A 957500-nucleotide genomic window follows, 5' to 3' on the forward strand; every position below is an offset into this window, starting at 1 on the left:
TCACGCCGCAACCCCCAGTCCTTACCAATACGGAGCGTCACGCCGTCTCTTTACCAATATGGCGGCCTTGGAGACTTCAAATTGATGTCATATCCGCTCTAAATGCGAGTTTTAATTTGTCGTTGAGCCTGGTAACTTGCAAACCAATCACGGCCTCGCGGTCTTTATGCAAATTCACCTAATTTTCGGCAACTAAAAACTGAATTCGTGTAACTTTGTTTAATGCGCTTTAGGAAACATTGACAGCGTCCGGTAACGTGACGTGATGTCAGAGGTCATTTCCGATGACGTGTTAACATGGCTGCCCCCATGTAAGAGTCTCATGCATTGCAGAGAGTGAACTAGAAGAGGTAACGGCGACTGATAGATATGTAATTGATAAAGCTGACGTAAGCTGCACCATCCTGCATCTGCCTAGGGCTCCACTACAGAGTGAGAGTTGTTAAATTTTAATCCTGTCAGCCACTGCAGGCACCATGTGTGGTTTTAATGTACGAACAATAATCTCCTCTAGGATTGTATTTATAATTTGCCTCTACCATCCTGGTGTCCACCACCTAATATATAATCACTAACAAATATGGGAAAAGGACAGAGAGTGGGAGGTGATGAGGAAACCATGGTAAAACATAACTTTTATCATTTACAGATACAAATAGATATATACATAAATTATGTCCATATGTAGGTAGGAGCTGGCTAGTTAATTGCCCATATAGACAGGTTAGTAATGCCCTTTTGCGTTATACTTGTATGTGTTATCCATAAGGGTCAGAGATATGGTCAACTGATACTGTATTCCAACAGTAGGGGAACCTATCACATACTGCATATACAACAAACTGAATAGAGATGAGCGAGTACTGTTCAGATCAGCCGATCCTAACAGCACGCTCACATAGAAATGAATGGACGTAGCCGGCACGCGGGGGGTTAAGCGGCCGGCCGCCGTCAAAGCAGAAGTACTAGGTGCATCCATTCATTTCTATGGAGCGTGCTGTTCGGATCGGCTGATCCGAACAGTACTCGCTCATCTCTAAAACTGAACAATAGGACAGAGTGTAGAAAGCTTTTGATTTTTGTATCGGAAAAACAAAAGTCCACTCTTGCAGCTGGGTAGACTGGGGTCTTCAGTTTTGGCCTTTAGGCCCCCATAATATAGTAGTTATTACTTATTCAACGGTTAGGTGATAAATGCTTCAGGTTAGAAATTGTCAGTGGAAAGTAAGCCTTGAATAAGCACACAAGGGATGAGTTCCTAACTGTAGAAATGACTATTTCTTCTCAATTTTTTTCCAGGACCAAAAACAACATGGAAGATTTGGAGGGTCAAAAAGATTGCCTTGTTGATCAGGCACAGACCAATCCTACTAAAATGCCACTTGAAAATATGGAAGAAGACAAAAATTCTGATGGCAATAAACTGGATAAAGATGACTTGAAAATACTTGGCGAAGATGCTACACAATCTGGCACAGTTGATATGGAAGATGATAATGCAGCTGTAGCTGCAAGTGAAACAACAGCTAAAATGACCGATGGTGCAGAGGAAACCAGTGATGCTGGAATGTATAGATATATTAAAGATGACCTTTTCACATCAGAGATTTTTAAAGTAGAGATCCAAAACTTGCCAAAGTATATTGGTTTCAATGACGTTAAGAAATTTCTTGCCAAATATGGATTAAACCCCCATAAAATAAAACTTATTCAGAAACAAACATTTGCTTTTGTAACTTTTAAAAGTCAGGAGGAAAGAGACAAAGCTATGAAAGTCATACATGGGGTAACATGGAAGAACCGATTATTGACTGTCCGACTTGCAAAACCAAAAGCTGATCCTATAATGAAAAAGCGAAAACAAGATGATGATGAAAAGGAACAGTCAGATAGTAAGAGGAAGGCTGTAACGGAGACTGCTCAGGAGGAGCCCCTCAGCAAGCAGATTGCAGATGTAGTGACTCCTTTGTGGCAGGTTCCATATGAAGAGCAACTGAAAATGAAAGAACAAGAATGTGAACATGTGCTACAGAGGCTCACAAAGTAATTTTTCCCATATTTGTTCTTTACATTAGTGAAACTGTATGACTAGTTACATATAGCTCAAATCGGGGTCGTCAATTTATTGCCTATCCATAGGATAGAAGATGATTTGCAGATAATTGAGGGCCTGTTGGCTCAGATCTAATCACAAGATGAAAGTTTTTTTCTCTCTGCTCTGAATGTAGTGGTGGCAGTACAGGCACATCATCCTTCCATTCATTTCAATGAGACTGCTTCAGATAGCCAAAGAACCATTCCATTCAGAAAACCCCTGTTGTTGTGAGAATGGTACAAGGAAAAGATCATTGTCCCTGTTTACAGCCATATCATTATATATTCATAAAGTGCTTATTAATTAGGATACTCTGAAGATCTCTCTGCTAGTGGACGTTGCGGTGCAATCTCTTTAAGTTTTTAATAGAAGTTATCCCTTAAAGATCCTCTATAAAAGGCATGGCAGAGATACTAACAAGTAGTGGCTTTAGCAGACTTCAGCTGCACACATATTAAGATAAGATAATCCTTTAGTAGTCCCACAGTGGGGAAATCTCAGTGTGTTACAGCAGCATAGTAATACAGATACAGGATAATACACAGTAACATATTACGGAAGTAGACATACATATACTGAGAAGAGAAGATATACTAGGAGTCCATAGCAGCTAAGGAACAGAAGAAGAAAGAAGGAAGACTTCATAATCATAATCATTAGTTCTCTGTGCGGAGTGATCTTCGCTTGGTCTGATGTAGATTATACAGCCTGGTCGCGGTTGGAAGGAAGGACCTGCGATAGCGCTCCTTCTCACACTTGGGGTGAAGCACACGGTCACTTACAGTGCTGCCAAGTCCCATCAAGGTCCCATAGGTGGGGTGGGATTTGTTCTCCCGCATGGAGGTCACCACGGAAAGTATCCTTCTGTCACCCACCACCTGTACTGGGTCCAGTGGGCTCCCCAGGACAGCGCTGGCCCTTCTGATCAGCCTGTCAAGTCTATTTCTGTCCCTGGTAGGTATACTGCTCCCCCAGCAGGCCACACCAAAAAAGATGGCTGAGGCAACCTGGACAGCTATTCATTTGAATGCAGATTGATGAATCTCAGGGTGCTTTTACGCAAATATCAAGACCAGTCAGACTAATATCAAGATACATTTGTGTGTGTAAATGGTGGATTCCTGGGATATATGGTTTTCTGTCTCATTTTTGAGAAAACTGAGCATTTCTGATCAGACAAACACTTAAGTATAGATTGTCCTGATACCAGGGAGTTATACTTGTCAAGCTAGCCACACTGTGTCTGATGACTGAGATGTATAAGGGGACAGTGTGTTACGTTGTGTAGTTACATGCTAACATGCCTTTATGGATCACAGTGCAACAAAACTAAAGAGGCGGAGAGCTTCTTTGTACATCTGACTTCCACTGCTTCTAGCTGTTCACCATTAAAATAATAAATACTCAGATTTCCCAACTTAAGTGATGGGAAGCAGCAGCCATCTTTTTACTTTATTGATGCTAATGAACTGAATATTTGTGAAGCATTTCAGTCTCCACCAGAGAGTTGTCTGCACTTCTATGTAGTGGCCCAAAAATATTAATGCAGCTGCTTAACAGATAGCAGGACCTCAACCTATATTTATGGAGTCTGAAGGACATTTCAAGGGGGTGTTCAAGATTGGGCAAAGTCTATCCAAGGGATCAAAACACTTTTGCAAAAAACAATAGATTCATTACTTACCTGGTAATTCTCCTGCTATTCCAGAAACACCGCTCCTGTCTTCCCCACTGGTCTTTGTTTACCTGTTGGCAGTGATAGTGTCACGTCATATGACCATTACAGCCAGTCACTGGAAGCACTTGCAGCAATTCCTCTGTGGAGCCTCTGAGCTAATAACATTTCATTAAAATAAGAAAGAGTCTGTAAGCTAATATATATGGGGAAGTGAGTGCTAGTTTCCACATAGCTGAATAGTTACATAGTATAAATAACGTAGCAGATATGTATTGAGATGTTTATTTTATTACACTGTATTTTTTGTCTCACCAGGGAAATTGGAAACAATAATAAGGCTCTATTACCATGGTTATTTGTACAGAAACAGAAATATAATAAAGTGTGCTGTCCCTTGGAAGGAGTAAGGCCTTCCCCAGTTCAGGTACTTTATCTCCATTTTTCTTACGCTTCTATTACTTTAAATAACTTTACTGTGGATAGATGCAGAACATGCTGAAAAAAATCTACTTTCCAATGGCAAATACTTGGTGTATTAGGGTGTGTGGAGGTGCCATATCCCTGCCCAGTCTGTATCAAGCTATTTCTTTGGATGAAATAAAATGAGTCGCCACCTGACACTTCTGACACTACTAATCAGTAGCTAAACATAGGTCCAGTCCTACCTATCTATCTATCTATCTATCTATCTATCTATCTATCTAGTAGAAAAAAATGCAGAAGCAGCACAGCATACAAACCGGGTGCAAAGCCAAACTAGAAGGTGGCTAATCTTCAACTTTATATAAGAAATGGAAAAAATGGCAGCACTCCAACATTTAGAAAATGTGTGTTTTTATTCAAAGCAGCGACGTTTCGGTTCTTATCTGAACCTTTTTCAAGCCTGAGCCATGTCAGTTATACCAGTGGAAACGGCAGCGTTTCCCTCTAGGCATAATGGAAGTGGAAAGTCCACAGAGGAAATCTCTACGGACTTTCTGTGACCAGCAGTGCAGAAAAATCTGCGATGTAGATCACAACGTGGGGCCTTAGCCTTTTCAGATGACCATGTGAAAGGTCAGTGTGCTTTTATGGGCCTGTGCACAGAACCATGAACTACATGGTCCTGTATGCCAACAGTCCGGGCTGCAAAATATGGAATAGGTCCTATTCCTGTCCAAATTTGCAGCCGTGCTTCTGTGGCTCTTATTCATTGAATGAATCGGTCCACGGAAGCACGGGCAGCAACAGATGATATATGTGTGTCAACTGTACGCCAGGTGTGCCATAATTTCAACCCAGCTTAAATGGACTTTGCAGTGTTTGGTTTTTGCAGATTTCACTCAATATACAGTATTGCAAAAGGTGACATGCTGCAGATTAAGGCTAAGTTCACATCTGTGCTGCAGTCGACTCTGCCGCAGTATCTACCATAAATTGGCGCTGAGAAAAGTCCTGCTTGGAGGACTTTTATCTCTTTCGGTTACAGTATGAAAACGACGAACACCCGACAGACACACAGTGAACCCCATTATATTCAAATGGGGTCCTCCAATGTCCGCTTGTAACCACTGTGTTAATGGTCTGTCTCTCCGTTGTTCAGGTCCCACAGCGGGCCTAAACGACAAAGAGGCCAACGCAGATGTGAATGCTGTCTTAGTCTCATTTACAGTAGATGGCCATATTATACTTAGTATTTTGTATCAGTATACGTAAGTGAAAACACAGAATATGCGAATAACAATTTTTAAAGTTGTAATATAAATTTTTAACTCCCTAGTCCCTTCAGATGTACATTTTTTCCATTGTTGGTGGGTGCAAGAAGACTTTACACAGGACTGACTGATTTGAGAATTGTCTCTACTTCATATATACAGTATGTAGAGGTGCTCACGTATTTTTGTTGTCGTTTTCATACATGGCATTTTTTATTCAGACAGAGTATAGAAACAAGTGTGAATTTCTGATTGGCGCTGGAGCCGATACTGAAGACAAGACTGTGGGGTTTCGACTTGGAAAGTATAAAGGAGGAACTTGTGCAGTTGTGGAGCCATTCGACACTATTCATATTCCCAGTATCACCAAGAAGGTTGTCCAGGCTTTCCAAGAATATATTAGGTATCATGAACATCAAAATCATTCTCCTCTGCCAAATATTCTCTGATGTTTGGTTTAATTTTAATTTTCCTGTTTGGGGGCATTCACACGGAGTATTTTGGCGCGGATTCTGACGTGGAAAAAAAAGCCTCCCATTGATTTCAATGGGTTCCGTGCAGAAAAACTGAACCCATTGAAGTCAATAGGAGGCTTTATTTCCGCACGGATGCTAACACGAACTCTGCATCAGAATCAGCGCACGGAAACTCGTGTGTGTTTGCCCCCTTCATGAGAAGCTGAAAGATCTGCAGGGTCTTCCTTGGAGTCTGTTCTCTGATTGTATAACCCCTCATGCATGGTTTCGCATCAGTTTTTCTGCTGTTAATAGCCCCATTATCACTGCTGTATATATTACATTTCTCTGTTATACTTTGGGTGTGTACAATATAGAGCAATCTTTGCCCCCCATCCATTATCACTACTACTGGTAGTATCTGCTTTCTTTACATATTACATAAATAGCAAACAAATAGCTGAGAAAAGCCCAAGAGAAGATAATATATGAGATCCAGGGACACTGAACTGTAAATACAAGGCATAATGAAGCTAAAAAAAAAAATCCCTGACAGAGAAAGAAAGATTATGAATGATAATCTGTTTTCCCTTAGCCCAAACAGCAGCACAACTGGGGTATTCCTGCCCCTATGAGCTGTTAGGACAGGTGGAATTTTTAATTACCTAACAGCTTTTGATCTCTATAAGAGGCCGGAAGACCTGCTCCTCCCTTGTGTTAGTAACAAGTATGATATACAGAGCAATCTATGCCAAGAGCTACACACACATACACAAAATCTGTACAATAGCACCTCTTAGGGAGGGAGCCTTGTGCTGCTGTTTGGGCTAAGGGAAAACAGATTATCATTCATAATCTTTCTTTCCCCCTACGCCCAACAGCAGCACAACTGGGGATTTAGCAAGTATTATCTCCCCTAGGGCGGGACCTCCTGGCAGGCTGATGCCAAGATGGAGTGCCCAAATGCTGTAGCATCGGCCGTACGCCAGTCCAATCTTTAGTGTTTGGCAAAAGTCAGCTGTGAGCTCCAAGAGGCTGCAGCACATATCTGCTCTAGAGAGAGGAATCGTGTCTCTGCCCATGATGTTGCCACTGATCGGGTGGCATGGGCTCGTAGGAAATCTGGAACAGGAAGATTCTGAGCCCGTAGGGAACAGCTGATAGCTTCTCTGATCCATCTAGACAGGGTTACCTTTGATGCTTTAGCGCCTCTACTGTGGCCAAACACATTAACCAGAAGATTCTCTGATTTTCGGAACGGTGCTGTACGATCCAGGTGGATACGTAGTGCTCTTACCAGATCCAGTGTGTGTAGCTTCTCCTCCTGCTCAGTGGCAGGGGAGGGAAAGAAGCCCGGTAGGGTGACCACTTGATTGGTGTTCTGAAGTGTGGGTACCTTCGGCAAGAATCCTGGGACGAACCTTAGCTGTACTCTGTCAGGAAAGAAAGTTATGAAAGGTTCGGAGGCTGCTAGAGCCTGCAATTCGCCAACCCTCTTGGCGGAGGTTATTGCCAACAGAAAGGTCACTTTAAATGACAGGTACTTCCAGTCCACTTCAGATAATGGTTCGAAGGGGGGCGCACATAGCCCTTGTAGAACCGCGGCCAGGTCCCACCTGGGGACAGGGGGCCGTACCTGGGGGCGGAGCCTGGCAGCCCCCCTAAGGAACTGTTTGACAAGAGGATCTTGTGATAACCGTGTCTCCAGGAGAGCAGATAGAGCTGACACTTGAACCTTGAGGGTGGCAGGTGCTAGTCCTCTCTCCAAGCCGTTCTGTAAGAACTCTAGGACTGCATCTCTGTCTGGATCGCGGTGGCTGCCTGTACACCAATCTCAGAATATCCGGGCGATCCTTTGGTAGCTCTGATTGGTTGCCTCTGCTCTTGAATGGGCTAAGGTACTTAGCACTCCCTGGGACAATCCTCTGTCTGCGCGTATGGCGCGGTTAGCCTCCAGGCAGTGAGGTTGAATTTGTCTAGGCCCAGGCACGGCCGACTGTTCAGTGACACCAGGTTCCTGACTGCTGGAAGCCTCCAGTAGTTCCCCCGACTCATAAGGATAAGGTCGGTGAACCATGCCCTTTTTGGCCAGAACGGCATGATCACTATTGCCGAAGTCTGGTCCTGCCTGAGTTTCGCCAATACCTTCGGTATCATCGGGATGGGAGGGAACACGTATGCCAGTTCGAACCTCCATGGTATTGACAGGGCATCCACAGCCAAAGGATTGTCTTCCCGATACAGGGAGCAAAACCTTTCTACTTTGGCATTGTGTTGGGTGGCCATCAGATCCACCTCGGGGAGACCCCACCTCCTGGTCAGGTAGTGGAAGATGTCCTGGTTCAGGGACCATTCGCCTGCGGTCGGCCGGCCTCTGCTGAGTTGATCCGCTAGGATGTTCAGGCGGCCCTGGATATGTACCGCGGCCAGCTGGGAGAGGTTTCGTTCTGCCCAGGAGAAGATCAGGTTGGTGACTTGCATGAGCGAGGGGGACCTGGTTCCTCCCTGCTTGTTGATATAGTGGACTGTCGTCAGATTGTCTGATCTTACTTTGACCGCTTTCCCTCGTAGAAGTGGTGCAAATGACAGAAGGGCTCGATGAACTGCGGTAAGCTCGCGCCAGTTGGATGAGTGCGTCCTCTCCCGCTGATTCCATGTACCTTGAACCGGGGTCTCCCCCAGATGAGCTCCCCAGCCTGTGAGGGAGGCATCTGTAGTCAACAGGGTCCAGGCGGGCTGGACCGAGGACTTCCCATCTCGCAGATGGGTCCACCAGGGCAAGGTTTGCCGGGTGCTGATGGTTAACTGGATTGGCTTCTGTAAACCTGAAGGACTGTGATTCCAGACTCTCAAGATCTCGTTCTGTAGAGGGCGCATATGCCATAGAGCCCAAAGAACTGCATCTAGGGCAGCGGACATCAATCCGAGGACCTTCATCGCCGTCCTGATGGTGACCTTCCGTGTGGAAGACAAATGATGTGCCGCCCGAGCAATTTTCCTTTTGCGAGGAGAGGGTAGAGAGACCGTCATGTTGAGAGAGTCTAGAATAAGTCCCAGGAACTGAATTCGTGTTGATGGCACCATCACTGACTTCTGCCAGTTTACCAGCCACCCCAGCTTGTCTAGTAGAGCTACGACGGTCTGCACCTGCGTGGTAAGAACCTCCTTTGAATGAGCCTTCAGAAGCCAGTCGTCCAGGTACGGGACTATGAATATGCCTTGAAGGCGCAGGGCGGCAGCGACCGGAGCTATGACCTTTGTGAAGGTGTGGGGGGCGGAGGATATGCCGAACGGGAGGGCTGCGAACTGGAAGTGCGCCTCTTTCCCCTGTATGTCTACGGCAATCCTTAGGAACTTTCGGTGTGCCAGAAAGATGGGTACGTGGAGGTAGGCGTCCTTCAGGTCCAGAAAAAGATCTTCTGCTGTCAGGTACCGGTGGGGGAGAGCAGTGGACCCCTATAGGAGGTCAGAACATCTGCTCCCCCCCTGACCACCTGTCCTGTCCCACAGGACAGAAAAAAACACAAGGGAGGAGCAGGTCTTCCGGCCTCTTATAGAGGTCAAAAGCTGTTAGGTAATTAAAAATTCCACCTGTCCTAACAGCTCATAGGGGCAGGAATACCCCAGTTGTGCTGCTGTTGGGCGTAGGGGGAAAGAGAGCTATCTGAAAACAATAAAGAAATCTGTTTGTTGTCTATGACTCACATACCATCAGTAAAAACACAGTTAGCTACTCAAAAAATAAATATATTCTGAATCTCAACCAAAAACAACCCAAGGCACAAAATATAATATAAACATATGAATAATTTTATTAATAAATATCCAAAAATTAACAATACATACAAAAAACGGTAAGACAAACGGGAAAATCCCCCACAACGTGGCAGTTGAATACCGCAACCCTCCCACGGATGAAGACTAAAAGAACTCCAAATAGTTCAAATATGCCAGAATAGGAAAGATGTTAAATAAAAATCCATATATAGAGTCACCATACAGATACTATATTATGTTATATAATAGCCAAGGGTTAAATAACCTAGATAATGGCTAGTTAAACCACAGTACGCCAAATAGTGGTCATGTAAGTGACATGGAATGAAGAGTGTCCCAGATGGGATCAGTAATACATACCCATAGGTGTAGACATGTTTCCTACTCTTTGAATATGGCAGTAAAGAGAGGGGGTTATTCAGTACATCTCCAGTGGGATAATAAGAAACGCCTGACGCGTGTTTCGCCTACACTCAGCTTCGTCGTCGATTTCGTGCGATTTCCAAAACCTTAGCGTATCCGCTGTGTGTGTTTTTCCACAATGTGTGGATTTGCTAGAATGCAATCAATTTGCAAGAACTGTAAAACGCTGGTTTTTGCCACAGGGTCTCTGCCACATTGGTCCCCAGCTTTACAGAGGTTTTAGAAGCAGAAAACAGCAACATTTTCAATCAACCCCTTCGTTTTTGACTCCTCGCCTATATTTCCGTCCACAGAGCCATATGAGGGTTTAATGTGTGCAAGACAAATTGTTCTTTATAATTTTACCATTTATTGTTCTATACAATGTACTGGAAAAAAATTCAGAATGGGGAGGTATTGGAGAAAAAGTTAATTTGTGCAACTTTCTTACGGGCTTTATTTTTATGGAATTCACTGTGCAGCAAAAATGACATGTCACCTGTATTCTATGTTTTGATATGATTCCGGGGATACCACATTTATACAGTTTTATTTACATTTTAACCTCAACAAAAATCTAAAACTTTGCCCCCCAAAAAATGTGTTTCTTAACCCCTTCCCGACATTCGCCGTAATAGTACGGCGCTGCTGGGAAGGGCTTCCCGCAAACCGCCGTACTATTACTGCGGATGCATGGTGCGCACACAGAACCTGTGTGCGCACCATGCACAGCGGGTGTCAGCCGTAATACACGGCTGACAATGCCCTGTAACACCTGCGGTCGGAACCGGGTCCGATCGCGGGTGTTAACCCCTGATATGCCGGCGGTCAACATGACCGCCGGCACCTCCTGGGTTACAGTGTAGTATGGTGCCGATCGGCACCCCCCGCGCCGGTTTCGGGGGGTGCCGGTGTTCGTAGGGGGCAGCCCGGGGTCTGATCAGTGACCCCCGGTCTGCCCCATCACTTACCCTGTCCTCGCTCCTGGCTGATCCTGCCGTAAATGAAGCTGTCAGCCTGTGCGTCTACACAGGCTGACAGCTTCCTATACAATGCAATACACGTGTAACACGTGTATTGCAGTGTATATGTAGTGAAGCAGTGATCAGCCGATCACTGCTTCAATCCCCCATGGGGACAGAAAAAAAAAGTTAGAAAAAAGTAAAAATAAAAAAGTTTAAATAAGTTTAAAATAAATTATAAATAAATAAAGCCCCAAAAATCCCATTTTCCCCATATAAAATGTTTTAAAATGTAAAATAAAGAAAAATAGAAAAAAACATTACATATTTGGTATCGCCGCGTCCGTAATAACCTGAAAAATAAAATTAAAACATTATTTAACCCGAACGGCGTAAAAAAAAACGTAGAAAACCGCACAAAATAATGATTATTCACCACCTTTCCCTTACAAAATGCTCAATAAAAAGTAATCAAATGGTCAGATGAAAACCAAAATGGTACCAATAAAAAGAAGAGGTGTTCCCGCAAAAAATAAGCCCTCAACCAGCTCTGTCTAGCAAAAAATAAAAATGTTATGCCTTTCAGAAGATGGCGATGCAAAAATAATGATTTTTTTCCCTAGATTGAATTTTATTCTGCACAAACAGCAACGCATTAAAAAATAATATAAATGAGATATCGCCGTAACCGTACCAACCCGCAGAATAAAGGTAACATGTTACTTATGCTGTACACTGCGCGGGAAAAAAAAAAAATGCTAAAAAGCAATGCCAGAATTGATGTTTCCTTTTACATCCCACCCAGAAAGAGTTAATAAAATGTAGTCAATAAGTTACAGGCCCCAAAATGGCGGCATTGAAAAGCACATCTAATACCGCAAACAACAAGCCCTCATATGGCCACATTGCCAGAAGATAAAAATAAAAATCTAGCTTGTACAATGTGAAGACAAAAACCCTAAAAGTCGCCAAATCATTAGAACATAAGTGGCTGCGACTAGAAGGAAATGTGTAAGCGGTGTGAGTCTTTTCAGGGGTCCCCTCCATATTTAGAGCTTATGAGAGATAATACACCAGCGCTGATCCCCCAGAATGCCCCTCTTCCCCGTCCGCGTCATAGGAGCTGGTGGGAAAATAAAATAGGATTTGGTGTGCCCAAATTACTCCGCACAGCTTGCACATTCACTTCGGGGTTACTAATGCTCACTACATCACTTGATAAATTCTTTGAGGGGTGCGGTTTTCAAAATGGGGTCACTTTCTAGAGGTTTCCACTGTTTTGACACCTCAAGGGCTTTGTAAAGGCGACATGGCTCCTGAAACTGATCGCAGCCAGATCTGCCCTCTAAAATTGTGCCTTCCCTTCTGCGTCTCGCTGTGCGTCCATATATTAGTTTACACCCACAAGTGGGTAACTATAGTAGTCGGGAGAACTTGCCTAACAAATTATGGGATGCGTTTTCTCCTTTAACCCCTTGTGAATGTGCAAATTCTAGGGCTAAACGAAAATATTAGTAAAATAAATTCAAATTTGAAAATTTCACCTCCATTTTGTATTAATTCCTGTTAAGCACTTATAGGGTTAAACTACTAGGTATATGTTGTTTTGGCTTATTTAAGGGGTGCAGTTTTGAAAATGGGGTGATTTATGGGGGGCTTTAATACAAGGGTCTTTCAAAACCCCTTCATAACTGGATTAGGCCCTTTAAAAAATGGGTTTTGGAAATTTCTTTAAAATTTTGAATATTGTTGTTTCACTTGTAAATCTTATAATGTCTGTAAAAATTAAAAGGGCGCCTAAAGTTTGATGCCCACATAAAGAAGAGATCTGGAACATGAGATTTATGATATAATTTTGGCGGTCTGACTATCTGTATGTAATGCACATCATTTCAAACTTTATAAAATGCATATTTTTCAAAATTTCCACCAAATTTCAAATTTTTTCATAATTAAAGACAAAACATATCAACCAAAATTTACCACTAACATGAAGTACAATGTGTTACGAAAAAACAATCTTAAAACCACTTTGGTAAGTTAAAGCGTTCCAAAGTTATTGCCACATAAATTGACACATGTCCGTTTTGAAAAATCGAGCTTGGTCAGGAAGTCAAAAAGTGCCATCGGCGGGAAGGGGTTAAAGTCACCATATTCTGACATCTGTAATCTGTAACTTTTTTATATTTCTGTGTACAGAGATGCATGGGGCAGCTTTTTATGTGGGACCGGGTGTACTTTTTAGTTTTGGAGAATGTCTATGTTGCTTTGATCACTTTTTTTTCCGATTTTTATCACAGGCAAAGCAACAAAAAAACGGTGGTTTAGCACTTTTGTTTTTTCCCCACTACAGCTAAGACCTCACGGCTATGGCAGCCGCTATGTTTAATACCCAACATCTGCCGTACTACGGTATTACTGTGGATGCCAGGAAGGGATTAAAGTGCAGGTAGTGTTAGTGACCATTTAAGGAGTATTTTACGCGATTGTTGTTTATCATCAGTTGTCTCTGGCTCAAGCGTAAAACAACAAAGTTGCACGGTGTTTGGTGTGGTGTCCATAGCCTAACCAGAGAAATCCTGAATGCAAATTTTTTTTGTCAAGGGCAGATCATAACTGATATTACCAAACTCAAAAATGTTCTTGTTATGAAATATAAGCAGTATTGTCATCAGTTTCTTTCTGGCAATTGTGTGTATTATGGGGGAAGGGGATTATACATATGTAACAGTACGTATATTCATTGCAGGGCTTCACCATATATAGTCTACAGCCCAGAGACATATGAAGGCCACTGGAAGCAGCTTACTGTCAGGAGCAGCAGAAAAGGTCATGTTATGGCCATAGTGTATTTTCATCCACAGGTATACAGTCCTTACTTTATGTACTGCTATCGTGTATAGTCAATGTTTTTTTATATATTTATATATAAATATTGATTTCTCCACAGAAACTAAGCAAGGAAGCTCTGGCAGAATTAAAATCTTCTTTGGCAAAGTTTTTCACAGATGGACCAGGAAAGGAGAGTGGGATAACCTCACTGTATTTTGTAGAGGAAGGTCAGAGGTATGCTATTGTTTATTATACAGGATGGGGCAAATTTATAAACTGTCTATAAGAAAATAATAACTTAGCTTGCATTTTTTAAAAGCACTATAAGAATTTTAAGTTGTGCTGTGATTGGTTGCTATGCTATGGGGTTGTGCAGGACTTGAAAACATGGCTGCTTCTTCTTCTCTGGAAGTGACATCATGTCTGTTGGTTATATGGCAATGCCACCTCTACCTCCCATTAAAATGAATGGTGGAAATGGACCGGAGATGAAAAAGAATCATGCTTCCACCATGATATAGGATAAAGAAATGTCGGCTTTAGTTTGCAAACTTTATAACCAACGTGTTTTGAGCGTTCCTTGCCCTTTTTCAAGTGTAAGTAGCTAAAAAGAAAAAAAGCTACACAACAAGGTATATGAATATATCTGGCTGTAAATCAAATTAGCCTTATTGCATAAGACCATTGGCTAACAAATGAACTCTACATTGATAAGGTGAAACATAAACATGATGTAACATACGCATAATATAGTTACAAGTCACTTGTGGTGGAAGCGCAATTCTTTTTCATCTCAACCTCCCAATTAAGGTTTAGACCCGGTCCATTTCCATTGTTCATTCACACCCTCGGGTGTTAAGAATCTGCTGCACCCCACTCAGAGAAGGGACCCTCTGCAATTGGTTCCTACTCCATCCCAAGAAGTTGTGGTCTGTCCACAACATCACCAGGTGAGGATCTCTGATCAATATTACTTCCCTGTACATCACCTAACTTACTACGCTATGAGGCGCTCGGTGTTCCTTCTTTTTCTTTTTTGAGCTATTAAAATGAATGGAACTGGTTCTGGGGTTCTTAGCAATCCCTCAGCATATCCATGATATTGTACCTCTCCAGTGGACTTCATCTTTTCTTCAACTCCATTCTGACATGAGGCAAAGTAAAGAGCAGCTGTGGCTCACTCAATATGCAAACACTTCCACAATGGCTGCAGACATCTCAGCATCAGCAGCTCTAATGGCGCCACTCCTTTGATCTCTGGCGGTTTCTCCAGCTATTGCAGATGTCCCCTGTAGGTATTAGCTCTTCCCTGGGCTCTCTGCCTTCCTCAACCTCTCTATTATGATCATCCTGATATGGGTGAATGGGAGAATTACCAGTCTCCACATAGTGACCCTACAGAGCTCTTACTAACCAAAGCAGACATCCTGGAGGCTTTTAAAAACATGACTACCAGAGATTTTTTTTTACTCCATAATCACTAGAATAGAGAAGTTACAACGCCAATGTCTTGAGGAGGTGCACTGCTCACTGGGGCAAATGGGCTCCCATTTTGCAACTTTACAACAATCCGCTGCTACTTACTCAGACAGACTGTCGACCATTGAGACCCAGATTACTTCTCAGCAAGCATAACTGCAGCCCCCAGCCGTGGCATGATGACTTAAATAGTACCCACCTAAATAATGTATAGATCCAGGGTTTGCCAGAGGGTGTTGATGGTGACGACATTCGATTCACTGTTACTATCTGGTCAACCCACCCAACTCCATGATTGAACTAGACAGAGTGCATTGCGCACTGGGCCATTGCTCACCTGACCCTGCTAAACCTAAGGACATTGTTTGCCGCACTCTCAACTATGTCTTCCAAAAATGCTAATAAAATCTGGATTTTATTCATTACCATTTTCTGTTTTAAAGTTCTCTTGTGGTTTCTACTCAACCCCTTAACCCCTTCCCGACATGCGCCGTAATAGTACGGCGCATGTCGGGTCTGTAACTATGGCGACCGCCCGGGAGCCGGGCGGCCGCCATAGCCGCCGGGTGTCTACTGCTTTAAGCAGTAGACAACCGGCTGTAATGCCTCCGATCGGTCCCCGGACCGATCGGAGGCATTAACCCCTCCGGCGCCGCCATTTTGGCCGGGATCGCCGGCTCCTGGAGCATGCTCCAGGGCTGACGTCCCGTTGCCATGACAGCCGGGAGCCTTGTACAGGCTCCCAGGCTTGTCTGCAAATCCTCTCTTTTGCAGGCTGGTCTATACAGCCTGCAAAAGAAAGGATGCTTTTTTGCAATGCATTAGCATTGTAATGCATTGCATTAGTGATCAGACCCCCTGGGGTTCAACACCCCTAGGGGGTCTAATAAATGCAAAAAAAAAAAATAAAAATAAAAGTTAAAAAAAATATAAAAAAATATAAAAAGAATTAAAAGTTCAAATCACCCCCCTTTCCCTAGAACACATATAAAAGTAGTTAAAAACTGTGAAACATATACATGTTAGGTATCCCCGCGTCCGAAATCGCCCGCTCTACAAATCTATAAAAATATTTTTCCTGTTCGGTAAACGCCGTAGCGGGAAAAATAGATGAAAGTGCCAAACCGACATTTTTTCACTGTTTTGATTCTGATAAAAATTTGAATAAAAAGTGATCAAAGCAATAACATTTCCCGAAAATGGTAGAACTAAAAAGTACACCCGGCCCCGCAAAAAAAGACGCCCTACGCATCCCCGTACACTTACGTATAAAAAAGTTACGGCCGTCGGAATATGGCGACTTTTAGAAAAAAAATTTTTTAACACAGTTTTGGATTTTTTTTAGGGGTCAAAATGTAAATAAAACCATATAAATTTGGTATCCCTGGAACCGTACCGAAACACAGAATACAGGGGACATGTCATTTTGGCTGCACAGTGAATGCCGTAAAACCAAAGCCCGTAAGAAAGTCACAGAAATGCATTTTTTCTTCAAATTCACCCCATTCTGAATTTTTTTCCTGCTTCCCATTACATTATATAGAATAATTAATGGTAGCATCATGAAGAAAAATTTGTCGCGCAAAAATTAAGACCTCATATGGCTCTGGGAGCGGAGAAATAAAAAAGTTATGGGGTTTAGAAGGAGGGGAGTCAAATCGAAAAACGAAAATCAAAAAATGCCATCGGCGGGAAGGGGTTAATGACCAATGATGTTCTTGTGCATCGATAATCGCATGGAGGAGAACGGAGAGAGCTCCATAACCAGCCGGCGGCAACTAAGTTAAAAATTCTAACTCTTCCCTATTTATAATAAAATCACAATGGAAACATAAAATGTTATGGTGTCAGAATATGGCGTCACAAGACATATAAAACCCTTAAGAAATTTGGTTCTTTTGCAATTTTACTAAACCTACAGAATATAGTTGGCAAATATAAAATCACTTAAATTTGGCAAAAAAACATGATGCTTCTATGTCAAAAATTCACGATTGTAGACATGATACCTTAATTGACTAAAGAGAAAAATTCCATTACAAGCTGCTACCTAAAGGCAATTGGTTCATGAGGTGTTGCATTAGTACTTTTGTGCAGCATGTTGCCAGGGTAATGCTATGTTCTCAGTCATTGACTATAAGTGACTGAGCTGCTGAATAAAACTATTAAAATAAAAATAATGAAAAATAATATTATAATGGTGTTGTGTAGACAGAGTGTGTTGTATGACTTTATTATGTTTGTTTAATCAGTACATTTTGAGCAAGAAATCTTAAACATTTCTATGTGTTTCTTACAGAAAATCTCCGAACCTGGAAGATTTACCTGTAGAGCATGTGACTGGAGACCATTACATCTATGAAGAACTGTTAGGTTTGACCTTTCGGATTTCACCCCATGCCTTCTTTCAGGTACCAAATCTGTATCTAGCTTTTCTTAAAGGCCCTTTAAATGATGATGAGGAGTGCACTGATCACAAAATAAGGGGAACAGTTATCAAAGTGGAAAATCCATAACAAATTATTGTTGCTTTTTTATTGTGCCAAAGGATCTCTGAAAATGAAAAAGTGGAATATCATTGGTTGTTACAGCCAATATTCAGATTTCCTTTGCACTAGATTTCTGGCACACTGGTGGATCCATGTAAATAGTACTCTCCATCCGTAGCTTATGTATAGCAGTATATGTATATTGTAACTAGTACAATGGCTGCATTTGATGTGCATTTCTATATGCGCTTTCTTTGAAGCTTAAAAATAGGGGGAAACTTACCCATAGATCACATGCTCTTATTAATATATTCACAGGTTAACACACTTGCAGCTGAGGTTTTGTATTCAGCCATTGCAGACTGGGCTCAGTTGGACCAGAACAGTACTGTACTGGATGTTTGCTGTGGCACTGGAACTATTGGAATCTCCTTAGCCAAGGTAAGTTATTTATTATATTAGTTTAAATTGGGCAAGCTCACAAAGACAACTCCTTTCCATATGTCTATCTATCCTATTAGTGCATTTAATGTTTTAGAAGTATGTACCTCACTAGGAACACCATCTATTAGCCATGCCACAGAAATACTAAAAAAGATTTGGCCTTCCTACTGCAGACCTTGCCTGTACATATATTGGTCAACTACAGCTCTCCCTAGTTGATAACAGCTTGTAGAGTGGGTTTCTAAAGTTAGACCTCCCTAAGTAGACTTCTATTTAACCCTTTCGCTGCCAGGCACGTACACTGTACGTGCTCCCAAGGTGGCACTTCAGTAGCCGAGGACGTACTTAGTACGTCCTCCCTACTAATGCCGATATCTCTGGACTGCATCAACATATCTTGATGCTTTAAAATGCATTTTAAAGAAGAGACTCTCATCTTTAAAATGATACCAGGGACTTGATGATTTTACTTACAGTCTTGGAGCCATTCACTGTTGAAAACACTATTTGGCATTGAGATCCAACTGCAGATCTCAATTCCCGACAGCGTTTCAACAGTGAATTTCTCCAAAACTGTACATCCAATCATCGAGTTCTTGATATCATTTTAAAGATGAGATTCTCCTCTTTAAAATGCAATTGAAAGCATCAAGATATGTTGATGCAGTCCAAAGATATAGAGCTCCAAATTGTCCCCCCCTCCTGTCTAAGCAAGCAATTTGCGATCTAACAAGAAAGGAAGAGGGACACGGAGCAGCCCAGCAGAGAGAGAGAGACAGAGAAACGATCTCACTCTCTGCATAACTTGTATGTGACAGCAGGAGGGGGGTGCCAGGGACTCTATTGTCCCTATTAACCCTTCTCCTGCCAATCAGAGCATATACTATACATTTGTCTCTGATTGTCACATACAGTTATAATGTAATTCCCCCCTGAGCTTTCCTAGTGGGGTATTCTTATGTTATACCTCCTGAACATAACCAGGAAGTTTGTTGGCGCTGTGACCCAGACGTTTACCATTGTCCAGGTCGCAAGCCAAAAAAAAAAAGTCGCACCAAACACTTACACAACATATACATAAAGTCGCAAATAAAGTTTACATTTCACCCAATCCCTGTCCTGTCTATACCTGAGCTTTCTACAGTAAAATACGTCTCTAGTGATGTCCGTTACACACTAAAATAATAGTAATAACGATTATCACTAGAGATGAACGTATAGATTGCTAAAATTATTATAGGGGGATGGAAAATAACATTTTTATGTAAAGTCCTATTTAATTTATATATACATGTGTGGTATGTATGAACTCCTCACATATTGCAGTTTTATGGACAGTACATTATGTTTGCAGAAAGGGATTGCTTGAGACTCACTTTAGTGGCAAATTAGAATTTTTGCGCAATTTTTGCTAGCAATCTCTGTTTGCGGCAAAGTTGAATGAAGGTGGTTGTATATATAAACTATTAAATTGTGTTTTTATATACGGTATGCTGTGTACTCTGAAAAAAGTTAGATTTTGGTATCACAGTCACAGTTTGGTAGGTGCAGTATAGCTTTTTAACATATTAGTGAACAACAGCAAAATCCTGCTTGTCTTCTGTATTCGTGTTTTTGGGAGTCCGAGCTCTTGTTGTAGTTGATGTTTGCGGTACATATAGTATATATAAACATTGTATACACCATAAGCTATTATTTTAAACGTATTTTGTATATGAATGTGAGATTGAACATGAGTTTTAGGTGCAAATATGTGTTTTAGCGTATTTTTTCAAAAAATTATTTGTGTTGGTCGCAAAGTTGCATGAAGGTGGATGTGGCTATCGATGACCCATTAAGACATTTGTAATCTTCAGATTGTCTACTTTCAAAAAATATATAGGGTTTAGGGGTTCACTTACTTTTCATGGTGTGTAATCCCTACATTTTATAGGATGATACTTTTTTAGCATTTCCAGCTTCAAAGCAGAATTTTGTTCCTTCCAGTTCTAGCGATTTTCTGAAGACACGTGCATGCGGGTTCAGGCCATAGTGATATGTATGAACTCTGCACATGTTGAACTCTTATTTTTAGGTTTGGTCATTTAATTTTTTGTTTGGTTTCCGCTTTTAACAACTAATATACATTTATTTGCATTTTTTCATAAAACATTCACTTTAAATCAAAATTGCATGAAGGTGCCTGTTCGTATACAGTACCAAGTGGCATTCTGACAATGCTGCAGGTGTCTACTTTAAGAAAATATATAGGTATGGGGGGGTTGGATGCTTTTTTAATGTTGCAATTTAGGTTTGATTTGTCCATCTCAAAACTGTGAAAATTGCTCTGGCTACTGGAGGTGCAAAATTTCCAGAGACCCTTGGCAGCGAAAAGGTTAAAAAGGGTTGCACAAATAAATAAATGGTTGTATTAATAAGATACTGGCACATATTTTTTTATTTTTTTTTTAAATGTAGATTGTGAGCCTCACATAGAGCTCACAATGTACATTTTTCCCTATCAGTATGTCTTTTTTGGAATATGGGATGGAAATCCATGCAAACACAGGGAGAACATACAAACTCCTTGCAGATGGTTTTATGCCCTTGGCGGGATTTGAACACCAGGACTCCAGCGCTGCAAGGCTGCAGTGCTAACCACTGAGCCACTGTGTGGCCACTTGATACTGGCACATAATTGATACCAGGAAATAAGATACTGGAAGATAATGAGTTGTATTGATACTATAAATAGCCATTCATAACCTCAGCAATTCATCAAAATGTAATGAGCAGAGGGCACAGTAACCTCTTCTGTTAACTAAAGGGATTTCCAGGATTCACTATTAAAAAGGCCACAAAGTTCAGAAAAGTGCTGCAGTCTAATTTGGACAGGCCTAGCAGACCATGTGACTGGTGAGTTTGACTCAGCTGGCCTGTGAAGCGTAAGCAACATTCATCTCAACTGGTCGGTGGTGGTGCCAGGCATTGGCCCTTCACTGATCTGATATTTATGATATGATATCCTAACACTAGGTCATCAATATTTAGGTTCCACAAAACTCCTTTAAAGCTAACTGTATGCCATAGACAAACATTTGGAATGTCTCTTGGCCAGTAGATCTCATCCGGTGACCATTAAAAGCAACAGACTTTCACGAGGAGCATTTATCACCAGGAATGAACAAATTAAGCTAAACATATTGTTACATACCTTATGTTTAGCTGAATATAAGGTTCCTTTTTTTTCCAATGTGATACTCTGTTGTTTGATCACTTTAATAAACTTTATTATGCAAATCAGCAGCCTAGAGCAACTAAGGTGTCACCGGGACGCCAGGCTGCTCACATCCCCTGCATTTTGATTTGGACTCCTGGAGTGAGTGTAGTTTGCATGTGTCTATGTGTCATTCTATAATAAACCCAAAGAGAGAAAATCAACCACACATTAAATTAATAAAACATGGATGCAACCAAGGCCTTCGACTCGGTCGAGTGGCCTTTTCTCTTGCAGTCCCTACACAGATATGGATTTAGCGATGGCTTTATCACATGGGTGTTACTCCATACAAAACGTGGTTTGACCACAGCCACCGCAATTAATAGTCTTATATGTTTCGATGCACGAACCTGCCCTCCGGACCGGGCAATAGAGCAGTATTCACAAAAGGAAGAAAGGATCCAGCACCGAAAAGTAACTAGATTAAAACATGGCTTTTATTCTGAATTTCTAAAAAACATAGCGTGAACACCAAAGTGCATAGAGAATATATAAAAGAATTGTATGTTTCATACCAGTCCACGAAGACAAAAAAACATCAGACGAGACCTACATAACACATGGCTGCCACTTAGCAAGCCCAGAAAGTGTCTTCTTTCTCTGACGTCCCTGCGGAGACCCCACTATGGGACAATCCTGGCTTGCCTAACCTCCATAGATTGCCTGATGCCCAGTCCTGGTCTCGTTATGGTGTATCCTCCCTATCAGATTTAAACGAGCAAGATGTCTTTGTTACATTTGATTCCCTAGTTTCCTCATGCGAGATTCCTCGCCATCAATTCTTTCGCTTTCTCCAAATACGGCATGCCCTCTCCTCCATATTCCCCACTTAGCCATGTATTATCTCTGAATACCCGCTTATTGGTGTGCTCCGTTCCCAGGGTCCGAAGGGCTTGATCTCCACTCTTTATGAACATTTAATTTACGCAAAGGTCTCATTGACTGAGGTCCCGGTGCTGGCTCGTTGGCACAGCAATATCCCGGAGCTGACGGATAAGACGTTTCAGGATGTTCTGAAGTCTTCCTTGTACGTTTCACCCTCAGCTAATAATAAACTGATTCAAATATTCATTTTGCACCAGTGTTACTTGACCCCGGCCCGTCTTTTTAAGATAGGTCGTCTACCTAGCCCGAAGAGCCTCAGGTGTCCGTGTCCTTATGCGGACTTCTGGCATATGGTGTGGAGTTGCCCGATTGTGCAGACCTTCTGGAGAGGGGTGGTGGACCTTCTGGACGAGGTTTTAGGATGTCCTGTTCTGCTCTCTCCCGAGGTCTGTCTGTTCGGCATGCTCGAGGAGGAGTTGTGGCAACATCACGCCCGGATTTTCCTTTGGAGGGTCTGTTTTATGCCAGGAAGGCTATTGCCCTCCGGTGGATGGCCCTGCGGTCTCCATCGGTGTCTCAGTGGTGGAGACTGGTCAGCTCAATCCTCTCATTTAATCAAATTATTTATAAAGGCAGAAGCTGCCCCCCAGAAATTTATAAAGGTCTGGGGAGCATGGTGTGCTTCTCCTGCTACCCAGTACTCTGCCCCCTCCATGCGCGTGGCGCTGGGTGCCTTTATGCCTTGAGTAGGAGCTGTTGAGTTGCGTGGGTCATTGCTGTATTTTCCTGCATTCGTACTGGAGGCGGACTGTGCTGGGACGGCATCGTGGCAGATCTTTGTGTGTTTGTTTGGAATTTTCCTTGTACTTTGTTTTTTGATCTTATTTGCCTATATTTTCCTGATGGCATAGTTTGTTGTATTACTTCTCCTTCAATAAAATGAGTTTAAACATTAATAAAACATAATAAATCTTTAATGATATCAACTAAAATTGTGAAACATAAACCATATATAATGTGACAACAATTACAATGGGGGTAGATAGAACTACATGTACCAGTTACCAGCACAGTATACAAGGCGGTGGGGAGCCAATAAATTTTTTTCCAAACAATCTATTGACTTATGTACATTTGTATATATATTTATTCACTTGTACTATATGGATTGTGATGAATTTGGTATATTTACACATTTTTGTTTATAATTGCTATATTTCTATCCTATTTTTATAAGAACTTGGGTATTTATTCTTCTTTCTATATTCTTGGCGCTTTAAGGTTCTAATCTGTTTTTTCGTCATGCGGTAGGTTGTTTCATCAGTGTCCGCTAGGAATGTTGTCCGTAGAATAAAGTTTTGACTGTTTCTTGATGGACGCATGCACAATGGCATTTTTTGGTGGCCATATTTTTGAAGCAGCGTAGTGCTCTAGTGATTACTAGGTAACGCATGCGCAGTTAGTATTGTGTCGGCCATACTTTTCTAGATGCCTTTGGCGCGGTTATGCACGGATACGCAACATTTTTTTCACGGCTAAACAAACCTGGGGTGAGTTTATCATCATATCCCATCACTATATAAGACCAGTATGTGAGCCTAAACAGTATCCGCTGACGAAGCCCACCTGAGAGTTGGTGAAACACGCGTCAGGTGTTCCGAACAGTATAGGTATGTGTGGTGGTTAGCCAATTATGCTCATTTTTTGGTGATAGTGGTGTTCCTTATTTGATTATGTGGATATGGTCATTGTTTTGGTGAGGTTTTTACCATTACAGACTTTTAAATTACCTTGCATGGGAACTTCATCCCCAATAGATTGTTTGAAAAAAAAATGTATTGACTCCCCACCGCCTTGTATACTGTGCTGGTAACTGGTACATGTAGTTCTATCTACCCCCATTGTAATTGTTGTCACATTATATATGGTTTATGTTTCACAATTTTAGTGGATATCAATAAAGATTTATTATGTTTATTAATTTAATGTGTGGTTGATTTTCTCTCTTTGGGTTTATTACAGTTTCCCCACACAAATGTCTTCATTTTTGCCTTTTTGTTGTGTTCATTATGTGTCATTCTATGCCCAGAAGCAGTGGGGATGTGCGTGTGCAGTAATGTGTCATACTACACCTGCAAGCGAGGTTGTGCATATTTAGCTGAACATTAGGTATGCCACAATATGTTTAGCCTAATTTGCTCATTCCTGGTGACTAAATCCTTACTTTATCTTAAAATGAGGAGTGTGTTCAACTGTGTGTGGCATCTCCCAGTGACAGTCCTAGTCACAGTTTTGGATGTTGTGACAATGTTTCCTGGTATATGGTACTAATTAAATTTGCTTTATTTTGCACCTAAAGAAAGTAAAGAAGGTTGTGGGAATTGAACTATGTCAGGAAGCCATTTCAGATGCAAAAGCTAATGCCAAGATCAATGGTAAGTGCCTTCCAAAGTGTTATTGTTTTTAGATGGTAATTTTTGGTTTAATAGGGCTGTGTTTGCATGGTGTTATGCATTTATTTGTAAGACACTCAAAGAACTCACTGCATGGCATATAAAATACTGAACAGTATCTCAAATATTTTACATATGTATTTTTACACATGAGAAAAAAAACAGAGACATGTTACTACTTAGGAGCAGTTCACAAGCTGAGTCAATGAAAGACTGAAAAACTCGGCCAAAGATGCTTGAAACTTTATATTGAAATACATGTTCTCTGTAAAATATGTAATGTGAACATAGCCTAATAGTTGTTTTTTTTTTTAGCCTTTCACTTTTGTTCAGATCATATTTTTACAATGATTTTTATTACTGATTTACCAAGTTACCCATATGTGGCACTTTGTACATTTGAATGCGGGCCAAGTAAATTGATTTAAAGAGTGAAATAAGTTTATTGCACTTATCTAAAGTACAAGTATTATAACCCAGTCTATTTAGATGAAGATTGATCTAAAATATGCATACTCTTTATTGCAGAACTGAATAATATTGAATTTCGATGTGGCAAAGCTGAAGACATCTTCCCTACCCTTATAAACTCTTACACTTCCCAGAGTCCTGTGGCCATAGTTGATCCACCAAGGGCTGGACTTCGTAAGTACAAGTCTACAGAGGCTGCTCTTTTAGGCTAAGGCCCATGTAACAGGCCGTTTGTCTCTTATATTTGTCTCTGTATATATAATAATAATTTATAGTTCCCATAATATTCTATAGAAATGTATTGTGTTTGCCATTGTTCATATTGGATGGTACAAATGAGCGAAAAGAGATAAAAAGGCTGAGTCCTTCCTTGTGTGGTAATGTTTTGCGAACAATAGTGCTCTGCTCATCTGGTAAATTATTGTGTAAGATGGAAGTAGGTGCTGAGAGTCAGATGGTAAAAAAAAAAAGTAAAAAAGAAAAAAAGATCCAGGGATGTGCAGTCATCAGGATCCAAAAGTAATATAACAGTTCTGACCAATATATATTTTTTGTACTTAAAAGTTTTATTGAGATTTTATTAAATAAGTATACAAAACACAGGGAGTAAAGGGGGGAGGAGGAGTGAGGGAAAACTGAGGGATAATGGGGAGCCTGAGGGATAATGTGAGGTCTGGGGATATAAATGCAGCATATAACCAGAGTGGGGTAACAACCCACAAAAACAACCTGATTAAACAGATAGTATGAGGATATAGAGGAAAGAGCTAAAGGCCAATGCAGGGTGGGGGGATCCGTGGGAACAGAGGGATGATGGAAGGAATATGCACAAATATTTTTTGGCTCCCCCCCCCATCTCCATCTCTCACCAGCTTTGTCTGCTGTTTCTTTTTTCTCACTTCCTGTATTCTTCAACAAGCTGGTGGCTTTGACTGTCTGATGGATAAGACACTATGAAGTATCTCAGTAGATATAGAGATTGCCTTTACCATGAAAGTTTATTACCATTACTTGAAATCTATAATAATACAGATCAAATATCCCCAGTAAATGTATATTACATTACACAGGTTTGGAGAAAAGAAAAGTTATACACACTGCCAGTACTGATAATGGACTTGCAGTAAACTTAATGTTATATTTGTGTTTACACAAATAGATAGTACACACTGTCCAAGCAAACTACATAACACCTCTGAGAGCAAGCTTGATCCAAAACACTCAGCACTCATTCTCTCCAGAGAGCAGGGAGCCATGCCATCCAACTTGAGATCAGATAACTAAAGGAAATGTTGTGCAAACCATGGAAGGAATAATCCTCACATAGCAAGCAAACAGCAGCAGCATTTCCAAATCAATGTATTTTGAAAACTTTTGAATTTACATAAAGTGGGAGTTTAGATTGGACCTTTGTGATTGGAATACCCCTTAAATATCCTCATATAGCCAGCAAGCAAGAATGTTATTGCAGTACCCAAGCAGTTGTAGGGCAGAGTCACAGGGACTCCATGTGCCTCCCCATGACACATGCCTCTGCATTAGTTTAGAATGCCATATAAATGAAAATACTGATAAGAATAAATTGTTATAGACTGAGGAAAAAAAAAAAAGGAAATGCTCTGAAAATTGTAATAGTGAATGTTCTAACAAGCCATCTATCTCACATAAAGCCGTCTTATGCCATATAAATGACTGTTTATATTCAACGGTGTTTAACTGTAAGGATACATTTGCAGATTCCAAAGTAATTATTGCAATCCGGAAAGCTGAACATCTGAAACGCTTGATCTATGTATCCTGTAATCCAAAGGCTGCCTTGAACAACTTTGTAGAGTAAGTTATGCCATTGAAACATAAATAATTCTAATTGTATCTATTCTAATAATGAGGGGTATCAATCCTAAAAAAAACAGATTCGCGTATGAGACGTATGAATGCGCAGAGACAAGGACTATACACATTGAACAAGCTAGCTTACTCCAGTTTAAATATCTGTCCTGTCAGATTGGAGAGGGTGTATTTCCATGCTGCGATTAAGTCAAAACTGGAGTGGATACTAGTGGGAGAAAATATATCATGTGGAATCACATCCAGAGAATGGAATTGGGGCTGTGAAATCAGTAGGCAACATTTCTGACTCCTTGATAAATGGCTGACCATTTTAAAATCCAAGATGCTTTCTCACCAGTCAATGGTATTCTGGCCAAAATAGTGAGAAATAGGACAGAACTGGGATTGCTGGACTAGCATATAGGTTACGATACCTAGTCAGAGGCTGCTCTTTTAGGCTAAGGCCCATGTAACAGGCCACAGCAAAAAAGTGCTGTGGGAAGAACCACAGCGGCAACACATCAGTTTTTTCCCCACAGCGCTTTTCATAAAGTCTCCAGAGGTTTCCTCCGCAGGCTATTTTCATTATACTTATAGGGAAATGGTGTTTCCATACATATAATTGACATGCTGCAATTTCCAAAACTGCAATGATTTTGGAAATCACAGCGTGTCCGCCTTGCAGTGACTGTAAAAAGCTGCATTTTTTTCCCATGGTGTTTCTGCAGCTGTTTGGCCACATGGGGCCCCTGCCTTAAAGGGGTTTTCCCATCTCCGTTTCAGTAATTTTGCCTGTTGCCTCTTCTTCTCATTTCGTTTAACCCCCTTTCCCCCTCCAAGCTTGCGGAACAATACACTATGAAGTATCACAGTACTTAGGATTACTAGAAATGTAATATGAATGCAGATCAGATAATATGTACATGCTTGTAGAGAAGGGACTGAGTGTTATGTGTGTTTACATAGAGAGATAACAGGCAGGACTTTATCAGCAAACTGTAATTAGCTGAACTGATTTTTGTGTAGATAAAAATGAGAGCAGTGAGTGACGCCACTTGTCATATCACACAGGTACAGGGTTATGGAAACACTGTGTAAACAATGGGATGAATAATTTCACACAGCAGGAAAACAAAGAACCATTGCAAAAGTGATATATTTAGGAAAAGTCTTCAATTTACATAAGCTACCAGTATAGATAGGACCCTTTAAAGGGTCATTCCCATCTGAGTAAATTGCTGCTAGGATAGGAATAACTGCTCCCTGCCTCCCTCTCATGGACAGGACTTACAGGACCAGCTAAGCAGGACTGCTCGATGCTGTTCCCGTGACTCTCATAGAGGAAAATGAAAGCTACAGAAGCAGGGTAGCACAGCTGAGCCACACTGTTTCTGCAATTTACAGTGCTATTTCTATAGCTCTCATTCTCTTCTATGGGAGTTACGGGAACAACATAGAACTGCACTGCTAAGTTGTTCCCTTATAACCTGTCCTAGGGGTCAGGATTTGAGAACAGTTATTCCCATTTTGGGAGAAATTTGCTGAGATGAGAATAATCCTGTGTACCATACACCGATGATGCACAACATACCTGTCCCACAAAATGTGCTTTCCTATTGGTGAGTTCTTTTTTGAGCTTTAAGGTTGTACAGTTTTCTCCACTACTACTTTGGGATAAAATTGTTTAGGATCCCTCTCCAGCTGACAGAGTTCAGTTACACCATTCATTTGAAAGAGCGTAAAGTGACAAACATAGTTACTGGTTACTACAACCAGGGCTGCAGCAATCTACTGATCTGTATCTTTATGTAAATACCAGATTTCATTACTTGTCTTCATATTTTCTTTTTTAGTTTGTCTCGTGCGCCTTCAAACCGTGTAAAAGGTCGTCCATTCAGGCCTATTCGAGCTATGGCTGTGGACCTTTTCCCACAAACTCCTCATTGTGAACTTCTCATTCTTTTTGAGAGAGTGGAGTATACCGAGAGTGCCAGTACTTCTGCTCCAGAAACCAACCATGAACCTACAGAAGATCATCAGAAAGAGAACAGTGGAGGAACAGAAAGCTTCACTGAATCAGAAGCCATAAATGCCTAGATCTGTGCAAACCCTCAGGCTACTTTGTTTTCCAACCATTAATATGTATAAAATATCAAATGTACACATTATAGTTCCTAATGCAATTTGTACCACATGATATGAATTTAATGGATTTTTTTTTTTTTTTTTGTAGCACAGACAATACACAATATAAATACATGGACAATATAACTACGTTAAGCCCAAAAAAAATCGGTGAATACTGATGTATTGGTATGTAGTGTACAAAATAATGTACACGTGTAATCTAGGATGTCTCCCATTAAGTGTGCTCTTGTACTGTATATTATCCAGCGTCTCCAAGTTTGTTATATTGTAACAGAATGTTATTCAGACTTTGGTTCATGTGTGTGCAAAAATTTTTTTTTTCTTTAAATCCTACATGCTTGGCAGAAACTATGTGGGCAATAAATGGCTTAGATCATTTTTATAACTTTGGGTTTAATACATAAAATTGTTCACATTCTTTTCCCAAATAGAATAACTTTGTTTGCATTCAAATTTGGTACTAGAGGCCTTCCAAATATGTATGAATGCCCCTTTCACATTATAATGTTACAGCAGATTTGTAGACACTATTGCGGATCCACAATTATGGACCTGCAAATACAGTCATGTGAATGATACAAAACAACTTTGTACTGAAAGGTAATAGTTTGCATTTGATAGTTTTGAACAATTTCCGTTCACTATTTACATTGTACAGGATCTGTTTTATACTGACCGTGCCATGGTATTACATCCTGTACTAATATCATGTCTGCTATAAAACAGATACTGTGTGATACAAATAGTGAACAGGCCCCCACGTGGTACAATGTGCTCCACAGTGGCGTCCACACAGAATAATCTGTTCCACAGATAGGTACCCACAGGCAGGACTCTGAGTGCCACCTTAGGCATGCATGCCATAGGTTTGCCACCACAGGTCTAACATATTGATTCTGGTTTGCTCGCACAGATTTGTATCACAAACCTTCAGGCCTGAGCTACATGGAAACTTTTTGAAGTGCTTGTAATTGGTTTCAAACTATGAAATGACAGCTGAAGGTATACCATCAGACAGCAGGTGCAGTATATAAGACTTCTGTGTATAGTGTTAGACTCAAGCTCCACGTTACGAAAATGCTGCGTTTTACAGTATCTGCAACATGGATGGGATTCTGGCTAATCCACACATTGCAGAAAAAAAATCTGCAGCAGAAAATTAGCATTTCCAAAAAAAACACCAGATTTCATAGCTTGAACTACATGCCAGGATTGGGGCTCCTAGTATAATAGTTATATATGCTGGTAGCTGTCCCTGCCTCCTAGCAACATATTGTGCCTTGCCGATTACAGTATTTAACTGGGAGGCAGATACTCCTATAATAGATAACTATGATCCTAGAAGGGCTACTCCTGAGCTAAATGATCCCGAGTCTCTTGTTTTCTTCCTAGTTGCTATGACTCCTAGTATCTTTCTCTATCCGCTATGAGCTTGTATGTGTTCTTTCTTGAATTATACTGTTTTATCCACGCTGCTGTAACACACTGAATTTCCTCATTGTGGGACTATTAAAGGATTATCTTATATAGGTCAGGCCGGTAAATCTAGCAAACTCACAGGTGATACTAGGTTGTGTGAATTTAGCCTTATTCACAAGAAAATGCACACATGGGCGAGCCCAAGATAGATCGAGGAGGAGTTGATGTTGCTAAACATAACAAATGACTGTGGTACAGGGTAAAAGGACCAACAGTGTATTGTAGATTTTACTGTACCAGTTATTTGGAAAAAGGCAAGGAACTGGGATAATCTGATATAATGGATGAATGTAAGCAAGTGCCAGGCTCCTCCTTAGTTTTGATTGGTGATGGCCGCTGCTAGTGAAGTGCCCAATGATACCCATCACGCGCCATTTTAATCAAGTACTGCTCATACTGTGCACCAGTATTGAATAACAGGGCTCACATTGCAGGCAGTAGGGGGGGGGATTTCTTTCTGCAGAAAGCTACCTTTTTTCCCTACCTAAACTTCTTGTTATAGAAGCATTAGAGAAAAGGCGTGAGGGACGCATTGAATCAAACCCTCTGTGCCAGTTTCCTGGCTTCATATTTACAAATCGATGGCAATATGTGACCAGGGCTTAGCAAGGAAAGGACCTGCCCAGCCTGGCAAATTTATCATGATTTACAGCAAAAGCTGGTGAAAATTATAGTGCAAATCTAGGTAAGAAATATGCAAATCTATTCTCCAGGATGTAATTAGGAGAACAGTGCACTCTGTACGCTCTAGAGGGCAGCATACAGAGGCACTGTTCTCCTAATTATATCCTGGAGAATAGATTTGCATATTTTTTACCCAGAATCCCTAGCGGAGCAGGAATGACTTGTAAGTCTCCATACTGTCTATGTAGGCACACACTCTCCCTGATGTCTACGATTATCCCCTGACCCTGGTGCAAATCTAGTACATTTTTCTATTGCATAGACTGGCAGAAAATGGATCAAAATATTTGGCACCTCTTACAACATCAGACTTTTAACCAAGACCGGTCTTAGTAAATCTATACAACTATCCTCCTTGCATGGTCTTATGGAACGATTCTATATGTGTTGCTAGCATTGTTTGTTGTTTAGCAAAGAGGAGAACAAATGAAACCACAGTTTAATTGTAATATCAAACTTTATTGCTTAAAACTAATAAACCAAAAGGCTTTAAAAACACAATACCAAGAATCAAGTGCACAAGATTTACATCAGTATTAAAAGCAAAACCTCATTTCAAACATGTGACAGGTTTGACAAATCACTTATTTGACAGTCACTCCACATAATTCATACAGCAACCATTTATAGGTATAAGTAGATTACAAGTTATCACAGCGCAGACAATACTTACACTGGTTAATATAGCTGGCTGGAGCAAAACAAAGCTTTAGTTTGCCATTGGCCTCACAACGTCTTGGAACATAAGTTATGTCTACTTAGTAAACTGCTTGTTTGTATTCTTTATAGCTTAGTCTGGATATTAGGCTTTATATATACACATACAGCAACATCAAAAAATGTACATAAATGAAGAATATATATCAGAGTGGGTCATATTAAAGCCACTAGCTTTTTATATAAGGTTTGTAAGCAGCTGAATACCGTTCTGCATACACCAAGTATCAAAGAAGTATAGCTTGTTTGCTCTCGTACCTTGTAGGTGTGTATGTTATTACCTTGAGAGTACCTTATTCTCAAAGTATTTCAACATATGAAGGAAAAAAAAAAGTTTTATATTGAAAAGCGTTGTGCGCCAAAAGAGATCAAAATTGAAGTACAATTTTGCAAGCAATGAGCGATTAACACGTCATCTACAAAGAATTAGTAAAAAGTTTATAAGAAGCAGGTCTAGTAGTAATAATGCATATGGGTTGTAAACACAATGTACACCAGTTAGCTGAAGGAGTTCTTTACCCTCAAAGAGGCCAGTCAGTTTCTCCAAGAGGAAAAATGATCCTTCAGAAGCAGAACAACAGGCAATTTCTGTATTAGGGTTCTTGAACGTTTGCCAGTCTAAAAATGCTCCTCTGAGGTTCATAATTTACAATAGGAGACTAGATAAATTGTAAAGAATAGTCAGGCATTCACTCAGATAATTTCACATAAAAACTCGGAAAACAACATATAAGTCTGCACTAAATTATTAGTAGTCAATATAGTAACACTGACAATATTCATACATGTGGAAACTAAGAAGATGCATAACTAAGTCTCATATGATGGGTTTTATTTCCCATTTAATAAGAATCTTTCAGCGGTTACGTGGGGTTCACACCAGCGCTTGTTCTATATTTGGGGATTGTGTTCTCCTCTCCTCATTTTTGGCCTTTTCAGGCAGAAACCACAAAGACCCCATTATAGCCTATGAGGTCTGCGGGTTTCCTAAGGTAACCACTTTTTTATGCAGCTTAGGCTTCCGTTCAGGGGATGGTTCCCAAGTGGACCCCCCCCAAACATAAACACAGATGTGAACCTAAGCTTAGACAGCTAAGTAGAAGACCTGGTGAGCGGTGGTAGACTATAAAGCTATATTCAAACGACAGCACTGAATTCAATTCAAGTGAAAGGGGCTGTTCACATGACCGTTATTTCAATGAACCGTCAAAGGATAGGCCATATCCTATTTTTGTCTGTTTTCACAGACCTCTCCATACACTCAAATGGTGGGGGTGGAGCTGGGGACCGTGAAAAAGAGTGCTCCTTGGGTGCAAGATGGTCGCAAAAAATGGATGTTTTTCACATCTATTTTGTGTCTCAGTTGTGTGAATGTAGGCTTAGTAGCAGCAGGCCTGCAGATACTACAAGTCCTCTGAGGCCAGTCCTTCACCCTAAAGTGGCTCTGCTTTGATCTACAACCATGTTAACTCAGGAGGATGGGGCCTGTGGAGCAGCCTGATGCACAGACTGCTTCAAGACAAATGGACCATTCTGAGAGCAGTTGTAAGCCTTTCAGCCCTAGATTAAACATTAGTTATAGTCATGCTGCAACTATATACCAATGTTTAAAGAGGACCTTTCACCTCCTGGGGCACATCCGGTGTAATACACCGCTAGAAAGCAGACAATGCACTGAATTCAGCACACTATCGGCTTTCACATTCTGTGCCCCCGGTGAAGATCTATCGGTGCCGGTACCGTAGCTCTTCACTGTCAGAAGGGCGTTTCTTACAGTCAGTCAGGAACGTCCTTCCTCACAGCAGTGTCTAAAGCGCTGTACTTAAGAGGGGGCGTTTCTTACCGCCCAGCTATGACGCTAAGCGGTAAGGAACACCCCCCAGGTACTAGCCTATGGATGAGTACTATCAGGAGGGGAGGGGGCATTCCTCCCCGCTCTCACAGTACAGCGATATAGAGGCTGCTGTGAGGAAGGACGCTCCTGACTGACTGTCAGAAACACCCTTCTGACAGTGAAGAGCTACGGTACCAGCACCGATAGCTCTTCACCAGGAGCACAGAACGTGAAAGCTGATAGTGAACTGAATTCAGCGCACTGTCAGCTTTCTGGCGGTGTATAAAACCGCATGTGCCCCAGGAGGTGAAAGGTCCTCTTTAAATAACTCTCTGGGTCTCCTACCTACGACTGATAGCAATTTAGCATGGTCAAAATTGCTGACACTTTCACTTTAATCTAAGTCATCCATAGTTTTAGGCTAAGGTCACACGTTGTGGAAACACAATGTCTTTGCTGCTGTGGAGAAGCACCAGAAAAAAAACAGTGCATGTCATTGAAAGTGAATGAAAAATGGCAACAGCATGAATTTTAGTTGTGGAAATACAAGCTGTTTCCCTGTATATTTAAAGGGGTTCTCCCATCTCAGTCTTTCAGCCAGGCTGCCTGCAGTGTCTGCTTCTCACTTCCTGTATTTCTCTCCCTCCCTCTTGCTAAGCGGCCGGAGAAGTCTCACAACACGTTTGCAGGTCAGATAATCTGCAGATTCATGTACAGAACTGACTCTGTGCTATCTATGTGTTTACATAGGGAGATAACACACTCAGCTTTATCAGCAAAGTGCAATTAGCTTAACCGATTGCCCTGCTGGCACTGGGTAAGTAAAGTCACTTGTCCTATGTCCCAGGTTATAGCAACACTGTGTAAACAATGGGAGGAATAAATTCACATACCAGGCAAACAAAACAATTTCTAAAGTAATATATTTAGAAAAAGGCTTCAATTTACATAAGTTACCGGTATAGATAGGATCCTTGAGATGGGACAACCCCTTTAATAGGGAAAAAAAACATGAAACAATGAAACAAAAACAAAAAAATCAAACGAACCATATTTTCACTGCGCTTTGGTAAGTGGTGCCTTAGGCTGGAATAACAGGCAGTTTATGTGCCAGTTTATAAATAATGGGGCAAAATGCTGACAAAGTGAACGTGGCCAATATCAGTCTTTAATCAGGTCTACTAATTATCAATATATTTATCATTAATCTTTTTGCAAGAATCCATTTTATCAGATTTTTTTTTTTACTTTTATAATCTGTGAAGTGTAAACTGTAGTTACTGTATTATTACTATGTAGTATACAGCGTTATAGGTCATAAACTCCAAGTATTAAAAGCTAATTTCTAGAACCTCATCGACAAGCTCCATTGTAGCCACAAAAGGGGGATGATTTAAAAAAAAAAAATAATATATATACATACACAAAGAGAAAAATAATATGCTACTATAGCACTGTGGCTACAGTCTGTTGCAGAAAAATATAAACATACATGTAAAAAACACAAAATACATGTTTGTATACTAATAGGTATTCCAGCCAAAGTACATTTATGTCATTATATATATACTATACTATAAAAGCTTCTTGGGGTAGGCTGAGTATTTTTTTTTAGAAAACCATAAATGAATGGATCAAAACAAAAGCAAATTGACAATGGCACAAATAAAAATGACCCCTAAAGACATTACTGGCTTTATAAATGGATAAATACAGACCTGCTTTTTCATTATATAGACAAAAAAAACCTAGGGCCTTAGGTTGGTAGAACTCTTATCTTATATAATAAGTACTATATGTAGAGTCATGGTCTTACTGAATGGGAATTCACACATTACTGTGCATACACTACACAATGCTGAAATATCTACCCGACTAGTCTTCTCTACCCAATATTTAGCCATTCTACAAGGGCCACACAAGCTAAAGGTTTGACTGCTTCTGTATTATCATCTATTGCATCAGCCCTTTTTGGATGATGTCATGCAGAGAGCCCAGCTACAGATTTGTGAGTGAGCAACACAGTTCATGATATAAAAACAATACAAAGAGCCTAAGGATAGGCTATCAGTGTTAGACACCGGGCTCCTAATACATTGTTTTATCTGTCTTGCTTCATTTGTCGAGGGGAAATAGACAAGCTGTGAGATAATCTATTGTCAGCAGTGGATGTAATGCTGGATCACTGGTGTTAGCGTCTATTGTAATCCTGTATGTTTTGTCTGCGATGTAAATTAGGTAATTTTTTTAAAAAAATCTCTACAGAATTGGCAAATGGCAGTCTATTATTAGGCTTAGTGGCCATAGGTAAACTAAATAATTTAGTACTTTTTAAAATATAGATGACGACATGGAAAGTCTTTAAAATCTCACCAAAAACGTCAGACAAAAATCATAAAAATGTGTAAAACTTTTCTGGTGACATATTCACACAAAGTAGAACGGTCTGAAAAGAATAATAGCCCTAACTTTATGGGCACTACTGAATCATATTTTTTTTTACTTATTATGCAAAAGGCAATATTAAAAAGAAATAAAAACGCAAGAAACAAAAACCACTTTACCAGAATACAATCAGTTTACAAGAGATAAGTTGGGTGTTACAAGTCACCATTGTGCCATCATTAGACTGTTACTTTGCTGATGCTGGTGATGAGTAGAATTAGAACATTTTCTGTACATGACAGGCTGTATTTTTGACTTTTAGTCCTCACCTGATATACGTAAGACAAGTTGTGAAAGTGCCTCAATGTGAAAGTAAAAGCAAGATATCAGGTTGGCACAAGTGACGTCCCAGCTACTTACAAGTTGACAGCATTGCACACAAAAACTTATTAAACTTCTATTGGCTTTAAAAGTATGAGAAAAAATGAAGGCTAGGACTATATGGCGACTTTTATCTGTGCAACAAATAAGACTGTGATGTGTTGTCAGTCTCAACTAACAATGGTCAATACAGCGGCAAAGAAATCCAGCAGGGTTGGATTCCTGCCGACTGTTGATCATAGCAAACAAGTTTACTTCTTCTGATGTTGCAATATTATGTTGTGCAACTACATGTCATTGTGTAGTCCAAGCATAAGCGAGTCCTGCACGAGATTCTTAACAGTAGAAAACAATTTCTAAAGCAGGCGTGGCTCTGAATCCATATTAAAGCATTTCATGTAGCTTCCCTTTAATTTGCAAAAATGTTCCAATCTCTTATGTTTGCAATCTTAATAGTCCATTTCCATTGACTTGCTGTGTAGGTCTCATAGTGGCTGCATTACTTGTACATTCTTCCAGTATATACAAATATAAACCTCTCCGTGTTATAAAACCTTGCTTTTTGGGGGCCTTTGCTAGTAGATTCCTGTAGCCATAGGTTTTAACACGGATAGCTTCAATAGCAGCAAAGGCTTAACCACAAGATCGCAGAACATTATCAATTACAATTACTACAATGACAAAATCTGAGAAGTTTTATCACCAAAGATGACATTTCTGAGGTGCTACTATATTACAAAAAGGAACGCTGGAATTAAAGCATGCCATACTAAAGGTAATCCACATGGCGGATTTGATGCAGAAATTGCTGTGATGAAATTCATTCCATTTATCCCGATGAGATTGTGTTTGCCAGCCCCGTTCAGATGACCAAGATAGATGAATTCAGACTTATCTGAATATATCCTGTCCTATCCAGATGTCGAATTTTTGTCCTATGTATTTGAATAGCAATACTGGATGTGAGCCAACTGGACCCTTTTTTGTTATAGGCTCTAGCTTGAACTCATATATGTCCGACTCTATTACATAAGATGTAGCTGCCAAACTACAGCACTATGGATATTTCCAGCTGAAAGCATGTACAACTACAGTGCCACTTAACTAGCTATATTTACAAGAAGTGTATCAGATCTGTACTAAAAATTATGCATGTTGTACTATTACTGAATGATGAAACCATCGAATTACAATCAAATATATAATAGTATGGTTGTTATTGAGCCCCCAGACAGTCAGTCTTAAATACAAAAGACTGCTGCCAACGTGGAAGAAGTTACACAATTCTGTCATATAAAAGTAAGCGCCCAGATGGGTTTTATCACTATATTGCATATAAAGTTGTTTGTTTTTTATTGCCCAACTAAACAGGTTTTACTACAGGAGCAAACAGTGTTCAAAAAGCTGCACAGGATGAGGATGGCAAAAAGAAAAAAGTAGTGTTGAAGTAGTGGTAGATGACAAAAACAAAACCCACGCATTTTGGCCACAGTCACTTGGCTTTTAATGAAGTTTGAGAAAAAAAAAGAAATCTGTCTCTTTTATAGATAAATGAATAACGCAGCCCACATGGTGGTAGCAGACAGAACATCATTGCCTTTGGTACATATAAGGCTTTACAAGACAGGCAATATTAAAATGAAGAACTTCTACAGACACAAAGCCTACCAACATTCAGAACTGTAACAGTGATAGGATCCTACAAACAATTATAGATCATTCCTCAGATCTAGATCGAACATCATAACAGAAAAGGCAGCCTGCACTATTTCACCAAGAAAACAGGTAACTAAAAGGTAGAAAATTCATTGAATGCAAGGAAGTCTGAATTACAGTTAATACTTCAACCCTCTCTGAACGAGGGATTTTACTTGGTAACAACCTTTTGACTGATGTCCTACAGAAATTCTGAAAAAGCTCTCTTAGGCTTTAAAGTCACCCTTTATGTGCTTAAATATTCATTGTATGTACTAAATCGCTTGAGCACCTGCTGTAACTTCCTGCTCATGTGACCTCTAAGATACAAGGCAAGTCTGTTGACCCTGCATACAGTGTGTATCACACTTACTTAAAAGTAGTATTTGCATTGCAGACTGATGCAGCTATTAAAGGGCATAGGACAACAACATTCATTCAGTTTGCATACAGGCTGTGCTTACAAGACATCTTTTCAGTAAACATCCATTATACTAGAGATGAATTACAGCAGTTGATTGCTCCGAATTTGCCAGAAAACGACACGGCTGCAACACGCAATTCACCCAGAGGCAAAGCAATGATGTGGCCGAGAGAGACTGTCTACAGCATAAACAGCTGAGATGTGTGCAACATAAACATTGTATACATGTGCTGGATATTGTGCTGTGGGTCCTTCATATTTTAATTGCAGAAAATACCTAAAATCTAATCATTATATTTTCACATGGTCTGTGCCCATAGGCCAGTAACCACAATGGATCATATTGCAGTGGCTACCGCAATGTAAAGCTTTCCCACACATCTTGATTTGAAATGTTTAGACCTTATATTAAAGGGGATAGGTCATAAGTAAGTATGGCAAGCTAGACTGAGATCAGTAGGCAAAAACATCACTGCAAAACATTGCGTATACCAAGTCCTGTAAGAGCCATCAATTAGCTATTCAGTGCATTCAGTGAACTAAATATTTTAGTTTTGCATTTCACAAACTGGAAACTGTACATAGTTGTCTTGTCTACAGACATAGACAGGTATGCCTCTAAAAGCAAAAGTGCTTGAAGTCCTAAGTGTAATGCTCTCTTTTAGATTTGCACACCTTAGCCCAGCTTTTTCACAGAAGCTAAAAAGAAAATATAAAACAAAAACAGCAAGCTTCATTAAGGAGGTAATATTTTTTGTCCAGTTGAAGAAAAAAAAAAAAGAAAAAAAAAAAGGACAATGCATAAGGAAGCAGCCCTGTTTATGAATCACCTTCTATACCAGATGAAAAGTTTGTCAAAGTAAGCTCTCATGGTTTCTTATTGCTCCCTTTAGTGCACAGATCAAACATCCACTGTATATAGGGGTTCGTTGCCAGGCTGTGCAGATTCTACAATCGTCATCTTAGGTTTTTTTCGCGTTTCTTCCTATTGGAGAAAAAAAACAACAAAATCATTATAAGCATCGTATACAACAAACTGTAGTCTAAAACAAGTACAGATGGCGGAACTGGGTCCTTTACTCGACCCACAGCTGCCATAGAAACCCATCAGCACTTTGTGATTGCATGATGAGGGAACAAATTGAGCGGTTACAGAGGGAAGAGGCCCTGTCACCTAGACTCCATGGTCACTATTTACATAGTGTACCTCTAAAGCACTACTGGTGTATATAATGGTTGATGCTTTATACATCTTCAATATTCTAGGTGTATGCACAGTATTTGCCAGCCAAGACAGTGTTATATGCACGGTTTAATATTTGCTAGAAATACTCTAATGTGCCTTTAAGATTTGAGCTAAACAATCTATGGCTGGAGCAGAGTGGGTATTCCCAATGACTTTGGTTTATGCTACAGAAAGTACAGAGCTTACACAGTTGGTCTGAAAAAAATACAACTATGAGGAGACCTGACTTAAATATGGGCCTCACATTTTTGGGTGCTTTCCTAGTTTTGATTTTCTAGTCATGTATCACAGTTGGGCTTTAAAGTAAAGTATATGTCGGCTTGCACCTTGCAGTGGGAATTGCACTTCATTTGACGTGTTGAAGAAGCTGTGAAGATGATCTGAGCTTTGAAGGTGAACCTGGCTCCAACTCAGCTAAGAACATTGTGTACCCCTATTGGACAACACAGTTTGATTCAGATTACCCTAACATAACTATCCATAGATCTGGGTCGATAGCTAGCTTGTGCTGACAGACTCCCTTTGTGGACTTTGGAACCAGGCCTGCTTTGCTTAGTCCAAATCATATGCCTATCACCCTGCCAGTTTGGATCTACGTGGACACCTGAGAGAGATGAGTATACAAGTCCCAGACATTGCTCTGTTAATTGTAGTAGTGACAGTGGGTATGTTCAGAGTGGGACTTGTTACCAGGTTTTAAAACCTGGAGAGGAACACAAACAGCAAAAACGTATAATGGAAAAGAATTGTACCAGTTCCAGATCTAGGACACCCTCCTGGTTTGGACTTTCAAACATCCACACATTGCACGTAAAATATGCAGCATAAATTGACAATACACAGCAGATCAATTTATGCTGCAAACTTTTTCAATGCAAAAAGTGAAATTCTGATTCAGCCGCAGAATCCGCTTGAAGAAAGGGCAGCTTGCTTCTTTTGTTGCCGCTAGCAGAAAAAAAGAACGCTAGCGGTCTCCATAGACCACCATTATGAGGTGGCGGATTATGACGTGGATTCCGCGCTATAATCCGCCCCCTCTGTGCCCGTGTGAACTAGCCCTTAGCTATTACAAGTAAAAGAAATCAGCAACAAAGCCAAAAACCACAACAGTGAAAAAAGTTTCTCATTACATATAATGAAGAAATTGTAATTAATATCTCAGCAGACAAAAGGCATGCAACAGACGTAGGGAGACAATGGCATCCATGTCCACCATGCTAGCAACTACACCAATACACTAAAGGCAAAGAAAATGTCCTGCATGCAAGGCATACTTTGTATCTAGAGGTAACTCTCCACTCACCCTTTCTTGTGCCAGCTTTTGCATTTCTTCTTGCAGCTTATTTAGAATATGAAGATTTGGCTTGTTCTTTTTGGCATACTGATGAAGTTCTATTACGCTTTTATCTGAGGTTTCCTGACAAAAGAAGTACAACATGGCTATTAAGAAACCCACAATACTATTATTCAACCTCAGAGAAACATTTTTTGCATTGCAGCGAGTAAAACCTGCAATGACAACCTACATAAAGAATTGACATGCAGTAGATTTAAGAATGTGACAAAAATCTGCAATGTGTACACAATATTTTGGAAAATCACACTGGTACTCCTACTATCCTGCAAAATGTGCATTTACCTCAAAGTAAAATATGCAGCCTCACCTGTTTCACCATTTTAGTGCTCTCCCTTCCATACATACGAAGAAGAGAGCCCCAGTTTTTCACATGGGGATGAAGGAGCTGAAGAATTTTTTGTGATGCCAACTGTTTTCCAACCCTTTTATTTTTACCTACAATGAAGAGAAGATTGTTTCAGATAGAATGCAAAAATTACCAAGAAAATCTACTACGCAGACACTAGTTAACAGTGCAGTAGGCATCAAAGTAGCAAATGAACAAGAAAAAAAAATGTCTTTTCAATGTTTAATGCTAGACACAGCAATCTGAATGGCTGTAATTTTTAGGTCTGCTACACACAAACATTTTGTTATATGTACTGGATATGCCAAAACAGAGGAGATATGAATCTTTTCATTACGCCAAGTTCAGGTCAACTGCATAGCGGTACCATATATCAATAACCACATACAATTTTTAAAAAACGAATGCAGCATCTGACATGAAGTACCACAATGTGGTTTTTAACTGTAAATTGACCTGAACATGTTAGTTTTTCACATGCACCAGGAGGTGTTAGAGCCAAGTTAGATGCCTGCTGCTTTTATATAATGAGGAGCTAGAACTCAGCATTCAAGCAGATAAGATCAGAAAGTTAGAGCACTCACACCAGCCTCTCACAGTATGCTTCCCACAAGTCATCACATATTCACTCTTCTGGTTCTTTCCAGGAATGACTTCAAACTTGATAGATGTGTCACCCATTCCATGGTTTCTAAAATAGTAAGAGACAACATTCATTAGTTCACGCACCATACTGTGCTGAAAAACAAACATAATAATAATGATATTATTATTATTTTAATCTTATATATGTACTTTATAAACTGATGACAGATTTGCCATGAAAATACAAACCTCTTAAGGCACTCGTGAAGAATCTGATATGGTGACAGCAGTCCAGCTTTATTGGTGAGCTCATACACACGTGAATCTTCAATACTGATATGGTTGAAATACTAACAAAACAGCAAAACAAAGCAAGCATCAGAATAAGTGCTCCAAAACTATTTTTTTTTTATTCAGTTTTCTTCAATTATTTTTTATTACATTTTTGTCATGTTAAAACAGTTCAACCAAGAAAGAAAGAGATAAGAAGAAAAATAGAACACTGCATAGTAAAACTGAGAAAATTCAGATCGACATAAAATGGAATCAACATCACATTCTGAATAAAAGTGCTTTGCTGAATAAGCGTCAGCGTTACAAAAGTCTCACCTCCAGCTCATCGCTGTCTTTGGGCTTTTCATCAGAGGTCTGTTTAATAAAGTCCGGAATGAGGATTTCCAGTGTAGATCGGGCTAACACAAAAATTATTACAAAAAAATAAATAAATTAACTTTGAAACTCACAATAGTATATGTGATAAATAAATTTAAAAAAAATTGATTTGGTCAATATTACCGGCTTTATTTTTTGCCAGTTTTTTGCTGCTTGCAGTTCCAGTACCATAGGTCACTCCATCAATAATCACAGATGCTCCAAAAGGTTCACTTGGGTTCTCTACTCAACAAGAAGAAATCATCAGAACAGATAAAAGGTTACTTATGAAATTAAAAAAAAAAAAAAACTATGGATGGCTTGAAATTAAAGCAGAAAGCTATTCACATGAATGCAAATAGAATATGCCACATCTCCTGACATATATTTTCATCCGAAAAAGACTATTCTGTAGCATCTTATACTGTTATACTGTTCCTATTTATCCAAAAACAAGTGTATGAATAAAATGACGACTAGGGACTAGGTGTTATCAGTTAGGATGTGTCCATGCACTGTCCAAACAGTGCTGACAGTGTCAGATTGTGTAGGAGCTCACCCCCTGGAAAGGGTAATAGTAACAACCCAAATGTCCATTTATACATATATTTCTAGGCAGGATAATGAGTCGAAAAATGGAGCAATGAGCCGCTATCGTGCCTGAGAACTGTCATGAAATCTTTGTTATGTTTCCCCCAGAATTCCAGATATGGTTTCACTATCTCTCTTTCTACAGGTGAAGACAAAGAATTTTTATTTAACCATTTTAGGACATCCATTGGTATATATGTCCAGATAGTGGTTGTCTTGTTCTGAAAGGACATACTGGTACTTTATTGCATTTTTAAGCAGCTACACGAAGTTGTGCAGCTGCAGAAGCGGGGAGATGGTTGTTACTACAGCCAGAGTTCTACTTGAGAATTCAGAGAAGGTTTAGTACCGTCCCTGCCTTCCCGAACGCTGTGTACACAGCACTACAGTGCTATCTATCTATCTATCTATCTATCTATCTATCTATCTATCTATCTATCTATCTATCTATCTATCTATTCTTCTATCTTCTCTTCAGCAAGGTCATGTGATTCTCCGTCTGGCCACATAACATGTACAGGAGTTAATTTGAGTGTAGTGTCCTCCTGCATATTGAACTGTACCACACGGACTCTCCACAAGGGCAAACAGAAAATTCTGCCACTAACCCCTGATGAGCAGCCATCTCCTGTCACACCGCTATAATGAAGGAGCGCACATGACCGCCTCCTTACATACATAAATTATGTAATAGAATATAGATAAATGCACTGTAGGTAGATATAGTACAGTCTTTAGCTGTCTATGTGATGCTGTGCTAATGCATCACTGGATTGATGGCAAAACAAAAATAAAAATAAAAGCCAAGATGGTGATTGATCAAGAGCTGAGGAGAAGTTGTGCTGAAGAGATATGACGGCAGTATACATGAAACAAGTCTAGAGATACAGAGTTATTAGAAAGTACAACTTCTGCAAAAAAAAACAAGCCCTCATACAAAGAAATTGTCTTTTGAAGGAAGACAAAAAAAAATAAAATTGTAACAGAAAATGATATATGCAATCTTTCGGTGTTATGTAACCAACGAAAAACACTTCACTTAAATTGAAAACATGTAAACAAAACATGTCAAGAAGCAAGAGGTCCAAAAAAGCTTTTTACCATGGGCCCACTTTATCGCCAAACAAAATAAAATCCTATGTGGAAGTATAACTCATAACTGATGCCGTATTCTGCTTTAATCTCCATTTACAACATACAGAGATACATTGGTTTCTTACCACATTCAAAAAAGTTGTAAACAGGACGAACTTTCAGGACCCTCTGCATATATTCGTGGAGGATACAAACTTCTGACTTTCCATTTGGATTAATAACAAACTCTGTCCATTCCAAAAAAAAAAAGAATAGTGTTAAACATAATAAATTGTAACACTTAAGTCACAAAGAGACATGGTCAAATTGCTGTTAATTTTGCAACAAAATCCACAAGTTACAGTACAATGCAGTTGGATGGACCCACCAACACAAAGTGGAACAAATGTGCAAGAAAATCAAAGTATGCTACAGGTATTCTCAGTAAATTTAGATTTTTTTCAATGCACAGTGGAAATACAAAGTAAACTCTGTGCTAAATCTGTGGGACTTCACTTCCCGTAGCGGCAGCTTTGGTCTTCCGTTGGTGTCATCAGTGTAGCCTCGATCGTGCTAAGGAACTACTGCAGCCAGACACAGGCCTCAATAGTGACTCCTTCACAAATAGGACACGACTACTGTGATATGCCATCTGTTTGAGTTGACTGCTGAGGCCGGTGATTGGGTTTGGAAACTGCCGGTTTCCGCCAGTTTCTCGGGTAGAAGACGGAAACCTGAGAGCAGAGACCGCGGTGCAGATGTGAACCTGCCCTTAGGCAACACCCACAAAAAGTTCCTGTGGCTCCATACTAAGAAACTGTAGGTGTTCAGTGTGCTGCTGCTTAGAGCCTCCATACAACACTGGTTCACAAAAAAACCCAAAAAACTCTCTCATATGGGCAATGGCTTAGGAGTGAGACTCCAAAACACTGCATTTATCCAGTGCTGATGGTTATACATCGTCAAAGCCTCAGTCCCTATGCAATAATCATCCTGCACAATGATACTAGGTAATTCTTGCTATGATGCACGCTAACCAATAAGGACATGTGCACTAGAAATGGTTTCTATGCCCTACTGGACATTAACCAGGTGCACATTTTAATAGGCATTCAATGGAACACCAGGGGACACTAATGCTACCTATGGCCATAACTATAATGTAAAGCGTATCACTAAACACAGAGCAGAAGAGAAGCACAGGCAAGATGGTCACCCATAATCGTGTACAGAAAAACAGAATTAAAAAAAAATGCTAAATTCAAAAAATAAAAACGTATTTGCACCAGTTGAATCAAAAGTGTCTAAAGCTGAATGATAAATCTTGTGCATCCTTAGCCTGTATATACCTGGCTTAATTTCTGAAGAAAAGTTATATATAATCATGGGCCGATCTCTAAGAATTCACCCCCACTACATTTTTCCAAAGTGGGAGTCTGAGCAAAATATAAGGATCTGCATACAATTAAAGCTTAACTAAACTCTACACGTTTAGTTACTGTTTAACAATCAGACATCATCTGTGATAAGATGCATAATGCTGTAATGAAAATATATAATCTTTAGTAACAAACCTTTCTTTGTTGGCGCATCCTGAACAGATAAAGTTATAAGTTTCTGATTGGCAGGTAAAATAGGTCTTTCTGATCCTGCTTGTTTGCGTTTCACTTCACGATTGAACTGTCTTCTTTCTGCCCATGTCCTGAACTTTTTAACTGTAACCTGTTCAAAATCAAATCGTTTTTCCAAATAGCTTCGGAAATCTTCAAGATCTATAACATAAAAGAAATTAACCAAGTAGGAGGAGTGCTAGCAGTGATTTGGCTTTCATCTTTTTAACAAATTAATTCACATTAAAAGGGTTTCCTGGGGCACTGAGCGGTGAGGAACAACCACCCAGTACTCATCTACATAGACGAGAACTGGGGAAGCAATCCTCACTGATCAGCGTCATGGCTGGGCAGTAAGGAATGCCGCCTCTCAAGGTACAGCGCAATAGACGCTACTGTGAGGAAGGGCGTTCCTGACTGACTGTCAGAAACGCCCTTTTGACGGTGAAGAGTTACGGTACTGGCACCAATAGTTCTTCACCGGGGGAACAGAACTCAAAAGCTGATAGTGCGCTGAATTCAGTGCAGTCTCTGCTTTCTAGCAGTGTATTACACCGCATGTGCCCCAGGTGGTGAAAGGTCCTCTTTAAATTTTAAGAGTTGGTGTACAATTGAAAGAAATGATACAAGTATACTTTAGTGGTGGAACAAGCAGCTTTACTTACCAATGGATTCATCCTTGCAAACTTCTACTTTAGCCTTAACTTGACCCAGTGCTCCCTGAGTGACTTCCACTACTGCTTCTTTATCATCTGACGGAAAGTTGCCAGCAGTGGAATCGGGCTCATCTGGATGGTGGTCTAAGCTCTTTTCGCTTGGCACTTCAGATGGAAGACCAGCTGGAGAACAGTCACTGTTCTGTTCCTTCTCTTCATTATCCTTCATTTTCTTGTAATGCAGACAAGGAATGCTACTGATGGGAGGATCATGTTTCTGAAATATCAAATAAAATTATTTAACAGATAGTAAACTATATTATGTCACTTCTATCATGATAATTACCAATTGCCACCCATTCACAAGGTGGAATTTCATGATTATTTTAAGTCAGATTCCTCCTCAAAATTATTGCCAAATTCTGGCGATTCATTGTTTTCAACGGGAAGCAGAGTTCAAAGCAGGGCACTGAAAAAATAAGTGCCCTAACTGATCTTACCACCCGCAACGTACCGTACCAATCCACTGAGTAGGCTTATTTATCTGAGATTAATCAGCAGGTAAAAACCATGGTGGAAAGCTCTGGTTTGGCTTTCCAACATGGGATACCAGAGGGTGGGAATTGGAAGAAAAAAAAAAACTGAGGCTAAAGTCCACCTCAAATTTCCACCATGTGAGTATACACTTAGCCATTGATGGATTCATAGTGAACCGTTTAAAGTAAACCTGTAACCATGGAACCCATATTTTCTAGAACTACAATGGCTGCACAGATGAAAAGACACCATTTCTAAATATCATTAACATTTCCCGCATACAGCGTATAAAGAGACCAAGCACTGTGTATTAACGCATATACTGGACTCCTCAGCTCAGAGGTATAAGGGTACTTAGTTGATTTTCCATCACAAAATCACAGATGAAAAATCTGAGGCTTTTACATTAACAGCTAAGTGTATGAGATCTGCAATGAAAAGAGTAAAATCTGCTCTGACATTTCTGCAGAAAGTGTGGACCTGCTCTAGATCTGTATCAGTATTCATTTAGAGATATCACCACCACCCACTGGACACCCATCCAGAACAAGCAGTGAGCCTGTCAGTTGTTTTTTTTTTTCTATTCCACCACAAACTGACACCATCATGTGGAGGATGAAATAATTCCCTTTCCATTGCTGCAGCAAAGTGAAATTATCAATGTATAAAACATAAACAGTAATATAACAATATCCTTAAGTAGTAACAGTTAGGTTTAGCCTAGCCATGCTATCTGCTTGCCAGTAACTCCTGGTTGGAAAATCCTCCTGACAGGTTCCCCTTAAAACAAAATAAAAACTGTATTGAATCGATCGACACAAATAATATAATCAATCTTCTTAGTTCTTTCTATTCTATAACAAACAGCTACAGCTTGTCTACAGATTGGAGACAAAAGGAAAAATGCAGAATAAACACATCACTAAAATACTCAGGGTAAAAAAAATGTTCTATCAAATAAACGGACACATTGCACCAGGAAATCAGAACACTGACAACATTTTAAGAGACCATTTAAGCACCAGTAATTTTTTTGTACGTACTCTTATGCTTCCGGTTCCTAGAAAGTAAGGCCTGGACCATGTGACTACTCTGGTTTCTCTATGTAAATAGACAGGAATGCCGGAGTTATGGAATGTCATGATCCAGCCATCAGGTAAGGGCTCAGTAGGAGGGCGGCCACGACCTTTATATTGGAAATTAAAAAAAAAAAACTTCAGTGTTCCTGCACAGCACATAACTACATCAATTTAACAGTCAAACATTCTTTGCACACATTAAAGATAGAATCAAACATCATTTATGTATCCATTTCCTGTACCACTACAGTTTTAATTTCTTAAGGCTTAATATAAACTGCATTGAAGTCATACTGTTAACAAACTGGTGCCACAGAAACAGCAATTGGGATTGAGTTAAAGAGGACCTTTCATGGGTTTGGTCACAGGCAGTTCTATATACTGCTGGAAAGCCGGCAGTGCGCTGAATTCATTGCGCTATCAGCTTTCCTGATCTGTGCCCCAGGTGAAGAGCTATCAGTCCCGGTACTGTAGCTCTTTACAGTCAGAAGGGTGTTTCTGACACTCCGTCAGGAACGTCCTTCTCCACAGCAGCGCCCATCGTGCTGTATAGTGTGAGTGGGGAGGAACGCCCCCTCCCTCTGCTCACAGTGCTTGTCCATAGACCAGCATTATCAGGAGGGGAGGAGGCGTTCCTCCCTGCTTCCCACCCGGGTAAAGAGCTACGGTACCGGGACCGAAAGCTCTTTACCCGGGGCACAGATTGGGAAAGCCAACAGTGTGCTGAATTCAGCGCACTGTCAGCTTTCCAGCAGTATATAGAATTGCCTGTGCCCCAAACCATGAAAGGTCCTCTTTAAGCAGGTGGCCCAGTATTTCATGTTAAAACCTGGGAATGCGATAAAGAAGAAAAAAAAAAAAAAAGACAACAAGAAAAAATACCCACTGTAATTACCTATTCAATCCCCCACCAGTCCTTCTGTAAACTTGCCTGACAGTAATGACATGCTGTACAAGCACTGGTATCAGTGGCGATACTAATATGTATGACAAGACTGGTGAAGTCAGTAATTGGCTGCAGCATCACATGCATGTACATTACAGCAGGACAGCAAAGACTGGTGAAGATCATCAGAGTAGCGACACTGAAGTAGCGGAGGATTGAAAAAGATATTTTTGTTGTTTTTTTTTATATATATATTTTTATCACATCACATTACCTGTTCTTAGCAAATATTTTTTACATCCTGGATAACCTATTCAAACTTTTAGAACTTGTAAATGGGGAATAAATTTTTTTTTACGCGAATGGAAGCACAGTAATGCATATATTTTAGGTTGCAAACTGCCTGATTGTGGCACACCTTGGAATTTTTTTCTCTAGCCCCCACTGAGCAATCATTTGTTTGTCTCAGCACCTAATATGCTAATTAGACTCTCTATTGTCAAGTGGGTGGTTCCAGACTCCAGCCAAGAATTGCCCCACTGACTGTAGAGAGGCTGATTAACATATTGGGTAACAACCTTGAATGCTCAAGACAGTGGGAGTTAGACAAAAAAAATCCAACTTCACGAGAATCAGTGGAGCAGCACCAACTGAAGGCTGCAAAGACTTGGTGAAGGTGGTGTAAGGTTCTCTTTACCATGCAATAAAAAGAATTTTATGAACAACATTTCTAGAACACTATTGCGTCTTTTTTTTTTTTTTTTTAATGTAGATTGTGAGCCCCATATAGTGATCACAATGTACATTTTTTTTTCTCCTTTCAGTATTTCTTTGTAGAATGGGAGGAAATCCACGCAAACACGGGGAGAACATACAAACTCCTTGCAGATGTTGTTCCTGGCGGGATTTAGACCCAGGACTCCGGCGCTGCAAGGCTAAAGTGCTAACCACTGAGCCACCGTGTTGCCCCACACTATTGCTTCTTTTAACAATCAGCACAGGAAGTTGAATTCAGGATATGAACATTAAAAAAACTGCATCTGTCTTCATTGATACCACTTGGGCACCATTTTTTAACAGACTAGAACCTCTATGAACACATATTTCATCATCATGTATCTAGCACTGGTGCAAAGTACACGAGCAACAAGCTTTCTTACTTTTCAAAACCGTTTTTATTTTGGTTATCATTGGTTGAACACTGGTCTCGCCATCTGAATGGTGGTCACTTTCTTCATCAAACTTCTCTTCTATTCTCCTTTTCTTTGGAGTATGTAGACCCTCTTCCAGCAGTGCATCCACATCGTTATCAAAATCATCCTGCAAAACAAACTATCAGGTACGTCCCCTCTTCCAAAAGGTGGGAGAGGCAAAAAAAATCCCCTTTACACTGAGCACATATGTACCTCCAATCTGCAGCTAGAGAGGATGGTAAAGAATGTCTACGAAACACTGTGACAACACAACACTCGTATGTAGTCAGCAATACACAGTAAACATATTTGACCGAGGCATGGTTAGAAAGCATGTGACAAAGCAGTGTTTACTAGAAAGACAAATAAAAATGAAATGCTTAGAATTAGTAGGTTATGGGTGTGATGTTAGCACTTGCAAACATACCTCATAGTTGTAGATTAGGGATTCGCCATCGATCTTATCACTTTGAAGAATCGTATCAGATATAAAATCTGCAAACTCTGCTCCGTCCTCATCTACATCCATCACATTCTCTGTGAAATCCTCCAAATCATCAAGAACGGCATATTCCACCTTCTTTTCCTGATCAGGTTCCGCCTCCTCATTTCTTTTATTTGCAATTTCATGATTATTGACAATTTTATCATTGCTACTACCAGCAAAAGGACAAACATGCAACTCTCTATTGACAGTGTTATTGCTATCTACGGCTGTCTGATCCTCTGCCTCTGCTCCAGTGTACAGAACCTTTCTATCCTTGCTCTTACAACTCTCTGTAAAACTTACACTGATTTTAACATCTTTAAGCAATTTAAGATCAGGAGTAAACTTTTTAACTGCTGGTGCATGTCGAGCTGTTCTGGGACTTTGGTCACTTTGTAACTGATCTATCACTGTCAGATGACTCTTGTAAGAAGACGACCCTTTTGTGAGTAGCTGTGCTCCGTAGTTTAGCTGCAGGTCCCCAGCTGGGGTTTGTGACTGTCCATCACCACCAGAGCCAACGTCCATTACCTCTGCGTCACTGGACGTTTGCAGGGGAGGTGGTGGAGGCTCTTCATTTGGCGGCAGTGGTGGGGGACAAGCAGGTATGAATTCCATTTCTTTGCTTCCGGGTTCATCAGGGAGAGGGGCTACATACTCACACTGATGCATAGTCAATACTAAAATCAGTACAACTAAAAACTACACAAATCAGTAAATATATATTCTTAGTCCTTATAGGAGAATGTCCAATACAGTGGATATAGCATATCTCAATTGGCCACACAGAAGATTCAGTTAAGCTGACTACATTGTTCTTTTCATTAATGTAGACAGCCTTCAGAAATACTGTCTCTATTACTGGAAATCACAATGTATTCAGCTTAAGAAGCGTTATCACTGAGAAGACATTGTTGGACTTGAAGCTTTGTTTTACCTGTATGAAAAGACAGAAAGAAAGGAAAAAACAAGATCAGAAAATGTTAACACAAAAAAGAACAAACTCAGCAGCTTTACTGAATGAAATATAAGTCCAACATTAATATACACATCAGAAGTCAGAGACCTGCACCATGGATTTCTGTCATAGTCATCAGATGACAATGTGTGAACATACTCTGGAATATCATTATTAAATTACTTTTACATCACAAAAAAGCAGCTAAACAAGGCTCAGTGCTATTCTCATGTAAAGTTGCTAGCTTCAAGATATCAAATGGAGTGAGAATACCATCTTTGTCTTGAATACCAAAAGCTCTCTCAGCCTTCACATAGACATGAACCAGAGCATACAGTAAGAACATTTCAGCTGGTGAATAAGCTGCTGCAACATAGGCTATGGCATAATGAAAACCCACTGTAGGGCAGTCTGGGAGATCAATACACATCAGTCATTAACAGATTCTGCCAAAATCAGCAAGTTCAGCAGACTTTAAAGGGGCTCTATCAGCAAAATCATGCTGATAGAGCCCCACATATGCGTGAATAGTCTTTAAAAAGGCTATTCAGGCACCGTAAATGTTATATTAAACTACCCCCCCCTCCCCCGTTTTAAAATAAAACCCTAAGAAAGAATGTGATCTACCTCCAATGTCCTCGGGTCTTGTCCTCCTCCGGCGCTCGCGTACTGACATTGATATAAAAAAAATGGCCTGAGCGCATGCGCAGTAGCCATAGTAGAAGCCACATGCTACTGCGCATGCGCCCAGGCCATTTTTTTTATATCAATGTCAGTTCGTGAATGCCGGAGGACGGGACCCGAGGTCATCGGAGGAATAAGAGGCGTGGATGAAGATGAAGACACACCCTGAATGCCCGTCCAACGTGCACGATGCGTAAGTAGATCACATTCTTTTTTAGGGTTTTATTTTAAAACGGGAGGGGTGGTAGTTTAATATAACATTTACGGTGCCTGAATAGCCTTTTTAAATTTTTCTATCAGCATGATTTTGCTGATAGAGCCCCTTTAACATAATGGGTACAGGCAGCATTATTTTTGCTTGTTTGGACTATGCAGCTACAAAGTAGTACTGCTGTCCTTACCCAGACAGCACAATGAATCCCATTGATTTCAATGTAATTTGTTTTTTGTCATTATCTGTTTTGAAAATGGGCAGGAAATAAGATGCAGTTATAAGATGTATGCTCCAGAAAGATGGCTAATGTCTACAGTACCAGCACTTCTCAAACTGAGGTGTAGCTCACTGGCTGGTGAGGCGCAGGTCCCTGCTAGTCTCAGTTTTGGCACATAGTGACTCCAAATCAGAATCTGAACTGCTAATGTCAGCCCTTGCATTGTCAATGCAGTGTCCATGACTGAAGAACCTTTGATGACATAGTGACCAAAGGTCCACAGGTTCTTCATCCAGGAGCAGTTTCACTGGAGCCTCCAGGATGAATGTGGTAATCTATAGGCAGATTCACTGATACTGGAGGCTCTTCTCTTATCTCCTCTCTGGTTTTGCAGTGTGGTGTGGAATTGAGTAAAGATTTGAGCCAAGTTTGGATGGTTTTATTTGGAGATTATGCTGCTCTCAATGGGGTATAAGTGTAAAGGGGAAGACTATACTTATCATCAGTGTGGGGGCAATGCTGCTTACCAATGATGGTTTAGGTCTTTTGAGCTGTACAGGGGTTTTTCTTTGGCACTGCTGGTGAGAGATACTGTGCTGTCTGGCACATTCAAATAACTATTTTGTGCTGTACTGTGGTATTTGATTGCCACTAGTGAGGGTATTATGTGGACAACAGAGTGGCGTTGGTTTCTCGCTCTGTGGTAGTATTTTTGTTGTTGCTGGTGAGGCCCTCGCATTACATATTACCTGGTGAGGCCCAAGTCAGAAAAGTTTGAGAAACCCTGGTCTATACCTTACAAGTTCTTCTGTCATCCCAAAGAGTTAAAGTTAGTAATAAGAATTGTGTGCAGCGCAGCATAACATGATGGTGATATATACAGCACTGCTTGAAAGTTTTTAAACCCTTGAGAAATTTCTTTATTTTTACATGCATTTGACCTACATCAGATTTTGACTCAAGTCCTAAATCTAGAAAAACACTACAAAAATCAAACAAAAGAGTCAAAAATATTAGACCTGGTCATTTAATTAAATATGAAAATTATCACTAACACTTTTGACAGTCAAATGTGGTATGTGAACCTTTAGGTTTAGCAAATCATTTTAAGATGAAATCCGTCAGATGCTGTATATCAATGGGATGTGAGTGGGTGAATGGTTTATAGAAAGAAGAGGGATCTATCAAAGTCTGATGTTCACATCCCATATTCACAGCAGTGTATCATGGCTTGGAGGAAATATCGGAGGACCTCAGCAGAAGAGTTGTTAATCTTCATCAAACTGGAAAAAATGTCTGGATTCTACCAATCTCCAATTCAACAGGTCAGCTTAGATTTAAGTCCCTTGCAGACGACCGTGGTCATGATCAGTGTGCCATTCATGTATTTCACGGATAGCACACTGACCCATTCATTTCTATGGGCCCATACACACGACCGAGAATTACATGGTCACGTGTGGGCCAACAGTCTGGGCTGTAAAATATAGAACAGGTCCTATTCCTGTCCTATTTTGCGGCCCTTGCTTCTATGGCTCCTATTCATTTAATGAAAGCAGTGGTGGAAGCACGGCCAGTGCACGGACGGCACACAGGTGACATTCGCATGTCCCCGTGCGCCGCCTGTGCCTTTAATTCACGGCCGCAAAAAAGCACAGGTCATCTGCAACCGGCTTTACCAACAGTTAGTTGGTAAATTTAACACAGTCTGAAAATTCCTCAGCTTTATCACAATGGCTAATGCTGGATGATAAGTCTGGTGAATCTTTAGATTGTCTAGTTTAAAAGGGTTGTCCAGGCAAAAGATGGACATAAATTTTATTCTTTAAATAGGCCGGGGGCAGTGAAAAAAATTTAAATAAATCATACTCACCTTTCAACAATGCCTCCCAGAGTAGTCGGATTTTCTGAGTCCAGTGATGACGTGTGGCAGAAGTCCCAGCCACACACGACCGCTGAGTCCAATCAGCTGTCTGAGTGAAGAGCATGAGATGTCACTACTTGTAACATCACAGGTCTCTTCTTGAGGTCTGCTGAGGCCGCTGATTGGCCTCACTGGTCAGGTGACTGCTGAGGCCAATCAGAGTGAGGGATCCAGTTTAACTTCAAGAAGAGGCTGGAGCAGCAGGACCAGATTGTGCTGCGAGAACACCAGGACAGGTATGATATCCACCCTCCACCCGAATATAATAAATATTAACAATTTGCCTAGACAACCTCTTTAAGTTTATACCACCTTTTTGTTGGCTTACTTTGAGCCAGAATTTTGCAACACAAATTTGGCACATTTTTTAGGTGCAATGTGGTGCATTTAATCTACACCCCCATTTTTTCTCACCTAGCAAGTCAAAAATGTTAGCCCAAGCTACATGAGACACATTGCACCAAAGATGCACCACATTTACTACAGTGTCTACCTGTAACCACAATAGGAAATTTGGACAATTTTGTGCAAATGGAGGAAATTGAATACCATTATTGCCCTTCTGAGGAGTAGTCGGCCAACAGAGGTCACACCAAAGGCAAGGTGTATAATAGACCTCTCACATTATCTAATGTTCATGAGTCACAAAGACACTGACCATAATGCTTTGAGGGGCAGAATTGCAAGGAGAAAGCCGCTCCCCAAATAGAACATTGATGCCCATCTTTGCAACAATGTTTTGTTGATGGATAATGACAAACATTTCTTAAGTGAAGTAATATATGTATGAAAGCATAAAGTCATATTAAGCAGTCACAGGGGCAGCTTCAGCTTAGTCATAAGTCTCTGCAACATTGACATCTCACTCGGACATCAGGGAGCTGTCAGTCATGTCCAAGTATCATTAGCAAGGGGCAGTGTAACTACTTAGGATAATTTACATATGATATTTCATGCATTAATAACTTCATTTTTCTCCAAAAGAAAGTTTACAGATGTCAGCAATGGAAAGGGAGTTACTTGATCCTTCACATGAGGAGGCCACTTTATGGTGCAAAAAACACTTGATTTATGGTATATAGCGCACTGTCAGCTTTCCCAGCATGCGTCCTGGTGCTGGAGATATTGGTGCTGTTAATTGTGGCACCGATATCTTTCCATTGATATCCCCCCCCCTTCCCACGCCTTTCTAACGGTGGGGAAATATCTGTGACTAAACTAATGGTGCCAATACCAGTATTGGAAAGAATTCAGCGTACAGTCATCTCTCTAGCGGTATAAAATACTGCACGTCTATGAGGTTCTTCTTTTATCAGTGAAATACAGTGGTAATATTATTGTTTGGTGCATATCTGGACAAGGAGGACTTTGAGGGATCAATGAATTCTAAATTATACCAGCAACTTCTAAAGGAAAAATGATGAATCTCAATAGAAAGCGGGTCATACAACAAGACAATATTCCTAAGCACATAGTCATTCTACCAACAGATGGCACATATCACATACTGCAAGCAAAGGTTCACATACTTTTGCCACCTACAAACATATGATATTGGATCATCATTTTCTTGTATAAAATTAAATTGCTTTAGTTCTCTAATCTAATTTTAGGACTTGGATGAAAATCTGATGTAGTGTTGGGTGAAATTTATACACGTCTAGAAAATCTTAAGGGTTCACAAACCACTGGAACCTGATGATGATCCTATTAGAAGGAATGAGGGCTCTGTACATTACATTCACAGTTACATGCTGGCTTATAGATCATGTCAGAGCTTATGTATAGTAGTAGCATGCGATGCAAGCACTCACTAGCGATACTAATCTGTATCTAAGCATAAAGTGATAACACAGGGGTGTAATTAGAAAACCAGAAAACGTGCAGCGTGGACAAGAGCTCCACATTATAATGGACATGGCGGCATGATAGGGAACAGAGTGGCCAGTGATCACGGGAGGTACAGCAATGTCTCCACTCCAAGCCATAGGCTCACCAGTCACAGCCATGGAATGGTATAAGGTGCAGCCAGCAGCGATAGCCACGTCCACCAGGACTACACAGCAGGGTCGCCTGAGTAGAACAGGTGAAGGGGAGGCCGTCACCGACTGCGGTCTCCTCTCACTATACTCCTACACAATTTATAAGCCTAAATGCGTTGCTCCAACCGTTAATGACGTCACCCGCACCCAGTACTCACCACCTGAACGAGGATTTAGGTCCCTTATCACCATCCCTTAACCAGAAAGAAACACGTCGCCATCTTGCATAGACCAGCCGGCTCCAGACGACCGCATCGATTCGTTCTCCAATCAGGCAAGCGGAATGGCGGCTGGCGCAGCCCATCAGCCAATAGCTACCGGTTACGTCATTTGTGCCTAGGACTGTTCACCCAATCGTGTGGCTGCTGAGGCCGGACGTCTGGATGCGAACAGCCAATTGGAGAGCAAACTAGGGCGCTATATCGATGTGAAGTGGAGATTGGGATGCTCACCGCTTACCTCCGCAAATGGTGCTGCGCAGGATTACTTGCTGGGAATTACCAGGGGACTGGTCCCTGGCGCACACTACAATATTTATAGGATGATTACGTGTAGTATGGCAGAAGCTATAGCAACAGGGCATGCTTCACTTTCTGAACTGGGACATGTACCCAGGAGTGTAGAACACTAGCAAACTTTTGGCTTTGGGCATCCAAACACAGCATGACATATACCCCCTTTCTTGTTCCCGCCCCTCCCCCCCACACACGGCAAAACGCCCCATTTACACACAATATAATGTCCCACTGTGGCCCCACCATACAGTATAATGTCCCATAGTGGCCCCACCACACACTATAATGTCCCACAGTGGCCCCACCATACAGTATAATGTCCCATAGTGGCCCCACCACACAATATAAAGTCCCATAGTGGCTTCCACACAATATAATGTCCCACAGTGGCCCCACCACACAGTATAATGTCCCACAGTGGCCCCACCACACAATATAATGTCCCATAGTGGCTTCCACACAATATAATGTCCCACAGTGGCCCCACTACACAGTATAATGTCCCATAGTGGCCCCACCACACAATATAATGTCCCACAGTGGCCCCACCACACAATATAATGTCCCACAGTGGCCCCACCACACAATATAATGTCCCACAGTGGCCCCACCACACAGTATAATGTCCCACAGTGGCCCCACCACACAATATATTGTCCCACAGAGGCCCCACCACACAATATAATGTCCCATAGTGGCCCCACCATACAGTATAATGTCCCATAGTGGCTTCCACACAATATAATGTCCCACAGTGGCCCCACCACACAATATAATGTCCCATAGTGGCCTCCACACAGTATAATGTCCCATAGTGGCCCCACCACACAATATAATGTCCCATAGTGGCCCCACCATACAGTATAATGTCCCATAGTGGCAGTGCTGGATTCAGATGAAGAGGCCCTAGGCTATTTCGCTTATGAGGCCCTTTCACCTCCCATTTTTAAGTTTGTAAATTACATGAGAGATAATAAAATCCATCATTACTGTGATATATACCAATATGTTAAATGAACCATGTTTTCATTGGTACTAACCTTTATAAAAAAAATGTGACACGGATAATAAAAAAAAATTTGCAACATCTTGAACATGGTGTTTCTCATTAGTTGTCAGAAAAAAATTCTGAATATTCGTATTATTTTCTTGTGGCTCGTTTGTATATTCGTGTTCAGTAAGTTGCTCTTGAATTAGTTCCATATTTTCCCTATGAGTTGGTGAACAGCCGTGTCCTCACATACAACGTACTGCATGGCTTCCAATTGAGCAGTACTAGTTGGCACATGCATGTAAGCAGTAGTCGGCGTTCGCTTCTTTGCCTCATACTCTTGTAGCTTCTTTTTCTTGCGTTTGCAAGCGCCACTTTCAAATCTTTTACTCATTCTTAGATTAGCTGAACAAATACTTTATTATCGAGAGCGCGATCCTTCGTTGCTGCTCACCATACACAAATACAAAGTAGAAAAGAGAGTGACTTACGTCAGCTTCCGGTTTTTGTATGTCGCGGGCAAGTTGTTACTGTCCTTTGGTGGTAGCTCTGCCACAATCTTAACCAATACATTTTTTTTATTAGTCATTAGTTTATTATTTTCGGCTGTGTTTTAGTGTTCACTGTTTTTAGAATAGTGTAATTTTAATTTTGCTAACAATTTGAATGTAGGCCCCTCTTGATCTTGAGGCCCTAGGCTGAAGCCTAGTTAGCCTATTGGTAAATCCGGCACTGCATAGCGGGCCCTTCACACAGTATAATGTCTCACAGTGGCCCCTCTATGCTGTATAAAGTCCCATAGTGGCTTCCACACAATATAAAGTCTCACAGTGGTTCCTCTATACAGTATAATGTCCCCCAATGGTCCCTCCAAATGGTGTGATGTTCCACAGTGGCCCCTCCACACATTATAATGTCTCATAGTGACCCCTACGGTGTTTGTTGCAAATATTGCAAACATTTCAGGTTTGACATAATCTGAAAGTTGGGGTTCACCACCCAGGAACTATTTTTACACTCTTGGTTCTCTTCAGACCTCTGTATAATAAGTGGAGATCCAGGGGAGGTGATTAAATATGAAAAAACAAGGTTATGCACTTCCCTGGACTCCAGCCAGGTTTGGATCTCTTCAATGACGTCACAGCCTACTGAGGCTCAATTACGTGGGTCACAACTGAGAATGTAAAAGCAGAAAAGCACGGGCCCACAGGGCACTCTTACGCTAGGTTCACACCTGCGTTCAGGGTCTCCGTTCTATGGTTTCCGTCTTCTGCATGCCAGAAGACGAAAACCATAGACCGGGTCCGGCCGTGAGCGGCGGTGAGTGTTTTAGGATCTCCGCCGCGAAACCGTTTTTTTTTAATCTGGACACAGAGTACTGCATGTCCGAATCGTTGTCCGGATTATAAAACCCGGTTTCGCGGCGGAGAGGCTAAAACGCTCACCGCCGCTCACGGCCGGACAGCTTTCTCACCCATTCAAATGAATGGGTGAGAAAGACTCCTGCAGGTTTCCGTCTCCTGCCTCTGTTTCAGGCAGGAAACGGAAACCTGAAGTACGGAGTGCTGGCGCAGATGTGAACGAGCCCTTAGGCTGTGGGTCCTCTACCAGCAGCTACAACTGTAGTTCCACCACTGCATGTACCTAAAAATGTGGCACACATACAGTCCTATGAAAAAGTTTGGGCACCCCTATTAATCTTAATCATTTTTAGATCTAAATATTTTGGTGTTTGCAGCAGCCATTTCAGTTTGATATATCTAATAACTGAAGGACACAGTAATATTTCAGGATTGAAATGAGGTTTATTGTACTAACAGAAAATGTGCAATATGCATTAAACCAAAATTTGACCGGTGCAAAAGTATGGGCACCTCAACAGAAAAGTGACATTAATATTTAGTAGATCATCCTTTTGCAAAGATAACAGCCTCTAGTCGCTTCCTGTAGCTTTTAATCAGTTCCTGGATTCCTCTTTACAAAACAATTCAAGTTCAGTTAGGTTTGATGGTCCCCAAGCATGGACAGCCCGCTTCAAATCATCCCACAGATGTTCAATGATATTCAGGTCTGGGGACTGGGATGGCCATTCCAGAACATTGTAATTGTTCCTCTGCATGAATGCCTGAGTCGATTTGGAGCAGTGTTTTGGATCATTGTCTTGCTGAAATATCCATCCCCGACGTAACTTCAACTTCGTCACTGATTCTTGAACATTATTCTCAAAAATCTGCTGATACTGAGTGGAATCCATGCGACCCTCAACTTTAACAAGATTCCTGGGGCTGAAAGTTTTTTTTTAAACCGGACACAAAGTCCTGCATCTCCGACTTAGTGTCTGGTTAAAAAAAAAACGGTTTCTCCGCGGAGAGCATAAAACTCTCACCGGCGCTCACGGCCGGACACTTTTCAAACCCATTCATTTGAATGGGTTTGAAAAATGTCTGCCGGTCTCTGTCTCCTGCCCAGTTTCGGAGACCCCGGGCGCAGATGGGAACAAGCCCCTTACACTTGATTGGCCATAGTACTCACAGGGATGGAGCTGTAGATCATTGTGATCTAATGCTCCAATGTCGGCACGACAATTTGATGCTGGATTTTTGTGTTGCATCCCAACAATTTCTCATTTCCGAGGCACAGCAAATCTTGTGTATATGGTCTCCTTCCTACTTCCTAGACTGATTAAAAGGAGTCTATCATTGGAAATAGTCATTTTTAACTAAACATATCTTTGCATAGCCTTTAGAACTGCTATTCCAGGCATACTTTGTTTTCTTTCATCGGCACTGGCATTTTTGAATTAGCCCAGTTTTAGTGATATGCTAATTATCCAGCACGGAGCACCGGAGCCTTCTAACTATTCCTTGAGCACCGCAGCATCATCAGCCTTCCTTCTCACCACCTCCTTCTTTACACAGGATCCCTCCTCCTACAGTTCTAAACTGCTTCCAGAGGGCGGTGAGAAGGGGAAGGCTGATGATGCTGCGTTGCCCTCTTGTTGATGATCCTGACCGTACGACTATACTTTGACTCTGTTCCCACCTGCTGACTACCCGACACAGCCTTCTCAATCCTTGAACCTGTACCACTACCCAAGACACCTGTTGGGTCCACATCATTGCTGCTACCAAGCTACCTTCCCCATGTATATGAGTAGTGTGAGGGGTTCTTCAGTTATGTATGAGTGTCATATACTTACTGATAGTGGTGGTTCCTCAGTAAGTGCAAATATGGTGTATGAGTTATGAAGAAGTCTATTTAACACCTTCCTGCTGCAGGCATTTCTCGATTTATGTTTTTGAATCACCACCTTCAAAAGGCTATATGTTTTTCTGTTCACAGAGCCATATGAGGGCTTAATTTTTGCGGGACAAATTGTACTTCATAGTGGTATGATTTAATATTTGGTGTTCTGTCAGAATGTGATGGAATTGGAGAAAAACTGTGTGTTTGTGTGATTTTGTTTTTACGGCATTCACTATGCAACCAAAGTTCATGGGTCGCTACAATAACTACAATACTAAATTTAAGCTGAGGCCCCATGTTGCAGAAACACAGCTTTTTTTGTTGCAGATTTTGCTGCATTTTTTTGAGTCTAAGCCAAGATTGGCTACCAAAGGAATGGGAAATATATAGGAAGCTCTTATACTTCTACCTTCTGCTTAATTCACTCCTGACCGGTGCAAAAAAAACAGGAAAAATTTTTGAAAAGGAAAAATTCAGTGTTGCGTCAATTTGGAGCATCACTTTTGTTTTTTGTTTGTTTGTTTTTTACATTTTTAACTCTATAAAAATCCTAAACTTTGCAAAACAAAAAATAGATAAATTTTTGAAGACACAATATTGTGACATCCGTGACTTTTTTATATTTCCATGTCATGTATATTTATTTATTTTTAGTGGGACCAGATGCAATTTTTATTTATACCTAGACATTTGGGGAATGTCTATTGCCTTGGTCACTTTTTATTTAAATTTTTATGTATTTCTTATTCTGGACCACTGCTCTGTTCTTCTAAAAATCGTCCTTTTGTCCATATGCAAATGAACAGAAAAAAGGGTTTTAGGGTCATTGCTTTCTACACTCTTGGCCTAGGCCAACTCATAGAATCTCATGGTTTTCAATACCATTGCTATGCCGATGACACCCAAATATACATCTCTGGACCAGACATTACCTCCCTGCTGGCCAGAATTCCAGATTGCTTAGCGGCCGTAGCCTCCTTCCTCTCCTCCCGCTTTCTCAAACTGAACATGGAGAAAACGGAGTTCATCATTTTCACCCCACCCAATGTGGCCCCCCCACCTGACCCATCTATCAAAGTTAACAGAACCACAATTACCCCTGTCTCACAGGCCCGATGTCTTGGGGTAACCCTGGACTCTGACCTATCCTTCAAGTCACACGTCCAAACCCTCAACACCTCCTGCTGCCTCCAGCTCAAGAACATCCATCGAATCTGCCTCCAGCTCAAGAACATCCATCGAATCCACTCCTTCCTCTCCCCTGAAACTACCAAGATGCTTGTCCAAGCCCTCATAATCTCCCGCTTAGACTACTGCAACACCCTTCTCCATGGACTCCCAGCAAACACCCTCGCCCCCCTCCAGTCCACCTTAAACTGTGCTGCTCGTTTAATTCACCTCTCCCTGAACTTCATCGACTGCTCCCCTCTGCCAGTCCCTCCACTGGCTACCTATAGCCCAGCGAATTGAGTTCAAGCTACTAACGCTAACATACAAAGCCATCCACAACCTGTCCCCTCCATATATCTCTGAACTAATCTCCCGCTACCTGCCCACACGTAACCTCAGATCCTCCAATGACCTCCTACTCTGCTCTTCTCTCATCCACTCCTCACACAACCGCCTCCAAGATTTCTCCCGTACATCTCCCATACTCTGGAACTCCCTACCAAGACACATAAGACTGATCCCCACAATCACAGGCTTCAAGAAGGCCCTGAAGACTCACCTATTCAGGAAGGCCTACAACCTCCAATAACACTATCACCACACTGCCATCTGTACAGTTTCCCCCTCTCCTTCTGTCTCTACCCCCTTCCCCCATAGATTGTAAGCCCTCGCAGGCAGGGCCCTCTACCCCACTGTGACAGTCGGTCACTGTTAGTATTATATCGACCTGTATATTTTGTGTATTGTATGTAACCCCCAAATGTAAAGCACCATGGAATTAATGGTGCTATATAAATAAAAAATAATAATAATAATTAATAATTAGTGGGTTTTACTATCTGCTGCTGGTAACTGCTGCTCAGATCTATCCTGGGCATGCACCCTGAAGTGGGAAATTTTTAGGCCCTCTAAGGTTTTAGAACCCTAGGGGGGTTTGATCACTAATACAATCCATTGCAATACATTGTAAAATCAAGGCACTTCTATTACAGATTGCTTAGAACAGCCTGTAATTTAAATGCATGTCAGACAAGTCTGTGAGCCTCCAATATGCTGCCACTGGTAATGGCAATTGATAGCCGCCCCTGGATCTCATTCTGAGGGCAAACGATACACCTCAAAATGATGGCACGCTGCCAGAAAAATGGTGCCTTGGTTAAAATGATCACTGTAGACATTGAAGCCACGTCTGCGCTGCATAATATGGCTTTGACTCGGCTGCTATGGCGACAGCTCAGCTCCTGATGTGATCGCTACCCAGGAAGTGTCATCAGGTGATCCATTATTCTGATAGAAGCCTACTGAAGGGCAGTTATTAGTATAGTTATATTGGACACTATAGATGTGAAGTATATTGTATGGACGTACAGACCCCCTAGGGTCCAAACCATCCTTTTTTATTTTGCAGCAAACAGACATCGGGTGGACAGACGGGGGTCAAAAAGATACAGTTTTAACCTCCATGTAGCAATCAAAGCTCATAGACATGAGCACACTGATGTACACACTAGATCAAGATTTTTACCTCATGTCACGTACAAACCATTCTAATATGTGACACTAGGTTCACACTAGTGCTTGGGTTTACGTTCTTCGGGTCCGCTTCCACTCAAGTGGAATGGGGGACAGAATGACCAAGTGGGTTCGGGACCACACGGTGGCTCAGTGGTTAGCACTGCAGCCTTGCAGCGCTGGAGTCCTGGTGTTCAAATCCCGCCAAGGGCAGAAAACCATCTGCAAGGAGTTTGTATGTTCTCCCCGTGTTTGCATGGATTTCCATCCCATATTCCAAAGACATACTGATAGGGAAAAATGTACATTGTGAGCTCTATGTGGGGGTCACAATCTACAAAAAAAAAAAAAAAAGAATGACCAAGTGGGCAACAAGTACAGATGTAAACAGGCTGATGTGGGTGCCGCTGTCAGGGGTTAATTTACTGCACTAACTCAATCTTGCACTCACACTTCACTGAACTAAACACAGTCCATACACCCCAGATACATGCTGCCAACACTATTGACTTTTAATGGGATCAGTAGAAATCCACACATCTTTTAGACAGCCACAAACACACTTTAAAAAGGTAATAGGTTCATAGATCATACCTGAATCACCATTAAAATGAATGGCCTAATACCCAAGGGTTCAGTGATAGATATAAAATAGACAAATAAAGGTGACAAATCAAGCAAAACAGTTTGTAAAATAAAAAGTAGAAAAGATAGAAAAACTTTGTGAATTAGAGTCTTTTTGTTTCCTTGGAACTTGGCTACTCAGCCACACCCTATGCCAAGGTGCCCCCTTCCAACTACCTCCCTGAGGTTGAGGATGAATTCTCTCATCCTCATCTGGGAAAACTTTGGAATGAATTGTTGCTCTCTACCTGGTAAACTGAATACCTGCGGGCCTCTGAGGTCAATTCTGGTCACAACTTCTGTTCTTTTATGCATAGCTGATTTCTGATCATGACAAAGTATTGTTAATCAATAATTGGCCTATCCCAGAAAGGAAATACCCCACTCCTGACCAGTCCCAAACATTACATATTGTGAGGATCTGGGGTTGCTAGGTGGGGTGGCATAGACACAAAAGTCCACATTCTTTAGTCCCAAACAAAGGTAGAGTTTATTTTCACTCAAGGTAGTGCAGCAACAAAACGAAACAATACAAATATAAATACCTGCCCGGCTAGGCTCTAACTAAACATAAGAATAGGTTACCTCACCTAGAATAACAAAAATCCAAAAGCCAGTTGAGTCATTCAGGACACAGCTCCAAAAATATGACCTCTCTCTTTCACTCTCCAGCAAAGCTCTGCCAAAGTGTTGCTGCTGGAGCAACTTCTTAAGCCTCCTTGAAGAGGAGACTCTCTGCAGCTGAGTCACTGCCGGAACATCCCCAAAGTGTGGACTGGAGGGGGGGTGGAATGACAGGTCCCACTACCAACCTACCTGTCATTCCTAAAACTCCTGCCCAAAATGCTCAGCAGACGAAAGTTGTCTGCTGAGAACAAACATTCCTAGAGTTTTCTCATCTCACCCACCTGAGTAGTCTGGGTGAGATGTACACCCCCTCCATTACCAGACCAGCCATCAGCTTACAATATATATAAACATACTGTAAGCCGATGGCTGGTCAGGTAATGGAGGGGGTGTACATCTCACCAAGACTACTCAGGTGGGTGAGTTGAGAAAACTCTAGGAAGAACATTTCTCAGCAGATAACTATTGTCTGCTGAGGGTTATTTCAAAGTTCCAGTTACTGGGCTGGATTTTTAGGAATGACAGGTAGGATTGGTAGTGGGACCTGTCATTTCACACCCCCTCCAGTCCACACTTTGGGAATGTTCCGGCAGCGACTCAGCTGTAGAGACTTTCCTCGTCAAGGAGGCTTAAGAAGTTGCTCCAGCAGCAAAACTTTGGCAGAGTTTGGCTGGAGAGCTGACAGAGAGGTCATATTTTTGGAGCTGTGTCCTGAATGATTCTACTTGCTTTTGTATTTCTGTTATTCTAGGTGAGGTAACCTATTCTATGTTTAGTTAGAGCCTAGCCGGGCAGGTATTTATTTTTGTATTGTTTCCTTTTGTTGCTGCACTATATTTTTGAATGAAAATAAACCCTACCTTTGTTTTTGGACTAAAGAAACTGGACTTGTGTGTCTATGCCACCCCACCTAGCAACCCCAGATCCTGACAATACATATTATAATACACTGATGATACAACAAAAATATAATTCACTAAAGATATATCCTGTATAAATGGAGTTTTTTCATCACACCCCATTCACACAGAGGAAAATGGTGACTTCAATGGGTTCCTTTTTCTGCTAGCAACCCATTAAAGTCAATGGGAGGGGTTTTTTTCAGCGCTGAAATTCCACACCAAATTCCTCACCATATACCTCTGTGTGAATGCACCCTAAGGGTGCTTTCACACAGAGTAATGCTCCGCTCATTCTGACACGTAAATACGTGTCAGAGTGATTGTTGTAAAACAGAATCCCATTGACTTCAATGGGTGCCGTCTTACGCGGGCTACACATTGAAATCAATGGGTTAAAAATCCTCCCATTGATTTCAATGTGTAACGCGCGTAAGACGGCACTCATTGAAGTAAATGGGATTCTGTTTTACAGTGGTCACTCTGACACATGTTTACGTGTCAGAATGAGCACAGCTTTACTCCGGGTGAAAGCACCCTAAGGAAGCACACACACCAAGGTGTTCTTGGGAAAAGTCATTTGCACTAGTAAGCATCCAGTCACATAATAAGTACCACTCACTCTGGCTGTTGAAAGCTATGTAATGGTGCTATTGGGGTGCAGATCTTCAAAGAGAGGGCACATAAGAGGTGGTTGAAGCCACAGGTACATGTCTATAGTTTATCCGCATAGATGTTTAAGTTTAAAAAAGGTTGTATGTTGGGAAAACCCCTTTAAGTATATAAAAAGCATTTAAATAATTTATGTAAGCAGTAGAATTAAAAGAAAACATTGAATAATACATAGACAGTCACTGACAGCTCCCATCTGCTTAACAGCTATGTATGCTGAGCTATGAAATAACTAAGTAGCTATGTACATGGGACTTTTCTCAAGTGACAGTGACAGTTATGTGAAGGAAAGAAAGAAAGAAAGAAAGAAAGAAAGAAAGAAAGAAAGAAAGAAAGAAAGAAAGAAAGAAAGAAAGAAAGAAAGAAAGAAAGAAAGAAAGAAAGAAAGAAAGAAAGAAAGAATAAAACAATGTTTTCTTTTAACTAAATGAATCTAATACTCCTACTCCATGTACAACTGTATACTGTATTAATGGAGTTATTCTCCCCTACAAGCTATGTTTTATGAAATACTTAGAGTTAGCAATGGAATGCAATAGACATACAGTCCTATGAAAAAGTTTGGGCACCCCTATTAATCTTAATCATTTTTAGTTCTAAATATTTTGGTGTTTGCAGCAGCCATTTCAGTTTGATATATCTAATAACTGATGGACACAGTAATATTTCAGGATTGAAATGAGGTTTATTGTACTAACAGAAAATGTGCAATATGCATTAAACCAAAATTTGACCTGTGCAAAAGTATGGGCACCTCAACAGAAAAGTGACATTAATATTTAGTAGATCCTCCTTTTGCAAAGATAACAGCCTCTAGTCACTTCCTGTAGCTTTTAATCAGTTCCTGGATCCTGGATGAAGGTATTTTGGACCATTCCTCTTTACAAAACAATTCAAGTTCAGTTAAGTTTGATGGTCGCCGAGCATGAACAGCCCGCTCTCAAATGATCTGAAAACAAAGATTGTTCAACATAGTTGTTCAGGGGAAGGATACAAAAAGTTGTCTCAGAGATTTAACCTGTCAATTTCCACTGTGAGGAATATGGTAAGGAAATGGAAGATCACAGGGACAGTTCTTGTTAAGCCCAGAAGTGGCAGGCCAAGAAAAATATCACAAAGGCAGAGAAGAAGAATAGTGAGAACAGTCAATGGCAATCCACAGACCACCTCCAAAGAGCTGCAGCATCATCTTGCTGCAGATGGAGTCACTGTGCATCGGTCAACAATACAGTGCACTATGTACAAGGAGAAGCTGTATGGGAGAGTGATGAGAAAGAAGCCGTTTCTGCAAGCACGCCACAAAGATAGTCGCCTGAGGTATGCAAAAGCACATTTGGACAAGCCAGCTTCATTTTGGAAGAAGATCCTGTGACTGATGAAACAAAGATTGAGTTGTTTGGTCATACAAAAAGGCGTTATGCATGGCGTCCAAAGAAAACAGCATTCCAAAAAAAACACTTGATACCCACTGTAAAATTTGGTGGAGGTTCCATCATGCTTTGTGGCTGTGTGGCCAATGCCAGCACTAGGAATCTTGTTAAAGTTGAGGGTCGCATGGATCCCACTCAGTATCAGCATATTCTTGAGAATAATGTTCAAGAATCAGTGACGAAGTTGAAGTTACATCGGGGATGGATATTTTAGCAAGACAATGATCCAAAACACCGCTCCAAATCGACTCAGGCATTCATGCAGAGGAACAATTACAATGTTCTGGAATGGCCATCCCAGTCCCCAGACCTGAATATCATTGAACATCTGTGGGGTGATGTGAAGTGGGCTGTCCATGCTCGGCGACCATCAAACTTAACTGAACTTGAATTGTTTTGTAAAGAGGAATGGTCCAAAATACCTTCATCCAGGATCCAGGAACTGATTAAAAGCTACAGGAAGCGACTAGAGGCTGTTATCTTTGCAAAAGGAGGATCTACTAAATATTAATGTCACTTTTCTGTTGAGGTGCCCATACTTTTGCACAGGTCAAATTTTGGTTTAATGCATATTGCACATTTTCTGTTAGTACAATAAACCTCATTTCAATCCTGAAATATTACTGTGTCCATCAGTTATTAGATATATCAAACTGAAATGGCTGTTGCAAACACCAAAATATTTAGAACTAAAAATGATTAAGATTAATAGGGGTGCCCAAACTTTTTCATAGGACTGTATCTATGTATGCCTCTGTATGAAATCAGAGAAATGTGCAGTTACAATAGAGAACTAATGCTTTGTTTGGCCTTTTTTTTTTGTTGCAAAAACGAACACACTGCGATTTCCAAAACTGTCACGTTTTGGGAATCGCAGCATGTCGAATATACCTTCGGAAATGCTGGCGGTTTCCCTATAGGCATCATGGAAGCAGAAAGTCTGTAGAGGTAACCTTTAGGCTAAGGCCCCACATAGTGGGCTTTTTTGATGCGGCCTCTACGTGGGGCCTTAGTCTAAAGATTGTTTATTAGTTAATCCACTGGTAGCAGACATACGTGAAAACCAGAATAAGAGACAAACACTGGGAACCAAGAATGAAATGTTTCTGATATCAGGGTCAGACATTTATGTGCAACTGATACACTTGCACAGTGGTCATATAGGCAGGGGAATCCACTGACACTTTAAGGGTCCATTCACACTGAGTTTTTTGGCAAGGACTTTAGTGCTGAAAATCCGTGTGGAAAAAAAGCCTCCCATTGACTTCCATGGGTTCCTTTTTCCGCTAGCATAAAGCATAAAAAGTGATATGTAAATGAATTTAAAGGGGTTGTCCCATCTCAAGGATCCTATCTATACTGGTAAATTGAAGCCTTTTTCTAAATATATTGCTTTAGAAATTCTGTTTTGTTTGCTTGGTATGTAAATTTATTCCTCCTATTGTTTACACTGCATTGCTATAACCCCGGACCTTGGAGATAGGACAAGTGACATCACTTACTTAATGTCTGCAGGACAATCCGTTCAGGTAATTGCACTTTGCTGATAAAGCCAAGTCTTTTATCTTTCCTAGTAAACACACAGATAACATGGAGTCTGTTCTGTACAAGAATCTACAGATTATCTGACCTGCAGAAGTGTTGTTTGTCTGGTTCAGCAGGAGGGAGACAAATACAGGAAGTGAGAAGCAGACACAGCATACAGCCTGGCTGAAAGGCTGACATGGGAGAACCCCTTTAAGTAGTAAAGGTGGAGGAGAGAGCAGCTTCAGTGTATTCACGCTGTCTCCTTTCTAGTCACGCCACCTGGCTGTGACTGACATATCTCTGTTGATGTCAAGAGTGAGGGGAGAGTGAGGGAGATGCACACTAAGCATTACTATACCACATGCAATGTCAATCTATACAATTGAATGACATCACATATGTTCATGCAACCTTCATGAGGGGTGTGCAGTATGATGAAATCAGGAATAAGAGGAATAAGGCCTTTATGATTCTTTTTCGCAATGCTAGACTATGTGCCCCTGTGTCTTACACACAGATGCATGCTGTATACCTTTTTCATATGTTTGATCAGTTGCTATGGCTTTTTTAAGCTTCCATCTCATGCACATTAATGAACAACTAACACTGCTTTTTTGTGCAGCACTTATTGAGTCACATCATCTACCATGTAATCTATTCTGGTGCACTAGCACTGTGCTCAAGAGTTAGAATATCTGGTTGGTGACATTACAGCTGCCAACAAGTCATCTGTGCTGCAGCATTTAATGGACATTTTAACTATCTGTTGGAAATATTTGTGAACATTCTGTTTGGTTTCATCCCTGCCGTGATTAAATTAAGAAATGTCTGCAGAGATCAGGTAATAATCAACAGATCCGCCTGACTAGGCAGGTGCTGGGATTTTGTTACCTAGCAATACAGAATTTTGTGCTTTGCTAGTGTTCATCTCATGCATGTCTCACTGAAAACTGCTTGGAGAAGATTGCACTTCCCTAGATATGTGGTTATTCATGGCTCATTAACACTAATAGCTAAAACAACTCTTTAAGCACATATAAAAAATGTAACAAACAATCTAGATACTAAGATGATTGAAATAAAAAAATAAAAAATGTTATTCATGGCTGAAGGAAGCTATCTAGAGATAAAAGCTGCAGCATGCTTGGAATAGCATAAAGCAAAATCTCCCTTCTCTAACTGTATCCCACTCTGTACTGCTGGAGTACCATGAGAAGAAATGTCACAGCAATGTATTGCCTCAATAAAGATAGTAACCATGTCAAAAAAAGCTCAACCTTAGGATGGAGTCATACATGGACAATAGTGATGTAGTTGATAATGCTAGTAGTAGTTGATAACAAGCAAGAAGGATTCAGCCATGTAGTCTTAGATTGTTGAAACTGAGAAAGAGACTAGCATAGAAAGATCTTGCTAAATCTTCCCACATGTGGCATTTCTTCGATATTCATTTTTGACTTCACACCTTCCAAACCCCATAACTTTTTTGCATGCACAGAGCTATATCAGGACTTAATGTTTGTGGGACAAATTGTTCTTCATAATGGTACCATTTATTATTCACAATATACTGGGAGGCTGGAAAAAAATTCAAAATGGGGGGGATTGGAGAAAAAGTGCATTTGTGGGCCTTGCTTACGGGCTTCAAATTTACGCCGTTGACTGTGCAACCAAAATAACATGTCACCTGTATTCTATGTGTCATTAGCGTTCTGTGGATACCAAATTTTTATAGCTTTCTTTACGTTTTAAACCCTTAACAAAAATGCAAAACATTTTCGTTCCTCTGTCTCTCTTGCAGCCTCTCTGCCTGTCCCTAATGTTATCAACTCCTCTCTACTCTGGTCCATTGAGTCAAGTGTTTGATGGGAAGCTTAGCCAGTGCAGGGAGTTTACTTGTAAGCTTTAATATTCTCCAGATAATCCCTTTAATAGAAAAGAGTTAAGAGAAATTGTTAATACGAGGAGGCATTAGGGTGCAATATTTATGTAAAAGGACATCAGTAGCATAATGAATACAAGGAGACATAGAAGGGCATAGTTAATAAGGAAATTGGGCAGTATTCATTTTAGGTGGCACACAAGGGCATTATTAATTGGTGGGCATTATTCATTGAGGGGCAGTATTATTAAAAGGGGACACATATTAAATTACTACATTAATAAGGTACAAGGTATCACTCATTTCCAGGGGATTTTTATATTATATATTTGTAATTTGTTATTTATAATTGGTGAAGCAGCACAATGGCGACTTTATGCATATGAGGGAAATGTAGGTGCCTGGAAATGTGAGAAGTCCAAGATGTCTGTGTTGCAGACTATATAGAGACAAGTCATAGCATGTGGGAAGAAACCAGAGTGCCCGGAGGAAACTCACGCAAACACGAGGAGAACATACAAACTTGCAGATGTTGTCCTTGGCAGGATTCGAACCCAGGATCCCAGCGCTGCAAGACTGCAGTGCTAACCACTAATGACAGAGATGTCACTTTTAAGTCAAAATATTTTTCCTGTTCTATACTTATCTAAATGGTCTGCAGAGCCCTGTGTAGAGCCAGTATCCACCACTTTATGGTCACCATATAGTGATGATATCAGTATACCTGAGTTGGGGGCTCACATAGACACGTTACTGCACCCCACCCTGAACCCCTTGTTATGCCTCTGCTTCCAAGTTTCTGTTTTTGAAAGAGCAGTAAATCTATATTTAATATATTAATGTACTATTGATAATGTAGTTCCTTTCACTATATAATATTTTAGTATTAGTGTCTGAATACTGGATATAAAACTTAAAATGTAATGACTGTTCCAGGATGCTCTCTCTATATATGGAAATACTGAGATGTAAAATGGTTAGTGTTGACAGGCTTCAATTTCTAATAACTCCTTGAAGGGTTTGGAATCTTTCCTGTAAATTAAAAGCTATGTGGTAACCAATTTATTTAAAATTAAATAAAAAAAAAAAAATCACATATTGTCCTATCCAGCAGCTGGTGAGAAATCGAGAACACCTCATTCAAAACTTTAGAATTTGCTTTGATCTGACGTGAGTGGGAAATTTTTATTATTCTAATAGATGGTGAAAAAGTTGTTTCTCGAAGTCTGAAGAATATATACTTTTGAGATGGGCTAGTGAAAATCAAAAAAATATCCTTCTAACATATATTTTGAAGACCCTACATACAGACATGCTAACTAAACAATTTTCTCAGTCCTGGGGCGTAATTGGTGCATGGTCTCACTAATCGTAAATCCTTGCATGATTGTTTCAGATATGTTGCTTGGTATTTAATGGCTCTTACATGGCCGGATTCCTATTTCTTTTTCGTAATTGGGTGTCTGATTGCAGGTAGTGACTTAAAATTCTTGAAATTGTACTGTTTAGTTTACTATCACCGATATAAACACATACAGGTGAGAGATATGAGTGACATTTCCATACAACATGGACGTATAATGGCTGTCTGAATTAGGCCTTAGTGTGAACCATACTATTTTTGGGAAATAGTTAATGGTTTCTAAATGATCCATATATCTCCATAGTATTTATCATGCAATTAGGATTTGTTTACTTGTGCGATGATCAGAATGTAAATTCTAGAGGATTTGCAGTTGTTATGAAATCTCTGCTTGGAGAAATCTACTATGTTAGCAGTAAATTAGAAATATTTCCCGTTATTACAGCAAATCAATGGACTCCGAGCAGTATAAATGCCAACCTCCATAAAAATGTTAGACTTCTGTTGATAGGATATTTTTATATCATTACAAATTTAAGCAATATCTTTAGCCCAATTGAAATGATTAAAGATAGAGGTAAGGGAAAAACCTTTTAGAAGTTCCAATTGTATTTATGTACATTTATCTGATGACAAGTTGACCTCCCGTAGATTATTTATTTCATTACTCAATTCTGTCATGACTCTCATTCATGTTTCTCCTTCATGGGCACCCTGGTGGCCCAAAAAAAAGGAAAGGCCATAACACACAAAGATGGTACATTTGTAGTTGTATTCTGATTTATAGTTGTATTTGTAGCTGTCCCCAAGGACACATCAGATGATAATCCAGAGCAGGGTTGTTACATTATAGTTACATTTATAGCATATTGAAGACAACTACAAGGGCTGATGTTAACATATTGTTAATTCACCTCCCCTTCATCTCTAAACTTTTGGAACGCCTGGTTTATTCTCGTTTAATCCGCTATCTCTCTGCTAACTCTCTGCTTGACTCCTTACAATCTGGTTTCCGCGCTCTGCACTCTACCGAAACGGCTCTCACAAAAGTCTCCAATGATCTCCTGACAGCTAAATCCAATGGTGACTTCTCTCTTCTTATTCTTCTGGACCTCTCTGCAGCTTTTGACACTGTTGACCATCAACTTCTCCTCACTATGCTCCGCTCAGTTGGCCTCAATGACATTGCGCTCTCCTGGTTCTCCTCTTATCTCTCAGACCGCACCTTCAGTGTATCATTTGCGGGCTCTGTTTCCTCCCCGCTTTCCCTTGCTGTTGGGGTTCCTCAGGGCTCGGTCCTCGGCCCCCTGCTTTTTTCTCTCTACACAGCCCCCATTGGACAAACCATCGCCAGATTTGGCTTCAGGTACCATCTCTATGCTGATGACACCCAATTATACACATCTTCCCGTGACATCACCCCTGCACTCATACAGAACACTAGTGACTGTCTCTCTGCTGTCTCTAATATCATGTCCTCGCTCTATCTGAAACTAAATCTCTCTAAGACTGAACTACTACTGTTTCCACCAACTAATAGATCTGTCCCTGATATATCCATTGCAGTCTCAGGCCTTACTATAACTCCTAGGCAGCAGGCCCGCTGCCTCGGGGTCATGTTTGATGCAGACCTTTCCTTCACCCCTCATATTGAATCACTTGCACGTTCATGTCACCTCCACCTCAAAAACATCTCCAGAATACGCCCTTTCCTTACCAGAGATACACTAAAGACACTTATTGTCTCTCTGATTCATTCTCGCCTTGACTACTGTAATTCCTTACTAATCGGTCTTCCCCTCACTAAACTCTCCCCTCTACAATCTATTCTGAATGCAGCGGCCAGGCTCATCTATCAGGCTAGACGCTACAGCGATGCCTCCGGTCTATGCCAGTCATTACATTGGCTGCCTATTCATTATAGAATAAAATATAAAGTTATCACTCTCATCCACAAGGCTCTCCATAATGCTGCACCTCCCTACATCTCCTCCCTCATCTCTGTCTACCGCCCAACCCGTGTTCTCTGCTCACTCAATGACCTAACACTTACATCCTCTATCATCAGAACCTCCCACACTCGTATACAAGACTTCTCCCGAGTTGCACCACTTCTCTGGAATACTCTACCCCGGACAATCAGATTAACTCCCAATTTCTACAGCTTCAAGCGCAAACTAAAGACACATCTCTTCAGACAAGCCTATCACAATTCCTAATGTCAACCCCTCTGTACTACAATTAGAATCAGGGCCGCCATCAGGAATTTTGGGGCCCCATACAGCCTACGTGTCTGCCCCCCCCCCCGTGACAAATTTAGCCCCACCCACTTTTCTGCTGACTCCGCCCATTCATTTTTTCATGTGCTCCCACACAGTATAATCCTCCTACAGTCACCTGTAAATTATATACCCCCCTCCATCTCTCCCCCAGTTTCATATACACCCTTCCTCTGCCCCCAGTTTCATGTCCCCCCTCCATCTCTGTCCCCAGTTTCATGCTGTTCTCCCCCTTTCAACTGCCCACAGTTTCATGTCCCCCCGTCTGCCCCATTGTCATGCCGTTCCTCCCTCATCTGCCCGTGTCATGCCATTCTCCCCCCCCCTTCATCTGCCCCAGTGTCATGCCATTCTCCCCCCACTTCATCTGCCCCATTGTCATGCCGTTCTCCCCCCCCACTTCATCTGCCCCAGTGTCATGCCGTTCTCTACCCACCCCCTTCATCTGCACCAGTGTTATGCCATTCTCTCCCCACCCCCTTCATCTGCACCAGTGTTATGCCATTCTCTCCCCACCCCCTTCATCTGCACCAGTGTCATGCCATTCTCTCCCCACCCCCTTCATCTGCCCCAGTGTCATGCCATTCTCTCCCCACCCCCTTCATCTGCCCCAGTGTCATGCCATTCTCTCCCCACCCCCTTCATCTGCCCCAGTGTCATGCCATTCTCTCCCCCTTCATCTGCCCCAGTGTCATGCCATTCTCCCCCTTCATCTGCCCCAGTGTCATGCCATTCTCCCCCCCCTTCATCTGCCCCAGTGTCATGCCATTCCCCCCCCTTCATCTGCTCCAGTGTCATGCCATTCCCCCCCTTCATCCCAGTGTCATGCCATTCTCTCCCCACCCCCTTCATCTGTCCCAGTGTCATGCCATTCCCCCCCTTCATCCCAGTGTCATGCCATTCTCCCCCCTACATCTGCCCCAGTGTCATGCCATTCTCTCCCCACCCCCTTCATCTGCCCCAGTGTCATGCCATTCCCCCCCCTTCATCCCAGTGTCATGCCATTCTCTCCCCACCCCCTTCATCTGCCCCAGTATCATGCCATTCTCCCCCCCTTCATATGCCCCAGTATCATGCCATGCTCTCCCCACCCCCTTCATCTTCCACAGTGCCGTGCCATGCCGTTCCCCCCCTCCCCTCCATTTGCCCCCCTGTTTCATGGGCCCCTTCACTTACCTCTTCCATCGCTTCGTGTCACCCGCCGCTCCGCTCTCACGCCACTGAAATAATTTAGGCGCGATGTGATGACGTCATCACATCGCGCCTACAGACGCCGAAGCCGGACAGCAGCGTTTAAACCAGGAGCTGAACTGTCACAGCTCCTGCTTTAATCGCGTAAGTATTCAGCTCATCGGCGTCCGTCGGACGCCGATCAGCTGAAATCGGGACCGGCAAGTGCTGGGGTGGGCAAGTGCCGGGGGCCCCAAGAGGCTCTGTGGGCCCCGGCACTTGCCCGACTATGCCCTGCGCTGACGCCGGCCCTGAATGACTGGTACAGGCGCCAGGGGGCCGGCACACGGTGGCGGGCCAAAGCCGGGCCCCCACCAGTTTTCAATTTGGCCGGGCCCCTGACGCCAGTACCAGTAATACTGGCCTATCGGCGGCCCTGATTAGAATCCCTACATTTTAACCCTCCTCTGTCCCCGCTCCCACATTACCCCACTTGATATAATGCCTTTCCAGCCTAACTTATTTGTTCAATCTCCATCCACATGTTAAAGGTCACCACTAGTGACGGCTCATACAGTATTATTTGTGTAATGACAGTCACCTCTATTACAGAATTGTCTGACCACTGTATAAGCAATGCCACCCCTGCTACCTCTTGTGTCACCCCCTCTACCTCATAGATTGTAAGCTCTCTTGAGCAGGGCCCTCAGTCCCATTGTGTGAAATTAAGTTCTTTGTTATGTATCAGTCTGTATCTGAACCCTACAAATTGTACAGTGCTGCGGAATATGTTGGCGCTATATAAATAAAATGTATTATTAATTCACATAGGTAATAGTGTCTTAATTATCTCCCCCCTACAGGGAACAGTCCCTCCATAGGTAATAGTGCCCCCACACACATAGGTAAAATAAGGTTCACACCTGCGTCTGATCTACATTCAGGGTTTCTGTCCCCAAATCCATTTAAAAAATGTGGAGAGAAAAGTCCTGAAAGTTTACGCAAGATTACTGAAATTCAAACAAAAAAGAGTGAAACTGTTGTATTTCAGTAAGGGGGCGTTCACACTTGCGCCGATGTCCACCTGCTGTGATTCTGCCAAAATGGCAGGAAAACAGCTTGGGGACGGCATGCAGGAGTTTGTGTCCATGTAAAAAAAAACAAAAAAAAACAAAACAGTTTCACAGCAGAGAGTCTGCATACAGACACTGGTGGCGTGCTTTAAAAACCTATTGAAGGCGGGTTCACACCTGTGTCCTATCTCTGCTTTGTGTGTTTCCGTCTTCTGCCCGAGAAACTGGACAGGAGACGGAAACCCGGCAGTCAGTGTCTGCCTGTGAGCATCTTCTGGTCTCCACGGCGAAACCATTTTTTTTTAACCGGACACAAAAACCTGCGTGTCCGACTTTGTGTCCGGTTAAAAAAAAAAACTGTTTCACTGTGGAGAGGCAGAAGACGCTCACGGGCGGACACTTTGCAAATCCATTCAAATGAATGGGTTTGAAAACTGACAGCTGGTTTCCGTCTCCTGTCCAGTTTTTGGGCAGAAGCTGGAAACCTGCAAAGTGGAGACCGGGCGTAGGTGTGAACCCGCCCTTAAATAAATAGGTTTTTAAACTGACTGTTGGCAAGTCGTCTCCAGACTGTTTTTCCTGCCATTTCAGCAGAATTGCGGCGGGCAGACAGCAGCACAAGTGTGAACGCCCCCTAAGTGCTTTCTCTAATTGTTCCATTGCTGTCTTGCCAAAAGCTCTGCATCACGTATGAATGCTGAGATAAAAAAATGTGAGTGACGGAGTGGAGGAGGCGGAGTCTAAGATCGCTCCACATCAGTCTCCATTCAGGTCCGACCTTAGACTCCGCCTCCCCCAGCAGAGCCAGCGCTGAGTGTAGCAGTGCCGAGTGTGCATCAGATGTGTAGTTGAGCAAAACTAACTCAGCACTGCTAAGTCTCTGCATTCGCATAGGAATGCATTGGCCAGCCTTCGGCCAATCAGCGCTGGCTCTGCCGGAGGAGGCGGAGTCTAAGGTTGGACCTGAATGGAGACTGGTGTGGAGCGATCTTAGACTCCGCCTCCTCCAGCAGAGCCAGCGCTGATTGGTCGAGTTCCGTACTCTGGCCAATCAGCACTGGCCAATGCATTTCTATGGGGAAAAGTTAGCTTGCGAAAATCGCAAACTGACAGGGATTTCCATGAAATAAAGTGACTTTTATGCCCCCAGACATGCTTCCCCTGCTGTCCCAGTGTCATTCCAGGGTGTTGGTATCATTTCCTGGGGTGTCATAGTGGACTTGGTGACCCTCCAGACACGAATTTGGGTTTCCCCCTTAACGAGTTTATGTTCCCTATAGACTATAATGGGGTTCGAAACCCATTCGAACACTCGAACAGTGAGCGGCTGTTCGAATCGAATTTCGAACCTCGAACATTTTAGTGTTCGCTCATCTCTAGTCCAGATACTTTTTTCTTCCAATTGGACTAAAGTGGGTGTTGTTACAACACTTGGAAGGGCCCATCAAACCTAAGACTCTTCCTCACGTGTTTTTTTTTTTGTTTTTTTTACCACCAGTCTCCTGGTTCCAGCGAATGTGATCATGTTACTTGATCAGGGACTGGAAAAGAACTATAGACATTATCATACATTTCTCTCAATTCATTATGCAATGCTACAACATACTCTGTCAGAATGTTTTATTGGAATCGCATTTGCTGAGGAAAATACAGTTCTAGTCTTAGAACACTACCATAAAGCACCTCATAAGGTGACAAGTGTGTGTTCCTATGTGGTGTGTACCCTATTGAGAACAGGGCCAGAGAAAGGCACTCTGTCCATGGCTTCCCTGTCTCCCCCATAGCTTTTTGCATTTTCAGTTTATTTAGCCTCTCCACTTTTGCAGTACTTTGGGGACAGTATGGGGTAAGGAACGCTTGTTGTATCTCGAAACCTCCATTATTTCTCTCAATACCTTTCCAGTAAAGTGCGTTCCATTATCACTTTCGATGGTGTCAGGGATCACATACCTGCACACTACATGTTTCATCTGCAATTCCTTTTGCGATGGCTGTGTGTGCCAGAAATGCCTCAGGCCATCCTGAAAAGAGATCAATGCACACAAGCACGTATTCATACCTTCCCACCTCTGGTAACTGTATATAGTCAACCTACATGTCAACCTACATTCTCCGGAACAAGTACAAGGGTTTTGGGGTGTGTTTCCTAGGAACCTTTTACTTGTTGGCCTAGATTGTGTTTGGCACGTTATGCAGGCTTGCACATATCTGGCTGCAGTGTTGCTAAATCCTGCAGCTGCCCATTGTTTGCTCACCAGGTCACACATGGCTGTCTTTGAGTGGTGCACTTGGGAATGAGCTGCTTGTGCCATCATTGGGAACAATGCTCTCTGTAAACATAATATTTGTTCATCCCTTTTTTTCTCTTGCTCCTTGCCGTTCCCTTCTTTTATTCTGGGCTGACTTAGACCTGCAGAATTTTTAGAACCCGGAAAGAGAGCTGAAAGTTTTGGTCCTGTATGGTAACCACCTGTGTTGAGGTATGTTTCCTAGGCTTTTCTGCAGCTAGTTTAGAAGTAGTATCTGCCCTTGTGTTACTTCTACTTTCTTTTGTATCAGCGTTTGGTCGCTGAAACAGGTGAGGTGAGGTGAGGCGCTCGACTCGGGCGGCGCATGGGAGGGGGGCGACAGCCGGGCAATTTTTAATTTTTTTTTCTTTGAACCAGCGCAAAGAGAGCTGCCGCTTTTTCCTTGCGCTGGTTCCGACGTCTACGTATCAGCGTAGGCTGCGTCATCACGCCGTCTACGCTGATACGTAGACGTCTGCCGAGAGAAGAGGATCGCGGAGGCGGCGGGAGCAGCAGCAGCGCGATCGGTAAGTATAATAACATTTTTTTTGTTTTTTAATAGGTCGCTACCTGCTGTAGTATCTCCAGCATAGAGGCCTATTTACCAACCTCCCCAGACCTGCTCACTGCTGCCCCTGCTTCCCCTTGTACTATAGACCGCGGAGGCCGGCAGTGAATAGGCCCAGGCCAGGCCGCAATCCCATTTCCGCTATTATTACACTCCGGGGTCTTTTCAGACCCCCAAGTATAACAATCGGAGCCCCAGGGGAGGTGAGGGAACATAATAAACAATGTTACTTACCTCTCCTGGATCCAATGTTAATCCTAGCAGGCTTCGGGCCTATATGGTAATGCCCAGATGTCACATGGTCTGGTATATTACCATATAAGCCCGAAGTCTGCTAGGATTAAAGAGGACCATTGATGGGTTTGGGCAAAGGCAGTTTTATATACCTCTGGAAAGCCGAGAGTGCACTCAATTCAGCGCACTGTCAGTTTTCCTGATCTGTGCCCCGGGCGAAGAGCTATCGGTGCCGGTACAGTAGCTCTTCACAGTCAGAAGGGCGTTCCTGACAGTCTGTCAGGAACGTCCTTCTTCCCAGCAGCGCCTATAGCGCTGTACTGTGTGAGCAGGGAGGAATGCCCCCTCCCCTCCTGATAATACTCGTCTATGGACGAGCACTGTGAGCAGAGGGAGGGGGCGTTTCTCCCCACTCACACTGTACAGCGCGATAGGCACTGCTGGGAAAAACGATGTTCCTGACAGTCTTTCAGGAACGCCCTTCTGACTGTGAAGAGCTACAGTATCGGCACCGATAGCTCTTCACCAGCGGCACAGATCTACATTTTCTAAACAAGGCACACAAATGCACTTTTTCTACAATTCCATCCCATTCTGATTTTTTCCAGCTTCCCAGTACATTGTACAGAATAATAAATATAGCTCTGTGAACTAAAAATTAAAAACAAGTTATGCAACTGGCAGGAAAGGGGTTAAAGGAGCAGTCAAGCAAAACACTTATTTCCACTCCTCTATGCCTCACCTGATTGTCTTTCAGCATTTATATTATATATACTACACATAAATAAGTGTAGTCCAGATTCTCCTCTGCTTCCAATTAGATGACCATCTTGGTTTTAGATTTCTCTTTCTCTATACTTTGCCAACTCATAATGCCTCAGCCAGTGGCGTAACTAGGAATGGCGGGGTCCCGTGGCGAACTTTCAACATGGCCCCCCCCGAAGACCTCGACCGACCCCCTCCTCCACATTCCTGCGCGCTCTATTATGTCCCTTAGTGGCCCCTGCACATAGTTTTATGTCCCTTAGTGGCCCCTGCACACAGTATTATACCCCATAGTGGCCCTTGCACACAGTATTATGCCCCATAGTGGCCCCTGCACACACTATTATGTCCCTTAGTGGCCCCTGCACACAGTATTATGTCCCTCAGTGGCCCTTGCACACAGTATTATTCTCCACTGTAGATACCCATAAACAATTATTATACTCTGGGGTCTAGAATACCCAGAATCCCTAGTGGAGTAGGAATGACTTGTAAATCTCTGTACGCCTACTCCGTACTCTCCCTAATGTGTACGATTATCCCCTGACCCTGGTCTATAGTCTCTCATTCTGCCAAATCAGTATCCCTGCGCTATGCTGAGGAGGTCCAAAATACCGAAACAGCACTGTCCATAGCTGGGAATCTGTTCCTTTTGGAATAGAAATACTAATTAGGCAATAAACTCCGCATCATGTCAGTAGGCTTTTTAACTGAGTCTTTCATGATGTTAAGGGGGCTGTCCCTAGAGGGCAGCATACAGAGGCACTGTTTTCCTAATTACATCCTGGAGAATAGATTTGCATATTTTTTTTACCCAGAATCCCTAGCGGAGCAGGAATGACTTGTAAGTCTCCGTACGCCTATGTAAGCACACACTCTCCCTAATGTGTATGAATATCCCCTGACCATAGTATAATAATCAGAGACCTGGGGGAATAAAAATATAAAAAAACCACTGTTGCTTACCTGACCCGGGACGCAGGCCGGGTTCATGTGACGTCAGAGATATCAGACAACTAGGCCTGAGGCCTGCCCGGATCGTGGAAAGGTAAGTAACAGTGTTTTTTATGTTTCTTACCTCTCCCGGGCCTCCAATCATTATACTCGGGGGTCTGAAAAAACCTCCGAGTATAATAATAGTCTTTGTGGGCCTGCGGTGTCACTTACCGATCCTGGCCCAGCCAGGGTAAAATTTTTTATTTTTTAATCAAACCATACCTTATCTACAGAGAGGCCTAAAAAGACCTACTGTAGTTCATCCATTTAATAACTATGAACCCAGGATGACCCAAAGGAAGGCAAAAAAACATTGAGGGGGTGGGGGTATACCAAGACTGGTGAATCTATCCTATAATGTGTTGCTGTTTTAGTTTATGTACTTCAATGAGGAATAAGTAAAAAAAAAAATGGGGGTGGGGGTTAAAATATTTTACATGTGAAACAGGTGGGGTTTTCTACATGAACAGTAGAAAGGAGGCTAAATACTCCACACCAGCTATTTTGCAAAGAAAACAAGTTGAAAGATAATATGTCATGCAAAACTCCAACCTGTATGAAGTCATAATAAGACAGAACTAGATCTGTATGTCCTTACTCTTTTCTACAATTTTACAGCCCACAGTATTATTGTTGTATTCTGTATAAATACATACAGTGGCATTAGACGCAGTATTACAAAATTGTATTTCCCACCTGAGCATTTCTTCTATTGGAGAACACTGCCATCATGCCATACTAAATAAATATATAAATTATATACATATAATATATATATTGGCACATGGCATACTACAATTCTGTATCTTAGAGCCAAATGGACTACATGTATCTGTGTGAATGACTGCCAGTATAACATGTATATATCATATAAATGACAAAGACTGAACCTCACATTTGATATTTTAATGTTAAAGGTGGTTTTTACATTTCAGTAACAAATGTGAATAAATAATACAAAAAATAAACATCAGTGCTTCATAATCACCAAGATGAATATACTAGATAATCCAATGCAAGCTCAACTCACAGAGTATACACATTTCAATATAATGAGTGCAATAAAATGAATAGTGGCATTGCTTGTTGCCTGTAGCAAACCATCTTATTTTAGCCACTTAAACATAGAAAATATAACAATAAATCTAATCTAACATGTTCTAAAGGGCTCAAAAAGTTTTAATACCGATGATCAATCCTTGGTACAGCATCCATATCAGATTGGTGAGGGTCTGACTCTTGACAGACTCTCCAACTGTCTAAAACAGCCGTACACAGTAAGTTTTGCCTACGGATAGGTCATCAATATTAAAGGGAGTCTTTTACTCAGGGTGACGCACCGTAATCTGACAGCAAATCTAAATAGGTCAAGCTCGCCTTAACTAATCTTTCAGGCAACTTGATTTTCTGGCAGTATTTGTATCAATATTGTAATACTTTAACACATTTTGTCTCCTTTCTGTGAAATCCTGCATCTTCTTTCCCTTGCTCCTGTATTGAAAGCTGGTCTCACTTTAATGTAATACCTTTATTTGATGCATATTTCACAATATACAAATAACCAGTCTGGAATATCGAGTTCGGCTCCATTGCTTTAAATTGCTATGGGGCTAGGTGAGCTATCAGCACAGTACCTTGGCACTGTAACTCAAAGAGGGGAGGTGGGAAGAGAGCTGTATTAGAGCAGTGTGGAGTGTATAAGTTTGGAGCAATGAAGCCACCCCAGTGCTCCAGATTGCTCTTTTGCATATTGTGAAGTCAATTAATATCTCAACGGAGGCATGAATTTTCATAGGGAAAGAGTTATATTCAGGTGAGCCTGGTCTATCTAATGGTGTTGCTGGTTTATTATGCTTCAACCTATTGACAGACTCCATTGAAAGTACTGGAAAACCCCTCTAGGCTAAGACCCCACATTGCAGAAACGCAGATTTTTATTGTTACAGATTTTGCTGCGTTTTTTTGAGCCAAAGACAAGATTGTCTAGCAAAAGAATGATACTATACAGAAAAGGACCTATCCAACCAACTTCTACAGAAGTATCAAATGGATAAAAGGATCCGCGCTTACCAACCGTAGTTCTTGTTGCATTCGTTTATTAAAGCCTCACACACAACGCGTTTCGAAACCGGAAGCTGGTTTCTTCTTCAGGTGCACAAAGGACATGTCCTTTGTGCACCTGAAGAAGAAACCAGCTTCCAGTTTCGAAACGCTTTGTGTGTGAGGCTTTAATAAACGAATGCAACAAGAACTACGGTTGGTAAGCGCGGATCCTTTTATCCATTTGATACTTCTGTAGAAGTTGGTTGGATAGGTCCTTTTCTGTATAGTACCATGCATACGTGTTTTCACGGTTAAGATCTGCCAGCTACTAGCCATTTTGTCTATGAAGTGATATTTGAGTGCTGTGATCACTTCACAGCGCTTAAAGGTGATTATATGTTGAATAATACTTTGTGGAATCACTTTAAAAGGGTAATGCACAAGGTGCCGCGCGGTGCTCTCTCTTCTGTTTTCTTGTAGCAAAAGAATGAGAAATATATAGTGGAAGTACTTATACTTCTATCTTCTGCTCAATCCACTTCTGGCTTTGGCTCAAAGAACTGCAGCAAAATCTGCAATGTGGGGCCTCAGGATATGCGATGAGTCTGATGGCCGGGGGTCCCACAGATGTTCCTTATTTAAATGGACTGGCAGTATGCTGGCACTCCAATATCTATGAGACTGACGATGACAGCCAACTACAGAATGGGACTATAGTTAGTGCTCTAGAGATTGAATGCAAAGGCAGTGTGCGAGCATGACCACCACTCCATTCAAACTGAGGACCAAGTAATACCCATGCTCAGCGAGGGTCCCCTAGCGATCAGATAACTGTTACCTATCCTCCAGATAGGTGACAAGATATTGATTATGGGACGACCTCTTTTAAGACCTCTTGTCTTTGTATCTCCTTTCACAACTATCTGATGAGTGGCGGAAAATCTTTTAACTTCAGTTAAGCCCAGTTCTCTTTATTCCAATTCCAGCTTTACTCCACGTGTAAATGTTCCCGGGTGAACATATGCTTTATACACTTCAGTGTCTACCTTCAGCATATGTGTACATAAGGTATAAAAACATCTGTTTTTCTACAGAAACCCAGTAAACACACTGATTCCTCTTCATCTATGAATGACAGGTAACAAATACCAGTTTAATATGTTACGAAGTCCTTATCTGTTATTTGCAATTGCTAGCAAGTGTTGGGTAAATAATATTCTAAATAGGTGAACTGATCTACATGGAATTTTATAGGGGTTTTCTGTTTTATATGTATAGAACTTACTCGCTGTATATATGTTCTACAATGTTTTAATATACTTTGTTTCAATTCCTCACAATCTTCCAAAAAAATGCTGTCAGTGAATAAGAACAATCTTGTTTGCATCAAAGGCTGAAAATCCATATTCTAGGCAATGTTCCTATGTGCTTATTGATTCATTTCTATGGTAAAGAAGGAAACCCAAACTGATTGTTCCCTTTTTGCAGGACTGGATTATAGACATTGCAATATACACCCCACAGACATAACGTACTAAGCTTCTGTCCCTATATATCCTTCCACTACCATTTTGAGCAATCCTAACTTTTAAACTGGCAAATGTTACCAGATATACAAAGTTCGGATCCATCGAGCCTTCATCACACATTTATTTTTACTTTCTGGATTGTAAAAAAAAAATAATTATGAATTTATGTCTTTTTTCTTTAATTCAGGAAAATTTTACCATGTGTTTTGCAGACACTTTCCAAACGTTATATAGCACAAATACACCATATGTCCACCTTCTACTGTTCTCTCCAATCCAATTTGGTCTTTTGCTTCGGGAAGCTGAGGACTCAATCTGCTTATTATGTTGTCTGGATCCACTAAGGTCTCCTACCAGGAAGTTATCATTATGCACTGACAATTATTTCTCAAAATATTGCATATTGCACTTAAGAAAACTTCCATTCTAGTCTGGTGCCCTCATGTGAATGAATCCTACACTTCCTTACCCTAGTTTCATGCAAGAATAATAAACTGAATAATAAATAACAAAATGGTAGGAAGGTTGTCAGAGTTCCCCAAACCAACAACTGCTTCACAACCTAATTCTGTCTAAAAGATTTTTACTTTTAGTATGCTTGAGGTCCAATGGGTTAAGACCTAAAATTAATTTTTTTTGCAGATAGTTTGTTAATGTGACGCCCAACAACACAATAACAAACTGGTTTGTTTCCTGAAGTAAAAAAAGACCTGAAAGTCTGGCACCAGCAGATGTATAAAATGTATAACATCCTATGCTGCAGCAAATAGCTAATCTTGTCCTGTACGTTGATGCTTCCAATTGTTTGGAAATTCCAATTTTCCAGCTCCTTCATAGTTCCAAAAAAATGCAAGAGTATCAGAAATTATACTTTAGTAAATTATAATAGTATTCCCCATTCACTGAAGATAAAAGTGGATATTGTAAAAGCTTGACATTTTTATTAAAAGCTATTTAGAAAGGAAGCAGTGCTCCCTAACAGCCAGTGCTAATATTAGTTAATATCTTGCCTGAAGATCAGTCATTAAAATCAAACCCTAGGCCCTGGGAAGAAAATAAAGCAAGATGACTCATGGAGAGGACATTAATGCCATCTTGTCACATTACAAATCTCGGCATAATGATATGCTTACATTATTAGCCATATCATTTATTGATGCAACTTCTTAAAGCAAAACTAGAGGCTACAAATCATGGATCACCGCCTTTCAGTTTACACATACAATATTGAAATACTTAACATCATTTTCACGTTTTTCCTAGCCATTTGTTTTTTACAGCATTTGATGCATTATTGATGTGCTTGCTGCATAAATAAGACAACGTTAAAAAGGATTTCGAGACAAAAGATATTTCCCACTGTAGTGGTTGTGCTTCCCTTTGCACTGCTGAAATAATTTTGGTTCTCTGGCTTTTGTGCTGGTTAAAAGTTATCGCAATTATTTAATATATTTTAGAATATTTCAGGCACCAGAAGTTCAGCATGTGTGATATGTATATGTATCCTTGGATAACAGAGACTTTTCTTTATGATGAGGTGCTAGTGTTGGAGGTTAAACTGGTAGGTGCTTGTTTTCCACTGAGTGATATCGCAGTTTAGCATTGTGCGTTCTGTGAAGGTGACATGTCCTTCTCCATCAATGAGAACTATGGTGTTGGTCCTACAAATAAAAGAATGAACATGCAAGTTAAAACATTACAAGAAAACTCCAATCCTACTTTTCCAGCATTTTCACATCAAATTCATGAAATGACATACAATAAAAATGTATAAAACATTGGTGTTTCATATGCAAGTCTTAAAAAAAAGAAATAAAAAATTGCGGCAAATTAATCCAATAAGGACGTGATCTAGTTTCATACTTAAGGACAATGGTTCTTTCTCTTTTGTTGATGTTTCTGTTGTCACATTCAAGCCATTGCTTTTTCATTTTAAAGGGGTATTCTCACCTCACATACTCATCATTCTTTACTGCTGTAAAATCTTCTTTCTTCCTGGTTTCTTGCATCATTTGGTGGGCGGGGTTTCACATGCAACCTGCCGTTTAGCTCCACCCCAAATTCGAGTGTAGCTCCGCCCACCCATATTGGACTATGAAGTACAGGCAGCAGCAACTCCATTCTGTATTACATACAGAGACTGCCTGTCTCTGCCATAATGAACACAATTGAATTAGCTAACCTGATAACTGGGAGAACAGAAGAAATGAAAGCAGCTCCTCTCCCCTATCTGCTAACAGGACCTAGGTCACGTGGTGTAGACACAGGAATAGCTAGATACACAGGCTGGCTCCCTGCACATAGCCCCTCCTCCCTCCCCCCTGAGAGCAGCAGATACATCACTTGACTCATGAGCAGCTAAGTCAGGGCTGTGGCCACAAAGAATTGAATAAAGTAAGATAGTGGACAAACAAAGCAGTTTTGCTGAAGCAGTGTATGTAGGAAAAGTCTTACATCCACATTAACAAGCAGTATAGATAGGATCCTTGTGATGGGACAACCCCTTTAATGTTCACATTGCCATATGAGGGCTTGTTTTTTTGTGCAAATGGTTGTAATTTTTTTTATTGCACCATTTTGGAAAACATTGTTCACATCTGTGTCAAAATCTCTGCTGCAGAATCCACAAAAAATCGTCAGAGAGAAAAATATTTCACAGAGGACTTTTATCTTCTGGTTTCAGTATAAAAAAGGATAACTGGTGAACGTCTATGGCAGACACGAACAATGGAAAGCTCATTGCACGTGTGAATCTAGCCTTGTTGATCAGATTTTATTAACTATTTTTTTGCTATTTTTCTATATGTTCTAAATGTAACATGCCACTTTTATTCTGTAAACTCAATAAAATCACGTGTCAAAAATAATTAGTTTTAGTTGTACCTAATTCTGAGAGCTATAATTTGTTATATTCCAAGGTGCCACAATTTGCATAATTTTCTCCGATCAGAGACATTAGCGCCGGGTGTCTACTGCGTAAAGCTCCGGGCAGCCGCCATAGTTACACACCCAACATGCGCCGTACTATTACGGCGGATGTCGGGAAAGGGTTAAAGATCCTCTCTCATTTCATTTAACCTTTCCTGTTATGTGTGTACATGAGTAGTAATACTCCTACTGCGGTTAGGCTGTACAACCAACACCGAGCTAAGCAGAAATCATTCCATACAGAGAACTGAAATATCTTTAAGTTGTGATATCCCTTCTTCTACTCTTCTACCTTTTTATCTGTACCTACTGTCACTGTAATGCTTCTACCTTAGAGCTTTTGTATTTGTATTACCATGCTGCTGGCTGTAACACACTGAATTTCCCCCTGGTGGGACTATTAAAGGATTATCTTATCTTATTCTAGTAATTATATAATATCTCTAATTTGCATTATTCTCTGAGCTGCTGGGTGGAAACTAGCTGCATTATCTGCGCACAGTGACGCAGCTCTATAACGCTTTCTCTGTCACTCAAAAACAATACAGAACCATGCAGGACATATGTACAGAAGTACTGAATTGTACTAATGTCAATAAAGTGCTTTAATGTGACAGACACCTTCTATTTTTCTATTATATCCTGCAATTCCTGGTCACTCCTCCAGAAAGCTGGTGGGAGTTATATAGGACCTCTTTGCAGTTCCTCAATGGTGCAAATTTCCATTTTGGTGCACAAATTTGCACCCAAATTATTGAGAGGCCAGAGCTTTTTAAAAAAAATGTTAAACAAGCATTAAGCTCACACTATGAAGCTGTATATTTTTGTCTGCCATCCAGCTGAAAAAGACATGTATATGCAGTTCACAGACTGGAGGACTTTTCACAATGCGACAGTGTACTGCAATTTGACATGAAGGTCAGCAAATAAGGTTATTTTTAAGCAAATGGAGCAATACTTTTTTGTGTTTCACTTATTGTCTGTATTCAATTTGCCCCTTTAACAGTGTAAGGCTTTTGTCCGAAAAGTGGCCGTGGATTTGCCTATGATGGGAATATTACAACACCACCTTCCCCCCCAAATGAAGCGCACTGTATTCGCTGTTGATGCTTGGCTAATCTTGTTTTATGGTCAAAATATGTTGTCCCCAGACAAATCATTAATTTTCAAAAATAATAATAAAACCAATGTAAATATCGCATCACTGAAATCCAAATGATGCATTGGACAAAATCGCCAAGTCATTTTTAAGGGAGAGTGAAAACCGTAAAAAAAAAAAAGTCGCCAACCATTAAAGTCCCAACTACCCTGCATACTTAAAGGATTAAGGGGTTAAAAGAAGATTTCCTCTAGGCAACTGTTGGGGGTAAAAAGCCACAAGAATGATCATTCATAATTTCCAACCATTAATTTTCATCATCAGCAGCAGATGCTTACACAGGGAAATGTGCAGCTGGAAAACAGAAAAGATGCAGCAGCCAATACATAAGCATTGCTAGTTTGTTGGCTGCTCGCTCCCTGTTTACTATCAGCAATGGTTGGGAACAGTGTCCTATTATTGGTCTGTGTAAATGGACCCTAAGTGGCTAATTTTATGTCATTGGCAATACACTAAACATACCTGGTTCCATAGCCTGGGCACCGAACACAAACTGCTGAATAGCTGCTTAGGATTGGCCGAACAAAGTCCTTTCCCTGTTCTTCTATAGCTGGGTCTGGTAACTGCCTGGAAGACAAATTCAGATTCTTGAGAGAAAAAAAAATGCTCTTAAAGCAGTACTGAAATGCAATGCTATTGACCTGACACTATGGAGTTCTGGCACCAACAGCATGACATACATGAAACTAAAAGGAAATGCTGACTTCTTCTTAGCGAACAGCACTAGAGGGAGCTCAGAGCACATAGGGATGACACTAAGCAAGCTCACTGCCTGCACCAAGGAAAGGAAACACAAGGCGTATGAGCAAAAATGAAAACATTTAAATGTTTCTTATGAGCCAGTCAGACCCACAACAAAATGCTTAGTATGGGGCTGAATGAAAACTTTCATTTTAAATCTTTCCAAGTCAGAAGGGGCCCCTTGTGTGTAATGGTGCAAGTGCAGGAGATTGAGATCCGGAGGCAATGTTGTCTCTTGCTGATAGATAATATACATAATGTAATGTATGAGAAATCAGTCAGTGGCTGTTAGCAAAACCAGCCTGTGTTCACACCACGTATTTGCATCCTGTTGAGAGACACTGCTTTTGTTTGTTTTTAATCAAACTGTAATGTAAAAACATGAAGAGGACAGAAAAAAAGAAGACAGAAAAATAGGGTTCTTTTTCTTCTGGTCCAGACATGGCATATTGTTTTTTTATGCCACAAATCTGCTGCCATTCCAAAACACATTTGTAAAGGGTCTATAAAGTAAGTGTTTATTTGTAACTAAAAACAGATGTCACTTTTATTTTGTGTCTTTATTTTGCTATGGCAGACAGTGGGAAAAACCTGTGCTAAAATGTGACCTATAACTTTTCATAATAGGAAGTGTCAGCCAATTATTATTGTTCAGGATTCATGATATGAAAGTAATACTTTCATAATAGAAAATACAACAATCATATGATCATGGTGACAGAAAAATAGTAAAAGTAAAGTAATGGCTCTTAAAAGATGGGGGAAGTAAAAAAAAAAAAAAAAAAAATGGTTGTGCCCTCAAGGGGTTAATTATTGCTGCTTGTAAAAAGAATTTGTTGAATGCAATCGACAAAGAAAAATGGAGTAAGAATAATGTTATTCAAGAGTGACCTCAAAGAAAATCTCCTTTGCTTATAGTTAGCACCTTACAGCAAATGTGTCACCAAAAAGAATGACATATTTTTAAATGCAGTTTTTATCATTAAACATATTTTTCAAGAATTGTTTATTTTAAATTTTTTTCATTCTGGACGCTAAGCCTAATAATAGACTGACACTTGCTAATTCTGTAGGGGGTTTTCTTAGCTGTAGTAATTTACATCACACACAAGACAGACCTTGTTACAATGGAAGTTAAACACCTTTATACATAACAACACATAACATGCATCCACTACTGAGAACAGATGACATCCCAGCTTCTCTACTCCCCTCCCTCCATAGAGCATAGACCCCAATGAGTTAGCTCCAAACTACTGCTGCCTATGGTGATGACTTTGCTGTAAAGCATATCACTAAATACCGTAAACAGTGCAGACGAGAACTGAAGTAAGAACACAGGCTCCATACTCATATACAAAAAAACCGAATGAAAACATTTACTCTGAAAATAAAACCAGATTAGAAAAAGTGATATCCACTCATTGGCCAAAAAACCCAAAAATGTAAATAGATAGAAATGTTAGGTTACTGCAAACCTGAGCATACAGTTATGCCTTAAAGAGATATGTAAATTGTCCTGGATGGAGTCTGATTATACACTTGGTCTTGCCACAGTAGGGCATAAAAGTGCCTCTCTGAAGTTCTTTTGGGTAGTGTACCTCTTGCTGACAGCCTGCCCTGCACACATGGGTTAAACTCACCAGTCTGCAGTCACTCTCCAAAAGTCCTCAGTGCTGCTCACTAGATCCCAGCACTATCTTCTTCCTGCACAATGTCTCCGCCCCTCCCCCACTGTCAGACACACGCTGCTGAGGCTCTCCACTGCCCGGAACCCGACACCTCAGGTGGCCTCGGGCCTCAAAAAGTAAAATTTATTGTTTATTTATTTTTTTGTCATATTAACTAGTGAGGGGGCCCGGGCCCCCTAAGGTTTCAGGCCCTGTGGCAGTTGCTACCACTGCTACCGTGGTAGTTACGCCACTGGGTTTATCCCAGAGTGTCTCAGCCAACGCTCCTTGGCCTGCCCAAACATCAGATTTGTTGCCAATTGGGCATTTATGGGACTAGCCGGTAAGCCAGATTCAGGAGTGGAGGATCTACAGGTCCAGCAGCAAATGTGGGCAAATACCATAGGAAACCTGTATGCCTCCATGCCCAACCATATCTTATCTTGTATCCAGGCTAGGGGTGGCCCATCAGGGTATTAGAGCTCCTTTCAATTGTACAGTTTTTCCCAATAAACTTATCCTTTTAATACCATAATCACTTACATATATCATAATTACATTCACACATATAAAGTTTCATTAGAGTCCAAAAACTTATTTTGTCTGTCAATAAGTGGATTTTATCTGGTTTTTAGGATATAAAAAAATGGTGATGCATTCCTTTTAAGAGCTACTAAAAATCTAAACTGCTCTTGTTTCATCTTGCAGGGCAACTATGAACGAAACGTGAAAATAGAAGTAATAGCTGCACATTACTTTTCTGCTTGGTTTGATCTAGTATAACACAGCTACTTTTAGAAAAGGTTGGCCTTCTTGGGACCAAGGGAAAGAACTGCTGCTGTGGCACTTTCATAGGAAAATGTAGGTCGTTTTGTTCTTACGGTTCTTCATTATTCATCACTTTAATGAGCTCCTGTACTAGGTCTTCTCTGGCAATGTCCTGGCTTGTTTTGATGATGTCAGCAAAAAGATTCTTCCCATGCTGGAGTTTCTTCCAAGGGGTATCCAGAAGGCTGCAGCTCAAGCCATACAGTCCTATGGGAGATATCAAAAGTAACATAAAAATACAATACCAACAAATAGATAAACAATAGTGAAAAAGCAAGCTTTTCTCTGCCAACAACAATCTCAATAACACAATCTAACTCTATTCACATTGTGTATTTTAATGTAAGATTTACTTATAGTTTTGTGCACTGGATGCATCATAGTACAATAAATTTCACTTACATACTTTGTATCAAAAAAGTTCAAGCATTAACAATTGACTATACATTACAAACTACACTGGTATCCTAAGTAAAGCTTTAGAGGTTAATAAAAAAACAACTGAAAAGTCACATGGTATCGGGAATGGGAGAAGTAGAGAGAGGAGACATTTAGGTTATGCTCCAAATTTAGTTGTTCTCTAAGGAACCCTAAACCTAAAAATAAACAATAAAAGTATAAGAAAGTAATCGTCCCCATATTGGGTTGTCACTCTGCAGTATTTTCTGCATGATCTTGAAACAGTCTTGCTTAAAGCAAGGGGGTTAATCTCTTACTGATCTGCTTCATTGTGTGAAGATGGATTGAATGTGTAAGGTTTAGAAAGGGTAAAGTCTCTCGTTAGGGAGAGGTGGTACAGGGACTTAATCGACCAAGCATGGTCTGCTTAGAATTCTGGGTAAAGAATATGCAAATAAGACCTCATTAGTAACAAAGAGGAGCTTGCTCCTAGCACCACCTATTGGGAGGTAGATCTCTATAGATTAATACCTGGTTTTCAAAGAAACCTGAGGGCATAATGTGGGAATAATAGCCAAACCAGAATAAGTCCTCCAAAAGGAAGAGGTTCCCATCCACAGACAGATGTTTACAGCTGATAGAGCTTAGAAAGTGAGTGGGGTTTAATCTTTCTGTTATACTGCAGACAGAGCACTGACTAGACTTTTGTCTTACAGCTTGTATCAAGTCATTGAGGTGAAGAGGAAACTTGTCTGACCTCCTTGAACATATATACACTACTCTAAGGGCCCCTTCACACGGAGTACATGCGCGTGTATTTTGGTAAAATACACATGTAAAAATACACGTGTAAAAATCAGACTCCCATTGACTTCAATGGCATTTTTTTTACACGTGTAAAAAAGCACATCAAAATACACGTCAAAATACACATGTAAAATGTCATTGAAGTCAATGGGAGTCTTATTTTTACATGTGTATTTTTACACGTGTATTTTGCCAAAATGCATGTACGTTTACTCTGTGTGAAGGGGCCCTAAAAAATAAAGGGAACACTCAAATAACACATCCTAGATCTGAATTAATGAAATATTCTCATTGAATACTTTGTTCTGTACAAAGTTGCATATGATGACAACAAAATCACACAAAAATCATCAATGGAAATCAAATTTATTAACCAATGGAGGCCTGGATTTGGAGTCACCCCCAAAATTAAAGTGGAAAAACACACTACAGGCTGATCCAACTTTGATGTAATGTCGTTAAAACATGTCAAAATGAGGCTCAGTAGTGTGTGTGGCCTCCACGTGCCTGTATGACCTCCCTACAACGCCTGGGCATGCTCCTGATGAGATTGCAGATGGTCTCCTGAGGGATCTCCTCCCAGACCTTGACTAAAGCATCTGCCAACTCCTGGACAATCTGTAGTGCAACGTGATGTTGGTGGATGGAGCGGGACATGATGTCCCAGATGTGCTCAATCGGATTTAGGTCTGGGGAATGGGTGGGTCAGTCCATAGCTACAATGCCTTCATCTTGCAGGAACTGATGAGACACTCCAGCCACATTAGGTCTGGTATTGTCCTACATTTGGGAGGAAACCAGGGCCAACCGCACCAGCATATGGTCTCACAAGGGGTCTGAGGATCTCATCTCTGTAACTAATGGCAGTCAGGCTACCTCTGGCAAGCACATGGAGGGCTGTGTGACCCTCCAAAGAAATGCCACCCCACACCATTACTGACCCACTGCCAAACTGGTCATGCTGAATGATGTTGCAGGCAGCAGATCTCTCTCTCTCTCTCTCTCTCTCTCTCTCTCTCTCTCTCTCTCTCTCTCTCTCTCTCTCTCTCTCTCTCTCTCTCTCTCTCTCTCTCTCTCTCTCTCTCTCTCTCTCTCTCTCTCTCTCTCTCTCTCTCTCTCTCTCTCTCTCTCTCTCTCTCTCTCTCTCTATATATATATATATATATATATATATATTGTAAGGCAATGACTCGATTCCAACAGGCAGTAGGGCTAACAATCCGGAGTGTTTTATTTGTAGCTTTAGCATAAAACACTGTCAGCAAACAACAAAACAAAAACCTAAGCCTTTCCGGCTCTAACTAAACATCAGCATGCCTGTCTATGTTATAGCAGGTCAAACATAACATCCCATGCAGGGACCCAAATGGTACATACCTGCCCAAACGGTAAAACCTGCCCTCCAGTCCAGAAAAACCAGCCCAAGATATGGAAACCAAAAGAGCTCTAGCAGACTATGTTCTGCTAGCGCAGAAATTATTACTCTGGGTTTCCTTTATCTCACCTGGCAGAGGAGACCAGGTGAGATACACACCTCGTCCATCATTTTAACATACACTTTACCACTATATAAATATATATAGTCAGGGTCTGGGGTTGCTAGGTGGGGTGGCACAGACACACAAGTCCAGTTTCCTTAGTCCAAAACAAAGGTAGAGTTTTATTTTTACTAAAAAATATAGTGCAGCAACAAAAGGAAACAATACAAAAATAAATCCCTGCCCGGCTAGGCTCTAACTAAACATAGAATAGGTTACCTCACCTAGAATAACAGAAATCAAAAGCCAGTTGAATCACTCAGGACACAGCTCCAAAAATATGACCTCTCTCTTTGGCTCTCCAGCCAAATTCTGCCAAAGTGTTGCTGCTGGACCTGGCTTTTTAAGCTCCCTTGATGAGCAGACTCTCTGCAGCTGAGTCACTGCTGGAACATCCCCAAAGTGTGGACTGGAGGGGGGTGGAATGACAGGTCCCACTACCAACCTACCTGCCATTCCTAAAAATCCACCCCAATACTGAGCATTTACCAAAATGTTCAGCAGACGAAAGTTGTCTGCAGAGAACAAACATTCCTTCTGGAGTTTTCTCACCATAGTAGTCTGGGTGAGATGTACACCCCCTCCATTACCTGACCAGCCATCGGCTTACAATATATATATGTTTGTTAAAAAAAATAAATGCTGTTATTAATAGGGAAGTGTCTAGAGTATATTCAATGTACATGTACGGTTATGTCAATAATATAAAAATAAGAAGTAGTAAATAAACACATAATATACCTATTTTCTTTACTCTACAGACTACTGGAAACAATTGGTTATATTGTACAGCAGTGAAAAATAAATCTGTAATCCATTTTATTTGCTCACTCCTCACCTGTGCTTGTATTTCTGCATTGCAATTTCCATTACCTTCATGAGTACTATAAATGCTATCAGACATTTCCCTGCGTCATGTTGTAGCACTCTGAACTCAAGCCTGTCACCTCAAATATAACAGAACTAGAGCTGCATACACAATGCACTTGACTGTCTTTGGAGAACCACAGTTAACCATTAAATGTCAGTCAGTGCTTTCGAGTGTAACAGAAAGGAATGACAACGTGTAATGGATCCACATGGGATATATCTCAAAAGGCAGCTAGTAAAAAAAATAATAATCCTGATTTGGTCATGAATTGCAACATCAAGGGACCCCCGTGATGGAATGTGAAGCAATCACCAGAAAATCCATATTGGTCTTGAGCCTTCTTTTCCTCATCTATTGGAGTCAGATAACATTTTGCACTTGAATTGAATGTCTTTTCGATGGCTCTCCAGCTAATCTTGTATCATTAGGTATGCTATAAACATACTGGCTTTAGAGAGAGGCAGACTACATTGTAACAAGGGATTTGCCAGGTGACAGTCTACCCTTGTATGTACATTAACCCTTCACACAGGCCAACAAACAACTATAATCTAACTTAATTTACAGTATATCTAAATGTAATATTCTTAAAGGGAGCCTTCACACGGAGTAAACACACGTATATTTTTCAAAATACATGTGTAAAAATAAGACTCCCATTGACTGCAATGATATTTTTTACACGTGTAAAAATACGCCTGTAAATATACACCTGTAAAATGTCATTGAAGTCAATGTGAGTCTTATTTTTACACGTGTATTTTTACACTTGTATTTTGCAAAAATACACGTGCGTTTACTCCGTGTGAAGGCTCCCAAAGGGCTTGCATGGATTAGGAAAAAAAGTTTATTTTTTCACTCAAGAAAGTGCTCTACTCTTGTTTATGGGCAGTGTCTGTGAAAGTGGAATGAAAAGAATAAATTCTAATATGTATGTACTGTATACCAGTTCAGTAGGTTCAATAATAAAAGTATGATATGCCAAGACCACAGGGGCTAGCACTAATCCTTAGACATGAAGTATAAACAACTGAAGGTGGTTTGGAGTGGTCTAACAGGCATATCTGGTCCCATGTTAACTATAGTCAGAGTGATGGCAATATCCCTTTAAGCTTTGGCTACATAGTATTATGAAGGATGTGGTGCTTACTAGAGATGAGCGAACAGTGTTCTATCGAACTCATGTTCGATCGGATATTAGGCTGTTCGGCATGTTCGAATCGAATCGAACACCGCGTGGTAAAGTGCGCCATTACTCGATTCCCCTCCCACCTTCCCTGGCGCCTTTTTTGCTCCAATAACAGCGCAGGGTAGGTGGGACAGGAACTACGACACCGGTGACGTTGAAAAAAGTAGGCAAAACCCATTGGCTGCCGAAAACATGTGACCTCTAATTTAAAAGAACAGCGATGCCCAGCTTCGCGTCATTCTGAGCTTGCAATTCACCGGGGACGGAGGTTTCCGTCCAGTTAGCTAGGGCTTAGATTCTGGGTAGGCAGGGACAGGCTAGGATAGGAAGGAGAAGACAACCAACAGCTCTTATAAGAGCTAAATTCCAGGGAGAAGCTTGTCAGTGTAACGTGGCACTGACGGGCTCAATCGCCGCAACCCAGCTTTCCCAGGATCCTGAATGGAATACACTGTCAGTGTATTCCCGTATACCCGATATATACCCCCGATACCCGTTCCAACGGTGTGCCCCCCCACCTTCACCCCAGAAATACCCTGCAAGTCCCCTAGCAATAGAATTGGGGCTATATACACCCACAATTTTTGCTACTGGTATATAGTGCCATTGTCTCACTGGGAATTCAAAGAATATATGGGGGTTACGTGCACCCACAATTTTTGCTACTGCTATACAGTGCCATTGTTTCACTAGGAATTCAAAGAATATATTAGGGTTATGTGCACCCACAATTTTTACTACTGGTATACAGTGCCATTGTCTGACTGGGAATTCAAAGAATATATGGGGGTTATGTGCACCCACAATTTTTGCTACTGCTATACAGTGCCATTGTCTCACTAGGAATTCAAAGAATATATTAGGGTTATGTGCACCCACAATTTTTGCTACTGCTATACAGTGCCATTGTCTCACTGGGAATTCAAAGAATATATTGGGGTTATGTGCACCCACAATTTTTGCTACTGGTATACAGTGCCATTGTCTGACTGGGAATTCAAAGAATATATGGGGGTTACGTGCACCCACAATTTTTGCTACTGCTATACAGTGCCATTGTCTCACTGGGAATTCAAAGAATATATTGGGGTTATGTGCACCCACAATTTTTACTACTGGTATATAGTGCCATTGTCTGACTGGGAATTCAAAGAATATATGGGGGTTACGTGCACCCACAATTTTTGCTACTGCTATACAGTGCCATTGTCTCACTGGGAATTCAAAGAATATATTGGGGTTATGTGCACCCACAATTTTTACTACTGGTATACAGTGCCATTGTCTGACTGGGAATTCAAAGAATATATGGGGGTTACGTGCACCCACAATTTTTGCTACTGCTATACAGTGCCATTGTCTCACTGGGAATTCAAAGATTATATTGGGGTTATGTGCACCCACAATTTTTGCTACTGCTATATAGTGCCAGTTTCTGACTGGTAATTCAAAGAATATATTGGGGTTACGTGCACCCACAATTTTTGCTACTGGTATATAGTGCCATTGTCTGACTGGGAATTCAAAGAATATATTGGGGTTATGTGCACCCACAATTTTTACTACTGGTATACAGTGCCATTGTCTGACTGGGAATTCAAAGAATATATGGGGGTTACGTGCACCCACAATTTTTGCTACTGCTATACAGTGCCATTGTCTCACTGGGAATTCAAAGAATATATTGGGGTTATGTGCACCCACAATTTTTACTACTGGTATACAGTGCCATTGTCTGACTGGGAATTCAAAGAATATATGGGGGTTACGTGCACCCACAATTTTTGCTACTGCTATACAGTGCCATTGTCTCACTGGGAATTCAAAGATTATATTGGGGTTATGTGCACCCACAATTTTTGCTACTGCTATATAGTGCCAGTTTCTGACTGGTAATTCAAAGAATATATTGGGGTTACGTGCACCCACAATTTTTGCTACTGGTATATAGTGCCATTGTCTGACTGGGAATTCAAAGAATATATGGGGGTTACGTGCACCCACAATTTTTGCTACTGCTATACAGTGCCATTGTCTCACTAGGAATTCAAAGAATATATTGGGGTTATGTGCACCCACAATTTTTACTACTGGTATACAGTGCCATTGTCTGACTGGGAATTCAAAGAATATATGGGGGTTACGTGCACCCACAATTTTTGCTACTACTATACAGTGCCATTGTCTCACTGGGAATTCAAAGAATATATTGGGGTTATGTGCACCCACAATTTTTACTACTGGTATACAGTGCCATTGTCTGACTGGGAATTCAAAGAATATATGGGGGTTACGTGTACCCACAATTTTTGCTACTGCTATACAGTGCCATTGTCTCACTGGGAATTCAAAGAATATATTGGGGTTATGTGCACCCACAATTTTTACTACTGGTATACAGTGCCATTGTCTGACTGGGAATTCAAAGAATATATGGGGGTTACGTGCACCCACAATTTTTGCTACTGCTATACAGTGCCATTGTCTCACTGGGAATTCAAAGATTATATTGGGGTTATGTGCACCCACAATTTTTGCTACTGCTATATAGTGCCAGTTTCTGACTGGTAATTCAAAGAATATATTGGGGTTACGTGCACCCACAATTTTTGCTACTGGTATATAGTGCCATTGTCTGACTGGGAATTCAAAGAATATATGGGGGTTACGTGCACCCACAATTTTTGCTACTGCTATACAGTGCCATTGTCTCACTAGGAATTCAAAGAATATATTGGGGTTATGTGCACCCACAATTTTTACTACTGGTATACAGTGCCATTGTCTGACTGGGAATTCAAAGAATATATGGGGGTTACGTGCACCCACAATTTTTGCTACTACTATACAGTGCCATTGTCTCACTGGGAATTCAAAGAATATATTGGGGTTATGTGCACCCACAATTTTTACTACTGGTATACAGTGCCATTGTCTGACTGGGAATTCAAAGAATATATGGGGGTTACGTGCACCCACAATTTTTGCTACTGCTATACAGTGCCATTGTCTCACTGGGAATTCAAAGAATATATTGGGGTTATGTGCACCCACAATTTTTACTACTGGTATACAGTGCCATTGTCTGACTGGGAATTCAAAGAATATATGGGGGTTACGTGCACCCACAATTTTTGCTACTGCTATACAGTGCCATTGTCTCACTGGGAATTCAAAGAATATATTGGGGTTATGTGCACCCACAATTTTTACTACTGGTATATAGTGCCATTGTCTGACTGGGAATTCAAAGAATATATGGGGGTTACGTGCACCCACAATTTTTGCTACTGCTATACAGTGCCATTGTCTCACTGGGAATTCAAAGAATATATTGGGGTTATGTGCACCCACAATTTTTACTACTGGTATACAGTGCCATTGTCTGACTGGGAATTCAAAGAATATATGGGGGTTACGTGCACCCACAATTTTTGCTACTGCTATACAGTGCCATTGTCTCACTGGGAATTCAAAGATTATATTGGGGTTATGTGCACCCACAATTTTTGCTACTGCTATATAGTGCCAGTTTCTGACTGGTAATTCAAAGAATATATTGGGGTTACGTGCACCCACAATTTTTGCTACTGGTATATAGTGCCATTGTCTGACTGGGAATTCAAAGAATATATGGGGGTTACGTGCACCCACAATTTTTGCTACTGCTATACAGTGCCATTGTCTCACTGGGAATTCAAAGAATATATTGGGGTTATGTGCACCCACAATTTTTACTACTGGTATACAGTGCCATTGTCTCACTGGGAATTCAAAGAATATATTGGGGTTACAAATACCCTCATTTCTTGCTACTGCCATATAGTGCCAGTTTCTGACTGGTAATTCAAAGAATATATTGGGGTTACGTGCACCCACAATTTTTGCTACTGGTAGATAGTGCCATTGTCTCACTGGGAATTCCACAAATAATTTGGGGATTCATTCACCCTACATCTCAGGCTCTTGCCATATTCACCCAGGTTGTCAGTGCTGCACCAGCTCGTTCCCAGACAACTCGGCCCGAAAAACACGTTACCTATAGGATTTGGACAATGAAGACAACATGTTCTAAATCTAATGTCTGCACCTTCTCCAGAATTAAAATAAAGGCAGCGTTTAACTTTCAAATAGCACTGCACAAAGGAAGAGCTTATCAGCTTGTCTCATGACATGCTACTGAAAAGTGTCATTTGTGTATCTTAATGTAAATATAGTTGTATAAGCTTTTTGGGTTTTAGGCACTGCCAAGTTATTTATTACCACCCGCTCCCTTATAATGATGATGACGCCAAAGTCACTGTGGGTGTTCAGAGCTCACAGCTTTGGTTGACATTTGTCTTGCTCTCTGTCGGTACCAGCTGTCTTTTTGGATACCGTAAAGTTATGTTGACTTTATTAACAGCTATAGAAGCTTTAGCCAGGTTGTGACGGTGTGTAACCCTAACAACACTAAGTGGGATACACATTAATAGTCAGTCTATGTACGCTAAACGTATCACTGAAGTAATTTTTTTTCCCTCTCCCCTAATATAAGAAAGGAACAGACATTAGACCTAGACCGGGGTTCGAGGCTTGTAAAAATCCAGTATTATTTGTTCTTCATGATGTGAAATATGTGTTGAAAAGCAACCCAAGATGAAGTCAGCCATGTGTGCCAGTGTGTTACTTGGCATGCCTTTGCTGGCCCCAACTGTAAGGGTCACTCTCCATTTCCTCCATTTTCCACTCCCCTTCACACCATTTGTGGTGAAGCAATGGGATGCACTGAAGTGCACCCTCTAGCCTCGTGTGGGATAGGGACATCAGATGCCACTCCAACCCCCTCGTCTTCCTCCGCCAGCCAACGGTGCGAAGATGAGAGGAGTGTGCTCTGAATGTTTTCTGCCTAGCAGAGGCTAGTTCTCACTTACGAAAATGGCCCCACTTTGACCTGTATATCAGGCACAATGGTGTAGGTTTCAAAGAAACATGGCACCAACAAGTTGGAAAACGTGGGCCATGCGTGGACCGTGTTTGAGTCTGGCAAGCTCCAGATCTGCTACCAGGTTCCAGCCATTATCACAGGTGCAAAAATGCCAGGCCCCAGGTGTAGCAGGGAAAAAAAAATGCCATCTCAGCCAGGATGGCATCCCTGACCTCGGAGGCACTGTGCTGTCTGTCCCCCAAGCTGATCAGTTTCAGCACGGCCTGCTGACATCTCCCCATGCCAGTGTTACAGTGTTTTCTGCTAGTAGCTGGGGTGGAGGTTGCAGCTTCGTAGGGTTTCAGTCTATTCCTGCCATGAATTTTGGCCTGGGAGAGGAGATAGGCCACCCCAGTTTGCACCCGGGGAACAGACTCCACCACATTCACCCTGCCTGTCATTAAAGATAAGCACTGCAGCATCCCTGACCACAGGCGCTTGTCCATGTGTCGGTGGTCAAGTGGACCTTGCAGCAAAGCGCAGAGCTCTGGGCCCGACTGATGTTATGGGACACATGCAGGCGCAAGGCAGAGACAGCACACCAAGAGAAGTAGTAACGGCTAGGCCCAGCATAGGGAGGTGCCCCAGCTGCCATCTGCTGACGGAAGGCCTGGGTCTCCAGAAGCATAAACAAACACCAACATCTCCAGGGCCAGCAGTTTATCGATGAGGCTGTTAAAGGCTTGGGCATGGGGGTGAATGAATGAGCAATGAAAAGCTTGGGAAATGTGGAGTGGCTGGGAAGAGGCGCATGATGGTGCAGGCCAAAAGGGCGCATGAGGGTGAACTCCCCAATGTGTCAGAGATAGGTGTGTAGGTGTCCTTGCATCATATACTTGCACCATATTTGGCTTTGGAAGTTAATTTTGTGCCAAAAAGTGGTTAAGACAGCGATCCCTCAGCTACTCCCGTTACACTGTCTATTGAAGTTACCATCTGTGGAAGTGGACCACCATTTCTAAGATCCCAAAGGAAGCAGGCAAGAGATGTGCAGTTCAGAAAAAAAGATGAGAAAATAAGTGTAGGCTGTAGAGCACAGAGGGATCGGAGAGGACAGAGCTGGTGTCGGCCAGGTATTCCCACAACATGCGCCTATACTTGTCCCTCCTGGTGACACTAGGCCCCTGAGTGGCAGTAATTTGTCCAGGGGGGCCATTAACGTGTTCCAGACCTAGGAATAAGTCTTCCAACAGGGTAGAGTTTTGCATGCCTTTGCTTCTACCCACTGTTTTTGCTGCTTAGCTTCCCTCCACATCTACACTGCTTTAGCCCCTAAACATCACCCCAGTTTATGCCTTTGCTTCTACCCAGGTTTTTTGTTGATTTAGCTTCCCTCTACATCTACACTGCTTTAGCCCCTAGACATCACCCCTGTCCATGTGGGGTCGGTGGCCACGTCATCCACCAACTCCTCTTCCAATTGCGCACTGCCCCCTTACTGCAAACCGCACATGACCACAGCTTGCCTTGATGGCAACTGTGTCTCATGATCCCCACTTAGGTCCAGACAAGTCGGTGGCGGGTCCAAAACCCCAAAATTGGAAGGAAATGGCAGATGCTGCAGTATTTCTAACACCTGTTCCTGGTGCTCGGGCCTGGTCTGTGTTGTACCCTGCACCCTGCTTAACGCAGCTGCCATATCCGAAGTTGTGCTGAGCGCATGCTAATGTTTCGTGTCCAGTGCAATGGATGGGATTTCACATAAGTCTGCCACCCATGGCCACTCATGGTTGAGCAACTGAGGGAGTTGACTTTGACGAACCCGAGGGTTTTGGAGTTGGAACTACATCAAAGGTCTGTGCTGCTCACACACTCTGCTCAACACATGATATGTTTAGTGCCAGCAGTGTGGAGACGTCGCACAACAGCCGTTGTTCCAGCAGGTACAGGCGTTGTAGGAGTGCATAGAGGCTAGCAGCGGCAACTATAGACTTTAAAAACTATCCGCACAAGCGCCACACTTTCACCAGTAGCTCAGGAACATTGGGGTACCTTTTTCAAAAGATTAGCAGCAATGAGTTAAAAACGTGGCCCAGGCATGGAATATGTTGCAGGCTGCCAAGCTACAGAGCCGATCCCAGGTTACGGCCATTATCACACATGACAACATGCCTGGGCCCAGGTGCAGTGGCAAAAACCACATTGCCGTCTCATCGAGGATGGCATGACTCACTTTGTAGGCAGTGTGCTGTCTGGCCCCCAAGCTGATGAGCTTCAGCACGGCCCGCTGACGTCTCCCCACACCAGTGTTGCAGCGTTTCCAGCTCGTAGCTGGGGTCAATTTAACAGCGGAGGAGGGTGGTGTTTCAGCCCTCCTCCCAGGAATGTTGTGTGGGGAGACAAGTCAGGCCACCACATTTTGCGACCCGGTCCACGCCTCAACTACATTCAACCACTGTGCCCAAATTGAAAGGTAGCGTCCCTGTCCACATGCACTTGTCCATTCGTAACTGGTCACATGGAACTTTAGGGCTAAGCGCTGAATTTAGGGACCGCCTCATGTTTGGGGGAAAGTGCTGGTGTGGACGGCACAGTGCGGTGGCGCAGTAGACACTCTGCCCAAAAAGGGCAGAGTGTCCCCCAGCCGGGATTCCAACATCTCCTGGGCCAGATTTCTTGAGATGAGGCCGTTGAAGCCTTGGGCATGTGGGTGGGTTGCGCTGTACTTTAGCATGAAATGAAAGGCTTGGGAGATGGGGAGTTGCTGGGAAGAGGCGCATGATGGCGCGGGCAAAAGGAGAAATGGCAGGAAAAGGTGAGGATAAGGGTGAACTCCCCAAAGTGTCAGAGGCAGATGTGGAGGTGTCCTGGCTGCTGGTCTGGACTGCAGCGCCAGCCCTGTCAACAGTGGGAGAGGCAGTGGCCGCCAGGCCAAACGACGATTATCCTGCGCTTGCTCTCACCCACTGAGCCCAGGGCTTGCCTTCCAAATGATGGCACCCGCAAGAGGTGGTGAGATTCCTCTCCGCAGATCTCCAAACCATCTTGGACTTGCAAATTGCACTAAATTTGTCATGTAACTGACATGTATATGATGAGTCTATCCATTGTCTGTTCATTTTGGTGAAAGTCAGCCTGTCAGCTGACAGACAGCTGTGCTTGTCAGTGATGATGCCACCGGCTGCTTGTACCCCCAGTTTTTGCTGCTTAGCTTGCCTCCACATCCACACTGCTTTTGCCCCTACACATCACCCCTATCCATGCCTGTGCCTCTAGCCATAAGTCTGCCACCCATGGAAACTCATGGTGCAGAAAGTGAGGGAGCTGACTCTGAGGAACCCTTGGGTTTTGTAGCTGGTACTCCATCAAAGGTCTCTGCTGCTCACACACCCTGCTGAACATACGGTATCTAGGGTTAGAGCGTGTGGTGACCTCGCACAACAGTAGGTGCTTCAGGCAGATGTAGGCCTTGCTGGAGTGTATTGCGGCTAGCTCCAGGTACTGTAGACTTGGGAAAGTGGGTGTCCAAGTGCCGCACTTTCACCCTTAGCTCAGCTAATTTGGGGTATGTTTTTAAAAATCATTGCACCACTACATTGAACACGTGGGCCAGGCATGGAACGTGTTGGAGGCTGGCAAGCTCCAGAGCCCTCCAACAAGACAAAAAAGCCTGGCCCCAGGGGCAGCGGGGATAAACAAATTGCCATCTCATCCAGGATGGCATCCCTGACCTCAGAGGCAGTGTGCTGTCCGTCTCCCAAGCTGATGAGCTTCAGCCCAGCCTGCTGACGTCTCCCCACACCAGTGTTGCAGCGTTTTCAGCTCGTAGCTGGGGTCAATCTAACAGCGGAGGAGGAGGAGGGTGGTGTTTCAGCCCTCCTCCCAGGAATGTTTTGTGGGGAGACAAGTCAGGAAAATTCTTGAAACGGGAGAGTTTTGCATCTTTGCCCTTGCTGCCTATGGACATCCCTTTGCCTCTAGCCACCATTTTCCCTGCTTTGCTTGCCTCCACATCCACACTGCTTTTGCCCCTAGACATCACCCCAGTCCATGCCTTAGCTTGTACCCCCAGTTTTTCCTGCTTAGCTTGCCTCCACATCCACACTGCTTTTGCCCCTAGACATCACCCCAGTCCATGCCTTAGCTTGTACCCCCAGTTTTTCCTGCTTAGCTTGCCTCCACATCCACACTGCTTTTGCCCCTAGACATCACCCCAGTCCATGCCTTAGCTTGTACCCCCAGTTTTTCCTGCTTAGCTTGCCTCCACATCCACACTGCTTTTGCCCCTAGACATCACCCCAGTCCATGCCTTAGCTTGTACCCCCAGTTTTTCCTGCTTAGCTTGCCTCCACATCCACACTGCTTTTGCCCCTAGACATCATCCCTATCCATGCCTCTGCCCCTAGCCATAACTCTGCCACCCCTGGAAACTCATGGTGCAGAAACTTTGGTTGCTGACTTTGAGGAACCCTTGGGTTTTGTAGATGGAACTCCATCAAAGGTCTGTGCAGCTCACACACCCTGCTCAAGATATGGTATTGTAGGGTTTCAGCGTGTGTGAATGATGGACAACAGCCTGTGTTTGGACAGATGTAGGCCTTGCTAGAGTGTTTTTAGGCTAGCAGCGACTCCTGTGCACTTGCAAAAGTGGGCGCACAAGCGCCGCATTTTCAACAGTAGCTTCGGTACATTTGGGTATGTTTTTAAAAAACTTTGCACCACTAGGTTAGACGTGGGCCAAACATGGAACGTGTTGGAGGCTGGCAAGCTCCAGAGCCGCTACCAGGTTCCAGCCATTATCACAGGCGTAAAAATGCCAGGCCCCAGGTGTAGCAGGGAAAAAAAAATGCCATCTCAGCCAGGATGGCATCCCTGACCTCGGAGGCACTGTGCTGTCTGTCCCCCAAGCTGATGAGCTTCAGCACCGCCTGCTGACGTCTCCCCACACCAGTGTTTTAGCGTTTGCCGCTAGTAGCTGTGGTGGAGGTTGCAGCGTCGTAGGGTTTCAGTCTACTCCTGCCATGAATTTTGGCCTGGGAGAGGAGATAGGCCACCCCAGTTTGCACCCGGGGAACAGACTCCACCACATTCACCCTGCCTGTCATTAAAGATAAGCACTGCAGCATCCCTGACCACAGGCGCTTGTCCAAGTGTCGGTGGTCAAGTGGACCTTGCAGCAAAGCGCGGAACTAAGGGCCCACCTGATGTTGAGTGACACGTGCTGGTGCAAGGTGGGGACGCCACACCGGGAGAAGTTGAGACGGCTAGGGACGGCATAGTGAGGTGCCACAGTTGCCATCAGGTCCGGGAAGGCGGGAGTTTCAACAAGCCAGAACGCCAACCTCTCCTGGGCCAGCAGTTTAGCGATGTTGGCGTTCTAGGCTTGCGTGGGTGGGTGGTTAGCGGTGTATTTCTGCCGGAGCTCCAATGTCTGAGAGATGGTGGGTTGTTGTAAAGAAGCGCCTGATGGTGCCTTTGATGGTGCAGGAGAAGGAGAGAAGACAGAAACAGGGGAGGATGAGGGAGAAGTCAACAAAGTGGCGGAGGCAGATGAAGTGATGTCCTGGCTCGTCCTCTGGAGTGCATCGCCAGCACTGTGAGCAGAGGCAGTGGCATGAACGGCGGGCGACGTTTGTCCTGCCGTTGCTGCCTGCCACTGATTCCCATGCTTGGATTCCAAATGACGGTGCATTGAAGTGGTGGACAGGTTGCTCTTCTCAGGGCCCCTACTCGATTTCGAGAGGCAAATTGTGTAGACGACACTATATCTGTCCTCGGCGCATTCCTTGAAAAAACTCTACACCTTCAAGAAACGTGCCCTCGATGGGGGAGTTTTTCTGGGCTGGGTACAAAAGGGAACATCTTCGGACATTCCGGGTCTGGCCTGGCTTCGGCAAAGCAGCTGACCTCTGCCTCTGGACATGTCTCTGCCTCTAGCTACCCTTTTTGGTGCTGCACCTGCCTCAACATCCACACTACTTTCCCAGCTTGACATCTGCCTTGTCCAGGTGGGGTCGGTGTCCTCGTCGTCCACCACCTCCTCTTCCAACTCCTGTCTCGCCTCCTCCTCCTGCACAATGCGCATGTCAACTGGCTGCCCTGACAGCAACTGCGTCTCATCGTCGTCGATGAGGGTGGGTTGCTGGTCATCCGCCACCAAATCGACCGGAGATGGAATGGAGGAGACTCTACTGTTTGAGCATCTGGACACAGATACTCGTCTGTTAGGTCCGTGGAATCGCGAAATGGAGGGGCAGGTTGCGGTACAGTCAAAGGAAGGGAGAACAGCTCTGGGGAGCAGGGACAGTTGGGGTTATTGTTCTGGGAAGATTGGGAATTTTGGGTGGAAGGAGGACAAGACTGTTGGGTAAGAGGAGGTAGAGGCTGCCTGGCTGGTGGACAATGTGCTTTAAGCGTTATCCGACAGCCATTGCAAGACCTGTTCCTGGTTCTCGGGCCTACTAATCTTTGTACCATTCAGCCTAGTTAATGTGGAACTTTTGTGCAAAGCGCAGAACTTAGGGCCCGCCTGATGTTAAGGGACACACGCTGGTACAAGGCTCAACTCACCCTAAGTGCCAAAAACACTGCTGGTGCAAGGCTCTACTCATGCCAAGGGCCTCAATCTCTGCTGGTAGCTCAGCTTAAGGTCCTGTAACTTTGTTTGGAAGGGCTCATGTTAAGGGCTAGAAAAGTGAATTTTGGAAGGTCTTACCACATCTCACACACACACACACACACACTCAAAATGATAGTTAAGGGTGAGGGCTTTTGGAATTCCCATTGCCTATTCCATTTGTGGTTGTCATGGGGAACGTGATTTTAAGGGGTGGTTGTTACTGTTTGTTGAGCTTAAATTGGGGTTTGTGTCCATCCATTTGGGGAGTAAAGAAGGTTTCCAGGTATTTTCCCACTTTGATAGAGGTTTTTTTGAATGTGGAAAGTGTGTAGTTGTTAGGCAGTGATGTTGGGGTAATAGAGGGTCTTTGGTGTGTTAGATGCCCCCAGACATGCTTCCCCTGCTGTCCCAGTGTCATTCCAGAGGTGTTGGCATCATTTCCTGGGGTGTCATAGTGGACTTGGTGACCCTCCAGACACGGATTTGGGTTTCCCCCTTAACGAGTATCTGTTCCCCATAGACTATAATGGGGTTCGAAACCCGTTCGAACACACGAACATTGAGCGGCTGTTCGAATCGAATTTCGAACCTCGAACATTTTAGTGTTCGCTCATCTCTAGTGCTTACCTGTCCTGCTTGTGATGTAAAGGAAGGATATATAGTAGCTACAGTTCATACAGCACCTGGTACCATGTTAGGTATTTTTACAATTACCTTTTATTTTTTTTAATGTTCCTGCCTGTTCACATCACATCCTTTGGTTTTATTGCACTCTTTCCAACGTTTAGAGTCACCACTATGTTCTTGCCATGGTGGCTGAGCTGTGAGTTTCTTGGGAGTTCTTCTCTATAATCCTAGCCTGGGTTTCAGGAATGAGCTTCTTTTTAAGAATTAGCAGTAGCTCCTGGACACCTTCACAAGAGCACAGAGGGGGCTGATTATTATGACGCGTAATCTACCTCATAATCCTCCCCCTCACAATGGTGGTCTGTGGAGACCGCCAGGCTTCTTTTTTCTGTGAGCGTCATGTTGCCGCTCACAGAAAAAAGAAGCGAGCTGCGCTTTCTTCAGGTGGATTCCGCAGCTAGTTGAGCCGCGGCGTCCGCCTGGCGGCAGCAACCTCCGGATTCGGCAAATTCATTTGAGCCGACTCTGGAGGGGGAAGCCATGACTGTCGTAAGCTGCGACAGTCGTGGCAGGATCAGGATTGCCACAGTGGTTTCCTGCACAGTGGTTTCCTGCACTGCAAATAGGTGTTGGGTCACATTACTGACATGGGACCGCACTATACTATGAAGAAGGACCTCTATTATCTAGTCCTAACTGAGCCTGTATTATAGGCCTGAGTATGATGATTATAAAGCATGGAATAACAATGATGTATTTAGGAATCTACTAGAAGTTCTGGATACAGCCATACTCTACGCGAGTCTGATGTCTGCCAACTACACAAGTGGCCCTTATTGTATCCAGCTGCAATGCTGACAACCTGGAGTAGGTAATAGCACAGAGCAGTGAGGCGATGGCAACTTTTTCATTTGCTTTAATATACTCCAAGTAGCATCCTGCTTTGTCTCCCATTCTCCCAGTTTTATTACAGGAGCCAACTCTGTAAAAATCCTGGTATCTGTGCCTGGACACGGGGAAAGGGAGAAAGGACAGTATGCTGGGTTCTGTCCTGGACATGGGAACCTGGTAGAAAGATCCCAAAGCCTGGAAAATAGAATGGGTCACTCTGACTCTTAGTAAACTGTGACAAGCCCCACGGACCTTCAGGTGGCCCATGATGTACCATAGTTTTAGAATAATAAAGCAAATTCTATAGAAAAAAAGCAGCATATGTGTTTTTTTTCTATATGAACTGGCAATAAACAGAAGGGACTAAGGGACTCTTCTATGTACTGTATATGTAAGATAGAGGAACAAAAGGTAAGAGTACAACCATCTTCAATACGGTTTGAGAGGACACTGAAACCCCAGATGCTGCTAATATTACTGTATGACAGCATTGGGACTGCACACGAAGAAACAAGCTGAGATCGCTGCTGGTCACATAAGGGAAAGCTTACTACCGCCCACAAAATTCTCTGCTGCTCCTCTCCTAGATTTCCTGCTCAAAGTTAGAAAATGAGAAAAAAGCTTAAGAATTTATATCTGGGGTATACAAAAAAGTTTGATCACCTGTTCGATTTGCCAAAAAAGACAACCTTTGAATCTATATTTGGCAAAAAATGTGAGTAAGGTTACCGATGGCTTTTCTTCAATATATAAATATTGGCACTTTATAAATGTGCCCCAAGGATGTAATGATATAGCTACTCCATGTCCCAAACCTATCAGAATAATTAACATATATGTAATTAAAGATGACTCGTCGTCAGGTCTGAAATGTCCATTATCTGATCATTTTGGTGTTTTGTTCCAAACTGTTTCTGCCATTCCAAAGATATAAGCCCTTATCATTGATGCAAATTAGGGTATACTAGCTAAGTGGGTGGTAATGCAGTGATCTCTCTGGAGGTGGGGTCTCTGTGAGCTGCGTGTTGTGCAGTGTTACCACTCACTTGACTAGTATACACTAATTTTCATAAATGCTTACAGGACTTTTATCTTCGGAATATCTGAACAGATTTGGATAAACATGGGGCCACACGGTGGCTCAGTGGTTAGCACTGCAGCCTTGCAGCGCTGGAGTCCTGGTGTTCAAATCCCGCCAAGGACATAAAACCATCTGCAAGGAGTTTGTATGTTCTCCCCGTGTTTGCATGGATTTCCATCCCATATTCCAAAAAAAAAAGACATACTGATAGGGAAAAAAATGTACATTGTGAGCTCTATGTGGGGCTCACAATCTACATTTAAAAAAAAAAAAAAAAAAAAAAGAGATTTGAATAAACACAACACCATAATGTTCAGGGTGACGGCCTTTCAGATGATGTATGTCATTGGGTTTTTTAAGTAAGCGTTATCCAGTAACTAGAATGCAAGGCTCTATTTCATGGGCCGAAGAGTAGAAAAATTTGTAATAACTATTCTTAACCCCTTAGCGACCCTTGACGTAACTGTACGTCATGGGTCGCATGGGGATGTATGGAGCGAGCTCACACGCTGAGCTCGCTCCATACACGGCAGATGCCGGCTGTATCATACAGCCAGGACCTGCCAATAACAGCAGCGGTCGGTGCCCGAGCCGATCGCTGCTGTTAACCCTTTACACACTGCGGTCAAACGTGACCGCAGTGTGTAAACGGCGCCGGCGGCATGGGCGCCGCCATGTTTCCCCGATCGCCGCCCTCCTGAACGTCACATGAGGGCGGTGATCGGTTGCTATGACAGCCGGAAGCCTATTGAAGGCTTCCAGGCTTGTCTCTGCACTAGATCTATTAGACGATGCCAGAGGCATCGTCTAATAGAAGTGCTGCGATTCTGCTATTCACTGCAGTACTGTAGTATTGCAGTGAATAGTATGAGCGATCAGACTCCCTAGGTTTCAAGGTACCTAAGGGGTCTGATCATAAATGTAACAGAAGAAAAAAAAAAGTTTTTAAAAGTATTAAAAAAATAAAAAAAATATAAAAGTTCAAATCACCCCCCTTTCCCTAGATTAGCTATAAAAGTAATTAAAGAACATTAAACATAAACATATTAGGTATCCCTGCGCTCCAAAATGCCTGAACTATTAGAATATTAAAACATTTATCCCGTACTGCGAACGGCGTAGCGGCAAAAAAAAAATAAAAACAGCCAAAAAGCATTTTTTTCAACACTTTGCCTCCTATAAAAAATTGAATAAAAAGTGATCAAACCATCAGATCTTTCCCCAAATGGTATCAATAGAAATGTCATCTTGTCCCGCATAAAAAGACACCACAACCAGCTCCATACATGGAAATATGAAAAAGTTACAGGTGTTAGAACATGATGACACAAAATTTTTTTTCTATTTTGCAAAGTTTATCATTTTTTTAAAAGTATCAAAACATTTCAAATACTATATAAATTTGGTATCACCGCGTTCGTACTGACACGTAGAACACAGGTAACATGTCATTTGTACCAAACAGTGAACGCTGTAAAAATTAAACCCATAAGAAAATGGCGCAAATGCATTTTTTCTCCAATTGCACCTCATTCTGAATTTTTTTCCAGCTTCCCAGTACATTGCACAGCATATTGAATGATGCCATTACAAAGTACAATTTGTCCCGCAAACAATAAGCCATCATGTGACTCTGTGAACTGAAAAATGAAAAAGTTATGGCTCTTGAAATGTGAGGAGGGAAAAACGAAAATGCGAAACCAAAAAATGGCCGGGTCCTTAAGGGGTTAAAAATAGTCATTTTTGTTAACTGTCTCAGTACTTGACCCACGTAATAGGGACTCTACCCTATTATACCAGTATATTTATATGCATGGATTTCCCAGACAAAACAACCATAAATTATCATTTTGGCTAAAATCAACTGTGTGTGTGAATTTATGTGAATAATAGACATGATTGAGGATTATATTTGATCTGCTTAAAGATCATTGTTAAATGTGTGATTGTTAGATGTCGATGTAACTGATGTCAGCATCAGCCTTGTGTGCCATCGACATAAAATATCCCCGTAAGCTATAGGAGAGATGATACAGATTTCTACGTAATTACTCTTGAGGATGCTAATGGGATTGGGGAAAAGTTCATTTTTGAAAACAGAGTTTTACTTACACAAAGACCTTAACATTTGTGGATCCCGAAGTGTACTAATGAACTCTTCCTAGCAGCAAATGGGATAAGCCATTATATAAGAGTTTAATGAAGATAACTGGGAGATCATTACAGTCTAATGAAGGCACCAATTAGAGAATGCCAGAAAGTTAAATAGGTCAGAAGATCAACTGCATAGTTATGTAAACATAAGTGGCTATTTAAGAAAGGCGATTCTCTCTTATCCTATGAAATACAATACTCAGCAGAGGCTCGATCACCCTCACTTCACTACGGTGCAGCTAAAATCATAGGAATAATCTGTTGGGAGCGCTAAACACTAAAATCTCTCACTTGCAATATTGTTATTGTGCAGCTAAAGCACCGCTGGGACGTTCTGTGATGTGACCATTTCTGTGAGGAACATTAGTTGTGTGCTTACAAGGTATATTTATCTTATGGGTTATTAGACTATTTTTGGTACGTTTCCTGTTAACTCCTTCATAAATATGGTCTTTGCCCCCTTGTCCAGGATTTATGCTGTATGGCCTACAATTAGCACAACAAAGGGGTTGGCTCCAGGCAGCATGCAAGCACAGCAGCATATATTGGAGTCTGATTGTGCCCGATACTACAGTACAACTTTTTTTCAAATGACAGGACTCAGTACCGAGCACCGCCAACCTCAAACATATGTTGCTGCAAAGAAAGGGATACCATTTAGACTCTGGTAAACAGGTGAATAACTATATCTGGTGGGAAAATCTATTTAAACGTTTCACTGCCAAAGACATGCATCAAGATTGGCAGCGAAAAGAGATTGTTCAGGCCCCGAAGTTTTTTTCATACTAATGATCAGTCCACAGGACCACATCTCTGTGTTACAGGCGCAGTATTTAATACATAGCACTAGTTTTAAAAGTTGGGTGCAGGATGAAAAGTATTACTTCCTATTTCTGTGTATGTGTAAAGGAGGAGGTGCAGGTGACATCAGGATGAAAGCACAGCCTGTTAATGTATCTTTCTTCTTATACAGCCTCTAGATATCCTTTCGAAGGGGTACACGACCTTCAAGTTATTACCCAGGGGCGTAACTACAGTGGTAGCGGCTGCCACAGGGACCAGGACATCAGGGGGCCCCACGGCAGCCTCTACCGCTGCGTTTTTTATTTGTTTTTTTTTTTTTTTTTAACAGTCCGTTACTTAACAGGCTCTACTTACTTAACGGTCCTGACTCTTGTTTACGGCCTCCAGCGCTGCTTCTTCTGCAGGAGCTGGGCTCAGTAAGTGAGGCCGCGGGCCCCACAAACACTATTATTATACTCGGAGGGTGTTTTCATAACGCCGAGTATAATGATTGAAGAGTTAAGAAAACATAAAAACGCTGTTACTTACCTTAGGCTTTGGACCTACTTGGTGACGTCACAGACGTCATGTAGCCCAGGCCAGCATCATTATGATTAGGATTACAGCGGATCCCAGGGAGAGGTAAGTAAAAGTGTTTTTTATGTTTGTATCCTCCCCTGGGTCTCCAATTATTATACTCTGGGGTCTGAAAAGAACTCAAGAGTATAATAATTGTTCATGGGTGTCCACAATGGGGCATAAAACTGTGTGCAGGGATCATTGTTTGGCATAATATCTGTGTATCTCCTGTTGGTAATGGGGTAATAACAGTGGTGTAATTAGACCACGACCGCCCCCCCTGTCGCATTTTTGCACACAGTATTATTCCTCATAGTGGCCCCTGCGCACAGTGGCCGCTGCACACAGTATTATTCCCCATAGTGGCCCCTGCACACAGAATGATGCCCCATAGTGGCCCCTGCACACAGAATGATGCCCCATAGTGGCCGCTGCACACAGTATTATGCCCCATAGTGGCCCCTGCACACAGTATTATGCCCCATAGTGGCCCCTGCACACAGTATTATGCCCCATAGTGGCCCCTGCACACAGTATTATGCCCCATAGTGCTCCCTGCACACAGTATTATGCCCCATAGTGGTCCCTGCACACAGTATTATGCCCCGTAGTGTCCCCTGCACACAGTATTATGTCCCTTAGTGGCCCCTGCACACAGTATTATCCCCCATAGTGGCCCCTGCACACAGTATTATGTCCCTTAGTGGCCCCTGCACACAGTATTATCCCCCATAGTGGTCCCTACACACAGTATTATGTCCCTTAGTGGCCCCTGCACACAGTATTATGCCCCATAGTGACCCCTGCACACAGTATTATGCCCCATAGTGGCCCCTGCACACAGAATGATGCCCCATAGTGGCCCCTGCACACAGTATGATGCCCCATAGTGGCCGCTGCACACAGTATTATTCCCCATAGTGGCCCCTGCACACAGAATGATGCCCCATAGTGACTATGGGGAACAATACCATGTGCTGTGGCCACTATGGGGCATCATACTGTGTGCAGGGGCCACTATGGGGCATCATACTGTATGCAAGAATACGAGGGGGGGAGGGTCAGTTGTGGTCTTGGGGGGGCATTTCAAAAGTTTGCCATGGGGCCCCGCCATTCCTAGTTATGCCACTGTTATTACCCCCTTACCAACAGGAGATATACACCATTCAGCCACAACATTACAACCACTCAAAGGTGAAGCATTATTTTCTTATAATGGCATCTTATTCGGGCTGCAATATATTAGGCAACAAATGCAGTCAATTTTTATGTTGGAAAATTGGGCAAATCTAAGGATCTCAGTGACAATGGCAGGGGTCAAAATGCGTTAGCAAGATGAGTGAGCCAGGGCACCTCCAAGACAACAAGTCTTGTGGGATATTCCTGGTGTACAGTGGATACTTCCAACAACAAAACTATCTAAGAATTGACAACTGATGAGCAGGCAACAGGGTCATGGATGCCAAAAACTTACTGATTCCTGACCTGTTTTCCATCCATTTTTAATGGATTGTTTAAAAAAAAAAAAAAAAAATTAATGCACTTCATTTGTTTAATTTTTTGACTCATTTGACAGATCCATTTTTTATACATTTAACTTGACATCATCGTTTCTATGTCCAATAAAATTAACCCGATGATTTCTATTGAGTCTGGTTGTCCAACACAAATATAGAACATGTCTACTGTGACCATTATGTGAATACACTCACTTTAAAAATGGATGTGGAACGTTCTTAAAAAATGGTCATCATTGCTGTGTGAATAAGGCCTGAGGGGGGCGTTCACACTTGCACCTCTGTGTCATTCCACCAGGTCCCCATCCTAAGCCCCAGAGAAACTACATAGGGAACAGCTTCCCAGTGGTTGGTTTCAAAACCCCATTCATTTGAATGGTTTTTTTTTAAAGGAGACCACCAGTGTCCGCCTGCAGCCTCTCCGTGGGGAAACCATTTTTTTTTGGGCCTGACACAAAGTCCTGCATATCCGAATCTGTGTCCAGACAAAGAAAACGGTTTCCCTGCGGAGAGGCTGCAGGTGGACACCGGCGGTCACTTTAAAAAAAAAAAAACAAAAAACAAAAAAAAACTATTCAAATGAATGAGTTTTAAAACTGGGAAGCTGTCCCCTGTCCAGTTTCTCCGGGGCATAGGTATGAACGCCTCCTGAGTGTGTTATGGCTGATTGGTTATGTGCATAGTGATTATAACAACTTTCACTTTTAAGAGATGTTGCACACTTTAGGCTTTGCATAGGTTAGAGTTTCAGCAACCAACATAAGTTTGTGTATATTTTTTTGTTAAAATTAATAACAATAAAATTACACATTGATGCAAATATATATAAAGGTGCTCATGATTGTAAACTGCTGGCTGGCATTTTCACAATGTGTCAAGTGTTTGGGAATATAAAATGATTTATTTTATCATTCAGGTTTTATTTCTATTTTTCATAAGGGTGACAACTGACCTAAGAGTGAAAGACTTATTTGATCAAGTACTTTCCAAACAAATCTAATGTACTATACATTAATCGATATTATTATGTCTATCTGTGTATAAGTGAGATAATACAATTGCTCACGTGCTTGTTTCAAGTCATGTAGAGAAATATAGAATAGTAATACACTGGGTCAATTGTAAAATCATATAATATTTTCCTCTACAATTCATTCCAGTGTCAACTGTTAAAAATAAGCTGTCTGTCTTATGAAGAGTGGGAAGAAATACAATGAACACATGATTTAGACAAAAGATAAACTGTAGAAGTAGGCAAAACATGTTAACTATACTTCTAATATATATATATATATATATATATATATATATATATATATATATATTTATTTATTTATTTAAATGTAGATTGTGAGCCCCACATAGAGCTCACAATGTACATTTTCCCTATCAGTATGTCTTTGGAATATGGGATGGAAATCCACGCAAACACGGGGAGAACATACAAACTCCTTGCAGATGGTTTTTTGGCCTTGGCGGGATTTGAACACCAGGACTCCAGCGCTGCAAGGCTGCAGTGCTAACCACTGAGCCACCGTGTGGCCCCCTCTTATGCTTCTAATATATTGTAAACTGAATTGGCAAGGAAAGATGCCAGTAAGGGGATTATACAGTAGAGAGTTACTTTATACATTTTTCACCTCATGGAACATATACAAGTCATAATTTATGCACGCTCTGATTATATTAAAACTTCTGGAATTGGAACTGAGCGTCCATCTACTGTATGTTCACAACTGATGACAACATTGAGTGTGCACGTGAATTTTTTCTGTTGAAAGATGACTGACAGTAGATCATGTGGCAAAGAAGCCCTATGAAGATTCACGTCTGATGAAGAGATGAAAACTGTGCTCTTTGTAGCTAATCCTAAAACATTTTTAGGGGGGAATATGAAACCTTGTTAACAAATGAACAAAATATATTGAAAACAAGGAGATTATTGTAGGTAAAAAAATGTTTGTTTTTCTGAAAGTTGATTACAAAAACTTCTACAGCATGCGCCCTCATATATAAAATTGTACGCAAGTTTTGGAAGGTTAAGTAATTTGCTGTCATTTGCTTCTTTCCTAAAGTCCCGGCTAAAATATAGGATATGGCCTCAGTAATTGCCTTGTGCCTTTTGTGCTGCCACATTTCTGTTACTACATATAATCTGCTGCTGTGACATGAAACAAATGCTCATTAAGGCTAAGGCCCCTTGTAGCGAGCCGCAGCCAAAAAGCACTGCAGAAAAGACTGTGGCGGACACGCATCACGTTTTTTGCCCAGCGTTTTTCAAAGAAAGTCTGCAGAATTTCCTCTATTATAGCTATATGGAAATGCCAGCGTTTCCGTAGGTATAATTGACATGCTGCGATTTACAAAGACGCAATGGTTTATGAAGTCACAGAATTTTCACTGCGGATGTTTTTCTGCAATGTGTAGATGGGAATTAGCCAGAATCCCATCCACCCTAAAAAATACATTCAAAAGTAGAGAAAAAGCAACTGCTACTTAAGTTTAGCAAAATCATCTTTATTCATCAAAGCTCTGAAGACTATAACAGCTTGATCACTGGGAGCCCCAAGAAGATGCATCCCTGCAAATGTTTAACATCTACAAACATATTATTATAATCAAACCAGGAAAAGGATTTTAAGTGCATCTTTTATGGTTTATTTATTGGAATTATATAGGGGTAAAGTCGTAAAAATATAGTAGTACATAGCCTAATCTGGAGCTTGAAAAAAAATCCTAAAAATGCCAAACACATCTAATGGAGAGGTTTTGTTTATCAGCATTAGTTTCAACTTGTACTAGACTCAATCTGTCCTTGATCTTTAAAGGGATTCTACCATTAAAACACTTTTTTTTGTGGATAAGACGTCGGAATAGCCTTTAGAAAGGCTATTCGTCTCTTACCTTTAGATTTGATCGCCGTCGCGCCGTTCCTTAGAAATACTGGTCTTCTGCTAGATCCTCCCTTTCTTCGGCCCCTCCGACGCCTGCGCAGTTGGCTCTGCCAGTGAGACACTAGTAGAGCCGACTACGCATGTGCGCAATTGCGGCATCAGAACTAAGGCCGCCGGCCGGCATGCGCAGTCGGCTCTACTAGTGTCTCACTGACAGAGCCAACTGCACAGGCGTCGGAGGTGCCGAAGAAAGAAAGGGAGGATCCAGCAGAAGATAGAGGCGTCGCAGGATCGTGTTCTCGAGCAGCAGTGGAGATGCCCCCATCGCATTTCCAGCGCTGGGGCTCGCCCCCATCGCTGCGAGAGAACTAACTTGCATACCGGTAAAAACCAGTATTTCTAAGGAATGGCGCGGCGGAGATCATGTCTAAAGGTAAGAGACTAATAGCCTTTCTAAAGGCTATTCCGATGTCTTATCCACAAAAAAAAAGGGTTTTAATGGTAGAATCCCTTTAAGGTTATGCCACGAAAAGTATTTACCCTCTATCCATAGGATACAGGATAAATAGCTGATTAGTGGAGGTCTGACCGCTGAGACTCTCACAATCTTGAGAACAGGAGTGATTCTCCATCCTTCCCCCTTATGAATTTAGAGTAAGTGAGGAAGGCAACCGATATATATCTTATCGTTTGTGTGAATCTAGCCTAAGGCCTCTTCCACACGTACAATGGACATGTGACAGATGGACAAAGTGCATTGAAAACAAGGAGAATACTGTATTTTCTGAATGTTTATTAAAAAAAAAATTCTATAGTGTGTGGATAAATTGACTCTTCCTGCTATGTAAAAATTTTATTTGTATACGAAAGAAAAAGTCTTGGAATTATGGTAATCACAGGATCAACAGACATGCTAATTATTTGTAAATGATAACAATGAATACAAAATATTCAAAACATCTTGATTTACTCAGTATCGAATATGAGCGCCACACCATAAAAATACAGACAATTGCACACCTTAGCATGCTAGCAATGAGGCTTTTAATGGTTGTCTGAAGAATGTTATGCTAAGGCCCTGTTCCCACGGGGCGTGGAATGGCAGATTTTGGTCCTGATTCTGACGCAGGAAGCTGCATCAGAATAGGGCCAAAATGTGCCTGCAACGACTGTCGCGGCTTCCGAGAGTTAGAGATGAGCGAACAGCACGCTCACAGCACGCTCCCATAGAAATGAATGGAAGTGGCCGGCACGCGGGGGGTTAAGCGGCCGGCCGCCGGCAAAGTCTGTGTGCCAGGTGCTTCCATTCATTTCTAAGGGAGCGTGCTGTTCGGAACGGCTGATCCGAACAGTGTTCGCTCATCTCTAATGGAAATATAAAGGAAGCCCTTATACTTCTAACTTCTGCAAATCTGCAACAAAAAACCCAGCTTTTCCGCAACATGGGGCCTAGCTCTTAAAGAGGGGGGAAAAAAATAGGTTAGCTGCTCATGCAGTTCCCCCATGACAGAAGCCAAGCGGACAGGCGAGTGATGGGCTATGGTTAATTTCACCATTTGTGCAAGGAGCTTTCCAGGTGCAGAGATGCGTACAATGAATGTGTTCATTCACGTAACATGATGTGAACAGAGCCGGACCGACATTTACCCTTCAGGCTCTAATTATGCACATTATACAAATGAGCAAGTAAAGAAGAGCAACCTGCTTTATATTACAGAAAAGAAACAAATATTCAATATTTTCTCTTTGTAGTTATTCACAAATATTATACTTGGTAATAAAAGATTATGACTCACCAGGTTTCAGTTGGATAGGCTCTCGCTCTCCTTTAGATCCATAATAGTAAACTACATCTCCCTTTGTGTTGCTGAATGAAAAAGTAAAATGCATATTATTTATGCTACTCCTATAGTAACAGTAAGTGCCTTAAATAAGAGATACAGCAAGAGACTCAAGGTCAGTTCAAAAGGAACTTATTTCTTCATCGATTGGCACTAAAGAAAGGTCATATGTTACATAATATGCAAAACAAAGGGAATTGTTCATGTCAGATACCAATGAACAGCAAAGTGGCCGCAGATTATTTATATGACTGGATAAAGGACATTGTATCCTAAGTGCACACAACTATTAGAAAATAGCAGTATACATGATTATTTACATTTACAGTACTGTGCAAAAGTTTCAGGCATGTGTAGAAAAATGCTGCAAAATAAGAATGTTTTAAAAAATAAAAAGGTGTTCAAAGGTTATATTTGTCAATTAAAATGCAAAGTGAACGTACAAAAGGAAATCTGAATCAAAATTTGGTGGATGGATCAGTGGATAAACAATATAGCGTATTACATGTAAAATTAAAGAAGACCTTTCATGACTTGGGGCACATGCGGATTTATATACCGCTAGAAAGCCAACAGTGCACTGAATTCAGTGCACTGTCGGCTTTCACGATCTGTGTTCCGGGTGAAGAGCTATCGGTGCTGGTACCGTAGCTCTTCACTGTCAGAAGGGCGTTCCTGACAGTCAAGATAGCTCTTCACCCAGGGTACAGATCGTGAAATCCGGCAGTGCGCTGAATTCAGTGTGCTGATATATGAGCCTTCTTTCCCTGCCTGCTTAAGGCTGAAGCCCAACGTTTCAGAAACACAGCTTTTTTTGTTGCAGATTTTGCTGCGTTTTTATGAGCCAAAGCTAAGAGTTGCTACAAAAGGAATGGGAAAATGTATAGGAAGTTCTTATACTTCTACCTTCTGCTCAATCCACTCCTGGCTTTGGCTCAAAACACTGCAGAAAAATTTGCAGCAAGAAAAGCTGTGTTGCTGCAACATGGGGCCTAGTGGTTTTCCAGGTTAAAGATATTACATATATCATTTCCACAGAACAGATACGGATGATCAATCCTGTGGATAAGTCATCAGTATGAAAAATCCATTTGGAACTGGAAAACCCCTTTAATATAAAACAAAGATAGCATTTTTATGACAAGTGTTCTTCAAGTATTTTCAGTGACTCACACATAACTATTCCCAAACAGTTACTGTAATGGTTAAATGGTACAAGACACAGGATCCATACATTAGCTAGAGAAAGCCTTCACCGAGGTATAATGCAAAGGTCCTGGCAGGCTGTAACTGTGTTTGTTCATAGATTACATCTTCCAGACATAGCTGACCTCCTAGTTTACAGATCTGTCTGGAAGATAGCATTCATTGGTGTATTTGACCATGGAAACCATGTCTGCAGTAATATGACAGCAGGTACAGGGGCACTTGGCAGTCGCCTGGTTTCCTTATAAGGCTCTACAGCCTTCAAAATGAATTTGTTTTTGCTGCCAGACTGAAAACTTATCATTGTAAATACAAATACTTATTAGATTAAAATGAGATATTTCTGAGAAATATATTAAGGAACAAAGATCTAGTCTAGTCCTGCAAAAGAGGTCACCTAACTAATACAGATATTTTAAAATGTCCATGCGACTGCTCAAACACAAAACTATAAAACAGCTACATTAAGAATATTCTAATACAAGGACAATATATACAGAGATACAGTTTTACAAAGGATTATCCGAGCAATACAAATGCTGTCACTGCAGAAGCTCACGTTATCTCTGTACACAGAATTGTAGCTAAGGGAGGAGGCAGGGAAGATTGTACCGGCGGCCAACTTCTAAGAAAGTGGGAAAGTTTAGCTCTACCAATAGCCTGGTGACAGAAGGAAAACTGGTGACAGAAGGAAAACTGGTCGCAGATGTAACGATTTTGTTGAAAAGAGGTTTTTGATAACCATGTGAGAAATATAATGCACCAGAATCTTATTACTTATTGTCACGTTGCACAAGAAAGACAACTAAAAGGGTAATATTGTAGTTTGATATTGGTAATAGAAGTGCAATGATTATTATTACCTTGCACCATTTATAATGCAAACATATGCTATGAACTCTTTATTAAGCGAAGGCTACACAGCAAGTCGTGGTGGCCGAAAAAGCAGGGTCAACCTCATTAATTTATATTAGTCGCAGTGTTGTAGGGTAACAGCAATTTCTGGCTGTGTTACAGCTGTTACCATATTGCCTTGTAGTCCTAGCCTTAATCATGTTATCTTTACATCTACAGGACTTAAAGTGTAAACAGTCATATATAGATGAAACTAATAACCCAGGCAGTGTACTGTGCACAATCCCAAATGGGGACAGCAGATCTACTGTAGACTATTATTGTGTTCTCCTACAAGTGATGTTAGCATTTGTAAATGCCTTTCAATCCACGGAAGCAAAAAGTAGAGAGAAACACCAAGCGCCAATATAGTGTAGTAAGTTAATGGGCAATTTGACAAATTATTCACTGTAGGTAGGCCTCTTATCTTCTGGTGTTGTGAAATGTCACAACACCACTGAAGCATATAGTAATACAGCTGGTCAATGGCAGCAGCTTATTCCCCATTCGCTAGTGATATTGCTGAGCAATAGGAAGAAAATCCTTCAGGGTGCAACCAATCAGGAATGGAGGGGTGGGGTGTAGGCGCGCACAACCAAACACTTCTCAAGAATTCTTCAACAGTTTATTACGCAGTGCATAATAGGATTTTCTTCCTATTTCGATCCATGGAATCTTTAACGTGTAGTTTATGAGATAGAGGCTGTACAATATTTGGCTGCACACAGCTTATTGTTAAAGTAATCAACTGTATACCTATGATAGGTTATTGTATAACATGTATAGCATAGCTGCTGCTACATAAATAAAGGGGTAACCAACTTTTATGAAACTGATGATGGTATATACATAGGATTCGACTGTGGAATCTCAACTGATTAAAAATTGATGGCCTACCTTAAGGATAGGCCATTAATTCTCGGAAAGTGAATAATCACTCTAAACAGTACCTTGTAGAGGTGATTCTACAGTTTCCAATTATGCCTCTATTATTCTGCTCTGGAGCCCCATTTTCATGTAAATAGACATTTTATGAAAGGGTTTTTCCATGCAAAAAATCTTTGAAATAAAGCCTTAGTGCTATTAATGAGTTAATAAGTGCACCCTAATTCCTTTAGTAGTGTTTTGAGTGATTTCTGGGTTTCTCGGAGCTCCTGGCATCTTCTCCATTTGTTTACTTGGTCTTAATGTTCTTTCATCCTACAACTAATATGATGCATTGCAATTCACTCAGATCCACCACTCATACTCCCTTCTCTGTTTCCCTAGCTAGCTTGAGGACTAATAGCTCTACTTAACTAACTAAGTCAGCCCACCCCATCATACTTACCCGTCTTCCTGTCCTGGAGATCACTTTCTTCTGTTACGCCGACTCCTCCTTCTCTTTACTTCTGCTGGCACTGCGGCTCTACTGTGCAGGCATGAGAGCCTGGCTCCTTCTCCTCTTCATATCTTCCAGCGTCTGCACGATAGAGCCGGAGTGCCCAGCTCTATTGCATAGGCGTGGGAGGCCAGCAGACGTCAGAGGAGAGGAAGAACCGGCCCCCCTGAAGGAAGTGATGCTTCATACCTGGACAGAATGACAGGTAAGTATGATGGGAGGAATCGGAGGTATTGGTGACGTTCCGTTTCCATAAATGGAGAAACGGAAGGTCACTTCTATCACTGGAGGAGTCAGGCCCAGACTAATATTTTCTTCCTGAGTATGCCCTAATCACCACATATACACACAAATCATCAATACAATTTTAAAAACAAGTATATACAGGGGTTTTCATTAGAAGCCCAAAGACCAATTTCAAAGAAGCCATTTAAAAAAATAAATAAAAGAAGCACTATTACCTCCCTTTTCTATCAGCATTTATTTTTAGCATTTATTTTTTTGCTCACAGGCTCTGTGGCCAGCTGTTATTTAACAGTGAACATACACATTATATTGGGGTTTTGATGGCATGTTTGGTATGTGTGACAGTTTTCTCAAAATGCTGTATTCTTGAAGCATGGTCATATTTCTTTATAGGACTTAAAAAAAATAATGAAAAAAAAAATTCCTCCAAATATGCATGTGAAGGTGGCCTTACCATGAGTAAGGGTGGTTTCACTTGAAACTCTTGGGATGTTTTGGATTATTTTGATTTACATTTGGGGTCACTGGTATGTGCCATTAAGATTCCTCTTTTATTCACTGGAGGCTACACGCTGCAGAAAAGCTGCGTTTTTTGTTGTAGATTTTAGTTAATGCCAGCAGTGGATATAGCAGAAGGGAGAATTATAAGAAAAAAAAAAAAGCAACAAAATCTGCAATAAAAAAACTCAGCTTTTCAGCAATATATGGCTTCAAACCTATGACCTAAAAAGTCCCTAAAGGATGGATAATGGACCACAGAAGTCCTGCTGTTTTCTATAAAAACAAGGTACAGTACACAAAAGAAAAAAAAAAGAGGTTAGCAGTATTCTTCCCAAAAGAGCATTATATTTTAAGCCTCAGCAAGCTAATGGGCTCTGTTTTCATGCATCATAAAGTAATACCGCCAAGCTGCTAACGGTTAGAAAGTGCATTGGCAATACATAGCCAACGGAGGGAATAATACCAATATTAATGATAGGAGGCTATGTATCTAATGCATTATACTTAATCATGTGTTATTATGACATTATTTCTTCTAAATATTTCATTTTCCACACATTTATTGTACTACAGTGTTCAGTGTTTTTAGAGCATACTTTTCAACATTATAACATTTCTTCATAGAGTTGTTTTTATAAGACCCCCATGAATTAGTTATTGTCAAGCCGCCATTTCTCAAGGATTACTGGTCATGACCACTGGCAATAAATATAAGGCCCCTCTTAGGTGATCGAAATATCAGTGCATTTTTGCATCCTTATTACATTACAGAGACCTTCAGTGGTTTGATTAAACTGGACTTAGATCATCATATAATAACCAATTCCAGTTCAGTAAAACTGAGGAAGGTCTGAGACTGAGGTTGTGATAAAGATGCTAATATTCACATGTATTATGGCTGTCTGAAATTTGCCATAATAGTTGGTTTTCCAGCAATATCGTAGCAAGGAATATAATCTAATTATACAGCAGTTGTATAGATAATAATAGCTGTGTGTTAGGAATCAACCCAACACTTACATGATCAGTCAATCCTTAGGGGGACCAGAAAGCTTAGATAGGGTAGTCCAAAGCACACAACCCCTTACTTTAAGCTTTTAAAAACTATATTAATGTAATATGTTCCCTGTTCTTGAGATTTAAATGCCGATTCAAAATTAGCTAAATGCAACTTTCCATTGCAAATATTGCCCGCATTCTCAATACAGCAACACTGGCTTTCAATGCCCTTATAAATCAATAATACCCAGTACAATACAACATATATTATTTGTACAATTCTGCAATACAAGACTTAGAGTGTATATGAATTATGGCAGTATGTGAAACACTGTAGGCTATAAGTCCACTCTGTGCTGACTCAGTTGAGGTTTACAAGACTTGTGTATCACTAATAAATCTTGTAGTAGCACACCTAACACAAATCATTTGGAGCAAAAAAATAAATAAATAAAATAAATATACCAAAAAAAAAAAAAGAGAAATTCCTCAGTGCTGTGACTATTTTACTGCCAAGTGCAAGGCATTTTATGAGAGAGTCGTAACCTGGTTAGTATTGCAGTGAATGAGCGGCAGAATTCATTACACGCATTTAAATGGCCTAAACAACAGCTCCCTCTTGCCAAAAGATTCTGCATCTTGGTTTGTGCTTTATGAGCTGTTGGCAGACTAACTGCAAATCAATTTACACAGGTTACTGAAAACAGAAATACATACTACAAAACCGTGCTACAGTTCACATCGGATACACATAATGAGATTGCTTGGCATAGATAAAGGAGCCAGTGGTTGGTGACAAATTTCCGTATTGATATTTATAGGTCTAGAAGATTCACAGTTTTTAATAACTGCCAAGTGGAGTTATAAAATGTTTAACAACTCGCCATTACTGTATTGTTCCAATTTTAGCTATACAGTCAGATGTTTTATCAGCACATTTGGTCAATGAGACTTCTATTGATACTTACAATGCGCTGCAAGGTTTTCAATTTTTCCAGGGTTCTCAGTCTAAATTTTCTTTTACATTTGCAAAAAATACCAATAACAAGGCAGTAAGACAAAGATAGTGTGGCTTATGGAGGTCATAACTATCCTTTTCATTGTCCAAGGTTTGGACTCAATTCAGCCTTGTGACTTCTGTTATGTGCAAGCAGCTTATGATAAGAATGAGAAACACCTATTGCCGACAAACTTACTGCCTAAAATCAGGTCTGGACGAAACCAGATTGGCTTGGCAACTAGAGAATCAGCCCTGGCAATTGAGATTTGCTCACCGCATTTCATGTGTTTAACAACTATGTTCTTCCATTCAGTCCTAACAATGCTTCTGCATTGGCTTGATGGCAATAGGCTACTGCTTTCTATCAGCACAGGACACATAGTGAGAATATGTGGTAAGCAAGTGCTTGTGTACGAAATTTGGGGGTCAGTACTGTATTTGGAGTCGTGCGGTAGAGTGCGATAGGCTCATACTAAGTCCTGATGTAACTACTTGATAAGGAAAAAGGAAAGCAGGACTGGTGTAGTCAAAAGTGAAATGGGGAAGACGTTGTAATAACTACTGGGGAGTTTTATTCAGATTATGCTAGGTTCACACTAGCACTGCCTCTACATTGTTTGGATCGGTCAGGGATCTTAGCTACGGCGAGGCGGAGTGCTAAAACAGCAGTTATACACTGATCCTGGTGGACCCCATAGTCTAAAATAAAATTTGTCAGGTGTCCGTCATTTTGCAATTGAAAGCAACAGAGAAAAAAGTCCTTTTTTCCCCGGACGATTTTCGGTGCTCTCTGATGCAGATGCGAACCCAGCCTTACTGGGAAAGCAAAATCCCAAATGATGTGTAAAAGTCAAGCTTGCACATCCCCAGTTACAGAGGACAGACAGATTGGACCCTTACCCTTATTTTTTGTCGAAGTACACACATTTTAAAAAATGCCCTATTGCCTTCATGTAATTTTGAATCAAAACATGTTATATTTAAAATAAAACAAAAAACTGAATATATCAAGTTTATGTCTAAAAGTCTGATCCAAACAGAGTCTAAGTCTAAGAGTTTTAAAAATTATGTTATATCATGTTATTATTTATGTTTTCAAAAATTCCTGCAGTTCTGACACTGGTGGCATTTTTCAATTTTGACACCCCGCCTTCCAAACACCATAACTTATTTTTCCTTTCACAGAGCCATATGGTTCTTCATAATAGTACAATTTATTATTCAGTACAATGTATTAGGAAGCTGGAAAAACATTCAAAATGGAGTGGAATTTGTGTGCCATTCTTATGGGCGGAGTTTCTACGACATTCACTGTGCAGCCAAAATGACATGTGATCTATATTCTATGTTCTGGTACAATTCTTGGGATATCTTATATGCAAATTTATATAGTTTTATTTACATTTTAACCCCTTAACAAAAATCCAAAACTTTGCAAAAAATTTTTTTTATTTAGCCATTTTCTGACACCTGGATCTTTATTATATTTCTGTATACAGGGATACATAGGTTTTTTTTTGCAGGGCCAGGTGTTACTTCTTAAGTTATACCATTTTAGGAACTATTACTTTAATCACTTTTATTAAAATTTTTGTCAGAGGCAAAACAGTGAAAAAATGGCTCAGCACTTTTGATTTAATTTCCCACTACAGCATTCACCATTTGGGAAAAATATTTGTTATAAGTTTGTAGACCAGGCATTTTTGGACACAAGGATACCTAATGTGTATGTATTTCACACAATTTTTTTTTCAGTTTATATGGATTCTAGGAAAAGGGGAGTAATATGAACTTTTAGGTTTTTTTTAAAATATATTTTTTAAATTTTTTTAAAAAATAATTTATAAACCCCCTTCCACTGCCAGGAAGCTAGAACCTGCAGTTGTCTGACTGCAAGTCCAATAGACTGCAATACAATTGTACTGCAGTCTATGGGAGATTCGCTACATTACCATTGAGGCTGGTCATGGGCCAACCTCAATAGTAATATTCCTATGACAACCCTGGAATATTCCAGGCTGCCATAGGAACAGGTCAGCCTTATGACCATCAGTGGGGGTTTCAGCACCCAGCCCTATACTGATCGAAACATTACAGTAGACATGTCGGAAGTTTTGTTGTTTTATATGGCAGTCACACTTTAAAAATAAAAGAACATGATATACAGGGTTCATATATGCCTACAGGCACAAATGTTCACACACTAAAGGCCTCATACACACGACTGTATGTTGTGAGTATTCTAACCCTGTTTTTCACGACTAGCACCCTGACCCATTCATTTCTATGGCTTCTTACACAGGGCCGTGTATGTTCATGGGTTTTTGTATTGGGCAGTGAGTCTGGGGCAAAACTCAGCACATATCCTAGTATGTGTTTTGCCGCCCAGATTCACTGAAAGCGGTGAATGAGGCTGTGGAAGCATGGATGGCACATGGATGTCATCCACCTGCGATCAGTACTATATAATCACAGACCAGCTACATGCACATGTCATGTGCATGTAACCTTACCAAGATAAAGGAGACCAAAAAATCTCAGTAATTCAACTGCCAATCATTTACTGCTACTGCTCATCTTTAGTATAGAAAAAGCCCTTCCCAAAATGTGACAGCAAGAGAAAAATACATTCACTGATGAGGAATGGGGGTGATAACAGGAAGAATTTTTTTTTTGTAATCCATTTAGCTCTTCCAGCCAAATGTGCCAAATAACAGGACTAGAGTTCACTCACCCAGGGTATTTCCAATAGGGGCAACATAGAGTTATTATATAAAGATATTCCCTACTTTGATGAATGTGGCAAGTTACAACCTGAATTTGCAGTACAGGTGTAATATTATTTTTATTACTTCGTGCCTATATTGGTTTATACAGTGCTGCAAAATCTAATACAAATAGTTGAAATTCTGCAGAACTCAGAATGACACATTTATTTGTCACATTCTTTGATTTGTTTTTAAGCTAAAATTATCATTTTAATATCTGAGTGCTCGGGCTAAGCATTGATCAAAGCTCTGAGAGCTACTAATCAGCCTCTGCTTTGTGTCTAGGGTGAATTATACAGTTATTAGTTGCAGGAATGGATTTATCACTAATCTAGCAGATTAAAAAAGCAGACATGATTCATTTCAATTAAATAAAGGATTTTTATCAAATATAAATGATCATGGCATGTGTAATTTACTATCCTGAGACTCTAAGACCGCGCAAAAGCTACAGTGAAAACACAATAAACATTGCTAAATTTCTGTGTCAATTCCACTTTTCTGCCCTTAGTACGACCTTCATTAAGAAGTGCTATTTTTCTTTAAACCTGCAAATACTATTTGAAAAATATTTATCATAAATTCATTCTCTGTAATTAAATGGTAAAGATTGGATTAACAACACATACATAATTTACTGACTGTTTGTTTAAAGCATTTACAAGATGCTCAAGATTTATCCACTGGATAAAGTACATTTTGTATGATATTTACAGTGTCTTCTGGACAGATCTGCCAAGGAGTATGACCAGCCAAAGCAGAGGTGCAGTCTAGAGAAAGTAGGGGTGGTAGACTAAACATCCCCAGATCTGTCATAACTAGCATACAAAGCACATCACGGATGCTCTCTATTACCCCTTTAATGACGCGGGGTAGTTTGTATATTAAAAGGAGTCTATCATTGGCTCTAGTGATTTTTAACTAAACATATATTTGCATAGCGTTCAGAAAGGCTACTCCAGACATATCTTTTATTTATTAATCCTCTCAGCCGTTTTTTTCAATTAGCCTGCTATTATTGATATGCTAATTATCCAGCGCCGCACCTGTAATGAGGCGAGGTGAGTCGCCCGCCTCGGGCGGCGCTCCAGAGGGAGGTGGCAGCCCGGGCGATTTTTTTATTTATTTATTTTTACTTTTTTTTCGGTGAACTAACACAAGGAGAGCTGCCGCTCTCCTTGCGCTGGTTCAGACGTCTACATATGAGTGTAGGCGGCGTCATTACGCCGCCTACGCTCATATGCAGATGTCTTACTGCCAGCAGAAGAGGATGAGGTGGCAGCGGGAGCAGCAGCAGCAGTGAGGTCGGTAAGTATAACAACTTTTTTTTTTGTTTTATAATAGGACGCTACCTGCTGGAGTATCTCCAGCAGGTAGCGGCCTATTTACCAACCTCCCCGGATCTGCTCCACCCCCGCTTCCCCTTCTACTATAGGCCATGGAAGCTGGCAGTGAGTAGGCCCGGGCCAGGCCGCAATCCCACTGCCGCTATTATTATACTCGGGTGTCTGAAAAGCTCTCCGGGATCCGATGTTACTCCTAGCAGGCTTCGGGCCTATATGGTAATGCCCAGACGTCACGTGGTCTAGGATATTACCATATATGGCCAAAGCCTGTGCTAGCAGTACCATATAGGCCCGAAGCCTGTGCTAGTAGTAATAGCCTGTTACTGCTAGCACAGGCTTTGGGCCTGTATGGCAACAGGCTGTTACTACTACCATACAGGCTTTGGGCCTGTATGGTACTGTTAGCACAGGCTTTGGGCCTATATGGTAATATCCCAGACCACGTGACGTCTAGGCATTACCATATAGGCCCGAGGCCTGCTAGGATTAACATCGGATCCCGGAGAGGTGAGTAACAGTGTTTACTATGATCTTATGATCTCTCATCTCCCCTGGGGCTCCGATTATTATACATGGGGGGGGAGGGGGGGCCTCTTTTGATTGTCCGCCTCAGGCAGCAGAGGGGCTAGGTTCACCACTGCTGTTGCAGCAGCAAACATTATCTATTGTTAATGTCTGAGCCTTCAGTTCTTTCCTATTAAAACTATACAGGTAGGCACAATATTATATTTACTGTTACTTTTATTCTTATTGTTAAGCATTATAGGGGTTCTACGAAAAATTGATAATCTATCCTAATATCTGATTGGTGGGGTCTGATACCTGGCACCCCCACTAAGTCTCATCTGCTGTTGTTTTAAGGTTAGCATGCCAACCTTTGAAGCTTCTGCAGTCTTCAGGTCTCTCCAATACTGATCCAATTAGCAGCTGAGGAAGGATATTTAAACTTGGTTCCTGTTAATCCAAGTGCCTGCTATTTGATAGTACCTAGTGTGGCTTCCATAACCAGATTGTTTGTGCTGAATATTGACCTTTGGCTTGTTACTGGAAATCCACTTGTCTCCTGATTTTGGCTTTTATGTTACTTCTGAGTTAATTTTGGTTTGGACACGTTCATTCTCCTGCAGTGGCATAACTACTAATGGCAGGGCCCCAAGGTGAACATTTTACATGGACACCCCCAGCCTCCCCCTGCACAAACCACATTTCTGCACACACTATTATGCCCCATAGTAGCCCCTACGCACACACTATCATGCCCAGCAGTGGCCCCTGCACACAGTATTATACCTCATAGCGTTCCTGACAGTCACTCAGAAGGACGTTCCTCAGTGACTATCAGGAACGCCCTTCTAATGGCGAAGAGCTATGGTATCGGCACTGATAGCTCTTCACCTGGGGCACAGATCGTGAAAGCTGACAGTGCGCATGTGCCTCAAACTCGTGAAAGGTCCTCTTTATATAGTGCCTCTTATTAATATACCCCCTTATATTAATAATGCCCATAATAGCCTCTATATAAACCCCCCTTTTATTAATAATGCCCCAATAGCCCATATATAAATACCCCCTGCTTTTTGTATTAATAATGCCCTTATATAAATACTGCATATCATTAATACAAGGGGGGCTATTTATATAAGGGCTATTAGGGGCGTCATTAATCCAAGGGGGGATTTATATAAGGGCTATTAGAGGCATTATTAATACAAGGGGGGTTTATATATGGGCTATTAGGGGCATTATTAATATAAGAGGGTATTATTAATAAGGGGCACTATTTAAAGAGGACCTTTCATGTTTGGGCACATGCGGTTTTATATATCGCTGGAAAGCTGACAGTACACTGAATTCAGCGCACTGTCGGCTTTCATGATCTGTGCCCAGGTGAAGAGCTATTGGTGCCGGTACCGTAGCTCTTCACCGTTAGAAGGGCGTTCCTGACAGTTACTCAGGAACGTCCTTCACAGCAGCGCCTATAGCACTGTACTGTGAGAGCCTCCCTCCCCTCCTGATAGTGCTCGTCCATAGACGACTACTGGGGGAGGCGTTCCTCCCCGCTCTCACAGTACGGTAAGTCACCACAAAATGTTATGCACTGTATTCACTGTAATGTTACCACTAGCAACCTCCCCCCCGGTATTCAGTCGGTATTTCCGCACGGGAAAAATATTGTTATAGATTTGTAGAGTGAGTGTTTTAGGACACAGGGATACCCAACATGTATGTGTTTCACAGTATTTACATACTTTTATATGTGTTCTAGGGACAGAGGAGTGATTTGAATTTTTAATACTTTTTATTTTTTTTATATTTTTATTTTTTAATTTTTTTCATTTTATTTTTGTACTTATTAGACCCCCCAGGGGTCTCATCACTAATACAATGCATCACAAAGCATTGCAAAAATCCGGCATTTCTATTGCAGGCTACATATAACAGCATACAATAGAAAGTGTAGAATGACAGGCTGGAGAGCCTTCACAAAGCTCCCAGCTGCCATAAAAACGGACGTAGGCCCTGAAGCTTGCTCCGGGTCCCTGCAATTGCCGGTAAAATGGTGCCTCAGTCAAAGCTGGGGGGTTAATGCTAAAACAGCAGACACCATTATTGTGTTGGGATGCTGGGGAAGGGTTGGAGTGCTGGGGGGTTTGGGGTGCTGGGGAACAGGGAGGGGGGCTTTTGGATGTCTGTCTGGCCCTTCCTTGGGCTTGAGCACTGTTTTTTTTATTTCCACCCACTTGCAATTGTTGCACTTGGGGGTTAATAGGAGCATTAATCTGTAGTGCTCCTATTAACCCCCAAGTGCAAGAATTACAAGTGGGTGGGAACCCCCCCCCCCCAGTAGGATAGGGGGTAAATACTTGAAAAATCACTTTATTTTTTTCAGCAGAAGCTTACCTACTTCTGCTCTTCTGCCTGCGCAGCGGTCTTGTCACTGAAGACAGCGTAGGAGCGCAGGCACACGTCGGGTGCGGGACTGATTACGTGGCCAAGTAAACCGGCGTGTGGGGAGGAGGAGGGGGCGGCGTTAACATGCAGAGAGCAGGCAGGGAGGCGACCTGCTCTCTGTTAAGAATGAGGGGTGACCGCTGGAGCAGCGCTGCTGCTAATAGGTGAGAGTTAAAGCAGCGCTGCGTCCACAGAGCCACCCCAAACCACCGCTCGCTTCCCCTGCTGGACTGCTATGACGCTAAGCCAGTCCAGGACAGTTCGCATGCAGCTTGTCCTGGACTGGCTTAGGTCAGTAAAAATGCCACCGCCCAGCTTAGCGCCGCCTGAGGCAATTGCTTCACGTCGCCTCATTAGAGGTGCGGCGCTGCTCGTCCATCCCCCTCAGCAACTTCTCACTTCTCTCCCCCTCTTTAGACTTCTATGGCCATATGTATTCTGATACATTTGACCTGCAGTTAATCTCAAGATGAATATAGCAGAGAATTAGGAAGAGAAAAAAGCATTTTTCTCTGATAAGATAAATTACAAGGTTTCTTATAATACGCCTGTATAATATGTTTATGCTAAATTTGTTGAATCAACTACTTAATTTTCTTCAGATTGGTGTGGCTTTCCTATGCTTCGTTACAAAATGCTGTCTTAAGTCTATATAGTAACAAGCTTGTTAACATAATCATCTTTATCTGTGCTGAATGTAGCATATTTTGTATGATAAATCCAGTTACATTTCTAGTTTTTATTATCTGGGTAGCATTGCTTTCAGACTTTAGTAAAATCATGAAAAAGTGTAGCATGATATAGCCTAGGAAAATGCTCATTAACATCAAATAAACTGAACAAGTCACCATGTCTACTATTAGAAAAACACTGCCAAGCCAAAGCTTTTGCTGCGCACTTATTCCTGTTAGACAGGAATTCAATATGGAACTAGGCTCAATAACTAAAATGCAAACTCATTTGAGAATAAAGCTGTTAAGATTCAATTAAATAAATGATGAATGTTTTCGACCAAATGAGAGTGATATTGTCCCTTTAAGCAATAGTAAGAAACAGCTCTGTGTCTCCTGATAAGTATAAATAAAATTCAGTGCGTGAAACAAAGTATTTACTTTAACAGATTTATTTTCTGGTTTAGATGTCCTTTATAACATTAGTGTCAATTATCGAGTCATTACTGTAAACGACCACAAACAAACAGCACTAATGCTATGGGCCTTCTATTTCCATGGCCTTTGGTGCCAAGTTGTTCAGTGTGAAAAAGTAGAAATATTTACCATCTGCTACAAGATCCCTCTGACTGAGCGATGCTGTTCTAGAATCCCCTGGAGTCCCTGCACAATACAAGGAAGGCAAACAGCTTTCAGCCTGCAGGACAGCAGCTCTTAACATCTGTATCTGATAGACCTGCAATTCCTCTTACTCCCCAGGTATGATGTCTCAGTTACATTGCCTGTCATTTCTAGCATGGGATTTCATTTGCAGATAAACAAACACTCATTAACATGAGTTCAGATGCATTCATCCATAAACTACGGTGACATTTCCATATACATTAAATATAAAACAGAAAAGTTCTACTGAACAACAAGCTGTGGTTTTCAAATTATGTTATTATCATTGCTTAATTAATTAATTGATTACCGTATTTTCCGGACTATAAGGCGCACATAAAAACCTACGATTTCCTCAGAAATCGTAAGTGCGGCTTATAGTCCGGTGCGCCTTATATATGGATGGAAGCGGTGGCAAAGTCTGCGTGCCGCTTCCATACATACATAAAAGGCACCATAAGGGTGCATTCACAGTACGGAACGCCGGCGTGTATCACAGCAGTACACGCCGGCGTTACAGCAGGGCTGCCGGACACTTCCTATTCATTTCTATGGGAGCCGGCATGCGAGCGCTCCCCATAGAAATGAATGGACAGACACTTCCCATTCATTTCTATGGGAGCCGGCATGCGAGCGCTCCCCATAGAAATGAATGGAAAAAAGCAGTCCATTCATTTCTATGGGGAGCGCTCGCATGCCGGCTCCCATAGAAATGAATAGGAAGTGTCCGGCAGCCCTGCTGTCACGCTGAAACAGAACGTGAAACTTACCGAGCGGTGCAGGGCGGGCGGGCGGGCATTCAGGCCTCCTCTTCCTCCGATGTTCCGTCCTTCTCCGGCACTCGCTGATAATGGCCGGGGCGCATGCGCAATATCATAATGCTTCTACTACTGCGCATGTGCCCAGGCCATTATCAGCGAGCGGCGGAGGAGGAGGACAGAACATCGGAGGAAGAGGAGGCCTGAATGCCCGCCCACCCTGCACCGCTCGGTAAGTTTCACAACATTACGGTTGGGCTCTATCAGCATGATTTTGCTGATAGAGCCCCTCCTCGCCTGCCGAGCGCTTCCAATAGAAGCGGCTGGCACGCGGGGGGTTAAGCAGCCGCTGGCAAAGTCTGCCTGCCGCCGCTTTCAAGAACATATAATGCGCACTGGACTGCGGCTTATAGTCCGGTGCGCCTTATATATGAACCGAGACGGACTATAAGGCGCTCATGGGCAATGCGGCTTATAGTCCAGTGCGCCTTATAGTCCGTAAAATACGGTAATTGCTTAATGTTTTATTTAATGTTTAGATTAACACAAACCTCCAGTTAAAACAACTTTTCATAAGTGAATAGGACAGGTGAAAAAAAAGAAACTTTGTATTATATCTGATTAAGGATATCTGTTTTCTTCAGCGCTTATTAAGCTGTTTTTCCTGCTCCTTATCTTCAATCTGAATGCTTGTTTACATTATATTCATCTCTGTATTCAGCTTCACAGATAGATCCCTAATGGAGGGGGTAGGAAGGAGTGTGATTCTCCTGCCAGCTGGTTAATTGATTTATTGTCTCATTCTGTGGGCTCACATACTCTTATCTACAACCTAGCAATGTTAAAATAGTTTAGAATAGCAGAGTGTAAATGAAGTAATTATTTTAGTGTTCTATTCCTCTTTATAGACTACTAATATAATATGATAAAAGTAACTGCAATATAACCTATTAATAAAATATTTTTTTTTCTCCGCTTTTACTTTCCATGTATTAGTCTATGAAGAGGGGAGAGGGATAGGAAATAACCTGTACTATTCATTTATGACATGTTGTTTATAACTGGAGGTACGCTTTAAATTTTCAATGTAGTGTGTAAAACTAAAAACTATTAAAATATGATAACCCCCCCCCCCCCCCCCAAAGTTTACTATCTGGGCCATAAGATATTTTAAGTTTTTGTTCAGTAACAAAAATGCAAAAAAGGCTTCAGTATGTGGGGCAATTTCAATTTCAATTACTTTCTCTGTTCACATATCAGGGCTAAATTGCTTGCGGGACAAATTGTACTTAATAATGGTACCATGTAACTTTTTGTTATATTTCTGAGTACAGAGCTACATAGGGCATTTGTTTGTTTTAACCCCTTACCGCCAGCCATTGCATTTATTAGCCCCCTACCGATCTAGAACTCCAGGGGGTCTGATCACTAATGCAATGCCTTCCAATGCTAATGCATTGCAAAATATCGGCATTTGTATGACAGGCTGCATGAAGCAGCCTCCCATACAAATGAATGACAGACAAGACTGGGAGCCTTCAATAGGCTCCCAGCTGTCATGCCAACTGGACACTCGTGTGGTGCTGGCAAAATTGCTCCTTGGTCAGTTTTGAGCGCGGTGCTGGGTGCCCACGATCATGACTATACACTAGTTTATAACACAAAATTGTGAACACTTACTTAAAACACCAATTGGTCATGGACAGAAATCTCATGTTTCGGAATGCTCTGATCATTGACATGGGAAGTTGTTGGCAATACTTGGAAAGTCATTCATGACAAACAGTACATTCCACTGACAGAGTCAAGCCCAAAATAAATCACACAAAACAGATCAAACAAAAAACAGATCAGAAGCTTGACATTTTAATTTATGGCCCTGTTATCATACCAAATTTTTGGCACAGAGCAAACTTAGTCTAAGCCAAAATTTTTGAATTACCACCTAAACCAATAAGAGAGTCAGAGTGTGACTTCATTGCATTAGCCGCCTAAAATAGCCCGGACAACAATAATTCCTGTATACATAAATTCTTCCTCCAGCGTTTTAAATTAAAAAGAACGGACACCTGACAGATCCTATTATACTCAATGGGATCCATTAGGCTCCATTCATGTCTGAGATTTTATTGATCCGTTTATCTGCTACGTTCTCTTTATTTCCCCCTGGTTGCCCCTTCCTTCTTTTTCCTGATGCTCTATTTGCTCTATTTCCCAGAACAACGAACACCCAATTCTAGTGTTAACCTAATGTCACATGTGATGCTTTTCGACATCAATGAAGAAGACTGACACTGATAAATATTGCAAAACACATCTTAGGTTCCCAAAAATGTGTTAGCACAAGTAAAATTGCAGTTGTGTATGTGCACCCCTAGGGTGGTGACACACAGTTACCATGCAGCCAGCAATGAAATTCAGCTGAAATAAATTGGTATTTCACATACACTGATGTAAAAGCACCAGGGACTTGATGCGGCCGTAGCTACACTCAGGTAGGTTCTCTTTATCTAAATTCTGGTCTTGAGCTGGTAACAATAAATTAATATAAGCAAAAGAATGAAATATGACAATTAGGGTAGTTTCACACAAACATGCATTTCAGTGTCTTTAGTGGTGTTTTTTTTACTGTGAAAAACAAAGCTGTGGTGAGATATTCACAGGTAGTAAATGGTAACATATAAGAAATCATGCAAAAAATAAAGAGCATTTTTAATAAAGTTTGCATTTTTTTCCCAAAATGCAGCATGCTTAGGGTTTGGCCTTTTTTCAGAAATTTTTAATATATTTCATTATAAAAAAAAAACCCTGGAAAAATTTTGTGTGATCAAAAAAAAAAAAAAAAAAAGTCCATAGAAAGAAACCACTATGCAAAACTGTTTTTTTATGGCTTTTTATTATAAAGATTAAAAAGGCAAGGAAAAATATATTGTGAAGAAAGCCTTAAGATGATCCCCATCACAGCTTCTTCTAGCTCTGAGCTGCTAAATCAGTTCATCAAACAGCACTGAACTCTTGAGATGAACTTATTCACAATGCATGTCCCTCAATACAGATTGTCAATTATACAGGAACATGGAAGGGAGGCAAAAAATATTTTCAGTAATGGTTCTTTTCCTTCTGTCTATATTTAACTCTTTTTTTTCCCAGAAGAAGGGACAACTAAAGATGTTGACTGGAGAAGGGAAGCTGTTTATCTGACCACACAAAAATAGAACAAGCTGATATCTTTTTTGGAAAAGCTAAACTAATAGCACATATGATATCCTCAGTTCAAGTAAAGATATATTCCCATCTCTGCAAAGCTGAGCTACGCTGTTTCCATAGCTACCATTCATCCCTATAGGAGTTAGGGGGTGTTCACACTTGCACCTGTGTCCGCCTATCAGGTCTCTGTCCTATTCCCAGGGAAAACTGAATAGGGGACGGCTGCCCAGCAGAGAGTTTTATAACCCATTCATTTGAATGGGTTTTTAAAGCAAACCACTGGTGTCCGTCTGCAGCCTCTCCACCGGGAAACCATTTAAATTTTTGCACGGACACAAAGTCCTGCATGTCTGACTCCCATGGTTTCCCTGCGGAGAGGCTGCATATGGACACCGGCTGTTTGCTTTAAATCCGTCCCCCATGCAGTTTCCCATAGGACAGAGACGCGGCGGGCAGACACAGGCACAAGTGTGAACGCCCCCTTACAGAAACAGCATAGGGTAAAACTGCTCATCTGTTTTCATAAAAGTCTTGCCCTGCTGGTTAGGGCAAAAAGAAGCATTACCCATCTCCTTTTCTCTCTGCCATTCCAGCAACACAGTTCCAAAGCTCTCTGTCAGTCTCTATTTGTGGCACTCCGTCAATTATGTCAATGGCCAGTCCATGCGTGCTTCAGCCAATCACCTTAGCCGTCATGCGCATTAGTCAGTTACTTCAAAGCTGAAAGTGGTCTTTCACCTCATTGATTTATTGCTGGAAAACAGAGACCACCAGCAGACAGCACCAGATCAATGCCTCTAGAATGGCAGGAGGGAGAAGAGATGAGTAATGCTACTTTTTTTATTTTTCAGAACATTTCCTGGTATTACATATTTTTTTCTGGAAATCCCTTTTAAATAGGCATGGCTGTTTTAATAAACTTTGCATAAATAAATAGTACATCCGATTAAAAAGAAACTTCGTAATATATCTTAACAAAATTGCTTGTTTCAGCTTTTATCAAACTGTTTCCTTGCTAAAATGACTTTCACTTTGTAAAACGCTGCTTTATTCTTCTCAAATGACTCATCTCTATAGAAGTCTATGGAGAGGGAAGAGTGAGGAGTGAGCATGGAGGGGATTAGGCAAGAAAGAAAGCTTCTATTCAGCATCTATCTTAGCCAAAGCACTTGCACTACATCCAGTCAGTACTTGTCCTATATAGCAATAGACAACTATAGAGCAGAATTTCCTCTACCTAGTATGTGCAATGTAACTTAGCTCGTCCCCACCTACTACAGAGGAACAAAATTCCAGATGTAGCATGCATAGGAGGAAACTGCTAAATAATGCAGAATATAGGTCATATAATGACCAGAAATAGTGTTACTCTTCATCTACACACACATGACAGTTTTTCCTGAAAAGTCACTTGAATCACCTCTCCTTGGTGACAAATGTGCACAGAATCTTTTTCTAGTTCTATAAGAAGCCATAAAACGAACAAACAACAAAGTGTCTGCTTTTATTTTTTTAGCATGTATTTTTAGGTCTCTAATTGAGATTCCACTAAAGTCAATGGCAGACACATGCAAGTGTACCATCCAAATGTGCACATCAAACATGCCTAAAATACACACCTTCCAACCATCCTGAATTCAGTGGGACAGTCCAGGAATCTGTATATCCCTGCTTTAACCAGAGTGGGAATGGATGGAAATGGCCGGGACTAAAGTGGAAGTGGGTGGGCTGGAGGAAGGGCAAGAGTTGGAGCTTACAATACCTAAATTTACTGTGTATTTGTGTCCCTCAATCACTCCTTTGAAAATTCAAAATTATAAAAACATGATGCAATTTACCCCCACAAGGTATATGACCACTTTTTTGGCTCCCCTACCTTATATGGCCCCACTTTTTATGGCCCCCAACAATATATCACCCCTTTGTTATGCCACACCCACAATATATGACCACGCTTTTTATAGCCCCCACAGTATATGACCCCCTTAATTGCCCCACACGCAATATATGACCGATTTTTTCATGACCCTCCACACAATATATGACCCCTTTTTTTTACCTCCTCCACACAGCATATGATCCCCCTATTTATGCCCCACCCCCTCACAGTTTATGACCCATTTTTAAGGCCCACATGCAGTATATGACCCCCTTCATTACACTCCATCCACCCAGTTTAGGATCCCCTTTTCACCACAAAGAGTGCTGGACGATAGTTTTTACTCACCTGTCCAGGCCGCCTACCGCTGCCACCTCTACAGCACATGGTAGCCAATGCTGAAGAGCATTCTTCAGCTTTGTGATGTCAGTGTACTACCGCCTAAAGGAGGCAGCAGAGAGCAGCCTTGACAAGAGCGTAGATGTGTGATTAAAAGTTATTGGCCGCTACCTACTGCAATAAGTAGTGGATGATTAAAAAAAAAAATGCCGCCATCCCAATTTATTGCATGAGGTGCTGCCATGGAAAATGCACCCCTGCCCAGGAAAGGTGACTGAAAATAACAAACAGATATACACACCTTGCCTTATCTCTTCCAGGTGTCCCTGACAACTTCTGGCCCCTGGATGATGTCACGCGCCATTGAATACCTGCTCAAGAATGTGATTAGGCCTCAGGGGTCATGTGGTGTGTTTTGATCCAGTGTTGTGATGTCACTGACCACTGAGGCCTGATCATAGGCCTTAGCAGTGACCCTCATGTGCGTAACATCATCCAGGCGCCAGAAGAAACCAGGAGAAAACGGTAGGGAACCAATGGATGCCTGGGAGAGGTGGGAACTAGCCGTTTCTCATTTGGACTCACCTCCTCTCCATTTATAATACTCTTGGGTCTGAGGAGACTCCAGAGTACACATTTCCATCCATTGTTCATTTGGACAGGTGAAAACACTTCTCTGTCTGTAAATACAATGAATGATGACATAATATCATAATAAAATCATAATAAATACTGTATGAATAGTATAAAGTTAATGTATATATTTGTCAAATCTGATTGATGAAATTTTATATTTCTTGCTTTCTTTTAGTTATACATACGCAGCTTATATAGGTAATTAAAAACATTATATTGCACCAAATACTAGGCATCAGCTTTCTAGCTTGGCATTTATTAATGATACAGTTAAAATACTTTCTTTCTTTCTAATCTGCTGAGACTAACTGCATAACATTTAAAGGGGACCCGCCACCTTTCCGGTATTTCTTTTTGTGGGAGTACATAGCTAGAACTCTCTTGACTTTAAAGAAAAACTCTAAGATTTTCTGTATTTAAATATAAAGAACAAATCATTGTATTTTTGCATAGAAACTGTCTTCTGTGATATAATGACAGTTTGTAGTCTGTCGCTATGGAGTATTTGACTGCATTTCAAATGTCATGCACAATATCTTCAGTGAAAAGAAAATGTCCTTAAAAGTGCAGATTTCATTTATTTAGTCTTACTTTGTGTTTTTTTTTTTTTATCAAACTATATGCATTAAAATTCATAAGCTATAATTCTATCTAAAGCAAGAATCAAGCAATAAACTGACTAAATGGTAAAAGTGAAATAACTACATGGACTCTACTGTACTGTAGTTTGTACTATAAGGCTATATTCACATGACAGTGCCGTTTTTCACAAATCTAGTGTCCAATACAAATGGCGTTGCGGTCCGTTCAAGTCCACAGACAGGACTTATTCACATGACAGTGAAGGTCTATTTACATGCCCCTGTGTCTATTTTGATGGTCAAAGATAGATGTAAAAAACTGACTTGCTCTGTGAAAACTGGACTGTCAAAACAGACATGTGAATGGACCAATTCACTGCCATTGCAAATATCTCAACAATATTAGTTTTACTATACCTTATAATTGATGATCTATCCTTAAATGGGACTAAAGCTGCAAACAGGACATGTGACCAATGGCCTTTGAAGCGAAGCAACACTCAGGGAGCGCAACTCCTGCTTCAACCAGCTGGTCCACAGTGGCCCAGGTGTCAGACTCCCAAGGACCTCCAATTGATGACCTATCCACCCAGGAAAAAAATAAGAATCAGCTCTATAACACTCTCACTAAGAAACAAGATAACATAGGACATATAGGCTCATTGCCCCTTCTCCTCTCCATGGACTTGTAACGTGAGCTGCAATATGATGCTTCTGTGACCTTCTGTCAGTCTTGCTCTAACATAACAGAATTCAGCAATATTTCAGAGTAAGGCTGAGGCCCCATGTTGCAGAAACACAACTTTTTGTGTTGCAGATTTTGCTGCAGACAAATCCATTATTGGATTGAGCAGAATGGAGACGCATAAGAACTTCCTATATATTTCCTATTCCCTCTGTAGCCATTCTTGGCTTTGGCTCAAAAACCGCAGCAAAATCTGCAACAAAAAAAGTGCGTTTCCACAAAGTGGGACCTCAGCTTAAAAAAGGAAAGGAGGCAATTTAGTTTGACAACATATATTTGCTTGTGCTATTATTTTAAGTAAAAAAGATGTTGAAAGGTTAGTGACCATTAGTGATCTCTTAGTACTACGCTAGACCAACAAGAAAGCCCAGGAAACCTGCTACTAACTTCTGACAGCAGTGGCGACCAACAACAGGAAAAATACAACTACCAAGTCAGTTAACCAAATTAAAGAATTACCATCAATATACAGAGTAGATTTTAAAATAATATCTTCCGAAAACTGTAGCTTTAAAAATGAAACGTAAAAAATGTATTAAATGTGGCAACTGAATGAGATGTGGTTTGAATATCTGAGTCTAGCATATTTCACATAGAAAAACATGTACAAGCAGCGAGTACAAATGCATGACCAACTCAAGAATTTATAACAGTCACAGGAGATCAAGTCAACTTGCTGGATACATTCCTAAAGTATTTGCATGAGAAAGCTAACTCTTTCTGTTTCCAAGAATCTTTTGCTCGCTTCTTTTGCACATAGAAAGACAGGTCACTTGTCTGGAATCTCTGCATGTTGTGAACGTGAATTTAAGTGACAGTCCTGGCTGCAACCACTGAAATGAAATCAACTTTCATAACGTCAAAGAATCAGGAATAAGCACTGTGAAACATTAATACGAAAATAGAAAAATAAGTGCAGTATGCTCTACAGAATTAGAAGAATTTATGTGACACGTGTTTATATGACAAGATTTCTGGAGTATTTCAGGAGATAAAACAACATTAGCAATACTGCTTTCTGTAGCAGTGGTACAAGTAATAAAGGGCCTTCTCAAGTTGCTAGGTTTGCAGCTCAGGGCTGTTTGAATTGTTGAATTTGGCTATCAATCACCTAAAGCCCAATCACAAGGTGCCCAATAATGATGCCCCTGTCTGAAATCCTTCCATCGAAGCATGTTTGTAGTTCATACAGGAACCATCAGGGAATTGGAGATGGTTTCTCAAAAGAAGACAGTTTAACACTATGTTCAAATCTGCTTTGTTTCCTACTCTTCTAGTCTGTGGGAAGACCAGAAAAATAGACAACAATGGACCGCAAAAATAACAGACGTGAGCAGAACCTGTGGGCTCCATTAGCGGTCCATTAGGTATTTATGTGTATTTTGTACAATAAAAAGATATATAATTTTCCAATATACTTCCTGTATCAATTCCTCACAGCTTTCTAGATCTCTTGCTGTCATTCATTCTCTTACTTCTATTGGATAAAAGTCTGACCATGGTCATGTGATTTACGGTCCATGGTCATGTGACGAGCACACAGGTGCACAGCTGATTACCAGGCAGTTGTCTGATTATTGTGCTGCGACTATAACGAGCGGCACCTGTGTGCTCATCACAACTTTTTATTATACAATCCATAGCATTTGTCTCTCAATATTGGTCTGAAAGTGGCCAACCCCTTTAAATACCAGTAATATGAAACTTTTGAAGCAATCAGCGGTTGATTTGGTACTATTCCGTTATCGGGCCAGCAGCAGCGCAGTTCAGCAGCAGCTTTCGGGACAGCAGTTCAGCAGCGGGAATTACAATGACATCCGAGGACTGCTGGCCCGATGCTTGTGCCCAGTAACCAGTACATCGATGACCCCCCTCCCCCATCCTTCTCCTCCTGCCAGTGCTGCCCCCCAGCTCTCCTTACATCTTCCCCGTACCCTCTCCCCGCCACACGACTAGGCCTCACCTCAGCGCTAGTACCGAGACCGAAAGGAAAGACACCGGGGCTCAATCCAGGCCCTGACAAGAAACACGCCGACTATAGGAACGGTGAGCTACAGCGAGCCGGAGGGACAAACTTTCTGCAGCGTCCGGCGGCTATCTAGTAGCATTCATTGCTCAAGATTTACGGTGAGGCCTATTACAGGGAGAGGGTACGGGGCAGATGTAAGAAGAGCTGGGGGGCAGCACTGGAAGGAAGAGGAGGATGAGGGCATCGATCGATGTACTGCCTACTACACACAAGCACGGCCTCTATCATCGGGCCAGCATCGGCTTAGTCATGTGGCGGGGAGAGGGTACGGGGTAGATGTAAGGAGAGCTGGGGGGCAGCACTGGAAGGAGGAGGAGATGGAGGGGGGGTCATTGATGTACTGGCTACTGGGCACAAGCATCGGGCCAGCAGTCCTCGGATGTCATTGTAATTCCCGCTGCTGAACTGAACTGCTGTCCCGAAAGCTGGTGCTGAAATGCGCTGCTGCTGGCCCGATAACGGAATAGTACCATTGATTTCTACGGTTTCATCTTTGAGGCTCGGCTCATATCTGCGCCCAGTCTCCGTACGGGGATTCCGTGCCCCTCTCCACAAATAGAATGCGAAGAGAAGAGCGCTATGGTAAAAGCAGCACTTTTCTCTCTACATTTTTCGCCCTTTTCAGGCGGAAACCGAATGGAAACCACATAGAACCCATTATAGTCTATGGGGTCCATGGGTTTCTTAAAGTAACTGCTTTTTTATGTGGATTAGGACACCCCCTTCCCTGAACGGAAACCCGGGCGCAGATGTGAACGTAGCCTAGTTATAATTTTGTATGAAGAAGACTATTGATCTTCAGAGATACAAATATGTGTGAGGCAGGGACATTACTTCTTGTTCACAGGCCCCAATACAGCATTTAGTTTTCCCTTTCCTTCTCTATCTGTCCAGACCACAATGGAAAACTTATTCAAAACATTTCTGTGCACACAAGCTTCCTACAAGTCCCATTCCCTGTCAGTGACCCCCACATAGTTATCATGTCCATTTTTGTGCCATGGCCTCTACCAGAGAATTTCTCCTTGATTATACGCTTCTGACCAAGTGACTCCAACTCACTAGAGGACAGACTAATGACAAATTTTTGACACACAGATTGCCAACCATCAAAAAACAGAAAAGTGATCAAAAACTTTTTTGTTCCTAGTGCGTCAAGGGTGATCTGTGGACACCCTGTTTCCTACGCCCATTCGCAGCTGGTAAAACAGCTTCTCATCTCTTTTTAACGTCAAATATATGACTTTGGTTGGACTTCAAAAGTTGGTAGCATTTAGAAATTCATCGGTTGGTAGTTATAGATGATGGCAGCCAATTAATAAAAATGGTTAGGAAGGTTTGGTTGGCAGCAGAGAAACCTAATGATAAGTGTCTAATCTGCAGGAATTTTAAGACACAATGGAAGATTATAAAGATAATCTGTTTTCCCTTAGCCCAAACAGCAGCACAAGATGGGGTATTCCTGCCCCTGTGTGCTGTTAGGACAGGTGGAACTTTTAATTAGCTAACAGTTTTTCCCCCTATAAGAGGCCAGAGCGACCTCCTCCCCCCTGTGTTAGTCAAAAAGTATAAAAGGCAATATAACAATACAAACATTACCATAAACAATGGGAGGGAGCCTTGTGCTGCTGTTTGGGCTAAGGGAAAACAGATTATCTTTATAATCTTCCATTCCCCCTACGCCAAACAGCAGCACAAGATGGGGATCTAGCAAGTAAAATCCCAACTAGGGTGGGAGATCTTGGCAAGCAGATGCCAAGACAGAATGTCCGAAGGCTGTGGCCTCTGAGCTGCGCCATTCCAATCTGCAGTGTCTGGCGAACATCAGATGAAAACTCCAGGAAGCAGCGGAACATATCTGCTCTAAGGAGAGCGAGCGTCTCTCTGACCGGGAAGTTGGTCCAATTCCGGTACTGGTAGGTCTTGAGCGCGAAGAGAGCAAGCGATGGCCTCCCTGATCCATCTTGACAGGGTGGCTTTAACACCTTTGTTACGGCCGTAGGTATTGATGAGCAGGTTCTTCGAAAGGAAGCTGTACAATCCAAATATATGCGCAGATATATGCGACCCTAGGACAAAATCCCTGGATGAACCCAAGTTGAACCCTATCAGGGAAAAAGGTAATGAATGGCTCCGAGGCAGCCAAAGCTTGTAATTCTCCAATCCTTTTGGCAGAGGTAATTGCCAACAAGAAGGTTACCTTGTAGGAGAGATATCTCCAGTCCACTTCTGTTAAGAGTTCAAACGGGGGAGAACAAAGCCCCTGAAGAACCGCAGCCAAGTCCCATTGCGGGACAGGGGGCTGCATCTGAGGGCGGAGCCTAGAGGCCCCTTTAAGGAATTACTTTAATAGAGGATCTTGTTATAACCAGGTCCCTAGAAGAGCGGAAAGTGCTGAAACATGAACCTTCAGGGTAGCTGGAGTTAGCCCCTTATCCAGGTCACTCTGTAGGAACTCCAAGACCGATTCGATAGCAGAGTTATTAAGCTGCCTATCCGAGATCCTTTGGTAACTCCTGTTAGTTGAATCCGCTCTTGAATGGGCCAATGTTCTTAGAACGGCCTGGGATAATCGTCTATCTCCGTATACGATGCGGTCAACCTCCAGGCCATGAGGTTGAACCTGTCCAGGTCCTGGCTGAGCTGTCAGTTCAGAATTACCAGGTTTTGGACTTGTGGAAGCCTCCAGTAGGTCCCTTGACTCATTAGGATGAGGTGGGTAAACCATGCCCTTTTTTGGCCAGAACGGCATGATCACTATTGCCGAAGTCTGGTCCTGCCTGAGTTTCGCCAATACCTTCGGAATCATCAGAATAGGAGGAAAAACGTATGCCAGTTTGAACCTCCAAGGTATTGACAGGGCATCTACCGCCAAAGGATTGTCTTCCCGGTAGAGGGAGCAAAACCTTGTCACTTTGGCGTTGTACTGGGTGGCCATCAGGTCCACCTCGGGGAGACCCCACATCTCAGTGAGATGATGAAAGATGTCCGGATTTAGGGACCATTCGCCTGTCATCACCAGGCCTCTGCTTAGCTGATCCGCAAGGATGTTCAGCCCACCTTGAATATGAACCGCTGATAGTTGTGAAAGATTCCTCTCCACCAGGAGAATATTAGATTTGTCACCTGCAGAAGCGAGGGGGATCTGGTTCCCCCCTTGTTTGCTGATATATCGGACTGCTGTTAAGTTGTCTGTTTCACTCTCACAGCTTTCCCTTGCAGGTGGGGTGCAAACATTAGAAGCACACGGTGCACCGCAGTGAGCTCTTGCCAGTTGGACAAATGAGCCTTCTCTAAGCTGGTTCCAGGTCCCACGTACCGGGGTCTCCCCCAGAAGCACTCCCCATCTTGTGAGGGAGGCATCTGTGGTCAACAGGGTCCAGGATGTCTGGACCGTGGATTTCCCGTCTCTGAGCTGGGACCACCAAGCCAGTGATCGACGGGTTCTGATGGATAACTGGATAGGCTTCTGTAGCCCCGAAGGACTGTGGTTCCCGACTCTCAGGATCTCGCACTGTAAGGGGCGCATGTGCCATAGGGCCCACAGAACTGCCTTGATGGCTGCGGACATGAGACCTAGGACCTTCATGGCGGTCCTGATAGTAACCTTCCGGGTTGTGGATAGGTGATGAGCCGCTTGACCAATCTTCTCCTTCCAAGGAGGAGGCAGGGAGATCATCATGCTGAGAGAATCCAAGATAAACCCAGAAATTGAATCGGGGTAGATGGAACCACTACCGACTTCTGCCAGTTTATTAGCCAGCCCAGCTCATTTAGGAAAGCCACAGTGGATTCCAACTGTGTGGCAAGCACCTCCTTTGACCGGGCTTTTAGGAGCCATTCGTCTAGTTATGGGACAATAAGATCCCTTGGAGGCGCAGGGCGGCTACGACCGGGGCCACTACCTTTGTGAAGGTGTGGGGGGCCAAGGATTTGCCGAATGGGAGAGCTGTCTAGATAAAGTTGCTTGATGCCCTGGAGAGGGAGGGTCCTTACGTATTTGTCTGGCTTGAACAAGTTGAAGGACCGATGGATCTTGGATAAGCCGTGATCAGGCGGACATATGATGAGACCAAATAGCCTACCCAGCCGATCTAGATGTGCTCTCCTCAGAGAGGGAGGCATAGGTAGTCAACAGGGTCTGGCGTTAGATGGACCATGGCCACTCTCCACCAGAGAGGGATGCATCAGTGGTCAACAGGGTCCAGGTAAACTGGACCGTGGACTCTACATTTAATTTCATGTTCCTCCTATGGAATGCTTCTCTAGATGTGCTCTCCACCAGAGAGGGAGACATAGGTAGTCAACAGGGTCCGGCCTTAGCTGGACCGTGGACACTCTCCACCAGAGAGGGATGCATCAGTGGTCAACAGGGTCTAGATAAATTGGACCGTGGACTCTACATTCAATTTCATGTTCCTCCTATGGAACGCTTATCTGGATGTTCTCTCCACCAGAGAGGGAGACATAGGTAGTCAACAGGGTCCGGCCTTAGCTGGACCGTGGACACTCTCCACCAGAGAGGGATGCATCAGTGGTCAACAGGGTCCAGATAAATTGGACCGTGGACTCTACATTCAATTTCATGTTCCTCCTATGGAACGCTTATCTGGATGTGCTCTCCACCAGAGAGGGAGACATAGGTAGTCAACAGGTTCCAGCCTTAGCTGGACCATGGACACTCTCCACCAGAGAGGGATGCATCAGTGGGCAACAGGGTCCAGGTAAACTGGACCATGAACTCTTCATCCAATTCCACTTTATTCCTATGGAACTTTTCTCTAGATTCGCCCCACTAGTGAGAGAGGGGCGTTTATAGTCAACAGGGTAGAGGGGCGTTTATAGTCAACAGGGTCCAGCGCTAGCTGGACCATGGACATCCCGTCCTTAAGATGGAACACCACCTGGATGAAAGACAAATTTTGAGGAATAACTAAATTGGCTTGACCCAGACTGCTGAGTTTTTTGTCAGCTGGATGACACAGCCTCCTCCATCCAATTCCTCATTGCCCGTATGGGTAATCTCCTGTAGATGCGCTCTCTACCGGAGAGGGCTGTCTCTGTGGTCAACAGGGTCCAGACTATCTGGACATGGACATCCAGCCCTTAAAATGAAGCCCCTCCAGGCCCCACGGGTTGTGATTCCAGGCCTCAGACTTACCTTCTGCAGGCCGCATGCGCTATATGGCCCAAGGGACTGCAACTGCAGACCCTGACATAAGATCCAGTAACCTTTGGCAGTTAGGATGGAAACCTGCTGTATTACCTATAAATAATGCACTGCTGATATGATCTTTTCCCACCTAGAGGAGGGAGATTTTCAAGCAGACAGAGTCCAGCATGAAGTTTAGAGACTTTCTCCATGTGAATGGACCATGAGAACCACAAGTACCTTATTAACTTTTTTTTTTTTTTTTTATATCACAAATGCAAAGTGCAACTGGGATTGAACCCAGGATACTGTGGATTCAGGCATACAAGTCTGTAACCCTACAGCTTGAGCCACTAGGGCTTCTATTTCTAAGTAAGACCTCTTATGAAAACTGGGAGAGGGAACCTTACCAGAAATCTGCATGTACTCCTTCACCCAGGAGATGACAACAATAAATGAAGGGCTCCTAGCTGGAGGACCCCGTACTGACAGCAGTGCAGACATGCATAACCTTACAACAAATTGCCTTAGAGCATCCACCATCATGTGAGCAATAAGCAAATATGAACCGAATAAGAAATGATAGTACATAGGTATATGAACCCTTCTTTTAGGTTCACAGCATATAGTCCACGCTTAGGAATTAAATGCACATTGAAAAACCGCAAGAAATACAAAAATTTGGTTGGATCTTACCATAATGGCGGTGAATCGACTTCGATATTGTGAAGTTGACAGAGTGCCCATAGCAAATAGAAATTAGTGCTTTTAGTCTCTGCAGTGAACACAGAGGGAAAGCTGAAAGAGGACACGGCTTACCTTACTGCAGGGCAGTAAATGAACTGCAGCTGAAAAAGTCAGTAACCTGCACAAGGCAGGTAAGACAAAAGACTGCAGTATAAACCTAGATCTTTCACTCAGAAAGAAGGGAAAGAGAAGAAAGGATCTAAGACACCTTATTCTAAACCATAGAGGAGGCCACAGCCTCCTCCACCTGTCCAGTCGCACAGGACAGAAAAAAACACAGGGGGGAGGAGGTCGCTCTGGCCTCTTATAGGGGGAAAAACTGTTAGCTAATTAAAAGTTCCACCTGTCCTAACAGCACACAGGGGCAGGAATACCCCATCTTGTGCTGCTGTTTGGCGTAGGGGGAATGGACAATGCTACAGATCTAAAAAGGATATGGATTGCCTTGTCAGAATATACCAATGATGACAAGTCCCCTAATAGGCCGGGAGTGACATATAAACCATCAGTACTTCCAGTAAATCTATCTTTAGAGATTTTACTCCATATTTGTCAGATTATTTGCAAGTTAACAAGTTTAGATGAAATACATAAAAAAAGTATTTGATCTTTTAAATTAAAATGAGTGTTAGCACAGAGAACTTTGTACCCACAGCTTAGATAAATCTTCAGACCATGAGGATTTCATTTGGTCCAATATGGTAGCTCTACTGTAATATACAACAAAAGGTACATTTACCCCTCCTTTATAATGTGGAAGAAATGTTACCAAGCCATAATACACCTTGTAGTTTCAGTCCTTTAATATCCTACTTAAGGATACGAGAAGCAGGTCATAATTAGTTTCAAATATTTTGATAATTGAAATTATATGCTTTAGAGAGTTCAGAAATCTCAGATTTTTTTAAGCCGAGACTTAGAAATTGAGATTTCGAGGTATTAATTCTGTAATAATAAGAAGTGCTAAATTCTTGAATGATCTCTAAAACTGGAGGTATTTGTGATTAGTCAGTGCTGTTAATACGTTCTTAACGAAAAGGCCAAGGCAAAAAAACCTTCTTTTTCAGTAACCATTTTCACAACTCTTGAAATCTGATTTGCATTGATGAAGGGTCCTCTCATAGAGACCAATTAGTATGTTTTATTTATTGTATTGTTATGTAGTGGGTTCTAATTTTGTCAATTGTTGTACTTATTCAAAGTTAAATTGTAAAAAAAACCAAAAACTTTTACACCCCTCTGGGAAGGAGAGGTTATAATATTCATTTCAAATCATATGCAACACATTTCTTCTAAGATAGAAAGAGAAATACAGACTAAAATTTGTTCAGATGAAATATAGGCTCTCCAAGCTACTGTATATACAAAGAATACAATCTTACCTACCTTTTAAAGAGATTCTATCATTAAAATGCAATTTTTTGTCTCTAAATACATAGGAATAGCCTTAAGAAAGGCTGATCTTCTCCTACCTTTAGATGTCTTCTCTGCGCTGCCGTTTGGTAGAAATCCCGCTTTTCTTCAGTATGCAAATGAGTTCTGCAACACTGGGGGCGGTCTCCAGCGCTCAAACAGCACTGGGAGCATCCCCAATGCTGCAAGAGAAATCTCCAACGCCGCCTCTATCTTCACCTGGAACGGCTTCTCCGTGCGTCTTCTTCCGGCGCTGGCTTCAAATTTCTAGGCATGCGCACTCGGCTCTGCCGTCAGGCCTCGGGCAGAGCTTACTGCGCATGCCCACTGTCATTTTCTTGTGGCCGCTTACCCCAGCTTACTGTGTAAGGGTATGTCAGTTCACATGTGAACCATCCGCGCGGGTTTTGACGCGGTGAGACGCGTCTCTCTCTGGTCAAAACCCGCCTGCCGCAACCATCGCGGTCGCGGCTTTCCCCTCCTATGTCGGCTCAAATGAATGAGCCGAAATAGGAGGGTGCTACCGCTAGGCGAAAGCCGCGCCTGAAGAAAGGACATGTCGCTTCTTTTCTCCGCTAGCAGCAGCCCGCCGCCAGCGGAAAAAAGAAGCTTGGCGGTCTACATAAACCACCATTGTAAAGGGGCGGATTTTGAAGCGAAATCCGCTGTCAAAATCCGCCCCTTTGCCCACGTGTGAACGAACCCTAAGCAGCCACAAGAAAATGGCCGCATACACCCGTTTACTGTGTAAGCGGCCAAAGGAAAATTGCCACAGGCATGCGCAGTCGGTCTATTGTTATTTTATTGTTATTTAATAAAAATTCTTTGGATTATTTTCACTATTAATACTGTGTTATTGCTGTTTTTTGGCCTTGTTCGTTGTTTTCTGGTACTATTGCTGCCTATGGCCATGACTATATGCTTTTGACTGGCAGGATGGCAGCTACAATAATCATGTACAGAAAATGGAATCAAAATCAATAAGAAAATAAAAATGGAATAAAAACTGCTTTTCATAAATAAATTGGCAATCCATTCCTTTTAATATTAAAGGGAATCAATTATTAAAATGCAATTTAATAGGCAGCAATAGTCCATGAAAACTCAATGAGGTCTATGAGAGATTTTTCTTGACACTCTCTGTGCAGGTACCAGAGTAGATAAACTGTAACATCATCTATTGTCAGTAGTGGATGCAATGATGGGTCATAACGATTGTGAACTTCTGTGGTGATGCTGTCTGTCTTGTTTGTAATTTAAATTAGGTCACTGCTGCAAAATTAAAACCTCTACAGAATTAGGAAGTGAACTTCCTAATTCACACGGTCCATTCACACAGATTTTTTTGGCGACGAAAAAATCTGCTTCAGGAACTAGGAAATTTGCCAATTCCATGTGGATTTTCTGCCTCCCATTGACTGCGTTGGTTTTGCAGGCGGAATCCGCCTGAAGGAAGCTTTTATTTCCGCTAGCGGAAAAAAAACCAACTAGCGGAACCCATAGAACTCTATGGGGAGGCGTTTTTTCCACGTGGATTCTGACATGGATTCAGTGCCAAAATTCTCGCCAAAAAACTCTGTGTGAATGGACCCTAAGACTGCTTTCAGGCTTCAGTGGACAGAGTATTTTCAGTAGGATGTTGTACCCATTCCCTTTACGTTAGTTATGCAACATTTTTCTAAACTGTAGAAAACCCTTGCATCATGGATATAGTAATAAACCAAAACATATATATCAGATTACATGTTCTCAGAAGCAAGTTACAATCAGACTCTGCCCGATGGTTGCAATATATTCATACTATACCATATTCGGCGGATGCAGTGTGTGAGTATACTCAAAGTGTATGTGGGCTCAGGGACACGTGCGCGCGCGCACACACACACACACACACACACACACACACACACTATGGCTGTTATATCTCATGAACTGTGACTGGTATCATACATGTAGAGCAGCCAATTCTACCACATATGCACATGTCTGGTAGAGGAGACTATTCTACGGATGAAGAATAATCACAATTGGAGAGGGAATGAAGTAACATATGACTGTGTGATTGTTCAGAAACAATGAAGACATGTGGCCCATTAGGATAGCTCAGTTGCCTTGTAGTGATGGAGTCCTAAGTTTAAATTCAACTTCTATGGGACAGTGACTAACCAAAAAGAAAAAAACAAAAAACAATACGCAAGCCCTTCTCCCCCATGTGTTCAATTCTACCTGGAAAATCCCTTTGAGATCATAGGGATTTGTATATTTATTTGCCATAATGATGGATTGAACTTACTTGAAATCTGCTGCAAGCAAGTTAAATGCATTGTAAAGGTGTCCCTCAGCCGACATCTTCTTCAGATATGTAAAGCTATCAAGATCAGAGGTCAGGAAGTTGGCTACTAGAGCACCTATGTAAAGAAAAACAAAAGTACACAATGACTATTCACTGGGATTTTGTTTAAGATATAACGTCCTGAAATATAGAGCGGCCATATCCTTATTTGGCAACCTCTGGTGAAATAAGGCTTTATTGATTCAGGTACATTTTGAAGGCATTTTTGCATTGTAAACAGGTTTCTCATCTGGACAAAACAGAGGATACATTTCTGATTGCTGGTGGTCTGACTGCTGCAACACCCACTGATCATGAAGATGGGGGATCAATGTACCGTTTCAGAGGAGTGGTAGTCACAGGAGCTGTATGGGACTGAGAAAGCTGAGCACTGTATAGCAGGCCCACAGAGATAAATGAAGCAGTGACCACCACTCCATTCAAACGGGGTTACACAAGAACCAGTTCTCTTTATTAGGATAGGAGACAAGTCTTATTTGTGGCACAACCTCTTTAAGTAAAAAGAAAACCACAATCCTACCAGAGTAAAAGACACATTTAAATAATCTGATCTGTCCTCGGTGCTCTGGTGTCCCTTGTGGTGGAAGCTCTTGCTGGCTATGACATCCCGATCCCTTTCCTTAGGCTTCACATGACTGCTGAGGCTAATCAGCGGCCTAAGGAAAGGACTTCGGGACATCACAGGTAGTGACATCCCGTGTCCTTTGCAGAGTCCGCAGCGGTCACGTATTGCGGGGACTATCGCCGGAAGAAAACATCTAAGCAGCAGGAGACAGGTGAGTATGTTTTTTTTCCTTTCACCTTCCCTGGCCTACAGGATAAATACTTAAAGACACAGCCACTTTTCTTTAAAGAAGAATTTTGCAAAGTTTGTTCCCTTCACCTGCACTACTGATTTATGATAAAAATAAATAAAAGTTTACTCATGCTTTAATATTTTAATTTTCAATCAAAAAATGGAAAATTAGTGCATACCGTATTTTACGGACTATAAGGCGCACTGGACTATAAGCCGCATTGCCCATGAGCGCCTTATAGTCCGTCTCGGTTCATATATAAGGCGCACCGGACTATAAGCCGCAGTCCGGTGCGCATTATATCTTATTGAAAGCGGCGGCAGGCAGACTTTGCCAGCGGCCGCTTAACCCCCCGCGTGCCAGCCGCTTCTATTGGAAGCGCTCGGCAGGCGAGGAGGGGCTCTATCAGCAAAATCATGCTGATAGAGCCCAACCGTAAACGTTAGATTAAACTACCCCCCCCCACCCCGTTTTAAAATAAAAGCCTGAAACAGACTGTGAAACTTACCGAGCGGTGCAGGGTGGGCGGGCATTCAGGCCTCCTCTTCCTCCGATGTTCCGTCCTCCTCCGGCGCTCGCAAGCTGATAATGGCCAGGGCACATGCGCAGTAGAAGCATTATGATATTGCGCATGCGCCCAGGCCATTATCAGCGAGCGCCGGAGGAGAAGGACGGAACATCGGAGGCAGAGGAGGCCTGAATGCCCGCCCGCCCGCCCTGCACCGCTGGGTAAGTTTCACGTTCTGTTTCAGCGTGACAGCAGGGCTGCCGGACACTTCCTATTCATTTCTATGGGAGCAGGCATGCGAGCGCTCCCCATAGAAATGAATGGACTGCTTTTTTCCATTCATTTCTATAGGGAGCGCTCGCATGCCGGCTCCCATAGAAATGAATGGGAAGTGTCTGTCCATTCATTTCTATGGGGAGCGCTCGCATGCCTGCTCCCATAGAAATGAATAGGAAGTGTCCGGCAGCCCTGCTGTAACGCCGGCGTGTGCGGCTGTGATACACGCCGGCGTTCGGTAGTGTGAATGCACCCTTACGGTGCCTTTTATGTATGTATGGAAGCGGCACGCAGTCTTTGCCGCCGCTTCCATCCATATATAAGCCGCACCGGACTATAAGCCGCACTTACGATTTCTGAGGAAATCGTAGGTTTTTATGTGCGGCTTATAGTCCGGAAAATACGGTAATATATTTAACTCTTTTATGCCAAACAAAATACTCCATGAATTTAAACAAAAGTCATTGCCAACATATATGGGCAAGATTTTAGACCTTGATGTCATATTAGGGGCCAGAATACTATGTGTGAAATGATACCAATATGAAAGCTATTGGAGCAGCAGAATAAAATAATTTGCCTTTGGTGTCCATGTAGCAGAGGGAAAAATGCAAGCGAACGCAGTGAGGAAGAATACAGCGTGTCCCCATCTCTCCACCTTCAAAGCGACCCCAGGGTGAGATAAAGGAACTTTTGTTCAAGCCATCACCCCACTTACCAATCAGATTAGTACAGTTTGTGTTACAGTTTAATGCAAAATGGCATGAAGGCAACCACAAGTACAAATTTCTGGGTTTACTTTCAGTAACAATATATATGAATGCAAAATATGATTTTTCTTATTTTTATAATTCAGGTTTGAGTTTCGTGTGTCAAATGGGTGAAATTATTTTAAAAGTCCTGATGCTGAAAGGGTTAAATATGTTCAGACAAAAAGTGATTAGAGTCAGAGATATAAAATCCTTCAAAGACGTTTCTGCCATGTCTGCATGATCTCAGCAGCTGCTGTCAGCTACATCCTACTATGATGAATCACTAAATTTGTCAAATGAAAAGGTGTTGTATTTTCAAGTTGTAATACTAATGTAACCAATATCCAAACACTTTAGCGAGTGGCTGCCCAGCTAAACGCTCTCTTATTTTTATTGTTTTGCAGATTAGGATAAATGTACTTGTCAGACACTGCCAAATAAAGGGAGATCATGTGAAGATTGCTGCCTTTTATAGTCAGAATATTCACCTGTCATCCTGGAGCCACTTATACGTTCTCTCCTACCAAAATACATGAATGTAATGTAGCTTGAAATATAGCAAGCTTGTCTGTATGGGATGACCAGAGTTCAGCCTCTGATCTGATACAGGTAGATTTAAGGCCCTGTTGTGATGTCTTGTTTTCTGACGGTTCAGTTGATTTAATATGACAGATTATTTGATTACTCTTAAAACTAGTAACCTTTATACTCCGGCAATGAATGAAACTTATCTAAATGTTTATTGTCCATGACAACCTGATATGACTGGTGGCTCACAAACTCCACTGACGCCTGACAGTTGTTTATGTCCACATCCAATAGTTACAGAGCCTGCTGTGCTATTCTGTCTAGCTGTGCTAATGCGATGGAGGATCCTAATGGAGCAGAAGTGAACAACGTCTAATATAGATAATCATTCATATTTTTTTTTACTGTTTTCTTTCTCTATTTTTCGGTCAGATATTTGGACAGGAATCCGCCTCAAAATCCTCCTCACCATACAGTCCTATGTAACCTGCTTTTTTTTTTTTTTTTTTTAAATTTTCCGCTAGCAGAAAAATCCACTAGTGGATTTTCTGCTAGCGGAAAAAAGAAGCGACATGTCCATTCTTCAGGTGTTCTCCATTTGAAAAATTCAATGCAAGTCAATGGAGGCGGAAAAACCGCTACTGTTTTTTCTGAGGCGTTTTTGACAAAAACCGCTTCAAAAAACGCCAGGCTGATTTCCAACCTCTCATTGACTTGCATTGATTTTTTTTCAAGTGGAAAACGCTTTAAAAAAACGCTTCAGGAAACGCCTCAAAAATTTTCTTGAGCGTATTTTTCCTGACCAAAAATTCTGTGTGAATGCAGCCTAATCTATAGGGAAAACACTTCCTAAACACACAGGGAAAATCTACATGCTATGTGCATTTTTTAAGAAGCAGATTTTCTGCAATATGTGTATGAGATTAAGAAAAATCTAATTTACTTTGCTGGTACTGTAAAACACAGCAATTTATTTTGCTGCTTTTCTATAACGTGTTTGCAATCTCAAAGAAACACAATTCTGGCCCCAAATCAGATATATTCTGATATATTCTGTGCAGGCTTTCTCCTCCCTACTGATTCTGAATGAGAATGGGGCTAGGTGAGTTTATTTTTTTCTTTATTGTATGTTAACATATCTATGGTGACTGGCCATTATGTGGGGGAATTAAATTATGTGGGGACGTCCACTCAGATAAAGTGTGAACTGGTTCGGGGCAACACGGTGGCTCAGTGGTTAGCACTGTAGCCTTGCAGCTCTGGAGTCCTGGGTTCAAAACCTGCCATGAACAACCTCTGCAAGAAGTTTGTATGTTCTCCCTGTGTTTGCGTGGATTTCCTCCCATTTTACAAAGACATACTGATAGGAAAAAAATGTACAGTCATGGCCAAAAGTTTTGAGAATGATACAAATATTAATTTTTACAAAGTCTACTGCTTCAGTTTTTCTAATGGCAATTTGCATATACTCCAGAATGTTATAAAGAGTGATCAGCTTAACAGCAATTACTTGCAAAGTCAATATTTGCCTAGAAAATGAACTTTATCCCCCAAAACACATTTCAACATCATTGCAGCCCTGCCTTAAAAGGACCAGCTAACATTGTTTCAGTGATTGCTCCATTAACACAGGTGTGGATGTTGATGAGGACAGGGCTGGAGATCAATCTGTCATGATTAAGTAAGAATGACACCACTGGACACTTTAAAAGGAGGCTGGTGCTTGGCATCATTGTTTCTCTTCTGTTAACCATGCTTATCTCTAAAGAAACACGTGCAGTCATCATTGCACTGCACAAAAATGGCCTAACAGGGAAGAGTATCGCAGCTACAAAGATTGCACCTCAGTCAACAATCTATCGCATCATCAAGAACTTCAAGGAGAGAGGTTCCATTGTTGGCAAAACGGCTCCAGGGCGCCCAAGAAAGACCAGCAGACGCCAGCAGTGAAGAGCTTGCTCAGGAATGGCAGCAGGCAGGTGTGAGTGCATCTGCACGCACTGTGAGGCAGAGACTCTTGGAGCAAGGCCTGGTCTCAAGGAGGGCAGCAAAGAAGCCACTTCTCTCCAGAAAAAAACATCAGGGACAGACTGATATTCTGCAAAAGGTACAGGGAGTGGACTGCTGAGGACTGGGGTAAAGTCATTTTCTCTAATGAATCCCCTTTTCGATTGTTTGGGACATCTGGAAAACAGCTTATTCGGAGAAGACGAGGTGAGCGCTACCACCAGTCTTGTCTCATGCCAACTGCAAAGCATGTGTGGGGTTGCTTCTCAGCCAAGGGAATCGGCTCTCTCATAGTCTTGCCTAAAAACACAGCCATGAATAAAGAATGGTACCAGAATGTCCTCCAAGATCAACCTCTCCCAACCGTCCAAGAGCAGTTTGGTGATCAACAATGCCTTTTCCAGCATGATGGAGCACCTTGCCATAAAGCAAAGGTGATAACTAAATGGCTCAGGGAACAAAACATAGAGATTTTGGGTCCATGGCCTGGAAACTCCCTAGATCTTAATCCCATTGAGAACTTGTGGTCAATCATCAAGAGACGAGTGGACAAACAAAAACCTACAAATTCTGACAAAATGCAAGCATTGATTGTGCAAGAATGGACTGCTATCAGTCAGGATTTGGTCCAGAATTTGATTGAGAGCATGCCAGGGAGAATTGCAGAGGTCCTCAATAAGAAGGGTCAACACTGCAAATATTGACTTGCTGCATTAACTCATTCTAACTGTCAATATAAGCTTTTGTTACTCATAATATGATTGCAATTATATTTCTGTATGTGATAAAAACATCTGACAAACACACATAAAAACCAGAGGGCAGCAGATCATGTGAAAATATAATATTTGTGTCATTCTCAAAACTTTTGGCCATGACTGTATATTGTGATCCCTATATGGGGCTCACAAGCTACCTTAAAAAAAAAAAAAGTGAGAACTGGGTCCACTAGTGACCTGCTTGAATATTATACAAAACTATAGCCATTTAGACAGTTTGGAGGAATTTCAACATGAGATGCTACACTTCCTTTTCAAGTTTGATCTCTTTCTTTTCAGGTTAAAGTGTTAGGATATGACTGAGAGTCTTCTGATGACAGACACAAACTATTTTAACAAGCTGATTTTCTTATATAACCGCTACCTTTTACATAACACTGCTAGAGATTATAGAACTAAAATATATTTAGGATTCAGTCATATTTCACTTGGGTTAGTCAAATAATAAGGGTTAATCCACAGCTACACCCAGAGATCTTGTAGTGAGATTTTCTCATTTTAACCATGAAGGGACAGTTGAAGTTCACCAAGTTGCTTGTAATTTAAGGGGAGGACTTATCCAGCCTCTAGCATTGTTTTTCGTGTTCTGTGCTTTTTAAAATTCTTTAATGGGGCTCTATCATTGGGAAAACTAATTTTTAACTAAGCATATACTTGCATAGCCTTTAGAAAGGCTATTCCACACATACCTTTTGTATGTAAATCGCCTCAGTCGTTTTTGAATGAGCCCACTTTTATTCATATGTTATTTAACCAGCAACGAGCACCGGAAGTCTAAGCAAGCACTCTCTACTGTGTGTACACAGGGGAAGGCTGCTGCTGTTGATGACTCATCTCCCTGCTCTCACACATAGCAGACAGTGCTCACTGAGACTTCAGGTGCTTGTTGCTGGCTAATTAGCATATGAATAAAAGCAGGCTCATTCAAAAAACGACTGAGGCGATTTACATACAAAAGGTATGTGTGGAATAGCCTTTCTAAAGGCTATGCAAGTGTATGCTTAGTTAAAAATTAGTTTTTGCAATGATAGAAACCCTTTAAATTTTGTGTGCAGAATTTATCTTTCTTATGGGCCTAGAACTTAGTTTTTTTTGACTGAGAAAGTGAGCAAGGTATATTTAGAGTAACATGGAGCATTTATAACGTGCAACTTTTTAAAAATGGTGCAAAAAAAATTTAACAGACATTACAAAGACAGCAAAAAAAACTGACAATGGTGAAATCACAATTGAATTAATGATTTATTGCATCTTAAATATTTCATGTAAAAATTTGTAAAAACTTAATAAAACTGAGAATTGACTGTGAATTACACGGTAATATGTGCGGGAGGACATTCCGGGACGCAAATTATTAAACAGGTCTTATTCCTGTCCAATTTTGCAGCCATGCTCCTATTCATTAAATGAAAGGGGCTGTGGCAGCATGGCCAGTGCACGGGCGGCACACGGGTGACATCTATGTGTCACCCATACGCCACCTGCGCGATTATTAAGGGCAGCCAGTTATCACACAGTCTTGAGAAACCAGCTTAAAACTGGAAAACCTTGCTACAATAAGCCTGTATGCATTCTCAGCCTAAGTATAAGGAAAATGTTTGTTCTCGTACCGTTAGCCAGGGGGTAGGAAATATATAAAAAAAAAAAAAATAAAAATAAAAAATTTGATAGTCTTCAGTAGCTGGTACCTTTTTAATGGCTAATTAATAATGATGACAGATTACAACGTTTTGGAACTCTCGCTTCCTTTCTCAAGTAAATTTACTTGAGAAAGGAGTCTAGAGTTCCGAAACTTTGTAATCTGTCATCATTATTAGTTACACTAGGTTCACACCTGCGTTCAGGGTCTCCATTCTGTGGTTTCCGTCTTCTGCATGCCAGAAGATGGAAACCACAGACCGGGTCCGGCCATGAGCGAAATCGTTTTTTTTAATCCGGACACAGAGTACTGCATGTCCGACTCTGTGTCCGGATTATAAAACCCGGTTCTGCGGCGGAGAACATAAAACGTTCACCGCCGCTCACGGCTGGACAGCTTTCTCACCCATTCAAATGAATGGGTGAGAAAGACTCCTGCAGGTTTCCATCTCCTGCTCTGTTTTATGCAGGAAACGGAAACCTGCAGTACGGAGAGGAGAACGCAGTACGAGCCCTTAGCCATTAAAAAGGTATCAGCTACTGAAGACTATCAAGTTTTTTATTTTATATTACTCAGCCTAAGGACATATCCACACTGAAAAAATTGGTAGCAATTTTCTCCTTGGAATTGCAGAAACCCGGCAGCAAAACCCCTTTCTATAATATTCAGATTTTGCAGTGGATTCCACTTTATGCAAACAGAAATCTGCAATGAATATCTGCAGCAAGAGTTGAAATGACAAATTTTATATCCACACCGCCTATCAATTTCTGAATAGAGTTTTTCCCACAGCGTGTAGATGAGATGTGAGTTTTGAGATCTGTGTGTAAAAATATCCTGTAAATATTTGACTGAAGATCCAGATGGAAAACCTGCAGTCTATTCACCCTGTGGGTACATGATGTCACCTACTGTAACAAGTCAACATTGCTGCTCTGGTTAACTGTGAGTGTCCTCCCCATAAACATATGTTGCATGCTACAAAAGCTCATAATGATAGTGCTCTGAATGATGAAGTAAGTCACTGACTAAAATGCATCCAGCTGAAAACTACAGCTTTCTAATCTGTGCAGTTTTTTATTCTTGTTAAACTGGGTTCACACAGAGCTTTTTATAGGCTAGGACTATATGGCGACTTTGGCCGCAAGTCCTATCCCACAACCAAAGATCGCTGTGTCATCCTTTTTCACGGAATGATGTGAACTAAAACTAAGCAAACAAAATAAATACATAAAAGCCTGAGATCACCGTGTGCAATGCCAAGTGTCATAAAGGAGTGACTGGGGATTCTAAACCAGTGAAAATGAATTCTGAAACATTAAGAATCTGAAATTAAGATAGCATTCCGCAATATTATTTATTCACTGGTTCATTAGACTGTACACAAAGGATTCTACTGAAAATAATCTTCTTACCTGTGGCTGTCCACTTCCTTCTGGTCCTCATGTAACTAGCACAATAATGCTCTACAAATAATACAACATCTTATGTGTGGACAGGATGTCATTTTCTTTATTTATTCTTCCAAAAGTCTTCCAAAATTAAAGGAAAGCTGACTTCTTGTCTGCACATAAGATGCTGTGTCACTTCGGGATTTGAACTGCCGGTCACATGACACTTCCGAGGACCAAAGGGAAATGGATAACTAACAAACACATGAAATGGAAAACTTACTGGCAGAATGACAAGACTGCAAAGGAGTCTGAACCACCAAAAAGGGTGAATTGGGGCAATAAGTAGCCCTTTTCATCAAAATCAGTACCTCTACATAGAGATGAGCGAACACTATTCGAAACAGTCGAATAGTTTAGAATAGCACGCTCCCATAGAAATGAATGGACGTAGCCGGCACATGGGGGGTTAAGCGACCGTCCGCCGGCAAAGTCTGTGTGCCGGCCGCTTCCATTCATTTCTATGGGAGCGTGCTATTCGGAACGACTGTTACGAATAGTGTTCACTCACCTCTACCTATACACAATGAAAAGGTAAAGTCTATCACAAAAAGTAAAGGCTATTATTGCACCAAAAGAAATAAAAAGGAACGGCTGCTAAATACTTTGGGGTATATTTATAAAGAGTGGTGTTATTAACACCAGTCTTCATAACCCCTAATATATGACAAGATGGATGGATTCTGATAAATGATGTGTATCATCTGCAAGGCCCTGCACCTGGAGGGAGAATGTTGGAACATTTTATGCCTTGTATGCCAGTTTAATGTACATAACATAGGAAAGCAAATTGGTTCCTTCAACATTTTCTGGATTCAAAGTTTTACAGTCATGATCGTCCCTCCAGGAAAGTCCTCATCGCAGACTCATAACTTCATCATACTTGTTTCAGATCAGCAAAAAGCTAAAGGTCATCACAATTATCTATAGCAAATCCATGACAGTTTTCCTTTAGCTAAATTTAGACTCCAGAGATCTCCCACAGTCAATCCAACATCACAAACGTTTTGCCAAGTTCTCTATAAAGGCTTGTCTTATACAGAACTTAGCAAGTTTTATAAAACTTGTCAGAATGGTAATTGTCTTCTACATCATTTCATTCCATACATCACTCCAAAATGGTAGATCAGTCTTTACATTTTCAGTACAGAAATTTTGATTACATGGGAAGAAAAAAAAATTAATGTATCTTTGCAAATGTAGTATTTAGTTCAGACCCAAATCCATGTTAAATCTTTTACAATGCATTGTGAATCCCTAGAAGCAAAGACAAAACTATTGCAGTGATGTCACTGTTCAGTCAATGTATTCATCTTAGAGAGTCAGTACATATTTGTCTTCCAGAGTTAGATTTCTTTAGACAATATAAGGGCTACTAAAACCAGAATGCAAACACAGAAACCCCCCACAAATGATTATCAATATGACATCATCTGATTTTTCTTGCTCTTTATTTGTCTTATATCATAATTACAGAGTATAAAAAATAAATCCATGCCACTCTCTAATGCTAATGCACATGAACCAGGAAGACTATGAGGAGAAGCCCGGGTTTAGGCTGCGTACTTTTTTCTATACAATGAGTGTGGCCATTTTGTTGGAAGGAGTCCCTCAAGTAACTGTGTGTATGAAATGGATGTGGCAACCGAATAATCAACAGTAGCAACAATACCAGCAGAAGTACAGCTCTAAAGGGAAAGTCACTCAACTTTCCCAAACTTCTGAATGGCAAATATATGTAGTTATACCTTGATAATTCCCCTCTTTCCTATATCCCTGCAGTATTATGTGTATTTACTTTTCAGGAGCTTTGGAAAACTGGGTAACAATCCATGGATAGATATTCTGAATGCCAGCGTATGTTTGTCATATCCTCTGCATTGACCTGATACAATTCGTATATGTACTAAATAATACCAGAACAAATTTGCTTTTCAGGGTCCTAGGAAAGCTGGGCAACATAATGGTATAATAGGGATTGATGAATAATAAAGTAATATAAAATAAGTCTTTTTTGCTCTAGAGTTTGCCAGATTTGCCTTTCAGAATTCTGTGAAAGCTGGGTAATAAACATCTGGAGCTGAAATAGGTAATACTGAATACTATACCTAAATAGATCATCCTCCTTGCGCTATAATCATAGCTTGCTATGATGCTATGATTTGCCTTTTAGGGTTCTGGATGAGCTGGGTAATATACCAGGCTATGCAGTAATAGGGAATGCTAAATATTAAACATTCCTAAATAAATCTTCTACTTTCTCCAAAATCATGCTAAAGCTTGCAAAAATTACCTTTGAGTATTCTGAGAATGCTGGGTAGCATACCATGTAGAGCTGTAATTGGGAATACTGAATACTAATATCTAAATAAATCCCGGTCTTTTTCCACAAATGTGCCATGTGTTGCCAGATTTGCCTTCAAGGAAAATTGGGTAGCATACCAAATAATGATGTAATAGGCACTGCTGAATACTAAATAGGTCTAAATAAATCCGATTCTAGCTCCATAATTGTTCTATAACTTGCCAGATATCTCTTTCAGGGTCCCAGGAAAGCTGGGTAACACAGCAAGCTGTAATATGGACTACTGAATACTAAATACCTAATCCCCCAACCTCGTTCTGTAAATGTTCCTTAACTTGATAAACATGCCTTTCAGAGTCCCTGGAGTGCTCGATAACATAACAGTTAGTGCTGTAATAGGGACTGCTGAAGCAAAATTTACATATATAAAAACCTCTCAGGATTTCAAAGTTTTGCCTTTCATGATATGCACAAAGTAGATGTAAAACAACAAACATTTTATCCTAGTCTCCCCCTAGGGTAATTCATGCCCTAGAGCAGTGATGGCGAACCTTTTTAAGACCGAGTGCCTAAACTGCAACCCAAAACCAAATAAATTATCACGGAGTGCCAATACGGCAATTTAACCTTAAAACTCTGTGGGTCCACAATTGCGGACCCACAAATTACAGTCATGTGACTGGGGCTTTACAGATCTTGTACTGAAAGGTAAAGGTCTCTGCATTCTGTACTTTTAAACAATTAATTTTCACTATTTACATCGCACAGGATCTGTTTTATAGTTACCGTGCAATGTTATTACATCCTGTACTAATTTCACGTCTGCTATAAAACAAATACTGTGTGATATACATAGTGAGGGGACCCCACACAGTACAATCTGCCCCTCAGTGGCCCCCCCACACAGTACAATCTGCCCCTCAGTGGCCCCCCACACAGTACAATCTGGCCCACAGTGGCCCCCACACAGGATTATACCTGTATACTCCACAGTAGCCCCCTCCCACACAGCATGAACTGGTCCACAGTAGCCCCCTCCCACACAGCATGAACTGGTCTACAGTAGCCCCCTCCCACACAGCATGAACTGGTCCACAGTAGCCCCCTCCCACACAACATGAACTGGTCCACAGTAGCCCCCTCCCACACAACAAGAACTGGTCCACAGTAGCCCCCTCCCACACAACATGAAATGGTCCACAATAGCCCCCTCCCACACAACATGAAATGGTCCACAGTAGCCCCCTCCCACAGAGCATGAAAGATCCACAGTAGCCCCCTCCTACACAACATGAAATGGTCCACAGTAGCCCCCTCCCACACAACATGAAATGGTCCACAGTAGCCCCCTCCCACACAGCATGAAATGGTGCAGAGTAGCCCCCTCCCACACAACATGAACTGGTCCAGAGTAGCCCCCTCCCACACAACATGAACTGGTCCACAGTAGCCCCCTCCCACAGAGCATGAAAGATCCACAGTAGCAGCATAAAATGGTCCACAGTAGCCCCCTACCCGCACAGCATGAAAGTCTACAGTAGCCCCCTCCCACACAACATGAAAGGTCCACAGTAGCCCCCTCCCATACAGCATAAAATGGTCCACAGTAGCCCCCTACCCACACAGCATGAAAGTCTACAGTAGCCCCCTCCTACACAACATGAAATGTCTACCGTTGCCCCCCTCCCCTGACAGTGCAAACAAACACAATATAGTTACCTGAAGAGCTGCCGGGTGTTCTCTCTTCTGTTCACTGCGCGCGCTGATGACTTACGTCATCACGCCCGCGCTTGTTCAGAGGTCACACTCTGTAGTCAGTGTAGGCCGCGTAGTACGCGTGGCCTACACTGAGCTACACTGACAGTTTTCAGCTGGATGCGCATTTGCACAACCAGCTGAAGGCAGCGATCGCTCACTAACGGGGAATCCTGCATCGGATTCGCCGTTAGTGAGCGATCAGGGCGACAGCACGCGTGCCAGCAGAGGGGGCTCTGCGTGCCCTCTCTGGCACGCGTGCCATAGGTTCGCCATCAGTGCCCAAGAGCTTCACTAATTTCACTGTCATTGACACTCCATTACAGTATTATTGTGAAGAGGAGCCAAGCCTTCCCCCCTCCATGTGATTATCCTGCAGACTGGCCTAAAGAGGAGCAAATACATCTTTTTATTTATTTTTTTCTTAGTTTTCAGGTAATTGTGTCCCTTTAAAAGGGCCTGGGGGATGGCAGTTTTAGCAACAAAGACATGAAATGGAAAAGACAAGACAATATATCTTTGTATACATTTTCTTAACAAATGCACCTTATCTAAGTAAAAGAAAGGGATGTTTTGATGCATCCAGCTCTGCCATTGGGTGTGAAATTTTGTTTTAAAGAGGTTATTCAATTTTAAAAATTGATGACCTATCGTTAAAATAGTCCATCATTTTCAGACTGGTGGGGGTTTGGGACCACTGCAGGTCAGCTGTGTCCCTGGCGCTTAGCTCCCGGAATTCTCTACCTGGCAGGAACTGCACTGCTCAGTTTCCATATTTTTTGTAGCAGTGGTTGTGGTTACTCCAGCATTGTCCCATAGGCTTAAATATGGCGATTATTAATAAATGCAGGACATGTAAACAATGCTACACTGCTTGGAAAATGGTTCATCTGCCAATTTTATAGGCTATCAATTTTTAAAAGGTGGATATCTTCTTTAACCTCAAGACACAACAGCGATTTTTCTTTTTCGCATACAGTATATGTTGTTACACCCCCCTCTTGCAAAAGAAATATTTCTTTTTTTTCTGTCTCCCCCCATATCTGTATCAATGTTGTTTTCATGGCTCCCTACTTTTATTACCTTAGCATGTTTTATAATGCCGGCTGGGGTCTCACCCCCATCTTCTTGTTCATAGGCGAGGCCTGTGAGACACTACACCTTTGTTTTGATTTTGTCTTTTCTGTTATATTTTAAAACTTTATTAAAATCAGACTAAACATAATACATAATGCAAAAGGTTTGTACTATCTAGCTTCTATGATTATATGGTTTGGATTGTGTTCCCAAGATCACTTTTATATGACATGATATCAAAGACTTTATCTCTTACCTCTGCCTTTGGCATTTACATCTATTTTCGGTTGTAAGTAGTTTGTGAGAGCAGCAAACTTCCCTTTTTTAGTGATACCCAACCAAGTTCCTCCTTCCTTCCCCGTCTCCATGTCCAAACCTGCATACAGAAATCATAACATTACATCATTTAATAGCTATAATAATAGACTAGAAAACCTTAAAACTAGAGTTGGAATGCAACAACAAGATGGAGTTTCTTGATTCATACATACCACTAAGGATTTCATTATTGCTGCCCCAGAAATCAGCAGGTTTGGAAGGTCTGTGGTAAAATTCATCCCTATTGGCTGCTAAGATAAGCCTACAATAAGAAAACACAAAATTAACACAAAGGTAATATAAATAACAAAATTGCTTATCATTGTGCAAAAATGCACCAAGAAGTAATGGAAACACAGTCTCCCTAAATATTAAAAAGCTAAGGTTTTATAAAACATTTCATAACTCATATACAATGTATATATCATCCCTAGCAGTAGCTATAAATGGTTACTGCACTTTCACCAAACCTTTCACAAATCAATAGTACAGTCTTCAATGCTCATGCTCACCCCCATGCCTTCTAAACTGCTCCCCCATTCAGAAATTTCTACTAAACCTACTTTGAGATGAGAAAGACTAAGAGATAACAGATTACAACTGCCCATGTACGTCTAAGTAGAGGGAAGGGACAGCAAGGGGAATATGAGTGAGGAAAAAAACCACTGATGTACTGTTTAATGATAAATCATGCCTTAAGTACCTTAGCAACATAAATACTGCTAAGTACTGCTATATAATGTCTTCTATGCTGCATCCAAAAGAGAAAAAAAAGAGAGAGAACAGAAAATCCTGTTTCTCCACATGCCGTGTATAGGAGATATCACCATGCAACTAAAACTATGTTCAGATCTGTGTTCAGGAATTCCATCCCCAATTCTGCTTGTAAAATATGGAGAGAAAAATCCTGCAGCAGGACTTTTCTCTCTGCATTTCTCAGGCAGAAACCCTGCGAATCCCATTATAGTCTATGGGTAACCTCTTTTTTAGGAGACTGAGTTTCCATTTTTCAGATTCCCAAGTGGACCCAAAGAACAGAAACCTCAACTCCGTTGTGAACCTAGCTTAACCTACACATACTAATTCAGAGAAAGCTGAAACTTAGAAATTAATACAGTGGTGGAAACTGCTAAAATGCAGAAAACACGTCATATGATTGCCACAAACAGTTCTACTTCTCATGTACACATACAGGGTATTCTGAAAGGATGCATGAAAGGACAGGCGCACACAGTATACTAAATTTAGGAAAAAGACGCATGCAAAAAGACGCGCATTAAAAAAAAAAAGCCATTGAACTCAATGGCAAACTACATTTTACACGTCTTTTTTTTTTTTTTGAACTCCGTGTGAAGGCACCCTTAGATTTTAGAAATTTTGCAGATCCCTTTCTGCCATATGTATTTACCTGCCTGAGTACTGATGTGTACCCCAACACATTACATAAGCAGGCTTACCAGTCAATGCATTTAAAAAATTCACAGAGAGTCATATTCAAGTAAATACCTATCAACTGACTGCAAAATACAGAATATATGATTTGCAATAAAATATAACATTTCATAAACATTCATTAAAACCTGGTCATTCAGTTTGGTATTTAAATACACATGCCTTTAGATACATTCATATCCCGTATTGGACTTGTTAGATGAACAATTAATACAATCACCCCTCCATCCTTTATGTATCTATAAGTAGGGAAATCTCTCAGTCCTATCTATATCTAATATCTGGATTTGAGTAATCCCTTCTTTTTATTCTTTTAAAGGGGCTCTATCATTGGGAAAAGTCATTTTTAACTAATCACATCTTTGCATAGCCTTTAGAAAGGCTATTTTACACCTACCTTTAGTATGTAGATTGCCTCAGTGGTTTCTGAATAAGTCTGTTTTTAATCATATGCCAATTAGACTGGTGCACGATACATTGTGCACTCCTCTCCTATTGTTTCCTATGGGAGGCTGCTGATGACTCAGCTTCCTGTTTGCACGCACACATAGGAAATAATAGGAAAGACGAGTGCTGCTGGGAACTTCCTGTGCTGGCTGGAAGCTCATTAGCATATGAATAAAAATGGAATTATTCAGAAACCACTGAAGCAATCTACATACTAAAGGTAGGCGTGGAATAGACTTTCTAAAGGCTATGCAAGGATGTGCTTAGTTAAAAATGACTTTTCCTAATGATAGAGCCCCTTTAAAGGGGTTATCCAGCTTTAAAAAATTAGCATACAGGGAGATCTGCAGATCTCCACATGGGCAGTAGAAGCAAAACTTGCAAGGTGAGGGGCCTTTAGGCCTGTACTAGTTTTACATGTGATACTCAGTCTTTTTGTCTGTATTGTTGCTGGGGAAGAACTTTTATGACTCTGCTATTGCTGGGAAGAGTGTGGGGGGAGGGGGCACCAGGGGCCTTTTAGGCCTGTACTAGGTTTACATGTGATACTCAGTCTTTTTGTCTGTATTGTTGCTGGGGAAGAACTTTTATGACTCTGCTATTGCTGGGAAGAATGTGGGGGGAGGGGAGGGGGCTCCAAGCCGAGGCTCCTAATTTTGCCACAAAAAACTGGGGAAACTTATTGACTTGAGTATAAGCTGAGGGGGAAAATACAGCAGCTAGTGGAAAATTTCAAAAGGTTGGAGTTTTTGGATGCAGTAGTTGCTGGGTGCTGGGGAAGGGGAGGGGGTGTTTTGGTTGTCTGTCTGCCCCTTCCCTGGGCTTGAGGACTGTTTTGTTTTTCCCCCACTTGGAATTCAACCTGGCTGAATATAGGGTATCTGCAGTGCTCCTATTAACCCCTTCCTGACAGAACAGGAACACTGCACTTTCAGACACAGGGATACCTAATGTGTATGTGTTTTCACAGTAATTTCCTACCTTTCTATGTATTCTAGGGAAAGGAGTGATTTAGAACTTTTATTAAACTTTAACGTTTATTTTGTGGAGTGAAAACCATTTCTGGTGACTACCTCATGAAGCTCATCAAAAGAATGCCAAGAGTGTGCAAAGCAGGAATCAAAGCAAAAGAACCTTGAAGAACCTAGAACATAAGACATATTTTCAGTTGTATCACACTTTTTTGTTAAGTATATAATTCCACATGTGTTGATTCATAGTGTTGATGCCTTCAGTGTGAATCTACAATTTTCATAGTTGAATGAGAATACAGAAAACTCTTTGAATGAGAAGGTGTATCCAAACTTTTGGTTTGTACTGTATATATATATATTTGTAGGAGAGTTGTAGGAGAGTCACTGCCTAAAGTGGGGTTGTTTAAAACGTATATCCTTATTACTAAATGTAAAAGATAATGGAAAATCTAAAAAAAATAAACACTAATGCTCACAAGGATATATATAATTTTTGTTTAATTATATATGGAAAGAACCCCAGTTCAATGGTCAGCACTGCAGCCTTGTAGCACTGGAGTCAAGGGTTCAAATTCTGCCAAGGACAACATCTGCAAGGAGGTTACACCGAGGAACTCAGGTTTCCTCCCACACGCCATCAGACATACTGATAGAGAATGTAGATTGTGAGCCATTTATGGGACAGCGATTGACAATGTCTGTAAAGTTCGGCGGAATATGTTTGCACTATATAAGTAGGACAAAATAAATAATAATAATAATAATAATAATATATAATTTATTTAAGCCTTTCTTGTATTCATAAGTGCAGTTCCCTGGAGTTTTAGAGATAATAATAATATATAATTACAGCAATATAACATCAAAAGAACAATTAAAGTTTTAGTAATTTTCAAAAAATCAGTAGTGCAGGTGAAAGGAACAAAGTTTGCAATATGCTTCACTAAAAAAAAAAGTAACTGTTTCTTTCAGTATTTATCTTCTCTTCACTTCTTATCTGATTCATTCTTGTCAGTAAACAAGCAGTCTCAGTTTACAATGGGCTCTGAGGAAGAGGGAGGAAGAAAAGAAAAAAAGACAGAGATATGAGGCCAGTCTACAATATTACAACTTTATATTTGTCTGGAGGAGGCTGGATACTAATTCCAAATAACCCCAATGTGTTGTGAAAAAGAGCTGTCTCTTTACATTGCTGATGTCTCTTTGAGGAGTTCTCCTTCCTCCCCTCTCCATATAGTTACTAAACAGATTTGATCAGTGACAGAAAGTAGAAATAAGTGGCACTTTGCTTAAAGGGGCTCTATCAGCAAAATGATGTTGTATGAGCCCCACATATGCATGAATAGCCTTTACAAAGGCTATTCAGGCACCGCTAATCTTATTTTAAACCTCCCCCCCCCGTTTTAAGATAGAACCATAAAAACATATATGTAAATTATACCTATCGTGCACGATGGGCGGTGATGCACGATCTGACGTCATCTTGCTGTCAAGCATTCCTCTTCTTTCTTCTTCCACAGACGTCCTCCTGTTCTGGTCACTTTCCCGCCTTGATCTTTTGTTCTTCCGGGAGGGTTGTTTTCAAATTCCACGCGTGCGCAGTAGCGCTCCCTCCAGAGCGATACTGCGCACACACCGGTGCCATTTTTGTTGTAGTTCTAAGTACACCTTAGAACTACGCAAGCATACTGCGCATGTCCAGTATGCTTGCGAACTTCTTCATTCCGGAATAAAAGAAGATGAAGGCATGGAAGAGCCAGGACAGGAGGACATCGCTGGAAGAATAAAGAAGATGAAGACGTGACAGAAGATGACGTCGGATCGTGCATCATCAAGGCTATTCACGCATATGTGGGGCTCATCCAGCATGATTTTGCTGATAGAGCCCCTTTAAATAAAATATATTACAACGTTTATCTTTACCTGAACTATGGATTTCTGAAAATAAAAATGAAAACTTAGTTACACTTCTAGAGCTTATTCACACAGTATTTCTTTATATTTTCCATAGCGACTCCCTGTGCAGTTGTGTGTTGTCAGTGTATAGTCCAAGGGACTCTCGGCATACAAACTGAAACGTGCTATTCTGGTCCAGAAAAACGGACCACATTAGGACTTGCTGCACGCAAGTGGTTCATTACAATGGACCCAAAAAAGTGCACAATAAAAAGGCTGTGTGAATAAGTCCTAAATCTACTAAAAATGGCCCAATGATATGTACAGTAATAGGCCTATTCAGTAACCAGAAGTAATAGTTATAATGCAGTTATCCTGCATATTCAATCATCATTTCTATCACTGTAAATGCTGCACAAACAGGGCAATTCTGGATTGAAATCTGCTTTGGCAGAGTTTTTAATGAATGTCGGTATAAGGCTTTGACTCATTGAGTATCGGTATGTTTTTTTACTTTGTGGTTCTATTCCAGGACTCAGTCGCATTATTTTTATTAATATCATTTTGTCACAGTGCAGTCAATTTCATTCACAAGCTCATGTAAATAGGTAGGTCCAGCGCTCCAGGAACCAAACATATCTCTGCATTTACAGCAAATTGCTCAGAGTCTGCTCTGTGAGATATCAAGTAAGCAATAACACTGCTCGACACTGGTTTTCCACATTACGTATGCATAGAGCTACTCAGTTATTTTGCACTTTGTCTCACAATGTTTTCTTGGCTTGATTTGGTTTACTGTATACACAAGTTACAGTCCCTTAAAGAATACTAAACCATCAAATGTATTATTCTGTTGTGTGCAAAACAGTACACGAGATTCTGAATATTAATCTTAAGAACTCTTCTGATATAAATGAACTCTTTGCTCAAAAGTTTAAATCATGGAAGTCTCTCCAAGTCTCTGTCATTAGCTTAGTCACTTTAATACAAGTTATTCTGCGCTCTATGTGCTGAAGCACATTAGTGGCCCAATCCCTAAATTATTTTTCTGCAGCTTGCAGTCACTAAAGTCTGCCTTATTTGGGACAACTCTCTCTCTGAACAGAAATATTTGACCTCATGGGTGATATCAATTTTGAAGTTGCAGTCACAGTATCTGTTGGCTAATAGAATGGCTATTGCTGTTTCAGGACAACAAATGTACTTTGGATTATCAATCTAATAGGACTGGTCCTATTAGATGTTATCACTAATAAAATACACAATTGGAAATGACCTTACCTTTACACAGGTTCAACAGTATTCAACAACATTTGAACATTGAATAAGATGCATAAACAGATGTGTTGCAAAAAACAGATGTGTTAAATGAATGTCCTTTAGAAAAATATGGTAATTACAAAAACACCCCAGAAAACTATGACACAGATTTCACAAGTCTCTTGTGATTTCTAACATTATGGACGAGACTGTGGCATAACTATAATTGCCAAAGACTATTAGCTTTTACTTTTCTTATGTGCCAAGAGTTACATACTGAAGGATCAATTGCATGCCAGGTAGGCAACAGGGCACACAGAACAGTTGGTCATACGCGTTAGATCAGCCATGAGAATACTACAAAATTAGTCTGCCAAGAATAGTTTGGCTGGATAATTTGTCTGGCATGAAGGCAAAAAAGTGGCCGATCACCAGCCAATTTGCACAGACAATAACACTAGGTTTTTTTTTTTGTTTTTTTTTTTTATGTAACCACTAAATTGCCCTCTAGTTAGGCAGTTAAGTTGTTAATGTTGATGGTAGTATTGTTCATAGAAATGATCCCATCATCTATTAGACAGCTGCTGCATGGCTGTCCAAAATCTAATCTCATGAGTCCCTATAAAGGAGGGACTGGAATCCTTATTTGCGACCATCTAATATCTTTTCATTTAACACAAATAGCTGTTAAATAAGTTCTCTTTCAATATTTTATATTAAATATTGAAAAATTTTAATTACATTCTACAATAGGAACATGACAGGGCTTTTGAAGATGGCAGTATTCGATAACATAGCATAAGTAAATCCTCTGTGCTGAACATAAACAGTAGCCAGTAATTCAGTACAACACAGATCCTGCAATACGTTTAACCAGACAAACAAGGACGTAAAGGGGGAGGCTGAGACTGAAGTGGTGGTGGACGATGGGCAACGTATGGCATTTGTTTATCAGTGGTTATCTGAACTTGTGGGTAAATATTCATGGCTGTCAGATCTTTTCAGATTTGGCATTTCTATCAAGTAGTATGCTAGTAAGATTCCCATTAATAAAATTATCCAATGCAATTTGACTTCTTCAGGACAGTACTTTTTTCCAGTTATATGATAATTTAATTTTGGCTGCAAGGACATATATGTAAGAAGCTTAAATTGTGCAGAGGTCCATTCTGGGGGTTTAAGGTGCAGGAGGATTATTTTTGGGCCCTAGATAATCAATCCAAACAGACTGTGGATCAAGCCGAACACTCGGCTCCAAAATCTAGTAAGTTTATAGCAGGTCTACCAAATATAGTAGACCTATACATTCCCTAAGAAAGGGCATTCTCCTCGGAAACAAACCTCTGGGTAATTGGGGACTGAATGTTCAATCCAGCTAGAGACCATATGCCAAACCAGCATCAATTTATATGGGTGTAATATTTAGAGCTATGGGAAATAGTCTCCCTAGATGGAGACCTAACAGTCATTTCGATTTAAATCTGTTCGTTTTGGTGGGTAGATAGTTTTGGATTCTCAAGGAGCCATTTTTAATGTAGAGATAAGGTGTTTCAAGTTGGGAAAAGATTCACAGATTTTCTTAAACTGAGAGAGTGAGCCTCAATTATATTTATTGCGCAGCAACAGGGAAATCCAGTTCTCTAATTATAGACTACAGAACATCGCGTTGCTAGGTGCCTGTTTGGAATGAGGGAACCCTGGAGTGGATGAGGGTTTCAAGGTGATGCACCTTGTAAAAGCTGTTGCACCACTACCATTTAAAATTGTTATCATTCTCAGATCCTGGTGAAACTAGATAATAGTATACCAAATGGACAAAGAGTGTGCAAGGTCAGGTATAAGATGTTTGCGTCTAAGGGAAGGAAAAAATCATAGTAGAGATGGAATAAGGTCAGAGGATACAGCCGGGATATCCAAATACACCTATAGTGGCATGTGGGATGAGTCATTCTTCTGGAATATTAGAGACACTAAGATCCCCCACTTTACCTTGGAGAATACAAAAAAGATCTAGAAACCCACATATGTGTCCTATCCCATATGTAAGACATGGTCTTATTTTGTAGGTGTAATCAACTTTTATTAAATTTTTCAAAGAAGGTGGAGAGAACATTACAGAAATCAAAACAAGAATGTCAAACACAAAGGAAAAGGGCCATACGCTCAAGGTCCCACTCAGAAGCCACGCAGGGCCAGAAATAGGACATGCACCAGGGGGGAAACCCCCTTACCACAAAAACGTGTACTGGCAACCAAAATAACAGTTTAAAGGAAGCAGGCTAGCAACCCCTGATGAACTGGAGGAGGAAGGGGAGACAGACAACATATAGACCAGACATGAGAAACAGGGGTTGGAGGACACAACCGGCAGGGAACAAGGGGGGAAAGGAGAGAGATCACTGAAGAGGCAGAGTAAAAAGGGATATGATCCTGACGTCCCGGGGCTCAACTAAAGAGGGAGGCAAACTCTGAGGTCTCCTGGAACACCACCCACAGCCGCCAGAGGGTTTCAAACTTAGAGGAATCAGGCGAGTCCATCGCAACCAGGTACTCCATTCTACGGATAAGGAGAAACTCCTAGAGCCATTCTGAGAGGGAGGGAGGAATGGGACTGTGCCAGTGGTGTGGGATGACCGTCCTGGCGGCCGTGAGGAAGTGTCGCAGGAGGTCACCTTTCACCTTTGATAATTTACCTGGGATGAGGGAGAGAAGGGCTACCTGAGGGGATGGGGTCAGGGTGCGGCCAGAGACCTTATCGTACAGAGAAAACACCGAGGTCCGAAAAGGTTGGATCCCACTACAATCCTACCACACATGGAAGAAGGTACCCTCCGCGGCCCCACAGCGCAAACACAGACCAGAAACCGCAAGGTAAATTTTGTGAAGGAGGGTCGGACATCGATACCATCGGGTCAGGATCTTGTAATTTTTCTCCTGTGCGCTACAGGGTAAAGGTAATTTGTGGTATAGGAGGAAGCATCGGTCCCAATCAGCAGCAGAGAGGCGGACGCCTAAGTCAGACTCCCAAGACCTAATATAGGGTGGAGGCCCAGGAGTGACGGATTTCTGGAGGGAGCTATAAAAGAGGGATAGAGCACGAGGAGGGGTCTCAACCTGCTAGCAGGCTTTCCAATGCTGTGGGGGGAGAGGAGAGGCACTTCTGTAATGAAAACTTGTGCCAAAAGGCAGCCAGCTGATGGTACTCCAACCAAGAAAGGGCGGAGTCCGGACAGGCGACCTGTAGGTGACTGAGGGTAGGGAGAGGAGCCTAAAATGGAACCAATGGGAACATCATCGGGGGCTGACCAACCCAAGAAGTGTCAGGCGGTAACTCCCGGAGGGAACATGGGGTTCCTAAATAGAGGGCTAAGAGGTCCAGGGACCCTAGCCAAACCAGCAGACTTGCAGAGGCCATCCCAAACTGAAAGTGTGAGGCTAACGAAGAGGAGTGGGCCGTGGCGGGGCGAAAGTGGGAGGGAATCCAGGGGAGGGAAGGAAGATAGGTAGAGGCGAGTTCCGCCTCCAAGGAGATCCACTGTTTGTCACTAGTTCTATAATGCCAATCTAGCAAACGGAGAAGAACCGCGGAATGATAGTACAGGAGGGGATCTGGTAGGCCAGTGCCACCCTCTGTCTTGTGTCTGGTGAGAGTGCGGAAGTGGATCCTGCTGTGAGAGGGGCCCCATACAAATCGGCCAAAGAGTGTCTTGAGGGCAGAGAAGAAACGCCTAGGGACGGGGATTGGGAGGGCTTGGAATAGGTACAGAAATCTGGGGACAATGTCCATTTTTAGAACGTTAATACACCCAAACCACGATAGCCCTAGGGAGCCATAGGAGTGCAGATCGGAGGACGTTTTTGCAAGAAGGCAGGAGTAATTGAGATCTACCAGGTCCTTGGGGTTAGAAGAAACCTGGATCCCCAGGTACTTAATGGAACGGGGCTGCCAACGGAAAGGGAACTGGCTAGACAGATGGGCAACCTTCGCTGGTGGCAGAGAAGTATTATTTTGTAAAAGGTGAATAATATGGGTTGAGACTCTAATAGTGAGTCTGAAATATAATAGTCTAGGCAGGAGTGTCATTTTAAAATGATTGAACACAACAAATCAAAGAAACTGTGAAGGAGTGCCAAGATTCCAGTAATTTATCAAAGGAGCATAAGGGTATATTCACCTGGAGAAATTTGGCGCTGACTTTGAGTAAAATTTTACCTCAACTATAAAGTTGGGTATCATTGTGACCGTGCTGACATAATAAGGTCAACATGCCATGTATACCATGGGGAACAATGTAAAAATGAGGCACAAAAAATTCAAGAAAAACTGCTAAAACGTGCAGAATACAAGTCATACAATGGCCAAAAACAGTGTTATTCCTCATGGACACATACTGTATTACTGATGTATGCAAAGTTTGTTGAAAGCTTAGATATCCTTCAATCCTTCGCAATGAGAGATGCTGTCTGCCAAGTGTTAAAAGGGGTCTCCAGAATATGTTTAAAATATCCTCTAATTTACTAATCAGAAAATGCTTTTCTGCTCTTATGGGGATGTTTCCGTGCATCTCCTCCCTCGGAATTAACTTTAACTGTTAAAATCACTGATCTATCTTAAGATGAACTCTACGTCACATGTCTCTGATGAGTCATATCTATAGGTGTCTACGGAGAGGGGGAAAGTAAGTTGGAAGTAAAGAAGAGAAAAGAAGAAACCCAAGCTTAGACTAATGTTGGAACTAAACAGAAGTCTTTCTACCACAACCAAAGCATTTTACTAACAACATTACTTGTCAGTATTTCTCTATATATCCTGCATGGTTCTGTTTGAGAGAGAAAGGGGGTGGGAGTCAGATATAGAAAGAATTATAGAGCGGATCCCTCCACATTCTGTGTGTGCAGTGTATGGCAGCTAGTTTACATCCACCAGTTCAAAGTGGACTGAAAAATCCAGGTTTAGCACTCAAAGGGGGAAATTGCTTAAAACTACAGAATACAAGTCATATCATGGCCAGATATAGTGTTACACACATACCAATCTATTCTCAAGAGTCACATGGAGCGACAGGTCCACCTCAATGTACATATGTAGCACTGTATAACTTGTCTTTCTGCAGTGTGATAATTTCCTGCGCCGTGATATATAAAAGAAAACAAACAATAGTCAATGTAAGCATTGATAGAGTTAACACTTTGTGCCACAGGGTTGTTGATGCGTTATGAGGCATGTTAACCTTGGCTACATCTGTATATTTCTCAACACTGGTATATCAGGGATTAAATGAAAACATGTTATTTTTGTTTGCACTGAATAAAGAACATGTGCCCTGTATTCAAGGCAAGTAAGTTAAGTAGAGAGGACGTGATCAGGCATTTATTCATACCATCAAACAGGAAAGGAAACATATATAAGGAGGGATAACTAGAGTTTTGTTAGATCATGCTATAGCAATACTCACAGAAAAATCTATTATAAATTGAGATGGATACAGTCACTGCTGTCTAGCTTTCAGCCAAAAAGGGTAATATATTTTGATCCATGATATAATCTGCTAATTTCTAGCTTTTGAAGCTGCAAGCTGGAAACTCTTGTGGTTGCCAAGCTTACATGGGATGTACTTTATCTGTCTCCTGGCGAATTGATAAAGGAGTCAGTTCTAGCATTTGTTTGAACACAGGCAAAAAGCTGACCTCCTGTTAGGAAAGAGCAGGGTGCCAGCAATGAGCAGAGATAAAAGGATGTTCAAAGGGTCTTAGAAGAGGATGAGTGACATAATGGATGTAACTACAGCTCTACTGAGTGGATTGCAGCAATGCAGTATGTAGAGAACATCCGGATAAATGTGAGACTGGCTGCTCTGTGATATCTCACTCACAAAATAGCAGTAATTCTGGACTACTCAGACTGGCAATATGGAATGGAGTACACTACAATTGTGCACACTCAGCATACTGCCTTAAGATAAAGAAACAAATCATTGACTACAGATTATAGATTTTAAAGAAATATACTGTATAGTAACAGAAAAAGGCAGACAGCTCTGTACTAATATAACGAAAATGGAAGTTAAAATGTTGAGCAATGTTCAATGGAGTTTTCCGGAAATCACAATAGTGATGGCCTATCCATAGGCTAGGTCCGGGGCCAGCAACCTTCGGCACTTCTACTGCTGTGAAACTACAACTCCTAGCGTTCCCCATTCACTATTATGGGAGTTCCATGAATAACTGAGCAAATACGCATGCTGGGAGTTCTAGTTTCACAACACCTAGAGGGTGAATCCTGCCTGAATGAATGAATGAATAATAAAAACTAAGTTTATTTGAAAAGGGGAGAGTAGCCAAAATATCAAAAGACAGGCATACCACCTGAGGTCCAGTTAGCCTCAATATATCTGGTCTCTAGGTATGCAAGTATTAGTATATGGCATGAATCCCAAGACCTTGTTAGTAGCCATATATCAGTGCTGTCTCTAAATACCGTATTATCCAGCGTATAAGATGATTTTTTAACCTCCAAAACTTTTCTGAAAAGTTGGGGGTCATCTTATATGCCAGGTTTACGGTGGGGCAGGGGGCGGAACTGCCATTAAGTAAAATGGCGAGTGAGCCTGCGCAGTAGCGCTTCGGAGAGAAGCGCTACTACGCAGGCGCAGGATTTAAAGAGAAGCCGGAAGACACAGAACCAGAGGGCGTTACTCTAAGAAGACAGAAGAGGCAGGCGTGCCCGAAGCTGACGTTGCATCTTTTATCCACGCCCATGGTGCACGATAGGTAAGTTTTGCATATATGTTTTAATACTTTTATTTAAAAACGGGACCGGGGGTTAATGTAACATTTACGGTGCCTAAATAGCCTTTTTAGAGGCTATTCACGCATATGTGGGGCTCTATTAGCATAATTTTGCTGATAGAGCCCCTTTAAAAAGAGGTACCCCACAGAAGAGTGGTAGTCTTATACAGTGAGTACATCCCAAACTCTATATTTTAACTGGAAAAGTTGGGGGTTGTCTTATATGCCCAGTCGTCTTATACTCAGGAAAATACAGTACTAATGGGGAAAAATGGGGGAAATCTGAAAGGGAAAGCAATAAATACCCAGAATTGGGTAATAATTTAGTATACACCCCTGACCCCGCTATGTAGCACCTCTGATGGACTCCTGTACTGCAATTTTTTTATTTTTCTCTATCAGTATGTCTTTTTAGAGTGTGAAAGGAAACCCATGTAAATACAGGGAGAACATATAAACTCCTTGCAGTTGTTGTCCCTGGCCAGATTTGAACCCAGGACTCCAGCGCTGCAGTGCAAACCACTGAGCCACCATGCTGCCCTCTGTACTGAAATTTTGAGGGGAAACAAGAGCCACAAGATCCTGCGATGCATACCATATATTAATATATTTTTTATCAGTTTCTGGCACAAGTTATAATAAAGTTCCCTCTTTCCCTCCCTGACACCCCCCATAACCTCCAAGTTAAAAAAAAATCTGAGTGTACACAGTGCACAATATAACTGGAAACTAATTTGCCACAGTATTGGAAACTCCCAGCCATTGCTAATCTCCTAACAGCTAATGAGGGAAATGTGAGACTGACAGATAGACAATGTGTGCAGAAAATACAGGTGACTAAAGGGCAAATGAAGTGATTTTATGCAACGGCCCATGTTCCTGAGCAATTTCTCTTTTTTAATTATTGAAAGGATTCGCTTGTTATCAGATGATTTCCCCTCATCTCTTATTCCACATTATTCCAAAAGTAATTATAAGAAAATCATTCTGCATGAAGCGCCATGTTGCTGTAAATAATGAACTACAGAAACTATTGACCTGACTTGTGTTATCGCTAGTACGTTATGGGCTTAATCTCAATTAAGGCTTAGTTTTCTTTTCCCAGTAAAATTATCACCAACTTTGTTCCTTCCAAGACCTAGAAATAAAAACAAGATTTATATGGTTGTACTACAGCGCTTGGATAAATATTTTATATAGTAAGCAGAATCAGACAAATTCTGCGGGAGCTATTTAGATTTACCCTAAATAGCTAAAATGAAAATATATCTTACTTAAATGGGCCAACTACTACGTTAATTAATAAGAAAAAAGCAGCAAGGTTCTTCATAACTGCTTATACTGTAATAGTTAAACTAACACTAAACTCAGAAATGCGCAAAAAAAATTATCCCAGTACTTCCTGCCTATATCTCTTCATTTTTCTTGATACTATTTTGTTTTGGATTACAATTACCGTATTTTTTGGACTATAAGATGCACTTTTTTTCTCCCAAATTTTGGGGGAAAAGAAGGGTGCGTCTTATAGTCCGAATGTGGCCGCCCGGCATCCACTGTACTAGAGAGGCGGATGCCGGCGAGGGATAGACGTTGGCACAGGTGCCGGGGCCTGAGACATCGCTACGCTCCTCTGCCCTGCATGAAGCCAGCAGTGGGAGGGGCGATGCTATTCCGCTCCTCCGTACCCCCGCTGCTGGCTTCATGCAGGGCAGAGGAGCGCAGCGATGTCTCAGGCCCCGGCACCTGTGCCGGCGTCTATCCCTCGCCGGCATCCGCCTCTCTATTACAGCGGATGCCGAGTCTGTATTGGCCGCCCCTTCTCCCCCGGGGACGGTCCCTACCGGCCCCATATCTGTAAAGTTGCAGGCCGGCTCCTGCGCGGCGATATCGCAGGAGCCGACCTGTTCGGGTGACAGCCGGGAGCCTAATGAAGGCTCCCAGGCCTGTGACTGCTATATTGCGGCTGGGTCTATGACCAGCCGTAATAGTAATACACAAAATGTCCCATAGATGGCAATACAGTAAAAAAAAAAAAAAAAAAGCTTTAAAAATATATAATAAAAATGAAATAAATAAAAGTTCTAAATCACCTCCTTTCCCTAGAATATATATAAAAGTAGAAAATCATATGTCAAACACATACACATTAGGTATCCCTGTGTCCGAAAATGCCCGGTCTACTAATAATTTTCCTGTACGGTGAACGTCAAAATCACAAGTGCTAAACCGCCGGGTTTTTTTCCAATACAAGGTGATCTAAGCAATAGACATTCCCCAAAATGGTATAACTAAAAAGTACATCTGGCCCCGCAAAAAATGTGGCCTTGCAGCTGTTGCAAAACTACAACTCCCATATACATATTAAATATTTTACAATTTTTTGCTTAAAAATTTTTTTTCCCCTATTTTCCTCCTCTAAAACCTAGGTGCGTCTTATAGTCCGAAAAATACGGTAAATCTAAGAAATATATAAAGAAATCACTATTTGTCCAAGGAGCTTAGTCATGTCCCCTTGCCCTTACAGTCTTGCTGTAGGCCATAAGAGAGCTGGATAAAGCAGGAACTCCCCACCCCCTGTGTTCTGTCTGCACCAGGAGGAACCCTTAAAAGGGTTGTCTAGGAATTACAAATCTCTGGCAGGAGGGCAGGGAAGGTGAAGAATAAAAAAAAAAAAAATGCATCACCGTGACGTAAATCCTGTGTTTTTTTTAACCTTTCCCAGCCTCCTGCCAGAGATCTGTAATTCCTGGACAACCCCTTTAAACTCTGCCAAATTGACTACTACGACTCTCCGCCCAAAGATGGAATTGATCAGCAGAAGGCTAACACCTTTGTTCTCTGTGGGAGTTTTAAAAGAGAATTTTTGTGCGGGTCACACAGAAACTTCTGTAGCCAGTTAGGGTAGTTATATTTCTTGTTTATTGTTCATTTCTAGGTTTAGGGCCCATACATACAAACTAATCTATCTGCCACTGATTTTGAGGCAGATTCTGCACTTATTATGCCTCACTGTATTAAAAATAAGTGTCCTGACCAATCTTGTTGTGGATTCTGATTCAGCCGCTTCATTTTCCTCCATGTGATCTTAGACTTAGAGTTCCTTTTAATGATGTTAGATGTAAATTCAGACATGTACTACTTAAGGGGGTTGTCCAGGACAAAACATTTTTTCTTTCTGGAGGCCATTGAAGGTGAAAAAAAAAACAACAAAAAAACCCATGCTCAATTGTTCCCGATGCTCTGGTGTCTCAGGCCAATCAGCGGCCTAAGGAAAGGACACAGTACGTCACTCGCATACGTCACCTGTGATGTCCTGGTTCTTTCCTTAGACCACTGAGTGGCCTCAGTGGTCAAGTGTGTGTGTGTGTAGGGGGGAGACTTCCACCAAAACAAGCCCTGGGGTTAGGTGGGACCAGACAGCAGCCTGGGACTCTGGAGCACTGGGGACAGGAGAGAATTGGATTTTTTTTTTCACCATCCCTGGTCTCCAAATAAAAAAAAACATTTTTTCCTGGACAACCCCTTTAAAGTCTTTATTAACACTTTATTCTAAGTGTTGTACATCCAAAGTTCCTGAGTACCTAGCTGTAAATTAAATTCAGCAGCTTGTCTCTATTTTCTTTCCCCTTTTCATGGTATATCAATTTCCTCATTTTTTTGTAATTATTATCAGGCCAGAATTTAAAACCTTCACAGGAGGATTATAAAGTGTAACCAAAGTTATGACAATGTTGTATAAAAGTAAGCTCAGGGAAACCATCAATAGTATACAATACAATTATTAAAGTGGACATATGTCCTAGAGAAAAAGCACTGCAAATATCTTCTCTCATTGCTCCTGCTATTCACACATTGTCTGCCCATCTGTTTGGACAGAGTCCTTAGTGCACTATTACTTGGCTCGAACACACATTGTAGGTAATGTCTAGCCAAAATATTCCCTATTTGGAAAACATCTCTCTCAGCAAGTCTTTGCCCTATAAAAGCTGATCTAGTAGCCCAATGGAGTACTACACCTGTCAACAATTAAAGTGCATGAATAGACAAATTGTAACAGGGGGACAAGAAGATAGACGGAGAGGTGTTTCAGGCATCAATCCATTCTGCCATATAACAGAAAGCTTATTGGAATAATGTGTTCTGGCACTGCCCGCTCATTCAGCCCTTTTGGGATGTTTTCTCATTGATTAATAAATTGTGTGAGGGTGAGATAGCGCTGCTCCTGCTGGGCATTCACACGACACCAAGCAGTTATAGGACTGTCATATGCCAAGGCCATACTTGGGGCTGTTTCCTACTTATTGCACCACTGATAACTGGTCGCAGGTGGGTCTGCGCACGTGTCTTCATGACAGACCATCAGCTTTGTGTGTCGCTATAGAGAGATCCGATTTCATTTTGTTCCTTAGGCCTGTTCTCTTTTCCAGCTTGTTCTGATCTCTCCCTTCTCCCCTCATAGCTACAACTTGAATACTGATTCTTCATACCATTCTACCAGGTTTGGCTACTTATAAGCATGACTGGGTTTAAATATTATTAGTATGCATTTCAATGTAAATCTTTGTTTATGCTGTACTTATCCTGAGTATTTTGGACTCCATTTTGTACATGGAGATTGTGAAGTCATTTGGTTTTGACTTCATGTATTGTATTCATGTAAAAATTCAATTAAAAAAAATAAAACTAATGATACAAAAAAGTGAAAAAGACACATTTTCCTTTCTCTTTTGTTTATATCCCCCCCCAAAAAAAATAAATAAATAAATAAATTAGTTGAATAACCCAAATGATAAAAATGTTATAGCCCTCAAAGCGGAACATACAAAAAAAAAAAAAACACGAAAAAGAGTCTGGTCCTGAACCACAAACTGGCCTGATACTGAAGTGGTTAATCTAGTTTAAAGGGATTCTATCATTAAAATTGTATTTTTTCTGCCTACCACGTGCCTACCTTAAGAAAGGCCATTCTACTCCTACCTTTAAATGTCTTCTCCAGGCCCTGGTTCGGTAGAAATCCCGGTTTTCGTCACATGAGGTCATATGAGTATATAAATGCGTTCTCCCGCAGCACTGTGGGTGTCCCCAATACTGCGAGCGAAATCTCCAGCGCCGCCTTCATATTCGTCTGGAACAGCCTCTCTTCACGTCTTCTTACAGAGCTGGGTTCAAACTTCTAGGCCTTGGGCAAAGCCAACTGTGCATGCCCGCCTGCCACAAGAAAATGGCCAATTACACAGTAAGTGTAAGCGGCCATTTTCTTGTGGCCGGCGGCCATGTGCAGTTTGAACCCAACGCCAAAAGAAGACGCTAAGAGAAGCCGTTCCAGACGAAGATGGAGGCGGCACTGGAGAGTTCTCTCGCAACATTAGGGATGCCCCCAGTGCTGTTTGAGCACTGGGAACCGCTCCCAGTGCTGCAAGAGAACTTATTTGCTTACTGACGAAAACCGGGATTTCTACCAAACCGCGGCCCGGAGAAGACATCTAAAGGTAGGAGCATAACAGCCTTTCTTAAGGCTATTCCGACGTGGCAGGCAGAAAAAATACAATTTCAATGATAGAATCCCTTTAACCAATAAGTATTTGGGATCTAGGATGAAGCTAAAGGAGGTGCAGTGGTAGCAATCACTACCAGGCCCAGATTATTTTGGTGCTTCGTTTATTCAAATCTGTTCAGCCATTTCATAGATATAAGCGCTATTAAAATAACGGACGTAAAAATACAGCCGTAAAACCGCCTGTATTTTACTATAGAACTCAATGGAAACGTCTTTTTACGGCCGTAAAATTAAGCACAAAATAAGCACAAAAAACGTCTCGCGTTACTCCATGTGAATGGACCCCTAGGCGAAGACCCCACCTAAAAAAAAAATGCTGTGTGAAAAAACGCAGCAGAAACACATTGCGGTTTCTTTCCACAGTGTTTTTGATTGTGATTTCTGCAGACTTTCTGCCCTTATTATACCTATACAGTAAATTCCAGTTTTTCTGCAGGTATAATTGACATGCTGCAAATTTTCAAAAAAGGGAGTGTTTATGAAAACACAGTTTTTCCAGTGCAGATTTTTTTCTGCAATGTGTGGATGCTTTCCTGGCATGGATAATAGGTTATGTCCCATACGGTACTTCTTTCTCCAGTAAAGGTCAGTACAATATGTGTACTGCATAAACTAGAAAGTGTAATTGAGTGAGTATATATATATTGTCAGGGTCTGGGGTTGCTAGGTGGGGTGGCATAGATACAAAAGTCCAGTTTCTTTAATCCAAAACAAAGGCAGAGTTTATTTTCATTCAAAAAGACAGTGCAGCAACAAAAGAAAACAATACAAAAATAAATACCTGCCCGGCTAGGCTCTAACTAAACATAGAATAGGTTACCTCACCTAGAATAACAGAAATCCAAAAGCCAGTAGAATCATTCAGGACACAGCTCCAAAAATATGTCCTCTCTGTTTACTCTCCAGCCAAGCTCTGCCAAAGGTCTGCTGCTGGAGCTGGCTTCTTAAGCCTCCTTGACGAGGAGACTCTCAACAGCTGAGTTGCTGCCGGAACATCCCCAAAGTGTGGACTGGAGGGGGGTGGATTGACAGGTCCCACTACCAACCTATCTGCCATTGATAAAAATCCAGCCCAGTAACCGGAACTTTGAAATAACACTCAGCAGACAAAATTATCTGCTGAAAAACATTCTTTCTGGAGTTAGTAGTACATCTCACTCTTAGTAGTCTGGGTGAGAAGTACACCCCCTCCACTACCTGACCAGCCATCGGCTTACAATACATACATATATTTTTGTGTGTGTGTGTGTGCAACTGCATACGTATGACTGTATGTGTGTTTATAAATGCATATGTATGTCTGTAGGCAAATGTGTATATTTATGTTTGTAAATGTTATTCTAGGAGTGTGTGTAAATGCCTATACAAGTGTGTAGGTAAATGTGTATATACAGGAATGTGCTGTCTAATGCATATGAAAGAATATGAGTATTAAAGGGGCTCTATCAGCAAAATCATGCTGATAGAGCCCCACATATGCGTGAATAGCCTTTAAAAAGGCTATCCAGGCACCGCTAAAGTTATATTAAACAACCCCCCCCCGTTTTTAAAATAATTCCGTAAAAAAGAATGTGATCTACTTACGCATCGTGCACGATGGGCGGGCATTCAGGGTCCGCCGTCTTCTTCATCCACGCCTCCTCTTCCTGCGATGTCCTCGGGTCCCGTCTTCCTCTGGCGCTCGCGGACTGACATTGATAAAAAAAAATTGGCCTGAGCGCATGCGCAGTAGCCGTAGTAGAAGCCACATGCTACTGCGCATGCGCACAGGCCATTTTTTTTTTTATCAATGTCAGTTCGCGAGCGCTGGAGGAAGACGGGACCCGAGGACATCGGAGGAAGAGGAGGCGTGGATGAAGAAGAAGACACACCCTGAATGCCCGCCCATCGTGCACGATGCATAAGTAGATCACATTCTTTTTTAGGGTATTATTTTAAAATGGGGGGATAGTTTAATATAACTTTAGCGGTGCCTGAATAGCCTTTTTAAAAGCTATTCACACATATGTGGGGCTCTATCAGCATGATTTTGCTGATAGAGCCCCTTTAATATGAATACCTGTAGTATATGGCCGCAACATTTCTAAAGACTTTTTGTGGTAGAAAAAGCAGTTAGGCAATTGAATGAAAACAAGCTTAAGCTGGATTCACACCTGGGTTGGAGTCTCAGAATCCACCTATGGCTAAAGCACCACGTTGCGGAAACGCAGCTTTTTTTGTTGCAGTTTTTTAAGCCAAACCCAAGAATGGCCACAAAAGAAATGGGAAATAGACTTCAGGAGCTCCCGAACCCCAGCAGCTAATTTACAGAATACCGGGCCTTTTACTACTTACCGGACACTTCTCCAGTGATGGTCCGACGGCTGGGACGCAAGACTCCTTCCTCCTCTCGCCTGGAGTCGCAAATGGCCCGATTTCTGCTGCCGGCAGCGCAGCCTCTTCAGCTCCCTGCCGGCTCCAAGATGGCGCCGGCATGTGCTTCTCCCGCTGAGACCCGGGATCTGTCGGCAGCGTGTACGGCTCCACCGCTGCAGTCTCCTCCGCAGACTTCATCCCAGGAACCAGGTGGACTGCCCCAGACGCCCTCCGCTGCTCCAGGCTCTGCATCTACCACCCTGCAGGTACCGGGGGTATCCTTCCCTGACCCCCAAAATGGCGGCCGCTCCATCTCTGCCTCCTCCTCCCCTCCCTCCACTGCCCTAAGTCTCTTGCCAGTGCCCTCCCAGCCCCTCTTGGCTACCCCTGCACTCTCTCCCCCTTCTGCAGTTCTGCCCTCTGCAGGTGGGTCCACTGTACCCCATCCATCGCCCTTTGTGCTACCCACAGGATCCCAGGATGCTCCAGCTCCGCAGTTTCTACACGTCACCCAAGGATATAAGCTCACTACGGGTCCCGGCAGTGAAATTTTCCGTTCCCCTAGGTCTGCCTCTACTGTTGTACCTGTGGGTGCCCTGGACTTACCTTGTGTTGCACCGGACTCTCAGTTCCTCTTCATGGGGTCTTGGCCTCCCCCTCAGCTGGGTGCGGTTACTCTGGACGTTACAACTCATGGCCAGGAGATGGACTCTTCTGCTACCCCTGCGGTCCTCCGCAGTCCTTGCATTTCTGATTCTTCCCGACAGGAAGCCATGTCGGAGGGCCGCCGCCATAAACGTCCTAAGTTGTCGGACATCTGGCAACTCCTTCATACCATGCCGACTAAAAGTGATCTTGAGGGGCTGGTCCGTAGGCTTGAGGAGAGGCAGGATAAGATTTTCTCCGGGTTTAAATCTGAGCTACAGTCATTGTCTGAGCAAGTTGCTGTGCAGCAGCACAATACTGCCTCCATTGATCATCGCCTAGCGGCTGTTGAACAAACTTTGTCTATCCAACGTGACTTTAACAGGCATGTCTTGCTTCAGGTGGACGATCAGGAGAACAGGGGCTGCCACAATAACATTAAGTTACGAGGCATCCCGAATGCTGTTCCCACTGCCGAATTGCGCTCCGTTGACTCCTCCGTCTTCAACACGGTTCTCTCCCGCCCGATTGGTACGGAAATTAATATTGACAGGGTGCACCGTGTTCTCGGACCCAGGCGTGCTACCGCCCCTGAACCTCGAGATGTCCTCTGCAGAGTACACTTCTATAAAGAGAAGGTGGAAATTCTCCAAGCAGCTTGGCGACATGGCCCGGTCCCTTTCATGAACGGTCAGGTGTCTCTCCTCCCGGATATCTCCCGCTGCACCCTGGCCATGAGGCGACTTCTGAAGCCTGCTCTACAGCTGATTCTGGATTCTGGTGGCACGTACAGGTGGGGCCACCCCTTCCACTTGCAGGTTCGCAGGAATGGGGCAGTGTTTGTTCTGCAATCTCCTGATCAGGCAGCTCAGTTGGCACAATTCCTGGACCTTCCTGACCTCTCTCTCCCGGACTGGCTTGAGTTTCCGCTGTCACCTCCCCCTCCGGTCACCCGTTCTCTTTCCCTGCCCCGAGGTCGACGCCAATCGGAGAACTCTCTACCGGTTCCTAAGGACTGATTTGCTTTTTTCCAGTTTCTCTGTCACCTGTTTGCCCTACTGCTGGACAGTGTTGTGCCTTTCTGATGCGGATTGCTCTTCCTCCTCTTTTCTGCCTCGTCGGCTGGTCTGGTCTGTCGATTCCTCGCGGTTGTTGCCCCTGGTCCCTCTGATGCCAGCTTTCCTGTGTTGACTTTGTTTACTCTATTGGTACCTGACCTCTTGCTGTGTTCGCGGTCTGTGCCTTTGACTGTTGCCTTAAGTTTTCTGCCCTGCTGGTGGCTGTGGTGGGTTTCGGCCGCTGCGGCTCCCAGTGGTGTTCGCCGCCCCCTCTCCCTCCTCTCCTGTCTTCTTGCCGGGTTCCTCGTTGCTGCTTCATATTGCTGCCTGGGGTGCGGATTGTGTGTCATGGTTTACGGCCTCTCCCCCATTTAGTTAGGATTGGCAGCTCTCTGAGGACGTTCTGCGGCGCGTCCTCGAGACCTGCATTAGTGGGTTTTTTCCCACAGTTCTTTTTGTTGTCTGCTCTGGATTAGCCTGGAGCGGTCCCGCTTGTTTGTCCTTCCCGTCTCCCTGCTTTTTTATCTTGTCTTTTGTTTTTTCTCCCTTGCCCCCTTCTTTCACTTTTTATGGAGCCCCGGCCTTCGGCCCTCTCAGTCTTCCTGTTGTGCGGAATAGTGGCATTTTGGAGCTCTTTCCCAGAGAGGTATAGGTTCTCTTTTTGTATCCTGTTTTCTCTCTGCCTGACTCCCCGGGTTTGTTAGTTCTCGCTTGTTATTACAGGAGTTAACTCTGGTCTTGACACTATCGGTTGCACTCTCTTGGATTCCTGTCTGTTCTTAGCCTCCTGGCTTGCGGTGGGTTGCTCCTCCTTTCCGTTTCTCAGAATTCGGGGTCGCTCCTTTGTCCCTCCTCCTCCCTTCCCTTCCTTTCCCCCCATCCTCCACCTTTCTTCGTTTGTCTTGTTCTGTTGTGTCCATGTGTGTAGTTTATTTTGTGGGTCCGTTAGTTCTGGGCCTACCTTGTTATTGCTTTGCTTTGTGTTTTGCCTTTTTGTAAAATGCTTATAAATAAAGAATTTATAAAAAAAAAAAAAAAGAAATGGGAAATATTTGGAGAATCGACTCCTGGCTTTGTCTAAAAAAAACACAACAAAATCTACAACAAAAAAAACTGTGTTTCCGCAAAATGGTGTTTTAGCCTAAAAATTGGAAATCAGGAGAGAGAAAAGTCCTGCAAGGAAGACGTTTTGCTCCCCTGGTTTCAGAATAAAACCAGCAGAAACCGAAGGAAACCTGACAGATCCCATCATTTCAGTTCTAAATTCCAGAACTCTAATCTGAACCTGGCATGATATACTTAGTTGGGGGAGGAGGGATATTTATCAAGACCCCCCTTGTTTTTCTTATTCTCTACTTTTATTTTAAATTCTTATCATTGTGTGGGAAGGATGTATTTTTCTTTTGTGACTATTTCTACTTTGCTTTTGTCTCAGGAAAGTGGGTATTGTTTATCTGGGGTGAAACAGTGAACATAAGATGCAGAAAATAAATGTTGTGGAAAAGGGGAAGGTTGCAGAACGGCTCCGGCCTAAAATTTGCATCTGCGCCCATAGGACCTTAGTTCCCCCACTGACTGTACTTCTTGTGTTGATGCTGTGTTTTACGTATTTGAGATAGTAGAGAGGATTATGACTAAATACTACAAAATTATCTGCTACATTCCTGCCCTCCATAGATCTCCTTCTCATGGTAGTATTCATACAGTGCAAACATAATACATAGTGCAAAAATAGAACTACTGACATAGAAAACAATATTAAAACGTGAATCCTGAAATACCATCACAATTATCAGCAAATCTAAATGTCTTCATCTCAGGTTTTAAGTTTATGAGAAACTGGAAGTCAATCCATACTTATAATGAAATAAATACTGATGTGTCACTTTAAGATAAGTAGTTATATGAAAATTAATTAAACTGTTTTATTAATGATACTAATTGTTGTAGTACTAAAAATGTAATAACAAAGAGATATAGTCATCCTGAGCAATTTACATAGGAGTATGTTTGTTATAAAATATACAAAATGTTCACAAGTCACAAGAAGTAATTGGAAATAACATTATAATATGTCAACTAAAATTGTTCTTAAAGGAGAATAATCTTAAAATTTGTAATATCTCGTATGTTCAGACTCCATATATTATATGATGATGATATTATAATAACCATTTCCCTCTAGTCTTCTAGCATGTCCTCATTTGCATATTCCATATGACGTCATAGAATGTTGTGATGTCATAAAGACATTTCCCTTAGGTCAGTGTCTGGGGCTGAGAATTGTCAGTTCTGTGTTCTACTAGTGAGATAACAGTTCATTTCTCTGCTACCTTAGCGATTATTGGCTATTGGAAGCGATTTTTCTCAAAAACGTCTAATTTGATCTAGACCATGATGTGGCATTTAATGCTAATAACATCTTTCTTTATCGGCCAATCCCTCTGCTGCATAGAATGCGACCCCAGAGGGAAAGAGGCCATGAATGAATTTAAGACTCTCATTCGAAGCCAAGTGGATCAAAATCCAGAGGCTTATTCAAACATCCAGCGGTTTGCTAAAGCCGCTCAACAAGAACTCCTGGATTACCTTGAGGATGAAGTCGTGATGCTGGGTAATTTTTATAGTTATTATTATTCTGTGGATAATGAAAGATAGATTATGGTTATAATTGCTCTGTTCTCATTCCAGATACCTATGCAATAACTGAACTAGTGTCCGAATATAAAAAATCTATTAATGTCATCGAAGGCACCAAGTTTAAAGGTAATTTCTGCATTTTCCAGATCTGTAAATTCCTTTAGCAAAAAAACCCTGAAAATAGCCTTTATATTGGGGGCTTAGATTAATAGATGAGCGGATTGTATTTTATCTAATCTGTATTATTTTTTCTCTTCATGTATTCTAGATGTCCAGCTTCTTCACATAATTGCACTTCATTTCCAGAAACTTAAAAGCAAAGTCAAGGATATTGCCCAGGATTCCAATAACAGTAAGTGTCTTCGTTTCTAACAGTATGGACTAAAGGGTTAAAGCCCCTGATATAGGTGGGTATTATTGTAGAAACGTTCCTGAGAGGACCGAAACGTTGCCGGTTTTGGATTAAAACCACATTTGTTTGGTAATTATTGGAATGCTGCTATTTTTTCTTTTTCTATATATGCTATATGAGGATTTTCCATCCTCTTCTTTTAGACTTGCACCCATCTTCTATTGTGCTCTTTGGGGTTATATATACATATTTATATCCCCACACTCCATGTATAGACATATTAATAAAGTTGAGTTTAGCTGTAATGATTTAGCAGATTTACCTGCAGTCCTATGCAAAAAATAATGATAATTTGCAGCAAATAAACTCAGCTCTACTTTACCTGTCCCCTTTGCTCTGAGTATCACATATACTCTTCCTATGAGCCAACCTTTTCTGCTCCTTCTCCTCATACATGTATCTGCTTATATTCTATGAATAGGAAGAAACAATTGTGATAAAACAACTATATTGACAATGTCTATTTATGCAGTTTTCTATTAGTATAGGTTGTGTATAGCTGTATATATTCATACTTATACAGTGTGTCACTAGGCTCTATTCAATTCTAATAAGACATTTTGTTTTCTTTCTTCACATTTTAGGGAGGTGTCCAAATAAACAAGGTAAGTTCTTCTCTATACATTATTACTTCCTAGCACGCTACAGTAATATTCTACATACATATAATAAACACCCAGGGCCTTCTGGAGAAATCCTCGTAGGGCCATGAACTATCTGATTGGCTGCCAGGGATGTTTGTAGTAGTCCCTGCTGTCCTCTAGAGCGGGTCTGGAACCTCCTGGGGTAGCTCCGAGATTTTTGTTATTGGAAATCTCCCATAATACAAGACATGGCGTCGCTGCCATAATATAATAATATAGAAACACAAAGAATATAATTCTATATAAAGTTTACTGTTGAATCTAAGAATAAAACCTTTCAGTAATCTGATATTTTTCTTTTCCCTCTATAAGGTGCAGACAGCTGTGGTAAGTACATTTTATATGACTCTTCATCTTATGTATATTATATTTTCTATAACATTGTAAGTCTCTAACACAAGTGCTTTTTCTAGGATTAATGACACAATCCTACACCAACTGTAAGAGCTGTGTGCAAAAAAAGATTGTTTGTGCCGGAGGCCCTCCAAGGAATCAAGGTATAGTATAACATATATGTAATAATCCAGAGGAACTAGGATGACAGTCTTTTATTATTATAATACATGTCATTGGACTTCTTATTGATGTGTTTGTACATTATATGGGTGTTTTATGTTCACTGTGTTGTCAGATAGTTGTCAGTGATTTGCTGATCTTTGGATCAGGATAAGAAAGTTCCATGTGAGCGGCCACTGACTGGATACCTCCATGTAACTAATGGAGATGACAGCGCAGTAGGGGATGGGGAGGAAGCCAATACACAATGGCCGCTGTACTTGGGGAGTTTATTACACGTGGCGCTATTTACAAGTGTGGCTATTGTGGTTGCCATTACCTTGGTGCACTTACTGGCATGTTGTGAGGTTCTATGTGTCCAGCATCCTATGGAGACACTTGTGCATGATATTATAAAGATGTGTGTTCTCCTTACATGCCTAGTGACAATATTCTCTTATATGGATGAAGTTATTTGCTATAACATGCTTTTTTTTTTTTTGACAGAATACTTTGATAAGTGTAGCTGTATGTGCCCCGGGAATAGATGCTCTGGTAAAGTAACCCTTTATATTCCTATCTATAAATTCATATATTTATTTGGTAAAAGCTCAGGACACCAAATACCCCATATATACTATATTTATATCCAGAACACTTCTAACAGTCCACAGATAATTCTAGAAAATCTGATTTACTGAGCCCAAAGGACAGTGAGATTAATATGACTCTGTCCAAAGAGAATCCTACACGTGCCACAAGCAGAAAAAGCAAAGTTTGTGGCAGCTTGTGTTCTGTCATATAACCGGAGGTGATACAGATCACCATATGCGATAGATTCTTATATAGTCTCCGCTTACATTAGATAGTTTTATATATTCTTATATAGTCCCCGCTTACATTAGATAGTTTTATATAATCTTATATAGTCTCTGCTTACATTACATATTTTTATATAATCTTATATAGTCTCCGCTTACATTACATATTTTTATACATTCTTATATAGTCTCCGCTTACATTACATATTTTTATACATTCTTATATAGTCTCCGCTCACATTAGATATTTTTATATATTCTTATATAGTCTCCACTTACATTAGATAGTTTTATATATTCTTATATAGTCTCCGCTTACATTAGATATTTTTATATATTCTTATATAGTCTCCGCTTACATTAGATAGTTTTATATATTCTTATATAGTCTCCGCTTGCATTAGATATTTTTATAGAATCTTATATAGTCTCCGCTTACATTAGATATTTTTATATAATCTTATATAGTCTCCGCTTACATTAGATAGTTTTATATATTCTTATATAGTCTCCGCTTACATTAGATAGTTTTATATAATCTTATATAGTCTCTGCTTAATTAGATATTTTTATATAATCTTATATAGTCTCCACTTACATTACATATTTTTATAGATTCTTATATAGTCTCCGCTTACATTAGATATTTTTATATAATCTTATATAGTCTCCGCTTGCATTAGATATTTTTATATATATTCTTATATAGTCTCCGCTTGCATTAGATATTTTTATATAATCTTATATAGTCTCCACTTACATTAGATATTTCTCTTTTATCAGACTTGAAAACTGGCCTATACTGCTTTCCCTGCAAAGACCATAAAACTCATGTTGCAGAAGCTATAAGCTGTGGAGGTAAGTAGATAGTGTTATATGCCAGTTACTAGGACTTACATAGTAACGGCTACCTATGCAGAGGTAACGCTCTACTGTAGGTAACAGAGGTCAGCGGGTACAAAAGACTGTAATTATAACTTTTTTCCTTATATCTAGAGAGAAGTATAGAAGTTATAGAGGACGATGACCTAATCCTCGACTGTAACTTTGATTGGCATGCCAGGTTGGAGGAATCTTATAAGAATACATTCTGGAAGGTAAATACAATGTAAAGAGAATAATGATACAATATAGTATCAGTGATAGAAATAACCTGATTATAAAGAAATGAGACATTTGAGGATCTAACAATTGTTTCTATTTTCTTTTCAGCACGGCCATATTGAACAAAGAGTCACCGAGGATCCCTATCTAGAAATCAAAGGGATACAGATGCAGGACTCTGGCCGTTACTCATGTGCAACCAGCCTGTATTCCGGGGTACCAGTGAGCAGCATAGTCTACCATGTGACAGGTAAGTGCACACTATCACCCACAATAAACTTTCAGTTTTTAGGGTGAGTTTAGCATCAGCATCCGAAGCTCCAGCCCAGAGTCTATCAAATTTTATTTAGAAAATATAGTTATATATAATTCTAATCTATGCCAAGAAGATATGAGTCTGATATTCCAATATATTATATCTGTATAATGCTGATAATGATGATTATTATTGTTACGCCACCTAAAATGCCTTTATTTGTGCTATAAAATGCATTTCTTTTTAATTTAGTTCTCAGCGGATCAGTAAGGGCGACAAAGAAATACCAGGCTCGCCCTACACTCCCTGCCGTGCTTGACATCACCAAGCCTGCACAGACGCTTGTTGTCCTAGGAAAGAGACAGAAGGTCCTCCACATAATAATACCTGTGGCCGGAGCCCTCACCGTCACCATCTTGTTATTTGCTGGCATATGGTAGGTAATAGTTATACGATACTTGTAGGATTAGCAGCACACAAGCAAGAATCATAGAAGTGTAGTCAAGCCCAACAAATCTTGTCAGCTTTCTATTTGATATAAATGTTTGATCAGAAGATTTGGTTCTGATACTTCAGTATTGGACATTTCGGTTCTGTCACTTTCTGTCTATGCCTGTTTGGATCATCATATTCAGAACCCCTTATGTTCAGTGGGATACTTGAGCCAGCGATTTGCTTCGGTTAACCTCTGCACCGCCAGGCAGAATAGCGCAGTCTGCTGCTCTCTTTATCCCAGTAAAATGTTACAGCCATACAAAATACATAAACCAGACAGATCCCAATGAAGTCAATGCAGTGCTAAGGCTGCCATAGGGATCAGAAGTCCTAAGTGAGCGACATCTACACACGACACCCATGTACATAAGAATTCACTTGTACAAAGCAGATATCAAATAACTAATATTCATTTTTCTTTCTTTCAGCATCTGCATATTCTGCAGGAAAAAGAAAAAACAAGAACCTGCGGAAAAACAGCCAGTGTAAAGGCAGAATGTCAAAGCCAACTGTCACAAAAAATGAAAAATCCTATAAACAATAAAAAAAATAAATAAAATATTACTTCGGTCTTTCTCAGATTTCTACTTATAATCGAACTACAGAGACAATGTCATTATATATTATTATTTATATGCATTGTTATTATTGCAAATGAGAATGGGGGGAGGGGGTCTCTTATTTTATAAACTGTTTTTCCACAACAAATACTTATCACCTTTTCACAGTATAGATAATAATGTACGGTATTATTACTATTATTAACGAGGGCCTAAATATCATGTAAATGGGGGTTCCTAAGATTATCTGCAGAACATCGCAATATGCATTTTTGATAACACTGACTTCATATTACCGTATCTGCTTCGGTAAAATGCCTCCTGTCTGATATAAACCTATCAGATACCATTATCAATACCATTTTGAATCATATATAGGAGATGGCTACATAGTTGGCAGAGGATAATAATAATAATACATTTTTTTTGTATAGCACCAACCTATTCCGCAGCACTGTACAATTTGTAGGGTTCAAGTACAGACAAAAAGATACATTACAAAGAAATAGTCACTTCACACAATGGGACTGAGGGCCCTGCTCACAAGAGCTTACAATCTATGAGGCAGAGGGGATAACACAGGAGGTGGCAGGGGCAGCATCAGAGGTAGCATTGCTTATACAATGGTCAGACAATGTTGTAATAGAGGTTACTGTCATAATACATAAAACTGTGTGAGCCATCACCAGTCGTGTCCTTTAACATGCAGATTGTGCCTGGACATATAAAGTTAGCCTGAAACGGCATCATATCGTGTGGGGTAATGTGGGAGCTGGAACAGAGAAGGGGTCATTATAGGGATTCTAATTCCAGTACGGATGGGTTTACATTAGGAATTGTGATAGGCCTGTCTGAAAAGAAGTGTCTTTAGTTTGTGCTTGAACCTGTAGAAATTGGGAGTTAATCTGAGTGTCTGGGATAGAGCATTACAGAGAGGTGGTGCAACTTGGGAGAAGTCATGTATATGAGTGTGAAAGGTTCTGGTAACCTGAGGATCACCATAGTCCTGATCCCTATGCCAATGTTGAGTTTATCTAGAGTAACAAACTATGTCATATATCTCTCCATAGACTCAGGCATATATGGTGAATATTATGTTATTTTGTTTGATCGCATGTCCAGAGCTAAAATCCACAGGGAATTCTTTCAACACTCCTATGCTTCAAGATAAGAATACAGCGATGAGACCTCTCACCTCTGTATCCCAGACCACCCCTATTCTCCTTCTGTATGTCCTTCCTTTGATAACAAAAATATTATTTCTGCCATACCTATGGGAGCAGATGTATATATGAGCAGGAAAGAAGGAACCACACTGGCAGACAACCTAAATGGAATGTCAAGTAAAACAAGTATACACAAGGCATATAAAGGAGCATCTGCATAGTAGCTTACACCAATATATAGGCATCAAGAATGCTTTTATAAAGTATGTGTCACTTTTCAGGAAAATACATCAGGATATTCAGGAATCTCAGTAAGCTATAATTTATATGCCTTGTTCCTAAATTATTGCCACATTAAAATGAAGTATTTATTACTATACTGTAGCGGAGGTCGGAGCTTTGTATCACTGTTTTACGTATAACAAAGTTTTATTTCCATGAAACGCACAGCAGTTACACAAGTCTTACTAAATCCTGTGAAATTATATGTCAGCCCATCATGCTAAAGCTATGTAAATGACTGTAAGGTAAAGTATACAATATAATAGGTGCTGTCCATAATTTTCTAATGGAACTATGTCTAATAATCTGATTTATACTCAAGAACATGACTTGATGGACTCTTAACAATCTTGATGATATGTTTAACCTACGTTAAATTAATAAATAAAGAATCAAACATTTTAGGCCCTGCATATACATTTTTGCAACCACTGCTAGAGGAGCAGATTTTGTTTAATCTTAGAAATTAAATGGTTTTCTGGAAGTTGAACATTAATGTCAGATTAGCGGGAGTCCTAAATATCTTATTTTATATTTGCTCACTTATACAGTGTTACTGAGCTGGGCTACTTTCACATGGTTAGTATTTAGTATCAGTATTTGCAATGTAAAATGAGGAGAGGTCTAGTACCCAGAAGAGAGAGAAATCTTTCCATAATAATAATTCTCTGGGTATCTTTCACTCCTGATTTTGGTTTAAAAATACTGATGGAAAATACTGACCAAATATTGACTGTGAAAGTGACCTAAAGCAGTAAAGTAGTGTCTAATGTAAAATACATAAATGTATATGTAATCAGGCCATCTTCAGAAGGATGGATTCACTCAATGAAATATGGACCATATATCCGTTCCGTTCTTCAGACTCCAAGAATCATAATAAGGTCATAGCTGAGGGGGGCCATGTGTCCTGGGTGCTGGTTGTGGGGGAGTGCCAACAAGACACTTTTATGTGTATAGATATACGTAGAATGAGGGTGGTGAACTGTCCTTTTTCCCTAAGCCTAGGTACAGCTCTGATTATAGTCATCTATGATGCTAGGAGTAGCTTCAGGTAAAAAACATAATTATTAATGTATCATTTCCATTCTACACAGATGAATAAAATTAAGTTAATATAATAAACTAAGCACCCTTATGATCCGATATTTATGACGATACTTGTCTGTAATGGTAAATTTGACTTACAACTTGCCCTATCTAAGCAACCCCTTTCCACATGCTTTATGCTAAGGCCCCACGTTGCGGAAAAGCTGCTTTTTTGGGTTGCAGAGTTTCCTGCGTTTTTTGGACCCAAAGCCAGGAATGGATTTAGCAGAAAGAAAACGTAAACCATATATACTCGAGTATTAGCCGACCCGAATATAAGCCAAGACCCCTAATTTTACCACAAAAAATTTGGAAAACTTATTGACTCAAGTATAAGCCGAGGGGGGAAATGCAGCAGCTACTGGAAATTTTCAAAAATTAAAATGACCGGAGTTTTTGTGTGCAGTAGTTGCTGGGTGCTGGGAAAGGGGAGGGGGTGTTTTGGTTGTCTGTCTGCCCCTTCATTGAGCTTGAGGACTGTTTTTTTCCCCCCCACTTGGAATCCAGCCTGGCTGAATATATGGTATCTACAGTGTTCCTATTAACCCCTTCCCGACGGAATAGGAGCACTGCAGATCCCCTATATTCAGTAGACTAGGCACTTTCAGACACAGGGATACCTAATGTGTATGTGTTTCACAGTAATATTCTACTTTTATATGTATTCTAGGGAAAGAACTTTTATTTATTTTATTATTTTATATTTTTTTAAAGCTTTTTTTTTGTTTAACTATTTTATGGGAGATTCTATACATTACTACTGCGGCTAGTCATATAAAAAAAAATTACTACTGCGGCTAGTCATATAAAAAAAAATAAATTATTTTTTGCTTGACTCGAGTATAAGCCAAGGGGGGCTTTTTCAGCACAAAAACTGTGCTGAAAAACTCGACTTATACTCAAGTATATACGGTAAGTTCTTCAGATAAACGTCCCATCCCTTTTCAAGACACTTTTGACTTTAAAAAAACATTCACTCGGCGGAAAATAAAGAATTCTTCATTTTTCTCCGCCGGCATTTTGCCCACGGTCTAGCTGCGACTGCATCAGCATTCATTGCGGCATCCTGCTGCTGATTAGGCCTAGATGAATGGGCCTAGTCAGCAGGGAATCTCGAACTGAGGCAAGATAAAGCAGGGAGCTTCTTTTTTCCGCGTCCTGATGCGATCTCTGCTTCCCATTGAAAACAATGAGAGGCGGATTCCAGGAGGAACCTGCCTCAGATTCTAGAGCAAAATTTGTCCCCAAATCTGCGGCAAATTCCTCCATGTGAACACAGCCTAAGAGTATTGCTTCAAAAAGCAAAAGAAAAACAGCTTTTCAGCAACATGGGTCCTTAGTCTTAATAGGATATATGGATGTTTGTTCTCATCCTTCCCCTAAAAGTGGTTGTCTAACCATTTGTTGACAACTAAAACATCAAAATCATTGACAGGTATACAATAAACCACCATAGCCATTTATTGTTATATGCAATGCATAAGCGTTTTCTGACTGCCTCCATTGTGTTCCATCTCATGCTTCATTTAGTCAGCTATATGAGAGGCTGGACAGCTGCCCTAGTGTTTGCAAAGTGTTTACAAACCTATCAACACAGTAGGATACCAGGTACAACGTGTTAACCCCGCACATAACCCCCGTAACCACTTATTGCATTAATGTATAGACAAGTAACAGAATATATATATTATAGTTACATAACAGACAAAGTAATGTATGTATGCAGTTTGCAATGATTTGCAAAATAAACTTGATATTTTTAAAACCACTGCTCAATATAATTTCTGATACCCATCACACATTGACATGTATCAACAATCCCATAATAGTGGGTTTTACTATGCATTTTTTATCCACTTCGTGTTACCTGCTTCCTTTGCTGTTGTAAGATCCCCACACAGCCTAAAAATCACAAATCATTTTGTACATAGCCCGTCCATACCATGTTAACATTTAGATACCTGTAAGCATTCTTGGAGACGGGGCGGGGATCAAACTTGAAGAAAATGATGCACATGAGGAGTTTCTAGTAGGACACAGCTATATTAATGTGTCGCTGCACGGACCGATCACTGTTTCATGGATGATCCTTTAGTTGCCTGCAGGCAAACAGAGAATTGAAATATGCAATAATAAAGTAATAAATACTTTCATACTCATTTTGAAGCCTCACCACCTCCTACTGGAAGGCGAAGTTTAAATTTCCCACTGTTCCCATTAGCCATACTCAATTTTAAAACCAACAGGACACCGAAGACACATTTGTCTTAATGAGCTGCATTTATCTAGATCACGCCAACACATTCCTACAGCTTCAAATGTCACTTAAATGGGAATTTAATATTGTGCTTTTACATAAGAAGCACTGCTAGGTGAATAATAACAAATCTTAAGAGACAGGAACATTGCAATTTGTACATCAAAAATGAAACTATTTTGATGAGCTGAGATCCTATATTGTATACATGGATATGAAGATGCCTTTTATGTACTTATTTCCTGTTGCTTAAAGAGGTCCTTTCATCTCCTCCAACAAGTCCAACTCTTTGCATCATTTAGGTGTAATCAGTTTTAATAAGATTTTTTCACAACAAAACAAAGGAAACACACAATGCAAATTCTCTTTGCATCATTTAATAGAAGCTACTCCACTGATTCCGACACAGTTGGAATTTTCTCTCTAGACCATACTGTTCTTGAGAAATAAATGCTGTTGGTTTTAGCTTTAGAGTCTAATATGTCTTAGACTTTGCACTGTCAACATGGCGGTATCAGGCAGAAGCAGGCTTCTGACTGGAGCTCTGAATCCCATCCCCTTGCCTAACACTGCCCTTCTGATATTATTTGTTCTCGTACTGTGTTAGCCAGTGGGTTGGAAATATAAAAAAACAAAAATACTTGATAGTCTTCAGTAGTTGATACCTTTTTAATGGCTAACTCATAATGATGACAGATTACAACGTTTCGGAACCTCTCGGGTCCTTTCTCAAGTAAATTCCTTCTGATATTACACAGCTTAAACCGATTTGGGCACAGGCAGTTCTATATACTGCTGGAAAGCTGACAGTGCACTGAATTCAGAATTCAGTCGGCTTTCCCGATCTGTGCCCCGGGTAAAGAGCTATCGGTCCCGGTACCGTAGGGCTTTACAGTCAGAAGGGCGTTCCTGACAGTCAGTCAGGTACGTCCTTCTTCACAGCAGCGCCTATCGCACTGTACAGTGTGAGGGGGAGAAACGCCCCCTCCCCTCCTGATAATACTCGCCTATGGACGAGCACTGTGAGCAGATCAAGGGGGCATTCCTCCCCGCTCACACTATACAGCGCGATAGGCGCTGTTGTGGAGATGGACGTACCTGACTGACTGTCAGGAACGCCCTTCTGACTGTAAAGAGCTACGGCACTGGGACCGATAGCTCTTTACCCGGGGCACAGATCGGGAAAGCCGACTGAATTCTGAATTCAGCGCACTGTCAGCTTTCCAGCAGTATATAGAACTGCCTGTGCCCAAATCAGTGAAAGGTCCTCTTTAAATAGCACATCAGGTACCACAATTAATTGCACTTATTGCTCAAGAATGGTGGGAACACAGTCATAGTCACTGATCCCCATGCCTATCTTATTTGGGTGCTTCTCCATCTCCTACCAGACTTTACTTCCTGCTGCCATGGCTGTGGAGTTGGGGTCAGAAAAAGTTTCATACTTCAGTTTAAAATAAATAAATTAGTTAATTATAGTATGCAATTATTGATACTGTATAATTACTTAGGCCCGGTTCCCATTTGCGTTCGGACCATTCCGTTCCTGTCTCTGCATGCAATATGCAGAGAGAAAAGTCCTGCAAGTAGTACTTTTCTTTCCGCATTTTTCGAGCAGAAACCAAGCGGAAACCACATGGACTCCATTATAGTCTATGAACACAGATGTGAACCGGCCTTAGATGAACAGTTTGTTTCATCAATCACTAGCATTTTTTTTATGAATTAAAGGAGCTTTACTTTTCTTTTTATTCAAATTTTTATCAGAGGCAAAACAGAGAAAAAACAGCGGCCTGGCACTTTTGATTTTTTTTTTCCCCACTACAGAGTTCACTGTACGGGAAAAATATTTTTAGAAGCTTGCAAACCGGATGTTTTTGGACACAGGAATACCTAATGTGTTTCACAGTATTTTTTTTACTTTTATATGTATTCTAGACAGAGGGGGTGATTTGAACTTTTAGATTTCCACTTAGACTATTTTTAGAAAAACTATCCTACAATATAAAAAAAAAATAGACTGGGTGGAAGCCTCCACCAAAAGAGAAACTTGGATAGTTGGGAAAGCTTTAAAGATATTTTGCCCCATAGTCTAAACAGTCAATAAGGGAGTATTTTCAGTAGACATCTTGGCACTTAAATCGTACACTAATACATGACTCCCACCACCCCTGATCCTTTGTTAACGTAGTTGCTCTTCTCGCTTCCCCTGGGCTTCCTTATATGTAGTATGCCATCTATTACCCGTTCCCCTGGTAATTTGTTTTTTTGTTTCCCCCTTCTTTTTCTTAGTTTTTCTCACTTTAAACAGCCTCTGACATGTACTATTTTTTATTGTTACATGCTTTGACCTCTATTATCTATTATGGGGTGCTGCATCACCTCTTGTGATACTTATTGGATGAAGTTGTTATGTTATAGTGTTGAAAAATTTAATAAAAACATTTAATCATGAAGCGCAAGTACTTCATAGCAGACAAAACGTACTGAAATTTGCAGGCAAAAAAAAAGAAAAAATTAAAAGGAAAAACCAATATTTACACCACAGAAACTCATTAAAATGTAATAATAGGTCACTTAGTGTAGAGGAGAATGGGATTCAAATGATATACAGTGAGAGGCTCAATTTCCAGCCACAATGCACTTCATTGTAATCAGGAATTGATTAAATAACAACCTAGGCTAAGTAATTATGGGCCAACATGGAAAGCTTTTCTGCTTCTCTCCATTCACTCGGTCTCTCTTCCACAAGAATAACAGTGAGTTAGGGGCACAGGACAAGGACAAGGCTCTTTGCAATTGAACATCCTGCCACCTGCAGTAGCTGCTGTCAAATAACGTTGCAGATTTACAACCTGAGGGTGTCTGAGGATTATAACACAGTGGATGAAATGAGTAGAGAGCAAGACCTCAGCGTCCAGCAGAAACAGGACGGCAGGTGCAGCAACAGCCTAGTCACAGCGAGATACCAACAAGGCACAAGCACATCTCCCCCATCATAGCTGTGAAAACTAAATAACGTTGAACTCAGAAGCCGCTCAGTCAAATCTAAGTACCAGCAGGATATTTTTTCTGGAACGAGAGAAGCTATGGGCTTAGCTTAGATTAACAGCAATGACTCCTAAAACCAGGCCTCAGCATGATTTTTTTTTCCCTTCATATTAGCTTGCAACTGGCATAGTAGGAAAGCAGTATAAAATGAAAAGCCCTTTCTCTAATGTCAAATTCCTATGAAAATACTTCAGTTTGGCTGTCTTCTAAATTTACAGTATCTGTTCCCCATGAAGTCAAAACAAGTAACATGCTGGTGTCTATAGATACTAAAGAAACAAAGGGGGATGCTGTGTAAAGACTTACAGACTGCAGCGGATCCCATGAGGATCTGTCATCTAGATCAAAACAGTAAGGTTGAGAAGGTTAAAGGGGTTTACCATCTCAGGGTTTTACCTTCTCTCCAGTCTCCTCTCCCCTCCACTTCCTGGATTTAGAGTCAACTTGGTGGGTGGGCTTAGACTGTGTTATATACAGTTCAGGCCAGTAGCTAGGAGACTGTTGTTCTAAACTGCACACAGCAATAACAGAGGCACTGATCGAGGCAAAGTTCTAGCCCATATCAACAGCTAAATGCACTATGAAGAGTGGACAGAGGGTTCCATCAACCATTGATCACAGTGAAAAAAGAGAACAGAGGATGGATCAGTCCAGCCATATTACTAGATAGCTGAGGCGGTCTGAAACTTAAGCACTGAGCTGTAAACACCGAGGAGGTATAATGAGCAAAATCTGACACACAGAACAAGATAAAGCAATGCATTCAGGTAAAACACTTAGTGCTAATTCACAAAGAGATTTTTGGCAGCAGATTTTGACGTGAAATCCGCCTCAAAATCCGCTGCCAAAAACTGCTCCCATTGACATCAATGGGAGCTGCTCACTTTATTTTTTCCGCTAGCTTGTAGCAGAAAAAAGAAGCAACATGCCCCTTCTTCCCACAGATTCCGCAGCTGAAACAGTCGCGGCGTCCACGGCTTGAGACAAGCCCCAGTGTAGGCTCATTCATTCAGGCCTACACAGGAGTGGGATGCCATGATGGAATACAATACTGCATCGACATTCCGTTGCGGCAAGCGGTGCCAACTGCGCATGCCTAGTGGTCTGAAGCCAGCGCCGGAAGAAGACGCAGGGAGAGGCCATTCCAGGCGAAAATAGAGGTGTCGCTGGAGATTTCTCTCGCAGCATTGGGGACGCCCCTAGTACTATTTGAGCGCTAGGGACCACCCCCAGTGTTGCCAGATAACTCATTTGCATACATATGAAAACCGGGATTTCTACCGAACGGCGGCGCAGAGAAGACATGTAAGAGAAGAATAGCCTTTCTTAAAGCTATTCCTACTTGCTAGGGACAAAAAATAGCATTTTAATGATAAAATCCCTTTAATGTTGTAACAATATATTCAACGCTCATTTAGTCTGTCATTCTGAAAATGTACTGGAGCTATGAACCAAACACCATTTATGTTTATTCAAGCCTGCCAGCCCACACTACTACTGCCACCCATAGCCTCATCCCGCTAACATTTTAGAATTAGTGCCGATGCTGCTGGGATCACCATACTTTATTTGCTAGAAAATCTCTACAGACAGGGGTTAGTAGACCAGACCACTGACTCAGACTCCTGCTCTGACCCCTTCATAAATGGCTGACAGCCATGGTCAGCCAAAAGTAGTAAAAATCCTCTAATTCATTAAGAAGCTGAATTCCTATGAAAGTAAATATGCAACAAACTGTGCATCTTTCAATAATAATACAATATATATTATAATTGATTGATTAAAGATAATTCATCATTTTATTTTGAAGCTGGAGTCGGTAACTCTCATTCATTGATATGCTTTAGGCTAGGTTCACATCAACGCCAAAAATGATTATAGTCTATGAGGTTTGTGGGTAACTGCTGTTTTAGCAATCCCTCTTCTCTTTCTCTATTTACAGCGCAGGTGTAAACCTAGCCTTAAATGGGTTTTCCTGTAGAAAGAAGACTGGAGAACCTTTCTCCCACTAAACATTCAACCTAAGCGCAGCCAGGCTGAATGTGGTTGGACTGGTGGCAGTGGCGCTCCCATTCACATCATTGAGCGCTGCACTTCGTTCGTTTCAGTGGAAGCACTGAGATAGCTGAAGTGCACTCAATGAAGTGAATGGAGTGCCGACCATCACAAGTCCCACTCATATTCTGCCTGGGTGCTCTCATGTTGAATGTAAAGCAACAGAAAGGTCCTGCCATCTTCTCTTTTCAAAATTTGCATCAATGAAGAACAGGAGAGTAAGGCCCAGTGCTTTCAGCACTTTTCTCTCACAATGTTTTGTGCACGAACCTTATTATAGTCTATGGGGTCCGTGTGGTTTCTTAGGTAATGGCTTTTTAATGTGTATAGGTTTCCGTTCGGGGGAGGTCTCCAAGCAGACTCCCCCAACACTGATGTGAATCGGGCCTAAGAGAAATAAGATAGGCTTAGGCCATTTTCAGACGATTAGTATTTATTAGCCAAAACCAAGGGTGGGTCCAAAGTGCAGAAGAGATGCAAAACTTCCCATTATATATTTCTCTACAAAGGTTTCCATTCTTGGTTTTGGCTTCTAAATACTGACCATGTGAATGTGGCCTTAGTCTGAAGTTGCAGAGAAGGAGAAGATTTCTAACACAACTATTCACATTTTAGCATAGTTACAATGTATATAAAGGCCATAAGACCCAGAATCATTCTCCCTTTCAAGCAAACCAAAAATCCCACAGATTTCAATGGAACATTGTTGTTGTACCTACACTCGCCGCTACAGCTTGTATAGTTAGTGAGCAACACGGCTCGCGGTACTGGTGATCTATAGGGGTACAAGGTGTTGGACACCCACAAATCTAATATTGATGACCTATTCTAAGGATAGGCCACCAATGATAGAAATAAACGTGTTTTGTGTATTTGAAGAGCTTGCACAGGATTAAAGTGTTTATGGCCGCCATATATGTCTGATTGAGGGCGCTGACAGCTATACTTGGCTGATTCTGATACCCATACTATACAAAATATGGATCAGTAAGCAGATAGCTCCAGTCCCTGTTGAGTGTTCAGACACCAATGGGAACTGCAGTACTGAAGTAAACTGGTGCTGAGTTATAGTACTGGCACCCGGTCACTATATATGGCACAGGGCCAACTGCTTCCAGCCGCATGTTGGGCATAATATGGCCATTAGAAGCAGCTGCCTATTAGACTCACCAATCAGATATTTATGGCCTGTCCTAAGGATAGGTCATAAAAACTTAAAACCTGGACAACCCCTCTTATCACACTTCTTCAGTTTTACATGCATTCCTAATGCGGTCCACTAAAAATAAATTATTTTTAATGGGCTGTAATGGCGATGTATGTCAAACCCAGAGAATTCACATGAAACACCATATTGGTGACAAAGTAATCCATTTCTGGTAATGACAAGAACCACCCAGCTTTCCGAGGTAGCAGAGTAGCATCATAATATGCTAGTTGCTACTCCTTTGATAGCAAAGACAATAAAATACAACCACATTATAGCCCTCTGAATAAGGCCTAAGGCTAAGTTCACAACTACGATGAAGTCTCTGCTTGGAGTCACATAGTGTGCATAGAAAATTTTGCAGTCTGTGTCTGTTGTTCTCAACATCTGATGGACCAGAGCAAACAGTGGTGCAAATGTGAATATAAATCTCGCCATACACAGATTTTTTTTGCTGATCAAATTAGCCAATTAAAGCGGATCAGTAATGCTGGATGTTTTCAGCTGGGAGTTGTGAAAAATGGAAATGTTTTATGTAATCAGCCAGTTTAGTTGTTAATACGGATGGCAGCATTGACAGGACCAGCACATGACTGCACTGTGAAATCTAAAGTGTATGACCGGCTGTACACATATTCCTGTAGATGTTAATGGAAATTAACACATTACTGCTGCGATCTGTACAGGGACTATAATGGTCTCCATTACAGTCATTGGGGTCCTTCAGGTTCTGCTGCAGTCTGTCATTTGATAGACCGTTGTTCTGTTCTTCTAGTCCTGTGACGGATCAAAAGAAAGTGGAAACGTAGCGGAACCAACTACCGTTACGGTGTGACTAACACGAAGTTCACACCTAGATTTGGGTTTTGTTCGGGGGGTCCACTTATGGATCCCATATACTATAATGGGGTTCGCCTGGTTTTTGACCAAAAAAAGGAAAAAATGCAGAGAGAAAAGCGCTGCTTGTAAGACTTTTCTCTCTATATTTTTTAAGCAGGTTCGGGAACCGTAACCCCAAATGTATTTGAAGAGCTGGTGTGAATCCAGAGGAAGTCCCAGTCACACAGACAGAAGAGTCATGGAGCCCAGCCCTTGTCATACATATGTAAATGCTAGCTCAGTGTAACTAGAAGAGTCCTGATAATACCAGTTACCCTACAGTCTGCCACTTACACTGGCTCCTCTATGGGGATACACAAAGCCTGCTATAGCCATGTAGAGCTAGCTCAGCAGTGCTGTCAGTGATCTATCACAGACATCCTGCCATAGCCACAGCAATGTAGTAAGGAGAGCTACAGACAGGAGTAGGGAGGAGGCGGCAGCGACGGCGGCTACGGACTAGCACACAGGGGACATACCTTCCTGCCGGTACACTACAGGTTATATGGTCGTGCTTACAATGGAGTTGCTGCTGGTCTGTATGGCGTCACGGGAAAGGGCGGAGCCTCTCAGAAGAGAGGCGGGGTTTCCTGGATTACAGTGTTGTGCTGAATACAGGAAGCCGCAGCAGTGCACGTGTATGAGAGGAGTGAGGGAGAGCTGGAGGGGAGTGGGTGACATGGGATTGTGTGGAGAAGAGTGATGTGGACATAGGCCTGTATGCTGGAGGCTAGTCATATTACTGGAAGCTGCATGTTTGATGGGCTAAACGCAGAAGTGCTGTTTCTTACATGGGGCTGAACGGAGAAGAGTGATATGTACGCGACACTATGATGGTGGGGATGAAGACAGGTGTGTACATGGGATTGTATATTAGATTGTATGCTGAAGAGAGTGCGGTGATGTTTATATGACACTGTATGGTGGTGGGGATGAAGACAGGTGTGTACATGGGATTGTATGTTAGATTGTATGCTGAAGAGAGTGTGGTGATGTTTATATGACACTGTATGATGGTGGGGGATGAACACAGGTGTGCACATGGGATTGTATGTTAGATTGTATGCTGAAGAGAGTGTGGTGATGTTTATATGACACTGTATGATGGTGGGGATGAAGACAGGTGTGTACATGGGATTGTATGTTAGATTGTATGCTGAAGAGAGTGCGGTGATATTTATATGACACTGTATGGTGGTGGGGATGAAGACAGGTGTGTACATGGGATTGTATGTTAGATTGTATGCTGAAGAGAGTGTGGTGATGTTTATATGACACTGTATGATGGTGGGGGATGAAGACAGGTGTGTACATGGGATTGTATGTTAGATTGTATGCTGAAGAGAGTGAGGTGATGTTTATATGACACTGTATGATGGTGGGGATGAAGACAGGTGTGTACATGGGATTGTATGTTAGATTGTATGCTGAAGAGAGTGTGGTGATGTTTATATGACACTGTATGATGGTGGGGGATGAAGACAGGTGTGTAAATAGGATTGTATATTAGATTGTATGCTGAAGAGAGTGTGGTGATGTTTATATGACACTGTATGATGGTGGGGGATGAAGACAGGTGTGTACATGGGATTGTATGTTAGATTGTATGCTGAAGAGAGTGTGGTGATGTTTATATGACACTATGATGGTGGGGGATGAAGACAGGTGTGTACATGGGATTGTATGTTAGATTGTATGCTGAAGAGAGTGTGGTGATGTTTATATGACACTGTATGATGGTGGGGGATGGAAACAGGTGTGTACATGGGATTGTATGTTAGATTGTATGCTGAAGAGAGTGTGGTGATGTTTATATGACACTATGATGGTGGGGGATGAAGACAGGTGTGCACATGGGATTGTATGTTAGATTGTATGCTGAAGAGAGTGTGGTGATGTTTATATGACACTGTATGATGGTGGGGGATGGAAACAGGTGTGTACATGGGATTGTATATAGTGTGGGGGAACAATAATATCTTATGAAAAATTGTGTATAGAGGTGGGGGCTGAGATGGTTCTATCTGTCCATCTCTCTCTCCCAGAGAGATGCAGTTTGGATCTTGCCAGACTGGTTATGTAAATACTATGCTCTGTGTATTGGGTGATGCTATCTTACAAAGAAACTAATTAAAATGGAGACAGTTCGGCAGGAACCACGGGCATTGTTAGGAAAGGATCAAAGACCAAAGACCCTTTTTAAGATAAAGGGACAAGAGAAGGGTAATTAAGTTAATTGTCTCCAACAAGGATGTCTATTGTCTTTAGAATACCATGAGATAGACATCTAGGATGTGTATTTGAGACATGTGCTGATGGCTGCCATTTTGATTGATACATGCGGCTACCATGTGCTCACAAGACTCCATTTTAGAGTAAAGCCAGCCCTCAGGGGGGTGTGTCCTCTCTCCAGTTTCTTATCCAATAGATATGCATCAGGGCTATTGTTACAAACTTCTCCACCAATAGATGTATGCTAATTCTACTAGCCAATCCTGTTCTGTCTATGCCATGTGATATATACTTTGTTCTAGCCACCATTAAAGTAGAATCCATTTTGATACACGACCACCATGTGTCTTGTGGTTCTCCAGGCTAAGATGGCGGAGGCCGATCTTGGCCTGTTAATTAATTTTCCTTTACAGACAGCATATCTCTGGGGTATTATGATTTTCCCCCGACAGAAACTGTCGCCCAACGTGAGGGCGTTGATGATCGTTTGATGTGCAGCCGATAGTGTACTGATCCACTCACCAACCGATTTGGAGACGGGCACGGAGGACCTCAGATGAATAAATCAGCGCTGAAAGAAAGGTAAGCGTTTGCTTTACCAAATAATTAATCTGAGTTCCTACGTGTCCCGGATCCTGTGTGTTGATAAGTGAGGTTAGTGCTGCATATAGTATAAAATCAACGCCATTTTTATATAGCTCGGAAGAACCAGTAGAATATATTGTCTGTAAAGGGGGTGGGAATGTTATACCTCATTCTTTGTATACTGTCCATGCTGTCATTTGATTGATACATCTGTTATAAAGTGTATAGGGAGGCATAGAAGGGAGAGTCAGTCTCCATCCTTAATACTGAGTGATTGAAAAGTCCTTGTTTAAACACTAAGGACTGAGTAGAATCCGCGCAAGTACGTGTAAAGATTCAGGGGTGTTCAGAATAGGTTTTGCCTTGAGCACAGATACCGGAAACTTGTACATTAGAGATTAGTTCAGTGAAAACAGAGTGACTGTTTGGGAGATCCCACTAAGAGAAGTCGGCATGACCCCCAGAGCGATCTGTGTGACCCTGGGGAGAAATATGTATGACCCTCGAGTAGTCAAGAGTGACCCTCTATTGTCTTAATTGCCCTAGAGGGGTGGGAAGCTCACGGCTGACTGGCCATCAGCTAGTATGGGGAAGGGACCCTCTGAGATATGGTACACCCCATATGAACTAATAGAAAGAGAGAGAGAGAGAAGTTGCCGCCCAAGTAAAAGAAAAAGGAAAAAATAAATAAATAAATAAAAATCCTTAAGAGAGCAGGGGTTCCTAAGATAGGATTGTTTGATAGTAAATGTTGGGAACCAATGGAGATTAGATCATGCAGGACAGATACAGGAGCATAAGTTACAAAGAGGAATAAGCTCTGATTGAAGAACAGAATGGGGGGAGTGCAGAGTCAGCCAGTATGGAAATCAACCCAAAAGATAGTTTAAGGAAAGAGCAGTTAGAAATGGAGGTGAGAAACTGCTGATAAGATGTTGGATAGTTGGAAAAACAAAATAAGTAAGGAATGGTTACAGAAATAAGGTATTCAGTGTTTGTATATTTTCCTTAGTGTAAGGAAATGCATAGTGGACACACACTCAGTCCAGTTAAAAGATCAATGCATTCTGCACATGGCATTGTGTTGTTAGTGCCATGTGAGTGATGATGAAGGTCAGGCCCCTCCCCCCAGTGTGACTCGTATATATCCACAGCAGAGGTATCATGGTATACAGGTTTGGTAGCAAGAAGGGGGGAGGGGAGACACGGCAGTTAGCTAAGATTTTAGCTATGAGTGATACGATGTAACATCATTGGTATAATGTATGGAGAATTATGAATATATGGTTTAACAATTTGTAACTGTATAATTTAAGCTGTTTTTAGAAATGCCAGTATTTGATTTTTAAACCTTGTGTAACAGTGGTAAAAACTTTGATTGGAATCTCAGAAAGAAAAATGTTAAAATTCTGGCAGTTGGCCCTTAAGGCGAAACCTCAAATATAGTTTAAAAGGTTCTGAACATCTGTGGTAATTAGAAGAGAGGGGTTTGCCATAGACATATTCAAAAACTGCACAAAGATATTAATATGTAATGTTGGTATCAGTATTGGCTGTTTAAATCATATTTAATGTCTTTAGAATTGGATTAATGTCATAAATTTTAGATAATCATCATTATGTTTATTTTCCAGTGATATACACATTGAGGAGAAGACGAAGGCATCTAAATCACATGTTTTGTTTATTTTTCTTCAATATTGAGCTGTGCAGGAATTATAACTAACTCTGTGATTATTTGTAGGAAAATAAGAAAATTTGACAAGTTCTTTATGATTTAATGGATGTGTGTGTGTCTGGAGCTCCAGTGTGAAGTTTGCATGTATGTATATGAATGGGCCCATATGTGTTACATGTATTGCTATATGCACATGCTCTGTTTGTTCATGTTTATATTGTTACATTTTTAGACTCCACAGGGAGCAGATGAAGAAATTGAATGCTGATAGTCCCACAGAGGGGGTGACAAGTAGATATGAGTTCTTTTCCATCGTTGAATATATATATATATGTCTTCTGGTGAATATGAGATGTACGTGATATACCATGTACATGTACTAGGTACTCAGTGTTTATTGGTTATGAGTTTATACTATAAACCCATGAATGTTAACAATTGGGAATTATTTTGTGAAAAAGTTGTATCGAATACTTGTAAAATGTTATTGATCATTTCTATTCAGATTGATCCTTCTGATATGGGATTAGGCACCATAAAGGGGTAGGCAATGCATGTGAGCTATCTTAATATGTACACGCAGGTAAAGATAAATCGTAGTTTTACAAAACAAAAGTGGTATTTCTGCGGCATTGTTTGCTACAAGGTGATAGACATCTGACTAAGTAGATCAGAAGGCACTCGGATATCTGCTCTGTAATGTGTTTTTGTGTATAAATTCTTGTTATGATGGGGGAGGGGAAGATAGATTGATCCCATAAAGTTTTTGCCTTCTCTGCTGATATATTTTGAGCATTTAATGAATTAGTTGTAATTCTGGAATAATTAGGAGTTGTAGAGAATTGAATTTACTTAGGATTGTATAAATAAGTCTGAATACAGGTTTGGCAAGTTTTAGCCAGCCAGCCACTTACAATGGCTGGACCCTCAAACAACAGAATGTCTTAATTAGTGTCTTAATTAGGTCTCAAAAGTCCTATTGTATAATGGCTAAAGGGCAAATAGAGTATTGTATTGCCCTGTATAGCTTAAAGTGAGACACTGGAAATCTAATTAGAAGTGTCTCTTATTGTCACCTTAACTAAAAAGAGTCAAGAGAAGTGATAGGGGATGTGACACTGCCAGAAATAGGCAGAGTATTAAAAGATTAGGCAAATGTTTTATGGGAAATTAAGTGAATATTATTGTGATATGTTGATAATTTTAATTTTTTTGTGCTACAGATAGACAGACCTGAACCTGATGTGTTTTCCTCTATCAGAACGGTGGTAAGGCAATCCTCACACAGATAGACAGATGTCATATTTCTTTGGCAAGATAGAGTAACATGGAATTTGCTCTACAATCCTCCTCAAAACATCTCATTTCAGCGTTATTTGACTTTTGAATCCTGCAACTCTTATACCAGTAGGAGTTCATGATTCAAAGGGGAGTAGATGATGAGATATTAGTAGATGAGATATTTTTAAACTCCCTCTCAGAAGAGGCGGCTTCAGTCATGTCACTGATGCCCCATTGGAGAATCCTGACTATGAGATGTTTGTGGACGGTTCCAGGTACCTAACAGAAAAAGGCAAATTTGAATACAGGGCATGCTGTAGTCATTATACATGACACCATAGTATAAGAAGCCCTTCCACCACACATGTCAGTATAAGAGGCTGACCTTATAGACGCCTGATAGCACAGCAAACATTTACACTGACTCCAGGTATGCGTTTGGCATTGCACATGGTTATGGTCCAATATGGAGGTCCAGGAACTTCCTGACGGCACAGGGCGAACCAATTAAGAATGGAAACTTAGTAAGTCAGTTGAGATATGGCCATATTGCTCCGTAAGCAGTTGGCAATTGTGAAAGTCAGAGCTCACACAAAGGGAAGAGACCCTGAGAGTATTGGAAATGAGAAGGCTGATTGAGCAGCGGTGCTACCACCATGGAAGGGTCTCAACCAGGTGAGAAAAATAGCAGACCCTAAGGGGCTGTACTCTAAGGTGACTGGTGAGGAAATTGAGAAATGGACAAAGGCTGGTGCCAGAGAATGTGAAGGAATGTGAAAATGGGGGATAAATCAGTGTACCCCCAAATGGCTGGTTTGGCCCACGGTAAGGTGCATGCCTCTTGAAATGCCATGGAGTCATTAGTGGGTAAACTATAGTTTGCCTCAGGTTGGAAGGGCTGCAGGGAATCACGTAAAAGCATGTCACATAGGTGCTCTACACAATCCAGGACAGGTAGTTAAGACACATTGCATGCACACCAAAATCCCTGTATCCATTACATACAATTGCCTGAATCTACAATGTACAAATGTGTTGGTCTGTGTAGATTTGGTCTCAGGTTGGATCAGCCGAGCAACGACGCAGGTAACTGCCAAGAAATTGATATCTGAGCTTGTGTGTAGATTGGGGATACCTGAGAGGATAGAGTCTGATAGAGGTACACATGTCACAGGTGAAATAATGAATAAAATATTGTATGTATTGGGGATTGAGCAGAGTTCAGGCAAAGTAGAAAAGGTTCAAGTGCACACTAAAGTTAAAAATCTAAAGGGCCATGGCAGAGACAGGAAGGCCCAGGCCAGAGTCTGTAGCATTATACTCAGTAGGAACCACTCCTAATACTAAGACAGGTCTGTCACCATTCAAGGTGCTTTATGGAAGGGTGCTTAGACTAAGGGTTGTATTTTCCCCAGACTTCACAACTTAAGTATGATAAGTACTGCCAGCTATGTCCAGAACTTGTGTCAAAGACTGAAAGTAACACATGAACAGGCGTTTTCTTCTATTCTAGACCCTGTTTGATCTTTTGATTTTTTCCAGGAGCACATAGCTTGCAGGTGGTGATTGGGTGATAGTGAAAAGACATATCAGAAAGACGGCCCCTCCTAAGTGCTGATGACAACTGCCACCTCCGTCAAATTGGAGGATACCTGCTTCCCATTATACAAAGATTCCTGAATCACGGCAGGAATGAAGAAATGGACATTATTTGTTTGTTTTTTTTTGTTTTGCTTTCCTAAAAGGATAATGGGGATATGGCAAAACATTGTACAAATTGCCATGGGCATATTGTGTATATAGTATTTTCTTTCAAGTTAATTTTGATATGTTTTAATAGATGTTATGATAAAGATAGATATAAGTGGTAGACATTTATAAAAAAAAATATCAGATGGGGAATCCAGCAGGGCTGGCATTTAGGGAACTAAGTGAACGTACTCATCTGATATGAAAAATAATAAATGTCTTAATGGGGGAATTGTGGGGGAACAATAATATCTTATGAAAAATTGTGTATAGAGGTGGGGGCTGAGATGGTTCTATCTGTCCATCTCTCTCTCCCAGAGAGATGCAGTTTGGATCTTGCCAGACTGGTTATGTAAATACTATGCTCTGTGTATTGGGTGATGCTATCTTACAAAGAAACTAATTAAAATGGAGACAGTTCGGCAGGAACCACGGGCATTGTTAGGAAAGGATCAAAGACCAAAGACCCTTTTTAAGATAAAGGGACAAGAGAAGGGTAATTAAGTTAATTGTCTCCAACAAGGATGTCTATTGTCTTTAGAATACCATGAGATAGACATCTAGGATGTGTATTTGAGACATGTGCTGATGGCTGCCATTTTGATTGATACATGCGGCTACCATGTGCTCACAAGACTCCATTTTAGAGTAAAGCCAGCCCTCAGGGGGGTGTGTCCTCTCTCCAGTTTCTTATCCAATAGATATGCATCAGGGCTATTGTTACAAACTTCTCCACCAATAGATGTATGCTAATTCTACTAGCCAATCCTGTTCTGTCTATGCCATGTGATATATACTTTGTTCTAGCCACCATTAAAGTAGAATCCATTTTGATACACGACCACCATGTGTCTTGTGGTTCTCCAGGCTAAGATGGCGGAGGCCGATCTTGGCCTGTTAATTAATTTTCCTTTACAGACAGCATATCTCTGGGGTATTATGATTTTCCCCCGACAATAGATTGTATGCTGAACAGAGTGAGGTGATGTTTTATATGACACTGATGGTGGGGGATGAAGACAGGTGTGTACATGGGATTGTATATTAGATTGTATGCTGAAGAGAGTACAGTGATGTTTTATATGACACTGTGATGGTGGGGGATGAAGACAGGTGTGTACATGGGATTGTATGTTAGATTGTATGCTGAAGAGAGTGTGGTGATGTTTATATGACACTATGATGGTGGGGGATGAAGACAGGTGTGCACATGGGATTGTATGTTAGATTGTATGCTGAAGAGAGTGTGGTGATGTTTATATGACACTGTATGATGGTGGGGGATGGAAACAGGTGTGTACATGGGATTGTATATTAGATTGTATGCTGAACAGAGTGAGGTGATGTTTTATATGACACTGATGGTGGGGGATGAAGACAGGTGTGTACATGGGATTGTATGTTAGATTGTATGCTGAAGAGAGTGCGGTGATGTTTATATGACACTGTATGATGGTGGGGGATGAAGACAGGTGTGCACATGGGATTGTATGTTAGATTGTATGCTGAAGAGAGTGTGGTGATGTTTATATGACACTGTATGATGGTGGGGATGAAGACAGGTGTGTACATGGGATTGTATATTAGATTGTATGCTGAAGAGAGTGCGGTGATGTTTTATATGACACTGTGATGGTGGGGGATGAAGACAGGTGTGTACATGGGATTGTATGTTAGATTGTATGCTGAAGAGAGTGCGGTGATGTTTATATGACACTGTATGATGGTGGGGGATGGAAACAGGTGTGTACATGGGATTGTATGTTAGATTGTATGCTGAAGAGAGTGTGGTGATGTTTATATGACTGTATGATGGTGGGGGATGAAGACAGGTGTGTACATGGGATTGTATGTTAGATTGTATGCTGAAGAGAGTATGGTGATGTTTATATGACACTGTATGATGGTGGGGGATGGAAACAGGTGTGTACATGGGATTGTATATTAGATTGTATGCTGAACAGAGTGAGGTGATGTTTTATATGACACTGTGATGGTGGGGGATGAAGACAGGTGTGTACATGGGATTGTATATTAGATTGTATGCTGAAGAGAGTGCAGTGATGTTTTATATGACACTGTGATGGTGGGGGATGAAGACAGGTGTGTACATGGGATTGTATGTTAGATTGTATGCTGAAGAGAGTGCGGTGATGTTTATATGACACTGTATGATGGTGGGGGATGAAGACAGGTGTGTACATGGGATTGTATATTAGATTGTATGCTGAAGAGAGTGCAGTGATGTTTTATATGACACTGTGATGGTGGGGGATGAAGACAGGTGTGTACATGGGATTGTATGTTAGATTGTATGCTGAAGAGAGTGCGGTGATTTTTACATGGGATTGCGTTTTGGAAACACCTAAAATGAGGGGTTGTTCTTTACATGGGACTGTAAATTGGATGAGAGAGATGTTGTTTATATGGGACAGTATGTTGGTGACTGGAAAGTGAGGGTGGTGCTATTTACATAGGACTGCATGATGAAGTGAGGGGAGAGTATTTCCAGGAGGCTATGGTTAGGTTCACCCTAGCACTTACTCTCCGTTTGGGGTTTTCGTTCCTGAATCCACTTAAAAAATGTGGAGAGAAAAGTCCTGTAACTTTAGATGGGCTACATGCATACTGTGTGCTTTGTCAGTGTGCTAACTGCATATTTAGCAGATAACACAATTTCATTCTTTTGTTATGGCCCCATACACACAATCACCAGGAGGCAAAACACGTCCTATATTTGTTAGTTTCCTGGTTCATGAAGAGGTGGACAGAACACGGATATCATTCATGTGCCATCCATTGCATTTTTCTAATGGAACTGTACATACACATGTTCCTGTAGCCTTCAGATCTGCTAACTGAATATGGAGCTAAATACTCTTGCCATCAGGGTCCTAGCCCCAAGTCAAACTTCTATTTCACCAGTGCCAGGTCTGCAGCTCCTAAGGTTGCCCAGCCTTCTCCCTCTAGGCAGGTCTTCGAATCACTAAACTGCTCCTTCAAGGCAATTTCTTACGCCCGGTTACACACCCGCTCCCCAGTGGTGCTGGTTAGCCCCATTCTCCCTTTTTCTGTTCGGAAGGCCTTGAGATGTCTCTCTTCCCTAGCCATTCTTTAGGGGAGATCCATTCTTATGATTCACTGGACGTTCATCACAACAGATCCAAGCCTTCTTTATTGGAACAGTGTTTTCTGGTCTCTGGACAAGGCAAAGTAAATGTAGACTTGCATCCTAGTCCTATTGGCGGTCCACATTCTTAGTAAGGACAGCTGGATTACTCACTTCCTCAGAATATAACATGGGAAGAATGTGCAAATCTGTCTTCCATAATGTAATTAGGAAGACAGTGCCTCAGTCATGCAGCCCAATAGAGGGCTCTCCCTTTAACATCATGCCGACCTTCCCTTTGTTGCAATGATGTGGGGTTTTACCAAGTACAGTCTCTCAGCTGAGGACAGCTGTTTCGATCTAATTGGATCTCTTCAGCCCAGCGCAGAGAAGACTGACTTGGCAGAGGTGAGAGGCTTCTAGATAGGGTTAAGGGGATATCATCACTCCTTAGGGAGAGACCACCATGTAGGTGTGTGGAGTCTTATTAAGTCATAGACGCTCCAGTGTGAGGGATCATTTCTAATTACATCATGGAAGACAGATTTGCATATCCTCAGGGAGCGCCCTCTATTGGGCTGCATGACTGAGGCACTGTCTTCCTAATTACATCATAGAAGACAGATTTGTATATTCTTCCCATGATCCCTCACAGTGGAGCGTCTATGGCTTAATAAGACTCCACACACCTACATGGTGGTCTCTCCCTAAGGGAGCGTTCACACTACCGTCGGTGTCCGACATGTAGTGTCCGCTCCTAGTGTCTGCTCAAAATCTGTCACGGACACTAGGAGCGGACACTAAATGTGTCCGTGACACCTGTCATTCACTTGAATGGGCATCGGGTGCGTTCTTTTGCACTCCGTGCCCGTCCTTCCCTGTCCACAAGAGAAGATGTCCGACTTCTCAAGCGGATAGAGGAACCCTGCATGCAGGGTTTTTCTGTCCGCTTGAGAAGTCGGACATCTTCTCTTGCGGACAGGGAAGGACGGGCACGGAGTGCAAAAGAACGCACCCGATGCCCATTCAAGTGAATGACAGGTGTCACGGACACATCTAGTGTCCGCGACAGATTTTGAGCGGACACTACATGTCGGACACCGACGGTAGTGTGAATGCCCCCTAAGGAGTGACGATATCCCCTTAACCCTCAGCATATAACAGTGAAACCCAAGCAAGTGGTCTGTTTATCAAGACGTCTCCAGCATCTTCCGCATCCAGTGGGAAAACTTGGATGTGGACTTCATGGTCTCCAGGGTGTAAGGTCTTCAGGCCCAAGCTGTGTATGACTTGCATCCCCCTGTAACCAGTTCCCTCTCTTTCATCTTTAAGATCAACTCAGAAGGTGTAGTTCTTATTAGCCCAGAATGGGACTCGATGGGCATAGTATGCTGATGTGGTCACACTCTTAGCTGATCTTCTCTCTCAGGGACCTGTTTTCCACCAGTAGGTTTACATTTGAAAACTTAACTGTTGAATACTCTATACTGAAATCCTGAGAGAGATAAGAACATATAATAAATGTCCTTATGTCCTTATCTCTACTCTGTTTACAATTTTCTACTTTTAATCCCTTATCTGTCCTCTAGTCAAGTCTTCTCCTGGATTACCGTATTTTCTGGACTATAAGGCGCACATAAAAACCTACGATTTCCTCAGAAATCGTAAGTGCGGCTTATAGTCCGGTGCGCCTTATATATGGATGGAAGCGGCGGCAAAGTCTGCGTGCCGCTTCCATACATACATAAAAGGCACCGTAAGGGGGCATTCACACTACGGAACGCCGCCGTGTATCACAGCCGTACACGCCGGCGTTACAGCAGGGCTGCCGGACACTTCCTATTCATTCAGCGCTCCCCATAGAAATGAATGGACAGACACTTCCCATTCATTTCTATGGGAGCTGGCATACGAGCGCTCCCTATAGAAATGAATGGAAAAAAGCAGTCCATTCATTTCTATGGGGAGCGCTGGCATGCCGGCTCCCATAGAAATGAATAGGAAGTGTCCGGCAGCCCTGCTGTCACGCCGGCCTGAAACAGAACATGAAACTTACCGAGCTGTGCAGGGCGGGCGGGCATTCAGGCCTCCTCTTCCTCCGATGTCCTGGCCACTTCCTCCGGCGCTCGCGATCTGATAATGGCCTGGGCGCATGCGCAATATCATAATGCTTCTACTACGGCTACTGCGCATGCGCCCAGGCCATTATCAGTTAGCGAGCGGCGGAGGAGGAGGACGGAACATCGGAGGAAGAGGAGGCCTGAATGCCCGCCGACCCTGCACCGCTCGGTAAGTTTCACATTCTGTTTCAGGCTTTTATTTTAAAACGGGGGGGGTAGTTTAATCTAACTTTTACGGTTGGGCTCTATCAGCATGATTTTGCTGATAGAGCCCCTCCTCGCCTGCCGAGCGCTTCCAATAGAAGCGGCTGGCACGCGGGGGGTTAAGCGGCCGCTGGCAAAGTCTGCCTGCCGCCGCTTTCAATAACATATAATGCGCACCGGACTGCGGCTTATAGTCCGGTGTGCCTTATATATGAACCGAGACGGACTATAAGGCGCTCATGGGCAATGCGCCTTATAGTCCAGTGCGCCTTATAGTCCGTAAAATACGGTAAAAGAAAAAAATCTAAAGTAAACTGACACATTTTAAATGGACAGCATTTGCTATGGGGGCGTTCACACTAGCGTCGGTGTCCGACAGCTAGTGACCGATGGTAATGTCCGCGCAAAATGTTGCGCGGACATTAGCATCGGACACTAGCATTGATTTAATGGGACATCATGTGCATTCTTTTACACTCCGTGTCTGTCCTGAAGTGTCCGTTCACAAAGATGTCCGATTTTTCAAGCGGACAGCACAAACCTACATGTAGTCTGCCCTATTGTAATAAACTAGTAATAACATGTAATGCCCAGAAAATAATTGTAGCACAGTTTCCCTATATTCTTACATTCCAACTTTTAATGAATAGAAAGCAGAACTCATTAGTCAAAATGTTATTGTTGATAAGTAACACCTCTAACTATTCCTAAGTACACACAGTCACTCCCTGCCTTTTCTAGCAGACCAGCACCAAGGAAAGTCCAGGGAAAACCATCTTCGGCTGCCTTCACACGGAGTAACGCTCCGCTCATTCTGACATGTAAACACGTGTCAGAGTGAGCGGAGTAAAACAGAATCCCATTGACTTCAATGGCTTCTGTCTCACGTGCGCTACCCATTGAAGTCAATGGGAGGCTTTTTTACCTATTGCTTTCAATGTGATACGCGCGTGTTTACGTGTCAGAATGAGCAGAGCATTACTCTGTGTGAAGGCAGCCTTCATCCATCTTGGACAGGCAACAACTCTGAACTACAGGTAGTGGTAGGGGTGGGCTGGGAGTTATAGTCTTTATGCAGGCTCTGCTGAGGGGACACTCACCTGTAGTCACTAGAGATGAGCGAATAGTGTTCTATCGAACACATGTTCGATCGGATATCAGGGTGTTCGCCATGTTCGAATCGAATCGAACACCGCGTGGTAAAGTGCGCCAAAATTCGATTCCCCTCCCACCTTCCCTGGCGCCTTTTTTGCACCAATAACAGCGCAGGGGAGGTGGGACAGGAACTACGACACCGGGGGCATTGAAAAAAATTGGAAAAAGTCATTGGCTGCCGAAATCAGGTGACCTCCATTTTAGACGAATAGTGGATTTCAAATCCGGGTCATATGAGAATGTGAACTTTGTGACTATGAGACAGGGATAGCTGTACAGGCATGGATAGCTAGGGATAACCTTTATTTAGGGGGGAATGTTATTAAAAATAACTTTTTGGGGCTCTATCGGGTGTGTAATTGTGATTTTTGTGAGATAAACTTTTTCCCATAGGGATGCATTGGCCAGCGCTGATTGGCCAGAGTACGGAACTCGACCAATCAGCGCTGGCTCTGCTGGAGGAGGCGGAGTCTAAGATCGCTCCACACCAGTCTCCATTCAGGTCCGACCTTAGACTCCGCCTCCTCCAGCAGAGCCAGCGCTGATTGGCCGAATTCCGTACTCTGGCCAATCAGCACTGGCTAATGCATTGTATTGGCGTGATGAAGTAGAGCTGAATGTGTGTGCTTAGCACACACATTCAGCTCTACTTCATCGGGCTAATAGAATGCATTGGCCAATCAGCGCTGGCCAATGCATTCTATTAGCTTGATGAAGCAGAGTGTGCACAAGGGTTCAAGCGCACCCTCGGCTCTGATGTAGCAGAGCCGAGGCTGCACAAGGGTTCAAGCGCACCCTCGGCTCTGATGTAGCAGAGCCGAGGCTGCACAAGGGTTCAAGCGCACCCTCGGCTCTGATATAGCAGAGCCGAGGCTGCACAAGGGTTCAAGCGCACCCTCGGCTCTGATGTAGCAGAGCCGAGGGTGCACAAGGGTTCAAGTGCTTTGAACAGAAAGTTCACAGAGTTTTCTTCCGCGGACTTTCTGTTACAATTATATCTATGGGAAAGCTGCCGGCATTTCTGTAGATAGAATTGACATGCTGCAATTTTCAAAACTGCGACAGTTTTGGAAATCAGAGTATGTCCGTGCTGCGATTTTTTCCGCAAAGTGGGCATGGGATTCGCATGAATCCAAGGTGTCCCTTTAGACCCCCTCATCTATCTCCCCCTGCTCATCTGGGTAAACAGACCTCTAAGTTGTTTCTATATCTTTGTACCGCAGCCAAATCGCTCATTGCTCTCCAATGGAAGAGTGCCTCTCCTCCCTCTGCTTCTGATTTTGTAGCCCGAGTTAAGGATGTCCGTAGTATGGAGAATTTGACAGCCACACTTTATCATACTGTTGAGGCGTTCCAAAAATTACAGTTCGAAAAAAAAAAATATAACGAATGTACTACTTCCTGCAATTTTCACTCTGGCCACTAAGCCTATTAATACAATTGCCATTTATGTTGCAGATAGCATATAATAGAAGATCACCATATTCGACCCATCATTCCCTACTGACAATAGATGATGGTATACTTTATCTACTCTCCCTCCTTGCGCAGAGCATGCCTAGAAAACATTCCCATAGACCTCATTGAAGTCGGCTCCAATCTATTGCTGCCTATGACTAAGACTATGCTATAAATCATATCCCAAAATACTGCTATCAGAGCAGAGGAGAAGCTCAGGCAAAATGGATACCTCCATAATCATGTACAGAAAATGTAATAAAGAAAACTTTACATTTGCCAATATGAAGCAGCATAAATCTTTACATCACACCAAAACTAAACCCAACTTTGTGTAAATATATGTGTAATTTACGTTGTTTTACTTCAATGACAGGTTCTAAAACTCTAATCCCATTTGGAACAAACCTTGGAAAAAAAATGCAGGTATAGCTGTAGCAAACACTAGAGATGAGCGAACACTATTAGGAACTGCCGTTTCGAATAGCACGCTCCCATAGAAATAAATGGAAGCAGCCGGCTGCTGGCAAAGTCGGCGTGCCGTCCGCTTCGAATAGTGTTCGCTCATCCCTAGCAAACACTAGTAAAGTCTCATTGACATCATCGGTTGTATTATATTTGAGTCCTGAAGATTTGATCAAGACCATGTTTGATTAGTGGAAGACATTTTTGTCATTAAATTAAGCCACATGTGTGAACCCATTAATAAACTATAGGGAGGAGAAAGATGTTATGAAGGTCTGTCTTCTTACTGTGGAAATGTCAGCCATTTCCCATTCATTTACTGCCGTGGGGTGCAGCATACATCACTTGCAAAGAGGGTTCAAGTGCATCTCCACCTCTGTGGAGCAAAGAGGGAATGCATTGTAGCAAAGAAAATACCTATCATTTTGTATAGAAGGTTTTCTGCAATGCTGTCAAGTCTTCTGTACAGTTATATATAAAGTGAAGAATTTACTAGACTGTAATACATATCATATTATTGCTCCTTGACCTTCACACCCTGTCAAGTTCACTTGTGTGAAAATACTGCTCCTTTATTATTTGCGGATCAGAAGCCTATCATAATCAGCAGATTCAGCGGTGGATTATACAGATAGTGGGGGCTTGTTTAGTTCTCACACCACAAATGGCTTATGAGCAACTAACCATGCAAAGGTAATAAGCTGCAAAGTCATTTCTGGAGCATATAGATAAAGTAGACAAAGGAATATTGATGGCTAAAAGATATATAAAAAAAATGTAAGAGTATCTTTATCATTACAAGTGATGGATTTGTAAGGGGGTTGACATTGCTAGAACCTCAGGACTTCCCAGTGACCCGATATATACAGGTCTGTGGATTGTGTGAGCACACATCATTACACACAGATCACGGGGTAAACACAAAGTCTGATTCTGATGTGTGCTTTCTAGAAACTGAATAACCCTTTCACTGCTTATCATCTGTCCAGACATTAGGACAATGTGACAGGTTGCCTTTGTCTTCTTTTACCAATACAACCAAATTTACAACTGAATGATTTATGAAATTCAACAAAATAACGTTTCTACATGGATTATTTTCCACAATGGTTTGCACAGTGGTAACGCTTTAAGAGTTTCTTTGTAGGTTTTTACATCAATGACCTGTCCTGAGTATAAGTCACTAATATCAGAGGCTAGATTCACATCTGCGATCAGGTTTCCATTCAGGGGGTTGGCTTGGGGACTCCCCAGAACGGAAATCTAATCTACATAAAAGTGGTTACCTAGGGAAACTCATGGACCCCAAAGACTATAACGGGATATGTGTGGCTTCCACCCAAGAAGGGTGAAAAATGTGCAGAGAAAAGCTCTGTTTGCAATGCTTTTCTCTCCGCATTTTTCATGCGGAGAGGGTAACGGAATCCCCATACTGAGACCGGGCGCAGATGTGAGCCAACCCAGACTAGTTGTGGTATGTCTACTAACACCCCTGTGGATCATCTGATTGAAGGGGCCACGATACACGTGTGAGCACTGCAGCCTCTTCACTGTATGTCAGACACAGTACTGTACATTGTATTGCCTAATAGGGTTGAGCTGAAGAACCACAGGTCTGGTGGACATGATGTGACAGTCACTCAGAAGAGTGCTCACTTGAATGCTACAGTCTTTTCATTCAGGCCTCTTCCAATCTGGCATTGCTGACCTATTTTAAGGATAGGTCACAAATATAAAAGTCTCAACCCCTTAAGGCTAAGGCCCCATGTAGCGAGCCACAGCCAAAAAAACACTGCTGAAAAAAGTGCAGCAGAAACCGATTGCGGTTTTTCCTGCAACACATTTCACAGAAAGTTTGCAGAGTTTTCCAGCTGCAAATGGACATATGGTTGTGCCTTGGAGAGAATCCTTCAAGTGTGGCCATCTGTCCAATTACAGTTGGACAACGTGCAGGTCACTTTAGACATCATGAATGTTACATGCTGATATCCTATCCACAGGTTGTCAGTTTGTGATCAGAGAGAGTCCAACACCCAGCCCCGCACCAATCGGCTGATCTAGCGGCTGAAAGCTTTATACCGTGTACACCACCAGAAGCATAGCATCTCCCCTTCAATTTTTGGCTCTGTAGCAGCGGCACTGCTTGAATATATGCTGACTTGCTTCCAGCCATGTTCAGCTACTGGCAGCTCCTGTGTATAGGTCATCAGTATCCAAAATACATGAGTTCTTGAACCAGAACAGCTCATGTAACAAGTATATAGTAATATAGAACATCTAAACAGGGCCTTCACAATACTTTTACAAAGTTGAATACAATATATTTGCATTTCCTATTGCACATCAGGCCACTGTGGAAAATACCAGCTGTGAAAATTCAGGATGAAATGGATTGAGACATGTTTGTACACAGGGGAGAAGTCATCCTCTATCCTTTAGTGCAACTAATATAATAACTACATACCAAATATTGTTGGTGAAGAGTTGTGCAGAGGTTGAGTTTGATACTGTGACACAGTGACAGACTCCTATTTATTATGTATTCCTGGCACATCATTTACCTTGCAATTTAATTGTTGCAATAATCACATCACTCTGAAAAGTGGAAATTCCAATATCCATCACTGCATGTTTCACAGCAGTAAGCTTTGAAGTGTCACTGGAAATAGTCAAAGCAAAATATGATTTCCCTCCTTGTAATCCAATCAGCCCTCAGTAGTCAACCCTCCAAACATTAGTCCTTGTTGGACAAGCTGCTTTATTGGCTCATGTACTGAAGACAGAGCTTCTAAGGAGGAAATCTGCAATCATTTCCAATAGAATCACTGTTCTTTGCTCCAGAAAAGTGCTATTTCATTCAGATGCCTGAAAACATTTCCTGAAATAAATTATATCCAAGGCAGTAAGAAACCCATGTTGTTGTCACCAATAGATCTCTTTTTAGATTTCATTTTGTAGTGTAGACATAAGTCAGAAGGTTATGGCTCTATTAGACATGACATATAAAGATCTCATTTCACACATTGGTGATTTTTTTTGTAACAAAATACTATGACATTTGCTTTATAGCATAGTCAATACATTTAAAATGATCAGTATCATGAAGAAAAGGTATCCTTAAAGAGGATAGGAAATGTTTGGTCACTGCAATATATATTGCAATTGGCTGGTATAGGTGACAGCACATGGGAAGGGGAATATGGTTGAAGGTGATAATACAACATAGAGACATTAGGGATGATACAGTAATAATATACACAGTTCATGGACAGGTAAAATGCTCAGCAAGAATTGGCACTTGTATGCCATATTTAAGAGGAATATATTGCCAATTTTGTTATTTAATTATTGAAACCAGATCATGAAATATATTCCTTTTTTCAATCTGTTTTTATTTTCTGATCGTAGTATTTTTTATTCTAATTTCTGTATATGGCTAAAGAGGACCTTTTCACCTTGGGGCACATGCGGTTTTATATACCGATAGAAAGATAACAGTGCCCCCAGTGAAGAGCTATCGGTGCCGGTACCGTAGCTCTTCACCAGAGCTACGGTACCGGCACCGATAGCTCTTCACCGTCAGAAGAGCGTCAGAAAGTCAGTCAGAACCGTTTTTATTCATATGCTAATTAGCCTCCTCCGTGCACTCCAGAAGTGTCAGTGTACACCTTCTCTGCTATTCTCTGTGTATGAGAGCAGAGAGGCTGCTGTGCAGATGGCTCATCTCTCTGATCTCACACACATAGAGAACAGCAGACAGTGCTCGCTGAGACTTTCAGGTGCTCGCTGGAGGCCAATTTGCATATGAGTAAAAACTGACTTATTAAAAACCACTGAGGCAATTTACATACAAACAAAAGGTATGGGTGGAATGGCTTTTCTAAAGGCTATGCAAGTATGTGCTTAGCTAAAAATGACTTTTCCCAATGATGAAGCCCCTTTAAGGGTGCAGGCACCTTTAGGGCTACCCCTGAGAATTTCACCAGAGTCCGTTGCAAGGCAGACTTTAACAATCAGGAACCCAGGTTACCACATTGAAGCTAGTGTAAGAAAATATGGGCACTTAAAGACAAAGATTGTACCAGTGAACCTAAATCAGAGATTAAACATACAAGCAGGTTCAAATGAAGAGAACTCATAACCAGGAAAACAAGCCAAAATCAGTAACCAGGGAATCTGTAGATTAGCAGGTAATTTCTAAGATTACAAACCTAGCTACAATCAATAGCCAGCACCTGCGTAGCCTCAAGCAGAGTTTATATACCCTGACTCTATGTAGGACTGGACAGTGCAGCAGCACTCTGGATGGTTCAGCTCAGAGCTCTGACTGGCTGCACACCCATTTGTAGGTATAGCCATCTTAAAGGTATGGTTGTGAGTAGTGCTGATCTAAAAGGTATGAGGACTACATGTAGGATCATGCATATTGATATTCCTAACAAGATGACTATATGTATCTATGGATTTGTGGAGATCTGGCAGGGGAACTACAGGGCACAACATGGTTAAAAGGACATCCTCAGTGAACAATGAAATCTTAAAGGATTTATCATGAAAATAAATGCCCAAAATATTAACTTCTGCACTGATACAGTCCGACAGTAGGTTGAGATTGAGAGTTTGGTGGTCAGCTGGTGTGCTAAAAGAGTATGTGACTTGTGCCCAGCTCTGTGGGCTTTGATAGGCCCCTCACAAGCTTTGAGAAGGTCTGCTCCGGTTCTGGACTGCTCAGGCATTCTCTCACAGACTTTTACCTGCTTCTGGTTTCCCCTCCTTCCTGTCTAAATGGGTGGTGAACCTGAACCTATCCTTTTTGGACTCACAATGATTCTTGAGTTTGCCCGTAAGAGTTCGGTGGCTTGTAAGTATCAGGAGGCGGGTAACAAGATCCTGACTAGGTGGTACCATGTTCCATCTAAGTTGCATAGGCTCTTCCCGGCCTCCTCTCCTATGTGTTGGCGCTGTGGCCAAGCGCGCTGTGTAGGAGGAGAAACTTCTGCTTATTTTCTGGAGTTGTTCTGTACTGAGAGACTTCTGAGACGGTGTTCACAGACTGCTTTCTCAAATATTTCAGACTCCCCTTCCCTACTCGCTGGCCCTCTTCCTGCTCCACCTCTCGGACTTCTCCTTTCATGCCTACCGCAGGTCTGCTTTACAGCACATGATTAATGCCGCCAGGGCGTGCATCCCGGCGCTCTGGAAATCATCTAACCCACCCGCTCTTCACACTGGATCCGTAAAGTAGAGGACATTCAGAGAATGGAGGATCTCACGGCATCCCTTACAGACGCATGGATCCTCTTCCAGGGTTTGCAATCGTACAGAGATGTGATGGATTAAGGCCGCATTGTGGGCCGGGTTCCCCGCCGCTGGGGGTCAGAGTTCCCCTCCCCCCCCCCTTTTTTTTCCCTCTCTTTCTTCTCTCTTCCCCTCCTTCTGATTATGCCAGAGTTATTCTGGGGTGTCCTTTTACTTGATTGTATTGAGATGCCGTGTTTTGTTGTCTGCTCTGATCTGTTCCACATGCGGTCCCTTGCCTGATTCTTGGGCCCTGCTACGCTACTGATCTGTGCACTAGTGATTCTTTTGTAGCTAAAGACAAATTTTTATCTTGTGCTCTAAGATCTACAATGTTTTTAAATAAAGGATCACTTGGGGCGAGTCACAAAGGAAGCTCACTTTTGTGTAAGAAGCCGTTTCTGAGGCATTCATTTTAAAATCACAGCTACTGTTATACATTTATCCCAGATGCCTGACTTAGGGGTCTCCCACAATACAGAGAAAGCTGTGGGTGTGTTTTCCCTAAAATAATCAAAACTGGAAGCAGGGACTCTTTAAGGCACGAGTGGTAGAGTTGCAGCAGTGGGGATTGCAAGGTGATATCTACTGTAACGGGTGTGTGGCCTGAGCAATTGATGGAGCCCATGTCCGCTACAAGACCAAGAGCTCACAGTATCAGGATGTTTAGAAAGAAATAGTCTATATGGGTGTGTTTGGCACAAGTGTGAGTAAAAGCAGTAGTGATGAGCTGTGGGTTTATCAATTCTCCATTACTTGTAAGGACTATAGTTTATGGAAATTCAAGGCGAAATGGGATATCCAACCAGTTGTGGAAGAAAAGTGGGATAGTTTTTCCTTCGAGTCTGAGAAAAGAATATTAAAATTTCTATTCAACACCAGGACCAAACCCTGTATAGAAGCTAAACGGTTTAGTATAACCCTGCACTGTAGAACCCTGCACTGATCTGTTTAGGGTTATAGGTTATACATAACCACTGGCAAGCCACATATGCAAGCCTGTACCATGAGCAATCTATTGTTATAATCATCAGACATGAACTATCTACTGTTATCATCAGACGATATTGTTATCATCAGCCATGGAAAATCTACCATTATCAGACGTGAACTGTCTATTGTCATCATGAGACACTGGTTATCTTTTGAAACCTAATATATAATGATATACTTCAGTTTCATGATGGAGATAAAATTATCAGCGCTCTATATAATATATCAAACAATTTTACCTTTTCCATGTATATCAAACTTCTATATGTTTAACAACAGCACAGTTATTACCATTAATAGTGTAACATCTGGTTATAAATCACAATGGGTCTTTGATATCTCCTGCACTAGAATGAACAGAAACACTAGGAACCATGCCTAATGAATATTCAAGCTGTAACTACAAATACCATCAGTAACATGGCTTAAATGGATATTCACATCACTGTACTGGTGTTTCGTCTATAGCCAAAAAGATAGCTTTGGCTACTTTGGAACCACTGTGCAAGTTAATGGAGAGAAGCCTGCATGCAGTAGAGGCAGGGCCACGTTTTCACGATAAAATGGGTTCAGAGATGGGACCTGCATCTATCAGGTATTTACGGCATGTAGATATAGCTATAAATACTGAAATTGAATACTGAATATCCCTTTAATGATTACTTGTCACCAGGTTTGGGGCTACTATACCACTAGTTTGTCAAGCAGATAAGGGCACAACCTTACAAATAGTAAAACAATCTTTAGAAAATCTTTACTTATCTTATAGGATATGAGTTTGACTTGCAGGACTTTTCTCTCTGCATGTTTCATGTGGAAACAATCGCTTCTTGTTGCGTTATTTTTTGTCAATGAGTGTACAAGTTTATGCAGAAAAACCTATCCCTTGCATTTTGTGAACTGTTTCAAATGGTGTGATGTAAACCACCCACCCTTTGCTTGAATCAAGTGTTGCCCACCGGAGATGGCATGATGCTGCAAAACAGAGTGGAAACTTTTATAGTTCATTATTCCTTGTATTCTGTAAATCTCCCACCTTACTAGCACCAAGGCAACCATGTAATTATATCTCCTCATGATAACAGAAGGCATCAAGCACTCCTCCAGAATCCTTTCATTTCCTCTATGTCTCACATACTCTATGTTCTTCTCTTTCAGCCAAATATCTATAACATAAACGCAATTGTTAAAAAAAGATGGGTGCAGCACTCTTCAGACTATTCAGTCATATGTGAATAACAAGTAGTAACAGCATATATGGAAACACTCATAATGTTTTGACAATATGTCCATTTTCAATTTAAATGGATTGTGCCGCTATGGATACTTATTCCATGTTCTTATTCCGATTGGTCCCCCAGAAGACCATGCACCAAAAGTCCTCTTAAAACTCCTTGTGAAAGGAGCACCAATGCATTGCGTGATCACAGACACATTCACAAGCACTGAGTAACATGTACATGACAGAATAATGGATATTTTCAAACCCTGAAAGATATTGCTCAAATTTATCAAAAAATAAACTAGTACTTTTTGGTGCCCTGTGGTTTTAGGATTATTTCTGTGAAATGGCTTGGCATTTCCAGCTGTCACACAGCTTGACATTCACACGTTCAGTGTGGTTAAACTGCAAAATATTTGTCCTACGAATATTCAGTGGCCAAACAAACAAATTGAGATTGATACCTACAACAGATTTTTTCAGTATGCTATGACAACTTCATTTTACAGTTTTAAGCTTCCCCTCCAGATTTTCTGTTTCATAAAACTGTCCAAAACTTACTTTGTGTGTAGTTTTCCAGGACAACCATTCTATTGAAATATATTATTGTTGTAAAGATTGCACGCAAAACACAATTTATGGGGTGCAAGTAAGAACAGATGTTTCATAAGGCCTCTCACTGTTTCTATTACGTGCCCAGAAAACCAAGTTCTGTGCTGAAGCTGGAGCTCCCAGCTGGTACGACAAAGAAACGCAGCCTGAATACCTGGCAGACTTACATTTCCCAAAATGATCTGTCCATAACTAAGCAGATTATTTACACATACAGCTGTATTTATTTTACCAACTACCCTTTCACATCTGGTAAATGACATAAAGAAAGCACAATGTTTAATGGCATATATAAGTGTGTATATATAGATATATAGATGTGTGTATATTGTTACAATTTGGGGGTTATTTTAGCTCACAGGATCGCCATCTCTTCATCAAGATGGCTGACACAATAAAAAATTCCAGTAGCTTCTCTCTCCAACACAATGGATTCAGTTAATAACTGACCTCCAGCTTTTTTTGTTCTGTTTTCAGAGAAAAGCAGCAAGTACATCACAGTACAAAACAAATCCTCAGCTGTCTGGTTACTGACTTGCACATTCAGTGTCACTTAATTTGAGACTTTTAGAGAGACCCAGTATCTCCACAAACACAATGGTTCATACCCACTCACATACATGGTTCTGGCTTCCCCAGGGCCTGACACTTAGGCTGGTCTTACACGACCGTAGTTTAAGTCCACAAATGGTCCGCAATTGAGGGTTTTGAATTGCGGAACATTTGCGGACACATTATACTCAATGCGGCCTCTTACACCACCGGATATTTTATCCATGGTGTGCTGGGCCGCAACCGAGGTCCGCACTTTTTAGAACATGTCCGTAATGGCCGCAATTCACGGCACTGCACGGACTCGCCCATAGAATTCTATGGGTGAGTGCGGCAGGTCATGGACATCTGCGGAGTGTAAGTTGATGATCAGCAACTAGTGTTGCTGATCAGCAACTTGCGGACCGTAAAAGCATTACGGTCGTGTAAGACCAGCCTTGGGCTAAGCCACAACATAGTGTCCCACAGTAAAAAAGCGGTTCTTCCCACAGTGCTATGCACAGAAAGTCTGAAGAGGTTTTCTTTATGGACTTTCTGCTTCAATTATACCTGGATTGAACTATGAGTAAGGAACGATAAATAGTTCCGAAACGCGTCAGTTAAGAGGTTTTAATTCACGTTTTTCTACCTTTTTCACTATGTCTTCTTGTCAAGCTGTTATGTGTTTTTTGCCTGTTGTGGCTCAATTTTAAAAGAGCTATGAAATAAAGACTTGGATTTTACACGTCCATGAGTTGTGGATCCTTCAAACTACTATTTGGACCTATCTTCTTTATTCAATTATACCTATAGAGAAACCACCTAATGAAATGGCCCAACTCAGTCATTTTGACAAATGGATGGCTCTTAGACAAGTAAGGGCTCGTTCACATCTGCACCCGGTCTCCGTTCATGCAGGTTTCCGTTTCCTGCACAAAACAGAGGCAGGAGACGGAATCCTGCAGGACTCTTTCATACCCATTCATTTGAATGGGTTTGAAAGATGTCCGACTGTGAGCAGCGGTGAGCGTTTTATGCTCTCCGCCGCAAAACAGTTTTTTAAAAATCGGACACAGAGTCGGACATGTAGTACTCTGTGTCCGGTTTAAAAAAACGGTTTTGCGGCGGAGAGCATAAAACGGCCGGACCCAATCTGACAGCTTTCCGTCTTCTGCAGGCAGAAGACGGAAAGCTCAGAACGAACTGCCGAATGCTAGTGTGAACCTAGCATAAGTTCCTGCTTGACATCAACCTTCTGATATTAAAGAGTTCCTATCCAGTATTCGGGAGTATTTAAAATGCAAGTAATTAAAATAGTATTTAAAATACTTTTACTGTCTAAATTTAAAAAAAAGTGTTGTAATTTAAATAACCTGCCTCACTGCACGTAAAGAAAAAAAAAAAAAAACAGCGCGAGTGTAACATCTCTGCCTGTTCAGGCCTCTGCGCCACCCTCTGCTCGCATGCTGCGGCGCAGGAGGCGTGTGCAGTTTGATAATCTGCTTAAAGTTTTTAGTTGCACTGTGTGAACACGGCTCTAGTGTTGTAATTGGATTTGCACCACACCCGTCTTCTGCCCTTGTTCCCTCTGTCCATTCAGTGATTGACAGCTTTCCTTCCTATCAGGTTCAGGGCGGGTTCTTCCTCCCCTATTTAGTCTTGGTTCACAGTCACACTGGTGCCAGTTATTGCCCTAGCTTTCTGGTTTTTCTTGCTGTTATATTACTTGTACTCTAATCCTTGACCTCTGGCTTCCCTACTGACTATTCTTTTGGACTCCGTTTTGGCACTGCATCGCTCTCCTGTTACCGAACCCTGGCTAGCTGACCTCCCTTTGTTGTTGTTCGTCTTGTCTGCGTTTTGAGTTTCACGTATTCAGGGAGGGACTGTCTTCGTGGTTGTCGCCTATTACCTAGAATAGGGTCTGGCAATAGGAAGGGAAAGCGGGGGGCTTCAGTTTAGGGCTCACTGTCCCTTGTGCCCCTCCCTCCAGGGTTCACCAGCAGCTTCTGGGGAATTATCGTCTGCCATTCCCTAACAGCGAGTCACGTCATCATTTTCGTTTCTCGTATCTCGTGCGAGGTGCGACTAGAGGAGGGAAAATTCCAGAACCTGTGTGCGCACCTTGCCCTGCGAGTGTCAGCCGTAACATATGGCTGACAATGCCCTGTAACACCCGCGATCGGAACCGGGTCTGATCGCGGGTGTTAACCCCTGAGATGCCGGCAGTCAAACATGACCGCTGGCAGCTCAGTGGTTTCGGTATATTATGGTGCCCCACGACGGTTTCGTGGGGTGCCGGTGTTGGTAATGGGCAGCCCGGGCTCTGATCAGTGACCCCAAGTCTGCCCCATGCCGTCCCCTCCACATACCTGGTTGATCCTGCCAAAAAGGAAGCTGTCAGCCCCAGGCTGACAGCTTCCTAAACACTGCAATACACGTGTAACACAGCACATCACTGCTTCAATCCCCCATGGGGACAGAAAAAAAAGTTATTAAAAAAGTTTAAATAAGTTTAAAATAAATTAGAAATAAATAAAGCCCCAAAAATCCCTTTTTCCCCATATAAAATGTTTTATTATGTAAAATAAAGAAAAATAGAAAAAAAACATTACATATTTGGTATCACTGCATCTGGAATAACCTGAACAATAAAATTAAAACATTATGTAACCCAAACAGTGAACATCATAAAAAAGCGTAGAAAACCGCACAAAATAATGATTATTCACCACCTTCCCCTTACAAAATGTTCAATAAAAAGTAATCAAATGGTCAGATGAAATCCAAAATGGTACCAATAAAAAGCAGAGGTAATCCCACAAAAAATGAGCCCTCAACCAGCTCTGTCTACCGAAAAATAAAAATGTTATGCCTTTCAGAAGATGGCGATGCAAAAATAATTGATTTTTTTTTGTAAATTGAATTTTATTCTGCACAAATAGTAACGCATTAAAAAACAATAATATAAATGAGGTATCGCCGTAATCATACCAACCCGCAGAATAAAGGTAACATGTTAATTATGCTGTACGCTGCACGGGGAAAAAAAAAAAATGCTAAAAAGCAATGCTAGAATTGATGTTTCCTTTTACATCCCACCCAGAAAGAGTTACTAAAATGTAATCAATAAGTTACAGGCCCCAAAATGGTGGCATTGAAAAGCACATCTAATACTGCAAACACCAAGCCCTCATATGGCCACATTGCCAGAAAATAAAAATAAAAATCTAGCTTGTACAATGTGAAGACAAAAATGCCAAAAGTCGCCAAATCATTAGGACATAAGTGGCTGCAACTAGAAGGAAATGTATACGCTGTGCGAGTGTTTTCAGGGGACACCCCATATTTAGAGCTTATATGAGAGAATACACCAGCGCTGATCCCCCAGAATGCTCCTCTTCCCCATACGTGTCATAGGAGCTGGTGGGAAGATAGAATGGGATTTGATGTACCCAATTTTCTCCGCACAGCTTACATATTCACTTCGGGGTTACTAATGCTCACTACATCACTTGATAGATTCTTTGAGGGGTGCGGTTTTCAAAATGGGGTCACTTTCTGGAGGTTTCCACTGTTTTGACACCTCAAGGGCTTTGTAAATGCGACATGGTTCCTGAAACTGATCACAGCCAGATCTGCCCTCTAAAAGCTCCTTGGCGCGCCTTCCCTTCTGTGTCTCGCTGTGCGTCCATATATTAGTTTACACCCACAAGTGGGGTACTATGGCAGTCCAGAGAACTTGCATAACAAATTGTGGGATGCGTTTTCTCCTTTAACCCCTTGTGAATGTGCAAATTCTAGGGCTAAACAAAAATATTAGTGAAATAAAATCAAAATTTCACCTCCATTTTGTATTAATTTCTGTTAAGCACTTATAGGGTTAAAATACTAGGTATATGTTGTTTTGGCTTATTTAAGGGGTGCAGTTTTGAAAACGGGGTGATTTATGGGGGGTTTTAATACAAGGTTCTTTCAAAACCCCTTCATAACTGGATTAGTCCCTTAAAAAATGGGTTTTGGAAATTTCTTGAAAAATTTTGAATATTGTTGTTTCACTTGTAAACCTTCTAATGTCCGTAAAAAATAAAAGTATGACTAAAGTTTGTTGCCGACATAAAGCAGAGATTTGGGACATGAGATTTATGATATAATTTTGGCGGTCTGACTATCTGTATGCAATGGACATCATTTCAAATGTTATAAAATGCATATTTTTTCAAAATTTCCACGAAATTTCCTATTTTTTCAAAATTAAACACAAAACATATCTACCAAAATTTACCACTAACATGAAGTACAATGTGTTACGAAAAAACTGTCTCAAAATCACTCTGGTAAGTTAAAGCATTCCAAAGTTATTGCCATGTAAAGTGACACGTCAGTTTTGAAAAATCGAGCTTGGTCAGGAAGCCAAAAAGTGCCATCGGCAGGAAGGGGTTAAAAATTAAAATAATATGCCGATTTAAAATTAAAAATTAAATATAATTATATAAAATATAAAAAACAAAATTAATATCCTTTTTTAAAACAAGTAAAATACGTTCAAAGAATTTTCTCACATGTCCCGAGATTCACGAGAATTGATGAGAAACTCACCCATGCTGCGTTAACTTGTTCATTTATTAATGATAAAAATGGACAGTTTCTACATTTTTAACATGTTATTTACTTGTTTTTTTAAAAAGTATCCGATGGGGAATAGATTACTGTATGATTATGCAATGAAATACAGTAAATTAGGTTCTTTTGCATATTTTCCCGCATATTTTTTTTTTTTAGGTTTTTTGAATGCACATTTTGCACTTTTTGGGACTCGGAATAGTGTTGCCAAACCATTCAATAAAAACAAATAAATAAATAAAGGCGACCACAGAGGCAAACAGAGAGAGGTACACTGAAGAATGGAGAAACGAAATAAATAACTCCAAGAAACTCACCATGTACCAATCCCTACAAAGAGACTACACCATGGCCACCTACCTGGAGAGAATACCCCACCCCAAACACAGACAGACCCTGAGCCGGTATAGACTAAGCGCCCACAACCTGGAGATGGAGATGGGGCGACACAGGCAGACGTACAAGCCACGGGAGAACAGACTGTGCCAGCACTGTGACCAGGGTGCCCTAGAAGATGAGACCCACTTCCTGCTACACTGCACCAAATACTCAGCTGTGAGGGCCGTCTACTTCCAAAGATTCTCTGCCCACATCCCAGACTTCATATCTGCAGACGAGAAGAAGAAACTCTACATCCTACTGGGAGAAGAAGAGGCCACTGTGGAGATTGCTGCCCAATACGTGTGCAGCTGTCACCAAACAAGAAGAAGATGAGACTCCACGGACTGTTATACCCCAAACCACCCCCTCCCCATATAGCGGTCACCAACTAAGAGGAAGATGAGACTCCACGGAATGTTATCCCCCCCCCTGACTCCAACTCCCCCCACACTTTACTAGCTTTGGCAATGCCAAATATCTATTCAGACGTGCCAATAATGCTTTTTTTACTTGATTTGATTTATATTACGCTTTTTGGTCTATGTTCAATTGTTCCATTTTTTGTTTTTAATAGATCTTTTGTAATTTTCAAGTATTTTAGTATTTTTTAAATACTTTTGAAGTAGTATTTAGTATTTGTATTTAAAATACTTTCCCAAAGTATTTTCCTGAACACTGTTCCATCACTCAGACACAATTTTTTCTAGGTACCACATCGGAATAGCCTTAAGAAAGGCTATTCTTCTCCTATCTTTCATCGTCTTTTAGGCGCTGCCGTGCCTGCAATCCCGGTTTTTCTCAATATGTAAATGAGCTCATCTCGCAGCACTGGGGGCAGGCCTCAGCACTCAAACAGCACTGGGGGCGTCCCCAATGCTGCGAGAGAACTCTCTCCAGCGCCGCCTTCATCTTCGTCAGCAGTGTTCTTTTCAGCCTCTTCCTCCGGCGGTGGCTTGTAACTTCTAGGCCTTGAGCAGAGCAGATTGCGCATGCCGACAGGCCACGAGAAAATGGCCGGTTACTATACTGTGCAAGCGGCCATTTTCTCATGGCTTGTGGGCATGCGCAGTCTGCTCTGCCCAAGGTCCGAGGACTGGAAGTTACAAGCCACCGCCGAAAGAAAATGATGAAGAGGACGCTGCTGACGAAGATGGAGGTGGTGCTGGAGAGAGTTCTCTTGCAGCATTGGGGACGCCCCTAGTGCTGTTTGAGTGCTGAGGCCCGCCCCCAGTGCTGCAAGAGAGCTAATTTGCATACCGAGAGAAACCGGGATTGTAGGCGAACGGCGGCGCGGAGAAGATGAAGAAAGGTAGGAGAAGAATAGCCTTTCTTAAGGCTATTCTGACGTGGTACCTAGTGCCTAGTGTGTCTGAGTGATAGGATCCCTTTAAGAGCTTAAATGGTTAAGCTTATGGGGTGCTAAAACTGACAGCACTTATTTCTCAGGAAGGCTGTGGACTAGAGAGAAAAATCCAAATGTGTCTGAATTAGTGGAATTAAATAATGCAATTTGCTGAACTTGACAGAGTTGGTGAAAGTCCTCTTTAAAGGACTTCAAACTTTTTCCATTAAATTTGTCAGTAAAAATAAGGACATGTGTATGCCACCATTGACTCCACTGTTCTTAAAACAGATGTTTAATAGATGTTAAGAATGTTTTTCACGTATATATGTGTATGGGGCCTTGTTCTCAAAACCCTTGCAGAATATGGGGCCAATACCACTTTGTATTGTGGAATAGAACCTGTGGCCTCTGCTTGTGAAATATGCCTCATAATTAAAATTATATTAATTGAAAAACATGGTGCAAATTGGTTTAGCCATACTAATCACTGAAATATTTGTTGAGTGAAATGCTAAACAAATATAATGTTGGCTTAATAGTAAAAGTTTATGGGAAGAATATGCAAATCTGTCTCCCAAGATGTAAACAGAGAGACAGTGCCTCTGTTATGCTGCCACAATCTAGTAAAAGTTTGTAATGGATCCAAACACTATAGCAGACAGGTTGCCTATGTTAATATGGTGTTGGCTCAGTGATCGTTTTTATTGAGTCCAATCATAACATCAGACAGATCAGCCTGTCAGCTGACATACAGTATATATTTGTCAGCAATATTGGGTCTGTGTTAAATTCCTGCAATACACCCATATTTTTAGGTGACCATTTCCCTAAATCAGTATTTTGTACCGGTGCTGTGTATTATTAGCAATCCCAGAAAAATACAAAACAGTTTTCCCTCTGGATGCGGCAAATACAGATTTCCTTTACATTGTTGAAGGTTTTTTTTTAATTATATTAGTGGAATTCATGTTATCCCTGATATTCTAATGACAATAATAATTACTCTTTTTGTCATTTTTCAGCACCCAATAGAACCATGATTTGAGGTGGACTTGACTACGACTATGTCATTGAGTCATAAGGACATTTACTGAATGATAAGAAACCAAAAATGATCTATCTATGCTCCTATATTTGCTCACTTTAGCGGAATATTACAAGAATCACACAATGAGAGGTATAAGGGTCAGTTCACACGTGAAAACCGCCTAGCTTATTTGTGCGAGGTAAAAAACCTCGAGGAGTTTTTTTGACGCTGTTTTTTGCGTTCCACGCGGTTTTTGACGAGGTTTTTGACGCGGTTTTCGCTAGCGGTTTTCGCTAGGGTTTTTTTTTCCTATATGTGCTATAGAAACTGCAGGCGAAAACCGCGCGGTTTTTTGCAAAAAACGCGCGGTTTTGTGTGCAAAAAACCGCGCGGTTTTTTACCGCGCGGTTTTCGCCTCCCATTCACTTCTATGCAATTCTTCAGGCGTTTTCCGCCTGAAGAAAGGTCATGTCGCTTCTTCAGGCGGAAAACGCTAGGAGGAAAAAAAAAGCTAGTGGTCTACATAGACCACCATGTTAAAGGAGAGGTTTTTGAAGCGAATTCCGCTGTCAAAAACCTCCCCTTTGCCCACGTGTGAACTAGCCCTAAGATTCCACATTAGACCTAATTTATTTGCACAAGGTAAGTCATTCTATGCACATTTCATACAGAGTTCTAATAATTATTGGATGGATTTGTTGCTCCTTAATATTGAATATCTGCAGAAGGAAACAGCTGTATACATAAGACTGAGCTAACGGAAAATTCCTTAAAACATAGGATCCACGTAGCGGGTCTCAGCAAAAAACGCTGCTGGAAAAAAACGCGGCCGCAATGCATCATGGTTTTTCCCGCAGAGCTTTTGACAGAAAGTCCATAGAGGTTTCCTCTGCAGACTTTCTACTTCAATTATACCTATAGGGAAACCACCGGCATTTCTGTAGGTATAATTGACATACTGTGATTTACAAAACTGCAGCGTATTTTTCAGCAAGATGTGAATGGGAATTGCTTTTTCCGTGGAGTTTCCACCGCAGGCAAACAATAATGTTTATGCCATGTGGTGCCCCGGCCAAAGAACATTTTCAATATACAGGAATTTACAAAATTTTCTGATCTAATGAGAGATCATGTACAGAAATTTAAGCAAGAATTTGAGGAAATAAAACGTGGAATTGTGACCAAGAAGGTTACTACTTGGGTAGTGTTAACAGCTGGAAGAATAGTTTTTCACAAACTAAAGATCAACAGAGGGAGAATAGTAAAAGGCAACATACTTTTTCTGTTCATCAGAGAGATACATTGAGTAAGGGTGCCTTCACACGGCATAGGGCGCCGCTCCTTTAGATAACTATACATGTGTCCGAGCGCAGCGCTTCAAAACAGAGCCCTTTGATCTCAATGGGTGCCGATATACGTGAAATCAATAGGTAAAAAAAGCCTCCAATTGATTTCAATGGGTAGCACGCATATATAGGCACCCATTGAAATCAATGGGCTCTGTTTTGAAGCGCCGCGCTCGGACACTTGTATACGTGTCTAAAGGAGCGGCGCGCTACGCCGTGTGAAGGCACCCTAAAACATTGCAATACAATGGGTTTTGGGTCTTTTTTTAGGTTCAACTAAGATGACTACAAACCAATCAGTTATAGGACCAGAAAAGGTAAAAGGAGACAAGACAAGTGGCACAAGAAAAAAACAAAAAACATGAAAGTCAAATCACTGGTAACTTGCATGATGAATACAAGGAAGAATCCCTACTGGTGAATATTTCCAAGAAGACAATGACTGATGTTGAGGTTAAAGTTTTATCTAAGGGATTGTCATTTTTCCCCAGAGTCAAGCCGGACTGGTTCCAGCTAGAATTGGATGTGCTGCAATTTTTTTTATAATGTTAATATAAGATCTTGGCTTAAAGTGTACAGTAGCTGTTGATACACCAAGATGGGATTTACAATTAAGTGATTTTGGATTATTAAACGAAAGTGTATTTGCTCCACAGGTGGATGCTCCAGCCAAAGAAACCAAAGAAGCTGTCATTTGGTCAATTAAACATGATATTGCATTGTTGTGTAATGAATTAATTTTATATTTTTTTGGGCTATAAGATGCACCAGACCATAAGACACACCTAGGTTTCAGAGGAGGGAAATAGGAAAAAAAATTAATGGGGGGGGGGAGAGAAGTTTTGCAACTCTGCAGCTGTTGCCAAACTACATTTCCCCTTATCCCTACTTGACCATGCATGATGGAAGTTTAGATTTGCAACAGGTACAGGGCCACATTAACTGGAGGCCCTGCAGTGGAATTTGCCTGTGTTAATGTGGAACACAACAGTAATGTGATGGAGGTGTATTCGGGCTGCGAAGGCTTTCTTCTCCTAAAATACCTGCACCACGTGGCCCCCACACAGTATAAAATGCTCCACAGTGGCCCCCACACAGTATCAACATGCTTCACAGTGGCTCCCACACAGTACAATATGCTCCCCATAGTAGCCAACACACAGCATCAATATGCTCCACATTGGCCCACACAGTATAAATATGCTCCCCTGTGGCCCCCACACAGTACAATATGCTACCCACTTGGGCCCCCACAGTACAATATGCTCCCCACTGGGGCCCTCACACAGTACAGTATGCTCCACCCTGTTGTCCCCAAACAGTGCACTATGCTTCACAGTGGCCTCATACTAGAATTATTCACTGGGGTGAATAACATTTATACTCACCTTTCCTGGGCAGCCTTACTCCACCTAACTCTCTTCGGCATCTTCTTTGGCTCTCTTCTGTCTATGAATGAGGTCACCCATCCTAGATGTCACTGCCGGGACTTGTTATTGTGCCTCAGCGGTCAAGTGGGTAGCGATGATGTCATTATGCCGGCGAGCTCCACAGTGACCCCTGGGCACGTGACATTAATCCAGGCCAGCATAGTTACGAATAGAATACCAGGGATCATTGGAAAACCGGTAGATGTGAATATAAGTGTTTGTTATTTTCACTCACCTCTCCTGGGCTATATTTATAGTGGTCGGGGAACCAGGCTTTCCCTGATTGCTATTATGGTACTGCAGGGTTCTGGACATCTCCAGCAGGTTGCGGGCCCCATACCATCCTGGTGACCCTGCTCCTGTGACCCCGCTCCACCATTGCTGCCCCCTCCTACATTTGTACTATAATATGCACCCTCATAGTCCTCTCAAATTTGTGGAACAAAAGTGCGTCTTATAGTCCAAAAAAATACGGTGAATTTAAAAATTGAGTAAAGCTAAATTGGCATCGGCGAGGGACTTTGTCCATGAACGATAAACCTGCTGACAAGTAGGGTGCCGTCATCATCATGGACATGCTCTCTTATTTAGCTAAATGCATAGACAATTGGAAAATAGTGATTGTATAGGCGGATCTCATATGACTTGAAATTTAAATTAGCAAGACGTATAGAACGTATTTTCAAACAATCTTTGATGAATAATGTAATTTATGAGGAATTGTATACATTTCTGATTATTGAACAACCAACAGCACCTTTTTTATATACACTTTTTAAGATCCAATAAAGTCTAAGAACTCCCCCAGGGAGTCCAGCTGTTGCAGGTACTGGATCATTTCTGTCCAATACTACTCTATTTTTGGATAGATCATTGAGAGATTTTGCGATAAAAAGTAGGTTTTACATCAGAGATACATCAGACTTATAAAATAAGTTATAGATATTGCAGGATATGAGACTCATATTTGCCTCCTTTGATGTTGTTTCATTATATACATCTATTAATCATGACAGAGAGCTATATTCAACCTTCACTCCAAAAGCTAAGTGTTTAATTACGGAATTACTTGAATTAGTCTTTCAGAATAATTCTTTAATATTTGGAAATGATTATTTTTTCCAGTTATGTGGGACCACCATGGGCGCTAATATGGTGCCTAGTTATACAAATATTATGACGACAGTCGTGGAGGAGGACTGTGTCTAACCATGCAATGTTTTTGATTCAGATAGATGATAATATCAAATTTACTTTAGTCTTTTCTGAACATGAAGTCCAATTTCTGGATGTTCTGGTTAAATCTGAAAACAATACCCTGATTACGAATGTATTTGTCAAACCTACTGATAGGAAAAGTATTCTGAGATTTGAGAGTAGCCATCCTTGAAGTATGTTTGAATCATTACCCTATAGCCAATATCTGAGGATAAAACAGATTGTCGGTTCAGAGACAGAACTAGACACACAGCTTGACTGCATGACAAAAAAAATTAAAAATTATTAAACCTGGCATTTAAGAATCCTCCCTCACTTTCCTAACATCACTAAATTAATCATAGTAAGTCCATTCAAATTCTCTTGACAAGTTGGTATCGTAGGCCCTATTCGTAAGGGATGTTTTGCCTGCCTTAGTTGTGTTAACTGTAACCTCCGGGAAAAAGGAACACAATGACAGGGAATACACAATTAATTTTCATTTGACTTGCAACAGTGATTATGTAATTTATATGCAAAAGTGTCCATGTAATTTGGTTTATATGGAAACAACTCTAGATCTTAAAACTAGACTAAACCAATACAGATACTGGATAAGGAAAAAGTGTACTGACTTCTAGACACTAGATATGGAGCATCGACATACTGAGAATAAATTAAGATTTAAAATCATTGATTATGTATCCCTGTTACAAAGAGGTGGTGACAGATTTTTTTTTTTTTTTTCAAAAGATGTTTTCTAAATATATTTCTAGTGATTTTGTGGTGACCATGAGAATTTAGTGAATTTTTTTTTTAAATACATTTAGATTGTTTCTTTTTTTTATTTTTATTTTTTGTTGTATTTTTTTCCATTTTTTTTATTGCTCTTTGTAATATATGTTGATTTATGGTAGTATAGTTGACGATTTGTGAAAGAGTCCATATTCCATTCCAACTTTGCCTGTAGCTCTAGGTCCAGCTCTTTTGGTTGGGTTACGGGCCCTATACTTTGCTTGAACTCTGTTCACATGGAACCTCTGCCTTATAATTGATTAAAGTCTATGTGTGTTGTGTGTGTATATCGATATATAGACTGAGATGTAATGATATACTTTTGCTTATTTATCTCTCTGTCCTCCTTAACCTACATTTCATATATTTGACCTTTTATTGAGGGATTATTCTGATCCCTTCAACCATTTTTTCATGATCATGGTAAAATCATGCATTATATTGAATATATGGTTTTGCTATGAGACAGAAATAGCATTTCCCAATTCAGCCTTAGTTTTCCAGTACATGCTTCTTATGCCTTATACATTCTTGTATATGTGATACTGGACCTGAACAACATGGGGATTGTGATTTATTATGTCCTGCTGAGGTATCTATTAAATTTAGGGGAAACACATGGATTTTATGGTTGATTTTATTTAGTTCACTATATATATATATATATATATATATATATATATATATATATACACAGTATATTATATATATATATATCGCAATATCAGTATTAATAATATTGATTGTTTCGCACTATTGGATGCACTTTATTTTTTATTATATCTTGATATATTTTTTTCACTGTTTATGCTGTGTGGCATTCACTTTATATGCTTGGCATATGCACTAACTATAACATTGCTTGAGAAAGATTCTATATACATTGGACCGAAATATCATGTTTGCAATAAATCTACACTAATGTTTTGTTCACTGAATTGGAGTGCTGCCTATTTTTGTACTTTTGTCTATGTGGGATCGCATACCAGGTCTGTGAGAAATTTAACCCACTCTTATTTACTTAGTGCTGCTCTACACAAGGGACTGTTTGTTATCTATCTATCTATCTATCTATCTATCTATCTATCTATCTATCTATCTATCTACATACATACTATATTTTAGTCTATTAACACCAATGCACTCCTCAAGCAGTGGTCATTAGTCTTCATATACACGACAAATCTGTTCCTATACTAATTTATAAACCAGCAACAACCAGCAATTAAAAGTTGACATTTTATAATCTTCAACATATTTTGCAGTAAAGTGACAAACAAGTAATTAATGTGTCACAATCTTCATTAGTGAACAAAGGAAACAGCTTAACGATTTGTGATTACCTTGTGACTTTCTGGCTCTCGTATTCTCCACCGCTCTCCTTCAAGGATTAGCTGCTGATGAGAAAACTGTTTGAAAGTTTCACAATGCGGCAGCTGGACTGGTTCAGTTGAGCAATGAGTTTGGAGTTCAGGAAGTAACAGCAGTTACAAAATGTCCTTATCTTTCTAATTAAAATCATCTCAAAGGGCATTTGGAAAGGAAATCATATTGCCCACATAACTGATTTCTCCAAGTCTGAATTTTTTAAGTGCTGTTATTACTGTGATTATATTCAGGAAACATAAAATACTCTGTCAAGCCTTTTGAAACCTTTGCTCTTGGTAAGGGAAATAAAATGGCCTTTAATGAGGTAAGGGAGCAGTCCTCTTGGGCTGTGTTCCCACAGTCAGGTTTTTGCATGCAGTTTTTGAAGCCAAAATCAGGAATTGATTGAAAAAGAGGAGTAGCTCCTGTCCTTTATAGGTTTATTCTTTTATCATCTACAACTTGTCTTAGCTATAAATATGGGAACACATGGTGCTATTACACACTGCTTTTACTAATGCATGTGATGTTTTTTTCTATACCAAAGAAAATGACAACACTGACCAAATGTATAAAACTTGTGTGGTTTCAAAAAATACTGATGTGGCTTTCAAGAAAATTACATTAGTGGCGGTGGGGTCAGTAGACCAAAGCCTACGCGTTTCGAAGCATTGGCTCCTTATTCATGGCATGAATAAGGAGCCAATGCTCCGAAACGCGTAGGCTTTGGTCTACCGACCCCACCGCCACTAATGTAATTTTAACCAGCTGTATGCTAAAAAATAATAAAAGCTAAGTTTTATTAAGAACAACTTCGGAGTCTGTACTCGTGCTGGGAGACACCATTTGCAATTTTGACAGACACTGTGTCCAACTCCAGCACAGGTGTGAACGTGGTCTTACCCTTCATTCACATCTGCATTTGGTAATCTGTTCAGGGAGTCTGCATGGGGACCCTCCGAATGGACTACTGAAGGCATTTGTGAGCGGTGTGCAGGGAAAGCACATGGACCCCATAGACTATAATGGAGTCCGTGTGCTTGCTGAATGCTGCCCGCACGAATCATGCGGACAGAAAAATAGATTGTGAACTACTTTTCTATCCGTATGTTCCCTGCGGAGATCTGGCGGCAAGCGCACGGACCCCATAATAGTCTATGGGGAGCCGTGGCGCTTTCCCTGCACACTGCTTGCAAATGCGTTTGGTATTCCGTTCAGGGGGGTCCCCATGCGGACTACCCCTGAACGGAATACCAACGTAGATGTGATCGAGGCCTTACTTGCAACACCGTGCCATGCAATAAACTGCTGCCGCAGTCAGTTTTTTATGAAATTGACCCATTTTTCAAATTTGATATCTTACTTTGTGCAGAAATAACTCTGGAATGTTTTTACTTATCTAAATGTTTCTGAGACTGTTTTTTGTGTCACAGTGGATCAGATTTGCTAAAACTGTCTAAATGTAAAATAAATTATCTTTGTTGCCCCTAGCAACCAATCACAGTGCAGATTTTATTTTTCAGCAGCAGAATATATTAAAGATGCGCTATGATTGCCTTTAGATAATTTTAATAAATCTACCGCCTTATACTTTATGTTAGTCATTTTGGTCAGTATGTTTTATAAAAAAAAAAAATAGTCAAAAATTCACAAAAAATTTGGACACATGTTTGGGCTCAGAATGGAAAGTGCTTTGGCTTTTGGAGGGCAAATTTTGGTGGAATAGTTTTGAGTGTGTGTTTGAACTATGTATATATCGTACTTTGTGGTTATGAATTGTGTTCATGGTTGTGTGTGGGTATAGTTTTGTGGAATGTAGTGGTTATGCTTTACTGTGCTCAAAAGAAAGGAAAATTATATATATATATATATATATATATATATATATATATATATATATATATATTATATACACACACAGTACAGACGAAAAGTTTGGACACACCTTCTCATTCAAAGAGTTTTCTGTATTTTCATAACCATGAAAATGGCAGTTTCAAACTGAAGGCATCAAAACTATGAATTAGCACATGTGGATGTATATATTTAACATAAAATTGTGCAACAACTGAAAATATGTCTTATATTCTAGGATCTTCAAAGTAGCCACCTTTTGCTTTGATTACTACTTTGCACACTCTTGGCATTCTCTTGATGAGCTTCAAGAGGTAGTCACCGGAAATGGTCTTCCAACAGTCTTGAAGGAGTTCCCAGAGATGCTTAGCACTTGTTGGCCCTTTTGCCTTCACTCTGCAGTCCAGCTTATCCCCAACCATCTCGATTGGGTTCAGGTCTGGTGACTGTGGAGGCCAGGTCATCAAATAGCCCTTACACAGCCTGGAGGTGAGTTTAGGGTCATTGTCCTGTTGAAAAATAAATGATGGTCTAACTAAACGCAAACTGGATGGAATAGCATGCCACTACAGGATACTGAGCTGTGCTCTCCTCCTTCTCTTCTATGCACTACGCAGACAGCAGGATCTCGGCAGGGTCCATCTTCTGTATAATGATAAGCCCCACCCCCTGGGCTCTCCTCACCCTCTCATTGGTGGGAAGAGGACAGCCAGAGAAGGGGGGGTGAAGCCTCCTGAGAGCGCTGAGAGGAGAGACCTCTAGCAATAGCTGCAGCTCCAGCGCTGGCTGCAATATATTAGCCGATGCTGCAGCTACACATCCTTTCGACATATACTGTCAGGATACGGAGTAGCCGCAGTCTCCTTGCTGCGCGGCGTCTCCCTGGGAGACGTGTTAGTAGTTCTATTGGGTGTGCTTAGGTCATTAAGGGTTAATCTTTTCCTTGCCTTCAGTCTCCATGCCGTTAGCCATCAGGTGTGTTTCTCTGCTGCTATTTAAACCCCACCCAGGCATGGATCCTTGCCAGCCATTCACTTTGTGTTTCCTGGTTCCCCTGCTCAGTCTGATTCCCTGTCTGTTTGTATTCCATATGTTTCTTGGTTTTTAGACCCGGCTTGTATTTTTGACTATCCCTTGTCTTTTGATTTGTTACCTTTTATTATATCTCCTGGCTTGACCTCTTGCTCGTCTGACCTCGCCTTCTCTTCTGTGTCTTGCTGGGACTTGTGGTCCTCCCTGATTCCATGCTGTTTAGTCTTTTGTTTTGCATTGCATTGACACTGTGCTTTCTGTTTAGGTGTGACCCCTGTGACTCCAGTCCCTAGGACTTTCAGGGCCTCCTCTCCCCTTATCCTAGCCGCCGGATAGAAGGTTAGGAGCCGTGGTAGGCGCACTTCAATTAGGAAGTGCATTGGTCTGCCTCATCTCAGATATTACAGCATAGTTATAGCTGCAGGGTCTGCGACCCCTTTTGTCATTAGTTGCACAGTGTTGCTTTCCCAGCTGTGTCACTTTGCACTGCCTGACCCTGACTCCAATCCTTACATATACTTTCCCTATATTAATAGGGAAAGTATTCCACCGACAGGGGGCCCCTGCAAGGGCTGGGGCCCTGGGCAATTGCCCAGTTTGATCCCCCCTATCGCCGGCCTTGCTTGTGATATAGGGAGTGAGGTATTTTAGTTTGAGGGATATGACATTTAGTCCTATAGTGTTATGACCTGGTCTTCGCTATCTAGGCCTGTTGGGTTCGGGCGTAGAGTGTCGGAGCGGCATTCAGCGTGTGAATCGTCTGATGCGCTGCAGAGGAGTCTTCACACTAGGCATGATGTTCTGTGGTGGCACTCAAGCATGGTTTATGTGAAGAGTTGTCTCGTGGATCAGTCTTAAATCTTCAGTGCCTGGTCCCAGACATGGTCTGTCTGCCTAAAGCTTGCAATATCATCTGCATCTGAGCCCTGGCCCATTCAGTCCTTGCTGCCTGTTCACACTATCCAGATTTGGCTGAGTATTGAGCTCCTTCTCCAAACATAGTGTTCGGGGTGCAGTGAACCCTAGGTTATTTTTGCTGTTTGGAGGTTTGGATTTTTTGTTAATTTTTTTGTGTGTGATACCAAGTTCTGTATCCTGTATCCTATCCCTTTGCTTAAAGGGGTTGGCCACTTTCAGACCAATATTGACAAACAAATGTACAATAAAAATATATACAATTTTCCAATATACTTTCTGTATCAATTCCTCACGGTTTTCTAGATCTCTGCTTGCTGTCATTCATTCTGTTACTTCTAGAGGATAAAAGTCTGACCATGGTCATGTGACTTATGGTCCATGGTCATGTGATCAGCACACAGGTGCACAGCTGATTACCAGGCAGATGTCTGATTATTGTGCTGTGACTATAACGAGCGGCACCTGTGTACTCATCCCATGACCATGGACCGTAAATCACATGACCATGGACCGTAAATCACATGACCATGGTCAGGGTTTTATCCTCTAGAAGTAACAGAATGAATGACAACAAGTCAAAATCTAGAAAACTGTGAGGAATTGATACAGAAAGTATATTGGAAAATTGTATATCTTTTTATTGTACATTTGTTTGTCAATATTGGTCTGAAAGTGGCCAACCCCTTTAAGTTCAGTTTTCCTGTATTTCACATTTATTTGCTACTCTATACTTTGTGTTCCCTCATATTCACCGTGTCCAGTCGGACCCCTGTGGGGGGCCTTTTCTGTATCTGCTTCTCCTTCATAAATGTGAAACTAGTCAGGGGTTTCTGTTTCACTATTATGTTAGTAATCTCTCCGGCTGTGTCCGCGCCCACTCAGGCTAGTTAGTTGGGCCCACAGCTACTTCTAGTTGTGCAAGGCAGGGTATAGGAGTATCCACACTAGTGTATGTTTTTTTTGTTAACCTGACTGAGAAGTCATCAGTCAGGGGTCAGTCTATGGTCAGAGATCCCCAGACCATAACATATAGGGCTGTATACTCTTTTTTCCCTTTCCCTCCCGTCAGCAGATATCAAAGGGACTTGTCGTCAGCCTTCCTATGTACGGTGAAGTGTGACATACCTCACTATGGCCACTCTTTTTTATTTTATATATAATGCCAGTTTTTTATATCAAATAAATAAAAGTGAAGTTTTAATTGATTCTATATAATTTAATTGATTCATCTATAATAGTCTGTGATATAGAACAATAATAACTATCACCCATTGTATATGTGTTGTGTCCATTTCCTAGCCACAACAGATCTCTTTAGAAATCACATGATAGCATCATATAGATATTGGCTTATGTCAGGGGTCCTCAAACTTTTCAAATAAGGGGCCAGTTCACTGTCCCTCAAACCACTGGAGGGCCGAAATATAGTTTAAAAAAATGTAAGATTATATGCTCCACAGTAGCGCCCCCCACAGTATTATACGGTCCACAGCAGGCCCCCCCCAGTATTATATGCTCCACAGTACGCCCCTCCCACACAGTATTATATGCTGCTCAGTACCCCCCACACACAGTATTATATGTCCCTCAGTACGCCCCCCCCACACACAGTATTATCTGCACCTTAGTATGCCCCCCCCACAGTATAATCTGCTCTTCAGTACACCCACAAAGTATTATATGCTGCTCAAAATGCCCCCCCACACACAGTATTATATGCCCCTCAGTACGTCCCCCACACACAGTATTATCTGCTCCTTAGTACGCCCCCCCATACAGTATAATCTGTTCTTCAGTATAACCCCCATACTGTATTATATGCTCCACAGTAGCGCCCCCACAGTAGGCCCCCCCACAGTATTATATGCTGCACAGTACGCCCCCACACACAGTATTATATGCTGCTCAGTACCCCCTACAAACAGTATTATATACTGCTCAGTACCCCCCCACAAACAGTATTATATGCCCCTCAGTAAGCTCCCACATCCACAGTATTATCTGCTCCTTAGTATGCCCCCCACACAGTATAATCTGCTCTTCAGTACACCCACCCACAAAGTATTATATGCTGCTCAGTACGCCCCCCCCAAACAGTATTATATGCCCCTCAGTACGCCCCCACACACGCAGTATTATCTGCTCCTTAGTACGCCCCCCACACAGTATAATCTGCTCTTCAGTACACCCACCCACACTGTAGTATATGCTCCACTGTACGCCCCCCCACACACTATTATATGCTCCTCAGTACACCCCCCACTGTATTATATGCTCCTCAGTACGCCCCTACCCCACTGTATTATATGCTCCACAGTATGCCCCCCACTTTATGATGTGCTCCTCAGTAACCCCCATTGTATTATATGTTCCTTAGTACGCCCCCCACACTTTATTATATGCTTCCCAGTACAGATGTACCCCCACATTTTATGATATGCTCCCCAGTACATATGTACCCCCCACACTTTATTATATGCTCCCCAGTACATATGTAGCCCCACACACTTTATTATATGCTCCCCAGTACATATGTACCCTCTGTACGGGGTTCAGCTCACACGGTTGGGAACGGCAATGACACCATGCAGACAGGTAGTAGAATAAACAAGTCCAGTGTTTTATTTGAGCATTCGGCATAAAACACGGTGCCAGCAAAGAAACAAAACAACAAACAAAACCTAAGCCTTGTCCGGCTCTATCTATACAGCAGGTTGAGTCACCATATGAGCCAGTCAAAGTCCACAAGGTACCTGTTTTCCTCACACACTCCTTGTGTGTACCAGGGCCCATAACTGAGCTTCCTTCCCCCGTAAATAGTCCCAAGGAAGCCTCACCTGTGCCTGCCCCGGACTCAGGGCAAAACCCGTGGTGGAGTAAGGGTGTGGACTGGAAGGCTCCCACTACCAACCTGCCCTCCAGTCCAGAAAAGCCAGCCCATAATGTGGAACAAGAGTTCCAGCAGACTATGCTCTGCTAGAACATGATTACCCTGGCTTTCCTTTATCTCGCCTGGCTGAGGAAACCAGGCGAGATATACACTCCCTCCACTACCTTACTGTACACTTTACCACACCTCCCACACTTTATTATATGCTCCCCAGTACATATGTAGCCCCACACACTTTATTATATGCTCCCCAGTACATATGTACCCCCCCCACCTTACAAACACACTCACTCTATCATACTTACCCATGAAGAGCCGCCGCATGTCCTCTTCCTTCAGACTGCAGGCGTGATGAAACTGAAAGGTGTGATGAAACTGAAAGGCGTGATACAACTGAAAGCAGCGATCTGCTCACTAACGGGGAACTCTGGATTCCCCATTAGTGAGTGATCCAAATGTCCTCGGCGGACCACATGTGGCCCGCGGGCCGTAGTTTTAGGACCCCTGTCTTATGTGAATAAAGAATAGTAGAGCTGCAAAACTTATTTGACAATTCCATCATCACAAATGCTGTCAGTTCAAACTTTCCTACATCACTCTTAATTCCTCCCCTGGTGCAAGATGCACCTGAATTATTAAGAAGCTCCAAACATTTTTGCCATACACCAAATTTGAACTCTAGACCAGTGTAAGATTATTTCTGGGCCTACTTGATTGATCTATGCCCTGCTTCGTCAACTTTTCTAGAAATGGCAAGACGTTTACAAAGCAGCCACCACCAAATATGCACCACTTTTGCACTAGAAAACTGCCCATTTTAGTAAATTGGGCCTGAAATGAACACAACAGTTATAACATCAGTATACAGAGTTTTTCATGTGCTTTGTATCATTTGAACTGCACATAAGTTCCAGTACAAATCCAAATAATTGTTGTATAGTTAACATTAACATCTAAAAGCAAAAAATATACTTAGTCTAAGGGTGCATGCACACTACGTAACGCCGGGCGTGTATGAGAGCCGTACACGCCGGCGTTACAGCAGGGCTGCCGAGCACTTCCCATTCACTTCAATGGGAGCGCTCGTAAACGCCGCTGTTATGAGCGCTCCCATTGAAGTGAATGGGAAGTGTTCGGCAGTCTGCTGTAATGCTGGCGTGTACGGCTCTCATACACGCCCGGCGTTACTCAGTGTGAATGTACCCTAAGAGTATACGTTGTGGAAATACAGCGTTTTTGGCTGCATTTTGCATCTGAAAATAAGATGCATTTTATTTTTCTAGCAAAGTGAATGGGATATTGGATAATCTCATTCACATATTGCAGGGAAAAAAATGCTGCAAAAAACCAAAAAACCTGCATTTTCAAAAACTTATGTTTTTGAAGAACACAGTATATTAATTTTAGCTGTGGAATTATCTGCTTGGTGAAACGCAGCTTTTTTTGTTGCAGATTTTGCTGCAGTTTTTTTTTACCCAAAACCAAGATTGGCTAAATATTTAATGAGAAAGATAAAGGAAATACTTTTATTTCTGCCTTCTTCAAAATCCACTCCACTACAGTGAGACAGTATATTGTGTGGAGGGTCACTATGGGAAATTATGCTATGCAAGGGGCTACTATGGGACATGGTACTGTGTGGAGGGGGACACTATAGGGCATCATAGTGTGTAGAGGGGCCACTACCTCTTGACAGTATTTAGACCTGGTATAGCGATCAGCGGGTGACGTGACAGTATTTAGTCCTAGTATAGTGGTCAGTGGGTGACGTGACAGTATTTAGTCCTGGTATAGTGGTCAGCGAATTGATGTGACAGTATTTAGTCCTGGTATAGTGGTCAACGAATTGATGTGACAGTATTTAGTCCTGGTATAGTGGTCAGTGAGTGATGTGACAGTATTTAGTCCTGGTATAGCGGTCAGCGGGTGATGTGACAATATCAGCCCTGGTATAGTGGTCAGTGCATGATGTGACAGTATTTAGTCCTGGTATAGTGGTCAGTGCATGATGTGACAGTATGTAGTCCTGGTATAGCAGTCAGTGGGTGACATGACAGTATTTAATCCTGGTATAGCGGACAGCGGGTGATGTCACAGTATCAGCCCTGGTATAGTGGTCAGTGCATGATGTGACAATATTTAGTCCTGGTATAGTGGTCAGTGCATGATGTGACAATATTTAGTCCTGGTAGGGGCCACACAGTGGCTCAGTGGTTAGCACTGCAGCCTTGCAGCGCTGGAGTCTGATGTTCAAATACCGCCAAGGGCAAAAAACCATCTGCAAGGAGTTTGTATGTTCTCCTTGTGTTTGCATGGATTTCCATCCCATATTCCAAAAAGACATACTGATAGGGAAAAATGTACATTGTGAGCTCTGTGTGGGGCTCACAATCTACATTTAAAAAAATAAATAAAATTTAGTCCTGGTATAGTGGTCAGTGGGTGACATGACAGTATTTAGTCCTGGTATAGTGGTCAGTGGGTGACATGACAGTATTTAGTCCTGGTATAGCGGTCAGCGGGTGACATGACAGTATTTAATCCTGGTATAGTGGTCAGCGGATTGATATTACAGTATTTAGTCGTGGTATAGTGGTCAGTGGTCTTATCACTATAGATAAGAACCTATCCTGAGGATACTGGCCTATTCCCACACCAACAGGAATCAGTGTCTTAATGTATCCCTACACAGGTTCAACACTTCCCACACTGGAATAGAAAGACATGAATCTAAATAAACTGTCCATGTAACTGCACATAGACTTCTCTATGCATTTCCTCTCATAGAGAATCATCAGGGGCTTTTACAGAAAGATGCATGTTTTTACATGGTAAGGGCTATTGAATAATCATATCCTATTAATATTATAAATGTGAAATGTTTGTGAGTTTGTGGGTTTGTGACTTTGGATGTTTGGCGGTCAATCACACAAAACCCGCTCCACCGATTTGGCTGAAATTTTTCACAAACATAGTTAATACACACGATTGCGCAATAGGCTACTTTTGAACACAATAACCCACGTACGTTTTCCACACGAACCCCACAAAAAACAAACTCACATCACTGTCTCTGCAATCTCACACACTTTGGACCATAGCAAGCCCCTAAACTTCACATTACCCCCTACAGCCTAGCCCCTAACCCCACACACTCACATTCACATATACTTTCCCACTTTCACCCTCACCTTCACCATACTGCAGGAGCCTGCCTCTGTCACTCTCCGGACCAGCCATGTTTGCCGACCCCCACACTAGGAGGATCCGCGACACCGCCCACCACACTACTCCACTAGCTTCACAGGAGCATGCGCACTTTGCACACACAAACAACGTGTTACTAGCACACCACCATTTTGCGCCTCCACCTTAGGCCGTAGCACACGAAATCCTGCCTCCAGCCCGCAACAGTACCCGACGCCGCTATCACCTCCCTGCTGTTTCCTCTGCACGATCCATCCACCAGCTCGACACTGGTAAGTTCACGTATGCCATAGCCCTTCCCTTACACAATCGCGCATACACTGCACTACCCCCGTCATGTCTCCGGTTCCTGCCAACTTTGCGTCCTCCGCCGCCTTATCTTACCTGTCCCGCGGCTCCCGTCTGTCCCTCCAGGGGCGGATCCAGGGCCGGGCCCTAACAAAATGGTCCCGGTCAGCTCGGCATAGTCGGGCAAGTGCCGGGACCCACAGAGCCTCTGGGGGCCCCCCGGCACTTGCCTGTCACAATTTCAGCTCATCGGCGAACGGACGCTGATGAGCTGAATCGCGATTAAAGCAGGAGCTGTGAGCTCAGCTCCTGCTTTAAAGCTCCGGCCCGGCTTGCGTGTGTAGGTGTGATGACGTCATCACATCACGCTTACACACGCAAGCCGGGCCGCAGCTAAGCAGGAGCTGAGGTCACAGCTCCTGACCTGCATCGCGTATGTGACTGGAGTGAGAGAGAGGAGCGTCGGGGGAACGATGGAAGGTGAGTGATAGAAGGTGAGTGTGTTTGTTTTGTATTAAATATTAAGGTGGAACATAAAGAAGGGGGCCCATGAAACTGGGGGGCAAATGAAGGGGAGGGGGGTAACGGCATGACACTGGGGAAGATGAAGGGGGTGGGGAGAGAACGGCATGAAACTGGGGACAGAGATGGAGGGGGCCCAAAGAAACTGGGGGGCAAATGAAGGGGAGGGGGGAACAGCATGACACTGGGGCAGAGACAGGGGACATTAAACTGTGGGCAGATGAAGGGGGAGAACGTGATGAAACTGGGGACAGAGATGGAGGGGGGGACATGAAACTGGGGGCAGAGGAAGGGTGTATATGAATCTGGGGGAGAGATGGAGGAGGGGCATATAATTTACGGGTGACTGTAGGAGGATTATACTGTGTGGGAGAACATGATAAATGAATGAGAATGGGTGGAATCAACATAAAAGTGGGTGGAGCCAAATTTGCCGCGGCGCGCAGAGCATGCCGCACATTTTACCCCTCTTTCTACTCTTTAAAAATTGGGAGGTATGGCGTTAGTGACGCCACATTCCTGCATGACGTCACTCGCTTCATCTGCGACGCACAGTGTCTCGACTCCCCCGCCTACTTTACAAGGGGGCCCACTGAGGCTCTGTCCCCCAAGGGCCCATAAAAACCTGGAGCCGGTCCTGGGTCAGCATGTCCCGATTTCAACTCATCGGCGTCCTACGGACGCCGATGAGCTGAATACATAGGCGTTTAAAGCAGGAGCTGTCACAGCTCAGCTCCTGTTTTAACGCTGAGCTCCGGCATTTGTAGTCCCGATGTGATGACATCACATCGCGCCTACAATATGTGTATGAGGGAGAGAGCTGCAGGGGAGTGAGGAAAGGTGAGTGTGTGTGAGAACAGTATGACGCTGGGGCAGATGGAGGGGGAGAGAACAGTATGACACTGGGGCAGATGAAGGGGGGAGAACAGCATGACACTGGGGCAGATGAAGGGGGGAGAACAGCATGACACTGGGGCAGATGGAGGGGGGGAGAACAGCATGACACTGGGGCAGATGGAGGGGGGGAGAACAGCATGACACTGGGGCAGATAGAGGGGGGGAGAACAGCATGACACTGGGGCAGATGGAGGGGGGGAGAACAGCATGACACTGGGGCAGATGAAGGGGGGGAGAATGGCATGACACTGGGGCAGATGAAGGGGGAGAGAACGGCATGACACTGGGGCAGATGGAAGGGGGGGAGAACAGCATGACACTGGGGCAAATGAAGGGGGGGAGAACGGCATGACACTGAGGCAGATGAAGGGGGGAGAATAGCATGACACTGGGGTGGATGGAGGGGGGAGAACAGCATAACACTGGGGCAGATGAAGGGGCGAGAACGGCATGACACTGGGGCAAATGAAGGGGGAGAGAACGGCATGACACTGGGGCAAATGAAGGGGGGAGAACGGCATGACACTGAGGCAGATGAAGGGGGGAGAATGGCATGATACTGGGGCAGATGAAGGGGGGGATGGCATGACACTGGGGCAGATGAAGGGGGGGGAAATGGCATGACACTAGGGCAGATGAGGGGGGGAAAGGCATGACACTGGGGCAGAGATGGGGGACATGAAACTGTGGGCAGATAAAGGGGGAGAATGGCATGAAACTGGGGACAGAGATAAAGGGGGGGACATGAAACTAGGGGTAGATGAAGGGTGTATATGAAAATGGGGAGAGATGGAGGGGGGACATATAATTTACGGGTGACTGTAGGAGGATTATACTGTGTGGAATCACATGAAAAATGAATGAGAATGGGCGGAGTCAACATAAAAGTGGGCAAACCCTGGATCCGCCACTGTGTCCCTCGCTGCGCGGAGGCATTCTCCTGCTAATCTCTGCCGCCTACACTGGGCTAGGCTACCGCCGAGAAGGTTCCTATAGCAGCCGCTAGCTCTCCCACGCCTCCCACACAGCTCAGTGTGTCCAGGCTGCTGCAGGCTATGCTATGTAGCCTGCAATAGCACTGCCACAATTATGCAATACATAGCAATACATTACGATTGCAATGCATTGTATTGTTCAGGACACCCCCTGCTGGTGTACAACGGTATTGTTTTGCAAGCTGCTGGATGCAGCCTGCAAACCTCATTAGTAGAGATGAGCGAACAGTGTTCTATCGAACTCATGTTCGATCGGATATTAGGCTGTTCGGCATGTTCGAATCGAATCGAACACCGCGTGGTAAAGTGCGCCATTACTCGATTCCCCTCCCACCTTCCCTGGCGCCTTTTTTGCTCCAATAACAGCGCAGGGTAGGTGGGACAGGAACTACGACACCGGTGACGTTGAAAAAAGTAGGCAAAACCCATTGGCTGCCGAAAACATGTGACCTCTAATTTAAAAGAACAGCGCCGCCCAGGTTCGCGTCATTCTGAGCTTGCAATTCACCGAGGACGGAGGTTTCCGTCCAGCTAGCTAGGGCTTAGATTCTGGGTAGGCAGGGACAGGCTAGGATAGGAAGGAGAAGACAACCAACAGCTCTTGTAAGAGCTAAATTCCAGGGAGAAGCTTGTCAGTGTAACGTGGCACTGACGGGCTCAATCGCCGCAACCCAGCTTTCCCAGGATCCTGAATGGAATACACTGTCAGTGTATTCCCGTATACCCGATATATACCCCGATACCCGTTCCAACGGTGTGCCCCCCCACCTTCACCCCAGAAATACCCTGCAAGTCCCCTAGCAATAGAATTGGGGCTATATACACCCACAATTTTTACTACTGGTATACAGTGCCATTGTCTGACTGGGAATTCAAAGAATATATTGGGAATACAAATACCCTCATTTCTTGCTACTGCCATATAGTGCCAGTGTCTGACTGGGAATTCAAAGAATATATTGGGGTTACGTGCACCCACAATTTTTACTACTGGTATACAGTGCCATTGTCTGACTGGGAATTCAAAGAATATATTGGGAATACAAATACCCTCATTTCTTGCTACTGCCATATAGTGCCAGTTTCTGACTGGTAATTCAAAGAATATATTGGGGTTACGTGCACCCACAATTTTTACTACTGGTATACAGTGCCATTGTCTGACTGGGAATTCAAAGAATATATTGGGAATACAAATACCCTCATTTCTTGCTACTGCCATATAGTGCCAGTGTCTGACTGGGAATTCAAAGAATATATTGGGGTTACGTGCACCCACAATTTTTACTACTGGTATACAGTGCCATTGTCTGACTGGGAATTCAAAGAATATATTGGGAATACAAATACCCTCATTTCTTGCTACTGCCATATAGTGCCAGTGTCTGACTGGGAATTCAAAGAATATATTGGGGTTACGTGCACCCACAATTTTTACTACTGGTATACAGTGCCATTGTCTGACTGGGAATTCAAAGAATATATTGGGAATACAAATACCCTCATTTCTTGCTACTGCCATATAGTGCCAGTGTCTGACTGGTAATTCAAAGAATATATTGGGGTTACGTGCACCCACAATTTTTACTACTGGTATACAGTGCCATTGTCTGACTGGGAATTCAAAGAGTATATTGGGAATACAAATACCCTCATTTCTTGCTACTGCCATATAGTGCCAGTGTCTGACTGGGAATTCAAAGAATATATTGGGGTTACGTGCACCCACAATTTTTACTACTGGTATACAGTGCCATTGTCTGACTGGGAAATCAAAGAATATATTGGGGTTATAAATACCCTCATTTCTTGCTACTGCCATATAGTGCCAGTTTCTGACTGGTAATTCAAAGAATATATTGGGGTTATGTGCACCCACAATTTTTACTACTGGTATACAGTGCCATTGTCTGACTGGGAATTCAAAGAGTATATTGGGAATACAAATACCCTCATTTCTTGCTACTGCCATATAGTGCCAGTTTCTGACTGGTAATTCAAAGAATATATTGGGGTTACGTGCACCCACAATTTTTACTACTGGTATACAGTGCCATTGTCTGACTGGGAATTCAAAGAATATATTGGGGTTATAAATACCCTCATTTCTTGCTACTGCCATATAGTGCCAGTTTCTGACTGGTAATTCAAAGAATATATTGGGGTTACGTGCACCCACAATTTTTACTACTGGTATACAGTGCCATTGTTTGACTGGGAATTCAAAGAGTATATTGGGAATACAAATACCCTCATTTCTTGCTACTGCCATATAGTGCCAGTTTCTGACTGGGAATTCAAAGAATATATTGGGGTTACGTGCACCCACAATTTTTACTACTGGTATACAGTGCCATTGTCTGACTGGGAATTCAAAGAATATATTGGGGTTATAAATACCCTCATTTCTTGCTACTGCCATATAGTGCCAGTTTCTGACTGGTAATTCAAAGAATATATTGGGGTTACGTGCACCCACAATTTTTACTACTGGTATACAGTGCCATTGTCTGACTGGGAATTCAAAGAGTATATTGGGAATACAAATACCCTCATTTCTTGCTACTGCCATATAGTGCCAGTTTCTGACTGGTAATTCAAAGAATATATTGGGGTTACGTGCACCCACAATTTTTACTACTGGTATACAGTGCCATTGTCTGACTGGGAATTCAAAGAATATATTGGGGTTATAAATACCCTCATTTCTTGCTACTGCCATATAGTGCCAGTTTCTGACTGGTAATTCAAAGAATATATTGGGGTTACGTGCACCCACAATTTTTACTACTGGTATACAGTGCCATTGTCTGACTGGGAATTCAAAGAGTATATTGGGAATACAAATACCCTCATTTCTTGCTACTGCCATATAGTGCCAGTTTCTGACTGGGAATTCAAAGAATATATTGGGGTTACGTGCACCCACAATTTTTACTACTGGTATACAGTGCCATTGTCTGACTGGGAATTCAAAGAATATATTGGGGTTATAAATACCCTCATTTCTTGCTACTGCCATATAGTGCCAGTTTCTGACTGGTAATTCAAAGAATATATTGGGGTTACGTGCACCCACAATTTTTACTACTGGTATACAGTGCCATTGTCTGACTGGGAATTCAAAGAGTATATTGGGAATACAAATACCCTCATTTCTTGCTACTGCCATATAGTGCCAGTTTCTGACTGGGAATTCAAAGAATATATTGGGGTTACGTGCACCCACAATTTTTACTACTGGTATACAGTGCCATTGTCTGACTGGGAATTCAAAGAATATATTGGGGTTATAAATACCCTCATTTCTTGCTACTGCCATATAGTGCCAGTTTCTGACTGGTAATTCAAAGAATATATTGGGGTTACGTGCACCCACAATTTTTACTACTGGTATACAGTGCCATTGTCTGACTGGGAATTCAAAGAGTATATTGGGAATACAAATACCCTCATTTCTTGCTACTGCCATATAGTGCCAGTTTCTGACTGGTAATTCAAAGAATATATTGGGGTTACGTGCACCCACAATTTTTACTACTGGTATACAGTGCCATTGTCTGACTGGGAATTCAAAGAATATATTGGGGTTATAAATACCCTCATTTCTTGCTACTGCCATATAGTGCCAGTTTCTGACTGGTAATTCAAAGAATATATTGGGGTTACGTGCACCCACAATTTTTACTACTGGTATACAGTGCCATTGTCTGACTGGGAATTCAAAGAGTATATTGGGAATACAAATACCCTCATTTCTTGCTACTGCCATATAGTGCCAGTTTCTGACTGGGAATTCAAAGAATATATTGGGGTTACGTGCACCCACAATTTTTACTACTGGTATACAGTGCCATTGTCTGACTGGGAATTCAAAGAATATATTGGGGTTATAAATACCCTCATTTCTTGCTACTGCCATATAGTGCCAGTTTCTGACTGGTAATTCAAAGAATATATTGGGGTTACGTGCACCCACAATTTTTACTACTGGTATACAGTGCCATTGTCTGACTGGGAATTCAAAGAGTATATTGGGAATACAAATACCCTCATTTCTTGCTACTGCCATATAGTGCCAGTTTCTGACTGGGAATTCAAAGAATATATTGGGGTTACGTGCACCCACAATTTTTACTACTGGTATACAGTGCCATTGTCTGACTGGGAATTCAAAGAATATATTGGGGTTATAAATACCCTCATTTCTTGCTACTGCCATATAGTGCCAGTTTCTGACTGGTAATTCAAAGAATATATTGGGGTTACGTGCACCCACAATTTTTACTACTGGTATACAGTGCCATTGTCTGACTGGGAATTCAAAGAGTATATTGGGAATACAAATACCCTCATTTCTTGCTACTGCCATATAGTGCCAGTTTCTGACTGGGAATTCAAAGAATATATTGGGGTTACGTGCACCCACAATTTTTACTACTGGTATACAGTGCCATTGTCTGACTGGGAATTCAAAGAATATATTGGGGTAATAAATACCCTCATTTCTTGCTACTGCCATATAGTGCCAGTTTCTGACTGGTAATTCAAAGAATATATTGGGGTTACGTGCACCCACAATTTTTACTACTGGTATACAGTGCCATTGTCTGACTGGGAATTCAAAGAGTATATTGGGAATACAAATACCCTCATTTCTTGCTACTGCCATATAGTGCCAGTTTCTGACTGGGAATTCAAAGAATATATTGGGGTTACGTGCACCCACAATTTTTACTACTGGTATACAGTGCCATTGTCTGACTGGGAATTCAAAGAATATATTGGGGTTATAAATACCCTCATTTCTTGCTACTGCCATATAGTGCCAGTTTCTGACTGGTAATTCAAAGAATATATTGGGGTTACGTGCACCCACAATTTTTACTACTGGTATACAGTGCCATTGTCTGACTGGGAATTCAAAGAGTATATTGGGAATACAAATACCCTCATTTCTTGCTACTGCCATATAGTGCCAGTTTCTGACTGGTAATTCAAAGAATATATTGGGGTTACGTGCACCCACAATTTTTACTACTGGTATACAGTGCCATTGTCTGACTGGGAATTCAAAGAGTATATTGGGAATACAAATACCCTCATTTCTTGCTACTGCCATATAGTGCCAGTGTCTGACTGGGAATTCAAAGAATATATTGGGGTTACGTGCACCCACAATTTTTACTACTGGTATACAGTGCCAATTTGTAACTAGGAATTCAAAATGCGCAAGGCTCCCGGAAAGGGACGTGGACGAGGCCGTGGGCGAGGTCGGGGGAATGGTTCTGGGGAGCAAGGTAGCAGTGAAGCCACAGGGCGTCCCGTGCCTACTCCTGTGGGGCAGCAAGCATTGCGCCACTCCACAGTGCCAGGGTTGCTTGCCACATTAACTAAACTGCAGGGTACAAACCTTAGTAGGCCCGAGAACCAGGAACAGGTCTTGCAATGGCTGTCAGAGAACGCTTACAGCACATTGTCCAGCAGCCAGTCAGACTCTGCCTCCTCTCCTCCTATTACCCAACAGTCTTGTCTTCCTTCCTCCCAAAATTCCGAAGCTTTACAGAACAATAACCCAAACTGTCCCTGCTCCCCAGAGCTGTTCTCCGCTCCTTTCATTGTCCCTCAACCTGCCTCTCCACGTCACGATTCCACGAACCTAACAGAGGAGCATCTGTGTCCAGATGCTCAAACACTAGAGTCTCCTCCATCTCCGTTCGATTTGGTGGTGGATGACCAGCAACCCACCCTCATCGACGATGATGTGACGCAGTTGCCGTCAGGGCATCCAGTTGACCGGCGCATTGTGCGGGAGGAGGAGATGAGACAGGAGTTGGAAGAGGAAGTGGTGGATGATGAGGACACTGACCCGACCTGGACAGGGGGGATGTCAAGCGGGGAAAGTAGTGTGGATGTTGAGGCAGGTGCAGCACCAAAAAGGGTAGCTAGAGGCAGAGGCAGAGGTCAGCAGCTTAGGCGAAGCCAGGCCACACCCGGAATCTCCCAAGATGTTCCAGTTCGTACCCAGCCCCGAAAAACTCCCACCTCGAGGGCACGTTTCTCGAAGGTGTGGAGTTTTTTCAAGGAATGCGCCGAGGACAGATATAGTGTTGTCTGCACAATTTGCCTCTCGAAATTGATTAGGGGCTCTGAGAAGAGCAACCTGTCCACCACTTCAATGCGCCGTCATTTGGAATCCAAGCACTGGAATCAGTGGCAGGCAGCAACGGCAGGACAAAGGCCGCCTGCCGTTCACGCCACTGCCACTGCCTCTGCCACTGCCTCTGCCTCTGCCACTGCCACTGCTGACTGTGCTGGCGATGCACTCCAGAGGACGAGCCAGGACACCACTTCATCTGCCTCCGCCACTTTGTTGACTTCTACCTCATCCTCCCCTGGTCCTGTCTTATCTCCTTCTCCTGCACCATCAAAGGCACCATCAGGCGTTTCTTTACAACAACCCACCATCTCTCAGACATTGGAGCGGCGGCAGAAATACACTGCTAACCACCCACACGCGCAAGCCTTGAACGCCAACATCGCTAAACTGCTGGCCCAGGAGATGTTGGCGTTCCGGCTTGTTGAAACTCCCGCCTTCCTGGACCTGATGGCAACTGCGGCACCTCGCTATGCCGTCCCTAGCCGTCACTACTTCTCCCGGTGTGCCGTCCCCGCCTTGCACCAGCACGTGTCACTCAACATCAGGCGGGCCCTTAGTTCCGCGCTTTGCACAAAGGTCCACTTGACCACCGACGCGTGGACAAGTGCATGCGGACAGGGACGCTACATTTCACTGACGGCACACTGGGTGAATGTAGTTGAGGCTGGGACTGCTTCCCAAACTGGCCCGGTGTACCTCGTCTCCCCGCCTAACATTCCTGGCAGGGACACGAGAAGAACACCCCCCTCCTCCTCCTCCTCTACCGCCTCCTCCTCCGCCACCGCCTCCTCCTCCGCCACCGCCTCCTCCTCCGCTGTTAGATTGACCCCAGCTACGAGTTGGAAACGTTGCAGCACTGGCGTTGGTAGACGTCAGCAGGCTGTGCTGAAGCTGATCAGCTTGGGGGACAGACAGCACACTGCCTCCGAGGTGAGGGATGCCCTCCTCGATGAGACGGCAATATGGTTTGAGCCGCTGCACCTGGGCCCAGGCATGGTCGTTTGTGATAACGGCCGGAACCTGGTAGCAGCTCTGGAGCTTGCCGGACTCCAACATGTTCCATGCCTGGCCCACGTCTTCAACCTAGTGGTGCAACGTTTCCTAAAGAGCTACCCCAATGTTCCAGAGCTACTGGTGAAAGTGCGGCGCATGTGCGCCCACTTTCGCAAGTCGACAGTAGCCGCTGCTAGCTTAAAATCTCTCCAGCAACGCCTGCATGTGCCACAACACCGGCTTTTGTGCGACGTCCCCACACGCTGGAACTCAACGTTTCAGATGTTGAATAGAGTGGTTGAGCAGCAGAGACCTTTGATGGAATACCAGCTACAAAACCCTAGGGTGCCACAAAGTCAGCTGCCTCAGTTTCACATCCATGAGTGGCCATGGATGAGAGACCTTTGTGACATCCTACGGGTCTTTGAGGAGTCCACAAGGAGGGTGAGCTCTGAGGATGCGATGGTGAGCCTTACAATCCCGCTCTTGTGTGTTCTGAGAGAATCCCTGATTGACATCAGGGATAACTCAGATCACACAGAGGAGTTAGGGATAGCATCCGATCCGTCACAGCTGGAGAGTAGGTCCACACATCTGTCCGCTTCACTGCGTTTAATGGAGGAGGAGGAGGAGGAGGAGGAGGAAGAAGAGTTGTCCGATGATGTGATGGTGATACAGGAGGCTTCCGGGCAACTTCGAATCGTCCCATTGTTGCAGCGCGGATGGGTAGACATGGAGGATGAGGAGGAAATGGAGATTGAACTTTCCGGTGGGGCCAGAGGAGTCATGCCAACTAACACTGTGGCAGACATGGCTGAGTTCATGTTGGGGTGCTTTACAACCGACAAGCGTATTGTCAAAATCATGGAGGACAACCAGTACTGGATCTTTGCTATCCTTGACCCCCGGTATAAAAACAACATCTCGTCTTTTATTCCGGTAGAGGGGAGGGCCAATCGCATCAATGCTTGCCACAGGCAATTGGTGCAGAATATGATGGAGATGTTTCCAGCATGTGACGTTGGCGGCAGGGAGGGCAGTTCCTCCAGTAGGCAACCAAGTTCTCACCGGTCCACACAAACGAGGGGCACACTGTCTAAGGTCTGGGACACCTTGATGGCACCCCCTCGCCAAAGTGCCGCCACGGAGGGTCCTAGTGTCACCAGGCGTGAGAAGTATAGGCGCATGTTGCGGGAATACCTTTCCGACCACAGCCCTGTCCTCTCCGACCCCTCTGCGCCCTACACGTATTGGGTGTCGAAGTTGGACCTGTGGCTTGAACTTGCCCTATATGCCTTGGAGGTGCTGTCCTGTCCTGCCGCCAGCGTCCTATCTGAGAGGGTGTTCAGTGCAGCCGGTGGCATCATCACTGACAAGCGCACCCGTCTGTCAGCTGAGAGTGCCGACCGGCTCACTTTGATAAAAATGAACCACCACTGGGTAGAGCCGTCATTTTTGTGCCCACCTGTGTAAAGCACCCCAACATGAAACTCCATGTCTGTACTCAACCTCTCCAATTCCTCCGCATCCTCATACTCATCCACCATAAGCGTTGCACAATTCTGCTAATACTAGGCTCCCTCCAACATGATTTCCCCCAACTCTGCTGGTTAGAGGCTCCCTCCACCCTGATTTCCACCAACTCTGCTGGTTAGAGGCTCCCTCCACCCTGCTTTCCCACAACTCTGCTGGTTAGAGGCTCCTTCCACCATGAATTTGCCCAAACTGGGCTGTTTAGAGGCTCCCTCCACCATGAATTGGTCCAAACTGGGCTGGTTAGAGGCTCCCTCCACCATTAATTGGTCCAAACTGGGCTGGTTAGAGGCTCCCTCCACCATGAATTTGCCCAAACTGGGCTGTTTAGAGGCTCCCTCCACCATGAATTTGCCCAAACTGGGCTGTTTAGAGGCTCCCTCCACCATGAATTGGTCCAAACTGGGTTTTTTAGAGGCTCCCTCCACCATGAATTGGTCCAAACTGGGCTGGTTAGAGGCTCCCTCCACCATGAATTGGTCCAAACTGGGGTGGTTAGAGGCTCCCTCCACCATTAATTGGTCCAAACTGGGCTGGTTAGAGGCTCCCTCCACCATTAATTGGTCCAAACTGGGCTGGTTAGAGGCTCCCTCCACCATTAATTGGTCCAAACTGGGCTGGTTAGAGGCTCCCTCCACCATGAATTTGCCCAAACTGGGCTGTTTAGAGGCTCCCTCCACCATGAATTTGCCCAAACTGGGCTGGTTAGAGGCTCCCTCCACCATGAATTGGTCCAAACTGGGGTTTTTAGAGGCTCCCTCCACCATGAATTGGTCCAAACTTGGCTGTTTAGAGGCTCCCTCCACCATGAATTGGTCCAAACTGGGGTGGTTAGAGGCTCCCTCCACCATTAATTGGTCCAAACTGGGCTGGTTAGAGGCTCCCTCCACCATTAATTGGTCCAAACTGGGCTGGTTAGAGGCTCCCTCCACCATGAATTGGTCCAAACTGGGTTTTTTAGAGGCTCCCTCCACCATGAATTTGCCCAAACTGGGCTGTTTAGAGGCTCCCTCCACCATGAATTGGTCCAAACTGGGCTGGTTAGAGGCTCCCTCCACCATGAATTTCCCAAAACTTGGCTGTTTAGAGGCTCCCTCCACCATTAATTGGTCCAAACTGGGCTGGTTAGAGGCTCCCTCCACCATGAATTGGTCCAAACTGGGGTTTTTAGAGGCTCCCTCCACCATGAATTGGTCCAAACTTGGCTGTTTAGAGGCTCCCTCCACCATGAATTGGTCCAAACTGGGGTGGTTAGAGGCTCCCTCCACCATTAATTGGTCCAAACTGGGCTGGTTAGAGGCTTCCTCCACCATTAATTGGTCCAAACTGGGCTGGTTAGAGGCTCCCTCCACTATGAATTTGCCCAAACTGGGCTGTTTAGAGGCTCCCTCCACCATGAATTTGCCCAAACTGGGCTGGTTAGAGGCTCCCTCCACCATGAATTTGTCCAAACGGGTTTTTAGAGGCTCCCTTCACCATGAATTGGTCCAAACTTGGCTGTTTAGAGGCTCCCTCCACCATGAATTGGTCCAAACTGGGGTGGTTAGAGGCTCCCTCCACCATTAATTGGTCCAAACTGGGCTGGTTAGAGGCTCCCTCCACCATTAATTGGTCCAAACTGGGCTGGTTAGAGGCTCCCTCCACCATGAATTGGTCCAAACTGGGGTTTTTAGAGGCTCCCTCCACCATGAATTGGTCCAAACTTGGCTGTTTAGAGGCTCCCTCCACCATTAATTGGTCCAAACTGGGCTGGTTAGAGGCTCCCTCCACCATGAATTGGTCCAAACTGGGGTGGTTAGAGGCTCCCTCCACCATTAATTGGTCCAAACTGGGCTGGTTAGAGGCTCCCTCCACCATTAATTGGTCCAAACTGGGCTGGTTAGAGGCTCCCTCCACCATTAATTGGTCCAAACTGGGCTGGTTAGAGGCTCCCTCCACCATGAATTTGCCCAAACTGGGCTGTTTAGAGGCTCCCTCCACCATGAATTTGCCCAAACTGGGCTGGTTAGAGGCTCCCTCCACCATGAATTGGTCCAAACTGGGGTTTTTAGAGGCTCCCTCCACCATGAATTGGTCCAAACTTGGCTGTTTAGAGGCTCCCTCCACCATGAATTGGTCCAAACTGGGCTGGTTAGAGGCTCCCTCCACCATGAATTGGTCCAAACTGGGTTTTTTAGAGGCTCCCTCCACCATGAATTTGCCCAAACTGGGCTGTTTAGAGGCTCCCTCCACCATGAATTGGTCCAAACTGGGGTGGTTAGAGGCTCCCTCCACCATTAATTGGTCCAAACTGGGCTGGTTAGAGGCTCCCTCCACCATTAATTGGTCCAAACTGGGCTGGTTAGAGGCTCCCTCCACCATGAATTTGCCCAAACTGGGCTGGTTAGAGGCTCCCTCCACCATGAATTGGTCCAAACTGGGTTTTTTAGAGGCTCCCTCCACCATGAATTTGCCCAAACTGGGCTGGTTAGAGGCTCCCTCCACCATGAATTGGTCCAAACTGGGGTTTTTAGAGGCTCCCTCCACCATGAATTTGCCCAAACTCTGCTGGTTAGAGGCTCAATCCACCCTGATTTTCAAAACAAATGTTGGTGCCAACCTCAACTTACTACAAGGGCCAAATTCACTGCTGGTGACAAGCTCTCCTCACTGCAAGTGCCAAATACACATGTTTCAAGGTGTTTTCCTACTGTCAGAGAGGTGGTATTGAGTGTGTAAAGTGTGTAGTTGTTAGGCTGTGATGTTGGGGTAATAGAGGGTCTTTGGTGTGTTAGATGCCCCCAGACATGCTTCCCCTGCTGTCCCAGTGTCATTCCAGAGGTGTTGGCATCATTTCCTGGGGTGTCATAGTGGACTTGGTGACCCTCCAGACACGGATTTGGGTTTCCCCCTTAACGAGTATCTGTTCCCCATAGACTATAATGGGGTTCGAAACCCGTTCGAACACACGAACATTGAGCGGCTGTTCGAATCGAATTTCGAACCTCGAACATTTTAGTGTTCGCTCATCTCTACTCATTAGCATTAAAATAAAAAACAAAAAAACAATACTGTGAAACACACACATTACCTATCCCCACCTCCGAAATCCCCCACTCTACTAACTAAACTAAACTAAACATTACGCCTGCATACACTCACACTATTAGGCAATGCATTGCAATACATTACTATTGCAATGCATTGCATTATTCAGTGCACCCCCCTGCTCTTCTTCACACCCACTAAACGCCCATGTATTTGCTGAAAATACACGTCTACAAATACACGTGTACAGGTCCATTGACACGGAGTAACGCGGCGCTCATTTGGTGCTTATTTTTACGCCGAGCGCCGCGTTACGGGAGCGTTTGCTCTGCGCTATTTACGGTGCGCGTTTACGGTCGCGTGTACGTGGCGTTAACGCCGCGCAAACCCGATCGTAAATTTTACCCGTGACTCGATTTACACACTTCTACAATCACCGCAGACGAAGTCGCGGGTAGCAGCTAGTATAACATATAGGTTAAATTTGTGCACCTTCCTCTTTTTGAGTGACATATGTTAGGAGATTCTTTGTGATGCAGTTGCTCTATCTCTTGTAACTTCTAAGACCATATTTTGGTCTACATACTTCTTTTGTAATGTAGATATGCACACTGCATTTGGATATGATCTATTATATGTGGTGACTATTGACTATATCATTTTTTTATATTCTATATCCTTCCATGCATAATGCATTATAGTAGCATTGGTTCCCTCTCTTGTATGCTTTTGTATGTGGTCATGTTTATTCATTTTTATTATCTTTCAATAAAATTTTAGTATTGTTATTAATTGGTGATTCTGCTTGGGCTCGGTTTTTCCATAGGATAAAAGTGACATTTTGGCAGCACAGTGAACAATGTAAAAAAAAAAAAAAAAAAAAAAGAAAGTTGCACAAATGCAGTTTTTCTCCAATTACACCCCATTCTGATTTTTTTCCAGCTTTCCAGTACATCATACAGAATATGAAGTGGTACCACTACAAAGTACAATTTGTCCAGCAAACATTAAGCCCTCATATGGCTCTGTGAACGGACAAATAACAAAGTTATGGGGTTTGGAAGGTGGGGAGTCAAAAATGAAAATTGAAAAATGTGTAGCAGCAGCTACACACAATGGCAAATACAAATATATATTGTTTTACTCTTTAGGAAAGTATTCTCATCTATTCGTTTCTATACTTCAAAATAATGGACCTCAAGGCCACTGTATGCCTTTACAGTGATATAATTCTGAATTTTCTTTTGGAGGTACGGTTTATATTAGTAAATCCTTTTGATGTATACTGTACTTTCAATGAGAGGCTCAAACACAAACTCAAGTGAGCCTACCAGGAATTCTGTCACTGATAAAAAAAAATTAAAAAAAAGCCAGTAGAACAAAGTCAGTGTTTAGGCTAGAGCTAAGTGCATAAGATTCTCTTATGTAGGATTTTAATATGAATGGACTTTGATTAGTTAGTAAACCATGTCTGTCAAAGCTTTGAAAAGATGTATAAGAGGATAGAGGAAAGTAGCAAACAAGGATTAACGTGCAGATGCTTACTTTATTAATCCCATGTTCTGCAATCTCATCAGCAAACACCTTTTACAACTGGAAGAGAATTTGAGGATTTATGGAAACCTGTTACATTTAACTGAACAACATGCTGAATTTTTCAGACTAAAAGACGCACTTTTTTTCCTCAAACTTGGGAGGAAAATGGGGTTGTGTCGTATAGTGTTTTGGCAGGAGGGGGCGAAGTCGCAGCAGCACCCCACTCCTGCCGCCAGGTTCCTGCAGTGGGAGGAGTGGGGCGATGCTGCGGAGCCCTGGGGTGTGGTGTGAGCTGCTCTACTGCAGAGCGGTTGCCATAGCTACCGAGTCTCTGCTGTAATGTACAGAGGAGACCCGAAGCTAATGTCCACAATCAAAATTTACTCTGATTGCGGGCATTACTACCTTTGAGACCCCTAAAGTGTAAAAGAAACCCCGTACCTTTCATTTTGCATGCGGGCTCCTGCGCAGCGAGATTGCAGGAGCCAACCTGTTTCTGTAATAGCTGGGAGCCTAATGAAGGCTCTCAGGCCTGTTATAGTAATATTACTACTGAGGCTGGTCTATCCTGGTGTAAGGATGATTTGAGACAGGTCAGGAATCAGCCCAGAACTTCACAGGAGGACTTGGTCAATGACCTGAAGGTTGCTGGGACCACAGTCTCCAAGATGACTGTTAGTAACACACTATAGAACTTTTTGGAGGAAAATGAAGGATGAGTACAACCCTAAGAAGACTGTCCCAACTGTCAAGCATGGGGGTGAAAACATCATACTTTAGGGGTGCTTTTCTATAAAGGGAACAAGACAAATGCACCATATTGAAAGAAGGATAGATGGGGCCATGTGTAGATTTTGGCCAACAACCCCCTAACCTCAGTAAGAGCATTGAAGATGGGTTGTGGCTGGATCTTCCAGCATAACAATGACCCTAAACACACAGCCAGAGCAACTAAGGAGTGGCTCCGTAAGAGGTATTTCAAGGTCCTGGAGTGATCTAACCAGTGTCCAGAATGGAACCAAATCGAAAATCTTTGGAGGGAGCTGAAACTCAATGTAGCCAAACAACTGCCCTGAAACCTGAAAAATCTGAGGAAGATTGCTAGTGTATCAAATACTTATATTCCCCACTGTAAATATAAATATATTGACCATTTAGGAAATTTTTCTGCTTCACTTATACCTATTGGGAACCCGCCAGCGTTTACGTAGGCATAATTGACATGTTGTCATTTCCAAAACAGCAACGTTTTTGGAACAACTACATATTACAGCCTGTATGACAGCCTAATGCCCCAATTAGTGCCTGCACTGACCCCCCTAGAAACAAAAAGAAGTACAAAATTACTGTGAAACATATACACATTAGGTATCCCTGCATCCAAAAACTGTCTATAAACTTAAAAAAATATTTTTCTGTACGGTGAACACCCAAAATGGTATACCGTATATACTCGAGTATAAGCCGACCCGAATATAAGAATATAAAAACTGACTTATTCAAAAACTACTGAGGCAATTTACATACACAAGGTAGGTGTGGAATAGACTTTCTAAAGGCTATGCAAGAATGTGATTAATTAAAAATGACTTTTGCCAATGATAGAGCCCCTTTAACTCTACAGCAGATTTGAGCTTCGTGAGCATGGAGGGCAGGAAATGTGCCTGTTTTATTAATAGGCATATCACATCTCCATTCCATACACGGCGCATAAAGGCTAGTGTATTCTTGATAAATTCCTCCCATAGAATGGCATCAAAGCATCTGTTTCCTTACAATGGATGTAACATCATTATACTCAAATATCTTACACTCCAAAGGTTTAGAGGCAATAGCTAAAGTTTTACAGTCAGATTCATCTTTACTTTAAGAACAAGCTCTTTTTTCCTAGAGGGAATTGATTTTATATTGCTACATAATGTTTTCTCCTTTGAAGAGCAGTTGTTTAAACAAACTTGGGTCGGACAATACTTGTTTTGTACTCAGTTATGCCCTTCTGCCTAATCCCTATGATTCTGTTTCCACCCTATACAACCACCAATTCAGAGGATATGATAATTGCGGGATACAATACACACTGTTCACTCATTTTATTATAATTTCTATTCAGTATTTAGATCATATAACTAATACATTTTGTAAGAAACTCCAGGAAAAAGTTTTATTTTCCCCCAGTTTGTAAAGTCTGTACCATATAAACTTGTGAATTTAAAGGGATCCTATCATTGGATACCCTTTTTTTTCTCGATAACACGTTGGAATAGCCTTAAGAAAGGCTATTCGTCTCCTACCTTTAGATGTCTTCAAGCTGCCATTCGGTATAAATCCCGGTTTTCTTTGGTATGCAAATGAGCTCTCTCGCAGCACTGGGGGCAGGCCCCAGCGCTCAAACAGCATTGGGGGCGTCCCCAATGCTGAGAGAGAACTCTCCAACAACGCGTCCATCTTCAACAGCAACCTCCTCTTCTTCTCTTCTTCCGGCTGGGGTCACACTCAGGAAAACCCAGGACAGAAGAAGACGTGCAGAGAATCGGGTTCCTGAAGAAGATAGAGGCAGCACTGGAGAGTTCTCTCACAGCATTGGGGACGCCTCCAGTGCTGTTTGAATGCTGGGGCCCGCCCCAGTGCTGCGAGAGAGCTCATTTGCATACCAAAGTAAACCAGGATTTATACTGAACGGCAGCGAGGAGAAGACATCTAAAGGTCGGAGATGAATAGCCTTTCCTAAGGCTATTCTGACGTGTTATCGAGAAAAAAAGGGTATACAATGATAGGATCCCTTTAATTACCTCTACCACCTTGCCTTTGTAACTATTGTTTGGGTCACCTATTATTCAATGTGATGTACATTGTGATTGTCTCGACTACTGTGTGAATCAGAACACATATATGTGTAACGTCTCTGCTTGTTTGGTTCTCTGCGCCACCCTCCGCTCGCGCACTGCAGCGCAAGAGGCGTGTTCAGTTTGGTTAATTTCTTAGAGATTTTTGTTGCACTGTATGAACACTGCTCTATTACCACTCCTCTGTAATTAAATTTCCACCACACCCATCTCCTGCATCTTGTTTCCCTCTGTTCATCAAATAGTTAATCTTATCCTTTCCTGTGTGATTGACAGTCTACCATTCAAGTATGGGTCAGCTCCCGGACTTCCTATATATAGGTCATCAGTCCCCACAGGTTTGCTGGCTATTGTGACTCTGTCCTGTGACTTTGTCCTGGTTATGCTCCTTTTTCTGCTACTATTGTATTTCTGACCTTTGACTTCCCTTGTGAGTTTTCTTTTGGATTACAATTTTGTACTACTTATCTCTCTGGTTTAGAACCTTGGCTTGCTGACTTTGCTTTTGTGTTGTTTTGTCTTGTTCTGTGTGTCACTTATTCGAAGAAGGGGCCATTGCCAAGTTGCTCCTGTCATTAGGACAGTGTGGCAAGTAGGTAAGGACAGGAGCTGGGTCAAGTTTAGGACTCACTGTCTCTGTCTTCCCTTCTTCCTGGTTTCAGCAGCAGCACTAGGGAATTGTATAATTAGCAATTCCCTTATAATATGTCTATTAGACACTGAAAGTCTCTAACACTCTATTCACATAGCTGAGCTGAATATATGAAAATGGACCGAATAATCTGATCTTTAAAAAAATAATTCAGCATGATCTATTTTTTTCATAGATCTCGGATAGCACATGGGCAAGGAAGTTGGTTATGTGAATAAGCTCTTAGGCAAGCATAGAGAAAATTAGCAGTATCCCACACAGCAGATTCTGTGGAATCTTGATAGTCACAATGTTGGTCGTGTGGTGTAACATCAGACCCAAATGGCAGTCATAATGGTGGAATACAGAAATCAGATGGTACAGTTAACATCACAAGTATGTACCACATAAACATTACAAATGGGGAAAAGATATAATGCTTCCGAACAGTGAGGAACGTACGCTCACCGAAATAATCAACTACAAACATTCCAACAATTAGATTCTGAGGATGAAAAACTTTACCTGTCATATAAAATGGTTGCAACTGTATTACATTGTATAGTTTAGAAACATGTGCATTAACCATATTATAAAAACTCTGTTATCTCTACATCTCACTTTTTTATGTGTTTAAATATTAATCACAAACTAGAAAAAAGCATCAAGTACTATACAATGTAAGCAGTAATATTTAGACATGTTTTCATCATTGTACTACACATGTGGATGTATAATAACAATATTTTATTTATAAATCACCAACATATTCTGCAGCACTTTACAAATCATAGAGTCAAAGTATAGACAAAATGAGACATTACAGAGTAATAAATCAATTCACACAAAAGGAGTGAGCCCTGTATGCAAGAGTTTACAATCTACAGTATGAGGTAAGGGAGGTGACATGAGAGGTAACAGGGGCAGCATAGGATTGTATGGTAACTGGGGTGGCAGTTAGGCCTGCTTCACATCTGCATTCGGTATTCCGTTGAGGGAGTGCGCTTGGGGACCCCTTGAACGGAATACTGAACGCATTAAAAAGCGGTGAGCAATGAAAGCACACAGACCCCATAGATTATAATAGGGTCCATGTCTTTTCTGCACGGTGTCCGCACGAATCATCCGGAGAGAAAAGTAGTGCTTGAAGTACTTTTCTTTCCGCATGACTCGTGTGGACACGGAAAACACATGGACTCCATTATAGTCTATGGCAGGGGTAGGCAACCTTTTTTGTTCGGCGTGCCGATTTAAATTAAAAAATCAAAGATGAGGTCCTCGGAGTGCCGGGCAATAATTGTAAAGCCGACGACACCTACACTAAAGTCATATAGCACAGGGGTGCTGTCATACTGTGATCCAAGCCACATGCGCTTACCACTATTTGCCTCGATACACATGTTCTTTTCCATTAGAAGCAATGTAAGTACATGCGTAACCCACAGTTAGTGGTAATGTATGTGACTGGGAGCAGAGTGAGGTCATACCTGTAAAGAGCTGACACACAATGTACCTGTATGCTCCATCCAGTCCTCGGCTGTTAGTAACTTCAGTATTCTGTAAGGGAGCGTTCACACTACCGTCGGTGTCCGACAGCTAGTGTCCGCTGCTAATGTCCGCACAAGATTTTGAACAGACATTAGCAGCGGACACTAGCTGTTGGACACAAACAGTAGTGTGAACGCTCCCTAAGTGAAACGCAGATTAATTTCAGTCACTTTTACTTCCTGGCGGTGCAGTAACAGCAAAACCCCAGCCAGAAATTAATCGGTGTCACACTTTCAACAAAGTGGCCGCACTGGTGCCCAGGAACTGGATTTGGCTATAATTGCATCTAGTTACAGTGTCACCACCCAATAGAATCACACTAAGGCTGAGGCCCCACATTACAAAAATGCAGCTTTTTTTTATTGCAGATTTAGCTGCGGTTTTTTTCCCGTCAAAGCCAAGAATGGAAAAGGAAAAGGAAACAGGAAATATATAGGAAGCTTCTTATATGTCTCCCTCCTGCTCAATCTACTCCTGGCTTCGGCTAAAAAAACCCCAGCAAAATCTGCAACGAAAAAAAGCTGTTTCTGCAACGTGGGGCTTTAGCCTAAGGCTGAGGCACAGGGAACACAGCTTTTTTGTTACATATTTTGCTGTGTTTTTCTGAGCCTAAGCCAGGAGTGGATTGAGCAGAAGGGAGACGTATAAGAAGCTTCCTATATATTACCCATTCCTTCTGTAGCCATTTTTAGCTTTGGTTAAAATAAACCGCATGAAAATCTGCAACAAAAACACTGCGTTTCTGCAACGTGGGGCCTCAGCCTTACGCCTCCTGCATACAAGTGGCACACATGTGGTTTTCACTGACCTATACATTAAAAATGAATTGACAGGGCTGGAAATGCAGACAGATATAGGGTACGTATAGGACAGATATAGGGTATGTATAGGACACATATAGGACCTGCTCCATAGTTTTCAGTTCTTCAATTTGGCCCAGATACACAGCCACAAAAAGAATGGCTGTATATCTGGGTCAATTGAAATATATAGGTCTGTACTTTATCCACAGTTGTAGATAAAGAGTCTGGTCATGTGCATTGCAGGTTACAACTCAATGTGCCTCATATTAATAGCAGTTAACCCCATCATGTCCCTCACATTAACCCCCTGTGTGCTTTACATAAGGGACACTGATATGTGAGACATATGGAGGTAATAAGTGAACATCTTCATTATGTAGGTCCTTCATTAGTACCCCCATATGTCTCACACATCAGTAACCCTTATGTGAGCCACACAGGGGTTAATGTGAGGGACATGATGGGGTTAACTGCTAATAATGTGAGGCACATGGAGTTACTAAAACTAAATTAATAAAACCAAATGCCTGACATTAATAAGAATAGTTAGTAACACACATGTACCTAGTGTTGTTTTTACTTTCACTTTACTCACCGGAGCTTCCTCTCCTCCTCAGGGCTGCAGACGTCAGGAGCTCCTCCTCACATGTAGCAGCAGGTCCAGGGAGCCCTTATCCTGTGCAGTGAGAGGCTCACCTCTGATTGGTGGGCAGTGAGAGAAGGGGGCGTGTCCTACACCTCAGCTCTAGCAGAGCACTGAAGGGACGTTCTCTCTCTCAATTTAGTGTATGAAAGTTGCAGGCTGGCTGCCGTACCAGCAAAATATGCCTCGCCTGCCACTTTTGGCACGCGTGCCAGGGGTTGCCGACCCCTGGACTATGGGGTCCTTGTGATTTTATTGCTCACCGCTTTTAAATGCATTCGGTATTCTGCTTGTGGTGGTCCCCAAGTGAACTCCCTGAGCGGAATACTGAACGCAGACGTGAACCGGGCCTTACGCATTGGACCAGCTGTTTTTATGATGGAGGTTATATTAATAACACAAATAAAGTTGTATAAGTCATCATCAGCCTGTGTCCTTTTATGTGCAGATCCAAGGTGTCTTGATATACAATTTTACAGTCTGATAAGGCATCATATCCTGTGGAATAATGACAGGGACTTGAACAGAAGAGGGTTAGTTTTAGGGATTCTAACTGCAGAATTTGAATGGGTTTGAAATATGCCTGCAGGTTTCCGTCTCCTGCACAGTTTTGAGCAGGAAACGGAAACTGCATAAGAGACCCTGGGCGCAGATGTGAACGAGCCCTAAGGCTTTCTAGTAATGCAGAAATACAAAACCAAGCTCTCAGTACTCGAAGAGTATAGAATTTGGAGCTGGCTTGAGGACTCCAGATGGATTATGGCTCCCGTTGTTTTACAATGGTAGGCAGTGATGGATGCTTTTTTTTTTTCCAATACACTGAAATAAACATCCTGATCAATTTTATAGGGAAAACAGTGACGTGAGGCTCACACCAATAAGGCCCATTGCGTCTGAGGATTATCAGCATCCTTTGCGTCGGTGTTTCTAAGGGCTGGTATTTAGAGAGGAATTTGAGGCGAAAGACTGTGTGAATGATGTCAAACACCTCCATGTGAACGGCCCCTTGCCCCTAATTTGTATACATGATAGAAGGTGTGTATCTCTATGGACCAAAACCTATGGTTGTCCTTCATAGTACAGGATGCTATATTTCTACAGCTTTCTATTGCACAATGATTTACTTGTTATTACACGATGGAAAAATCTAGATCTTCCATATTATGTCACTGAAGGGAAACATAACTAGAAGACAGCGCACACATCTCCCGTCTACATTCTCTACCATTCAACCTGACAGCATTACGAGCACAATTATACTGCTAGAGATCATTGCTAGCCAATCACAAATAGCTATTTTATGAGTAGCAGTTACAGTAGCCAATCAGTAGCCAAGAAAACTACACAGCGTTCTATCGCCTGTCTCATTGGGGTTGCTAGGCAGAAGGAGGTGGGCTTACTAGCTCAGAAACTCGCAGTGTCTTGGACTCCTTGGCGACAAGGGGGCGGGATATCACGGTGATGTAAGGTAATTAGTGACGACGAAATCCCTCCTATTTGATTAGTGATGCCTCTCGGAGCTCCGCCTTTCACCGGCAGGTCGCTGTTCTCCCGGAGGAGGGGGCGGGCCCGGCCTGGGCGGTGCTGACAGGACAATAACAGCGAACCCCGGGGCCGCCGTGGTAGCGGAACCCGCCCGTTTGGAGAATACGAGACCCGGGGGACGATTCGGCTCTGGACCCAACAGCTGACTGTAGGTAAATAGCAGCTTGGAACGGGCTGGTCATGGAAGCAGTGTGGGCGCTGGGCTAGAGAATGAGGGATATGTCAAGGCTGGAGAGAGCTCAGTAGAATGACTGGAGGACGTGTCATGGATGTAGTGTCTGACATGGATGTAGTGTCTGACATGGATGTAATGCCGGGATGCTGCTGCTGCCTACAGTGTGGAGCAGGGAGGCTGGCTGTCATGGTGACTGACTCTCAGCTGTATAATACAGGGTGCACATTGCCACAGACATAGGCTGAGGGATTTAGGATTAGGATTGGGGTTGCCTGTAAACTTTGACTTCAGCCGGGTCATGTCCCTGCAGTGTTAATCTGTCACTTTTCCTAGGCAGTACCTACTGTAAGATTCCCTCATTGTATCTCTATTATTGTCTATGGCCAGATGTGACACATTGGGATAATGGCACTTCTGGCCCCTACATTGCTGGTGCCTAACTTTTGGGAATCATTTCTGTCCATGTCAGTGATGTCATCCCCTGATACCTCCAAGATCTCATTGGTTAGTAGATATGACCCAGCTGTGTATGCTATGTGCACACAATGGGATCAATGAAGGGTTAAAGCACCAGGTGAACAAGTGACCAAGCAATGCAGCTAAAAAAAAACGTTGTACAAAAAAATGCAGCAAAATTGTTTACATTTTTTCACTGATTTTCTGCTCTGTTTTTATTTTTTTGCTTCCCATCATATAGATCTATGGAAAAATAACCAAAATAAACATGCTGTGTTTTGTTTTTTGAAAAACAGATTTTCGCAGGGTTTTTTTTGCCACTGTGTGGATGCGCTTAAACAAAATCTCATTCTCTTTGCTGGGACAGTAAAATGCATTTTTTTTCCTGCTTCCCAGCTAAATGAATGAGATTATTTAATCTCATCCATACATTGTGGGAAAAAAATCCCAGTTAAAAGCTACTTTTTGAAGAACACAAGTTAATTTTACCTGCGGAAGCTCTGTTTTTTTGTTTTTTTTTCGCCCATAGACATAGAGGCAAAAATGAAAAAGCACCAAAAACGCAGCATTTTTTAACTGTGGTTCACTATGTGTGGCCTTAACCTGAATCTGAGGCCACATGTTGTGGAAATGCAGAATTTTTGGCAATTGCAGAAAACATGCTGCATGCTGCAGAAAAGTGGCAATGTGAGAAATGCATGCCTTTATGAAAAAATGCTGTATGTTAGTCTTGGCAGCAGAACTGCAAGTGTTTTTATCTGTTGATTTAATAGAAGAAAAACACAGCAAAGAAGAATGCAACACATTTTCACTATCCTTTTTCCACAGCATGTATTCTAACTTTATTTCTCTATATAAGGCCTTATCCTACAGGTGTATTCACACGCATCAGATTTGTTTTTAGAAAATTCTGTGATTGAGAATTTGTTCTGTACATCTAATTGGGGTTATTTTGGCGGCAAGCACATGGATTTCTGCAAGTTTTATTCAGCTACAGTGGACAGTCACAGCTGTTGCAACAATTCTGCTACATATAATATACAGCGAACCCAAGAGCAATATATATGGTATATTCATTTATTTATTATACTGCTTATATAACAATACAATTGGGAAAATTGATTTTGTGCACGTTCACCTTGAAAGATATTAAACATGAATGCTTTATATGTGTTGCAATCTGAATATATATGCAAATTTTAAAGGTCACCTGCAATTTGATTTCTACTGCCCTATCAGAGAGCAGAGTATGACAGAAGGAGAGAAGCTGAGTGCTTGTGAGTGTGTGTACACACACACACACACACACACACACACACACACACACACACACACACACACACACACATATATATATCTATATATATATATATATATATATATATATATATATATATATATATATATATATATATGATTGACAGCTCCCCTTGTACTAGTATATGTACAATCAGGCTGTCAGTCATAATATGTGGGTGTAAATCGGAGGAGGGGTCCTTTTTTTGCAGAATGATATATTTCAGATGAATGCTTTCTGTCCCCCATAAATTTCGAGGGGGGTGGTGGTGCTATTTTGTTGTTGCAAAGCAGGATACGATCTGCTCTATGATTATTGAAACAGAGCATTGGAACCCCCTTCAGAAGAACACTCTCAATCATGTGCATAAGGCCTCACTTTCTCTAAAAAAAAATGTATTCTGCCTCTTTAGAAACCTTGCTCCAAATCACATAATCCTATATGTTACAGAGCTCATGTTCTCTCCCTTTATCATATGTTGATTTCGGATAGGGCAGCAGAAATCATCTGACAGGTTCATTTTAAGTGGAAACCTGTTAGACCAATGTTTCAACTCTATAAAAGTGACAGAGATTGCTTGCTTTGGGTGATGACACTGTTTATTTGTAATCTTTATTTTAATATATTGAATCCAATGAGCACAAATAAATAGTGTTATCACCCAAAGCATATGATTCAATATAGTAAAATGTGCATACACACGTCTCTTAATTTTTGTTATATAACATTTGATAAAAGATATCAGAACTAATGGCAAAAGTTGCCATTGGTCACATTTGTTTTCCATTCACCATCCCAGTCACATCACATTTCTATTATCCGTTTAGCAGATCCATTTATAAACTGAAATTCTATACAAATGGATGATATCAGAACATTATCTGATTGCATCAATGTTACTTAGACTTCATTGTTGAAAAGGAAACCTATTTGTCATTGTCCATTTTTTTTAGAGGCAGAATAGTGTAATTTACCACGCTTTTGTGGCTGGCAAAAATGACAGTAATGGATAGTACCGTATATATTTTTTTTTAACATTGAAGTCTATGTAAAACTGATGCAGACCTTATGCAGTCTTATTTTTGGAATCCCTTCATATACATTTTTAGTATATCTCTTGCATAGATTTACTATGCAAATGATAGAAACATTATGTGAAGATAGACTTATGCTCCATGCACACGACTATGTACAGTGTACGGGTCAGTAAAAACAGAACGGATGACAAATGGATTAGTATTCATTTCTCATCTGTGATTTTCACTGACCCATACATTTGAATGAACCGACGGAACTGCAAATATGGACAGGTATAGGACCTTCTCTATATTTTGCAGTGCCTTTCTATGGCCCAGATACAGATCCATTAAAGCTACGGATGTGTGCATAGAACCATAGAAATGAATGGATCTGTACTTTTATTGAATAGAGTTGCGGATAAAAACTATGGTGGTGTGCATGGAGCATTAGTGACTAGACACGTGGAAAAAGTGGCAGGGCTTAGCATGCGAGGATGTGGCCTTCTACAGCCCAACAGATTTGCTATAACATATTACAAAAATTATGCAGGCTGATAGATTTGTTGTTCAGGAGCACAGACTGATGAGGCGTGTGCCAAATGTAAATTTGGTGAATCTCACACCAGAGTTTCTTTGGTTAAAGGGCTTGTACCATGAAAATTATTTACCCTCTCTCCATAGGATAGAGGAGAAATTGCTGATCGGTGAGGGTATAACTGCTGAGACTCCTACCATTTTACCCCAGTGTAGCTATGGATACAGACGTGCATTCTGTGTCCACTGCTACATTCACAATGGGGGAATAGCACCCCTATTTTTGGAATCTCTGGTGGTTTCAGCAGTCAGACTCCCACCACCAGCAATTTATCCCCTTTTCACAGGATAAATAACTTTTGGAACATCACCCCTTTAAAAGTGGCGTTTAAAAATGTATAAAAGTATGAATAAATTCTCCCGATTTACATTAGTGGTTAGAAAAACTAAACACATTGGACAGCATTATTGCATTCAGCATTTTAATATCTGCTGTAAATTACAATGAGCAATGGCTGATGCATTCTGAATAAACCAGGATGCTATAAAAGATAGTCCATTTTTCTGTCCAGATATACACCCAATTGGTGAAAGCTTAAGACCAGGGCCCAAAGGGCCAGAAATGCAGCGATTTGCCTGCGGCGTTTTACATTACTTGTAAAGTGGATGGGAGTCATGCGAATCCCATGCCCACTTTGCGATTAAAACCGCACCGCGGAGACGCTATGATTTCCAAAACCAGCATGATTTGGAAATTGCAGCATGTCAATTATATCTATGAAAACGCCGGCAGCTTTCCCATAGACATAATTGTAACAGAAAGACCGTGGAGGAAAACTCTGTGAACTTTCTATTCAAAACGCTGCGGGAAGAAACGCGATGCGTTCCCGCTGCAGTTTTTCCCGCAGCGCTTTAGCGCTGCGTATCGTCCCGTGGAGCCTTAGCCTCAGGCTACATTCACACAACAGTTAATATTGGCTGTGTGACATCTGTTACCGTGTTTCCTCAAAAATAAGACTTCTATTAAATTTTGGTCCTAAAGATATGCTATGTCTTATTTTATTTTTGTGTGCTGCTGCTGCCATCGCGCACAGGGTTCAGCCGGTGGCAATGTTTTACTTCATATAATCTTCGCGCAGAAAGATTATTATTATTGGGGGATGTCTTACTTTTAGGGGGTGCCTTATATTAGGCAATTCAACAAAACCTCTGCTATGTCTTTCTTTCGGGGGATGACTTATTTTCGGGGAAACAGGGTATTTGTTAGTGAATGGAGGCTATTCACATGATCACAGATCATCAAGATCGTCATTTCCTACTTTTGTCTGTTTTCACAAACCCCGCCATACACTGAAATGTATGTGGCTCCATGAAACTGATTACCCTCAGGTGCAAAATGGTTGTGAAAAATGGATATTTTTCACGGTCATTTTGCACCTCTTTCGTGTAAATGTAGGCTAAATCCTTCTTCTCACTTATTTAGAGCATATATAAGATTGAGGATATATTTTATTTGCAGATTACAGACCAACCTTATTTTGCTACTTTGTTTGTGCGGGCTGTGTTTCCCAGACTGAACTTGGTTATGTGAATTGAACTCACCCCATCAATGACAGCTTTATTTTAATATGGTAATGTATTGGTCCGGCTGTTTAAGAACTGCATGATGTGATGACTGATGTAGTTACGTATTGATGAAGCAAATTCAATCCCCACATCTAAATTCAGTCTGGGAAAAATGATCCTCCCGCAAACCGTATTCCAGGAGAGACTTGGTTGTGTGAATCTGGCCTAAAGAACTGTATACAATTTCAAGACAAGAAATACATATTTCTACTATGCCAGTAAACCAGAGGTTTTCAGCTTAATGGTTGTGAGCATGTAGGTTAAATTGCTGCAGTTAATAACTGCATAGTAAAAATGCACTGTGTAAACTTAGCCAAAGGCAGCTTGTCTGGGTGCTTGAAATTATACACCTGGGTCAATGGGATTGAGTGAAACGCCTGAATAATATGATTAAGTGCTCGTTCACATCAGCATTCTCCTCTCCGTAGTTCAGGTTTCCGTTTCCTGCCTAAAACAGAGGCAGGAGATGGAAACCTGCAGGAGTCTTTCTCACCCATTCATTTGAATGGGTGAGAAAGCTGTCCGGCCGTGAGCAGCAGTGAGCGTTTTGCGCTCTCCGCCGCGAAACCGGGTTTTTTAATCCGGACACAGAGTCGGACATGCAGTACTCTGTGTCTGGATTAAAAAATCCGGTTTCGCGGCGGAGAGCCTAAAACGCTCACCGCCGCTCACGGCCGGACCCGGTCTGAGCTTTCCGACTTCTGGCATGCAGAAGACGGAAAGCTCAGAACGGACAGGTGAACGCTAGTGTGAACCTAGCGTAAGATGCATGTCCGAAAACTTTAGTACATACAGCGTATTAGTAGAAGTGATTTGGCCACCAAACAAAATTCATATATTTTTATTAAATATTTTTTTCCTTCACTGTAGATGACAGTACTACAACATTCCATTCCATAGCAGCCTCAAGACAAACTGTATGGCCCCATGCACACGACTGTATTTTTTTTTTTTCTCTGTGCACTCTATTCTTTATTTGATAGCACACAGACTTAATAATTTATATGGCCCCATACACATGACGGTGTTTTTCATGGGTCCTTTTGGGTGCCACAATACTCAGGTAGACCAATGCTTTATGTAGCCGAAATGCTGAGGTGTTTTGCAGATGCTGCAAAGTGGAAAGGATTCTAGCGAATCCCATCCATACATTGCCGGAAAATACATGCAGCGGACATGCTGCTATTTCCCAAACCGTTACATTGTAGGAAATCGCAGCATGTCACTTATACCTATGGAAATGCCAGTGGTTCCCGTATAGGTATAATTGAAACAGAAACCTCTGTGTACTTTCTGTGAAAAGCGCTGTGGGAAAAACCACAATGCGTTGCCGCCACGTTTTTTTTGGCAGCACTTTTTTGCTATAGTCATCTATGTGGGGCTTAGCTGAAAGGTAATTTTTCTGGCTGTTTTGCCATCTCTGATCGTTCATGGAACTGTATGGGTCCATGAAAGTTGTATGCCAGCTGTTTGTTTTTGTTTTTTTTCTTTCACTGACCTGCCCATGTACATTGTGGTTATGTCCATGTAGCCCAAGAGTGGTTTTTGCTGTTAAATAGCATCGCAGGCAGACAGTAGTGAATGTTATTGAATTTTCATGTGATGCCGGGGCCACGCATGGCATAAACTCTGCAGCAAAAAACGCAGAGTTTTACAGTCCCTGCAAGGTGGATAGGAATATAGTGAATACCATCGATACATTGTAGAAAAATACGTGCAGCAGAAATGCTGCGATTTCCAAAGACATTGCCTTTTTGGAAATCTCAGCATGTCAATTATGGGGGTTTCTCTAAAGGAAACGCTTTTTTGCTGCAGCCTGCTATTTGATCTAAGCCTAAGTATATTCCAAATACATGACCCACTGTGGATGAAAGTTGCAACGTCTATTTTCAGGTACCTAAAAATTTTGCTATTTTCCCTAAATAAAGTTAAAAAAGCAGACTTTTTGGCCTTATCAAATGTGCACATGGCATCTGCATTTTTCACAGATGCCATATGTACCCATTTTATTTTATTTCTTTGTTATATTTAGACTTTTTTTTTTTTCCATAGATCTGCAAAACAATGGAAGCGTATTGTTTTTTTTCCACTGATGCTGATGAATCATAGATGCCTAGGGTTGAGCGATCGGGATCGAAAAAGATCGGATTCCGATCGGCGATCGAGTAAATTTCACAATCGCAATCGGAATTCCGATCTGATCTTTTCCAGCGCGATCGAGATAGGAGGTTATCTCAAGATCGGCTCAACCCTAAAAGTGACTTTTCCCATAGAGAAGCATTGACTAGGGTTGAGGATTGGGATTGGGAAAGATCGGATTCCGATCGGCGATCGAGCAAATTTCACGATCGAGATTGGCTGGAAAATGATCGGAAATCAGATTTTAAAATCGATCTCAAAATCTCAAGAACGGCTCAACCCTACTCGCAACACTAAAAATCAAAGTCAATGAAGAAAAAATGGATAACTACCACGTCAGCAGTTTTTTACAGACTCGGGGAAGTACAAAAAATACATTAACATACATACATTAACATAATACATTCACAGTCATGAAAAGCAAATCAGCCACGGATAGCACATCACCTGGAAACGAGTAGGGTGAGGTACTGTCCAGGAATAGCGGATGTGTGCATGAAATAATTACATTACTTTACAGACACATTTTATGCGGAAATTTGTACAAGTTAACAGATTCTTATAGAATTAGAAACAATAGTGATCAGCTATGAATACTTCTTTGGTATCAGCTGCTACTGTAACTGTGATTCTACAATTCAACAAAAGCCTTTCCTGTATATGGCCGCCAGTGGTGATAGGATTGTGTAGATTGGTTGAGCTGTGACCTTAGTTGTTTCATGCATTTCCACTTTGGTCTTTTCTGCAGCATTTTTTTATTTATTTTTTTGCTGAAGCTCGCTAAATGGGCCTTGGCTTTGCAGTTTTGATAAATGAGGCTGAGTAAATTTCTTTAAGGCTAAAGCCCCAGTTGTGTCCCAAAACATGAAAGGTTTTCCCACAGCACTTTTCAAAGAAAGTTCACAGAGGTTTCTTTTGCAGGCTTTCTTCTTCAGTTATACCTATAGGCAAACTTGTTTCCATAGGTATAATTGACATGATGTGATTTCTAAAACTGCAACGGTTTTGGAAACTGTAGCGTGTCCACTACGTGTATTTTACCGCACTGTGTGGATGGAATTCAATAGAACTACACAGTAACTTTAAAACACTGCATTTTATTCCGCCACAGGCAAACTGCAGCATTTACACCACGTGGGGCCCTGGTCTTAGAGGGAAACTTGCTGATAATACCTTTGCAGCTACACTTTATATAGGGTTTATTTGCAAGTTGTGTTTTTATCCTATATATAGGCTTGGACTAGCCCATAGGTGTTTAGGTCAATTTACGTGTGGGCCCTCAGTTGACCCTGTCATGGCACAGTATACACACTGTATTTCATACATATGCTCATCATACAGCATCACAATTAGGCTATAATATGCTTGGTAGATTATTTAACAAACCACCCAGCAGGTGAGATGACATCTACTTGCACTGTCGAGCCAACCAAAATTCTTCCTCCCTGGCTCCATCTTCTCAATCACAGTGAAGGAGTACCAAACATCTTGTAAATGCCTGAGGTCTGCTGCTGTGTTGGCATATATTCCTCGCTCAGCTAAAAGGGCATACATTACAGGCAAGAGTCAGGCAACTGTTGGGTAATATTTGCATATATCTGTATATGAGGCCTACAGAATAATACATTTTGACACTCCTATGTATCTGTGTGTATTTGTGTGTATGTGTATATATAGATATTGTAAGCTGATGGCTGGTCAGGTAATGGAGGGGGTGTACATCTCACCCAGACTACTCAGGTGGGTGAGATGATAAAACTCCAGAAGGAATGTTTGTTCTCAGCAGACAACTTTCGTCTGCTGAGCATTTTGGTAAATGCTCAGTATTGGGCTGGATTTTTAGGAATGACCGGTAGGATTGTTAGTGGGACATGTCATTCCACTCCCCTCCAGTCCACACTTTGGGTTTGTTCCGGCAGCGACTCAGCTGCAGAGAGTTTCCTCGTCAAGGAGGCTTAAGAAGTCAGCTCCAGCAGCAACACTTTGGCAGAGCTTGGCTGGAGAGCTGACAGAGAAGTCATATTTTTGGAGCTGTGTCCTGAATGATTCTACTGGCTTTTGGATTTCTGTTATTGTAGGTGAGGTAACCTATTCTATGTTTAGTTAGAGCCTAGCCGGGCAGGTATTTATTTTTGTATTGTTTCCTTTTGTTGCTGCACTACCTTTTTGAGTGAAAATAAACTCTACCCTTGTTTTGGAATAAAAGAAACTGGACTTGTGTGTCTATGCTACCCCACCTAGCAACCCCAGACCCTGACAAAATATATATATATATATATATATATATATATATATATATATATTAAGAAGGTGACCGGTAGGGTGCTGGAATCTCACTATATCTTCCCCAGGTTTTTAACTTATGTGTGGTCCAATGTGGGTCTTGTCTAGGTCCTTGACTCATCACTGGGCCAGAAAAAGGCTGCAGATTCTGCACTCCACTGCAGATCCATGGAGTGAAAGGAGGTGTATGGTTCTGTCCTGTAACCCTAAGTCCAGTAAGACAAAGTTCTGCTTGTGTGGACGTGTGGCTGATAGTAAGCCATACATATAGTTAGGTTAACATTACTGTTTAGTTATGATTGCACAGGTAAAACATTGGTTAAAAAAATCCACAGCATTTTGAAGAACCTGTGCGACTTTGCTGTGAAAGTAGGCAAGTATGGTTCGACCACTAAATCTCTCGAGATTTCATACAACAACCTACTGCTCATAAAATAGTTGTTTTTTTGTGTTTTGTTTTTATAGTTTCTGCTTAAAATGGATGTAGCCCTGATATTGCTGTCACGTAATAAGAATTCAGTTTTCTCTATGCAACAATGTTAGATGGTAAGAGGCTACAATGGAGGAAGCTGAGGTTAGTGAAGCTCAGAGCAGTGTTCCTAGGTTCCTTGTGGAGAAGAAGCAAAACATTTTAGGTTGCATTATTTCTCCTAAATTAGAAGATGGATTGAGCTGAGTACATTTTCTGTTATTTTCCTAATACAGAATTGTAATGGAGATGCACACAACCCAGATGCTGAGCAGCAGATTGTATCCGGATTACTGATTTTATTACAGAGCATGGGTTTCTTTGGGAAGGATTTCATTCTTTGTGTCTGTCATTATTTATAAGCTTATATTGTGTGATAAACCTACATATCATGCTGTGTACCAAACATGTGATCCTTTGTTGTGCACCTGTGTACATATATATTAATATTTGTCTTTAGAGTTCAGCTAATTTTTGCAGCTATATTTTTTATTTTTAAGCAACACTATAATCAGAAACTGGTACATTAAAATAATAATCTGTAAAATAATGCATTGCATTATTTATATTTCCACTAAATACCAGCACAAATATGGTGTACTTCAGACTGGTAAATAGGATCTTATTTTACTGCATGCTGTTAAACTGAATTTTACCTCTATAATATCACTGAGGGCTAGTTCACACAGGGGCAATGAGGCAGATTTCACCTCAAAATCTATGGTGGTCTATGGAGACTGCTAGCTTTTTTTTTTCTGCTAGCAGTTTTTTGCTGCTAGCAGAAAAAAGAAGCAACATGACCTTTCTTCAGGCGGATTTCGCCTGAGGAAAGCAATAGAAGTGAATGGGAGGTAAAAACGCCTAGCATTTTATTTTTTCTTTGCAACCCCCCACTCCAAAAAATCGCCTTTCTTTTGCAAAAAGCCATGACTGAAAACGCCTTGCAAAAAATCATCATTTCTTTTGCAGGCTGCATAGACCAGCGTGCAAAAAAAAGAGATTGCAGACCGGCCGGGAGCCTTTAACAAGGCTCCTGGCTTTCATGCAAACGTGACGTCGGCCCTGGAACTTGCTGGCAAAATGACTGTGGCACCGGAGGGGTTAATGCTGCTTAAAGCAGTAGACACCCGGCTGGCTATGGCGGCCGCCCGACTCCCGGGCGATCGCCATAGTTACACACCCGGCATGTGTCGTACTATTACGGCGGATGTCGGTAAGAAGTTAAACACGTGGGGGCCGCAAACTATTGTCCCGAGGGCCGCGAGTTTGAGACCCCTGTTCTAGAGTATAACTCCTGGGGAGCAGGGGGGACAGGCTGTCTCCAGTGTTTAAGGGTAAGGGTAATAGCAGGAGCCTAAGATTGGGAACCGACCTGTTTTTGGAAATCGCAGCATGTCAGTTATACCCATGGAAACACTGGCAGTTTCCCTATAGGTGTAATTGAGGCAGAAAGTCTGTAGAGGAAAACTGTACATAATGGTCCAGAATAAGTGTGTTACATAATGGTCCAGAATCACATGCTTTGTTAAATGCAACTAAGTTGAAAAAAGTATCCTCAGATATATTATGCTAATGAGATCCCATAAGACCACAAAACTAAACATCCAACAAAATTATGGAAACAACTCCTTTAGTCAAAGATTGTATATCAAAATTTATTACAGTAAAATACATACACAAAAATTTATATAATTAAATAAATAAATGGAGAGTTTACAAAGAAGAGCTTTGAGTAAAAACAACTGTTATGATGCTTAACCCTCTCCTTCTAGGGAGTAAGTAATAAACAATGACATAACTTTTCACACAAGGTAATCTCATTTAAGTGATTATTTAGGGCTATTTCACACAGAGTTTTTTTGGCAGCGGATTTTGACGCGGAATTGACCTATCTTGCCGTGGATTCCGCAGCTGACTCAGCCGTGGCACGAGATTCTCTCCCAATTGGGTTCATTCATTCAGGCCTAATCCGGAGCAGAATGCAGTGCACTGGCATCCCGTCACATTAGCCACGCAGTATGTTCACACGCACAATCCAATTTCCACCGTGTACACATGCCCTTAAGGTGAAAGTAAACTTTTTTTTTTTTTTTATAAGTCAGTACAGGTGACAGAGCACAAGCTTTGCAATATATTTTACAAGATAAAATGGAGAATCTCATCCACACATTTCAGAAAAATGCAGGCAGCGGATATGCTGCAAATTTCAAAACTGTTACGGTTTTGGAAATCGCATTATGTCAATTATTCCTACGGAAATGCTGTTGGTTTCCCTATAGATATAATTGAAGCAGAAAGTCTGCAGAGGTTTCCTGTGAGAAGCGCTGCAGGAAAAACCATGATGCGTTTCCGCCACCATCTTTCCTGCTGTGCTGTTTTGCTGCAGCCCGCTATGTGGGGCCTTGGCCTAAAGTGGTTGTCCATGATTTGGAGCAACCCATGGGTTGGTAGAGGGGAATGTAAATAAAAAAAAAATGTTCCACTGTCTTCTGCTGGACCCCTCTCCATCATGCACCAGGGACACGGTACAGGAAGTCTTGAATAGCTGCTAGTAAGGAACCAGTGACACCTATGAGTGATGTCACCGGTTCCTATCCCTATGTGTATGTATATATATATATATATATATATATATATATATATATATATATATATATATATTGCATTTAAACTGGCTGAGTATGTGCACAGCCTGACTGGAGAACAGAAAGTAATTAGATGTGCTGTTTTGTGACAATCTGTCACGTGCATTTTGTTATTTTGACCTCCTGCAGTTCTCAGCATGGTAATTAAATCCACTTTCCGAGCATAAGCTGTTTATTGCAGTCTTCAAGCACTGCACTGGTTAATTTAATTGTCTCTTTTTACTTTTGTACCCCCCCATAGTATGTGTATAATCATTGTATCAGGGAGGCAAAACTGGTGGCCAATTTGTAGCTCAGAGTGACATAAATGCCAGAGGCAGACTTGGCTAATTGCTTTCTTGGTTTTCATAGTATATTTCATATCATCTGCATTCCCTTGGAGGGTGGAGATGTCTTCTGAATGAATATAACCCTCTTTAGACAAGTTGCTGATACTATTATTGATGCTTCACTGGCTCTTGCTATTTCCTTTAGCTGTTATTCCCTCAATACAAGCTATCAGATTGTCATCTCCAAGTATTAGGAATGAAGACACTAAAGAGACGTAGCGGCTTACTTATTTCTGATCTGTTTTCTGTGAAGTGTCAGAAGTTACTTGTGAATGTTTTAAAATGGGTGACATCTGTGTTAAAAACACGTCTACATGGAGTTCATCAAATATACACAAGACCCTAGTGACATATGGGGCATTGCATGAATAATTGTGTTACTTGCTATTAAATTATGAGTGACAAGATTTTAGTATATGAGTTTAGTTGTTGTGGGGGACTTATTTATCTTTGATTCCTAACCTTAGGGGAAACACCTGAACCTAATGCGCCACATTGAGGAAACGCAGCATTTTTGGCCGCTGTGTGTACACAGCGGGAAAAAAGCAATGTGTTTTTCTTTGTTTTTTCCTGTAGTTTAGTCGGGCTTTTGCTGAAAATTGTTTTTCTCCCAGATCAGTGGGGGGTCCAAATAGTGGGACCCCACTAAGTGTAAGGGGATGTTTTGCTGCCCATTTTAAGCAAAGTACAGATGGGAACGCCCCTGTTCCATTCCTTTCAGAAGGACATCTGAAGATAAATGAGCATTGTACTGTGGCTGTCTCCAGGAGTCCCATTGAAATCCATAGAATGGGGCCATGCCTGTCTGACCACTGCTTCATTTAGAGTAGGGAGTAAAGCACCTGTTTTCATGATGGGTAGCGGATTCAGTGTTGAGCAACACCCACACTGACTTATCTCCTATCCTGAGGGCAAGAGATAAAGTGATAAGCTAGAAAGACCCCTTTTAAGTTTTTTTTTTTTTTTTTTTTTTTTTTTTTTCTTCTTGCCCATAATCATGTTTCTGTTTGATAAAAATATAATGGATGATTTTATTTTATTTTTTTTCAATTCAAATTTTTAACAATATAACAGGGTCTGAAATAGACCAAAAAACCCCCCTAAAGAAACACAAGAAAAGGATACACAAATATACAAACAGTACAAACAAAACACAACATCCTCGGAGTGCCCAGGGATCCCAAGATGATTCGGCCATATCAGGTGATAAGGGGGAGAAGGAAAGGAGAAATAGGTAGAAGTTGGAGAAAAAAAAGGAGGGGGGACAGTTAAGGGAATGCGGATAGAGGGCGAGCAAAAGACAGACCAACTAGTAGGTCCACGTTTGGTGGACCGCAAATCTGATACCAAGGATCAGATTATTTGTTTTTAACACATGTACAGTGTTGGCCAAAAGTATTGGCACCCCTGCAATTCTTCCAGAAAATGATTGCAAGCACAAATTCTTTAGTATTATTATCTTCATTTAATATGTCTTCAATGGAAAACCACAAAAAGCCAAATTGGATATAATTCAACACCAAACATAAAAAAGGGGGTGGTCAAAAGTATTGGCACCATTTGAAAAATCATGTAATGCTTCTCTAATTTGTGTAATTAACAGCACCTGTTACTTACCTGAGGCACCTAACAGGTGGTGGCAATAACTAAATCACACTTGCAGCCAGTTGAAATGGATTAAAGTTGACTTAACCTGTGTCCTTGTGTGTACCACATTGAGCATGGAGAAGAAAAAGAAGACCAAAGAACTGTCTGAGGACTTGAGAAGCAAAATTGTGAGGAAGCATGAGCAATCTCAAGGCTACAAGTCCATCTCCAAAGACCTGAATATTCCTGTGTCTACCGTGCGCATTGTCATCAAGACGTTTAAAGCCCAACCTGATGTTTTGAGGTTGCTTTGTTGCCTCTGGCACTGGACTGCTTGACCGTGTGCATGGCATTATGAAGCACTGGAGACTTCTAAAGTGGCCAGCAATGAGTCCAGCCCTGAATCCCATAGAACACCTGTGGAGAGATCTCTTGATGGCAGTTTGGAGAAGGTCCCCTTCACATCTCAGGGACCTGGAGCAGGTTGCCAAAGAAGAATGATCTAAAATTCCAGCAGAGCATTGTAAGAAACTCATTGATGGTTACCGGAAGCGGTTGTTCGCAGTTATTTTGTCTAAAGGTTGTGCTACCAATTATTAGGCTGAGGGTGCCAATACTTTTGTCTGGCCCATTTTTGGAGTTTTGTGTAAAATGATCAGTGATTTTTTTTTTTTTTTTTTTTTTTCATTCTCTTCTTGTGTTTTTTTTCATTGCAAGTAAAATAAATGAAGATATTAATACCAAAGAGTTTGTGCTTGCAATCATTTTCGGGAAGAAACTGAGTATTATCTGACAGAATTGCAGGGGTGCCAATACTTTTGGCCAGCACTGTATCAAACATTTATGTTCACATTTTTTAAGCATCCTTTCAGATTTGATGTTTCTTAGTCCCCTAGTTTCTTCTTCCTCCTGTTTTGTAAAGAGAAAAGTGTAATATGAATACTGGTCACATTGGAAAGTGTAAGATGAAAGCAGTAACACCTCCTGATGGAGGATCTTCCACTTCTCATCAAAGGGATTGGCAGTGGTGAAAATTTATCATTGTCAGTTTTTCAGGAGGCAAAATCACAGTTGTTTGCAACAAATTTATCATAATGTTACATAATATTGACAACTTTGTCCAGAAATGTTTCTTCACTTTTTAATCCACCCACCCACTTTTTTGCTACATTTAAAAAGAATTCAAATATTGAATATGTCTAAACCCTGGCCAAGGAAAAAGCCACACCCATTTTTACCTTAAGCCGGTTGTACATGTCACGATGTGCGCTAACTGGCGGTTGTGAATAAACGGCATGTACGACATACAGATGTCATCCATGTGCTGCCTGTGCACCAGCCTTGCTTACGTGGCCCCTTTCATTCAATGAATAGGAGCTGTGGAAGTGTGGCTGTAAAATTGGACAGGAATAGGACCTTTTCCGTTCTTTGCGGCCTGGACTGTTGTCCCACACACGGGATCGTGTAATTCACAGTCATGTGCACGGGCCCATAGAAATGAATGGGTCAGTGTGCTAAAAACCCGGATAGCACACTGACCATTCACACGGTCTGCAAGGGGCCTTACTTTTACAACCTGAAATACATGAGTCTAATGTAATTTAATTTATAGTGCAAATGGTTAACAATATTAATGGTTAATATGTCAAGTATCATGCAACTGAATTATGGCATGCTTTATCTAAGGTTTTAGATGCTGCTTAGACCCTTTTACAACCCATATGAAAAAGGGCATGACTTAGCAGAAAGGGGGCATGGCTTATGCAGGTAGCGGATGTGGCCTAAGTTGCAAGGCTGTGTATCAAAAATGCACCAAAATTTAAATGCATTGGGTGTTTTTCCACAGCATTTTTGCTCTTCGTTTTCCTTCCTTTCCTGCAATTTGGGGCACTAAACCACCCACAAGTTCTTGTAGACTGGGGTTTTAGTGTCTCAAATCGCCCTGTTATATAAAGCCATTTGTGGTTGCAATAAAAATATAAAAGCTTTATACTCATCTGGCCTCTGTACTCCTTGCACCAGCACAGTTCTTCACTGAACCTCCTTTAACTCCGGCACTTGTGCAGTGAAGCCAGGTTGTGCATCTCTGGCCTGACAAACTGCGCATGCATCGGAAGTTTCAATGAACTCCTCTTTAGGTAAGTATAGGATGTTTGTTTTTTTTTTAAAGTGTGGACACAGATGCATTTAACACAGGCGATTTGGGACACTAAACCCCCTTGTGTATAAGGACCTGTGGGTGGTTTAGTGTCTGAAATCGAAACAGATTCCCTTTGACTCATGAATGCTGTCATGTAGAGCTTGATAAATTCCCCCCACTCCATTCGCCTGTGGTAAAACGAACCACCGTTTCACCTGCTTTCTGTCCTTTGATATCCTGCTGCCATGTGGTCCACAAATGTGAATAGATATCTATTTCCAGAGTGACCAGACCTGCTACAACATTGCTGCTCCACACTGCCATTACCCATGAGACCTGGTTGGTGCTTGTAGTGGAAAGAAATCCCTTCAGAGACATAGGTTTGGGTAAACTTCTGAAATAAGTGTCTCTCGATGATGGGTCCATTTATCCTCCAAAGAATGAATTGAAGGAATATTGGCTTTGATTCCCTGTGTGCTTCTTTTCTATATGTAAATTGCTCTGTGTGCTAATAAAAGCATATTAAAATAACTATGTTCTAATGTCTCATATAATTGCAGTCTACTGAGATGAATGTTTATCTTCACAGGGAAATTAATGTTGTCATCAATTTTGAGCGTTTGATTTTCTGTGATCAGAGCTCTTCGTTAAAATCTTATGATTTGATGATTCTCATTATGTCCTATTTTAATCAAATACCTTAACCAATTATATACTGTTTGAAAGAAAAAAAATGAAAATTTAATGTCCCTGTAGTCATTTCTAAATTGTTATAGGTGAGGTGTGTAAAAGTCTGTGATGCAGCATTATTTGTAGACAATCCTTTTTTGGTTTTTTGGGTAACCTTATTTGTAACTACAGGTAAATAAGTTTTCTATTTTGATGAAGTGTGAGTGTAATATTTAAGGAGATCTAAACTTTTTCTTTTTTCTAACTAAATATGTCTCTCTAGATATGTTTATACCCTAGTACAAAAGTAGCAGAACTCAGTGGGGCAAATTAAACAGCTGTCTTATAGTTAGATAGTTACACCTTACATGCACCTAGACTAGACTGTTAAGATAACTGATGCAGATCTGAGGCAATAGTGAGAACCAGTACTAGATACACTGATTAAAATGGTTAACACGGTGCTGTGTGTCTAACCCCCCAGGCCGCACCAACTCCAATCCCACAATGGTATTCACCAGAGCCCCAGATGGTGGGGATGGACTTGGCTGCACTGCTGGGCAGAGCAGTACAGGTCGGGAAACGCCAAACACACAGCGCATGACAAATTGCAGTACACCAGACACTGAGAACTCTTACCAGCAGATGTTTTGGGTAGCGATGCAAGCTCAAGGATCCAGAAGATTATGGCGGGTGGTCAGCAGGTAGCAGCAGAGAGTGAAAGCATAGTCGTACGGTCCCAGTTGTAAACAAAAGGGCTATGCAGTACAGTGGGAAATATAAAGGGAACGTCAGGCAGGCTGAGTTGGTAACAGGAATGGTGGAGCAGTACAAAATCGCTATTCAGGCAACAGAGGTCTAAAGGCAAGCCAGGGTCATAAACATGAGCAGGCACAGTACAAAAGTCAGGAGGCAAAGGCAGGGTCAGAGGTCAAGGCAGGATGGTCAGATCATAGGCAAACAGGACAAGAGAACGCTTAACTACCAGGACAAATAAGTACAACTGAATAGCCAGCGGCGGTCTGGAGCCAGAGCCCTCCTTAAATATGCTCCGTCTCATCGAAAAATGGAAGTCCCGTCTGGCTCAGGAGGAGACCAGCGACTCCCACACAATGCTGCGGAGGTTTTGGCCTGCCTTCCAAGATCCATAAGCAATGTACTCGGGAGTGCAGGAAGGAGAGGGCAGGCAGCTTGTGCACAGCGGTGCCGAGGCTCCGGCCTTGCTCCTGACATAGACAGTTTTAAAATTATCATAGGGGCTAATACAGGAAGATAAAACTGGCATAACATCAGACTTCTTAGTCTATCTTTACACCACTTACTCTTATTTGTTAGTTTAATCTATGGTAAGATATGGTAAGATATGTTCCGTCTGCGGCGGAAACTACGGTAAGAATTGCGGCGTTATACAGTAACAGCAAAGTGGATGGGATTCGTGCAAATCCCATGCGCGCTTTGTGGTCAAAACCACAGCGCGAACACACTGTGATTTCCAAAATCGGTGCGGTTTTGGAAATCGCAGCATGTCAATTATATCTATGGAAACGCCAGGTGCTTTCCCATGGATATAATTGTAACAGAAAGTCCGCAGAGGAAAACTCTGCAAACTTTCTGTTCAAAGCGCTGTGGGAAGAACCGCCACGGTTTTTCCCACAGTGCTTTAGTACTGCGGATCGTCCCATGGGGCCTTAGCCTTAACCCTTTCGCTGCCAGGCACGTACACTGTACGTGCTCCCAAGGTGGCACTTCAGTAGCCGAGGACGTACTTAGTACGTCCTCCCTACTAATGCCGATATCTCTGGACTGCATCAACATATATTGATGCTTTAAAATGTATTTTAAAGAAGAGACTCTCATCTTTAAAATGATACCAGGGACTTGATGATTTTACTTACAGTCTTGGAGCCATTCACTGTTGAAAACACTATTTGGCATTGAGATCCAACTGCAGATCTCAATTCCCGACAGTGTTTCAACAGTGAATTTGTGCATCCAATCATCGAGTTGTTGATATCATTTTAAAGATGAGATTCTCCTCTTTAAAATGCAATTGAAAGCATCAAGATATGTTGATGCAGTCCAAAGATATAGAGCTCCAAAGTGTCCCCCCCCCCCCTCCTGTCAAAGCAAGCAATTTACGATCTAGCAAGAAAGGAAGAGGGACACGGAGCAGCCCAGCAGAGAGAGAGAGACACAGAAATGATCTCTCTCTCTGCATAACTTGTATGTTACAGCAGGAGGGGGGTGGCAGGGACTCTATTGTCCCTATTAACCCTTCTCCTGCCAATCAGAGCGTATACTATACATTTGTCTCTGATTGTCACATACAGTTATAATGTAATTCCCCCCTGAGCTTTCCTAGTGGGGTATTCTTATGTTATACCTCCTGAACATAACTAGGAAGTTTATTGGCGCTGTGACCCAGACGTTTACCATTGTCCAGGTCGCAAGCCAAAAAAAAAAAGTCGCACCAAACACTTACACAACATATACATAAAGTCGCAAATAAAGTTTACATTTCACCCAATCCCTGTCCTGTCTATACCTGAGCTTTCTACAGTAAAATACGTCTCTAGTGATATTCGTTACACACTAAAATAATAGTAATAACGATTATCACTAGAGATGAACGTGTAGATTGCTAAAATTATTATAGGGGGATGGAAAATAACATTTTTATGTAAAGTCCTATTTAATTTGCATGCACAAAATGGGATGGCGCATTTCTGCGATTTTGGCGATTCTTTAACACTCGCACCTGTAAATATATACATGTGTGGTATGTATGAACTCCTCACATATTGCAGTTTTATGTACAGTACATTATGTTTGCAGAAAGGGATTTCTTGAGCCGCACTTTAGTGGCAAATTTGAATTTTTGCGCAATTTTTGCTAGCAATCTCTGTTTGCGGCAAAGTTGAATGAAGGTGGTTGTATATATAAACTATTAAATTGTGTTTTTATATACGGTATGCTGTGTACTCTTAAAAAAGTTAGATTTTGGTGTCACAGTTTGGTAGGTGTAGTATAGCTTTTTAACATATTAGTGAACAACAGCAAAATCCTGCTTGTCTTCTGTATTCGTGTTTTTGGGAGTCCGAGCTCTTGTTTTAGTTGATGTTTGCGGTACATATAGTATATATACACATTGTATACACCATAAGCTATTATTTTAAAAGTATTTTGTATATGAATGTGAGATTGAACATGAGTTTTAAGTGCAAATATGTGTTTTAGCGTATTTTTTCAAAAAGTTATTTGTGTTGGAAGCAAAGTTGCATGAAGGTGGATGTGGCTATCGATGACCCATTAAGACATTTGTAATCTTCAGATTGTCTACTTTCAAAAAATATATAGGGTTTAGGGGTTCACTTACTTTTCATGGTGTGTAATCCCTACATTTTATAGGATGATACTTTTTTAACATTTCCAGCTTCAAAGCAGAATTTTGTTCCTTCCAGTTCTAGCAATTTTCTGAAGACACGTGCATGCGGGTTCAGGCCATAGTGATATGTATGAACTCTGCACATGTTGAACTCTTATTTTTAGGAGGTTTGGTGCATTTAATTTTTTGTTTGGTTTCCGCTTTTAACAACTAATATACATTTATTTGCATTTTTTCATAAAACATTCACTTTAAATCAAAATTGCATGAAGGTGCCTGTTCGTATAAAGTACCAAGTGGCATTCTGACAATGCTGCAGGTGTCTACTTTAAGAAAATATATAGGTATGGGGGGGGGGGGGGTTGGATGCTTTTTTAATGTTGCAATTTAGGTTTGATTTGTCCATCTCAAAACTGTGAAAATTGCTCTGGCTACTGGAGGTGCAAAATTTCCAGAGACCCTTGGCAGCGAAAAGGTTAAGGGGTTTTTCAGGACCTTAACATTTTTTATGTTGATGACCTATCCACAGTGTGATGAAGCCTGCTAATGCTAGGTTCACATGTGTTCAGGAATTCCATCCCCCATTCCTCTTGAAAAATGCAGAGAAAAGTCCTTGCAAGCAGGACTTTTTTTTTTTTTTTTGTAAACAAGCAAGCAAAAAAAATATACACAGTGTCAGAACTGTTGCCAATCACTATTATAATGAAGCAGTGTGCAGTAAAATGACTGGAAAATAACAGGACAGGGGATCGGCTAAAGGAGTGAAAGGAATAAACACTTGTGCAAGTACTAGCAATAAGAATGTGGTTGGCCACACCAAGTCTACTTTTGGTTTTAGCGGCACTGCCAGTAGCCGCAAGATTGCTGTAATTCCTGAAAATGAAGATGAAGTTTTTGATTACTTAGCATGTTCATCCTAGTCTAAGGAGGAAATTGCGCCTGATAATGGTGTGATCTTGAGTCAGGCTTCTGTGTGTTCCTCCTCCTCTAATGTTGTGAAATGTGTTTTTTTTTTTTTTTTTTTTCTGTACTATCAACCATTTTTCCTTCATCCTGTACACTGACACTAGGTCCACACCTGCGTTCAGGGTCTCCGTTCTGTGGTTTCCGTCTTCTGCATGCCAGAAGACGGAAACCACAGACCGGGTGCAGTGGTGAGCGTTTTATGCTCTCCGCCGCGAAACCGTTTTTTTTTTAATCCGGACACAGAGTACTGCATGTCCGACTCTGTGTCCGGATTATAAAACCCGGTTTTAAAACGCTCACCGCCGGACAGCTTTCTCACCCATTCAAATGAATGGTTGAGAAAGAATCCTGCAGGTTTCCGTATACATATTCCAACTAAGTCATACAATAAGTTGTTGATAGTTCACATATATGTAGGTGATTACCTATGCAGAAAAAGTTCACATTTTAGTTAAAGAAAAATAAAGGAAAAGGTAATTGGAAATTATTATTTGCAATTCAACATTTTTCGTTGGTATAAAGTCCTTTTTTTTATTATTATAAATTCTTAATTTATAAACTAAACAATAACAAAAAGAAGCAAACAAAACCGCTGCAAGGTAGAACCTGAACAAACAGGTCCGCCGAGCATGGGCAGACAAATATAACACGACCAAACAGACGAGACAAGACCGATCAGCAAAATCAAGAACAGAGAGAATGGGGAAGAACAGCTGGAAAGAGAGAGGATCGGGGGCAGAAGGGAGGGAGAAAAAAAAAAAGGGGGGGGGGGTTAGGAGCAGGCGATCCTGAGCACCGACCCACCAAATACCAGTAGGCCTTATACCCAAAGACCCGCCAAATACCCAAATGCCACAGGTAACATAAATATATTGCTAAGTAATAGATATGTTGCAAAACCAGAGATCAACAGGACCAGAACTATTTTGTTAGAACTCAGAGGCAAATAGGAACACAATAAAACCAGCATACGTGCAAACAGATTAGAAACAGACTACTGAACTTATTGTTAAGCCAAAGTGCTTGAGAACTAGAGAAGCAAACCTAGATACATGCAGGTAGACAGACATTGGCAGGAGAAAGCCTAGCAGGTGAGAATACTAACTCTTAAAGAGACAGGAACACACAAAGATGTGCCAAGCAGTTACATCTGCTGGGAAAGGCAGCACAATAGTCCAAAGGGAACAAAATATTCCAACACTAAAGCAACACACCAGCAAGCACAGGGCTCTAGCATTGTCATGTTGTCAGCACTATAATGATTTTTCTTAGGTTTGATTAATACCTTAGAACAAAAAGCCAATGGCTGTGTGGGTGGTTAAAGGGGAATTCTGGTAATCTCAAGTTATCATCTATCTACTGGAGTCAGACCGCTGAGACCCCCATCAATTACCGTATTTTTCGGACTATAAGACGCACTGGACTATAAGACGCACCCAGGTTTTAGAGGAGAAAAATAGGGAAAAAAAAATTTCAGGCAAAAAATGGTAAAATATTTAATATATGGGAGTTGTAGTTTTGGAACAGCTGCAAGGCCACATTGACAGGTGACCCTGCAGCTGTACGGGGATGTATAGGGCGTTTTTTTTGTGGGGCCAGGTGTACTTTTTAGATATACCATTTTGGGAAATGTTTATTGCTTAGATCACCTTTTATTTAATTCAGAGGCAAAACAGAGAGAAAAACCCGGCAGTTTAGCACTTTTGATTTTGACGTTCACTGTACATAAAAATATTAGTAGACCGGGCATTTTCAGACACAGGGATACCTAATGTGTATGTTTCACAGTAATGTTATACTTTTATATGTATTCTAGGGAAAGGAGGTGAACTTTTATTTATTTTATTTTTTATTATATTTTTTTTAAGTGTGTTTTTTTTTTTTTTTTTTTTTTACTATTTTAATATCCCCCGCCTAGGGGGCTTGAACCTGCAATCATTTGATTGCAAGTCCCATAGACGGCAATACAAGTGTATTGCCGTCTATGGGAGATTCTATACATTACTATTGCGGAGGGTCATAGACCAGCCGCGATAGTAATATATATCTATGACAAGCCTCGGAGCCTTCATTAGGCTCCCGGCTGTCATCGGAACAGGTCGGCTCCTGCGGCCTCGCCGTGCAGGAGCCGGCCTGCATCACTAAAGGTATGGGGCCAGTGGGGGGGGGCTAACTAACTGCCGGGACCTGTGGAGGAGGAGTGGATTTGCAGCATGGCCGCGCTACTGCCACCGCTGGTTTTCTTCAGCGGCAGTAGCGCGGCAATCCGGCGGATGCCGGCAGCTAAGACACTCCCCGGCATCCGCCGGTCTATTACAGCAGATGCCGGGGACTGTCTTAGCTGCCGGGGCCTGCAGATTGCCGCGCTACTGCCGCTGAAGAAAACCAGCGGTGGCAGTAGCGCGGCCATGCTGCAAACCCACATTCAGACTATAAGACGCACCCTCATTTTCCTCCGAAATTTGGGGGAAAAAAAGTGCGTCTTATAGTCCGAAAAATACGGTACTAGCATGCAATGTTGTGGTCAGTAGGAGTTGAATGGAGTAGTAGTTACAAATGTGTGCTGCCACTTCATTTAATTCTATGGGACTACTGGAGATAGCAAATAAGTTTCATTCGTGCAAAATGTATATTCAGCCTTAAGTACCATACTACAGTTTAATATATTGAATTAATTAAGGGGCCACTTCTTAGGGCCTTTTTCAACTCTGTGGTTGCTTCAGCCATCTTTTTCAGTGTGACCTGCTGGGGGAGCAGTATATTAACCAGGGACAGAAATAGACTTGGCAGGCTGATCAGAAGGGCCAGCTCTGTCCTGGGGAGCCCCCTGGACCCAGTACAGGTGGTGGGTGACAGAAGGATACTGCCCGTGGTGAGCTCCATGTGGGAGAATAAATCCCACTCCATGTATGAGACCTTGATGGCACTGTAAGTGACCGTCTGCTTCACCCCAAATGTGAGAAGGAGCGCTATCGCAAGTCCTTCCTCCCAACCGTGATCAGGCTACATAATCTACATAATAATAATAAATTTTATTTCTATAGCGCCAACATATTCCGCAGCGCTGTACAATTTGTAGGGTTCAAATACAGACAGATACATTACAAAGAAAGTCATTTCACACAATAGGACTGAGGGCCCTGCTCGCAAGAGCTTACAATCTATGAGGTAGAGGGGGTGACACAAGAGGTAGCAGGGGCGGTATTGCTTATGCAGAGGTCAGACACTTTTGTAATAGAGGTGACTGTCATTACACAAACATAAAACTTTATGAGCCGTCAACAGTTGTGTCCTTTAACATGTGGATGGAGCTTGGACAGATAAAGTTATCCTGAGATGACATCATATCATGTGGGGAAATGTGGGAGCGGGGACAGAGGAAGGTTAAGGGTTTACGTTAGAAATTGTGATAGGCTTGTCTGAAAAGATGCGTCTTTAGTTTGCGTTTGAAGCTGTAGAAATTGGGAGTTAATCTGATTGTCTGGGGTAGAGCATTCCAGAGAAGTGGTGCAGCTCAGGAGAAATCTTGTATACGAGCGTGGGAGGTTCTGATAATAGAGGATGTAAGTGTTAGGTCATTGAGTGAACGGAGAGCACGGGTTGGGCGGTAGACAGAGATGAGGGAGGAAATGTATGGAGGTGCGGCATTTTGGAGAGCCTTGTGGATGAGAGTGATAACTTTATATTTTATTTTATAATGACTAGGCAGCCAATCGCTGTTGCGTCTAGCCTGATAGATGAGCCTGGACGCTGCATTCAGAATGGATTGTAGAGGGGAGAGTTTAGTGAGGGGAAGACCGATTACTAAGGAGTTACAGTAGTCAAGGCGAGAATGAATCAGAGAGACAATAAGTGTCTTTAGTGTATCTCTGGTAAGGAAAGGGTGTATTCTGGAGATGTTTTTGAGGTGGAGGTGACATGAACGTGCGAGTGATTCAACATGAGGGGTGAAGGAAAGGTTTGCGTCAAACATGACCCTGAGGCAGCGGGCCTGCTGCCTAGGAGTTATAGTAAGGCCTGAGACTGCAATGGATATATCAGGGACAGATCTATTAGATGGTGGAAACAGTAGTACATCAGACCAAGAGAAGATCACTCCGCACAAAAAAACTAATGATTATGATTATGAAGTCTTCCTTCTTTCTTTCCTTCTGTTCCTTAGCTGCTATGGACTCCTAGTATATCTTCTCTTCTCAGCTTATGTGTGTCTACTTCCGTAATATACTGTATTACTGTGTATTATCCTGTATCTGTATTACTATGCTCCTGTAACATACTGAAATTTCCCCACTGTGGAACTATTAAATGATTATCTTATGTTAAAATTATGTGCATTTGAAATTCTGTAGATTTCAAAGAATTCTTTAGATTTTAAAGCATTCTGTAGATTTTAAAACATTCTTTATTGCCGCTATGTGTGTACAGCAGACCTGGGCAAAGCACGGCCTGCGGGCCATATCTGGCCCTCTGACTGATTCAGTCCGGCCCGCATAGCTTGACTAGGGAGGCGTGACTAGGGAGGCATGTCTAGGGAGGTGTGTCTTAGTGCCGGCAGGACAGTGCAAGAAGATGGAGACGTGGTGTGTGTCAAAAGGTACTGAGAGGGGAATGTGAGATGCAGGGTGGAGTGTGTGTGTCTGTATGTGTCTGTCTGTGTGTGTCTTAGTAACCTAGGGGCAGAGATGGAAGGGTAATGTTATACTAGGGCAGAGATGGCAGATGGAGGGGGGACATGAAACTGGGGGAGATATGGAGGGGGGACATGAAATGGGGGTAGATTAAGGGGGCACTTAAACTATGGGGGACATTAAACTGGGACAACTGGAGGGGGCATTAAGCCGTGGAGGTAGCTGGAAGGGGGGGGGGCCTGTCTGCCTCTAGTTGCCCCCAGTTTAATGTCACCCTCCAGCCTCCTCTACTGTTTAATGTCTGCTTCCAGCTACCCGATTTTGATGTCCCCCTCTATTTTCCCCTAGTTTCATGTCCCGCTCCAGATGTCATTAATTTATTGCCCCCTCCAACTACCCCCACTGTTTAATGTCCCCCTCCAACTGCTGCAGTTTCATTTCCCCTCTAGTTTCCCCCAGTTTGAACTGAGGCACCAGGAGAGGGTCTTAATACTGTGGGGCAGTTGGAAGGGAATATTATAATGTGGGGACATATAATGTACGGGTGACGGTAGAAAGATTATACTGTGTGGGGGTACATGGAAAGATGATTGTGAATGGGTGGAGTCAATGTAGAAGTGGGTGGAGCATAATTTGCCATGGCGTTGCCCTCTAGCATAGTTTCAATTTCTTATGCAACCCCATGGGAAAATTAATTGCCCACCCCTGGTGTATAGAATGTGTATACAGAACTTGTAATTTACAATTACAAGTAGAAACCAGACTAGTGACATCAAGCAAAGCTGTGAATAAAACCCTGGACAGACTTAGGTTGTGTTTATACAAAAGAACATGGGTAGACAACCTTTTTTTGTGTGACATGACGATTTAAATTAAAAAAATAAATGAATAAATCAAAGATGAGGTACTTGAATTGCAATAATTGTAAGGCTGGTGACCTTTATACTAAAGTCATATACCACAAATCATAACATAGAAGTGCTGCCACGAGATGCTTCATACAGACCCCAATTAGTGGTAATTGTATGTGTCCAGGAGCACAGTATGGCAGCTCCCTCAGGGTGGTGACACTCTATGTATCTGCATGCAGCTATAGCATATCTGTGAATATGCAAACGAGCAGTCTGGAGCACTGAGGGCAGCTCCAAACTGCTATGCCCCACACTGGTCTAATGTATCCTCCTTCCACCGTCCTTTAAGTGACAGTGACTAATCCCATCCACATATTGCAGAAAAAAAATCTGTAGCGGAAATCTGTATTTTCAAAAACACATGCTTTTTTGAGAATCGCAGCAAAAAAATGCTGCGGAGAAAAGTGCAATCCGTTTCCACTTTTCTTTTTTTTTTTTGCTGAAGTTTGCTACGTGGGACCTTAGCCTAAAACAAACACAGGGTCCACTATTCTAACCATAACATTTAATTGCTGTTATCAGCATCTTATCAAAGATGATTACCCCCAACAATGTGTACAGAAAATACAATTAAAAAAATCTGCACTCAGAAATTCAAAATTGATAAAAAAAAAAGTAGTGTGTTTCTCTGTTTTAAATTGTTAAAACATAGGTAATGTATTTTTACAGTCCATTCATAAAAAAAAATGAAATTTTTTATATAAATATTTTTTTTTTTAGGTTTTGAGCAAAAAAAACCCAACAACCTGTTAATATACACCAATCATAAATGTATGCCTTCTGTAACATAGTATGGGTTTGAAGCTCAATTTCATTTTCATTGGATAGATTGATAGTGCCTGCCAGAGTTTATGCCCAAGGATTGTTTTGTGACCTGGGGTTCTGCAGTATAACATTTTTATGATAACCAATAAATAGTAGCTGAGAATGAATAAATCTCAACTTCTTTCTGTCAACCATCTAAATCTTTATTTAATCTGCTACTAACATCGTTGTTATTGGATTCTAGACACTAAAGAAATATTGATCTGAAATTCCTGAAGACTAGTTCCAAAACTGAAATGAACTTTGAAGTATTTTGAATTGATTGTACTTTTATTTGTAACATTTAGTGATCAAAACTATCCGGTATATATTTTTTTTCTTTTATCTATTTTTTTTGTTGTTGTTTGGTCTCTTTAGATTGTAGTTTTAAACACTAATTTGTAGCATATGTAACATATGTAACATATGTAGCATATGTACAATTTACATATGTGAAATTTCTGTAACTAAATCTTCAGTTCCTTTTATTAGCTTCTATGGTTTTTAAATGACTTTGCCTCAGTTTATAAATTTTTAAGCATGGTTAGAAAACTATAGGGAGATATCCTTTTTAGGCTAAGGCCCCACATTGTGGAAGCACAGTGTTTTGGCTGCTGCAGAAATGCAGAGGAAAAAATGTTACAGTACCAGCAAAGTACTGAGATTTTTCTAATCTCATCCACACGTTGCAGAAAATGTGTAAATTTTTTTAAAAAAAACACGACATGTTAATTTTAGCTATGTAATATGTCTCATGAATGGAATATTGCACTTTTCTTATCTTCTAGTGACTTCTAGTTTCCCTTTCCCTGCCTGCAATCAAATAAAATGTGTATTTTAAGTAACATAGTAAATAAATAACCAAAAGGGGAATAAAGGGCTCATTTTGTATGCCCCACAGTGTGTGATGCTGTATACTATGAGAGGGGGAAAGCAGTAGGGTTAGACCTCTCATTGGGTCTTTGCACACCACACAGCTCTTATACAGCACCAGGAAGAATCTTACTTCACAACAAGTATGGCGGCAAAACATTTACAGTCAATGAAACAGTAGAGGAAAGGAAAACGACCCAAAGTATGCAGACACATATGTAGGTTTACACATATCTCCGACCGCAGTGCTTCTAATACACACTTAGCAGCTGAATGTTATAGTTTATGTTATTTGTCCGTTGTAGTTTTAAATAGGAAGGGATGTCAGGAGGTGAAGATCGGTAGGTCAGGAATCTGCAGATCTCATTCTTCATAGTTGATGGGACGAGGCCTAAGGACAATGATACCGGGCCATGGTCTGAGATTTGTATTGAGTGTATCCATGCATGGGTCAGAGTTAGAAACATGGAGTCAGGAAGCATAAAGTAATTGATATGGGAGAAGGAGTCCTGTACATGGGAGTTGTAGATGAAACCTTGAGTTGCGTTGTTCTCCAGGGGTTGCAGAGGTTAAATGTGGCTAAGCTGCGTGGGGTTCAGAGAATGAGAGGTGTGCTGGTGGAGGGAGCTAATTTATCCAGGTGGCGTCACTATATTTAACAACCTGTGGTGGGGTAAGAGGTGCTTGGATGTTGATTTGAGTCCCTGCCTGGGATGTATAAGACCCTGGAGTTGAATGCACTGCAGCCAGCTCGAGGCAGATATAGCAAATTGATAAAGTGCAATGATCCAATATAGTCCCACAGTCCAATATAGTGTATCTGGATCTATACATTGCACCCATCTTTTCTATGTAGAACATGTTGAATTGGTGCATGTTACTTTTGTGCTGTGGTATCATACTATGCATTATTCCTAACAAGTGACATCAGTGGGCAATTCTTGTAAATGGAACTGATGTAACATACTGAATAGATGTTCACTGTACTGTGAAATCACTGTCTGCATTACTCCCATATTGTCAAACTGATACGGTCATAGTCACATTTATGACTAATTGACCAATAATCTCGGGTAACTGTCATCGTCCTAATTAATTAGGCTGAGTGCCAGGTGATAAAGAAATTACACTACTCTATGTGTTGGTATTCGTTCTTTTCTAAAACAAAGAATCTGTGCTGACGGACTTTTTATTGGGAACACGGGGTTAAATAGAAGCAGAGAAAGGAAGTGATAAAACAACAACATATGTTTTCATATTCATTCCTGATTGGTATGGTACATCTCAATCAAACAAAAAAAGTTTACGCAGTGCCATATATAGCCAGCTGGTCCCGGTCCTGCGTGGTGACCATGGGGGAGATGTCTTGTGGCAGCAACCCAAGCATTTGTTTTTCTTGCACCCATCTTGGATATAGGCGCCATCTTATATAACATTATATCATTTTCAAGTATAAGCAGCTATATCTAGCTTTCAGCTTTAAAGAATAACAATGTTTTTTCCTACATTACATGATTATAAACTTCAATAACCCAAAAAGACATCCCACACACACAGAAAGTAAAATATAATAAAGTTTATTAATACTTACTAAAAACCAAGCAACATATGACAAACAATACAAGGGAGAATGTAAATACATAAAAGTACTAGTGTACCATTACAGCGGGCAATATCCAAAAAATGGGCAAATAGTGAATAGTACCATATAAAAAACCCACAACCATGTACAAAGTGTTAAATAGATATTGGAAAATGTAAAGGTATATACCATATCCTACAAATATCTGCTATAACTCCAAGAAGTCATACATGGTATACATAGTGGTAAACATGTGAGGTAACTCCCATATAGAACACATACCACGCTGGCTTAACATCGGAAGAAGTATCAGCGTCCACCACTAGGGTGCAGAGAACTGCGGTTTTAACCGCATCCATTAATCTTGGGGTCTCAAAACTAATTATCTTTTATATTGAAACTCTCCTGATGAACCTAGTATGAAAGATTATGCTGGGGGAAACGCGTAAAGAGGAATATAGCAGAGAGGAATGGATCAATGGGAATTGTACTAGCTAAAATGAGATCAGGCTGTAATCCAATGAATTGGTGTAGGCAGCAGTGCTATGCAAACCCAGATATTTGTTTATGGCTTGAGATTAAAGAAACAATGTATCTCTATCCGACCCCTGATTACATGTAGTATGTAGGAGAATACAAATTGTAACCACGGGTGTGTCATAGTGGTTACGTTGTTATTTACTGAGTATAGGCTTCATAGTGAAAAATTTGTGTGCATCTATTTACCCAGGTTAGGGTCTTAGCACTCACCATTGCAGCAATTATTATCCCCTTTGGGCTAGGTGGGGCTATAAAAACGGGGATATGAGTGAACTAAACTCACAGTGTTGGACCTTAGTGTATCCTCCTTCCTCACATACTTGATATTTTGCCTCACTATTTCTAGGCTTATTTAAGCTGAAATATGAACCCGGGAGAGTTCTAATTCTCATAGGTTGCTAGGCAGTACTCCGTATACAGATATATGCTTTTTTTTATCAGAGTGTCTTTAGCTAATGCCCTATAGAACCATATTGGCCAATATAGGGTGAGTCTTCAGTATTAACTCCTTATTTCTCGGTGTGATACTGCAAAATACTACATACTGAGAACAATTACTTTGAGGAGTTAAACCTTCACGTTGGTGATATCACTATATATATGGTTTTAAATATTCTCAATAAAGATTTGGAGTTTTTATCTCACTATTTTCTGCCAACTAAGAAGATCCGATCATTCAATCACAATTTTTTCTCATTAACACGTCGGAATAGCCTTAAGAGAGGCTATTTTTCTCCTACCTTTTGCTGTGTTCTCCGCGCTGCCATTTGCTTGAAAATCTGTTTTTTGTTGGTATGTAAGCGGCCATTTTCTCGTGACCGGCGGGCATGCGCAGTCGGCTTGCCCTAGTCCTGAGGCCTACAAGTTACAAGCCATCGATGGAAGAAGACGCGGTGAAGACCTCGTTCCAGAAGAAGATGGAGGCCGCGCTGGAGAGTTCTCTTGCAGCATTGGGGAAGCCCCCAGTGCTGCGAGAGAACTAATTTACATACTGACAAACCATATTTTCAAGCGAACGGCGGCGCGGAGAGGACAATGAAAGGTAGGAGAAGAACAGCCTTTCTTAAGGCTATTTCGACATATTAATGAGAAAAAATTGTGATTGATAGGATCCCTTTAAGGTTTAATGAGTGAAACTGTATATTAGTTACTATGAGAAAGTTTGACAATAAAAGTACACACAGTCCTGTTCTCTTGAAAAGTGTTGAAAGGTAATAAGAAACATCAGGGACAAAGTTTTTTTTTTTTTTTTTGCGATGGAAAAATAGTTATTAATATTATGGGAAATATCTTTTAACTAGCCTCTTCCCGTGGCTTTGTCTGCATGTTGTTGGTGGCGATGATCCGCCTGTATTCAGCAAATTGCTGCCGTTGATGATCTGCCTGCTTCGGCATTTCGGCAGGTCTCAAACTGTCCTGCTGCTGAACTTGTTCCTTGCGCCGTGTCTGTGATTGTTCCAGCATCTCAGCAGCTGGCTGGGATGCCATCTAATGAGCGTGTTGTTGGTGTCAATGATCCGCCTACTCCGGCATTTCGGCAGCTTTCAAGCTGGCCTGCCGCTGTACTCGTTCCTCACGACGTGTCCATGATTGTTCCGGCAGCTCGATGAGACACCATATAATGAGCTTGTTGTTGGTGTCGATGATCCACCTGCTTTGGGGTTTTGGCAGCTCTCAAGCTGGCCTGCCGCTGAACTTGTACTTTGTGTTGTGCCTGTGATTGTTCCGGCATCTCAGCAGCTCGCTGGGACGCCATATAATGAGTGTGTTGTTGGCATTGATGATCTGCCTGCTCTGTCGTTTTGGCTACTCTAAGAGCCCCTTGACGCCTAGCATGCTCAATCCTCCTCAACTCCGCTTGAGAAGTATGTTGACTTCTGGGTACCTTCACAGCTCCCGTTGTTTAAGAATTTTGCAACAAATTAGATTTTATTTTTCCTGGCAAGTTTAAAATTGGCAAACTGCCAATTTGGATTAAAGGGGTTTTCCCGTGTCAGTGTCTCAGCACTGAAGCAGATCAGATAATATGCAAATACTTGTACACAATTAACTCAGTGTTACCTGTGTGTTTACATAGAGGGATAACAGTCCTGACTTTATCAGCAAACTCCAATTAATTGAGATAATGCTGTTGGCAAGAGCAGTTTAATATAGTATATGAACATAAATTCATAACAGTCATGAAGCCATGTCATTTCTAAGGATAAAAAGTAGCATATGTGTTAATCCAGATTACAAACTATCTATGTGCCAAATTTCATCCAAATCCTTTCAGCCGTCTTTGTGTGATTGAATAACAAACATACAAACATACAAACTTTCACATTTATAATATTAGTAGGATGTATATGCAGTTTGCAAGAAAATCTGTATGTCTGTGACAATTTTATGGGCATATGCACATGCAGCTCAGAAATGAGAAGCAAAATTGCTTCCTTCAACCTCAGGCCCTGAGACAATACAGTGAATAAGTGCAGTGCCACTTGCCAGGTCTCTAGTGTTGGTTTCTTAAAGGGGTTTTCTGGGCAAAAAATGTTTGTATGTTTTTTTTAAGTGTCTGCTAGTGCTATCATTAATTTAATAAATATACCTTTTAGTGTATTTTGAGTGATTTCTGGGTGTTTCTGGGGGCCCCTGGTATCTCCTGCTTTTATTTACATGCTTCTGCTTCTTGCTATGTAACTTCCTAACCTCTCACCTCACTCCCCCCTCCTTCCTCATTCCCCTCTTTCCCATACACCACTCCCTGTCTCTCTAGCTATCCCACCCTTCCCTACCTACTCAGCCCAACCCCTGACCCATAGTATATACTTACCCTTCACGCGTCGTCCTGTGAGATGGCCCTGCCTCCTCCTGTCTTCATTCAGTCTTCTCCAGCACATGCGTGTGCAGTAGCGGTGAATTACAAGCAGTAGTGCACGCACACTGCTTGGAGAAGAACATGCACCCTGCCAAATCAGTACAGAGGGAGCAGCCATCTTCCCAGAAGAAGCCTGCAGGGTAAGTATAATGTAGTGGAGTGGGGGGAGTAATAGTGATGGTCCATCTTCAGAAATTGGGAAAACGATCAATACCAGATAATCAGAAAATTTCCCAGGGATATGGATAAATAAAATTTTTTGTATTACTAATATTATTTAGAAAGTAGGAGAGGGAGGGTTTTAGACTAGTGTAGGGATTTCAAATTACCCCTTTAAGTATTGTGCTAACATTTATGCTTTCTTCTGGGAGAGATATTGGTTTATGAGTCAGTCACTAACTTTCTCAGGCTGCCAGAATAATAAAAAAAATATATATTATGCTTATCAATTTATGTATATTGCGTAGAGGTGTGGAAGTAAGTATTGGATTGGTTGGTTGTTAATCTGTATTCTCTTGATAATTTTCCAGAAATATAGCCCATGTAAAATTGTAATTTTTTTGCCAGTACATATGGTGGTATGAACATGATTATCACAAGAGAAACATTCTATACAACTGTAAAGGACTGGCTTATTGCACATGGAGTACAAGCAGAATAGGAATATGTGCAGATGGTCGAGGCTAGAGTTTCCGTGTCAGTGCGGGTTCACACCTGCACCCTGTTCTCTGCTTTCAGTTTCCGTCTTCTGCCCAAGAAACTGGGCAGGAGATGGAAACCGGCAGTCATTTTTCAAACCCATTCATTTGAATGGGTTTGCAAAGTGTCCGCCCGTGAGCGTTTTGTTCTCTCCGCGAGAAACCGTTTTGTTTTTTTAACCGGACACAAAGTTGGACATGCAGGACTTTGCGTTTGGTTAAAAAAAGCCCGGTTTTGCCGCGGACACCATAAAACGCTCACGTGCAGACATGGTCTGCTGGGTTTCCGTCTCCTGTTGGCAGAAGATGGAAACTGAAAGCGAAACCGGGGCACAGATGTGAACCCGCCCTTACATGTAGATAGGCTTCTATACAAACAGAAGCATGAATAAAGTATTATATTAACCGGTTAAGGACCGCCGTACGTAAATTTACGGCCTGCGGTCCAGGTACCTAAAGACCGGACTATTGTCAAAATACGTCCTGTCTTTAGGTACCTTCTTGGCGGGGGGAGGGGTGCGGGGAGGACGGGGGTTAGGTGTTACTAACACCTAACCCCTTCCTCAATAACGTCCAGTCAGAACTGAGTCCGACTGGACGTTTTAACCCTTTTGATCGCGCCGTGAAACATCACGGCGCGATCGAAAGGCATCCGCCGACAATTGAATCAGATCGGCACCCCCCGCGGCGAGATCGGGGGGTGCCGATAGCAGTAAAAGGTAGTCTGGGGTCTGGCCAGTGACCCCAGACTGCCTGGAGCCCCCACATACCTGGTGATCCTGCCAGGACCTTCTGATGTCAGGCTGTGCGTCTACACAGCCTGACATCCTGCTACGGAATGCCATGTGGGACACCTGCATGCTGTGTCTCACATGGCATTCTATATCAGCAAAGTATTGCTGATTGAAGTGTCCTAAATGGCCACATGAAAAAGTAAAAAAAAATGAAAAAATAAAATAAAATGAAGTGTATGAAAAAAATTAATAAAGTAATAAAGCCCAAAAATCCCTTTTTCTCTATAGAAAATGAATGATATAAAAAAAGAACTAAAAAGTAATAAAAACAATGCATATTTGGTATTGTCGCGTCTGTAACAATCTATACAATAAAACTGAAATAATATTTAATGTACACGGCGAATGCCGGAAAAAAAAAACGGAAAAAACTCGCCGGAAGTAATGATTTTTCGCGATCTCACCATACAAAATATACTATAAAAAGTGATCAAAAAGTCATATGCATCCGATAACCGTACCAATAAAAAGCGCAGGTTGTCCCGCAAAAAATAAGCCCTCAACCAACACTGTCAACCGAAAAATAAAAATGTTACGCCTCTCAGAAGATGCTATGCAAAAAACATTGATTTATGTCCCCAAATGTGTTTTTCCTCTGCAGAACTAGTAACACATAAAAAAATAATATAAATGAGGTATCGCCGTAACCGTACCAACCCGCAGAATAAAGGCCACATGTTACTTATACTGTACGCTGCATGGCGCAAAATTAAAAAAGTAAAACTCAATGCCAGGATTTTTTTTTTAAATCCAGCAAAAAAGGGTTAATAAAATGTATTCAATAAGATGTAGACACCCAAAAACGGTGTCATTACGAAATGCATCTCATCCCGCAAAGAATAAGCCCTTATATGGGCGCGTCACCAGAAAAATAAAGAAAATATAGCATCTAATAATGTGAAGACAAAAGTCCGCAAAAATCGCCAAATTATTAGAACACAACTGGCTGCGGCAGGAAGGGAATATATAAGCTGTGCGAGTGGATATCAGGGGACACCCCATATTTACAGCTTATGAGGGAACAGACGCTAGAAGTGACCCCCAAAGTGACCCCCAGAGTGACTCCCCCAATCATAGGAGCTACTGGGACATAGTAGGGAATTTGGTGTTTGCAATGTCCTCCGCACTGCTTATATATTCCCTCTTCGCCATCCGTTGTGCAGTCACGTCCGGGATACTAATACTCACTACACCCCCTGATACATTCTTTGAGGGGTGCAGTTTTCAAAATGGGGTCACTCCTTTGGGGAATCCAGTTTTCTGGTACGTTATAGGCTCTACAAACATGACATGGCGTCCAGATACCAAACATCTGAATCTGTACTCCAAAAGCCGCATAGCGCTCCTTCCCTTCTGCGCCCTGCTGTGCGCCCAAACTGCAGTTTATGCCACATGTATGACACTGGTGCACCCAGGATAACGGACGTAATGTCATATGTGGGTATAAACTGATATTCGGGCACAGCCGGACACAGAAGGGAAGAAGGGTTATTGGGTTTTTGGAGCGCAGACGGTTTGGTTTTTGGATGCCATGACACTTTTGCAGAGCTGAAACGCCAGTGAAGTGGAATCCCCTGATATGAGACCTTATTTTGGAAACTACACCCCTGAAGGATTTATCCAGGGGTACAGAGAGCATTTTTAACCCCCAAGTGTTGCTATAACTTATTATCCATAAATGAATACGAAGCTGATTGTGAAAGGTGAAAATAACCATTTTTCCAGGAATACGTCATTTCAGTGCGTAATATGTTATGCCCACCTTGTATCAGAGATGAACGCTCTAAAAGCTGTTGTGCCCAGGATACCCGCTTAACAGTTTTTGGAGTGTCTCTGCTGACATAAGTCGGGCACAACATGTTGCACACTGAAATGGCAAATCAGTAAAATTTTCATTTTTAACTTCTCTATCAGTTGCGATTTCATTTCTGGAAACTAAATAAATGCAGCACTCAAGGGTTAAAAAAATCTCGCTACACCACTTGATAAATCCCATCAGTGGGGTAGTGTCCAAAATGGGGTGACATGTCTGCAGATTCCACTTTATTGGCAATTCAGGGGCTTTGCAAAAGTGGCATGGTGTGCTCCAAAAACCAATATAGCGCTCCTTTCCTTCTGTGCACGGCTGTGCCCAAACAGCCATTTATACCCACATATGGCATTAAGTCCGTTATCCGGGGTACACCAGTGTCATACATGTGGGCATACACTGTTATTTGGGTACCCAGCAGGGCGCAGATGTGAAGGAGCAATATGTGCTTTTGGAGTGCAGATTTAGATTCTTCGTTTTTGGACACCATGTCACATTTGCAGAGACCCTAAAATTGCCCCTACAAAATGGGGTCACTTCTTAGGGAATTCCAGTTTACTGGAACCTCCAGGGCTCTGCAAAAACAACATGGTGCCCAGAGGGTCCCTCTAAATCTCTACCCCAAAAGCTAAAACGCACAGGGGTTCTTCCCTTCTGAGCCCTGCTGTGTGCCCAAGCAGCAGTTTACACCCACATATATAATTTTTTGACCCCCGGGATGGCCCCTTAATAGTTTTAGGAGTGCAGGTCTCTGACAACACAAAGTGGGTGCAACGTATTGGGCACCGAAATGGCATATTTTTAAAAATTTCAATTTTCATTTTGTACATTAATTTTTGGGAAGCATTTTAGGCTCAAAATGATAATACCCCTTGATACATTCCTTGATAGGTGTAGTTTCTAAAATGGGGTCACTTTTGAGGGGTTTCCATTGTATTGATACTTTAGGGGCTCAGCAAATGTGACATGGCACCTCAAAACTATTCCAGCAACATCTGCCCTCCAAAAGCCAAATAGCGTTCTTTCCATTCTGAGCCCCAACATGTTCCCATACAGCAGATTATGGCCACATATGGGGTATTGCCGTGTTCAGAAGAAATTGTGTAACAAACTGTGGGGGGCTTTTAATTCTTAAACTATTTGCAAAATTAAAAATATGGCTCTAAATGGACGATTTATTGGGAAAAAAAGTAATATTTCATTTTCACGTCCCAATGTTAATAAAATCTGTGAAACACCTGTGAGGCCAAAATACTCACTCTACCCCTAGATAAATTCTATGAGGGGTGTAGTTTCCAAAATGGGGTCACTTTTAGGGGGTTTCCACTGTATTGATACTTTAGGGGCTCTGCAAATGCGACATGGGATCTGAAAAATATTCCAGCAAAATCTGCCCTTCAAAAGCCAAATAGCCCTCTTTCCATTCTGAGCCCCGCCATGTTCCCATACAGCAGATTATGACCCCATATGGGGCATTTCTGTGTTCAGGAGAAATTGTGTAACGAACTTTAGGGAGCTTTTTCTCCTTTATCCTCTTGTGAAAATTAAAAATTTGGGGCTAAATTGACAGTTTGTTGGAAAAAATTTTCATTTTCAAGGCCCAATGTTAATAAAATCTGTGAAACAGCTGTAGGGTCAAAATGCTCACTCTACCCTTTGATATGTTCTGTGGGGGGTGTAGTTTCCCAAATGGGGTCACTTTTAGGGGGTTTCCACTGTATTGGTACTCTAGGGGCTCTGCAAATGAGACATGGCACCTAAAATTATTCCAGCAAAATCTGCCATCCAAAAGCCAAATAGCGCTCCTTCCATTCCAAGCCCCGCCATGTTCCCATACAGCATACTATGGCCACATATGGGGTATTGCCGTGTTCAGGAGAAATTGTTTAACAAACTGTGGGGGGCTTTTACTCCTTTAACCCCTTGTGAAAATGAAAACTTTGGAGATAAAGTGACATTTTAATAATTTTTCATTTACACATCCCAATGTTAGTAAAATCTGTGAAACAACTGTAGGGTCTAAATGCTGACTATACCCCTTGATGAATTCTGTGAGGGGTGTGGATTCTAAAATGGGGTCACTTTTGGGGGGTTTCCATTGTTTTGGTACTCTAGGGTCTCTGCAAATAAGGCATGGCGCCTGAAAATTATTCCAGCAAAATCTGCTGTTCAAACACCCAGTGTCGCTCCTTCCCTTCCATGCACTGTCGTGTGCCCAAAAATCAGTTTATACCCACATGTGGGGTATTTCTGTGTACGGGAGAAATTGCACAATAAACTATCAGATGCATTTTCTCCTTTAACCCTTTGTGATTGTGTTAATTTTAGGTCTAAATGAATGTATTAGTGAAAAAAAATGAAATGTCTAAATTTTACTGCCATATTATTTTTATTCTTATGAAATGCTTAAAGGGTTAACAAACATCCCAAATGCTGTTTTGAATAATTTGAGGGGTGCAGTTTTGAAAATGGGGTAATTTATGGGGGTTTCTATTATACAGGCCTTTATAATTACTTTCAGAACTGAAGTGGTCCCTAAAAAATTGTTTTGGAGAATTTTCTTGTAAATCTGGAAAATCGCTGTTACACTTGTAAGCCTTGTGACGTCCAAAATAAATTAAAAGACAATCAAAAGATGATGCCAATATAAAGCAGAGATATGGGAGATAATATTTATTCATGTATTTGGATGGTATGACTATCTGCCTGAAAAGTAGAGAATTTCACATTTTGAAAATTGCAATTTTTTTAAAATTTCCATCAAATTTCCTAGTTTTTTTTTATAAATAAATGCAAAAATATTGATTAGTGTTTACCACTAACATGAAGTATAATGTGTTACGAAAAAAAACAATCTCAAAATCATTTGTGTAAGTTAAAGCGTCTCAAAATTATTGCCATTTAAAGTGACACATGTCAGTTTTGAAAAAAGAGGCCTGGTCTTTAACATACTTTTGGGCCTGGTCCTTAACCGGTTAAAAAGAAGTCAAAATGTATGTAACTCAGGCTATGTTCACACTTGTGCCAGGAGATTCTGCTGCAATGTCCAACTGAAATCAGTGGGTGAAAAAGTCCTGCACACACTGATTTTTTTATTTATTTTTTGTGCACTGCTTTCAGTTCTAAAACAGCAGACCCATTGTAGTCAATGAGGTCTGTCGGGCTTGGTGTTTAACCAAAATTTAGTGGTCTGCTGACACTAATGTGAAGTAGTATCAGGAGAAACCAGGACTATACCTGTATGAGCAGACGTGTTAGACATTAGGTAAGGTTAGTGCTCCTGATGATTGTTGTATCAAGGACATCAAAGGTTGCATAGCTGAAGGAGACCTGCAGTGATTCCTCCAGGTGAACAGCAAAAACCACCCAATCTCATGGGGTTTTTGATGAGTCAGCTTTAAGAGGAACGCATTGCTGAATTTCCCTTGAATAAATATAGCAGATTGTTACTGTAAGTGGTCCTAGCCTTAGGCTAAAGCTACATGTTGTGGAAACCCATCATTTCTGGCTGTTGTGGAAATGCAGTGAATAAAAAGCTGTGTTTTACAGTCCCAGCTGAGTGAATGGGATTTTGTTTTTAGAGTTCTCCCACGCATTGCAGAAAAATTGTGAATTTTTGAAAAATGCAGCATATTATATTTTTATTTGAAGAAACACTTAGTTTTCCCCATAGACCTATTAGGGGTGGGGAAGAAAAATTAATGTTGCCATGGAAAATCAGTGAAATACGCAATTGTTTTTGCTCTGCTTCTTTTGGTTGCGTTTCTGCTTTTTTTCTTCTAGCATTCTTTAGCTGTGCTTCACCATGTGTGGCATCAGCCTTAGGACTTATTCACACGACCCAGAAAAACATTGAGTTCATTGTGTTTATTAATATGGCATATTTTTTATCACGATCATCAAAAGCACTGCCGTGCACAATCTTTGTCAAAACGGACTTAATGTTGACAGCCATTTTAAAAACTGCTGTCACATGGACATTATTCTCTGCCATGCGAATAAGTGCCGTCCGGGGACTTGCGCACACACACCGACACAGCATAGCATGGCAAATAGGTAAGATTGGTTGTAGATGGCAGAGAGCAGATTATCTAAGTGAGTTAATTTGAGCTAAACTTTAGTTTGTAATTAGGTGCCATGGAAAATAGCTGCTTTTTTTGGGGAAAAAATCTATTATTATACAAAAACTAAAGGCAGAGGTGTACTTTCTCAGGAATGCAGAACGCATCACATGACTTCATTTCAGATTGCTCTCAGGATCATTGCCAAACTCTTTACTGGGCCTGGGCCCATGGCCAGCAGTAATGCTATGAGATTAATGTTTGCAGTACAGATAAAAATAAGTAAAAACAATTACTATTGTTTTCTATCGAGTCATGTTCCTCATGCTAACAATATTGGAGTAACATATCAGAGAATATTAATTATCAAGTGTAAAACTGACTTTGCTAAATTGTGGGTTGCTAAGTAGTAATTATTGATTCAGCGACACGAATATCTAGAAAGCTCACCTTGTTAGGAGTATTTAGGTTCATTGCTTTCTATTTTTCTTACCTGGAGAGTTTTTGGCTGCGCGGTGTCTGGGGTGGCATCCTGGCGCTGCGGGGTTGTCCTGTCGTGGGTATTGGTGCACACCTTCTGACTTGCACGCGCGCACTGTTGGTAGGCAGCTTTCTTTCCTGGTTGATTAGTCTGTCCTCCCATTTGCACCTGGGAGGAGTGGTCTCTACTCTGTATTTAAACCCATGCCTCCCATGGTTCTGTGCTGAGTGTCGCTTTTACAGAGCTAGGCCTTAGCAGGAGGAGTAGGTGGTGATCTGGGATAGAGGAAGTTCCGTGGTTGGTTTTTGGGAGGTTTGGGTGAACAAGTTGGTGTGTGAGTTTTCCCTTCTGTGTTCACCAATCCTACCTCTGTGTGTATTGACTGTGTGAGTGAATTGCCTTATCCTTTGATTTCTACTCAGTTCCCCTGTGTTTGTTTCCTAGTGTAAGGTTCCTTCCCATATTGGTTTGGGGGAATCCTTTCCCGTGTTTTTTCCTGTGTGCTGCTTGTGTTGTTAGTCAGCGCACACCCTTGTCAGTCCCTGTCAGTAGCAGCTTCACTTGTTCGTTAGGGGTGACCCCCTTTAGTCTCCAGTCCCTAGAAATCTTATAGGGCATTCCTTCTCCCACTTCCCTCTAGGCCTACGGTATCAGTGAGAGAGGAGCCATCGGGGTCAGGCTTAGCCTGAGTACAGCCGACCCACACCCGTGAGGCAGGGACCGGGATAGCTAGTGGGAGTAGTGCAGGGCGAGATTTCCTACTGCTATTCCTTAGCCCCGTTGCAGCTACCTGGACTGACATAACACACCTATTGTGAACCCACATCTTCGTATGCTCTGGGGCAAAAGTACTAGAGACCACACTTTCATGTATTTATTAAATTTTATAGTGAATAGGCAACTTTACTAATTCTTTCTAATCGTTAAGCAGGGCAAAACTTTACTAGATGGTCTTAAAATATGCTATATTATTCATAGTTTCTGATGCTCTATGATGAATCTGTCACAATTATTTGACTGTCTAGTGTTAGGTCTCATTTCCACATCCGCATCTGAGGACGTGGGAGGTCTGTGCTATACACAGGCCGCACCAACCCAGCTAATTTATGAGTGGTATGCTGTCCATGGTTGATTGGCTTTTCACAATTGTTTTATTATCTCTACTTTGTATGTCGCGTTTTTTTGGCTGAAACCCGGCGCACCCCATTATAGTCTATTGGCTTTGCAGTTATAAGTGGGTAACTACTTTTTAAGTGGATTAGATTTCCGTTCTTTGAGTCCTCAAGAGGAGCCAAAGAACAGAAATCCGAATGCTAGTATGAACCTAACTTTAGGCAGCTTTTTTTGCCACAAAATTAGACATTTTGCTTAACTAATCTTCTCTATTGTCTAAACAAAATTGATGAAATCCAAAAACCATTAAAAATTACTGTACTTTAGACTTTTACACTGCCATTTGGGTTGTATTGCTCTTAATGGATAGACTAGCATAGCCAACTAAAAACTGAATTTCTAAAAATGATTAAAAGATATAAAGAATAGATAAAATGGCATACAACTGTGCAAGGTTTGGTAGAACAACACATTTGTCTCAGACACCTTAAACAATGACTGCATCCATTGAATACAGTTAAGCCTACCAAACAGCCTTCCTCCTTGGGAGGCCACATGGTATGTGTAATTTTAGCCTCTGATAACTCTTTTGGTGTATTATAATGACAACTTCATTTTATCATGGTGAGAGATTCTCTCTAAAACTTTCATCTTTGAGAAAATGGAGAAAATCTAGCTCCAGCATTGCTTTTGATCTGGAAAAAATCCACAGTTGTTTCTGTTCTGTAAAAATTAAATAGAATGGCTCTGAAAGGATTTGTAGCTGTCTAGAAGCTGTTACTGAGAAAATCATATATACAAAATGTGCACTAGAACTCCAAAAGTAGTTATCTAAAATGCAAATAAAGTATTACAAAAAGACTCCACCACTAAGTATATTACTAAGTAATATTCTAATATATACTAAGCATTGCTTCTAACACTTTATTTGAAATGTATAAATTATATTAGCAATTAAAGCCTAATTCTTCAATTAAAAAATAATATTTTGCTACAAAAACAGTAAAGGTGTTATCAGAAGTGAGGCATCTCTTGTCCATCGGCATCGTCCTTCTTCTCTTGTCCATTCTCATGTCCATCGGCCATTTTCCTGTGGCCTTTGCCGTTTGGCCCACAGGAAAATGGCCGATAGACACATGCAGTCGGTGCTTTTGAACCCTGAGAAGAGGAGTGCCAGAGAAGAAGGTGGAGGCAGTGAAGAAGACAGAGAGATTGTTGCTGGAGAGATTTCAAGCGGCATTGGGGACGTCCCCAGTGCTGTTTGAGCGCTGGGGATTGAGCCCAGTGCTACGAGAACTCAATTGCAAAAGGAAGAAAGAAGAAATGCCTCAGGAATGTTGGCGTGGATCTGAATAATAAAGGTAAAGAAAGAATTGCCTTTCTTAAGGCTATTCCTACGTGTATTTATTGTTAAAAGGGTTTCTAATGATAGAATCCCTTTAAATCATAGATTGTAAGTCCTCGTGGGCAGGACCCTCTACCCCACTGTGCCAGTCAGTCATTGTTAGTATTATATCTACCTGTATATTTTGTGTATTGTATGTAACCTCCAAATATAAAGCACCATGGAATTAATGGTGCTATATAAATAAATAATAATAATAAATAATTTAAATGAGCTTTGGCCCAGAGAAGGCGGTGTTTCTGCTTCTTTTTTTTTCATTATACATCTTTAACTTGAATTTGTGGATTGCACTGTAAATTGTGTTCACATACAATGATTTCCAGAGGTATTCCACATGCAACATGTAATTTGTTATCTTTTCATACCTGATTTTATTGCAGTGCTGTCTGAGGGCCACAGATCACAAGTATCCAATATTGACCAACAGCCTTGTCCCTTGTGCACATGGATTTCTCCAGATCCTCCAAATCTTTTGATAATATTGTATGCTGTAGATGGTGGGATATTCAAAGGCTTTGCAATTTTATATTGAGTAACACTTTTATGAAATTGTTCAACAAGTTTTAGATCAGATTTTCACAGATTGCTGAATGTCTGACCATCTTTGCCTCTCTAACAAACCTATTTATACACAGTTGTGTGAGTTTTGTTAACCCTGTGTTGCTGCCATAAGTTTCTAAGTTAGTTAATTTTTAAAATGAAATGACATAAAAAAAACAAACAAACTAAGTTTCAACTTAGAAATCCTCACTGCTTTTGACATATGCCATTATGCATACCTCCCAACTTTTGAAGAACTGAAAGAGGGACAAAATGGGCGGTGTGTGTAGCAGCGAATTTAGCTCTACCCACTTTTATGTTGACTCCGCCCATTTTCATTCATTTTTCATGTGCCCCCACACAGTATAATCCTCCTACAGTCACCCGTAAATTATATGTCCCCCCTCTATCTCTTCTCCAGTTTCATATACACCCTTCATCTGCCCCCAGTTTCATGGCCTCCCTACATCTCTGTCCCCAGTTTCATGTCTCCTCCATCTCTGCCCCCAGTTTCATGTCTCCTCCATCTCTGTCCCAGATTCATGTCCCCCATCTCTGCCCACAGTTTCATGCCCCCCATCTCTGCCCCCAGATTCTCTTCCCCCCCCCCAGCTCTGCCCCAGATTCATGTCCTCCCCATCTCTGCCCCTTTTCATGCCATTCTCCCCCCTTCATCTGCCCCCCACTTTCATGGGCCCCCTTCATTATATTCCACCTCAATGTCTAACACAAAAAACACTTATACTCACCTTTTCCTCGCACCTCTCCTCCCCCGTAGCTCTCTCTGCAGTCTCACTAACAGAGTTGTAGGAGCGATGTGACGTAATCACATCAAGGAGTAAGGAGCAAAGCAAGGAGCTGAGATGTGACAGATGGTATGTATTCAACTCAGATCTGCGTTCTCCGGATCCAGATCTGAGTTGAAACCGGGACATAACTCCCGCCGACCAGGACCGTGGGACAGGACACCGAAATCGTGAATGTCCTGCAGAAATCTGTACGGTTGGGAGAAAGTACAGGTGTAATATAGAGAATCTGAGTATGGAGGAGGGGGTTCCTTCTAACCATATTTCAGTCAGTATAAACCCTAGAACTGTGGTTCTCTTGTGATATGAAAGATGAGCTTCTACAGTTCTACCTTAATTATTTATGGATATATCCCCGGTTGAATAGTTGGGATTGGGAGCAGCTGCAACTGAATATAATTATTACACTATATCATTTCTTTTCTTTTTTTTTTTTTTTAACTGTAATTTTTATTGAAAATTTTTTGAAATATACAAAACATCAATGTGTACAGAGCACAAAAACATGAATGTGAAAGAGGGGAAAAAAGGAAAAGTGGGGGTGGGGGTGGGGGGTTAGAGACCATTCAAAGTACAATACATGTCCCATGGTGACCATATAGCCTGGTAATCCTCAACGGTGTGGTTAAGTGAGGCCGTCAGATTCTCCAAACTGCACACATCTTTTACCTGGGCAATGAGGTCTGGGTAGGAAGGAGGAGAGACCTTCTTCCAGTGGAGGGCAATAAGCGTCTTTGCCACAGTGCATATATAAAGAAACAATTTAGAAGACTGTTTGCCAAGATGGGTAGGCGGAAGATTCAAGAGGTATGTAAGAGGATCCAGCGGAACCCGAGAAATAAACAAAGCGTCCGTAAGGGATCTAACCTCCAACCAGAAGGGGCAAATTCCCGGGCATTCCCAGAAAATGTGATACAAGGTACCAACCCCCACCCCGCAGCGACTACACTATATCATTTCAATGTAATATGTGGTCATGTGAAATCCTCCGGAACGAATGCTGCTATGATTAGTGGTTTTTGGGAGCATTGTTACTGCTATTATTTATTAAGGGAGGCACTGTGACTGAAACTTTTGAGATGACTGAGGATGCTACTTTTATAAGTTACACTGTGTTTAGTAATGCTTTGAGTAGTGCTGTAATATACAACTTAGCTTAACATTGATTTCAATGGGAGTCTGGATCGTATACACCACGTTATTTTGCGTAGTAGTGTTTCTTGCAGTAGTGTTTCTCACAGTAGTGTTTATTGCGCTGTACTGTGAGAGGAGGCATTCCTTACTACCCAGCGATGACGCTGAGCGGTGAGGAACGCCTCCCCTACTCCTGACAGTACTTGTCAATAGACAAGTATTGGGGGGACATTCCTCATCGCTGGACAGTAAGGAACTCCCCCTCTCACAGTACAGTGCAATATACACTACTGTGAGGTGTCAGGAACACCCTTCTGACACAGAAGAGCTACAGTAACGGCACTGATAGCTCTTCAGTGACATGTGCCCGAGGACGTGAAAGGTCCTCTTTAAAGCTGGCCATGAACAAAATAAATGACTAAATAAATATGATCACCTTGCTGTTCATTGTGCATCCAAGCTGCTCTAGATCTGCAAACCTTTTTATGTGCTGGCAAGTAATTATTCTTAGTTTAATATTTTGTACTTTCCAATTTCCTTTTAATTATATTTTTAACAAAATTGTATTTATTTTAATTATTTCACTGTTATCTGCAATTTAAAGTACGTCAAAAATGAAAAACTGAACCATTGGCTGTGACTAAATTATCCACACAATATAAGAAAAGACTGGCTGCACTTCTAAAGTGAACTTATTTCTATGGGACTAATAACACAGCACATGTTTAGGTCATAGGCTAATAGATGGTTATTATTACACAGCACCAAGCGCCGCATATCTATGGGCTACACTGGTTGTTATAAAAAATTTTAAAAAATTATGTGCAACCTGGCCAGGTCATTATTAGATGATGGGACATTACTGACAGCGCTGTCCTTCTCTATCCCCATATATAATTGCTTTAAACTGTTTGCAGTAGGTATGTGCAATGTTCAGAATTGTTAGGAAAGTTTGTAAAAGTGTCTTTTGACTTTTTCCATAAACATTGCACTGTTACAGTTTAAAAAACTGTGGAATATACAGTATTTAAAAATACAAAAAAATAAACCTTTGTATTTTTATGTAGAATAATGAATTATGTTACGTTCACATATGTGCTGGAAAGTCCATTGATTTGATTTGATGGAAGACCAGAAAAATGGACAGCAAAAATAGTGGATCCTTTTTTTGTTGTTTCTTTTTGTGTGTTTTTTTTTTTTAATTTTTTTTCCTACAGAAATCTTCAGATGGAAAAAGGTGGGTTTGCAGTTCTTTTTCATGTGGTGATTTCTGGCTAAGATTCTGAACAAAGACTTCGCAGATGTAAAATTTGTCTTGGGCTGAGGCTCCACGTTGCAGAAATGCAGCTTTTTTTGTTGCAGATTTTGTTGTGTTTTTTTGAACCAAAGCCAGCAGTGGATGGAGCAGGATGAAGTGTAAGAACTTCCTACACATTTCCCATTCCCTTTGTAGACATGGTTGGCTTTGACTCCAAAAAACCCCCCAAAAACTTCTTTCCACAGCGCTTTGAAGAGAAAGTTCACAGAGTTTTCCTCTGTGGAATTACTCTTCCCATTATATCTACGGGAAAGCCGCCGGCGTTTACGTAGATATAATTGACATGCTGCGGTTTGCAAAGCCGCGTGTCCGCACTGTGTTTTTTTCCGCAAAGTGGGCATGGGATTCGCATGAGTCCCATCCCCTTTGCCTGCACTGTAAAACGCCGCGTTTACGTCCCTTGGGGCCCCGGCCTTAGACTCATGGTTATTCTAAACTACAAGAATGACTACAGCACTTCTTTATTTAATTTCACACTTTAGAGTTCTATCACACTTTAATTCAACTAGAATATATAATTATAATATATAATTTTGGGACTGTTAAAGAATGTTAGGCTGGGGTCACAAAAAGGCTGGGTTTGTTTTTTTTTTTTTGTTTTTTTTTTTTGCTGCAGATTTTGCTGCTTTCTTTTGAGTGAAAGCCAAGAGTGGCTTCAAAAGGAACAGGGAATATAATGGAAGCACTTCTACATTTTGCTAAATCCAGCCCTGAAAAATGCAGCAAAATCTGTAATAAAAAAGCACAGGATTTCTAAAACGTAGTTTTGGTCAAATGCTACATGAACATGACTGTGTGCATAAGCCCAGTCTGTGGTGAAATGGCATGGATGACATCTGTGTGCCCCCTGTGCCTCCATGGATTTATTCGCCTCATCTAGGGAGCCCAGGCTGCAAAATAGACAGATACAGGACCTGTGCTGAGTTTTTCCCAAGCTTATTGCCACATGCATATACGGGCATGTGAATGGAGCCATAGATGTGAGTGGGTTAGTATGCTAATCTTGACGAGCACTGACAAGCTTTAGGCTGCCTTTGTACACTGCTACAACCATATATCGTCTCAAACCCATCCCATGAATTTGTAGGTATGCTGAGGTAATACCTTTAAAATCATGTGACCATTGCCCACCATTGGTGGGCGAGGTTTGTGCCCAGCCTACATCCTTATTATGCCCAGTTCTCTCTTCATTTCTGTAAAAAGGGCACCAGCTTCTCAGAATACTGTATGCACTGTGTACTTTTGTAGTCTGAGGGGGCGCCACCTGAATTAGTTCTGAGTGGTCATCGTGTAGGCTGGTAAGTTAATGACCATTTTATGGAAACAAAGAGTGGAATGGAAATTTGTGGCACGGCTCCACAAAGGTTAAGAAGGAAATCACCAAGTATTCTAACTATATGTATTAAGTGTTTAAAGTAAAATATTTTATTATAAAGTAAAGGGTCCTTTTAAGAAACAAAATGCAAAAATTAACATTTGGCCTTTGTAAGCAATTGGTGGAGGAAAAATGTCAGGTTATAGGGTCTCTCCTGAATTTTTTCTTTCACTTGCAGTTTTATCCTATATACCAGGGGTAGCGAACGTACGGCTCTCCAGCTGTTGCAAAACTACAACTCCCAGCATGCATACTGGCTCTGCTGTTCTGGGAACTCCCATGGAAGTGAACGGAGCATGCTGGGAGTTGTAGTTTCACAGCAGCTGGAGAGCCAAAAGTTCCCTACCCCTGCTATATACTCTTGGATCTGATTCTTCTTTTCCTGTTTTTTTTTTTGTTGTTTTTTTTTTTTTTAAATATCTAGTAAGTATCTAGTCTTTCTGCGGTCGTGAAAAGTGAAATGGCGCTTCTCCACATAATATCTCCCATACATCTTGAATACGAGCAAACTATTTCAAATTGAGAATGTCATCCATCATACAAGACAAGGATTATCTAAATTCCCAGGTTATCTACGAATTACATAATCATGCCTACCCATAGGATAGCTCCTAAGGTGGGGGACCGATTAAAAGGGAAAGCTACTTCTGCTATACAGGCAACTGATGTCACGTTTATACATGTTACATGTGCGGGTGGCGTGGCCGCTCTGGTTGTCCCCTCTGCACATGACCGCTTAGTCAATAGGCTGGGTTGCATTACCTGGCCTCTCTGGGTAGCGCGCATGCGCAGGATTTGTATCAAGATCTCGCGTAGCTTTACCTAGTGGTATCTTGGCGATACAAAAATTATCTATAAATGCATCCACAACAGTGCTATATCCTCACTGTATCCTTGTGCACCCTTTTCTTGTCTTTATTTTACTTGAGACTCATTGTATCACTATTATTTACATGCAATGAGTGTGAACAAACTACATTTCCCATGGTTCATCTGTCTGCTCTCAGTCTCTGTTTGCTGCTCACAGGTGGGTGGACAAAGGGAGTGAGCTTGCAAACAAAACATCGCAGCATCATGTGACCTCTAATGTGTGGGCGATTTATTATCTGTGATTTCATTGCAGGCAAATGTGGAGAAGGGAGGGACACACAGAGAATGAGATGTATCATGGGAACTGTCAATTTACTGAATGTAAATAACAGTGATACAAGGAGTCTTAAATAAAACCAAGAAAAGGCTGCACAAGGGAACATTGAATATTAAGCACTGCTGTGGAGGTGTTTGCACACAATTTTTGGAAGCTGGGTAACCCCTTTAAGAGAAACCATGAAGCAGTGCTTGATAGAGATTGCTCCAAAGCGCACCCAACAAAATTAATCAACTTAAATGAGGTCCACTGGATTTCCACCATGGTTTCTGTCATTTTGACAGCTAGGAAAGTGTTGCATGCAGAGCTGTTCTTGCTGTCAAAACTGACAATATTGCTGATGAAGGCTCTGCATGAAAGCTCTGAGGCAAATGTGAACAGAGCCTTTTGCTTGTGTATACCACTTGCTATGTATATTGAAATGACACACACAACCATTAGATTGGTGATGGGTTGTCTTGTCTCCAATATCTGACATTAGTTTGTGTGACATTAAAGGAGCTCTAGGAAGAAGTTGAAAGATGAAAGTTTTCTATGCTTTTATTGTACCTTTATAGGTATATATGACAAAGCCTTTGGTGATTTGAATCTCTGCTGTAGTACATGACTGAACATGCTTCCCCCTGCAGGTAATATGACATTTATGACAATGTTCAGTTGTGACAATGAGCTGATAATGTGACAGCTGCACAGCAAGGGATATTGTTAAAATATCAGGATTTTTGGCCCACTGATGAGTGCATCTTTGATATATCATGTTAGATGTTAACCCTACGGGGAAGTGAGAGAATACTAATACTAAGAGGTATTCACAATGGCCGATAGAAAATATGACTGCTGCTTAATTGTTGTTTATTTGTCAGAACTTAAAAGTAGTATTTTCTTTGAGATTACATAGTTACATAGTAGATGAGGTTGGATAAAGACATCAGTCCATCAAGTCCAACCTAACCTATAACCCTACAATCCCTACAGTGTTGATCCAGGGGAAGGCAAAAAACCCCATGAGGCTTATGCCAATTGCCCCATTTCAGGGGGAAAAAATCCTTTCCGAATCCAAATCTGTATAAAAACCCTGGATCAACGTGTCCTTAAAATCTAGAGTCCATAAACTGTTATATTTTTCTCTTCAAGAAAGGCATCCAGGCCCTCTTTGAACTTGCTCAATGAATCCACCATCACCACTTCCTGGGGCAGAGAGTTCCATAGCCTCGCTGTTCTTACTATGAAGAATCCCCTTCTATGTTTCTGGTGAAACCTTCTCTCCTCCAGACGTAGAGGATGTCCTCTTGTCACTGTCACTGGCCTAGGAGTAAAAAGATCCTTAGAAAGTTCTTTGTATTGTCCCTTCATGTATTTGTACAATGTTATTAGATCTCCCCGTAGACGTCTTTTCTCTAAACTGAATAACCCCAAGTTTGTTAATCTATCGTTGTACTCCAGTCCACCCATTCCCCTAATCATTTTGGTTGCCTGTCTTTGCACTTTTTCAATTTCACTTATGTCTTTCTTGTATATTGGGGCCCAAAATTGTGCACAATATTCTAAGTGATTTGTATAGAGGCATAACTATGTCCTTGTCATGAGAATCTAGACCTCTTTTGATGCATCCCATAATTTTATTTGCCTTGGCAGCAGCTGCCTGACACTGGTCATTAAAGGTAAGCTTGCTGTCCACCAAAATCCCTAAGTCTTTTTCATTGACAGTCTTACCCAGTAATTTACTATTCAGTACATAATCATACATTTTATTACGTCGACCAAAGTGCATTACTTTACATTTGTCAGCATTAAACTTCATTTGCCAAGTCTCCGCCCATGCTTTCAGTTTCCTTAGATCCCCTTGTAATATTCTACTAGTCTCCTCATTATTGATTACCTTACAAAGTTTAGTATCATCTGCAATTATGGACATCCTGCTTTATAAACCCTCTACCAGGTCATTAATAAAGATATTAAACAAGAGAGGACCTAATACTGACCCTTGCAGCACCCCACTGGTGACTGTGGCCCAGTCTGAATATTTACCATTAACAAGTACCCTCTGTTTCCTATCAAGAAGCCAGTTGCTAACCCAAATGCATATGTTTTCCCCCAGTCCCAACATTCTCATTTTGCATACCAACCTCTTATGTGGTACAGTATCAAAAGCCTTTGACAAGTCCAGGTACACCACGTCTACTGCATTACCCATGTCCAGTCTTGACCTGACCTCATAAAAGCTGATCAGATTAGTCTGACAGGACCGATTCCTCATAAACCCATGCTGATTGGGTGTTATAAGATTATTTACATTGAGATACTCCAGGATAGCAACTCTTAGAAAGCTCTCAAATATCTTTCCAACCACAGAAGTTAAACTTACTGGCCTATAGTTTCCAGGTTCACTTTTACACCCCTTTTTGAAAATTGGCACCACATTTGCTATTCGCCAATCCTGTGGAACAGACCCAGTTATTACTGAATCCTTAAATATTAGATACAAGGGTCTATCTATGACCATGCTTAATTCCCTCAGAACTCGGGGGTGTATTCCATCTGAACTGGGCGATTTCTCTATTTTAGTGTTTTGCAGGCGGCGCCGCACTTCTTCCTGGGTTAAGCAGGTGACATTTAATTGAGAGTTGACATTACCCCTAATCATGTTGCTGGCCAATGGATTTTCTTTTGTAAACACTGTAGAGAAGAAGGCATTTAATACTTGTGCTTTTTCCTCATCCTCCACCATTACACCCAGATTATTTTTGAGAGTGCCCACATTGTCAGTTTTTATTTTCTTATTATTTATGTAATTGAAGAATAATTTTGGATTACTTTTACTTTCCTTGACAATTTTTCTCTCAGCCTCAATCTTCGCCTCCTTTATTTGCGTTTTGCACAATTTATTTTTCTCCTTATAGTTTTTTTTAAATCCGGTGTCGCTACTGTCTTGTTTTAGTACTTTAAATGCTTCCTTTTTATCCCTCATTGCATTCTGTACCGTTTTAGTTAACCATATTGGTTTTCTATGATTTCTGACCCGCTTATTCCCATAGGGTATATGTTTTCTAGTGCTCCTATTTAGAATGTTTATGAAGATGTCCCATTTAGTTTGTGTTCCCGTCACTTTGAGAACATGGTACCAGTTTATGCTGCTAAGCTCCTCCCTCAGCTGGTTAAAATTGGCCTTCCTGAAGTTTAGAGTTTTTGTACCCCCTTTACTGAACATTTTCTTAATGTCTTCAAGAAAACTTATTATGTTATGGTCACTATTACCCAGATGTCCCCCAACCTCCACTTTTGACAGTGTGTCAGGTTCATTTGTTAAAATTAGGTCTAGTCATGCCTCACCTCTTGTTGGGTCCTGTACTAGTTGTGATAGGTAATTGTCTTTTATTACTGACAAGAACCTATTCCCTTTGTTGGATCTGCAGGTTTCTGCCTCCCAGTTAATATCTGGGTGGTTGAAATCCCCCATAATAATGACTTTATTATGCTTTGTAGCCTCATCTATTTGTTTTATTAGTAGATTTTCAGCTTCTTCCATTATATTTGGAGAGTTATAACAAACCCCTATCGGTATTTTATTATTTTTTTATTCCTCCCATAATTTCCAGCCATAAGGACTCCACATATTCATTTTCCTCCCAAATGTCCTCACACAGGACTGGCTTAAGGCAGGATTTTACATATAAGCAAACCCCTCCCCCTTTCTTATTTGTACGCTCCTTTCTAAACATACTGTAACCTTGTATATCCCCCCCCCCCCCCCCAAGATTGATACCCTCAAAGTTTAGGTGAATAGGTATTCATGTGCACATTTTCATCATCATCATCATCATCATCATCATCTCATACTTAAAGGGAAACACTGCTGAAAATCATAGTTTCCTGTTGTCATTATGAATAATTGCTTGACCTTCTGTATGGAGGCAACTAAGTTTAGCAGTGAAGTGGGCGGTCTGACTAAGTGACAGATGGATATAGTTGTATGGACACTGAGTCTAGGCAGGCTGTCTCCTAGGTACAGTGTATGGAGAGACCTGTGCATCCACATATCTCTTCATTTCTAAATTTATTTCGACCAGAAGACGGGTTGAGGTGACCCTCATTCTCGAGATGCAGGTTATCTATTGGACGTTTCTTGCGTTCTCTGTAAATATAGCCATATGCTTTGCTTCACTGACAATTGGTCTGCAGCATAGTTTATGTTGTGTTCTTAGTAAGGCTAAGGCCCCACGTAGTAAGCTGCAGTAAAAAAAATGCTGTGGAAAAGAGGTCAACATAAACGCATTCTATAATACCTATACAGAAAATGGCAGCGTTTCCATAGGTAAAGTTGACATGCTGTGAGTTTCTAAAAACTCAACTTTTTTTTACAATTTAATATTCTATTGATTTTCTGAATTTAGTTTCTGGGGAAACTAAATAAAAAATAAATAAATATATATGTAAAACCGCAGCAGCATAGGGTGCTCACCAATGGGAAAAGCATATGTCCCGTTCAATATAACTCCAAAAAGCAGATGGAGCACCAAGAAGTATGTGGTCAAAAAAAGAGCAGGACAACGTCACAGCATGAGGCAATAAATAGAGATGAGCGAACACTAAAATGTTCGAGGTTCGAAATTCGATTCGAACAGCCGCTCACTGTTCGAGTGTTCGAATGGGTTTCGAACCCCATTATAGTCTATGGGGAACATAAACTCGTTAAGGGGGAAACCCAAATTCGTGTCTGGAGGGTCACCAAGTCCACTATGACACCCCAGGAAATGATACCAACACCCTGGAATGACACTGGGACAGCAGGGGAAGCATGTCTGGGGGCATAAAAGTCACTTTATTTCATGGAAATCCCTGTCAGTTTGCGATTTTCGCAAGCTAACTTTTCCCCATAGAAATGCATTGGCCAGTGCTGATTGGCCAGAGTACGGAACTCGACCAATCAGCGCTGGCTCTGCTGGAGGAGGCGGAGTCTAAGATAGCTCCACACCAGTCTCCATTCAGGTCCGACCTTAGACTCCGCCTCCTCCGGCAGAGCCAGCGCTGATTGGCCGAAGGCTGGCCAATGCATTCCTATGCGAATGCAGACTTAGCAGTGCTGAGTCAGTTTTGCTCAACTACACATCTGATGCACACTCGGCACTGCTACATCAGATGTAGCAATCTGATGTAGCAGAGCCGAGGGTGCACTAGAACCCCTGTGCAAACTCAGTTCACGCTAATAGAATGCATTGGCCAGCGCTGATTGGCCAATGCATTCTATTAGCCCGATGAAGTAGAGCTGAATGTGTGTGCTAAGCACACACATTCAGCACTGCTTCATCAAGCCAATACAATGCATTAGCCAGTGCTGATTGGCCAGAGTACGGAATTCGGCCAATCAGCGCTGGCCAATGCATTCTATTAGCCCGATGAAGTAGAGCTGAATGTGTGTGCTAAGCACACACATTCAGCACTGCTTCATCAAGCCAATACAATGCATTAGCCAGTGCTGATTGGCCAGAGTACGGAATTCGGCCAATCAGCGCTGGCTCTGCTGGAGGAGGCGGAGTCTAAGGTCGCTCCACACCAGTCTCCATTCAGGTCCGACCTTAGACTCCGCCTCCTCCGGCAGAGCCAGCGCTGATTGGCCGAAGGCTGGCCAATGCATTCCTATGCGAATGCAGACTTAGCAGTGCTGAGTCAGTTTTGCTCAACTACACATCTGATGCACACTCGGCACTGCTACATCAGATGTAGCAATCTGATGTAGCAGAGCCGAGGGTGCACTAGAACCCCTGTGCAAACTCAGTTCACGCTAATAGAATGCATTGGCCAGCGCTGATTGGCCAATGCATTCTATTAGCCCGATGAAGTAGAGCTGAATGTGTGTGCTAAGCACACACATTCAGCACTGCTTCATCAAGCCAATACAATGCATTAGCCAGTGCTGATTGGCCAGAGTACGGAATTCGGCCAATCAGCGCTGGCCAATGCATTCTATTAGCCCGATGAAGTAGAGCTGAATGTGTGTGCTAAGCACACACATTCAGCACTGCTTCATCAAGCCAATACAATGCATTAGCCAGTGCTGATTGGCCAGAGTACGGAATTCGGCCAATCAGCGCTGGCTCTGCTGGAGGAGGCGGAGTCTAAGGTCGCTCCACACCAGTCTCCATTCAGGTCCGACCTTAGACTCCGCCTCCTCCGGCAGAGCCAGCGCTGATTGGCCGAAGGCTGGCCAATGCATTCCTATGCGAATGCAGACTTAGCAGTGCTGAGTCAGTTTTGCTCAACTACACATCTGATGCACACTCGGCACTGCTACATCAGATGTAGCAATCTGATGTAGCAGAGCCGAGGGTGCACTAGAACCCCTGTGCAAACTCAGTTCACGCTAATAGAATGCATTGGCCAGCGCTGATTGGCCAATGCATTCTATTAGCCCGATGAAGTAGAGCTGAATGTGTGTGCTAAGCACACACATTCAGCACTGCTTCATCAAGCCAATACAATGCATTAGCCAGTGCTGATTGGCCAGAGTACGGAATTCGGCCAATCAGCGCTGGCCAATGCATTCTATTAGCCCGATGAAGTAGAGCTGAATGTGTGTGCTAAGCACACACATTCAGCACTGCTTCATCAAGCCAATACAATGCATTAGCCAGTGCTGATTGGCCAGAGTACGGAATTCGGCCAATCAGCGCTGGCTCTGCTGGAGGAGGCGGAGTCTAAGGTCGCTCCACACCAGTCTCCATTCAGGTCCGACCTTAGACTCCGCCTCCTCCGGCAGAGCCAGCGCTGATTGGCCGAAGGCTGGCCAATGCATTCCTATGCGAATGCAGACTTAGCAGTGCTGAGTCAGTTTTGCTCAACTACACATCTGATGCACACTCGGCACTGCTACATCAGATGTAGCAATCTGATGTAGCAGAGCCGAGGGTGCACTAGAACCCCTGTGCAAACTCAGTTCACGCTAATAGAATGCATTGGCCAGCGCTGATTGGCCAATGCATTCTATTAGCCCGATGAAGTAGAGCTGAATGTGTGTGCTAAGCACACACATTCAGCACTGCTTCATCAAGCCAATACAATGCATTAGCCAGTGCTGATTGGCCAGAGTACGGAATTCGGCCAATCAGCGCTGGCCAATGCATTCTATTAGCCCGATGAAGTAGAGCTGAATGTGTGTGCTAAGCACACACATTCAGCTCTACTTCATCGGGCTAATAGAATGCATTGGCCAGCGCTGATTGGCCAGAGTACGGAACTCGACCAATCAGCGCTGGCTCTGCTGGAGGAGGCGGAGTCTAAGGTCGGACCTGAATGGAGACTGGTGTGGAGCGATCTTAGACTCCGCCTCCTCCAGCAGAGCCAGCGCTGATTGGCCGAATTCCGTACTCTGGCCAATCAGCACTGGCTAATGCATTGTATTGGCGTGATGAAGCAGTGCTGAATGTGTGTGCTTAGCACACACATTCAGCTCTACTTCATCGGGCTAATAGAATGCATTGGCCAGCGCTGATTGGCCGAATTCCGTACTCTGGCCAATCAGTGCTGGCCAATGCATTCTATTAGCTTGATGAAGCAGAGTGTGCACAAGGGTTCAAGCGCACCCTCGGCTCTGATGTAGGAGAGCCGAGGGTGCACTTGAACCCTTGTGCACCCTCAGCTCTGCTACATCAGAGCCGAGGGTGCGCTTGAACCCTTGTGCACACTCTGCTTCATCAAGCTAATAGAATGCATTGGCCAGCGCTGATTGGCCAATGTATTCTATTAGCCTGATGAAGTAGAGCTGAATGTGTGTGCTAAGCACACACATTCAGCTCTACTTCATCGGGCTAATAGAATGCATTGGCCAGCGCTGATTGGCCAGAGTACGGAACTCGACCAATCAGCGCTGGCTCTGCTGGAGGAGGCGGAGTCTAAGATCGCTCCACACCAGTCTCCATTCAGGTCCGACCTTAGACTCCGCCTCCTCCAGCAGAGCCAGCGCTGATTGGCCGAATTCCGTACTCTGGCCAATCAGCACTGGCTAATGCATTGTATTGGCTTGATGAAGCAGTGCTGAATGTGTGTGCTTAGCACACACATTCAGCTCTACTTCATCGGGCTAATAGAATGCATTGGCCAATCAGCGCTGGCCAATGCATTCTATTAGCGTGAACTGAGTTTGCACAGGGGTTCTAGTGCACCCTCGGCTCTGCTACATCAGATTGCTACATCTGATGTAGCAGTGCCGAGTGTGCATCAGATGTGTAGTTGAGCAAAACTGACTCAGCACTGCTAAGTATGCATTCGCATAGGAATGCATTGGCCAGCCTTCGGCCAATCAGCGCTGGCTCTGCCGGAGGAGGCGGAGTCTAAGGTCGGACCTGAATGGAGACTGGTGTGGAGCGACCTTAGACTCCGCCTCCTCCAGCAGAGCCAGCGCTGATTGGCCGAATTCCGTACTCTGGCCAATCAGCACTGGCTAATGCATTGTATTGGCTTGATGAAGCAGTGCTGAATGTGTGTGCTTAGCACACACATTCAGCTCTACTTCATCGGGCTAATAGAATGCATTGGCCAATCAGCGCTGGCCAATGCATTCTATTAGCGTGAACTGAGTTTGCACAGGGGTTCTAGTGCACCCTCGGCTCTGCTACATCAGATTGCTACATCTGATGTAGCAGTGCCGAGTGTGCATCAGATGTGTAGTTGAGCAAAACTGACTCAGCACTGCTAAGTCTCTGCATTCGCATAGGAATGCATTGGCCAGCCTTCGGCCAATCAGCGCTGGCTCTGCCGGAGGAGGCGGAGTCTAAGGTCGGACCTGAATGGAGACTGGTGTGGAGCGATCTTAGACTCCGCCTCCTCCAGCAGAGCCAGCGCTGATTGGTCGAGTTCCGTACTCTGGCCAATCAGCGCTGGCCAATGCATTCTATTAGCCCGATGAAGTAGAGCTGAATGTGTGTGCTTAGCACACACATTCAGCTCTACTTCATCAGGCTAATAGAATACATTGGCCAATCAGCGCTGGCCAATGCATTCTATTAGCTTGATGAAGCAGAGTGTGCACAAGGGTTCAAGCGCACCCTCGGCTCTGATGTAGCAGAGCTGAGGGTGCACAAGGGTTCAAGTGCACCCTCGGCTCTCCTACATCAGAGCCGAGGGTGCGCTTGAACCCTTGTGCAGCCTCGGCTCTGCTACATCAGAGCCGAGGGTGCGCTTGAACCCTTGTGCACACTCTGCTTCATCAAGCTAATAGAATGCATTGGCCAGCACTGATTGGCCAGAGTACGGAATTCGGCCAATCAGCGCTGGCCAATGCATCCCTATGGGAAAAAGTTTATCTCACAAAAATCACAATTACACACCCGATAGAGCCCCAAAAAGTTATTTTTAATAACATTCCCCCCTAAATAAAGGTTATCCCTAGCTATCCCTGCCTGTACAGCTATCCCTGTCTCATAGTCACAAAGTTCACATTCTCATATGACCCGGATTTGAAATCCACTATTCGTCTAAAATGGAGGTCACCTGATTTCGGCAGCCAATGACTTTTTCCAATTTTTTTCAATGCCCCCAGTGTCGTAGTTCCTGTCCCACCTCCCCTGCGCTGTTATTGGTGCAAAAAAGGCGCCAGGGAAGGTGGGAGGGGAATCGAATTTTGGCGCACTTTACCACGTGGTGTTCGATTCGATTCGAACATGGCGAACACCCTGATATCCGATCGAACATGTGTTCGATAGAACACTGTTCGCTCATCTCTAGCAATAAACTTCCTTCACTTTTTTACCACATACTATTTGGTGTGCTGCCTGCTTTTTTGGAGTTATATATAACTCCAAAAAAGGCTTTGCCTTTAGGCTAAGCCCCCATTTTCCTCTAGGTTTTTATTTTGTCTATTAAATCCGTAAGGAACGTCACCACCATCCAACACCACGCCCCACCAAAAATACCATCCCCAAAACCAACCACCCCACTACCACTACTCCAAAACACTACAAACCACTACCACCAACACCCCAACCAAAAACCAGGTTACACTTTTGCTTTGTTTCCCCATCAGCCAAGTTCATCGAATTGTTGCATTCTTAGATATGTAGCCTTAGATATAGTGTAGATTGATATTTTTCTTTACTGGGTATTTTGACTACAAGCATGTGTTGTGTTTTGTTTTGTTTTTTTCTGCCTTGCTTAATAGTGTGAAGATAATAATACAAATTTTCATGTCTTTGTTTTGATGAATTCCTAACAAAATGCAATTTTGAGTTGTTTACTTTCGTTGCTTGACCATATATTTGTTGACTAACAGCTTGATGACTGCTACATCAAGTCCTTACTTCACAATTCATATATCACCACTATGGTGTACATAAAGTAGACCTTGTTGAATTGATTATCGATATCCACTTTACTGCTGACACAAAGAAAAAGGAATTCTGTTTTACTTCCTGATAGACTAGATTTTAATAAACCAAAAGGACAAAATATATGGATTTTGTCATAAAAAAGGCTTGATTCACTACATGAATTGTTGGCGGTATGTGCCATTCCTTGTGGCTACATGAAAATTCTGTTTATAGTGTCTACAGCTTGGTCCTGTAGTGATTGGCACAAAGTAAGAATATAATTAGGGTTATTGGCAGATGATATATACTGTCATTTACTAAAAAAAATACTCAAGAACACAAAGTACCATTTTCTGTGTGCAATATTTGCTATTCTGTGGCATTTGCAGATTGTTTTCAGTGCTAGAAATCTGTTTTATTTGAATGATTAGTTGGGCAGTTTCGTCATCACTTGTGTAGAATGAAAGGGTTTTAACCCCTTAGTGACCATCAACACATCATTTAATGGCAATTACTAAGGGACCATAGGTTAGGTCCAGAGGTGTAGACATAGGCTCATGGACCCTGGTGCATAAGTTCAGCTTGTTCTCCCACCCCCCTTTTAGCTTCTTTCATACCGCTGTTCCTCCATGTAACTTTCAGTTGCTTCACTGGTTTTCTTAAAGTGTAACAAAAACTTTCAAACAACTTATGAGTTTCTGTCAGTATTTCTAACATTAATTTATATTGTAATATACTTTATTGCTGACTCTTGGCTCCTTTCAGTGAATCCAATTCGATTTCTTATGTATTTGCCTTGTTTCTCTCACTGACTTCTACTTCTCACAAGATCTAATAAACAGGAAAACTTAATCTGGGGGGCAATATAAACATCTTAGGCACTGTATCTTCAGGGGTCATATGAAAGATGAAATCGGGGTTGCCTATAAATATGCCAATTCGGACTGCATCTTAAACCAATGATATCTCTGGAAATAATACAGATAAAAGAATCTTTATTTTATATTGACGAAAACCACTGTTATCTTATACTGACCAAGTTATAACTGTTTAGGGCCCATTCACATGGAGGAAAATGGTGAGTAATTTGGTGTGGAATTTCAGTGCTGAAAAAAAAGCCTACTATTGACTTCAATGGGTTCCTATTGCTGCTAGCAGAAAAAGGAACCCATTGAAGTCAATGGGAGGCTTTTATTTTCAGCGCTTAAATTCCACACCAAATTACTCACCATTTTCCTCTGTGTGAATGGGCCCTTAAAGTGAACCCCTTCCCCCAGACTCAGTTTCCCTGCTTTATTGGAACCCCTACGCCCTTACTTTAGTGAAAAAATCTGAGAGAGAGAAGCAAGGCAAATAATACAAAAGCAACTGAAAGTGGATTTCAATACAGGTTTTGATAGAAAGAAATCTGCTGATGGTGTCAAAAAATCTCAAAGAATGGCAATGCAACTAAGAATTTTCTAATGGCCGGGAGGGGTGTAATTGTATGAGCAATGAAAGCCTACAGACTCCATAGACTATAATAGGGTCCGTGTGTCTTCCACACGAATCATGGGGAGAAAAAAGTAGTGCTTGAAGTGCGTTTGTCTGCACATGACTTGTGTGGACACCACATGGAAAACACATGGACCCCATTATAGACTTTGAGGTCCGTGTACTTTCATTGCTCATCACTTTTTAATCTGTTCGGTATTCTGTTAGGGGGGTCCCCAAGTGGACTCCCCAAACAGAATACCAAACACAGACGTGAACCGGGCCTAAAAGTTAGGTTTTATATCTTGTTCTTTACACACCAATTCACTGTGAATTTATTGATTTAGATGGTAATTGACTTGCTGTTAGTCTAAGCATAAATTGATGTAGCATTCTGAAAAAAAAATATAATTTTATCAGAAAACTACATGATGTAAATTGTAGTGAAGGTTTGCTTACCTGTGACTGAATTTGTGAGTTATGCATTTTGTTCTGCAGAAACATGGCTACCAACTCCACTGTGACCTGCCTTAGTTGGTTGGACAATGTAGCTGCGATTACATTGGGATATAAATACTAAGTCCATGTGAAAGAATACAAAAGTCCATAAACAATAAAACAGGAGTCTTTATTGATCCATTTAAAAGAACACCATGTATAGGAAATCTCTGATGCGTTTCAGGGACAGTGCTCTTAGTCATAGTTTAGTGTTAAGCTATGACTGATGGCACTGTGCCCAAAATGTGTGCTTTCCTGTTCATGGCATTCTTTTAAATAAATCAATAAAGTCTCCAGTTTAACTGTTTGTGGCCACTGTTCTGGGTTTTTCTATATACACATTTTGTTCTTAACTCAAGCTGTGTCATGTGACCAGCAATTGCACTTGTCAATTGATATGAAGTGCCTCATGTGTGGACAGGAATTTAGTTTCTCTATTCATTCCTATGAGATTCAGATCAAGGCTCTGACAGGAAGAAATGCAGAAAATGACTTCCCATATGGCACAAGTGCCTCAAGTATGGACAGGGAATTAGAGTGCGAGTCACATGACACAGCTGAGGACCAGAATGGAGTGGACACCTCGCAAATGCAGCCTCCAGTAAGATGAACTTCATTACAATTTTCATCATGTACCTACCAGGCAAGATAATAAATATTTTTGTTGGAGTGTGACGGTAAATTAAGTTTGTTTCTATTTTTAATAATATGTCCTTAAATAAAGATTGTTTTACCTTTAATAAGGAAAAGAGAAACATTGTAAATTAGAATAAAGTTATTGCAGATTACACATTTGCAATGGATTGTACAGATTTTTTTCTAGCCTTGATTTTTCAAAAATCATATTAAAATTGTAATATGTCTAAGTTTTTGAGATTTGACAATTACTGTTGTAGTAGCAAACTACAAAGTATTTTACTATATACTATATAATAAAAAGCTGCATAATTGACCTACACAATAATAATAAAATGGAAATGCGCAAAATTCAGTGTGTATGAATAATATGCACAGTGGTAAGTGCTAGCACAGTGAGAGAATGTGGATTTTTTTGCCAGGCAGAACTGACAGAGGGTGTTTAGAGGAGAAGTTGGGAGTGATTTGTAGACTTTGTGTTAGTACAAGATTGATATATTTGCTTCATGAGAGCTAAAATAGCTGACAAGAAGTAGTTCCTTCTTATTCTTGTGTTTATGACAGTAGAAATCTGAAACACAAATAGCTGAGCTAACAAGAAAATTGCAGCAAATCGGCTTTCTACAGCATAGTCATGGTTTCATTTCTTACGCGGGTAATACATTGAAAGCAATAGGGAAAAAATCCTCTCATTGATTTCAATGGGGAGCGCACGTATGCCGGCTCCCATTCAAGTCAATGGGAGCTGCTTTTTACGCGCTCATTCTGAACGTGTTTTTACGATCAGAATGAGCGCACCGTAACACCGTGTGAAGGCTCCCTTACTTACTCTGCTGGAATTTTAGACCATTCTTCTTTGGCAAACTGCTTCAGGTCCCTGAGATTTGCAGGGTGCCTTCTCCAAACTGCCATCAAGAGATCTCTCCACAGGTGTTCTATGGGATTCAGGTCTGAACTCATTGCTAAGTCTCCAGTGCTTTCTCTCAAACCATTTTCTAGTGCTTTTTGAAGTGTGTTTTGGGTCATTGTCTTGCTGGAAGACCCATGTCCTCTGAGGGAGACCCAGCTTTCTCACACTGGGCCCTACATTATGCTGCAAAATTTGTTGGTAGTCTTCAGACTTCATAATGCCATGCACACGGTCAAGTAGTCCAGTGCCAAAGGCAGCAAAGCAACCCCAAAACATCAGGGAACCTCCACCATGTTTGACTGTAGGGACCGTGTTCTTTTCTTTGAAGGCCTCTTTTTTTTCCTGTAAACTCTATGTTGATGCCTTTTCCCATAAAGCTCTACTTTTGTCTCATCTGACCAGAGAACATTCTTCCAAAACGTTTTTGGCTTTCTCAGGTAAGTTTTGGCAAACTCCAGCCTGGGTTTTTTATGCCTCTGGGTAAGAAGTGGGGTCTTCCTGGGTATCCTACCATACAGTCCTTTTTCATTCAGATGCCGACGGATAGTATGGGTTGACACTGTTGTACCCTCGGACTGCAGGGCAGCTTGAACTTGTTTGGATGTTAGTCGAGGTTCTTTATCCACCATCCGCACAATCTTGCGCTGAAATCTCTCGTTAATTTTTCTTTTCCGTCCACATCTAGGGAGGTTAGCCACAGTGCCATGGGCATTAAACTTCTTGATGACACTGCGCACGGTAGACACAGGAACATTCAGGTCTTTGGAGATGGACTTGTAGCCTTGAGATTGCTCAAGCTTCCTCACAATTTTGCTTCTCAAGTCCTCAGACAGTTCTTTGGTCTTCTTTCTTTTCTCCATGCTCAATGTGGTACACACAAGGACACAGGACAGAGGTTGAGTCAACTTTAATCCATTTCAACTGGCTGCAAGTGTGATTTAGTTATTGCCACCACCTGTTAGGTGCCTCAGGTAAGTAACTGGTGCTGTTATTTACACAAATTAGAGAAGCATCACATGATTTTTCAAACAGTGCCAATACTTTTGTCCTTCCCCTTTTTTATGTTTGCTGTGGAATCAGGAGTGAACCATGGCTTTCTGCTGCCTAAAGTGGAAGGGGGCGGGGCGAGCTGAGCGGAGGGGGCAGGGCCGAGCAGAGCGAACGTCTTTAGCAGGCTCCCTCCCCAATCCACCGCCTAGTGACGGTGACCCTAAGCCAGTCCAGGACAGCTTGTCCTGGACTGGCTTAGGTCAGCAAAAATACTGCCCTCCCTGGGGCCCTGACATAGCGCCGCCTGAAGCGGTCGCTTCAGGTCGCCTCATGGGAGGTGCGGCACTGTGTGGAATTATATCCATTATGGCTTTTTGACAATTCTTTTAGTGGTTTTCCATTGAAGACAAATTAAGGGTGCATTCAGACTATGTAACGCCGGGCGTGTATGAGAGCCGTACACGCCGGCATTACGGCAGACTGCCGAACACTTCCCATTCACTTCAATGGGAGCGCTCGTAAACGCCGCTGTTACGAGCACTCCCATTGAAGTGAATGGGAAGTGTTCGGCAGTCTGCCGTAATGCCGGCGTGTACGGCTCTCATACACGCCCGGCGTTACGTAGTCTGAATGCACCCTAAATGAAGATAATACAAAACAATTTGTGATTGCAATCATTTTCTGGAAGAAAATGAGTATTATCTGACAGAATTGCAGGGGTGCCAATACTTTTGGCCAACACTGTATATATTCATCCTGAGATATTGATTGAAGTGTATACATATTTAATATTTTGCATACAGGGGCACCATGACCTTGCCTGTTTTTTTTTGTTTTTTTTTTTAAGAATTTTCAATGGAATTTTTTCCTTGTAACTAATAAAAAAAAAAAATGTCCTATTTTTGCATAAACTAACTATTTATTAGGTAGACTATTCCTGATAGGTTGTATGCGCTTGGTAGTTAGGGATGATCTTGTTTATCTGCCTAGATTATTAGATTTGTAGGTTTAATATATATGAATATTTGCTTGGTGCCTGTCTGTATTTGGTACCTCCTTCAGCAGGGGAAGCTGATGTGCCCTATTCCCCTCTTAGGTAGCAAACCCTTAAGTCATGCCCTGTGCATACGTTGTCACACACTGCATACTCTACAGTGAAAGGCTATCTGACTTATTTCTTGCTAGCAAGAGATGTTAAATCCCTGAGCTGGAATTTTGTCACCATCTCGGTCCGTGGGAAAGCTGATGAAATGTATCTTGCAATTGCAGCAATGCTCCCATGTGTTACCAATGATGGCTCTAACAGTCTCAGATAGTGGTTTTCTTGATGACTTTCTGCTCTATGCTCACAAAGCCCCTTAGACTCCAAGATAAATGTGTGACTCATTAATACAAGGAGATTGTGGCGAAAAGATGTTCCATAAAGTTTCCACAAAGTACATTATGATTGATTGGGATGCCGTGCACAACCCTTTAGGCTCCTCAGCTAGTGTCTGTTGTTTATTGCTGTGGTTTTCTTTCACAGAAGATGCATGACTGCCTTTATTTTTTCATTCCTCAAAAATATTCTTGTCAGTATCTGCAGAACTAAATATTGATCTGTAATTATTAGTATTATTCGCAAACCGTGATAAAAGTACTTCTACCCAACCAGGCTTATCACAAGCCCATTTGACATTTCATAATAATGCATGATAATACCTTATAATTGGGGGATGCTGTGCATGAATTGTTGTTACTGTAGAAATAAAAATGTAATAATAGAGCCATTATTTCATGCTAAGACTAAACACTGCACGTTTCTGCTTTGGGTAACTTCGACTGCAGCATAAGCAGTTACCTGTGATGTGTTTTCAGCTTCTTCCTGTGGATTTTCAGGAGAAATCTATAAAGATAATGTAACTGAACCTCCTATTTTTTTTTTTTTATATAAATATCACACATACTAGATATTTGAGCATATAACTGTCTTACCAACCTCCCATAAACATGTATTGTCAAACATCAAAATCAGCCAACAGATAAGTGATTTTTATACAGAGAAATAATTGGCAATGAACTTTAGGGTAAATATTCATTCTGCCGATCATAAGACTGTATGAAAAGCCCCTCAATTTGTTGTCCGTTTTCAGTAAAGAACACCCACAGGCAAGGAATGTTTTGCATACACAAACTGAGGGTGGGTTCACACCTGCTCCCGGTCTCTGTTTTGGGGTTTCCGTCTTCTGTCGAGAGAAACTGGACAAGAGATGGAAACCCAGCGGTCAATTTTCAAACCCATTCACTTGAATGGGTTTGCAAAGTGACCGCCAGTGAGTGTCTTGTGCCTCTCCGCATCGAAACTGTTTTTTTTTTTTTTTTTTAACCAGACATAAAGTCCTGCATCAAAAATTAGGGATAGGGGGAGAGGGAACACACAGCCCACTATTCCAAATTGTGTTTTTTTAAAAAAATATTGCTTCAAGAGGATATAATATCCATAACTTACGTCCCACACATGATGGTACGACTGCACGGAATGAAGCTCCTCGGTCCGGAGCACCTCAACAGTAGGAAAAGTATCTTCAAAGAAGAGTTCCAGCAGTCGTGGATAAAAGTCCAAATATTTATTTCTCAAACATTAAAAACGAACAAAGATCAAAATAGATGTGGCATTATTCAACCCATAAAGAGTTAAAGAGAGTCCGGCTGACGCGTTTCGGTAGGGTTGTACCTTAGTCGTAGCCTGACCTCATTGTAAGTGTAACTACTTCTAAAGTCCTGCATGTCTGACTGTGTGTCTGGTTAAAAAAAAAAAAAAAAAAAGGTTTAGCCACGGGGGGACCTAAGACGCTCACGGGCGGTCACTTTGCAAACCCATTCAAGTGAATGGGTTTGAAAACTGACTGCCAGGTTTCCGTCTCCTGCCCAGTTTTTCTTGGCAGAAGATGGAAACCTGAAAGCGGAGACTGGGTGCAGGTGTGAACCCGCACTGAGAGTGACTGTACTAAGTGAAATCAGTCAATAGCACTTTACTGCTGCAGTCAAACACTGGCCATAGCAGTGTACTACAGAGGCCAGTAGTGCTTCTGGATCCATTCTCTGATATATCCAGTGCTGGTGATTGGGGTGCTGGGTGCGCTCCCCCAGTGATCTGATACTGATGACATATCATAAGGATATGTTTAATTTATCCTTAACCTGGAACATCTCTAACATGTTGGTCTATTTATTTGACATTAAAATGCTTTATCAATAGATGAACAAATGTCACACCCGAGGGTGATCTTAGATCAGATATCACCAATGTGATCTTCTACCATGAATGTATAAATTAGCAGAAGGTCGTACCACATGCCTCCTCAGATGCCTGTGTTCTTCTGTTTCTTTTATTCTCCATGCTCTGCTGCAGTAGAGCAGTTGTTCATTTTTACTTGTTCTGAGCTCTGCTGCTGCTCAGCTTTCAGGATGAACTTGTCAGGCCAACTATACCTTCTCCTATCTCTATATTCTCTCTGCCTGCCTGTGTTAGGGATTTCTGGCTAGATCTTGCTATCTGTTGCAGTCTATGATTCCAATCCAGTTCCTGACCTCATCTTGTGTTTGACTCTTCTGCGGTTTGTGTCCTTGGATGTATGTTTGGTTCTTGTAGTACTGGTCTGACTTTGACCTTGTTTTATAACATTCAGTACAAAAAATTGTAGAAAGAACTGGCCACTCACCCAGTCTTTTTCACTTCTTGAACTGTTGAGCACCATTGAAGATTTTAATAGGCGTGAACCCACGATCCATTCCACGATGCCTATATTGTTTGTCTAATTTCAACAGTAGTGCCACCTTCCCTTAACTACTTTTGGAATTTTTATAACATTTAGTGTTTTGTTGCTGATCACCTTTGATTTCTGACTTGTCGCTAACTATGTTTTACTATTATGTTTTTACTAGTCCACCAATCTGTGATTATACTTGAGATTGAATTTCTTGCAGGACAGTACTGCTCCTTCTAGAGGGATTAAAGAGTAAACATCAGGAAAATCTGTATGATCTGTTCCCCCTGAAGAATCTGCTCAAATTTTACCTGAAATCTGTCTCCCTTTGTTTTCAATGGAAGGCAGTGACGAACTCAAATTTTTTCTATTGGATGAAAAAAAGAGTGGCCTGCTTGATCTTGCTGTGGATGCCACTGTGTGAGGCACAGCCAGATTAGATATGTTGTAAATTCGGATAATCAGCCTGCAAACACATGGCGGACAGCTGAGGCTCAGCTTCAACATTCTGCCATGGGTTCCACTGGGCCTGTTTTTGGAATGGAATTTGAGGTAGAAGTCTGGCTCAAACTACTCTCCTAACTCATACCATTAACCTGCACATGTTGAGATAGCACCAGCACCATTTGGTTTGCAGCTTAGAGAGTACTCTCCTAGAATTAGTGTAACATATCATGGGCACAGGAATTTCCTTTTTGTTTACATGGCAAAACTAAAGTAAATGTAGAAGTTTGCCATGTTGAAAAAGTGGGTTTACTTGCATAACTTAATTGTTTATCTAGTAAAATGTACTGTATATAGTCCTTGAAATGTTTGATGCATTTTTTATTGTTAATTTCTTTTGTTCTCGTTCAATTGAATGAGCAGAACTTAAACGTTAAATCTACTGAGCAGAAAATGAAGCACTCAAAACTAATGAACAGTTTGCAAAAGAATGTTCAAGGACATTTGTAAATGCAATGGAATTTGACGTGTTGATTTTACCAGATCCTGAATCCTGACAAGTCAATTACACAGTTGTATGAAATCTGGAAATCTGCATATAGAAAACACTAGCACCTTGGCCCCGTGGTTAAACTTTGAATTTAGAATTTGATAAAGGGCAGCAACTATAATGTGAAGGCACCAGACAAAACATTTAGAGGACATGCTTTCTTTCTCAGGAGGAAACATTGTAAATGTCAGGATCACTTGAAAAACACAACTACAGTGTAATTTTTCTGACAACGTCCAATAAAGAATCTTTGACATAGGGTAAATTAGCATTATAGCATATATTAAAATAAAGAGCCTTGAATGTAGTCTTCTACATTATACTGAGAAAAATATGGAAATCTGTTTCCAAGATGCAAATAGGAAAACAGTACCTCTGCTTGCTGCCCTTTAGACAGAGTTGCATATTTTTCCCATAATCCCCCTGTGGAGTGAAAAGGCTTGTAAGTCTCCATATGCCTGTAAAGGTGCACACTACCTCAGGAGTGTTGTTCTTCCCTGATCCTGGTCTATAATCTCTCACTTTCCAAAGTAGTATCCCTACACTGTGTTGAAGAGATCCAACAGATTGAAACAGCACTGTCCACAGCTGGGAATCTGTTCGTATTGGAAATGCTTGTTTGGCTTGTTTTTCCCATAATCCCCCAGTGAAGTGAAAAAGGCTTGTAAGTCTCCATACACCTGTAAAGGTGCACTCTCCCTAAGGAGTGTTAATATTCCCTGATCCACATTATACTGAGACATAGACAAATCCTACACAAATGTGGGGCATCTGCTTTTACGAATCCCTAATACATTTCAGGAAATGGGTAGAAATAGGACAAAAAAAATCAATCATATGAATATGATATTTAATATTTAAATTCACTGTATAATGACTTTTGTATGCACTTTTAAAAGGGGTTGCCCTTTTTTTGGACAGTGTCTTTATGGTAGAAGTGTTTGCTCCAAAAAAAATGGCTGCTTTCTCCAATGATTTCAACATTCTTTATTATGTGGTACAGTTACAAACAAGAGAGAATTCAGGTTCCTATGTTCAGTAAAGGGCCGTTTTGTGCATCACCAGGCTAATAAACCATCACATGGAACCATCCATAAATGCTTACTCCCTGGAAGTGGTGATCCAAGAAATTATCATGTGATATAATGATCATGCATGGATATACAACATGAAAAATAAAACGAGGGCAATCTAATCCATCTGCAAAAGGGGAGGGAAGAAAGGGGAAAAGAAAAAGAAAAATTAAACAAGGATGGCAAGGGACAAAATAAGGGGGAAAAAAATTTCAAAACCTACAAGGCCAAAAGGTAAATCAACTCTTATATCCCAAATATAATTTCTTTCAACAAAATCCTATTGTAATATACATTTCTGCAGCCTCTACTGCTCTATTCAATGTCCAGAATAAAAGCAATTAAAAACAAAACCCTTAAACCCCTAGGAAGTAATAGTTGTGCTATACATAAACCCCAATAGAGAGGGCAATATCACATTCAAATGAACACCCCCATCTCATTCCTATCATTCAACTCCAAGGGCCACTAAGCCTCTGTTTCCAAAATTCGCTTAGCTGATGTAAATTAAGCGCTCTTAGAAGGCTGGATACTATATAATGACTTGTATGCTCTTTAAGGCCATGGTGCCACGTGGTAGAAAAAAACAACAGAGTTTTACAATCCCTGCATTGTGGATGGGAATTGCTAGAATGCCCAGAAAAATACATACAGTGGACATGCTACTATTTCCAAAACTGTCACGGTTTTTAAAATCACAGCATGTGAATTATACCTAAAGAAACGCCAGCAGTTTCTGTATAGGTAGACTTTCTGTGAAAAGCGCTGCAGGAGAAGCCGTGATACATTGATGCTGCAGTTTTTCCTGCATCGCTTTTTTGCTGCGGCCCACTACATTGGGCCTTAGCCTAAAGGGGTTGCCCTTTTTGGACAGTTTATTTTTCACAGATGGGTCCCTTGAATATAATCTGATCAAAGGGTGTTCTCCCTACTCAACCATTATGGCACACTATTGTGAGTAAAGCCTCATTTTGGTCCACTACATGGTTTAGCCAGTGGCCTGAATTGACTTGCTTTTGTTAACTCACAATTGTCTAATAATACATTGGGTTTTTTGTTTTTTTTTACATCCAGGACATATTGATTTTTATTTTTATTTTCTTTTAACTCACAGAACATATAAATTCATTTTATCAGAAATTGGTGTGGAGTCTTTAGATAGGAAACATATCAATGAAATCTTAAGGAGTGTCCTGATTGAATCCATTTCTAGTTTTGATGACAAACACCTGCACTAAAATTTCTCAAAAACTCTTAGTTAAAATTATGAAGATCCATATGAATCTAGTTTTCTTAAAGGAACATTTGGACTTTTTCAATGTACTAAAAATCCCAAGAAAGTCAGTTGAGCATGCCCAGCAAAGTGTGAGATTATGTTAAATTATACATAGGACTAGAGGCAACTTCTTGCCCCTCTTATGAAATCTCAGTAGTGGTAGACAAGCTTGCCAAAGGCAAAGTAAGAATTTCTCATCTTTACAAGCTTATAAACGCAGATTATGGTGATGATCAAATGCAGCAAACTGTAACACAGGGAGGGGGCTTCCCTAATATCGATTTACCAGTGTTTACTTTGAAAGGTCTGCAATCCGTTTATTATTCTCCATGGTCTGTAGGAGTGAGAAAAATCAAGAAAAAAATGTACCGTAACCATATATTTATTTATATGCTTATTCCCAACTTTTATTATTATTATTCTTACTATTGTCATTATATTTGTGATTTGTTGATTTTCTTTAAAGTTAAGGTATTCATTTATACAGCAAGTTGTGGCCAGAGTATAATAAAGCTAGAATATATAATGGGAGTGTCTGGGACTTTAAAAAAATTACTAACAGCAGGAATGTAATAATATTAAAAAACAACCAAAACCTGTTCAATCCCCTACAGCCCAAGCACCGAAGCTCCATTTGGTCCACACTAGTTTTGAAGTACTGTGTATGCATGTGGCAGCTACAACCAATTGCTTGTAATCCAGTCAATAAATATTCTTGATATATTTATATGGTAGTCTGTAAATTTTAGTACTTTTCTTAGTACAGTAGTATTGCATGTAGTACATAGTGAGGAGTTGTTACTTTGTTTAGAAGTAGCTGTAATCCTACTAATATTATAAATGTTTGTAGTGGAAAGCTATATGTAAATGTGAGTGAGTAGAGTGAGGGCTCCCTGTGAGGCGACAGTAAGGAGTGTGCAGGCAGTTTGTGACAGGAAATGCGAGGCAGTGTGTGTGAGTCTATAGCTGGGGCTAGGAGTCCTGCTTTTGTGAGTCTCCTGCTAGGAAGCCATGTTGTTTAGTGGCACCAAAAGTAGCCTATGTTTCAATCCCAAGGGTAAACTATGTTTTTGGAAAATTTCACGCAAATCCGTCAAGGCGTTTTAGCATGATTGAGGAACAAACATCCAAACTCACAAACATCCAAACATCCAAACATAATATTAAAGGGGCTCTATCAGCAAAATCATGCTGATAGAGCCCCACATATGCGTGCATAGCCTTTAAAAAGGCTATTCAGGCACCGTAAATGTTATATTAAACTACCCCCCCCCGTTTTAAAATAATAACCTAAAAAAGAATGTGCTCTACTTACCGAACGTGCACGCTGGGCGGGCATTCAGGGTGTGTCTTCATCTTCTTCCCCACCTCTTCTTCCTCCGATGTCCTCCGGTCCCGTCTTCCTCCAGCGCTCGCGAACGGCCAGTGATAGCTGGGGCGCATGCGCAGTAGCCGTAGTAGAAGCCGCATGCTACTGCGCATGCGCCCAGGCCGTATATTCATGTCAGTGTCCGCGAGCGAGCGCTGGAAGAGGTTGGGACCGGAGGACATCAGAGGAAGAAGAGGCGGGGAAGAAGATGAAGACACACCCAGAATGCCCGCCCAGCGTGCACGATCCGTAAGTAGAGCACATTCTTTTTTAGGTTATTTTTTTAAAACGGGGGGGGGGGGGGGGTAGTTTAATATAACATTACCGATGCCTGAATAGCCTTTGCACGCATATGTGGGGCTCTATCAGCATGATTTTGCTGATAGAGCCCCTTTAAGTATGATTTTTCACCTATTTTTTTTAAACTACGATTAGTACATGGGTTATATATTATTATAGAATTATGCTGTTTTTTTAGTAGCCTGCTTTTATTTCCTTGAATAACTGCTTTCCTTCTCAGCAATTTTTCGATTTTCAGATTTATTTTTTTTTACTCCCCAACTTTCAAAAGCTATAACTTTTTTTTTTTCTATATATAGAGCCATATCAGGCCTTAATTATGACAGGAAGAATTGCACATTTTAATGGTACCATTTAATATTCAATTGGATGTATTGGGAAGATGGATTAATTTCAGAATCTGGTGAACCTAGAGAAAAACTGCAATTTGCACTTGATGTTTCTTTTTAATTCTTCTTCACTGCATTCACTATACAGCCAAAAATGTATAGCGTGGGTCTTATTTAGTTTTTGCTATGCTTTAACACCTTTAAAGGAATCCAAAACTTTCTTAGAGTTTCCATATTCTAACACCCATAACTTTTTTTTATATTTCCATATTTGGAGATGAAGAAAACTTCTATTTTGTGTGCCCAAATGTACTTTTTAGTTATACCATTTTGGGGAATGCATGATCGCCTTTTATTAAAAAAATTTTTGGAAGGAGAAAGAGTGAAAAAAAAAAGTACCACCGAGCTCCTGAGTAGCCGTTATGTTCAAAGGCCCAACTTCTGCCATAATTGTACGTTTTGCCATAGTAGAACATTTTTGAAATATAAATTATTAAAAGTTGTGCAGATTTTTAAAGATTTTCACTAACCAGTCTTTAGTCTTTTGTCTTGATTGATGGCCAGTGGATGTAACCATGAATGTCAGAAACTTATAATGATATTGTTATTGCTGCAAAGTTATCATCTTTTGCATCTAATGTCCCTGAATGCTTCTGTGTAACGAATTAGGGAATCATGACTGGGTTTCTAGTAAGTGACATAGCAATTTCCTGCATTCATAGTCATATCCATTGGCAACCAACCAAGGTAAGAGTGTCCACCACTGTAAGACTAAAGTCCAACATTGTGGAAATGCAGTTTGCTTTGTTGTAGATTTTTTTTTTTTTTTTTTTTTAATGTAGATTGTGAGCCCCACAATGTACATTTTTCCTATCAGTATGTCTTTTTAGAATATGGGATGGAAATCCATGCAAACACGGGGAGAACATACAAACTCCTTGCAGATGGTTTTTTGCCAGGTTTGAACACCAGGACTCCAGCGCTGCAAGGCTGCAGTGCTAACCACTGAGCCACCGTGTGGCCCCTGCTTTGTTGTAGATTTTGTGCCAAATCCAGGAGTGAGCAGAAGGCAAAAGTATAAGGGTGCATTGCCACGGAGGAAAATGGCACGGATTCTGCATGGATTTTGGCGTGAATCCACACGGAAAAAAAACCATGGTACCATAGAACTCATGGTACCATTTACTGTTCCATACAATATACTGTGGAGCCATTTTACAATATAGTAGGTAGTTGGAAAAAACATTTTTTGAATAGGGGTAGGTTTTTTTTAAACTGCAATTGTACCATTTTCTTATTTTGTTTTTACAGTGTTTACTCTAATGTAAACATGGTATATTACCTGCATTCTGTTGGTCAAAGCAATCATGGAAATATAGAAAATACAAAATCTTAATTTTTCTTTCAGAATACCCCCCCCCCCCCAAGAGTCACCATGATCATACTGACACACATTATAAGATAGCATGTAATTTTTACCACACAGTGAACCTGCATAAATAAAGCCCATAAAAATGACAATTGCATTTTTTCCAATTTCAACCCTTTCATATTTTTTTTTTCTGACTTTCCAATACAGAATCATATAGAAAAATGTTCCATTAGTAAGTACACTTGTTCAACAAAAAATAAAAACGTCATACTCATAATGTTACTTTAGATTAAATGAAACATGCATAGAACCAACAAAAAATTCAGCATTTTACATTACCTGCAAAGTGGAAGTGATTCTGGCTTATCCCGTATACATATTGTGGAAAAAAATAAAAAAACAGAGGTTATCAGTTATACCTATGTAAATGCTGGCCTTTTTTAAAATTTTCTTTTGCTGCGTCTCGCTATGTGGGGCCTTAGCCTTAGCCAATATTTGAGGATACTAAGCGCATGTCCACAGGGTGGAAACAGAAGAGGATTTTAAGGCAGACTTCCGCATCAAATCACTCTTCCTTTTCCACCCCTCTGACTTTCTGAGGCAGAAATGCAAAGCAGAGCTTTGACTTTTCACCAGTTTCCCACTGCTGGTTTGACTCATGAATACTAATCAGTAGAGTAGTTTGCATGGATTATGTGGCGGAATTAGGGCATAAAAAATAAGTATCCTGCTTCAATTTGTGACTCCCATTGAAAACGATTGGAGGCAAAATCAAGGCAGAATTTGACGATAAGTTAGCACAATCCACCTCAAAATCAGCCTGAAATTCTTCAATATAAATAGGCCTTTACATTGAGGCTGTAGTCCAAATGTATAAAAATAGTTTGTCCTTTTATCAACACCATGCTGCTTCTTTGTCTCTTTTAGACTAAGGCCCCACAGGACTATTCACAGCACTTTAGCTCTGTGGGAAATGCCACGGCAAGTACGCATCGCGGTTCTTCCCGCAGCACTTCGAACAGAAAGTTAGTTTTCCTCCGTGGACTTACTGTTACAATTATATCCATGGGAAAGCGCTGCAGGTTTAAACACAAAGTGAGCATGGTATTCACATGAATCCCAGCCACTTTTCAGTTACTGTAAAACATTGCAATTTTTTCCCGTGGCTTTTCTACTGCGGGCAAATTGCGGCATTTCCGACCTGTGCGGCGCCGGCCTCAGGCTCTGTTCTCATCTACTTTCGGGAATTCTGTTCCCTGTCCGCATGAAAAGCACTGTAAGCAGCACTTTTCTCACTGCATTTTTCTTACGGAAACCACACGGGCCTCATTATAATCTATGGAGCCCACGGGTTTCCTAAGGTAACCACTTTTTTATGCAGATTAGGTTTCCATTCAGGGGGTCCCCAAGCGGACCCCTTTCCCCCCAATGGAAACCCATTCGCAGATGTGAATCAAGCCGAACGGTCAGTGTGCACAGTTTTTTTGGCATCAATTTTGATACTGAATCCGACTCAAAATCAGCCTCCAAAAAAGCCACCCAATAGAATTCTGTTTTTTTTTTCTCTTAATTATACTCAGGTGTGTGTGTGTGTGGGGGGGGGGGTGTCTTTTCAGACCCCCAAGTATAATGATTGGAGGCCGGGAGAGGTAAGTGAACATAAACTGTGTTACTTACCTTTCCACGCTCCTGGCAGGCTTCGGCCTACTACTGCGAGGTCCCGGACATCACATGACTGGGGCCTGCGATCCGGGTCATGTGGCGTCCGAACGTCAAGGAAGATGGCCGACTCCACTGAGGACTGCAGCGGAGTCGGGGATAGGTAAATAACAGTGGGTTTTTATGTTTGTATCCCCCCCCCTTGGGTCTTCAATTATTATAATCTGGGGTCTGAAAATACTGTGTGCAGGAGACACTATGGAGCATAATACTGTGTGCAGGGGCCACTATGGGGCATAATACTATGTGCAGGGGCCATTATGGGGCATAATACTGTGTGCAGGGACCACTATGGGGCATAATAGAGCGCGCACAGGAATGGGGGGGTTGGTCGTTGGGGTCGTCGGTGGGGTGGGGGGCTCATGTCAAAAGTTCGCCACGGGGCCCCGCCATTCCTAGTTACTAGAGATGAGCGAACACTAAAATGTTCGAGGTTCGAAATTCGATTCGAACAGCCGCTCACTGTTCGAGTGTTCGAATGGGTTTCGAACCCCATTATAGTCTATGGGGAACATAAACTCGTTAAGGGGGAAACCCAAATTCGTGTCTGGAGGGTCACCAAGTCCACTATGACACCCCAGGAAATGATACCAACACCCTGGAATGACACTGGGACAGCAGGGGAAGCATGTCTGGGGGCATAAAAGTCACTTTATTTCATGGAAATCCCTGTCAGTTTGCGATTTTCGCAAGCTAACTTTTCCCCATAGAAATGCATTGGCCAGTGCTGATTGGCCAGAGTACGGAACTCGACCAATCAGCGCTGGCTCTGCTGGAGGAGGCGGAGTCTAAGATAGCTCCACACCAGTCTCCATTCAGGTCCGACCTTAGACTCCGCCTCCTCCGGCAGAGCCAGCGCTGATTGGCCGAAGGCTGGCCAATGCATTCCTATGCGAATGCAGACTTAGCAGTGCTGAGTCAGTTTTGCTCAACTACACATCTGATGCACACTCGGCACTGCTACATCAGATGTAGCAATCTGATGTAGCAGAGCCGAGGGTGCACTAGAACCCCTGTGCAAACTCCGTTCACGCTAATAGAATGCATTGGCCAGCGCTGATTGGCCAATGCATTCTATTAGCCCGATGAAGTAGAGCTGAATGTGTGTGCTAAGCACACACATTCAGCACTGCTTCATCACGCCAATACAATGCATTAGCCAGTGCTGATTGGCCAGAGTACGGAATTCGGCCAATCAGCGCTGGCTCTGCTGGAGGAGGCGGAGTCTAAGGTCGGACCTGAATGGAGACTGGTGTGGAGCGATCTTAGACTCCGCCTCCTCCAGCAGAGCCAGCGCTGATTGGCCGAATTCCGTACTCTGGCCAATCAGCGCTGGCCAATGCATTCTATTAGCCCGATGAAGTAGAGCTGAATGTGTGTGCTAAGCACACACATTCAGCACTGCTTCATCACGCCAATACAATGCATTAGCCAGTGCTGATTGGCCAGAGTACGGAATTCGGCCAATCAGCGCTGGCTCTGCTGGAGGAGGCGGAGTCTAAGATAGCTCCACACCAGTCTCCATTCAGGTCCGACCTTAGACTCCGCCTCCTCCGGCAGAGCCAGCGCTGATTGGCCGAAGGCTGGCCAATGCATTCCTATGCGAATGCAGACTTAGCAGTGCTGAGTCAGTTTTGCTCAACTACACATCTGATGCACACTCGGCACTGCTACATCAGATGTAGCAATCTGATGTAGCAGAGCCGAGGGTGCACTAGAACCCCTGTGCAAACTCAGTTCACGCTAATAGAATGCATTGGCCAGCGCTGATTGGCCAATGCATTCTATTAGCCCGATGAAGTAGAGCTGAATGTGTGTGCTAAGCACACACATTCAGCACTGCTTCATCACGCCAATACAATGCATTAGCCAGTGCTGATTGGCCAGAGTACGGAATTCGGCCAATCAGCGCTGGCTCTGCTGGAGGAGGCGGAGTCTAAGGTCGGACCTGAATGGAGACTGGTGTGGAGCGATCTTAGACTCCGCCTCCTCCAGCAGAGCCAGCGCTGATTGGCCGAATTCCGTACTCTGGCCAATCAGCACTGGCTAATGCATTGTATTGGCGTGATGAAGCAGTGCTGAATGTGTGTGCTTAGCACACACATTCAGCTCTACTTCATCGGGCTAATAGAATGCATTGGCCAGCGCTGATTGGCCGAATTCCGTACTCTGGCCAATCAGTGCTGGCCAATGCATTCTATTAGCTTGATGAAGCAGAGTGTGCACAAGGGTTCAAGCGCACCCTCGGCTCTGATGTAGCAGAGCTGAGGCTGCACAAGGGTTCAAGCGCACCCTCGGCTCTGATGTAGGAGAGCCGAGGGTGCACTTGAACCCTTGTGCACCCTCAGCTCTGCTACATCAGAGCCGAGGGTGCGCTTGAACCCTTGTGCACACTCTGCTTCATCAAGCTAATAGAATGCATTGGCCAGCGCTGATTGGCCAATGTATTCTATTAGCCTGATGAAGTAGAGCTGAATGTGTGTGCTAAGCACACACATTCAGCTCTACTTCATCGGGCTAATAGAATGCATTGGCCAGCGCTGATTGGCCAGAGTACGGAACTCGACCAATCAGCGCTGGCTCTGCTGGAGGAGGCGGAGTCTAAGATTGCTCCACACCAGTCTCCATTCAGGTCCGACCTTAGACTCCGCCTCCTCCAGCAGAGCCAGTGCTGATTGGCCGAATTCCGTACTCTGGCCAATCAGCACTGGCTAATGCATTGTATTGGCGTGATGAAGCAGTGCTGAATGTGTGTGCTTAGCACACACATTCAGCTCTACTTCATCGGGCTAATAGAATGCATTGGCCAATCAGCGCTGGCCAATGCATTCTATTAGCGTGAACTGAGTTTGCACAGGGGTTCTAGTGCACCCTCGGCTCTGCTACATCAGATTGCTACATCTGATGTAGCAGTGCCGAGTGTGCATCAGATGTGTAGTTGAGCAAAACTGACTCAGCACTGCTAAGTCTCTGCATTCGCATAGGAATGCATTGGCCAGCCTTCGGCCAATCAGCGCTGGCTCTGCCGGAGGAGGCGGAGTCTAAGGTCGGACCTGAATGGAGACTGGTGTGGAGCGATCTTAGACTCCGCCTCCTCCAGCAGAGCCAGCGCTGATTGGTCGAGTTCCGTACTCTGGCCAATCAGCGCTGGCCAATGCATTCTATTAGCCCGATGAAGTAGAGCTGAATGTGTGTGCTTAGCACACACATTCAGCTCTACTTCATCAGGCTAATAGAATACATTGGCCAATCAGCGCTGGCCAATGCATTCTATTAGCTTGATGAAGCAGAGTGTGCACAAGGGTTCAAGCGCACCCTCGGCTCTGATGTAGCAGAGCTGAGGGTGCACAAGGGTTCAAGTGCACCCTCGGCTCTCCTACATCAGAGCCGAGGGTGCGCTTGAACCCTTGTGCAGCCTCGGCTCTGCTACATCAGAGCCGAGGGTGCGCTTGAACCCTTGTGCACACTCTGCTTCATCAAGCTAATAGAATGCATTGGCCAGCACTGATTGGCCAGAGTACGGAATTCGGCCAATCAGCGCTGGCCAATGCATCCCTATGGGAAAAAGTTTATCTCACAAAAATCACAATTACACACCCGATTAGAGCCCCAAAAAGTTATTTTTAATAACATTCCCCCCTAAATAAAGGTTATCCCTAGCTATCCCTGCCTGTACAGCTATCCCTGTCTCATAGTCACAAAGTTCACATTCTCATATGACCCGGATTTGAAATCCACTATTCGTCTAAAATGGAGGTCACCTGATTTCGGCAGCCAATGACTTTTTCCAATTTTTTTCAATGCCCCCGGTGTCGTAGTTCCTGTCCCACCTCCCCTGCGCTGTTATTGGTGCAAAAAAGGCGCCAGGGAAGGTGGGAGGGGAATCGAATTTTGGCGCACTTTACCACGTGGTGTTCGATTCGATTCGAACATGGCGAACACCCTGATATCCGATCGAACATGTGTTCGATAGAACACTGTTCGCTCATCTCTACTAGTTACGCCACTGTTCCCATTTCTAGTAAAGACAACCTTGACTTTGACTCAATAAGAGGGGCCTAAATCTGTAAGTAATGTTATTTTTCAGAGCACAATTATGGCAAGCTTTTAATTGTTAAATGTTATGTTTGGATTTACAATTATATCTGTGTACATACAGTATATGTTATATGAATGCATATAATAAAGTGTTTTGACATTAGTGGGACACCATGGTGATACAGTAATATTGATAAACCATAGTTTCTGAACTCTTTCCTAGTTATTGTTACACACTGCAGGGAAAATTATCCTTTAAATGACATTTCCTGAGTAAAATGCTATATGCTAAGCCCACACAGAGAGTGGCTGCTGATCTGACTGACTGTACTAGGTACAGGTAAATTCTGACAGTAACCTCACAATGGAGAGCTTTGTCCTCATTAGTTCCATGCTCAGTGAAGCAGATAAAAACATTCTCCAGCTTTGCTGTGTTTTGTCTTTTCCCCTCTACTAGTCATGCTTAAAATGGTTTTAGAAAATACACAAGCATCACAAAATATCTTAGAGTAGCAGCCTTGACTGTCTGCTGAATGTTGTTAGGATTCCTCAAATTTATTTAGAATATATTCCGTTTTTATCCTCAGAAAGAGATGCATAATGTGGGATATCCCAATGTTTTCATGTGTGGATGATATAGAAAAGGTCAAGAAAGTCTCAAATATCAAACAATATTGCAGGATTTTAGTGGAATACTAGCTGGTACCCGCGACTTCGTCTGCGGTGATTGTAGCAGTGGGTATATACAGGCGTGGGTAAGGTTTTCGTACTGTGTATAAGGTATGGGATATGAAATGTAACTTTGTATCTTGTTTTTGCTGTAATTCAGAGAATACGTGAGACTTTTGTGTTGAAGTTAATTTGTATTTGAGCTGCTATATATACGGTGTTGTGAGAAACTTTACATAGTGAGTTTGGGACAGAAGTATTTGAAGTTAACCCTTTCCCGTCGATGACATTTTTTGATTTTCATTTTTAGTTTTTGACTCCCCTCCTTCTAAACCCCATAACTTTTTTTATTTCTCCGCTCCCAGAGTCATATGAGGTCTTAATTTTTCCTGGGACAAATTTTTCTTCATGATGCCACCATTATTTATTCTATATAATGTACTGGGAAGCAGGGAAAAAATTCTGAATGGGGTGGATTTGACGAAAAAATGCATTTCTGCGACTTTCTTACGGGCTTTGGTTTTACAGCGTTCACTGTGCAACCAAAATGACATGTCCCCTGTATTCTGTGTTTCGTTACGATGCTGGGGATACCAAATTTATATGGTTTTATTTACATTTTGACCCCTTAAAAAAATCCAAAACTGTGTTAAAAAAATTTTTTTTTGAAAAGTCGTCATATTCCGACGGCCGTAACTTTTTTTTATACTTCCATGTACGGGGATGTATAGGGCGTCTTTTTTTGCGGGGTCGGGTGTACTTTTTAGTTCTACCATTTTCGGGAAATGTTATTGCTTTGATCACTTTTTATTCAAATTTTTATCAGAATCAAAACAGTGAAAAAACGGCGGTTTGGCACTTTTGACCATTTTTCCCGCTACGGCGTTTACCAAACAGGAAAATTTTTTGTATAGCTTTCTAGAGTGGGCGATTTCGGACGCGGGGATACCTAACATGTATGTGTTTCACAGTTTTTAACTACTTTTATATGTGTTCTAGGGAAAGGGGGGTGATTTGAATTTTTAATCCTTTTTATTTGTTTTTATATTTTTTTTACTTTTTTTTAAACTTTTTTTTTTTGCATTTATTAGACCTCCTAGGGGTATTGACATGGGTGGGCGGTGTCGCGGATTGTCAGAGCGGTGGGGGTCGGCAAACATGGCTGCTCCGGAGCGTTAAAGAGAGCCTCCTGGAGTATCGGTAAGGTGAGGGGCAAAGTGGTAAAGTATATGTATGTGATTGTGTGGGGTTAGGGGCGAGGCTGCAGAGGGCAATATGAATTTTGTGGCTTGCTATGGTCCAAAGTATGTGAGATTGCAGAGATGGTGGTGTGAGTTTGGGTTTTGTGGGGGTCCTGGCACAAACGTATGTGCGCTATTGTGACGAAAAGTAGCCTATTGCACTATCGGGTGTATTAACTATGTTTGTGGAAACTTTCAGCCAAATCGGTCGAGCGGGTTTTGCGTGATTGACTAACAAACATCCAAACACACAAACCCACAAACATGCAAACTCACAAACTTTCACATTTATAATATTAATAGGATTGTGTCAAATACTGGGTTAAAAACTCTGTGTCCTGGTGTGGCACTAGAAGGCCAACATACTTGTGTGACCAGATTTTTGGGGAGATTTTTATTTTTTGCCCAGTTAGTCCTTTAGATGATAGTTACGCTAGGTTCACACCTGCATTCAGGGGGTCTGCTTGAGGACACCCTAACTGGAATCCTAATCCGCTTAATAAAAAGCGGCTATCCGTGGACCCCATAGATTATTCTGGGGTCTACTGGGTTTCCATGTGGTTTCCGTCCAAAAAGGGCAAAAAATGTGGAGAGAAAAGAGCTGCTTGCAGTGCTAATCTCTGCATTTTTTTGAACGGGTTCGGGGACGGAAACCCCCATGAAGTTCTTTGAAAAAAGGAACAAATTAAGTGCCTAAACCTATCTCGTGAAGATGCAAATAGATTGTTTTCCCCTTAAACCTTATTTTATTACTATTCAGCGCATTTTGTGCATAAAGATGCATAGAACAGGTGTTAAGAACATTGAACCTTACTTTACGCTTTAGAAAAGCAAATACAACAAGGAAATGAAGGAAGTTTAATGAGTCAGCAAATTGTCACAGTATTTTAGCCTTTAGTGGCTAAGAGTGTAAACTCTAATCTGAAAATTAGTGTCTTATAACATTTTATTGTATTTTTCTCCATTGGCCGCCTTCTCGTAGGAATACATTAAGCCAGTACACATTCATTGCCTCAGTAAATAGATTAAACCATCATAAGCCAGAGTATATAAATAGTCTATAAAAGGGTAAGTTATTTCTTTTAGTTAAATGTAAATTACTTACTATGGGTACCCTCCAAACAGTCACTTTTTTTCGCCTTTTCATCACACTCTGCAGAATATTGTTGGTAAAAGAAATAGTTTATCTGATACTAGTCATGCACATGGATATATTAAAGAAACCAAAACTGAAAATGAAAACAATAGGTAGGAAATTACTATATGCCCATACACATCTTAGGCCCCGTTCACACTGGGAGCGGAAGGGCGGATTTTGGCACCGAGAGTGACGCAGGGAGTCGCGTCACTTTTGGGTCAAAATCCGCCTTCCACGACTGTCGCGGATTCCAACAGTCACGGCTTCCCCTTCCAGAGTGGGCTCAAATGAATAGGCCGACTCCGGAGGTTGCTGCTGCGAGGCGGACGCCATGGCGCAACGAGCCACAGAATCCACCTAAAGGGCCCCTTCACACGGAGGATACTCTGGCTGATTGGGAACGTGTAAACGTTCCGAATCAGCAGCGTTTAAAGCAGGTCCCATTGCTTTCTATGGGAGCCGGCATACATTCGCTCCCCATAGAAATGAAAGGGCTGCTTTTTCCCATTCATTTCTATGGGGAGCGCGCGTATGCTGGCTCCCATAGAAAGCAATGGGACCTGCTTTAAACGCTGCTGATTCGGAACGTTTACACCTTCCGAATCAGCCAGAGTATCCTCCGTTTGAAGGGGCCCAAAGAAAGGGCAGCTCGCTTCTTTTTTATGCTAGAGGCAACATGCCGCTAGCAGCAGAAAAAAGAACACTAGTGGTCTCCACTGACCCTTAGCAGTCCATTTATTGCACCACCGGTCTCATATTGAAGGGGGTCTGTTGACCTCTTGCATATAGGGGTCCAGCTGTGTTCAGCAAGTATACAGCTCTGGAAAAAATTAAGAGACCACTGCAAAATTTTCAGTTTCTCAGATTTTTCTCTTCTATGCATCTATGCATCCAGAAACTTCCTACTCCATATGCCACATGTATTATATAGGCAACACTTGAAATGCCATTAGTATTTTACATAACAGATTGAACTGATCAAAGACGGCATCACATTTACCTGTGGGCATTCACTTTCCAGACTATGGTCTCTGGGCTGTTTTGTTGCTTCCCCAGTTCTGAAGGCTCACTACTTACACTATATATTATTAACCAAGAAAAAAGCTGCAGGAAAAATATGTTCTCAATATGTTTTGCAGATTCACTGAGTGTTTTCAGAAGCACACAACTTGCAGTATTAAAATGGAACAACAGATTTTAAATATACCCTTTTTAGCTGTAACTGTTATATACGATTTTGCAGCTATATTTGCATATATATATATTGAGACTGATACACTCTTAAAATCATTCAGGTCAATGTAATAGGCATATTTTACCTGAGCGGAGGTCCTGTTTGATCATGTATGAGATGCAAAGACTAATGCCTACATGTACAAAATTAATCTTGGCGAATCAGATGCTATATTATATATCATATCTAAGCAGGGACATATATAAATTTGTATATAATGTGTAAAAGGTTCACATATAATCAGGTAGCCAATGAACATAATGTACTAAGTGGTTTCTTTTTTGCATATTGAAATTAATAACCCTTAAAGACAAAAAAATTTTGTGTCTTACCTATTGCCAAATCCTTTTGCATAACCATGCTTTTATATATTTTTGTACCTTAGGCTGGGCCCCACATTTTACATTCACATCAAAGTGGATAGAACGCTCGCAAATCCTATGCCCACATTGCGTGTGGAAAAAACTACACTGCGGACACACGGCGATTTCTAAAACCAGCGTGGTTTTGGAAATCGCAGTATGTCAGTTATATCTACAGAAACGCAAGCAGTTTCCCCATAGGTATAGTTGAAACAGAAAGCTCTGCGAACACGATGCATTGCCACCACGGTTTTTCCTGCAGCGGGACACCACATGGGGCCTTAGCCTTACCAAGTATTCGGACTCATGAAAAGTATTGTGGTACAAAATATTGCAGATATACAACTTTCATACAGCATTGTCCTCTTTTCGCCATTCTCTTTGATGCTCAACTGGCTGTCATTGGGTGTCATTCACTGTACAACATATACCTAAACTAGTTTGATATTTTCAAGTATGATGAAATGATGGAAATGTATGCAGATAAGCTGCTTAGTAAGTGGGCTTATGAGGAATATGTGAGACATATTTCTTACAGTACATGACCAGATATTTTGTTGCGAATATTGCATGTCACAAGGTTGTTCACACTGGTATAATGGTTTCAGTTTTTACCGGAGCTATTACAAATATGATGAATCTCCTTTGATCATTTTTTTTATGTTAGTAGAAAAGCACATCACTGTACTCTGCTCAGTCCATTAAAATGAAGAAGAAAGCTGACCAGAAAGAACTAACAGAGGTGTCAGCAATACCTGGAACAAAATTTCAAACTTGTTTGTGTATAGAATTGCCCTTTTGGCTTGATATAGTGTTTGTATATTTTATTCTGTATATGTATAGTTCCTACGTTTTCATTGTACATTGATTCAGGAGAGGAATGAGGAGGGACCGCATCAACATAAAGAACAATGGAAGGGGCAAACTAGAAAGATAATATAGGGGTTCCTAAATAATATCATATGCTTATGACTTACTACTATAAAGATGTTTAAAGAAACGATATACAAAGTAGGAAGGGGGAAATCTAAAAGAGAGATTGGTAAAGTGGGATGAATCAGAACGGCTCTTCTTGTAGCTGCTAACCTGGGGTTGAGTTCAGACAGCAAAAGAAAAACGGTCAGTGTGCTAGTACTGTACTTCAATTGACTGACATACATTTCATCTTTGTTGATGGCTTGAGAAATCACATGCTCCATGTTTCACAGATCCTTAGCTTTTGAAAGTCCAAGTCTCAGAGAAGGGGGATCAGAAGGATTTGTGTTTTGCACAAGTGTGGGTTGGGATGGTAGGACTGTTTAATGTATTCCTCTTTACATAATAAGACTGTAATTCTAATAAAAAAAATTTGAAAAAGGAAACGTGTAAAAGGTAATAAGAATTCTATGAAGGTGAAAGTAATTCTTATTTACATATTGCAATAAAGTATACTTTCATTGGTTGGTTGGTTTATTAGAAAGAATTCGGACAGATGTTCCTTTAGGCTAAGGCCCCACATAGCAAAAAAAAAAAAAAATGCAGCGTTTTACATCACATTTTCACAGCGTTTTCATCTGTGGACTTTCTGCCCTTATTATATCTAGCCAGAAAATGGCAGAATTTTGCAGCTAAATTGAAATGCTGCGATTTTCCAAAATACAGGTATTTTTGAAAATGCTTTTCTGCTGCAGAATGTTTTGTGCAATGTGAGGATAGGATTAGCCGAAATCCCATTCACTTCGCAGGTAATGTGAAATGCAGCGTTTTATTGCAACAGCGTTTTCGCCATTGGCAAAACTACATATTCGCAACGTGGGGCTTAAGCCTTGAAGTAGATCTGCCCTTCAAGAAGATCTGTCACTTGTCTAGACTTGTTTAGTTTAGTAAATACTTTCATTCCCCGTGAAATCACAATTCTGGAGCAGCTTTTTTTTTTTTATAACTCTGTATTGTGTTTTTTCTGTTATTTCGTCTAAATTATGATTCATTATCTAAATGGGTGACCGTTGGTCGTGTGACCTAGACCGTGTGATACTGTCCACTTAGCACTGACAACCCCCCCAACTGGTAACACCCATTTGGTTCATTACTCATACATTTCTAGAGGAATGGTACAATGTAGAGAGAGATAGGAAAGATCCAGAATAGTTAATTTAATTGGAATACAGTTATTTACTAAAATAGACAAAGGAAGAGATGCGACATGGCCTGTTTAAATTCTACGATGTTGGAGCTTTTCTTTGGCACGGCATATAGCATTTTTAACCGAAAATGTAGACCTTTCTTAAATATATTGAATGTCTGAACCCGTAGTAGCCACAAGCCTGCTCCCCCATCACAAAAGGAAACCAAATGATAACACTTTGCAAAAATCCACAAAACATAAATAAGCTTAAAAATGTAAAGCTAAGCCAAGTTTTAGATTTGAGAAATCTTTCAAAAGAAATAAAGATTGTAACTTTTACCTGCGTTATTTTCCCTATTGTGCCTGGAAGCATAATTTACTTGGCTTCCCACAGTAACTAGTGGTTAGCTTCAAACCTATATTTTGTAATTCTAAGCTGTCTTTATTCTTTCTTCTTATTCATTTTAGCTACACAAAAACAGCTTGTGGGGGGCAGGAAAGTAAATGCATTTCACATCTAATGCTGCTGATTTGCTACAAGACGCTTACTTTTAGTTTGTCCAGTTAAATAGTGTCAGGATTGTATACTACCACCTATGTTTAGGCCATGTAAAATGTAGGCTGTGGTGTCACTACTTTGAGAACCACCCTGAAGGACCAGCAATGTGTAATTTCACATAAATTTACTTGAGAAACCTATAATGTTTATTTTTATTATGTGGTTGAAAAGAAGAACATTTTAATTCCTGTGGTTTTTGGTTCCATTTTATGCCCTCTACCTCACCCTAGTATCTGAACATTGCGCTAGCTGCTGTACTGAAGACATTGATAGTATTGCGATTCAGTAGCTGTCAGGTCAATATGGATCTAGCCTTGAAGGCCTCATGGTGATAAAGACGTTTGTAATATGACATGGAGTTCAGATTGTAGAGTAACGAAAGAGCTAATAAGCAGATATGGCTGGTTTTATAACTAGAGAACTGTGGGCTAGTAATGCCAAGCCCTGCAAAAATGGCAGACATACAGTACAGACCAAAAGTTTGGACACACCTTCTCATTGAAAGAGTTTTCTGTATTTTCATGACTATGACAATTTGTAGATTCACACTGAAGGCATCAAAACTATGAATTAACACATGTGGAATTATATACTTAAAGGGGTTGTCCCATCACAAGGATCCTATCTATACTGCTTGATAATGTGAATGTAAGACTTTTCCTAAATACATTGCTTCAGCAAAACTGCTTTGTTTGTCCACTATCTTACTTTATTAATTTTTTTTTTTGACACATCCCTTGACTTATCTGGTCATAAGTCAAGTGATGTATCTGCTGCTCTGAGGGGGGAGGGAGGAGGGGCTAAGTGCACGGGAGCGAGCCTGGAGGGGGGTAGTTTACACTTGGGGGAGGGGGAGGGGCCACCAATACAGACCCGGCATCCGCTGTAATGGAGAGGCGGATGCCGGGGAGTGTAGACGCCGGCACAGGTGAAGCCTGCAGCGGCAGGAGCAATGTTTCTATTCCGGAGGGGAGGGGGGGGTGGAGGAGCGGAATAGCAGCATCGCTCCTGCCGCTGCTGGCTTCACCTGTGCCGGCGTCTACACTCCCCGGCATCCGCCTCTCTATTACAGCAGATGCCGGGTCTGTATTACATTGTGAAAGGCTGTACATCTGATGCCTAGTGCATCGGCAGCGCACACGCCGCTGGCTTTGCATATGTAACCCCGCCCACCAATGACGCAACAAAGCCGGAAGACAGAATAATTTACTGCAGCGAAGACTAGCGAGGATGCGACGTGGGACAACCCCTTTAACAAAAAAGTGTGAAACAACTGAAAATATGTCTTATATTCTAGGTTCTTCAAAGTAGCCACCTTTTGCTTTGATTCCTGCTTTGCACACTCTCGGCATTCTCAAACTCAAGTAGCGCGTGCTTTTGGCGTGCGTGCCGTTTTCTAAAGCGCCCGACTCCAGCCCACAAAACTACATACATCTGTGGACCCTGACTGGGATACAAGTGGAGCTGACGCACGTACTCTCAAGAGTTGATATCACGCGGCGAATCATCTGTTTAGTTATACACAGTTTTTGCACAGAGTCTGAATAAGGTCTTAAATTAGACTGAAAAACGTTTTGCTCTACGAATATCACGATTGTGAACAATAAAGAATTATCACTGGCATAATCTAGTTCATCCTTACATTATCTGTTACGAGTTGGGACCCTACGTTCACACAGAAAAATCCCTAACTGCATCCCTCAATAATATGATAGGTATGGTCACATTACTACAGATGATAACATATTACTCTGTATTATCCTGTATCTGTATTACTATGCTGCTGTAACACGCTGAAATTTCCCCAAGGTGGGACTATTAAAGGATTATCTTATCTTATCTTATCTTATGATGTGATGCAACAGTAGCTTTTCTAGCATGAGGTTCAGCGAAAATTGAAAATTGCAATGAATTGTACACAACTTGTTCCCAGATCATACCCTAAAATAGTCTTGTGACGTGTAAACCACTTCATATTGTTGAAACAAAGTTGCCATGTAGACTTTAGCAAGCATATTTTAATCCTACGGAGTTGACACTGAATCCGCCTCAAAATCTGCTGCCAAAAACGGCTCCTATTGTCTTCTAGTAGCAGAAAAAAGAAGCGACATGCCCCTTCTTCCCGCGGATTCCACAGCTGACTCCTCAGTGCGAGGTTCCCTCCCAATTAGGCGCATTCATTTGGGCCTAATCCAGAGCGGAATGCCGCAACTGGATGCCGGTGCACTGCTAGCCGCCTGGTATGTTCACACGCGAAATCTATTTTCTGCCGTGTGAACATACTCTTAATTGGCTGTATATTTGAAAGTTGGAATAAGTGGAAATTAAAATATGGATACCATTCAGCACTGGAAGTGATATTCAGTTAAAGTTTTGTTTTGCAGACCACAATTCTATGGGTATTTGTTTATGACATACTGCATTGCATGTGAACTTGCCTGTATTGGTTGTAAGTCATATCAGTAAATCGGTTATAACAATATTAGTAAGTTTGTTACTGTGCCCTATCCCTTCTGTCTCTTCTTTCTATTTAAAGAGAATTCTATGTATTGGTTATGGCAGAATATTACTTTTGTTGTTACAATTATTTTAGGTGAATTCTAAGTCTGATTTGATCTTTTTTTTACATTGAAAAGTTTATTGTCTTAATAATGTTCTGTTCCAAATGTCTTCCCAGCTTTTCATTTAAATCAGTATATTGCAATTCTCTTTCCTGGCTTGAGTTATAAACCCAAAGGAAGCAAAGTTTCATTGCTTGGATGTTTTTCAGTACACAAAATCATTTCATTCTAGCCTCAGTCTTATGAGGGATGAAGCCTTGTTTATGCCGCACTGTGACAGAAAGCAATGAAATATCACTTGTTATTTGTCATTGCTAGTCCTTACCTGCACACTTGAAAGTTTTGCTTGTTCATAGGCAGCATAAGCAAAGTGAACAGGAATAAACAAGTGTATTACTATATAGTTCCAGATCTGTAATTTTGAATTCTGAGGTTTTCTCAGCTACTGGTGTAATTTCATTATTGGAACTCTGTCAACAAGGAAACCCCTTCCAAAACCCTGGCTTCTTAGGTGGAAAGATGCTGATTCTGAATGTATAATTGTTATCATTGTACTCATTGGCACCCACCACAGTCCTCTATCCAAGGGTCCATGCGTTGTATTTTTAACTAATCACATCTTTGCATAGCCTTTAGAAAGGCTATTCCATTACTACCTTTAGTATGTAGATTGCCTCAGTGGTTTCTGAATAAGTCTTGTTTTTATTCATATGCTAATTAGACTGGTGCCCGTTGCATCGTGCACTCCTCTCCTGTTGTTTCCTATGAGCACAGCACAGGCTGCTGCTGATAATGATGACTCAGCTCCCTGTATGCACCCACATAGGAGATAATAGGAGAGATGAATGCTGCTGGGAACTTCCTGTGCTGGCTGGAAGCTCATTAGCATATAAATAAAAACGGACTTATTCAGAAACCACTGAGGCAATTTACATACTAAAAGTAGGTGTGGAATAGCCTTTCTAAAGCCTATGCAAGCATGTGATTTAGTTATAAATGACTTTTCCCAGTGATAGAGCCCCTTTAATGTACCAGGAATTAATCTGTGTTTTATAATTAGAAACATTTTGAACTTTCATATGTTGTTATATATTTACTATATGTGAGGGAGACAGGAAATTGAAACCTTTTAAGATCTTCTTAGGCTAAGACTTCATGTAGTGGACTGGAGCAAAAAGCTGCTGTTTCCCTAGGTATAATTGGCATTGGTTTTGGAAATCGCAGCATGTCCACTGCACGGCTTTTTTTGCAGTGTGCAGATGGGATCCACGTGGGCCCCGACCTTAGGTTGTTTAGAACTGTTGGCCTATTGATATATACTTATTATAGATGGCTTATTACTGAAGAACCTATTGAGAAGATATCTGTGCAAGTTTTATATAATGTTGTTCTATGGGTAACTAAACTTTCAAACAACTTTTGATTTTCTGGCAGCGTTTTTGTCATTAATATTTTATTGCAATATACGTTATAAATTAATTTAAACCCTGTGCTCATTCATTCCCTTTCTCACTCGAATAGCGGTATGTGGGCACTTATGTAATTTAATTGGTGATTAATCAGAAAATTTACTTATGATCTTGGTATGTTATGAAAGCCAAGAATCCCATCTTTCATATGGCACCAGCTATGTTTTATGTTTTAAAATTCTGAAAAATTTGTACACCATATCCTCAGACTTAGCATTAGACAAAGTTCTCCCTTGAATGTTGCTTTAATGCATTATTTGGATGCAAGATTTAGACTCTCTATAGGCAGTCTGATGCCAATCTTGTTTAATGGAAATCACCTTCTAAATAAAAATATCATGAGCATCTCTGACTATTGGAAACACTATTTACATGTGGTAAAGAGGAAGGACTCTACATACATCTAACCTTGGCAAAGTTCTGTCACATGAACTTGATCTGGTCAGTAACTACATTCTCATGAATTGATAAGTTTCTTTGGAAGTCCATGTGGCAACTGATGATTGTAAATGCAGGCAGATGACTTATCACAAGTCAGTGTTGAGGTCTGTCTGTGTGGTCAGCCTTACTGACGTGTTACATTGGGTGTCATATAACTCAGATTTTTAGTCTAGTCTTTAGGAGAAAATGCATACTCAGTTGCTATTTAAGTGTATATATGGATAAAACATGATATGTATTCTTTTGCTTTAGGTTCACCTTTGTGGCCATGGAATTCTAACAAGACAACTCTCACGGTAAGAGTCTTCATTGGTTGATGTTTAACATTAGTATAAAATTCTGCAGGTTGAAACAAAATGCAAAGTGGATGAAATTTGAAGAAATCTTTTTCACAGGCTGCAAAAAAAATCTGCACAAAATATGTGCAAAAATTGTGCTGCAGATTTCAAACCCCCTACGTAAAATGGACCCACAGGGAAGAAACAACATTTTGCAATATTCTCACTCTAGTAATTCCTTCACCCAGCAGTTAAGTTACTACTCTGTGTCTTTAAACCATAGGATCTTGTTATTATTGAAGATATTATAGATCGGACCATATTGAATAATTATATTCTTCCACTAGAGACTGCCCACATGGTTGTCTACCTCTTTATATGCTACCTGCAAAACTGTACATTAGTTCCAGTATACCAGGAGATGCCCTCTGAATAAAAATAGTGAGGCATATTTGTTCTTTTCTTAGTTAGAAGATATAAAAATTCACACCTATGTACAAAAAGTTGCACAACTTTTTTACTTTTTCACATCCTTTGCCACTTCTGCACAAACAACATAAAGGAACAGGTTATTACAAATCCGCCCTCTGTCTCTAGAGGCTCTGTTCACACTAGTAATGTGACTTTCATATATAGCAAAAGTCTCAACTTTGTGCTGGATCTATCACATGATACTGGCAGGCCTCATTCACTTATAACGGAGTACGTTGAATTCTGCAGGGGAGTCTAACTTTGACAGGTAAAATAACACTTTGTCTCGTCGGACACAATAGAATCTACAATGGTGGCTTCTTATGAAACCCCTAAGAGAGATGTACCGTATTTTTCGGACTATAAGACGCACTTTTTTTTCCTCCAAATATGGGAGGAAAATGTAGGTGCGTCTTATAGTCCAAATGTAGTGCTAGGAATGAGCGGAGCTAGAATGTAGTGGGCGGGAATGTAGTGGGCGGGAATGTAGTGGGCGGGGCAAGCACAGCGCCAGTTTAGTCCCGTCAGTTAGAAGGAAAGCAGGTATGTTACGGTAATTGACTGCGAGTGGTACCGAATCCTGCAGAGCGTTTGCCATAGCTAACAGGTCTCCGCTGTACATGAGACCCGATAGCTATGGCAATCTCTCTGTGAGAGATAATGTCCCACAGAGAGCTAAAAAAGTGCCCATGATACCTGTACTAAGATGTCGGGTCTAAAAGATGGCCGGCGCTCCTGCAGAGCGTTTGCCATAGCTAACAGGTCTCCGCTGTACAGGAGACCCGATGGCTATTGCAATCTCTATGTAAGAACGGCCAGAAACTTTTACCTGTAATGTTGCAGGCCAGCTCCCGCAGAGCCGACCTGTTCCTGAGTTTCAGAGCCGCGTGGCACAGGAACAGGTCGGCTCTGCGGGAGCTGGCCTGCAGCATTACAGGTAAAAGTTTCTGGCCGCTCTTACAGAGAGATTGCAATAGCCATCGGGTCTCCTGTACAGCGGAGACACGGTAGCTATGGTAACCGCTCTGCAGGAGCGCCGGCCATCTTTTAGACCCGACATCTTAGTACAGGTATCATGGGCACTTTTTTAGCTCTCTGTGGGACATTATCTCTCACAGAGAGATTGCCATAGCTATCGGGTCTCATGTACAGCGGAGACCTGTTAGCTATGGCAAACGCTCTGCAGGAAGGGCCTTCATAGTACGGTCATATAGTGAGCCTCTCCCATAGACTGCAATACAGTTGTATTGCAGTCTATGGGACTTGCAATCAAATGATTGCAGGTTCAAACCCCCTAGGTGGGTGAAAATAAAATATTAAAAAAATTTTTTTATAGCTATGAAAAAAAATATATAAAAAAAAAATTCAAATCACCCCCATATCCCTAGAATACATATAAAACAAAAACATTACTGTGAAACACAAACACATTAGGAATCCCTGTGTCCAAAAACCCCTGATCTACAAACTTATGAAAATATTTTTCTCGTATGGTGACTGCTGTAGCAGAGGAAAAATTGGTACTATTCCGTTATCGGGCCAGCAGAGCTGTTCAGCACCAGCATCGGGACATGCTGAACTGCTGACTGCTGGCCCGATGCTGGCTGGCACTGGAGCTGTGTAAAGGAGCAGCAGATCACATGGTTCCCTGATGATTAGAAGAGTTTCCATACTTAAAGCTTAAAGTCCCTAATGGTTGTTAATGCTGCTGTTGAGTTCTGTTTACATTGGTGAAATAATATGTTCTGTTATTAAATATTTTACAAATTTTTTGCTTCAAAATTTTTTTTCCTATTTTCCTCCTCTAAAACCTTAGTGCGTCTTATGGTCCGGTGCGTCTTATAGTCCGAAAAATACGGTAAACACAGCATTAGAAATTGTACTCCATCATAGCTGCCTCCATATAAACAGTTTGCATTATTATAGAGCCCCATTCTTTTTTGGTATTGGTGAAAAGTTTTGGATATTGAATGTGAATTTTTTACATCTTTTTTTTTTTTTGAGTTTTTCCACTACGGTTCCTTACATAACTGTTTGGAAAAGCTGTAGAGGTATTGACTAACAGATTTTTCTTGTTTCCTACCAACTAAAAATGGCTAATTTAATCCTTTATATGCAGTGGCTCAGGCTGTCAAGAAAGACTTCATAGCTTGTGAACATTCTGCCTATTGAGCTGAAATATGCAGAACTGCTATTCTAAAAGACCACAGCTCTAAGAATTCATAAAAAATCACCACGCTTATGCATATGTATCTTAACATTTACAGTACCAGAAATTTTGTAGGAAGAGTTGAGAATCCCAGAAGATTCATTCATTTTACAAAAAAATCTTTTGCTTGTGTTTCAAGTTTTTTACCTTCATAATGGGATATTTTGTGAAAAGTGCACTTGTTAACCCTTTCCCGCCGATGGCATTTTTTGATTTTCGTTTTTGACTCCCCTCCTTCTAAACCCCATAACTTTTTTATTTCTCCGCTCCCAGAGCCATATGGGGTCTTAATTTTCGCGGGACAAATTTTTCTTCATGATGCCGCCTTGTGATGTATAGACCAGCCTGCAAAAGAAAGAGGCTGCAGACCGGCCGGGGAGCCTTGTAAAGGCTCCCGGCTGTCATTCCAACGTGACGTCGGCCCTGGAGCATGATCCAGGAGCTGGCGATCACCGGCAAAATGGCAGCGCCCATGCGCCGCCGGGAAAATGGCGCCTCTGGCGCCTTTGACCATGGTGCCGGAGGGGTTAATGCCTCCGATCGGTCCGGGGACTGATTAGAAGCATTAGAGCCGGTTGTCTACGGCTTAAAGCAGTAGACACCCGGCGGCTATAGCGGCCGCCCGGTTCCCGGGCGGTCGCCATAGTTACACACCCGACATGCGGCGTACTATTACGGCGGATGTCGGGAAGGGGTTAAATACTGTATGTCATATACCTAAGTGTTAATTCACACGGGGCAAAATGGTCAGTATTTTGATGTGAAAACCGCGTCAAAATCCTGCTAAAAAAAATGCCTCCTATTGAAATAAATGGGAGCCGGTCATTTCCTTTTTCCATGAGTGGTTTGTTCTCACTCATGGAAAAAAGAAGTGAGCTGCCCTTTCTTCAGGCGGATTCTGTGGCTGATTCTGCCTTGCGACACCACCCTCCGGACTAGGCCCATTCATTTGACCTAATCCGGAGCAGAAAGCCGCGACGGGATGCCAGTGCACTGCACCGGCATCCCATCGTGGAAGCTGCAACGGAGTGTATACACGCGGAATCCCGTGTGAACTAGCCCTAAAAGTATGCTCACCAGCAATTTCTTGATCACAACGATTTACTTTTATCTGTATTGCAGTTGGGATGTTGCCACCTCTTACCCTGTTTCCCCGAAAATAAGACATGTTCTTATAATTAATTAGCTAACGAAATATATGACCTTTCTTATTTTCGGGGGATGTTTTATGCAGCGGCTGGAGCGGGGAACAATCGGCAAACGAAGCGGGGAACAATTAGCGGAGTGCCGGCATGACTGCCGGTTGTATGTGATCCAGAAGGTGAAGGGGGGGTGTCTTATTTTCGGGGAAACAGGGTAGTATGCTTTGTGTATAAGAGCTTATTCACATTTACATTTTTAACAGACGTATGCTTTACAAATTTATCAAGACACTTATTCATTTTTAATGGACAATGCAGAAAAGAACAGAGCTCTGTCTTGGTCTGTTATCTGCCCATTAAAGCCTGTTAGTCTGTGAAGCTGTCCATGTGCTGTCCATTTTCCACTTACCCAAAAACATTGAAAAAGATAGAAATTTAGTTTGAAACAAAAATCAGTAAAAAAAATAGAAATTACTTTGGAAAAAAAAAAATGCTTGATATGTTTTGTCATGGACAGGATAAATGGATCAGCCATTTCAGGACACAAACACAAATCCAAAGCAACGTGTACTGCCTGTGACAGCTCACATACATTATAAATGAGAACGTAAATAAGCCCTTACTCGACATAATTTAGTATTTTAATAGATTACAGTAGTCACTTACAAATAAAATAATATCATGTAACATCACTAGCTCAGGTAAGCTTATAGAAAATAAATAACCCCAGAAATACTGTGCACTTTCCAGAAATAAGTACACAAAATGTCAGGGAAATAGTTTTTCCAGCAAATAGAACAAGTGGGTCAGGAATTTATATAGTCCATGCTCCAAAGTTATTTTAGTAGATACATATAATACATATATTTTGTCATATGCATGCGATTTTGAGAACGTTGCTAGGTCAGCATATAGTTGGCAAACCTCTTTAAATCAGTAGTGATCTGAGGCTGACTCAATTAGACAGAAGAAAAATAGGTGGATTACTTTTTGATATTATTGTAAAGTTTAGAAATTCCTTATTTAAATTTTTTATATCACATAATTCATAATTATTAACATACATTTATATTTGTCATGTTAGAAAATGGGTCGTCCATCAGTCTCTAGATCAAAGAAGTTCAAGCTCTCAATTAAGTAGTCAGAGAGCTTTGTATGGGCCCTTTACTTATGTTTTTCTATAGTCTGTAAGCGACCTTCTGGGGGTGATCTGAAGCAGGACAACCCTCAGCAAAACATTTGTTCTTCTTAGGTCTCGAAATGGAAGGTGGACCACCTCTGTTAAAAGTTATGAAAATTTTTTTGAAATGACAGGTACTTAAAGGGGTTATCTGATTTCTAAGATTGATGACCTATCCTTGGTATCGGCAGGGGTCTGAAATCCAGGGTCCTGAGGCAGTGTCGGAGAGTATGTGGGGCAGCGGTGTAGCATTTACACTCACCACGACAGTTTGTATGGTGAATGTACAGCACAGCTCTCACACACTGTCTTGGCAACAGTTCTCTATGGAAGTCCCAGGTGTTGGACCCCACAGATCTAATATTGGGACCTTCGCTGATCAGCTGTTTGAAGGCAGTTCACAGCCCCTTAAAGGAATCCTATCTTTCAAACACATTTTTTTCTGAGTAACACGTCAGAATAGCCTTAAGAAAGGCTATTCTTCTCCTACCTTTCATTGTCTTCTCCACGCCGCCGTTCTGTAGGAATCCCATTTTTTGTCGGTATTCAAATGAGTTATCTTGCAGCACTGGGGGGCGGGCCTCAGCGCTCAAACAGCACTGGGGGTGTCCAAATGCTGCGAGAGAACTCTCTCCAGTGCCGCCTCCATCTTCGTCAGCAATAGCCTGTTCTTCCGGCGTAGGTTTCAGACTTCTAGGCCTCGGGCAGAGCAGACTGCGCATGCCCACAGGCCACGAGAAAATGGCTGCTTACATATTGTGTAAGAGGCCATTTTCTTGTGGCCTGTGGGCATGCACAGTCTGCTCTGCCTGAGGCCTAGAAGTGTGAAACCTGCACCGGAAGAAGACGAGTGAAGAGGATGTTGCTGAAGAAGATGGAGGCAGTGCTGGAGAGTTCTCTCACAGCATTGGGGACGCCCGCAGTGCTGCGAGAGAACTTATTTGCATACCGACAAAAAACAGGATTCCTACAGAAAGGCGGCGTGGAGAAGATAACGAAAGGTAGAAGAAGAATAGCCTTTCTTAAGGCTATTCCTACGTGTTACTCAGAAAAAAATGTGTATGAAAGATAAGATTCCTTTAAATAGCTTATTAGTGGGGTCCTGGTTGTTGACCCCCATAGAGCTTTTATTGATTACCTAATAGGTGTAATACAGATAATAGACAATATTTGCTACATTGTCGAACCTATATTGAAACAGTAAAAAAAAGTAAATACCCATTTGTGATAGTCACACTTTCATTTCTGACTGGAGTTTTCCTTTAACCCATAGTATGCCTGCTTAAGCTAATATTGGTAACCTTCCTATACCTTTACCTATACCTTATACAATTTACCGGTTATATTCTACTTTTGCACTTGCTTCAAGGTACAAAAATGAATTGCTGCTCTTTGCCTAGGCAAGCTCACAACCCAGACATTAGGGCATGATGTGTCATGCTTTCCTCCCTAGTGTCATTGAGAAGAGTATTGGTTTAACATGAGACAGTTCTGTGCTGGGTAAATGTACCCGAGGTGCCGATCCTGGCACAGGTGCCGGAGGTTGCTGATCCCTGATATACAATATACTATAAGTTACAAAAATACTTTATTATTTAGTTGTTTGCTGTGACAAAGAAAAAATAATTCAATTATTGTTAAAGTAATAATGCATGTTTTTTATTATTATTATTATTATTATTATTATTATTATTATTATTATTATCCGTATTTTTCGGACTATAAGACGCACTGGACTTTTTTTTTAGAGGTTTTAGAGGAGGAAAATAGGGAAAAAAAATTTTGAAGCAAAAACTGGTAAAATATAGAATATATGGGAGTTGTAGTTTTGCAACAGCTGCAAGGCCACTTTGACAGGTGACCCTGCAGCTGTACGGGGATGCATAGAGCGTTTTTTTTGCGGGGCCAGCTGTAATTTTTAGTTATACCATTTTGGGGGATATCTATTGCTTAGATCACCTTGTATTGAAAAAAAAACAGGAGGTGATTTAGAACTTTTATTTATTTCATATTTTTAAAGCTTTTTTTTTTTTACTATTTTATTCCCCCCCGGGGGCTTGAACCTGCGGTCACTTGATCGCAAGTCCCATAGACGGTAATACCCAGGTGGACCTACAGGGAAGGGTCCCAACCCAGAATATATATGAGAATAAAGGATCCTAGTAGGCTGAATTGTAATATCAAAGATACTTTATTTAACTAATAGTACAAATTGCACTGTGCCACACGTGGCTATACAGAGTATATACGAGAACGTTTCGGCAAGTTCTGCCTTCCTCAAGCTCGTAGTAATGATAGGAGTGTAGAATAGGCTCCAAAAGGGCAGGGTGAGGTGAAGTTCCCCCCTGTTTATTGTCCTGTCAGGCAGGTACGGGTAATGGCCGTATTGGCGTGTAAAGTATACTCAGTTGTGCAACACGACCTTGTAGGCTCAAATAGGTCCCTTAGAATAAGGGTATCCTAGGGAGTAGCTGTGGTCTGTTTGCTCAGCTTGTCCTACTCTGGTCTCTGACATGTGAATCAATTGTAGGCAGGCACACTGGTGAGTAGTTCACAATAGCAGTTGTGGCCTCCTGAGAGTCTCCAGTATAGGTGTCCTGATGTGTGTGGCCCCGGGCGGGTTCCGTTGGTGGCGGTCGGGAGCAGAGGGCTCATAGAGACCAGCCGCAATACTAATATAGCCGTGACAGGCCTGGGAGCCTCATTAGGCTCCCGGCTGTCACCCGAACAGGTCGGCTCCTGCGATATCGCCGCGCAGGAGCCGGCCTGCAACTTTACAGGTACGGGGCCGGTGGGGACCGTCCCCCCCGGGGGAGAAGGGGCCACGGATACTGACCCGGCATCCGCTGTACTAGAGAGGCGGATGCCGGGGAGGGATAGACGCCGGGGCCTGAGACATCGCTACGATCCTCTGCCCTGCATGAAGCCAGCGGCGGGGGGACGGAGGAGCCCCTGCCGCTGCTGGCTTCATGCAGGGCAGAGGAGCGCAGCGATGTCTCAGGCCCCGGCGTCTATCACTTGCCGGCTTCCATCTCTCTATTACAGCGGGTGCCAGGCGCCACCTTCAGACTATAATACGCACCCTTCTTTTCCCCCAAAATTTTGGGGAAAAAAAGTGCGTTTTATAGTCCGAAAAATACGGTACATGGAATATAAAACAGTAGGTAGTTTTCTACAGGAGCTTTATTCCCAAATTACAATTATCAGCTCCACATGATAAACACTCTGACTTTGAATTACACACACACATACATAGATGCAATATTTTTACATACATACATATACATAGTTATGCTCACCAACATAAACAGTACAGCAGGCAAGCTTCACCCACTATATCACATTTATATGATATAAGACTATGATGGCAAATCAGTGGATAATTATTAGGATCAATTTGTCTGCAATCTGAATTCATATCAGAGCCATTCAGTGGTGGTGGCTCCAATTACTTCTCAGTCACAGTCAATAGCCGATTAAAGTGCTGGGGAAAAGATTTATGGAGAAGGTTCCTCCCCTGTTAATTATTTTCCTATCACTGAAGAGTAATGATAAGGACAAATGAATGAAAGACAATTACAGACACCCCCTTTCTGCATATTTTACTATGTAAAGTTCTAGTTTGACGGAAATGCTTAAGACTGCAAAATATCTGCTAAAGTAATGCTGTGTTATGCTACATTTCTCTGCCCTTCTTCACTCCCATATGTTCAATTGAAAATGTGTTTGTTTGTTTTTTTTGTTTTTTTTAATTGATTGACCTATTCTTAGAACAGGTCATCAATTGAAGGTTGGCAGGGATGTAACACTTGGGATTCCCACTGATCAGCGGTTTGAAGAGACCGCAGCATTCAGGTGAATGCCAAAGCGTCGTCATTACAAGTCAAGCACAACACTGTACATGGTAGTAGCTCCCATATCACTTCAAACGGCTGATCTGTGGGGTCCTGGGTGTCAAACCAACATTGATCTATGGTTGATGACCTATCTTAATGGCTTTGATAAGGTGTTAGACTTTATTAAAGCTTTAAGCTTATAAGTTGTGGCTTGTGTAGCAATCTAACCATAGTCAAGCCCAGTATGCATACTGAAAACATTACTCTACACAAAATCATTTGCTACAAATCTATTACAACGCAGGAACAATAGCAGTAAAAATAAACTGTATGTGATACCTAATGTGTGGTGCTTCTTTTCTTTCATGCATGATAATCTTGTGTCATTTAAATGTTGACCTAAATATCCAGCCCAGATGTAACAACTGAATACAACTGTAATAGATCCTTAGTCTATCTAGCAAGATGAGTATGATGCGTCTATAAAGCTTGTCTTTAAAGGGATTTTAAACTAATTTACTTCTTGAGGATTCATGATAATCTTTTTCAATCTTGTCATCTGTGTCCACTGTAGAGTTGAATAGTCTACGTTTTTTTTAAATCTGTAGATGGTTTGTGAATTGAATCCTTCCTTTGTGTTCCTAAATTACGTTTTAAAATTTTACATGCATCATCTACCAGTCCTCGAAAACTATTGAGCTATTGTGAAATCCAGGCCTGAGTTGGGAGAAACTTATTGACTTCATCTCCATGTTACATGCTCATTAACAAAACTGTATTGACTTGTTGATAACATATATTACAGAAACATGTTTCTTGATTTTAATTTTAAGGTGACAGCACTTAGGTTGTAATATTAAAGGGATTTCCAAGTTCACACGGCAGAATTAAAAGGAGAATACAAGGTGGTCTTTTACTTTAAAATCCTCTCTAAGACCAGGGCCCCATGTGGTATAAAACTGAAGCGTTTTACAGTCACTGCAAAGTGGATGAGATTCTAATGAATAACATCCACACATTGCAGAAAAATCTATAATTTCCAAAACCGTCACGATTTTGGAAATCGCAGCATGTCAATTATACCTATGAAAAGGCTGGTTGATGGAATTTTTGACGGCTTCCCTGAGCCACACCCTAGACACATTTTAGGCAGTTTGGCCAGCCTGGGACTCTTTTTGTGCTCTGAATAGCCTCTAACCCCCTTCCCGTTATGTCCTTTCCTTTGTGGTTTGTGTTCCCCCTGTCTTTTTTGTGTACGTTATGTTCTGTTTTACTGTTATTTTATTCCACTGATATATGAGTGCCTAATTTTTTTTTTTTGGCTTTTGTATTGTTATTTTATGTATGTTAAAAATTCTTTCAATAAAAATTACAGTTGATTAAAAAAAAAAAAAAAAAAAAAAAAAAGGCTGGTTGGTTTCCCTATAGGTATAATGTAAATAACAGTGGTACAAGAAGCAGCATGTATAAGGAAGCCAAGCAAAGGGTGTAGAACAGAACAGTGAGTAACACTGAGTAGCAGATAATTTTGAAAGCTAGATAACCCCTTTAATATTATCTATCAATGTATATTAATTCTTGTAACTAAACCATTTATGAAGGAGTTAGTTACAAAGGTTAAGTCAGAATTGGACTGTGGGAAAGTAGAAGAGTCAGAGTCTTAGGCGCTTTTCACATCATGTTTTGATCATCCATTTAACTGATCTGATTTGCAAATGCTGAAAACTGATGCTAAAAATGGATGAAAGCAGATGGAAAATGATGGCCATTCATTACATAGAGTCAATGCTAAATAAAAACAGATTAGTTACTGTTGGACATACCATACTTATGTGTCCCATAAAGAAACTCAACAGAAACAGATCCACTTTTATGTAACATTGACTATGTCAAGGGATGATCATCAGTTTCTATCTGCTTTCATCCATTTTTTTTTCTTTTTTGAACTGTAATTTTTATTGAAAGGATTTTTGTAAAATACAACACAACACAAGAGTTAAAAACATGAACGTGAAGTAATGCACATACCGTCAAATAGACTGTGAATGTGTACACATCACAGAAACCTGAGAGTGGAAATGAGGGGGTGGGGGAGGAAGGGAAGGGGAAGGAGTCAGAGACGATTCAAAATACAGTATGCGTCCCAAGATGACCATATAGCCTGGAACGCCTCAACAGTATGGTTAAGTGTGGCCATCAAGTTCTTCATGCTATGGACATCCTTAATTCGGGCTACAAGATCAGAACCAGAGGGAGGAGAGGCACTCTTCCATCGGAGAGCCATAAGAGTTTTGGCTGCGATACAGAGATAAAGAAACAATTTAGAGGTCTGTTTACCTAGATGAGTAGGGGGAGATTGAGGGAGATAGATGAGGGATGTAAATGCTTTCATCCATTTTTAGCATCCGGGTTTGTTTGTTTTTTTATCCAAAAAACTGATCAGTTAAACTGATAAAAATTTGAAGTGAACTGGCCTAATGAATCCTCAGCTCTGAAAACATGCAGCTACATTTTGGATATAATACAGGGAATATTTTTTCTTACATGCCGTGTTAGGATTTTCTGAATACTGATATATGCTAATCCCGTACTGTCTCCATAGTGCCCAATATCAGTTGTAAATAGAACATAGCCACAATAGTTGAAAGTAAAGAAACCTATCTGATGACATGATCTGCAGCAAACCCTTTCAGTTGATGGATGGGTTCAGGGATTGGGGTCTCACATCAGATATATCCACTCACTGTATAGGTTCTAGGTTCCACATTGCCTTCCAGCTCACCTGTCAGGGGGGATGAAGCAACCCCTACAATCACACATTTACACACCGAGCTTCCACCGCTTGCCACTAAAGGATAGACGAGACACCAATGTATCCACGTCACGGCCACTAGCACAGAAAAGAGTAACACCGCTAGTGATAGTTACTATAGATGAGCGAACAGTAAAATGTTCGAGATTCGATATTCGTTTCGAGTAGCCCCTCAATATTCGACTACTCGAATCGAATATTGAACCCTATTATACTCTATGGGGGCAAAATTCTCGTTTCAGGGGTAGGCAAATTATAGGGGTAGGCAAATTATACTTACCAAGTCCACGAGTGAGGGTCGGGCTGGATCCTCCGAGAAATCTTCTCCGTGCAGCGTCCCCGCGGCATCTTCCGGCTCTGAATTCACTCTGCCAGGCATCGGGCCTGGGCAGAGGCGACTGCGCATGCCCGCACTACAAGCGGGCATGCGCAGTCGGCTCTGCCCAGGCCCGATGCCTGGCAGAGTGAATTCAGAGCCGGAAAATGCTGCGGGGAAGCTGCACAGAGAAGACTTCTAAAGGTAGGCAAAGAACCAGCGTTAATTGGCCGACTGTATAGCATTCGGCCAATCAATGCTGGTTCTGCATCAAACTTTTCCATTCGAATAGCGAGTGGTACTCGATCGAGTACGAGTATTTCGAATACCGTAGTATTCGATCGAATACCGTAGTATTCGATCGAATACCTACTCGATCGAATACTACTCGCTCATCTCTAATAGTTACATTGTTTGTAATTGTGGGAACATTAGAGCTAAAGGACAAACATATTACTTTTTAGATTTAGTATACATAAAAGGGGCACAGTGCTTTAACAGACCAGTTAAATCCTGGCTGTTGGAGCTTGACGTTTGAAACAGACAGACTACACTAAGCTGTGTCTTCAAAAAAATGACCAAGAAGGAAGGGATACCCTCAAATTTATGGATTCCCCGACTCTAACCTATTTCCTGAAACTTTCCTTCTGTCAATTCAGAATTTTCTTTGTTCAACATACTGACCCCAGGCCACTCAAACCTTCCAACTGACCATGAGCCATGATGTCTGAATTTGGGGACCCCAATCAAAGACTTTCTAATTAGGAGCTTTCTGTTTTGAATGTACTTACTTGGGATTCTTAACCACCTGTCTCCTGGCTCATTTATCATAAAAATTAGAGTTCCCAACCCAGACAAGTATACAAAAGGTATACCCACTCTCCTAACTATACTCCTCAATAAAAAAAAAACAAAAAAACAAGATTATAAGGAAATTCCCAAACAGACACATAACTGATAAGTGGGCTATTTGGGCTACTAACCCACTGGTTCGAGGTTTAGTGTTCAACCAAATCGACCTGAGAGGCTCCCTTTTAAAAGTTCTTTACCACTTCTATGCCCCAGCTTAGAACGTATTCATATTCATAAGTTACAGTATAAAGTTGTCTTTTGTGTTACTCACTTTCCACATCATATGGAAAAATAGATTTTATTTTATTTTTTACTGTGCAAACCTTCTGCAACATAACTTAGAAATATATTACTGAAGAATGCTATCTGAATACCGAACAAGGATTCGGATAAATAGTAACTTACATACGGCCAGCCAAAAATATTGGGGAAAATTTGCTAATTATATCTAAGATTTAAACTAGACAGTGTGTGTATATGTATGTGTGTGTGTGTATATATATATATATATATATATATATATATATATGTAAAATGTAAGAATATATGCAAAATTCTCAGATGAGACAAAAGGATTGTCTATTGAGCCACAATTCTGGGGTTCTTTGCTTAGTAAAGCTCAGTCTTTGACTGTCAATGGTATGTTAGATTGGATTAACATACACAGGTCTTGCAAAGATATTATGAATTCTACTATAAGTGTTATGACTTTAAGTGTCATGAAGAAATGTGTTTTCATTGAATGCAAGCGATTCTTACCATTGACTATAGTTGGATTTAAGTAGAACACTTGTTAGTATACTGGCAGTTATAAAGGACTTTTGCTGATCCTGACTGCATGGATACAGATTAATTTACTTTGTCATAGCCGTACCTATCAATGGAGATCATTCAGTGCTCGTCCAGGCAGAATCTTGACTTAAGTTGATTCATTCCACATCTGTTAAGTTCATGTTAAGTGCTCAAATAAGGTCCACCGACAAATGTGTTTTGTACATTCATCTATTTTGTGTATGTCAGATTGATTTTAAAAAAGGTTTAAATCCTTCTGTTCTGCCTTGTAATAGCACATCACTCATAAGCACTGAAGCATTAGCACTGCTTTTACTGGATTGCTCAAAGCCCCCATATGCCCTCTTTGACTGTCATGCCCTTGTTACTTGTGTATTGAAGATAATTGGGTCATCCTCTGAAGATCAGGCGGCTAATGTCTATCGGTCTGATATCTGGCAGTCTTATATATTTATGGGGACTGTTATAATGGATAAATGCTGTAAGTAGCCCTTCTTCCTATGAAATACAAGCAATACTGAATTGTTAAACATCTGCTAGTGATTGTATCGTAATTTCTATGAGCTCTCAATATATATTTGATAGACTTCATTACAGATGTGGACATCTGAATGCACAGCGGTCTTTGCCAGATTGGAGCTATATCTTTCGCAGGGACATTGCAAATGCCATAAAGTGACAGATGCTAGTATGTCCAATGGATGAATTAGCTTAAGCTAGCTTTTAATTTTATGATGAAAGCCAAAAATATTGGCAGAAAGAGATATAAAATGGCGAGGATTTGTTGCAAGAATTAAGCAGTACAAAATGAGAAATAAGAAATCAAAATTAAAATGCATGAAAATATAAAACTGTGATTCTAGTCTAAAGCAAGCATTAGACTTATTAGAAAACCAAATAATAACCACCCTATCAAAAAACAAACAAACAACACACAATGGTCAAAAGGAAGTACTTACACAATTGGTCTATGTCTTTTCTGTAGCTATATTTGATACACCTATTGGATTTTGTTTCTTTTAGTTAATATAAGTTGTAATTCATTTTTTCTATATCCATGTGATATTTTAAATGCTTGCGTCCTACGTGTGTGTCTTGTGTTACATGCCATTTATTTTATTTCACGTTTCATAGTTATTTGTTTTCATCTATTATAATTTATATTGAAACTATCAAACTGCAAATAAATGATCCAGCCATAACTAGTAACACACTTCCAATTTTTATTGCCACAATAATTATACAATGTCACCCAGGTAACAGTGGTATAGTGAGATTACATAAGCCAGAAACATTGGCAAATTACTCATTTACACTATAAGTGTTTGGGATGGTGAGCTATATAATAGTTATGTCAAAACACAAATCCAAAAATCTAAAAATGAGTGACTTTTCAGGAGTATTATGGTAATAGACAATTTTTTATAGTTTATATATAAGACATGATCACTGTAAGGTCAGCATTAAGAGAGTGTCTCCACCTAATGTTCTTCCAGGAAGCTTGCTTTCCAACTAAAGCAGCTGTCCAGTGGCAGAAGAAATTGTTTATTGTATTTCTGTCAAAATACGGAGTCGCCGCGGTCTCCTTGCTAGGCGGCGTCTCCCTGGGAGACGTGTTAGGAGTTCTATTGGGTGTGCTTAGGTCATTAAGGGTTAATCTTTTCCTTGCCTTCAGTCTCCATGTCATTAGCCATCAGGTGTGTTCTCTGCTGCTATTTAATCCCCACCCAGGCATGGATCCTTGCCAGCCATTCACTTTGTGTTTCCTGGTCCCCCTGCTCAGTCTGTTTCCCTGTCTGTTTGTATTCGGTCTGTTCTCTTGGTTTATTTACCCGGCTTGTATTTTTGACTATCCCTTGTCTTTTGATTTGGTACCTTTTATTATATCTCCTGGCTCGACCTCTTGCTCGTCTGACCTCGCCTTCTCTTCTGTGTCTTGCTGGGACTTGTGGTCCTCCCTGGTTCCATGCGGTTTAGTCTTTTGTTTTGCATTGCATTTACACTGTGCTTTCTGTTTAGGTGTGACCCCGTGACTCCAGTCCCTAGGACTTTCAGGGCCTCCTCTTCCCTTATCCTAGCCACCGGATAGAAGGTTAGGAGCCGTGGTAGGCGCACTTCAATTAGGAAGTGCATTAGTCTGCCTCATCTCAGATATTACAGCATAGTCATAGCCGCAGGACCTACGATCCCTTTTGTCATTAGTTGCACAGTGTTGCTCTCCCAGCTGTGTCACTTTGCACTGCCTGACCCTGACTCCAATCCTTACAATTTCAACTCTAAAAAATATTAACTTATTAGTTTACTTTGTAAAATCTGCATTAATTTTCAGACCTATTTTGGAATGAATGTGAATGTGGAGGCTCCATGACCAAAAGAGCAGGTCTGAAATAGGATGAGCGGATACAATAAATAAAATATTCAATATAAGATCAGTTTTATATATTTGAAATACAGTAAATTGGACAACTCCTTGAAATTATCCTTCATGCCAAACTCCGTTAAGAAAATGAATAATAAAATGTAATTTTTTTACCATTAAAATGATCATAGAGATTTTGTTTTTTTACTATTTTGTTTTATGGCCACCCTATTGATGTGTCATTTGATACCTGTTCCGTTTTTTCTTCACTATTGTTTTTTGAAAAAATCAATAAATATACAATTTAAAAAAAAAAATGACGATAGACATGGTGTCTAAGAAAGGGTTAAGGGTTAGGTTGTATTTTAAAGGGGGTTGTCCAGCTAAATAAAATATATTGAAAACTAATGCTAACATAAAAAAGTAATACCTACACTGATCTCCAAATCTCCAATCTAGATCCTCCATGGGGATTAGTGACAGTATCACTTTTTATGCTAAAACAAGAAAAAAATCTTGTCCTAAAAGGAGGAATGTATTGCCATTTATTTATATCATTTTTTTTTTAATCTGTTGTACTTTTGAACTTTTTTTGTTCTATTTTCTGTACATGTTTATGGGGCAACCATCTTGCCTGAACTTCTCCTCAGCTCTGTAACAGCATTTAGTGATATACTTTACAGTATAGTCTTGACCATAGGCAGCAATAGTCTGGAGCCAACTTACTGTGGTCTATGCAGAGTTTTCTAGACATGCTCTATGCAGGGAGGGAGGTGATAAGCTGTGACAATATATCTGTGTCAGTAGTGGATGTAATCAAATGTCACATACAATGTTATATTCTGTGTAAGGCTCCTATTAGGCTTTAGTGGACACAGTGAAAATTGCAAGATATTGTATTTTTTAAATATAAATAAGGACACAGAAAATTAAAAATTAAATAATCCAAACATTTTTAAGGAATTTATGCTAAACACATTTTTTTTTTTATCAGTATGCCTTTGGAGTGTGTAAAGCAAGCCATGGAAACATAGAGAGAAAACTCCATGCAGATGTTTGATCTTGGCTGGTTTCAAACCCTGGACAGTGTTAACCAGTAAGCTATGGAGTGATCAAGATAGATCTTTAATTGTTGTCTATAACCAGACATACAAGAAATTTTGCGCAGTGAAAAGCAGAAAATAAGCATCAAAATCACGGCCGCAAAATAACGCGGCGTATACGATGGGAGCTTTTACGGCGCGCAAAGTCTCACGCCGTATACGTGCCACATCACGCAGCACGTTACTCCGTGTGAATGGACCCTTACTTAAAAGCAAAACAACAAATACCAAAGATATCAGTGAATACAACATTAATTTAACAATGTAGGATGACATTAAAAAGCTCCACGTAATGGGAATCAGCATATGTACATAAGTGTACGGGGAGGCGTAAATCCCATAGACATAAGCAAATAACATTTCAAACAAGAATATTGGTAGCATGGGGAGATGTAAATTCCCACATGGGTATGCAAATAAAAGTTCATATTATTATTTAATATATATATATATATATATATATATATATATATGTATGTATATATATATATATATATATATATATATATATATATATGTAATGCTTGTATATAGACCTACAAATGTAGATCATTTTCATAAAAAAAACAACAATTGCATGCCAATGTATGGAAAAGAGCCATCATCTACAAGCTCAGAGAATTTCTGACACGCAGAAGCTTCTCAAGTCGGCATGATAATCTTAAAGAAAAAGCAGCTGAATTGAGATACTTTGCAGTTAAGCCAAATAATATATCGATATTTCCTGTTTTCTGTAGACTATCATGTATATGTAGATAAGAAACAAAATTCACTGGTCACAATAGGTGATTCCACAGCTTATCTATTCTCCCCCTCTGTGCAATGACTTCTTCAGAGGTCACAGTGCATGCCTAGAAAACTCGCCCATAGAATTCAGTAGAGTCTGCTCCAGATCATTGTGACTATGGCCCATGGTCAAGCTTTAGGAGACAGGAAGTTGCAACTTTCTATCTAAGGCTTAGTGGCAAGAGTTGGAATTACAAGAGTAAAATATAGATAATAAGATAAGATGGAAATGTAAAACCATTAACAAAAATTCTTTTAAATATGTGTAATCTAAAAACTTTATTTAAACTATAGGTCATATCCTGGCGACATTTTTCCCTTTTAATTTTAGCCTCTCTTTTAAATATATTAATATATGAAATATGGTTATTTTTGTTTTCAGCTAAAATAGTTGAACCTTTTATTGTGCCTATTGCATGCAAATTTTTCATTGATCAGCAGATTTCTTTGAACATTAGCTTCCAAACCAATATGATATCATCACTTAATACTTCCAAATGCCTATTAAACTGCTGTAAGAGAGTAGACATTTAGCAGACATCATTTTGTGCAGCAGTGTAAATACCTCATATAGCTTGTGATTTACTGTGCAATTAAGCCTGAACCCCACAGGAAGCCCTAATAAGTAAAGCCGCCCAAGAAAGACACTCGTATATTTGCATATAAAAGCCGCCGTTATTGACACGGTATCATATTTATTGCAGATTCTCGGATTCAGTTGTCATAGCAACAGTTCAGTAGTCAGAAATAGTTTTTTTTCTGCTTTCAAAGTTATGCTAATGGGAACAGTTTCTTAGGGAGCATAATCAGGGATTTTCAGACAGTAAACAGTCATCCAGATTCTTCAGTCTTTACTAAATAGTTATGGTTGCAATTTAATTTCCTTTGACCAAAATACATTTAAGGAATAAAATGCCCTCTCTGCGTCCTTACTTGCACAAGATCAAATTATGTTTACATGCCTTTGGCAGCATTGAGATCTCTTTACTTGCTGCTTAAAACTCCCTGACAAAGCAAGATTCAGATCTGGCAGAACATGTGAAGTGAATAGCCAAAGAAATAAATATTTTCTTATTTCGTTTTAAAGGAATGGTTTATTTTCAGCAGGAAATGCCACAGGACTGTTGTTCAGAGGCAGGAGATGGAATACTAAGAGGACTTGTGCCGCACCTGTTTCTCAATACCTTGAAATGGAGCAAAATACAAAACACATTGAAATTCTTTCATTCTGGGTAGTTGAGATATGTTTTTGTTCTTACACTGCACTGAATGTGAAAAGATATTGTGTACTGAGGCTGAAATAACATTGATGCTTAAAGCGTAGATTTGTTTGCTATACAAAATAACACTTCTAAGACTCCTTCTCAGTGTCCAGATGAGGATGTCAGCTGTAACATACAATGTCTATAAAAGCGGGGGCCACACGGTGGCTCAGTGGTTAGCACTGCAGCCTTGCAGCGCTGGAGTCCTGGTGTTCAAATCCCGCCAAGGGCAAAAAACCATCTGCAAGGAGTTTGTATGTTCTCCCCGTGTTTGCATGGATTTCCATCCCATATTCCAAAAAAAGACATACTGATAGGGAAAAATGTACATTGTGAGCTCTATGTGGGGCTCACAATCTACATTTAAAAAAAAAACAAAAAAAAACAATGTCTATAAAAGCACTGCCAAATATACAAGTAAGCAATAAAAATAAATAAATAGGGTTTGGGAGCAGCTTCATCTAGTCATGCAGTCACTGCACTAAATGACACCCTGTGCAGTGTGACTGACATATCCTTTACTATTGGATATCAGGCTTACACCCTGCTTAACTGACCATAGGAAAGGTCATTACTTGAAGCTAAATATGCTGCAGCCAGTTTAGTTTTTTTAGAGTATAGAGAGATGAAGGTTATGCTTCTGTCTGTATTGTCAAGTATTTTATTTATGATGCCAGGGTACAAACCTCTACAAGAATGTTCTTGAATTAAGTTAGATCCAGTAAAGAACATGCGATATGTAATATGTGTCATTTAGTAGTGGAAATATATATATATTTTATTAATTTAAAGGGAATGTCAGGTGTTTTTTCAACCCTAAACTGGCCGCAGCATATTTAGCTTCTGACCTTTCCTATGGTAAGTTAAGCAGGGTGTAGCCAAAAAGCCCTGTGGGAAAATATGCAGCGGCAACGCATCGCGGTTCTTCCCACAGAACTTTACACAGAAAGTTCACTGAGTTTTACTCTTCTCTTTCTGTTACAATTATATCTATGGGGAAACCGCCGGTTTTGGAAATGGCGGTTTGTCCGCAGCACTGTTTTTACCGCAAAGTGGGCATAGGATTCACTAGGATCCACTTTGCATTTACTGTAAAATGCGATTTTTCCTGCAGCGTTTACTCCGCAGGCAAATCGTGGCGTTTACGTCCCATGGAGCCCCAGATATATATTATAAAATATTTAAAGACCTTTCACCACCTCCACCAACTGTTTGTATTCTTTAGAAGGTGTTTACCAATCCTGAGAAATATGAGCTGTTAGCACCCAATATGCTAATTAGACTCTCTGTCAGTTGGATGGTCCAGCCGGAGACTACTCATTTGACAGTAGAATATTGGGTACTGAAAGGAACAGAACTAATTGCTCTGGTACAATGGGGATTCCATCTATGATGGAATTAGTGGAGCAGCACTTGTTGACAGATACAAACAGTTGAACAATCAGAAGATCAGAATATCAAAAAAACCCACAAAAATTGCAACATGCTGTCTTTGAGAAAAAACAGTTGATAGAAGAGGGGCCCTCTGTTTTTGTTTTAATATTACTGTCCATGATGACAATTACAGAAAGTGTTCTGCTTATATTCGTCATTTTGACAACAGATAAACTGACAGATTAGAATAATGGAATAAGACTGATGTATGCATAGCATAAGAATGATAAAGAATATAAGACCAAATATAGATAAACAGTATAATATAAGTTGCATGAGTTGCATGAAAACTTTCAGTGGGAGTAAATGAAATATTAGGTGATAGTTTACACAGGATATGTGGAAGGGAAGGAGTTGAGTGATGGGGGAGTTAAGGTACATATACTGGTACCGACAGATATGAGAGCATGTGAAGGACAGAAGATAGTAACTGATAGAGATGTCAAGAACTGCAGCAAAAAGGATATGTCCATTTCAAAAAAATGGAGGAGATGGAATAGAGGCTCAATGAGCTATGATGTGAAGGATGAGGCACTTGTGAGCGGTAGGGTTTAGATTAGAAGAAAGTCATCATTTAACTCCTGCCGTGATTAAGATTCTTCTAGTATATAATAGCTTTGGTAGAAACCTTATCTAAATGGAAGCGTACCTTAGAGGCAGTGCGAAATAAAGGAAAGATTACTACTGTTTATTGTTGTGATGGTAAAATTCCTCCCTGAAGTTTGTCATTTGAGGTTTCTATGTCTCTCCAACTGAGACACTCCTCGGATTGCTATGTTTTTATTGCAAAATATCCAAGTTATGTTGGCAGGACCTTACAAATGGACACTGGGGGTAAAAACAACACATTTTGTGTCCAGTCTAAATTACACACTCCTTTTTATTTTAGGCTGACCTGTCATATATGACACATTATGCTGTTTTGAAATGTAAGTTTATTTACTCAGTGAAACACACACACTATGTCCGCAGTGATCGAATTTGCATCTGTTGAAAGTGTCATCAGTTTCTACCCTAGAATGTTATTGAAGGGATGAGAAATTCTCTGCATTGCTGGGGTTACTTGGTAGTCCAAATATGTAAGGGAAGAAAATGTGCAAATACTATATATGCTTTACATTGACTTCACTTGTCTGTGTTTTTTTGTGGAAAAATGCTGTATATATGAATGATATATTACCAATTACTTGTTTACTAGGTTGTTTTACTTATTTTCTACTGATTTTAGTTGCTCTTAAAAGTACTGCTGTTTAGATAGGATCGAACAGTATGACAGCTTAGCTCTTGGTCACAATGAATTTAGCTTTAAGGCCAGGGCCCCATGGACCGGAAATGCCGTGGCATTGTACAGTGCAGGCAAAGTGGATGGGATTTATGCGAATCCCATCCCCACTTTGCGGAAAAGATCGCAGCGCGGACACGCTGCGATTTGCAAAGCCGTTGCGGCTTTGCAAATCGCAGCATGTCAATTATATCTACGGAAACGCCGGCGGCTTTCCCGTAGATATAATGTTAAGAGAAAGTCTGCAGAGGAAAACTCTGTGAACTTTCTCTTAAAAGTGCTGCGGAAAGAACCGCAATGGATTTACGCAGTGGTTCTTCCCGCAGCGCTTTAGTGCTGCGGATACGGCCTGTGGGGCCTTAGCCTAAGGCTAAAATCCTCTACAGTGACTTTTATCACACAACTAGATATCGCACTAAAGTTGCACAACAAAAAATGTATTTCTATCGTGTCTCATGCGACATACTGTGATGTGACTGACACACAAAATCCAAACATGCTCCATTTTCTGTTGCAGCTGCATGCAATATTGCTACCCTAGACACCCAATGTGTTGCATTCAATAGCGTCTCACATGGAACTAAAATGTTTTTATACTTTGTGTTTTGATGCTTTTCTTGGTCTTATAAACTGGACCTTTAAAGTCACTTACAGGTTTGCAGAATACTCTAGAGCTGTCACAGGGGCTGCACATCCACTGAGCAAGACCTTCAGCATGGAAGTTTGATCTCTTTTGAATTTCATGTTCTTCTTCTCTGTGTATTGGCTTTCTTTTGAATTTTTGCCTTAGGTTTGCTTACTATCCAGATCATTGCTTGCATTGTTTAATTCATGAGTATTTGTGCAGCTGCAGAAAGCTCATTTCAATCTTATAATAAAAACATAAATGACATTGCTGCAACATCGCAGTGCATAAATATTACACAATAATTTCTCACGCCATTTTTTTCTAGCATGACATATGTCGTCATGTAGCCCTAGCCTAATTGTGAACACAGAAAACTTTAAGGGTGCATTCACACAGAGGAAAATGGCGCTGAATTTGGTGTGGAATCCGCGTCAAATTTAGCGCTGAAAAAAGCCTCCCATTGACTTCATGCTGCTAGCAGAAAAAGGACCCCATTGATGTCAATGGGAGGCTTTTTTTTCAGTGCTGTATCTGATGCGGATTCCACACCAAACTCAGCGCCATTTTCCTCCGTGTGAATGCACCCTAATGCTACATTCACACATATCTAATACTTTGAATGGGGGCCATTCACATGACCATTATTTTGATGGTCTAATTTCATAAATCACCAAAATATAGGTTATGTCCTATTTTTGTCTGTATTCACAGATCCCTCCATACACTGAAATATAAGAAAGATCTGTGAAAACGGGTGTGCCTTGGATGTCATTTTGCACCTCGGTCGTATGACTGTAGTCTAAGGATATTTTTATTGTGTGTAGGCCAATGGCTGGTCAGGTAATGGAGGGGGTGTACTTCTCACCCAGACTACTCAGGTGGGTGAGATGAGAAAACTCCAGAAGGAATGTTTGTTCTCAGCAGACAACTTTTGGTAAATGCTCAGTATTGGGCTGGATTTTTTGGAATGACAGGTAGGTTGGTAGTGGGACCTGTCATTCCACCCCCCTCCAGTCCACACTTTGGGGATGTTCCGGCAGCGACTCAACTGTTGAGAGTCTGCTCATCAAGGAGGCTTAAGAAGCCAGCTCCAGCAGCAGACTGTGGCAGAGCTTGGCTGAAGTGCCAAACAGAAAAGTCGGTTTTTTTGAAGCTGTGTCCTGAATTATTCAACTGGCTTTTGATTTCTGCTATTATAGGTGAGGTAACATATTCTATGTTTAGTTAGAGCCTAGCCGGGCAGGTATTTATTTTTTGTATTGTTTCCTTTTGTTGCTGCACTACCTTTTTTGAGTGAAAATAAAACTCTACTATTGTTTTGGACTAAAGAAACTGGACTTGTGTGTCTATGCCACCCCACCTAGCAACCCCAGACCCTGACATGTGATTTGCTGCATATCAGGTCCAAAATCTACATGTTTTACTTGTGAAAAATACTGCAAAAATCTTGAAATGTGGACAATGTGGAAAATGCGCAGTTTTCTCTAATATGAAAACATCTGGGTTGCTGACTACACAGAAATGTCATCTACATTGGAAGAACATACTTCTGAATTTTCTTGCTTTCAGGAAAGCCACTACCAGAAAAAAAAGCCTGAAATTGTTTTTTTTTTTTTTTTGTGGCAACATGTGTACTTGAATAACAGTGGGTGTCCACTACCTCCAACCTGTACGACTGTACGATGGAAAGCCATCAAGGCTTCAAAAACAATTTGGATCTACATCAAACACAAAGTGAGAACCCAATGATACCCTTTCACTGTGAGCATATAATACTATATGGGGCCACTGTGAGCATATTATACTGTTTAGGTCCACTGTAAGAATATAATACTGTGGGGGGGTCACTGGTGAGCACATAATACTGTGTGGGGGCCTCTGTGGAGCATGTAATACTGTTTGGGGGCCTGTGGTGCATGCAGTACTGTTTGAGGGCCAATGAAGAGCACTTAATACTGTTTGGTCCACTGTAGGGAACATAATACTGTGTGATGACCACTACGGAGCATGTAATCTTTGCCAGGATTGTTAACATGCCGGGTGCTGCACTGCTCACTCACCGTATTCTTGATAACTGCAGTTGTGGGTATTAAAGTTGTAACCATTTCCAGTATCTGAGATATCGATTCAGCACCTGTAACTGCTGCTATCAAGAATGCGTTCTAGAAAGAGGGTAGGGGGCCCTGGACGAAAGTTTGCACCCGGACCCACAAGCCTTTAGTTATGCCACTAATCATTCCCGATCTTCAGGTGGATTCTCCCTACTAACTCCTATTAACCCCTTCCCGCCGATGGCATGTTTTGATTTTCGTTTTTGACTCCCCTCCTTCTAAACCCCATAACTTTTTTATTTCTCCGCTCCCAGAGTCATATGAGGTCTTAATTTTTGCGGGACAATTTTTTCTTCATGATGCCACCATTAATTATTCTATATAATGTACTGGGAAGCAGGAAAAAAATTCAGAATGGGGTGGATTTGAAGAAAAAATGCATTTCTGCGACTTTCTTACGGGCTTTGGTTTTACGGCGTTCACTGTGCAGCCAAAATGACATGTCCCCTATATTCTGTGTTTCGGTACGGTTCCAGGGATACCAAATTTATATGGTTTTATTTACATTCTGACCCCTAAAAAAATTTCCAAAACGGTGTTAAAATTTTTTTTTTCTAAAAGTCGCCATATTCCGACGGCCGTAACTTTTTTATACATAGGTGTACGGGGATGCATAGGGCATCTTTTTTTGCGGGGCCGGGTGTACTTTTTAGTTCTACCATTTTCGGGAAATGTTATTGCTTTGATCACTTTTTATTCAAATTTTTATCAGAATTAAAACAGTGAAAAAACGGCGGTTTGGCACTTTTGACTATTTTTCCTGCTACGGCGTTTACCGAACAGGAAAAATATTTTTATAGATTTGTAGAGCGGGCGATTTCGGACGCGGGGATACCTAACATGTATATGTTTCACAGTTTTTAACTACTTTTATATTTGTTCTAGGGAAAGGGGGGTGATTTGAACTTTTAATACTTTTTTTATATTTTTTTTATATTTTTTTTTAACTTTTTTTTTTAATTTTTTTTTGCATTTATTAGACCCCCTAGGGGTGTTGAACCCCAGGGGGGCTGATCACTAATGCAATGCATTACAATGCTAATGCATTGCAAAAAATCATCATCTCTTTTGCAGGCTGTATACACCAGCCTGCAAAAGAGAGAATTTGCAGACCGGCTGGGAGCCTTTAACAAGGCTCCCGGCTGTCATGGCAACGTGACGTCGGCCCTGGAGCATGCTCCAGGAGCCGGCGATCCCTGCCAAAATGGCGGCGCCCATGCGCCGCCGGGAAGATGGCGCCTCCGACGCCTTTGACAGCAGCGCCGGAGGGGTTAATGCCTCCGATCGGTCCGGGGACCGATCGGAGGCATTAGAGCCGGTTGTCTACTGCTTAAAGCAGTAGACACCCGGCAGCTATGACGGCCGCCCGGCTCCCGGGCGGTCGCCATAGTTACAGACCCGACACGCGCCGTACTATTATGGCGCATGTCGGGAAGGGGTTAAAATGAACGGGAGGTGGAAAAATTCCACCTGAATGGTGCAGAATTTGCAAATTGTGTGGTGGAATTTGGACAAGCAGAAGAATTCAGCTTCAAATTCCTGAAGCTGAATTTTTTTAGCTAGTAAAAATTCACCCGGGTTAACATATGCTAAGAGCTAGAGATACAGACTGCAGAGAGGAAACCTGCTAAAATTGTAGGATGCAAATCATATAATGGCCATGCAACGGACAGTTTTTTTGTCGTGTGAATAATGCCTTAGTGATCCCCCAAATCTGTCTTACCCATAGAACTGAACAGCATCTGTCACCTTGACTCAGAGTGCTGAACCTGCAATTTGTTTATTTGGTGAATTATACATTCCAGTCTCAATCTGTGATAAATGTTCTGCAGTGAAATTACATGCTTGATTTATGCCCACCCTGATACTTTTACTTAAAAATATAATGTGTGCCTTGTAAATAAGCTGGAGAAATTGGAATGCAGCACTTGGTTCCAGGAAAATGTTTAAAATATAGAAATGCAAATCTGAAATTATATTTTACCTAGTGATGTTTTTGATGACTCGGGCTCACTTGATGATAGATAGGATTAGATCTATCTATCTATCTATCTATCTATCTATCTATCTATCTATCTATCTATCTAGGTATCTATCTCTACAATAATAGTGTTTGGTAAATGGTCATGATGTGTAGAGAATTTCTGCTTCTGTTTCCCAACAAAATGCTTGCCAGCGGCAGAAACTGTAACAGGGATAATTAGGAGCTTGCAGGTTTGTGCACATAAGCAGCCCCTCCCCCCCCTCCCCATTATATCCCATTCTACAGATAGCAATAGTGCTTTCTGACAGTTCATCTCTTTGTTGGGAGGCATCCGATAAACCAAGCAGATAAACCTCCAGCATGATCCTTTCTACATTTACTGATGATCGTATTATTATGTGCTTTAGAAATTCTGAGCGGCATTAACTCCATCCATTCTGAGGTTCCTGCTTGGACTGTCTATATACAATTTACCCAATTGAGTTTAATGCTTAATATAGTTATTGACATACAACATGGGCTTTACGTTGTTAATGTGTACTAAGATAGAAATAGTGTTTAATAAAAAAATAAAAAAATAAATAAGACATCTGCCTAGAGAGGATCTAGGATTAGGATTAGATCTCCGAGTTGACTGTAGACCTTGGGTATTCAGTTACTGATTGTTGACTAGAAGAATTGCATTTTCTTTAATGGACTTTACAATGGAAGCGGCACACATGGAGAATCTTTACTGATAATTCACCCAAGGCTCTGAAAAGCTTGACAGATGGGCACGGTTATTGCTGCAGAAGCGGCCTATTCTCCTAGAAACAATGCTATTTTGTACATTGGTCAGGTCAGTGAGCTGAAAATTAAGGGCACGCCATAGGATCATATCTCTTTTTCCAATTTGGAAAATGTATATATATTTTATATTCATTGGTACAGCTTGGAAATAGTCATGGAAACCTCATCGTAGTTACAGATCACTACTCCATATTCAGTTTATACACCTAGTTCATTTATACTTTCATGTATACACTAAACAACCCTCGGAAGATGTAACCTTTTTTTTCAGTGAGATCTGCTCTGAATTCTCTCATTGAGTTGGATCTCTGCACAGTGAATTGATACTTTCCACAAAGCCTATGTTAACATGAATTTTATTTTTATGTTATTCAGCATCAATAATTGTAAATTTTTATTTCTGGTAACTTTAGATGAAGGATAATGTATAAATGCCACATCAGCTAAACTAGGCATGTGTGAGACTTGTCAGTGGCGTAACTAGGAATGGCGGGGCCCCGTGGCGAACCTTTGACATGCCCCCCCCCCCAATCCACACCAACATCGAAGACCTCAACTGACCCCCCCCTCCTCCGCACTCTATTATGTCCCTTAGTAAGCCCTGCATACAGTATTATCCCCCATAGCGACCCCTGAACACAGTATTATGTCCCATAGTGGCCCCTGCACACACTATTATGTCCCTTAGTAAGCCCTGCACACAGTATTATGTCCCATAGTGGCCCCTGCACACAGTATTATGTCCCTTACTGGCCCCTGCACACAGTATCATCCTCCATAGTGTCCCCTGCACACAGTATTATCCCCCATAGTGTCCCCTGCACACAGTATTATCCCCCATAGTGGCCCCTGCACACAGTATTATCCCCCATAGTGGACACCCATAAACAATTATTATACTCTGGGGTCTTTTCAGACCCCAGAGTGTAATAATCGGAGACCCAGGGGGAGAAAAACATAAAAAAACCTGTTTCTTACCTGTCCCCGGCTCCTACGCGGTCTTCTCCGCTGGCGTCCTTATGAAATGATGTCAGACGTCACATGACCCGGGACGCAGGCCGGGTTCATGTGACGTCAGAGACGTCAGAAAGCAGGCCTGGCAGGATCGTGGAGAGGTAAGTAACCCTGTTTGTTATGTTCCCTTACCTCTCCCGATCCGCCGATCATTATACTCAGGGGTCTGCAAAGACCCCCGAGTATAATGATAGTATTTAGTAAAAATGTTGGAGGGCATTTTTAATGTTGAAATTTGGATAACATGTGGTTCATTATAAAAAAGAAAAAAACATTTTATCAGTAGCAGATATATGCCATCCCTGACCAGCTCATAGCTGAAGCCTGTCCACGAAGAGAGCTACAGCTGAAAAACGCTGTGCCAAACAGTACGGCGGAAACACATCACATTTTTTTTTTTTATGTAGATTTTTTTCACAAAAGGTCCACAGAGTTTTCCTCTGCGGACTTTCTGCTTCTATTATATCTATACCAAAGAAAAGCCAGCGTTCCCATAGGTATAATTAACATGATGCTATTTGTGAAAGCGCTTGCGTTTTTTTTGTTTTTTTTTAATCGCCTCATTTTCCACTGCAATTTTTTTCTGCAATGTGTGGATGAGATTAGCCAAAATACCACTTAGGGCGGGTTCACATCTGCACCCCAGTCTCTGTTTTGCAGGTTTCCGTTTCCTGCCCGAAATAGGTTTGGAAAGTGTCAGGCCGTGAGCGTCTTTGAGCGCTTTGTGCTCTCTGCGGCAAAACCAGTTTTTTTTTATAACCGGACACAAAGTCGGACATGCAGGAAATTTGTGTCCGGTTAAGAAAAAAAACCAAAAAACGGTTTAGCTGCAGAGAGCACAAAATGCTCACAGGCACTCACGGCCGGACATGGTCTGCCAGGTTTCCGTCTTCTATCAGCAGAAGACAGAAACCTGAAAACGGAGATTGGGCCCAGATGTGAACCCGCCCTTACTTTTCAGGTACTGTAAAACAAAGCTGTTCCACAACGTGGAGCCGCGGCCTCAGGTTGTATTTACACAACATATTTTCACAACATGCGCTACCTTTTCACTGTTCTGATTCTCAAGTCTGTTTTCATGGGCCTCATTCACCCATTGGAGGTAAAGGGTCAATGAAAATAACAATGCCACACAGGATGCAAGTCAGTCGTGAATGACATGGCCTAGAATCGGCACATTCATGTGAATAGAGCCTTACAAAGAGCCTTGTAGACTGCTAAACAGAGATCCATTGGTCTCATTAGCAAAGTCTATATTTTATCCTAAAGTTCGATTGATTTTCAGTAACTACAGTCCAGGTTCCTGGGTATGCTAATCAGAGACTGAAGAACTCCAAATTAAAACCTTTTCTTCCCTATAATTCATGATGCAAGGTAATTGCTACCTGTGGCTCAGTGTTAAATAAGATTGCATGAGTCATGACTACATTACAAGAAATCATTGACCATCTCCTTAGCACATTATTTACAAATTGGGAAATTGATTTTTTTTTTTTTAGTATTTTTATTACTTTTCAAACGGAGCATAACACTTAAGTTTTTTTTTAACTTTGGTTTCTAATTGCAAGCACTGAATGTGTGTATAGTGTTTTTCTATTTTAATTTTTACTTGTGTTGATGGACAGACTAAACCCCAGGCCCCAGAAAGACCACCAGGCAGTGTCAAAAATGTCACGAGAGGGTCACCAACACTTGAAGTTTGGTAGGGGCTGCCTATGTTAGGTCCCACATCAGACTACATAGTTTGCCACGACTGGATGCCAGTGCACTCCGCCTCCGGCCTCCGCCTCAAATTCCGGACCAAAATACCCCATCTGAACTCTGCAGTAAGCAGAAAAAAGAACCCATTGAATGCTTTTTTTTTTTCAGCGCTGAAATTCCTCACCATTTTTCTCAGTGTGAATGGACCCTCAGGCTAAGGGAGGGTTCACACGGTGTAACGTGCCGCTTGATGTGGCACGTAGACGCCGCGTGAGCTTCCGCGGGCCATTCACGCAATGGGAGTGTGGTTTTGGCCATGACCAAAGATTGAAGATCACCATGCATCTCCTTCACTAATGTAAATGAACACCGAAGTTCTCGCCGTACCTGACCATTGTTGTCTGTTCCCTGAAGTTCTCGACACGTGACCATGGACATACTTAAAGGAAAGAGGACATCATTCACCTAAATCACTTCTGGGTCCCTGGTCCTTTCCTTAGGCCGCTGATAGGCTGCTTAGCGGTCAAATTTGGCGAGAACTACTACCCGAACATTGATATGTTTTTTCTTTCTTTATATTTTATGGGGGGTTTATATCAAAGGGTAAAAAAAAAAAACTGTATTTTTTCGACAACCCCTTTAAACTACTGGTACATAAGCAAATGGTGGAAATTTAGTGGCCCCAAATATGCTGAAAGGCTAGTTTAAAAGATCTTCTGCAACTATCTTGGTGGCAGATACTGTAGCACTCCATTAAAGGTTTTGTAAAATCTGTTCTACAATGGGTGAGAGCTGTTTCGGTGGCATGAAGTGGACATACACAATATTGAGCAGGTGGTCTTATATTTAGCTTTTTTTAATCTAAAGTCTGTTGCCAGATGGCTGTGTGTTCTGGCACCTCATGGTGCTTTTCACCCTTCTCTCAATATCTTACAGAACATTTTACTGATTACATTTGTGCGGTACCAATAACGGTGAAATATTTCTTAAATTGATTAAGAGCTACAGCAAATGAATCCAAAGATTTATGTTCCTTTCCAGAACCAGATTCAACTTAGAAATGATAGCACTTTATATCAGACGATTGCTGCCAATTATTTATATGTCATAATGATTCAGAACTTCAAGTTATATTGTCTATTTATAACTGTGACATCAAGAACACTTTGCTGTAGTTATCAAATAATACTGGTAACTTATCAAGTAGCAACCCAGAATCCCTAATGCATAAGCTTTTGCTTCACAGCACTTATTAGTATTGCCTCTTAGGCTGGTTTTACACGACCGTAATGTAAGGCTGTATTCACACTGAGTAACGCTGGCGTTTTTTGTGCTTATTTTTGCACATAGCGCCGCGTTAACGCCGCGTAGTGCCGCGTATACGCCACGTTAACGCCGGGCAACGCCACCGCAAAATAGCACGGCGTTAACGCGGCGCTACGCAGCGTTAACGCGGCGCTATGTGCAAAAATAAGCACAAAAAACGCCAGCGTTACTCAGTGTGAATACAGCCTAAGTCCGCAAATGGTCCGCAATTGAGGGTTTTCAATTGCAGACCATTTGCGGACACATTATATTCAATGTGGCCTCTTACACCATCGGATATTTTATCCATGGTGTGGCAGGACCACAGCCGAGGTCCGCACTTTATAGGACATGTCCGTTATGGCCATGAATTGCGGCACTGCACAGATTCGCCCATAGAACTCTATGGGCGAGTGCGGCAGGACACTGACATCTGCGGAGCCTATGTTGCCGATCAGCAACTAGTGTTGCTGATCAGCAACTTGCAGACTGTACATTCATGTAAGACCAGCCTTAACCCCTTCCCGCCGATGGCATTTTTTTGATTTTTGTTTTTGACTCCCCTCCTTCTAAACCCCATTACTTTTTTATTTCTCCACTCCCAGAGCCATATGAGGTCTTAATTTTTGCGGGACTAATTTTTCTTCATGATGCCACCATTAATTATTCTATTTAATGTACTGGGAAGCAGGAAAAAAAAATCAGAATGGGGTGGATTTGAAGAAAAAATGCATTTCTGCGACTTTCTTACGGGCTTTGGTTTTACGGCGTTCACTGTGCAGCCAAAATGACATGTCCCCTATATTCTGTGTTTTGGTACGGTTCCAGGGATACCAAATTTATATGCGGGGCCGGGTGTACTTTTTAGTTCTACCATTTTCGGGGAAATGTTATTGCTTTGATCACTTTTTATTCAAATTTTTATCAGAATCAAAACAGTGAAAAAACGGCGGTTTGGCACTTTTGACTATTTTTCCCGCTACAGCGTTTACCGAACAGGAAAAATATTTTTATAGATTTGTAGAGCAGGCGATTTCGGACGCGGGGATACCTAACATGTATATGTTTCACAGTTTTTAACTACATTTATATGTGTTCTAGGGAAAGGGGGGTGATTTGAACTTTTAATACTTTTTATATTTTTTTATATTTTTTTTTACTTTAAAAAATTTTTTTTTTTGCATTTATTAGACCCCCTAGGGGTGTTGAACCCCTGGGGGTCTGATCACTAATGCAATGCATTACAATGCTAATGCATTGCAATATATTGCAAAAAATCATCCTCTCTTTCGCATGCTCCAGGAGCCGGCGATCCCGGGCAAAATGGCGGCGGGGACCGATCGGAGGCATTAGAGCCGGTTGTCTACTGCTTAAAGCAGTAGACACCCGGCGACTATGGCGGCCACCCGGCTCCCGGGCGGTCGCCATAGTTACAGACCCGACATGCGCCGTACTATTACGGCGCATGTCGAGAAGGGGTTAAAAGGAAAAATAGGCGCAGTCAAGGCGTTGCCACGCGGGGTTGTGAATGTGGCCAGTAATGAGATATAGCACCAGCAGTCCCAACAATGAGTGCAGCAGCACCCTTAGCGTACATTATGTATTCAACTCCCTTGAACTATCCTTGGCTTAGACATTTTATTTCCATTTTTAGGATTTACTGTACTTCATCTTGGCTTTTTGGTACTGTATCTCCAATTTACATGAGTGGCGTAGCCCTCCATGCAGAGCCAGTCCTCCACTGTAAATGGGGGATCTCCGTTATTTTCCGCTTGATTATTAGCATTACTACAACAGACTTCATTTTATTTTACATGCATTGGAGCACTATAACATTATCAGTTTCGCATTCATGTTCTAAATTGTTGTATGTTGTGTCTGATATGACTTTGAGGGTCATAGGTGAACAGTTGCTTGCTACTGATCATTAATTATTTTTGTTCTGGAACATTGGGAATCCTAATATATCATTGTATCTTGGACATAAAAGTGTTTTAACAAGCAATTGGGGAATAGTTTGGTTTTGCTGTTATCACTTATGATATAAATAGCACAGGTGCCGCTGCTGTGTTATTGAGTGTATACCATGAGTGAGCATGGAGGGTTTATTTTCATGACTTCTGGCTTCAATGTGACATCTACTTTTTATTCTGTCTTAGAGATTTAATGTAAATTCCACTGGGCACTGCGACAGAGTTCTATTTTTATGCCTCTTTGCTTTTCTGAGGGGGTATCTGTTTTTATTCTGCTTTTGTTCCTTAAGAAGGTGTTCCCTTTATTACTATTATAATAAAAGTAATGCTGCAATATCTATGGAACCGTTATTAATGCAATAATTATTTTAAAATTAGTGTATTATGAAGAAATGATTCTTAAATATTTTTTTTATTCTATTTTTTTTTTATGTATTTGTCCTCTTACAGGGAGTCTACCATCCCACAAAACTCTTTTAAACCACGTATAGGGTAAGTCCACACATGAATTTGATGCGGAGGCCGCCTCAGGATTCCGATCCAAAAAATGGCTAGCCGTTACTGGATGCCTGTGCAGTCCACTCCGGATTAGGCCCAAATGAATGGGCCTAGTTGGGAGGGAGGTGTTGTGAGGCGGACATCCGTGACTGAATCAGCCGCAGAAGAAAGGGCATATCGTTTCTTTTTTCCACGAGTGGGAACAAACCTCTCGCGGAAAAAGGAAATGACTGGCTCCCGTTGATTTCAATGGGAGGCGGTTTTTTGAGCCAGATTCTGACGTGGATTCTTTGTCAAAATCCTGCCCAAAAAAAAACATGTGAACCCAGCCATATACTGTTGTAGGAGAAGTTACTTAAATAATACATACTTTTGTTTTGTCAAATGTAATATTGCTCTTCAGAAATGTAACTGTTATTCCATATACAAATAAGCTGTTTGGTGCACCTTAGGTGTGGCCATGTCTGCCACAGCACTGGTTCTCTTGTGGGGTCATTTTCCATCATTGCCCAGCATCATTCCCTAAACAGAAAATTTGATGTTTCTGTGATTACAAAAGAAGATGAGCAGACACAGAAAGTGTATTTGCATATAGATTAAAGTTTCTTGGTAGCAAGACTACAATTTGCTAAAATAAAATGTATGTTCACTATGCCACTAACACCTACAGCAGCATATTAGACATTGGTGGTAGACTCCCTGAAATATATAAGGCCAATTTTCGACTTGTCAGCTTTGCTGTGTAGACTTGGGATTGTACTTCAAGGTCATCTCATTATCATTTGGATGCAGATGATAACTCTGTTGTAAAACAAGGATAATAACACTCTTACACAGGTTCTGTATATAGCTCTTCTGACACTCTCGAGTAATTAGAGCATGGGCAGTACTTCATCTTTTTCTGAAGTTCATATTAGTCTTCTGTCTTTTAACTCCCAATCATTGCAGTATAGACAGACCTCAGGGACAGTTTAAAAAATAAATAAATGTTTTTTTGGATCCAATAATGAATACAGTTTAATGTGTGGATCTTGATAAGCCTTTCACTTCTTCCCGATTCTCTGTATCGGCTGTGATTTTAACAATTGATACGGGAGAGCGTACTGGAAGATAACATTAGATATTGTTCTCTTTACTGTTCTCCATCATTTATAAGATAACATTCATTCAATCTTGGAAACTCAAAGTCTCACTGAAGGTGACAAAGGAAAATCACATACATTTATAATCTAATTGTTAGTTTCTCTAGTGTCTTTGTTAGATTTAGATGTAGAATTTGTTAGTTTCACAGATGGCAGTGGTAGCTTGAGTAGTAAAGATGTAATTTTAATGGGATACCCCTGACAGAGATGCTTTCAGCAGTCCCGCTAGTATTTCAGTAGCTCACTTCCATTCTTTCCTGCTTCACAGTAAGTTCAGATAAACAGCGAGCTACTGGTTATATTTCCAGACTTGGACAGCTTTTACTTACAGCTGTTGTGATTCCAGTTTCTGTGAACTGTGTTCAGTAATCAAAGGAAGAAAACATCTCCTGCTGGTGTAAAATTTAATTTGACATATTTTGGGGAAAAAAAGTAAAAATTAAAACTGAGCACATGATAAATTCCTGGTGGGCCTCTGAGCAGGTAATTCTTATATAAGTCTATTTTCTCTGCCTCCCACTGTTCTTTCTTGTTTTTCATTATTGTCAAGTGTTTGTGTTCCCAGGCAAGACAACACTAGGTGGTAAGGGATGACAGTACATGAGACAAAGGAGGCCATCTGATAATATCCTCCTAATATTAGGCTTGGTACCATCTTAATAATACAGTTTACTTTGCTTAGCTGCAATATTCTTGGATTATACCCTTTCTTTCATTATTGTTATTCTTTTATGTAGCATTGTCATTTCACAAATATTCTCTGCACCACAATTTAGTATTGATAGTGTCACGATCATTACATTATCCTATGTTAAATAAATGTATGTGCCACTTTATAATGATTCATTGAGGCTAGGGCTCTACATTGCAAATACACAGCGTGTCAGAAATGCCACAGCAAAAAACACTGCATATTATAGTACCTGCAAAGGTACATTGCAGAAAAAAATCTTGGCTAAGGCCCAACGGGCTGTAATCGCAGCGCTATAGCGCTGCGGAAAGAACCGCTGTGTGAACGCATTACGGTTCTTTCCGTAGCACTTTCAACAGAAAGTTCACAGAGTTTTCCTCCACAAACTTTCTGTTACAATTATATCTATGGGAAAGCCGCCGGCGTTTCCGTAGATATAATTGACATGCTGCGATTTGCAAAGCCGCAACGGCTTTGCAAATCGCAGCGTGTCTGCACTGTGTTTTTTTTCCACAAAGTGGGCATAGGATTCGCATGAATCCCAACCCCTTTGCTTGCACTGTACAACGCCACGATTTTTCCTGCAGCATCTCCGCTGCGGGCAAATCACGGCGTTTACGTCCCATGGGGCCCCGGCCTTTTGCAGAAAAAAAATCTGCAATGGAAATGCTGTGATTTCAAAAATATCACAGGAAAACTCTGTGGACTTTTTGTGAAAAACAATGTGGAGAACAATGCGTTTCCGCAACGGTCTTTTCTGCAGTGTTTTTTGACTGCGGCTTGCTATGTGGGGCTTTAGCCTAAGGGGGCTTTCCAGCTACACTTTCCAAGCATTAGTTCACTGCCTTCAAACTTGCAAAATCGACATTAGTCGATCCACATTTATCTGATAAATGGGGTCCAAGAGGAACTTTTTGAATAATGGAGGTTGTGGATATCACATAAATGTCTACAGGGGAAACACGTTTAATACTGTATTTCAGTGCGGCTTTGCACTCTTTAATTTAGTACAGAAATTGCAATTGTTCTAGCTATATAGGATGTCTACATAGGATGGATTTAAATAGGTTTCATTGAGTTCAAATAGTTGTTTTTGATAAGCTAAGTGTGCTTGTTTAAGGGGAATATACAAGGGAAGCATACCTTAGATAGCAACCAAGGTGGCTGCTAGTGCTATGAAGTCCCTGAAGAAAGGAACCCAATCCTGTTTGATCCCGTTCTTTTTGCCAGTGCAACCTGCACAGGGTTGTCTGTGCAAAGAAACTGTAGTGAATTGTTAGCAAACAAAAGGGGTTAAGAGAGTTTTTCAGGATCTAAAATTATCAACTATCTACAGGTCTGATCTCCAGGATAAAAGTGGTTGGGACCACCATGGAGTGGTGGCCAAACATGCACTCTGTTGCTCCCTTTAAATTTGATAAGAGTGCTGGCTGTACTCAGTTGTTCTTCGGGTGTCCAAAAGACTTTAAATGTAGTGCCATTCAGAGTTGGGGGGGGGGACATATTACCCTTGTTCTGTAATAGGTGCTCATTTTATTTTTCATAAGCCCTTTTATGTAGCCCAAGGTTTGTGGAATGGAATACATAATAGGGAATCGGGATAACAAAATAGGTGTAGGTAGCTGTCATATATATACTGACAAAGCACTGATCTTGGGTGCTTAAACCCTTAGATGCCGTGGTCAATAGTGACTGAGACATTTAGGACAGGGCCTCAATTGGCGTAAATGCCATGTCACATCAAAGTGGGTGGGATTGTAGCGAATCCCAACCCAATTTTGACTTAAAATATGCATTGTGGACACTTGGCAATTTCAAAACGGAAATGCCGGTAGTTTTCTTATACGTTTAATTGAAGCAGAATGTCTGCAAAGGCCTTAAATGGGCAATTTGTTGGAAGCATTGGATGAAGGCCCACAAGGCTGCCTATTATCCTATTACAGAATGCCTATCAGAAAATGAGTAAGTGAAATGAGTTATAAAAGTTATCAGGAGGCTACAAGTTATCATCCCCTAGTGGTACAAAAGTAGTTTTTAAAAAAACAAAAAAAAAACAAAACAAAAACACTGAAATAAGGTGTAAAAAAAATAAAAACACAATTGCAAACACATTAATTTCACCATTCCAAAATGTTTAATAAGTAATAATTAAAAAAAAAACACACCTATTTGGTATTGCCATGAGACCAGAGAAATACAACTGTACTGTAATTGTGCCTGCACACCGGAAAGCCATAAAAAAAATCTTAAAAAGTGATATCAGATTTCCTGTTTACATTTTCTTGCAAAAGTGTCTAGCATTGTAAAATATAATGGAAGTGAATGGGGTTTAAAAACAAAAAATAAATAATGATCCCAATTCACAAGCTGTGGAAAAAACTTGGTGTGTATTTAGTGGCATGCTACAGATTTTCAGATCTGTGGCAACCCTGTACTTGATATACTTGTGTATTTTTGCAACAGATTTCCAAGTTCATAAATTAACCCAATGAACGTGAGCAACTATGTGAGACTTAGTTGTAATCCAAAGAAAACTGTTGACTTATTGTTAAGGGTTGAATACTTTTGCAAGGAACTGTCTATGTAATGTTACAAAATTAAGCTTTGAAAATGATCTGCTTCAACAGTCTGCACACAACATTCTACATGCTTGACCGAACCATATGTTATAAAATCATTGCACATTCCACAAACCCTAATAAAATTCTTACTCCATATTAATTTTCTAATTAGTTTAGAATTAAATACAACACTAAAAGCTTGCAGGCAACCTTGCAGCTATTTTTAGCTGAACATAATTTCTATCAAAGTCATTTGGTTCTCTGGGAAATTAAACTCTCAGAATGTTGGTTTGTCAACTACTCCTGCATATCATCATATATTATTTAGATAAAAAATGGCAATACCAATTTCACACTGTAGTCTTTGGAATTCACTACATGTGTATAAAGACCAAATAAAGCCATTTTCCAGAAACCTTGTACTGCTAGCAATGTCTATCCATTCTCCAGATTATTCCTTCCAAGGCAGCTGCCCATCCAGCATATGAATCTAATTTTTAATTGAATTGCACATTATAAAATCCTATTATGCACATTTGTAATGCAGAGCATGATATTGATCCAAAACAGAACATGGTTTTGCTTCTGAGCTTCTGCAGAGAGAACAAAGCAAATTATTAGACACAGATTTTAGGCAGGGTTGTGACTGCCTAGTTTGAGGAATGATGGCAAACTTAATGCAGTCACTACAATGAATGTGAAATTTGACTTGGCTATTTATCACTTTGCTAATGTTTTTACATGTAGATAGTTGAAAGTTCCACAAAGAACGCAGGAATTTAAATGCTCTACATATTTTGAGCTTGCATACAAAATGGAATAGTAAAGTTTGCACGTCTTTTTGGCAGCTATGGAAAATGTGTTCTGAAAAAATATGGCTCTAAGTTACACAGCATACAAGAAGTGTCAGTTTCATCGCTGTGGCACACACTGTGTTATAGATTTGGTATATCATGCTAGAAGTCCTATACTTGTCTCTTTTTAATCAAAATCTTACATGACTTAATCTAAGGTAAAAATATATGTTTGTACTGTGTTCGCCAGTCATATAAAAGATACAAATTCAGAGTTTACAATGGTTGATACCTTTTTAGTGGCTAAATGAAAAGATGATGACAAATAGCACACTTTTGCAGCTACTTAGGGATCTTCATTATGCATGGTATAAAGCAATACTTGAAGAGTCAAAATTTATACACAACAAAACATTGGAGGGTGATCTTGCATAGGAATACTAAAAGGCACTAAAAAAGATCATTGCTGGTCTTTCTGGCATTAACATGAAGCTAAATGATGTCATACCAGTATGTCCAAGGATAGGGACTTCCCATGCTTCCCAAAATACTCAAGCCCTGGAACCCAGGAAGAACAATTATTTCATTTGTGGGCACCCTCACTGAGCAATTTTCTGGAAGGATTGAGGGTATTCTTAAACGGTTGGTAAAGGATACAGCAAGCTGCCTTCAAGACTTACAGAACTGTTGAACTATCAGAGGGAACCATTCAGGCGATCATAGATGTGGAATCTTTGTATTCCAAGATCCCATATCAGTATGGTTTGAAAGCCTGACAGGTTTTCATGGAAAAGCAAGGTATAAATGCCGAACCAGTGGTGAAACTCACTAAAATTATCCTCACCCACATTAACTTTTCCTTTGGTGACCGCATATATTTACAGCAGACTGGTACAACAATGGGGAATAAAATTGCACCACAATATGCAAGACTTTTCATGGCCAAGCTTGAGCGTAACCTCCTGTCTACCTGCATCACCAGGCTGGTGGATCGATGATATCAGAATCATTTAGACGGGGTCTAAACAACAATTGAAAACAATCCATGAGTATATCAATCAGTTTTATCCTACCATCAACTTGACACTGAGCTACTCCTTTACTGAAATAAACTTTCTGGACACAGTCATCAAAATACATAACAAAATTGAGACATCACCATACCATAAGACAATTGACCACCAAACATACCTCAGATGGGATAGTTTCCATCTGATAGATGTAAAAACCCTGTAGATATTGACAAACACCTGGGTGGCTTCAAAAAGACTTTCTTGAAGCATCCAAGAGCAGTTGAAAACCAAATTGCCAGAGCCACCAGTACACCAAGATATGATATTATTATAGTACAAAATAAATCAAGAAAACCTTCATCCATCATCTTGAAATGTTGAGAGGAGCCACACTGAAACCACTACTATAAAGAGCAATAATAACGTTGATTATACTATAAACTGAAATACCACAGCATTGCACTCTATGGTAAAATCCTTGTGTTACTATTGAGCAGCGGACTGGCTCCATCAATCTCCCTGCGGAGAGCTGTTCCATAGCCAAACAGGAGACTGAAAGGGAAAGTGATATCTCAGAAGCCACAGGACCACAAGATTTAAGGGGTTAATTGCCCATGATAGGAGTTGTCTCCAATCATAGATGCAGCTGCCAAGTCTCTGACGTATACAACAGAAAGACCTAGTGGCTATGCAGTTCTTGCACAAAATGTTGCAAAGGTTTAAAGTTTCTTAGTAAGGGAAGTATATATGCATAATGTGGTCCATAAGTGGTTAAATAAAATATATTCAGACTTGCACTCATGTCTGCAAGATAATTCTCATGCTGTAGATCTATATATCCTGATTCACATAGTTTTAATAATGTACACATGCATATTTATGTGAAAAAAGTTAAGTTTTACTTTTCAATAGCAAGGCACAAACTATGTCGATATAGTAGAGAAAGTTATACACATGTATATGTGGTTTATTTTAATTATAATCTTTATTTCTTATCATAAAGAAACAGAAGTCAAAGTTCAATAACATAGAAAGAATAAAAACAAAACATTCTTTGCATACCTAACCTCCTACCCAATCCCACCACAAACCAGTCTGCCAGGGGAGGGAGAGGAAGAAAAAAAAATGGAATTCAGTTATTAAAAGGTTCTATCATTCTGGACTGAATATCAATATAAGAGACTTGATCTGCTAACTTTGCTGCTGTCATAATCTTACTCATCAATTGGACCCAAAAACGCACAGAGGGAGGTTTCGAACTCTTCCAAATTTTAATAACGTTTCTTGGCAAGAAAATACCTAACATAATTTTTTTCTTTACCGTGATGTTACCCCCTAAACTTTATCTACTCCTTGTAAACCGATGATTGGTCAGGTAATGGAGGGGATGTACATCTCACCCAGACTACTCAGGTAGGTGAGATGAGAATACTCCAGGAATGTTTGTTCTCAGTAGACAACTTTCGTCTGCTGAGCATTTTGGTAAATCCTCAGTATTCGGCTGGATTTTTAGGAATGACAGGTAGGTTTGGTTATTCCACCTGTCATTCCACCCCCCCTCCAGTCCACACTTTGGCAATGTTCCGGCAGCGACTCGGCTGCAGAGAGTCTCCTAGTCAAGGAGGATTAAGAAGTTGCTCCAGCAGCAACACTTTGGCAGAGTTTGGCTGGAGTGCCAAACAGAGAGGTCGTTTTTTTGGAGCTGGGTCCTGAATTATTCAACTGGTTTTAGATTTGTGTTATTATAGGTGAGGTAACCTATTCTATGTTCAGTTAGAGCCTAGCAGGGCAGGTATTTATTTTTGTATTGTTTTCCTTTTGTTGCTACACTACCTTTTGTGAGTAACAATCAAACTCTACTTTTGTCTTGGACTAAAGAAACTGTACTTGTGTGTCTATGCCACCGCACCTAGCAACCCCAGACCCTGACACCCTCTATATACATATCAGGGGATGGAATACTAATCTCAAAACAAAGTGATTAAATAGCCAGTATCTGTTCCTAAAAAGTATGTAAATTTAACATAATTTCAAATTCCAAAAGTAGTCCAGACAAAATTGTTAGCAACTTTTAAAAATTGCGGATAAATAAATAACTTCACGTAAGTTTCAAGTAAGTGATGATAATTGAAACTCACCTATGGTGAGTAACAGGGGTGGGCAAAATAAAAATCACACCTGAAACCAGATAAAAGGGAGAGAAGTTGACTCAATCTTTGTTCTGTGTGTCTGTGTATGCCGCACTAAGCATGGAGAATAGAAAAAGCAGAAGAGAACAGTCTGAGGACTTGACAACCAAAATTGTGGAAAAACAACAATCTCAAAGTAGGTTGCAAGTCCATCTCCAGAGATTTTTATGTTGCTTTGTTCACAGTTCAAAATATAATCAAGAAATGTACAACCCATGGCACTTGTAGCTAATCTTCCTGGGCGTGGACAGAAGAGAAAAGTTGATGAAAGGTTCCAACGCAGGATAGTCCGGATGGCGGATAAGCAGTCCCAATCAAGTTCCAAAGAAATGCCAGCTGTCCTGCAGGCTCAGGGTGCATCAGTGTCAACGTGAACTATCCATCTACATTTGATTTGAAACACTATGGCTGGAGACCCAGGAGGAACCCACAGGTGACACAGAGACATAAAAAAGCTAGACTGCAGTGTACCAAAATGTAAGTGAGTAAGCGAAAATACTACTGGAAAAACGTCTTGTGGACAGATGAGACCAAGATGGAGCATTTTGATAAAGCGCATCATTGTACTGATTACTGAAAGTGGAATGAAGTCTACAAAGAAAAGAACATAGTACCAACAGTCAAATCTGGTGGAGGTTCAAGTGGCCACTAATGAGATTGGATCTAAATTCCATTGAGCACTTGAAATCTTGGCTATAGCACCTATTCTGGATACAATTTCAATCAAACTTTTAATAATGGAGAGCTAGATTGTACCCTCTTGGAAAAAAAGATATTTCTTATTCACATAATAATACAATTGTAAATTGTAAAAAAAAATCACATGAAGAAAACCTCGATTTTAACTAAAAATGTTCAGAAAACCTCATCTGTGATTGCTAAGTTTTATGCTTCCACCAAAACAAAGGTATATTACTTGCAACCTCATGCCATATAAGAGGTACTACTGTATACCCTTCAATATCCAAATCTATTTATCCTATAATGTCATAGAACCTGTAACCAATCCATAACTCTTAGCTTGTCTCAATAGACCTATCTCAAGAACACTGCAAGAGCAAAAACACTCATTAATTTTAGATATGAATATATTAAATAAGCATGCTTAAGAATTGAATGCTGTATATGCCTATGCATATGTATTTAGTCACATCTGGCAAAATAAGACTGGAGAGCTATTTATGTCTACTAGGTCCTTCATGAACTTCAACACCTAAATGTAGTGCTGGTGCTCTGCACTAACTGTTGTACTACTACTTCCAGCAGGCCCCTATCATGTTTCTCCAAAAATAAGACAGGGTGTTTTATATTATTTTTTACTCCAAAAGATGGATTAGGGCTTATTTTCAAGGAATGTCTTATTTTTTTCCCCATGAACAACAATCCACTCACCAGACCCCCTTACACTCAAAACAATTAGAGTTTGCAAGGGCCAATAGTGGATGGGATCTCACACACAGATCTGTGTCACTCCTGTTAAAGATATGTCACTGTTAGGTCCCTTAACATTGCAGCAGTGTAGTAGTTGGCTGCCCCTGAACACCAGAAGCAGCCACAACGGAGTGATGCCTGCAGGGCTACTTGATCTATTTATGTGAGCCCAGCAATATCAATAGTCAACCCTTATTGTTGTGGTGACATTTTGCACAGATAGCTTCCTTAAAGTCAATGTTCTATTCTTTTGGGAGGGTTTGCTTTCTTTTGGGGGTGTCCACTTTCCTTGATGAAGGGTCTACTGTATCTGTTCTGCTGTATTTTGTTTATTTTTTACATGTATAGCTGCCTGGACACTTTTTTTTCCCCAATGAACTGTAACTATGGCTTATTTTCGAAGTAGGGCTTATATTTAAAGCATACTCCAACAATTGTGAAAAATCACCCTAGGGCTTATTTTCGGGGCAGGTGTTATTTTCAGAAACACTTGGTAGGTACCTTGGTTTTTCACAATGCATCCTGTGCTTTTCCATATGGCTGTCCTGCTAATTTTCCCTATAGGAATGTTCTGGTCATATCATACCTGCTGATCTACCCTAAGCAAACCACCTGAGCAATATAAGGTCTCTAGCTTGGCTAGTTCCTACGAGGCTTACTGTATTCTGTCTGTTTATTTGTGTATGATCTCTAGCTTGTGCTTTGACTGTTGTGCTTGTTGGCCCTGATCTGCCTGATTTCTGTGTATGACCTCTGGCTGTCTGACCTATGTACCTGAGCTTCCCTCCCCAACTATTTGACTTTTTTTTTTTAAAGACATTGCATTTTTGCTTCCTGCTACAGATCATCAAACCAGACGCAACCACTCTTTTGCCTGAACCTCTGGTACATCCCATGGGCCTTTTCCCAGTTGCTACCTACATGAGAACCATTTCAAAGATGTAGCAACTTGTTAGTCTCCCCATGGCGAGGATCCAGTGCCTTAACCAAAGTCTTTTGGCCATGTGCAAACTTTTGTCCAGTGCCCCCTACACCTTCCCTCGGATAGAGATTTTTAGTTCTGGTCTGAATTTATGTTAAGTGTTATCACAGATTTGAAGTCCTTATCCTCAGCCATACCCTTTTATTTCATGTCCACCCCTTATAACAGCCCCTCCTTTATAAAGGGTGGGTATAATATAAAAGGTAAAAATTGTAGAATGTAAGTCATCTAAAGGCCAGAAATAGTGTTACTTCCCATGTACACATACATAACAGCTTATTCTGAAAAGTAGATAAGATTACAGGAAGATTTTAAGCTTTATAGTCTGTGAATCCCTTTAAAAATATACTAAAGTTGACTTCTAGGAACATGTAGAAATTTGCATTTCATTTTTCTACTTTTTGCATATTTTATGATTTGACAGTTTTACTTGGATTCACATGTGCATACGGATGCAGCAGCATATATCTAGGCACAAGCTTTGCCAATATTACATATGAACACACAATACTAGCAGCTGAATTGTGCACTGTTAAGCAGAATTAAATTGAGCAATTGAGCAAATGTATTTGTTTAAATGTGTTAAAGGTTTTATTATAGAACTGTGGAATATTTCTGATGAAAACTTTCAGGCAGCTCATGACTATGCTACTTCTACCAGCACATAGGCTTTACCAAGTCTTGCAAAGGGACCAGCTCAGAATGGCATCCTCTTTTCTGTTATTCTGGTCCATCAGAGGAACAGAGCAACGGATAGGCAGACCACTACAACAGTAGTCACATGCTATATAACTATATTGGGGTCTTTCAGGTGTACATTGTCTAAAACTGAAAACACCAGAGGACAATTTTTGATGCACACTGCAACTGAGTCTCCAAACGGAAACTCAAATGCAGATGTTAACAGCTCCTAAATGACACCTGAGGAGTTGCAGATGATCATAAGTACAGGGAAAATATTTGTTTATGCCGCTTTTCTTCACTTTTTCTCTGGAGTGTTAACTTAGGGGACGTTCACACTTGCGACTGTGTCCGCCCGCCGTATTTTTTGCACGGACACAATGTTGGACATGCAGGACTTTGTGTCTGTCCAAAATAAAACCCCAAAACGGTTTTCCTGAGATGAGGCTGCATACGGACACCGGCGGTTTGCTTTAAAAACCCATTCAAATGGGAAGCCGTTCCCTATGCGGTTTCCCCGGGAAATAGGACGGAGACCTGGCGGGCAGACATGGGCGCAAGTGTGAAAGCCTCCTTAAGGTGAATTTTTCAGACTGAAAATGCTGTCCAATGTAGAGAAAAATGTTATAGAGCGGGTGGAGCTAAGCAGACTTATATACAGTTTTGTTACATAAGTTCCAATATAACTCACTTATTCATATAAATTTCTGCTAATTCCAAGTGGGCAGACGTAGATAACGGTCACTGGCAGAAACTGCCCACTGGAATCTTAGGACCAGAAAAGACAGATATATAAATGAATAAATTATGTTCTGAAGAATATTTTCTAACAACTTAACTTTATTTACTTTCCTATTCTTTTCAAAATTAAAATAAAATAATAATGAAAAAAATTAAGCTGTTAGTGCCTATGCTCCCATGACCATAATCTCTCTATACAAAAGATTTAAGACCAATGGATAATTATAGTAAAAGAGGGAAAAAAAAGTAAAAAATTAAAGATGTGGTTTTGTTAGAAAAGATTCAGTATAACTTTCTATTTATCTATTTATAGCTTTGCCTTTTCTGCTCATAAGAGTCCAGTGCTGCACTCCTTGACCTGACGCTCATTGTCTTATATTTTATTAATATATAGATTATACATAAGAGTCCAGTGGGCAGTCCTTGATCTGACACTCATTGTCTTATATTTTATTAATATATAGATTATACATAAGAGTCCATTGGGCAATCCTTGCCAGTGACAGCTGTCTAAGTCTACCCACTTGGCTTCTAAGCCTGGAGAGAATAGACATTTAGATGAATAAATGACAAGTGATACTAGATCTATGGTAACAAAATGACACATTAATATGCACATCTTTTTCTGCTTTAGAACATATGGCCTTCAGATAAGACTATATTTTTATTGTGATAGGAAAACCTATCTTAGACTTTTATGGCATATCCACTGGATAAGCAATGCATTTCTCATAGATGTGGGTTCTACCTGTAGAACTACACCTGTCTCTATAATAGGGGTTCCCTTGACTCTTGTGCTGCGCCTTGAGGTTAAAAAATAATAGGCAGGTGACTGCATTTGTGCATGGGTCTCTATTCAAATCAAATGGGTTTTACAAAATCAACCTAGCAAGTCACTCTTGGCTGTAATCGTATCTTCTAATGAAGTGAAAGGATAGAGCAGCGTGTCTGTACAGCCACTTCTTTATTCATTTTCTCCTTGGATGCAATAGGAAGACTGCGGGACTCCTACTCTGGATTCATCTCTACTCATCTCTATTACTGATTTGAAGGACCAAAGTACAAAGGCATTGTCCTCCATTTACAAAATATCTTAGATCCTTTTATTGACCTTCATAAACCTATAGATATATGTATTGTTGTGCTTTATGGCCAGAATGAGCAGGCGCGCATGTAAGAATTCAAGGTCCCTTTATCAGTACTGCCGTAAAAGTTGCTATTCCAGAACAGTACACCTTGCCATATTTATTGGTACTTGGCTGAAAATATGTTTCCTTTGGAAATCATCCTAAAAACAGACTGTGAAAGTCTCTATGGCAACCTGTGAATTTAAGCAAAGATTTCACGTCTCCACTGTTTCTGATGTTCTGTTATGTAGAAACAGTCAACCGGTTATGTCTCTGTACATAAAAATGCAGGAAGAATCGTGGTATGTGTATCCTTGCTTGTTATTTGTGACCTTAATGTGTCTTCTCATTCCTGTTTGACAGCTGTGAAAATGATTGTTAATTTTTAATTATTAAGTGTAATAGAAATGAAACATTGGCTGATGTTAAGGTGCGGGGATCACTTAATTGATCTTAATTTATGAATTTACAGATTGTTTACATATGCGCGTAGAAGTATAATTAATATCCAGTGTTTATAGAGGCAAGTAGGAATTTTAATTCGCAAAAGTCTGTCTTGTAGCTACATTGTTGTGTGGTATATAGCATGTCTGTCTTCTCAATATTTTTCTGCTGGTACCTCATGGTACCTAATATGGTAATGCCTGGGCTTCTCCATTGGTCGTCATCCATAGCAAAAATATAGAAAACACAATTTATCTCTAGTTTGCCTTTTTAATCCAGTTAAAATTTAAAATTACACAGATGAGTTATGGTGATAATCTGGAGATTGGTGCAGCCATAGAATGCCTTGCACATCTTAAAATTAAGCAAAGGGTTAAAGGGTAAGATTATATTCATTGGTTTAGAAAGTATAGTTTGTAGTTGGACTGAAAACTGTCTGAAGGATTGTATCCAGAGAGATGTTGATTCCTACTCACAATGGTCCCTAGTTATAAGTGGTGTACCCCATTGTTCAGTGCTGGCTTCACTGCTATCTAACTCATTTATGCCTCACTAATGACATACACGATGAGAATAATAGCATTGTCTCTATTTATTTTTGCAGATTATGTCAAGCTGTGTAGTGCAATGCAGTCTATGGAGGATTTGCATAGGTTACAACCCAACTTGGGTAGGAGTAAAATTATTGAGAGAGACTTGGGTGTACTGTAGATTATAGTATGAATGATAGCATACAATGTCAATCAGCTGCTTCTAAGACCAGAAGGATGTTATCCTGTATTAAAAGAGGTTTGGACTCCCAGCACAGAGATGTAACTAGCTAAAGATATTTATTTATTTGCAAGAATCAAGTTTATGAAGTTTTATCAATACATAGAAAGGAATACAAAGAGTTCAGTTAAAGGGGTATTCCCACCTCACATACTCATCAGTCTTTACTGCTGTAAAATCTTCTTTCTTCCTGGTTTCTTGCATCATTTGGTGGGCGGGGTTTCACATGCAACCTGCCATTTAGCTCCACCCCCAAATATGCATGTAGCCCCGCCCACCCATATTGGACTATGAAGTACTATGAAGCACTTTCTGTGTTACATACAGAGACTGCCTGTCTCTGCCATAATGAACACAATTGAATTAGCTAACCTGATAACTGGGAGAACAGAAGAAATGAAAGCAGCTCCTCTCCTCTATCTGAGTGCAGGAAGCTAGGTCACGTGGTGTAGACACAGGAATAGCTAGAAACACAGGCTCGCTCCCTGCACTTGGCCCCTCCTCCCTCCCCCCTGAGAGCAGCAGATACATCACTTGACTCATGAGCAGCTAAGTCAGGGCTGTGGCCACAAAGAATTGAATAAAGTAAGATAGTGGACAAACAAAGCAGTTTTGCTGAAGCAATGTATTTAGGAAAAGTCTTACATCCACATTACAAGCAGTATAGATAGTATCCTTGTGATGGGACAACCCCTTTAATTCAAATATAATAAGATCTCTGGAATATATATCATTATATGGTAAAGAATAAAAATAAAAGATCAGTGGCAGGTATGATACAACCAAAAAAGAGGAAGGAACGTGAACAAAAGAAAGGTAGGTAAGGACATGACAAATTGTGGGAGAGAAAAAAAAACAGTTAAGAAAAAACCCCAAGGTGTCAGGCATCAACACAATCAGAATACCAATGAAATGACCAAGATCCAGGAGTACTAAAGAAGGTCCTGATCAATCCTTACCAGTCAATAACTTCATATGTTACAGGTAGTCCATTTTAGCCACCCAGACTCACACTGTCAAAATACTGTAGATTTCCAGTGTCTGGGAATGACCGCTCTGGAAGCAATTACAAAAAGGCTCAATAAGCCCTGCCTGATTTTTGTCAGAGTGCCAGGTATCAAAGAGATGAAGGCCAAGTGAGAAGATGGCACCAGGTATTGTGAGGAAACCTGTGACTAGATATCAAAAACTGTAGTCCAAAAAGGTTGCAGAGCTGGGCTCAACCACCAAATATGAAACATCGAACACCTCTCCATCCTGCATCTCCAACACATATCCGGGACATAGGGGAGTACTTCATACAGGATGTCCAGGCATCTGTATCACCTCATCAGAATTTTGACACTCTTCTTCTGTTCATGTTAGGCCTCTGGCAATTTTTAGGAGGTGAAGATCTTTTGGCAGTCCTGGTCCAAAAGAGAAATGCTAAGGTCTTTTTTTTCCCAGGCAGCCACAAATGAGGAAGGTCCCTGGTGTAGTTTTGCAAGACGAGCTTAGTAAAGACTGGAAATTACATGTGTAGGTCACTCAAGAGAAAGCGTGTCTCAAATTCTGCACTGAGGGATCCCCCAAGCAGAAATATTCAAAGGAAATCTCTAAGCTGCATGTACTCAAACTAAGATATGGTCTTATTTGGGCATGCGCCCTTTAGCTCAGAGAATTATATAAGAAAAAATCACATTATAGTACATTAATACAACTTACTGAGGAAGAAGCAACACCCATTCTGAATTCTCCAGAATTGATTCACAGTTTTGCAATCCTCCAGACAGCTGCACATCATTGACAGGTCTGCAGAATTATATCTTCACTATATTAGTGACAACTTGAAAATAATTTGATGCTTTGCTTTTTGGAATGATATGTAGTTATTAGATTTTGGTAGATTGCATAATGTGTGTTCTCATGTATATAACACATTTTCTGGGACAAGAACCTCTTCAAGTATACTAAGGAGTAGAGATGAGCAAACCTCTCAAGATTTGTTTCAGGTTCGGGTGTCTTGGGTGTCAGATTCTTTTTGGGTCAAATAAGTTTGGTATGAACCACAACTGAAATTGGCTTAAAACATAGCGTATAACACTGTTAGGGCTCCTATGAACCTATCTATCCAATTTCTTGCTTCTTAAGTCATAGTGACAATTACAAGATTTGTGACACACCTAGCAAGCCAGCTAAAAGTGCAATGGATTGACTCTAAGAATGGCAATTGGGAGGCAGAAAAGAATCTGGATTGTCCTGCCAGTTATCCCTGTATGTTGTTGGGGGAGTGACAATTTACTGAATTCCAAGAAATATTTGGGACACACTATCAATGTGCCTGGTCTGGCTGCCAGCTGAAAAAAATAGAATATCTTCTGAAATGGAAAGGATACTATGACCCTGAGAACAACACTTGGGATGCAGAAAAGAATCTGGATTATCCTGCCAGTTATCTTTGTGTGAGAACATATGCCACATCAACATTGTGTTAACAGAGTGACAATTTAAAGAATTTCAAGAAAAAATTGGGGCACGCTGTCAGTGTGCCTACTGCCTAGCTTACCAGCTAAAAAAGCTGGGTTATCTTCCAAATGTGATCATGAAATAGAAATTGTTCTTTTTCACAAACAGTTATCCACTCCATTGTGTCTGTGGTTTCTGTAAGTACTAATATACTGCTTCACAAACTGACACTCTAGCATCTGCTATAAGTGCCATTCAATTTGTGCTTCACCTTACAACCTTGAGGTGAGGGAGGGGAGTGTAAGCAATGGCTTAACTTGGTGAAGTTTGAGGCAGGAGATGGTTTAGTCCAGTGTGGAAGAACTGTGTTGGTTAGGTGACAATGTACTCAATTTCAGTAAATATTTGGGGCTTACTAGCAGCATGCCCAGCTTGCCAGCTGAATAATCTGGAATATCTTCTTAAATGGAAAGGATTTTAATGACCATGAGAGCAGCACATGGATTCCAGAAAAGAATCTGGATTATCCTGCCAGTTATCCCTGAATGGGGCCAAATGCCACATCAAAATTGTGTTGGCAGAGTGGCAATTTGCAGAATTTCAAGGAAAATTTGTGGCACACCATTAACGTGCCTGCCATTTTATAAAGTAATAAAAATTTGAGTGTAGAAATAAAGTCACCAAAAATGACCCCTTTATGGCTGAATATGTGGCATCAAATAGTGACAATTAACATAATTTCAAGAAAAATTTGGGGCAAACTAGCAGTGCACCTACTGCATTGCAAGCCAGCTGAAAAAGCTGTAGGATTTAGCTGTCCGCTTGAAAAATCGGACATCTGTGTAAACGGACACTTAAGGACAGCCACAGACACTAAAGGATACTACATAATGTCCCACTTAAAATAATGCAAATTGCAATGGACGCAGCTAGTGTCCAATGCTAAACTCTTCCGCGGACATTAGCATCGGACACTAGCTGTCGGACACGACGCTAGTGTGAACACCCCCTAAGAAGGAACCCAACAAAAAATTTAATTCTCAAGATTCTTAAGTAATGAGTAAGGATTGTTAATTGCTACTCCCTCCTTGTGGATGTCATTCTGTGTGTATTAGGTATTTGAGCCAGAAAGAAAGATTGACGTTATCAGCATCTGCATAAGCAAACTAAGCAAAGTACTGGTCAGACAATAGCAATAAGCAATGCACTTTTAAATGTAACAGGCATATTTTTATATTTTTAGAAGTTCATCCTTTAATTGACATCATACTTTTTCACATATGTTGCAATTTGCTCTCCATTTTAGAAAAAAAATTAATTAAATCCAGTTTCTACCTGGAAGCCAACGAAAAGCAGTGGGACTACTGCAGATATATCTAAAAGGAGAAATGATTTAAGCACAGCTTATAATACAGGAATACCTGATGGCTGGGGGCAACATGGTAGCTCAGTGGTTAGTACTGCATCCTTGCAGCGCTGGAGTCCTGGGTTCAAATCCCGCCAGGAACAACACCTGCAAGTAGTATGTATGTTCTTCCCGTGTTTGCATGGATTTCCTCCCATTCTACAAAAACATACTGATAGGAGAAAAAAATATACGTTGTGATCTCTATATGGGGCTCACAATCTACATTTTTTTTTAAAAAATGTATTGCACCATTAAATTCTACAGTGCATTACAGACATTGATCGTCACTCCCATATAGGGCTCACAATCAGATCAATATAATATTAGACACTGGGGGAGATTTATCATACCTTTTACACCAGTTCCAATCAAATTTTTGGTGGAAATGTAAAAGCAACTTTTGACTCTCTTCCACTACTCGTGTCTCGTTTAAAATGAGAGGGGTGATAGTTTGGGAGAGGTGTACTTTGCAGCACAACAGGTCTAACTTTAAAAGCCGAAATCTATTCTAGATCCTAAGGGCTCGTTCACATCTGCGCCCGTTCATACAGGTTTCCATTTCCTGCACAAAACAGAGCAGGAGACGGAGACCTGCAGGACTCTTTCAAACCCATTCATTTGAATGGGTTTGAAAGATGTCTGGCTGTGAGCGGCGGTGAACGTTTTATGCTGTCGGCTGCAAAACTGTTTTTTTTAAACCGGACACAGAGTCGGACATGCAGTACTCTGTGTCCAGTTTTAAAAAAACGGTTTTGCGGTGGAGAGCATAAAACGCTCACCGGCGCTCACGGCTGGACCCGGTCTGACAGGTTTCCGTCTTCTGCATTTACTGTTATGGAGAAAGGTTTTATTGACATAAAGTTTATGTTATCTCCTTGTATGCAAGTGTTCTCTCTACATGCTCCAGTTTCATCCCAAACACCAGAAATTTAGTTATTTGGTTTCCTATGAAATTGGTCCTAGTGTGACTAGGAGGATATTAGATCTAAACTTATGTGAATGATTACAATCTAGAGTATGTATTGCACTGTATAATATGTCGGCAGTATGTAAGTAATGGGAATAATTACCAAAAGGCTTTTTCTAATGTTATAAAGTGGCGGCAGTGTCAGTGGGATGTGTCATCACTTTATATTCAGTCTGAGTTCCTGCTTTGAGACCCCCACCAATCCTCAGAATGAGATGTAATAGGAATTAGGAGGAGATATACTAAAAAATGTTCTTGGCCCCTGACTACCAGGTATTGGTGTTATCAAAACTGACATTATCTTGTCCTTCTCCAAAACAGTTAACAGATAATAATTAATTCATGAGCAAATCGTTCTCTCTAAATTTCCTTATTGCATTACAACAATTCTTGAACAGACTTAATAAGAGCTTCAATTCCCATGATTACCTCTAAGGAGATGTCACAGCATACCCAGCTGCGGAGGAAGTGCTGCACAGCATTAATTATGCACTAAAAACATAATTAAACTACTTGACTTTTTTCCCCGGATGCTGGTCTTATTGTTTTGTTTAATGTTTACCTTGCAGTTTGTGACATTGGCTAAAGATTTAAAGGTTAGATTTTAACATTTGCTAAAGATTGTGGTTGCAAACTATAAAATGGAAAAGTGCCAGCATCTCTGCTATTAGTGATTAGTCTTCTGAGGAAATTGTTACTAAGTGCTTAACACATGTAACTCCTTTGGTCATTCTTATTGATAGATATGGCCAAATCCATTTTAGACTAAGGACCCACGTTGCAAAAAAAGTAGCTTTTTTTGTTGCAGATTTTGTTACTTTTTTTTTTTTTTAACCAAAGCCAGTATTGGATTTAACCCAAGGGAAAAGTTTTAGAGCTTCCTTTAATATACCCCATTCCTTTTCCAGTCACTCTTGACTTTGGCTTAAAAAATTAGCAAAATCTGCAACAAGTAATGCAGCTTCTCCACAACGTGGGGTCTTAGCCTTAAAGGCACTTCATAATCATTACAGTTTTCATGGATTGCCTCAATATGCAATGCAAGTAACATTTGTTCTCCAAGTGGTAATACCCTAAAAATGTCCCACGTGATTGCTTATGTTTCCAGTTACTATTCTTTCTTGGGTATTCAGGCATCTAACTAGGACAAGTACTGTTATGTTTTACCAAGCAAAAAAAAAAAATGAAAACTCAAAGTTGTTTCTGCAATAGGCTAAAAATTTGTTTCCTACCTTAAAAAAAAAGTAGAACAAGATATTACAAGATTAACCCTGGAAAAGGAGAGCTCCTCAAATGGAGAGATATCAGTAATGTATAGGCTGAGGCCTCACATTGTGGGAAAGCTGCTTTTTTCATTGAAGATTTTGTTGCAAGAGTTGCTTGAAAAGGAATGGGAAATATATATATATATATATATATATATATATATATATATATATATATACGCTTCACCCTTCTGCTGAATCCACTCCTGGCTTTGGCTCAATAAAACATAGCAAAATTTATAAACCAAAAAAGCAACTTTTCTGCAACATGTGGCCATAGTAGAGGCACTTTTTTCATAACACCTGGGTTGTCAGGAATTAGTATCTAGCATTCTGACAGTAATGACTTATTTAATGTTGTAGACAACCTCATGTATGCATTTCCCTCCTTTCATTTCCCTCACCTTTCCATTTCTCCTCTTCCTCCGCCAACTATAGAGACTGAGACTGCTTGTGTACAGAGTATGAACTGAAGTCAATCAGATAACAAGTAAAGACACTAAATACTTAAAGACAAAAGTACTTTTTTTGTGAAGTTTATTGCAAATTTTTTCCTTCACCTGCACCCCTGATTTATGAAAAAAGAAATAAAAGTTTACATACACTTTAAATGACTGTGGATATAGCATAGTGTAGTTACAAGGCTTAGTACTATACAAAACAGGGGCTTAAAGTACTCCTCTGTTTTACATGATGTAGCTTCTAATGACACTCCCAAAGGTCTGGTCTCTTGTCTCAGCATCTCCCACAATAAGGCTGAGTTCAAATGGGGTATTTTGGTCAGGATTTTAAGGCTGTAGCCGCCTCAAAATCCTGACCAAAAAGACGGCTCCCATTAAGATCAATTTGAGTCAGTCTGTTCTTTGTTCCGGCTTCTGGAAAAAAGAACGGACATGCTCATTTTTCAGGTGGAGTCGCCTCATGAATCCGCCTGAAAACACTCCCTCTTCCCGTCTAGGCCCATTCATTTGGGCCTAATCCGAAGCGGAGTGAACAACTGGATGCCTGTGCAGTGCATCGGCATCCAGTCGCAGCTACCTGTATTTTGGACTGGAAACTGAGGCAGCCTCCGCCTCAGGTTCCGGACCAAAAAACCCGTATGAACCAGGCCTGAAGATTTCAAAAGTAGCTCTCCTGCTGTCAGCTACAGGTGCCTCTGATGGATAGATTTCCTTGCAGGTTGTAATAGATCTGTCCCTCCTGGATTATGCTGCAGCATTTTTGCTAAAAAGGAATTACAAAGAAAGCACAGACAAAGGGTAGGATTTAATTTAAAGAGGACCTTTCACCATTTCGCCCATAGGCAGTTCTATATACTGCCGGAGAGCTGACAGTGCGCTGAGTTCAGCGCACTGTCGGCTTTCCCGATGTGGACCCAGTGTGAAGAGCTTATGGTCCGGTACCGTAGCTCTTCTATGGTCAGAAGGGCGTTTCTGACAGTCAGTCAGAGACGTCCTTCTTCACAGCACAGCCAATCGCGCTGTGCTGTGAGAGCCAGGAGGAATGCCCCCTCCATCTGCTCGCAGTACTCGTCCATAGACGAGCATTATCAGGGAGGGAGGGGGGAGTTCCTCCCGGCTCTCACAGCACAGCACGATAGGCTGTGCTGTGAAGAAGGACGTCTCTGGCTAACTGTCAGAAACGCCCTTCTGACCATAGAAGAGCTACGGTACCATTCCATGTGGACAGAAGAGGTGCAAAACCTGCCCTCACATACTGACCACTGACAGGACAGAGATCCCAAACTCTAACAGGGAATATAAAATCCCAGGTGTGTTCACCTGTAACACACCTAATGTGGTGTATTTGATCATTTGCACCAAATGTTCCACTGAAAATCTGTATGTTGGAGAGACCGGACAGAAACTCAGAATGAGAATTAATTCACATCGCCATACAATCAAACAACAGAGAACTGATCTTCCCGTGCCAAAACACTTCTGCCAGGAAGACCACAACATCATCAATGACATGAAAATCTTGATCTTAAAAGGGAACTTTAAATCAAGGAAACAGCGACTGATTTATGAGTACAAGGCCATGACCCTATTCCAGACGTTGGACAATGGAATTAACATCTCACGTGGGTTTATGTCTTCTTATACAAATCATTAAGACAGCCATTAAGATAACCTGGGATCTGGCAATTGATTGTTTGTTGTTATAAGTATATAGTAATAAGCCTCTTCCCCCCTCCCTCCTGTAATTCTAGCCCTGTGTCCAGTTGTACATAAATATGCAGCCTCTAGAAGATGTTTTTAGTTATATCTGAAGAAGAAGCTCAGAGGAAGCTTCGAAACGTCATATTCTGTCATCATTATGAGTTAGCCATTAAAAAAGGTATCACCTACTGAAGACTTAAAAAGTTTTTTTTTGTTTTTTTTCATATAAGTTGTACATGATCAGTTTCGTCCTTCCCATATATTTATTCATTTATTTGTTCATTCATTCATTCGTTCATTCATTCATTCACTGTGTTTGTAAACTATATGTCCTATAAGTACTGTATTAAAAGTGGGATTACTGTGTGTTTTGTTTAGTTGTTTTTTTTTTTTTTACTAATCAGATTTCACTCATTGCCTGTACTTCTCTTGAAATTCCCCATTAACAAAAGAACTACAGTATAGCCCTGGAGAAACAGAACAATTATGAACTGCAAGGAAATCTACTCAATTGAAGCACGTGTAGAGTGAGCATTGAAATATTTAGACTAGGGCTCCTGTCATGGTGGGACCATCCTAGCACATGATGTCAGGGGTTAATTCACTTCACTCACTCTGTCATGTACTCACCCTTCACTCAAGCTGCAAACTGAGCATAAAACACAGTTCAGCACAGTTCACTTACCCCAAATACATGCTGCCACCACCTATCACATTCAGGATCGACTAGAATCCAGGGCACACGCTCGCTCCACAGCTGTCATATAAAATGGGGAGCAGTGAAAGTCCCTATTTTGTATTGTGCTGAACCTTTTAACTACACTATGCTATATCGCTAATAAGGTATTTATGTGCGAAAACAGAACTTTGTGGTGTGTGAAGATTATGTTTATTGCTCCAGGGATGAGTTGTCTTTTATCATATTTTACAATTACCCTTTATAAAGTTTTCAGCAGCATATATCATATCTCATGAGCCCACTCCTGCTTTCCTGGTAAATCATCTGTCTTCAGCTCCACAAAAAGTATATTCCATGCTAAAAATGTTTGGCTAGTCCTGCATAACATAGGAAAGTCGGTAAACTGAAAGCTTGATCACTAACAACAAAATACTTAATTTAGCTCTAGGCTATAATATCTTAGTAGTAGACAAATAATGAGATGTATTTACACATAATCTTAGCACTCAGGTACTTTGTATTTGAGCAAATGGTATTGAAAGGTAAGCAGATGGTGTATGCCCTTATCTGTCAGTTACAGCTCTTAATAATACAGATAGTGGCTGTAGAAACTACGAAGCATAGCCTGCCTAGCTTAGAAAGATGAGAAATTGTCACTAGTGAGAATTGGTATTCCTGACAGTTCTTTGGCTCACTGGTATTACCTACGTAGTGGTGCCCTGAAAGGTCTGAAACATTGTATCACATTATATAAAGAGTGCCTGTATCTTTTCTTATTAATGTTTTCATACATTGGAATCCGTGTTATAGTCAAAATGCTCATGTTATTGATTTCTGATAGACTTCACTTTTACAAGTTTTTACTTTAAAAAAAAATCCATTTTATTTGACTCTCTTTGATGAATAATTTTTCATATGTGAGGAGAAATACTTGGTGAAAAAGTAAATAATTGACTTATCTAAATTTATTTTTATATTTTATTTTGTTTGTGTCTACTTTTTGTGTTGTGGTTTTTTTTGTTGTTTTTTTCAACAATGTGTAGAACTAATTTCCTGCAAAACCTCTGGTACACCATGTTCACGCAGGGCACTTCTGTTAATGTCTGCCCTTGCTGAAAGAGTTTCCATTGGTATTTATTGATTTTTTTGTTGGCAAAGATAGCCGTGTACCTCAATTAACCCCTTCCCGCCGATGGCACTTTTTGACTTCCTGACCAAGCTCGATTTTTCAAAACTGACATGTGTCACTTTATGTGGCAATAACTTTGGAACGCTTTAACTTACCAAAGTAATTTTAAGATTGTTTTTTCGTAACACATTGTACTTCATGTTAGTGGTAAATTTTGGTTGATATGTTTTGTGTTTAATTATGAAAAAATTGGAAATTTGGTGGAAATTTTAAAAAATATGCATTTTATAAAGTTTGAAATGATGTACATTACATACAGATAGTCAGACCGCCAAAATTATATCATAAATCTCATGTTCCAGATCTCTGCTTTATGTCGGCATCAAACTTTAGGCGTCTTTTTAATTTTTACGGACATTATAAGATTTACAAGTGAAACAACAATATTCAAAATTTTCAAGAAATTTCCAAAACCCATTTTTTAACCCCTTAAGGACCAGGCCATTTTTTGGTTTCGCATTTTCGTTTTTCCCTCCTCACATTTCAAGAGCCATAACTTTTTCATTTTTCAGTTCACAGAGTCACATGATAGCTTATTGTTTGCGGGACAAATTGTACTTTGTAATGGCACCATTCAATATGCTGTGCAATGTACTGGGAAGCTGGAAAAAAATTCAGAATGAGGCGCAATTGGAGAAAAAATGCATTTGCGCCATTTTCTTATGGGTTTAATTTTTACAGCATTCACTGTTTGGTACAAATGACATGTTACCTGTGTTCTACGTGTCAGTACAAACGCGGTGATACCAAATTTATATAGTATTTGAAATTTTTTGATACTTTTAAAAAAAATGATAAACTTTGCAAAATAGAAAAAAAAATTTGTGTCATCATGTTCTAACACCTGTAACTTTTTCATATTTCCATGTATGGAGCTGGTTGTGGTGTCTTTTTATGCGGGACAAGATGACGTTTCTATTGATACCATTTGGGGAAAGATCCGATGGTTTGATCACTTTTTATTCAATTTTTTATAGGAGGCAAAGTGTTGAAAAAAACGCTTTTTGGCTGTTTTTATTTTTTTTGCCGCTACGCCGTTTGCAGTACGGGATAAATGTTTTAATATTCTAATAGTTCAGGCATTTTGGAGCGCAGGGATACCTAATATGTTTATGTTTAATGTTCTTTAATTACTTTTATAGCTGATCTAGGGAAAGGGGGGTGATTTGAACTTTTATATTTTTTTTATTTTTTTAATACTTTTAAAAACTTTTTTTTTTCTTCTGTTACATTTATGATCAGACCCCTTAGGTACCTTGAAACCTAGGGAGTCTGATCGCTCATACTATTCACTGCAATACTACAGTATTGCAGTGAATAGGAAAATCGCAGCACTTCTATTAGACGATGCCTCTGGCATCGTCTAATAGATCTAGTGCAGAGACAAGCCTGGAAGCCTTCAATAGGCTTCCGGCTGTCATAGCAACCGATCACCGCCCTCTTGTGACGTTCAGGAGGGCGGCGATCGGCAAAACATGGCGGCGCCCATGCCGCCGGCGCCGTTTACACACTGCGGTCACGTTTGACCGCAGTGTGTAAAGGGTTAACAGCAGCGATCGGCTCGGGCACCGACCGCTGCTGTTAGTGGCAGGTCCTGGCTGTATTATACAGCCGGCATCTGCCGTGTATGGAGCGAGCTCAGCGTGTGAGCTCGCTCCATACATCCCCATGCGACCCATGACGTACAGTTACGTCAAGGGTCGCTAAGGGGTTAAAGGGCCTAATCCAGTTATGAAGGCATTTTGAAAGACCCTTGTATTAAATCCCCCCCATAAATCACCCCATTTTCAAAACTGCACCCCTTAAATAAGCCAAAACAACATATACCTAGTAGTTTAACCCTATAAGTGCTTAACAGGAATTAATACAAAATGGAGGTGAAATTTTCAAATTTGAATTTATTTTACTAATATTTTCGTTTAGCCCTAGAATTTGCACATTCACAAGGGGTTAAAGGAGAAAACGCATCCCACAATTTGTTAGGCAAGTTCTCCCGACTACCATAGTACCCCACTTGTGGGTGTAAACTAATATATGGACGCACAGCGAGATGCAGGAGGGAAGGTGCGCCAAAGAGCTTTTAGAGGGCAGATCTGGCTGTGATCAGTTTCAGGAGCCATGTCGCATCTACAAAGCCCTTGAGGAGTCAAAACAGTGGAAACCTCTAGAAAGTGACCCCATTTTGAAAACTGCACCCCTCAAAGTATTTATCAAGTGATGTAGTGAGCATTAGTAACCCCGAAGTGAATGTGTAAGCTGTGCAGAGTAAATTGGGTACACCAAATCCTATTTTATTTTCCCACTAGCTCCTATGACACGGACAGGGAAGAGGGGCATTCTGGGGGATCAGCGCTGGTGTATTATCTCTCATAAGCTCTAAATATGGGGGGTCCCCTGAAAACGCTCGCACCGCTTATACATTTCCTTCTAGTCGCAGCCACTTATGTCCTAATGATTTGGCGACTTTTGAGGTTTTTGTTTTCACATTGTACAAGCTAGATTTTTATTTTTATTTTCTGGCAATGTGGCCATATGAGGGCTTGGTGTTTGCGGTATTAGATGTGCTTTTCAATGCCACTATTTTGGGCCCTGTAACTTATTGACTACATTTTTTTTTTTAACATTAAAGTTTATTGAAAGTTTTTCGAAGGAATTTTTTACAACAAAGGGAAAAGGGGCAACAGGAAGGGGAGGAGGGAAGGGAAAAAGACCAGGGGCAACATTCCAGGTCCAAAGGGGGGCCAAGGAAGGGGAGGGGAGGGGATAAGGGGGGCAAGCAAAATCTCTGACGCAGCAGAGTCAAAATATACAAAAGCGTAAAACATAAGATTGTCAAGTAACAATATCAACAAATGCAAAGAAACATGTAAACAAGACTCAAAAACACAGACAGACAGCATTCTCACAAGGGTACAGAGGGAAAGAGCGATCGGAAGTCAGCGGAATAGTAGAAGTAGTCCCAGAGCAGCCAAGTCTGACGGTGATGCCCTTCATCGGGGCGAAGCTGGGCCATTAAATTCTCCATAGTACGTAAATGCAGGAATTCCTTCAGCCAGGAAAGGAGTGTGGGAGGGGTCTGAGACTTCCAGAGTCTGGGGATAACAGATCTGGCAGCTACCAGCATAAACCCCAAGAGCCTACGGATCGATTTTCTAAATTTGCTCGTGAACAAGGAGAGGAGAAGAGGAGCGGGATCATCTTTCAGATCTACCCCTGTAACCTGATGAATAACCCGCCTAACCCCATCCCAGAAGGGACGCAGGAGGGGGCATCCCCACCAAATGTGGGCCATCGTGCCTTGAGCAGAGAGACATCTCCAACACCTATCGGATGCGGAGGGATAAATAGCATTGAGGAGAACCGGAACTCTGTACCACCTGGAGAGGATTTTATAGTTTGTCTCCTGGGCTCTGCAGGATATCGAGAACTTATGGCACGCAGTGAAGGCTGATGACCACACACCCAGCGTGAACGAAACCCCCAACTCCCTCTCCCAACTCCCCACAAAGGCCGGAAGAGGAACTTCAGGATCATCCAGCAATACTTCATACAGAAGAGAGATGGTGTGAACAGGAGGGGATGAGGACAGACAGAGACGCTCCAGAGGAAGCAGAGGCCGGTGAAGATCATTAGAACGTTTCAAAGAAGAGTAGAAATGGGAGAGCTGTGAAAGGTGCCAACACGAGGAAACAGAATCGGGATGCAGAGAACGGGCCAACAGATCCGCACGTGGGAGCAGCAAAGAGGACGAGGTGACATGCTGAAAACGGAGGACCGGGTCATCGACCAAGTGACCAAGGAAGGGAGAGTCGAGCGCAGCAGGGAAGTCTGGATTACCCGATATCGGAGTCAGCGGCCCGTCGTTTCTAAATAGCTTCCTCATGTCCCCATATATACGACACACCCCGAGCGTTTGGTGCGATACGAAGGGGAGAGGGAAGACTCTATCCTCCGCCCAGTATTTTTTGTGCAGCCAGGGGAGGGCGGTAAGAGGGAGGGGGCTCAGAGAACCCTCCAGGGCAACCCAGAGTTTAGAACGGGGGGCATGGTGCGAGTCGAGGATACGCGACGCAACCGCAGCAAGATAATACTTTGCACAATCCGGGACTGCCAGATAAGCCAGATAAACTTATTGAAGGCCTGCCCCAGAACAGAAAAGAAACGCGATGGAAGAAGGCAAGGAACAGTCTGAAACAGATACAGTAATCGGGGCAAAGCGTTCATTTTCAAGAGATTGATATGTCCCAGCCACGAAAGACCCTTGGTATCCCAACGCTCAAGGTCAGCGCGAAGGGTGCGCAAAATAGGTATGAAGTTCAATGAGTATATATTAGCCAGATTGGAAGGCAGCTGCACACCCAGATACTTGATGGCACCATGCGCCCACGAGAATGGAAAAGAGGAGCGCAGGGAATCAAGGACCGATGCCGGCAAGGAGACATCAAGAGCAGAGCTTTTGGATAGGTTGAGCTTATAATTGCTATAAAAACTATGTGTTGATTTCCCGAAAGAGTGAAGGGAGCGAAGTAAGAGGCTGGGTAACAAAAAGAAGGACATCGTCTGCAAAGGCAGAGACCTTAAGGTGCATGTCCCGAGCTCTCAGACCTTTGATGTCAGGGTTATTTCTGATAGCCATCAGAAGGTGCTCCATGACCAAAGCATACAAAAGTGGGGAGAGGGGGCAGCCCTGCCGCGTACCATTGTGGATAGTGAAAGGGGAGGAGAGGGTGCCGTTGACTCTGACTTGCGCCGTGGGGGAATTGTAAAGCGCCCGAATGCGAGTAAGCATCATAGGACCAAGACCAATCTGAAACAAAGTGGCCTCCAGAAAACTCCAGTCCACCCTGTCAAAGGCCTTCTCCGCATCCAAGGAGAGCAACAACATGGGGGTCTTTGACCTCTGAGCATGATGAATCGCGGAGAAAGCCTTCAGGGTATTATCACGGGCCTCCCTGCAGGGAATGAAACCCACCTGGTCAGGATGAACAAGGTCCCCCATGTGTGGGCACAGACGATTTGCGATCAGTTTAGCATACAACTTGGCATCTGTATTAAGGAGTGAGATAGGTCTATAACTAGAGCAGAGCGTAGGATCCTTACCTTCCTTAGGGATAACTGAGATATGAGCTCTGAGAAATGATTGGGGGAACGCGACGCCTGGGGAGATAGAATTAAAGGCCTCTAACAATGGAGGGACTAACTCCGTCTTCAGGGCTTTGAAGAAACGAGCTGTGTAGCCATCCGGGCCAGGGCTTTTGCCCCCTGGAAGAGAGGAAATGCCCTCCTCCAGCTCCTGAGCCGAAAAAGGCGCTTCGAGCAAGGACACCACACTCGGTAACAAAGAGGGGAGAGCAGTGGAGGCAACATATTGCGAAAGTGAGAGGTTAGCTGAGGGGACTGGATGGACAGATTCCGGCGGGGGCAAATGGTAAAGCGAGGCATAGTATTCTCGAAAGGCCGAGATGATGTCGGTAGTAAGGTGGGTCAGGGCACCGGAGGATTTCTTGACGGCTAGCACATGGGTGGACGCTCGACGCTCTCTCACCGCCCTTGCCAGGAGACGCCCCGCTTTGTTACCCCATTCGTAGAAAGATTGCTGGCCAAGCTGTCGCAAACGTTGCTGTTTAAGCTCAAGCAAGGATCTCAGCTCCTGACGGGTGGCCGTCAAGGAGGCAAGGGTCGATTGCTGTAACGACTGTTTATGTTGGGCTTCAAGAGACGCCAGGTCAGCCAAAAGGGAGCGGAATTTAAGACCCGCCTCTCTCTTCAGACGCGCACCGTGCTTCATCAAAACTCCACGGAGTACACACTTCATTGCCTCCCAACGAACAGGAGGAGACGTGTCGTCTCCCAAATGATCCTGGAGGAAGTGGGAAATAGAAAGCCTCAAGTCCTCCAAGCACTGGATGTCGAGGAGCAATTCATTAAGTCTCCAGGTGTTGGCACATCTCACAGAAGAAGAGGGGGGACGGAAAGCGCAAAAGACAGGCGAGTGATCAGAAAGAAAGGCAGAATTGATTCTAGCAGTGGTCACAAGCGAGAGAAGGTCATGCGAGAGGAGAATATAGTCAATTCTACTATAAGAGTTATGCGGAGGAGAGAAGAAGGAATAATCCCTGTCAAGTGGGTGGAGGATCCGCCAGGCGTCACACAGCAACATGGAATTCAGAAGTCTCCTCACCTTGTTCAACGCCCCGTAGGATATTTGAGATCTGCCTGCTGAGGTATCAAGTAAGGGGTTAAGGGGAAGATTAAGATCACCACAGACAATTAGTTGACCCCTGGCGAAGGACTGCAGGGCAGTCAAGGTAGATAGGAGAAAAGGAACCTGCTCAGAATTAGGGGCATAAATATTAGCAATAGTGTAAATTGAGCCATAAATCTCACAGATCAGGAACAAGTACCTAGCATCACCGTCAGACTTAGTATCCAAAATCTTTATTGACTACATTTTATTAACTCTTTCTGGGTGGGATGTAAAAGGAAACATCAATTCTGGCATTGCTTTTTAGCATCTATTTTTTTTCCCGTGCAGCGTACAGCATAAGTAACATGTTACCTTTAATCTGCGGGTCAGTACGGTTACGGCGATACCTCATTTATATGATTTTTTAATGCTTTGCTATTTGTGCAGAATAGAATTCAATTTAGGGAAAAAAATCATTATTTTTGCATCGCCATCTTCTGAAAGGCATAACATTTTTATTTTTCGCTAGACAGAGCTGGTTGAGGGCTTACTTTTTTGCGGGAACACCTCTTCTTTTTATTGGTACCATTTTGGTTTTCATCTGACCATTTGATTACTTTTTATTGAACATTTTGTAAGGGAAAGGTGGTGAATAATCATTATTTTGTGCGGTTTTCTACAGGTTTTTTTTACGCCGTTCGCCGTTCGGGTTAAATAATGTTTTAATTTTATTGTTCAGGTTATTACGGACGCGGCGATACCAAATATGTAATGTTTTTTTCTATTTTTCTTTATTTTACATAATAAAACATTTTATATGGGGAAAATGGGATTTTGGGGCTTTATTTATTTCTATTTTATTTTAAACTTATTTAAACTTTTTTATTTTTACTTTTTTCTAACTTTTTTTTTCTGTCCCCATGGGCTATTGAAGCAGTGATCGGCTGATCACCGCTTCAATAGAGATACGCTGCAATACACGTGTTACACGTGTATTGCAGAGTATAGGAAGCTGTCAGCCTGTGTAGACGCACAGGCTGACAGCTTCATTTACGGCAGGATCAACCAGGTGCGAGGACGGGGTAAGTGATGGGGCAGACCCGGGGTCACTGATCAGACCCCGGGCTGCCCCCTACGAACACCGGCACCCCCCGAAACTGGCGCGGGGGGTGCCGCTCGGCACCATTTGATAACGAAACCCCGGAGGTGCCGGCGGTCATGTTGACCGCCGGCATATCAGGGGTTAACACCCGCGATCAGACAGGGTTCCGACCGCGGGTGTCATGGGGCATTGTCAGCCGTGTATTACGGCTGACACCCGCTGTGCATGGTGCGCACACAGTTTCTGTGTGCGCACCATGCATCCGCAGTAATAGTACGGCGGTTTGCGGAAAGCCCTTCCCTGCAGCGCCGTACTATTACGGCGAATGTCGGGAAGGGGTTAAAGTTTGTGGGATCCTTCAGAGTTCCTGGTAGCTGCTATGTTCCATTATAAAAAGAATTCATGACACCAGTGTAAACAAAGTCTTAAAACACAGTCCCAGTACTTCCCTTTTTGCAGCACTGTTCATATTTTAAGGCCAATACAGAGCACTGACATTCTGTCACCGCTTTCCGCCTCTGATTAGGCCCAAAAGAATGGTTACACTTTACCAGTATGTGAAAATCTCAGGTGCTGCCCTCTAGGGCACACTGGCATCACACAACACATATAAGGAGTTGCCATATTCAGGAGAACCCACATTAAAACTTATAGAGTCTATGTCTCTGGTGGCACATGCTGGGCACAGTATTTCGGACGCTGAAATGCCATATACAATTAAAAAATTGCAATTCTCCATATACTGTGCAGTACCCTGGTGAAAGGGAAAAAATTACATATAACTGTATAAATTATAATTTTTTTTCAAATTGACAACCAAATTCAAAGAAGTTCAGTGAAAAACCTGGGGGTTCAAAATGGTCAAACTACCCACAAATGAATTCCTTTTCCTTAAAGGGCCTAGTTTCTAAAATGGGTCACATTTGGGGGTTTTACAATGTTTTGCCTCTAGGGCTCTGCAAATGCGACATGGTGTCTAAAAGCTATTGTAATGAAATCAATTCTAAAATCCGTAAAGGTTTTGTGTTTGAGTCAAGTTGCTTAGCAGGGACACATATGGGATATTTCTACAAACTGCAGAATCAGACTAATAAACATTTGGTATGTTTTGCTGTTACAGGAAAAACTGGTTTGAAATGGAAAATGTACCTTAAAAAATGACATTTGGAAATTTCACCTCCATTTTGAATTAATTCATGTGGAACACCTAAAAAATTAACAAAGTTCCTATATACGGTTTTGAATCATTTGAGGAGTACAGTTTGTAAAATTGGGTCATTTTTGAATGCATTGTATTATATAGGCCCCCCAAAGAGTTCTTAAAGTGTTAAAGAGCTATTCTGTTCCTAGACTTCTATGACTTATCCACATAGGAAATATAGGTTATGCCACATATGTGTGATACAGGGACTACCTTTAGGACCTATGCCCATCTCCAGAAGGAGGGAAGCCCATCCATTGTTCCACCTAGGAAGGCCATGGCATCAAGGTTGAAATTGAATGGAGAGGTTGCTGCACATATGTGTAGCTGGGAGTCATGACTTGGTTGCTTCTTATGACTCCTATAGAGGTTAATGGAGAAAGCTGTGCACGTGTGCAGCCACCTCTTCATTCACTTTGTCATGATGAAGCAGTCAGTAGCCATCTCTTCAGGCAGGCAAGAGGCCAAGGGAACTTTGTACTGTAGATAACTGCAGCAGGGCATCTGCCAACAGTGAGCCTGTATGTTTTAGGGGCTTATGGAATATCCAGTGGATATGCCATAAACATCTAAGAGGGTAATACCCATTTAAAATTTTGTAACATACCATCTTTAAGAATGTTATCTTCTCCAAGGCAGGGTGGTTTGTTTTAGCTCCCCCTAATATCTGGGGGAACCAGTCCACCAGCTCTCTTGACTACAATAGTACAATTTTTGGAGAGGTTTTAACAATTGGTTTAGTTACTCTTAATATGTTGCTTTCTGTTACTTTGTGTAAACTTGTTAAAAAAAGGCAAAAATGATTCGTTACTGAGCCTGGTAGATGTCATACACCAAAGAAAAGTAAGGAGAAAAGCTGAAAGAAAAGGTTCAGCGACACATTATACAGGATAACCCAACCATAGAACTGAAGGAATGGACAGCATACTGTGCGTTCTTACTTTAGCTCACGATATAAGTGAATAAGAAAATAAGAGACAGAAAAATTGTGTTAAAAGAAACATCAAACACTGATTTCCCACTGCTCCTTTATAACAGGTAAACTTTTACTTTATTAATCTTCTTTCCCAGGGATACTTCTGAAGCAGAGCAGATAGAACATATTCCCTTGGCTCTCAGCTTCATAATGTTCCACTGGATGAGCCTTGGCCCAATTTTTTTTAGCTTGTGTGCAGTGCTAGATTATTTGGTCTTTTTTGTAACATTTAATTTTTCTACTTCCAATTTTCAATAGATGAAGCAGAATGTTAGGAAACCATTTTCCCTTATGACTGCCATTATTTTCTGATTTAATATGACATTATATTATTTATGATGGCATATATATATATATATATATAGAGAGAGAGAGAGAGAGAGAGAGAGAGAGAGAGAGAGAGAGAGATAGGAAGCAAGTAATAGTGTTTATTATTCTAAAGTGATATATATATATATATATATATATATATATATATATATATAGAGGAAGCAAGTAATAGTGTTTATTCTACAGTGTTAAGGACCTATAGTGTGCAGAGTACTGTGGAAACTTGCATTTGTAGGGGCAGGGTGACAGAAGATGGAGCCTTTCTTGGGATCCGATAGGTTGGCCATGTAAATAATGTCTTAGTTTATGGCTTCTAAAAAGAACCAAATTGGCTTTTGAAATAAAAGGTACAGTATTATTTTCATGACACCCACTTCAATGCAACGATATAGGTGCTTAGTACTTATTTACTCTCCTGTCCTATCATGTAATAATCCTACCTGTGCAGGCTCCAGCAATTCGTCCTCCTCCTGGCCCCACCACACTAAGTTTTATTTAGGTGTTTTGGTGCCTTAGGCCTGAATTGACATTAACTGTTTTAACCCATGTCAGAGGTTTCTTCTGACTACTCCATAATACCAAATACCGGTTCTGCCTGACTTTCCACCTCAGTAGTGCATACCATTTCTGCCTAAACTCAGGTATCTAACCCTCGATTGTCTAGCTACAGTTCCAAAATTCCTTCAGCACTAAATCCTGTTTCTGTCTGACCACTTTTCCTGACTGGCTAATATGACTTCAAAGAACACCAATTTTCCTGAGTATCTCCGGAAACAGAATATTATAATACAGTATTGGTTTGCTGTATCGGCAAACTTTCTGATCCCCTAAATTGCGTGTTCTCCTTGTGTTTCCCATGGATTTCCTCCATTTGGATTCCCCCCACACTTAAACACATTCTGCTAGTGAATTTAGATTGTGAACCCTATTTGCGACAGTGATTGACAATGTGATTTGGCGCTATGCAAGTGAGAGAAATAAATCCTATTCTAAGTTGTGTACCAGATCGCTCATAAATAAATATATGTAACCAATCTAAGACAGAGCCCAGTCATAGTCTACTCATGGCCACCGCAGAGGTTGCTCCAAAGATATACTATGTACATCACCTACTTCAAGATTACTACAGGGTGTATTTTCTGTACACTGTTCAGTGACTATTTTGTTATGCCTGTTAATAACTAATCTGATAGATACCTTGAAAATAGGTTTATATTCCATGGCACATAACTTGAAACAGACTTATTTTTACATATAAAATCACTACAAAGGGAGTGTCATGCTTTTGACAAATGTACTTGCGTCAATGCTCTCCGTTATAATATTTGCCTTGCCTTCGTTTTACTGACACTAAGAAGACACACCATGTATTGTTTAATAGGCTTGTGGCAAGCCTCCATGGCATAGTTACGGTATTTTCTTCTTCACGAATTTCTTTAAGGAATATTATCATAAGTTAAATGTACAGTTGCCTATCTGTTGCATGCCAGATGTCTGTTCAAGACACCCTGGGATTCTATGAGCCCTGATCAGGTGGCAGATAAGAACGGATCACTGTCCAAAGTATTACTGTACATTTTCTGTGTTTACTGTATAAATTAAAATAGACAGTCAAAATGTAGTATGTATTGATTTATTGAGTTTGTTCTGACTATGATTACATGATATTATTATTACCATAATTCCAGAGATACATTAGTTATTGTATCAGGACAGGAAAGAAAAATAAGAAACAGCACAGTAACATATGCGTGATGGGAAACGTGAATATGAGTGCAATAAATCTTAAGGTGTATTAAAGCTGTCGTGTAATAAAATGAACGCCTGTGTCACTTAGACACGCTCGGCCTCAGAATATAAATAAGAATGTTTCTATTCACCAACGGCAAGCAGAAATCCCTTCAACTTCAACGATCATGTTGTTTCCCTTCCTGCACTAAATAAGGACAATAATCCGAACAGAAAAGGGGCTTTTTTTCTGATCAGTATAGGCGTTTTTTTTAAAAAAAAAAAAATCTTTAAACTGAGTCTACCACCTCACCCCAAGCATATTCAAGTGCTACCACTGTGTTACAGAGCACATACATTTGTCTTGTATATCACTTTTATAGATCGACTCCCACTGCACGGGGTAGTGTAGGCAGGAGAAGGTAGGAGTCTGCATGACAAGAGCCGTGTTTCATGGAACTGACCACATGCCACACAGTGCACCCGCATTTGCAGTTGCTTTTCTTTAAATCTGCAATAGTGAAATATACAAATATACTGTATAAAAACAGTATGTTCATGACATGTTCTGTAACATAGTGGTGACAGTTGAGCATGTTTGGGGCGGTGCTAGACTCCCTTTAGTTTGGTGGTTTCCTTGTTTATTAGTGATCAGTCAACTTCTTGAGCAATCTATACTCTTTCTTGATCAACTACTAGACAAGTCAGGTTTTCCCTTAGACTAACGTCTTGACTTTTTCTCTGGATCCTTCTCTCTTTCTCTTCGACTACAAGATCTCTCTCAAATCTTCTCTGGATCTCTCACTTTTGCCCTTAGATTAACTTTGTTATCTCTTACTTAACCTGTTCATCTTTTTCATGGATTGATTGTATAATTGTTTGACTGATCTGATCTAGTTTACCCTTATTTATTTTGCTTACTTATATAGCGCCATCATATTCTACAGCTCTTTAAAGATATTGTCAATAGAGATGAGCGAACACTAAAATGTTCGAGGTTCGAAATTCGATTCGAACAGCCGCTCAATGTTCGTGTGTTCGAACGGGTTTCGAACCCCATTATAGTCTATGGGGAACAGATACTCGTTAAGGGGGAAACCCAAATCCGTGTCTGGAGGGTCACCAAGTCCACTATGACACCCCAGGAAATGATGCCAACACCTCTGGAATGACACTGGGACAGCAGGGGAAGCATGTCTGGGGGCATCTAACACACCAAAGACCCTCTATTACCCCAACATCACAGCCTAACAACTACACACTTTACACACTCAATACCACCTCTCTGACAGTAGGAAAACACCTTGAAACATGTGTATTTGGCACTTGCAGTGAGGAGAGCTTGTCACCAGCAGTGAATTTGGCCCTTGTAGTAAGTTGAGGTTGGCACCAACATTTGTTTTGAAAATCAGGGTGGATTGAGCCTCTAACCAGCAGAGTTTGGGCAAATTCATGGTGGAGGGAGCCTCTAAAAACCCCAGTTTGGACCAATTCATGGTGGAGGGAGACTCTAAAAACCCCGGTTTGGACCAATTCATGGTGGAGGGAGCCTCTAAAAACCCCAGTTTGGACCAATTCATGGTGGAGGGAGCCTCTAACCAGCCCAGTTTGGGCAAATTCATGGTGGAGGGAGCCTCTAACCAGCCCAGTTTGGACCAATTAATGGTGGAGGGAGCCTCTAACCAGCCCAGTTTGGACCAATTAATGGTGGAGGGAGCCTCTAACCACCCCAGTTTGGACCAATTCATGGTGGAGGGAGCCTCTAACCAGCCCAGTTTGGACCAATTCATGGTGGAGGGAGCCTCTAAAAAACCCAGTTTGGACCAATTCATGGTGGAGGGAGCCTCTAAACAGCCCAGTTTGGGCAAATTCATGGTGGAGGGAGCCTCTAACCACCCCAGTTTGGACCAATTCATGGTGGAGGGAGCCTCTAAACAGCCAAGTTTGGACCAATTCATGGTGAAGGGAGCCTCTAAAAACCCGTTTGGACCAATTCATGGTGGAGGGAGCCTCTAACCAGCCCAGTTTGGGCAAATTCATGGTGGAGGGAGCCTCTAAACAGCCCAGTTTGGGCAAATTCATGGTGGAGGGAGCCTCTAACCAGCCCAGTTTGGACCAATTCATGGTGGAGGGAGCCTCTAACCAGCCCAGTTTGGGCAAATTCATGGTGGAGGGAGCCTCTAAACAGCCCAGTTTGGGCAAATTCATGGTGGAGGGAGCCTCTAACCAGCCCAGTTTGGACCAATTAATGGTGGAGGGAGCCTCTAAACAGCCAAGTTTTGGGAAATTCATGGTGGAGGGAGCCTCTAACCAGCCCAGTTTGGACCAATTCATGGTGGAGGGAGCCTCTAACCAGCCCAGTTTGGACCAATTCATGGTGGAGGGAGCCTCTAAACAGCCCAGTTTGGGCAAATTCATGGTGGAGGGAGCCTCTAAAAAACCCAGTTTGGACCAATTCATGGTGGAGGGAGCCTCTAATTAGCCCAGTTTGGACCAATTAATTGTGGAGGGAGCCTCTAACCAGCCCAGTTTGGACCAATTAATGGTGGAGGGAGCCTCTAACCACCCCAGTTTGGGCAAATTCATGGTGGAGGGAGCCTCTAACCAGCCCAGTTTGGACCAATTAATGGTGGAGGGAGCCTCTAAACAGCCAAGTTTTGGGAAATTCATGGTGGAGGGAGCCTCTAACCAGCCCAGTTTGGACCAATTCATGGTGGAGGGAGCCTCTAAACAGCCCAGTTTGGGCAAATTCATGGTGGAGGGAGCCTCTAACCAGCCAAGTTTGGACCAATTCATGGTGGAGGGAGCCTCTAATTAGCCCAGTTTGGACCAATTAATTGTGGAGGGAGCCTCTAACCAGCCCAGTTTGGACCAATTCATGGTGGAGGGAGCCTCTAACCAGCCCAGTTTGGGCAAATTCATGGTGGAGGGAGCCTCTAAACAGCCCAGTTTGGGCAAATTCATGGTGGAGGGAGCCTCTAACCAGCCCAGTTTGGACCAATTAATGGTGGAGGGAGCCTCTAAACAGCCAAGTTTTGGGAAATTCATGGTGGAGGGAGCCTCTAACCAGCCCAGTTTGGACCAATTCATGGTGGAGGGAGCCTCTAAACAGCCCAGTTTGGGCAAATTCATGGTGGAGGGAGCCTCTAAACAGCCAAGTTTGGACCAATTCATGGTGGAGGGAGCCTCTAATTAGCCCAGTTTGGACCAATTAATTGTGGAGGGAGCCTCTAACCAGCCCAGTTTGGACCAATTCATGGTGGAGGGAGCCTCTAACCAGCCCAGTTTGGGCAAATTCATGGTGGAGGGAGCCTCTAAACAGCCCAGTTTGGGCAAATTCATGGTGGAGGGAGCCTCTAACCAGCCCAGTTTGGACCAATTAATGGTGGAGGGAGCCTCTAAACAGCCAAGTTTTGGGAAATTCATGGTGGAGGGAGCCTCTAACCAGCCCAGTTTGGACCAATTCATGGTGGAGGGAGCCTCTAAACAGCCCAGTTTGGGCAAATTCATGGTGGAGGGAGCCTCTAAACAGCCAAGTTTGGACCAATTCATGGTGGAGGGAGCCTCTAACCACCCCAGTTTGGGCAAATTCATGGTGGAGGGAGCCTCTAACCAGCCCAGTTTGGACCAATTAATGGTGGAGGGAGCCTCTAAACAGCCAAGTTTTGGGAAATTCATGGTGGAGGGAGCCTCTAACCAGCCCAGTTTGGACCAATTCATGGTGGAGGGAGCCTCTAAACAGCCCAGTTTGGGCAAATTCATGGTGGAGGGAGCCTCTAAAAAAACCCAGTTTGGACCAATTCATGGTGGAGGGAGCCTCTAATTAGCCCAGTTTGGACCAATTAATTGTGGAGGGAGCCTCTAACCAGCCCAGTTTGGGCAAATTCATGGTGGAGGGAGCCTCTAACCAGCCCAGTTTGGACCAATTCATGGTGGAGGGAGCCTCTAACCAGCCCAGTTTGGACCAATTCATGGTGGAGGGAGCCTCTAAAAAACCCAGTTTGGACCAATTCATGGTGGAGGGAGCCTCTAAACAGCCCAGTTTGGGCAAATTCATGGTGGAAGGAGCCTCTAACCAGCAGAGTTGTGGGAAAGCAGGGTGGAGGGAGCCTCTAACCAGCAGAGTTGGTGGAAATCAGGGTGGAGGGAGCCTCTAACCAGCAGAGTTGGGGGAAATCATGTTGGAGGGAGCCTAGTATTAGCAGAATTGTGCAACGCTTATGGTGGATGAGTATGAGGATGCGGAGGAATTGGAGAGGTTGAGTACAGACATGGAGTTTCATGTTGGGGTGCTTTACACAGGTGGGCACAAAAATGAAGGCTCTATCCAGTGGTGGTTCATTTTTATCAAAGTGAGCCGGTCGGCACTCTCAGCTGACAGACGGGTGCGCTTGTCAGTGATGATGCCACCGGCTGCACTGAACACCCTCTCAGATAGGACGCTGGCGGCAGGACAGGACAGCACCTCCAAGGCATATAGGGCAAGTTCAAGCCACAGGTCCAACTTCGACACCCAATACGTGTAGGGCGCAGAGGGGTCGGAGAGGACAGGGCTGTGGTCGGAAAGGTATTCCCGCAACATGCGCCTATACTTCTCACGCCTGGTGACACTAGGACCCTCCGTGGCGGCACTTTGGCGAGGGGGTGCCATCAAGGTGTCCCAGACCTTAGACAGTGTGCCCCTCGTTTGTGTGGACCGGTGAGAACTTGGTTGCCTACTGGAGGAACTGCCCTCCCTGCCGCCAACGTCACATGCTGGAAACATCTCCATCATATTCTGCACCAATTGCCTGTGGCAAGCATTGATGCGATTGGCCCTCCCCTCTACCGGAATAAAAGACGAGATGTTGTTTTTATACCGGGGGTCAAGGATAGCAAAGATCCAGTACTGGTTGTCCTCCATGATTTTGACAATACGCTTGTCGGTTGTAAAGCACCCCAACATGAACTCAGCCATGTCTGCCACAGTGTTAGTTGGCATGACTCCTCTGGCCCCACCGGAAAGTTCAATCTCCATTTCCTCCTCATCCTCCATGTCTACCCATCCGCGCTGCAACAATGGGACGATTCGAAGTTGCCCGGAAGCCTCCTGTATCACCATCACATCATCGGACAACTCTTCTTCCTCCTCCTCCTCCTCCTCCTCCTCCATTAAACGCAGTGAAGCGGACAGATGTGTGGACCTACTCTCCAGCTGTGACGGATCGGATGCTATCCCTAACTCCTCTGTGTGATCTGAGTTATCCCTGATGTCAATCAGGGATTCTCTCAGAACACACAAGAGCGGGATTGTAAGGCTCACCATCGCATCCTCAGAGCTCACCCTCCTTGTGGACTCCTCAAAGACCCGTAGGATGTCACAAAGGTCTCTCATCCATGGCCACTCATGGATGTGAAACTGAGGCAGCTGACTTTGTGGCACCCTAGGGTTTTGTAGCTGGTATTCCATCAAAGGTCTCTGCTGCTCAACCACTCTATTCAACATCTGAAACGTTGAGTTCCAGCGTGTGGGGACGTCGCACAAAAGCCGGTGTTGTGGCACATGCAGGCGTTGCTGGAGAGATTTTAAGCTAGCAGCGGCTACTGTCGACTTGCGAAAGTGGGCGCACATGCGCCGCACTTTCACCAGTAGCTCTGGAACATTGGGGTAGCTCTTTAGGAAACGTTGCACCACTAGGTTGAAGACGTGGGCCAGGCATGGAACATGTTGGAGTCCGGCAAGCTCCAGAGCTGCTACCAGGTTCCGGCCGTTATCACAAACGACCATGCCTGGGCCCAGGTGCAGCGGCTCAAACCATATTGCCGTCTCATCGAGGAGGGCATCCCTCACCTCGGAGGCAGTGTGCTGTCTGTCCCCCAAGCTGATCAGCTTCAGCACAGCCTGCTGACGTCTACCAACGCCAGTGCTGCAACGTTTCCAACTCGTAGCTGGGGTCAATCTAACAGCGGAGGAGGAGGCGGTGGCGGAGGAGGAGGCGGTGGCGGAGGAGGAGGCGGTAGAGGAGGAGGAGGAGGGGGGTGTTCTTCTCGTGTCCCTGCCAGGAATGTTAGGCGGGGAGACGAGGTACACCGGGCCAGTTTGGGAAGCAGTCCCAGCCTCAACTACATTCACCCAGTGTGCCGTCAGTGAAATGTAGCGTCCCTGTCCGCATGCACTTGTCCACGCGTCGGTGGTCAAGTGGACCTTTGTGCAAAGCGCGGAACTAAGGGCCCGCCTGATGTTGAGTGACACGTGCTGGTGCAAGGCGGGGACGGCACACCGGGAGAAGTAGTGACGGCTAGGGACGGCATAGCGAGGTGCCGCAGTTGCCATCAGGTCCAGGAAGGCGGGAGTTTCAACAAGCCGGAACGCCAACATCTCCTGGGCCAGCAGTTTAGCGATGTTGGCGTTCAAGGCTTGCGCGTGTGGGTGGTTAGCAGTGTATTTCTGCCGCCGCTCCAATGTCTGAGAGATGGTGGGTTGTTGTAAAGAAACGCCTGATGGTGCCTTTGATGGTGCAGGAGAAGGAGATAAGACAGGACCAGGGGAGGATGAGGTAGAAGTCAACAAAGTGGCGGAGGCAGATGAAGTGGTGTCCTGGCTCGTCCTCTGGAGTGCATCGCCAGCACAGTCAGCAGTGGCAGTGGCAGAGGCAGAGGCAGAGGCAGTGGCAGTGGCGTGAACGGCAGGCGGCCTTTGTCCTGCCGTTGCTGCCTGCCACTGATTCCAGTGCTTGGATTCCAAATGACGGCGCATTGAAGTGGTGGACAGGTTGCTCTTCTCAGAGCCCCTAATCAATTTCGAGAGGCAAATTGTGCAGACAACACTATATCTGTCCTCGGCGCATTCCTTGAAAAAACTCCACACCTTCGAGAAACGTGCCCTCGAGGTGGGAGTTTTTCGGGGCTGGGTACGAACTGGAACATCTTGGGAGATTCCGGGTGTGGCCTGGCTTCGCCTAAGCTGCTGACCTCTGCCTCTGCCTCTAGCTACCCTTTTTGGTGCTGCACCTGCCTCAACATCCACACTACTTTCCCCGCTTGACATCCCCCCTGTCCAGGTCGGGTCAGTGTCCTCATCATCCACCACTTCCTCTTCCAACTCCTGTCTCATCTCCTCCTCCCGCACAATGCGCCGGTCAACTGGATGCCCTGACGGCAACTGCGTCACATCATCGTCGATGAGGGTGGGTTGCTGGTCATCCACCACCAAATCGAACGGAGATGGAGGAGACTCTAGTGTTTGAGCATCTGGACACAGATGCTCCTCTGTTAGGTTCGTGGAATCGTGACGTGGAGAGGCAGGTTGAGGGACAATGAAAGGAGCGGAGAACAGCTCTGGGGAGCAGGGACAGTTTGGGTTATTGTTCTGTAAAGCTTCGGAATTTTGGGAGGAAGGAAGACAAGACTGTTGGGTAATAGGAGGAGAGGAGGCAGAGTCTGACTGGCTGCTGGACAATGTGCTGTAAGCGTTCTCTGACAGCCATTGCAAGACCTGTTCCTGGTTCTCGGGCCTACTAAGGTTTGTACCCTGCAGTTTAGTTAATGTGGCAAGCAACCCTGGCACTGTGGAGTGGCGCAATGCTTGCTGCCCCACAGGAGTAGGCACGGGACGCCCTGTGGCTTCACTGCTACCTTGCTCCCCAGAACCATTCCCCCGACCTCGCCCACGGCCTCGTCCACGTCCCTTTCCGGGAGCCTTGCGCATTTTGAATTCCTAGTTAGAAATTGGCACTGTATACCAGTAGTAAAAATTGTGGGTGCACGTAACCCCAATATATTCTTTGAATTCCCAGTCAGACAATGGCACTGTATACCAGTAGTAAAAATTGTGGGTGCACGTAACCCCAATATATTCTTTGAATTCCCAGTCAGAAACTGGCACTATATGGCAGTAGCAAGAAATGAGGGTATTTGTATTCCCAATATACTCTTTGAATTCCCAGTCAGACAATGGCACTGTATACCAGTAGTAAAAATTGTGGGTGCACGTAACCCCAATATATTCTTTGAATTCCCAGTCAGAAACTGGCACTATATGGCAGTAGCAAGAAATGAGGGTATTTGTATTCCCAATATACTCTTTGAATTCCCAGTCAGACAATGGCACTGTATACCAGTAGTAAAAATTGTGGGTGCACGTAACCCCAATATATTCTTTGAATTACCAGTCAGAAACTGGCACTATATGGCAGTAGCAAGAAATGAGGGTATTTATAACCCCAATATATTCTTTGAATTCCCAGTCAGACAATGGCACTGTATACCAGTAGTAAAAATTGTGGGTGCACGTAACCCCAATATATTCTTTGAATTCCCAGTCAGAAACTGGCACTATATGGCAGTAGCAAGAAATGAGGGTATTTGTATTCCCAATATACTCTTTGAATTCCCAGTCAGACAATGGCACTGTATACCAGTAGTAAAAATTGTGGGTGCACGTAACCCCAATATATTCTTTGAATTCCCAGTCAGAAACTGGCACTATATGGCAGTAGCAAGAAATGAGGGTATTTGTATTCCCAATATACTCTTTGAATTCCCAGTCAGACAATGGCACTGTATACCAGTAGTAAAAATTGTGGGTGCACGTAACCCCAATATATTCTTTGAATTCCCAGTCAGAAACTGGCACTATATGGCAGTAGCAAGAAATGAGGGTATTTGTATTCCCAATATACTCTTTGAATTCCCAGTCAGACAATGGCACTGTATACCAGTAGTAAAAATTGTGGGTGCACGTAACCCCAATATATTCTTTGAATTCCCAGTCAGAAACTGGCACTATATGGCAGTAGCAAGAAATGAGGGTATTTGTATTCCCAATATACTCTTTGAATTCCCAGTCAGACAATGGCACTGTATACCAGTAGTAAAAATTGTGGGTGCACGTAACCCCAATATATTCTTTGAATTCCCAGTCAGAAACTGGCACTATATGGCAGTAGCAAGAAATGAGGGTATTTGTATTCCCAATATACTCTTTGAATTCCCAGTCAGACAATGGCACTGTATACCAGTAGTAAAAATTGTGGGTGCACGTAACCCCAATATATTCTTTGAATTCCCAGTCAGAAACTGGCACTATATGGCAGTAGCAAGAAATGAGGGTATTTGTATTCCCAATATACTCTTTGAATTCCCAGTCAGACAATGGCACTGTATACCAGTAGTAAAAATTGTGGGTGCACGTAACCCCAATATATTCTTTGAATTCCCAGTCAGAAACTGGCACTATATGGCAGTAGCAAGAAATGAGGGTATTTGTATTCCCAATATACTCTTTGAATTCCCAGTCAGACAATGGCACTGTATACCAGTAGTAAAAATTGTGGGTGCACGTAACCCCAATATATTCTTTGAATTCCCAGTCAGAAACTGGCACTATATGGCAGTAGCAAGAAATGAGGGTATTTGTATTCCCAATATACTCTTTGAATTCCCAGTCAGACAATGGCACTGTATACCAGTAGTAAAAATTGTGGGTGCACGTAACCCCAATATATTCTTTGAATTACCAGTCAGAAACTGGCACTATATGGCAGTAGCAAGAAATGAGGGTATTTGTATTCCCAATATACTCTTTGAATTCCCAGTCAGACAATGGCACTGTATACCAGTAGTAAAAATTGTGGGTGCACGTAACCCCAATATATTCTTTGAATTCCCAGTCAGAAACTGGCACTATATGGCAGTAGCAAGAAATGAGGGTATTTGTATTCCCAATATACTCTTTGAATTCCCAGTCAGACAATGGCACTGTATACCAGTAGTAAAAATTGTGGGTGCACGTAACCCCAATATATTCTTTGAATTACCAGTCAGAAACTGGCACTATATGGCAGTAGCAAGAAATGAGGGTATTTATAACCCCAATATATTCTTTGAATTCCCAGTCAGACAATGGCACTGTATACCAGTAGTAAAAATTGTGGGTGCACGTAACCCCAATATATTCTTTGAATTCCCAGTCAGAAACTGGCACTATATGGCAGTAGCAAGAAATGAGGGTATTTGTATTCCCAATATACTCTTTGAATTCCCAGTCAGACAATGGCACTGTATACCAGTAGTAAAAATTGTGGGTGCACGTAACCCCAATATATTCTTTGAATTACCAGTCAGAAACTGGCACTATATGGCAGTAGCAAGAAATGAGGGTATTTATAACCCCAATATATTCTTTGAATTCCCAGTCAGACAATGGCACTGTATACCAGTAGTAAAAATTGTGGGTGCACGTAACCCCAATATATTCTTTGAATTCCCAGTCAGAAACTGGCACTATATGGCAGTAGCAAGAAATGAGGGTATTTGTATTCCCAATATACTCTTTGAATTCCCAGTCAGACAATGGCACTGTATACCAGTAGTAAAAATTGTGGGTGCACGTAACCCCAATATATTCTTTGAATTCCCAGTCAGACACTGGCACTATATGGCAGTAGCAAGAAATGAGGGTATTTGTATTCCCAATATATTCTTTGAATTCCCAGTCAGACAATGGCACTGTATACCAGTAGTAAAAATTGTGGGTGCACGTAACCCCAATATTTTCTTTGAATTACCAGTCAGAAACTGGCACTATATGGCAGTAGCAAGAAATGAGGGTATTTGTATTCCCAATATATTCTTTGAATTCCCAGTCAGACAATGGCACTGTATACCAGTAGTAAAAATTGTGGGTGCACGTAACCCCAATATATTCTTTGAATTACCAGTCAGAAACTGGCACTATATGGCAGTAGCAAGAAATGAGGGTATTTATAACCCCAATATATTCTTTGAATTCCCAGTCAGACAATGGCACTGTATACCAGTAGTAAAAATTGTGGGTGCACGTAACCCCAATATATTCTTTGAATTCCCAGTCAGAAACTGGCACTATATGGCAGTAGCAAGAAATGAGGGTATTTGTATTCCCAATATACTCTTTGAATTCCCAGTCAGACAATGGCACTGTATACCAGTAGTAAAAATTGTGGGTGCACGTAACCCCAATATATTCTTTGAATTCCCAGTCAGACACTGGCACTATATGGCAGTAGCAAGAAATGAGGGTATTTGTATTCCCAATATATTCTTTGAATTCCCAGTCAGACAATGGCACTGTATACCAGTAGTAAAAATTGTGGGTGCACGTAACCCCAATATATTCTTTGAATTACCAGTCAGAAACTGGCACTATATGGCAGTAGCAAGAAATGAGGGTATTTGTATTCCCAATATATTCTTTGAATTCCCAGTCAGACAATGGCACTGTATACCAGTAGTAAAAATTGTGGGTGTATATAGCCCCAATTCTATTGCTAGGGGACTTGCAGGGTATTTCTGGGGTGAAGGTGGGGGGGCACACCGTTGGAACGGGTATCGGGGTATATATCGGGTATACGGGAATACACTGACAGTGTATTCCATTCAGGATCCTGGGAAAGCTGGGTTGCGGCGATTGAGCCCGTCAGTGCCACGTTACACTGACAAGCTTCTCCCTGGAATTTAGCTCTTACAAGAGCTGTTGGTTGTCTTCTCCTTCCTATCTAGCCTGTCCCTGCCTACCCAGAATCTAACCCCTAGCTAACTGGACGGAAACCTCCGTCCCCGGTGAATTGCAAGCTCAGAATGACGCGAAGCTGGGCGTCGCTGTTCTTTTAAATTAGAGGTCACATGTTTTCGGCAGCCAATGGGTTTTGCCTACTTTTTTCAACGTCACCGGTGTCGTAGTTCCTGTCCCACCTACCCTGCGCTGTTATTGGAGCAAAAAAGGCGCCAGGGAAGGTGGGAGGGGAATCGAGTAATGGCGCACTTTACCACGCGGTGTTCGATTCGATTCGAACATGCCGAACAGCCTAATATCCGATCGAACATGAGTTCGATAGAACACTGTTCGCTCATCTCTAATTGTCAACACTGTTCCATATAGAGATCACCTTAAACTCTTGTCTACTTTTAGAGTGAGCTCGAGAACACTCCTGTTTTTCCTTAGAATGATTTTATTTGGGATTACTGCTATAACACATGACCTCTCACATTTTTTCTTAGATTGAGAGCCATGTTCGGTTTTAGGTTTACTTTTTATATGGGACTTTTTTGCTTCAATCGTAAACAAGAGGTATTTGTACTTCTGGACTGAGATTTCAACCTTGATGGACTCCTAGTTGACAAACATGCATCAGGAATCTCAGCATCCAAGTTCCCACTCTGGAGGTGCAATTATTTCCCATACCAGAGTTTTGGCATTGAGACCTGGGTCCTGACTCTGCAAATATCTGACTGGCCTTCTATTTGGCTTTGGTGAAAACATTGGTGCATAGCCTGAGAATTGATTAAGCAGCAATTCCAACACAGATCTTGTAAATAAGAGAATTTTTGGTATGTTTTTTTAATTATTTTTTTGTTGCAAGATATTGAGACTGACTTTTCTTTGCACGAGAATGAGAATTGCGTCTCTAAACTGGAGAAAGGTAAAGATTAAGAGATTATACAGTGAGTATAAGGGCAGAAGAGAGAAGTCTCAGGAGCGATCTTAGGGCTAGTTCATACGGGGTCGTATTGGCGGATTTTGGTCCTGATTGTGACGCGGGAAGCCGTGTCACAATAGGGCCAAAATGTACCTGCCATGACTGTCGCGGCTTCTGACAGTGGCGACTTCCCACTCTGGAGTAGGCCTAAATGAATGGGCCTAGTCCGGAGGGTGCTGCCGTGAAGCGGACGCTGGGGCTGAATCAGCTGCGTTATTCACCTGAACAAAAGGCAGCTCACTTCTTTTTTTTTTTTTTTTTTTTTAAAATGAAAGCTAGCGGTCTACATAGACCTCCATTGTGAGAGGGCAGATTCTGACGTGGATTCAGTGCCAAAATTTGCCCCGTGTGAACAAGCCCTTATAGTCAGCCATAGGGAGATAGAGAAGGATCCAGTGAAAGACTAAGAAGTAAGTCTGGGGGAGAACATATATCAAAGTCAATTCAGAAGCAGTAGGAATAACTCTAGGAGTTCACCAAATGAAAAATGCTGCAATACCAGGCACAGCAACTACTAACATTACAAATCTGTGCCTGATAAACAATAAAAGGTATGTAGTGCTCCTTGGTGCACCGTGACTAGAGATGAGCGAACAGTGTTCTATCGAACACATGTTCGATCGGATATCAGGGTGTTCGCCATGTTCGAATCGAATCGAACACCACGTGGTAAAGTGCGCCAAAATTCGATTCCCCTCCCACCTTCCCTGGCGCCTTTTTTGCACCAATAACAGCGCAGGGGAGGTGGGACAGGAACTACGACACCGGGGGCATTGAAAAAAATTGGAAAAAGTCATTGGCTGCCGAAATCAGGTGACCTCCATTTTAGACGAATAGTGGATTTCAAATCCGGGTCATATGAGAATGTGAACTTTGTGACTATGAGACAGGGATAGCTGTACAGGCAGGGATAGCTAGGGATAACCTTTATTTAGGGGGGAATGTTATTAAAAATAACTTTTTGGGGCTCTATCGGGTGTGTAATTGTGATTTTTGTGAGATAAACTTTTTCCCATAGGGATGCATTGGCCAGCGCTGATTGGCCGAATTCCGTACTCTGGCCAATCAGTGCTGGCCAATGCATTCTATTAGCTTGATGAAGCAGAGTGTGCACAAGGGTTCAAGCGCACCCTCGGCTCTGATGTAGCAGAGCCGAGGCTGCACAAGGGTTCAAGCGCACCCTCGGCTCTGATGTAGGAGAGCCGAGGGTGCACTTGAACCCTTGTGCAGCCTCGGCTCTGCTACATCAGAGCCGAGGGTGCGCTTGAACCCTTGTGCACACTCTGCTTCATCAAGCTAATAGAATGCATTGGCCAGCGCTGATTGGCCAATGTATTCTATTAGCCTGATGAAGTAGAGCTGAATGTGTGTGCTAAGCACACACATTCAGCTCTACTTCATCGGGCTAATAGAATGCATTGGCCAGCGCTGATTGGCCAGAGTACGGAACTCGACCAATCAGCGCTGGCTCTGCTGGAGGAGGCGGAGTCTAAGATCGCTCCACACCAGTCTCCATTCAGGTCCGACCTTAGACTCCGCCTCCTCCGGCAGAGCCAGCGCTGATTGGCCGAAGGCTGGCCAATGCATTCCTATGCGAATGCAGAGACTTAGCAGTGCTGAGTCAGTTTTGCTCAACTACACATCTGATGCACACTCGGCACTGCTACATCAGATGTAGCAATCTGATGTAGCAGAGCCGAGGGTGCACTAGAACCCCTGTGCAAACTCAGTTCACGCTAATAGAATGCATTGGCCAGCGCTGATTGGCCAATGCATTCTATTAGCCCGATGAAGTAGAGCTGAATGTGTGTGCTAAGCACACACATTCAGCACTGCTTCATCACGCCAATACAATGCATTAGCCAGTGCTGATTGGCCAGAGTACGGAATTCGGCCAATCAGCGCTGGCTCTGCTGGAGGAGGCGGAGTCTAAGGTCGGACCTGAATGGAGACTGGTGTGGAGCGATCTTAGACTCCGCCTCCTCCAGCAGAGCCAGCGCTGATTGGTCGAGTTCCGTACTCTGGCCAATCAGCGCTGGCCAATGCATTCTATTAGCCCGATGAAGTAGAGCTGAATGTGTGTGCTTAGCACACACATTCAGCTCTACTTCATCAGGCTAATAGAATACATTGGCCAATCAGCGCTGGCCAATGCATTCTATTAGCTTGATGAAGCAGAGTGTGCACAAGGGTTCAAGCGCACCCTCGGCTCTGATGTAGCAGAGCCGAGGCTGCACAAGGGTTCAAGTGCACCCTCGGCTCTCCTACATCAGAGCCGAGGGTGCGCTTGAACCCTTGTGCAGCCTCGGCTCTGCTACATCAGAGCCGAGGGTGCGCTTGAACCCTTGTGCACACTCTGCTTCATCAAGCTAATAGAATGCATTGGCCAGCACTGATTGGCCAGAGTACGGAATTCGGCCAATCAGCGCTGGCCAATGCATTCTATTAGCCCGATGAAGTAGAGCTGAATGTGTGTGCTAAGCACACACATTCAGCACTGCTTCATCACGCCAATACAATGCATTAGCCAGTGCTGATTGGCCAGAGTACGGAATTCGGCCAATCAGCGCTGGCTCTGCTGGAGGAGGCGGAGTCTAAGATCGCTCCACACCAGTCTCCATTCAGGTCCGACCTTAGACTCCGCCTCCTCCAGCAGAGCCAGCGCTGATTGGCCGAATTCCGTACTCTGGCCAATCAGCACTGGCTAATGCATTGTATTGGCTTGATGAAGCAGTGCTGAATGTGTGTGCTTAGCACACACATTCAGCTCTACTTCATCGGGCTAATAGAATGCATTGGCCAATCAGCGCTGGCCAATGCATTCTATTAGCGTGAACTGAGTTTGCACAGGGGTTCTAGTGCACCCTCGGCTCTGCTACATCAGATTGCTACATCTGATGTAGCAGTGCCGAGTGTGCATCAGATGTGTAGTTGAGCAAAACTGACTCAGCACTGCTAAGTCTGCATTCGCATAGGAATGCATTGGCCAGCCTTCGGCCAATCAGCGCTGGCTCTGCCGGAGGAGGCGGAGTCTAAGGTCGGACCTGAATGGAGACTGGTGTGGAGCGACCTTAGACTCCGCCTCCTCCAGCAGAGCCAGCGCTGATTGGCCGAATTCCGTACTCTGGCCAATCAGCACTGGCTAATGCATTGTATTGGCTTGATGAAGCAGTGCTGAATGTGTGTGCTTAGCACACACATTCAGCTCTACTTCATCGGGCTAATAGAATGCATTGGCCAATCAGCGCTGGCCAATGCATTCTATTAGCGTGAACTGAGTTTGCACAGGGGTTCTAGTGCACCCTCGGCTCTGCTACATCAGATTGCTACATCTGATGTAGCAGTGCCGAGTGTGCATCAGATGTGTAGTTGAGCAAAACTGACTCAGCACTGCTAAGTCTGCATTCGCATAGGAATGCATTGGCCAGCCTTCGGCCAATCAGCGCTGGCTCTGCCGGAGGAGGCGGAGTCTAAGGTCGGACCTGAATGGAGACTGGTGTGGAGCTATCTTAGACTCCGCCTCCTCCAGCAGAGCCAGCGCTGATTGGTCGAGTTCCGTACTCTGGCCAATCAGCACTGGCCAATGCATTTCTATGGGGAAAAGTTAGCTTGCGAAAATCGCAAACTGACAGGGATTTCCATGAAATAAAGTGACTTTTATGCCCCCAGACATGCTTCCCCTGCTGTCCCAGTGTCATTCCAGGGTGTTGGTATCATTTCCTGGGGTGTCATAGTGGACTTGGTGACCCTCCAGACACGAATTTGGGTTTCCCCCTTAACGAGTTTATGTTCCCCATAGACTATAATGGGGTTCGAAACCCATTCGAACACTCGAACAGTGAGCGGCTGTTTGAATCGAATTTCGAACCTCGAACATTTTAGTGTTCGCTCATCTCTAACCGTGACCCTTTTAACTGCTTGCCAACTGCCCATCAATTTTACATGTTGGGTGTTGGCTTTATCTCTGCAAGAACATACCTTTACACGTGTCAGTAACAGCTGGATTTCCCAAAGAGAAGACAGGGATAGATTATTACCGTTACTGACTTCCCGATTACTGTATACACAGTGCTTAATGAGCACCTTGCATACAGGGAGCCGCCATGATATGGCTTCCACCGGGCCCAATGTTTATGTGATCTCCCTGAAACCAATGTGTATAAAAACAAGTACAAAATAAAAATAAAGGTAACTAAATGAAGTAAAATGAAAATTATGTTACCATGGCCACATTGCAGGTTATAGCCCAACCTCCACTAGAAAAGTATGTGTCACCCACATAAAAATTACAACATAAAAGCAAATAAAAAATTTGCATTATGCCGCTAAAAGCTATGTTTTATTATAACTAATCCATGGTTTTGGAGAAATGATGGAAAAACTTTTTTTTCTTGTTTACATAAAAATTACCATGACGTCTCCTATCAGCCGCCTACCATTAAATTATTTACAGCTAATTAAATTGGGTGCATAGGAAAAACAAGTCACATATGAAGTACAATAAGTTGATTTAATTCTTTAACACCTCTGGTAATTTTAGCAACTTGCCGACTTCCACAAAAGAAAAGCTACATGACAACTTCTACTTGATAGATTGGTACATTAAACAGTTACTTGACACGCAAGCCATTCAGTTAGGGAACTAATTCAAACCAACATAACCTCCTCCACTGACCGTGGAGGGGACGTAGAATGATTAGTTTGATGTTTCTTGGTTATACATTATCATGTAGTTCTTCACAAGTAGTATTTTAATGGTTATACTTCACCACTACAGGGCTTATTTATTTTATATTGCACTTCTCTGCTGTTATTGTATGCTACCCTTACATTTTTGTTACCCTATATTATAATTTGCTGTATATGATTTGATATTAGACTGTGTATAAAATTACAAAAAAAGTCCACTACTGAGATGGAAATTTAAAGAAAAAAAAAAAAAGGGCTTCTAGGTTTCTTGCTGATTGCTGTCCGGACCATTATCCTCATAGATTGTAAGCCCTCGCGGGCAGGGCCCTCTACCCCACTGTGCCAGTCGGTCATTTTTAGTATTATATCTACCTGTATATTTTGTGTACTGTATGAAACCCCCAAATGTAAAGCACCATGGAATTAATGGTGCTATATAAATAAATAAATAATAATAATAATAATAATAATAATAATAATGATAATAATTAGAGATGAGCGAGTACTGTTCGGATCAGTCGATCCGAACTGCACGCTCCATAGAAATGAATGGATGCACCTGGTACTTCCGCTTTGACGGCGGCCGGCCGCTTAACCCCCCCGCGTGCTGGCTACGTCTATTCATTTCTATGCGAGCGTGCTGTTCGGATCGGCTGATCCGAACAGTATTCGCTCATCTCTAATAATAATCCTTAGGCTATGGAAATCTACTCCGCCCCATCCCCCTCCCCCATGCCTGTTGTGTTGGCTTCAGGAGATTCTGGGTAATTACAGCATGGAATCCCTGCTTACTGAGTTACAAAGTGACAATAGCTTGCACCTGCGCACTTGGCTCTTGTGAAAGCTGAAAGCTCTTTTATCACTCTGCTTTTCGGTCTGCTTTCTCTGGATAGTCCCCCTGACTTTTTCTTCTCCCCCTCTTTCTCCTTCCTCATTCCTCTTCCCCCCTCCTCACCCTCTTCCCCTCGTTCCCTTACTCATCTGTTTTCTCTCCTTCTTTTTCTCCCTCTACCCTTTATATGACATGGATTTGATTGTTCTGGTAATTAATTTATGCTTACTGTTTTTATTTGGCTATGCGGTTCTGCTGCGTCAGAGCCTTTGTTCCCCTCTGTTCCCCATGCTACCCTTCTGTCCCCTACACAATGTTTCTTGTTTTTCCCCTCCCTTCCGTTCAGTTCTCTCCCTCATTGTGTATCTCCGTTAATATTTTTCACTTGACTTCTGTCTTTTTGTCTTGCATTTTATTCAAAAATTTTCAATAAAACTTTTAATGTGAAAAAAAAATAATCACAGGAAATAGGTGAAAAACCATACATCCCCCTCTTTTTTGTTTTATATTTTTCGCAACATTTTAAATAAAAGTGCAAATATAAAAATTACATAAATTTGTCCTATGAAAAAGACACAAAAATTATTCTAGTAACCCAAATGGAAAAAAAGGTACCGGGTCATGAACCAGGGTACTTAAAACAGCTGATTGGTGCAAGTCAGACTTCTACAATCTGATATCGATGGTCCATCCTAAGGTTTGGCCATCAGTTCCAAATAACTGAATAACCCCTTTAAATTACTACAAGAACACAATGAAGAGATCAGTTCACCACATCATTTTAGAGAACATACATGGGCAAAAGAACTACCTTCTTCCTATTTGCGCCTTTGCCAGTGCCCCTTTTTACCTGTATGTAAAGTACTGTTCTTCATTGATTCACTATAAAAAAAAAAGCAAAAATTCATGCCTAGTCAATGACACACATGCTGCTAGCAGCATGTCCTTTAACATTAAACTGTTCATTAATATCAAAATGGAAAATGTTGTCTTCTTGGAAGTAATGCCTACAGGATAGTAGCACCCGTGAGCACCTATTGTTCAGTATATTTCATAAAACTTTAATAAGGTGTATTTCTAGGAAATAGATCTGCTCCCCAACCTCTAGTATTGTAGCCTAGACAGGTACATCACTAGTCTTTTTCTTATGCAGATCTTGCTGTTAGAAATTTAACCTACGATAAAGAGCATTTGTCCCTTTGTCTTATTGTTATAAATTGGACACAATGTACTATAGTTTTTGTTTGATACTAAGAGTCTTTCTCCTGGGATGGGCATAACATTTGCTTCATTATTTCAGACATCTTTACCCTTGACCTACACAGCCTGCTGGTATTGATTTATTCTACCAAGTGCTTCATTTTCTGGACTGTTATAAGACATTTTATACAGTAACAATTATTTGTGCTCAGTGCTATCCTTGGCTTCTCCTCTATCTACTCTATTCTGGATTACCTGAGTTAATATTTACTTTACTTTTAGTAATTGCTCAAGTTACTTTTGCTAATTCTAAACCAGTGACATTATCAAAGCGGGTTATGATTAGTGAAAAGGTCTGTAAACATATTTAACGTCAGGTCACATTACAGTTTGAAGGAAGAATGGAAAGAGATCCAGAAAGCTGGTAACAAAAAAAGGCATCCTGAGCCGTAGGCATGTTTTGTGCTTTAATCCCATCTGTGCAGAGAACAGGTCTGAGGACGGCTTACTGACTTGCTATGTTGAATTTGAGAATGATTAAGTGTCCTGAATGCAGCATGTTGTACGTGAGAATCATTTCATATCATATCTTATTCTAATGATCTTCACAATTTTTACATTTTTTCAAAATGGACTCAGAGACAAGATTTCAATGACCTCACTGTATGGCCATCCTGTGACCCACTTGTGGAAAAGGAGGTGTGGCCTCATGGGAAAAATGGTGGCTTTACATAAGGAGAGAGTGGTCTACATTGAGGCTTCATGCACCAAGAAAAGCACTATTAGGAAGTGTAAAGTTAGATTAGTATAATAATGAAACAGATTTATTTTGCTTACTTATATAGCACCATCATATTCTGAAGCGCTTTACAGAGCTATCGTCAATGGGAGAAAACCCATGCAAACACTGGGAAAACATACAAACTCCTTGCAGATGTTGTCCTTGTTTGGATTCAAACCTATACCTCTAGTGCTACAAGGCATCAGTGCTAACCACTGAGCCACCATGCTCAGTGTCTAGTATCAGACCCTTTGATCAATGTTTGTCTTGTCTGAAACCTGATAGCATGATCTAGAAATACAGTCAAGCTGAAAAACCTCCATCCAAAGGAAAGAAAGCCATCCACAGATAGCTGTTTCAGCGAGAAGCAGCGTACTGACTGACTGTGAGAGGGGCTTGACATGGGTCAGAAAGGGCACTATGTCTCATTAAGGACAGAAGCCATCATGAGATGTGCATGAACTTATTAGACCATGCATGCCCTGCTAAGAATTCAAGGAAAGGAATATGCAAGTAAGCCCTCCTTGATGGAAAAGAAGAATTTGCAATAGCGATACCTTCTGGAAGGCAGCTCCCTATAGATCAATGCTTCGTTTTCCTGTGTGGCTTTATTGATGGTGCAGTATACACAAACATGGTTTTTACATCACAGACATCTTATCAGTTGCTCAATGGTGGATTACAATAAGCTTGTATTTGGAGGCTTCCAGGATCTTGAGGCTTTTTGAGGGTCCAAAAAAATGTGACTACAATCCACCTTGTTTTCATGCCAGATCTATGTACAGTACACACATCTTTAAATGTTACAATAGTACAAGCACTCACTGTCTGGGCTGATTCTATTTAAGAATCTCCTGTCATCTGACAGCTTGATGGTCTTCAACACACTGAACAAGTAACTGTCCATCAGTTACAGGTAGCTAATGTAGTGGCTTCTTTTTTTGGACTTTTCACTTATACTTGCACCAGCAGGCTTAGTGGGGGCACACGTTTGTGGAACAGCCCATGACCTGTGGTTAACTTAAAAGGATTGTCCAGGATATTAGATTTTAGGGCCTAACCTTATCCGATCAGTTGTAGGGGCTGCTTCTGGTGCCTTTACTATACACAACATAGAAAAGCTTTAATCCCTGTATACTGAGACTCAGCTCCCCTTGCTTTCAATGTAAGCTGAGCTATGGTACCAGCACCATCCACTGTACAGGGCACAGAGCCAACTTCTTCCAGCCTCATGTAGTGTATAGTATGGGTGCTGAAAGTGGCCCCTTACAGCTGTTGGCTCCACACCGATCAGATTTTTATGGCCTATCCTAATAATAGGCCATAATATCTGATATACTGGCAGCCTGTTTATTCTGCCACTACAGTTGCCCCAGTAAGACAGACTCAAATCAGAAACAAAAGCAGTAGGGCTGTTCAGGGGTGCCCCAATTGTTCTGATTTTTCGCAAAAAACACCACCCAGTTTATGCCTGTCATCATGATAGGCTGGTGAGAATATATAGGAAAAAATTATTTTCCATGTATGGTAAATGTTTCAGAAAATGACTAGTCTTACAGACTGTGTATTTCTATATGTCTTTCATGCATATAATATGTTTGTACTATGGCTATAATTAAAATAATTATATATAGTTGTCTCATTTATGAATAAAACAAGTGCCCTGGATAATGACAAATCTGGAACTGTGAGGAAAAAAAATATAACATTATATTACATCTAATAATGATACAGAGAACAGCATGAACTGAACACTAATGACCATGTTGAGATTGTGTGTATGGTATTAATAACACCCAACCATGCATAATATTATGCTGTTATAATATCAAAAGGTACCAGTGACCTACAGAATTGTTAAACACCATAATTAGCCATATTATGCACAGACAGGGGTATTTTACAGCTTCCAGACACGTACAACCATCAACCCTTTATCAAGATCAGCATCGTGGTAGCCCACCCCAGCTGCAGCACGAATTACAATGATGGATAGACTGAAAAGTAGTACATCCAGAACATTTTAACTGCGGCTCCCTATTTAATGTGTGTGACTCTAAGAGCTACAGATTAATAGAGCAATCACTCCCACCAGACCTTGTTCTGTGGACGTAGGCTTTTCTGGCTTAATTCAGTGATTTCTACTTTTCATTTCCTACATAAATGGCTGCCTTGTGAATGTGTAGGAGTCGCACCAGTTTTGAAACAGTTATTACTTATTTGTATTTGTACCGTATTGTTGCCATATGCTTGTTTTTTAAATGCCGCTTGCGTGGAAAATTGTTGCAGCTGGTAGATTTACATCACCCTCACCACTTTCTGAAAAGGGATCATGATGAAGTTTGTTGGAGGCAACACTGCCAAATTTATTGTTGGTCTTACCACTATATTGGTGTAAATTATGACTGAAACCTACATCCTCTACAGGCAGGTATATATTTCAGTAAATTGCTGGACTAACACTCTGTATATTTCAGTATAGATGTACAAATTGCCAGAGGATGCGCCTAATTTATGATGCGGTCTGCTCTTGTAAAAAATGTACTGAACTCTCCACAAGGCATATCAAGATTGGCGCTGAAAATGCCAGTCCTCATAAATCTACCCCATTGACTTGTCTGCTGAGATGTACTTATGGGGATTGCAGACCTAGTAATAGTAACAGGGCCCCAACACCATGGGAGAACAAGATCGCCCACCAGCCACAAAAGAAAAAAAAAAAATTCTCTGTAAACACCTTGCCTGTTAAAAAGACCATTGATTTCAATGTCCATTCAATGGCAATTTTTGCCATCAGTTCTCCGTTCGCCTACTTTTTTGAGATAACTATTATTTGATGCAACAAATAATGCTGCTGTGCAATTTTTTCCAACCCCCCCCCCCCCCCCAAAAAAAAAAAAACAACCAGAAATCAAAGATGTAGTACCCTAGCGCAACCTCTATACAATGGACAGGTTCCATTCAATGTTAGCCAGATCAGTTGATTGGTGTGGGATTCAGATGTCGGATACCCACCGACCAGATACTGAGAACCTGTCCACAAGATAGGCCACCAGTAAGAAAAATATCTGGAAGTCCAGAAAAAAAAAGTTTGATGCCAAGGACCCACATTGCGGACATGCAGCTTTTTTTTGTTGCAGATTTTGTTGCAGTTTTTTGAGCCAAAGCCAGGAGTGGATTGAGCAGAAGGTAGAAGCATTAAAGCTTTCTATATATTTCCCATTCCTTTTGTAGCCATTCATGCCTTTGGCTCTAAAAACACAACAAAAGCTGCAATAAAAAAAAGTTGCGCTTCCACAACTTGGGGCCCTAGCCTAAGTCTCCCATTTGTATAATTTTTTTCTGCCTCTCTGAGAGTGGAACCATGGAAAACTAAACAGTAGTGTGACCACGTCCTTAGATGGTGCAATAGGGCAGTGATTTCTAAATATACATTGGTTTTTACTGTCTGCAAACACTGATCTGCAATCGGGAAAAAAACAAGTCCACTTGTCATCCGCAATCACAGATCCACAAAAGACTTATATGATCCCCTACACTTGTCTGTGCCACAAATGCAGGCAAAAATAGGAAATACTTCATAATTTGTGGCCCTTGAATACAGCAAGGACACGCAGCCACCAAAAATACAGCCATGTGTATGAGCCCCTAGAAATTAAAGGGCTCATACCTTTATTTGCAGTTGTGTGCATTAGTATAATCATATCACATGACACTATTTTTACTATAAGTAAAATACATTTTAGAATGAACATAGATTCTTCTTAGTGAGTTAGCGTTAAATACAGTGGCACACAAGTCGTTGGCAGCCATCACAAGGGACCAAGTATAGTTTTTGCCTTTGGGCCCAGGATATTTATACTACACATACAACTATGTTTTCACGCATCAGCGTTTTCTATTTATTATTAAAATGAGTGTTTTGGGGTGGCTTTATGCAAAAACTGTGCTGAAAAATTTGGCTTATACTCGAGTATATACAGTAATTCAGTTAATGAAAATATATCAGAAATGGCTCAATAATGCAGTTCTACTATATGAGTAGAGGTTTACTAAAGTAAAAAAAAATAAAATCAATGAATTTCATGCACAGATAATTTTTTTGATATGATGCAGATAAATAATTGAGGTCCAGTTTGCCTTATTTACAACATAGTCCCAAATTTACTAATAGACCATCTGGAAATGTACCAGATTTATTACAGTGACAGAGCATCATCGTCTGGTACATATTTAGACTGTCTGATCAAAGTTTATACCACTTAGTTGGCTTACTATGTGCCAGAATTTGATGCCAAATTTCTGGTACAATTGGGGTGCACATTTTTATATCATAAGACAAAACTGGGAAATTTCAAAATTCACGTATAGCCACCATTATATGTCGCATTTACATAAGGTTTTTTTCCCTAGACTACAGCTCCTACCTACTTTTTCAGATAGATTTACCTGAAATAACCCCTCTCTGTGGTAATCCATGGACTGGTATTTAATCTAACATAACAAGAGCCCACTCAGTCATGTCACATCACAAAAGAGAAAAGCTGCTGTAAGGTCAGTGGACTCCATCTGGTAATAAGTGACCTCCAGTGACTACATAGCTTATAATAAGCCTTATTTCAACTGGATGACAATAGTCTGGTTACTTCTCATTAGGTTTCAAATGGAAGAAACTCCGCTAGTAAAATAATTGGAACTTCCTCATTTCTTTCTTCGTCTAGCTTGTGGTATCTACATTAGAGCAAGAATGATCTTTTTAATTATGATAAAGGGATTTTCTGTCAACTTTTAAGGGATAGATATTGTCGATGGGACGATAAATATAAGCTCAAGTCAGAAGGGTCGAGTTCTGCATTTAACGGAGGAAGTGTCATTAGAATTCCTGTCTGCTAAGAATGGCTGTCACCGTTGTTTCACGTGGATAGGCTGTTAAACATAATCACAAGACTGAGAGGAACATTCTTCTTTCTCTGGAAAGCAGCCCAATTCCACTGTCTGACAGGGGAAAATTTTTGAAATGTGAAATGGCAGCGTTTGGAAAACTAATGCCCTTTCCCTCCTAAAAAGAGATATTGGAAGACAGCAGGGAGTCTGGTACAGGTAGTATCTATTCCTTCTCTGCAAGACGCTGCCTCAAGAAAAATAAAATGACTTCCTTGATTTAACCCATCCAATACTTTTGATGTCATAGTATGGCTGACTGTATTTGAAAGTCATGAATTTTAAATCTGAAACACACACAATGTTAAAGACGTATTCTCCATTCGGATGTGATAACCAGAGGACTAGAGGATGCTTGTGTTAGTTTCTATATAACTGTTACGTGTTCAGACAGGAGATATAAATATATTTATCTCTGTCGCTTCTATGTCACCATCTGGAGCACAGTATAGAGATCATTGTCACTCCTATCAGTCCACGTCTCCAGTGGGGATTCCAAATGTATTAAAGAGAATCTGTCAGACCTTCTGTCATATCTTTGTTAATAAATACTTAGATTGTTTATGAAATAGCAATTCTGGACCAATGGGGACAATTTATTAACTCCTACTGAATCTACAGAATATGTAAACAGGAGTGTGTCCCAGCCTTGATCTGTGCGCCAGAATTATTAGGAGACGCTGCCTTATTAAGACTTTTGATGCACCACGGGGAGATCCCGTCATGAACCCGAGAAAATGTCATGAAATAGTTAATGACATAACACAACTGAAGCATCTTTTATTAGAACTTTGTGTATTACCGTTTCTCTACCATCCCCATCTGAATATATGAGTAAATTGACAGCTGGGTGTTGCCAGGGGTGTGTAATTACTCTTTGACACTGTACAGTCACTGCTGGCAGTATCAGAATCTGTAGCTGGAATGGTAATTCTCACTTTTCAATTTATTCACCAATTTCTAATAGAAGTAACAGAGGAACAGCACAAATTAGATTGTTTATGAAATTTGCCATAAACAATATATTTCAAAAATGGCCATGAGCAAGAGAGAAAGAGAGGTAGGACTAGAATAACCGTTCTAAAGGCTATTCCAATGGGTGTTTACTTAAAAAAAGAAATCGCCAATGATAGACTCCCTTTAAAGGAGCTTACTATAATAGCCATTGATCCATACACAACTGGTCATTAATGGAATCCCTGTGCTGGAAACCCTCCCTATTAGAATGGGATTGTCAAGTACCAATAGTCTCCTCACCTGGGGGAAAAAGGAACAGTGGCCTAGTGTATCTAGTGCCACTCTATTCCAAAACTATGCATTTTGGGGTCCCAGCAATGACTTATCTCCTGTTGTATGAATAGGTGATACATTGGTATTGTGGAGAAATGCCATTTCTCACATCTGCTGTAAGTGACATAGGAAAATTAATACTGTAGTGGTTTTCTGTATATTTATACAAATGTTCATTAATTTATCAGTTTCCTGAGTGTCATGTTAATCATGTAAAACTGAGAATGTTTATGTCAAAACTCTGTTTAGTCTGAGAAATATATTTCTAGAATAACATGATTGTAACAAGACCTTTATCGCAAGACTCTTAAAAATATAGTAATTCATTCTTGATTTATTACCCTTGAGGACATTGGCAGAATGTATGATTCATCTCTGCAGGATACATTAGCTCCTGTAGGCACTTTATGTTTCCTAATTTCAATCTCGTACCTGGTCTTTGCCGCGTCTCTTTACAATTATGTTTAGAAGATCAAAGACTTTATACAGTCACTTTGGGTACATTGATGACTGAAGATACTTTGTTTGATGCTCTGGTCACTAGCAATTTTCTGATTCTGAAGCGAAGAGAAAATAATAAATATACACTGCTCAGCATGCTATTGTTCTCACTTACAAGAAAATCTTTTAATGTTTGCTGTATTTTGCTACTTATGCAGAGTGACTTTTAGCAAATTGTCAGACTGTCAGCAGCTTGGATTTTAATGAGAGTATTCACATATTTCTAACATCAGTATGCTGACATGTTGCTGGTCAGTACAGTGACTCCTCAAGTTATAGTACCATGCCCTCAGGTTTCAATATTTCAGCTTACTATGTCCTTTCCTGAACTATCGTAACTTGAAAATCACTTTAAAGCCTTATTCACATGACTGTTGAGTTTTTCAGGGACCTGAAGAACAGACATGTTTGTCAGTTCTTGGTGCATTTTTGATTGGTGATGTGACAGCTATATTTTTAACTACCAGCACAAAGCCATTTATAAACTTATTTCTGCTGCTCCAGAAATATTGGTGTATTTGGAATTTTTTCTTTGGCCCCCACCATTCCTGAACAAAAGTGCACTTTGTTTTGGTACCCAACATACTAAATAGGCTTTCTACTGTCAAGTGGGCTCTCTCTGCCAGGAACAGACAAGGCCACATGATACAGAGCTATCTGACACTGTTCAAATCAGAAGTAATAAGTTAGTGACCTTATTGACTGCACAATTGCTTAGGAAGAGTGGGGGTTATGGGTCATTCACATCACAATTTAATCAGTTTAACTGATTAGATTTGCATATACAAAAAAACTGATGCAAAAAAAAAAATCTGGGTTAAATAAAAATGGATCTGCTACTGTAGGACAGAAAAATAGGACAAATGGCAATTTTGTGTCCCACAAAAAAAAACAAAAAAAAAAAACGGACTGAGGCTAGATTTTGCTGCAATTTTTTGAGAGAAACTTATATTAACTTATTATATATTTCCCATTCCTTGTGTAGCCATTCTTGGCTTTGGCAAAAAAAAAATGCTGTAAAATCTGTAACAAAAACACTGTATTTCTGCAACGTGGGGCCTCAGCCTGAAATTGATTTGTTTTTATTTAACATTGACTCTACATTATGGATGGTCATCAGATCACATCTGCATAACTCCCAACTGTCCTGCATTCCACGGTACAGTCCCGATTTTAGATTGCTGTCCCACATGACTTAACGCATGTCCCGCACTGCCCCTGAAGTGTTTTACTTATTAACAAACTTTCCTCCGATCACCTCCCGCTCTTATAACAGATAAAAGGTTGTAACTGGGATAAGAGCGGGTGGTGATCGGGGGGAAAGTTTGACTCTTGTACTCAGAAAGACCTGTGTGACATCAGATGGTCACATGACTAGGTAAGCATGTCTTTGTATCTCGTGCAGTGCAATAAGAGATGGGAGAGATGTGTGGTCTAAGGTACTGGGGGGGATCTGAGATGCAGGGTGGATTGTGTGTGAGGGGGAGATGTGGAGTTCAGGGTGTACTGTGGGGTGTAAGGTGAACTATGGGGGATGTGTGGTGCAAGTTTAACTGTGTGGAGGAGAGATGTGGGATGGAGAATGGAGTGTGGATGAAGAGGAGATGTGGGGTTCAGGGTGTAATGTGGAGGGATGTGAGGTGCAACTTGCAAGGCTGACTGTGGGTGGGGGAGAGTTGTGGGGTGCATGGGTGTACTGTTGGAGTATGTGAAATGTGGGATGCATGGGTGTACTGTGGGAGGGAGAGATGTGGGGTGCAGGGTGTACTGTTGGGGGTCGTGGGGTGAAAGATTGACTGTGTGTGTGGGAGACATGTGGGATGCAGGGTTGACTGTGTGTGAGGGGAAGATGTGAGGTTCAGGGTGTACTGTGGGGTGCAGGGTGTACCCAATGACAAATGAATGGGAATAGGTGGGGTCAATTTAGAAGAGGGTGGAGCTAAATTTACCATGGCCCGCCCACATTGTGGCCCTCTTTCTGTCCTTTAAAAGTTGGGAGGTATGCATCTGCTTTCATCTGTTTTGCATCATTTTTCGTATCATTAGAACTGTTCAGCTAGACAGATTATGAGAAAGTGATGTGAACAGTCCTTTAAGAAAAAAATCAAAATAGACTGGAATCAGTAGAGCGGTGATTATTAAAGCATGCAAATTACTAGTGATGGTGGAGGTGGCAAAAGGTCCTCTTTACATTGTATTCTATGGTGGCTGAGCAACTAGTGCACTGACTGGAGGCATTAGTGTAGCATTTAGGTTGAAAGATGGAGTCCTGAGTTTGCATTTACAATAGACTGTAAAAAGGGAGAGTAAGTAGAAGACTCTTTGGTAAGGCGTTTCAGTGATCAAGAAAATGTTTCAGGGTGACAATAATGTTTTTTTATGTTTCTGTGGTAAGAAAAAGGCAGATTCTGGAGATGTTTTTTGGGATACAGATGACAGAGGACACAGATAGGGGTTGAATACTATAGTGGAGCATGGAGCTATTAGCTCAGCATTATCAGCTGTAAGCCGATGGCTGTTCAGGTAATGGAAGGGGTGTACATCTCACCCAGACTACTAAGGGGGGTGAGATGAGAAAACGCCAGAAAGAATGTTTCTCAGCAGATAACTATTGTCTGCTGAGGGTTATTTCAGAGTTCCGTTACTGGGCTGGATTTTTAGGAATGGCAGGTAGGTTGGTAGTGGGACCTGTCATTCCACCCCCCTCCAGTCCACACTTTGGGGATGTTCCGGCAGCGACTCAGCTGTTGAGAGTCTCCTCGTCAAGGAGGCTTAAAAAGTCAGCTCCAGCAGCAGACTGGGGGCAGAGCTTGGCTGGAGAGCTAACAGAGAGGTTATATTTTTGGAGCTGTGTCCTGAATGATTCTACTGGCTTTTGGATTTCTATTATTCTAGGTGAGGTCACCTATTCTATGTTTAGTTAGAGCCTAGCCAGGCAGGTATTTATTTTTGTATTGTTTCCTTTTGTTGCTGCACTACCTTTTTGAGTGAAAATAAAACTCTACTTTTGTTTTGGACTAAAGAAACTGGACTTTTGTGTCTATGCCACCCCACCTAGCAACCCCAGACCCTGACACAGCCTTTGGCTGATAATGTCTGCAGCAGGGAAGTGCAGTGAGCGCCAAGCTGCAGACATTACAGTCAGAGCCTGCAGGTCCATGTGAACATGGTTCGGTGAGGTTTTTTTTCAATTTTTTTTAATTAAATGTAACATTGATGGTTTGGGGGGGGGGGGGGGCATGGGAAATTAAGTTATATGAGGAAATTGGAGGGCTTTTCTCTCTACATGATTCATAAGGGCATCGAGCGGAGACCACATCGACCCTATTATAGTCTATGGGGTCCGTCTGGTTCCCTAGCTAACCACTTTTTAATGTGTTTGGTATTCCGTTTGGGGGGTCCCCAAGTGGACTCCCCAAATAGAATACCGAACGCAGATGTGAACTGGGCCTAAAATAGATGGGATTATGTTGAGATTGGGCCTCTGTGGGGCCTCCTCCTTCAAAAGCTGGTAACACCCAATATTGATTTAGATTTCCCTTTCCCTTTGCACAGTACTGTATGATAATTATATTTAGGTTAACAATAATAGTTAAGGTAGGATGGTTATTAAAGCTAATCTGTCACTTATCTAGTATCCTACAATAAGAATGCTTTCAGTAAAGCAAATATTTATTAGAATGCAAGGTTCTTCAACCTTCTCATTGCTGGGGTTCCTCTCATTTTAGCTTGATACATCGCTGTATTCCTGCTGGAGTAGAGAAGATTAGACTCCTAGTGCTAGTATGGGTTGTATTTTCAAGGCTATAGCTATTTTCCAAACCTGCAGTGCAGAGGAGATTATTTCAGCTCTGAAAGACACCTCCTCCCGCCACTGACAAAGCCTCAGTTATATTTCTCATCTATAAAATGAAGAGATGAAGACAGTGCCCTCTTGATCACATTTCCTGAGCATTGTAAATGACCTTAATTGTTGTCTGAAGGAAATATGGTGTTGTAAACCATGGATGAGACCTCTGATTCAGGATTGTTTTTCTTACTGGTTCTCTTGAGAACTGGACTCAGACAGTCTTCACCTGGGTCTCTTTCAGACAAATAGACTTGGCTGTGTGCCACTCACAGGTTATGACCTGCTAATGTCTACTAAGCTAAAGCTCAGAGGCCAGGATGGAGATGGCATATGCAGACAGTAAAGACACGAACACACAAGCATATTCAAGGCAAGTTTACATAAATTCGATATAACAAGATAAGGTTTCAGAGGGTGAGAAAATAGAACATTCAGACATGCTTAGACTTTAAACAAGTAGTATTTGGACATAGAAAGTAATAGAGCCAAGCTGGGTTCTAGGAAATAAATTTAAAATAGAAAGTATGGAATGGAGTCAGACACAGCAAACATCATCATCACTTACGAGAAGCTTCAGGCAGGTATTCAGTAAAATATGTTAGTAAATAATATAGCCCTTAAATAACGTGTCACTTAATATAACCTTATTAAACATAGCTGGGAGAGCTTGCTGAATCGGTGAAGGTGTTGCTGGTTCATAAGGAGGTATCGCCTCTGCCAACATTAATCGTCAGATACTGTTCACGCACAATGATCTTTTTCTCAAACTTGGTTCAAAACGTCTCTTAAGCTAAGGCCCTATGTAGCAAGCCGCAGCCAAAAAACACTGACTGCAGCAGAAATGCATTGCGTTTTTCACAGTAAAGAAAACTCTGCGGAGTTCCTACCCTTATTATACTATATCATAAATATAATTGACATGCTGCAATTTTCAAAAACACTGGCTTTTTTGAAATCGCAGCTTTTTCCGCTGAAGATTGTTTTTTTTTTCTGCAATGTGTGGATGGTTGTAGGCACAATCCCATTCACTTTGCAGGTACCGTATATACTCGAGTATAAGCTGACTTTTTCAGCCCCCCTCGGCTTATACTCGAGTCAGGGTCCAACTCGGTCATTTTATTAATACAAATGCATTGGTCACAGGCCCCAATCAGTTCCTTAACCAATGCATTTGCATTGGAAAAATGAGGTATGGAGCACAAGGACCTTCATAAATTAAACAAAGGGGGAGGTCCTTTAGTGCTACAGTAATGATATAGGACACTCCTGCTTCTCTAGCAAGAGAGATGAAAGCCTGGGAGGCCTCTGCTGCTGTGTCTGCATCAAGGAAAGGAAGCTACAGTAAAGTGAAAGTAAAACACACAGGTACCTGCTGGAGTTACTATGCCTAGTAATGTCAGACATTTGGGATTATTAATTTAGTTTCAATAACTCCATGTGCCTCACATTAATAACAGTTAACCCCATCATGTCCCTCATATTAACCCCTGTGTGCGCCATATAAGGGTTACTAATATGTGAGACACATGGGGGTAGTAATAAAGGACCTTAATTATGAAGATACCTAATCATTACCTCCATATGTAGATATCCAGCACTCCAAAGGTTTCTTGTTGTATAAAAGTATAAGTTTCATGACACAATTTAGTGGTATTCTCATTGTAGAACATCTATTATTGACTGTTGTGTGTTGTTATTTGTATTGTCCTTCGCGAGCTCGCGTGTCAGGAGAAGCTATTCCTAATTGATGAACGGACATTCTGTCTCAGTATAGACAAGTGGACTTCCGGTATTGGTTGTTTGTTTTTAACACACATATATATATACATGTGTTTGTTTGCATCCACATTGAAACCATGACTAAGGGGTAAAGAACCCCGAAACGCGTCGGTTTTTCTATATTTTTTCCATCCGGTTTGTACCTCACATATGTTGTATATACGTGAATTTTAAAAGGAGCATGTCTCCAGAATAAAACTTATACTTTTATAAAACAAGAAACCTTTGGAGTGCTGGATATCTACGTATTGCCATTTCCTCTTCACCTAGCTGGAAGGTCCTCCGTGCATCTCCATGTTTCTTCTTTTTGGTCTCATTGCATCTGAATGAGTAAGTATACCTCAATACTTACCTGTTATTTTATCATGTGGCTGTGACTATACTATTTATAAAAGCATTACCTCCATATGTCCTACATATCAGTAACTCTTATGTGAGGTACACAGGGGGTTAATGTGAGGGACATGATGGGGTTAACTGCTATTACTTTGAGGCACATGGAGTTACTAAGCTGTAATGGACATGACCAGACTTTTTATCTGCAATGGTGGATAAAATTATGGACTATTATATTTCAATGGGTCCGTACACATAGATGCTGTTGCTTTTGTGACCATGTATCCGGGCCAAATTGAAGAGCTGCAACTTATGACTAGGCTTATACTCATGTCAATAAGTTTCCCCAGTTTTTTGTGGTAAAATTAGGGGCTTCGGCTTATATTCGGGTTGGCTTATACTCGAGTATATACAGTAATTTAAAACCCTATTTTTTGCAACGTGGGGCCCCACCTTCAAGTTTCACCACTTAAATAGATGTTGCTTTATCAAAGCCTACCCTGAAGACTATTCAACAAGATGATGCATTTCTAGATTACTACCTAAACGTCCCAATTCTGTAAATAATGCCTCCCCAACTCACAAGATGTCAGCTGTTATATTTGAGCCATATTACTTATCTGGGTGTATTTTACAATATCATGTGTTCATTTAAGTCTTTTTCTACTTTTGTAATATGTACTTTTGTTGGGATTTTTTTATCAAAATGTTTAAATTTGTAAATCCCAACCCCTATAATAATAGGAATCGGAACACTTACCACTTATTATAATGGCAGGATACAGTAAAAACACATTAGATATAATTATTTCAATTCATTACTGAAGTTATACCAAACTCTATACATGAATAGATTCTGTATATGCATTCAACACATATCTCATGGAATTGTTTTTTAGGCAGATTGACTGGTATTTCTGTCGTGGGAATAGACATGTGACAGAGGAAATAAGCAACTATGTCTGGATTTTGCAAATGATGCCATGAATGTCCAAATGTTGTTTCCCAACTTCTTCATTTTTCAGATCTCTGTTGAATTTTTGGCCCCTCTAGTTCTCTCTTTGTGTTTTATTCCTTTTTTAACAAGTAAAGCATACCCATACATTGCTGATATAGGTTGTTGTTAAACATGTGATGTATACTGTATTTTGCCTCAATGGCATCTGTGTAGCTTAAATGCAGATTTTCTTTGAGCTGTAAAGATAAGAACATAGTATATAGGGAAAGGGTTACCAAGACCGGCATGATGTCCCCTATGCAGCTCCTACCTCGTCTTACGGTCTGTGCATCTTGGCTGAAATGTATACCAGCTCGTAGCTGGAGTAGTTTTATTTATCATTTAGATTCAGAAAAAACTATGGAGTCACCCACGGCAGACCTACGCCACACTCCTTTTTTGGAAATGGTGTTTAAAAAGTAACACCTCAGGTTTCTTACAACTGTTTTCTGGTGTGAAAAAAAAAAAATTCTTTAGAGATTTATGCTGAATCTCTTTCAACAAAACTATATATATCAATCTGCTCATTTTAATCTTTAACATGCTGTTTACAGATCGCTCTGCATTTGTACGATGTGACATATTCACTTTAATAAGGTTGTAAAGCCTATAAAAGGAGACTGAAAATTAAACATGTTCCTTGTAATTTGCTATAATTTTTTGTGTTTCACTTTTGAAAACATCTGCTTGCTGGTACATTACCAGGTATTGATTGACAGCTCCATGAAATAAACATTAGTTTAGCCCTGCGAGTCATTTAGTACTGCAGATGGGTATCCCTCACTTTGCTGGAATATTTGTGAGGCCCTTCGATTCATTTCAATCTTATTATTATACTCTGAAGCCTCTTTAGTCCGCAGAGTATAATAAGTGGAGACCCATGTGAGGTGAGGTGTCTCCAGCTTCCTCTTCATATCAGCGGCTGACGTCACATATCCGATGTTACCACTGAGGCCTGTGACTGGTTCTTGGCAGTCATGTGGATCATGCTGATTTTATGATGCAAGCGCTGCTCTCTTAACCACTGAGCCCAAATCACAGGCTTCAACGGTGACCCCAGCGGAGGTGAGTATAAATGTATTTACTCACCCCCCCTAGGCTAGTTTCTATTGGAAAGGGGTCATGACACATGATGATGGTCCCCTTTCTGTTAGTGATGTGGCCAGGGTTGATATATTATAGTATTATTACATGCTGTTATATGTTGAATTTCAAATTAAAGAAAAAAAAAAAGAAACCTTAGATGGACACTAAGACCATTAAAACGTCTTTAAAGTGTACCTAATCTTGCATAAATCAATAATATGTAAATGAGGAATAACTATTAGGACATTATATGACTTATATCCTACATTTTTAGTAGCTTTCCCCTTTGCAGTCTCTTAGTTGTCTCAGGGCTGGTGAGTGGAGACTAGCTGTTATGGTGTCGTACACTGTACAAAAAGTTACAAGTAAATAATAATGTACTTATCTAACTCTCTGTTTCTCTCATAGAATCGTCATCAGTATCATATAGGACATTATAGAGAAGTACTGCCTGCATTGATGTGAATAACGAACTTGGGTAAGATACAAAACTTACTGTCAACTACAGCAGTCTCTGTTACTGCCACTGTCCTCTGACCTCTTTTGTTAGCAATAATATGATTCCTCTTGGATCTGCAATACTATATTACCCTAGCAAGAGTTAAGTAGAGATTTCAGAGTGAATATCAGTTTAGTAGGAGGTAAAGTGAAACCGGAAAAGAGCCTTACAAGTAGAGAAAAGTGTGTGTGTGTGTGTATATATATATATATATATATATTTGTCTGTTCTTTTCACTTATACAAAGTTAGTTGAAAAACTACTAATCATTTAAACTTGGAAACCATTTTGTCTATATGTTTGACTGCGGGCCAATATAGCAGTAAATAAAAGTTTACATGTTACAATTCCACAACCTATAGTGGTCACTTTTACATACCGTATTTTACGGACTATAATGCGCACTGGACTATAAGGCGCATTGCCCATGAGCGCCTTATAGTCCGTCTCGGTTCATATATAAGGCGCACCGGACTATAAGGCGCAGTCCGGTGCGCATTATATGTTATTGAAAGCGGCGGCAGGCAGACTTTGCCAGCGGCCGCTTAACCCCCCGCGTGCCAGCCGCTTCTATTGGAAGCGCTCGGCAGGCGAGGAGGGGCTCTATCAGCAAAATCATGCTGATAGAGCCCAACCGTAAAAGTTACATTAAACTACCCCCTCGTTTTAAAATAAAACCCTGAAACAGAATGTGAAACTTACCGAGCAGTGCAGGGTGGGCGGGCATTCAGGCCTCCTCTTCCCCGATGTTCCGTCCTCCGCCGCTCGCTAACTGATAATGGCCTGGGCGCATGCGCAGTAGCCGTAGTAGAAGCATTATGATATTGCGCATGCGCCCAGGCCATTATCAGTTCGCGAGCGCCGGAGGAAGTGGTCAGGACATCGGAGGAAGAGGAGGCCTGAATGCCCGCCCGCCCTGCACTGCTCGGTAAGTTTCACGTTCTGTTTCAGGGTTCTGTTTCACGCCGGCGTGACAGCAGGGCTGCCGGACACTTCCTATTCATTTCTATGGGAGCCGGCATGCGAGCGCTCCCCATAGAAATGAATGGACTGCTTTTTTCCATTCATTTCTATGGGGAGCGCTCGCATGCCGGCTCCCATAGAAATGAATGGGAAGTGTCTGTCCATTCATTTCTATGGGGAGCGCTCGCATGCCGGCTCCCATAGAAATGAATAGGAAGTGTCCGGCAGCCCTGCTGTAACGCCGGCGTGTACGGCTGTGATACACGCCGGCGTTCCGTAGTGTGAATGCACCCTTACGGTGCCTTTTATGTATGTATGGAAGCGGCACGCAGACTTTGCCGCCGCTTCCATCCATATATAAGGCGCACCGGACTATAAGCCGCACTTACGATTTCTGAGGAAATCGTAGGTTTTTATGTGCGCCTTATAGTCCGGAAAATACGGTACACATCAACCATTTTATCACCTCTATGATGATTTATTGCTTGTTATTCTGTGTTCTTAAAGTATATACGGTAATTAAGGATTGGAAGGCATTAATTATTTTAATGACGGATACTTGTAAATAGACTTAAAGTCCTCTTTAGCAGTAAGAAGTAACAAGAGGTACCATATACAGGTAATACCGTCAAACTACACATGATTCTGCCAGCATTGCTTCATAGTAAACCTATCTAGTTTTGTTCTTTTGTTTACTAGGCTCCAAAAACACTTTTACTACATGTATTTCTCATATATTTTGTAAGCCGTGTTTCAAAATGGGCTTTATGACATAAGTTGCTACACATTTCTCTACATCTTGTAGGCAGGTGGAGGGAAAGGTTGTGGAGGGAAGATATATCCCATTGAGATGGCTCCTCTCAATAGATAATGGATGAATCCAGTTCCGGGTGTTGGGTGTAATCATAGACCCGGGTTCAAAAGCTCTGGCCCTGAGTTTGGTAGCAACAGCAGTGGAGCCTTAAAGGGGTTGTCCCATAACAGGGATCTTATCTATACTGCTAGTTTATGTGGATTTAAGTCTTTTCCTAAACTCATTGCTTTATCAAAACTGCTTTGTTTGGCTGCTATCTTAATTTATTCACTTCATTGTTTACACTCAGTTTCTATGGCCACTGGGCTTATCTGCTAATTTCCCAAGTGACATAGCTGCCTGCTCTCAGGGGGCTGAGTGACTGAGCTCCTCCGATGGGGGAGGGGGAGGTGAGATTTCTGAACTCTATCTTCAGCTCTTCCACTTATCAGCCGATTTAATTGAATTTGGCTGATAAGGGCTGAGATAGGGAGTCCATTACCTCTTTATGTAATGCAAACTGACTCAAATCCAGCTCTGCTACATCAGCCTCTACATCAGCTTCATACTGTGGTAATGCATTTACAACCAATCCCTCATTACTAACTGCAAACATAGCAGATAGCAGAGCAAGTGAAACCCCAGCCACCAATGTACCAAGAAATCCAGGAAGTGAAGAGAGCACAGAGCCCAGAGCCTGCAGGTTGGTGAAAAAGGTTATGGGAATACCCCTTTAACCCTGTCCAGAAGGTTGGGTGTGGCTCACTTTTTGCTGCTGCTATTGAGAGCTGAGGACCCGAACTCTCTGGTTATGTGGAGAACTACAAGTGCCAGCCTGCTGAGCTGATGGACTGTGCTGCCTTGTGGCTAAAGTAAACCATTTGTTTTATGTTTCCTTTTGCTGGACAAAGCTTTGTGTTGAACTTTGTGAACTGCACCTAATAAAACGGCACCAGTTTGAACGTGAAGAGACCACTCTCCATGTGTGTTTACTTGCCTGATAACCAGCCCAAGGTTCCGCAGTTACAATGTTATAGAGATAACTATTATCATATAATATATATATCCTATTAATATTATAAATGTGAAAGTTTGTGAGTTTGGATGTTTGTGGGTTTGTGTGTTCGGATGTTTGTTAGTCAATCACGCAAAACCCGCTCGACCGATTTGGCTGAAATTTTCCACAAACATAGTTAATACACCCCATTGCGCAATAGGCTACTTTTCGTCACAATAGCGCACATACGGACCCCCACAAACCCCAAACTCACATCACCATCTCTGCAATCTCACACACTTTGGACCATAGCAAGCCACAAAATTCATATTGCCCTCTGCAGCCTCGCCCCTAATCCCACACAATCTCATATACATATACTTTACCACTTTGCCCCTCACCTTAACGATACTCCAGGAGGTTCTCTTTAACGCTCCGGAGCAGCCATGTTTGCCGACCCCCACCGCTCTGACAATCCGCGACACCGCCCACCCATGTCAATACCCCTAGGCGGTCTAATAAATGCAAAAAAAAAGTTTAAAAAAAGTAAAAAAAATATTAAAAAAAAAAAGGATTAAAAATTCAAATCACCCCCCTTTCCCTAGAACACATATAAAAGTAGTTAAAAACTGTGAAACACATACATGTTAGGTATCCCCGCGTCCAAAATCGCCCGCTCTACAAAGCTATACAAATATTTTTCCTGTTCGGTAAACGCCGTAGTGGGAAAAATGGTCAAAAGTGCCAAACCGCCGTTTTTTCACTGTTTTGATTCTGATAAAAATTTGAATAAAAAGTGATCAAAGCAATAACATTTCCTGAAGATGGTAGAACTACAAAGTACACCCAGTCCCGCAAAAAAAGATGCCCTATACATCCCCGTACACGCACGTATAAAAAAGTTACGGCTGTCGGAATATGGCGACTTTTCAAAAAAAAATTTTTTAACAGTTTTGGATTTGTTTTTAAGGGGTCAAAATGTAACTAAAACCATATAAATTTGGTATCCCCGGAATCGTAACGAAACACAGAATACAGGGGACATGTCATTTTGGTTGCACAGTGAACGCCGTAAAACCAAAGCCCGTAAGAAAGTCGCAGAAATGCATTTTTTCTTGAAATCCACCCCATTTTGAATTTTTTCCCTGCTTCCCAGTACATTATATAGAATAATTAATGGTGGCATCATGAAGAAAAAATTGTCCCGCAAAAATTAAGACCTCATATGGCTCTGGGAGCGGAGAAATAAAAAAGTTATGGGGTTTAGAAGGAGGGGAGTCAAAAACGAAAATCAAAAAATGCCATCGGCGGGAAAGGGTTAACTTCAAATACCTCTGTCCCAAAGTCACTATGTAAAGTTTCTCACAACACCGTATATATAGCAGCTGAAATACAAAATAACTTCAACACAAAAGTCTCACGTATTCTCTGAATTACAGCAACAACAAGATACAAAGTTACATTTCATATCCCATACCTTATACACACTACGAAAACCTTACCCACGCCTGTATATACCCACTGCTACAATCACCGCAGACGAAGTCGCGGGTACCAGCTAGTATGTATATATATATATATATATATATATATATATATATATATATATATATATATACACTCACCGGCCACTTTATTAGGTACACCTGTCCAACTGCTCGTTAACACTTAATTTCTAATCAGCCAATCACATGGCGGCAACTCAGTGCATTTAGGCATGTAGACATGGTCAAGACAATCTCCTGCAGTTCAAACCGAGCATCAGTATGGGGAAGAAAGGTGATTTGAGTGCCTTTGAACGTGGCATGGTTGTTGGTGCCAGAAGGGCTGGTCTTTGTATTTCAGAAACTGCTGATCTACTGGGATTTTCACGCACAACCATCTCTAGGGTTTACAGAGAATGGTCCGAAAAAGAAAAAACATCCAGTGAGCGGCAGTTCTGTGGGCGGAAATGCGTTGTTGATGCCAGAGGTCAGAGGAGAATGGCCAGACTGGTTCGAGCTGATAGAAAGGCAACAGTGACTCAAATAGCCACCCGTTACAACCAAGGTAGCCAGAAGAGCATCTCTGAACGCACAGTACGTCGAACTTTGAGGCAGATGGGCTACAGCAGCAGAAGACCACACCGGGTGCCACTCCTTTCAGCTAAGAACAGGAAACTGAGGCTACAATTTGCACAAGCTCATCAAAATTGGACAATTGAAGATTGGAAAAACGTTGCCTGGTCTGATGAGTCTCGATTTCTGCTGCGACATTCGGATGGTAGGGTCAGAATTTGGCGTCAACAACATGAAAGCATGGATCCATCCTGCCTTGTATCAACGGTTCAGGCTGGTGGTGGTGGTGGTGCCATGGTGTGGGGAATATTTTCTTGGCACTCTTTGGGCCCCTTGGTACCAATTGAGCATCGTTGCAACACCAAAGCCTACCTGAGTATTGTTGCTGACCATGTCCATCCCTTTATGACCACAATGTACCCAACATCTGATGGCTACTTTCAGCAGGATAATGCGCCATGTCATAAAGCTGGAATCATCTCAGACTGGTTTCTTGAACATGACAATGAGTTCACTGTACTCCAATGGCCTCCACAGTCACCAGATCTCAATCCAATAGAGCATCTTTGGGATGTGGTGGAACGGGAGATTCGCATCATGGATGTGCAGCCGACAAATCTGCGGCAACTGTGTGATGCCATCATGTCAATATGGACCAAAATCTCTGAGGAATGCTTCCAGCACCTTGTTGAATCTATGCCACGAAGAATTGAGGCAGTTCTGAAGGCAAAAGGGGGTCCAACCCGTTACTAGCATGGTGTACCTAATAAAGTGGCCGGTGAGTGTATATATTTTTTTACTTTTGATGCTTTATAGTGTGACTTACTTGTAAATTAAAGATTTTTTTCTGCGACTTATATATTGATGAACTATCCTTGGGATAGGACATCAATATGGAATTGGTGGGGAGTCTGCCAGCTATGACCCTCCCATTGATCAGCTAATTGAAGAGGCCCCCAGCACTGCAGCCTCTTCAATGAATACTAAACACAGCACCATAAATTCCATAGGTGGTGAGACTGAGGTTGAATAGGACTGAGCTACTGTCATGATATCATTGGCACATGGAAGAGGCCGCAGTGCATGTGAGTGCAGCAATGTCTTCAGTTTATTGGTGCGAGTCCTAGGTGTTTGACCCCCACTGATCACATATTGATGACCTTTTCTACGGATAGTCAGAAAAAAACTCTAAACCTGATCAATTTTAACAAATAAGAAGATATATTGTATGGTGTTTATTACAGTAATTTACACTTTATATACTACTCATGTGGTCAAAGTGTAGCAAAGATGTCTAAGACAGAAATGGTTCATTTCACTTGGCTTCCACTGTCCATGAGACTCTGTTATGCTATTTTATAAAGCAAAAAATAAAATAAAATTTGATGGACCCATACGAAGTCAAAGAGATCAGTTATGATATATTACAAAATGGATTTGCATCATCCATCATGAATCATTCAGATAGGGACCTCTTGGCGTCATGATGAGAGGCTCACTCTTGTTAAGCTGATGGCCTATGATATCATGTGCATTATTCTCTATTTAAATCATTTCAGTAGTAGAATATTATTTCTTATTATGGGTTGCTCTTTCTTTAGAAAGCCACAATAAGGGATTAACTTGGGCGTATGATTACTTCTAACTTTGCAGTAGAGAGGGGACCACCACTGTATCTTTATAAAACCTGTAGAGTTGTTTCATTTTTTTTCGCTTTTGTTTTTTTTTTTTTTCAAATGAAGAAATTCTAAACAGGCTGGAGACAAAGAATTTAAGTTTTTCCAGTCTGATATTATTGTGTTCATTTTGCATAGCAGAATGATAAATCCTACAGTTTTACTTGCCTTGGCTAATGCATCTTAAAATTGATTATAGGATATACATATTAAGTAAAACTATTTGTTCTGTACCCTCGGAAAGATATTTTCATAATGCAGAGAGGGCATCCAGCTAGTGTTATTTATCATGGCTTTGTCTGAAATATTTCGCCATTTAGGTATTCAGAGCATGTACTGTACACAATGATCAAGAAACCTACTTAGGCTGTTACACAGCAGTGGCAGACTAAAAACAAGCTGTGTGTGTCATCCCAGACTTGTAATACTCTTGCAATTGCGCCTCTTGTAGTGTTTGTAGGTCAGCAGGAAATAGTGGTGCAGACAAAAGGAGTAACACATGACTGGGGGATCATATTATACTATAAGGCCTTGTCTGTGGTATGCAGCCACTGGGATACATGAGCTGTGTACCTATAACCGTAGATGTTAACTGAAGATCAAGGTACTTTTTTTTTTTTTTACTTGAGATATAGTAGCAAAATCTTTTGCTGTCATAGGCTATATGCTGTGTCTGTCTTATGTTTATTTCCTCTTTTCCATTGAGGACAAATGCATGCTCTGCAGAGCTAAGTTTGCATGTATATAGAGTGGTTTGGTGGAAAGTTGTTGTTCAAATATTCATTCTGTCATCATCTATTAAAGGTGTATAGACATGAGATTTTTCGTGGCCATGCGTATGACGTCTTAGCTAAAGCTTCTCCTCTGAACAGTGTATTACATCTTACTATAGATAGATTAACACTTGACTTGGGGATGAGGCTATGGTCTCCTCCCGGGTTACTTAACTGCCTGACCCGCATTAACCCCCCTTTAAACACCCCCCTTTCCTTTTACCTCTAACCCAATAAGGACTAGGACACCTGTATTGGATTTTAAATTTGGCCTATGCAGGCCGATTTATTAAACACGTTAACAATCAAAATTCTTATCACAAACCGCCTAATACGGGCGGTAGTTACATAACTACACATTATAAAATGACATTATAAACAATTGTAACAGATTACACAACTATAAAGTGCAAACATAAAACACAGTAAACATAGCAAGAGGCACTGCCCCATCTACCCAGGTGCAGCAGCACCCACCTCGGGTAGTCTCCTTTACTTGAAACTACAAGAAGCCTGACCCCTGAGGGACCTTAGCCCTACCAGAGGACAACCCAGGCTTCCACACTCCACCCCAGGATCCCCATACCGCTGATGAGGTCCTAGCACTGACCACTAGACCTCTCACCCCCCACTAACCCCCGCTAAACCCAGCTAAGAACCCACTACCCCCAAAATAAGGGCGGGCGGGTGGGCCAATCTCTGTGTGCACGCAAGCTGGAATGCCCTAACTGTCACCCGTGCCCCCTACTATAATACCTCTGACCCCTCCCCTTATTTTCGCGCCACAAAACAAACCTCCACTTAACCCCTTACGTCCCCTAATCCTCCCCCCAGTCATGTGGGCCCTATCCCCTAGTGTCTTGGGCCTTTCTTGACTTGGGGATGAGGCTATGGTCTCCTCCCGGGTTACTTAACTGCCTGACCCGCATTAACCCCCCTTTAAACACCCCCCTTTCCTTTTACCTCTAACCCAATAAGGACTAGGACACCTGTATTGGATTTTAAATTTGGCCTATGCAGGCCGATTTATTAAACACGTTAACAATCAAAATTCTTATCACAAACCGCCTAATACGGGCGGTAGTTACATAACTACACATTATAAAATGACATTATAAACAATTGTAACAGATTACACAACTATAAAGTGCAAACATAAAACACAGTAAACATAGCAAGAGGCACTGCCCCATCTACCCAGGTGCAGCAGCACCCACCTCGGGTAGTCTCCTTTACTTGAAACTACAAGAAGCCTGACCCCTGAGGGACCTTAGCCCTACCAGAGGACAACCCAGGCTTCCACACTCCACCCCAGGATCCCCATACCGCTGATGAGGTCCTAGCACTGACCACTAGACCTCTCACCCCCCACTAACCCCCGCCACAGACTTCCGGGCATGACCCACCCCCCTTATGCCCGGGAGTCCCGCCACAAAGAGACAGCACGCTCCAGACCATCACGCAAAGCTAACATCCACAAATCAGCCCCAATGGCATTCAAATGCACCCCATCGCTCCTCAAATGCTCCAACGAAGGGACCTCTAAATCCCTATGCCGCACCACCAACCCCCCATTCCTAACCACAAAACGAGCAACAACCCGATTAATCTTAATTCGCGCCTTATCTATGCGAGCAGGCGACCGAGCATGGCGCCATACCAACCGTGCCACAATATCGGACCACACTACAACAATACCTGGGAACTCCTCCAGGAGCCGCAAAATGTCGAACTTGATGTCACGAATAAGCTCCCTGGAGGGCCGCTGACCCAGGTCATTGCCACCCACATGCAGGACTACCACATGAGGAGGGCGATCCACGCGACAAAATTGATGGAATTCAGGCAGAACCCGACTCCACACCATACCCCGCACTCCGATCCAACGAACTACAGCCTCCTCACGCCGCAGACCCAGCTGACGACCTTCTGGACGCACATCAGCGCGAAGTGCGCACCAAAAGACATATGAATGTCCCAAAATCCAGATTAGACAGGGACCTACAACAAAACAAGAGAAAAAATTGAACCAACCACAAACCCAACAACCAAAAAAAAAAAAAAAAAAAAAGAAAAACCCCAAAGCAAAGCTGACCCCCCCGACACCCTTAACCACACTAACGCAACAAAGAGGGCCGAATGTAGAGACGAAACCTATCGGACTCCCAACGTCCAATACGACGCACCACTTCATCCCCAAGACCCCACCGAGACGCCTCCGTAGCAGCCCCGATGCGAAAAGAGTGGGACCCATACTCACCAGGAGCCTCACCCAACTGCCCCAGAGCCCTACGGAAAACGGCAACAAACTGAAAACGGGAGAGCGACCCGCCGTCCCGATGCATCAACAAAGGACCCGGACCCGAGCCCCGCACCCGCAACCACTCCCGCACACAAGACACTGGACAACACTCAACACCAGGAAGAGCATGCAAAACCACCAACTGGCCCCGGCCAACCTGATCCGTTTTTGAACAGCGTAAACGACATTCAACCCGATCATCCAGCACATCAACCTCCCCAATGAGCAAGCCCCCCACCACTGACACAGACCCACTCACAAGCTCCCCCACACGAAAAGCCTCGAAAAAGGCCAACACAAAGGCCACTTTAAACAGTAGCGCCTCATAAGGCGAAAAACAAAGAGCAGGCAAACAACCCACCAAACGACACAAAAGGGGAAAAGACACAGGCCGCCGAGAATCCCGCCTTGAGACACCTCTCCGGAACCCACGCATGGCCTGCCGTACCATAAACTCCTTTGTCACATCCCGCACACCCCGAAGCCGGAACAAAAAGGCTAATCCCGACAACCGATGAGACAGAACAGTCGCTGAACGGCCACCAGCAAAAGCCTCACCGACCCAGGACAACACAAGAACCAAACGCTCCTCATCCGAATCGCCAATTCCCGCAGTCGCACAATCACGCTCCCAATCACACCAAACCTGCTGGTAACGCCGCCAAGTCCCAACTGACACAGACCGCTGCACTAACTCTGCCGCGGCACGGACACCAGCGACCACAGATGATCCGGGCACACCTCGCCGACTGCCGCCGCTCCCGGAACCAATTCCCGAAACCTGCAAAACTGGAAACGCGAAAGGGCGTCAGCCACAGAGTTTAGAACCCCCGGAACGTGGCGAGCGGTGACACAAACATTGAGTTCAAGACACCGGAGCACCAAATGCCGAAGTAATGACACCACCGGCGGCGACTTCGCCGTCTGCGAATTGATGACAAATACAACAGCACTGTTATCACAATGAAAGCACACACGCCTGTCCCGGAACTCCTGCCCCCACAGCTCCACTGCTACAAGAATCGGAAACAGCTCGAGCAGCGCAAGGTTAGCAACCAAGCCCGCCGCCACCCAGTCTTCAGGCCAAGCACCCGCACACCAACGCCCCTGGAAATATGCCCCAAAGCCAGCCGACCCCGCTGCATCAGTGAACAAGTCAAGTTCAGTACTGCGCACCACCTCTGGCAACCAGAGCGAACAACCATTAAAACGAGCCAGAAAGGAATCCCAAACACGCAGGTCCGCCCTCACGTCAGCCGTGAGCCGAACGAAGTGATGCGGCGACCGCACGCCCGCAGTCAAGGCGGCCAAACGCCGACAGAACACCCGGCCCATGGGCATGATGCGGCAAGCAAAATTAAGCTTGCCCAACAGCGACTGCACCTCCCGCAAGCGAACCTTCCGCAACCCTTGAAACAACCGAACCGTATCCCGCAAATCCCCCAATTTATCAGCCGGCAACCGCGACTCCATACGCACCGAATCCAATTCGATACCCAGGAACTTCATCACAACAGCGGGGCCCTCCGTTTTATCAGGAGCAAGAGGCACCCCAAACAGATCCGCAACCCTCTGCACCGTATGCAACAAAACCAAACACTCAGAGGAACCCCCAGGACCGACACAGAGGAAGTCATCCAAGTAATGGATAACCGACGACAAACCGGACACATCCCGGACCACCCATTCCAGAAAGGAACTAAAAGCTTCAAAGTAGGCGCAGGAAATAGAACAGCCCATCGGCAGACAGCAGTCCACAAAGAACTGTTCTTCCCACGCACACCCGAGCAGATGGAAACTATCAGGGTGGACCGGGAGCAAACGAAAAGCCGCCTCAATATCGGTCTTAGCCATGAGAGCACCCCGCCCCGCACGCCGCACCAACTCAACCGCCCTATCAAACGACGCATACGACACAGAAGACAACGAGGGATCGATCCCATCATTCACAGACGCCCCAGCCGGGAACGAAAGGTGATGAATCAGGCGGAACTTATTAGGCTCACGCTTCGGCACAACACCAAGTGGCGACACCCGCAGGTGAGGCCACGGCGGGACAGAAAACGGGCCCGCCATCCTGCCAAGTTCCACCTCCTTCATCAACTTTGCCCCAACCACCTCCGGATGATCCCTGGCCGACTTAAGATTCCTAGGCCGAAAAACAGGAGCAGCAGCATCGAAAGGGATGCGAAACCCCTCCGAAAAACCATCCCCCAACAACCGCGCCGCCGACCGATCAGGGTACCTATTTAGGAAAGGTCGCATTGCTGCGACCTTCACCGGCGTCCTCCCTCTTCTCCCCAACACCGCCAGCCTTACCCTTTCCCCGCTTGAAGCATTTATCAAGCCCGTGTGACCCGCCGCAACCGGAGCACTCGTGCTTAAAGCGGCAGGAAGTACCGAACTTGCACTGCCCTTCGTTGAATTGCCAGCAGTAACCCTTCCGCTGCGACGCCGAGGACCCGGCCCCAGAGCCGAAACCCCCGGCACCCCCCCGAAAGGGCGCCGCCATCAAGCGCATCCACAAGGAGATTTCCTTGTGATCCCAGCCTTGCTCCGGCCGAACCGCCTTACGTTGCCTGAACTGCTCATCATAGCGCAGCCAGGCAACGCCGCCATACACCCGGTGAGCATCACCGATGGCGTCTTGGTAACCAAATAAAGCCGAGCAATGCTCCGGCTCCTTCTCCCCAATGACACTCGCCAAGATGGAAAACGCCTGCAACCAATTGGTGAATGTCTTGGGAATTAACCGATACCGCCGCTTCTCCTCATCATCCTTCTTAGAGTCGCTAGGCTTCACTTTATCTAAATTAAATTTATCCAGAGGGAGCAGCGAAAAAATTTCGACATACTCCCCCTTCCAGATCCGTTCCCGGACCTCCTGTTTCAGATGAGCCCCCAGGGGGCTCTCAAAACACACATAAATCTCCCCTTTCGCCCGATCGTCGAGCCGCACTATATCCTCAGCCTTCTCTTTCTCCTTACCCTTACCCCCAGCACTAGAGTCGGACCCCTCATCCACCACCTCAGCCGACGGAGTCACTACAGCCTCCCCCGAACCCACCGCCGCCGTAGCAGCCGCAGCGACCGCAGACACAGCGCCCCCCCCGACACCCGCATGCTCTACAGGAGGAACCCAAACCCCAGTCGGCCCCGCAGACCCAGGAACACCACTACCACCCACTAACCACTGCAACAGGCCCACCAGCTGCCCCCAAACCTCCGGACCCGGGCCACCCACACCACCCCCTACAGGCTCCGCTACCCCCCCACCACCAGAAACAGAGCCCACATCTAGCAAAGGACCCTCCTCACCTGGCTGCGCCAGGGGGCGCCCTGCACCAGCCGCTCCTGGTCCCGAATCCGGATGCACCGCCGACGGAGGAGACTGACACTCCCCTTCTTCAGCACTGGAGGACCCAGCGCCATCCTCCAAAGGCTGCACCGCAGCAGCAGAAGAGCGGCAGACTCGCCGCGCAGACGGCCTATCACCGGCGCCATCTTGTTGTGGCCTCTTCCGGCCCCGAACGGAAGTCCCGCCTCTCGAAGTCCCGGCCTCGCCGGAAACACAGGCCGCAGAAGCACGCGAGCCCTCAGTGGCTGAAGGAACTGCCGAACCAGGGAGCACACCAGAGGGGCAGTCCCCGCCCGCTGACGTCACGCGCCGGGCACGCCCCCCGGCCGAAGCGCGAGAGGCCGCCGCACGGGTCCTGGGAGGAGAAGGGAGGGGGGAAGAGGAAGCAGCAGCGCGACCCCCCTCCGGACGGTCCCGGCACTGGAGAGGATTCCTCCCACGCTCCGGGAGGGCGCCGACAGAGCTGCGCCGGGCCACCGAAGCTGGAGGGTCCCGCCTGGGGCTCCTAGAACGCCGCCGGACCCCGCTCAGGAGAAAAGCGCTCCGGAGGCCGAGACCTCCGAGCGCGGGAAGATGAAGCCAGGGGTGACGTCCCCTGGCCTGGGGACCCATGAATCGCCGCCATGAGCCGCTCCTCCAACGCCCGGCCTCCATGGACAGCCGCAGCAGAACGGACCAGGGAAAAAATAGCATCCAGGTCGGCCATTGCGAAGGTAAGACATACCACACCAATCTCTGTGTGCACGCAAGCTGGAATGCCCTAACTGTCACCCGTGCCCCCTACTATAATACCTCTGACCCCTCCCCTTATTTTCGCGCCACAAAACAAACCTCCACTTAACCCCTTACGTCCCCTAATCCTCCCCCCAGTCATGTGGGACCTATCCCCTAGTGTCTTGGGCCTTTCTAAATACGATTATGTACATTATTGTATATTTTATGTAGACTTTTTTGTATACCTTGTTACATCCTACAATTTCACAACCACATGAAGATATATTAAATGTGAAGAAACTGTGTGACAGTGGGCAGGGGTCTGTTAAATCTTGTTCAACCATCTTTTAACCTTTTTCCAGATATTAGCATCTTCCCAGAGTAACACAGGATGAAAGGCAAGTGTTTGTATCTTCAGTGTAAGTGTTCTTGAGTCTGGATACTGCTGTGTGCCTCCGAATCCCATGCTGTTTTGGCTCAGATTCTGAATACAGAAGCCATTAAATGTGTCAGGAACTGAATGCATTAAACTTGGCATACAATTTGATGTGTTATGTAAAAATGATCCCTTGTGACATAAACGAAATAAAATATTATGGTTGGGTGATATCCTGCAACAAAGTCCTTTTTGGCAAGTCAATTAAAATAAAGTAATGGCACCAATCTATGCTACATTTACTGTTGGACTACTAGTGAAAAATGGTCCCCAGAGTCATCTACATACCATCAGTTCATAAGGTGCATAAAAAAACGGCAAATATACCATCCATAATGTGAGCATATGTTTTTTGCCACAAGTGCTCACAACCCACAACTTTATTCTCCATGGTTGGTTAGTTTTATTGTAAACCATACATTTTGATCAGATTTCAGACTAGACTAGAAATACCGTGGACATGGGGGAGTCATGTGAATGGGTGATCTGATACATGCTATAGTCAAAAATCTTTGTTTTGAACAATTTTTGTCTAACTATACCTTATTTTTAAGGTGAAACTTAAAGATGTATTCCCATCTCATGGATCCTATCTAATGCTAACTTATATAAATTCAAGAGCTTTCCTAAGTACATCACTTTAGCAATGCTGCTTTGTTTGTCTGCTATGATAAATTATTCCTCCTATTATATATACAGCATTTCCTTGGTACCTGTCCTGCCCTGTAATAACCGGTCTGAGGGATGAGTCACTGCTCTCTGGGTGGGCTTAGTTCTCTCCTGTTATGTACAGCTTTGCTTTCAGGACAATCAGTTCAGCTAATTGTAGTTTGCTGATAAAAGCTCAGACGATGTATTTTATCTCTCACTTTGTAAATACAAAGATAACATTGAGTCCATTCTGTCTGGGAGCATGTAGGTTTTTTTTTGTTCCTCTCCAACCCTCTGTAATGTGTTATACATTTATAGTGCATATTATTTGATCTGCATTTATATTAGACTAGCCTCTGCCCGCGACTTCGTGTGTGGGTTGTTGGCGTCTATGATCTTCCTATATTCAGCAAATTGCTGCTGTCAATGGTTTGCCTGCTCAGGCATTTCGGCATCTCTCAAGCTGTCCTGCTGTGATTGTTCTGGCATTTCAGCAGCTTGCTGGGATGTCATATAATGAGCGTGTTGTTGTTCCCCCTCAACTCCACTTGAGGAGAACTCTGTGACTTTTGGCTACCTTCATAGCTCTTGTTGTTTGCGACAAATTAGATTTTTCCTGGCATGTTTAAAATTGGCAAACTGCCAATTTGGATGAAAGGTGCTTTCCCATCCAGCGTGTCAGCATGTTGCCTGGAGCAGATCAGATAATATGCAAATGCATGTACACTGAGAGTTAGTGTGTGTTTACACAGAGAGATAACAGCCCTGGCTTTATCAGAAGCTGAGATAAGCTGCTGCTAGAGCAGTGTAATATAGTATGTGAACATAACTTCATAACAGTCGTGAAGCCATGTCATTTACCAGGATAAAAAGTAACCTATGTTTTAATCAAGGTTACAAACTATCTATGTGCCAAATTTCATTCAAATCCTTTCGGCCGTTTTTTTGCGTGATTCAATAACAAACACACAAACTTTCACATTTATAATATTAGTAGGATTTCCAGTAATCATAATAATCTCTCATGGTAAAGCAAATATATGTATAAAGTGAGGTTCTTCATAGTATCCTGTTCATCAAACAGTTTAACGGGTCTGTATCAGCAAAATGATGCCCCCCCCCCCCCCCCCCGTTTTACAATAAAAACATATTTGTAAATCATACCTATTGTGCACGGTGGGCTTATCTGCTCATTTCCCAAGTGAAGTAGCTGCCTGCTCTCAGGGGGGAGAGGGAGGGGCTGACAAGCAACGGAGCTCCTCAGATAAGGGAGGGGGAGGTGAGAGCTCCGGGATTACTGTGCTGTCTATCTTCAGCTTTTCCATTTATCAGCCAGTTTAATTGAATTTGGCTTATAAGGGCTGAGATAAGGAGTCCGTTACCACTGTATGTAATGCAAGCTGACTCAAATCCAGCTCTGCTACATCAGTTTCCACATCAGATTTATACTGTGGTAATGCATTTACAACCAATCCCTCATTACTTACTGCAAACATAGCAGATAGCAGAGCAAGTGAAACCCCGCCCACCAATGTGCCGAGAAATCCAGGAAGTGAAGAGAGCACAGAGCCCTGCAGGCTGCAGATCAAGAGTTATGGAAATACCCCTTTAACTGAAGAGTGCATGGTAATCACATGACAGATGGTATTCTTGAGACTATGCCTTTAATTACACAAATGTACCTACTGTAACCAAATTCATTTCACCCAATACAGAATAGAGTTTATGTATTGATCACTGGGTAACTGTAAAGTTACAGTAAGCCTATAGTAAGTCAAGCTGAGTTTCCCAAGAGTGTCTTTTCTTTAGTTTGGAGATATGCGTGTCTGTATAACTCGCCATTGATCTTGTAGAGGTGAGGGAAGACCAGATCGATACTTTGTAATTAACATTGTTTTGTGCTTGCTGAATTCTGCCAGTGCAATAAGGAGCTAAGTTGTGACTTACTGCTGTCTTCTGCAAAACTCCTGTAGCATTAGATTTCCTAACATGTATTTTTTATTGAATGTGTTAATTGTGAGTTATCACACGTGACCATCAAGTACATTTCCATTACACATGAACATGCATTTACATGTTTAGGTTGTTCCATGCAGTTTTTAAAGTCAAAACCAGGAGTGGATTAAAAAAAAGAGTAGCGCTTGTCATTTCTATCTTTCCCATCATGATTCACAGCTAGTTTTGGCTTCAAAAACGAAGACTGTCTACTAGAGACAAAACTTTAGGTTCCCGGGCCCCAATTCAAAATCTGTAATGGGCCCCACACTTACTATGTGTTACCCTTAATACTGGTGTCTTCCTATGTTGTAAGTACACCCTTTGGGCGCCCTCAGGCTCCTGGTGACTGTTACCCGTGCCCCTCTATGGCTATGCCCCTGCAATCAGCTACTAATATATATGAAAACTTATAATTGGAAACACTTTAGGCCTCTGCGTACTATATTTTGTTTTTATTACATTTACTGATGATTCACTAAAACCACTCACATCTCATTTCAGAATATATTAGGGAATTGCCTTATTTTATATTGACAAATATTTATTAAAACATATTTTTTATAATTTGTTCATATTTTGATATTTTATTTTCTACATGACCATAGAGACTCCAATTTGCATGAGCTGCTGCAAACGTTGGCCCAGATATTCAGTTTTACAGCAAATACCTGGACATAAAAATGAAAAAATAAAATAAAATACTGGTTTATTTTGTATTGGAGAATGTTGCTGACACTCTCTGATGACCTCTGCATAGTACAGGGAATCAGGGCCGCATGTGGCGTGTCAGGGGTGGTCTCAATGGGACCACTTAAGTATATTGGATGATAGTCAAATTTAAAGACTTGAGTCCACACAGAGACAAATTGAACCTGGGTAGAAGCATAAGTTTATTGTATACATCATGTCTTCTTATACCAATTCTCAGTAGGCGACTATGGGCGTGTAATATATGAATAAGCAATTTTAATATCCAATGACAATTTCCCAAAAAAGTAAATTCCCATCAAACCACATGATAGCTGAAGTAATGTTAGCTGACATCATCTTGTTAAATGACAAGGCAAAGTCCCAATGACTATCTACTATTAATTTTATCTTTACTGTATTAATATGACTTTATTATGATCTGGTTTATTATGGGGTGCAGAATTCTGTCTGCACATATTCTGATTAAGGGTCCATTCACATGGAGTAACGTGACGCGTGACCTGGCACGTATACGGCGTGTGAGATTTTGAGCGCCGTAAAAGCTCCCATTGATTTCAAATGTATTCATTTCCCTATCAGGCGTAAACACCACGGCAAAAACTGCAGCGTTTCATAGTCCCTGAAAAGTGGATCTTGTGAATCCCATCTACACACTGTGGAAAAATACACGCAACAGGCACATTTTCCAAAAACGCAGGTTTTTTCCGCATCGCTTTTTTCCAAGGGCTCGCTATGTGGGGCTTGAGCCTTATTCTGTTTTTCATTTTCTGCTCTATTTTATATTTTCAGGGTTTTTTTTTCTTCTTTCTTTTATATTTCATGTAATTCATCAAATGGCTGTAGAACTCCATATATATCAGTCTGTGGACTGGTAGCAGATACACTGCAGAGAATCAGAACACCCCACAAGGTCTCTGGGAGCTGAAATAAGTGATAAAGATAATAACCTATTATAAAAAGTTTGTGTCTTTGGATGTTTGGATGTTTGTTCCTCAATCACGCTAAAACGCCTGGACGGATTTGCCTCAAATTTTCCACAAACATAGTTTTTCCTTAGGATTGAAACCTACGCTACTTTTCGTGCCGCTAAACAACATGGCTGCTTAGCAGGACAGTCCCAAAAGTAGGTCTCCTAGCCCCAGCTGTACAATCACACACACTTCCTTGCATTTCCAGCCCCAAACTACCTGCACTCTCCATATTGTTGCCTCTACGGTAGCCCTAACCCCACTCCGTCACATTTACATGTATTTCCTGACCTTACACAGTCACGTTAAGCAGAGTAACAAAGGTGACGCTCTGGCACCGCCATCTTTTCTCAACAGCCGCGCGCCACCACTTGGCCACTCACACTAACTGCACTTCACTGATGACGCCACACGCACAGTTCCCGCGTACACGTCAGACCGCACAGCGCACACACAGCCTGGCCCGCACTGCCACAACTCGGTGTTGCAATTCCACAGTCATCCCCGACCCTGCAACTTACCTTCACTGCCTGCACACTCAGCGGTAAGTTTGCAGCACACACATAAGCTGCCCTGCTCTTTCTCCTTTGTCTTCCGCCCCAGCCTTTCAACACAGCCGCCCGGCCAGCCGACACATGACATTACCTCTGGCCTATAACACCACTTCCCCCCCTAAAAAAGTTTAAAAAATCGTCAAAACCTCTTCTACGCCGGGTATACACTGGCCCAAGGTGTACAGGACCACCATCGCAACCTTCTTGCGGCGGCACGGCCCTCTGTCACATCCACCGCCACTCTCAAACTCACGGCGGCCACTTTCCTGCCGTCTGGTCACCATAGCAACCGGGTCTCCACACACGGAGGCCCGATGCTCATGGCAACCATTAACAAGTAAGACTCCCCCCACCCACACATCCATTCAATCATCCATCCATACCTTCAAAGTTGCAGCCCGGCTCCTACCTGCCCACTTTGCAAGAGCCGACCTGTTCCGCTGCCAGCCGGGACCATACTGCAGCCTCCCAGCCCGGTTATTCAAATCTTACCATTGTGGCTGGGCTATGACCAGCCGCGATAATAAGACACATTCCTGCCCTGTGGTGACCATAGCAACCGGGTGTCCGCCACACATGGAGGCCCGATGCTCATGGCAGCCATTAAGAATTAACCCACCCACCCACCCATCCATCCATCCACCCACCCATCCATCCATCCACCCATCCATCCATCCATCCATCCATCCATCCATCCATCCATCCATTCATACCTTCACAGTTGCAGTCCGGCTCCTGCCTGCCGAATAATCTCACAGTTTCACACGTCTGTCTCCACCCAATTCTCCAAACACCGCAAACGAAGTCGCGGGTAAAAGCTAATACATCAATAAATCTCTGAATTATTTTAAAATGTATGTTCAAGGCAAACTTATTCTTTAACTCAAAAACCTCAAAACACACATTTCAATGCTCATGGCTTCACTAAGCTCAGAAGTAAGCTGCTTTATTTCCATGACTAGCAATGCAATGACCTTGGCTCCTGGAATAATATTAATTAATGCTGCCATTATTGTCAGTCAGGTCACTACTGTATTCACTCAGTGCCAGGGTTGCAAGCATGGGGATCTCTAAAAATTCCTCAAATAGCAGTATACATAGATCTCAGCCTTCTTTCAAGTTGGGAGTGGACTTAGATTTACTCAGGATCGTTTGGGGTTTTTTGAAAAGACGAGGACATATGTTTGCAAAGCAAGATTCATCGAACAAATAAAAAAAGAAAAACAAAAATAGAGTGTCAGAGATCTATAAATGCACCTTTGATGCCACAGCTTTATACCTCTTGAATTGGTTATATTTGTTCCAGAACTCAGCGCCTATGTTCATGTTCTATATTCATATTAATATGCCTTTTTTTTGCTACAGAATTGTGCAAGCCTCTGATACGTAAGTGCTGGGAGAATGGATTGTTGTCATATTGCCACTTGTTGACCACAAATGGTACTGCAGTCATCTACCCCCTTTCACATTTCATTCTCTTTTTTCACCCTTCTGTTTTCTCCGAATGAGGAAGCATCACTTTGCATAATTTTCTATATTGCTTGACTTGAGTTCCAGCACTGGGTTGCTGCTATAGATTATGAACAACTGATAGCCTGCAAATAAAAGGAATAGAAGAGCCGTGGTGTAAATGTTAGTGTAATGTATTATTAATAGTTTGATGTCTCAGCTCCTCTTTGCTTGACTTGCTGTTGTAGGTATGTGGCTTGACAAGTACCTTGATTTGTAATTGCTCTTTCCATGGAGTGTGAGATAACATCAGCACAGTTTGGGTGTCCTGCATGTAGTGCTGAAATTGATCAGCTTGCCATCATAGGCTGTAAAATTCACCGTAATGCCTAGGAAAGCAGGTCTGTACGTTTGCATTGTCACCAGAATGAAATTTTTTTTGATAATATATCTTTCCTTTCTCCATGATATGAGTTTTGGGCATGTAGCAATATGACTTGTTCACTCCACCCAGTTTCCCTATTTTTATAGAATATATATATATATATATATATATATATATATATATATATATATATTATATATGTATTTTACATAAAATCCACTGTGGTATCTAGAAGCAGTCACGGACTACAACATATTTATGGTGTTATGCATTGCTGTGAGGATCACAGTGGACTCCGAACATAAATTTTGTGTAGACTTTTAGGCTAAAGCCACAAATAGAGTCCCGCAGCAAAAAAGCACCATGGGAAAAACCATGGTGGCAACGTATCGCAGTTTTCCCCTTAACTCTTTTCACAGAAAGTCCGCTGAGGTTTCCTCTGCAGGCTTTTTGTTTCTATTATATCTATAGAGAAACCGCTGGCATTTCCATAGGTATAATTGACATGCTGTGATTTCCAAAACTACAATGGTTTTGGAAATTGCAGTATGTCTGTAGTGCATATTTTTCGACAAGGTATAGATGGGGATCGCGAGAATCCCAGCTACCTTGCAGTGACTGTAAAACATAGCATCTTTTTCCGCGGTGTTTCCACCATGGCTAACTTGCGGCATTTACACCACGTGGGGCCCAGGCCTTAAAGTCTGCCACTAAACATGCATTCTCTACACCAGGGGTCCTCAAACTTTTTAAACAGTGGGCCGGAGGCAGAGCAGGTCGCACAGACATCGGGAGCGGTGCCCTCCAATAGGTAAAGTGAAGTGCGCTCCATGGCCTGGCCAGAGCTCCCCAGGAGCTTCATTATAAATGCACGCCTGCCGGCGTTGTCGGCGGGGCTAGACAGAAGTGCTTGGTGGGTCGCATGTGACCCTCGGGCCGCAGTTTGAGGACCCCTGCTCTACATATTTGCAGCTTCTTGTTCCTATGTCTCATTGACTAATTTGTTTTGCAGGATTTCCCTGTAGAGCAAGGTATATGTGTTTGAGGTCAGAGACATGTCTGTGTTTCGGGGCCATATTTCTGCATTTGAAGTTATATTTTTCCTTGTTCCATACAGGAATCTCCCCTTGCAAGTTTCCAGACTTAAACCGTCCTTCAGTCAAGCTGTCTGATCTGAAACCCCTGACAAACATACTTGGCTTCTTTGCAATGACCTGTAAACAAGCCTGATCTACAACTGTATTAACATCCTGGACATAATTACTTACCTATATCCTCGGATGTATATTGTACATTGAGTTAACAGTAGACATGCTCTAACTTATAACTACAACAATGACATGACATAATTCATAACTATGACCTACCCTTAGGATATGTCATCAGTTGAGCTCCAACACCCATGAATCAGCTGTTTGTAGTGGCCCAGTGCTCACAGGCCGTGTGATGTCACCTTTCTCGATTACATGGCCTGTTTGCAGCTCCGTCCCTTTGAAGATAATGGACTGAGCTGTGATACAAAAATTACTATAAAGCATGCAGCACTCACCATATTGCTGCATCCTTTTCAGACTGCTGATAGTACCCCTGCTGTTCTTTAACCCTTTCCCATCGCAGATATTTTCATTTTCTTTTCCTCCCCGCAAAATCCATTTTTTTGTTTTCTGTTCATGTTTAATTTACTGTTTAGTTTACTGTACTACTATTTTTTACAGATTTTCCAAAGGTCTAGTCTTCGTTCCTTTGTTTCCTTCTATAAATATATATAGCTACTGCATAACATGATGATATTGTAAAGACATCAGCATTAATGACTTCCCTGTTTTTCAGAAATAGGAAGCTCATCTTCATATAACTGGCTGAGTTAGCTGATCTGGAGGCACACATTGCTTTACATTATGAACTTATGGTCCCAGTTACATGTTTTTAGTAGTTGTGATGTGCTCTATGTTGTATGAGTTAATTTCCGCAAGTCTTATGTGGATAATAAATGTTCAGCAGATTAACTACCACATCTTCTAATTCCAGTTCTGCCTCATCAGCAGAGTTCATAATAACCACGGCCAGAATTAGCATAGCCTATAGCATATAGCAGGCCTGATGGCAGATGATGGTCTGCCCCTCCATTACACAGCATTGCTCAGACCTCGTCAAGTTTTCATTAATAAGCAATATGAATTTGGCTAACTTGGCAAAACCATAGATTTCTGTACGTCATGACTAGTTATGCAAACATGTTTAGGTGTAGGTCAAACCTCTGTATAACAATTTTACAATTTTATTTATGGGGCTGGGGGACATACTTGTCACCCAAGTATGTTTAGGTGTAGGTCAGACCTCTGCATAAGAGTTTTACAATTTTAGTTATGGGGATGGGGGACTTGTTACCATTTTGGTTGAGGAAATGGGGAAGTATAAATCCTACCAAAAAACTGGGTCAAAACACCACCTTTTTCAATCCTATATATGTATGATTTTGCTGGGATTACTACCAAAAATTCAGGAGAGTTCAGAAAATTTTTGACAGTTAACAAATATTGTGGTGATGATATGAACACATATTCCCCTTTGCTAGTACTGTTGGTCCCATGTATAGTGTTATGATATACGGTATGATAGTATCAACAGTGTCTAGTCATTGGATAAAAAAAGCATGTATATATATGCTGTTTTGTCTTAGGCTGGATTCACATCTGCGTTGGAGTCTTTGCAGCAGACTTCACCACAGATTCTGCCAAAAATCAGTGCAGTGCAGCCAGTTTCAGTATAAAACCAGTGTGAACAGGGCAAAAATCTGGTGCACCCCATTATAGTCTATGGGGTCCATGGCTTTCCACGGGTAACCGCTTTGTAAGTGAACAGGGTCTCCATCTTTTGATACCCATATAGACCCAAACAACGGAAACCTGAACGCTAATGTCAACCTAGCATTACTTACTGTTTCTTTTAAAGTACCAAAATGATCTAAGAACTGATTTTAAGCCTGAAGACCCAGATTTCTGTAAAAAATACAGTGTTTTCTCAGTACCTGTGAAGTGAATGGAGTTCTGGTTAATTCCATCCCCACAATGTACAAAAAAAATGCAACAGAAAAGCTGTGCTTTCAAAAATGCAAGGGTCTATGAAAATCGCAGCATTTCACCTATACATGCAGAAACGCTAGGTATAATAAGGGCAGTAAGTCCACAGAGGAAAATTCTGCAAAAACACAAGGAAAAACGCTGTTGTTGGTTTTTTTTTTTTTTTTTAATACATTTCGCTACATGGGGCCTTAACTTAAATGGGTTTTCCCATCTCCCTCCCTCAACATCTTTGCCTGCTTTCCCTAATTCTCACTTTCTGTATTCTTCCACAAGCTAGCAGGTGGGCTTTGATTGTCACTAGATATAGGCATGCCTTTACCATGAGAGATAATTTATTATGATTACTATAGATCTAAAATAATGCAGATCAAATAATATGCACAATAAATGTATATTACATTACAAAGGTTTGGAGAGAGAAAACTTACATACAGCCAGGACCCAGAGTAAGTCTTCATGTGGTCTTTTCGCATTATTTATTATTTGCTGTGTTTTACCACCAAAATTACAAGTGTAGACATGTCTGTCATCATACAATGTAATGTCACATGAGACCATACCTTTAGGTGTTACATATAGAATACACTGAAGTTTCTTTTGTTTGTTTTAAAAAAATTTCTAATATAATTAAATTTTTTAAGGTTTATTTCCAGCCAATGAGAGGTTGTTTTTAAAGTTGATTACGTTCAGGATGGTTTCACGCATTTCGTTTTTAAGGAAAAACTTTTTGCTTCAATTATACCTATAGGGGAAATAACTGTCGTTTCTGTAGTGTGGGGAAGGTACCTCGGTAGAAGTGGTGGTGCGGACCCAAACAGTCAAGACAGGGACACTTCAGGCACAAATAAGCAAAACAAAATGCAGCCTTAACTTCAGGCAAAAATAAAACAAATTCCTGCTGTCTGAGTGACTAACTAAACAGAAGTTATAACCTAACTATATGTGTGGCTTACTATCAGCCACCCGAAAAACACAAGCACAAATTGGCCTCACCGGACTCAGGGTTACAGGACAGACCCAGTCACTTCCTCTCCTCCCAGGATCTGCCCTGAAGTGCAGGCTCAGCATGCTTATATGGCCGAATAACGAGCCTCAGGACCCACACCTGGGGCTGAGGCCTACTGCAGACCTACACTGGACCACACATATGTCAGGAATCTGGGGCTGATATATCGTTACTCCAGCATGTTGCCTTTCACATTCTCATAGTAGGTATAATTGAAATGCTGCAATTTCCAAAACCGAAACGGTTTTCCAAATCACAGTATGTCCGCTGCTACTATCACTGACTTCCTTAGTGGCTGTCCAATACTGTAATGATGTTTTCCATTTTGGTCAGTAGTCCTGTGGGGAGGCAGACAGATGACTATGATGCTTTGAGTCCAGGTCCCTACTAGTATTTATCCCAGATATTTTGGCTGACATGTGGTCTGTATTTCATGGACCAAATATGCCTGTGTAAAGTCGGCCTAAACCATGCAGCTAGTTTCTGTATGCTATTTTTTTGGATTATTATTATACAAGAAGTTGTATAACTACTTGTCCATGTAACCATAGTGCTGTTCAGAGGATTCTTATATCGTTCTGTATTTCCTTATTACCTGTATGTAGAATTTTATTATTCGTCCCAGTATGCACACACTCCTGGATGATGTGGAACATAATTTTGTTTTGGTCTTGGCTGTAAAGTTTGCTCTTGTAAAGTTTGAAGGTGTGATAAATTGACACGACAGCTCATCCCTGATGCCCACCTGTTTAATCAGCATTACAGCATGTTCATCTCCTCAAGAAAAATTTGTCTCTTAATTGTTCATGAGAGATCTGCTCTGAGTATTCCTTGCAGAGGCTGGGGCCATTACCACTATCCTCTTCAGCCTAATTTATGCAAACCTGACACTTCCAATAAATTGCTTCCTTCAGACTTGGCTGTTTTGAATGAATTTTTATTTCTATGGCAGTAAAGATGAGTTTCATTTAGTAGGAAATTGGATCCCTGGTGATTGACAGACAAATCTGAATACTGTCTTCTGTGGGGACCTGTTTGTAAAGAAAGTAGTAAAAAAAAAACCTACATGGAAAGCAAGTGTTACCTAGATAATGTCAGTCTGCGAGGTGGCAAATAATTACAGTAAATTGTAGTAGACGTCTGTTTATTTCTAGAGGATTTGTTATATCTGCAATTTTTTAATGTCTCTATTTCATAATTCTTTATATTTTTTTGAATGGAGCCATAGTACCTCTGCCCAAAACAAGAATGCTGAGGAAGTAGTATGGGGAAATGTATTAAGAGTGTCGATTCTTATGCCTGACCGAATTGATTCCCCAATAGGTGTACATCCCGGCAGGGTTGCTAAGTGGTTCTGGTCTCTTAGTAATTCTAGCACATTGGCACTTCTTTGGCATAACGTGGCGTGCCTAGTTTGGGCTAAAATGTTTCAAATTTCTAGACATGTGGGTATGAATTCTCAGAAAAAGAAGGTGTAACTTAAATTCATCCAAGAATGCACCAAAATTGTATAGTAAAATTCTAGCTCAGAGTGTTGGCGCTGTGGATCTGCTGTGGGATCTTTCCTCCATATTTGGTGGGACTGCGGAAAGATTCAGGAGTTTTGGTTATCTGTCTTTTCCCTGTACTCTAAGGTTAGTGGTCGTTCTGTGTCCCCTTCCCCTCAACTGGCTCTTCTCTCTCTTATCCCTGGTAAGATTTTTAGGGTCAAGGGTGACCTGCTACGTCATTTCCTGACGGCTGCCAGAACGGTCATTCCACGCCATTGGCGCAGTCCGGTGGTTCCATCCTTGTTGGAATGGCTCCAGGAATTCCTTCTCATTAGGAGGATGGAAGCAATTGTAGTGGAGGATCTGGTGGATTCATCTAAATTCGAGACCCTCTGGCGGCCGTGGATCGCGTTTCAGGATTCGACTGAGTTCTCTTCACTTTTCCCTTAATCTTTCTTCTGGTGTTTACCTTTTTGGAGTTCATGGGCGTTTTTCGTCCTCCTTCTCTTTCCTTTCTTACCCTGCTCTTCACTTCTATGTTGGCTGTTGTTTTCCTCTCCCCCCTTTTGTCTCCTGTCCTCGTGGTGTTTTGTCCTCCCCTAGTTCTGTGTTGTTTTGGCATTATTCTTGGGGCCGTGCTGTGTCTGCTACTGCATCTTTTGACTTGTTTTGACTTACATACTGCTGGCACTTGTGCCTCTTGTTTAGCCCGTCCTGGGCTCTGTTTTGCTTTTGCCATTTTGTAATGCTTTGTGATTCTGTTTCTCTATTTTGGAAATTTCAATAAAATTCAGTTTACACCTAAAATTCTAGCGCAGAGTAAGCCATATTATAACTAAGGTCCCAGGTAATGGGCCACAACAAAAAAAAGCACTGCAGGAAAAAATGCAGCAGAAACGCATAACGGGTTTTCCCGTAGCACTTTTCACACAAAGGTCCACAGAGGTTTCAGTTAATGTGTTCTCAAAGTGGACATTATGTCCAAAATGGACGGAAATGTCATTGTTATTTGAATAAGCTCTAAATTTATGCCTCCTTTTGGCCGTCGCCCCAATTAAAAAAAAGGCGCAAACCACCTGAAGCGCGGCCTGTGGCCCCCCATGCCCCTTTCCTTGTGGCCGCTGCGGGCCCCTCCCACACCATCGTGGGCCGGGACCCCATGGCCCCGCTGCTGCACCTCCCCCCCTTTCCTCCCACCCACTGCCCCAGCCCTCCCCTTACTCCCCCACCCGCGCCCCCGGCCCCCTCCCCCCCTTTAGAGATTACAGTCACCTCCAAGTCACGGGTACATGCAGCTGGCTACGTTAGGCCTGGTTACGCTGCTGCATGCTACGCCGGCATGAGGCAATGTTGGCCGGCCGGCATGTCAGTGGCGTTCAGAAACATGCGGGCAGCCGCCATGTTCAGCAAAGTGTACTCGCGCGCTGGCCATGCCCACATTTCGGCGCAAACCTATGGGGCTATTGTGCTGGCTCCCTATCCCGCCCACACACCGCCATGCACCAATAGGAGTTGCGTGTACCAACCTGTGCTGATGTCATGGCAGGGCCGACAGCAGAGCAGGAGACAACATTTGAGTGTCGTGGTGGCGATTTGGAGTGAGTGAGACACATTTAAAGTAGCCTATTTTTCCTTCCTGGCCAATATGTAGGTGTATGTGAAATTTTAAAAAAAATCCATTCAGCCGTTCGGGTGTGATTGAGGAACAAATATCCAAACATCCAAACACACAAACTTTAACATTTATAATATTAGTAGGATTTGTATGATTTACGTTTATTTAGACTTTTTAAAAATGATTCACCTTTTAAATTTTTTTTTTTTTTTTTAATTCATGTTCAATTGATCATGCATAGATAGAGGGTATTTTCAAAGATTAACAGAGATATGATATACTGCAAGTTATTACCAATTCAGCAATAGGCTTCAACGGTGTCATATATGATATGGTATAGTATAGTATAGTATAAATACAGGGTACATTGCTATGTCTTTCAATATTCATTGTCCTAGAGTAGCTAACATGCCAATGCCTATTGACTTCAACTTTTGGTGTTGTCTCAACCCAATTCCACTTCCTCAGGAAGAAAGTTTCACATTCTTAGGGCTAGTTCACACGTGAGTATAAGGGGAGGTTTTTGACAGCGGATTTCGCGTCCAAAACCTCCCCTTATAATGGTGGTCTATGGAGACCGCCGGGCTTCTTTTCTCCGCTAGCGGCGGGCTGCTGCTAGCGGAGAAAAGAAGCGACATGCTCTTTCTTCAGGCGGAAGCCGCGCGGGCTGCGCCGCACGGCTTCCGCCCGGCTGCAGCACCCTCCATGTTGGCTCATTCATTTGAGCCGACAGCGGAGGTGAAAGCCGCGACCGCGATGGTCGCGGCGGGTGGGTTTTGACAAGAGAGAGACGCGGCTCGCCGCGTCTCTCTCTGTGTCAAAACCCGCGCGGGCAGTTCACGTGTGAACTAGCCCTTATATTATCACCAAGCTGTACAACTTGAACTTGAAGTAACTGTTGCCTAATGTACCAGTCTGTTACACTGAAGACATTGTGTATCCTCTGTTTTGTTCTGGCATTTAATAAATTAATGAAAAACATTCTTGTGTATATCACTTTATTCTATTCAGCTTGTAGCCCGTCCATTCTAGTTTGTTTATAACAAGTGGGTGGGGGGCTCTTCAGGATATTCATGTATGTAGTATTGATTTCTATATCACTGCTGAAAGTATAACCAGAAGGGGTTTGTGGCCTTTAAGGATAGTCTGATAGTCTTTTGTGTGCGAATAGCAAACAATGCCCTCTCTGGTGTTAGATGAAATGTAATATGTGGCTTCTTGCCGAAGTAGCCTTTAAAATTCTTGATAAGTGGAATTTGCTTCTCCTTGGCCAGAGCAGAACAGCTCAATCCTAGAGAGACGTTCGCACATCAGCGTTCTGAAAGGCTTCTAATTAACAAGTAATTATCCGGTTAGCAATGTTCTCAGTCTCCCTTAGCAAAATGTTTAGCTGTGAATCAGCCTGCATGCCAGCGGTCTTGAGGGTCTGATTGTGAGGCCCCGTGTACCAAAGTCTTGGTATGATGGTCACTGATCCGAGAAAGTCAACATAGTTTTCAGAACCACCACCATAGCCCCAAAGTCATTTACTCTTCTGTTTCTCTTCTTATATTTTAATACATTTACTACATGAATGTAGATAACTGCAGAGAAACACATCCTAGGCATACAAACCCGACACGTGACATTCTTTTTGGTGAAGGTAAGATGGAAGATGAATGTGCAATTGAGTTGTTCCATTAGAGACACGCATTTGGGATATTGCTTTGCCCTTTCCTGTAGCTTTTGGCTGACTTTGTATTGAACGTTTCCAGAATCTAGCTGTTTTGGGAAATAATAGAAAAAAAGAATTTACAGACTCTGGGTGTGCCACCTGGACACAAAGAGCTATAATCACAGCGCCATCTGGTCAGCAGTGAGTAGATTAATTTAAAGGAGTAAAAGAGACATACGCTGCAGCATGCAGTTCTAATGTCCTAGGGAATATAACAAGTCTGACTTTACATTTATTGATTCAGTTATGCTAGCATCATTTACTGCAAGCTTTCTTAACCACTTTTATTCAGGTACTTTTACTATCTGTGCACACTTTACGCATGCACATCTTCCGTTGCATTGTATTCCTTAAAAAGAAAAAACATTTTTTAATTGTTATATTTTTGTGGCTTTTTAAGAATATGCTCCCACGGGACTAAAATGCTGCAGAATTTCTGTTGGAAATCCACAGCAGAAAAAAATGGTTTTGCAGAAAGGGTGAAATCTGCATTAAAAATCCAGAAGTAGATGTCCTCACCGCTTGGAGATTTGTTCCAGGTGCTGGTTTCCTTGGACCTGTGTTGTGCCCACTAGGTCTTCCTCCTAAAAATATAAAAGGGCCTATGTGCCACACTGCTGTTCCATATTATCAAAGCTGCAAAATGCGTTTGTCCCTGCCATCTTCTGCTCATCTTTATAGCCAGGGCTACGGCTCTCCTGTGTACTCATATGGACACATTTCAAGATACTTAAGACCTAAAAGCATTAAGGCTAGGGCCATACATGCGAAACCCATCCCCACTTTGCAGAAAAATCCGTGCAGCAGACAAGCTGCAATTTCCAAAACCGTCGCAGTTTTGGAAATCACAGCATGTCAACTATACCTAAGGAAACACTAATGGTTTCCCTATAGGTATAATGGAAGCAGAAAGTCTGCAGAGGCAACCTCTGTGGACGTTCTGTGAAAAGCACTGCAGTTAAAACCACAATATGTTGCCGCTGTGGTTTTTCCTGCAGCAAGTAAGAAAAAAACACCACAAAAAATGCCCTGTAGCAAATTCCATACTTAATGTGCTATGTTTTATGTAGCAACATAGAAAGTGACATTATTTTGTCCAGAATACTCAGTTTAGCTAAAACGATATTTGGAAAATAATTTTCAGTGTTACCAGCAGAAAACGTATAGATCAAACATAGTGGAGAGGATGAACGTGGCTGACTGGTTGTACGTATCCTCATCAGCCCTCGTAGTCATGTGGTTAACAGCTAGCAGCACAAAAGCAGAATTAGGACACATGGGGATTATACATTATTTATTAGGGAGTTTAATGAACTTTCTAATGATTCATTACAATAGGAATCTCCAGTTCTAGATGGGGTTTCCCTTTAGTTTCTTTGTGAACCTAAGAAAAAGAAGAATCACAGTTTGTGATAAAACAGTAAACAAAAAAAAGGCAAACCTATCTGATAAAAGAAAAATATCAGGCAATACAGAATAATATTACCTGGTTTTTAGAGCCTCCATCACGTCTCCTACACAACTGAAAACTTTGCACAATGCCATGTTCTGCTTCTGCAAGCCTGAAAACAATGCAACTGTATAATTTTGAGTTCACATCTGTGTCTGTGGCTCTGCCAGTAATAAACAACGTTACAATAAGATAAGATAAGATAAGATAATCCTTTAATAGTCCCACCTTGGGGAAATTTCAGCGTGTTACAGCAGCATAGTAATACAGATACAGGATAATACAAAGTAATATGTTACAGACGTAGACACAGATAAGCTGAGAAGAGAAGATATACTAGGAGTCCATGGCAGCTAAAGGAAAAACAGAAGAGAAAGAGGAAGACCTCATGGTCATCCTCATAATCATTAGTTCTCTGTGCGGAGAGCTCTTCGTTTGGTCTGATGTAGATTATACAGCCTGGTCGCGGTTGGAAGGAAGGACCTGCGATAGCGCTCCTTCTCACACTTGGGGTGAAGCAGACAGTCGCTTACAGTGCTGCCAAGTCCCATCAGGGTCCCATACATGGGGTGGGATTTGTTCTCCCGCATGGAGGTCACCACAGACAGTATCCTTCTGTCACCCACCACCTGTACTGGGTCCAAGGGGCTCCCCAGGACAGAGCTGGCCCTCCTGATCAGCCTGTCAAGTCTATTTCTGTCCCTGGTTGATATACTGCTTCCCCAGCAGGCCACACCGAAAAAGATGGCTGAGGCAACCACAGAGTTGAAGAAGGCCCTAAGAAGTGTCCCCCGGACTCCGAAGGCCCTCAGCCTCCTGAGCAGGTAGAGTCTGCTGTGGCCCTTTCTGTGCAGCGCCTCCAGGTGATCAGCCCAGTCTAGTTTATTATTGAGGAGCACGCCCAGGTACTTATAGGTCCTGACTATCTCAATACATGTTCCTTGGATCTCCACCGGGGTCGGAGCACCTCTCCGTTTACTAAAGTCCACCACCATCTCCTTGGTCTTCCCAGCATTAATCCTGAGCTGGTTCTGCTGGCACCATTCAACAAAATCCCGGTTTAAGTCTCTGTATTCCCTATCATCGCCATCAGTGATAAGACCGACTATAGCAGAGTCATCGGAGTACTTCTGTAAGTAACAGCTGGATGAGTTGTGCCTGAAGTCAGCAGTGTACAGTGTGAAGAGGAATGGGGCAAGAACTGTACCTTGAGGTGCCCCCGTACTACAGATCACAGTGTCAGACACACAGTCCTGGGCTCTCACATACTGAGGGCGGTTTGTCAGGTAGTCTAGGATCCAGTTGGACAGGTGATGGTCCACACCACCAAGGTTCAGCTTCTCCCTCAGTAGCCCTGGCTGAATGGTGTTGAACGCACTGGAGAAATCAAAGAACATTATTCTCACAGTGTTCCCGGGTTTCTCCAGGTGAGAGAGAGCTCTATGAAGAAGGTGGATGATGGCATCATCTACCCCAATGCCTGGCCGGTAGGCAAACTGGAGGGGGTCCAGAGCGAAGCTCACTAGGGGGCGTAGGTGTGTCAGGACCAGTCTCTCTAGGACCTTCATCAGGTGGGATGTCAGTGCTACAGGTCGGTAGTCATTGTAGCCCATCGGGTTGGGTTTCTTTGGGACTGGTACCACGCAAGATGTTTTCCACAGTTGAGGTACCACCCCCAGCTTCAGGCTCATATTGTACATGTGCGTTATAATACCACACAGCTGGTCACTGCACATTTTAAGAACTCTTGCGCTTATACCATCTGGTCCCCCCGCTTTGTTCGCTCTAATGTTCTTCATTTCCTTACACACCTGAGACTCCTGCAGGATCAGATAGTCAGATTGCAGTTGACCGCAGGTCGGTGGGGGTTGGGTCTTGGTGTGTGAGGGGAGGGCGGTTGGCTGACATGCTGGTGGAGGGAGCATTTGCTTGGAGTCGAATCTATTGAAGAATAGATTAAGCTCGTTAAGCCACTTCCTGTCCCCTACTGTTCGGTGCCCTGTCTTTTCCTTGTGTCCTGAAATTGCCTTAAGGCTGTCCCACACCTCAGAGATTCTACCCTCCCCCATCTGTAGCTCCATCTTCCGTCTGTAGTTGGCTTTCCCTTCTCTGATCAATTGTCTCAGCTGTTTTTGAACCGCCCCCAGGCCATCTTTGTCCCCAGACCTAAAGATTCTCTTTTTTTGCTTGAGGAGAGTTTTAATCTCAGAGTTAATCCATGGTTTGTTATTGGAGAAACACCTCACCTTCCTAGTTGGTACCGTGCTGTCCACACAGAAATTAATGTAGTCCGTTATGCAATGTGTGAGTCCCTCAATGTCCTCTGGAAATGAGTCTTGAAACACTTCCCATAAAGTTATATCAAAGCAGTCCCTTAGAGACTCGACACTTCCCTCTGACCAAATCTTCACGGTACGGGTAACCGCCGGTTCTCTGCGCACCAGTGGAATGTATGTGGGTCGCAGATGTACCAGGTTGTGATCTGATCTGCCTAGGGGTGGTAGGGCAGATGAGTTATATGCATCCCTTACATTGGCAAAGAGCAAGTCCAGCGTCTTGTTGTCTCTTGTATGGCAGGTTACATACTGGGTGAAGCCTGGTAGAGTGGATGCTGAGACATGGTTGAAGTCTCCAGACACTAGGAGCAGAGCATGGGGGTGAGATGATTGCAGCTCACTCACAACAGCATGGAGGACTTCACAGGCAGCGTCAGCTTTAGCAGAGGGGGGGACATATGCAGCTAGTACGATAACATGTGATAGTTCCCTTGGCAGGTAAAAAGGTCTCATGCCCACGGCTAGCAGTTCAATATCCTTTCCACACAATTGTTTCTTAACCACAATATGTCCTGGATTACACCATCTCTCATTGACAAATATTGCAATTCCTCCGCCTATTCGCTTACCGCTCTCCAGTGTTCTGTCCGCCCGAAGAAGTTTGAAGCCCTCCACGGAGGCAAGTATGTCCGGAGTGATTTCAGTAAGCCAAGACTCTGTAAACAGCATCATACTGCACTCACGAAACTCCTGTTGATGTCTGGTCAGTGCTGTCAGTTCATCCATCTTATTCACAATTCATCTCACATTCCCCATAATGATGGACGGGATCACATGCTTTTTGCGTTTTCTTCCTTCGCGTCTCAGTATGCCGGCTCGTTTTCCGCGTTTTCTGCGTTTTCTAAGTCTCCTTATTAGTTCGTGGGGGATGGTAAGAGCATGCTTGTCCTGTAGCTTGTCCGGCTTGTCCTGCAGCATGCTTCTGAGGTGTAATAGTGTCTCCTTAGTGTAAACCAGTCTTCCTTGTCTGTGTGGAGGCATGCTTCAGACAAAAAGGCTCAAAAAGGATTTCTTTATAAGAGTTTCTGCATCAAATTCCAGCCCATGGTAAGTTCTTATACTAATACTCCTTATAGTAATAGAAAAAAGTGAAGAAAAAAGGACGGGATAGAGAAAGATCAGTTTAGTTTCAGCAGCTGTAAACACATGCAGCCACACACTAGGCAGGCGCATATATGCAATACAATAGAAATTTTCTGGTAAAATGACTGATACCATGACAAAACTCAAAAGACCCTGTTATACAGAAAGTCAGTGGGGTTCATGGATTGCCATTGGTTTCTGTCATATTATGGATATGGTTTGTTCATTTATGGTTTTCTGCAGAAATCTTCCAAAACAGAAAACCAGAAATAACAATGCGGCTGTGAATTTAGCCGAAAAGTTTTAATAGATGATTTGCTGCATTTTTGGATATATTACTAATGGTAATGGTTTATTATTATGCATACTTATACGTATGTAGCGCCATCATATTCCACAGCGCTTTACAGAAATTGTGGTCGCTGTCCTATATAAGGTTCACAATCTACAGTACATTCCCTATCAGTATGTCTTTGGAGTGTGGGAGGAAACCCACAGAAACACGGGGAGAACATACAAACTCCTTGCAGATGTTGTCCTTGGCAGGATTCGAACCCAGAACTCCAGCACAATGCTAACCACTGAGCCACAGTGCTGCACTATTTATTGCCATAGGGAGAAGTTTTTGTGAAGTTGGCTAACTTATTTAGGTTGGCTTTTCTCCAGGTTGTAAAGAATTGGACATGTTAAAACCCGACTAGGGATGGACACACTCTATTGTTTCTTGTGCCCAGGGACCTCCACCAAATTTGGGTTTTTGCATACATATATATAATATGTGCTCATGTGTCCATACATTGCCAATGACAAGAGTAATTTCTGCAGACCGAATTTTAACACTATTTGATATTCCAATCTTTGACTACACTACATAGCTATCTGTGCAAAAAGTACCTGCGTCAGTACAGAACATCTTTCATACAAGGTTGGATGTCTGAAAGAACCAGGCAGTCTGTAGGCGTTTGATAAGATGCCCTTAGAAAGTCCTGCTTTTCCCTTGAGATTACTATTCCTAAATGCTTTCAGTGCTTGTAAGTAGGACACAGAATTAAACAAACGACTTTACATAATTAAAGCTGTTCTTCTTAAGATGTCCATATGTCTTTCAATACCTTTTCAGTCGCAGATAGTAACTCTTCCTGATTGCACCCTCAGCAACTTGCAAGGCCCTGTTCAGTGTATCTGAAAAACAATCTGGAGCTGATGAAGATGGAGATGCATAAAATATGAATTCTTGGGAAGAATGGTACACAAAAAGGGCACATTTTCACGAAGAATGAAACATTACCAGCAGCTGTGCCTAGTTAAACGTTTAAAGCCGAGAATGGGAAAAAGCTTCATTTTTATGCATTATGTGAAATGATACTGTGCTGGCAATGATAAGGAAGCTCGCACAAGCAATCTGTGTACATTTTGTTTCTGTTTCCTCAATTTTATGTATTCATTGGAGCAAATTTTCAAGACTCCAGAAATAGTCCCACCCTGCTCTTGTCTTCAGTGCCCGCTGTACATGAAAGCACTATAGATAGTGTTTTGTAGTATTGTCCTCTAATTGAGAGGACTGTTTGCACACTGTATTACACTGGATACTTGGCCACACCACAAGCTGCATTATTTTCTTGGCAGCCGTGCATGGCTTTGTGCTGTTGTGTTTATGACACATTGCTTGTTTGCTTTCTCGGATGATTTGTTATTTTTTATGGAAAGACAGATATTGGAACAAATAAATTGACAGTAAATGTGCTTAGGAACATTGACAAATTTGTAATTGCTGTCTATTAAAAAGGTGAATTACCTCTTTAGGAGTTCAAGTGGGATATGTTCCTTGTTGTAATCTAGTTACATGGTATACAAAGCTTTGTGGCAGTATGCCCAATACAATAGAACAACAATCAAATTGCCTATCCTAGAAAACAGGCAATCTGAAATTCAGAATGTACATCAATGGAAACTTTCATCAGTTGTCCTGCTGCAAACACAATGGTCGCTAAATAATAAGAAAGGATAAAGTGTTCTGGCTATAGTGTTTTAGATATATGAACAGTTTTAATCAATATATTTAATTGATAGAGAATACTTAACCCCCTTCCTTCCTTCCTGTTTTTTTGCAGGGTAAGTTGTGTTTTCCATGGCACTTGTAACATCTCTGCCTGTTCGGGTCTCTGCGCCACCCTCTGCTCGCTTGCTGCGGCGCAGGAGGCATGTGCAGGTTGATAATTTGCTTAAACTTTTTAGTTGCACTGTGTGAATATGGCTCTAGTTCTGTGATTGTGTTTGCACCACACCCATCTTCTGCCCTTGTTGCCTCTGTCCGTTAAGTGGTTAAATTTTGTCTTTCCTTGTGATTGACAGCCTGCCTTCCTGTCAGGTTCAAGGCGGGTTCATCTCCCCTATTTAGTCTTGGCTCTCATTCACACCAGTGCTTGCTATTGCCTTGTGCATACCTGCTCCTTACTGTCACTATTTTTGCTTGCATTCTAATCCTTGATCTCTGGCTTTCCCTACTGACTATTCTTTGTACTCCGATTTGGCACTGCATCGCTCGATTGTTTACTGACCCTTGGCTATCTGACCTCCCTTTGTTGTTGTCCGTCTTGTCTACGTTTTGTGTCTCACATATACAGGAAAGGGCCACCTATTACGTAGGATAGGACCTGGCAATAGGAAGGGTCAGTTGGGTGCTCAGCTTAAGGCTCACTGTCTCTTGTGTCCCATCCCAGGGTTCAACAGCTACCGGGGAATTGCTGTCCTAGCAATTCCCTAACAGCAGTATTTAATATTCCATATAATATTGTGACTCAAGGTTCACACTTACACTCGGTTTTCCATTTTTCGGTCTGCATGGAGACCCGAAAAACAAAAACCCAATATATTTACAAAGCAGTTTCCCACGAACCCCTCAGATCCAATAGAATATAATGGGGTCAAATTGGGTTTCCACCCGAAAAATGCAGAGAGAAAAGTCCTGCTTTCCGCATATTTCAAGCAGATTGGGGAATGAAAGTCCTGAGCACTCACCAAGCGTAAATGTGAACCCAACCTGAAATAGTAAAAATTTTTGAAAACACCGTTAATTCTTATTACACAATGAATAAATGTATCTAGTGAAACTAAAATACCATTTATAACATCAAAACTGTAACATTTTGCAGCAGGAATAATCCTATTATAGAATAAGTAAGGCATATGGAAATGACTATCCCTGCAGCTTCCTCATCCCATAATCCAGCACAGGCAGTTTTTATCTGATGCCCCCTAGGCAAAATACTGATTATTGCAATGGCTAGTCTGTATTCCTCTTGCCTACAGCAAACCGTTGCCTAATAAACTTGTATAGCTTCATTTGCTCGCTGAGAAAAGCTAACATTTCCATAATTCTGCCGCGGGATAAATGATATATTTTTAATTCCATTTAATTGGGGGTGTTCTCTCTACTTTTCTTCTTGTTTCTTCCAGTTTAGAAGAAATGCACTTTGTATGACCCTTAATTTTGCTGCAGCAGCTTCTGCAATACAGTGCCTTATAGATGAGAAGATGGATGTGAACCGTTAGAGGAATATTTCTGTGTGTCTGGAATTGTTCTTTAAGCAATGCGTCTTCCCTCTGATTATACACTGCTGCTTTTCTGCCTATTTCCTTTACTATGCCTGTTAATACACAGATCAATACGTTTTGTATTGCTTGTTATTTTCTAATTAAATCTTTTATTATCTCTTTTATTTCATTTGCAGAAGAGTTTTGTTGGTATTACATGAAACATTCATAAAGGTTTGTGCCATTTATGGCTTCTTTGCTTTCTAACTGGCTCTCAATGGGCAGTATTAACGTTCATCTTAACTTGGAGCGATTCACGGTGTAGAAAGAGCCTACATGGCGAGACTTTTCCATTGCCGGTAGAAAATGAAAGGTGTTATTTTAGTAGACATATTTATAGTCTGTAGTAGACGTACAGAATATAAACATTTTACCATAGATACAATTCTTTAATAGATGTTCAGCTATAAAATATGAATGCCTTATCTGACCTGTCAATTGAGTAGTGTTAGAAAGTGACAGACTGAGATAATGTCAACTACAGAAAAAATAATATAAGCTAGTGTATATATCACATACTATAATCTTAAAGGAGTTGACTAGTTGTTGCCCTCCTACAGGAAAAATAAAAAATGACATGGCATACCAATGAAATTGGTGAGAATATATCCTTGCCATCGTCCTTATGAGCATGATCCAGCATAGTTCCCAGATTTAATGTATGAAAAGGGACTATCAGTTTAATATACTTCAATAGGACATATAGATGTAGATTAAATAGACAGTGCCTATGAATGTGTATTCCCACTGAAGTAAATGATGACATGGTATTTCCAGTCCTTGATCTCCGTGTTTCCCTGCATATCACGTTCCTGCTTTGTGTAGGTGAGTATAAGTGGGCCTTATTAACTTTACCTTGGCTTCTTAATTTTCTAGATTGCCAGGGGTCACAGATGTCTCGGACCACCACCAATCACAATATGATGTTCTAGCAATATACTATAACATTTACTGATGAAAATACCCAGCAGAATGGTGTTGATAAGGTCACATTAACCTTCTTTGCCCTTTTAATAAATAAACCTTTATTTGCCTTATATAGTACATACATATTGCCTGCACTTTACCGACACGAGCATTGCTCACTGTCCTAAGTAAGGCTTACATGCAAACTCCATACATGTTGTCATGGCGGGATTCCAATCCAACACAATCTAGCTAAACTAATAGTGCAAAAAAACCTTGTACTGTTCATGTCTTCTTTTTATTTTTTGGGCAAGTTTAGCAAGCCCTTCACTTCAGTATAGCATGTAACCAACCCCTATTTTGTGTGATATTACTAACCCCAGTCAAATACTACAAGATACCCACAAAGTCATGAACAAACTACAATTGGAATAGTACCTGTAGACATGGTGAGTAATAGGGTGCAGAGCCCAGCAAAGACAGATGACCCCAGTGTTGAAGAATCACCTCAATGCATTTAGCTGAACCTGGCTTCCTTAGGAGATGTACCCCAGCATAAAAAGGGAGGGTTTTTATATGTTCACACAAATAGAAAATACACAGCTCACCTGGGGCGAAATTGTAGCGACGCATGGCATCATGATGGCGCAGAGTGATCCCTTACCGTGAGATAAGCGCACTAGCGCTATGCGTTCTTCAGCCCAGGGTATGTCTTATAAACATATGGGAGATAGAATAGTAAAAGCTGATATTATAAACTCACCATAGGATCACAGGAAGAATATGCAAATCTGACTTCCATGATGTAATTAGGAAGCCAGTGCCTCAAGAATGCACACCAATAGAGGGCGCTCACTGAGAATGTGCAACTCTATCTTCCATGATGTAATTAGGAAGACAGAGTCTCAGGCAAGCAAACCAATAGAGGGCGCTCCCTTTAACATCATGCCAACCTTAGGATCACAATAATAGACAAAATACAGTAAATAGACAAACAGTCCCCAATATATAAAATGATACTCTCCAACAATACAAAAAAGAAAAAAATAATCAAACCATCAAAAAACTATAATGGCAAATAACAATAAATAAATAAATGAAAAATATTCTGTATAGTGTGAAGTGATAAAAGAGGATACAAATTATAAGTAGGATGCAAATAATACAAAGTAGTACTGTAAGTGTATAAAGAATAAAATTCTAAATTATTTTTATAGCAATTTTTAAGTGTTTGTGTTCATCATATTTATCAGTTGTGATTCTATAACAATTCACAAGAATTGTGACCACCTCACTTAAGTAAGAAGTATTAGGCTACATCCACATGACAGTGAATAATGGCCATGTGACTACCATTTTTTTTAAATCATGTCCTATTTTCAGGCATTTTCATGGAGCCCTCCATACACTAAAAAGTATGGGGGATCTGCAAAAACAGGGGCCGCTTGGATGCAAGACCGCCATGAAAGATGGCTGTTTTTTTTCTAGGGTGTTTTGCACTTTGGTTGCTGAATGTAGCTTCAGACTTAAATACGTCCCAAATATGCTGCAAAGTATGGCACTGCAAACCTCCGTAAATCTAACTTTACCAATTCCACTCATTGAAATACCCCCCTCCTCGATTGAGTACATATTAAAAACTCCTTTTTTACTGATGAATTTCTGCAACATGGGGCCATGGCCTAACGTTGAAGCCACATGTTGTGGAAAATCTGTGTGGAGTTTTGTTGTTTGTTTTATTTTTTGTTTAGTTTTTTTTTTTGTTTTTTTTTTGCAGAATTTGCTGCTTTTGAGTCTGGAGTCTATTTATGGAAAAGTATTAGGTTTCCTTTATAAACTCATTGACAAAAATGGTTGATAACAATGATGATATATGAAAGTGATTACAATATTAGAGGAAAAGGAGGTGCTAGTAACCTGTTAGCTACCTCTAGCTTGGATACAAGATATGATAGGTTGCTGAACTTGGCAGGCCAAAAAAGTACAGCAGTCTGGTGGAGACCTTCCTGAAAAACCCTTGCTTCTGCTGAAAAATGCCTGTTGGAAGTCCATCCAGTGGCGTAACTACCGTGGTAGCAGTGGTAGCAGCTGCTACAGGGCCCGGGACATTAGTAGGCTTCTTTTCAGACCCCAGAGTATAATAATTGTTCATGGGTGTTCATTATGGGCAATAATGGTGTGTGTAGGGGCCATTATGGGGCATAATAGAGCGCGCATACATATCACTGAGCTGTTAGTGTCCCTCATATAACTGCTAGGAATCACTTACTGACGTTTATGATGGCTCCCCAGATCATCACACCAGCAGTTGGGGGAGTGTGTTGTTTCATAGCAAAGGCAAGATTGAAGTGCTTACCACAAAGCCTCCATACTCCAACTTGACCATCATTAGATCCCAAACAGAATCTGAAGTTTTTGGTAAAGATGATATGTTTCTGTCCATAGCACTCCAGATTTCTCATTCACGACACCACTGCAAACAAAGACAACAGTGGCTGGCTGTCAACGGCAGGACACATACACATAATATGTGTCATGACACCAAATTTGTTTCTGACAAGTACCTGGAAATGGCCTGGACAGAGACAATGGCATGTAATAAGGTGTCACTTGTGTCCAGATGGCGGACAAGGAAACCTTGGAAGATGCTTGTTCTCATCTGTCGTTTAAACCATCCTCTCTACTTGTGGCCTGTGTGGACCATCGGATGTCTGTTTGCTGTATGTATTTGCCTTCACCAAATTACTACTCCCAGCATCTCCTAATAGCTAGGAGAATGGCCCAGATGGTGGGTAGTCCTTCCTGCTTCACCCAGTCCAATGATGCACCCCTTCTCAAAGTTTATCAAATGGGCAAAATGTCTTTTAGCACATAATAGAAGTATGTCTAGCAGTCACCAAGCTTTCACCAAGAGGTATACTATCTAAAAGTACCCTTTGAGAGACTTTTTATAGGGCAGCAGGGGAAGCACTTGTATGCCCTCTGGTGGCAAGGCCCAATGAGTGTCTAATCAGGCCACAACCATATACATATCTGCCTGAGACATAACTGCATGCTAAGTTTTGCAGCAATCTGTAATTTGTTTTTGGCTACGTTATTATTTTGATCGAGTCCATTCCCTATTCCTTTTGAAGCCATACTTGGCTTTGGCTCAAAACATTACAGCAAAATCTGCAATAAAATAACAGCTTTTTGCAATGTGTAGACTCAGCCTTAAGGCAATGAGATTGAAAGTGTGGACTAAAAACGTGCTTTACCCAGTTGTTAACTCCAAGTCAGGCTGTGATCTCCATCTCAGACACCAATATGCCCTTCACCCTGAGGGTACCTCTACCTCCAATCCATTGTACATTGTGATCTGAGGTGAAGATCACAGCTTGACTTGGAGTACTATTTATGTTTAATAAGATTTTTCAAATATAACAGAAAAAAGACAAAAACAAAGTGAATAAACCAGATGCGTAATGACACACAGGCCTCGCCTGTAAGCAAGAGGATGGGGGTGAGACCCAATCCAGCATTATAGATCATAGTATGACAACAAAGGGATGGAAGGCCCAGAAGTACAGGGCCATGAAAACAACATTAATAAGGAAACAGACAAGGGGAACGCACAATGGGAACTGTAGTCAGGAAAACACATACAGGAAAAGAAAAAAAAAGGGGGAGGGGGCACAACAGGGGGAGGGAAGGGTGACCAGCAACCTCCTCCATGGAAGGGAAGGAATGGATAGAAAGGTAGTATTATATCAGGGGAAAAAAAGATGAGAATGGAGTTCAATCTTTGAACACCACCCAAGACCGCCAGAGCGCCTAAAATTTGGAGGGGGCAGGGGAATCCTCCGCCGCCAGAGCCTCCATTTTCCTTATTAGTAGAAGCTCCTGTAAAAATTCCACCAGAGACGGCGGAACAGTGCTCCGCCAGAGTCTGGGAATGACGATTCTGGCAGCTGTGATAAAGTGTCATTGGAGTGCTATCTAGATGGTATGTGTATACCCTTAGTAAATGTTAAATTGCATACTAAATTGCATTTGATTTTGTTATAGTGTCCGTAATATCACATATTTTATATCCACTGCAATAATAATAAGTGTCAAGTTCAGGGTGTTACTTTCATCCTCTGTTAGACCCCATGCACAGCGGTTTATACTAGATATCCATAGAGTCCATACATTGGTTGGATTTCCCAGCCCAATCTTAAACAGATGCCCAGGACTTCTTGCAAGATAATAAAAGATGCTGGGAGTCCCTTCGGTGCCCTACATGGAATTGGTCTGAACCAAACAGTGAGGGACAAAGCATAACATGACTGTCTGCATGTCATCCACAACAGAGAAGGAACTAAGCCAATTATCCCTTTATAAACCAACACGCAGGGAGGGCAAAAAAGCTGCCGGCCCTCTTGCGCTTCTTCAGATTCTCACAGAATACAGGAAACATTGTGGCCATAGGTGCAATGGCTCACACTCATTGTAGACTATTGAAAAAGTTTTTCTAGCACTGGACAACTCTCTTAGTGCTAATGATACTTGTAACAAGGGGAGGCATAGAAACCTATAAACTGGTGAATACTTAAATAGATTTTTTATAGGGTATATTTTATCAGTGTATAGTGTGTATTTGTATGTATTGTGTGGTGTATACAGTGTGTTTTCTATTTTTTATATATGAGTGCCGGTTTGCCCAGTCATTGTACACTAACTGACCAGCCCAAATACGTATAGCCAATTTAACTGTGCATGTAGTGCATAATACCATAGGATGTAGCTAAAGCACTACCCGTACAGAACATTATGTCAGTACTTTAAACTTCATTAGTGGTTGTTAGTGTCAGATGAGGACAGCTACAACGAGGACTTTCTGCTTCATTATATTGCTCAGCTCTTAAAGTTTCTGTAGGGGGTAATAATATTTAGACACACAGACAATTCTGACCTCCATTACTCATGACTATATTGCTTTCTATTTTCGTATATGCTGCTAAGTAATATGCACTGCGTCGTCAATAAACAATTTATTCCCTCGTTTGAAAAGTTATGCACGCCTTGCTCAAATGTGACAGATAAATGGCAAATTTTCCTAGCATCCAAATGGGCTGTTGGAGGCTCATAAGTGCTACAACTTGTTTTTGCTTAAATCGGCATTAGTTGGATGGGATCCTTTTATATAGTTGTATAGGTCTATATGACAGCTACTTCTTGACTGCAATATATGCCTGATTAATAGAAGAGCCAGTCTATGAAGAGAGGAGGAAGAAGGAGCAGAGGATAAGCAATTCATCAGTCTCATTACAGAAAATTCAATATTAGCAAAGGCCTCAAGGAAATTGCTTCATTGCTATTTGCATAGAACGGTAATAGTGTTTAATGTTTTAATCACACTTTATATTTTGCACATAGTTTTCTGAAGGAAAAACATGTAGTATTAACATATGCATGTCCTGATTCAGTACATTACTACCTGTAATCTGTTCTTTCCAATTTTCAAGGACAGCACCAGCTTTTTTAAGATGTGTTCTCAATATTTTCCCTAGCATTGACAAAAGTGCATACCTTACAGATTTTCATAAAGCTTTTATTACATTAGGTTGCGTATAAGGTGCACACTCCATTGACATCTTGAAGGAGAAGTCTGCATGTATTAAAGCAGTCATCCCGTTCTGAGGTTAAACGTTATATACAAGTCAGTACCTACAGTACCTGCTATTTATTTTCCTTAGCTCTTGCTGCGGTGGTTTGTGTTGGCTCAGGTTCTAATAGGGCAGAGCAGTGATCTAGGTAGTCTAAGACACACCTACTGTCTCATCTTTGGTTCAAACTGCTGCTTTCCTGCTCTTTATTTTGGTTTCTCTGTATAAAGACAATCATATTTTGCAGTATGAACACACAATAGCAGCATTGATTTAGCCACTGTAAGCCTACATTCACACAACAGTGGTGCAAAATTGGCGGTTAAAAAACATCCATTTTTCATGGCTGGTTTGCACCCAAGATTCTCCCCTATAATTGTTAGTGTTAATCACCTCTCCTGGCTTCCATCGCAGGAGTTTGGGCCTCTTCAATGATGTCAGAGACATGGGTTACACCAGCGTCATAATACTTTGTGACGCCGGCCTGACCCATGTGACATCCCATGTGTCCCATATCACGTCCCTGTCAGTGACGTCCTGACGCTGTTCAAGTGGAGGTAGCTGTGGGCAGGACTAGAGTTCAGTATGTAAATAGGACTGGTAAGATTCTATTCAAAAAAAAAAAAGCAAACGGAGCCCACCGAGCCTCCTAATGTCTCAAGCTCCGTATCAGTCATAGCGGTAGTTGCACCACTGTGTGTGTGGGAAGGCGGGAGGGTCAGGATAGATAGTTGTCAGCCAAACACTTTAACCTGTTTATCTCAGGATACTATTTTACAAATGTTTAACATAAAATGTGTAACTTTCTAACTACATTGTTTAATTATCTTTTACGGATCGTGAGTTGCTACCTGTATTACTGCCCAGAGCTTCATTTACAACTCTGCCCTTATAAACTCTTATATAAACCTCATGATAGTTTGGCTACACAATATATTTATATAAGTTTCTTCTTTCCCAATTGATTTGATAATTAACTTTTGACAAAATTGTACTGAATCATTGCTTGTTTATATACCAATAACAATCTACCATGTGCATTAATAGCATGTTATGTAGGCACTTCTAATAAGTCTCAGTATATTAACGTTCAGAGTCTGTACCATTATGACATTAAGGCACACAAATACCTAAGGCTACTGACTGAATAGGTCTGATCTAATCCACCTTAGACAAGCTGCCAAATTACCAGTGTTCCTGACTCCTTTGTCTGCAAATTGTATTAAGATCCAATGCCCTAGATATGTCAGTCCTCAGTACCTAGTTATATCTAAGTCCCTCATCTTTAATTGTAATCTTGCACTTTATGGTACTACAGATTATTCATTCACTTGCTAATATCAGGCCTAGTCCTCAGTAGGACTTATAGTCTGGTATCCTTATTTAAGTCACTCACATGCCAGGTCAGTTTTATAACAGCTCAATTTATATTTACCAGTATATATCTCAGTGACCTGATAATCTTTTACTTGTCACTAGAAGTTTAACATAGGTAAAAGAAGAACTTCACATGAAGTAGTGTCGAACCAACCACCATACGTTTTTATTGGTAAAGTTTGAGTTAACGTTTTCGGTCTCAAAGGACCTTCATCAGACTCCTTAATGTTAAGGGAAGAAACACATTGGAAATTTGTATTGAGGTAAAGGCAATCCCAAGTACCTCGGCTGTAGCCAAACCAGGCCCGCATGTAATCCAGACGTTGGAAAGAATTAGAACAACAGCGCAAAATGAAAGTCAGTCTGCCAGGAAGAGACTGACTTTCATTTTGCGCTGTTGTTCTAATTCTTTCCAACGTCTGGATTAAATGCGGGCCTGGTTATGCTACAGCCGAGGTACTTGGGATTGCCTTTACCTCAATACAAATTTCCAATGTGTTTATGTCCTTAACATTACAGAGTCTGATGAAGGTCTTTTGAGACCGAAAACGTTAACTCAAACTTTACCAATAAAAACGTATGGTGGTTGGTTCGACACTACTTCATGTGAAGTTCTTCTTTTACCTATTGAAACAGGGTGGTACCCTAACTTCACCAATTGGGACTACGTCTGTATCCCTACGAAGAATAGAAGTTTAACATAGCACTTTTATATATGTATAAGCATCAGCCAGTTTTTCCTTATTTACTTATTTTATTAGAATCCTTCTCTTCAGTAAGTGTTATCAGGGTCAAAAAAGAGGCCTTAACTGGAGCGCTAACATAAAACAAGCTTATTAAAAATGGCCATCCCAGTCCCCAGACCTGAATATCATTGAACATCTGTGGGATGATTTGAAGCGGGCTGTCCATGCTTGCCGACCATCAAACTTAACGGAACTTGAATTGTTTTGTAAAGAGGAATGGTCCAAAATACCTTCATCCAGGATCCAAGAATTGATTAAAATCTACAGGAAGCGACTAGAGGCTGTTATCTTTTCAAAAGGAGGATCTACTAAATATTAATGTCACTTTTCTGTTGAGGTGCCCATACTTTTGCACCGGTCAAATTTTGGTTTAATGCATATTGCACATTTTCTGTTAGTACAATAAACCTCATTTCAATCCTGAAATATTACTGTGTCCATCAGTTATTAGATATATCAAACTGAAATGGCTGTTGCAAACACCAAAATATTTAGAACTAAAAATTATTAAGATTAATAGGGGTGCCCAAACTTTTTCATAGGACTGTATGGATACCACCCTCAGTATGTGAGAGCCCGGGACTGTGTGTCTGACACTGTGATCTGTAGTACGGGGGCACCACAAGGTACAGTTCTTGCCCCATTTATCTTCACACTGTACACTGCTGACTTTAGGCACAACTCATCCAACTGTTACTTACAGAAGTACTCCGATGACTCTGCGATAGTAGGCCTTATCACTGATGGTGACGATAGGGAATACAGAGACTTAAACCGGAACTTTGTTGAATAGTGCCAGCTGAACCACCTCAAGATTAATGCTGGGAAGACCAAGGAGATGGTGGTGGACTTTAGTAAACGGAGAAGTGCTCCGACCCCGGTGGAGATCCAAGGGACATGCATTGAGATACTCAGAACCTATAAGTACCTGGGTGTGCTCCTCAATAATAAATTAGACTGGGCTGATCACCTGGAGGCGCTGCACAGAAAGGGTCACAGCAGGCTCTACTTGCTCAGGAGGCTGAGGGCCTTCGGAGTCCAGGGGCCACTTCTTAGGGCCTTTTTCAACTCTGTGGTTGCCTCAGCCATCTTTTTCGGAGTGGCCTGCTGGGGGAGCAGTATATCAACCAGGGACAGAAATAGACTTGACAGGCTGACCAGAAGGGCCAGTTCTGTCCTGGGGAGCCCCCTGGACTCAGTACAGGTGGTGGGTGACAAAAGGACACTGTCTGTGGTGAGCTCCATGTTGGAGAACAAATCCCACCCCATGTATGAGACCTTGATGGCACTTGACAGCACTGTAAGTGACCGTCTGCTTCACCCTAAACGTGAGAAGGAGCGCTATCGCAAGTCCTTGAAAAACGCTGCGGAAAAAACTGCAATGCGTTTCTGCTAAGGTTTTTTCCGCACCATTTTTTGAGTTGTGTTTCGCTATGGGTAAGACTTTACCTTGTTAGGATCTTGGCCCATGTTATTCACCGCAGTTACATATGTATTGCCCTGTGATTTTAATGTAAGTATTGCCAGATATTTCCTAGCTCTCATACTGTATAAAAGAAGACATTGACTAAAGCACAGCACAGTTTTTTTTCTTCCTTTATAATCTATCCCAAAATACATGTTGAGAAAGCTGGTTTTCTATTTTCTTTGCTGCTAAAGGTCATAATGTCATCTTCTATCCTGACATCTACCTGTCTGATTGTCTAAAGATGAGCTTCTTCATACACAATAATGTCTGGATTCTCTTACAGACTAGCACATGCCAGTAGAGGATGGCATGCACTGGAGTGTAAAATTGCCTTTCAATGTAAAATATTTTAACTCCTATCTCACCATTTCCTCGGATTTAAGGAACAGCTCTCTAGGCAATCCACATTGTCATTGAAGAGACAATATAGGATTTTTCTGATCCCAGATTACTGGAAAATCCAAGTCATTACAAATGGTTACAGTTCATATACATTTTATGTGATATAAGCCTAAAACATACACTACACATAAAGCCTTTATATTCCATTTTAGTATTTAGTATTCTTCACATTCTGTTCCTATTCATACGTTCTAGAATGGATTGTAAAGCTGACAGGCTATGAACAAAGCGAATGAGATTAGCAAACTAAAAATCCACATTTTTTTTTTTTTTTTATAAATAACAGGCTACATCCTATTAGCAGCTGTATGGCACGTCGCTACAGAGACAACTAATGTGTAGCAGCACACAGCAAGGTTGTTCTGCTGTCTGATGTGTCTGCATGATCTGAAAGGTTCTTCTTGGCTCGTGTTGCAGTTGTCTGCTTTATCTCATATTTACAAGCAGGCACCTTCACCTTATATCATCACTCTGTAACACTCCATCTCTTCTCTAAGCATGACTATTTCTACAGGGCCGCTGTTATAAAGCAATAATTATTACTCTTTACTTTTTATATACCCCGGGCATAGTACTCAGGGCGGGAAACAGCCTGTATCATCAGGCCGGTGCTGGAGACTGGTGATTTGTATGTGTTTTACGAGGATGGAAGGTGATTTTAACGGCGAGCAGGTAAAACTGACAATTGATTTATCTTCCACAATAGGTTCCCACTATAAAATTATTTTGCTGTTTGGGAGATAAATCTCTGATGTGCCACAGTTCTGCTATATGAAGCATAGACCATGCCAGAAGCCGTGTAGATTTCATTTCTGGGAAACAGACTGCTATTTCCGACCTTGTATTGATCTAAGAGTTACAGAAAACAGCACAATGTTGTTGTACATTTCAGCAAATATATTTCATCAAAATGTGTAAAGTTGAGAGAACAGAACGCTGTAGATCGTGCTATGAAACATATTTTGTGTCTTCTTTTATCCGCACATTTCTTATGTACATCATATCCAGCTACACAGAGCTAAACGATAAAGTTACTCACATGTAGTTACATTAGTGTATATGCATTGACATCTGGAATGATATCATCATGTATGAGAGCAATGTAAATTAGCAATTTTTACCTTTCCTTAAAATAAACTTGTCGTGAGGAATTAGCCCTCAAGACCAAAGTCAATGTGTAATTCACGATGGTAACAGGTTCCCAATTTCTGGCAGGTTTGGCATCCTGCAGGAAAATAACATATTATATTATTTCATTCCTATATAGTATCATAGAGGTGAAACCATTTCTGAAGAAGTCATTCTGGACCTCCTGGCTTGGTTGATGTTCCACAGTCCAGATACCTGTCTAACCAGTCACATCCAACATAGAATGTCAATCAACCCAGGAGGAGCAGTGGCCATAGTGGCTTTTCCAGAAAACTGCTCCAACTTCTTGGTTCTACACTAAGAATACAGTGTTCAAAGTTCTTTTTCTGCATTATGCCAAATCTGCCAGAAAATAGAAGAAAATTATTGGGAACTTTTGCTGTTCTATTTCCTCATGACAATTCCCTTTAATATCCTATTAACCAGCGTCCTATCTAGAGATGAGCGAGTACTGTTCGGATCAGCCGATCCGAACAGCACGTACGCATTGAAATGAATGGACATAGCCGGCACGCGGGGGGTTAAGCGGCCGGTGTCAAAGCGGAAGTACCAGGTGCTTCCATTAAGTACCACACTCAGCGGCTAAAAAAAAATTGTACATTACAGTTAAATAATATGTTCTGTGTTTTTGGAAATTCCCTAATATCAAAGCTGCCCAGTTATAAAGTTATAAATCCCTAGTATTGCTAGACAACTGGACAGTGTGTCCTAGAAATGTCTGAGAAACTGGGTGATAACTGGGTGAGCCGTAATGTTGTCCATACTACTTGTCACTCAGCATTTCCAGAACAGATATAACTAAGACACAGACTAAAGCCGGTTGCACATGACCGTGTGCTAACCGACAGCCGTGAATGAGCGGCACGGGCAGCAGACAGGTGACACACAGATGTCATTGGAAGAGGAAGCGCAGCTGCCAAATTGGACAGATATAGGACCTGTTCCATATTTTGGGACCCAGACTGTCAGCCCACACATAGGGCCGTATAATTTGTGGTCTTGTGTGTGAGCCCAATGGATCAGTGTGCTATCTGGGAAAAACACAGATAGCACACTGACCATTCATACGGTCGTCTGCAAGGGGCTTTAGGCTAAGGCCCCATGTTGCATAAGCACAGCATTTTTTCTGCAAAGTGATTGAGATTTTGGTTAATCCCAACCACACATTGTGGGAAAAAAGAGCTGTGGAAAAGCTGACTTTTCAAAAATGTGGGCGTTTTTGAAAAACACAGCATGTTAATTGAATAGGGGAAGGAAAAAAGAAGAGAAAAATGCAGCAAAAAAAAACTGTTGCAGATATAAAACGCAATGAGTTGTGGCTGCATTTTTTCTACAGGTTTTTTCAGCTAGGTTTCACTTCTTGGGGCCTTAGCCTAATATAGAAAATATATATATATATATATATATATATATATATATATATATATATATATATATATATATAAAATATATAAAATTGGTCTTGTACACCATAGCAACCAAAGAGAACAATGCCATAGAGCAATAAGATAACTCGTTACCACAGTGTCGCAGCTTGCCAATCTTGTTGCATTGTATCATGTAGAACATTACCTATTTTAAAACTTATGTTGTACTTTGGTTAGCGAAGCAAACAAGAAGTGAATGACGTTCCACGTATGCATCCAACAGTGGTATTGTGACAAGCGCCCAGATGCTGAGAATGAATTTTTCATATGCTCAGTGTGGAGTTGTCATGTTGAGTAAAATGAGAACTATCAATCAGCTATACTGTGACACATCTTCACTTGGACAATAACATCATATTTTTCATTTCCTGGGTTATCTAGCTTGCTGTCATTAAAAATTATTAGGACATGGTGCCCCCTGTGGAATGTGCACACCTGCTTGGCAGATTTGACCCCGGTCCTATTGGGATTCATTTACTAACATCCTGTGCTTGTCTCATGTCATTTTATAATGACTGGTGGCATTTAAGAATGGCAATTTTACATGTGACATTTGGAAAAGAAATGTTTCTTGATCCTGGAGTTGTCAGCATGGACTGACGTATGTGTTTTCTTTTCTTAACTACATTTTAGTGATCTCTCTCTTTTCAGCATATTGTTTTATTGTTAATGGTTAAAGTCAAGAGCAACTGTGTATCGTCAAGTATATGATAACTGAGCTGTCATAACAAAGAAAAAAAATCATACAATAATAAAATACTGTGTGCCACATTGAGCAAACATACCGCTGTAGGTCAGGCTTGTTTACTTATCATGAGACATATTTACCTAGTATGAGAAATGACACCATTAAATTGCCTAATTTCCATTTCCAGGTTTCATGTCCACGCTTCAGTATGTGTGCTTGCATTGTAAAACTGGACTTGCCAGTCTGTACACATTGGCTGTACTTGGATCTAGGTTCAGACAAAAAAGTAGTGTGTAATATTCCAGACTTACCCAAAATCTGGTAGGTTTCCCTGGTGCCACCAAATAAACAATGCCCTATGTAGACAGCACATTGTCCTGATGAAATAATCCACTACCGTACTGTTTCTAGTGGCGTCCAGTGTTCCAATAGTGCATTTTAGTACCATTGTTTTCTTAGATAAGCACATCCTACTGTGCCAACAAAGTAAGAGAGAATGTAAGTTCATTGGACCAGACCACCATCTGTATTTGCTCCATGGTCCAGTTCTGATCCTCACATGCTACTCTGTTGTGAGATTGGATATAACAGGCTGTACTAACAGGCTATGCTCTACATATACATTGATGAGCTTTAGGTGCCTTTAATTCTTTACAGTTCACTGGTTGCCCTTCTTTGATCACTTTTCATATGTTCGAACCACTGCATACGCGAACCACAACACAAGATTTGCCATTTCTTGTGACCCAGTTATCAGGCTATCACAAGATGGCCCTTGTCAGAGTCGCTCAGATCCTTATCGTTTTTCTGCTTCCCACACATCTTTAATGTTATTCCATGAACTGAAAAAAAGACCCTCCCTAGAGTGATGGAAACTGTTATGTTACACTATTCATACAAATGTAGTCTGCTCTGCAGTGTTGTCTTCAATATTTTAGCCCCTTTATTCACCTCTATATAGATCTACTGTGGGCAGGCACATACTTGTGCCATATGACTAATGAATGTACTTGCCAACTGAAATTGACGTTGGCCTTTGGGAAATATGGTGATAGCTATACTGAAAACTATATGGACTTTGGTCAGAGTCAACAGTTCTGCAGTAGCACAGAGAAATATTTTGGTGGGATGTTGTGAAGGTTCTCGCCTCACCAAAGCCTCTGGCCTACCTGGCCTTGCCACGGGCAAAACTGCGATCACCTTCTTATCCTTACCATCCGCTCTCACCCTGAGAGAGGGACCCGGTCTTATAGGATAATAGGAGACGAGCTTTCTAAAGTTTTTTATATTTATTAACCCAAGAGGGTCGATACTAGACAACCAACATACATAGAGATATATGCTAGCGGATACAAGCCTATATGGTTACAGAAAGGCATGTTACAGTGCAGTAAGATAAAAAGAATAAAAAATTAAAAACAGAATTATAATACCAAGTTGGGTCTCCGGATTTCACCTCATGAAATCCAAGGCACAGTCCTTTAGAGTCCATAAGTAATCCTTAGGTGGTAAGGGTTTGACTACGCCATTAGCAGAATAGTCCAGGGTGCATGGTATCTCCATAGGCAATAGGGACCTTAGTCCAAGGGATTAGCTTCAACAGCATCACAGCACTTCGTGACACATCCCAGCAGTCCAGGAAGAACAACAAGAGCCTGGGGTCTGTATGACTATATACAGTCATAACTCTTTGAAAGTCTAATATGGAGTCAGCTTCTCTGCTAAAATATGATAGCAAGGCTCTCAGTCCACTGATCCCAGACACCCCCTACTAAGAATAACAAAGTTAGCACAATCATGACAGTGCTGTGCCCAGGTTGAAATAAAGGGATGAGCTAAGCTACCTCCAGGGAGGAATTAGGCTTGGAAAATTGGACACTATCTCTGGCATCTTGCTAATCAGGTCAAGTAAATTAACAGGGCAAAAGGGAAATATATCTGAGAAGGCAGTGAAAAAACCCCATAACTCTGGGCCATTCATCCTGAAAACTATATGGACTTTAGTCAGAGTCAACAGTTCTGCAGTTACACAGAGAAATATTTTGGTGGGATTTGAACAGCACAAATTGCATGATGGGAGTTATAGTCCTGTACAAGGCTTGCCTAAGAGGGTGGGAGAGATGTATGGGAATGTGTGGTTTGAAAGCAAAGTTTAGATGTTAAACATTGGAAATATGTGTTGTATAAACAATCTATGTTGGCTTTGTGGGATACTGGGCTTTATGTAGTATCATTTCACTATGGTTGTTATGTATGTTGTGTACAGAAAGTGAAATCTCTAGGGAGTCTTAAGTACTTGCAGGGCTGAAAAAATAGCTCACACAAGTGAAATGCAAGAGGCACTGCAAGCAAAACAACATGAAATGGTACTCAGGTTTACTGACCTTAAAATATTGTTCTAAGATCTTATTTTTTTACTAAATGGATGTGCAACAAAACTTTACCATGTACAGTCATCTGTGCATGAAATCCATTAAGCATCCTTACCTTGATTTAGTCAACCAGACTCTTCCCAGTGGTACTCCGTGTCCCAAAGACCAGATCAGGAGCTGAATTCTACAGGGCTTGGAGCTAACCTTACTAGAGTCTTACATGTAAAAAGTCTTCTTGAGCACATACATATTTTTATAGATAAATAAATCCTAATTCTGTGTATTTTATTTTAATCTCTGCAGGGATTTTAGATCTCGATCAAAATGAAATCATCTTGTCAACATCGTTTTGCATGACAGGTATGTCCTATAGAACCACCCAGAGTTCTGCCTAATATTTTTCTGTATACATGATATTTCTTACACTTGAGGAAATTTCAGCATCTAAAATGTTCATTTATCAATTGTTCATCTAAAAAGGTTCACATCCTGAATTCCAAACATTTGTCTGCTGCTTTTCGTCCATAGAACATCTGGAATGGGAGAATGTCTGAGATGTTACACCTCGCTGCTTGGTGAAACAGTTAATTGTTGGATACTTATTTTGTAAAGATGCCCAAGGCTTGAGAGAATCTGTGCCAGTTAATCAGCAATAACCTGTGAAATGGAATGTGGCATTTGCCCTTCAGACAATGAACATCACCACACCAAACATATTCACCAATGTCGTACTTTAACCATTTCATGCCTGCTTCATTGCAGGACTATTTTAATAATTGCTCTAGGCCCGTTCATATGTTTGTTTGTTTTTTTTTTTTTTTGCAAAATATGACAGATCCTCTAATTTTTTTTTTCTCTGGTTATATCAAGCAAACTTAATTTTTGGGTGTAATTTCTCGTATCTTGTAATTTAAGACTTAATTCATATCTGTGTCCAAGGCTCTGTTCTGAAACTGAGTGGCCAATTTAGTTATGTTTGATAGGAAGAATAACTCAGCATGTAGCACTATTCTTCCTATTAAAACAATGGGGCCAATCATTGAACCATATTATAAGTGATATCCATCGGTCCCCATTGGTTTCTACCATACTACCATCAACTGAAAATGATAGTGCACATGTTCGTCTAGCTTTATGTACAAAAACCTGCAAACATATGCACACACAAAAGCACATAAAATATTATATATGCAAATACAGACATTCTATAAATGCATCAGATCTACATACAGCCAAGGTGTATACACAACAGATAATGTTTATGTATGACCTATAATTACTAGAGATGAGCGAACAGTGTTCTATCGAACTCATGTTCGATCGGATATTAGGCTGTTCGGCATGTTCGAATTGAATCGAACACCGCGTGGTAAAGTGCGCCATTACTCGATTCCCCTCCCACCTTCCCTGGCGCCTTTTTTGCTCCAATAACAGCGCAGGGTAGGTGGGACAGGAACTACGACACCGGTGACGTTGAGAAAAGTAGGCAAAACCCATTGGCTGCCGAAAACATGTGACCTCTAATTTAAAAGAACAGCGCCGCCCAGGTTCGCGTCATTCTGAGCTTGCAATTCACCGAGGACGGAGGTTTCCGTCCAGCTAGCTAGGGCTTAGATTCTGGGTAGGCAGGGACAGGCTAGGATAGGAAGGAGAAGACAACCACAACAGCTCTTGTAAGAGCTAAATTCCAGGGAGAAGCTTGTCAGTGTAACGTGGCACTGACGGGCTCAATCGCCGCAACCCAGCTTTCCCAGGATCCTGAATGGAATACACTGTCAGTGTATTCCCGTATACCCGATATATACCCCGATACCCGTTCCAACGGTGTGCCCCCCCACCTTCACCCCAGAAATACCCTGCAAGTCCCCTAGCAATAGAATTGGGGCTATATACACCCACAATTTTTACTACTGGTATACAGTGCCATTGTCTGACTGGGAATTCAAAGAATATATTGGGAATACAAATACCCTCATTTCTTGCTACTGCCATATAGTGCCAGTGTCTGACTGGGAATTCAAAGAATATATTGGGGTTACGTGCACCCACAATTTTTACTACTGGTATACAGTGCCATTGTCTGACTGGGAATTCAAAGAATATATTGGGAATACAAATACCCTCATTTCTTGCTACTGCCATATAGTGCCAGTGTCTGACTGGGAATTCAAAGAATATATTGGGGTTACGTGCACCCACAATTTTTACTACTGGTATACAGTGCCATTGTCTGACTGGGAATTCAAAGAATATATTGGGAATACAAATACCCTCATTTCTTGCTACTGCCATATAGTGCCAGTGTCTGACTGGGAATTCAAAGAATATATTGGGGTTACGTGCACCCACAATTTTTACTACTGGTATACAGTGCCATTGTCTGACTGGGAATTCAAAGAATATATTGGGAATACAAATACCCTCATTTCTTGCTACTGCCATATAGTGCCAGTGTCTGACTGGGAATTCAAAGAATATATTGGGGTTACGTGCACCCACAATTTTTACTACTGGTATACAGTGCCATTGTCTGACTGGGAATTCAAAGAATATATTGGGAATACAAATACCCTCATTTCTTGCTACTGCCATATAGTGCCAGTGTCTGACTGGGAATTCAAAGAATATATTGGGGTTACGTGCACCCACAATTTTTACTACTGGTATACAGTGCCATTGTCTGACTGGGAATTCAAAGAATATATTGGGAATACAAATACCCTCATTTCTTGCTACTGCCATATAGTGCCAGTGTCTGACTGGGAATTCAAAGAATATATTGGGGTTACGTGCACCCACAATTTTTACTACTGGTATACAGTGCCATTGTCTGACTGGGAATTCAAAGAATATATTGGGAATACAAATACCCTCATTTCTTGCTACTGCCATATAGTGCCAGTGTCTGACTGGGAATTCAAAGAATATATTGGGGTTACGTGCACCCACAATTTTTACTACTGGTATACAGTGCCATTGTCTGACTGGGAATTCAAAGAATATATTGGGAATACAAATACCCTCATTTCTTGCTACTGCCATATAGTGCCAGTGTCTGACTGGGAATTCAAAGAATATATTGGGGTTACGTGCACCCACAATTTTTACTACTGGTATACAGTGCCATTGTCTGACTGGGAATTCAAAGAATATATTGGGAATACAAATACCCTCATTTCTTGCTACTGCCATATAGTGCCAGTTTCTGACTGGTAATTCAAAGAATATATTGGGGTTACGTGCACCCACAATTTTTACTACTGGTATACAGTGCCATTGTCTGACTGGGAATTCAAAGAATATATTGGGAATACAAATACCCTCATTTCTTGCTACTGCCATATAGTGCCAGTGTCTGACTGGGAATTCAAAGAATATATTGGGGTTACGTGCACCCACAATTTTTACTACTGGTATACAGTGCCATTGTCTGACTGGGAATTCAAAGAATATATTGGGAATACAAATACCCTCATTTCTTGCTACTGCCATATAGTGCCAGTGTCTGACTGGGAATTCAAAGAATATATTGGGGTTATGTGCACCCACAATTTTTACTACTGGTATACAGTGCCATTGTCTGACTGGGAATTCAAAGAATATATTGGGAATACAAATACCCTCATTTCTTGCTACTGCCATATAGTGCCAGTTTCTGACTGGTAATTCAAAGAATATATTGGGGTTACGTGCACCCACAATTTTTACTACTGGTATACAGTGCCATTGTCTGACTGGGAATTCAAAGAGTATATTGGGAATACAAATACCCTCATTTCTTGCTACTGCCATATAGTGCCAGTGTCTGACTGGGAATTCAAAGAATATATTGGGGTTACGTGCACCCACAATTTTTACTACTGGTATACAGTGCCATTGTCTGACTGGGAATTCAAAGAATATATTGGGGTTATAAATACCCTCATTTCTTGCTACTGCCATATAGTGCCAGTTTCTGACTGGTAATTCAAAGAATATATTGGGGTTACGTGCACCCACAATTTTTACTACTGGTATACAGTGCCATTGTCTGACTGGGAATTCAAAGAATATATTGGGAATACAAATACCCTAATTTCTTGCTACTGCCATATAGTGCCAGTGTCTGACTGGTAATTCAAAGAATATATTGGGGTTACGTGCACCCACAATTTTTACTACTGGTATACAGTGCCATTGTCTGACTGGGAATTCAAAGAATATATTGGGAATACAAATACCCTCATTTCTTGCTACTGCCATATAGTGCCAGTGTCTGACTGGGAATTCAAAGAATATATTGGGGTTACGTGCACCCACAATTTTTACTACTGGTATACAGTGCCATTGTCTGACTGGGAATTCAAAGAATATATTGGGAATACAAATACCCTCATTTCTTGCTACTGCCATATAGTGCCAGTTTCTGACTGGTAATTCAAAGAATATATTGTGGTTACGTGCACCCACAATTTTTACTACTGGTATACAGTGCCATTGTCTGACTGGGAATTCAAAGAATATATTGGGAATACAAATACCCTCATTTCTTGCTACTGCCATATAGTGCCAGTGTCTGACTGGGAATTCAAAGAATATATTGGGAATACAAATACCCTCATTTCTTGCTACTGCCATATAGTGCCAGTTTCTGACTGGTAATTCAAAGAATATATTGGGGTTACGTGCACCCACAATTTTTACTACTGGTATACAGTGCCATTGTCTGACTGGGAATTCAAAGAATATATTGGGAATACAAATACCCTCATTTCTTGCTACTGCCATATAGTGCCAGTTTCTGACTGGTAATTCAAAGAATATATTGGGGTTACGTGCACCCACAATTTTTACTACTGGTATACAGTGCCATTGTCTGACTGGGAATTCAAAGAGTATATTGGGAATACAAATACCCTCATTTCTTGCTACTGCCATATAGTGCCAGTGTCTGACTGGGAATTCAAAGAATATATTGGGGTTACGTGCACCCACAATTTTTACTACTGGTATACAGTGCCATTGTCTGACTGGGAATTCAAAGAATATATTGGGGTTATAAATACCCTCATTTCTTGCTACTGCCATATAGTGCCAGTTTCTGACTGGTAATTCAAAGAATATATTGGGGTTACGTGCACCCACAATTTTTACTACTGGTATACAGTGCCATTGTCTGACTGGGAATTCAAAGAATATATTGGGGTTATAAATACCCTCATTTCTTGCTACTGCCATATAGTGCCAGTTTCTGACTGGTAATTCAAAGAATATATTGTGGTTACGTGCACCCACAATTTTTACTACTGGTATACAGTGCCATTGTCTGACTGGGAATTCAAAGAATATATTGGGAATACAAATACCCTCATTTCTTGCTACTGCCATATAGTGCCAGTGTCTGACTGGGAATTCAAAGAATATATTGGGAATACAAATACCCTCATTTCTTGCTACTGCCATATAGTGCCAGTTTCTGACTGGTAATTCAAAGAATATATTGGGGTTACGTGCACCCACAATTTTTACTACTGGTATACAGTGCCAATTTCTAACTAGGAATTCAAAATGCGCAAGGCTCCCGGAAAGGGACGTGGACGAGGCCGTGGGCGAGGTCGGGGGAATGGTTCTGGGGAGCAAGGTAGCAGTGAAGCCACAGGGCGTCCCGTGCCTACTCCTGTGGGGCAGCAAGCATTGCGCCACTCCACAGTGCCAGGGTTGCTTGCCACATTAACTAAACTGCAGGGTACAAACCTTAGTAGGCCCGAGAACCAGGAACAGGTCTTGCAATGGCTGTCAGAGAACGCTTACAGCACATTGTCCAGCAGCCAGTCAGACTCTGCCTCCTCTCCTCCTATTACCCAACAGTCTTGTCTTCCTTCCTCCCAAAATTCCGAAGCTTTACAGAACAATAACCCAAACTGTCCCTGCTCCCCAGAGCTGTTCTCCGCTCCTTTCATTGTCCCTCAACCTGCCTCTCCACGTCACGATTCCACGAACCTAACAGAGGAGCATCTGTGTCCAGATGCTCAAACACTAGAGTCTCCTCCATCTCCGTTCGATTTGGTGGTGGATGACCAGCAACCCACCCTCATCGACGATGATGTGACGCAGTTGCCGTCAGGGCATCCAGTTGACCGGCGCATTGTGCGGGAGGAGGAGATGAGACAGGAGTTGGAAGAGGAAGTGGTGGATGATGAGGACACTGACCCGACCTGGACAGGGGGGATGTCAAGCGTGGAAAGTAGTGTGGATGTTGAGGCAGGTGCAGCACCAAAAAGGGTAGCTAGAGGCAGAGGCAGAGGTCAGCAGCTTAGGCGAAGCCAGGCCACACCCGGAATCTCCCAAGATGTTCCAGTTCGTACCCAGCCCCGAAAAACTCCCACCTCGAGGGCACGTTTCTCGAAGGTGTGGAGTTTTTTCAAGGAATGCGCCGAGGACAGATATAGTGTTGTCTGCACAATTTGCCTCTCGAAATTGATTAGGGGCTCTGAGAAGAGCAACCTGTCCACCACTTCAATGCGCCGTCATTTGGAATCCAAGCACTGGAATCAGTGGCAGGCAGCAACGGCAGGACAAAGGCCGCCTGCCGTTCACGCCACTGCCACTGCCTCTGCCACTGCCTCTGCCTCTGCCACTGCCACTGCTGACTGTGCTGGCGATGCACTCCAGAGGACGAGCCAGGACACCACTTCATCTGCCTCCGCCACTTTGTTGACTTCTACCTCATCCTCCCCTGGTCCTGTCTTATCTCCTTCTCCTGCACCATCAAAGGCACCATCAGGCGTTTCTTTACAACAACCCACCATCTCTCAGACATTGGAGCGGCGGCAGAAATACACTGCTAACCACCCACACGCGCAAGCCTTGAACGCCAACATCGCTAAACTGCTGGCCCAGGAGATGTTGGCGTTCCGGCTTGTTGAAACTCCCGCCTTCCTGGACCTGATGGCAACTGCGGCACCTCGCTATGCCGTCCCTAGCCGTCACTACTTCTCCCGGTGTGCCGTCCCCGCCTTGCACCAGCACGTGTCACTCAACATCAGGCGGGCCCTTAGTTCCGCGCTTTGCACAAAGGTCCACTTGACCACCGACGCGTGGACAAGTGCATGCGGACAGGGACGCTACATTTCACTGACGGCACACTGGGTGAATGTAGTTGAGGCTGGGACTGCTTCCCAAACTGGCCCGGTGTACCTCGTCTCCCCGCCTAACATTCCTGGCAGGGACACGAGAAGAACACCCCCCTCCTCCTCCTCCTCTACCGCCTCCTCCTCCGCCACCGCCTCCTCCTCCGCCACCGCCTCCTCCTCCGCTGTTAGATTGACCCCAGCTACGAGTTGGAAACGTTGCAGCACTGGCGTTGGTAGACGTCAGCAGGCTGTGCTGAAGCTGATCAGCTTGGGGGACAGACAGCACACTGCCTCCGAGGTGAGGGATGCCCTCCTCGATGAGACGGCAATATGGTTTGAGCCGCTGCACCTGGGCCCAGGCATGGTCGTTTGTGATAACGGCCGGAACCTGGTAGCAGCTCTGGAGCTTGCCGGACTCCAACATGTTCCATGCCTGGCCCACGTCTTCAACCTAGTGGTGCAACGTTTCCTAAAGAGCTACCCCAATGTTCCAGAGCTACTGGTGAAAGTGCGGCGCATGTGCGCCCACTTTCGCAAGTCGACAGTAGCCGCTGCTAGCTTAAAATCTCTCCAGCAACGCCTGCATGTGCCACAACACCGGCTTTTGTGCGACGTCCCCACACGCTGGAACTCAACGTTTCAGATGTTGAATAGAGTGGTTGAGCAGCAGAGACCTTTGATGGAATACCAGCTACAAAACCCTAGGGTGCCACAAAGTCAGCTGCCTCAGTTTCACATCCATGAGTGGCCATGGATGAGAGACCTTTGTGACATCCTACGGGTCTTTGAGGAGTCCACAAGGAGGGTGAGCTCTGAGGATGCGATGGTGAGCCTTACAATCCCGCTCTTGTGTGTTCTGAGAGAATCCCTGATTGACATCAGGGATAACTCAGATCACACAGAGGAGTTAGGGATAGCATCCGATCCGTCACAGCTGGAGAGTAGGTCCACACATCTGTCCGCTTCACTGCGTTTAATGGAGGAGGAGGAGGAGGAGGAGGAGGAGGAAGAAGAGTTGTCCGATGATGTGATGGTGATACAGGAGGCTTCCGGGCAACTTCGAATCGTCCCATTGTTGCAGCGCGGATGGGTAGACATGGAGGATGAGGAGGAAATGGAGATTGAACTTTCCGGTGGGGCCAGAGGAGTCATGCCAACTAACACTGTGGCAGACATGGCTGAGTTCATGTTGGGGTGCTTTACAACCGACAAGCGTATTGTCAAAATCATGGAGGACAACCAGTACTGGATCTTTGCTATCCTTGACCCCCGGTATAAAAACAACATCTCGTCTTTTATTCCGGTAGAGGGGAGGGCCAATCGCATCAATGCTTGCCACAGGCAATTGGTGCAGAATATGATGGAGATGTTTCCAGCATGTGACGTTGGCGGCAGGGAGGGCAGTTCCTCCAGTAGGCAACCAAGTTCTCACCGGTCCACACAAACGAGGGGCACACTGTCTAAGGTCTGGGACACCTTGATGGCACCCCCTCGCCAAAGTGCCGCCACGGAGGGTCCTAGTGTCACCAGGCGTGAGAAGTATAGGCGCATGTTGCGGGAATACCTTTCCGACCACAGCCCTGTCCTCTCCGACCCCTCTGCGCCCTACACGTATTGGGTGTCGAAGTTGGACCTGTGGCTTGAACTTGCCCTATATGCCTTGGAGGTGCTGTCCTGTCCTGCCGCCAGCGTCCTATCTGAGAGGGTGTTCAGTGCAGCCGGTGGCATCATCACTGACAAGCGCACCCGTCTGTCAGCTGAGAGTGCCGACCGGCTCACTTTGATAAAAATGAACCACCACTGGATAGAGCCTTCATTTTTGTGCCCACCTGTGTAAAGCACCCCAACATGAAACTCCATGTCTGTACTCAACCTCTCCAATTCCTCCGCATCCTCATACTCATCCACCATAAGCGTTGCACAATTCTGCTAATACTAGGCTCCCTCCAACATGATTTCCCCCAACTCTGCTGGTTAGAGGCTCCCTCCACCCTGATTTCCACCAACTCTGCTGGTTAGAGGCTCCCTCCACCCTGCTTTCCCACAACTCTGCTGGTTAGAGGCTCCCTCCACCATGAATTTGCCCAAACTGGGCTGGTTAGAGGCTCCCTCCACCATGAATTGGTCCAAACTGGGTTTTTTAGAGGCTCCCTCCACCATGAATTGGTCCAAACTGGGGTTTTTAGAGGCTCCCTCCACCATGAATTGGTCCAAACTGGGCTGTTTAGCGGCTCCCTCCACCATTAATTGGTCCAAACTGGGCTGGTTAGAGGCTCCCTCCACCATGAATTTGCCCAAACTGGGCTGTTTAGAGGCTCCCTCCACCATGAATTTGCCCAAACTGGGCTGGTTAGAGGCTCCCTCCACCATGAATTGGTCCAAACTGGGGGTTTTAGAGGCTCCCTCCACCATGAATTGGTCCAAACTTGGCTGTTTAGAGGCTCCCTCCACCATTAATTGGTCCAAACTGGGCTGGTTAGAGGCTCCCTCCACCATGAATTGGTCCAAACTGGGTTTTTTAGAGGCTCCCTCCACCATGAATTTGCCCAAACTGGGCTTTTTAGAGGCTCCCTCCACCATGAATTGGTCCAAACTGGGCTGTTTAGAGGCTCCCTCCACCATGAATTTGCCCAAACTGGGCTGTTTAGAGGCTCCCTCCACCATGAATTGGTCCAAACTGGGCTGTTTAGAGGCTCCCTCCACCATTAATTGGTCCAAACTGGGCTGGTTAGAGGCTCCCTCCACCATGAATTTCCCAAAACTTGGCTGTTTAGAGGCTCCCTCCACCATTAATTGGTCCAAACTGGGCTGGTTAGAGGCTCCCTCCACCATGAATTTGCCCAAACTGGGCTGTTTAGAGGCTCCCTCCACCATGAATTGGTCCAAACTGGGTTTTTTAGAGGCTCCCTCCACCATGAATTGGTCCAAACTGGGCTGTTTAGAGGCTCCCTCCACCATGAATTTGCCCAAACTGGGCTGTTTAGCGGCTCCCTCCACCATTAATTGGTCCAAACTGGGCTGGTTAGAGGCTCCCTCCACCATGAATTTGCCCAAACTGGGCTGTTTAGAGGCTCCCTCCACCATGAATTTGCCCAAACTGGGCTGGTTAGAGGCTCCCTCCACCATGAATTGGTCCAAACTGGGTTTTTTAGAGGCTCCCTCCACCATGAATTTGCCCAAACTGGGCTGTTTAGAGGCTCCCTCCACCATGAATTGGTCCAAACTGGGCTGTTTAGAGGCTCCCTCCACCATTAATTGGTCCAAACTGGGCTGGTTAGAGGCTCCCTCCACCATGAATTTCCCAAAACTTGGCTGTTTAGAGGCTCCCTCCACCATTAATTGGTCCAAACTGGGCTGGTTAGAGGCTCCCTCCACCATGAATTGGTCCAAACTGGGGTTTTTAGAGGCTCCCTCCACCATGAATTGATCCAAACTTGGCTGTTTAGAGGCTCCCTCCACCATGAATTGGTCCAAACTGGGGTGGTTAGAGGCTCCCTCCACCATTAATTGGTCCAAACTGGGCTGGTTAGAGGCTCCCTCCACCATTAATTGGTCCAAACTGGGCTGGTTAGAGGCTCCCTCCACCATTAATTGGTCCAAACTGGGCTGGTTAGAGGCTCCCTCCACCATGAATTGGTCCAAACTGGGGTTTTTAGAGGCTCCCTCCACCATGAATTGGTCCAAACTTGGCTGTTTAGAGGCTCCCTCCACCATTAATTGGTCCAAACTGGGCTGGTTAGAGGCTCCCTCCACCATGAATTGGTCCAAACTGGGTTTTTTAGAGGCTCCCTCCACCATGAATTGGTCCAAACTGGAGTTTTTAGAGGCTCCCTCCACCATGAATTGGTCCAAACTGGGCTGTTTAGCGGCTCCCTCCACCATTAATTGGTCCAAACTGGGCTGGTTAGAGGCTCCCTCCACCATGAATTTGCCCAAACTGGGCTGTTTAGAGGCTCCCTCCACCATGAATTTGCCCAAACTGGGCTGGTTAGAGGCTCCCTCCACCATGAATTGGTCCAAACTGGGGTTTTTAGAGGCTCCCTCCACCATGAATTGGTCCAAACTTGGCTGTTTAGAGGCTCCCTCCACCATTAATTGGTCCAAACTGGGCTGGTTAGAGGCTCCCTCCACCATGAATTGGTCCAAACTGGGTTTTTTAGAGGCTCCCTCCACCATGAATTTGCCCAAACTGGGCTGTTTAGAGGCTCCCTCCACCATGAATTGGTCCAAACTGGGCTGGTTAGAGGCTCCCTCCACCATGAATTTCCCAAAACTTGGCTGTTTAGAGGCTCCCTCCACCATTAATTGGTCCAAACTGGGCTGGTTAGAGGCTCCCTCCACCATGAATTTGCCCAAACTGGGCTGTTTAGAGGCTCCCTCCACCATGAATTGGTCCAAACTGGGTTTTTTAGAGGCTCCCTCCACCATGAATTGGTCCAAACTGGGCTGTTTAGAGGCTCCCTCCACCATGAATTTGCCCAAACTGGGCTGTTTAGCGGCTCCCTCCACCATTAATTGGTCCAAACTGGGCTGGTTAGAGGCTCCCTCCACCATGAATTTGCCCAAACTGGGCTGTTTAGAGGCTCCCTCCACCATGAATTTGCCCAAACTGGGCTGGTTAGAGGCTCCCTCCACCATGAATTGGTCCAAACTGGGGTTTTTAGAGGCTCCCTCCACCATGAATTGGTCCAAACTTGGCTGTTTAGAGGCTCCCTCCACCATGAATTGGTCCAAACTGGGGTGGTTAGAGGCTCCCTCCACCATTAATTGGTCCAAACTGGGCTGGTTAGAGGCTCCCTCCACCATTAATTGGTCCAAACTGGGCTGGTTAGAGGCTCCCTCCACCATTAATTGGTCCAAACTGGGCTGGTTAGAGGCTCCCTCCACCATTAATTGGTCCAAACTGGGCTGGTTAGAGGCTCCCTCCACCATGAATTTGCCCAAACTGGGCTGGTTAGAGGCTCCCTCCACCATGAATTGGTCCAAACTGGGTTTTTTAGAGGCTCCCTCCACCATGAATTTGCCCAAACTGGGCTGGTTAGAGGCTCCCTCCACCATGAATTTGCCCAAACTGGGCTGGTTAGAGGCTCCCTCCACCATGAATTGGTCCAAACTGGGTTTTTTAGAGGCTCCCTCCACCATGAATTTGCCCACACTGGGCTGGTTAGAGGCTCCCTCCACCATGAATTGGTCCAAACTGGGGTTTTTAGAGGCTCCCTCCACCATGAATTTGCCCAAACTGGGGTGTTTAGAGGCTCCCTCCACCATGAATTTGCCCAAACTCTGCTGGTTAGAGGCTCAATCCACCCTGATTTTCAAAACAAATGTTGGTGCCAACCTCAACTTACTACAAGGGCCAAATTCACTGCTGGTGACAAGCTCTCCTCACTGCAAGTGCCAAATACACATGTTTCAAGGTGTTTTCCTACTGTCAGAGAGGTGGTATTGAGTGTGTAAAGTGTGTAGTTGTTAGGCTGTGATGTTGGGGTAATAGAGGGTCTTTGGTGTGTTAGATGCCCCCAGACATGCTTCCCCTGCTGTCCCAGTGTCATTCCAGAGGTGTTGGCATCATTTCCTGGGGTGTCATAGTGGACTTGGTGACCCTCCAGACACGGATTTGGGTTTCCCCCTTAACGAGTATCTGTTCCCCATAGACTATAATGGGGTTCGAAACCCATTCGAACACACGAACATTGAGCGGCTGTTCGAATCGAATTTCGAACCTCGAACATTTTAGTGTTCGCTCATCTCTAATAATTACCGTATATACTCGAGTATAAGCCGAATTTTTCAGCCCAGTTTTTGTGCTGAAAAAGCCCCCCTCGGCTTATACTCAAGTCAGCAAAAAAAAAAATATTATTATTATTTTTTTTTTTAGGAGGGTGAGGGGGGTTTATGACCAGCCACAATGTCAATGTATGGAATCTCCCATAAAATAGTGCAAATTTTTTTTTAAATAAATAAATAAAAGTTGTAAATCCCTCCTTTACCTAGAATACATACAAAAGTAGAAAATGACTGTGAAACACAAACACATTAGGTATCCCTGTGTCTGACAGTGCCCTGTCTACTGAATATAGGTTATCTGCAGTGCTCCTGTTCCATCAGGAAGGGGTTAATAGGAGCACTGCAGATACCCTATATTCAGCCAGGCTGAATTCCAAGTGGGGGAAAAAAAAAACAGCCCTCAGGCTCAGGGAAGGGGCAGACAGACAAACAAAACACCCCCTTCCCTTCCCCAGCATCTACTGCACCCAAAAACTACGACCATTTTAATTTTTGAAATTTTCCAGTAGCTGCTGCATTTCCCCCCTAGGCTTATACTCGAGTCAATAAGTTTTCCCAGTTTTTTGTGGTAAAATTAGGGGGGTCGGCTTATATTCGGGTCGGCTTATACTCGAGTATATACGGTAATAGTATGGGTTGAAAATACATTATTCCAATGCATAGACCAAATATAAGAATTTTAAAGTTAGACACTTTTCCATTTGATTTGAAAAAAAAAACTAAAAATTACAAATTGATGGCAGCAACACATCTCAAAAAAATTGGGACAGGCTAACAAAAGGCTGGAAAAGTAAATGGTAGTAATGAAAAACAGCCAGAGGGTCAATTGTCAACTAAATTTCAAAACTTTTTATAAAAAGAGCATATTAGAGAGACAGAGTCTCTGAGAAGCAAAGATGGTCAGAGGCTCACCAATCTGTGAAAACCTAATCTAAAAATTGTACCAATTTCAGAAAAAAATTTCTCAGTGTAATCAAGATTTTCAATGTCCTACCATCTCCAGTACATAAGGTCATCAAAAAATGCATAATATGTAATACAAATCACTGCATGGGCTCAGGAATACTTCCAGATATAATTGTCTGATAACACAGTCCACGGTGTAATCCACATATGCAAATTAAGGCTGCATCATGCAAAGAAGAAGATATATATCTACAAAATCCTGAGAAAAACTGCTCTGAGGTCCGGATGCCGTGTCCTGTGGACTCCAGAGGAGAGAAGCCATCCAGCTAGTAATCAGCTCACAGTTCAAAAGCCTACATTTCTGATAGTATGGGGTTGCACTAGCGAGTATGGCATGAGCAGCTTATAAGATACATCATTGCTAATCATTACTTACGGTACTTTTTTTTTATCATCAAACACTTTAATTCTATCTTTATTAGAAAATATTAAGTTACAAAACAAGACAAGATTATAATCTTGTTATAAAATAAGATTTTTGCATAAAAATTATGTAGGTACATCCTCAATGACAGACCTTAAGGACACATCTAAACAATAAGCAAACACAATACAAAGACCTGCACCAAGGTAGTAATTCATATGATTTTAACTGAATAGAGGAAAAGAAAATCCACCAATGTCTCTGAGGTCTAATAAAATAGAAATAGGAGATTCATATCATCAAAAGTCCATGGGAAGATATACAGTGCCAAAAAGCAAATATACAAATAAAATCCTAAAATATACAAGCATGGCACCAAAACAGGCTACAGAGACACAAAGTGAACAATAGGAGCCCAAACCAGTGGCCAATATAATATTGTAGAGAATATTATATTACAATACAATAGGTAAATACAGAAGGAGGAGGGTCTGTCATGAAGAAATCTGCAACAACGATCCAATAAACCTTCTTGACACCTATATGAGAAAAAGGAACATTGCTTACATATTTAAACAAGACAATACTAAACCACATATTGTATCCATTACAACAGTATGGCTTCATAGAAATCTGGTTACTGAAGTGGCCTTTCTGCAGTCCAGGCCTTTCACCAATAGAAAATATTTTGTGCATTATGAAACAAAAAATCCAGAAAACAAGACCTAGGACTGTTGGGCAGCTAGACATCACACAAGAATGGAACAACATTCCCCTCCCAAAACTCCAGCAATTCCTTTTCTCACTTCATAGATGTTTGAAGATGTGGTTTAACCAATTCCTGATATCCGCTGTACTATTATGTCAGCCGCTCAGGAGCTGAATGGCTGCCATAGTTGCCTGGTCTCCATTGTATAATACTGATCATAGGCATTAAAGGGGTATTCCCATGAACATAATCATATCTATATTTGTAAATAATTAAAAGTGAAACATTTGTGAATATTTAGAGAAAATCTTTATAACTGTGCAAAATGTTTAATTCCTTACATTTGCAAAAATGTTTAACCTTTTTAATTATCTACAAATTTAAATATAGTTATGTTCATGGGAATACCCCTTTAACTCCAACTCAGTCAAAGGCCTGAGAGGAAGATCTGGAGCTGGCTATCCATTACTAAAACAATCAGAAGCCTGTTGAAGGCTCATAGTCTGGTCTCCTATTCATGTCTATTACAGGCTGCTGTATGCAGACCTAGGTAAAAAAAAAAAAAAAAAAAAAAAAAGTAATATAAAAAAATAAAAAGAAATAAAAATCCAAACCACCATCCCTTTCCCTATAACACATATAGAAGTACAAAAAAAAGTAAAACACATTGGCATTTGCTATACCTATGTCTGAAAATGGCCAGTTTAGCAAAAAAAAAAAAAAAAAAAAAAGCCATAAAAATTTGGATAAAAAAAAAAGCAATCAACACATCAGACAGTCCCCAAAATAGTATATCTAAAAAGTACATCTGGCCATGCAAAAAGACACCCTATGTATCCCTGTACATGGAAATATAAAAATATTATGAGTGTCAGACTATGGCAACTCCAAGAATTTTTTTCCCCCCCAAAGTTCTGGATTTTTTTTAAGGGTTAAAGAGAAAAAACAAAACCTATATAAATTTAGTATCCTGAAATTGTACCAACCCTTAGTATGCGGGTGACGTGTAATTTTGGCTGCATAGTGAATGCTGTAAAAACAAAGCCCGTAAGAAAGTCTTTTTCACCCCATTCTGATTTTTCTCCAGCTTCTCAGTACATTATACGGAATATTAAATGGTATCATTACAAAGTGCTATTTGTTCCGCAAAGAGAACATATGGCTCTTTGAAGTTTTGGTATTTGGCAGGCGGGGTGGTAAAATGCATGTACTTTTGCAGCAGATATCTGAAGCTATACTCTGATTTCCCACAGATTTGCAGCAGAAGGTGCTAATTAGAGATGAGTGAGTAGTTATCGATCGAATACTACGGTATTCGAAATACTCAAACTCGATCGAACACTACTAGCTGTTTGAAGTTTAAGGTTCGATGCAGAACCAGTGTTGATTGGCAGAATGCTATACATTCTGCCAATCAACGCTGGTTCTTCTCATACCTTTAGAAGTTGGCTCTGCTCAGGCGTCGGGCCTCGCATGCGCAGTCGGCTCTGCCTAGGCCCCGATGCCTAGGCAGAGTGAATTCCAGCCGGAAGAAGCCGCGGGGGCGCTGTGCCGGGAGAAGACTTCAAGGAGAATCCAGCCAGACCGTCACTCGTGGACTTGGTAAGTATAATTTTATCGAATTTTGTCTACCCCTGAAACGAGCATTTCCCCCCATAGACTATAATGGGGTTCGAAATCCGTTCGAACAGTCAAACAGTGTGCGGCTGTTCGAATTGGATTTCAAACCTCGGACATTTTAGTGTTCGCTCATCTCTAGTGCTAATCCTTTGTGTTTCTGAAGGAAATAAATGGCATGACACATTTCTGTGGTGGTTTTTCTCTGCTGCACAGACACAGATTTCTATAGAAAGTTTTTCTCTTGGTAGTTATGGTATTTTAGAAACCCCATTCGCATGCATGGGATGCAGAATGCAGATGTCTTTAGGCAAGGATTATTGTAAAATCTGACACACTTAAACATATTCATATAGTTATCATACATACACAAAATCTATACAATTATATTATCACTAGAACCTTTTATACATATATGCATACACATACGGTATAGTCATATAATCACATGTGTAAAATCATTTTCACACATGCACCTATTTCTACACACTCATATCTAAGTATGCATATGAACAATGATATATACATTTACCTTTAATTAAATCGATTATCCAGGAAGGTGAAAAAATTAAAGAATAAAAACACACTCACTCTGATGTCCCAGGCCAATAGCAGGTCAAACGGCACCCCAGGGTGTGTTTCAACAGAAGTCCTTGCCGTACATAACTGCTGAGGTCAATCAGTGGTCTAAGGAAAGGACTCAGGACATCACTCACATACATCACCTGCGACATCCTGGGTCCTTTCCATAGGCCACTGAGGTAAATTGCGGTGAGGAATTCTACTGCAACAAGCCTATTGTTCCATGACATTGGACAATGGCCTGGATCACCAGAGCACCGAGGACAGGTAAGTATATTTTTTCTTTAATTTTTCAATTTCCCAAGCGTCCATGAAAAAAGCTGTTTTTCCTGGACGACACCTTTAATCTGTCAGCTACAGCAGCTGTTTCAGACAGCGATTCACACTTTATCCCTTCCAAGACAGCAGTGCAGAATCTTGAATGGAGTCCAGTTGAGAAAGCAGCTGATAACAAGCTGCAGGCATTGGACACAGTACAGACAGGTTGCAGAGAGTTTCCTCCTGTGTTTGATTTCTAAGAATAACAGTGCCTGAGTCCTCACCATCTTCCTCCTCACTGACCTGACTGCAGTACTGCTAAGGGGGTGTTCACACTTGAGCCTGGTGTCCGCCCTGTGCCACTCCGCCGGGTTTACATCCTCAGCCCCGAGAAACTGGAGAGGGGACGGCTTCCCAGTGGTCAGCTTTACAACCCATTCATTTGAATGGGTTTTTAAAGGTGACTGCCGGTGTCCACCAGCGACCTCTCTGTGGGGAAACCGTCTCTTTCAGCTGGACACAAAGTTGGACATGCAGGACTTTGTGTCTGTCCGGAAAAAAACGGTTTCCCCCTAATAGAGTAGTGAAATATTGAGGAGAGATGTAGAGCCTGTACACAGAAGTCAGTGCCATCTTTAGTTCACAGTCACACTGACATGAAAAGAATACAGGATACTATTGTGGTCTTAGAACTTGCAGCTTGTCAATTATACCTACAGAAATGCTGACAGTTTCCCTATAGGTATAATGGAAACAGAAAGTACACAGAGGAAATTTCTGCAGACTTTCTATGAAAAGCTCTGCGGGAAAATATGTGACGCGTTGCTGCTGTGGTTTTTCCCGCAGTGCTTTTTTGCTGTGGTCCGCTATGTGGGGCCTTAGACTCATAGGGTATTCTAGTTTAATAAAGGGGTGGCAGCAAAGAGCGTTTCTCACTAGAGGACCCATTGTACACATTTCCCCAGCAATGGTGCTGTAGAATTAAACAATTGCTGCTCACTGGTAGAGATGAGCGAGTACTGTTCAGATCAGCCGATCCGAACAGCACGCACGCATTGAAATGAATGGACATAGCCGGCACGCGGGGGGTTAAGCGGCTGGCCAGCGTCAAAGCGGAAGTACCAGGTGCTTCCATTCATTTCAATGCGTGCGTGCTGTTCAGATCGGCTGATCCGAACAGTACTCGCTCATCTCTACTGCTCAGTTTCCATCACAGATTGTAGCTGATTTGTCAGCATTCCTGTTGCAGAATACTCTGACTGCAGCGAGAACTCTTTGAACAAAATGGGATTGTTCAAAGTAGACAACTCCTTTAAGGCTGAAGTCAAATTCATAAAGAATATGTTGTTTTCTATAATGTGTAGGACAAAAGAAGAGAGTACTTCCTCCAAGTGTACCTTTAACAGATTTTTGTATAACGTGCTTGTTTGGCGGGGTCCCACGATAGCCGTGTTCATGGTATCATATTAATGAGAGTGTATAGTATCCAGTATAGCATCAAGTGCTCTTCTAAGGTCTCTGTGTTCTGCATGTAAAGAGGCACTAACACGAAATTGAGTCTTAGGAGAATTGAGAAGATCTGACTAATTTGAGAACAACTGGTTCCTAGGGATGTGCTACTTGACCACCACAAACAGTACATCGTGTAAATTCCATTTTACGGAAATCTTGTGCATAAAATGCTGTCAGTTGCTTCTCACTTGCTCCTTAGCAACAGGCTACAGACTGTCACATTGCCTGCACTCACTGTTGTTATATAAAAAATATCAGTTTGTAGTTTCTATGGAGACAGGAGAAGCAAGTCTGAAAAAACTAAAACTGTGTTTTTAAGGCTGTAACTTTCAAGATTTCTTTACCAACCTTCCTTCTTCAGAGGCAATGGGAGAAATTCATCAAATCCAGTGCAAAACTAAAAAGTTAAGAACATTAACTAATAAAACTTTATCTCTTATTTGCCTTTAAACAAGCAACCTTGTTGGTTGCAATGGATGAATTGCCTATAGCAATCGCTGCTACTACTACTATTACTACTACTACCACTACTTTTATTACTACTACCACTACTATTATTACTACTACTACCACTACTAGTACCACTACTACTATTATTACTACCACTATTACTACTACTACCACTACTATTATTACTACTACCACTACTATTATTACTACTACTACTACTACCACTACTAGTACCACTACTACTATTATTACTACCACTATTACTACTACTACCACTACTATTATTACTACTACCACTACTATTATTACTACTACCACTACTATTATTACTACTACCACTACTTTTATTACTACTACCACTACTATTATTACTACTACCACTACTATTATTACTACTACTACTACTACCACTACTACTATTATTACTACCACTATTACTACTACTACCACTACTATTATTACTACTACTACCACTACTACTACTACTACTACTATTATTACTACCACTATTACTACTACTACCACTACTATTATTACTACTACTACCACTACTAGTACCACTACCATTATTACTACTACTACCACTACTATTATTAGTAGTACTACTACAACTAGTACCACCACCACTACTACTACTACTACCACCACCATTACCAGTACTACTATTACTACTACTACCATTACTATTATTATTATTAATACTACTACTACCCCTACCAGTACTACTATTACTACTACTACTACTATCACCACCATTACCAGTACTACCATTACTACTACTACCATTACTATTATTATTACTACTACTACCACTACCAGTACTACTATTACTACTACATTTTTTGAACAAGTTTTAATAATTTTTCAGTGTTCGAAGTAGAGCATTAGAGAGAACAGTTGAAGCAGTTAGTTGTCCCAAGACAGATATTTATGGCATATTCTGTGAATATGCCATAAATGTCTGATAGAATTAGGTTGGACTGGGGTGCCTAGGGTCAACCAGTAAAATTCATTCTAGAGGCCCACCATAAGGCTAGGGCTACACAGTGACTTTCCATCCGGACTCCCATCATTCTATTAAATGTCGCTGTGTCATCCTGTGACTCCTTCACTAATGCAGGTAAATGGAGTTACATTGCAACTCCAGAGGTCCTATGACTGCAGGTACTAGTCAGAAATTTTTTTAGCAGTGCTTGAACTTTGTGTCTAAAAATCACAGATGCTTCACCTTCAGGGTTGCAGTGTCAATCTATTTATCTTGCTTTGGTGAATGGCAACACAGTGATCTTGTCTTGCACTTTTTCTCTCCTGGATACTGTCAGTAGCTTGCTGACTGGCTCCTGCCTTGAAGTAGGGCTCTCTTAGCTCTGTTCTTGAGGTATTGTGCAAACATCAATATGTCTTGGCAGCATAAGATATTACAAGATGATTGAGGCAATCAATGTGACCTTGAGAAGACCGGACCCAGGAGGAAATACAACATTGAAAGGATGGATCAGACTGCTTGTGAGCCTAGAAGTCATCTCAGCTATCTTAAGGCTGGTTGAATTGCCCCTAATTATCTGTACGTACGCTGCCTTACACCACTCATGCATGGAGTGGGGGCTAGGGCCCTGAGAATCACTTGGAGATTCACCTCTGGTCCCAACTCTGACAAATATGACCCCTTCAAAACCCTATACTTTATTGTTCAGTCCCACAAGAAGCCAAATCTAGGCTGCCAGCGGTAGTTGGGTTTACAGAAACTGCTGAGTTCACTGAGCTAAGCTGGTTTTGTAACTCCCATAGAAGTGAACAGGCATAATGGAAGTAGTCTAGTACAGTGAGCTACGCTGCTTCCTCATTTCACTAGTCACAGAAACAGCAACTTGCTTTGCTATGCTGAGAAGTCCAGTGCTCTCTCATCCATATAATATATAATAGTAGTCCAGTATTAGAAATGTTACAATTTTGCTGTTAGATTTCGCATAAGGGACACACATTTTTTACATATCTAATAGGATTGGTTTAATGGAGTATATGTAGTTTAGCCCATTAAAAGACCACTTTCTATATATGATTGGCAGAATTACATTACCGCCTAAGAAATAAACCAAGGAATGGACTCAATGTGGTTGTATGTACAATATTTACATGCATATTGATACATTGTACAAAAGGATTATCTGGTAAAATAGGATTCTCATTATGATTGGGAGCGGTTAAATACTTGGAGAGCTGCTAATTGCTTTTCATAGTCGTTTCAGAGAGTATTAAAAGGATTTTGCATCCATGAGAAAATAATTGCGGTAATTAGCTATGAATGAGAAAGATCAGGCAATTAGAGAAGCTGCCATAGATATATTTTATTATTATTATCCTTTGTGCTAAAGATCTATATGTTATACTATCAGTAATTCAGTATTGCCACTACATTATAAGAACATAAAAGGCATACAAATCTATCTTGCAGAGAGGCGTTATATATATTATGTAGTTTACTGGCCATTAAAAAGACAATAATACTGACATATTAAGAAATTAATCTGACCTTAGCTTTTTTTTTTATACACTCGTGCAAGTTTTCTATAGTGGTTACAGCTCAACCATGGGTTAAAATGTGCAAAAATTAAGTACATTTTGGTGGATTTTGTCACATCTAGTGTGAGATAAAACATTTTTCCAACTACCGTGTTTCCCCGAAAATAAGACAGTGTCTTACATTAAATTCTCATTCTAAATATATGACCTGTCTTATTTTAGGGGGTTGTCTTATGGAGCGTCTGACAACCAGCAGCCATGCCGGCGCTTACTTAGCGGAGCGTCGGCATGACTGCCGGTTGTAGGTAGTGTGGGTTGGGGGGGGGGGGAGTATGCTACTTACCTTCCCCATCCTCGTAGTAGCCGGCTGGATGCTGTGTGTGGTGCACCGTGTGCACAGTAAAGCCGGCTGCTGCCTTTGCTGTGATACCACTGCTGTTGTATCCACTGTTCCGGCTGCTGTGGGATGAGCTGGGAGAGTGGACTCCCCGCCACATACGATGCTTACCGTAGTGTATGCACAGCGGGCATCTCCCAGCTCATCCTACAGCAGCAGGAATGGTGGATAGAATGTACAGTATCACAGCAGAGGCAGCAGCAATGTTTTTGGGGGATGTCTTATTTTCGGGTAGTGCCTTATATTAGGCAATTCAACAAAACCTCCGCCTTACTTTCGGGGATGACTTACGGTACTTTCGGGGAAAAATGGTAGCTTATCAAGTGGGCATGGCTTAACAGGAATGGGATATGATGTAGCTAGAGGGGAACCTAGCCTAATCCTGTATGGATTTCTATTCAAGGAAAAAGTTGCAGATGCATTATTTCCTTATTTCTCTCTATTTTTTCACTTCAATGTACATTTTTCAAAACCTAATTCACATAAAAACTGTAGATACATCTGGGAAATCATTTTAGAATATTTTTAATGAAGAAATCTCTTAGCACAGAAACACTCGTATGGGAACAATTACACAGTGTGATAATAACCCAGCCGAAATTCAGTCCTGGTGTGGCCATGATCTGACTTAACTGGGTGGCCATCCTACTGTAGCTTCCGGTGTATTCCAGAAAAATTCACTACAGCCTGATTGTTTATTGAGTGCTTCAATTGAACAGCAGGGTGGTTTTACGGGTTATCATACCATTAACTAGAAATACTCATGTTTTTGTACTGTGTTAGCTAGTGGGTATAAAATATAAAAAAACAAAACAAAAAAAACTTGAGTCTTCAGTAGTTGATAACTTTTTTAATGGATAACTAATAATGATGACAGATTACAAGCTTTCGGGATAACTCTGATCCCTTCCTCAGGTATAGTATAAGAACAATTTCTGAAGGATGCATATTTATGTACAAAGAGGCACATGAGAATAAAATAGAAACGGATGGTCATTGGTACATACAAGTAAACAATTATCAGCGCATAAATACACTCCAGGAAGGGTTGAATTTGTCACATAGTTTTATGGCCTCTTACAGGAATCATCACTGAGCAAAGCAGCCATAAAAGACCACTCTTTGAGCTGATAAGGACCTTATGCACTGATAATTATTTACTTACATGTACCAATGACCATCAGTTTCTATTCTATTCTCATGTGCCTCTTTGTACATAAATATGCATCCTTCAGAAATTGTTTTTATACTATACCTGAGGAAGGGATTAGAGTTATCGTAAAAGCTTGTAATCTGTCATCATTATTAGTTAGCCATTAAAATAAACGATAAACTCAATAAATGATCAGTATCTAAAAAATTAATGGAATAACATGGCAACTCGCGTGGTCATCCAATTGTGTCTGCTTCTCAGCATCAGCCACTGTGATAAATCTGATCTGGTAAATGTTATTACTGTCCAGTCTAAGGGGGTGTTCACACTACCCTTGGTGACCATCAGCAGTGTCTGTAGCCATTGTTTGTTACAAGATTTTAGCAACGGACACTGGCTGAACCATAAGTAATTTGGTAAAATTTCCATTCATTTCAATGGGATTTTATCTTGTGTCCATTAGTGTCTGTTTACACACAATCCATGGTTATTTTTTTAACATTGAGGGCTATGGGCAACAAACTTATAACGGGGACAGTAACTAATAGCCATCAGTTACTGTCCATTATTTTGTGTCCATTTTTTTCTGTGCATGCTCAGAAAGCAGAAACAATTTTTTTTTTAAAAAAAAGGGTAGTATATAAAAATGACACTAACTGACACTAAGGGAAGGTTCACACCTGCGCCCGGTCTCCGCTTTGTAGGTTTCCATCTTCTGCCGATAGGAGATTGAAACCCGGCATTCAGTGTCCGCCAGTGAGCGCCCTTGAGCGTCTTCTGGTCTCTGTGGAGATACTGTTTTTTTGTACCAGATGCAAAAAAAAAACTGTTTTGCCACGGAGAGCAGAAGACGCTCACGGGCAAACACTTTGCAAACCCATTCAAATGAATGGGTTTGAAAACTGGCTGCCAGTTTCCATCTCCTGTCCAGTTTCTCGGGCAGCAAACGGAAACCTGAAAGCGAGAGATCGGGCGCAGGTGTGAACCCGCCCTAACTGATGCTAGTGTATCAGTATTTTTTGATGGATCCATTAAATGGATCAGTTAAAAAGACGGACACATTAACATCAGTTAGTGTCAGTTAATGTCTGTTATGATAGGTGTCCGTGTTTTTTTTTTTTTTTTAATGTACACCTTCATAATGGAATTTGACGGTAGTGTCAACCCTGCGTAACTTCTATACACTATTAGCATACCTGCCTCAGTGATCATACAGTACATAAATAATTTAGTCAGTAATGCTATAGTAGGGGGATAACACACACTGATATGCATTGATGTTACAACACAGGAATAAGGTAAATGGTGATGTCACAGATTAGAAATTGGGCACACAGTGATGTTTCTCACCTTTACACTTGTGAGAAAGATCCTGCTTAACAACTCTATACAGGCGCATAGCTATAGGAGGTGCAGAAGTAGCAGTTATTACGTCTCCTGATAATTATGCTCATGAGAAAATTGATATATATAGTTTTGCATGAAAAGAATCAGCGTGGCTTGTTATTTATTCATTGAAATCTCTGCTCTTTCTTTGCTATAATACAAGGAGGTGGTTCAATCTGTGACTGACAACCGCCTCTCTATGGCTACCTACAGAGATAGATGCCAGTCACAGATTGGACCAACCCCTTGACATTTCAATGTGGAAGAAGCAGAAATTTCAATGTATAAATGACATTAAAGTATATATCAGTCTGCTTAGCTCCCTCTGCTCTATAACATGCTGCCTGCAGATTGTCCAACATCTTTACATGTAATAGGTGTTCTATAATATGTGTTTTTTTACTGTGCTACAATGCATAGAAGGATCACAAGCGGAATAGAAATCAATTGGCAAGGCAAACTACCAATGTTCTCCAATGCTCACTGTGCAGTGTGTTCTGACTGGCAAGAATACCTACCTCAATATGGATTACTAGAGTGCCTGTAGGAAATGACATATCATAACACTTGGAGAAGAGCCAGCCACCAGCGAATAATCAAGTCATGCCATTTGTTAAATGGGTTGTGATAAACTTCATCTGTGCCATTTGATATCTCTATCTAAGTAGAAAATGAATCACTTGGGGCAGTGCCTGTTATACTAAGGATGATGGAGCGGCAAAGCTGAGTTTGTTTTGTTGCGTGATATTGTGATGTGTGATATTACAGGTCACCTTTACATCCAAAGCTATCTAATGTAAATGTATATTATTTCTCATACGCTTGGTTATAGTAGTCCAGAATGTGATACATAAAATCCATAGGTTTATTTGTCATTATTCCTTTGCGTTCCTGCCTTCATCTTTGTTTGATGCTGACATTAGTGTAATCATTGTGTTATTTTCTCCCCTGTTAATTCACGTACAGAATTGATATAGTGTAGAAAACCTAAGGCTGTCTTCACAGTTCATGTTTGTGTTTTGAGATGTAAGCTGCTCTCAGGATGAAAGAACTTATGATAAATCAAAAACCAACATGTCAGGGCCCTCTTTATCAATGCCGGCATGATTCTTGCTAGGAGGTAAATAGCAAGCATAAAGCTATACATTAGTACCTGGCTCATGTAGCTTCCACCAACTGCCATCAGTGTCTTACCCTGATTACCGCTCTATTTATTTGTGGTTAGTTCCTCTTTTTGATTCTCCATTCTCGTTCTAGCGGGATCAAGAGGATAAGCTGTTCATCCTATAAAAAAACCACTGAGATTTGTGCCTCCTCATTTGTGATTCACCCAGATGCTCTTTGACTGTTCCCGTCTTCCCCTCCAAGGTATCATCAGTGCAGAGACGAAACTGCTTACAGAAAACTTTCTTTCTTTAAGTTAATTAAGCACAAGAAGGACAATAAGCAAGTTTTAGCTAAGCTGTAACCGAGTCAAAGTCAATCTGTGCTGTGGCAGGAAGCCTTGAAGTGCTGAGAATAAGTCCCTAGTGCTGACTCAAAAGAAGAGAAATGGTCCTACAATTGTTAGCATTATGCTTGCAGAATCTTTAATACTTCCTAAGGAAGAAAGTGTAGATAGAGGATGATAAAGCAGAAGTCTTGTACCTGCAGTGATGATCTCTGGAGAATAAAATTCACTTGTCACTAGAATTTTGCAGAAAGCCCCAGCAATGACAAGTTCTTCTTACAATCTGCTTTGTTTCTTGTATCAAGCCAGTTTATTACAGAGAAAACCTCTGCTTTTATCCCCGTGGACAGTGTTATGTAAGACATACAGTACCACATCTCCGGAAACCTTCCTGTAATCTGTTGGACAGATACTCTCCTTTGGCTTGTAATGATTACACATTGTTGCCGGATTGTATAGCTTTAGCATTGGATATTGTAGTTTTCGTTTTACAAATTGGATGCTATGCCTTTCAAGCTGTCCTGGACACCAGCTGTATAGTTATATACAATATACCAATATCAGATAAGTAACCATTCACTTCTATAACATTTTATTTCTCATTTATTTCTCTTACTATTGTATGGAATTTTGGCCCCTCTTGTCCAGTCAGTAGATAACATTGTGTTACCCTGGAGGGTAATTTTAGGAAATTAGTCCTGAAAGTTATGTTATTCCTACAGCCTTCAGATTTCCCTTTGCAGGGAGTTATTTCACTCTACACTGCCTCTTGGGTCTTATGAAGGTCAGAACCCAGCTTATATGACCACTTAGTATATGAACAACATCTTCTTTTTGGCACCACATTATATATCAACCTCAAGTACCCATCTGACAACACCAATATCTATGATCTTCTACTCTTCTGCAGAGACTTTCTTAACTATTCTTAAATGTTCTAGCATGTATCCATTGCACGCCAGGGTTCATCTCAGCCTTTTCATCTGGCATCTTATACCATGTCTCTTCTATCTACCATGCCAGGGTTATAAATCTACCTACCAGGACTACCCTCCCAATAACATCAGTGTAATTTTGGGTAGTTATTAAATAAATACATGTAGAGTTTGCTTATTATTTCAGATTACGCTTCCTTGATGGACTAACAATATCAAGCTTATTTGCCAGTTTGACTCTTTTCCACTGATTTTTACTCCACTATTTAGCTCTTACTCTGGCTCTTATTCCTGTTAGGCTGCCTTCACATGGAGTAACACCAGCTGCCATTCACAGCCATACACGCGAGCGCTGCGGAAGGCTCCTGAACACTTCCCATTCACTTCAATGGGAGCGCTCGTAACGCCGGCTTTACAAGCGCTCCCATTTAAGTGAATGGGAAGTGTTCGGGAGCCTTCCGCAGCGCTCGCGTGTACGGCTGTGAATGGCAGCCGGCGTTACTCCATGTGAAGGCAGCCTTAGTCAACACTCCATACTGGTGGGTAACAAACTCTTACCTTCTGCCTCTTCCAAACTGTGAAGCATAGGTGGTAAAGGGAATCTGTCACAGAAACACAGCATAAAACCCCAGATAGTGCAGATAGATAGACTAAGATCACCGGAATTAATCAGCATTTTCCTCATTGTGAATTGGTGCCTCTATTGCTGAGATATCGCCATTTTTGACTACACATAAATGAGCTCTCTGCCATCGCTTAAAAGAACTAAAGAACAATGTCCTTGGTACCCCAAAGAGCTCATTTACATATTAACAAAAACAGTGATGTTTTGGCAATGGAGGTGCTGATTCACAAGGGAAAAAAAACGATAGTCACATACTATAAAACAGTTGGAAGAGGCTTGAGAGACGCATTTTACAAAGTTGGTATCATATACCCATCATAATAGCACACAATATAAAATAACATTCTTCTTTCACATCTCTGTTGGAATCCGCATTCAGAATTTTTCTCTAGTAATGGAGGAGTCTAAGTCAGTGCCTGAACTACTGTATGATGTACAAAAGTTTATCAGTAGGGCAAAACAGCATTGACTGTATTTTGAAAATCCCACTCTGCCCCCAACCAGAGATTCTAGACAAGGGTATGAGTAGAGACATCATGCTCTCACTTGAAGATAATCTTAGAATAATAATATTATTAACAGTGGCATAACTAGGAATGGCAGGGCCCCCCTCTGACCTCAACCAACGCCGAAGACCTCGACCGACCCCCTCCTATGCATTCCTGCGAGCTCTATTATCCCCCATAGTGGCCCCTGCACACAGTATTATACCCCATAGTGGCCCCTGCACACACTATTATGTCCCTCAGTGGCCCCTGCACACAGTATTATGCCCCACTGTGGACACCCATAAACAATTATTATACTCTGAGGTCTTTTCAGACCCCATAGTATAATAATCGGAGACCCAGGGGGAGAAAAACATAAAAAAACACTGTTACTCATGGTGGACAACATGGACACCGTCACCACCACACAGCAAGCGCAAAGCGATTTCTTCACCAGTGCTGAGCGCACCTGTCTTTACAAGCGCTCCGCGCTCCTGTCCTGCCTGCCAGCACTCACCTGTGCCTTCACAAGTTCTCCGCGCTTCTAAACATGGACTCCCCTGCTTCTTCTTGCAAAATAAGTCTCTGCCCCCCAGCGTGAGGACGCACACTAAGGGAGGAGACATTGCGTAAGGTCCTGTTCTGTCCTGCGGGGGGTGGAAAGCGAACACTCCGCAAAGGCTAACGTAATAGGTCACTCACGGTACCACCAGTAAGACCAGACCCCCCCCCCAACCCCCCTCCACCCACCGGAGAGGAGGGAGGGGGGCCCGAGCTTTCAGAAGTAAAAAAAAACAATAATAATTTTTTTTCAAATTGATACATCGGGGTCCCGGGCCCCCTGCATGTCGAGCCCTGTGGCAGCTGCCTCTGCTGCTACGGCGGTAGTTGCGCCACTGATTATTAATAATAATTAGAGATGAGCGAACAGTGTTCTATCGAACACATGTTCGATCGGATATCAGGGTGTTCGCCATGTTCGAATCGAATCGAACACCACGTGGTAAAGTGCGCCAAAATTCGATTCCCCTCCCACCTTCCCTGGCACCTTTTTTGCACCAATAACAGCGCAGGGGAGGTGGGACAGGAACTACGACACCGGGGGCATTGAAAAAAATTGGAAAAAGTCATTGGCTGCCGAAATCAGGTGACCTCCATTTTAGACGAATAGTGGATTTCAAATCCGGGTCATATGAGAATGTGAACTTTGTGACTATGAGACAGGGATAGCTGTACAGGCAGGGATAGCTAGGGATAACCTTTATTTAGGGGGGAATGTTATTAAAAATAACTTTTTGGGGCTCTATCGGGTGTGTAATTGTGATTTTTGTGAGATAAACTTTTTCCCATAGGGATGCATTGGCCAGCGCTGATTGGCCGAATTCCGTACTCTGGCCAATCAGTGCTGGCCAATGCATTCTATTAGCTTGATGAAGCAGAGTGTGCACAAGGGTTCAAGCGCACCCTCGGCTCTGATGTAGCAGAGCCGAGGCTGCACAAGGGTTCAAGCGCACCCTCGGCTCTGATGTAGGAGAGCCGAGGGTGCACTTGAACCCTTGTGCACCCTCAGCTCTGCTACATCAGAGCCGAGGGTGCGCTTGAACCCTTGTGCACACTCTGCTTCATCAAGCTAATAGAATGCATTGGCCAGCGCTGATTGGCCAATGTATTCTATTAGCCTGATGAAGTAGAGCTGAATGTGTGTGCTAAGCACACACATTCAGCTCTACTTCATCGGGCTAATAGAATGCATTGGCCAGCGCTGATTGGCCAGAGTACGGAACTCGACCAATCAGCGCTGGCTCTGCTGGAGGAGGCGGAGTCTAAGATCGCTCCACACCAGTCTCCATTCAGGTCCGACCTTAGACTCCGCCTCCTCCGGCAGAGCCAGCGCTGATTGGCCGAAGGCTGGCCAATGCATTCCTATGCGAATGCAGAGACTTAGCAGTGCTGAGTCAGTTTTGCTCAACTACACATCTGATGCACACTCGGCACTGCTACATCAGATGTAGCAATCTGATGTAGCAGAGCCGAGGGTGCACTAGAACCCCTGTGCAAACTCAGTTCACGCTAATAGAATGCATTGGCCAGCGCTGATTGGCCAATGCATTCTATTAGCCCGATGAAGTAGAGCTGAATGTGTGTGCTAAGCACACACATTCAGCACTGCTTCATCACGCCAATACAATGCATTAGCCAGTGCTGATTGGCCAGAGTACGGAATTCGGCCAATCAGCGCTGGCTCTGCTGGAGGAGGCGGAGTCTAAGGTCGGACCTGAATGGAGACTGGTGTGGAGCGATCTTAGACTCCGCCTCCTCCAGCAGAGCCAGCGCTGATTGGTCGAGTTCCGTACTCTGGCCAATCAGCGCTGGCCAATGCATTCTATTAGCCCGATGAAGTAGAGCTGAATGTGTGTGCTTAGCACACACATTCAGCTCTACTTCATCAGGCTAATAGAATACATTGGCCAATCAGCGCTGGCCAATGCATTCTATTAGCTTGATGAAGCAGAGTGTGCACAAGGGTTCAAGCGCACCCTCGGCTCTGATGTAGCAGAGCTGAGGGTGCACAAGGGTTCAAGTGCACCCTCGGCTCTCCTACATCAGAGCCGAGGGTGCGCTTGAACCCTTGTGCAGCCTCAGCTCTGCTACATCAGAGCCGAGGGTGCGCTTGAACCCTTGTGCACACTCTGCTTCATCAAGCTAATAGAATGCATTGGCCAGCACTGATTGGCCAGAGTACGGAATTCGGCCAATCAGCGCTGGCCAATGCATTCTATTAGCCCGATGAAGTAGAGCTGAATGTGTGTGCTAAGCACACACATTCAGCACTGCTTCATCACGCCAATACAATGCATTAGCCAGTGCTGATTGGCCAGAGTACGGAATTCGGCCAATCAGCGCTGGCTCTGCTGGAGGAGGCGGAGTCTAAGGTCGCTCCACACCAGTCTCCATTCAGGTCCGACCTTAGACTCCGCCTCCTCCAGCAGAGCCAGCGCTGATTGGCCGAATTCCGTACTCTGGCCAATCAGCACTGGCTAATGCATTGTATTGGCGTGATGAAGCAGTGCTGAATGTGTGTCCTTAGCACACACATTCAGCTCTACTTCATCGGGCTAATAGAATGCATTGGCCAGCGCTGATTGGCCGAATTCCGTACTCTGGCCAATCAGCACTGGCTAATGCATTGTATTGGCGTGATGAAGCAGTGCTGAATGTGTGTGCTTAGCACACACATTCAGCTCTACTTCATCGGGCTAATAGAATGCATTGGCCAGCGCTGATTGGCCGAATTCCGTACTCTGGCCAATCAGCACTGGCTAATGCATTGTATTGGCGTGATGAAGCAGTGCTGAATGAGTGTGCTTAGCACACACATTCAGCTCTACTTCATCGGGCTAATAGAATGCATTGGCCAATCAGCACTGGCCAATGCATTCTATTAGCGTGAACTGAGTTTGCACAGGGGTTCTAGTGCACGCTCGGCTCTGCTACATCAGATTGCTACATCTGATGTAGCAGTGCCGAGTGTGCATCAGATGTGTAGTTGAGCAAAACTGACTCAGCACTGCTAAGTCTCTGCATTCACATAGGAATGCATTGGCCAGCCTTCGGCCAATCAGCGCTGGCTCTGCCGGAGGAGGCGGAGTCTAAGGTCGGACCTGAATGGAGACTGGTGTGGAGCTATCTTAGACTCCGCCTCCTCCAGCAGAGCCAGCGCTGATTGGCCGAATTCCGTACTCTGGCCAATCAGCGCTGGCCAATGCATTCTATTAGCCCGATGAAGTAGAGCTGAATGTGTGTGCTAAGCACACACATTCAGCACTGCTTCATCACGCCAATACAATGCATTAGCCAGTGCTGATTGGCCAGAGTACGGAATTCGGCCAATCAGCGCTGGCTCTGCTGGAGGAGGCGGAGTCTAAGATCGCTCCACACCAGTCTCCATTCAGGTCCGACCTTAGACTCCGCCTCCTCCAGCAGAGCCAGCGCTGATTGGCCGAATTCCGTACTCTGGCCAATCAGCACTGGCTAATGCATTGTATTGGCGTGATGAAGCAGTGCTGAATGAGTGTGCTTAGCACACACATTCAGCTCTACTTCATCGGGCTAATAGAATGCATTGGCCAATCAGCGCTGGCCAATGCATTCTATTAGCGTGAACTGAGTTTGCACAGGGGTTCTAGTGCACCCTCGGCTCTGCTACATCAGATTGCTACATCTGATGTAGCAGTGCCGAGTGTGCATCAGATGTGTAGTTGAGCAAAACTGACTCAGCACTGCTAAGTCTGCATTCGCATAGGAATGCATTGGCCAGCCTTCGGCCAATCAGCGCTGGCTCTGCCGGAGGAGGCGGAGTCTAAGGTCGGACCTGAATGGAGACTGGTGTGGAGCTATCTTAGACTCCGCCTCCTCCAGCAGAGCCAGCGCTGATTGGTCGAGTTCCGTACTCTGGCCAATCAGCACTGGCCAATGCATTTCTATGGGGAAAAGTTAGCTTGCGAAAATCGCAAACTGACAGGGATTTCCATGAAATAAAGTGACTTTTATGCCCCCAGACATGCTTCCCCTGCTGTCCCAGTGTCATTCCAGGGTGTTGGTATCATTTCCTGGGGTGTCATAGTGGACTTGGTGACCCTCCAGACACGAATTTGGGTTTCCCCCTTAACGAGTTTATGTTCCCCATAGACTATAATGGGGTTCGAAACCCATTCGAACACTCGAACAGTGAGCGGCTGTTCGAATCGAATTTCGAACCTCGAACATTTTAGTGTTCGCTCATCTCTAATAATAATCCATTTTATTTTTATAGTGCCAACATATTCCACAGCACTGTACAATTTGTAGGGTTTAAGTACAGACAAAAAGATACATTACAAAGAAATAGACAATCAACACAATGGGACTGAGGGCACTGCTCACAAGTAGAGATGAGCGAACAGTGTTCTATCGAACACATGTTCGATCGGATATCAGGGTGTTCGCCATGTTCGAATCGAATCGAACACCACGTGGTAAAGTGCGCCAAAATTCGATTCCCCTCCCACCTTCCCTGGCGCCTTTTTTGCACCAATAACAGCGCAGGGGAGGTGGGACAGGAACTACGACACTGGGGGCATTGAAAAAAATTGGAAAAAGTCATTGGCTGCCGAAATCAGGTGACCTCCATTTTAGACGAATAGTGGATTTCAAATCCGGGTCATATGAGAATGTGAACTTTGTGACTATGAGACAGGGATAGCTGTACAGGCAGGGATAGCTAGGGATAACCTTTATTTAGGGGGGAATGTTATTAAAAATAACTTTTTGGGGCTCTATCGGGTGTGTAATTGTGATTTTTGTGAGATAAACTTTTTCCCATAGGGATGCATTGGCCAGCGCTGATTGGCCGAATTCCGTACTCTGGCCAATCAGTGCTGGCCAATGCATTCTATTAGCTTGATGAAGCAGAGTGTGCACAAGGGTTCAAGCGCACCCTCGGCTCTGATGTAGCAGAGCCGAGGCTGCACAAGGGTTCAAGCGCACCCTCGGCTCTGATGTAGGAGAGCCGAGGGTGCACTTGAACCCTTGTGCACCCTCAGCTCTGCTACATCAGAGCCGAGGGTGCGCTTGAACCCTTGTGCACACTCTGCTTCATCAAGCTAATAGAATGCATTGGCCAGCGCTGATTGGCCAATGTATTCTATTAGCCTGATGAAGTAGAGCTGAATGTGTGTGCTAAGCACACACATTCAGCTCTACTTCATCGGGCTAATAGAATGCATTGGCCAGCGCTGATTGGCCAGAGTACGGAACTCGACCAATCAGCGCTGGCTCTGCTGGAGGAGGCGGAGTCTAAGATCGCTCCACACCAGTCTCCATTCAGGTCCGACCTTAGACTCCGCCTCCTCCGGCAGAGCCAGCGCTGATTGGCCGAAGGCTGGCCAATGCATTCCTATGCGAATGCAGAGACTTAGCAGTGCTGAGTCAGTTTTGCTCAACTACACATCTGATGCACACTCGGCACTGCTACATCAGATGTAGCAATCTGATGTAGCAGAGCCGAGGGTGCACTAGAACCCCTGTGCAAACTCAGTTCACGCTAATAGAATGCATTGGCCAGCGCTGATTGGCCAATGCATTCTATTAGCCCGATGAAGTAGAGCTGAATGTGTGTGCTAAGCACACACATTCAGCACTGCTTCATCACGCCAATACAATGCATTAGCCAGTGCTGATTGGCCAGAGTACGGAATTCGGCCAATCAGCGCTGGCTCTGCTGGAGGAGGCGGAGTCTAAGGTCGGACCTGAATGGAGACTGGTGTGGAGCGATCTTAGACTCCGCCTCCTCCAGCAGAGCCAGCGCTGATTGGTCGAGTTCCGTACTCTGGCCAATCAGCGCTGGCCAATGCATTCTATTAGCCCGATGAAGTAGAGCTGAATGTGTGTGCTTAGCACACACATTCAGCTCTACTTCATCAGGCTAATAGAATACATTGGCCAATCAGCGCTGGCCAATGCATTCTATTAGCTTGATGAAGCAGAGTGTGCACAAGGGTTCAAGCGCACCCTCGGCTCTGATGTAGCAGAGCCGAGGCTGCACAAGGGTTCAAGTGCACCCTCGGCTCTCCTACATCAGAGCCGAGGGTGCGCTTGAACCCTTGTGCAGCCTCGGCTCTGCTACATCAGAGCCGAGGGTGCGCTTGAACCCTTGTGCACACTCTGCTTCATCAAGCTAATAGAATGCATTGGCCAGCACTGATTGGCCAGAGTACGGAATTCGGCCAATCAGCGCTGGCCAATGCATTCTATTAGCCCGATGAAGTAGAGCTGAATGTGTGTGCTAAGCACACACATTCAGCACTGCTTCATCACGCCAATACAATGCATTAGCCAGTGCTGATTGGCCAGAGTACGGAATTCGGCCAATCAGCGCTGGCTCTGCTGGAGGAGGCGGAGTCTAAGATCGCTCCACACCAGTCTCCATTCAGGTCCGACCTTAGACTCCGCCTCCTCCAGCAGAGCCAGCGCTGATTGGCCGAATTCCGTACTCTGGCCAATCAGCACTGGCTAATGCATTGTATTGGCTTGATGAAGCAGTGCTGAATGTGTGTGCTTAGCACACACATTCAGCTCTACTTCATCGGGCTAATAGAATGCATTGGCCAGCGCTGATTGGCCGAATTCCGTACTCTGGCCAATCAGCACTGGCTAATGCATTGTATTGGCTTGATGAAGCAGTGCTGAATGTGTGTGCTTAGCACACACATTCAGCTCTACTTCATCGGGCTAATAGAATGCATTGGCCAGCGCTGATTGGCCGAATTCCGTACTCTGGCCAATCAGCACTGGCTAATGCATTGTATTGGCTTGATGAAGCAGTGCTGAATGTGTGTGCTTAGCACACACATTCAGCTCTACTTCATCGGGCTAATAGAATGCATTGGCCAATCAGCGCTGGCCAATGCATTCTATTAGCGTGAACTGAGTTTGCACAGGGGTTCTAGTGCACCCTCGGCTCTGCTACATCAGATTGCTACATCTGATGTAGCAGTGCCGAGTGTGCATCAGATGTGTAGTTGAGCAAAACTGACTCAGCACTGCTAAGTCTGCATTCGCATAGGAATGCATTGGCCAGCCTTCGGCCAATCAGCGCTGGCTCTGCCGGAGGAGGCGGAGTCTAAGGTCGGACCTGAATGGAGACTGGTGTGGAGCGACCTTAGACTCCGCCTCCTCCAGCAGAGCCAGCGCTGATTGGCCGAATTCCGTACTCTGGCCAATCAGCACTGGCTAATGCATTGTATTGGCTTGATGAAGCAGTGCTGAATGTGTGTGCTTAGCACACACATTCAGCTCTACTTCATCGGGCTAATAGAATGCATTGGCCAGCGCTGATTGGCCGAATTCCGTACTCTGGCCAATCAGCACTGGCTAATGCATTGTATTGGCTTGATGAAGCAGTGCTGAATGTGTGTGCTTAGCACACACATTCAGCTCTACTTCATCGGGCTAATAGAATGCATTGGCCAATCAGCGCTGGCCAATGCATTCTATTAGCGTGAACTGAGTTTGCACAGGGGTTCTAGTGCACCCTCGGCTCTGCTACATCAGATTGCTACATCTGATGTAGCAGTGCCGAGTGTGCATCAGATGTGTAGTTGAGCAAAACTGACTCAGCACTGCTAAGTCTGCATTCGCATAGGAATGCATTGGCCAGCCTTCGGCCAATCAGCGCTGGCTCTGCCGGAGGAGGCGGAGTCTAAGGTCGGACCTGAATGGAGACTGGTGTGGAGCTATCTTAGACTCCGCCTCCTCCAGCAGAGCCAGCGCTGATTGGTCGAGTTCCGTACTCTGGCCAATCAGCACTAGCCAATGCATTTCTATGGGGAAAAGTTAGCTTGCGAAAATCGCAAACTGACAGAGATTTCCATGAAATAAAGTGACTTTTATGCCCCCAGACATGCTTCCCCTGCTGTCCCAGTGTCATTCCAGGGTGTTGGTATCATTTCCTGGGGTGTCATAGTGGACTTGGTGACCCTCCAGACACGAATTTGGGTTTCCCCCTTAACGAGTTTATGTTCCCCATAGACTATAATGGGGTTCGAAACCCATTCGAACACTCGAACAGTGAGCGGCTGTTCGAATCGAATTTCGAACCTCGAACATTTTAGTGTTCGCTCATCTCTACTCACAAGAGCTTACAATCTATGAGGTAGAAGGGGTGACACAAGACGTAGCAGGGCGATATATCGGAGGTAGCATTGCTTATACAATGGTCAGACAATTTTGTAATAGAGGTTACTGTCATTACACAAACATAAAACTTTATGAGCCGTCAACAGTCGTGTCCTTTAACGTGCAGATTGTGCCTGGACATATAAAGTTAGCCTGAAACAGCATCATATCGTGTGGGGTAATGTGGGAGAGGGAACAGAGAAGGGTTCATTTTAGGGATTCTAATTCCGGTACAGAAGGGTTTACATTAGGAATTGTGATAGGCCTGTTTGAAAAGATGAGTCTTTAGTTTGTGCTTGAAGCTGTAGAAATTGGGGGTTAATCTGATTGTCCGGTATAGAGCATTCCAGAGGAGAGAAGTCTTGTATGCGAGTGTTGGAGGTTCTGATAATAGAGTAATAGAATAGAAATATAAAAAACAAAAAAACTTGCAAGTCTTCAGTAGGTGATACCTTTTTTAATGGCTAACTCATGATGATGACAGAATATAACATTTCAAAGCTCTCTGCTTCTTCTTCAGATATAACTAAAACACTTTCTAAAGGCTGCATATTTATGTACAACTGGACACATAGAGATAGGATTTCAGGAGGGAGGGGTTATTACTATATACATATAAATATTCCACTGGCTAACACGGTACAAAAACAAACATTTTCCTTAATAGAATAGAATAATTTGAGAATACCTGAAAGTTTTCTTAATGCCATCCTGAATTCAGTGTTTCCTATGCAATTTAAGTTATATGAATCTTATCAAGTCTTTTTATGAAAATTAGAAAAGCCATGGCTGGGGATTTATAAGCCTAACCATTTTGATAGAATTCATCAATGATCTAATGTTCTTGGGGGCAGCTTCAGTCCTTAGCTATTTGCCATTGGCAGGCTTTCAGCATGAATAAGGCTGGTTACACTTGAGACGCACAGGATATTTTTATTGTTTGCTTTTCATATGGGATTTGTTCTAATGCATGAATAAAGAATCCTGTTTCCACATATTGGATGCTGGATCATTTCTTTCTCGGTAGTGGGTTGTGGTCTCTGGGCTGAAGGTGGGTCCAGTGCACTCGTGGTTGGATCACGACAGCTGCCGGCTGGTGGTTTGTTTTGTCTTCTGATCCTTTTCCTCTCCCCTGTGAAGAGGGTATGGCAGCATCTTATTGCCACATTTAAGTATGTAAAGATGATATTTATGATGAATGACTTAAAATATAGTTTGTGTATAATTACACAGAGCAACAACTTAAAATATTCTAAAATACTTCTACAACCATGTGTTTTGCATTGGTTACTGTGAAACAAGATTATTGCAAATAAAAAAAGTACCAGAAATAAAAAAAACTTTAATGTCAAACAAGTGCAAAATCTTCTGTGTGAGCTTCTTGTCATATGGGCCATTAACCTTAAGAATTTGACAGGAAGCCGAGTTCAAAAGTAAGTTTGAGAAAGACACTATGATCTACAAATATTAATGAAGCAAAATTTAATATATGTGCCTTATAAACAAGTTGTTCCTGAATGCGGTAGAGGAGCGCATTCCCTCCTATTGGCCAAGTATTGTATCATGCACCATAACCCTACACAGCACACATATCTGTGTGTTAGAGGTGTCAGATGGACCGTTCTAAATACATTTTGTAATAAATCTCTCCCAGAATGCACCAGAGCAGACCCCTTGTTACACTAGTAGTTTGGATCAGACATATAGATAATAGATACAGATCATATAGCTAGATAATAAGCTTTTTTCGTGATAAATTGGCAGCAGGCAGGAGTGTTATGTTGACCACATTAACATTGATTGTAGCGCCCAGTCATGATTAGAATTGAGCTTAGATTCTGCTGGCACAAGGCTTCTAATTACACCTGCCAACTATGCCAATTAAAAAGACAAGGGCACTTGTCCGCAATCCATCTTAGGTACATAATTGACTGATAGACCACATTTCATTCTAGCCACACTAAAGGGATTCATCCTAGGTGATTTCTATAAAAAAAAACCTCGAGAAGGAGACCATGTAATATTAATTTCCACCATATACCTTATTATAATAGCAGTCCATACTATGAGTATCAACTCATTGAGCAATGTATTTTGTGAACCACATTTAGAAATTCATGTAAACTTGTAGTTAAGTTGTGGAAATGTAAATTCACAGCATGCTTTATGTCCGATTTCTTGTAGATTTTGTTAGATTTTCCCCATTAAATGAGGGACTTTTACTGTATGACTACGTAAAAAAAATTTGGAATGTACAATATGTTTGTATGGTAAAGTAAGCTGGACTGCATTTCAGGGTTGTGCTTTTCTTTGCTTTTCTTTCAATCAGCTTTTGTTGTTTTTTAGTGTAAAAAGGTTATTTTCAATGAACATGGCTCTTTTTGTAACCCATTGGGGAGCTCAGATTCCAAATTTGCCCTCAATCCCCAACATCTACATAACATAAGGAACAAGAATGATGTTTGCTTAACATGACTAAATAAAATGCTGCATTGCAAGGAGAGCATTGTAGAAGGGTGCTTTGGAGATCATTATACTTGGGGGGGGGGATGTAGAGAATATGTGTGTGGTCAGCAGTATTTGCTGCAGAGGTAGGAGGATGGTGAAGAAGATCCTGTACTTGCAATGTCTTTATGTACAGTGTGCAGGCACATGCTTTCAGCCTCGTGGTAGGGAACAAGTTAGAGGGATTCTATCATTAGAATCTCAAATTCCACAAACACCATGTTGGAATAGCCATTGTGATACCATTTTATGTGATATGAAGTTCTCACAAGTTATTGTTGTCTTGTGTGGCATGAATTCTAGTAATATAACATCTGACTGCTGCACACACAATTTCTGTGGAGCTGGTGGTCCTTTGTGCGTCCATTGCTCTTGTTTGGTCTCAGGATCATGGTAGTGGAACCATGTTTCATCATCCATAACAACCAGAAATAGAAGTCTATGGATTTTCTCTAAGCACATCTAAATTCTCTTGGCTAAATTGCTGGTGACGTGTTTTTTGTTCAGGTATCAACATTCGTGGCAGCCACCGGGAAATGACATTTGGCATTATCAAGACATTATGAATAATATTGGAAACCATGTCAACTTAAATGCCTAATTCATAATCTATAACACTGAGTTTAACTCAAAATTTTCCAGAATCATAACCTTTGCTATATGGCACATTTACTCAGAATATGTTTTGACAGGCTGAACGGGGGTCATCTTCGATCGATTCCCTATCTTGTTTAAAGGGATTCTATCATTGAATTGCTATTTTTTCTTACTAACATGTAGGAATAGCCTAAAGAAAGGCTATTCTTCTCCTACCTTTAGATGTCTTCTCTGCGCCACCGTTCAGGAGAAATCCCAGTTTTCTTTGGTATGCAAATTAGTTCTCTTGCAGCACGGGGGGCGGTCCCCAGCACTCAAGCAGCACTGGGGGCATCCCCAATTCTGCGAGTGAAATCTCCAGCACCGCCTCCATCTTCATCTGGAAAGGCCATCGGACCTCGGCAAGAGCCGATTGCACATGCCCCTGGCAATTTTTTTGTGGCTGTGAGCGTAAGATGTGACCAGACGAAGATGGAGATTTCTCTTGCAGCATTGGGGACGCCCCAGTGCGGTTTGAGTGCTGGGGACCGCCCCCAGTGCTGCGAGAACTCATTTGCATACCGAGGAAAACTGGGATTTCTACCGAACAAGCGGTGTGGAGAAGACATCTTTCTTAAGGCTATTCCTACGCGTTAGTAAGAAAAAAATAGCAATTTAATGATAGAATCCCTTTAAACTGCTTGGCCTATTATATTTAAACTTGGTAGTAGCAGCAAGTTGCATCATAACCATATACAACAATCATCCATTCATGGATTTCTTTAGGCTTCTATTCTTCCTTTGTATGGAATTTAATAACTGAACGAATCTCAATATTCCTCAATTTCTTTGTAGACCCGTACTGTACTGCACTTGCCATCCTGTCAATTCCAGTGCTCTCATCAAACTGAATTGCTACTGTGTGTTGCATGTCTAGATATGTCTTAACCTGCACAGAAAAGCTCAGATTTCTAACACTGACAGAACATTCTGGTAAATAACTTATTTAACTCCCCCCGTATGCTATGTTGTTTCCAAAAGTCCTTTGACGCTGGATTCACACCAGCGCCTGAACTCCTGTCATGCCGAGTCCAGCCGTGAGTGCCGGTGAGCGTTTATGCGATCCGTGGCGAAACCGTTTTTTTTTTTAAAGCCGGACACAGAGTACTGCATGTCCGACTCTGTGTCCGGTTTAAAAAAAAAAACGATTTCTCTGCGGAGCACATAAAACGCTCACCGGTGCACACGGCCGGAGACTTTTCAAGCCCACTCAAATGAATGGGCTTGAAACATGACTGCAGGTTTCCGTCTCTTGCCCCTGTTTTGTGCAGGAAACAGAAACCTGCAGAACGGAGTACGGGCGCAGATGGGAACAAGCCCTTATCCTGTATGGAATTAACGGGAACAATATAGTGCAACACTGGAATGTGGGACTTGGGAGCCATTATTCGATCTCAGCAGTGATTTGCCAAGATCGGAATGACTCTTTAAAGGAACACCAAACCTAAGAATAATTCATGAACGTAAACAAGATATACAGTTACTGTTTTCTCAGTCTGCAGCATTTCCTACATGAGCTTAAACACTGTGAGCCATTAGGTCAGTAGTACATAACTTGAAAGAGTCAAGTTAATACTCAGTGCCGCAGTGTTGTTAACTTATAATGAGTTATGTTAACCTTTGCTACATCTATTTCTGTGTGTGTGTGTGTGCTTTATAGATTCATATGACTTTATATAAGATTAATATTATTATTTTTTTAAATAACAATCTGAAAGTACTATCCAGGCAGTAAACTTCACTGCAGAGAAATCCCCATGTTTGTGTACAGACTTGCATACTGGTGTGTACATAGTTCCCACTACCGCTGGCAGTGCTCCAGAATTGCTAGTAGAGGCTCCAGACTGGCTGCATTTTGTCTAGTTCTGGCTCCAGAGCCAAGAGAAACTATCCACTGTAGTTCCTGCTGGTTCAGGAAGCCGTGATAGAGTCTTAGAAGTAGACAGAACACTTCTATCCTGTTCACTGCATTTGTAGTTTTAATGTAAATGAAGTATTTAGTAAAGTACTAAACTCACTATGGGCGAGGCTTCATGGAACAGCATTGCTACAGCTAAGAACGCCACCTACATACACCATTGGCACAATCTGTAAACTAATAAGTGTTGAGCCATTGTTTAATAGTAGCATGCTTTTGGTAGGGAGCAGCTATTTGATCTGTAAACCTGCATGGCCATTAAGAATCAGTACTAAAAAGTAAAATTATTACTAAAAACACAATAAATGAATGCAGACCGTGCACAAAGTGTCATGTTTAATGATATACATTTCTGAAAAAAGCTATGTACAAATGTTGCAAGCAGATCAGCTTAATATTATGGGCGACTCAAAATAAGCACTCTAAATGTCAAAGCAAAAATGTCAAATTAAAGAGCAAGTGAACCCGGGCTTGACATATCAAAGTGTGTTTCTCACAAAGCTGAATAATATACAAGAAATACCTGGAGTGTAAGCTTAACAAGCAGCAGGTTACTAGGTTAGAGGGCCAGATAATACGGATAACAGCAAGAACCACTCGCTTAATAGGATGTTTGACAAGTAAGAGCATCACTATATCAGCTGCACAACATTACAGTAATGGAACATTGTGCAGTCTGTTTGCATGTGCCTTTTGAATGAACATACTGCACATCATTGGATCTTGTGTGTAGCAAATGCATAGACAAGTTGGATGAGTTTGACCTGTGTAGCACCAGGTTGTCTCACACATCGTATCTTTAGCCTTCATACACATGGGTCTGTATTTTAGGCAGTGTCAGACTGAGGAGCCTAGGGCCCACCAATAACATTCGATCTGGGGGACCACTATATAGCTACATGCAAATATTATCTGACATTTGTTCACAAATTCCTAAAATGTTGTCAACGTAAATTTATTTTTGAGTAGTAACTTGCTACCAAGCCCTTGTCTCTGAGTGTTTCTCAAGTGCTGTCAGTAGTCTGTTGATTGGCTCTTGCCTTGAAATAGGGCCCGCTTAACTCTGTGAGCCGGGCATATGTGTCCACATTGGAGCAGGACTCATGCAGTAGCAAGATGCTGGGAGGAGCAGGGAGGCTGCAGCCCTGTGCCCACTGACTCTGTAGGGCCACCCTAGGGCCACTATAAACACATAGAGGACTTTCAACTATATTGGTGTTTAAAGGGCCTCGGTATAAGATATTCCTTTAATAGTCCCACAATGGGGAAATTTCAGTGATACAGTTTCATAGATGGTACAGTAGTATATAACAGGAGAGAAACACATACAAGCTCATGGCAGATAGAGAAATCCTAGGAATCAGAGCAACTAAAAAAAGAAAGAAACACAGACACACTGCAGGATCATTTAGTTCTCTGTGCGGATTGATGTTAATAATAATAATAATAATAATAATAATAATAATAATAATAATACAGCCGACTTGGTTGTAGGACACGAGGAGGGGGGTCACAGCATGTGGATATAACAAGCAGAAAATTTTGCAGAGGTGGGGGATATAGTCAGCTATTATGATAACATGTGGTAGTTCTTTGGTACGTAGTGAGATCTCCTGCTCACAGCTGATAGTTTGGTATCTTGTATCAGCACTATTGTCCTTTTAACCACAAAAAAAAAAAATGCCCCAAATGTCCTTCATCACAAGCCCTCCTCCTCCTTACCACTGTGTTCTACTGCCCAGAGAAGTCTGAAGCCATCCAGGTATACATGGTGCTGCTCTCTTGCCAAGCTTCCATAACTCCTGGGGTAGGTGGGTGATTGTAGGTTTCCAGGCTGTAACAGAGTCCCACGTGTCCACAGTAATAGAGAGAAATACCAGTCAGCTGTAGCATCTTCACACATCAGCAATTGACGCCAAAAATCATCTCCTTGAAGAAGAAGTCCACACTTCCATGTAGGTTTTCCTCCATGCCGCATGGTGAGCCATGCTGTCCTAGCTGGGGGGATGGTAACAGGCACATGTGGAAACCAGCTGAACCAGGTCTTGTCATTGTCCATGCTTTACAATGGAAACAAAAGGAACAAAAAATACTCCACAGGGTCTTCCATTCGATTTATAGTTGCTAATTCATAGTGCTAGATTGCTTGGTTACCGGATTCTTGAAGATACAGAGAAAAAAGAGTGAAAAAGGAAAGAAAAGTTTGCTCCCAGCTTGGAGCACTGCATCAAGGCAGCCAAGCCCCTCAGGGGGGCGGCGCCAAAAAAAAAATATATATATATAGTTGAAATATATGGTAGAGCAGTAAGCCATCCGCTTCCTGCACTGCCACTCTGTAGGCCACAAGCCACTTAAGGACAGCAGACTTACAAGGCTCAATGACGTCACCATATTGTGCCTCCCCACACTGGCTGCAGATGTCCTGTCTGTGCATTTGTAAACAAGAAGAGAGGAGAGATAGCAGCAGCGTCAGCTCCAAGCAGCAAGGGATCGCAGGCAGGTATAACTTCTGGTTTTTAATTTTTAGGACAGTTGGGGGCCTTATTATATGTGTCATCAAAGGGTAACCTTAGGGGCATTAGGACTATAAGGGGTAAAGATAATTTTTATTAGGGGTCATTAGAGGGAATTATAAAAATAAGGAGAGTGAGATCATTTATATTGGGGTCATTAGGGGGCTTTATGAATCATTTACGTAATGGAACATTAGGGGCTTTATGATTATAAGGGGGGTTATTTATATAAGGGGTCGTTAGGAAGCATTATGAATGTAAGGGATATAATATACTGTGTTGGCCAAAAGTATTGGCACCCCTGCAATTCTGTCAGATAATACTCATTATCTTTCAGAAAATGATTGCAAGCACAAACTCTTTGGTATTAATATCTTCATTTATTTTGCTTGCAATGAAAAAACACAAAAGAGAATGAAAAAAAAAAGTGAAATCATTGATCATTTTACACAAAACTCCAAAAATGGGCCGGACAAAAGTATTGGCACCCTCAGCCTAATACTTGGTAGCACAACCTTTAGACAAAATAACTGCGAACAAGCGCTTCCGGTAACCATCAGTGAGTTTCTTACAATGCTCTGCTGGAATTTTAGACCATTCTTCTTTGGCAAACTGCTCCTGGTCCCTGAGATGTGAAGGGGGCCTTCTCCAAACTGCCATCAAGAGATCTCTCCACAGGTGTTCTATGGGATTCAGGTCTGGACTCATTGTTGGCCACTTTAGAAGTCTCCAGTGCTTTCTCCCAAACCATTTTCTAGTGCTTTTTGAAGTGTGTTTTGGGTCATTGTCCTGCTGGAAGACCCATGACCTCTGAGGGAGACCCAGATTTCTCACACTGGGCCCTACATTATGCTGCAAAATTTGTTGGTAGTCTTCAGACTTCATAATGCCATGCACACAGTCAAGCAGTCCAGTGCCAGAGGCAGCAAAGCAACCCCAAAACATCAGGGAACCTCCGCCATGTTTGACTGTAGGGACCGTGTTCTTTTCTTTGAAGGCCTCTTTTTTTTTTCCTGTAAACTCTATGTTGATGCCTTTTCCCAAAAAGCTCTACTTTTGTCTCATCTGACCAGAGAACATTCTTCCAAAACATTTTTGGCTTTCTCAAGTACGTTTTGGCAAACTCCAGCCTGGCTTTTTTATGTCTCTGGGTAAGAAGTGGGGTCTTCCTGGGTATCCTACCATACTGTTCCTTTTCATTCAGACACCGACGAATAGTATGGGTTGACACTGTTGCACCCTCGGACTGCAGGGCAGCTTGAACTTGTTTGGATGTTAGTCGAGGCTCTTTATCCACCATCCACACAATCTTGCGTTGAAATCTCTTGTCAATTTTTCTTTTCCATCCACATCTAGGAAGGTTAGCCACAGTGCCATGGGCTTTAAACTTCTTGATGACACTGTGCACAGTAGCCACAGGAACATTCAGGCCTTTGGATATGGACTTGTAGCCTTGAGATTGCTCATGCTTCCTCACAATTTTGCTTCTCAAGTCCTCAGACAGTTCTTTGGTCTTCTTTCTTTTATCCATGCTCAATGTGGTACACACAAGGACACAGGACAGAGGTTGAGTCAACTTTAATCCATTTCAACTGGCTGCAAGTGTGATTTAGTTATTGCCACCACCTGTTAGGTGCCTCAGGTAAGTAACAGGTGCTGTTAATTACACAAATTAGAGAAGCATCACATGATTTTTCAAACAGTGCCAATACTTTTGTCCACCTCCTTTTTTATGTTTGGTGTGGAATTATATCCAGTTTGGCTTTTTGACAACTCTTTTTGTGGTTTTACAAGACAAATTAAATGAAGATAATAATACCAAAGAATTTGTGCTTGCAATCATTTTCTGGAAGAAAATGAGTATTATCTGACCGAATTGCAGGGGGGGCAATACTTTTGGCCAACACTGTATACAAGGGGTCATTAGGGGGGTAGTATTTAGCTCCCCCTGTGTTCCACCATTGTATTCAATTCTATCTGTACCTTAAGAACAAAGATAGTTGATTCAGTACCCTATGTCCAGAACAGAAAGACAGTACCCAAAATCTTGCTTGATCCAAGTCAATTGAAGGAATCCCCACTACCGTAGGGCCCAGTGTGGACACACTATTTGCCGTATGGTTAAAGTGTCCCACAGTGCACAGAGTCAGACTTAAAAACTGTACTGCTCAGGTAAATTCCATTCTGGCAGAATGAAGCCAACACCATGTAGTAATACATTTTCCCTGACAGAATCAGCCGCTTGCCAGGAGAATATCCAAGATCCCCTTTTTAAAGTGGTTGACAATTATGGTAGTTGATCTGAGGACACAATAATAAAAACATTAGTCTCAGTTTCTGCTTATCACACCAAAGGACAAGTGTGACCACTTCAGTAGTTATAGGACAATGCATACATCATGATGACATACCGCGTTTTGTGCCGGTCAGAATGAATTCCTGTTATACAGTACTGCCTCAAGATGCAGTGGCCTCAAGATACAATATTTTCATTCATTCATATTCATTCTCTCTCTCTCTCTCTCTCTCTCTCTCTCTCTCTCTCTCTCTAAAAAATAAATAAATAAAATAAAAAATAAATAAATAAATAAATAAAGATACAATATTTTCAACATGCAATAATATTTTCTGGACCATTGTTACTTTATTTTATTTATTTTGCTTACTTATATAGCGCCATCATATTCCGCAGTGCTTTACAGACATACGTGAAACCAGGCTCAATATACAATTCTCGTGGCCAGATTCCAACATGCATGGCTCCAGGATTTGCTATATCTGAAGATTTTTCTTTCTTTTTTTTTTCATGTTTTTTTCTGACATTTTGAAATCTCGGGACCAACTACTAGTTGTCTCTAGAGTTATGGTTTCAGGTTGTCCTTGAAGAAACTATTTGACATAAGACTATTTGCCATTTTTTCTAGACAAAGCAGCAGTCTTGTGCATGGACTATGTCCACATTATGTATGTATTGTATCTGAGACTTATTCACCTGAAAACCTTCCCTAATGAATTATCACTCTTGGTATGTAAGGTAAACATTAAAGCCTTATGAACATACTAGCTGGTACCCGCGACTTCGTCTGCGGTGATTGTAGAAGTGGGTAAATACAGGCGCGGGTAAGGTTTTAGTACTGTGTATAAGGTATGGGATATGAAATGTAACTTTGTATCTTGTTTTTGCTGTAATTCTGAGAATACGTGAGACTTTTGTGTTGAATGTAATTTGTATTTCAGCTGCTATATGGTGTTCTGAGAAACTGTACATAGTGTCTTTGGGACAGAGGGATTTCAGGTTAATATACTTTGATATACGACATTGTATGATTTGTTATTTTGCGCCAGTACATGTAAGTTTTGGGCACAGGATACTCTTGAGCAAGCAACATAAAGTCTGGCCCTGTGCATGACAGTTTAGTAACTCCATGTGCCTCTTATTAATAGCAATTAACTCCATCATGTCCCTCACATTAACCCCTGTGTAAGAGTTACTGATAGAGATGAGCGAGTACTGTTCGGATCAGCCGATCCGAACAGCACGCTCGCATAGAAATGAATGGACGTAGCCGGCACGTGGGGGGTTAAGCGCGCCGGCTACGTCCAAGCGGAAGTACCAGGTGCATCCATTCATTTCTATGGAGCATGCTCTTCGGATCAGCTGATCCCAACAGTACTCGCTCATCTCTAGTTACTGATATGTGAGAGACTTGGAGGTAATAATTAAGTATCTTCATTATTGAGGTCTTTTATTAGTACCTCCATATGTCTCACATATTAGTAACCTTTATATGGGGCACACAGGGGTTAATATGAGGGACATGATGGGGTTTATTCCTATTAATGTGAGGCACACAGGGGTTAATATGAGGGACATGATGGGGTTTATTCCTATTAATGTGAGGTACATGGAGTTACTAACACTAAACTAATAACCCCAAATGCCTGACATTAATGAGAATAGTAATCCTATGTACCTGTGTGTTTCTTACTTTCACTTTGCTAGCAGCTTCCTCTCCTCCTCGGGGAATGTTTGCAGGGTGCAGATGGCAGGAGCTATCACTATAGCAGGCAGGCAGAGACTTGAGCGATTAAGCTCCACCCCCTGGGTTTCCTGCACCCCTCTTAAAGGGGAGTGTCCTTATGCCTCAGCTCTAGCAGAGCACGGACTTCATTTAACTCTTGCAGGTCCTGTGCTGCTGGTGTGCAAGTGAAATATGGCAGGAGTGCCAGTGAAATATGGCAGGAGTGCCACTTACGTGTGCCAGGGGTTGCTGACCTCTGCTGTACGGGGTAATATGAATTTTGTGGCTTGCTATGGTCCAAAGTGTGTGAAATTGCAAAGATAGTGATGTGAGTTTGGGTTTTGTGGGGGTCCTGGGAAAAATGTATGTGCGCTATTGTGACGAAAAGTAGCCTATTGCGCAATCGAGTGTAGTGACTATGTTTGTGGAAAATTTCAGCCAAATCGGTGGAGCGGTTTTTGCGTGATTGACCGCCAAACAGCCGAACATCCAAAGTCACAAACTCACAAACATTTCACATTTATAATATTAATAGGATAGAAAAACTGCATGTATAGGGCCTTTATACTGTATGGGTCAGCATTATGAATACTTAGGCACTCTGTCTACTGCTTGGAGCATCCATATGGCATCATATTCCTCCAGAGTACCTCTGTAATATGGTCAATGGAAAATGTCTCAATTTTATCCAAGGCTTTGTATGACATAAAAGCTATTTGGAGTATTATATGGGTCCTATAGTTTTCTATTGTGGCTGATGTATTATAAATCTGGAAAACTGCAATCTATGACATGGCTGTGTGCATCATCCCTAGTGGAGAAATAGCCTGCACGTTTTTATTCTAGCAGCACAAAACAATAAAATATATAGTGTTTGTCGCTGGAAAAACGGAGCTATTATGCAATTGAGAAACGCTCAATATACTGTATATTAGTAATAATTTCCATACAGGTTTTTCCTGTACAGAAATGATATTTTAGTCTTTAAAGACCATTTATACCATAACAATATCAATTGCAGTTTCCTCTTTGGCGTAAACTGGAAAAAGTTCTGCTAAAATATAAACGACTGACAAACTAACACACAAGCAAAACACAATATGACGTAAAATTGCTGTAAACTAGACTATCTACGGCTGTAAAATACTTCAGTATCACAAGGATCTGATATTATGGGGCGGTTATGTGGTACAGTGTTAATGGTCATTATGATCAATGGAAGTCCAATCTATGGGATCTCCACCAATCTTGAGAAGGAAGGAGCCTCACAGATCATTTAATGCTGTGTCTCGTGCACTATTTTCTTCTGTAGTGGCGACCCAGCAGGGAAAATATAGTACAGCCCCACCCGGATGAATGGTACCATGCTGCAGTTCCCTGCAGCACCAGTGGCCAAGAGTTCCCCTTCCTAGTAAAAACAATGACATAGACTTAGCTCTTTGGACCCTTATTCTTCAGGATTGATGAAGGTCTTATTTTAGACCCTTACTGATCATAAAAGTTCTGGAACATCCTACTGATTTGCCGTCATGTTACCAGATAGGAATATCTCTTTAAGAGATTGATCTTTTAATAATGATCTAATTTTTTTTTAATTGTTTCCAATTGGCTGTGCTAGGCAAGTGATTTTTAATCACTTCTTATTATAGTGATCCTGTTTAGAGGCCCATTCTTACAATTTAATGGCCCTAAGTCAATTTAGTTTAATGGGATAGACAATCACTCATGTCAGGAACAGTTAGATGTTTCTGGGCTGGAAGTCCTTGCTTAGGTGATGAATGTTCTGTGATTTAACACTTAAAATCGCATTGTCCTCAGTGAAGGATTTCATGAGAAGAAATCACATGACTTATAATCAACTATCAGGCATGTGCTTTATCTTCAGAAAAGTTTAGTTTCAGCAATTTACATTCTTATATTTCCTATATGTGTAATGTCCAGAGAGTTCCCTTTTCATGATGATGGTCACTGTTAACTAGAGTTTTGTGATCAGACCACACATTACATGACTCTGCATATCACTTCAAAGCAGTAAAGATAGAGAGGGTTGTCTTATGTTTCAATAGGAACGTCCTAAATTGGATGTCTCCTTGCAGAGGATTGCTAACCAAGATACATAGGTAAACAGTGTCTTAACTCACAGCCATGGTTGCAGATAGGCCAAATGATTGGTGGCAGAGCTAGTGCCGGTGGAAAATACTGACGATATAACTCACAACCACTGATACGGCTGTAGTCCTTGAGGGGGCGTCATCTGACATCAGGTAAATGTGGACTTTTTGTCAGTGATATGATTTATAATGATGTCCATTTGCTGTGAGTTTTCTTTGATTTTATTATAGCAATTCACAAGACGTAGGGAGCTTTGATTCACATTGCAAGTTTGAGTGTTATGGCCATATTAGCTGATGGTTATTAACTCATTTGTTGCAGGATGCAGTTAGGCCGTATGCTGTGATGATGGTTTTGGTATTAGTGGCATGCACACATATAGGTGCTGCACAACACATCTGATCTAAGTATGGCCATCACTAATAGGCTGGGAGCCAGCATTGTTCATCTCATGTTATTATGTGACTGGCACTTTTATAGAAGCTCTGTTTGTGTGCATTTTAAATGCTGGCCTTCACCCCCCATTGTAGGCGTGTGAGTGGTTGGATCATAAGCATTCTGCACCTGTGCTATCTCCATACTACCACATAGCATGGGTCTTTCTGTATCCTGCATAAAACCCTGTGTTCATTTGACATCAGCTAAATGTGCCCTTTTTCAGTGATAAGGCTAAGGCCACACGTTGCGGAAATGCAGGGTTTTTTTTATGTTGCAGATTTTGCTGCATTTTATTGATCCAGACCCAGGAGTGGATTGAGCAGAAGGTAGAAGTATAAGAACTTTCTTTATATTTTCCATTCCTTTTGTAGTCATTCTTGGCTTTGGCTCAAAAACACGCAGCAAAATCTGCAATAAAAAAAGCTGAATTTCCACGACATGAAGCCTAAGCCTAACAGTGTTTTACTTTTCAAGTTTTTAGTGTAACTAATGAAAACACACATGGGGTAATTTTTATTGTACAGTGCTAAACTTGCACCAAAACTATGCTTTAGCAGAATTATTCGAGCAGAAATCAAGGAGTGCTACCCTCTCTAATTCTTGTTAGTTACTGTAGTCTTATTGAGCCTCTTATGTGATGTCTCTGTGAGTCACTGTACTCTCCCAAGAAGAATGTATACAAAAAAAAAAATCTGATATCAGAAATAGAGGTACAGTATGAGTCATGGGTTAATATGGGCATCAAATCTGTGTCATGTGCATGAAGCCTTATTATGTTTGCCAATTAGTCTGTAACCTATTATTACTATACATTCCAGTCATTTACCAATGAGCTAGTGGCAGACTTGTAGTGCAGGGGAGGATCAGAGGCAGGGCGGATCGACAGACTGAAACAGAGGGTGGATTTGTGACTTCACAAAGCGCTGTCTCTAAGCTGAAATGTTAAAATAAAGGTATATTTAAATTAGGCAGGGTTTTTTTGCAGATTTTTTATGACAATCAATTCCATCCTTCGGAATGAGGATGTCTAGGTAGCAAACATTGATTTTTGTAAACCCCATTTAGATGACTGGGATAGTTGCAAGTATTTTAGCAAAAGGTTTGCCTTGTGTGAATATACCCTGAAACAGACATAAAATACAAGGGACAACAAACACAGTTCTAGATTTGTATATCATTTTAAGTGCCCAATTGCACCTCTTCTTTAAGGTTTAGTGTAGTACAGAGGTCAGAAACCTTCAGCACTTCACCTGTTGTGAAACTACAACCCCCGGCATGCACACTTGTTTGGCTATTTTCATAACTGTCATGGAAGTAAATGAAGCCTGTTGAGATTTGTAGTTTCACAGCAGCTGGGGTGACTAAGGTTGCTAACCCCTGGTGTAGTAGACATTTAGGACAGTATTTTATTCACAATGAAAGTATTTTGTCTATGAGTTGATGCACTTTTATCTTTAAATCTTTTTAAAAAGTTGGGAGATTTTTTTTATGGTACAATAATATAAAATCGTGTTACGCAGTGCAAAGATGTAAACTTAGGAGAGTGAATGTCAGACTGTGGTAAAGTGGAAGAGGTCTTTTCAAGCTGTGTGGCTTTCATAAAAGGGAACAGTTACAAGGGGCCACACGGTGGCTCAGTGGTTAGCACTACAGCCTTGCAGCGCTGGAGTCCTGGTGTTCAAATCCCGCTAAGGGCAAAAAACCATCTGCAAGGAGTTTGTATGTTCTCCCCATGTTTGCATGGATTTCCATCCCACATTCCAAAGACATACTGATAGGGAAAAATGTACATTGTGAGCTCTATGTGGGGCTCACAATCTACTTAAAAAAACAAATGGGCACAGTTACATATAGTCAGACCCCATATTATAATAATACCACCCATATTATTACTGGTTAAATTAAATAAACAATTGCCTCAACCCAAATAATGGAGTATGTAGGGCTGTTACCCTACTGGCAGAACCACCAGGTCTTTTAGTTTCAATGGGAGTTTTTTCTCATACCAAGCTTCAATAGTACTTACTTTCCCTACATACTATAATGTACTAGTATAGAGAAACAACTCTATCTTCTAGTACATTGTATGCTTAAAAATATTAAATTCATAGCATATAGAAATATTTCTATATACCAATTCATGTCTTTAAAGTACCTGATAGAACAAGTTACAAAATAAAACTTTGAATAGATGGAGGATCCTCCAGCAGTTCTCACATTAATGTTCACTGAGGACAGTGAGGACTAGTAAGGGCCCTTTCACACGAGGCAAAATGGTGCTGTTTATGGCACCAAATTTACCGTACTAAAAAAAAAAAAAAAAAAAAAAAGGGTCCCATTGATTTCAATGAGTGTCGCTCGCCTTTTTCTTCATGTGGAATTTACCACGCAGTAAATTCCACACGTAGAAAAATGGGAGCAGCACCCATTGAAATCAATGGAAGGCTTTTTTTACGCGCTGTAAATTCGGCGCCATAAACAGCGCCATTTTGCCCTGTGTGAAAGGGCCCTAAGTCTGCAGCTGGATGAAAGTGTCTATTCAAGTGAGGGGACCTAAAAATAGGAAACCTGGGTATATTAACATGTCTGCACAGTGTAGGCAAATTGACGCTTCTTAATTTATAACATATACCCTTATTTTTTACTGAGAGTGAGTAGAGACTGCAGAGCAAGCTTTATTCACTAAATCTGCACCCATCTATTTTTTCATAGCTGTATAGCTTTGCATACCTGAGTGTCATGTGACCTATGAAGTATACATTCTGGAATAAGTCAGAGTAAGACATTGGCTCAAATTTACACTTGTGGTTACGGCTAGAAACTAGTGCACCAAAAAATTCACCAAAAGTGTGTTGTAAAATTCTGACTCAAAGTAAGCAAACTAAAATGTGGCGTAAACTGGATAGTAAAGATATGCCGGCATCAGCCAGTCTAATAAATATGGCTTATTTTCAGATTGCCTGTCTAAATTTACAATGTAAGTAATAGTAAATACGGGTCATTGTTCATATAGGTTGGAATAAGTTCAGTGGCATAACTAGGAATGGTGGGGCCCCGTGGCGAACTTTTGACATGCCCCCCCCCCCCCAACTGACACCGACGTCGAAGACCTCGACCGACCCCTCCTCCGCACTCTATTATGTCCCTTAGTGGCGCCTGCACACAGTATTATGTCCTATAGTGGCCCCTGTACACAGTATAGTGTCGGCAAGTGAATAGGGCCTGTAACGGCCTATTAAAAAATAACAAAAAAACGCAGCGGTAGCGGCTGTCACCGGGCCCCCTAATGGCCCGGGCCCTGTGGCAGCCGCCTCCGCTGCCTCTATGGTAGTTACGCCCCTGAATAAGTTTTATCTGGAATCCAAGGTGGCTGACAGCTGCAAATAAGAGGTCTTCTCTGAAGTCTATGAGGGTTTACAAACAAATGTGTTGAGACCCCCACCTATGAAACATTTAAGACATATTCCTAAAGGACTACATAAGAACACAATGGTAATTGCATGATCTAGTTTACCTTGCTGTTCATTGTCATTGTTGTTATCTCTATTTTTGGAAAAGTAAGAAATCTTATAACATTATATATGACTGTGCACTGATGATTGTGCATCTCAGTACTGAGTATACAGAAAATGTCTTAATTTAGATTACACACTATGTGTAAATATATTACTTCCTATTTTAGAACCATTAATATGACCAGTTATTTCATAGGACACGGTGGCTTCTAGTTCGTGTTTCTTAGAATTTGTACTGTAAATAGTAATCCTCCTATAGTTTTTCACACGTTTCTGTTTCCGTTGACACTTGTGTGGCAATGCCTGTAGGTGGAGACATGCAGTGATCACGGCTCTATGTATGACATTACAATCTAGTCTAAGCAATACTGTCTCTGATTTTCAGGAATGTCTGGATAGTGTCATTCCAGGTAAATGATCTGTGTAATATTTGACAAGTCTGGGTGAAGCCTCTAGTTTATATTCTTAGCTACAGAGGATAAGTTGCTGAGCTCATATTGTTTCAGTGAGGCTTGCACTTATGATTGACATATTCTAGTAAATGTAAAACAATGAATTCAATCAATCGGCTTCCTAGGAACATTCAGTTATATTGGACTTTATCAAATTGCTTATTTAGTTTTTTGGGTTTTCTTTCCCTTTTTTCTCATAGTACATACACTGGGGAGAGTTTATTAACACTGGCAGTTCCTACACTAGTTTTAATCAGTTCCCTTGCTGGTGCAGGATGTTCCAGATTAACAGGCTCCAGCTTCTTAATAATTATGGTGCATCTTGGGAGATTATGTGCACCATAATTGGCATAGGTTTCAGCTATATCTTATGCCAGTTTTCTGGCATGATTTATAGTAACTGATCGATCAAAGCATCACAGCCCTTGCCCAACTTGTTCCCAGCTCTGCTCTGCTCACTTAAAAAGTGGTAGAAAAATGCTTGATATACAGTATATAGAGAAGTACTGGCTTGTACTGATGTGAGTAAAGTGCTTTGATTGTGATAGAAAGCTTCTATTCAGTATCTTTCATCTCTTTTCTCCTGTACTTCCTGCTCTCTCCATAGACTTATACAGACATGAGTAATCTGATTTATGTAAACTGTGATCAATCTTGAAATGGAATTCCAGAGTGAAAGTCAGTTTAGCAGAGGGAAGAGGAGTAGGGAAACAGTCTGGTAAGAGCACAAGAGACATTTCTCTATGATGAGATATATTACAAAGAGGATGAGATATATTACAAAGAGTCTTACACTTACAGATGCCTGTACTATTCATTTTTACAAAGTTTTTTGAAATAACCATGTCTATAGATATTTATTTTATAGCCAGAAAATCTGGATTACCTCCATCAGGTATTGTTGTTCTCCCATCATTAAATCAAATACACCAGATCCTTGAATTTATAGGATAACTGCATAATTGTTACAGAGAAAAAACCCCACTGAGGCTAGGTTCACATCTGTGCTGTAGTCTCTGACGCAGAAACCACCAAAAATCAGTGTAGTGGTCCTGCACAGAGGACTTCTCTCTCCACCACTTTTAATCAAAAAATGGCAGAAATACAATGGACGCCCCGCTGTTTTAGCAGTTTGGTTCTCCTTTGTTCAGATCCCTCAATGGACCTGAACGACGGAGAGCCCAGCGCCAATGTGAACTTAGCCTAAGATGACCCTGAGCATTTCAGTAACAGGGAATAATCCTCTCGAAGAAGAGGCCAATGTACATAGAAAATTAAAACTGAAAATCTGACCTAGATGGGAATGTTCTTCTGAAAGAGTGTTATTTTAGAACATTTAAAAGGAATTCTCATGTTTTGCTGATTTCATTATGTTGTCTTGTCTTACAGGTAAAACAGTAGCCAGGAAATGAGGAGTTAAAACATCAGAGGCAAAAAATAGAAAGTGAAAAGGTATGTCGGTCTATTGTGGGTAATAGTTATGTGAGAGAATGTCTCCATGCTTCTGTTTGTTCAGATCACAATGTTTTCTGTTTAATTCTGCTTTACAATGCGACATCTATTTCCATTTTATGTCTCTGAAAATCTTGTTGGAAGATCAGGTCATCGTGTCCCTCTTGTCTTCAAAGAAGCCTCTTGTTAAAATAAAAAGTGCTGAAACTTTAGACTTTATACTTTTGGCATCTTGTTGAATATTGTCAAGAAAGTTACTAGATAGATGGTTAGTTAAAAGCTTGCGCCAGACATCCCTTTGCATACATTTTGGATAAACTTCTTATTTTAACGTCTCCACGGTCTCGTTCATCTGTTCTGTTGGTGGATTGACTTAATCTGGGCCAGGACATTCTGTCATGGTATATTATACTAAGAGGATTTTTCTGACATTGTACGCAACGCAACCTGATGGGAAAGTATTCTCGGTGTCTCTTTAATCATTTATAGTTTGCCTAAATAGTTTGAAGTATGTTTCTTATGGTACTTGAGGCCATTATCTGAGCTACCAACAGCAATAACTGAGTCAAGACTAAGTGTTTTTGATGCCGAGTGAAAAGATGAAGTGATAGCGTTCAGTCTATAAATGTGGACTTTTATACTGTACCTCTGTAAACTTGGATGCTGACTTGCCATAAATAATCCTTATTTTTGGAAGATGAGAATGTCACAATGAATACATATTTGTTATTATGATAATTGAGTGGATAAATAACACAGGAAATGACTGAGGAAACGTCCACTAATCTCGAGAAAGGGGTTTTTGGTTCCCTGTCCTAAAGAAGGGACAGGTCGACATGCCTTTTATTGCCTATGGAAGCGCCTACTGGGGGTACAGTACTCATGTATCTCCTATGCTTCCATAAAGAATGAATAGAACGGCAGGATACATGCTTGACCTGCCATTCCTTTGGAATTCCTGCAGCAGTCAGACCCTGACTAATCATGAAGTTATCCTTTAATCTGTTGATAGTGGATAACTTCAAAACTTGGTACAGCCCCTTTAATCGTTGTTGTTTATATAACACCAACACATTCTTCAGTGATGTACAGATATTATCATCCTTCCCTGTCCATGTGGGCTTGACGGTCTCATTTTCTAAAACTCCACTTAGCCTATCAGTATGTTTTTGGAGTGTGGGAGGAAAATGGAGTACCTGGAACATCTAAGGGGGCGTTCACACTACCATTCTTAATTTCTGTTGCTGTCATCTGTCCTAGGATGACAGCAACATACATTAAACTGTTGTAGAGAATGGTGAGAATGATTCTGTGTCCGTTCCAATTGACACTAATGTAAACGACATGACTGATATGCATGACTTTATGTTCCGTCATATGTAAACAAACTTGACGGGGGGGGGGGAATAGCTACAATGGAAACAGAAGATTCAGTCTGTGACTATTCTCTGCTACAGTGTAATGTCCGTTGCCGTCATCTATGACAGAAGACAGCAACGGACATTAATAACGCTTTTTATATTTTGAGTTTTCAAATGAACTGAGGCTACAAGGATAGCTACAGGGAGCTTTCCACCTTTGTTCACACGGTACACCCCCCTCTAAAATCGTGTAAAACAGGAATAAAGCTGCAAACTGTACCATCCTTATGAAGTTTAAGGAAAATGGGTTTCAGTCGCTGTGTGACAGGATATGTATGTGTGTTTTCTAGTAATTGATTTTGCTATAAATATATTGAGTTCTACATTTTAAATAATACTATATAAAGATAATATATGTCATTAGCATTGCATACAAATCACATGGACTGGATGTTTTGTGAAAGAAAACATTTGTATTATTTTTATGTATATTTATAAAGTTTGGGATGAGTCCTTCTAACTATCTAGCACTATGTAAGTATTGAATTAAATAATAAATAAATAAATAAATAGGGAATACAAATTATTACAACCAAAAAGTAAAGGGGACATGCAGTAGATGTTAATGCTTTCTGACAGTGCCTGTGCGGTGACTAAGCATCACCATAAGTGTCTAATAGGGACATATGTACTTCTTGGAAGCAATGTTGTAATTTGGTTTTCCAAGGAACTGGTGATTGTTAAAACTTGTTAAACCAATTAGTAGAAAGTTTTGATATTCAGTCCTGTTCCCTGTTTTATTTATTTGATCCCCTAACATTAAAATTTCAAAAGCCCTCCTGAAAGTGTGCCTTTTTTGATTGTAGATTTTGAATTTATGGCTGACAAAAAATATTACTGCCTCGTATCTGGTGCCTTATGTGCATTTTAACCCTTTAAGGATCTTAACACATTTTAGCCTAAAATCTATAACCTTTTATCCTTCTCTGCATTCCAGCAATTGTAACTTTTTATATTTTAATTTAATTTAGCTTTATGAGACCTTGTATTTTGTGGATATTTTGATCAGTGTTTATGACTATTTGTTTTTGAGAGGTAAGATGATCAGAAGACATCAATTTTGGTATCTGAATGTTAATGTTTATGGCTTTAATCATATACCTATAAATAAAATATAAATTTTCTTTTAGAGATTGCATATGGATGTTGTGATACCAATCGTGGCGTTTTACAGTATCAGCATTAGCGTTAGTATCAGCACTGCGGTAAAATCCGCAGTGCAAACACGCTGTGATTTCCAAAACTGACTTGGTTTTGGAAATCGCAGCATGTTAATTATATCTACAGAAACGCCAGTGGTTTTTCCGTAGATATAATGGTAGCAGAAAGTCCGTGGGGGAAAGCTCTGTGAATTTTCTGTTCAAAGCACTGTGGGAAGAACCACGATGCGTTCCGTCCATGGTTGTTCCAGCAGTGCTTTAGCGCTGCGTTTCCGGTCTGTGGGGCCTTAGCCTTAAAGCCATTTAAATTTACAGTTTCCATGGCGTTCTCCTTGGGGTTCACTTTGCTGAAGCCTCAAGCCTTGTTATCTCACATACCTGTTATGTACATGTTCTGTACAAACAAGTGTAATGTAATATACATTAACTGCACATATTATTCAATCTGCGTTTATATTAGATTTAGATTTATATCATAATAAATACAGTCCTATGAAAAAGTTTGGGCACCCCTATTAATCTTAATCATTTTTAGTTCTAAATATTTTGGTGTTTGCAACAGCCATTTCAGTTTGATATATCTAATAACTGATGGACACAGTAATATTTCAGGATTGAAATGAGGTTTATTGTACTAACAGAAAATGTGCAATATGCATTAAACCAAAATTTGACCGGTGCAAAAATATGGGCACCTCAACAGAAAAGTGACATTAATATTTAGTACATCCTCCTTTTGCAAAGATAACAGCCTCTAGTCATGCCAATTATATCCACGAAAACGCCGACGGCTTTCCCATAAGATATAATTGTAACAGAAAGTCCGCAGAGGAAAACTCTGTGAACTTTCTGTTCAAAGTGCTGTGGGAAGAACCACAATGCGTTCACGCCACAGCAGTTCCGGCCAGTGGGTCCTTAGCCTAAAGGCAGTGCGTGCAAAGTGGAACTGGTATCAAAGCTGGCTGGGGCAGGGAAACATCCATACATGAAATTTATTATAATTCACCTTAGAAAATTTGGCTAAGTTTTAGCCTAAATGTATGCCAGCCTCTTGTTGCAGTAGATTTCAAATCTGGGCCACAGTACCTCCAGAAATATGCCACAATTGTTAGAAGGCTAAAGATTCTTAATAATTCGGGTGCATCTTGCACCAGAAGGGGAACTGATTGAAACTGTCCCTCCTTTCTCTGCTAAACTGACTTTCACTCTGAAATACTCTGTTATATATCCGTCTTGAGACAGATTGCAGGTCACATGATTCAGATAACTCATGTCTATAGAAGTCTATGAAGAGGAGAGGGGAAGGACTGAAAAGGAAAAGCAAAAGATAACAGAAGAAATCTAGGCTTAGGCTCAATGAATAGAAATGTCAGTTCAACCTAGAGTGACTTCACAATCCTGCACAGATCTAGATGTTTAGTTGGGGTTTTTTTGTTTGTTTTTTTTTAGCAGAAAAGGCTATATTTATATATTTTTATTTTTGCTAATTGTAACATTTCCATCTTTTCTGTAGAACAAATATTTTTAATGGAATAACATGATGCAGTAAAAAATGACACTGGGTTCAGCAGTCCGGCCGTGAGCGCCGGTGAGCATTTTATGCTCTCCGCGGCAAAACCGTTTTTTTTAAACCGGACACAGAGTACTGCATGTCCGACTCTGTGTCCGTTTAAAAAAAAAAAACGGTTTTGCCGCGGAAGGCATAAAACGCTCACCAGCGCTCACGACCGGACACCTTTCAAACCCATTCAAATGAATGGGTTTGAAAGAGTCCTGCAGCTTTGCGTCTCCTGCTCTGTTTTGTGCAGGAAACAGAAACCTGCAAAACGGACTCCCAGGCGCAGATGTGAACGAGCCCTGAGATAAATGTCACCTGTATTGAAATCACAGACTATACTTCAGAGTACAGTTGCTCACCATTTGAAAAATATTTTGCCTTTGACAAAACAATCTTTCCAAATGGTGATTTCCATCTAAAATGGAGCAAAGACATGGCATGTGTGCGGCATATTAACATTTTCTCACAGAAGAACTGATTTGATGGCACAGAAACAAAATGAGAGGCCCTAGTAAGCCCTCTTAGTTAAACTAGAACCAACCTTACACCAGCGATTTTTGTCATCCATAAGGACTGATTTTGACTACTTATTGCTGTCAGGCAACTTTTTATGGGATATAAATGGCTTTGGTACACACTGAGCAAACGTCAAAATCTAATTTGACGTTCTGGACTTTTTTCAGTAAGTCTAATGTATTTGAACAATATAATATCCATATAGTGACCCTACGCAGTATAATGTCCCTTAGTGGCTCCACACTATATAATGCTCTCTTAATGGCTCCCATTACAGAAATGCCTAATGCCCCCCACACAGTATAATATCTGATTAGTTCCCTCACAAGTACATATAAAGCCCTGTTAGTGACCCTCACAATTTAATGTCCCCTTAGTGCGTCCCCACATTATGATGTCCCCTAGTAGCCAACAAGTAGTATAATGTTGCATTGTGACCACCACACAATATAATGTCCTGTTGGTTTTCCCACAAGTGTATATCATGCCCCCTAAGTAGTGCTCACAGTATAATGCCCTATTCATAGTCCTCATCTTGTATAAAGCTCCTTTAGTGGCCCCTACAAAGAAGACCTGCCGAAAAACAAAAAGCATTTCTGGTGGCTTAGAGCGACAGGCACTGTGATGTCATCCTATTACAGACTGTGGTTTCATGGTGAATGGTGGTATATAGTGCTTATGCCTCTGTTGCACCCTTGAATTACACTTCTGTACCCTAAAGATGCAGATAAAATTGTAATTTGGACATACCACCAGGAATAGCAAGTCAGGGTGTAAAATCTTGGACCGTCTCTCAGCCTGACAGAACCCCCACCTTCCTCTGCTGCCATAGGGCCTAGTGCAGGTGCACTTTTTAATTTATGGAACGTTGACCTTTACAGAAACTGTGACAGACAAGTCACCTAGAACATTGAAATTTCTCAAGCTTTTCTCAAAGATGTGTCACGTGAATAAAGAAATTTCCTATTACCTAAAAAAGAGATGCATATGTTAATAGCTGGGATAATCTTAGAAATCTGATTCTCACAAAGGGTTATTGAACATGTGCTGTGCATAGAGATCACGGTAAACACTAAGGGACCACATTTTAACATGCTATGTATTAGGAAATTAGGGCACGTCAAGTGTTATTTTAGCCTTCCTTAGTTAGACATATAAAACCCCTTTAGGCTGCTTAACATTCCCCCTAATGAATCCACATCCTCTCCTGCTATATACATGAGTGTGGCTATTGTATAGTTAGACTTGGATACAGTGAACACTATTATAACACTTGCAATGTATCCAGACTGTTCTCTAACCCCATGTATTCCAAATTCACTAGAGCTCTTTGTTTACTCTATCTATATGCATGAAACGTCAACGCAAATGTCAATGTTTTTACCCTCTCTTTACTCAAGTATGGTGCTGCATTAAGGAGACTATTTGGCCCCATGGAATCCTAGCTCAATTAAAGCTGAGAGTGGGTTTTTTCTGCTGATGCTGTTTTAACCCACAATCCTCCCTTGCATGCTGATCCTTATTTATTGGCAAGGTGAGAGAGAAAGGATACGGACAATGAATACTCATATAATAAACGTGTATCTAAATGTATGATGCAAACATTCCGATACACTTGTATATGGCTACTGTATTTGCAGTAAAAGATGCACATATGATACAGCTCCTGAACCTTGACAATCCCATTGGTACGTTTAAATTGATCTCTGAGCTTTCATTTATCAACATTGTACGATGAACAATGTCAAAACTGAATATGGTTGTTAAATCGTAAGGTTAATGAATATAATGTGGAATACAGTACAGCATGAATACATATGGAAATAATTGTAATACTTATCTTGCTATAGAGACTACTCTCTAGGGGATTTCCAGTGGGTGGCTATATACATTTTACACATACACCATGCAAGTGTGTGCACCAAGGGAATACTAACTTAACATGTTATATGCAATTTAATTGCAAGTTTATGTTGAAGGTTGTGCACCAGAGTTATAAAAAAAAACAACCTTCATAATGCAGCATTTTACAATTTCTGTGTGGATATTATCCCAGCGAATCCCATCCACACATTGTAGAAAAAATATGTTGAGCAGACATGCTGCAATTGTTACTGTTTTGGAAATCGCAGCATGTCAATAATACCTATGGAAAAGTGCTTTCCCTATAGGTATATTTGAAGCAGAAAGTCCGTATAGGAAATCTCTGTGGACTTTTTTTTTGGAAACGCAGTGTGTTGCCGCCATGGTTTTTCCCACAGCGCTTTTTTGCAGCTGTCTGCTACTTGGAGCTTTAATCTAAAAGTGCCCGTTCTCACGAAGTAAAGCGGCGCTCGTTCTCACATGTAAACACTTGTCAGAGTGAGCGTTTCAAAACAGAATTCCATTGACTTCAATGGGTGTCGTCTTACGCGCGCCGCACATTGAAATCACTGGGTTAAAAAGCCTCCCATTGATTTCAATGTGTAGCGCGCATAAAACGGAAACCATTGAAGTCAATGGGATTCTGTTTTGAAGTGCTTACTCTGACACGTATTTACGTGTCAGAATGAGTGTTGCGTTACTTCGTGAGAATGGGCCCAAAGACTGTTCACCGTTAGACCGGATTTATCGTAGTGTCTGATGCTCAGCGATACATTTGTTGCATTATTATACTGTCTGTTCTAACTTTCTATCTCCTATTAGCTGGCTTAGATTACACCAGATAAATGCACCAAAATTTTGGCACGATTGGTACGTGGTGTCTCAACTAAAACCATGCCCACGTTCTGCTTTGCTACTCCCCTTTCCCATCTTCACATTCCTTCTCCTACAAGTAGTGAAAATGTTTAAAAAGTGACTCTTGATGAATGTGATGCATGGCATATTAGACAATTTTTCATTCAAATATTCCAGAATTTTGATGTAGTGTGTATTTAAGTGGGAGATATCAATTCCTATGGGTGGAGCGTATTCTGTTACTAATAAGACTGACTGACTTCACCCTCCTACTAAGTAAAGATAAACAGGATTTCCCATAGCAGAGCCAATACGTAAAACTTGGCAGGAAAACAACTTGATTCTTTTCCGGGCAATGATATGTAAAAAGCTGTTATCACATAGCCGTGGCTAAAGAAATGAAATTCTTCAGTGAACCGTAAACTAGAACTACTTGTACTGGAGGAAAATTCTTGTATTCTTCACTGTATGACATAACAATTGTGCTGGAATTACGCTGAAGGGTGTCAGTGAATTACTTGGAGTCCAAATGATCTTCTCTACATTGTCACATATTTCATGTTTCACATTTTTTATTGAAATACATTACAAGCTATACAGTTCAGATTCTTCTTACGAAAGTGTCCAAATTTTATTCAGTTTCATTACAACATAAAAAGATTGTGATCAAAACTTAGCAAATGAAGGCTAAACAAACCTAGCTTAAATCGGCTTTTCCCGACCCGGACTCCCAAGATGCTTGGTGTTTCTTGAGCCCCAGAACACAGTAAGGGCCCGTGCACACGATGTAACGTGGCGCTGATTCTGACACGCCAACTCGTGTCAGAGTCAGTGCTTCAAAACTTCTGTTTTGAAGTGCTGACTCTGACACGAGTTTACGTGTCAGAATCAGCGCCTCGTTACATCGTGTGCACGGTGTGCACATTACATTGTGTGCGCATTGACTTCAATGGGTTCCATCTTACACGCTTGAGAAAGTGCAATCACACGAAACGATCGTCGCTCTCTTCAGATCAGACATGCCTCCTCCCGTTCTTTTAATGTATTTGAAGCAGAAATAAAGATTAGATTGTTTTTACTCTATGCTTCATGGTGAGTGCCCAGTTCTTTTTGTATTTTTCAAATAGTTTTACTAAGGCTAAGGCCCCACTGCGCGGAAACTCAACGCTAAAGCGCTGTGGGAAGAACTGCGGCGTGAACGCATTGCGGTTCTTCCCGCAGCGCTTTCAACAGAAAGTTCACGGCATTTTCCTCCGCGGACTTTGTTACAATTATATATATCTATAGGAAAGCCGCCGGCATTTCCGTAGATATAATTGACATGCTGCGATTTTCAAAACCGTAACGCTGCGATTTTTTTCTGCAAAGTGGACATGGGATTCGCATGAATCCCATCCACTTTGCAAGTACTGTAAAACGCTGCGATTTTTACTGCGGCGTTTCCGTTGCGGCCAAATCGCGGCATTTCTGGCCAGTGGGGCTTTTATGATTGATAACCTATTCTTAAAGAGGACCTTTCACCATTTTGCCCACAGGCAGTTCTATATACTGCCCCGTCCCTCCCTGATAATACTCGTCTATGGACGAGCTGTGTGAGCAGAGGGAGGGGGCGTTCCTCCCGTCTCTCACAGCACAGCGCGATTGGCTGTGCTGTGAAGAAGGACGTCTCTGGCTAACTGTCAGAAACGCCCTTCTGACCATAGAAGAGCTACGGTACCGGGACCGTAAGCTCTTCACACCGGGCCCACATCGGGAAAGCCGACAGTGCGCTGAACTCAGCGCACTGTCAGCTTTCCGGCAGTATATAGAACTGCCTGTGGGCAAAATGGTGAAAGGTCCTCTTTAAGATAACTTATCCATCAAAGCTGAGCAGGGATGTATCACACCAGACCCCTCAAATCAACTGTTTGAAGTGACAGCAGTGTTCCTTGAGAGTGGTTCCCACATTTACAGGCTAAGTTATGTCACATTAATTAGTCACATGGCCTTTGAGCAGCGCTGCCTCAGTCACGTTAATATGGCTGAGATGCAAAAGTAAGCACATCTGTTATACAACGTACAGTGATGTGCTTGTTTTTCAGTGAGCAGATTGCAGTCTCTTAAAAACCAGCTGATTAGTGGAAGTCCCGGCAGGGTCGTTGCTATAGGTGGTGCAGGGGTGGCAGTCGCTATTGGGCTCTGTTCCCTGAACAGACCCCAAAGAATCTTCCACTACTTAAAATATTGCAGGAGTTTCAAGTTACAGGTTTGGTCCCAGGTGTCAGACCCCTTGTGATCTACAATTGATGATCCAAAAGAATCTTGTTATTCTAGATTACAGGTGCACAACCTGGGGCCACATATGGCCCGCTTTGATATATTGCTCACATCCTATTAATATTATAAATGTGAAAGTTTGTGAGTTTGGATGTTTGTGGGTTTGTGTGTTCGGATGTTTGTTAGTCAATCACGCAAAACCCGCTCGACCGATTTGGCTGAAATTTTCCACAAACATAGTTAATACACCCCATTGCGCAATAGGCTACTTTTCGTCACAATAGCGCACATACGGACCCCCACAAACCCCAAACTCACATCACCATCTCTGCAATCTCACACACTTTGGACCATAGCAAGCCACAAAATTCATATTGCCCTCTGCAGCCTCGCCCCTAATCCCACACAATCTCATATACATATACTTTACCACTTTGCCCTTCACCTTAACGATACTCTAGGAGGTTCTCTTTAACGCTCCGGAGCAGCCATGTTTGCCGACCCCCACCGCTCTGACAATCCGCGACACCGCCCACCCATGTCAATACCCCTAGGCGGTCTAATAAATGCAAAAAAAAAGTTTAAAAAAAGTAAAAAAAATATTAAAAACAAAAAAAAAAAGGATTAAAAATTCAAATCACCCCCCTTTCCCTAGAACACATATAAAAGTAGTTAAAAACTGTGAAACACATACATGTTAGGTATCCCCGCGTCCAAAATCGCCCGCTCTACAAAGCTATACAAATATTTTTCCTGTTCGGTAAACGCCGTAGTGGGAAAAATGGTCAAAAGTGCCAAACTGCCGTTTTTTCACTGTTTTGATTCTGATAAAAATTTGAATAAAAAGTGATCAAAGCAATAACATTTCCTGAAGATGGTAGAACTACAAAGTACACCCAGTCCCGCAAAAAAAGACGCCCTATACATCCCCGTACACGTACGTATAAAACAGTTACGGCTGTCGGAATATGGCGACTTTTCAAAAAAAATGTTTTTAACAGTTTTGGATTTGTTTTTAAGGGGTCAAATTGTAAATAAAACCATATAAATTTGGTATCCCCAGAATCGTAACGAAACACAGAATACAGGGGACATGTCATTTTGGTTGCACAGTGAACACCGTAAAACCAAAGCCCATAAGAAAGTCGCAGAAATGCATTTTTTCTTGAAATCCACCCCATTTTGAATTTTTTCCCTGCTTCCCAGTACATTATATAGAATAATTAATGGTGGCATCATGAAGAAAAAATTGTCCCGCAAAAATTAAGACCTCATATGACTCTGGGAGCGGAGAAATAAAAAAGTTATGGGATTTAGAAGGAGGGGAGTCAAAAACGAAAATCAAAAAATGCCATCGGCGGGAAAGGGTTAACTTCAAATACCTCTGTCCCAAAGTCACTATGTAAAGTTTCTCACAACACCGTATATATAGCAGCTGAAATACAAAATAACTTCAACACAAAAGTCTCACGTATTCTCTGAATTACAGCAACAACAAGATACAAAGTTACATTTCATATCCCATACCTTATACACACTACGAAAACCTTACCCGCCCCTGTATATACCCACTGCTACAATCACCGCAGACGAAGTCGCGGGTACCAGCTAGTCTTATATATTGCTCATATCACACCTCACATCTTCATATAAAATTACTTACTGTATCTGCGTATGACTGCAGGCATGTAGTTTGTATGCCAAGTCAAAGGAGGGGCATGCAGTTCAGTTTTATCAGTGAAATGAGCGCCATGCCTGTTCTCCTGCTTCCTGCAGTGACATGGTGTGCAGTGTGCAGCTTTCGTCACCCACAGTCACATTACTTTTCTTTTAGTTATTTAAAGCCGGCACTGTCTGATCGACCATCTTTGGTCCCAAGTCTGATCCATCTGTATTCGGCTGACTGTGGATTCATCTGTTATAGTTTTAAAGTAGGGAGAGCTGCTTTTTCTGTATTCTTTCTGCAAGACCTTATTGAGCGCCTTGTGCATTAGGCTGTACAGAGGCATATGGAGTCCCTACAGTTTCACGTTATATTTCTTCATGTATTCTGTGTGCTGTCATATGGTGCTTGGTACAGCTCTAGATTTCTAGAGCAGAATACCCAAAAGTAAAATCCAACACAAACAAATATGAAACTGAAGGCATTTAGAGGTTCCTATATACTTCTGTGGGCGCCATATTACTGCCCTGTCCAGCTTGTACTAAGTCATAAAATAACCATGTGTATGACGCCTTTAACCATGAGTAGTGAAATGAAAATAAAAGGTCAGCTCGAGGCCTTCTTCTGATTTAGGACCTCTCCATCATAGATTTTCTCATTTACAAATTAGCTTCCTAATATATTGCTTGGTTAGTTTCTATAATTTGGTTTCCTTGGTTCATTTGAGGAGGGATGTTCAGTCAGATTTGAAAATGTATAACAAGAAACCTACTACAACAATTACTAGACAATACTATTTTACCCAATGGAAAGTACAATGAGACAAACCTTGTTTCATTGTATCAAAGCAAAATGACATTATTTGTATCCAGTATTGAAGACGTCATCCCATTCATCACGACTACACTAAAAATAGTCTCAAACAGAGAGAAATGTTAGTAATGACCTGGGCAGGCAGAGATACAGATACAGGGTTTTAGAAGCTTAGAAATATTGATGCAGTTTACTATGACACACAGCTGACTCATAGGTGAAGGTCTGGAGGGAAGAGATTTTGTATGGCTGAGTTCACACTGCACCACTTCACACACAATAAACGCTATTATTTTTAGTTAGTGTGCATTTTGTAAAGCAGATGTAAAAAATGTCTGGGACTAAAAAAGCCTGTTCCCTTATTGCATTTTGTCTCCCCTTGGGTTCATACACATAAATCCTGAGTGTATGGAGCCTGTGTAGGTAGATGGAGGCCATACTGTACATGATCTATGAGTCAAGCAAGCAATGTTTCTAGACGAAAAGACGCTGTTCATGGTGTAGAACCATCTGAAGTATGCCGTCATTTTTTTTCATGGATCCATACAGAATCCTACAGATTCCCCAGCGTTTGGAGTTGCATTAGTTGTCCCATGCACCACTACAGCTGCAGTAGGAATAGGGAACTGTGTGTGTGTGTACATCACATGACCAAGAACTGTATATCACATAACCATGGTCAGACTTTCATTGACTAGAGGTAATGAGAATGAATGACAGCAAGGAGAGATCTAGAAAACCATTAGGAATTGATACAGAAAGTATATTGGGAAATTGTTCAACTTTTTATTATACAAACATTAACATTTGTCTCTCCATGTTTGTCTGTAAGTCGCCAACCCCTTTAAGGAGTGCTTCACCAAACTGTGAGGCAAATTCACTAGCTACCTCACTAGCACAGGTACCTTTGGAAGCTGCACTGTTAATTTGGGCATTTTCTAGGAGGTGACTCTTTTCTTCTGTCTCTGTTGTGGGAATGCTTCTGACAATGTGGAAGGCTTGGAAATGGGAAATGATTTGCTGCAAATGTGGAAGGTTTATTTGTGGGATAATGCTGCTGCCAATAGAGTACTGCTGGAAAAGAAGGAAACTGTATCTGCCATTAGTAGAGGGAAAGGTTGCTGGGCAGTGGTGCGACCAGTGATGCTACAGTATGGTGCCTAAGTATTATGTATGGGTATTTGTTTGGTACTACTAGGGTGAGATGTTATGCTACACTGTGGTGTTTGACTTTCAGCTGGATGTTGGAATTTGCCAATGCTGTCAAGGAATTTTGTGCTGCAATTTGTTGTTGCAGCAGGTATTGTATGCTTTTTATACAGTGATATTTGGTTGCCACTAGTGAGGATATGATATGTACAGCACACTGACATTTGTTTGGCACTCCCTTGGTAGTATTTCTTTGCTGATGAGGCCCTGATATCACAAAAGACTGAGTGGTGTGGCACAAGTGAAAAAATTAGAGAAGCCCTGGCCTAAACCATAAACCTACTTTACCTACAATGCTACATCAGAGCTTGCCAAAATAATCCCATTTACCACCATATCCACTGCAGTTTTTCACTTGTTCCTATCCTATTAAGTATAGCTTCCCCACATTTGTAATGTTACAGTTTGGCTTACTCTTTCACTAGGAGACAAGTCGCATTATGAGACGGTTTTACACGGTACATACTGCTGGCACGTTTATTTTTGCACGATTACTAATTACCATAAAAGGTGATTTAAAGTTGGAGAGATTGACCTAGTGTAAGCGTGTCGCATCTGCCAGATTAACACATGCTACCCAAAGGATTGTAAAATAAATATATAAAGGCAGATTAGCTGTTTGTATCTCCACATTTTAATCTCTCGCATTCCCAGCCAAGAAGCATGTCACTCAGGATAATTATAGGAAAGTATTTTTTCTGCTGTCAAATGTGTTTAGATTCAACACATTCTGTATATACTCCTAATTATCTTAAAACTGTTGATGACTGTCCCTTTGGATCCAGTCTGAAAGGGTGCAAAGCAAAACATAGATCTTAATGTTATAGTCCTCTAAATCATGGGCTTTTAATGCATATTAATAGAATGAAGCATGCATAAATACCATAAATGCCTAGACCTCCAATCTACCCTGAAAATCTGCAGACTACTACATCTTCAAATGAGCTTTTATGATTATGATCAACCCCAATACATAGCTACAAGGTTATTTTAGAAGACAGAATTTTATTGTCACTACACTCTTTCATACAAGTCAATGAAGAAGGTTATCAAACATGCAGAAAGTAGAATAACTGCGCATCGCACCCTATTAGTTTGCTGCTTTTATTTTCAGGAAAGCTTCTTAAAAATGAGATGTGGAATCGGATTTTGAGCTACTTCAATTTTTTGCACCTTTCAACAAAATATACATAAAATATCAGAAAACGTCCGCCATAGCAGAGTCAGCACTGAGGAGGGAATTCATGAAGCTGATAGTTATGACCAGACTCTTTTGGGGAGTCAAGTCATATGCATATTGATTGTGGACTCCATAGACAGGTTTCTGTCAATCCTTTTAAATATCATATTTAGAAAGATGGGGTTTTTTCTATTGAGGGAGAGCTAATAGATTATAAAAAACAACTGAAAAATAATCATTTAGAACCGATTAACAAGAGACCTCAAACTTATATTAGCTTTAGAAACATGATCCACAGACATGGCGATGGATGATATAACACTGTCAGTCTAGTGATGTTCCTCTCTTGTTGACTATTGCTAGTTGCGAGAAAATCAGTCTTGAAGTTAGTATATAGCAGTATATGGTGTAAAGTAACAGTGAGGTGAGAATGCCTGTGTATTTTAGATGGAACACCGCAAACCTGAAATGAAGCAAGTGGCAGAACTACCTTCATAGCAGTTTGTAGCGGATATTACGGAGTCCACGCACTTAGGAGGCCCAGTTGGCCCCTTGCTGCTTTTTTTTTTTTTTTTTGTTAGGTGATTACCTGTTGGATTATTCCTACAAGTAATGGCTGCTAGCTATTTACTGAACCCTTCTCCTGCCAACTGATGCCTCTGCCTGGGATTCCGCTTCAGCACTTTAGGGTGTCCTGTTTGTCCCACATCACATCACTGATGCTGAACAGTGTCAGGACGTCACTGACACTACTCAGCACGGGGCGGGTCCACCTTGAGGCTGAAGGGAAAGCACAGGTGGAGACGGTCAAGAGCGGGGATCAGTAAGTAAATAGGAGTGGGTACATGGCATATTAAAAAAACAAAAACCAACAACCCCCCCCCTCCCAAACATCAGGGTGCCAACCGGGACCCCTAAGATCGTGGGCACCATAGGTAGTGGTCTAAAGACACTGTGGGGGATACTTATTGTAGTCAAGAGTTTGCTATAGGGCCCAGTCTTTTTTAGTTATGCCCCTGAATGGAGCAGTCTGTAATCTAAATCTATCTTCTGTTAGTAGGAGAAATTTCTCCATAATTCCAAGGACATTAAGGGTTATTCTGAAACTAAGATATTGATTAACTACTCTTAGGATAGGCCATCAATATGAGATCAGTGGGGGTTTGACACCCAGCAGCTGTTTGAAGAGAGAGCAGCTTCTAGACGAGTTATGTGAAATTTATAATGCTCACCAAGCATAGCGCCATACATTATATAATGGCTGTGCTTGGTATTGCAGCTCCGTGTCATTCACTTAAATGAGACTGAACTGCACACAGGCCATGTGATGAATGAACTTGACATCCCTCAGGGGTGTACACAGATATCATAGGGTCCCATGGCAAATATAGTGCAGGCTCCCTGCAATGTTTTTAACGAGTCAAGGAGTTTTTCAATTAAAAAATAAATAAATCACATTCTGCATCACCCAGGTGCTTGTTAAAATGGAGCACATTCTGAAAACTATGAAGTCAAATTGCCAGGTCTGGTGTATAATATCCCAGAGCTAATAGACAGTTGTGTTAGAGGTTTACACCTCTTCATAATTTTTGCACGTCAGGTGGTCTGTACATCATAAATTGAAATCTATGTCAGCTAGGGGCTGGCGAAGATTTCAGCAATGAAACCATTTATTGCAACGGTAAATCTGTTGGTGTCTAACTCCCACACTGTCATCTTTTAAGTAAAATGGCAAGTGCTGTGCATATGTGGGAAAAGTTTATTATAAAGGCTGTGCACCAAAAAGTGCTACTTTCACATGCCTTGTATAAATCCGCCATCCTATTTTTCAATGTATTTACCGTAGACAACTGGTATGAATACATTGATAAATACCCTAGATACAGCTCTGTGATAAAACTTGCCTCCTGCAGCCACCACTAGGTGGAGCTCTCTGCATAGGAATTAATATTGATACCATTGAACGCAATGGAAGTTTGTGAAAATCTTCTTAAACTGTGCAGCCTCTAGTGGCAACTGCTGGAAAATGCAGTAAATTAGTGTCAGGAAGCAGAAGATCAGTGTTGGGTCCCTTCACCCATGGGCGCCATAGCAGCTTGCTGACATCCAGGACAGATCTTTTACTGTGATCCTAAAATGAGCATACAGTGCTGCTATATTGTGTAGCTACCCAAGCTGTATATTATTTTGTTTCCGGACAGAATGCCGATTGACTTTACTATTTACATCATATTTGAAACCCAAAGCACAGGAGATATAACCCTACCCCTGCTTTGCCCAGGATCATTCCAAATTTATATAATCTTCCCTTTTGTAGTTTTGGTTCACTAGAAAATCCTGCAAGGAGATGTCATGTGGTGTATTGTAAAGTATTTACTTCTTGTATTTGTGTGTCTTGTGCCTCAAAATCCTCTTCACTTTTCGGCCCTTTGGGCTAGTTCACACGTGAGTATAAGGGGAGGTTTTTGACAGCGGATTTCGCGTCCAACACCTCCCCTTATAATGGTGGTCTATGGAGACCGCCGGGCTTCTGTTCTCCGCTAGCGGCGAGCTGCTGCTAGCGGAGAAAAGAAAGGACATGTCCTTTCTTCAGGCGGAAGCCGCGCTGTCTCAGTCGCACGGCTTCCGCCCCCCGCAGCTCCTTCCTATGTCGGCTCATTCATTTGAGCCGACAGCAGAGGGTTAAGCCGCGACAGCGATGGTCGCGGCGGGCGGGTTTTGACAAGAGAGAGACGCGGCTAGCCGCGTCTCTCTCTGTGTCAAAACCCGCGCGGGCAGTTCACGTGTGAACTAGCCCTTTGGCTTCTGGCTGTGGCTTTTACTCGCTGGTTAGCCGCACATGAATGGGTTCTGCCTCTGAATCATTTATGGAGTCCATGGCAACAATATACTTATTTTTTCAGTGTCCCACTTCAACTGTTTTTGCATTCATTACCAAATTCATCAGTGTGAATGTAACCTTAGAAGGGAATGTATCACCAATGTATCGATAATGAAGTGGGTGAATAACTTTCAACAAACAGGTTCTTTGAGACCCGGAACTGCACGGGGAGGTGACCGAACGGTATGGACCCTGGAAAACATCGAAAGGGTGCGTCAAGAAGTTGAAGCCACCCTTCGACGTTCGGCCAAACAGCTGAACAGTATCAGACCGATCAGTTTGCCGGATTTTACACAGTAAATTATTGTGTCAAACTTCAGAACACGACCATGATGGCCAACGTTGAAATGATTCCGGAATTGTCTCTGTGTTTGAATGACAGGACGGCCCATTTCAATAAAAGTGTTGTACGCGAACACACGATGCTCTATCGTCCACGTCTCCATTGCTACTAAAATGGCGGCTCCTGACGAGCAGATACCCCCACTCTTTATCCACTAAGGTTACTCCCACCTTGCGTGGTGCCCCGTTCAAATCATCCATACCTCCCTGCCTATATATATATAATATATATATATATATATATATATATATATATATATAGTGACATGACACATCCTTTTTATTGCAGATTAGAAAAAGTTTCCAAGATTATGTTATGCCTGTAGCAACCAGTCATGCAACAACTCTCTTAGGAAAGCTACTCTCTAACACTTTATTGATTGTTATGGGCAACTCTGACAAGTATGTAGAATATTTCATGCATGAGACCCTGTGATTTATAGCATAGACTAAAATAGGGTCCCAGTCCTAGTATCAGACCAATGATTTGCTATCTGCAGAAATGGGGAGAGCGCAAACATCCTCCCGCGAGGAACCCGCATAATTACTGTTTACAGTGACTAACGAGCTGTGCGCCTGTATGTCATCACATGACCATGGACTGGATATCACATGACCATGGACTGATTTGTATCCACTGGAACTAAGCTGAATAAATGACAGAATGACTAGAAAACTGTGAGGAATTGAGACAGAAAGTATACTGGAAAATTGTACAACTTTTTATTATACAAACAATAACATTTGTATTTCTGTATTTGTCTGGAACTGGATAACCCCTTTAACTTGCTGGTTTGCAACCTTTTCCCATTCTGACAGAACTGTATTTCTTATTACAAAACAAATACATAATAAAATGGTGATTTAGAAATGAAAAAAACCCTCCTTACTGTAAATAATAAGAATATTGCAAGTTGCCAAGGAGATCTATGACAAAGGAACTCTGAGGAGGCTTCTAATTCTAATAGGAACACTATGAGATAAATTATAAGACATACTTAGTAAGGCTGTGTCCATGTGGTGTGTTTTACAAAAAAACCATTAGGTTTTGTTATAAAAATGCATGGGTTTTTGGTGGGGGTCTTTTTTAGCAAAAACATAAGGTGTGAATGCAGACACACTCACCTCTGTATAATTGGCAAATTTTGGAATCAAAATAATATCTAAAGACATGTCAATGGAAAATTCCAAGTGCTGTGGATTACAATAATATAATTTTATATTGTGCAACAATTATGATCCAAGTCATAAAATAGGAAAACTTTGTTTCTGCTTTTACTAAATAGACCCCGCAGATTCTAACCCCACGAGCATTACTTACGCACTATTGATGACGTCAAACTTGTCATGTATAACTTTTGGGCTCTCTAGTTTAGGGTTTGAGGTTAGTCCATTATCTGCAGCACAATATTGCAGTACAGTTTTCATAGCTATAAATATTAATAAGTGGTTGAAGGAAGAAATATTTAGAATGGGGCCAGACTGAAGTAAGGAAAGTGCCAGCAGATGTTTTTAAATTGGAGTTGAGCTTTTAAAGCAGCATTATAGTCAAAGGAAAGCTATGTCATCATGAAATTTTCATTTTGTTGTTAGGCTGTAATCCTATCCATGAGCCAATAGAGACTCGAAGAGCCAGAACTGAAATAGAATCTCAGATGACACTGACTTAGGCTGGCACTTACCCACTAGGAGGGCACTTAGACAGACGTTTTAATGGACAGTGTAATGGATAGAAAACAGTGTGCTAAAATCAACAGAAAGATGCCGTGTCCTCCTCCTTCTAATGCCAGGGGATCCTGTAGCAGGTGGAAAGAGAGGCCTTCAAGGAAAAAGAGAGAAATAGTAAGAGTGGTAGGAAGCAGACACAGGAGGTTTATGCCAAGACTAAACACAACTGATATGTGCTGCCAAGACTTGGCACACTTCCTACCAGACAGATTTGTTGCTCCTTTCTTTGCAGGGATTATTGTGTGCCAATCTTACATCACATTTAACATGGCTGGATTTCTTAGTGAACTCAGTATCTATTGGATACAAGAAACAATTTGGCTACACAAGCGAAACATCTTTCCTTCTTAAACTTTATTAGATTGCTCACTTTTCACAATTTTGTAAGAAATATAGCTATTGTAGACATGGGCCAAGTCATATTCAATTTCTACACCTTGTTCCCAGTAACTGATAATCTCCTGTGCAGCTGGATTTTTTCCAGATTTCACATCCTCATGAGCTCATATATCTTGATGCATTGCTTTATTTAGGCCATGAAACCAGAATGTTTAATAAGAAATAATTCAAAGATGTCTATCTTTCCTTTCCAGGAGCTGTTTAATTCAGAGCTTTGCCAAACTCAAATATGTAAATGATAAACAGGTGAAAAAGATGTAAATTGATTTCAAGAAAAAATACTAGTTTGCTGTATAGCCTAGGCTTTCTCTTGTGAAATGTTGGGACACTTTAATAGGGCATGAAAGACCCATTGAGCCATGTTGAGCACATATACTTCTACACTGCTATTGACAGCCATCTGTGTATTACCGTAACACTTACACAGGAAGGCTGTCAATCACTAATAAGACCGCCCACTGTGCTCTTTTCTTATAAAACTACATAACAATCTGCTCAGCATCTCTTGCTCTATAACATAGTGCTCTCAGATCAGACTATATGTTCAACATGATGAGTTCACTTTAGAAAAAGATCCATAAAAAATGAATAGCAAGTATGGTTTGGGAGCACTTGGTTGGCAAGCTTATGGGTATTACTATTAAGTGATTTATATGGCAATTTATATAGTAGAACACTTACAAGTAGTATGTTGTATTATTAATATATTATGAAATGTTAATAGGGGAAGACAAATATAGTTTGTGTATGAAGAAAGTGCCCCAGACATATAAGCTCAAAATCTTCTATGTGGCAGATACAAGTTGTTCATCAAAAGCAGGTAGACTCGGACCAGCCCACAGGTGAACAGGTGAATCCTCCAGTGGGCTCCTAAGCCAGTCTCCCTGGCAAAGCAGAGTATACTCACTGTTCTCAACCAGACTATGCATCGGTATAATATACTGGTAGGTTATTTAAGAAGCTGCCCAGTGTATTTTCATAAACTGTAGACACATTGGGTGGTTGAGCTGACATCCAAGTTAGGCCAACAGATAGCCTTCACCTTAGGGACCCATCTTCTCAATCACATTGCAGGAGCCCAGGCTTACTGAACTAAAAGGGTCCTACTGACAGGACCACAGAATAGTGGGCCTCCAGAATGAAATTTACTGGTGGGCCCTAGGCTTCCTAGTCGGACACTAGTGTCTCTCACTCTGCCAAATCAGTATCTCGGCGCTATGCTGAGGAGGTCCAAAAGACTGAAACAGCGCTGTCCATAGCTGGGAATCTGTTCCTTTTGGAATAGAAATACTAATTTGGCAATTAAATCCGAATCATGTTAGTAGGCTTATTAACTGAGTCATGCATGATGTTAAGGAGGCTGCCCTCTAGACGGCGGCGTACAGAGTGCACTGTTCTCCTAATTACATCCTGGAGAATAGATTTGCATATTTTTTACCCAGAATCCCTAGCGGAGCAGGAATGACTCGTAAGTCTCCGTACACCTATGTAGGCACACACTCTCTCTAATGTGTATGATTATCCCCTGACCCTAGTCCAACACTGAGAGCTAGTGTTGGAATAGCAGTTGAAAGACACTTTGGTAGAGTTTAAAATTGTCAGAAAAGTTACGTTTTTAAGATGCAGAGAACAGAGATGTTTATTGGCAGAACAAAGACTGCGTGTTGTCCGTATATGGAGATCAGTAAAGAAACCTAGGCAGGAGCAGAGTCGCAGAGGGTATTCTCTGTGCTGGGGACAGGCTGATACAACAGACTGGCATTTGAAGAATGAGAAGAGAGCTTGATAAGCCAAGAAGCAGAGTTTATGTCAGATTGTAGAGGAGTCTGTTTCCTATGTAGGCCACCAAGGAGAGTGTTATGATAAGTACAGTGACAGACATTTTCATTATCTTGCATGTTGAAGGGAAATGTTTTGTGTTGGAGATGGCAAAAGCTAGTTACAGTGTAGACATAAAGTCTAAGTCTGCATCTCGGGTGATATCCGCATCAGCAAAGTAAATTAGAAGGGGGGAGGGCAGGAAGATTGGCAGGTTTGTTGCCAAGGTAACTGTACATCACGCGTACCCTCTCCTGCAGAACCTCTTGTGACACAAATGCTGACATCAAGTTACCCCTAAGCAGTGAGCTTAGAGAGGATAGTTCTTTATGTGTGTGAGCAGGTTGTGAATGAGGAAATATTACATTAAGTTCTGTTTTGGGCTTTTCTTTGTTAAACTAGAGAACATAGAAGAAGATATAATATAACTAGAAGATAATAAGGTATCAAAACTGGAAGCTGAAATGCAAACTTGTGACAGACTTTCTTTAAAGCGCAGTTAGGCTCTATGCAGATCACGTTGTTTACATCCATTTAACTAATGCAAAAAACAAACGCAAATGGAGGCCATCCGTTTACATAGACATCAATAGCAAAAAAAATGGATCCGTTGCTGTCTATTTCTTTGGACAGACACAAAAGTATGGTATACTATTTTTTTTGTGTGTTCTTCAAAAAAAAAAAAAAAAACAGCAATGGGTTAGTTTTTATTAAGCATTGATATCTATGTAAACAGATGGCCATTCATTTGCATTCCATTTTTTGATATAAAAAACGTGATCTGAATAGAGCCTTAGACTGGCCCATTAGAGGATTCATTTATAGGTCTAGACTTCAACACAGTAAAATAATACAATAAGACCCCAAAAGGCCAAAAAATTCAACCACCAGTTTGAAGCTAATATCAGCAAAGAGTGACAACGTCATATTTATGTCTATGATTTGGGAAGAATTTGCTTAATAGGCTCATATGATAATGTATGAGTTCATAGACTTTAATATACTGATATTACAAGATCTCTTTGTGTTCACTTCTATTGGTACTGAAACAATATATAAATAATGTGTAATAGGTTGTCTGAAAATCTTGCCCCCTCCCACATCCCTCTACTACCCGTGTATCTTTATGTTATAGCTGTTGTAATGTGATCAAGGCAGTATAAGGTGTTGTGTGTACATGTGTTTGTAGTGTGCATACATGTGATGCCTGTTTGTATTTATACTCCTCAACATTGAAATTGCAGCACCAAGAAGGAATAGTCTTAGAATTATGGAAATCACAGCATTTATAGATAGTTAATAAAATATTCGATCGATTAAAAAATGGAAACAAGATATTCAAGACATCTAAATCTATTTAGTCACTAGCATCTGCCCGCGACTTTGTCTGCGGGTTGGTGTTGGCGCTGAGCCGCTTATATTTAGCCAATTGCTTTTGTGGATGATCCGCCTGCTCCCACGTCTCGGCTCTGCTACATGGCAGCATATGCGCAGCATACTCAGTTGTATGTACATCTCTGCATATGGAGAGCATACTCAGCTGTGCTACAGCACAGCTTAAGCTCTGCTACATCTGGCCATATGGATTATAGGGGTGTTCTTATGTCAGTGTCTGAGCAGCTTCTGTGGTGGAAACGGTTGAACGGATGTTGCTGAAATTTGCCACAGTTCGATCAGCCTGCTCCCCCGTCTCGACTCTGCTACATCACTGAATATGCTCATATATAACAGATTACGGTATACTTCCGAATGGATAATAAAACATAATTTTTAATAATATTGTTAAAACCCCCAATATGGAAGCAAATTAATTAAGACATCTAAACATCCACTCTAGAAATTGGGTATCCCACGTGTCTGCAGCACAATCATATGGAGAGAGTAATGAGATGATAACCTCTCCTCCAGATAGATGTGTGAGGCTACAGTTCACCCGATAGCCAATAACCAATGATTCTGACTATTCAATATACTTGCTGTGCCTCAGTATTTAATTATGCAGCATGTGAGTGCTGACTAGGCCCATTCATTCAGCCGTGATGGGGTATGCACACGCGGAATTGCGTCTGAGCTTAGCCTTAGGGTAAGTTCACACGATGTAACGTTGAGCATGATCTGGCACATATACACGTGCCGGCAGATGACGCGCTCAACGCGTGATTTTGCGGCCGCAAAATCACGGGCACAAAATAACGCGGCGTATACGCTCCTAACTCCCATTGAAATGAATGGGAGCATTTTGAGCGCGTCATCTGCCGACACGTGTATACGTGCCAGATCACGCTCAACGTTACATCGTGTGAACTTACCCTTACTGTCTTGCTGTGCACCATGACAGCCTTTGAGAGCGGTGGCGTGAGGTCAGGGGTACAACTATAGTTAGACATGTGGTTCATGGCTCAGTGTTGTGCATACTCCTCCTGATGGTTTGCGTCAGAACTGTCACCCTAGACCTGGGATGTGATGTTCAATTTCACTTGCAATACAGTACACATGGCAATGAACAGTGCAGGCGTCTCGGCCTAGGCATGAGTGTGTGGTAAATCAAGGTCTCTCAGGTCAAGTTTTCTGTCCCTCTGGCACATCAATGAACAGGAGGCATGGCACGTCATCCCACACCACTTGAACCAACTTTTGACGTTTCAGGTGAATAAAAACTTTGCTTTCAATCTGTCTTTTATACCTGTCCCACATGGCTCAGCTTGGAGCCAGGTGTTTGAAAATTTGATCATTGGCAAATCTTAGTGACACCTGCTAAATTCTCAATTTGTATAACCTTATAGCTCATCCTTTTTGGTGTTGCAATTTCAATGTTGAAGCGTGAATGTGTGCAGTGTGTATATGTATGTGTGTGTAAGCACGTGTGTAGCATATAGAAATACTATATGTGTGTGTACTATTGCAGTCCTACACTGAGTGGCCACTTTCTTTGAGATACCAACTAATAGCTAATTGGATCTATATAGTATTCAGAACTACTGTAGTGCTTACACAGGTATAAGGGTTGGTTCACATCTGCATTTGGTAATCTGTTCGAGGAGTCTGCATATGGACCCCCGAACGGACTACAGAAAGCACTGGCAAGCAGTGTGCAGTGAAAGCACACGGATCCCCATAGACTATAATGGGGTCCGTGTGCTTTCCGCACGACCTCCGCATGGAACATGCGGACAGAAAAGTACTTCACAATCTACCTTTCTGTCCACATGACTTGTGCGGAGATCTCGCAGAAAGCACATGGACCCCATTATAATCTATGGGGTCTGCGTGCATACGCTGCACACCGCTTGCCAGTGCGTTTGGTAGTCCATTCAGGGGGTCCCCATGCGGACTCCCCGAACGGATTACCAAACTCAGATTTGAACCAACCCTAAGGTGTGTGGGGTAGGTTGGCTCACTGATCCTTTGGCTCTCTAAACCCATTCGATTTCTATCAGTTTAAATGGTCCCTGTTGGCCATTTTGGTCAATAATCAGCCATGAAAATACTGCAAACCAATGGCAGAAAGTCTGCTGGAAAGAAGATTGATATTTACAGCCTGTGGTTGGTCTAATATAACAGTGTCTGGCATGATCAGCAAATTTTTGCCTGAAAATCAGCCAATTGAGTGCAGATTAAATCATTGGGGCAGATTTCTGAAAAGAACCAAATAAAAAAAACAAAAAAAAAAAACACACTGCGCAGATTTCATTTTTCAAAAACAGAATATGACATAAGATAAGATAATCCTTTAATAGTCCCACAGTGGGGAAATTTCAGTATGTTACAGCAGCATGGTAATACAGATACAGGATAATACACAGTAATATATTACAGAAGTAGACACACATAAGCTGAGAAGAGAAGATATACTAGGAGTCTGTAGCAGCTTAGGAAGAGAAGAAAGAAAGAAGGAATACTTCAGAATCATACTCATTTAGTTTTCCATGCGGGATGATCTTTGCTTGGTCTGATGTAGATTATACAGCCTAGTCGTGGTTGGAAGGAAGGACTTGGGATAGCGCTCCTTTTCACACTTGGGGTGAAGCAGACGGTCACTTACAGTGCTTCTAAGTGCCATCAAGGTCCCATACATCGGGTGGGATTTGTTCTCCTGCATGGAGGTCACCACGGACAGTATCCTTCTGTCAGCCACCACCTGTACTGGATCCAGGGGACTCCCCAGGACAGAGCTGGGCCTTCTGATTAGTCTGTCAAGTCTATTTCTGTCTCTGGTTGATATACTGCTCCCCCAGCAGGCCACACCGAAAAAGATGGCTGAAGCAACCACAGAGTTGAAAAAGGCCCTAAGAAGTGGCCCCTGGACTCTGAAGGCCCTCAGCCTCCTGAACAGGTAGAGTCTGCTGTGGCCCTCTCTGTGCAGCGCCTCCAGGTGGTCAGCCCAGTCTAGTTTATTATTGAGGAGCACACCCAGGTACTTATAGGTCCTGACTATCTCAATACATGTTCCTTGGATCTCCATCGGGGTCGGAGCACTTCTCCGTTTACTGAAGTCCACCACCATCTCCTTGGTCTTCCCAGCATTAATCCTGAGCTGGATCTGCTGGCACCATTCCACATAATCCCGGTTTAAGTCTCTGTATTCCCTATCGTCACCATCAGTGGTAAGGAATACTATTGCAGTGTCATCGGAGTACTTCTGAAAGCTTTATTGTGATTGGTTGCTTTGGGTAACAAAGACAGTTCTGCTTTTAGACAGTTTCATAAATCTGCCCCACTGCACTTTGTTTTTGTTAAAATTAACTGCCCCCATATAAGGTATTGTAGTGGTAATGGGATTCGTATCATGGGATTGTTCATAATGGGATTGTCCCATCCTCGATCACACAGCCTCATGGCAGCCATGCTAAGTCTAATTTGTATGGCTGTGTTTTGCCGAGGAGATGCCTAGCAACAGCTCTGAAAAATCTCTGGTGACCTAGAGATTGACAATGAAATAACAAACAGAATACTGTGTTTTCTACAGTATATAAGAATAAATGGTGTCTTAGCATAATGCTGATTGCGCCCCTGGAATCTCCTAATCATCTTCTCACCAGGAGATCCCGAACAGACATCCTTCTACTGTAAACCATGTACTTTGGATCAAAAATACGTAACCTATCCAGCACTTATTTGCTCTTGAAATATCACCTTTAAAGCCTTTACTGTCATCTGAGAGTGAAATAAAATTTTATTTTGTTAAAAAGTGCCAAGAATAGCTGCCAACAGTTTTTTGCTGTTCAGGTCATTTCCAGTTCTTAAATATTTGTCATTGGCATTTCCTTGTAAATGCCTCTTATTCTTCTACATATATTATCTCAGCTTCCTGGCCCTGTAGTACTTGTATAACTGTATAATATATTTCATTGTTGAATTGACGGTTACAATCAACTAGATTGGTATATACAAAGAGAAATTGTAAAATTACAATGACTTTCCCACTCTTAAGATTCTTGAATAGCTCACATAGTAGGCTATTGGGTGATTATTAGTTTTCAGTGCACTGTATTTCCATTGCTCATTTCTTCGGGGTTGAAGGATATGACTCATTATTTGTTTTATCAACTGAATTATATTCTGATATGTTGCATCAACTGAATTAAAATGGATTATACTGTTACACTCCATAATATGTTATATCATATGACTTAGACTATTATACTCCATGACAATTCCGGCAACATGCACAGTAGCAATTTTTTTCCCATTAAGCCATGCCCTTAACCCTGCCCATGTCCTCTTTAACCTTCTTCATAAATGGTCACAAACTTTTCAAACAACTTGACTAATGTGCATTATTTACAAATGTTTCTCATTTCTGCATGAAAAACCTCTCTAATGTTGCTGCTACAAGGTGCCTCTTTTTTTCTAGATAATTTGTTGCTGACACCGTGACTAGGGAAGTTTTGTCCATAGATACCTTCAGGCTTAAGACCGGTTCATAGTGTGTGGAGGGGTAGGGTTTGTTCTCTCTTCACACCCTCTTTTCTAATTACTTTTCAAACACGACACAAAACATGAACAGCAGTTTCTGCTTTGGAGCAATTTGAGCCCTAATTGCATTTTTCCAGTGAAGATATGATTCCATAATATTTAATTATCTAATAGATAAAAGAGATATATAAACAGTGGTGTAAATAAAGACTTGTGGATTTGGTGAAAATTTTAATCAGCCCCTCTTCCCCCCCCCCTTCAGTGTATTCTTGATAGTGATGGTAATGGATGCTACAGCATTATCTCAGATACCCAGTACCCATAACAGTAGTTATCAAGAATACAGTGAATAGGCAGCACAGCACCTAGCATGTAAACAATGCTGGCATCTGTGTGCTCTGGGAAACAACTAATCTGCAAGGGTCCAAACGGTCTAAGAGATCAGTGGGGGTCCAACATCTGGGACCCCTGCTAATTAGCTATTTGAAAGGACCGTCATGCTTTTATGAGCACTGTGATTCCTTCACTATTTACATTTCAATATCTGTTTTATAATGACAATTATTAATTAACTATGTGATTACAGCCAATAATAACATCACACGGCTGTTATAAAACTAATGGCATGCAGTGTAAATAGTGAAGGGCCCCAAACAGATATGTTCCCCACAGTGGCCCCACACAGTATAATATGCTCCTCTGGTGCACAGAGTATAATAAGTGAAGGCCCAGGGGAGGTGAGTAAGGGCTCGTTCACACGTGAACAAAGGGGCGGATTTTGACAGCGGATTTCGCTTCAAAATACGCCCCTTTACAATGGTGGTCTATGCAGACCGCCGGGCTTCTTTTTTCCGCTAGCGGCGGGCTGCTGCTAGCGGAGAATAGAAGCGACATGTCCTTTCTTCAGGCGGAAGCTGCGGCGCGCTGGACCACGGCTTCCGCCTAGCGGCAGCACCCTCCCATGTCAGCTCATTCATTTGAGCCGACATAGGAGGGGAAAGCTGCGACCACAATGGTCGTGGCAGGCGGGTTTTGACCAGAGAGAGACGCGGCTCGCCGCATCTCTCTCTGTGTCAAAACTGACACGGGCGCCCCACATGTGAACTAGCCCTAAAAATAACAAACATCCTCTTTGGGTCTCTCTGACCTGGGACTAACCCAGGCGTCACCACTGGGGCCTGTGATAGGGTTTCAGTGGTCAAGTGGGGCATGCTGGTATTATCAGTTGCAAGCCGGATTCTAATTGCTTAGAAGTTACAGGTCCAAAGTTTCATGAGAGATTCTGATGACAACATATCCTCATATCTGTCACGTGCAGTATTGTGATGTGAAGATGGATGGCAAATACCACAATATGTTATTTAAACCAATATCTAAATAGTGGTAGACGTGTGTAAATGTGAGTCATACGTGCACTTGGTCATTAGTTATCATGATCTCCTTTTGACTAGAAACAGACTTTCAGGTTTTTTAATGCTGTTTTTGAAAATCAAAGGCAGGTGTGGAAAACCTGCAGAACAGAGTGTGTACTGACATAACCTATTGGTAACACCCAGTTGTTGGGTTATTCATACATTTCTAGGAGGATTAACAGGGAAGCTGTTTTATTGCAAATAGTAGCTACAGTATTACAAAAACAAGGCTGCTGACAGGTCCGCTTTCAGTTAGGTAATCTGATAACAAGTGTAATATCCCCCTAACCCTGTCTAAGCCTCTCACCTCTACTAGGTTAGTCTTCTCTACACTGGACTGACGAGATGCAATAACATCGAAACGGCCGTCCTCGGTTGAGAGACTATACCTGGTAATAATCCCAGCATCATTGCAAAACAAAGGCCTCTTGGAAGGTCGAGCATGATGTTAAAGGAAGCAGCCTTTATTGGGCCATATCACTGAGATTCTGTCTTCCTAATTACATCAGGGAAGACAGGCTTGCACATTCCAGTGAGCGCCCTCTATTGGTTTGCAACACTGAGGCACCAGACTTCCTAATTACATCATGGAAGACAGATTTGCATATTCTTCCCATGGTCCCTTGCAAAGTGGAGTGCTAAAGGCTTAATAAGTCTCCACACACCTATATGGTGGTCTCTCCCCAAGGAGTGATGATATCTCCCTAACAAGTGTAATAATTCATTTGTATAACTTCTAAAAAAAAAATCTGTAGAAAATTAACACCAAAATGCACAGTAGAAAATTGTCAATTGTGCCCAGGAGTCTTGTTAATTGGTTATGTATTTTTATGGGCAAATTGGTTGTAAATCTCTGGGTAGCATAGCATATGCAGTTTTTTCTAGTTTAGTGTTTTTATTTGATGTTTATTTTATTATTCAGTTTATTAAAGAGATGTTCCCACAGATATAACCACATTTGGATTTGTAGACATTGAAAAGTTTAACATTTTCGAAAATATAACTAACAACAAATTTAAAGTTTTGAAGATTTTCTCTGTAGTGACATTTGTCTCTTTCATAGGTTGCCATTGGATATGACCATAAATGCAGAAACTTTCTATTCTCTAAAACCCAACCATGATTTCCTTGCTGCTTGATACTCTTTGCACAATAAGGGCAAAATTATGCCTGTAAAAATGCCTCCCATAGTGGAGAAAAAAAAAAAAACATGCCCTATCTTCATGCGGATTCCGTGGCTGAGTCAGCCGGAGCGTCCGCAGCTTAAGATACACTCCTGCTTAGGCCCATTCATCCAGGCCTAATCAGGAGCAGGATACCAATGCACTGCACCAGCATCCCGTTGCGGCTAGCCACGCAAAAATGCCACATGATGGAAAAGGTTTCCGCCATGTGAATATTCCCTAAGGAAATCACAGTTGGATTTTAGAACATAGAAAGTTCCTTCAGTCATGTTCTTACCGTATCTATTGACAATCAAGACAGCATATTATCACCACTGATATGGTTAAAGATAATCTTAAAAATTCAGCCAATGTTTAATTAATTATATTTGCAAAAATGTTTGAGTTTCAAAAATCTAAAAATCTAAATCTGGTCATGTTTGTGTGAAAACCCCTATAATGTGTAGAGTGTAGTTAGTTTGCCTGCAGTAGTATTTAATGTAGAAGTTATTCCTACAGATGAGGAATGATGTGAGGAATTCATGAAGCAAATTGCTCACAAGCAAGTCCTGAGTAAATAGTTTTCTGTAATGACATTTCCTTTGTGCCATTCAGAGAAAGTCAGCCATTTCCCAAGGAGGGGTTTGTGACCGGCTTCAGGCTGATCTCTTGTCTGCATTTCTATAACCTCTATGTCAACTCAGTAAAAACCTTGCTCATTGTTAGGTATTTGAGAAATGTTTCATAGTTTCACAGCAGTCCACATAGGAAACAAAGTTAGAAAAAATGTAGAAGGTTCACAGCTCACCCAGAATAAACAGAGTTGGCTAAACCTAAATGTGCACGAAAGATATACCCCCGGCTAGGGCAATAATGTAACCAGAAAAACAAACAGTCTTCAGCACAAGAAGGTATTACTTTAAAACATAATATTTATTTCAAAAACTTTTTTTAAAAAATAGTACCAGATGTAGAAAAAATATGCATAGCACTTACATGGTAGATTCCATAAATGAACGCATGTTTTTGAGAAAAGTCAACCAGCCTACGCGTTTCAGGACATCCGTCCCTTACTCATGGCGAACTGTTTGTTTTTCTGGTCACATAGGAAACAGATGTAAAATATCTGGCTGAGCCCTGTAGCAGTTATTCTAAAATTGTCCACCTATTAAGTGTGTCTTCCACAGGGGTATCATGATTGATACACGGAGGAAAATGGTGAGGAATTTGGTGTGGAATTTCAGCGCTGAAAAAAAGCCTCCCATTGACTTCAATGGGTTCTTTTTTTCTGCTTGCAGAAAGGAACCCATCAAAGTCAATGGGAGACTTTTTTTTTCAGTGCTGAAATTCCACACCATTTTTCTCCGTGTGAATGGACCCTAATGGTTTACTGAAGCAAGCCCTTCGTGTTTGGGTGACCACTATGTGAAAACATGTATTGTAGCTACATCAGCTCTGAATATTCTATCTGCTGACATTAAAAGTTTTCATTGCCATTTTTGTTGTTATTTTTAGTACTTCTTATTTAACCAGAAATCATTGGGATAATGACAGATCACATTTATCAATGTATTTGCAACTTTTTGGCTCAGTGTTGGGTGACAATGCTGCTGCTGTCCAACATATTAATCCTTTGCATTTGCAGTACAATATACAGCTGCTGACCTCTCCCTTCTGGTTGTTTATTGTCCTGTTTATCAACACATATTCAGAATTTTGCTGGATCCTCAAGAATACCTCCTGGGAGTTCTTGATACCTTCGTTGGTACACTTACTAATTTTCTTCCAAATCTTCTATGGAGCGTTATAATTATGGCTTAACAAGGTCATGCAGGGAAAAATAAAGCTTTAGGCCAAGGCCCCTGTTGTGGAAATGCTGTTTTTTTTTGCAGATTCTTCTGCATTCTTTGAGCCAAACCTAGCAGTGGCTACAGAAGGAATGGAAAATATGTAGGAAGATCTTGAACTAATCCCAAAAAGCTCCATCCACTCCTGGATTTGGCTCAAAAACGCAGCAAAATCTGCAAAAAAAACAAAACCCCAAAAACATCTTTTCCACAACCTGGGGCCTTAGATTTAAGGGGGTTATCCGGTTTTTAACATTTATGATCTACCCTTAGGAACGGCTCCCGCAGATCATCTGTACCAAGACAGCTCAGCTCTCAGTAATGTTTATATGCCATGAGCCACACTGCTCACTCTCCATACAAACTTTAGCAGTGAGTGAAGGTACTGCAGTGCTGTCCCATAGACTTCAATGGGACAGTGCTGTAGTACCTTATACTCGCTGCGACAGTTTTTAAGGTCAATGAGCAGCACAGTATGTGGTATGTACAGTAACAAGTGCTGCGATTTGTACAGGTGATCTAATATCGATATCCTATTCTAAGGATAGGCCATCAATGTTAGAATTTAGAAACCCCCTTTAAGAGTAAATTCACACAGAGGAATTTTCCAGAGATTTGGGGGTGGATTCCATCTCTGAGTCAGCTGCCAATTCCACACAGATTTCTGTTTTCAATGGGATGCAGAGATTGCAGCAGGATACCGAAAACCCCCATGTGCCGCCCGTACGTTGGCCGTGCTTCTGCGACCCCTCTCATTAAATGAATAGGAACCATGGAAGCAAGGCCGCAAAATAGGACAACAATAGGACCTATTTTATATTTTGCAGCCTGGACTGTCGGCCCACACACTTGACCGTGTAATTCGAGGTCATGTGTACAGGCCCATAGAAATGAATGGGTCAGTGTGCTATCCATGAAATACACAATTTTCATTCTGGCCACATCATTTTTGATAGCGTTTTCCACCCCTAACTATAGACAAAGTGTGATAAAGGTGCAGATGTCATTCAACCAATAAGGGCGGACCTGGGCAGCAGTTAGGAGCAGAGAATTAAGTCCTGGGCTGGAGAAACACCCCTAAAGTCCTTTTCAGCCAATTTGCAGAAGAATAAGATTCTTATTTTCAAGAAAATAGACATGCAATGCAGAATAAGAAAGACAGCTTTGGAAACCTCCCTACAAGATACTGTCATTAGTATGATACAGACTATACTGTAATAAATCATCCTACCAATATTTGTAACATGTTCTACTCATACACTGAATGGCCACTTTATTAGAGACACTTGCCCTTTCATGTTTGGAGCGTCCCTGTATGCAAATTAGTCACAAGATCATGGAGTGCAGCAGAGCACAAGATCAAGTGAGCAAGTTTTCCATGCATCAGTTCCAGTGTGACTCCAATGTGAATGTGAGAACAGGGAAATTGAGCAATCTGAACAACTTCCAATGAGACAAGACCATCGGTGCTAGACTAGCCAGGGTCAATGTTTTTTTGTGGGATCTTAAACCAACCAACACCTTGATTTATTACAAGCACCAGATAGTTACATCTACTTGTCTGCTCAGCTATTGGAGTGTTTGCATTAGGTTTAAGACAATATGGCAGCACTTGTAAATAATTCAATGACTTGAAGACACATTTGCATGCACAGTTTATATTGACTTCAGTGCTGCTGTTTGGGACATAGAGAGAATATAAGATCAAGCTGCAATTTGGTTCAGGGAATACTAATGTCTGATCATTATATTTATTCGTAAAAATGGTTTCATGTCACAAAAAAAGCATTTGTAACATTACAAGAGGCTTAGTGTTACATTCCATCTGTAGGGGAAGACATTAATCTCAGAACACTGTGGGCACTGCGTTCTTTTCCTGGCACTGGATGCCAGCTGTGGTTGTTTCATCTCTCCTATGCCAACACGTTGTTTCCCTGATTCATTTTGCCCATGGCTTTGGCTGTCTATTAATGACATACTTTTAACAATCGTGTTCTTTGTTGAAAGATAGATATGTAATAAGAGAAGTTTTTGTAAGGAATATATGTCTTGAATTATTAGTACATGATATGTCACTTGAAAATATTGTATTACTGTCACTAAAATTAATATGTCCATTATTTCCATTTACACTGTATGCTGGCCAGAGTGCTATTACAATTGTTTGACACAGCTTCATATACTTACACAACATCGTCTTCTGTATTGTGTATTGCATGAAGTACATAATATATTTAATTGTAATGTAAAATGGTTAGTGCACCTGGAACTGAGCATTATGTAAGTTTTTTAAGCACCTGAGTTGTAAGATGTGCGGCAGGCCCAGTTAGCATCTCAGTGTTTAGCGGTGATTATTAAGACATCAGAAAAGCAGGCTGTAATTTTTCTGACTAACCTTTCCTGTCCTTCCTTTCTCTGTTGTAGTTGATTCTGCTTCAGGCTGCTGCTGTTCTTTCTATAGACCTTACTAGTCCTAGTGGGTGATGTTTGAGCATCTCTAAAAGATCCTAACATTCGGCTAGGTGTGTATTGCTTTTTTCTATCCTCTGCATGCTTTCTATACTCTTGCTTTTGCATTGCATTTTTTTCTTCCACTCCTCTATCTTCTCAGTTGCACATATAGTGAAGCAACCTAATATTTTTTAGATGTGACTAAAGTATTCATTTACCTCTACCACTGATTCACAGAGAAACATAGTCTGTAGGTGGCCATATATAATACTGACACATGGGATACTTATTCCCCCAGTGACACATGGCACAGCAGGAGCATTCTATTAGCTTGATGAAGCAGAGTGTGCACAAGGGTTCAAGCGCACCCTCGGCTCTGATGTAGCAGAGCCGAGGCTGCACAAGGGTTCAAGCGCACCCTCGGCTCTGATGTAGCAGAGCCGAGGGTGCACTTGAACCCTTGTGCACCCTCGGCTCTGCTACATCAGAGCCAAGGGGGCACTTGAACCCTTGTGCACACTTGGCTCTGCTACATCAGAGTTGATGGTGCGCTTGAACCCTTGTGCACACTCTGCTTCATCAAGCTAATAGAATGCATTGGCCAGCGCTGATTGAAGCAGAGCTGAATCTGTGTGCTTAGCTCAACTACTCCACCGGTGTAACTACGCCGGTGGAGTAGTTGAGCTAAACACACACATTCAGCACTGCTTCATCACGCCAATAGAATGCACTGGCCAGCGCTGATTGGCCAGAGTACGGAATTCGGCCAATCAGCGCTGGCTCTGCTGGAGGAGGCGGAGTCTAAGATCGCTCCACACCAGTCTCCATTCAGGTCCGACCTTAGACTCCGCCTCCTCCAGCAGAGCCAGCGCTGATTGGCCAAAGTACGGAATTCGGCCAATCAGCGCTGGCCATTGCATCCCTATGGGAAAAAGTTTATCTCACAAAAATCACAATTACACACCCGATAGAGCCCCAAAAAGTTATTTTTAATAACATTCCCCCCTAAATAAAGGTTATCCCTAGCTATCCCTGCCTGTACAGCTATCCCTGTCTGATAGTCACAAAGTTCACATTCTCATATGACCCGGATTTGAAATCCACTATTCGTCTAAAATGGAGGTCACCTGATTTCGGCAGCCAATGACTTTTTCCAATTTTTTTCAATGCCCCCGGTGTCGTAGTTCCTGTCCCACCTCCCCTGCGCTGTTATTGGTGCAAAAAAGGCGCCAGGGAAGGTGGGAGGGGAATCGAATTTTGGCGCACTTTACCACGCGGTGTTCGATTCGATTCGAACATGGCGAACACCCTGATATCCGATCGAACATGTGTTCGATAGAACACTGTTCGCTCATCTCTAGTCATGACAAATGTTATGGTTTGTATAATGAAAAGTTCTACAATTTTCCAATATACCGTATATACACGAGTATAAGCCGAATTTTTAAGCACAGTTTTTGTGCTGAAAAAGCCCCCCTCGGCTTATACTCGAGTCAAGCAAAAAAATATATATTTTTTTTTTTTTTGGCGGGGGGGTGTCTATGACCAGCCGCATTAGTAATGTATAGAATCTCCCATAAAATAGTGAAAAAAAAAAAAAAGCTTTAAAAAATATAATAAAAAAAATAAAATAAATAGATGTTCTAAATCACTCCTTTCCCTAGAATACATATAAAAGTAGAAAATGACTGTGAAACACATACACATTAGGTATCCCTGTGTCTGAATATACTGAATATAGGATCTGCAGTGCTCTTGTTCAGTCAGGAAGGGGTTAATAGTAGCACTGCAGATACCCTATATTTAGCCAGGCTGAGTTCCAATTGGGGGGAGAAAAACCCAGTCCTCAAGCTCGGGGAAGGGGCAGACAGACAACCAAAACACCCCCTCCCCTTCCCCAGCACCTACTGCACCCAAAAACCATTTTAATTTTTGAAATTTTCCAGTAGCTGCTGCATTTTCCCCCTCGGCTTATACTCGAGTCAATAAGTTTTCCCAGTTTTTTGTGGTAAAATTAGGGGGTTCGGCTTATACTCGGGTCGGCTTATACTCGAGTATATACAATACTTTCTGTATCAATTCCTCATGTTTTGGGGTTTTTTTTAGATCTCTGCTTACTGTCATTCATTCCGCTTACTTCTAGTGGATACAATTGTGACTGTGGTCATGTGATCTATAGTCCATTGTCATGTGATGACCACACAGGTGCACAGCTCATTACCAGGCAGATGTCTGATTACTATGCTGTGACTGTAATGGGTTGTGCACCTTGTGTGTCCGTCACATGACCATGGACTGTATATTGCATGACCATGGACTTAATTTTAGCCACTGGAAGTAAACTGAATGTAGATATGTAGAAAACTATGAGGAATTTATACAAAAAGTATATAGGAAAATTGTACTTTTCATTATTTTTCATTTAATTAAACAATAACATTTGTCTTTCGATTCTTTGCAATACCTTTAATAATTTTAAAAAAATCAAGTAACCTTGTAATATGTATAACACATTGATAGATTACCCAATTCCTACAGGAGAGGTTACAAGAATGTGTATTCGTTCTACTCCATCTCCACTGTTGTGTTCATATCTTGTTATACATCATAACAGTCTTGTTATTGTAAAATCTAGCCTGATGTTTCCACCGATTAGCTACAGTATGGCTGGAAAATCCAACAATCCAGCACGATTTGTTCCCAGGCTAAAGGTCTTCACTGTCTCTTGTTTGTTCATATAGGCGCTATTCAGTATTGTGACTGGTGCATGTGCATGCAGGCTTCGTCATACTATCCAAATACCAGTCATGCAAATATCCGATACTATCTTGGATGCTGGAATTTCAAAGAAAAGTATTCATTGCCTATTAAAAATCTACACGTTCTTGGCTTCCTATGCTGTGCCTGATATGATTTTCAGAATCATAAAACCCTATATCATATAAGTACATACTCCAAATGCCTGCCAGTTCACAAGTTCTCCAGCATATCTGCTTCATTGCAAAGATTGAAAGCTTACCTTAGTGTTGTCAAATTGATGGGATCTTCAAAGAGTAGACTTCGCTTCCAAAAACCTATTATCTTTATGTTCTTTAACTTTACATTGTTATTTGCACAATGAAAATGATTTTGGAATATGCATGAAAATTTAATGTCAAATAGAAGCTGATTTTCTCCTAAGGGCTTCATATTTCCTCAAGAGACTGTTTTACTTCTTAAAGTAGCAGCATTTTGTTAATGCAAGCCAGTGGCAATTGTGTTTTTAAGTATTTTATAAAGATTGCTGCCTGTTTTCCTGTAATAGTGTTGTAGAAAAGCCATTTATGTTATAAGAGGTTAGATATAAAATCCATTGTTGTTCTATTGAGGCAAAAAGGCGTAAAATAGCTAAATATGTTCAAAATAGCCTGAAAACACACCAATACACAGATTTTGTACAATAAATCATCCCATGGCTTATATGTTCCGTGACCTCTGTGGGTGATACATGTACGTGTTCCTGTTTTCTGAACAGTAAACGTGTCATGACCGTTTTCTAATATTCCACCTTTTCCTTAAACCTTCTTTAGCAGTTACCAGAGAGACTTCTTTCACAAACAGCTATGGATGACTATGACATAAGGTCTGCTGCCAGTATCCTGGCATCTGTGAAAGAGCAAGAAGCCCGCTTTGAAAGACTGACCCGAGCTTTAGAAGAAGAACGACGTAATGTCTCCCTTCAACTTGAGCGTGCCAATGTGCCCTCTGAAAGAATGAGCATGTGCAACATTGGCAATGGGCAACCGCTAACCACTGCTTGGCAACAGCTAGTTCTGCAGGTAAAACCTGCTTTTTATATTTTTTATCACTCCTTAACCAATTATTATTTTCTTGCATTCTTTACAATTAGTTTCACATAATGCTTGAAAAGTAGCAGCTAGTCATTAATTTCATTCTCATGAGTCCAGTGTTTCCTCCATTTTCTTCTCTTATTTCATAGCATTGATCAACTACATCAGAATAGTCATGGTAGACGTTGTGGATCAGTTAGGGTGCTCATGCACATGATATAGAAGTAGGTTGATGGTTGAGCAGTCAATAAATGAATAAATGTCTATTGAACGATTCTTACACTGACTTAGCCATGAATATTTTCATTGCAGGAAACATTCAGTTGCATAAAGTATTTTCTTGCAACTGGTGAAAATTTTATTAAGTGACCATCTTCTTTCTAGACAATGGCAGTATCTTATTGGTCAGCATGATTGAATTTAACCTTAGCAATGATCATTTTGGTTAAAACAATAACTAATGTCTATAACCCAATCCTACAACTGTGTTAAGTATTTTCAGTGACCATCTTTATGAAGTTTTGGGTCAGAAGAAAATTTCCAGGCACAGAACAATTCTTTTCCTTACATACCAATGTAATGAATGGTCTTATTGTAAATTCAAAAAGATTCTAAAGAAATCTGCCTATATTGGCCTACTTGTTTAGGACTATACTGGCCTAAGATTTATTTATCCCTGTGGCCAAAATTGTGAATTGTCTTGCTTGTATACATCTTCAATTTACATGCCAGGCAAGTGCTACAGTGAAATGTATCTTTGCGTTTTCTACTTATTAAATTCTCAGTATTCGCCGATCGTACAAAATGGATATTAACAAGTCTGTCCCTCAAACTCCTAGAGTTTTCCGGGAGTTAAATATTTATGGCCGATCTGTAGGATAAGATATTATTATCCGGCTCTACACTCTGTATGGTGCTGTGCTTGCTATACAATGAAGGGTGCACAGAGTGCACTCAAACGCTGCAGTCTTGTCAAACAACCAAAAAGTCCCAGCTGTTGGGTCTCCGCCAATCTGATATTGATACCCAATCCTCGGAATATGAGCATTACAATCCCAGAAAAGCCCCTTGATGATGTCTGAATGAAATTACTCACTGACATTCTCACTGGCTAGGAATATGGAACTGTAAAAAAATAGACCCACACGTATGCTCTCAACTTATTGTATGGCCTACTTTTCCCTATATACATTCCTGGGAGCGCGAGCTGCAGTGGATGTTCCCCCTCTTGACTGGGACGTAGCCTTGCTATTGGCCCAAAAAATATGTATGTCTTGTAGTGCTCAAGAGAAGAACTTCAGACTGTTGACTCACTGATACTATTGCCCAGACTTCCACAACAGAATTTACCTTTAATTTTCAGAGTAATGTTGGCGCTGTGGGTCTGAGAGAAGGACTATCCTACATATTTGGTGGGACTGCGCAGCAATTAAACTCTTTTGGAACTAAGTGTTCATTTTATATGCCTGAATCAGTTTTACCTTCCCCTCAGATGGCACTCCCATCCATTATTTTAGGTAAGATATCTGCTGTGGAAAAGACTTCCTTCAACACTTCCTTACCAAATTGGTTATTCTTAGAAACTTGTGCAGTACCAATACCCCTACTCTGTTAGAATTGCTCCAGGAGCTTACCCACATATGGAGAATCAAGGCCTTATTGGTAAAGGACTCTCCTGAGTCATCTAGGATGGGGATGCGCTGGCAGACGTGATTCCTGTTTTGTGGATCCTTTTATCTTGAGAGGTCACCAGAAGGAGACTTCAGGACCCTACATGGGCCACCCCCGTTTCTCTGACTGATGCCTTGGCCAATTCCCCGTCCCCTTTCTCCGCCCCTTCCTTTTGCTCGCTTCCCATTGTTCTATATTAACACAAAAGAGAGCACCGCGTGGCACCTTGTGCATTACCCTTTAAAGCAATTTCACAAGTAGTACTCTAATTATAATCACCTTTTCGTGCTGTGAATTAGTCACAGCACTTAAGTGTCACTTGATAGACCAAAATAACTAGTAGCCAGCAAATCTTAACCGTGTATACACGTGCAAATATCACCAAATAAAAAAGGACCAATCCAGCCAACTTGTACAAGAGTAAAAAGTGGATAACTAGATCCGCGCTTACCAACCGTGGTCTTGACACGTTCTATTATTAAAGCCTCACACACAACGCGTTTCGAAACCGAAAGCTGGTTTCTTCAGCAGGTGTACAAAAGGACAGCATAACACAAACACTGAATACACTGAATATAAATAGACATACGGGGGAGACACCCCCAGAGTGACCTCATCACCCTTCAAAATTGACATAAATTGCAAATACATTACAAAAATAAACAAAAAATAATCAGCAGTTAAAATGCCACATCCATTATAACATATATATATATATATATATATATATATATATATATATATATATATATAATGAAATAATCACATACCCTTGTACAATGTGTTGAAAACTTCTCTGGCGTCCGAAAGTGTCCAATTGCGTGACAAGATCACGGTTGGTAAGCAAAGCGCAGATCTATTTGTCCACTTTTTACTCCTGTACAAGTTGGCTGGATTGGTCCTTTTTTATTTGGCGGCATTATTCTATATTGTCCTTTATTTCTTTTATGGCTCCCTGGGCTCTGTGAGGATGTGAGGATGGCTGTCCCTTGCCCTCATCCTATCCACCTCCCTGGTCCTAGATTTGATGACTGTCCATTTTTGCCCTTCTAAAATCCTACTTGAGACCTTAACAGTCACACAGTCGTACTTTTGGTAGCCCTTTTCTACCATCTTCCTGTTACTCAAAATTCTGAGATTGTACATTCTTGTTTTAACAGTTTGTCTGTGTTCTATTTTTCTATGTGTGATGTGTAAAAGGGAAAACCTTTCTTCCATAAACTTAGATTAAACATAAAAGGTGGAAGGTGACATCCCGCAGGATCTAGCAGGCCAATTGATTTCAGATCATGATATAAGTTTCCTACCAGTACCAGAGAATTTAAATAATAGCTAGTTATTATACAATATGTAAGCAGCATATGATAGCACTGACTGAACTGATTCTCTTTTCAAATTTATTTTAAAAAATTCAGATTCGTCTGAATCTGAACATTTTGGGGTTTACCAACCACGAAACGCTACTATATTCTAGGGTCTCCTTAGACCCAAGAGTATAGTAAGCAGAGGCCTAGGGGAGATGAGTAAACTTAAAGGGGTATTCCCATGTACATAGTGTTTTTTTGTTTGCTTTTTTAATTTGTAGATAATTAAAAGTTAAACATTTTTGCAAATATAAGTAATTAAACATTTTGCAGAGTTTTAAAGATTTTCTCTAAATATCTTGTGGTCATAATCTTGATTGATTGCCAGTGGATACGACCATGAATGCAGGAACTTTCTAAAGTCAGACAACCAGCCATGATTTCCTTATTGTGGCCGGGATATCTTCTGATACATGTAGTGTCCCTGTCTGATACCCTGGCTACAATAAGAAAGTTATAGCTGGGTTCCTGACAAGTCCCAGACCACAGAAAGTTTCTGCATTAGTGGTCGTATCCATGGTAACAGATCAAGATAACAGACTGTCACCACTAAGAAAGTTAGAGAAAATCTTTAAAACTTTGCAGAATTTTTAATTACTTATATTTGCAAAAATGTTTAACTTTTAATTATCTACAAATATAGATATAAGTATGTATATGGGAATACCCCTTTAACAGACAGTGTTACTCCCCTCTCCTGGGCTCTAGTGCAGAGGCTGGAAGAGGACCGAAGAAGACGGGGATGTGAGTAACATGGTTTGTTATTTTTACTCACCTTCCCTGAGCCTCTACTAATTAATATAATGTCAGAACCAGTTTGGATGTGTTTGGTGTGCACAAAACAGCTGGGACGAATCTCTCCAGACCAGGTTGTCCCAACAAATACCTACCTTTAGTAGACTCCTATGCCCAACAATAGTAACCAACTGTATTGACAGTTGATTATAAGGTTGGATTATAGTGAGATTATAAAGTAAATGGATAGTTATTTGCCTTTGGGCCCCTTTGCAGCCTTGTGCCCAGGACAACCAGACATTTCAACCTTATAATCCACAACTGAACAGGAGTTCTGAGCCCCTGTTCCTTCAAACCGTGTATCCGCATTGAAGAGGAGTTTGTATGAAATGGTAGTCAAGCTGGTTTGTTGGACAAAATTCAGTTTATGAAAGACTGTGGATACGTGAAGTAACCTTATTCACATCTGTATGGTACACTTCTACAAGCATAAGTGAGGGACGGGTAAATTTACACCTGCAGTATACATGTAAGTTTTTAATTTGGAAAATCTTCATTCTTGTGGAATCTATCCTCAATTTTTGGTGCAAAATATAGAAACAGGATGCAAAGAGTATCTTTCCATCTGTTGTCCACTTTGTGGTTTTATATAACTACTTTACGGTAGGTAATCCTTTATTGGTGATTGACCTTCTAGGAGGTTTCTGTACTGGAATTATAAGAAGCCAAAGTCTCAGGTGGCTGGGGAGTCAATAACTGGCTAGAAACCATATCTTGTGAGAATATTGAAGAAGGAAATGACAATGCTCAAGTTAAACTCTAGCGGTGATCCATTTGTTTCCTTCCTTGCTCACTCCTGCCATATAATTCTGTTGCAGTCCGCCTGGGTCGATTTTGTGGTTTTAAGCAACATCCTGCCTTGGATTTTAGATTCTATATAAACAAAGAAGAGTCTTTGGCCTAGTTGTCTTGTGGTTTTCTGAAGTATCATTTGGTGAATTGAAAAAGTGTAGACATGACATTTCTACCATTTTTTTTTGTCTTAAAATAGTACAACCAGGCTTGTTTAGAGCTTTTAGTAACTGCAATAAGTGTTCTCTATATTATTTGCTATGATTTTTGTTCTTTGCTCCCATGATGTTAGATAAAAATCATCATGTGTTATCCCATGAAATAGAAGACTCACAATATTGGTCTGATGTTTAGCAAAATACTGCAAATGCATTTCTGAACTACCATTGTTTCCATCACTGCAGTAGAAATGCAACTTATTTAATGGATGTTTGTCAGCCATTACTTTTTCCTATGCATTTGCTACTATGGTAATGACTACATTTTATACACTCAGGGACCACTCACTTTGGATTACAGGGATCACTCTGCCGAAGAAAGTAAATGCTGTGATTGTCCTTTATTACTACGTGTCTATAGTGATGAACAGTAGGAATTTATACATATCTCCTTAGAGATATATAGGAGATGTGGAATAGTCTAGCACTCTTATGTTCACTTTTGCACTTGTACTTTTAACCTTCATGGTGCTTTCTAATGCTCATTAGTATGGAATAGTAATATGTTTTGCTTATTATATTTATGTATTGCTTATTACGCTCCCTGCATTCAGGTTTCCTGTGAGCAGAAACCCACTCTGCTTAAAAAGTGGACCTATGGGCCCCATAGAAAACAAAGACATGGTCCAAAGCAAGACGCAGGTCACCAACAGGTAGACAACAAGATAACTAGGGGTGCAGAATACTGACACCTATAGCAAGTCAAAAGCTAAAATGAGAAACCATATGTACTAGGAGAAAAAAAAAATGGGTGCCAAAGTGGAATTTGGTAAAATGTGACTCTCTAACCTAATTTAATTGACAATTAGAGTAAGATGAACATAGCCATTCTTTATACCAGTGAACTATATTATATAGAAAATAGATATTAAACGTTACCATGATTCTGAAATAATCACAGCATTTGTACAAGAACATCATACCAAGGTCAGATGAAATAAAGAAGACATGAAGGAAAAAGCTATTGAAATATATCAGACTCGGTTAAGGTCAGTGTTCATGACCCCATAATAAGAAAGTGTCTGAACAAAAATTGCATTAATGGGAGAGTAACAACATGAAAACTACTGCTCTCCAACAGTAACATCAGTGATCATCAAAGTATTGAAAAATAATACCTGGATGATCCAACTGGCTTTCAAGATAATATTTTAGAGATGAGTCAACACCTGAAACCTTTGAACAGAACATGTCCTATTGTTGTGTCTCTAAACCAGAGACAGAATTCTATGCAGTCATATATTGAACAGTCTGTAGTTGTTTGTGGTAAAGGTATTGTGATGGTATAAGTCATATATTGAACAGTCTGTAGTTGTTTGTGGTAAAGGTATTGTGATGGTATAAGTCATATATTGAACAGTCTGTAGTTGTTTGTGGTAAAGGTATTGTGATGGTGGTACAATGCTCCTCTGCCACAACTCCATTTTTGAAGAACCCATAAATTCTGCACTACATTAAGATGAGGGATGACCACAGCAGTGTGCCCTTAGTGGTTACATATGAGATTCAAAGAAACATCTTTAGGAAAATTGCTATTGAACTTCAACCAATATTTCACAAAGACAATATACAATAAGTATTCCCAGAGTTGCTTCTGCTTTCATATAAATAATTTATCAAAAAGGGTAACCCCTATCTTTAGTTATATTTCAGAGTTATCGATAGTTTGTCTATGAGGGGGAGGGCTTATGTATATGTAGTCCTTTAAAGAAGTTCTATCATCAAAATTCAGCGCTATGAGCCCCACATATGCCTGAATAGCCTTTAACCCCTTCTCGACATCCGCCGTAATAGTACGGCGCGTGCCGGGTGTGTAACTGCTTTAAGCAGTAGACAACCGGCGCTAATGTCTCCGTTCAGTCTCCAGACCAATCAGAGGCATTAACCCCTCCGGCGCCACAGTCAAAGGCGCCAGAGGCGCCATTTTCCCGGCGACGCATGGGCGCTGCCATTTTGCCAGTGATCGCCGGCACCTGGAGAAAGCTCCAGGGCCGACGGCACATTGCCATGACAGCCGGAAGCCTTGTTAAAGGCTCCCGGCCGGTCTGCAATCTTTCTTTTGCAGGCTGGTCTATGCAGTCTGCAAAAGAAATGATGATTTTTTGCAATGCATTAGCATTGTAATGCATTGCATTAGTGATCAGACCCCCTCGGGTTCAGCACCCCTAGGGGGTCTAATAAATGCAAAAAAAAAAAAAAAGTAAAAAAAATTATATATATATAATTTTTTTTAAAAAGTATTAAAAATTAAAATCACCCCCCTTTCCCTAGAACACATATAAAAGTAGATAAATACTGTGAAACACATACATGTTAGGTATCCCCGTGTCCGAAATCACCCGCTCTACAAATCTATAAAAATATTTTTCCTGTTCGGTAAATAGTCAAAAGTGTCAAACCACAGTTTTTTCACTGTTTTGATTCTGATAAAAATTTGAATAAAAAGTAATCAAAGCAATAGCATTTCCCGAAAATGGTAGAACTAAAAAGTACACCCGGCCCCGCAAAAAAAGACGCCCTATGCATCCCCGTACACTGACGTATAAAAAAGTTACGGCTATCAGAATATGGCAACTTTTAGAAAAAAAATTTAACACAGTTTTGGATTTTTTTAAGGGGTCAAAATGTAAATAAAACCATATAAATTTGGTATCCCCGGAATAGTACCAAAACACAGAATACAGGGAACATGTCATTTTGGCTGCACAGTGAACGCCATAAAACCGAAGCCCGTAAGAATGTCGCAGAAATGCATTTTTTCTTCAAATCCAACCCATTCTGAATTTTTTTTCCAGCTTCCCAGTACATTATATAGAATAAATAATGTTGGCATCATGAAGAAAAATTTGTCCCGCAAAGATTAAGACCTCATATGGGGACAAGCTGTCCTGGACTGGCTTAGCACCGAGCGGTGGTTTGGGGAGGCCACTGGAGTAGTGCTACTCCAGCAGCCTCCCCTCACGCTCAGACAGAGAGCAGGTCACCTCCGTGCCTGCTCTCTGCCTGCGAACGGCGCTAAGCCCCGCCCCCTTTGTCCGGCCACGCCCACTTTGCTCGGCCACGCCCCTTCACTCGGCCCCCTCCTCCTGGGGGGGGCGGCTTTCTGTAGTTCGCCTCGGGCGGAGAAAGGGGTAGGTTCACCCCTGAGTGGGACACTACATGTATCAGAAGATATTCCGGCCACAATAAGGAAATCATGGTTGATTTTTATGACCTTAGATAGTTCCAGCATTCATGGTCGTATCCACTGGCAACTGATCAAGACAACAGACTGTGACCACAAGATATTTAGAGAATATCTTTAAAACTCTGCAAAATGTTTAATTACTGATATTTGCAAAAATGTTTAACTTTTAATTATCTACAAATTTAAAAATAATGGTCTTGCAGGGGTGCCAATACTTTTGGCCAACACTGTACATGGAAATACCCCTTTAACTTGTCAGACTTACAGGTCCTGATTCTGAAAGGTCTCTTCAAGAATGACAGAGAAAAATTTGGAAATTCAAGCTAATGATAAAATTAAGATAATTGACAAAATTTAAAACCTGGATTTATAAACCTTTCCATGGACGTAATTCACTCCCTCCATCAGACTGAGTGCAGATGACTCCAAACCACCAACCCTCCAACTTCTCACCCCTATAACTTAAATTTTATAACTTTTATGGATTAATTGCCTTTGTGTAGCATCTTCATAATGTTGTGCCATGTTCTCAGTCATGCATTTGGAAAATTGTGAAGGAGCCTCTGTTTTTTTTTTTTTGTGGAGAGGTCTATACGAAACACGTGAAAATGAACATATTAGGCATACTATATTTTGGAAAAAAAAAGATGCTGTTAAATAACCCCCCCCCCCCAAAAAAAAAAAAAAAAAAATAAAAATAAAAATAAATAATAATAATAATAATAAATAAATAAATTGTCTTAGGTAGGATGGATGATAGCAGTGGGAGGATCAACACCTACTGTAAGGGATGGCACAGGCATGGGGTCTCAATTGTAAGAGCATTGCTCCAGGAAGTTAAAGGCCTGCTCCATTTGCACAGGTCTTTAAGGCTAAATCCCCATGTTGCGGAGATGAAGCTTTTTATGTTGCACATTTTGAATGCTTTTTGATCTACAGCCAAGAGCAGAATGGAGGAGTATTAGAACTTCCAATATATTTCACATTCCTTTTGTAGCCAATCTTGGCTTTGGCTTAAAAATTGCAACAAAACCTGCAACAAAAAAGGTGTTTTATATATAGATATATACATATATATACTCACGTATACATCTGCTCCCATAGGTATGGCAGAAATAATATTTTTGTTAGCAGAGGAAGGACATATAGAAGAAGATTAAGGGTGGTCTGGGGAGGTGAGAGGTCTCATCGCTGTATTCTTATCTTGAAGCATAGGAGTGTTAAAAGAATTCCCTGGGGACTTTACCTCTGGACATGCAATCCAACAAAATAACTATAAAGCCATAATATTCTATAAAGCCATCATTATATATGCCTGAGTCTATGGAGAGATATATTATATAGTTTGTTACTCTAGATAAGCTCAACATTGGCATAGGGGTCAGGACTATGGTGATCCTCAGGTTATCAGAACCTCCCACGCTCATATACAAGGCTTCTCCCGAGTTGCACCACCTCTCTGTAATGCTCTATCACGGACAATCAGATTAACGTATATACTCAAGTATAAGCCGACCCGAATATAAGCCGAGACCCCTAATTTTACCACAAAAACCTGGGAAAACTTATTGATTCGAGTATAAGCCGAGGGGGAAATCCACCATTGCAGATAAAAAGTCTGGTCATGTGCATTGCAGCTTAGTAACCCCATGGGGATCATAGTAATAGCAGTTAACCCCCATCATGTCCCTCACATTAACCCCCTGTGTGCTTCACATAAGAGTTACTGATATGTGGGACATATGGAGGTAATAATTAGGTATCTTCATTATTAAGGTCCTTCATTAGTACCCTCATGTGTCTCACATATTAATAACCCTTATATGGGGCACACAGGTGTTAATATGAGGGACATGATGGGGTTAACTGTTATTAATGTGAGGCACATGGAGTTACTGAAACTAAATTAATAACCCCAAATGCCTGACATTAATAGGCAGAGTAACTAAAGGAAGGTCCCTGTGTGTGTCACTTTACTGTAGCTTCCTCTCCTCCATACAACAGACATCTTCCATAAGACACAATGAATCCTCCCCCTTCCAGTTTTCTGTGCTCCGTGGACCTTGACTCGTGTATAAGCCGAGGAGAGCTTTTTCAACATGAAAAATGTGCTGGAAAAGCCGGCTTATACTCGAGTATATATGGTAACTCCCAATTTCTACAGCTTCAAGCGCATACTAAAGAGACATCTTTTCAGACAGGCCTATCACAATTCCTAATGTAAACCCATCCGTGCCAGAATTAGAATCCCTAAAATGAACCCTTATCTGTTCACGCTTCCCCATTACCCCATTTGATAAGATCCCGTTTCAGGCTAACTTTATATGTCCAAGCACCATCTGCACATTAAAGGACACGACTGGTGATGGCTCATACAGTTTTAGGTTTGTGTAATGACAGTAACCTCTATTACAAAATTGTCTGATCATTGTATAAACAATGCCACCCCTGCTACCTCTTGTGTCACCCCCTCTACCCCATAGATTGAAAGCTCTTGTGAGCAGGGCCCTCAGTCCCATTGTGTGAAGTGACTATTTTTTTGTAATGTATCTTTCTGTCTGTGCTTGAACCCTACAAATTGTACAGTGCAGCGGAATAGGTTGGTGCTATACAAAAAAAATGTATTATTATTATCCTCTGCCAACTATGTAGCCATCTCCTATATATGATTCAAAATGGTATTGATAATGGTATGTGATAGGTTTATATCAGACAGGAGGCATTTTACCGAAGCAGATACAAACAGAACCTTTTAGATCCTGTATCAGCTGAGGTGTGTAATATGAAGTCAGTGTTATCAAAAATGCATATTGCAATGTTCTGCAGCAGCTGAGATGTTCTGCAGGGACTGTTAGGAACCCCTATTTACATGATATTTAGGCCCTCGTTAATAATAGTAACAATACATTTATTATCTAAACTGTGAAAAGGTGATAAGTATTTAAAACAGTCTATAAAATAAGAGACCCCTCCCCCCATTCTCAATTGTTATAATAACAATGCACATAAATAATACATAATGACATCGCCTCTGTAGTTCTATTATAAGTAGAAATCCACTAAAGACCAAAGTAATTTTTTTTTTTTTTATATTGTTATAGTATTTTTCATTTTTTGTGACAGTTGGCTTTGACATTCTGCCTTTACACTGGCTGTTTTTCCACAGGTTCTTGTTTTTTCTTTTTCCTGCAGAATATGCAGATGCTGAAAGAAAGAAAAATGAATATTAGTTATTTGATATCTGCTTTGTACAAGTGAATTCTTATGTACATGGGTGTCGTGTGTAGATGTCGCTCACTTAGGACTTCTGATCCCTATGGCAGCCTTAGCACTGCATTGACTTCATTGGGATCTGTCTGGTTTATGTATTTTGTATGGCTGTAACATTTTACTGGGATAAAGAGAGCAGCAGACTGCGCTATTCTGCCTGGCGGTGCAGAGGTTAACCGAAGCAAATCGCTGGCTCAAGTATCCCACTAAACATAAGGGGTTCTGAATATGATGATCCAAACAGGCATAGACAGAAAGTGACAGAACCGAAATGTCCAATACTGAAGTATCAGAACCGAATCTTCTGATCAAACATTTATATCAAATAGAAAGCTGACAAGATTTGTTGGGCTTGACTACACTTCTATGATTCTTGCTTGTGTGCTGCTAATCCTACAAGTATCGTATAACTATTACCTACCATATGCCAGCAAATAACAAGATGGTGACGGTGAGGGCTCCGGCCACAGGTATTATTATGTGGAGGACCTTCTGTCTCTTTCCTAGGACAACAAGCGTCTGTGCAGGCTTGGTGATGTCAAGCACGGCAGGGAGTGTAGGGCGAGCCTGGTATTTCTTTGTCGCCCTTACTGATCCGCTGAGAACTAAATTAAAAAGAAATGCATTTTATAGCACAAATAAAGGCATTTTAGGTGGTGTAACAATAATAATCATCATTATCAGCATTATACAGATATAATATATTGGAATATCAGACTCATATCTTCTTGTCATAGATTAGAATTACATATAACTATATTTTCTAAATAAAATTTGATAGACTCTGGGCTGGAGCTTCCGATGCTGATGCTAAACTCACCCTAAAAACTGAAAGTTTATTGTGGGTGATAGTGTGCACTTACCTGTCACATGGTAGACAATGCTGCTCACTGGTACCCCGGAATACAGGCTGGTTGCACATGAGTAACGGCCAGAGTCCTGCATCTGTATCCCTTTGATTTCTAGATAGGGATCCTCGGTGACTCTTTGTTCAATATGGCCGTGCTGAAAAGAAAATAGAAACAATTGTTAGATCCTCAAATGTCTCATTTCTTTATAATCAGGTTATTTCTATCACTAATACTATATTGTATCATTATTCTCTTTACATTGTATTTACCTTCCAGAATGTATTCTTATAAGATTCCTCCAACCTGGCATGCCAATCAAAGTTACAGTCGAGGATTAGGTCATCGTCCTCTATAACTTCTATACTTCTCTCTAGATATAAGGAAAAAAGTTATAATTTCAGTCTTTTGTACCCGCTGACCTCTGTTACCTACAGTAGAGCGTCACCTCTGCATAGGTAGCCGTTACTATGTAAGTCCTAGTAACTGGCATATAACACTATCTACTTACCTCCACAGCTTATAGCTTCTGCGACATGAGTTTTATGGTCTTTGCAGGGAAAGCAGTATAGGCCAGTTTTCAAGTCTGATAAAAGAGAAATATCTAATGTAAGTGGAGACTATATAAGATCATAAAAAAATATCTAATGTAAGCGGAGACTATATAAGAATATATAAAACTATCTAATGTAAGCGGAGACTATATAAGAATATATAAAAATATGTAATGTAAGCGGAGACTATATAAGATTATATAAAACTATCTAATGTAAGCAGAGACTATATAAGAATATATAAAACTATCTAATGTAAGCGGAGACTATATAAGAATATATAAAAAATATCTAATGTAAGCAGAGACTATATAAGAATATATAAAAAATATCTAATGTAAGCGGAGACTATATAAGATTATATAAAAATATCTAATGTAAGCGGAGACTATATAAGAATCTATAAAAATATGTAATGTAAGCGGAGACTATATAAGAATCTATAAAAATATCTAATGTAAGCGGAGACTATATAAGATTATATAAAAATATCTAATGCAAGCGGAGACTATATAAGAATATATAAAAATATCTAATGTAAGCGGAGACTATATAAGATTATATAAAAATATCTAATGTAAGCGGAGACTATATAAGAATATATAAAACTATCTAATGTAAGCGGAGACTATATAAGAATATATAAAACTATCTAATGTAAGCGGAGACTATATAAGAATATATAAAACTATCTAACGTAAGCGGAGACTATATAAGAATATATAAAAAATATCTCATGTAAGCGGAGACTATATAAGATTATATAAAAATATCTAATGTAAGCGGAGACTATATAAGAATATATAAAAATATCTAATGTAAGCGGAGGCTATATAAGAATATATAAAAATATCTAATGTAAGCGGAGACTATATAAGAATATATAAAATATCTAATGTAAGCGGAGACTATATAAGAATATATAAAAATATCTAAAGTAAGCGGAGACTATATAAGAATATATAAAAATATCTAATGTAAGCGGAGGCTATATAAGAATATATAAAAATATCTAATTAAGCGGAGACTATATAAGAATCTATAAAATATCTAATGTAAGCGGAGACTATATAAGAATATATAAAAATATCTAATGTAAGCGGAGACTATATAAGAATCTATCGCATATGGTGATCTGTATCACCTCCGGTTATATGACAGAACACAAGCTGCCACAAACTTTGCTTTTTCTGCTTGTGGCACGTGTAGGATTCTCTTTGGACAGAGTCATATTAATCTCAGTGTCCCTCGGGCTCAGTAAATCAGATTTTCTAGAATTATCTGTGGACTGTTAGAAGTGTTCTGGATATAAATATAGTATATATGGGGTATTTAGTGTCCTGAGCTTTTACTAAACATATATATGAAATTATAGATAGGAATATAAAGGGTTACTTTACCAGAGCATCTATTCCCGGGGCACATACAGCTACACTTATCAAAGTATTCTGTCAAAAAAAGAGAAAAAGCATGTTATAGCAAATAACTTCATCCATATAAGAGAATATTGTCACTAGGCATGTAAGGAGAACACACATCTTTATAATATCATGCCCAAGTGTCTCCATAGGATGCTGGACACATAGAACCTCACAACATGCCAGTAAGTGCACCAAGGTAATGGCAACCACAATAGCCACACTTGTAAATAGCGCCACGTGTAATAAACTCCCCAAGTACAGCGGCCATTGTGTATTGGCTTCCTCCCCATCCCCTACTGCGCTGTCATCTCCATTAGTTACATGGAGGTATCCAGTCAGTGGCCGCTCACATGGAACTTTCTTATCCTGATCCAAAGATCAGCAAATCACTGACAACTATCTGACAACACAGTGAACATAAAACACCCATATAATGTATAAACACATCAATAAGAAGTCCAATGACATGTATTATAATAATAAAAGACTGTCATCCTAGTTCCTCTGGATTATTACATATATGCTATACTATACCTTGATTCCTTGGAGGGCCTCCGGCACAAACAATCTTTTTTTGCACACAGCTCTTACAGTTGGTGTAGGATTGTGTCATTAATCCTAGAAAAAGCACTTGTGTTAGAGACTTACAATGTTATAGAAAATATAATATATATAAGATGAAGAGTCATATAAAATGTACTTACCACAGCTGTCTGCACCTTATAGAGGGAAAAGAAAAATATCAGATTACTGAAAGGTTTTATTCTTAGACTCAACAGTAAACTTTATATAGAATTATATTCTTTGTGTTTCTATATTATTATATTATGGCAGTGACGCCATGTCTTGTATTATGGGAGATTTCCAATAACAAAAATCTCGGAGCTACCCAGGAGGTTCCAGACCCGCTCTAGAGGACAGCAGGGACTACTACAAACATCCCTGGCAGCCAATCAGATAGTTCATGTCCCTACGAGGATTTCTCCATAAGGCCCTGGGTGTTTATTATATGTATGTAGAATATTACTGTAGCGTGCTAGGAAGTAATAATGTATAGAGAAGAACTTACCTTGTTTATTTGGACACCTCCCTAAAATGTGAAGAAAGAAAACAAAATGTCTTATTAGAATTGAATAGAGCCTAGTGACACACTGTATAAGTATGAATATATACAGCTATACACAACCTATACTAATAGAAAACTGCATAAATAGACATTGTCAATATAGTTGTTTTATCACAATTAGAGATGAGCGAACAGTGTTCTATCGAACACATGTTCGATCGGATATCAGGCTGTTCGATGTGTTTGATTCGAATCGAACATCACGTGGCAAACTCCCAAAAAATTTGATTCCCCTCCCACCTTCCCTGGCGCTTTTTTTGCACCAATAACAGCGCAGGGGAGGTGGGACAGGAACTACGACAACGGGGGCATCGAAAAAATCGGAAAAAGTCATTGGCTGCCGAAATCAGGTGACCTCCATTTTAGACGAATAGTGGATTTCAAATCTGGGTCATATGAGAATGTGAACTTTGTGACTATGAGACAGGGATAGCTGTACAGGCAGGGATAGCTAGGGATAACCTTTATTTAGGTAGGAATGTTATTAAAAATAACTTTTTGGGGCTCTATCGGGTGTGTAATTGTGATATTTGTGAGATAAACTTTTTCCTATAGGAATGCATTGGACAGTGCTGATTGGCCAGAGTACGGAATTCGACCAATCAGCGCTGGCTCTGCTGGAGAAGGCGGAGTCTAAGATCGCTCCACACCAGTTTCCATTCTGGTCCGACCTTAGACTCTGCCTCCTCCAGCAGAGCCAGCGCTGATTGGTCGAATTCTGCACTCTGGCCAATCAGCGCTGGCCAATGCATTCTATTAGCCTGATGAAGTAGAGCTGAATGTGTGTGCTTAGCTCAACTACGCCGGTGGAGTAGTTGAGCTAAGCACACGCATTCAGCTCTGCTTCATCAGGCTAATAGAATGCATTGGCCAATCAGCGCTGGCCAATGCATTCTATTAGTGTGAGCTGAGTGTGCACAAAGGTTCCAGTGCACCCTCGGCTCTGATGTAGCAGAGCCGAGGGTGCACTAGAACCCTTGTGCACACTCGGCTCTGCTACATCTGATGTAGCAGAGGCGAGTGTGCACAAGGGTTCTAGTGCACCCTCGGCTCTGCTACATCTGATGTAGCAGAGGCGAGTGTGCACAAGGATTCTAGTGCACCCTCGGCTCTGATGTAGCAGAGCCGAGTGTGCACAAAGGTTCTAGTGCACCCTTGGCTCTGATGTAGCAGAGCCGAGTGTGCACAAGGGTTCTAGTGCACCCTCGGCTCTGCTACATCTGATGTAGCAGAGCCAAGTGTGCACAAGGGTTCTAGTGCACCCTCGGCTCTGATGTAGCATAGGAATGCATTGGCCAGCCTTCGGCCAATCAGCGCTGGCTCTGCCGGAGGAGGCGGAGTCTAAGGTTGGACCTGAATGGAGACTGGTGTGGAGCGATCTTAGACTCCGCCTCCTCCAGCAGAGCCAGCGCTGATTGGTCGAATTCCGTACTCTGGCCAATCAGCGCTGTCCAATGCATTCCTATGGGAAAAAGTTAGCTTGCGAAAATCGCAAGCTGACAGGGATTTCCATGAAATAAAGTGACTTTTATGCCCCCAGACATGCTTCCCCTGCTGTCCCAGTGTCATTTCAGGGTGTTGGCATCATTTCCTGGGGTGTCATAGTGGACTTGGTGACCCTCCTGAGACGGATTTGGGTTTCCCCCTTAACGAGTATATGTTCCCCATAGACTATAATGGGGTTCGAAACCTGTTCGAACACTCGAACAGTGAGCGGCTGTTCGAATCGGATTTCGAACCTCGAACATTTTAGTGTTCGCTCATCTCTAATCACAATTGTTTCTTCCTATTCATAGAATATAAGCAGATACATGAATGAGGAGAAGGAGCAGAAAAGGTTGGCTCATAGTAAGAGTATACTGTATGTGATACTCAGAACAAAGGGGACAGGTAAAGTAGAGCTAAGTCTATTTGCTGTAGGTAAATCTGCTACATCATTGCAGCCAAACTCAACTTTATTAATATGTCTATACATGGAGTGTGGGGATATATATATGTATATACAACCCCAAACAGCACAATAGAAGATGGGTGCAAGTCCAAAAGAAGAGGATGGAAAATCCTCATATAGCATATATAGAAAAAGTGAAAATGGCAGCACTCCAATAGTTACCAAACAAAAGTGGGTTTAATCCAAAACCGGCAACGTTTCGGTCCTCTCAGGAACGTTTCTACAATAATACCCACTTATATCAGGGGCTTTAACCCTTTAGTCCGTACTGTTAGAAACGAAGACACTTACTGTTATTGGAATCCTGGGCAATATCCTTGACTTTGCTTTTAAGTTTCTGGAAATGAAGTGCAATTATGTGAAGAAGCTGGACATCTAGAATACATGAAGAGAAAAAATAATACAGATTAGATAAAATACAATCCGCTCATCTATTAATCTGAGCTCCCAATATAAAGGCTATTTTCAGGGTTTTTTTGCTAAAGGAATTTACAGATATGGAAAATGCAGAAATTACCTTTAAACTTGGTGCCTTCGATGACATTAATAGATTTTTTATATTCGGACACTAGTTCAGTTATTGCATAGGTATCTGGAATGAGAACAGAGCAGTTATAACCATAATCTATCTTTCATTATCCACATAATCTACAGAATAATAATAACTATAAAAATTACCCAGCATCACGACTTCATCCTCAAGGTAATCCAGGAGTTCTTGTTGAGCGGCTTTAGCAAACCGCTGGATGTTTGAATAAGCCTCTGGATTTTGATCCACTTGGCTTCGAATGAGAGTCTTAAATTCATTCATGGCCTCTTTCCCTCTGGGGTCGCATTCTATGCAGCAGAGGGATTGGCCGATAAAGAAAGATGTTATTAGCATTAAATGCCACATCATGGTCTAGATCAAATTAGACGTTTTGAGAAAAATCGCTTCCAATAGCCAATAATCGCTAAGGTCGCAGAGAAATGAACTGTTATCTCACTAGTAGAACACAGAACTGACAATTCTCAGCCCCAGACACTGACCTAAGGGAAATGTCTTTATGACATCACAGCATTCTATGACGTCATATGGAATATGCAAATGAGGACATGCTAGAAGACTAGAGGGAAATTGTTATTATAATATCATCATCATATAATATATGGAGTCTGAACATACGAGATATTACAAATTTTAAGTTTATTCCCCTTAAAGAACAATTTTAGTTGTGACTTGTGAACATTTTGTATATTTTATAACGAACATGGGCCCAAATGCAAATTTTAGGCAATCTTCCCCTTTTCCACAACATTTATTTTCTGCATCTTGCGTTCACTGTTTCATCCCAGATATACAATAACCACTTTCCTGAGACAAAAGCAAAGTAAAAATAGTCACAAAAGAAAGATACATCCTTCCCACACAACAATAAGAATTTAAAAAAAGTAGCAAATAAGAAAACAAGGGGGGGTCTTGATAAATATCCCCCCGGCCCCCCAACTAAGTATATCACGCCAGGTTCAGACTAGAGTTCCAGAATTTACAACTGAAATGATGGAATATGTCAGGTTTCCCTCAATTTCTACTGCTTTTATACTGAAACCAGGGGAGCAAAACGTCTTCCTTGCGGGACTTTTCTCTCTCCCGATTTCCAATTTTAGGATAAAACACCATATTGCGGAAACGCAGCTTTTTTTGTTGCAGAAATTGTTTGTTTTTTTTTAAACAAATCCAAATCTACACGACATACTTAACAAAGGTATGATGTTTATCACTGTAATGTACTCTGTCACATGGTGCTGGCAGTTGAAATAAATCCCTTTACATAAACCAGTAGAGAGTGTCATGGTAAAAGGAGAATATAACCAATAGTTATTATCACTTGCATCTTATTCTGTTGTCATTGCATATATATGACATGTCATCTGGCACTTTATGAATATAAATGCCAATTACATATGGCATCAGAAGCGTGACATCACTCTGGTTTTGGGAAACACTATATTATAGTAGGAGAAATAGTAACTTGCCACAATATAACTTTCATTGTTCACTGTAAAGCGTGGATGATACAGCTGGGTGATAACTCCGTTTGTTAAACAAATACAATAATAATTCTAAGGCAAAATGCACACCACTGTGTATATGTTTGGGTCTGTAAAAAAAAGAATGGACAGCTTTCCATGGACCCATTCTTTTCAATGAATGCACCTGGATCTGTAAAAAATGCCACATGGATCAAAATAAACAGTTTGACACCTGAGCATGGAGAGCAGGCATCTGGAAAGGGGGGCAAACCCATCTTTAAAGTTCAGAATAGAGATGTGAACAAAAGCTATCATTTTGGAGGGAGACACTGACTATTTAGTCTGTCCTGCTCTATACTTGAGTCGTCCTAGTCTTTAGAAGCCAATTAAAAGTTGATTTCCTCTGGATACTACTGCACCTTTTTCTTAGTGGCTGTGACTGGTTCTTCTGTAGTTCAGACTTATTTAAGTGAATGGAGTTGTAAGACTGGGTTCAATGCTACACCTGTACCTGTGAACAGTGGCATAACTAGGAATGGTGGGGCCCCGTGGCGAACCTTTGACATGGGGCCCCCCTCCAAAGACCCCGACCAACCGCCCCTTTTCACCCGCGTTCCTGCAGACACTATTATGCCCCATAATGGCCCCTGTACACAGTATTATACCCTATAGTGGCTCCTGTATACAGTATTAAACTCTATAGTGGCTCCTGTATACAGTATTAAACCCTATAGTGGCTCCTGTACACAGTATTATGCCCTATAGTGGCCCCTGTTGGACAGTATTATGTACTGTAATAACCCCTTCATCCCTAGGCAGCAGGCAGCTGCCAGCACAGTACTGTGTGCTGACAGCCTGCCCTGCACACATGGGTTAAACTCACCAGTCTGCACTCTCTCCATAAGTCCTCAGCGCTGCTCACTCCATCCCCCAGTTCTATCTTCTTCCTTCACGATGTCTCCGCCCCTCCCCCACTGTCAGGACGCACGCTGAGACTCTTCACCGCCCGGAACCCAACACCTCAGGTGGCCTTGGGCCTCAAGAAGTAAAATTTATTGGTTTTTTTGGGGCATATTAACTAGTGAAGGGGCCCTAAGATGTCGGGCCCTGTGACAGCTGCTACCACTGCTACCATGGTAGTTACGCCACTGCCTGTGAAGAGGCAGCAGCGGGCACCCAAATGCCGCAGTCCCTTCAATCAGCAGATTGGCAGGAATGCCAGGAGTCAGACCCCTACTGTTACATATTAGTGACCTATTCTAATTATTCTCCACCTATATAGAAATCTTGAGAAACCTCTTCAATATGCATTTTTTTAGAGAGATGACTACTTTAACCGTTTCATGGCTGGCCCATTTACTCTGGTTCACGACCAAACACATTTTCATTTTTTTTGGTACATGAGATTTTAAAGGCTGTAACTTTTTTGGTCAGGTTATTAAAATAATTTTTTGCATCTATTTTCAGCGATACATAGAACTCTGTTTTATATACCAATTTTATATTTGCAGTTTTTCCCTTTTTAATATCCAGATAAATGCAGGAAAGAGGAGTCTCTCAGCACAATCTCATGCAACTGCTAAATCTGCAAGAATGTACTGCAAAATTCAGTTATCGTCCATTTGTGTCCGTGTGAACCCTACCTTACTCCTTGCAGAGTTAACTGCTGACGACATGACATAGCTAAAAGATGATACAGCCAATGTTTGTCTCTCCCAACATCCTAATACATGTGTATGCTTGGTGTGCATATGTTCTACATGAGGCGAGAGCAGAAAGCTGCTGCCATACACCCCTGGTGGCTTACCTTCCTAAGGACAAGGACACTTTGAAATCCTGCTTTGCTTTACTTCCCATTGTGATGTTTTGAGATAGATAGATAGATAGATAGATAGATAGATAGATAGATAGAGTAAAAATTCTGGAATACATTTTTTAACGTACAGATTCCATATTCACCTGATAGCTAAGATTCTTTTTTTTCTGGCCTAACCTTTTATTGGGGTCAAAAAATAGATCCCTCTCTGCCAGTCTATACAAAGCCACACAATGTTCTTTTCTAATAGTATAAGAAAGCATTGCCAAAGTTAAGCCGCAATGAGATGCCTGGGCCTTTTTCCAGAGCGAAGGCCTGCTGTGGTCTTGACTTTGCTTTCTATTGGAAGGGACACTACCGTACCTCCTTGCCAAAGTAAAGCATGACTGATGTCTTGCATGGCATGCTGTATAAGGAAGGGCAATCTGAAAGAATAATTTCTTGTGTATTTTTTCTCATAGTACTGATCTTTAGGTTTACACATTCGAATAGCTTTCTGTACTTCCATCTTCTTCTCCATAGCCACTAACCAAATAACAGCCACTGTGGTTACTAGTAAACCAACAAAGCTGTCTTCGGAGGGATTCTGGGCATTCTTGAGATTATTTTGTTGTGAAGGCTTCTGGATTTATTTTGATGTGGAGAACTGTGTTCTTACTGGATGTGTAGGATTTTCTGCATCAAAGAAACACAAGCAGAATTTTCCTTCATAAAAGGGCTAAATGCTCCCATTCATGTGTTTTGTGCCTCAGTACTTTATTTTTATTCATCTATTAATATCGCACTGTATTACTTTTACTGTGGGCAGGCTTGCTAGACTACTCATGTTTTCCCTTATGGCTGCCTGCAATTCACAATACACAGCAAAAGCACCAAAATGGCAAAATTAAACTCTGTAATATCTGTATATATAAGTATCATACAGTATTTACATACTGAACTTCTAACTACAGTGTTTTTACTCAGCTAGTTCATTGCCCAACATTTTTCTATAAAGCTGCACTTCTCTCTGTAAGTAGGACATAACTATGGAGGCTAGAAGAGTTGTATTTCATTACCTGGTCACCTACCTGTATTATTCATTTTAAAGCCTGTTTTAGGCTAACTCCCCATGTAGCAAACTGCAGCCACAAAAACGCTGTGGAAAATACCGTGACGGAAAAACACATCACGTTTTTTCTGCATTGCTTTTCACAGAAAATCATGCAGAATTTTCCTGCAAATGTTCTTTTTCTATTATACATATATGGAAAACGCCAGGTTTTCCCTAGGTATAATTGACATCCTGCGGCTTACAAAAATGCAACGGTTTTGAAAATTACAGCATTTCTGCTGTGGCTATTTTTCTGCAGTGTGTGGCTTGGATTAACCACAATACCATCCACTTTGAAGGTAATGTAAAATGCAGTGTTTTTGCTTCAGCAAGGGGTTTCTCAGGCTAAAAACATAGATGCTCCATACTAAGGGTAGTTCATCAGTATCGAATCGATGGGAGTCTGTCCCCCGCCACCCCCATTATTCAGCTCCTTTCTCTGTGTAGTGACTATTACCTAGTCATCACAGCCTTGCTCCCATTCATGTAAATGGAAGATGAAATACAGTAACCTAGTCTGGCCACTACATAGAGAACAGAGCTGTCTGCTTCCTACTCCATTCTCTGTGCATCAGCTGCTGAGAAAAGCTGATAGTTTTGGGTGTCAGGTGTCAGACATCACCTATCTGATCTTCATGGCTCCATTCCTGTGCTGGACCAGTGATCTCCTCTGCTCTTGCTGTATATAGAAACATTACTCTTGGCTGTATATTGATGGAGAGGGGTTTCGCTGCATTGGTCATGCCAACATTGTAACTCTATATACAAACAGAGCAGCAGAGGTCATGAATAGTCCAGCATCGGTACAGAGGGGGGATTCATGTATCAGCCACAGTCTATTGTCAGTTTATTATGTATTTTAGAGACTTTCTAGTATACCCCAATAGTTTTAAAAAAATTCTCAAAGTGTTAATAAAACACACCAAATGTATCAAAAACATGTAACATTTTTTAGTTGCAAAATATTGGTAAAAATATACTCCAATTGTGTTGTAGGGAAGAGATTGTGTCTAAGGCTTAGTTCACATCTGTGTTTGGTATTCTGTTTGGGGGGTCCGTTTGTGGACCCCCCAAACGGAATACCAAATGCATTGACAAGCAGTGAACTTATGAAAGCACACAGACCCCATAGACCAGGGGTAGGGAACGTACGGCTCTCCAGCTGTTGCAAAACTACAACTCCCAGCATGCATACTGGCTCTGCTGTTCTGGGAACTCCCATGGAAGTGAATGGAGCATGTTGGGAGTTGTAGTTTCACAGCAGCTGGAGAGCCAAAGGTTCCCTACCCCTGCCATAGACTATAATGGGGTCCGTGTGTTCTCTGTGCAGTGTCTGCACAGAACATATGGAGAGAAAAGTACATCATGAACTACTTTCCTCTCCACATGACTCGTGTGGAAAACACATGGACCCCATTATAGTCTATGGGGTCCATGTGCTTTCATAAGCACACCGCAAGGCAATGCATTTAATATTCCATTTGGGGGGTCCCTGAAGAGAATACTGAACGCAGATATGAACCGGGCCTTACCTGCTTAGTTAGAACTTTGTGCAACTTATTATTTGATACATTAGTGCAATTTGCGCCATTGTCACTAACTTGTAGATGAGTGAGTGCATCTTATGACACTGTTTAATGTCCCCCCCACTAAAGCATTTTTATTCCATTTTATGAGCTCTTTCTCCCTTTTTTTTTTTTTTTTTTTGCAGTTGATGTTATTTAAGGCAATAACATCATTCTGTCTGCCTCATCGGCTTGTGACAAGCGCTCTATGTGTATAATGAAATATTCTCTTACATCAGCAATTAATATCCCCATGTTATTTTGCAGCAATGTAACAAGCCAGCAAATAACAATGAATATAAATTGCACAGAGCCATTGTTTGGAAGATTGACAACCTGTGCCCCTTGATTAGATTTTAATCAACAGCAAAGCATTAAGAGCCTATTGTGCGGAGCACTTTAACAGCCCTAGTAATGATATCAGGTTATCATATTGATAAGTTCATTGTTCACGTAGTCAGCTCAGAATAGATGTCACTGTGCAGATGTCTTTGGTCTTGGCAGTGTAATATGGCACCTGTCCAAACCGACTGTTCTGGGCATTTCTGGGATGATCAGGCTGATGATGAGCTTGTATGGACACTTTGGACCACTACTGATTTTCTTACTGTGGAATATTTGCAAGCTTGGTTATCAGTAGTTAGCAGGCTCTTACTCGAAGCATGGCCAGTGAAATTAAGCTGTGAGGCCACCTGTTATCATGTTTATTTCACGCACCTTTGTAGCCCAAAGGCAGCAGACAACTGATGAAGCGCATATTTTCATCATATCTGACACTGTTTTAATGACTTTTCTAGACATCACAGCCATTGGGTTTCATCAATTGACCTTCAGGGTTGTAATATGTCGTTTTATGAGACCCCTGCAAATCCTGGAGCTGAAATAGAAATGCAGTGGTTCCCAGCACACCGAAACAAAATGATTCTTTGTGCAAATACAACATCCAGATTGTAGTCTGTTCTTTCAGTTTATTGCCTTGTTCTTTCAGTGAAGATCATGACATTTGATGTTCTTTTATATAATAGGCGCTGCTTTTCAATATTACATGTCATTGGGGAAGGTTAAATATAGCAGTCATTATCATCAGAAAGGTAGATCTACATGAAATATTTCTATTAAGACTTTATATATGTATTTGTATTCAGTTAAATCCAGTACATTGGCAATCACTGCTGCAGACAATTGCCAGATAAGGGGATGTTCTGAGTTATAGGATTTATATAGAATATGTAATAAAGAGTAAATGGGGTTCTATAGGATTAGGAAACACATGATTTTCTTTAAGAGCCACATATGTTCATGAATGATGTCTGGCATTGCAGCCTTGCTTGAAAGAAGTGAATGGAGCAGAGCTGCAATACTACATGCAACCTAAACAAAGATGTGGTATTGTATTGAAAAAAAGCAACCATGTTTTCTAATCCTGGAAACATCTTTTAGTGGTCATTCACATTACCGTTGGTGACCGTCAGTAGTGTCCGTTGCTGTTGTCCGTTACAAGATTTTAGCAACAGACACTAGCAGAACAGGTACAAATCTGTTAAAAATTCCTTTGATTTCAATGGAATTTTATCTGGAGTCTGTTATTGACTGTTTAGTGTCTGTTTAAAAAAAAAAAAAAAATCCATCACATGTCCGTTGTCTTTCATGGACTAAAAATCCTGCATGCAGAACTTTTGTGTCTATGAAAAATAACCGTTTCCTGATGAGTATTAAGTGTCCGTTATTTTTTAACATTAAAGTCTATCGATAACAGACTGTAACGGATGGGCGTCCATTATACTGTCTGTTATTACTGTCTCTTTTTTTCTGCACATGCTCAGAAAGCAGAAATAATTTTTTTTTTTTTTTTTTTTTTTAAAAAGCAAAAAACGGACAGTATAAAAAGTGAACACGAACGGGCACTAACTGATGCTAATGTGTCCATTTTGTTTTAACTGATTTATTGGATTAGATAAAAAAGCGGACACATTAACATCAGTTAGTGTCCGTTAATGTCTGTTATGAAGGTCGTCCACTTTTGTTTGTTTTTTTTTGTTTATTTAATGGACACTATCATAATGTACATTCATCAGTAGTGTGAACCCACCCTTGAAGATTTTACATATTTTGTATTAATCATATTATTCAGAACACCCCTTAATCTGGCAACTGTCTAAAACTGTGATTGCCAGTTTACTAGACATCCTGCAGACCTAAATATGTTTTCCTGAGCTTTAATGGCTCTTAAGTCAGTGATGAGCAGCAACATGGAGAAAGTGACAACATCACTAAATGACATCACGGGACGTGAGTGGAAGGTAAGAAAGGTGATCGCAGGTGTGCCAAAGTGGCTTTGGTGAGGCAAGATCCTTCACATTGGTGGCAGCAGTAAGGGCCCGTTGACACGGAGTAAACACGTGTATTTTGCCAATATACACATGTAAAAAATACACGTGTAAAAATAAGACTCCCATTGACTTCAATGACATTTTTTTACACGTGTAAAAAAACATGTCAAAATACACATGTGAAATGTCATTGAAGTCAATGGGAGTCTTATATTTACACGTGTATTTTTTACACATGTAATTTGCCAGAATACACGTGCGTTTACTCCGTGTGAACGGGCCCTAAGACCTATAAGTACCTGGGTGTTCTCCTCAATGATAAGTTGGACTGGGCTGATCACCTGGGTGCGCTGCACAGAAAGGGACACAGCAGACTCTACCTGCTCAGGAGGCTGAGTGCCTTCGGAGTCCAGGGGCCACTTCTTAGGGCCTTTTTCAACTCTGTGGTTGCTTCAGCCATCTTTTTTGGTGTGGCCTGCTGAGGGAATATTATACCAGCTAGGGACAGAAATAGACTTGACAGGCTGATCAGAAGGGCCAGCTCTGTCCTGGGGAGCCCCTTGGACCCAGTACAGGTGGTGGGTGACAGAAGGATACTGTCCGTGGTGAGCTCCATGCGGGAGATCAAATCCCACCCCATGTATGAGACCGTGATAGTACTTGGCAGCACTTTAAGTGACGACTGCTTCACCCCAAGTGTGAGAGGGAGCGCTATTGCAGGTCCTTCCTCCCAACCGTGGTCAGGCTGTATAATCTACATCAGACCAAGGAAAGATCACACCGCATAGAGAACTAAATGATCCGGAAGCCTTCTTTATTTCTATCTTCCTTAGCTGCTATGGACTCTTAGTATTTTTCTCAGCTTATGTGTGTCTCCGTCTGTAATATATTACTTGTTATTATCCCATATCCATATTATATATGCTGCTGTAATACACTGAAATTTCCCCACGGTGGGACTATTAAAGGATTGTCTTATCTCTTATCTTGTCTTACTAGATCTGTGATACTTCATGGCATCCTAGTGGCCAGCTTCATATCTTCTAAAAAATAACTACTTGAATTATTAGGGCAGTATTAGGCTAAAAGTCTATAATTATCAGTTTAATCAATTTCAGTTTAATTCAGCACAGTGGTGCACCAATGTGGGGAGGGAGGCTTGTTGTAGACAATGGCAGAAATCATGCGGTGCAAAAGAGAGAACAGTGATGGGGTAGCGAGAGAGGTATTGCTTGAGGCTGTCTCTATAACTGTCCGATCCATATGTAGGAAAGAGAATGTGACATCTACACTCACAGAGGATACTGATCCTGAGCCATGGGGTCTCAGTATATAAATAACCACATCTGATAAATACTGTATTCCATCCTTGTGTGTGCGTAGGGATGGTCTGCTTACTCTTGGAAGCATTTACATGACTCTGCTTGCTCACAAGCTGTATTACATCTGACATGAATTACTAATGCCTAGAACAGGGGTCCCTGTCCCTCTTCACCAGTGAGAAGTAATTTGTGAGGAAGAGAATGCATGTTGTTGATCCAAGTCCCAGGCGACTCCCAAGGATCTACTATTTATGAACTATTGGTGAGAGTTGATAAATTTTCTTTTTAGGAAAGAAAAATTGTAAACCTAGCATGGGTATAGATTTGGAGTTAGCTGGCATGGTGTGAAGTCTTTTCATGATACATTTGAGAAAAGTAGTCTGTTAGATTAATAAACCCTGAAAATATCCTTATCTAGTCCACAGGTTTGTCTGTAGAAACAGATTGTACATTCTCTTAGGATACATGAAATATAAATCAATACTGGATTAACAAGAGCAGGAAGCAGAAATAAATTAAACAATTATATAAATTATACATGCAGCTCTACTCAAGTTCCTAAAAAGTATTTTTATGGCTATTTTGCTTGCAGGGATTTGTTGAAGGCTTAGTCTATGTAATTGTTGGATTATAAAGGGCTGGTAGAACTTGTTTGCCTTTTTGAGCTCTAAACAAGTTTCTCAATGACAGCCATGTTATATGATCCTCATTCATACATGGTATCCTAATACACAGCACTGCCCACTTAAAGAACTCTGGTCACATTGCATTACACTATTAATATACAATACAGCAAAACAATGTTGGTTCCAAAAATGTCTACACAGTAAGAATATTGAGGTCCATCCCTGATATGTGTGCTAGCTGTAGAGACCACCCTGACTCCTGCTGTCCGAGTTCTGTGGAGCTGCAAATCAATATTATGATTTACATGCATATTTACTAAGTGCAAATTGTAATAGTTGTAAATGAAACAACACACACATATATATATATATATATATATATATATATATATATATATATATATATATATATATAATTAAACTAGTACTGCCTTATTTACTTATTGCTTTCTATCTAACATCTAAAATCATGAGATTCTACTTTTTAGTAGGGTCATGCAATCTCAGTCTGACTTGATGAGTAGTGTACACCTTTCTGTCTTCTCCAGTACTTCTTGTATGCCTGGACTGTTTCACACATGTTCTCCAGAAGGGGGACACTCCTGTTACAGTTACTGCAGATCATAGGATAGGATTATGTCATACAGGTATAATGAAGAATATGACAGTGCAGTCTCCTTGATTGTATACTGATGGTCTCTTAGATTATTTAGGAGAATATATAGTAAAGACAATTACCCTAACCCCCAGCAGGTAGAGATGGCACTATCTATAGCAGCTCACCTAAATGCTATGTTGCAACATTATAAGGATTTCGAAATTCATGTCAGGATGCTTTCAGGCACACTAGACGGTCAGCAGATCCTACGGCATTCATCCGTTTCTACAATATAGGTAGCTATTGATGTATCGTACCATTTCTACACATTTAAGAGGGTACCAATGTCGCTTCTTTAGACTTACCAGTTTAAAAGTAGCCATACATATTAGATGAATATTATGAAGATGAAGATTATAGTGCATGGAGGCCTCGTTGATGATCTTCTTGATGTCAACAAATCACTAAATCTATACACTTTGCAGGTACAGTATATATCTGTTAGATGGCTTTCTGGTTTCCTGTAAATAAAAGTTGAACATTGTATAATGGAATTTTAGCAACTTTTAGCAACTTACTAACCATAAAGATGTAATGCTTATTAGGGCTGATTTCTGAGTCTAAGGAACGCTCTACAATTACAATAGCATGTACTTTAGCTAATACATCATTTTGGTACTCTTGCATTTTATTTGTGTAATGCATCATTTTTGTACTCTGCTTAAGTAATGCATCATTGTTGTATTTGTTTTACATTGCTAGATTAATGCTATGTAACCAGGCAAGACTCTATATCTAGAAATAAAATGATTTTTTTAGTGGGAGGCTTGAGTATGAGGAGTGGACTCATGTATGATATACGTTACCTGTAAATAATAATTCTGGCCTCTTTTTCGCCAGATATTGAGGTATCCACATAGCTTTGGGATAATCAGGCTGTTGACAGAATGTAATGAGCCTGTCCTAAATCAGTCCTTAGTTTAAGTGTCTGGCATTAGCACAGTGCGGGACTGGCAGGGAACAGGCAGGGCTTGTAAACTAGATTCAGGTCTGCATACTTTTGCTGTAGTCTGATTAAATAATGACACTTTTATGATGGCCACAGCTCAGAATGACTTTGGTGCCAAGAGAATTTACCGCTAGGCGCAGGTTAGCATGAGGCTCTTGGATTGCCAACATAAAGGTTTAGTGATCCTCACTACACATGCACAAATCCTCCCTCTCTTCTCATAAGCTGTGACCGTCAAAACACTACTCCTGAAGGTGACATACAGCTAGTTTTATAGCGCAGCCAGAACTTTGCATGCAGCAGAGGCTTTGCGAATGATTCGAGCTCAGACTTTAGTTATCAGAGCAAATCTTGTTTTCCATTTGTAGCTGATAGTGTGCGTCATAAAATTACAAAGAGAAATGGTGTGAACGATTCCTTTGTAACGCACTCCTGGCCATCATTCATTATTATTTCTATTATTTCATTTTTCACTCTTTTAACTTCTTGGAACATAGCTTTATCCAGCTGTCACGTATCCACTATCTCTTATTTTTTTATCGGTATTCACAGGAATGCTCTTTTTTAGCACTTAAGGTGAAAAATACATTTTCAAAAAAAATACACTGAATCTTTGTCACTTCTTTGGATATTGTTCAAGACGCAGCATGTATTCTCCCTATGTCATACTGAAGATAACACAAAATGTAATGTTTTCTTTCTCTTCCTTAATATCACTCACATCCACACCGTCTTTGCACTTTTCAGCTTTCTTAATCATTGATCATAGAACACAATAGCAGTGTGTAGTGAGGAAGAATTTATTTACAGAGAGGCCAACATTTTTCTTTTCTTTTCCAGCTAATTTAAAGCACATATCCAGCAGAAGGGCTCGTGCTGCACCTCTGCCATACTTTGTTCTGCACAATGTGGGTAGAAAAGGGAGTTTAGCTGCCATCTATTCCTTTTTTGGGTATCATCTGTGTTATGTTCTCTGTACACATTGGCATGAAATCTGAAGTGCATTCCTGCAGCAGAAGTCTCAGGTTGACACTTGGCAGATGTTCAGATTTACAAGAGGATTTGCCCCACTGTCATTCCTGGGGCTAACCCTCTACATTTGTGTGTGAATAAAAATAACATTTGTTACTTATTTCAATGGCAAAGACAAGAATCCACAGGGACATTGAAGCTTGTGAACAGAGCTTAAGGAAATTCCATTCAAATTCATAAGATGCGCCTTCAGATTTTACAAAAATTCATGTGAATTTACTAGATTTACTGTTTGTACATTAGAAACTGTCAGTAAGCAGCCTATCTACTATTGTTATAGTCGATATTTCTCTTTTCTTAATGTATGGTTGGGGCTACACTGTGACTTTATGTAGCCCTACTGATTGAATTTAAGGATCGGGGCCCCACATGGCGTAAACGTTTTACAGTCCCTGCAAAGTGGATGGTGAATCCCATCCACGCGTTGTGGAAAAATATGCGCATCGGACACACTGCGATTTCTAAAACCTTTGTGGTTTTGGATATCGAAGCATGTCAATTATACGTATGGAAACACCATTGTTTTCCCTATAGGTATAACGGTATAAGAAAGTCCTCTGCAGTCTTTCTGTGGAAAGCGCTGGGAAAAAACACCATGCATTACCACTTTTTTTTTACTGTGGCCTGCTTCTTGTGGCCTTAGCCAAAAGGATTTTTTCAGCCTTAACTTGAATTGTTTTATATTCATGACCTGTCCACAGGAGAGGTCATCAGTATGTGATCTGTTGGGGTCCAACACTTGGACCAGTCAAAGGTCATCTGTTATAGCACCTTCTGGGTGCCAGAGCATGCTAGTAGATGGGTAGTGCCAGCGCTGCACCTCCCATGAGGCAACCTGAAGCGACCGCTTCAGGCGGCGCTATGACAGGGCCCCGGGGAGGGCGGCATTTTTGCTTAGGATCACCGTCACTGAGCGGTGGATTGGGGAGGCCGCTGGAGCTCTAGCTGTGTCCGTGACACTTGCCATTTATTTAAATGGCGATCGGGTGCGTTCTTTTGCACTCCTTGCCCTTCCTTCACTGTCCGCATGTAAAGATGTCCAACTTTTCAAGCGGACATAAAAACCCGACATGACAAATTGTGGATAAAAAATCTGGTCATGTGCATTACAATTTAGTAACTCCATGTGCCTCATATTAATAGCAGTTAACCCCATCATCTCCCTCACATTAACCCCTGTGTTCCTCACCATAAGAGTTACTGATATGTGAGAGACATGGAGGTAATAATAAAGTATCTTCATTATTATTATCCCCATATGTCTCACATATCAGTAACTCTTATGATGAGGCACACAGGAGTTAATGTGAGGGAGATGATGGGGTTAACTGCTATTAATATGAGGCACATGGAGTTACTAAAACACAAGTAATCACCCCATATGCCTGACATTAATAAGTAACCCCAGTACGTACCTGTGTAGCTTTAGTTTCATTTTCCTTCTTCCTTTCTTCCTCCAGTGCAGGACGGCAGGAGCTCGGCAGGGATAAGCCCCGCCTCCTCCTCTCATTGGTGGGCAGAGGACAGCAGAGAAAGGGAGGGGGGAGAGAGGGGGAGCGTCCTGCAGCGCTGAGAGGAGCCAGACCTGCAGCTCCTGTGTCTCAGCCATAGCTGCAGCTTCGGGGCCCCCTGTTGGTGGAAAGTATTCCACCAACAGGGGGCCCCGATCATTATACTCGGGGGTCCGAAAAGACCTCCGAGAAGAATGATAGCAGCGGTAGCAGCTGTCACCTGGCCCCTAATGTCCCGGGCCCTGTGGCAGCTGCTACCGCTGCTATGGTGGTAGTTACGCCACTGTAAGTAGTGACAGGGAGTGGGGAGCAGCTTCAGCCTAGTCACGATGTCACCTTGCTGATCACATCTCTTGGAAGTGATTGCTGCTTCCCTCACAGTCCCCTCTTTCTCTGAAATCACATGGAAGATGTCAGTCATGCCCAGGAGGTGTTACTAGTAAGGGGGCAGTGTGACTAGACAGAAGATACTCCCCATCCTCTGTGACTACTTAGGTAAATTTTCATAGAACTTTTTATTCTTTTAAACCAGAGGTCCTCAAACTGCGGCCCACGAGCCACATGTGGCCCGCCAAGCACTTCTGTCTGGCCCCGCCGACAACGCCGGCAGGCATGCATTTATATTGAAGCTCCTGGGGAGCTCTGGCCAGGCCATGGAGCGCACTTCACTTTACCTATTGGAGGGCACGGCACCCGATGTCTGTGCGACCTGCTCTGCCTCCGGCCCACCGTTTAAAAAGTTTGAGGACCCCTGCTTTAAACATTTATACCCACTTTGCTGCAACAGAAAGATGACAGAGGGCACCAACAGACATGTGAAATGTCATTTCATACTGGAAAGAGAAACCTTATGAGCCCCTACAGCTCTAGTGCTTGCAGAGGGTGCCCCCTCAAGTTATGCCCGTGGGCACCAATGGAAATCAAATAATTTGATTCTGCACATCATAGGGCCAGTTTAGGAAAGGGCTCCACGTTGCAAAAAAGCTGCGTTTTACAGTACCTGCAACGTGGATGAGAATCTGACTAAATCCACTGAATCCACATTGAATCCACCAATGCATTTCCCTCGCTGTCTTTTCTACAGCGTTTTTTTTGTGTGTCTCACTACGTGGGCCTTGGCCTTAATAAATTACTTTAGACTACAGCTGGAGCTCAATAGTTAAAATCCATTAGTAACACTACCAGAAGGTTGCAGTGTAGCCCTGGCTTTTAAGTACTTAAGGGTATATTCACATGTGGCAGTTGTCTTCAGTCTTCTTTCATATTCTTTTTTACAAACCCCATTCATATAAACAGGATGGATGTCATTCAGAAATTCTGGCAGCAAATCTACCATGTGAATGTAGCTGTGTGTGGGTTAATAATGTGGGCATAATAATTCTAGTAGAAATAAAGCCATATCCATCAGCACTCTAGCCAGATGACAGGTCTCCTTATAGTCTGTGAGTGCGCATTCACATAGACTAAAATACATAATAATCTGAATGCTAGTTGTGTTTTAATGAGCGCTGCTGGACTGACATGCGGTGTTTGGGAGATGATGTTACAGACAATAGTGTAATTATTATATTTTTTGGAAATGTAAATGAAATCTTCACATCCCTGTAGTGAAACAATTTCTCAACACCAGGCCTGTTAGGTCTTGTCACATTGTCTTTTGTCTTTGTCTCAAAGTGAATGCTTTTCTTAGCTTGGGCAGAGCATGATCCCGGCCCCAACAAGTTACCTGCTGTTCTGCTCATCATAGAGGCAGGGTGGGGGGGAATACCATAGTAATTGCTATGTATGACCTTTGATAACCAATGCAATGGGCCAGATAGTTGTACCTCTAGTATGCTTACTCACTGTCACTTGCAGGTCTGGTACTAGTAACCGCTCGCTAATATTTAGCTTGTCATCTTCAGCAAAGCACAGATGTACTGGAAATATATTCTAGATTTTACTAGGTAACAAAGCATCATTTACTGTTAAAACTGACATTATATAACAAAAGGTATTTATTTCAAATAATATGATGTAAAGCGCTCTAATATGACTTTCATTGAAGCTCACTCTGGTGTGTATGTAGGTCACAATTTCTCTTATTGTTAGAACTTTCCCATTAAACATTATAAGAAAAGGAATTATTTAAATGAACATTATACTGAAACATTAAATAAACCACATCATCTGCATAGTTCTTACTGAATAAATTATGGCTATTCCCTAGTTTGAGGAAAGTTATGTTCAAAGGATAGCAATTTTAATTATGGCCTCTAGGGGCAGTGTTCCACTGGAAGTCAAGAGCATATGGCTGGCACTTGAAGGTTTCATCCATTCTTTGACAGGACTGTTTTTACAGCTGGTGCTGCACTGGGCACGATGCTGAAATGTACCCCAAAATAGCTGTAAGACCAAGGAGAAAGAAAAAAATAAGACAGGACAAAACATTCCAAATATGGTTCTCAATGTCTTTGCATCTTTTGAAGTAAGATAGGGATAAACTAGCTCCATAACTGAATTAAAGTGTACGTCCAATAAATTTATAAAACATTGTTTCATAAATGAGTGGTACAAGTGAGTATAAGAAACTTTGTAATATATCTTAATAAATATGTGTCCTTTACTCTTCTCAGACTGAGCTACATTTTACATAGAATGCTATGGAGAGGTGCAGTAGAAGCTGCTGGAAAAGACATAGAAATAGCTTCAGCTGCTAAAAACTGTGAGTCAGGGGCTGTTTTGATACTGCTGTATTTCAAAATAAGAGTCTACCACTGCAGAGAATGAGGCAATAACATCTTCCTCCTTCCCCTCCCCTCTCCATTCAGTTCTGTATGTGACGTGACTACAGAAATAGACTCTGAGGAGGGGGGGAGCAGCCTAATAAGTAGAGAAGGAAACTGATTTATTTAATATGTATTTAATTATATAGCAATGTTTCATCTATTCATGTGTATTATTCATCTATTAAATGTTTTTTATAGTTGGAGGTACACTCTAAGCAATGTACTTAAATAGCTTCTAAGCGATGCCCTTGTAGCTGTTTGCAGGACTGACCGCAGTGAAGATGCAGACATTTTTGCCAAGCTATTGCTTGTGCCTTTTGAGGTTACAGAGGATTCTGAGACCACAAACAGTACAAAGTAGTGCGGCATAAATAGGTGAGCATTTAGAGATGAGCGAGTACTGTTCGGATCAGCTGATCCGAACAGCACGCTTGCATAGAAATGAATGGACGTAGCCGGCACGCGGGGGGTTAAGCGGCCGGCCGCCGTCAAAGCGGAAGTACCAGGTGCATCCATTCATTTCTATGGAGTGTGCTGTTCGGATCGGCTGATCCGAACAGTACTCGCTCATCTCTAGTGAGCATATTGGCACATGGGTTCTGTTGTGGCTACACGTGAATTCTGGGTTGTTGTAGGGGAAGTATGGCATGTTATGATGTAAAATGTTGCATCTCATTTTGAACATCCTAATTAAATGAATGCACTGAAAAGAACTGTTGTTTAAAGGGATTGTCCCACAATGTAAAGTGAACATGGCCGCAGCCAGGCTGAATGTGGGCAGGACTGGTGACGGTCACTTCTCCTATTCACTTCAGTGGGAGCGTCAGAGATAGCTGAATGATGGCACTCTATTATCTCCAGCATTCCCATTGAAATGAATGGGAGTGCCGACCGTCACCAGTCCCACCCACATTCAGCCTGGTTGCGATCAGATTGCAAGGTCCTTTTCAGTTTATTTTGTGGGACACAACTCATTTAAGACACACTCGCTACATTTCCAATTCACCTATACAAGTGACTGTGACTCAACTAGAAAGGCGGTATACATTCAGTAGCATACGGTACTTCAGCACTCTAGCTGTTATGAAATCACACAAAAGCTGGAGTGCCAAAGTTTACTGGTCAGTTACCATGAATATTGGATTGGTAAAGTTAGACTCCCCAGGACCCCTCTGATGAGCGGTTTAAAGAGCTTGAAGCACTTGAGTAAGTTCCATATTTTTTTTCTCACACCAGTGGCATTATGTACATTTGCCACATGGCCATGCTGCAGCCCAGTCGTATTAAAATTAATGGGTCTGAGCTGTAATATCAAGCACTGATGCTGTACAGTTTATGTCATTGTGCTTGGTAAGCAATAAAGAGTCCACAGCACTTGTCCAGATGCTGCTGCCCCTTCAATGAGTAGATTAAAGGACATGTGATCAATATCAAAGTCCAGGAAAATCCCTTTAAGGCTGAAACTCCACATTGCGGAAACGCAACTATGCGCTTCGGATCACGTGGTCTCTTTCCGCATGCGCATTGTTTGAACCTAGGTTAGGATACAGACTTGTGGATTTGAAATTATTATATGTGGAGGTTGTATTTAAGAGCTATACAAATATAAATGTTTTCTTAAAGGAAATTGTAGGAAGGAACCGAGACTACTTGACTGTATTCTCCATCTCTATTTACATGGACATACTTTCCCTCTGAAATGTATGGGACTGTGTGAAAAAATAATTTATTTACTCAGATACAGCGGGATGAAATCCATCATATGATCTTACAATCAGGGGTTTTTAAAAGTTTAAATATAGGAGCATTATCGAGTTGCATGATATATACATGTAATTCTGAAAAGGAACTTTATATAGTAATACCTAAAGGATTCCTTATTGTTTATACGCTTGTATTAGTGAAGTGTATGCGCTATATTTGACATAGCAAACACTAGTTGCAAATGTATAGTAGACTTATTTATTTACACAAAATGACATATTATCATACAGTCAACCTTTTTCATTTGTATTTTATGGATTTAGCATTCTAAATGTATATATATATAGATATGAATTCGATATATGGATGTTTCAGAGATAAATAGAGCTGAATTCAAACAAAACTTTATTGTTCATACAAACCAGCGAATTAGGGAAACACCCTAGAACATAAGCATTCCATTAGTATATTGACCACAGCTGGTGACTAGGGTATATAAACCGAACTTAGTATAGCCTCTCCAGAGCATATTTTCTTGTAGCCATGCTATGAATAAGGGTTCATATGTAACCCGAAACGCGTCAGCTTTGAGCTGCGATTTTTTATTGTCTGTCCTACGATGTATTTTCTTCCTTTTTCTTCTTTGTATTGCATTTTATAATTTTTAATCAACAAATGGAATAAAAGTTAAGTCTTATGGAAGCCGGGCGTAGAAGATACCTACCTCTTTTTTCATGATTTGCAGATTTTTTTTGTTGTTGAAGATTTTACTGTGGTTTTTTGAGCTAAAGCCAGGAGTAGATTGACCAGAAGGTAGAAGTATAAAACTTCCTAGATATTTTGCATATCTTTTGTAGCCATTCTTGGTTTTGGATGGATAAAAAAAAAAAACGCAGCAAAATCTGCAATATAAAAAGCTTTAATTTCTGCAACTATGTATCAAAGCAAGTACAAGAGAAAAACACATGGTGATAGATTCCTTTTGAGCATAGCTAACTTCCTCCACAATCTGTAATACTGTAATTGTGGTGAATGCATACCCTGCTGTTTTCTCTTTATGGCGATGTGGGAATCCGAATACATACCAGGTCCTGCTAGTGGTGATAGGGTAACGTGAGCTCTACTCAGGCATATTTATTCTTGTGCTTTTGTTATCAGTAATACCAAGCTACTTCCCCTTCCATCCTTATAAGGTAAGCTATTGAATTCCTGAGTGGTATGTAATGCAGCCCTGAGTCCATGGTCCACCTCTGCTGTACAATCATGGCAGGAAGCATGCCATGAAATATTCTCAGGAATGTAAAAAAACCTTTTTTTTCCATCCAAGCTGTTTATTTTGTGTAACCTTGTGTAAGCAACTCTACCTAGAATGAGAATAGCAGTACTATACTGGAATTTTTACCATAGATGTATGAGATACAGGTGGCCTCAGTATGCCCTTACTGCTGTCACATACTCACTTATAGTGCACTTAAAGTCAGCAATGGATAGCAGATAAGGACAGTTAAATGCTCTGTTGTGATCTGGCATTTTATTAGATGTATGGGAGAAGTTATGAAGCTTCAATAAAGCTGTCAATTTCTTTAGTTGGTCTTCTATGGGGTCCAATAGCCTTGACCACATATTTTCAGAAATATGCTGTATATACCAGCACTTCACCCTAGCAAAAGTAGTCTCACAAAGACGACAAAGACAGCTTTCTCCTGTGATTCCAAACAACCCCCACTAACCCGATCTCTCCCCAGCTTCCAGTATTGAGAAGCATGTGTTAGAGGCTAACAGTTTAATAGGTAGTAGGAGACATATATATGGTGTGGCAGAAACTGGCAATACAGCATAGTAGAGCTGGAAAGATTTGGTTGAGCTTTAAATTTACAGTACCATACTAACAGAAGTAATGGTGCCTATATACAAAGTTGACCAACCCTAACTATTTTGGTGGCACCAGGCTGACTCTCTTTGGTGTATGAGGTTGTTTCAGCTCTCTGCTCTCCCTGACCACTGGTATCGGGTAAAAGAAAGATTAGGCATGTTACATTTCATCATGCCTTATCCTTTCTTTCCATGAGAGATAAGCCAAAGCCAGAGTTGTGTGATGGCAGCTCACTTCTTTCTGACTTTTGAAATGAAAAGCAATACTTGCGAAGCCTGGTTTCTATGCAGCACATCTCCTCAAGTCTGTGCTGTCTCTGACTCGGGACAGTAGGTGCAATGATGTCAGCCTATCGAATTTGCCTGTGCCAAACCAGGGACCACATTGTTCACAGGGTGACTGGTATAGCAGGCAGCTTAGAGCTCCTTGATTCACCATTGTATTGCACTCTGTGTCTTGAGGAAGAAGAGGAGAGTTTAAAGAGGACCTTTCATGGTTTGGAGCACAGGCAGTTCTATATACTGCTGGAAAGCAGACAGTGCGCTGAATGTCCTTGGGTCCCTTCCTTAGGCCGCAGAAGTGCCTCAGTGGTCACGTGACCCAGGATGTCTCAGTAAACTAGGAATTCCACTGCAAGAAGACAGAGCACAAGTCCAGACCACGCTGAAAGGCCACCAGAGCATTGGGGACAGGTAAATAATGCTTTTGAAAAAAAAAAAAAAAAAAATTAACCTCCCCTGGCCTAATTAAAAAATTATATTTTATCCTGGACAACCTCCTTAAGTCAAGAAGTCTGTTTTCAGTGATCTGTGATATGTCTGAACTTGAGATCATTTTTTTTTCTTTCTCAGGTTATATGCCTTGATTCTTTTTTATATTTTTGCTAAAGCACATATCCATAATTTCAATGATATCAGGGTAGGTAATATAATATTACATTTCTTTGCTGGTTCACTGGCATAAATGAGGGATAGTCTACTTTGCAAAATGTTGATATTGTAAATGTGTATATGAAATTGAAATAAAGCATTGCTGCTCCAAATGCTGCTATACTCTCATCAACAAAGTAACCCCCATTAACCACAATACAGTCATTACACGGCACTGTATTATATCCAGATTCGGAGGACTTCATTCTCAAATTACAGAATGTTGGGTCACGGAATGGTGGTTGTCTGTCATCCTGACATATCATTATGCCTCAAGTAACAACAGTCTGTCAAGTATATATGCAAAATGGAAGCCAAACCGTACCAGTGGTTACTCTATAAAGGGAGCAGTGCCTTACAGTGACAGGAGAGTGGTATTTAGAGTCAAGATTGGTTGTTAGCTGGTGCGTTGACGGTAATAAACTCAGCATTATTATGTCAAGCAAATTACGGTGTGAAGTGTCCAGACAATATAGTGTGCATCCATAGCTGCACACCTCCCTGTAGATGAATGCTGTTGTGAACAAACACAGGATCAATGCAAAATATAAGAATAAAAGTAAAATAAAAATAAAAGAAGCTAAAAATACAGGAATAAAAAAGGAATAAGTAAATATAAAGTAGGACCTTGAACTATCCTTTTCTACAGTTAAAAGGGTCCTCTCTTACAAAAGCATTTTATGACATGTCCTATCAATATGTCATTGCCTTTGGTGGCAGGAATCATTTAGAAATATTAAGCCATTGTTAGTGATACTTGTTTTCCATACACCTGAGGATTAACCATTTTGTATTTAATACAGCTTTTACTAGGAGTTGTCACCCAGCTTTTTCATGCTTCTGAATGGGAAGTGTGAATTTATTTGCATCATGATGTATTCCCAGCTTGTTTCAAGTCATAACTAAGATTTAGTCTGTTGTAGAGTACAGACATAATGGTCATTGGATCAAAGGATTTCTTAGTGCAGAAAACCCTTACCCATATGGCCTGGTAGGGTTTAGAGTCATTGGAGATGGAGATTCTCTATAAGCCAGTCTGAAGTGCTGGTGGACCTGGCCTGTCCATTTAATACATGACTCCTCATTCATATGACCTTGGAGTCCCATGGATACCTGATGTGCATTAATTTTTGCATTATTCCTGGTTTGTAACATCACTTCACTGTTCTTGTACTGTGGCATCATGTGTACTTTCTGCATGTACATGTGACATCATTATATTTTTTTTATTTCGCTATGCTTTGTTCACAGTATGGGTTATTCTTGTCATGGTGTACATTAATTCCTAGACTGTGTTGTCACTGTTTGTATAATTGCTTTGCTATAGTGTCAGTGACTAATTTATCCTTGTACTGTGACATCACCGTGTTATTATCCCTGTAACATTACTTCACGGTGCTTATTATCCCTGTACTGAGACATCACTGTGTTAATAATCCCTGTACTGTGATATCACTTTGAGCATTATTCCTGTACTGTGACATCACTGTTTGCATTTTGCATATGCATATGCATCCTATCATACAAACCCTTATTTTTCTGAGTGTCACGTCGGAATAGCCTTAAGAAAGGCTATTCTTTTCCTACCTTTCGTTGTCTTCTCCGCGCCGCCGTTCCTTAGGAATCCCGATTCTTGTCGGTATGCAAATGAGTTCTCTTGCAGCACTGGGGGCGGGCCCCAGCGCTCGAACAGCAATGGGGGTGTCCCCAATTCTGCGAGAGAACTCTCACCAGCGCTGCCTCCATCTTCGTCAGCAGCGTCCTCTTCATCCTCTTCTTCCGGCGCAGGTTTTCGACCTCTAGGCCTTGGGCCTTGGGCAGAGCAGACTGCGCATGCCCACAGGCCATGAGAAAATGGACGCTTGCACAGTATTGTAAGCGGCCATTTTCTCGTGGCCTGTGGGCATGTGCAGTCTGCTCTGCCCGAGGCCTAGAGGTCGGAAACCTGTGCCGGAAGAAGAGGATGAAGAGGACGATTCCTACGGAACAGTGGCGTGGAGAAGACAACAAAAGGTAGGAGAAGAATAGCCTTTCTTAAGGTTATTCCTACGTGTTACTCAGAAAAAAAAAGGATTTGTATGATAGGATCCCTTTAAGGAGAAAATATTTATAAGCAATAGCCTGGGCTTATTGGCTATGATGAAGGCTCATTACAAGTGTTGCTGTAAGTTACCATGCATAGTTTTGCAATACTACATTTTCAGTACAGCAGCCACTGAAGAACTTAAAAGAAAAAGGGTTTTCACATAAATTGTCGCTCAACCATATAGATAGCAAAGTTCATAATGAAAATCAAGCATGAAAACGCGGGCTGCTCAGAGAGAACAATTCCGGACTGTATTACAGAGTAAATAGCTATAACACACAGAACATAGGCTCCAGCATGCCTTATAAAATATACCTTTTACTTGATCATATTAAAAAAAAAAATACAAACACGGATCCAAGACATATTAAAAATTGTGAATAGCTAACTGAAGAACTTACCATCTAAAGCGCTGGAGCTACAGAAATCATCTGATTGGGCCAGTTACAATCTAAAGTAGCTGTGGTAGGACAATACCTATGATTTAAGTAAATAGAGTACATACTTTAAGTAGGAAGTCCATCATTCTCTAAGACACGCACATGATTCCGCTCAGCTAAGACATATTTTGGAAGATGTTATTTTTTCTATGTATACTTGGTTAATGCCATATAGTTTTACCTTAAAGGAGTTGTCAAGGATAATTTTTTTAAATTAGAAAAGAAACAAAACATACTCAGTGCCAGTCTCAGCGAAGGACATGGGAAGTCAATACATGTGACTTTCCTTAGGCCAATGATTGGCTTCAGCAGTCATGTGACCAGTGAGTGAGACCAATTGATGACCTGGTCCATGTGACATGGGACATCAAAGCCAGCAAGGACTTCGGCTGCAAGAAAAGAATGAAACAGCAGGACTAAACTAACAGGAGACACTGGAGCACCAAGGACAGGTATTTTTAAAATAAAAATTTTAACTTCTCCAACATAATTAAAAAAAACAACATTTTTATCCTTAACAACCTCTTTAACCATAAAGCCCTAACCATAAAGTAGACAGCATACAATAGTTGCAAATGTTGCTTTTTCCTGCTTTGTATGTGAGAAATGCTGCATGTTTCCCAAGTTGATATATGCTAGATAAAGAAGTGACCATAGATGCTACCAGTTTTTATGAATTTACTACAAGGAATGACTTGGAGGAGCAAAGATCTTGTTCCAGTGTGAAGAGGCACGGTTTCCTCTGTAAAGATGGAATAACACATCCTATGAAAACCACAACATACCAGAGCCGCACACCATCCAGTATTACTGCTATTTAGCATGCCTTCCTTTGCCTCACATTCCTGTACTTAAAGTGTCCCTCAAATTATAAAACCACTTTTCATAAATGTGTGGTACATGAGACTATAAAAAACTTTATTATATATCTTATTAAGGAAATGTATTTCCTTCTCCCCCTCAGACTGTTTATTTGTATAGAATTGTACTCAGCATCACACACAGAAGTCTATTTTCCAACACAGAAGTCTATGGAGAGGGACAAAGCTGTTAATTGATTTATTGCGTGGTTCTGTGCAGAGGTAGTCTTACCATGAAAGATAAAGAGCTCTTTCACTCACAGTATAGCAATGTTTAGCATCTGCAGGTCTTTGTGTCTTTTCCAGCAGCCTCTACTTCCTTCCCCTCCTCTCTCTATAGACTTCTGTGTAAAAAGTAAGTTAGCCTTAAATTGAAGAAGGAAACCTATTAGTTTTACTATGCTATATACAAGTTTTTGGATATTTACTTGCAGTATTCATTTGTGAGAAGTTTGATCATTCAAGGTACACTTTAAAGTAGACTTCTAGTGATCAGAAAGAGAATTACGGTATATGTGTGGATCTGTGGCGTTTTTAATAAATGTGTTATGTTTGTTTTAGAATAAATCCTGGGTTCCGTGCTTGGCGATCTGCAGATTCATACTAAGAAACAACATCTAGGTTCTGCCTTACCAGAAGTTTCTTCCTCAATAACCTAACCTCAGAATTATTTTACTTGTGGCCTCATCTTTTTCAGTTAATTTGCTGAAACAAAGAGAAAGCAAAACATCCATGATAATAAAGATCTGAGAGGAACTTGAGATGCAACCATCTTGTGCCAGTTGCTTTACTGGTTGCCCATCAACCACAGAATACAATTTAAGCTCATTACACTCACCCACAAAGTCCCCCACAGTACTGCACCTCCGTAGTGTTCTGTATATCACCCTACCAATCTTCTCCATTTTGTCAATGATTTTAGACTTGTATCCTCTGTTATCCAAACATCCCACTTTTGTCTCCAAAATATTTCTTAAGCTTTGCAGGTTTTCTGGACTGCTCCATCTTGGACAATCTGGTTACTACCCAATTTATGCAACTTCAAGCATGTCCTATGAACATATCTTTTTAGGCGGGCTTATCGCACTACCTGATCATACTTTTCTTCACACTAAGCTAATATTTCGTACTCTGATCTATTCTTTCTTCATTATCCCTTATAACTTGAACATTCCATCCAAAAGATGGACTTCTTCCTGCTCCTGCATATCCAGTGACCTCCCATTTGTGGCAGGTGACCAATACAGCCAGTCACAGGTCTCAGCAGTGACCTCTTCACAAACAGCACATCACTGCTTGTAAACAGAAGCCACCACTGGAAATGGAGAACTGGGGAGATGTAACGCTTTAAAAAACACATGGCCATATCAGCAGCACAAATAAATGTTTTATAAGGGTAGGACATCCTCTTTAATATATGTAATGTTTCTAATGGTAAACTTGAGTGTTTTTATACCACAGTTGGTACATTTTCTGCTACTCTTGATACCACCCAGATCTAGTCCTGTGTAAAGTCCTGACTCTAGTATGCACTGCTATTAAACTTTACTTTTCTGTGAACAAGGATCTTAACATTGGCCTGGCACATACACTGTTCACAAGCCCTTCAACGCCAAGAAGAAAGTTTTACTGACTACTGAACAGTAGTGTGGTTATAAAAGGACTGCAGAAGAAAACCTCCTGTTTTCTGATGTCACTTTATCTTTGACACATAAAATTTTAGTGGAGTACATTAGGTTGTCAGTAGTGTTATGGTGGATATCACACATATGGATACTCATCATCATGACCACCACATTGCATATCCTGGGTTCATGAATCTTAGTAAATCAAAGAGAACAAAGCTGTCATGTTTAATACTGGATCATGCTAGATCCCTATGATGATAACAATGCTTTGGAAGTTGACCTTCATCAGATCTAGTGGAACAGATTATTTTACAAATGAGGATATACTGTATAAATATGGAGTCGTGCGGTACAGTTCAATATTCTGTGCATCATATGTTACATGGTAGGTGAGTTATACAAGAATTATTAGGGTCCATTCACACGGACGAAAATGGTGAGGAATTTGGTGTGGAATTTGGTGATGCCTTTTTTTCAGCGTGGAAAATTCCACACCAAATTCCTCACCATTTTCCTCCGTGGGAATGGACCCTTACTGGAACGGAGCCATGTATGGACAAAGTCTAGAAAATATTATCTGAAATGTATAACATCATAGAAGTGGAGCATTATAAAAGTATAAGGGGGCATTCACACTGAGTATTTTGGTGCGGATTCTGACACGGAAAATAAAGTTGGGTTCCATTTTCCGCACGAAACCCACTGAAATCAGGGACCATTCACACGGAGGAATATGGTGAGGAGTTTGGTGTGGAATTTCAGTGATGAAAAAAAAAGAGCCTCCCATTGACTTCAATGAGTTCCTTTTTCTGCTAGCAACCCATTGAAGTCAATGGGAGGCTTTTTTTTTCAGTGCTGAAATTCCACACCAAATTCCTCACCATTTTCCTCTGTGTGAATGGATCCTCAATGGGAGGCTTTATTTCCGTGCGGATTCTGATGCGAATTCCGTGTCGGAATCAGCGCCCAGAAACTCCGTGTGAATGCCCCCTTAAAGGAGTATCTGTTATGGTATATAATAAATGATATTAAAGGCTGTGATATATATAGAGAGAGAATCACAGATATACTAGAAATTACATTATTAATTATTATTAATAATTACATGTTATTATTATTTTTATTATTAATTACATTATTATTAATTAAATTAAATTATTTAGTTATATCTGAAGAAGAAGCTCAGAGGAAGCTTCGAAACGTTATATTCTGTCATCATTATGAGTTAGCCATTAAAAAAGGTATCACCTACTGAAGACTTGCAAAGTTTTTTTGTTTTTTATATTAGAAATTACAGGTAAAACATGAATCTATAAGACAGAATGAAAGGTAATACTAAATTGACAAGTAACAGAAGGAGGAGTATCCAGATTTCCAACACACAGCATGCCTATAGGCTGACTAGGCGAAGGTGGTGACAATCCGTACTCTGGGAAAGTAGAGTGTCTGAGGAAGGAGCATACTTGAGATAATATGTTCTCGCCTTTGTCTATACACGGTTCTGTTGCAGTGATAATTCTCGTATAACTCCGCCACCATGTAACATATGATGCCCTGCATATACTACTCCATGTATTTACAGTATCTCCTCATTTGTAAAATAATCTGTCTGCTGGGTGTGGCCTGAGCTCTTTATTTGAGCTCCCAGCTGTGACCGTCTATCTGCTCCCACCCTCAGAGGAGGGGGACTGGGTCTGCTCGCTGTGAGGCGGCAGCAGTCTGGCAGGGACAGGAGAAGGGGAATGTGAGCTCGTACAAAGGAGCCGTGCTCTGCTGGACCTATTTCTCACCAAGGCTGTGGATTTGGGGATATTACGGCAGGTCTGTGAGGCGGCTGTGTGTTCATGAGGAGGAGGCGCGGGCTCTCAGCACTGAGGTGGAAGAAGGCAGCACAGGCTGTCACCGTCTGTAGTGACCTGTGGCCGTGCACGGAGGCTGCACTCTAGAGCTGCATAGATGCCTGCAGAACTCCAACAGGTCAGTCAGCGTGCATGTAACATGGATGTGTGTGCCAGGACTTCACACACAACTTACAGGCGGGTGAAGGCACTAACAAGTTTACAAGACTAGTGCCCCATGTGAGGGGTATGTGGATAAGATGGTGCACCCCGGACTACACAGCAGCACTCCGCATACTTTACATTTTTCCTTCTGCCACTTTTCGGTGGAGTTGCTGAGGAGGGGGTGTTATGGTGGGCAGCTGGCATTGTTGTCCCCCTGTGCACCGTACTTTATTGCTGCTCTTGTCCTGCTGCTGCATTGCCACCTCCAGATCTAGCAGAGTTGAGTTTTATTTGACCCTGCTCATCCCCTGGAGCTCAGTAACTTCTCAGCATCCATTGAGCTCTGCAGCATCTGTAACATTACAATCTACCTCAGGGCTGAATTTTGGAAGATGTGGGTGTGAACCAGAGGCAATGATTTCCCTTCATCTCTTCAGATGATCCAGCAGTATATCATAGATGGCTATGTGTATTATGCACTGCTGCACTGGGCACATAGAAGCATATGCCTGCATTAGGAAGGAGTCTGCTCTGCTGCCCTGCAATCTCCTTTATCCTAGGGATAGAAGCAGCTTCATCCCTGCATCACATTGTGTTTGCTGCACTCTGGCACTGTGTGGTGGTGTGTGCCATCCAGCATGTTGTTATGGGCACAGCAGTCTAATAAACTTAACATTTGCTCCAGTCTTAACAAATATCTCTGGGTATTAAATCTGTATGTAAGGGAATCCTCCCTTGTCAACTAAAAATCAGCGTACCCCCCCCCCCTTCCCCCCCATCGCTAGAAAGCCAATACATTGATGCATCTCCTGGTAAAAGGCTGGGTTCTGTCACCACATCCTTTTTGTAATTTAATATCTTGAAAGCAGAAGAGATTATGCCATGTTATTTCACAAATCAATATTTGCATCCATGAGATTGCATTTCACTTTTACTACCCAACTCATTAGTATTGGAAATGGCTTCATAGAGCCTGGTTGGGGCGGTAGGATTTTTATACAGTGACAACATCTTTTATGTACATATCGAAGTCCTACTATAAAGTAACTTGATGTCCCAGAATCATCCAGTAGCTGTAAATATAGGAGTCATTGAATGAAGTGACATTTGTGCACTATGTTACCTACAGTACTGTACACTTTTACTGTAATAATATGTCATGTAGATCAATCCCCAGAGCTTTACATGTTCTGTTATGATATGTAAAAGTGTGGCTACAAAAAATGAACGAATCTCCGAATGTGGTCTATCTATCACCTAGATCGGTAATAGATCTATATATCCTATACCTGATGCCTGCAGCCACTCTACTGTGTCCACAGTAACACCCAACATGCATTATACTAATAGTAGCAAGTAGTTTGAGAATGCAGAAGGGGTTTCATACGACTTAGTAGATCCAGCCCAAGCTGTGTCACTCGGTCATCTCTTTCATTCCACGTTGCTAAAGAAAATATACATTTTCAATCATGGTCTGCATGGTTCATGGTTAGCATATGAATGTTTTTGCGGTTGTGCAAGTTTTGCTGCTACCAAGGCTGAACAGTGCTGCAATGAGCTGCATTTAGAAAGTGTTATCATGCCATGATCTATGCTTCAATGAAGTAGTGACATCTAGAAGGGTGTGAAATGATCCCTGACAGGCTTTAAATACTATCTAGTATATTTAGTATTGTCCTTTTCAATTGATAGTTTGCTGCCATATAATATTTAAACATGTTAGGTAAATATATATATATATATATATATATATATATACATATATTTGTGGATACAGGAGCAGTTTGAGGTGAATATACATGCAATTCTTTTTTACTGTGCCAATGGAAGTAGAAGGAGCAAAAGGCCTTTGGACTCCTTTTAGCCCCAGAATAAAAACATGGCTGATTTACTGAGGAAATCCAACATTGCTATTTCTGTTCTGAATGGATGGTTGTCGAGTTGAGTCTACCTAGACAGATGCACGCTACTTTCTGGGAAGAACCATACATAATAGAATCTGCCAATAAAACTCTGCAATGGCAACATTTACTTTGCAGATATGGAGGGACCCGATACCAAAGCTAGACCTAAGGTAACTCTTCACCACATGTGACTAAGGTGGGGAGTAAGCACCTACCACATGCTACTGATGCCACATGCTTTGGTGAATGGGAAAAGAGAACAGAGGGCTACACTGGTGGAAGTCCGGCTTCAGTTACAGTTTTCTATAAAGTTTCTGTATATTCACCCATGGTGTTTCAACCTCATTTTTGCTACAGCAATAAATCACTATGGTATCGCCTTGCTGGGCAACCTCAGCTAGGTAGGGAGCAAAAGTAGACAGGCCGCTGCTACACTATGTGCCAATCGTCAAAAGTGCTGAAATTATTTTATTTTTTTTCTTATACATATTTACAAATGACCATATTAGAAAAAAAACAAATACAATAATATTAAGAACTCAAATTATGTGTTTGGAAATTAAAAATGTGAAAAATTAAGTTTATCATGTGCGTCTACGGTAGTGATTTGTGGTCAGCCAAGTCCCATCTATTGTGTGGTCGGATTGGCTGACCTTTTGCTTTGTTTATTGGGTGGAGGAATATGCAGTGGGCTATTATTATACTATATGTGAATTACTGTAAACTGTAAAGACAAACCGATGGCCTTGTGGGAGTGTTTCCACCTACTGCATGGTATGTACCGCACTTCACACACCTTCGTGTTAATTGAAACTCTCCCATAGGTTACAACTTGTAGATTTCAGCGTGTACACTCAGTATCTGGAAAATCCATGATCTCATTACACAGCAGTTTTGTTTGTTTCTAGCATGCACTGATAACTTTAGCAGGTGGGTGTGTTTTCTGAATTACCAGGGTGTGCCGGGTGAGTGAGCCATGGCTGGGCGTCATGACATCCAGGTTTACTTGTATAGACAAAGAAAAGAAATAAATCTCATTGATGGTAGCACAATGCACTCAGCTGATATTTCTTTCTTGGTTTCCAGATGAAAATTATTGATCGTTTTAAATGTAGTATATGTCCCCAGTGACTTCTCCTCACAGACTGGTACTTTATCTAGACAGATGAAGGATGCTTCTTAACTTTTAGTGTCTTGTTCACGTAGCGTCTTCTTAGTTGGCCATTAGTATCTGTCGCTGAAGTCTGATCTGTGTTTCAGTGTGCCATGCATTTGTCTTTTAAATGTCATTGTATTAGAGTCTAGTCTCCTTGGTCATGCTGTCATGTCTTTGCTATCCTTTCTGATTGGGATTATTATGACAGCTTTTTTTCTTTGGCTTTCTCCCAAGTGTTAATTTTATGAAACATGGGAGGATCAATAGACGATTAAATGATCAGGATGTCTGTGGTTACTTCAAGAACTGGAACTGCCATAGTGGATGCTCCTTGTTTTGTTTCATAGGCCCAGTTCATATCTTTGCATGGGTTTCCGTTTGGGAAGTCCGCTTGGGGACCCCCCAAACAGAAACCTAATCCGCATAAAAAAAGTGGTCTATAATGTTGTTTTACGCACAAAAATGTGGAGAGAAAAGTGCTGCTTGCAGGCGTATTCTCTACGCATTTTTCATGCGAGGAGGAGAATGTAATGGCCCAAACACAGATGTGAACCAGGCCATAGACATGCAGAGATTATGGCCTAATGCATCAGCGCTGTCCACAAAGCGCATTCTTCATGTCCATAGTAACCAGTCAAAACCCTCTTTTCCAGAAGTGCCCTCGAAGAATAGTTGGTATGGGCAACTTTAATACTTTTGATATGTCTGGAAACTTTAGTGCGAGGGCTAAAATATGTACCAGTAAAGTACAATAGGAGGTGATGTGTTGTGAATGTTCCTTAGAAGTAGCTCCAGACTTCTACAAGTGTACCTATCTTGTATTATCAGTTTTCTACCTTAGTATACCCAGCGTGATTTGGATGGTGTGAACTATGCACAGTATATTATATTTGGTAGTTCTGCTGGTAAAGCACCAGTGACAGCATCCACTATGTCATCTCTTCCAGGCTGGTATGTAATTAGCAGAATAGCATTCCTGCATCTTCAGTGATTGATGGTTATTTCTTCATGACGGCTTATTTGTATTAAGTAGCTGGTCCAGCGTTCTTCTGGCTGACCTTTCCAGGCCTCCTAGGTGTTTGTGATGCCGTAGGCTAGAGGTGATGCCGAGATCCTTGCATAAAATAAGGAACAGGTCTTTGTGACAGACTGCTGACACGCTGTTTATGGGGATCACAGATTCTCACTGGCTCTGAAATATATACTGAACTGCAGAACTGGGTCTCATGCACATCCCAAGACACTCATAGACCTCTTATGTGACCCTGCTGTATGTAGCTTTGAAGGGAAAATCTCTGTGTTATAGGACATTACATCACCAATGGGATTAACATATTTCTGAAGATAACAAATTCTTCACAAAAAATAAGTTGTGGATTTGTATGAAAAATTATAATTTTTTTAGTGTGGCCCAGTTTCACCAACAGAAAAGTCCTTTTCTGTAATCCAAACATGGACCTTGGAGTGTTTGAGAACTAGGGAAGAGAAGTAGTTCTAGGATTTACTTGTTTCTAAGGTCTTGCTGTCTGTAGTAAGGGCACTTTAAAAAAGCTTCAGATGTAAAGGTTTCACAGCATTCCAAATGCTCAAAGAAGTTTACTAATGTACTCTGCCTTGTTAATAAGTTTTGTGTCTTTCTTGTGTACACGCCTTTACTATGATAGAAACCTACTAAGATACTGGTTAAGGGCCTGGCAGGATTGTCCACACATTATCAATTAAACTACATTGTTCTGTACTGTTGACATTGTTTGACCTTGGTCACAACAACCCTTTGCGGAGTCAGATTTAGGACAAAACCTAGTAAATCAAGGGCTTATTCCCTATTGTTTAAGGGATATAATGTGCAAATGATAGATCATCAATATCAGATCAGCTGGTGCCCGGGATCCCTTCTGAGGGCTTTGTTCTCTGTGTAGTGGCTGTGCTGTGTTACTGCACCTCTGTTCCCATTCACTAAGGCAGGAGCTGAGCTGCAGTACCACAGCATTGCCTCTATACGGAGAACATCGCTATCTACTTTCGGCTCTGTTATCCACATAGACTGGTGAGAACAGTACATTGGCAGGGGTCCTGAGTGTTGGACACTTGTGAACTGATATTTAATGACCTATCCTAAGGATCGGTCATCAATATTATTACTGGCCATACATATCAGATGGCTTTAAAAAATGCAGTGAATGTATTTGTGCTGGCATAGGCTCTCTATTTTCATGGGGTGGGTTCCCTTGGGTGCAGAAAGTAAAAGCACTGGTTGCTCACAAATGGTGGGAGCTAGAGAAAAAAACTCCAACTAAGCCAGAATTAGTAGTGTGGCACCTATTAGGGCATGTAAAAGGTTGATGTTGGTGGAGGTGTGAAGGGTTCTCTTTAAGCATGTCTTCAATCCAGATATAAACTTCCAATGCTTATTTTGCATATGAAACAGACACCTAATGGGTTAATTTGTTTGCTGTGACAAAATGTCCTCATCTGATGGCAAGTGAGTAATGACACCTTCCGGTGTCCTAATGCAGCCAAGATCTTTATTTGCTCCACAGGACATGAGACAAAGAAGTAAAGTAAACTATGAATTCATATGTAGATGAAAGCAAGCGATGCTCTGATAAGTAATATGTCATTGTATTGTGGAAATGATGTCAAGCATCAAGCACTTCCTAATATGCACATCACATACAGCCAAACAAATTGCCACACAGACCTGTTTTGATTTGAAATCACTTTATTTCTAGAGATAAAAGGCTTAAATAATCCACATTTGTCCATTGGCAGATTTCTTATTTTGAATGTTCAAAGACCGTTGCAGTACTAGTTATATGACTGACATATTTACTGTAGAAAAGTAAGGTCCAACTTTAGACTATCAATCACTGATATGTCTACAAACTTATATGGTGAGACATTGCTTCTTACTAGCAAAGACTGATAAAGAAGAAGGGGTTCCTTATTTAACAGACCATAAGGGAGTAGTCACCTGGTAGATGTCCTCTGCTCTTTGACCTATGTACTCTCTATACACTGAAGATAACTGCTGAAAGCTCCTATCCACCTCTCCAATACGCACAGACTTGCTATGTAGCCAAATGTCATATATACTATTGGAAAGAAAAGATAGCAAAGTGGTGTTCTATACATGTGACCACAGCAGACTGATCTGTGTTTGTCAGGTGGTAGGCCCAAAGGTATGTTCTTGACCTAACCATTTTGTCAGTATCTAATTTTCTAGATTTTAATGAATACTTTCTGTATAAAGGTTTTCGCTGCAACTTGTTGGGGTAAGAAAGGTCTTGGATATATTTATTATTTATATAAACAGTGGTAATTCATATCCCCGCTCCTTACACACTTTATTCTCTTTAACTTACTTTGTTTAATCTCTTGCTAAAATCTCCTCCTATCAATATAACATTTAGACCAGTAGCTACAGTTTTTATCATACAAATTTTGGGACATATTAGGCTGTGTATGATCTAAGTGGACAAGGCTATGATTTCATTAGGCTCTATTGCATAGTCAAGTCATCTAACTATGCCAATGTCTGTGGCTATACATTGATTAAAGGGGTATTCTAACTCGCCGCTCCCCAGGCATCAGTTTCCAGCAGCAGCTCCACTCATCTGTGTACAGGTTCCCCATCTGATGTCAGCAGTGATGTCCTGTTTGTGCTAGAGGACCACTATAGTCAGTCACAGGGCTCAGCGGCATGTGGCATGCTGTAATTGGCTTCAGAGGTCACTTGGCAAAAATTGTGGGGGACCTGTACTTGTCCTCTTTAAAGGCATCCTATCACTCAGACATGATTTTTTCTAAGTACCACGTCGGAATAGCCTTAAGAAAGGCTATTTGTCTCCTACCTTTTGTAGTCTTCGCCATGCCGCCGTTTGCCTACAATCCCGGTTCTTGTCGATATGCTAATGAGCTATCTTGCAGCACTGGAGGCTTCCCCAATGCTGCGAGAGAACTCTCTCCAGCGCTGCCTCCGCTTCTTCAGCAGCGTCATTTTCAGCCTCTTCTTCCGGCAGTGGCTTGTAACTTCTAAGGCCTGGGCCTTGGGCAGAGTAGACTACGCATGCCCAAAGGCCACGAAAAAATGTCCGTTTGCACAGTATTGGAAGCGGCCATTTTTTCGTGGCCTGTGGGCATGCGCAATGTGCTCTGCCCGAGGCCTAGAAGTTACAAGCCACCGCCGGAAGAAGAGGCTGAAGATGACGCTGCTGAAGAAGAGGAGGCGGCGCTGGAGAGAGTTCTCTCACAGCATTGGGGACGCCCCCAGTGCTGTCTGAGCGATGGGGCCCGCTCCCAGTGCTGCAAGAGAGCTCATTAGCCTACCGACAAGAATCGGGACTGTAGGCGAACGGCAGCGTGGAGAAGTACGACGAAAGGTAGGAGACGAATAGCTTTTCGTAAGGCAATTCTGACGTGGTACTTAGAAAAAAATCATGTCTGAGTAATAGGATCCATTTGAGTGATCCCAATTGTAAATACATTAGAGCTAGGTTGCATAGCCAGGTAGAGTGTAGCTTTAACTTTGCTGTTGTACTTTAACACCACAAAAGAAATATGTGAAACCATACCTGCCCACTGAAAGAGGATCATGGATACAGTGTTGGCCAAAAGTATTGGCACCCCTGCAATTCTATCAGATAATACTCGTTTTCTTCCAGAAAATGATTGCAAGCACAGACTCTTTGGTATTAATATCTTCATTTAATTTGCTTGCAATGAAAAAACACAAAAGAGAATGAAAAAAAAGCCAAATCATTGATCATTTTACACAAAACTCCAAAAATGGGCCGGACAAAAGTATTGGCACCCTTAGCCTAAAACTTGGTAGCACAACCTTTAGACAAAATAACTGTGAACAACTGCTTCCGGTAACATCAATGAGTTTCTTACAATGCTCTGCTGGAATTTTAGACCATTCTTCTTTGGCAAACTGCTCCAGCTCCCTAAGATGTGAAGGGGACCTTCTCCAAACTGCCATGAAGAGATCTCTCCACAGGTGTTCTATGGGATTCAGGTCTGGACTCATTGTTGGCCACTTTAGAAGTCTCCAGTGCTTTCTCTCAAACCATTTTCTAGTGTTTTTTGAAGTGTATTTTGGGTCATTGTCCTGCTGGAAGACCAATTACCTCTGAGGGAGACCCAGCTTTCTCACACTGGGCCCTACATTATGTTGCAAAATTTGTTGGTAGTCTTCAGACTTCATAATGCCATGCACACGGTCAAGCAGTCCAGTGCCAGAGGCAGCAAAGCAACCCCAAAACATCAGGGAACCTCCGCCATGTTTGACTGTAGGGACCGTGTTCTTTTCTTTGAAGGCCTCTTTTTTTCCCTGTAAACTCTATGTTGATGCCTGTTCCCAAAAAGCTCTACTTTTTTCTCATCTGACCAGAGAACATTCTTCCAAAATGTTTTTGGCTTTCTCAGGTAAGTTTTGGCAAACTCCAGCCTGGCTTTTTTATGTCTCTGGGTAAGAAGTGGGGTCTTCCTGGGTATCCTACCATACAGTCCCTTTTCATTCAGACGCCGACGAATAGTACGGGTTGACACTGTTGTACCCTCGGACTGCAGGGCAGCTTGAACTTGTTTGGATGTTAGTCGAGGTTCTTTATCCATCATCCGCACAATCTTGTGTTGAAATCTCTCGTCAATTTTTCTTTTCCGTCCACATCTAGTGAGGTTAGCCACAGTGCCATGGGCTTTAAACTTCTTGACGACGCTGCTCACGGTAGACACAGGAACATTCAGGTCTTTGGAGATGGACTTGTAGCCTTGAGATTGCTCATTCTTCCTCACAATTTTGCTTCTCAAGTCCTCAGACAGTTCTTTGGTCTTCTTTCTTTTCTCCATGCTCAATGTGGTACACACAAAGACACAGGACAGAGGTTGAGTCAACTTTAATCCATTTCAACTGGCTGCAAGTGTGATTTAGTTATTGCCACCACCTGTTAGGTGCCTCAGGTAAGTAACTGGTGCTGTTAATTACACAAATTAGAAAAGCATCACATGTTTTTCAAACAGTGCTAATACTTTTGTCCACCCCCTTTTTTATGTTTGCTGTGGAATTATGTCCAATTTGGCTTTTTGACAATTCTTTTTGTGGTTTTCCATTGAAGACAAATTAAATGAAGATAATAATACCAAAGAATTTGTGATTGCAATCATTTTCTGGAAGAAAAAGAGTATTATCTGACAGAATTACAGGGGGGCCAATACTTTTGGCCAACACTGTATATCTGATTGTCTATCTTTCTCTTTAATAGTTCTATACAGCTACTTATTTGTAGCTAATGTTGTGCATATTTTGTGACTGTTTGTCAGGGAGACTTGGCTCCAATTCTATGTGTAATGTCTGGGGAGATACCATACATAGCCCAAGGTCACAGGAGGACTTTGAAGTGAACCAGAGTTCCTGCTTCAGTCTGTGTCAGGTTTAGTGTTGACATATGAGATGTGTCTTTATGCAGTAGACCATCTAGTCGGATGAAATGTTTGACTATTGAAAAAGAAATAATCAGGTCAGCCGTGTCTATGATAACCTACCAGTAAGACTCAAGTGCTGTGTCAGAAATAGATGGACATTAATTCAGGTTAAACTGGTGGGCATAGCATTTCTGAGGCTGCATGCTGCTTTCACCTTGAGTAGGTTTCCTTTTTATCTTCTGGAGTTCATTTTTAGGCATCTGCATGTGTCCATGGCCAGTAGCTGGCATTTGTGCATGCCATGTGTTCTGGTTGCTTAGGCAGTGTACTGAGTGAACTGGCCACAGTTGTGCTCATTCTAAAGGGTACTTTGTTCTCTTTTGTTCTGGTGTCCACAATTCTTGTCAGGGTTTATATGACGTCATGCACATTCCTTTAGTTTGTCTGTGTATTCAGAGCATTCTGCTAGGGAGTCAATGTACAGTGCTTGTCCAGTGTGCAAGGTGTTAATATTTCAGCTGTGGGAAAGCAGTGTAAATTAGAAAGGAAATACATATTTCATTGGAAAGCTTATTCTGGCTTTTACTTTGATTTCTAATAATACAGTATATAGCGCGGTAGGATTGTGTTATCGTAACAACTTTCATCTCTTCCGTCTATGGTTTGCTGATCCCTTTTAAGTGTGAATGTTGAGACATGGAATCATTTCATTTTCTATACTTTCCATATATAATACTAGGACTTCTCCACAGGGGCACTGGCATATACTACAAAAACACTAGTCTTCAGTTGCTTTTATAGGTTTAGCTCCTCTCTGGACTTCTGACTTTTTTTTTTTCTCTTTTATTTGAATAAAAATAGACTGCATATTATAGGATGAACTAGTTCACAGTTGGTGAGCCGCTTTATAATGTATAGGCCTGGGGTTTGTTGAGAGAAATACATTTTAACGCCTGTTCCTTAATTGAGTCATGTTCTTAAATTCCCATAAAATCCTTTGGACGGTCCTCTAATTCACAAGAAAGCTAGTGATTGAATTCCCATGAACACAAATATACATCAAACTATTCATTTAATGGTACAAGGCCAATAATTGTATAGTATTAATCAATCAAAATTATTTGATCACTTTATATTGAAGCCAGAGTCTTCTGTCCACCCAAAACTGGCCCGACTCCAACTTCACAGCACTGATGATAACCACGTTTCCCTGACCACCTGCTTTTCATCTTTGTAGGAGTCTCCATCGCAGTGTCCGTCTGAAATCGGTAGATGAAAATGTCCTGCACAGACAAATTTTTCAGCCGCCAATTTCAGTTTAAAAACAGACGCCCAAAAGACCCAATTATAGTCAATGAGGTTTATTGAGCTTTGTTTGTATCCACTATTGTAATGGTCCTTCTGTCCCTTGTTCTGGTCCTTGGACTGACCACAACAGACAGGATGGCGCATCTGTGAACTTAACCTGTGTCATGTGTGTATATGTATGTGTATACAAGACCAATAAATAAACTTTGAAAAATAAAAATATATTTATTTTTATTTTTCAAAGTGTATTTATTGGTCTTGTATACTTAATTTTAGAATTATATTTTTATTTCAGTTCTGAACTACCAGTTTAGTCCAAGATGAGTATCAGATGAAAAATGAGATAACTGCATAAGGATAAAGCCACCATTAAAGAGAAAGGGATCATCTCACAGTGTTTGTGTGTGGGGGGTTTGGTTTACACTATATACCATCTGACACATCTTTACACTTTGTTTGATGTTAGTAAAGCTCTTTAAAAATGTTTAGTTTATTCTTCAGTATGTTGTTGAGAATTGTAACTTCCTTCTGTGGCGTACAAGGCAGATTGCACAATCGGTATGTGACTTTGTGCCAGTTGAAATGGACCTGCTCCCGGTCTCTCCTTTTATTACCAGTCTGGCAGTCAGCTGAGTTTGCAGTTCTTGCATGTAGAGCTTTTTGCTAGTTGTAAATGGAGTGGCGGCCGTTTCATGTAATCTTTAATTGCCCAAGTACAATCCCGTGAAGGATGAAAATGGAGATTGTCCGCATGCTGATCTTGTTAGACTGGCAGGACAGGGTGATAATTTATTAATGGGAATGATGATCTTATATACCTTCTCCCTGATCTCTCATAAACCCTTCATATGAATAGTGTTGGCTCAGCAGTTTTGTTAGATGCAGCATCTGCTCTGGAAATGTGTGGCTCAAACCAAGTACTAAAATACCCAGCATGTTCAGATACAAAACTTTCTATGGTTTGAGAATAGCGTTGTTATAATTTTTCTGATAATGTGCCATTGTCCAAGCTATAAACAGTTAATTATTTGCATTGCTTGCTGTACAGTTTGGTGCAGTGTATACCTTTTGACGCTGTAAAAACTAAAGGGGTGTACATACTTCAATAGCATCTCAAAAACCACTCTCAGAAGGGTAGCCTCCTCACCTCTGTTCTGCAAGCAGTAAGTGATGTAGTGGAAAGCGACTGACAGGTTGACATTCCAGACGAGAGAAATCCATTTGCAAACCTTGTATAATGTGCTTTAGCTGGCATCCTCCTGCCTACAAGGGTCTAACTATATAAATTTTGCTAGTGTAAGTCGGTGTTTGTTCTGTACAACTCTGCTGCCCTGCATGGCTGGCTTGTTTAATGCTTTGTCTGAGTAGGTGCCTGTGATGCATGACACACATTCCTATGGGCTATCATATGATTCCTACAGCTTGCCTTTTGTCTGTAACTACAGCACATTCTAAAGTGCTTACTTGTACTACGTGCAGTTTACAGAAGCAGAACCTATTTTCCTAGGTGTGTTGAAAACAAGACTTCTTCAGTTTTTCAGATTCTTGCTTTTAGAACTGCTCTCTGGGTGAATTGCATCATTGTGCACCGAGCCCTTGACCTTGCTGTGTGTAGCTGTAGGGTTAATGGCTTGCAATTTATTTTTGCTCATATTGATTTAATCTTTGATACCTCTGCTGGGCTACCTGTAATCCATCATTTACGCAACGCCATCTCTTCATTTCTGACCGGAACAGATACAGAGGGAAGTATTTGGAAGCCTTTTACAAAATCTAGTATTGGGTATTAGTTTATTCTTATGACACAGCTAATAGCACCAACTTTCTCCAAGTTCAGCTTCATATGATATAGGTGGACTGGAGGTTATTACTCCTTCAGACTACAAATGGTCAGTGCTAGGCGGACTCTTTGTCTTTCCCTCTGAGCATTTGTGTTTATGGCATTGTCTACATGAATAGTGCGGCCTGAAAGTTCTTTATGGCTGAGTGACACATTGGGGGAGGGTTGGTCTTGTCTGATCAGCTTTGTGTAAAGGAATTAATGCTGCTGCTTTTCATTCTCATTTCTCTATAGAATGCTGTGCACCAAAAATTCTGCATCCCATTCACTTTATTGCATGCGCTGAAAATAAGTGAATCTGTGTTTGGTTTCTGTGGCTACTATGCAGAACGTGGACCTTTAGTGTATTTTGGCACCATAGATATTTTTAGCACAAGTTATTGAAATATAAATGTAGTCTCATGGCAGTTGTCATTGTTAAACGCTGTGGAGAGTACGTATACCTATCTCTTATCTGCTAGCTTTGTAGCACTTAAAAAAAACTGATTATAAAATGTATTTATATTAATTTTATTTTTGTAGTGTGGAATGCACGAATACATACATGTGTGTTTCGTGTAGTCCTCCCATGAAGCCCTAAAGCCATACATGTGTGTTTCGTGTTGTCCTCCCATGAAGCCCTAAAGCCATACATGTGTGTTTCGTGTAGTCCTCCCATGAAGCCCTAAAGCCATACATGTGTGTTTCGTGTAGTCCTCCCATGAAGCCCTAAAGCCATACATGTGTGTTTCGTGTAGTCCTCCCATGAAGCCAGCCGACGAGTTGAAGAGTTTAGCGTGCTGCATGCTCGGCCAGATTTTCCCAGCTCTTAGCAATTAGTTGTTCTTGTGAGAACTCTTCCTTGATCAGTGCACAGTATCCCGAGACAATAGCTTCCTTTCTTTTTGCATGTTGCTCCTTTTGTATGTGGCTCCATTATGCTGGAGCCCAACCCCTGTTTGGCCTCCTTTTGATTTGTGTTTATATGAGCAGTACTTTCCTGGGATTCTACTTGCTGCATTGGGTCGTTTTTCCATAGTTGTTGCCTGATGTCACACTGGCTGCTCCCTCACTTACTCAGCCATCATTGCAGGTAGTGATGAAAATGACCAGGTCACCTAGACACGGACTCTCTGAACGGAGTTTTCACAGGCAGACTCCTCTATTCAGTAGCACATTAGTCTGAAAACCTTTTTAGACATTCTAGTCATCTCCATGGTTACCAGCAGCTCTAACAGAAAGAATATCGAGAGAGACAAAAGCTGAAAAAACCCTTCGATTTTATCTGCTGAAATAGGGAGAACATCGCACCACGTTGTACAAATCCCAGACAAGTCATTTGTTAATAAGTCTCTGTGAAATTACAGTTTTTCTGAATATCCTGTAGTAAGGGATTATTCTGCATATCCTTGTATAAATCATCTCTAGTTTTTCCCGACTATGCAACAACTTCTGCAAATTCATCACCAACTGCAGCCTTATGAGATATTAGACCGCAGCTCTAGGTCTGGAGTTCTGTCACTTGGGGTACGGATGATTAGACAGCTACCTGGTTACCCCAAGTCCGGTGCACTTGTACAAGATAAATGGCACCTTTACAAAGAGCCCTGGAGTCGCTGGTGATCAATGAGTAGAGTTATTCTTGCATAAGAAAGCTAGTGTCTACATCTACTACAAGTGCGTTCACCAGTCGCCTCACATTACTCACACGGGCTGTAGTGGTATTAGGAGAAATTGCAGCTTCTTGTGATATTTGTTTTTATTTTAACTCCACCACAAACTCTTGTTTGCCCTTTAGCCACATGCAAATGAATTCATTGAGGCATAAAAAGTGACCCTTCTGCAGAGCATTTGTACCTTCATGCACCATTGAGTTAATGTTGGACTGTGTGTGTGGTGTGGTTTTTTTTTTTTAAAATCCGTTTAAAGCCTTTCTAGAGGCTTACTTTCCCTGATACCATTGTTTGGCCTGAGCAAGTGAGGCAATAAACTCAAACGGGCCTTGACATTTGTCAACTTTGCAAGATATGTTCCCTGTAAACACAGGGCTCTATGATTGTAACTCTTTGTACCTATAAACGTCATAAAATTTTACAAGTTGTATTTCGCTCACTGTAAGGCGCCCATGCACATGACCACGTGCTATTCATTGTGTTATTCAGGTTTTTCCCAGATAAAACACTGACCCATTCATTTCTATCGGTCCATGCACACAACTGTGGTTTCCATAGATCCATGTGCGGGCCGACAGTCTTTGCCGCAAAACTGTACATGTTCGTTTCCTGTCCAGATCTGCGGCCATGCTCGCTGGCCAAAATGAATGGGGATGCGGAAGGACGGAATGCACACAGATAATATCCATGTGTAGCCTGTGCTGTTCAATCACGGTTGTTGGCCTGCACACAATCACAATGTGCACGAGTCCTAAGACTTGCCTCTACAAATTACAACTTTAGAACAAAGATATTGGGTGAAATTTAGTAAGACTGGATTCACATCTGAGTTGGAGTCCCTGTAAGAGACTCCATCACAGATTATGCTTAAAATCGGAGGAGAGAAGTCCTGCAAGAAGGGAACAGTCCTTAGGTAAAGTAAACATTTAGGTAGCACTCCAAAGGATAGTGTAGAATAATGTGGGGTACCTTATTCACCCTTAATGTGATGTTTTTCTAGCAACTATGTGTTGTGCAAAGAAGGTTTACCTAGCCATTTATTTAACTGGATGAATTGACTCCAAAGAGAGCAATTATCAATTGTAATACAAACTATTGTTGTTGTGTCACTGTAGTGTATACATATTCTATATACATGTACCACAACACATCACTATGCATGAAAATGCTAACAGAGTGACAATACTATAGCTGTAATAAGGGGCATATATAACATTAGTAATCTGCTTGTAGCTATGTGGTGTCATTAATAACAGTGAATCACATTAGGGGATTCAGAACACTATACAATCAATTACTTAATCAACTGGGAATGTGCAGGCAGTATACACATTTGTAAAGGCTCTGATCATTACTGAATAGCCATGTGCATGCTCACTGTGAAACACACTGTAGCCATATTGGAAAAGGCCTCAGGATAATGGTAAGTAATAGGCAATGATGGCAGTCCTCAAAGATACACAAATATGGTGGAATAGCCGTATATGTCAAAAGTCACAGTACCATCTTGTTGCAATGATGGCACAGCAGCACAGGGTTGAAATAGAAGTGATGGAATTACTGAAATGAGGAGGGACGAAAAATGTGTTAGGGCCCGTTCACACGGAGTAATCGCGCATGTATTTTGACAAAATACACGTGTAAAAAATGTGTGTAAAAATAAGACTCCCATTGACTTCAATGACATTTTTTTACATGTGTAAAAAAACACGTCAAAATACACATCAAAATACATGTGTAAAATGTCATTGAAGTCAATGGGAGTCTTATTTTTACATGTGTATTTTGCCAAAATTTACACGCGTTTACTCCATGTGAATGGGCACTACAAAGCCTCCCACTGATTTCAATGTGTAGCGCGCATAAGCCGGCACCCATTGAAGTTAATGGTATCTGTTTTGAAGCGCCGCGCTCTGACACGTGTTTACGTGTCTAAATGAGCAGCGCGTTACTCCGTGAGAACGGAGCCTTAAATGGTTAAATGAGTCTTTCCAGCCCCATGAAGCTACTGCACAGTTAATGAGTGTGGAGCAGGAGAGTAAATAATTGCACAACAGGAAACACGCTGAGTACACCTCACACCAAGACGCATGTGTTTTGCATAATTTTAGTACACAGATGCAAATAGTACACTAGTCCTGGGAAGGAAAATGTTGATATGCTTAGATTGGGATAGAGTGTAAAGACTTTTAAGGAGTAACTTTTTCTTGTGTAAATGAATAGTTCAGCTGAGGGAAGAGTAGGAGGAAAACAGTGATGCTAGATTCACACCTGCGTTCGGGTTTCTGTTCCTTGAGTCCGCTTGGGGACCCAAAAAAACCGGAAACCTAATTTGCTTAAAAATGGAAACAAAAAAGCAGACCTTATAGACTATAATGGGGTCCACTGGGATTTCACCCAAAAAAATGCAAAGAAAAAAACATTACTTGTAGGACTTTTCTCTCAGCATTTTTCAAGCGGATTCAGGGATGGAAATCCTGAATGGGATCCAGGCTCTGGTGTGAACCTAGCCTAAGTGAGAAACAAGCACAGACACAAGCTGCTACAGGATACAGTAAGATATATAGCACTTTTGTAGCAAGTCTTGACAGATCTGAGCAGTCGAGATGTGAATAAAACCCCATTGAGAGAGAAATATTACTGTAATCTACCGCAAGGATGCCTGTTTCTCTCTGCTTCCCATTCATTCCTCTTCCTCAACACCCCTCCCCTTCTGTATAGACTTCTATTAACTGCATCCTGTCTTCAGTGTAGATGGATATCTTAGTGAATTGAGCAGTTTAAGGCGTCATGCACACGACTGCGTGAGTGCCGCCTTCCTTGACTAAATGCCGCAGGATGTTATCCATGTGCCACCTATGCACCAGCTGTGCTCCCGTGGCTCCATTCATTGGGGCCAGAGAGTATGGCTGTAAAACTGGATAGGAATCGGTCCTGTTCTGAGTTTTGCATCACAGGCTGTCAGACCGCACATGGAACCGTGAAAATCATGGTTATGTGTGCAGTCCCATACAAATGAATGGGCCACTTGCTATCTGGGAAAAAACAAGATGGCACACTGAATTAGTATACGGTCGTGTACATGGACCTTAACAGACAGGAGAGGATCTGATAATAACAGATGGAAGCATTGTCCTTTGATGAGATGCAATAGGTTATGTTCATATAGTAGAATTTCTACAAGCTGCAAAACTCAGAATCAGGAATTTGAAGTTTTTCTTCTCGGCTAAATTCCACCACAGAATCTATCATGGGATTTGCAAATTCCGCACAAGCCAGTCAGAATTTTCACTTCACTTCAATGGGATTTATGAGGTGGAATCCGTCTGAAGATAAAGCATGATGCTTATTTTTCTGCTGCAAAAAAAAATTGGGTATATGGGGGGAAAAAAGCATTGAGACAAATGGGAGGCAGTTTGTAAGCAGAATTTGGAGCTGGTTTTGAGGTGGAATCTGCCTCACATTCCGCTTCAAATTCAGCTGTGTGAACATATTTTTACAAAGTTTCTTATATTCAATTGAAGTACTCATTTGCAAAAAAAAAAAAAAAGAACAGTTACACTTTAACCCTTTCCGGCCACCCATGTTTATATGTCCTGCCAGGGTGGCACTTCTGTAGAGGAGGATGTATGTAGTATGTCCTTACCACTAATGCCGATTTCTCAGGATCAGTTAAGGCCATGAAGTTGATCTTGGATTAATTTTAAAGGTGAGAATTTAATCAGAGTGCAAAAGTATAGTATGCCCTCTGATAGGAGAGGGCATAACATGGACAGAAGTCCATCCATGCCACCCTCCTCCAGCGTCACGTACAGGTTATGCACAAACAGCTCTGGTCCTTCTCCCCTAGCAAAGTTGTAAAAAGGTGGCTGAATACTAAGTTGTGTTCTTATATACCGTATGCTGTGCAAGCTCAAAAAAAGTTAGATTTTGGTATCACAGTCACTTTGCTAGGTGCAGTATAGATTTTTAACAAATTAGTGAATAACTGCAAAATATTGCTTCTCTTCTATATCATTGTTTTTGAGCGTACAAGCTCTTGTTGTAGTTGATGTTTGTGGTATGTATAAATTGTGTATACCTTGATCTATTATTTTGTGTTTTGTGTGTGAATGTACAATTGAATAGGAGTTTTAGGTGCAAATACATGTTTTAGTGCATTTTTAACCGTGGGCACACCGGAGCGTTATGCCACATGAGGACCCGGACTAAAAGAAGATTTTTGTTCATTCTAGTTCTGGTGATTTTTTTTTTTTTTTTTTGAAGATATGTGCATGCAGGTGTAGGCTTTAGTGATATGAATGAATTCTGCACATGTTGAACTCTTTTTAGGAGGTGTGGTGCACATAACTTCTTGTTTGATTTCTACTTTTAGCAACTAATATATACATTTATTTGCACTTTAAATCAAAATTGCATGAAGGTGCCTGTTCAGATACAGTGCCACGTGGCAGTCTGACTATGCTGCAGGTACCTACTGTAACAAAAAATATAGGAGTGGGGGTTAGCATGATGTTTTAAATGTTGCAATCATGGTTTTATTTGTCCAACTTAAACTGTGAAAATTGTCCTGGCTGTCAGAAGTCCAATATATCCAGAAGCTCAAGGCGGGGAAAGTGTTAAAGTGCTTTTAGTTATTTATTTATTTTTGTCTGTATGTGTTCGTGGTGCCACTGTAGCCAGATTTGTAATCTCTATGGACATCTGGATAAATTTAGGTGTCCATATTGTGCTTAAAGTCTGTAGGATTAAAACCGATGTGCCACCTATATGATTGCACTTTACAGTAAGTAGCCGGTATATGCTGCCACTTTCTGACTGGTTACAGAATGACTGCTGAAACCCCCACTGATCCTGAGAAGGGGGCTACAGTGTCTGTCTAGTGTTTAGTGTTGTAAATGGGGGGGAACTTTGCCCTGGTGTCAGGAATATATAATAGGTACTTTTGCAGTATAGTCCTCTGTAACCTGAATTGAGCTTAGTGTGGTTACAGTTTGATGACGACTACTACTACTACTACTAGTAGTACTACTACTACTACTACTACTACTACTACATCTTTCACAGCGAAGTTTTGTCTTTGGTTTCTTCATTTCTTCTGGCTGATATTTGTATTCTGCTTTTTTATTATTTGGTTGCATACAGAGAACACCCACCTCTCCGCACATAAACTACTCTGTCACTGTAGACCATTACCTATCAGTAGTTCAGCAAGACAGGTGACAAAACAATGATTTATACTGACTCTGTCACGAGCAGGAGGTAATGAAATTAGAAAGCTTTTCACAGGAATGGTCTATAATGGGGAAACTACAACTCTTGTAACCATGTGGTAGAGGACAGACAGAGAGCCATGCCATGCTTAGGGCAAGGACATAGCTGGAATACCTCTCAGGATATGTAAACCAAATGTTAAAGCAACAGATTTACAGGAGGATATTTGCCCCTTTCAAGAGGGGGAGGCATGCTGTTCACAGACATTTCTGAAATAATTGACTTTGCATAGTGTATTTTTGTTTACCATTTTTATATATGTGCATGAAGGAGCCATGTACATTTTGCATTCCATAGGTATATTTATGCAGGGGTGAATTTTGTTTTTCTTGTATTCTGTTAACTTGCTTTTATTGTATATTCAGTTTAAGATGAATATAAATAAGATTTATATTTTTATATGAGGAAAAACGCCAGTATATTTCTATAGATTGTGTAGATTGGATTGAGTGGCTTCTTGTCATTTTTTTGGTAGTAATTGATGATTTTATGTGCAAAAATTTAGACTTTAAAGTTTTGCACACTGCTTCTCTAAAAGGAGGCGTGGTGGTGGTGGCAGCGGGGGTCAGATTTTTTAGCATTTATGCTGGAAGTTGTTAGATCAGATTACCTGACTGCTTAGGGGAAAATATGAATTTATCACCATAAAAAAAAAATAAATTATATTTAGAGTTGACCTTTTACAATCTCAACTGACCCCAACTTTGCATACCTTAGTAGGTGTCGCTCCACTGATACTGGAACAGTTCAAATGGTATCTTTAGTCTCTACCAATCAGTACTGTTAATTACTGCACCCATTATGCTAATTAGGCTCTCTTTTTGTCATGTTGGTCATTCATATTGAAAATTGTCCCAATCGTACACATGAAACATGGACTAGATATTTTTCTTTGAATGTCTTACTGATTTATAGACTTGTAAATGATAAAAAATGGTGTCTATAGCTGTGGATCACTAAGATGTGCTCTAAGGGACCTCTGGCAGGTGTTTGGCATTTATAGGAGACTGTAACCAAGCAGTATTCAAAAAAAGAAAAAGACATGGACTGTACATCACAATCTTCTACATTGATCTAGTGCTTCTCAGCAAATTCTACAATACTGAAAATGAGGTTCTTAGTATACATATTGATCAAAGTGCGTAAGCCCACTAGTCACTTCACGGTGACCTTTTTATAGTGGTAACCTGTAACCAAACAGTTCTTATTGAACTATAAGCATAGTCCTATAGCCGGGGGTTCATGTGAATAAAATGCAGAGCTGATTTTATATATTATATTGCTCAAAAAAATTAAGGGAACACTTAAATAACACATTCTAGATCTGATTGAATGAAATATTCTCATTGAATACTTTGTTCTGTACAAATTTATTAACCAATGGAGGCCTGGATTTGGAGTCCAAAATTAATGTGGAAAAACACACTATAGGCTTATCCAACTTTGATGTAATGTCCTTAAAACATGTCAAAATGAGACTCAGTAGTGTGTGTGGCCTCCACATGCCTGTATGACCTCCCTACACTGCCTGGGCATGCTCCTGATGAGATTGCGGAAGGTCTCCTGAGGGATCTCCTCCCAGACCTTGACTAAAGCCTCTGCCCACTCCTGGACAGTCTGTAGTGCAGTGTGACGTTGGTGGATGGAGTGAGACATGATGTCCCAGATGTGCTCAATCGGATTTAGGTCTGGGGAACGGGTGGGCTAGTCCATAACTTCAGTGCCTTCATCTTGAAGGAACTGCTGACACTCCAGCCACATGAGGTCTGGCATTGTCCTGCATTAGGGCCAACTGCACCAGCCTATGGTCTCACAAAGGGGTCTGAGGATCTTATCTCTGTACCTTAAGGCAGTCAGGCTACCTCTGGCGAGCACATGGAGGGCTGTGCGGCCCTCCAAAGAAGTGCCACCCCACACCATTACTGACCCACTGCCAAACCGGTCATGCTGAAGGATGTTGCAGGCAGCAGATCGCTCTTCACGGCATTCCCAGACTCTGTCACGTCTGTCATATGTGCTCAGTGTGAACCTGCTTTGCACAGGGTGCCAGTGGCGACGTTGCCGATCTTGATGTTCTGTGGCAAATGCCAAGGGTCCTGCACGGTGTTGGGCTGTGAGCACAACCCCCATCTGTGGATGTCGGGCACTTATACCATCCTCATGGAGTCAGTTTCTAACAGTTTGTGCTGACACATGCACATTTGTGGCCTGCTGGAGGTAATTTTGCAGGGCTCTGGCAGTGCTCCTCCTGTTCCTTCTTGCACAAAGGCAGAGGTAGCGGTCCTGCTGCTGGGATGTTGTCCTCCTACGTCTCCCTCCACATCTCCTGGTGTACTGACCTGTCTGCTAGTAGTACCTCCAGCGTGTCACATTGCACCACAGACTGTCCAGGAGTTGGCAGATGCTTTAGTCCATGTGTGGGGGGAAATCCCTCAGGAGATCATCCACAACCTCATCAGGAGCATGTCCAGGTGTTGTAGGGAGGTCATACAGGCACGTGGAGGCCACACACACTATTGAACCTCATTTTGACATGTTTTAAGGACATTACATCAAAGTTGGATCAGCCTGTAGTGTGTTTTTCCACTTTAATTTTGGGGGTGACTCTATGGATGATTTCCATAGGTAATTTTTGTGTGATTTTGTTGTCTTCACATTCAACTTTGTACAGTATTCAGATCTAGGATGTCTTATTTGAGTGTTCCCTTTATTTATTTATTTTGAGCTGTGTGTGTGTGCATGTGTGTGTGTGTCTATGTATATATATATATATATATATATATATATATATATATATATATGTAATGAGCTGTTTGGTGCAATGTTGTGTCACTGTTGTGCGGTGGTAATTGTCAGACAGCTGTTACATTACCTGTAATTTTAGACATCTTTTGCACACAGGGAATTTGGAGCACAGTCATGTTTTTATTTTTAGTTGACGGTACTCTTTAAGGATAGTTTACCTTGATCTAGAAAAGGTTCATGTGTTTTCTATGCAGATGTGAAGCTTTGTGCAGCTTTAAACAATCCCTACTTTAATAACTCTTTCTGAAGGTTTCACCCTGCAGCCTTCTTGTTTGTTATTTAATGGAGCTTATTAAACACATTTATTTCCCGCTTTAGCTGGAGGCTTGGATTTGCAAGTTGCATAAAACCATCATCAACCTTTTTGCATAATTTTGTTGTTTTGCCCATTTCATTCTTGAAATAAACTTTCCCCATATGGAGCCTGAAATTCTGATTTCTCTGAGCCTCCTGAAAAGCCTGGATAGAGTGTAATTTCTGTTTAACAATAGCTGAGATAATTAGAAAGCACTAAAAAAGTTGATTCAATATAAATGCTCCCTCAATGCAGCTGAACATATAAATTTAGCAGAGCTGGAAGCGGCAGCGATTTGTCTCCTTCAGAACATGTCTTTGTAATATCTTATCATAAAATTGATGCATTAGCAGATATTGGTTGTGGCCGTGAGGTAGTCTTTTCATATTGTCTTCCTTCAAATGTGATATCCTCAGGAGACATAATGATCAGTAAAACGTTTGTGATTACAAGAGTCCTGGACGTGATTCTATTCTTTACTGCTTGTTTAAGGGGATTGTCCAGGATTAGAAAAAACATGACTGTTTACTCTCAGAAACGACACCACAACTGTCCAAGGGTTCTATTTTGCAATACAGTTAACATGATACATATGCTCCACAGTTGGCAGTGCGAAATTTATAGCACAAAAAAAGTCACAGAATTGCAGGTGTTTAGTCATGTGATTAGAATCAGCACCTGGACCCGGAGAGGCGGAGCATCCTGGGACTGCGTGCCGGTTACGACCACATGGCATGTATTCAGAACCATCCCAGAACCCCTGGGTACAACGTTTGAAAATTTCCAGAGGAAGTCTCCCTGGAGAACCCCTTTAATCAATAAGTTATATACACCACAATGGAGCCACTGAAAAATACAATTAATCCCACAAAATACATGCCTTCAATTGGCTACAATACATTTGTAAAGTATTCAGACTCTTTTTTCACTTTTTTCCGCATTACTTTTATGTTGTTGCCTGTTGGTAAAATAAAAAAAAATAATTCCTCCATGTAAGAGATCTTTGTTGGGCATGGGAAGAACACAGATATCGTCCATGTGTCGTCTTTCAATGGACCCTGCAGATGCACACGTTTGTGTTCATGTAGCCTATTATTGAAGAAAGGATTCTTTCTGGCCACACTGCCATAAAGCCCAGCTAGTGCAGCACCCAAGATCTTTGCAACTCCTCCAGAGTGACCATTGGTTTCATGATTACCTCTTTTACCAAAGCCCATCTCCCCAGAGTACTTAGTTTGGTAGGGCAGCGAGCTCTTGGCTGTTACACATTTTTTTCCATTTAAGAATTAGACACCACCGCTCTTTGGAGCTTTAAGTGAAACAATCTGAAGACTAGCCAATTGTTTTGTATGTCGGTCGAACACCCCCCCCCCAAAAAAAAAAAAAACTCCTACATTTACAGTTCTAGGAATGTGACAATGGAAAGGTAAAGCAAGATTCTTGGTCACAAAGGGTTAAAGACATGAATATTTTTTTTGAACTGGTTCCAGCCATGTGAATGGGGCCAATTACAGAGTGCCAAAAAAGCATACAAGGTGAAGTAATGGTTGCTTGTTTTGTTGGTGATTACATCTTTTTATCATTGTTTGTCTCCATGAATTTCATGTTTGTGATCAGAAAGAAGACTATGCAACTCTATAGAAGTCTATGGAGAGGGGAGGGAAGAAGAGTGAGCAGGAAGTGTACAAGATAAGTGGAGAACAGGCAGGCTAAAGGCTCCAATAGCAATTTTTGCAGGCATTTATTGGGAACACAATGTGTGTTCTACAGAACAAGAAAGCCAAATTGTTCTCTGCTGGCACATCACACTGTGTAATGTTATAAGGGCTCTGCAGCCAGGAAGCAATGAAAGTACATCTCTTTAGCAAACACTGCTTCTGCATGTTCTTTGCATCGCACTGTGTGATAGGCAGGTGCAGAACAGGTACTGATCATAATAGCTTAAAAAAAAATAAAATCGTCTTATCTATTGGCGTCCTTAGGCTGATATGAATTGTAACTTTCCATCACAACCAACGGCCTTTATATGTATCAGTAATGGTCAGTGTTTTTCTGTATATATCCTTCGTTCATGGTCCTGGTTCTGTTTGAGTGAGTAGGAAACCATTATAATAGATTCTTCCTGCACCTAATGTGTGAAGTGTATGGAAGCTAATCTCTAGCCACCACCTCAGAGAGCAATGAAGCCTGCAGATACAGCATACAGAGTGGCAAACTGCTAAATATTGCAGAATATAAATCAAAGCATAACCAAGTATAACCTGACGCTAGGTTCACACCTGCGTTCGGCACTCCGTTCTGTGGTTTTCGTCTTCTACATGCAAGAAGACGGAAACCACAGACCGGGTCCGGCCGTGAGCGGCGGTGAGCGTTTTATGCTCTCCGCCGCGAAACCGTTTTTTTTTTATCCGGACACAGAGTACTGCATGTCTGATTCTGTGTCCAGATGATAAAACCCGGTTTCACGGCGGAGAGCATAAAACGCTCACCGCCGCTCATGGCCGGACAGCTTTCTCACCCATTCAAATGTATGGGTGAGAGAGTCCTGCAGGTTTCCGTCTCCTGCTCTGTTTTGTGCAGGAAACGGAAACCTGCAGAACGGAGATCGGGCGCAGATGTGAACGAGCCCTTACTTTCCAAGTACACACAAACTGCTTACAATGAAGTCATTTCAGAACATATGAAAGATTCAAAGTAGAAACAAAGGCCTAGATTTACTTTTTTTTTTTTTTTTTTTTTTTTTCTCACATTTTGGCCCTTTTTCTGAGAATCCATACCCATATGTTTAACCCAAACTAAATGTAATACATTGCGCCAAAGATGTGGGTTTTTTACGCCAGTAGTGTCTAGCTAACGTGGCAGATTTATTGTTGTTATTGTTGTAGTGTTGTCAAGACTACACTGACTAATGTGCAAATATGTGATGCATTTTGGCTTTCTTTTGGTGTATTGCAGCATATTTTGGTGTATCTGATAAATAAATAAAATTCCAGCTTGATAGGCATGGTTTGGGAATGAAATTGGTTATAAAGGTGCTGAAATATTTAACTCCTTCCCATTCCTCATGCTCAGCGCTCTAATAGTATGTCGCTTTAATGCTGCAGGCGCTATGCCTGTGGCATTACTTTTGGCACTCGGCTTACACAGCTGAGGCCTGGGACCAGCCGCCAGAGTCAGAAGATACTCTGACTCCAGCAGATTAACCTCTCAGATGATCCATATAGATCACAGCATTTAGGGTACCTGGGGACAGAATACGGTGACTCTTGGAAAATCATTCATTTTCAAAAAGTGATGTTTTATTTGTAAAACATAATAAAGCCAATATAAATATGGCACAAAGTTGCCAGGTCATTTTTAATACTGAGCGAACAGCACTAAATCATAATGCTAAACAATGATAGAGTTGTGTTTTTTTTCGCATGGACCCCCAAAAATGAATAAAAGCTAATCAAAACATTATCTGTTTCTGCAAAGGCAGAAACGCTCACATAGTGGGGCTTCAGCCTAAAGGGTTAAAGAAAAATTCGGACTCAAACTAAGCCAACTAATATGTGTTATAAACGTAAATCTGGTGCATGTGCCTAGTCTATCTGCCAGTATCAGCCACTTTGATAAATTTGCTGAATACCTTTGATGACTTTTCAGACTGACTAATCCGCCCCGTGTCTCCATCTGTGGTTTGCATTACTTAAGAAAATATTATAAAGCTCAAGAACTGCAATGTGTGTGTATATAATTTCTGAATGCCTTGTATGGACACTTTGTTTAGTGCTGTGTGAATAACTGAAAGTAATGAAATGCTAAAATACGTCTATAAGTCGCCTAGCAGCATTTCGCCTTCGTTCATGGCATACAGGCTCAGCAATGCATTAGGCATTGAGGGTAATATGGGGCCATAGTTCACCTAGTTTTACCTATGTTGATAGATGACTTCTCTGGACTGCTTACTGTTGATGAATGACTCTGATTTGTTCAGTGAGCCGTGTAAAGAATATTATTTATAGACATGAATATTCCAGACACAGGCCAAACCTACACATACTGTAATCTGGCTAATGGTTTGTCAAACAGTGTGTTATTTCTCTATGATAATAGCCTCAGTCATACTGCAGCTTTCAGGTCCTGACACAACTGTGAGTGACGAGAAACCTAAGTATTGTCCAGAGGATTTTTCTCAAAACCCATCAGGCAAGCGGCAGAATTTTCACAGCGTGCTATAGCTGGCGCACCTCCAGGGCCTGCTCGCCATTCATTGCGTTCCCATTCTCTGTGTTTTTCATCTGTAACAATAAACAAATCCTTGTTTTTCAAAGCTCGAATCATTCCAGCAACTGAGTATGTGCAAACAGCTGAGCAAAACCTGCACAAAGTAGCTTTTACCAAGTTTAACCTCTGTTATATTTGTTATTGAAGCAAAATTATCAACAGTTTGTAGGTGTCCCATACCGGTGCAGCGATGACAAAGCACCATATATTGCAAATGTATTTATTGTTTCATATCTATTAGCTAGAAGAAAATTATTGCATTGGCAAAATAAACTAATTTGCACTTTTCCTGGCAAGGTAAGTGCGATGCTTCTAATCTATAGTCAATTCTAACGCCAAGCTAGTTTCACAGAAGTTAAAGGGCTTATCCAGGTTTTTATTTATTATTATTATTATTATTATTATTATTATTATTATTATTATTATTATTATTATTATCATTATTATTATTATTGTTAATAATAAAGATGGGCTAAATAGCAAAATGCAGCAATACAAAACTATTCCTACTATATAACCTGTTTAAATTTGGCACTGTTTATTTTTTGAGTCCTTAACCACAGCTGTCACATTCCGTTTGTAAGCTCACTACCCCTCCCTTTGAGCAGTTCAGCAAGCAAAAAAAAAACCCACAATGGTTTTGGAAATAGCAAAATTTCTGCTGCGCGTATTTTTCTGTAATGTGTGGAAGGATTAGATCCCTGAATCCCATCCACTTTCCAGGGACTATAAAATGCCGCAGTTTTTGCCTGACCGTTAGAAAAAGGTCTGATCCCTGCAAATGAAAAAAATAATTTGTGGGTTCCATATAATAGTTATTCCATTGCATCTCCTGTAAGGGTGCCGTTATTTGTTTAACCATATGTTCTTATGTGAATTTTCAAATAAAATGGTTTTCCATATTAACAAAGCATATGCTTTGCTTTTGTGGGGCAATAGGTTTTCATATATCAGATTCTACATCCGTTACCTTATGTTATCACTATAAGTGAGTAAACATAATCGAAAATATCTTTCCTTGTCATTTCGTATTGTATACTGTGTTTTATGGTTTCATCCCAGAGGCATTGGAAATATTCTAAAAACAGTAAGCTAAATTTTTCAGGAATGGCCTGCAGACATAGTAAAAGTGAGCTGAATCATTACGGAAATTGTCCCAGTACTGCCATCTAGATTTTCTACCTCTCATCAAAGTTCCATCCAGTACAGCCTATAGATGGACCTAACCTCATTTGAGCTCACTAAATGTTAGAACCGTATATTGCAACTTTATTACCATTTCTTTCAGATTGACTTGGAATGGTGATTTTACTGGTATCTGAGAGTAACTGGCCAGAGATACCTGTATCTGCAAGAAAATAGAAGCTGAATTTTAATATGCTTGGGAATAGGAGTGTGGAGACGCCAGGCAAGTGGGAAATGAGACCCAGAGTAGAATAGAGCTTATGTCAGCAATACTGGTAGAGAATGTGCTATGCTCGGCACTGCTGCATTATTAGACACCGCTGCTCTTATAGAAGCCTCTTCTGTCATTGTGCTGGTGGATTCTGTCACTCACACCGACACTCAGCAGACAAAGCGCTAGAAATGCCTAAACTCACTTTATAGACAGGCCTTAGTGGGATTCTGCTGTAGTTTCTTCTTTTAAGGCATAATAGAAAATATTAATATTTCTTGTCTTCACCAGCCTTTATATGTGACAGGCTTTTACATGTATGTGTGAGAGCTGGATACATTAGTAGTGCTGCAGAGTGTCACAAATAAAGTATACATTACGACAGGTGCTACATACAGCGGAGGGAAGAGGTGCTATTATTATCAACTACAACTTCACCTACTGCACACATGGAATACGCCTATTAACACACATTGGCCTACACTTACTAATAGACAGCATAAACTTGTGAAAATGCTCCAATACCTCTACCCTAGCCTCTATGCTCGTCTGCTGGCATCCTCATTCCTCTTACATTCCATGTTTGATGAAGTTTGCATTGAGCCAACCAAAACATTACACATGTATTTTGTATTGTATATCATAATAGTTTTGAAATTGTGAATCTCAAACCTCTGCAATGCTAAGTTTATTCATAAATATATACACCAATTGGCTTACCTTTGCCATAGTTTTTACTACAATTTTTTGTGCAATTGTGGCACACACTGTAGCATCTAAAGCAATGTCCCCTTGTCAAGCTAGTTGAGTTAAAACTAAGCAGAACAATTTTTACCACGGCTACTGTTGTAAATTTCCCTCTGACTGAGTGCCAGATTTTTGGTGGAAACTTCTAGAGCAAAGGATGTACCAAATTCATCATCCAGCATCAAGCACTGTGATAAATCTGGTAACCCTTAAATGGTCAGCAACTTTTCAACTAATAATTGCACCAGCGATTCTAAGAAACTTTGTAATATATGTTATCAGAGGAAATTACCCTGTTTTCCCCTCTCCACTATTGTTGCTCAGCTTTCGTTCCTTATACTGTGTTGGTGTATGACTTGCACTGATTAATGTGTATCAATGGTGCAGGTCCTCGTGCTGTCATACTCACACTGTACTTTGGCTTTTGGAAGTCAGATCATGTGACAGCTCGTATTGTACCCATTATCCTAAGAACAAAGTACTCTTTCCCTGTATGGATCGGTACAGGGACCATTAGAGGTGAATGATGAGCGACATGGCGTTCTTGGGATGAATGAAATGAAAATTTCTACAATTGTCCAATATACTTTTTGTATCAATTTCTCAGTTTTCTAGATCTCTACTTGCTGTCATTCATTCTGCTTACTTCCATGGTCATGTGATATACAGTTCATGGTCATGTGATGAACACCCGGGTGCACAGCTTGTTACCACTTATTCATCACAAGACCATGGACTGATTTGTATCCGTTGGAAGTAAATCATACATTATAGCAAGCAGAGATCTAGAAGTGATACAGAAAGTATATTGGAAAATTGTGGAATCTTTCATTATACAAACAACAACCTTTAATTGCTGGAATTGTACAACCCTTTAAGTTGTCCACCTAAGTAATCTCTCCCAGAAGGATCCCCTATAGAGGGGACTTGATGCAGAGATACGTTTAGTGGCAGGAGCAACTTTTTGCTGTAGGAAAGTGGTCTCTGTGTAGATTCAGAAGACAGCTTTAGGCTGTATTCACACAGAGTAACGCCAGCCGTTTTTGTGTGCTTTTTGCACATAGCGCCGCGTGTACGCCGTGCTATTTAGTGGTGACGTTGCCCGGCGTTAACGCGGCGCTATGTGCAAAAAGCACACAAAAAACGGCTGGCGTTACTCTGTGTGAATACAGTCTTTACTTGTAAACCTGAAAATAGATAGTGGTCCACATGCACTACTGTAGTTAAGACTAGACATTGGCATAAATTTGGCACATCTAATCATGGTGCTAAGATTTTTGTGACTTTCGAGAATTCTGGATTCTCAGGAAAAGGTTGCATGGTGTAAATGTGCTGCAATGCACCAAAATTGTGTTATGAAATTTAGTGAGTCAAAGTAAACCAACCAAATAGTGGTATAAACATAGACTGGGCAGTCTAAACATACGCCAGATTTCTCATCCAGCATCAACCGCTGTGATAAATCAATCGTATTTTCAGGCTGCCTGTCTAGTAAATCTGGGCCATTAGCTTTTTATTTTTTTGGTCCCTTCGTTTGGCAATGCCAAAGGCAAAAGGATCAGTCAAACAAAGTCTAGTGAGCAGCTCGTCTGATGCCTATGACCGGCCCATAGGTGCCAGGAATAATCCTATATTTGTATCGTTATTATGAGAACTGCTATGACAAATCGAAGCCCAAGGGACGCTCTGCCTGAGCTTCCTATTGCTCTCTACAATTTATGAATGTATTTTTCTTTTAAGTGATAATAAAAAGAGATTTTTTTTTTTTTTTTTTTTTAATGTATACACCATATTGCCATGAAATATGTCGAAAACTGAGAGAGGAAGTCTGACTGACCCCGCTGCTCTATATTCAGACATGCTCCAAAACAGAAAGGCAATAAATGAGTCAGTCTGCAATACCTATCTGTGTTATGTGCCATAGATGAGATTGAACTTTTCATCAACTATCTCATTGTAGCTCTGCCATGGTGCAGGCTGCGGCTCATCATGTTCATTGTGCAGTGAGCTTCTCTGACAGCCGAAGGATTAAGTTAACTAAAAGATCAGTCAGTCAAATGACTTTCTTATTCCTGTTGTCCTTACATTCCTCTTTTTGCTCTTGAAGAGAAATGCTGATAATATTTTCATATCGCTGTCAAGGTTTAATTCCTTGCATTCAAGGGTTTAATATATCTTCCTTTCGTCTTGACCAACGCTGTCTGGACCTCTTTAGGTGAATTGATTTCTGGGGTTTTGAAAGCTTTATTACAAAAAGCTTCTGCTGCTAAAGGACTTCTCAGCTCTGCTTGTAGGTGATAGTTTGTTTCTATGGGCAAGGTCACCTGGGAGGTATAACATTAATGCAGAGCGATGAAATGGGATTGTACTGCTCAAACAATCCAGCTGTGCAATGTACCCACAGCATATAATTACATTGTAGTAGCTTAAGCTGGCTAGAAGGCCGGGGCAGAAGTAAAACCGAACCACAGGAGAGCGAACAGTCATGTTTGGAACTACATAGGTTTCCATGAATGTGTCAGATAAAGTAAATGTTACAAGGTGCTGAATATAGAATAAACATTGTTCATGATGTCAATACAAGATCCAGTTACTGGAGTGTAGGTTCAGCAGTACAAATACAATAACTAACATACTGTCCTAGTATCGCATTGGATGACACATTTCTGTCTATCCAGAATTGTAGACTGTAGATGTCTGTAATGCATGTAGAGAAGGTATTACCGGTAGGTTGTCCATACAAATAACTTGATGGTTGACGTCTACTTTGTCCTAGAATGTTAGTCGTACTTATCTCTTGGGGAAACAGATGATTGACATGTTAATATATGAGCATTGTAGTTTTGGTTTTCTCTGACTGCAGATGTTCTGGACACTTGGACTGTGCCCCTTTAAGCATTATGCTAAGGGATCTCCCCATTGCAGTCACTTTTCCCCTATCCATCAGGTGAAGGATAAGTGCCTGGTACTGATCCAATCGCTGGGACCCCCGATAATCTTGAGAATGGGGATCCTCTGCTTCTTTCCACAAATGGAGCAACTGTCTGTTTTGCTCCATTCATCTTGGTTGGACTGTAAAAAATCACCAGTATTACTTCATTTCCAAGATAAAGAACGCATAGTGTAAAGAATGAGAATGGGGCATAAGTCTTTGGTGTGACATCCCCTTTTAAACCCTTGGATTCATCCTCTCCATCCCAAGGCTTCACTTTTAAGACCGTTGCTGTCATTTACTAATATATGCCTCTTGTCTTGTAATTGCATCGTTAATATGTAAATTATAAAAACCATTCCTTAGGCCTGTATTTATTAGTAGAAATCAAACCAGCTAGAGTTCTTCCTTTTGCCGCACGTGATGGTGTAATGCCAGTTCCACCCTTTTTCCCACAACCAGGAGTACCTGGGTGTGTCTGCTTTACTTTAAAGACGTCTGTGAAATATAACCTCCACTCATTCTATATGACGCTGCAGATTGCAGTTTGTAGGCAAATACTATAATTATTCTGTCTGGATTATGTGCTTTAGTCATAGTGATGAAAACATGGATTGAGGTTAGTCATTTATTGATTGACATGAGAAGATACACCTTCTGATATGGACAATAAGGATATACCTATAAACACGCATTACTACATTTTTTAAATGTAAAAGTGGCTAGAATAGTAATCTTACACCATCCAAGATTATTCATGCAACATGAGCTTGCAGAGATCTATACACATGATGCACAAGCAAGTCAGATGAATGGAAATCATTTAACTCTCAAAAATTCCTGCAACAAATCTGCTGCATGCAAATATACCTTTAGGGTATAAAAAACGCTTTCCTTACCTTACAGGATGGGATCCAACCATAGTTGACAGTTATGTGCATGAGTTGTTTTAAATATTTTTTTTTTTCCTGTCGAAAAAAATGATGATGATCATTAAGAGGGCGCCCTATTAGTATCTCTTGCTAGTATGTAGGTCTATTATTTTCTTTCCACTCTCCTTACTTCATCTCCTATTTCCAGCACTTCCAGATACACCGAAGAGATGAGCGAACACTGTTTGGATCAGCCGTTCTGAACAGCACGCTCCCATAGAAATGAATGGAAAAGCAGCTGGCACGTACACTTTGCCGGCGGCCGGTCGCTTAACCCCCCGCGTGCCGGCTACGTCCATTCATTTCTATGGGAGCATGCTGTTCTAGCAATGACATCCCAAGCAAATGCTGATGTTGTACTTTCATTTTCTTATTTTTAACCAGACACCTATTTACTGTGATACAACCTCTCCACAGTCGCTTGATATTGATTTCATGGAAAAATATATAGTATAAAATAGTTGTTGTTGCTCGGTATGTATATCATTACTTAATTGGCATTGAAAATGCGGTAGCCTAGAGATATAATCTAATGAGCAATTAAGTCACTTGTAGAGCGTAGTGGTATTGCACGCTATCTATCCCTTGTTGCAGTAACACAATGATCAGCAAAGTTCACTCCAGATGTTCTGCATTTATTTACAGAAAATATTTCAAAAATGATTTTCAAATGCTTGGTAAGAAGTAACTATACTCTCCAAAACTCCTTCTTTCTTGCAGAAGTGAAAGTTCTAGATAAAGAGACTGATGAATTTATCAAAGTTATCACGCCAGTTTCCTGGTACAAAAGTGCCAGAGTTCACAGTTTTAAGACTGTTGTACAATACTCTTCCATATAGAATATCCATTTTAAATAGTCTTGGTAAGTATGTGAGGGACGTAGGTGTCCCCAAGTCAATACAGTAAATATGGCACCATTAGCTGCCATATGTCTATAGAAAGTCTTCTGATTCTTACACAGAAAAGAAAAAAGGTTCCTTATGAAGTCGGAAGTACAGAAAGGACCCATACATTTATACTTGCTTGAGTATCTCATCTTACCAGCCTTTAGCGATATGTTTTACTGTATATTCCTCTCCTTAGGGAGCAACAGACTGGAGCTGTCTGAGGTCTATGAGAGAGTCTTTTTTTTTTTTTTTTTTTTTTTCTTCTTTTAGGGATGCTCTGTACATATTCTCAATAGTGGATGCACCTCAGACCCCCCACCCTGCTGATCGGCTGCTTGAAGGAGTTATGGGTCATGTAGAGGTGGTGTGATCTCTGTACTGTTTACATCAGACACTATTTGTTTCATAGTGGTTGTTTGATGTAATTGACGTCCTATTCAATTACAATTGATGTCATGGCACTTGTAGGAGTTCTGCAGCCCCTTCAAACCACTAATCAGTTAGGTTTCAGGTGGCTGACCCCCACTGATCTGTTATAACCTAAACTTGTGTTGATGACACATAGGCGTTCAGTCCTTTTTTATGGGCAGAATATCGACAAATCTATTATCATCCAGATGTGTGGGGGTTTTTTGTTTTGTTTTTTGTTTTTAATATACGGCCCATAAGTGAGACATGCTCTGTTTTGATCTGTTTTACTAATCATGGATAACCATCAAAGTCTGTGTCAGTGAATAATAAATTATGGACATCACACAGTTATCAGTTTTCAGTAATGCACCCACCTCAAAAAAATGGCAAAAATAGGATTGGGAGATACGGTATATAGAAAGTTCTTATTTTTTTTACCCTCTGCTCAATCCACTCTTGGTTTTGTCTAAAAAAAAAAAACGCCGCAAAATCTGACATATGAACTGTTTCCAGTGTGAGCTGGCATAACGTTGATGCTGGAGCTAAGTAGGAGCTTTCAATAACAGCCAAGATGCTTTAGTCACAGGTCTGTACATCTTTATATTTGTACAGTGTTTTCTGAGTATGAGAGATGGCTATAGAGCACATACTCCTATACTATGTGAGGAGACTAGCAGCTAAAGTACAAATATAGTTTGTAGAGGGGAATGTTGATAAAATGTAAGGTCAATCCATATTCCATTGAGGTAAGCCACACTATTTAAAGGGACATACCATGTGTCAGCTTCTCATCTTTTTCTTGCTGTTTTGTTCTCTTTCTATCACTTTGGGGCTTGTGGTTAGGACAGTGCTTTGGTGCCTTTCCATTATACAGATCTAGTTGTCACTTGTAAAAAAAATCTGAAACTTCTGTATGATGAAATTGCTTGGACTGTCTCACACAAGCTTTCTAGGTATGCTGGAGTGGTTGCCTATGTGAGACTGTGCTGAGCCATCATGTAATTACTAGTAAGGCACAGAAGACCAGAAAGTAAAGGGATATCTAAAAATCAAGCTGGAGACGAAAATTGCTTTTGCATATCTTGTGCTGTATCTGCTTATACTTGTATATACTTGATTTTGAAATAAAACTCATTGAGGCCCAACATTGAAAAACGCTCCGTTTTATAGTACCTGCAAAGTGGATGGGATTCTCGCTAATCCACCCACACATTACAAAAAAAATAAACTGCAGCATGTCTAGAAGTATATAATCCTTAGAGGAAAACTCATTATATGACATTCCAGCGAGCTGCTGAGATGCCGGAACAATCACAGGCACAGTGCAAGAAACAAGTTAAGCGGCAGGCCAGCTTGAGAGCTGCCGAATCGCCGAAGCATGCGGATCATCAGCGCCAACAACACGCTCCTTATGCGGATCATCAGCGCCAACAACACGCTCATTATATGGCATTCTAGCGAGCTGCTGAGATATCGCAAAAATCACAGCACAGCGTGAGGAACAAGTTCAGCAGCAGGCCAGCATGACAGCTGTCGAAACGCCGGAGCAGGAGGATCATCAACACCAACAGCATGCTCATTATGTGGCGTCCCAGCGAGCTGTTCAAATGCCGGAACAATCACAGGCACGGTGTGAGGAACAAGGTCAGCAGCAGGACAGCTTGAGAGCTGCCGAAACGCCAGAGCAGGCAAACCATCGATTGCAGCAATTTGCTGAATATAGTCGAATCATCGACACCAACAACCCGCAGACGAAGGCTAGTGTGTGTGTGTGTGTGTGTGTGTGTGTATATATATATATATATATATATATATATATATATATATATATATATATATATATATATATATACACTCACCGGCCACTTTATTAGGTACGCCATGCTAGTAACGGGTTGGACCCCCTTTTGCCTTCAGAACTGCCTCAATTCTTCGTGGCATAGATTCAACAAGGTGCTGGAAGCATTCCTCAGAGATTTTGGTCCATATTGACATGATGGCATCACACAGTTGCCGCAGATTTGTCGGCTGCACATCCATGATGCGAATCTCCCGTTCCACCACATCCCAAAGATGCTCTATTGGATTGAGATCTGGTGACTGTGGAGGCCATTGGAGTACAGTGAACTCATTGTCATGTTCAAGAAACCAGTCTGAGATGATTCCAGCTTTATGACATGGCGCATTATCCTGCTGAAAGTAGCCATCAGATGTTGGGTACATTGTGGTCATAAAGGGATGGACATGGTCAGCAACAATACTCAGGTAGGCTTTGGCGTTGCAACGATGCTCAATTGGTACCAAGGGGCCCAAAGAGTGCCAAGAAAATATTCCCCACACCATGACGCCACCACCACCAGCCTGAACCGTTGATACAAGGCAGGATGGATCCATGCTTTCATGTTGTTGACGCCAAATTCTGACCCTACCATCCGAATGTCGCAGCAGAAATCGAGACTCATCAGACCAGGCAACGTTTTTCCAATCTTCAATTGTCCAATTTCGATGAGCTTGTGCAAATTGTAGCCTCAGTTTCCTGTTCTTAGCTGAAAGGAGTGGCACCCGGTGTGGTCTTCTGCTGCTGTAGCCCATCTGCCTCAAAGTTCGACGTACTGTGCGTTCAGAGATGCTCTTCTGGCTACCTTGGTTGTAACGGGTGGCTATTTGAGTCACTGCTGCCTTTCTATCAGCTCGAACCAGTCTGGCCATTCTCCTCTGACCTCTGGCATCAACAACGCATTTCCGCCCACAGAACTGCCGCTCACTGGATGTTTTTTCTTTTTCGGACCATTCTCTGTAAACCCTAGAGATGGTTGTGCGTGAAAATCCCAGTAGATCAGCAGTTTCTGAAATACTCAGACCAGCCCTTCTGGCACCAATAACCATGCCACGTTCAAAGGCACTCAAATCACCTTTCTTCCCCATACTGATGCTCGGTTTGAACTGCAGGAGATTGTCTTGACCATGTCTACATGCCTAAATGCACTGAGTTGCCGCCATGTGATTGGCTGATTAGAAATTAAGTGTTAACGAGCAGTTGGACAGGTGTACCTAATAAAGTGGCCGGTGAGTGTATATATATATATATATATATATATATATATATATATATACACAAACTATATAGTTGTGCTTGCTTTAACATATGTGCTATGTTTTCTACACGAATGAAAATGAGCAACATTGATCAAAAACGTGTGGTTTAAACAAATAAATTAAATAAATAATATTATAAAATATATATATTTTATAATATTTATTTACTTTATTTGTTTAAACCACACGTTTTTGATCAATGTTGCTCATTTTATTCCTGTAGAAAAACATAGCACATATGTTAAAGCAAGCACAACTATAAAATATAATTCCACTATATGGAGAGTAGTGTTGGGACACCGTTCAGTCATGTAATTCAGATGCTTTCATTCATTCAGGCGCTTTGACACAGGTGAAGAATCCAACTTATGGAAAACCAGTCAGCTCTCCAATTAGCCTATCAATTTTTGGCAACCCTGCCTCCCCCTTGTCATTTATAAGTCAGGATTGTGCCCCACTTAATGTGTTCAATGTGTAGTCAGTTCATGAATAGTGAATGAATTGGTGGCATTGACTGGCCCTCATGTTCCCTAGACCTGTATCCAAATTGATGCAACTGGCTCTGCCTAGTAATGCCACACTGTCCAGGAGCTGACGGATGCTCTGATCTAGGTCTGGTAGGAGATTCTTCAGGATCATACCATACATACTACTGAGAGACATTCTGAATGGAAGTGATGAAATTCTCACAAACTGGATCTGCTTGTGATATAATTTTTTACTTTGATTTAGCCCTTAGTTGGTTGATGATTTTAGCTGCCATTGACCTTTAGACATCATTTTGTTCTCATCAAATTAGACATTATATCCATAAAGGTTATCAATGTGAACCTTTTCTTTCTCAAGATCTGATGTCATTTAAGTCTTCTTTTCATATAGATCAATATCAAAACTCATGTTCTTTTGGAAATTGCCTGAGGTCTTAAGTTAAATAACATAGAAATAATTTCTTTGCACCCTTTTGGCTGCGTAAATTTGTAGATATAGGATATTTGCTTTCTGCGGTGGAATCAGACAGTGGATCCTTTCATTGCTTTCAGGCTCCTGTTTTCGTGCATGACTGATAACTTGCTGTGAAAATTGTAATAATCACAAGTGCTTGCAGCAAGTACATAAACCCGATCGAGAAATTGTTAGTATTTTATCTGTCTTATTTTCTATTGGCTCTGCCATTATTACACATTAGCAGATTAAAACAATCTGAAAATCAATAGCTGCTTAAATATACATGTATTTCTCTGTGGCTAGACGGGGAATGATTTAAAGAATGTAAATGGCTCCCTGAAGCCCTGTCCTGAGCAGTTATCATATTGAAGATACAGTAGTTTCCTAGAATCCATTGTGAACGCTGAGATACTTTTATAAGAACATTATTTCTTTTTTGCCTTTCCTTCTGTCTTCCATCCACAGTATTAAAAACTGAGCTAAATAAGCCTCCACTTTCCTTGTGTCTACCAGGGATAATCTTTCTAGGAGAAATCCTAAATGGGTAAGCCGTGGTGACTTTTTATACATATAATTCCACATTTATAATACAGAAATATAACAGAAAGGTAAACGATGAACAGTTTTTCAGCTGATCGGAAGATCTATAGGATTCAGTGGATCCATAGTAGTCACCCTCTGACTGCAGCATTGTTAGTCAACAGCACAAACTTACTCGGGCTTTGTATAGCAAATAGTGCACAAGTAATTCATTATGACTTCCTAAAGAGTAGTTACATGTAAAACTCCAGTTATGAACAGTCTGAATCCTGTTACATAATTTATCTTGTATATAATGTGCTTTTGTACAAAGAGCTCACATAAACTCGGTGTCTTACTAAAGCTGAGATTTGTTCACAAAAATGTTCTTGTCCTAAGGAAAGGTCATGGGATCCGTACTGTCCAAGTGCAAAGAAATGATTAGCATTGCTCAAATTGTTCTGTTCAGGCTGCCTGAATTTTTATGAGCTTAGCCAGGAGTTTTAGCACTTAATACGAAGTTGTGTATCAGAAAAGGTTAATGTCATTTATTCAACTGCTAGGGTTTGGGGGTTTTTTTCTTTCTGATATTGAGCCTTTAAACCTGCTATTTTCATGTACATTGTTTTATGGATGGCTTTAGTATGGGAGATGCCTTACAAGCCCGGGAAAGGGTTGTTGTATTCCTGATCCCTGTAAGGTTAAACACTTCTAACGTGAATACATTATTAACAATAACAACATGTTTAGCTCCCATAACCAGAGTGTAACTGGTAATTACTAGAAGAAACTCTGCATTTTTTATAACCGCATATTATAGGAAAGCTTGTGACTGTGCAAAACATAAAATGCATAGTAAACCAGTCTTTAGCTGATTTCTTGTTTATACTTGATATTCAGAATCTAGCAGTAGCCACTGCATTTATGCAGAATTATTGCTTATGTGTCAGCAATGCTACTCTCAGCGGAAGTTGTTTCACAGTATTTAAGAAAAAAAAAAAAGGGGGGATTATTAGAGAACTTCTTAACATGTACTCAAATTTAATCGTGTCATTTAACAAGCGCTGCTCCACTGATTCCAGCACAGCTGAAAATTTTTCTTTAGCCCCCACTTTTCCAGAGCAATCAATGCAGTTAGTTTTGGTGCCTGATTTGTTACTTGGGTTCTTTAGACCGGGTTCAGACAGGGTTTTTTGGTCAGGATTTTGATGCAGAATCCGTGTCAAAATCCTGCTCAAAAAAACACCTCCCATTGAAATCAATGGGAGCCGGTCATTTCCAGTTTGTTCTTGCTTGCGAAACAAAGAAGCAACATGTCCTTTCTTCAGGCGGATTCCGCAGCCGATTCAGCTGTGGACATTCTCCTCGCACCACCTCCCTCCCGACAAAGCCCATTTATTTGGGCCTAATCCGGAGGGGAATGCACTGCACCAGCATCCAGTTGTGGCTTCCCGTTTTTTGGTCTGGAATCTGAAGCGGCATCCGCATCAAATTCCGGACCAAAATCTCTGAGGAGATTGAATAAATATTTAAGAGAAACAATACAATGCATAGTTACAAGAAAAGATGCTCCTGAGTATGTTCTCAAAAATCTGGATCATATAGTGCCTGCATATCCCGAACTGACTATGAAGATCATCTTGCTGATCTCTGATTCTAGGAGTCCCTGCCTTCTTGTGGCACCACTGTTCTGTGCTGTATAAAGTTTGGGACAGTAAAGTCTTGGAAAGGCAGGGGCTTCTAGCATTATACACTCACCGGCCACTTTATTAGGTACACCATGCTAGTAACGGGTTGGACCCCCTTTTGCCTTCAGAACTGCCTCAATTCTTCGTGGCATAGATTCAACAAGGTGCTGGAAGCATTTCTCAGAGATTTTGGTCCATATTGACATGATGGCATCACACAGTTGCCGCAGATTTGTCGGCTGCACATCCATGATGCGAATCTCCCATTCCACCACATCCCAAAGATGCTCTATTGGATTGAGATCTGGTGACTGTGGAGGCCATTGGAGTACAGTGAACTCATTGTCATGTTCAAGAAACCAGTCTGAGATGATTCCAGCTTTATGACATGGCGCATTATCCTGCTGAAAGTAGCCATCAGATGTTGGGTACATTGTGGTCATAAAGGGATGGACATGGTCAGCAACAATACTCAGGTAGGCTTTGGTGTTGCAACGATGCTCAATTGGTACCAAGGGGCCCAAAGAGTGCCAAGAAAATATTCCCCACACCATGACGCCACCACCACCAGCCTGAACCGTTGATACAAGGCAGGATGGATCCATGCTTTCATGTTGTTGACGCCAAATTCTGACCCTACCATCCGAATGTCGCAGCAGAAATCGAGACTCATCAGACCAGGCAACGTTTTTCCAATCTTCAATTGTCCAATTTCGATGAGCTTGTGCAAATTGTAGCCTCAGTTTCCTGTTCTTAGCTGAAAGGAGTGGCACCCGGTGTGGTCTTCTGCTGCTGTAGCCCATCTGCCTCAAAGTTCGACGTACTGTGCGTTCAGAGATGCTCTTCTGGCTACCTTGGTTGTAACGGGTGGCTATTTGAGTCATTGTTGCTTTTCTATCAGCTCGAACCAGTCTGGCCATTCTCCTCTGACCTCTGGCCTCAACAACGCATTTCCGCCCACAGAACTGCCGCTCACTGGATGTTTTTTCTTTTTCGGACCATTCTCTCTAAACCCTAGAGATGGTTGTGCGTGAAAATCCCAGTAGATCAGCAGTTTCTGAAATACTCAGACCAGCCCTTCTGGCACCAACAACCATGCCACGTTCAAAGGCACTCAAATCACCTTTCTTCCCCATACTGATGCTCGGTTTGAACTGCAGGAGATTGTCTTGACCATGTCTACATGCCTAAATGCACTGAGTTGCCGCCATGTGATTGGCTGATTAGAAATTAAGTGTTAACGAGCAGTTGAACAGGTGTACCTAATAAAGTGGCCGGTGAGTGTAGATCACTATGATGCAAGGATTCCCAGTCTCTGGATCAGATTCAGTCTGGGGGAATGCAGACAATATTTGGTCCAGAGTTATATATTGGCCTTACATATGACAGATTTCTATCTGCAAATTCTGCTTATTTTGCAAAACTACAGAGATACTATGTCCACCTTTGCATCCAAATCCTTCAGTCATCTTTTCTTTCCATTTGTTCTCTACTACATTATGTAAATGTATGTTTAGTGAGTTAACAAAAAATAAGGGACAGAAAGGATTATGAATACAGGATGAGATTGCACCAGTTTGGCTGTTACCATGTAGTGTGTGTAAGGCTAGGTTCACACTAACACTTGCTCTCCATTTGAGGTTTCCGTCCCCAAACCCACTTTTCAAGCAAGACTTTTCTTCCTGCATTTTTGAGCAGGAAAACCTAGCGGATCCCTTTATAGCCTATACGGTCTGCGGGTAACTGCTTCTTAAGCAGGTTAGCTTTCCGTTCTTTGGGTCCCCAAATGGACCAGAAGAATGGAAAGCCGAACGCTATTGTGAGCCTAACATAAGAGCTGTAGAAATTTAAATTGTAGGAAATTGTTCATTATGACCTATTACAAAGCTGCTTGAGTTCTCATTTTAGATGAATTGAAATAATAAAAGTAGATGCAAGGGAGGAAATGTTATGAAAGAAGTTCAAGTATACTCTCAAGAAAGAAATTGGGAATGTAGATTTTTTTTTTCCAGGTCGTGTACACAGAGAGATGTTCAGTAAGAAGCACTGTGTAACCATGAAATGAATGTGTGGGCTGTAAATTTGCTGTATTTATGTGGTGTTATTGTGCTGTGCCAATACATAGTTTTATGTTGCCAATAAGCTTTCCAGTACAAAAAAAAAAGGACGTTGCATTTCTCGTTCTTGCAAACTATTGCCAGAAAAGTACCAAGCTAACCACACTTTTTATACCGTTATTTGCATGCAAAGTGTACGAGAATTGTGATAAATGGCCATTCACATTAATGTCTAAACACAACAGTTTCAGCTGTCAAATCTAATGCGTGTTGCCAGCAATGGGATGACATGTATTGAAAGGAGTGGGTTGGTTTGGATGATAGTCACACTTCTGTCCAGATCACTGAATAAGCCCTGATCTCCCTCTTGCTCCAGCTTCAATGCTCAGTCATTGGATCCTGTTAAGGGACTCTCTTGGACTGTTTCCCCTGGAATGTCTGCATAAATAGTAGTCCTTTCAAAGTGTTCCAGCACCCCTGTGTTTTGACGGTCAGAGGGATAAGTAAATCCTAGCTGGACAATATACTCTGGCTCGTGGTCTGCTTGAAAAGAAACTGGGGTTTTGTGTTGCACATTCCAGGAACTGACGGATAGCAAGAATGGTGAAACAAAAAAGGAAAATTCTCATTTATGTTGAATCTAGTAAGTGTTGTCCATTTAGGAAGTTACTTGCATGCTTCATTAACATATTTAAAGTGTTCCTTAAATTATAACATGGCATTTAATAAATGGATAGCACATATGAACATAAAAAACTTTGTAATATATCTTATTAAAGAAACATGTTTCCTTCTCTATTTTTCAGATTGCTTTCCTCCTCCTCTTTACTCAGGCACTTAGTGCTATAGCATCTATACTCTTATTTAACCTCACACAGGGTAATTCTATGGAGAGGAGGGGGGAAGAGAAGGTTAATGAATTTATTTATTGTCTCATTTTGTGCAGTAGTAGAGTCTTATTTTAAGATAGCCATATGATAAGTGAGCTCTCACTCTGATTAGTCTTTTTCATCAACCTCCTCCCCTCTCCATAGATTTCTATGTAAAAAGTACCCTAGCCTGTTAAATGGAGAAACAAACCTATTTCTTTAATAAGATACACAGCTAGCATCTGCCAAATATGGATTGAGTTAAGCCCTTACAATATTGTCCCAGGCTACATGTCACTATGGTGTTACCGGGCTTTCATGAGATTGTAATTTTAATGATCTAACCTTAGGATATGCCATCAATATTGTATTTGTGGGATTCTGACCTTACACATGGGTATATATGCCTGATACTGCATGCTGGCAACCCCAAAGAGTAACATCTTCAATGTCAGTTTGTAGTAGAAATCACACTTTAAAGAATGAACATTGCGTACAATACAAATGTACCCGTTTACCCTTCTAATCATTAGGGAAAGCAATTGAACCTTAATAATCCTGGGGCTACACATCGACTTTGGTCGCAAGTCCATTAGCGCCACCTGCAGCTGCTTCACCAATGCAAGTTTATGGAGTCGCATTGTGACCCTGAGGGTGCTGCAACTGCAACTTCTAGTCACAGAAAGATTAGAATTCTTATTCACAGCACCCCCCAAGGTCACAGTATGGGCTAGTTCACACGTGAACTGCCCGCGCGGGTTTTGACACAGAGAGAGACGCGGCGAGCCGCGTCTCTCTCTTGTCAAAAACCCGCCCGCCGTGACCATCGCTGTCGCGGCTTAACCCTCTGCTGTCGGCTCAAATGAATGAGCCGACATAGGAGGGAGCTGCCGGGGGCGGAAGCCGCGCGGCTGAGACTGCGCGGCTTCCGCCTGAAGAAAGGACATGTCCTTTCTTTTCTCCGCTAGCAACAGCTCGCCGCTAGCGGAGAACAGAAGCCCGGCGGTCTCCATAGACCACCATTATAAGGGGAGGTTTTGGACGCGAAATCCGCTGTCAAAAACCTCCCCTTATACTCACGTGTGAACTAGCCCTATGGCTCCATTCACATACATCTTTGCCTGTGTTACAGGAGTTGCAGCCAAAGTCCCTGGTCTTTGGTTGCATGAATTGAGTAATGGCCAAAGTCGCTGTGTAACCCTAGTGTGAGTGAGGATCCAGTCATCAGCCTTGTAGTGTGGAGCTGCTGTGTCATTCCAAGTCATTATTGGGACCTGGATATGTTCAGGAATATGTGAAAGCTTACCTTATAGCAGAACTGTCTGTACTGGCAGAGGATGAAACACTTGCTTTTCAGTCAATCTCATTGGAAATTCGCTTGGGTTGCGTTTTGAACTCCAACTGAGGGAATTTAATTTGTGCTGAGATCTAAATCCTTATAACCCATTTGCTGCTGGTAAGGCTGAAACTTATACGTGGCAGATTTGTTGCAGAGGTTTCTGTGACTGTCGTATTCTTGTGAATGTGGTTGTTAAGAATCTAAGTGTATGACTGCAAAATAGCCCCATTCGGAGGAATGGGGAAAATTTTCAGAACATATCACAAGAAATTGCAGAGTATGCCTTAAAGAGGTTGTCTTGTACCATTGATTTTGTGGATAGGTCATCAGAATGTGATCCACACAGATCAGCAGTCTCTGGGTGCTGGAAGGTGTTAGTGAACTGGAAACGTGTAGTCTGCTTCTATCCTATAACTTAAATATCGGTGGTGCTGGACGTGCTTCCCGTTTATTATCCGCTTCTGGCACCCAGAGGCTTTTGGAAGAGCTGATCTGTGCGGGGTCTGGATGTCAGACCCCCACACATGTTATAATGATGACATTCTCCTGTGGATAGGTCATCAATATGAAAAACCTATTTGGGTCCAGACAACCCCTTTAATACATTGACCTACAGTGTCTTATATTTGTTGCTTTCTTGGGCAATGAGGCCTTGCAGAGGAATATGTTACCAGTCTCACAGTCCCACTAGCAGCACATTATACTGTATGTTTCACCTCCTCACCTTATTTTGACATGTTTTGTACAAACTAGGTTTCTATGTAGAGTTATTAGTGATGGCAGATTAGATATGTGTTAGACTTTTGGTGAGCATAGCTGTTCCTTTTTCAAGACTGTCTGTCTATAGTGACATCACTTGGAAGGTCATTTGTCCACCCTCATTTATCACTGTCTTAGCCTGACATTACCATATTTCCATGACATTTTTCTCTTTGTAGCTGTCACTGACTTAATGCCTCTGCACGTACAGCCAAGGCCTAAGGTTAGACAACCAGAAATAAAAATGTAAAGGTCTGGTACAATTAAAACATGGCATGCTGCGGACAGTTTTTGCCACAATGTCATCCTGTTCCTTTTCTCTCTCTCTGGCATTAGTGTGATCCTGAGTGATGATGAATTTGTAGGTTTATTCTTTAGAATTCACTTACACTGGACTGGAAATGTGACAATTAAAACAGAAATTGTGCTGCATGTAGGATATACAAATGTAAGCAACGTATCCTGTACCACTACTTCAGGGTATCTTTTACCTTGCAACTACCTTTTGACATTTACTCTTGCTCTTGGTACAGAGCTTGTGACGATTTCCATGTTCAGAAATTCACAGTTCTTTTTATGCGTTATGTCGTTATATATCTTTACATTAAGCTGTGGTCACTATTCCGCTTAAACAAAAGCATTTCATCACTTAAAACATGAATCTGTCACTGTACTATGTTTTCATCCAACTTTTATATATACGAGGGGGGACCCAAAAGTTTCCAGAATGAGGCTGCTGTGCGCGTGGTTTTCGTAGTACGCGATTCTGCAGCTAGTTATTTGTTCAACCACGCCTTCTCAATCAGTGTGCCAAGCGGCGTTGATTCGGAAGGTTTTGTCTACCCACAGTGAATTTTTCTTCGTGTGTGAAGATCGACGGCAAACCATTGAGGAACTCGAAGAGTTGTCTGGAGTGAGTTGGAGCTCGATTCAGCGCATTTTATCGGAGGATTTGGGCATGTCACGGGTCGCTGCAAAGTTTGTGCCGCGGCTCTTGACTGATCAACAGAAAGAGCGTCGCATCGAAACATGGCGTGCCATGAAAGAACATGCCGAAACCAACCCAGAACTAATGTAATTTATTTTCAGCCTCTTTTCCCTCCATCCTAAACTGACATTCACTCTGAAATCTCTGCTTAAAACAGTATGACAGAACTGCAGTTCACATAGGTGTCAGATTATTGCCCATTTCTAGATTCTCCTCTACTGTCTGTGCAATGTAGGGTAAATTTTGTTGAAAGACTAGGTACAGTTTACATGTTTATCATAAGGAAGCCACAACCCATTTTTGGACCAATACATGTCTAAATTTGCTAAGATTGTTTACGAAAATTTTAGAGAGTTGGTAAATATGACTTTTTTTTTTTTTTTTTTTTTAGGGGTTTCCTAGGAGTGTAGACAGTAATCCACTGTTTAAAGAAAAGAAATTAACTTTTTTTTTTTTTTTTTTTTTTTTTAATGTAGATTGTGAGCCCCACATAGAGCTCACAATCTACATTTTTTTCCCTCTATCAGTATGTCTTTTGGAACATGGGATGGAAATCCATGCAAACACGGGGAGAATGTACAAACTCCTTGCAGATGGTTTTTTGACCTTGGTGGGATTTGAACACCAGGACTCCAGTGCTGCAAGGCTGCAGTGCTAACCACTGAGCCACTGTGTGGCCCCAAAAACAAATTAACTTTTGACCCTTTTTTAAGAATTTTGCTGCAAACTAGTCATGTCATCTGGGTTTCTATAACATTAGAGGTCCTACACAATTCAGTTGTGAATGTTACCATGCCTGACATGGAGCTCTATTCAAGAGTCTGTGCAGCAGAAATTATAGGCAGGGTAATATTGCAAAATAGACAGCATCTTGTTTGAAAGACTTGTGTGAATCTTGAGTGAGAAAACACCACGATTTGTTTTTGGTATGTAAGCCATATATTTGAAAGTCTTTCTTTTCATTTTGTTGCTGAACCTCTTAGCATTCCCCTTATAGGCAGGGGCCCCACGGGACGGGAATGCTGCAATTTGCCCGCAGTGGAAATGCCAGGGGAAAAATCGCAGCGTTTTACAGTAAGGGCAAAGTGGATTGGGATTCTAGTGAATCCCATTCCCACTTTACGGTAAAAAAACGCGGTGCGTACACACTGCAATTTCCAAAACCGGTGCGAAATCGCAGCATGTCAGTTATACCAACTGAAACGCCGGTGGTTTCACCATAGGTATAATTGTAACAGAAGGTCCAAGGAGGAAAACTGTGTGAACTTTATGTCCAAAGCGCTGCAAGAAAAGTCGTGATGCGTTGCCGCCACGGTTTTTCCCTCAGCGCCTTTTTGCTGTGGGATGTCCCATGGGGCCTTAGCCTTAAAGTGCTTTTACCAGCACAGGAATGATGATAGTCTACGATTGCCATCTCCATTGAAATGTGTTATATTGTGTGCCTGTATTTTCTTTTACACCGATAGCCAGTATCCTAGGGGATATTTTGTATTTAGTTCTTTAAATAGAAATCCATATTTGATATGTACTGCTTGGCACTCTTATATAAAAGGTAAAGAGCACAGGTCATCCAGGCTTGTCTTTGCATGAGTTTTTCTTGCATATGTTTATCCAGCTGGGCATATGAACCTGTCAGTGACATATTTTATTAGGATACTTCATAATTGTTTTTATGCATATTCACTGTGTTACTGTAAGGTTCATTTCACTGCAGCTTAATATTTTATATATGTTTTCCTGGATATTGGATTTCTTCAGATTGGCAGATTCACAGTAAGGACTAGTTTACAGTGGGCACGGTTAGGCGTATTTTGGTCCTGAATTTGAGGCTGGAAGCCGCGTCAGAATAGGGCCAAAATGCGTCTGTCACGACTGTTGCGGCTTCCCGCTCCAGAGTAGGCCCAAATAAATGGGGCTAGTTTCGAGGGTGTTGCCGCAAGGCGGACTCTAGGGCTGAATACGCCTGAAGAAACGGCAGCTCACTTCTTTTTTCCGTGAACGGGAACATGCCGCTCACGGAAAAAAGTAAGCTAGCGTACATAGACCTCTATTGTGAGGGGGTGGATTCTGACTTGGATTCGGCGCCAAAATCCACCCCCTCTTGCCCTGTGTGAACGAGCCCTAAATACTGTTGATACATGAAAAAAGTGAGTGGGTCATCTATATATAATCTGGTAATGTACATGCTTGTTACCTTTATACAGACTATGTGTAAGTACAAGTATGCATAGCTTTGTTTCAGGGTTTATTCATTTAACATAAAAATATACTCGTTTCCGCCTTTATTATGAGAAATGTACTTTGCCTTGACATTAGTATGACTGGTTAAGCTTTTTATTGCTTGGAGGAAAGTCCCGTGTTTTTTACAATGTGTTTTGTAAATGCGGGGTAAATACCGAGCAGCAGTCTGTGCTCATTACAGAATTGTCCTGTACCTCTCCCCATTCCAGAAGTCCTCCTGTGGGATAGAAAATCTATATACTTATCCTGCAGTTATTACCAGACACGGTAGTTACATTATCCCTCAACATTGGGAATTGTTTCCTATCTACTCCAGGCACTGAGCAGTCCACAGCAGCTACATTGGCCAGGCCCTTCGTCCTACTAGTACTGTATATGTAGTGTTTGGACATGATCCAATAAGACTGGATCGAGATGAGCACATTTTTAATGAGGATTTATTGGAATCTTTGTTTAAGGCTTATAGTTCATAAGGTCTATAAAAATAGAGGAACAACAGAGAGCATAGCGTAGACATATTGTGCCTCTTTGACAACCTCTGCTGCTTACAGTACATATTATTACTATGAAGGTTCCAGCACACGGCATCTTTTTGTGTAATGCTAACCAAATGTGATTGTATAGATGGTAAATAATGAGGGAATCTATATTGAAGCCAGGCATAAACCGCAGCATTTTACAATCTCTGCAAAGTGGATGCGATTCTAGCGAATCCCATCCACACATTGCGGAAAAATACACGCAGTGGACATGCTGCGATTTCCAAAATCGTCACAGTTTTGAAAATTGCAGCATGCTGATTATACCTATGGAAACGCCAACGGTTTCCCTATAGATATAATGGAATCTGAAAGTCTGTGAAAAGCGCTGCAGGAAAAACCGTGATGTGTTTTTGTCATAGTTTTTCCTACATCCCTTTTTTGCTGCGGTCCCCTATGTTTAAAGGAGTTTTCTGACCTATAAATTCAGCTTTTGATGTGCACTATTTTGATTTTTTTTATGACTCTCATGGGTTTTTTGGAAAAATGTGTGTGTAATGGTGCAGGGGTACCGTGATTCTAGAAATGTATTGTAATTTATTTGAAATGTATGCCAGCTCCTAGCTTCAGCTCTGGTGCACGGATCCTTGTGTATAATGGTCTAATCTTCCCATGCATAACAATTAAATCTCCATATACAACATTGGTCTTATTAGATTCCCCACAGTGTGTTGAGGAAAGTCCTCAAACTTTCTCATTGGCGAAATGACAAAGTATAACACACAGGGTATGTTTAGGGGTACGGAGTCTCTACAATTCTGTATTACAGACCAGTTGACACTCAATACTCCTATAATAGAGCAAGCAATGGGGTAGGCTATGATTTTTATTTTTTTCAGTAATCTTACTGATGCTAAATTCTCTTTTGTTGTAAGTCTTTGTGCTTTGTGGCCCCAAAATTTGAACGGAAAAAGGAACTAGATTTCAGTGCCCTGGACAGGTTTCAATATTTTGGGGTTTTTTTTGTCTTGTGTGATGACATACAGCACATATAACATCACTACACCCCCACAAATGTGTTTCTACTGCCTCCTTAGGCAATATATACGGGCGCTGCACTCTTTGGCTAGTGACTACAGAGTCAGAACATTTTGACTTGTGTAATTCTCTTTAACCTACAGAAAGAAAGCAGTTCAGTGTGATTAAAATGAAGTTGTGGAGGTCTCCAGGATGTGAATAAAGTAATTTATAGAGCTCCGCATCTATCCATCTGCATAGAACATTTTGAAATAACCAGCTGAAGAGTGGTTTAGGGAAAATGCATAATTTTCAGTAATGGCTGCTGCTAAACCTCCCGCTCTAAAAATAGATTTTAACCTCATGCCACTTTCCCTTTCTTTATAGATGTTCTTCATCTGTGCTGTTAAAAGAGCCAAGAATGATGCATTGACAGGATGAGGCATTTTCATTCCTTTGTGCAGAAAAGGCTTTCATTTGAAATTTATGGGTCAGTGTTTGCAAACTAAACGCTCTTATTCAGACTGTGCAGAGAAAATGTCATGCTGCATTGGAAGGAGGGAGAAAAGTTTGTATGCACTGAAAGTGAGCAGATGAGAATCCTTGTTAAATTTCTTTATACAAATTGCTTTCTGCCAGAAGCGTGAGAAAACTAGCCCAACGTGTTGATCGACCACTTTAGCCGCAAACAAATAATATTCACATTCTCCTCTTGTTCAGTCTCAAGCACACTTTGTTTCACATGTAACAAGCAAGTGACTAAACGTGTGCGTGTCTATGGAACACTTGGCAACGTGTCATATGGCATGAATTCCTGAATATAAATGGCATCACTTTTTGTGTGGTCCCCTCCTCAATCTGATGAATCTCAGAGGTAAAGGCAATTTTTGTTACCGATGAATACCCTCGGCTCCGTCTCTGTTCACACCACATTGGTATTGCACCATTTTTGTATATGTTAGAACATCTCTGAATTTATATGGAAACCTATCCATAAACTTTTAATAGCCAACCTTTAGCTGAAAAGACATATGCCATAGGATCCCACAGTCTGCACTATAGTGAAAAGTGCAGTCACTGTGAATATGTGCATATTCCTACCAATGCAATTGTATGCCTAGAATTACATATGTCAAAGCATATATTCAGCAGGATTTATTTTCTGTAGCTTTCCACATGCTGTTAAATATTGGCACATGTATACAGTATATATTGCATTGTGTTGACAAGATTTTCAGAAAGTGTCTCTGTTTTCAACCTTTAGGCTAAGACCCCATGGGAAATCCCGCAACATTAAAGCGTTGCGGGTAAAACCTCAGCGGCAATGCATCACGGTTCTTCCCAAAGCACTTTAAGCAGAAAGTTCTCTGAGTTTTCCTCTGCGATCTTTCTGTTACAATTATATCTATGGGGAAACTGCTGGCATTTCCGTAGTTATAATTGACATGCTGCACAGTCTCTCTCTGTTCCATCCGAACAGGTCAAGCCTTTTTGTTTAATTCGTTGGGAGACTGAACTTGTGAGACTTATTTCTCTCCACAAATGGTATGAGGCCGCTGGCTTTGTCAAGAGGGTGTTGAAGGGTGCGGCACACTTGAAGACAGCTCTCAAAATCTCCCTCCGTTGGTACAGGACCTCTAATCAACTGGTACACATAGATCTCTCATATTCAAATCTGTGCTGGCGGGATTGTGGTCAATTAAGCATCCTCATGCACATGTGGTGGGACTGTCCTCCTGTTCTGGCCTTTTGGACTGCCACCTTTCAGTTTCTGTCCTCCTTGGCAGGTCTTGTCATCCCACCATCGCTAGGTCTGGCACTTTGCTTTCTGGACACTGATTCCCTCCCAAGTAGCATGTATATAGTGCTGGGTCAGGTTATATTAGCTGCCAGAGTCATGCTTGCACGCCAGTGGAAGTGTGTGCCCTGCTTGACAGTGGCGGAGCTCATCCAACATGTCAAATTAGCTTTTACTCTGGAAAGGATGCTGGCATCTAAGAACCATAAATACCCAAGCTTCTGGTCCAGATGGGCACTCTGATTTGACTATGTGGAGCGTGTTGGAGATCCTCCTTCTAGAGGCTTGACCATTTACCACCGTAACAATTATCTCCCCTGCAATTCGCTCTTGGTCGCACATTACAATTAGAACCTAAATATGATGATCACCCTATTACTACTGCATGAGTATTTATAGAGCCATGTACTGTTATAATGTTTTGTTTCTTTTTCCTTCCCTTTTCCCTCACTCCTACTCCCCTGTGTAAGTGCCTACTTCACATACTATACAATTGTCTGGCCGCTCACCTCTACTATTTCTCATTCAGGACTCATTGGGGCTGATAACTTGATTTTGTGAATTTGTGGCACTATACAGTCGAGTCATATATTTCCTTGCTACTGGTTCTTGTTTTCTCCGCTATGCAGTTATTGTAAAATTCTTTTTCTTGTTTTTTTCAATAAAAAACAAATTTAAAATAAAATGTAGCACAGTCTGCATTGTAGAGCAGAAGGAGCTGAGCAGACTGAGATAATGAATCTTCTTCCACAAAATGTATATAACCCGTCATTTATCCATTGCAATCCCTCTTTGTATGCTAAGAAGTCAAGGAGGCAGTTCTGTTAGTGATCGACAGCTATCTTTGTATGCACAATAATGGAGGAGAGGTTGTCAATCACTGATGGGACCACCTACTTCTTAGCTTAGAGAAAGCTGAGATTTCAATGGATAAAGGAAAAAATATGACAAATCTTTGTGGAGTTTGCCACTAAGGACACTTACACCTTATATTTGTCAGGTCGCTGGGGGGGCCATGAGGAGAACGGGCGACCAAAAGTCCATCTAAAGTTTCTTTGGGAATGGAGCACCAGTGTGCTTGGTGATCGACTCTTCATTCACTACTGTGGGGCTGCTGGGACTGTAATCTGTGGCAACACTGTGGCCTTAATGGCATAAAACTAAGCACGTCAGTACTTAGCGACTTTAATTTTTAATATGTAATATAATACAGAATTACACACACATATAAAATATATATAAATTACTTAATGTGGTGGAGCCAAATAACTTCCCTACTAATACATACTGTATATTCTTTTAACGGGAAATACCATTTGTTGGAATTTTGGGTCTCATGGGAGAGAAAAGAATTCAAGGAACTAGTGAGCTCCTTATAGAACTAAAGATTGTGTTACTCTGAACACATGTGAACTAATGGACCATGCTGTGATCTATTAACCATGTGGTGTTCTCATTGTAAGGCTGGGCTTCCGCGTTCCAGTTTTTTTTTTTTTTTTATGCAATTTTTGAAGCCAAAACTATTAGTTGATGTAAAAAAAAGAGGAGTCTTGCCTGTCCTTTATATGTTCTCTTCCTTTCTAGCTTTGACTTCAATAACTGCAAGTAAAAAACTGAACATTTCTGCAACTAGCCGGACTTGTACCACATAGCAATGGCTCACATCTTCATGAATTTGCTGCAGTCTTTTCTGGTTTTTGGAGGTTTTTTTTTTTTTTGTAAAATATAAGAAACTTTGTAAGATATCCTATAACATGTATTCACTGTACTTATTAGGCTCTTTTCCTTCACCTTGCCACATGCATATTCAGATCAAATTCAAATAATTCAGATCATATTCAAATCCCTACATTGGTGTCTCTACGTAGAAAAAAAGGTTAAAGTTGCTGCTCCTAGAGATCTATGAGGAGGAAAATGGGAGGATGAGAAGAGAGCAACTTCAGAGAAATGGACAACAACACTGTTTCTGCTTTTACGGTCTCCCCCAGTGCTTGATTCGCGGCTACACTGCTTGGTATTGATATATAATGTCCTCCATGCTGTTGCTGCAGAGAGATAGGGGTGGTAGGATCTCCTATTCTCTGTGTATGAAAGACATGATAGCAGCTAGTTTCCACCCTCTCTGGCGCTTGGCTCAGGTAACACTGACACAGCATACAAAGAGGAAATAATGGTGAAAAGTACAGGATGCAATTTAGAGAATGGTTAGAAATTATTCTGTTTGCACTTGCTGTACATGATGTCTTACGCTTACAATTCACACTAGCGTTCGGCTTTCTGTTCCTTGTTAAAGGAATCTCCGTCATGCCCAACTATTTGAAACTCCTTTTTAGACTTACAGCTCTAGGTTGCTTTAAAAAAAACAAAAAAACAAAAAAAAAACAGCGAAAAGCAAACTGTTTGTTTTTGTTGAGTTTTTGCTGCGTTTCTCCTTCCCCTATTGAATGTACAGGGAAACCGGTAGGGTTTCCGCAGCTGAAAATGCAGCCTTTCTGCAGCTCTTTTTTTACACTGTAAGGGGGCATTCACACTGAGTAACGCCGGGCGTGTATCACAGCCATACACGCCGGCGCTACGGCAGACTGCCGAACACTTCCCATTCACTTCAATGGGAGCGCTCGTAACAGCGGCGTTTACGAGCGCTCCCATTGAAGTGAATGGGAAGTGTTCGGCAGTCTGCCGTAGCGCCGGCGTGTACGGCTGTAATACACGCCCGGCATTACTCAGTGTGAATGCCCCCTAAGGTGCCATTCCCACGGAGTAACGCGCTGTGAGAGAACTAATTAGCATACCGGTACAAACCAGTATTTTGAACAAACGGCGCGGTGGAGATCACTTCCAAAGGTAGGAGACGAATAGCCTTTCTAAAGGCTATTTCGACGTGTTACCTAGAAAAAAAAGTTTTTTAATGGTAGAATCCCTTTAAGACTTCATTGTTATGGGGTATAGAAAGGAACTTTTGATCCCCTGATCTCATGATCACTGGGGATCTCAGTGGTCAGACACTTGTGGATGGAGTATAAATCTCTTTGTGGTTGAAAGCTCCGGAGTAGGCCCAAATGAATGGGCTTAGTCCGGAGGGTGCTGTCGCGAGGTGGATGCCGCGGTTGAATCAGCCTAAAGAAAGGGCAGCTCGTTTGTTTTTTCCGTGAGTGGGAACAAACCGCTCACGGGAAAAAAAATAGACCTCTATTGTGAGGGGGCCAACTTTGAGGTGGATTTGGTGTCACAATCTGTCCCCTCTTGCCCCGTGTGAACGAGCCCTTAGACGTTATTAGGAATTCTGGTCGAGTGGATTATGCTCTCACCTGCTGTCATACTATGGGTATGTGCTAGCTTGCATATGCAAAACATAAGGTTTTTGTTTTGTTTTGTTTTCTGAACCAGGAGATCTGGTTTGGATTTGCTTTCAGTTCTTTATTCTATCTGTATTCAAAATGATTGAACAAACATATCAGCGTCCCGATTTTGGGTTCTTCAAAAAGTTATTTTTTATTTTAATACAAAACAGGTGGCAGTGTGTATGATGACCTACAATCTTTATTTGGGTACAAATTGGATTACCTGGGATGACACTTATGGTATCTGAGGATATTCTGAATGGTTGGTTGTCCCTGTGGATGTGAATATAAGGAGGTTTTGTTAGGTGACACACATATTACTTTGTCTTTGGGCACATTTGGTGATTTTGGTGAACATGGTTTGGAGTTTCTAAGGCTTTTTGCCCTTCCACTATTATTTCTAACTCTCCTATGCATCTGGATAGGACCCAGAGTATAGCAAACTGTTATTTTATCCTGGAAAATAAATAGGTACTGCTCCGTTTCTTCATGTGTTCCTATACTAGTCAATGGGATTTATCTATCATAAAATAAATCAGAAGACTACTATTCTGTCCTGTAGAGTTACAATGCAACAAGATACAAAACTGAATACAAGCTTCTAATTTCAAAAAGTGAGACCAATTGGAGCTATATCCATACCTGCTGTGTATAAAAGACCCTTGTTTATGGCTAAATAATTTACAGCTACTGTATGTTAGTATACAGAAATATGAAATACGAATGATCTAATGTTGTCACTTTTTCTGTCTTCATGCTTTCTTCTTGTGTATGGAAGAGGAATGTGGCTCTTGCTTTGTACGTTATTGGCTTCACTAATTAAGACTTCAGGCTCCTAATACTCGTCTGCATCTATAATCAAGCCTTTAAATAGCAAATGTATTCTGATTAATGGTATGCTTGTGAGTGATGTGTAACAGAGGCACGCAGGCTCCATACCACTTACTGTTTCCCCAATATTCTGCCATCAGTGCTTTTTTTTTACTGTCAAGCTGTTACAAATCATTAAAAGGGATTACCAGGGGAATAAAATATACTTAAAACATAGGGGCACTAACAACAAAATGTTTCTCATTCCCCTACACTATGGTCCAGTCACTGCTCAGGTTCCCTACCATGGTGGGTGGTTTTGTAGTTTGAATAAGATGAGAGTAACATTGTAGCCTGTTGTTTAAGTCGGCCTATTAGAGGAGGCTTTGGGGGATTATAATCATTGGCCAGGGGAATAAAATGGTAGAAGATATTGACAGGCCTGTGCTTGGTTGCTCTACAGAGCAACCAAGTGCATAAAAGCATAACTCCAATATCAGAGGGACATATAGATGTTGTAAATGTCTTTTAATTTGCACTCCTGAGCAGTAAATAAAAATACATTGCTTTATTAAAATGCACAGTACTGGATACCATAGCCACTGCTGATGCTATTGTTGGATCTTTTCGCTATATAGCTTTCAGCAGTGTCACATACAGCATAGTGCCCAGTGGTGTGGTAAACCTAGTGGTGGTGCGTAGGGGATGTCAGGATAGGCTGAGGGTGGCAGGTACTTTAACTGGGTGTCGGTTGAAGCAGGAGGAGTAGTGTTCCCTCAACCAGGAGTGTTATGTGGGGTTTTGGGTGGTGGTCACTGTATCTGATTGATGGAGGAGCCTGGGGGTGGTGGAACTATAGCAGGATTGTCAGAACAGACTGGACAGGTGATAGGTGCTAAACTAGGGTAGTCCGGGAAGCCTATACTGTCATTGTCTACAGGTTGTTGAGGGAGGTGGACATAGTACTTGGCTGTTGAAGGAGCCTAAGGTGGTTTGGGGCACTTTACAGTGGTTTTCAAGGTATCCTAGAATGATGGGGGTATCAGGATATCACAGGAGTGATGGACATTGTATCAGGGGTGTGGAGGGACTACAGGGCTGACAGGTATTTTCTTCTGGGGCTGTTGGGGGAATATGGTTCTGGCTATTGCCACACACGGGGTGTCAGTGGAGCAGTATACTGTTTGGCATTGTATGGAGAACCTGATGGGATGGTAGGCAGCTGGTGCAATACCTGTGCTGCATGGGGGAGTTTGGGGGTTATCGGCACGGAGTTGGATTGTGTAGGAGTCTGGTGTGGTGGCTGTTGGATGTGAACATTGCATTAGGGGTAGCTTGGGGGGGGATCTCATCAACGTAGTGTCCCTAACAAAAACAGAAAAGCCGCTCCTGCTGTTGCGTTGCCCTCAGTGTGTACCAGTGCAGTACCCGGCACTACCACAAAATGTACTTTATAGTGCACAGTCAAAGATTCCCCTCACAATCATTCACTTCCACCTTTCTTCAATGGGACAGATAATGAAAGCCTTTGCTGTCACTATTGGTGACAGTGTGTGCTATACAGTACTGTATGTCATATCACCTATAGTACTGTACTGTATAGTAAGCTGTTGTACAATTTGAAGGAGTCCCCTCATTTTAACTACCCCCCTTCTGCTTTTCTGGGTAACTCATCAGGCCATTTAGGTTGGCAATGACTCCATCTGTGTAAGACCCTTTTCCCTGCCCATATAAGAGCATTTTATCGTTGGCAAATTGGGGTGTAAATTTATTGGTGCTAATCAGTACCAGCCGCTTGGCCTGAAGCCTCTAAATCATCCCTGCCATGTCTGAGCAAATGCCTGCTGAATATGGAGCGTGACAAATCTTATGCATGAATGTTACAATCAGGAGGCAGAGGGGAAAGTGCTCATCACACTTATATGTGAAAATATTCTCTCATCCGGATCCTGGCAGTAAATGCTAATCTCCTAGCCTAAGTAGAAGCATCTTTACTGGTACTCCGGGCCACCTGCGTGTTAGTCTGTAGTGTGTGAAGGTCAGTAAGCTGTTCACCATGAATTATTCTGTATTGTACTACTAGTGTTATATAGCCGAGTAACATTTCATAGTATTGGCTTGTCTTGTGCAAACATGGACGTCTTTGTGGTTCCAATGCCCTTTTTTTTTTCCTTCATAAATCTGTGTTGTGCCATTTCTCTATATTATGCCATCTAAAGTTTTGAAAAACAATTCAGAGGGTTATTGCCTTCCTAGTTGTCAGTATCAGGTGGTAGGGACATGCCCCCCAAATGGTGGTGCCTAATTGTCAACTTATTCATATTTTTCTAGTACAAAGAACAGAAATGGCGCAAGTCAAAGTTCTAGATCATCAGCAGATTGGCTAAAACATGTGCAATGTATAGGTCACTAGACTGTATACAGTAGCTGCACAATTTTACTAAGGAGGAAGTGAAGAATAACTATTATCATTTTAATGGCAGTTAACAAAATTCAGCGAGTTAACCTTTATCCTTTTAACAGACACTGCAAAATAATTGTAGCCCTACTAGTGAATCATCAACCATGTACAGTGGGGCAAAAAAGTATTTAGTCAGTCACCAATAGTGCAAGTTCCACCACTTAAAAAGATGAGAGGCGTCTGTAATTTACATCATAGGTAGACCTCAACTATGAGAGACAAAATGAGAAAACAAATCCAGAAAATCACATTGTCTGATTTTGTAAGAATTTATTTGCAAATTATGGTGGAAAATAAGTATTTGGTCACCTACAAACAATCAAGATTTCTGGCTCTCACAGACCTGTAACTTCTTCTTTAAGAGTCTCCTCTTTCCTCCACTCATTACCTGTAGTAATGGCACCTGTTTAAACTTGTTATCAGTATAAAAAGACACCTGTGCACACCCTCAAACAGTCAGACTCCAAACTCCACTATGGTGAAGACCAAAGAGCTGTCAAAGGACACCAGAAACAAAATTGTAGCCCTGCACCAGGCTGGGAAGACTGAATCTGCAAAAGGCAACCAGCTTGGATTGAAGAAATCAACTGTGGGAGCAATAATTAGAAAATGGAAGACATACAAGACCACTGATAATCTCCCTCGATCTGGGGCTCCACGCAAAATCTCACCCCGTGGGGTCAAAATGATCACAAGAACGGTGAGCAAAAATCCCAGAACCACGCAGGGGGGACCTAGTGAATGAACTGCAGAGAGCTGGGACCAATGTAACAAAGGCTACCATCAGTAACACACTACGCCGCCAGGGACTCAGATCCTGCAGTGCCAGACGTGTCCCACTGCTTAAGCCAGTACATGTCCGGGCCCGTCTGAAGTTTGCTAGAGAGCATTTGGATGATCCAGAAGAGCATTGGGAGAATGTCCTATGGTCTGATGAAACCAAACTGGAACTGTTTGGTAGAAACACAACTTTTCGTGTTTGGAGGAAAAAGAATACTGAGTTGCATCCATCAAACACCATACCTACTGTAAAGCATGGGGGGTAGAAACATCATGCTTTGGGGCTGTTTCTCTGCAAAGGGGCCAGGACGACTGATCCGGGTACATGAAAGAATGAATGGGGCCATGTATCGTGAGATTTTGAGTGCAAACCTCCTTCCATCAGCAAGGGCATTGAAGATGAAACGTGGCTGGGTCTTTCAACATGACAATGATCCAAAGCACACCACCAGGGCAACGAAGGAGCGGCTTTGTAAGAAGCATTTCAAGGTCCTGGAGTGGCCTAGCCAGTCTCCAGATCTCAACCCTATAGAAAACCTTTGGAGGGAGTTGAAAGTCCGTGTTGCCAAGCGACAGCCCCAAAACATCACTGCTCTAGAGGAGATCTGCATGGAGGAATGGGCCAACATACCAACAACAGTGTGTGCCAACCTTGTGAAGACTTACAGAAAACGTTTGACCTCTGTCATTGCCAACAAAGGATATATAACAAAGTATTGAGATGAAATTTTGTTACTGACCAAATACTTATTTTCCACCATAATTTGCAAATAAATTCTTACAAGATCAGACAATGTGATTTTTCTGGATTTGTTTTCTCATTTTGTCTCTCATAGTTGAGGTCTACCTATGATGTAAATTACAGACGCCTCTCATCTTTTTAAGTGGTGGAACTTGCACTATTGGTGACTGACTAAATACTTTTTTGCCCCACTTTAAGTTATAGCCAGATACAACAGAACAGGAGAAGAATATTCTTGCACAGTGCTCCCCATTCTGACTTGTACCCCATCTATGAATAGGACATATGGGCAGTGGTTGTATATATGACACAACCTATTTAAACAGTTTCTCCCTCCTTTGACTATCATCAAAGTAATAAAAATGTAACTCTATAGCGGTCATTACTGGAATACTTTTAACCCATTGTGTTGTGCTGCTGCACAAAGCCACGCCAAAATCCATTTCATGATAATGAAGTTTTGTGTAACATTAACATGCCCTTTCATCTTTAGTGGCCTCCACAGACTCCGAGGCTAAAGCATTCGCCATGTTTTTTTAAATGGGAAAAAAACAAATTGTGAAAGAAGATTTCAGCAGTCTGAGTAACATTCATGTAACATCGGTCACTGCTATTGCTATCACCTTCCATTTACTTTATTGAAACCTGCGCTATTTTTGAGCTGGCAAAATCTGAGGACTTGGCATTGTAGTAAACAAGAGGCTGCATTCCCATGTTCTTACGTAACTTATTATCGCTGATAACATGCAGCGTTTCAGATTCCAACACGTACCTCACTAGAAATAACTTCCCAGGGACACTTAGCGATAGTATTTATTTAATTTTTTTTCAGCATTGAATTTGCCATTTACTATTTAATTAGTGTTATTACATCAGTTTCGTGTAGAGCTTATATATGCTTCCCTGTCTGTATGTTACAAAGCCGTATATATCTTTTTTTATGTAATGGTCATACATAGAAAGGATCTTCTACTCTTGATCATTGTCATGGAAACTTAATTCAGTATATCTAACACTGTCGCCCTTGAGTTTTTATCTCTTGCATGCAATATTAAAAAGTAATATGACCATCTGAACAGAACAGACATGTAAACAGATTAAATTGGTGCACAGGTAATTTATTTTTGACTGTATGTTAGATATTTATTATGTGCTGCATTGTTTGCCAAATGATTCATTGTTTTCAATCCATAGTCTCTGTTTATGATTTTAAAAAAATAGCCCTTGTAACATAAAAATGTTCTGCCTGCAGGAGCAAAGTCCCAGTAACCAGACGTCAATCGCCATGATGCAGGAACCTCCGGAGATGCTGGAAGAGACAGTTACTGTAGAGGAAGATCCTGGAACTCCCACCTCCCATGTGTCCATTGTCACATCAGAGGATGGAACTACGAGAAGGACAGAAACCAAGGTATGTCTAGTCATTCTAACTATGCAGCCAATACAGCGGAAGGAAATTTTTTACACGTTTTTTTGTTTGTTTTATACTGTATGCATTATTAAAATATGTATACATTGTTTCTTTTTTTCTTTCTTTTCCTTTCTCATATGTGGCTCTCTCCTATATAGCGCTCGCTCTCTCTCTCTCTCTCATAATATATATATATATATATATATATATATATATATATATATATATATATATATATATATATATATATATATATATGTGTGTGTGTACTTTTATGGTGTATCTTTCAGCCCAGAATCTTCCACTTTGTCTATGAACCATTGTCTCGAGTGAAAAATAATTATTCATTGGAGTGATTGGGCCTTCAAATTTCTCCCGCTCTTGTGTGCTGGAAGATGAAGCTTTTCTCAGCAGACTCTTACAGTTTTGTCTTCAACCTAGTAATTTTAAATCTGCAGATAGAGCAAGAAAACTCCCCTTATGTATTCCAAACACAAAGGGGAGTTTAGCCTTTCCTTGTATCCTCATGCGGTATCAGTGCTGGGAATCAAACATTTTGCATGATAATCCAGTGAAGGTCACCTTGAAGATGTTTTAGATGGTAGAAATGTGCAAGCACATCTAATAAGACCAGAGAGTACATGGTTCTGATAAATTCCCTAGGAACAGTTTTGTTTTTTGGTTCACAGGCATAATATTCTTGCCTGCTCTTTTAGCTGCAAGCATTATTATCAGTATGAATTGGAATGTATTTTGTATCAAAGCATGTTTCACAAAATCCATAATTTATAGATTCATCTTGGCCAAGCAAGCCTTGCGACTGTACAGGTGCATGAAATTGGTATCCAACTTTTCAGATGTAGGTCACAGATTTGTGATTTAAATGGTAGTATATAAAGAGCAGCATGACAGTGTGACTGTATGGTATTAAATAAATAATATAAAATAAGCAAGCGGTGCAATGAGCTGTTATCAGACTTTACAGTCTTAACATGCTCCAGGTTAATCTTGTAGATCTTGTAGAACACTGTGCTTATGACAACCTTCTATAGCCCCATAATGCTGCATATTGTACTTGGTTCTCCTTTGAATTTTGCAAGTTGTAACTACTTCTACTTTATGAGACTCCATCTTAAAATTTTCTGATCCTGTATAGTGAGGGCTGTCTAAGGTTTCTTCATCAAAATAGTCTGTCATTCAATCCATTATATATCATAGGAAGCTTCTATCATGATCTGAAGATGCAGTAGCTTTTACCCGAAGAATGCATCCTTTGTTATTAGCAGTAGTTTGGCATAGGTATGCAATACAGTATTTGGTTTCATGACGGATTAGCTGATGGCAATAGATTTGAAGTTCTGCACAAGACATTAAGACATAGCGGTAGTTTTGGCAATGCCTCACAGCTTGAATATGGGCAGTGCTGCACGGCCTGTCATCTACTAGCAGCTTTCGGGACCCAGAGGCTGCCAGGACAGATGATCTGTTCAGGGTCCAGGTGTTGAGACTCCTGTGGATAGGTCATCAGTATGAAAATCAGATGAGGGTCTGGAGAGCCCCATATAGCAGGCCCGGCGAAAAAGTGCTGCAGGAAAAGACGTGGCACCGCAATGGAAACACATCACAGTTTTCTGCTTCAATTATACCTGTAGGGAAAATGCCAGCATTTACATAGATATAATTGATAGGCAGCGATTACAAAAAATGCAAAGGTTTTGGAAATCACAGCATTTCCGCTGCATGTTTATTTTCTGCACTGTGGATGGGATTCACTTGAATCCCTGCCTCTGTACATACAGGAGATGCCTGAAAATGTGCCTGGTGATCCACTGGTGGTGGATGCGCCAGTGACTGACTAGACATCTCCAGGTGTTTCCTCTGTGTCATGAGACTCCGCGAAAGACCAATGTGGGGCACATGCAGTACCAGAACCATATGGTCACAGAATGGGGTCCTAACATAACATAATAGAAATCCTAAACCCTGTTAGAGAACATTCTCACTAACATTGTGGACATCTATTGCTAACATCCATTATAGGGTGAGAGCAATGGACTTTAACAGCGGTAGCCCCCTCCGCCAGTGTCCTTTGCCATTTGTTTAATGTAAATGGCAAGACATTCTTCAGTCAAATTTGTTTACTTATGTCAGAAAACTAAAAAAAGAAGAAAGCTTCCTTTAAATTTTTCTTTTTAACTAGAAGGAATACAGATGAACACCAGATGGAGGGGAGCTCATTCTGCATTATAAGGTTAATGTCCGTTAGTATCATCTTGTGGTAAATGAGAGATGAACTAATGTCCATCTCTCATTCTTCATAGGATAAGAACAATGGACATTAACCCTAAAATATAGTATGAATATACCTATTTGTATACGGGCACTGATCATGAGCATTGTCGCTTGGTCTCCACTGTATAATACAGCAGCAGCCATTCAGCTCCTGAGTGGCTGATGTATGTAAATACCCAACAGGAGAGGGTTAATATAGATAAACATTTATACATTTTTTTAAAATCTAAAATTATTTTAATTTTTTTGTAATAAAAAGTGGATTTAAAAATGGTTCATTTTCTGTTACACATACCCTTTTAAAGGGGCTCTATTACTGGGAAAAGTCATTTTTAACTAATCACACCCTAGCATAGCCTTTAAAAAGTCTATTCCACACTTACTTTTAGTATGTAGATTGCCTCAGTGGTTTTTGAATAAGTCAGTTTTTATTCATATGCTAATGAGCTTCCAGCCAGCACAGGAAGTTCCCAGCAGCACTCATCCCTACTATTATCTCCTATGTGTGTGTGCAAACAGGAAGCTGAGTCATCAGCAGCAGCCAGTGCATATACTCCCGTAGGAAACAATAACAAAGGGAGCGCATGATGCATCGTGCACCAGTCTAATTAGCATATGAATAAAAACAGACTTGTTCAAAAACCACTGAGGCAATCTACTGTATGTAATAAAGGTAGGTGTGGAATAGCCTTACTAAAGACTATGCAAGGATGTGATTAGTTAAAAATCACTTTTTCCAGTGATAGAGCCCCTTTAAGGTTTCTGTATTAAAAAGTGAGGGGAATTGTGAAATGTTCTACCAAATAAATTGCTTGCAGTATGTAATGTGTGGGGTCGAATTTAGCATCAAAGATAGCTGCTTCCTGGACTTTATAGAAGTGCATTTGGTGGTGAGTGCCAAAAAAACAACATCACAACTAGTGACGATTCAAAGAAAATTCAGCTTTGAAAAGGGTGCATAAGTTTTCATGAAAAGTTGAAATAACTGCAGGGTCTTGTCGGACTTTCTATTCTGTGACTGTATAAGCCTTCATACATGGTGTGCTGTATGTTTTTCTGCTGCTGTTATTCCTATAATGGCTGCAGCACATTTTACATTTGTTTGTTCGGTTGTGGGCATGTACAATAAAGAGCAGTCTACCCCCTTTCCCTATCCATTATTACTACTACATTTATTTACATGTAGTTCTACTAGGAGTTACTGTAGAATATCAAACAGAAGTACACTTAGTTCAGAAAAGCCCAAGTGAGATCCAGGATACACTGAACATAGGCAGAAATGTATTGCATACCTCCCGACTTTTGAAAAGTAGAAAGAGGGACAAAATGTGCGGCGTGCAAATTTGTCTCCGCCCATTCTCATTCATTATTCATGTGATCGTGTGGCAGATCAGGCCACGCAGACATAAGGAGCGGTGCCTCCTGTATCCTTCTTACATCGCCTACAATTGATGTGGCAGGAGGACACAGGCGGACACCGGAGGCAGAGCAGGTCGCACAGACATCGGGAGCGGTGCTCTCCAATAGGTAAAGTGAAGTGCGTTCCATGGCCTGGCCCGATCTCCCCAGGAGCTTCATTATAAATGCACGCCTGCCGGCAGTGTCGGCGGGCCGGACAGAAGTGCTTAGCGGGCCGCAGTTTGAGGACTCCTGGCCTATGTATTCAGTGTCCGTAGGATGCCGATGAGTTGAAATCGGGACATACCTCCTGCCGACCGGGACCGCGGGACAGGACACCGAAATCGTGAGTGTCCCACGGAAATCGGGACGGTTGGAAGGTATGTATTGCATTCAGAGGGTTTTCCTCTGCGGGCTTTCTGCCCCATTATACCTATGAGGTAAACTCCAAAGTTTATGCAGATAAACGTGACATGATGCGATTTTCAAAAACATGGGCATCTTTAGAAACCCAGCTTTTCCACTGCAGATTTTTTTTCTGCAATCTGTTAATGGGATTAGCCAGAATCCCATTCACTTTGCAGGTACTGTAAAATACTGTGTTTTCGCGATGTGGAGCATCAGTCTATAACTGACTTTGATTTATATGCTTTTTCAATTTTTTTAAAGCATATATTATAAAGGTTTGCTTTAACTTTTTTTTTTTTAAATTGAACATTGATCCAGTCTGATCACCAGTAATGGTTAAATTAAATTCAAGAAAGTTTTCTCCAAAAGCAAATGTTAGCAAATATAGACCTTGTGATAGTCAGCTGTGCCACACTATATATGTTGGAATTTGTATTATTACATGCCACCCATTCAGCAGTTCACACACAATATATTTACTTCTAGATAGGGTCAGAGCAAGCGATTCATCCTATATTACCTCCTATAGTCCATAAAATGGCCTTCTCTGTATAATCTTTGGATAATTAGGGTTTCCTTTTTGATTTGTTTTTGTTTTAATTTCTGTGAACTTTCTTTTCTAAGTAGATAGAGTTGAGGAATATACTTTATTTATTCTTTTCACATATACTAATTATGTAATTATCTACAATGTCTACAATGTGCAGTTTTTTTCTTTTTATTTGACTGAATTTCTCTTTTTCAGGTTACAAAAATGGTGAAAACTGTGACCACAAGAACCGTACGTCAAGTGCCACTTGGCCCAGATGGGTTGCCTGTTCTTGATGCGTCTTCTCCAATCAGTGGTTACACCGATTCTATTGATAGAAGATATATGAAAAATGGGGAGCGGTTTATAACCCCCCAGGCAACTTCAACTTTGACTAGGTCTTACAACAACAGTTACAACGATTCTTATGGTGATCCTCATGAGACCCCATACCGCCCCTTTATGGCACATGAAGGATATGGAGACATGCCAGACAACTATGGAAGCCTATCCCGTGGAATGAATTACCGCCCTCGATATGCTTACACCCCAGGAAATAGCTATCGTCCTGAAGATGGCAGTTATACACTCCCAACGCGTAGGGAGAACTATGTTCCTATTGCGCAGCCCCAAGTGCCAATTGGAAGTAGTGTGGACCTAAACCGATCACAGCCAGAGCGTTTCCAGCCTGAACCTTATGGTCTAGAGGATGATAATCGTAGTCTTGGAGCAGATGATGAAGGTTATGAGTTAGATCCAGATTACTCTACAATGAATAGAAGAGTCCTTCCTGGTATGCCTCTCACAAGCAGACCCCACAAACCAAGGTAACTGAAACCACAAAAAAAATCATGTCCAGTTTTGATGCAAAAGAGCACTCTATTTATTAAGGCTGGGCGATTAATGGAAAAATAACTTAAACTTAACATCAACCAGGATAACTTCAGACCCCAAAGTATAATAAGTGGGAGGGCCAGGGAAGGTGAGGAAATAGTGAAAACGGTGTTACTCACCTTCTGACTGATGTTAGGGACTGTCTGACTTCACGTGGATTCACGACACCACGTGACACTCAGGGCCAATCAGCAATTCCTGATGTCAGCCAGAAGCTCTGAAGACAACAGGGAGTTGCACAGTCTATTTATCTATCTATCTATCTATCTATCTATCTATCTATCTATCTAGTATTTTTTGATATATTGCAATGTTTTACATACTATTCTATTTTCACAGACAAGGTAGGGGCAGAACGTTGATGAATCTGAGGTTACACGTTAGCTTTCAGTAGTATTTGCAGGAGGCAGAGAGACCTCCTGTTTGCACAGTAACCTATGCTAGAAAAAGGAGGTCATATTGATATCATGTTACTTATTAACAAAGGTAAAAGCAGGATAAGCAAAGACACTGTGAGGAGACAACTCTTCTTAGTGAAGGGACAATATAATGAGTAAAATAAATCACTGGCATGTCCTTTTCATTAATTATACAGTTTTGTGTTTAATGATTTGGAAATTATAACTTTAAGAAACAATCATCCCTGCCTCTGCTGTCCCTACAGTGCCTGAGTACTGACTGTTTCCTTCTGCTGTCTTGGCAGGAAAAGGCTGGAAATGCCCCAGCGATGATCTGCCTCAGCTATGATTGGCTGAGCAGGCAATCCCAGCATTTTCCCATTGAGCAGGAAGTGAAAGACAGCGGTCTACTATGGCCGTAATATCTAATACCCTTTTTCCTTATGGTATCGGTTTTTGCTTTTTTCCTCTGTAAATATGGTGACCCTGTTTATTCTCATTTTTGTACTGCTGCAATTGTTTTGTTTTACTACTGTAAAAAACAATTGAAGTTCAAAGCTTAAATAACACCTTTTATAAAGAAAAAATGATAATATAATATAATATAATATAAAAGGTAATTAAATGCCAGTTTCTGACTATTCATTCCTTGCATTACTTTGTCAAGTGACCCTAATGCAACTCTTCAACTTCAGAAATTTTCCTGCATCTCAGCTTGGGTGTCTTATCCTCAAAACTGCAATGTTTCTTCCAACGCTCTTTGTTATTCTTCCAGTAATTGTGAAAGTACAAGAAGTTCCCACTGAGAGAAGTTATAACATAAAGCATGGTTATAGCATACCATGAAGAGTACCGCTCACATCTGTTTACACTTCATGGGATTCAGGGATTGGTCTTTGCTTCTCCCTAGTAGAGGAGTGTTTAGCTTCACACCGTGGGCAGTACTTGACTTGAGCAGAATTTGTCCTCATTTTGTATATTGAGATTACTTTGGCTGCAGATGTGGAGATTGTATACTAGAAGTGTATGAAAGGACAAATTCACAGAAACATGTAAAGCATTTGCTGTAATCTTCTGGCACTCATTTCCCAGCCAATTACAGCCTTGTGGATGTAGGATCCTGTACAGTGTCAATGTTAATGAGCGCTTCATCCAAATAGTAGCTAATCTAAAGCAAACAATTAAAGGGATTGTGGGGGGTTTCTGTAAATCTAGCTGAATTATTGTGTAATAGGGCGATAATAAGGATATGTTCACAGAAACCGATGTCTGGATCTAAAGCTGATGTACAAAATGCCTATATGGGCATATTGGGGGCATTTATCATGCAAAGTGTATGGCGTGGGTAGGGTCACTGCCCTAAAATTTATGATCATTTACACCAGCTTAATGACATGGTGCCCGAAATGTACGACACCTGCAGGCTGGCATGGATTTCAGTTTAGGCACATGGCCCCTCGGTGGGTATGCATGAGTCTTGAGGAGATACACGCTCTTCTGGTGCAAGGCATATGAGCAATGGTGTCGAACTTGCCTTAAACTGCTCTATTGTGTTTACAGTGTTGTCCCACCAATGAGCATCATCACCTAGGATAAGCATAAGATAAGATCCCCATCACTGATGCCCCACAGCTATTATTAGGACCCCCCAGTCTCGCTCTCCTCCTCACCTGCTTGACCTCAGTAAATATAGTGTTATTCCCCATACACACACTGTACTTTTGATTGGAGCAAAGTTTGTTGAAAGGGAAATTTAAGCTCTAGCATGTAGTTCTCATTGGAATACAAAGGATAAAATGCTTAGGAAATTAATGGTATTGTGAAATTCCACACACCCCAATGAGTGCCCTTTAATGACCCCATACAAAAGGTACACCTATGTGCACAAGACCCTAAATCATAATTACAACTACCATGCACCATGACTTTGTGTGTGTACATCTTAGCATCCAGCTCTTTACATGACAGATGAGCAAATGTTTTTCTGCCATCTGCCCAATGGACAGACATTTAGGGGTTTCAGTTGGTGAAGCTTTCAGCCCAGCGGCTGGCATTGTGTAGCGTTTATTCTGATCAAGCTGTTTTTGGCTTTACAGGAATCAGCTGATATCAGCAGCTTCTTTTTTGTGCTGGATGATACGAGAGAGACCTTTTACTACACATCATCTGAGTCACACCCAGCTAGAACTTTGTGCCTCTTGGAATATTGGGAAAAAAATACACCACACATGATTCCATCTAAGCAAAGAACAGCGAGGCTCATGGGAATTTTTTTTTTGTTAGTAGAATGTCTTACAGATCTATTCATCACCTTGTAGGGTACCTTAGTAGTTGTCAGCAGAAGGTCCTTGGGCAGTGTGTGGTCTCACTGCTGCTCTGACAGTCTAAGATTAATGGGAAACATTTTTGGGGTCAGGATATTCTGTAAAATCTCCTGTAATGATTATTGTACTTGAGACATTGCATCTCTTCTTCAGCTCAGTCTTGTGATAGCAAGATGTCTTCAGGCATAATAGTACATGGCTGAAATGCCCAGAAATGCTTTTAAAGCATGTTGATAATTCTGGTTTTGTACACATGCATATATAGAAATGCTACACAATGAACATTTCATTAACTATGTATGGCTGACTTTACCAAGTTTTTCTGAATAATTTGCTCTGAATCATTTCATATTGGATGTGTCTTTATCTTATCTATGACACTCTTCATTATATTGTACAATTTACCTTACATCTTTATCAAATGGATGGTTTATGCCCCAACCATGTTAACTGTTCACCCCAGCTGTCTATATATGCCCAGACAATCCCAACTTCCTATCAAAGTAGAGCTGATGTGAGAACGCTTATTTCTGTATGTGCATTTATCAAGTTGACAGGATCATCTACGTTTTCAGGTTGCATAAAAATGCTCATTTTAACATTATAATAAATGTTAAAATGATATAGCGTAGCATGTCATGTAGAAATATATTTATATATGTATGTTTTCTGACTTTCTCAGGGCTTACGATGACCCCCTGGAGTCAGAACTGATTGAGGAGAGAATCCCTTACCTTCATAGTGGGTATGCCGCACCACTGGCTCAGCCTGAGAGAGGAAGCCTTGCCAGCATAGACCGATTGGGAAAGCGCTCGCCTTCCATTGACAGCATCCGCAAAGATCCACGATGGAGAGATCCTGACCTTCCTGAGGTCATTGCAATGCTTAATCATCCTATTGACCCAGTTAAGTCCAATGCAGCTGCTTATTTGCAGCACTTGTGTTATGAAAATGATAAAATCAAGAAAGAGGTAAGACATCTCAAAGGCATTCCCATCCTCGTGGGTTTATTAGACCACCCAAAGCCTGAAGTCCACAGAAAAGCCTGCGGAGCCCTCCGTAACATTTCGTATGGAAAAGATAATGAAAATAAAGTGTCTATTAAGAACTGCGATGGTATTCCTGCTTTAATACGACTTCTAAGGAAGACAAATGACATGGAAGTGAGAGAGCTCATAACAGGTATGTGTAATGACTGCTCATAGTTCAAGCCATTGTAGCGTATACCCCTCACTCTTTACCTTAAATAACTTGGTAAAAACTGGACTGTAGAGATAAGGTCATAAATCTTTTGTTAGAAATATGAGGATAAAATGGTGAATGATCATCATCATATGTTAAGAGTAGAGATTTGTTACAATGCTATTGGTGGCTGAAAAAGATTGTGGTTGGTCGGTGTGTCATTTCAGGTCTGTACTTCACCTAGATATACAGTACTGTGAAAAAGTTTTTAGGCAGGTGTAGGGAAAATGCTGCAAAGGTTTACATTTTCTTAATTGTTTAAAATCAAGTTAATGAACTAAGGAGAAAACTAAATTAAATCAATATTTGGTGTGGCCACACTTTGGTAGAGGAATCCTGAAAGTGATACAAGTAATAAAGTCCACACAGGGCCCTAACCTCAACATCATTGAGACTGTCTGGGATTACATGAACAGAAGAGCTGAGGTTCTCAGAGATGTTGGGAACAAGCTCCTTTCGGAGATTTCTCTTTAGTTTATTCACTTTTTATTTTTGTCATTTAACAAAATTTAAGTATTAAAGGGGTTGTCCCACGTCGCATACTCACCAGTCTTTGTTGCTGTAAAATCTTCTGTCTTCCTGCTTTGTTGCGTCATTGGTGGGCGGGGTTACATATGCAAAGCCAAGCGGCGAGATGCCGCTGGCCCTGCGTGCACGCTCATAGACCAGTCTAGCCTTCACAATGCGAATACAGACCCGGCATCCGCCTCTCTCTATTACAGCGGATGCCGGGTCTGTATTCGCATTGTGAAGGCTAGACTAGCCTCACCATCTATGATCTATCTATCTCACCGCTGGCTTTGCATATGTGAATACAGACCCGGCATCCACAGTAATAGAGAGGCGGATGCCGGGGAGTGCTAGACGCCGGCAAAGGTGCCTGCAAGATCGCTATGCTCCTGCATGAAGTCTGTATTGGCTGCCCCTTCCCCCAAAGGTTAAACACCCCCCTTCCCCTCCAGGCTCGCTCTGAGCTCCCCCCTCAGAGCAGCAGATACATCACTTGACTTATGACCAGATAAGTCAAGGGATGTGTAAAAAAAAAAATGAATAAAGTAAGATAGTGGACAAACAAAGCAATTTTGCTGAAGCAATGTATTTAGGAAAAGTCTTACATCCACATTAACAAGCAGTATAGATAGGATCCTTGTGATGGGACATCCCCTTTAACACTTCTGTTATTGAAAGCGTTCTAAATTCCTGCGTATTTTCCACACCTGTCGAAAAAAAAATTAACAGTACTGTAGCTTATGTGATCTCTCTGAAATTGTTACTATCGGAGGATTCTAATGATATCCTATTAATATTATAAATGTGAAAGTTTGTGAGTTTGGATGTTTGTGGGTTTGTGTGTTCGGATGTTTGTTAGTCAATCACGCAAAACCCGCTCGACCGATTTGGCTGAAATTTTCCACAAACATAGTTAATACACCCCATTGTGCAATAGGCTACTTTTCGTCACAATAGCGCACATACGGACCCCCACAAACCCCAAACTCACATCACCATCTCTGCAATCTCACACACTTTGGACCATAGCAAGCCACAAAATTCATATTGCCCTCTGCAGCCTCGCCCCTAATCCCACACAATCTCATATACATATACTTTACCACTTTGCCCCTCACCTTAACGATACTCCAGGAGGTTCTCTTTAACGCTCCGGAGCAGCCATGTTTGCCGACCCCCACCGCTCTGACAATCCGCGACACCGCCAACCCATGTCAATACCCCTAGGCGGTCTAATAAATGCAAAAAAAAAAGTTTAAAAAAAAGTAAAAAAAAAATATTAAAAACAAAAAAAAAAGGATTAAAAATTCAAATCACCCCCCTTTCCCTAGAACACATATAAAAGTAGTTAAAACTGTGAAACACATACATGTTAGGTATCCCCGCGTCCAAAATCGCCCGCTCTACAAAGCTATACAAATATTTTTCCTGTTCGGTAAACGCCGTAGTGGGAAAAATGGTCAAAAGTGCCAAACCGCCGTTTTTTCACTGTTTTGATTCTGATAAAAATTTGAATAAAAAGTGATCAAAGCAATAACATTTCCTGAAGATGGTAGAACTACAAAGTACACCCAACCCCACAAAAAAAGACGCCCTATACATCCCCGTACACGGACGTATAAAAAAGTTACGGCTGTCGGAATATGGCGACTTTTCAAAAAAAAATTTTTTAACAGTTTTGGATTTGTTTTTAAGGGGTCAAAATGTAACTAAAACCATATAAATTTGGTATCCCCGGAATCGTAACGAAACACAGAATACAGGGGACATGTCATTTTGGTTGCACAGTGAACGCCGTAAAACCAAAGCCCGTAAGAAAGTCGCAGAAATGCATTTTTTCTTGAAATCCACCCCATTTTGAATTTTTTCCCTGCTTCCCAGTACATTATATAGAATAATTAATGGTGGCATCATGAAGAAAAAATTGTCCCGCAAAAATTAAGACCTCATATGGCTCTGGGAGCGGAGAAATAAAAAAGTTATGGGGTTTAGAAGGAGGGGAGTCAAAAACGAAAATCAAAAAATGCCATCGGCGGGAAAGGGTTAACTTCAAATACCTCTGTCCCAAAGTCACTATGTAAAGTTTCTCACAACACCATATATATAGCAGCTGAAATACAAAATAACTTCAACACAAAAGTCTCACGTATTCTCTGAATTACAGCAACAACAAGATACAAAGTTACATTTCATATCCCATACCTTATAAACACTACGAAAACCTTACCCACGCCTGTATATACCCACTGCTACAATCACCGTAGACGAAGTCGCGGGTACCAGCTAGTTTACTTTATAAACTACAGGATAAAAGGGGTTCTGTGCATTAAAGCATGTTAGGACTGTGGAGGAGACTGTACAGCGGCATGTAGTGTGGTCTTATAGAGATGCATACACATGTTGTTTGCTCCTAATGGTGCTCTCTATGCCACATTACAGAGAGATTTCCCACTAAAAGCAAAATCCTGCTCGATGTCTATGAGCTTCCATATATTAACGCTCTAGACAATTCAGGGGCTGCAAAGAGCTGTAATGTGACCATGTTCATGAGAGCTTAGGGTATGCTCACAGGTAGTGGTGTGGAGAAAGTCATGAAAGTGAGTAGCTTTTCGGTAGTATATTTTCTCACTGGAGGCTTAGAAAATGATGAGAGATCAATGTCTCTAAGGAAGTCTACAACTCCAATTATATATCACTCATCAACATGTTACATAGCACATTACAGTGATAAACATACCTTTGTTACTTTTGTGATAAGCTTGATGTCTTATGCAAATTAGAAAATTGGTGCACTGGGGGCGGGCCTTCACCTCCCTTGAGCACTGCTTTTGCCATTCAGACCTAGGGCTGGGTGATTATAACCCAAATCAGAATCATGATTAACTGGACATGGTACCTAGCTTACAATAAATGAACGATTATTTTGATTAATGAATTATTTTTTACATGCCATGCTCACATTTATATGCCATGCTACAGAATTTTGATAATTGATCATACTTTACGTATTTTAAGTTTGTTGCTCTGATCCTATGACTGATAAGAGTAATGGATGGACACACACAGAGCCCCCTCTGTCTGTGTCTGTACTCACCTCTTCTGTAAGGAAAGTAAAAAAAAAAACTTCACATATTAAAACTTCCTTCGTATTTTTTATTATTATTATTTTTTTTTTATAGTGAATGCTAATGAACACCAGACGGAGGTGGTTCTGTCTGCATTCTATGGTTATTGTCCTTTGTCCTCATTCTATCAGCGATGAGCTCACCTAATAATATTAGTGTGAACCTACCCCTATATGGCATCAGGATGATGTGCTCCCATTTCATCCACTGTATATTTACTGAAGATGGGTTCTGCATGATAAATTTGCTTTTCTTTATGGTGTCACTTTTCCATCCAGGCATGTTTAGCGTGACTGGCCATATCATTCTTTGGCAGCTGCAGTCTTTGAATGGCTGTCACCTAACACATTCAGATATCTGGCAAGCATCTGACATCCCTGGCTTGCTATTATATACTAAAGTTAAAACACCAGTCTGTAATTTCTTAGGGAGGGCCCAGGAGTCTGGGTGAAAAATGGCAAGCATCCCTCCCAGACACTTAAGAAAACAAACAGCGCTCTGCCTTTTCCTCTTTTTAACATTGTTTCATTCTTCAGTATGTTATTGTCAAGCACCCAGTGCCTCTGTATTTGTATTCATTGCTGGAAACAGGCATGGAATACAAAACGTGAGGTCGATATTTGTGTGTATTTTATATATTTATCTATGTATGTGATATACATTTTGTTCAGCTAAACAACGTATTGAACACTATGGACATCCTATACAGAAGCCAATACAGAAAATATGCCGTGTCTAGAATCTGCTGCACTTACAAAAAAAAAAAGACTATAGAAAACATCAAACTCTTTAACATTGCTATAATTTGATGTGTACACTAAAACTACGTTCATATCTGCATTGGGTTACAGAAAAACTGATTAAAACCTGCGCCATTTATAGGGGTTGTCCAGTGTCAGACCAATATGGAGAGACTTGTGACTGTTCCTATGATAAGTTCTACAATTTTCCAATATACTTTCTGTATTATGGTCCAGGTATTTAGCTGAAAAGGGCGTTTGGGTCGAACCTTCTCCTGCTGGGGCTTCTCTCTACTTTTGGATAATCAGCCCTAACTGCTGCCTAGCTCTGCCCCCACCCCACATTATTTGAGTGACATCTCCAACTTTGTCCACAGTTAGCAATGGTCATCTAGAGTGGAAAGCAAAGCCCCAGCAGGAGCCGAAACGCCCTAAAGCACTTTTCAGCTAAATAAGAATTTAACTCTCATTTTCATGAAAATGGAGCTGCAGTGCAGAATAAGAGAGACATCTTTGGACAGTGTAGAAGCAGCCAATTTTACTGCTGACAGGCTCCCTTTAAATATGGCAGTCAATCAGAAGCTAAGTGGCCGCAACACCTCCACTGTATTATACAATGGAAACCTAATGGCAATGCCCATGATCAGTGCCCACACTAATAGTGGGCATTAACGCCCCTCAAGCCATAAAAAGTACAATTTTTCTTGCAAATAAATAAGCCCTCATATGGCTCTGTGAACAGAAAAATGAAAAAAAATGTGGCTTTTGGAAAGCGGGGAGTAAAAAACAAAAATAAAAAAAAATGGCTGCGTCAAGAAGAGGTTAAGCATTCCCAATAGAGAGACAAACCCCTGAGTGATCAGTATGGGACATTGAGCTACTATTAGAGGTTGTAGGTACAGAGTTGTCTTATTGTAAGTGGAGGATTGCTGGAAATGTTAGTGGTGCAGTGAAAGATATAAAATAATATTGCACCTATAGCTTCAGCCTGATATTTAGAAGGATATATACTTGATCATGCCATGACTGTTTTTGCTGAACATTAAGATTTGTGTGTAGCTAAATGGAGACTATACAGACCCTGTAATGCAATAAATCCAGTGTGTGTCAGTGATGTGGCTGCAGGATGTATTGCTGATCAGATACATAATAAAGGAGACACGAGGTGAGGGTTTGGGAGACACGAGATGAGGGTTGTATCTGGCCTGCATGATAACAAATTGAGACGTCATTTTAATCTGTGTACTTTAATGATTACATCGATTCCCTGATCCTGTACAATCCGAACAGGGTACTGAGCGCTTCTGTTACAGAGGGGTTTGTAAATCTTAATAATGCAAGTCAGCATTTATGATCTCAAATTATGATAAATGGTTAAATGAGCAGCTGCCGTATTGATCTCCCCCGATCACATGACGGCCAGCAGATGGCCTTTTACTGTTGCCTTTTAGTGTGGACGTTAAATTACAGATAAGATGGCTTCTTTAATTAGATGGATAGTTTATTATCCCTTTTATAGAAGAGTATTTTCTGCATATATATGGTGGATTGTGACACTCACTTGCATACTATACATCCAATTGTGCATGTGTGTGTTTGCTTTTTTAGAGTGTAGGCTACTTTCTTCATTTTGTGGCACAATTTAAAGTTATTGGTTATTGAGAGAGAGAATATACGTTGTCTGGTACATTGTATTGCTGGTGACATACACTCAATATGATTCTGTGACAAAATTAGCACAAAAACTCATTCAGGGTAAGGCCCTACATAGCAGGCCGTCGAAAAAATGCAGCGGAAACGCATTGCGTCTTTTCTCGTACCGCATTTCACAGAAAGTTTTCAGAGTTTTCTTCTGTGGACTTTCTGCTTCAATTATACCTATTGGAAAACCCCAGCACTTCCATAGGTATAAATTGACGCGCTGCGAGTTTCAAAACCATGACGCTTTTTGAAATCGCAGCATGTCCTCTCTGGATATTTTTGGATGGGATTATCCAGAGTCCCATCTACTTTGCAGGTTTACGCTACATGGGGCCTCGGCCTCAGAAGAGTAATGTTCAACGTAAATGATAGAAATGCCACATGGTTATTGTTGTGTCGTGTAAATAATTCACTGTGTCTGGCTGTGCATCTCAGCAGCGTCTCTGTTACATTTTTTCCAAAGGAACCCTGTGGAACCTGTCCTCATATGAACCCTTAAAGATGGTGATTATCAACCATGGGCTTCAGACTCTTACCAATGAGGTCATTATACCTCACTCTGGCTGGGAGAACGAACCAAATGAGGACTCCAAGCCCCGAGATGCTGAATGGACAACAGTCTTTAAAAACACTTCTGGCTGCTTAAGGTATTTAGTTTGTTTTGGTACATTTATGAAATTCTTTAAACCTGCTGTAAATGAGTGACTTTGCATTTTTGTCTGCTTTTCATTGTGTGCATGTACAGAGACAAATTGTCGTGACGTTTAAGTTTGAGGCCATTACTTTTAATTAATATATTTTTGTGAGAATCTTTGTCTTCCTACCATTAGGTGAAGGCTCCACATAGTGAATTGCTGAAAAAACAAAAACTGCAGGAAAAACTGCAATGGGAAAGCATTGCATTTTTTTCCGCAGCATTTTTCAAAGAATGTCTACAGAGGAAACCTTTCTGCCTCTATTAGGCCCCGTTCACACGGGGCAAGAGGGGGAGGATTTTGACGCAGAATCCACGTGATAATCCACCCCCTCACAATAGCTGTCTATGTAGACCGCTAGCACTCTCTTTTCCGTGAGCGGCATGTTGCCATCTGCGCCCCGTGTGAACGGGCCTTATACCTATAGGGAATCCACCAGCTTTACCACAGGTATAATTGACATGCTATGATATTCTAAAACACAAGCTTTTTTGATAACTCAGCTCTTCTCTCCACTTTTACCTCTTTACTGTTTTTTTTTTTTTGCAATGTGTGAATGGGATTAGTCAGAATCCCATTCACTTTGCAGATTCTGGAAAACGCTGCATTATCGCTACATGGGGCGTTGGCTTTTTAGGCTAAGGCCCCACGGGACGATACACAGCGCTAAATCGCTGTGGGAACTACTGCGGCGGGAACACATAGCGGTTCTTCCCACAGCGCTTTGAACAGAAAGTTCACAGAGTTTTCCTCCGCGGACTTTCTGTTACCATTATATCTACGGGAAAGTCACTGGCGTTTCCGTAGATATAATTGACATGCTGCAATTTCCAAAACTGCGCCAGTTTTGGAAATCGCAGCGTGTCCTCACAAAGTGGGCATCCCATACACTTTACATGTACTGTACAATTCCGTGATTTTTCCCACAGCATTTCCACCACGGGCAAATCGCAGCGTTTCTGGCCGTGACACCTTAAAGAGGACCTTTCACCATATCTGGGCACAGGCAGTGTTATATACTGCCAGAAAGCTGACAGTGCGCTGAATTCAGCGCACTGTCGGCTTTCCCGATCCGTGCCCGGTGTAAAGCGCTATCGGTCCCGGTACCGTAGCGCTTTACAGTCAGAAGGGCGTTTCTGACCATTAGCCAGGAACGTCCTTCTGCCTCGCGGCGCCTATCGCGCTGTGCTGTGGAGCCGGGAGGAACGCCCCCTCCCTCTCCTGATAATGCTCGTCTACGGACAAGCTGTGCGAGCAGAGGGAGGGGGCGTTCCTCCCCGCTCCACAGCACAGCGCGATTGGCGCCGCGAGGCAGAAGGACGTTCCTGGCTAATGGTCAGAAACGCCCTTCTGACCATAGAAGAGCTACGGTACCGGGCCGTAAGCTCTTCACACCGGGCACAGATCGGGAAAGCCGACAGTGCTCTGAATTCAGCGCACTGTCAGCTTTCTGGCAGTATATAGAACTGCCTGTGCCCAAAAGTGGTGAAAGGTCCTCTTTAAAGGATTTTTTGGGGGGAGACCACAAAAAAGGCTCAGAAATATGTGTCTGTATATTAGATATGGCTACTTGGAATCTTATCTAAAGACCCATACATTAAGAAGATTAGAAGCCATCCCTTTAAATCTAAGGGTCCTATTAGAGAAGAATTTTTTTGGTGCTTATCTGTACGAAACATGACGCTCAGCACTTGTTCGGCATCGGCCTATTACACAGGCTGATGCAGAGAATATTCTAAAGCAATTTTCCCTTGGCATGTACTTACATTGCGGGCTCATTACAGAGGGCTATGTGCTGCTTTTTCTTTTTTTTTCGTTCTGCCAAAAGCAACCGATCACCCAATGAACAAGCAAGCGCTGCGCCATGAGACAAGCTGATTACTAGGAATGCGCCTTCTTCCCGGTAATTGCCAACAACATCTTGTGTAATAACCCTAAGACTGTGACAGTGTAACAATATTAGAAACAATCTGAAATTGGTATAGACACAATCCTGCACATGATGATTGGGATTCTGGCCAGCAGACTGGAGAGCCCTTCATGTTAATCCTTTTATTTAACCTCTTTCGGTTGTAAACTGTGAAATCTTTGATCCTTATGATTTCTTTGTGTAATGATGATTTTTGCTATCTTATCTTCTGAGGATTTGTACCTGTCAGAGCATTGCCTGAGAATGCCTGCCTGGCTTTATCTAAATGTCTCTGAGGCATCTGTTGCTTTTGTTGGTAAATATTTAATGATATTCTTTGGCAATTTTTGGGATTTTTCCTACCTAATTTCTCAGTCGGTCAGTTGTATATCTTTTAGGCTGATAAACGTGAAGATGTCATTGATACATGCAGATTTTGTTTTATTCTTGTTACAATATTTAATCTCTAAGGGCCCCTTCATACAGAGTTCACGTGTATTCTGTCTACGCGCTGTGTACTCTGTACATTTTACACGTGTAAAACTACCTGTGTAACATGTAGTTAGCCATTGAGTTCAATGGCTTTTTCGTATAACGCGCATCTTTTTGTGCGCGCGTTTGCATGCGTGCAAAGAGACGCGCGTTATACGAACATGCCATTGAACTCAATGGCTAACTACATTTTACACGGGTATTTTACAGGTGCCTTCACAAGTAACGCTTTGCGCATTTTGCTACATTTTACACGTGTAAAAATACACGTGTAAAATGTAGTAAGCCATTGAGTTCAATGGCTTTTTTTTTTTAACGTGTGTCTTTTTGCGCGCGCATATAACACGCGTAATCCATTGAAAGCAATAGGGAAAAAAGCCTCCCATTGATTTCATTGGGGAGCGCACGTATGCCGGCTCCCATTCAAGTCAATGGGAGCTGCGTTTTACGCGCTCATTCTGAACGTGTTTTTACGTTCAGAATGAGCGCAGCATAACACACGTGTAGGGAGCTTTCACACAGAATTTTTACACGTGTAAAATGTACAGAATACACAGCGCGTAGACAGAATACACGGAGCGTAAAGTCCGTGTGTAGGGGCCCCAATACGTAAAGTGGGTAAAACCAGACTCCCTTGTAGGTTCCCTTTAAAGGAAAACAAATAGTGCCGACTAATTCAAATGCAAAAGTTGAACATTACTAAACAAAATTGCAAATGCAATGACACATAATTTCTGTTACTTTAAAGGGGCTCTATCATTAGATTTTGACCATTTGAGATAATCACATGCCTGATTAGGCTACTCAGGTGCTGCTAATCGTCTTTCAAAGACACCACCCCACCTCATTTTTGTGATTTACCAGTAAAACAGATATGCTAATGAGTCCCTCCGTGCAACCCCCCCCCCCCCCCCCCCAGCGTCATACCTTCCTCAGGCCCACCTCTATTGCTTGTGCTCTAGGTCGTCCTACTCCTTCCTGCGAGTAACCATCTCCAGCGTCTGTATTCTCAGTGGTAGGGAATTGAAATCTTGGGCATGCGCAGTAGCATGCCCGAGTGTAAGATTTGAGTAAGCTCCAGCTCCTTGTTTTTGTGCCCAACCAGTTCCAGAGCTGCTCATTTCCAGCAAAGAGTCCTGAGAACCTCCCATCTTTCTGTGTTGCGTAGGTAGGCGATTTTCTAAAGGTCCAGCAGAAGCAGCAGGGTCAGCGCTCCCTTTGGAGCTACTGTACATGCCCAAGATTTCAATTCTCTACTGCAGAGAATAGAGCATATGCAGTAGCTCCGAAGGGAGTGCTGACCCTAAGCAATAGAGGTGGGCATGAGGAAAGTATAACACTTGGGGGTGCACAGAACGCTCAGGGTGCACGGAGGGACTCATTAGCATATCCATGTTACCGGTAAATCATAAAAACAGGGGGGGGGGGCTTTGAAAAAACAATTAGCAGCACCTGAATAGCCTTTTTAAAGGCTATTCAGGCATATGATTATCTCAAATGGTCAAAGTGTAATGATAGAGCCTCTTTAATGCACTGTATATTTTCCACCCACAAAACCCCTACCCTTACAATACGAGCAATGTGGATGACGACAGCCTAACTGTTCATCCCCCAACTATTTCAGTCATCCCAGTAGACTCTCTATGCATATTATTTAGGTACTTTATGGTCTGGGATTGATCACCAGCCAAGGCTTTATTAGTTATTCTTACATACCTGAACATGTAGACATAACCCCCCACAGCATCTGAAGGATGAAGTGCCTGCGATCATAGTAGTATCTGATCACAGGCTGTAAACCAGCAGAGACCCCATGGCTGTTGGCCTGCTCCGCTCCTGAGCGTCATGTTTACATACCTGACATCTTAACATTAGATACGTTGTCAATTAAAAATAAATGAATGCAACAAAGTAATTGAATGAAACTGTTTAGCAGTTCTGGATCTCTACTAATATGGCTGGTTGAGTACAGTTTTGTTTCCTATGGTACAGTTTTCATAAATATACCTTCCTACAGTATGGTCCTGAGTATGTAGCTTTATATTTCTGTTGCATCTCCTCATTTGTGTTATCGGATTCTTCATATACACTGTACATCTACCTTTGTAGGTATAATAAGATTTTTTGTTTTTCTTATATCATAAAATTCAGGTCAGTTGCAAAAGCGAAGAATTTCCAAGTTCTTAAGTTAACAAGTACTGGAGATGTATAGTATAGTATAGTATAGTATAGTATAGTATAATATAGTATAGTATAATATAGTATAGTGCTGATGTGCAGCTTGCTTCCTTTCAGGATGGTTTATTCTCTGATACAAATTATATGCTTTACTGTATTAAAAATTTCTGTTTTTGTAAGTGGTGACTTCAGTGTGCCTTCTATGATCAGTGTACATGAGGGAAATATTGATGGCTGTGCCAATCTTTATTTTTTGTCTTTTGTGATATAATTGATGCCCAGTACACATCTCTTACATACATATTAGCACAAATTACACCCAGTAATTCATAAATTTTGTTCAACCTATTGATGTGAGTTTTTCTGTTCAGTTCCGGCAACAGATAGATGCAAGCAGTGGACAGCGGGCATCATGCCAGTATTCTAATAAGCAGCTCATGATTAGAGGGTGCACCAGGCGGGCATAGTGCTTGTGTACTTATAGTAATATGGAGACTTCATTTTGTCATATAAACCCATTGGTGGACTCAATCGGCAGGCACATACAACATTGTGAGTGACACTCACGACAGTGGTCACTCCATTGTATTATAGAAGTCTTGTGAAGGAAGTGTGAATAGTAGCCGAACTTACTAACCATTGGAAAAGGAAGGTTATGCAGACTTTTTCCAGGGTTTTAGCTACAATCTTATTAATGAAGTTAAGCATATTTTGTGTGATAAAAGCTAGAATTAATGAGAAGGGCAAACACTGCTTACAACTAAGAATCTGTCCCTACTTACTGCTGCAGAGTGGTTGTTAAGGAGACGTCTGATAATGAATGTAAATTCCACCCCTGGATTTGCTCCAATGTGACCTGATTATTTTAATCTGTTCATTTCTGTTTGTTAGAGTAAATACTGGAGAAGTGCTATTTGAGGCAGCTCTTCCAGATATATGACCTCTTTGTAATAAATTCAAGGCAGTTGCTTTTTACTTCTTATCCAAACAGTACATGTGTTGTTATGCTGATGAATCGAGATCTGTCTGCCTGGAGGGAAAAATGATGGGGTATCCTCTTCATGAGCATACTATCTGTATTTACAAAATGATCCCTATGCAGTATGGTGATGTAGTAAAGCCTGGTATCTGCTGTGACCTGTAAGGTGTTCAGCTGGTGCCAAGCTACATATAGCATGAGTCCAGAGTTTTCCAACTTCTTTTCTTTGTAGCCCCTGGGGAAGTACTCCTTGCAATAGCAGAGCAGTAGGGGAAATTATTGGTAGATTAAAGGGGTTTTCTCCCCATTTTAGATAAGGGTCTCCTTTTTGGGGCCTGCACCTGTCTCCAGAGGTGAGTTTGCTTGGAACTCCTACAGAAGTGACTGAAGAGAACAGTCCATTAGCTGACACCTTTCCATTGAAATGGTTGTGGCACTAGGCATCATGGAGCTAAAATGATTCTGGAGATGGACCCAGAGGTCTGACAGGCATGCCCTATGGATATGATGCCTGTGATATGAATCTAAGATGATTGTACAAGCAATGACGGATCTGGTGGCACAGCCCGTACTTTACCATGATTATTTGAAGGATATGAGAGGCATATATACACTTACAAAATGTATATACTGTAGTGTGTGTGTGTGTGTGTGTGTGTGTGTGTGTGTGTGTGTGTGTGTGTGTGTGTGTGTGTGTGTGTGTGTGTAAAGTCCATGAATGAAAGTAGACTGTTCCATGATGAGGCACCATTATAGTCTTTATTCAGGAGTAAGTATGATGCTGTGATACCATACCATGAAGGAATAAAGCACATATACAGTGTGAAATCCCATCCAGCACGTAGTACTACATTGATTTAAATGTAACATTGTGAAAGATTGATGCAGTCGGTTCTCTTCCTGACTTGACAGCGCTGCCTTCTGATGTATCCGCCGGTTAGAGCGACTGCTTTGCCATTATCTTTTCTATGTGCTCCAGAATAGGAGAAAGCTCTGTGTGGGAATGAGTCAATGCTCTACCTCCCCTATTAATCGTGATTAATGCAGAGTTTGTCTCTCAAAGAAAGTGGCTGGGAATTAGAGCTTTCACAATGAATTACATTCAGACCTTATCTGTGCTGCAATCTGAATAACTTGGCATTTCAGAGAAATGTGTTTGAGTTTTCTCCTATAGCCCCCTCGAGGTGGCCATGAGTTAATGAATGCACGCCAATCGTAGAGTGAGTGTGGCCAATGTTTACCATACAGAAGGTCAAAGGCTTTACCTCCTTACACTTGCTGTGGCCTTTATAATAGAGCAGAGTCCTCTAAGTGCCTAGTGGATTCAGAAGCAGATGTCGATGGCCATGTCCTTATTCTGGCTCATTATTATATATAGGCAGCTTGGAAATTTGTTGTATGTGGTGAACTTTTTGCATACATGAATAATGCAGCATTTCTAAGAGGGGAGATGTAACCTAGTTACTCGGAGCCATTACAAGCAGTGTATATTGAGTCTTCTATCTATCAATAGGATGAGTCGCAAGGGATTCTGCATTAAAGACTTTCGAAGAGCAGCTATCTGGAGGCTCCTCTGTTTCTGAAAAAGAATTTCTTTGTTGCTGGACTTCTGTTCATTTTCTATAATCCGCGCAGCATGTATCGTAGACTATATACATTTATTTACCATCATTTCATTTGTTTGTTGTTTTTTTTTCGTTTTTTTTTTTTTTTTATTCATTTGCTTTATGTCCTTTTGATTTCACAGCTTTTAGGCTTTAATATTGAGGAAATGGCAACATTTTCTAGTTTGGCCAAAAAGTTGAAAATACCTATGTTTTTTGTGTTGATATTTGTCTTTTAGAAATGTCAGTTCAGATGGGGCTGAGGCCCGCAGGAGGCTGCGCGAATGTGATGGGTTGGTGGATGCCCTGCTACATGCCCTTCAGTCTGCAGTTAGCAAAAAAGACACAGACAACAAGGTGAGATTCATATGTTCACATGTATTTCTGAGAGCTATATTTTAATGTCCCAAATACAGTTGGAAGTGAGCTACAGCACAGGTGGCTATAGCTACAGTGGTCATTGGGTCAAAAACTTTTAACTCATAGGAAAAGGGAAAAATGATATGCCTGTAAGTTCTGTTTATTTATGCTTTGTGTCAGTACTTAAATTTCTTTATAGGATCTGTATAAGACACAGCATATTTTACCTATAGTTCAAAATCTGACGTTTATCTCCAGCAGGATTGTAAAAAAAGAAAATGTATGTTCAATAACAGCATATAAGTTGTTTTTCGTGGTGGCAGACTGCATTCAAAACAACTATCAGACATACAAACTAAGGCTGGATTTGCGTCACAATTTATGTATGTTTAGTCTACATGCCTGAAAAACTCCCAGCATCCATTCTAAATGTGTCCATAAAAAGTTACATTAGCCACATGGTGGCCAAAAAAATGGGTTCTGTATATGTCACTATACTGCTAAACACAGAGGATGCTACTGTAGGGAATTCATTTAATTCAGTTTTTTTGGGGGGAGTCTTGTAGACATAGTCGAAGAACACATGCATTGTTTGAAATAAACCGAACATGTACAAATTAACAAATATATATCATTGATCTCTATGTAAATGCATTCATTTTCTTTCTTTCTTTTTCTTCTTCAGTCTGTTGAAAATTGTGTGTGCATCATGCGCAACCTTTCCTACCACGTCCACAAGGAGGTGCCAGGAGCAGACAGATTCCATGACTTAGACAGTAATCTCCAAAGTGGCATTGGTGGACAGCAAAAGAAAAAGAAAGATGATGCTGGTTGCTTTGGAGGCAAAAAAGCTAAAGGTAACTAGGGTGTGCCAGTCTGTGCTTTATTCATGCTGCGATTTAGTAGAGTCAATCTAACCAGTTAAACTGCTATAACCACAGCTAGAGATGTATATCACCTGCCACCTTGACAGTATGCTTTCATGATCAGCTGTTTTGTATCGAGGTGTTTCAGCATGGCCAGCCTTTGCTGTGTCACTTTGTACGTTAATCTTTTCATTTATTCATATTGAGCATAGGGTCATTCATTTTCTTTGGGCTGTTTGGACTTGTTTTGTTATTGTGCAGCATTTATGGAGTTGATAATGGTCTATTAACTTGCAAGGTAAACACCACTGCGGAACTGACTCCTGTCTGCCTCCACCTCATGACTTGTTATCACCAATACCTGGGCAAAGTCTGGCTTGCTCAAACCTGCTTTGTATGTGTTTATGGAGGCAAGATTCCAGCTACATTCCCTGGCGTGCTTTGTTGCAATCACACAATGGCTGATCACTCTGATTACTGATAATGGAAGAGATGTCATGCATTATTTTATCAGTACAGTTTGGGTTTCTGGTATTATTGGACATTTTCAACTTGCTGGGTTATGATTTAATATGCACTGCTCAAAAAATAAAGGGAACACTTAAGTAACACAATGTAACTCCAAGCAACACTGATTGACAATCAATTTCACATGCAGTTGTGCAAATGGAATAGACAACAGATGGAAATTATTGGCAATTACTGAGACACACTCAATAAAGGAGGGTTCTGCAGGTGGGGACCACAGACCACATCTCAGTACCAATGCTTTCTGACTGATGTTTTGGTCATTTTTTAATGTTGGTTGTGCTTTCACACTCGAGGTAGCATGAGACAGACGCTACAAACTACACAAGTGGCTCATGTAGTGCAGCTCATCCAGGATGGCACATCAATGTGAGCTGTTGCAAGAAGGTTTGCTGTGTCCGTCAGCGTAGTGTCTAGAGGCTGGAGGCGTTGTAGGGAGGTCACACACTACTGAGCCTCATTTTGACATGTTTTAAGGACATTACATCAAAGTTGGATCAGCCTGTAGTGTCTTTTTTCACTTTAGTTTTGGGGGTGACTCCAAATCCAGACCTCCGTTGGTTAATACATTTCATTTCCATTGATTATTTTTGTGTGATTTTGTTGTCATCACATTCAACTTTGTACAGAACAAAGTATTCAATGAGAATATTTCATTCATTCATATCTATGATGTGTTATTTGAGTGTTCCCTTTATTTTTTTGAGCAGTGTATAATAAATATGAAACTGTAATGCTTTTAAAAACTCATCAGCAAAAAAATATTGAATTGGTCCAACATCATTCCAAGTTGCACGTGGGGAAATCCTTAGTCATTAGGTTAGAACAAGTTGGAACATTTAGGCAAAGGCCACACGTAACGAAACGCAGTAAAAGATGCTGAGGCAAAAACCATGGCATAAACGCATCACATTTTTTTCTGCAGTGTTTTCCGTTGAATTTTCAGAGTTTTCCTCTGTGAACTTTCTTCCCTTATTATACCTGTACAGAAAACTTCAGCGTTTCTGCAGGTATAAATGTCATGCTGCGGTTTTCAAAAACATGGGTGTTTTTGTAAACGCAGCTTATTCGCTGCAGATTTTTTTTCTGCAATGTGTAGATGGGATTAGTCATATTCCCATTCTCTCTGCTGGCACTGTAAAAGGCACTCATTTTTTTGTCGCAGCGTTTCCTCCGCAGCCAAAATGCTTCATTTTCGCAACGTGGAACTTCAGCCTTAGAGTTTGTGCCCAAGAGTAAAGAGATTGATGATTTTTTTTTTTTTTTTGTTATTGAATTTCAGAATGGTTTGAAAACAAAATCTGCTTGGTACTGACCAATACAGATGCAATGAATGGACCCTGGCAGCAGGGCAGTCTTTGTATGTGGTACTTGTCCCATGTCGGAGACAAGGCAAGCTCATTCTCTGCTATCTGACTTGACGTACATGCATATTTCAGCACATGAAGCTTCCTGCAAGTACTCCAAGTTTGTGTTAATTTTCTAGCAGAGCTGCCAGATGTTCTCCTCAGCTGAACTGTTGTCTGACTGGCCACTTACAGCAGCTGCACTGCTTCTATTCACTCTGATGTCGCTGCAATCTTCCATTGTATGAAACAGAGCCCATGAGAATTAAAGATGGAAGCACTTTCTAAATGTTTCCTTTGTCTGTGAAATAAATAAATAAATATCTCCTTATAATCACGTATATTTTTTTTTTGTGCACCTTCTCATGGGATCTGTTCTGTGGTTTTGGTTCTGAAGCATGAAGGGAGAACTGTCCCTTCAGATGCCTGTGTGATTTGCAGAGGAAGGAAACTGCAATCTGTCTGCCTTAGTACAGCCACCAATGATCTGCCTTGTTCTGCCTGCTTTCTCTTCCCTCTGTAATTCACCTTTCTTCTCTTGCTTCCCTGCTTATTAGAGGAGTGGTTTAACCAAGGTGAGTCTGTAGCTTCTTCTGCTTTACACCCCTTCCTTTTTCCTGCCTCTGATGTTTTGTTGAACACAAAATAATACATTTGGTAGATCAGAGTAGTCAACTGTTAGATCGCTCAAAACAGGACTGAATAGCTGTAGTACTATGCCTTATCCAGCTGTGTATAGCAGGGGTTGTCTTATGAAGACAACTCCTGGCTAAACAATAAGTCAGCCATGATCAGCCAAACATACAAGAGACTATAAAGGCAGGATACACAAAACATCATTGAAACAAGCAGGCCCACAACAAAGGAGTCACACAGGTCAAATGAAAAAACACAAATAAGAAGGCATGATATGAATTGGGGAGAGAGGGTGGGACAAGACAAGAACCAGAAGGGAAAAAGGGACTCTTCTCCAAATTACAGTTATGTCAGAAATAGAGCAGAAGAAGTATAGGGCCCTACTCCTAGTCTAAAGGTCCTGAAGGGCTCAACAAGTATACTAGGGCTTCCAAATCCTATTAGACTTCTCCTCTTTATTGTGGATAAAGGCCGTCAAATTCCCAAGAATTATAATCTCCCAGATTTATGAATCTAATGTAGGGATGGGGGAGAGGAGCTTCTCCAATTTTTAGTGATAAGGCAATGAGCAGCTATGAGAATGAAGAGGAGGAACTAAAGAGAGTGTTTGTTTACTAAAATGTTCAGATGGCATTTTCAGTAGACGTGTCTTATTGAGTGAGGGGTGGCAAACCCCAACACCTGCCCAACCAGGGTCTGTACCTGTTGCCAAAATATCTGAAGCGCTGAGCACACCCAAAATGGAGTATGCCAGCTGGAGAAGCACCTCATCTCCAGCAACTATGGAGTGGAAGAGATCTTGGATGTGATACCAGTGCATCAACATTTTATAGATAGTTTCTTTGAATGTGACACAACAGGTCTTTTCAAAGCTGGTGTCATTTGACCAAGTGCTAACCGGTGGCCGTGAATGTATGGCAAGGGTGGCACATGGGCGAAACATAGATGTCACCTGTGTGCTGCTTGTGCACCGGCCATGCTTCCGTGGGCCCCTTTCATTCAATGAATAAGAGCCACGGAAGCAGGGCCGCAAAATCAGACAGGAATAGAACCTGTTACATATTTTGCTGCCCGGACTGTTGCCCACACACGTGACCGTGTAATTAAGAGTCAGTGTGCTATATGGGAAAAACACGGATAGCACACTGACTATACACTACGGTTGTGTCCAGTTCATCAAACTGTAAAACTTATTTATGCAACAGCGAAAAATGGTCAAGGCATGGTCATTTTAATAACAATGAGGGGGAGTTCATAATGATTTTTTTGCAGGTGGGTTTTTCTTCCATTGAAAAAAATAAACTACTAAAAATTAAAGATGAGCGAGTACTATTCAAAACTACCGTTTCGAATAGCACGCACCCATAGGAATGAATGGCTGCGTCCATTCATTTCTATCGGAGTGTGCTATACGAAACAGGAGTTTTGAATAGTACTCGCTCATCTCTACTAAAAATGAGATGGAAGCTTTCTTCTGTTGTAACATGAGATTCATACCCAGGGTGTTACATCAGTCATTCCGTCACCTTTTCAATCCATTGTTCTGATCCTTTGATAGATCAGAAAAATGGATTCAATAGGTTCATTGTGAATGTAACCTTAGGCTTAAGTGCTCAGGTACACAACTGTTTCAGTTTTGGATCTAATTGTTAACTTGGACAGTCTGAAATAATATGCCCGATAAATCACAGTGACTCATGCTGGGTGGTGAATGTGGTGCATGTTTATACTACCTGCTTAGTTGGCATACTTTTATGTCATTTTATGGTGCTTTTAAGATACCACTCCCTTTTCCCGCATGGTCACACTCAGTTTGTCAGAAAAATGTGATCACAAACTAGATGTGCTAATACACACCACATCATAGCTAATTTAACTCCTAGGTCGAGTTGTAACCACAAGAGCAAATTGTCGCAGCATGACTAATAACCAAGCTTGAAATAATCACTAAGATAGTATTTGAGTGATTGAAAATATTAGCTAGAAAAATAATAGCAGACAGCAGCTCACCTAGACAGATTAAAATAGTTCCAGCCTCGACAATCCCTTGTTCTTTTACTAGACTTAAGCATTGAAGTGCTATACTTAACATGTGACCATGGCCAGTCACTGACCGCTGCAGTGATATGTGTATGTACAACATATTATTGCTGTAGCCTAGCGTACATAGAGCATCAAAAGGATCACAGGGCCTGAGAGGTGGGATTTTAATGGGAAAGTGTGTGACGATCTGTAATTTTTACACATACTGGCAGTTTTGTAAACTCATTTAAGTTCCTATTATTGCACCTTTACAATGAATTATAATAGTCTAATTGGATATATCAGAATCTAGTAATTTGCTTCATTTTCTTATCATAAGAATGAAAAATATTGAATCGATTACCATTCTAGTAAGACTAAAATGGTACTGATCGTAGCAATTTTGGTTGAGACCTGCTGTACAAGTGGACATTGAACATTTACTGGGCTAAATTGCAGAATAATGAAAGTGAATGAGGTTGTATTGCAGTTCACAGGTTGGATTACTTGCGATTAGTGTCATGGTAGCAGCAACCTCTGAGTTAGGATAGTTAGAATACGACCCGATTGAGGAGGTAATTAGATATTCTGCTAATTTGGTGCTGTTTATAAGGCTTAGGCCCCACTTTGCAGAAACGCAGCATTTGACAGTAACTGCAAAATTATTGAGATTCTGGTTAATCCCATCCACATATTGTGAAAAAAAAAAAAAAAAACACTGCGGAAAAGTTGCGTTATCAAAAGCGCACACATTTTTGAAAAATATAGCTTGTAAATTTTATCTGTGGAAACATTCAGTTTCCCTATAGATCTGAGGGTCCATTCACACGGAGTAAAATGGTGGAAAATTCCGTTAGTGGAAAAAAAAGCTAGCTGAACCCATTGAAATCAATGGGAGGCCTTTTTTTTCAGCGTGGAAAATGCCACACCAAATTCCTCACCATTTTCCAACATGTGAATGGACCCTTATAGGGGAAGAAAAATGCAATGAAAAATACAGCATTTTTTCCGCAGTGTTTTTTAGCTACATTCTGCAGCGTGGGGCATTAGCCTAAAGTCAAACCAGGAGTGGATAGGAAAAAAAAAGAAAAGAAAAAAAGTACTATTTACCATAATCTCCCTTTATGGTCCACACCTGGTTTTGGCTTGAAAAAAATGCATCAACAAAATCTGTATGTTTCAGCATTGCTTCACATTCATTGTACTGCAATATACTGTAATACTGAAAGCGCCAACTTTGGCCATGTGCTTGGTGCCCCTTTGAAAATCGAAGTGTAGCTCTAGCCTGATGCTTAATATTAGAGCTACACAATATTGTAGATTTCACAATTGCTGAAGTCTGTTCTTGTATATTCAATGAGTTGTACTTATCTTTCTATATAGCAGTGTCTATAACTGTTATATCAATCTTTTCATATATCCTGGTTTTGTCCTGCATTTCATTGCAATGGATGCTTTATAGCTATGTCAACACTTACAAAAGTTGTGTGTGCTCCCCTAAAAATTGTCCGTCTAGTGTATACTATACATTGAACACAGAGAAGGAAGGTATATTTCTGCAGTATAGGAACTGATGTAATAAAAACAAAAAACAAAATGTTAAGCAGACAGTTTTGGACTTCGCTGTCTTTAGTAACTTCTATGGCTCGCTAAGGAGCAATTGTGATTTTTGTTGTTGTTAGCAGGGGCACTTTATTGGCAATATTAGTTATTAAGCATTCTGATGGTTGTGGCCCTTTAACTTGTCTGTTTAGTTTCACATAACTCAGTGTTCAACTGCCTTTGATACCTTCTATTTCTTTCTTATGTTTGTGCCTGCACAGGACATTGTAAATCTCTGCTGTACTGTAGGGGATTCGGCTCAGAAATGAGTGCATGCGTAATGTTCAGCAATGAATAAAGAATTGGAAAGAAACTACTGAAATTGACTGGATTGAATTGTAATTTGTTTTTCAGTGTATATACCCTTGTGGGGTTGCTCTGCTCAGCCAAAAAATGACATATATCTTTTCGCTTGCAGGAAAAAAGAATGGGGACATGGATAAGAACTTTGACACTCTTGACTTGCCAAAACGTTCGGAATCTGCAAAAGGTACAGTATGGGTTCTTGATAATTTTTATTTTTTTTATTTTTTTTTACCTCTAGTTTCCCAATGGTTAGATAAATGTGCTGTTGACATGCAGGTAGCCTGGCACAACATTACTGAAGAGGCAATTCACTCTTGGCCAAGGCAGACCTGTTGATTTGGTGACATGACTGTAACAAATGTTGTTTTCACATATGAAGACTATTTTGCATGGTAACTAAATTTCCATCCAGGCCCTGTTGTATCCACCATGAGCAAATTATTACGTTGCGTTCTGCGAGCTCTGGAACACATTTGGGATTGATCATAAGCAGGTCTTGCTCTCAGGTTTATTTATCCTGATTGCGGAGTTGATCAGAGAGAACATAGGAGCTCTCTCCTCATTGCTCCAGTTTGTTTGTGAAGATTAAAATGTGCTTGTTGTGTACAGAGTGGCACTCCTGAGACTTTGCATGAGGCGTCTAACTCATTTGTTGGATGCTTACTTTCTGGTACATTATCTGTTTTGATTGTGTTTTGATGGTTGTGTCTACTAATCTTCATTGCTCCCAAGTAAGATTAGGGACACCAGTGGCTTGAAATGTAGAAAATGTTTCTTGTCTATACTCCTTTTGGTGGTGATAAGCCAGAATGTAATTATAAGTCACTTGACTTCTGGGAAATCCTAAAGTGAGCCATACATATTGGATATATGTTGACTGAACCCACAAATTTTGGCAGGAAAACTTATCTAATAATGTGTATGTGAGCCTCACATCCCATGCCTTGCAGCCAGAGGTGGTCTTCTGTGGGGTTCTCCCTTGTCCCAGTTGAGAACATGTGCACAGAGATATCGATTGGTCAATTGACCATTTAGCTCACCAATATCTTATGTTTATGGCCATTGTAGGACAAACCTATTGGAGCTGCTACTTTGTAGATCCAGTACTGTTTAGTGCATTCATACCATGTCCTGCTTGTACCTTTTTCTTTGACATGTAGCTCTGCTTAGTGCACTGTGAACCCAGGGCAATCGATCATCTTCCATGTAGACAGTAAGTGCTAGCTGACCTCAGAATCTTTTAGTATTGATTGTTTCTGAGGCTGACAACAGCTTGCCTGCAGACCATGACTTATAGAAACTACACGTATTAAGACATCTGTTTATAGATTACTGAAACTCCAAAAGTCAAAAGTCCTCATTTTTTTAAATCCTGGGAAGCAATGCTGAATAGATAGAGGAAGGAACTGAATGTATGGTCTAAAATATAGAACCGAGTCGCATATTGCCTCTAAAAAGCAGGATTATAACACTAACAATAGAAAATTAGATTATTTAGCTATTTATTTCTTATTCAGTTAGCTATATGGTGCATGTTCTTGTATATCCGGATAGTTTGTACATATCTTTCTATATGACAGTGTCTCTTACTATTATATCAATCTCTTCATATATCCTGTTGTTTTACTAGTTACCCAAACTTGGGGTTTTCATTGAGAAATGTCATTGTCTCTTTCATGGCTTGAGAACTAGTCCATTTTCTTAATAGTTCTGTGGGATATTACAAAATGACAAGTATGGACCTGTGATGCTGTTAGGGCGCCAGTCATTCCTCCTGCTTAGTAGTGCTGCAGAGTAAATCATGAGTATAGTCTGCTGTACTGCTACAAATAGCATTTTGCAAGCTGTTGCAATGATTCTTCCTTGCACTGATAGTATACCAGGTTTTAGGGAGCTGTATGCACTATAGATCAGTCGCTCTTCCGTGCAGACCTAGGGAATATGTTGGTGCTGTAAAAGTAGCTAAACAGATATTTGAGGTGCAGATTAGGAATGTTCCATGTCGGACTTGTGCATCTTCTCATCAGTCCAAATGGCATTAGTATTCTGATATTAATCTCATTAGCAGATCTCAATAGTGTGTCAGTGACACCCGGATAAGCAGGAAGGCTGCAGCATGAGAACAGGAAAATTGTTCAATATGAACATATCTACTATGAATATTAAAATCAAAACTTTTGATAAACTGATTAGCAATGGAATTTTGATTTTTGGAAAACCGCTGCACCAAAATCGCGACCTGCGGGCACACCCATATGGTAATTTGGTAGGCTTCTAACTATTTCCTAATTATCATGATTGGTTGTATGTTTTGGAATAATTGTATGTAAATGATCAGTGTGTCTGTTGTGCAGCGCCTGTCGTGGGCCAGTATGTGCTGCTGGTATGTTTTGTTACACTTTCAGCCTTCACACAGAGTTTACGCTCCGCTCATTCTGAATGTAAACTCGTTCAGAATGAGCGCGTAAAAACCAGCTCCCATTGATCTCTATGGGTGTCGGCATACGTGCGCTCCCAATTAAAATCAATAGGAGGCTTTTTTCCCTATTGCTTTCAATGTGATACGCGCGTATTTCGGCACCCATAGAAATCAATGGGAGCTGGTTTTTACGCGCTCATTCACACGGAGTTTACGGGCGCGCATTCTGGCACGTATACACGTGTCAGAATGTGAGCGCTCAAAACAGATCCCATTCATTTCAATGGGTCGTTACAGGCGTATAAATTACGGGCATTATACGCCCGTAACGACCCATTGAAATGAATGGGATCTGTTTTGAGTGCTCACATTCTGACGGGTATATGTGCCAGAATGCGTGTCCGTAAACTCAGTGTGAACTGGCCTTAATAACGTTCAGAATGTGCGGAGCGAAACTCCGTGTGCAGGCTAGGGAACCTGTTGTATAGAATACACTGTTCAGTCTGTATTCAGTATAACTTTGTACTAAAATCTCTGCTTTTTCTATGATCAGAAGTCAAGGGGGCTGTTCTGTCAAAAATGTTAGAAAGAACCATAATGAAAGGTCAAAATAATATCTTGGTTTTCAGCATTGTTCTAGGAGGTGTGTAACTTCTCAGAGCCCATGTACAGAGAGGGCTGAGCTGATGGTTGTGGCTCTGGTGTATTACAATAGGGGCTCCCAGATGCCTTGGCCATGTTGCTTCTCCTCATTTTCCTTATCAGGCACAGCTTTCCCCAGGACAGGCTTGCCAGTGATTGGGTGGAGGTGTCCAAAGTCTGGCCTCATGTCTATATGAGGAAGTAAATAAGCTTCACGGACAGGTGACCAGGTACACTATTCTGTACAGAGTCATGTTACATATTGGTCATTGCTTTAATTTATGCACATTATAGAGGAAGGTCTTCACCCTAATGTAGTGTATGCTTCATATACAGTATGGAAGAGGTTGCAGATATTCAGAGTAAAACAGTAATGAGGAAGCCTGTGGTTCAGGCAGCATGAATCTGCCCATAGGTTTCCTTTTAAAATGAATTGCTATAAATAATCTCCTCTTTGGCTAAAAAAAAAAACTTTTTAAAAATGCTAAGAGGTGTATTTTTACTCTGCTGGAAACGTATATATTGCAACTTCTGGCTGTAATATATGATAAGCTCTAGGGTGTGTGCCGTGGTGTCCTTACAGTGCAGAGCGACTCAAGGCATCATTATCACATCAGTGATGGAGTGACAGCTTGGTCTTGCTGCAGCCTCATCCCTGCCATTCTGATGAGATCTGAGAGCTCCCTTTTCTCACACTTCAGTCACAGCATTAAAATACAGAGGACAATCTAATGAACACAGACATTCAATTGGTTCTAGCACAATTGCAGTCCATTTTCAACTAACTATACCCCTCAAAGATGTTTTACAGCACCATATCTTATCTGTACACATGATAACGTATAGTGTGCTAAACAGTGTCCTATTAAATAAAGAGAAACCATCAAACAATCATAAATGTTCCTTCTATTAGCATTTACACTGGCTTCACATCTGTATTATGAATTCTCTTCCATAAAAGAAATTCAATGCTGTCATTGTGTCAGATCCATCACAAGACTGGAAACCACTGCGCCTGACAGACCACATTGACTTATAATGGGATCCATGCAATCTTTGTCACGGTATCCATCATTTAACCGGAAACCATACATTTTTTATGTCTCTCTATTTTTCCTTTTTTTTCCAGCAAATTTGGCTCCTAATGAATGTGACCATAGCCTTACTGTATGTACTGTGAACAAGCAGGGAATTAAAGAAGCATCAAGTGCCCTAAAATGATGAAAAACTAGTCTTCAATCCCCTGCCAATCCAGTGCAATGTGCCACTGGCATGTAACCACAGCAGCCAATCCGTGGCCTCACCAGTCACATGCTGATCCTTCTGGCTTCATGAAGCAATGATGCAAGTGGTAGTGAGCTTAGTTATTTTATAGCAAGGGTATTTTATTCCTTATTAAACACCCATCATCTACTACAAAGTATCTCTATGAAGGCTAAGAGTGAACTTCCGGTCCACCATTGGTTTATAGGAAGTGTTCTATTTCATTACAAAGAATGAAAAATCAGAAATTGGCAGTGGAGGGAAGGGGATAAAGAGTGATTCATGTCAGCATGAAAGAACTGCGTATGGTAATGATCTATGACAGACAAGAAACAAGACCCATGTTGTGGAAACGCAGTATGTTTGGCTGCTGGAGAATCGCAGCAGTTTTACAGTGCTACCAAAGTGAATGAGAGTTCATTAATATCATCCACACACTGCAGAAAAGTTCATGTTAATTTTAGCTACAGAATCGCAACAATTTTCCTTATATATTCAATGGAGGAAATGGAAAATGCAGAGAAAAAAAAGCAGCAAATACTCAATGAAAAAACTATGGATGAAAAGTTTCCCAGTGTTTTTTACTTGTTTGGCTACATGGGTCCTTGGCCTTATATATAGTATGAATATAATACACATTAACACAATTATATAATGGCACAGGTTTACTACTTTGGTTATGGAATATCTAGTTTGTGCTAAATTTTGCTGGGTGTGTCTTAAATGCACCAAAATAAACCAAAACTGTGCTGTAAAACTCAAAGCAAGCCAACTAAAAGGTGGTGTAAATTTAGACTAGACATTCTACAGTTTTGCCAAATTTCTCATCCGGCATCAATCACTAGTAAATATGCCAGATTTGTCAAAGTGTTACACTGTCTAACTATTAGTAAATCTGCCTAATTCTCAAATCTAAATAATCAGCATGCACCCCCTTTCTTTTATTCAGGTTGCAGGAAATATTTGGTCTCTAGAGCCAAAATTATTGCATGAGAATCAAGGATTTATTATTTGTTAATCTGTGTAAATTGTGACTTCAAACACCCCTGTCAGTACAACAAAGCTTAAAGGGAGGATTTGTGTCCAGTTCTTCCTGTCCCAAATATATTTATGGGACAGGAGAAGCCATGGATTAAGACGTCTGAGAGTTATGGAAAGGTCTCTTAGTGTTATTGCTCATTCCTTGCTGAATGGCTTTAACCACAAGAATTTCCTTCTAAAAATAATCTTTAAATCACAGGGAGGTGGTTGCAGGGACAGAGCACGGCCAGGAATCAACTGTTTCAATTCAGTCTGTTTTGCTAGGAATCTGCAGGATGGGCTTTCAAGGAGATTGAAGTCTCTTCATGCCTCAGACCTAGCACCCCTTACATGCTTGCCCAAAGCTCCTTAATGCTTAATGACTTTTTAGAAATTGCTTCTGTTTCCTTTACATCATAAAGGCAGAATTCCATATAAATGACCTCAATTAGAGCGGATTCATCAAGTGAACAGCTGGAAGTTTTTACCAGTTTTTTACCCTTGACAGTCTTTAAAAACTGTAGTCGTTCCTTTCTAGAATGCGTCCTTAATCCTAATGAATTAATATAAATGATCACTTATTGTGCTGTATTAGATCATTGTATTAATTGATTAAAAGCTAAAATGTAAATCTGAAAGGGGTTTTCCAATAAAAGGGGATAAATGTCTGATCACTTGAATCCCCACTGGTAGAGAACTGGGTTCTGATATCCCCCGCTTGAATAGAGTTTCGGTATCGCACGTCCCCCTGCCGCTCCTTCCAAACCCTATGGGGCTAGCCAAGATCGAGCTCTGCTGTTAGGGCTATGGAGTCTGAATGGGGATTCCATGTCTGCAACCATTCTCATGATCACTGGAAGTCCCAAGAATAAGACACTTCTGTTTATAGTAAAATCTCCGTAATTCACAGTGATTTGCTTACTTGTATTATAATGAGAATAACAACCAGTGTAGAAGTATATAATTGTGTCTGAGTATCAAAAAGCTGCCTCGATAAAGTGGGAACTCAGTCTTAGTATGTTCTTACGGTCATGTTAGAAATCTGGTTTTGAATTATTTTTTCCCAACTTCTGTAAAATGTCAATAATCTGGGTGGCCAGTCCATGTAACAAGTAAATGTAACATGTACTCTTATGTCAGACACTGATTTATTGTGTTTCCTGAAGTGTTAAGCATTTAATACAGGGCCTGGTTCTTGTTCAGACTGTTTATATAGTGTCATGTGATGGTAAGAAAGTTTATAAGTTTCACTGGATTTGTCAATTGGATTTCAAGATGCCTGACTATTTTTTGTTCTGTGGAATGTCTGGCAGCAGCTTCCTCTCCTCTTCCTTTTCAGAATATATGCAAGCTTAGATGAGCCAAGTGTGCATGTATATTGGGAAGATTGGGAACAATCATTTGGCTAACAGCTGTCAGATGTGTATAGCCAGCTTTAGTGAGTATGATATACAGCTGGCAGAAAAAAACTTATAATAGCTACATTTTTGGTGTAATAAATTGGGTTGATCTTTGTAACCCATTTCGTCATATTATGGATCCATTTTGCCATAAATTAATTCTGTATGAACGCCCGCAAACAGAATACTAACGCAGATGTGAACGAGGCCTTACCTGCAGCAGTCTGTGTTTGGCTGGCCCTCAGATGTAATGGTATCAGATCATCTCAAGAAACAATTCCGACATTAGATTTATCAGGTGCTAAGCATCACTATATGACATTTCTAAGCCAACAGTAATCCGCTGCATGGCCCTAAGGCCTCGTTCACATCTGCGTTGGTATTCCGTTCGGGGGAGTCTGCATGGGGACTCCCACTGAACATAATACCAAACGCAATTGCAAACACTGTGCAGTAAAGGCACACGGATCTCCATAGACTATAATGGGGTCTGTGTGCTTGTCGCCAGATCTCCGCACAGAACATGTGGACAGGAAAGTAGTTCACAATCTACTTTCCTGTCCACCTGATTCGTGCGGGCAGCACGCGGCAAGCATACAGACCCCATTATAGTCTATGGGGATCCGTGTGCTTTTACTGCACAGTGTTTGCAATTGCGTTTGGTATTACGTTCGGGGGAGTCCCTATGCAGACTCCCCAAACTGATTACCAAACAGAGATGTGAACGAAGGGTAAGGCTCAGCTGATTGAGGCTTCCCAATAAAAAGACTACATGACACATACAATCTGTCTATATATGTTTATTCGTTGTGGAATATTTGTTGAATTAAAGGTCTCAGCCATAACCCTTCACTGCATTCCTTTCTGTGTACTATTCTGAAATATGAATGGGTATACAGTATTATTTTCCTACTACTGTATTACAATATGGCATTCATACTGCAGTGATACCACGTGCCTTACTCCTCACATAGTGTAAGCATGATCTGGCACAGCGGACATTGCTTGCTACTCTTGACTATGTGCTCATTACAATCCTAGAATGCACAGTAGATTACATTATACCATATATAATTTACAGGATATGATGCTCTGCAATAACAGTTACTCATATATTATATATAAACTATCATAATTTCTATATGGGCCCTCTCAGTAGTTAGTTTGCTCCTCTGGGTATGGGACTACTGGTCTGGTGTCACTGTGGATCTGATCAGACAGACATTACATTACTATTGTTACTGTAATTCCCATTGGAAACATTAAACAGTACTTATCATGAGTACAAAGTTCACCTTTCCATAAGTCATTCATAATTCACAGCAATATGGCCTACTCTTCTGAAATGCTCTCACACAGGTTGAATGTTGTATGAGTGGTTGCCTAGGTTGAGATTTCCCCAAAGGGCCTTCCTTCTCTAAACAGGCTTTTACATTTCAGCTATTGCAGTCTCATATGCTTGCTAAGGATTTACTACTATACTTTCTTCTTTTTTTCTTGGTCTGCTGCTTGTGATTTATGTTTACATTAATGTATCATCATATCCTCTCTGTGTATCATGGGGTGAATATTTGCAGCAATGGCCACTTAACTTGGAATCAATGGAAACTTCACGCCTTAGAGTCATTCACTAATTGGTTACCACTGTTCTCGGGAGAGCATGAACATGAGGATCCTTTTTATATTGTTTTGGATATTATATAACATCAACAAGACAATCGTAAGAAAATATAATATTTAGGCCTTATTCACATATCCCGTTTTAATGGACACTTGCTGTCCATGTTTAACATATACACCATAAAGATCTATTGTATTAATGCATTTATTCACACACATGTTGGGTTTTTTTTTCACAGACCACAAATTGTTGAAATGAAACATGTGATTTACCAAAATCACACCAATGCGAGTTTGAGTCAGTGAAAATCACAGACAGCACATGGGACTGACCTAAGGTTTCCTGGGTTGGCCTGTATGTGTGGGTGATTCTAGTATGTGTTGGTTACCAGAATGGCCAGAACTACATAAACCATGCTTTCATTGTTTTTATGAATTAGTACAAGTATATGCAATGCTCAGAATAAATTAGTACACCCAAACAGATTTCTCACATTACCTTTAGAGATGAGCGAACACTAAAATGTTCGAGGTTCGAAATTCGATTCGAACAGCCGCTCACTGTTCGAGTGTTCGAATGGGTTTCGAACCCCATTATAGTCTATGGGGAACATAAACTCGTTAAGGGGGAAACCCAAATTCGTGTCTGGAGGGTCACCAAGTCCACTATGACACCCCAGGAAATGATACCAACACCCTGGAATGACACTGGGACAGCAGGGGAAGCATGTCTGGGGGCATAAAAGTCACTTTATTTCATGGAAATCCCTGTCAGTTTGCGATTTTCGCAAGCTAACTTTTCCCCATAGAAATGCATTGGCCAGTGCTGATTGGCCAGAGTACGGAACTCGACCAATCAGCGCTGGCTCTGCTGGAGGAGGCGGAGTCTAAGATAGCTCCACACCAGTCTCCATTCAGGTCCGACCTTAGACTCCGCCTCCTCCGGCAGAGCCAGCGCTGATTGGCCGAAGGCTGGCCAATGCATTCCTATGCGAATGCAGACTTAGCAGTGCTGAGTCAGTTTTGCTCAACTACACATCTGATGCACACTCGGCACTGCTACATCAGATGTAGCAATCTGATGTAGCAGAGCCGAGGGTGCACTAGAACCCCTGTGCAAACTCAGTTCACGCTAATAGAATGCATTGGCCAGCGCTGATTGGCCAATGCATTCTATTAGCCCGATGAAGTAGAGCTGAATGTGTGTGCTAAGCACACACATTCAGCACTGCTTCATCAAGCCAATACAATGCATTAGCCAGTGCTGATTGGCCAGAGTACGGAATTCGGCCAATCAGCGCTGGCTCTGCTGGAGGAGGCGGAGTCTAAGATCGCTCCACACCAGTCTCCATTCAGGTCCGACCTTAGACTCCGCCTCCTCCGGCAGAGCCAGCGCTGATTGGCCGAAGGCTGGCCAATGCATTCCTATGCGAATGCAGACTTAGCAGTGCTGAGTCAGTTTTGCTCAACTACACATCTGATGCACACTCGGCACTGCTACATCAGATGTAGCAATCTGATGTAGCAGAGCCGAGGGTGCACTAGAACCCCTGTGCAAACTCAGTTCACGCTAATAGAATGCATTGGCCAGCGCTGATTGGCCAATGCATTCTATTAGCCCGATGAAGTAGAGCTGAATGTGTGTGCTAAGCACACACATTCAGCACTGCTTCATCAAGCCAATACAATGCATTAGCCAGTGCTGATTGGCCAGAGTACGGAATTCGGCCAATCAGCGCTGGCCAATGCATTCTATTAGCCCGATGAAGTAGAGCTGAATGTGTGTGCTAAGCACACACATTCAGCACTGCTTCATCAAGCCAATACAATGCATTAGCCAGTGCTGATTGGCCAGAGTACGGAATTCGGCCAATCAGCGCTGGCTCTGCTGGAGGAGGCGGAGTCTAAGGTCGGACCTGAATGGAGACTGGTGTGGAGCGATCTTAGACTCCGCCTCCTCCAGCAGAGCCAGCGCTGATTGGCCGAATTCCGTACTCTGGCCAATCAGCACTGGCTAATGCATTGTATTGGCGTGATGAAGCAGTGCTGAATGTGTGTGCTTAGCACACACATTCAGCTCTACTTCATCGGGCTAATAGAATGCATTGGCCAGCGCTGATTGGCCAGAGTACGGAACTCGACCAATCAGCGCTGGCTCTGCTGGAGGAGGCGGAGTCTAAGATCGCTCCACACCAGTCTCCATTCAGGTCTGACCTTAGACTCCGCCTCCTCCAGCAGAGCCAGCGCTGATTGGCCGAATTCCGTACTCTGGCCAATCAGCACTGGCTAATGCATTGTATTGGCGTGATGAAGCAGTGCTGAATGTGTGTGCTTAGCACACACATTCAGCTCTACTTCATCGGGCTAATAGAATGCATTGGCCAATCAGCGCTGGCCAATGCATTCTATTAGCGTGAACTGAGTTTGCACAGGGGTTCTAGTGCACCCTCGGCTCTGCTACATCAGATTGCTACATCTGATGTAGCAGTGCCGAGTGTGCATCAGATGTGTAGTTGAGCAAAACTGACTCAGCACTGCTAAGTCTCTGCATTCGCATAGGAATGCATTGGCCAGCCTTCCGCCAATCAGCGCTGGCTCTGCCGGAGGAGGCGGAGTCTAAGGTCGGACCTGAATGGAGACTGGTGTGGAGCGATCTTAGACTCCGCCTCCTCCAGCAGAGCCAGCGCTGATTGGTCGAGTTCCGTACTCTGGCCAATCAGCGCTGGCCAATGCATTCTATTAGCCCGATGAAGTAGAGCTGAATGTGTGTGCTTAGCACACACATTCAGCTCTACTTCATCAGGCTAATAGAATACATTGGCCAATCAGCGCTGGCCAATGCATTCTATTAGCTTGATGAAGCAGAGTGTGCACAAGGGTTCAAGCGCACCCTCGGCTCTGATGTAGCAGAGCTGAGGGTGCACAAGGGTTCAAGTGCACCCTCGGCTCTCCTACATCAGAGCCGAGGGTGCGCTTGAACCCTTGTGCAGCCTCGGCTCTGCTACATCAGAGCCGAGGGTGCGCTTGAACCCTTGTGCACACTCTGCTTCATCAAGCTAATAGAATGCATTGGCCAGCACTGATTGGCCAGAGTACGGAATTCGGCCAATCAGCGCTGGCCAATGCATCCCTATGGGAAAAAGTTTATCTCACAAAAATCACAATTACACACCCGATAGAGCCCCAAAAAGTTATTTTTAATAACATTCCCCCCTAAATAAAGGTTATCCCTAGCTATCCCTGCCTGTACAGCTATCCCTGTCTCATAGTCACAAAGTTCACATTCTCATATGACCCGGATTTGAAATCCACTATTCGTCTAAAATGGAGGTCACCTGATTTCGGCAGCCAATGACTTTTTCCAATTTTTTTCAATGCCCCCGGTGTCGTAGTTCCTGTCCCACCTCCCCTGCGCTGTTATTGGTGCAAAAAAGGCGCCAGGGAAGGTGGGAGGGGAATCGAATTTTGGCGCACTTTACCACGTGGTGTTCGATTCGATTCGAACATGGCGAACACCCTGATATCCGATCGAACATGTGTTCGATAGAACACTGTTCGCTCATCTCTAATTACCTTTTATATATTCTTTCAGAATCAACATTATCTATGGGATACTGGATTACAAAATACTCCTACAAATGTGGGCCATTGATCGCAAACGAGATTTAATTTGCTTACATAAATATAGGAGAATGGGGGGAGCGTGTTATAGTCCGAATGTGGAGGGGAGGAGGGGCGGAGGAGTGGGGTTGTAGCATCTCCCCACTCCTGCTGCCACCAGCTTACTGCAGTGGCAGGAACAGGATGATGTGCGGGCCCTAGGCTTGGAGGAGACAGTGTCATGACAGTGTCAATCCATCCCGGCCGCCATGCTATTACAGCAAATGCCAGATCTGTAAAGATGATAGCAGCCGCCCTGGCTAGTCAGGTTTCTTGGAGCAGTGTCTGTTATCTCTGGATGTAAATCCAGAGATAACTGTCTAGTTTACTCTAGGCAGGAGCTCTGTGCCTGATTGATCTGAAAACCAGGCAGAAGAGGATACAGGAGAGCAGCTAAAAACCTGAGATGAGAAACCCCCTTTAATAAAGTTTGCAATCTTCGCCTACTATAAATAAATGTCTTAGTTACACTTCCTCCTGGTCTGCTTTTTTGCAGTTGCATCCTTCAGGCTCATGAAACCTCAATTTGTAAGGAAAGAGATGCCGCTTTTACTTTGGATTCTATTGGTCTTCTGGGTGTGGCTGTAAAACCACAATGGCATGTTGGCAGTTGTAATGTACAACCTGGTCAGGCAGTTAAAATGCAATGCTCCACAGATGTTCCATCAGGCTGGCATTAGCATGATTTAACTACCAGCTCGGGGAGCCAAAGTATTCAGCCCTTGCATATTTAAGCGCAGGATACGCTGCCTTTGAAGTCGGCACTTGAAATCCTTTTGAGGCATGCAGCTGTGTACCTGTATCAATGCCGCCCTCATGTCCTGTTCTTGCTATTTTAATGAGAATATATATTTAACCCATCCTGTTTTCAATGCCATATTATTATTTAGCTTTTAATTAAATTGTATTCGTCCACTTTAAGATGTTGCAGTCTGCGATGAATGATGACCTCTTGGGGTATTTCCTATCACTGGAGCTTACCCTTTGCTGCACTGCACCAAATATGCAGCCGGAGTAGAGAATGCGCTTCATATTTCTGTACAGATCTAAGGGGGATAATATTCTAACCCCACACTGCCCCCAGCTCTGACATTCTTGCATATTTTACATTGTGCCTGCAAAGTTTATTATAGTATACACCATCCAGAGATGTCTGGCTAATCTTATAGATCCAGACAATTCCTGGAATAAACAAGAAGCCAATTCTTACAGAAAGGGTAATGTAATCCCTATATACCGCTAGTATGATCATTTCTAGAACTTTCTATCATTAGAATGAGCTAAATGAAGGTACGCTGAACTATTCCCACAGCTACTGCTTCCCTTTGTATCTGGTGAATTATGTGTAACTAGTGCAGTATATAGTGCTACTTTACTGTTTAGTGATGTGGTAACTATGGGAACTGTATACTGCAGGGCCCCTGCTGACCGATGCTAGCCGCACTCCAGCTATTGTAAGGATGCCCCTGGTTCCTGTTAACAGTGTTAATGATGCCCTTGTGCTTCTATTCACTAAACACAGTCACTATTCTTTACATTACGCCTGTGCCTCCAATACTTGGCACAGGAACTTTCTGCAGCTCATCCTGTATGGAGACATAGATTGTATGATTCACATGTTCATGGTTGATGTTGGCATATGTCTTTTTAGTGTACAATAGCCTGGGTATGGCGACTTTGTTTTATAATTTGTTTTTCCCCCCACATACTAAGAAGAGCTAAGAATGAAATGTCAATGTAGTGATTATAATATCTCAGCTATACAGAGTATATATAACTTTTGTATATATAGATTGTGTACTAAGGTAGACAGTACTCTTGCTTTCTGATTCAAAACGTATGGAGGTATCATTTCCTAAAAGAATAGTTCCTAGATAAGAATATCTATTGTGAGGCGGTGACCGGCAGAGTGCTGGAATCACGGTATATCTCTCCCAGGTTTCTGACATATGTGTGGTCCAGGGCGGATCTGGAGTAGGCCTCAGTCTAGGTGTAGATCCTTAGCTCATTACTGGGCCAGAAAAGGCAGCAGATTCTGCACTCCAATGCAGATCTATGATGTGAAAGGAGCTGTATAGTTCTGTCCTCTAACCCTGAGTCTGGTGAGACTATATTGCTCCTGTTTTGTTCATGTGACTGGAAGTAAGCCACACCTATAGTTAGGTTATTCTTTCTGTTTAGTTAGTTGCGAAGACCAGCAGGTTTTTATTTAGTTTTTGCCCGAAGTTAAGGCTGTATTTTGTTCTGTTTATTTAGTGCATGAAGTCAAGGTTTGTTCACTTTCTGTTTTGTTTTTCTAAATAAACTAGTTTGCTGTATATTTTGTGTCCCTGTCTTGACTGTTTGGGTCTGCATCACTGCTTCTATCGAGCTATATACACTCTTATAAACAGAAGATCCAAGTGCATGAGATTTTAGTTCAAGTACCATGCATTTTATTTGTCAGCTATATGTTCCGATAGTTGAAAAAAAAAAAAGAAAAATCATTGCCAATAACAACTAAAAGCTTATTTAAAGGGGCTCTATCACCAAAATTATGCTGATAGAGCCCCACATATGCGTGGCTATTTAGGCACCGCTAATGTTATATTAAACTACCCCCCCCCCTCATTTTAAAATAAAACCCTAAAAAGGAATGTTAATCTTATCTATCGTGGGTGGGCATTCAGGGTCCGACGTGATCTTCAGCCACGCCTCCTCTTCCAGCGATGTCCTGTCTTCCTCTGGCGCTCGCGAACTGCCATTCATAAAAAATGGCGAGGGTGCATGCGCAGTAGCATGCTGCTACTACTATCTCCCTAATGTGTATAGTCTCCCTGGTCTATAGTCTTTCACTCTGTCAAATCAGTGTCACTGCGCTATGCTGAGGAGGTCCAAAAGACCGAAACAGCGCTGTCCATAGCTGGGAATCTGTTCCTTTTGGAATAGAAATACTAATTTGGCAATAAACTCCGCATCATGTCAGTAGGCTTTTTATCTGAGTCATGCATGATGTTAAGGGGGCTGTCCCTAGAGGGCAGCATACAGAGGAACTGTTTTGCATATTTTTTACCCAGAATCCCTAGTGGAGCAGGAATGACTTGTAAGTCTCCGTACGTCTATGTAGGCAAACACTCTCTCTGATGTGTACGATTGTCCCCTGACCTCAGTATAACCTGTCATTTATCTGTTTATCTCTGTTCTTTCTAGGCTTCTTAGGACTTAAGCAGGGTTCACACTAGCGTCTGTGTCCGACAGCTAGTGTCCGATGCTAATGTCCGTGCAAAATCTTGTGCAGACATTAGCATCAGACACTAGCTGTGTCCGTTACATTTTGCGTTATTTTAAATGGGACAACATGCAGTGTCCTTTACAGTCCATGTCTGTAAAGGACATCTTTGTGAACGGACACTGAAGGACAGACTCGGACAGTAAAGGACACACATGATATCCCATTTAAAATAATGCAAAATGTAACAGACACAGCTAGTGTCCGATGCTAATGTCTGCACAAAATCTTGCTCGGACATTAGCATCGGACACTAGCAATCTGACACCGACGCTAGTGTGGACGCCCCTTAATTGAGTCCAATAGACGTTCCTAATAGTGAATGATGACCTTCTCTCTGTCTGTACATACAGAGATAGCTGTCAGTCACTGTTAGGACTGCTCTCTGGACTCATTTACTCCTTCTAAGCAAAGAAAAAAAGAAATTGATAAATAGCAAGTTATACTGAATCTTTTGCCACAAAACTAGATATCAATATTCTCATACTGCCTGCAGATTGTTGTACGTTATGTTCTACAGTCTACACTCTGACAGTGTTTATAGAATAGATTTACATGGCTGCATATGGTATACATATGTATATATATGAATACATACAGACATGCTATCGAGAAATACTTTATTTGTTTGCCATGCCAGATTGTTGTTTGTGACGGGCAGAGAATAGAAAGCTGTGCTATAAATTATAATCTTAGAATCTGATTTACTCTACAGCTGGAAATTTAACCCTTCTATTTCTTTTTGTTGAGGTTTCCTGTACTGAGGTCTGAGTAAAAACAATATTGTTTTGATGGCTTCATGCCCAAATATGCAGGGCTGGGGAATAGAGCCACGACTATGTCCACAAACAATAGCAATGAGCTGCCTTCAGACAGAGCCGGTGGTAAAACACTAGTCATTTAAAAAAATAAAAATTATATATTGTTTACCACGTTTGCTGCTGAGGTATTGGCTTTTTTCCTGATATGCTAATGAGCTGTTTGGTGCAGTGAGGGTGTACCCTTTGCTCTCATTGCACCATAGTGCTATTGTTTCCAGTGCACAGTCCCTCCATCCCTCTTTGCAATCATTGACATGTACACTAAAGGACCCTGTAAATCATAGCTCTTTTTTACAATGAGAGCAACCACGACGCACTTGTTGCACCAAACATCTCATTAGCATATTTGGGAAAAATGTATTCACATTACCCCGGTGTCTCACTGTGCTTATACTTCATTAGGGCTTGTCCGGTGACTCCCTTTAATAAGAAGCCATTGAGTAAAATCTGGCTGCTGTTGAATGTAAATGACTGTAGTAATACTCACATGTTAAACTTTCCAATGCTATAGTGAACCTGCCGCTATTGGTTCCATTTGCATCACAACAACCATACCTTTCTTTCTGACATCTCTGCTGTCTAGAAAGGGACCCTGGAGCATTTGTACTGTAGTGATAGGGGGTTTAACATCTGTTAGGGTATTTTAACCAACTTCTCTGCCATTTGGGCAGATTTGTTAGAATTGATGGTGACTGGGGAGGCTGAACTTATGCACCAGAGCCCATAGGTCATAGGCTTCTGATAAAATCAACCTCAGTATTTGTGAGATAGAGGAAGTTGTATGGAAGGGTCCCCCAGTCCTCTTCCCAAGTGTGGACAAGGGCTGGCAGAAGTAACTACTGTAGTGCTGCTGAATATGTGGGTGCTATATAAATATTGGAGCCTAAAATAAATCCCTCTGTCTGTAATCCATTTGTACGCTATAGTGGTTGTTCATGATATGTTCAAGCTAAAAGGCTAAATTCAAGAGCTTGTCTACTGCCTTAGATAAATGGCTCCCATTAGTGTCAGGTTATAGTTGCTTTGGCTGTAGCAAACCTTTGTCCTTTGCCTCAAATGAGCTGTGTGGGTTTTCTTTTTCCTTTTTTCTGCAAGCCTCCTCCGTAATAGATTGCGTTGTGGAGAGTTTAGTGTTCATAGTTTAATATTAGCAGTAAGGCTTTGGTATACTTTATGGTGGTTTATGTGATAACAGTGGTAACACTGGCTCTTATGAAGCGGTGGAGTGCTTTAGTTTCCTTGGCTGTGACCTTGAGCAGATTGATAGCAGTTCTTATACTGCCCTCATGTGGCTGCACTGTTACGTGTACTTTTTTTGGCCATCTATAGGACAAAAGTCTTGTGAAAAAAAAATGCAAATAAATACATTGTGTCGGGAAAGATATATACTTACTAGTTATGTCTTCACCGAACTGATTATGGTACCAGTCTGTATTTATTATGTCAACCATAGGTTGTAGGATAATTGGGGAGCCTTGGTCCATCTCTTCAACAGACACTGAACAAAATGGTCACTATGACGTAAACTACGATAACGATTAATTCCGTATTTTACCTCCATTAATGAATGATTATATTTAGGACATTCCGTTTTCACATGCCACACCCTGTAGCAACTCCAATTGCATAGTTAGTGACATAGCCTTTAGCCATGTCAGATAAAATAAAATGGATGCAAAATGAATTGATATGAGCTGGGTGACATTAATTGAGCTGACCTTGTTTTTTTATTGCGAATAATACAAAGAATTACGCTAGGTTCACACTAGGGCTCTGTTTTTCCTGTCTTAAAAAGCGATTACACATAAAAATCTGCAGATCCCATAGACTATAATTGGGCCTGCCCGGTTCAGTATAGAAAAGTTCTCTTTGCAGGACTTTTCTCTCTGCCGATTTTAAGTGGATTCTGCAGAGACTCCAACGCAAGTGTGAATCTAGCCTTACACCTTTTATTCATACTACTTTTATTTAGAGACTAGTATTCGAAACTCTACTTTTGAATACCTCGCTCCATAGGAATGAATGGATGTTTCCGGCGCCGGTGGCCGGAGCTTAACCCCTTGGTGTTTGGCCGCTTCCATTCATTCCTATAGGAGCGAGGTATTCGAAACTAGAGCTTCGAATACTATTCGCTCATGTCTAATTAAGAAGGACTTTTGGAAGTGAGCCAGGATGTGTAATCTGCAATAGGCGATGAGCGTTTGAAGATTTATTTAGGCAAGGCCATTATGAGAAACCATGGGGTTATCAATTCCTTATGATGGACCCTTATCTAGTGACACCTGAGAATGCTCTCATTTAGGGGAGAAGCTCAACAGCACATTTATATCACTGATATTGTTTAATGTATATGTAACAATAACTACATTTTTCTGAATCTTGTGGACAATACTCCATAAAAGAGAACTAATTTTTCTTTTGTTTTTTAAAGGATTTGAACTTTTGTACCAGCCAGAGGTCGTACGTCTCTATTTATCTATACTGACAGAAAGCCAAAACTACAACACCTTGGAGGCAGCAGCTGGAGCACTGCAGAATCTTAGTGCTGGCAACTGGACTGTAAGTGACCACTTAACACATCCCATTTAGGGACCGCCAGTGGTGATCTTCTATGTTTGATCAGCCAGCAGCCTTTGCTGCTTTACGCATGGCTGTCTCTTCTACTAAACCTTTTTGCTTTCTTTTTATAAGTATGAGCAATTTTAGGGATAATTTGTACGTATATATTTTATTGCATTATTTTAGTTACATATGCAACAGCTTTTTAAGCTTGTATTGTTAAGACCGTCATCGGTGCACACATTTTCTTTTTACTAGTTATGTTAGCTGAATAGAATAATGATCTTGGCTTATTCCCCCTAGACAGTTTTTCAGTTTCAGAAAATATGAGGTATTCAGCTCAGTATGCAGCAACCAGCTTATTATGGATGCCGATGATTTGATGCCTTAGAAGAAACCACATATTGAGCATATCATTTTTCCCCACATAGGTTATAACTCCTATAACTAGCAGACTAGTTCCAGAGTCTAATATTTAACTATATTTTCATTTATAAAATGGTCATTTTCAGAACTTTGATTATTGCTATTTTTGCTGTCAAGAACACAGACTATGGCAGAGGCCACGAAAGTCATTCAATCCACTATGTAAGCTCAAATATATTTGAAAACCATGAAGTACCTGGTCATTGGTCTATCCTGCACCACTCAGCCCCATAGTGGAGCTCTTAGGCACCATGACATATGTCATAGTCTGGTTACATATGTACAGGAGTCCTTTTTAAAAGTGCTTGTTATATAGGGATCAGAGTATACAATATCAATCTGTGTGTGTTAACAAGTCAAATTATCAGTAGAACTGTATTACAGATGTGCAGTATTTTGTATATTAAATAAGTATGGAATAAATGAATTTGATCCATGTTAACTGAAGGGACAAAATCTTCAGCAACAAAGTTCAGTAAATGGAAAGGGGGAGGCTAGTTTTCAAGAAACAGTTTGTAGATTCTTAAAGAAATGGTAAACAGCTCTAAGTTTTGCTGGTATCTCTTTTTGGAATATTTACAGTGGATGAAATAAGTATTGAACACATCACCAATTTTCTAAGTAAATATATTTCTAAAAGTGCTATTGACGCTAGGTTCACACTAGCGCCCGGAGTCCGTTCTGAGCAGAAGACGGAAAGCTGTCAGACCGGGCCCAGCCGTGAGCGCCAGTGAGCGTTTTATGCGCTCCGCCGCGAAACCGGTTTTTTAAAATCAGACACAGAGTACTGCATGTCCAACTCTGTGTCCAGTTTAAAAAACCCGGTTTCGCGGTGGAGAGCATAAAACGTTCACCGGCGCTCACGGCCGGACATCGTTCAAACCCATTCAAATGAATGGGTATGAAAGAGTCCTGCAGGTTTCCGTCTCCTGCTCAGTTTTGTGCAGGAAACGGAAACCTGCATGAACGGAGACCGGGCGCAGATGTGAACGATCCCTGACATGACATTCTCACCAGATATTGAAAACAACCCATTCATTCCACAGAGATAAAGAAATCAAACCATACTGTGCATGTCGATAAATTAACTTAAGCGTAATAATGAGTATTGAACACTTAGAGAAAGAGAGGTGCAAAAAGCCATGGAAAGGCTTGACAGCAGCAGAAGTCTATCAATAATCAGAAAGTGATCCTCCCACTTAGTGACATATCAGATGGTTCTGATGGCCTAGAAGAAGGGGTCACACAATATACCTCTCATGATGGGTAAAACCACTGAGCTGTCTCAAGACCTTTGCAACCTTAGGCTGCATTCACACAGAGTAACGCCAGGCGTCATTTGTGTGTAATTTGTGTGTCTTTTACGGCCGTCATAAAACGTTTACATAGAGTTCTATAGGAAAAGACGGCCGTCATTTACGGCCGTCATTGTAATGACGGCCGTAAATGACGGCAGTAAATTACGGACGTCTTTTCCTATAGAACTCTATGTAAACGTTTTATGACGGCCGTAAAAGACACACAAATTACACACAAATGACGCCTGGCGTTACTCTGTGTGAATGCAGCCTTATTGTTGCAAAATATACTTATGGCATTGGTTTCAGAATAATTTCTAAACTACTGAAGGAACTATTGAGCACTGCAGGGGCCATAATTTGGAAGTGGAAGGAACATAATTTCACCCTAAACCGTCCATGTCCATGATTATCAGAACAGTTGTCCAAGAGCCAAGGATTACCTGTGGAGAGATACAGGAAGACCTGGAATCAACAGGTACAATGTATGCACACTCACCACACTCAACAAAAATCATGTTCAAGCCATTTAAAGTTTGCTCAACAACATGTAGACAAGTCTGTGAAATGCTGTGTGAATAGAGTCTGATCAGATGAGAGCAAAATTGAACTCTTTGAATTCCGTAATACCCACCATTTTTGTGGGCCCAAAGGTACTGCATAACACTATACCAACAGTGAAGTTTGGAGTTGGGGACATCATGGTGTGGGGCTGTTTTTCAGCATACGGCACTGGCAAACTTCATGTAATTGAAAGAGGATGAATGGACAAATGTACTGAGACCACCTTGATAAATATCTGCTGTCAACTACCAGGATGATGCAGATGAAACGTTTGTGGACATTACAGCAAGACAATGTCCTAAGCAAACAGGCAAAGAAACTCTCAATTGGTTTCAGAGAGAGAAAATAAATCTGTTAGAATGGCCAAGCCTAACACCTGACCTGAATCCAATAGAAAAGAGCACAGAACATTCAGGATGTGAAGAGTGTCTGTATGGAAGAATGGGCCAAAATCACACCCCAGCAATGCATGTGCCTGGATTCTCCATACAGGATGGATCTTGAAGATGTCATCACCAACAAAGGCTTTTGTATGAATTATTAAATAAATAAATTTAATTTAGCAGGTTCAATACAATTTTATGGATATCTTTGGTCTGATCTCTTTGCCTGTGTGGTTTGTTTCCAACTTCTGGTGAGAATTTCATGTCCACAGCACCTTTAGAAATATATTTACTTTACTGAATTGGTGATGTGTTCAGTACTTGGTTCACCCGCTGTCTATAACCAGCCAACAGTGTGACAGCTTTACAACTGGACTGTCTAGTTTGTTATATACAAATGTCATCTTGTGGATTTCAATTGTATAGTATAAAAAAACAGCAGTAATGAGTACAGTCTTTACATTTATTATTCCAAGTTTTTTCTACAGCTTGTCCTGTCTTAGAAATATTTTATTCTTACCTTTCAGTGGTCTACCTATATCCGGGCTACAGTTCGTAAAGAGAGAGGCCTGCCTGTGCTAGTTGAGTTGCTTCAGTCAGACTCTGACAAAGTTGTAAGGGCTGTTGCTATAGCTCTGAGGAATCTTTCTATGGACCGCCGCAACAAAGACTTGATTGGTATGTGCTCTTCCATATAGCTGTGCATGTTGAATTTGCACAACTGCTTTGCCAGTGGGTCAGATATTTGGCATGGATATGTTTCACATGATGAGTACTAAATTTACTTGTACATACAGAGTATCGACAGAAGCATGAAAACCTATATTAGACCGGGGCCCCACATGCTGTAAATGCTGCGACAAAAAAAAACAAAAAAAAAGTTTTACTGTCTCTGCAAAGTGGATGCACACATTGCAAAAAAACGCATGCAGCGGAAATGCTGTGATTTTTCAAAACCATCACGGTTTTGGAAATCACATGACAGCATGTCAGTTATACCTATGGAGACGCTGGGAGTTTCCCTATAGATATAATTGAAACAGAAAGTCCGCAGAAACCTTTCGGGCTTTCTGTGAAGAGCGATGCAGGAAAAACTGCACTATGTGGGGCCTTCACCTTAGGGTATGTCCACATGAGACTGGTTTGCTGCTGATTTTCCAATCACCCAATTCGTGCCATTCCAAAATGGATTGCTTTTTGCATCTATATTCATTGGGTAATTGCTGCAAGTAAACCGCTGTTTAATCTATTGTGTTGCATTGGGTGAAAACCCTCTTCTCATGTGACACCAATGTATAAATGTTAAAATGTCAAGAGCTACAGAAAAATCTTTCCTTTACTATTGTGTTATTCTGTTTTACTTGAGAATATGTCTCTGCTTTCTGTAAGCTTATTCAGAAATTGCAGTATTATGAGGCTCAAGAAGGGAAAAGAGGCTGAGATTTCAGTTGTGGCATGATGGAGAAAATATATTTCATTTTTATGTGCATTACATTCCTATCAGATGAAAAGGTAGCTCCTTGGTTTCCAAGCAACACTAGGGAAGCCAAGGCTGAAAATATAAATATTTAAGAGAATCGCTCAGGAAAGGGAATAGTCTTGAAATCCATATTTTTTATAGAAAGTAAATATTTAATATTAAAAACCCGGAAGCAGAGATGTAAACTGCATAAGTCATAACTATATTAGCACATTGCATGAGATATTACCACTAAGTATTCTGAAATAGCTGACTGTTTATGACCTTGTGACATAAATCTTGGGACTTTGCTTCATTTGCCCTTCAGGCAATTATGCCATGGGACAGCTGGTCCGAAACTTGCCGGGAGGGCAACAACGTCCTGCTAAGAATCTGGAAGAAGACACTGTGGTCGCTGTGCTGAACACTATCCACGAAATAGTCACAGACAGCTCTGAAAATGCCCGATCCCTCATCCAGACACAGGGAATTGAAAAGCTCATCACTATAAACAAATCCAGGTAACTGAATATATCTTTATACTGAATATATCTATATACCTGAGATGAATAAAATCGAAAAGTAATGAAATCTGTATGCATAACTGTGTTACACACTATAGATGGGTTAGATCAATAACAGCATCCTTAGCACTGAGTGAAGCAGTGCATAGAAATTTACTAATGGGAAGGCCAAGTGTAGCTAGCAGGCTCATGAAGTGGTGACACTGAATGGGCTTCAGCTCTGCAGCACCTGTAATATGGCAGTCCTGATGGCTTCCTGTTAGCACCTTAGGAAGAAGAAACACAAACAGTTGAGCTCTGAAGGGGAAGATTTCACAAAACACATATGTGAAAATTGATTGAAATGATGGTCACTGTGAAGATTTTTTCTTCATTGCAGTAAAATAGAGTATATGATGTGACATATGTCCACATGGGCAGCTTAGTAACAATACAAGTAACAATACCTCATATCTTCTTATCCCTTTTTATAGTCAGTCTCCAAGAGAGGTGAAAGCTGCATCCCATGTGCTACAGATGATTTGGAGTTACAAGGAACTCCGAAATGCTCTTCAGAAAGAAGGGTGGAATAAAGCAAACTTCCAGGTAAAGACTCCTCTGTTGTATGTATTGTTCACGTTCAGCTGCTGTTTGTGATTTAGACAGTTTTTTACCATGAAACTCAATATAAAACCAGCCACAGTACATTGTAGGGTTTGAAAACTGGAGTTACTGGCATGCTATTTTACACTTAAAATAACTTTTACAGCCTTTGTGGGCCTCAGTTTCCTGGCATCCTATATCACTGCTTAATATAGACTATAAACTCCTCACTAAGGGCTCGTTCATATCTGCGCCCGTACTCCGTTCTTCAGGTTTCCGTTTCCTGCACAAAACAGGGGCAGGAGACGGAAACCTGCCAGCATGTTTCAATCCCATTCATTTGAATGAGCTTGAAAAGTCTCTGGCTGTGTGCGCCGGTGAGCGTTTTATTCGCTTTGTGGCGAAACAGGTTTTTTTAAACTGGACACAGAGTCAGACATGCAGTACTCTGTGTCCGGTTTAAAAAGAAACGGTTTCGCCATGGATCGCCTAAAACGCTCACCGGCGCTCACGGCTGGACTCGGCATGACAGGTTTCCTTCTTCTGCATGCAGAAGGCGAAAACCTGAAAACGGAGTTCAGGCGGTGGTGTGAATCCAGCATTAGATGATGACAAATGGGATTCATTCTGTTATTCTTGATCTGGTTCATCCAGACCAGACAGGCTTTATTCCTGTAAAGTCTACTTCAGACAGCCTTATGCAGGTTCAGGTGATAACATAGATCAGGGATTCTTCACCACATGCCTGGGCGATAGCGTCTTTAGACACGACCAAGGCGTTTGACTCGGTCAAATTGCCTTTTCTTTTGCAGCCGCTTGATAGATATGGCTTTGGTGAAGGGTTCATTACCTGGATCTCCCTACTATATAGTTCTGCTAGAGCAACATTGTTGGTTATTGGTACATTGTCCCCTTACTTTCCTCTTGGTAGGGGCACAAGACAGGGTTGCCCACTGTCACCGCTACTGTTCGCCTTGGCAGTGGAGCGAGCCCCTTGCAATACTCCCTAAGAATGACCCAATATATAATGATATAGTTATAGGCTGCCAAGAAGAAAGAACCGCACTTTATGGTGATGACTTACTTCTGTTTATGTGTGACCCCCTCCCAGTCAATACCCAAAGCCATATCTTTGCTTAACCAATTTGGCAATTACTCTGGTTTATGGACCAACTTGACCAAGCCCTCCAACATGTATATTGGCTGTATGCTGAATGCTGCTGAAGGAGATACCATTTGTGGGTTAAATGTTGCCTCGACATGCAAATATTTAGATATTTATATTTAAAGATCAAAAGTGTTTTCAGGACCAAAATATTTTTCCTCTACTCTTGCACTTCAGGGCCTAAATTCAGGTATGGGTTAATCTGCCTTTTTTGGTAGCTGGTAGAATTAACTTTGTTAGGGACCATTCACATGCAGGAAAATGGTGAATAATTTGGTGTGGAATTTCAGCGCTGAAAAAAAGCCTCCCAGAAAAAAAAGCTAGCAGAAAAAGGAACCCATTGAAGTCAGTGAGAGGCTTTTTTTCAGCACGTCTCAGTGTCTATATGCTTTCAGACACTACTAATTAGGCTCTGTACTGTCAAGTGGGTGGTCTCAGGCAAGGAGTATGAGTCAGAGCTCTCGGATGCTGTCCAATCAGAGCCTTAGTGTCCATTCAGATAAAGTTTTTTAAATCAGTTTAACGGAGGCAAAAAAAGGATTTAATAAATGGGCACAAATAGATGGCCATCCGTTTCCATAGGCATCAATGGTAAAAAAAAAAAACGGATCTGTTGCTGTTCATGTTATTGGATGGACACATAAGTATTTCATACTACAATTTTGTGTCCAAAAAAACCAGATCACAACGGATGTCTATGGAAACGGATGGCCATCTGCGCATCTGTTTGCGTCTGTGTTTTTTTAAATCAAAGAGCCCCAACATATCGGTTCTAGGTTCAGGAAATTACTTTTTATATGAAGTGCAATACTCCCCTCCAAAATTCTCCCAAGACAGACCCCCCTATGTAGAAACCCTAACCTTGGGCACCTATTTCAACTCTGTGGTTGCCTCAGCCATCTTTTTCGGTGTGGCCTGCTGGGGGAGCAGTATACCAACCAGGGACAGAAATAGACTTGACAGGCTGATCAGGAGGGCCAGCTCTGTCCTGGGGAGCCCCTTGGACCCAGTACAGGTGGTGGGTGACAGAAGGATACTGTCTGTGGTGACCTCCATGCGGGAGAACAAATCCCACCCCACCTATGGGACCCTGATGGGACTTGGCAGCACTGTAAGTGACCGTCTGCTTCACCCCAAGTGTGAGAAGGAGCGCTATCGCAGGTCCTTCCTTCCAACCGCGACCAGGCTGTATAATCTACATCAGACCAAGCGAAGATCACTCTGCACAGAGAACTAATGATTGTGACGATGACCATGAAGTCTTCCTCTTTCTCTTCCGTTTTTCCTTAGCTGCTATGGACTCCTAGTATATCTTCTCTTTTCAGCTTATATGTGTCTACGTCTGTAATATATTACTGTGTATTATCCTGTATCTGTATTACTATTCTGCTCCAACACGCTGAAATTTCCCCAATGTGGGACTATTAAAGGATTATCTTATCTCTTATCTTATTTTATTTTTCAACTTCAGTTTGATTTTGTAATACGATACATGGTAACACTTTCCCTGTAGGCCATTTTATTTAGTTCATTTTATATGCATTTTTAACATATTCCTTCAATATTTGTATTTCAGTCTGCCACGTCAACTTTGCCAAAGGGATCCAAGAATAATGGAAAGTCTGGATTTGATGACAGCACACTTCCATTGGTGGATAAAAATCAAGGTGATAGATGTGGGACAACTGCTATATATGGTTGAGCCATAGTCTTTTTATTCTTTTTATTGCTCTTCCAGGGGTAATTACACAAGTTCAGATTTTTTAGACATTCTACAAAAATGCCATTTGTGAGGATACGAACACTAAGACCCTTACTTATCACTAAAAGTATGTGAAATGTGATTCAATAACTTAGAAAAACATAAAGATAACCCTGTCTATAAGTTCAAAAGATGTGGGTTCAAAGAGCAATGTGTTTCACATTTTTAGAAACTGGTTGGGTTCCCAGCAGGAGCCCTCCACATTTGCATTGAAAAATTACCTTTAAAAACAGCCTCATAGGTCATGTTGTAAACAAACGAATTAATTAAAAAAAAAGTAGTAGCTCATATGAACATGTAACACATTATTTATCCTTACCATCCAGCAACCTGTAGTTCCTTTTTCCTTTCCTGCAGGCTCTCTCTAAATATTCAGAAACCTCCTTATGTTAAGGTCCTGGGTAGCAAAATACTGTGGAAGAAAACCTTTTTTTTTTTTTTTTTTTTTCTGCAAAGCTTTTTTCATGAGTTTTTATTCTCTGCAGTTCTTTAAAGTATTAAATCTATATGAAAAACTCCATGATTTTCATGAAGTTCCTAGGTGTGACTGGCCCCTAATTTTTCTACTGGAGGAAAGAAGTGACACCATGACCTTTCTTCAGGTGGATTTCCCCTAGCAAACCACATTCAAATGAATGGGAGGTAGAAAAAAAGCTGGAGCGTTTTTTTGGGAGAAATTTTTTTAAAAATAAATCACTAGCAGTTTTATCTGCCTCCCTTTCATTTCAGTGGGGATTGTAAGGCAAAATCTCCCTGGATTTCATCCAGTTAAAAAAAAAATTCAGCTAGAGGAATAAATCTCTTTGACTCCCATTAAATGAGTGGGGGAGTTGGGAGGCATTTTATGAGGCAGATTGTGCCTCAAAAATCCACGTGCAAAAAACAGTGTGAACTTACCCTTAGGTTGGTCTTACAAGACCATATTGAATGTACAGTCCACAAGTTACTGATCAGCACCACTAGTTGCTGATCGTCAACATAGACTCCACAGACGTCTGTGTCCTGCCGCACTCGCCCATAGAGTTCTATGGGCGAGTCCATGCAGTGCCTCAATTCATGGCCATTACGGACATGTCCTATAAAGTGCGGACCACGGTTGTGGCCCGGCCACACCACGTAGTAAGAGGCCGCATTGAATATAATGTGTCGGCAAATGGTCCACAATTGAAAACCCTCAATTGCGGACCATTTGCGGACTTACGGCCGTGTAAGACCAGCCTTAGAGTAAAGTAGTAAATGCAAGGAGGGAGGTGGAGGTAGACGGTATGCAGTTGCAGTTTGTCAGACTGCATCCAATGAGATGGCAGGGTGGGAAGGAAAAGAGATCAATATAATTGTAATTGGCTAATATGTGCATGTATAGTTATTTTGTGTGCGTTTGTGTGTAAAAATTACTACATAGAAGGTTGTTGTTTTTGTTTTGTTTTTAATATATATTGTAAGCCGATGGCTGGTCAGGTAATGGAGGGGGTGTACATCTCACCCAGACTACTAAGGTGGGTGAGATGAGAAAACTCCAGAAAGAATGTTTCTCAGTAGATAACTATTGTCTGCTGAGTGTTGTTTCAAAGTTCTGGTTTACTGGGCTGGATTTTTAGGAATGGCAGGTAGGTTGGCAGTGGGACCTGTCATTCCACCCCCCTCCAGTCCACTCTTTGGGGATGTTTTGGCAGCAACTCAGCTGCATAGAGTCTGCTCATTAAGGGAAGCTTAAGACGTCAGCTACAGCAGCAAACTTTGGGCAGAGCTTGGCTGGAGAGCCAACAGAGAGGTCATGTTTTTGGAGCTGTGTCCTGAATGATTCTACTGGCTTTCATTTTTGTTATTCTAGGTGAGGTAACCTATTCTATGTTTAGTTAGATCCTAGCCGGGCAGTTGTTTATTTTTGTATTGTTTCCTTTTGTTGCTGCACTACCTTTTTGAGTGAAAATAAACTCTACCTTTATTTTTGGACTAAAGAATCTGGATTTTTGTGTCTATGCCACCCCACCTAGCAACCCCAGACCCTGACAATATTTAGACATTTTCCTTTTTTTTTTTTTTGAAAACCACATTTAGACCGGAGCCCCATGTGGTGTAAGCAATGCAGTTTGGTAATGGTGGAAATGGCGCAACAAAAACTGTTGCGTTCCTGTAGTGCTTTTTCACTGCGAACCTGCTAAGTGGTTCTTTAGCTTTAGTTAATAATAATGTATATTTTACTTTCTTTTTTGTTATATGTCCCTCTGTCTGCACCTTCTTGTTAGAGTTAACTTCTTTGTAATTTTGTAATGATTCATTGAATAGTCTTCTCATGTCTTGCAGGAAACAAGAAGTCTGGAAGTCGTGACATGATCCCCATGGGGGAGCTTGGCCCTGGTAAGCAAACATTGAAAAGAATAGAACCGTGAACAAGAGAATTCCCTAACATATTTTCGTCTTTATATAATCGTCTTAAAGGGGTTGTCCAAGCAAAAATGGACAACCTTTTTAAAGTTTAAATAAACTGGGGCAATGAAAAAAAAAAAAAAAAGCATATTCACCTAAATGTCACTACCTGTGACATCAGGGGTCATCTTCCTGAGGCCGCTGATTGGCCTCAGCGGTCAGTAGAATGCCGGAAGAGACCCGGGAGAGCAAATGAACAGGGAGGCGCTGGACAATAACGGAGCAACTGGAACAGGTGAGTTTGATTTTGTTTTTTTCACTGCCCCCAGCAAATTTAAACTTTAAAAGTTTAGCTTGGATAACCCCTTTAATTCTTCTCATGTTGACCCTTTGCTAGGGCTCATGAATACAAGGCTTGTGCAGGGAGTCTATACTGATCCCTACTATGGAGTCTCACAGCCTCCATGGTCTGTTGTACAAGCTCCATCAGGTATGTCAAAAGACATTACAGTACAAGTTTATATATAAAACTCAATGTAGCACTGCTGTAACGTCAGTCATATGTCACATCTGTTACAGATGTTCAAGGTTTATCTGCTATGATAGTAAAAATGGCTCAGTATGTAGCACCAAATTCACTGTGTGCATGTAATGGATCTGGCACATAGCTATCACTTCTATTGTGAACTGAGTGTATGTCATTTTTGTTAAAAAAAAAAAAAAAAACAACAACAAACAAAAAAACACCTTGTTGCTTACATGCTATTAGTTGCATTTATTCAGGCTATTTTTCTGTAGCCCGATGGTGGCTCCAAAACTTTCATAAATGTCTGACAACCATCATAAACTGCAAATCTCCTCTAATTCACAAAAAAAAGCTAGTGACTGAATTCCAATGAAAGTAAATATGCAACAAGCTATGCATCTGATTATACAATATCACTGATTTAGTCTGGCATCAGTGTAGATCCTGGCCCTGACTTCTAGTCATGCACAATACATGCGGTACCCAATAGGAAACCCCATTTCAATGCAGATTTGGCATGTATCTCTGCCTACTCATCCCCACTGCCGCTATTGTAATATGTCTTTGGACAGCTTGCAACAATGGTGCGGGTTCAGACTATCGTACACCAGTTGAGTATTCCTTATCTATAGCATCATGTGGGTGCAGACAGTGTGAATATCTTTACTACATTGATTCACAGTTTTGATACATTGTTTCACAGTCCGTACACATGTAATGCTATAGCCAAGCAATTCCCAAACAGGGTGCCAAAAAGACCCCCAGGGGTCCTGGATCGAGCTGGTCATATGTCCCATTTTTAACTACATCGGCAGGATTCTGATGCGGAATAGAACAGTGCAGCAGGAAGACTTTAGCTTCCTGTTCTACGGCATCAATAATGATGCCTGTTGAAGACTGGCTGCATTGATCTGCAGAGAAGAATCAGGAGGACCACAGAGCTTTGGGGGAGCGTGGATAGGTAAATGTTATTTGTTTCTTATTTATATAGCACATCTATGGTGTGGGGCTGCTGGAGAACATTACTCGTCTGTGGGATCCTGGAGGATATTATTACTTGTCTGGGGGACATTATTAGTTTTCTGGGAGCCACTGGGGGACATTACTGGGGGTCATTATTAGTTGCCTGGGGGTACTGAGGGACATTATTACTTGCCTGGGGGTTACTGGGGAGCATTATTAGGTTCCTGGAGCCCCTTGGGGAGCATTATTAGGTGTCTGGGCCACTGAGCAGCATTAGTAGATGTCTGGAGGCCACTGGGAAGCATTATTGGGTGTCTGGGCCCATTGGGATCAGTATTAGGTGTCTGGGAGCCACTGGGAAGCATTATGTGTATGAGGGCCACTGGGGAGCATATATTACGTGTTGGGCCAATAAAGGAGCTTGGTGACAGTAAAAGGTGAATTTTTGTATGTTGCATGGAAAGTATAGGATTATGTAGCTTTGAGGGTACATTCACATGGTGCAGTTTCCATGTGCTTTGTGGTGAGGTTTTCTAAATTTAAAAGTGGAACCAATTTATATTACATCTGTAAGTTTAAAAAACTTCACACAAAAAAATCTGCATGAAACAATTATTTGCTAGGTTATCCCTGAGGATTTTTTTTTCCAGGGATGCCCCATTCTGAAAAGGATGGGAAACACTGCTATAGACAGTAATAGCAGTAATACTAGTAAAATATAAGTGCATGTATTTCCAGGCTGCATTTCTAGGATAGTTGTGGCTGCAAATACAGTGTATGGTAGCTCTGAACAGTAATGCTTGTGACTATGAAAGCAAAGCCTCGCCCTACATACTGTTCTCTTTCAATGGACTTCACAGAACAGACCGTGAAAAGAAGGTTAGAGGGAAGGGGCTTGCCTAGCAGCCAGCTTTTTGGAGCAATTTTTCAGTATAAAAATTAAATTTTAGATGAAACAAATGGTGATGCGATGGTGATCACAACTCATGTCAGCAATTTAGCTGAAGCGATAGTGACTAGGGTTGAGGGATCGGTGAAGATCAGATCCCGATCAGCGATAGAGTAAATTTCACGATCGCGTTCTGATTCCACCTAAAAAAAGATCGGGAATGGAATTCTGATCCCGATCGCTCAACACACTTACCTGCACAGAACCGCTGCCGCTCCCTGAAGCTCCAGGCTGTTGTTCTCTACTCTCTCTCTTCGCACGCCGGCAGAGCGCTGTGCGTGCCCCCGCCTCCCTAGGCTAGTGTCACTGCTGGGAGTAGGCGGGGTTTGTTGTCTGTTGTGATGCACTCATGTCTCCCTGCCCTGTACCCGCCCACACTCTCCTTAACCACAACAAGCCCCACCTTCTCCCAGCATCAGTCACAACAGCCTAGGGAGGCGGGGGCGCCCGGAGGTCCAGGGAGTGGCGTACACACCAGGAGAAGAGGCGGCAGTGGTTCTGTGCAGGTAAGTGGGGGGACTAAGTAGCTGGCGGATTTTTTTAATCACTTCACAGCGTGGAGTCCAAAAATTGAAGCCTTCCATTTTTGGACTCCATGCTGTGTAGTGAACAGGATCGTTTTTAAAATCCGATTTTTGATCATTAAAAATACCATTGACTTACATTAGGATCGGAATTGGGATCGGGATCAGGTTCGAATGGAAATGATCCTGAAATCTCAAGATTGGCTCAACCCTAATAGTGACCATTGAAGCCCTGACATACTGTGGAAAAATTATTCTTATTTATTTTTAGAGCAACATTAATTCTATGGTGTGAGATACCTTTGAGGGTTTACATACAAAACATAAGTACAAGTGCCCAACTGGTACAATGGGATAGATGGCCCTGACTGTATGGGCTTACAATTTATGATGGAGGGGAAATAGAGACAGTATATAATGGTAGAAACTATTCATATGGTCTGACAAAGTCCAGAGAGAGCTGCGTTTGTGGTTGATTCTGCCCTAGAAACTGTGTGTGAATACATGGTGGTAAGAAGAATGAATAGCAAAATGGAATAAGAAAGAAGTCTTTGTATGCAGCACAATTCCATGTGAGTGTAATGTTAATGATCTGTGCAGGTTTTATTTCTTTACAATTATTATTTCTTAAAACTTAAGCAAAATTCCCTTTCTTCCTTAGATGGATATTCTACTATTGATCACCGAGACAAGGAGCGCAAATACAGATCTAATGAAAACATGGGAGATCTGTCAGAGAAGGAGCCCTTAAAGGTATCATTTATCAGCCATGTCATTGGTTTGTGAAGGAGTGTGGATTTTTTTTTCATCTTGTAGTTCAACTTTTTCTTTATGATATAACCAACATTTCAAAAAGGATACCATGTAAGTTTCATGGCTTCCACTAGGTGTCACTGGAACCCAACAAGGAGGTGGTAATAGTGGGCTAAGTATAGCAAAATGTACCTTGACATTTTGGCTGACATAGCAGAAGACCTTTCGGTAAACAATGTTTGACAAGGCATTGTTCAGAATACTAAACCCTTAATTTTTTTCTGCCTTTGTTTTTATGTTGTTCTGAATAATGTATTTGATAAGCAAAGTGATCAGAGCTCAGTAATACTAATGTTGTGCATTCATAGTCTGTATATATAGTGATATGGGCAATGGCATATAGACTAAAATTCAGTAAGTATAGAGTTTAGAACACACCACAATGTTTTCATTAGTTTGCTCAGGCTCATCTATTCTCGTTTGCAGCCTATTGGATAAAACTTGATTTGTAAGTAGGCTGGTGGCTTTATTGAGTATTAATACTGTGTGATCTGTCAGCTGGGTATCCGAGATGCTAATGCACAAGTCAGTTGCATTCCTTATAAACTCTTGATCAGTTATTATATTGAAAAATATACTTGGGTGATATTGAACACTTTTCACCAGATGTTAGAAGCACCCAGTCATTGGCCATACAGCAGTGTGCTGTGTGCCAGGTCATCATATCTGATTAAATTATTCCACTGTGTTTGGCCAGGTTAATTATCAGACAATATATAGGGGTGTGCATGGTACTGGGTTATTACTTACAGTTTTATGGGGTTCCCATGGCAGAAAACGTAGTCTGTATAACTCACAAATGATGTGCTGTCAATGCAGATGTCATGCTGTTTTGTATAATTCAGTTAATGTGATGTATTAAAATGCCTGTCAATTTGTACATTAGAACATTGTATTATTTCTCTTTTGCTGATGTTTTACCACTCCTTTAACCTGTCACGTACTTAACTCCTTCCCCTACAAGCCTTGGCTGGTGTTGCACCTCTCCTTGCATTAATACCTGTTTTGCTCTCTCCTTTCCTTTACTGCTGCTGCAGAATGACTCAAATAAGAAACACATTACCCGGAGTAACAGGCCTACTGTCAATCTGGTGGATGCACGCGACACTAAACCGCAGCCTGTTGACTCCTGGGTCTAATTTTGCATGCATGGTAGGTCTGTCTAATGTCTTTGTGGGATCTTGGTTGTGTAACTTTTCACCACTCATGGTATCGTTTCTTTACAAATTCACAAAATCTAAAGATTTTTCTCCTTGATGCATGGCTGAAAGAAGCTCTGTTGGTTTCTGAGAGCTTTGAAATGTGCAGCTCCTTTCTACTGTGTCTCCCTTTTTATCTAACCTGCTTAGTTTTGTGTTTGGTGTGATGGTAATGAGTGATCAGCATGGACAGCTTGTACTACACATATCAAGCTCAACTTACAATGCTTCTAAATATCAGGAATACAATTTCTAGTGAATGAGAATGAACCACAATACCAAACATCCTTCTTACAAGAGGGCCACTGTTTCTGTTAGAAATACACCATTTCTTTTCTGACACAACCCCTTTATATAATTTCCCATCTGGATCAACACTGTATGACATGAAGCTTTTTTCTATTAGAACAATCATATTAAGGGACCTCGATAACAAAGCTATATAGTTTCTAACAGAGTTTTAGATTTAGAAGCATTATTTTAGATTTAGGTTAAATGTATCAATCTGGTGGATAGTGATAAATACTTAGATTGTAATACACTTTAAAGTGAGTTTGTCACCAGAATCCAGCCGATCATCTCACCCCTGCAGACAGATTACTTAGGGTCTCTTGAATTAAACAGTGTTTTCCCCTTGTGAATCAGTGCCTTCATTGCCAAGATGTCACTATCTTCCACAATATGCAAATTAATTTTTAGGATCAGTGGACTGCCATTGCTCCAAAGAAGAGGTAAGCACCTATGCCCTTTTTCCTCCAAATAGCTCATTTGCATATTGTCAAAAACAGCAGCGAAGGCACTGATTCACAAGGGATAAACTGTTTTACTTAGATGACCTAACCTATCAATCTGCGGCGCTGGGTTAATATATTGGGATCTGATGACAGACTCCCTTTTAGGTCATATTTCTGTTTTACAGCACTAGTCGATAGGGAAGAATTATCGATTTCACTTTCCATGAATCATCTACTTATTTTGTAGTTCTGTTTTAATGTCCCAACCAACATCTTTAGCAATAATAAGCTGATCATTGAACATATGCTTATTATTTCACGGATTGTAGTTTTTATCTGATTCGCATTGCCCTATACAATTGGAGATGTTTGCCGATAATTGTTACAGCTGAATGGGGGAGTAGCAATCATTCCTCCCCAGTCATTTGGCATCTTCTGATATAGACGAGCAGTGATTGACGTATTTATTGTCAATTGATGTTCATTTGTGCCTACATCTGCAGGTGTAAATGCACCCTAAGGCTAAAGCTACATGCTGTGAACTTGTAGTGAGTTAGCCACAGTGAACTCACAGACGGTTAACCTCCTGCAAAGTATAAGGGCTCGTTCATACGGAGTAAACGCGGCACGCAATGTGCCGCGTCTACAGGACGTTTGCGCCGTGATTTTGACGGTGTATGTTTGCGGTCGTGTTAACACGCGTTTACGTGGCGCTAACGCGACGCAAACATGCACCATCAAAATCACAATGCAAACGTCCCGTAAACGCGGCACATTGTGTGCCGCGTTTACTCCGTGTGAACGAGCCCTAAGAAGTATAGTGAATAGGATTTCAACAAATATCATCAACACATTGAAGAAAAAGCTACAGCAAGTGTCTTTCACTGGGAGCTTTGAACACACATGTCAATTATTGCTGCGTGTTTGGCTACAAATGCAGTGCAACGTTTACAACCCGACTAGCCACGAAATACCAGCAGACTATTTTTGACAGTTTTTTGGGTTTTTTGCCGGAGACGGCCCCACTGTAGGATTTCTGTTGCAGAGGATTTTTAGAACGGTTTTATAGCAAATAGTAGTCTTGGCTCCATAAAGAGGAAATCTGTAGAAGCAAATATCCTCTATTTCTATTTACATACATTCACTATCAATGACAGCTATTCTTCCCCAATATAGAAAATGAGAAAAACACCATTATCTATACGCAAGATGATAACTGTTTGATTGCTGGAGACCTTATAACTAGGACCCCTATTGATCACTAGAATAAGAGTCCTGAGCACCTGTTCAGAAATAGATTGAGTGGTGATGCATCCTGCTGCTCAGGGCCAGAGCACAGCATTTTGTGTTCACATCCTGTCTGGAGACAGAATCCATCACATTTGATGGCAAATGATGCCAATTGCAAAGATACGTATTCTTTCCAAGTGACAGACCTCTCAGCTGGACCCAATTGTATGTTATTGGGTCCCATCAGTAACTTTTGGTGTGGGTCACAGCATGGAGGAGATGACAGTGTGGCTTACACATGCTTCAATAAGAGTACACCGTGTTTGCATTGAGCATTACCTGTGAGTGCTGTTAGACTGAGGCCTGATGTTGTGGAAATGCATTGTTTTTTGTTGCAGATTTTGTTGCATTTTTTTTGAGCCAAAGTCAAGAGTGGATATTTTTTTTTTTTTAGTCACTCTCACTTTGGCTCAAAAAAATGCAGCAAATCTACAACAAAAACACTGTGTTCTTGCACAATGTGGCCTTAGCATTAATGGGCTACAGCAAAACCATGGCAGCAATGCATTGCAGTTTTTCCCACAGCACTTTGCATAGAAAGTCTGCGGAAGAAATCTCTGCTTCCATTATACTTATAGGGAAATCACCAATAATTTCCATGATATAATTAACATACAGCGATTTCCAAAACCACAACTGTTATGGAAATCGCAGCATGTCTGCTACTTGTATTTTCCACAATGTAGCATAAAAATCCTCTAGTGAATCCCATCCACTTTGCAGTGAATGTAAAATGCCATGTGAGGCCCCAGGCTTATGATGCAACACAAGTTGTTACTACTCCCTGTAAAAAATCTTTCCTGTATGTATGTATGTATATCTAAGCAACTAATATTTTTTCTTTACTATTTATAGTCCAAAACACGACTAAAATTTTTGCCAGTTGCATTTACCAGAATGCCTCCATTATTGAGACCTGCCATCTACTAAGTGTGGGGACGTTAGCACGGTAGAAACAGTGGTATGGACCCAAACAGTCAAGACCGGGACACACAATATGCAGCAAATAGGTTTATTTAGAAAAAACAGGAAAATAAATAAATCTTCACTTCTTGCACAAATGGGCAAAAACAAAATACAGCCTTAACTTCAGGCAAAAATAAAACAAATTCCTGCTTGTCTGAGAGAATAACTATACAGAAGTAATAACCTAACTATACGTGTGGCTTACTACCAAACTCACGAAAAAAACAAGTACAATTTGGTCTCACCGGTCTCAGGGTTACAGGACAGACCCAGGCACTTCCTCTCCTCCCAGGATCTGCCCTGAAGTGCAGGCTCTGCAGACTTTTATGGGCCTTTAACGAGCCTATGACCCACACCTGGGGCTGAAACCTATTCCAGACCCACCATGGACCACACATATGTCAGGAATCTGGGGCTGATATAGTGGGATTCCAGCACTTTGCCTATCATCTTCTCACATAGAATAGGCAACTAAAATTTGAGCCATCTATGAGAATGCAGCTAAGTAGCCTCTGAAAAGTTTGCAATACTCAAGCTGCCAACCAGTTGGAAGTGTTTTTTTGTTTGTTTTTTTGCCAAGTTACAATGGCTCTTATTTTATCTGGCCATATTGTATTCATTCTCTAAAGTCAGACCTTGTATTTTATTTTACACTCGACATCACCACCCTCATTGATTTTTCTTTGTGTAATATATGATGTTCTTCTGTTACAGGGATAATGTTGCGGTGATTCTTTTTGAGAAGACATTTTTTATGTTAATATTTTTTCCCAAACCAAGAATCACTCATTTTTAATATACATTGGAGGTATCATTGCCCACCACTGCCATAATGTTTTCACAGAAGGACCATTTTGGTAAGAGACTGGATGAAAACTGCCATCTGCTGTGACTGAGAACCAAACTATGTGATCATCGCCAAAAACCGCTGTTGCTTAATTTTACTTCAGAACTGAATCTTTTTTAGTACATATGTATAGTATATATTCATAAAGTAACATTCCCTTTGAGGCTTCCTGAACCTTGCGCCATTTGAAGAATCACCACCTTTCTAAAGGAAAGTCGGGATGGTGCAGCTTATAGGACTAGAAGACAGAAAGAAGGGAATTGTTTTTATTGGACAAGCTTCCTGCACGAAAATCAAATAAAGCCACAAAACTTTGAGGCATTGACTTCAGTTGAGCACTTTTCCTTTCCTTTGGTTTTCTGTTTGCTGCCTCAGCCTGAACTGTGAAAAAAAAGAGGTTTTGTGGCTTGAGGTGCACATAATTTTATTTTCTTGCTATAAAGTGATGGGAATATCATAAGGATTGTGGTTTTCACCAAGATGGAGTAAGACGTAAGTTGCTGCATGGAATGAGAAAGTGGAGAGAAAAAAAAAATTGTTAGATACCGTTTGTGCTGTAGACCCTTATGGGTTTTGTCCTTTTAGAAAGTATCTGAATGTGATGTAAGGCTTTACACATCGGCAATAGAGCTCCCCCTCCCCAGGTCATCTCTGCGTTCTAACTCTGGAATGTGTTAAAGACTGGCATCATTCTGCCGAATACTCACCTTCGCAGGACTTTTACTCCAAACTGTGCATGTCATTAACTGGAATGCAGTGTGAGCTCATACATATACATACACTCTTTTACACATGGTCCTAAGTTGGTTGTACATAAAAAAAAAAAAGTTATCTATATCCATACACACCTGCATACAGACACGAATCCTGCAGCTGGTCTAGCCAGAGCCTGCAGCTACAAAACGTTTCTCTCTGGTTGCAATCTGTGTGCAGAATATTCTGCTGTACAGTCATTTTGCCTTTTGATCTCGTGCTTTCTCTCTTCATTAACTTTGCAACAAGATTTCAAGGACTGACCAACCATCTACAAACTATCTGGAAGTCTTTACCTTTCCTCATCCTGCAATCTCCTCAACTGTTTTAAGATCTTTTATCATGAACGCATTGCTGCAATTCTAATCCTTTGATTAAAATAAGGAATTACATTTACTGTTGAATTTTAATGTATTTCAGTAGGTGCTCAAACAGATCTGTTACAGAGGGTGAGGTGTGCATTCTTTCTTGTGTTTGCAGGGATGGGACTGGGGTTTTTTACATTAATGTAATATTTCATGCTGTACTAAACTTAATGTGCATAGATGTTTACTTGGATGTATAAAAAAAACAAAGCATCTTACCGGTTGCCATCTGTTAGTGTGAGTTGTAAGGGATCTACCTGCACCCTTGTAATCCGGTCACTGACATCTGAGCTGAATGCAATCAATTTTTCTGGTTTTGGCGCAGCAAATGCTTTGTGTGTCCACATTGAAAACGGATTCACAGCTTAACCCACTACCTACCACAGGATGGTTGTCTTCTATACAAGGCTGCAGGTATCCTCCAATCCATAGGTATATGGTTTGCTGTCAAGACACATGTATCCTACCCTAAATTAAACATTTATTAATACTGTATACACAGCCAGATGATAGTAGCACATTTACATCTTTGTAACTTCACTTATTCTCTTAGGATATAATATAATATACTTTCAAGCAGACTTTAAAACTATAACATACACTTCAAGACTGTAACTATATATCTGAAGAGAGAAATTAACCTTCATTTTAACATCTGTATAATAGATGAAACATTTTCTAAGTGACTGTTACTATCTTTAGCATTACTCCAGTGAACCGTGGAATGTGCACTGCCCTTGCCTTGCAAGTAAGTTTTAATATGTCTTTGTTGTATAAGGAGATGTCAACTTTGCAGGGTTAGCTATAGACCTTTTTCTCAGCCCTTTGATCCAAGCTGCAAGGGGCTTACATGCCTATGGCTACATCTATCCGAACTGTTGAGAAAAAGTCATCTTACAAACTGCTTGTAGCAACCAGGACAGAGGGAATATTGCTGGTTTTTATTAATACTTGCCAGCTCTCTCGAAACTTAGCGGAGACTTTCACAAAAAAAAAAAGGTTGACCTCCTGGTGTCCCGAAAAAGTGGGCAAATCTCCCAGGCATGGTGGAAGAACGGTCTTGTTACAAAAAGGGGTGTGACATGCAACAAAAAGGGCATGAACTTACTAAAGAGGGCATTGCCATACATTTTCATGGCACCCTTCCTACGCTGGGACTCCCAGAAGTCAGCCCGCTAAAGTTGGCAAGTATAATTTTATGACAATTCCTAGATAACTTACAGGTTTTCAACAATGATGTCTATAGGGTCATGTGATCAGTTTTCATAGGAAAGTATTTCACATGTGGAAGAGACTGACCATAACCTATTCATATTGAACAATTGGTTTTTAATTGAACAATTATGAAAGGACATACCTGTGTACATTTTTGTACTTCTATGTGCCATACAGTGGTAGTGCTCTGGATCCTTAATGTTTGCCCATAGAACTCCTTGAGTATATTGCCATAGCACTGGGACTGAGGTTATTTGTCACAAGTGCCATTCTCTGTGTTCTCAGAACTGCCATACCAAAAGTGAGCCTAACCCAAGCAGAAATTGTTACCTCAACAGAATTATGGGCACAAATCTCAAGAGACCTTTCAAAATGTTGTTGGGTTTTGGAAGAAGCAATGCGTTGATGACACAAACAAGGCTTTTAACAATAGATTCTGTTGTCTTACACTTGATTTTCCACTGGCTAAGATAGACTACTACTTCTTATATAAAACATTTCTACAGTTCACATACTAAGTTTTTGGTGGTGTCCAAAATATTTCTGATTTTATAGGATGAAACCCATAAATCTAAATTCATTGATAGCATTCCTACCCATAAACATTTCCTCCATCTACAAGTACCTCATTTATAATTGCAGATCTGATCCATCATACCACAGCATTGATCTTGGCAGAATTAATGATCTATTCCCCAAAATATAGATGTCATTTGTAACAAAACCTGTGGAAGTCGCTGCCGCTGGTGATGAAAAACAAACTCCAAAAACCCTAGGTGCTGCAATTGTATAAGCATATATACAATGTAATTTACCTGCATCAATCTACCCAGGTGTGGCTTTACTGAGGTACTTTGGTATTCTCTTAGTTCAGAATGGACCATAATTTATGAAATAACAATGTGCCAGAATCAGTAGTGACTACTGTCACTGTGGAGCTGACCTGTACATTTAGTCTATACTTAATAATGAGGCTTATAGGACGACAGTATCATTTCTGAAGGGTGCAGTAAGTGTGTAGGTCATCTAGGTTTACACTATCTTGGTGCATACATTTTATTCCACCAGATATACAAAATGTCACTTGAAAGTTAAATTATTGGACTATTGTATATGGTGCAAAGTTCACTGAGCTGCAATGCGTGACATATGGATAAAATAGAAGTGTTTTGTGATATCTCGTCCTTCAGTAGCCTGCATGGGTTCACAAAGTTATCACGTTTAACATGGTTATAGAAAGTGTGTGGTTATGATTACCTTGTAGTGGAATATTACTAGCGCAATTCCTTGAATTTCCAGTGACATAGACTATAAGGTGGTTATGATCTCCATTATTAAAAATACAGCTGAACTAGAAACATTGCAGTCCTTTCAGTATAGACATTTTAGGCTAGAATCTCACATTGAGTTTGAGGAGTGGGCTTAAAATTAAGTAGAAATGCCAGTGTTCTCTTAATACTTTTCCTTCTCTTTGCAGCCACACCTGCATTGGGCTTGAATTACCGTACCCCTTTTTTGAGCCAAAGGCCAGTCTTACACAGTTGTATGTTAGTCATTATTCTAAAACCAGGAGTGGATTCGTATCATAGAGGTAAAAAAAATTTCATTACATTTTTCCTCTGAGTACATTCCCTGCCTTTGGTCTTACAAACACTAATGCAAAATTCTGTCCAAAATACCACCTTGTGAAAACCACCTAAACCTGAGGCCCCACATTGTGGAAGCGCAGTCTTTTTGGCTGCTGTGGAAATGCATTGGAAAAATCGCTGCGTTTTACAATCCCAGCAAAGTGAATGATATTTCATTAATCTCATTCACACTTTTGTTGAAAAAAATTGCTGCGGATCAATTTGAAGACCACAGCATGCTGCAGAATCATAAGCATTTTCCCTAAATATTTATTGCACTAAAAACTTAATGAAAAATGCTGTGGAAAAATAAGACCTGTTTTCCTACATGGGCCTTAGCGTTGATGGGATTTTTCTCAATTGGGCAAAATATTTCTAAAGGAGGAAAATGGAACAAAATAAGACACAATACTCACCAAGTAATCCACCTGCCGCCCCAGCGTCGCGGCTCTGGTACCGACATAATATCTAAAACATATGACTACTTCAGGCAGTCACTGGCCTACAATGGTGTACCTCTGTTCACTTTTACGGGGGTTCTAAAAACAACCACACATAGAAGTGAATGGAGAGAGTTGTGCATTGTGTAGCCACATCTCCATTCACTGCAGCTGTGGCACCAGACAGGATAGATGGTCAGGGACCCCCTATGTGGAGATAGATGTCCTACATCTGACACTCACACCTGTCAGAATCTTATGGCATATCCTGAACGATCATTTACTTTACTGTCTGTTTTTCACTCCTGTACAAAACTGTGGCAGGTTCATGTAATTTTCAGGTTGTTTTTTTTTTCTAACATCTAAATATATGAACAATATCAATTGATAAAATGCAGATGTTTTATACATTTTTCATCTTTTATACTATGCTTTTTAGATAGGTTTGTGCGGCTGCAATATTTGTTGCCAGTATGACATTTGTGTTTCTCATTACCCATGTATCTGCAGGCTGTTCTGGTTAGAGAATAACTCTCTTCCTCTTTGATCATGGTGCCCAGAGTCTGTTTGTGACCCAGGCAGTATGTGTCTCACCAAACTGCATATATTTGGAAAGTTACCCTCACATTGAGGTCAGCATTGTAATCATCAGTGATTGGAGAAGGACACAAACAGTAAAAAAAAATATGTTCTACAACCATGGCAATCCATTATTCTAAGACCTTGGCCATGACGATCATTGTATTAGGTGAATCAGAGATTTCCTTGGGGACCAAGCCGTTACACATTAAGAAAGTATTTCTGTATCCTGATGGACAATGGCAGTGTAAACTCCTTGTTTTTGTTTTTTTTCTTGCATTTAAAATTTTTGCAAGAAATCCCAGACTTTGTTCACCATTACCAAACTATGGCAGCTAAAAAAAATAGTCAAGGAATTATCACCTGAGAAATACATTCGGACCTAAAAGCGAACCTGTTTGTAACTATCATGTGCCTTAAAACAAACCTTCATGATAGATATAAGCAAAGGGAAAAAATCTGCAGGAGGTTTCTGTCCTCTCCTCTCATTCTTTGCAACATTTTGTGGTAATTCAATGGGTTGTTTGAACTGTATTTAGGCTGTAATATAATAATTCTCAAGAGGAAAAACATTGACTGGTTTTAAAGTGATTGTTAGGTGAAAAGTTATGATTTTTATTTTCTCCCAAAGTTATATAATCAGAATCAAAAAATGAGTTAAGATAACATTGTATATTCTATGCTGATGTTTTACTAATCTGGATAGATTAAATGCCTGTTAATTGCCAGGTGTGAAAAGGTGACAAGCTTGACCTGTTTTCAATAAACCATGCCTGGACCAAACATTGCATGTGACCTTGTCCTGTGTTCACTGGACTGCACCAGCAGCAGGCTTCTGTGGAAGACCATTATCAGCAGTAACTACTACAAGTGAATCATTTTATTGTTGTTGTTGGGGGGGTTGTTCACTTTGCAGCTCTGATTCCTAACCATCTTAACATACTGTTCACACCAAGTTAAGCTTGTAATAACGGTTATGTTGTCAAGATCTATTTACGGCTCCGTTCACACCATCATTTTTCCATACAGTTGGAAGTATATTCAGGAGCCAAGAGAAGTGTTTAGTTGTATTCAGTTAGGGGCCATTTATATCTAGTGTTTTACTTCCGTTGAGCAGATACATTTTAGCACAAAAAAAAAAAAAAGTTAAAATGTGTTGTTCAACATCCCCATAAACTTGTAGATAAAACAGAAGTGCTAAGTGCATACTTTTCATTCAATTTTACCTCCATGACATCATAATCTGTTGCATTTAACGGACAGAAAAGTGTAGCATACCACGCATTTTAATCTGTCCAGATGAACAACAGATGGAAATGTATACCTCTCCTAGATGTTTGGTGGTTCCCTACCATTTCTTCTTCTGGCCCCTGGATGACATCACATGACACCAAGTCATCGCTGAGGCCTGTCACATGGGACTTGCTGAGATCATAATGCTGGATTGTGACTACTGAGGCCCAATAACAGGCCTCTGCAGTGACCCAGGGGTGCGTGATATCACTCAGGGGCCAGAATTGGATGCAAGGGGTCTGCTTGACACCCAGGAGAAAATGAGGCAAAGTGAATGTTCCATTTATTAAACTCAAGGGTCTGACAGAATGATGCAGATGTACAGTATTATTACACTCTGCCATTGACCTTAAAAACAAAAAAAAACATGGCACTTTCAAGTGTAGATTATTTTTTTGGATAGAGGAAGAAGTTCTGCATATGCAGCTTTGTTTTCCATCTAAAAAAAAAAAATAAGATTCACAATAGCAAGGATGAAACGCGTGGCTCATGAGCAGTTTAAAGATGTGTTGACGTTAATAGGGGTTTCAATAGATCCATTGTTATTAGTTTTTCTGTTCTTTTGACTATAAAAAACACTCGACAACGCATTTGTGAACATCAACCTCATACTGTTCTGTGCTATGGAGCAGACTTATGCCAAGGTTGTCTCTCTTTAGCATTTGTTTGTCAGGTATACAGCTGAATACTTTTATATTTTACTCTATTAACTATGTACACCAATACATTACTGTTATATTATATTTGTAATGTGTCATATTTAATTTGTCTTATTCATTAGATGCAAGTACATAGAAGGAAATTCTATGTGTGTATATGTATATAATATATATGTCTTAGCTATTTTGGATCTCTTTGTGTGCCCATATTGGAAGAACACACTTTCTTTCTGTATAGTCCATGCCACAGGTATTTGCTTTATGGCAGCTTAAGTCAAAAAATAACAGAGAAATACAGACTTTCACACTACCGTTGGATGTCAGTTGTGATAGTGTGCGTTAAAGAAAAAAAAGACACCTATCATAACAGACATTAGCAGAAGCCAACATGTTAATGTGTCCCTTTATTTAAATTATCCATTTTATCCAGTCCCTTTTATTTTGTTTCTGATTTCTGAGCATGCTCAGAAAAAACGGACAGTAATAATGGAAAGTATAACGGATGCTCTTCTGTTAACCATACACATAAATGTTAAAAAATATTAATTTTCACGGGCACAGAAGTCTTGCACCACGTATGAAAAAAATAAAACACACGTGACAGATTTGGTGTAAACGGTCATTAATAGACAACAGATAAAATCCCATTGAAATCAATGGGATTTTTAACAGATTTATGACTGTTTTGTTAGTGTCCATTGTTAAAATCTTATAACAGACAATAGCAACGGACACTACTGACTGTCACCAATGGTAGGGTGAATGCCTCATTACAGTACCAGAGCCAGAAATCCATCCTACAACCATGATACCACCTGTATAGCTTTATATTCTGCCTTATTTATCACACTAGCAGAACAGTGAAGCTATCATCATATCTCCCACTATTTGCATATTTGTCCCAGTCTACACCATAAAGCTGACATGAGTTATTAAAAAATATACAAATCTATTCTCCTGGATGGAATTAGGAGAACAGAGTGCACTCTGTACACCACCCTATAGAGGGCAGCATCCTTAACATCATGAACGACTCAGTTATAAAGTCTTTTAATCATAATGTGGATTTAATTGCCAAATCAGTATTTCTGTCCCAAAAGGAACAGATTCCCAGCTATGGACAGCGCTGTTTCGGCCTATTGGGCCATCCTCAGCATGGGACATGGTACCATCGAGTGAGGATCTTGTAGCTTACCTCCTGATACTTACAGGCCACCGAGCTCTTGTGGACGAGATCTAGGATCCTGGCGCAATGCGAGTCTGTGAAAGACATATTCAGGTCCGCCTTCCATTTATATAGGAAGGAGGGTCTTTGGCCCGGAGGAGGGGAGACCAAGAGCGAATAAAACTGCGACAGGGAATGACGGAGGACACTGGTTCCAGTACAGGCCTTCTCGAAGCCCGTGAGGGGCCTGTCAAAACCCTCGGGGCTGGGCAACGAGGAGAAAAAAATGGGAGAGCTGCAGTACATGCCAAGGACCCAGGTGAGGGAGGTCCGGGTCCACAAGAAAGTCCCCGTGAGAGCTCCAGGCGCCCCCTGAGTGAAAATGCATAACTCTCTGCATACCCTATGCTCTCCAACCCCGAAACGGACCAGGGGAGAGCCCTGCCGGGAAGGCAGGGTCACATTTTTTGATCTAGTCTACTTTCTGGGTCCTTGAGAACACAGTGACTGATACATCTACAGACCTCACTGCAGGACTTCCTGAGAGGTGCTCCTACTTAGATCGCAACAGTACTATGTATTGCTGTCCTTTTAAGATAAACTGCTCTCCTAAACGTCCCTCTGGAGGTCAATAAGATTGTTCATATAGAGAACTTGACCTCTTCCCTTAAACACACACACTGTGTGCAGAATTATTAGGCAAGTTGTATTTGAGAGGATTCTTTTTATTATTGTTCAACAACTATGTTCTCATTCAACGCAAAAGACTCATAAATAGAGATGAGCGAACACTAAAATGTTCGAGGTTCGAAATTCGATTCGAACAGCCGCTCACTGTTCGAGTGTTCGAATGGGTTTCGAACCCCATTATAGTCTATGGGGAACATAAACTCGTTAAGGGGGAAACCCAAATTCGTGTCTGGAGGGTCACCAAGTCCACTATGACACCCCAGGAAATGATACCAACACCTCTGGAATGACACTGGGACAGCAGGGGAAGCATGTCTGGGGGCATAAAAGTCACTTTATTTCATGGAAATCCCTGTCAGTTTGCGATTTTCGCAAGCTAACTTTTCCCCATAGAAATGCATTGGCCAGTGCTGATTGGCCAGAGTACGGAACTCGACCAATCAGCGCTGGCTCTGCTGGAGGAGGCGGAGTCTAAGATCGCTCCACACCAGTCTCCATTCAGGTCCGACCTTAGACTCCGCCTCCTCCGGCAGAGCCAGCGCTGATTGGCCGAAGGCTGGCCAATGCATTCCTATGCGAATGCAGAGACTTAGCAGTGCTGAGTCAGTTTTGCTCAACTACACATCTGATGCACACTCGGCACTGCTACATCAGATGTAGCAATCTGATGTAGCAGAGCCGAGGGTGCACTAGAACCCCTGTGCAAACTCAGTTCACGCTAATAGAATGCATTGGCCAGCGCTGATTGGCCAATGCATTCTATTAGCCCGATGAAGTAGAGCTGAATGTGTGTGCTAAGCACACACATTCAGCTCTACTTCATCGGGCTAATAGAATGCATTGGCCAGCGCTGATTGGCCAGAGTACGGAACTCGACCAATCAGCGCTGGCTCTGCTGGAGGAGGCGGAGTCTAAGATCACTCCACACCAGTCTCCATTCAGGTCCGACCTTAGACTCCGCCTCCTCCAGCAGAGCCAGCGCTGATTGGCCGAATTCCGTACTCTGGCCAATCAGCACTGGCTAATGCATTGTATTGGCGTGATGAAGCAGTGCTGAATGTGTGTGCTTAGCACACACATTCAGCTCTACTTCATCGGGCTAATAGAATGCATTGGCCAATCAGCGCTGGCCAATGCATTCTATTAGCTTGATGAAGCAGAGTGTGCACAAGGGTTCAAGCGCACCCTCGGCTCTGATGTAGCAGAGCCGAGGGTGCACAAGGGTTCAAGCGCACCCTCGGCTCTGATGTAGCAGAGCCAAAGCTGCACAAGGGTTCAAGCGCACCCTCGGCTCTGATGTAGCAGAGCCGAGGGTGCACAAGGGTTCAAGTGCACCCTCGGCTCTGCTACATCAGAGCCGAGGGTGCGCTTGAACCCTTGTGCAGCCTCGGCTCTGCTACATCAGAGCCGAGGGTGCGCTTGAACCCTTGTGCACACTCTGCTTCATCAAGCTAATAGAATGCATTGGCCAGCGCTGATTGGCCAATGCATTCTATTAGCCCGATGAAGTAGAGCTGAATGTGTGTGCTAAGCACACACATTCAGCACTGCTTCATCACGCCAATACAATGCATTAGCCAGTGCTGATTGGCCAGAGTACGGAATTCGGCCAATCAGCGCTGGCTCTGCTGGAGGAGGCGGAGTCTAAGGTCGGACCTGAATGGAGACTGGTGTGGAGCGATCTTAGACTCCGCCTCCTCCAGCAGAGCCAGCGCTGATTGGTCGAGTTCCGTACTCTGGCCAATCAGCGCTGGCCAATGCATCCCTATGGGAAAAAGTTTATCTCACAAAAATCACAATTACACACCCGATAGAGCCCCAAAAAGTTATTTTTAATAACATTCCCCCCTAAATAAAGGTTATCCCTAGATATCCCTGCCTGTACAGCTATCCCTGTCTCATAGTCACAAAGTTCACATTCTCATATGACCCGGATTTGAAATCCACTATTCGTCTAAAATGGAGGTCACCTGATTTCGGCAGCCAATGACTTTTTCCAATTTTTTTCAATGCCCCCGGTGTCGTAGTTCCTGTCCCACCTCCCCTGCGCTGTTATTGGTGCAAAAAAGGCGCCAGGGAAGGTGGGAGGGGAATCGAATTTTGGCGCACTTTACCACGCGGTGTTCGATTCGAACATGGCGAACACCCTGATATCCGATCGAACATATGTTCGATAGAACACTGTTCGCTCATCTCTACTCATAAACATCAAAGCTTAATATTTTTGGAAGTTGGAGTGTTTGTTTTTTTTAGTGTTGGCTATCTTAGGAGGATATCTGTTTGTGCAGGTAACTATTACTGTGCAGAATTATTAGGGAACTTAATAAAAACCAAATCTCTCCCCATCTCACTTGTTTATTTTCACCAGGAAAACCAATATAACAAAATTTAGAAATGAACATCTCTGACATACAAAAAAAAACCACTGACCAATATAGCCACCTTTCTTTACGATGACACTCAAAAGCCTTCCATCCATAGATTGTGTCAGTTACTTGATCTGTTTACGATTAGAGATGAGCGAACAGTGAAATACTCAACTACTCAGACAGAATCCCATCCACTTTGCAGGTAATGTAAAACGTGGCGTTACTTGCCAAAATACCACTTTTTTGCAACATGGGGCCACGCCTTACATGGGTCCTCAGGGACTTCATTTTAAGTGCATGTGTCATGTACTGTATATGTTGCTTGAAAAAAAAAACAAAATCATTATACAATAAATGTCACTACTGGATACTGACATTATAGACCGTGGTATTATATGACTGCATTATCCATGGTTAATAGAGGGTATTTCTACAAGTCACATTCACACCACATTTATGTTTTTAATCTGTTTGGGAAAGCTCTATTCCCTCGAGGTGTTAATATTTATATGTGTGTGTGTAAAAATAACACTTGCTTATATGATTTATTTCAATGAGTGAGGTTTGGGAGCAAACAGAGGAGAACACAAAGTCAAAGATCTTGTTATACATTGAGATCTAATGAAAATACTTGGCTTAAGCTGTACGGAAAGGCACAAAGAAAGTTATCAGTGCAGTAGCAATGGTAAGCATTTTATTTATGTAGCAATACAGAAGTATCAGTAAAAATATAAAAGTACAAGGGTTGTAATAGTATGGGGCAGTAAGACATTTCAGTTGTTGTATTTTTCTTTTTCTGCACTATTTCTTTTTTTTTTCCTCTTTATATATGAGTGCAGAACGCCTGCTGTGGTTCTGTATCACTTGCCTTTAAAAACTGCCTTTTCCATTGCGTCCTCCCTAGTGGAGTACTCTATATGAGATGGGAAGTTGGTGCAATCGTAGAATCCACATGTCCGGACATATTCAAGAAAGTCTGGAGCTCCAGGGTACAAAACATTGTCTGCCAGTAACACCGATCCCTTCTTGATTAAACCACATTCCTGTACAAGATGTATAAGAAAACCATAATTCCATATGCAAATCACTCAAATACTGTACATTGCTGAAATGTAGTATAATATAGTAACGGAGGAGCGACTGAATTGTTCTTATACCAAGTCACTTACAATGGACAATGAGCACTATTCATCCACTACAATCGACTAATACTATACATTGTTGGAATATCTGAGATTAGATTAGATTTTTTGCAGAAGTTGCAACGTCTTTGAGGGAAACATACTTGCAAACTAAATATTTTCTTGTAGGCCTAGACTTAAAGTGTAACTTTAATTTGATATACTTATTAACATTGTGTAGGTGGGTGGATGTTCTTTAAGACATTTTTGTTTACTTTTATTTGAAAAAAAAAAATTAAAAATCTAAAGTCTTTCCTTAGCAACAGTGTTGCTAAGGAAAATCTGTACTGTATGTACTATGCACACTGACTACAAAATTGCTTAGCTTGCCTCTACTGCCTTTATACATTGTTAGGGGGCGTTCACACTTGCGCACGTGTTCGCCTGCTGGGTCTCTGTCTTATTCCCTGGGGAAACTGGATAGGGGACGGCTTGCTGGTGGTCAGTTTTAAATCCCATTAATTTGAAAGGGTTTTTAAAGCAAACTGCCGGTGTCAGTCTGCAGCCTCTTCGCAGGGAAACCGTTTGGTTTTTTTTGCACGGACACAAAGTCCTGCATGTCCAACTTTATGTCCAAGCAAAAAAAAAAAAAAAGTTTCCCTGCGGAGAGGCTGCAGACTGACACCGGCAGTTTGCTTTAAAAACCCTTTCAAATTAATGGGATTTAAAACTGACCACCGGCAAGCCGTCCCCTATCCAGTTTCCCTTTGAAATAGGATGGAGACCCGGCAGACGTACACGTGTGCAAATGTGAACACTCCCTTATACAGACAGTACTACAGCTAATCTAACTTTATTTTACTCTTCCTGTTTAATATTTCCTGTTCGTGTTGCTCTGCCAGCATGTCTCACTATCTCACTCAATATCTCACTAGAAGAATCACATTACAGTAGAAACACTTCCAGAGGATGTGACAGATAAACTAACACTGTCTACGGTTTAGACAGTACAAACTTAAATTAGACAGTCTTAAACTGCACCAGATTTTTTTTTCAGTGTCTCTAATACGCTGAAAATTTGGCATACTTATAGACTGTCTACTCTAACTTCATACCATTTATTAGTTGACTCAAATTAGGTTCACACTAGCGTTCAGGGATTTCGTCCCCTATTCCGCTTAAAATGGACAAAAATAACTTTTCTCTCCGTTGATTTCAGTATAAAATCATAAATTTACACAAGGCAAATAGTGAGAATGGCATTCACAAAGAAAAAAAAATCCCACAAGATGTATAAAAACACATATTTATTAATTACTCAATAAAAGACAAAAAATGACCATAATGACATATGAATAATACAGAAGTATAAGAAAGGTGGGACGAGACCATTGAAAGTCTTAGAGCTGGACAAGACTGCAAACAAAAAGCATGGTAAGTGAATGGAAATAGCTCTGCCAATGTGTACAATATTATAGACTAGCTGATATATAGCAAAAGTATGGGCTTTTTCTTTGATCATACACTTTTTATGGCAAAAATATGTGATTTAAAACAAGAACTTTATTAGAATCATTTAAAAACGCACATATATAGTGATGTATTATTTTTGGTGTGTAATCCTACATTTAATATAGTCCTTGCATTGGTGTCAGCAAGAACTAAATAGACTGCACACTACAATCTCCTACACTTAAATTTGTTCAGTGTAGGATCAAGATGGAGACGCTACTGATAAAAGAACACCTGTGTGACCAGCATCCATCTATAATAGGACTTCACTGCCTAACCACACCCTCACAGTATACCCTATAGCCCTCTTTCACATTAATAAAGACAATAGAGGACATAGACAGATGTGGATTAAATGAGGGACATGCGGTTCAAAAATAGTATCAACAAGGGAAATAAATGTACTATAAGTTGCACCAGCTAACAAGCCATCTCTTAGCAACTATTTCTCCCTTACTGAAACTGCAACATTATGCTCATTTTTTGACTTTTATTAATTAATAATTATGTGTTTTTATAAATCTTGTGGGATTTTTTCTTTATTAAAATCAGTACAAACCCAGCGGGCCCCATTATAGTCTATATAGTCCTGTATTCCGCAGGTAATCACCTTTTAGAGAAATTTTGTAACATTATGACTAAGGGTCCATTCACGCCCTGTCATTTTGTTGTGTATTTTTACACGTGTAAAAAAAAAAAAAAAAGTGACGCATTTTTTGGTGCAGCGCGTTTTGTGGTGCATTTTTTTACAAGTGTAAAATAACAGAAAACGCGACAAACACTTTGCGCCAAAAAATTAATATAAAAAGCCTATTTTTACACGTGTAAAAATACACACTAAAACGAGCGCGCGTTTACTCCGTGTGAATGGACCCTAAGAGTAACAATGAAGACCACGTTCCACAACTGTTACAAATAACTCCACTCACCTCAAGTAATTTAGTGTCACTTGTATAGCTGACGCTAAAATGGTCGATAAATACGAAGTCTACTTGATCAACACCATACTTTGTTTTTAGACTCGGAATGATTATCTCTGAAGAGCCCTCCAGTAGCTGTACCTGAGAAATCAAGAGATTTACAAGAATTACTTTCTATGACATTTTATATGCAAATCATTGTCACACACTTGAAAACAGCAGAGTGTAAATGACAGCCAGTCAGGGATCCATATGCCACACAATCAAATCTGATCCATAATGAGGGGGGGGGGGAGACTCATAAAGTGGGGCTACACATGAGTAAAGTGACCAAAATATCTGCCACAACCCATCACATACGGTAGATGAGACGCTGATATACCCAAACCATGTACACCTGCAGTGAACCCCTAGCAAAGACAAATATAAGCAAACAATATAAAATAGAAAGGGAATAACACAAAGCACAGACCTGTTTTTAACCCTTCCTCGGGAGCAGAGCTGAGTCTCTGCTGTATTACACAGCAGAGACCTGGCGTTATTGCCCATGATCAGTGCCTGTACTAATTGTTGACATTAAGGCCCCTCACACCTCGGTCAAAACTGACCAAAGAGCTATTTTTCCGTCATCACGTTTAAAAAGTGTTTAAAATGTAAATAAAACTATAAAAATTTGGTATCCCCAGAATCGTACCGAAACATAGAATACATGTGACATGCCATTTTGGCCGCATAGTGAAAGCCGTTAAAATAAAGCCTATAAGAAAGTTGCACAATGCACTTCTTCTCTAATTCCACCCCATTCTGATATTTTTTTTTTACAGCTTCCCTGCATATTGTACAGAAAAATACTCACCTGTCCCCGATGCTCTGGTGTCCTCCTGGCGCGTTCCTGTCCTTCTGCTCATTGAGTCTCTTCCGGAGTTCACTGAAGCCACTGTAATGTCACTACCTGGCCTCTGCTTGAGGCCTGCTGAAGCCGCTGATTGGCTTCAGCGGTGACTGTTGAGGCCAATCAGTGGCTTCAGTGGAACCCAGGAAGAGACCCAGGAGAAATCGCTGGAGCAAAAGAACCTGGACGCATCGGGAGGACATCAGAGCATTGGGGGCAGGTATAAATTTTTATTATTAATTTTTTTTTTACTGCCCTCAGCTGATTTAAAAGTTAAAGAAGTTGTCCAATTTTGCTTGGACAAGCCCTTTATTGGCAGTGTCATTTTTTTCTGTCCAGAAAGACCAAATCTTGACAGTAGCAACTTTGTTTTTCCATAGACATTTTATTTAGTGATGAGGGACAAAGTTTTCTATTTGCGCCCATTATAAGAGAAGCAGTTTGTTTCCTATTTTGTGATCCTCAGATGCATCAGAACAGAAAGGACAGTTGGGTGGGGGCAACACGGTGGCTCAGTGGTTAGCACTGCAGCCTTGCAGTGCTGGAGTCCTGGGTTTGAATCCCGACCATGAACAACATCTGCAAGGAGTGTGTATGTTCTCCCCATGCTTGCGTGGATTTCCTCCCATTCTACAGAAGACATACTTAAATGAAAAAAAAAAGTATATTGTGATCCCTATATGGGGCTCACAAGCTACGTTTAAAAAAAAAAAAAAAAAAGGACAGTTGAGAATGTAGCCCTAAACTAACCAGATTATTCTAATATACAGAACCTGGCTTGTTTTATGACTATACCATTATTCAGCCGACATTGGGGGTATTTTAAGCACAATTCTAATTGTTACTTCTGTGCTGCAGCATTTGTTGGCATACTAGAAATATAAAAGAGGCAGTGGCAATAACACCATTGGTCAGAGCATGGTATGCAGGGGACAGGTGGTCAATGGAGAGAGAGTTTGGACCACTTTTTCCATCTCGTCAGTTTATGTAGATAGAGGACTACTAACGCTAGGTTCACACTAGCGCCCGGAGTCCATTCTGAGCTTTCCGTCTTCTGCAAGCAGAAGACGGAAAGCTGTCAGACTGGGTCCGGCCATATGCGCCATTGAGCATTTTATGCTCTACGCTGCGAAACCGGTTTGTTTAAACCAGACACAGAGTACTGCATGTTCAACTCTGTGTCCGATTTTTAAAAAAATGGTTTTGCGGCGGAGAGCATAAAACGCTCACGGCCGAACAGCTTTCTCACCCATTCAAATGAACGGGTATGAAAGAGTCCTGCAGGTTTCCGTCTCCTGCTCAGTTTTGTGCAGGAAATGGAAATCTGCATGAATGAAGACCGGGCGCAGAACAAGCCCTAAGATATGTCAAAATCTCTTTCTGTTAAAAATGCTTTCTGCTAAATTTATTTTCTAGGCTTGTTCTGTTTTTTTGATAGCCAGAATGTAGGAAGTTTCATTATTCTTTGCAGTTAAAAAAAAAATAAAAAAAGAACAAAACTATCATAATTCCATCAGATTCACTACAAAATAATCCATCATGGTTTCTAGTCCATATTGTTTGTAGTTTTTTTGGGATAATGAGAACCTTATCTTGTACACCAGCAAACTTGATCATCTGTTTAGCTACAGCAGCGTTCTCCGAATTCATTTCCACTGTAAGAAGACGAGCACCAGGCTTCAGTAAACGGGCCATCCGGATAGCAGAATACCCACAATATGTGCCCAGCTCCAGAACTGTGGTTGGATCGGTCTCTTTCAGCACATTATCCAGAATGAGACCTGGAATACAAATCTGACATAATTAAAAGGCCCATGGTGGATATCAGATAATATGAAATGTATGTGGTTACATGGCAAGAATATCAAACCAAAAAATCCCTAACATTAGATAAACATGAAGGAGCGAATCGAATTTTCTTTATAAATTTTTTTTCATTACAATTTAAGATCAGCCCTCTTTTGCTATAACATTATAAGACGGGGAACACATAGGACATATTTGCAATGTACAGTTTAAATAAATTCCATCCACAACTGTAGAGAAAACATCATCGCTAACCATCTTGTGCTGCAGGCTATGAACCTGTAACATGTCAGTTATTACTGTAGGTTCGGCCTCAGTTAGAGGAACAGTTTGTAGGGGTGGTGGCCCCAGGCCCACTCTGAAGCCATTGCAAACACACACAAATTTCAACCGATGTAGTTGAGATACATGATAGATTGGAAAACCATTAGCTTCCTGGTCTTCCACTCTATAACCTGTATGCCACAGGCCTGTAGTGGCGTGCGGCCTACAGGTGCCCTGGCAACAGGTAAGACGTCAGGCAGTACAGGCGGGCATGATGATATTACCACATGGCGCCGCCTGATCTGCGACACAGACGTCCTGTGGTTACAACATATTGTAGGCTGCAGGCTTGAAGTGAGGTCACTACAACATACAACAAAAAAAGGCAACGGTGGAAGTCCGTGCAAGTGGATCAGAGGCAGGTGAGTATTATTGTTAAGCTAGGTTCACACCTGCGTTCTGGTCTCCGTTCTGTGCTTTCCGTCTTCTGCATGCCAGAAGACGGAAACCACAGACCGGGTCCGGCCGTGAGCGGCGGTGAGCATTTTATGCTCTCCGCCGCGAAACCGGATTTTTTAATCCAGACACAGAGTACTGCATGTCCGACTCTGTTTCCGGATTAAAAAACCCGGTTTCGTGGCAGAGAGCGCAAAACACTCACTGCCGCTCACAGCCGGACAGCTTTCTCACTCATTCAAATGAATGGGTGAGAAAGCCTCCTGCAGGTTTCCGTATCCTGCTCTGTTTTATGCAGGAAACAGTAACCTGCAGAACGGACACCTGGGTGCAGATGTGAACGAGCCCTTAGTTGTATTTTTTTCTTTTTGGAGGGGAGATATTATCCACAGACAGCTCCCACTTCACCACTGTGCTCCGCATGCACTCTGGCTCCAGGAGCTTTAGGCGCAATGTGATGATGTCACTCACATCGCACCTGCAGCTCCCAGAACACTCAGTGACTGAAACTGCAGACAGAGCAGCAAGAGAGCAAGGAGAGGTGAGTATCAGTGTTTATGTATGTTAAACTTTGGGTGCAACTTGAGGGGTAACATGAAATTAGGGGCAGTTGAAGGAGGGATATTTAAAGTGGAGGCAGGTGAAGTCTGGAACAATAAACTGGTGGAAGATCAAAGGGGGGGACATTAAACTGGGGGCAGATGAAGGGGGATATTAAACGGGGTAGATGAAGGGTGGACATTAAACAATGGGGGGGGGGGTCACTGGATAGAGATATTAAGCTGGGGCAACATGTCCGCAACGATTATGACAGCACACACAAACAAACAAAATAGACCTATGCAAGGCCAAGTACTTCTAGTTTCTTATATAAGCTCCATTCTGTCTGGCCTGAATGAATTGTCTACTCGTTAACACCTAAGCAAAAGACTTTAATTTACCCATGTTAATTAATATCTACAGCATCGGGCGCTTATTGGGAAAGCTGACAAAGCGGTGAAGGCTTTCTAGCGGTATACAATACTGCACATCGATGAGGATGTGAAATGTCTTCTTTCACATCAATTAGTGTCTTTTTTTTTTCTTTAAATGTAGATTGTGAGCTCCACAATGTACATTTTTCCGTATCAGTATGCTTTTGGAGTGTGGAAGGAAATCCACGCAAACACGGGGAGAACTTACACTCTGTGTGCCTCACCATAAGAGTTACTGATATGTGAGACATATGGGGGTAGTAGTAATGAAGATACTTTATTATTACCTCCGTGTCTCTCACATATCAGTAACTCTTATGGTGAGGCACACAGGGGTTAATGTGAGGGACATGATGGGGTTAATTGCTATTGATATGAGGCACATGGAGTTACTAAATTGTAATGCACATGACCAGATTTTTTTTTATCCACAATTGTCCTGGTATAGCGGTCAGAGGTGGTGACAGTATTTAGTCCTGTAGGGGCCACTAAGGGACATAATACTGTGTGCAGGGGTCACTATGGGGTGTAATACTGTGTGCAGGGGCTTCTAAGGGACATAATACTGTGTGCAGGGGCCACTATGGGGCATAATACTGTGTGCAGAGTCCACTATTGGTCATAATAGAGCGCGCAGGAATGCGTAGGAGGGACTCGGTCGAAATCTTCGGTGTCGGGGGGGGGCCCCATGTCAAAAGTTTGCCACGGGGCCCCGCCATTCCTAGTTACACCACTGATGTTAAGGATGCTGCCCTCTATAGGGTGGTGTACAGAGTGCACTCTGTTCTCCTAATTCCATCCAGGAGAATAGATTTGCATATTTTTTACCAATAAATAATAATAATAATACTATGTTTACAACATTTTAATATTAGATAGGTTTACTAAATCTACCCCAATATGTGCTACTGACAACCCATTGCTAGAGATAAGACATATTACCTTTTTCATCTCCCACATTCATGGCCCATTCTTTTTGGCTGCAGTATTTATCGATTTGGTCCACCACGCTCTGAGGGTCTCCTTCAGCTGCATTTTGCTTTACAAACTCCAAAATCCTCTTTTCCTTCGTCTCAGCCATTTGTACAGGATTCTACAAATCAAGTGAAGTTCACTTTAAACCTGTGTTCATACTGTGCTTTATTAAAATCAATAACTGCACGATTTTCTAGTTACAGTAATATCCTGCAACATGCAACAATAGAATTGTGCAGACCTTAGCCTCACACAGGAGACTAGCCCAATATACAACTGAAAATGGTGTAGGTTCATCCATAGGTAATAATGGGAATGTAAAACAGGGAATGTTGGGATGGATCGGCACACAAGTAGACATATAGGGTTTATTGGGTAGTTAAAAATACAGCATATAGCACGACGCGTTTCGGGCCTTACACTGGCCCTTTCTCAAGTGCAAAAAACGAGAGCAGGTCCCGTCAGGTCAGACGCTCATGCTATATGCTGTATTTTTAACTACCCAATAAACCCTATGTGATTGGACCCTGGTTTACCATCTTCTTAAACATACCAGTGTGCGCGGTTCTCCCTCAACGGACCTTTGGTCCCCTTTTCCTCTTCAGTATTTCCTCCGGTTCTCCGGTGACGGATTGAACTGCTGCCACTCTCACCCTAATACGATTTCAAGTGTTGTGACTGTTCACAACCTCATAAGGTGAGAGGCCATCTGGTCCACTTTAATACTTACCCAGTTTTTAATAATTTGTGTACTCTCAAATACTACACTTAGTGCGCTCGGTGTCTTTGTTTTGTTTTATATCACCCCTGGGTACAGTCAATAAATAACCTAAAGGCTTATCCATTGCATCTTCTTTACTGGATTTCTACTTGCAACCGGAGTCGCTAGAAGAATGGGTATAGTGTACTCTCCATATTCCATCGCTTGTGGAAGAGATTGCCACTTACACATAATAGTGATAGAATAACCTCCCCATTCCAATCTGATAATGCTACTTATTCTATAAATAGGCTCCTGGCCTGTAGGTGGAGCGGTTTGTGTGCAGCAGACTGCAATACAATTGTGGCCTTGGTGCAACATCCTCAGTATGCTCATAGTGGTTGGAACATCCACATTAAAAACCATCTATGCTCAATACTGAAGGACAAGTCAAAATAATGCAACTCTAGAAAGACAGTTTTCAAGTATTTCCATCTTTGGCATGAGGGAGGGGCATAAAGACACATTGAAAGCAAAAACAAAATTCACCATATGACACTTCAAAAATCAGATCAAATGGTATGGGAGGAATGAACAGGAGGCATCACACATCAACCTGACAGTTATCACCACTGGTTACAAACTGAGAAGAACAAAATCCTTGAACTGGGAGACCTTAATTTATCGCTCTGGCAGATCGCAACACACCTAGATTGAGATGTCAGCACTGTTCAACATTGCGTGCCACAGTGGTTGGGATAACAACATTGAACTACATTTACAGCAAGAGGTGCATGGAGGTGAACCTTGGCACTGACAGATCATCTGACTGGAAGAATGAGCCATTCTGAACTGCAACTGAAATTCTCAAAGGGAATCAGGGTATCAGTCTATCCCTCTTTAGCAATGAGTCCTGTTTTTGTCTTGGACAATCAGAGATTGGTCTAGAGACCATGATGCCAAGGCCTTCATAACAGAGCGTCACAGCGGTCTTACTTGCTCCCCAAATTATGGTGTGAGTTATGGTGTGGGTCTTATTTTCAGGTACACCAACATTTTTGGTGTTACATTAATTTGGAGAAATTGCCATGCCACTGGTTCCACAACCAAAGTGTCCCAAGAGCCGTTTTTCAACAGGACAATGTCCGGCTGCTTATTCATGATACTGTGAACTGTCTGCCTGGTGTAAACGTGCCACCATTGCAACTGGAATGTCATTGGCAATTACAAGCATGGCTTCCAGCAGTCAATCTTGATGATTTGCACTTCTAAGTGCATTTTTTTTCAATGGGAGGTGGATTCCTGAAGGAATCTTCTCCGGATTCGGGAGCGAAATCCGTGGCAAATTCCTCCATGTGAACACAGCTTAACAGCAAACTGTGGTGTTTACACCACTTGGGGCCCCAGCCTAATAAAGTATATTGCAAAAATGAATCACTCAAATATTGCCAGAAAATCAAAAGTTGTTCGAAAGTTTAGGTACACTGTAACCCTTTCCTGACATCTGCCGTAATAGTATGGCAGATGTCAGGTATTTAAATATGGCAGCCACAGGGCAACACAGTGGTTCAGTGGTTAGCACTGCAGCCTTGCAGTGCTGGAGTCCTGGGTTCGAGTCCTGCCAGGAACAACATCTGCAAGGAGTTTGTATGGATTTCCTCCCACACTCCAAAGACATACTGATAGGGAAAAAGTGTACATTGTGAGCCCTATATGGTGCTCACAATCTACAAATAAATAAATAAATATATCAGCCACCACGTGCCTGCTGTATTACAGCAGGCACTCAGCGCTATTAAATAATGATCGCAGGCATTAACCTCCCCCTGCCTTGGACAAGGCTGACTGAATTGCCATTTTGCTGGCAGCATATGGGCGCCAACATTTTGCTGCAGATCACAAGCTCTAGGGTCAGCATCCTGTTACTATGACAGCTGCATTGTAATGCACTGGATTAATGATCAGAGTCCTGGGGTTCAAGACCCCTAAGGGATCTAATAAATGCAAAAAAAAATAAAAATAAAATAATACTGTTAAAATGATTTAAAAAAAAAATCTAAATATTAAAAATTCAAGTCACATAAAAGTACCTAAATACTGTGCAATATTACTGAAAAAGCCTAATCTACAAAAATATTTTTCCCACATAGTGAACGCCGTACTGGGAAAAAAAATCAAGTGCAGAACCGCCATTTTTCCACTGTTTTGCCTCTTAATAAAACGTTATCAAAGCAATAGACATTCCCCAAAATGTTATAACTAAAAAGTACACCTGACCCAACAAAAAGGACACTCTATGCATCCCCATACACAGATATATAAAAAAAGTTACAGGTGACAGAATTAGAAAAAAAAAATGTTTTGCAAAGTTTTAGATTTTTGTTGAGGGGTTAAAATGTAAATAAAACCATAAAACCATATAAAATAAAGCTTGGAATACAGGTGACATGTTATTTTGGCTGCACGGTGAATGCAGTAAAAAGTCCATAAGAAAGTCGCACAAATGCACTTTTTCACCATTTACCCCTCATTCTGAATTTTTTTTCCAGCTTCCCGGTACATTGTACAGAATAATAAATGGTACTATGTAGAATACTTTGTCCCATATGGCTCTGTGAGCTGAAAAATAAAAAAAAAGCTATGGGGTTTGGAAGGCAGGAACTCAAAAGCGAAAAATGATAAATGTCACTGGCGGGAAGGGGTTAAAGAGAACCTTCCATGTCTCCCCACATTGGGAAACATAAGGCAAAGTGGACAGTGCACAGAATTCAGTGCACGCCCAGGTTTCTAATGGTATATAACACTGCCAAAGTCAGAGAACATGAACGATCCTCTTTACATAAGAGTAAAAAAAGAAAAAATAGAGATTAAACTAGTGAATCATCCAGAAGTTTGAAAGAAAGAAGTACTTCCGCTACTTGTAACATAAGTGTCTGCTTCCTCATTCCCCTGCTACGCAGTACCCTGACGGAGACATGCCTGGTAACAAAGCACAGCTAGTAACATAACTTTTATCTGCCCTGCAGTGAAAAACTATCATGCAAGTTACTGTGGCGGAAATAAAGGATCTAAAGATACAATTGTACAACTGAACAACAATACAATAGAACTGCCTGAAGAAGAACAACAGTATTGTAACAAGGAAACGGAAATGTAGGATTAGAGCCACAACCTGGCAGATTAGATTTGGATAACATAAACCTCATCTGTTTCACTATTTTCTGCCTGGATCCTAGTTAATAGTCGGCTGTGCACTTGCTAGATTGTTACAATTGTACTGTACATCCCATGAAATGTGTACAGTCTACAATCTGTACTCACCGTGTGCTCTGCAGATCTAGGGAGTGCAGCTACAACTCTTGTGAGATCACACTTGTTTCCTTCAGTCTATACTAAGCATGACTAAGCAAAGTGCAACAGGCTCATTCCAGCAAAAAGGACAAGTGGGCGCAGAACAAGCTCTATTGTGTGACACTTACTATTAAAGGTGACAAGTCCCTGAGAACACAGCATCTTGCATGGAGTAATAACGGTATTTGATATGGAGTAATTTTACAAAGATCATCCATATGATGTGACTACAACCTGCAGCGCACTTATTATTGCTGTGGGTCTGACCTGTGGCAGAAATTATCTATGCCAAAAAATGCAACCTCAAGTATGTTTACAAAGATAAAATAAATAATAATAGTATACTAATTTTAATGAGTTTTTAGGGTAAACCTCAAGGACACATTTTCTGACAGGTAATAGTTTGCTGATTTTGTAACAAACCAGCTGCACAAATTGGAACTGCTACAGGTGAGTTTCCTCTCAGATTTTGGTGTGGCCCCGCAGAGGATTACACCCTATGCAAAGGGTGAAACCTGGAGTAAAAATCTGCAGAAAGAATTGACAAGTTGCTGGTATCAAAATCAACACTTTTTTACTGCAGCGTATCTGCCCCATGTAAACATACCCTTAAAATTGATTACAAAACTGCTATCTTTAAAAAAATAAACTCACACAGATGTATACACTATGCAAACATATAGACTGACTTCACATGGTGGGGGGCATTTATCAATTGCACCTCTTTTATTCTAACTCTTTATCATGTTTGTGTCTGCTTTGAAGGCTTTTACTCCAGGCTCATTGCTTTGTTTATGGTTCGGGATAATGTGCCTGATTGTATTCAGACTAATATTTTACAATGCATCTATGAAATTCCTCTAGGCAAAAAAGGGCAACTGCTCTCCAGTACATGAGAAGCATAGAAAACCAAAAACAAAAAACTGGATCTGACAACTGCATAGCTCCCAACCATCCCGGATACTGCAGGACAGTCCTGATATTAGACTGCTGTCTCACCATCCTGGACAGTTTACCGCTTGTCCCGCTATGCCACTGAAGTGTTTTGCCTGTTAAACTTTTCCCCGATCACCACCAGCTCTTATCCCAGTTAAAGCTGAGGCCCCACATTGCGGAAACGCAGCTTTTTTTTTATGGAATTTTTTTTTTTTTTTTTTTTTTTAGCCAAAGTCAGGACTAGATTGAGCAGAAGGGAAGAGTATAATAGCTTTCTATATATAATTCTGATTCCATTTGTAGCCACTCTTGGCTTTGGCTCATAAAAACACAAAATCTGAAACAAAAAAAAGCTGTGTTTCCGCAATGTGAGTCTTTAGCCTAAAAGAATAAATACTGCACTGAGAATGTGTCTTTGTTTGCAAGAAGAAAAGTATCATGCAGTGAAGAAAGATGGAGAGATGTGGGTTGTAAGTTACTGTTGGGGGCTATGTGGGATGCAGGGTGGACTGTGTGTGGAGGAGAGATTTGGAGTGCAGGGTGTACTGTGGGGGGAAATTATTTTTTCTCTTCACGTCCACATCCAGGGAGATCAACTACAGTGCCATGGGTTGTAAACTTCTTGATTATGTTGCAAACCATGGACAAAGAAACATCAAGATCTTTGGAGATGGACTCGTAAACTTAAGATTCTTGATATTTTTCTGCTATTTTGGTTCTCAAGTCCTTAGACAGCTTTCTTCTCCTCTTTTTGTTCTGTGTGTCAACACACACAGACACACAATACAAAGACTCAATGAGTCAACTTCTCTCCTTTTTATCTGTTTTCAGCAGTGATTTTTATATTGCCCACACCTGTTACTTGCCACAAGTGAGTTTGAATAAAAAGGACATGCTTGAAAACAGGAGGCCACCTCAGGTTCCAATCCAAAAGCACTGTGAACATTGTGGATGACGGTACGTAACCAATACAGAGAGCCACGATGTCTGGGTACTCTTGATCTGTGGGAGTCCTGGGTGTCGAACCCCTGCAGATCTAATATTGATGGGCCATCATTGTTAGAAAAAAAGATAACCCCCTTTCCCCATACGTCCAACACAGCAGCACAACAGATGGGGTATTCCTGCCCCTGCGTGCAATCAGGACAGGTGGAACTTTTACTCAATCAAAGAACCTCCCCTATAAGAGGTCACCAGACCTCCCCCTCCTCGTGTTTTTTTCTGTCCTGCGGACAGGGACAGGTGGTGAGGAGGCCTGTGGCCTCCTCCGGGATCGGAAGAAGGTGGCTGTTAGCTCCTTCTTCTTTCCCTTTCTTTCCTTCTCTTTCTTTCCTTCTGAGAGAAAGATTTAGGTTTTGTCTTACCTGCTTTGCAGGGTGTCTGATGGTTCAGCTGTGCACAGCTCATTCACTGCCCAATAAGGTAAGCTGAGTCCTAGCTTTCCTCTGTGTTTTCTGAAAACTAAAAGCACTGATACTTTTTGCTATGGGCACTCTATTATGTCGATTGTATGTCTATTGCAATGGCCTGTATGTACCTGTCTGTGTTACAGTCAGGCATGGAATTTTTGTGGGAGCCTTGCTTCCCTTCATGCTTAGTGCATAGTGTAGCACTTATGTCTATTGCAGTAGCCTGTATGTACCTGTCTGTGTTACAGTCTGGCATGGAATTTGTGTGGGAGCCTTGCTTCCCTCCATGCTTAGTGCATAGTGTGAGCACTCATTTCTATTGCAATGGCCTGTCTGTGTTACAGTCAGGCATGGAATTTGGGTGGAGCCTTTGCTCCATTCATGCATAGTGCATAGTGTAGCACTTATGTCTATTGCAGTGGTGTGTATGTACCTGTCTGTGTTACAGGAAGGCATGGAATTTGGGTGGAGCCTTTGCTCCATTCATGCATAGTGCATAGTGTAGCACTTATGTCTATACATGAGTCCCCCTGCGAACTTCCGGTTGGCACATGCGCAATGGAAGGGCGGCAAGAAGACTTCCTGTTCCTTAGTGAATTAACCAGGGCTGGGTATGTACTTCAGGGTATGGTCCTCGGGTTACGACGAGCCTGCTGCAGAACCTCATTTTCTGAATGCTATACAGTGTATAGCATTCGGCAAATGAAGGCTGATTGTGTAGCAGGCTCGTCCTTGCTACAAGCAGGTAAGTATGCTGTTACCAGTTGACTTTTTCTCATTGAAATGAATAGACCAGCGTTGATTGGCCAGTTGCCAGTGATTTGGCCAATCAACGCTGGTTCTGCCAGAGGCTCGTCTGAGGAGGCGGAGTCTAACATCGGACTATTCATTCCAATGAGAAAAACTCTTGCCTGCCTGTAGCAAGGACGTGCCTGCTGCAGAATCAGTGTTCATTTGCCGAATGCTATACATATATATAGCATTCGGCAAATGAATATATATACTGTATAGCATTTAGCAAATGAGGTTCTGCAGCAGGCTCGTCGTAACCACGAAACAGTATGCCTATACCCCTGCTAGACATGGCAAACTCTCAAAACCGGAAAGAGATCTTCGACCGGAAATAGGAAGGGCGGGACTTAATCCTTTGTTATTGTTGTCAAAGGGGGACTCATGTATTGCAGTGGTGTGTATGTACCTGTCTGTGTTACAGGCAGGCATGGAATTTGTGTGAGAGCCTTGCTTCCCTTCATGCTTGGTGCATAGTGTGAGCACTCATTTCTATTGCAATGGCCTGTCTGTGTTACAGTCAGGCATGGAATTTGTGTGGAGCCTTTGCTCCCTTCATGCTTAGTGCATAGTGTGAGCACTTATGTCTATTACTGTGGCCTGTAGGTGCCTGGCTGTGTTACAGTTCACAGGCATGGAATTTGTGTGTCAGCTTCTGCTCCCTTTATGCTTAGTGCATAGTTTGTGCATGTCTATTGCGATGCCCTGTGCGATTGTTATGGCTTTACCGCACCTATCTGGCCGGGTCTTCCCGCTGCCCTAAAGCGCAGCTAATGGGAACTGCAGCCTATGAGATGGCAGTGAGTTATCCAGCAACTCCCACAGCTCTGGTGAGGTAAGCTAAGGTGCACCAAGACTACTTTTGTGAGTGAACAAGTCCCTTTAAAAAAAAAAAAAAAAGGAGTTTTTTTCGTGTTGCTGTCTGTAAGGAAACAGACTTTTATGTTAAGTGCACCGGGTCTAGAGTTCTATACTGTTCGTACTCTACCCGAAGGCTAGATCTGCCTTCTCCATCTGTGCCATCTGCCTGTGGGCTGCCTGACTAATGCCTACTGTGTCGGCGTCACTACAAATTTGATCATTGGGGTCGTCCCCCAAGAGTCGATATGGCTGTCTCTAAATTATCGAGGCGCACGTTAGTGCCATCAGAAGATGGCTCAAATCTCCAGGAGGCGATATACAGGCGTGCAGAGGGTTCCCTGCACCGAATTTATACTGCAGCATCTGCGCAGGCCTCCGTGGGAGTTCAACAGGAGAAGTCGTTCAGTTCCTGCGAGGTAATAGATCTACTCTGTGTAGAGATATCTATACAGGTGTTCCCTGTGATGATCTTCTGGCGTTCCTATCCTCCACCTCCGTAGCAGTGGATTATTTGGCAGAAGCAGGTTTGTATCAAGTGAAGATTGCGGCGAAGGCTATCTCATTAGCCACGGCCGCAAAACGCCCCCTGTGGATGAAGCCCTGGAGGGCAGATAGTACTTCCAAATACAACTTGTGCGCACTTCCGTTTGAGCCGGGCAGGCTCTTTTGGAAAGAGCTGGATACCATTATGGAGGTATAAATTGACACACCATCCGAGAGCCTGAGAAGGAGAAAACTACCTTCTGACGTCTACTCCCCCCTCCCCTTGTATCCGCTTTGCCAGTGGAAGGTCGACTTTCCCACTTCTCGGCGGCATGGAGCCGTCACATTCAGGACCCATGGGGCCTCCAGCTCGTGTATTCGAGCTACAAAATAAAGTTCACATCTCACCCACCCGACAAATTTGTGTAAACCCGCGTTTTGTGTTCAAAAGCAGATCCTTCTGGAGAACGCTGTTCAGGGATACCTGGACAAAGGCGCTCTAGAGCCAGTGCCTGGCAGAGCAATCGACCGGATTTTACTCTCCAGTGTTTTTGGGACCCAAAACATCGGGAGTCAGAGAATGGTGGTCGATTTAAGATTTCTCAACCAATACGTCCTCAAGACCCATTTCCGGAAGGGAACTATCAGGTCAGTGACACCTTTTCTGCACCGAGGAGACAGGTTTGTCACCCTAGATTTAAGGGACGCATATTTACACGTCCCGATATTTCCGCCACACAGAAGGTTCTTGAGGATCGGGGTTGTGCTGAACGGTACTCTGTGTCATCTGCAGTTCACAGCTCTTCCGTTCGGAATATCCTCGCCCCCCCCCACACCTTTACAAAGGTCGTGGCCCCGGTCGTTGCAGCTCTTCGGCTCCAAGGTATATTCATCATACCGTACCTAGACGATTGGCTGTTAAAGGCCCACTCAACAGAGGTTCTCGCGGCCCACCTAAGGATCACTATCGCCTTCCTAGAAGAGTTAGGCGGGCTGATCAATGGTCAAAACTCGGCAGTCGTCCCCACCACCAGAATCCAGTTCTTGGGTTCATTGTGGACTCTCAGAGGATGGAGATATCTCTCCCTCACAGTCAGAAGGAGTAGATTTGTCGGGCGTTGCAACATCTGGCGGATACGCGGGAGGTTCGGGTAAGAACCTCAATGAAGGTCCTAGGTTTAATGTCAGCAGCTGCAGATGCAGTTCCATGGGCACTAGAGCATATGCGTCCACTACAGAGCGAGATCCTCAAGGTTTGGAGCCGCAGCCCCTCAGGGCTGAAGAAGCCTATCCAGTTGTCCATCAGTACCCGTCGATCACTGCAATGGTGGTCCCTATTGAAGGACGGGATGTCCACGGTCCAGCCCGACTGGACCCTGTTGACAACGGATGCCTCCTTCCATGGCTGGGGAGCGCATCGGGGGGAGACCCTGGCACAAGGGACATGGAGCCGACTGGAGACTGCTCAGTCATCGAATTGGCGCGAGTCTGCGCAGTGTATTGAACCCTGCTATACTTCACCCAGGATCTACGCGGCAAGGTGGTCAGAGTCAGGACGGACAACGTCACGGTGGTCCTCTACCTGAACAAGCAGGGAGGGATGAGGTCCCCTCCCTCTTCAAGCTAACAGATCAGATTTTTTTCCTGGGCTGAGGAAAATCTAAGCCACCTCAGTGCGGTGCACATAAGGGGACATCTGAATGTGCTGGCAGACCAGCTCAGCAGGGGAGAAGCAGTGTCGGGCGAGTGGTCCCTCAACCAGGAGGTCTTTCGTCAGTTGACTCGGATGAGGGGTCTCCCCGAGGTGGATCTGATGGCCACCCAGTACAATGCCAAGGTGGAGAGGGTCTGTTCCCTCTACCAGGAGGACAACCCCTTGGCAGTAGATGCCCTATCAATACCTTGGAGGTTCAGGCTGGCATACATCTTCCCTCCACTTCCCATGGTTTCGAAGGTATTGGCCAAGATCAGTCAAGACCAGGTATGGGTGATTGCCATCATACCGTTCTGGCCAAAAAGGGCATGATTTACCCACCTCATACAGATGAGTCGAGGGAATTACTGGAGGCTTCCACTTCTTCACAACCTGGTAACCCGAAACAAGTGGCTATGCCAGGACCTGAAGAGGTTCAACCTGACAGCCTGGAGGTTGACCGCACCCTATACGGACATGGGGGATTGTCACAGGCCATGCGGACAACACTGGCCTGCTCAAGGGCAGATTCTATGAATAGAAGCTACATGAGGATTGGCAGAATTTACCAGCAATGGTGCACAGAGAATCAACGTGCAATACCAGTTATGGAGACGGTATTGGAGTTTTGGTAAAGCGGGCTGGAGAAAGCCCTCACCCAGGTGACATTAAAAGTGCATGTAGCTGCCCTTTCAGCCGTATTAGGGATAAGATTGTCTCAAGATTCGTTGGTAAGTTAATCCTTAAGAGGGGCCGGTGGCTCCGACCCGCAATCCAAGTCCTAATCCCCCAATGGGATTTAGCTACGGTACTGCAGGGGCTCTGTGGGCCCCCCTTTGAACCACTACAAGACATAGGACTAAAGTTCCTCTTCTGCAAAGTGGAATTCCTCTTAGCCGTCACATCAGCTAAGCGTACTGGAGAACTGCAGGCTTTAGCAGCCTCTGAGCCGTATTTACTATTCTTCCAGACAGGGTACAATTAAGATATCTCCCGGGATTTATTCCAAAAAGTCCCGTCGACCCAGAAAACCTTTCTGGTAAGTCTTTTCAGAAAATACAAGGGGTGTAGAGCCTTGAAGGCAACATTGGCGAGATGGATCAAGGAGGCCATCTCTCAAGCATTCAGTACTCGGGGCCTACTTCCGCCTGAGTTTTAAGGGCACATTCTAGTTGTGCAGTTGCCACGACATGTGGGGAGAGATATTCCATCTCCCTGGACCAGATTTATGCGGCAGCGACCTGGAGTTCTCACTTAACTTTTGTGAGACATGATAGGTTGGACGATTTTAGCGCGGAGGCGGCTGCCTTCGGTCGCTCGGTATTGACATCAGTTTGTCAGGAAGTCCCACCCTAGGGGGGGGTTTCTTGCTACCTCCCCATCTGTTGTGCTGCTGTGTTGGACGTATGGGGAATGGAGGATTATGTAGATAATCTGTTTTCCCATAGTCCAAACAGCAGCACAAAGCTCCCTCCCTGTATGTTTGGCTTGTTAATTTTCTGAAGGGTTTGGAAATCTCTACTTTAGAACTAACACGAGGAGGGGGAGGTCTGGTGACCTCTTATAGGGGAGGTTCTTTGATTGAGTAAAAGTTCCACCTGTCCTGATTGCACGCAGGGGCAGGAATACCCCATCTGTTGTGCTGCTGTTTGGACTATGGGAAAACAGATTATCTACATAATCCTCCATTAAGTGTCATGATGATAACTTGTTGCTCCTATACTTCTATAGTAAATACTTGATCCGACGTGGTGTAGAACATGAGCAACAAATGAAACCTCACCCCCTATACATCAGACATGAGGAAAACATGCAACAAATGGTAGGCAGGTACTTTTGAAGTACAAATAAGGTATTTTCAATTGTACCAAAATCCCAGATACTGTAAAGATAGTTTGCTTCATCTGTGTGGGAAGTGATATTTGCAAACAAGAAACAGATGTTATAATATTAAGTAGATTAATATCAGAATGATATATGATGATACATAGGGGCAGCACAATGGCTCAGTGGTTAGCCTTGCAGCGCTAGAGTCCTAGGTTCAAATCACGCCAAGGACAACATCTGCAAAGAGTTTGTATGCTCTCCCCATGTTTGCGTGGGTTTCCCCCAGGTCCTCCGTTTTCCTCCCATACTCCAAAGACATACTGAAAGGAAATGTAGATTGTGAGCCCTATAAGGAACAACAACTGACAATGTCTATAAGGTGCTGCGGAATATGATGGCGCTATACAAGTAAGCAAAAATAATGATATTCTACATCATGGGTACAATATGGCAGTGATTTTATTTTTTTTATAAATTCTTTATTTATAAACACAGATACAGTAGAAACCGAGCAAACTGTAAAAAACAGGCAAACGATTGTCATAACAACAAAGGGCCCCTGGGACCCAGGAACCGAACAAGACAAGAAATGCGGAGGCGGGCCGCCACAACAATCAATGGGCGAACAAACAAGACCAAGGGAAGGGGGAGGCGGAGCAAACAGAAGGAGAGGGGGGGCGTGAAAGAAAGAAGAAAGGGAAAGGGACAAAAGGGAGAGGAAGGGAGAAGGGGGGGGGGGGCCCAAGCCCAGGAACAGGTCTCAATCCCGTCCCAAGGTGTCTCTATAAAGTTGGGATCCCTGAAACAAGATCCACGGGGTCCAAGCCCTCAGAAAGGACTCATGTTTGTCTCGAAGAGACGCCGTGAGGTCCTCCATAGATTGAATGTCCTCTACCTTACGGATCCAGTGTCGCAGAGACGGGGGGTTAGGAGACTTCCAGAGGGCCGGGATACACGCTCTGGCCGCGTTGATCAGGTGGCGAATCGCCGACCGGCGGTAGGCCCGTCGAGGAATGTTGGAGAGATGTAGAAGAAAGCAAGCTGGGGTGTTGGGAAGGGAAGACTGAAAGATTTGAGAAGTCAGACGGTGAACACCGTCCCAAAAACCCCTTAAAGCCGGACAACTCCAAAAGACATGAAGGAGAGTCCCCTCCTCCGAGCCACAGCGCCAACAAAGTGGGGAGGTGGAGGGAAAAAACTTGTGCAGCAAGGCCGGGACATGGTACCACCTGGTGAGGATTTTGTAGCCCGCCTCCTGAAACTTACATGCCACCGAGCTTTTGTGGGCGAGCTCCAAAATCCTGACACAGTCCGCGTCCGAAAAGGAGAGACAGAGATCTGCCTCCCACTTGGCCAGGAAGGGAGGTCTATGACCCGAAGGAGGGGAGACTAAGAGCGAATAGAGCTCCGAAAGAGAATGGCGTAAGAGACCAGATCCAGAACAGGCCTTCTCAAAAACCGTGAGAGGTCTGTCAAAGGCGACCGGATCCGACAGCGAGGAAAGGAAGTGGGAGAGCTGCAGTCTCCTCCAAGGACCAAGGGGTGGAAGGTCCGGAGCGGCGCGAAGACTCTCGAGAGGCCGCCAAGACCCCTCCGAACGAAAATGCAAAACTCTGTGCAAGCCTGCGTCCAACCAGGACCGAAATGGGCCCCGCGAGAGGCCGGCCGGGAAGGCCGGGTTGCCCAGGACAGGGAGGAAAGGAGACGGGGAGGGGGAGAGGCATTTCTTCCGAAAAAGGGACCTGCAGATTTTAAGGGTAGGGCCAATAGTGGGATGAGAAAAGACAGAGGAGGGGGCAATAGAGTCCAACCAGGGGAGCGAGTGAAGCGGAAGACTCGAAAAGGAGCCCTCCATAGAGATCCACTGTTTGAAGGGGGAATGGCGGCACCAGTCTATGACTCTTTGCAAGAGAGCGGCCTCGTAATAGCGGCGGGGATCAGGCAGGCCCATGCCCCTCAGCGACTTCGGGAGGGACAGAATGGAACGAGCCAACCTAGCCCGTTTACCTTGCCAGATGAAGCTGGTTAAATCAGAGTAGAGCAATCGGAAAAAGCTAGGAGGAACGTGAATCGGAAGAGTCTGCAGCAGATAGAGGAATCTAGGCATCACATTCATCTTGTAGATGGCACAGCGGCCAAACCACGTATAGGTGCCCCTGGACCATCTCTTAAGATCCTGTCGTACAGTTCTGAGGAGGGGCAAGTAGTTCTTTGCAAACAGCTCCCGCAGATCAGCAGGAATCCAGACACCCAGATACTTAATCACCGAATTGGACCAACGGAAGGGGAAGGTATGAGCCAAAGAAGCTCTAAGCCCGGGGGGCAAGGAAACGTCCAGCGCTTCAGATTTCTGAAAATTAATTTTAAAGTTGGCAAGGCAATGGAATTCATCCAGTTCGGACATCAGAGCAGGGAGTGAGGTGGCCGGGTCACAGAGGAAAAACAAGAGATCATCCGCATAGGCAGCTATCTTAAGGTGGCGCTTCCCCATTATGAGGCCCAGTAAAGCGGGATTGTCTCTAATCTTCCTAAGGAGGGGCTCTAACGTGAGGACAAAAATCAAGGGAGAGAGGGGACAACCCTGACGCGTGCCGTTACCAATAGGAAAGGGGGAGGAGAGGATTCCATTGACCCTAGTGGACGCCGAGGGGCCAGTGTACAGGGAGGCAATCCAAGACTTCATGACGGGGCCAAGACCAATATGGTCCAAGACCGCAAAGAGAAAGGGCCAACCAACCCGGTCAAATGCCTTCTCTGCATCAGTGGAGAGGAGGCAGAGCGGGAGGTCACGGGAGTGAGCAAAGTGTATAGCGTTAACAACCTTCACCGTGTTGTCTCTAGCTTCCCGAGTAGGGATGAAACCAACCTGGTCGGAGTCCACTAGGTCAAGGAGAAGAGGGGCGAGGCGCAAGGCCAGGACCTTGGAGAAGATCTTCAGGTCAACATTAAGCAGAGAGATGGGCCTATAACTGGAGCACAGAGCAGGATCCTTGCCCTCCTTATGTATCACAGCAATGTGAGCCCTAGTCATATCTGGAGGAAGGAGGGAACCTTCAGAAATAGAGTTAAGGGCACGCGTCAGGGGGCCTAAAAGCAGGGGTGAGAACTTTTTGTAATACGAGGCCGGGAGGCCGTCCGGGCCGGGGGCCTTACTAGGTTGCATGGAAGCCAGGGCCTCGGCCACTTCCTCAACCGAAATAGGGTCTTCCAGGGAGGACAAAGAATCATCAGAAAGGCGGGGCAGGCCCGAGTCGGAGAGATACTGTACAATCGCAGGGAGAAGCGAGAAACCCGAAGGGGGCGGGGAGGCGTGGGGTAGATTGTACAGCTGGCGATAAAAACCAGCAAACTCCTCTGCAATGCGAGTCGGGTCCGTAAGACGAGTACCCGCGGAGTTAGAGACAAAGGGGACAAAGTTACATGAGCGCTGTTCCCTAAGGGATCTAGCAAGAGTCCTGCTGCACTTGTTACCAAACTCGTAGAAGTGGCGGCGGCCCCTAGCCAGAAGGCATCTGGTTCTGATGTCGAGACGCTCGCGCAGTTTCTTACGGGCTAACAAGAGAGCAGCACGCACATCCGCCGCGTGAGAACGCTTGTGCGTCTGCTCCAGGGAAACCACGTCAGCAATCAAGGTGGCCAGTTCACGAGACCTCTCTTTTTTCAAACGTGAGCCATGCTGAACCAGCACCCCCCGGATAACACATTTGTGAGCCGCCCAAATCGTGGCCGGAGACACATCAGCCGTGTCATTCTCCCTGAAGTAAAAATCCAGGGCGGAAGAGACAGCAAGTGAGGTCGGAGCATCCTGAAGGAGCGACTCATTGAGGCGCCACTGCCAGGACCGCGGTCTTTTAGCGGGGGACGCCAGCACAACATGGATCATGGCGTGATCCGAGAAAGTGATAGGGTCTATCGTGGAACCACGAAGCAAAGGAACATCAGAGTGACGGACAAAGAAGTAGTCTAACCTGGAGTAGACATCACGGGGATGAGAATAGAAGGAGTAGTCCCGAGCGTCAGGGTGAACCGCGCGCCACGTGTCAATCAACTGATGGGAGTGAAGAAGCCTACGGACCCGACATAGAGCCTTGACAGGAAGGTACGATACGCCCCGAGAAATGTCAACAGATGGATCTAAAGCAAAATTGAAGTCCCCTCCCACCACTAGAGTGCCTTCAGAAAAATCCGACAGCTTATCAAGGATGTGGTCAAGGGCGCCTACCTGGCCAGTATTAGGAAGGTAAAGATTAGCAAAGGTAAACAAGGTGCCAGCCAATTCCCCCTTAACAAACAAGAACCTACCAGAGTCGTCCGACATAGCAGCCCGGAATTTCCAGGCCGCGGAGCGACCGATCAGAATGCTGACTCCCCTGGACTTGGACTCAGAGAAGCAACCATGATAGACGTCCGGAAAACGAGGAGAAGAGAGAGAGGGGACAGATCCTTCCCGGAAGTGCGTTTCCTGTATAAACGCCACCGTGGACCTCTTGCTCCACAGCAAACGCAAGAGAGAGGACCGTTTTTCGGGTGTATTAAGCCCGTTAGCATTAATGGAGGAGAAGGTCAGGGAATCCATGTTCCGGGGCCTGGGACCCACCCCGGGGGGACGAGGGGGGAGAGGAAGGTGAGGAAAAACAAGAAGAAAGGGAGGGGAGAGGGAAGGTCAGGGAAGGGAAAGAGGGGGAGGGACCGAGAAAGACGAGGAGCAGGAGTGGGAGGGCAAAGACAAATAGGAGGGGGAGGAGCAAAAGCAGAATCAAGTAAGACAGACTAGGACGAAACAATATGTACTACAACAGAAGCCGAACCCAGCTAATCCAGGTACGGAAAACACAAAACAGTGGGACAAACCCACTAATGCAAGTCTCAGAGGCACACCGCGGTATGCGCTCAGAGAGCTGCCAATTACAACTAACCGGGGGAGAGGTAGATCAAGAAGAAACCCGAGCTACCCATTCCCACAGCGGCAACTCCTAACAAACAGTAAAAAAAAAAAAAAAGAGAGTGAAGGGGTCACAGCCTAGAGCTAACTTCCCAAAGGCCGTGATCTCTCTCAAACTCGGAAACCACCAGATCCCAGGGAGCCGGAACGTCCCGCATCCAAAAGAAAAACAAAGAACAAAAACGATAACAATGTGACTGTCTGCGGTCCCAGGGGCAGCGCCCCCAAATAGGGGAGCCCCACCACCAGGAGCAGAGAGAGAGAGGATGCGAGGCGCCCCAACCCGCCCAGGAGACGGAGGGGGGGCGAGACTCACCGCGGGCAGGCGGCGCAGACCGAAGTCCAGAACCGCCCACACGCGGGGTACAAAACTTAGCTCTATGCAAAAGAGAGAAAATAAAGCATGAAACAAATTCAAACAGTGGAACAATACGTTTCAGAGGGAAAGCGGATTAGCGACCAGCAGGACCGACCGGCCCAGGAAAGTTCAAGTGACCGTAGGAGGCACCGATCCTTCGGGAGGAACCAAAGGGGAGTCTACAGCTCGGAACCCCTGGCGTGGCAACGGCTGGGAGGAGGGCCCGGTGACAGGCGGAGGGGCAGGGAGAGGAAATTCCAACCAGTCCGGTAGGGATAGGTCCGGGACATCCAGGAAATGGGCCAGGGCCTCCACCTGATCCGGAGAGTGGAGGGTAAAGGTGGCGCCATTGCGGCGTATTTGCAAATGAAATGGGTGACCCCAGCGATAAGTGGCGCCAGAATCCAGGATGAGGCGAAGAATGGGCTTTAGGAGGCGCCACATAGCCAGCGTGCGGCGAGAAACGTCCGGGAGAAGAGTAATTGAACCATCCAGGAACGGAACCGGGCCATGACGCCACGCAGCTTGGAGAATGTCTTCCTTTTCTCTGTAATAGTGGATACGGCAAAGAACATCTCTGGAATCGGAGGAGGAGGCCCTCCCTGGCCCCAAGACACGGTGGATCCTGTCAATATGGATGTCAGTGTCCGTCGGCTTAGACAGAACAGTGTTGAAGACGGAGATAGCGATGGAGCGGAGTTCTTTAGTAGGGACAGCATCAGGGATACCCCTCAGTTTAATGTTGTTCCGGCGTCCCCTATTTTCCTGATCATCGACCTGCAGCAGTAGGTGACGGTTAAGCGACCGTTGGGTAGTTAGGGTTTGCTCCACCACAAGTAGACGCTGATCAAGGGAATCCGTGCGGAGTTGATGGGATGAGACTTGAGACGACAAAGAATGCAAGTCCGCCTTGAAGCCGGAGAGAATTTGATCCTGTCTTTCCTCAACCCTGCGGACCATTGCCTCCATGTCCATTTTAGTAGGCATAGTACGGAGCAATTCCATAATATCTGACAACTTAGGGCGTTTGGACCGACTCCGGGATGGTGAGGTACAGGAGGAAGAATCAGAAAAAAACAGGAACCGTGGGGGTCCGCAGGGTAGTGGGAGTAGCAGAGAAATCCATGTCAGGATCAACCTGAGGCGTGGGCTGAAAGGGGTCGCCTCTGGCAGGTAGAGACCACTGCAGCCCTGGGGAGACAGATGAGGAAGGAGCCTCGTGGGATAGGGCCCCCGGTGTCCCATAGGATGTAATGGGAACCAGAGAAGAGGACACAGCAGTGGGGGCTGGGGGGGCATCAGATACAAGTCCTTGGGAGGAAGGGACCAAAGGTATCAGCAGGGGGGGCACCCCACCCAAGTCCTGGGAGTGAGGGGGGGCTGAGTCCTGTGCAAGTCCTCCATAAGGTGGTATAGAGCAGGTAGAAACAGCCTGGGGAGGGCCAGGAGGGGAGCTACCGGAAGAAGAGGGGGGGAGGGGGGACGCCACGAGGTCCGCTCCACCACCATACTGAAGGCCGGGTACCTGAGCAGTAGTGTGCCGGGGAGTCCCCACGTCGGGAGGGAGAAGAGCCGGTGCCGGAGGACGCAGAGAGTCGGCTGGGTCCAGGATCTGGAGCGGAGGGGACAGCTTCTGCAGCATCGCTGCCTCCGAAGTTCCGGCAGGAGCGCGCGCCGGCGCCATTTTGGAGCCGCCAGGCATGGGGGCTGAGGAGGCCGCAGACAGGAGGAATCGTGCCAGGGGAGGATCGATCCGGGCCGAGACGGTGGACTTGCGGCTCGCACGTCGCACCATACTGGAGCGGGGAGCAGGTAGGCTCTGTGACCCGAGTAATCCGGGGAAATTGCCGCTGGAGTCCGGGAGCTCTGGAGGACCACGTCTTCACGCTGCCATAGCTAGGCCACGCCCCCGGCAGTGATTTTATTATAGGTTAAGAAGGGTTGTGTCTACTTATGTTGGATGGATCTGCTCCTTATCTTGCTTTGCTTCTGTCAGCTAACTACAGGATCTGTGGTTACCATAAAATCTAAAACGGCACAGAAAAAAATGGAAACCTTACATAGATTGTTATTGACTCTACCTGAGCCATAAATACAATAAAAGTATTAACATAAATGAAGTGCAGAGTCATACAGTCCATGGTAAAGGATGTTGGGAAAAAAAGGAAGCTATTAACTCCTCAATAACATCTCCAGAAAAATATGTAGTATGTGCCGTCATGCCACAGGTAAAATGTCAAGGAAATCTGGAGAGTGGAGTGAGAAAAGGATAGGATGTTAAAGTTCCAAATCTCTAATCCTTCTTTCCCTCCATATTATCTGCTAAGGGCAAATTGTGGGATTGCCATACACTAGAGATGAGCGAACACTAAAATGTTCGAGGTTCGAAATCCGATTCGAACAGCCGCTCACTGTTCGAACGGGTTTCGAACCCCATTATAGTCTATGGGGAACATACTCGTTAAGGGGGAAACCCAAATCCGTCTCAGGAGGGTCACCAAGTCCACTATGACACCTCAGGAAATGATGACAACACCCTGGAATGACACTGGGACAGCAGGGGAAGCATGTCTGGGGGCATCTAACACACCCAAGTCCCTGTATTACCCCACTATCACAGCCTAACAACTACACACTTTACACACTCAATACCACCTCTCAGACAGTGGAAAAACACCTTGAAACATGTGTATTTGGCCCTTTGAGTAAGGAGAGCCTGTCACCAGCAGTGTATTGGGTACTTGGAGTGAGGAGAGCCTTGCACCAGCAGTGTATTTGGCCCTTGTAGTGAGGTTGGCACCAGCATTGTTTTTGAAAATCAGGGTTGATTGAGCCTCTAACCAGCAGAGTTTTGGGAAATTAATGGTGGAAGGAGCCTCTAACCAGCAGAGTTTTGGGAAATTCATGGTGGGGGAACTGCCCTCTCTGCCGCTGCTTGCTGGAAACATCGCCATCATATTCTGCACCAATTACTTGTGGCAAGCGTTGATGCGATTGGCTCTCCCCTCTACCGGAATAAAAGATGAGATGTTGTTTTTATACCGGGGTCAAGGATAGCAAAGATCCAGTACTGGTTGTCCTCCATTATTTTGACAATACGCTTGTCAGTTGTAAAGCACCCCAACATGGAAGTCAGCCATGTGTGCCACAGTGTTAGTTGGCATGACTCCTCTGGCCCCACCGGAAAGTTCAATCTCCATTTCCTCCTCATCCTCCCTTTCTACCCATCCGCGCTGCAACAATGGGACGATTCGAAGTTGCCCGGTAGCCTCCTGTATCACCATCACATCATCTGACAGGTCTTCATCATCCTCCTCCTCTTCCTCCATTAAACTCGATGAATCGGACAGATGTGTGGACCTACTCTCCAGCTGTGATGGATCTGCTGCTATCCCTGACTCCTCTGTGTGATCTGAGTTATCCCTGATGTCAATGAGGGATGCTCTCAGCACACACAAGAGCGGGATTGTAAGGCTCGCCATCGCATCCTCAGAGCTCACCCTCTTTGTGGACTCCTCAAACACCCTTAGTATGTCACAAAGGTCTCTCATCCATGGCCACTCATGTGTTGTGTCAGTCCAGGTAGCTGCAACGGGGCTAAGGAATAGCAGTAGGAAATCTCGCCCTGCACTACTCCCACTAGCTAACCCGGTCCCTGCCTCACGGGTGTGGGTCGGCTGTTCTCAGGCTAAGCCTGACCCCGACAGCTCCTCTCTCACTGATACCGTAGGCCTAGAGGGAAGTGGGAGAAGGAATGCCCTATAAGATCTCTAGGGACTGGAGACTAAAAGGGGGTCACCCCTAACGAACAAGTGAAGCTGCTACTGACAGGGACTGACAAGGGTGTGCGCTGACTAACAACACAAGCAGCACACAGGAAAAATGTGGGAAAGGATTCCCCCAAACCAATATGGGAAGGAACCTTACACTAGGAAACAAACACAGGGAAACTGAGTAGAAATCAAAGGATAAGGCAATTCACTCACACAGTCAATTACACACAGAGGTAGGATTGGTGAACACAGAAGGGAAAACACACAAACCAACTAGTTCACCCAAACCTCCCAAAAACCAACCATGGAACTTCCTCTATCCCAGATAACCACCTACTCCTCCTGCTAAGGCCTAGCTCTGTAAAAGCGACACTCAGCACAGAACCATGGGAGGCATGGGTTTAAATACAGAGTAGAGACCACTCCTCCCAGGTGCAAATGGGAGGACAGACTAATCAACCAGGAAATAAAGCTGCCTACCAGCAGTGCGCGCCTGCAAGTCAGAAGGTGTGCACCAATACTCACGACAGGACAACCCTGCAGCGCCAGGATGCCACCCCAGACACCGCGCAGCCAAAAACTCCCCAGGTAAGAAAAATAGAAAGCAATGAACCAAAATACTCCTAACAGGATCCTCCCCTCAAGGAGAAGACTCCGGATTCTCTAGGAGCATCCTTCTTTGGGAACTCCTTGTGGAATTTCTCCACGAGTCTGGGGGCTGACATATCTGACTCCAGAACCCAAGAATTATCCTCAGGACCGTATCCCTTCCATGCCACCAGATACCGTAGCTTCCCCCGAACATATTTGCTATCCAGAACTCGGGATATCTCATACTCCCTGGACTCAGAAACTGGTGGAACCTTAACTGGAGACGTTCCCTTCTTGGCCTTCTTTAACAAGGAGACATGGAACACCCGGTTTATCTTCCACCTTTTAGGTAGTTGCAGCTGCGCCGCCACTTCATTTACCATCTTGATGATCTTAAAAGGACCCACAAACCTGGGACCCAGCTTCTTGCTAGGAACCTTCAACCTGATATTCTTGGTGGACAACCAAACCATCTCACCAGGGAAGAACTGCAACTCTCCTCTCTTCCTATCCGCCTGGACCTTAGCCTGGTGCGACGCCCGCACCAGATTCTCTCGGATACGGGACCATACCCCTTGCAGCTTTTTAGAAAATAGCTCCTCCTCTGGAACTGGGGAAGAAATGGAAGAAAATACTCCGAAAACAGGATGTCTACCACCGGAGCAAAAAAAAAGTGTGGTACCTGTGGCGCTGGAATCATGGTTGTTTAGGGAAAATTCTGCCAGGGGAAGAAAGTCAGCCCAATTATTCTGATTCTCTCGAACAAAACACCTCAAAAACTGTTCCACATCCTGATTCTTCCTCTCTGTTTGCCCGTTAGACTCCGGGTGAAACCCGGAGGAAAACGACAGTGTAACTCCCAGCCTGCTGCAAAAAGCCCGCCAGAATTTAGCCACAAATTGCGGACCCCTGTCCGAAACAATCTCCTCAGGAAAACCATGCAACCTTACAATTTCTTTAATAAATGCCTCTGATAGTGTCTTGGCACATGGCAGCCTGGAAAACGGGATCAAATGGCACATTTTCGTGAAGCGGTCAACGACTACCCAAATGACCGTGAAACCCTTAGACACCGGAAGGCCCGTGATGAAATCCATAGACAAATGAGTCCAAGGTGCCTTAGGAGGTTCCAATGGATGTAGAAGACCGTGGGGACGGGTATGCGACGCCTTGGCTCTTGCACAGACCGAACAATTTTGAACAAACTGCAAGACATCCCTACTCCACCCTGGCCACCAAAAATTCCTAGACACCAATCTCATGGTCTCTGAAACCCCCGGGTGACCAGCAAGAACCGACTCGTGACACTCCCTCAGGAGACTTTGTCGGAGAGTAGTTGGGACAAACAGCTTGTTTCTAGGTATCTTGGAAGGTGCAGCGTGTTGCGCTTTGATCAAGGCCTTCTCCAATTTCGCGCCCAATACTGCTACCACCACTCCATCCCCAAGAATAGTGGCAGGCGCCTCTCGTTGCTCCTCGGTCGACATATACCGGGATAAAGCATCAGCCTTAACATTCTTCGAACCCGGCACATAAGTCACGGTAAAGTGGAACCGCGCAAAAAATAGAGCCCATCTGGCCTGCCGTGCATTTAATCTCTTCGCCGACCCAAGATAAACCAAATTCTTGTGATCAGTAAATACCTGGACTGGCCTTCTGGCCCCCTCCAGGAAATGACGCCAATGTTCGAACGCTAGTTTTATTGCCAGTAGTTCCCTATCTCCGATGTCATAATTCCGTTCAGAGGCAGAGAATTTCTTAGAAAAGAAGGCACAGGGATGCGTACCCTCCTCGAACTCCTGAGAAAGTACTGCTCTCACCCCCACCGAGGAGGCATCCACCTCCACTCGGAAGGCCAACCTCTCATCCGGCTGTCTCAAAATGGGAGCGGACGAGAATCGCTTCTTCAATTCTTCAAACGCGGCTAGCGCCTCTGGCGACCACTTAGCACAGTCAGCCCCCTTCTTAGTCAAGTCCAAGATGGGTTTCACAACCTCAGAAAATCCCTTAATAAATTTGCGATAATAGTTGGAGAATCCCAAGAACCGTTGGACCGCCTTTAGGTTCTCAGGTCGCGGCCACTCCAAGACTGGCCTGACCTTCTCAGGGTCCATCTCGAACCCCTTGTCCGATAGGATATAGCCAAGGAAACATAATTTATTGACCGCGAACACACATTTCTCCAGCTTAGCACTTAATTGGTTAACCCTCAGGAGATCTAAAACCTCTCTCACTCTCTCCCAATGAGTCTCCAAATCCGGGGTGTAAATGAGTATATCGTCCAGATAGACCACAACCCCCCTCCCTATGACGGCACTTAGTACATCATTAATAAAATTCTGAAAAAACGCGGGCGCATTGGTTAGACCAAAAGGCATCACCAGACTCTCAAAGTGTCCTAGGGGTGTGTTAAACGCTGTTTTCCACTCATCCCCCTTCTTGATTCTCAGCAAGTTATACGCCCCACGTAAATCTATTTTACTAAACCAGCGAGCTCCCGTAATCTGGCTGAATAGATCCGAGATCAACGGGATGGGATAGGGATTCCGCACCGTGATTTTATTAATCTCCCTAAAATCCAAACAAGGGCGCAACCCTCCATCTTTCTTCTTTACAAAGAAAAACCCCACTGCTACTGGGGACTTAGATGGGCGAATATGCCCCACCTCTAGACTCCCCTCAATATACTCCTTGAGCGCCTCCCTCTCTGGAATAGTGAGATTGTACAACCGTGTCTTGGGTAGCACTGCATTTGGTATAAATTTAATCGAGCAATCATAGGTGCGATGTGGTGGTAATGTCTTGGCTGCCCTTTCCTCAAAGACCTCCCTGAACTCACATATTTCTTGAGGCAAATTGTCTATAGACAAAGACATAACGGATATGGGCAGACATCGACCATTACACCCCTGCCCCCAAGAAACTACTGACTCGGTCTCCCAGTTGATAATAGGGTTATGCTGCTTCAGCCAGGGCCACCCCAACACTACTTGTGCTGGTAACTTAGACAATAAGAACAAGTCAATCTCTTCCCTGTGGCCACCCACAATAAACTCCAGACCCTCCACCTGTTTGGAGATGACAGCTTGCTGTAGAGGGGTCTTATCAATAGCCCACACCGGTATCTGAGACTTCAAGACCAAAGGACTCACCCTTAGTTGCTCGCAAAACTCTGAGTCAATAAGGTTGACTGCCGAACCACAATCAACCAAAATCCGGCACTTCTGCCCATTTACCCATCCATCAAGGGTCAACCCGGCAGTCTGAGTACAGGAAATATGCACACCTCCCTCCTTAGTAGGTTTTCTCCCTTTACCCTCAATAGACCTGGGGTTATTACTCTCCTTGGCGAACCATTCTCTGGAGGGGCATACCCTTGCTACATGTCCCATCCCTCCACACACAAAACAGCGTACTGTGCGGGACCCTTCACTCTTGGGTCTAGCACTTCGCACAGTGGCCCCAATCTGCATGGGTTGGTCCCCCGGGTCCTCTCTAAAAACAGAGAATTGAGGAGGGCTAAGCCCCCCAGGACTCTTGTCTCCACGCTCCCGGAGGCGCCGTCCAACTCTAATTGCCAGCTGCATGGCCTCATCTAGATCTCCCGGAACAGGGTGAGAAACTAGATGGTCTTTAACCTGGTCTGAGAGTCCTGTCTCAAACTGACTAAGTAGAGCGGGGTCATTCCAGTGTACTTCTGTTGCCCACCTACGAAACTCTGTGCAATATTTCTCTATAGCGTGATCCCCTTGCACCAAACGTCGTAGGTTATACTCAGCCGTGCGTACCCTGTCTGGGTCGTCATACAGTAACCCCATTGTGGAGAAAAACGCCTCTACAGTTAGTAAGCAAGCTGAGTCGGCTGGTAACGAATGTGCCCAGATGAGGGGATCATCTCTCACTAAAGTAATAATAATCCCAACTCGCTGTACCTCAGAACCGGAGGAAAACGGCCGTAGCCGGAAATACAAAAGACAGTCCTTTTGAAATCGGAAAAAATCTGACCTCTTACCTCGGAAGGGTTCAGGTAAGCTGACTTTTGGCTCCAGAGGCCGACCCACACTACTCACCTGCCTCTGTATGCCCTCCACCTGAGAGGCTGTGTGTTGAGCCAACTGCTGTAACTGAGATACGTCAGAAGCTTGGATGGCATCCATTCATAGCTTGATCCCCTCCATCTCAGTGGAGATCTGCTGCACCACCTGGTACAACTGTTTCAGGTCCGTCATAATGCAAACAAACCTTTTTTTTTTTTTTTTTTTTTTTTTACGGCTGAGTGTACTGTTGTGTCCGTCCAGGTAGCTGCAACGGGGCTAAGGAATAGCAGTAGGAAATCTCGCCCTGCACTACTCCCACTAGCTATCCCGGTCCCTGCCTCACGGGTGTGGGTTGGCTGTACTCAGGCTAAGCCTGACCCCGATGGCTCCTCTCTCACTGATACCGTAGGCCTAGAGGGAAGTGGGAGAAGGAATGCCCTATAAGATCTCTAGGGACTGGAGACTAAAGGGGGTCACCCCTAACGAACAAGTGAAGCTGCTACTGACAGGGACTGACAAGGGTGTGCGCTGACTAACAACACAAGCAGCACACAGGAAACATGTGGGAAAGGATTCCCCAAACCAATATGGGAAGGAACCTTACACTAGGAAACAAACACAGGGAAACTGAGTAGAAATCAAAGGATAAGGCAATTCACTCACACAGTCAATTACACACAGAGGTAGGATTGGTGAACACAGAAGGGAAAACACACAAACCAACTAGTTTACCCAAACCTCCCAAAAACCAACCACGGAACTTCCTCTATCCCAGATAACCACCTACTCCTCCTGCTAAGGCCTAGCTCTGTAAAAGCGACACTCAGCACAGAACCATGGGAGGCATGGGTTTAAATACAGAGTAGAGACCACTCCTCCCAGGTGCAAATGGGAGGACAGACTAATCAACCAGGAAATAAAGCTGCCTACCAGCAGTATGCGCGTGCAAGTCAGAAGGTGTACACCAATACTCACGACAGGACAACCCCGCAGCGCCAGGATGCCACCCCAGACACCGCGCAGCCAAAAACTCCCCAGGTAAGAAAAATAGAAAGCAATGAACCAAAATACTCCTAACATCATGGCTGAGAAACTGAGGCAGCTGACTTTGTGGCACCCTAGGGTTTTGTAGCTGGTATTCCATCAAAGGTCTCTGCTGCTCAACCACTCTGCTCAACATGTGATAAGTTGAGTTCCAGCGTGTGGGGACGTCGCACAAAAGCCGGTGTTGTGGCACATGCAGGCGTTGCTGGAGTGTTTTTAAGCTAGCAGCGGCTACTGTCGACTTGCGAAAGTGGGCGCACATGCGGCGCACTTTCACCAGTAGCTCCGGCACATTTGGGTAGCTGTTTAAAAAACGTTGCACCACTAGGTTAAAGACGTGGGCCAGGCATGGAACATGTTGGAGTCCGGCAAGCTCCAGAGTTGCTACCAGGTTCCGGCTGTTATCACAAACAACCATGCCTGGGCCCAGGTGCAGCGGCTCAAACCATATTGCCTTCTCATCGAGGAGGGCATCCCTCACCTCGGAGACAGTGTGCTGTCTGTCCCCCAAGCTGATCAGCTTCAGCACGGCCTGCTGACTTCTACCAACGCCAGTGCTGCAACGTTTCCAACTCCTAGCTGGGGTCAATCTAACAGTGGCGGAGGACAAGGAGGCGGTGGAGGAGGAGGGTGTTGTTCCCGTGTCCCTGCCAGGAATGTTAGGCGGGGAGACGAGGTACACCGGGCCAGTTTGGGAAGCAGTCCCAGCCTCAACTACATTCACCCAGTGTGCCGTCAGTGAAATGTAGCGTCCCTGTCCGCAAGCACTTGTCCACGCGTCGGTGGTCAAGTGGACCTTTGTGCAAAGCGCGGAACTAAGGGCCCGCCTGATGTTGAGTGACACGTGCTGGTGCAAGGCGGGGACGGCACACCGGGAGAAGTAGTGACGGCTAGGGACGGCATAGCGAGGTGCCGCACTTGCCATCAGGTCCAGGAAGGCCGGAGTTTCAACAAGCTGGAACGCCAACATCTCCTGGGCCAGCAGTTTAGCGATGTTGGCGTTCAAGGCTTGCACGTGTGGGTGGTTAGCAGTGTATTTCTGCCGGCGCTCAAATGTCTGAGAGATGGTGGGTTGGTGTAAAGAAGCGCCTGTTGGTGCATGAAATGGTGCAGGAGGAGATAAGACAGGAACAGGGGAGGATAAGGGAGAAGTCAACAAAGCGGCGGAGCCAGATGATGGGGTGTCCTGGCTCGTCCTCTGGAGTGCTTCGCCAGCACTGTGAGCAGTGGGAGAGGCAGTGGCGTCAACGGCGGGCGACGTTTGTCCTGCGGTTGCTCTCTGCCACTGACTCCAGTGCTTGGATTCTAAATGACGGCGCATTGAAGTGGTGGACAGGTTGCTCTTCTCAGAGCCCCTACTCAATTTCGAGAGGCAAATTGTGCAAACACTATATTTGTCCTCGGTGCATTCCTTGAAAAAAACTCTACACCTTCGAGAAACGTGCCCTCAAGGTGGGAGTTTTTCTCGGCTGGGTACAAAAGGGAACATCTTGGGACCTCGCCCACGGCCTCGTACAAGTCCCTTCCCGGGAGCCTTGCACATTTTAATATGGTTTGCTGGCTTAAACACACTCAGAACCTGGGTGTATATGCCAATACCAAGAAATTAAGGGTGTATGTAGGCCCCAATTTATTTGGTGGAATTAACACTCAGAAAGTGGGTGAATATGCCAATAGCAAAGAAATATGCAGGCCCCAATTTCTTAGGGGAATTTACACTCAGAACCTGGCACTATATGCCAATAGCAACAAATGAGGGTGGTATGAAGGCCCCAATTTCTTAGGGGAATTTACACTCAGAACCTGGCACTATATGCCAATAGCAACAATTGAAGGGTGTATGTAGCCCCAATTTTATTCGTGGGGGATTACACACAGTGTATTCCAGTTAGTTTCAGGGGTGGGGGTGCACACTGTTGGAGCGTGGATTGGGGGTATATAGGGTATATGGGAATACACTTTGTGTATCCCACTCAGTATCATCCACACTGCGGAAAGATGGGTTGCGCAGATACAGCCTGTCAATCCCACATTAGTGTGATAGACACTGACAAGCTTCTCCCTGGAATGTAGCTCTTAAAAGAGCTGTTGGTTCTCTTCTCCTTCCTATCCTATTCTATCCCTGCCTACCAGAATCTAATACCTATGTCAATGGCCGCAGACCTCCGTCTGTGACCAAGTGAAAGCTCAGAATGACGCGAAGCTGGGCGGCGCTGTTCTTATCAATCAGAGGTCACTTTTTCGGCAGCCAATGGCATTTTCCTATTGTTTTTTCAAGGTACCTGTTGTCGTAGTTCCTGTCCCACCTCCCCTGCGCTGTTATTGGAGCAAAAAAAGCGCCAGGGAAGGTGGGAGGGGAATCGAGTTTTCAGTCACTTTACCACGCGGTGTTCGATTCGAATCGAACACCGCGAACAGCGTGATATCCGATCGATCGTGTGTTCAATAGAACACTGTTCGCTCATCTCTACCATACACATTAGTTGACTTTTTTGTAATATCTATGAAGGCCTTAACAATCGTAACATTGTCTTCAACGGGAGACACCAGGACCAGTAGTATAACACTTGTAAAACTAGTGACCAAGTCAGAGAGATGACAACCTTCTGTATTCCGGTCTGCCAGCTGTTATGGAGAATATTCCAGGGTCTGTTCAGGTAACCATAATATATGCAAAATCACATATTACATGCATATATTTATTATGCCAACAAGGAACTGGATCTATTCATTGAGATACCTGACCTTTATTATTTCTTGCTTCTAATATATACTCTAGCACCAATAACAATTTCACTGGTACAAATGTTACTTTTTTTTTTTTTTTCTTTTACTCATTCTGGAGTCTTATCTAAGCAACAGTTTAACAACTTGACCATGTCTGCATGGTGTTTGTGCTAAGCTGACTAGATACCTGCAAGCATGGGAATGTGTGCCATGTACTGAGTGAAGATACGAATATGTGGGTGGTATTTGTATAAGCACACCCGACTAACTGCTCAGAGAAGCAAGAGAGCATGATAAGACCTCAGGCTAGGGATGGTGTATTCATCACTGTTGCTTTTTTTTATTTTATATAACCAGTGAGTCATGCCCATGCTCACTCACATGAGTGTACTAGGAAACTGTTTCCTTGAGGTTTCAAGAAAAAAAAAAGAAAAAAAAACCCCACAATTATAAACTAATGTATTTCACTATTTGTAAACTTCTTGCACGAGTATAAATGCTCCCCTTTGTTCTTGTTTTACAGTTAATAATACTGTTCTTGACCCATATTACAGTCACTGCTGTTATTTTAAAGTAATAGACTTAAGCTGTTGATTCCAATATTATAAAAATAGGTAGAGGACGTACAAATGAATTTGCATATTACTAAGCTCATATCAGATCTATCAATAACAAGCTTACTCTACCCTCTCTGGGTAAATTGTTGTTGAGCAATGCCCTGTTTATATATTAGATTTGTACAGAAGAAGTGTAACTACCAATATATATATATATAATTTTCAAGTGGGGTGCTACCCTCTGGATTACTCCAGCAGATAACAAGACGATTTTCACTTTCCTCCTGTCCACTTCTACTTCTACCTCCACAGAGCACTGCATATAAAGTCCAGGTCATTGTGTCATTGTGTTACTCTTCAGCGTCAGGACATAATATGCAGAGATGGCAGTGGACAGGAAGAAAAGGGAAAGGTAAGTAAAAATCGTCCGCTACCTGCTCAATCGATCCAGTAGGTAGCAGACTTCTCTTTGGAAACCTGTATGGGGGACACTATATTGTGTGGTGGCCTATAATGGGGCCACACTTACTTTATAGGGGCCTGTAACATGGGCATTTACTGTACAGGGGCCTGTATTGAGGACAGCATACTGTATGGGGCCATTAAAAGAGCTATATATTGTGTGTGGGGATCAGTAAAAGGGGCATTATACCATCTGGGGACCAGTAAAAAGCATGCTATGGGGCACCGTATTTTCTAGTTATGCCCCTGATTAAAAGTATAGTATGATGATGTTGTCATGTTTGTGCTTGTGATGTTTTTGCTTATAATCTTAACTACAGTACAATAAAATATATTGAAATAGAAAACCAGCACAGAAATCTACATTTCCTTCAGGTGTACAGTCCACTGATCAGGGTAATTATTAGTAGTAGTATGGGTAGTGTAGGCATCTCAAACTGCCCGAGCCTCAGTCATTGCCTGCAGGCACTGCAACATAAGGGAGCATTCACACGATGTTACGCTTTGCTCATTCTGAATGTAAAATTCGTTCAGAATGAGCGCGTAACAAGCAGCTCCCATTGATTTGAATGGGTGCCGGCATACGTGCGCTACCCATTGAAATCAGTGGGAGGCTTTTTTCCCTATCGCTTTCAATGTACTACGCGCATATCACATTGAAAGTAATAGGGAAAAATGCCTCCCATTGATTTCAATGGGTAGCGTGCGTATGCCGGCACCCATTCAAATCAATGGGAGCTGCTTGTTACGCGCTCATTCTGAACGAATTTTACATTCAGAATGACCGCAGCGTAACATCATGTGAATGCACCCCAAGAGTCATAAACAGATGTCCATTTGTCTGCTGCTGCTCAAGTAACATGTATGGGCAGCATGATGGTTCAGTATTCATCCATCCAAAATGGTTTTCCAGCAATGTCCTATACTTCTGTGATACATAAGAAATAAATATATAGACACTGAGTTGTAGAAACAGTTTTATTAGTGTAGATACAATGGTTCAAGGCAAACATTTCCCATTTGATAGAGGCAAGGCAAGAATATTTCCATTAACAGCATGCATTCTACCTGATGCTTTATTCTCTTCAATGTAAAAACCAAATCTAAAACCTGTAGTACTGGCAGGCACTTTATTAAAAGGTCACATCCAGTCCCCAAACTAATCCTATACCTGAATCCTCTAGAGAGCCAGCATTATTATTGGGTAGACTAGAAAACATGAGAAAATATAGTTAAAAGGTGGGAGGAAGAAGAAATTACAATTAAAAGGTGGCTACTTTGTCCAAAAACAGCACCATCCCTGTGCACAGGTTGAGCCATGCTGTAGAGAAAACACATGGAGCGCACATACACATGCTATACATGTGTTGTAGATTGTGATCACGTTGGATTGCATACGTGTTATTTCTCTGTCAGTATATGGCTAATTATAAAGGCAATAACATATGTCATGTCATAATGTTAAAGATGTATGTGTATATCTTCGGTACATCAACATGGCAGATTTCTGTGACTAAGAATCTTTGGGGATAATGTCACTCCTTGAGGAGAGACCACCTTGCCAGGTGTTTGAAGTCTTACAAAAAGCCATTTTAGCTCCACTGTGGGGGATTATGGGAAGAATATGCAAATCTGTTTTCCAAGATGTAAATAGGTAAACGGTGCCTCCGTATGCTGCCCTCTAGGGGAAGCTCCCTTGATCATCATGCCGGACTTTCCCACAAGCTTTTGCTGCAATGATGCAGGATTTTGCCAAGTCAGTATCCCAGCTGTGGACAGCGCTGTTTCAATCCAGTTGGATTTCTTCAGTACATCCTAGGGAAAACTGACTTGGCAGAGGTGAGAGACTTCTAGACCAGGTTATGGGGATAATGTCACTCCTTGAGGAGAGACCACCTTGTCAGGTATGTGGAGTCTTACAAAAAGCCATTTTAGCTCCAATGTGGGGGATTATGGGAAGAATATGCAAATCTATTTCCCAAGATGTAAATAGGGAAACAGTGCCTCTGTTTGCTGCCCTCAAGGGAGCTTCCCCTAGAAGGAAGCAAACAGAGGCACTGTTTCCCTATTTACATCTTGGGAAACAGATTTGCATATTCTTTCTAAGAATCTTTTGTATACATCTGGAGTTGTCTTTGCGTCACGAGCATGGATTTCTGAAATGTCCATTCATAAATTTGTCAAATGTGAACATACCCTAAAGTAAACTTCATGGCACTCACAGAACTTGGTCCAATCTTTAACAGTTGTGTGCAATGTATTGTGGATACTTTGTTCAGACAAATACTGGCATAAGTGTATGATAGTATGGAGTAAGTATGACATGTTTTGGGTAGTTTTCGCCACGCTAAGTTTCTTGATTTTCCCCAATAGCTCAGTCTGTACCTGACATGTTATGTAGCTAACAAGGTATCCCATTCTCCATCACTAACTCACTAAACACAGGATAATAAAAGGGTAATAACAGAGATTATAGATGGGAGTCTTCTAAATTTTTGGTTACCCATGGTGTAGATGGGAAAATACTCATCAAATTTCCATATGTACTACATATACATTTGTTACTAATATAAAAAGGATATTACTCCTATTGACCCTGCTGGTCAAGTAGTTCATTAGTAGTGTTAGTAGTGTTAGTGTGGAATGGTGAAGGAGTAAATGGTGATATCTGTGTACGACGTCATGGCTTAATAGGATGTCATGGCTTAATACCCACTATTCCTGACTACTTGCTAAAGGGATTTATGAAAAATTTGGAACGCCCTCTACTAACCAAAGTGGATAGATGATAAGAGACAGAAAGAGAGGTTCCCAATTTAGGAAACTTGGCCTCACGATGAACTATGTTGAGCACCTTGTAATGCTACATTTCTGTAGTGGAAATGCAAGGTAGGCCATAAGTTTTCCCTAGCAATATCAGGTGACTGCCAGGACTTCTCTGAGTAAAACCTGCTGCGATACGCTGATAAATTCATTTTAGTCTCAACAGGTCCAGAGTGCTCTGCGGTTTGGTTTTATAACATATCTTACTATGTAGATGTATATGATGTATAAAAAAACAAAACACACCTCAAAGTAGTGGTTATAGGTAAACAGAATGCCAGGACTTAATTCTATGGTTGTGGAACTGCTTCTCTTGAGCAACAACTGAAACTAGGGAACACTCCCCCCCTCCCCCCATCAAGGGCACATCTGATAACATGTCCAACAACACATAGCCTTTCATAAAATAAATGAATTCATTACTAAACAAGTAAAAAAGTTTATGCATTTATGTCTATGGAGGGCTTCTGATTCATTCTGTTCCAGTGACACAGAGTAAGATAGAACTTGCTCTATAATCATTTACTTTTATGAAACAGTAAAATAATATTGTATTGTAAAGCTTTGAACTGTTTGAGGACACTTTGTAATGACTGTTAGAGCTGTAGCAAGACTTGTAAAAGAAAGTCTATCCTCGGAATACTGCTTTTTCCAGGGCATCTCTCTCACCCATGTACTCCAGAAATGACGGATAATTTGTGCAGTCATATCTGCCACAGCCACGGACATATTCCAGGAAACCTGGAGCACCTGGAACAACGACGTTGTCTGCCAGAATAACAGATCCTTTTCTAAGCAGGTTGCACTTCTGCAGAGAGAAAACAATGTAGTGAGATTCCCTATATTTCTCTAGACAAATATACTGATAATTTATGTCAAACAAATACTTGCACTCTACAAGGTGTGAATTTGCGGCATAAGATTATATTACATGAGATGGGCTTTTTTTGAAGCATGTATATGGACTTGTACAAACCTCTTTTAGAAGAAACAGTCACAGAAAGTTTAGAAATAAATCTGCCACAGTAGGAACAAGAGAAGGGTGGATAGAGGAAAGCTAGGGGTTAAATGGTCCATGTTTTATATTAGGATAATTAAAATAGAAGACTTCCACCATATTAAAATTGTTCCAAAAAGACTCTATACCAATAAACACAACTCAACCCACAGTAAAAACAGCAACTCATGGGATGCAAATGATATCCCAGAGATACAATCAGTGGCGTAACGACTGGGCCCCAAAAGGGTAGGGGGCCCATACCCAGCTTGAGCTGGACAGGGCCCCGACCACTATACATATTCTTAATGGGGGTCGACATGTCGCCTAGCAGAAGTGAATAAAAATAAGAAATACTTACTCACCTCTCCTGGGATCAGCATCCTCCCTAGAGCTCTTCCAGCCTGTGACTGAGGTGACACACCCCAGACATCACAGTTACATGGGAGCATGGTGGAATGATATAATTGCACCCCATGTGACTGCGAATGCCCAATCACAGCCCCCAGCAGTGATGGCGGGCTAAACCCACGAATATTTGTCAAATTACATAGGGTTCACCTGAAGCGGCTCTTGGGAGGATTTTATACTGTGTGAGGAGCAAATTATACAGCGTGGAGACCGCTGTGAAGCATATTATACTGGGTGGGGGCCACTGTGGAGTATATAATACTGCTCGGGGACCACTGTGGAGCATATTATATTATGTTTGAGCCACTGTGGAGCATATAATACTGTGTGGGGGCAACTGTGGAGAATATAATGGTGTGTTGGGGGCACTATGTAACATATAATACTGTGTGGGGGCCACTGTGGAAAATATTATACTGCATGGGACCCCTTCATTATTATCATCACATGCCATCTGACATGCACTATTAGAGGCTGTAATAACATTGCATGGCGATTATAAAACAGATCCTGTCAATGTAAATAGTGAAGGAGTCACGGCACTTACAAAAGCACCACAGTACCTTTAAGCAGTTGATCAGCATGGGACCCAGGTGTTGGACCCCACTGATCTCTTACATCTGTTAAATTGTCAGGACCTCCCAGACCAGTTGTTTCCCAAAGCACAAAGTTCTTAGAATTGTTTACATGCTAGAGCGCTGTGCTACTAACTTAGCATATTCTTAATAACTGCACTTGTGGGTACTAAAGTTGTATCCCTTTCAAGTATTTAAAAGGACCCGTAACTTTCACTATCACAAATTCGCTGTAGGCAGGGGGCTCCAGACAAAAGTTTGCACCAGGGCCCACAAGACTTTAGTGACGACACTGGATACAGTATCTGACCTCCCATTTAGTGATTGGCAAATCTTGCGAAATTCATTTAGGAAATGTTTGAAAGATACATCCACAAGTGCAGTTTCGGATTGCACTTGTTTAGTATGAACCGGAAGACCCTAGAATATAATAGTTGGAGGCCTAGGGAAGGTGTGGAAGAATAAAAACCTCTAGTTTACTTTCTCCAGCGTCTTAATGACCACAATGTGACGGCTGAGGCCCAATCAAGAGGTCTCAGTGGTGACATGGGTTCGCTGGTGTCAGAGGAGGCTGGAAGAAGTTTGGGAAAGCGAGTCCAGGAAATATGAATGAGTGGTTGTTTTTTTTTTGGTTTTTTTTATTTTCCTTTTCTTGGACCTCCAATTATTATATTCTGGTGATATCATCATTATTATTATTATTTCACACCTGCTGCTATCCATTGCTGTTATTGCCTGTTGAGTTTTGCTTATTGACTGGGCAGAGTACAATTTACTTGGTTAAAACAAAACATTGTGATATTGTAGGTGGGTTTAGTCTGGAAAGCTATTGTGATATTACAACTGTGCATCTGTTTGTGCAATAGCTGGGCATTGGCATGTGAAAAATACATTGCTCAGGACAGAAACTCACTGGCACATTCTGCAACCCAGGTGTCAGTCTAATACAGCAAAGGTGGAGCACAGCAAATACCGCAAATTGGAAACTCTTCAGTAATTGGAAAACAAGTTCGTGGCACTGACCAGTACAATAAAGCAGCCATTTATCCCATACTTCTTAAAACATAGCATTGCAAAAACCTGCTTTGAAACCTGTGTATTTAGAAACATTAGGGAAGACTTCTACATCTTTGATGTATGACATAATAGACAGCGTGCTAAACCACCCCACCACAGACCATATCTACACCCTGCACAGCCTCATCAAGACGCACGTCCACAACACCAGAAGAGGCAAGATATTCGCCTGCTTCATAGATTTTAAGAAGGCATTCGACTCAGTATGGCACCCAGGCCTACTCCTAAAACTCCTAGAGAGTGGAATAGGAGGAAGAACGTACGACGTCATCAAGAGCTCCTACACTGGAAACCAGTGCAGTGTGAAGGTGAATGGGAAAAGGACAGCATACTTCCAACAGGCCCGAGGGGTCAGACAAGGCTGTAGCCTGAGCCTAACGCTCTTCAACATCTATATCAATGAACTGGCTACAGTCCTGGAGGCCTCACCAACCCCAGGCCTCACCCTGAACGACCGGGAGGTGAAGTTCCTGCTATATGCCGACGACCTCCTACTCCTGGCCCCCACCGAGAAAGACCTCCAAGAAAGCCTGTCAGTGCTGGAAAAATTCAGCACCACATGGGCCCTACCCATCAACCAGAAGAAGACCAAAGTCATGGTATTTCAGAAGAAGAGCCACAATAAAGCCTCCACCACCCCACAATTCACACTGAATGGCTCCACACTGGAGAAAACCAACAGCTACACCTACCTGGGGCTGGAGCTCAGTCAATCAGGAAGCTTCAAAGCAGCAATAGAAACCCTGAAAGCAAAAGCCTGCAGAACCTTCTACGCCATCAGAAGACAACTGTACCACCTCAAACCACCAGTGAAGGTCTAGCTGAAGATATTTGACGCAGTCATCTCCCCGATCCTTCTCTATGGCAGCGAGTTAAAACCTCACCAACCATTCCTACACGTAAAAGCAAAAAGGTGGTAACTAAGAGCAAATGGCTTAGGTGAAGGCGTTCCTGACAAATATGGAGTTTTGTCACAAATAACCACCTAAGTAATACCTGGAAATAGATGGCAATTACTAATGGTGGTGTTGTCCCTGGGGGGTTGTAGTAAGAAACAGCACAAGAGACCATTAACAGATATTGCTAGAAATACACTTTTAGGCCGGGGCTCCACATGATGGTTTTACAGTCCCTGCAAAGTGGATTCTAGCGAATCCCATCCACACATTGTGGAGAAATATTAACAATGAACACGCTGCAATTTCCAAAACCATTAAGGTTTTGGAAATCGCAGAACGTCATTTATACCTATGGAATTGCTGGCAGTTTCCCTATACTGGTAGCAGAAAGTCCACACAGGAAATCTCTGCAGACTTTCAGTGAATAGCGCTGTGGGTAAAACCACAATGAGTTGCTGCCACAGTTTTTCCCGCAGAGCTTTGTTGCTGTAGCCTGCTATGTGAGTTCTACAAATCAATCTTGACTGTAATTCTAGATTGCGTTTTGATGAAAGAAAAGACACTGTTTGTTCTTCACCTTCCTGGTCAGTGGGTAGAAAATGTGAAAATGTAGGAATAGCAAGTGCTGAAGAGAGAGGATTCAACTGGTTGTGTGCCCAGAACTTGTACATAACTTCTCACCCTCACCTGAGAAAGCAAGCCAAGAAAATTGTTCTCCACATGGGAAGCATAGGCTGTGGCATGAGAGGGATTAAAGGACTGAGGCTAGATTCATTATTTATTTATTTATTTTTAACTGATGTCACATAGGAGCATTAATTTCACTGTTAGTGAATAGGGGCTATTTTCATAAACATTATGTCCAAAATATAGGTCATGTCCTACTTTCTGCCATTTTCATGGATCCCTCCATACACTGAAACGTATCTGGAATCTGTGAAAACGGCCATCCTATGGGTGAAAGATGGGGTGAAAAAAAGGATGGGTTTCACAACCGTTTTGCACCGTTGTCATGTGTATCTAGCCTGAGGCAGTATTTTGTCACCCTGACAGATTACGTGTTGGAGCAGCTATTAGAGCAACCGAGATCTCCATTACAAAAGGTGATAGCTTCTTCTGGAGGGCCTGCATAGTTTTAATCTCTTGTCTGGATGTACAATATTCTGTCTGCGGAGATGCTGAGAAGGAGAAGACCATAGTAGAAGTCACTGCTATTACCGAAGAGTAGAGACAGAAAGTATCCTTCATAATCTATCACAGGCCATGCCTCATCTATATACTGATCCAAGTCCAGCCTGATAGGTGCTCTGCAGAGTGGACCACGCCGAAAGTCTTTTGGCAGTGCTGCTGCGTCAGGAGTGATCTCCCACCCCCTCCTCACCCATTTTTACCCTTATCTCCTCTGGTCTTCCCTTCTGTTGTCTCCCTGTCCTTCCCATCCCCCTTCCTTTTAGCTTTTTGCCCAGTTCTGTGTGAGCCAATGTGTAGAGCTGGTGATGCATGTTTTCAGAAGTATGACATAAAGGACTGATTTTTTAGCTACGGGCAAGTGCTGCTACCTTCTTCTCTCACTGCAGAAAAGCTTACCTCTAACAGCTCAGTATCTTCTAAGTACTTGTCCTTCCAGTGATCAACAAACACAAAGTCCAGTGTGTCCACTTCATATTTCTTCTTCAGCTGGGGGATAATCTCTTGTGTGTTTCCCTCTAAAATGTGCACCTACAAAAAAAAATGTAAGAAATGTTATGTTATAGTTAAATGCCCCCTATATTTCTTTTCTTCTAGTGTCAGAATGTAGCAAACTCTACCCAAATGTTGCCATTGCAGATTGTAGCGGTCCTTAAATGATCCAATGTTATCAGCAAAGATGTTGGTAACCATGTAAATAATCCTGGAAACTGTAGTTCATCACTGAAGGACATAGGAAGTAGTTTACCACTTATCAACTGAAATCATTATGGACTTGAATGGAGAAGAAAATTTGTACATAAAATGTAACTGTTCTCTTCATTAAATGGGTGAGTGGTGTTTGGTGAACGTTTTTGTAATATACTTAATTAACCTATCCAACTTCCTTTTAATAGAAAACAGGCTAAGCATTGCCAGGGAGAGCTTGTACCGTACACCTGTACTCAATGCAGTATGTAGAGCTATAGTATTTGTCAAGGGGAATATGGCTGCATCTCCGTTTTTATACCATCTGAAGCCGGGGCCCTACGTTGCAGAAATGCTGTGGCAAAAAAAAACCAAAAAAACCCCAGTGTATTACAGTACCTGCAAAGTGGATGGAATTTCGGCTAATCCCATCCACACATTGCAGAAGTTGTTTTTTTTAAAAAAAAACAAAAACAAAAGAAAAACACCTCACAGCATGTCAATTATACCAATGGAAACTCAGACTGTGAAAATGTGATGTCTTTTCTGCAATGGTTTTTTGCCTGTGTCTTGCTACGTGCTCAGTCCTTAGCCTAAGGGCTCGTTCACACGGAGTAAACGCGCCACGCAATGTGGCGCGTTTACGGGACGTGTACGCCGCGTTTTTTTACGGTGCGCGCATATGTTTACTCCGTGTGAACGAGCCCTAAAAGTGGTTCTGATATTGAACATTTTACTTCCATTACCGTAAATGAATGACACATAGCATGGCACTGAATTTTGTTTATGTTTATTTGTTAATTAATGAAGTCCTACACCAGCTAATAATCTGCATATGTCTAAATATCCCATGTAGTAGTCTATACACTCAAACTTTATATATCCCATGTAAATATGCATATGATGGTGCTATATGAGTAAGCAAAATAAATAAATAATAATATATAGCACAGTATATACTATGGACAGCCAAAAGTAAAGCCCTGTATACTGTATATACTAAAAGGACAGCACAATATACAGTATATAGTGTATGCGGCGACAGATGTGTACAGCTCTGTATACAGTATATACTAGAGGACAGCACTGTATATAGTATATACTATAAGACACAGTTCTACATGTGCCATCTGCTAAGGCAGCAGGGCACTTGGTCAAAGCTACAGTTACATGGTATAAAATCTAAAACCATTATATACTGTTTTACTATTAATGTAATTAGTAGCTGATATATATTACATTAGACATCCTGCTCATGTATATCTGTAATGTACACTTGTATGATACATGTGCATATAGCATATACACAAGACCATGGCTAGTAACAATATTATATAAATAAGACAGTGACATTATACATCATAATGTGGCAATTTAGGGTCTCCTTGTTGCATATTGTTCCTATACTGTGCTGCCCTTGCATTGTTTCTCACACTGCAGTTGGCCAAGGGTTATGTCATTTACTGTACATTATCCAGTGGCAGTGTGAGACAGTATGGTATGGATGCAAAATAACTGAACAAAAATAAGCAAAGCGAGGACGTTCAGGCTTTACTGCATGGTGAATGGGGTGAAATTTAAAATGTAAAAGCATGTATTGTTTTTTCATTCCTCCAGTAGAGAATATAAGTTAACCAATAAGCTGTATGACAATAGCAATAGCAATGCCAAATATATGTAACTAGCAGTACCCTCGACTTCGTCTGCGGAACCCTGACCCCCCGCGTGACCCACCTGTAGCGCCGCGCAGGCTTCTTCCTTTGCCCTGTGTCCACAGCGGCTCCCTTTTCCTCATCTCCCCCCTGGCGCCCGCCAACCCCCTTTTTTCCTACCCACTCCCTCATGTGCTCACTTCTTTCTCCTACCCCGTGCCCCTTTTCCCCCCTAGCCCCGTGTCCCCTCCCCCCCAACCTCATGCCCCCTTCCCCTGTGTTACCTATCTCGTGCCCCCTTTTTCCCACCACCCCATGCCCCCTTCCCTGTCTTACCTACCCAGTGTCCCCTCCCCCCCCCCCTGTCACCTTTCCCTCCACCAACCTGTGCCCACGGCCTCACCAAATCCCGGACTCCCCATGCACCGATGTTACAGGGGTGCCTATGAGGGCCCCCCTCCCACGGAAAGCCATGTGCCCCCATTCCATCTGTGGGCGCTGTGGCGGCCCTGTCCCTGTCCCAACCCTTCTCCCATGGCCGAATGACAGAATGACACTGTAGATAGCCCTGAGCAGACATCGGTGACATCCCCGACGGACATGCAGAGACCAGAGGCCGCAGCTGCCACGGGACAGCAGGCCGAACCGGCGTTCCAGACCTGTGGTAAGCCCACACAGGTGGGGCAGCGTACGCACTTCTCGCTGCCCCAGAGTACGGGTGCTGGTTCAGGATGCTCTGGACCTCTGAGAGCCGCCATTTTCTTGTGGACGCCGGCCGATAGCTCCGCCCACATAGAGAAGCGGCACCCATCCAGGTGAGCTGCTGATGGGGCTGGGATGACGTCATCCCAGGTCCTACAGCGTCCCAGGTCCTGCAGCGAATTCAAAAGTGAAAAGCACCGGTCACGGGAGTGAATTGCGATGGAGTACAGGAATTCCATGTAGCCTATCGTTCAATCCGGGACCCAAGGTATGTATGTGCGCAATTTCAGCCAAAACCGATCGCCCGTCTAGGTGTCATTGCGTCCCCTTTCCAACTCCCCTTCCCCCTCCTAACCTCTTTGCACCAACCCCCGCAACCCCGGCCTCCTCCCCTGCCTGGGGGTAGGAGCTAGGCCCGAGAGGGCAATATGGAGTTTGTGGCTTGCTATGCTAAAAAGTGTGTGGGATTGCAGAGCTGGTGGTATGAGTTGTGGTTTTGTGGGGGTCCTGGCAAAAACGTATGTCTGCGATTGTGACGAAAAGTAGCCTATCGTTCAATCCTGCCTAGGAACTATGTTTGTTGCAAATTTGAGCCAAATTGGTTGAGCGTTTTTTGCGTGATTGAGGAACAAACATCCAAACACACAAACATCCAAACACACAAACATCCAAACACACAAACTTTAGTAGGATGTGCTTTACCCACACAAAGGACACAGTACAGGACTTTGTACAGGACTTTTCTCTCTGCCACTTTCAGTAGTTTAGTTACCCAATGGAGACTCCAACTCAGATGTAAACCTAGCCCTATAAGTGCAGGGATCAGATGATGATCAACTATCCTGTGAACAGGTCATTGGTATCCAAAACATATGGAAAAGGGAATTTTGGAGATGGCCATCTTATTTTACAAATATAACCAAGTTCATAGAGTGAACAGCAATGGCTTGTTAGATAATAAAATTTGTTTCAGGAAATACCTTGTTATTCACGCCAGCAAATTCTATCATCTGTTTGGCTACAGCAGCGTATGCTGGATTAAATTCTACAGTAAGTAAACGAGCTCCAGGCTGTAATAGCCGTGCAATCCGTACAGCTGAGTAGCCACAATATGTGCCCAGTTCCAGAAGTTCTCTTGGATTGGCCTCTCTGACAACATTATCCAGGATCAATCCTGTAAATGAAAGCATACAAAGCGTGAACAGAATAAACCTGAAAGCAAATAAAAATATTTGTTCTGCAGTGTACATATAAAGTGTATAGGAAGGTATAGGCCTGATGCCTGAAACTCCCTTTCTACGTCTTAGATTCTGATTTGCACAGCAGCAGTTATGATGAGATAAATTAGAGTAGGTTCACACTACCGTTAGTTAATGTCCATGGCTGTCACCTGTGAAAGGATGAGAGCACCAGACATCCGTCTGCATTCACCCCATGTAAACAACATGACAGAAGCTTTCCTCTGCTGTGTTCTTTACTTTTCTGATAGAAGAAAAAGTCCTGCATGCAAGTAAACCAACATGACAGAAGAACGTGTCAGTCGTGTTTTTTACCTTATAGTTATTGGAAACGGATGCAGAAAAAGGGGGCTCTGTTTGTGTCCATTACTCTAACATTAATGTCCATTGCTCTCATCATACGATGGATGAGAGCAACAGATTATAATAACGGTAGTGTGAATATACCCTAATATATGGCAATAACAAGGCTGAACTTCCAGAACAAAAAGCAGAAAGTAATGTCATAAGCACTTTGGTGCAGAACAGCTGCGGACATTCACAAGCACAGGATACAGATTTTGCCATGGAATACACACCAAAAATTGCATGAAAATTTGATCATGTGAACATACTTTCAAAACCAAAGCCTTTAAAGAGGACCTTTCACCACCTGGGGTACATGTGGTGTAATACACTGCTAGAAAGCAGCGAGTGCACTGAATTCGGTGCTGGTACAGTATAGCGCTGTACTTTGAGCCCCCTGAGTACTTGTCTATGGACGAATTCTATCAGGAGGGGAGAGAGGCGTTCCTCACTACTGTCACAGTACAGCACAATAGACGCTGCTGTGAGGAAGGGCGTTCCTGACTGACTGTCAGAAACGCCCTTCTGACAGTGAAGGACTACGGTAGCGGCACCAATAGCTCTTCACGGGGGCACAGAACGTATTACACCGTATGTGCCCCATGTGGTGAAAGGTCCTCTTTAAATTCCTTAAAGTTCACAAGTGAAACTTTACGTTTTGAAATGTCAAATTCTATGAATTATTTTTCTTTAAATTTTATACTTTGGCCAATTCATTTTATATAGTTTTTGGGCACTCATGTGGTATTGATATGGTACCAAGACAGAGCCAGTACATAGGAAAATGAGGACAAAGAAAAAACAAACAAAGAAATGGGGAAATATGAATTTCAATAATTTTTCTTTTGTAATTTGTTACACAATTTGTTTAAAGTAGACTTTTTTTTTTTTTTTAATAAACCTCAGTCTACTGTGTATATCACTACCACATACTATACCCAAACTACATCACTATGCTGCCCATGAACAAAGATTTTTTTCCTAGCATGCTTCTTTCCATTTGAACAATGTATTTCCCTTATAATCCATAACACTGGGGATAATGTGCTCATTAGTTGGAGTCCCACCACTGAGTGTTTTTTTGGTGGCATGCTTACTGAACCTTTCATTTTAATGAGATTGTCAGAGAATGGTGAATAATGTTCGGCTATCTCTGGACAAAACATTCCTGTTCTCCTGTATGGTGGGGATCTTAGCAGTCAGACCTCACCAATTTGCAAGTTATTTCCTGTGTTATCTGTTTGCAAAATTTTTTTCCAAATCAAAATAAGCCTTAACCTTCAGGCAAAACAATAACAGAAAACCTGCTCATTTAGCTAATAGGGCTCATTCACACGTGGGGTGTCCGCGCGGGTTTTGACACAGAGAGAGATGCGGCGAGCCGCGTCTCTCTCTGGTCAAAACCCGCCTACCACGACCATCGCGGTCGCGGCTTTCCCCTCCTATGTCGGCTCGAATGAGCCGACATAGGAGGGTGCTGCCGCTAGGCGGAAGCCGCAGTCCAGCGCGCTGCGGCTTCTGCCTGAAGAAAGGACATGTCGCTTCTTTTCTCCGCTATCGGCAGCCCGCTGCTAGTGGAAAAAAGAAGCCCAGCGGTCTGCATAGACCACCATTGTAAAGGGGCGGATTTTGAAGCGAAATCCGCTGTCAAAATCCGCCCCTTTGTTCATGTGTGAACGAGCCCTAACACAGGAATGCGATGCCCATTATATTTCCTGCCAATGATTGCCATCCACCTATATTTGCAGCAGTATCATGAATGAGAAACCTGAACTGCTACAGATGGAATCCAAATTCTGTTTGGGATCCGACAACAGTCATGTTCAAGTATGAATATCTTGTTGAGGGTGCTTCAATCCTGACTATGTTAAAGCATCAAACTGCGTCAAATGCTGGTGTGATGAACTGGGGAACCATCACATATGACAGTTGGTCACCCCTACTAGAGATTGGAGAGATGTGCAGCAATATGTGCAGGACATCCTGCAACCTTGTGTTGCTTCTCATGACAGGGCTTTCAAATTGCATTTTTCAGCAGGATAATGTTTGCCCACATGCAGAAAAGTTTTTCTAGGAATGTCTCTGCCAGATTACACTACTACTTGGGCCTTTATAAATACCATAAACAGTAATAAGCACAGTTCACCCACATGGAAGTTTGTAGATATTGGCAAAGTAATAGGTCTGTGCTCAGATAACCCCCTCGGACAATAAAAAAAAAAAAAAATTGTGCCAATCCAGCACAAGGATGACTGAGATGACTGACTAAGAGGCTTTGGTGCAATGAAATGAGGTGCTCCCTACGATGTCATGTTTTTAACCAAAATAAATAAAAATGATGTTTTAACAGTCATTGATCCTTTAGCCATATTGGATTTTTTCATTGGTATATTTCCTTGGCCTGCCAGGAAGTAGCCAGGACATTAGCTTCGCCACCCTAAGACTGTGCAGGATCTACAGGCCTAGCTGCAACATCAGGGGACAAATGTGCCACAAGACACCATACAGAATCTGTTTGTCTCCTTAACCTAATGTATCTTATCTTGTATTTAGGCTACAGGTAGCCTAACACTGTACTAGATCCTTCTATCAACTGTGTAGTTCTCCCCAATAAACTTATACTTTCACTGTGATATTGTGAGTCCCAACAGCTGGACTCTCTCCAACGTACAATTGATGGCCTGTCTAAATGGCTACTAAACTATGCACACCAGTTTTCTGATGTAGATGGACATAAATGAGGAACATACTTGGCTTCTTTGTGTACCTCATTGCTGGTTCTATACACACTAGCCGCATTTTATTAAAGTGGGTGGAGAGGGGTGCAAAACAAGGCAGACCAGGGTGTGAATGTTACGGCTCAACAAATTTACTATGTTTTACTAGGAAACTGACCTGAGTTATTCCAGAAATGTAAACAAGTCCCTACCTAGCATATATTTCAATACTGGCCTATGGGATGCACCAGAACTATTAAGAGGCTGCAACCTTTTAATCAATTTCCCTGGTGGTGCAAGATGAGCGTGAATTAATAAATCCAGCATCGTTCATTTTAGATCAAGTCTGCACTGAATCTTAGTTTGTTTAAATTTTAGGATTAGTAAATCTGGCTCAATAGATATATTCTAGTGAAGTCATCATGCAAGCTTACCCTTCTGGTCTCCCACATTCATGGCCCATTCCTTTTCGTTACAGTATTTGTCAATACTTTCAATAACGCTCTGTGGGTCTCCACGTGTTGCATTGTCCAACACGTACTGTAAAACTCTTTGTTCCTTGGTGTGGTTCATGAAGAAAACTTTGATGGCTTCTCTTACTTCGTAAAAGACAATTCTAGCAAAGGCTCGTCGTGGACCGTTTAGAATGATGTACAAAGTGAAAAGCAGCAGGATACTCGCTGATAATGCCAATAGTGTGTTCAGACCTATCATCTGTATGAAAAAAAAGGAAATAAGCAAGTTAGCAATTCACTTGCTTTAAAGGAGTGATCACATCTAAACAAATCTCTTCTATTTGTCCCATTGGCTTGCAGACATTTATATAAAACTAACAAAGATGTTTGTAAAAACTCACTAAACTCCAGCATGGTGCTATAATAGGATGGAACTTCTGCGGAAAGTCTGGGACAGCAGACCATCACAGCTTGGTGAAGGTGGCTGTCAAACAATGGTGATCACTGCCCTTAGTCAGTGACTACTTTGAGACTATTGGCGGTGATCCTGATGTGAGATTGCTGCCATTTGCTATGAAGCACTGTGATAGGTGGCTGTCCCGGATAGCAGCCTAGCGCAGTAATAGTAACAACCAATAGTGGGGTCCTACCCCTTCTGATCACCACTATTGATTAATCACTGACTACTGACCAATAGTAGTAATTGGGGACGTCAAAAGCCAACTATACTCTTTACAATCACCCTCAACTACTCTGTTAGCTTTAGGGAGTTGCTGAGAGCGGTTGCTAGTTGCTGATTTTTGCCAATTTACCCTATTTGTGCCTTCCATACTTACCTCCTCAGCTGCCTCATCTGTTGTGCCTACCTCCTCATTGTACCATTTGCATTCCCCATCTGCCTGCCTCCTCATCGTACCACCTGCGCCCCATCTGCCTACCTCCTAAATGTACGCACCTCCTCTTTGTACCACCTGTGCTCAATTTGTTGGTCCTTGTGATTTGTTCTGTGCCTCATCTCCTTTGTTATTTTTTTTATCCACTGATTAGTTAGTGTTAGCGTCATGGAGTTTGCATAAAATTAGTTTATTGAAGATGAGTATGCATTTCTCGCCTCGGACAGCGATTCTTCAGAGGGTGCCGCCTTTTTGTCATCCTCTTCGTTAAGTCATGATGAGGACAAGGGACCCCAAGGAGAAGCCCTAGACCCATTCCATTTGAGGCCCTTGAAAGGAGTGATGCAACCACTGTACAAAGCCCAGAGAGAAGTGGCCCTATCTGGAATTCAGTTCCAGTAAATTATGCTTAATCGATTTTTATTGAAAGTTTTTTCGGTTAATAATAAAAGGAAAAGTTAAATATGGCAATATAACAGTACAAACAGAAGCGTGCAGGCCTCCAAAAATAAACGGAAATTTTGGACTGCCATAGGCAAGTAAAATATATATCTACAGGTCCACTTTTAAAGAAAAAAACAAACAAAAACATAACCAGGAAAATAAGGTCGGGGAGAGGAGTTGGGTCCAGGGACCTAAGGTAGCAGCGAAGTGCAGGAGATAAAAGGTCCATGAGAATGTGGACCACCACTGCACCGCCAATTAAAGTGCATACACAAGAGTAAGAAGGAGCAGGAAAGCGAGACAGGTTCTAGAAATTATGTTCCCCAGATCCTCAAGTACACACAGCAGGGCTCAGTGAATTTGATATTTTTCTTCCTTCCACTGAGGACCTCATAGAGCTCATGGCAGTGCAGACTGATTTTTATGCCCAGCAATACATCACTAAGAACCCATACCTCTCAACTGCAGAGGTGGGCCTCTAACATCAAAAGAAATGTGCACATTCTGGGGACTCCAGTTAAACATAGGGCTTCTGAAGAAGTCATCCATTAGAGACTACTGGAGCATGGGCATATTATACTACACACCATTCTATCAAACCACAAGGTCCAGGATGCGTTTGAGGCCATACTTCAATTACTACACTATTCAGATAATGAACAGTGCCCACCCTGACCGTTTACATAGAAACCCCTGATAAACCATTTCAGTGCCTAGTTTCCCAGCCACACACAATGAGAAGACTATTTCTATTGATGAATCGCTGCTACATTTTAAAGGGATGCTTCAAATCCGCTGCCAAAATTGTGTGAGATTTGGTACATCCACTGGTGGACGAAGGTTACCACCTCTACCTGGATAATTTTTATACTAGCGTGGCACTTGTCAACAGCCTTGCTTCCAGTAGTATGGCGGCATGCGGCTCTGCAAGCATAAAAAGGAGAGGCCTCCCTAAGACACGGCTTGGGTAAACACTCAGAAGGGGTGAGAGCAGGGCTCAATGTTCCAGCAATGTATTGTGTGTCAAATACAAGGACATGAGAGAAGTCCTTTTATTGACAACAATACATAGACACACCAGAACCTGTGTACCAGTATGAGGTACCTGTACAGAGACCCTAAACCATACTGCATCTTGGACTACAATAGGTACATGGGGGGGGGGGACATGTCAGATCAAGTCCTGAAGTCTTACAGCACCATGCATAAATCAAGGGTGTGGTATAAAAAAACGGTCTGTGCATAACGTACAGATGGCAATGTACAATGCAGGCATGTTATTTTGATGTTCAGGTCAGAGGGGAACTTTCCTGGAGTTTCAAGTGGTGGTTATCAAGAACCTCTTGTTTAGAGACCAGGAAGGGTTGGGGGGGGGGGGGGACCCAGTACATCTGGAAGCGAGACCACGCGCATAGTACCAGGACAACACCTTCCAGGAGAAGTTCCCAAAACTACCAAGAAGGGAAAGAATCAAAAGAGGTGTTGAGTCTTATCTGGGGGATAAGGAAGGACACCACATACCAGTGACAAACCAGGGTTTTGTAAGATGTGTGTGAAAACATTTAATTTGCCCTAATGCACTCCGTACAGCTCATCCCCCCCACCCCACCCCACCCCCCTATGCCACCTCTTTTCTTTCTGAGCCCTGCCATATACCCAGGTATCCCCTAACAGCCACATGTAGTGAATTGCTCTACCAATTAGAACCCACACTTATGGGGTTTATGTCTCTGGTGGCATATGCTAGATACAATATATCAGGCACCGAAATAGAATATGTTTCAAAAATTGCAATTCTAATGCTTCAAAAGGAATTGTGCAGCAACTGGTGCAAACCCCTGTAGGGTCAAAATGTTTCTTATAACTACAGATGAGGGTCTTATCTTTACTAGTGCTTCAGGAGCCCTGCATACATGACTCTGCACCAGAAAAGCATTCCAGCTATATCCAGGCTCCAGTAGTTTAAGTTGTGGTCCTTCCCTTCTGAGCCGAGCAGTGTAGCCAGGCATTACTTAACAGCCACATGTAGTAAACTGCCATACCCAAGAGAACCTACATTATAATTTACGGGGTTTATGTCTCCGGGGGCAATTCAAAAATTTCAATTCTCATTCTGCACCATCTGCTGTGCAGTACCATTTGGAAAAACCTGTGGGGTCAAAATGCTCATTATACCCCTAGATAAATGCCTAAAGGGGGGTAACTTTTAAAATGGGGTCACTTTTGGGGGTGTTCCACTGCTGTGGTACCTCTAGGGATCTGCAAATGCAACATGGCACCTATAAACCATTCCAGTAAAATCAGAGCTTGGCAAGACAAATAACGCTCCTTCGCTTCTGAGGGCTCTTCTGTGCCCTAACAGTGGTTTCTGACCACAAATGGGGCATTTCGGTACTTGAGAGAAATTGTGTAACAAGACAGGGGTACTTTATTCCCTGGTAATAAAAAACTGCATATAACTAGAGAAATCATCATTTTTTCTAATTGACGTCCAAATTCTGATAAGTTCAGGGACAAACCTGGGGGTTCAAAATGGTCAAATCACCCAGAGAAGAATTCAGTAAGGGGTCTAATATTTAAAAAGGGGGGCTTCCCACTGTTGTGGTACATCTTGGGCTCTGCAAATGCAACATGTTGTCTAAGAGCTACCCTAAGAAAAGAGCGAGCACCTTTGGTGCAGTGATTTCATAAGGGCTGTGAATGCAGAAGTAGATGCAGAATACACATTCCTGCCATTCACTTCAATGGAAGTGCAGGAAATAGCCAACTCTGTACTTCGGCTATCTCTAGCACTCCCATTGCAGTCAATAGAGGGGGAACGCATCTGCTGCTATTTTTAGAACGGGTGTTAAACACCCTTGTTCTTAGCATTAGTGGGGATTTCAGCAATCGATCCCCACTGACTAGCAATTTACCATATGAATAAAGTATAAATCATTTTTGTGGTATAACACCTTTAACACATGACAAACTACAATACTAATATATTAGCTTCAACTGTAAGCGGTTGTAAATCACACTTATTACATCTGCTAGAATACAAAAGGAAAATTTGCATAGAAATAGCATCTTCTCATCCACGTACAGAAGCAGATCTAGAGCTATAGTCATGTACATTCTGGGGATTATCACTATATATGATTAAACAACTGCTCTGCATGTAATTCCTAATTGCAAAAGATTTGTCTTGGCATTCTTTTGAGCTTGGGTACTTAAGCAAAAAAAAAAAATATATGCAGAAAAAAAAAAAAGATTTTTTTGAGATTTAGAACACATCTGCAAGCCCTTGTCATCCCTACCTATTTTAATATGTAGAGAGAACAGGCTTCTTCTAAACACACCCGACTTGCTTACAGTTTGTCCTAGGTGAGTACATGTGTAGCTCTATATTGTCTGATCCCTCATGTCCCCTGATGGTAGCCATAAGGTAACATTTAGGCTGTCCCCTCTACATATTCAGAAGTGTAAGTCTATTTAAATGTAGTAACAAGATAGGCACAAAAGAACAACCATACTCACATAACGCAGACATGCACTTCTTGCACCCTAAAGAGCTTCTTACTCAAGAGCAAATGGAAAGGTGCCAACCTACGTAGCTGGTAACACCCACTGGAACGTACTGAAACAGCAAATAAACTACTTTGTTCACAATGAAAAGCAGGATCATTTTGTTCTTCTTCCAAGAAAAATCAGGTGATGTGAGGTCTCAACAACAAATGATAAGTAGCTTGGGAGGCAAGCCTCATTCTATTTTTTGAGTAATGCCTTTTGCAGTATTTAAAAACTCATGTCCTGAACTAGAGTGTAAGGCAGGAGTGGGCAATTAATTTTACCATGGTGTCGCATAAGAAATTGAAACTATGCTAGAGGGCCACGCCATGGCAAATTTAGCTCCACCCACTTCTACGTTGACTCCGCGCATTCCCAATCATCTTTCCATGTGCCCCCACACAGTATAATCCTCCTACAGTCACCCGTACATTATATGTCCCCACATTGTAATGTTCCCTTCCAACTGCCCCACAGTATTAAGTCCCTCTCCTGGTGCCTCAGTATAAACTGGTGGAAACTAGAGGGGACATGAAGCTGGGACAGCTGGAGGGGGACATTATACAGTGGGGGTAGTTGGAGGGGGGCAATAAATTGACAGCTGGAGCGGGACATGAAACTGGGGGCAACTAGAGGGGGACATTAAAATCAGGAAGCTGGAAGCAGACATTAAAACCGTAGGGGTAGCTGGAGGGTGACATTAAACTGGCCCCCTTCAGTTGTCCCCATTTTAATGTCCCCCCAGTTTAAGTGCACTCTTCATCTACCCCCAGTTTCATGTCCCCCCTCCATTTCTCCCTCAGTTTCATATCTCCCTTCATTTGCCCCATTTCATGTCCTCCCTCCATCTCTCCCCCAGTTTCATGTCCCCCCTCCATCTGCCATCTCTGCCCTAGTATAACATTCCCCTTCCATCTCTGCCCCTAGGTTACTGAGACACACACAGACAGACAGACAGACAGACACATACATATAGACACACATACAGACAGACAGACACACTACCCCCTGCTTCTTACATTCCCCAGTACCTTATGACACACACCACATGTCTCCATCTTCCTGCCGACACTAAGACACGCCCCCTAGACACGCCTCCCTAGTCAAGCTGTGCGGGCCGGTCTGAATCGGTCAGAGGGCCGGATATGGCCCGGGCTTTGCCCAGGTCTGGTGTAAGGGCAAGTTTACATGGGGGCAATGAGGCGGATTTTGACAGCGGATTTCGCCTCAAAATCCGCCTCCAGACAATGGTGGTCTATGGAGACCGCTAGCGTTCGTTTTTCCACTAGCAGTTTTTTGCTGCTAGTGGAAAAAAAAAAGCGACATGACCTTTCTTGAGGTGGATTCCGCCTGAGGAAAGCAATAGAAGTGAATGGGAAGCGAAAAACGTGTTGCTTTTTTTTGCCAAAAATTGCGTTGCGTTTTTGACACTTTTTTTTTACGGTCCATTCACTTTAGGGAAGGGGAAAACCGCCTGGCGTTTTCTGGAGCGGTTTTTACCAAAAAACTGCTCCATGAAAACGCGTCAAGTTCCAAAAACGTGTCAAGGTTAGGAAGAGTTTTTTTTCCGGACCAAATTAAGCCACGCGTAATTTACATGTGAACTAGCCCTAATACTGCTGTATTCACATCAATAAAACCATGCTGGTATATGCAGCTGCAATCATATCACTTCTATCTGCCTCAAGTATATAAGTATCCAGCTATTGCAGTGGATCTCAACCTTTCTAATGCTGTGACCCCGCAATACAGTTCCTCATGTTGCGATGACCCCATTCAATTTGGAACACGCGTCCATAACGGTGTGTGTTCCAGCTGAATAGCACTGCTGCAGACAGTAGCGGGGCTTCTCAGTGGCTAAAGCCATTGGAAATATGTATTTTCTGATGGCTTTAGGCATACCTCACAACTTTTGAAGATTAGAAACAGGGTAAAAATATGCGGCGCGCGCCCACTTTTATGTTGACTCCGCCCATTCTCATTCATTTTTCATGTGCTTCCACAGTATAATCCTCCTACAGTCACCCGGACATTATATGTCCCCCCGCCATCTCTCCTCCAGTTTCATATAACCCCTTCATCTGCCCCCAGTTTCATGTCCCCCCATCTCTTCCCCAGTTTCATGTCCCCCATCTCTGCCCCCAGTGTCATGCTGTACCCCACCGTTCATCTGCCTACAGTTTCATGTCCCCCCATCTCTTCCCCCAGTTTCATGTTCCCCAGTTTCATGCTCCCCCATCTCTGCCCAGAACTTCATGTCCCTCCATCTATGCCCCTAGTGTCATGCCATCCCCCCCTTCTTTCATGTCCCTCCATCTCTGCCTCCAGTGTCATGCCGTTCCCCCCCTTCATCTGCCCCTTCATTATGTTCCACCTTAATGTTTAAAACGAAAAAAAACCTCTTATACTCACCTTCCAACGCTCCCCCGCCGCTCTCTCTGCAGTCTTGCTCACTCATATAGTTGTAGATGCGATGTGACGTCATCACATCATGGCTACACATGCAGAAGCCGCAGCGCAGCATTAAAGCAGGAGCTGGCTGTGACAATCAACCTGTGTTCAACTCATCGGCGTCCTCCGGGCGCTGATAAGTTTAAACCGGACATCCCTCCCACCGACCAGGACGGTTGGGAGGTATGCTTTAGGCGACCCCTGTGATTTGGTCATTCGACCCCCGCTGGGGTCGCGACCCACAGGTTGAGAACCGCTGAGCAATCAGTTATACAGTATGTTTCTTCTATAGGTATTATAATATGAATGCACCTACAGTGCCTACAAGTAGTATTCAACCCCCTGCAGATTTAGCAGGTTTACACATTTGGAATTAACTTGGCATTGTGACATTTGGACTGTAGATCAGCCTGGAAGTGTGAAATGCACTGCAGCAAAAAAGAATGTTATTTCTTTGTTTAATTTTTTTTTAAATTGTGAAAAGTTTATTCAGAGGGTCATTTATTATTCAACCCCTCAAACCACCAGAATTCTGTTTGGTTCCCCTAAAGTATTAAGAAGTAGTTCAGGCACAAAGAACAATGAGCTTCACATGTTTGGATTAATTATCTCCTTTTCCAGCCTTTTCTGACTATTTAAGACCCTCCCCAAACTTGTGAACAGCACTCATACATGGTCAACATGGGAAAGACAAAGGAGCATTCCAAGGCCATCAGAGACAAGATTGTGGAGGGTCACAAGGCTGGCAAGGGGTACAAAACCCTTTCCAAGGAGTTGGGCCTACCTGTCTCCACTGTTGGGAGCATCATCCGGAAGTGGAAGGCTTATGGAACTACTGTCATCCTTCCACGGCCTGGACAGCCTTTGAAAGTTTCCTCCCGTGCCGAGGCCAGGCTTGTCCGAAGAGTCAAGGCTAACCCAAGGACAACAAGGAAGGAGCTCCGGGAAGATCTCATGGCAGTGGGGACATTGGTTTCAGTCAATACCATAAGTAACGTACTCCACCGCAATGGTCTCCGTTCCAGACGAGCCCGTAAGGTACCTTTACTTTCAAAGTATCATGTCAAGGCTCGTCTACAGTTTGCTCATGATCACTTGGAGGACTCTGAGACAGACTGGTTCAAGGTTCTCTGGTCTGATGAGACCAAGATCGAGATCTTTGGTGCCAACCACACACGTGACGTTTGGAGACTTGATGGCACTGCATACGACCCCAAGAATACCATCCCTACAGTCAAGCATGGTGGTGGCAGCATCATGCTGTGGGGCTGCTTCTCAGCCAAGGGGCCTGGCCATCTGGTCCGCATCCATGGGAAGATGGATAGCACGGCCTACCTGGAGATTTTGGCCAAGAACCTCCGCTCCTCCATCAAGGATCTTAAGATGGGTCGTCATTTCATCTTCCAACAAGAGGACCCAAAGCACACAGCCAAGAAAACCAAGGCCTAGTTCAAGAGGGAAAAAAATCAAGGTGTTGCAGTGGCCTAGTCAGTCTCCTGACCTTAACCCAATTGAAAACTTGTGGAAGGAGCTCAAGATTAAAGTCCACATGAGACCCCCAAAGAACCTAGATAACTTGGAGAAGATCTGCATGGAGGAGTGGGCCAAGATAACTCCAGAGACCTGTGCCGGCCTGATCAGGTCTTATAAAAGACGATTATTAGCTGTAATTGCAAACAAGGGTTATTCCACAAAATATTAAACCTAGGGGTTGAATAATAATTGACCCACACTTTTATGTTTAAAATTTATTAAAATTTAACTGAGCAACATAACTTTTTGTTTTGTAAGATTTATGCATCTGTTAATAAATCCTGCTCTTGTTTGAAGTTTGAAGGCTCTAACTTATTTGCATCTTATCAAACCTGCTAAATCTGCAGGGGGTTGAATACTACTTGTAGGCACTGTATATAACTATACAGTATATTTCTTCTATAGGTATTATAATATGAATGCATCTATATAATAATTATACAGTATGTTCCTTCTATAGGTATTATAATATGAATGCACCTATAATAACACCGCACAACAATGCTTTTGCTACGGAGAGAAAAACATGTGATTTACACTAAAATGCGCACCCAGATTCCAAATATGAACTCAGAATTTGCCTCACACGTCTAGATTTTAAGTTATACAAGCAATTATTCAGTTATAATATTAATGCATTATATATTGGAAACATTCCCATGGACATACCCAGACCTGTCCGGCACCAAAACTTCACACTTTGGTAATCGACTCACCAAGTTAGCTGCATACTATGCAATGAAAAGCAATGTCTGTTTCTGTATTGATGTAAATGGTCTTATGATGGAGTTAGATGGTGCACATGTTTCCAATGAATGGAGACTTTTCAAGCGGACAGAAAAAACCTACATGTCGGGTTTTGCTGTCCATTTGAAAAGTCAGACATCTTTGGGAACGGACAGTTAAGGACACCCATGGACAGTAAAAGAACGCACCCCATGTCCATTTAAATCAATGCAAAATGTCATGGACACAGCTAGTGTCCGCTGCTAATGTCCACACAAGATTTTGCGCAGACATTAGCAGCGGACACTAGCTGTCGGACACTGACGGTAGTGTGAACGCCCCCTAAGACTTATAAACTGAAAAAAATGAGACTTTGAAATTTTATTACATTTTCATACACAGTTTATTATGAAAACTTTGATGTAGATCAGGTAATTGGAGTAAAACTCGTTCTGTTCAAAATTATTCAATGCTTTCCAAGTGTTTAATTTATTTAGGCATACTTATGCATAGAAAAATTTCCTGACGTGTTACAACAATTCTGAGTTTGGATTTGGAATCTGCACACTCAATTTAGTAAAGAATGAGTGATTTTTGCCCAGTAGCAGACGAAAGTGGTTTTTTTGTTGTTGTGTTATGTAATTATACAGTATGTTTCTTCCACGGGTGTTATAATATGAATGCACCTATATAATAATTATACAGTATGTTTCTTCCACGGGTGTGGAATGCACCTATAGAATTATACAGTATGTTTCTTCCACAGATAATATGAATGCATCTATATACCGTATTTTACGGACTATAAGGCGCACTGGACTATAAGCCGCATTGCCCATGAGCGCCTTATAGTCCGTCTCCGTTCATATATATAAGGCGCACCGGACTATAAGCCGCAGTCCGGTGCGCATTATATGTTCTTGAAAGCGGCGGCAGGCAGACTTTGCCAGCGGCCGCTTAACCCCCCGCGTGCCAGCCGCTTCTATTGGAAGCGCTCGGCAGGCGAGGAGGGGCTCTATCAGCAAAATCATGCTAATAGAGCCCAACCGTAATGTTGTGAAACTTACCGAGCGGTGCAGGGTGGGCGGGCATTCAGGCCTCCTCTTCCTCCGATGTTCCGTCCTCCTCCTCCGCCGCTCGCTGATAATGGCCTGGGCGCATGCGCAGTAGTAGAAGCATTATGATATTGCGCATGCGCCCCGGCCATTATCAGCGAGCGCCGGAGAAGGACGGAACATCGGAGGAAGAGGAGGCCTGAATGCCCGCCCTGCACCGCTCGGTAAGTTTCACGTTCTGTTTCAGCGTGACAGCAGGGCTGCCGGACACTTCCCATTCATTTCTATGGGAGCCGGCATGCGAGCGCTCCCCATAGAAATGAATGGACTGCTTTTTTCCATTCATAGAGCGCTCGCATGCCGGCTCCCATAGAAATGAATGGGAAGTGTCTGTCCATTCATTTCTATGGGGAGCGCTCGCATGCCGGCTCCCATAGAAATGAATGGGAAGTGTCTGTCCATTCATTTCTATGGGGAGCGCTCGCATGCCGGCTCCCATAGAAATGAATAGGAAGTGTCCGGCAGCCCTGCTGTAACGCCGGCGTGTACTGCTGTGATACACGCCGGCGTTCCGTACTGTGAATGCACCCTTACGGTGCCTTTTATGTATGTATGGAAGCGGCACGCAGACTTTGCCGCCGCTTCCATCCATATATAAGGCGCACCGGACTATAAGCCGCACTTACGATTTCTGAGGAAATTGTAGGTTTTTATGTGCGCCTTATAGTCCAGAAAATACGGTAATAATTATACAGTATGTTTCTTCCACAGGTATAATATGAATGCATCTATATAAATATGCAACTTTTTTAATGAACTGGGAGACAAACTACAGAGAAAGCTCTCCAAATTGCCACCGATTTGAGAAGACCACGCACTAGTCCAGACCAGATAACCTGTGTCATATTTGCCTTTCACCATATCTTACTGGCAATTTTCTTTCAGAAGGCCACTTTTCAATTCATTTTTGATCAGCTAGGTTTCACTACAATGATGATTTTCTTGACTCCTGTTCATGGGGAAATAGGTTTTTTTTTATGTTTGTTTGTTTGTTTTTTTTAGCCAGACACAAAGTCCTGCATGTCCCACTTTGTGTATGGCTAAAAAAAAAAAAAAACAACGTTTCCCAGTGGGCAGGAAGAAGGCGGACACCTTTACAAACTCATTCTAGTGAATGGGTTTTAAAACTGTCCACCAGGTTTCCGTCCCTTGTCCAGTTTCACCGGGGCTGAAGACTGAAAACTGGCGGAATGCACACATCGGACACAGAGCAGAATTGCAACATAGGAAACATATTTACATGTATATGAGGGATTTTTACAACCGCTTGTCTAGGTCCTTTTTACCCAGGTAGGTACCTCACCCATAAAAGTTTATGGACTGATCTGTGAGTACGGACTGTTTACTGTTGGTATGCGCCTTTTTTTTTTTGCAGAATATGGATCTTTTTTTTTTTTGACAATCATGTGGCCGTAGTAGCTTAGTGGACAACATGAGAACTGCAGAACATCAAAAATTATCTCTATTGTAAGGTACAGTATTCTAGAGGGAACTGAAAAATAAAATGTTAAATAAATCTATAAATCCCTTTCCTCATTAACCCCTTTCCAGTTCATTAAAGGGGATTTCTAGGATTTTCTAATTGAGGATGTATCTTTAGGTCATCAGTGGAAGATCCATGAGGGTACGACAACCAGGTACCTCACAGATCAGCTGTTTGTAGCAACAAAGGGGCCAACTCCACTACACACACCATATGAGGTCACATTCAATGGTCACACGGCCTGGTCTCAGCTCAGTCTCATTCAAGGGTTTCGGATCCCAGTCAATCTTTAATTAGTAAATGTCTTTAAGTATACCACCAACTCAGAAGCTGTGAGGGCACCATAACTGCCAGGTCTCCACTGTCTTAGATATAGTGGTAACGCCCACGATCAAATTCTTCTCCGATTGTAGGCATTATCTCTTTATGGGCCAGCCCATTAAAGTTTCTCCGCCTGTCCCTTACTTTTTAATGCCACTACAGCTCCTGTGCAAAATAGGAGGAGTCATCTGGTTATTATAAAAGACCTAAATGTCAGATCTATAAAATATTGTTTCCATAGTGTGAACACCATTGTGGTAAAAAAAAAAAAAAAAGTAAAAATGAGAAACTGTCATTTTACTTGCCTAAATTATTCTATAAAAAGTAATCAAACCGTCAGATATTCCACAAAATTTTATAAATAAGAACTAAATCTATAAAAAAAAGAAAAAAAATGCTTTACATAATGTCATACCAGTAAATGTAAAAAGGTAATATACTTATATCTGTGTTGATAATAGCAGGCAAAAGACAGACATACAGGCATGCTGCTACAGTGTGTCTGTATGATACCTTCTCTAGGTTTGGTGAAATCTATCTGATCCCTGATTGACACCAGGAAAACGCACAGCATAGGGTCTTTATAGTTCAGGGCAGCAGCCAGCTTCCAGCATTGTTAGGCAAACTTATCTCAGAAGACCTCGTACCTGGGCTATATGCAGAAAGGAAACGTTTAAAGATGACCTTTCATGTCCTCCTGCATATGCGGTTTTATATACCACTATAATGCTGACTGGGCACTGAATTCCCCCCCCCCCCCCCCCCGTTAACAGTAACGATATCTCCAGCCCCAGGGCACATAACGGGAAAGCCAACAATGTGCTGAATTCAGCGCCCTGTCAGCTTTATAGCGGTATATAAAATTGCATGTGCAGGACGACATGAAAGGTGCTCTTTAACTACTTCTTTTATAGTTTGCATTCCTTTTCAAGCCACTCCTGACTTTGGCTCGAAAAACTGCAGCAAAATCTGCAACTAAAAACACTGAATTTCCGCAAAGGTGGGCATTAACCTTAGGGAGCAAGTGTCAGATCACTTAGGATCTGACTACTGGGACCCTCAGGCACCAAGAAAGGGAAACAAAAGTCCAGAATCTTTCATTAGCCTAAAGCTTTAATGCATTTGCGTAAGAAGTGTTCCATTCACAGCCATGAATAAAGAATGGTAGCAGAATGTCCTCCAAGATCAACTTCTCCCAACCGTCCAAGAGCAGTTTGGCGATCAACAATGCCTTTTCCAGCATGATGGAGCACCTTGCCATAAAGCAAAGGTGATAACTAAATGGCTCAGGGAACAAAACATAGAGATTTTGGGTCCATGGCCTGGAAACTCCCCAGATCTTAATCCCATTGAGAACTTGTGGTCAATCATCAAGAGACGGGTGGACAAACAAAAACCTACAAATTCTGACAAAATGCAAGAATTGATTGTGCAAGAATGGACTGCTATCAGTCAGGATTTGGTCCAGAAGTTGATTGAGAGCATGTCAGGGAGAATTGCAGAGGTCCTGAAGAAGAAGGGTCAACACTGCAAATATTGACTTGCTGCATTAACTCATTCTAACTGTCAATATAAGCTTTTGTTACTCATAATATGATTGCAATTATATTTCTGTATGTGATAAAAACATCTGACAAACACACATAAAAACCAGAGGGCAGCAGATCATGTGAAAATATAATAATTTGTGTCATTCTCAAAACTTTTGGCCATGACTGTACCAGGGGACCCAAATAACAAACGAGGCGGACTGCAATGTAGACTCCGGCGCAGATGTGAACTTAGCCTTACATGGAAAAATTTCTTAACGGCTAAGGTCCTACGTAATGGGCCGCAACAAAAAAGCAATGCGGAAAAAAACTGTGGTAGCAATATTTCGAGTTTTTACTCCTGAACTTTTCACAGAAAGTCCACAGAGATTTCCTCTGCTGATTTTCCGTTTCCATTATACCTATGGTGAAATCGCCAGAGTTTCCGTAGTTTCTGTTATTTATTAAGGTTCTCATAATATACTGACTCAAAACCAAATATATATATATTTTTTTTTAAGTGTCTAAATTCACACTTGCGCCTGGTCTCCACCTGGGGATTCAGTTTCCTATTCTGCTTTAAAAAATGTGGGGAGAAAAGTCCTGCAAGCAGCTCTTTTCAGCCCGAAATCTGGCAGACCCCATTAAAGTCTATGGGGTCCGTGGGTTTCTGAAGGTAAAACCTAATGTAAAAGCTAAAAAAACCAATAATCTATATATACTTTGCATCACGATAATCATAATGACCGACAAAGTAAAAATACTAAAATGTATTTTTCCCTAACCATGATCTGTGCATAATTTATAACACACACACAAAAAAAACACGTTTTCATATCATTGATCTTTAGAGTTAAAAAAAAGTTAATTATTAAATCATTTGATGTCTAAAACTGCAGGTGATGGAAAAATACAAGCGAAACAAAATAAGAGAAGGGTATGGTTCGTGTACTCAAATAATAGAAAGAAGAAGTTAATAAATTGAATACACTAAAAGAATAACTTATTAATCTCTGCTGAAATCTAATAAATAAAGCACCATAAAACATTTTGTGCTAGTCATTAATAGAGGTCAAATACAAAGGTTAGCAATAGCCGTATTATGTGATAGTAGCAGGTCCCTACACTATGGAAGATAGAAGGGGATATCAGACACATGATATCAGACACATGATACTCCCCTTCATCTTCCATCTTGGGCAGTGATATAGTTTATGAAGGTGCTGCCATTTTAGGGCTTCAATACCTGTAGTACAGTCATGGCCAAAAGTTTTGAGAATGATACAAATATCAATTTTTACAAAGTCTACTGCTTCAGTTTTTCTAATGGCAATTTGCATATACTCCAGAATGTTATAAAGAGTGATCAGCTCAACAGCAATTACTTGCAAAGTCAATATTTGCCTAGAAAATGAACTTTATCCCCCAAAACACATTTCAACATCATTGCAGCTCTGTCTTAAAAGGACCAGCTAACATCATTTCAGTGAATGCTCCATTAACAGAGGTGTGGGTGTTGATGAGGACAGGGCTAGAGATCAATCTGTCATGATTAAGTAAGAATGACACCACTGGACACTTTAAAAGAAGGCTGGTGCTTGGCATCATTGTTTCTCTTTTGTTAACCATGGTTATCTCTAAAGAAACACGTGCAGTCATCATTGCACTGCACAAAAATGGCCTAACAGGGAAGAGTATCGCAGCTAGAAAGATTGCACCTCAGTCAACAATCTATCGCATCATCAAGAACTTCAAGGAGAGAGGTTCCATTGTTGGCAAAAAGGCTCCAGGGCGCCCAAGAAAGACCAGCAAGTGCTAGGACCTTCTCTTAAAAGTGTTTCAGCTGTGGAATTGGGCTACCAGCAGTGCAGAGCTTGCTGAGGAATGGCATCAGGCAGGTGTGAGTGCATCTGTACGCACTGTGAGGCGGAGACTCTTGGAGCAAGGCCTGGTCTTAAGGAGGGCAGCAAAGAAGCCACTTTTCTCCAGAAAAAACATCAGGGACAGACTGATATTCTGCAAAAGGTACAGGGAGTGGACTGCTGAGGACTGGGGTAAAGTAATTTTCTCTGATGAATCCCCTTTTCGATTGTTTGGGACATCTGGAAAACAGTTTATTCGGAGAAGACGAGGTGAGCGCTACCACCAGTCTTGTCTCATGCCAACTGTAAAGCATTCTGAAACCATTCATGTGTAGGGTTGCTTCTCAGCCAAGGGAATCGGCTCTCTCACAGTCTTGCCTAAAGACACAGCCATGAATAAAGAATGGTACCAGAATGTCCTCCAAGATCAACTTCTCCCAACCGTCCAAGAGCAGTTTGGCGATCACCAATGCCTTTTCCAGCATGATGGAGCACCTTGCCATAAAGCAAAAGGTGATAACTAAATGGCTCAGGGAACAAAACATAGAGATTTTGGGTCCATGGCCTGGAAACTCCCCAGATCTTAATCCCATTGAGAACTTGTGGTCAATCATCAAGAGATGGGTGGACAAACAAAAACCTACAAATTCTGACAAAATGCAAGCATTGATTGTGCTAGAATGGACTGCTATCAGTCAGGATTTGGTCCAGAAGTTGATTGAGAGCATGCCAGGGAGAATTGCAGAGGTCCTGAAGAAGAAGGGTCAACACTGCAAATATTGACTTGCTGCATTAACTCATTCTAACTGTCAATATAAGCTTTTGTTACTAATAATATGATTGCAATTCTATTTCTGTATGTGATAAAAACATCTGACAAACACATAAAAACCAGAGGGCAGCAGATCATGTGAAAATATAAGATTTGTGTCATTCTCAAAACTTTTGGCCCTGACTGTACACAATCTAGAGGACCCGTTGTGTAAGGACCTGCTACTATCACATCATAGGGCTATTGCTAGCTTTCGTAATTGACCCCTATTAGTGATTAGCACAAAGTGTTTCATGGTGATTTAAAAATACAAGACAACCTGCAAACAAACAAATAATAATAAAAAAAAAAAAGGATAAAAAACTCCAAACAAACAAACAAACAAAAAGACCTCATATAACTATGGCAACAGAAGAATACAATAAAAAAGGATTATGGCACTTGAAATGAGACAATGAAAAAATTAAAAATAACACTTGGTCACAAAGGTCAAAATAGGGAGCAAAACTTCTACATAGTAACGTGTATCTAATAATGTAATGTAATCCTTAGTGACCCATGTTGTCAAACCCTCAACTGCATCACTTCAGGATTAACAGGCCTAATAACTGTAGTAGCAGATCACACCCTGCTCAAAGCCCTTTTCAGATGACAGTAAAGGGTGCTCAGTACTCTCCTGCATCAAAGTTTGGGTGTATGCTACCAGCCCATTGGCTGTATCAATAGCAGCCTGCCTCATTTCTTAGTAAAAAACAGTTTGTAATATATTTACACTTACAGATCCTTACAGCATTAGAGGCTCAAGACAAGACAGTACTTTCTACTCCCAGCATGCCCTCCCTGTCACTACTACTCCCAGCATGCCCTCCCCGTCACTACTACTCCCAGCATGCCCTCCCCGTCACTACTACTCCCAGCATGCCCTCCCCGTCACTACTACTCCCAGCATGCCCTCCCCGTCACTACTACTCCCAGCATGCCCTCCCCGTCACTACTACTCCCAGCATGCCCTCCCCGTCACTACTACTCCCAGCATGCCCTCCCCGTCACTACTACTCCCAGCATGCCCTCCCCGTCACTACTACTCCCAGCATGCCCTCCCCGTGACTACTACTCCCAGCATGCCCTCCCCGTGACTACTACTCCCAGCATGCCCTCCCCGTGACTACTACTCCCAGCATGCCCTCCCTGTGACTACTACTCCCAGCATGCCCTCCCTGTCACTACTACTCCCAGCATGCCCTCTCTGTCACTACTAGTCCCAGCATGCCCTCTCTGTCACTACTACTCCCAGCATGCCCTCTCTGTCACTACTACTCCCGGCATGTCCTCTCTGTCACTACTAGTCCCGGCATATCCTCTCTTACACTACTACTCCCGGCATGCCCTCCCTGTCACTACTACTCCCGGCATGCCCTCCCTGTGACTACTACTCCCGGCATGCCCTCCCTGTCACTACTACTCCCGGCATGCCCTCCCTGTGACTACTACTCCCGGCATGCCCTCCCTGTCACTACTACTCCCAGCATGCCCTCCCTGTGACTACTACTCCCAGCATGCCCTCCCTGTCACTACTACTCCCAGCATGCCCTCCCTGTCACTACTACTCCCAGCATGCCCTCCCTGTGACTACTACTCCCAGCATGCCCTCCCTGTCACTACTACTCCCAGCATGCCCTCCCTGTCACTACTACTCCCAGCATGCCCTCCCTGTGACTACTACTCCCAGCATGCCCTCCCTGTCACTATTACTCCCAGCATGCCCTCCCTGTCACTATTACTCCCAGCATGCCCTCCCTGTCACTACTACTCCCAGCATGCCTTCCCTGTCACTACTACTCCCAGCATGCCCTCCCTGTCACTACTACTCCCAGCATGCCCTCCCTGTCACTACTACTCCCAGCATGCCCTCCCTGTCACTACTACTCCCAGCATGCCCTCCCTGTCACTACTACTCCCAGCATGCCCTCTGTCACTACTACTCCCAGCATGCCCTCCCTGTCACTACTACTCCCAGCATGCCCTCCCTGTCACTACTACTCCCAGCATGCCCTCCCTGTCACTATTACTCCCAGCATGCCCTCCCTGTTACTACTACTCCCAGCATGCCCTCCCTGTCACTACTACTCCCAGCATGCCCTCCCTGTCACTACTACTCCCAGCATGCCCTCTCGGTAACTACTACTCCCAGCATGCCCTCCCTGTCACTACTACTCCCAGCATGCCCTCTCTGTCACTACTACTCCCAGCATGCCCTCCCTGTCACTACTACTCCCGGCATGTCCTCTCTGTCACTACTAGTCCCGGCATATCCTCTCTTACACTACTACTCCCAGCATGCCCTCTCTGTCACTACTACTCCCAGCATGCCCTCTCTGTCACTACTACTCCCAGGATGTCCTCTCTGTCACTACTAGTCCCGGCATATCCTCTCTGTCACTACTACTCCCAGCATGCCCTCCCTGTGACTACTACTCCCAGCATGCCCTCCCTGTCACTACTACTCCCGGCATGCCCTCCCTGTCACTACTACTCCCGGCATGCCCTCTCTGTCACTACTACTCCCGGCATGCCCTCTCTGTCACTACTAGTCCCGGCATGCCCTCTCTGTCACTACTACTCCCGGCATGCCCTCTCTGTCACTACTAGTCCCAGCATGCCCTCTCTGTCACTACTACTCCCAGCATGCCCTCTCTGTCACTACTAGTCCCGGCATGCCCTCTCTGTCACTACTACTCCCAGCATGCCCTCTCTGTCACTACTACTCCCAGCATGCCCTCTCTGTCACTACTACTCCCAGCATGCCCTCTCTGTCACTACTAGTCCCAGCATGCCCTCTGTCACTACTACTCCCAGCATGCCCTCTCTGTCACTACTACTCCCAGCATGCCCTCTCTGTCACTACTACTCCCAGCATGCCCTCTCTGTCACTACTACTCCCAGCATGCCCTCTCTGTCACTACTACTCCCAGCATGCCCTCTCTGTCACTACTACTCCCAGCATGCCCTCTCTGTCACTACTACTCCCAGCATGCCCTCTCTGTCACTACTACTCCCAGCATGCCCTCTCTGTCACTACTACTCCCAGCATGCCCTCTCTGTCACTACTACTCCCAGCATGCCCTCTCTGTCACTACTACTCCCAGCATGCCCTCTCTGTCACTACTACTCCCAGCATGCCCTCTCTGTCACTACTAGTCCCAGCATGCCCTCTCTGTCACTACTACTCCCAGCATGCCCTCTCTGTCACTACTAGTCCCAGCATGCCCTCTCGATAAGATCAGCCAATGTACAGCAGATGCTTCCTAGATTCGCAGTACTTGTGTAATAGTCCTGTCAGTACAAGCTCTGCCATGGTACAGACAGAGTAACACAGTGGTGTAATCCTATGCTGGAGCCAGGGCAGGCACATTCCTGGATAAATACACAGAGGCGCTTCCCTTGCCAACTGCTACCCAGCGTCTTACATAAGTTCCCCATCCTCCTGGCGTATATCACCATGCAGTCCACACTGGCATTATCCTATGAAGTGGTGGCCATGGAGGACACATGCAGCTACCTTGCCGTGCTTGCACCGGGCGCTCCTCTTGTCCTGTGGCCGGCTCTCAGCGCTGTGCACTTTATACTGTGGACGAGCTGAAGCCTCCAATCACATCGCATCACATCAGCAAGTGTTGTGTGAGGAGAGGCCCCGGATCTGCGCCCCTCTCCCCACCCATCGGCAGATGTGCCCTGTGCTCAGTCCCACAGTGACCGGGGCGCAGCTGCTTATAGGTTACCGTACACAATAGTAATGCAGCATGACAGCGGCACCGGTGTGCAGTGTATGTGTGTGTGTGAACGAGGGCTCTGCCTTGCTGTGTTCTCTGCTTACTTTTCCTTTTAAGCAATGGAGATTTTTCAAGGAGAAAAAAATACTATGCTTCACATGAAGAACAGGAAAGTCATTGGAAAATACAAATCAATGAGTCAAGTTGGCAAAGTCTTATCAAGGCTAAGGCCCTACATTGAGGAAACTGTGTTTTTCCTTTTGTGGAAAAGCAACTGAACGCCCCCCCCCCAAAAAAAACAAAACAAAAACAAACAAACAACAAAACAAAAAAAAAAACGCTGTGTTTTACACTACCAGCAAAGTGAATGAGATTCTGACTAATCCCATCCACACTGTGGAAAAACAAAAACTGAGGAAAAGCTGTGTTTTCAAAAACTGCAGCATGGCAATTTTATCTGCAGAAACGCTCACATTTTCCCTATGGATGTAATAGGGGAACAAAAACTGCAGCAAAAAAACACTGAAAAATGCTGTGGAAAAACAAAAGATGGGGCCTTAGCTTTACAACCAACCTGTCTTAGGCCAAGGCCCCACGTAGCGTCCTGCAGCAAAAAAGGGCTGTGGGAAAAACTGCAGCTGCCACACATCGTGGTTTTTCATGCAGAGCTTTCCACAGAAAGTCTGTAGAGGTTTCCTCTGTGGACATTCTGCATCAATTATACCTATGGAAACGCTGGCGGTCCCTCTATAGGTATAAATGACGTTGCGATTTCCAAAATCGCAACGGTTTTGGAAATTACAGCATACCTTCTGCGTGTATTTTTCATCGAAGTGGGGATAGGATTCTAATGAATCCCATGCACTTTGCTGTCACTGTAAAACATCACATGGGGCCCCAGCCTTAAGGACAACCATTAGCAGAATACATTACACCTGTGACTGTGGTTGTCAGTCACTCCTGTAAGGCCTCGTTTACATCTACGTTGGTAATCTGTCCAGGGGAGTCCGAATGAGGACCCTCAAGAATGGAATACTAAACGCAAGTGAACGCACATGGACCCCATAGACTATAATGGGGTCCGTGTGCTTGCCGCAAGATCTCCGCAGGGATCCTGTGGACAGGAAAGTAGTTCAATCTACATTCCTGTCCGCATGATTTGTGCGTGGCCAGCACGTGGACACTATTATAGTCTATGGAGTCCATGTGCTTTCACTGCACACTGCTTTCACTGCAAAGAGACTACACCATGGCCACCTACCTGGAGAGAATACGCCACCCCAAACACAGACAAACAAAGACCCTGAGCCGGTACAGACTGAGCGCCCACAACCTGGAGATGGAGACGGGGCGACACAGGCAGACGTACAAGCCACGGGAGAATAGATTGTGCCAGCACTGTGACCAGGGGGCCCACTTCTTGCTACACTGCTCCATGGACTGTTATACCCCAAATCAGCCCCCCACCCCCTTACCCCATACTCTCACCCTCGACTCCAACTCCCCCCACACACACACACTTTACTAGCTTTGGCAATGCCAAATATCCATTCGGATGTGCCAATAAAGCCTATTTGATTTGATTTGCTTGTAGTTGTGTTCAGTATTCAATTCAGGGGGTCCCCTTGCGCACTCCCTGAACAGAATACCGAAAGCAGATGTGAACGATGGGTAAGACTACATGCACATGAACCTGTGCAGTCTTCAGGCAAGTAAAAACATCACAGATAACAAACAGATTACCATATATTAAAAATTAATTGACAGAAACGCAAGTACGAACAGGTATAGGACGTACTCCACGTACTTCATTTAGGACTGAACATACAGCCACAAAAACTACAGCTGTCTCCTTGGGGCTATTGAAATGTATGGGTCCATACTTTTATCTGCAATTGCCTTAGCTATCCATAGAAATTAATACTCAGTCTGTATACACATAATTAGTGCTGACTATCTAAACATAACAATAAATTAATACTTTATAAAGGCATGACAATTAATACTCACTCTATATACACAATTAATATTCTGTCTATATACACAAACACACAAACAGATAAATGTTAAACAATAGGGCGTTTGTACGTGTTAAAGCTATGCCGCCATAACAGTGCGTCATATGTGGTTTACCACTAATGGCCAGGCTTCTCCTCTGACCACATACCACTTATGGCCAGGTTTCACCTGTACTTCCTGGGAAACCATATGCACCCTCAAATTATTAGGGAGCCATTACATGTGCTGTTTTTTCTTACATTAACACATACTTGTTTGGAAACCACACAAGCATTTTGCATTTTTCCTCACTGCTAGTAATTTTCATTGGTGTAGAAAAATAGGCACATGCACTGACAGAGAAAACCCAGCATTACAGCTATGCCGCCATAGGGGCAACACGGTGGCTCAGTGGTTAGCACTGTATCCTTGGCAGTGTTTGAGTTCTGGGTTCAAATCCTGCCAAGGACATCATCTGCAAGGAGTTTGTATGTTCTCCCTGTGTTTGCATGGGCTTCCCATACTCCAAAGACATATTGATATGGAAAAATATGGGGCTCACAATGTACATTAAAAAACAAAAAAAATGCAGCATTGATAAATAAGCAAATGTGCCTAATATAGAATGCATACATGAGCAATTCCCCAGGAACAACAGAGATAGCGAGTCCTAATACAAGACCCACCCTCAGTTCCTACCTACTTGCCTCAACTACCCTAGGCGGTCGAGGACAACTTGGCGACAGTCCATTTCTATAATACGAGTGGAAGACAAAACACAGAAAAGACAAATAGGTGTGCAATACAGAATCAAACAGAAGAATCGTCAAAGGGAAAAGCCCAGGTCAGAAATATATAATCAGCAAATAGTATATAGCTAGCACTCACAGAGAAGCTAATAGCAAGCAACTAAGAGAGGGTTGGAAAACTAAAGGGTGAGGGGGCGTTCACACTTGTGCCTGTATCCTATTCCCCAGAGAAACTGCATAGGGGACGGCTTCCCGGCAGACAGTTTTAAAACCCTTTTTTTTTTTTTTGGCACAGATACAAAGTCCTGCACGTCCGACTTTGTGTCCAGGCAAAAGAAAAGGTTTCCCTGCGGAGAGGCCGCATATAGACACCAGCGATTTGCTTTTAAAACCCATTCAAGTCATCCCCTATGCAGTTTCTCTGTGGAATAGGACAGAGACCCGGCGGGCAGACATGGGCGCAAGTGTGAACGCCAACTAACAAGAACCCGCCCCAAGCTTGATTGGCAAGGAAGGAGGTCAAAGAGCTACTGGCGTTAACTCCATAGTGACCAGAGGAGCTCATAGTACTGGCTGGACTAGCACACTGCAACGAATACTCAGCTGTGCTAAAACAACAGGAACAGAAGACCATAAATGGACATGCCTCCTGCGCTGTAGCAAAACTTAGGGCAGATCCTGTTCCTGTCCGTTTTGCAGAATATGCTCACTAGCCTCAAAGAATGGGGCCACCGAAGAACAGACAGAGCACGGGCGGCACACAGATGTCATTCATGTGCCTCTGTGACATTAAATCACTGCCCAGCGACACGCACACAGGAGGATATCTGGGTGATATTATAAGATAAGTCTGTAAAATAGCATATGCAAGCCTATGGTGGTTGTTTATAAATGCTTAGGGAATGATACAGGTTAAAACATGGACTGGTTATAATGAAAACGGTCTTATCTAGAGATAAATAGATATTGTACACATCAGAAGTGATGGGAGAGCTGACCATGACATTCACAAGATCCTTTAAACTACAGTTGTCTTAGGGATTATTAGACTTCAAGGCGTAAATTGGTGAAAGCTGTTTCCATAGAGATCAAGAACTTAGTTGCATGTTATCTCCAGCTGGTGTTGTAAGCACGTTGGTAGTAATATTATATGCTGAGCCACTTACATAGATATTTGTACCCAGTCAAGTCTATAACAAACAGGTGAGGTACATGATTTGAATGTGTAACTGTACTAATCTATAACCCATAGCAAAACACACAGTGATTCGTGGACAAACTGCATGGAGTTTCATATATATATATATATATATATATATATATATATATCCTTATCATTATATTCATATGCATAGTAGCAGATCAAAAACACATGGAAACCCCAAAATTTTTGCTGTTTTTTTTTTTAAGAGGTGAAATATTCATTTAACTGGATTCACCTGTAAATACTGCAAACACATATGGAATTATCCATTCATGTTTGCCTTTTTTACTGCACTTTAACTGATACATGTAAAAATACCCTTAGAGAAGATATTTCTAAGAGAAATATCAAACTGAACCTCCATGGTAAAATTAGGATTTGTCACAATGCCAGATCTAAAAGCCCCATGCAAACAAGCATGTGCTTTGTCAGTGTGCTAGACGCGTTTCCAATGGGTAGCACACTGAGCCATTCTTTTCTTATGGCCCCATAAACACAACAGTGTATTATCAAAGGTCTGTGTAGGGGACACGATCCCAGGAAAAAAATCATGACAAGTCCTATATCTGTCTGTTTCGAGGCCCAGTGTCATTAATGAAATAAGGGTCCTGTTACAGTGGAATCTCTAGAGCAAATATCAAAATTTGCGGGAACTGACTGACAAAAGAGAGCAGTAGAACAAGCTGTATAACTCTCACACAGTGCTGATTGATAGATCCCAGGCACTCAAACATCTTCACGAGATGGATTTGTGGTGTATTAGGGGACCCAAGTTATACCACAAAAACTGGTAAAAGAAATAAACACTCCAGAAACTGAAGTGTAACCAGAACCCACAATAAACTCGCAAGGCAAATGAAAAAGATGGAGATGAATCAAAAGAGTAAACATATCCAAGCTCTCTGTCTGAGAAGTAATGTCAGAGCCGAAATAAGACAAGCGGATTTCCAGTAATAAGCCAAAGGTCAATAACGGAGCAGTCCAGCACAAACAATCAAGGTATGGAAGCCTCACTAGAGTACAGACTAATAGCAGGCACCTGGATGAGCAGGAACAGGTTTAAATATCCCTCCTCAGCTGCTAATTGCTTCAGCATAGGAGAGCCCTGAAAGTTGCAGAAGCTGCACAGGTTGGCACGGTAATCTTAAAGTAACAGCAGCTAAACTGAGATGCCTGACAGGTCCATTGAGGTCATGGACAGCAAACCAATATCATTCATGTGCTGCCCATTTATTTATTAAATTATTTAGCTTACTTGTATAGCGCCATCACATTCTGCTGCACTGTTACAGACATTGTGGTCACTGTCCTATATAGGGCTCACAGTCTACTTTCCCTATCAGTATGTCCATGTGTCCATGCCATTGTCTCACCTCTAATTTTCCCTTCAAAAACCAGCAAAATTCTGAATAAAACCTGAAAGTGACCATACCATAGAAGTATACCTATACTTTTTTTTGTTTTTTTACTAATTTAAAGAGAACCTGTCAGATAAGCTAAGCTTTCTGATCCTGAAAAGTCAAGTTTTTATAACCTTAGTTTGAGTTTGTCATATGTAAATGTACCTTAGGAGGCACTCACACTTGCGTTGTGCTCTCTATGATACATGGTATAAAACTGAAGATTTGAAGTGACCATCCCCCTTCCCATTTGGTAAATGCTTCAGCTCTGCATCCTTACAATATAAATGTGAACGTACTTTCCTTACTAACAGTTCAGTTAAAGGGTTGCTAAGGAGAATGTTACAGCCTGTTTATAATAAAAAGGAATCTAGATATAGTAATAAAATATATTACAAAAATGGTCAACAAACAACCCCTGACAATAGCAAAAAATAAAATAAAATATGGGAGTTACACTTTAAGGCAAATTTGTATATGCTGACCTAAGGCTTTGTGATGAAGGGTATTGTATTAATATTCTTGTGTGAACAGACAGTGCCCAGTTTTATAAACACAATGGTTAAAAACTGTGATATTTTCTTCACAAATTCTGACCCCAAGTCAAAATACATAGAACCAGACAGGTAAAAATTCTAAATATGCCGAATTATCACTAAATAATGGTGACTGGTTCCTGGGGACGGAGGTTGATGTGCATAACTGTGAAATATGGTCGGTGCTATATAAGGCCAAGGACTAGCTTTGCCATTGTTTTTACCAGGTAAGACAGTACTATTGGATAAATGGAAGGGGAAAAAAGGCCCCGTATTATTTGTTGTTAAAGGGATCCTATCATTTAAACTCAAAATTTTCTGCCTATCACATAGGAATAGTCTTAAGAAAGGCTATTCTTCTCCTACCTTTAGATGTCTTCTCCGTGCCACCGTTCGGTATATAATCCGGTTTTTGTCGGTATGCAAATGAGTTCTCTCACAGCCCTGGGGGCGGGCCTCAGCGCTCAAACAGCACTGAGGGCGTCCCTAATGCTGTGAGAGAACTCTACAGCGCCGCCTCCATCTTCTTCAGAAATGGGTCTTCTTCACGTCTTCTTTCGGCAGTGGCTTCAAACTTCTAGGCCTCGGCCTAAAGCAAAGCCGACTGCGCATGCCTGTGCAATACTGTGTAAGTGGCCATTTTCTTGTGGCCGACAGACATGCACAGTCGGCTTTGCCTAGAAGTTTGAAGCCACCGCCGGAAGAAGACACAAAGAAGACCCGTTGCTGAGGAAGATGGAGGCGGCGCTGGAGAGTTCTCTCACAGCATTAGGGACACCCCCAGTGCTAAAAGAGAACTCATTTGCATACCGACAAAAATCGGATTAAATACCGAACGGCGGCGAAGAGAAGACATCTTAAGGTAGGAGAAGAATAGCCTCTCTTAAGACTATTCCTACGTGGTATGCAGAAAAAAATGAGTTTTAATGATAGAATCCCTTTAAATAACACTTATATTTTCATTTATTTTTTCAGCAAATAAATACAGATAATGTAAGAATCATAAGGTTGCCATCCCTTTAAATATGACTTTTGTGAAAGAGTAACATGTGGATACATGATCCAGATTTTTAGCATTTAGATTCATTTCAGATACCTTCTATGGGCCTCAAGAAGGAAACGCAAGGAGCAGGGTTTACATTCCTACAAGGCAGCCCCAATGTAGTATGTAAACATTAATAAGATGGACTCCAGGATCCTGCACACTTGATACTGATACTAGTGGCTTTATCATATGGCATTTATATCATGTTCTGCATTTACCTATCCATCTATTACTACTATCATCATTGTTGTAACATCTGCTTCTAGACATTAATGACTAATGGGAGGATTCCTACAGAGAAAGCCAGCTAAGCGTACAATCTGTCCATTGTAAGATTCGCTCAATGTATGCTAGCAAGCAGGGGTATTGTCAATAGTGTATTTACTGGAAAGTAAAAGGAACTGGGAAAGAGGTGAATAATGGATGAATAAAGACTCTTTAGTATGTATCGCACGAACTCAGTCTGTAGATGTACTGCTGTTACTTATGTTTTTTTCATCTTTTTATATATATTATATGTGTGTGTGTGTGTGTGTGTGTGTGAACAAATGAGCAAAAAAAACAAAACGGCATTTATGTGAATAGTAAATGACAGAGTAGGATTAGATAGGAGAGAAGCTCTGTGGTAGATAGATTTATGTGAGGCCTACGGCTGTGCCATTTTTCACGGACCTAATGTCTGTGAAAAATGTCTGAAGAGACCCCAGAGTCTAATGCAGCGGCCATATTAGTTTACCAAGATAAATCTTCCAAAAAAAAAGAAGAAACACACACACACACACACACACACACACACAGTTTAGGTAAAAAAAAATCAAATAATTAAATGTGAATAAAAACCCCATAACCCCCCCTCCCCACACACACATACACAGTTTGTGTGTACTGTTTATTTACCTACTCCCTTAGAGGTAACATCTGACCGTAGCATTTTTTTATTTTTTCAAATTTAAATTTTTATTAGCAAAAAGCAAACAGATTTTACAACATGTATATAAGAAAAAAAACAAAAACAGAAAACTTACATCAATCATAGGTAAAAAGAGCCTTGCAGGGAAGACAATAAGAAGTAGGAATTGTGCCATAAGTCCGGAGTATTACTATGAATAGTGATAGGGAAATCAATACGTTCATATATATTCCCTATATGTGTATACATTCTTACAATAACTTAAGCTTGTAACATGCCTCTCCAGGTCAGCTTGACCCATATTCCATATTAATCAGAATATTTGCAGACATAATGCCGCACCCCATAATAAACAGAGTAATAAAGTGGCTGGAATAAAGTGATAAGATGGTTATTAAAATAGCTTAAGATGAGACTAATGGAAAAACCCATGTCAAAATAGACTTTGTTAGGGTTAAGGTGACTAAAACATACACTACGTAATGCGCACTGAGTTACCCTCATCATCAGATGTCAGAACAGTTAGAATATTCATAATTAGGGGTGGGATATTCTTGTAATACTCATGTATAGAAATTGCTGAATCCTAACGGTTAATGATTACTCAATGACACACCCATATACGCCTACCGAGTTAATGATTACTCTATAATACACCCTGTATGTACGCCCACTTCTTTGTGTATAAGAAGAGATGATTTGTTCAATAAACTTTATGCTTTAGCTCAGATTCATCTTGTTTCTGTGTTGATTGCATCATTGCGAACCTCGAGGTTTGACGTAATTTGGAATCCATCCAATATACTTACGTGGTCCCATTGAGACCACCACCCTAACAATAGCAATATGCTGAGTCCAAAAGACCGTAGCATTTTTTTGACAAAAACCCCCCAAAAATGAAATCCCACAAAAACACAATGCATTTCTCTCTATATTATAAAAATGAATTTCAGTCTGTGTCTGTTCTTTATGTGCGACCAAACGACTGGACCGATCACCAATTTTGGCCCACAGATACTTCAGGTATCCGGGAAGGTTTAAGACCAGGTCTCAGCTCTCTCAGATGTACCGTTGCTGAGATAGCCATTGGCCATTAGCCAATACAAACCTGCAAGTCTTTCACTCGTATTCCAACTGCCATACACACGATCACTCCACATGCACAATACAACACTGATATCCAAACTGAGATACACGCATCAGAGGATTAGATACACAGGTCAGCACACAGTACCACACATCAGAGGATTAGATACACATGTCTGCACACAGTCCCACACATCAGAGATTAGATACACAGCTCAGTACACGTCAGATGAATTTGTCTTCACTGCTGTAGGTCATCTTTAAAGGGGCAGGGCGCTGTTGATGACGCACAAGATCGCATACACACAGCTTTAATCCAGGTTTCCATAACAACCGATCACAGATGAGATCCACATGATCATATGACGCTTATGCACCAATGGACACTCGCAGGTTCTTCAGTCTTCACATACCACAGCTTTACACCAGGTTTCCATAGCAACCAACCTATTAATTACCTTTTCTCAAACATATGCGGGTATACAACAATGCCTTTCAGATGACCTCATTTGGATGTGGAAGATGTGTACTGGAGCAGGGATACATGCCCACCTTCAAGATCCAGGGACAAGTCTAGCACACAATTGGATCCCTTTTGCCACCATTTGATGAAGACAATTTAGAAGCATTGCCTTTATGTCATGTCACCTGAATACAAATTGTCCATTCAAGCTGACAAAGCAACGCGAGGCCAACATCCTGGAACAGTCAATGCCACTACCATCAACGAAGTTGCCATAATCATGATTACGGAAAATTCTGATAGGCAGGACATTATACTACACAAGAGAGACAATGTGTTACAAAGGATAAATGAATTTCACAGGTCCTATGATGCCCTGCAATATCCATTGGTTTTCTGGAATGGTCAGGATGGCTAACACTTTTACATTCCTCAGATAATAAATGGGTCACCATCACAGGATAAAACTGTATCGTGCATGGACTTTTATGCCTCCATGATTATGATTCGCAGCAGTGATCCTGGCATTACAAACTGGCTACTGGCCTTTGGCGACTTGACTCACCAACTGTTGGTTGACATTTATGGCAAGGTTGGATCCGAAAGGCTAACTTATATTGCAACACATCAGGCTCAACTGCGTGCAACAGAATACATCAACCTCTTAGATGCCATTCGTACTGACAAGAGACCTGACATTGTTGGACAACAGGTCATTCTGCCTTCTAGCTTTATTGGCAACCCGAGGCACATGCATGAGTATGCCCAAGATTGCATGACATATGTCTGCAAATATGGTAGGCCACACCTCTCCATTACTTACACATGCAATCAAGATTGGCCAGAAAGTAAGACCATGTAATTCCCTAGCCAAGCCAACATTGTGAGGCATGACTTGGTTGCACGAGTCTTTCAGCTAAAAGTAAACAAGCTAATGGATTTTTTTACCAATGATTGTATTTTTGGAGAATCCCAGTGTTGCTGTTACACAATAGAATGGCAAAAGCGAGGCTTGCCCCACTCTCACATTTTATTGTGGCTCAAGGAAAAGATTCAGCCAAACCAGATTGATTCAATAATTAGTGCTGAAATACCTAACAAAGAAGAGGATCCTGCACTCTTCCAGACTATCATGGTTCATGGCCCCTGTGGAGCAGGTTATCCAAATCCAGGTTGTGTGGAGTAGAGTAAATGCAAAAAGAGATACCCAAGGCAACTTTTATCTGAAATGCAGACTGATGTTGATGGCTACCCATTGTACCGGCGTAGAAAGCCTCGTGAAGGTGGTTTCTCATTCATCAAAAGGGTCAAAGTGCTGACTGTTGAAAATGGTCGTCAGGTTATACGGATGGCCAGTGTTGAAATTGACAACAGATTCATTGTCCCATATTCTCCACTTTTGTGCAAGGTATTTCATGCTCACATTAATGTGGAGTTCTGCAGTTCCGTCTCAGCTATAAAGTACATCTGCAAATACATTTACAAGGGTTCTTATCAATCAATTTTGCAATTACAAACGATGAAACTATTGCTAATGAAGTGCAACAGTATCAACATAGCCGCTACATAAGTAGCAATGAAGCTGTCTGGCGAATTCTCGGATTTCCTATTCATAAGAGACATCCAATGGTTCAGCATCTCTCTGTTGACTTGGAAAATGGCCAGAGAGTTTATTTTATTCCAATACACATCAAAGAGCTCAGAATCTACATAGAACAACTCAGCATTTTTTGAACTGTGTCAGAGAGATCAATTTGCAAGGACTCTACTTTATGTTGAGGTTCCTACTTATTACACGTGGACTACTGCAAAAACATGGCAAGTTCGTAAACAAGGAACTCGCATTCCAAGTCAAGATGTTTTTGCTACTAATGCGCTTGGCAGAGTCTACACTGTTCATCCTAACTTTGAAGAATGCTTTTATCTTCGTATGTTGCTTCATGTTGTTTGAGGTCCAACATCCTTGGACGGTCACCGGTACACTTTGTCACTCATACAAAGAAGCATGTTTGAGACTTGGCTTACTTGATAATGACCAATGGCATGATTGCCTTCAGGAGGCAGTGATAAGCAAATCACCTCTCAAAAATCAGAGAGCTGTTTGCGATCATTCTCACATGCTGCCACCCTTCCAAACTTCAGGAGCTTTGAGAACAATACAAACAAATGGCTGAAGATGTCCTGCACCTTTCCCAGCAACAAGAAAATCATCATTCACTGCAGTTGACTCATCTACTTGAGAATCAGGCGTTGATTTTTTTGGAAGACAAAGTCTTGCAGATGACTGGTTTGTGTTGGTCACCATTTCACTTGCAATTACCACAACAACATGGTCATCAACAGGTGAGCTATGAGTTCCTCAGAGAAACCGCTTATGATCTTAGCCAACTAACATGCTATGTTGCTATCAATGAGCCCATGCTTGACAATGTGCCAGAACAAAATAACCTTTATCAAACTCTTCTTCAAAACATTCAAAGAAACACCGGAGGCATCTACTTCCTGGAGGAACAGGAAAAACGTTTCTCATTAATATGCTTCTGGCCAAAGTACGAAGTGCTGGTGATATTGCTCTTGCAACTGCTTCATCTGGCACAGCTGCCACTTTACTGAATGGTGGCAGGACTGCACACTCCATTTTCAAGTTGCCACTTGATTTGACCAGGGAGGAAGCAGCTGTTTGAAATTTGAAAGCAGAACCAGCCACTGGCAATGTTTCTCAGAAGATGCAAATTTATTGTCTGGGATGAATCCACCATAGCACACAAGCATGGCTTAGAAGCAGTCAACAAAACACTTCAGGACTGCAGACAAAATGGGAAACTGATGGAGGGAGTATTGCTTCTACTGGCTGGAGACTTTAGGCAGACATTGCCTATCCTGCAAAGAGGCACCGTAGCTGATGAGCTGAAAGCTTCCCTCAAAGCTTCACCACTTTGGCGTTTTGTTAAGAGGCTTACACTCAGTACAAACATGCGTGCCCTTACTTCTGGCCACAATACTGCACAGCAAGTTGCGCAAATGTTTCTACAGCTTGGAAATGGCCAACTCGATACACATGGAAATGTGTCTTTTCCTGCAAAATTCTGCAACGTTGTTCCATCACTTTCTGACTTAAAAAACAATGTATTTCCTGGCATTGCTCAAATATTTGCACAAGGTAGGGAGGTTTACTATCCTTGGCTCCCAGAAACAATGCAGTGAACGTGATTAATGCTGACATTTTGAGGGACATACCAGGACAAATTTTCACATACACTGCTGTTGATAGAATTATAAATGTAGAAGACAGTGTAGAATACCCTGTTGAGTTTTTGAATTCATTAGAACCAACTGGAATGCTGCCATATCACTTAGAATTAAAAGTTGGAGCTCCAATAATACTGTTAAGAAATATTGATGCACAATGACTTTGCAATGGAACCAGGCTCTGTGTCAAACAATGCATGCCTCATGTGATTGCGGCTACAATACAAACTGGGTGCTCTCAGAATGAAGATGTATTTATTCCTCGTATCCCTCCAATCCACAGTGACAAGCACTCATTATTGCAAGAGGTTACAGTTTCTTGCTCGACTTTCTTTTGCAATGACAATTAACAAGGCACAAGGTCAGTCCCTGAAAATTACTTGTGACAACTTGGAACTACCATGCTTCTCTCATGGACAACTATATGTTGCCTGCTCTAGAGTTGGCTCAGGCACAAACCTTTACATACTTGCACCGGAGAACAAGACAGGAAATGTAGTTCATCCAAGAGTGCGATCTTAGATTTCTACTGAATTAGAATGTTTTCTACCTTTTGTTTTCCACCGTTACAAACTTATCAACATTGTTGAATTTATTTTCTGTATTAAATATATAATCCTTAAGAGTATAATTGTTTCTATTTTGTAATAAAAGGTTTACTTTAAGGGTAATGATGTCCTCAAACCTGTAGAAAAATTTTTCAAACACACACAAACGACATACAAAATACACCAGTGCAAAACTGGCCAATTCTTAAGAGGCCAATACACAGACAAAAAATGAAATCTACCCGTGCGAAGCCGGGTGTGTCTGCCAGCACTGCATCTCTAATGAGGCGAGGTGAGGCGCTCGCCTCGGGCAGCACATGGAAGGGGGGGCGGCAGCCCAGGCATTTTTGTTTTTTTTCTTTTTTTACATTTTTTTTCTTTGAACCAGTGCAAGGAGAGCTGCCACTTTCCTTGCGCTGGTTCCGACATCTACATATCAGCGTAGGCGGTGTCATCACACCGAGAGACATCTGCCGAGAGAAGAGGATCGCGGAGGCAGCCAAAGCCTGCTAGTATTCTAGAGGACCATTTCCTGATCTGTGTCCTGGGTGAAGAGCTATCGATGCCAGTACCGTAACTCTTCACCGTTAGAAGGGCATTCCTGACACTCAGTCAGGAACGCCATTCTTCACAGTAGCGCCTATAGCGCTGTACTGTGTGAGCGGGGAGGAACGCCCCCTCCCCTCCTGATAATACTCCTCTATGGGTGAGCACTGTGAGCAGAGGGAGGGGGCATCCCTCCCCGCTCACACTGTACAGCGCTATAGGCGCTACTGTGAAGAAGGATGTTCCTGACAGTCTGTCAGGAATGCCCTTCTGACTGTGAAGAGCTACAGTACCTGCACCGATAGCTCTTCACCCGGGGCACAGATCAGGAAAGCTGACAGTGCGCTGAATTCAGCACACTGTCGGCTTTCCAGCGGCAAATAGAGCTGCGTTTGCCCAAACCCATGAAAAGTCCTCTTTAATATTGGAGGATCCCGGAGAGGTAACAGTGTTTATTATGTTCTCATCTCCCCTGGGGCTATGATTATTATACTCGGGTTTCAGTCATGGCTACCTGGTTTTTGCATCGGAACCTGAGGGTTCCAAAAAATGCCGTGTGAACCCTTAGGCTAATGTCCCTCAAAGCGGGATGCAGCAAAAAAGTGCTGCAGGATATACCTCAGGTTTCCTCTGCAGACTTTCGGCTTCAATTATACCTACTGTATATGTAAACCGGCTTTTCCGTAGATACAGTTGACATGCTGCGATTTCCAAAAAGCGATGGTTTTGGAAATCGCAGCATTTGCAGTGCACATATTTTTCTGCAATGTCTGGATGGGATTCACTAGATTCTCCACCTTAGCCAAGTGGGACAGCTCTGCCTTCTGGTCATGACCGTATGTATCTATGTATATACTCTGAGTACAATATTGACTAGATGGGATTTTGGCCTATTTTTTAAACTCCCAATATGCTTTTGCCAAAGAGAGCAAAGTATAAATAAGTTAAAGAAAATGAAGTGAACCTAAAATGAAAGCCAAAATGCACGGTGTTCATGTATATTTATATCAGTTGATGGATGATCAGTAAGACAGTCTGAATTTCATTTTTCTGATAACAGCATCTGTTGGGATTTGATTTAATGAAAATCCGCTTTTCCTCAGGATAGTCGGATGTGATAGACCCAAAGGGATATTGCTTTAGTTCCATCTTCCTTGCTGACGTCTGCCTGTGTGATGATGCCGCCGGCTTCCAAAGGGAAGAATGTGCCAAGACAGCTGTGATGGACAGTTTCATCTCTAGCAAGCGAACTGTGAATTTATGTAAGCTGTGTACAAGACAAGCAGAGGGCTAGACAAAACAAACAAAAAAAAAAGGCAGGCTTCCATAATAAACCAGACCAGCAGAGTATTTTGTCAGGAACTTAAAGGAAACTTATCACAACAATTTAAAGGGATCCTATCATTTAATGGCTGTTCTCCTTCCTTTCGTTGTCTTCTCCACGCCGTTTGCTTGAAATCCGTTTTTAGTCGGTATGTAAATGAGCTCTCTCGTAGCACTGGGGGTGGGCCCCAGCGCCCAAACAGCACTGGGGCCCGCGAACGGCAGCGCGGAGAAGACAACGAAAGGTAGGAGAAGAATAGCCTTTCTTAGGGCTATTCTGACGTGTTACTGAGGAAAAAAAAGCGTTTGAATGATAGGATCCCTTTAAGCTCCCAAAAGGTCACTAACCTATTATCCATGGTGGTAACACTCTCACATGCGGTTATTCTATTTCTAGCAGATAACTCAGAGGAAGAGTTAATTTGGGTGTACGAGGGTGGGGACATTAAAAAGAGGTTGTTACAATTGGAGACGAAATGGATAACAATGTTGCAAGCTGTGTCACCTAAAGGATTAAATGATAAGGTGGGTTTTGGATGCTTCCTTTAATATAGGTTATTCACTCTCTGGCTCTCAGTGCTTTAGATTGGTTCTTTTTATTTGGGGTCTATTTTGACGCAGTAGAGTGTATATATTGTGTCTATTATTGTCTATACTCTTATGTATTTTTTTCAGTGTTTCGGCAATGAGACGGGCGGGACCACATATGTGGGGAGTTGCTGCCATCAATTTCTTCCATTGGAGCTTTCTGCTTATGGACTCTATATTTGAAGATGTGACTTATGGCCTTTTTTTTCATATATATATATGAGAGTCCAAAAAAGAAAAAAAATCAATTTAGAGCTCACCTAATCAGACTTTTCTGCGATCTCTTGTCCTTGTTTGCTTCAGGGTGTGCAGCACATTCTGGACGATGAAATGATTTGAAAGGTTTGTATGAAGAATAGGAAAACCGGCAACTCTCTGAAGAAAGATTTCTTTTAAAATTTAACTTTTAATCATCAACTCATAAAAAATATATTCAAAGGATGAACGAAAAAACAAACAAAAAATAATCCCCTAAAAAAACGCTAAAGCGTTTCGGTAACGTGTTCCTTTTTCAAAGCGTACATAACAATGAATGAATTCATCCTCAAATATGTCACTTCCCCTTGATGCTAGTTCCGGCTCATTAGTTTCAATTGCAAACCTACATTTTCAGTTTGTATCTGCTACATATATCCTTAATGCTGGCTTAGAACATCCCCCTTTTTTTTTTATTTCTCAATAAAAGTTCTTCATCCTCAATAGTCAGTTGATGTGTTTGTTTTTTTAATCTTCTGAAATCATAGATTTTTATTTTCTTTCCTATTTATCTATTCATATAGACACCAATACATACTTATATGCGTTATTTCTACGTTATGCCTTAAATATATTGAGATTTTCTACATTTTACCACCAATATATATTATAGCATATTCAAATTGAACCAAATATTTTAATGACAGTATTTTTCTTCCTAATAGAAGGAATAATGATTTTAAATTTTCGACTGTGTGTTTTAACGCATATATTCTAACAGTCTTGGGGACAAAGTGTATATTGTAATTTCGTCTTATTGTGAGGACTACCTCACACTATCTTATGTTCCTTTCTAAAAGAACATATTCCTTCTAATACAGTACTTATTTCCCCAGCGCCCTGAAAAAATGCACTACTTTAGTTTTACTATTCGTAACATTGTAAACTCACAAGGTCTATGGAGAAAATCCCATTAGTTTCAATTTCTGGGTCACATGATCTTAACTAACCAATAGTATTCCTAACCTAACTCATTCATAAAAAGAACTACTATCAGGACTCCATTGGTCCTTTCAGGAAAACCATGTGACCCCATTTCAACCAATCACGGGCTTATATTATTTCATTAACCGAAAGTTACTCCAAATTCCACGGGACCTCAAGCTTGGTACTATTACAAAAACTAGGTAAGTTTATCGATCTTCCATTTACCTTAATTTCCAGCTAACTCTTTCTTTCATGTTCATGTCTCTAAAATTCCCAAGCCATATGTAGAGCCCGGAGGTATAAATAGTTGAATGTACAGCATGTACTTTTTCTTACATTGATTGTGCACCATAAAACAACTTATATAAATTACATTCTATTACATGCTACAGCATTAACAACTCATCATTGGATGCATACAAATTAACCCCTACTGACTAATTATTATATAGTTAATAAATACATACGTCAGGTCAGTTTTTATGTTCATACCCTCTAGTGCTCTACTGTTACATTTAACCCTTTCCCGCCGATGGCATTTTTTTATTTTTGTTTTTGACTCCCCTCCTTCTAAACCCCATAACTTTTTTATTTCTCCGCTCCCAGAGCCATATGAGGTCTTAATTTTTGCGGGACAAATTTTTCTTCATGATGCCACCATTAATTATTCTATATAATGTACTGGGAAGCAGGGAATAAATTCAGAATGGGGTGGATTTGAAGAAAAAATGCATTTCTGCGACTTTCTTACGGGCTTTGGTTTTACAGTGTTCACTGTGCAGCCAAAATGACCTGTCCCCTGTATTCTGTGTTTCAGTACAGTTCCAGGAATACCAAATTTATATGGTTTTATTTACATTTTGACCCCTTAAAAAAATACAAAACTGTGTTAAAAAATTTTTTTTTATAAAAGTCGCCATATTCCAAACAGCCATAACTTTTTTATACGTCAGTGTATGGGGATGCATAGGGCGTCATTTTTTGCGGGGCCGGGTGTATTTTTTAGTTCTACCATTTTCGGGAAATGCTATTGCTTTGATCACTTTTTATTCAAATTTTTATCAGAATTAAAACGGCGGTTTGGAACTTTTGACTATTTTTCCCGCTACAGCGTTTACCGAACAGGAAAAATATTTTTAGAGATTTGTAGAGCGGGCGATTTCGGACACGGGGATACCTAACATGTATGTGTTGCACAGTTTTTAACTACTTTTATATGTGTTGTAGGGAAAGGGGGGTGATTTGAATTTTTAATACTTTTTATATTTTTTTATATTTTTTTTTACTTTTTTTTTTGCATTTATTAGACCCCCTAGGGGGTGTTGAACCCCAGGGGGTCTGATCACTAATGCAATGCATTACAATGCTAATGCATTGCAATGCATTGCAAAAAATCATCATTTCTTTTGCAGGCTGCATAGACCAGCCTGCAAAAGAAAGAGCTTGCAGACAAGCCTGGGAGCCTTGTAAAGGCTCCCGGCTGTGATGCCAACGTGACGTCGGCTGTGGAGCATGCTCCAGGAGACGTCGATCACCGGCAACATGGCGGCGCCCATGCGCCGCCGGGAAAATGGCACCTCCGGCGCCTTTGAATGTGGCGCCGGAGGGGTTAATGCCTCCGATCGGTCCGGGGACCGATCGGAGGCATTGGAGCCGGTTATGTACTGCTTGAAGCTCCCGGGCGGTTGCCATAGTTACACACCCGACATGCGCCGTACTATTATGGCGCATGTCGGGAAGGGGTTAAGGATCCAGTATGCTTCCCTTTTAAGAAGCAGCTTTTTCCAATCTCCTCCACGGGTTGGTTTTTCGATCTTTTCTAAACCATAAAACTGCATGGAGGAGAGATCTGAATTATGTGTTACGGAGAAACGACATGATATGCCCTACATATTCTCATTTGGGAACTTACTGGTGTCCACTATATGCTCCGATATTCGTTTTTTTCGAAGGTCTAATTGTACAGCCAATATAGTCCATTCTACAGGAGACGCATGTAATGTTGTATGTGATGTGATGCGAGTTACAATTTATGAATGCATTTATATTAACACTGTGTTTGACCCAGAACTTTCTCCTATTAGGGTTTTCTCTGTATACTTACATACTGTGCATCGAGGTAACCCACAACCATAAAAACCTTTGGTTACAGGGTTCCTAGAAAATGTTTCAGATTGGCTAACAAACAGTCCAGGAGAGAAGAGATCCCCCAATAACTTCCCTTTCTTTGCTACAAAACGAATTCCCTTTTCTATAATTTCCTTGGAGGCCAAATCTGTACTTAGGATTGGCAAATTTCTCCTTATTATCTCTATTATTTTTGTATATTGTGGGCTAAAAGCTGTGGAAAAGGTTAGACTGTTATTTTTCATTTCTGTTTCTTTTCTGCTATTGAATAGTAATGATTCCCTTGATCGCTCTTTGATCAATTTTTCAGGTCTCCCAAGCATCCACTCTGGATATTTTCTCCTGTGGAGCCTGGTTAGATTCAATCTTGCAGCCATTGGTCCTTAAAACACCAGCATACATCAGGGATAGTAAGGCAGTATTATCGTTTTTTGATGGTTTTATTTGGAAGGAAGGCTATAATTGGGTAACTTGTGATGCAAGTTCCCTTTACTCATGTATACCCCACAAGCTTGCAATTGATGAGGAACGGCGTGAGGAACAAATTCAGCAGCAGTACAGATTAAGAGCTGCCAAAATGCTGGAGCAGGCAAACCATATATATATATATATATATATATATATATATATATATATATATATATATATATATATATATATATATATATATATATATATAATGAGTTTGTGGGTTTGTGTGTTTGGATGTTTGTTCCTCAATCACAGCCAAACGGCTGAACGGATTTAGTTCAGATTTCATATATACCTAGATATTCACTAGGAAGGAGCAGTAGGCTACTTCTTAGGTCCCACACTCACCCAGTATCCCGACCGCGACCGGCGAACGTTCTCTCTGCCAAAGCTGTAGGACCTGAGATGACGTCATCGCAGGTCTTTCAGCTGGGCTGCAATTGCGTGGCTGCAGTCTGGGGGCAGGCCGCAGGGGAAGCCGAGCGGTCTCATAGGTTCGTAGAACTTTGTGGGTGGCACCAGACACAAAGTCCGTGCCAGAGAAAATGGCATCTTCACCCGGAGCGCCGCTGCCAAGCCAGCCGGGAGCGTGGAGCTGGCAGAAGTTCTCGCCGCATCAGCACCCAATCGCCAGATTGTAGTCTTGTAGTCCCCTTTTCTTTCTACTTAAACAAGTCAGGAAAGAGGAGACCAATTTTTAGAGTTTTGAAAGTCGAATGTTCTCGGATTCTTGTCAGATTCTAGCTGCTCAATGGTCCTGAGTCTTCTTTGTTGGATTATTTTAATAATGTGTCAGAAAAAGGTCTTGAAAAGATCATATGTTGTTCTGAAGCCTCTATATACTGCTCAGTAGGCATAGTGTATTTCAAGGTGTGTAAGCTGCCCTAGCCATACGCACTAATACAACCCCATACCATCAGAGATGCAGGCTTTTGAACTGCGCACAGAAACTGGATGGTTCCTCTTCTCTTGGGTCCACAGGATACAGCATCCATGGTTTACATAAAGAATTTTAAATACCGAATTCATCTGACCGCAGAACAGTTTTTAATTTTGCCAGCTTTGGCCCAAAGAAGATGGCAGTGTCTCTGGATTGTGTTGATACATGGCTTCTTCTTTGCATGATATAGTTTTAACCGGTTCGCAACCACGCACTGTAGATTAACGTCGGCGCAGCATGGGCTCTGTGCCGTGTCGACATTAAAATACTGACCCATCTAAAATGATTAGCGGGTCGGCTGCGAGAGCGGGTTTTAGCTAACACCCTGCTCCATCCAAGTGGAGGTTTTAACCCTTTGGATGCCGTGGTGAAACATGTCTGCGGCATCCAAAGGGTTCCGCGATCTGAACTGTCCCCTGGGCACCCCCGCGGTGAGATCGGGAATGCCCATAAGTATCTTCTGCAGCCTGGGGTCTGGTAAGTGACCTCAGGCTGCTAAGAGCCTCCAGTACCTGGTTGATCCTGCTGACTAATGAGGAAGTACTAATTTTTTGCCATCTCACCTTAGAACATATGCTATAAAAATTGATCAAAAAGTCATATGTATCCCAAAACAGTACCAATGAAAAGCACAGGTTGTCCCGCAAAAAAAAAAAAAAAAAAAGTGAAGCCCTCAGTTACACCTTTCAGAAGATGGTGATTCAAAAAAACATTGATTTATGTCCCCAAATGGATTTTTGTTCTGCAAAACTAGTAACACACACACACACAAAAAAATTAATATATAAATTAGGCATCGCCGTAATCGTACTGACCCGCAGTATAAAGGTAACAGGTTACTTATGTTGTACGCTGTGTGGAATTTTTTTTTTTTTTTTAAAGTAAAACACTACCAGAATTGATAGGTATTTTGTTTACTCCCCAAGAAAGAATTAATAAAAGTTAGTCATTAAGTTATAAGCACCCAAAAATGTCATTACAAAATACAAGTATATACTCGATTATAAGCCAACTTGTTCAGCACATTTTTCATGCTGAAAAAGCTCTCCCCGGCTTATACACGAGTCAGGATCCACGGAGCACAGAAAACTGGAAGGACCTGGAAGGGGGAGGTCTTTTAGTGCTACTGCTCTGTGATTGGCTTCTCATGAGGTCACGTGACTGTGATATCATCAAAGGTCCTGTAGCCACTGGTATGTAACATCTGCAGATAAGGTTGAGTCTAAATCCTAGTAGCTCCGCCCACACCAGAGTCCGATCACATGGTCATGACGTCATCAGAGGTCCTTTAGCACACTAGGATTTAGCATCTACCCTGCAGATGAGTGGCCAGGATTCATTGTGTCTTATGGAAGATGTCTGTTGTATGGAGGAGAGGAAGCTGCAGTAAAGTGACACACACAGGGACCTTCCTTTAGTTTCTCTGCCTATTAATGTCAGCATACCTCCCAACTTTTGAAGAACCAAAAGAGGGACAAAAGATCTGAATTGAAATCGGGACATACCTCCCGCCAACCGAGACCGCGGGACACGTCACCGGAATCGTGAATGTCCTGCGGAAATCGGGACGGTTGGGAGGTATGATGTCAGGCATTTGGGGTTATTAATTTAATTTCAGTAACTCCATGTGCCTCGCATTAATAACAGTTAACCCCATCATGTCCCTCATATTAACCCCTGTGTGCCCCATATAAGGGTTACTAATATGTGAGACACATGAGGGTACTAATGAAGGACCTTAATTATGAAGATACCTAATTATTACCTCCATATGTCCAACATATCAGTAACTCTTATGTGAGGCACACAGGGGGTTAATGTGAGGGACATGATGGGGTTAATTGCTATTACTATAACATACATAACATGGTGTCCAGATACCAAACATCTCAATCTGTGCTCAAAAAGTCACACAGCGCACCTTCGCTACTATCCTCTGCTGTATGCCCAAACTGCAGTTGAAGCCCACACGTATGACACTGGTGTACCCAGGATAACGTACGTAATGTCATATGTGGGTATAAACTACTATTTGGGCACAGAAGAGAAGGAGCGCCATTTTGGTTTTTGGAGCACAGACTTATACGGTTTGGCTTTTATACACCATGACATTTTTGCAGAACCCTGAAATGCCAGTGAAGTGGAATCCCCTGACACGTGACCCCATTTTGGAAACTACACCCCTGAAGGATTTATCCAGGGGTACAGTGATCATTTTTAACCCCTATGTGTTGCATTAATTAATTTTCAAGAAATGAATATGCAGCCAATTGTGAGGTGAAAAATGACAATTTTTCCAGGAATACGTGATTTCAGTGCATAATATGTTGTGCCCGGCTTGTATCAGAGATGAACGCTCCAAAAGCTATTGTGCCCAGGATACCCACTTACCAGTTTTTTCAGTGAGTGTCTCTGCTGATACACGTTGGGTACAACATATCAGGCACTGAAGTGGCATATCTATGGGAAAATTGCAATTTCCACTTTTCATTATCAGCTGCAATTCCTTTCTGGAAATGAAGTTAATGCAACAATCAGAGTTTAAAAAATGCTCACTACCCCACTTCATGAATCCCTTGAAGGGTGTAGTGTGCAAAGTGGGGTTATGTGTCTGCAGGTTCTACTTTGCTGCCAATTTAGGGGTTCTTCAAAAGTGGCAAAATGTCTAGAAACCAAACTATGCTTCAAAAAACCAAAATAGAGCTCCTTCCCGGCTGTGCCCAAACAGCTATTTCTACCCACATTATCCTGGGTACACCAGTGTCATACATGTGGGCATAAAGTGTCGCTTGGGTACACATCAGGGCGCAGATGTGTAGAAGCGATATGTGCTTTTGGACAAAAAGAGCTGTTGCACTTGTAAGCTTTATTATGTCCAAAATACATTAAAGGACAATTAAAAGATGATGCCAACACGGGATATGGTAGAAAACATTTATTAATGTATTTGCCTGATATGACTGTTTGGAAAGCAGAGCAATTCACATTTTGAAAATTGCCATTTTTTCCAAATTTCCATCAAATTTCCTATTTTTTATAAATATAAAAATGTTGATCAATATTTGCCACTAACATGAAGTACAATTTCAAAATCGCTTCTATAAGTTAAAGCGTCTAAAAGTCATTACTGCATAAAGTGACATGTCAGATTTGAAAAATGAGGCCTGGTCATGAAGGTACTTTTTTGCTTGGTCTTGAAGAGGTTAAGTTTCACTGTGAACAGAGTTCACATACAGTGATTTTTTCTTTACTTATTCCTGAGCTCATTCAGTTATCTGAATTACCAATTCATGCAGTTTTACGTAGTGTCACCTGAGGCCCCTAGATCAAGAGTATCCAATACAGACAATCAACCTTTTTCATTGCGTACATGGATTTCTCCAGATTCTCTGAATCTTTTGATGATATTATATGGTGGGATATTTAAAGTCTTTGCTATTTTACGTTGAACATTTTTCTGAAATTGTCCCATGTTTTTTACATATTGGTGATTTTTTTTTTTTTTTTTTTTAAATTTCACATGTATCTGGCAGTGAATTTCAAAAATACATTGCAATGGGTATGATCTCTAGTAAAAATCTAAAACACTTATCACATATTTACAGCAACATGCCATGAATGTTCTGTGTATTTTACAATATTTTATGATAGAACTCAACTTTGTTGTTGAACACATCAGCAGCTACGTGTCTCTGGCTGTTTGCGACACTATAGCAGAATGAATTACAAACTATTCAGCTCACAGAGCATTGCCTAGATGAGATAAGATGGGTATCCACTTTCAGCTGAGAAAAGGACTAGATATTTACCCACTTTCATCCTCTGAATGTTCTCATTCACACAGAAAATGTTGACAAACACAAGTACATATAAGTATACTATAATATTTATAAATGTTCATTGATGCAGCAATTAAGGGAAGATGTAACATTAAAAAAAACCAAACAAACAAACTACCGTATATACTTAGGGGGGAGTTCACACTTGCTCCGCTCTCCGCCTGCCATGAATCTGCTGAATTTGCAAGAACAACAGCTTGGTGATTAGAGATGAGCGAACAGTGTTCTATCGAACACATGTTCGATCGGATATCAGGGTGTTCGCCATGTTCGAATCGAATCGAACACCACGTGGTAAAGTGCGCCAAAATTCGATTCCCCTCCCACCTTCCCTGGCGCCTTTTTTGCACCAATAACAGCGCAGGGGAGGTGGGACAGGAACTACGACACCGGGGGCATTGAAAAAAATTGGAAAAAGTCATTGGCTGCCGAAATCAGGTGACCTCCATTTTAGACGAATAGTGGATTTCAAATCCGGGTCATATGAGAATGTGAACTTTGTGACTATGAGACAGGGATAGCTGTACAGGCAGGGATAGCTAGGGATAACCTTTATTTAGGGGGGAATGTTATTAAAAATAACTTTTTGGGGCTCTATCGGGTGTGTAATTGTGATTTTTGTGAGATAAACTTTTTCCCATAGGGATGCATTGGCCAGCGCTGATTGGCCGAATTCCGTACTCTGGCCAATCAGTGCTGGCCAATGCATTCTATTAGCTTGATGAAGCAGAGTGTGCACAAGGGTTCAAGCGCACCCTCGGCTCTGATGTAGCAGAGCCGAGGCTGCACAAGGGTTCAAGCGCACCCTCGGCTCTGATGTAGGAGAGCCGAGGGTGCACTTGAACCCTTGTGCAGCCTCGGCTCTGCTACATCAGAGCCGAGGGTGCGCTTGAACCCTTGTGCACACTCTGCTTCATCAAGCTAATAGAATGCATTGGCCAGCGCTGATTGGCCAATGTATTCTATTAGCCTGATGAAGTAGAGCTGAATGTGTGTGCTAAGCACACACATTCAGCTCTACTTCATCGGGCTAATAGAATGCATTGGCCAGCGCTGATTGGCCAGAGTACGGAACTCGACCAATCAGCGCTGGCTCTGCTGGAGGAGGCGGAGTCTAAGATCGCTCCACACCAGTCTCCATTCAGGTCCGACCTTAGACTCCGCCTCCTCCGGCAGAGCCAGCGCTGATTGGCCGAAGGCTGGCCAATGCATTCCTATGCGAATGCAGAGACTTAGCAGTGCTGAGTCAGTTTTGCTCAACTACACATCTGATGCACACTCGGCACTGCTACATCAGATGTAGCAATCTGATGTAGCAGAGCCGAGGGTGCACTAGAACCCCTGTGCAAACTCAGTTCACGCTAATAGAATGCATTGGCCAGCGCTGATTGGCCAATGCATTCTATTAGCCCGATGAAGTAGAGCTGAATGTGTGTGCTAAGCACACACATTCAGCACTGCTTCATCACGCCAATACAATGCATTAGCCAGTGCTGATTGGCCAGAGTACGGAATTCGGCCAATCAGCGCTGGCTCTGCTGGAGGAGGCGGAGTCTAAGGTCGGACCTGAATGGAGACTGGTGTGGAGCGATCTTAGACTCCGCCTCCTCCAGCAGAGCCAGCGCTGATTGGTCGAGTTCCGTACTCTGGCCAATCAGCGCTGGCCAATGTATTCTATTAGCCTGATGAAGTAGAGCTGAATGTGTGTGCTTAGCACACACATTCAGCTCTACTTCATCGGGCTAATAGAATGCATTGGCCAATCAGCGCTGGCCAATGCATTCTATTAGCTTGATGAAGCAGAGTGTGCACAAGGGTTCAAGCGCACCCTCGGCTCTGATGTAGCAGAGCCGAGGCTGCACAAGGGTTCAAGTGCACCCTCGGCTCTCCTACATCAGAGCCGAGGGTGCGCTTGAACCCTTGTGCAGCCTCGGCTCTGCTACATCAGAGCCGAGGGTGCGCTTGAACCCTTGTGCACACTCTGCTTCATCAAGCTAATAGAATGCATTGGCCAGCACTGATTGGCCAGAGTACGGAATTCGGCCAATCAGCGCTGGCCAATGCATTCTATTAGCCCGATGAAGTAGAGCTGAATGTGTGTGCTAAGCACACACATTCAGCACTGCTTCATCACGCCAATACAATGCATTAGCCAGTGCTGATTGGCCAGAGTACGGAATTCGGCCAATCAGCGCTGGCTCTGCTGGAGGAGGCGGAGTCTAAGATCGCTCCACACCAGTCTCCATTCAGGTCCGACCTTAGACTCCGCCTCCTCCAGCAGAGCCAGCGCTGATTGGCCGAATTCCGTACTCTGGCCAATCAGCACTGGCTAATGCATTGTATTGGCTTGATGAAGCAGTGCTGAATGTGTGTGCTTAGCACACACATTCAGCTCTACTTCATCGGGCTAATAGAATGCATTGGCCAGCGCTGATTGGCCGAATTCCGTACTCTGGCCAATCAGCACTGGCTAATGCATTGTATTGGCTTGATGAAGCAGTGCTGAATGTGTGTGCTTAGCACACACATTCAGCTCTACTTCATCGGGCTAATAGAATGCATTGGCCAATCAGCGCTGGCCAATGCATTCTATTAGCGTGAACTGAGTTTGCACAGGGGTTCTAGTGCACCCTCGGCTCTGCTACATCAGATTGCTACATCTGATGTAGCAGTGCCGAGTGTGCATCAGATGTGTAGTTGAGCAAAACTGACTCAGCACTGCTAAGTCTGCATTCGCATAGGAATGCATTGGCCAGCCTTCGGCCAATCAGCGCTGGCTCTGCCGGAGGAGGCGGAGTCTAAGGTCGGACCTGAATGGAGACTGGTGTGGAGCGATCTTAGACTCCGCCTCCTCCAGCAGAGCCAGCGCTGATTGGCCGAATTCCGTACTCTGGCCAATCAGCACTGGCTAATGCATTGTATTGGCTTGATGAAGCAGTGCTGAATGTGTGTGCTTAGCACACACATTCAGCTCTACTTCATCGGGCTAATAGAATGCATTGGCCAGCGCTGATTGGCCGAATTCCGTACTCTGGCCAATCAGCACTGGCTAATGCATTGTATTGGCTTGATGAAGCAGTGCTGAATGTGTGTGCTTAGCACACACATTCAGCTCTACTTCATCGGGCTAATAGAATGCATTGGCCAATCAGCGCTGGCCAATGCATTCTATTAGCGTGAACTGAGTTTGCACAGGGGTTCTAGTGCACCCTCGGCTCTGCTACATCAGATTGCTACATCTGATGTAGCAGTGCCGAGTGTGCATCAGATGTGTAGTTGAGCAAAACTGACTCAGCACTGCTAAGTCTGCATTCGCATAGGAATGCATTGGCCAGCCTTCGGCCAATCAGCGCTGGCTCTGCCGGAGGAGGCGGAGTCTAAGGTCGGACCTGAATGGAGACTGGTGTGGAGCGATCTTAGACTCCGCCTCCTCCAGCAGAGCCAGCGCTGATTGGCCGAATTCCGTACTCTGGCCAATCAGCACTGGCTAATGCATTGTATTGGCTTGATGAAGCAGTGCTGAATGTGTGTGCTTAGCACACACATTCAGCTCTACTTCATCGGGCTAATAGAATGCATTGGCCAGCGCTGATTGGCCGAATTCCGTACTCTGGCCAATCAGCACTGGCTAATGCATTGTATTGGCTTGATGAAGCAGTGCTGAATGTGTGTGCTTAGCACACACATTCAGCTCTACTTCATCGGGCTAATAGAATGCATTGGCCAATCAGCGCTGGCCAATGCATTCTATTAGCGTGAACTGAGTTTGCACAGGGGTTCTAGTGCACCCTCGGCTCTGCTACATCAGATTGCTACATCTGATGTAGCAGTGCCGAGTGTGCATCAGATGTGTAGTTGAGCAAAACTGACTCAGCACTGCTAAGTCTGCATTCGCATAGGAATGCATTGGCCAGCCTTCGGCCAATCAGCGCTGGCTCTGCCGGAGGAGGCGGAGTCTAAGGTCGGACCTGAATGGAGACTGGTGTGGAGCTATCTTAGACTCCGCCTCCTCCAGCAGAGCCAGCGCTGATTGGTCGAGTTCCGTACTCTGGCCAATCAGCACTGGCCAATGCATTTCTATGGGGAAAAGTTAGCTTGCGAAAATCGCAAACTGACAGGGATTTCCATGAAATAAAGTGACTTTTATGCCCCCAGACATGCTTCCCCTGCTGTCCCAGTGTCATTCCAGGGTGTTGGTATCATTTCCTGGGGTGTCATAGTGGACTTGGTGACCCTCCAGACACGAATTTGGGTTTCCCCCTTAACGAGTTTATGTTCCCCATAGACTATAATGGGGTTCGAAACCCATTCGAACACTCGAACAGTGAGCGGCTGTTCGAATCGAATTTCGAACCTCGAACATTTTAGTGTTCGCTCATCTCTATTGGTGATGGCTTGCATATGGTCAGTTTAAAAATACATTCATTTCAATGGATTTTTAAAGCAAAACTCCGGTGTCCATATGCAGCCTCTCCGCCATGAAACCACTTTTTTTTTTTTTTTTTTTTGCATGAACACAAAGTCGTACATGCAGGACCTGCACCCAGTGTAAGAATGGGGGTTCACAGTCCCTTTTCAAGTCACACAGAATAATGAGTTTACCACACATGCGTGGCTCTCTCCATTTACATGTATGGGAGATAAAAAGATAACCAAGCAGAACTTTCAAGCAAGTGTATGGAGATCCCCATTCTTCATACACTTCACATAAATACCTGAATGCGAATTCCACCTTAAGGTTAAGGCCCCACATGGCAGGCCACAACAAATAAAATGCAACGGATCACGGGTTTCCCCCCCAGCGCTTCTAGGGTCCATTCATACTGAGGAAAATGGTGAGGAATTTGGTGTGGAATTTTCCACATGGAAAAAAAGACTCCCATTGATTTCAAAAGGTTCTGCTAGCTTTTTTTTTTTTTTTTTCCTCTACTGGGGGAAAAAAAAAAAGCTAGCAAATTCCACACCAAATTCCTCACCATTTTCCTCCGTGTGAATGGACCCTTAGTATAATTAAAAGTGTAATTGACTTACTGCGATTTCCAAAACCGCAACAGTTTTGGAAATCTCAGTGTGTCTGCTGCACATCTTTTTCGAAAGCTGTGGATGGGATTCGCCTTGCAGTGACTGTAAAACGGGTTTTCTTCCTGCTTTACCAGATATCCAGTATTCACAGGTTCAGCAGTAAATAAAGCTGATTCAATATTGTCACTTTTCAGATGGGTGAAAGAGCACTTCAAAATACAGAACAATAGTTCCCAGATATCCAATATTCACTATGATTCAGCAGTATGGACAACTGATGCAATATGGTCACTTTTCAGATGTCTAAAAGGATAATATAATGAAAAGTGCATGAAGTATTGGATTATTTCATACATGATGCATTCAATTCTGACATCACAAAAAAAATCCTATAAATTTACATACTTGATTATTCTATACATGATGCACTTTTTGTGACATTCGACTAGTTTATATGTGATGCACATTTTAGAGATATCTGAATACAACGCCCATGGGTCAGACTGTACCACAGCCCAATTCTTCTTAGCAATATGCCTTTACTTTACTGGCTGAACTAAGACTAGATTCACATCTGTGCTCTGAGTGGATTTCGCTCCCTACTCCACTTGAAAAATGCAGAGAGGAGTCCTGTAAGGGCCCATGCACACGGAGTTAACACGATTGCATTTTAGCATAATATACGTGTATAGAAATTAAAATTTCATTGAAGTCAATGGGAGTGTTATTTTTACACGTGTATTCTATACACGTGTATTATGCTAAAATGCGCTCGCTTTAACTATGTGCACGGGCCCTAAGCAAGTCTTTTCGCTCTGCATTTTTCAGGTGGAAATCTGTTGGACCCCATTATTGTCTACAGGGTCTGTGGGTTTCCGCAGGTAGCCACATTTTAAAGGGATCCCATCTTTTAAACACAATTTTTTCTCCCTAACATATCAGAACAGCCTTAAGAAAGGCAATTCGTCTCCTACCTTTCCTTTTCTTCTCCGCGCCGCCGTTTGCCTGCAATCCCGTTTTTTCTTGGTATGCAAATGAGCTCTCCCGCTGCACTGGGGGCACCTCCATCTTCTTCTGTGACGAGGTCTTCACCGCGTCTTTTTCCGGCGGCGTCTTCTTAACTCTAGGCCTCGGTCAATCCGACTGTGCATGCCTGTCGGCCACAAGAAAATGGCCACTTACAATACTGTGGAAGTGGCCATTTTTCTTGTGGCCGTGGGCATGCGCAGTCGGCTTGCCCTAGCACTAGAAGTAAGAAGACGCCGGAAGAAGATGCAGTGAAGACCTCGTCGCAGAAGAAGATGGAGGTGGCGCTGGAGAGCTTCTCTGGCAGCATTGGGGACGCCCCAGTGCTGTTTGAGCGTTGGGGCCCGCACCCAGTGCTGCGAGAGCTCATTTGCATACGGAGAAAAACCAGGATTGAAGGCGAACAGCGTCGCGGAGAAGAAAAGGAAAGGTAGGAGACGAATAGCCTTTCTTAAGGCTATTCCGACATGTTAGGGAGAAAATAGTGTTTAAAAGATAGGATCCCTTTAAGTCGATTGGGTTTCTGTTTTTCAGGTCCTCAAGAACCAAAACCCAAACGCAGGTGTAAACCTAGCGTAATCCTTTGACAGCTTGAATCAGGTACAATTCCAAATTCAACAGCTCTACATTAACTAGGCTAAAGTACCAAAAATGTGGTAAATGTGCCTTTGTAGGCAATGACACATGAATCCATTATTACACAATCACAGCAGGGATATTTAAATTAATTTAAAGGTAATCTGTTACCAGGTTTATGCTGCTGTGTCTGAGGGTAGCAAAAAGTAGTGACAGAGACTGATTCCAACCCGGTTTCACTTACTGCATATCCTGCATGTATTTATGAGCTCCCTATGCATAGTATGAGGATTCAAATATGGATGAAGAAGTTGAGGTCCGCAGCTCTTGTTCGTAATAAAAATATATTTTTATGCCATTATTTTAAAATTGGTAAAGAACACCATAACGAAAAAAGTGAAAAAAGGAGGAAAATACAAAAAATCAACCATCAGGCTATGACTAAGAAACCTTTGCGGTTTCGAAATGCGTTAGCCAAGCCAAGGATGTGAAATCTAGCTTTTATCTTCACTTTTTTGTATTTTCCTCCTTTTTTCACTTTTTTCGTTATGGTGTTCTTTACCAATTTTAAAATAATGGAATAAAAATATATTTTTATTACGAACAAGAGCTGCGGACCTCAACTTCTTCATCCATATTTGAATCTTTTCTTCTTCGAGTCCAGAGGAATCAGGTCGTGCACCTTGTATCGGTTGGTGAGTTTCTATAATAGTTTTTTCTCTTTTTTGATAGTATGAGGATGACAACCACAGTATAAGGTCTGGTTCACACATTATAGTCTATGCGGTCCGTGTGATTTCTTAGCTTACCGCTTTTTAATGCGTTTGGTATTCCATTTGGGGTCCCCAAGTGGACTCCCTGAACAGAATACCGAACACAGATATGAACCAGGCCTAAGTCTGCCACACTAATACATGAGGAGTCCAGTGCTTGGCATCTGCGGCAACTGATAAACAGTATAGAAAAATTTCTCAAAGTTTTCCACTAAAAAGAACTATAATGAAAGAACTCTACTGGTTATTTTTTGTATAATAAAAGTTGTACAATTTTCCAATATACTTTCTGTATAGATTCCTTACAGTTTTCTAAATCTCTGCTTGCTGTCATTCATTCTGACAAAAACAGGCCGCTCTGAAAACAAAGCTAACGCTAGGTTCACACCTGTGTTCATCTGTCCGTTCTGAGCTTTCTGTCTTCTGCATGCCAGAAGTCGGAAAGCTCAGACCGGGTCTGGCCGTGAGCGGCGGTGAGCGTTTTGCGCTCTCCGCCGCGAAACCGGATTTTTTTATCCGGACACAGAGTACTGCATGTCCGACTCTGTGTCCGGATTATAAAACCCGGTTTCGCAGCGGAGAGCCTAAAACGCTCACCGCTGCTCACGGCCGGACATCTCTCTCACCCATTCAAATGAATGGGTGAGAGAGACTCCTGCAGGTTTCCGTCTCCTGCTCTGTTTTAGGCAGGAAACGGAAACCTCAAGTACGGAGTTCACAACGCTGATGTGAACGAGCCCTAAGCCGTACCTGTCCTGGGCTGGCTTAGGAGAGCTCTGCAGTAGAGATGAGCAAGTACTGTTCGGATCAGCCGATCCGAACAGCACGCTCCATAGAAATGAATGGTTGCACCTGGTACTTCCTTTTTTTTTTTTTTATATAAATATTAGAGATGAGCGAACACTAAAATGTTCGAGGTTCGAAATTCGATTCGAACAGCCGCTCACTGTTCGAGTGTTCGAATGGGTTTCGAACCCCATTATAGTCTATGGGGAACATAAACTCGTTAAGGGGGAAACCCAAATTCGTGTCTGGAGGGTCACCAAGTCCACTATGACACCCCAGGAAATGATACCAACACCCTGGAATGACACTGGGACAGCAGGGGAAGCATGTCTGGGGGCATAAAAGTCACTTTATTTCATGGAAATCCCTGTCAGTTTGCGATTTTCGCAAGCTAACTTTTCCCCATAGAAATGCATTGGCCAGTGCTGATTGGCCAGAGTACGGAACTCGACCAATCAGCGCTGGCTCTGCTGGAGGAGGCGGAGTCTAAGATAGCTCCACACCAGTCTCCATTCAGGTCCGACCTTAGACTCCGCCTCCTCCGGCAGAGCCAGCGCTGATTGGCCGAAGGCTGGCCAATGCATTCCTATGCGAATGCAGACTTAGCAGTGCTGAGTCAGTTTTGCTCAACTACACATCTGATGCACACTCGGCACTGCTACATCAGATGTAGCAATCTGATGTAGCAGAGCCGAGGGTGCACTAGAACCCCTGTGCAAACTCAGTTCACGCTAATAGAATGCATTGGCCAGCGCTGATTGGCCAATGCATTCTATTAGCCCGATGAAGTAGAGCTGAATGTGTGTGCTAAGCACACACATTCAGCACTGCTTCATCAAGCCAATACAATGCATTAGCCAGTGCTGATTGGCCAGAGTACGGAATTCGGCCAATCAGCGCTGGCTCTGCTGGAGGAGGCGGAGTCTAAGGTCGGACCTGAATGGAGACTGGTGTGGAGCGATCTTAGACTCCGCCTCCTCCAGCAGAGCCAGCGCTGATTGGCCGAATTCCGTACTCTGGCCAATCAGCACTGGCTAATGCATTGTATTGGCTTGATGAAGCAGTGCTGAATGTGTGTGCTTAGCACACACATTCAGCTCTACTTCATCGGGCTAATAGAATGCATTGGCCAGCGCTGATTGGCCGAATTCCGTACTCTGGCCAATCAGCACTGGCTAATGCATTGTATTGGCTTGATGAAGCAGTGCTGAATGTGTGTGCTTAGCACACACATTCAGCTCTACTTCATCGGGCTAATAGAATGCATTGGCCAATCAGCGCTGGCCAATGCATTCTATTAGCGTGAACTGAGTTTGCACAGGGGTTCTAGTGCACCCTCGGCTCTGCTACATCAGATTGCTACATCTGATGTAGCAGTGCCGAGTGTGCATCAGATGTGTAGTTGAGCAAAACTGACTCAGCACTGCTAAGTCTGCATTCGCATAGGAATGCATTGGCCAGCCTTCGGCCAATCAGCGCTGGCTCTGCCGGAGGAGGCGGAGTCTAAGGTCGGACCTGAATGGAGACTGGTGTGGAGCGATCTTAGACTCCGCCTCCTCCAGCAGAGCCAGCGCTGATTGGCCGAATTCCGTACTCTGGCCAATCAGCACTGGCTAATGCATTGTATTGGCTTGATGAAGCAGTGCTGAATGTGTGTGCTTAGCACACACATTCAGCTCTACTTCATCGGGCTAATAGAATGCATTGGCCAGCGCTGATTGGCCGAATTCCGTACTCTGGCCAATCAGCACTGGCTAATGCATTGTATTGGCTTGATGAAGCAGTGCTGAATGTGTGTGCTTAGCACACACATTCAGCTCTACTTCATCGGGCTAATAGAATGCATTGGCCAATCAGCGCTGGCCAATGCATTCTATTAGCGTGAACTGAGTTTGCACAGGGGTTCTAGTGCACCCTCGGCTCTGCTACATCAGATTGCTACATCTGATGTAGCAGTGCCGAGTGTGCATCAGATGTGTAGTTGAGCAAAACTGACTCAGCACTGCTAAGTCTGCATTCGCATAGGAATGCATTGGCCAGCCTTCGGCCAATCAGCGCTGGCTCTGCCGGAGGAGGCGGAGTCTAAGGTCGGACCTGAATGGAGACTGGTGTGGAGCGATCTTAGACTCCGCCTCCTCCAGCAGAGCCAGCGCTGATTGGCCGAATTCCGTACTCTGGCCAATCAGCACTGGCTAATGCATTGTATTGGCTTGATGAAGCAGTGCTGAATGTGTGTGCTTAGCACACACATTCAGCTCTACTTCATCGGGCTAATAGAATGCATTGGCCAGCGCTGATTGGCCGAATTCCGTACTCTGGCCAATCAGCACTGGCTAATGCATTGTATTGGCTTGATGAAGCAGTGCTGAATGTGTGTGCTTAGCACACACATTCAGCTCTACTTCATCGGGCTAATAGAATGCATTGGCCAATCAGCGCTGGCCAATGCATTCTATTAGCGTGAACTGAGTTTGCACAGGGGTTCTAGTGCACCCTCGGCTCTGCTACATCAGATTGCTACATCTGATGTAGCAGTGCCGAGTGTGCATCAGATGTGTAGTTGAGCAAAACTGACTCAGCACTGCTAAGTCTGCATTCGCATAGGAATGCATTGGCCAGCCTTCGGCCAATCAGCGCTGGCTCTGCCGGAGGAGGCGGAGTCTAAGGTCGGACCTGAATGGAGACTGGTGTGGAGCTATCTTAGACTCCGCCTCCTCCAGCAGAGCCAGCGCTGATTGGTCGAGTTCCGTACTCTGGCCAATCAGCACTGGCCAATGCATTTCTATGGGGAAAAGTTAGCTTGCGAAAATCGCAAACTGACAGGGATTTCCATGAAATAAAGTGACTTTTATGCCCCCAGACATGCTTCCCCTGCTGTCCCAGTGTCATTCCAGGGTGTTGGTATCATTTCCTGGGGTGTCATAGTGGACTTGGTGACCCTCCAGACACGAATTTGGGTTTCCCCCTTAACGAGTTTATGTTCCCCATAGACTATAATGGGGTTCGAAACCCATTCGAACACTCGAACAGTGAGCGGCTGTTCGAATCGAATTTCGAACCTCGAACATTTTAGTGTTCGCTCATCTCTATTGGTGATGGCTTGCATATGGTCAGTTTAAAAATACATTCATTTCAATGGATTTTTAAAGCAAAACTCCGGTGTCCATATGCAGCCTCTCCGCCATGAAACCACTTTTTTTTTTTTTTTTTTTTGCATGAACACAAAGTCGTACATGCAGGACCTGCACCCAGTGTAAGAATGGGGGTTCACAGTCCCTTTTCAAGTCACACAGAATAATGAGTTTACCACACATGCGTGGCTCTCTCCATTTACATGTATGGGAGATAAAAAGATAACCAAGCAGAACTTTCAAGCAAGTGTATGGAGATCCCCATTCTTCATACACTTCACATAAATACCTGAATGCGAATTCCACCTTAAGGTTAAGGCCCCACATGGCAGGCCACAACAAATAAAATGCAACGGATCACGGGTTTCCCCCCCAGCGCTTCTAGGGTCCATTCATACTGAGGAAAATGGTGAGGAATTTGGTGTGGAATTTTCCACATGGAAAAAAAGACTCCCATTGATTTCAAAAGGTTCTGCTAGCTTTTTTTTTTTTTTTTTCCACTACTGGGGGAAAAAAAAAAAGCTAGCAAATTCCACACCAAATTCCTCACCATTTTCCTCCGTGTGAATGGACCCTTAGTATAATTAAAAGTGTAATTGACTTACTGCGATTTCCAAAACCGCAACAGTTTTGGAAATCTCAGTGTGTCTGCTGCACATCTTTTTCGAAAGCTGTGGATGGGATTCGCCTTGCAGTGACTGTAAAACGGGTTTTCTTCCTGCTTTACCAGATATCCAGTATTCACAGGTTCAGCAGTAAATAAAGCTGATTCAATATTGTCACTTTTCAGATGGGTGAAAGAGCACTTCAAAATACAGAACAATAGTTCCCAGATATCCAATATTCACTATGATTCAGCAGTATGGACAACTGATGCAATATGGTCACTTTTCAGATGTCTAAAAGGATAATATAATGAAAAGTGCATGAAGTATTGGATTATTTCATACATGATGCATTCAATTCTGACATCACAAAAAAAATCCTATAAATTTACATACTTGATTATTCTATACATGATGCACTTTTTGTGACATTCGACTAGTTTATATGTGATGCACATTTTAGAGATATCTGAATACAACGCCCATGGGTCAGACTGTACCACAGCCCAATTCTTCTTAGCAATATGCCTTTACTTTACTGGCTGAACTAAGACTAGATTCACATCTGTGCTCTGAGTGGATTTCGCTCCCTACTCCACTTGAAAAATGCAGAGAGGAGTCCTGTAAGGGCCCATGCACACGGAGTTAACACGATTGCATTTTAGCATAATATACGTGTATAGAAATTAAAATTTCATTGAAGTCAATGGGAGTGTTATTTTTACACGTGTATTCTATACACGTGTATTATGCTAAAATGCGCTCGCTTTAACTATGTGCACGGGCCCTAAGCAAGTCTTTTCGCTCTGCATTTTTCAGGTGGAAATCTGTTGGACCCCATTATTGTCTACAGGGTCTGTGGGTTTCCGCAGGTAGCCACATTTTAAAGGGATCCCATCTTTTAAACACAATTTTTTCTCCCTAACATATCAGAACAGCCTTAAGAAAGGCAATTCGTCTCCTACCTTTCCTTTTCTTCTCCGCGCCGCCGTTTGCCTGCAATCCCGTTTTTTCTTGGTATGCAAATGAGCTCTCCCGCTGCACTGGGGGCACCTCCATCTTCTTCTGTGACGAGGTCTTCACCGCGTCTTTTTCCGGCGGCGTCTTCTTAACTCTAGGCCTCGGTCAATCCGACTGTGCATGCCTGTCGGCCACAAGAAAATGGCCACTTACAATACTGTGGAAGTGGCCATTTTTCTTGTGGCCGTGGGCATGCGCAGTCGGCTTGCCCTAGCACTAGAAGTAAGAAGACGCCGGAAGAAGATGCAGTGAAGACCTCGTCGCAGAAGAAGATGGAGGTGGCGCTGGAGAGCTTCTCTGGCAGCATTGGGGACGCCCCAGTGCTGTTTGAGCGTTGGGGCCCGCACCCAGTGCTGCGAGAGCTCATTTGCATACGGAGAAAAACCAGGATTGAAGGCGAACAGCGTCGCGGAGAAGAAAAGGAAAGGTAGGAGACGAATAGCCTTTCTTAAGGCTATTCCGACATGTTAGGGAGAAAATAGTGTTTAAAAGATAGGATCCCTTTAAGTCGATTGGGTTTCTGTTTTTCAGGTCCTCAAGAACCAAAACCCAAACGCAGGTGTAAACCTAGCGTAATCCTTTGACAGCTTGAATCAGGTACAATTCCAAATTCAACAGCTCTACATTAACTAGGCTAAAGTACCAAAAATGTGGTAAATGTGCCTTTGTAGGCAATGACACATGAATCCATTATTACACAATCACAGCAGGGATATTTAAATTAATTTAAAGGTAATCTGTTACCAGGTTTATGCTGCTGTGTCTGAGGGTAGCAAAAAGTAGTGACAGAGACTGATTCCAACCCGGTTTCACTTACTGCATATCCTGCATGTATTTATGAGCTCCCTATGCATAGTATGAGGATTCAAATATGGATGAAGAAGTTGAGGTCCGCAGCTCTTGTTCGTAATAAAAATATATTTTTATGCCATTATTTTAAAATTGGTAAAGAACACCATAACGAAAAAAGTGAAAAAAGGAGGAAAATACAAAAAATCAACCATCAGGCTATGACTAAGAAACCTTTGCGGTTTCGAAATGCGTTAGCCAAGCCAAGGATGTGAAATCTAGCTTTTATCTTCACTTTTTTGTATTTTCCTCCTTTTTTCACTTTTTTCGTTATGGTGTTCTTTACCAATTTTAAAATAATGGAATAAAAATATATTTTTATTACGAACAAGAGCTGCGGACCTCAACTTCTTCATCCATATTTGAATCTTTTCTTCTTCGAGTCCAGAGGAATCAGGTCGTGCACCTTGTATCGGTTGGTGAGTTTCTATAATAGTTTTTTCTCTTTTTTGATAGTATGAGGATGACAACCACAGTATAAGGTCTGGTTCACACATTATAGTCTATGCGGTCCGTGTGATTTCTTAGCTTACCGCTTTTTAATGCGTTTGGTATTCCATTTGGGGTCCCCAAGTGGACTCCCTGAACAGAATACCGAACACAGATATGAACCAGGCCTAAGTCTGCCACACTAATACATGAGGAGTCCAGTGCTTGGCATCTGCGGCAACTGATAAACAGTATAGAAAAATTTCTCAAAGTTTTCCACTAAAAAGAACTATAATGAAAGAACTCTACTGGTTATTTTTTGTATAATAAAAGTTGTACAATTTTCCAATATACTTTCTGTATAGATTCCTTACAGTTTTCTAAATCTCTGCTTGCTGTCATTCATTCTGACAAAAACAGGCCGCTCTGAAAACAAAGCTAACGCTAGGTTCACACCTGTGTTCATCTGTCCGTTCTGAGCTTTCTGTCTTCTGCATGCCAGAAGTCGGAAAGCTCAGACCGGGTCTGGCCGTGAGCGGCGGTGAGCGTTTTGCGCTCTCCGCCGCGAAACCGGATTTTTTTATCCGGACACAGAGTACTGCATGTCCGACTCTGTGTCCGGATTATAAAACCCGGTTTCGCAGCGGAGAGCCTAAAACGCTCACCGCTGCTCACGGCCGGACATCTCTCTCACCCATTCAAATGAATGGGTGAGAGAGACTCCTGCAGGTTTCCGTCTCCTGCTCTGTTTTAGGCAGGAAACGGAAACCTCAAGTACGGAGTTCACAACGCTGATGTGAACGAGCCCTAAGCCGTACCTGTCCTGGGCTGGCTTAGGAGAGCTCTGCAGTAGAGATGAGCAAGTACTGTTCGGATCAGCCGATCCGAACAGCACGCTCCATAGAAATGAATGGTTGCACCTGGTACTTCCTTTTTTTTTTTTTTATATAAATATTAGAGATGAGCGAACACTAAAATGTTCGAGGTTCGAAATTCGATTCGAACAGCCGCTCACTGTTCGAGTGTTCGAATGGGTTTCGAACCCCATTATAGTCTATGGGGAACATAAACTCGTTAAGGGGGAAACCCAAATTCGTGTCTGGAGGGTCACCAAGTCCACTATGACACCCCAGGAAATGATACCAACACCCTGGAATGACACTGGGACAGCAGGGGAAGCATGTCTGGGGGCATAAAAGTCACTTTATTTCATGGAAATCCCTGTCAGTTTGCGATTTTCGCAAGCTAACTTTTCCCCATAGAAATGCATTGGCCAGTGCTGATTGGCCAGAGTACGGAACTCGACCAATCAGCGCTGGCTCTGCTGGAGGAGGCGGAGTCTAAGATAGCTCCACACCAGTCTCCATTCAGGTCCGACCTTAGACTCCGCCTCCTCCGGCAGAGCCAGCGCTGATTGGCCGAAGGCTGGCCAATGCATTCCTATGCGAATGCAGACTTAGCAGTGCTGAGTCAGTTTTGCTCAACTACACATCTGATGCACACTCGGCACTGCTACATCAGATGTAGCAATCTGATGTAGCAGAGCCGAGGGTGCACTAGAACCCCTGTGCAAACTCAGTTCACGCTAATAGAATGCATTGGCCAGCGCTGATTGGCCAATGCATTCTATTAGCCCGATGAAGTAGAGCTGAATGTGTGTGCTAAGCACACACATTCAGCACTGCTTCATCAAGCCAATACAATGCATTAGCCAGTGCTGATTGGCCAGAGTACGGAATTCGGCCAATCAGCGCTGGCTCTGCTGGAGGAGGCGGAGTCTAAGGTCGGACCTGAATGGAGACTGGTGTGGAGCGATCTTAGACTCCGCCTCCTCCAGCAGAGCCAGCGCTGATTGGCCGAATTCCGTACTCTGGCCAATCAGCACTGGCTAATGCATTGTATTGGCGTGATGAAGCAGTGCTGAATGTGTGTGCTTAGCACACACATTCAGCTCTACTTCATCGGGCTAATAGAATGCATTGGCCAGCGCTGATTGGCCGAATTCCGTACTCTGGCCAATCAGTGCTGGCCAATGCATTCTATTAGCTTGATGAAGCAGAGTGTGCACAAGGGTTCAAGCGCACCCTCGGCTCTGATGTAGCAGAGCCGAGGCTGCACAAGGGTTCAAGCGCACCCTCGGCTCTGATGTAGGAGAGCCGAGGGTGCACTTGAACCCTTGTGCAGCCTCGGCTCTGCTACATCAGAGCCGAGGGTGCGCTTGAACCCTTGTGCACACTCTGCTTCATCAAGCTAATAGAATGCATTGGCCAGCGCTGATTGGCCAATGTATTCTATTAGCCTGATGAAGTAGAGCTGAATGTGTGTGCTAAGCACACACATTCAGCTCTACTTCATCGGGCTAATAGAATGCATTGGCCAGCGCTGATTGGCCAGAGTACGGAACTCGACCAATCAGCGCTGGCTCTGCTGGAGGAGGCGGAGTCTAAGATCGCTCCACACCAGTCTCCATTCAGGTCAGACCTTAGACTCCGCCTCCTCCAGCAGAGCCAGCGCTGATTGGCCGAATTCCGTACTCTGGCCAATCAGCACTGGCTAATGCATTGTATTGGCGTGATGAAGCAGTGCTGAATGTGTGTGCTTAGCACACACATTCAGCTCTACTTCATCGGGCTAATAGAATGCATTGGCCAATCAGCGCTGGCCAATGCATTCTATTAGCGTGAACTGAGTTTGCACAGGGGTTCTAGTGCACCCTCGGCTCTGCTACATCAGATTGCTACATCTGATGTAGCAGTGCCGAGTGTGCATCAGATGTGTAGTTGAGCAAAACTGACTCAGCACTGCTAAGTCTCTGCATTCGCATAGGAATGCATTGGCCAGCCTTCGGCCAATCAGCGCTGGCTCTGCCGGAGGAGGCGGAGTCTAAGGTCGGACCTGAATGGAGACTGGTGTGGAGCGATCTTAGACTCCGCCTCCTCCAGCAGAGCCAGCGCTGATTGGTCGAGTTCCGTACTCTGGCCAATCAGCGCTGGCCAATGCATTCTATTAGCCCGATGAAGTAGAGCTGAATGTGTGTGCTTAGCACACACATTCAGCTCTACTTCATCAGGCTAATAGAATACATTGGCCAATCAGCGCTGGCCAATGCATTCTATTAGCTTGATGAAGCAGAGTGTGCACAAGGGTTCAAGCGCACCCTCGGCTCTGATGTAGCAGAGCTGAGGGTGCACAAGGGTTCAAGTGCACCCTCGGCTCTCCTACATCAGAGCCGAGGGTGCGCTTGAACCCTTGTGCAGCCTCGGCTCTGCTACATCAGAGCCGAGGGTGCGCTTGAACCCTTGTGCACACTCTGCTTCATCAAGCTAATAGAATGCATTGGCCAGCACTGATTGGCCAGAGTACGGAATTCGGCCAATCAGCGCTGGCCAATGCATCCCTATGGGAAAAAGTTTATCTCACAAAAATCACAATTACACACCCGATAGAGCCCCAAAAAGTTATTTTTAATAACATTCCCCCCTAAATAAAGGTTATCCCTAGCTATCCCTGCCTGTACAGCTATCCCTGTCTCATAGTCACAAAGTTCACATTCTCATATGACCCGGATTTGAAATCCACTATTCGTCTAAAATGGAGGTCACCTGATTTCGGCAGCCAATGACTTTTTCCAATTTTTTTCAATGCCCCCAGTGTCGTAGTTCCTGTCCCACCTCCCCTGCGCTGTTATTGGTGCAAAAAAGGCGCCAGGGAAGGTGGGAGGGGAATCGAATTTTGGCGCACTTTACCACGTGGTGTTCGATTCGATTCGAACATGGCGAACACCCTGATATCCGATCGAACATGTGTTCGATAGAACACTGTTCGCTCATCTCTAATAAATATAGATTGTGAGCCTCACATAGAGCTCACAATGTACATTTTTCCCTATCAGTATGTCTTTTTTGGAATATGGGATGGAAATCCATGCAAACACGGGGAGAACATACAAACTCCTTGCAGATGGTTTTATGCCCTTGGCAGGATTTGAACACCAGGACTCCAGCGCTGTAAGGCTGCAGTGCTAACCACTGAGCCACCGTGTGGCCCCTTGCACCTGGTACTTCCGCTTTGACGGCGGCCAGCCGCTTAACCCCCCACGTGCCGGCTACGTCCATTCATTTCTATGCGAGCGTGCTGTTCGGATTGGCTGATCCGAACAGTACTCGCTCATCTCTACTCTGCAGCTCAACGCAGGCGGAGATGCTATGATGTCATCACGCCTCCTGTGCTGAGACGCAGACGTCTTATTCCTAGGTGAAGCAGAGATGGCTTCATCAAGCGATCGCAGGTAGGTGATGGCAACTTTTTTCCCCAAAAAAAAATAAAAATAAAAAAAATAGGCCATTACCTGCTGGAGTAACTCAAAATCATGGTAAAACTTCCAGCATCCATAAAAAAAAATAACTTCAATCTTCTTTGTTAAAACATGTATAAAATACCTTCACTTGCAAGGACCCATTGACAACAGAAAGTATGGAAGTTGTCTGACTTGTTTCAGGGCAGTAGCCCCTTACTCATAGCATGACTGAATGAAGAAATCTCAAATGTAAACAGCTCCACATAGTCACAACCAAAGACAGATTAACTCTTCATATAGCAGAACAAACCATAGAGCATATCAATGCAAAAATAAAACATTGCATAATCCCCCATAATGAGCATATTATTAGAGCAAATGGTTACAGTTAAACCTACAAAGCTTGTGGTAATGTAGCGTATAATATAAAAAAATACACAACTTACTCAGATCCCAGTATGATCACCCTATCCCGTTGAACTGTTTGTAGTAACTGCAAAAAGTAAGCCTGCAAGCTAAAAGTAACATGATACATCACATGACTGATGCATATTGTAAAAAGTTATCTACAATGTATATCCTGCAGAAAGTGCTAGAATGACATAATGGAATGAAATATATACATAGAAAACCCCACAACAATCCATTAATAGTGTCACAGAATATAGCGATGCATGATGTGTAATACATAATACAGTGTAATAGAATAATGCTACAGAATTGATCTAAGTTATAAATGGAATAAATGTATACATATAGCCTTATATTGATCTCTAACACAAACAACAATTATACTATATAAATAAATCACATCATACATAGTGTGTAACAGATTCTATAACTATATCATATATTGCACTGTACACAATACACATGGTGCGCCTATATAGAACGCACATCTCTTATACATATATTTGATTAATTTGAATCATGTAGCAATATATGTTATAATAGACTGTTAAAGAAAAACATACATGCAACACATTATAAAAATTCCTCTATTGCAATATATTATGTTTGGGGAAAAAAAAAAAAAAAACTGACACAATTAATAAATAAAGGACAAATCCGACCTAATATTCAAACCATCTGGAAAACGAGTTCCCAATTTCCATATCCAAAAAGCACTGCATTTTGACAAAAGTTGTTTCCAATCCCCTCTCCGAATTGGTTTAAGCACAAATTCAATAGGAAAAAAAGAAAAGCTAGATACACTCGAGTATAAGCTGAATTTTTCAGCAGTTTTTGTCAAGCAAAAAAAAAAAAAAAGTTTTTCTTTTGGGAGGGGAGGGGGTCTATGACCAGCCACAATAGTAATGTATAGAATCTCCCATAAAATAATGAAAAAAGGAAGCTTTAAAAAAATATATAATAAAAACATAAAGTAAATAAAAGTTCTAAATCCCTCCTTTCCCTAGAATACATATAAAAGTAGAAAATTACTGTGAAACACATACACATTAGGTATCCCTGCGTGTGAAAGTGCCCGGTCTACTGAATATAGGGGATCTGCGGGGCTCCTGTTCGGGAAGGGATTAATAGGAGCACTGCAGATACCCTATATTCAGCCAGGCCTCAAGCTCACGGAAGGGGCAGACAGACAACCAAAACAACCCCTCCCCTTCCCCAGCACCTACTGCACCCAAAAACTCCGACCTTTTTAATTTTTGAAATTTTCCTGTAGCTGCTGCATTCCCCCCCCCCCCCCCCCTCGGCTTATACTCGAGTCAATAAGTTTTCCCAGTTTTTTGTGGTAAAATTAGGGGCTTCGGCTTATATTCGGGTTGGCTTATACTCGAGTATATACGGTATATCCCCATGATGACAAGATATAAAATGCTTGGATGCATTTGATATTTTATCAGATAACTGTTTATTCCAGTCAGACAGATGTTCAGAAATTCTGATTTTAAGTGCACGAATTGTGCATCATACATATAGAAGATTACAGTCCGCACATCTAATAATGTATACCACGTGATGACTATTACCATTTAAAAAGGTTAATTTTATATTGCGGAAAACCCGTACTAGGATGAAAAAAATGCAGTTTTAACAATAAGTTTACACATTGTGTGCCTAGAAAGGCCACATTTGAATGAATCATGTAAATTTAGCCACGTGGATACATTAGCAGATCCAGACTGAAATAAACTAGTGGATAACATGTCCCGAAGGGAACGGCCTCTATGCAATATGAATCTAACTCCTGCACTCAAGATATTATACATCTCGATACATCAAATGGTGGCAGAGAACCTGGTTTGTAGGTTCAGTTCACACAGGACCTCTCAGCACTGTCAGTATGGTGCCACACTTCCTAGTCCTGACACACACACAGACTTTATCAGGCCTGATTAGTCAGCTGACCTCTCTGGTGGGTCTTACCATACACCCTTTAGGTGCTTGGCTGGAACATACCTGTCCTCCCAGACCACACCCTTCACTTTCTCACAGTTTTAGTTTTGTATTGATATGCTCTATGTTTTGTTCTGCTATATGAAGGGTTAATCTGTGCTACGCATCTTTGGGTGTGACTGTGTGCAGTTGTTTAAAGGGATCCTATCATTGGATACCCCTTTTTTTTTTCTTTAAGAAAGTATATTCTTCTCCTACCTTTAGAAGTCTTCTCCGCGCCACCATTCCGTAGATATCCAAGTTTTCTTCAGTATGCAAATGAATTCTCTCAAAGCACTGGGGGCATCCCCAATGCCACGAGAGAACTTTCCAGAGACGCCTCTATCTTCTGGAATGCCCTCTCCCTGTGTCTTCTTCCGTCCTGCCTTTCAATCTTCTAGGCATCGGACAGAGCTGACTGCACATGACTGGGCCACAAGAAAATGGTCGCTTATACCAGCTTCCTGTGGGCCTTTTTCTTGTGGCCCAGGCATGCGCAGTTGGCTCTGCCCGAGGCCTAGAAGATTGAAAGGCAGGATGGAAGAAGACACAGGGAAAGGGCACTCCAGAAGAAGATAGAGGCGTCGCTGGAGATTTCTCTCGCAGCATTGGGGGCGCCCTCAGTGCTGTTTCAGCGCTGGGGACCGCCCCCAGTGCTGCAAGAGAACTCATATGCATACAGAAGAAAACCAGGATTTCTACCAAATGGCGGCGTGGAGAAGACATCTAAAGGTAGGAGAAGAATAGCCGGTACTATTCCGTTATCGGGCCAGCAGCAGCGCAGTTCAGCAGCAGCTTTCGGGACAGCAGTTCAGCAGCGGGAATTACAATGACATCCGAGGACTGCTGGCCCGATGCTTGTGCCCAGTAACCAGTACATCGATGACCCCCCTCCCCCATCCTTCTCCTCCTGCCAGTGCTGCCCCCCAGCTCTCCTTACATCTTCCCCGTACCCTCTCCCCGCCACACGACTAGGCCTCACCTCAGCGCTAGTACCGAGACCGAAAGGAAAGACACCGGGGCTCAATCCAGGCCCTGACAAGAAACACGCCGACTATAGGAACGGTGAGCTACAGCGAGCCGGAGGGACAAACTTTCTGCAGCGTCCGGCGGCTATCTAGTAGCATTCATTGCTCAAGATTTACGGTGAGGCCTATTACAGGGAGAGGGTACGGGGCAGATGTAAGAAGAGCTGGGGGGCAGCACTGGAAGGAAGAGGAGGATGAGGGCATCGATCGATGTACTGCCTACTACACACAAGCACGGCCTCTATCATCGGGCCAGCATCGGCTTAGTCATGTGGCGGGGAGAGGGTACGGGGTAGATGTAAGGAGAGCTGGGGGGCAGCACTGGAAGGAGGAGGAGATGGAGGGGGGGTCATTGATGTACTGGCTACTGGGCACAAGCATCGGGCCAGCAGTCCTCGGATGTCATTGTAATTCCCGCTGCTGAACTGAACTGCTGTCCCGAAAGCTGGTGCTGAAATGCGCTGCTGCTGGCCCGATAACGGAATAGTACCGAATAGCCTTTCTTAAAGGGGTATTCCCATCTACATAATTATTTTTAAATTTGTAGATAGTTAAATGTTATTTTGCAAATATAAGTAATTAAAAATTCTGCAGAGTTTTAAAGATTTTCTCTAACTTTCTTAGTGGTTACAGTCTGTTATCTTGATCGGTTGCCATGGATACGACCACCAATGCAGAAACTTTCTAAGGTCAGAAAATCAGCCATGATTTCATTATTGTGGCCGGGATATCTTCTGATACATGTAGTGTCCCTGCCTGATAACCCAGCTACAATAAGAAAATCATAGCTGGGTTCCTGACAAGACCCAGACCATAGAAAGTTTCTGCATTAGTGGTCGTAACCACTGGCAACCGATCAAGATAAAAGACTGTCACCACTAAGAAAACTAGAGAAAATCTTTAAAACTCTGCAGAATTTTTAATTACTTATATTTGCAAAAATGTTTAACTTTTAATTATCTACAAATTTAAAAATAATTATGTAGATGGGAATACCCCTTTAAGGCTATTCCTACGTCTTAGCTAGAAAAAAAAAGGGTATCCAATGATAGGATGCCTTTAAATGTTTGAGATTTCTTCATTCAGTCATGCTATGAGTAAGGAGCTACTGCCCTGAAACATGTCAGACAACTTCCATACTTTCTGTTGTCAATGGATACTTGCATGTGAAGGTATTTTATACATGTTTTAACAAAGAAGATTAAAAGATATTTTTTATGGATGCTGGAAATTTTACCATCATTTTGAGGCATTAGTTTCCCAGCTGCTAATCTGAGTTCTTCTGTGCATCTGCATTGGCTCATACTCACGTATATTGAACAGTGATATATCAGTGTGTGGTTGAGCGGTGTTTTTCTGTTTTTGCTACTGCTGGAGTAACCCCAGCCATGAACCCCCCAAAATAATAATAATTATCAGAGACTCAGGGGAGATGAACATCTGTGATGTGTTGGTTACTCTCCACCACACGTATTTGGTAAGTAGTATAGCCTCTGGTTCAATTTAAGTATACACCTATCTACGCACTAACCGTAAGGAACAGAACATTAACATTTATATTTTCCAGATAAATGTGATCGCCATCACTGGTCCTACGTCTACCTCTACACATAGACTACGTAGATTTTCACTCTGGTCAGTTCTTACTTCAACTTCATAAGTAAATGCTCTCCTCTTTTCTTTCCACCCATCCTGGATTAATAACGGATACGGTTATCTATAGTATATACTACATCTTTGTCATGTATTGAATTGTATGAATGTAATTCTATATATATGTACTTTTATCATGCATCAACGGTTTACTAGAAATCTCACTGATCATTGTACCTGCTGACTAATGTTGATATCTGGCAACTTTCATTCACATGTGTGACTACGTATTTATATAATTTTAAATCTGATATTTACATAGATTTTTACACTAGATTATTCACATCAATATTTTGTACCAGGAGAACCTGCGAGTTCCATGTCTCACTTGCATTTATTTATTTGTAGAGTCTGAGGAAGGGCACTAGCGGCCGAAACGTTACTGTACAAGCTCTACATATGCACTTGTATCACGACTTACAATAAAGAATCCTTGCAAACGACTACATCTCCAGTGGGATCTATATTACAATAAAAAAATTTAAAAAAAGTATTACTCACCTCTCCTGGATCCGATGTGACTACCAGCAGGCTTCAGGCCTTTATGGTAATGTTTCAGATGTCACATGGGCCAGGCCGATGTCATTAAGTGTCACAATGCTGGCCTGGCCCAAGTGATGTCTGTTCTGACACTGAAGTAGGCCGAAAACTGTAGGGAGCCCGGGATAGGAACGTAACATTGTTTTTCTTCTTGTTTTGTCACCTATCCAGATCTGCGATCATCATTCCACTATGTGGAATAATAGAGGTTGCAGGGGCCACTGTGGACATAATAGAGGTTGAAGGGGCCACTGTGGGGCATAATACCACGTGCAGGGGCCACTGAGGGGCATTACAGAGGTTGCAGGCACCACTGTGGACATAATAGAGGTTGAAGGGGCCACTGTGGGGCATAATACCACGTGCAGGGGCCACTGAGGGGCATTATAGAGGTTGCAGGCACCACTGTGGACATAATAGAGATTGCAGGGCTGCTGTGGGGCATAATACTGCATGCAGGGGCCATTGTGGGACATAATAACGTATGCAGGGGTCGTTACGGGGCATAATAAAGGTTGAAGAGGCCACTGTGGGGCATAATACCGCGTACAGGGGGATGCTTTGGAACATTATAGTGTGTGTAAATGGGGCATTATACTGTGTAAGGGCAAGGAAAGGGGGTGCTATACTGTGGGGATGCCCCCAAGTCATAAGTTTGCTGGGGAGCTTTAATATCTATCCTTGGGACAGATCATCAATAAAAGATCAGTAGTCTTTCTCCCCCCTTACCCCAATCAGTAGTTTGAAGGGTCTATGGCTTGCCAATTTTTTTGAGAGCTAGGTTCACCCTTGAGCCCGTGGTCATGTGATCAACACACAGGTGCAAAACTCATTACACGACAGGTGTCTGATTACTGTGCTGTGATTATAAGAAGCCGTACACCTGTGTGTCATCACATAACTAGAAAACTGTGAGGAATCAATAGAATATATTGGAGAATTGTGCTGAATACAAGGGGCACTAAGGACCATTATACAGTGGATGATTGCATTAAGGACCATTATACAGTGGATGATTGCATTAAGGAGCATTATACTGTGGGGGTATGCTACTTAGTACCCTCCCCCCACATTATAATTCCCCACTAGTACCCTCCACGTATAATTAACACTAACAGTGGCTAGGAGGAACAGTCATCTTCCACTGATCCCTTGCACTAAGCTGCAGTAGGAATCAGCAATCATTCCGACTATATGCACAACGCATGAAGGCAGTAGAGATTACTGATCCCTGCTGCAGGTTATTGTAACGTACCACGTTTTGGAGACAGCAGATGGGAGATAAAGGTTTCTCCTGGCTGTTGTCATAATGAAAGAGCTGGGAGGCATGGAAGTGGACAGCTAGAAGCCTCTGGTCTGTGGTCGCCAGATGAGTATCCCTGCTATATATAGGAATAATATTTTATACTTTTTAGCTCACAAGTTATCACCTAAGGGCTTTACTGCAACTTTTTGTGGCATATTATGCTATAGCTGCAGTACAAATGACTGCATGGAGTTGCAATTTGAAGGAATTATATCATTGGGAAAACTCATTTTTAACTAAACATATACTTGCATAACCTTTAGAAAGGCTATTCCACACATACCATTTGTATGTTAATCCCCTCAGTCGTTTTTGAATGAGCCCGCTTTTATTCACATGCTAATTACCCTCCAGCAAAATTTCCAGTACCCCTAGCCTAAAACTGAATATAATTGTACTCTACAGTTCCCAGCCTCTGCTTGTAAAAATGAATGTTTCTGTTTGCTGACAGTAAACATCTTGGGAATGACTATTCCCATCTTGATTGCATACAGCTTATCCACAGGATATGCTATAAATGTCCGACAGCTGAATGTGGTATCACTGATGGGAGTAAGCTATTTGCTATTTATTAATTAATATGTATACATAAAAGGCAATCACATGACAAAATATAAAATCTACACACTTGACCAATAATTCAAATAGTGGTGAAAAAAACAAAAACAAAAAAAACCCCAAACAATATTCTTTTTTGAAGGGATAACCAGAATTACCATTTGTTTCACCACCACCATTCACTCTAAACCCATACACCCTGCCTAATTGTAGAAATGTATGCTGATATTAATGGTGAAAATGGTCACTAGGTGTAAAAAAGTGACCTAACCAAAGATCAGTATATCCAATATATCAACATTTTTCACCTATCAATAAGGATCGAAGGACATCAGGAGGTAAGTAGCACATATAGCATATTTAAGCATGGATATCTGCTGACTAGGAGCCTTCACATGGAGTTTATGCTCGCTCATTCTGAACGTAAACTCGTTCAGAGTGAGCGGCGTAAAAAACATCCCATTGACTTGAATGGGTGCCGGCATACGCGTGCTACCCATTGAAATCAATGGGAGACTTTTTTACTTATTGCTTTCAATGTGATACGCACGTATGCTGGCACCCATGCAAGCCAATGGGATCTGTTTTTTACGCCGCTCACTCTAAATGAGTTTTACATTCAGAATGAGCGAGAGTAAACACTGTGTCAAGGTTCCCTAAACTGATTGTTACCCTGATAGTGGAGTTGTGCAGCTCACAACCTACTGATGCCCATTGCTGGGACACCAGGAAATTTTATGTCTGATGTCATCTATGTTTTTTTTTTTCACTAACCCATAGATGTGATGCATCTGTGATGAATTAGTATTTGTGAAAAGAAAAGGATGCAATTCCATAGTTTTTTGGGGACTTATGGTCCACAAAACTAGACTGACATCTGAATAAATACATTGAAATAAATATGTATAAATATGTAATAAATAAAATCACCATACGTACATGAAACGCCTCAGAAAGGGACTGACAGGTTGAAATGCAACATAGCCTATCCTTGTCTTGCTAGGAGGCAGCCAGTCAGGGCACCACTATATATAGCAGAGTGTTGCAAACATACAGTATTTTTACGGCCATTTATGAAATGCTTATGGACTGGATTGTCATTTTGTATGCAGAGTTCTTGTATGTACGCATTATTTCATTTGTGCTTATAATAAATTAATTTAATTCACAGAACGATACACTGACCTATTTAATACATTGGTTTTGAAACAGTACTGGTGTACACAGTAGTGAATCTGGATGGTAATAAAAAAGCATGGAACTAGTTGTTTCCTATAAATCATGCGAGACTGAAATTTGCAGACTTGGCAAAATCCCTCAAGCTCCTGTTGGACAGAGCTGGCACATACTCCAAGGCTCAGTGCCATACATTTCTCCATCCCAGAATAACTGGCAAGCTACACTGACAATGGCATACGGTTGGATTTTAATACACAATAATACATAAAAAAGCACTGGTTAAAATGAAAAGAAAATACATTTTTTAAAGGGGCTTTATTGGCGTTAATCCAACCTGCATTGTAATAGCATGGTGCAGATAGGATCTTGAGTCTAAGGCCTCATGTAGTGGACCGCAGCAAACAAAGGTGGTTTTCCCACATTGCTTTTCACAGAAAGTCTGAGGAAACCTCCGTAGATTTTCTGCTTCCATTATACCTATAGGGAAACTGTCGGCATTTCCATAGGTATAATTTACATCCTATGATTTCCAAAACTGCAAGTTACTTGAAGGATGGTGCTAGAACAGATGATCTATGGGGGGTCTGGGAAAGGTCATCAGTAGGAAAATTTGATTTGGGATGGGACACTTTAACCGTACTATTGTGATACTTTAAAGCAAATAGCAGGTATAGCTACAACAACATGTATCAAGCAGTCCCTGGTAAACAATGAATAAGACATGGCGCTCATTAGAAGGTAGGACATGACGCATCTTTTTTCAGCTAGCGGAAAAAAATTACTAGGAGAAAAAAAATCTGCCACCACCTCCAACTGAAATATATGAAAGGCAAATTTCAGGCATTTTTTTATGAATCTGCACCACTATCATTTTCAAAAATCTTTGTGTGAATTTATCCCAGCAACAGACTGGATTAGCGAGTAACAATTTCTTCAGTATTCTCCAAAGATTACCGGTACATTTTTATTAGATAAAATATATGGCCAATATACGGAGATTTTTCGCAAACCTTATCATTGTGTAGATAGGCTCAGTCAGACAAGCAAACTAACAGCAAAAAGCCTTATTGAAGGGCTACCTACTCTTAATTCACACAAAGTAACAATATAGACAATATGGATTAAAACTTAAGGGGTTTTCAAGTCCAAATTTTTTTTTTTTTAAAAGGTCTGTTACTGCTATTACTGGGTTAATAAATACACCCATATACCTTTAGCAGTGTTTTCAGTGATTTCTGGATGTCTCTGGGAGCTCCTGGTATGTTCTGCATTTGTTTATGTGGTTCAGCTTCCTGCTATTTAGCTTTCATGCTAGCTACCTCTGATCTCACTCCTCCCCTTCCTCTCCTGTCTTCCTCTAGCCAATACACCCCTGCCTGTCTCTGTAGCTATTCTGCTCAAAACTACTTGCCCTTCCGTACCTACTCAGCTCAACCCCCCAACCCTATTATATACTTGCCTCTCTTCCTTCCAGTCTTCCTCCTGCAAGATGGCCGATCCTTCTTTTCTGACTGTCAGCACGTGCTATAGACCCAGCGTTGCTGTGTAGCCAATGATCTACCACTACTGGGCAGGTCTCTGATGCTGCTCCCACGCCTGCGCAGTAGCCGTGGATTATCGACTGCACAGTGCAGCGCTGGGTCTATAGCACGTGCCGACGGTCAGAAAACAGGGAGGAGCTGTCCCACAGGAAGAAGCCGGAAGAAAGAAGATAGGTAAGCATGATGGAGTGGAAGGGGGGGGGGGAGTAGTAGTGATGTTCCATTTCCGGAAACGGATCGTCACCGGATAACCATGCCCTGGGGCATTTACATTTTTGATAAATTATGTTATTTAGAAAGTAGGAGGGAGGCTGTTTAGATCCGTGTAGGAATTCTATCTTATTCCGGACAACCCCTTTAACATTGAATAGATTAATTTATGGAAAAAACTGATGTTGCATGAATGTCATCTGGAATGTTACAATGTCTCACATGCCGAAACTATCATCAAAAATTGGCAGTAGAAAACTGTGTACAAATTTTGGACTAGTTTTAAGTCTTAAAGGGATTCTACCATTAAAACCTCTTTTTTTGTAGATAAGACGTTGGAATAGCCTTTAGAAAGGCTATTCGTCTCTTACCTTTAGATGTGATCTCCGCCGCGCCGTTCCTTAGAAATACCGGTTTTTACCGGTATGCAAATTAGTTCTCTTGCAGCGATGGGGGTGGGCCCCAGCGCTGGAAATGCGATGGGGGCGTCCCCACTGCTGCTCGAAAACAGGCTTCAGCGACACCTCTATCTTCTGCTGGATCTTCCCCTTCTTTCTTCGGCTGCCAGTGAGATACTAGTAGAGCCGACTGCGCATGCGCGCAATTGCCGCAGGCTAGTGTCTCACTGGCAGAGCCAACTGCGCAGGCGTCAGAGGTGACGCCGAAGAAAGAAGGGTAGGATCCAGCAGAAGATAGTGGCGTCACTGGAGCCTGTTCTCGAGCAGCAGTGGGGATGCCCCCATCGCATTTCCAGCAGTGGGGACGCCCCCATCGCATTTCCAGTACTGGGTTCTGCCCCCATCGCTGCGAGAGAACCAATTTGCATACTGGTAAAAACCAGTATTTTTAAGGAACGGCACGGCGGAGATCACATCTAAAGGTAAGAGACGAATAGCCTTTCTAAAGGCTATTCCGACGTCTTATCTACAAAAAAATCTGCGACTTCAACGCAGATGTGAATCCAGCCCAACATCACGGGAGCCAATGTAACTCTTACACCCAGACAATTTTTCTACAAATCCCTAATAAAGACCCTCAAAAACCTTTCTGATGTGTTTTCTCTAACACTTCATTCTTATACTCCCTCTTATACCAAATATCATACTTTATTTTAATGAAGGATACTTTTGAAGGACCCATAAATAGTATATAGTTTTTTTTTTCACATAGCATTCTATTATTACAAAATGACTTACATTTACTTTTGTGCAGATTAGTCCGGAGATCTCTCCCTTCTTCTAGAATGAGAAAGATCCCTCCGTGTAAAATCCATATGCCAATTCTAAAGATTTTCTGGCAGCTCCTTTTAAATGGCCTGCCAGAATTGATAATATGTTGTTTTTGGACCAGGCGAAAATCTTATTTTTTTGTTACAGAGGACAGACACTGCTTCCTTTGTCCTCCCTGACAATTGAGGCATGCTACTTTTGTTGTCTGAATGAATTTGTACATTCCCAGACTAGCCAGTGCTTTTCCACCTGCCACAATTAACCCCCTACCTATCAACTACGAGATGGTAGTGACAATAATAAAGCCTTCTCTAGAGGTGCTACTCCTGTGGTAACAGCTGACTCCTTGCTTCTGTCTCTTCAAATTTTTTTTTTTTTTTTAATGTAGATTGTGAGCCCCATATAGGGATCAGAATGTACAGTTTTTTTCCCTATCAGTATGTCTTTGTAGAATGGGAGGAAATCCGTGCAAACACAGGGAGAACATACAAACTCCTTGGAACGTATAGTAACTTTGTGACTCACCCATTTGAATGCCTTTTCATGGGAATAAATCTGTTGGAGGTGCACGGTATGTTCCGGGCCAGGAGCAAAAAATTGGATGCACAATTCGGCCATTAAAAAATCGGATTAGTGAACACTTGACAGATTCACAAAAGTTTCCATCTGAGAATATGTCAGGTGCGTCTAAGCCATTTTGCCACAGTTCACAATGGGAATGTTTCATCTGTCCGGTTTTGTGGAATAGAAAAGGTTAATAGGCCATATAGGGGTGGAAACTGGCGAGATACACTATTAAAAAAGGAAGCCAAGTGGATTCTTGAATATAATTGCCGTATACCACTAGGTATGAATATCAAGTCGGATTTGTACTATATCTATTAGATATGAAAGTATTGTATTTACATACATTAGTTTATTGGAATAACATCTTTTTGAATATTAAGGCACTATTTAAATGTATTGGATAAGATAAATGTATTGCATTCATTACATCCTACTTAATTGTGAAAGTTTGTGTGTTTGGATATTTGTGGGTTTGTGTGTTTGGATGTTTGTTCCTCAATCACACTAAAACGGCTGAACGGATTTTGCTCAAATTTTCCACAAACATACTTTATAGTCAGGATTGAAACATAGGCAACTTTTCGGGAGGCTAAAGGACATGGCTTTTTGCCAGGAGGGTCACAAAACCAGGACAGATTACATCAGCTCCTCAATCACACACACTTCTTAGTAGTTCCACCCACAAACTCTGTATTGTCGACTCTCAGGTAGCCCCTAACCCCACTGAATGACATTTACTGATATTTACAGACCTTTCAGACTGAGTTTCGGGTCACATACTTCAGCAGCCAAACTCCCCCACGCTCTGGGAATGGCATGTTTGACGAAGACCAGCATAATACGCCCCCCCCCTCGCGCGCGCCCGCACTCGGCCACGGACATCAACTACACTGTAATAAAAGTGCCAGACGCACACTTCCTACGTATGCTCTGTTATCTGGGACGCGACGTCTATTCAAGCCTCTAATGCACTCATCCCCCACCCGGCACTTACTTTGACAGTGTGACTTATTGCACTATCTTCCAGCTTTCCAGGCTCTCAGCACAGGTAGGGACAGCGTTCAGTGGCAAAACAAACACTGTTTGGTCAACTGTGACTCTACATCAAAGTAGCCCCCATCATCTCTTCCCACAGTCTTTCAACGCAGATGCCCGAAACATTTCATTCACTTACTCCTCCGGCCACTAGCACCTAAATATATCCTAACTTCCTCCACGAAATGCAACTACTAAATGTGCTCCAATAACATACTGTCTACCTCTTACAGCCACATCTACAATGCCTACATGCGAAAGACACACATTCCTTGGTCCTATCTCTCCAGCCATATAGATCTTATCTCCTCTACATCAGTGATTTTCAACCAGTGTGCCGCGGCACACAGTGTGCTGCGACACATGTTCGGGTGTGCCGCGGGGAAAGTTCCCCAAACGCGTGCCAAGATTGGCACGGGAGAACTATTTTGCTGGCACAGCAGCCAGTCTCCGACGTTCATGTACTTGTAAATGTAGACGGAGCGTCCCTTCACTGCTCTGCTAGACCTGCGGTGTAGGACACGCCCCCTTCTCTCCCTGCCCACCAATCAGAGGTGAGCCTCTCACTGCACAGGATAAGGGCTCCTTGGACCTGCTGCTACACGTGAGGAGGAGCTCCTGCCGTCTGCAGCCCTGAGGAGGAGAGGAAGCTGAACAAAGTGAAAGTAAAAAAAACCCACCAGGTTAGTAACTATTCTTATGAATGTCAGGCATTTGGGGTTATTACTTTAGTTTTAGTAACTCCATGTGCCTCACATTAATAGCAATTATCCCCATCATGTCCCTCATATTAACCCCTGTGTGGCTCACATAAGAGTTAATAACATGTGTGACATATGGGGATACTAATAAAGGACCTATATAATGAAGATATTCACTTATTACCTCCATATGTTTCACATATCAGTATCCCTTATGTAAAGCACACAGAGGGTTAATGTGAGGGACATGATGGGGTTCACTGCTATTAATATGAGGCACATTGAGTTGTAACCTGTAATATACATGACCAGACTTTTTATACACAACTGTGGATAAAAATACAGACCTATACATTTCTAAGGACCCATATATACAGCCATTCTTTTTGTGGCTGTGTATCTGGGCCAAATTGAAGAGCTGAAAATTATAGAGTAGGTCCTATATCTGTCCTATACATACCCTATATCTGTCCTATATATACCCTATATCTGTCTGCATTTGTGGCCCTGTCAATTAATTTTTAATGTTTATATCAGTGAAAACCACATGCGTGCCACTTGTATGCAGGAGGCATAAGGCTGAGGCCCCACGTTGCATAAACGCAGCGTTTTTGTTGCAGATTTTGCTGCAGTTTATTTCAACCAAAGAATCAACCATTTAGAATCTATATTATTAACTATATGTATAATATGTACTGTTTTAGTGTCATTTTGTGCCATTTTGGTTGGTGGTGTGCCCCGGGATTTTTTAAGTGTAAAAAGTGTGCCGCGGCTCAAAAAAGGTTGAAAATCACTGCTCTACATTACAGTTCTGTTCACCCACAGGCTGCTGCCCACACACAAATACAGGAAGAGAAAATCACACTGTCCAAGCAGCATCTTCAAACACTCACCTTAAAAGAAAAAAAAAAAAACAACATTCATACAAATTGCCACTTTCACTGTAACACAAATGCCTGGAAAACGAAAAGCGAATAGTTCCCAACATTCGCAAAAAAAACCAAAAAACAAAAACAAACTATGAAAGTAGCCCGAAATCAGGAAACTTCGGCTCAAGCTGAACTAAGTAGGATTGAGCAAGCTACATTTTCCCCTCAAGTTGGCATTTACAATGACCATTAATAAGTCCCAAGGACTAACGCTAACAGTGGCAGGAATACATTTTCTCACATGGTCAGCTTTATGGTGCTTGCTCCAGAGTATCCAATGCCCAAAACTTACACGTCCTGGCCGAAAATAACAAGTCATACAATGTCGTCTATCGAAGTATATTCACTTGAAACACATCTGTCCCAAATAAACTACGGACATTTCAAAATTAACATATACCGTATTTTTCGGACTATAAGACGCACTGGACTATAAGATGCACCCAGGTTTTAGAGGAGAAAAATAGGGAAAAAAAATTTTCAGGCAAAAAATGTATGGGAGTTGTAGTTTTGGAACAGCTGCAAGGCCACATTGACAGGTGACCCTGCAGCTGTACGGGGATGTGTAGGGCGTTTTTTTTTTTTGCGGGGTTGGGTGTACTTTTTAGTTATACCATTTTGGGAAATGTTTATTGCTTAGATCACCTTTTATTTAAATCAGAGGCAAAACGGTGAGAAAAACCCGGCGGTTTAGCACTTTTTATTTTGACATTCACTGTACATAAAAATATTAGTAGACCGGGCATTTTCAGACACAGGGATACCTAATGTATATGTTTCACAGTAATGTTATACTTTTATATGTATTCTAGGGAAAGGAGGTGAACTTTTATTTATTTTATTTTTTATTATATTTTTTTAAGTGTTTTTTTTTTTTTTTTTTTACTATTTTATTATCCCCCGCCTAGGGGGTTTGAACCTGCAATCATTTGATTGCAAGTCCCATAGACGGCAATACAAGTGTACAAATCTGTATCCACCCAATTCTCAAATCACCACTGACGAAGTCGTGGGTAACAGCTACAGCGGTCAGCAAATAGCGGGAAGATGAGACCCCACGAGCTTTGTACACATATACTTCATATACATAAATATAGATTATATATATATATATATATATATATATATATATATATACACACATACATAAACATACACCCCCCCCCCCAAATATCTATTCGGACGCGCCAATAAAGCTTGTTTGATTTGCTTTATATGCATCTATTTATATAGAGATATACTGTATATGCATATATATATATATACAGTCCTATGAAAAAGTTTGGGCACCCCTATTAATCTTAATCATTTTTAGTTCTAAATATTTTGGTGTTTGCAACAGCCATTTCAGTTTGATATATCTAATAACTGATGGACACAGTAATATTTCAGGATTGAAATGAGGTTTATTGTACTAACAGAAAATGCGCAATATGCATTAAACCAAAATTTGACCGGTGCAAAAGTATGGGCACCTCAACAGAAAAGTGACATTAATATTTAGTACATCCTCCTTTTGCAAAGATAACAGCCTCTAGTCGCTTCCTGTAGCTTTTAATCAGTTCCTGGGTCCTGGATGAAGGTATTTTGGACCATTTCTTTCTACAAAACAATTCAAGTTCAGTTAAGTTTGATGGTCGCCGAACATGGACAGGCCGCTCTCAAATGATCTGAAAACAAACATTGTTCAACATAGTTGTTCAGGGGAAGGATACAAAACGTTGTCTCAGAGATTTAACCTGTCAGTTTCCACTGTGAGGAACATAGTAAGGAAATGGAAGACCACAGGGACAGTTCTTGTTAAGCCCAGAAGTGGCAGGCCAAGAAAAATATCAGAAAGGCAGAGAAGAAGAATGGTGAGAACAGTCAAGGACAACCCACAGACCACCTCCAAAGAGCTGCAGCATCATCTTGCTGCAGATGGTGTCACTGTGCATCGGTCAACTATACAGCGCACTTTGCACAAATAGAAGCTGTATGGGAGAGTGATGAGAAAGAAGCCGTTTCTGCACGTACGCCACAAATAGAGTTGCCTGAGGTATGAAAAAGCACATTTGGACAAGCCAACTTCATTTTGGAAACAAAAATTGAGTTGTTTGGTTATAAAAAAAAAGGCGTTATGCATGGCGTCCAAAAAGAAACAGCATTCCAAGAAAAACACATGCTACCCACTGTAAAATTTGGTGGAGGTTCCATCATGCTTTGGGGCTGTGTGGCCAATGCCGGCATCGGGAATCTTGTTAAAGTTGAGAGTCGCATGGATTCCACTCAGTATCAGCAGATTCTTGAGAATAATGTTCAAGAATCAGTGACGAAGTTGAAGTTACGCCGGGGATGGATATTTCAGCAAGACAATGATCCAAAACACCGCTCCAAATCCTCAGGCATTCATGCAGAGGAACAATTACAATGTTCTGGAATGGCCATCCCAGTCCCCAGACCTGAATATCATTGAACATCTGTGGGATGATTTGAAGCGGGCTGTCCATGCTCGGCGACCATCTAACTTAACTGAACTTGAATTGTTTGTCCAAAATACCTTTATCCAGGATCCAGGAACTGATTAAAAGCTACAGGAAGCGACTAGA

General features: G+C 41.9%; 6 protein-coding genes across 12 annotated transcripts in view; 2 read left to right on the forward strand and 4 right to left on the reverse strand.

The window, feature by feature from the left end:
* RANBP1 (RAN binding protein 1) overlaps positions 1-12 on the reverse strand; it is an 11434-nt gene extending 11422 nt beyond the window's left edge. For both annotated transcript variants that reach the window (XM_075275280.1, XM_075275272.1), the window contains exon 1: positions 1-12. This exon is cut by the window's left edge and continues 132 nt beyond it. The gene's annotated coding sequence lies outside the window, so the exon portion shown is untranslated.
* Positions 13-289: 277 nt separating this feature from the next.
* On the forward strand, positions 290-29646 carry TRMT2A (tRNA methyltransferase 2A). The gene is made up of 12 exons (XM_075275262.1): positions 290-350; positions 1300-2043; positions 4089-4197; positions 5689-5870; positions 13813-13927; positions 14014-14129; positions 17674-17785; positions 18182-18304; positions 24751-24826; positions 25373-25489; positions 27052-27148; positions 28999-29646. The coding sequence occupies exons 2-12, from the start codon at positions 1313-1315 to the stop codon at positions 29240-29242; spliced, it is 2022 nt and encodes a 673-aa protein (XP_075131363.1). The 5' UTR covers positions 290-350; positions 1300-1312; the 3' UTR covers positions 29243-29646.
* A 4516-nt stretch (positions 29647-34162) lies between these two features.
* Positions 34163-57488, reverse strand: DGCR8 (DGCR8 microprocessor complex subunit). Its single transcript, XM_075275294.1, has 14 exons — positions 57388-57488; positions 51131-52127; positions 50671-50830; positions 48589-48731; positions 47018-47285; positions 46317-46514; positions 44889-44990; positions 43222-43320; positions 43036-43118; positions 42676-42776; positions 42426-42532; positions 41803-41930; positions 41442-41555; positions 34163-39877 (listed from the first exon to the last, which is right to left on the reverse strand). The coding sequence occupies exons 2-14, from the start codon at positions 51860-51862 to the stop codon at positions 39794-39796; spliced, it is 2319 nt and encodes a 772-aa protein (XP_075131395.1). The 5' UTR covers positions 51863-52127; positions 57388-57488; the 3' UTR covers positions 34163-39793.
* A 27910-nt stretch (positions 57489-85398) lies between these two features.
* On the reverse strand, positions 85399-251384 carry TANGO2 (transport and golgi organization 2 homolog). 2 transcript variants are annotated; one of them, XM_075275897.1, is made up of 9 exons: positions 251338-251384; positions 205671-205808; positions 171486-171574; positions 171251-171370; positions 157061-157175; positions 122610-122680; positions 94012-94165; positions 91182-91286; positions 85399-88293 (listed from the first exon to the last, which is right to left on the reverse strand). In XM_075275897.1, the coding sequence occupies exons 2-9, from the start codon at positions 205724-205726 to the stop codon at positions 88173-88175; spliced, it is 831 nt and encodes a 276-aa protein (XP_075131998.1). In that variant the 5' UTR covers positions 205727-205808; positions 251338-251384; the 3' UTR covers positions 85399-88172. The 2 variants fall into 2 exon arrangements, with proteins under 2 accessions (XP_075131998.1, XP_075131991.1); XM_075275890.1 differs by lacking the exon at positions 251338-251384 and adding an exon at positions 213638-213742.
* A 33725-nt stretch (positions 251385-285109) lies between these two features.
* ARVCF (ARVCF delta catenin family member) lies at positions 285110-816254 on the forward strand. 2 transcript variants are annotated; one of them, XM_075275546.1, is made up of 24 exons: positions 285110-285379; positions 378878-378921; positions 484136-484205; positions 538851-538907; positions 595074-595136; positions 629561-629658; positions 633157-633405; positions 741236-741394; positions 746238-746848; positions 750320-750819; positions 757419-757602; positions 765052-765169; positions 765858-766029; positions 768470-768487; positions 772591-772662; positions 791023-791150; positions 794349-794499; positions 795609-795801; positions 796278-796389; positions 799128-799218; positions 801618-801671; positions 805304-805395; positions 806493-806607; positions 810359-816254. In XM_075275546.1, exons 7-23 carry the CDS (start codon positions 633190-633192, stop codon positions 806592-806594), a joined length of 2973 nt encoding a protein of 990 aa, XP_075131647.1. In that variant the 5' UTR covers positions 285110-285379; positions 378878-378921; positions 484136-484205; positions 538851-538907; positions 595074-595136; positions 629561-629658; positions 633157-633189; the 3' UTR covers positions 806595-806607; positions 810359-816254. The 2 variants fall into 2 exon arrangements, with proteins under 2 accessions (XP_075131647.1, XP_075131655.1); XM_075275554.1 differs by lacking the exons at positions 285110-285379; positions 378878-378921; positions 484136-484205; ... (2 more) ...; positions 629561-629658; positions 633157-633405 and adding an exon at positions 679377-679794.
* Positions 816255-822271: 6017 nt separating this feature from the next.
* COMT (catechol-O-methyltransferase) lies at positions 822272-897190 on the reverse strand. 4 transcript variants are annotated; one of them, XM_075275783.1, is made up of 8 exons: positions 897111-897190; positions 876853-877132; positions 873099-873292; positions 869477-869608; positions 830535-830685; positions 827680-827873; positions 825210-825341; positions 822272-822690 (listed from the first exon to the last, which is right to left on the reverse strand). In XM_075275783.1, exons 2-8 carry the CDS (start codon positions 877130-877132, stop codon positions 822508-822510), a joined length of 1266 nt encoding a protein of 421 aa, XP_075131884.1. In that variant the 5' UTR covers positions 897111-897190; the 3' UTR covers positions 822272-822507. The 4 variants fall into 4 exon arrangements, with proteins under 4 accessions (XP_075131884.1, XP_075131906.1, XP_075131899.1 ...); XM_075275805.1 differs by lacking the exons at positions 869477-869608; positions 873099-873292; positions 876853-877132; positions 897111-897190 and adding an exon at positions 834747-834805; XM_075275798.1 differs by lacking the exons at positions 869477-869608; positions 873099-873292; positions 876853-877132; positions 897111-897190 and adding an exon at positions 834589-834693.
* Between the last annotated feature and the right edge of the window lie 60310 nt (positions 897191-957500).

This window comes from Leptodactylus fuscus, chromosome 1, assembly GCF_031893055.1.
Source record: "Leptodactylus fuscus isolate aLepFus1 chromosome 1, aLepFus1.hap2, whole genome shotgun sequence".
NCBI lineage: Eukaryota > Metazoa > Chordata > Amphibia > Anura > Leptodactylidae > Leptodactylus > Leptodactylus fuscus.

Coding starts and splice junctions, on each gene's coding strand:
- DGCR8 (XM_075275294.1), bottom strand. CDS start 51,862: ATGCATCAGTGTGAGTATGTAGCCCCTCTCCCTGATGAACCCGGAAGC. Junction 48,732..50,670: donor AATAAAAACGGTTTTGAAAA/GTAAGAAAGCTT, acceptor TCCAATATAAAG/GTCGTGGCCGCCCTCCTACT. Junction 44,991..46,316: donor GGATGCGCCAACAAAGAAAG/GTTTGTTACTAA, acceptor TGGAATGGACAG/AGTTTGTTATTAATCCAAAT.
- TRMT2A (XM_075275262.1), top strand. CDS start 1,313: ATGGAAGATTTGGAGGGTCAAAAAGATTGCCTTGTTGATCAGGCACAG. Junction 2,044..4,088: donor GTGCTACAGAGGCTCACAAA/GTAATTTTTCCC, acceptor TTGTCTCACCAG/GGAAATTGGAAACAATAATA. Junction 24,827..25,372: donor AGCTAATGCCAAGATCAATG/GTAAGTGCCTTC, acceptor TCTTTATTGCAG/AACTGAATAATATTGAATTT.
- ARVCF (XM_075275546.1), top strand. CDS start 633,190: ATGGATGACTATGACATAAGGTCTGCTGCCAGTATCCTGGCATCTGTG. Junction 633,406..741,235: donor GGCAACAGCTAGTTCTGCAG/GTAAAACCTGCT, acceptor TTCTGCCTGCAG/GAGCAAAGTCCCAGTAACCA. Junction 765,170..765,857: donor AAAAAGACACAGACAACAAG/GTGAGATTCATA, acceptor TTTCTTCTTCAG/TCTGTTGAAAATTGTGTGTG.
- COMT (XM_075275783.1), bottom strand. CDS start 877,132: ATGATAGGTCTGAACACACTATTGGCATTATCAGCGAGTATCCTGCTG. Junction 869,609..873,098: donor TTGCTGGCGTGAATAACAAG/GTATTTCCTGAA, acceptor TTTTTTTTGTAG/GTGCACATTTTAGAGGGAAA. Junction 827,874..830,534: donor GAATGTGGGAGATGAAAAAG/GTAATATGTCTT, acceptor TTTGTATTCCAG/GTCTCATTCTGGATAATGTG.
- TANGO2 (XM_075275897.1), bottom strand. CDS start 205,726: ATGTGCATCATTTTCTTCAAGTTTGATCCCCGCCCCGTCTCCAAGAAT. Junction 91,287..94,011: donor GTGATGAATAATGAAGAACC/GTAAGAACAAAA, acceptor TTTGTCTTCCAG/GCAGTTACCAGACCCAGCTA. Junction 88,294..91,181: donor TGCCCAGGCTATGGAACCAG/GTATGTTTAGTG, acceptor TTTTATTTGTAG/GACCAACACCATAGTTCTCA.